This window comes from Meriones unguiculatus, chromosome 3 (assembly GCF_030254825.1).
Source record: "Meriones unguiculatus strain TT.TT164.6M chromosome 3, Bangor_MerUng_6.1, whole genome shotgun sequence".
Taxonomy (NCBI): Eukaryota; Metazoa; Chordata; class Mammalia; order Rodentia; family Muridae; genus Meriones; species Meriones unguiculatus.
The window spans coordinates 4,093,453-5,209,334 of record NC_083351.1 but is presented as its reverse complement, the minus strand read 5'-3'; the positions used below and the strand labels follow the sequence as shown (position 1 = coordinate 5,209,334).

The following is a 1,115,882-nucleotide window of genomic DNA, read 5'->3' as shown; positions in this document are numbered from 1 at the left end:
GTGCGCTCGTGCATGAAGGTAGGGGTCAGAGGACAATCTCAAGTGTCAGTCTTCCACTTTCTACCTTGTTTGAGACAGGGTCTCTTACTGTTCACCTACACCAGGCTGCCGTGTTTGGCTCTCATGGGGACTGCGGACCAGAACTCATGCTTGCTCAGGAAGCACCTTTCCCACTGAACATCTCAGTTTGGGTTGGTCCTCTTCCCCAGGTCGTCTCTGCATCCCCATTGCCCCCACACCTGTACCCCTCACTTCTGGTATTCCCCTTTCTGCATTTGTCTCTCATGGATTCAACCACTCTTCCCACCTTGCTCTGTTAGAGCCCTGTTTTGCCTGTTCATTATCCTCCTCTTAGATTTCTGACCCATACCACACTCCCTCCCTACTAAGTAAACATGAAGAGTCTTCAGGAGCTCGTATCTACATCTGAGAGAGTGCGTGCTGTTTGTCCTTCCTTGTCTGGATATCCCCTCTGAATATTGTCCAGTCCCATCCATTTTCCTGCAAATTTCACTTTTGCTCCCAGATGAAGCTCGGTTGGGTACGTACCTCATTTTCACTTCTGCTGCTCAGCTGACAGACATCTAGCTGGCTCTAGCTCCGTCCTAGAGTGGATAATAAATGTGGGTAAGCATTTATCGCCAAAGGATTTGGTATCCTTTGGGTGCACACAGGAGTGGTAAAGTTAGGTACACAAAGTTCTGCTTTGGGTTTTTTAAGAGACTTCTGTACTGGTCTCCACCACGGTGGCTTCAGTTTACACTCCAAACCAACAGTAAGTAGGGTTCCCCTTTCTCCACACCCAGGCCAGCATTTGCTCACTTATTTCCTTCATGATAGCCATTCCAACTAGGGTGAGATGGATCTCAAAGTTGTTTCTATTCACACATCCCTGAATGGCTCATTTAAAAACTATTTATTGGCCATTTGTGCTCCTTTATTGGAGAACCGTCTGTTCAGTTCGTTGGCCCATTTATAGACTGGAAGTTTTGTTTTCTTGACATTTAATTTTTGAGGTTCTTTATATATTCTAGATCGTAACCCCCTGGCTGAAGTATTTTTTCTTAGATGTTTCTTCTTTGTAGCCCAAGCTGGCCTTGAACACTCCCTCTTCCTGCCTCTGCCTCCTGACTGTGCAGCACCCTGCCCAGGGCCATCTTCATAGAGGACAAAAATGTTCTGCTTCTGTGCAGCTGCCTGCTCATTCTGTCATCAGGGTGAGCCCCTGGGGACACCACTGAAGGCAGTGCAGAGAGCGACAGGATTTGGGGAAAGATTGGCTTTACTGTCTTGGGAGCTGTACTGGCTCTGCCTGTCATCTCCTAGGCCACCCTCACACTTCTTTACAGTGCAACTCTGGCTGCTGCTTCCTGAGAACCATCAGCCTCACAGGCAGATGCGTTGCCATCTAAGGACTCAAGAACACAAAGCTCGGGTCCCGAGTAACCTCTCTTAGAGAAAGGGCAATTTTCTTAGGGTAATAGCAGCTCCATCAGCATCTGTGGATCTATTCATTGGCTCCCTCCAAACAGACTTCATGTAGCCCAGGCTGGCACTGAATTTGCTGTTTAGCTGAGGATGACCTTGTACTTCTGAGCCTCCTTCTCTGTCTACCAGATATGGGGAAACAGGTGCTTGCTGTCACACCATTTCAGCCTGGCTTTCTCTTACCAGACCAAGTTTATTTATATTTGTACATTTAGTTGGTGAAAAAAAAAAATCAATGTATGTTTGAGAGAATGGGGATACAGTTCAAGAGTAGAATCTTTGCCTAACACTTGCAAGGTCTGGTTCAACCAATCCCCAGAATCACGAAGAAGGAAAGAAGGAAAGAAGGAAAGAAGGAAGGAAGGAAGGAAGGAAGGAAGGAAGGAAGGAAGGAAGGAAGGAGGGAAGGAAAGAAGGAAAGAAAAAAAGAAAAAAAAAGGAAGGAAAGAAGGGTGGGAGGGAGGGGACAGAGAGGAGAGGGGGAAGAGATGGTGAACAGAAATGTTTTGACTTCTCAGTGTCTACGGCAGCCAGGAGCTGCTGGATCCGAGGAATGTAAGGTCCTTGCCACGCTCATGTGTTTTAACGTTCAGCCTCCAGCTGGTAGCACTGTTTGGGGAGGTGGTGGACCCTTTGGGACTATGTGCAGCCAGCAGGAGGCAAGTGGCAGGCCTTGAAGATCATCTCTTCTGGTTCAGTCCTGTTGTCTACGCTTCCTGATCCACCGTGATGTGACCAGCTGCCACAAGCCTCCACCCACCAGGAACTGAGCCACTCCAGCCGCCATGACCAGGATGGCTCTCCCTTCTAACTGTGTGATCTCCTCCTGACAGAAGCTGCTTCGGTCACAGGTTGGGAGAGAGTGACTGACGCCGCCTGTTAGTCTCCAGGAGAGCGCCCCCTAGCGCCTCTGCGTGGTAGGCCGGGCAGGGTACTTGTGTGATCACATCTTCACCCCGGAACATCTGCAGGACATTCCACAGGTTCAGCTTCCAGGGGACCCACGACTCAGGCCGAGGAGTCCAGTCACAGGCTGTAGCCTCCCCAAATCTGAGTTTAATCATTTTAATTCATTTTTTAACCGACGATGTGGAAGCCAGAAAAGACTTTCACAGCTAGCATTTCCGTGAGCAGGACCAATTGGCCCTATTCAGTTCTGGCTTGTCTGCTGATAATGTCACGTGACCCGGGATATCTCGGTGAGAAAGATGCCCCGGAGTCACCCAGCTTTGTCCCCGTGTCTGTGCGTCAGTTTGCTTAGAAAGCTTAGAAAGTTGTTGGTTTGATTAGTTGCTTGCTTAGCTGTTCTGTTTCTATATTTTTTGGGTTTTGTTTCTCAGGTGGGTGTCACAATTATTGCCCAGGCTGGCCTGGAGCTCAGAAGTCTGCCTGCCTGTGCCTTCCTAGTGCCGGAACTAAAGGTCTATGCCACCATGGCTGGCTGGTAACCGTGTGTGTGTGTGTGTGTGTGTGTGTGTGTGTGTGTGTCTGTGTGTCTGTGTGTCTGTGTGTCTGTGTATGCATATGTTGCTGGAACTGAACCCAGAGCTTCACATGTAACCAGGGAAGCCCTTCACTGTACCCTAGCCCTTGACAGTCACTCATGTTATAGAGATTTAATATCACAGTCTGGAAAAAAATAGTCAATAAACGTTCACTTCCAACAAGTGACAGAAAACTGTCTCCATGTTTCTCCATTCTTCTCTAATTGTTTACTGTGTCTGGATAATTTACTTTATTTTTAAAGATTTATTTTATTATTGTTTCTTTAAAAGTTCTCTCTCTCTCTCTCTCTCTCTCTCTCTCTCTCTCTCTCTGTGTGTGTGTGCATGTGAGCACAGGTGCCCATGGAAGCCAAGGGTCTCAGATGGAGCTAGAGTTACAGGCAGTTGTGAGCTTTCCTACATGGGTGCTGGGACTAAACTTGGGTCCTCTTCTGGAGCAGTGTGTGCTCTTGTTTGTTTGTTTGTTTGAACCTTTTTTATTTTATGTGCATTGGTGTTCTGCCTTCACATGTCTATGTGAGAATATCAGATCTTGTAGTTATAGACAGTTGTGAACTGTCATGTGGGTGCTGGGATTTGAACTCCTGTCCTCTGGAAGGTCAGTCAGTGCCCTTAACCACTGAGCCATCTCTCCAGCCCCCAGTGTGTGCTCTTAAGCATGAGTCATTTCCCCAACCCTGGGACAATTTGTTATATATATGTATATAAGATATATATGTGTGCATATAAGATATATATATATATATATATATATATATATATATATTAACTTGGAGAGTTTTTCTCTTTGGAAAATTTAGACATTCTTCCCTCCTTTCAGCAGAGTCTCACAGAGCCCCAAATGACCTCAAACTTGTCATTTGGCCAAGGTTGACCTTGAACTGCTGATTCTCTGTTGGGGTGACAGGTGTGTGCCGCCGTGCCTGGCTTCATGCCATGCTGGGGATCAACCCAGGGCTCCTAGGCAAGCATCTCCACCGACTGAGCCACACGGCGGCCTTGGGCTCTCCTTTGAATTCATTCTGTAAGAGGCGAAGGTTTCCCTAATGGGGCTTTTCCTCAAACACTGACAACCAAACAGCTTTAGTAGTCAGTTGAGAACTGTTTCCCGCATGTTTTGTCTAATGGTCTTAGAGTTGCCTTCTAACTTGACCTCCTTGCTCTGCCTGTCAGCACCCTTGAGAGCCTCTGCTGACACACACCCATCCCAGCGTCCTCCCAGATTGCAGGAGATCTGCAATCTCCTCACTGCTCCGATTCTCGGTCTCTCTTTCTGCTTATGTACATTTACATTTTTTTAAAAGCCAGGAATGGTGGTACATGCCTTTAATTCTAGCACTCTGAAGTCTAAGGCAGATGGATCTCTGTGTGGGTTCAAAGCCAGCCTGGTTGGTCTACATAGAGTTCCAGACAGTCCAGGGCTACGCAGTAAGACAATGTCTCAAAAACAAAAGTACTACATTTATGTATTTGTTTGTATGAATGTGTACATGTGTGGGCGTGTGTACACCCATGCCATACCATGGTGTGTGTGTGTGTGTGTGTGTGTGTGTGTAGGTCAGAGGACAATATTTAGAATTTGGCTTTCTCCTTCTACCACGTGGGTCCCAGGGATCACAGGTGACCAGGCTTGGTGGTAAGCACCTGTACCTGATACCTCAGCTTGCCAGCATTTACATACCTTTTGACTGCCCTTAATAATTGTTCTGACCTCTGGACAGCTCTCACATAATAAGTAATTTCAGCCTTTTTTTTTTGTCCCTTGAAAGAATAGCTATGTGTTCATTCTGCTGCTGACAGAATGTTTAAGAGTGTAGAAAATACTTTCTCCAAAAGGCATGTAAAGTACTCAGCTGTGTTTGTGAAAGGGGATAGGCCAGTAGAGACAGGCTGCAGGGCTGACTCCTGGTACTCGGGTTCTTTAAAGCCACCCACGGGGTCAAGGGAGCCAGAGAGGTGAGGCAGGATTTTGCCCTAAAGTCAGACAAATGGCAGGTTTAGGCCAAACACTAGAGCCAAAGATATGTTTTGAGTTACCCTGCAGAGCCAAGAGTGTGACCAGTGGGACAGGATGGCCTGGGCCCAGAATCCAGGCTCCAACTTTGAGCTTCAAGCTCCCTCCTTGGGAAATAACAGAGTGGCGAGGTCCTTACTCCCCAGGCCTCGTGGGATGCCAGGGGAAAGGCTTGTGCAACCTCAACACAGGCCACGGCGTGGTGAGTCGAATGCTCGCTGTCACTAACACTGCTCCTCAGTGCCCGTTCGCGGGACAGCAGGAAGGGAAGAAACCAGACAGTAAGGTACAACCATCGGGAACTACAGCCCTGGAGTCATCTAGAAAATGTCTTGGGTCTATAAGTACACTATAAATCTATCCCATTCTTTTTTAATTACGAAGTTACAGGTGTGGATGCTCTGCCTGCACACATGTCTGCATACATGTGTGCCTGGCACCTGTCCCGGCAGAAGTCAGAGGATGGTGTCAGGGCCCCTGGAACTGCAGCCACCTTGTGGGTGTTGGGACTGGAACCTAGGTCCTCTGCAAGAACAGTAAGTGCTCTCAACCACTGAGTCGCCTCTCTAGTCCGTCTGTATCATTCTTTTTCCTTTATAAAGGTCTTTTAATTATCTGAAGAAAATGCTTTACATTTTTTTGTAAAATTTAGTTTTTATGGTAGATTGACCAAGGCCTCCCACATGCTGGCCAGGCACTGAGCAGCATCACCAGTGTAGCCGGTTAACACCCAGTGTGGTGTTAGCATTTGTTTGTTTAAGACAAGGTTTCTCTGTGTAGCCCTGGCTGTCCTGGCTTTGTAGACCAGGCTAGCCTCAAAACTCAGAGATCTGCCTGCTTCTGCCTCCTGGGTGCTGGGATTAAAGGCGTGTGCCACAGTGCCCCGCTGTACTATTGACTTGTTATTTTGAGAGAGGGACCTCACTAACCTAACTCAGGCTGGCCTGGGGCTCACTCTGTAGCCCAGGCTAGCCCGGGACCCACTCAGCGGGGCAGGTCGTCTTTGGGCTAGCCTTCCTGCGGTGGCTCATGAATATCTGGGATTATAGGACAACCAGCCGTGCTAAATACTGTAATCACAGAAACCGTCAAACAGACACACTCAAAGAAACACGGGTATCAGGGCCACCCCACACCTTTCCAGTGGCCACGCTTGGCCCAGCATCCACGCCCCTGGTCACGGGGTACTCACCAAGCTTTTGATTTCTCCCTGGGTTGGAGGGAGGGGAAGGAGATTCCGGCCTCTCCCACAGAACAGGAGTAATGGTTCACATGTTTAGCTCAGCTCTCGACCACTGAAGAGACCTCGGTGCCTTAGCAGCTTTGATCTGGGCTGCGCTTGTGAATGTCAAACACTTTGCTGCCGACAGATCAAACTAAAGCTTAGACACTTCGGGAACAAGAGCTCGAGCCAAACTCCTAGCAATGGCCTTGGTGCTTAGACTGACACAATCTTCTCCTAGGACACCCAGCCCCAGCCATGGAACCAGGCATGGCGGTCATGCTCTGTCATACTGTGACTGTGGTCTTCTGTGGAAGATTCGGAAATCGGGCCAGGCATGGTGGCACTTGCCTGTAAACCCAGCACTGGGGAGGTGGAGGCAGGAGGCTGGATCATGGTGGCTAGCCATGAATGCTTTGTGGAGACTGGCCTGTTTCCTCTGGGGTATCACTTTCCTTTCCCTGCTGTGATAAAATACTCAAGAGAAGCAGCTTCTGGGAGGAAGGATTTGCCGTGGCTCACAATTGAGAGGTACAGTCAGCCCGGCGTGACAGAGGAGTGGCAGGGTTCACGGTGGCTCCAGGATGTGGTGGCAGAAATGCCAGGCTGCTTGCTCACATTTTGCCAGATCAGGATCACATTCAAACTATAACATGTTGACAGCAACCCCGGAAGGCACCACCATCCCCAGAGCAGGAGCAGCTGGCCCTGGTACACAGCTCTGGGCACCTCGCCTCTTTCCTGCCCACAGCCAGCCTCGCTTTCTGTTTTGTGTGTGTATTTCCTGCTTCCTCCAGCTTATCTTCCCTTTGGAAGGTCCATCCTAGATCCCCAACTGCTGGAGGGTGTGACTAAATCAAGGCCTGGCCATTCTGGCCACTGAGCGCTACTCAAACGCCTTCCGGACGGGAGACCAGACTCACTGTCCTCAACACTGGCCCACGTCTGGGCTGGAAATGCCTGATGGAGATAAAGCCGAGGAAAGGTCAGCAGAGGAAGGTGATGCTGGGAGGAGATCGCCCATGGCATGCTGTGGGACCAGCATGAGATGGGGTCAAAAAGCACAGACAAGAGACAAACATCAGAGCCCTTGCCACGGACTGATGCAAACTGGAGAGGTTTTAGCTTTCTTTCCTGCTCACTCACACCGGCACCTCCTCATTCCTCCTGGCACATGTTCAAATCTATGTCCCGATCTCTGTGAGTTCAAGAGGTGACAGTCATGTGACCTAAGTCACACTCCAAGTGTCCTAAACCAAACATGCAAGCAGAAGGCTTCAGAAGGCTCAGGCCCCGGCTCTCCTGCCAACCCCATGAATGCACTCGGGGAGAGGAGCACATAGGACACGGACTTGACAGCGACCCAGCACAGGCTGAGGAGTATGCGCCACTTTGCAATGCTTTATTGTCAGCCAGCACAACAGAAATCTTTCCTTTGGCTGCAACGAATCCCCGAAGCCAGGACCCGGTGTGAGCCCACTCACACACAGCCACAGCGCTCCTGTGTTCATATTTACAGAACAGGTCTTGACATTGCCAAGACCCCAGCTCTGGACAGGGGAGGGAGGAAGAGAGATCAAGGATGGGACCCCAAGTCACACAGCTTGAAGAGTGGCCACCCAGAGCTGAGCTCAGAGCCCTCACTTTCCCCCAGCGCCATGCAGACTAGCAGGGTTTTCCGGTGAAGCTTTATGTGACTTCATTAAATTGCCAAAGATATTATTTCCTCCTGTCTTAGTGTTCTATGGCTGTGGAGAGACACCATGACCATGGCAGCTCTTATAAAGGAAATCATCTAATTGGGGCTGGCTTACAGTCTCAGATGTTCAGTCCATTGTCATCATGGAGGAAGCATGGCAGCCTGCAGGCAGACTTGGTGCTGGAGAAGGAGCTGAGGGTTCTCTATCTCCATCCGTGGGCAACAGCAGGAGAGTGTGTGTCACAGTGGGCGTGGCTTGAGCACATGGGACCTCAAAGCCTGCCCTTACAGTGACACACGTCCTCCAGCAAGGCCACACCCACTCCAATAAGGCCACACCTCCTAACAGTGCTACTCCCTATGGCCAAGCATTCAAACACATGAGTCTGTGGGGGCCAAACTTATTAAAACCACAACACTTCCCTGTACCTAACTGTGGGGCCAGGGAGCCATGGGACTTGGAGAAGCCAGCCTGGGGCAGGGGTAGGGTCTAGGTTCAAACCCTAGAAATCTCATCCTGAAGTCAGCAGAAGGATCAATCCCTCTCTGTCTGAGGCCTACATGTCCTAGTGCGTGTAGCCCTCTACCCCCATCTCACCCTCTCCCAGGAGGTGGCGTGGCTCGGTAGCCAGGTTAAACTTTCTCTCTTCTTATAAGGTCCTGTCCATCAGCACCTGGAATTCCTCCTTATGCAAATGAGGCATCCTCAGGGCTGGCCCTGGCCAGCGATGTACACACATGCCAAGAACCCTCACTCACCCATTAAATGAGCTGTTTCTCCGAAGCTGTCTCCTGAGAGTCTGTTCTTGTCACAATCACAACCACCTGAGGTCTCTTCTACTGTTTCTGCCTCGCTTCCCCTCTCAGGATCTGCCAGTCACGAGCACATGGACCCTAAACAGAAAATTAACATTGTTCTCAAGATGCTCACCTAAGGGAGGGTCAAAGACACTCAGCCCCAGCAGCCAGCAGCTGCCGCGGGGACCCACAGAGATGGATGGCCTTCGTGTTCCCACTCTGCAGTAGGTATAACTGATCCACACAGAACTGGATTAAACCCTTACAGCTGAGGGTTGTGGAATCATGATCAGGAAGAAGGTGGAAAAGTTGTACCAGGAAAATATTAATCCAAGGACAATAGTTCCCCCTCTCTCTTCCTCTCTCTCCCTTTCTCTCTGTCTCTTCTTCTCTCTCTCCATCTCTCTAGAAGATAGGAGAATTTTAAATGTGCTTCAAAAGTCTGGAACTTTATACATAAATACTTCATAGACATACAGAGAACCCTGGAGAGTTGACTCAGCCGTAAAGAGCATTGGCTGTTCTTTCAGGGGACCCAGGTTCCAATGCCAGCACACAGTGGCTCACAAGTATCTTTAACTCTAGTTCTGGGGGATCTAATGCCCTCTTCTGACCTACATGGCACATATATGACAAGCTCAAGGCCTACCTGGGCTACAGAGTGAGCTCAACACCAGCCTGGGAAACTTAGCCAGACACTGCCTCAAAATAAAAGTAAAAAGAGGATTGGGTGGTAGCACTTGGCTTGCACACAGGAGGCCCGAGGTTCAGACCCCGCCCCCGACACACACCAAGGGGAAAAACAAACAGGACACGATAGGGTTCTTACTACACTGATCCAAACAAATCAATAAAAAAGGTAAGAGCGTGCAGCTGCTTGCCAAAGCACAGGTGTAGGGCCGGCAGCACGGGCTGGATCTGCACAGGTGCCGGCCACCTTTAGTTGGATCCTGGGACCCCACTCAATGGAAGGAGAGAACTCGGACTTGGAAATGGGGAGGCACAGGCCCCAGGCGCCCCTCCCCCTCCCTAATAAGCGATAGAAACAAAAGACCACATTAGTCTGTATCACAGTTTTTAGAGAGACTCCTCAGAAGATCACACAGCTGGCAGCTGTGGTGCAGGCCTTTAATCCCAGAGCTCGGGAGTCAGAGGCAAGGGGATCTCTCCGAGTTAGCCTGGTCTACACAGTGAGCTCCAGGGCACCCAGGGCTACCCAGAGAAACCCTGTGTCAAAACAACAACAACAAAACAAAATGAGAGAGAGGGAAGGAAAAGTAAGTGATGAAGAGCGATGTGCACAGAAGAGCACCGAGCATCATGGTGTTCTAAACACCTTCAAGTGATCTGAACGCCAAGGAGCAAATAAAGAGCAAAGCACCCACCATATCTGCTCATCCAGCAAAATACTCCTCCTCCAGACCAGAGACCACCACACAGTCAGCAGCAAGGAAGACCCTCAGAAACAGGAACACAACAATACAACAAGAGAGGGAGTGCTGGGAGGGGTGTAGCTGTGTGTGAGTGTGTGTGTGTGTGTGTGTGTGTGTGTGAGTCATGAGTGTGAGTGGGTGCAGCCCTGTGGCAGAGCACGGGCTGACCATGTATTAGGTGCTGGGTTCAATCCCAACACCCAATAAAAGAAATAGGCGTGCAGAGGAAGAAAAGAGGGAGAGGGAGCATTGTGTAACATCATTTTTGTGAAATTTTAGAACAAAGGAAACAGAAGAGCAGTGGCCTAAGGAACGCTTGGAGGGGATCTGAGGGACTTTCTGATGACAGAAGATTTCCTGGACCAGGGAGTGGTTCCTTGATTGCCAATATTTCAAAATACATCAAGCTTTCAAATTTGTGCATTTCTTTGTGTGTGACTCACACATGATTTAAACCGGACAGTTGGAGGGCTGGGGGAAGGCTCAGGGCACAGTGCTTGCCATGCCAGCGTGAGTCCCGAGCTCCAGAATCTACGTACAAGCTGGGTAAGGTGGTGGCTATCTGTAACCATGGAGACGGGGAGGCAGAGACAGGTGCATTCTAGAGGCTTGCTGCCTGTTCACTGCAGCTGAAACTGTGAGCTCCAGGAAGACACCCGAAGTGGACCTCTGGCCTCTACATGCACAGGTGAGCTCACACACACACACACACACACACACACACAAGCATGAATGCATGCCTGCGGCCTCAGATCCCCTGGTGCTGGCATTACAGGTGGTTGTGAATGGTAGGAGCCAAAACCTGGTTCTCTGCAAGAGCAGTACATGATCTTAACTGTTGAGCATCTCTCTAACCACACTTAAAAACCCCGACAGCAGGGGCTGGAGATGGCCCAGTAGTTAAGAGCACTTACAGCTCTTCCAGAGGGGGTCAGTTTCCTGCTCTGCCTGGCAGCTCACAACCAGCTACAATTCCAGCCTTCTTCTGGGCCCCAAAGACACCATATTCTTGGCATCTCTCCTAGCTGGGCACAATCGTGAATGTCTAATCCTAGCACCTGGAAGGCTGAGGCAGGAGCAGCCTGGTCTCCACAGTAAACCTTCCAAAATGCTCCCTTAAGAGCAACTTCAGTTGGCAAAATTAATTGTCACATGGAAAAAGGACTGAGTGTATCTCATCAAATAACTCCCCTGCTGTCAGGCTCCAGGCACTCCTGGCTGCCTGGGGACCAACCCTGCCGTGTCAGTCACTCAGGGCTCTGCAAGCTGAAGGATGAGATTTGATTTTCCCTGGGTATCATGGAGGCTCCACCAATGGTCTCACGGTCTCTCCTCACACAGCCTCTTTCTGCCTCCTTCCCCTGCCTGGTCCTCTATGGCCACAGTCCTGAGGGGTGTCCTCCTGGGGAGCACAGAGGAAGCTCATTGGCTCTCCTCTGGCTCTTAGCCCTTGACAGCGGCTGTGTTTGATGCTGCTTGGCGACCAGCTGATGAGCCAAGCCCGGCTGGGAGGAAGCATCCTGTGGGCTCTGGGATCTCCTGGCAAACATTTGAACCTCTTCTCCCACCTGGCTGCTGCAAAGCACAGACGGATCCCGGCCACCTCCTGTGTGGACCAGCTGGGTCCCAGCAGCCGATGGGCTCCAGGCCGCCTGTCAGCCGTGCCTCGCCTATGAAACAGGGAGCCAGGGAGCTGGTTCGGAGCTCACTAACCATGGGGCTGACCTGCAGATGCCCCAGACCAACCCTATTTCCCTGGGGCAGGACACAGACCCTGCAGTCCCACCCCCACCCCAACATTCCCCACAGTGATGAGTCTGAGCGGATGAAACTTTGGCCTCCGTCACTTTTTCTGTTTTTAATGTTTTTAATTAAATCTCTCGGGTCACTGCCACCCTGGAGACAGAGAAATGCAACCCTGCAGCTGGCTTGTTACTGCGACACCATCTGTTTGTTCACATGGGGCGATCACATGATCTTTGCTCCGCAGGACATCCTGTCTCTCTGGCCTGAACCGGTTTGTGGGTGAACCGCTTGGGAGGGATGCCAGAAGTGTGCTCTTCCCCTCCTCTTCCCCTTCCTCTCCCCCGCTGGCTCTCGCCCATCTTACAGTGAGCCGTCAGGAAAAGCCACCTGCTCGCCCAATGCCAGTCGCCTAGTGCCGACATTGGCAGCGCCAGGCCACCCCTATCGCACTGTAGGAGTCTAGCCTGGCTTCCGGTGGCAGCCGGGAAGGGAAGAGCTAAAAAGGTGGCACAGCCCAATCAGAGAGGCAACGTGCAGTCAGGGAAAGCCCAAAGAGTCCTCAGCGTGCAGTGCCATCCAACTAAATCTCCAAGGAGACCCAGGGACCCGCCCAGAGCTGGAGAGGACAGAGCCAGGAGCCCTCTGGCTTTGTCAATGAGTACCTGTGCGACTCATTTTTACCCATAAACCTGTGATCTTGACTCAGGCCCACAATTAGCTAAGACCCCCAGAGACACTCTCCAGCAGCGGAGACCTCCAGCTTTTAGCCTGTTCAGCGACAACTGGGTCTCAAAAAGCAAAAGCCCATGGAGATCCTGTCAGCCGCTGATCCTCTGAGCACTCACGGTCAGCCCCAGGGCGGGGAGAGATGGGGGAGAGGATGAGATTATGGAAGAGCTTGGTGCTTGGGCAGAAGACAGCAGCTGTGGAGCATGTTTTATAAAACACCCTGGGCGCTGCCGGAACGCCCGTAGACACATGCTGGGCAGCCACCGTGTCACTGAGGAGGTGGCAGGCCACCGTGGCATGGGAATGTGTCCTGGGAGTGCCCTTCTGGGCAGGTGAGTGCAGCTGCAGAGGTGGTGGGTAGGGTGCGAGGAGTCCGCTCAGCCAGGTGCCCAGCACCCAGGGTTCTCATGCAAATCTGGATGATGAAGGCGCTGGCTGATAGCAGCCCACCGTGGCCTCTTGTGAACACATCTTGCGTCTTTCCTTTTGACAGTGGCGGCTAGCACCCTTCTCTGCGGGCAGATTTAACTTTCTGTGTCACTAGAGATGGGATGATCTATTCTTTAAGTCCTCATACTTCCACTTCTTCCTTAGGGACCCTGATCTGTGAGAGGGAGAGAGAGAGACAGAGAGAGAGAGAGAGAGACAGGGAACCAATAGATATATTCTTTGGAGAGGAGCATGGCTCTGTGAGTGACATCCTGGTGTGCTTCATGTTCTGGGCTTCTGAACTATTTCTCCAATCACCAAAGAGGGAGAGCCGATGCCCCAGGGCCTCTTATCACCCCCTGATAAGAGTTAGCAGCCCATAAAGTCCAGCTCCACTGCACTCCCCTCAGGAAAACATCTGCACCTGGGCTTCTTGGCCCTGAAGGATGTGACTTAGTCACCTGTGGTAAGTGTAGCCATTGTTCTGCCTCCCAGTACAGGCTAGCCGCCCAGATCTCTCTCTCTCTCTCTCTCTCTCTCTCTCTCTCTCTCTCTCTCTCTCTCACACACACACACACACACACACACACAGTCCACAGATGCTGGCTGGCAAGCGCATTGCTCTGGTTTATCTTCAGCCCCCAGGTAGGACAGGGTGATGGCGGTCCTGAGCAAGCCAGGGGCAATGCTTATCTTTGTCTTCCTGAAGCTGCCCCCACTCCCGTCACCGTCACCGTCACTGTCACCGTCACCGTCGCCGGTGGTGGCCGTCAACAGCATGACCTGCCCCATGACTTCTCAAGCTGCAGCTAAGAATTTCAGGCAGGCTTCCTCCCTCCGGCAGCACCTGGCGTTCAGGCACAAATCACAGTGCGGTGCTGTCACCGGATGTCAAAGGTGGCTCATGGATAAGACCATGAGTCACTTCCGGCCCCGGTCCTCCCGGAGGGGCTGCTGGAAACAGCGGCTGTTGGGGTCTTGCTCTGTCTGTGCTCAGGGTGGTGTGGGTATATGGTTTGAAAGGAGAGGAAATGCTTTGTTGTTGGGCCATTTGAGAACCCAGGCTACCGACCCTTTGTGTTCAGGCAAGATGGGAGAACTCCCAGGAAAATGCTCCTCCTAGGATGCGCTCACTCTCAAGCCCTGAAAAAATAGCATGGGACATGGTCTTTGCATATGGCATCTCAACTGCCATTTCCTGGGGAACAGCACGCTCTCAGCTCTTAGTCCATCCGTCTGTCAGTCAGTGTGTCTCTCTGGCCCTCCCTCCTGCCACTCTCAGGCCCTGCCTATCCCACCTCACCCTCCTGCTGGACCTGGGTCAGCCCCACCTCCTCCAGGGCTTGCCCAGTTCCTCCCCTGAGATGAACTCCCACAGGACAGGCTAAATCAGGTCACTGCTCCCACACAGCTTGTCCAACATGATCCAGAAGGTTCTGGCTGGCAGCATTAGCCAGGTGGAGGGAGAGACACAGCGGATGCCCATTCCCTACAGCCGGGCAGCACAGGGCAAGGGGTGGGATACAGCGCCCTGGAGTTCCACCCAAAGAGCCTCTGCATTCCTGCTCATGCTTTCCCCATTGGAGCAAGTCAGGAGGTTGCTCCAGCCTCAGAGGTGACCCCACGGGAGTCTTGGGACCCAGGCTCTGCCTTAGGGTGGAGACCACAATCTTCACACGATATCTGGAAGGGGAGGCCTGGGTCAAGCTTGACTCCCAGAGCTGTGGCAGAGGCTGTGGCTGGCAGGCTCCGTCCTGTCCTCAAGGGCACGGGCCTCTTTCCCTTTTGTACCCATGCGCCCAAATAGTACCAACCCCTGTAGTCTGTGGTACCGGGCACAAGGGTAGCTAGTAAATGCCGCCGTATAACAAGTTATCTCTCCGGCTCACTGGGGTCTTGAGGCCTAAATTCTGCTGCTCTGGGTATGGTTTAAACTTGGCAAAGGGTAGGGAGTTTGTATTCTTAAGCTGGGCATGGTGGTGTGTGTCTCTACTCCTAGCATTCTGGAGTTGGAGGCAGGAGGATTGGGAGTTCAAAACTAGACTGGGCTATCTGGGACCCTGTTTCAAACAAGCAAACATACATACATACATACATACATACATACATACAAACAGCCCCAGAAACTAAAACTAAAGGAGGAGAAGATAATCCTCCTCATGCCTCCATTAATTTGGCAAATGTGCACCTCTCAGCGACCAACACTCATGCTGCCCTAACCAGTTTCTATCCTGAGGGTCTCAGAGGCAGTCCACAGCAAAATCAAAAGCAATACGATTATGTGTTCCGTTCCTACATGTGAGGGGCCTGGGGTGTGGTTCGAGGGTAGAGTGCTTGCCTGGTGTGCAGGAGGCCTGGGCTCAATCCCCAGCACCACATAGATAGGGTGTAGCATTATACACTCATAATCCGAGCATTCTGGAGGTGGGAAGATCAGAAGTTCAAGGTCAACCCTAGTTACATAGTAAGGTTTAGACCAGACTGGGATACAAGAGACTTCAGGATACAGGGAAAAGAAGAGGAAAGGAGAGGAGAGGAGAGCAGAGGGGAGGGGAGGGGAGAGAGGAGGAGAGGAGAGGAGAGAAAGAGGAGAGGAGAGGAGAGGAGAGGAGAGGAGAGGAGAGGAGAGGAGAGGAGAGGAGAGGAGAGGAGAGGAGAGGAGAGGAGAGGAGAGGAGAGGGAGAGGAGAGGGAGAGGAGAGGGAGAGGAGAGGGAGAGGAGAGGGAGAGGAGAGGGAGAGGAGAGGGAGAGGAGAGGGAGAGGAGAGGAGAGGAGAGGAGAGGGGAAGGGAACCAAGAAAGCTTTCCTCAAGGAAATGGAATTTCATCTGAGCCAGGTCAAAAGGACCCAAGCACTGTCCACACACACACACACACACACACACACAAAGCCAGGGAGCGTGGGGGAGGCAAAATTGGCAGTGGGTATCCCCTCAGATCAGAGGAGCGCAGAATGGGCTGTCCCTGAAAGGCGAGTCCATGTTTAGGCTTTGTGTGCCACGTGGTCTTCTTGTGTGCCCATGTGTGTTTACAGCCCCTTAAAAATGTGAAAGTCATTCTTGGTTTGCAGACCATATAAAAACAAGCGAAGGCACGCCCAAGGGGATGGCTATGATGAGAAAGGACAGACAATTGCACGCTCTGGGGAGGATGTGGAGAAACGGCCCTTGTCCATTGCTAGTGGGAAGGGAGAACATGGCAGCGGTTGTGGGAAGGGTTTGGCAGCCCCTCACAAAGCTAAACACGCAGCTGTTATCTGACCCAGAAGTTCCACCCTTGGGTATGTGAGTCCAGGACAACTGAAAACGTGTTCATGCAAAACCTGTGCCTGGATCCCTATAATAACATGTCTTGTAAAAGTCGTTGCCATGGAAACAGCCCAGTGTCCATCAAGTGGTGAATGAGTTGATGAAATATGGACAGGAATGAAGGTCCGCCTCCTGCCACGAGACAGATGAATCCTGAATATACTTCCCCAAGCAGAAGAAAGTGGACACCAGACTGCGCCGCCTGAGCTCTGAGGACAGCGTCTGAGTCCACAGACAGACCGTGAGCCCTGCCCGAGGCTGGAGGGTTTTAGGAAAGCGAGGAGTGCCTGCTAATGGCACAGCGTCTTCTGGGGCTGACAAAGATGTTCTGGAACTATCAGTAATAATGACCTCACAGCTCTGTGGATACAGCAACTGTCACCGAGCATGGGCTGAAAGTGTGAATTAGGGACCGAGGAGACGGCTTTCGTGGTAAAGCGCCTTTGAGTTCATGTTGCCGGCACCGACATAAAACCGCACACAGTGGAGCACATCTGTAGTCCTCACACTGGATGCAGAGACAGATGGATCCCTGGAGCTCAATATGCATGTGCACACACACAGACACACAAGCCTACACATATACACAAAGACACACACACAGAGATAGACACACAGAGACCACACACACAGACAGACACGCAGACACACACAGACCACTCACACACAGGCACACAGGCACACACACTCACACAGACACGCAGACACACACAGACCACTCACACACTCACACAGGCACGCAGACACACACACCACTCACACACAGGCACACAGGCACGCAGACACACACAGACCACTCACACACACTCACACAGACACGCAGACACACACACCACTCACACACACTCACACAGGCACGTAGACACACACACCACTCACACACAGGCACACGGATGTGCACTGATGCACAAGCGCATGCACACACACACACACACACACACACACACACACACACACACCTTAACCCACATTTTTTAAAGTGTGAGTTGTGAGCTGGGAGCATGACTTGCTGGGCCTGTCACCAAGCCTGCAAATCCGAATTCAGTCTCTGGGACCCACGTGGTAGAAGGAGAAAACCGACTCCCAAAAGTTGTTCTCTGATCTCCACATTAGGACGTGGCATGCACACATTCACACACCTACAAAAATGCACCTTTAAAAATGTTTTTTGAAGTGTGAGTTTTATGGAGTACAAATTATGACTCCCTCTAAAACGTCTGGCAGGTTTGTTTGCTGTTTCATTCTGCTTCTTAAATGCAAGTGAAGGGCTGTGCTTTGCCCAGTCCTGGGTGAACGGTTGAAAGGTGCCACAGAGGACGTGGAGAGCCACAGCTCCTGCAGGCTGGGTGCAGACTTGGGCTTGGTCCTCCAGGGAGCGGGAGGAGCTGTGAGGGCCTAGCTGTCGAACAGGCCCACCGGGAAATCCTTTCACACAGGCAGAGGCAAAAAGCCACCAGCGTGGGGGGCATTGAGATTTGGGATGTGGGTACCCCAGCGGGAAAGACGGGAGAACAGCCAGCTGTGTGTGTGTGTGTGTGTGTGTGTGTGTGTGTCACAATCAGACTGGATGACTGGCCGGTCGTTAGTCAGAGGGTCAGGAAAGGCAGACTGCTTGTCACATGTGTAAGAGTCAGGGTAGAGATGGTGGAGACCCAGGAGCCAGGAGGAAGGTGGGCTTGTGAGTGGGATGAGGGTGAGTGACCCTGGGAGAGCATTCCTGTGTCCTGAAGGACACCCGAGTGGGGAGCCCCAGAGCCAGGCAGAAGGAAGTTAGCAGACAGACGGGAAAGGACTCAGACTGTGGCCTGGCAAGGGCCTAATGTGCCATAGCTTCTTTCGGGGATGGGAAGACAGGAAGTGGGAGCCCACCACACCAGAGAGAGAGGAGGAAGAAGCGGCAGGAGGAAGAAGCGGCAGGAGAAAGTCTGAGTGTCAGAGGGCTGGGGGAGCTGATGGAGGACGGAAGGAGAGGGCAGCAGATGTTAGGAGGTGGCCTGAAGGTGTCAGAGACCCGGAAGAAGAAACTGAGGTCCCAGGAGGAGAAATCAACGTTGCTGGGGTGGGGGGAGATAGTGGTGGTGAGGAGTGGCTGACGCGAGTGGCACACACAAGCAGATCTACATGTGTGCATATGTGCTTTCATGAGGAGGCCACCAGAAATGACAGCCTTGCTTGCCATTTCCCAGGAGCCGTTTACACTTTTTATTTTATTTTTATTTTTTGAGATAGGGTCTCTTACTGGCCTGAAGTTTCTCAGGTAGTCTAGACCGGCTGGCTGGCCAGGGCACCGCAGCTTGCCCACAGGGAAATCTGGTGAGAACATTGGCTCAGCTGAGGTGCCCTTTTTTTTTTAATGACTCTAGCAATGTTGAGTTTAATGTTTACTGGGTGCCGTGTTTGAGCTGGGAGGGTAGAAAGTTGTGAGCACCGTAGTGTTGGTGAATACGCCCGTGTAAACCGACCCCGTGCTGTCAAATGGTTGACACTGTAGAGCTGTTGTTTTCTTAAACAGACTGGCCTCAAGCTCACAGTCCTGTGCTCACCTCCTCCCACCCCCGACGAGTCTGAATTTCAAGCGTGCCCTGCCACATGCAGCTAGGAGTACACACTTCATGCGTCTGCTCCGCCACTCTTACGGTGTGAAGGCTCATGCCCCTCAGATGCGACCCACTTGAAAGTCTAATTCCTGAGACAGTGGGCCGGGAGGTGGTGAGGTCACGGGAATGGAGTCCTCGGTCAGTGCCCTTTCCAGAGGGGTCCTGATCACACATTTGCCTTCCACTGGATCAGCGATCCTCAACCTTCTCAACGCTGCGACCCTTTAATACAGCTCCTCCTGTTGTGATGACCCAACCTTAAACTTATTTTTGTTGCTACTTCATAACTGTAATTTTGCTGCTGTCACAAATCATAATGTAAGGACCTGTGTTTCCCGAGGGTCTTAGGCGACCCCTATGTAAGGAAATTGGAGGTTTCTGGCAGTTCCTGGCCCTCAGAGTCACTTACATGAGCCTTTCATGGCACTGGGCCCTCTCCCTGATGTCCGGCCAGCCACACACGGTGTGTGGATCTTTGTAAGGTCTCCCTGCACAAATACATTGTGGAATCGTTGACCTGGGAGATTCTCTGCAAGGCCCCCCTCGTCCAGATGCAGGAGATGTGGGTCCAAGGAGGACGGGACAGGCGAACCACATTCCAGTGGCAACATAGGCTGGGCACTGACCCTTCACCAGGTGGGTACTGTAGTAAATAAAAGAAAAAAATACTGGATATAAAATCTTTATTATTAGCCCTAGGATTATCTCGGCAGTATTATTTGACCACTATCACAAGTAATAAGCCACAGACACCTGTTAGATTTACAATTGCCTTATTTACCGTGGGCCAAACAGATATTTTACCTACCCTGTCTCAATATCCTCCCCATCCATCTCCCAGCCGTCCCGTTCAATGCCTCCGCATTAATAATCCTCATCTGGGCTTCCACCCATAATCCCATGGTACTTGCTTGTATACTTCATCTGGGCCTTTTCACCGCATTATTGGAGTCCTTCTTCTCAGCCCACATGGTTCCTTCTCCATCATGGCGTTGTCTGTCCATCCATTGTCCATCTGTCTCCTGTCTCCTGAAGGAAGCTCGGGAACCTTAGCCATGCCTACCCCCTTCTGCCCTGTCCAGGTATAGGCTGTTTAGTCAATCAATCGAATATAATGACATAGGCAGGTTTACACAGCAAGGATAAGTTTAACCAGATCTTGAGGGCTAAGCATCAGAACAACCCCCAACAGGTGGGCCTTTGGGGGACACTTGAGATCTAAATTATAGCACTTAGAGAAGCGGCTGAGGTCTGGGTCTGCAGTCCATCTTCCCCCCCACCCCCACATGGTTGCAGCATGGTCTCACAGAGCGGATCCCCAAAGATTGCCCCCACCTCAGAGAGCAGCACCAAGTCCCTGGACACCCATACTTTTCTCCTTAGCTGTAGGTATTTTATGAGTGTGAGCGTTTTGCCCGGATGTGTGTACATGTAGGTGCTGATGGAGGCCAGAGAGCATCTCGGGTCTCCTGGGACTGGAGTTACAGATGGCTGTGAACTGCCGTGTTGAGGAACCCTTAGCCTGTAGGGTCTGTGTTAACCCTGAACAGTCAGTGAGAGCTGAACTGAGCTTCTGGGCCTCCAGCTTGGAGAGCTGGAGAAACGATTGACGTAAGAGGCTGCGGGTCCTCTGCAGAAACAAGTGCTCTGTGACAGCGCGGTCCGTGCTATGCACACTTCACAGTGTGCATAAATCAGGGGTTCCCGCAGCCCTAGCTTGTGTTCGTGATTTGGTAGAAAGCTGAGTTGAGCCCTTCGCTCCCTGTCACGGATGTTGTAAGACGCCCGGAGCACAGTCCAGCGGGGCTGTCCACGTTTGCGCCCCCCTCCCCCAGCTTCACCCTGGAAGCTTTCGAGGAAGTGTCGTCACATGGGCGTGACTGGTTGGGTCATTGGCCACTGACGATCAGCCCCGTCTTCCCACCGGTTTCCCGTGGGGTGAGGGTTGTGGGCGTTTCAGCCTTCAGTTATGCATAACTCTAGTGACTAGCCCCCCATCCTGAAGCTCCTGGAGACCTCCATGTCATTAGCCTGCAAAGACACTTCCGTGGAGCTAGGGAAATGGCTCAGTCCATTAAAAGCCTGGGGACCCAGGTTCAGATCCCCAGCACCTGCATGAAAGCTGGGCCCTGGGTGGGTAGTGTCTGTAACCCAGGGCTGGGGGTGGAGACAGGCAGGTCCCTGGTGCTCAGCAGCCAGCAGTCTCACTGAACTGGTAAACTGTATACCCACTGAAACACCCTCTCTTCAAAAAGAAAACGATGATAGAGGGAGATATTTGAACTCAACCTCCAGCCTCTACACATGGTGCATATATGCATACACACATGTATGCATATACACACATGTACACATGTACATATGTTGCAAACACACACAATAAGTAAGTAAAAAGAAATTTAAAAGACAGTTACAGTCCTTGAGATTTCAAGAATGTTAGGAGTTCTGTGCCAGGAACCAGGGACAAGGACCAAGTGTTCATCTGTCTGTATCACACCAAGCACGCTTAGCGTGATGGCCAGCAGCCTAACTTTCCTGTGCCTTAGTCGGGATTTTTATTGCTGTGATGAAGCAATGTGGAGAGGAGAAGGTTTACTTCCTCTTCTAGCCCTCAGGTCATGCTCCTCCACTGAGGGAAGCCAGGGCAGGAACTCAAGGCAGGCCCCTGGAGGCAGGAGCTGAGGCAGAGGCCATGGAGGAAGCCGCTCACTGCTTGCTCATCCTGCTTGCTTGGCCTGCTTTCCCACACAGCGCAGGACCCCCACATACAGACGGCACCACCTACAGTGGCTGCCCCCCATTAATCACCAATCAGGAAAACGCACCGTAGCTTGCCCACAGGGAAATCTGGTGAGAACATTGGCTCAGCTGAGGTGCCCTTTTTTTTAATGACTCTAGCAATGTCGAGTTTAACGTTTACTGTCAAGTTGACATTAAACTAGCCAGCGCTCCTTGTCAGTAGAGAATACAGCCAGGTGTGGGGGAGCACCCCTTCAATCCCAGCACGTGGGAGGCAGAAGCAGGAGGATCTCTGCAAGTTCTAGACCAGCCCGGTCTATGTCGTGAGTTCAAGAGTGTTCTGGGCGGACGCGAGTGGCACATACAAGCAGATCTACATGTGTGCATATGTGCTTTCATGAGGAGGCCACCAGAAATGACAGCCTTGCTTGCTATTTCCCAGGAGCGGTTTACACTTTTTATTTTATTTTTATTTTTTGAGATAGGGTCTCTTACTGGCCTGAAGTTTCTCAGGTAGTCTAGACCGGCTGGCCAGGGCATGCCAGGGACCCTTCTGTGTCTGCTTCCCTAGTGTAGAAACGAGTGTGCCCCACCATGCCCAGTATTTTTACGTGGGTTCTGAACACTGAAATGGCAAACGCTTTACCAACAGGACCTCAGAGAGTTTTTGTTTTGTTTTGCAGTTTTTAGTGCAGTTCATTGTATGAAAACAAAGTCAGCCTGCAAGAGGCCAGCAGGCCTGGCTGTAAAAGCATGGGGCAGGGCGCCAGCCATGAGGACCGTGATGAGGCCGCAGGGGCACCGCAGGGACACTGCAGGGACACCGCAGAGTGGCTGGTTGGGAAGCAGCCTGCCCAGGAGGGCGGGGTCTTCCAAAACTTCAGCTGGTGCCCCGCCCCCACCCCTCCCCTCCCCTCCTCAACAAACCGCATTCCCAGAGAGACCGAGTGAAACTGATTGTCCTCCCAGGCTGGAAGAACAGGCCCTGGGCCTCCTGCTGTCCTCCAGGACTTCCAGGAACCAGAAAAGGCCGGGCTGAGGGCACGGTCCAGCTGCAGGAGGGAACAGGAAAGATGCCAGGCTTGCGTAATCTCACTGTAGAACACACAGCCTTCAAGACTTCTTCAAAAATATTTTTTATTTTATGTGTGAGGCAGTCTGCCTGCATGTGTGTCTGTGCGCCACGTTCGGTCAGTGCCCGTGGAGGCCAGAAGAGGGCGTCAGATCCCTCAGAACTAGAGTTACAGGTGGTCAGTGTTCTGGAGCCACCTCGTGAAATCAGACCCTGGCCTTCCGGAAGAGCGCCTGAATTCTGTTATGAAAAGCAATGTGGAACACCTGACAACACACCGGGACCACCCCCTGTCCTGCCAGCCCGCGCCTGGCTCTGAAGCTTCTCCCCTGACCAGTCAATCCCCAGCTCTCAAGAATCTGGCGCTGCGTGCTCTGCAGCCTTGCCTCTTCCGCTCTTTCCCCTTGAAAAACTGTTGGTTTCTCACGAGCATTTCAAAAACACTTCTGCATTTTGACACATGTATAATATTATAATATATCCTGTGCACACAACCTGCAGAGGAAATGCGTTCTTTCGCAAGACATGTATATAGCGCGCGCACACACACACACACACACACATATCCTCCTCTGTAGAAAACAGTTTTCTCTTTCCAAATCCATGTTTTAAATTATACAAAGCAACAGGCTTTGTTGGTATTTTCACACCAGTGTGTCCTTATCCTGTGCCCAAATTTGCCCCCCACCTCCTCTGCCCTCCCCTGGGCACATCGTCCCCTCCAGCTAATCCCCTCCCTCCCCAAGTAGCACCCTGCTCCTCTTGTGGTCACATGCGTCCATGACTGAAGAGAGGTGCGCTTCGTAAATCTAGTAGCCCTCCGAGAACAAAAGGGTGTTTGAATCCTCCGTGGTTTCCTATGAGGACTTCATGTTTCTCATTCCTGACGTTAGGCTAATAGTGTGGATTTGGTGTTTACAAGATGGTGCTGGCTTCTGTCTGGGGTGTGCTTCCCCTGGCCTGCCAGCCCTGCGTGGAACTCCAGTGATAACCTCTCTACCTTATGCTGCTGCCGTGACTGTGAGCATCCCGTGAGCTGCCGGAGCTGTCACCGTGGGGGTGGCAAAGGCTCATCCATCATCCCTGGCAGCTTGTTGGACCTCAGCCCCAGAGAGGCCCATAAACACGATCTTTGTCCTGGAGGGATGAAGGAAGTCCAGGCCCACTGACTCTGGGGCCACTGATCAGGCCAGGGTTCTCAGCACAGGGCTCTGTCAGCCTCCATACAAGGCAGCAGGACCATGAGGTGGGCAGGTGGCTAAGTGACACAGCAGTTGGCTAGCATGCACGAGGCCCGGGCCTCCATCCTCAGCCCTTCAAAGCAGTGTCAGTGATGATGGTGGTGACATAGGACAGCAAGGTCCTTGATGGAGAACTGACTCTCAAACAGCATGGTTCCTTAGCCCCCAGGAGAGCCAGCAGTGTCCTCACTACCAAGTCAGAAATAGTTCCAAATGGCATCAGGCCAAAATGGTGCCTACTGAGTGTCCTTAACCAGTCAAAATAAATACATCTCTCCCCCACTGCCACAACCCCCTGCCTCCGAATGTCAGTGCAGGCCACAGAGGGCAGTGCGCAGGGTCTGAATGCCAGGAATTTTCTAGCAAAGCTGCAGCCAACTCCTTTGACCCTCTGTCCACTCCGGACACTGGGCAGTCAGGCCAATGGGAGCGGCTTTAGGGCTGAGTGTGAAAAGGCCTCGCTGTTTGGAGTTGGGGAGTACACAGCGCTGAGAAACAGCAGGCTAGAGTTAGTTTCCTGGTCCTTTCAGCTGCTGACCTTACGCCTGCTCAAGTTCCTCTGCTCCTAGGTCAGATGGCACTGTGGGAAACAAGGCCATCCACTGGGCTGCACAACCACCCAAGAACCCAAACAGCACCGTCTTCTCCAGAGATGGGAGGTCGCTGGAGTGTGGGGCAATCGATCGGATGGCCCGTTGGAGGAGACTCACATGGTGGCCTCGCCTGAGACAGAATAATGAATGCCCTAGAATTTGGCCCAACCCAGAGCAGTAATTTACGTGAGTGGCAGGTGAGGGTTCATCACTTACTTCTCCTCGGAAGGTCAGCACCCGCGTTAACCAGCTGTGTGCCGCAGAGCAAGCCACTCACACACAGCCTCCTCCTCTGCAGGTGATAGCACACTCGGATCTTCAGGGTTCTGGCACCGCCTGGGAATTTGGCTGCCTTTGATGATGTATAAAGTGTCATGAAAGGGTTCGTCCGAAACCTGTCATCTATCAAGAGACAAACCAAAACCAAAGCAAAGCCCCTCACGCACTGAGATTTGAAAGGAGCCTCCTTTTTAACCATTGAAGGGATGTAGAAGCAAAGAAAGCAATACATGTGCTATAGCCCCAGGTCAGCTGTGTGTGTGTGTGTGTGTGTGTGTGTGTGTGTGTGTGTGTGTGTTGAATGTGTTCTGTACCTCTCCTCGTTTTCTGAGATGGGATTTCTCACTGAAGAGCTCACTGGTTGACTAGATTGGTTTGCCATGACATCTGGAGACCTGCTTGCCACCTAACCCCAGCCTAGGATTGCACGCCTGCTACCTGGCTTCTTGTGCGCCTTCTGGGATCTGAACTCAGACACTTCATCTTGGCAGCAAGCACTTTATTCATGAGTCATTTCTCTGGGCCCCCCAAGCCAACTTCAATATATATATATATATATATATATATATAAAAGCCACCTTTATAAAACCGAATCACGGTAAGCAGTCACCCAGAGGAAGGCTGCTCATTGCCCGTCTGCACAATTAACAGTGATGTAGCAGAGGCCCTCCTGAAGTTCTCAGTCAGGGCTTAACAGGGAACAACAACTATAGTGAGAACTTTGGTTTTTTTAAAAGCATAGGAATGTCATGTGAATATGTTTTTGTTTTAGTCCCAGGCATGGATATGGGGCTGCTTCAGATTGTTCACAGCAGCTGACTGTGATTTGTCTCGGGCTCCGGCATGGGTGTGATTTTTGCCAGTTGCGGATAGCTTAGGTTTGGAATTCAGGGAACCCTTCAGAGAGTATATAGATGCCAGAGCCCCAAGAGAGGGGCCAGCTGCTGCTGCTGCTGCTGCTGCTGCTGCTGGTCCTACTGTTTGCTGGATTGCTGTTTGCTGGTTGGAGATAACCTAGTGATGAAGATCAAACTCATTCCAAGGAACTTGATGGCCCTCATCAGCAGGAAGAACTGTAATGATACCAGCACCCCGTTTCTCCTCTAGCCTTGATTCTACCTAGTGTTGCAGGGTTAGAAGGGATAGGGGTGGTGTAGAAAGGTAGGAAAAAGAACCCAATAGTCAAAGGTCCAGCTACAGACAATAGGTAGAAACTGTGGTCAAAGTCTACGCTCATCACCCTTATGTCGTCACTCAGGGGTAAACTATGGGTCAAATTCATCCCACCGGTGGCCTGCCGCTCCTGAAAAATAGGTCTATTTTCTTTGTGTGAACAATGTGTCTCTTCCATCCCTCCTCTGGCCTATTCTGTACATCCCTCATCCAGCCTGCCCTACCCATCCCTCCACTGGCCTGCTGCCTGAGAGTTCAGCAGGCTCGGTGTCCTGCAGACCCTTAAAACATCCTCTAACTTTAATAGTTTCTCTGGGGTACCATTTTAAAAAAAGATTGAAAATATTTTTAAAGGATTTATTTTATTTCTAACTCTGTGTTTGTCTGTGTGGGTACGCACACATGAAGGCCCCAGGAGGCCAGGCCTGAAGATGCCCCAGAGCCGGCCCTTCAGGCAGTTGTGAAGTACCTGCCATGGATGCCGGGAGCCGAACTCAGGTCCTCTGCAAAAGCAGCGCCTGCCTTAGCCCTGAGCATCTCCTCAACCCTGTGGGGTAACATTTTTTTTTTTTTTAAGTAAATCTACGAACGTGCTCAGGTAGTTTCAGGTTCACAGAAAAACTGAACTGAAAGTGTGTTGTTCTCACAGGCCTTTCCACCTCCTGTAGCCTCTCCTATTAGTAACAGAGTGTGGTAGCTTGTCACGGTGGGTGCACTGAGATCCGTGTTACTGTTAACACGAGGCTTCATTCCTAGCATCCTTTCTCCAGGTTTGACAGACGGTTAGTGATCTGTGGCCACCACGGCATCGCCACACAGAATCACAGCTTTACTGTTTGCTTGTCTATGTCTTCCCGACTCCCAATCCTTGGTGATCCCAGACCTCGGATCTTGTTGTCTCGTGTTTTATTGCCGTGGAGAGAAAGCACGACCACAACAACTTTTATGAAGGGGCTGGCTCACAGTTCAGAGGCTCGGTGCATGTCGTCACGGCAGGAAGCATGGCAGCACGCAGGCAGACACGTGCTGGAGGAGGAGGTGGGAGTTCTATACCTGGGTCTGAGGGCAGCAGAGAGAGAGAGTGATGCACTAGGCCGATTAGAGCTTCTAACCCTCAGAGACACTGCAGGAGCCCCCAGCAGCTGCATGTCATGGTTAGCCACGTGCTTGAGTGTGAAGACTTCGGTTTTCTGCCGAGATGGAGAGACAGAAGGGCTTCAAGAGGCACAGGTTGGGTTGAGCGTCTCAAAGTCTGAGCACAAAGGAAGAATTCTTTACTCCTGTCAAGGGAAAATGTAAGTGGGCTTTGTTTCGTTTGTGTCAAAGAGTGTTAGAGGCTTATTTCAGACGAGAACAGCAAAGCCGCCCCGCCTGCTCCTCCTGCCGCTCCCCAGGGCCCTTCAACTTAGCAGATCAGCCCGGTAAATTACTTCCACATTCGTGACCCAGCCATCCCTCACAACCAGGGCCACAGCCACAGATCCTAGCGATCTTGGGTAGGAATTTTAAAAACAAACAAACCGCACCGCGTCTGTGTTGGACATGTGCAGGCGTTCCCCAGCCACCATTTAGACACAGCACCGTGCAGCTATCCTTCCCTTTCCCATTTGTCTGCGTGCGTGCGTGTGCGTGTGAGTGTTTTCATGTGCCTGTGCGTGTGCACGTGTATTTGTGTCTGTGGATGCATGTATTTGTGAGCGTGTGTCTATTTGCATGTGCCTGTATGTACATCTGCGTGTGTGTTTGTTTTGTTTGCATGTGAGTGTGTGTGTGTGTGAGTGTGTGTGTGTGTGTGGTGTGTAGGCCAAGTGCTGATGTTGAGAATCTCCCCTCCACTCTTCCATTAGCTCATCGTGGAGGCAGGCTCTCTCAGGCGAAGCTGGGCTTGCTGTTGCGCTAGTCTCACTAGCCAGCTTGTTCTGGGGACTCTCGTCTCTGCCTTCTGAGGCTGGAGTCTCAGTCAGGCTTAACACCCGCGGGACATTCACATGGGTTCTGGGGACCTGGACTCTGGCCCTCACGCTCACATTGCAAGTGTTTTAACCGCTGAGCTATCTCCTCAGCCCACTCACGGAGAAGGGCCTCGCTGTGAGCGAGCACACAAGGAAGGACGGATGTCGGAATGTGCCTCTCTGCAGATTTGCCTCTCCCTCACAGTGCTGCAGCAGCAGAATTTGTTAGGTGGACGCCAGTATCCGAATTATCGGAGCACGGTATAAACCTTCTGTATTAATGCAAATAAATGTTCACTGATGAAACTAATACAGTAATGTTTTTCTCTTAAGATTTTTGGTCTCAAATTAGTTGCGGCCTAGTGTTAGTCTATTCGGACTGACATAATGGTTCACGTATCTGTGATGAGCCTTTCACTCCTCATGGTTAACCATCTGATAACCTGTCTTCTCAACCTCTCCCTGACCTACCAGTGTGTGTGTGTGTGTGTGTGTGTGTGTGTGTGTGTGTGTGTGTACAAGTCAGGGTGTTCTTCCTGGAGCCCAGGCCCTTGCTCCTGGGGGTCCCTGTCCCCCTTGTGCCTGGTGATCCCAGCTCCTCTCTCATCCTGATAGACCAGAAGGCCCCACAGGGTAGAGTTAGCTGGGAGCTGAGGCCTTGGCTGTGACTGTGGAGGCTGTGTGGGTGGCTTCATGTTGCGGCCCCTCCCGCTGCACCCTAGAATTAGGCTCACCCACTCAGCAGTGCCGAAAAATGGCAGCCTGTCTGGAAGCACAAGAGCTGCCGGGAACACCCTCGCTGCGAGCCAACAGAATCTAGAGCACAGGGAACAGGCGGAGGGGAGAGCCAGCCAGGTGAGTCCCAGCCCAGGGTGAGGCGGGCTCTGGAGCGGAGGCTGGGGGAGGAGGCCAGGGGAGAAGGTGGAGGGGAGGCTGGGGGAGGAGGTCAAGGGGAGAAGGTGGAGGGGAGGCTGGGGGAGGAGGCTGGAAGAGGAGACCAGGGGGAGAAGGTGGAGCGGAGGCTGGGGGAGGAAGCTGGGGAAGGGGGAGGCTAGGGGGGGGGAGGCCGGGGTTGAAGCATCCTCAGATTGGGGGCACCAGGGAAATTCATTCTGCGCCCCTGCTCCATGTCTGCCTGAGAGGAGGGCCCTGAGTACTGGGCACTCGTGCCTCTTTGTGGAACTCCACCAGGCTCACCCACCCCGACCTTTCTACAGAGAACCGGCTGCCATTCCCGAATCCTCTCTCTCTGCCTCAGCCGACCCCTGGTGCAGCATCCAGTCCCAGCCGGAACTGATCTGTGTCTGTCTCTTTTGAAGGGAAGTGGGGAGTCTGGTATCTTCTACCTGCCTAGTCTGCAGCATGACCAGGACAGCTGTCACTCATAGTTCCCCTCAAACTTAAAAAAAAAAAAATGTTTTTATGTGTGTGTGTGTGTGTGTGTGTGTGTGTGTTATATGTGTGAATCACACCACATGTGTGCAGTGCTCGTGTGGGCCAGAAGAGGGTGTCGGGTCACCTGGAGCTGGGGTTACAGGCTGATGTGAGCCCAGTGTAGGTGCTGGGAACTGAACTCGGGTCTTCTGGAAAAGCAGCTGGAGCTCTTAACGGCCGAGCCACCTCTCCGTCACCCTTCTCAGACTTCAGAGGTCTGATCCATCAGTGATTGTGGAGTTGAGACAGGGGATCCCAAGTTTTAGTCTAGCCTGAGCTATACAGGGACCCTGTGTCAAACTAACAGAAAAAGGAAGGAAAGAGGGAGGGAAGGGAAGAAAAGAAGCCAAAATTATGAAAAAGAAATAGAGTGGCAAGCTGTCCATTTAAACATCCATCACGCTGAAGCAGAGCTACAGTTAAGTGTCACGAGAATCCAGAGCCAGGAGCGATGTCTTGGGCCACATGACCGAGTGAGCAAGCTTAGCTCTGCTCGCCGGGGCGGAGCCCTGCACCCCAGACACCGTCTGTGGAAGGAAGCTCTGTGAAGCTGTGCTCTAATGCGGTTTATTACAGTCAATTTCCCCCAAATGCCCCCGAGGTAACACCGAGCTGGAGAGCACCTGTGTCCCCTCGAAGGCAGGGCGTCCTGACTCTGGTGCAGCTCGGTGCTCCTGCCGAGGCCTGGGACCCCCGCAAACCCGAGCTTACCAACCCCAGAGCAAACACGCTCCTATCTGCACTGCCCCCACGGAGAGTTGGCGAGGCCTGACCTCACGCAGGGGGGTGTTGGGCCTGAGAGGCGCTTATCAGTGGCCCTTCACGTAATGGCCCGCCTGCCCCTCCTTCCCTCGAGCCAAACAGACTCGGTCGCATGCCAGCTGCCTCAGAGCGTGCCCCCCTGGCGCGTGTGCAGCCCCAACGTGTTCCTCCACGGTCACGCTCAAACCCTAGGACCGACGGGAGGAAAGCGACGAGCCAGCCTCAGACTAACCCCAACCCAGGCCTCCCCACCTCCGGCCTGCTCACGAGGCCTCAGCTGCTGTGCAATGAAGCGTAAGCGTCCAAGGATCCCTCCTCCACCGCCCAAGTCCTAGGCCATCATGTGCCACCGAGCCCCGAGGCAGGGCTTGACCCACTCTTTTGCCTTATTGCTGTGAAAAAAGCAACTTAGGGGAAAGGGTTTGCTTTGGCCCCTACTTCCAAATCCTTGTCAGAGAGGTCAAGGCAGCAGGAGTCTGAGCAGCTGGTCACACTGCCTCTCAGGAGGAGGAACGTGTGCTCCTGTCAGTCAGTACCTTCTTCATTTAGACTGTCCAAAAGCCCGTCAGGGAATAGTGCCACCCAGAGTGGCTCTATCCAGCTCACACACACACACACACACACACACACACACACACACACACACCCATACTGGGATGCCCAGAGGCCTGGCTCCTAGGTTCTGTTGAGCTGACAACTAGCCCTAACCACTACAGGGCCCTGCCTATGGTGACCTCAAACCAGAGGCAGTTCTCCTGTCTCAGCCTGCTGAGCTGAGCTGAGAGCCGCCATGCCGGCGGGAGATTTAAGATCAAGGAGCTGGGGCTGATCCCCAGTGAAGGATCTCCAGCGGCTGGCTACCTCACCTTTTTCTTTGTGTCTCCTTCTAGTGTCTCTTCCCCTGCTTCTAAAGACGCTGGGGCTAGCGGATTAAAACCCCACCCATCCGTAAGCCAGAAGGCAGCGGTACTCTCTCTCTCTCTCTCTCTCTCTCTCTCTCTCACACACACACACACACACACACACGCACACACACACGCACACGCACACGCACACGCACACGCCTTTAATCCCAGCATTCTGCCCAGGAGGCAGAGGCAATCAGATCTGTGTGAGTCGGAGGCCAGCCTGGTCTACAGAGTGAGTTCCAGGGAAGCCAAGGCTACACAGAGAGATCCTGTTTCAAAAGAACCACTCACCCAAAAAATCCAGAAACCAGACGACCCCAACCTTACAACATCATTCTCCCTTCATCACCTTTTTAGACACACTATCCCAAATCAGGCACACAGGAGAAGGCTCCAACCCATGACTGGGGCAGGGTTTATGTTATGTCCCTAACACACATTAGGATGCTGTGTCTCTGAACATGGGGTTAGCCTCTGCCTTCTTCATGCCCAGCCCCACCCCCAGAGCTCCGGGGGGAACCCGGGGCCTTGCGCCAGGTTCTGCCATGGAGCAGCCTGCCCAGCTCTTTCATGTGTCTCCACTAGGCTCCTGTTCGGTAGGGAGCAAGGAGCCCACCTCAGAGCAGCCATAGATGACAAGGCAGCAGGTCTGCACACGAAGACAAAGAGGAGGACGAGGATCCGGCCAGCATATGGTCAGAGGCCAGCCCAGACCAGGAGGGGGAGCAACTGGTGTTCACAGGAGCCAGGCTGGCATCATGGGTGTGGCAGAGCACTCCAGGCTCTGCAGCATCAGCGAGACCATCTCCCAGGCCGGGGAAGTGGGTCCTAACCAGTAACACTGTGTCTTTAGAAGCAGAGGAAGACACACTTGGAGGGGACACAGACAGGGAAGAAGCCATGTGTGAACACGGTGAGGAGTGACCATCCGGATGACTAAGTAGGTAAGAGTGCTTGCTCTTGCAAGCTCTGGGACCGCAGCTTGGATCCCCAGAATCCCTGTGAAACCCGAGTACGGCTGACTATCTGCAGGAGGGTTGCTGGCTCCAGCCTGGCTCCAGTGTCATTGACGACAGAGTCATGGAGGACACTGGCTTCCTCCTCTAGCCGTCTTTAGTGTTCATGAGCACGCCAGCCTATACCCATAGACACGTGCGTACACCCCCCAGACACACACGTATGTGTGTATACACACACACACACACACACACACACACACACACACACAAACACACACACAGTAGTTAAACACGAAAAAAGACCACTTCCTAAGTGCTTCAGTGCTTGCTGGGTGCACAGCTGTGCTCTAGATGTGGGGTGAACCCATGTGCTTTCCACGGCTCGCCTCTGTCAGAGCCACGTTGCCTGTTCACGGAAGGTTCTAGAAGCATTCTCTTTGACAAAGTTACAGCAGAGCTGTGGAAAGAATACATTTTGGAATCCAAAAACACCAGAAGATTTAAGCGTTGGTGATGAGGTCAGAGAGCCACGCTGGAATTCCGAGTTCTTTGCGGCTCGACATAATAGCTACCTATTAAGTTTGCCTTCTGCATGACCCTCCCAACTGCTGTTTAGACAAGGGCACGCCGTCATCCATCACGGCCGCCACGGAGGCCTGCTTTAGGCTTTATCTTATGAAACTGCTTTCATAACTCCTGGGCTGAGGCTCTCTTTCCAGCCCTGTGCAAGATGCACGGCTGTTGTAAAATGGCCTTCATCCGGACTTGGGCCCCAGACCTCTCTCCAACCAACTACAATAAGAGGACTTTGGTCCCCCACCTTGGGAAAAAAAATCACCAATCCTAATGAAATAATCCCAAACTTCCAGGCGACATAAAGGCTTGCTTCTTGTTTTGATTATTTTTTAAATCGTGTGTGTGTGTGTGTGTGTGTGTGTGTGTGAGTGTGCGTGCGTGCATGTACCAAGGTGTACCTGTGATGAACAGAAGACAAGTTTGTGGAGTCATTTCTCTCCTTCTACCTTTCCATGGGGTCTGAGGATCACATCCAGGTCACAGGGCCATTCTGTCTACCTTTGTTGGTTTGGCTTTATGTTGTGTATTGTATTGTGATTCCCTTTGAGTGTTTTCAGAATCCCAGACAGACCTCCCATGTGGCTCAGAGCCATGCTATCTGGCCTATCCAAGCTGCAAAGGCCTTCAGAGGGGTGTGTCTTGTAGCTGGGCAGAAGGCCACCCTGAGCAGAACTGAGTTCATGGTAATTAGGCCAAAGGGTAGAAGGGTTGCTATTACCGGTTAACTATGAAATGTTCCTCACAGGCTCATATGCACTACCTTTGAGCCCCACTTGGTAGCAATCTTTTGGGAGGTTGTGGTCATCTTAGGTCAGAGGTCCTCAACCTTCCTCATGCTTCGACCCTTTAATACAGTTCATGTTCTGGTGACCCCCAGCCATAGATTGTTTGTTGCTACATCACAACCATAATTTGCTACTCTTTTGAATCATAATGTAAATATCTCTGTTTTCCAATTGTTTTAGGTGACCCCCATGAAAGGGTCACCCCCAAAAGGGGTGGAGACCCACAGGTTAAGAACCATTGCCTTAGAAGGTGGAGTTAGAGGGGGAAAGGAGGTTGGGAATGGGGAAGTATTTTGGCTCCTGGTTCCTTCCTGTCTCCCTATGTCCTGCCTGCCCCCGGGTGAGAAGGGCCTCCTTCCATTGCCACAGGCACCTGCCTGTCCCCACTGGGGACAAGCAGCCACGTATGGAGCCAGCTGAAACAAACCTGTGCCCCTCGCCATTTTGTTTCTGCTAGGTGTTCGGGCACAGCGACGAAAGGCACTACAACCATGGAGCCGAGCGGCAGCGGATCCTACCGCACAAGGCCAGGAGTGCGAGGGTGCCCGGGCCCACCCCCACCCATCCCAAGACAGCAGGAGCAGATGAAGCCCAGGAAGCACACCCGGGTGGCTGTGCTCTCCTGCTGCTCTAGGCAGGCCAAGCTTCTGGTGGGCTGTACACAGCCTTGGCTAGGGCTGACACCACAGATAAGACTACCAGGGAGGCCGTTTCAGAGCGGCTGCCGACAGAGGGGCACGCGAAGCGGGTTCCAGGCTCCGAGGAGTGCTCTGGAAAGCAACTGCTGGTTCACGTCAGGAGTTTTGAAGAAACGGCAACTCTTCTGAAGAGCCTGCCAGCCGTTTCCCAGCTCTCTTCTCCCTGAGGTGGTCCTGAGGCCTGGTGACTCAGCGCGGTCTCCTATTCTCTGGGCTTCCCCACATCCGCCTCAAGCGTTCTTTTGAGCTTTCCTTGGTCACTGCTGGCTTTAGGAGCAGTTCCCGACTCCCTGAGTCAGGGGTCTAAAGGGCAGCAGACCTCTATGGGCGAGGCAAAGGGCACAGCAGTGTCTGCTACCAGCCTCTCACATGTGGCAGGCAGGGTGTTCTGACATGGTGCCCACTTAGGTTGGTGAGGGGCAGCAGGAGGGGGAGCTGGGGCTGGACGGCACATCCGGCTGAAGCCATGAATGCAGCCAACTGGTTGCTTCTACCTTGACTATAAACCTGAATTTATGTGCAAATATTTACTTCAACCTGATCACTTTCAAAGAAAGTCATAATGTTTAATTTTAAATTAATTCTGTTAGAAAAACGTATGATTTGTCAGCAAACTTTAGAGTGATACATACTGTGACAAGCAGAGAATAAAAGTTCAGTGTATCCTTTCATCAATCAATAAATTTGCAAGGGGTGGTGGCTCCTGCCTTTGATCCCAGTACTCAGAGTCCGAGGCCAGGCTGGTCCACCTCGGGCGTTCCAGCCAGGGCTACACAGTGAGACCCTGTCTCAAATTTAATTAATTGTTTTTAATGAGGGGCTGGAGACGTGGCTCAGCAGGTGAGAACCGTGGCTGCTGTTCCAGAAGACCTGGTTTGATTCCCAGCAGCCACGTGGTGGCTCACAGCCATCTGTAACTCCAGTTCCAGGCTATCCTGTGTCTTCTTCTGGCTTCCTTAGGCTCCAGCCACACACAGGATACAGACATACATGCGGGCAAAGCATAGACATAGACATTAAAAATAATCAATCAATCAATAAGCAAGGGGGTGAGAGATGGCGCATGGGTACGAGCACCTGCTACATAATCTCAGGGACCTGAGTTCGGATACCCAGTGCTCATGTAAAAGCCAGAACACGGCTCCCTGGACACCTGTAACTCTACCTGTGTAGGGGGTGGAGACAGGAGGATTGCTGGGACATGCTGACTGCCAGCTTAGCTCCAAGTCAGTGGAACACCCTGTCCCAAGGGAATAACACTAAATGACAGTGCAGGAAGCCCAGCCCCCTCCCATTGGTCTCTGTGCCCACACAAGCATGCGAGACCGACTAAACACATAAACCACATTCACACATACACAGAAATAAAACACAGGCTTAGTTGAATGAGTTGTTTGGTGATTTGCATGTATTTTATTTATTCCCCAGGGTTTTTGTTTGCTTCTAAGTATACATGATACCACTGAGCTACTCAACACTGAGTGTTGGGTCCCATTCCAACACTGCGTTAAGAGGGTTTTAAAAACCAGTTTATGCCAGCTGTAGTGGTGCTCACGCCTTTAATCCCAGCATTCAGAGGTAGAGGCAGGCAGATCTCGGTGAGTTTGAGGCCAGCCTGGTCTACAGAGTGAATTCCAGACTGGCCAGAAGTTTATAATTAAACCCTTGCCAGTGAACCGCCTTGCTGTCCCTAGAACTATTTTACTTTATTTTTTAAGTAGATAAGGAGGCTGAGGCTGGGGACTGAGCACTTCAGGCCAGCTTGGCCTCTATAGCCAGACTCTCTGTCCAGAAACAAACAGTGATAACGAGAGCCCTTTCCAGCCTTCACTCCGTGACTTGCTCATCCCACTGTGGCTAGCTTCACTTCCTCCCAGGCCTTTCTGAGGCTGCCTCTAATCTGCAGACTGAAGGGGCTGTCTGTGACGGTGGCTGCTGCTTCCTCCCCCGTCCATAGCTGTGGGCAGCTGTTCCAGACCACAGGGCCCCAGTCATGTGGTTCCTGGGCCAAGAAGAGCTAAGCCAGAGCTCCCCAGAGAGCTGTGGAAAGGACAGCTGTGGAAACACAGAGGTCTGGGGTTCAGAATACAAATGACTCTCTTCCCTGCCCCCTCCACCGCGCTCGCTGTTTCTGCCCTTCCTGGGACAACAGCTCCGCTCCTATACTGTGCTGAAAACAAGGCTTCAGCTTCCTTGCTGGCATTCCCAGAAAAGTTATTAAACCACGTTTTAGAGTGAATTCCCTTATGTCCGAAGTGTCAGATATTTGGGGAGTACACTGCAGATGTATGTATGTGTGTATGAGTGTTTTGCCTGCATGTATGAATGTGTACCACCTGAGTGCCCAGACCGACAAAGGGCATCAGATCCCTGGTATCTGGAGTTACAGATGGTTGTGAGTCACCATGTAGGTGCCGGGAACTGAACGTGGGTCCTCTGAACGAGCAACAAATGTTCTTAACCACAGAGCCGTATCTTCAGTCCGGGGGTTTTCTTTTTTTGTTGTTATTGTTTTCCTTTACTTAAAAAAGAAAAAGAAAAGAAAAGAAAGCCCAGACACTATAAACATCTTCACAAGAAGACACAGCTGCTGTGCTTGACTTTAAAGGAAATAAAGCGTGGGCCTGGGCTGCCAGCTCTGTTCAGATGGACCTTGGCTGCCCTGTGCCCACCCTCACAGACAACAGCCTCTTGATTTCCTTCTAGGCAACCGTCTCCTTCCCTTTGTGAGTTTCGAACCCGTGCATCTGCCTCCTTAGAGCATATGGAGGCCAGCACTGGCAGCCTTCCAGAGCTACCGCTCTCTGATGCTTTCTGAACTCATGGCCTCCATCTCCCACCTTTCTTGTACATCCGACAACCTTCCAGTGCCCACCGTTGCCCTAGCAAACTCAAGGGGCCCTTGCCCCACCTGCCGGGATCGCTTCCGGAAGAGGTTTGCTGTCTCATAAACCATCCTTATGTCAAAACATTGGTGGAGCAGTGGCCCAGAGCTCAGCTCAAGCTTTGTGCTGCTCTGAGTAGGAGCTGTATTCCTGCACAGGCCTTCTCTTCAAAAGCACCTCAGTTTCCTTCTTTAGCTTGAAAGGGTTTAAGCATCTTGTGGTCCTCATGCCACAGTCTGGGTGCTCTGCTTTCCAAACCACTGGGCATCTGGAGGCTTTGAGCTCAGGGAACCTGGTCACCCAGGTTTCTTCTGGTCTCTGGGAGGCCCGGGGCGGGGGGGGGAAGGGAGGGAGCACATGTTCCTGCTGAAGTCAAGTTTTGTTTGAGAAACAGCAAAGTTTAACATTTTCTCATCCAAGGCCATGAGTTGCTAGAGCAAGCGCTCCTTAAATTGTGACAGTGAGCCCACAAACGTTTAAGGGTGTAGCCAACCTACCAATAGCATTACTTGGCCCCTTAGGAAGCCCGTGAAAGTGTGTTCCTGGTGCCTGGCGAGGATTCTGACTTGTTTTGTAACTTCTGCCCTAGGGAGCAGGGACCTTGTTCTCCACCCGCCTTGGCTCTCAGGGAGTTCAACCTGCTGTCGGGAGGGATAGAGGCGGCCTCATCTGGGACGTTAATCCAGCTGGAATGTTCATGTGGTGATCAGGGAGATGGCACCACCTGGCACTGGAAGCTTAGCAAGCTAAAGGCAGAAGCGGCACTCGGGCCGCCGAGGAGGGGGAGACAGCCTCCTCCGACATGAGGCCGGAATAGCTGCAGGAGCCCCATCATTAGCCCTGGAGCATCACTCCCTACGTGGGATTGCTCACACTCAGATTAAGAAAGCGGGGTTGCAGGCCAGACAGACCATGCGCTGCTTCTTCCTGGCTTCTCGCAGCCGTACACAACTACAATGCAGGGACAACACAGAGCCCAAAGGAGCAGGAAAGCAAAGGAGCCCAAGGTCTGTCTTCCCAGAGAGCATCCGTCACGCCAGGAAGACGTGGCCAAAGACAAACCTGGGGAGTTCCCTCGGGATAAGCACTCCAGGGGTTCCAGCACACATAGCTGCGGGGAAAGAAGGGAGGAGTGTGGGACTGTAAGATTAGACACTAACAATCCGCACAGTGTGCACCCTGTCCTGACTCCACCGTGAACAAACCTGTAAGCAGTCGTCACAGGGGGGTTAGAAGCTATGGCTCGGCCTGCAAGCTGCTTGCCAAGCTACCGGCTCAGCAATGAGCTGTTACTCTTGCAGAGGACCCGGGTTTAGTTCCCAGCACCCAGGCCATGCGGCTCATAACCGCCCATAACTGCAGATCTATGCGATCTAGCGCCCTCTCCTGGTTGCTTCAGGCAGATGCACGTATGCAGTTCACATACACACAAGCAGCCATATGTATACCTAAGCAAAAAAAAAAAAAGTCTTGTGATTAGATCTCTGGGCTACTGGCTAGCTTGTGTCCGTTATTCTGGCAGTCCTGAGGAAATGTCTTAAACAAGATGCACAGCACCTGAGGAACACCTAAAGTTGACCTCTAGCCACCACACACATGTAGTTGTACCTGAACACGCATGTGCACCCGCATAACATAAACACACCCATATATGTGTGTGCCCACACATGTACACACACACTCATCATGGAGAAACAGAGAGGCTGGGTATAAAATGACAATGGCTTGTACTTCATTCTCCAAAACCTTTTCTGGGTCAACTTTCAGGCTAGAAGCCGTCAGGGGAGATACCAGGCCCAGAGGCCGCATGAAGCAGCTGCGGTGAAGTGGGCACACGGGTGTCCACAGGTTCCATCCTGTTCTCCTTCTGTGTCCCATCCACCCAACCTGGTCTCTCCACTTCTGCTGCTACTCCAGCTGACCCTACACTGGTTCCCAGATGCTTGGCTGTGGTCAGCCCAGCTATCCACCTTGTCAGGTCCACAACGGTACTATGTAGACACTAAGTAGGTATTAAAGGGAGGAACGGCACCTGCTCTAGGAACATATCCAAGTCTTTATGGCAAAATAATATCCCTTTTAGAATTTGCTTTAAATACCTAAAAAATGTGTTGGGGTGTGGAGAGAAATATATAGCACCGAGCATGATGAAGGGCGGTGATAGGCTTGTCTCATTTGCCTGCTTCTTTGAAGGGGTGCTAGGGACTGAGCTCCAAACCTCACATGTACTGGGCAAACCTCTACTTCTGAGCAGCTTTTTGGCTCTTCTGTTTGAAAATACTTTATTATTAAAAAAACAACTGGGGGGAATCTAAGAATACGAAATAGATCCCGAAGCTCCCCCCCCCGCCACCTTTGCCAGCCTTCCTTCCTGCCATCTGTCACCCTCCCAACCCCTGCCACCCGAGTGGCATAGCCGGAGAGGTCTCCAGTCCTTTCTTCTTAAGGATGTGGGAGAGGAGGAGGACAGCCCACGGCTGATTAACACCACGAACATCACAGAAGAAAAAGAAACCAATTAAACCTTCCTGTTACTGTGAGCGATCTGCTCTGGCATGTGCGAGCTGGTCTTGTTGTTCTTACAAACAAGAATTTAAAGAGTCCTGTGGTCCTGAAACCCCAGGACTGCCAAGCTTCTGACTGTTTTCACACTGCAGCGCTTCAGATTCGGGGTACAGGCTTTAAAAGGCACCCCCTAATTGAGATGCTAGGGATTCGCTGAGATATAAGACTTTTAGAGGGTAAACACATAGGAAGTTTGCATTGTCTTGGCCATGCTTCTGCTTAGGAGAAGAGCGTAGGTGCTGGCCCAGTGCCAACCAAAATAGGAGGGCGGAAGACGCAGCTAGAGCCATGGTTTTCTTCACAAATGTCTCCACGGCTGAAATTCTTGGAACAGGGTCTGCTTTATTTCACTCTGCCCAGCTCACATTTGGGTTTTCTTAGGGCCTCAGTAGGGGCCAATGGTTCTTAGGGCTTTTGAGTAAATCCCATGCCCTTCCTTCCTTCCTCCCTCCCTCCTTCCCTCCCTTCCTCCTTCCCTCCTTCCTTCCTTCCCTCCCTCCTTCTTCCTTCCTTTTGCTCCCTTCCCTCTCTCTCTTCCTTCCTTCCTGGATTCTTCAAAGGGTTTTTTAAATATGATGCACATTCGATGGACAATATTAAACAGAAGAGAATTCCTGGTGTTGGTAAAATAGTAAATGTTCATTAAAATGAAAAAAATCAGTAAATCCAGAAACAAATATAAGCTGTTTTTTTGTTTTGTTCGAGACAGGCTTTCTCTGTGTAGCCTGGCTGTCATGGAACTCTCTCTGTAGACCAGGCTGGGCCTCAGACTCAGAGACCCACCTGCCTCTGCCTCCTGAGAGCTGTGATTAAAGTCATGGGCCACCACTACCCAGCAAGCTATATATTTTTTTTTTAATCAAGAAGAAATGGACTGGGGAACGTTTTAAAATTACTTTTAAATTTTAAAAATGACACTTATTTGTTTGCTTTTTTGTGTTGTGTCTGTGGGCACAGGCAGCACACACACTGCTCAGAGAACTATGTGCAGGAGGACCCTAAAACCTGCCTCTTCCAGTCCCAGCACTCGGGAGACAGAGGCAGGCGGATCTCTGAGTTGGAGGTCAGCCTAGTGTGCATAGTGTGTTCTAGGACTAGCTAGAGCTACGCAGAGAAACCTTATTTTGGGGAAAAAACAAACAAACCAAAAAACCAAGAACCCTACCTCTCCCCAAGGGAGCACTTGAGTGGTGGTCCAGGGGTCACGTGAGCCAAGGTGTGTGCGGAAAGCATCCTGGTCCCATTGTTGTAGCAGGGAGGTGGTTTTATTTTGGGTGTCTCTGCGATACTGGTGCAAGCTCTCTTCCTGAAGACTGTCATTAACTTTCAGGAGGCCGTTTGCACTTTTTAAATCTCTTCAGTGTCCCTGACATAGACAGGACCTGGTGCGTGTCTGGAACTACCAGGGTCATAGCCCACATCCTGTGCCTGTAGTTTTTGTGGCCCTCTGGAGAGGTTAAAATTCCTCAGTCTTTCCCCGGAAGTGGGTCTCGATGAGGTCGGTCCGGACCTGTGCACCCTGGAGCCGAGTCTGGGGTGGAAACCAGGACCCACACTGCTGGGTCTGCACCGCACTCCACCCCACCCCTGCTTCCTCTATCCCATCCTCCCTTTCTCCTTCACTTCCTTTTCTGCGCTGCAGCCTGGTTAGGAGGACAGGAAGTCTTCTGGGGGAGGGGGTGGGGCTGGCATGCAGTGAGGAGTTCTTTAAAGGGGAGACCCACGGTAGGTGTTGGGGGTTCACCATGGTGAGGTGAGGTCCAGCTAAGGGACACCCAAGAGCGTGACAAACAGCCATGTGCAAAGGGCTCCTGGTCCCCACAGGGACACCTAAAAGACAGGATGACTAGTCAAGCGCAGTGAGGAGGTGCCCTGGATCATGACAGAAGTGATTAAATAAAGGCCCAGCCTTGACATAACTGGAGGTGGTTCTTACCTTGGGGAAAGGAGGTGCAGATGTGGGAAGAGAAGGAAGCTGCAGGACTGAACTCAAGAGATTTCAGTCAAAACAGACCCGCAACTATGCACTCCCACTGACTAGGCCCGCTCCCCAGGAGGCCATTGGAGCAACTGTCTCTGTGACCACAAGCACCCCAACTCCCAGACCTGGATTTCAAACATCATCCCCTGCTTGCAGCTCTTGGGAGGAACCATCTGTTCCAGGGCCAGAGGGGCAGAAGGCAGACAAGCTAGACTGTCTCCACTGTCCACAGAACAGACACCTCCAAAGACCCTGGAAGTCAGTCAGAAGGGGTCACCCTCTGCCGGATGATAACCTGGCAGCTGTAGGGACAAGTTGAGGCACACACACTTCAGTCTGATGAGGGCAGCAAACATTCCAGGACCTCCGGCAGGACGTGCGTCATGAAGCCAGCTTCCCTCATGAAGAGTCCTGGCGGGCGCCCCCTCATCAGGTGACAAATCACATTGTGGCAAATAGAAGCACCAAACCAAGTCAGAAAACAAGCCAGGCAGGGTCCACATCGCCACTTCCCAGACGTACTGGGACTGATGGCTCTGCTCTGGCCCCAGCCGCCAAAAGCTGAGGTTCGTCCTGACGAAGCATCTGTCCCCTTATCTTCAAAAGCGGCCGACCCATAAAGGTCAGGAAGACAATGAAGTGACTCAGGGTATTGTGTGCCCAGACACAAAGGACATTCTTGGGACAAGTGACAAATCTTGAGTCCGGTCTCAAGATTCAAAGATGGCCTTGAGTTGCTGTTTATTCCCTTATGTTGGTGATTTGCCAGCTTGTGTGTAAAAGGATTGGGCATTCAGGCCTCAAGGACCATTGGGTTGGTTAGTTAACTGTATGTGTGTATGTGTGTGTGTGTGTGTGTGTGTGTGTGTGTGTGTCACACACAGAGACATGCATCTGGTGTGTAGGAGGGTGCAGAAGCCTGCTCCACCTTATTCTGTGAAGACAGGGTCTCTCTCACTGACCCTCGAGCTAGGCGTGAGGCCAGCAAACCGTACAATCATCTTTTCTCTTCCCCTTGTGCCTCTGGGGTTAAGGGGCTTTCTCATGGCTCACGAGGGCTTGAACTCACATCTTCACTCTTTTGCAGCAAGTGCTCCTTACCCCAGAGCCTCCTCCTCTCCCAAGAACTGTCAATGCAACTTCAAGATCCCCATCCCTCCCCCCAGTCTCCTAGCGGTAGTGGAGACCAAAGCTGGGTTCACACACTCTGGGCAAATGCTGTACCCCTGAACTACAGTCCCAGTATAAGCTCCCCAGCTCTCAAATGTCTCAGAAGGGTTTTGCCTTGAACTTGCTGCTTTCTTCTGGTTTGTGGCTATGAGTAAAAGCAAAACAAAAATTTAACTAGGTAAGGTGCCATGGTCTAAGGGGGTTATTCAGGGCCTTGGTGGGGCAGGGGGGGGGGGGTGCTACTCTAGAGAGAGCAGCATGAGGGGAGATGCCCAAGCTGGATGACTCACTCCCTAGTCACTGACCTGCCCAAGCCCAGGCCAGGAGTCCTGGACTGCAGCCCACCAACCCCTGATGGCAGAGCTGGCCTGAGTTGGTCCCAAGAGCTGAACACAATTGCAGATACATGCAGCTCCCAAGTAAGCACCGGCCAGGTCCACAAAAGAGGGTCCAGAAATTTCTTCCCGTGGTGTTGGCCACACCTGGTCATCTCCAGATTCGAGACCCAGACGCAGCCCCTGGCTCCCCCATCCTGGGTTCTGGCCACTGCTGTCTTCCTGGGCTTTACAGAGCAGCTCCCAAGTAAGCACCGGCCAGGTCCACAAAAGAGGGTCCACCCGGCTCAACAAATTTCTTCCCATGGTGTTGGCCACACCTGGTCATCTCCAGATTCGAGACCCAGGCGCAGCCCCTGGCTCCCCGTCCTGGGTTCTGGCCACTGCTGGTTCTGGCCACTGCTGTCTTCCTGGGCTTTACAGAGCAGTGGTGAAGGTCTAGAGTAGGCCACTGCTGTGGATCAGCACAGTGTTGCTCCCTGAAGGGACTGTGGAGAAGAGACTTAAACAGGGAGGAAACTGATCTGGAGCCGAGGCTCAGTCAGCAGGATGCTTGGTTAGCGTGAAGGAAGCCTCGGGCTCCATCCTCGGCACCACATAAACCAGGTGTAATCCCAGCGCCCAGAAGGGGAGGTCCTACCAAGGCCATCCGTGACTACGTAGTGAGTTGGAGGCTACCTGAGACCGTCAAAACAGAAGGGGAGGAAGCCAGAGTGCTCACTGCCAAGGCTGCTGAGCACAGAGTCGGGACGGTGGCCGGTTCTCGGGTGCTGGAGGAGAGTGTGTGAGGAAGTGACTGACACAGATCCTCATCTTTGCTCAGGCTGTTGGTGCTTCTGGGCTTCTAACACAGTTTCCTTTAAAGAGAAGAATCCAGTGTAACCCAACACCGCTCAGCATTGACTCTGAAGAGTCTGGGCTGAACCCAGAGCAGTCCCTGAGGATGTGTCTGCCTGGGCCACCACTGACAGGGCTGTCCTTTCCTTTTGTTCAGCTTCTCCAACTGGAAAGAGTTTTCATTAAAAAAAAAAAAAAAAAAAAAAGACTCCACCAGTCATGCCACAATGGGGCCGATTGTTCTGAGCAGGCCATGCTGACTTAAATATTTACCTTTTTGTTTCACAATCCAACAGGAAACAGGGGTCAAGGATTTTTTTGTTCCCTTTCCCCCTCTGGTCAGCACTAAAGAACAGTTGTTTTTCTAGTTACCCAAGAGGGAAATGATAACAGGTAGGAAATTGGCACTTAGCAGAAGCCTCCAGATCACAGCCTCTGGGTTTCAACCGAATTCTCCAGCAATTGTGTGAAACAGCTGCAGAGCTTGAGCCTTGGTCAACTTTCTCCCACTTCCTGTGTGCCTCCGGGGTGGGGCTGGAGCTGGAGAGCAGGAGCCAGGCTGAGCCTTGTTAAACAACAACATTCTGCTCTAGGCCGCAGCAGACCAAACCAACATGGAGTCGCTTGTGCCAGCTGTCACCTCCCAGAACTGGTCAGTTTCCAGATGCTGGGGAGTCTTGACTGCCAGCATCAGTGTGATAAGGAAGTTTCTACTGCTTTAGGCCTTGAGAAAGATCTTCCTGTGTGGTTGAACTGTGGGTGTTAAGTTGTCAGTGTTCACCTAGCACGAGTAAGACCCTAAGTTGGGTTCCCCAGTCTCACATAAAAGCTTCCTGGCGTTAACCTTTCAAGAGTTCAGGCACTGTTCCCTCCTCACAAACTCCACTGTTCTTGCTCTGTCCTTGGCCCAGTGAGCGCTTTCTGCTCTGCTTAGTGGCTGGAGACTGTCCTGATGCAGAAACCACAAATAAAATGCTAGTTAGGTGCAAAGTTAGATCTAAGGTACTGAGTGTTATCATCGGGGACCAAGGGTAGACAGCTGTTTGTTTGTTTGTTTGTTTGTTTGTTTGTTTTGTCAAACCAATGCAGGGTAGGCTGGGATTTGGGTTCCACTCTGTGGACACCATGTGCCTGGGATGCACATGCCCTGGGCCGCCCCAGGCAATGCCACGCAGAGAAGTGAAGGACCTTGGGGTCTTCTCCAGGCCCTTTTTCTGGTTCCCTGTCTGTTCCCCAAGACTTGACGTAAGCCCAGTTTCTGCTTCCGGAAGTCCGTGCTGTGGGAGGGGCCACTCTGGGAGCTTTCCCTCTGCATTCTAGGAGGGGCTACTATTACTGAATACTTGAGCCACAGAGCAGGGTGGGCGGTGGATTTCTGGTTATAACTGCCTTGGAGGGCAGTGTTGAGGAGACTTTCCTCTTAGGTTAGGTGTTGAATCTGAGATGAACTGGCTGCAGGCAGATGGACTGGAGGGTGGGCAAAGCAGCATATTCCTGTTTGCAGACTTCACGTAGGCATACGTGAAAGGCTCAGTGGGAGGCAAAAGCAAAACCATCTCTCCCAACAGTCAGAGGCCAGGACTTCTGTTATCCGTGTAATCAGGAGATGAGCAGGAAGCACAGGCCATTTAGGGGACAGGGAATGGCTTTTAGAGAGACAATGGGCCCTTAGGAGAGTAGATGGAGGTGTGATAGGTGTGGTGAGGCTTGTGTGTGAGTGGCCTGAGAGATAACACATTCCAGGAAGGGTCTAAACTGTCCTCCTGTTGGGGGCCCTGTCTCCGAGAAGATAAGAGCATTCCAGAGAAACTGCTGTCTGCGTCCACTGCTTTCCAGCGCCTTCCTCCCCCAGTCAACACCAGACAGGCCAGTCACTTATTTAGAAGAGTATGTCCTGAAAACCCATCTGGAGCAAACTCGACTTTTAAAAAACTAAAAATCTGTAATTCAGTTATAAACAAGATTTTCATAATTAAATGAGTTAAAATAGTTTTTGGTACTTTAAAATACTTTGATCCGAAAAGCCCAATCCTTTGCTTGGCTGTGGTAGCACACACCCAGCATCCAGTTCTCAGGAGGCTAAGCCAGGAGGGTCACAAATTTGAGGAGGGATACATAGCAGGTCTTTGCCTCAAACAAAGTAGAGAGTCAGATCTTGAGCCTGGAATGCATGGGTTTAAGACCTATCTGCCCCACTAGTAATGATTACCTGGGAAGCAACTGTCTACGGCCTTTCTAGCCGGAGCTTCCACACGTGTAAAACACGGGCAGGGCATAAGCTCGTGCCTAGCAAGCACGAGCCACCGAGTTCGTTCTCCAGTGTCAAAAGGAGGGGAGAGGAACGAGATGAGAGGAAAGGATAGCCGCCATAAAGGATTTGGCTAGGAAAGGTGTTTGTTTAAACCCGGTAGTACCAGGCACACAGCAGAGAGTGCATAATACTAACACTCAGCAGTTTGGTACTGTCACAGCATTCTTACTCCCTCTCTCTCTCCTGTGTGTATGTGTAAAGATCAGAGGACAACTCAAAGGACTCCATTCTCTTTCTACCGTGCAGGGCTGAACTTGGGTTGTTTAACAGCAAGTGCCTCTACCAGCTGAGCCATCCCACAAGCCCATGGAGAAGACCATGAATAAGTAAAACAGATCAGTAAGTGAAAAGCTGAAACGGGCAAATCTACGCCAGGACAAAGGGTGTGCATTCAAAAAGCTCAGGTCTTCCTTAAGGGCACCAGAGCCTGACTTCTCAATGCTCAGGTGAGGAGTGGGCTTCCCTGGCGATGTGTATCTTGTGCTTTTAGGTATTCTTCCCGCCATAAATGATGGAAAGCAGCTCAGGCAGGAAAAGCTTCTGGTACCCACCTGAGCACACTGCGGAGAGAGCCGGTCATATGAGTGTGCAGGCCCGAAAGCCTTCATTTTCAGTCATGAACCTCCCTGAGACTCCCTTACTTTTACCTGCTGAAATGACAAAAATTGTGTCAGCAAAGGGTCAAGGGTTCGGTTTCTTAAATCTTTCTGTGTTCCAACAGTGTGACCGCAGTCTGCAGCTTCCAGTACCCTTCGTAAGGAACGCTAGAGTGTGGAGCAAAGTAGGCGTCCCTGAATATTCAGATCCAGTTGGGGTGTGTCGCCCACCCATCCATCCATCCACCCACCCATCCATCCATCCATCCACCCACCTATCCATCCATCCATCCACCCATCCATCCATCCACCCACCCATCCATCCATCCATCCACCCACCCATCCATCCATCCATCCATCCATCCACCCACCCACCTATCCATCCATCCATCCACCCACCCATCCATCCATCCATCCATCCACCCACCTATCCATCCATCCATCCATCCATCCATCCATCCACCCACCCACCCATCCATCCATCCACCCACCCATCCATCCATCCATCCACCCACCTATCCATCCATCCATCCATCCACCCATCCATCCATCCACCCACCCATCCATCCATCCATCCACCCACCCATCCATCCATCCATCCATCCATCCACCCACCTATCCATCTATCCATCCACCCACCCATCCATCCATCCATCCATCCATCCACCCACCTATCCATCCATCCATCCATCCACCCATCCATCCATCCACCCACCCATCCATCCATCCACCCACCCACCCATCCATCCATCCATCCATCCATCCACCCACCCACCTATCCATCCATCCATCCATCCATCCATCCATCCATCCACCCACCCATCCATCCATCCACCCACCCATCCATCCATCCACCCATCCATCCATTCATCCATCCACCCACCTATCCATCCATCCATCTATCCATCCACCCACCTACTCATCCATCATCCAACCACCCACCCATTCACCCACCCACCCACCCATCCACCCATCCATCCACCCACCCACTCACCCACCCACTTATCCATCCATCCATCCATCCATCCATCTACCCACCCACTCACCCACCCATCCATCCATCCATCTATCCACCCACCCACCCACTCACCCATTCATCCATCCATCTATCCATCCACCCACCCACCCACTCTCCCACCCATCCATCTGTCTGGCAATGACAGGCAGGCTTTGGAAATGTAATGAAGTTTTAGTCAGCTAACTACCAGGAGTTATAGGAGTCTGCCAGAACCCGAGTGAGTGCAAATGACAACAACCGAGCCATGCCCTCCTAGGTGTGAGCTGAAAGAGAAGGGACACACTGAAAATTGAGCAGCCAGCCCAGTCCTCAGGGAGTGACTTCATGACCCAACTGGGACTTGAGGACTTCAAAACAAATTGTCTCATTTCCACTTCAAACTGCTGGGTTGCCACGAACTTTGTGTTTGTAAGTTTTCCACTGTCTCAAGTTGGATATTTTTTTAATTAGTTATTATTATTATTACTTTTATTATTACTTGGTCTCGCCCTGTACTTTGACTTCGCTCACCCTGTTAAGTTTCTTTCTAGCCCCTCGGGTCTGTCTGGAAGTTCTCAGAGGGACCTTTCCTAGTAAACTGTGCTAAATGCAGCAGGAGGTCGGCTTGTTTTCATTCTGCGTGTACTGGAGGCCCACCTCCCGGCTCCGGGGAAACCACAGGGGCATTTTCCAGACTTCTTTCCAATACAAACAAAGCTTGAGAGGCCGGCTGGCCTCGCTGCTGCCCACGTCTCTGGGTCTCTGCTCCTGGAGGAAGGACAGACCCCTGACCTTCCACAAGTATTTCAACACAGCCAGTTCTCAGAGGAATTAGAATTTGTGCTTTTACATCAACTCTGAAACAACCATGAAGGAGGCCCTATTTTTATGACTGGGTGTACTTTCTTAGAGTGGAACATTTTAATACAATATTTCTGTGGCCACTAACAAAGGAATTTCATGGCCTAAAACTCAAGGGGTGGGAGGGATGCAAAAAGAGAAGTCCAAGTAATTAGATTGTGGTGTCTGGCTTGACCCAGCCGTAGACATGGGCAGATCTCAGAAAACTCTATAGGATTGAGAAATCTTTCTGGCTACAAGCCTGACCTGCTAAATTGAGAACATCCATGCCCTTAAAATGGAGCCTAGAAAGCGAAAATTCAATGAGGGCACCAGGCACCAGGACAGAATGTTTCATAGCTTTTCTTTCCCTCGTGTGTGTGTGTGTGTGTGTGTGTGTGTGTGTGTGTGTGTGTGTATGTGTGTGTATGTGAGAGAGAGAGAGAGAGAGAGAGAGAGAAAGAGTTCTATCCACATGCATGTGAGAGCATGAGCCTCTGCATGTGCAAGGAGCCCTGGGGCTGATACTGGGTCTTCCTGAATGCTCTCCATCTTAGTCACTGAGGCAGGGCCTCTCAGCTGAACCCAGAGCTCACCAGGATGGCGAGTCTGGCTAGCTAGCCTCCTCTGCTGAGTCCCTGTACCACCCTTCCTGGTGCTAGAGCCTCAGGCAGGTCCCACTGCCACCCAGCACTTACAGGGTTTCTGGGGATCCAAGCTCTGGTCCTTATGATTGCACAGCAAGCACTTTAACAGCTGAGCCACCTCTCCTGCTCGGGTCAGAATGTTATGAAGATACAGGCCAAGATTCCTGGTAGATGCCAGCAACTGTGACCGGTACTCAACATATACTTACATGTGCTACGGCTTTTTCTAGACATATTTTCCTATGATTAAGTTTAATTCCTAACTCCGGCACAGTAAGATAGCTAATAATAATGAACAATTATATGCTGTAAGAAAGGCTAAAGCATACAGTCTTCCCAACTGCTCCTCCTCTCTTAAGAGGAGCAGTTCATGGCCTTCTCCTGGGCATATCTCGAAGAGAAGGGTGGATACGTCAGTCAAACTGATATCCAGGATGGCTACTCAGTGACCAATGAGAGGGCAGCAAATACCACGCGGCTATCTTGACAAAGGAAGGACAGAGTCACTGCGCAGCAAGCTCTCCCCACAGTGGTTAGAAAGCTTACAATTCAAACTTGTGAATTACTTATTTCCGGAGTTCTCCATGGACATTTTCAGATGATAGTTGTCTTTAGGTAACTGAAAGCTTAGAAACTGATACTGTGGGTAAGAAAAGAATATTACATATAGAAAGTGCTTCAGCTCTCTCATTTGTCACCAATGCATGGAACTGGAGAGAGGGGCTCAGATGACTTAGCTCCTCTGCCGTGTCCACCTGCTCAAGGAAGGAACTGTTCAGTTGACAAAGAAAGGAAAATCACGAGTATTTGGGACTCACAGTTGTGTGTTGCAAAGGCAGAAATGCACCCAAGCACGTGGGGGTACACACATGCTGATGGGACTACCCATGGCCTTTGCATGTGGAGGTCAGAGGTCAGCCTTGGCTATTGTTGCTCAGGTACCATTCGCCTTGGTTTTTGAGACAGGGTCTCTAAGTGGTCTGGGGCTCTCTGATTACACCAAACTAATTGGCCAGCAAGCCGTGGGGATCTGCCTATATCCACCTCCCCGGTGCTGGCCTTACAGCATGTGCCATCAGCCCTGGTTTTTTTAAATGTGGGTTCTTGGTGTTAAACTCAAGTCTTCAGGCAGGCACGGCAAGCACTTCACCTGCAGAGCCATCCCTGACATCTTGGTGTCCTGTGGCACCAGCAGAAGGCCTGTTCAGTTTCTAGATTGATCACAGGAAGAGATCAACACAGTGGAAACACAACAACTGCCACACGGGGCTGTGACGAGAACCGGCTCATCCTCTGCCCCGCACTCCCCCTTGCTGTCCCCTCAGTGAGAAGCGGGCAGTGGAATCTGGCTCTGCAGTCGGGGCTTTCCAGATCCTGGGGTTGTCCGTCAGACACTTTCAGCATTTGGCAGCACATGGCACGAGGTGCCTGATGTTAGGACAGCCGGAAAGAGCTCAGCTGCCGGGAAGGGTGGCCCTGCCCACCTCCAACCAGCAAGAGCCGAGGGGCCTCCAAACACCTTCTGATGTTTTGAGAGAAACCAGAATTCTCCACTTTAAAAAAAAAACAAAACAAAAACACATAGAAACTAAAATTTAGGAGACTGAGCAAACATTGAAGGAGCTGAGGAGGGGCTAGGACCCACAGATCAGTTTGCAAAGAGCTGACACATCTTAAGAGCCAGCTCCCGTACTGAGCTACGCCCCTAACCCACAACTACCTGCCCTTCTTAGAGTTGGTTGGTTTGTTTGTTTGTTTTTGTTTTCACAAGAAGCCTGTCAGATACCTTTTGCATGCTTTTATGTCTTTCTTTTCCAACGCTACCATTTTCTTTTCTTTCTTTTTACCAACGGTTGCCATCAGTCAAGAAGTCTCCTTTCTTGCGGCCTTCTTGCTTAGGCTTGGGGATCATGGTCATTCCGCTGATGTGTGTTCTGTTAAGTTACAAAGGAGCGTCCCCTTCACCCTTCCTGCTCAGAAGCATAAAGCAAAGATTGGGGTCATCTCTTCTTTGAATACTCGTCTGACTTGATGGCTCCTAAGGCAGAGATTTTTATCACCTTCTTCAGGGGGCTTCAGAGTAGCTGGGCTCACACTGCCTTCCTGAGCTGGTTGTGATAAGATGGCAGCTCTGGGAACTTATCTAGTTGTGGCCCTAAAATGCCTGTAATCTCCCTCACTGCTTCCAGCTCGGCCACCTCTGACCTTTACGCTCTGGGGCTGGATATGTTCTGCCTTGGAACTGTTTGTGCTTTCTCAGTTCTCATCCTGCCTTTCGGAACACTTTCTCTGCTGCTCTGGGCATTTGTTACTTTTCTCAATAGTGTGACCAAAACACCAGGCAGAAACCAATTACAGAAGGAAAAGTTGTTTTCTGACTCACGGTCCGGGAGGTGGTTTAGTCCATCTCGGAGGGTGTGGTGGAGATTCCTCACATAGTGGCAGGTCCAGGAAGCAGAGAGAACTGGAGCTAAGGATTCCAACTTTCAGAGCACACCTCCCCAAGTCCCCACGGAGGAGGCTGCAGTTCTGTGGGCTGAGCTTTTGCCTAAGATACACAAATCCCTGTGTTCTATCCCTAGTGCCCCACAGACTAGACACGGAGGTGCATACCTGTAATTTCCGAATTCTTAGGAGGTGGCAGCAGAAAGATTAAGTTCAAGATGATCCTCAGCCACACAAAGAATTTAAGGCGGGCCTGGGCTACGGGAGACCCCACCTCAAATCAGAGCAAAGGTTCACCCCAAAGGGGTCTACTCCGTAAGCCAGGCCTCACCTCCTGAGAGCTTCACAGCCTTCAAAATGGCCTGACAAGCCTGAGACCAGCCTCTAGAGAACATTCTAGATCCAAACCGTAACACTGATTTGGGCTACGAGTTCCTGCTCCAGTGATGCTCCTGCCTCAGCCCCCTGAGTGCTGCAACTACAGGCGTGCTCTGTGCCGGGTCTTCCTGTCTCATTTTGGCTGGGATATGAAGTCACTTTTTCTGGCATTTTTCCAAGGACTAATACTATTTGTAGTTGTCTACTTTTTCTATTGTATCTTTCTTTTCTTTTTCTATCTTTCTTCTTTTTGTTCTTATTCTGCACCATCTCTTACTTCTTAGCATTTAGTATGAAACCCTTAGTTGTTGCGCAAAATGCCCAGCCAGCTTCTTAGGTATGTCTGTGCTCTCCTGACGCCTGAGGAGGCCAGACAAGGGCACTGTGTCCCCGGGAACAGGGTTACAGACAATCAGGGGCTTCCGTGCAGCTGCTGGGAACCTAACCCCAGTCCACCGTAAGAACAGGCACGCTCAGCTGCTGAGTGTGTCTCCAGGCCGTGGGGTTTTACACCATTAGGTGATTTCTTAAATGTAATACTTCATACCTTTATATATTTAGGGTACAAGCTGGTGCTTTGATACGTGCACATATTTATATGATAAGCAAATCAGAGAAGATAGCATGTCAACCATCCCATGCACTTGTCATTTCTGTGTGTGTGTGTGTGTGTGTGTGTGTGTAAGAAAGAGAGAGAGAGAGGATCCTGCTGGGGACTTTCTCTCTCTCTCTCTCCCTCCCTCTCTCTCTCTCTCTCTCTCCCTCTCTCTCTCTCTCTCCCTCTCTCTCTCTCTCTCTCCCTCCCTCTCTCTCTCTCTCTCCCTCCCTCTCTCTCTCTCTCCCTCCCTCTCTCTCTCTCTCCCTCCCTCTCTCTCTCTCTCTCTCCCTCTCTCTCTCTCTCTCTCTCTCTCTCTCTCTCGGGGGTGTCTGTGTGTCTGCATGTGCATGATGTATGTGGAGTGTTTCTCTCTCTTCTGTGTGTGCGTGTGTGTGGATGGACACTTCTGTGTGGACGTTATGTCCTTGCTGCACAGCAAAGACTGCTTCAGACTCTCAGCCTTTGCTGTTGCCGCTCCCATTGTCTCTCAGGCAGCACTTTGTTTGCTATATTTACATTTTTGCCCAGAAGAGTCTCGTGTAGCCCAGACTGATCTCAGATTTGTCACGCAGCCAAGGGTGATCTTGAATTTCTGATCCTCCTGCCTCTGCCCCCCGAGTTTCAGGGACTGGAAGTGTGTTCCACTGCACCTCGGCTATGTGGTACCAAAAACGGAACGCAGGGCTTTGTACGTGGTAAGTAAGCACTCTGCCGACTGAGCTACTGCCACAGTCGCTATTTTAAAGTGTTTCTAACTTATTTTTAATTTGGCCAGACCAGGGATTGAGCCCCGGGGTTTTGCATAGGATTCGTGTACCATACAGTTGTCCAGTGTGTTACATGAAGGTGTGATTCACAAGCCAGGAGATGTGCACAACATGGAGGCTCTCAGTGCACCATGAAGTTTAGGACATTTGCATAACCCTAAAAAAAAATCCGTATCTATTTCCAGTCACACACACACACACACACACACACACACAGCACAGAAAACCTGGCGTCTGCTTCCTGTGTGCACTTCCTTATTCTGGACCCATGCAAATGAAGTGCCACAAGAGACGGCCATTTGCCATCAGCATCTCTCCCTTGCTGTGTCTTGGCCGGCTTCTCCCTTTGCTCGCTGTTGGCCAGGTCCTGTCACACTGGAATGTGCCTCAGGCCACAGGTGGCTGTAACAAATGCCTCCAACTGGGGGCTTTGTAAAGAACAGAAGTGTTTCTTTATTTATTGAGACAGTGCGCCTCTAAAGCAGGCGGGCCTCCAACTCTCAGTGCCCCCGTGTGGGTCTGCGCACCACAGCGGCCGTTAGGGGATGTCTGTCTCATAAGGTCACCAGTTCCACCCTTGACCACGCCACCCTCACGCTCTGTTCAGGTCCCCCGTCTCGTCACACTGTGCACTGGGAGTTAGGGTTGGATATATGACTTTTGGGAGGACACAGAGAGCTTTGGCTGTCCCCCGGTTGTGGTCTTCCCGGGTCACTTGGCTGCAGTGGCACCGTCGGGCAGAGCCACCAGCCGTGCCGGGAGCTGCGATTCCCCACACCCTCAGCGTCACTTGTCATTACGTCGTTTCTATTAGAGGGTTCCCCGCTTTGTGCCAGCATCCTGCCCCGTGCTTGGCACATGGCATGACCTCGATGTTTAATTATAAATATGCCGTGTTCCTCCGATTTACGGCGGGTTTCTAATTCTCATGTGTGTGTGATGGATGTGAGCATCGTGGTTACGTTTGCTACGGATAATACGGCTAAAGCAGTATCATGATTTGTAGCCGTCATTAAATGTCTTATTTTAAGCTACCCATGATGTCTGGGAGAATAGCGTGAGAAGGAGGCAGAAGGCCTACCTCGCTAGCAGTAGTTCAGAGCCAATTACCTGAGCCACAGACAGCTGTGGCAGCAGTGCGGGACAGTAGACCCACTCAGGTCAGAAAAGGTCTTCAGAGCTCTTTTATTTTACAGCAGTTTAACAACATCGTTCATTTTTTCCCAGCAAGTCAAAAAGAAAACCTGCAATTTTAAATTGTGTATCTTTTCCCATAAGTCCCAGACCCATCTGACCATTTGATTGTAAGTGTGTGTGTGGGGGGGGGGGGTCCTAGAAGCATTTCCTGGGCTGGGGAGATGGCTCAGCAGGTAAAAGTGCTTGCTGTCAGGGTTAAGCCAGATGTGGTGGCCTCTGTGATCTCGGCACTCCTGCAATGAAATGGGGGGTGGAGACAGGAATTCCTGGTGCTTGTGGGCAGCGAGTGTGGCGTGTGCAGCAGCTTTCTCAACAAGGTGGAGGATGAGGACCAGCGAATGAGGCTGTCCTCTGACCCCCACGTGTGGTACCTACCGCACAGACACCATGAACACATGTACACAACGTTAAAAACGATAAAATAAAATAAACCCTTGTTCCTTTTTCTTGACCTCATTTTTTGGCCTGGTCCCTTGGCTAGACTGGTAATGGATGTCCTTCTCTAGGGCCTCACACTGGAAACCAAAGTTTAGACAATGTTGCCAGAGGGCCTGAGGGTCTTGGTAAAACAAAACAAAACAAAAACCTTTCACTTTAAATAGGTCACTTTGTCATGAAGGCCGGGCCTGAATACAAAGGATCGGATACCTTTCTTTATTCACTCACCACAGATTACTTGAACCAGCCGCACTCCTGACCTCCTCAGTGATCTGCTCAGCTCAGTTGCTATGGTTACGGCTCTCCTCCCAAGCACCTAGTCAGACCGCACCTTCCTCCTAACTCCAGTGCACACAGCACGACCCTAAATACGCGCTCCCTGTCCCTGGCCTCTTGATGCTCACGCAGCATCTGTCAAGCCGTCCCTACGCCCTTGCCACCGCCCCCAGCCGCCGGAGCCGTGCCAGTGTTCCCTAATGCTCCCCTGTTTGGTGATGGGGATAAGTGTTCGGCACGTCGTGAGTCCTTAGTAAACTCTGAGATAACGACAGACTCCATCCTTGGCATCACTGACTTCCAGCAATTAAGGAAGCAGCTGTCTTTGCGTCTCTGTGTGGTCAGCGCAGACGGTAATTACTCACTGCTATGACACCTGTCTGCTAGTGACAACACAGACTCAGGTGATTTGGGACACGCTTCTGCTGCAGGCCAAGGTGTCATTTCAGGCATACCAAGGTGTGTCTGGACAGGGATATGAACTGAGTGCAGAGCAGGGCTCACTATTTACCCACAAGCCCCAGGCAATGTCTTAATCCTAGGACAGTCTGCTCTGACTTTCTCTTGTCTCCTAGTGAAAGGACCTCTGTTTCTCCTCTGTCTGATGGGAATTCTCCCCACCTAACTCTCTTCCCAGCCCCTGGACTTCCTTCTTCAGTAGCCAATTGTAAACCCTGGGCAAATGAGAAAATGCTCCTTCTGTGAGACAGTGGTGGTTCAGCGAAAGGCTTACTGCCTCTGTGTGAGTGTGTGCGTGCGTGTGTGTGTGTGTGTGTGTGTGTGTGTGCGCGCGTGTGATGTGTGTCTGTATTTATGTACACGGATGCAGAAACCAGAGTCTAACTTTGGATGCCCTCCTCAGCTGCCTTCTGGGGTTAGAGAGACAGCTCAGTTAGAAAAGAGCTTGCACGGGACCTCAGATCTCCAGAATCCATGTAAAAACCCATGTGTGGCAGCACACACATGTAATCCCGGTGCTGGAGGGCTGAGACTGAAGGATCCCTGGGCTCACCAGCCAGCCAGCCTGTCCTAATTCGTGAACCGACGGGCCCGGAAGAGAGCCTGTCCCTAAAGCAAAGGAGACTGACTGCTCCCGAGGGACAGCGCCCAGGTGTAATGGAAGTTCTGGTTTCTTTGTGTGCTATGTAAATACGCTTTTGTTTTAATCCCAAGTGTGGGACTTTAGTTGGGCTATAGTTTGTCCACACGTGATAATTGTCACATTTGGGGCATGATCTTTGCAAGCTGGTAATGGCCCTCCACATTCAGCATGGAAAGGGGTGTGGTCTAGGACTCTGAGAGTATAAATATGAGGCTGAGAAAGAGAATGTGTGTCGTTCAGTGTTGGCGTGTGGTGTTGGCGTGTGGCGTGGAGCAGTATGGAGAGACTGGAGACCAGAGATCAGAGACCAGAGACCAGAGACGGTGTGGTAGTCTGGAGCAGACAGATAGAGAGAAACGCCTTGGGTGCAGCGTGGAGGAGCCTGCTGGCTGCGTCTGCTGTTGACAGAGATTGGTACAGAGCCCTGACAGAACCCTTGACCCTAAACAGCTGGGAGAAGTAAAGGGTCTAGGCCTCCTCTCCCCACTAACCTTTTCTCTCTCCTACTCTAGGTTGGGGGGTTGCTGGAAGGGAGGAGAGGCCTAAACACCCCAAATAAGGTAGAGTTAAAAAACAAAACAACCAACTGCTACAGGTGGCTTTCCACTATGCCCAAGATTGCCTTGTCTTCCACATACATGTACATACACATTCACTGGCACATCCACACATACATGCACTCACACATGCACACACAGGTAAAGGAATTTTAATTCAGAACACATCCAAAGACCTTCTAGGTCTGTGTGATCCGGCTGGAATACAAACACCCCTTCAATCCAGGAGACAGAGGCAAGCAGATCTGAGTTCAAAGTCAGCCTGGTATAGAACAAGTTTCAGGTAAAGAAAAGCTTAGGTCCAGGCAAGGTGGGACACGCCTTTAATCCCCCCCAAATGAACGCAAAGATAGTTTGTAGAAGCAAGCACTCGTGTTTGACAGTGATGTCTAATTGCGTGGCAGAAAAAGTGGCTAATCAGAGAAAGAGTTGACAGAATAGGATATGCCCAACTTTCACCAGAAGACAGAGGAAAGGGAAGCTACTTAAGACGTAATGCAGAGGAGTGAGAGGAGGCAGTTTTACTGGAAAAATTTTACAGAGAGAGAGGTTGAATGTTGAATGACAGAACAAGCTAGGCACAGGTGAAACAGAATGAGCCAGAGAATGAGGAGTAACCAGAAGATTTAGAGCAGATTTCTAGAGTTGGTTTGAGGACAAGCAGAGCAATTCCAGGCCGAGAGAGAAGCCAGACTGAACAAGTCAGCTGGGAGAAGAGCTTGAGCCAGAACAGCTGAGCTGAACCAGGCAGCCCAGAGTTCAGAAAGGACAAGAAAGGGTGAGCTCATTCAGCAGTGAGTCCCAGAGGCCGAAAACACTCTAGGCCTAGGTTTCATTGTACCAGGACTCAGCCTAGGTAAGCAGACAGAGGCAGCAAGCCTCATAGACAATTGAATCAGGTAAATAAAGGTTCATTTTACACACACACACACACACACACACACACACACACACACACAGAGAGAGAGAGAGAGAGAGAGAGAGAGAGAGAGTATCCTATCAGGCATTTTCTCACAGCAACAAAAATATCTAATTAATCCTTATGTCTTTTATTCTTCTTGTTCTATCGGATAAGCTAAACTCTCCAGGAGAATCCTGAGTAGGAAAGGTGGGAGTAGATGACCTTGTCCACTCTCAGGGCTTCACTATTAAGGATAAGGCTAGCTGTAGTTCTGATTTTTTTGTTTTTCATAAATGTCCTTTTGGGGTTTTTGTTGTTGTTTTGTTTTGTTTTGTTTTGTTTTGTTTGAGACAGGGTTTCTCTGTGTAGCCTTGGCTGTCCTGGACTCGCTTTGTAGACCAGGCTGGCCTTGAACTCACAGAGATCCACCTGCCTCTGCCTCCCCGAGCGCTGGGAATACAAGCGTGTACTGCTGCGCCTGGCCTGGCTCACAAATGCCTTTTTTTTTTTTAAGTCGAAGACCTTTCCTTCTGTTACACGTATGCTGGAAGTTTATGGATGAGCGCTAAGTATTTTCATGTTTGCTTGGCAGAGAAGGGGTGAAGACGGAGCATGTGTGCTGAGCTCTTGTGGGCAATAGTTAACAGAGCTGGGCTGGAAGTCCATTTGCAAGTCTGGCCTCTGCGAGCTCTGGGCACTAGATCCCAGGAGGGTTTGCACCATTCCCAGGTGGTTCACGGCGCCTTGACTGCATGTGCAAACAATGTGGCCTATGCTGATTGTCCAGGAGTGCGGACATTTGGTTTGCACCCTACAGAGGGCATCAGTGTGGCCAGCCTGGTGCGGCCAGCCCCAAGTCCGGCCCTGCGCTCTGAGTTTCCAGTGTTCTTGGAAGGCATCATTCCTCACCCGCCACCCCTCTCTTGGATGGATTAAGCATGCACATGGCCTTTGGAAGTGCACACTTAGTCTCAGCCCGGGCAGGTTTTAGTTTCACTGATTTTGCTGTGTGCCATTTCCACGTGCTAACTCCCGGCCATGAGTCTGACTATGTCAGACTATCTAGTCCCATGAGGAGGCTGCTCACGTGGATATCACGTTGGTCCCCTTCTGCTCTGAGATTTCACTCATTTATGTCTTTAGACTGGAGCTCACTGGGTAGCCCTTGATTGGCCCTGGAACCGGTATCCTCCTGCCTCTGCCTCCCGAATGCTGGGCTTACACACACGTGTCACCTCATCTGTCTATATTAATACGTTCTGAAACTTAAGCCAACCTTGGATTCTCTAACAAACCCCACTTTCAAAAGTGTTGGCCTCTGTACATGAACTGAGATTTGGTTCTGCATCTATGATTTTGGCCCAGTGTTTTGTTTATTGCAGTGATTTTGTTTTTAAGTATGAGAGGAACATGGCCTCTTTTTTTTTTTTTCCAAAAAACTATTCTTTATTTATTTACATGTACACACATGTATGTCTGTACATGTGCATGTACCTGAGGAAAGGAACATTCCCTGGAGCTGCAAGCCATTGTGAGCTGCCCGATGTGGGCGCTGGGAGCTGAATTGGGGTCCTCTGGAAGACTGGTAAGTGCTCTTACCTGCTGAGCCATCTCTCCAGCTCCACCCTCCAAGGATGTCTTTAGCTTTGCATCCCATATTTTGGTAGACTGTCTTCATCTTCATGCCATTCAAATAATAACGCCCTAGCTCAGCACCGTGGCTCCTTCCCTGACGAGAGTTGTCCCCGATGATTTATTACGCACCAAAACGTGGAGATTTCTCAGTCCCTTTGTTGTTTTGTTTAATTTTAGCTAAGTTCCAGATAGCAGGGTGTTGGGAGCAATTTCTCCTGTCCCTTGGCTTAAAACTTAAAGTTTTTAATTTATTTAACCAATAAACTTTTCCTGGCAACTGCAAAGGTAAATGTCAGGCATGTTTTCTGAATTCATTAAATCTCAACATCAATACTTTCACTTTTTAAGTAAAATGTTACAGATTTTTAACAACTATTGATTTAAGCTCAACACTTGGGTTTTTGTTTAAGCTTTTAGCTTTAGCTGGCATTTAGGTAATTGAAAGCCAAAGCCCAGGTGTCTGGGAGGCTAGCTCAGGACCTGTGGGTTGTAGGGTGAAAGTGTTCTGAGTGACGCCTTAACGGTGGGCTCAGCCTTCTCACACCGCTCAGCATTCGAGGCGCGCACAACAGCAAGACTGAGCCTCCTGGTAAACTGTGGACTCTGGTGTGTCTGTAAGGCTATAGACTGTGACAAAGGTGCTACTATGGTACCAGATACTGAAAGTGGGGAGCTGTGCCTGAGGAGGGGCTGGGGAACCCTGCACTTCCTGTTCACTGTTGTGACGGATCTAAAACCATCCAAAAAGTAAAGCCTGCTTAAAGAGCTAGTCACCAGCTCCCCTGGCTTTCAGAATGTTTCGCTAATGTTTAAGTTACAAGCTGGTGGCTGTTATTAATTAGCTTCTTTGATCCATATGGCTTCCAGGCTGACTTTGTGAAATCCACCCCCTCCCCTTAGCCTGAACAAGCTTTACCTAGGAATGGTAACATTACTTTGACAGTATCTACACTGAGTAATGAAGCGTTTGGGGCCTGGGACATGAGTAGGAAATGAACAGGAGCCCCTTGGCTCTGCCGTCACCTCACAGCAGGCAGGGACCGAATTAGCAGCGGCTTAGAGCTGCTGCCTTCCCAGTGAGTTCAGCCTGAGCTTGGTAAATAATATCAGAACTGAGTCATTTATGGTTGAATGACACAGAATGAAAAATAAATGCCTTTCAGGCACTTCCTGTTTCCTAATATGGATGAAGTCGTTGACACTTTAACAAGAGCCCCACCTGTGACCCAAGTGAACTTTTCCCTATTAAGGCTGTTGATCTAATTTCCTGATCAAAAAAGGAATCCAGAAACCCTGTAAATAGCCTGGGTAGACCTAAAGAGGGGCTGTTCTCTCTTCCCCACGGCCTTGGCAATGGATGTTAAGTCTACTCAGTTCATTCCTTAAATGGCCAAAGGTGTGTTGTTTTGTCCTGTTTCAGAGCATTCTGGGAAAAGGAAGGTCTTCTGCCCTGCCAAGAGCTGCTGCCCAGGCTCTCACAGAGGGCAGGGTTTATATTTAGAACTTTAAAAGTAGGGACTGCTATTCTTAGGGGATTTTTTTTTTCCTTTTAATACAACTAACCTGCTCCACTATGAATTCTAAGCCCAGGTTGGTGAGGTCTCAAAGTCTCCGTAGCTGTAAGGACGCAGGCGCGCATGGGGCGCATCCTCCTCCATCAAGCGTCAGGGGGCAGGAAAAGTGTTCGAATGGCAGCTCTCAGGGAGCCGAATGGCAGCCATGAGGAAGTGAGACCTGTTCTGGGGAAGCACAGGCCGTCCATAAACGGATGACTCACAGGCTTCTCTCAAGTTGCAAAACTGATTCTGAATCACTGAAGAAAAAAACCAATCTCCAAAAAATCTGACTTGTCCTTTAGGAATGGACAGCTGAGGCTTTAGCTGTCCGTGAACACGTCCTTATTCACCGGCCTGGGGGAACCTCAGAGCGACATTAAAAATAGGTCAGTTTGTTAGAAATGTTTGTTCAAAGGCCAGACTGAGCTCTAAATTTCTTTTGAGTTAATCATAAGAATCTAGATGATAAAAAAAAAAATTATGCAGAGAGAAGCACACTCCAAACAGGCATGGGGTGAAAACACGGATGTCATTAATAAATCTGTCTCTGGAGTCTTGAAGAAGAGGCTCAGTGGTTGAATGGCCTGGTAAAGGACAGAGCGGCCTTGGCCACTGGCCACTCACAAAGCTGAGCCTAACGGTACACGCCTGTCATCCAAGCCACTCTGGAGGTTTATGTGCCAAGACTGGAAGTTTAAGGCCAGCTGAGTAACTCAACAAACAGTAAGAAAAAGGCTGGGGACTTAGCGCAGGGCTGAGGTCTCAGGGCTGATGGATGTCTCAGCAGTGAGGCGCACAGGCAAAGGGGCAGAGCTGCGTTCCCAGCACCTGCATGAGGCAGACCACAACCGCCTGTAACTAGAATTCTACGACAGCAGCTCTCAGCCTTCCTCAAGCTGAAACCTCTTAAAGCATCATCTCATGTTGTGGTGAGCCCCAACCATAGTAATATTTTCATTACTACGTCTTAACTGTAATTTTGCTACAGTTAAGAATCATAATGTAAATATCTGTGTTCTCTGATGGTCTTAGGTGACCCTGTGAAAAGGTCATTTGGCCCCCCTCACAGGTTGAGGACCGCTGCTCTGGAAGATCTCACGCCTCTGGCCTCCGAGAGCCCCTGTTCTTAAGCACCTACACCCACGTTTACATACATGATTAAAATAATAAATCATGTTTAAAAATAAAAAGATAAGCAGAGTTACCAATGGAAAGGGGGTTAGATTCACACACACACAGCCCCACAAGGGGCTTCCTTGTATGAAACCATCAACAATAGGTGGGATTTCCTAGAGATCAGAAATGTTTCCGAGTCGGTGTTACATGGATGAAGAAAATGATGACTGTTTGGAAACCCAGAATGTTTCCAAGCAACAAGGAATAATGTCTGCCATGAGATATCAATCATTAACTTCAGACTAATCTCAGGCTGATATCGAGGGCCAAGAGCCAGAACAATAGTATCAGAGATAAAACAGCATTTAGCTGGAAAGCCTGGAGACAGTGGGCAATAACGAAGGGCTGAGGATTATTTTTAATGAATGTATAGACTGTTTTGGAGAAGTCTGGAGGCAGTTTTTGTTTGTATGTTTATTTATCATCATCATCATCATTATTTGTTTGGTTTGGTTTGGTTTGGTTTTTTTTGAGACAGGGTTTCTCTGTGTAGCCCTGGCTGTCCTGGAACTCCCTCTGTAGACCAGGCTGGCCTGGAACTCAGAGATCTGCCTGCCTCTGCCTCCTGAGTGCTGGGAGCAAAGGCGTGTGCCACCACTGCCCAGCTAAGCCAGCAGTTTTTATTAGTTCTTGGGAAACTGAAATTTAAAAATAAATGTTAACTGGACCATGTAAATGTTATGAACTATAATTTCCTGTGAAAGTTTCCTAAGACTTTTCCCCTGAATGTTTCCTGTGTCATTGCATGTTGAACCCAGAACTGAGAATGTATGAGTGTGTCCAAGGAAGTCAGAAGAAAACATTAGGTCCCCTGGAGCTGGAGTCACAGGTGGCTGGGGGCCACCATGCAGATGCTGGGAGCCAAACCTGAGTCCTCTGCAAGAGCAGCGGGTGCTCCTAACTGCCAACCCGTCTCTCCAGACCCTCGTCCAGAGAACGTTAACCTTTCTCAATGGCAGGGTTTTCCCACAGACCCAGAGGTGGCCCATGCAACCTGGATGGAGAGGAACTCCCAGCCAGAAAACCTGTGGTTTCAGTCCCTATTCTGTCACCTGCCAGGATGAGGACAGATCTCTCCAAGCCACAGTCCCTCCTCTGTGGGACAGGGGTGCCTTTCCTAAGCGGGTCAGTATGACTCTTCATGTTTGCTTCCTGGTGGTCAAAGGAATTCAAAAGAAAACCCAATTTTCACAATCACTGTCACCAAAGAATATCACCCAAGAGTCTCCTGAAGTGCAAAAGTAGTTCTTGCTACTTCAACACCAGGAAAGCTGGACTCACATATCCACTATAAGTAAATAATAAATAAAGAAATAAAGAAATGAACGGCTGTGACAGAGTTGAAACAAGAGAAAAGGAAGGGAGCATCAGCTGACATCCTCTTCCGTGACTCAGGTGTCCTTTTGACTCATTCCAGCCTTTCCCTTGGTCTCCTCCTTTGTACATTTTAGTCTGTACGTACATCTATACCTGTTCACACACAAACACACACACACACTAGGCTAGGACCCACATATGAGGCTTTTTTTTTCTTCTAACTTAGTTATTATACTTCCAAGTTCTATTTTCTTGTAAATGCCATCTTTCTTTCTCTCTCTCTCTCTCTCTCTCTCTCTCTCTCTCATTCCTTGTTTTCTATAATTATAGTGCATTTTGTATAGTATCATATTTGCGTTATCCTTCCATGTGCTGATGGCCATCCTGGCTGCTTCCATCTCCTCGCTGTCATAAAGCATCGACAAACACGGTGTGCAAATACTTCTGTGGGGTGTTACTGAACAGTTTAGGTATGCAGCCAGGGGTAGGAGAGCTGGGTCATACGATGGTTCTACTTTTCATTGTTGGGGGACCCTCCAAACTGATTTTCCACTTGGCCGCATTAATCTCCACTCCCACCATCAGTTTTCATAACCTGAAATTGTTCGCTTTCTTCTGTTTAAGCCTAAATCGAACCATTCCATTGTAGTGTTATGTGAACTGTATTGCTTTACATAAAGTGTTGTTTTTAAAAATTAAATGAAAGCAAAATGGTCTAAATATATTTTAACGGGCATGTTAAGACCACATCACAGGTCATGTAACAGCATGGTGCGGGAACTGTGCGCCTTCTTTTTTTTAGATTTATTATTTTATTTTATGTGTATGATTATTTTGTCTTCATGCATGTCATGCACCATGTATGTGTCTGGTGCCTGTGAAAGTCAAAATCAGGTGTCAGATCCCCCAGAACTGGAGTTGAGCATGTTGTGAGCCATGATGTGGGTTCTGGGAACCAAGCACAGGACCTCTGCGAGAGCAGCCGCAGTTCTTAGCCACTGAGCCATTCCTAGCCTTGGAAAGACGAGACTCTTAAAGCTGACAGGAACCATTATTCTGTATCTCCAGTATTTGATGCTCAAGAGAAATCACAGTTATTAAGAGGGGAAGCCGCATTCAGTGTTTGAAGGATGCTTTGTGAGGTTGCATCCCTCATCCCCAGAAGACTGCAAGTTCTCCTGGTGACCTTAGAAGCTGGCTCATGCAAACCTTGAGGAACAGACACTGTCGTGCTAACAACCTCCTAACCTTAGCAAAGGCTCACCGAGTACTTGCTGAGATGAGTGTTTACAACAAGGAATTTGAAGGGATTCGTATTTTCCAGCCTTCTTAACTGCAGCTCATTCCCTCGTGGAGAAAGTTCCGTGCAGACCACAGGCCAAGCGCAGCCTTCTCTGATTTACAGCCCTTTCCCATGGGCTGCGGCAGCTCAGAGCCTGAGGCTCCGAAGCCAGGAGGCTTCACTCGTATTTCTTTTAACGCCTCCCTCTAGCCAGGAGTTTAACTCAACACAGACTAAGAAGCCAAACACCTGCTTTCAAAAGGCCCCAGGTTCAGTCCCTAGCACCGCAAATAATAAAATAATAAAATAAAATAAAAAGATGAATAATCAGCCAAAACCTCTGCTCCGCGCCTTGCTTAAAGTGCAATGTGCTAAATTGCCTCACCAGTGGCCTGTGGACCCTCTGGCCCCCTGCTCACCCCTAGTGCTGACCCGCAAGGACTCATCACTATGACAAACATGGAACATTTGGGAAAGGTTGTGTCACTCTATGCGTTTTGAAGGATCTTCTGAGAGTTTGGTCTCCAAACTCTTGGGCCCTTTTCAAGATAGAAATCATCTTTAAAGCCATGCCAAGACTTAAAAAGTGAAGCGGATGAAATGACTTCACATTTGAACGCAAGAGGCAGATAGCTCACTGGGTGGAGCAGACAGGACTGAGGTGAGTCACAGAGGGCCAGGGATAGAATATAATTATAGCTCGTTTGCAAGTGAGCACGTACATACATGACCTTTATTCTCCGGGGAGCAGAGCTGGTGTCCGCTGCCATGCTGCCACGGACACCAGGGGACATAGATCCAAACAGCAGCAGCCAGAGAGCAGGTCACACTCCAGGGGTGAGGCTCCGGGCAGCTCCAGGCTTCCACTGAGCAAGCACACACCTAGAGGTCAAGGTCCTGGGTGACGGTGTCCAGCTGGTCTCTAACCCGCTGGGGAAGGGTGATAACGACTCCCCATGCTGAGATGGTGCCTCTGACACCATGGTGCCCAACTGCAGCTTCACGTGGGCTGGAGAGATGACTTGTTGGCAAAGCCCTTGCCATCCCAGTGTGTGGTCTGGCATTCATATCCCAGAACCCTGGTAACAGCTGGGCATGTGTGACAGGCACCAGTTACTCTAGGACTCTGGAGAAAGAGACAGGGGACCCCTGGGAGAAGCTGCCTATCTCGACGAGCCAGAAATGGCCACCAGCTCCAGGTTCAACAAGACACTCCCTCAATAAATAAAGTGGACATTAATCAAGGTCAACTTTGGGCCTCCAGACACATGCACGCTCATTTACACACACACACACACACACACACACACACACACACACATCCCACTCCATGACACGTGTGAAATATAAATGAGTACACACATACATGCACACACACATACATACATGGATACATACAGAAATGCCACCCTTGCCCGCCTCGATTTATTTTTAATCTATCTGAGTCACAGTTGATGCACCTGAGAATGCCTTCTTCAATCCTCCTGCCTCTCATTCCTCAGTGCTGGGGTCTCAGACAGACTGGGCTCTCTCTCTCTGGGGGAGGAGGGTGAGCGTGTGTGGGTGTGTGTCTGTGTGTGTGCATGTCTGTGTGTGGTGTATGTGAGTGTGTGTGAGTGACTGTGTGTGTGTGTGTGTGGCCCCAGATGGCCTTGAGTTCCTCCTGCCTCATCTCCCATCACACCTGGCTGTTAGCCTCCTTGACACTTGCTTAGTACTTAGAGCGGCTTGTGCTTTTCAGAATTCCTAGTTCCTAGTTCTGATGGTCCCTCACCTCATCCTGCACACCCGTTAGAGCTGAGATCCAGCAAAACCATTTGCAAATGTCACGGCTCGGCTCAGAAGTCTCCAGAACTCTGCTACCACCCCCAGACTCCAAAGCTTGCCAGTGGAATACCAGATCCACAGACTTTACCTCAACAAGGCCTTTCCCTGCCCCACTCTGCCAGATGACCCCTTACCACACCATGGATTCCATGTTGGGCTCCTGGCCTGGCCTCCCGGGAGTGCGCTCTGAGGTGATGGGGCTCCACTCATCTCCCAGGTGCATTGCGTGTGCAGCCTCCCCAGGAGGCCTCCCTCCTTCCCTCCCTTCCTCCCTCCCTCGGCTCTCAGCCCCGCAGGTGGGACCCTCCCCTCCAGGCTTCGTCCACCCCTGACCCTGCCACACTTCCATCACTACCCGTGACAGGTGACACAGGCTGCCTGATTTTATAGTTATTTCCCTGCTCTCTGCCGACTGGGACTGAGTCTTACTCATCTGTTGTTCCTTGAAGCACTCAACACAGAGTGTTATCAAAAAATAGCTGTCAAATGAATACAGCACTTTATAGACGCTGCCAGAGCCACTGAGGCCTTGACCCCAACGGACAGATGACCTCAAGAGCCCTCCCCACGGTTGAGGACATGCAGTCATTCCACACGAGTCATCCTGGGTCTCCAGAAAGCCCCACGGTTCGCTGGCCCACTCACTGTTACTCGTCCAAAGTAAGCTGCTTAATATGACAGTTCATGGCATTATCTAGTAATTAGTGCTCAATGAGGAAATAAATATCATATGTTCCAATATACCTACAACCGAACATAAAATATATGTCAGAGGTCACCCTTAGTAACACACACACACACAAAATGCACGCACAAGCATGCACTAGCATGTGCTGACCTACATTCCTGCCCTGTTTTAATTTTTAAAATGAAGGGTTGTTTTTTTTTTTTTTTGTTTTTTTTTTTAGTAATTAAATGTTTTTTGGCACTTTCTCGAGTGTGTACTGACCGCTGTCACCCGTCCCTTCCCCCACTTCCCACGGCCCCTGTCTCTCATTTTGTTTCATGACCCAGCGAGTTTAACCGGGGCTGTCTGTGTAACCGTGGGCTTTGGGGTGATCTGTCAGATGCCGGTAGACTCCGAGGTAGGTACAAAGCTAAAGCCAGCCACCGCTCCTCTCCCAGAGCCTCCGAATGACGGACAGTCCAGCAGCAAGGGGCCAGAGGGCCCCTGACTGACCACTGGCAGGGCCGGTCTCCTGTGAGCCACGTGCAGGTAGCCACAGCGTGAAGTCCCCTCGCAACGGCCGCGTCCAGCCTAGGGAATGGTATTTCCTGGCTGTTTCCCTGTCTTCTCACTCTTACCTACTTCCCACTCCTACATTTCTCCCCAGCCTTAGAGGGCCTAGTCCAGAGCTATTCCTCAGGCCTGAGCTTCAGCTGTCGCCTGCCCGGCATCATGGACAGCCGAGTCTCTGCTTTCACCCCTATCCGTGGGGCTGTGTCCCAAATTTTAAAAAATATATTTTTAAGTAAATAATGATCTATCTTTTGCAGAACTGGGCACTGACCTCAGGGCCCCATTCCTGTCAGGCACAGTCTGTACCTAGCCTCCTTCGCTTTACCGGCCCAGCAGGCCTTGAACTTATGACTCACCTGCCTCAGCACCCTAAGTGGCTCACAGTTGTGCCACTTCTGAACACAACGCTTAAGACACAAATTATGGCCCGAAGACGAGGCTTGGTAGTAGACGGCCTGCCTAGCGGGCTCATCACAGTGCTCACTCCCCAGCGCTGGGGACAGTGAATCCCAAAGCACAACACACGCAGAGCGCTTACACAGCGGGCTGCGCGGGTTGGGTGTTTGTGAGGTGGGACACCGAGCAGACGCAGCAAGTGCCGCGTGGCCCAGCCGCCCATCTGTTCTAACGCTGGCTCTCTGCCTCACCCTGCTAGGGGCCACCCCTACCCAAATCCTCACTCATAAACCCTCAAAACATCCTGGCTGCAAATGTCGCTCCCCTTGACACCCATCCTGTTCTAGCTCTGTGCCCGTCTCCTCCCTGTCGCCCACAGTTTTCCTGTCCCTGAACTGTCTTTGGTACCAACACTCCATGTGTTTCCTATAAGAGTGATGTCAGTGTCACTGTTAGTGCCTTGCCTCTTTCAAAGACACTCAGAACCCTTGACGGCCGTGGGCTGCTAGCACGCTCTCAACTGTCCTCACGATTCCTTAATGGAATGGACAATCATCCTCTCCATGAGGAAAGTAAGCAACCGGTAAGGCCAAGTGGCCAGCTCCAGGGAGATACGAGGTCAAGAGCAGCAGAAGGAAACTGGAAGTGGGGTCTGATTCCTGTCAGCCATGGGCTGCCAGGCTCTTGTCTTTCCCGGGAGGTGCTCAGAAGGACACGGGAAGCTAGCGCTGGGGTGGGACAAACTGTCTGCTAAAAACAGCCTCACCCACTGACTCCTTAGCTGCTCAGCATCCTTCCCCGGCTCGCCAGGATAGAGCCGAGCTGTCTGTGGGTACCAGGGCGCCCATTCCCCTCGGAACCTCAGCTACAGCGCTGGTCTCATGAGCCTCCGCCCGACTTGTCTGCCTTCAGAGAAACAGCATAGAACACCGTCCCGTGCCCACCCCCGTCAGAGTGGGAGGGGACACCTGTGCTCTGTACAGCAAGGCGCCGGGTGGGCCTCAGCCCTGGAGGGTCTCCACACCGAGGCCCCCCCCTCTGTTCTCATCCTCACCTGCTCTCCTTCCCTCCGCGCTGGGAGCCCAGGCACACTGCACATGGCCCTTGTGCTTGCCCGGAGGTTCTGAGGACTGCTGAAACCTCGACTCCAGAAGAGACCCCTCCTAGACCATCTTCTTTATCATCCCGTCTCCTGCCGCCTCCCCCCACACCTTGGGGTTCCCGTCCTTATCTAGTTTGCACCCTTGCCCTTGACACTGCCCAGGGTCTTTCACTTGCTTACCTTGCTTGTCAGTACTAATGCAAGCCTGGCTAACACAGGGGAATAGCAGCACACATCTTTGGGGGGGGGCCTGTGCAGTGATGACTAACGCTATCGTAAACTGCCGGGCGCTCTTTAGACTACTGTTAGGAGCTGTTGCAAAGTCGCTTGTGGTTTGAATGACTTTAAGATTCAGAGTACTATTAATTTCCGGTGAATAATTCCAAGAAACATGGTGCTTGGGGAAGAATTAAGATGTTTTCAAGAGAGTACAAAGAGCTGCCTGGTGTGACTCTAGAGGAAAAGACCACAGCGCTGAAGTCATTTTCCTGTGGGTGAGCCTCGGCGGGCAGTGCCGGGATATTTTCAGATTTACTGTACTCTCATTCATCCAAAAATCAGATTCCACACGGAGATATGTTTCTTTAAACCATCTTGGAACAAGCTCATCTCCATTCCAGCTCTTGTTTTTCCTTTCTTTTTCTCCCCCTTAAGGCATTTACGGGTTTAAGGATTACTGAACTACTAAAAGCTCCCTTACAGGTGCTTCATTGTGATTGAGGAGAAGGCTGGGGCTGGGTATGGCGCACACACCTTGAATGCCAGCACATGGTGGGCAGAGGCAGGCAGAGCAGTATGAGTTCGGAGCCAGCCTCGTGCACATAGCGAGCTCCAGGCCAGGGCTGCATAGTGAGACAGAGAGAGGGCAGAGGGAGGGAGGACTGAGGGTGTGTGGGTGACTCACTCAGTGTGCAATCCTTGCTTAGCACATGGGGTCCTGGGTTTGATGCTGGCACAAAGCTTCCATCCAATATTTTCCATGCTATTCCCGGAACACACACCTTGGTCTTTGGACACATGTAAGAGGTAAAGGCAGAGTGGCCTCCCAAGGATGCTGGGCATGTGCCACCCTCTACCCGTGAAACCGGGGAGGAAATGAGCCGGCAGCTGCAGGCCGTCCGCCCACCTCTGCTTCCACCCGCGCCTCAGCAGCTGCCTCCAGAGGTGAGAGCTGTCGGCAAGCTGATGGGAAACAGCTGGCTCCTCCTGAACTTCATGCTCTCCCCGACCCTGAGCCTGCACACAGCCGCACACAGCTTCAGGAGCCACCGCATGGCCCTCCCAACAGAGCTGCGGGTCTCAGCCGTCAGTGTCCATGGGGTGGAATAGACAGATGATGACGAGGTCTGCAAACAAAGGAGTCTGTCTGGATCCCTGGGCCTCCGTTTAGTTTTAGTTTGCTATCATTTTTGAGATAGCCCACTGGGGCTTCACGCTTGCTATATAACTGAGGATGGCCTTGAATTCCTAATGTAAATCTTCGTTCTGCCAGCTCCTGAGTGCTGGGATTGCAGGCACGTGCCACCAAGCCTTGTTTGTGGAGGTTTGTGCTGGGAATTGAACTTAGGTTTCCATGCATGCTCGGTTAAGCACTTTGCCAATTAATCTCCGTACAACCTCAGCCCTTAGTTTTAGCAGGGTTTTGTGGAGACAGCCCTGGCCACTGGACCCCTGATCTTCTTGCTTCTGCCTCCCACTGTTATGATTACAGGTGTGTACCGCTCTTGAGATGGACCTTGAATGCCTAAGCAGGCCTCTGCCCCTTTCCAGGCTTGTCTTCTCAAAAGCTCAGCCTGGCGCTGGGCACGTCAAGTGTGCCCAGTAAGTGCCCAGTGAAGGGACTACTGCTTAGGTGAACGGCTCCAGCAGGCACCTGTCTACCCAGTGAGCCTAGCGACACTCAGGTGTCACTTGTAAGGAAACAGAATATGTGGGAAGCAGAGGAATGTGGCGTATAAGGGGAAACCCTAGGGCCATTGCACACACGTGAGCATCTCCACTATTCATGACTGTGTCTCAGAGGCTGGTTGATATGTGCGTGTATATATGTAAAATAAAAGCTCTCAGCAACAAAAGGGGTGAGCTGATGTAATCCGTGGTGTGCCTCTATTACCAAAACATAACACTGAAGGAGCGAGGCCTTCCACAAAAGACCACATTGAGATGATACTCCTGGAACAGAAAGACTTGTCTTCGGTAGGGGGAAATCAGTGCTTGTCTGAAGAGCTGGGCCGGAGCGAGTGTCAGGAAGTCATGAAGGTCATGGACCTTGTTAGGGGCTGAGCTCCGACAGACCACACGGAGAGGCTCGTGCTTAGAGCTGAGGGCAGACTCCAGGGGCAGTGCACCTGCGGCGTTCGCACGGCCTGGGCTCCCTCGCCAGCGCTACATTTTTTTTAGAGCCGTGCATTGCACTGTGTTTGAATTTTTCTTCAAAATGAAAAGCAGCCGCCTTTATTTCCACAAATGCTGAGTTCCAGGTTTTGGCGAGTGTGCTGAGTGGCTATAACTCCTCCTTACTGCGAAGGAGCAGCACCATCAGAGCGCCCATGGATCTATCTGCTCATTTGTGGGCCTGAGATGTAAGGAAGATAGGCCAGGGCTTGTCCTGCCAGCAGAGTGCTTGACCGAGGCCCCGAATTGCACCTTTAACACTGGCAGCGCAGGCGCAGACACAATGAGGAGACTGGGCACCACATGGAACCCCTGAGTGGTGGGAAGCATGCAGGAGGGTAGAACAGGCCCACCGCTTACAGCCTTCACCATCTCACAATGACACCGCAGGCTAGGGACCAAGCTCTCCCTCCATGGCCTTCGGGGTCATTTCAGACTCCAGCAGGGGCGCGGCCGTTCTCCAACTCTGCTCCGGCACAGCCTTCACTTCAGAACCATCATGGCGCCTCACACCTAGTGCCCCTCACCAGAAGGAAGAGGTCGGTCAGCGTCTACGTAGAGGAGACCCAGCACAGCACAGACTGAAATGAGTGACGCTGAGTAGACCCGGATGCAGGGCCCAGCGCCCCCCAAAGGGCAGGAGAAGAAAAGAACCTCTGTGATTTTCCTGCTGTTATGTACTTACTATGTGTCTGCACGTGTACATGACACACATGCACGTGGTGGCGTATGAGCACGTGTGTGTTCAGGCACATTCAGGTACCTCGGGTGACCTCAGGTGTCCTGCTCCATTGCTCTTCATACACATTGTTCCCTGGAGACCCAATCTCCCTCTGAAACTGGAGCTGGCCTGGCAGCCCCAGCCATCCTCCCCCACAGCACCGGAGTTAGTCAGAGCTCCAGACCTCGCCTGGCTTTTCATCTGGGTTAACAGGATTTGAACTCGGATCCTCCTGCTTTCGAGGCCCGTGCTCTTACCCGCTGAGTCCTCCCTTCAGCCCAGAGAGAGGTGAATTTAGAAGCAGGGTGTGAACTCCAGTACATAATCCTGAAGACAAGAGCTCTGGCCCTCAGGGGTGAGGGCATGGCTCCTTTGCAAGCATGGGGACCTGAATCCTTAGCACCCTCACAGAAACTGGGTGAACATGTCTAGATGTAACAGTGCAGAAAGGCATATGTGGAGAATTGCCGCTCTCCTGAGATATACATACGTGTGTGTGTGTGTGTGTATGTGTGTGTGTGTGTGTCCTCAGGTGGTGTAGTAATACTGGAGTCTGAGTAAAATGTCCCTCAAAGGCCCATGTGTTGAAGGCTTGGTCCTTAGCCTGAGGTGCTGTTGGATTGTTGAACCCTTTAAGAGGCGGGGCCATGGAGGAAGCTGTATCATCAGGAGCGTGATGGTTCATCACTTGACTGCCTTTGGAATCACTTAGGAGACACACCCACGGGTGTGTCTGTGAGGGTGTGTCCTGAGAGGTTTAAGGGAGGACCCTGCAGTTTGAAGGCTGGAGCCAAAAGGCTCCTGGGGCTCGCTGACCAGCTAGTCTAGCTGGTGAGCTTCTGAGTTCAGTGAGAGACCCTGTCTCAAAAACTAAGGTGGAGATGAATAGAAGAAAGCCAAGGAGGCATAACAAGTGCATGAAATTCTGGATCCTGGAACGAGATACACAACGGAAAAAATAGAAGTCTCTCTGGGAAAGCTGCAAGAGAGATACCTAGAGAGTCACACTCTTCTGCAAGTTTTCTATAATTCTAAATATTATCACACAATAAAAACAAAAAGTCAAATGGATTGCTGGGTGGACAGATGAATGATGTAAGAAGTAACTGTATTAAATCATCAACTGAAAAAAAAAATTGACTGAGCTGAGTGTGTCAGTGGACACCTGCAGTCCCAGCACTTGGGAAACCGAGGCAGGAGAATCAGGAACTTAAGGGCAGCTGAAGTTACCTAGCAAATTCAAGGCCAGCCAGGGCTACCCAAGATCTTGTCTTTAAAAACAAAACATGTAAACAAACAAAACCAGCTGTAGAATTCAGACGCCAAATAAGCAAGTGCTCTCTGTACAGCTCTGCCAGACTCCCACACGGGTGAAAGTTTCAAAAACAAAACACTGAAAAGAGCCAACTAACAAGCCAAACTTAACCTTGATCCTGGTGGCAGCTGACCACTTACCTGTGCTCAGGACGCATGTGTGATCAGCAAACTGATAGGCGTGCAATAAAACTGTGTTTGATGATCCATGCGACACCACCAAGAACGAGCAGGTTCTGAAAACGAGGATCTCTGCATAGCAACAATGATGTAACCAAGGGAGTAGCAGAGCAGACTGTGGAGGCCCAGGGAAGAGGCCCTGTCCCCGCTTCAGTGGAATACTCAGGAGAGTGTCTTCTGCGAGGTGCCTTGTATAGAGGCTGTGGCCCTAATGAGAGGTCTGTGCCACCGTCCAGCCCAGGCTGTGCCTGTGAGCGTGTCTCTCTTATCAGACACTGATTGCACGAGGGAGAGGGCAGTGGAGTCAGCTAAGTTGGGGCTGGTGTGAGTTGGTACAGTCGCCTTATTTAATATTATTTAATTACTAAATAAACTGATCTCATGAATCAGCCCCACAGTAAAATGATGTAACAAGCCATAAATCTGCAATGGCGACCTTTGGTGTTCTGGATGAATGTACACACTGTAACCCACATATTTATCACCGAGGGAGGGGACTGTGGGGCTGTAATGGAATACACACATGTCCCGTGGAGACTGAGAACTAGAGGGGGGAGAAAGGAAAACCATGACCTTCGGGCTCTAAAGATTCACAGATGAGAAATAGCCTGTGAGATAATTCAGAAAGCTTACGGTTTCCTGTGTGGGACAGGAAACGCCTCAGGTCCAACCCAGCCCTCAGAAGATATACATTCGGGGAAAGTTCCAAACCTAGTCCTCCAGGGAGCACGGAGAGAAACCAGCCTACAAGGCTCAGAGTACATCAGCTGCAAAACTTATCTGGTTCTCCTAGGGGGATGTGAGTGATCAGGAACTCTGGAGGCAGAAATCAGTTTCAAAGCTGGAGGAGGAAAAAAAACTCCCCCCACAAGGATGAAACGTTTTCAAGAGACTTGACTATCTCTGAGAGGCTGCATGAGTCAAGATAGAATCCTGGTCTATAACCACAAGCTAGGGAACAAGGTGTGAGAATTTATCCAAGCCCTTTCAGCAACACGGCACCATCTTCAGTATTTTTTAGGGGACAGTGCTTATTGTTTCTAATTGATGCTAAGAGGGTGATCATTCTAAAAAATTAATAACTTCCCCCATGCCTGTGTGTGTGTGGAGAACAGAGGTTGACATCAGGTGCCTCACTCAGTCACTCTTCACTTTAGTTTTTGAGGCAGGGTCTCTCCATGAAGCTAGTACTCACTAATTCAGTGAGACTTAGCTAGCAAGCTCTCGGGTCCTCCGGTCTTTGTCTCCTCAGGGCTGGCTTGCACCACCATGGTCTGGATTGTTTATATAGGACCTAGCAGTTCAAACTCAGGTCTCCATGCTTACACAACCAGCACTTTTTCCAACAGACATCTCCCCATTCCGTAAAAAGTTTTGAAAGTACTGACGTCCATTGAACACCTTGTGTGTTCCAGGCCTGTGCCCTTCAAGTAGATGGACTAGTATTCAGTCCCTCCTGAGAGCATGCACTACCCCAACAGGATATAGCTCAGGGCAGCTGCTTACTGGCCTCCTAAGGGATGGGCTGAACAGTAAATCCTGGAGTTCCTCCACCGCTTTTGCCCCTGTGTATCCTAAAGGTTTGCTAGGAGTCAAATTGAAAATTACTCCAGCTGCGCGTAAGCCACTGCTCTAGCCGGCAAGATGCGCCTTCTCTGCAGTTCCGTACAGTAACACACCGCGCTCCTGCCTCTGAGCTCCAAAGACTATATATACAAGCAGCCTGGGAAAGAATCCGAGACATGTGAATCCTTAGGTTCGGACGAAGATTCTGCAGTGAGAATCCGATGTACTAAACACCGAAACATCTGGACATAAACACATACTTGTAACTAGGCTTCAACAGGGGAGGGGGAGACAGGCCTTCATTGCTGTGGATTGTTTCTTTTTAACTCTTGTTTTTCTGAATTAGGTCAGTCAAGGTTCTGGTAGATCTGATAGATTTCTTGTGAGTATGAAGAGACCAACTGCATTTTTAAAGAATGGTTGGTATCCCTATGACTGGGTTTATGGCATTCTGGTGTGCAATGGGAATTACCTGGACATTTGAAATACAGAGTTCTGTGAGGACATCTGAGGGAGTTCTGAGGTTAATGTCTCTGGGCAGACGCCTTCTCCTTCCCCCCTCATGGTCACCGCTGCTCCCGAGAGTGAAGCAAGCTGCTGCAGGGGTTGAGGAAGAGAGTTACTCATGAATGCTGGTGATGTCTTTTGGTAAATTCCAAAGCTCCCTGATTCCATTTCTTTTTTTAAATGTATCTACTTATTTTATTATGTGTATTAGTGTTTTGTCTGCATGCCACTGGAGGTCAGAAAAGGGTGTGGGGACCTCTGGAACTGAAGTCAAGGATGGTTCTGAGTCACCGTGTGGGTGCTGGGAACTGAAGCCAGGGCCTCCACAAGAGCAACAAGTGCCATCCATCCAGCTGGGCCCCACTGCCTTCAGCTCTCCACGGCGGACTTGAGATAGCCCCTTTGCAAGATGCTCTGGGCAGGGACGATGCTTGCATATATGTATGGCGTGCCCTCGAGTGACCTTCACCTCTCATGTTCCAGACAGCATCAGGTCTATCCCTCTGTGGACCATCTCCTGGCTTCTCCCTCTTCTTCCAGTAACAGTGCCAGCTGCAGGTCTGTTCCTTGTGGAAGGAACAAGGGGGCAGCCTTACCCCAGGACAGCAAAGAGAATCTCAGTTTACTCTTCGCTTCTGGCCAACAGTTTTGGTCTATACAGTAGAGTGATGGCAGGAAAACGTACACACAATGCTCAGAGCTTCCCTGATCAGCACGGGCGGTGTGCACAGAGCATGCGGCTCAGTGACGAGCATACTGAGAGTATACCAAGGGTCAGGGGCCTGCACAGGCAGAAGGGGAAGGGCACAGCCACCTACAGGGTCACCCAGGAGAGACAGCTGGACCCTGCTGCCAGGGCAGAAGCCAACCCTTATCACCCTTTCCTAGGCGGGGCAGCTCATGGAGAAGACGCCACCAGCATATCTAACCAGGTCCTAACTTTGTGTTAGGAACGTACAAAGGACAACTTTGCCGCCATTCTTCTCTGAGAGGTCTACAGCTCCTCTGAACAGCTCAAACTTGGCCAAAGAAATCTGTTGGAAGTGGAGTGCCCTCCCGCAGGTTGCTTGCCCAGAGTCATCTGTGCCTTCCTTTGTTGATGGCAGCTTCAAACCTCAACCTCCCTCCTTTCCAAGAGCAAAGTCGCATGGAGCCTTTGCTTCTTCCCTTATCCCTGTAGAAGACTGGTGGTTTTTATTTTAATTAATGTATTGTTGCAGCTAGAGAATGGAACCCGGGCCTTACGTAGGGGAGGCGAGCACCCCCTGCTACACCCCAGCCGGAGGCACCCCTGACTCCAGGCCCATGGTACCCTCCTGTCTTCATTTCTTCCAATGCGGTCTGACCACTGCCCTTTCCTTTGCCAACAAGGAAAGGATTCAGCCCATGAGGAAGAAACCTGACCTTTCCCAACCCCCTAATCCTTTTGTTTCTCTCTCCCATCGTCTGTGCTAGTCCTACCTCCCACCTAAGCCTGGAATCCATCTGCTCCTCTTCATCTTTGCCAGGACCCCAGCCCACGCCATGATTTTCTCTTCTGGGCTCTTAAAAAGATGCAGAACAGGCCGAGTCACAATGTCCACACCTCAGTGTTACCTGGGGGTCCATAGGTACCCCCGCCCCTCCTCAACCTTTGTGGTTTTACGACCTAGCCCACTGGGTCCCCTTAGCTGTAGTCACAACAGTCCTATTTGTCCTTTCTTGGGTTCTTGAGCACTCACTGTGTGCCTTGCTCCCTCTCTCCCAAGTGTGAACCCCGCCCCAGCCTGTCTATGAGTGAGAAGCTCACATCCCCTTTTCTCACCTGTGCATCTGTGTGAGTGCAGTGTCAGTCTTTATAGGGATTCAGCAAACATCCACCCTTGTCAAACTCTACCTCTCTTCTTCAAATAAGGAGACGGTGGCGCTATTCCCCAACCCCCCTCCGAGGAAGCCGGGTGCCCTCCTTCTCATTTCTGTGGCCCCCTTCTGCTTAACCCCAGTCCCTTCCCCCTGCCTTCACCCCACTCCCTCTTCTCAGTTTTCCCACCTGCAAGAATCTAATCAGAATCACTGGATTAGAGTAATCTATGGAGTCCTTCCATCCCAGCATGCCAGAGATGGGGGCTTCTGATCGCTGAGGATAAATGAGCCTTGTGATCCAACCACAGCAACCCTGAGAAGCTGCCCTGCCGCCCCCCCCAGCCCCCCTACCAACTGTGCCTCGTCCGCTGAGACCTGCTCTCCCTCTGCCTTCTCTCTGTTTCCCGTCCTGGCCTCAGTTAACTTACCCCTTTCTCGAAGCACTGTCCGTGACCCCATATACATGTTCCCTGCCTGCGCTGTCAAGCTCTTCTCTTCTCAGCTTGTCCTCCCAGACTGAGCACTCCTTTAGATCACTGGACTCTGAAAGGCCCTCTGGCTTCTTCCCTAAAGGAAGGACTTTGTTTCCCAAATCCAACTTTTCAAAATACAGTCAACATCCTGAAAACAAAGCAGTTCCAGGACACAACAGTGAGACTTCCGCACAGTTGATTCTGAAACTGTGTTAGCCGTCTGCCTCCTCCGCACCCTTCAGCACCAGGAATAGACAAGATTTGCTGGGAGACAGACTGTCCTCAGTGTGAGACACGGAGGGCACTTGACCCGGGCCCGGCTCCTTGGCAAGTCCTCCCTTGGCTGTCTCACCCATCCAATGTTGCAGTTGTTTTTCAAAACAATGGCCTGTCCGCAGCCTGGCTGGCCTCCACTGTGACCCCACATTTTGTCAAACTCACACCCTGCTCCGCTCTAGTTATCCTATCAACTTGGCATTTTTCCGGACTCTGCTGTGACTTTTCAAATTCTTCCTCAAGGCACAGAACAAATGACTCAGATCTGGGCAGTGTGTGTCACCATCCAGCTGCCCCCTCTCCATTTGAAAGCAGAGCCCAAGACCTGCCTTTCAACAAAGCTTCCCGGGTTGGTGATGCTGCGTGCCCCCAGCCGTGTAGCGTGAGCGCTGTGCCCTGAGTGAACTAGACTGAAAGGAGATGGGGAGCCAGGAGCAAACCAGGGCCCACTTTGAAGTATTTATTGACCAGTAATAGTGTTTGTTTTGCTGTAATCCTAAGACTACGTAAAAGTCTAGACTGAAGATGCACGCGTCCTCTAGTGAGTAATTTGTGCTTTCTCTGAGTTGTTTTACAATTGGATTCATCCTGCTCCTTCCTATGGGGCAGGAAAAGCACTCTACCCCTGTTTCTAGAGGAATCTGGAGCCAGGGCCTCTGTGGGAAGGGGAGGCTTGGCATGGGCAGAAGGCGGAAAGCAAGAGCCTGTCAGGGAATGAGTTTCTAGACTGGCCTTTTGTCTCACCCTTAGCACGAAAGAGGAGCAAATAAAACCCAGGTCTCAAATTAACCATGGCCCTTCTTCAAGGCAGGAGCTGTGAAGCACATCTCAGGGTATACAGTCGGCACTCAGTGCTATGTGTTTTACATCCATGATTCTAAACAACCTCCAACAGGGACCATTTGGGGCCAGGAGTTAAGCCTGCACTGAGCATCGGCAGCCTCTCCTCGCCACTCCTCCATAAACAGTAAAGGCAGAGCAGAAGCTCCCACGCTCTATGCAAACGCCACACCATCTTGTCAAGGGACCTGAGCTTGTGGATGCCGGCATCCAGCCCCACCCCCCCTGCCCCCAGAACATGAAGGGATGATGGTGTGTGACGAAACTTTAAACAGATAAATTCAACCCTGTTGGGCTGTTAGAATCCTGAAGCTTGAAGCTGAGCAATGGAGAAGAACAGTTTAAGAAAACCAGGGGAAGAATCTGGTCTAAGCCTCTTCTCTGCTACCCATCCAGGTAACAAGCCTGGTCATTCACAGAGCAACCTTGGGGAAGGGAAGAGAGCCCCCAGCCTCGGGGTATCAGTCATGGCTACAGGAGACCCACGTCACCCAGGAAGGAAGAGTCAAGGAAGGCCTCTCCTGATGCTTGTAGATGCAGAGACTGGTGTTTGCTTTTGGGCAGTGGAAGGACTGTGCGCCAAAGCAGCTGGGAGCAAACTCCCCTGCTGACCACACCAGGGGCCTCCTGACACCCAGCCTGGGAAGGATCCGAGTTTGTCTGACCTCCTCTCCAGCCTGCTGCCCTCTCCTCTTACCCCATCTCCACCCCCACCCCCCCACACACACACTAAGAGCTCAGCTTTGGCCTTATAAGGCTGGACACAACACACAACTAGCTAAGCGATGGCAAACACCATCGGAATGTATTATTTTGCTCTTTGAATCCTGTCCGCTCAGTAACTTCTCAGTCCACAAGAAGTTAGAGGCATGGTTTTCCCCACTTATACCAGTGGTCATTCCCAGACTTCACACCATCTTCTTGTTTGTTAGGGTCGAGGTGAATACCAAATGCTACTCAACTGTGAAAGGATTCTAGAAACCTAAAACTGTGACTAACGCTCACCCTTCAGTTGATCTGAGAGAGCTGAGAACGGCTTCCTCTGAGAACACACAGTTCTCTTAAAAAACCCTCGGATGGAGCCTAGACACAACCTGTCACAATCTAGACCAGCTTTCAACACACTCGCCTGCCATGTGTGAGGCCCTAGGCTCAATTCTCAGCTGAAGAGAGAGAGAGAGAGAGAGAAAGAGGAAGAAAGGGAGAAACAGAGGAAGGAAGAAGGAAGGGAGAAAGAAAGGAAATGAAGAAAGGAAAGGAAGAAAGGGAGGAATGGAGAGAGGAAGGAAGATGGAAAGAGAGAAAGAAAGGAGAGGAAGAAAGGGGGGACAGAAGAAGGAAAGAAAGAAGAAAAGACAGGGAGGGAGAAAGGAAAGAAGGAAATGTTTTGACCAGAGTATACAGTTTTAGTAACTTTTCTTTAAGTTTTTTTGTTTGCTGGCTTTTGGGGTCCAGTGGACTGCTTAGGGTCAACTCCAGGACTCTGAGCATGCTAAGCATGTCGTTACAGTAAAAAGAAGGTGGTGACAGCTTGAAGACCAAAAATGATGGAAACAGGGTGAGTGTGAACGGCAAAGAGGGTAGAGTGCTTACCTTGGAAGCACGAGGGCCTGAGCTTCGTCCCAGCACCCCTGAACAGAGTAAGATGGGGTAGCCAACCAGATGGCCCCTGACTAAAGGTTGACCTCTGGCCTCCATGCACACATATGCACATAAGCACACACAATCAACATGCACACACAGACATTTAAAAAAACAAACAAACTAGTTGCTAGATTAGAGCATGTTAAGGTTTAAAGAGGGAAAATGAGGCGTTAACGACATCCTATCTACACGAGAGCTGCCTCTCTTGTCTGTGTCGCTAGTGGGAAGTCTGCTGGGGAGAAAAGAAAGTGACATTTCAATAGTCAAAATGGACACGACAAAGCTCATGCATTAAAAAATTAGTAACTAGATGTAATCCGAACACTGGGGGAGGTGGATCCCTGTGAGTTCAAGGCCAGCCTGGTCTACAAAGCAAGTCCAGGACAGCCAAGGACTACGCAGAAAAGCCCTGTCTCCAAAAACAACAAAACAAAACAAAAGTAACTACCAATGAAAATGTTTAAACAAACAAACAAGTGGACTCTAAAAGCATAGCAGTGTAAAGGAGCCCACGCAGGAGGCACCCTCAAGGACCCGGAACCTCATCGTCTCTGACTGACTAGCTAGGGAGGCCGAGAACATGTTAGGTCCTCTGTGGCGGGTCACCGAACAGTGATGGGTCGCAATAGGCTCTGAAGGGTGCTCCGGACCTCAGAAAGCAGATGCACAGCACAGTAACCTTTGACCTTTCTTTCCCCTGAAAAGGCTTTAAAAAAAAAAATAGCTTTCTTAAATCACAAGCCAGCCAGCACCACACAGGGACAGCTTCACCGGTTTTACTTGAACTCTTTTCTTTGGTTTGTTTGGTTTTGGTGCTGAACGTGGAACCTATGCATTGCACATGCTAAGCACACGTGTGCCCTTCTCTTGAGCTGCCCACCCCACAGCACTGACTGAGCTGTCCTTCTGGCCTGCTCCAGGAAAGGTGTGCAAATGTAGGACTCTATATGAGAACCTAGCTCTAACTAATACCCATTCGCTGGGCCAACATCTGGGATCCATGACATTCCTAAAAAACAAAACTGTCTCTCTATAACAATCCATCGCCAGTCTCTCCCTGTTAGAGTGAGGAACAGAAAGGCATTTGCTGCTGTGTTGGTCGGTGCAGCGTCCCCAGCTTGTATGACATACGTTCACATGACCTTAGCAGGTTGCAGACCTGGGTGAGGAGGAGAGTGTTACGCCCGGTGCTGGCTGGTGACACCTCTTCTCAGCCAGCATGCTGCTCAGAGAGGCCCACTGCGCTGGAGTGCTCAGCAGCTCACAGTCCAGCTGATATTATGGAGATGCTGAGGATGCCAGGTGCCAGGGAAGGTGTTTGTCCAAGGAGCACATCCCAAGGACACTTGTCTGGTCCAGGGGTCGAGAAAGGTCACTGTGAAGACATGGCATTTGAGACCGGTGTGGTTGGCCAGGACAAGATCTGGATTTGGAGAGCCAGGTTGCAGCTCCCCAGCTGACAGAAGCTCCCCATCGCAAGGTGACAGAAGCTGCCAGAAGGTGAGCAGCAAGCAAGGGTCACAGAGGAGCCCGTCAGAGAGGTTGCTGAGGGCCAACGGGCAGAGACAACATGATCGGACGTCTCTGTGTGTGCTGGAACCCATGCTCACCATGTGTTCCACCGCTGCACGGCCTCACATCAGCATTGGCTCTCCTTCAAGAACTGGAGGCTGGCTAGGAGGCGTACAGGCCGCAGGATCGCAAGGTCAGTGCTCACGGTGGCTTAGACAGAACAGCAGGAGGTCGGTGGTCTAGTGCGTGTTTGTGCTTAAGCGTCATCTTTACTCGGATATTTTTTCCTCAAACTTTCGTGATTAAGTCATCCAACCACCTAAGCAACAAAGATGACAGAGAACCCCTCCTGCCCATCTCACAAGTGACAGAACAGGCTTACGCAGAAAGCTGCAATCCCGCCCAGCTGAGGAGAGAGAGCTAAGGTGGGTCTTCAGGCCTCTGTGAATGGTCTTCTCCATGACACTGCACGTTTCTCATTTAATTTTACAGTTCCTGGTGACAACTTCCTCTCTCCCTCCTGCCCAGCCAGTTCTTCCTCTTCTCCACTGTCTTCCTCTCCCGCTTTGTGGGTAAGCTCCCCAAGTTGAGGAAGATCAAACTCTCCCTCCCCGGGAGACACCCCTCCCCCAGACACGTGACCCCATCATGCTTCAATCTGTTTTCCACAGAAGCTTCGGGACATGACTGACTGAAAGCTGTTCTCAAGTGAAGATGTTACACGTGCCTAGAGGAGAGTAGGAGGAGCACGGACACCAGCAGAATCCATTCCACTGCTGTCCCCCTACCTAGGAAAAACTGTTCCCTGGAAGGGGAGGACTCTGACACCTACCCAGAGAGGCAGGACCCAGACAGCCATCACCCCATGTCGCTTCCCAGGGGAACCTCATCCCCAGCCTTCTTCCTGTTCCACCTCCTTCCCCCAGAAGCCACACCCATGCTGCCGTGTTTAGTTCTAGAAAACCTGGGCTGCTTTGGGCCCTATGCTTGTCTATGAATGTGTGTATATGTATGTATGCATGCATATGTGTGTCTATGCATACAGATGTGTGCATGCGTGTATATGTGTGCATACGTGTATATGTGTGTTTGCATGCATATATGTGTATATGTGTGTACCCTGTAAGACTTAGGAACCTAATGAGCTTTCTTATTTTCCATGAATTAGTTTATGGTCAGTTTATTCCTGAAGCTTGATTAAGGAATAGGAGTTGGCAGAGCAAGGAGACACACCCCTTCCGCCAGGAGCTGGCTCTAGAGCAAATTACAACCCAGAGACATTTCCAGGACAGTGCACAAGTCAATGAAAGCTAGGTCCATACTCCCAGGGAAATTCCTTGTCAATGCTACCCACAAGCAAGCCTCTCTGAGCACAGTAGAGACTAAGACTGTGACGCCTGCATTGCTGACTTTCTTTTCTTTTCTTCTCTCTTTCTCTCTCTCTCTCTCTCTCTTTGTTTTTGTTTTTGTTTGTTTTTTGAGACAGGGTGTCTTTGTATATCCCTGACTGTCCTGGACGTACAGGACCAGCGCTGGGCAAATTTCTTATTTTGAAAGTAAGCAGGGGGTGTAAGCGTAGGAAGCAGCCACCCACCCTTTTTATCTGGACTGGAAGAAAACATACCCTAAAGAGGAGGATCCTGTGTTTTGTTTTGTTTTGTTTTGTTTTGTTTTGTTTTGTTTTATGTGTTGATTTATTTAAGCAATTAGTCACAGGAAACATGAAACAACTTTTGAAGAAAAGCCACTACAAGAAAGAATTCACAACACATCAGTGTTGGGTGTTGATAGTGGGGAAATCTAAATAAATGAATGTTGAAACACCAGAGTGGAGGGAAAAGGTTTGACAGTGAATCCAGCAATGCACACATCATTTTTGCTTTAGCATTAGTGTTAGAGGAAATGGAAAGGGAATGAACTGCAGAAAACATAAGTAGACAGGCAAGTGTGTGAAGGCCTGCGGACCTGGGTGCCCTGCCCGGGCTTCTCCACAGCTTACAGGCTCCTGACTGGTGCAGGCTACTTCTGTTACCTCCTTGGTGACTATAATTACACAGGACAATGTAGCCTTGGGGAACCCCGGCACGGGTGTCTGGGATTTGTAGAGTCTGCTCCAAGGCCCAGCCTTACTCTAAAGCCAGAAGAGCCCACAATCCATTTTCCAGGAGTTGCTGTCAAGAGTGCAGCCAGATCTAAAGTGCTTTTGCCCCTGAACAAAGGAGCAGCCATTCCCAAATCCAGTCCAACCTGAAATACAAGATTTCTAAGGAGTAGGGCCCCAGTCCTCCAGCTCACCTGCACCCAGTTTAACTCCTTCCTGCCTGCAGGTCCTCAGAGTCTAGCTGTGTCTAACCTCTGCAGATAAGCCCTCACACCCTCCTTCCAGTCACGCCTGATCGTGCCAGGACTGCGTGAGGTGACTTAGGGAAACAGCAATGCCCTTCGCCGCAAAGCCATTTGTTAGTCTCCTAAGGACTCTTGTCTTGTTGCTAATCCTGGTGTCCTCTTCTTTAGAAAATGTGAAGCATGTTACATGCTTGCATGTGTGTGCCTATCTGCTCAAGTCTAGAGTGGGGAAGTGAATGCCAGGTACTCTCAGCCAGGGTTCTCCATTTTCTTTTTTGAGACAAGTCTCTCCCTTAATCTGGAGATGGCCAGTTGGCTGCACTGGCTGCCTAGCCAGCTGCCCCGTGTTCTCTGGCTGCATCCTCCTGTCCGCAGGCCCCCAGCACTGGGATTGCAGGCACACGCCATCATGCCTGGGTTTTGCAGGTTGCTGGCCCAGCAGGCAGTTCACCCGCTGGGCTGCCCCCAGCCTACTGCCGTTTTTAGAGATGATCCTTAGGTTCCGGAGTTTGCAGTCTTGTGATTTTTCTTAATCACGGGTGCTTCGTTCAATTAAAACTTACCAGATGGGAGATTTCAAGTATCAATTTCTCTTTCTCTCCCTCTCTTCCTTTTTCTCTCACCTTATGAAGTTTAAAAAAAAAAAGATTTAAAACAAAACAAGACACTCACAGAAAAATGTGGATGGGATGAACACAAACCTTGAACACAAACCTCGAAGGGAAGAGTAAATTAATGCCATTGATTTGGACGGTAACGGAGCAATTAGTATCCAAAGATGTAATCATTTCCTTTGATCTGATAATTTTACTTTGATTGATTTACCCTAAGGAAATAACTCAATAAATATTTAGATTAAAAACAAAGTCGCAAGATCAGGGAACTGGGCATCACAAGTCCTGGCACAGGCTGTGTGGCACTGGCAGGAAAATACAATCCTTAGACACAGGTAGGAATGACAGTGTCCCAGAACCTAGCTGATGCCTGCAGTGCATGGGATCGGGGTCGACCAGAAGCCGAAAGAAGACATGGGGAGGGAGACAGCACCAGGGAAGGCTAATTAGGGAGGCGATGGTGGCAAATACCCACGGGGGTCAGGGTGGGATGGGCTGTGAAGAACAAGGACAGACATGGATATAACATCTGGTCTCTGAGGCTTGGACACCTAGGAAGGCAGGACTCTGTGGAAGACCTTGTTTTATTCCGAGCCTGTGGTTCATCTTGTCTTGCACTGTGAGAGGGTTTGAAAGGCAGGCTGATGCCATAGAGGGTTGTTTTGCAGTCACTGTGGGCAGCCTTGCCAAGACTGCACTGGAGAAAGGGAGGCCTGAGACCAGGAACAGGGCAAAGGCGGAGATGCAGCCGCACTGGGGCAGGTGGAAGTCAGGGAAGGGACGGATTAAGCCATTCAGTGGCTTGCACTCTAGGCCTGGATCACCAATTAGCGATGCGGCTTAAGGGCCAGTGAGGTCACAGAGACAACAGTACTAGGGAAAGGGATTTCCAGGAGTCACACAGCAAATTCCTCTTCAGTAGCTAGGTTCTTGGTGGGGCGGGGCAGGTCCTTCCTTGCCGACCTTCCTCCAGCTGAGAGCATCTGGGGTGATTTTTAACTGCTAGATCTCCTCAAAGTCAACAAAATATAGAGAATTCCTTTGGGGAGGGGACCCAAAACCTTCCGAGTCTTAGGTGTGTGCTCTACACTGAGCCTCACACCCAGTCCTCAGCCTTTTGAGACAGCATACCAATAAGTCTTCAAGCTCATGATCCTCCTGCCTCAGACTCCTCAGTAGTGGGTTGCATGCATAAACCATGATACCTGATATAGATTTGGATTTATAAAGAACCAAAGAATTCAAATTCAGCCCAGGCAACAACTACATAATCTTATTTCTGAAAATATTACTTTAATTTTAAAAAGGTTTTTCAAGCATGGATTTGATTTTGATGAAACAATCCAAATACCGTAAGAATCTTCTTGCGGGTTGCCTTACTTTTTCCTTGGAGTGTTTCACACCTGAAACATCACACTTAGGAATGATTTTCTTAGCTGTGTCTTTGGCCCTGTAATTAGTTCAGTTTTCAAATTCCATCTAAAGGAAACCATTACTTATACCCACCGTAGAGGACTATTTAACACCAGGTCAGGCATCTCAGTGGACAGTAAGTAGATCTTTGCCTTGTCTGAATCAAAGGCTGGCTTATTTTTTTAACTAACTCATGGATAACTTAAACAATAAAAACCTTTGAAAGCTACCAAATACACTAAATTAAGTACCCTGAAAGCAGCAAAAAAAAAAAAAAAAAGCAACATCTGAAAAGCTCATACTTGCAGCATGGATAACGGGCCCCAGGGTCATGTATTAATCTACTGTCTCCAAGGCAGGACATGGACCTCCCCCAAAGCTGCCTGCGACCTCCCCCAAAGCTGGCAGCAGCCTCCACTCAGAGTCTGAATTAGTCCAGTTAGACCCAGAGAAGGAGGCTTTGTCTGCCTTCTCCCTGGAGACCCGAAGGTAAAGCTGGAATTGCAATTTGCTGGACGGCATGGGCTGAGTAAGGCTCTTGTCCTATCCTCTGAAGTAACAGGCGGCCAAGTCTAAAGGGAGTGCTTCCTGAGAAGGAAGACAGCGGAACAATGAAGAAGGCTGTTCTAGAAGATGGTCCCCGAAAGATTCTTCTAGATCCAGCAGTGGTCTCTGTCAGCAACACATGCTGTTTCCAAGTTGTTACGGGGACATGCAAAAGCACAAGCTTTGACATCAAGCAGGCCACGCCAGTAACCTTGGGCCAGTTGCTTAACCTCCCACAGACTATTTCTGCATCTTCGAAATGGTGATAATTACACCTACTTTCCGAGAGGCTGTGAGGATTAAATGAAAGAAGACAGAAGCACAACGCCTGCCCCAAGGCCGAACAGACTTCGAGCAGCTTGCCTAAAGTGTCTCCCCGACTTCTCCAGCTCCTGCCCCAAGAGCGAAGTCACTGGAGGGCCACCCCTCCTGCTTTTAGCGCCAACCACGTGAGGGAGGGCTCACTCTTCTTTTTGCCCATCCCCACTTCATCTCTTCATTTGAATTGTGACAAAACACAAAAGCCCTGGAGTGCCTGATCCCAGATCCTTTAATTCACAGGAAAAGGAGAGAGTCCCCAAGTAAACAGACTAGAATGCTTGCATAAGCATGATGTGTCCAGGTAGTCCAGGTGACTGAGGCACACTGGGGCCCGAGGGAAGGAGGGACTGATGGAGAAAGAGGCATCTGTGGCCCAGGGCCACTTCTGTTGTTGTTTGCTGCCCGGTTTGGTTTGGAGACAGACATGCTGTGTAATCCAGGCTGGCCTGGATCTCAAGACGCCCCAGCCTCCACAGACATGTGGCACCAAAGCTGGCTTGCTGCATTTTTTTTTCTTCCCAAATTCACAATAAATAAATGACAAAAGGATTTTTTTTCAAAGAAAACAAAACAAAAACTTAAGAATAAGGTATCTAGAGGTTTTGTTTGTTTTTGTTTTACTGTCTCATGTGAGAGAAAACTGATTCAGTGGCATTCCTGAAAACAGTTAAAAGAGGAGGGCTTATGTGGAAATGTCCCCTGGCCACCCCTGGTTGCTTTGTCACAGCTGAGGAACAGAATCCAGCAACTCTCCTGAGAGGGACAGTCAGCAACTGTGTTGATGACACATCTCAGGGATCTTCCTCAGAGCAACGCCAAGGTTCGGTCCTGCTGTCTGTCTGTTTGTCTGTCATGCTGCAGTCTCAGGCAAGCAAGCCCCTCCTCTTTCTGCTTCAGCTGGGACCAACAATAGCACTGTCCTCCAAGGGTGGTCATGAGACCTCAGAGGGTGTCTGCGGCTGGTACCACACTTGCCAGCTGCTATGGCGGCTCTCAGCACTGTTCCCTTCCTTAGGCTTTCTTCTCCTTCAGGGCCTCAGGCTCTCTTCTCCTTGAGAAGCCCTGTCATGAGCTCAGGTGATCAGTCCTTGACAGAAAGGCCTGACTTCTGAGCCTCATGTGGGAAGTGCCCGCTGCCTGTCTCCTTTGCCCTGTTAAGTCTACTTGTCTCCTTCATAGACAGGCTCGGCTTCCCCTCTGGAAGGCAGCTGTATCCTGAGAAAGTATGTCCAATGGCAGCAGTAGAAAGCCACCCACAGTAGGACCATCAAGAAGGGGAGCATTGTTGTCATCCCCTAAGGAATCAGAGGATGGAGAGCCTGTGGCTGTTGAAATGTCCACATATCACCCAGGCCTTGGGCCTTCTTCATCTTTTGGCAGAACATCTTCAGCATGTGACTTGGGTCCTGTGGTTACTACCTGAGCACATTTTGGAAAGAAAACATCAGAAAGAGATTGGACCAAGAGGTAGGGTTGTGTATGAGGACGCCTCAAGCCGCTCCCACTGGCCAGGGGTTGGCTGACACCAGATGGGTACCCTTGGGTGCAAGAGGGATACAAAACTTGAGCTTTGTTTGTTTTGTGTTTTGTCTTGCTTTGTAGCCTTGTCTGGACTCGAACTCACAGCAATCCTTCTGCCTCAACTTCCTAGTGTTGGGCTTACAGGTGTAAGCCTTCAAAGACAAATATAGTCTCTGAAGCCAGGTAGAGTGTAGACCCAAGCAAAACTCTGTGGTTGTTAGCCAAGAACTGTTACTCGGTAGACACCTCACAGAGAAGTTGTTCTTGGCCATTCTCCAAAAACAGCCCAGACACTACTGCGAAATGCCTACTTTTATAGACCCTAGACTTTGTATATTGCTTATGTAAAAAAACGATAGTCCAATACTTTTGCATGTAAATTTTTTTGCCAGTGCTCGAGATCGAACCCAGGGACATGCCATAGCTCAGCAAGGTGTCTGCCCTGAGCTACACCCCACTTCTTATGTCATTAATTATCAAGATCTCCCTCTACAGGATGAGAGCTTGGGGAAGGCAGAGCGTCCTATGTGTGTCCTGTCATCTGTCCCCAGGACCCACAAACAGTCCAGTGCCCACGTGTGGTGCATACACTGGTGGTTATAGTCGGAAGTAGTGACTAATTTAAAGATTAAAGGTTTCTTGGGATACTCAGCAGCTATGGATGGTTGGCTGTGACTTTTCCCTGTTTTAACCCAGGCCAGAGGGACACATACGCCCCATTCAGGCAGTGCTGTGAACGGATTCTATGGAGAAAGCACCAAGAAGCGGTGCGAAAGTATGCTGGGTCAATTCTTGACCTGCATGGGAACAGAACAGGGACAGGGCCCCAGGGACGTGGTTGAGGTCATGGGAACAGAGAGAAGGCAAATGGGGAAACTCTGGGAATACCAACCCTATTTTGTGCTAACGGACATGGGAGGTAGAGAGGAGGTGGAGGAGACGTAAGTACATATTTGGTTATGGCTGCTTTCACTGCTCCTTCCCTTGTTCTCTCCTCTCAATGAAGAAGGGGATTCTTAGAGCCTGAGGGAAGCTCACCAGCTGACAGAGGTTATCTCCGCCTTACTCATTCCCAGAACTGCTGGAGCATTCTGTGTTAGGCCCCACAACACATGGGAATCACACAAACCTGGCCTTGAAACATGGGTGCCTGGGTGCTGGCTGGGGTGCCGGGGCACACATCTGCAGCTGTGATAAGCCCTGTGAGGTGCCATGACAGTGTAGTAAGGGGAGGTGGCATTTAACCACTGCCCAAGAATAAGAAGGCACTAGGACAACTGCTAACGCACAGACACTGGCGGGACACAGCAGGGTGAAGGAAGGGACAGGTATTCTGTAGGCCTGTGACAGGCCGGGTGGCCAGTCCACCACAAGCAGTGGCTTGAGACGCTCAGCCCTCACTCACCTGCCACACTCTCGCCACAGAGTTCTTAATATCTACTTCAGTAGGCTGATTCGGATCTTGCTCGCTATCACTGTATGGAGGGCCATGCCAGGGCCATGCCATCTGAACAGTCTTTTTATTACCCTTGTCTCCCCTAATTTGGTTGCACCATTTCTTTTCACCGCCCATGCTCCCTATAATAGATTTAGTGTGGGCATCCTACCAGGGAGCAGGAACTCTGTTCAAAGTTGTATCTCTGCCCCCTGGAACAGAGAAGATTTTTAACAAACACAGAGGCCCCAAGTGTAAGAACAAGACAGAAAGAATCAGGAGGAATTGATCAAAACTCCAGTATCTTCTTTAGATTTATTAATAATAGAAAATGAGGTATGTCAAGGAGAGCAACAGAACCAAAAAATCTGGGCCCCGGGGTCTTTTCTGAGACTGATACTCCATCCAAGGACCATGCATGGAGATGACCTAGAACCCCTGCACAGATGTAGCCCATGGCAGCTCAGCGGGTTTCCTAGTAAGGGACTGTTCTGACATGAACTCAGTGGCTGACTCTTTGACCCACCTCCCCCTCAGCAGGGAGCTGCCTTACCAGGCCACAGATGAAGACAGTGCAGCCAGTCCTGATGAGACCTGATAGACTAGAGTCAGATGGAAAGGGAAGAGGACCTCTGCTATCAGCAGACTAGAGGGAGTGGCACTATTTGGAGGCATGGCTTTGTTGGAGTGGGTGTGGCTTTGCTGGAGGAAGTGTGTCACTGTGGGCGTGGCCTCCTCCTGGCTGTCTTTGGATCAAGATGTAAAACTCTCTGAGCTCCTTCTCTAGCACCACGTCTCCCGGCAGGCTGCCATGCTTCCCACCATGATGATAATGGACTGAACCTCTGAACTGTAAACCAGCCCCAGTTAAATGTTTACAAGGGTTGCCGTGGTCATGGCGTCTCTTCACAGCAACGAAACCCGAACTAAGACAGTTATGGAGAGAGTTCAAGGCCAGCTTAGGGAGCTTAGCAAAAACCTTGTCTCAAAAGGGCTGGGGGTGGAACTCTATACAGTTCAGTGGCAAAGCACACCCACAGCAAGCTCTGGGCCCTGAATTCAATTCCTAATGCAAAAAAGAAAAAGAGCTACGTCAAATTGTTTTAGGCTATGTAGGAAACTTTAGAAGTTTCTAAAGTTGCTATATATGCAACTTTAGAAGCGGTGCTTTGGAGAGGGGACCTTCCAGTCTTGTGAGTGCTTTCAAGATGTCGGCTACAGAAGAAGCCGCACAGATGCCAAGAGCCGAGGATCAGCCATGCTGCATGTGTGCAAAGCCTGTTTCCCATCACGTTAAACAAATACATCACCACAAAACAAGAAATACTAAAAGGCCTAGAAATCTGTAAAACAAACACATCAGGGTAGTTAGAAGAGGTCAACACAAATTTTCTAAATGAAATAAAATTTAAGCATCACATCACTATTGGTTTACAGGGTTTGTCTCAGGGGTGATTATAAGCCACCTGGGGAAGGAAGAGTTTATTTCAGCTCACAACTCTCAGCTCACCCTCCACCACTGAGAAAAGTCAGGACAGGAACTTAACAGGGATGTGGAGGCAGGAACCGAAGCAGAGGCCTTGGAGGGGTGCTGCTTACTAGTCTGCTCCTTGTGGCTTGCTCAGCCTGCTTTCCTATGCAGCTCCATGGCTGGGCGCTCACACATCAACTGTTAATCAAGAAAATGTTTGGCAAACTTGCCTCTAGGCAAATCTTAGGGAGACGTTTTCCCAAGTGAGAGTCTCTCCTCCCGAATAACCTAGCTTGTGTCAAGTCGACGTAAACCTACCAGCACACTCGACCCCTTGTCAGCTTGACACATGAACGCATCACTAGCAAACCATGGACTTTCCTCTTTTGTTTGTTCCCAAGAGCTCATGTTGACATCGCTATCACAATATAAAACACATCCAACATATATTATAAGAAAATATATTAAAAGAAAATATATACAAATGACAAAGAGAAGTGACTCTGACCCCAGAGCTAAGAGAAAGGCCGGATGTCCCACCTGTGCTACCAATGGGGCTGATATTTCTTCAAAGGCGCCTGGAAAATACTTTCAGGAATTGCAAAGTTTGTAATCAATACAGACCCATGACATCTCTGATCATAGTCAGTAGATAAAATAGGCAGCTGACTGCATGTGCCCCAGCAAAGGGTGAAGCCAATGCCCGCAGGCAGTCAGGAAGCAGGCTGTAAAAGCTATGAAGCACACAGAGCATTTCCACAAAGACTCTTGGTCTACTGAGTAACTGGGCGAAGAAAGAGAATGAGAAGCAAATCTAATTTACCCTCCTGGGAAGTAAGGTCAAAGCTTACATAACCAAAATAAACTTCAAGATGAAATACTGAAATCCTGGCACAGAAGTTAAAAACAAACAAACAAACAAACAAACAAAAAAAACAGGAAAAGAAACATTGTGAATTAGAAGAAAGTATGGCAGGGCAACACACTGACTGCAGATGAAGACACTGCAGCTTGGCTGTGGGGTGTGAGCCAAGGAGAAAGGTCAGAGCTGACTTACGCAATGGTTGGCTGAAGCGAGAGTGCGTGATGCCGCTGCTTGCCGGGCGGGGAAACGCTCAGGAAGAAGGGTTTACACAGCAAGAATTAGGAATTCCATTTTGAGACACGAGCTTGAGGTGCTGCGGCAGGCTGACTTGTCCACAAGAGGACATTGATGTCTGATCCCCACGTATCAGAACGGGGCGATATCTGGAAGTCCAGGCTGCAGCTGTAGCAGGCTGCGAGGAAGCATGCGGCCCTCAGGCCGATGATGGGCGTCCTCGCAAGAAGACCCTGTGGTGATGGGGGCAGGTGCTGCAGTAATACAGCTTCAGGTCAAGGGGTGCCAGGGATAGCTAGGCACAGCCAGAGGCCAGGAAGAGGCAAAAAGGGTTCTACCCAGAACCTCAGAGGGAGCACAGCCTTGGACTTCTTGCCACCAGAATTGAGAAAAAAAAAATCATTGTTGTTAATCCCCCTCCCCAATTTGGAAACGATTGCAGATGTTTATCAGACACCTTGGTCCACAAAACCCAATCATGTGTCGTCTTGGGGAGCTGTTAAAACAAGGACAGATGCCAGCCTTTGGAGTAAGGACATGGTTGACATTCCAAGGTGCCTGAGCAAGTTTAAGGAGAGCAGAGCTGACCGTCACAGCTGTGGAGTAAATAGAAGAAGATAAGGAGAGAAGCACGCACAGACAAAGTCGCCGTGCGGTGTGGCTTCGCGACTGGAACCTCTCCGTCAGTGCGCAGGCCAGCTACTGTAATAAAGCCGCCTTAAATGAGGAAAGCACGGCAGAGAGGCGCCTGTGCCCTCACCTCATGGAATGGTGTTTCAGTCACCCACACACACGGAAGCAGGGGTGGCTCCACAAATTTATGACCGAGCTGAGAGACGCCGGTTGCCTGATGACATCAGAGCCTCCTCACATCCCGGCACAGCACACGCCTCGTGGTTATGGTGATGCTGCCGTAGGCCAAGCTGCTGGGCTGCCAGTCATGTAAAAGCACGGTGCCGACAGCTATGCCTAGGGACCACACTCAGTCATAAGCGACTGTGTGACCATCTTATTGCTGTACTGGACTTGGCTCCATTACCTTAGAGCACACTCCTGTCACACTATTAAAAATAAGCTTGCCGTAGAGCTCCTTGTGTGCGGCTGGCCTCGGCCTGCCCGTGGGTTTGCTGCATCTCTTCCTGTTCTGAGAGGCCACAGGCGATGATCCGTTCCGTACACCATGTGGGTTTGTATGCATGTGCTGCCTTGACACTCCTAGCAACCGTGACTGTCTGCTCGCTGACACGGGGGTGTATATACCAGCTAACATCTGCAGTGCCTAGAGAAATGAGCAACACAACTTCCAAGGAGTGTGCTGAGGAAAACAGCCCTGGATGAGCTCATCAGTGTGACGGGATGAGTCGGAATAGAGGGAGCAGACAGCTGCCAGGACATGAGCCTACATGCCACGCTGGTACACACTTATCGAAGTCTGGCTCAGAGCTGATCACGTTCTCAGATCAAAAGCACAATCAAAACAAAACATGAGCAAAGGTAAAGGTAGCTTGAAGTAATGAACACTTCCAGCCAATGAAGCCTCCCGTCCTTAGGAGGGAAGAGGGTTCAGAGCATATCGGGTTCGGTGGAGATAAATACAGCACTCGGTTTGCATAGAATATATACTTACAATGAGCGTGTCTATAATTTCACATGTAGTAAACCTCTGTCCATCAGGTTCTTGGGTGTGAGAAAAACATGGTGACAAAATGGTCCACCCACAACCATGCTTGACTTGCTCAATTGGTCAGGTTTCAGAGCTTTCATTCCAAGCTCAGGCTATCCTGCTGGAGCCATGCTGTTCATAAGGGTCATTGCAGGAGCCTCTCCTTTCCTCTCCTTTCCTCTCCTCTCCCTCCTCACCTCTCTCCTCCCCTCCCCTCCTTACCTCTCCTCCTCTCCCCTCCTCTCCTCTCCTCTTCTCCCCTCTTTCCCCTTTCCTCCCCTCCGCTCTTCTCCCCTCCCCTCCCCTAGTTTTTTTTTCTCTTTCTCCTTTAATTAGACCCTTAAAATCCCTGCATTTAGAGTAATCTCTTTGCATCTAAAACTCAAATTCAAATTTTACTCAGCAGCTTCAACAAGTTAAAAACTGTGGAGAATCCATTTTTAACAAATGATGGTCCTTGGATTCCGGCGCGTTCTGTGGGTGTTTGGCAGTGTTAGGGGTTTCCTTCCTGCTCTGTTTGATGAAATCTCTAGTTATAACATGGTTAGGTCACCAAGACTCATAGCCAGCCAAACCTCATCTGAGGCATTTATGTGGGTTTTCCCGAATACCCCTCAGCAACTTAAACCCTGAGTGTTAGTGCCAGCTACCAGGGAAATGAAGTGGGGAGCACAGGAAACAGGAGTGACTAACAGTGATTGCACAAGGTTTTCTCATGGGCGTTTTCCATGGCTGGGAAACAAACTCAAGGGCACAGTGGGACACAGGAAAGTGCTCACAGACATCCTGAGGAGCAGTGTCCACACACACAGGGAGACTCTTCTGATCTGGTTCCTGGAAGGACTGAAGGTTTGAGTCATAAGCCTCAGTGCCTAAGGCTCGTTCAATTCCGTCTGAACAGTCGTGATTAAACACAATCAGGATCATGCGCTAGCAAAGGTCGATGCTTAAACATTTCATAGGAACACAATCACCTTTTACTCATAAAAATAATAAATTCCTAATCGTCTGAAATCAAAAATCAGTAAAAGAAACCTGTTTGGACCTCACTTTGCAGAGTTAACTTTCCACAGACATTTGAGACTACAGTACCCTCGTGAAAACATAAAATCTATAAAAACGAATGCCAGTTTGTTGCCCAGGCCTAACGTGTGAGTCAGCTTCCCTCCCTGTGACAAAAAAACCTGTGGCCAATCAACTTCACACAAAGACAGGTCTGTTTTGACTACTTATTTTGATCCCCACCTCCCAACAGCACTACAGACTCGGGACCAACTCCCCAGCACAAGGGCCTTCAGAGGACAGATCAGCTCAGACAATGGCGTTCAGAATGGGGAAAACATTAAGAGATAAGCCAGTATGGGCAGTAATCAGCAGTGTGGCAAAACTATTACAGAGGAGGAGGCTTGAAGGCTTGAAGGAAGTCTGACCATGGAACAGCTGGAAACGTATTAAAGCTCACTACCGTAGCGAGATCTTGTCTCAGATAAAGGAGCGGGAAAGAGAAACAATGACGGCTGCCTTAGCCCATGCTCCAGTATGTGACAGAAACAACAAGGTCAAAAAACAGCCATTCAAAAACATGGGATGTGCTTGGATGGAATAGCAAACATTCTGTGACACAGAATTTTTGTTCAGGAGTCATTACATCGGGGATTCCTTCCACTTTAATTTAGGTAGAGTAGGCGTCAAAGCCATCAGGGAAATTCTGTCTGAGTTTTCTGCAGTACTGAGTTTGGTTATTAATTTTGATATTAATGAGCAAATGTAACCACCACAGGCCAGTTTCAAAGGCTGAAAACACAGACACACACATACACACACACATACACACCACACACACACACACACACATACACACACACATACACACCACACACACCACACACACACACACACACATACATACACACACACATACACATACACACACACATACACACACACACACACACACACACACACACGGGTCCTATGTTTCCATCTTCCCACCTGCCAGGTACCTGTACGTTCTTCCACTTCAGGATGCCCAGGCAGAAGACACTTTGTTCTAGCACATATTTTGTGAAGTGCTTCCTGGTTTTACACTGTTTGTATAAAGGCGTGTGGCATCAGAATAAGTAGCATGTGACTTCTCTGTCGTGTCCACCGTGGGGCAAACCAGAAAAGAGAGAACAGCGGAGAGCCTACCTATATGCCCTGACCTACGGGAAGCGTTTGGTGTCCACTCATCCTTCACAGCCTGGCAAAGCTCTTCATGCTGGTCCAGCCCACCCTCCGGGAGACACGGAGGGGCCAGATGGAAAAGCCAGCGGCTGAATTAAAACACACTAATTGGGCATTGAATTTCTGCTGAAAATGTCTCCTTCCAGCGTCACTGGTGAGGTTCTGTGTGGGTGTCGGATGTATGACCAAGAGGAAATTCTTTCTTTCTGTACAAATAAATCATTTGGAATTCATTTTGCTAAGCTTTCTTATTGGTTGCTGGGAAAGATCAACTGTAGGATGTAGGAAATTCAACCGATCAAACAGTCAAGAGGTTTACTAATTCAGTGAATGAAATCAAGCATTAATATCACCAGGAAGCTAAATCATTATTAAATAAAATATATTTCTTTGCTAAACAATTCTTAAAACAACAACAACAACAAAAAAAAAACGGAATCAAAGCTACATTTCATATAGGACTATATGGCTGTCCTCCTATCCATAAAGATGCTGTTAAAAATGTTTGCAGTTCAAACAGTATACTAAATTTATTTTTGAGGTAGGGTATAGCCTGACCTAACCTCACACTCACTCATGGATGAAACCGATCCTGAACTTCTGACCCTCCTGCCTCCGCTTCTCTGGTGTTGGGCAGTGGGGGTTCTGTTTCTTCGCTGGCACTGTCTTAATTGACTTCGTTATTTTATGAATCAACGCATGCACACGCCGACAACACAGTGTCGTGTTGTGCCTGTGGAGGTCTAAAGACAATCTGCAGCCTCGGTCATCCTCTCCTTCCACCGTGTTGGACCTGGGGATCGAACTCAGGTCGGCAGATTTGGTGGTAAGCAGTTTTACCCACTGAGCCATGACCCTGGCCCCACGCCCAGTTTTAAGTGATGTCAGGGACTGAACCCAGGCACCATACATACCCCGCACACACTCTCTCACAACTGAGCTATAGCCTCAGCCCTACGCTCCAAAAGCCGAATACATCTTAAGAGGCTCTGAGGTACACCAATTCCCAGCCCACAACACCACCAAAAACTAGACTCAACCTTACATAAGTTGGACACTCTGGCATGCACCTACAATTCTAGTGCTCAGACGCCTGAGGCAGGGGGATTGCAAGTCTGAAGCCAGTCTGGGATTTTTTTATTTTTATTTTTTTTTGGCAGTTCTGCAACTTTATTTGACATTCAGTTTAGTTCTCATCCACATTGACCGTCTGTAGATTTTTGAAGGTGGTCACCGGCACATAAGTTACCAATGTGTAGAGCTTGTTTGGTGAATCCTCATCTTCATTACGTTTTCTGGACAAACGTACTCGGATGCGATACGGAACATTCCTTATTCCTTTGGCCCAGACAGCTTTATTGAGCCTTGTATCTATGCGCACATCTGGAGTCCCCATCTCTTTCATGGCAAACTTCCGAATTTCTTTGAGTGCCCGGGAGCACGCTTCTTGAAGCCCACGCCATGGATGCGCTTGTGGATGTTGATGGTGTACTCCCGGGTCACCACCTCGTTGATGGCAGAGCGGCCCTTCTTCTTCTCGCCACCTTTCTTGGCGGGAGCCATTCTGCCGGGGCCAAGCTGGAAAGGAAGGCCGCGAGGGATTGTGGGCCAGTCTGGGATTTTTAGTAAGACCCTGTCTCAGAACAAACCGACCAGCCAATCCTGGCGTTTAGAGTCGTACCACCACGCTCCGCTCAGACCCAGGCGTTGAGAGGAGTGCGGCTGTTTCCAGGCTGCGCTGCAGCTTTACAGATCCTTTCGTCACTGATCTTTCATGGGTGGAATCCCCTCTGTCATTTCAGGCGCCCCGGGAGTTGAGGCCGTCAGGGGAACGGTCCTCTTACGTGGTCTGTGGAGCTGAGCTCAGTTGTTTTATTCAAAGACAGTGAGAAGCTCCCAGTTTCGTTCAGAATGTCTAACCAGGATGCTGCGGCTGAGCTCATTCTGCCTTTAGGAGGCTGCGAATTTCTCAGCAAAGGCCTCAAGGTCAACATCCATCGTAATAAATCCTGTGACTAGCACACACCTTTGATCAGGTGGGATCAAAGTGGCATTTACTTCCCCATACTCTTCACCAAAAAAAGCTTGCAGCTCCCGTGAAATCAAGAGGACAGCATCAGATGAGTTCCAGCAGAGAAGCTGTCTTGATAGTCCATGCAGGCTGTGAACAAAGCCATAGGACAAAATAAACATTTTATTTTTTACTTGTCTTTTGAGACAGGCTAGCCTGAACTCATTATGTAGCCTGAGCTGGCCTTGAACTTAAGAAAACACTCCTGCCTCAGCCTACCAAATGTTTCAATTACAGGCATAAGCTGCTGCGCCTGGGGTAATGCAGAAATTGTATGTATCACAGTTCTGGAAGTTGAAAAGTCCAAGATCAACACACTGGCTGATCAAGAGCCCGTTTCCTGGTTCATAGATAGCTTCTTTTCTCAGTTAGCCCCTGATGAAGGCAATGGTTCCCATTCCACAGGGCCACACCCTCACAGTACACTTATGCCTCTCCCAACGCCCCACCTCCTAAAACCATCACCCGGGGAAGGAAATATAACAGCATATCAGCTCTGAGGGACACACCCAGACGGCTAGCTCAGGGGCGTACTGCAGTTCAGCTGCCTGGTCTTCTTCGGAAGTGTCAAGTTTGTCAAAGCAGGGAAGGCTGAGGCGGCCTCTGTGGACAAGGGCTTGGGGAGCCATGATGGCTGTGATGTTTACTGTTGTCAGTTTGGTTGGACTGAGGAGGATCTGCGTTAGTCATGCTGGCTCCTCTGCATCTGAACACAGTGGAGCAGTGAGTTCAGGCTAGCAATCCAGTTGATTACTGGAGGCAGTGGAGCTGTGGCAGATGACTGATGAGGTGACAACTTTGGGGGATGCACCCCCTTAGTTCTGGCCCCTTCTTGTTCCTCCTCTTTGCCCCAGCAGTGATGAGTTGATCAGCTTCCTTGCCTCACACCCTGTGTGCTGCATGCTACCCCCATAGCCTAACTCACCTCAGGCCCATAGCAATGGAGCAAGACTGTGAGCCAAATCATTGCTCTTTTCAATTGTTTCAAGTGTTCATCACAGAAATAAAATGCTAACAAATCATCAAAAATAAAATAAAATGTTATTTGTAAACTCACTCTATTAAAAGTCTTAAAACTGACCATGCATGGTGGCACAAGCCTTTAAGCTCAGCACTCGGAGGGCAGAGGCAAGTGGATCTCTGTTAAGGCCAGTCTGGTCTACATAATAAGGTCCCAGGACAGCCAGGGCTACATAGTGAAAACCTGTTTCTAAAAAAAAAATCCGTAATCACAGCACTTCAGAGACAAAAGCAAGAGGATCTCTTTGAGTTCAAGGCCAGCCTGGTCTACAAAGAGTTCTAGGACAGCCAGGGATGTTACCCGGAGAAACCCTGTCTTGAAAAAACAAACAAACAAACAAACAAACAATCTAAGCCTAAATCAGTCAGATGTGAATTATGCTACAGGCATACGAAGGATGACTAAGCAGTCATGACAAAATATCAAGGAACAGCATTTACTGGCAATGAGAAAGCTGACAATATATACCCTCCATCATCATTGTATTGTTATTATTATCATCATTATTATTATGAAGTTTTTTCAAGATGGGGTTTCTCTGTTTAGCCCCTGACTGTGGACCAGGCTCATTTGCTGGCATTAACCTTCTGACCCCATGAGGAGATGCCCTGTACAGGATAGGACAGAAGCACAATCTCGAGGCTGTAGCTGAAGGAGTGCTTTGGAGGTACCAAGTGGTTGACCAGCCTAAGGAATCACTGAAGCTCCACATTGAAAAATAACCTGGCTTTTGCAAGAGCAAAACGGGCTCTATGTGTCTCTCCATTCTGCAAGCAGCTAAGTACCTGGTACCTTCAAAACACTCTGCAACAGGCTGGAGAGGAAAGAGGGCAGCTGCTAAGTTAAATGACCAAAGTTATCTGACCTTCCTGAGCTTACAGTTTAGCAGGGAGGCTCAAAATAATGCTGCAAATAATTTCACTTGAAAGAGCATTAGAGGAGAGAGACAGAACAACCACTCAGGTCAAAACAGAAGCATCTCTGCTGTGAGATACGAACCCAAGAGTCGTCTTTTAACTGGCTACCGCTGCGACGGGAAACGTTGAGGTGAGGACAGCGCAGGGATTTGTAGAGAGAATACGTTGTGAAAACATAACCAATGTAAGGAAGTAAGTGTGAAGAAATTGAACATCATGGAATAAGTGGCTGTGGTGAGGTACACCTAGAGTCCCAGCACCTGGCTGAGGCAGGACGACCAGAGACTCAAGGCCAGCCTTAGCTAATGGAACTTTGACTCAAGAGAGAGAGAGAGAGAACAAACAAATAACAACAACAAAGAGAGAGGCGTGGATGTTAGGGGAAGTTTAGACTCTACTTTAGGGGAATATGGCCATGAAACACCCCTGAGGTCTGACAGGCTGGCAAAATCTGCCCTGGTAAGGGGAAGTGGCCTTTGTTATCAGCTGTGAGGTGGGTGAGAAAAGGCCTCCAGGTACATTGTCTCAGCTGCACGCAAGGTATTTTCAAACATCTTAGTAAATGCACAACTTGGGCAGACTGAGAGCTGACCAAGAAAGGGTAACTCCAAATTAGCTAGAAAATGATAAGCTTGCCATCTCCCCGAAGGTATCTGCCAGTTCCCAAAGGCCTTCCACAGCCACCGATGATGGGTCATAGGCCACACCCAGCTTGCCACCCAGTTGTGCAAATAAAGTTTTATTGGGACTCAACCACACCCCAACATTTATATGTTGTCTGACTGTGTTCACAGCTACGATGGCAGACGTGCGTAGTTACAACAGGGGCCACTCAGCACACAAAGCCGAAAATAGAGGCTTTCCAGTCTTGCCCTTTAAGAAACACTGTGCTGATCTGGACTTGAGTTTTAGTTGGTTAAGTCAGAAAAAATTGGGAGATAAAGCCTGGGACCTGAATAGTTAAGAGTACCCTATGAAAAACCCTGTGTGAGCAGGGACCCTAAAAGGTAAGCCCTGGCCCACAAAAGTCAGGAGGCTTTCTCTGAAGGAGACTGGGGGAATCCTTGCTTATTTGTATCTTGGGTATGATTGGAAGGAAAGAGCTTCTCCTGAGCGTTCCTTACCACAGGCTAACCCACACAGGGCAGAACCCATACCTTCTCTGTGGTAGGAGAAAAAAATCTCCCTACCTAAATTTCAGTTTGTTCAAGTGATCCGTTTGATAGTGGGTTTGGCTTTAGAGCATTAAGTGAAAAATGACTTTGGGTTCCCACAGATGAAGTTTTACAAATAACTTAAGCTTTGAGCCGAAAAGCACAAAATAGAGTTACAAAAAGTAAAACTAAGGGGAAAGCCAACTGCACAAATAAGTCACAAAGTTACAGATGCTGAAATCATTAGGTATCAAATGTTGACTATATTACTATCATTGAAGAAATAAAGAAGGCATAGGCTCATACCTGTAATCCCGCAGGCTAAGGCAGACATGTCACTGTGGCTTCAAGGACAGCCTCAGAGACAGGCTAAGATCCTGACTCAAAAAACAAACACACAAAAAGATGTCAAACAAGGGGAAAGAAGTCATCAAAAATATATTTTTTTTAAATTTTATTTTTTCTTATCAGTTACATTTTATTAACTCTGTATCCCAGCCGTGTCCCCATCCCTCATTCCCTCCCAGCCCCTCTCTCCCTCCCTCATCTTCACCGTGCCCCTTTCCAAGTCCACTGATGCGGGGGGACCTCCTCCCCATTCATCTGATCCTATTCATCAAAAATATTTAATTGTCTTTTAATAGAACCAAATACCAGGCCTAAAAGTTGTAAAAATTTCAAGCATCTAACTGGCATTATAAAGTCAGTTAAAGTGGAGGCTGGAGAGATGGCTCAGTGGTTAAGAGCACTGTCTGCTCTTCCAAAGGACCCAGGTTCAATTCTCAGCACCCATATGGCAGCTAACAACTGTCTATACCACCAATTCCAAGGGATCTGACACCTTCACACTAATACACACAAAATAAAATAAATTATTCTTAAAAAAATCAGTTAAAGTAACAGACACCTGAAGAGAGGAATAGCAAACTGGAAAACAGATATGAAGAAATCATACAAAAATCCGACAGAAAGAAGGAAGTCAAAGTACAAGAGGGAGAAGAGAGAAGTAAGAGGGTCCAATACTCATTCAAGCAATTTAGAGGAGGAAAGAAATTGAAACAAGGACTAAAATTTTTTGATGAAACACAGTACTCCTCAGAATAAAAATAATTTCCATAGGCCTGCTGTAAGTAAATTGCAAGTACAACAGATACATGTTTAATACCCATAAGAAAAAAAATCAAATAGAATCATAACTAATTTTTCATGAATCTTGTGGTGTTAGAAGTTGGTAGGACAATATCTTTAAAGCCCTGTAGAGGAACACACATGCATGCGCTCGCGCGCACACAACACACACATGCATGCACACACACATTATTTTTAAAGATAAGGGTGAGGGGGCTGGAGAGGTGGCTCTGTGGTTAAGAGCAGAGGACCCGTGGGGACTTGGGTTCGGTTCCTGCACTCACATGGCAGCTCACAACTGCCTTTAATTCCAGTTCCAGAGGCTCCAGTGCCCTCTCCTAACGTCTAAGGAGCCAGGCGTGCAGGCAGCGTGCATACATACACTCAGGCAAACCACTCACCACGGTGATCGGAATGTGAACTGGCTCCATCTGCTACATACTGGAATGTTCTGTTCCCAGCTGTGGAGTCGTTTGGGAAGGATTGGGTGGGGCGGCACAGCCTGGTTGGAGGAGAGGGTGTATGTCTGTGTCCCTGAGGGTGGATTTTGAGGTTTCAAAAGTCTGAGTCAGCAGATGGCTTAGCAGTTAAGAGCACTGTTTGCTTTTCCAGAGGTTCTGAGTTCAGTTCCCAGCACCCACATGGTGGTTCACAGACATCTATAATGGGATCTGATGCCCTCTTCTGTCATGCAGGCACACATGCAAATAGAGTGCTCATATGTGTAAATAAATAAATCTTTTTTAAAAAAGTCTGAGTCATTCCTAGTTAAAGCTTACTGTGCTCTCTCTCTCTGTCTCTGTCTGTCTCTGCCTGTCTCTGTCTCTGTCTCTCCCTCCTTCCCTGTATCCCTCCCTCCCTCATGGTTATGGATTTGATACTCTCAGGTGCTCTTTTCCAGCGCCATGCCTGCCTGCTTGCTGCTATGTTCCCTGCCATCAAGGTCATGGATTGGCTTTCTAAAACTGTGAGCAAGTTCCCAGTCAAATGCTTTGTTTTATAAGTTGCCTTTGCCATGGTGTTTTAACACAGCAATAGAAAAGTAACTAAGACACTCATGAAATGTAATAAATAAATATATTTAAATAAGAGAAAGGGTGAAAGTCAGGCACAGGCACGGCGCATAACTTTAATCCCAGCACTCAGGAGGCAGAGGCAGTCAGATCCCTGTAAATTCAAGGCCAGCCTCCTGGTCTACACAGTGAGTCCCAGGCCAGTCAGAGCCATACGGTGAGACCCCATCTCCAAAGAATAAAAAGAAATACCAAGAAAAATAGATTTCAAAGTAAAAGCTATCACTGGAACCAGGGTTTACTACACAACAACAAAATGTTGAATCAAGAGACTTAATACTTTGTGTTGCTGGTGTTGCTATGGTGTGACGGGTCAAACCCTGGGCTTTGTGTAGGATAGGTTAACTCTCTCACTAAGCTACCTTCACCACCCCAGAAGAGCTTGTCATTTTAAACTTGTATACACCCAGCAACAGAATTTCAGAATCCCTAAGTCAAAGCAATCATAAAATCCCCTGCGGAATAGGGGCTGCAGGGCACTGCTTGGGGGCTTCCGGGGCCCCTTCCTGAGGGATGCACGCCGTATCTGCCACGCTTGGAGGGCGACTGGCGGAAGAGTGGCTTGAACTGTCGGCGTCCAGTCTTCACTGACCGCCGTGGCCTGGGTTGAGGAAGACCGCCTTGTCCACCCTTGTCCATGGATGCTCTTCCTGCCGAGAGCCAGCTGGCCAATGGGGCTGAAGGAGCAACTCTGAGGTGCCTGTCCTGCTTAAGAGCTTTCCACTGTGCCAGAGGCTGCCTTTGTTTGGGCCTGTTGTCACAGCCACCATTTTCCTCTGCCTCGCTCTTTCCCTCCCCTAACGTCCATCCCAAAGACTGCAACAAAGTGGGGTGGGCACCCAGGTGGGGAAAGGTAGAAACGTGTCTAAAGTCAGCAGAGAAGATGGAGCAACAGTTTGATTTTGTGTAATTTATGTATTGGTTGCAATTAGATGTTTGTGTAACCTACTAAGCCTATCTATCTGTAGCCTGGGAACTACATGGAGCCAAAGACAGCTGTGAGCACAGCCCAACACAAAACCCTAAGCTCACTTAAAACTCAGAGATATGTCTTTTTTGTTTTTTGTTTTGTTTTGGTTTTGGTTCTGATAACTGGACTGCATGGTTCTCCAGCTCAAACCTTATGGATGACATGGTGTTGCGATGTCAAAATGTCAGACGTGCCTGGCAGTCTTACTCCAGGAAATGGCCACCTCTTCACCCCTATCTCCTTCAGTTGGAATTCTTTTTACTGACAGTCACAAAGCTGAGTGCCTGCTCAGTCATGGCCAATCCAAGAACTGCCTTCTCCGTGCTAGATCTGGCCAGTGGGAGCCCTGCACTTCCCTGGCCTTCTGTTTGGACTGGTGAGACTCAGATCCAGAGTTTAACCCACAAAATAGTCTCCTTTATATTTTAGTTGGAGGGCCTTAGGGTCTGCTGTCAGTCATTATACCACCAAGAAATCTTAAAAGGAAGCCATCACAGAGGGCAAGCTGAAAGGCAAGTGAAGCCAGGCCTGGCCAGCCTCGGGGGACACCCAGATAAAGCCTTGTCTCCAGAGTCACCCTCAGACTGCTCACGCTCACCCACTGAACACCTCCTGTTATTTATGGGGAGGGGGTGTCGGCTACTAGGAGATAAAAATCCCTCCTGCCACTTTGGGTATGTAACAGCGTGTGAAGTTAATTTAGCCAAAGCCTTAAACTATGCCCAGTTCTAAGCAAATGCTGCAAACTTGTTAGCTATTATTAGGTATTATTCCTAATCCCCAAATAAGAACATTCATCCTATTTATAAAAGCTTCGCACGAATATGAATAGGCATTCCATTTTCTACTTGGGCCAGTTTTTCAGCGTGCGGCATATGCCTGACTGACGGTTCCTGGTATAAAGCTTTGATTATTTCCCTACTTTAGAGCGCGTCCAAGAACGATCTGCTTCTCAAAACAGAAGGCTGTGGAGTCTTTGGCTTTCCTCCAGTGAATTTTCCTTTGTATGTTATGTCAGTTAGGCTCATCTCTTGTCCTATGTCCAAGGTGGTGCTGTGGACCAGAGGCACACAGAAGAAGCAGTGCTGCCTATGTTTCCGACGCTCTAAGGAGGCACGGCAGAGGCATATGAAAGCATTAAAAGAAAGAGAGAAGCGACCAGGAAGCTTAGGTGGCTGGAAACTACTGTAAATTTTACTTTGAAATGGTACAATCATCAGAAACGCATATGGCAGGTACTCAGTAAACATGTGTGGAATGATCAGCGATCACCTTGGATGCCCTGACATGTCCCATGCAGCAGGAAGAGCTGGCTAACAGAGCTGTTTTCTTAGATTCCCAAATTAAGGAATCTAAGTTTCTGTCCTGTATTTCCCTGATGGCTTTCACCTACTCCTAAGGATCAAAGGAGGAATATTAATATCATATTAAGAACTTGGAAAAACCCACATATGTGCACAGCCCTGCAACTGTTAAGGTGCCAGACATATTCATTATGGTGAGAAAGAGCATAATCTGGGGACAGGGCAGCGATGGCTCTACCGCCACCGTCAGACTGACTGAAGAAGAGATGCGAAACGACTCAAAAGAGATGGTCAGGTGTGGACAGACACATGCCTCAGTTAAAAATTGCGATCAAACCACTTTTCTGAAATTCATGGTCTCTCTTGTACAGTCAGAACCCCAGAGCCTGGGGCGCAGCACTCCAGTGGAGCCTTTACTTTCTCGTCGCCTTTGCAATGCTCTGGACTCCAAAGGTTTCGCTGTAGAAAATCAGTATCAACCCATGTTTTCCAGAATAAGGCTGCCAGCTCAGCGTCACTCCCTTGCCAGTAAACGGCCGAGGGCAAGAGGAGATGAACTTGCACCTGAGGCAGCCTCTGTCCCCAGCGTCCACGGCTCTTCGCAACCCTCCTGAGCAAGCACGGTGTCTGCGTCCATCACGCACCACCTGGCAATGACGGGGTCAGTCACCGGGCAAACTTTGGAACAAGAGAACAGGCACAGTTGCACTCCTCTTAGCGGGATCGTGAAGGCCTATTGATTCCAGATCCAAACAGAAGCCCAGCATCTGTGTTTCTAGAATCTTCTCGCTCTGCTCCGTGGACACCTGCGGCGGCCTCCTAGTGTCGTCATGCTGAGTCCCGCGCTGTCCCACTGCACCACTGCCGCGTTAGGCTGCTCCCTTTGGCAGGCTTTTCATTTCGACCATCTCTTCTCACACTTCATCCGGGTCTCAGTGTGTCTCTGCCATCTCCCGCCAGCCCTGCCCACGCAGTCTCCCGCCGCCGCTACACTCTGGCTTGGCACTCTATTTTCTGAGACAGGGTCTCACTGTGCTGCTCTGGCCGGCCTGGAACTCAGAGATTCACGTACGAGGATTAAAGGTGTATGCTGCCAAGCCATTGTCTGCCATTTTCTTTTCCGAAAGGGACCCAGGTTATAGCTCTTCTTACTGGTGCTAGAACTGTGATTGGCAGATGGGCAGGATGACAAGCAGCTTGCTAAATTTGATTTGAATGCTTTGTGATACCCCTTACCAGAGACTAAACTCTCCAAGGCTCACAAGTTTTTCATTGGGCATCCAAGGGTTGCATGAGCCAGAAACACAGCAGATTCCCACTTTCACAGCCCCATCACTCATCACTCCTCCCCCTTCCCCGTTTCTAACGTCAACTTAGTTCCGGAAGAACCAGCAGCTGCTCCAGCGGCGTCTCTTTCCCCGACTCAGGCGCTGGGAAGTAGATACGCTCCAGACCCTCTTGAGAAGGAGCACAGCAGAGGAGGACTCACTAACTTCTCAAAGAAAACCATTCAGTGAGGCAGCCGTGAAGGATGAGCGAACTCAGGAAAAGAGGTCATTCCTTTAATTTCAACACCTAGTGTACAGCTTCACAGTGCTGTGGCATGGGTTATGTGTGTGTGTGTGTGTGTGTGTGTGTGTGTGTGTGTGTAATGATATTTATGAACATGTATATATAAATGTATTCATATTAATACCCAGTCAGCGAGTATATGTCCTCACATCCCAGGGAAATTCACGAAGCCATTCGTGGAGAGGGCTGGGCAGGGGCTTTATGCTTCTGTGCTGATGACATCTATTGTGCTCTCAAGGGAAACACGCCTGTGTGTGCGTGTGATTCCAGCTTAAGGGTAAATGCCGAAGACTTACCAGCCACTTTGACCTTCCCTTCAGATCAGCGAGAAGCTGCGACCTGGCCCTTCACTCCTACACAGGCTTTCCTCATGGCCTCAGGTGAGGGACCCTGCAGGGAGGACATCCCACAAATCATTGCCGCTCTCCAGGCACCTTGGAATCACCTCCTCTTCAGACTGTGTCAAGTATAGATGACAACCTAAAATTGGAGAATTTTACACTAAAATGTGTTTAAACATCTCAGAGAATATACAGCGTAACAATGAGGATAACAATATAACCAATAATATAAAAACATATATTGAGCCCAACTGGGCCTGAGCAGTGTCCTACATGCTTTCCAGGTTAATCTGTCTGTCTAGTAGCCCCACCAGACTGAAAACAGCTCTGGTTTCCAGGTTATAGACACACAGAAGCTAAGTAATTTGCCCCGAGACATATATTTCGTGCTTCTGAGGGCTAAGTGAGGGTTCAAACACAAATCCTCAGATTCCAAAGACTGCTCTCTCCACTGCACTCTTCCTTCCTTCCTCTTCCTTTTCCTTTCTTCCTTCCTTCTCTATTTCTTCCTTCCTCTTCCTCTTTCTTTTTTTTCTTCTTTCTGTTTCTCTGTTTTTGTTTGAGAGAGTCTCACTCTGTGGCCCAGGATGCTTTAGACTTTCAGGCCTTCTGCCTCCGCCTCCGCATTGCTGGGGTTACAGGCACGCACCCTCATGCCTGCTGTTGTACCACTGCTTTTATTCTTCTTTACTCAGAATAAAAGAAAATACCAAATTATTTTAGGGCTAGGCTGAAGAAGTAAGCTGACAAAGCTTTCCTTATTTAATAGCATAATTTAAATTGCCATTTGTACTATGTACATATGTGTAGTGTGTATGTATGTATTTATAGAAATGTATCCTATGTGTACTCATAGTCACAAAAAATTAAAATAAGTCTCCAAAATCTCTTAATAAAGTTTACATTAATATTTTAATTAATTAATTTGGAAAGGGACTAGAGCACACCCTACTGGCCAGCTAATAGGAAATACAGTATGTACTTTAGACAAATGCTTAAATGTGAAACGCTTAAAAGAAGGTTGGAAAAGAACTACCTCAAAAACATCCAGATTACGTATCTAAATAAATCAATTCATAGGCTGCTAAAAACGCCTTAAAGTGATAAGATCTAGAGGGACTAGAATTAGAAGCATAATATTTGTTAAAGGAGACTTAGGTACATAAGAGGTGACTCAATTAAAAACACATGACACAGCCTGCCTCCCTACAGAGGAGAGACGTCAAGTCCTGTCCCCAAAACACTGCGAACAACAGACCAGAAAAGTCCAACACAACTAGCAAACTCATTCTCACATTCTACACATCACCTCCAACTCCTGTGTGTGTGTGTGTGTGTGTGTGTGTGTGTGTGTGTGGTATGTATGTCTCTTTGTGTGTGTTTGTGTGGAGTGTATTTGTGTTGTGTAGCCCTTTTTAATAGAAAATCTAGGAAAGGACAGAAATATCCTGAATTACAGAAGGAAAAACAGGAATGCTGTAAACAATGTTTTGTGTGTGTGTTACTTTTCAGATGGTGGCTAAAGTTCAAAGTTCAGTGGAAGCCTCTGCTGTCATGAAACACTCCTGAGTGAATCCCAGGATTCTGTTACTGTTTGAGAATTTTATACATAGCTGTAATGTACTTTGATCATGTCCACCCTATTCCCTCCCTCTCAGTTCCTTCCCAGGCTGTCTTAAATTTTTCTGAAATGACATTTACTCATTTGTGTGTGACTGTGTGTGTGGAGGTCAGAGGACACTTGCAGGATTTAGCCCTCTCCTTCCACCAGGGGGGTCCCAGAGATCAAACCCAGGCCAGCAGGGTTGGCCCGAGCACCTTTACCAGCCGAGCCATCCGGGCAATCCACCGGAGTTTGCTGCAGATGTGTGCGTGTTCCTGTGTGTGCTTGTATGAGCTTATTTCCAACAGTGCATTACACTAAACAAATGCTTTTTAAGAAATGTACATTTTTCACTGTTCATGTATTTTTATTGCACTTACCTGCAAACTAGTAAAACGTTTCTAATATAGATCATGCATTGACATAATACATGTCAAAGGCCCGATGACTAATAAGATCGTGCAAAAAGTATTTTTCTTTAAAACATTTGTTTTTAAATGAAGTCTATGTAACACTTATACTCAAGAGTGGGTGTACTTTTTTATAGGATTCCAAGAGAAAAACATAAGCATACATTTGCCAAGGCCCTGTGTGACATATGCATGCATAGACATGACATGTTGGATTTCTTTAAGAGAGCAGGGGAAAAGCACCCCTGTGAGCCTAAGGTTTCTGAGCCAACAGGGGCAGTAAAACAAACAAACAAACAAAAAAAAAAAAACAGTAGTGCAAAAGTGCAAAATGACAAACTGGGTCAACATGACATAGAACCAATGTTTTAAGGTATTGTGTTAAATTCTGCTTTTAAAATTCCTTAGGAAATTTCCTCAAAGCTAAACAAATTTTGGAAGACTTTAAAAAAGAAAAAGCTTTCAGCCAAGTTGTGGTGGCACATGCCTTTAATCCCAGCAGTAGGGAGGCAGAGGCAGGTGGATCTCTGAGTTTGAGGACAGCCAGGGCTGTTGGAGAAACCCTGTCTCAAAAAAACAAACAAAACCAAGCAACAACAAAACAAAACAAAAATACCTTCCAGTTTCTGGGTAGTGACAATTTAAATGAGTTTGGCTTAGGAAAAGGAGAATATTTTTCTCTCACTCTATTCTGGTGTTTGAACTATTAAGGGTCAATGAACAATAAGTGATCAATATGCCAGAACTACTTCAAGTAACTGGCTTAGTATTTTCACTTTAAACTCTTCTCAAACTATTCTGCAATATTTTTTTGGCATATCAGTGCTATTATAACACACTCTTAAGTATCCTTTAGAATATGAATTTCCTCCACAGCTGAGAAAGCTTCATTATATAAATAATTACGAGCTAAAGTCAGTGAAGTAGAAACTGTAATTGCTCTTTCCCAAAAACTAAAAAGCTAAATGTTTATTTTTGTAAGTTTAAAGTAGATCCAAAGAGAAAATCCAGATTAATCATGTATTACTCATACGATTTTGGTGATTTCTTTTTAATATAATTTACCAAAACATTAGCACATCCTACAGCTCAAGTGTGGAATGAGTCTCCTGTTGATCTTCTTTCTCTGCAGAGGGGTGTGTTCCACAGTTGCTCTGGTGATTATCATGTTTTGTGAATTGGGGAATATAAAAGCATGCTAATGAGGCCAGCGCACAGACTACAACCGTATTGTGGTGATTGGAAAGAAGAGTAACTAGGGCTCTTTTTGGATGAAACTGAGCCTCAACCGAGTCCCCGTTCGGTAAATGCTCTGCTGAGAGGTCTGAAAGGATGTTCTCAGGTAGATCTTTTAAAGGCACACATACACACAGGGTGGGGGCGGGGCGGGGCAAAGACTAGCAGAGCCGGGGGTAAGCCATGAATAGAAAAGGCGAGGGCACGAGGGGCTCCTGTGACTGTCAAAGCCTAGGCAAGCTGTATTCTACTTCCTGCCTGTAAATCCCAACAGTGTGCAGGCCGAAGGATCATCGAGCTTGCGGTTAGCCTGAGCTATAGGCGAGGTCTAGGTCAGCGTGGGCCGCAGAATAAAACTGTCCGAAAGACCCCCAAAGCTTAAATAAGCAAGTAAATAATAAACGCCTAGTTAATTTGACAATGACTAATTTCCATACTTTTAAAACACTACTAAGTGAATGGCAGTAAAACGATGGGAGAAGTGGCTGTAGAAATGGCCCAGTAGCCTCCACAGACCAGCAGGAAGGCTCGGGAGAGGAGCCAAGCCTTCCAGCGTTCGGTTAGCCTGCCCCGAGAGTGGGCAAGGGAATACTTCAGATTTTCCTTTTCTTTTTTTAAATCCGGTGCATCAGGCCTCGGACTTAAAATTCAGCCTTTGAGTTAAATTAAGAACCTAAGTCAACACTGGGAGAGGCAAATCGTTTCATAGTGCACCAAGTTAATAGGCAGATAATGAGGCCAGCACCTCGGTCCATACGTTAAACTGGCTCAATCAGGTGGCGCTAGGCAGGTAATGATCACGTGACCTCTGTGCAGCCCACGGAGGTCAGCCACAGGCCTGCGGCCTCCACTGCGAACTCCATTAAGGGAATGTGTACTAGTGCGAACTGGAGGGCTTCTGTCTGTTTGCTTTTTTTCTTTAACTACTCTTGGTTTATCATTGTGTTATTTATTTTACGGTTAAACTATAAACCTAAGTTGCATCACCGGATTTCTGCTCCAAGAAGCCTCCTCCCTGCAGACTCGATGGCGTTTTGTCCTTGGGCACCAGCGGCCAGCCTGGGGTCAAGAGACATGGGGAAAACTAAGAGGGCGGGGGGCGGGTTTGAGGGAGGTGCGGGCATCAGCCCAGCTTTGCTCCGGGACAAGCCAACCGCAGGGGAGCCTGAGCGAGGCCTCCCGGATCCTGCCCACACAGCACGGCCCAGTGCCCCCAGCAGTCTCTCCCCGTCACGTGTCTTTCACCTTCCCACACCGTCCCTCAACTACCCACATTGTCACCATTCTATGTCCTGCAGTGGTTCATGATCCGCTCGCTGGCTTCAGTCCCACACCACCGCTTGCAAGCATCCAGGTGGCCTCACCTCCTCCGCCATCCCGAACTGTCTTCAGACTCATGCGGTCCCTCCCTGCCCCTCAGTTCCCTGCCCTCTCTCCCAGACCCCACTTTCTTCACGGTCCTCCTCCTCCACCCCTGGCTGTACAGCTCTGTCATCCATCACTGCCCCTCATCATCACCACGGCCTCTCACTCACTGTTCCTCGCTGTCCCCCTCCGTTCTTCATCACTCTCCTTGCCGTGCCTTGACGCCCCCCCCGCAACTATACCTCGGGGTACCCACTCTCAGTCCCCCCCTCCCCGGGCTACCTCGGCCCAAGTGCACCTCAGTACCACTTCCCTCCCCCGGGGCTGGAAACTGGGCTGCTCTCAGCCTTGCGAGGAAAACTCAGTGTCCCCGGAGGCTCGGCCGCTCGCACGAAGCGGCACCGCCTGAAACGTCCCCGCAGGAGACCAGGCTACCGGCGCCGCCCGACGGGCCCCAGGCGAACCCTTGGGTCGCGGCGTCGCCCCTTTAAGAGGCCGGGCGCCCGGATTGGCTGCGCCGGGGAGGCGGGGCCGCGAGCGTCGACGGCGCGCTGGCGGCTCCTCCGGATATAAACGCGCGTCGGCCGCCGCCGCTGCGGCCGAGTGCGGGGCAGGAGCGCGAGCCGAGGGGAGCGCGAGCGAGCGAGCGGGCGGGCGAGGAGCGCGCCGGGAAGCCTGCGAGGGAGCAGAGCGGAGGGAGAAGGAGGGCGACGGAGCCGCGAGGCGCCTGCGCGATGTTCGGGCCGCTGAGCCCGCGGCGCTGAGCCGGCCGGGACGGACATGCGCGGGAGGGCGCCGCGGGGCCCCGCTCCCCTGGGGTAAGGGGCCTGGCGGGCGGCGGGGAGCCGCGGGGGCGGCGGCGAGCGGGCTGCGGCCGGGGAGTGCGCGGGGACGGGACGGGCGGGCGCGGGCAGCCGCGGGCCGCGGGCGCCGTTGGCTTCCCGCCGGGGCCATGCACCCGCGCGCGCACGACACGTCTCCACGGCCCGGGGCTCCCGAGCGGAGGCTCCGGGGTCTGCCCGGCGCTGCTGCGGCCGGGGGATGCGGCAGGGCTGCTGCGGCCCCCTCCATCTCCCCTCTCGCCCCGCGCACCCCGTCAGTCCGGCCCCGGAAAGCTTCGGCGAGAAGCTGTTGCGGGCTCGGAGATTGCTGGTCCCCGGTTGGTACCAGTTTTGATCTCGCTGCGACTCGGCGACGAAGGTCATTGCCCTTTTTTCTGCTCTTTTTTAATTCATCCGAGTTGTTCCGTGGCCTTTCCCTCTCCAGAAACGTGGTTCTTTGCCGTGATGACTTAAATATTACAGAAGGAATGAAACCGCAGACTGACCTGTTCAAACGCAAAGGCTCCTTGGCAGGATCGTTCATTTATACGTACATCGTATCTTTGTTCAAATTAACCGTGATTGGTGGTGCTGGATGGGTGCTTCCTCAGTCTTTATTAGGATTTCATCATTGCTTGAAAGAAACCAGTCTCTTACCTGATAAAAATGTGAATAGATTGTTAGTCATAAACTTAAGTGTAGTAAGAATAGAGACTGTAGCTTTAAAAGAGATGTGACGGGAGGTACACCTGCAACACAGGTAGGGCAGGACTGGTTTCCAGGCAACTGTCAGAGGTGAAGAAAGGTGAGGTATAAATTGCCTTTTTTTTTTTTTTTAACCTCCTGGAAAAAAGGGTTCTACAGTTTTAGACTCCCTTAAGTCTGTACGGGCGTAGTGGATATTCATCTGTTGAGACTAGACCATCTGAGTTCGGTGTGTCTACCCTTGCCTTTAAAGACTTTTCTTAAGAGGCGTATGCAGTTGTGGAGTTTTAAGAGAGATTTCACTTAAGTAGAGACCAAAGACAGAATACCTGTATCAGCAAGAGAGCAAATCTTATAAAGACAAAAGCAGTAAGTTGGTTTCTTACTAACCTGTCAAGTATGGCTGATGTTATCAAGCCATCCCTTTCTGGATATTAGCAGGTTTGAGAGGAAATACATGAAGATTTTAACAGGGACTGAACACTGTCTTTGCCTTCACTACCTCACCTGTGTCCTGGTAGACATTTGCTAATAAATGGTAAAAATCTTGAACTGTAAGTCTGTATCTTGGCAAATAAATTAGATGGTAAACTCAAGAGCAGGAACTGCCTTGAACAGCTTTTATTTTTTACCACAGCCTTGGACATAGTTGATGTTGATAAATGCAAGGAAAGCATGCTTTACATTTTAAGGGTAACAGGATTATTCCAGGCACTGATGAGGCTTGGAAAGAAAATCTGTTGTTCCTTTTTAATGGCTGCTATAAAATGTCTGAATTATTCATATTTTTGAGAGGTAGAATTATTTTTTTTAATGAGTTGGATTTCCCACTTGGCTCACAGTAGATACTAGTGTACCTTTTTTGTGTCTTGTAGTCTTGAGGTGTTTTTTGTTTTGTTTTGATGAAACCAGCTCTTCATTGCCGCTTCTCTGAAGTTGTACTAGGTAATACTGCCTTTCTGCTCAGACCAATAGGAGCTTTAAAATGCAAGTTCCCTGAACTACTGGGAAGCAGTCTACCATGCTTGCAACTGACCTGTCAGCACACCATCAGCTTGCTTTAGAAAGGTGGTGCCAGGGTAACTCCTGAAATTTAAACATCACTGGCTCCCTCTACCAGAGAAGCCTCCATTCCTAATCTCCATAACATGAACTGGTACCTCAGTGTCAGGATGTACACAGCATCCTTTGCCGGTGTTTGGCCATGCTTTTAAGCTAATGAACAATAACTCACTAGATAAATAATCCAGTTGTGGCATTCTGGCATTGTTCACACAGTTAAACCTTAATAAATGTGGCTAAGATGGGTGAACTTCAGGGTCTAAAATAGAAATTCCTAGCTTTAACAGGATTGGTGTTAATAGAAAAGATTAGCGTAGGATTCAGACGTCAAAAGATTTGGAGTCCTTGTTAATAATTTAGTCCATTTCTTTGTACTGTGTACTTTGTACTAAAATTGGGGTAGAAGTGTTGCAAAACGACTAGTTTTCCAGGCCTGGGCGAACCTAGCTTTAAAATCTGGAATTAGTGTACTTTTCAGTGTGGAAATAGGAGGGTAAGGACTAGAAGTTTCTGTTCAGAGGCCCTGTCCACGACCTGTAGCTAAGAAGACAACGTCCCCAGTTACAGACTCTGGCTCCATGGGAAGGTTCTTTCCTACCTCATTTCATGGCCAGCTCTTCTCTGTGATTTAAGAAACCAGTTCTTAGAGCAGGGGTCCTGTCTACAACAGCAGAAGCAGCAGCGGCTCCTAGCACGTGAGGCAGAAGCAGGCATATCTCTCAGAGTTCGAGGCCAGCTTGGTCTACAGAGTGAGTTCAGGACAGCCAGGGATACAAAGAGAAACCCTGTCTGGAAAAACAAAACAAAAAAGAAAATCAGTTCTGAAAGTCACCTGTCTAGTGAGGCCTCCGCTGCACCTGTGTAAATGAGCTCTCGGACTCCTTCTCCTGTCACTGTGCCTTGCTCATTTCCTTGAGGGTTATCCCCTCCTCGTTAGATGGAGGGTTTCCTCAGGCAACAACCAGTTTCTTCATCTGGTGTATCTGGTCCAAAAGAAGCATTCAGTATGCATTTGTGAAAATATAATTCATGTTTGCTCTCTAAGAATTTGCCCTCAAGAAAGTTGAGTTCCAGTACCTGCCTTTGCAGTTAGCTGGCATATAGGTCTTAAGTAGCCCTCCTTTTTATAGTATCATTTTAAGTAAGCTAGAATGTTAGAAAAACAAGCTTTTTTGCCTAAAAGGATGATACTACAGAAAGAAGTGGTGAAAGTGCAGTCAGGAAAATGCTGGCTTGCTTACAGTGCAGAATAGCCAGGCAGTCTTTCAGCTCAGAATAGATGTTTCAGATCACTTCATTTCCTTCTTAGCAAAATGGAGATTATAATCCCTGCCTCTTCTTAGAGGGATGTTGTGGGGATCAAGTGAGATAATATATAAGAAAGTGCTTTGTAAATTTGTAGAGTGCTTTACAGATAGAATAATTCTCTTACTGGATTCTAGGTTTTTTGATAGAGCCAAGTTCTAATGGTATCATTGGGACCCATGCTGTGAGAGTATTTAAAGGAAGCCTCTTGGAGATATATATCTCCATCAGCCCTTTTATAAGCAAAGACAAAGCTGTGCCACATCAAATACTGTGTATAACAGATTCTATTGTGGGCATCATTGTATCAGTGAAAGAGTATCAAAAGAACTGTTACAATTGGTTTGTACCTTTGTCCATTTTAGCTATCTAGGCCAAGACTATAATTGATAACTTCTTAGTAGGGAATTTTGAGGAAATAAAATGGGAACTTTTGTAGGCTGCAGTTTACCCAAGGAAAAACTATTACCAGATAGAATCCCTCCAAAAATGTACCTGCCTTACCCATAGAAGCCAAGTGTGTGTCTCGAAGTCATTTTATTCCAAGCAAGTTGAAAAGCCTAGGGGACTAGAAGAGAGGCTCTGGCATGGTCGAAAGCCTCAACGTGGAAGCCAGGTTTCCTGGAGTAAGCCTTGGCATTTCTGTGGCTCACCAGCTCTGAGCTGGATCAGGTTCCAGAAGCTCCTCACCTGTCAGAGTAATGGTAACACAGCCACCTTATAGGGTTGGTACAAGGACAAAACACTGAAAAAACTTCCTGACCATGTCCTCTGTTAGTTATTGTTATTGCCTGTGTATTAGTTTTAACAATCTGGAGCTGCCCATTGGCTTATTTAAACGCTTGTTAAATAAACATGAAGTTTTAAGAGTCATTTCCCATCATTAGCCCATTGTGCTCATTGTCATTAAGATTACAACAGAATCCACCAATGTTTTCACAGGTACGGTGTATTGCATATGTCAGAAAGAACTCTTCTTCCATGCTGTGTGCTCGCTGTTTGTCTCTGTAGGAAAAGTACCAATGACAGAGCAATGCACTGCTGCAGCCCTGCTTGTAACTGTATCACTCTCAAGTCTTGTGGGACAAACTGAGTCACAAGGCTGTCAATGCAGTAGCTGAACTAATGGGGTTTTCGCTAGCTTGTTATTTCTTAAAATACTTAGCTAGTTTTAGGTAGTGAAGTTCTGTCATTTTAGTTTGACAGTCTGGAGATAAAAGTTATTTTCTTTGTTAACTCCCTTTTTGCCACCTGCAAGCGGGCTTGTTTGTGTGGGGCACATTTAAGGTCCTCTGAAGAATGGAATTGAAAACACAGATCTTCATTTTAATTTCATCTTTTTAAATAGCATTTTAATACTTGCTGAAGCTATCACATTTTACTTGATTCCATGCATGAGTATTGTAGTTGCATTTTATTTTAAAAGTCATTCATGCGTATAATATAAAGGCCATTTCTGCTTTTTCATGGTGAATATATAAGAAGTTTTCTTAACTTGCTTCCTTTCTTTCTCTATCCCCAAACCATAGTATTGAAAGTGAAATATGAAAAACTTTGAATTCAGGCCTTTGCTCTTGAAATATCTGTGCAAACGTCCTTTTGCTTTCAGTAAATCTGCGTAGGTTACACCATCTGCTTGATTCAGTGAGGTAAATAGTCTTTGCTGAGTTTAACAATTTGTTACCTTTGTAACTTTTCACAACCTGTAAGACACACGTTCACTATTTAATGTGTAAAAAGATTGTCTAGAAGTATGACATAGTCCATGATTTTAGATCCTTCAGTATAATTACAATAATGCTGGGCATGTAGGCAGATGCTAAGTAATTTTTCTCAGATTAATAAAAGTCTATAGCCAGGTGTGGTGGCACATGCCTGTAATCCCAGGACTCAGGGAAACAGAGGCAGGCGGATCACTGAGTTTGAGGCTAACCTGGTCCACAAAGGGAGTCCAGTACAGCCAAGGCTACACAGAGAAATCCTGTCTGGAAAAAACAAAACAAAAGAACTAAATAAAAGTCTGAAAAATGGCCAATAAAACTAGGATTTCCATTTCCTTTTAAAGGTGATCAGACTTTTTTTCAAATGAGAATAGAAAGTGGTGTATTTGAGGAAGATCAAAAGTCATGAAAATGTGTCATGTTCTAATCAGTCTTTTTTGATAAATTTTGCCTATATAATTATGTGTGTCTTCTCTGTTTATGGAAGTAGTTAGGTAATTGTTAAATGCAACTGAAAAGGCCATTTATCACTCTGAATAAACAGAAATCAGGTTCTAGAACCAGATTGAAAGGAGGAAATTACATCACACTCTTAAATAAGGAAGCACTGGGCAGAACTGGATGAGTTGTAAGACAAAAATGTGCCCCTCCTCCTCTCGTGGATTGCTCCTAAGATGTATTAATGAGATCTCGTGGCAAGGTGAGCAGAATCTAGGTTACCGCCTTAAGGTAGCCTGGCTTTCTGTGTTAGTTTTAAAGTGAGTATTTTCAAGATAAAGGCATGTGAGCTCACCTTAGAAAGTGTGCACCGTGCTCTTGGCATCATGTGACTTTTTTTATTTTTAAAAGAAAGTAACTTTAAGTAGCAACAAAAACAAGGTAGATGGATTATAATCCCAAAGGGTTGGTGTGTGAGAAAAGGTAAAATTTGTTTTCACTGCTTTTAGTAAACAAGCCATTTAGAAGCCATGCGGCAGCCATTGATGCTTTCAATTTATACTCAGCCTACACACTGTCCACATTGGATTGGGGAGTGAATTCAGGACATTCTAAATGTGTTAGATTGTTGGTCTCATCGCTGTAGTACATGCAAAGCTGATCCTTTTACAAATTTTTGCTTTTACCCATAGCTCTTTTTTGTTTTGTTTTGTTTTGTTTTGTTTGTAGTTCTTCTTTTTAGCCTGGGGAAAATCTCATGTAATTACATTTTAAAGTATGAGAGGTTATTTTTCTCAGTGTTCACTTAATAGTCATTAGAAGTAAACATGCCAGGCTAGGAGGGAACCCAGGCACGGCACAGAATATCCCAGAACAGACAGGGCTCGGGCTTTTAACAAAGGGGCTTGTTGAGGGAGCACAGTGTAAGAGCTAGCCACCCCTAAAGCTTCAGAGAACAGCTTGCGCCGGAAAGGACAGGTGAAGTAAGGGCCCATTCTGGAGGTCTTTTCTGCCAGGCAGGGAGATTTTAGAGACTTTGACAGGTTCTCTTAAAGGTGGCAATTGAGGAATAGTGATCTGTTCCTGGTGGTTGCGGTATGGTGAACATGTTTTCATACTGGAGGCCAGTTAGAGCCAGTAGGGGAAAGGAGGGAGGCTGAGAAAGAGTGTACAGACTGTGTGTGGAGGTTGGCAGCTGAAAGTAGACTGGCCTTAACTCAGGCTCAGAGTGCTACCTCAGGAAGTGTGATCCTCCTGGATCAGAATGGGTAGGGGGTGAGTTAAGAGAAAGAAGGAATTGGGTTTGCAGCCTGTGAGATACCAGAGGCCCATTCAAGTGAAAAGATAATCACGCGACAGTAAGACATGCAAAGTGGAAGTCAGGTTGCACTCACCTATTTAGGAACTTTATGTGGAGCTGAAGCCATAAAAATGAATTTAAAGATTTTAAGAACAAAATTCTTAAAATTAAGGGAAAAAATATGCTGTTAACAGAAATGGAGTATTGGTGTTTAACTGCATTTTCGTTCACTAAGAATAGCGAATAGTTTCATGATTATCTAAGCTGTGGATCCTGGTCTGTACTGTGCTACCTATGTATTCACTTGGCTGTTCTTGGGTTTCATCCTGTACTTTTAGGTATTGCTATTCATACATAAGTGTATCTTTGTAGTTATTCTCTTTATAGATTGAAAAAATACAGCTAGCTTTGCAGTTATAAGGATTCTAAAAATTTAACATGCTACAGCATTAGTCAGATTTCACTTGAGCAAAATATGTTGCTCTATCTTAAATTTGGCCAGGTTGATGTTTCTCTGCCCCCAACAAGGTTATACAACATGAATGCTTGTTTTGTTGTTTGCTTTAAGTGAGGTAGAACACTTTCAGGTAGATTTCTGACATAACCGTAGTTTAAAATCTGGAGAGAGCGACAGAGAGAGAGAGAATGTGTATTTGTCTAAACCTTAAACCTGTGGCATGTTGCTCTTTTGGGTTTTTCAGCCTGAAGTTATTTTCCAAAAGATGAGAACACAGCAGTTATATTGCCCTCCTTGCTTCTGCCATGCAAGCAAGTAGGAAGTTCAGATAGTTTCATAACACGGCCCATTCACAATTCCCCATTGAAATGTAGAGGCAGGTCACCTTCTATGAATACACAAAGACACTATTGTGGTCAGAAGTGAGCTGGCTTAGTGAACACAATTCTTTTATACTAAAATTTTTTTTTCCTTGAGAAAGCTAACAAGTAGGTGATGGAAACAAAGAATAAAAAATAACTTTTTCTAGAACATATAAATAATTTTAAGTGACCACTGAAATGTAAGTTTAGGGTTCCAAGGCAATGTGAGCAGAGGCGATAGTTACACAATCCCTCTGCTGAAAGCTGAGATGTAGATGGCATTAGGAGGCTGACACAGTAATTACTAGTCGTACTTGTTGGCCTGCCGGCAGGTGGGGGCTGGGCCTCCTGAGTCCCCCGCAGCATTGTCCTGTAATCAGGATGAACAATCTTCAAACGTGCACTTTCAGACTACTTAAACACCACATTCTTCCTCCCGTCCTGCCTTTCATTTTCATATTACCACAGATCCTCTCCCGTAGTCTCTCTCTCAGTGTTTGTGAATGTTTTGAAAAGGCTTGATAAACCCTGGCTAAGCATACCCAGGGAGAGGCTAGTCTTTTTAAAATTACTTGATGGTAAATAACATGTTTCATTTCAGTAATGTAAAAACCAAAACTCAAAAGACCTCCCAATAATGCTTAGGTAACTGATTATTTTATCATACATCTTTAAGAGACTGTTTTTTTAAAAAAAATAAGGTATGATTTTGAAATATTGTTAATCTGTCACAAAATAACCGCCTCATGTATCAAAACAGCTGGGTTGGTAAACATCTCTGGGGTGTATTTTTAGATCATTAGCTTAAAAAAAAAAAAAGAACCCCCTATTTATGCTTTCCAAATAGCTTCAGTGGATAACAAGCGTTCCCTTACTGAGCTGGGTCCCTGTGATGAAAAGGTCTTGAGGACCCACAGCCACTTGTTCTGAAGGCCCAGGTTATTAGGCCTGAGGTTTGTAAATAGATGTTTAGTTGCCGATCAATTTAATAATAATGAACTATCTTTGTGGCCTCCAGCCAGCACATGTGTCCTAGTCCCACGCTCAGTCAGCACCTGGTACATGTAGATATTTAATGGCAGAGTGGTGTGGACAGTCTGTAGAGAGCTCTCAAAGGGGTCTGTGTTCTGGCCAGGGGCCAGATAACGTCCTGCTGTCCGGCTTACTAAGTGCATGTCTCAAGACTTCAGATGCTGGTGCTTTAAAAACAAAAGTAAAATCAGAATGTGTACGGGGCTCCAGACCTGTCACATCTGATAAAGGGGGATTTCTAAAGCTAAGGAGCTGCCAGTTTTAAGAAAAATATATTGTCTTTGTAATCCATGCCTGACAGGGGAGCAGGACATGAATCACTGGATATTTCACAAAGGAGAATGCAAAAAATGTCCCTCAGAGTTTGTCTTTGAAAGGGAGGAAGCTATCCATAGCTGACGCTTTAGCTAGTAATCTTGCAGAACTTGATTTTGACAAGATAATAGAAATCAGTCTCCTCATATGTGACTATGTTTTTCTTGAGCAAGCAATAACTGGAGAATATGTCTTCTGTGAGCAACCCTGAGGAACAGAGTTCGGCTGTGGTGCGGGTGGGTTCCTCTGCTGGAGAATCTCCTGAGTGGGCGCTAATGAATGACAGCTCTGCCTGTGAAGAGCCGTAGTTTCTAAAATTACTGTGTGTTTGTTTGGGGGGTGGTTCAGTGAGGGTAAAGCAGGATGTTGCTGGGAGTTCACACTGGCCTAGAACCTGCCATCCTCCCGCCTCAGCCTCCCAAGTGCTAGGATTGCAGCATGCATCACCATGCCTGGCTTGAAACTCCTTGTTTAGTTTGGGAAACTTGGTAAGAGCCACTGTGCTTCCTTCCTGGTACAGCCATGCCATACCAGGTTAATGTAGTGGGCTGGAGGGAGGCTTGTGTGCTTTGGAAAGCAGTTGTGATTGGTTGTGCAGCTGGCAAGCTCTGTGGCAAGGGTTGGGTTTTCTGCTAGTGGATTCTTTCTCATTCTGTGAAAAAAGGTTTCAAGTGTCAGGTTAGTATTTACAACAATCACAATTATTTTGCTGGCTACATTTTAAGTCTCCTTATGAAGAAGAATTAGAAAAACAGTCTGCAAACAAACCATCTCTAATGACATATGCTACAATGTAGACAATCCTATTTCTGAATTATCTTGTTTATTCTCCCATTTCTTCTTGATTCCCCAGGGAATGAAAGCTACTGGTTGACTTAAAAACCTCTGGGCTTCACAAATTTGAAGACATCCCAGAGCCAGGCACAATGTCAACAGCAGGAGTTGCTGCTCAGGATGTCCGAGTCCCATTAAAAACTGGATTTCTACATAACGGCCAGGCCTTGGGGAATATGAAGACCTGCTGGGGCAGTCGCAGCGAGTTTGAAAAGTAAGTCACGATGTGCTGCCCCTGTGTTCTGAGTGCTTTCCTGATGCTCCAGAGACAGGAAGCGACTGTACTTGCTCACGACCCGCATGTTTTCTTTGCTTTCAGTAACTTTTTAAATCTTGACCCAATAACCATGGCCTACAATCTGAAGTCCCCTGCCCAGGAGCACCTGACCACTGTTGGTATGTATAAAAGTCTAGAGAATAGCATGTGGAGAGGTTGGGTCTGATTAGCTCTGCCCTGTCCTCAAGCTGTGCTTCTTAAAGGAAGGAACCTAAGCCGTTTCCAACAGTAGTCTGACACCTAGCGGCAGCAGACGCCAGCGAGCACTCTTTCTTGTCCTTCACTGCCTGTGTCCTGAGCCACTGACCCCTAAAGATGACTGTGGAAGTGTGAGTTCTGTAAAGCAAGAAGTAACTCGCTCTTGGGTAGGATACAGAGTTAACTTTGAACAACCTTGCGCAGGAGATGCTCGTGTGTTACTAGCACTGTATGCACATTTGAAAGCAGCAGGTTCGAGCAGTCCACATGGTGCTCAGACCGAGAAACTGCAGGTATTCTAATGTGAACATTATGTTCCGTAGATTCTTGTCCAGCCTCTTATCAGGTAAACACATTGCAAGAGAGTCCGTTCACTCAATTATGACATGCCGGCAGGGAGGACCTCGCCTCACCTCCTCACTCATGCCTGACATGTCTTATATTGTCGCATGTCCACAGTGGCACGCCTGGTGCAGTATGGTACTCGTGTAAATTATACACTGTTCATCTTCTGTGAATTCTGCACACGTCACAAACTTGCCTGGGATGCGTGGGTGTATGCCGAGCACATGTCCAAGGGAGATGGCAGAGATAGTTTGTTCTTTGAACCAGATCACGTGTGTTCCCTGCTCTGACTCTAATTATACCTGTGGTGGTTGCATGGGTGTCCTCAGGGTTACGCCAGTCAGGTGTTTCCCTGACTTGGGCAGAGAGCTGGAGCTGAGGTGCTGGGCTTTCTCACAGGGTGAAGGGCAGGAAGAGGCTCACTCACCTTGCTGAGCATCGCTTGTTCTTTCAGGATGCGCTTCGCGGTCTGCTCCCGCACGTGGCCACTTCTTTGCAGAATGTGCTCCATCTCCAAAGTCAAGCCTGCCCCCACTGGTTATCTCACCAAGTGAAAGCTCAGGACAGTGCGAAGAGGATCAAGTTGTATGTGGTTTTAAGAAACTCTCAGTGAATGGGGTCTGCGCTTCCACGCCTCCGCTTACACCCATAAAAAGCTGCCCTTCCCCCTTCCCCTGTGCAGCGCTGAGTGATCGGGGCTCTCGGCCACTCCCACCATTGCCCATCTCTGAAGACCTATCTCTGGATGAAGCCGACTGTGAGGTAGAATTTCTGACCAGCTCAGACACAGACTTCCTCTTAGAAGACTGTGCACCTTCTGATTTCAAATACGCTGTTCCTGGCAGGCGAAGCTTCCGGGGGTGCGGACAGATCAACTATGCATATTTTGACACCCCAACTGTTTCTGTGGCAGATCTCAGCTGTGCGTCTGACCAGAACAGAGTTGTTCCAGATCCAAATCCTCCTCCACTTCAAAGCCATCGCAGATTAAGGAGGTCTCACTCAGGTCCAGCTGGGTCATTCAACAAGCCAGCCATCCGGATATCCAGCTACACACACAGAGCTTCTCCCAGCTCAGATGAAGACAAGCCTGAGGTCCCTCCCAGGGTTCCTATACCTCCTAGGCCGGCAAAGGCAGACTACAGAAGGTGGTCAGCGGAAGTGACCTCGAACACATACAGTGATGAAGACAGGCCGCCCAAAGTCCCGCCGCGAGAGCCATTGTCGCGGAGCAACTCCCGCACCCCAAGTCCGAAAAGCCTTCCATCTTACCTCAATGGGGTCATGCCCCCGACGCAGAGCTTTGCCCCTGACCCCAAGTATGTCAGCAGCAAGGCCCTGCAGAGACAGAGCAGCGAAGGGTCTGCCAACAAGGTTCCTTGTATCCTGCCCATTATTGAAAATGGGAAGAAAGTTAGTTCAACGCATTATTACCTACTACCTGAGAGACCACCGTATCTAGACAAATATGAAAAGTATTTTAGGGAAGCAGAAGAAACAAACCCAAGCACTCAGATCCAGCCATTGCCTGCTGCCTGTGGTATGGCCTCCGCCACAGAAAAGCTGGCCTCCAGAATGAAAGTGGATGTGGGTAGTCACGTGAAGCGCAAACACTTATCCTATGTGGTCTCTCCGTAAACGTGGGGGTCGTGGTTCAACAGAAGTTATATGGAGTGGGTGGCTCCTAGTTTTCCAATTTGAAGTTCACAGAACAACGTCAGGTTGCAAACTGAAGTTGGCGGACTCTGCCTTAATGAGAAAGGCTGAGAGCAGTTATGAGGTGCTGTTACGCTGGGAGTTCCTGGTTTATCATGTAGGAGAAAAAAGTCTAATTGAAAGATGTGCTAGAGGGGAGGGAAGAATGGGGAAACTTTTACATTGGACTACATTATATGCCTATGTATAAGCGTGCGGTGTAACCGTAGACCATAGCTGCAGGGTAACCAGTTAGTCACTGTCTTAGAGCAGCATGTACTCAGAATAACTAAAAACAAGCTGGAGGAACAGCTCCTCATAGTGTGAAAATGGAGCAAATGGAAGAAGCAGAATTGTCCGACCAAGTTATAAATGTGTTAAGTTTAAAGATTCCTGGCATTCGGGCTGCTCTAGAGTTTGTTTTCTCCCCTCCACCCACTAGCAGTCTTCTCCATACAGGACGGGCGTGTTCTTCTCCAGGCCTGTACCGTCTTGTTGAAATCATTCTGTGGCCCAGTACTTCCAGCTCTGGGGTTTTGTCTTATTGAGGAGAAGGATAGCAGTTGCTGGACCATGTTATCACCTATGTGTGTCTCACATCGTAAATCGAAGAATTAGTGTAGAACTGTCCCATACTATCTGCTTTTCCCATCCACTGAACTGGCCAGTTGTAGCAAGAGGCTTTCGAGAGAATACGATGGAGTTGTACTGGCCCTCCGTGTTTGGGATGCAAGTTTCACAGATTAACGCAGCGATTCGCTATGTGATTGAGATTTACTGTGTAGGGGTGTATGGTATGTTTTTGGTTTTTTGGTTTTGTTTTTTAGACTTAATAAACAAGTACAACACAAGCTGGTCTTGTGTTGCTGGTTCCTATTCAGTATTTTCTGGGGATTGTTTGCTTTTTCAGTGAAACACTTCTGACCAATAGCACAGAATGTCTTAATGCCAGAGGTCACTGCAGCATCTTCCTGCTTCACTGCCCTGAGATTCCGTGAGACACGTAGCCGTGTTCAGTTCTTTACGTCCTCTGATGTGTTTGTCTTGTGTAGATGAGCACAGAGAGAAGGTGCTCGCTGAGAGGACACTGCTGCGGCGTCCCAACAAGCTGTTCAGTTTAAACTGCTGAATGACATTATTTGAGCTATTTAAAGCTTACTGTATTCTAGTATGAACTAAATGAAGGTTAAAACATGCTTTAGAAAAATGCACTGATCTCCGCACTGTGTACAGTATTGGACAAAGGATTTATTCATTTTGTTGCATTATTTTGAATATTGTCTTTTCATTTTAATAAAGTTATATACTTATTTATGACACCATTAAGAATGTGTGTTGTCTAAACTCATGTTTCAAGAAATTGATGATCTTACTTTTAGAGCATGACAAAAGAGTCTTTGAGGTTAATACCTGTTCAAACTTACTGTAGATTTCTAAATGACAACTCGAGCAATTTTACTTGGTATTATAAAAATGTATGGGGCTGAGGACTTGGCTTAGTTGTTAAATGCTTGCCTGGCACACACAAACCCCTGGGTTGGATTACTAGTATCACATAAACTAGGCATGGAGGCACATAAGCCCAGCACTCAGGAAGCAGAAGCTGGAGGGTCAGGAGTTCAAGACCATTTTTGGTTACATACGGCATTTGAGGTTAGCCTAGTCCACATGAGTTTCTGTCTCTTTAAAAAAAAAAAGCATGTGGTAAAATCAAGCTGTTTGCTTTCACCTAGAACAGTCAAGTGAACGTGACCCAGTGCTGCTGTGCAGACAGTACTGAGGAGGGCAGACGGTGTGCAGCTCACAGAAGGGAACACGCAGTGTGCAGACTTGATCTGACTCGCGTGCAACCTACGACTAAGTCTGGACTACTCAGGGCCCTTTGTGGGCTTCACTTGCTTGTTTGAAGCCTCAGTCTCCCTGCCGCCCTGCAGACTGCCCCTCCTGGGCTGCTGCGTCAGAGCCGGGGGCCCTGTGTGCCAGGTGTCGTCACTCAGTAACATATGCCTGTTGAGCAGCAGCCACAGCTGGATCTGGGAAGAGCAGCCTTTCCTGCCCCTCACAGAAGCGACAGCAATATGACCTAGGAGGGTTAAAAAGGTGCCCAGCATCTGCTCTGGAAAGAGCGAGGGGCTGGAGGTAGGGTGGCTTAGAAGGCGTGTCAGCAACCGAAGGCAGGCCTGTGAGGCCAGGAAGCAGGGAACGCTGGCCACCGTCCAGAAGCTGAAGGCCACAAGCGGGACGAGGCTGTGCAATGGAAAAGGGCAGTGGGTGCAACTCAAGATTCTAAGTGGGGGAGGAACACGATGTGATTTGTTTCAGGAAAGATGACAGTGGCTGTTGTGTAGAGAACATTTCAAAGAAGTGAACTCGGAAAGCTACAGCCAGGGCCCAGAACTGACACCAGAGTCAAACCAGGGGGGATGGAGAGACACTTGAACGGCTTTGGAAGTTGTGGGGTGACAGGCAGGCTCTAGACTGATCACAGCCTGCGCACTACCCTTCCAAGGTGAGCCACAGCTCTTGGAAGTGGGGCTCGGGACCGCCTTGTCCTCGTCCTAGTGCTGAGCACTGCCGGGCACTGGGAGCTGTGGGTAGGTACTTAGTTCCCACTCGGTTTCCTTACCCGTCTCTGTTTTTCCTTGAACTTCTGCGTATATACTTCTCCTAGCTTTTCAAGGCCAAGAAATGTACTTAGCTACCATGCTAATTGCACTGCTGAAAACGCAAGAGCCCATTTGCCTACCTACTCCCCAGACAACACACCGAGCAAATTGAATTCTTTTTTTTTTTTTTTCAGTTTTTTATGGGTATATCTGTGTAGCACATGCATGCAGTGCCTGGTACCCACAGAAGCCAGAAGATGGGGTGGAACTGTGGTTACAGAGAGCTGTGAGCCACAATGCCCGTGCTGGGAACTGAACTCTGGCTCTCTGGAAGAGCAGCCAAGACTTTTAACTGCTGAGCCATCTTTACAGTCCTGTATAATATGCAGTTATCAAAACGGAAAATTGACATCTATGCAATTCTCCTACAGTGTTTTATTTAGTTGCGCACTGACACTTGGTCCTACCTGAGTTGTAAAACTAGAAACTGATTTGGCCGTTCTGTTAGGCATTTTGTGGAAAGGTAATGAAACTTTTAAAAAGCAATTGTGCAAAAACATACCATGTTGATTGCACTTGAGAAGACAGAGCTGACGCTGGCTTCAGAGTTGTCCCAGTCCTAGGGAATACCTGACAAAGCCTCCACCGAGCCAGAGCCTTCATGTTCCACACCTGAAATGAAGAAAGCGGCAAAAATGCTCGTTTTTCATCGAGCCCTGAAGCTTCCAGGTATTCTCGCCCTTACTTTCACGAGCTCTTTTCAAACTAAAAATTCACTTGACAACTTGTTCTCTTTGCAGTGTAGGCCATTTGACAGAAGGTCTGGCCCTTCTGCTCCCTGCCGTGTGAGTCACTCCATTCTTAACAGTTTTGGGGCTCTGAGGGGTGAAGGGGAGGAGAGCAGAATTTGGTGAGTCCCCATTTGTCTGCACTGTTGGCCTCACCTCTCACTTCCTGTAACTACACAAACAGCTCAGGCGTGCCTGGCGCCGTTTGTGGTGAGGGTGTGAGCTTGCTCGCTCTTCACCTGCATGGATCAAACTTGAAGAGACTCCTACCTGAGCCACGAGGAATCTGCTACTACCACACGCCTAAACAGGCTCGCTTGGGATCCAGAGCAGCAGGCACACGTGTGTACCTGCGCTTACGCGAGCAGCCCCGGGGCGCAAAGCCACTGCCCCATGGTGGCAGATGGGGTTTGGGGAAGGAGTTGGGGGCTGGGAATGGATAGGAAAGAATGTGCTTCGAGCACCAGTCGGCACCTGTCTCAAAGCTGCTGTCAGGGCAGTGGCTTAGCATGCCTCTCCCATGCTGTCATCGCTCACCCTGTGAGTTCAGACAGCCCGGAACCCCAGGCATGGAAGCCTGTAGCAAGTACCCACAGGGATCCGCGTGTCTGTCCCCCCTCCTGCCCTGCTTCCACTAAACAGAAAAGTCATCACTGAGAAATGGGGTTTCGGAATGTGCACGGCGTTGCGTTCATCACAGATCCAGGCAGAACCTTCATTCCTTAGCAGCCATTGAGGACCCACATCGGTAAACATCTAAGCACATGCCTCCCGCAGATTTCTTCTGAGCATGAGTTAGCTGGTGCCTTCCCCTGGGACAGCATGACTTGTCCACTCCCCTCTTGTGAAAGGCAGAATGAGTTGTGTCATTCTGGCCTGCGCCAAGCCTTCCTCTGGCCTAGCCATGGCACCGCCTCGGGCACAGCACACAGGAAGCTGCACTTTGTTATTCTGAATTCCTGGCTGGCCTCATGTTCTTGGATGAACCAGTGTCCTTGTACACAGTGTCTCTCCTCCCTCATTGATCAGGGTTCTTGGCGGAGCAGCAGCCAGCTGACAGCTTCTGCAGCCGTCTGGGTAATGAAGCCCAGCTCTGCAGTGCGAGCACCCACGGCGGCCGGCACAGGACCAGACTTGCCTGTATGCTGCGCTGGCCCAGCCCAGGAGCCTCTAATTACACGCCTGCTGTTTGTAGGAGCCCAGGTGGCCTGGGCCCAGGCCCGGGAAGAGAGGACAGGTCTGCTGTCACTGCAGGTCAGCACAGGGGCCCCCTGGAGCAGCCAGGTCCAGGCACACATTCCAACTTCATCAGCAGGCCCCTCTCTGAAACCACAGTGTCATCTGCCTATAGCCCTTCCCAGGCGCCCGAGTGTGCTCAGAAACTGACCTGGCCCAGCAGGAGACTGAGGGTGCTGTGTTTTCCTCCACACAATATGGCATTGTCCCCGGGGGTGGCTCATGTGGCAGAGCCCTGGCCCATTTGACTTGCCTGCAGATGGCCCAGTGTGAAGAGCTCACAGTTGTCAGGAACTTGCTGTCTGCCAAGCACTGGGCGCTCCAGATCCTGTGTGGCGGCACCAAACTTAGGAGGCAGCCTCTCAAGGGAAGCAAAGGGGGGCGGGGGGACAGCGGTGTTGCTCATGAGGACCTGGGCTCTCAAGAGAATGGCACAAGAACAGGGATGAAAAAGTCGCTGCAGCCAGTACCTGCATTGCTCCTGGCCAGTGCCAGCCAACCATGCAAGCTGTGCTGTGGCTACAGAGATGGCAGAAGCCGAGCCTGTAAGGAAAAATGGACAACAAACAGAGATCTGTTTGGCTTTTGTTTTTTGAAGTCACTTTGTTTTACCGTCCCTACTTAGCTGCTAATGAATCTACGTGTTGTTTTTGCAGGGCCCCACCAGACCTCAATGGTGCATTGCTGCTTGTTGTCTGGCGAGGGCATCTTACAGAGACCTGACCAGGGTCTCAGACAGAGACCGATTTAGAGCTGGCGAGATGGGCAAGCCTGGCAACCTGAGCTTGATTCCTGAAGAAAATGACGACATAAAGTCAGTCATCGTTTGACCTCTTCCAGGGCACATAGGCGTAAAGGCGCCTGCGCGCACATAGGCAGATAGACACGTGTGTGCACACATGCACACATTTTTTTAGAGAAACTACTTCATGCCACTAAAATGCTTACTTAAGAATTTTTCCTCAAAACCTGGAATATTAATCTGTGGGAAACGGTTTGTTGTTGTTTTATTTGTTTGTTTATTTTTGAGACAGGGTCTCTCTGCAAAGCCCTGGCTCTTACAGAACTCATTATGTAGTCCAGGTCTCAGACTCACAGAGATCCACCTGCCTCTGCTTTTTGAGTACTGGGACTAAAAACATGCACCATTCTACCCGGCTTATGAGAAATTTCTATTGGTGTAATATTTGTTGTTATTTTGAGACAAGGCTACACTCTATCCCAGACTAACCTAAATTTACTCTATATTCGCTGACCTCAGACACAGAAGTGAGCCCCGACGTCAGATTCCCAGTGGCAGAATTCCAGGCCTGGGAGCCACCACTCATAGGGGTTACTCTTTTCCTCTTAAATTGTATACTTTGGTGTCTTCCGTAACCATAAAAAATCACTTCTGGTACAGAGCTTTTGATGAATTATTATTATAGCCAAAAGGAGTCCTGCCTACCCAACACGCACAACTCCATCCTTGCTTCCTTCCTCCATCCCAATGCCCAGCTCCATCGGCACAAGCGCATTCTTTCCGCATCACCCCTAAACACCACGCCCTGGGGCACACATACACCGACACGGGCTGGAGGGATCCAGGCTGCCTGAGCTGCTCATCTGTGCTATCACCTCATCTCCCTAGCTGGGTCTAGCCTGGGGTCTGGTGGCAAGTCTTTCATTAACAGTTGAAAATACATCTGAGGGTGTGTTTTCAGTTCCTTCTAGCTTAGAAATCCTTACAAGGCTGTCTTTTCCCTCTAAACGTGAATCCCGACTGGAATGAGGCACCAACTGTAGTTGCCGAATGGCTTAGAACAGGAACCTTTCAAGGTTCCGAGCCAGAAGGGGTCACTGCGGGGGGAGGGAGTGCACTCGGTGGTCCTGTCCTTCCACTAAACATGGAAATCTGAAAGCGAGAAGAACCTGTGACAGAAGCTCCTCGGTGTCTGTGGACACCGGAAATGTCCTGTGTTTCTGGGCTTCAGGACTCTATGATCTGATGGACGAATAAAGCCCACAGGAAAGGACAGGCTGAAGAGAATGCAAGTGTTGGCTGTGAAGGAAGCTGAGTTCTTAAAAGGAGGAGGACTGGGAGGACTCCCCCTCCTCAGCAGCGATTCTGCCCCTCCCCAACACTTGTTTCAAGCAGTGGGTGTGTGCCCTGAGCCATCTCCGCCTAGCCAATGCCCTGTCCAGTCTATGCTTCTTCCACTGCTGCAGCCAACAGACTCTCGAACTAGGAACTCTGGTCAACAGGAAAACAGGCATCTTCTAACACAAGCATGTGTATAAAATTACCAATCACTAAGCACTGAAAATATTAATGTTAAGAAAAGCACAAAAGCTGGGTATGGTTGTGCACCCAGTACTTCACCTGTCACCCCACCTGTAACCCCAGTACTTAGCCTGTCACCCCAGTACTTAGCCTGTAGCTCCAGCACTTAGCCTGTAACCCCAGTACTTAGCCTGTAGCTCCAGTACTTCACCTGTAACCCCAGTACTTAGCCTGTCACCCCTAGTACTTCACCTGTCACCCCAGTACTTAGCCTGTCACCCCAGTACTTAGCCTGTAACCCTAGTATTTCACCTGTCACCCCAGTACTTAGCCTGTAACCCCAGTAGTTAGCCTGTAACCCCAGTACTTAGCCTGTAACCCCAGTACTTAGCCTGTAACCCCAGTACTTGGAGGCTGAGAAAACATCAGCTTGAGTTCAAGGCCAGTCTGGGCTACAGAGTGAGTTTCAGGATAGCAGAGGCTACACAGAGAAACCCTGTCTCGAAAAAACAAAATATCCCTTACATGAGGCCCCAAAGATCAATCACCAGCACTGCCGTAGAAACAAAAAGCAAAAGGCGAACATTTCACAAAGCAAGCTGATGTGAAACTAACAACCCTCAGAGATTAAACAGAGTACCCTCTTCACGAAAAACAGACAGGATGTAACATTCAAAACAAAACAAAAACTCAGGGATACAATCCGAGGCAAGAGGAACCGAGGGCAGCATAGAGGAAATAATTAAAACATAGAAAAGGGGTTCAAGGTGGGGAGATGGCGCAGTAGGTAAGAGTACTTGGCGACATGAACCAGACCCCCGAGGGAAATCCCTGGATCACAAGTACAAAACCGGACACGATGGCGTAAATCTCCAGACCTGGCTTTCCAGTGGTGAGACAGGAAGTAGATGTGCCTGAAGTTCACGGCTGGGTAGCCAGCCTGTGGTCTGCTGTACAAGAGAAACCTTGCCTCAACAAGGTGGGGGGTGAGAGCTGGCCCCTAAAAATTGTCCTCTGACCTTTACACAACTCTGGGACACAGCTGGACACACACACACACACACACGTCAATCAATAACTAAGTGGAAAAAGTGAATGGAGACTGCGGCAGAGGGTTCATTGAGCATGTGTGAAGCCCTGGGTTCAATCCTGAGTACCACAAAATAAATTAATAGAACATAAAAACGTCCAGATCAGGAGATACAGCAAATGACAGCATACCTAGATACACTTTTCAAAAACTTCACATCACCAATGATGAGAGCAGTAAAGCTTCTAATACTCGGGAAGACAAGGGCAGTAGACAGCAGCAGAACACAGGACGCTGACTTCAAGGCTCTAAGAAAAGCTTGTTTGAATCCAAAAACGTGTACTTAGCCCACTTCAGAGACTTTCTAGTCCTTTTTTTAAAAAATATTATTATTAGTGATAGATTTTTACTGACTTCATTTTGTGTATTGGGGGCAGGGTGCGCGTGCCTCGGAATATACGTGGACATCACAGGTCAACTTTTGAGAGTCAGCTCTCTTCTTTCACCTTGTGGGTTCTGAGCCTCAAACTTGGGTGACCCGTCTTGGAGGCAGGCACTTCTCTCCTGACCCATTTTGTACAGTCTCAGGACAGGGGCTCAGGCTCCCCAACTCAGGACCACAGAGTCCAGTCCCCACCCCTCACCCCAGCACCCCAGCTCATGCAAATCTGTTTTGGGGGATCTAGAACGCCAAAGAGGCCCCTGGGCCGACAGCCTGTTCCCCAGCCTGGCTGTTGGGAGGTGGGGAAGCGCAGGTCATTGGTGACTTTGCCAGACATGCTACCCAAGTCTTCCTCCTTTGTCCTAGCCACGAGGTAAGCAGCTTTCTGCCCCTTTAGACTCTCTCCAAGAACGAGCCACCTCACCTCAGGCCCAGAAGCAGTGCGCCCAAGCCTCCAACCCTGTGAACTCAAACCTTCGGTCTGTATAAGCTGATTTGTCTCAGGTATTTTGTAACAAATGTGAGGAAAAGCAGACTGACACAAATTGCAACCCAGCAGAACAAACAAAAGAGGTAGAGGACAGGTGCCCAGTGACAATGCTGAGCAATGCAGCCATGACAACTTAGAGTAAAAGGAATTTTATGCATGACTGAAAGTAAACAATAGGAATCAAGGTCCCAGATTAACCCGAGGAGAAAGAGGACAGGAGCAAAGTGAGAGCAGCAGAGTTCTATAGCGATGAAGGATACAGATGATAAATTTCGGGCATCATTGGTACTATTAAACACACTAAAATGCGAGAGGCAGGACAATGTGTGTGTTGAACCACCCTGCCCAACCAACATAATCCCAGGACACACCCGAAATCCTGGTACCCGGAAGGTGGAAGCAGGAAGATCAGGAGTTCAGGACTCTCCTGGGCTGCTTGAGACCCTTTCTCAAAAACTATTAAAAACTCTCTGAGGAGCCAGGCATGCCCGCGCCTTTAATCTCAGCACTAGGGAGGCAGAAGCAGGCAACTCTCTGGAAGTCCAACACAGCAAAGGTTACATAGAGAGCCCCCCTCCACACACACACCCCCCAAAACTCTCTGAGATTGGCTAAGTATAAGATTTTAAGTCCAAAAAAAATTTTTTTTTTTTTTTTCTGAGAACCCGATGACTGCTTATATGCCACCGCTGGGGCATATAGGCAGCCTGTTTGCCTTGGGCCTGGAACCCTAACCTAGAGTCGGGTATCTCATTCCGAACTCCTGTCAATAGTGCCTTCTTTTGTAAGTCAGGCAAAATTCTCTCCGAGTCATAAGCAGATTCTGGTTTTGCTTCCTGAGCCAGATCTGTGTCACATGCAAAGAGTATGGTCACTACCAGCTTTTGAAGCGGAAATGCATGCCATGGCTAGCACCACCCACTGGCAAGGCCGCACCCTCAGTTGCAATGGATAGTAGTGCCTTTTGCCTTTTCTGACCTCTGCAGGACCTGCAGCACACACACACACACACACACACGTATAGGCAAACACTCGTCCACATAAAAATAAATTTAAATATATATATATATATATATATATATATACATACATATATTATAAACAAGCACTTCCACAACATAGAGTTAGTAAAATACTGAATGCCCAGGAGAAGATGGACTAGGAATAGAAGCAAAAAGGTAGTTGGATAGCCGATCAGATCTTGGGCAAAATGGACATACTTGAATGCACAAGATGGCAAACTTGAACACACATAACATCACAGCCTAAAGATACAGAAAGCAAACCCCCAGGCACCTATGAGAAAGCCGGGCACCCACCGTCATTGCGGGAACATTTAATACACGTCTGTTGGGGACCGACAGACCAGCCACAGGTAATAAAAATGATAGGCATCATTGCCAATGTGCGCAGCAGGATTCACAAGCTTGGCTTCAGGACAGACAGACCGTGCCCCTAGCAGTTAAAAGTATGCACGCTTTTGCTGAGATGCTATAATATACGCAGAGGGCAGAGACAATGTTTTAAAAAAATGCACAACTCAAGCCTCAATAAACACTACAACAAGGAGGAGCTTGCAGAACCCAGAGGGCTTCCGTGCTGACCCCCCCACCCCACTAGTAACCACCCCCGACTCCCCATGCTATGAATTAATTTTGCCTGTTTTTAAACTGTACAAGCATGGACCCAGGTTAGCCTGGCCTTCCGGCATGACCTTACTAACAGCAACTTTCGCTACCCCTGGCTTCTGTAACTGAAAGGCTTTCTGCTCCCCTATAAGAAACACTTGGTGTTCCAACTGCGTCCTATTCTTATTTAAAATCAATATTCTGCCATTCCTACCAACGGCTACGTCAACCAGAAATGGCGAGCTTGGAGTTTTGAGTTCCGCGGACCACAGGAGTCCGCGCTCCCATCGGGTGTGTGTGGCTCAGTCAAACCAGCAAATTCAAAAAGGGCCCATCCCTGCCTCTTACTCTTAGTTGCGTGCATCCGTTTTCAGCATCTGGGGGCTTGTCCGGGTTTATCTCCATCCTCACCCTCAGGAAGTGTGCCGCAATTCCACCACGAGCCCCGGCTGAGCCTGCTGTCGGCTCCCACCCTCCTGCTTTCTGGTAATTTGCAACTTACAAAAATCCAAAATTACAGGCCCTGGGTCTTTAGGAAGGGAGATTCCATTACCCAAGGTCTGTAAGAGGTAACTGTGGAGTTGAGACCGGAGTGGCCATCGCGATTGGCTGACCATTCTTGTACTTCTCTTTGTCTCTGGTCAAGTCTGTCACGTTCTGCGCCATGGGAACAGGACAATCCAAGCCCACCACTGTCTCAGAGGCTGCGACAGCCCACTGGGGACGGTTTGCCCAGGAGGTAAAATCCTTGGGGCCAAATGCTGGAAAGTGCCGCCCGCGGACCTTCTGCTGGCTGTCCGTCCCAGGGCTACTGACTTGGAAGCGAGCATGGCCACGCTGACCAGATCCCCTACAATCCTCCGCGAGCATCGAACCCCCGGCTCTCCCGGCCCTTGGCAGAGCCCGCTTCCTGTCCCACCAGCTCCCTCAGGAGAGCGTTCCCCTGATCCTTCCCTCAGCCCACACCTGAGGAGAGACGCACTGCCGGCCACCCCACCCCTTGGACAGGCCCCACCGGTCTCAGACCCGAGGCGCCCATCGCGGTCTGCCGCTTTCTCCACCTCCGGTTTCTGCGACTGGAAGTCACAGCCGGGACACCCGAGCTCTGGTTTCCCTCAAGCCCAGCTTCTTTGCCCTCCCACCTACCAGCAGCCCCTTACAGACGATTCCCAGGGAAAGTCCCAAAGTCCATCCAGGGGAATGGACTACGCACCAGTTCAGGGTCCGACGGAAGTTAACAAGTAAGCGGGTGGGACACACCTACCATCGGTGCCCGTTTTTCCGCCTTCTGCATCCACGCGCCGGCTCGCACGGCGACGGGCTTAAAGAGATGTCCGCTGGCGTGGTCCTTGCTTTTGGAAGGACCGTCCGCAACATGGTTCGGGCAGCTGGCTGTCTTAGACCTGCCTGCCACAGGGCCTCAAACATTCCCACTGTGTTGAAGCAGCAGGGAAGGACATGGCCCCCTTTCGGGCAGATCACCCGGAAGCCCATCTCTGGCCAGTGGGTGGCTCGGAGGAGGCCTGTATCGACCTCCTGAGCTGGGTACAGAAGGGCCGCTAAGAAGGCCCAACTTCGCAGACGGCGCGTCACCTATCTTCTAACCCGCGGTGAGAAAACAAGTATCCAACCAGAAGGTGTTGGTGGTCCCGCTGTTCCCCTGCATTTCTTGGGGCTGTCTGCTCCTGCTCCGTTGCTGGCTGAACTGGCCCAGCCCCTAAGGGAAAGGCCAGAGATCTAATCTGGCTTCCGTTCCGCTCAAACTCAAGCGGACAGACACCTAGAAGCAGGTGGGGGGTGGGGGGCTGGAGAGATGGCTCAGAGGTTAAGAGCACTGGCTGTTCTTCCAAAGGTCCAGAGTTCAATTCCCAGCAACCACATGGTGGCGCATAACCATCTATAGTGAGATCTGGTATGTAGGCAGAATGTTGTATGAATAATAAAATCTTAAAACACACACACACACACACACACACACACAAAAACCCATACCAACAACAACAACAAAGAAGCAGGTGGGTATCTGTTCGAAACTGTCCACATTCCGGAAGCAGCTGAGTCCCTAGCTGGCAAGGGGCCAGGCCTCCACCCGACCCTGTCTGAAGAGCTCCAGGGGCCAGGTTCCCTCCCAGAGACGAAAACAGCTATAACTGCCTTTCCCAACCCCGGTGTAGCAGGAGAGTGGCCAAGTCCAACCCGGACCCCCCAGACTTCCTTAAGGGCCCTAATGGTATTTCTATCATTTTCTAATCCCCAATTCTGGATCCTAGCTCTGCAGCAGGTGCAATGGCCAGACCACACACTACAAGGAAAAAAATCCCACCAATCCCTGAGCTTGCCCCAAAGATAAGGTCACATGGTCCCTCCAATCCCAGGCCACCCTGGAAAGCCCCGCCCCCTAGAAACCCTATATAAACTCCGTGCTCTGCCCAGGTCTCCGCTGGTTCTTCTGGAAGCAGAGGTGGGGCCTCTGCTGGGTTTTTCTCTCCCAGTGAGTTCTTGTGAGGGTTGTTGTGTGCTCCGGACTGGCGGCTGGAGAAGAACCCCTGTAGGGGAAAGCCTTTCCCTTCAGAGCTGTAACACCTACACCCCCCCCCCCGCCCCCTCTCTTCCTGGAGTTCTGTTGTGTGACACGGTCGATTTCTGGCATTCTTTGGCCCTAACCATGGAATGAAAAGGAAAATGGCTAGCTGACCAGGCAGTCAAAGATGCAGTCATGAGGTCAGGAGACTCCTGTCTTACCCACAGTTCCCTCGTATACCTCTGACACCAGGAACCAGGCCTGTGCTGAAGAATTAAATACCCATGAAGAAAAAGTATGGAAAGTGCTACCAAGAATTAGCAAACGAGTCCATCTAACACAGGTAGAACCATACATTGGAATAGGATAGCCTGGTTTTCTTTGTTTGCATTGGCATTTGTTTGTTTGGTTGGTTGGTTTTTCAAGGGAGGTTTTCTTTGTGAGTAGCCCTGTCGCTCTGTAGAACAGGCTGGTTTTGAACTCAGAGATCCCCTTGCCTCTGCCTCCCAGGTGCTGGGATCAAAGGCGTGTGCCTTCACACCTGGCCAGGACAACCTGTCCTTAAGACTACCGTTTGCTCCCTATGGCAGCTGTCAGGGTATTTATTGAACACAGAGTCTAGTACAGCCACTGTGAGAAAGGTTTTGAAAGGGACTTGAGAAAAACAAAATTATATGCATGTGCAGGGGAATTTTTATTCAGAACATGGCTGTTTTAGCAAGAGAGCACATCCAAAGCCCCTCTAGGTCTGTATGATCTAGCTGTAATGTAAACAGGATAGGTGGTGACAACACACGCCTTTAATTCCAGGATTCAGGGGCAAGCAGACCTCTGAGTTAAGGCTAGCCTGATATTGAGCAAGTATCAGGTAAAGAAAAGTTTAGGTCTGGGCATGGTGGTACACACCTTTAAACCTCCAAAAATGAAGGTAAAGTGAGTTTATAGAAGGAAGTACCCATGTTTGAAAGTGATGTCTAACTGGGTGGCAGAAAAAATGTTGAATCGGAGAAAGATCTCACAGAAGAGGATGTGCCCAACTCTCATGAGAAGAGAGAGGAAAGGGAGGCTACCTAAGAGCAGCACAGAATATGAGGAAGAGGAGGCAGTTTCACTGGGAGAGTTTTATAGAGACAGGTTGAAGAAAAAACAAGCTAGACACAGGTGAAGACAAAAATGAGCCAGAGAACGAGAAGGAGCCAGAAGATTAGAACAGACTTCTGGAGTTAGTTTGAAGCCAAGCAGAGCAATTCAGTCAGAAGTAAGAGAAGCCAGACTGAATCAATCAGCTAGGAGCAGAGTCTGAGCCAGAACAGCTGAGTTGAATCAGCCAGCAAGCGATCAGAAGGAACAAGAAAGGGTGAGCTTATTCAACAGTAAGTCTCAGAGGCTGAAAACATTCTTGGTCTAGATTAGATTGTATAGAAGCTTCCAGGACCAGGTCTAGGTTGGCAGACAGGGGCAGCTGGCCTCCAAGATGACAATTACGTCAGGAGAAAAGTCACTTTTACATGCATGCCCAGAGAGTGTGTGTGTGGGGGGGTGTGCTTTGAAGTAGATTGTGAACATGAGACTTACCATCGTGCTCATCAGGGCTGTGAAACTATAGCTGATGATTGGAACCCAGAGCTAGCAGACCAACATCTGAGTGCCAAGACATGCCAAGCCCAGGTCCGGCATCCTCCTCCCCGTATAGCAGTGAGGCAAGAGAGGGGAGTGGGTGCATATGATTGAAGTGGTGGGAAAGCATGCACAGGTATGAAAGTGTTACAGCTAATAAATGCCGATAACAAAAAAACAAAAACAAAAAAAGAAAAAACCTTTAAATAAAGAAATGGAGTGTCCCAGTTGTCACAGTAGCACTCTAGGTCTGTTCTCTGGCTGATGTTTTGTTTGTGACATTCTAGTAGGCAGAAATATTTTTTCCATCCTCATTTTTTTTGTTGTTTTTGTTTGGTTTTGTATTTTCAAGACAGAGGCTCTCTCTGTAGCTCTGGCTGTCCTGGAACTCACTCTGTAGACCAAGGTGGCCTGGAACTCAGAGATCCGACTGCCTCTGCCTCCCATGTACTGGGGGGTAAAGGCATGCACCATCACCTGGCTTTATTTTATGGCCCTCACCCCACCCAAGATTCCAAGGATCCTTGGGGATGAGGTAGCCCCCAGCTGCTCTGGTCCCTCTGGCCTCAGGACTTAACAAATCTGTAATAAATGTGCTTCCCTATCTGTCAAAACAGGCTTGGAGCTATGGCCAGGCCCATCCCTAGGGAAACCTTATTAGTAAGAGATTGCAGTCTCCTCCTCTCTCTGCCTCTCTCTGTCTCTTTATCTCTGTCTCTGTCTCTCTGTATGTGTGTGTGTTTTCTTTTCCTGGATATCTGTTTTGCTCTCTCACTTTAAACTAACTATACAATGTTTTACCACCTCACTCTCAGTCACACTTGCCTCTGTTGTTATGTCCTGTCACTCAGGATGCCTTCCTATCTCATGGCTGGACCATGGTCCCCATGGTCATGTCCCCTCACCCCACTCGATTAAAGCTCATTGTCTGAAGGGTAATTTTGTGTCAGCTCCTTTCCCTGGGTGCTTCTTTCTCTCTCCCCTCAACAATTATAGTGCCTCTCCTACTGCTCTAGGGAGAACAAATTTAAATGCCCATCAACTGAGTGATGGCTAACTATCTCCAGTTTGTTTTAAAGAATGAGGCCAGGCTGTCGTGGTGCTCACCTTTAATCCCAGCAGAGGCAGGCGATCTCTAAGTTCCAGGCCAGCCTGGTCTACAAATGAGTTCCAGGACAACCAGCGCTGCACGGAGAAACCCTGTCTTAAAAAGCCAAAACCAAACCAAAACAACAACAACAAAAAAGAAAATGAAAAAAAATTTCTGCTTACTAAAATGTCACAAACAAAACACCCACCAGAGAGCAGACCCAGAGCGCTATTGTAATACTCCATATCTTTAAAGATTCTTCAAATCAGTATTTATTAGTTGTACATAATGTTGAGTTTCTTTATGACACTTTCATGCGTGCTCGTGCTTCTGCCTCTTTGATCCTGCGCACCCCGTTCCCCTCCCCTCCCTCCCATCCTGCTGATGTGCTGAGGTGGAAGAAGGGTGCAGGGGCTTTGTCAACTCTCCTTTCAAGGGGCAGGGCAGAGCAGGAGGTGGAGCTGGTCTTCGGGGGGGGGGGGCTGTGGCTGCACAGTTCCGTTGCTTCGCTGACGGTTGCTGATCTCAGCTGCCTGAAGTGGCCCCCACCTGCTGCATGCACTTCCAGCTACTCCCCTGCCCCAGGGTGTGGTGCTGCTTGGACAAGGGTGAGGAGACCTGTTCTTCCCTACCACACCTGGAATATATCCTGGAATGGCCCACTGTAAAGGAAGGAACCAAGGCCAGGCTCCTTGATGGTGCCACACGCAAGTTACAGCCAAGAGCACAGAGATAACTACAAAACAAAATCTTGAAAATAATCAAAACTGTGTATATGTGTACAGGTGACATATAAAATATAGCTTTGAGTATTTACGATAGAAGAGAAGAAAATCCCTGTTTATTTTATTTTATTGAGAGGGAAAGACAGGGTTTCTTTTGTGTAGCCCTGACCATCCTGGAATTCACTCTGTAGACCAGGCTGACCTCGAACTCAAGGTGTGCACCACCAAGCCCAGCTGAGAAGAATAATCTCAAAATTAATGCGATAAGTATCTGATTTTAGACAGAAAAAAGCCCAGAAAGGAAAGAATAAGAACAGCAGTTTCTAGCAGCTAAGGTGGTAGCTCGGTCACTGGGATCCTTGAGGTGGAGGGAGAGCTCTCTTCACAGGTTTTCCTCTGACCTCTAAACCTCACCTCCCTTCTCTCCCACCCCTTTCACCTGCTCCTCACCCCACCCCCAGCCCTGTCCCCGGGGCAGGCCATCCTGCCGAGCAGGCCAGGTGGATCGGATCTGTAAAACTCTTCCCTCCACCTGCCACCCAAGGCCTCCATTTCAGTTCCTGCCTCAAGTTCCCTCACAGGGATGGAGTGAGGCACGGAGCGCAAGATGAAGCAAACCCTTTCTTCCCCGGTGCTTCAGGTCATGATATTTTAGCACAGCACAGAAGCCTTAGCAGAGAGGGCAGGAGCGTGAATGGCTAAGAAGCAGTTAGACAACAATTGAGCAAAACACCAGGAGCGTTTTCCTCCCCTGCAGCCTGTGACCTCGGGCCGCTGGCTTTAGTGCGGAGCCTGAAGTGCCTCCTTCGGAGCAGGCCTCAGTGTGTGGCTGCCCTGTGACACTCATGGCGCTGCCAGGCCCATGAGCACATCTTGACTTACAGTTGGATGGCAGCATGAAGGGCTTGCTGTAACCCCACTGAGGACTTTTCTTCCAGACACTAAGAATGCTGGGAACCAGGAGGAAGTCTTCAGGTCAGGCCAGCACAATTCCTCTCCAGGCTGCAATCGGGGCAATGAATTTAAAGGGACCAATTCATCCGAAGAAGCACAGCTGAATACATTCCAACCCTGTCCCACAGACACACTCCGCCACCCTCACACAAAGGCAGTCAGATACCGGTGCACTTCCATGTCAGCTGGATGTAAAACAATCCAGTTTGAAAGCAGTAGACACCATGGCTCCTATTGTTCATGTATTTGCACATAAACATCCTTGTGTAAAGCAGAGCACAAACCGTGCGGATATAACCTTGTGTCATTACACAGCTTCTAAGCTCACAGAGAGACTGGAAGGACACCCGGGGCTTCCCTGAAGAAGAGGGAGGGCAGAGACAGGAAGGAGACATTTCAAGGCCTGCTTTATAAAGCATGCATCAGTTGAGACCTTTCTACAGAGAACGTATTGACATATTTGTATAATTAAAAAAATTTTAAAGCCGGGTGTGGTGGTGCACACCTTTTGATCCCAGTTCTCAGGCGAAGCAGTCGGATCTCTGTGAGTTCGAGACCAGCCTGGTCTACAAAGTGAGCCCAGAACAGCCAGGGCTACACAGAGAAAATGTGTCTTGAAAAAGTGAAACAAACCAACAACATTAAAACATTAAAGTCCTCTAAAACCTAGTTGGCACTGAGCTGATGTCACAGACTAATGACATGGTGTCATCGCTACCGGGGACCTGTGGTTGAGTTCACCTCGTGGCTGTGGCTCCTGCACAAGGCTGGGCAGGCATAACCAAGTACTGGACATGCGGCCTCATTCTTGCCTGTGAGCTGTGCACATTTCGTTTTTCCTGTGTAGGTGGCTGCGAGGCAAACACAGGGACCAGGGCTCCCCACTCCGCCCCTAGGGCTGATCACCAACAAGTGCACACTGACCACACAGCCCCACCAGCTGAGGACATCATCCCACAGAAAGGACGTGTGTGAGACACAAGACCTACCCCACTGCATTCCAGCAGGGTCCAGAGTCAAAATCGCCATCTCCTCCATACTCTGCACCTTCCAAGCTCTGAGTCCCCAACTCCTTGCCTAGGTGCACAAAAGCTCCCGCCAAAAGATGCAAATCCAACAGGGCAGCTCTGGGCCTGCACCTTCTCCTGCCGGTGTGCCGTCCATCTGATCCGCATCCCCCACTACCATGCTTTTACTTTTGAGGACAGTACTGCCCGTTCTAATGTCCCCTCCTGACAATGAAACAAATCGTGATGCTGCCGTGGCCACTCAAACCCCGGGCCTTATGCATGGTGGCGCTGATGATTGGGGCTTGTTAGGGAGGCTGAAGCCCTGCCCTGGGCTGCTGCTGGAGGCGGCTGCCGGAAGATGGTGGTGGTGCGGTGATGGGGAGGGGCCAGTGGCCGTGGCGGTAGCTGTCTCAGTCAGGGTTTCTACTGCTGAGGTAGAACCCATGACCAAGGGAGGAAAGGGCTTATTCCCTTACCCTTCAGGCCACAGTTCAGTGGAAGAGAAGTCAGGCCGAGACTCCGCAGGACAGGAACCTGGAGGCCCACTGGTACAGAAGCCAGGCAAGAATACCACTTACGGCTAACGCAACTGACTTCTTGCCAACTCCTCACACAAACACATCACCGGTAAACCATAATTTTCCTTTCTTCTTCATTCCCAAGATGTCATATTAATATCACGATATAAAACATCCCAACTTTGAGAAGTCCCAGCTTTACAAAGTCAGACACTTTAAAGGTCCAGTCTCCTCAAACAGCCAAAGTCTCTTTCAAAGCTCAAGCATTTCTGAAGAATCCACCTCCTCTCTAAAGTCTCTCAATGGTGCAAATGCTCCTGCAAAAATCAAAGTAAGTTAAAGACTTTCTTATTCCAAGAGAAAAGAAGCAGCACACATTCACAACCAGGTCAAAGCAAAGCCAAAAGTCCCACCATGAAGGCACAAAGTCAGACTTTTACTCACCACTTTCTGGGCTCCAAAGGGCCTGTCCCAGCTGCTTGTCTCCTCAGCCGGCTCCATACCACAGCAGCTGCAGTCCTTGGCAACAATCGTATGGTACTGGCATCCCCAAAATATCGGGGTCTCTGCAGCCAGATGTAGCTTCACCCACAGTCTCTCCTGGGCTCTCTTTGGAATTCTGACCCTGCCACGTGGTTCCAAGCCTCAGCTTCTATCTGTGACCCCTTCAGTTCTGGTGCTTCTCCTGCTGGTCTGCACCTTCAGCAAGACCTCGCCTGGGCTCTCTCCAAGGATTCTAGCCTTGCCGCACAAAGCCACAGCTGCTCCCCATGAGCCCTTCAAGCCTTCACAACCAATACCACCTGGGTGAGTCTTACACATCACTGAGTTCAACTGCCAACGTGAGATGCAGCCCCTCTGGACCATAGCTTCTGAGTGCTGACTCTGGAGAAAAGCTTCCGGGTTTATGACCCTCCATGATGCTGGGCTCTTCATCTCTGCCAGCTTCTCAGCTCCAGGTAATAAACGCCAGTTGTTTCAATAAAGCAAAGTGGTGCTGGGCTCTTGTTAATCAGGGCTCATTCTTTAGCCTCAGCTGATTAGAAGCACAGATTCTTAACTCAAAACATGCAATGGCCCAGGTAGAGTCTTTAAGTGACTTTCAAACTTCCCTCTGGAGCTTCCCAAGCCAGGCCTCCATCATCTGCACTGCTCTCGGGTATGATAAGCTCTAATTTTCCAAGCTCCCACAGAATGACCTAATGACATCTGGGCACTCAGTGGCTCCTCCTGCCTGAAGTTCCAAGACCTTTCCAAAATCCTCCCAAAACACATACCCCACAACTGTACCCATCTGTCTTAGTTCTACTGCTGTGATAATACACCATGACCAAAAGATAGAGGAGGAAGGGTTTAGTTCAGCTCATAGTTCCATAGCCCAGTCCATCACTGAAGAAAGTCAGGGCAGGAACTGGAACAGGCAGGAACCTGGAGGCAGGAGCTGAGGCAGAGGCCATGGAGGGGTGCTTCTTTCTGGCTTGCTCCTTATGGCTTCCTCAGGTCCTTTCTATGGAACCCAGGACCACAGCCCAGGGGGTGCACCACCCCCACTGAGCTGAGTCCTCTTCTATCCATTATCAATCAAGAAAATGCACCACAGGCGTGCCCACAGGCCAGTCTGGTGGGACGCTTTCTCAATTGAAGTTTCCTGTCCCAAAATGACTTCAGCTCATGTCGAGCTGGTAGAAAGCTCATGAGCACAGCAGCGATGGCGAGGGTGGAGTTTGCCCCGAATCCAAGAGCTGCCTCCTGCCCAGGGCTGAAGCTCAGAATCGCTCAGGACACCCCAGGGCACATCAAAGGCAGGAGAGCGGGAGAGGTGCCATGTGAGCCAGCCCTGAACAGCTCCTCGGGGCCTGAGGCCTGGCTGCCGCTCACTCACCAAGGCAAAGATGAGGCGCTTCCTAAAAACACCCACAGGCTTTTGCAGAATGAGCTTCAGTGAATGTTCTCCTCTGTCCTTAGTGGACCATTGGTAGAACACGGAGTGAGGGACCAGACTCCAGGATGCATAGTTGGCTACACACTAAGTGTTTTAAGAAACGTGTTTCCCTGCATCCTGTGGCCTCTGTAACACACCATGGCAGAGGACAGATGGGGCCATGACTTCTCAAGACAAGGTCTTCTTTTCACAATGAATGGCATCGATGGCTGCTGCAGGCTGAGATGGCCGGTAGCTAGACCAACTCAATGGCAGAGAGCAGCTCTCTCGGCTTTCTTCTATCACTTTTTGAGACAGTTTCATGTGGTCCAGGCTGGCCTCAGATTTGATATGTAGTTAAAGATGCTCTTAGAATTCTGGTCCTCCCCATCCCAGCACTGGAGTTACAGGTATGTACCACCCTTGTCTTTTTTGTGGTGCTGGGGATCAAACATGGGGGTAAGGGTGTTAAGGTACACCTAAACCCAGTACTCAGGTTGATGCAGGAGCATTATTTGTCTTTACAAAACCAGAAGAAACTGCAGGTAACAAGGCCATTCCTAACAGAAGAGCCCACACTTAGGTGCCGGGCACAGAAATGCCCTGAGTATAGTCCTCCTTTGGGATAGCACTTTGCATCCAGAAAAGAAGGGCTGGTCCCAACTGTCCTGCCCGCGGCAGCCCTCGGAGCAGGCACCGAATTCAGCCGAGGAAAGCAGTTTCTGCAGCTGGCTTAAGGCCCTGAGTGCCTGGCCCCACAAACACTATCCTGTTTCAGTCAAGCTCTGGGCAAGGGTCAAGATTTCTGGACTGGGTGGGAAGAGCCTTCCTAGCCTTCCTTGGGCTATTGGGGTCGCACTGGCATAGCACGTTTAGATACGAACAAGTTTTAACCAAAAAAGGGAGAAAACACACACCATGGGGAGGTCTCCAGGAGGGACAGCCCACTCACTGGCAACACCCCTTCCTAACCCCAGGCCGCCTTTCCACACATACAGCCCACCCCCACTCAAGTTCCGGGTCCCCAGCCACCTGTTGGGAGAGGAGCAGGCTGGACGAGCATGGCAGGCAGAGCTGCCCAAAGGCTAGAATCTTATCAGCCCCAGAGCCAGCAGGCCACAACTAGCCAGACCTGAGGGTTTGATGAGCTAGCTTCCTGGAGGCCCCCTTCCCCCAACGGGAGAAACCTTCACTCCAGATGCGAAGGCCGATAACACTTCCTCTCAAAGTGTTTCAGGGCTGGCTCGCCCAGCCACCTTCTGCTGCTCCAGGGCAGGACAGGGTGAGCACTCGCCTCTTCCGGGACCCCCTGCAGATGGCATTCCAGGAAAGCGTGAGAGCTGGGGGCTGTAGCCTGGCAGGCTTGGGAGTGGGAGAATGGTCATGCCCAACAGTAAATGACTTTCAGCAAATAGTCTGTGGCTGCCGGGATGCTGTGTCCCGAGATGAGGGTCTCCCTCACTCGAACCCCAGCTGGCCTGGAATTCTGTGACCCAGGCTGGTCTTGAACTCCTGGGGTTACAGGTTTCCGCCACCACATCTGGCCTCTGGCTTCCTGGACCATGTGAAGAGCATTTTACTGGCACCTCAACTTCACCCTGACCCTGCCATCTCCTTCACCAGCTCCTGAGAGAGCCTGAAATGTGAGAGCTGCCTCCTGCAGCCCCCGTTTCCCATCGTCACTGAACACCCCCCAACTGGCATTAGCCCCACCTTAGCACTGGCGGCTGGGTGTTCCTCGGCTCCTGGGGCACAGCCTGTGGCAAGGCTGGCAACTCCTCCACTGGCCCCTCGGGTAGCTTGGCCACCTCTTCAGCTTCCACTCACAAAGCCGTCCTCACCCCGCCCCTCCTGCTGCTCTACACCCCAAGCCAGTGGCTGCCTAGGTACCTCTGAACTTTTCCTCTGCTGGAAGCCTGTTAATGGAGGCCTCCCTAAGACTGTCATCAGGGAGGCCTCTGGTAGCAGGCAGGAAGCCTCACTCCCTCTCCCAGAGGCAGGCTGGGTAAAGACAGAGCCCGATGACTTACTCCCAGGACCTGGGAGGGGGCTTGGCTCACAAGAGCGCACTCAGTGGACAAGGAGCTGCGTGAAAAGATTCTGCTGCAGCCTTGAACACTGTGAGCGCACTGATCTGTGAGAATCCTCCTGCCTCGGCCTCCCCAGGACCAGGATCAAACCAGTGCTCTGCCACACCCAGCCCGATCCCTGCTCCTACTGTAAGCATGGCCTTTAATATCAGAGTTCCATCGGCCTGCTCATCCCCACCACTGTCAATGAAGTCTCCTGTTTTTTCCCTCAGCACTCGGTATTATTTTTACTCTTGCTTATCGAAACGTGCTTTTATCCCCAGCACAGTGGCGGAGGCAGGCAGGCAGGCAGAAGGCCAGCCTGATCTACAGTTAGTTCCAGGACTGCCAGAGCTACATAGTGAAATAGTGAAACCCTGTCTCAAAATAACAGTGCAGTTTCCAGCCTTACTCTCTAGAACAGGAGTTGCCCAAGTACACCCTGAGGCCTGAGGGTGTGTTTTCTTCACAGGGACAAGATGGCCGCCAGTACTCCATCTTTGTTTCTTCTTGGCCACCCCAGCAGAGAAAGAATAACCAAGTTGAGCCTTGTCTACTGACAGGCCTAGCCTGGGCTATGTGGTCATGGCAGATATCCCCAGCACACCTTACTCCCAAGTGGGAGCCAGGTGACACTCAGGAGTGCCTGTGTACTCTCCACCCACCAGGTGTGCAGGAACCCCAGGAAGCTCCCTACCAGCAGAGGCTCCCTCCACAGGGGGAGGGGGATTGCAGAGGTCTCCCACCTCCGAGGACACACACCAGCAAAGAGCACTAGGGATGGGAGAACCCTGCCTGCCACAGGAAGCGTGCCTCCAGGCTTCCTCCTGGTGAGGGAGGAGCTCTGCAGCCCCTGTAGCCCCTGCAGCCTGTGGCTGGACCAACAGCAGCTGGACCAACAGCGAGCAGCTGGGAGCAGCCCACACCACCATAAAAGAAGCCAGACACAGAGGCGGCTGCCAGGAGCTTGGTGAGCTGTTTATTCTACTAGCAAGGTTCAGACCCAGGCTTCAGGGTGAGGTCCCTGTGTCTCAGCCACGTCACACACTGCACGTCCCCAGGTTCGCTGGCTCCTGGGCTCACTGTGCTTCCCATGGCCTCAGCCTCGGGGTCCAGGGTCAGGCATTAATCTTTGAGCAGGAGGGGCACCTTTACTTGGTCAACCATGTCCTTGCCGCTGAGTGCTTCCACAATGGCCAGTGCAAACTCGAAGCTGGTGCCAGGCCCTCGGCTGGTGAGGATCTGGCCGTCCCTCTCCACGCGGTTCTCTGAGTAGCTGTAGTGACCTACAGAGAGCAGACACAGTTGGTCTAGTGTCTACTGGCTAGACAGCACCCACTCACAACCGCCACAGCCATTTCTAGTGTTAGGTGAGTGAAGGAAGGACAAGACCACAGGCTGCTGCTCGCCACTGACATCTGTCTCCTGAGCCCTCCAGGCTCCACAGCCCTGTGGCAAAGAAACAGAAAGGATGGGCGGAAGGAGCCAATGGCACAAGCAAAGAGAGAAGTCTGAGGGGCACCACTGATGCTGTTCTCCACTTCCCGCTTTGCTGCAGGGACTCAGCATCAGGCCAGGGTGCTGGAGCAGGGGCAGGGCAGGGCAGTGATGGGAAGAGAAACTGCCCGGTCCACAGTGAGAGGCCCTGGTCCTCTGCAGCCTCAGACCACACAAGCCTGCAGCTGAGAGGCAGAGACCAGCACCACAGGCACGCTTCCGCTGAGCAAGCAAAACAGTGTGGAGTACCTCCACAAGGACCCCCAGCTCTCCCCCACCTTGTCTCTGCAACAGAGGACCCAGGCTCTATGTCCCAGCTGCCCCTGGGGTTCCTGACTCATCTCCTAGCACTTACTCTACAAGCCAGGGCTTCCTTTCAGTTAGCCGTTCCCAGCACCGGGCCCTTGCGCCATGATTGGTGGCCCTGGGGCGGGCCTGCTGACCCCGCAGCTGGGGCCTGCTGCCTGCCACACCACCTTCTCATCCTCTCCAGCACGAGCACTAGCTGTCAATTTTGCTTTTGTGTTTATCATCTGGTACTCAAAGTGCTTCTTGAGTCTGTGCTCTCGGTCTGTCTGACCAGAACCCCGAAGCAGGTTTTAGTCCAAGGTGAAAGTTCCTGGAGTCAGTTCCCCGAGGCCGTCTATCCACAGTTGAAGGGGGGTTCTGTCTCCTCAGCACCAATGGCACCATTGCAGAGAACTCCACTCTCTCAGGCACCCATGCCCAAGCTGTCTGGGCTCTTGCCGTGGTACTGAGGCAATGAGAGGAAGGGGAAGTTTGGGACAGAACCTCAGTGAAGAGATGGATGTGGGGAAGTCAAGGGCAGCCAGAGTACGGGAGGGCCTACAGGGCTCACATGCTGACCGTGAGGGGAAGGCACACAGGATGACCATCATCTCCACATCTAGCTCAGTGGAACCACCAACAGAGGCCTGGGCACAGCTTCCCATCTCCTGCTTCTATCAGAAATGAAGAGCTCAGGCATCCAGGGCTCACTGAGAGGCCCCCAAAGCACGCCTCTCCTCCGAGTGGGCCAGCCACATCGGGAGGAGCCTGCCTTCCTGCCTCACTCAAAACCCAACTTCGTCCGCTGACCAGACGGAGTATTCCTGAAACTTCCCATTTACACTACGGTAAAGAAGACCGAGACCATCATCTGAAGGGACGTTTCGGTTCACCCAGACCGACTTTCTGATGGCTAACCCAAGACAAGGCATTTTAAATGACAAACTGGAGACCCAGCCTCGGCCTAACCAGGACATTGAAAAAGCTCAACCGGGGCTGATCCTTGTCCACGGCCCCCACCTAGTGGCCACAGGGAGGAATAGCCTCACAAAGTGAACTACTGCAGCCATGGCAGCTCTGGAACCTGGGAAACAAGGCCGGATGGGATTTCCAAGTTCAGAATAAATTTGCAGACTTGGAAGAATCTCTTCAGAGAAAAGGCAGCTGGGGAGGCAGGACATGAGGTAGTGACTGAAGGCTGCCGCCTGTGTGTGCAAACACAAAGACGTATGCGTGAAGCCGCTCACTACTTAGGCCTTGGTGTGGTAACTGAGGAACACTAGTGTGGGGCAGTTACCACGGAGACCTGAAACCCATAGAGCCCCAAATCCTTGTCAGTCAAGGAAAAACAGCCAATCCCTGAGCACGGTGTCTCTGGGGTCTGCCCTTCAGTCACCTGACCGCTCTGAGCCTTGCTGAGGTGGGAAGAGCGGGCCCCCCACTCTCTCCCACACTTCTGAGAAGCTTTGCCATGGGCAGAGGAGGAGGAAGCCCTTTTCCTTCCCAGTGGGAAGATTCACACTGGATTATCAAGTGCATTACTGAGCCCAGCAGAAGGGTCTTTGCTAGAATTGTCACGTGGAGGAACTACAGTCCTCCCAGAATGCTTTCAAGGGGCACAAGGCCTAAGAACAGGAGTCACTGACCTCATGCTTAGCAGTGACATATGGGAGAGGGGGGCTGCACTACAAAAAGGGGGAAGAGGGAGGGAGGGGCATGCTCTGGTCACCTGCCCTTTGAGCCTCAGGGTTCTGGCTGGGCAGCAGAAGCTGCACACCCCAGGTAAGGGGGTCACTGTGTAAATTCTGAGGCCCCACTATGCATTCTCAGCCTCCATGCTTCAGAAGCTCAGGTGACATAGGACTAGCTCTTCCTGTATTGTCCCCCTTGTCCCCCCAACAGCTTGCCAGACCCACAGTACAAGCCTCCTTCTACCCTGACCTCATTTCACTACTTAACAGACTCAGTTCCTGTACGTATGTACAACACCCAAGAGCCAAAGCCTTTAACACACTGCCTGCCGCTGAGGTAACTGAGTCTCCATCTAACAGCTGAAAGAGAGTGACAGGCTCTCAGGAAACAACGCTGAGAACATGCACAAGTGTTCGTAAGAGTGGCCCCTGAGTCAGCTTTTTGTCACCTGGACATAGGCCAGAGTCACTTGGGGAGAGGTGCTCCACTGAGAAGAAGCCTCGTAAGACTGGCCCTAGAGAAGCATCTTCTCCAGTCACAGTCGATGCGGGCGGGCCCAGCTGTGGGGCTTCTAAAAGTGGAAATGTGCCAGATGTAGTGGCACATGCCTTTAATCCCCACACTCGGGAGGCAGAGGCAGCCTGGTCTACACAGTGAGTCCCAGGGCAGCCAGGGCTACACAGAGAAACCAGTGCTGAAAAACAAGTTGGAGTAGTACCTATTGTGACACTGGTAATAACAAGATCTTGGAGGTGAATAAGGGAAGGTTGTGGCTTAGTGACCTGTGTTTCTGTGTCAAGTTGACAAGCGGTCAATTATTCTAGTCAGATTTTATGTCAACTTGATAAAAGCTAGAGTCATTTTAGAAGAGGGAGCCTCAACTGAGAAAATGCCTTCACCAGACTGGCCTGTAGGCAAATCTGTGGTACACTTTCTTTTTGTCTTTCTTTCCTTTTTTTTTTCTTCCTTCCTTTCTTCTTTTTTCAGATTTATTTATTTCTTATCTGTACAGCATTCTGCCTGCATGTACACCTGCACTCCAGAATAGGGCACGGGATCTCATTAAAGATGGCTGTGAGCCACCATGTGGTTGCTGGGAATTGAACTCAGGACCCTTGGAAGAACCTCTGAGCTGTCTCTCCAGTCCTGTGGCACATTTTCTTAATTGACGTTAATGTGAGAGGACCCAGCTCACTGTGGGCAGTACCATAAGAAGGCACCCTGAGCAAACCACAAGGAGCCAGCCAGGGAGCAGCATCCTCCACGGCCTCTGGCCAGCTCCGCCTCCAGGTTTCCACCTGACTTCCTTTGATGCCGGACTGACGGGGGGGGGGGGGGGGAAGTGTTGAGATGCTTATGATCACAGCAACAGAAACTAAAACAGAACTCCAACACCAGCTGCAACCCGGGGCAGCTGTGAAGTCCCAACAAGACCCTGGCACAGTGCTGACCCTGGAGGGTGGGTGCGCCCAGGGGCGCGCTCCTCCCCTCTGCGCTGCCGGGAATGAGGGTTAGCATTAGAGCAGGGTCCTGTGCACCCAAGCACGTGCTCTGCTGCTGAGCCTTAAGCCTCTAAAACAACTTTAAATGCAAGATAATAGAATGTCACTCTGAAAGGCAAGCTCTGGATAAGCTCAGTCTACACACTCAAGGACATTCTCAGGGGCTGGAGGGACGGCTCAGGGTCTGAGAGCACTTTACTGCTCTTGCCAGAGGACCCTAGTTCAGTTCCCAGCACTCTTGTCAGGCAGCTCACACCTGCTCTAGGGGATGTAACCCCCTCCTCTGGCTTCTGCGAACACCCCCACTCATGCATAATCACAAATGAAAACACAACAGTAACTTGAACAAGTTTCTCTACAGCGTGGGTTCACACAGGCAGAGCAGCAGAGACAAGCACGGTCCACACCCAGGAGCCGAAGACACATAAGACCCAACATATTCCAGGTGGCAGTGAGGCCACCTTGCAAGCTGACAGAGGAAAGATGAGGCTGAGGCGAGAAGCCACTGCCTCACAATTAGGTAGCACTGCACACTCCCAGCCACGTGAGGCTGAGGCAGGAGGGTGGCTTCAGTCTAGGTCAAAGCTATGTGTGGGAGACATCGAGGTCCCGTCTCAAGAACAGAAGCAGGCTGCAGAATGGCCCAATCAGATCTCTTCTGAGCAAAACAACATTGAACAGAAGGACACAGGAACTGCTCTAGAGCGTTATATAAGACAATTCACAGCGTTATCAACAAGTGGGAAGGAGGGTAGAGGAAGAGGAGGAGCGTTTAGCCTCACTTCCTCTCTCCTACTCTGTCCTATGCCTCACCATGAAGAGAAATGCTTTCATAAACTTAGTAAGAGTCAAATGTCTAGCTGATACTTAGAAAAGAAATGTGTCACCACAGAAGCTGGCCTGCCACTTGAGACATTCCCTGAAGGTCTCGTTCAGTGTGGACTGTGGGTAACGGGACACTTGTTGAAACTGCCATCAGGATTTATACTCTACCCTTGGGCTGCTGTCAAGGCATTCTTGTAAAAATGTTAATTAAACTAGCATTTCATAATCCTTGCCATTTTGACCATCAGGGATCTGGTGCCCTGTACACTGAAGCTGGCATGCTCCTCTGCACCAGCGTGTTCAAGTGCCAGCTGAGACACACATGCAGAGGAGACAAGGCCGCCATACCATGGCAGGGAACCCTTTGCAAGGCACCCCTCCAGCAGTGTTTTCTTACACATGAAGGCACAGGGCATACTTACTAACATTCGTCATTTTGTCTTTTGTCAGTGGGTGTGCTGTAATCTTGCTTCCGAAACCTATTTCATGAGCCATCAGAACTGTGGGACCTAGGAATAAAATGAGTAGAGATGACTGCAAACAGAAAACCCGTGCTTTAAAACTCAAAGCACAGCCATGTGAGGCGGCAGACGCCTTTTGATCCGAGCATCAGGGAGGCCGAGACGGGCAGATCTCTGAGTTCCAGGCTGGCCAGGTCTACACAGGGTTCCAGATTTGAGTCCCAGAAGCAGCCCCTGAGCTGGTGAGCTCTAGACCAAAGCCACCAGCTGCTACAGCAGGGGCGGACTCCACAGGCCTGTGTACGGGACGAGATTCCGACCCAGCTCAGTACCCTCTTCAATAAAGCATACATCCCTTCCTGCCTCCTGTCTTCTCTACACAAGACAGCCACGGAGGGCAGAAAATTCCCAAGATCTGTGAAAATGGAGTGATTCCCACTCAGTGGTTTTCATTGTTTTTAGACCAGAGTCTCTCTACATAGCTCTGACGGCCATCAAGCTTCCGATGCTGACTTCGGGAAACAGCATGACCAGGTCGGGAGGGGTGTGTGTGTGTGTGTCTCAAAAGTCCGATTTGAAAATGAAGACAAACTTACCACTGCCATTACCTGAGACCCTGATGAAGGTCAAGTAAGCTACAGACCTTACAGCGCCACCTGGTGGGCACTTGAAGCCAGCTGGCACGCCCTGCCTACCCTTGCTCCTGGTGAACTTACACTCCTGCTTCTCATCACCTGCCAGGACTACTCCACCCCTGTCAGGCTTCCCTCTCTCTCCCACTCAAAGTGAAGCTCCTGCTATCTCCTTCCCAGAAAGAGCCTTCCTGCCAATCATTTCCTTCTTCTCTCAGCAGCAGCAAGGGTGACGCTAACAACAGTTCAAACACAGACACTTGCCCTGCAACACCACAAGACTACCTTGACCTCTTGCTGACTGAAGCTCGGGTTGCCTTCATCAGAGCACTCTGCACCCTGCCTCAGCCACCCCAGCCTTCTCCGTTCATTATTCCAAGACTGCGGCACAGGGCAATCAATGCAATTAGCACATGGCCAGTACTGATTCTTTTTTTAGTTCTGATTTGATTCGGAGGAAGGTCTGGCATTCAGGCCTGCCTCAGCACAAGTGAGTGAGCCAGCTGTTGCTGGTCATGTTCTACTCAGTGACACGGAAGGACAAGATGACACTAGAGTTTATTTCAGCCAAGCCTAAAGACTCAAGCCAGGCAAACCCTAGGGAGGCTGGCCTCCTGGATCAGTGGGCACCAGCCTGCCTATGACTTCCTCCCTGCAGGAGACAGTACAAGGATGCAGGATCACGAGGCCATCAACCACCAGGAATCTCTGGGTCTTGGCACGGCAGTCAGAGCTGTGTGAGCCCAGGACGAGGTTGCTCCCACTCCGTCTCCAGCATGTTCTCAAGCACCCAACCCTGGGTCCTCTGAACCCCTCCATCCCTGTCATGTCAGGGATTAAGAACGGCTTTGCCAGGCTGGAGAGACAGCTCAGAGGATTAAGAGCACTGGCTGTTCTTCCAAAGGTCCTGAGTTCAATTGCCGGCAACCACATAGCAGCTCGCAACCATCTATAGTGAGATCTGGTGCCCTTTTCTGGTGCACAGGCAGAATACTATACAAATTAATTAATTTAAAAAAAGAAAAGAAAGGAAAAAAAAAGGCTTTGCCTTGTCTGTCTTTGCTGAGAATGGAATAGGGCTTTCCACATGCTAGCCCCATACCCTACAACTGAGCTGTGCTCTCAGTGCGAAACCAAGAACTTCCGGAACTTTCCCCCACTCATACTTTTTTTCCCTTTTCTTCTCTGCAGACAGGCACTTGCCATGTATCTCAGAGTAGTCTTGAACTCATGATACGCCTAGTTTGACCTCCCCTGTGCTGGGATTAGAGGCTGGTCTCCCAGCTAGCCCCAAACAGAGATAACTTTAAAACTGAACAGTACAATGCCTTGCCTCAAGGCTGGCTTCAACAGTCTGATGTCATTTCAGTAAGAGGATAGAAACAACCACAGATGTCTCTGTAGTGTCTATGTTGTCCCCCTTGGGGCAAAGCCAGGGGACCAGAACTAGGATAGGGTCTCTTGGTCCCTGAACAAAACGATCCATCCTTTCAGTCATTAGTTCATTTGTCACTTAAAAGGCATCTGACAAGGAAGACAATGGCAAAAGTCACCCTGATGCCAGATGCCAGTCACATGACATTAAAGCAACAGGAATGAATCTGGATTTTAAATGGGGCCAGCAGGCAAATGATTCCACTGTCAAGGCTCAGGACATGAAAGACCTCAGCAGACCTCATTTGAAACCGTGGGTGGTAAGAGCACTCAAGCGAAGACTCAGCAAGTACCCAGAGGCAGGCGAGCCCAGGGTACATCTGTGGAGTTCATGCCGGTCAGATTCTTGCTGACTCTCCTGGCAGGGCTAATTGCTGGCACAGAGATGTGCTGGAACAAGCTGTTTGCAGGATTCCAGAGGCCTTGTTTTCCCCGAGGTCAACCAAACAGGGACAGCACTCATTTTCACGGACTGGAGACCCAGGGCATGGAGAGACTGAAAGCTGGGCTCAGTGCTGCCATGACACAGCCTCATGCCACCCAAATGAGTACCCAGTGTGGGCGTCTCTTGGCTTCATGAGGGCAAGCGGTGTGCAGTCAGGCCAGCCCCTCAGCCAGCCCCGCACTTACTCACCTGCGCAGATGGCAGCTATGAGGCCCTTCCTGCTCTCTTGCTCCTTCAGGACCTCCTTCACCATGGCCGACTAGAGAGAACCCAAATACCCAGTCACCACTGAGGCACACATTCTCTCACAGCCCAGCTCACTTCTGACTGTTTTCTAGAAAGAGCTGTATCAGTAAATACAAAAGCAACCAGGTTCCCAATGTGTCTGTTTCTCAAGCCTGACCAACGGTATCTACCCCAGAGAAAGGCCCACGCACCAGAGATGAAAAGGAGAAGCAGTGTCACCCGGGCCAGGACCCTTGCCCTGTGCTCTGCAAAAGGCAGGAGCAAGGGGACACAGTTCAGCAGCGTCGAGAGGCAGAGGGAAAAAGCCCGGACAGCCCACCGCCTGCCCCTCCTCCCGCACAGCCCCGAAAGCCCGCTCAGCTACGTCCGCCACCGTTTCTGTGTGGCTTTTCAGAGCAGTGGCTGCTTCTGAGGACATCACTGTTTAAGATTTATTTATTTATATACATCTATATGAGTGCTCTATGTACACCTGCATCAGACCTCACTCTAGATGGCTGTGAGCCACCATGTGGTTGCTGGGAATTGAACTCAGGACCTTTGGAAGAGCAGCCAGTTCTCTTAACAGCTGAGCCATCTCTCCAGCCCTCTGATGACATTCTACATTCACTCTGTCACCTCTGGTCCACAGCTGCCCTCAACCTCATTGACAGAGCAGGCTGCACCTTCTAGGCTTGACTCACTCTGGAGCCAGAGCAGCTGGGAAATGTGCAGCCTACCCTCACTAGGCCTACCCTCACTAGGCCTGTTTGCAGCAGCTGCTCCACCAGCTCAGAGAATGTTCTCAGAACCGTGCAACGTTAGATACCCCGGGGCTAACTCGTGCTGCTTCTCCTGTGTCTACAGCACCATCCCTGAAGCACACCAGGAACAAGCGCAACAGAACAAAAGAGAAGCTGCAAGGCTTTCTCCATACGCCCTTCACCAAGGCATGACTGAGCCGTTTTTACCTCAGATAAGTTCTGGGCACCCAGATTTCCTCCTGGAAGAACCACCACATCGTACGGTCCCTGTGAGTTAGGAAATAAGAAGGAACACTTCATTTATACTGTGTTAAATGGCAGCCAGTATCTGCTAAAGAGCAGTGGCATGAGTTTGTCAGGAATTAGCCTGGCAATTATGCTCATGACCTGTCTTTACCCCCTTTTCTGCCATGTCTCTGCTCTACAGGGCATAGCCCCTCTCTTTGACCCTGAACCACGACCTCTGATCTCTGGTAATGTATGCACAGAGTCAGAAAGCACATGTGCTTCCAAAAAAGCACCTGGCATGTGTGCAACACTGAGAAAGCGACCACCTATCAAATACACCTTACTCTAGGGTAAGAGGAATCCTGTAAGCTGGGTACAGTGGAGCACGCCTGTAATCCCAGCACTCGGGGAGGTAGAGGCAGGCACAGCTCTGTGAGTTCAAGGCCAGCCTGGTCTACAGCAAGACTACACAGAGAAACCCTGTCTTGAAAAACAGAAACAAAACAAAGAACTTTGCAATTTCACCTGGCCTCTAAGAGGAAAGGTGAAAAGTCATTGTAAGAAAAGGAAAAAGAGCTAGACCCGTAACCTAGCTACCAGGGAAGCTGAGATGCAAGAATCACAAGTCAGGCTTACCTAAGCCAAAATAAGTGCCACTTCCAAAACCCTGTCTCAAGACAAACAAGATGAGGTTGTGAGGACTGACATGGCAAACAATTCGCCTGGCACATGTGAGGCCCTAGGTTCAATTACTAGGACTGGAAAACAAGTGAGGGCATGGTGGCATACACCTTTAGTCCTAGCACTTACAAGGTAGAGACGGGTTACACAGTGAAATCCTATCTCAGAAAATAAAAAAAAAAAAAAAAAAGTAAGGAGGCCTTTGAGAGAAAAACACCAATGACAGAGCACAGCTCCATCCAACTCTCGCCTATCCGCCCATCCCCACCCAGGCAAGAGTATCCTCCTAAAGTCAGTCTGTTCTACCTGCAGTCATAGATGCAGCCAAAAGCCATTTCAAGGGCTAATAAACCACAGAAGGAGAAGCCCATGTATACAAAACAAACCTGCTTTCTTGCTTCTTCAAGGCTGGTATCGGGACAAATCACGACATCACGGCTACACTGCACAGGGTCTTTCCCAGTCAAACCTGCAACGGTGACATTAATCTGGAAAATAAGCAGGTGTTCAAGAACGTGAGAACACACACAGACACAGGGCCGTAATCTAACACACACCCTGTGGTTTGTAAGTAACTTGTCAAGGGAATACCACAAGACCAAGCCCAGGTGAGGGCCAAATTTAATGTCCGGTCTCTTCTGGTTTGCCTGGGACAATCCAAAGTTGTAGCTGAACCGCTACTCTAGCTGACTGGCTAGAACACCCTTTGTTCTCCAAGTGTTGAGCTGAAAGATGAATTACAGGGTCATCCTATTAATAACCCGCCCTTTGAGGTTACTGCTGTCATTTAAACCTCATGGTCTTTTCCTAAAGCAGAAGTGTAAGTCAAACAATTAAACAACACTTTATCCTGCAAAATGTTTAGTACACCTGGTAGCTAGTACCCAAAACCCAGGCGTTTCCTTACAGTGCTGGGGACAACAGGTTAGCTCACTGGACACAACCTGTCAAAATCTAGTGATGGTGATTACACAGTCCTAGTCCAGCAATCCCACTTTTAGGTGCAGAACCTAAAAAGCTGTCCTGACATTTGCACAAATAACTCCACAAAAGAGTATTTATTACAGAGAGTGGACAGATGGCTCAGTGGTTAAGAGCACCTGGGTTTGGTTCCCAGCACTGACAGGGCAGCTCACAACCATCTATAACTCTGATTCTAGAGGATCAGACAACCTCTTCTGGACTCTTCAGGTACCAGGCATTCAGGTGGTACACAGACACACACGCAGGCAAATATTTACGCATGCACACACTCATACACAATTAAAAACCTTCAACCATTTGCTGCAGTTCCCAAAGGTGTAATGGAGGGGGAGACAGTGGTTCTCACAGTGTCAAGTCCTGTGCAGCAATGGGAAATGAAGAAATGAGTTTCATTTGGGGGAGCTGAGTGTCCACCAGCTGCCTGGGACTGAGTCCTGCCCAATCTGGAAATAAGCAAAGCGAGCATCTCCACTGGGGTTTTTGTGGAAAGCGACAGAGATGGCTAAGTCAGCATCACTGCCAGGTGTACACAAGCAAATGCTTCGGGTGAACCGGGCAAGCATGAGGGCATGCCATGTTCACCATGCTATATAAGGGAGACGCCACACATGCCAACAGAGCGAGGAGCCCAGGCTAACCCTGAGACAGCACCCCTCCTGACCGCTACACCTGCACTTCTGGATGCACGCTCACACACAACAAACACGTCAAAATAATTCAGAGGGCCCTAATCTAAACACAGGGAGGGGCTCTCACCCCAGCTCGCCGCATGATATCCACAGGAACCACCGTCTCAATCTCCTCTGCTCCTTTGGCCAGGATGATCAGAGCTCTTTTGGAAGCCATATCTGTTTCTTAAAGACTTAAAGAAAGAAAATAAATCCTTCAAAAATTTGTCACTGCAACAACTGCCTGTTCAAGCAGAGTAAATACCTTCTGTGGGGCAGGATGGGCTATGTGAAAGCAAGCAGCTCAGGTTAATACTGCTAGGGCTCAGGGCTCTAATCCGGGGATGGAGGGTGACTGCGGAGATGGGCTGCCATTATGAGAACAGGGCCGAAGCTTAGTTCCCAGCACCCTCACACAGCCCCCAGTTCCAGGGAATCCAGCGCCCTCTGCTGGTCCCACCGGCACTACGCACGTATACGTGCAGGCAGAGCACTCATACAAAAAAATCTTTTTTTTTTTTTTAAATGAAATCAAGGATTGCTAACGTGTTGGTGTTGTGTGGGTCTTCCCCTACTGTGCTTAAGTCCAAGCTCCACCAAAGGCAGGTCACATAATGTGCCCTACATACGCGTCACACAGTGGAGAGCCGGACTATGACAAAACAAACAAAACCACCAACACAGCCGGGCACTGGTGCAGAGGCAGGAGAATCTCTGTGAGTTCGAGGCCAGCCTAGTCTACAGCGTGAGTTCCAGAACAGCCAGGGCTACACAGAGAAACCCTCTCTCGAAAAAAAACAATCGACCAAAGAAAACTGAATTTCACTGGTTAAAATAAATAAATAAAAATTAATACACAGTCTGGAAACCTGTACATTTTGAAGGTTTTTTTGTTGTTGTTCCAATAAACTGCTAAAATTTCAGGTGCAGGCTGGGGTGATCAAAGGTGCTAAATGCCTGACCACGCTATTAATGATTAAGATGGAAATTCCCTTCTGAGGTCAACCCTGGCAGGCTGCTCTGCACCGGGCAAGGGGCAGCTGGACGCCACTCTAAGTACTTTCCGCGTGTTTTCCCTGCACGTGGGCCGTGCGTGAGAACGGTGGTCCCCGCTGTAGCTTCATTACCCCCCGCGGTGCTGCGCGGGCGCCGCCGACCCCGCCCGCCCACCGGGAACCTCCCCCGGCAGCGAGCGGACCGCAGCCCGCTGGGAAGCCCGGTCGGCTTCCCGGCCCGGCGGCGCTGACCTGCTCCCGCGCCTCCTCCGCCCGCGCGAAGCCTCGGCTACTACCGTCGCAATCACGAAGCCGGGCAAGTCGCGCGGCGTCGCAGACAGCACGCATGCGCGCCGCCCGCGCCGAGGCTGCGCACACCCCTCCGCGTCCGCCTCGGTGTGCGTCACGTCCGGCCCGGCCCATTCCCAGGGGTGATTGGCGCGCGGAGGATACTACGGCCCGGGAACCGGATACTGCGGCCGGCCCGGGGACCGCATGCGCCTCCCACCAGCCCATGTTACCGTCGCCCTCCAACCCCCGGAGGACACCGGGTGCGTTTGACCCTCTGCCACCGCGACACTTCACTGTGACTGCAAGTTCGAGGCCAGGCTGGGCTAGAGCGTGAACCAACCCTCCCCATCCCCACCGCGCGCCCACTGCCTCTAACTCCAGTTCCAGGGAATCAATCCAAGGCCTTCCTTCAGCCTCCAGGGGTGCACTCATGCACACACTCACAAATAATAAAAGTCCCTGTTGCACCCACAAGTTGGAGCAATCTGACATCTCCAGTGCTTTAAATTACTTACCTAATTTTATTTCAGCTTTTTACTTTTTTTTTTTTTTTGGTTTAATTTCTTTATTGTGTGTGCACCCCAAGCAGTGCCCAGGAGCGCATGTGGACGCTCAGAGACTGCTTGCCCAGTCGGTTCTCTCCTCAGCACATGGGGCTCAGGGGCGGCTTAGAGCCTCAGCTGCCCGCAAGCACCCTTACCTGCTGAGCCCTCTCGCTAAGCCCTCCCTTAGGTTTTTAATAAATACTTCACTGGCTTATAAAGGAGGCTCATCTCATCTGGGCCTTTCTGTACCCACCACAGAGAAGTGCCAGTTCTTTGGCCACCTCTCAGTACATTTCGCAAGGCGCACACAGGATGTATACTTACCCTTTCTGGATAGAGTGAATACCCCACATACATTGGCTGGCCTCCATTACAGCTTCATATTGGAAATCGGACAAACTGGAAATTCTCACAGTGATAGTTGGAGTGGTTTTCTCCTTTCATTTTAAAAATACTAAGTAAGTCATGTATACAATACTACTTGTGAAACTGTTTAAGGAGTTCTGGAATGTGGGCTTGGTGGCTCACGCCTGTAATCCCATGTTCTTCTATAAAGAATGAAATCCACCTCTGTGTGGACACATGCCCTTGTCTCTTCCCTTCAGGGTTAATTCAGTGTGGTAGTTCAGGGACCTGGTTAGGGAGCATCTCAGTAAGGCAGCTCCACCTTGAGAAAGCTAGCGTCTCCTTCCCGGAGTCCCCGCCCACCCGTGCTGTCCCAGGTTCAGAAAGGCAGAACTGTTTCTTTTTCTTCTGTTTCTCGTCCTGATGCTGGCTGAAGCCTATGTTTTTAAACTCCCCAAGGAGCACTGAGCTTCCTCACTCTTTCCTAAAGCCACTCTGCACAGTGTGGCTGCCTGCCGCTGTGTGCTGACCCTGGCCAGGGTGTGCTGACCCCTTCTCTCATGTGTGGACCCATGCTGCCACGTGCAGACCTTTGTGCCGTCCTAACTTTTCCATCCTCTCACTCCAGGCAGCTTCAAGAGGAGCAGCTCGCTTGCCCTGGGTTTTCTTTTAAACTCTGTTACATTATCTTCAAGCTTCTGCTGAGTCCATTCTGAAATTATTTTAGTGATCAAGAGGAGACGCTGATTTCCCTAGGATCATATGATGGCTCCATAGAGACTTCTGAGGTTTGTGGTAATACATTCCCCTTGCCTTTTAATTAAAGACTTGGCAGAGAATATGAACCTATTCCTGCACCTCTACACAGCACCACTTGGAAAGCTGAGGCAGGATCTCAAGTTCCAGACCAGCCTGGGCAACTTAGGGAGACCTTGGCTCAAAGCAACAAGAAAATATGGCTAAGGTTGTACCTCAGTGGTGGGATGCCTGCATAACATGAATCAGGGCTCTCATTCCAAACTCCAGCACTGAAAGGAAGAAAGAAGAACAGCCTTTCCTGAGCACCAGGCTCAAAAAGCTGGTTGTCATCTGTCTCAAGAAAAAAGTAAGACACACGGTGGGGTGATGGCAGCGCCATAACAGTGCTTTGAGAGGACACACAGAAGTTCGCACACGACATCTCTGTGCCACCGGCAAAACCAAAACAGCTGAATCAACGCTGACCTTATCCAGCGAACACCCTGCACACAGCTTTAAACCTGAATATTGGGCTGGAGAAACGGCTCAGTGGTTAGGTGTTGCAGAGAACCTGAGTTCAGTTCCCAGCACCTGTACTAGGTGGCTCACAGCTGCCTGAAAGACATCTTCAAGGGCATCTGCATTCACATGCTAATATTCACACACAGGAGGAACTAATTAAAAATCAAATAAATCTTTTTTTAAAACCCTCAAATAGTACTTAGTGTCATTTGTGGTAGCTGATACCCCAGAAATAGTCCTTTCCCCTTCCAGTTGCATGTAGGACCTTTCTCCTTCCAGCTGCTTGTATGGTGTGCTTTCTTCCTATTCATTCTCATGTCAGTCTTGCCAATAAAATGCTAACTCAGGATTGGGCAAAGCCTTGAAAAGCTGTGGAAAGCAACTGCCACGGATCTTCAAATGAACACTTGTGTGGAAGAATTTGCTATCAAATAAACACTCACACAGAGGGAGCCCCCAGCCCTCAGTCCTTCCTACTTCAGCACTTTAAATTAGCTCCTCTGCCAATGAACTCAGGGTTTTTTGTTTGTCTTTGGTTTTTTGAGAGTGCCTCACTATGTAGTTCTGCCCAGTCTTGAACTCACTATGCACACAAGAGATCTGCCTGCCTCGGCCTCTTGAGTGCTGGGGTTAAAAATGTGTCACTCACCCGACGAGCTCAGTGTTTTTAGCTTGAATGCTAATATTTATTTTCTCACTGACTTTGGAAGGGCTGTCTGTGATGGTTAATATTGTCAATGTGACGAGATGGAGAATGATCACAGAAACAAGCCTCTGGGCGTATGTACAAAGAATTATTCAGACTGGGTTGAAGTGGAAAGACCACTGTAAATGTGGGTAGTAGCATTCCGTGCGATGGGGGCCAGTCCCTGAATGCACAAAAGGCAAAATGAGCACCAGCATCCGTAGGTCTAGAGTGCCAACCAGACGCTTCCAGCTCCTGCACCCAAGTCTCCCTGTCAAGATGGACAATTGCCCCTCCAACCATGACCTGGAATAAACCCTCCAGTCCTTAGATTACTTCTTGCCGGTATACCGTCACAGCAAGGAGAAAAGTGACTAATACAGTGTCGTAATCTTCATTCTACAGACACGAAGACTGAGGTAAAGGAGAATAAAAAGACTCTATAAGGTCTTGCAGTCTTGGACAAATTCAGATTATCACAATGCCAAAATCCACACTCTGCCCAGCATATGTGATGCCAGCATTAGCTAATAGTGTCAGTGATAGTCATGACAGCTCAGACATATTTCTCCACATATTCATAGATCAAAGCCAAAAATCCAACCATTTACCAAAATATATTGTGGTGATACTGGTCATGAAGACACCTCTCAGAACGGCACCATGCTATCCACGAACTTTTTCACTCAGTGTTTGACAAATGCTTACGGCACTGTGGGGAGAAGTACAAGCTAACACTTCTCCCTGGTTTCAAGGAAGTCGGTGCGCTGAAGCAACTGCCATATTTAATCTCATTTCTTACATCAAGACCATTTGAGCAGACGGTGTGTGCCATTTCTAGCGGAAAGTTAACTTTTTCATAGCTTTCTTGCTTCCCTGAATTTAAACCGCAGATACTGGGCAGAAGAAATGTCTTTGGGACATTTACCAAATAAATACATATGTACATATATATTTACATTACCAAATACATTATATATATATATATATATGGTGTGTTTGTGTGTGTATATATGATATATATAATCTTTTTTGGAGAATGTCCCACATTGCAGCTCAGGCTGGACTAGAATTCGAGCTCGCGGCCATCCTCCTGCCTCTGATTCCCCAGTACTGGAGATAAAAGGCTTGTGCCACCACGCCCAGCTGACACTCGGGTTCCAATGGAGAACTTCCCCCTCGGAGCCTGCGAAAGGTCAGATAGGCTCGACCGGAGAGTGGGCGAGCCCTGACCTTTGCAGCCGCGAGGGTGCGAGGAGGAAATTCTGACTCCGACCCGCTTCGCCTCGGCCTGGTGGTGTGAAAAGTTTCTCGGGGGTGGACCACTCGGAACACTCCCACGGAGCACCAGCCGCCGGAAGCGGGTCGGCGGACCCGCAGAGACACGCAGCGCACGTCCGTCAGCGGCGGCGCCGCCGATTGGCTGAACCTAACCGCAGTGGGCGGGCGCGCGCGCGCACCTTTGGCAGGACTCAGTGCGCTCGCGCACCAACACGCCGCCGGAAGGTGTTTGTTTGTGTCGTCCCCTGCGGTCCCCGGTGCCCTGGGGTCAACGAGAACTGCGACCTTGCGGACTTCCGGGGGAAGAGGGTCGTTTGCCGGTCTGACCCGTTTGCTGATGACAGCTGCGAATGGGCTGGCCCGGAGATGACACTGTTTACCGAAGTCCCAGCCCTGGGGTCAGGGCTGTCTTGAGGACGTGTTTGAGGACACTGCCGCGCTCCACGAGTACTGAGAGCTGGTTCTACAAGCTGCAGCGAGTCTTCGGTGTTAGGGTTTTGTAACCGGCCTGGCAGAAATGAAAATACAGAGGGGCGCTGTGTCTCAATCTAATAGACTGTTAAAACAAGGGACCCAAAGAAATGGGCATGTCCCCAGGACTCTTGGATGAATCTGCAGATTTGGGCAGTGACTCCCACGTACTCATTACAATTACTGTAGGCATGCCACCCTTGCCACAGTGTGGCTCAGACATCTGTAGTCTCATGGCCCTTTGTCCCAAAACATTATAGGGCCATGTGTATTGTGTAAACAGTTCCCTCCTCTCCCGTCTGTGAAGCAGCTGAACAGTGTTGTGTCCCATCCTGCCTCACAAAGCAGGGAGGTGTTTGTGACAGTTTTTATCGCGCTCTGGGTGTCGAGGATGTAACAGTGGACAAATGGTGCCCTTCCTTGGTTATAGAGCAGCTTCTGTTGAGTGGGGGAAGGCAGGCCAGCACGGATAAAGCCCGTCTGTGTCAGCTGATGAGGTGCTCCGAGAACTGCACTGTTGGTTTGGTGTGGACGTCACAGACATGCCCTCAGCCCCCCAAGCCCCTTTGGGACTTCACTGGTGTGTGTATGGTCTGCTGCTAGTATCTGCATCACATCACTGTGTGTTTGTGTGTTTCTAGTATTCTGGGAAAGACGGCAGAAGGTTTGAATAGCGTGTGTGCATGTACACATTTGTAGCACAGTCACGAGACACTTTTCCCCCTCTGAGAAGGAAGACCGAATAAGATTGGGCTGTGAATCACAGGAGGAAGAGCATTTCAAATAGAGGGCAGCCACCAGCAGGCCGGCCTGTCACAGAGTGTGTTTGGTGTGTTGAGAGAAGCAAGAAAGGAGAACGGTGGTAGCGTGTCCAGCAGAAGTGGGCAGCCAGGACCAGGTGCAGACGCTCAGACAGTCCATAGATGCTGGGTGAAATGAATTTGCTGATTCGAGAAAAACTTTATGCGTCTATTTTTGGTAGTTGGTCAAATGCATGCTGAGCATGTGCTTTGCCACCAAGCGACCCTGGCAGCCCCCAAGAAAAGCTTAATAACCGTAATAATGAATCTTGGAGATTGCTTGCGGTTGAATGCAGCATGTGTGTGTGAGTGCACACAAGTATTTTAGAACTTTTAGTGTGGTGACATTGAAAAAAAAAAGACAAAACTGAAACCAAAGTTTATACATCGATCTTTCAGCACAAAAGAAATTGAAGAGAACAGGAGACAGACATGCAAGAAAAACTAGGATGGTCTGGAATTATTTGGACTGTCCATCACCATTTAAGAGCTCAGGGTGGCTGGGGGCATGGCTCAGTGCTTGCTGCAGAAGCAGGAGAACCCACATTGTAGCCCAGACCTTGAAGTAAATAAATAAATGAGCCGAGCACTGTGGCCTGTCTGTAATCCCAGCACTGGGGTGGCGGACAGGAGGGTCATCTGGGCTCTCTGGCCAGCCAGTCCAGCCAATGGATAAGACCAGGCTCATGGAGAGTATAAATAGGGAGGGAGGAGCTGACTCCCTGATACTTGAACAACAAGAAAAATCGAATGCTAGTTGACAAAATCTGAACCTATGAAGGAATCAAGTAAATCTGGGAATTGATTTGGATAGTCCTGTCCCATCAAGCCATGCCCCGCCCCACCCCACCCTGTGCTGTGGGAGAACTTGAAACACAAAAGCTATCAGCTCTGGTTGTTGCTTATGGGTGATTCTGCTGTGATTGTCACAATTGTCACTGCAGTCCTGGGAATACATTTCTCCTGAGTGACATTCAACTACTTTCTAAAATAAACACAGCACATTTATTTGCTTAATAATTTTTGGTTATTGATTTGTTCCTTTTGTTTCAGAGAATTGAACGCTGGACCTCCTGTACATGTCAAGTACAGACTATACCACTTTATTTTTTTTTTAAGATTTATAATTTTTTATACAGTATCCTGCCTGCATGTGTGTCCACAGGCCAGAAGAAGACACTAGATTGCATTATAGATGGTTATGAGTCACCATGTGGTTGCTGGGAATTGAACTCAGCCAGTGCTCTTAACCTCTGAGCCATCTCTCCAGCCCCGACTGTACCACTTTAATTGTCAACCCAAAATCACCTGGAAAGAGTCCTTAAGAAGGGAGCATCTTAATCAGGTTGACCTGTGGGGGCTGTCTTGCTAGTTGATGGAGGAGGAAGCCCGAACCCACTGCGAGCAGCACCACTGCAGTGGTCCTCAGCTGTGTTAGAGGAGAGCCTGAGTGGAGCACAAGCAAGCAAGCAGACATGCACACATTCATCTCTCTCTGCTCTTGACTAGAGATATGCTATGACCAGCTGCCTCAAGCTCATGCTGCTGTAAGTCCCCTTGGCTGCACCGTGAGCTGGCATCCTGAGATAAAATAAGCTTTTCTCCTCTGAGTTGTTTTTAATCTAGGACAACCACTGAGTCAAAAGTAATTGTGTGTGTGTGTGTGTGTGTGTGTGTGTGTGTGTGCGCGCGCGCGCCATATGTGTGCAGGTGCCCACAGAGGCCAGAAGGGTTCAGATCCCTTCAGACTGGAGTTGTGTGCAGTTGTGTGATGCCTGACGTGGGTGCAGGGATTGGATCCTCTTGAAGACCAGACCACGCAATCATCTCTCCCAATCAAGATTTTTAAAGCATGGCTGTCATGTAGCCACTGACGCTGCTCTCTGTCATGTCTCTACCTAAGGGGGGCTGGACTCTCCATTTCTGGGTAGTCATTTACGTAGCTGTGGTTTCTGCCCTAGCTCTCAAACCACTGAGTCTACTGTCTCGTTCTTGGAGCTGCTGAGTCAACATACTTTTCTTCTTTTCATTCACAGAAATAAAACCTGCCAAGTTTTTCATCATTCTTGCTGCCGAGTTAGTCATCAGTCTTGCTGTGGGTTCAGGTGGCTTTCGAATGAAGTCCTGGGTTCCAGTCTGGCATCTCCCTTCCTCAACTCTGGCAGGGTGGTTGCCATTGGAAACCCTGTTCCCCCTAGTGGCAGCCTGCATAGGCCTAAGCCTGGCCCCTTGCTCTCTAAGCATTCCTGAACGAATTGCTAACTCCTCCTGCCTCAGGCTCCCTTCCTACAGTACGAGGCAGAGCTTAGGCTCTGCTGTCCTGCCCTTAGCTGATAACCTGAAAAGGGCGGCAAAGCAGGAATGGCCAGGAGGCAACAGTGGGTGAATGCAGCAAGGACTCTCAGGAGATGGGCTTCAGTGAGGCAAGTCATTTTAATGGGGGAACAAGCCCCTCTGAGGGATGAGTAGAGGCTATTGCAGTGAGTGTACATCCTTGGCCAGGGCAAGGTGCTGGGGATGCTTCATTTGCATAAGGAGGAATTCCAGTCCTTATAAGGCGAAAGGAAGTTTGACTTGGCTACTGGGCTACGTGGCAACCTCTGGTTCTGCAAAGGTGGAGACTCAGGGCTACATCCACCAGGACACAAAGGCCTTGGTCATGGAGAAAGCGATCCTACTTCTGCCCATGTCAGGACAAGATTTTTGAGGTTTGGACATGCCTTGACCCCACTCTTGTTGCAGGCCGGCTCCCCCAGTCCTGTGTCTTCCTGGCCCCACATCTCCCCGCTTTTTGCTTTATAGAGGGAGTTATCAGCTTAGCTGTCAGCCTCTGGGTTGTGAATGATTTGGTATTGAACCAGAACCTGGTTGGTGGTGACTTTGGCACTGTTGCTTATTTATTGTTTTAGAAACTGGATGAAACAGGGCCAGGAGGAAGAAGGTCCCAATGGCAAGGGGGGCCAAGGAGTGGCAAAGGCCCCTGGCACCCTTTTGGAGGGCAATCCCTGTTCCTATAGCTTTGTTGTGTTTGTAATAGGTTTCTCTAACGAAAGATCTCCAGTGGTAGGTATTGGGAAGATAATGGAAGGGCTGAGTGGTAGCAGAGTTAGAATGGAGAAAAAACAAAGACAGTTGTAAGAATGGCCGAGAGAGGCCTGTGGGGCACATGGGCTGGGCAGTGGCCACAAGGTCCCGGTGTCCTTCCAGGAGATCTTGTTCTGTTGGGGATGGTGTCTCCTCCACCTCCTCAGTCCTTGACCTATCAACGAGAGACAGGCCACCTTATTGGTTGGCAGGCCTGGGCAGGTCCTGTGGAGACACACAGACAGAACGCTTTCCATTGAGGAGAGGGTTGGGTCCCTTCCACATTCTGTCTAAGGGATCACAGCATCATACCAGGATGGGAGAAGTACTCCTGGTGTGCCCCAGTGGAGGGAGCTGGGAGGATGTTTGGAGCTTTTGCAGATATTAAATGTACTAGAGTGGCGAGGGCCATCGCTAACTGTGTGTTAGGCGGGTGGGCGATTGTTTCTTGTTTTTTAAGTTGGGCTTTTAGAGTTTGATGTGTCCTTTCCATGATTCCTTGGCTCTGGGGATTGTATGGAGTCCTGTGTGGTGGGAAATCTCCCATTGTGGGCAGAAGGTTTTGAGTTGAGAGCTAGTAAAGGCAGGGTGACGGTTGATTTTCATCTGTCGAAGTATACCTGTGAAGTGGAGAGCATGTGGTGAACTAACCCTTTTGAGATTTCCTCCATTTGGGCTGCACCCATATGAAATGTGAGTGTGTGTCGACAGTAACACAGACATATGTTTGGCAGCCGAATTGGGGAATGTGGTGACATCAATATAGACCATGGGGGTTAGTGCCCACAGTTTGTAAAGCTGATGTAGTCATAAGGGAGGAGCTGAGCAAGAGGGACGCGGGGGGAATGAGCATGAAGCCGTGTGTGTGTGTGTGTGTGTGTGTGTGTGTGTGTGTATGTGTGCAAATGGAATTGATCTGCTTGTTTGACAGAGGCTGGGAACACTCCTGTAGAGTTGGTCCAATCATTGAGAGCGTTTCCCACAGTACCAGACCTGGCAGGGACCGTGAGTTGTGACAAGCCGGATGTAGAGGGGAGTGGCTCTTCCCTGTGGAAAGGTGGAGATGTGGACTCATAGCGGGGATAGTGGGTTGGTGTCTAATTTAACAAAGGATCTTAATAACCAAGGAGGCAGATAACAGCATAGACAGTGTCTATTAAAAGCATAAAGGTCCCACTGACTTCTTTGAGGGCTAAACAGATAGGACATGGTTTCTTATATTGGGGGAGTGATGGGGCAACTCTCTGAATTGAATAAGGGGGGTCATCCCTGGAAGAGTAGTGTATTATTGCCTCAGCTCCCCTTTTCCTCCATCAGTAAATACTGAGGGGGCCTCTGTGATGGGCTTCTTTGAAAAGAGCTGCTGTGTGTGTGTGTAGCCACCACAGCAGAGGTAGGGCGAAAGCCATCTTTCCTTAGGGGAATGATTATCAGGTTGTCCTGGGAATCCTATTAAGCTAATAGCAAAGCAGGAGTGATTTCTGAGAAGCGATTGAATATCAGAGAGAGAAAAGGGGATGACAAGAATACCATGGTTTTCCCGAGGTCTGTAGGATCCTTCTCTGCCATTTTTAACCACAACAGCGAGTGCACCCACCTCAGTTAGGACTTTAGATGTGAGGAGCCGTTCCAGGGGATCCAATGCTCCAACAAGGGGAGGACTAAGAACTCAGAACGGGCACTGTTGGAGCAAACCTAGTAAGTGCTGTATCTTTTAGGGCTGCATTAATGGCACCTAATGTTTCATCTGCCTCAGAAGAGGAGCTGGAGGAGAGGAGAGGAGAGCAGAAGAAGGGAGGGGAGGGGAGAGAAGAGAAGGGAACAGGAAGAAAGGAGGGGTTTTATGCCCTTTTAGGAGATCAAAGAGAGGTGTAGAGTACCTGTGGGGAGGAAAAGCCATGGTCAAACCCAATTAAGGGGTTGCAAAAAGCTTTGGAGGAAGGGAGAGTTAAGGATTGAGGGAAGGAAAGGGTGGGTTTAAGGCGTCGGGCTGAGAGGAGGGAATTTCCACTCTCAAGAATGTGATGGTGGGATAAGATGGATTGTGTCAGGACTTTTTTAAATCCTAGGGAGGAGAAGGAAGGTGTTAATTGACCCTTAAGTAAAGAGGGGGAGGTGGAAGAGGCTCTCCACAGCAAGATGTCACCCATGTAATGAATGCCTAATACCTTTGCTTTTGTTATTGTCATTTGTTTGGCTTTTGGTTTTGGTTTATTCAAGAAAGGGTCTCCCTGTGTATCCTTCACTGCCCTGGACAGCCTTTGTACACCAGGCTGACCTTAAACTCACAGCGATCCACCTGTCTCTGCCTCCCTGAGTGCTGGGATTAAAGGTGTGCACCACCTCGCCTAGCTATCCCTTTGGGAATTTAAACACATTGCTTGGTGCTTTTGTTATACCCAGTTCAAGAGCCCCCAAAAGATCTACAGGAATCGACTCCGTTGCAAAACACATGAGGGTCTTTTTATTGTAAATTACAAGCTGCAGCTTGGGCCCACAACACCCACCACCAAAGTGGTGGGAGCTGAGCGCGATACGCCCAAGTTAGTTGGGTGATATATAGATCCTGGTCCATCCCAGCAAGCCCAAGGCAGGGGCGATTACTGCCTGGCAAGCATCTATTGGTCAAAATGCTACATTTTGAATTGATTGGCTATAGGAAGGTCCCCAGACCATAATGACCTGGTGTCCCTCCCTAGGGGGGGGAATGGTCCAGTTTCCTAGCAACTGTATCTCTAGTGGGTGGGGAAAGAATGCAGTGAGGTGGCTCTTCCCCTCAGGGTATTATAAGACTTCTTTACTGTACCCATTTTAGGTCTTAATAATAGCTGCTAATTTATCTTTTGGTCTTTCATTTTATGCCTTGATAGTGTTTGGTTTTGATTAGAAGTTTAATTATCCTGTTGGAGGTACCTGCTAGCTGAGGTTGTGGTTCTTGCCTGGACTGGATAGCCTTCACGAGCTAAAGGCAGAACTCCCTCCCCTCGGTGGGGTCCCCTGCTCTCTGCCTGACTTCATCTGGAGAGTGTCTTTAGACACAGATACCCCAACCACATTGATGTATGACCTCTGACACAGCTCCCTGCTAGCCCTCCCCTCCCCAGGCCTAGATGTTAACTAGGTGCTGAGTTTCTGTTCTCATGACAGGAATGTGCTGTTTAATGCAAACTAAGCATCCCTGAAGCGCCTAGTTCCAACCAATTATTTACACCGATCCTTGGAGCCCCCACCGTTCCCCAAGGGGTATACAGCCTTTGTTCTCTGGAATTAAAGTTGGACTAGCCATCAGCTGTTCCTGGGGTGTGTGACCCCTGTACAGTTCTCGCAGGCCATTCCAGGCACCAGGCAGGAGAACTAACATTCCCCTAACTTTTTTCTCCCATAAAGGGACCATTGATAATGAGTTATTCCCACTATCAGGGAAAAAAAATCCCCATGAAGGGACCTTTAATACTGAGTTTTTTCCCGCTATTAGGGAAAACCAAAAAACATTCAAACAAAAAATCAAGCTAAGAAGCAAGAAAATTCTAAGTTCTGAGCCAGCTGTAGTATCTTAGGCTGCAGCTGCAGCGGCAAAACCCCGCCCATCATCCTTGGAATTCGCGTGTTGCTGCTCTGCGCAGGTGGTCTCTTAGCAGACAGGTGAGAGACATCCTGCAGTCAGAGCTCTGAGTTCCAGCTGTTAGTTTCTTCTTTGCCTTTGGGTAAGTTTCGTGCCACGGGTCTTGAACAGGGCTCACAGCCTCTAATTTGGGGCCCCCTTGGATGAGATGAGGTATTACCCGTGATAGAAAAGGTTTGGAAGCACTGAGGACAGAGAGGAACTTTCCCTGGCACCCATATGGACATGAGCCTGCCTGCAAAATTCTGAGGAATGGGCAATAGCCCTAAGGGCCCTTAACTGGTCATTGCATGACCAGACTTTTTCAAGGAGAGATAAAGGTAGGGGGTTATGGCCAACACCCACCTGGGCTGTTGGGGGCTGCCAGGGGCCTTGTACCAATGCCAAGGAATAGCCTTGGCCAGAAGGTATCAGTTGCCCTTTCCCTGTACCCAGCCCCACTCTATGGCCTAAACCAAAGAGAAGAAAAAACAGATTGACAGCCCTTGTGATTGGAAGGTGGGATGGGTGGGCCAATGATGTCACGGGGCAGGGGCGGGGAGTGTTTATCTTCCTCTTGTGCACAGTGGCAGGCTCCACTCAGCTCTCACTCAGGCTCTGCTTCCTCACCTGCAGTGTGGTGGCTCCTAAGAGTGGAGGGAGAGCAGGAGGAGTGCTGAGACCAGGAGTGAAGAGACCACAGGCAGCAGGTAGGCACAGGAACAAACTCTTGTGAGACAGCTCATTTTAATCGGGGAGGGAGGACAAAGGTTACTTAAACCTTTGGGGGTGAGTAGGGGCTTTCGGGTGAGTGTCCATCTCTGGCCTAGGCCAAGGTGCTGGGGGTGCCTCATTTGTCTAAGCGGCATGTGGAGGTGCTGCTGGATGTCACCTTATAAAGGGACAGGAAGTTTAACCTGGGCCACTGACCTCCTCTGGTGGGACACAGGTGGGGCGCAGGGCTAAGTGGCCCAGGGCAGTGGGGAAACCATCCTATTTCCGCCATCTCGGGATGAGATCTCCGGGGTTTGGACATGCTTCATCCCCACTCTTGCTCCAGGCCAGCTTCCCTGGTCCCACAGGAGCGGCATCTGTGTACTTCAGAGTCTTGTCATGGGAATGAAGAGGTGGCAGCAGAAGTTGGGACATTGACCTGCAGGAAACACAGGCTTCTGTTCCTCCCACACTCGAATGGCAACCATAGTTCCGGGTGGTTATGAGGTTAATTAAGAGATTCAAGACAGGAGTGGTGGCTCAGCACTCAGGAAGACACGTTTCTTAGTCAAGTCACTGCTCTATTTTTTTTTTTTTCTTGAGACAGGGTTTCTCTGTGTAGCCTTGACTGTCCTGGACTCACTTTGTAGACCAGGCTGGCCTGGAACTCACAGAGATCTGCCTGCGTCTGCCTCCCTGAGTGCTGGGATCACAGCTGTGCACCACCACACCCGGCTCTCAAGGCAACTCTTAGAAAAGAAAGCATTGATGGGGGCTTTAAGTTTAGCTTCAGAGGCTTAGTCCATTATCGTCATGGTGGGGGGTGTGGCGGCAGGCAGGTGTGGTGCGGGAGAGCTGAGAGCTCTACCCTGACCCACACGTTAGGAGAGACAGACTGCCCGGCTGGCTGAGCTTGCCACAGGCTTTGAAACCGCAAGCCTACCCCCAGTGACACACTTTCTCCAGCAGGGCCACACCTGATAATCCTTTCAATCCTTTCCAATAGTGCCACTCCCTGGTGAAAGCATTCAAATACATGAACCCCTGAGGACAATTCTTTTTTTTAGTTTTTGAAACAGGGTTTATCTGTTTAGCCCTGGCTACTCACTTTGTAGGCCAGGCAGGACTTGAACTCACAGAGATCTGCCTACCTCTGCCTCCCAGAGTGCTGGGGTTACAGGCACAGGACCCCTCGCCTGGCATGGGTGCCATTCTTATTCAACACCACACTGAGGCAGGAGGATAGCTGTGTGAGCAAGGCCAGCCTGAGCTGTAGTGTGAGACAGATGCTCATGCTACACACAGGTCTTGAAACCTGCCTTTGTCTCCAAGTGTTGAGAATGCAAATTCGTGATGTTGGGAGCACAGAGATCCTAGCACCCACAGTGCAACAGGAAGCCAGGAATGGTGAGTGCACAGGGTCGCCTTTTCAAAGGAAAAGGTGTGTCCTGGTCTCCCATGAAAAAGGCTGGGAATTAGAGGTGATCACAGCCTGGTGCTCTGCATTCTCTGGAGGGCCAGGCCGTATCCAGCTCTTACACTCAGGACCACGGATATTTGGAGTCAGACTCCAGAAAGTTGAACCACCCTGGCTAACTGGGTCATGCCTCTCTCAGTCTGCTTCTCTGCTGGACATAGCATTTGCAGGGATCCCCACAGTGCTACCAGCCCGGCTTTGCTTTTGTAATTAATTTTAAATCATGGCAGGTGCACGTTAATGGAGACATTCACACAGATCAAATCCCACCCAGATGGTATTTACCGTTCTGGGTGGGGCTAAGGAAACGGCTCAGCTGGAAAAGCACTTGCCTGCATCCAGAAGAGGCAGCTCACGTTGCCTTTGCCTCCAGTCCCCAGTGGTCCCGTGTACATGCTCAAGACACACACACACACACACACCCAGGGGTCCTGTGTACATGCTCAAGACACACACAATTGTAAGATACTAAAGAAAGCAACAGTTTTCTTTAACCCTGCTAGCTTCCAAAATAACAGCACAGAGAGACCATCATTTACTCTACAGGTGTAAAGCACAGGGGCTGGGCGGATACCAGCCCTGGAAGCTGTTTAGCTTTCTCTTAGCTACACAACCCAAGTTACTTGCAATAAGTCGTCCTTTCTGGGCTGGATCTGCTCCATCAGGCCGTGCCTTCTTTCTCCATCATCTTCTCCTGCCTCGTGGTCCTCCCTCATCCCCAAGCCCGGGAGCCTCAGCTTCCCTTCTCTCTCTTCAGCATTCACAAGCTTCAGCATTTTAAAAAATTAACCATTCAGCTTTAAATTAGGTAGAGAAGGTTTACACAACAAAGACAGGTGCTTGTGAGAACCAGTTCTTAGAGGGCCAGTAATGAGCGTTAGAATGCATAGCACCAGACCAACCACTAACACACAAGTGAAATTATCTAAAATTTTATGTTTGGCTGGTAGTGGTGGCACACGACTTTAAACCCAGCACTCAGGGAGGCAGAGGCAGGCAGATCTCTGTAAGTTTGAGGTCAGCCTGGTATACAGGGTGAGTCCAGGACAGCCAAGGCTACACAGGGGAACCAAAACAAAAAAAAGTATGTTTGACTTTAAAATATGTTTTTATAAAGGCTTCAAAATTATGTTACGATTAAATACAAACTAGTGAATCAATAGCAAATGCCGTTATTAAATATTAATATTTAATAAAACATTTAAAATATTATCTCTGGGATTTTTTAATGTTTCAGATTTTTCTTAAGTTGTGTTAATTTTTTTTTTTTTTTTTTTTTTTTTTTTTATCCAGTCTCGCTGTGCAGCCCTGGGTAGCCTGGAACTCGCTATACAGATTAGACTGGCAAATTGAACTCAGACATCCGCCTGCCTCTGCCTCCCAGGAACTGGAATCACAGAGGTGTGCCGCCACCTTTGGCTGTATAAGAATTCAGTTTATCTACAGTTCTCAAGTTCAGTTTTATTCTAGATAATTCCAATAAGTATTAAGTTTTGTGTTGTGTGGTCCATACATCCATATTTGAGGATGATGTGGAATATTTTAGGGTCACAGAATATTGCTGCAGCTGTTACCAATTCCATTACTCACAAGGATTTCCTCTAGAACTACAAGTTGGAGTAGAAGTGGGATGAAGAAAACGGATACATAGGCTATGTGGGAGCCATGATTTCCTGAGCATCTCTACGTAAAGTTGGTGGTACAGGAGTAGGTTTCACCATCTGTATCTGGAGGCCGGGACAGTCTCGCAGCCCAGTCTTCCCAGGATGGTGACGGGTAGGTCACCTGCCAGGTCCCAGCCACAGGTGCAGACACTTGCTAACTGTGTCTGTGGCCGCGGGCCTGGCTGGAGACACTTTCTTTGTAACAGATCTTACCTGACACATTTCTTATAAGTAGCTGGATGTGACATTCGGGTTCTGTGCTCAGCACAGTGGGACTGGGACACAGCGGTTGCTCTGAAGTCAGTTTTCATGAGCCACGGGTGTGCAGTGGACCCACACAGGAGGGCAGGGAAGCCAGGGAGAGCCCAGCAGGCTGGCCACCAGCACCTCACATCTCCATACTCTCGCTTCCTTCTTCCTGGTCACCTTCCTTCATGGGATTTTTATTCGCTTTCCTTTCTCCAGGTTCTGTTTTATTTTTGCTTTTGGCTCAGCTTTTATTGCTATCACAGGAAATGAATGTGTTTTTAAAAAGATGTATTTATTATGTATACAGTGTCCTGCCTACATACACATGCAGGCACGCCAGAAGAGGGCGCCAGATCTCATGCCACCATGAGGTTTCTGGGAATTGAACTCGGGACCTCTGGAAGAGCAGCCAGTGCTCTTAACCTCTGAGCCATCTCTCCAATCCTCAGTGAATAAATGTCTTAACTGATTATTCCCTACTGGACAGTTGCTCAGGGTATGGGGTCAAGGTCACAAGGACAGGTATAACAGTCCTTAGATTCTTCTAAAATGCCCCTGACGGCACAGAAGCATTTTTCACAGGAAGGGGCTGTTCTCTTTTCTAGCTCTTTTCTCTTTTGTCCCCCCTTCCCAATCCCTGTTTCCTTCCTTCCCTGCCTCTCTCTCTATAGACTCTCAAGTAGTCAAGGTTGGTTCTGAACAGACTATGCAGCTGAGGCTAACCTTGAACTCCTGGCCCTCTGGCCACCACATCCAAATACTGGGTTTTGCTGTGTGCTGCAGAGCTTAGCATCTCTACAGAGCTTAGATTCTCTTTTAGCTCCTTTGAGCAGGAGAGACCTCATGCTGCCTAGGCTGAGAGTCTTTCACTTGGGATGTTCATAGACACATGGGCAACTAAATTGCATGCAGCAGGTCTCTGCTCAGATCTTAGAATGTGGCAGTATCCACATTTATTGATGCTGTCAGGGCTGGTCTCTGTCTGGACTTGGGAAGATTTTGTAGTTTTGTGGGTTTTTTAGGATTGCATTTGGAAGATTAGTAAGACAAGATGGATAAAGCTAAGCAAATGACTATCTGAGCTATTTGCTGGCTTGGGCAGTGCCTCATGTCATCACCCTCTGTTGCCATGGAGATTTGTCCCACAAAACTACAGGGATGTGGTGACAGCGGAGGAAACTTTTCATAGAACACTGCTGAAGTGGTTGTTTTGGTTCAGCTTCAGGCTGATAAAACCAATCTTGAGAATCTCTTAGCTCAGTGGAGACGTGTGTCATAGGCAGAGGAGCCTGTGAATGTCACTGTGGTGGGAAAGGAGTGACATCATTTCAGGGGAGGTGGAAGCTCTGCCCACAACCACACAGATGGCAGAAGTAGCAGCACTCAGTTAAATGTCGCGGTGTAGCAGGGGCTCAGCACATGTGCACATGATGAGAAGGGCGCTGGGTTAGCCCACGACACTGAGGCTTCAGGTGAACTGGCCGGCCGTGTAGCTGTGTGTTATGGTGTGACAGACTTCTGGTCGCCAAAGTTGGAGCAGGATGACTGAAAAGCTCACAGGGTACATTCCTACATGGTCACTTCCCTTCTGGCCCTCTCCTGTCACCCTGGTCTATGGCTCTTTGTGGATGATTGCTCTGGGAGGCCAGAGATGGGATGTTTCAAAACCCCTCTCAGGAGAGTTCTGTTTTCTTCAGAGACACAGGCCAGGTGTTGAATTATGTAAATCACATCAGTTTGTTTCCTTTATTCCTCAGTACATAGGGTGGGAACCAGAATTACTGCACTCTAAAATCTGATTGGATAAATGGAGACTTAAGAATGTTCAGAAATCTGCTTAAGGTCAGAGTCTGCATAAATGTCAGAGTCTAGATTCATCCAGGTCCGACTATGGCCAAGGGTGGCTTGTAATCACCACACCATGCCCTTTTGGGATTCAAGTGAGTCAGGATCCTGAGGCAAGCAGGGAGTTACCGCCCCAGCACCTTCCAGAATGGCCTACCACTTTTCTTTAGTGGGAAAATGACAAGTGTTAATGTGTGGAGGGCTTGAATCCTTTGCCTGGTGCAGATGGGGCTGTGAAAAACAATCACCCCAAAGTGAAACAACTACTGCTTGGCACAGGAGCTGCACCCCCAGTGTACACCCAGGGATTGATTCAGGCGTGCACACGGCACATGCCATGCCGGAATGGCAGCGTAAAGGCCACAGGTGGAAGCAACTCAGTGTCCATTAACTGCTGAATGGATAAACCAGATGTGCTATTTCCCCCTAAAGGAATATTACTACACCAAGAAAAGAAGTGAAGTATTGATACATAGAACAATACAAATGGATCTTGAAAATATGCTAAGTGAAAGAAGCCAGTCACAGAAAACCACCGATTGGCTAATTATAGTTTACGAATGTCTAGAAGTGACAAGTGCCGAGAGGCAAGATTAGTTTCAGGGAGGCACAGTGTATGTGGGACTTTGGCCACCACCACCCCCGTCCCCAGGGTTTCTCTTTGTAGCCCTGGCTGTCCGGAAACTCACTCTGTAGACCAGGCTGGCCTCAAACTTGGAGATCTGCCTGCCTCTGCCTCCCAAGTTCTGGAATTAAAGGTGTGTCTCACCATGCCCAGCTTTAGGGATTTCTGGTTTTTTTTTTTTTTTTTTTTTTTTTTATGTTCCTTAAAAGCTAGGCATAGTGTCACATGCCTTTAATTCCAGGATTCAGGAGGCAGAGGCAGGTCTAAGTGGATCTCTGGGAGTCTGAGCCCAGCCTGGTCTGAGTTCCAGGCTAGCCAAGGCTACATATTGAGAGAAACACTGTCTCAAAAAAAAAAAATTTTTTTTTTAATGTATATGTGTTTGCCTGTGTGAGTGAATGTGCGTTATACATACGCAATGCATGAAAAGGCCAGAAGAGGGCATCACGTTTTCTGAAACAACTTATAGGCAGTTGTGAGCTGCCATGTGGGGTGCTGGGAATCAAACCCAGGTCTCTCTAAGCACAGCCAGTGCTCTTAGCCACTGAGCCAACTCTTCAGCCCAGGATTTATTTTTGATTGATGGGAATATTCTGCTATCAATTAGAGGTGATAGTTTCATAGCATAGTGAATATACTACCATCTTCTGAACTTTGTATACCTTCCATGTTGAAATTTATGTTATGGGACACTAGACCTTATTAGAATCAGACCCAAGAGGCCCGTGGGCCCTGAGCTGTAGGGGCCAGGTTTTCTGTGTGAGCACAGAAAGCACTGACAGTTTATTTTTAAAGATTTATGTTCTAAAGACTTAACAGTTTTAAAACGGTGTACATGTGTGTGTGGGGAGGGTGCACACGTGTACACCAGGGCCTGCTGGGGCCAGAAGCCCTGGATCCCCTGGAGCTGGAGTTACAAGTGGCTGTGAGCCACTTGGTATGGGTACTAGGCGCCGAACTGGGTCCTCTGTGAGAGAGGTAGGAACTCTTAGCCACTGATCCACCTCTCTAGCCCTTTTTATTTTTAAATTATGTATATGTTGTGTCTGTGTCTCTGTGTGTGCACACATGAATGCAGGTGTGGGGTCCAGAAGAGAGCACTGGCTCTCCCTGGAGTTAGAGTTACAGGCAGTTGTCAGGTGCCCAGTCCCCCCGTCCCTCAGTCCAAGAGCAAGCCTACATCTCTCTTGTGAAAAAATATTTCCTTGCCGTTTGCATTCTAGTGGGAAGTCCATCTACTTTAGATAAAATCACCCTTTTTAAAGACAAGATCTTGCTGTGTGCAGGCTCTGTCACTATGATCCCTCCCACCCAGCCTGTAATCTCCTGAGCATCTTTAGTCACTTGATGGACAAGTTCATATCAATTTCCACAGCAACTGCTTCTTCCTCCTCTCCTCCTGCCTTCCCTCCTCCTGCCTTCCCTCCTCCATTCTTCTTCCCTTCCTATTTCCTCCCCCTCCTCCCTGTCTATTCTCTCCCTCCTCCTCCTCCTCCTCCTCCTCCTCTTTGCTCTTCATCTTTCCCCTCTTTCTCCTCTTCCACTTCTTTTTTTCCCATTCAATGTAAGGTTTCTCTAAAAGTCACCCATGGTTCTGGGCTTTGTTCAGTAACATCACCTAGGGCTGCAAGCACCCTGCTTCCCTTGTCATTCTGCCCTGCTGATCCTCCCTCTGAACATACAGCCAGAGCCTTCTCATTGGCATGAGGGCATCCAGACAATGACAGTGGTGAGACTAACGCCTGGGTGCCCTTCCAGGGTGGAGTAGCATTCTCCGTATTGCAGCTCAGTGCTGGGTTTAAGAGGCGTGGCTCTCGGTTTTTATGGTTTAGGAGATCATTTGTGGCAAAAACATGTAGTATGGTCTCAGCCCTTAAGTCTCCAATATTTTAAGGAGACGTTATAAGCTTTGACATGGATAAAGGACTAACTAAGTTAAGTGACCAATTCTTTTCCTAAAGTTGTCTAGGAAACCCTTCAAAGTGGCATTATCAAGTGGGGACTGGGGCTCTGGGGATTTTGAGGGCAGTGGGGAGGTGAGCCACCTCACAGAGCAGCGTGGGGATTTCCCAGGAGGCTCTGCTCAGTTGAGTCACAGGTCCTGTATTTGACCTGTGGTCTTCTGGAGTGGCAGAACCTCACTGAGCTTCGGAGGAGCAGAAGGTTCTTTGCTGCTGAGATCACAAGGTTTGTCTGCTTGGGACTGGTGGGGACTGGAGGAGTAAGGACACCTTTTTCTTTCTTTTTTCGAGACAGGATCTCATATAGCTCAGTCTAGTCTCAAACTCCCTGTGTAGCCAAGGATGACCCTGAACTTCTGCTTCTCCTGCCTCCATCTCCTGGGTGTTAGGATTACCGATGTGAGCCACTGTGCCTGACGGAGGGCCAGGGCTTCAGGCTAGGCATACACTCCACCAACTGAGCTTTATTACTAGACTAGATTTTTTTTCCCCTTGCCTTTTTTGTTTGTTTTTTTTACAAGCTTCAAATCTCAAAATTGGTAAGTTGCAGGTCTGTGCTTAAGAAACTATGGTAGTGAATTAGCAGAGGTCTTTCAAAGTAAGACCAAGTAAATGTCCAATCAAAGAGGGCAAAGCAAGAACCGCAGGTCCGCTGCTCACTGAGGGGACCCGTTAGCTGGTACCTCGTCATCTGGACTGTGCCTTGGGGCTGGCATGGCTGCAATCTGGAGGCCAGTGCCAACGATCTGGAAGTCCCTAAGGTTCCTGATCTCATTGTCCCTGCATTTGTGAAGAACATGAGATCTCACTGTTGGCTGTGCAGACACGAACAAAGCCAGTAGCTGTGGTAGAACTCTGTGAGTTTGCTTTTTCCATAATACTCCAGGTTTTGTTTGTTTTTTTAAAGATTTTTAAATTTAAAATTGTGTTTGTGTGTGTGTTGGTACACTGGAGCGCAGAGAGCCAGAGGCATAGGATCCCCTGGAGTTATTGACAGCTGTGAGCCCCCCAACATGGGTGTTGGGAACCGAAGCTGGGTCCTCTCAAGAGCAGTGTGTGCTCTCAATCATTGAGCCATCTCTCCAGCCCCAAGATTCCAGTCTTAATTGCTCCCTAAAGCCTGCAAGCTGTTTCAAGTCTTTGTAGATGGTTCTGTAAGGGAAACTCACCCTGCCTTTGCTTTACAGAATGACATTGGTGAGACAGCCCCCTCTCATGGGACAGGGTCTCATGTAGTCCAGGCTGGCCTTCAGCTGACTCTGTGGTTGAGAATGACCTTGAACCCTTGATCCTCCTGCACTCCCTCTTGAGTGCTGGGGTGACAGGCACCCGCCTCCAGCCCGGGTTTCTGCATTCTGGTTCGTGTTAAGCCAGCACTTTACCAATGCGGCCACCACCAGCCAGAGAGCAGCTCATCTGACAGATGCTTTCGGAATCTCCTTTGCCAGTGCCGTGTGTATGTGACATTCGTTATGGGAAGCAACCGTTACAAGCTGGTGGTAACTGTGCTGCTGGTGTTGGGCACCGGGAGGACAACAGCCCTGCAGAATGCCTGTGACAAGTGTGAGGCTGGTAAGTACTAAACAGGTGCATTTTCCAACTGGTGGACACAGCTTGCTTAGCCTGGTCAGACCACTCCTTCCCCTGCAAAAGCTTGTTGGGACAACAAAGTGGCCATGGGGACCCAGCTCGCCCACTTAGCCTCGGCACCTCAGCTTCACTGTCTGAGCACAATCAGAGAAGCTGCCTCAGGTTGTGTGGAAGATCCCCGGTCCTGCTCCGAATAGCACCTGGTAAATGGGAGCTTTGTATATGAGCTACATTCAGCAGCGAGGAGCACGCAGGCGGCAGCATCGCTCTTCTCCTGCGTCCCGCCCGGGGCTCTGCCCTCCGCCCTCAGGAGTCACAGTCTTGCCCTGCAGATTCAGGGTTTTCTTCTCTTGATGTCTCTGTTACAGTTTCTATGTTGTCCCTACTTGCTGGATTATGCCAGGGCTCACCCTGCAAATGTATACAGTCTTAAAATGCTGGTCAGTAAACATGTCTGTCACTGCCATGCCCAGAGGACAGACGGGACATTTATTCTGATTTCCCTGCAAGTGTCACAGTGCTTTGAGGGATGCTCGTGGGATGCCCCACAGACATCTGGGACACACTTCTTCCAGGCACGTTCTGCAGGAACCACAATCCGGTCTGCACCAGCTGTCCTCCAAGAACCTACTCCAGCACAGGTGGACAGCCAAAGTGTGACATCTGCAAAGTGTGTGAAGGTAGGTCTGTCTGTCTTGCTGTTGCCCCACTGGACTGGAACTCACAACTCTTGTCCTACAGCCTCCCAAGTCTGGGGGTCTGCTGTCAACCGTGGCGTCTTCCTCTTTAAGACTATTGGGAAGACCTAGCTGACTGATCTCCGTTTAAAAGCTTGAGGCTCACAGGGTGCTGGCTCCTCTGTCCACGGAATGGAACAGCAACTATTTGCTGAACTTTTTAAATAACAGAGCAAATACTCTGTGAAATGAGAGACTTTTGTTTTGTTCTGAGGCTGGGTCTCATTATGTAGCCCTGGCTGACCTGGAGTTTACTATGTAGACCAGGCTGCCCTGGAACCAGAGGTCTATCTCTAGAGTGCTGAGACTAAAGGTGTGTACTACCATGCCTGGCATTTTTTTTTTCTTTTAAATAGGGTCTCCTGTAATCCAGGCTAGCCTCAAACTTGTGATCTTCCTGCCCAAATGCTAAGGTTATAGGCACAAACAAAGCACCACACAGTTTACGACAGTGGTTCTCAACCTTTCTTAATATTGCATCCCTTTAATACAGTGCCTCATGTTGTGGTATCTGTGTTTTCTGATGGTCTGAGACAACCCCTGGTGAAAGGGTCATTCAGCCCCCAAAAGGGGTGTCGACCCACAGGTTGAGAACCACTAGTTCATGAGGTACTGGGGACAGAATCCAGGGTTTGGCCCAAGCAAGCACTCTACCACTGAGCCACACCCCCAGCCCAAGTAAAGCTTTTAATGAGCAAAGCTTAAAAACATTGTAATGGAGATTGAAAATAAAACAGTAGGAGCCAGGCATTGTGGCATACAAGTCCAGCACTGGAGCAGGAGGATTTTTAGTTTAATACTAGCCTGGGCTACAACAATGAGACCTCATTTCAAAAGAAAGAAAGAGAGAGGGAGAGAGAAAGAAGAAAAAAGAAAAAGAAAGAAAGAAAAGAAGGAAGGAAGGAAAGAAGGAAGGGGGCAAACACAACATTCTAGTTATAATGTCACAAGCAGAGCAATCGTGTGTGTGTTTGTGTGTGTGTGTGTGTGTGTGTGTGTGTGTGTGTTATTTAACTGCAGAACAAAAACTTGTGTCCTGAATTGGAGGTGAAGCGTAACGCAGCTGGGCTTCGTAGGTTATTTCAGGTTGAAGAGGCCTTGCACGCCCACCAGCAATGCAGAGTGTGAATGCACGGAAGGCTTCCACTGCTGGGGGCCAGACTGCGCCATGTGTGAGAAGGACTGCCAGCCGGGCCAGGAGTTAACGGCGCAGGGTAGGTTTGCGCTGTCCGCACCGGCCCCGGCGGGCTGGGTGAAGCAATCATGCTCCTCACGGTTTGAGAAGGTGACAGGCAATGGAGCAGAGACAGCACTGGGGCTGTGCTGTGCTTTAGTTCCTCATCTCCACTGCCTCGCGTTCCCGAACAGAGATAACTGGAAAGCAGAACACCCTGTTAATCATCAGCGCCATGTGTTTTGCATGTCTTAGATGCACACAGCATTCCCTGTACGGTTAGCTTGAAAATGAGCGCTCAGGCCTTCAACGATCATTGGGCAGGTGCTGGGGAGATGGCGTTTCCGAGTGACTGCTGCCCTTGCAGAGGACCCAAGTTCGGTTCCCAGCACCCACATCAGGCAGCTCACAGTGGCCTGTAACAGCAGCTCCTGGACTCTGTGGGCATCTGCACTCACATGCACACATACATGGGATAAAACATTTTAAAGGTTTGAAATGAAAATCAAAATAAGCGATCTGCACGATTAACCCAATGAGCCATGTGGTTTGCTCCTCACAAGGAAAGCTGTGGAATGGGGAAATGTCTCCTGTTGATTCTCAACTTTTCTTCAAGGTTGTAAGAGTTGTGGCTTCGGCACATTTAATAATCAGAGCGCTAGCGGCGTCTGCCGACCGTGGACAAAGTACGTATATATTCTCGTCTTTCTTACAACACAAGGGACCTGGGATAAGCTGAAAGGTGAGGGGCTTGTCACTGGGATGCAGCTCTGCAGTGACGCACCCGAGGCGACTCGGGGACTCCGTGAGCTTACAGAGCCTCGTATGAATGTGGGCATTTCCTCAGAACACGTGCCCAGTGTGTGGTAGAGGGCAGAGGCTTCTGTCTCTCCAGCACGTCACACATTTGTGGTGTGCTGGCCGCTGGAGGACACAGCCAGCATTGTGGATTCAGGCGTGCTCATGCATCTGGAACGTTGGTACTGGGCCCTGGGGGTGAGCACTGGTCCAGGGGAGGTTTCGATGGTGCCTGCATAACGGCGGTCTAGAGCACGCTGCCTCAGAGACTATGAAGGCCAATTGGCAGCTATATGGGCTGCTGACTCCGATGATAAAATCTCATTTCAAATGCCCGTGACCTTCTCCTGTTTCATTTCCTTAGTAGAAAGTGAGTCTTTTGTTATTTTGGTTACATGTTTATTTATAATGTTTTACAGATGTACTGGTAAGTTACAGACTAGAAATTTTTTTATAGGCCTTTCAACTTAAATTGATTAGAATGTTCAAGTTAGTGTTTGTAAAATGGGGGCATGAACAGGGATCTAAAGAAAAGGAGAGAGCCTATGTGACAGTGGTGAGAATGGTGATGATGATGGTGGTGATAGTGATGATGATGGTGGTGGGGGTGATAATGACTGCAGTGATGATGGTGGGGGGTGATAGTGACTGCAGTGAGGGTAGTGATGGTGGTGATGACGGTGATGATGACGGTGATGATGGTGGGGGTGATGGTGGTGATAGTGATGATGGTGATGATGGTGGTGGGGGTGATAGTGACTGCAGTGAGGATGGTGATGATGATGGTGATGATTGTGGGGCTGATAGTGACTGCGGTGAGGATGGTGATGGTGGTGGCGATTGTGGGGCTGATAGTGACTGCGGTGAGGATGGTGATGGTGGTGGGGGTGATGGTGATGACGGTGATGATGGTGGGGGTGATGGTGATGGTGGTGATAGTGATGATGGTGATGATGATGGTGGGGGGGGTGATAGTGACTGCAGTGAGGATGGTGATGATGATGGTGGAGGTGATAGTGGCTGCAGTGAGGATGGTGATGGTGGTGGTGATGATGGTGGGGCTGATAGTGACTGCGGTGAGGATGGTGATGGTCGTGATGACAGCAGCAACAGTTGCTATTTATTAAATATGCCCAGCATGTGAGATTCTGCCCCCGGGACTTGTTCACTTGCTTCGATCCCGATCCTGGGAGCACAGGCTTCTCCCCCTTAGGCTGCTGAGCAAATCAAGGCTTTGCACATTTGCTGAAGGTCACTCTGAAGTGGCAGACCCAGGGCTTCGCCTGCATGTCTGCTACTGCCGCTGATCCCATCCCTACTGTCGCCCTCACATGTGCCCAAGTCAGTCAGGGGAGCAAGAACTGGGGGGAAGAGTTGAGAGACTAGTGGGTCACAACATGCTGAGCCACACTGTCACAGAATAAGACAGTGTGTGTGTGCCTCCTCACCCTGGGGAGACAGAAGAGCCTGCTGGGTGGGTGGGTGAAGCTTGGGCACCCTCACAGCCGAGGGGAACTGGTGGAGGCCACATGGCCTCTCGGAGCTTCCTCACACGATCTGTCCACTGCTTGTGAGCCCAGGTCCACCTGCTGTGTCACTGGCTGCTTCACGGAGTGACAGATACCGAAATTTTCCTCTGTTCCTCTGACCCTAAACTAATCCCCTGAACCCCTTTTCTTGACCTGTCTAAGCTGTTCTCTACATGGACAGTCTGTGCTTAAGAATGGGACCAGCGAGACAGATGTGGTCTGTGGACCTGTTTTGGTCAGCATCTTCCCAGGTACCTCCCCCACAACCGTTCCTACTCCGGAGAGACTATCAGGTGATTGTTTTGTTGCTATTAAATACAAGTTAAAGAGCAGCTATAGTGGCACACAACTGGAGTCACACCACTGCAGAGGCTGAGGCAGGAGGTCAGCAAGTTCTAGGTTAGCCTGGACTACACAAAAATAGGCTTCCCCTTAGCAAATGCATGATGTCTGTTCAGACCATGTGGGAACACCCTGGACCTGCTGATTCTCCCAGCCTGCCCAGAGCAGGCAGCTCTGACACGCCATCCTCTTTGTACCGTCTTGTTTTCCTAGGTGTGGTTACCCAATCAGGAATCAGTAATGGGGACCCTCATCCCAAACAGGCCAAGTCCTGGGGACTGACGGACCTTGTACTTTCTCTGTCTTCAGTGGGCCTAGGCTACCTAGTTTCTGTAGGCCTCTAGGATAATCGTTAAACTTGGGTTCATTTTTAAAGTCACTTGGGTTTAGGACTTGTGCCCCAGTTGGCAGACCCTGCCTCGCATGCCAGAAAGGCCCTGGATCCATCCCAGAACTGTGTGACTTTGGCGTGGTGGGGCACACCGGCAGTCCCCACTCTGGTGGTGGAGGCAGGAGGATAGGGAGTTGGAGGGCATGTGGGGCTTGAGGCTAGCTGGATACATGAGACCCTGTCTCAAAACCAAAACAGAACAAACCAGAGACAGTAAACCCATCCAAGCTTAGTGAGCTACAGGTTGGGATGCCCAGGCCCCTGCCTCCCCAGACTCTGCATTTTGGGGTGAGTTCAGGTCAAGCCTGTCCTCACTAAACAGCCTGGCATTTCTCTCCTTGCTCTCTAAGGAGAGCGCTCCATGAATGTCCTCACCTTGTTCCTGGCGTTGACATCGGCCGTGCTGCTGTTCCTGCTCTTCATCATTCTCGGGCTCTCCGTGGCCAGATGGATCAGAAAGGAATCCCTCTACATAATCAAGCACCGTAAGGCCAATACAACCCGGAACACGGAGGGAGGCAGGACACTGGTCTGGGAGTCGGAGGACAACTTTGCAGGGGTGGGCTGTCTTTCTGTTCCAGGGACTGAACTCAGGTCCTCAGGCTTGCATGGCAAGTGCCTTTACTCACCTAACCATATTGTAGGCTTGGGGATTTTTTTTTTTTAAGTTATGGGCATACAATTGGCTAGCACAGTGGTTACAAAGCCAGGAAGGCTTGCTCCCACAGGATATTGGCAATGTCTGGAGGCAGTTATGTAGTGAGAATTTTGATTTCTTTAAAAACACAGAAATATTATAAGAATGTTTGGTTTTTTTTTTTTTTTTTTTTTTTTTTAATCCCAGGTGTGGTTTACTGGTCTGCTTCAGATTGCCCACAGCAGCTGGCTATGATTTGCCTCATGCTCTAGCAGGGGCATGATTTTGCCAGCTGAAGCTAGTTTCTGGGAGTGTGTGACAATTGGAATTCTGGGGACTTTTTAGAGGGTATAAATGCCAGCACCCCGACAGAGGGGCTGGTTGGTGGTTGGGTGCTGTTGGTCATGTAGTTGTGTGTGAAGAGATGAAAAGAAGAAATCAGATATCCTGACTGCAAAAGATCACACTTGCCCCTAATCAGCAGGAAGTAGTCTAATGATACCGTCACCCCTTTTCTCCTCTGTCCTCCTTTATCTAGTGTTAGGGGGTTGAAAGGGAAGAAGTAAAGGGGTGGAGAACGGTGGAAGGAAAAGGAACCCACAAAGTAGCAGCCAAAAGTCTGGCTACCGGGTGGTTGTGACCTGGTGCTGGGAGGCCCAGCTGGGGCAGGGGCTGTGTAGACTGCTGCACTCTCACAGGGACAGTGTGGCCCCTCGAAAGGATGAGGCTCTACATGTCACTAGGGTGGTGACAGAGGCAGTGCAGGATCTGGAGTGTGGAGAGGATACTGGACACATGTGCCCCAATCCCAGATAACTGTTCACCTGTGAGTGTGGGCACCCAGCCAGCCTGTGCCCACGGCACAGAGAAACCAGGAAAGGACTCTGGATGTTGCTGCTCTGGATGGGTACATAGCCTTGGCTGGGGCTCTGGTCTGTACCTAAGGAAATGGGGAGAACTGGATGGTGTTGAAATGGGTGTAAGGTGGACTACTGCAGAGTGAATTAAAGATGTCAAAAGCAGATTCCATCCATTGATAGGCTAATTATAAAGACTCAAGCTGGTGTCCAGCACGGCATAAGTAACCCCTCCACAAAAGCTTTCAGTGTTTATGTGCATTTCTTGGCTCACAGATGGGACAGCTTATCCTATGACCTCGTGAAGGACAGGATGAGGGCTGATAGGCCACTTAAGAGATGGTCAAAGACATAGAGCATCCGGATGGCAAAATTGCAGCCCCAAGTGCTAGAAGGCAGGAGTGCATCTATCTGAGGAGGACTCTGTGGGTAAAGGCACTGTCTGATGACCTGAGTTCAAACGCTGGTTAGTAGGAGAGAACTGACTCCCACAGGTTGTCCTCTGACCTACACGCACACACAGTGTGGAAAGATGGCCCAGCAGGGTAACTGCCTGCTCTGCACATCTCAGTGAATCATCTCCCACACTTCGTTCTTGCTTTTCACCCTGTGGTGGGGAAAGATGTGGCAATGAGGAACTCAAGTCCTGTCCAAGTCGGTAGGTCAAACCTTTCCCAAATGGTGGGGACACAGCGAACACCTCCCTAGTGGGGTGCAAGTGCTGTTTGCTCCACTTCCGTGTGAACGATGGGTGTAGGGCACTATTTTTATCTGTCTAGTGGGTGGGGAATAGTGGCTCATTGTGGTTTTGATTTGCCTTTCCTTGATGGTGGTTGAGGTTAGATGGTTCTTCAGAGCTGATTGGCTGTTTGGATTTCTTACTCTGAGAAGTCCTCCCATGCGGCCATCTGTCCTTATCAATGAAGGGGACAGTGTGTATCTGCCCAGCTGCAGATGTCTGTTCCCCTTCTTTGGTGTTTCCCAGTTCTGTTTCTGGTGGAACAGCTTCTAAGCTACCAAAAGAACCATCATCACATCCCACCCAGAGTGGCAACAGGTTTCTGTCAACATGGCTTCAAAGGGATTAATTACAGAGTGAATTGCAGTCATTAAAAAAACCTTTTCATTTTTATATAATTATACATTCACAGAATAGGATCACAGGCTGTTCACGAGTCTCTAATGCCACAATGCAGCCAGGACAATGATGCCCAGAGCACACATAGCTATATGTCACTTTGTCAGGTGTGTAGATTCACGTAACACAATGGAAATACGGAACTTCTGAAGTGGGGTGCGTGCCTGGAGCCCCAGCATGTGAGAGACTACAGCAGGAGGCTAAGGTCCTAGGTTACACGACACAACAAGGAAACAAAAGCCCCCACCTCTCCACAAGCAAGACCCAGCCCTGCTGGCCCTGGTCCCCCAGCCCTGCTCTCTCTCTGGTAGCCCCTCATCCAGTTTCCATTCTTGACTCCTAATTTTTTAAATATTTGTTACATGTCTTTGCATGAGTTTTAGGTGTAGCACAAGCATGCAGGAACAGGTGGAGGCCAGGTGACCTGGACCTAGGAGTAGCTGAGTCCTATGTGGGTGCTGAGAACTGATCCGGGGTCCTGTGCAACAGCAAGTGCTTTTAACTGCTGAGCCATCTCTCTAGCCCCGTGCTGTTTTTACTGTTAGATGGAAAAAGAAAAATATATGAATACTTATGTGAGGTTTCACGTCTCTTAAGAGAAATTCAGTTGAGGGTCATATAGTTGTTTGAGGTCGTTTTTACTTGTTTGTGCCTGTGCTACTGTGGGCTTGCTGAGGGCAGAAGACAACCTGCGGAAGTAGATTCCTTCTGTCCCCTTGGCTGAGCCAGTCGCGTTTCCTCAAGCTCCCCACCAGTCTGTGTCTCATCCATCTTGCCACAGGAGTACTGACCTCACAGATAGTCACCACTGTGTCTGGCTTAAAAAGTTTACATTTCTCCCTCCTTCCCCCCTCTAAACAATTGGGCCTGATATAGTGCCTTAAATCATGAGTTCATGACATCTAGACGCAGTGCTCGTATGAACCTGGTTTCTGTCCTGTGTCTGAGGAGCATCTTGCAGATCCCTTCGGGTTTTCTGCATAGACCACAATGTCATGTATAAACAGGGACAGTGTTTGCTTTCCTGTATGGTGGGAGACACTTCCTGCCAGCCTCCATGATTTCTGGTAAGAGATCTGCTGTGATTCTACTGGGGTTTCCCCTGAAAGTGGCATGGTGCCTCTCTCTGGCTGCTGTAGACTTTTCTCTGGCCGTTGTCTTCAGAGCTTTGGCTGTGATGTGGTGTGGATTCCTGGACTCATCCGGTTTGAGGTTCCCTCAGCTTCTAGAACTTGTAGGCGTTGCTGTTTGCGGATCTGTGGTGGTGGTGGCGGCGGCGAATTGGGTAGTATTTCCTCAATGCTTAGCCCCATTTCCCTTCTCCTGCCCTCCATGCTCCAGGGATATGAATTCAGATCTTTTGTCAGAGTCCCACATGTCCTTGAGTCGCTGGCTGTTTCTTGCAGTTATGCCTTTCTAGATTGGATACTGACATTTCTGTCCTCTTCTGTTATGAAGACATTAATTTTCAAAATTTCAGTTATCATAGTTTTTCGGTTTTAAAATAGCTACAGTTGATCTTTCTCTGGATCTCCCTTCTGGTCTCAAACTCCTGGCCTCAAGCAATGCTCCAACCTCAGTCCCCAAAGTAGCTGGACTGTAGGCATGCACCTCTGCACTCGGCTCTACAACCTTGCTTTATTCTTCACTTGTTTCTGATGTGTTCCTAGTTGCTGCTTGGACATTTTGTGGGAGGCTATTTTAGACCCTTGGCATCCGTGACTCAATTATGTCTTCTCAGATTGAGATTTTCCTGGTTGCGTGACTGATCCTGCATTGAAACCTACTACGTTATGATACTTGGAGCCTAATCTAAACCTTGTTTTCTCAGACGTTCCCTGAGGCCACTCCCAGGGACGTCTGCTCTAAACTTCCTTGGAGGAGGCCTTGCTAACATGACTCTGGCCTAGATGGCCAAGCACCCTTCCTTACTGCTGTCTAGGTGGCCTCTGTTGGCATTGCAGGGGTGGAAGTATAGTCTGAGGCCCCATCAGCTTCTTCTGCGGAAGAGCAGTGAAGCTTGACACAGTCTAGGGTGAGAGCCCTTCCCCGAGGGGCCTCGGAGGGCCCGGCCTTTGCTGTGATGATCCCTGATTGTCGAGGACAGTGGTTTTCGATCTTCCTCACACTGTGAGCTTCGTGGAACACAGTGGCAGCCGCCAAAGCTGCAGCCCCACACAGAGCAGTTCTTTGCTTTCATGGATGGAAGTAGCAGGACAGCTTTGAACTTGGTGCCCCAGGATCACATGGAAAAGAAGTGGTTCCCCCAGTGAAGGCCGCACTTTGTTACTGTGAGCTGGGCTCAGGCGTTGGCTTGTTATTGTTGGTTGGAAGCCATTGTGTAAAATATAGAAAATGGTTTTTAAAAAAATCAAGGCAGGAAGGAAGGATAGAAATCCTGGCACATTGGGGCTTACCTGTAATTCCAGCACTTGGGAGGCTGATCAGCAAGGCCGGCTTGATCTACAGACAGAGTTTTAAGTCAGCCCAGACAATAGAGACCCTGTCTGTAAACAAAACACAATCAAATATAATACAGTAAGGTAAAATAAGCAATCCCCAGAGCGCTCATACATACTGTTTCCTGGCTCACGTTAGCGTGGAAACATCTAGGGGTGTGGCTTGTGTAACAGCAGCAGACTGGAGGTGTCTTACATTGTTTCTCTCGTTCCTAGCATTTAAGAAGGCAGTTCAAATGGCTCAAGAGGAAGACGCCTGTAGCTGCCGATTTCCACAGGAAGAAGAAGGGGAGGAGGCTATGAGCTATGACGCGCTGTCCTAGAAGATGTGGGGATCCTCAGGAAAGTGAGGAGAAGCAGCACTAGGACCCCCCATCCTGATGAGCAGCACACAGTACCCCACACTCTGCTCTCAACCACCACCCTAGATGAGGTGTCCACACGCACCCATCCGAATCCCTTCTACTGCTGTTCTAGTTTATTTTAAATCCTTGTTAGATTTTAAATTTGTATGTGTATTACTGTTTCGCCTGCGTGAGTGCATGTGTGTGTACATGAGTCTTTCCTGATGCGTGAAGAGGGTCGGGGGGTTGGATCCCGAAGAACTGGGGTTATGGAAGGCTGTGACCCACCATGTGGGTGCTAGGAATCAAACCAGGTCCTTTGCCAGGGCAGCCAGGGCTCTTAACCACCACAGCATCTCTCCAGCCCTTGACATTTTTCATAGGAGTGTGGGAGAAGCAGGGGGTGAAGGAGCAAGTTCTCGACTCTCCTTAGCAAGGTAGATATGTTGTTTTCTTCAAGCCAGGGTTTCCCTGTATTAACAGAGCCTTGGCTGTCCCGGACCCTCATTACAGACCAGGTTGGACTCGAACCCACAGAGATCTGCCTGCCTCTGCCTCCCGAGTACTGGGATTAAAGGCATGAGCCACCATGCCCAGCTCATACAAATGTCTAATTAAGAAAACCGTTTCAGTTCGATCACATAGACCAATGGTCCAGCTTAAATCACTGTGAAATTAATGTAGGTGTACATGTGTGTTCGTGTATGTAAATATGCATGACGGTAAGAAGCAGTAGTTTCCCCGACCAAATTTCCATCTAGTTTCTCACTACTCCATCACCCTCCACTGTCTGGGGAGGGGGAGGCCCATGTGTCTCTGTGGAAAAGGCCTGTTCGAGGGGGGCTCTTCAGAGGCGGTCAGGAGTCTGCCTCTCTTGTGCCCTCATCTCCTCCATCCCTCTGTGTCAGGCTCATCAGTGAACGGGCCACACAGGGAAGGTGCAAGGCGCTTCAAGGAGGGAGGCCTGTGAGCCGCCGAGGAGCAAGTCCTCCCAACCAGCCAGAGTCAGACCTTGCCTGCCTTGGCTCAAGCGCTAAGAATGGTTTTTACTTGTATTGATCTGAGACCGCATCTGTGTTCCCCGACTGTCCGGAACTCACTGTGTACACCACACTAGCCCTGATCTTACAGAAATCCTCCTGCCTCTTCCAGAGCACCAGGATTAAACCTGTGCCATCACACCCAGCTATCCTTTCAGTTTTTGAAAAAAACACACAAAAATATAAGAATTGGGCTCTTGTAAAATGTAAGCCTCCTTTTCTCTTGGTTCCTGAAATCCTTATCGCATAGTTAGGCACCAGATAATGGAGCTGCGTGTTTTGAGCTTTCTGATAGCATGCTGCTCGGTGGCAGCTGTGAGCTGCTTGAATCATTCAGCATTGTATGTGACTCCTGTTGCTCTGTGCCGCATCCGTGGTGTCCTCTTCTCAGAGACCAGCTGCCGTAATTTACGAGTCTGTCCTCCCCAGAGCTACATTCAGGTACCTCAGCAGCTTTTCAGAGCCCCAGGGATCTCCGAGGCTCCACCTTTCCCAGAGCCGGGATGAGTGCATGTTAGCACACAGGGGTTCTGGGGATGGAACTCAGCAAGTGTGTACTCAGCTGAGCGCCTCCCCTAGCTCATTTCCTACTGTGATCGCAGGCCTGTTCTAGCTATGGCTCTATGTTACGGCTCCAGGCTCATGCTTGAATGCTTGGCTTCCTGCTGGTGGCTGCGGAGCCTGGCTGATGGGAGGAAACTCTCAGGACAACCCCTTGATGGGTCTACATATCCCGGGTCCCAGCTTGCTCTCTCTGCTTCCTGATCCACTCAGTGTGCAGAGCCTTCTGGGTCGGCTCCTGGAACCATGCCCTCTCTGCTGTGATAGACCAACCTCCCCCCAGAAACTGTGAGCCCAAATACATCTTTCCTCCCTCAGACTGTTACATCAGTTCCTGTGTCAAGCAACAGCACAAACAGCACCCACATCCCCTCTGAGCTATCTCTAGGACCTAGGTGGAGGGAACAGCTTCTAATTGGAACACTGGACATCTTCCGGCAAAGAGAGTTGTTCCCTCAGGACCACATGAGTGGCTAGATGCCAGTTCTTGCAGCCGGGTAGGTAGCTGAGCCAGGCAATGCCTGGCCATGAAGATTATTAGGTGGGCATGGTGGCACACACCTGTAGGCCCAGCAAGGCAGTGCCAGGACTCTCGTTCCTGCCATCCTACTGCTTCAGTAACTTGCACACACACACACCCCCACCCCCGCCCTTGGCTACTCTCAGGTTCCCTTAGCTTGGTGCAAATGGCATTTCCTTCATGACAGATGAGTGTCCTGTCACATACCATTTTTTACCTTTAAAAAGGAAGAGTTAGCTGGGCATAGTAGTGCACACCTTTAATGCTGGCACTTTGGAGGCAGAGGCAGAGGCAGGTGGATCTCTGAGTTCAAGGCCGGTCTGGCTACAAAGAGTTCTGGGACAGCCAGCACTACAGAGAGAGCATGTCAAAAAAGAAAACAGTTAACTAAAATACTTACTGTATGTGTCCTCGTGTTCATGTGCAGCATGCACCCATTGGTGCCCACAAAGGCCAGAAGAGGGCACTGGATCTCCTGGAACTGGAGTTACAGGAGGTTGTGAGCTGCCCCAAGGAAATGGTGGGAACCAAACCTCTGTTCTCCGCAAGAGTAGCCAGTGTTCTTAACCACCGAGCTATCTTTCTGCCCTTTGCGTTTCTTCTTAAATGACATTTTTGCTCATGTTTTGTCCCATTAAAAATCACTTGATCATCCTTATCAGCTCATAAACTCCTTAGAGATTCTAGATGAAATCATCAGCTGATATCCTAGTTTCTTTTCCTGTTGCTGTGATAAAATACTCTGATAAAAATAAATGAAATTATTTCAGTTTTCAGATTCTTAAAAACAAGCCCACGTCTGATTACACCCATCTTTGTTTTGTAAACCTTCCTAAGATATTCGTGATTGGTTGATGAAACAGTCTACCTGGGCAGGGCAGAATGGGGTAGGTGTGGTTAAGGGCTTTTGGGTTCAAGAAGGAATCAGAGGGTCTGGAAGAGAGGAAGGAGGGCGCATAAGGGTTAGCCTGGACAAGAAACAACATGGGGCCAGGAGGAAGGACTCCAATAATGGTGTGAAAAGGCCTAGATGAAGAATACAATCAAGCACCGTGGGATTATGGATGGAAGGTAGACTAGATGAGGAGGATTGAGGTGGATGGCATTAGATGGGGCTGGGAGATGGGTGGTGGGGATACTGAGATAGTACAGTGAAATATTGGCCAGACACAAGGTAAATAAGGTCATTATAAATCTAATAGGTGTCTCTGTCTTGCTATTTGTGATAGCAGGTTAAATAATATCACTGTGATAATCTTAGGGCAAATAAGAATAAACATTATTAACCCCAACACTCCTTTTTTAATTATTACAACACCCACGTTATTCTGAGACAGATTTTGATTGTTCTTAGTGGAAGATCTCACTCTGATGGAAACTTTAGCTCTCAGTGACGCCTGGCTACGCAAGTGGGTGTCTTCACCCGTGCCAAGAAGATGTTTCCACTTGTGGGTCGGATGCACCAAAGAGCACAGCCAGAGGGGCTCCGTGTGCTCTGTAGGGTGGGGTTAGGACAGTGATCATTATCGGCGCTCTCTCAGAAAGACCATCACAAAGCCCAGGACTGTCTGAGAAGTGAGTTTGTGTGTTTGGGGAGGGCGCATGTGCATGTGTGTGCCAGTTCTGGCCTCACATTGGGAGTACAGGTGCTCTGCCCATTTTCTGTGGGGCCGAACAATCTAACCCAGCTCCTCATGCTTACACCACAGTCACTTGGCCTGGCTAAGCCATGTCGCCAGCCCAAGAAAGCGTGTGCTGAAAAAGTCCATAATACTACTGCAGCATTACCAAACTCGAGGTCACACCCAGATCCTGAGGATCCAGGTGTGGCCGTCTGTCCTCAAAAAGGCAGTTAAAGCAGCCAAACTCAAGGCAAGAAAAACCAAGCCAAACCAACCAACAACCAACTAACCAAAACAAACAAAACAACAACAACAAAAGAAAAAAAACAACCCAGCACTCAGAAGACTCAGGTAGGCAGATCTCTGTGAGTTCAAGACCAGCCTGAGCTACATAAAGAGACACTGTCTTTAAAAAAAAAAAAAAAGCAGAAAAAGAGTCAATGCAGCCACAGTGGAGAGAGGGACCCAAGAAAGGGGTCATCTTCAGGAGTCCTATCGTGAGGTTAAAATACACACGGGGCCAGGGATGTGCGCAGCTAAGCAGTCTCTGCTGTGGTGCGGCTCTGCCCACTGCAGCGCTCTGAGCTCCAGCCTCTCCAGCACCCTGGAATCTCTCTCTGGGAGGCAAGCTGTCCTCTGGCTGGCAATAGGCTTCAGCTTGGTCCTTTTCCCAGGAGAGATTCTGAAGGAGAAATCCAGTTTCTTGGGGTCCGTTGTTTCAATGCAGTCTGAGGGCCAGATTGAGGAGACACACCGGCAGAGGCCAGGCCGATTACAGCCCATTAAGGCAAATCACGCACCAACACGCCATTCCTGCTAACTAATGAGAACCTGCTGGGCCCAAGTTAAAAGCTTTGAATGCGGAGCCTAACGTGGTGTGTGCCTATGGCCCCAGGGCTTGGGGCAGGGGCTGCAGCAGGAGGCCCATGAGTTTGAGGCCAGTTTGGACCTCACCCCACCTCAAAAATGACTTTGTAGTTTAGACACCGATAACATACTTATTAAGTACATAAATAAGGAACAGCGATTCTGGCGAGGTCACAGCAAGCTGGCATGAAGCAGGATGATTCCGCCATCCATCAAGGCTGCTGGGGCTCCTGCTTCCCATCCTGTACCCTGTTAAGGTTCAAAGCCACCAAGATCAGCTCTTTCCCGACTGAGACCTGAGTCAAGGGAATGGCAAGGTGGACCAGAGACGAACCAGGCAGGGCACAGGTTCTCTGGAGGACCCCTCATGGCACACGGCATTCCAGGCAGGGCGCAGGTTCTCTGGAGGACCCCTCATGGCACACGGCATTCCTGAGGTCCTAGCATGTGCTGGGAAGAGACAGTGAGTCAGACCAGGACATTCCGATGCCGGCCCGCAGCTTTGTGCCTAGTGCCGATAGCGTGAGGGTAGAGCGAGCTCGGGCTAGCAAGCTGAGAGCAGGGCTTCTGGGGCTGCAGGAGTTGGGGGTCTGCTGGGGTCGGAGGTCACGGAGTGTGCCGTGCCAGCCCAGGCACGGTGGTGGGAGAGGCTGGGGCCTGGTGGTCATGTTTTCTAGGCTAAAGGAGGCTGCTGGGTTTTAACCTGTGGACTCCAGGCACCCTGGAAGGAATCTGCTGTCAAGAATGACCTCGACCATCAGAGAAATGGTTTCAAGGGAGGCGTGGCCAGTCTGATGCCAGGGGACAGTGCAGGAGCCCAGTGCACGGGTGACCAGGGAGCTAGGCCTGCCTTTGGGGATCAGAACGTGGTCTCAGTGGGGGTGGGAACTGGGCAGAGAGTCACTGGGAACCATAGAGAAAAGCAGGGTAGAGAAAAGTGGGCCAACGAGAACCCTGACATCAGTGTAAGGGCGAGTGCAGAAAGGACAGCAAGGGACAGCAACTCAGGGACGGGACAGGGCTTCTTGCCATTCAGTTGACAAACCTGCAGGACTCTGGTGTAAGAGTCCAACCTGGCTGTCCTTATAGCTTGCTCACCACAGCTTGCTGGGTTACACTCTTATCACGCTCAGGAGCGCCTGCCTAGGGCTGGAGCCACCCACAGTGGGCGCAGCCCTCCCACATCAACCATTAGCGAAGAAAATGCGCCACAGGCTTGCTCACAGGCCAGCCCGATGGAGCTGCTTTTCTCAGCTGACGTTCCCTCTTCCCAGAGGACCCTTGTGTCAAAAACTAACGGGCACAGCTGACCCCTTGATTTGACGCACTGACATCACTAACAAACTGCAACCCGGCCAGGAGTGGTGAAGCCTGACTTTAACGACTTTAACCCCGGTACTCGGGAGGCAAGGCAGGCAGATCTCTGTAAGGGCAGCCTGCTCTGTTTTATCCCTAACACCTCAAGCTGTTAACGCCGCATAGGACACGGTGTAACCCTAAAAGTCCCACAGTCCAAAGTGAATCAAGTGTAATTAATTAAAAAATCTAACTGGAAAAAAATAATATTAATAATAATAAAAAAAAGTCCCACAGTCTTTAATGGTTCAAACACTCTAAAAGTTCAGTCTCTTTAAAATATCCAACCTTTTCTTAAAAGACCAAAGGCTTCTAACTGTGATCCGTAAAAGAAAAAATAAGTGACCTACTTTATCATCTCAAAAAGGAGGCAGCAGGGCACAGTTAAATGAGAACAGAGCAAACAGCCAACATCCAGCAACGCACCTATCACGCACCTATCACGTCTCTGCAGGCCGCTCCTCTGCTGAGCACACTTGTGGGTGGCTTGCTCCGCTCCAGCCAAAGCCAGAGGCCAATCCCAAAGTGGCAGGACTAGAAGGCAGGCAGGTTTGAGGGTGAAGCCCTCGTGGGTGGAATTAGCACCAGGACAAAGGGCTGAATGGATCACCTTGTTAGGACGTGGTTACAGGATCCATCTAGAAACCTGAAATGAGCCCTAATCACAGCCCAGATCTGCAGGCTCATACCCACGCAGGCCCACGATAGCTCACGCTGGCCCACTCGGGCCCACTCTGGCTCACGCTGGCCCACACAGGCCCATGCTGCCCCACGCCTCACCTGCCGCCATCCTTGGTGGTTTTCCCACAGTCCTGGAGTCTCCAGGTGGCCGGTGAATCCACTACAACTGAGACTGCGCCTTCACCTCTCTTGACTTCTTCCGGGGCTAACCCTCCCGCCCGATGCCTCAGCTTCTCTCTTGACCCCTTCAGTCCCAGAGTCTCTACCATAACCTCAAAGGGTCAAGCCTCGGCTACTCGCCATGACCCCTTCATGCTGCAGGGGAGACGCTTACACATCAGCAAGTTCAGCCTTGACGTGCAGCCTTGGCCCCTGGACCACAGCTTCAATCCAGCTCTAGCACACGTGGCCCCGATAGAGCCTTTCCTCGCTCCTGAACTTCCAGACCCACATCACCTGCGTTTCTCTCAACACTCTTATCTCCACAGATCAGTAACACATTGAACATTGTGTTTTTTTCAGCATAACGTTCTATGCACTTCCCAAATCCTCCCCTAAATCACATGGCCACATCTGTCACCACGATGCTCTAACCTGGTATCCTGTTTAGTTCTATCTTGTTTCCTGTTGCTGTGACAAAGCTCTGACAACTTCCGGAAGAAGGGCTTGATGAACAAACAGGGTCTGCCATCGAGGGAAGACAGGAGCGGCCCCAGCATCGGCATGGAGGCCTGCTTGCTCACTGGCTTGCTCCCCGGCTCACTCAGTCTGTTTTCTTAGAGCACCCAGGAACACCTGTCCAGGGATGGCCTCCGGTGTGCTGGGCCCTCCCCCGGCAAGGATCAACCTATAAAAAGCCCCACAGACTCGCCTAATCTGGTGGGGACATTTTTCTCAGTTAAGGGTCTTCTTCCCAGATGACCAAAGCCTATGTCAAGTTGGCAAAAACAAAACCACCTCCCCCTCCCTCTAAAAGAACCCCCCCTAAAATAAAAATAAAACTAGGCAGCACACAGGGATTTTTTTCCTTTTTGATTTTTTCCCCCAAGACTGGGTTTCTCTGTGTAGCCTTGGCTGTCCTGGACTTTGTGGACCTGGCTGGCAGAACTCACCTGCCTGCCTCTGCCTCCTGAGTGCTGGGATTACAGGCTGCGCCACCATGTCCAGCTGCACACCAGTTGTACTGAACAGTCCAAACAGACTAAGGCAGCTCCCCTGCTGGTGTGACACAATCTTGCCCTTCTCCAGCGCATGCAGGGTGGCTCCCGGTGACTGCCGGAGACCCGTCCTTCCCTTCTGGGGTCTCCCGGGCACCTCCAGATCTAGTTACAGGTTGCCGAGCCTTCCCTGATCCCCACAGTCTCTGGACCCACCTCCTTTAAAGCCCTTTGCGTGGGAACTGGGGCTTCCTCGTCCCTGGCATACAGTGGGCGCTTCATATGTGCCTAAGATCTCTTACAGTTCAAAAATTTTTCCAGTTGTTGCTAGACAGGGGAGACACTCTTTGTGTTTTCCTTTTTTCTCTTTTTGGGTGGGGTCTTGAGAGGTAGCTCAGGCTGGCCTTGAACTGGAGACTCTTGGAACACAACCCAGACCCCCCCCACACACACACAAACACATACACACAGCCTGAACCAGGCAGCCTCTCTTTGGCTCTCTTCAGACGTCAGCTAAGGAACAGTCCATGCTGAGAACTGACAGCTTTCAACGTGACGCTTCCTGGTTCCTCCATGCTGTCTGTCCTAGTGGAAAGGTTAGAACCAGAAAGGTTGTTAAACATCAGCTCTTCCTTTAGTTTGGGGAATCCATCCTGACAGGCCTCAGGGAGATTTGCTCTGGAAGCTCTGAAGGCTGCTGTCCCCCTCACAGACATCCCTGTGAAGGGGATGTCTCCTTTCTGTCTCTCACAGGCATGAGTGTTTGCCTGCATGTGCTTAGGGATGTCCACCGTGTGTGTGCCTAGTGCCTGCAAAGGTCAGAAGAGGGCGGAAAATCCCCTGGCACTGGAGTGGCCATGAGCAACATGGGTGCTGGTTGCTGAACCTGGGGCCCCTGTAGGAGCAACCAAACGCTCTGAAGTGCTGACCGTCTCCCAGTCCCAGGGCCCACTTTAAACAAAGTTCCTCCTGGTGTGAAGGAGACGGCCCAGGCCCATCATGCCAATTCCTCACGGGGGGCCTCTGGCCGGTGCTCTCCTGTCTCTCCGGAGCCCACACCGAGTTGAGTGCCTGCAGGGAATCACGCACTGTTAGGCCCAGCAAGAGCCTAAATATAAGAAGGTATGAAGAGAACTCAGGAAACTAATCATCCATCGATGCAAAATCGCAAGAGGTTCATTTTGACCATTGTGCAATGGGGTCACCCCTGCTGGCCAGCAAGGAGTGGCACCGGGAGACAAAGACCTTAGGTTTTTAAAAGACAAGGCGTGGGGAATTTTAGGGATTGCCTTCTTGGCAATTCATGATTGGATGACGTATTTAACTTTTAAAATAATTGGTTGGTTCTGGGCACCCTTAGGTCTGGTCAGCCTTGTCGTAAATATCTGATCTTCAAGTCAGTTTGGAATTTCCTGCCATATGAGATATAACCACAGTTAAAGCTGGGAGAGTGATTAACTCATCCCGTGTCTGTTCTGAGGAGTGGGGGTTACAGGCTTTGGATCAAAGGTCAGGAGAAGGATTGAGGCCATTTGGCCCAGTTTCCAAACAAAGCTCATCTCACAGGCGCCAGCCGGTGATTTTCTCTCCATTTAGTAGAGATCTCTGCTTGTTCTCTTCCTTATCTCTGCCCTCACAGATGGCTAATGTCAGGAACTTTTACATTCCTGGGCTCTCTGGAGAAGCTCTAAGAGGTTTTAATTAACATGGGCCTAAAACTTGAAAATATAAGTTATAAGGCAATTTAAAGAAACATAGGTTACAAAGTTAGTCTGTTCTTTCAGCACCTCACACTTTCTCCCCAGCCGACTCTGGCTGCTCTAGGTTATGTTGTTATGACAGGCCCGTCTCAGCCTCTGGGCATTGTACATGCCCACCAGCCAGCCTCAGCGTCACCATGAGGCACACTACAGGGCATGGCGGCAAAGCTCCCCAGTCAGGCTTTAAGCTGTCTTGGGAAACTGCCTACAGCCATCTCCTTGTGTGAGAATATGCTGGGTGTATCCTCCAATGTCCTCACGGAGAGGCCCAGGCTGCAGGACCCAGGGAGCAGAATTCCATTTGCCCCAGGGGAGCAGTTAGTTGCTTGACAGGTGTACTTTTCTAAACGCGTTTCTCCTCCTGGAGCATTCTGGGTAATCCTCCAACAAAGTCTGGGCTAAGAAAAAGAGCAAGCCGGCCTCGGCCTCAAGACTCTTGAGCTGCCCCTTGCAGATGGAGACAGTTAGGAGGCTTCAGGGGTGGGATTTGAGAATGCCGCAGCTCTAGCATTCTTAGCACAGTGGTAGAGGACTGGGGGCTGACGGCGGCTTGGGGAGGGCCGAGCCGGCTCGGTTCCGAAGAGGGCGCCCTCTCCCTCCCCCCCCCCCCCCCAGTGTTGTGTCCTGTGTGCGCTTTCCCTTCTGGGTCTCCTCGTCCTTTCCCTCCTCCTCCTCTCTTTACAGTAAGTTTTATTATTTTTAAAATCAACATGTGTGTGTACATGTGTGTATGTGTGTGTGTACATTAGTGCAGGGTCTGAGGAGTCCAGAAGGGGGTGTCAGATCCCCTGGAGCTGGAGTTACAGGTGCTCGTGTGCCACCAGGTGTAGGTGCTGGGAACCAAACTCAGGTCCTCTACAAGAGCAGCCAGACCCCCCCACACCTTTTGTTCCAGGCAGGGTCCACGTGGCCCAGGCTGGCTGTCCTTCAGCTCTGCTTATACCTGAGGATAGCCCTGGACTACAGACCCTTCTCCCTCTACCTTCAAAGCACTGGGCCTCTGGGGATGGAGTTAGGCAGTCAGCCTGCGAGCCTGGCCCCAGCCTCTCTCTCCCCTGGGGTCTCTCGTCACCCATTCGGCACCCACTGCTTCACCTTCAGCAGTGATTCTAGGTGCGCCCACGCAGGTGCGCTGTGACTCCACGCTGCGCTGCAAATTCTGTGGATCTCGGACATGTGCATGCCTTGACCAGGCTTCCCTGGGGTTCTGTGGCTCCTTGGGGTTTGCACACTCACCTGGACAGGCCTCCTGTTGCCCTTGTCCTTGGTGCTGCCGGGTTGGAGGCTTGGTCACTACGTTGGCATGAGCACTGGACGCAGGGTTTTGGTGCTGGGTTGTGTTTTGCTCCTGGTGTTGATCTGACTTTAGTGTTTTGTCCACACTGTGCTTAAGGTGGGGGAATTTGAAGCGTTTCTAGGTAAGAAAGTCAAGGATGAAGTTTTAAGGTGAACAAGTGCTTTAGCACTTGTCACCAAGCCTACCAGCCTGAGGAAGGGGCAGGAGCAAGCCCGGGACTGTTTACAGAGCTGCCTTCTCCAGTTCCTTCCGTGACTAATTCAACTGACGGGGCCGAGCTTCCTGGAAATCAACTCAGAACAGGAAGTGCCCCTGCGGAGTGGAGCCGCAGGTGCCAGATACGATTCTCCGAATTCCACACGCGCTGAGGAAGTGCCCGCTGGCTTCTCACAGCTCAACCGGATGCCCAAATTCCTGCTCTCCTGATAAGACCTCTTCCCTGACATGAAGCCGCGGACGGGGCGCCCTGTGTTTCCGGCGGGGCCAGACCCCCTGGACGCCGCCCACCTCATGAAATTCCTAAGTGAGGCCCTGGAGGGGCCAGCAGAGCCTCGGGCCGCAGGCTGTGTTGGGCGCCTCTGGGAAGAGCTGGTGTCAGCCCTGGCGGAAGGCCTGCCGGCAGAAGCCCCTCCTCCAGGGTGGAAGAGCGGTCGGTGGGCTAACGAGACCCTCTCTTCTCTGCCTCATCACCCTACAGTTGTGATGCTTTTATTAGCATATGTTAATCACGCATAATAATGGTTCATCATAACCTTTTCCATGTAGTGTATTTAAGCCGTAGGTCACACCCACCCAGACCCCTTCCTTGTCTCAGCCTGCCCTCTCCTTGCTTCTCTGTTTTTGTGTGAATGCTGCCCAGGACTCTTGCGCGGTAGCTACACCAAGGAAAAGGGCTCTCCTGCGCCCCGTGACCGTTTACCGCCAGGGCGAAGCGGGCACCTCGAGTTCCCCGGTTCCACAGCAGGGTGTCGGCTTAGGGAGACCCGCTTGGTGGGGAAACACCGCACAGCGACCTCTAGCGTCGAGCCCGAGCCACGCAGCAGGCCCGGGCCGCAGCGCCCAGCCGCCGAGCTGCGCCTCAGCCAGGCGGATTCCTCCGTAGCCGCTTTCCGGGTGCTTTCACCACAAACGCCGCCCAGCGTGCGTTTAAACGTAGGTTTTAGGCAGCAGCGACCAGGACCTTCTGAACTGGAGCGGCTGAGAAACAATCCTCCGCACCGGTCCGGGCTGTGCTTGCTAGCCAGCCCTCACCTGGCGGGGCCCCGTGGCTGCCAGGCGGTCCCCGGGGTGAGGCGCAGCCCACCTCTGCGGTCCCCCAGTCGATGGTAAATTTAACTGCAGAACCTGTGGAAGCGGGGATGCCTTCACACTCCATCCTAAAAAAGGTTCCTCAAAACCTAGCCCAGTAAAGTTTTACAGCAGGGTCTGGGGAGTTGGCTCAGTAGTTAAGGGCACTTGGCTGCTCTTGCGGAGGGCCTGGGTTGGGTTCCCAGCGCGCATATGCACTCCGTGAGCAAAGGGCATATAAAAAAACAACAATAAAAAAACCAAACCAAACTAAAACAAAACAAAAAGCCAAGCAACCAACCAACCAACAACAACAAAACTCCAGGGCTGGTAGATGGCTTATCCGTTATGAGCACGGCTGCTCCGGCCGAGGACCCGCCTTCTCGTTCCCATGTCGCTAGCAGCGGGCCTCAGCCTTCCTGCGCTGCGACCTTTAATAGTTCCCTCATGTTACAGTGACCCCAGCCATAAAATTACTTGCTGCTTCATAGCTGTAATTTTGCTACTGTCGAAAACCGTAACTTAAACTTCTGTTTTCTGACGGTCTTAGGCGACCCCCGTGAGGTTAGTCAGTGACCCCAAGAGGTCGTGGCCCACAGGTTGAGAACTGCTGGTCTACATGGGGCTCCCGGGTCTCTGAACGCTAGTTCCAGGGGGTCTGGTGCCCCCTTCTGGCCTCCCTGGGGACTGCATGAATGTGGTGAATAGACATGCGGCGAAAAGACCACACAACAATAATAAACACTTCCACTAACCCCCCAGCCGGAGGGGCTGGAGAGCTGGCGCTGCGGTGGACAGCAGCGCTCTCGCAGAGGAGCCAGGGGCAGTTCCCCGCCCCCCGATGGGTGGCTTATCTCAGCCTGTTAGGTCCAACCTCAGGGCATCCGACGACAGTCTCCTCCGGCTTCTGCAGGCACCTGCATGCCCTGGGCGCGCTTTCACACACACTCACGTGCAAATAAAAACAACCTTAAAAGAAAGCCAGAGCCGTCATATTTCAACAGTAGCAGAAGTGATGAAAATATATATTCCAGCCTCAGAAGGTCTTCATTCTAGGATCCAAACGTTTTAAGACTCACGAAAGCAGGAGACCCCAGTGTACCGGGGCACCATATGTTCTGCCTTGTCCTCAGGTGCAGAGCATCTCGGATGGGGGTGACATGTGCAGCTCCTGGCTGGAATCTGAATCTGGGGTCTTCAACAAGCAGACACGGGTGTCAGGCTGTTTGGTGACCTGATCTTGCTTAAACGGGTTCCTTTTCCGGGTGGATCCCTCTCCCTCCTTCCATCCCCCATTTTCTCTTCATGTCATTATGTAAGACGCTCAAATATAAATATTTGACACCCACATGCACCCATTCACTTGTGCCACACTGGCTGTTGAGAATGTTTGTCAGTGGAGAAACTGGAAAGAACAAACACCCCTCCACCACAAGAGGGCGGTAGACACCACCACGGAGCGGGCTTGGGCTGGGACCAGGGAGACTGGACCACCTTTCCTCCTTGGGAGATAAGAAGGGGAAATGACACAGTCATCCTTGGGGACTTGCCAAGATCGCACTGTTGGCCAGGGTCTGTTATCCTCAAAGGTTAACTTGCCCTCAGACAGCTGGAGCCATGAAGTTCCTTTTCAGGGCTGCCCTTGCCGGGTGACTCAATTCTAACCACGCGCAAGCATCTCCTCAGGAGAAAACACGGTCCGGGGCAGAGAATGAAGATTAGAAGAGGCAGTTCAGGCAACTAAGGCCATTCTAAAGCATGCACGGCACGGTGGTTCTGTCTCAGTTTTGAGACAGGGTCTCATGTAACCCAGGCAGGCCTTGAACTCATCATGTAAACCAGCCTGACTTTGAGCACCTGATCCTCCTGCCTCCACCGGGATTGCAGGTACATGCCCTCATGCATGCACGGTTTATGACGTCCTGGGGATGGAGCAGATGGGGATTCTCTCAGGGTTCAGTGATGACTTGGATGTGTCCGTGATAGCACGAGGGCCTCTTCTAGGCCCTGAGCTGCTGTTGGACCAGGCTGAGAGCCACAGCTATGGCCCTGCACCCCCACAGAGCCCAGTGGCTGAGACCTCAAGCTGGGTCACAGTGATAGCCGTGCCCAGCAGTCACCCTTGCTCTCCCCTCACTCCCTATCTCAGCTCCGCTGGGCATGGCTGGGTCTCTTCCTGTGCCACACTCGCTTCTGGGATGTTTGGGTTTGCTGTGGTCCGTCCACCTCCATGGCTCAGGGTTACGCTGGCTCAGCCGCAAGGTGCCCTGGACCTCTAGCCTGCACAAGGCCTCGGGCCTGGCCTGCTGCTGAGGACCCTAAATTGGTCCACAGTGTCGGTTCTTCTGGCAACCCATCAGCACCGACACTATTTCCCAGTAACCTACAGCACTCTTCCCGTGATCTTTGCGCTACAGACCTAGCTCCTGTTTCTTTCTTTCCCACATGATTTTCCTCAGAGATAACCCCACAGGAAGACCTGTGTCTGCAAGAGCGCACATCCTGCCTAAGCATGGTGGTGCACACCTGTAATCTCAGCAGACCCTGTCCTTTCATTTGTCTGTTGTTTGCTTTTTAAAGCAAGAGGCAGGGCTGGAGGGCGGCTCTGAGAATAAGACATGTGTTGCTCTTGCAGAGAACCCGCCTAGAGCAGCTCACAGCTGCCTGTAATCCCAGCTCCAGCAAATTCAACGGCCTTTTCTGGTCCCTGTGGGCACCTGCACATACACGCCACATACTCAGAGAAGTGTGCATGTGCACAGAAATAAAAACAAATCTTTTAATAACAAAGGTATACTTTATTTAATATTTAAATGGGTTCAGCCTTTCATTGAAAGGGGCTGGAGAGATGGCTCAGAGGTCAAGGACCTCTCAGAGGTCAAGGCTGCTCTTCCAGAGGTCCTGAGTTCAATTCCCAGCACCCACATGGAGGCTCACAACTATCTAGAGTGAGATCTGGTGCCTTCTTCTGGCATGCAGGCATAACACAGTATGTGTAATAAAGAAATGTCTTTTTTTTTTTTAAAGAATTCATTGAAAATGCCAAACTCAGGTCATAATCAAATTCAAATCAGGACCTGCAATTATTATGATTTTTAAAATTTACTCTTTGTATGTCTGAGTGTGTGTATGTGTGTGCTCCTGCATGAGTTTAAGTGCACATGTGTGTGCGAGAGCCTGTGGAGTCCAGAAGAGGGCACAGGGTCTTATGGAGCTGTGGTTTAGGAGGCTGTGAGCTGCTGTGTAGGGGCTGGCAACTGATCCTGGGCCCTCGGCCAGAGCAGTAAGCGTTCCTAACCACTGAGCCATCTCTCCAGCCTTGTCACTACTGTCTTGAGAATAGTTAGTGTGTCTAACATAAGTAACACCTACCTTCATTTCAAGATTTGTTTATTTGTTTGAGACAAGGTCCTCAGGCTGGCTCCTGCAGATGATGGTGAGCTTGGCACAGACAGAGCAGGCCGGAAGAGAGGGTGCAGCCATCTTCCGGCACAAGCCAGGATGCCAACCTTGCTACGGAGTGAGCAAGAGCCATGACTCACCAGTGACACATCGGAGGCTGAGTCCAGCCTGAGTGCAGAACAGTCTGAGACCTGGGCAGGCGGGCAGCAGGGCCGTCCTGGAGCTGCTACATCAAGGAGGAAGTTGTTCTGAGTGAAAATGTGTGTGGCTGGAAACAGCCCCGGTGGGAGAGAGGCGCAGAGTCGGAAACGCCAGGCATGAAGTGACCGGCTGCAAGGTGAACAGACCCTGCCTGCTTGGGGGTCACTCCCCCCTTGGCCCAGAGGAGAAGCTGGTGCAGGGCCTTTGCGACCTTCCCCCTTCTCCTCCCCCCTCCCCCACAGCGCTTCCTGATGGTCCCCAGAGTCTTAGCACATTAAGGCAAGAGCCAGGGCAAGGCTCCTTCACCTCTTCCACGGACACACACTACGCCTGGGGAGCAGCGGCTGCTCCTGTAGGGAGATCACATTTCCCTTTGAGCCCGACCCTCAGCTTTACAAAGCCTACATCTAAGCGGCATTATTTCCTTCAATTCTGGGTCTGGGAATTGAACTCAGTTTCCCTTTGCTGGGCAAGCTATACCACAGAGTTACATCAGAGCCCCCGAAGTAAGTGGCTTCATTTTAAGATAATGATCACTGACCCCAAGTTCACTTTTAATTTGCTTTCAATTCTAGGTGTGTGTGCATATGTGTGAGTGTGTGTATTGATATATGTAGCCACATTAGAAATGGAACCTAGGGCCTTATGTACACACACACACATACAAATGCTCCCATGCATACACATGCACATATGCAAACACACAGAGGTACACATGCACACACTCACACACACACATTCACACAGCCATGCATGCACATATGTATTGGGAAGAGACACTAATCTAGTGCAGGCTGGCCTTGAACTTCTGATCTTCCTGCCTTCACCTCCTGGGGTTGGGCTCACAGGCCTGCACCACCACACTCCGTCTGTGGAGCTGGGGGAACCCAGGACTTCACGAATGACAGGTGTGAATTCCACCAACAGAGCCTGTGCCCCAGGCCCAGGAGAGCTTTACCATGCTCGCTGCTGCAGAGCTGCGAGTAGCTCCCTTTGATGCCAGCTCCCTCTGCTTGAAGTTCTGCTCAGCCTCCTGGTCACACACACCTCCTGGTCCACACGTCCTGGTGGGGTTCCTCTGCATGCCATACTGTAAGGAGTCCCGTGGGTGAAAGGCTGCTTCCACGCACCCCGGGTGGAAAGGCCCCTCCAGTGATGTAACTCCATGTTGGAACTTCCTGAGAATGGTGTGAAACTGCCGGACAGTTTTTATAACTTTGTCATACCCACGAAATTCCATCCGGTGTCGTTGGCAGTGAAGAGTGGACAACACACAGAGAGAAGGGAACACCAGGTCCCCACAAGGACGGCCTGGCTTGTGCCTGCCTTTGCAAGTTACTTTCTGACACCCCCAAAGCCCTCCCAAAGCAACATGATAGTCTGTGAGACATGTCAGGCTGTACTGACCGCAGACTGGCAGAGCGTCAGGAGGCGAGAGATGATGCTCTCTGCTCAGAGCCACGATTCTGCCGCCCAAAGCCTCCATTCCACCCGCTGCCAACTGTCCATCTCTGAGCTGAGACTCCGGGAGGTGGTTCGGCTCTGGTAACTGGAGAAGGAGGGGAAAGCCGTCCTGGTCAGCCACTTGAACTGCTTCCCACGCCAGTGACATGAGTCTTCGGGCGACACCCACCCGCAGCATTATACTCTTTCAGAAAAAGTTGTTTACATTTCATTTACTTATATTTATTATGTTCCTGCATGTATATCTGTGTACCCATACCTGTCTGTGTGTGGAGGCCAGAAAAGGATGTCAGGTCCCTCGGAACTGGACTTATGGATGGTTGTGATGCCGTGTGTGCTGAGAACCAAACCCTTGTCCTCTGTCAGAGCTTCGTGAGCTTCTAACCACAGGCACTGCGCCACGCCCGTGTGTGAGTGCCCACAGAGGCACAATGCCCATGTTAAGAGTGTACCCGGCTCCGTGGAGCTGAGGTTACAGGAAGGTCTGAGCCATCCAGTGTCGTTGGGGACTGAACTCGCATCCTCTGCAGTCTAGGTTCTTAATCACCGAACGGTATCTGCAGACCCTTTGATTTTTATCTCAAGGCAGGATTGCCCTCTGTCGCCCTCTGTCACCCAGGCTGACCTTGAAATTTTGGCCTGCACACCTGGCTGGTCACTGTTGTTAATGGAGTGAGTCTCTAAAGGGATCAGATAAAGTGGGGGAGGGGCACCAAGGGGGAAGTAGCCTGGGCTGCCCTGGAGGCAGCTGTAAATGGTCTGAGAGCTGACCCACAGTCCAGTTCCCAGGCCGTGTAATACCCAGCCCCAACAGAAGTAAAGGGTGGCCATCTAAAATGCTCATGGATGGGGTTGGAGAGATGGCTCAGTGGTTGAGAGCACTGGCTGCTCTTCCAGAGGACTCAGGTTCAACTCCCAGCACCCACATGGTGGCTCACAACCATCTAACTCCAGTTCCAGGGGATCTGATGCCCTCTTCTGACCTCCTCAGGTACCAGCCATATACATGGTATACATACATACAGGCAAAACATTGATGTACATAAAATAAAATCTTAAATAAAGGGTTTAAAATAAATTAAGATAAAATAAAATGCTTAGAAAGGCAGGTGTGGTGGCACACATCTTTAATTCCAGTACTCAGAAGGCAGAGGCAGGCAGATCCCTGTGAGTTCGAGGCCAACCTGGTCTGCAAAGCCAGGACTACACAGGAAGACCCTGTCTCAAAAAGCCAAAATAAGTAAGTAAGTAAGATGCTCACAGAGCTGTGGCTGGGGATTCAGACAGGTCTGAACTTGCTGTGTTCCACAGTGCAGCTGGGCTGCTACCCAAACTCAATAAAAGGGAGAAAGCGAGCTGAGCCATCCATCTCTCTCTGCTTCCTGACTGTGTGGACCAGCCGCCTCACGCTCCCGCTGCTTGCTGACTGTGGGTGTGTGACCAGCCGCCTCACGCTCCCGCTGCTTGCTGACTGTGGGTGTGTGACCAGCCGCCTCACGCTCCCGCTGCTTGCTGACTGTGGGTGTGTGACCAGCCGCCTCACGCTCCCGCTGCTTGCTGACTGTGGGTGTGTGACCAGCCGCCTCACGCTCCCGCAGCCTGCTCATTGTAGACACAGTGTGACCGGCCGCCTCACACACCTGCCACCACGCCTTCTCCTCCATGAAGGACTGAGCATTTACGCCACCAGCTAAAGTAAACTGCTCCTTTCTTAAGTTACTTTGGTCGGGCATTTTACCACAGCAATAGGAAGACTAACCGATAACCCTTGAGCTGTGCACGAACCCAGAGTGCCACAGTCAAGGCTGAAGGAACTGAGGTTTAAAAGAAACTTCTGCCTGGGTCCAAGGATAACCTTTAAATGGCACGTGCATGGGCCACACCCAAAGGAGATGAGGACAGAGTCTAACAGCTGGCATAGAAACTCTTACCACAAACGACAAGATGGGACTCTATGAATCTACTCAGCTAGTTCCAGAGAGCTCTGGGAAGACAGAGTCCACATCAAAAGACACACTAGAACCAGGAAATGTGAGCCACTCCCAAGGAAAACAAGACGGACAGAGACTGACGGCAGCTGCCCTAGATGCTGGAACAAAGGCTTTAGCACTCTGCTAGCAGAAAGCTCCTGGCTCTTCACAGAAAACAGAAATCATGAAAAGGAATGGAAGCTTCAACTAAAAAAATCAGTATCTGAAACATCGTGAGAGAAATGAGGAAAAACACAGGGGAAAAAAACCCTGGGATCAAAATTAAAGTACTCCATTTGAAAAGTAGGTCAGAAGCTACCAAAACATACTAAGCAAACCTTAAGAGCTCTTTGGGGTAGCACAGAAAGATCTAGACATCCCTGCTACTAGAGTTTCAGAAATAAAGAGAAAGACACTGTGTTCATCTAGGACAAACCAGGAATAAAAAAGAATAATAGCTGATCCAACAAAGGACCTACAAAATGTGCTTAGGAATCACTAAGTTACACAAAGTAGAGTTTAGATAAAGTATTTCCCAGTTCCATCCTTAGGGAGAGCACAGTCCTGCCAGCCAGGCAGGACAGCCCTGGTTGGCAGCTGCCTGGGACAGCAGTCCTGGTCCCTCCAGAGATAATACGACAAGATTTTGACATTGTAAATCTCCCCATTTGTCCAAACAATCAACCTTGGGATTTCTGTCTCTGTGAAATACGTTTAGTTGCTCAAAGTATAAGCTGGGGCTGTGGAACTCCATAAGCTGATGGGGTTTCTCTCTGGGGCTGGTTCCCATTTTGCAGTAGCCAGAGCCAACCTTGTGCTATCATTAAAGAGTTTTCCTTATTAATCTCTAAGTGATTTCTCACTGGGGAGGCACAGTCATTCCCTAAGAGTAGAAAAGTATATGAAGGCATAACGGCTGATTGTTTCCTGTCCTAGTTAGGGTTACTACTGCTGTGATGAAACACCATGACCAAGGCAACTTGGAAGGACACGGTTTATTTCAGCTTACACTTCCAGGTCATGGTCCATCACTAAGGACAGGAACTCAAGCAGGGCAGGGACCTGGAGGCAGGAGCTGAGGTGGAGGCCATGGAGGGGTGCTGCTTACTGGCTTGCTCCTCGTGGCTTGCTCAGCCTGCTTTCTTATAGAACCCAGGACCACCAGCCCAGGGGCAGCACCACTGAATGGGCTGGGCCCTCCCCATCAAAATGCCATACAGCTGGATCTTATGGAGGCGTTTTCTCAACTGGGGTTCCTTTCTTTCAGATGACTCTAGAAGGTTCACACAATGTCATTTTGGATACATGAGAATTTGTTTGCAGGACAGTAAGGATCTTGGGGTATGGAGGGCAAGCAATTAACACTTGAATACATGGTAGCTCCAGACCAACCCCAACACAGCTCAGCTGAGTGTGCCACACTCACCAGCTCTATTATATAGACAATGTAGGAAACCAAGCTTGAGCCAGTGAGATGGCTCAGTGGGTAAAGGCACTTGCCACCCAGCCTCAAAAGCCCAAGGATCCAAGTTCAACCCCCAGACCCATGTAAAGGTGGAAGGTGAGAAGTGAGTCTACAAAGTTGTCCTCTGACCTCCACACATGAGCTGTGGCACACCCACTCATCACACACCCATATACACACAGTGGTAATAAATAAGAATTAAAAATAAATAAACCAATGGTATGGGTAAATTAACTAAGGCACTAAAAAGCATTCAGATGATCCAAGACAGTGTGTGGGGGGGTAATTGTTGTGGAATTAATATTAGACTCTAGGTGTGTCAAGTTGACAGTTTTAGTGGTAACCATACCTGGCTTAGGCCCCGTGGGAGGAAAGAACTGGCCCCTCCCACGAGTTGTCCTTGAACCACACTGGCCCTGTGGCACGTCCATGGCACTCTCCCCTGGCATAGACTGTCTGACTGCTGTCCGGCCCACAGCTGAGCCTCTCTCCTATGGATGGCCCTCGCTCACCCAGCTCAAGCCCAGGTCCAATAAGCTCTTTTGACATTTCCCAGCTAAGACTAATCCCCTACCCAGATCCCATGATGCACAGCTTTGTGAAGGAGGTAGAATCTCCACTTCCGTTGGTTGTAGGGTTGTTCCTAGTGATTTTTGCTGAAGGACTTAATAAGGTATAAGAGAAATGAGATGAGCAGGACCGTGGTCAATAGAAGCTTGAAGGCATGCCTTAGTTAGCTTCAGCATGCTGCTGGATTCTTGTCCTGAGCAACCCTCAGGAACCATAGAGATGGTGTTGGCAATGAAAGCTTCCTTCCTACCTGTGGCTAGCTGGTTTTCTGTCAACTTGACACACACTGAAGTCATCAGAGAGGAAGGAGCCTCAGCTGAGGAAAGCCTCCTAAGCTCAGGCTGTACACAGGCCTATGGTGCTTTTATTTTATTTTTTATCCAGACATGGTCTCACTACGTAGCTCCAGTTGTCCTGGAATTTGTCACACAGACCAGGCTGGCCTTGAACTTACAGATATCTGCCTGCCTCTGCCTTCCATGTGGTAGAACTAGAAGTTTGTACAAACTAGAAATTTGTACCAGGCTGGAGGACATTTTCTTAATTAGTGATTGATGAGGGAGGACCCAGCCCATTGTGGGTGCTGCCATCCTTGGGTTGATAGTCCTGGGTTCTATAAGAAAGCATGGTAAGCAAGCCATGGGGAGTAAGCCAGTAAGCAGCATCCCTCTATGGCCTCTGTATCAGCTCCTGCTTTTAGGTTCCGGCCCTGCTTGAGTTCCTGCTCCCATTGCTTTTGATGATGGACTGTTATATGGAAGTGCCTATGGTCACGGTGTTTCATATCTGCAATAGTAACCCTGACTAAGCACAACCCAAGGGACAGGAGCATTCCCACAGATAGTCAGGTAGGGCAGCGAGCCAGGGCTCTGGTGTGCTGGGCAGGATCTGTTGTTTTGATCATGGTGAGATTTGAAATAAAATACAGAATTTTCAGGCAGAGGAAACGGCTGGGTTGACAAAGTGTTTGACCTGTAGACATGAGGACCAGCGCTTCATTCCCAGAAGCCACATTAAAAACCCAGCCCCGGCACACACACCCATAGCCCTGGCGCTGGGAGGCAGAAATGAGAAGGTCCGAGGCTTGTTGGCCAGCTAGCATAGCTGCCCTAGGTGCATTCTGTGGCCATGAGAGAGCACTCTGATCAAAAGCAGCCTGGGGAAGGAAGGGTTTGGCTTACAGTTTCAGAGGGATAGAGTCCATCACGCTAGAGGAAGGCCTGGCAGCGGGAGCGTGAGGCAGCCTCATAGTCAGGAAGCAGAGAGCTCACACTTCATCCACACCTACGAAGCAGAGTGAGGGAAGAGGGAGTGAGACAAGGGTAGACAAGCTCAAAGCCCACTCCCAGTGGCTCGCGTCCTTCAGCAAGGCTCCACCACCTAATGGTGACATAACCTTTCCAGACAGTGCCACCTGGTGGGAGACAGTGCTTAAACACGTGGACCTGTGAGGAACGTGTTTCCTAACGTCAGCCTAGCCGCTGAGTTCCAGGTTCGGTGAGAGACCCCAGCTCGGACAGCACAAAAGTTGTCCTCTGGATCACGGCACTACTGAAGCAGGGTGCTCTGGCGGCCGGGCCTCCTAACCAACGCATCTGTTTGCTCATAGCTCTGGAGGCTGAAGTCTGAGGTTAGTCCTTCTAAAGTTTCTGTGGCTTGAAGGCCGGGTCTTCCCCAGGGCTCCCACAATGGTCCCTTTGCCTCTTGCTTCCTGAAAGGACACTTGTCCATCTTAGTTCACAGTCCACCTAAAAGGCCTCACTTTGGCCTAATCACCTCTTCAAAGACTCAGTCTGCAAATAAAGTCTCATTCTGAGATTATGGGCTTTAGTGTTAACATCTGGGCTTTAGATAATACATTTCCAACAGGGCTGGAGAGAGGGCTCAGGGGGTAAAGCAGATGCCATGCAAACATGAGGATCTGAGTGCAAATCCTCTCCAGCACCCATGTAAAAGCCAGGCAAGGTGGCACACATCTGTAACCAGCATTGAGTGCAGGAGACACGTTGGAGTTCAGTGGCTGAGAGTCTAGCCAAAGCTGTGAGCGCTAGGTTCAGTGAGAGACTGCTGCAAAAACCAGGTGCAGAGCAACTGAGGAACATGCCCAACATTGGCCTCTGTCCTCCATATGCATGCAAACACATGGGTACACACACACCCATATGGATGTACACACACACACACACACACACGCAATCATGAGGAAAATCAAGCAGGTGGCTGGTCCTTAGCACTCCTCAGAGTACTCATCTGTGGTACGGCTGTGCCGTGACTTTTCATTTCTACACCTGGCTCTTGGTACCCTTTAAAATCAATAACAGGACAATGCACTGGCAGGCTGTACCGACAGCAGCGAGGTGACATTTGAGTCACTGGGTGCTGTGATGAATCAAATCAATAACTAGAGCGGATGTTTACTGTACGTCACCCTTCCTGTCCCCATCACTCAGGTGTGACACATCAATTGCTGGATTACACCCAGCCTCGGAACACTGTTCCTTTGGCAGCTTTGTGAGGTGGCCTCACGGGTCACAAGGATAGCTATAGATCCCTCTCCTGGAAGAATGCTGCCCCGAATGGAGGCATCAGCCTGCGTCACTGCCTGAATCATCCCACGGCGGCAGTGTTCTAGGGGCTTGGGCTGGTGTCTATAGCAACCTTAGCACACAGCGAGTGGGTGAGGCTCTGTGCAATCCGGCTCTGACTGTGGCCATCTGCTCCCGTGAGCTCGCCTGTTCATGACGGGATGGGCAGAGCCACCTGGTCTAACAGCAGAAGTTGCTCCAGAGTCTGGGTGCTCTGCAGTGGAGGGGCCCTAAGCCCAGGGCCTACCTTTAAAAGCGATCAGCACACACCTTCCCCCTTCCAATATGGTGGTCAAGGTCACGCAAGACAGTTCTGTCCTGCCTGAGCCAGCCTCTGCCACTTGAGAGGAAGGGGCATCACCACAGTGCTGCACTTCCTTCCTAGGCTCTGGAGGCACGGTATGCCTGTTGTCGTCTGTTCCTCCTTCCAGAAGAGCATACTGTAGCTTGAGGGGCCTTACACAGGCAAGACTTCTCTGTCTTGGAGGCTGGATAATGGACTTCTTTAACTGTTTTCACGTGCAGAGAATCCTCAGTGCTCTCTCCCTTAAAAGGGCACCAATCACACTCTGAGAGCCCTCCCCTCCTGATCTGACCTCTGTTTTTCTCCTGTGACCCCATCACACTGGGGATTAGAGTTTCAACAGACACATGTGTAGGGTGTGCTCAGGGCTTGGGACTCCTGCACAGCCATGCCAAAAGTGCTCAGCTTAGAGAGAAAGCTTGAACATGGTCCAGGCTGTCTGCTTCACTCCAACATGATGGGGACATGGCCATCCTGACTGGGTTGGGGAAGAAAGGCTGGGGCTCCAGGGTTGACTGTGGAGCTGGGTGTCCCCTGAGGACACCTGGTTCCTTTATGTCTGTGCCTGCCTGACACCCAGAACTGAGCCCTGTGTGACAGCTCAGTAAAAAGCGGTGGGAAACCGGAGGGGACAGAAGGGAGGCTACTGGGGAGAGGAATAATGAGAACAAGGCATAACAATACATCTGTATGAAGATGTCATGGTGAAACATTATTTTGTATACTAACCTAAAAGTTCATTTAAAAAAAAACTTTTATAAAGAGATATGTGGGGCTAGAAAGATGGCCCAGCAGTTAAGAACACTGGCTGCTCACCCAGAGGGCCAGGGTTCAGTTCCCAGCACCCATCTGGCAGCTCATAATCCTGGGGGGCGGTATGATGGCCTCTTCCGGCCTCTAGAAGTACCAGCAGGCTCATGGCACATGCATACACACACACACACACACACACACACAGTTACAGCCATCCTCCTCCCAAAGCACAGGGCAGATCACAGCTTCCTAAGTTACGTTTCTGAACGGCCCCCTCCCCATAAGCAACTACAGTGCATGTTACCCTGTCCACCTGTTTGAAAGCGGATGTGAACACACTTTTGGGGGGTGCCAACCTGGAGGTCAGAACACCAGCGCACACTTCTGAGGCTTCCCTGGGAGATCTGTGAATTCCCTTATGGCCGTGGAAAGCACTGTGCAGGAAAATGCTGTGCAGATGGGTTGTCTCATGCTGCCAGCTTGTACACGACGTCTAGTATCATGTAAAACCTTGGTGTCGTGACTTCTGGGTTGCGGTGACCCATGCCCAATCGAAGCAGCGTGAAGGACGGCTCGCTTTGCTTGTGCTTTAAGAGGGTTTAGAACATGACAGAGGGATGCCAGCAGAGCAGCTGGGTCCACCTCTGAGAGGAAACCGAGGCTAGAAGGTCATCCATGTGTGCTCCACATCCAGCTAACCCTCTCTGGGGCACGCAGACACCCAGTGGCCTCCATGACAAAAAGGCAGTCGCCTGGCCTTCCCCTGAGTTGGCTCTGGCTGCTGTCACAAAGCTCTTCAGACTTCGTGGTTGAAGTGACAGAGGTGATTCCCAGGGGTCTAGAGTCTGGAAGGGCGAGACCATGAGGAGTCACTTCCACAGAGGTGCTGGACGCTGGGCTGTGAGAAGAGACCTGGGAAGGGGGTCTGTGGGAGAGGAGAGGCGGTCAGCTTGGAGGTGGGGCCGCTGTGACAGCGCCCCAGTCCTCAGTCCTTTTCCTGTGGTGCTTGATGCTCTTCCTATTAAGAGATGGGACCCTGATGGGGACTGACTTTGACCCCACCAAGCTACATGCTGAAGTCCAACCCCCAGCACCCCAGAAGGTAACTGGCTTAAGGCAACAGAAGGGACTAAATAAAAACTGAGGTCATTATGGTGGATGGGCCCTACTCTAGTCTGATTGGCATCCTAGAAGAGACAAGAGGGGGTGTTGGGAAGATGGCTTGGTAAAGTACTTGCTAGGCAAGCACGAGAATGCCTTTGACTCCCCAGAACCATTGGAAAAGCCAATGGTGTCAGCATGTGCATCCGATCCCAGAACTGGGGAGGTGGACACAGGTGGATCTCTGGGCCTCACTGGTCATCCAACCTAGTTAAATTGGTGAGCCTCAAAACAACATGGCTGGCTCCTCTAAGGAATGGCCCCAGAGGTTGGGCACTGGTCTCCACACAAGCATGCACATATTCTTGTACAGAAGAGAACAGGACAGGGACAGTCAGGACAACTACTGCACACACCAGGAGCGTAGACAGAGTAGCCAGCATGCCTGTTACCTGAAATACACACTGACAATGACTATTGCTTAGTTGTTACACACTAAAAGTCCCCTTTGTGTGCCAGTAACCTTTGATTTTGTTTTGTGACAGGGTCTTGCCTGTAGCTGGCCTCAAGCTTGAGGTTCTCCTGCCACCATCTCCCATGCATTGTGATTGCAGGTGTGCACCATCGCCCCTGCATCCCTGTGTTTTAAGAAAGAATGTTGCAGCTAGCTGAAGATATGACCCCCCCCTTCAGGTGTTTGCTTCATGGGTGTCCCAGCATAAACGTGAAGTCACAGTCTTGGAGTGTAGTTCAAACTCTCTCTGGGCAAATTCGAACAAACATCTGCTCCCACCAACCACGGGCAAAAGCTGTGATTCCACAGATGCTCAATCTGATAACTTAATGAATTTAGTGGGCTTATGAAGCATGGGTGAGGGGTGGCAGGCAGGAGCGCCGATCACCCCCAAATCAGCTGCATTCTGGTTTCGATGGAGCCCTCCCTTCAATTAACCCTCCACCCTCCAGTGGCCTGAGAGCACAGACAGCTGGCAGTGAGGCACAGGAGAGGGGGGTTGGAATCCCAGGTGAGTCTCATGACCTTGGCCAGCCTCCCTTCTGTGAGGCCTAACCTTGAGGGACCGGGTCTCTGAGGAAGATGGCTGCTCTGCTCAGAGGGCAGCACCTACAATAGTGCTTTACACACCTTCACACACCAACTGTGGGGGCTGAAAGCTCAGAGCATTTCTGGGACAAGGTGACATTGTCATTGACAGCCTGTTGAAGAATGATGCTAATTTTCATTGATGCCTAGGCCTTCCACCCTAACTTAATTAGGCCAGGCAGTAAAACCTTCACTAATAACTGTCAGGAGGACCCCTGAGTCACCAGGGAATGACAAAGCTTGGCCAGCAACCAGCCTCTGGGGAGAGGAAAAGTGTGACTTCACTGCTGCCTCCCTCTACAACTGTCCTCAAGGGTCACCAAAGACCCCTAGATTGGCCAGCCCACTCCCCACCTGTTGGCAGTGGCAGAACATGACTGACACGTGTATGTACACAAACTGCACATATGCAAATATCCCATCACAGATTTTTAGTTTTTGAGCAGGATTTCTCTGTGTCGCCCTGACTGTCCTAGAACTTGCTCTGTAGACTAGGCTGGCCTCAAACTCAGAGATCTACCTGCTGCTGCCTCCTGAGTGCTAGGATTAAAGGCGTGTACCACCTGGCCCCAGCACAGACAATAGATGTACAGACCTTGAACCCTCTGCCTCCATCGCCCATATGTTGGGATTACTGGCCAACCCTGCCAGCCCTGGCTTATGCAGTGCTGAAGACTGAGGGCTTCATACAAGCACCCCACCAACTGAGCGGCATCTGAGCCTATAGCAGAGCATTTTAGGAAAAGAAAGCAATCTCTTTACCCGAAGGCAACTACTTCCAGCTTCATAATAATCCATACCAACACATACAGCATGTTTTGGGTTGACTCCCTTTTATTTCCATTTTCCTGTAGTTATTGCTTACGATCTACTAACTTAGACTCAGCTGGGGTTTGTAGGTTTAAAATTGGGTACCTGTATACTAAATGCAGACTTGTGGATGTAGCATAGACTGGCAATAAATTCAGGGTCCTCCTGCCTGTGGCATGTTGGACTACAGTTGTCTGCTGCCTCATACCCACACTCCTGCTCTCTCCCTCGCTCTGTCTCTCTCTCAAAAGAAAGCAAAGTTTTAAGCCAAGAACTGAGGTGATGTGAGTTAGCTGCTAGCAGCAGCCCTTTTCTGGGCTGAGCTGAGTCTAGTGAAGCCCCTGCCCAGGCAAGTGTGGGGATGTTCTTCAGTCCTCCTTGAATAGCATCAGCCAGCGCTAGGGAAATGTCGAGGGCCCGTGATTTTACATGCAGCCAAGCTCACACGGTGGACATAAGCCTTGAGCAATGCTCGCTGTGTCTCTGCTATTTCAAACTGGTTTAATACAACATGACAACTCATCTATTCACTAGTGATTTTTTTTTCAAAAAAAAAAGGAAGCCTAATGCTTTTCGTCATACCCCACATCACATCTGCTGCCACTCATAAATCCTTGTCCTTCTGCCTCAGCCACATCACGTCTCTCCCTGCCTTTCACCTGTGATTTACTGCCCCGTTACTTATTTTGCCAGATTTATAAACTTTGCAGTGCTTTATGGAATACCCACTTTGTACAACAGTCAACAAAGCCAGTAAATTTATTGTCTATGAATTGTTACTTTGAAAAATTACATCAATGCAGAGTGATTGCCTTTTAGCCTCCCTAGCCAATAAATTCATTTTATTTTTTGGAGGGGACATATGAGGTCACAGGCTGATGGATAAAACGGGCAATCCCTCCGTGAGGAGTCGGAAGTTCTCCGGAGCAGCCGCCCAGCAGGACTCCTCCTCATGGATCAGCTGGCCTTTTGGTGCCTGCTCTTCGTGGGACTCCTGAACCCACTCCTGTCTCTTCCAGTCACTGACACGGGGGAAAGGTCTCTCCAACTTCCAGGTGAGGTGACTGCTTCTATCAGTTGTAGGTGCCACTCAGGAGCAGGAACGGGATTCTGGCTAAAGGGGGTCTTCATGCTTTGAAGGCTCAAGGGACCTTTACTGTGTCTTAGATTTAGCAATGGCCATGGTCTTCTCTAAGCAAACTGCTTATTTCATGTCACAGATGCACTTCAGACTGTTGTGGTGGTCAGCTTCATTTATAAAAATTGGACTGAGTTTAAATATTAGCATCAGTTTTTGAATGAGCCGGTTGAGTGTAGGCATGGTTTCCCCAACTACAGACTAGTTAATTTGGTATCCGGTTGTGTATTAAGATCCCATAAAAATTTTAACTGGATTTAATATTTACTTTTGGCTACTAAAACAAAACTTCTTTTACATTTGTTGTATGTGCATGCACACACCAGGGCCCTGACCTGAAGGAGCTGGTCTCCAGCATGTGGGCAGGCTTGTGCTAGCAACCTTCCTGTGCTGAGCCAGCTCACCAGCTCCTGCTTTTGGGCGTGTTCAGACATTTTCCCAAGGCAGTGCTCTTCCAGACCATTGCTGCTAGATGCTCTGGTCTCTGCGCCGGCCTCCGGCCAGCGTTCTCATTTCTGAGCATCACTCACATTCTGTCCATCAGCCGCTGGGGTCACTGAATTCACACTGGCACTTAGCCTACTGGTCAAAACCAGGCATGAATCAAATCTGCTATTTTTAAAAGAGCCAGTATACAATGCAAAGAGAAATCACCAAGGCTCAGATATCAATGCCACTTTAGAAGGTCTACAAGGAAAACTCAGAGGCGAGGGCAGCCTCTTATTCAAATTCCAGATAGGTGAAAGCTTAGAGCTTTGGCAGAATTTTTGCTCAGGCTTGTTTCTCCATGAACATCCTTCCATTTACATACCATCAAAATTGCGGAGGGAGCCTTCTGAGGACTGCAGGCGTGTGCTCCGATGCCTTTGCAATGCTTAGTTCACCGTCTTCCATCAAGGCTGCAGGTGAGGATGTGTCAGCCTGCGGCATTCCAGTGTCTTATGTGGCTCTCCAGCCAGACTCCCAGAGCATTTCTACATGCTGGCACCTGCTCAAGACACACGTCTCACTGCTGGCCTCCAGCGGTCACCCATCTTGCACGCACTTAGCATACATACCCTGCATGCATACACCCTGTGCACTTAGCACACACACTTTATACACTTACGCCTGTTACTGTGAATCATTTCTCACATGCATCTGACGCACGTGTTGCACGTACTGACCCCTCACACCACACACTTAGCACACACTGCTTGCACACAGCCAGAGCGTACTTACCATACACACCTTACATGCATTTACCTCATTCCTCTCACTTACCATCTACACCTCATACACCTTGAGTGTCAATCTCATTTCACACAGAAGTCACAAGGCAGCATCTGAAGCATCTGAGAGGTACAGTAGAGATGCTGTCATCACCTTCCCTATAGGAACACACACACACATAGTCTCTCTCTCTCTCTCTTTTCTCTTTTGCCTTACATTCATTCAGAAACCTCAAAGCCAGGGACAACAGGTTGCAACGAGTAAGTGGAGATGAGGATGAATCACTTTCTGAGCCAAACCTGCATTTGGGGTCTTGTGGCACTGCTCCCCCTCCTGCCCAAGGAAGGTGGTAGGGTGGCCGAAATGGCAGGGAGCCGTGGTCCACAAGTTCCTCACCTTTGGACTCCTGATGGCCTGTGTTGCACCTTTATTTCTGCTAAATGCCACTGTGACAGATCACCAAATCCTCATTTGGTGTTTCAGTATTCACCTCCCTCAGACAGGGAACAGAAAAGGTCAGGTGAAGGTCTGTCTGTCCCTACCTCACAGAGCTCGAAGAAGATGTCCGCTCGGCTCTGGAGGACCTGGAGAGGACTGCCCTCCTGCAGACACTTCGGCAGGCAGTGGGTGCAGAGGCAGGTGAAGGCCTCGGGGAAGCAGGTAAAGGCACGTGTGGACTTCTGGGTGGACTCCATAGCTGCTACATTTGCCCTCTATTCTAGCTGTTGGAGAAAGCTGAATTATATAAAAGACCATTTCCTGTAACACTTCTTAGCCTTAGTCTTCCTCTGCCATCTTATGACTATGCTTCCACCAGACTTGAGGCAAGTCTAGGCTCCATAATAAAGCATATATATCCTCAAGCCAAACCAACAACAGCAACAGAAATGCCCTCTTGGAATCAATTGAAGAATTAATTGAATAATACTAATTAATTGAAGAATCAATTTAAAAAATGCAAGTCAGGCTGGAGAGACGGCTCAGAGGTCAAGAGCACTGGCTGCTCTTCCAAAGGTCCTGAGTTCAATTCCCAGCAACCACGTGGCAGCTCACGACCATCTGTAGTGAGATCTGGTGCCCTCTTTTGTTGTGCAGGCACACATGCAGGCAGAACACTGTATACATAATAAATAAACAAATCTTTTTTAAAAAATGCAAGCCAAATGTTTAACAGGCCAAAATGATGAGTAACAGCAGACACAGTGACTCATACCTGTAAACCCCCGAGTCTGAGGCCAGCCCGAGACCCTGTCTCAACAAACACACACACTGTGGAAAAGATAGCAGCTTTGATTATTTTTTGTTTCTCCACATACTGATGAAATGCTCAGAACATCTGGGTACAAGATGGAGATTCTTTCAGTAGACATTGCTAACCAACAGTCCAGCTCTATTTTTTGACAAACCACGAGGTTAATGAGAAAAATTTAAAAGTCTGAGGTCAGAATCCTTGTCTGCACTCAAGTACACACTGCCTCAGTGTGAGGACGGGAAATGAGACACAACTTAAGGATGCTCTATTTTCCCTCCCTGCATGTGTGCTGTGCATGTAGGTGTGGGCCCTGGAGTTGTATGGAGGGGATTTTCTCCAGCTCTCTTCACTTTACTTACTGAGGCTGGCTCTCTACCTGAGCCCGGGCCTTCTTAATGCAGCTGGTTTAGCCAGTTTGCCCCAGGGGTCCCGTCTCTACCTTCTGCTATCAAGGTGGCCTCCAAGCCCAGCCAGTTTTTACACGGGTCCTAGGGTCTCAACTTTGTCCTCAAGCCTGTAGCTAGTACACCACAAGCCATCGCCCAGCCATGGAGTCTTAGTGTGTTTTAAAGTAAGGGCAAATGCTGCAGGTGGATCTCTGTGAGACCAGCCTGCTCTACACGAAGAGTCCCTTCTTCAACAAACAAACATAGAGCAAACCAGCAGACTGACGACACGGTGTCAACCTGTCTTCCAGATCCCAGCACTGACACCCCCGACCCACGGGAGAGCCTGAGGAAGGTAAGGAGCTCTGGCTTTTGAGGGAGAAAAGCTGAACTTCTCAAACTCAATTTACAGAACCCTAATCCTTACCCAAGAGTGTTCTAAAGAAATCACGCCTTAAAATAATTAGCCAGTGTCCTTCCAAAGCACACGTTTTCTGAACTGACTCACAGAATACATGATTGTAACAAGAATTTAACAAGCGCCTGCTTTGGGTGAATTTCAGTAAAGTATAAGGCTGCTGCCAGGTTTTCGGCCCACTGCCCTGCTGGGGACCCACAGCACTGCCATCACTAGGAAGCAGGTGAGGAACGCAGTCTTCACCCACAGACCTTCCAGTCAAACCTACAATTTAAGCCATGTGCAGGGGACTGACACATCAGTGTGGGGCACCACAAGGCACCATGGGAAGGGGACTGAAGGGTGGTGTGCTCCTCTTCCCACGATGAAAAGTGGTATAATGGCTGGGGTGGGGAGTGAGTGACAGGACACACACACACACAGTGTGTGGGGACCACTGTATGTTTCCTGAGGGGTCTCCCCTGAGTTTGCCTTCTGCCCTGGCAGTCTGTGTTCTGAGATCAACATTGATGGGCCTTTAAACAAGCCCTTCCCAGTCCCATGAATCAAGATGCCCCTGTTGCTGTAATCACCATAGCATCCTGGCCTCAGCCACCTTGATATGATATCCCAGAGACCACCTGAAGCCCATAGGGGACAAACGGCTTCTGTGTGCAGCTAGTGAGGAGTCATTGCTCAATTACCTTTTTCTCTACAGAAGGATTGTCTTGGCTAGGGTTACTATTGCTGTGGTGTAACAACCAAAGCAAGCCGGGGAGAGAAGGGTTTATTCAGCTTCTCTTTCCACATCACTGAAGAAGTCAGGACAGGAACTCAAACGGGAGGGACCTCAAGGTGGTGTGTGTGTGTGTGTGTGTGTCCTCCTTACCAGCTTGCTTCTCATGGCGTGTTCAGTGTTTTCTTACAGAACCCAGGACCACCACCCAGGGATGGCAGCACCCACAATGGGCTGGGCCCTCCCACACCAACCACTAATTAAGAAAATGCCCTACAGGCTTATGGCTTGATCTTACAGGACTTTTCTCAAGTGAGGCTCCTTCCTAACCGATGACTCTAGTTTGTGTCAAATTGACATAAAGATATCCAGTATAAGGATTATCCTTCAGGCCTAAAACTGTTTATGTAGGATGTGTTTACTTAATTCTAGAATAAAAAATAAGCTATGGCTCAACCTTTAAAACAGGCCAATTTTGACAGAAAAGATCTACATTACACAGAAGCAAGTGTCTAGAACTGCTTCCTGACAGAAGTACTGCACAGAAAGGTCACTGAGAGGTCAGGGGAACTCAAGGCAACGACAGGGTTAAGCAGGCTGGGTGAGAGCTGCAGAGCCCCAGTGAGGACTCTGAACTAAGGTCACTTATCTCTGGACTTTTGGTTTCAGGCTTTCTCTGGGCAAGATTCTAACACTGTACTTAGCCGTCTTCTGGCAAGAACCAGGAAACAACATAAGCAACACAGGACCACCTCAGAATGCTTCTGGAAATACTGCATTTGAGGAGAGACAAGCAACAAGCAGCAACCGGTCTCCTCAGAACCACCACTTCAGAAAACTAAAAAGGAAGATGCTTGAAGAAAAAAACCCAGGCTACCACCACCCTGTTCTTCATTATTATGAGAAATAAACCCTCTATGATTCACAAGCATCACTCATGGTGGAGTTCACTTACATATATTGACAAGCATCACATACAGTTGCCTTTACTTACATATACATCCTGAAAATCTATAACCCATCTCCCCCCCATTTGTATTTACTGTTTCTCAGAAATTTTCAAGTTGGGCTAGAGGTGTAGCTCAGCAGCAGAACTGTTGCCTAGCTATGTGAGTTCTCTGTTCTGTCCTGGGTGCTGCAAAACAAGGAAGAAAATGTCTAAGTAGAGGTAACATGTGAGCACACACTGTAGAGTAAGAAGAAAAAGGCATAAAAAAAAAAAAGATTTGGCCAAAAGTCTCTGAAGTCACAAATGATTTAAAAGTAAATTACTTTGTTATTACATCTTTTCAACCCTTAAAAAAATAAATACGTAAGTTGCTTGCGGGAGTGGGGTGGTGGAGAGGAAGAGGTCTCTGGTATTCTTGAGCTTGAAAAACTGGAATGCAAAGGTGCCTGCACTGGGGAGGGCGGGGGATGGTCTGCAGCGTTTCTTCTGGGGAGTCTGCATGTACAGATTCTTGCTCTGGGCTACAGTATGGAGCACTTGAACCTTCCCTGCTTTCAACCTCTGTGGACTTTAGCGTCATGGCTGACTCACTTTAAGTGAGGGAAACTCAATTCCCTTCAGCTAATAACGGCAAAACACCCTGAGTTCTCAAGCGCTGACATGGGGATTCAGGCTGTGGAATGGAATCCAGGTTACTAACATTGAAGACCCATACTCCATGCACAATTGTGGCAGTCTGCAGATGGCCAGACAGCTTGCCTGGAGGTCACAGCCATGACTCTGACCACAGAGCCACAGGCTGGGAGCATTGTCTTCCAAAGAAGCAAGTTTCCCTACGTGAGTCCAGCCATTCCACCGAAACAAGCAGCTGAGCGTCAGGTCTGCATCAAGGCACCAACCACAAGCCACTGTGTAACCCTCGCTCACCTTTGTCACCAAATATCACCAATGCCTTCAAATACACCTCTGAAAAAGCTTTCCTAGTCTAGACACAATGGCGGCAGCTCAGCAGGGAAAGCAGGTGTGTAAACTCAGGCATTCTTGCATCAAGTCTGGCTATGAGACTTGCGGCTCAGTGTAGAAAGCAAAGTAGCTCTCACTTACTTGTGGCAATCCCCAAAAGCCTACACTAGTTTCTAGCGTACTAGTATGTTCTAAAAACCATCACTAGGTGTGGTGATCCGGGGCGAATATTTTATGACTGACTGCTAAGCTCACGGAGTCCTCCACCGCCTCAGCAGACTACCTGTAAAGTGAGCACAGCAGCCTCCATGGGCTGTTGTGAGGTTGAGATGACACAGTTCCTACACAGCATGTACAGTAGCCTGGCTGGACACAGACACTGTGAACACTGGGCTATGCTGGTCTTGCTGTTGTTATCAGAGGAAGGTACAAATGACTGGAAAGGCATAAGACTTCAGGCCTTCCTGGCTCCAGGGTCAGGATTTGGGGTCCTGCTCTATATTTTGATATATAGATTTTTGCTCTAATAACAATTAGACTTTGTAGAAGCTTCAGGAATAATTTTTATGATTTTGCTATACTGGCATAAGTCAATAGCATTATACATATATCTACACATACAAATATCCAGGAACCAGTGAATTCTTCTCAGGGCTAAAACGAGGACTAAACATACTAGCAAATGCCTCAGTCTTCCAGAACAGGAGCAAAGACAAATTTACAAGGTAAACACTTGTGAGAATGATGATGTTGACCTTCAGGGAAAGCAGGAAGCAGCTCTAGCTGACACCACACATGCTCAAAACTTGCTTACACAATGAAGAGCACTCTCCACTTTTATATATACACTGTTTATTGTTTTTACTCAAAAAAGATGCCAAATGAAAAGATTAATATCCACTGAGTACAAGCAAATTCACAGTTAATTATAAACAAATTGCCAATTTGGTTAAAATTTACCACCTTGTGAGTAATTATTTTACTCAATCCATCCACACTATCTGCTTTCAGAAATTTTGACCTCTGACCCAAGAAAATAAAGCTTTAGGGAAAGGTTTATGTAAACACTGAAGTCTATAATACATACTTTTATTACCAATTCTCTAGTCATTAATACAAAAGTCAGTAAGTGTCAACAACAGTTCTCCTGGGTAGGGCCCCCATGGGGGGCAGCAACCTCTGCTGGACCGGCGCTCAGCAGCAGGGGTTGCTGGGTGCACTGACAGTGTCCTAGCAGAGGCGAGCCTTGGTAAGAGACTTTACAGACCTGACCACAAGCACCAGTTTCAAATCAAGCCTGGCATGAAACAGACTCCATGAGAATTGGAGTAAGGCAGAGAGATACGGAACTGTGAAACAGGTATCCGGAACCTATGGGAAAGGGCCTCTCTTACCAGAAAAAGTCAGGTCTGATGTGTGTGTACACAAATGCCGGGTGACCCTCGGTGGCTCCAAATAGCAGAGCCCTTCCCTAGAGAAGGCCAACCTGACTAACACAGGCCTCGGAAACCCCTCAGCCCTCCAGATGGAGTGGGTTATGAGAAGTCTCTAGTTACACATCAGGAACACTTGTATGGAACTGCTTAATACCACACAATCCCAAGACATGTCACAGGCAGCATTTGAAAATGTTTGTGACACCTTCTGACAGGACTGCCATCCAGAGAACCCTTAATTTAGAAACAAAGTCTGAGCCACAGAGCAGAAGGGCCCAGCAGACGTCATGACCTTGTCCTGACTACAATGACAGAGCACTTATCAACAGCTAGAAATTGTCAGAGGAGAAAAATGTCTTCCTAAAATAAAACAAAACAGCAACAACAACAACAACAGGAAAAGAAAGAAAGATAGAAAGGAAGGAAGGAAGAAAAAGAAGGAAGGAGAAAGGAAGGAAGAAAGGGAAGATAGCCTGCTGGAAGTGATATGAGTGAAAGGTTACTGCAAGCTCATTCCTGTCAGGTCCTTCCTCTGACCTCCATGGTGTGGGTCACACAGTCAGTCCAACTTGAAGAAGGGACCTTGGGCTTCTGTAAGCTAGAGCACCAGAGAGTGAGTGTACAAATCCATGAACAATCACACTCACTTCCTGAGACAGAGCTGCTTGGAGAGCACTGACTCTTGGGATTTTGGGGTCACTGAGCTCCCGTAGTGTAGTCTCACTCTGCAGCCCCAAACACTTACCCCTGTTCAAGGGCAAACAAAAGGCAGTGCCAGTCAGACCTCTGGTCAGCATGGAGACCTCTTTGTGGAACTCCGTGAAAAGAAAAAGTTAACTGTTAGTTCTGGTACGCCTGAGCATACACACCTCCAGAATAACACTAATGTAATTTTTAAAACCTTTCACATTTAATTTATAACAACAACAACAACAGAAAGAACTTTAAAAAAATGCTACCGGGTGAGTACGAGGCTTTTTTTTAACATGCAAGGCTTAACTTTAATTCTCCAAAGAGTAAGCCTTGTTCTAGGAGACAGATCTTAGAGAAAGAGCTTGCATGAAAGGCAGCCATCAACAGGAATTTTATGGACAAGAACAGGCTCAAACAACCAAAACCATAATCGCACATTTCCTAGAGAATGATGTACTCTACTGTGTTGTGAGAAAACTGGAATGTCTCTTCACGATCAGGAAGCACCATGCTGTACAAAGCTTAGATCAATGTGTTAAGCTCATGGAAAACATCACGAGATCCACATGACCTACAGACGAATTTCAAGTATTCTAATAGAAAATGATGTAACAACAGAACAAAACAAACGAGACTAAGGCTTGTAACTTACTCAGGGTGACTTCTGAATCAACTTTTATCAGACACATACCTCTTCAGAGGCAAGCCGATGTCTTCAGGTGACAGCTAAGCTACAGAAGGCTTCTCATTGGCAGTTTTAGTATCAGGATCAAGAGCCTATGCATACCCCTGCTTTGAGAAAATGTCATCTATTAAAAACCAGAGAAGGGAGGGCTGGGGACACAGGTCAACAGGAGAGAGTTGCGGCCTAGTGTGTGCAAGGCCCTGGGTTTGATCCCCAGTGCTACCAAAAACCAAAATGAAACAAAAGCCAGGGAAGATCCAGGAAGTGTGTGCAGGCCCTGGGTTTGATCCCCAGTGATACCAAAAACCAAAACGAAATAAAAGCCAGGGAAGATCTTAGTGTGGGTGACTTTGTCATTGAAGACCTTGGTGAGGTGACAAGACATCTCTGTGTCTCACACAACCTGCAGAGAGTATGAACAGACATCTTCACAGTTGCTCAACTGGTGTCTTCTGCTGTGTGCTGTTCCTGGATCTCTGTGGTGTCATCAACTGAACCTCTGTCTTCACAGGGGACACAGGTCTCCAAAAGAGAGCAAAGACAAGTGTGTTATTTGATGTTAATGTCATCTGATGCGTTTGAAAACAAGGAAAAGGCTGAATTAAGGGAAGATTTTTACAAGCTGGTTTTTGTCAACTCGACACAAATCTAGACATCTGGGAGGGAACCTCAACTAAGAAAATACCTCCATCAGACTGATCTACAGGCAAGTGTGTGGGGCGTTTTCTTGATTAATGAGTGAGGTAGGAGGCCCCAGCTCACTGTGGATGGTGCCATCCCAGGGCTATGGCCCTGGCTGATATAATAGTAAAATGAGCAAGCCACGGGGGAACAAGCCAGTAAGCAGTGTTCCTCCATGGCCTCTGCGTCAGTTCCTGCCTTGAGCTCCTGCCCTGGCTTCCCTTCATGATGGACTGTGACCTGTGAGGTCAAACAAGTCCTCCCCTCCTGAGGGTTTTGCTTACAGCACTGCTAGTACAGCAACAGAACCCTAACTAAGGCAGAAGGCACAGAAAGAAAATACATGAAAAAATGGGAGCATCAACAAAGTAAGAGGACACATACAAAGAAGCTATCAAAACATCCTATACCTGAAAAAGACAAAACAGGTTAAAAAACAACAACAACAAAAAAACACCTCACTGGAGGTATTCAAAGACAAATTTGGGGAGAAATGAGAACTGAGACTTGAAGGCCAGAAATGATACTGTCATCAAAAGGAGAAAGACCAATAAGCTGCACTCTGAGTGGACTGACAGGCATCAGAGGAAGCAGTGAGAAGAAAGGAAAAGGCTGTAGAGCCCAGCCTCCTTCCTGCACTTTCCCCCAGTTCTCTGTAATCTCACCTCAGCTGTGCTGAGTCCTAGGAAGCCTGCAGAAGGGGCTGAAGGGTAGAGGACTCCATCTGCAGAGCTGTATTATAAAGTTCACACTCAGGCTGGGGTGAGATGGCTTTGGTGAGTGGCTGTTTTAGGGTCACCCATGCTCTATATAAGCTCAACAGGCCCCCTGGTTCGCTAAGCTGGCCTTTACTTTAACAGTACTTTGATCTGTGGTCATGCCCTACTTGGGGTGAACAGACATTTGTTTCTGCCTCCCTAGGAAACTTCACCAACAGTGACAAAAAGACCTGTATTCAAAACCTAGTACATATTGCATTGATTATTTAACATGTACACACTTTGTATTTAAAACACACAGGTACTTGTGAAGGTGAGGAGCACTAGTTACTGGGCTGGTGGCATGCGTGGTGACACACTTACCTGGGGGTGTGCCTCTCGAGGGGCAGCGTGGCTGTGGACCCAGGACCGCACCTCGGCCAGCTCCTCCTTCTGCGCAGGGGAGAACTGGGGCTGCCGCTGCTCCATGCTGCTGAGCCTTTCCAGGTCTTCTCTAAGCACCTCTTCCCTAGCCCTAAAAACAACGAGGGACTCTGAGAACAGCTCTTCTCTCCCTGTACCAACGCACTGTACGTCTGCAGACTTATGACATAACCGAAGCAGGCATGGTGGCGCACACCTCCAATCCCAGCACTTGGTGGGGCAGAGAGAGGAGGATTTCTGTAAACTCAAGGCCAGGACAGCCAAGGGCCAAGGCCACAGAGAAACCCTGTCTCTGTGTAACCAAAAAAAAAAAAAAAAAAAAAAAAGAAAGAAAAAAGAAAAAGACTTAAGCGAATTATCTGCCACCCTGACGTAGCAAACCTGCTTCTCGGTGGCAAACAATGTGTGATGTTTAAATGAAGCACATCGAGAAATGCCTTTCCTTTGGTCCTCCTCTGCTAGAGGCAAAAGGAAACTTCCTGAACATGTGCACCCTAGAAGCACAGTCCGTGTGCTCCAATCTCCTGGTTTGGGTGACCAGCGTGTTTGTTCTGTATGGCTCTACACATGCGTAGCTGCGATTCTTCCTTCAAGAGTCACTGCTTGAATTAAAGTAAATACATCTGTAAACAAATCTTTTATGTTTATATAAAACATTTAAAATCATTTAATATAGAAAAAAACACATTAGAAACCAAAAACGAAGCCAGTGAGACGGCTGGAAAGAACAGGGCACTTCGGCCAGGAGTGATGACTGGCTGCTACCCTGTCTCCACGTACACACCACTGTGGCGAAGGTGCCTCCCCTCTTACCAAGCCTCGTGGCCAAGTCTGACTCTGGGCCACACATGGCAGACAGAGAGAACAGGCTTCCATATGTGTGCCATGGTACATTCACACATGTACACGCAACAAAGTTAATAAACTCTAATGTAACATTTTTAGAATTAAGAAATAAACCATGCAAACATTGAGCTGTTTTTCAGAAGTGCTCTGTACCTCTCTGGCACCTGGTATGTCATGAGAACACACTCCGGCGTCTGCTCTATCATTCTCCAGATAGACTCTTCAGCCATCCCAGGGAAAGCTGCGTCTCTCGGTCCATCCTGCGGCCTCTGTCCATTTTCAGAGACTTCAGAACAGTCACTGCTACTGAAGTCTACACTGCTGGTACTGCTTCCTGCCAAACATCAGCAAAATGGAAACACCTGTCACAAGTTTATTTGCCAAAAAGAGGTGGTGTTCAAACTTCGGCAGTTTCTAAAGGTGTTAACTAGATACTTACCAAATAACCTAACAATTTCAAATGACATTGAAAGTCACAGCATTGATCATAGGCCCAGACCTGAAACAGCCACCCATACAGTGTAATCCCAATAACCATCTGTACAGTGTAATCCTCGTAAGCAGCAGAAAGGAACAGACCACAAGTATATACAGCAAGAAAGAATCTCAACAGCATTGTTCTGAGAGACTCTTAACACAAAAACCTCCACATGGACTGTTCAGGCAACCCTACAGAAACTCAAGTGGCAGAAAGCACACCAGTGCGCCAGGACAGAGGACCAGGGCAGCGGCTGATGGTTGGTCTGAATATAAAACAGCCTCATAGGCACATGTTTGGACAACTTGCCCCTCCGCGGTAGAATCTTCGGGCCAGGGTGCACAGGGCCAGGGGTAGGGCTCTGAAAGTGGCAACATGGCCCCACTTCAGGTCCTGTCTGCTGTGCTGAGCTCCCTCCACCTCAGACCAAGATGATCTGGCCTCCACTCCTTCCCTGCCTCCTGTAAGTTCCACCACAGTAGTAAGAAGAGTGGTGAACACAGACCGTAAAAGGTGACAGAGAACTTTCCAGAGCAATAGAATATTCTAAGTGGTGACTGTGACAGTTATACCAATGCCAGTTTTGTCAAAAATAAACACAGTCACAAGAAAGCCTACTAAAAGAGGAGAGGAAGCCCCAAACTTTCTTTATACACTGGTGTGTAATTTTCTTTATACACTAGGCGGCCTTGGACAAAGTGATCTGGTAATAGTGTGAGAAGCTTTCTCCTGGTCAACTACCTGAGGCAGCTGCGGATGGAGACTCCTGGTGCACGGATGCTGTGGCCAGCTCACCGGTGGCACAGTGACCGTTACCTGTAACACAGTGCTGGAAGGAAGGACACAAAGGTACTTAACACTTCTGGAAGGAGCAAGAAGGCAGATCTTCCACTCATGTGTGAAGTGGAATGAGATCCACACATGTAGATGAGAAGTGAAGATGCTTAAGGCTGACTCAAGAACATGGCTAGAGTTTCTTTGCAACTGTTGCATTCTTGACAACAGCTGCATGCCAGGTACCACACAAGCATGGGCTTTCCTGTATTTCTGTCATCTGGCAATCATATACGGCCATCTTCTATGTTCTAGTGTGTCAAACTCTAGGAATGCAACAGCAGATAAAACAAAGTCCCAGTCCTCTGAGAAGACAAGATGCAGAGGGAGAAACCCCATGTATCATTCAATCCTCAGCATAAGCTACGAGGCAGCCATCTCCCCAGCTTTCTCGTATAGAAACACAAGCCAAGTTAAAGGCTCTGCTGAAGCTGGCCCACCTAGAAACCAATTCCCAGAGCTGTCCTTTGACCTCCACATATACACTGTGGCACCTGAGTACCCAGCCTACCCTCACTAAAACTAAATAAACTGTATTTAAGTTTAAAACATTTATTGTGCATATATGCACAGGTGCACAGGTGTTTGCAGGTGCCTGCAGAGGCCAGACACAAACTTTGGACCCTTTGGCACTGGAGTTATAGGTGTTCACAGGACAGCTGATATGTGTGCTGGGACCTGCTCTGGCCCTCAGGCCTGCACAGCAAGCATTCTGAAACACTGAACCATTACCTAGCTCCTGAGCTGCTGTCTTATTTCCTAGCCCCGGAAGTTCCATTCACTCACCATCACAAGTAGTGACTGGGAAGACCTCTCAGTTAGGAGCCCTAGATGTGCCTGCAGAGGACCTGGGTCCACTTCCTATTACTCACATCTGCTCAACTGTCTGAAACTCCAGGCTCAGGGGATCTAACTACCTCTTCCGACATGCACCCAGTGCGTACAACATGCACGCTGACAAAACATTCATACAATAAAATAAAACACCTATTTTTGATTCTACACCTAAATTCAGGAATGCCAGACTCTGAAGTTTAATTTGATAGATAAATCTGAAAATGCTTTTTTTAGGTAAAGAGTTTGGAAAATTTACCTAAAATTTTTCAAATTTTGAAAACGACATGTATAAGCATGGGAGGATAGGCTGCCTAAGTTGCCTGCTTCCTGCTGCTCCAAACACAGGCTCCTGCCTCATCCACACACTGCTGTTCCAAGTGTACACAGAAAGGCATGAATTCTACATCTCTTTGAAGAGCCAGAGGGACAGGGCGCCTACTGAGAGACCGTGCCTCCTAAAAGATGTCAGGGAAGCTATAAAGTCTCAACAACATGGCTTTCTAAGTAAGACCTGAACAAGGACAGGACAACAGCCATGCTGACATGGAAAGGGGGGAAATCGTTGGTCCCCTAACCCCAGATAGAGAGCTTCAAGGAACTAGGAACACCAAGAGTGGGAGAAAAATAGTCTTTCCCAGGAGAGCCTACCAGTTCCAAGCAATAAGCCCTGAAATCGCATACACTAAAGTAACTGTATGGACTGGGCAGACTGAACTCACATATTTAGGAATATGCACATAGGTACAGCATTCAGATATTTAAGAATTCATGTCTATTGTAATTATTATTAAGGGCTACACACATCTATAACAACAACTGAAAAAAGGTCATGAATTTGAGAAGAATAAGTGGGGGATTATGACAGGGGCTTGGGAATGAAAAGGAAAAGGGAGAATGTAGTTACCTTTTAATTAAAAAGGTTTAAAAGTATGAATTATAAATTCATGTCCTGTCATTTGGCTTACTCCTTTTACTAAACCACAACTCCAGCTATAATTTATAAGAAATGATCATACTGTTTGATACATGGGAATCAAAATTTAAAAGGTGGTGGTGCATGACTTTAATCCCACAACTTGGGAGGTACAGGCGGGTGGATCTCTGAGTTTGAGACCAGCCTGTCTACAGAGTGAGTTCCAGGGCAACCAGTGATTCACAGACAAACCTTGACTCAAAAAACCAAAACCAAAAACAAAAAACAAACAAACAAAAAAGAATTTGAGAGGTACAGATGAATCCATTAAAATAAATTGAATGGTGGCCCAGTATGGTGGCTCAAACCTTCAGTCCCAGATCTTGGGAAGCAGAAGAATGCAGGTCTCTGAGTTTGAGACCAGCCTGGTCTACAGACTCTGAGTTCCAGGACAACCAGGGCTACAGAGTGAAACCCTATCTTGAAAAACATAACTAACCAACATTTTTTTTTTTTTTGAAAGACAGAATTTGTGGAAGCCCTTCCCAAGCATAAGAACAGAAGACTTGTTCATTTCTGGCCCACAGGTGGACAGGGACACAATTCTTGCTTACACAAAGCAGAGCTGAGCCCTAATCCCAGCTGTGAGGCAGATCACCCACTAATGGCTAGGCTATCAGTGTGAGGACCCAGGCTTTCTCACTCACGTGGGTGCTGACAGCATCACTCACACACTCAGCATCTGGGCCAATGCCTCCTCTCACTGGATCTGGAGCTTCAGATGGTGCCGGCATTTCTTCCTGGAGTAAATTTAACTGTAATGGCGAACTGCTCCTTGAACTGATAAACAGAGGCTCTTCACTGTGTGTCTCCCAATTCTCCTCTACTCTCCTTTGGTCTGAAGAAGTTGGTTCCAGGCTTGGAGCCATTACTGGTACTAAGGGTGTCATTTCAGAAGAACCAGTGGCCCCCAGGAACGGATATGGAGAGAAGGATGCTGACCATAGAGGAAGGATGGGGGCGCTGTGCAGGAAAATGGTCATGAAGGTATCCAAGGAAGCAGAAGGGAAAGCTGAAATAGACTGAGGACCAGTAGACAGAGGTGGACATTCAGCTGCAGAGGCCCCGACTCCCAGAGAGGCCATATCTTGTAGGGAAAAAGATGGAAGGAGATAAGTGGCCTGGCTGGGAACTACCCAGGCTGGCGGCAAAGCTAGGCTTGCCGCATGAGGAGAGGAGACGACAGGAGGGCTCCAGGGCTCTCTGTCTGGAGGGAGTCCTCGGCCATGGGGACAGAAGTCAGCACTGGGACTGCTGGTGTCCAAAGGCACCAGTAACTTCTTCCGTTTGTGCTTCCGTTTCTCACTTCTTCCACATCTGGGGTGTTTAGAAGCAGAACCTGTGGAAATAATAAAGATGGAGGCATGTTACAGAAAAAGTGAAAAATAAAGAGAAAGTCATGGCAAGTAATTTTAAGTATGATCTAATGAATTAAATATTTGCCAATACTTTTAAAAATTAAAAAAAATTGTTCTAAATCAACAAAAATTCTAGGTAAAAATTAGTGCTCCAAAATCAACCATATCCAGCATTTTAATCAGTTTCTTATAAAACTGTTCTTGGATCCAGACTCTGATAAGCTCCTACATAAGCTGTGGAGTAAGTGTAACTGTTGTTCACCTTCCTCCTGGCACAGCTGGCCCTGCACTGCCATAGGGCTATGCCTGCAGCCCTGGCCACCTACAGAGTAAAAATAGTCAGAAAAAGCACAGCTAAAATGAACAAGTGCAGATTCCCCACTGCCCCTCCAGTTAAAATAGTGCAGTGTGCTAAGTGTGACATAAGAGGTAAGCTGAAGAAGAAAGGACATGGAAAGCATGAGCAGGTCACACACAAATATTACACCCTTTTACAGGAAGGCCTTGAGTGTCTGTGGATGTGGGTGTCAGTGTGTCACCCACAGAAGGACAATTCAGCCTGTGTGTGATTCATATTAATCAAAGGGCATATTCTAACACTTAACTACCTTCAACAGAGGAGAACTTAGCCCAGTTTCTGTTCTCTTGCTGAAGATAGCAACTGTAAGGTGAGGTCAGGATCTTTTCCCGGAACCTGTCCACATAGTTCTGTTCTTCCTTCTGTGTGTGTGCAGAGAGGACGGCTGCTGTGAGCCCCACATGCTTAGATTCTTCTGCAGTCAGGTGAGATGGCTGTGTTCTCAGGGTCCAGGGCTGACACCCCAAGGTGACACTCTCTGCCGAGGACACAGAAAACAGATTTAACTATACTTAATGGCAACTGTTTATTTTTATTTTGTAACTGCTTTTCTCTCTTTCTTTTTAGTTTTTGGTTTTTTGAGACAGGGTTTTTCTGTTTAGTCCAGGCTGTCCTGGACTTGCTTTGTAGACCAGGCTGGCCTTGAACTCAGATCTGCCTGCCTCTGCCTCTGCTGGGATTACAGGCATGTGCTACCACTCCCAGCTTTAACTGCCTTTTAATAAATTTCTACAAACATAATTGTTGGAGTATAAAAAGTTCACCAATACAGTACAAAAGCTCTTTTCCTCTTTCTTACATATGTATTTACTTTATGATTATAATAACATATAGATATTTATTTAGATTTTGATTCCCATCTCCTTACATTTTTAGATTTTTGGTCAAAAGTACTGATTTAGAAACAGTATGAATTCACTATGTAACCCACCTGTCTTGAATCGTGACCCTTCCATGTCAGTTTCCAGAGAACTGGGATTACAAGTGTGTACCATCACGTCTAGCTTTTGAACCTCTTTATATTTGTTTGTTTCTAGACAAAAGTCTCTCTGTGTAGCCCTGGCTATCCTGGAACTCACTCTGTAGACCAGGCTGGCCCCGAATTCACAGAAATCCGCTTGCCTCTGCCTCTCTGAGTACTGGGATTAAAGGCATTTGCCACTATCCTTTGCTCAATTGATTTTTTTAAATAGCTAACACATTTATGACCCAAACACCAAGTTTTAAAACCAGTTTGGTAACTTCTTCCTGTCCCTCCCACTATCTACCCAGTTCCTTTTCATTCTCCCCATAGAAAACCGCTTTCTGCCCTTCCACTTGGTTTATGCAGAGATGAAGGGGCGTGAACAGAGGCTCACGTGCTGCCCACTGCCCTGTTTTGTCTGAAAGGGCACACGCCTACAGCCATCTCCACAGGGGAGTCCAGCAGCACACAGCCGTCTCACTCTGTACCTGCAGCAGGGCGCCCACCTGCTCACATGGACCCGCATGCTCCCGTGAGTGGACTCTGAGCGCTTCCAGGATAGAGATCAGGATGGGTGCTGTGCTGGCTTTCCAAGCACTTGTCCTACCCACACAGCTATGCGCTATCTTGGCAGCCTGGCTAGCTTTGGGCCCATGACACTTCCAAAAATGGGCTCTGACTTGGTGTGAGTCAATGCAGGTGCTGTGGCCAGCAGGGTAGCAGGGAGCAGACTGACCTTCTTGCCTCAAACCATTAACATAATGGACACAATTATGAAATAAGGTTTCAGGGCCCTGAGCCTCAGGTGGAGTCTAGTCAACTCCATAAGAGGTAAGGCTAGAGCTTCCAAGAGAGAGGCAGAGAAGACAGCTGCAGAGAGGCCTCCAGAGAGCCAGAAAGCCCCACCCCCACTCAGGAAGTGTTTGCCTTGTGTTCTAGGATGAGAGGAGACAGAGGGAGTGACAGCTCAAGCTTAAGGAGCAGTGTTTCCTTCACAGGCCAGAATAGTAAACTTCATCTCTGGGAGAGCAAGAAGGCTCAGCAGGGAAAGGTGCTTGTCAGTAAGTCTGTGACTTGAATTTGATCCCAGGAATCCATGTAAAAGGAAAGAAATGACCCCAAAATGTTGTCCTCTGGCACAGACACATGGACACAGATACACACACATGAATGATACAGGAGCATACACACATGCAATTTACACATTTTCGAAAACTATAAAACAACAGGCTTTCCTGTGGCTGTGGACATAGGTTTCAGTAGCACGGATGCATCAGGCCTAGATACACAGAGCTTGAGTCCCTCCTTAATATATTTTGAAAGTGAAGTCTGAAAAAGCCAGTCTGTTTCCAGGAAAATTAACTGGGTCTCAAAATAAATCCCCTAGACTTTCTCAGAAACACAAAAACACTGTGACTCATTTAACCTGCATCCAATACAAAAAGTAGCAATGAAGGGGAGGAGGTCCTCCCCTGTTAGTGGACTTGGAAAGGGGCAGGGAGAAGATGAGGAAGGGAGGGAGGGATTGGGAGGGAGTGAGGGAGGGGGCTACAGCTGGGATACAAAGTAAATAGCCTGTGATTAATATAAAAAATAAATAACAAATAAATTAAAAAAAAAGTAGCAATGACACAGGTGTGGGGGTGCACACCTTTAGTCACTCAGGAGGCAGAGGCAGGTGGATCTACTGCGCTCCAGACAGCTAGGGTTACATAGAGAGACAACGTCTGACAACCTCCTCCCCAAAGAATCTCTTCTCTATCATCAGAATTTAGAGTTACTTGTCTGTTTTACTGCTGTCTACAAATTTTAGTATGCTATGCTCTCATGCGTATTTATTTCAAAATATTTTCAAGGTCCATTTTTGACTTTTTCTTTGACCCAGGGATTATTTAGAAATATGTTTCTTACTATCCAAGTTCTTGACTTTAAGTAGTATTGCTTTTTAATATAATTCTCAGCCAGAAGGCACATTTTACATAGTGTCCACCCTTCTACAGCTGAGACTTACATTCCAGCACATGTAGTTTCCATGCCAGTGCCTGCCGAGTGTGCTGGAAGAAAGCTGCAGTGCAGTCAGCTGTACGGTGTCGGCTGAAGATTACTCAGGTCAGGGTGGCCAACACTAACAGCTCAGCCACGTGTTAGGCACATTTTAAAAGTACTTTTATTATTTTTAATCACATACACCTGTATGTGTCTGTGGATGGGTATGTCTAGTGCCAAGTGGCCTCAGAGGCCTGGAGCTGGCATTACAAGTAGCTGTGAGCCACCTGACATGGATGCTGGGAACTGAACCTGGGTCCTCTGGAAGAGCAACGAGCACTCTTAGCCACTGAGCCATCTACACATACTATACACACTTTTGCCCAAGTGTTTGATCAGTTGCAGATGGTGTCTCCACACCACAGTTTGGAAAGTGACCTGACTGTGGCCATGGTGTCTGATTTTCTCATTGAGTCTTCTCACTTTTTCTTCCTCTTTGCAAGCTCCACTGTGGTGAATCCATACTACTATGTCTTCCTAGGAGCTCACCTGCCAGCCTTCCCTACGACACGTCCCTGACAAGAGTGTCTCGGTCTATTTCCCTGTGTTCACACAAGCACTCCCATCCCTTTATACCTGTTATCTGATCTGTGTCCTTTTCCATCTGTTTACTCTCAACACGTTTTTTGTTTTTTGTTTTTTTTAATTTAAAAGTGTACATGTGTGTTAGGTCTAAGTAGGGTTTATGCATGTGAGTGCAGTAGCTGGGGAGGCTAGAAGAAAGTATCAGATCCTTGGAACTGGAGTAACAGGCAGTTGTGAGCCTCCTGATGTGAGTGTTGGGGACAGGACATGGTTCTCTGCAAATACAGTACATGGATCCTTTTAATTTAAATTAAAAGTAATTTAAATTATAGACAGCTCATAGGCAGGAACTGATCTCTATTTCTATTCTGGCAACTTTTGCCTCCTTTTGTTTGCTTGTTTTGAGACAGTATCTCACTACTTAATCCAGGTTGGCCTAGAACTCACAATCCTCCTGCTTCTACTTTCCAAATGCTGGGTTTACAGGTGTGTTACAGAGCCTGGCTCCAAGCTTTGCCCCATAATTGCAGTATTTAGTCCATTAAAGGATGACTGAGGGTTTGTCGTCACTACCCTCCCCCTCCCCCGTCATCTTTTGGATTCAGGTATTTTAAATTTTTTCATCTCAATTTATGGACTGGCTAAAGCTAATCTTTGTATCTTAACACTCCATCTTAATTAATTAGTCCCTGTGGGGCCGGGAAGCTGGGTAACCAGGGCAGCTGGTCCAGAGCAAGAGTAGGGTCAAGTCTTGTCCAAACCCTGGAAATCTCATCCTGAGATCATCAGAAGTAGGCCTGCTCCCTCCTGCCCTGAGCCTATATGTCCTGGCACATGTAGTCTTATGGCCCCCCCCCCCATGCCATCCTTGAGATGGTCATGTATGAACAGGTTACAAGTTAAACGTCCTCTCTCCTTATAAGGTCCTGTCCAGTAAGCACTTGAATTCCTCTTCATGCAAATCAGACATTCCCAGCACCTGTCCCCAGCCAACTATGTACACTCACCCTGAAAGCCCCTGCCCACTCCCCAGAGGTTTAAATCAATAGCCTTGGTTCCCTCCAATGAAATGAGCCGAAGCCCACCTCACTGAAGCCTGTCTGCGGAGAAGCCTGTTCTCAAGTGCTCGCCACTGCCTGAGGTTGGTCTCTATCCCCTGGCCATTTCTGCCTTGCCTTCCCTTCCAGGATCCATCCACTGGTTTTGAGGTTGTGATCACCAGTGGTCTTACGACTGCCGAAGACTTGATGTCTTGCTTACCACTCATGTGCAACTGAGTAAGGGAAAGTTATTTCTTGAGCTACGCCTTAGTTGTTTCTTTATAAGAAATAAAGGTGGCTAGGAAGGCCCTGTGGTCACCTTCCTCAGGAGTTCATTACAGGGTAAGGCTGTGGACTTAGAAAGCACAGGCTCAGGAATGCTGACATGTCATCCAGCTGGCCAAACCAGTCGTTACTGACACAATTCCTCCCACAGTCCTCTGAGATGGAGGGCACGAAGACAAGCCGTGTGAAAGCAGGGTATATTCTGATTGGCCAAAGACGGCTCTATCAGAACTGAGCTGGGATTCAGGACAGGAGCAAATGCATGTGCTTGTTTGGGTGTTTTTTGAGTATGTGGGCACCTCACTGGGGAGGTATTTGCTGTGGTTGTGGGTACAGTCCACCACAGAGGAGAGACAAGGCAGCAATACTGTGAAGCAGCTAGGCTGTACCCTCAAATCATGAGCCAAGACCACTACATTTACCTTCGGCTGTGGTCAGGAATTCTGTCACCACAATGAGAAAAGTAACCAACACAACCCCAAGAATGGAGAATGGAGCGCCCACACGGTGTACACTTGCCAATACACCACTGAGGGTCAGTAAAGGTTAGCTATGGACAACCCCATACCCAACTGCAGACACGTGTCCCTGACCCACCTGCCAAGTCACTGTGAGAATCCAAAAGTCAAAAAATAAAAAGGACAGGAGGCAATGAGAAAGAGTACTCAGACCAACATGAGAATAACTATGAGTAACTATGTTGGGAAGGACACGCTCTAGTGACTTAGCAAGTCAAGACAAAAATGAGATCATATATGTGATTCATTTCAACATGTGAAAGACATTTTTAAAAAAGGTCAGTGAAAGGGGCTAGAGAGACAGCTTAGAGGTTAGGAGTATTTGCTGCTCTTGCAGAGGATCCAGGTTTGGTTCCTAGCACCCACAGGGTGGCTTACAACCCCCTGTAACTCCAGTTGCAAGGGATATAGCACCCTCTTCTGGCCTCTGTGGGCACCAGGCACACACATGGTGCACATACATATATGTAGGCAAAGCATTCATATACACAAAATACAATCCCTAAAAAAAAGAAAGAAAAAAGCCACAGAATGCACAACATGATCTAGTGCAGTCCACAGAGAACTATGTTAATAATGGCGAACGCAGAGACCCTTAGCAGCTCTAAGAGCTCCACACTGGTCATATTAACACATACACCCTTAGGAAATACAGCCTGTAATGCATAACCAACACGAGCGCCGTGACACTTCTTAGCTAGCATACTGAGTGAAAGATGGGAAAAGTAGTTACAGCGCACACTGTAATTAAGCAGATGGTGCCAATGGCTCTCTTCTCATCAAAAGGCAAAGGCGGTACCTGACTGCAGGGGTGGGGCATGCACAGCAGTGCTGTTGCAGCTGCACTGGCTTTTGCCAGACCCCATGCTCAGTGCGGCAGTGGACAGTGTCCGTGCAGCACCCACTTCAGCGTCTGTGGATGGTCCAGTTGTTTCCTGTCTACGTATGTTCAGGATCTGTTCAGTATCTGGTGATATATGAGAAACTGATGGTGAAAAATGCTAACGAAAGCTTACAGAAGTCAGGAACTGACAACTTAAAGCCACTGGCCATAGAGAGGGAAGATCTCTGTGATTACAATTATGTCATCCACCCTGACAGCACTCCCGCTACCTCGCAATGTCGGGCCGTTGTCCACCTCGTGGTTTTGCTTGGCTTCTTCTGAGGATGAAGACGTGTTTGTGCAGGATATGCCCTTTCTTTTCAAGGCCGGGAGACTGTAGCTTGTCAGGTACCTACAACAAAACTAGGCTGAGTCTTCTTGTTGGCCGTACCAGGCCACTTGTGCTTATGCCACTGAGGGAGGGGACTTCAGAGGGATAGGGGACTTCGTCCTTCCTTCTTGGATGAAGTCAGCCCTGACCGTCCCAGCCTGTGTTACTGGCTTACAACCTCTCTTCTACTATGCTGTTTAATTGGTCCTCAGAGCTCAGCCATTTAATTCTGACCAGCTTAGGCCTTCATAGAAGTAATGTGGCTTCTTATTCTGTGTCCTCCACGATGTCCCACAAGCTGTAAGCTATACGTAGCAGCACCTCACGGCTCACAGAAGACTCAGCACCACTGTCCCCGCAGCTCTAAGGGCTGCACATGATCAACTGATCCTGTCATCTAGAGTACAGAATCAATGCAGACATTTCTGAAAATGCCAGGCAGCTACACAGCGATGAGCCAGCGTTCCAGCTGAACTGGCACCCCGGAAGCACTTCTTACCTGATGACGCTGTCGATACAGTTCATCTGCTGGTAGGATGAGCTGTGGTGCTCTCGTCTCAGATCGTCACAAGAGCCGGCACACATGCTTTTATTCTTCAGTGTCTGAGAGGAAGAAAAGTCCTTCTGCTCATCTGAAAGAAAATGAAAGGACACACAATTAGAACATTTAGCTTGTATTGAGAAAGTATTCAGCAAATCACAGTAAGCTCATAGCATACATCTACAGAACATCATGCAGTGCATTTCATGTCATTAAGCATGAGTGCAGATCTAAGCAAATGACAGAGAACTATCAGGAGAGTGAACAAAATAACGTACAAGAGCAAGCCACACAGAATGATTACACTGGGAATTTCTAGAATGAGTGAAACAAGCACCTCAGGCAAGGATTACCACAGCAACTCTCAGATGAAAGCTTGGTGGGGAATGCCAACGTTGAGCTAATGCTACTTATTACAACTGGCTAAGACACCCAAATGCTGTGTCAGCCCACCTTGTACACCCCCTGTGTACTGAATGTCTGCAGAGTCGGTCAGTGGGCATGGTGCCAGAGTAACTGGTATCACGTCTCTACGTGTTGCAAGGTAAAGCACAAAGCATTGCCTATGGTGCGAGGTAAAACACACAGCAGAGCCTCTCTGGTGACCGAACAGTGGGTTTTATGTTGTCCCACATGCTAGCCACCGTCACATGAAGCACTTGAAATGGGCCACTACAACCAAGGAATAAGATAGTACTGTACTGATCTGAATGTGAACTTAAATTATCAAATGTGGCTAGTGGCACAAGTGTGGAGATAAGGAAAGGCCTCCAGCAGGGAACCTGAACCTCCTGGAGAACAGGAAGAGCCCGGTAAAGAACACAGACAGACAGGCAGAGAGAGGAAATCCGCAAACCAGTGCTGTGGAGGCGGGGACTGTACAGAGTTCAGGAAGAAGTGGTTAACGACGTCACACACCGCTGACCTATCTGTGGCACTAGCTGCTGCTGTTCTCAGTGACGGGCATCTCTGGCGGAGCAGGAGAGGCCTCTCTTCAGAGGGCTTTATGGAAAAACAACTCCTTGGATAGTCTCGCCTTAACTCAGCAGCGTTTGTCCCCACACACCCCAACCAGAGCTGCGCACTAACATTCACATAGCACTGTGGTCAAGCCATGGCATTCACAGTGAAGGAATGCTTTTTACTCACTTCTTGCTGCATTATCACTAACTGGAACTTTTATTTCAGGATCCAGTCCAGGATCTCAGTGGCTCTGGTGGTCAGATCGTAATTTTATTGTAACATGGTCCCTCAGTCCGGCGTTTATCAGTACAGACACATAGCTATTTGTTGGGTAATGAACCAGCACTATGATGGTGAATTTTGTTACTTAAATTATCCTAGCTTGGACTATTTGTAGCTCTTCCAAGCCGCCTGCTCCCTGTGCTCTTCTGATGTCCATCTATCTGACCCTTGAATATCTTTACTCTCTGGCCTTGGTTCCTTTCGTTTGAAAAAATACACTCAGAAACCAAGATCTCTGTGTTAGGTGTGTGTCTATGCTTGTAAGTCCTCTCAATGGTCAAAGCTGATATACAAGTCTATATATTAACCCTTCTCTATCTGTCCCTCTACTGGTCCAGCTGAATGCTTGAGTTTTTCCACAGGCTTCTACCGCCAGTCCAGGACAATTTGTTTCAGAATTCCTCCTTAAAACCTCCACAACAGTGAAAGACCTTGTTATCATTATCTATGACGTTTGTCATCAGTTTTCCCAGTATAAAGTAACTTGAGGATTCTTCTAGAGATAAACACACCAGCCTGGGTACGGTGTTTATGGACATTAGTACTCTGTATTTGGTATTTAGGTAAAGTGATTTTTACTTCTTCTCTACAGCGACTTAACCTCCCCTCCTTGAGGATGTTAATGGCACATCTGCAGATTTACCTACACATGACTTTGGGATCTTGCGACATGCTGGGATGGGATATATGTTTATGGATCTTGGCAAATGCACAGATTCTCCCAGCTACCCCATTTGGAGTCAGTTCTTCTTCCCTTTCAATCTCAGTATGTAGCCCCAGAACTGGTGGCTGTTTTTGCTTCCTGTGGTTTCAGTGTATGAAGGTTTTAGTTTTCTGGAGGACAGGAGATTGAGCCCAGAGCTTTGCCCATCCTGCAAGGCTCTACCAATAGCTCCATGGTTTCAGTTGCACAGTCACTTGTAAGTTAAAACAAACAAACAAAACAACAAACAAAAAACCAAAAACAAAACAAGTGGAAAGCAGCAGATAACTATTTCTGTTAAACTGTGCGCTGTTCTAAACAGTGTGCTGAACCGCCCTGTTCTGCTCCAGCCCACGGGGATGTAAGCTGTCTCTTCGTCCAGTGTGTGAACACTACCTACGTTACTGCCTACGTTACCCACCCAGCACCACCCTGGGCAGAGCAATCCAGCATCGCCAGAAACAGCAGATTCTTCCTGATCTCTCTAAGGTCAACAGCAGATAAACTGTGTCACAATGCCTGCCCATTCACCATCCTTCATCTAACTTACAAGGTGCTCAGGGTTCATATCCAGTTATTACATTATTTCAAAGGCAGACAACAGTGTATTCCCCAAACTCCCTGCTGCCACATTTTATTTGTATGTCATAAAGAGCACTATTTTTAGTCAGTTATCTTGCAAATCAATTAGAAATAAAATTTATTTTATTTTATTCCTCATCCAGTAATTTTTCACTCCTTAGTGTAAATAGGTTTTATCATTCTTTTCTGTGTTAAGAAACGCCTGGGGCTGGAGAGATAGCTCAGTGATTGAGAGTGAGTACTGTTCTTCTAGAGGAGCCAGGTCAATTCCCAGCACCCATGTTGGGCGGCTACAACTACTACCTGTAACTCCAGTTTCAGAGAAACCAACATTCTTAGCCTCCACCGCCACCCACACTCATGTGTGCATGGCACACACACATACACACACAATTAATTAAACCATTAAAAAATTCCTTGACATTTCTAGTAGAACAGTGTACTGTCAAATTCTCAGATGACTGAGAAATCTGAAGGATTTTCCTCCAGACACAGGACTCTGCTGCCAGTTCTTTGGAGATGCAGTTTACGGTCTCCTATGTGAGACGTTTCTGGAGAGACACACTGCTACGTCTCATCTGTGGTCATCCGTTCCCTCTGCCTTCACGATGTTCCCTTTGGTTTTGTTTCCAGCAGTATGAACAAGGTATGACAAAGTAGGTTTTTAAAAATGTTTTTCTTAATACTGATGTTCTTTGAGTCTGCTGAAAATCTTGATTTTTATATTTTCAAATATTTCTTTTAGCACCCCACTTAGTCCCATATTAGATAGTGTGATGTGACCCCTGAACTGAAAATGTTTGTTTCAGTCTGAGTAACTGAAAAAATATCTGAAGCAAACTGTCTTGTAGCTTATGCTTCCGGTGTGTTGATGGCAACCATTTTTCATGTCTGATTTGCTGAAACCTTTTGTTCCCCAGAGTATATAAACATCAACATTAGCCTCTTCTGACTCTGGTCTTATGAACATTTTTAAGTCACTGAGGCAAAACAGTGGGAAAACAGGCAGCAGGATACACACAGTACCTCTGGCATTTCTAAAGGGACAGTTTCATCTGGCCCTTTCTTTCAGTTACTTCTCAGAGCTGGCCTTGCTCATGACCTACTCTCCTCAATAGTCTTGCAATGTACTATTCACAATTAGCTTAACTTGTCAGGTATTTCCACTGTTGTATGTTTGTATCTTCTTTCAGTGTCCACTTTGTCTTTTGGTTTCCTCTTTTTGTCCTTCCATAAACTTCATTTCTTATCAAAAGCTCAGTAGCCTTTCTAGGACAGCAGAGACTGAGCAGCTGTCTCCCTGTAAAGGCCTGTGTTTGGATTAATATAAACCTAGGCCAGGCTTGCAATTTGTTACCACTATGTTCTTTGAAGGATTCAATTTCCACATTCCTCTAGCCAGACTTTGTGCTTCAAGTGGTGGCTGTTTTGAGAGTGCTTTGAGTGCTTGCTCCACTTTCAGCTCTTGCTATCCCTCTGCATTTATCTTAGCAAGGATTTGTCTCTTGCAAGTTGTTTGATTCAGGAAGCTGCTGAACAGAAGTCCAGTGTTTGCACCTTATCTGTCCCATAAGCCTGAGTCTTTCCTTGAATTTTAAAACTGCCAGCTGCTGCTTCAGTACTCCAGCTTCCTGAAGAAAGGTCACAGATTTGCTGTCTTTTTCTAAGTGTGCAGTGATCCTCTTTCTTTCTTCCTGAGCAGAAAATGAAAGCACTTTAATATACCTAATAAGGTTGATGAGAGGTTGATGTGGTGGCATGCATGCAGTCCCAGCATGCTGGAGGTTCTTACAGAACGATTGAGATAACCAGTGACATAGCAAGACTACATCTCAAAACAAGGAGTGATATGAGCAGGAACTAGCTAAGGCTCTTTTTGGTGTTTTGTCCTTTTGCCATGTAAGGAGAGTTTTTCCTTTTCTTTTAGAGAATGTGGGGAATTCAAGCTCATTCTTGAAAGGTACTCATTCATCTGAATACTGTACCTTCTACACTTGACCCTAGACATCCCACCTTTCCACACTGTGAGAAATAAATGCCTTTTTGTTTGAAAGTTACAGTCTCAGAAAAAAAAAATGTGGGGAAGACACAGTCTCATTTTATAGCCCTGGCGGGACTGGAACTCACTTTAAAGACCAGGTTGACTTTGAACTCATAATGATCTACCTGCCTGTGCCTCTTGATTACAGGGGTTAAAGGCATGTACTACTGCACCTGGAAATCTCAGCAACTTTGATATAACAGTACACAATGTCCAAGGCTACATACTATATGAGTAGCAGTTTGAATTGGGGTGGGGGTGAGTGTGCATGTGCGGGTAGCAATCAAAGGTCAACTTGGGTATCTTTGGTAATTCTCCAACTTATCTTCTGATGTAGGGTCTTTCACCGAAGCTGGAGCTCACTTTGCTGGTTAGACTGGCTGGCTAGTGGGCGACTGGGATCTGTGGTCTCCACATGTAACACGGGACTTACCAGCATGCATGGCCATGCCCGGCTTTTACCTCCCTGTCTGCTGTCTTAAAACCAGGACAGGTCCTGAGTTATTACAGATCGTAGTCAATGTTATCTGAGAAAGTAAATGTCACCACTGTGATGTAAGCTTACATTGGACAATGATAAATACTATTATAAATTTACATGATCAAAATCCATGATTTCTAAAATCATATTAAACTTCAGGAGGAAAATAAAAGAAGAGTTAGTTATGTTAAAAACGGTCGGTGTGTAAAATAAAGAACAGGCAAGTACACCGTCAACGCACACAGGCCGCCTGTATGGCTGGGGGAGTGTCTGCCTCGCCAGGCTCTGGGTTGCATCCCTAGCAGTCTGATCCAATCTCCCTAAAACAGACTTTTTGCCGCTGTGTAGCCAGGCTAGCTTTTCAACATAATGCCACTGAATATAATTGACTCATCCAATTCTTCTGGAGTGAGCCTGACCTCACATTTGAGAAAAGATTAAGAGGCCAATGTTTTGCACTCAGCCTAGATCATTTTCCATTTGTTTCAAATGACAGAACAGGATCGTTTCAATATTCTTTACTAATACCCAAAAATTAGCTTTTGGGTTTAAATAGCTCAGAAAGGAAAGAACCTAAGAGTCTGATGGTAGTAAAACTGCTTCATGAAAGCATACTGAGCCGTATTTTAAAAGCCATTTGGCTTACTCTCAACAACTACTGTTTTCTGCGCAAATCAGCAAGCTGGAAAGCTGCACAGGCTCAGGGTTACTCCCTGTGAAGAGACAGACATGGGAGCAGCCGAGGGCCACTCTGTTGACTTACCACCACCCTGCAGCTCCATGCGTGTCTCCATCACCGGCCTGACTGATGACCTGGCCATCGACTCAATGTAGAGCTGCTGGCCCACATTCTTAATTCTGTTTACGCTGGCATAGACCTGCTGCAAGGTCATCTTAGGGAAGAGTGACAGAACAGGGTTAGAAACGTAAAAGTGAGAGCTTACACACTGCAAACAATACATGTTTAACTTGTGGTTCTCTGAGACTTGACTAAAAGCAGTCCTCACTTTAATTACACTTCTTGCTGTGCAAGGGAAACTGATGGCCATCAAACTGTACCGCCATCATCCATGGCACACTGCTTTTATGTACAATTAATCCAAGTGTCATCTTGAAAAGGTGATTTTTTTTTCCCCTCTAAAAGACAGGTTCCTTACCCTTTAGCCCAGCTGGCCTCAGACTCATAATCCTCTTGCTTTCTGCCTGCATGCTGAAGTTGTAACTGTGCCCCACCAAGCCTAGCTCAGAAGTTCTTTTTATATATAGATAGAGATAAAGGGCATTTATCTATATCTATTAAAATCATTTTCTAAAATAAACTGAAATCTGTCAAATGACAAACAATTCATAAGATGTCACCAGGTACAGGACCAACACAGATATATGACAGAGAAGGGCGCCTGCAAGAGCACGTTGGCCACACACCTGCTCCTTCTGTGCCTCCTCTGGGCAGTGTCCACTTGACTCGCTGGAAGAGGTGACGCTCACATGCTGCTCCTGGGAGCCGCTGCTGCCCAGGCTCCCGTAGCCACTGGACGCACTGGCATGCACTGGCTAGGAGGAAGGGCCCAGTTCAGTTCCTTCTAGGTGGCGGTGGCGACATTCACCTCAGAGCTTCTAGTCTACAGTCATCAAGGCTAAGAGCTTCTTAAACGCTGCAGCAGGGGGCTGACATGGTCAGCCTGGATGCCGCTGTCAGGCGCTCTTCGGTGCCTCCCTGTTCTCAGGGCGGGGCCTAACTTTGTAGTCTAGCTAGAGATTACAGCAACAAGCTCTTTTCGATGCTAAAAGATAACTGATTTTAAAAACCATAAAGAATTTAATAGTATATTTATTTCTTATAATAAATTTAGAATAGACAAAACATACAAAATAAAATACGGACTTTTATAAAACTTCAGACACTTCATGAACCCTAGAGATTTTATGAGAGCCATTTCTGAAAACCACTGGGCTCACAGTCATGTGACTCACTCAACTTCTTCTACATCTCTGGTTGTTCTTTTCAACAAGGAATTGTCCTATTCTTCCCTTATAATAACAAGAAACACTGAGACCAACCACATCTTTTTCTAATTTTAAAATCTAAATTAAAAAACTAAAATCAGGGCTGGAGAGATGGCTCAGAACACTGGATGTTCTTCCAAAACTCCTGAGTTCAATTCCCAGTAACCACATGGTGGCTCATAACCATCTATGATGAGATCTAGTGCCCTCTTCTGGCGTGCAGGCACACATGCAGGCAGAATAATGTATAAATAATAAATAAAATCTATAGAACCAAACCAAACCAAATCCAAACAAAACAAAAACCCCTAAACCACTGAAGCCCAAACTCAGATGCTGAGTTCACTGCTGGTACCTGAAACATGAGAAGAATTCTTTCATGAAGAAGGCAAGGGCCTCTCCTGTCACTGCAGCTCAGTTCGCGGTGCCAAATCGTGTGCAACCAAAAATGTTCTGTGCTTCTTGCACAGAATAAGGAACAAAATAAACAGAACTTACTCCATAGAAGCGAAGAGAAAGGCAGAAATTCCTAAGATCTCCCTCTCCTCATAGTGCATTCTTGTGCAGTGACATTCCTAAGCCTGAACTGACATAGAACACAATTTCGGGAAGGATGTGTTTTTAAAAACCTCTCGCTTTACCTGCAAAAGAAGTCTGTGAATTTGCTCTTGCAATTCCATAATGCCTTTGTCATTATCAGTTGCCTTTTTAATTCTGGTAGCAAAAACATCCTCATTTAGGGGACTCCTATAAAACGCCAGGCGAAACAATGAGTCAATTATGCCATTTAAAATGAACTCTAAAGTATTTGTAACAGGCCATTTAAAGAATAAGCCATGTTTTGATGAAGCAACTCTTTAGCTGTAGATGCAAAAAATATGGAGCTAAAAATCCCCAAAGAAACAAACTGGACATAACAGCCCCCAACCCGCAGAGTACTGGGGGCAGAACACAGGGCCTTGGCATGCCAGGAGAACACTCCATCACTAAACTACATCTTCAGCCCTTGGTGTTCTGAGACAAAACCGTGCCACAGCAGCCCAGGCTAGCCTAGAACTTTTGATCCTCCTATCTCTACCTGCTGAGAACTGCAGGCAAACATCTGGCACATCTCTATAGCACTGATCTTTATGTAAGCAGTTCAGAACTATGTACATATTATCTATTTAGTGAATGTCCATAAATACACAAAACCAGTGACAAGCTACTTTTTCTGCTTCTAAGAGCCTCAGGAAGGACTGGTTCTAAAATCTGACAAATTATTCAAACCCCTGTAGGAGGTTTAAGACCCTGACGCTACCAAGCAGCAAATGCTTAAAGCTGGGCTGGAGATGGCACAGCAGTTATGAGTACCTGCTGCTCTTCCAGAGAACCCAAGTTTAATCCCTATTACCCAGGTCTGGTGGCTCATAATCATCTATATCGCCAGCCCCTCAGAGATCTGACGTCTCTGGCCTCAAGGGCACCTGCACATAGCCACATGCAGACACACACGTCTACACATAATTTAAAAAATAGTAAAAAATAAAACTTAAAGAAATTAGATGGGTGTGGTGGCGCACGTTTGTAATCCCAGCACTCAGAAGGCAGAGGCAGGAGGATCTCTGTGAGTTCGAGGCCAGCCTGATCTACACAGAGTTCCAGGACAGGCAGGGCTACATGGTGAGACCTTGGTTCAAAAAACCAAAAATAAAAAAATACAATAAAGCTGCTAACCACCTAGGCTACCTGACAAAGGTGACTCTACAGCCCACCCTAGTGGTGAAAACAGGCCCATGACACTACTACTTCCCATCTCATTCACAGCCTTCAGAGATTTAAAATCTACGACTAAGATGGCTCAGTGGGTGAAATTGTTGACTGGGTTTGATCACTGAACCCACAGTGAAAGGATTTCCACACAAGATGCTCTCTGACCTTCACGTGTGTGTGTCACGTTACACATGTGCTTGTTCCCCTTATACAATACGTTTAACAAAAAAAAAACAACAAACAAACAGAACAAAGATTACTACCTGAATATGGTGAATGGCAACAAGGACGGTAACAAAGAGAAGAAACTGACATTTATTAGGACCTCCTCCTAAGACCTGTGCTAGTTTTTAGAATATGAAAATAATACCTTCAAAAGCCCTACAGCAGTGGTTTTGAACCTGACGGTTGTGACCCCCTTGCAAACCTCTATCTCCAAAAACATTTATAATATAGTTCATAACAGTGTCAAAATTACAGTTATGAAGTAGCAAAGAAAATAATGTTATGGTCGGGGTCACCACAACATGAGGAACTGCATTAAAGGGTCGCAGCATAAGGAAGGTTGAGAGCCGCCTTCTCAACCCTAGTGGGTGACAGGCACTGCTCCAATTTCTTTACAAGTATTATACCCTCAAAGGAATTTCAACCTTCTGCAGGTCCCCTAGTTATTAAGGGCAGAGGAGGGATAGAGGAAGGGACCAGTCTAGGTAGCAAGGCTTATACCATGCCATGAAACTTGGGACCTTGGGAGAGTGGGTAACAATGAGGAATCCTGAGTCAGACACATCTGATGTAGTCATTAATCCGTGTGAGCCTGGGTGGAAGTAACCAAGAAACAGCAGGGCTAGTGGTTAAAGAGATAGCTCCATGGTAAGAACACTTCCTGCTCCTGAAGATGAACCTGGTTTGATTCCCCGCACTCACATAGCTGCTTACAGCAGTTTGGACTCCAGTTCCAGGGGATCTAGTGTCCTCTTCTGGACTCCAAGGGCCCCAGGCACACACTCATTATACTTACATACATGTAAGCAAAACAACTGTACACACAAAATGACATATTTAAAAGTGTTTAATTTTTTACCCATACGGTGTTTCGCCTGAGTGTATGTCTGGTCTGTGCACCACATGCATGCCTACAGTGCCTGCGTAGGCTAGCAGAGGGCGCCGGGTGCCCTGGACCTGCAGTTACAGGCCCAGAGCGGAGCCCAGTGACCTGAAAGCTGAAGCACCACCCCAAGGTTGCAATTATTATCAAAAAGAAATCAGAGTGCTGGCAGTGTAAGGAGAACAGAATTAAGGCCCTGAATTCTTCCCGTGATATGGGACATTGGCCCTGCTCACCTCTCTACCCCACAGCAATAAGTGATAAACTTACGTTCTAACTTTATGTCGACCGATGATGAAGGAAACCTTCCTGCTCCAGGGGTTCACAAAGCTGGACCAGCTGGAATCCAGAATGACGTAATCTCCGTTCTGAGTGCAGAATCTGATGGGCACGTGTTCAAACGGAGGATGGCCCACATACTTTAAAACTATGTAAAGCAAGAAGATTAAAACCAAACTCGACACAGATAAGATTTTAAGTGTCCTGCTTCAGTTATCTATTTGGGAGTTTTTAGCAATTTAAAATAGAAAACAATTATTCTAGCAGTTTCAACACATTTTTTTTTTTTTTTTTTAATTTGAGTAAAAGCTAAGCTCCAATGGGAAACACACTGGAAAATAAGAACCAATCAGTGGCAAATAACAGCATCTACGAAGGATCAGGCCCTACCTTTTTGGTGTACAGCAATCATCAGAGGCCGATCTTCTGGGTGCAAGTATGTTAAGATCGATGTTCCAATCAGATCCTGAGGTAGGTAACCAAGCAAAGGCACTGCTCTGGAGCACAGGCACACAGCACAGGAGGCACGTTACACTGGGCAGGTGACTGAGTAGTTTTTATATACTTAAAATACCCTTTCAGGCTGGCAATGTAGCTTAGTAGTAGACTGTGCGCTTAGCATATGTAAGGACTCTGCCTCCTGCTCTGCAAATAAAACATCACCATCAAACCCTAACCTCTCATTTAATACTGAGAAATATTAGAATATGAAGAAAATCTATGAAAAGATACCCATTAGTGCATCCATGAAAGGAAAACCCCAAGCGCCTGTTTATGGGAACAGCTACACGCTAACTATGTCAGTGGTCTTCCGCCATGTTGCATCAAAACCATCTCTTAGACTCAGTGGAGGCTTGCAGGCTCACTGTGAACACGGCACTGAGCAGCTCTGGAGATCACCTGTGGACATGGGTTTTCAGCAAGCTCCTCAGGAGTCTTGTGCTCCTCACTGTGTTGTCAGATGTTAACATAGAAGGATGCTCATGAGGCAGTGGGCTGTGGATTTATACAGCATTGGTACAGTGTGGACCCTGAATGTTCCCCAGGAGTACACTGAAAGCATGGTCCCCAGCACAGAGCACTACTGGGAGGTGGTGACGCCCTTAGGAGGCAAAGCCTAGCAGAAAGAAGTTGGCACTGGGCTCCCCCTCTCAGGCCCTGTCTTAGGTCTGCATTAACTGTCAACTTGACAAAGCTTCCAATCACCTGAAAAAAGTCTCAATTGTATAACTGTCTTGATCATGTTTGCTGTGGACATGTCTGGGAGAGACTGCCTTGATTGTGACCTGTTCTACAGCAGCCAATGTCATTTCCAGGGCAGGTGCTCTCAGGCTGTGTAAGAGCTAGCAAGACACAAGGCAACAGGAGAGACAGGGAGCGAGCCGGCATGCAGCATCCTCATGGTTCCTGCTTTCAGGTTCCTCCGCGACTTCCCTCTGCTTCCTGTACCATGACTTAAGTAGATCTGCCTCACTGTGTGCGACCCACCAGAGCTCTCAAAGCAATGGAGCCAGTCAGCTGACCATGGCCTGAGCTGCGCCGTGAATAAACCTTACTTTCCTCCTTACCAGTTGTTCATTCCCACTGTTTTATCACGGTGACAAAGACTGACGAACAAAAACGTGATTAATAACCACTGGATACAATGTACTGTCAAAATCAAATACAGTATCAAAAGGCAACTACCACACAGACAAATCCCAGAAATGTTTTCAGAGTAAAAAAGCCTTGTATGGTTGACTGAGAAAAAACTGGCTCCATAACATTTTCTGTGTTTCGCTTTACATTAATGTGTAGCTTAGTCCTGTTTCTTAGATTTTCAAAGTATAAATAGAATTCTCAAATAAATTTGAGTATGTGGGGTTAAATATACTAACATCACACCAGCGTTTACTTTACCCAAACAAAAACACTAAAACTCGGGAGGTGGAGAGATGGCTAAGCAGTTAAGTGCACTGATGGCTCTTGCAGAGGCCCTGAGTTAGATTCGCAGCACCCATATGGTAGCTCACGCCCATCTGTAGCTCTAGTTCCAGGGGCTCTGAGTTCAATTCCCAGCAACCACATGTTGGCTCACAGCCATCTATGGTGAGATCTGATGCCCTCTTCCGGTGCACAGGCACACATGTAGGCAGGATAGTGTATAAATAATAAATAAATAAATCTTTAAAAAATACTGAAAAACAGCAATAAGCACCATCTACCATCATTATGTTAACAAAGTAACAAAAATAATTTAAAAATTGCCCTCCAAAAGGTAACGTAAGTTCAAAATAGAGAAAAATTCTTTAAACAAAGCTAGCCTTATTTTTTTTTAAAGTTCTCTTTTCTTTTTCCTCTTCAGACTAATTACAATAGCTAACATAAATTGATTTGAGCAGTATTTGTCAAACGGAAATACCACTAGAACAAATGCTAAAAGATTTGAGTCTTGGTCCTAAGTTCAGTCAGATGTTTTTGGTGAAGTGGTCCGTGGTTTATGTAAAATAGCATGTGTGCCACCTATGACTCAATGTTATGAACTCTAGTAAGATGTCATGTAGCTCACTTGTAAAAATATACTATTAAAGATGTTTACACTAAAATTCAGCTGGTACAGGGAGATGGCTCAGCAGGGACAAGTCCTTGCCACCCAGCCTGCCGGCCTGAGCTGGATCTGAGACCACACAGTGGAAGGGGAGACCCAACACCAGAAAGGTGGCGCTAAATAAATAAATAAATAAGTTTAACTTAAACATAACTTTATTTAGGAGAAATCAATTTAAGCTGTGCTGTAACCAACAGGAACCACGCAGGCAAACTGACAAGTTTGTCACAGTCTTCAGAAACAAATTTCTTTAGACTCAAAGAAGTATTTACCTTTCATCTACTTCAAGAAACATACATCCTGGCGTGTGTGTTGTGGTAAAAATTCTTTTATCTACTGGGATTCGAGGCGCTATTAAAAAAGAAAAGAGGCTGATGAAAGTTCCAACATCCAATCAATCATTGACTCAACTAGCTCCTAAACATACAAGGAATAAAATCTCTGTATGAAACGACAGAAATCTACCTTAGAGGTCTGTTGTGAAGTCAAAGCTATGGTAAAATAATGATAATTTTCGTTACTAACTTGAGTTTATTGAGGTCCATGTGTGGGGACTACATTATGGTTAATTTTAAATACAGGAAGTCTGTTGCATTCTCAATAGCTAGTTTCTTTATCATAGTTTTCTCATAGCTTATCTAATAGTTAAAGCTGGAATAAGGGAAAAGCTGAATATCTTTGGTGCTTGTGTATAATTAAAGGAAAGCACTTGAGGTACCACTAAAACAACATTATGTAGTAAAATTGGTACCATCAAGTTAGGTACGTTTTGCTCTAAAATGTGCACTGAAAAATGCAGGCAACTATGTGAGAATATGGCTTGCATCAGTTACTTAACCATTTCAACTGCAAGAAACCAAGTGAATGTGAACAGACCAACCAACCCACCAACCCAGTGCTTGGAGCTACTCAGGGATACATACAACATGCATACATTTCAACTGTCTGTGGTTACCTCAGTCCACCCCAAGCCATAGTTACAGTAGCTTTGATGTTTTTGTTTTTTTTTAATTGTTTAACGCAGTGGTTCTCAACTTTCATGCTGTGGTGACCTCCAACCATAAAATTTCATTGCTTCTTCATGACTGTAATTTTGCTGTTGGGAACTAGAATGTAAATATTTAACACACAGAATATCTGAGAGGCAAACCCTGTAATAGGACTGCTCTACTCCTGAGGCGGTGTGACCCATAGGTTGAGGACCACTGGTTTAACGTGGAAATCTGCGGTTCCGTCCTGCTCATGTGTACAGGAGGAGGGCAGCCCTAGACTGCAGTTACAGACAGTTGTGAGCCATTGTGCGGGTGCTAAGAATTGAACCTGGGTCCACTGGAGGAGCAGCCGTGCTCTTAACCACTGAGCTACTACCTCTTTAGCCCCCTTGTCCTTTTTTTAAAACATTTTTTAAATTTTTGTCGTTATTGTGTACCAAACTAATTTTCACCGTAGTCCTATGTTTTTATTAGGACTTATGCACAGGTGGTAATTTGTAGGAAAGCACATATCATGTCTCATAAGAACCAACTGTAATTTTAAGTAGTAAATGGAAGCTTAAAGCTCCAAGTTTAGAAACATATTTCTGGTTATTGAATATACATATTGTAATTTCCGGAAGTTTTAAAACACTTCTATGATATGGTGTCTCCCACTCCACCAAATGCTGAGGGTCAAACCGAGGGCCTGCGGTCACGGAGCAAAAAGCACTCTCGCACGGTGCTAGCTCCAGCTTCTGGCTTATTGAGACTGTGTGGCCCAAGCTAGCCTTGAACTTCTTATGTATCCCAGGGTGCACATTTAAAAGACATGTGCTACCTGGGAAGTTCAATCATTCCTGTGGCCTCTTCACACAATAACTTTAGTGCTATTATTTCATTCAAGGCAGATATAAAAGGCCACAGAACAGGTCACCAACAAAGACAAGACTAAAGTAGTACGTGTGAGACACACACCAGGAGGCTGCTCTGTGCTGGTGGTAACAGCACAGGAAATCAAGGCCAGTAAACAGTCATCAGTAACCACCAGCTACAAGTGCTGATGGCTTATGGTGTTCATGGCCCACACTTGAAACTGAAGCAATCTTTCAACCTCGAACTAAACAGTTAGCCTCATGCTCCTGTCGGAATGCTGGCATTCTGCTTCTTACTAAGTGTGGGGCATCCGACTTACCTTCGTAACCAGAGTGAATCTTTTCAGCCAGTGTTAGACAGCAAGGCTCCGGCTCTGGTTGGGCAGAGCTACGTACATGAACCAAATAAGGGAGGATCCGGAACGGGGAGTAATGCTTCTTTTGCTCTCTGTCTCCACCTCCACTGGAGAGATCAAACGTGATTAGGGCTGGTCCTGGTACACTCAGTCTACTATAAAACAGGCTGGGAACATTCTACCACTAACTCCCAAGATAGAAAGATCCAAATCTAAAATGTTTAGAGGTGTCTGTTTCCCCAAAGGGATGGTTATCCTGAAACCTTAGTCTCCTGGGCACTTATATACATTCACTAGTCACTGCCTACGAGGTTTATGGAGGACTGCTGACATCACTGTGAGAGTCACCCCATCACTTGCTCACGACTGTGCCCCAAACTCCCAGCTGACTTTTACCCTTCTGCTGTGAGGAACACCAAGCACTACTAAATACAAAAAGGGGTCCCGTGTGATCACATGGCTAAACCCAACTCTAAGGCACCTCTCTTCCCCTTTTTAAAGAACTGACACAGTCTCAAGGCTTTAGCTACTTCTCTGGCTGCTGCAGGCTCGGCTGGAAGGTAACCACTGTCCTGCAAAATGCCTGGCTGGGGAAAAAAGGCATTAAAACCCAGCTAACCACCCTATCCTCAGACAGGTGGGGCAGCTCTGAGGATGAGCAAAACAAGGGCCTGCTCTATTGCTACTAAGTCAGCTACCATCCTGCAGAGTCTACATGTCCAAGAGTGAACCACTTTCCTCTTTGTCTGCAAGCAAACCTCTCTCCTAACTCAGTCTAGATTAGTGACCCCTAATCCCAAGGTGAACTGCCACAGCCACTCCCACTGCACTGGCTCCCCTCATGCCTGTGACCCTACTTCCTAGTTTAGTCATTTGGATGAGGGCCTTCCCCCAACCAGACAAGAGTTCAAGTTCATGTTTGTCTAGCTTCCCTCCTACTGCTATGAAAGACTTTTTCAGGCTTGTCCACACCAGCGATTCTAAGTATCATTTGCCCTAGATATTAACCACTGACCTGTACTTTTACCTAGGACTAGGTTCTCATACAGCCTCAATGCAGACCTCAGAATAACCCAGACACAACTAAGCACCTCTCCAGGAAAGTGCTTTTACTACTCACTCTGGCCTCAAATGTTCCAAGATTCCCATTGCCATCCCTTATTCCTTTTTATATCACACCCCAGTTCTAACCCAATCATAAATCCTGGTAAAGCATTTTCTACCATCTCACCAGCCTGACCTTACGACCCAAGCCTTTCAGTGCTTGGTTGCTTGGTTGGGCTGGTCCTCCACAGTATCTCCAAAAGCAACCCAGAGTTTTTTCTAAGGCAAAATATGCTTTCTTGATAAAGGAAACCCCTAACCTACCCATTGAAATGTTCCCCACACTGGCAGCTCTACAGTAAGGACTGGCCCCTCATCCAGCATGGGTTTCCATTGTGTTGCCATTTTCCTCCACCTGCAACAGGGGACACCTGGAGAAATGATGACTCCTGATGCTGGGTAAGGAAAGTCTGTGCTCAGTCGGGAATATATCATGACTAAAGCAAAGAGGCTGTCAGAGACCGTGTGGGTACTGTTACAAGGGCAGGGCAGCCACTCCAACAGTTCTCCTATCAGTCAAAGATGGGGCACGACATCATCACAAAATGAATGGTAACTCTGCCTTTTAGAAACACATTCAAAAACACCAATGGAGGAAATGTTTGAAATCTGAGATAAGGAAGCAGATGGGGAAGAATTGGTGGAAGTAAAGATGGCACCAGGGTGGCCATGGTTTATAGCTGGGCAATCAGAACATATTGGTTCATTATATTATTTTCTCTGCTTCTGTTATGTTAAAAAGTCCTAAGGAAAAGGTTTTGAAAGTTCCCTGTGGTTTGGTCCATGCTTCTTCACCTACCCTCCTCTCTTCCTTTCTGTTCCAGCCATGTTCCTTGTTAACCTTTCCACCATTAGGTGTGTTCACGCCAGGGCCTTCTCCTCTTCTCATGGACCATGCTTCCTTGGGACTTCCTTAAGCTCACCTGGCTTACTCCCTCACCTTCTTCAGCTCTCCAACTGCAACTGAGACTCCTCTGAGAAGAGTCCCTTCACCAGCAGTTTGGAGGAGCTCTGACAACACTGAAACACGTCAGGGGAACTGCCAGTGCAATGCTACTGAGAGCAACACAGGGCTCCGTGAGGTCATGGAAGCATGGCCGCCATGAAGGCATTAATGCAGTTTCTGTCAGGGAGGGTTAGCTTTGGTGAAAGCTGACTGTTACAGTGTTTGGCTCACTCTGCTTTTTTTGTCCATGCCAGTTTGCCCTAACTCATGAGGCCATTGCCAGATGCCTAGCAGACATTGGCTTCGCACTTTCTGACTCCCAGAACTGTGAGCAAAAATGAACACTTCTCCTTTACAAGCTACAGAGCCTTAGGTATTATTTCAACAGTAGCAGACAAAAACGACTCTGAATAAAACGGCAATTTCTCCCTTGTCCAGAATTTGTTGCTGGTGTGCATATTCATATTTATGTATTATTGGTTTCCTGCTTACAAAATTTAAATATACAGGGACAAAAAAATTGTTTTGAATGAAGTACCTGATGCAGACAGGAACTAAAAAAGTACTTACTGTAATAAATCCGTGTTTCATTTACTGCATTTCAGGCATGTGCTTGCTAAAGTCACTTGTGAATGACTGAGAGGAGCACACAGGTGCTCCCACCTGCTGAGTTTTTGTGAGGTGGCCCTCCTCCTATGCATACAAACACTATTAGCTCAAATCCCAATTTTATGGCATATCTGGTCATTTCCGCTATAAGTATTTTTCTCTCTATAAACATCTGGGGTAGTTACTGACTTCAATGCTAACATTAGCAACTGTGACACCTAAGTATGTTTTTTCTTGCCAGGCACGGTGGCACACACCTTTAATTACAGCACTCAGGAGGCAGAAGCAGGGGGATCTCTGTAAGTTCCAGAACAGCCAGGGCAACACAGAGAGCTTTTGTCTAAAATAAATGAATAAATAAATAAATAAATAAATAAATAAGATTTTCTTTTATCTTCAAAAGTAACACTACTGTAGTTATGTTCAGACAGTGACAACTATCTACAAGAAATAAACTGCCGTTAAAAGGGTGGCCAATTTTCTTTTAGATCACTCTCTTTTTAAGCCCTGCTATTAAAAATTCTAAAAACTGAGAGGTAGGCGTGGGGTAATACTAAAAATTAATTTTAAATATGACTGAACTGAAAAACAAAAAGAAAGCAAAACGGGCCTTGAAGCACAGTTGTTTCACAGTTTACTTAAAACCACGGGCTCTGATGTCATAGGGTTAGTGATTATCTTTTATTCAGTCTTTTTATTTTTCTTCTCAATCCACATAGAAATTCTTACAGCAAGAATCAAGAGAGTTTGTTGTTGTATCTAAAACAGAATCCAGCTGAATACAGAAGAATCACCGTAAGAGTTGGCAGAAATTAGAGACTAAGCCACATTTTGAGCCTCTGTATCCTTTACTTACCAGATTCTGCAGAAAAAGGATTTCGCTGGTGCACACTCATACTGTGAGGCTAGAAAGAAAGAAAAGGGGTCACTGTGTCCCTCCCAGGGCGGCTCCTCAGTGGAGCAATCCTGACCCACCACACCAGCCCTGAAGTGTTCTCCCATCTGTGTGAGAGCCTGACTGAGCTTTCTTTCATTTAGCCCTGCCGTCTTTCCTTTACTCTCCACATTTTCTTCACTCTTTACATTTTATTTCTAACATCACTGCAATGATCTGTAGTGATCTGAAGATAATTGTTTTGGGGCCTACAGTCTGGTCCAGTGTCATCGTGTGGGGAAAATCTGGAGTATTTTCAGATTTGAGTTTGCTGATGTAGGAATGTGATTGCTTTCTGTCATTTTAGTTCCATCCTTGGGGAAGTTTCTACAGGCCGTGCTTTGGGTTGAAAGTATGATCCTCTCAAGACCCTTATGTGCTGCTAGCGTCATCTCCAGAGGACTGCTCCGGTTTACAGCAGCATTTATGTGCTCTCCCTCATGCTAGTGGTTTTAACCAGCCTTCTTGAAATATAGGAGACACCTAGAGATACATGTACTTTAGAGGTCAACAAGGAGGCAGAACCTTTGCCCAATGTTTCCCTGAAAAGACCCAAGTTACAGGAAAACCGCTGAAACACACACACTGACATTAACACAGACAGTGAGACTCCCACAGATCTGAAATACTGAATAGGGCTTTGTCTTTGCATGTCTAAGGACAGGATCACAGGAAGAATCAGAAAACTGCCTCTTGCTCATACCATTTACACACCACATGAGGCTTCATGTTTACCACAATCCACTGTGGAACCATGAGCCAGACTCTGGGGCTCAGTGGGCACAAGCCCCTAAGGCACTCAGCCAGCTGTGAACGTGTCAGTTCTCGCTTCTAGAAACGAGTTCTGAAACTCCTAAGAGTTGTATACAACCGATATAACATGGAAACATGTTCTAAAACATGACCAAGCCAACAGCAGGGTAAACAGCATTCTGTGTCCTCTCATGTCCTCGGAGCTCAAAAGGAAGAGACTGGGGCAGGTAACCTGGGTACAGCCCAGAACGGGCATAGAGCTTATGAACTATTCTCAGCTAAAGTTGAACCTGAGACTTAAACAGCAGGAGCACAGTCTCTGGAGTAAATGAGAAGCACATCATGTCTGCATGGCAGAAGGTATGATGAAATATATTAAGGTTTTAGATGAGATGAAAATATTTCAGCAAAGATTTAAAAAGCTGAAGATACAAGCAATGCTGAAGGAAAACAAAACAAAGACTGAAAGAGCTGGCAAACATGTTTATATTCCAGCATCTGGACAGTTCCTGGCCCCATATGATCTTTGAACATTCTTTGAATGAGTGATTAATGAAAGCAGAAAAACAAACATAGACAGCTGAAGGTTGAAAAAGTGTATTTAGGAAAGGAACACAAACAATAGCAGTGTTTTTAAGATAAGAAAAGACAGATAACAGAGCTAGACAAAGGAAGAGATACTTGACTGGACTAAGTATTGGATTTTAAAAATCTGAAAAATAGAGGCTGAAAGATCAAAAAGTTTAGCAGTCTGTTTTACTAGAATGTAAACCTCCCTCATATTATTAAACCATGAACTTAAAAGTGACTCGAAAAAAAAAAAGTGACAAGAAATGGCAAATCTTAGGATTTCTTACTATGTAGACCATAATCACCTTGAAGTCCTCCCATTTTGGCTCAACCTCCAGAGTGCTGGGATTAGCTACTGGGAGCACAATTTTTATTGCAGCAATTTTTACTACAATAAAAAGAATATTTTTTTCTTTTTTAGAGAAAGCGGAGCTAGGGAGATGGCTTAGTGGTTAAGACACTGGCTGCTCTTCTAGAGGGCCCAGCTTCAATTCCCTGCACCACATGTTAACAACTATGTGTAACTCCAGTTCCAGAGGGTCTAATGCCTTTTTATAGCTTCAATGGGCACTGAAACCCATGTGGTGCATAGATTACAAGCAGGCAAAATACCCATACATATACAAATAAAAAAATCTCTTAAAACCAAGTTAGATAAAGTGATACAGGAGATGTAGCTCATCACTGCTTGCCTAGACTGCATAAACCCCAAGGTTTGCTCCCCCGCACTGCTTAAATTGGTGGTATATGCCTGTAATCCTATCACTCAGGAATAGAGGCAGGAAGATCACAGGTTAAGGATATTCTGGCTCTATATCAAGTTTGAGAGAGGAGAAAAGACTGGGTTAAAAAAATAAAAATAAAAATTTAATTAAAGAAAAGGAATTGAAATCAGAGAAAACACTGATTTACAGGGTGTATACTGAGCTCCTTAAGAGATGGTTCACAAAGAATATAAAGAATAAAGTGACATTAAAAAGAAAATCACAGGGGCTGGAGAGATGGTTCAGCGGTTAAGAGCACTGCCTTTTCTTCCAAAGGTCCTGAGTACAATTCCCAGCAACCACATGGTGGCTCATAATCATCTATATCGTGATCTGGTGCCCTCTTCTGGCCTGCAGACATGCATGCAGGCTCAATCAACCAACCAATGGCTGGAAATGGCTCAGAGATTACAAGCACTGGCTGCTCTTCCAGAGGTCCTAAGTTTAATTCCCAGCACCCACATGGTAGCTCATAACCATCTATAATGAGATCTGGTGCCCTCTTCTGGTGTGCAGGTGTACATGCAAACACACACTGCCTACAAGATAAATAAATAAATAAATGAAAATCACATGAGCTGGACACGGTGGCCCACATCTTTAATCCTAGCACTTAAGGAGATGGCTGTGAGTTTGAGGCCAGCCTGGTCTACAAAACCTGTCCCTGAGTCCAGGAGGCTACACAGAGAAACCCTGTCTCGAAAAACCATAACAACAACAAACCATATGGGATTGAATGTCATAAAGAAAACTGTGATTGTACATACCTAGTTCAGGTAAACAATCCTTTCAAAAAGAAACAAAGTTATGAAGTCATGAATTTTTAGGGGCCAGAAAAATTGAATAGGACCTGTTAGGATCTTATCTACAAAATCATATCTATTAGACAAAGAGATCATCAAGTCAATATAGAAAGAAAGAATGTTGTGTTAACTCAAAGGGAAGAGAGCCTATATGATAGTCAACCACTGCGAAGTATGCTGGTAATCAAATCTACTTTTCATAAAATTTCACTAAGCCAAAAGTAATGTATTAGTTTGTTATGTTACTAAACAATAAAAATATCATTTTCTTCTTTTAAAAAGAAGATTAAAGCCTGCTGTTGTTTCACAAGCCTTTAATGGCAGCACTCAGAGGCAGAAATGGGTGGTTCCCTGAGTTTGAGGCCAGCTTGGTATACAAAGCAAGTCCCAGGACAGCCTTGGCTACGCAAGGAAATCCTGTCTCAAAAAAACCAAAATAAATAAATACATAAACTAAATAAAAAGAGTAAGGGAAATTACATGGTCTGTATATTGAAAATAACATGTTAACGTCTGTTCTATTTCTGTAAGAATGACCTAATCTTGGGGCGAGATGCTCAACCTAACCTTGGTCCCATTACCTCTGTGGGTCCGGCTGCTCCAGAAAGGAAGCTGAGCTCCAGCAGTGTGTGCGTAGAACACCCTCACATCCCGAGGGGCAAGCAGGTCAGCGAAGCGCAAGGACTTCAAGAAGCCCTTCTCAGGGCTCAGGGTCAAAGGAGCCTGCTCAGAAATGTGCACCAACCTTCCAGACAGAAAGGAGAACACTGCCACAAAGGCATCCTATGAGAAACATTTAAAGCAAATGTTGAGGAACTTAAAATAATACTCTCTGAAAAGGCATTCTTCTGGATTTCTACAAGGGTTAAAATACACACACACAGAGACACACTCGCCTCTTGTCAAGAAAAAAGAGCTTCCTAAATAGTTTTCTCCAGCATGCTTCTTAGTAACTATTAGAAAAACTGCACCATGCTTCCTGAAAGTTTAATCTCTATGCCAAAAAGCCCAAGGCAGCTTCTGTGCAGACTAAATACATACATGGCGCATACACTTTTCTCTTCTGAAAACTGCTGTCCAGCAGGAGGGGCTGTCTTGTCAGCAATGCAGATTCTGTGCTTAAAAAGCAAGCTCAGGCTCTGCTTTCTTCACACAGCTCTTCTTGACAGCCCTCACTACCTAAGAATTGCACCTCAAATCTATTTTATTAGCCACTAACGTCATTTATAATTAGCCAGCATGCTTGCTAGCATGGACCTGTTTCCCCTTCTATAGATTTAATATAAAGATTTTAGAGGGTGAATGTTTTCTTACAACTTGTTTTTTTTAAACACTTACTACAGCACTATCAATGCTAGCAGATTAATTCTATTGTGTAACACTACATAACTCCTATTGTAATACTATAAAAATCACTCTAAGTTATGGTGATGCTGGAGTCTAAATATTGAGGAGTCTCCACCATCAACAAAATATGAGGCTTAATTACTGTCAACAAGAAGAGATTAAAGGAATAAATATACTAAAGGTCTCTTCTAAAATTTCACCATAAAAATGACATCTCCACTCACCTGTTCTACAAAATCCAGCTGTTACAACTTGAGGAAGTAGGTATTGGAACTAAGAATGATATGAATAGAAAGTAACAATTTGGAGATTAGAATAAGACCCAGGAAAGTACTCTGCCACATTTCGCTTGTTGCTTTTTTCTTTTTCTTTGAGAGAATGTGGGAAGCTGCCCCGGAGGACAGCACCTGCGGGCAAAGCAGGAGACTAGGGCGCAGCACAAGGCGCCCACCGTCAGCCACTCTCTTTGGTGCGGCCAGGAGGAACTGCAGTGCCTTTTCAGCAGGTTTGCCTCCGTCTGCCTCAGCAAGTAAACTCTCAGTGACCATCCTAACACCTAGAGAAGGCCTTGAGGAAAAGCACCCCGGAGGAGATGGCAAGACTCAGGAAATCTTACTGTGTTCTTGGAAGTATGTTCAGAAGCGAGAGAGGCCAGCTCCTCAGGACTGTACACAGCCACATCTGCCTGGCGTGCTCCGTGTGGACTGAGAATCTGGAAAAACTCACTGTTTGCTAAGAAACACAGGGAGATAAACAGGCAGTCTGGTGACAACAGAATCTTCAGAAAGTCATTTCTTAGCACCACCAAGCTGCTTATTTTCTTAGATGAGGATACCTTAAATGTGCTTCCCTCAAAATCAGTTAGGTTTGTTGTTGTTTGCAGTTGTTAGTTATGCAAACTATGAGTTTTATGAATCCTGTTTGTTCTAGGTTATAAGGAGCAAGATTCACTTACAGCTCTAAAGCTAGTTAATGAATCAAAGTCCAGATGCACACATACACATTTTATAGAGGAAGCATTCAGAAACCACCTATATGTATCACAGGCTGAGCAGAGGCTTATGCTAAAGAGGCAACTTCATGGAACCTGAGAAGACTGAGTGAAAGGAAAACACCTGTGCTCTAAACTTTTATATACTGTAACTGCGTTTCCAAAGTATGTGCACGACAGGAAAATATACATGTACATTTACTCTGTAACCTCCATGGAATGGAAAAAGTCTTCGAGTTTTACTTAAGCTGCTGAACTCTTAACTCTTGCAACAGATCTGCAAAACATTGCACAGTTACTAAACTATCAGACAAATAACATTCTCCTGGCTTTTCAAACTTGGAAAGCCCAAAGCACCATTTACATCAGTTTTAGATTTGCTTGTCTTGGCCACAAAAACCCTCAAGCCTCTTGAGACTGGACTCCCACTGTACGTGAGTACTGGGCCCGGCGCCACGCTACCCTCTGCCACTCGTTTACCTTGCACGCTGTGTACACAGCGTAGGGCGTAGGTAAGGGCATCTAGGGTGCTGGGTTTACTGTGTCTTTCAGCTGGAAAATACTTTTTCATTTCTTGGACAACCATTATAAGTTCTTCAGACATTCTGTTTCGGTCTTCATGTTCACTGAATAGAAACAAACAAACAACAAAACAAGAAATGGTAATGGTGGCCAGTCAGGAGATACCTGATATTTAGGGGTGTCTGGGCGCATCAACTCCCTCAAGTCGCAAGTTTAATGCCCTCTGTCTTCTAGGTAGGGTACATTTTACACTTTCATTCTCCCTTCAGCCCTAATTCCGTCAAATTCTTTAACCACTTTCCCCTTTCTTTCCCTATGCTGGTAATTCAGTAACACCCCTCTCCCATCAATTCTCACTGAACTGTCTAAAAGTTCCCTTTCCGGTCGCCTTCCCCTTACCCCGCCCCAGGGGTCAAAAATATAATTAAGAAGTCGTGAACCCTGCTTTCTCAGCTCCAGGGGAAGGACAATAAACACAGACGGCGGTGGGGAGGCTTCCTTGCATCACCTGTGGCTGCTGTTCACGTCAGTGCCCTGCAGAGGACCCTCCTGGCCAGACGCCCCCTGGAGCCCCTGTCCCCTAGCCTGAGGACTGTCGCCGCCGGGCACTGCCGGGTCTCCACAGGGGTCCATCCCGCCTGGCAGCCCTCAGCCTGCTTCTCTCAGTTTGCAGCCAGCAACCAAACCCGGCTTGTTTTGGTCCCTGCCATCGCCTTCGGGAAAGACTGGTCGCCGACCCCGCTCATCTGAGGGGCACTTTTCTCCTCAGCATTTCCCCGGAGTCTGCTCGGGCGACGAGCTACACCAACAGCTCCCCGCCGGAAGCGGGTTGGCCGGACCACCCGCGCGGCTCTCGGCCCGAAACAACTTTTCCGCCTGCTGTGCTGGGAAGTCGGCGAGCATCGAGAAACACCGAGAGCGCAACGTTCCGGGGTGAAGGGGCGGAAGGCAGGGGCAGCAGCGCCGCGCCGTGCAGGCTCGCAGGCGTCCCGCCAGCCGAGCACTCGCCGCCGCCCGCCGCCCCGCAGAGCCCTCGCCTACTCCCGGGCCTCCCAGTCTCGAGGCCGGCCGCGTGCCGAGCAGTCGCCGGCCCCGCCCCTGCGCGCCTCGGGCTCCGGCCCCGCCCCTCCGCCGCGCAATTGGTGGCTGAGGCTGGCCACGCGAGCTCCTATTGGTCAGGGGGCGGAGTCCGGCCCGGGCACCGCGGGGGTTACGTAACTGCGGGCGGGTGGGCGGGTGCAAAGGCCCCCGAAGTACCTTACATAATGCGCGGGTCGGCCGAGGGCGCCTCTTGGCCAATCCCAGCCAAGCGGAGTGGCTTGGAGGACGCTAGGGCCGGGCCGCACGAGTCTACTGCGGGGCTTCCCAGGGCCCGGGCCTTGGCGCTGTCAGTATCGAGAGGGCGGACCCAGAGGGCGGGGCCAGGCGGCCGACAGGTGCGTGGAACCCCTGGGTCCGCAGGCCTTTGGGGTTCCCCGGGGTAACCCCGGTAGTGCCCAGGGACGCAGTACTTTGGGGGGGAAGGACCTTCTTGGGTTCCCATTGTTTTAATCTTTTTTAAACTTGCTGTCTTCTTCCGCCCGCCAGTGTAGGTAAATGAATTCAGGTAGACTCCAACCGAATTTTCAGAGACGTTTAAAGGTCCAAGGTAACTTCCCTGACTGCCCTTTAGTTACAGATTTATTTGGCGACAAGAAGATAAACATAGTGTAAACGATGCTCGGTTTTCGAGGAAACAGCCGAGACGCTCATTTTACATAACTATCTCTACTCTTCGGAGATGAAAGGCACAGGGCGGAGCTCCAGCCTCCCACTGCCTGTGTACATCAAGAATACATTGAGCAAGGGGGTCTTTCCTGCACTTATCAAATATTTCATCCAGTATTTGTTGAATGAAAGGTGTTCAGGTCAAAGGAAAAGGGGAAGGTGCCAGAAGAAAGTTCTCCACATTATATATTGGACAAATCACCTCATTTTCAAGTAGATGGCTCTACTTCCAAGCTCTTCAAGCATTACACAACTATTGAGTGCACACCTGGGCAGGGATTATTGTACTCTGAGGACAGAACAAAAGTCTGTCATATTCAACATGTAACAAGAATGACTCTTCAAAGTTACGAAAGCCTGAGATGCTGCTAAGAAAGAAGCCAGTGGAAGGGTAAGGACCGAGGTTAAAGGAGACAGGAGACAGGAGGCAGGAGGCATGGGAAATAGGCTGGAAGACAAGGGAAAGCCAGTGAGAAGGGGAAATGCAGTGTGAGCGAAGCCCTGGCGTGAGGAAATGGGTGGGCCAAAGAACCGGTGCTGCACCTGCCAGGTCACCCTGGTGCAGAGGTTAGTTGAACGGAGCTCCCACTCGACTAGTTGAGAACCCAAAACGATATGAGATCAGGTGAGAAAGGGAGGGTCAGACTATGGTGGTATTTAAGGAAAAAGCAGATTTTTGTGTTGCACTTAAGCAAAAACCTACCTAGTCCATATTACATTGTTTGCAAGGGTGAAGGAATGCGAGGAAGTGTACTCACAGTCAGTCACATAGATAGGGAAAACCCCCACACATTTGGAACATCCCTCACCCATCCAAGTTTACCTATCTGGTTGGTGGCTGTGCGGTGTACCAGGCCAGCGCTGTAGAACACCAGAACTTCCAGAACAACTGTTTTTAAGAAACCCATGGGCCAAATCCTGACTGATCTGGTAACTGCAAGCCAGCTCCCACTCATCTTTGCACTGAAAAGCACTTTTCATTTAAGGTATGTGATGGTTAATTCCAGTTCGACTTCATCGGGTCTGGAATCAACTAAAGGTATCCTGCCAAGTATGACTGATGGATTTTCTTCCTCAGATTATGTGAAGTGGGGAAGACTTACCCTAAATGTAGGCAGCAACTTTTGGTGGCAGGACAGATAAAGATGGGAGAAGGAAGCTCTGGTTTTTGCCTGCAAACCTTCATTCCCAGGGAAGTTAATCACCCCTGGTGTATCAGAACTCAACTTCTTTGGGCTTCAACAAGGACTAAAGACCAGAGGTTTTTCCAGGAATCTTCCAAGCCTACAGTGCCAGGTTGGGACTGCGGAAGCACTCAGCCTCATGGACTAAGCAGCTACCAGGTTCTCAGCCTCTTCACTGTGAGGCAGACCACAGTACATAAGCCAATCTAAAAATTCTCTTTTAATATACATTCATCTTATTAGTTCCGTTCCTCTAGAGGACCCTAACACAGGGTGGGATCTACACCTACCCATGAGAATGTGGCCCAGGGAAAATGGGTAAGAAAGAAAAGGTTTGTGAGGGAGAGACAGGGAGTAGCAAGGGTAAGAGGTTTTAGGAAATGGATCAGGCATATCCATCACAGTCCAAGAAACCTGAGACAAGATCATGTTAATAAACAACTTTATTCAGGTCATCATAGTGGGAAAGTTCCCAGCTATATACACAGACAAGCGAGGTATCACTGTGTTAATGCAGGAGCTGGTGAGTTCCATGGGACGGAGCATGGCGGAGACAGCACCAAGGTTGTCGGGTCAAGGCAGGACAGAGGCCCTGGCTGATGCTGCTTTCCCACAGTGGGCATGCTGCAAGGCCTGTCTTCAACATTCGTATTGTTTTGGTAACATCAGAGGTACACAAAAAAGAGCTAGAACCAGATTCTATGACATCTTGACTGATGCTGCTTTGAATACAAACACAAATTTCAGGACGTTCTAATGGCACTGCCACAGACAAGCAGTACAGACCTGCTTTTCCTTCACTGCTTCTTTGTTTTCATCCATGCCTGAACTCCCATCTTTGAGCCACACCTTGATGAAAGTCTCATATACACAACAAAAGTGTCTCAGAAGGCAATGGCTACATCATAAGAGCAACAGGCTTCTTTGGCTAGTTCTCCAGGAGTGACCAGTGCCTCACCTCAAGCAGAATATAAAGGATGAGGAAAAGCACTAAATAGTTTTCCAGAGCTCTGTCTGTGCAGACTGACACCTTTTTGAGGCAGCGAGGCTGCTGCTCACATCACGCTAGCATAGTTTAGCAGAGTTCAGTCTGCACACTGCTGGCTAAATAAATGTCTTGTCTACAGGTGTGACTTGAGCTCATCTCTATAGCTCTATGAAAGAAACCAAATCAGAACGAATAGCACTATCTACAGGATTTCATAGGAAGGACTGTCAAAATGTCGAAGGCTCACAGAGTATTGGCACTTCTTCTTGAAGGGCTCCTTGAGTTACATTTGGCACTTAATTGAATTTCTCTATTAAGGGCAAACTTATTGACATTTTAATTGTATCTAAATTTTGGCAAAATAGAAACTTTGGTCACAGTTATATAAAAACTTTTTAAAGAGTTATTTCTGATTAAAATACTATTTTAGAAGTGATATGCAACAAGGAGAAAGTAAACATCTTACACCTAACATAAGAGCACCGATGAGCTCTTCACCAGCATCTTAAATACAGTAGGAGTCAGTAATGCTTACAAAAAAGGAAGGTCCTCTTAATGGAAAGGAGTGTAGTTGTCAGAATAAGGCACACTCTGTTGTTGTCACTGATTTGAGTTAGGCAGTAGTGTTCTTCTCAGAAGGTGCAACCCAAAGGTTTAAAATGTGGCTTTGAGAACGATGTCAGGTGGGGACAGCTGACTTGAACAAAATCCCCTTTCTGGAATCCACAAGTCATCAGTGACAACATCCACCTAGGTTTCAGCCCTCTGGAACAGAAGTCCTCTTTCCCAGTCGGTAACTCTGTAAAGGCACTGTGCAAAATGTGGGCAGGGTAGGTCACTCCTCCAGTTTGGGGCATATATTAAAAACAGAGACACACCTCTAGGCACTAAAGTGTATGTAAATTAACAGGAATAATCACTTGGAAAAAACAGTAGGTAAGCTCCGCATCATAGCAGTTTCTAAGGAAAAAGTCTTCAAAGCGGTCCTGAACAGTGTGCTTCAGTTCTGCCAGCTCTTCCTTAAGAGACACACCACACTAGGAAGCGGGGAAGATTCGGAAACAGTGAAAACGTCAGTTAGTGTTTCTGCGGATGCTCAATAGGGATTTCTATTATCTATATAGGAACAGGAAGAAAGTGAAATGGCTAATTTTCTACTAGCAGCTTCTTTGTATCCTACAGGAATCTGAAGAAGGCTGAAGTCAAAAGAGATAAAGGAAATATCCAATAGCATGGAACTAACAAAGAAAGACATGCTTTGCTAGAAAATCCCATAGATTAAACTGAAAATAATAATAAGTTCTTCTAATAATATAAAGCCACAAGATGGTGGTAATAGCTATGTGTATCTGTACACATTCTGTAATTACTGTTTCTGTTTTCCTATGTCAGCTACTTTTTATATAGTAACCAGATTTGTCCTAAAAACACAAGGTGGACACCATTACTATCTTCATTTTACTCATGACGACACTGAGGTCTAGACATATCAACTGCTTGCCCAAGACTACAGAACTTCTACTATAAGGTGGTAGAGCTGGGATGGATCAAAGTGGTCTCCGCTGATCACTACACTCCACAAAAGGAAACACAGACTAAAACTGCATAGGAGAGAAAAATTGGCCAGACTTCAATTACAAAAACTCAAATATATAGGCTTAGTATGGTGGCACATGCCTATAGCCCTACCACTTGAGAGGATCAGGCAGAAAGATTACAAGTTCAATGGCAGCCTGGGTTGAACACTGAGACCTTGCCTCAAATTTTCCTCAATACCACCACCCCAAAACACCTTCAAGTATTCAAAATATTTGGTCAAGAAAAATAATATTTAAACCTTGGAATGAACTAACCCTTTGCTTCTGTATAGGCAAACATCTAAGAACACAGGGGTGACTCACCAATAATGATGATGACAACAATCACCAGGACACTGATCCCTATTGCCCACATCTGCAATAAGACAGGTCCACTTAACATTGCAAAAACAGATTAAGACAGTGCTTGCTGCAACAGCTACAATGTGAAATAATTTATCATTTCTAAAGCCTACATTTAATATTTTCAGTTAAGGCCTGAAATTTAGTTATGGGCTTTCAGAAGTGTGTTCCAATTCTCTGTGGCCCTTGGAAAGATATACATCTCCACATAGGCTACTGAGTTCATCTCACGTCCCTTTTAAACAAAGCATGACAGGAATTATCTGAGATCTGATCACAGACACTCTCATTTGCTAACTGTCTAAGTCTCCCTTGGACAATGTTCCTATGTTGCTTTCTCCTCTTTTGTTGAACAAGGGGGGATTTCTTAGCGTTTAACCTTCGCAGAATGGCTGGCAAACTGAGCATCCAAGCCAGCACTCCTCTATTCAGGGTATTCTCAGGTACCTGGGTGGGGGTCTGCCCAGGTACCTGATTTAGGCAGTTTGCCCATGACTGGTTTAGGCAGTCCGATTCTACATGTCTTCTAGCTTTAGCCATAAAACACGGGATTAGATTCCTAGTTGTGAGAAAGGAAATGGAATGTAGAATCACGGTTGGCCCAGATTCCACCCACTACCCAGTCACAGAATGCAACAGTATGGCCTCTGCAGCACTCTGGAAATGGAGAGGGGCCTGGAATGAAGGTCTGTCAAGAGAACATTACCTTGCAGTTCTTCCACCAATACTTTCTCTTCAACTTGGCAGCACTTGTTTCAAACTGAGAAGCGCCAGCCTGCAGTGCATCTGCGCGGTCATCCAGCTCCGAGAGCTTCTGGTCTCTCTCTAACACCTTATCCACATTGACTCTCATGATGTCAACCACCTAAATGGACATGGTCACAGTCATACAAAAAGGAAAGGAGGAACAAACCTCTACATGAAATCTATGGACACTCTTTATTTTTTCCCTGTCAGCACTTTATTGAGTTAAACTTTCACTTAAAAAGAAGGTACAGGCCTTTGTGATAAATCCACACAGCAAACCAAGGATAGAAGGGACACTTATGGGAAAACCCACACTAGCATCACGTACCATGCTGAGAGACTCAACATCTTTCTAGGACCTGAAACAGAGTGACAGGGTGCTGACTCTCACGGCGGTTCAGCACTATGTTGGCAGTCCTGCTCAGGGCAACTGGCTGGGGGAAGAAGGCAGCCTCGATGGAAAGTAGGACTACAACTATCTATTACTACATGTCAGAAATTTTACAGAAAACCCTTAAGACTTCTCCACAGGAGGCTGGCGAGATGACTCACCAGGTAAAAGGGCTTGTTGTCAAGTCTAATGACCTGAGTTCAATCCCTGGGACCCACACAGTGAAAAGAGAAAACTGACTTTTTCAAGTTGTGCTCTGACCTCTGCATGTGGTTGGTGTGCTGTGTATTCCCACCACAATTATTTTTAGAGCCAGATCTGTGCCCATCAGTAAGGCCTACACTCTTAAGGCAAAATAGAAAATCAGCCGGATGCTCCTGAGCCAGTTGGCCTGGATTTCATAGCATAGCATGGCAGAAACAAGAGACTTTGCCTTAACAAGATGGAAAAGAACCAACTCCAAGAATGTTACCTCTACCTTTTCTTCCACTACACACACACACACACACACTCTCTCTCTCTCTCTCTAAATAAAAATATTTAAAAGAATTTTTCAAAATGAACTACATGAATAAATTCAGCCAAGTTGTAGCATCTAAGATAAACACTTAAATTGGTTGCGTTTCTATGTGCCAGCAATGAGTAATCCAAAAAGGACATTGAAGAACAGTGTTCTTACCAAAAAACTCAAAAGGCTAAAACTACAACCAATGTAGTTAATTAAGGAGCTGAAGGACTTGAAGAATAAAAACCATGCAATATCAGAAAAAGCGGGTGGCACCCGGGGTAGAGTGCCTGCTGCACAGACATGAGCACCTGAGTTTGGATGTACAATGTTCACAGAAAAAAACAGGTATGACAGTCTGCTCCTACACTGCCAGCACTGGGGGAGGCAGATCCCAGAGACTCACTGGCCAACTAGTCCAGAAAACAGATGAGCTCTGGGTTCAGTGTAGTAACCTGTCTCAAAAATTAAGGTAGAACAAAATCAGAAAAAGATTCCTGATTTTGACCTCTGTCCACCACATGCTTATACCACACCCACTCACAAAAGAGAATCCAACACAGTACAGAACATACTACACAGAAGCTGTGCACAAAAGCACATACCTGCTATTTGGGAGGTGAAGGCACCACACACACACACACACACAGAGACAGAGAAAGATTGTTATAAGAATTATAAGTCTTAGTAAGAGAAAAGACAACTATGTTTACATGTTGGAAGACGTAATACTGTGGAGAGGGCAGTATTCCCAAAGTGACCTAGAGTCAATACACTCCCAACAACTCTTTTCCCTCAGAAAATTGTCATGTAATACCCATTTAGTGCTTTTCTCATATGTTAGTTCAAAAAAGAACTGAGAATAAGCCAACCAATACTAAAAGAGTTACATGGTCATTTCAAAACTCACCACACATGTAGAGTAATAAATACTGCAATACTGGAGCTGGAGAGATGGCTTAGCAGTTAAAAGCACTGGCTACTCTTCCAGAAGACCTGAGTTCAATTTCCAGATGGTGGCTCACAACCATCTATAATGGGATCTGATGTGGTCTTCTGACATGTACCATACATGCACACAGAACACTCATACATAACAAAATAAAACAAAACAAAAAAAACCCTCACACATAAGTAAACAAACAAATAAACAAAAAACCCTGTGATACTGACACAAGGCCAAGTGAAGACCAGTGAGAAAGAACCCAGAAATCTGCCTCCATATTTATAGCCAATTGAATTGGTTTGTTTACTGATTGATTGCTTTTGGTGCTGCGGATAGAACTGAAGTCCTTCTTTGGTTAGGCAAGTGCTCCATTACTGGCAAGACTCTCAGCCTGCCAGCTAATTTTCAAGAGGATGCTAAGACCAGCAAATGGAGAAGGAATATTCTTTTCAACAAATAGTGCTGCCACAACTAAATAACCATATGGAAAGAATAAAGTTGGATTCCTGTTTCATTTCCTATACAAAAAGAAACTCAAAATAGATCAGTCAGCTAAGTTTAAGAGCTAAGACTATAAAAACTCTTAGAAGACGTAAAGCTTTACAGCTTGTTTTAGGTTTCTATTGCTGTCTAGAACACCATGACCTAAAGCAACTTGGGGCAGAGAAGAGTTATTTCATCCCATAGCTTGCAGTCACGCATCTGGGAAGTCAAGGCAGAAACTGATGATGTAGGGGTCATGCAGGAATGTGTTTACTGGCTTGCTCCCCGTGGCTTACTCAAACTGCTTTCTTATGCCATCCAGAACTACCTTCCCAATGGTGGCAGCACCCAACAGTAAGCTGGGTCATCCCAGATCAATCATCAATCAGAAAATGCTTGTCCACAGGCAAATCTGGTGGGTAAATCTTCTCAACCAACATTCTCTTTCTAAAATGACTCTAGCTGGTGTTGAGTTGACATAAAAGTAGCCAGCACACAGCTTCAGGTTTGGCTCTGGGCGCTTAAATTTGATATTACAAGCAAGACCAACAAAAGAAAAAAAAAAACATTTAAAGTAACTGAAGAGATAAATTGGGCTTTATAAAAAGTAAAACCTTTTGGCATCAAAGTATACTACAAAGAATGTGAAACTTAACCAACCCAGAGGATGGAAATACTTATGAAACATTTATCTGATCAATGTTAAATGTGAAGAATACATTAAAGAGCCTTACATGTTAACAACAGAAAGATAATACAACAAAAACATTTTCAAAGACACATAACTGTACTCCTAGCACTTGGGAGGCTGGAACAAGAAGATCTGAAGTTCAATAGTAGCCTACATAACAAAATAGTAGGCTACATAACAAAATAGTAGCCTACATAACAAAATAGTAGGCTACATAACAAAATAGTAGGCTACATAACAAAACTGTGTCTCAGAAAAAATAGCTACAGAACAGCAGTAATGCAAAATGGGGTAAAGGACTTGAACAATCACTTCTTCAGAGACACAGAAATGGCCAACATACTCCAGAAAGATGTTTACTATTACTAATCAAATAATTAATTAATTCAAAACCACAGGAGATACCACCTCCTGCTTGCTAGGAGGGCTGCAGCCCCAAACTCACAGTACCAGGGACACTGGACACCGCTGTCAGGGAAATAAGCTAGTGTAGGATACCACAAGAAAAACTGCCAGAGAATTATTATATAAACCAGAAATGCCACTCTTAGTTCCACACCTAAATGAAACAGAAATGACAATGAATTTAAAGATCTAGCTCCTGGATATCCACAGCAGCACTGTTTATATCAGCAGAAAGACTAGAAAGCCACCCATTAAGTATGAACAAATCATGGTTTATACAGATCATGAACTAGCACTTGGCCAAAAGAGGGAAAAAGGTACTAGCAAAGACTACAACTGGATGGACACGGAAGCATACTCAGGTGAGAGAAGTCTGACACTGATCCTGGAATATGCTATACCTAGAATAGGCAAACCCAAAGGAACGAGCAGATTACAGGTTACCTGGCAACCAGGAGAAAAAGGGAAGGGTGAGTGATTATGGAATGAGGACGGGGCGCTTCTTAGTAGTGACAAGAGATCTGAAAGCACAGAGAGGTGATGGTGGCACCACCCACTGAATACACTGAACACATACGCTGGATGGCAGACTTCTAAACATGCTTAATTTTATGTTACGGGAATTTCACCTCAGAGAACAAAATCTTGATTCTCTTTAAAATTTCTTTAATTTCTAAAACAGAGTACAATTTGAGTTTTTAAAGTGACATTAGTGTGAGAGCCTAAAATGTTCAGAATTAAGTTCATATTGAAACCATCATATCAGAATCTCACTGTATAACTTAATAACAGTACCTAAGATAACTAGTTTTAGAACAGCTGAATGCAGAAAGATTGCACCTGGTGGTGGTGGTGGCACACACCTTTAATCCTAGCACTCAGGAGGCAGAGGCTGCCTGATCTCTGTGAGTTTGAGGCCAGCCTGGTCTACAAAAATATGAGTTCCTGGACAGCCAGGGCTACACAGAGAAACCCTGTCTTGAAAAACCAAAAACCAAAACAATATAAAACAAAGCAAAAAACCAAACCAAACCAAACAACCAGAAAGATCAAAATACCTGTGTTGGCAATGATGGCTTCTAAGAATGTAAACAGGGAGAGGGGAGATGGTTCAGCTGCTAAGAGTACTGGCTGCTCTTATGGAGAACCTGGGTTTTGTTCCCAGCAACAACAAAGCAACTGAAAACTATCTGCAACTCCAGTTCCAAGCATTTTGAAGCCCTCTTCTGGCCTTTGCAGACACTGCACACACATGGTACACATAACATGGAAGCAAAACACTCATACACTTAAATCTTAAAAAAAAAAAAAAGAGAGAGAGAGAGAATATAAAATATGGGTCTGAGTTTCTCACAGAATCTTCACTATTGTTCTACAGATACACACACAAACAAAAGATGTCAGAAGACTCCTCCAGTTTAAGCATTCCAAAGAGAGCTGGGTTACAGCAGTTCCACCTTCTATATGTCTTTCCTTAGCTGTCAGAGAAAGTCCTACAAAGATCTACCTATACTAAGTAATCAGTAGGTGCAGCTATAAGACACACAACATTTTGGAAACAAAAACAAACAAAGAAATAGATCAGAAAGACTAGTTCCTGGCTTGAACAATCTAATTACCCTAATTACAGAATGGCTCTGGGAACATGCTTTTAAGAACAGGTGCTTGTAGTTGAAGTATGTGATTTGATAGTAGAAAAACAAGTATGAAACCAGGAAGAGTCTGCTTTGTGCTTAGAACACAGCTTCTAGAACATTCAGGCAAAATATATATATTAAAAAAAAAAAAAAAGACTATGGAAATACTGGTCTGACTTTCTCACAGAAGCATCACTGTGGCCTTGCACACACCCATCTAGAAAGATGACTTCTTACATAGTCAAACTTTGTGCTCAGACATGGATGATGCTTTTTTCTTTTTTCTAATAGTAAAAAGCCATTACATGTGTAAGTCTGTGTGGAGCCATGTGCACATGCACACAGGTGCTCTTGGAGGCCAGAATTACAGGTAGTTGAGTGGCCCAAATACGAGTGCTTGGGTCCTCTGCTAAGCGTTCTTAACCTCTGAGCCATCTCTCCAGCTCCAATGATTCTTTTTCTAAATAAAGTTCTAGAGAACTCCCACGTTTGTTTAGAATTCACATTTTGAAGTGGAGAGCATACCTCATCTACTTGATTCTGTGTCTGCTGGAGTCTTCGACTGCTGCCAGTGGCAGCACCTGAACCCGAAGGCACACCTGTGGACCTGAAAGGTGTAAAAGCACGGGTATGAGTTCATTATGATTCTCAAAGTGCTTGGTAAAGCACACATGTAATCCTAGTGCCTCTACAGTGAGCTGGGAGGTGGGGACAGGAGAGTCTTGGAGGCTTGAGTGACAGCAACCCTGACCACATGCTGCACTGAGCAAGAGATACTGTCACAAATAATTTGGAAGGTAAGGGCTGACATGTGAAGCTGTCCTCTGCTCTCACACATACCACAGCATGTGTGTGTATAAACTGTTATGCCAGGACTCAAGTCTTATTAATTCAAGTCCTGCAGTAAGAAATAAAGGTACTAATGTGTTTTTATAGCCCCTCAGTAGTTCTACAGACTGCATCAGTGGACAGTGACCAAACTCTGAAACAATGTTTAATAGGGATCAATGTTTAATTGGGTCAATAAAGTGCTGTTTGTTTTTTTTTAACTTGCTTTAAGATACACAAAGTTTAAAGATGGCCAGTATTCTCCTGATCTTTTTCTTGCGGCAAATAGCCAATATGGAGAGGTAGATTCAAAGTGCATGGAGGGGTCTGTGTGAATGGGAAGGTGGACTGAAGCAATTCTGTTGGAAAGCCACTCATCTTCCTCAGGCTCGTTGAAATCTTTATTTTCACTCATTCCCACTTTCCACAAGTACTCTGGCTCTGAAGGCCTTATCGCCTCCATTAAACTCTGCTCCGTATCTAAGACAGCGCCCAGTATGTGCCTTGCCACACAACAGTCACCCTATCAGTGACTGCACAGAGCTTTTAGGTCTGCACTGTGTCCCCCACCGGTGTGTTTTTCTCTCTGAATCTAATCACTGTTTGAAGAGGGTAACTACTATCATTCTCGTCTTATTCAAACTCCGAATGAGCAGGCTGAAGTGAGGCCAATTCCAGTTTAGTTCCTCGAGCGTAGGTCGGGCACTGCCATTTGCACAGCGGTCTGACTAGATACATCTGAGTGCTGGACCTTACCACTTGAAAGTAATTTGAAAACTTGAAAATTTGTTTTTGTTTAAAACGGCAACGAACCCCATGACCACGCTGGGAGCGCGGCAGCTCCCTGAGGACGCCGAGTCGCTGGTCGTCCACCACCACCTAGCCTCGGCACCTGGCGGTGTCCCGGCCACCCCACCCCCCGGGTCAAGGGACGCCCGAGGAAGGAGGCACGGGGTGTGGCGGCCGCTTCCTCAGTAAGCCGGCGGCTCGCCTTCCGCGTCCGCCTGCAGGCCGCGGGGCACCCGGGGACGTCGCGGCGCCCTGACTGAGGGCGGAGCGCCCCGCGGGGCCGCCGCCCACCTCGGGCCCAGGGCGCTCGCTGCGCGGAGGCCCGCGAGGCCCCGCCCGAGGCCGGGTCCCGAGCAGCGGCCCCGCGCCGGACGGGGTTTCCGGGCCTGGGCCCCCGCCCCCCGGGACCCGCCTGGCCTCGCAGCGCAGCGCGTCACTCACATTTTGGCGGCAGCAGCGGCGGTGGCGACGAACGGCCGACGGTCGTCGGAGGACTTGGGCAGCGAGCGGCTGAGGCTGTGGGGATGGGCGGGGCGCGATGACGTCACGAGAGTGGCCGGCAGGAACCGGCCGGAGCGCTCCCCGCCGCCGAGGGCGCGCCGGAAGTGGGCGGGACAGGAGCCAGGTCCCGGCGGGACACTCGGGCTGCAACCTCCAGGCGGGCCAGAGTGGGCGGGGCCGGAGCTTGGCGCTCACGGGGCGTCCGCGATGACGAATGGGCGGGCGTTCTCGGTGGACGAGTGGGCGGGGCTAGAGCGCGGCGCCTGCGCCCTTGGGCTGAGCTCTTCGACGTCAAGGAATCTTCACAACTTCCGGAAGTGTCACCGCCCTGTCTCTAGCCCTGGAAAGGTAGTTTAGAGTGAGAATGGGTGCGGTTTACATTTACTTGACCCTGCTTACGCTGTCTCTGAGTCGTGACAATATTAGCGTGCCTAACGTGCCAGAATAATATAGTGGTCCCGGAGGGACAACCAAAGTGCTTTTCTGAGAAAGTTAAGAGGCAATAGGAAGTTCATTTGGAGTCTTGACCACAGGGTTTGGCTAAGTCCCCTCTCATGTTATTAGTGATGACAAATATTTGCCGGTGAACGGATGTTACACTCCCCGAAGGGAGCTTTGACGCTGAGAACTCTGGTTCCTTCCTTTCTGTAATTCCCTGGCCCTAGCAGAGAGTAGGCACTCAACTTTTGGTCAAACGGGGGGTGAGTAGTATGCATTGGCAAAATGTTCCAACAGTCTGTTAAACAGACCAGGTAAGGTCAGTTGGTGGATTCCTAAGTGAAAGACACAAAAGGTTAGTGTGTATTGCAAACATGAGAGTGGGTAATGGGTTGAGTAAGTAGCTATGATGAACATTCTGGGTTAAGTGTGAGTGGAAATAGCAAGCCCAGACCAACTGGAGAGTGTGGGGCCAGGCTTAAATAAAAACAAGAGTGAACAGAGTGAAGACAAGCGAGACGATGGCCTTTAAATGCACTGGGCTCCAGAAAGTCCTAAGGGCTCCAGTTGGGAGATTCAGAGGTAGAACTGTCTGGTCCTATTTCTGAGGTAGATCACAAGTGAGATACTCCTAGGGAGGTAAGTAGAAGTCTGCAGTGAAGAGCACTGGAACGATGAAAAATACCTGGAAGGGAGGCCTTAGCGAGGTAAGCTGGGGAGGGTCTTTTTAAAGAAACTGCCTAGTAGAGCTGAGGCTTGCAGCTTATGGTAGAGTGCTTGTCTACCATGCTGTTGTTGGTCTGAACCCCAGAATCACAAGACTCCGCTTGTTGGCACACCCATCATTTCAACACTTTAAAGCTGTAGGTAAAATGGTAAGAAGTTCAAGGTCATCCTTGAGCTTAAGCAGGGTATTTGGGGGTACCCTGGGCTACATGATTAAGGAGAACTTGACATCCTTGGTCTTTCAAGTAACTGCACTTAAGATAAATGGTTGATGTCTTGAGAAACCAAGCAATGTCGGTGGAAAGCAAGTGCTTTGGGAATAGTGGCTCTAAGTGAAACACTGGGTGTAAAAACACTGCATGTCAAAGGTAAAAAACACCTCTAGTTCTAACTATGATCTTAACCTCAACACCTTGGATTTCAGGTCAGGTTAAAGCAAAACACGGATAATATGGGGAAATTTTCTTCATTTTTAATTTACAGCAGAAAGAATATAAAGCATTCAGAAAACATTTTCCATATTTTAAGGGCAATTCAAAACATTTTGCATGGTTTCCAGCAGCTGAGTTCTTCAACAGATCCATTGACTCAATGATGCTTTACATGCAGTTACAAAAATAAAACTTACAAAAAAGAAGACGTCTAGACTAGTTTTACATGCAAGTCTCAGGGACCCCCCATTGGGCGCCAACTACTGTGTGGAACTGCCATAAGCGACCGTGCAGCCAGAAAGGGGTTCATCTTAATGTCTTTATTTCATTCACACAGTACAGCTGATTTTGAATGGGTAACAAGGATAGCAATTAAATCTTCAGGAGACAGAATAAGATTAGCTATTAATTTTATAATGAAGTCCTACTCCTGGCACTTGGGAATTCAGATTATCCAAGAAAGCTGCACCTACCTATCACCTTATATTCAAAATTAAGAGTCACAGTCAAAAAAAGTGGGCAGAAATGTTTTGTTTCAGTGGAAGTATGCTTCGACCTCACCTAGAATTCAGTTGTACTGGTAGGTTTTGACCCTACTTCTATCCCCTCCATTAGACCTTCCTCATTTCTTTGTAAGTCTCCATCTTCCAGAATTTTCTAACTTATTCAGCTAATAATGTGGCATGTGAAACATTTAAAAAATACATGTGAGGGTTGAAGCAAATCCACTGAGGTCATTACTCTGGTCAAATGATCAACTATCTGAACCATTAGCAAAATGGAGTAAATGTATCCAGATCCAGTATTAATATAGGATATTCTAAAAGAACTGGCTTTACATTCTATTCCCTGTGACGAATGCAGTTGTGTTTTTGTAAATCACTCAGTGTCCTCAGACAGATCAAATTGTGTAAAATAATAGGCATGGGGGGGATTGCAACAGCTGCAACATAACCCACACATGTAAACAAAATTGGGTCAGGGCAGCTTACAGATGTACAGGTGGCTGCTAGTTGTGGGGCTGTCTGTGGTCCAAGCTGATCACGAGCAGAAAGACATATATTGTACAGTAATTTGAGGTTGGCAGTGAAAGGAAGTAATTAAAAAACAAGTACAATTATAGAAAAGGCACCAAGAGCACTGACCCCAGTTTTTATTTTCACCACAATCTTTTTGTTTCTCCTTTCCTTCTGAAGACACCAGTTTAAAGCTTATTTGTGAATATTTTTAGGCTTCACAACAAGCCTTGAGTTTTAACTCACAGTTGGCAGCCAGAACCATGTTTTTTGTTTTTTTTGTTTTTTTAAAGAAAATCTTATACCAACCAATTCTCACACTTAACCTGGGAATTTTAAACTGGTATTAGCAAATGCAAAATTGGTTCTCTCTGTTTAACATGAATAGTTTCATTTTAAAAGCATCAGATTTCTTTGGCTCCTCATTACACGGGAAGTAGTATACCATGGCATCCCTTCAACACCAGTCTCCGTGGTTTTTCACTTTGTGTGTGTGTGTGTGTGTGTGTGTAAGCAATTTTTATTCATTTTTTAAATTTCCAGTGGGAGATATGAAAACGTCATTTTTCTTATTTCATACTATTTTGTTAATTTTGATCATTCTAGTGTTCTTTGTTGGTGTGAGTGGATGGCGTTAAGTTCTGTCAGGATTCATCACATGATTATCTATTTTGCAAAAGTAACTTAATTTTCTTAAGCAATATTAGCATTCACATTACTTGGCACCTTTGGCAAAGAAATTTTTTAAATAAAATAAAATAAACTCCTGGTAGCCAAAATTAAATGTAAACATATCCTTTTTTTAAAGTAATGCTACTCTGCCTTTTTTCCTAAGTCTAAATACAGTAGCTCTTTTTTTTTTTTTTATTTTTTGCAGGTTAGTCATGCTTTAGCAAAATGTTCTTCTACAGAACATTTAAAATAAAGTACTCTTATAGTGAAATAAATTTTTTTGTTTCATTTTACAGACCATAGCCACTAATGCTTTGCTTTTGTTCTGTTTCTTGATTTCATGCACATCTTTGTTTTAATATATACAATATATACAAACAATACATCCACATTGTTCTCGCCCATTCAGACAAAACTATACAAATAATTTCATCTTGCCATGTTATTGACCTTTGTGAATAAAATATTTAGCAATTAATATAACCCCTTTCAAATATTTTCTCGCTTTTTCATTTCTACCTTTTATATGTACACAGAAACCACTCCATTTGGATGAGATAGAGCCAAAACATGGAATTTACTGGCCAGAATGCAGCACCACACTGGTCGTTTAGGTGGCAAATGTCCAGGCAAGGTTTATGATTCCTTGGAATTACTATGGTTTCCAAGGTTACTAAAAAAAGGCTACATGCTTTACCAATTCTTAAGTAATTCTCATTGCAAGTGAAAGTAAGGCAAACAAATTAAAGTGCTGAACATGAGAAAAAGGAGATGATCACTATCCTCGCAGGTTCTTGGGAGGTGGTGGGGACAAGAAAGTAAATTTAAATTCTGTAAGGTGTTTTTCATTATTTCCCGTGCATTACCCGTTTACCACACACCCGCCCCTCTGCAAAGTTTCACAAGACATTAAAAACCTGCAGATTTTAAAAGTTGCATTAAGTGTGCTGTAGAGATACAAACAAACGAACGAATAAACAAACAGAAAAAAAAAAAAAAAACAGAACAGTGAAGGAAATGAAGACACACGGACTCGAGAATGACTTGGGTGATCTAAGCCCTCCACTGAGAACCAAAGATTCAGCTTCTTGGAAGTAACCGAGGTGCAGGCACAGCGTCCCTTGTGTTGCTAGCGTCGCCCCACCTGTTCTTATCTATATTTTTGGTATAAATATTTGTACAGTTCCACACGATGTTTGAATACAGCCCTAATGACAAGGAAAGTGGCTTCTTCCTAAGACGAGGAAGCCCTTCCAGTTCCTCCTGGTGTCTTGTTTTCCTGTGATCCAACAGAAGATTGAGTTCCAAGATGTCTTGCTGATCAAATTAAAAGTTGTCCATGAAAGTGCAAATGCAATGACCAAAACATTCTTGTTAAAATCCTGCAGCTGACTCCCCAAAACTGCAGAGGGATTGTGTGTGTGTGTGTATGTGTGTGTGTGTGTGTGCACGCGCATGTTGTTGTTGCATGTCTCTGCTAAAAACAGAAATGAAAACAGTCTGAGAAGCAATGTCACATTGCTAAGGGATGCTGCTGTATGTCTTCAAGTTCCTTGGCCTTTTTCAATTCTTTCACTCTGGAAGAGAAACAAAACACAACACCAGGTGATAACTACAGAGTGAAACTGTGACCAAATAAAGGAGAGGGCTGTCACCCCCAAAATGAGAAGCCCAGACAAGCCCCTTTTGAAGACTGACAACAAGGAAACGTGTGAAGTTAGGAGAATACTCCAAGTGAAGATGTGTAAAATTTTACACGGGCGCTCCGAGAATCGAACAAAGCTCTTTGCTCTGCTAATGAAGCAGGAGTGACACCCACAGCTGGGCCGTTTACGGGGGGAATGGCTTCCTGTTTGATGGACTGTCATGGATGCCCCACAACTCCATGTGACGTAAACTAGGGAACTGGCACACACATTAGCTCTGAGTAGATGGACTCATTTAATTCACTGCACTTACAGACTCACAGACTACCCTAAACCTGACCCTATACCCTACACCAATCTCCTTTTCCCCACTCCCTTTTATTACCAAGTCATGGATCTTCATAATTCTTGATTCCCTCCCATTCCCGACTGTAATTTTAAAGTTCATGTTCTTTCTCAGAGCTCCTGAATGGGCAGCAGTAGGATCAATACCAAAACAGGACTTGGTTTTGCTTATTGGAAATACTAGAATAAACAAATTTAAGTGAGACTGCTCAAAGACAGTCATGGAAAGCTCACACCAGCAACTTAGAAGGTGCTACTCCAATACACATTTTTTTCAATGTAAGACTTTGCCTTAAAAAAAAACAAAAAAACAAAAAAACAACGTGGTGCCCAATGAGATGAAGTGTGGCACGCTGAGACCGTCCCTCTGCCCTGACAATGGCAAGTGTATTAATGGCAGAATGGTTAGGTGCAAGGCAGTGCTTGCTGATTCAGGCAGTCTGCATGCCGCAGAGGAACATCTACTTCCCAGCTGCCATGGGAGGAAGGGTGAACCAAATAGAAGCACCAGTTTCTGAGGACATTCCTACACTGCTCCAGTGACAGAAAAAGGAATATCTGATTGGCAGTGGGCTTATTCAGAAGTCAGTCAGATGTGGCCTCTGATTCTGTCTACAGCCTCTCAAGGTATTTTACGATATGCCAGTCCATTAAAAGTTATTCACGATGAACACTATTATTTTCTAAGTATACTTAATAAAACTCAGGCAAATAGGAACATTGGTGGGGGGAAAAACCCAAACAAAGTATTGCTGGATTACATAGGTTGGAAATGAATGGAAGGAAACAAATATTCTAAGCAATTTAAGAAGTTTCATATGTACAACCTTTCAACTGAATCATTTCTTAGGAGTGTGAAAAGCTGTTATGATTTCTTCAGAGAAAGAAGATATACTCTTTTAGAAGAAAAGCTTAATCATTTATATTAAATTGCTACTGCACATGAAAACTTGCTTGTCTAACTTACTGCATGTACCAAGTCCAGCTTAGCATGACTTTTTTTTTTTTTTTTTACAAATGACAGTATATCTCCCAAGTGTCAAGCCCTTTTTTCTTGAAGCTACATGTAATGGCTTTTTTTGTTTGTTTTTGAGACAGGGTTTCTCTGTATAGCCCTGGCCATCCTGGAACTCACTCTACATACCAGGCTGACCTTGAATGCAGAGATCCGCCTGCCTCTGCCTCCCCAATGCGGAGCTCAAAGGCATGTGCCACCACTGCCTGGCTTAATATGCATTCATAGTTAAGGCTACCAAAACGAATTAGGTCCTAGGGTGTGGCATCACGTTGCAGAATAGGATAGTATATGATTATAGGCCTCTAATTTTGGACATGCATACTTGATAAATGGCTTCTTAAAAATTGAAACATGCTATAAGTCTGTGTTCAATTTTTAAACATGCAGCATCTAGACTAACATCCCTTCTGGCTAGAACGATGCAAGGCATGCACGGATGCCAACCTCACTTCCAGACATGCAGTGTCTGTGCTCACGCAGACCCATCTGCCGAAGTCCTGCAAGAAGTGCATGCTATGTCAACACCAGGTGTTTGCACATCAGCACAGAACTCATTCACAGCATTGCTGCCGAGACTTCTAGAGTTTCAGGAAGTCTGAGCTCAATCTGATAGCATCACGGTAAAGGCAGACCTTCATCTTATAGAACCATCAGCAATGCTTTACACAAATAAGTTCATCACTGAAGTGAAATAAAAAGGAGAGTGAAATGTTTTAGGCAACTTCATACCAAAGAATCTGTAACCAGTTGGTCGAAATAGGCCTAAGTTAACACTATTGTCTAGTCAAACTGCTCACCTTGGCTTTTGCACTTACCTCCTACCTGTACAATCTACTTCTTTCAGAGCTAATTAAAATGTCAACTAAGTTTTCACAAGGGTTTAAGTTACCACATAATGAACGCTGAATTAATTATGAAATTAATGATGTTATCATAGACCATTAATTTAAGGAGAGGGATGTGTCCACACACAGAGAAAGTCTACATAGAAGAAATGAAAACATTCCTATTTTCAGGTACATTAATTTCATCCCTACTGTACTGGAATAATAAATGACATGGAAGGAATGAAATGGCATAGAATTCTTCTATCTAACAAAAGCCTGTTAGGGGATGAACTAGAGAAAAGGCAGTAGGGGAGAAAAGACTAATCATACTACAGCATTGTTGAAAGTTACTGAGCACCTGTGACTAAAATGCAGCCCTCTCCCTGCTTTTTAAGTGCAGACTGTAAGAACCGTAGGAAGTAAGCAACCTGCCTCAACTGTGCAGCTGGTAAATGCACAGCGGCACCTGGAACCCCTGTCTGCTAGGCCCCAGAGCCATTCTGCTCCACTCTTCTGCTTCTAACGGGTTAAAAAAATTCCTGCTGTATTGTTTTTTCCAAAAGACTTTAATAGAAAAAATAATTTTGGATCATAGTTTCAATGAAACTGACAATGATTCCATTTTCTTCATCCTAAGATACCATTCTCCATGAAGCACTATATTGAATTTAAGTACAATGTTATTGGGAAAAACACCCTCAAAAACTGCACCTGGTCTAACACAATCCTGGAACCCTGGAACACACTGAAGACACCCTGCAACATAAGACAGACACACCCTGTTGACACCAACTTGCTGAGACAGCAGGAAACAGACCTGCGCCGGCTAGCCGGCTAAGATCACAAAAGGGGGCTTCCTGGTATCTGAATGGATATTGAGGATGAAACAGGTGTCTACATTTTCCTTTAAATCAAACATCAGGCAGATGAAATCAAGCATTCGAGTTATACTGCCTCTAAAGAAAGACTATGTCTTTAAATTGATCTGGGACAATACCCTGAGTACTAAAATTTTTAACAAATTCTAAGGAACAGTTATTTCAAGTGAGTATTTCAAAGAAATTTTAAAAATTGATTTTGCTTTATAATTCACAGATACAATCATTAAAAAGCATATTTAAAAATATACCTTTATAACAAGAAAGCTCTGTAAATTTAACCATCATCTCCACAGCTTCCTCCTTGTTCACGTGTTCTCCACGAACTACAATAGACCAGTGCTTCTATACTAACTACCATGCCTGCCTGACATTCTTTAAGATTTTATTTTGGTGCGTGAGTGTATGTGATTGTTAGTGTGAGTATGTGTGCGTGTATGTATCTGTGCAGGTACACGCACAGATCAAGGCCAGAGGACAGCTTTCAGGAGTCCATTTTCTTCCTTAATCATAAATGCTGAGGCTCAAACTCCAATTAGTGCAGAAAGCACCTGTGCCCACAGAGGCATCTCACTGGTCCTAAAAGGTTCCTAAGGTATTTTTCTATGCATCCATTATGACTTCTTCTTATAAATGTGTTCACATGACAGAAACAAACAAACAAACAAAAAAATCCAGTGGAAAGAAGAACTCATTCTTGTTTTACTCAAACCAAAATCAGTTGTCTAAACTGTTTTGCTTGGTATCACCTATGCTACAGACACGTTCAGCACATGAACCTAGTAAACCCAGATATGAATTTTTGAAGTTGGATTCCTACTTCAAAATACAATACCTGTGGTTAACTATCAGTACTGCTTAGAGCACAGGTCCTCAGCTGACCTTGTTAGGTTTCAGCAACTAAAGATTGTTTAAGTTTGGGTTTTCTTAAAGAATCACAAATGTGCGGCTCACATAGGACTAAGAAAGAAGTGAACCTAGAAATGACCAGGTACCTCCCTATCTACCTATGAATTAATTGTACTTGTTTCTGAGTCCCATTACACAGAAGACAGGCAAAATAGTTTTCCATGAAACAGGACAAATACAGGACAGAAGCTATGGTTTTTATATCCACCAGGCATTGCTTCCTCTTAGGAGAGTTACACGGAGCACCTCTGTGTTTTTAATTATTGTGTATGTGTCTATGTAAGGTCCACGCACAACAGTGCAGATGCTCTCCCTAGGAGTTACAGGTGGATGCTGAGAACCAAACTTGGAGTTTCTGCAAGAGCAAGTTCTTAACCACTGAGCCATCTTACTAGCCCTGAGGACTGTATTTCTGACTCTCTTACCAGTAATTTGAAAAGTACTTGACTAGCTTGGTGGTACTGGAATCAGGATAGCAAGCCTTTGAATCATGACCATTCAAATTACCAGACAATCCCAAGATTTTCCTGAGCATTCTAGGCTGCAAATAATTTCCACTGAGATACTATGGCAGTCTTCACCACAGACGAAAAGAAAGCTGCATCATAATGGACTGGAGTGATGTGTGAGCGAGAGCGCTGAAAGCCCACAGAAGCTACAGGGTTGACTCCATCAATGTCCAATGAGAATCCATGAATAAATGAGAGGCCTGCTTCAGAAACTCTAGCGAACAATGGCTTTATGGGAAAAGCGTCAGGCAAAGCCGCTTCATTACATCTATTGGATGACGCTCAGCCAGAGAAATGCTTCATGAGTCAGTGGCTTTCAGCAGGCAGAGCCTCGCAGTGCTGGCCATCAAAAAACCACAGGGCAGCCTGACGCTGCTTTCTGGTTAGTTACCTGTTGCTCTCAGGGCTGCAACAGCTTGTGGGAAATTTAGGAAAAGAGAGATCTTGCCATATTCCAGAAATTTCATTTGGATTGCAAAACAAAAAAGACAGAGAGGCCCAATAAGAATGACAGAGAGCATGTTGTCTGCAATTTAACACACACCACTGAGTTCCAAAAATATTCATTTCCTAAAAGAGGCAAGTGAGACACAATTACTTAGAGATCCATGACTCATCCTCCATGACATATTCCACATCCATTTCTGACTTCTTCCTGGATACACGGGGCCACCTGGAATCCAAACCTCATGCCATATTTAACTAAAGATGTGGCGAACACATCTGTTGGCCCTTGGCAACTGCTGACCTTTCTACAAGGGTACTCTTTCAAGTAGGGTTAGAAAATGGTACCTTGTATAAAAGGGTACAGCAAAGCCAATGCTGATTTGTAACTTCCAGGACCTGGTAACAACCTGTTGCAGAGAGTTCACTGGCTGCTCTGGAAGGCCAAGCTGCTTGGCTGAGGTCACCACTCACCAAAATGCTTGGTTGTTTCTCACAAAGTGAATTGTTTGAAAACCCAGTTCTTAAACACAGAGAAAAACCTGTGGTTTGAAAATTTGTGATTGAACACACTTAACTCTTCTTCCTCTAACAAAGATTCTTTCATTTCAGTAGAGCCACACCCACCTTTGGTAAACACGAGCTGTAAGCCAGTAATTTCTAAAAAAAAAAATAGGTTACTTAAACACCGAGGCTAATCATAAAGACCTTCCATGACCATGTGCTTTCTGAAGCCCTCCCTATTACCTCGTACAGAAAAAGGAGACACCTGTCTAGGAAATACAGAGAATGCCTCTCTCACTTATGAGGGGGCACAAAAGGTCTGTCCTTAAGACAGAGGGCAACATCATTCTGTATCTGGAAAGAGGCGCTGCTCTGTGTTTGCACACACTTTCAGCCATTTTTGTCTCAATACCTTGAGGCCAAGTTGTTGTGTGACCCGGTGACTTGCTAGTTCCTTGACATGTATTTCAGTGGTTCTGCTGTAAAACTGGGAACCACCACATGAGGCACAGCAGAAGGCCATGTGGAAAGCAGTACTTCCCTTACACACCTTTGGAAAACCTTTAAAATCACAAGCTAATCACGTGAATGAAAGTAAACGATAATTCATCTACACAACACGGGATAGTGAACATTCTCCCCTTAACAGAAGACTACTGTGTCTGAGAAGAAAGAGAGCCAAGCTCCAAACCACATGCTTATCAGAAGGTGCTAACACCCTTTTCAGTTGTTACAGAAATCAGGAGCTAAGCCTGGTGAAAGGCTGGACACAGTGAGCTGCACAGAGGGTGCTGGTGTCCTCTCCCAGCCCTCCCCAGAGAGGCTGAAAACACAAAGACACAGTTGGTAGTTTCGGGTCACACTGAAGCTGGGGTACTCTGCACTTGGGGTGAACTTATGGTGCCCTAAATCTGCTGGCAGCAGTGCCTACCTTTGTGGAGGTCCTTCTGCTGTGGACCTAGGAGTTTGGCCAACAGCATGGCTCACTCTGCACCACAAAATGTAACTGTATATTTTCAACTGCTTTTCAACATATAAACCTCTAACTGGTTTGCTGTCCTTTACAAATTAACAAAATAAGCATGTTATTCTCTTTGACATGTCATCCCAGGACTGTACACCTGAGGGAATGCTCAGCTCCCAAGGAGAAGTTCAACTTGGGGATTACGAACGGGGTACTGCTGCAGGTTCTTGAGGAAGAGAGAGCGAGAGGAGACCTTATCAGCAACTGCAGAAAGCCATAAACAAGCCATCCCTCAGTAAGGAGTCGGATAAATGGTACCGTCCCAGGAGGAACCTGAAACCCTCTTGGCTCCTCTCTCTCCAGCTCCCTGCTGGCTGCGTGAGGCATGAGGGATGTTATGAAATTCCAGCGTCCCATGCATGAGTGGGAGTCTCAGAGTTCATGGCAGAATGCAGCAGGCACTAGAGAAATTAAAGTAGGGACTCTGGTTGGCACTGAAATTAATCACCTTCAGAAAATGTGCTCTGGACAATGATCACTGTTAACATACCAGAAACTAACAAGCTTCAAAAGTGCGTAAGCAACCAGTTCAGATAGAATGTCAGCTCCCTTCAGCAGGCTCTACAAACTGCATTAGCATGCAAGATAGCCACTGAGTTACAGTGAGTAGCATGCACTTGCTCTCTCGAAGGGCGGCTGCTGCTTCTAAAAAGAAGTGTCGTCTGTATGCAGTGGGTGAGGTACAGCCTCTTCTCGTTTCCTCCTCTAGTCCAAGCCCAGACATCTCTGAGGGGCTCTACCACTGGGGTCTGAGCACTCAGTGGTAACCAACAGTCTAACACTAAGGAAGAGGGGCAGCATGGCTGTGCTTCTGCTTTTGGTTGCAAGTTTCTCCTTCAGCAGCTACTCATGGTGGTTTGTTTTACTCCTGGCTTTAAAGTAGTCAGAACTGCTCTACACGTAAGTCACTACTCAGGAAAAATGCATAAAAATCCACTGCCATATCATCAAGTTGACATGGCAGCAGCCTGCAGAGATCGACAGGGATAACCTCCCCATACACTGAAATAATTATGACTTATATTAATATTAATTGTACAGAATTATATAAATTACATTAATTAATTTTGAGAATTAATTTCCTCTCGAAATGTTATATAAGCAAAAGTTACCAAAGTTAATCCAACTGTTGGTGAGTTCTTGTCCTAGCTTTTAAGAAGTTTTCTGACTTGTCTTTCAGCTGTACTTGCACATGCTCTTGTGTGCAGCATGCACCTGCAAGCTGGGGTCCTATTTTCGGACCTTGGGAAGACTTGGCAGTGTCTACTGACCTAGCCAAGACAGCTACTCCCAACTGTAACATGGAATCTCTAGGCTTAAGGTACTTCACACGTTTTTATAAAGAGTGACAGTTCCGTGTTGCACATCTGTTGTATACTCAATGTCCTAGGGAGGCTCTGCAGGGGCAGCTCTGTATCCTGACTTACCTCACCACACAAAGAAAGAGAGGTTTAGAGACAGAAGCTCTAGGGCAGGGTGACAGGAAAGTAGTATCTGTACATTATTTTTTTTAAGCTTAGTTTTTCCTAATGAGCGTTTCTGCCTTGAAAGTTTTGACCAGTTTGAGGAAATTTGATGTGGAAAAATACTGTAGTTATAAAACCACTTGATGAATGTTTTCCTGTAACACAGCCTCATGGCGGCTGGGAGGCCAGTGTCCCGCCTGGCCTGAGCTGGACAGTGGTGTCGGAAGGCCCTTCTTACTTCCTCATGCACATGTGTCTGACCGCTCTCCTGCTGCAGGAAACAGCAGGGTTAGTAGTCAGGGTTAGTTCTTAGTTTATTTTATTTTTCATTCAGAATGGATGTGAAACTTACTGGCATACCTACGCTGCAGCCCCATGCAAGCAAGCAAAAAGCAAAATATTGAAAATGGAAGATAAGGAGAAACTGGCTAGCAGGCAGCTAAACTCACCCTTTTGTACAGCCTATGGTCCACCAGGGGGCTTTAGACAGTAAAACAACACCAGAGAGCTATTAGCATGTGAGGGTCACAGCAGAAATCTTATCAATAGCTTTATGTCAACCAAAGACACTACCAAGCGGTTTCTCTTGTTGGGGAGGAAGAGGAGGGTGATGGCAGGGGATGTGAAATGAGCAGGAAGAAAACCCATCAACTTATTTTTAAAAACCATTGGGATCACATGACCTAGAAATGGGACTCCTGCTGATTTCTGAGGCCTCTGTCTACCTACCTTGTTGAGAGGGTGTCATGAAGTTTTCTACCTAATACAGACTGTAAGCCTTCTAAGAGGGAATAAACATGACAATTCTGCTTATGAAAGTGACGGTAACTAAACCAGATGGGTTGCACACATCTGACGGAAAACACAAGTTTAAAAGAACCCCCAGGAGAGAGATCCAGGACTTCATCAGGCTCTGTAACCAAATCCATCAAATAAAGACGCAAAAATGGAAAGTAAGTAACACACTGCACAGCCGGGATGCAAAGGCTCCTGTTGTTTGACTGCACATTTTTCTACCGTCTGAACCACCGAGGGCCAACACAAGAGCAATGGGCTTTGTTTTGCTGCAAACTGTAAGCACAGAACCCCAAACCTGATGCTCTCTTCACAGGAGACTTGCCATCCTCAGTGAGGACAGGCTGGTTATAATACACTCAAGACAGGTGAGATCTTCAGTAGATTTCTCTCTGCTAGTGTAAAGAGAAGGAATTGATTCCTCTGTCCAGCCTGTTTTAGGAAGAGGTCTTTTAAGCGAACTTGTTTTAACTATGTTACTCTTTGACTCATCCATTGTAAACAACACACCCTCAGAAGGAGGACTTTGGAAATTCAGTGACAGGCTTGGGGGGGAGGGGCTTTGCTTACACTGCACCTCTCATATATGCTCACACTCAAGAGAAAACAAAGTGGAGGAAGCACAGCACAGTTTAACCCGTGATGTTCTGCTTTATTGGAAATGGCCTCAAAGCAGCATTAGGGTCTGGAGAAGAAGAAACAGTCTCAAGCAGAGACTCTGCACCATGGGCTAAGTCTGCTGGTCCCTGGGCTGGACAGTCTTTTGGGGCTCTCATTCTGCAGACAAAATAAAGGAAGAAGGGACTGTGAACATGTGAGGATGTGAAGAAAATGACCTAGGGAGTTCAGGGTATTTTACCAACTGAAGAAACTCAGCTATTCTACCAGGTCACAAGGAACTCAAAGACATGGCTTAACAATAGACTGGCCCTGGGGAGACTTGCAGAATCACCTTCATTATGTGAAAGCCTACCCTGTAGTTTCCTATCGTCCCTGCCAGGACTTCCTCAGCAGGCTTATTCACATTTGTATTTTTATGTGCTAGCTCTCAGGGCAGGAGGGGTGTAGGAGGGTGGTGGAGGAGGACCTTGATCCAAGACATCGCATCCAGGGGATGCACCTGCCATCTAAGGTCCCTCTAGAGATGCCCAGCAACCTAACACTCAGTCTTTAAGGTTTTCTTTTACTGTTGATGTCATGGCTACGTTTCCTTCTATGGTCACACAGATATGTGTCTGTGTTATCTTAAGTAAGTGTGTAAGTTCTCAGTTAAACTTTAAGTTACAAAAAGGCAAAATATTTTCAGGGATTAGCAACTTAAATGGCCTGAGGAGTAAGAAAGCCTGACGTGAAATCTCTGAGGAGTGAACCTGAATGCAAAGCTTTGGGGATGGTTAAACAGGAGAAGTAGAGAACACAGAGCCAGCTCCCGCCTGCAGCTCCCGCCTGCAGACGTCAGCTGCTGCCCAGAAACAACACACTGCCTCAGTGCAGCTCCTGCCTTGATGTACAGAGAGAAAGCAAGTCTGTCCCTCTCCAGCCCGAGAAGTCTGTATCTTGGCCAACAAAGCTCACATCTGAGAAAAACTCCTCTAGGAAGGCTCCATGAGAAGATGCCATATCCTTGGGGACCAACAGACTGTCTTTTCCTCTGAGTTCCCTGCCCTCGCCTTGGATCAAATCCAGCTGCTCTCTGGTAAACTGAATGGGAAATGCTATCTTCTACACATCCAGCAGAGGGCACCAACTACTTAGAGTAAATTCCACGTGTGACAACCTGGATGGCATTTAAGGGTTTTCTCCTCTTCCTTGACTATTCTGTGTGGATGTCTACTTGCAGAGTGAGGAACACAATGAAGACCATAATGCAACTGGCACATAAATGATAGGTCAGAGATCTGAACTAAAAGCTAGTCCAAGCCAAATACATTCATGCCCAAATCACAACAGAAAACACTGCTGTGGGTCTCCATGGTCACACACACCCTCTCAGGTCACTGCAGCCCAGGTGGCAGTGCTTACAGTCCCAGCATCCCACCATGACCTGGAGTGCTTACCCCATGCTTGCTGGAGGCTGTCAGCATTACACAGACCCAGCAAACGGTTAGAAAGGTTGGGACTGTTTTGTTACTCTCTGTGGACAGTATGTAAGGACTTGGTGTACCTGTGGCGACAGCGACGTAGAAACCTCATTATTTTTCGAGCAGCCTGGTCCTGCTTTTTGGTCAGCAAACTGCTCCTGAAAAAGCCAGAATATTATCGTCATAAGAAAGGTTCAATAAAGCTGATAGTGCAGACACTGAGAATTGGTCTGGTCTGCACTGGGAGGAGACTTTCAGTTAAATAGCATCACAGATTGTACTGGAAAGCACACGCTGCTCCCACAGCACTGCCATCGGCCCGGGCCTCTCCCAAACCTTTGTTTTGTTTTCTTTAATTTGTTTGAGACAGGGTCTCATGTACCCCAGGCTGGCATCAAAGCCACAGTGTAGTTAAGGCTTTTGAACTCCTGGTCATCCTGCCTTCATCTCTGAAGTGCTGGAACTACAGGCATGTGTTACCTTGACCGGTTATGTGATGCAAAGGGCTTTGCACATGCCAGGCAAGCACTCTGCCAACCGAGCTATGGCCCTCTCAATTTTTAAGGAGACAGTATGAAGACTAAAAATAACTTGGTCCCTCCCTATGAGTTCTTACAACTTATTATTTATCTGGGGTAAGCCAGGAGCCTGCTGTGTAAGCCAGGTGGGATCTAACTCACGATCCCCTCAGCTGAGAGAGTGCTGGGATTACACCACACACCCAGGTCTTTTCCAGCTTTCTGTGGAAATGGGCCTCTGGCACCAGCCAGACTTCTTCAGTTGAGGACTTAGTTCTCAACTTGATACTATCTTGGATCTACTTTCTACTTTTAATCTTTAGCCTGCTACTCTCTAAACCAGAATCACTGAGCCTTCTGGTTCAGAACACTGCAGAATGACTCCTCTGTAAGTTCAAGTTTTGGTCCTGACACACTGTGATTAATGCTAAAGTTGGCCAGTGACATCAAGTAACACCATGTGGCAGTCAGAAAAAGGCTCCCAACAACACAGGTACTGCTAGACAAAGCCACAGCGCCTTGCCTGTGCTGGACAGAGTCGCTGCCAGCCCTCAGGCCCTGCCCAGGGGCATGCATAGGCGGCATGCCAGAAACGTCCCCACCAAACGCTGCAGCCGTGAGCCACCTGAGCTTTTGCTGCACGATGACCGCGGTCCTGCGCGCTGGCCGTCTCCTGCCGCATCTCTTGTAACTCCGGTAGAAGTTCTGAATCAGCACGGCAGCACGCCGGCTCTGCTGGAACCGCTTCTGCTCATAGTAGCTGCGAAATTTGCTCTGGATGAGGATGGCCGCCTGTGTCATCTTTTTGTAAAGTGCATACTGCAGGGGACATAGAAGGAACAGGACAGTAACAACAGGAGCCGAAAGTCCTCTGAGCCTGGGAGGCAAGAGCCCCTCCTTCATTCCTACCCTAGTCCCTGCTGGGGCTGACCACAGATGCCAACAGCAGTCTTCCAAAATGGAAAGAACTACTGTCAGACCTGCTACATGGCACCTTCATCCTTAGTAATGTATTTTCCTCTCATAAGAGAGATTTCCAAAAACATTTTAAATGCAAAATTTTAAGTTGTTTTAAGATGAATTTACTATCCAATTTAGGAATATTTTAACTCTTATTATGCCTCTTGATTCTACTCATACAGAGAGCTACCTAGCAGTCAGCACCATTTTGTAATTAATTTGCTCCATACCACAAATTTCTGACAGAGTGACAAGGTCCCAAATACAAGGCTTATCATGAAACGCTGACACTTTTAAGCCATTTCACCCTGCAAAAGATTAACACTCATCAGACCCACACAGCAGCCTTGAGATGAACCCTAGAAGGCTGCCAGAGAGTTGTGGACTGCGTAGGAGCCAGGGTGAGAGGCCCTCAACCTGACCTGCTCCACAGCTACAGGTCCAAGGGAGTCACAGGAGTTAGGCCTGGCTTCTGAATCCTTCTCGAGGCCCTCAGAACACAAAGCTCACCACTGTGCCATGTGGGAATTTCTGATGCAGTGATGAAATCACACGAAGCTTTTTGTTTACAAGAAGGCAACTTATCTATTGTTAAGAAGACAAACTACTCAGAACCCCACCCCATGCCTAACTGCATCCCTAGCCGTACCTAACACGAGGGAAGGAAGCCGACTTCCTAGAACACTCAAAAGCAAATGTCTCTTGTCTCTCCTAACCTGCTTTAGGGTCGTTTCCATCCATCCAAATGTCCTTTAAGGTAACTGCATCTTACAGAGCTTCTATAGATTTTGTCACTGTGGCCTGAGCACAGTGCATGTGCTGGAGCCTAGGGCCACGGTGAAGCCCATTCCAGAAAACAGGAATTTGCTTAATAGCTACTAGGTTCAAAGTCACCGGCTTGGATGGACTGACATGGCCATGAAAACGTCCACCTATCCAAACTGTCCAAGCCCACTCCACTAGAAGACCACAGGTCCCTGAAGACAGATGTACTGTCTCAGGTGGCTTGGAAAAGGAGCATTATGCTTGGTGACTGTGCCTTCTTAATGACCCCTCCTTGTGGCTGGGATGGGTGTGAAGTTTGTGACTCTGGTGGAATGGTTTGTGAAAGGACTCGGTATGTCGTTACCTTCAAGGCTATCCATGTCAGCTTGGGGGAGAAACAGAAAATACAAGATTAACGTTAGATTACTGAATATAGGAAACAACCCAAAAAATGCAAAACCAGTACAACTCCCAAGCAAAACCAAAGCCAATAAAAAGGTAGCCTGGTTAGATCAAAGCCTTCTACCTTCCAAAATACCATTCTGAATTTTCACAATTTCCAAAGGTAATGCCTTCTACCTTCCTAGCCACAAACAGCATTTCCTCAGCAGGGGATTTTTATTTCTCTTTTTTAAAAAAATAAATACCCGTTGCCATCACAGACTTGAAACCTCAATTCTGTGTGATATAATCAAGTGCTAATGTGGAGCCTGTTCACCAGTCACAGAGACAAGGAGACTGTGGTGTCAGCGTTTTACACAATAAACCTTCAGTGTCTGGGATCTCACACTCAACTGGCCATAGCTGGAACCCTTACTTCCTTGCTCTTGATAGTTTAAAGGAGAAACTTGGAAAACAAAAGCAAACAAAAGCAACCCATACTATAAACCAAAATCCTGGGTCAGAGGATAAAACGGGACCCCAAATTTCTCTGCAATTGCCACACAAGTTAACACACAATATCCTTTACATAACAACCTAAGGTTACCCAAAGTCAAAGAAAATAAGTCCAAGGTTTTCTTTCTACAACCTTTCTCAGAACCAACAGCATATACATACACGCCTGTGTGTGTAGGACTGTATCCAGGCTGGCTTTGAACTTGCCATCCTCCTGTGTCACTCTCTGAGTGCTGGGACTAGAGGCTTGTGCCACTGTTCCCAGTAATAGGCCCAAATTTTAACAGGTACTAGTCTAAACTCAATGAGGGAAGTTTCACTATTTTATGACCACCTTGATATCTATAAACTCTAACATTTGCTTCACTCTGCCTGCTTCTTCCTCTGAGAACGGACATAAAGCTGCCTGGAGTAGCTCTGAGGCTATGGCACTCCTGGAAGGCTGCCATACCCTGCAAGCTGTGATGCAAGCAAGATCTCCACCAGAGCGGCCTGCCTATCAAACTTGCCCCTGTCAGCTACAGCTTGGAGGCAGACTGCTGTCTTCTTTTCTCTAGTTCTCACTCATGGGAATTCAAGTTAGGTCTTTGTTATCAGGGGTTGGATGTGGTACTTTTTAGCCAAACTGCACAGCAGCATCCTCTGAGGCCAGGGCTGCTTGGACAGGTGCCCTTCCCTTCTGAGACACACAGCTGAGCTTTACCTGCTTGTACTTCCTGTAACATCGCTGAATGACGGCAGCAGCCACTTCTTGCTGTTCCCGCAAGGGTCTTCCCTGAAAAGTAAAGCAAGGGGAGATCAATAACAAACTAAGTAAGAATTGTCAAACACAAAAAATTAGAACTTTTACTCATGTCATGCACCCATCCAAGAATAACCCAGGTTTGCTGAACTTCACTGACAGGGGTCACTACACATTAAGAAAATGATTTTCAGGCTCAGTCTCCAATTACTTTTGCTTTTCAAAGTCAAACCATATTTGGATGTTGGGAGACATAAAAAAACGCGCATTTAAAAGGTTTTGTGTTTTTTTAAACAAATTAGGTATTGTACTACTTATCTTTCAGGCTCTCAGCAATCTTTCCTAAATAGCTCAACTACTTTCCTTTCAACAGCTTCAGACAGCATGATAAGATTGTTCTAGGAATGTACAGAAGGTGATGGAGTCCCACCCTGTCCCCTCCCCAATAAAGACACACATCTAAGCTTATCACTGAGTTCCCAGAAGCTTTCGACAGCCCACAGTCCTCAGGTCCCTGGGGCTCAGGGAAGCCCACAGTCCTTGGGCCCTGACTTAGGTCATGAATCCTTGTAGCCAAGGTGTCAGCTTATCAACAATAAGATGATGACTGCCCTCCTACTGGTTTTATTTGACTAAAGCTCCTGAAAGTCATTATGATAATAATACAACATAACATCTTCCAATAAACATTTTATCAAACCACAACACACAGGGAAGAAAATCTGGGATGCAGATACCCCTCTATTACCTTGTATTTCCGGAAGGCTGTCTGGACAAGCCTGGCAGCCTCATAAAGTTCTCTCTGCTCATGGTCGGACAGCGTGAGCTGAGCAAGCTCATTCTCCACCTTCTCGCTGGTGGACGCACTCAGGAATTCTGACCAGTCTGCTGCAGAGGGAAGGCTGGGTTTCTCAAAAGCCACTTCACTGACTGGGGAGCCTGCAGGGCTCAAGCTAGCATTGGAAGAAGGAGTCAGCGGCTCAGTGTACGCACTCCTGCAAGGGGAAAAAGAGACGGCGGTTTAAAGGCCACAAACACTGTCCGTTATCTAGTAGTTTATGAGACAAAACAGGATCCACCTGAAGCCACCCTGGGCTGTTAAGAGGCCTCTGTCGGTTTGTAGGATGCTGAACACACTCAGGACTTTGGCTGCACCTCCGTTAAGTTCACACTGAGCACCTATCATCCATGTGGCACTGTGCTAAATGCCAAGCCCACTGAGGACACTCCCTCCCTCTAGGAAACTTCAGCTGATGTGGGCATATCAGCTGATATGACATCCGATAAATGCTGATGTGGGAGGAAGTAACAGATGGAGAGGGCAGAGCCAGGGTTTGGAAATGGCAGAATGCTATGTGCCCTCCTAGTGAAAGTCTCTCTTCACACCTGGCCTCCATACCTCCAGTTAAACCCAGAGCAAAGAGTACCCAACTGCAAATCTTCCCAACCTGATGTGGGCAGCACTGGGCAGACGGTCAGCATCAGCTAGGTAACTGGCCAGCCAGCTCATCGTACTGCTAATGGTAGCCGGATCTGTTCTTTCCAAGGCTGAGGACTCCACAGGCACAAAGTTCTCCTGCTTGATCCGGTCTGGTGTGGCCTCGATAATGTGCTCCGCCAAGGTCATCATGTTCACCTGCAACCAGAAGGCCACAGAACACCAAGCTTAGAAAGAAACCTCCAACCCACTTTACTGTCCTCAAACCTTGTACAGGAAAATGAAGGCAGGGCAGGAGGTGGGAAAAGACAGCGAGTTTACACCTTAATCCGATATACTCAAACAGCATTTTAAGTTAGTATGTGACTCACCCTGAGGCCTAATTGTCTTCTAATCATAGTCTGGCCTCACACCTTGGTCACCTCTAGTGGACTTCTGTCTTGGGCCCACTGTCCACTATCAGCATCATGAACCATTAGGGACCCACACCTGGGAGGTTCCAGGTAAGACACCATCTTAATTTTAAAACATTATTCCACTTACTTATGTGCCTGCACATGTGTGGCCAAAGTACAACATGCAGGCGTTAGCTCTCTCCTTCTCCTGTGTGGTCCAGGAGACTAAACTCTGGTCAGCATGCTGTGCCATCTTCTTGGCCCTAAATATTGTGTGTGTGTGTGAGTATATCTTGCGTGTACGTGTTTGTGTGTATGTGTGTGTGCATGTGAAAACATGGCTGCTCATGGCCCAGAAAAGGGTGTTAGATCCCGTGGAACTGGAGCTGTGAGCCACCCAGCACGGCTACTGAGAACCAAACTAAGATCCTTGGCAAGATCAATGACCTCTCTAACCTTTCCTGTCCCTAAGATGTAATCTTGTGTCACATACATCAGACCACTCTCCTTGTTCCTTGTCTGGGAAAACCCAGTGCTGTGGACAGCAGCAACCTGCTGAACCTCGGGCTCAGTTATGCCTACCCATTTCTGGATCTCCTGGACTCAGGGGAAGGTTTATGGCTCAATTCTGGGAAGTAGGACTGTACACCATGGAAGTATGAGAACATGAGTCTAATTCCCAGCACCACATAAAAAGGCAGGTCACAGTGGCATGTGCCTATAATCTTAGCGCTGGGGAGACAGAAGCAAGAGGATTCTGAGAGGCTCAGTGGCAAGCCAATCTATTCATTAGGTGAGCTCCAGGTTCAGTGAGAGCCCGGTCTCACAGTGTAAACGGAGAAGCAATGGCAGAAAACAACTGCCGACCTCAGCCTCTGCACACCCTCACGCATACATGCCGAAATAAAAATGTATTTTTAAAATTTCTTGTACACCTCCTAAAAGTGGTGATAAAATGCAACAGTTTAGGTTTTCACTAGATACTCTGGCCTCCATGAATGAGTGATCTGAAAGGAATTCCACAAAAGGTAGAAATACCTCAGAGGGTTACTGTGCTAGAGCCTAATGCTTTTGCTCACCGGTTGGTTTCTCAGCCTGTGGAGTGGTTTGGGGAGGCTACGAATCCTTTAGCAAGTAGGGCTTACAAGAGGGGAGTAGGGCTGATGGTGACTGTCATCAACTGAGGCCTCTGGGCAGGTCTGCTGAGGATGGTTTTGATTGTGTAAATTCATGAAGGCAGACCAATCTTTACTGTGGGCAGGGCTGACCCCTGGGCCAGTACCCTGGCAGTGTAAGATGGAGAGAGTGAGCTGAGCACAAAGACGCAGTCACTGCTCTGAGGCTCTTGACTGTACTGTAAGCTCCTGCTGCCTTACTGCTCAGCCACGGCAGACTGTGCCTTGAATGACGTGCTGAATAAAAGCCCTTCTCCCTCAGGCTGGCTTTGTCAGGGTATGTTACCACATCAACAGGAGGAGAGCCGAAGACACACACTGTTACACTCAGGTCTTAGAAGGCCTAGCTCCATTTCTGGTTCCTAAGCACGCACAGTAGCTCCCTGCCACACCCTTCCAGGACCATAAACTCTTCAGCTGGTTCTGCATCAGGTATTTTGGTTGCAGCAAAACTAAGACATGGAAGATTACATTCCAGTCAGATGAGGTTCCCAGGCTCTGCACTGCCCTGTTGAGCAGCGGCTCACGCTCCTGCTGCCATGGCTTCCCCACTACAATGGACTCGACATGCAAGCTGAAGCAGAATCCTCCCTCCCTCCCTCCCTCCCTCCCTCCCTCCCTCCCTCTCTCTCTCTCTCCTGTTAGCTGGTTTTGTCACACCAAGCAGAAAAGTAACTAATACAGGTTCCAGCAGGAATTGTCCATACTGAGGACTAGGCAAACTCTACCAGGCAGAGCAGAGCCAACAACTTGTGTAATCGGAGTTTTATCGAATCGCAGCTACACTCTTCCCTTTAACTTTGTGCACGGCTACTTTCGTGCTCTTACAGCAGACCTGTGGTTCTTATAGTTTCTGTACGAACCACAAAGCCTAAAAAGATTCATCACCTGGATCTTTACAGAAAAAAGTTCACCAGCCTTTTGGCTACATTATTTGACTTAGGGTGGGCATGACAGGACACACCTGAAGCCCTAGCTACTTGGGAGGCTGAAATGGGAGGATTTTAAGTTTGACACCAGCCTGGGAACTTAATGAGACCATGTCTCAAGATAAAATTTAAAAGGGGGCTGAGGACTGTGCTCAGTGGAGAGTGCTGGCCTAAGACATGTGAAGCCACAACATTACTGGATTTAACCTGGTGGGCAGCCTCCTGGCTACATGGTTGCTGGTAAACGAATGTTGGGGTCTCCTCTCTGTCAGGAGTAGGGACTCTACTGGTAATAAGTATGCACGCTTCTCCTCCTTCACAGAATACCAGAGGCAGAAAGCTCCCCCAGGGCGCAATGCTCAGGAATGAGTGACTCAGCAATTACACCTTTGTTGGACCAGCTGGCAGGCACATGGCCTTCCCAGACCCCAGCCTCACTCCATAGGCATGGCTGTCCTAGATCTTTCCTTTTGTTTTGGGTTGCATCAACAGGAATCTGTAAAGAGGCTGGGGAACAGAGCACAGAAAACCATGTTCTATGGCTCCCCTTTTGACTATTTCTGCATATCTGAGTCGATGGATTCTGCCTAATAGCCTGATGCCTTGTTTAGTCTATGACAAGTTTAGTGCCCTCAGAGGACTCTGCTTCCTGCGTCCATTACAAGGGCAGCCAGTTATTAGCCCTAGAGGTATTTCACTACATGCCATATGAGCCTCAAGCCACAGATGCCCTTCACAATGGCCAGATGACGGCTGTGCTAGTCAAAGTCACTCAGATAATCCAAATCCTGTCTGCAAGCTTCCTTGCTGGCTATTTTTAGGGCCTTGACTCTATTATAACCAGTACTGAAAACAGCAAAGCTGTCGTCTTGCAAGGAAGACACGCAATCAGAGTGTCACAGAGTTTAGTTCTTGAACGGTTGGAACCGAGGGGAAAGGCTTTGCCAAGGGCCTGTGCTCGGGCGCTATTCACAGTGCCTGACTCAAAGAAGGAAAATGTGGTCCAAGGGAAGCAAATACTCAATACTCCTCTGCACAAGACCAGGCTGCAAACCCTTCCTGGGTGGGGGAGAGTAGGGGGGTGGTTAGGAGTGTGGGCATGAGCCATACATTGAGAGCAGCCGTGAGGCTGCAGCTGCTGCAGGCTTACCTGCTCAGTCTTACCTGAATGTCATCCATGGGCTGGGAGCACTCCTCGCTCTCTGTACTATCCCGGTAGGCCCCCATCTCTGTGCTCACCGCCTCTCTGTTAGCCATCATCAGCACGCTCATTGGTTCCCTCGGACGCACCTGTGGAGGTGCCGCGTCCTTCACTACACTGGCCCCCTTCGGATTCCCAGTCACCTGCACTGTAGACACACCAATGTAAAGACCTTTGGAACTCCACTTTACTACAGGCTGAGATGCAGACGCTGGGGATGCTGCAGTCTCTGGAGCGGGAGGGGAGGCTTCCCGGCTGTAGTCCCTCACTCCTTCACTGGGGCTCATTGTCTTGGGGGAAGACTGCTTAGAACTAGGGCTCTGCTTCCTGATATTTGGCTGCTCCAGACTCAGTGCAGTGCAAAACAGCTTCTCCTGCCTTGCCTGGAAGGACTCAGGGTTCAATTTATGCTTTTTGGGAGCCGGATAATCTTTGTGGCTCTCACTGCTGTAGTAATTAGAGGGCTCAGACCGAGGTCTTCTCAGCTCTGAAAAGTACAGTAGAAAGGACAGTCAGGACAGGAGGTAAAAGCAGGAATCCTAAAGAATTAACACTTTATGCCTGGAAGATACACAGAGCGAAGCTGGAGGCAAGGCATGCTCCTGAGGGTGAATATTCCCAGCAGCACTGGCTGCACTCAGATAATCCTCCTCCAAAGCTGTGCTTCCTGTACAGACTTTCCATACTGGGAGGGTCACTAGCTATTTTTAAAGGAAAATCAGAAACAGCATTACCCCGCCCAACCCTTTTATGTATGTGAGTATTCTACAGACTCTTCTAAGGGAAGCTGCAGAAAGCCAATGGGGAAGCTGGCAAGTTCCGAGACAGTACCCTGTGAATTTGTACCTGGATTGGTACTTGCGATGACAGTGACTCCTTTGGGTATTTCCGGAGAGCTCATGGCCTCCCTATGCCACTGGGCCATCCAGCTGTCTGTGCTCGGCTCTTCACTTGGGGCACAGTGGATCCTGGGAGTCTGTCCCAGCTGGGCCTGCTCATCTCTCTGCAGGTGCTCCAGACACTCTGCTAATTTCACATGGCCCCTTGACCTGGCGATTCCCAAAGGCAGCCTTCCCAGAGAGTCTGGGATGGAGATGGCCCGACGATCCCACTTGTACAGCACCACTGCCGCTTCCAAGTGCCCTAGGGCACAGGCCCACATCTGAAAGCCAGGAAGACTCGTCAAGGACCTCAACAGGAGGCTGAAAACTGATTTCACTTCGGCTGTTGCTAGCAGCAGACACACCGGTCTTTGTTGGCAATCTCAGGGGAGCTGCCAGATGAACACTGCCATTACAATCATCTACAACAAACATTCGACTCGGAAGAGAAGTAGCGCCCGACACTCCCCCAGAGTTTACAACTTCACTTTCCTGAATCAGTTTAGAATTTATCTTTGTATATTTTCTGAGAGGGTTTCATACAGCCCAGGCTGGCCTTGAACTATGTAGCCTTGGGTGATCCTGACCTTCTGAACCTCCTGAGTCCACCTACCCGAAAGCTGATGTTAGAAGCCTGCAGCACCATCATACTGTTCTGTGTCTCATATTTTAAGTGACATTCTCAGATCCCATCGGGGGCTGGAGTACAGTGTGTACTGTGCCAGTGTACAGAGGTGTTTTGTTTTGTTTTGTTTTTTTCTTTTTCTTTTGAGACAGGGTTTTTGTGTGTAGCCTTGGCTGTCCTGGACTCGCTCTGTAGATCAAGCTGGCCTTGAACTCAGAGATCTGCCTGCCTCTGCCTCCTGAGCGTTGGCTAAAGGTGTGCGCCACCACTGCTGGGCTAATGAGCCTCTTCCTTACCAGAGGAGTACAGGAGAAATGGTCCACGTTCAGGGGATCAACTTCCAGCTCCAAATCAATGCTGTCCGCGTGCTTTGTGCTGTTGGGGATAGCACGGAGGTTACCAAATGCTAACCCACGGGAAAAGGAAATGCCAGCATACACAAAACCCGTGCAAATGAAACCAAACTGGGCACCTAGCCTCCGAGGTGTGAGAAAATAGGGTTCTGGAAGTCAAGGGTATTCGAGACTCCATGTGACAGAGGCCCAAAAGAAAGAGAAAGTGTAACGTTTCACAGCTCACTGAGGAGTGTAGGGTACAAGACACAAATCTCTTGGGAACTGTCCTGGGAAAAAGCCCTGGCTCATAGGCTGGGACAAACTGAGGAACTGTATTCCTTTCCACAAGCAGGAAAGCCCAGGAAACTGAGCTGTGAACATGGCTGAGTCCTTTGCACCTAGCCTTACCGCCATTTGATGAGGGTCTGGATCAGGGTGGCGTAGCCCTGCGCAGCAGCCAGGTGTAAAAGGGTCATTCCACGGAAAGTCTTCGAGTGGATCAAATGCTTGGACTTGGCCCAGCAGGCTCGGCTCATCATCTTCTCGCAGACAACCACCACACGACTCTCGAAGCAGCTCCCAAGGGTTCCGGCGCCAGAGGCACACTATGTCATGAGAAAGTACACGTTACATCAAGGCTGAAGGCCCTCCACCACACATGGGAGACCAATGGCGATTAGCAGTCAGTAGAAAACAAAGAAACGTTATGAAACAGAGAAGGGGCTGAAGGTAAAGACACCTGCTGCTGCCAAGCCTGATGATCGCAATTTGAGCCCTGGAACCCACGGGGTAAGCTTCCCTCTGGCTTCTATGCACACACGAACACACGCTCTATTTAGTCGCAATTACATATATATTTATTATAAATGTGTGCATACTTAAAAGAGGGCATTCAGTTCCCTGGAGCAGGAGTTACAGGCAGTTAGAAGCCTCCCATCAAGGGTACTGGGAACTGAAATTGGGGCCGACCCAAAGAGTAGTATGAGCTCTTATCTGCTGAGCTATCTTTCAAATCTCCCTAATAATTGTCTTTAAAAGAAATACAACAGGCAGGCCAAAGGTCTCAACTTCACAAAGAGAACTACAGGCAACTCAGGAATGCTGAGAGGGAGAAGCATTCCTCCTCAGGGAAGAGCACACTGACTGGTTAATGGTCAGCACCAGAAACAGATAACGTTATATAAGCTGAGCAGGTTGTATTGACGTGTATGGATTGCATGTTATGTTGCTATAAACAATGATGAAAATCTGAACCATTCTATTTTCCCAATAAGGACTCAGGAGCCAGATGCTGGGATGAAAAGCAGCTAGCTCGGAGAGGCAGAGAAAGCACCCAGCTGACCTTCCTTCTCTGCTCAGGTCTGGATGGAAAAAACCCAAAAGACTCACTAGCTCAACTGACAGATCAGGAGGAAAAGGCCAAAAACCCAAGGCCGAAGGCTTGATAGCCCAAAGCCCCAAAAGCCAGGTTGCTGAGGACCTGAAGCCTAAGCTAAGGCCAGAGCTTGAGCCAAATGCCCTTCTTCTTGTTCAAGCTGTCTTAAGTACCCCTCAACTCAGAGTCCCTCCTACTCTTTCATCCCTGTCAGCTACTTTCTTGCTCCGCCTCTTGGCCTAGGGTTAAATTTATTAAGTCCTGTGTACGGAAAGCTCTTGGATTAAAGGTGTGTGCTAGGACTAGGTGAACCACACATAATCACCTGTTTACAATAAACAGAAAGTTCTTGGATTAAAGGTGTGGTTAAGGCTCAACCAAACCAAACAATAAACGGGATTTTACAGTCTACAATTTTGATGTTCACAATGGGATCAAATATCCCACAACACACACACACACACACACACACACACACACACACACACACACACACATAATGACAATTAAAGAAAAAAGAGGCCATGGACTGGAGAAATGGCTCAGAGGTTAAGAGCACTGGCTGCTCTTCCAGAGGTCCTGAGTTCAATTCCCAGCACCTACATGGTGGCTCATAATCGAGATCTGGTGGCCTCTTCTGGGGTGCAGGCATACACATAGGCAGAATACTATATACATAATAAAAATACATAATAAATCTTTTAAAAAAAGAGGTCAATGAAATTGAAAAGGGTACAGGATATGAGATTCTCTGGAGGAAGGGGATGGGAAAATATTATCTAACGATAACTTCATATAGGCAATAGTAAGTATGATATACACATAAGTTGTATTTTACTGAAATGTCGTATTTTAAAAAGGATTTTGTTTAAACAGATATAAAGTAAAAATTATCCAACAAAAACAGAAGACTGGGCAACAAGTAAAACTGCACCTGTGTGAAGCTGATGCCCCAGGTTACTTGCCATCATTCTAACAGCTATGGTGACTGTGACGCCGATGTGTCTCAGGGAGGCCAACACCACTGAAACACTTCAGCCTCCCAGAGGCAGCAGCCACCATAGGCAGTAGGCGGTTCCCATCTGGGTTACACTGACAGCTGACTCCTGCTCTTCTAAAAACAAGCTACGTCACCTCAATATGGTTTTTCCTTAAAAAAAAAAAAAATGCTTAAAAGTATCAAAAAAATGTTTTCTTTGTTTTGTTTTTTACTTTTTAAAAAGGAAATTTTATGTGTGTAAGTGTTCTGTCTGCATGCACCATGTGTGCTGGTGTCCAGAGAGGCCAGAAGAACTGAAGTTACAGCTTGTAAGCTGCCATGTGGGTGCGGAGATTCAAACCCAGGTACTCCGAGAGAGCAGCCACAGCTCTTAACCAATGAGCGCCCTCTCAATCCCCCATTTTTTAAAAAAGGTTTTACAAAGTGAAAAGGGGTACCTGGGAGAGCACGAGACGTGCCAGAAGGGTCACTAATTATGAGGGCCCGCAGGTCAGAGGTCACCAGTTAGCCCCGTGGCTTTCTTGCTGGGAACCAGCAGCAGATGAGGGATGAAAATCAAAGCTGGTGACCCCAACAGCCTGAGTCTCCCACAGCAGCCTTCTCTTTAACACACTCTCAGCCAAGCGGCACCTCTAGCCTAATTTCTACTTCTGGTGTTACTGTAAAAGAATTTTTTCTGGTAATAACTTCCATATAATCCAACTAGTACAGAAATCACACTGCTTCTCACTGCTCTTTATTTCTAAATCTGAAAAAAAAAAGTCCCCCAAAATTAAAAAGGTAGATGATCGATGTGATGTCATCCTCACCAGAGTTGTCACAGCATGCTAGAGAAGATGGCTGAGCCATCCCAACACGCAGCGGACTGACCTCGACCCAGGTGGAGAGGCTGTTCTATACACATCAAACAGACACGTTTATGGAAATCATCACTCAGTGACTGAACGGGGAATGTTTCCAGTTAAATGCAAACAGCCCTGTCTCTCGTCATTTGGTGCTGGAGAGATTTCCCAGTGGTTAGGAGCACTTGGTGCTCTTGCAGGGCTCAGTTCCCAGCACCCACATGATGGCCCACAGCCATCTGTTACTCCGGTGCCTTCTTCCGGCCTCTTCAGGCTTTCATGCACATGGTGCACATACATACACACAGGCAGAACACCCATGTATGTAAAATCAAAAAGGAATTAAAATATTGCTGGTGTTTCAGATTTGTAAGCAAACAAATAAGCAAACAAACAAAATGTACTTTAAAAGAGGAAATTCTGCCAGGCATGGTGGTGATACACACCTTTGACCCCAGCACTGAAGAGGCCGAGGCAGCTAATCTCTATGAGGTCCAGGCCAGCCAGGGCTACATGGAGACCCTATCTCAAATAAACAGGACAGAAGAGAGGTGTGAGGAGAGAGAGGGAGAGACTTCTGCAAAGGAACAGTCCTTCATAGTGAAGAGCAAGAGGCTTTTCCTCCAGCTTTTAGGCAAGGACTCGGTCGCCAAGCAAGAGACACCATGGGGTCCACTATCTCGGGGTGTCTGAAGGAACAGCTTATCATGCTGGAGAGATGGCTCAGGTTAAGAGCACTGGCTGCTCTTCCAAAGGTCCTGAGTTCAATTCCCAGCAACCATATGGTGGCTCACAGCCATCTGTAATGAGGTCTGGTGCTCTCTTTTGGCGTGCAGACATAATACATACAGGCATAATGCGGAATACTGTATAAATAATAAATAAGTAAATTAAGAAAATAAAAAACATTTTATCCTCAGAGCTTCTCCAAGCAAAGCTCCTAGATGGAGTGTCCCCAGAAGCTACGAGAACAGTATTCCACAGCAGTACTTGGTCATCTCCCCATGCTTGGCCACGTGACACATTCTTTGTACAACGTAGGAAAAAAGTGCGTGTGGGGCTGGTGGATGATGGCTCAGTAGATAAAGGTGCTTGCCATCAAGGCTGACAACTTGAGTTCAATCCCTGGAAATCAGCAGTAGAGGTGTGAGGAGAAGCCTGACTCCCCACAGCTTTCCCCGACCTCTACACTTGTGCCATGTACACATGCACTAATAAAAGTGAGGAAAACAAACTTTAAAAAAAAAAGGAAATATATTATGAGAGATAATCTCGTGCAACGCTGTTCCCCGCTGAACAATATTCCACCAACCATTTTCTGAGTTCGCCTTCTGGGGGCTAGAAAAGGCTGAAGAACTGCTGGATTAAAGTAGGCTGTGTATTTCTTAAGATGCGCTAAGATACAACACAGGAAGCAAAAAGACTGATTTAATTCTGAGTTCCAACAGATGCCTACCGTCCCTAGGCTGTCCCTTCCAACTGCCCGAGGCAGTGAGGTCTGAGACCCAGAAAGATAGCTGAAAACAGTGTAGAGGCTGCACCCAGGCCTCTTCCACACTGAGAAAACGGAGCACAGGCACCGCGAAGCGGGTCCCTGGGCGTTTCATCCCAGTCCATGAATGACATCGGTAGCAAGAGAGGCCTCTGGGGCCAGGTGCTTCGAGCGTGAATGAAACCCCAAGCAAAAGGAAGCTGCCAACGGCAGGGCCTACCTGGGCCTGGCCCCCTCCGGCACCGCTCCCGCTGCCGCCTCCGCTGCTGCCTCCGCTGCTCCCCTGCTTGTGCTGCTGGGAGCCTGTCATCTCGGCCATCCTCCTCTCCATCTGCTCCAGCCGCTCCAGGATGGACATCCTGAACTGGTTATCTAGGGCAGAGCGGGAGGAGTGAGGCTGCGTTCTGAAGAGAAGCATTCGACCTGTGGCCTATGCCAGCCCGGGAGTCTGGCATCCAAAGGACTGTCAGTTACTCTGCCAAACGAGGGACTCCAGGGGGCCAGTGTGCCCAGCACAGCACACAGGCTGCTGCACACAGAATGTACCGCCCACAGGAGCCCACAGTCCTCAGAGGAAGGACCAGAAAAATCCCTTTGTGTCGATTGCTTTTGGATTCCTGCTTCACTTTTTCTTTGTGGAATTCCCCACAGAAACCCTGAGGTGACACGACGGGCCTACCCCCACCCCCCTGCCTCCCACCACCCAGAGCAGACACAGGAAGTGGGGATGATGTAATATAAGCTAGTGGGGGAAGACTACAGTGAGAAAGGAGGCAGGATGGGTGTAAGCTCTCTTACACGTTTAACACTCTCAGTCAGAGACAGATACGTGTTTCACTCCTACCTAAGAAAGGGAGCTAGGACTGTAACTCAGAAAGCGTATCTCTATACCACTGAGTAACGAGCAGACAGCACATCTGTACCCCAACCTATGTGCACCAAGCACACATACAGGAAGAACCAAGGTATGTCACAGGAATAAGAGGAGCCCAAATCATTATTAAAGCCATCGTGCCCGTGAATGCCACAGATTCTCCTAAGTGTGGTGCCAGGGGTGCTGGGAGCAGTGAGGAGGGCAGAAAAGGCCTCTTCCTGCTGGTGCCCTCAGATGGTAGAAACGAGGCAGCTAGTGTGACTGGAATGGAGGGGTGGGCGCAGAACTGAGAATCGCTGGGAAAGGTGACCCTAAGTCTGGCTTATGGGAAAAGCAGCACCAGATACGACAGCTGGGAAAGAAGGGCTGAGAGCGTGTAAGGGAGTAAACGCAGAGGCCATAGGCAAGACACACAAGGAGTGGTGGAGGGGTGGGCTGTAGAGGAGGGTAAAGTGGAGAGGTGGGCTGCTGCAAGCTGGCTGCATCGCTGGGATGAAGCCACGGCACCTCTGGGCCTCCAGTGGGGAGACAGCTGCTGTGGGAGTCACCCCGTAACTCGGCTCTGCAGCGGGGACTTCACACATGTCCATGCTCATACCATGTGACTGAGTGTTCTCGCCGCCACCAGCTCCTAACAGTGAACTTCGCTTCTCAGGACCTTGCTAAAGACACTTACAACATGTTTCTCCCCAAACTCTGAAAGGCACAGCTCTGTTCAGAACACATCATGTGGGTCATGGAAAAAGGAAAGGTCGGAAAGGGTAGGTCTGCCAGTCTTCCCTGCTACCTTACCAGACAGATGAGTGGGGCAGCTTACAGGAAAGGAGGGACAACAAACTGAGGAAAGGCAGGGAAAGGCAGAAGCCAACAAACTGAGGACAGCACCACTTTCAGCCCCGGCTCTGCTTCATCAACAAAGGAGGCAGGTACCAGCTTTACTTTACACAGACGCTGAATGACTCCTCTCTCTGTCCTTCCCAAGGCTCCAGCAAGAAAACATTACACAAAGTTAGAGGCACAGGCTTGAAGAGGCCTGAAAAACAGACGTCTTCCCTAGAAACTTTAAACACCAACTTTCCATCAAATTCATTTTACTTTACTAAACCAAAATGCAAGAGTCCTGATGCTGTCTCTGCAAATACCCTTAAGAGAAACAAGCATTGCTCACTCAAGTGAAATGGGGACCCCTCGCCCCCTTCTCTGCTTTAAATTCGCGGGCACAGATGGATACAGTCATCTTGGAGGATTTTGTCTCCAAGTATTATGCTGGTAAATAACAAGAAATCGACAGTGTCTGAGATGAAGGAGGAGGGGAACAACTGGAGGGGCCTTAAGCAGGTCCCAGGAACTTAAACATCATAGGAAGACAGAACTCCATCCTTGGGTCCCAGTGCAGCTCGAAGCAGCAGGCCCACTATCCTTCTTAGGACACTGCAGAGGTTCCTGCTTCCTCCCACAATGCAGTGCTCAGCCTCGCCATTCATCTCTGGACCTGCGCTAGGTTACCTCACCCCACTGAGACGATGCGGCTTAACACTAAATCTCCACCCAGCTGCTCTTTCGTAGTTACCCAAGCACTGCAGACCCAGAAGCCAAGATGAACGCCTCTCATGAGACAGCCACCGAGGCACTAGATGCCCGAGACTCAGTGACACCCAGCGGTTCACTGTGGGGCACAGCTTGGGTATGCTGTGCCCATCCTTCCTGCCTGCCCCAGACTGTCTTGATCTGACAAAGAGAAAACACTCCAGTTACCTTGCTGGCTTCTGATCCCCAGGGACAGGGCTGCCGTATTGCTGGACAGTGAATGCCTCCATGTTAATAAGCTACTCCAAGAAGCACGTCACAAAGACCCAAGCCTCTGAACCGTAAGCCAAACAGACACCTCTCCTTTATAAACCATACAGAGCTGCCTCTGCATCCATGCCCTCTGCATCCGTGGGCTCATTTCAAAGACGCACAGTACTTTCTTAATAGAATCCAAGGGGCCCCGGGAGATGGCTCAGTCCACGAAGCACTTGTCATACAAACATGTGAACTGGAGATTTCTAGTCATCATGTAAGGTCTATAATCTCAGCACTCAGGGACAGAGATGGGGTATCTGGGACAAAAAGGACTAGCCAAGTTGGTGAGGCTCCTAGTTTGAGTGAGAGATAAAGGTAGAGAGTGAGTGAGGAAGAGAGCCAATGTCAACCCCTGGCTGCCATGCTGAGGCACTTACATGCACACACATAAAACAACACAACACCCAGGCCTGCTAGCTGGCCTAATCACAGCCACCTAAGAGGCTAAGCAAGAGAATCAAGACTTCAAAGCCAGACTGGGTAACATCAATGCTCTGCTTCAAAATGTCAGGCCTGGGGGCTGGGCATGGTGGTCCATGTCTTTAGCTCCAGAACTGAGGAGGCTGAGTCATGCAGATCTCTGTGAGTTTGAGACTAGCCTGATCTACACAGCAAGTTCTAGGCCAGCCAGGCCTACATAGTGAGACCCCTTCAAAGGAAAAACAAAGACACAGACAGCAAAATGCCTAGCACTGTACAACCACTGACTCAGTGCTTGGCTTGTGTTTATGAGCTACTACCCCACCAGCTATTCACATGAACATATAAGGATTTCTTGTCATGCCCCAATGACATGACACAATTACTGACACAGCATTTACCTTGTATTAGATATGGTATGTGATGATAAAATACATGGAAAATGTACACAGGCTCTATGCAAACACTTTGTGTAAGGGACCTGAGTACTCTTGGATCCTGGTATCTTTGGGTTGTCCTGAAACCAGCACACCCTAGGTTCTGAGGAGACACCAGATGCCATTATCTCAGTAGAAAATGGGCTCTGACACCAGTGGTTCTTGTCTTAAGAGGGCTTAAGAGACTGCTGGGCTCTCTTCCTAGAGTTTCTGACCCCACAGGTCAAGGCCCAGCGCTGCATTTCTAACAAGTTCTTGGGGGATGCTAGTCGGGACCATATTTCAAGGAGCCTGGCTCTGCCCTGGCTTGCTTCCACTGTGAAAGAACACCCCTCTCTTCCACCCAGTGCTTGGAAGACCGTCCGACAGAAGCAGCTTCCTCCCCAGCACAGCCCAGGGTAACCTCTGCCTGGCCCCACCCACACCAACTCTGTGAAGAGAACTGGAACCCACACCCTTTCCCCAAGTGCAGAACCAACTCCGATGTGTCCGTCCTTGAAAACATTAACCTCCACTCCACTCCCACCACTACTCTCTGCACCCCTGTCAAGAACTAACCTACATTCCCGTTGCTTCTTACCAGTTTCCAGTCAAGGTGGGATGTCTCCCAGGTGTGTGTCTCTGCCCTTGCAAGAATCTACACTGGTCTATTTACCTGCATGGCTTCAGGAAAGGAAAGGCCATCGCTGGGCCCCTCCCACAGAACAAGCACACACACGCACCTGCACCCTAGCCAGAAGGTAAATAATCCTGGCTCCTGACTCAGCCAAACTCTCATGAGTACTATGTTCTACCTAAACCCATTTTGTAGAAGTGGCATTCTTGAACAGGACATCAGTGACATGGTAGAAAGAATGCAGGGGAGGTCAGCTCTTGGCTGGGCCCAGCTACACTGTGATCTGCTTGTTTCTCTCATCAGTAAAGCAGGGGCACCAATGTCTGTCTCGTACAGGTTAAATAAACCAACTGTAATTCTAAATGAGGAGACATCTAAGTGCGAGCTTCCATCACACTGGAGTCATCTCTCACACCAAAGTTACGGGCCTTTACAAGTAAGTAAAATAAATAAATATTTAAATTGCTAATGCTTTTCATTTACATATGTGTGGCAAAGACCACAGAGCTCCCCTAAGCCCCCTGTCCAGTTATCTCTAACACCAACACCTCCTGCTTCGTAAAGATGAAGAAACTGATATTGTTGTGGCCCTACAGACCCGAGCCTGACTGTGACTCGTGGCCCACTAGTGTGCCTTTCTCTTCCTGGACTCAGCCCTGGCCACACTGTATTTAGTTTTAAGGCTCCTTAGAGCTGTGACTTTTACTCGCTCTTACCCTTGACTTCCTAGTTTTAAAGAATACTAACTGGATATTCTGCAAGATGATTCATTTCAGGTTTGTTAACTGGCTGTGGGGTTTGTGGACGTGGGCTGTGGGATTTTTAGGAGACACAGTGCATCTGGGATGGTGTATGGATCAAGGATGATAGCTTGACCTGTTTCGTTTCAGCAGGGTCTGCTGGACTTGTTGGTAAAATTGGGATTTTTCTCATGTGGTCTTTGGAAGCAAGGAACTAAAACTCGTCTGTGTTCACAGGGAGGGGCACTGAATTCTGTGCCATGGGGAGGAGGTGGCACATGTCACAAAGCAGTCGTGTCTCTCGCGTGGACTTAGTTTCCACCCTAGGTTGTAACAACTTTACACTACTGACTTCTTGCTCCAAGTGCTCCAGCTCTAGCCACAAGCTCTTCCAGGTTGGACCCCATGTTCTTCTGACCTGTCACCGCCATTTCTCTTTTGAGTACTTCCTCAGTCTTTAGGGATCAAAAGACGGTGCAGGTTTGCCTTTTCTTCCTCGTGCCCCAGCCTTACAAGCAACACTCCCTTGAGGTGTGGAGCTCGATTCCTTTCACTAGAGAATGGTCTTTAGGAACTAAGACTTGGTGCCGTGTGTGCTCGCTGCTGCTGGGGGTGGGGTGTCACCGCTTCTAGGCTCCATCAGTGGACAGAGCTAGTAGACACTTGTATGTATACATACACATGCAACCCCAGCAATCCATCTGTTCCTATGTTAAAATAAACAGGAGTTGGTACCGATAGCTGACCAGTATCAGTTGAATGTGAATCAAATGAACACGATTACAAAGTTCATTCTTATGTTCTGGGGCCACTGAAACACAGAGGAAAAGATGATGAAAAGAAACAGTGTTTCCAAGACTCAGCAAGGCAACAGGCCACATGCTGCAGATACTACCCAGGGAGAGAGGTTAGACTGCAAGAGAGAAGAGAACCCCACAGGTCCACACAGAAGGACAGGTACAGTGGAATGCCTCGACCACTGTCTTACTCCAATTCCTACAGCTTCCAAAGACAAGTATACAGAAAACTGTACTCGTAATCATGGATAACTCCTATGGTTACCAAGATCAGAAAGAAACATGACATAACCAACCACTGCCCAAGAATCAAGAATGGCTTCTTGCGGCCTTGTGTGGTGGCACACACCTTTACACTCAGCACTCAGGAGGAAGCAGGCAGATCTGTGAGTTCAAATCCAGCCTGGTCTACATGGTGAGTTCCAGGCCAGCCAGGTCTACATAGTAAGACACTGTCTCAAAAAGCACAAAACAACAAACAAGAGTAGCTAGTTGGGGCTTGGTTTCCAATGCCAGCCTTCCCTATTATGCAAAGTACCACACAACCAATCAGAGGACAGCGCTGGTTTCTCTGACAGAGATTCCCAACTCTCAAAGGGATTCTTTTAAAATATTTTGAGTTGATAGTTACCCAAATCTTTCAAGTCCCTAAGTCATACCAAAGGCTTAAAGAAAAAAAAAAAAAAGTCAAGGAATTAGACACCCACAGCCTGTTCTAAGTTTAAAAAACGTGGTACCTGCTGCTGTAGACATACCCAGGGGTTTGATCATTTGCTAGGAGTGAGGTGGAGTGCGTGCCGAAAAAAGACCCTGCGCCTGCTGCATCTCAGTGTGCTCCTGATTTTGTACATCCCGTTTGAAGTTTTGGAACCCTATTAATTTTCACAGCAGTACTGAATGGTTTCTGACATGAGAACAAACAATTTAAAACACTGGGGCCCACAACTGGAGAGACAGCTCCGTAGTTAAGAGCACTAGCTGCTCTGTGAGAGGACCTGGGTTTTAATTCTCAGCACACACACGTCAGCTCACAACTGACTGTAACCGAGTCTCAGGGGACCTAATGTCTCTTCTGGCCTCACTGGGCACCAGGCCTACAAGGGATGCACAGACAGACATGCAGACAGAACACCCATACACATAAAATTGGCTCAGTGATTAAGAGCACTTGTTGCTCCTGCAGAAGACCCGCGTTGAGTTGTCTCAGCACTAACATGATGGCTCAGAACCAAGCAAAACTCCAGCTTCAGAGACCTGGCACCCTTTTCTGGTCCCCACAAGTACTGCCTGCATGTGATGCGCTTATATGCAGCGAAACACTCTTGCACATAAACTAAATCTAAAAAAAAATTTTTTAAAGCAATTCCTTCTCCTTGAACCTGTAACATAAAACGAAAATCCTTGTTGTACTGTGACATCCTTTTTAGCAACTGTTCCAGGTCATGCTTCTGTTTGTTGTTTTATTTTCTCCTAATTCACTCTTCTTTGAACATACCAGGAATTTTCCATGCCTCTGGGCCTCAGCTAACGTTGCTCTTTCCCATGTCCACCTGTGAACTTCTGATTCTTCATAAGCTCAACCATCACTTTTAACAGTCTGTTAACAGCAGCCAGTGAGCTGCTACATGGAACACCCCAGAAGCCAGGCACGCCTCGCCTCACCAACAACTAAGCGGTTCCCCTGTTCACTAGAGAGGAGAAAGCTGAGGCTCAGAAAACAGCTTACCCACCCAAGGTCATGCCATTTTTAAGCATCAGGACGGAGGTCGGTGGACACAGGATGCAATCCAAAGTGTTCTTTCCACGGCACCCAGCCACCCTTCCCTGTCTTGCCCTCCATCCTACGAGAACTCAGCAAAGAATGCGCACTGACTTTCCTATATGTATCCCACTACTGGCAAGGCTGAGGGATGCAGTGATCTGGTGCCACTCGGGGAGTGACTGCTCAGAGGAAGGAGGACTATTGCTTTCTAATTTAGGCACCTGGAGCCAAGTTACTGATGAGGTCATTTACCGACTGCCACTGTGGGCCTATGGGTCAAGCAGCAGTTCTGATGGTCTGTTCGGTGGGGAGGGGTTGGCTGAAGTGGTCAAAATGCAATGGAGCTGACTTGGAAGATGGAGGGGAAAAAAAGCTGTGTTTTCCTGGCTGGTTGCCTTTTTTTTCTTCTATTCTTTTTTTCTTTTTTCTTTTTGCAGCTCAGGTAAAGAAATGATGTCACTACACAGTGCTGGCCGAGAAGCCTGGCAGCAAAACCCAACCATGTGACGTCTTCACAGATACAAGCTGGAATTTCCCAGCAGAGCAATGTCACTTTTCTGCAGCCGCTGGCGCTGTACACTAAAAATATCACTGACCCCTAACTGTTAGATGCCCCCTTTCCACTTGGGGAATGGGCTATGCAACTGCCCAGCCACAGAGCAGAGCACACCTTTGTGAAGCAGAGCCTGTAATTAGTTGCCCAAGTGTTAAACAAGCCCATCAGGTTAAGCTGCTGTGTAAACATGAACATTTAATTATGTGAAACAAAGGAAATATTTTCTAGAAAAACCCCAAAAGAATGCTTGGGCACGGACGTCTGCAAATGAGCTAATGCTCAGTACATGCAGAGACACCTCATGTGCACTGAGCCTCTTCAAGTCTTGCTGCCAGAGCAGGGGCAAGTTTGACTTGGCAGGTAAATGAATGAAGGAGCAACCATCAAATACCATCTGCTATTTTAAAACGCGTTATTTGTGTCTCCAGTGCACATGTGCCTCCTGTTGCTATTTGGACAGAGAACGAGAAGCCGTCTCTCGTTCCATTTCCAGCCCTTGGCTTCAGTGGCAGCAAGAGCTGACAAAGCAGGAGGAGGCATGGCTCCGACTATTTCTGTAAAAGAACTGTAATTGCTGCTTAGGAAGTCTCCTAAATGTTTCAGGAAGCTCGGAAAGATGGGGAAAATGAAGTCGCTTCATTCCTTCCCAGAAAAATGGGGCCACTGGAGTCCATTAGGCTGCTCCTCCCTGGCAAGCCATGTAAGACGTCCCAGTGCAGAGGGAAGGGGAAGGGCCAGACCACGATAAGGCACACGCTGTACCACTCCGATTTTCCAAAGCAACTGCTAAATTTAGCCTTAGGAAAAAACTGCCATCCTCCACTTTTTAACAACCCACCAACTCTATGGACCAAAGCACGAGATTGGGAGGTTAGGGTGTTTCCTCCACCTGGTAACATTTGCAGTGGTCTGGGACTCCAGTTTCTCCTCCTGGTCTCTGCTCTGCACAATGCTGCACGACAGCCTTAGGAATGCCCCAAAACTCTTTGGGGAGGCTGCAGAATAAAAACACTGGCCGGCAACGCCAAAGAGCAAAGCAAGCGGTCCCTCCCACTCACAGTTGTCCAGCACAAGAGAGCCGGAGGCGCCTGAGAAATAACAGCTTCTTCTCCAAGGACCACCAAGGTTTTGTGGGGTGCCCAAGGAGCTCAGCCGTTACTGCAGAGCATTCAGCAGGAGAGAGCCCCAAGGCACTGCAGGAACTGACCTTGCTGTCAATGAAGGGCAAATCCACCTGGGATTCAAGGCAGCAAAACAGCAGCTAAATAGAGCCAAGGAAAACAGGGCTCCAAATGAGGACCAGAGGGTCAGTACCCACTTTCAGACGGTTCCCCTTTAGGTATGCTAACTTTCCAAAAGGTAGCCTAACTAGAGGGCAGCCTCAACAAAAAACACAATGCACAATGAAAACCATCATTTTGGATAATGAATATATATGAAAATATATATGAATATATGAAAGAGAAATATGATAAACAGGAAAGGAGACATCAAACAGACACGGGGGAAGCAGATTATCCAAAGCCTGATGAGGCTTTTCAAAGACAGAGAGCTAGTCCGAGACTCAAGACATGAAGGCAGCGGGAAAGCTAACTGGCCTGTATGAAGAAAACTCAGAGTAAAAACCCTAATGCTTAAGGACTAAAAGGAGAAAGGACGAAGAAGCAGGCAAAACTGTGAGAGGGTGTGAAAACAATAACCAAGTGAAGACAGGTTGGTTGTTTTGTGGTTACTGGTGTTAACAAAAGCTGTTTAAAATCTTCGGGGGAAGAGCGTGGAGAATTCGGACGGGAAGAGATTCATACTGTGCCTTTACTGAGCGGGGAGGGGGTGGGGAGCTAGCGCTGTATAACCAAGTTTTGTTAACCAACCAGGGTCTAAAACATGAGAGCCCAGCCTCTACCTGAAGGAACGCAGTGTAACACACATGGACAGGAAAACCTTGCCGTCCCCGAGAAGCCACCAGGTGTGTCCTGCCCAGCCACAGCCTCGCGGTATAGGGACACATAACAGAAATGTGCGCTGTGCTGGGTGCAGTGGTGCACACCTTTAATCCCAGTGCTCTGGAGGCAGAGGCCGGTGGACCCTGTGAAGGTAAGGCCGATCGATCTGGTTTACACAGTGAGTTCCAGACAGCCAGAGCGACATAGAGACACCCTCTCTAAGACTCTGAGAGAGACAGAGAGGGGGGACAGACAGAGACAGAGGGGGAGAGAGCAGGGCGAGAGAGGGAAAAGGAAAAGAAATGTGATTTCTCCCATCTGAAAATAAGATGTGACCTTTACTAAGAAGCTATTGTCATTTCTATGATGGTCTGATTTTTCTGAGTTATTAAAAGCAACTGCTTGCTTTGGCTTTATTTTTTGATCCTGTGTGCCATGTACCTTTTTAGCCAAGAACGACCACCAACTCCTCATCCTTCTATCTCAAATGCAGGGGGTACAGGCGTGTGCCACCATACATGACCCTGCCCCTTCCTGCCCTTCATCTGACATGGCCATTCTTACCCATCTCACGGAAGAACTATCAAAGACCAGGCGTCTGAAGCAAACGGTGCCTCTCCCTGAGACCATGTGGTAATTTCCACTGCTTTCATCTTAGAAGCAGTGCTCTGCCAGCCTGGGAAGGAGGCTACATGGAGCAGAGGCTGGCAACTCAGTGAAAACCTCGGTGAAAAGGCATGTTTAATAGGGCACCTGGGGAAGAGCCGCCAGGTAACTCTGGAGCTTCCATTAGGACTTCTACTCACAGACCCACGTGCCTGGCGATCTCTACACACTGGTTGGAAGAGCCCCTGGCAGTTCCTGACTTGACCTCCAAGCACTGCCAGAGGCCTGTGGCTGGCACCCCTTGGCTCTCAGAGCTGACTGTGGGGCTGTTACCTGCAATGACACAGCTGATGACCTGCTAGCTAGTGAGAACGTTAAAGTTCAAGATAACTCAAAAGCGGGCGTTTTATCTGTTTATTTTTGAGACAGGGTCTCACCATATAGCTGTGGCTAGCCTGGGGCACCCTATGTAGACCAGGCTGGCCTTGAACTTACAGAGATTCTCCTACCTCTGTCTCACAAATGCTGGGATTAAAGACATGCACCACCATGGCCAGTCTAGCATTTTATTTTTTAAAACAGGGAGTTATACAATGACATACTTCTATCCCACAACTTGAACATTTAATAACCATGTTTTGGTTTTATTCACAATGCTATAAAACCCTGGAATAAACAGAGGCAAAGTCCCTTTCAGATGAATCGATTAAAATAATTTAGAAAGAAACAGCTGCAATTTTTGAAACAATGGCTATATTACAGGTAATTCTCAATATTTAAAAGACTTCAAGACCGTATTTTATAATCCACTGCTGGTCTTTTTGATAAAAGAATAAACTTTCTGTTAAATTCAGCATCGTTCTTGAGACGTTTGTTTTAGGATGTGCTTGGTCGTCAGCATCTTCCTGTGGGGGCTGTTTTGTCCTGGGCTCCCCAGTCTGCATAGTGCTCACTCCATGTGGTGAGTGTGGGTAGGGACTCAGCACCCACACCCTAGGCCAGGACCGAACCTGACTCCACTGAGGCCCGACCTTCTGGGTTAGGCAGAAGAGATAAGGCAGCCAGTGGTTTTTCACTGCTGTGGTACAAGATTCGATTTCAAGCAGGGGTGGGACAGTTCTGTCCTGCCACCGTCATGCAAGTACCCAAAGTGGACTTCCTGAACCATCCCATTTAGAGTACAGTTCTAAAGATGTGGGGACAGTTAAAAAAAACAAAACAACAACAATAACAAAAAACAGAACAAAAGGTTAATAATGAACCCCTGGCAGGTATGGATGCCAGCCCTGGAAAGCTCTATTGCCAGCCCCCGACACCACAGCTCCTTTCTCCCTCCTCACTTTCCCTGGTTATCCCTCTCTGTCCCAACCTATTCCCCAGAGCCCATTCAGTTCCCTCCTTACCCCTTGCTTAGTAGGTGGCAATCCTGGACAGTGTGTCTGTTTGAGGTGGCTGATGAAAATAGATCCAATTAATGACAAACAGATGAGGCCAATCAAGAACCAGAAAGAAAAATGCTCAGCTTAAGCAGTTACACAGAAAACAGCACAAAGTGGTCCAAGGGGGTTAAAGAGAGTCCTTGGTTTCACTCAGCAGAACAAATCGAACAGAGGCCACTGATTTCAGGATCACAGCCTGTCCCTTGCCTGGATGCATGACTTTCCCTCACATCAGAATCTGAAAGAGAAACTGGAATGATAGCCCGGCTGTTGAGAGGGCAGTTGAGAGAGCTACGGGTCTTTCAGAAGACACGGGCTTGGTTCCCAGCACCCACGTTAGGCAGCTCACAATCACAACTGCCTCAGATGACCCAATGCTCCTTTCTAGCCTCCGTTGAGAGTACTGACCCACACGACAGAAGGAGAAAACTGGCTCCCGGTGTACACCATGGCACAAACTCAAATAAGTAAGATAAACATAATAAAATCAAAGTATTAAGAGCATGAGGCTTTTCATTTTTCAGAATATCATTTTGAGTTCTGTATAAGGATCCTCACCAATAACGTTCCTATTTCTTAAAATAATTTTCTATGTACATTTTTGCTCAAGCATTATTGGTTTATGATGTGAGGTTCACTATTGCCCTGGTGTGAGGACATATCGTATGTGTATGTTACACATTGACATATGTAAATTACATAGGTCAGTGCCTTATACAATGCCTGTCTATTCTCCTGCAGTGGCAAACTAGTTATTACAGGTAGAAAGGGCTTGGTTCCCAGGCTAGCCCAGGGACTCAGTACTGTTTAAAGTGAAAAGTATTATTGATGCCTATGAGGTTTGTTTTGTTTTTGTTTTTTGTAAATGTCCCCCATAGTCACACACATTTAAACACTTGGCTCCCAGTTGGTGGCCCTTTGGGGGTTGTAGATGGTACAAACTTGCTGGAGAAGTGCAGTGAGTGGGGGTGGGAGGAGATTAATAGCCCAGCCCCACTTCCAGGTCAGTCTCTCTGCTCCATGTTGGCACCAGGAAGCACACGCTCTTCCTTCTGCTCCTGCTGCTCGCTGCCCCAGTGCCTGCCACTCTCTGGACCCGTAAGCCCAGATGCACTTATGCCCCTCCAGGCTGCTGTGCATGCAGTGTTTTATCACAGCTGGCATACTCTCAGAGACATTTGTTCTTCCTACGTTTTGTACATTAGTAAGCAAAACACCTTTCACACATATAAAAGCCCAGGGCATTGATTCTGGCTAGAGCAGAATCAACGGTTTCTTTCACAACAAAAGACAACAGCATACTTAAATACGATCTTCGTTGGGAAGTCCAAACCACAAGTGTGTAAATATTAAGAAACTGAATCATATGTTCTGAAAATGCTAAGGACCATTCGTCAGCAGCTACTGAGAAGTCAATAACAGTAATGGGTTCTGATGTCTCCTCATTTAAAATGGGACAATATGAGAACACAGACTGGAGCTTCCCTGTTTCTGTGACAATCTGGTACAAGGGTCAAAAAGTATCAGTTCCCACACACTGGACCCACCTGACCTCTCCCTTCCCCTGACCATAGCGCTGGGGGCGCACAACGTTTGTGAGCTTTCCTCAAAGCCATGCATTCAGATCCCACTGTGTAGGCAACAGGCTCTGGCAAGCAGTCGGGTCACGGTGGAGTCCTTATGAACAGGAATACTGCCCTTCTGAAGGACCCCAGGGAACCGCCTCGTTCTGCGTAACACAGTGATATGAAAGGCTAGCAACACCACCCAGGAGAACACAACCACGTGGGCGGCACCCTGACCTGGGCCTTCCAGCCTCCAGAACTGTGGAGACCACTGCTGATAAACTGCCTGCCGAGGATGATGGCATAGCAGCCCACACTAAAAATGACTTTTGTCCTTTACTCAAGGTGGCACTGGCACTTGACTCCAGGGGTGAGTGGACCATTAGGCCTTGCCAATATGAATGCCACCCCTCCTCATGTAAGAGGCCAGACACTTGACCCCACTGAGCCAGAATCCAGCAAGTGGCTCATCTGTGCCAATAAGAGACATTCCAGGAACCTCTAAGAATCTTGGAAGAGCTCTCTTCCCAGAAAAGTTTGCTAACCTGGTGGGGTGTAAAATTGGCCTTTTGAACAGGCCACTTCAGAAGCACCTACCTGAGAAGAAAGAGCCAAGAGAGGAAGGAAGGCAGATTCCTTATGACATCACTTGAGTACCCAGAACCAGTGTACCTGAGGAGAATGCCAAACCCGGATTCAATGTGAGTCAGTGGACTCCCTTTCCATGTAACCCGATTGGGGCAGGTGAAGGTGGGGAGGTTGTCGCTTGCAGTTAAAAGATGGCTCAGTGGGTAAAGATGTTCCCCTGCAAATCTGGTGATCCAAGTGATCCCAAGAAACCACATAAAGATTGGAGAGAACTGACTCCTTACGTTGTCCTTCGGCCTCTACACCTGTGTCACAGTATGCACACATACTCGCATACGACAGTAGACGCACCTTATATGGTTCCTTTTCTTCATTTTAAAAGGCTGGAGAGATGGCTCAGCAGTTCAGAGCACCGGCTACTCTTCCAGAGGACCTAAGCTTGATTCCCAGTGCCCACATGGCAGCTCAACCATCTGGAATTCCAGTTCTAGGCGAGCCGATGCCTTTCAGCTCTTAGGGGCACTACACAAGCACTGCTTCCACATGTACATGCATGCAGCCAGAGCACTGATGCACATAAGACACATTTAAAAAGGAAAGGTGTGACGAGACTCTAAAAATGTTCATCTTTTTGCTAAATAGCAGGAAAATTCTATTTTCCACTTATAATTGAAAATATTTCCTATCACTAACTATATATTAGTATTACCCTAACACTGCTAAATTTTTCTCTAGAAAACTGGGTAAATTATGGCAGAAACAGGCTGCCCTGCTTATCTGGATGGAGCACAACTTAATGTTCATTACCCACAGAAATCAGAAGGATGGGAAAGGCAGAGGGTGCTGCAGCCTAGCTGGAGACCATCTGTTGACGAATTTCTGTCTTGAAGAATCTTAACTCTTCAAGCCTGGAGTTACTGCCGAATGCAGAGGCACAAAGACACACCCCACAGCGCAGAATCATAACAGAGCACCAGAACTGAAAGGCGGGCCAGGAATTACCTTTGACTCTTAGTGAAGCCTATAGTAACAGGACCTACGGGGCAGACAGGCAGGCGGGCGGGCAGGCATACCGACACAGACACAGACACACACAACTGAGACAAAAGTCTTCCAGGTCAATATTTACTATGCGCAACACGCTTTGATTTAAAAAACCGGTGGTGCTGCCACTACACCGACTTCCTGAACCACTTAGAGCTTTGGGAGGGAGATGAGGGCTGAGACACCGGGATGATCCTTGTAGTTGTTAGTAGAGTGGAGACAGAACCCCAGGACCCACCTTACCATATGGTATGACACAAAATAGCTGCCACCTACACACATTTCTTAACAGCAAGCTCCCCCACCAACCCTAAGAAACCTGGGAAGGTGATCCACATGCCTGACCTAAGTCACTTTCAAGGGTACAGTGTCTGGGTTTTTAGGGCCACCTCAAACCACCTAAGGACTCACACCCAGCAGAGACCTTGAACCAACCTCAATGGGAGGTCATGTGAAGTCTGTGTCTAGACGGCCAAGAGACAAGACCAAACCTAATGTATAAATAGGATCACACTGTCCTCAAGCTTGAGGAATATTTTCACTTCAAGATTCTGGCACTGTTGAGTGAGGGGCATGAGGCTGAATGATGTCTTTATTAGAATGGATCAGGCTCCAACTCCTAGACTGTATCAGGCCAGGTAGAGTGAGGGAGAGAAGCTGCGGCCTCCCCTCACATGCCCTTAACAGCCACTCACTGAATCCAGACGATGGAAGAGGCTGGGTCAACGAGGTGAGCCCTGAGTCAAGCTTGGAGCACACTCACGCAGAATTTAACACTGGTGTACGCAAGCCCACTGGCCTCACCGCAATGCTGGATCCCTGTTCAGCAGCCACGTCAACGACCCAGACGGCAGTGTGACTGTTAGGTATGAGACAGGTGGGGAAACCGCGCAGAGGGCGGCTGATCCCAGGAGTTAACAGGCATTAGTTTAAGATAATGGAAAACTGTATTTATTTGCCCTTGCTTCCCACATTACAGAAACTTAAGTTTACCAGAAGTTTAATGACTGTGAATATCTGCTCCTCCTATATGTACCTTCTGCAACTTAGTACTTACCAGTTGCAATTTGCTCTGTACACTGTATATAGTAGGCACTTCAAAAGCATGTGGGCCTATTTCTCCACACTTTATGTCTATTATGCTTGTCTTAGACAACAATATAAAATTCAACAAATAAGAGTTGCCATTAACACTGCTAAAATTTTCATTAATCTATAAAGAAGAACTTCTCTAAAAACGAGGCACCAAGAGAGATCAAGATCACACAATAAGCCCCTTCCACTCCAGCATTTTTTTTTGAAAACCATAATTTATAAGCTATTATGCCGCAGTTTTAAAGAGTGACTTTTCAGATGTCGAAAGCATCTTGTCTGCCTACTGTGTGGTAGCCCAAATGTAAGGGCATTGCAGAACAGCAGGGAGGAATGTGGCTCTGGGCTTTCAGGATCCTTTCTCGGGAAGAGGATGGGGCTGTTCATACAGCCCTCTGCAGGTCTGAACACCAAGCTCTCCATGGCATGAGGTGGCAATGATCATATGCGTCACCTAGCAGGCTAATAAGCACTTCCTAAATGTTAAATGTGGCTAATAGTACCATGTGATCATCAGTGTAACTTCATGTGTACCATCTGGATTTCTCCTACCATCATTTAACGTTACTTGACGGCAGTCTGACCTTACGTGAAATTGGTATTTTTTAAAAGTAAAAACATAACATTACCTACATTTTGCTTTATTCTACAATTGCTGGAGACTCTAGAGTTTTGGGCCAATGCCTAGGAAGTTGTTTACTAATTTCGATAGTTTCCCTGTTGCCCTCTCCCGTGCCTTCACTCTCCTTTGTCTAATCCTTTTATTTCATCTATTTTTATCTGGAATCGTGTGTAATCAGTATCTCAGTAGCCTCCCTTAAGTCCCTTGCCCCCTGTTGGAAGGTGAGCTCTGCACAAATAAACCACCGCAGGCACGGCTGCCAGGAGCTTTCTGGCAGAGGACGACGTAACTGAAATCGGCTCCCAAAGATCAGGCTTAGGCACCCTGACAGGATGCTCCGCGGATGTTTGATAACGAGGCCCTGACAGCAGACCAAGAACTTCCTCTTTTGAAAGTATGGCTGGAACGCAAACATTACATCATGCTAACCCGGAGAAGGCAACATCTTAAACATGGAAAGACACAGGAGCACAGGCGAACAAGGAGGAGCAGAGGAAGGCAGGGGCACTTGGCTAGGAAAGGATGAAGGACTTCCAGAAAACCACATCTGGCTGTGCAAATGGTCTCCACTGATTTTTACTGGGCAACATGGAAAGAAAGCTGTGTTTTGTACAAACACCTTCAACTTTCTTTAAACGTGTTTTTAAAGGCAGGCTACACAGGCAATATTGCATCTTTCAAAGTTCCTGAGAAAGTAACACCCCAAGTCCTTATGACATATTTCCAAAGGAAACTCTAGATCCCCCAATTTACATGTCCCGCACTGCCAGGGGAGAGGCACTCCAGGGCTAAGCCTGGAATCCTAGCTGTCAGTAAGAGCTTCTCGCCTTCTTCTGCGGACACTTGCACCGTCAACTCATTCTTCAGCTCGATGTGCTCATGTGAACTAAAGAATCCTCAGTTTCCACCTGTTAGCCACGAATTCTCTGACAGTCCAACCATATCATACTCAGCAGCAGAGACGGCTATTCTAGGCAGGAGGACCCAGCTCAGTCCTGCTAGAAAGAGGGCTGAGGGAAAGTCTGAAACGCCACGCCTGAGAGTTAAAGCCCTTGAACGCATGGCTGTTAACCCTTTCCTTAAATGATCCACATCCACTTGCATTGTCCAGAGTGGAATTAACCAAGACCCCACTGAGATTCCTAAGCCAGTCACAATTTCAATGCTTCCCCCCCAACTACTAAGCCAAATATACCCTGTGAGTAAACACTAAAACTATCATTCCCTAAATCGAATACAAAGAAAAAGATCCACAAGCTAATTTGTTACCGAGCAGTTCTTCTTTTCAAAGAAATGATTTACCCATAAACACACATCAGTAAAAGCGCTGTCTGCTTCTTACTGCTTTTCGTTATTAGATTTCGGAGTGATAGTTTCTGTACACACAAATTCTGGAGGAGAACCCTGACCAATCACTGTTTATCCATTTTACCACAAAACTGGCTGGGAGCACAGTTAAGTGATTTTGGCTTCCCTGAGAGGAGAAACACAGCCTATTCAACAAACCAAGGGAAGAGGCACTCCGGAGATCCAAGAGCCCTCCTGGTTGTTTACTGGGTCTGCTCTCCTCATCGGCCACCTCAGGTCCTCCAAGAAAATCCAAATCAGATCCGGCACGGGTGGGCCAAATAGGGTGGTGAGACAAAAAGACAATGGCCAGGGCTCGAAAGGGTGTTCCTACAGCAGCCTATGGGTTTCGAGTAAGTGCTACTTCTCACGCCGTGTGAACCACGGAGACTCAAAAGAGCAAGACGGCCAGCTTCGGCATCTACACTCACCTTGGGCATCTACACGGGTGGCCAGGAAGAACACCCCCCCACTGCCTTCTGGGGCTGCATGTAGGCCAAGCTCTCAGAAGTTCTTCCACACCTTCCCTCTCAACTTTCCCCGCCGGCCTCGGGCACACCGAAAACAAAGCGGCCTCCGCCACCCGCGCTGCCCTCCCCGCGTGCCCGGGCGGGGCCGTGGGCGCCGCGCGTGGAGAGGGGCGCGGGCGCGCGGGCGCAGGGGGAGCTCGGCGCAGCAGCCGAGCAGGAGCGCGCCCCCCGCCCGCGCGCCCCCCGCCGCCCCGCACATAAACACGCGCGCTCCACCGACGCGCGCCGACGCCCGGCCCCGCGCGCTCCCCGGCGCACGTAAACACACGCCGTCTCCCACGAGCCCGCGTGTCTCACACCTGCTCTGCGCACGCTCACCCAAACACACGCCCTCCCGTAAACAAGGGCCTCGCACCAGCGATCGCCCCACAAGCGCAGCCCCTTCCCCACCCTCCCCCGAGCCCCCACACGGGCTCCCCGCTCCTCCCAGGCACGCGCGTCTCACACGCAGTCCTCAAACATACTTGCTCACGCGCCCACGCTCCCCCACTCGCTCCAGAAACACGCCCCCACAGCACCAGGTCCCCGCGCACGCTTCGGGTTTCACTCGCGCCATAAACACGCGCGCACTCACCGCTGCGCCTGTAAACAGACAACCCGGATGGCCTCGCTGCCCGCGCGCCCCAGAATCACGCGTGCCTGCACCCAGCTCGTCCGACGCTCTCCTTCTTCACTCCTCGCGCCCCCGCGAGCACGCGTGCTGCCCCCACCCGCGCGCCGGCCTCCGCCCTCGCCCCTCCGCCACGCGCACACTCACTGGGACGTGGGAGCACAGTCACCCTCGGTCCGCCCGGCGCCCAGCCGCCCGTGCCCGGCTCGCCGCCCCGCCCGGCCCCGCCCGAGTCGCTCCACTCCACACGCCGCCGCTGGAACGCCGCGCTGGGCTCCGGGTACCGCGGTCTCCCCGCCACGGCCCGAGTGCGCTGCCACGGCCAATGGCGGGGCGCGGCGGTGAGCTCACCGCACCCGGCCCCGCCTTCAGCGCCGCGAGAGCCAATCGGAGCGCGCTACGTCACCCGGAGCCGGGCAGAAGCAGGTGTGGGGCGCGGAGCGGCTCGGCGCGCGGACTGCGCCGGAACTGCGCCCAGCCTGGCGGCGCCGCGCTGGACGGCTCGGGCCTGGAGGGCGTCGGGCGCGCGTGGGGGCGCGTGGGGCCCGAGCCGCCGCCCTGCCCTCAGGGCCGGTCCCTCGGCCCGCAGCGTGGATGCGCCGCGCGGGCCGGGCGTCTCCTCGGCCGACGGGCCGCCGCGGCCGCTCGTTCCCCGCAGTCCCAAGCTGCGCAGCGCCGTCGGGTGGGCCGGGGAGCCCGCTCCCACGGGCCCGGCGGCCCCGGCGTCTGCAGTGCAGCTAGCGGGGGAGGAATCACTGAGCTGTCCGCGGTGGGGCCCGAGGGCCTCAGGGCTGTGACAGTGGCTTTGCAACCCCCGGTTCAACGCTCTTCCCATGTCTGCGTTCACAGCTCGAACTCCTTAGCTGAAATCAAGGTCCACAGCCTACTCAGGTCTAGCCTCGCTCTCCTCAATTTATATAGCTATAAATTTATACTCAATTTATAGTACCCACTTGGATATTTGCCAAAATGTAGTCCCTTGCCTTCTGCCACACAGAAGCACAACTCTCGAGGCTTCTCGTCCCCCCAGAGCATTCTCAGGCGTCCCAGGGGAATGGCACCGACCCTTAGTTCTCTCAGACTTTTATATCCTATCTCATTATTCAGTTAACCCCCTAGACGTCGCACATAGAAAGTGTGACCCGCACACGCGTCTGAAGGGCCATCTTTTGTTTGCTTTTCTTTTATATTGTCTATTGACATTATGTTTTTTCTAACATCTGGGCTAAACATCTCCACAGATGAAGGCAGGAGCCTCTTGACCCCACCCAATCAAACTACGAAGACGACACACTTTTGCATAATCCTCAAGTTCGAACAACCACTGGTGAACCTGTGGCTAGAATCCAAGTGAAGGACATTTGGTGCCCACGCTTCTAGAGCAGAAAAAATGAGCAGGCGGCTGAGCCTGGCCACTGACTGAACCAGAGCGCCTTGTGAAGCTGGCGCTGGCAGAGGCAGGACTCCACCAGCCTCCACCCTGGTCCCACACAGGCCCCCAAAACTCCCCAACTCCCCTTCATGTGCTAGGGGAACTTCTGTCGATCCATAAGGTCTGGCTCAAACCTCACCACTGTTTGTGCTTTTTCCTGCCGACAGCACCGTCGGTTCGGACACTGCACAGTGACTGGGTTCTGCCTCTTGTCTAAGGGACACCGTGAATGGGCAGTAATCAAGGACACTTTAACTTTGGACACAAACCGCCCAAATTCAGAGTCTGATGCTGGCACTGGCTATGTGCTGTTTCTTCCTATCTGTGGGGCAAGTATATGTTACAGGCACATCATGAATACTCCGTGAAGTTAGCTGATGTTTCTTTCTTAACTAAGGCAGGGTACCTTGAGTGTTCGGAGCAGAGGCTAGAAGTTACAGCGCTGTTGGTTCTGAATTTCAAGTCATGTTCTGCTGTTGCCCTGAGCAGTCCTAGTGTGTGCCTGTGATTTGTGCATTATTCCACATGTATACGGTATATTCATCAAGATCTTGGGGGGTTAGCGAGGCAGCCACTGTGTGTCTGTGAACAGCCACGGTGCAGCCGGGCACCTTTGGAGTCCTCAGCTACTACTGTATCGCTTTGGAGCAACTGAGAACAACACTGGGCAAAGAGAGGACTGTGAGGAGAAACCCCTGCCCTGGGCTCCGACATGCCAGGGATACGTGATGATGTACCTCCAGGCACCAAGGTCAGGTGAGGAACCGGGGTCTTCAGGTGGTCCCTCTCCTTTTCCCGTTTTGGTTTGTTTTTGTTCTAAAGGAAGGGGCAGAGTTCAGCCCTGATACTGCAGCTGTCTGGGGAGACCCCAGGAGGTACAGGACCTTCTCCTTCCAGCACCCCCATGTCCACATGGCAGGAGAGGCAAGCAGCAGTAAAGGCATGGCTGAACAGCTTTCCTTCCAGGCAGCCTGCAGTTTGGCTCTGCTGCAGGAATGCCCTCTTACTGTTTCTCTGATGGGCGCCTCCTAGAAGGCACTTCCCGCCACTCCGAGTCCCCACTGCACCACGGCATCCTCCTTGGCCAGTGCCCCGAGAACTGGGTGGAGCTGTGGTGAGCTGGGTGCCTCTGCGGCTCACTCAGAGCTCTGACAGTGTGCTAGAACCAAAGGTCCATAGGTGGTGGTTTGTTCCTTCTGGGTATTTGTGTTCTTAAAAAAAAAAAAAAAATGAAAGGATAAGGCATTCATGTGACTCAAACAAATTACCACACTGGGGTTTTATGAAGCTTTGGTTGTACCCTGGTGGCTTTCAGAAATGGAGAAAAAGAAAGCTTTCATGAGTCCACTTGGCAGAACCCAGACCAAGTAGAGATTTCGTCCCCTAGGCAGATACAGTCTGCTGTTATTTTAGCCCAAACTCTGGTCACTGGGGACCCTAAGTGCCAAAAGGGAAGAAAGGAACTACAGTTTGTTGGGTGCGTGTTATCTGCTGCCATTGTGCTGGGCACTCCTAGCCATTGCTGAGCATTCTCCTGCAAGTAGGACAGAGAATAAAACAAAGGCTTCAAGAAGGCAGATAACTTGCTCTAGACTCCAGACTGCAGCTGGCAAGGAGCAGACGTGGGTTTCAGGGTCGGAAGCTGCACCTATTTCTTCCTGTTCCAGGCACTTAAAAAGGAGCAGTCTGGAAAGTTACTATAAAAGGACCGCGTTTCTTTATAATGTTTAAGTTTCAGGCGCACAGCAGAAAGGCCAAATCAGCTGCTTCCATTCGGTACACTTAAGGGAAATAAGTGATCATTCACATTTCTGGTTGCCATCCTTAGGGATGCTTTGCGCTGGCTGGCTGGCGTCCTTTGAAGTTAGGCGTGGCCGTGTGATTTTCTTGGGCCAGTGAAAGGCAGAATGACTTGTATTATTAGGACAGAAACTGAAGAGCCGGCGCTGCACCCGCCGTGTTCACCGCCCATCCCTGATAACTGGGAAGGCCGGCTTATAGAAGGTGCTGGCGTCTCTCTGCCCAGACCCCTGTGACGTCACAGGCAGGGCCCTCCAACAAGGCGTCTCACTTGAAGTGTAGCTGGCCAACCACTGGCAAGCACTGACCTCTTTGTTACCACAGCAGTCTAACCTCTCCTATCTGGTAGCGATCGAGTATGCTTCTGATAGGTCAGCTTCCAATAAATGAAAAGACAAACGGAAGCAAGGTGAATATGAGTGGCCCAGCAGGTAAGAGCACTGGCTGCTCTTCTAGAGGACCAGGTTCAAGTCCCAGCACCCACATGATGGCTCACAGTGGCCTATCACTCAGTTCCAGGGCGTCTCTTGCCATCTTCTGGCCTTCCCAGCATCTGGGCCCGCACACGGCGCATACAAGCAGGCACTTGCATATGCACAGAAAATGAAGACTTTCTTAAAAATGTAAGTTAAGCGTGAACATGTGCAATGTGCGTGCCTGTGTCTTAACAAACAACAGCGGTGGTGATAAGTAGCGTAATGGATAGAAAGAGGGTTTCCCACATACGGGCTGGGGAACTGGAAACCCGCTCACACGAGTGAAGAGGAATCCCTCCCTTCCTCATACAGCACATAAAAATTTACTCACAAATTTATAGCAAAAACCTGGAAGAGCCCAAACGATAGAACTCCTCAAAGCATCTTAGCAGCAAATCTTCACAACGTGGGATTTGTTGTTGGTTTCTTAAATACGATCTCAAAAGTACAAGCCATCAAGGGAACAATAAGTAAACCGAACTTTAGCAAAAATTAGACATGGTTGTGCTTCAAAGAACACCACTACAGAGCGAAGAAGACAGCCCAATGAAAAGACAAAATATCTGTAAACTGCATGTCTAATAAGGGACTTGCATCTAAAATCAAGAATTCTTACAGCTCACATTTAAAAGCAAATAACTCATTTAAAAAAAAAACGGAATACAGGATCTAAATTACCCCCCCCTTTCCCAAAAAAAGATAAACAAATGAGCAGTGAAGACATGCACTCAGCATCTGTGAAATCTGTCTCTGAGGAAGGCAAATACAAGCCTCGGTTAGTAGACATGGCTGTGCCCACCTTTCATCCCAGCACTCCACCTAAGAGACAGAGGCAGGTGGACCTCTGTGAGTTTCAGGCCAGCCAGATCCACAGAGTACTTTCCAGGCCAAGCAAGGCTGGAGAGTGAGACCCTGTCTAAAGCCACCACCACCATCAGCCACGAAGCAACAACAACAGCAAATGGACAAGAGCTGGCAAGAAGAGAGAGGAACTCTCCAGCAGTGCTGTTAGGAGCCTAAGGTGGTGCGGTCACTTTAGAAAGTGGCCTGGCAGGTGCTCCAGATGGACTTTGGGTTATAATATGGACCAGAAATTCCCCTCCTAGCTATGGAACCAGGAGAAATGAAAACAGATCTTCGCACATGGGAACATTCGGCAATGAAAAAGGGAGGAAGGACTGATAAACTCTACAACATCATGAACCCAGAAGGCAGCATGCTAGGTTAAAAAAAAAAAAAAAAAAAAAGCAACACAGCCCCAAGGCTACACATGGCCTGATTCCTTCTACAGGCAATGCCAAGAACAGGCAGGTTTACAGAGAAAGTACGTTACTAGTTCTGCAGGGTAGGACTCAGATGGGGGCTGGGGAGGGACGGGGAATGACCATTCGGTGAGCGCAGCTATTTCTTTGGGGGATGAAATGATCTAAAACGAAGTTTCTCTTGGTGGCTGTATAACCCTGTGGATGTACTAGAGACTTCTGAATTGTGTGCTTTAAAAAAGTAAGTGTGAGGCTGGAGCGATGGTTCAGGGGCTAAGAGCACTGGCTGCTCTTCCAGAGGACCTGCATTCAGTTCCTGGCACCCACATGGCAGCCCACAACCATCTATGAGCCCAGTTCCAGGGGATCCATCGCCCTCTTCTGGCCTTTGGGGGGCATGACACCCACATGGGGCACAGCTGTACATGAAGGCAAAATGCCTATTACACAAAAATACATAAACTGTGCAACATGTTAATGATGTTAAACACACACATGGGCACACGTGTGCATGCACTCATATGCACACACACACACACACACACACACACAGAAATACTAGAAATCAGGAGGGCACAAAACTATCCTCAGGTCAGGGTGGCTCTAGCCTTGCTCACTGCAACCTTCTGGTCCAGCCCTCTGTGAGGCACTAAGAGAAGACTAGAAGGATAGGGCTCTGCTTCAGGACCTCTTCACAGGGAAGGCTCCACGTTGCTTGATGCTGACTTCCAGGGCAGTGGCTGGAAGGGGGCCATCTCTGACAGTACTTTGGGAGCGTGGGAAAGCCAAAGGTCAAATCTACCAAACTCCTGCATACTGTGAATGCCTCCATGATCTTGAAGAACCACATCCTGAACTTAGGTCTCTTTTGACACCCAGTGGGTGGCTGATTTGGGGGTTCTGCAGTGAGCCTGATAGACTCTCGCTGCCCTGCCAAGTTCTAGGTCAGGGCCTCAGAACTGTTCAGTAGTGGGTAGGTCCTAGCTTGGGCCAGTAGCCCAAGTTTTGGGTCCAATTTCAACACTAGGTCCCCGTGTGGCAGGCTCTTTCTTCCTTCACTTTGCACTGCTTTTCTCCTATGTAAGCCGAGATGAGACTGGAACTGAATGCAATTTGTGAAGCAAACTGACCTGACAGCAGTGCCTCTGAGCCTCCTTGCAGGGAACCCGGATGCCACATGACCAGTCCCATGGGGTAGCCGCACAAGTGAGCCCGACCCACCCACAGTGCCCAGAAAATAAGTGCATTTGCATTATTCTGAGCCCCTCAGCTGTAGGGAGGCTTTGTTTGGCCCAAGCGATGGACAGCAAAGAAAGGCATTTACAACCTCGATGGACATCAGCCTGGGTAGGAGCTAAGAAGAGGAGCTAAGAAGAGGGCCATCTTCCATAAACACAACAGCATGCGATTTCTCTTCATGGACAAAATGCAGAAAGAAAAATCTTTAGCTTGGTCTCCTCGGTAGCATCCATTCACACTCCCCCAAACGCTAGAATTACAGCAAATGATAAAGTTCGTGGCCGTTACCCATGTGAAAGTGAGGGGAAAGGCAAGAGACATCCCTCTCCAAGGCAGCAAGTGTAAAACCAGGAGGGGGGATGGGTACCCTAGGGCTTGGGGGCCAGAGACACCCTGGGTTGCCATCACCGGCCTGTATTACAGGACAAGTTACTAGGCCCCTTCTGAGATGTGGGCTCCTTGCTGGAATGAAGATAAAACCAGCTCCTGGAGATAGATAGATAGGTTCAAGATGGAGCGAAATGGAAGTCAAGGAAAATCCTGACGCCAGGCAGGTGGTGCTCAGTAATGCTCAGGGTCCAGAACCAGGCATGACACCATCACTCTGGAGTAGCAGGCTCTTTCCCACTTCCTATGTGTCTTCCATGTCGCTGCAGGAGGAAGCGGGCACATGCCATGGCAGGCAGTCTCACACAGATGGAGGAGACTTACTCTAACGGAGTCCTGCTCTGTGGCCCTACAGGAAAAGCTGGGGTGAGACGACCCAGGCCCCGGCTCGTTAGCACCCTTCAGGTTGACTCAAAAGCCCCACCCAGCAGGAACTGCATCAGCTAAGACAAGCTCAGCCCAAACCCACAAATTTGTGCATTTCTTTATCTGGCAGGAGGAAGGTCATAAGCCCCCTCTGTGCAGGGCATGTAAGCATCACTGCCCTCCTCTATGGCTCCTTGTCCAAAGGAGAGCCCACCCAGTTCAGTCTTGCTGGAGCCAAGGGCTTGAGTTGTGAGAGCATGCCAGGCTCCTGAGGTTGAAGCTGAACTTTGCACAAGGCAGGAATCCCAGCAGAACCCTTAAGAAGACTCTAGGGGAGCCTACAGCCACGTGGATGCCACGTTTTCTTAAGGCACGCTCATAAATGCACGAATTAGCCAACGAGGTGTGGTGGCAACATGCCTTCAGTCACAGTACTTGAGAGGCAGAGGGAGGTTGATCTCTGTGGGTGTGAGGGCAGCCTGTTCTGCATAGTGAGTTCCAGGACAGCCAGAGATACATGGTAAGAATCCCTACCTCCATCACAGAAAACAACACACACACACACACACACACACACACACACACACACACATGCACACACACACACACACACGAAATGCATGGATTTAAGCTGTCATCATGTGCTTGCTTTATAAGGTAAATGCCTTTTTTTTTTTTAAAGTGAGGGTCTGACCAAAGAGAAGTAGTCAATGACAGAGTCAAGGACAGCCACCTTGGAATCACCCTCAGCGTGGCCCTCAGACATCAGGAAATGCCAGCACCCAGGAAGGGTGCAACTTAGTTCAGAGACTCTGCAGACCCTAGAGTGGCCAGGGAGAGCATGAGTGTGTCACACGTGTATGCCCCTGTCACTCCTGCTGGCCTTTTCTCTGACACTATGATCACTACAGTGGCTCCTCTCCGCGTGGCCACACCCCTCATGGTGACAGCTCCAGGCTCTGGGACTAATGCTAGCCAGTCCTCTGACTCTGCTGCCCACTTTTCCTGAGCCACTTCACCCCTCGTTGGCCTGAACTGTAATGTAAGTCTCCTCTCCAGCCGAAAATGGAGACCAGATAACCTGGATTGCCCCTGCCTGCCATGGGAACGAGAAACAGCCCTCCCACCTGTCCTCCTGGGTTTAACTCCTGTTCAGATGTTTCAAATGCTCCCAGTGCACTCGCTCACTTTCTTACTAGGAATGAAATGAAGATGTCAGATCCTGGGATACAGTGCAGAGTTAAACACATGCCCAGCATGCACAAGGTCCAGGGCTTAATTCCTAACAGCAGCAACAACAAAATGAAAGTAGGGGGTAAGGGGGAGTGGGAGTGGGGAAAACAGAAAGAATTGGGGGGGGCTGCATCTGGAGCAAGGGAGGCCTCGGAGGTCCAGATCTTCAGAGCTTCCACTTCCCCGATGCTTTCCAAGGCGGAGGTAGAAGCCTTCTCAAAATGCATCAGTCTGAACAGGTATGATGGCACATAAGCTTGCCAATTCCAGTGCTTGAGAGGCTGAGGCAGGGGCATCCCAGCAAGTTCAAGGCCAGCCTGGGGTATGGAGCGAGACTCTGTCTCAGATCAAATGAGTAAGTGGCCACCATGACTTCCGAGTTCCAGGGAACTGGTGGCTTCAAGTGCACCAAACCCAACCTTCTGGGACTGTGTTTGAAGCATTTCTACACTGGCTCCACAGCCCCCCACAGGCCCCTTTGTAGCCTCCTACCCCGCTTCTCTGGCTTTAGCTGTTGCTGGCTAGCCCAGGCCCAGCCTTCTGCTGTTATAGTGAACACCACCAGGGGCCTTAAGGGGCACATTGAACCGTCTCCATGGCAGACTGGTGCACCTCCGTGTTTACATCCCTGAAGGGTGGCTTACTGTGTGTGGACGCTCCTTTTCCACTGAGGCCAGCTGACCACCATTCCCAAAGCCAGATCCGTTCCCATCTGTGTTTGGGGAAGTCAGAGTGACATTGGTTGAGGGCAGCCACACAGAAGAGGATAACAATCCTAGTTTTTTTCCAGGCTCATGGGCCACAGCTTGGGGAGCGGGAGAAGCCAGAGGCTGGGCAGCGTTAGAAGCTATAGCAAAGGATCCTTAGGGAGAACACTTTACAAAGCAGAGAAAATTTCTCCAGGCAGGAGTGCTGTCTGTAGGATGGAAGTGAGATACAGGGTCCTTTCAGAGTCACTGCACAGATGAGTAAGTGAAAGACATGACTGAGGTAATGTGTTAGAGTAATAACCCTGTCTGAAATGTACCTGGAATTTCTCATTTAATTCACATCTAGGTAGACTGATCTATAATCCATTTGATTTCACCCCACAACCCAGGGAAAACTAAGCTGTGCATGATATTCTCCATAGAAGACAATACTCACTCAAATCATGTTTCTGGATAAAATGTGTCCCCAAAGAGCTGCACGATGCTAGACAAGATCTTTCTGGGGCCAATGTTTAAGGGGTAAGTTACAGTACAAGGGACCTTCAACTCTGTTTCATCCCTCCATGAAGATAGACCCAAAGACTCTAATCTGTGAGGTGAGGAGTGCGTGACGCAGGGGAGCAGGAGGGGATGGTCTACTTTAAGAGATGGAGACACATCACCTTTATCCCCCTCTGCTGGCAGGTGGTCTCTGGGCCCTTGGGTGTAACCTCCATGCAGTGTTTTTGCCTGTCCGGGGTATCTTGGATCACAGAGTGGCTTGGCAATGCCATGCCAAGAGGCTGAGCTGGTGTCATACTCATAGTACCAGTTGACGATGAAGCTTGCATGATAAGAGACTCAATGCAAACTGTGAAGGCTGAGCGAGCACACCTTCTTGGCAATACTCTTGGCTATCACACCTCTGTGCCAGGAACCAATGCTGCTCAAGGCAACAGGTTAGAAGGAAATGGAAGCTCTATGTTTTGTACCCCCTACTAGACTCAGGCATTGTGGCTGTGCCTGGTTGTTATCTGTATCCTTCTGTGGTGACACACTACAGTGTGAGACCAAACTTTCACTGAGTCCTTAAGTCTTTTTCATAATTTATCAAGGGCTCTGAGGGACCTCTCAACTTGTAGTTGGTGTCACAGAAGGTCAGTGAAGCCCTCCTGGGTGGCAATATGCCATACAGTGACTTGCCAAGGACTGCCTGAGAATTCCCTCCTCTCTGATGAACAGAGGGTGGCTAGGTCTGAGCCTGAAGAAAAGAGATTGCTTTTCTGTTACTTTTACACCTACAGGGAGGTGAAGAGAGACATCTCCATCCTCTCCAGGTGACCTCTTAAAAGGACCATCAAGCTTCTACATTCTTGTCTTGGGTCACTTGCATGAAGCTTGTTTGGTGAGACAAAGACAAGAAAAATTAATAATGGACACCTTTCCCAACCTGGTTTTGACATCAGACTGCTATATCCTAAAAACAAAGTAAGCAGAAGGCTGTAAAGACAACACTGAGGGTCCTTCTATCTACCCATTTGTTCATCTATCCATCCATTCATCTATCCACCCACCTATGCACCGACCCATCCATCTGTCTAATCATCAATCCATCCATCTACCCACTCACCTCCCTCCTCATCCATCATAATCATCTCCTCACTCATCCATCCATCAATTCACCTACTCATCCATCCCTTGAAGAATTAATTATTGAGAATTGCTACATCCCTACTTCTCTATGACAGGAGCTGTTGCAGTGCTAAGTCAGAGAAAAATCCCTGTGCTTGGAACTCAGTTATATGCTTGCCCTTGTCCATTTCATCCATATTCACTAAGTCCTTCCATCAACCACCTGCATGCAGACACTTGTCTCGGCAACTTTCTGGGGATCTGAAGTCTATGTCCACTTGCCATTGACTTTTCCCACAAATATCCCAAGGAGCCCTCAATGAAGCTCCACCAAACTCGACCACTTCTCCAAGGCAATGCTGCGGAGCCCATGGTCAATCCACAGCCTCTACTGATGTCACCTCCCCTGTTGTTTCTTAACTCTGTACCTAGGTCTCTGAACCACCATCCTGCATCAAAACAACCAACTGGTCTACCTCAAGTGCACCAGGGCTTCTTCAGTCTGTTCAATGCTTCTACAAACTGAGTGTCCCAGCCACTGCCAGCCCAATCCACCCCCTCTCTCCCATCGCATGACCTTTACCAATACCTCCCTCCCATCAGCATAGAGCTCCTGCGTGTTATTGCCTTGGCCTGGAGTGTTCTTGTCTTCTGCCTTCATGGTCATGGAGTTAATGTCTGCTCTTCTTTCTGAGCTCTTCAAAGGTCTTTCTTCAACAAATGCCTCCTAGATCTCACAAGGAATCCCACCCCATCACTAGCATCCTGATTTTTTCGTCAGGTCTGAATTTTCCTCTGCCTGACAGTAGACTTGGCAAGCACTGGAACCCAATCAAGCCATCTGCACCTGTTCTGATTCCCAGCACTTGGACAACACCTGCCACCTCGAGAGAACACACTCTATTCCAGCAAATGTTTTCAAGGGGAAACTGCTAATCAAGGAACTTACAAAGTATTGTGGGAAGGCAGAATAAAGTGGCTTTCTTCAAGGGGCAGTGAGAGGGCACACAGGACAGAGCATGTGCCAAGCTCAGGGGACCACACTCAGGCAGCAACACAGGGACTGGGGAGAGAAATTGAGAAGACAGATGCCCATGCTGTGGGGGTAAAGAGGAGGAGGACCATTGTGTTCTCGATCCCTGTACCATCTGCTTACTCTGGCATGTGTGTCCTCCCCTGTGAACAAGGACCTGGAAAGTTGATGGAGAGCCAGAGTAAGCGCACCCATGCGAATACTTTGTGACATGGCCTGGAGCATGGTGAACATTTGAATGCTGCAGTTAGCCCTGACTGGGCAGCAACAATGACAGGAACTCAAGATTGACAGCTCTTCCATGTGTCTCCAGACCAGTCAGCACAGCTTGGTGCCAATGAATTGACTCACTACTGACCCCCCATAAGTACCACCAAGTTGTTGGAGTGGGGGGAGTCCTCTACTCACATCCCCACACATCTCAGGTTTCAGCAGGAGAAAAGTCCCTCAGAGGCCTCCACTGGGGATTTCCCCATCTGCTGACGACAGAGCTGGACCCTTGGCAGATGGCACCTCAAGCCCAGGGTGGGAGTCAGGTTCCATCTCTCTTGTTGGTGTGAAGGCTGGCAAAGAACATCAGCTTATTCAGCCGAGTCACCTCTAGTGACCCTTGACCTTGGTAAAGAAACTATAACCTATGTTGCTAGAAGCTCCGGGCTTCTAGCCAACTTCCTTCTTATCTGCCTTCGTGTCTCCTGGGGCTTAGGGGTGTTTGGCTGTGGAGTGGAAGGGGGGACGTCATGCAGAGGGAACTATTAACCCTCCATTTGTTCAGCTGCGGTTTGGTTTGTGGGGGGGTCACTGGTCTTCTGAGGGCCATGCTTCCTGCAAGTGGGTCCTAGGTTTGTTTTTCATATAGTTTTTCACTCTGTGCTGATTTAAAAAAGAAAACAACAACATTTTGTTTTAACTTCTCATGTTATTGGTTAGTTCACAGCGGGTGTGACTATGGTTGGGAAGCTGGTCTGCAGTCTGTCAACGGAATGTCCTGTTGTCACAGAGGTGAGAGACAAGGTCACTGGACTATGCAGACAGGACCAGACATGCGTGTGTTTTGGAAGCTTTGGGAAGGAGAGGCCATGGTCTTGGCTCCAGTCAGAGGCTGGGTGCTGTCCCCTCTGTCCCTCCTGGAGCTGCACTGCCTGTCCCCTCCCTCCTGAAGTCTCCAGGGCTCCCCTCCCCCCATCCTGCCTCTTTTGCTTCCTTACTGGTCATGCTCTCCAAGTTCCTGGTCTCAGGGCTGTTTCTCTCTGCTGCTGGATCTACAGACCAGCATCTCCACGCTATCTCCGAGAGATGGATTATTGTAGGCTGGCTTAGGAAAGCCCACAAAGGCCAGCCAAATGGCAGAGTGGACTGGCTACATTGCAGACTTGATGGGCCATCTTCCTACCTGCAAGATCTCTGGATTCTGGCAGCCTCCGGTGGCCAGGAGACTAGCGATGCCTCCCCTGGTCTGGCATCAGCATGCTGTTTGAATGGGGATGAATCATTTGCTCCTGACTGGAGTTCAACTCTATATACTTATGGGGATAATGAGGAGGGGGTTCCCTCTGATAGTCTGGGCTAATGAGGGCTAAGAGACTATCTTCCTTATGCCCACAGACCTAGCAAACAGATGTATACGTGGGAGAAGCAGAAATTAGATTCTTCCCCCCAGCTGTGCAGCTGTGCAGTAGCAGGAATGAAGAGCGGGAACCACAGGGCCTCCACACAGGTAAGGCTGAATGGCTCATGCCCTCTGCTGACCTACTCAGGCTGTGACAGGCTTGAGCTGCCCCGGCTGAGCTGAGACAGGCTGGCCATTATGGCTGAATTCACTGTCACTGCTGTGAGTTCTCCAACCTGGGTCTTCTCCTGACTCTTCTAGACTCTTCCAACACATGGTTCCTCCTGGCTGGAATGCTCTCTCCTTCTCCACTTGGCACTGGACATGATGACCAAAGCCTTCTTCTCTCAGCCTCCTTGGGTTCTCACCCTCCAGGTCTTCCTCCTTCCACCTCGCTGGCTCGCTGGCTGCACAGCCTCTTTGCTGGCTCCCCTTCTGCTTATAGTTAAATGCTAAGCTCGTCTGTGGTTTGTTCTGCGTTTTTTTTGGTTTTTTTTTGTTTTTGTTTTTGTTTTTTTTTTAACAGGATTTCTCTATGTAGCCCTGGCTGTCCTGGAACTCCCTCTGTAGACCAGGCTGGCCTCGAACTCAGAGATCTGCATGCCTCTGCCTCCGGAGTGCTGAGAGTAAAGGCGTGCGCCACTAGTGCCAGGTCCAGCCCATGGTTACCGCCACAGCTTCTCTTTCTAAACCCCTTCATGGAGTGATCACACGTAGCCACCATAGTATTTCCCATAAGCTCACGATCCCCCCAATCTCACCTCTAGTCTGTACCTCATTTTCCAATGTCTCTAGACCTTCAAAGCCAACTGTGACCTTGCTACACCTGCCTAATCGCACCAAAACCAAATTCTACATCTCCCCTGGCTCCCAAATGTGCATCTTCAAACTCCTCTGTCTCAGGAGACAAGCCCCAGTGCCTCTAGTTGTTACAGGCATCAGCCCACTGAGTCCCCTCTCTCATCCGAATCCCCAGCAGGGTGTCTGGCTTTTACCTCCAGATGCCACTAAAGCCAGCATCTCTGCAGATGTCACAAGCTCTGTCAGAGCCACTGGCATCTGTTGCCAAAACCAATGCTCTGGGAAGGAAGCTGCAGGTGGGGGCACAGTGCGTTCTCCCAACAGCAGCTGGGGTGGCTTGGAAAACACACCTGAACATGCCATGTCACTCACCCAGGCATACACCTGCTTAGCACACACTTGAGCTCGCGCAATCCTCTTCTGCGGCAGCACGGTACCAACCTTAGGATGAAGTGTTAGCTCCCTACAGCGGACAATGGTGCTCCTGTGGCCTAGAGCTTCTGGCCTCTTGCTGAGTCTCCCTGGGTCCCCCTCCCCCTACCTCACCTTCCTTTATTCTTCCCCAGAACGTCTAGCTAGTTCCCTCCCTCCTGGGGACTGTGTGCTTGAGGATCTTTCTGCCTCACCTGCCTGGTATTCCTGTGAACTGAATTCTACCTCCTCACACACATCTCATCCTCACATAGGGACACCCTTATCCCCCAACCTAAAATACCTTCCTGGAACTTTCTCCCAGAACAGCTAGCTCAAGGTTTCTGCTCAGGGTGCACTGCCAGCTGGTGTTTTTTATTTGCAACCCGCCTTTTTGTCTTTCTCCCTACTGGAATATAACCCCTGCCCCAGGGGAGAATTAAGACTCCCTGGGGCCTAGATCGGTGCCTGGCACCCGGCAGAGGCTTAGCACATATTTGCTGGATGATGGAAGAATGAATGGCCCCGGGGGAAGGAGGCCAGGAGACGGGCTAGGACGTGTACAACTATTTTGGGCTACATGACAGTGGTGTTGGGGATGGGGAGAAGTAGAAAACATGAAGGGAATGAAGGAGAGGTAAGCACCAGGCTGGAGCTGGCATATGGAGGAGGGTGCGATCGGGGGGTCCACTGTGCCAGGAAGAAGGGTGGGAAGTGGGAGGCAAAATGAGTGTGGTTCTGAGTCACCCTGGACACACGCTGCTGCCTAGGGGAAGTCTGAACGGTGCTGTCTCCTCTGAGCAGTCGGACCATTCTAGACCTGGGAAGACATACTGAGGGGCGCCTCAAGTGCTGTGTTTTTGTCTTTGAATACTGCGTGTCCAGCCACTGTACTGTATGGGGATATTATGAAACCTTTGAGATGTATACCTGGCTAGAAGCGGGTTGCTGGGGCAAGGCTTTGTGTACTGCATCTGCCTCTGGTCCTGGCCTCAGCACTTTGCATCCCAACTGGATGCCATGTTAAGCTCTCACCACCACGCAAGCCCTTCCTGAAATGATGAAACCATTGCAACAAAGTCGACAACAAAAATCCTTCCTTGACCATAACCACGAGAAGAAGCCACTAACACACTGGTAGATGATGTGCTGAGCTGGAGCCAGGCTTGCTTCCCTGGGGAAAGTGGGCAGAGAAAGAAAGAAGACGGCTACATATGCACGTATAGAACTTTCTAGAAGGAGGAGCTAGTGACAGGCGCAGGAGCTGGAAGGAGCTGGAGGCGTGTGAAGGTCCAGAGATTGGGGCAAAAGGGCTTCAGAAGAGGAAGGACCAAGCAGCAGGGGTCACAGAACCTAAAGGTCACATGGTCAACAAGGAACTACGGTGACCTTGGCAAGAGCTATGTTGGTCCACGTGTCCGTGGTTCCTGGAATGTGGATGTGTGGGGTCAGAAGCTGGATGCCAGTGCTTTTTCTGTCCACAACCAGGTGGTCAATAGCGTGCTTTCTTCAAGGATACACCAGTGTGCACAAAATAAATGCTCCCTGTTGTGCAGAGCTTCTTTTACAGACTGCTGGAAGGCCCAGCAGCTGGTGCTGGGCTGCACACCTCACCACATCCAGTCAGAGACCCATGGAGAACAAAGCCTCATGAGGCTCGCTCTCTGTGGCTCAGTGTGCCTCCAGTATGGCTGAAGAGGGCCAGGGCCACACTGCATGTTTGTCAGTTGCTCTTCTGTTGCTGTGATAAACAAAAGGGCTTATTTGGGCTTATGGTCCAGAGGGATAAGAGTCTATCACCATCACGGCAGGGAAGTGTGGCAGCACGTGGCAGAGCAGCCGAGAGCTTCCATCTCGACCACGGGGAAGCAGAGAGCACACAGGGAAGGGTGCAGGCTTCTAAAACCCCCAAGTCCATCCCTCGTCACGTACTTCCTCCACCAAGGCCTCCTTGTTCCGTCCTGAGCCTCCCCAAACAGCCCTAAGTGAAGGCCAAGTGTTCAAATGCCAGACTGGGGGAAAGGGGGAGGTATCTCATTCAACCACCAGTGTTCTTCTGGGTGCCCCGGACACAAGCCCCTCGAGAGCTGCTGTGCGGGACTGCCTACTGGAACCTCAGCGTGCGCTCTGACTTGGAAGCAGGGCCAAATTACAAAGGTGGCTCTTCAAGAGGAGCTCTCGGTGGGCTGGGTGGCCCCTTCCATAAAAACAGAGACACAGAAGGAAGATGACCCATGACCGTGGAGGCAGGGGCTGGAGTTATATTGACACATTATATTGGGTGACAAAGGGTGTTGACAGCCATCTGCTACCGGATGAGAGGACAGGAAACTTCTTACATCCTCTGAGGGGAGCCTGGCTCTGCTGCACTGAATCTCAGATGTCCATTTCTGCCGTTCATAGTAACGACATAGGAGCTGTAAGAAAAGAATTCGGTAGTCGAAGAGGAGTTGCTGATGGTGCTCCCTGGAGGATCCGAGCCTCTCTCCCACTGGCTTGGAAAGCAGCCGACTCATCCCCCAGTGGCTGGGAGCCAGGCCCACAATGCAGCCTGCATCTACCAGGTTCCCAGGGGTTCTCCAAGATGCCCTCTTTGCTTTCTCCCCTGCAGTGGCAATGGCTGTTTCTTTGGCCTCTGTGGGGGCTAGCCTTTCTCCTGATGCCGGTTTTCAGAAGAGCTGCAAGAAGGCAAGGCAAAGCAACTCCAGGGAGGCTTGTTCTTCACCACAGAGCTCCTCTCTGTGCAAAGCCACTTAGTGTGGCTCCAGATGCAAACAGTTGAAATCACTGTCCCTTGGTCCCAGGTACAGAGGCAACAGATGGTTCACTAGGAGCCTCAATATCCAAGATGCTCCCCGACACAGATGCTGACAGGATTCTCACCCTCAGTGTTAGGGAAGCCTCAGAGCCCAGGGCCCCAGCAGCTGGACCTGCATCCCTGCCCTAGTTAGCTTTAACTGCCATCTTGACACAGCCTAGAGTCACCTGCAAGAGGACTCCAAGTAAGGGATGACCCAGATGGGCCTGTGCCATGTGTGTAAGGCATCATCTTGACTGGTAATTGATGTAGGAGGGCCTGCCTCTCTTGGCAACATCATCTCTCGAGCATCTCTTGGGCAGGTGGTCCTGGGCTGTACAGAAAGCTAATTGCATATGAGCCAGCCAGAAGCCTTCCTCTGTGCTTTCTGCTGCCAGCTCCTGCTTCAGGTCTTGCTGACTGCTGTGATGATGGACAGTAACTTGAAAGTCTAGGCCAAATAAATCCTTTTCTCCCCTGAGTTGCCTTGGGTACGAGTGTTTTATCACAGCAACAGAAAGGAAACTAGCCCCACGCCCTGCCCCCACAACCTGTGATGTGGACCCCACAAAGAACAGGAGGGACTGACAAGGAGGACGTGGCATGGAACAAGACACTGGCAGGGCTCCGAGGGGACTCCCTTCCTGTCACTCAGCTCTAAGACGCTCATGTAAGACTGGCTCAAACCGATTCTGCTGCCGCCTCTGTTCGTCAGACCACTGCCATACACAGATGCAGCCAGAGATCCACAGACTTACAAGTGTTTGTTTGCTCAAAGCTCACTCCAGGCAGACTTAGAAAGCTCCAGGTGGCCTTTGCTTACTGACTGGCCAGCTCTGGTGACAGTAAGTCTATAGTGTCCCTAGAGACAGGAAAGAATGATCCTGGGCTTCCAGGCTTTAACTAAGCTAGCATTCAAAGCTGTTATCTAACCCAAGAAAAGTAACCACTGTTATCTTGTCTTAAGAAGCCTTGTAGACTGGGTGTGGGGTCCATATCTTTAACCCTAGGCAGAGGTACGTGAGTCTCTGTGAGTTCCAGGCCAGCCAAAGCTACAGAGTGAGATTCTTCTTGACAAACAAACTCTTGTGAATATTGTATTCTATGCTATAATTTACAAAATTAACTTTTGTCTCTTCCTTTATCTTGTGGGGAAAGAACGCCCTTGGGCTGTCTGGGTCTCTGCTTACCCATATCTGTTTCCTCCAGGTCACCTAGCAGGCCCCATGAGGATGATGGCAAGGTGGACTGGACAGTGGGGGCTGGTCTAGGGGAAGCTGGGTCCACTCATCAGAAGGCCTCCAGAGCGGCACAGTCATACTACATGCTGGGCGGCTAGCTCCCTAGCTTTCTGTAGTCTCAGGATTGTACGAAGTATACTTATGTCTGTGTGATTTCCCCAAACCCTGGCAGGTACAGGCTGGAGTCAGGAGCCGGCAAGGAGGGGACCACATGCCAGGGCTAGACCTGCTCCCAGCCATGTCACAGCTCAGACGTGCCTCTGCCTCTCCCATCTGTTTGCACAAAGGGCAGGTCAGGCTAGACTAAAGTAGGAGCCCAAACCTTGCCTTTGTGTCTGGGTCTTCCAAATGCCAGGCCAAAGCCAGGCTGCTGGGGGAGGGGTGTATGTCTATGCATGCCAGAAAATAATCTCCTCTGCCCTGTGAGCTGAGGGAGACCTCTAGCCTGCTCAAGGCTGTCATGGGAAGCAGGCACCTGGATAACCCTGCCCCAGCTTCCTCCTTGCCAGAGATGACAGGTCCCTCCCTCCCTAGGGTGAAGTTGGCAGGCTTGTCCAGGGGATGAGCCCAGGAGGGCGCATCCATGTCTGATTCCAGTTCTCTGAGCTGTGGGAGAAGCAGAGCAGCACTCTAAGGAGCTTAGGGAGGGCCAAGGAGACAGGAGGGGTGGGAGTGGGGGCAGGGAGTCAGCCCACCTTTGGGGAAATCAGGCGGCTACAAAGAAAAAAGACAAGACACCCAGAAGGTTTCACTCCCTGTCCCTCTCAGGGGCAGTCACGTAGGCTCTAGAGGACTCGCAATGTCTGTGGCCACATGAGTGTCTCCCTGCTCAGGAGTGGTGACTAGTCTGGGCTCATCCTCCTTATGAACACAAGCACAGATGAGATAGCCTTAGCTCTTGGCACAGCCCTGGCTGTGTGTATCCACTGGACCCATGGCAGATAGAGGGGAAGCTTCCCAGAAGCCCTACCCGGGCTTCTCCTGGGAAACAAACCTCCTGGCTTGCTCACCTCCAGCCTAAAGCAATGCCCTCTTGCAAGTCCTATTGCTCTGGACCATCCTAGGGAGTCCCGTGCAAATGACCTGGGACATTTGTTCTGGATCTGGACCTTGGGGAGAAACGGCGAAAGTGGCATTACTGAGCCTGGACAAAGATGGAGGCTTTCCTCACCGCTGTCCTCTCCTCCTGGGACACTCCTTTCATCCTCTTAACCCTGGCTAACGCCTGCCTGCTTAGCCTTCAATGGCCTCCCTGAAGCTTTGGAGCTCTGGAGTTTCTCTTAGTCTTGTCTTCACCCGCAGGTGTCCATACATTCATGACCCAACCACACTGCACACTACCGCAGGCTGCCTGTGCGATGGGGTCTCAACAGACACGGCTTTGTCCCCAGCGCCTAGTAGGGAGAAATACCCTAGGTGCTGAGAAGGGCCTGGTGGTCCAGAGGGCTCTCTGCTGTGGCATCTGCGCCACCCCCTTCTGCAAGCCCATTCTCTGCCTTGCCTTAGCGGAGATTTGGGGACATGGAGTCATGAGCCACAGAACCCCACCTAGAAGAAAATCGGTTTCTGCTGGGCGGGGCTGCGCACACAGAAACTGCATTTCAGACAAAGACGGAGCTTGAGGGACAAAGACTGCGGCGGGGACAAAGACTGCGGCGAAGACAAAGGCGGAGCCGCAGTGCTGTGTGCGCGCGCCTTGTGCGCGCTAGTGCGCTGCGCTAAGGACCAAGCGCCCCCACCTGGCCTTGAATCTGGTAAACAAGTCCATTGTTTAAAAGCGGTAAAGACAGAAATTCTCGTCCCCAAAAGTCCCCGGCTTTAAGGCAAGGGAGGGGCGAAGAGCGCTCTCCAGAGTCGGAGGGGGGCGATGCCAGGAGGGACAGCAAGGCTACCAGCCCGCAATCGCCTGCTTTTGCGCATCGCGTCCCCTTTCCTGGCTAGGAACTGGTGCACGCTCTTCCTATGAACACCCGCCGTTTCTGTAGCAGCCGGCGTGCCCTAGAACCCCATGGGACCCGCGTCACCAGACACTGCGTGGAAAGACCCCGCATTGCGGCGATGCGCGCGCGCGTGCGCGCGCGCTGGGGGAAGGGGAGCGTGTGTGTGCATCGCGTGCGCGCTTCCCGCCCGCGTTGTCCCAGATCTCCGAGTGCTGCAGTCTGCTCACCCCCACCCCCACCCCCCGCCTTTGCACACACATCCACCGCTATTTGGTGAACTATTATGGAGAAAGTACCCAGTGACCGTGGCGCGGCATGGATTGAGCTGTGGTGACGCCTGGGAGGGAGAGGGGAGAGGCTTACCCGCTGGGCCGCTGCAGCATCTGCCTGCACACAAAGCTCGCTGCCAAGCCAACCGGTTGGCGGGAGGCCGAGAGACCCCCGCCCTCTTGCTGGCTGTCTCAGCTCTCTCCAGCACTGGGGCAGATTATGCCCCTGGCGCTGTTTCTGGGCGCTGCTCCCCTCCCCCTCGGGCCATCAGACGGGTGAAATGGTGGGCTCACCATGAGCACCCATTTAGATCTAGGAGCCCTGCGAAGCTTCCGGATTCTCAGCCAGGTGGGATCTCACAGTCCAGCTGACCCCACCTCTTCTCCCCTCCCAATACTTGAAGGAACTGCTGGTCAAGAACAAAAGGAAAGGAATGCCACCAGGTCCCTCTGTAGGGCGACTGGGCCTTGGTGGAGTCTGACCAATCAGGCAGGACCAGTTTGGTTCCTCAGAGTGGCTCCCATGCGTGTGTGTAGCTAGGATTCTAACTGGGTCCTGGATGCTTTTACAAAGCTAGGGTTGCTCAGATGCCCAGGCCATAATGCCATCTCTCCTACTTTGTGCCAAGGAGTTGGGGGCATTTAGCTTGGAGGTCTACAGAAGAGAGAGCTCAGCCTTGGAGCAGGAAGCTGCCGGGAAGCAGGTCTAGGACCCAAGGGTGTGTTTTTCATGAGGCAGTCAGGCTACTCCCCTCACAAAGCATCCTCCTGCCTTCCATTAGTCAGAAGCGCTGATAGGTACACCTGGCTTTCCGGGCTTCGAAGGACCAGCCCGTGTTTCATGTGCTTGATGGCAGAAAGAACCATTTAGCCCGAGACTGCTTTCAAGACAGGACTGGAGCTACACTGGTCCCAACATCCTTGTGTTCTACCCTAGTGAGGCTAACAGGGTCACTCTGGGAGAGCCAGGGCTCTGCGGAGCTTCCTGCTCCATTCCCCATTTGTTCTGCAAAACTGAAACCGGATTTCCTGAACAGGAGCCCCTGGTCACCCTGCCCTTCTCTGTTACATACTGCCGGTCATCAGCACATCCTGGCTCCAGCCTCAACCAGGGATGCTGCCAAGGCCAGCACGGTGCTCCTCGGCAGTGCTGCCAGAATGCAGATGCCCGCTGACCCCGAACCACCTCTGGGAGTAGCTCTGGAGGGTTCATGGGCCAGGGCAGCTGCCAGGCACCCCGTGGCTGTGGGAACAGAGGCAGGGATAAGGCTGGGCTGAACATACTAAGAAGTTCTCGAAAGCCCTGTAGGGTGTGAACCTGCAGTCAACCTGAGGAGGAGGAAGGCTGAGGTCAGACGGAAACATGGCTACCGTGAGTGAGAGGTGCTGCTGTGGCTCCCAACAAAGGTACCCCAAGACTATCACCTCTGTGGACTGTCCTGGTACTTAGGCCTATGTCTTGGATTTGTTTCCTCTGCAAAACTCCTCCCAGGGCTTCCCAGCTCTAAGGCACTTTGCATCAAGCCCAGGTAGGGGAAGGGAGGCAGCCTCTAACCTCAAGCCTCTCTTTGCCATTTTTTTTCTCATTGGAGATTCTTTGCTCCCTGGGTGAAAGAAACCCACCCATTAACTAGAAGGCCAAGGCTGGCAACTCTGGAAGCCCCTGCCCCTCCCTGGCCAGCAAGTCCTGCCTCCTCCTTTGCAGTATACCTTCAGCCAAAGGCATGGGCCTGGGCTTGCCTTAGGAGATGCACCAGCAGGCAGAGGCTTAGTTAAAACCAGCCAAGACATTCAGATGATGGGAGTGGAGAGCTTCCCGGAGGAGGCCTCGCTAGTTATCTCAGGTACGTGGCCTGCTCACCCAAGCCTCTCATCTGAACAAAGGCCTCAGGTGCTCCCCCAGCACCCACACTGTGCCTTCCAGGAGGTGTAGGGCCAGGCCATGGCTCTGGGACCCCCGCTTCTTCCTGTAGAAGACACCGGGCACAGCAGCTGGACTTGCTGCTGGGCTCTCAGGAATCCTGGGGGAGCTTGTTTAACCACGAAGACACCTTGGCAGGAGTGACAGCCACAAGCCAGCCTCACAGGAGAGGCTGAATTCAGATAAGGCTAACAAGCAGCCAGAGGCTGCAGGAATGATAGCATAGATTCACAGGCAACAGGAGGACTCAGCAGGTCCTCCCCTGGCCGACCTGACGTCCCTTCCTGCCCACCTCTGACAGATCCTCTTTTTGTCCCCACACTTATACATCAATTCTTCCTCTCCCTCTATGCCCAACAAGGTGACAAGGATGCCGTTCTTACCGTCCAATGACAGCCAGTCGTGCTGAGAAGAAGGGAGCGTGGGTAGAGCCCGCGCTTTGTACTCAAACACCACGGAGTTGGAGATGATCTGATTATTGAAGGCAACTTGTAGGGTCACAAGACCCGTGTCATGGGCTGGAAGTCAGAAAGAGAGAGGTCAGGGTCGGGGGCTTCCTCCACACTACCCCTCTTTCAGGTAACAGCCTGTGCCCACCTATCCCACAAGGCCCAAGTGTGTGACATTTCTGGAAAAATTGTTGGCTCCAGATTCAGCAGGTGTCTGGGATCCCCAAAGGAATGTCTGTTTGTTTGTTTGTTTGCTTGCTTGTTTGCTCGAGACAGGTCCTCACTATATAACCCTAGTTGGTCTGGAACCATGTAGACCAGGCAAGTCTCAAACTCCCAGAGGTCTGTGTGTCTCAACCCCAGTTCTGGGACTGTAGGTGTGTTTTATCTGTGTATCTGGGGGTCTGTGTTTCTTTTGTCCCTTCCTGCAGCCATGTCCTGACTCACTACATGTACCATCTTCAGTGTTTTAGGAGCTCGGCTTCCTGCTGACGGCAAGAGTTTCATCTGTGGCTCTGTGGCCCTGCTAGCCGGAGATGCTGTGGGCTCAGTTAGCTGCTAAGCTGAGGTGCTAGTGTGAATGTTGCACCCCCTTCCAATGACTGTGGGAGAGCAGGAGCTTATATTCTAACGCAGAATCAGGGCTCAAAGACTCCTGAACGAGCCAAAGAAATGGATGAAATGTTCTCATCAGGAACAGGAGCGAAGCCAACCGGAGGCGGAGCCCTGTGCTGCTGGGTGATGCTTCTCCACTGAGATACCTCCATTGAGCTCCCGGGGGCTGTGCTGTGGTCCCCAAAGATGCCCCATCGGCAGTAGTGGCTACGCTGGGGCTTTACCCCCGATAGGGATCAGGTTATGTTTTCTGGCCACTGCTTTTTTGAAGCTGGGACACCAATACTCAGGGCCTCTCCCGGCCGGGATTTCCAGGGAGGACGCACAGGGATCAGGTTACTGTTTGGGCTCTTGGCTTTCAGAAGCCTACGGGCACAAGGAAGCCATCCAAGTCAGCTGCTCCTGAGGACAGGGTGAAGCTCTGGCTTCCCTCAAAGGACATCTGCAGATCCCACTTCCGATGGGAAACCCAACTCATCGGCCATGGCCTCACTCCAACTGAGGTGTGTATAGAAAGCAGGTCTTGGGGACATCACTGCCCAAGTGTGACCCAGGAGTTTTCTTGCTCTGTCCCAGACACAGCCTGAAGTGATGGCCCTAGGGTGGTAGGGGTCATGCCGAACCTCCCAGGGTGCTGCCCTGGACAGGGATCCCAACGCTCTCTGGAGTCTTCTGCTATCCCACATCCCTGGGCAAAACTCCAAGGCTGTGGCTTCTGTTCTCTCCCAGAGATGGGTCTGCTTTACCAACAAGAAGGGAGGGCTTTGGGAACTCCTCTCCTTGTGATTCCAGGGAGCCCTGTTCTCAAGGTGGGGGAAGCTATCACCCTGGTGTCTGATGTCCCAGTGGAGGCGCCTCCACCGCTTTTAAATCCCTGCCTGGTTTCTGCATAACTCGCAGCACTGCTGAATGTAGCAGACTCTCAGCCCCCCGCCCCCATCTCTGGAGATGGGGGTGGGGAACCTGCCAGTTCAAGGAGTCAGGCCCGGTGCCTACAAGCTTCCTAGACTTCCCCTCTTCCTCAAAGAGCCAATCAGCAGTTCCTGGCCCCATCTGCTCCTCTCGTCTCCCCTTCTGCTTCTGCCCTTATTAATGACCAAACCTTGCCTCTGCTGCCATAATGGTGTCTTGCTGATGCCAACACATCTCGGGTCTGTTCCTGCTGCCATAGGCCTGGGTTGGGGGTGCTATCCTGAGCACTCCTGGAGGAGGTTCCCAGGGGAGTCTTCTTCCTTAGAGGGCCCCATTAGCCCTGTGTCCCTGGCTTACCTAGTTAGGTTATTGTTCCTCCTAACCCATTCTCTCAGTGTGTATACATACGTGTGTGTGTGTGTGTGTGTGTGTGTGTGTGCTTATATGTGCATACACACACACACACACACACACACACACACACACACACACACACAGGGTCTCACTATGTAGCCCTGGCTAGCCTGGAACTCACTAGCCTTAAAACAGAGATCTTCCTGCTTCTGTCCTCCCCAAAAGTGCTGAGATTAAAGGTGTGCACAAACACACCCAGCTCAGAGCCATCTTTTAAAGACATAATTTAGATCAAACTACTCTGCTGCCCAAAACCATTGGCTTCCCACGCAAGTACATTAGATCAGACTCCCATTTGCCAGCCTCTTCCTGTCTCAGGGCCTCTGTGCTCCCCTCATCTTCTGCCTGTTGGGACACCTCCCACCCTTCCTAACACTGGCTCCATGCCAACCTTCCTCTGCCAGCCTCCAGGGTTGTGGTTCCCTGGGTCTGGGAAGGAACCCCCACCATGCAGGCCTTTCCAGCCGCCCTTGCTGCAGCTCCGAGATCCTTCATCATCTCTGTCTCTCTGCAGAGTGGCAGCTCCCAGCAGCTGAGACCCTGTGAATGCAGCTCTTCGTGCTCAAGGCCACAGTCAGGATCCTGTTCTGGCCACCGTAAACGAGCTGCTTTCACCCATGATCTGCTCACTTTGAGCTCCATCTTTTGCTTTCTGATGACCACCTAGGAGGCCAAGTGGGGCCTGCAAGCCAGCAGACTTCTTGGTAGACTCCTCGGCCTTCTGCCTCTATTCCGTGCCATCCACACTTGCTCAGTAGCCTGACTTGACCGACCACCCTCCCCGCCCCGGGCTTGAAGGAACTGTTCTCTGTCAGGTTTTGTTTTGCCCAGGCAGGCACACCAGGCTGCCAGGCAGCTCCCATTTGTGTTCTCTGCGCCTCATCTCCCTTCCCAATCTCAGCCTCTTAGCTGGCCTGGCTTGTGTTTGCCTGCCTCTGAGCTCTTGTTTGTTGCTGGAAAGGCCAGTTTGGATCTGGTGTCTAGTGTTTATCCTTTAGGATCAGCCTCAGTTTCCTCCAGGAGACCCCAAGATGACATCCCTCGCAGCTGGCATCACCTCCCAAGGAAGCGATTGGTTGACTTGACCCAGCCACTTTGGACTAGAAGCGCTTTGAGTCAGGTGTCTCTGGGCTGGGACTGCATCTTGGTTTCAGCCTAGGCATCTGCTCAACCCACGGCAAGGGGGAGACTTTTCCAAATGATTCAGGAAGGATGAAATAATGAATGAATGAACCAAGCAATCAATACACCCAACAGGACTTGTTTCAATCAAACGATGTATTCTCAGAGGACAAGCTTCATGAGGCTGGCTGTCAAATGAAGGTGCTCAGCCCTCGGACATGGCACACAGCTCCTAGGTTTGGGGCATCTTGTCGGAGGTAGGATATTTTAGAAACACTAGACAAAACAGTGGCCTGGACAGCCTGTGTGTGTGTGTTAAACTGAGGAAAGTGCTCGGGAAATCTTCCCGAGAATTACCCGAAGAGACCAGAAGGGCCCCGACTCCCTCTCCTCACTTTCCCTCTAGAAAAGTCTTTGTGAAATGAGCACCAGAGGCAGAGCTTGATGACCCCTGGCCATTTTATGTTCCTAGCCATGTGGAAGGAGGCCTCTGAAAACTAAGGCTCAGGGACACCAATCTACAAGGTAGGTTACACAAATGGTGTGTGGCTGTCAGGACATACCTGAGTGCAACTGATTCCAGTCCCCAGAATGCTTTGGGTCTTGACCTAGGATACCATTCAGAGGTCATACAAAGCTCAGCCCTTTGTCAGGAACCTGAGGCAAGGTCTAGGCATTTGCCCAGGCATGGAAAGGCGTGGCATCTATTTCTAGGCCAGGCGAGTCCCCTTCCCACAGCAGGTGCACAGGGGACAGTTTAATAGCATGCTGCCATGTCTCCTGGGCTGAGCTGCCTTGGCCTTCAGTGGCCATCCGGATGGCTGCTGTCCAATCTTAGCAGGGCTCCTGGGAGGACCTGGGGCTAGGTACGTCTGGAGCCAGCCTTGGAGATGGCAAGAGCTGGGTTGGTAGCGGGGGCTTGAGGGTGGAAGATGAGAAGGGCCCTGGGAGGAAGAAGAGGAAGGAGAGGAGGGAAGGGAGAGGAGGTAGAGGTGGAGGAGGAGAATGGGTGGTTTGTAATCTTTAGAGTGTTGCTATAGGGGACAGGGTGAGCAAGACGGGCAGTCCTCCACCACAGAGGACTGCAGGGGAACCCTGTTGGCCTGCACAGCCCGGGTCAGCCTGCCTCTGCCTCAGTCCCCACTTTCCTTACTCATCCTGTCCCTCTGCTGGAATCACCGTCCTTTCACAAGCTCTCCGGCTGCAGTGTAGGATGCCCCTCTGCCCCCTTCTACTGCGTCTTCCTTGCTCTGCCTCTCCTGTCTCTGGCCCAGGCTAGGTAAACAAGCTATGCATACAGCTGGTGATGTAGGAGATTAATGACACAATCCCAGCCCAGCAAACAGAAAGGTCATTTTTCCAAACTGTTCAAGCCCCTGGAAACCTCAGCTGCTCCATCACAGGTCTCCAGCACCCCAAGGTACTTTGCCGGCCTTGGGGACACAACAGTGACTAAGAAAGACACGGTAGCCTGCCTTCATGGAGGTCCACAGGCGAATGAGGAAGAAGATCCAGTCAGAAGTCAAGGATGAGTTAGCTAGACAGAGATACCAATCTCCGTAGATCATAACTCCCTAAACTGTGGGCCATGATACCACATGGGGTTGCCAAGTGGAATGACATAGTGATACGAAGCTTGGCAACAGTGAAAGGTTTCTCTGAGGTGTTCCTGGCTGTGCTCGCCCATGCTGGATCGAGTGACTTTACTAAAGAATCCTTGCTTCTGAACACAAAACATGTATGCTTTCCCCTGCATGGCTGTCCTGTCACACGGCACCAGCAAACCCTGCCTGAAACACCCCATCTCTGACCTGGGACTTGTGTGTTGTGAACTGTAGTGCATTTGCTGCTCATACAGACACACAGTCCAATGACTGAGAACAGGAGACTAAGTCTTTCCCTCCTGTCATTGCTCAGCACATAAATACCAACTGAGTCCATTCCAGGTTGTATTATATTAGAATGTTTGCTTTTAAAGATTGCTTTCTTGCATTGCTGATTAGTTTCATTAAAGAAAAAAAGTCAGAACTTTCAACAATTTCTAAAGTATCCCAAACCCAAATTCTGCCATTTTGTACTTCATATTTATGTAAATTGGCATTGATGATTATAAAATCAAGATATTGATCAACTGAAAAATATTGAAGATGTTCTATGCCCTTTGGTATCAAATAGCCAAGATTTAATATTTTATGAAAAATAAACAACTCATCCATTTGTTAGTATGCAAATTAATAAATGATAAATTATATAAATACCAAATAATTGTCTTAAAATCAATTTCTATATGGTTGGTTATCAGTAAGTGTCTGGCTTATTTACCGGCTTTACATGCCTGAACATCTGAGGTCCTTCAGAAACTTCTCAGGTAAATAGGGGTCACAAGTTAAAAAAGCTTAAGACCTCATGAATTAGATGCTGCTGAAGTCTGGGCCAAGGGAAGAAGGGGCGCAGTCACAGAGGGCGCTGCTGGCTTCCCATGAGTCACTGGGGCCTTGAAACCAGAGGCACATTATGGGTGTTTACCTCTCAAAGGAGCTTGATGCAAAGACCCCAGCTCCCCACATCCCCGCACATGGAAGGCTTCCCTGACCTTCTCTGACCCATCCTGTGCCCCAGATAAACTAATATCTCGACCACAGGGCCCTGAGTTCTCTGAGCCTCAGGCTGGCCTGGGCTGGAGCAGGGGCAAGGTCAGCTCTGCTGTAGAAGAGACTTTGTCTATCACCTTGGCTTGGCCACAGCTGGGCCATCTTGGATACGTCACCTGACAAATTGGTTCTTTAAATAGCCCCTATGCCGTTTTCTTCACAACCCTCATTGAGCATGTCTGGTATTCCCAGCTGATACAGGGTCCATGAGCCCCAACTGATGATATTATAATAGGCTGTGTGAGCTCACTTCGTCACGGCTGAGGAAAGCAGGGCAAGGAAACGACTTTCTCAAGGTCACCCCAAGGCTGACTCAGAGTCTACTGGTCTGCGCCCGCCCCCATTCTTCCTAGGTATACAGCCTCCTCACCTGGGCAGTAGCAACGCAGCACCCCAGGCTGAATCAGGGATGCGGGCACGGAGATCTGGTCAAACAGGCAACTGTAATTATTGCTGGCTTCCTGCCACGGGCCTGTGATGAGGACCTTCACCCCTCCCTGCAGAGGAGAGAGAACAGAGATGGAGCAGTTCCCCTGGGAAATGCAGTGCAGAGGAGGCCCCTGCAGCTGAGGCTTAGGAGGTGAGGGCTGAGGACCGTGGGTGAAGAAGCAGGTTCCCAGCCCGTTTCCCACCACCCCGACACGCCCTGACTTCTGGGAGGCGCCCTTCTAGAAGACTTCCCGCAGCTTTCTTGCCCTGCAGAGGCCTTCCTCAGCTGGCACCCAGCACCCTGACACTCAGAGGTCCATGACACTAGTTGGAAGCAGGGTTCCTCATGGCACCTTAGCCCATGGTGCACCTGAAAGGCAGCCAGCAGGGTCCCCAGGAAGGAAGCAGAGAGACAGGGAGGCATGCATTAGGGAGAGATGGAGGGAACTCAGAGGTGGAAACAGTGTCCCCCAGAGGGACAGATGTTCTTGCAGAGAACTGGAGGGAACCCAGGGCCCCCAGGGTGTGGTCTGAGATGGTAAGCAGAGAGGCCCTAGAAGTGGGTGGGTGGAGAACTCCCTACAGGGAGAGGGAAAAATGGAGTGAAGCATTCAGAATTGGGAGGGAGGCAGGGCTCAGATAGATCTTGGGACGGAGCTGGGCCTTGGGACAGACTGACCCTCCAGCTCTCTGCCTGCCCGCCGTGTCACTCAGGGTACCTGGAGCTATGTGGCTGGGAGGACGGTCCCGCGCTGGCACTCCTGCACCACACCTGCGCCTGGTTGCCTGGCCTACAGAGCCCTAGCTGACCTTCCTCTGCTCCAGTGGATGGAAAACTGTCTCAGACCCTAGGTGCCAATGGCGAGAAAGCATGAGGAGCGCTGGGCTCTCTCTAACCTGCTCTGGCTCCCAGGTTTACCCCAGAACGAGTAGACTTATGTGGCTGCTCCCAGGAAATCCCTTTCAGGCCCTTTGTTCCCGTTAGTGATTAATGGCACCTCCTCTCTCTCTCTCTCTACTGAGCCCCAGGTGGAGAAGGCTAGAGGTCCCCTACTTACGGCTTAGCCAAGAAGAGAGGCTGGTCTTTCGGGGTGGAGGGATGCTCTGCCCCGGAATGCAGAGGGCAGGGGCGCTGGCCTCTGCCTCTCCTGGCTAACCTTGGATAGACCCACCCCAGAGGCTCATCCACCCCACCCCCAAACAAGTAAACACCTTTCCCTGCAGGGGGGCGGAGAGCTGCGCTGGACGGGGTGGAGAGCGCCACCTGGCGCCCTGGCTGGAGAAGGCCGAGAGGAGCTCCAGGAGCTGAAGCGAGGCTGAGGCCCACCCAGTTAGGAGCTGCTGCAGTGAGCCCTGAGACTTCCCCACTTCCAGGCCAGGCCCTACCCCTCCGCTGCTGCCCCAGGCGGACCAGCCAGATTCTGTCTTCTACTCAGTCCCTCATTCTCGCTTGCTCTTCTTAACACTTGCTTGTCCCTGCTGTGGAGAGAGCTCTGACTTCCATACCCATGTCTGCTCTCAAGGTCCTCTCCCCACTACAATGTTCCCTAGAACCCAGACTTATGCCCGGTAGGGCTAGCCTTGGGCATAAGAAGTGGCAGGTGTTGTGTGCTATGACGGTGTCCTGGGCTCTCTGTGGCCCACAGCCAGTAGACTTGCCCTTGGTGGGGGGCAGCCCCCACTGTTGGCAAAGGAGCCTTCCTATGGGTAGGGCTGTTAGGCTTAGGTCACTTCACCGTGGTGCCACCAAGGTTTGGAGAGAGTGGGGAGAGCTCAAGAGAGAGCTGTAAAACCACAATGTGCCCCCCCCCCCGTTTATTTACTGTGTATATATTTGCCTGCATGTTTGCATGTGTGGCTGGTGCCCTGAGAGGTCAGGGGTGGATCTGTGAGCCATCACATGTGTTCTGAGAATGCAGGCCCCTGCATGAGGAACAAGTGCTCTTCGTGGCTGAGCCTCCTCCCCGAGCGTCTGCTCTTGCCCTTGGTAACTGTCAGGCCAGCAGCTGATCCCTCTGGTGGCCGAGCCCGTCGAGGAGGCCTTCCTTTCGCCACCAGCTCCATGAAGTAGATCCAGGGCTGTGTGATGATGTAGGGCTTGGAAGTGACTGCCTGAGTGTGCTGCCCTGCCCTGAGCACGGTCCTCCCATGACCCTGGGACACGGGAGAACACTGGCCACAGACAGTTAACATGAGAGAAAAGGGGAAACAAAATAACTGCAATCCACGGCTGTTAGCATGACGACGGGTTGCTGCCGGGGAACAAAGCACTGCGGAGATGACTGGAGAACATCAGGACCTTCTCCATGGCAACTGCCGCAGGACGCCTCAGAACCCATCAGTTCCAGGGACGGTTCCCATGGCAACCACTCGCCCGGCTGCACTGAATCGTTGGTGATGTGTACGTGCCTGACAGTTCTAATTGCGGCTTCTTCTGCCTGGTGCAGCAGGAGCCAGTGGCAGGAGAGGATGTGGCGGGAGGGGCTGGGGAAGAGGCCATCTGAGGTATATGTCCTGTGAGTCCTGAGACGAAGGGCCTTCAGTTCCCATGAGCCCTGGGCAGATACCAAGGCTAGCACTGGTGTGTGTGTGTTCTGTGTGTGTAGTATGGTGTGGTGTAAGAGCTGCGGGTTATGTGTGCAGTGTGTTATAGTGTGTGTGGTGTATTCTGGGTGTGGTGTGCACATATTGTATGTTCGCTCTGTTGTGGTGTGGCATGTGTGCATGTGTATGGTGCGTGTGCATGGTATGTGTGTGTGCGTGTGTGTGTGTGTGTGTATGGAGGACTGGCTGTGAGGTGACCAGGTGGGTATACAGAGAAAACACGGGAACAGCGGTAGGAGGGAAGCACACTCAGAGAAGAGCCAGCAGGCCAGGCTAGGCACGGCACACCTGAGAGCCACTGCAGTTGAGAGCTGCCGGGGTGGTGTGCCAAGTGACCACACAGCCTGAACCCATGTTTGTGACTTAAAGTGAGGTCCCAGCTGCAGGGCTTGGCTACGGACTTCTTCAGAGCTTGCTGGAGCCCACTTCAAAACAGATGAAGTAAGCTCACACATAACTGCTGATCAGCTGGGGGGAGAGAAGGCAAGACACTGGGCAATAATGGCCAACAAGGGGTTTGCGTGTGTGGTGGTGGTGGTGGTGGTGGTGGTGGGGGGGGTCACAGTGTCAGCAGAGAAGTGCTGCTCTTACAGAGTGGGGTGACCCTGCTATTGTCCTGGGTAGGAGAGCCTGGCAAGCCACCTTGGAGGCTTCACCGTGAGGTTTTGTTGGGCACCACAATGGCCTTTTTTCTCTAATCAAATTGGTTTCGCTTTGCTTCCATTTCAGGGTACTGGGAATCATCAGGGTTTCTGGAAAACCTGGGCTGGAAACCCCTGACTTGCATCTGCCATCCTTGGCTGCCCTCTGGTGGAGAGCTGCTGAACGGATGGGCTCCAGGATGGAAGGCTGCACAGGCTGTTGAAGAGAGGAGGAAGCCAGGCTTGCCATAGACCTTTCAGCAGAGGCTGCAGAGCTGGCCTGGTGCAGGCCAGGGAGCAGGGCCAGCCCACCGCCTCGGTGTTGTGAAGTGTGGGCTGCAGGGTGCCACGGCCCAAGTCCTAAGACGCAGTGTTCTCATGTCCAGGCCCTACCTTCTGCGTGTGGACGGGGAACTGAGGCCCAGAGAGGCAGATCTGAGAGTCAGGTCATGGGGCAGCTCTGACCTTCCCAGAGCTCACAGTAGTCTCATCTATCCTTCTTGAGCCCTTTAAACAGTTTTCCTAAGCCTCCCGGAGGAGGCTACCCAGTGGGTCTCTGGTGAGAACAGCAGGAGGTACAGTGATGTATGCTCAGGAGAGCAGGGTAACAGCTGAGCCATACCAGAGGAAGCCCAAGTGGGGTCCTCCCAAGGGGCTGGAGTGTGGCAGAGCTGAGGTGGACAGGGCAGTGTCTGCCAGAGCACTTAACGCAGCGTCTGTCAGGACACTTAACACAGTGTCTGTCAGGACACTTAACACAGCGTCTGTCAGGACACTTAACACAGTGTCTGTCAGGACACTTAACGCAGTCACTCTTCAGAGACTACAGATGTTTAAATGTTTAAATGGCTTTAAACATTTGTTTAAAGTTAATTTGATTTTTTTTAAGTGTATGGCTGTTTCACATGCATGGTGTTTGCCTGGTATCTGAAGGGGCCAGAAGAAGTGTTCAGATCCCCTGGGACCAGAGTTACAGATAGTTGTCTAGCTTCTGTGTGGGTGCTGGGAACTGAACCCTGAGTCCTCCTGAAGAGCATCGAATGCTCTGACTTGCTGAGCCATTTCTCGGGCTCCTCCATGGCTGCTATTTTCAAGCTAGAGAAGGTGGCAACTTGTCCCAGGTCACTGGACTGTAAGGGTAGACCCAGGGCTCATCCCAGCTCATCCAGAGCCAGCCCCGCCCTCCTGGCCACTGACCTACAGTAGTGGTCTCCCTGCTTCCATGAACATCCCGTGGACACCCACATGACTGTGTGGGTAACAACTTCTCTGCCTAGACATCTGCCAGCTTTCCAGGCTGCCGGTCCAGAGCTACTCGGCTGCGGCCTGTGCTACTCTGATACCTTTCTGACCTGGGCCATTTGTGCACAGATCATCTTAGAACGGCTTTCCCAGAGGGAGGAGGAAGTGAGAACCTATACCTGTGCTTGTTGCCTAGATGATGTGGCCGCTGGGCAACCACCGGCGACTGGGGGATAGTGTCTGATCCAGGACACAGAAGATGTGCTGGTACAGCCAGGGAGATGTGTAAGCTTTGCCACAAGCGAGCAAAGTGTTCAGGAGATCTGCCACACTGCCCCCTTCCTAGCCTTTGTATCTCTGTGTCCCCCGACCCCAGGCAAGATCCGAGTCTCCCTACAATCCTGTTGGAGCAGGAGTCTCTAAGGTCAGCTCTTTTGGTGACAGCTCATAGTGACCATAGCACAGGCCCTGGCTCACATACCATGCTTCTGAGTCTGTAGATGGCTGAGTGTTCCAAAGTTACACCTTTCCTTTCACTGTTGATGGGAAGTTTCCCAGTGTGCCCTCCTGAAGCCAAGCTTGAGCTACAGGGACCAATAAGCCTGTGACCCTGGTGTTGACTTCTGAGTACTGTAAAAGCAGTGCTAAGACACCCCTCCACTCCAAAAAGATGGGAAGGTGAAGAGAGTTGGGCAGGGGAGAGAAAGGGAGGAAAGGAAGAGAAAAGAAGGAAAAGGAAAACCAAGGTGCTGGCAGGGAAGCAGGGGGCTGCTCCGGCCAGAGCTGGGAAGGACAGCTTGCCTTCCGGGATAGCCCTGACTGGAAAGCTACCTGCTGCCGTGAAGTTGAGAGCCACCACGGGACGGGGCAGCTCTGTGTTTCCTGTCAGAGCTTCATCCAAAGAATGGCCACATGCAAGCAAGCTCTCTGGGCTGCACGATGGCCCGGGGGAGGTGGGTGGTGGGACAGTGGCAGCACCTGCAGCTTACCTCTGGGTACGACCACTCTGGGGAGTAGTCAGTCACCATGAAGACCCGTCCACTCTGCTGCAGCATACCCAGGGTGCCCTGGGCCGAGGCGGCCGAGATCACCTCGGCAACATGCATGTAGGCCATGGTGCTGGCCCCGCCCTCGGCGCTGCTCAGTTGCAGGGTGCCCTGTTGGGGGCTGCAGCAGGGAATGCACATCTCGGCCTGGGTGAAGGGCACGCGCGCCCCGTCTTCGGACTGCGAGAGCGCAGCGCTGTCCCCCGACACCAGCTGGTGCCCGTAGATTGTACCACTGCCCCCTTCCACGGAGATGAAGTCATTGATCAGATCTGAGAACTGATTGCTGAAGGAGATGTCAAAGTGGTCCAGGCTGAGCTCCATGTTCGAGGTGTTGCCCAGGCTAGGCTGGGCCACCGGGTAGAGTCCCTGCACCACATTGCTCGGGAGAATGGGGACGCCACCTGCACTTCGGATCACTCCATTGGTCTCTGGTTGCAGGTAGTGCTCAGAGCCACAGGCTTGCAGCTCCCCAGACTTGAGGAGGACCTCACTCCCTTCAGCTGCCTGTGAGGTCTCCATGGGCACCTCCCCTTCTGCCGTCATGGCCTGGAAGTTGGCCTGGAATTGCATGAGGTGCAGGGAGGAAGTGGACTCTATCCGCGTTTCCACGTGGCCGCTGCAAGAGCTGGTTTGGGACGAGGCCTCCGTTTTCACCGTGGGCATCACAAAGTTGGCCCCAGAGTCGCTTAGGCTGCTGCTGTGGGTGTTCTGCTCGAGGGGGAGGGGTTTGCTGGCATCCTGCAGGAAGAAGCTGGGGGAGGGGGTCTGGTGGATATGGGGGCTGTGGCCCGTCTGGCTGAAGCTGGATGTGTAGTCCTTGTTGGAGTCTATGGCACTGAAGTCCATCTGCTCAAGGGTGGTGCTGGGGCTCAGGCCGCCGCCTGACGGCAGGAGGCTAGACCCCGCAGTCAGGGTAAGGGAACTGGATGCTGCAGCCGCTGCGGCCGAGGAGGAGTACGCCGCCTCTTTGGCCATCTGCTGCTCGAAGGAGGTGTCTTCGGTCTTGATCTCCTTGGTGAGGACGCTGGTGAAGCCGAAGCCCCTCTCCGCAGGCGGCGAGTGCCGGATGTGGGTGCTGGCCACCTCAGCCTTCAGGCCCCCACCCCCATATGTCTGGCCCTGCTTTGGATTATTGAGGAAACAGTCGGGGTCAAAGTTCATGGTGGTTTCTGGAATCTTCCGGCCACCGTCGAGGGTGGTGGAGAGGACCAGCTCTTCAGACACATTGGTGGGCAGCATGGACAGGCTATCGGAGCTGCCCGTGCTGGGGAAGGCAAACTTGTGGCCGTCGGAACTTACAGCCAGTACAAGGCCCTGAGAGGCATCAGGCGAGAGGAGGTGGTGGTTGGGGCCGGCGGTGGGGGACATGGTGTACACGGCCTCATTAGTGACCTCTGACATGAACACTGTGGCACTTTGGGACAGTCCCCCCATCACAGAGGCCACTGCCATGCTGGACACACCTGTGACCACCGGGCTGTCTACCATGTCCGGGTCGCTGTTGAGCCCGCTGCTGATGGACACGGGGGAGCTCTGGGTGGTGTCAGGGACCTCCACCTGGTTGGTGGAGGAAACCTCCGTGCTGTTCTGGTGCAGCAGTGCTGGCTTGGCCGCCTTGCCATTCCTCTTCTCCCTGCTCGTGCTCCTGCCGTGGCTGGCCTCGTGCCTGCCCTCTGACACATCATTGTTTTGCACCTCCGAGTGGCCCCCGTAGCCGCCGGCCCGAGGCTCCACCTTGGGTGAGATGATGCGGTGTTTGGCACTGTTACACTTATGATGCACGCTGCTGCCCGCTCCTGTGGGGATGGGAGCACAGCACACACACATATGCATACATATGCACACAGGTACACACACACACACACACACACACACACACACACACACACACACGAATAACGTCAGAGCTGGGACTTTGCCTGATTCTTCCCCAAGCAGCTAGAACCCTTTAGCGCCTAGGCAGGACAAAGACCACAGTCCCTGCACACTTGGGATCCACTCCCAGGCCCAGCACTGCCATGCCCTAAGTGACCAGCAGGGTTTTGATTCTGTTACTCTTTTTCAAAAGCAGCAGGGCGTGGCACGTGGGAAGCCAGACCCTCCCCACCACCTCCAGGAGCAGTCACTTTTCAGGAAAGTCCTCTTCACCATCACACACAAACCTTGCTCATCTGGAAGAACTCTCTCTGACCTGGAAGGCTCATCCCTGACATGTGGCTGGGACTCCACCCCTGGCCCAGCTGCTCCCAACTGAAAATGGCTGTGTAGTGCTTCAAGAAACCTGCGACCTCCAGGAGATTGTTCTGGGGTCGTCCACTTGTTCTGGGGATGAGAAGCCAGAGGTTGGCCCAGGGAAGTGGAGAATGTGCCTTTTCCAGGCCACCTCTCAGACCCTAGAGTCAAAGAGCAGTCCAGACTCTGCCCTAGGGGCATGAAAGTGTTTAAGTATTTGTATTACATTAGTTTTTTTTCTATGTAAATGGGAAGGAATGCATGTGACAGTGCATTAGTGTGGAGGTGGGAGGACAACATACAGGAGCTGGGTTGCTCCTGTCACCATGTGAGTCACGAACTCAGGCTATCGGGCTTGGCTGAAAGCATTGACATCTACTGAGCCATCTTGCCGGCCTGACACGAAGGTGTTTGTCATGACCCTTTCCACTGTTCGGGTAAACCAGCGTCTGTCCTTAACTCTGTGGGACTTTCATGTCTCTGAGGATCGCTGCTTCCATTCCATCAGACAAGGGTCATTTTGTGCTTGATGAAAAAATGAATTCTGTTTCCGGCTCACCATCTAAACTCCTAAACACATGGAGCCATCACAGAGCAGTGACCTAGCTGATTGATGGAAGCATCTGATGGAGGCAATGGGTGTGGGGTGGGGTGTGGAGAGCCATATCTCACAGGGCAAATGCCATCGTCAGGAAAGCTTGAATGGTCTCATTGTCTCAGGGCAGATGCGACGAGCCTTAGAGCTGGTGACCTGAGCCTCCTGCTGAGCCCTCCCAAGAACGTGGTCCCCACAGGCAGCTGCAGTGGGTGGACAGAGCCTTGGACCTCAAACATCTCCTTCCAGTGTGGCTGTGTGCTGCTCCTTGTCCTCACTGCCTCACTGGAAACTGCTCTCTCTTGTTCAAAGCAAGCTGTGAGACTGATTCAGGGGGTTTGGGTGTTTCTCAGGACCAGGGGGATGGGCCTCCTGGGTGCCTGTCTTAGTTGCTGTGATATCAACTGGGTCCTTGTCTCTTTCCTTTCTGGATAGGATAGGAGGCCCCCAGTACTCAGGCCCTCATTCACCGGACAGGATAGCTCAGCTCCATCTATACCCAGACTCCGCTCAGTCCTTCCCCTGCTGGACTCAACAGCAGTGCCCTCTACCCCCAAATGCCTAGTGCCACCTGGCCTCTGGAGAGCCCCTGCTTACTTGTGTCCTCCCTGGACAGGACAGCAGAGCCCACCACCCGGTGCCCAGTGTCACATGCCCCCCCAGGGGCCCCAGCTCACCCAGGCTGCCGGTGCAGAGGCAGTTGTGGGTCCGAGGCTGGGGCTTGGTCTGGTGGCTGTCAAGGATCTGCTGCACCAGCTGCTCCACGGAGAAGCCCGAGCTGCTGTTGCCATTGCTGCAGGTCCACTTGATACCATGGACTAGAGAGAGACAGAGAGAGAAAGAAAGGGAGAGAGGAGAGAGAGGACTGGAGGGCATGTCAGGAGCTGCTAGCAATGGGGTTGTCCTGGGGGAGGGGTGGCATCAGGCCCTCTGAAATCTCAGCATGCCAGAAGGCTGGGTTGATTTGGGAGGCCACGCTACCCACCGGAGTCTCTGTGCCCGCCATTAGGAGCTCTCTCAAGTCTTCCTTGTTTTCCTCCCTTTGCTGAGCAGGGGAATAGTTTGCCTAGAACAGCGGTCCTCAGCTTTCCTGCTGCCGCCCTTTAATACAGTTCCTCATGTTGTGGTGACCCCTAGCCATAAATTTATTTTCGTTGCCACTTCATAACTCTAAGTTTGCTACGGTTAGGAATCGGAATGTAAATATCTGATTTGCTGTATATTTGATATGCCACTCCTGTGAAAGGGCTGTTTGACCTCCAAAGGGGTCACGGCCCACAGGTTGGAGTTTCACCTTTGTTTCTCCAAAGTCAAAGGCGCTGAGAGGATTCTTTAGGGGCTACCCAGGAGGAGAAAAGAACCACAGTCGGGAAGGAAGTCAGTGTTTGGGATGTGTCACGTGTCTGTAGACAGTAAGACAGCAGGCTCACAGGGTAGAAGCGGGAGGGTTCAGTGAACAGGAGGACCCCAGGACAACATGTGGAGGGTGCTGTACCCCTCAGGGAGATCTCAGCTTCCTACCCTCCTCACCCTTCTCCACTCCAAAGGAAACTGTAAGAGAAGCTGGGGCAGGGTGGGGGAAAGCCCAGAGCCCAGAGGGCTCAGTTCCAGTCCTGACTGATGACCATCTTCAGCCCTGGGGGTCGGACTCACCCATGGCTGTCTGCAGTCCCTGGAGTTGGGGTGAAAAGCCCAGAATGAGAGGTTTCCACCTGCCTGGCAGGCCGAGGCTGAACCCCTAAGACAAACTGACTCGAGCTGTTGACTGTGTGGAGGAAGCAGGCCCTACCAGGAGTGAGCTGAGCCCCGAGGGGTTGTGTGGCTTTCCCCAATACTCTCTGGTATCTTGGGCAGTGAACCCACAGAACTGGGTCTCCAGGAGGGAGGCAGGAACATGTTATGCACAGAGACACCTGTAGGGCTCCTGAATGTAGCCAAGGGGGACATCTAATCTGCAAGACAGGGAGGAGCTGAGCCAGGCTTGTTGTGTGAGCTCAAGGCACATTAGTTTGCCTTTCTGAACCTGCCTCCTCAGCTGTAAAGTTCAAACGGGAATAGACGAGGGTGCGCCCCACCAGCTGCCGGCTAGAAGGTCGCTCCGTATGCCTTTGTGCGCACTGAACAAAGAACAGGGTTGTCACAGATGCTCATAGTGAGGAGAGAGACGACTGTGACTCGAGTGAAGCAGGTAGTGCTCCGTGCTGGGAAGGAACCTTCCAGATGGCGGATCCAAACCTGGTGCAGATGCCAAGGTGGCCGTTCACCTCCAGCCGCTCTTCCTCATCACCGCGGTGGGGTTTTAAAGGGAGGGAGCCTGGTGGGTCTGTGGCTGCGCTCTGTCTGGAAGGGGTCCCTCTGTGCTGTTTTCCTTTCACCTCTTCTTTGCCCACCTGGCCAGGTGACTGTTTAAGCACTGCCATCTGTCCTTCTGGGGGACCTCAGGGACTTGCCTCTGATGTCTTCTGTTGTCCCCCGGTGAGTTCCAGCTTCTGGTGGGTTGAAGATGGTGACGCCAGGCGGCCTTTGCTGCTAGTTTGCTGGTCTGTGTAGCTTTGGAGATGACCCTGCCTGTTCAGAGCTTTATGGGGTGTCCTGTGCAGTACAATGATGGGTTGGTGGTCAACCTTTCCCCTTTCCTCAGGGGAAGGGGGGCTCCATTCTTGGCCTCCCTGTGTGTACGTGGCTGTGCTCCAGTGAGAATGGAAATCCCCACAGCTCCGGAAGGTTCTTGCTAATTAAACCCATTTGAGTTGATTCTTTCTGAATATTGTGTCCCCAGGATATTTCCAGGAGCTAGAAAGCATGGATGGCCCAGGCCAGGGCTTGCTGTGTCTTAGACAGCTGTGGAGTCTTCTCTTCAAATTATCCTCTGTCTAGAGTCCCAGCGTAGGCTGGACAGCAGCGGGAGGGTCCTGGGCAAGGGCCAGGCCACTTACCTGTCCAGATTTATCTCACAGAGGAGAAGACAGGCCCGGGGAGTGGAGCTGACAGCTCATGTCACGCGCAGAAGCTAGAGGGTTCCGTGGAGACGCCCCTGCTCCCGGGAGTGTGCAGCAGCACAGCCCAGTGGCGTGTCCTCACCACTGTTCCAAGCGCACTCAAGTGTTTCAGGTCTCTGTGAAAGCTCCCAGTGTGTGTGTCCTTAAACGCCATCAAGATGCAACACAGCCCTGTCCTGACCCTAATGCAGCAAACAGCTTGAGACCAGGAGGGAGGGGCTTGTGCAGGAGCGCCCACGTGGGAACCTTAGCAGACACCAGTTGCAAAGCCATGCCGCACACACTTTGGGGAGCCCCCAACTCACTTGCATTTGGATTTTTAGAGAGCAGAGTGTTCTCAGGGCAACCCCAGCACTGGCTTCTGGCCAGATGTCAGTCCTAGAAGGCACTTTGGGTTGGGTGGGCTGGTTCAGCCTCCCTGGGCTGGTGGCATCTCCGAGTTTCTAAGTACTCCCCGCTGTCCTGTTCCTTCTCCAGCCCCCCACTGTGGCAGGCCTCGTCCTCCCTTTGCCTCTTGCCTTCTCCGTATGTTGTGAAAGTTATAAAATGAAAACCCAGCGAAGGGTGACAGATTGCAAGCAGAGAATTTCTGGATGCTTAATGCAAATTACCTAGTGTCTCGGTACATCCAATATGCATATTGTCGCCCTCCTCCATCTGGGGGAGGGGGAGAAGAGCCCCCTCCGTGGGGGGGGGGAGAGCGGTTAGTACTGAATATCAAATACTATCAAGATGCCTTTTAACATGTCATGCTCCGCTTCCCGACACACAGTGAATCAGCGGGAAAGGAGATTTCTACGGGGGAAGAACAAATGTGTCTTGAAAGGAAGGTAAATGCTAAGGGCACTCGCCACTCACCACCCCTGCCTGGAGAGCACCCTCCTCATGAGAGCAGCAAAGGGAACTCGAGGAAGTGCCCTGGGTCAAATGCAAGGTCACAATGGAGGACAGAGATGAGGAAAAAATAAAAAAGGACCAGCCAGGAAAACAGCCCATCCCCTCCTGGTCACTGCTTTGTTCCCACCACAATTAGCCTCCTGGACCTGGAGGATGCCCAGCTTGAGAAAAAAATCTCACATAGAGGGACCCTCTTTTCATCGAGACTGGGTGGTGGTTCCTGGGCTGGTCAAGAGGTAGAGGAGAGTCTGTGTCCCCAGGAAGGAGGGGACAGGGAATGTCCACTAAGGTAAATCAGGCATGGAGTGAGTGAGATGCCCCTAGTACAGGCCTGTCCAGGACAGGAACAGCATGGAAGACCTCACTGACCACATCTATAACTCCATCCACCGGCTTCCTGCTGAGCCCTCTGGAGGCCCTGGGCTGCCTACCGAGAGGCTGTATGAGGACCGGTGGTAGCGCTGCACCTGGGGACAACGTTAGAGAAACCGGTCGCTCTACATCAATGCTGATCTGGCCCGTCCAAGGTGTTCCCCCTCCTCAGAACCATGGCAAGGCAGATGCCACCACTATGAACAAATGAACAATGATAGCGTATGGCTGTGCTTGGAGACCATCTTCCCCAAAGGCAGCCAGCTGCCATGAGGAGAATGATGAGACAGGGAGGAGAGCGCTGGGTGAAGATGGGAGACTTGAACTTGATGTGGGCAACTGCCAGTCAAGGGCATCCTGGGTGTGGCAGCTCCATCCCCGACTCTCCAGAGGAAGTGGAGAGCATGGGCCTAAGCCTCTTTCCCCCCCTGTGATGAACCGAATGGTACTCCCCCAAAGCTATTATGGACCCCCCATGTCTTTAAGGAAGTCATTAATAGATGAGGTCATAGGACCCCATGCAGCAATCAGGCATACCAGAAGTGCTTGAGCAGAGAGAAGCCACGTGAGGTCAGAGCAAGAAGGCAGCCACAGACTGCACAAGCCAGAAAGAGGCCACACCAGAAACCAACCTTGAAGCCACCCTGACCTTGTCTTTCCAGTCTTCAGAACTGGAAACAGTGAGTTTCCACAGTACATGCCCAAGTCACTGGTGCTCTGCAGTAGTGCCTGTAGCCAGCTTTCTGCCGCACTCCCAGAAGACCACAGCAGGGGTCACAGTGAGCACAGGTGAAGTCTTAGCAGCTCTGGAGGCTGAAAGCCCAAGGCCAGGAGCAGGAATATAGGGAGGAGCTGGTGCAGCAGGAAGGGGCTGGGGGAGCAGGGGGACTAGGGAGGAGCTGAGAGAGTAGGGGGTAGGGAGGAGCTGGTGGAGCAGGGAGGAGGTGGGAGAGCAGGGGAACAAGGAGGAAATGGGGGAGCAGAGAATTCTAGGAGGATGCCTGGCAGCTAGGTGCTCTTGGGAACCTCCCAGCAAGCAGAGGGAGGGGAGAAGGTCCTCATAGGGTCTGGAGGCGGCCTAAAGGCTGAGACCCTGACCTAGTCCAGGTACTAGGAGGGTAGCTTGGCCTCCACCACAGGAAGCTGAATGCCGGCATGGGAAAGCATGTGGAAGTCTGTAGAGAACTTCCTCTACAGACTCGGAGGAATGTGAGGTGGAGCCAAGGCCTCCATGGCACATGTGGCCCCAAGACCCGGCCTCCTCGCTTGGCATTCCTGTCGCTGAGGCTAGATGATGGTGTGTACATGTCAGCAGGTGCTCATTCTGGCCTGAGAAGGCTGAGAGGGAGGACGGCGCTGGGACTCGGAGCCCGAGGGAGGCAGGTACCTTTCCGGCATCACAGCGGCCGCCCCAGCAGCCTCCGTGTGGCTGCAGCTCCTTGTTTGTGTTTTCTGCCTCGTCCCCTCATCTATAAAATGGCTGCCATGATGTTTCCCCTGACTCCACACCTCTTCTCAAGGGACTTTAAGGACACTGTGGTCAGGGGGATTCTGGTTTGGTGGGAGAAGGACAATGACTTCTGCTGTGATATTTCACTCTAGGGAGACCCTGTGAAGGACAGAGAGGCCTTCAGCCCTGGCGGTCCCTGCTTCCAGAGAATGACAGGACAGGTGTGTCAGAGCTTCGGTCGCCACAGCAACAGTGCAGGTGCACCTGTGAGAAGCCACGTTGGCCTGTTTATCCTCAGGAAAAATGGTCAGCAAGAGTGTTTTCCTCAGGAGGAGATTCTTGGCATTGTGGCAAATAGGTGACAAAGGGCAGTGCCACTGTCCCAGGCATTGCTGGCTCACCTCTTCTCTTTCTCCTCTCATCTGCACTTCTACTCAGCCCCTGAGTACAGGAGAGAGACCCTTCAGGTATAAACTGGGACACTCTCAGGCGCGCCTGGCCACAGGGTCACCCCATTTCTGAGCCACGTGACAGAGCCAGCTGGAGAGGGAGCCCATTGCCGTGAATGAGAGTCCCTTTGGAATCCTTCGAGTTGTTGATGCTCGGAGGCTGTCACCATAGCAACAAGGTCAATGGGAAATGACAGCCATGCGTAGGTTTAATTCTCCCTGTATCCTTGTTGACAGGAATAAAGGCCCTGATTCTGATTTCTTGGTTCAACTAGATGAAGTTTTCATTAGATTTAACTTCTCATATCCAGACACCCACATGCTATTCAATTCTCCATCTCGCCACTCTGTTCTTATTCTGCTGGTGCCGAGGACAAACTTCTCATGGCTCTCATTTTGGGGAGCACTACTGGGGCTGAGGGGGCTGGGGCGGCGTGCATGCTGGCTTTGGTGCAGCATCTTAAATGAGCTTGAGCGCTGCTTCTCACAGTCGAGATGTGGGATGCTGGGAGGCCTGGACTTCATGCCATGGCACCTCCCTGAGGCACCATCCATGAGGAAGCCGAGGTTTGGTGTCAGCTGTGGGGTGGAGCACTTACCCTGGCCATATTGCTTCAGAGGAGAGGGGCACTGGAGTGAGGGGTTGGGACTCCCAGACCACACGGTGGCGGCATGGCTGTGGCTTCTGCATTTGGCCTCTTGGAGAATCTTGAAGGTGGACAAGGACTGGAAATTGGCCTTGGCTGAGAGCTTCTGCCTCCTTCGGCTCACACTGTCCTCCTGATTGGCTGGGACCTCTTCACAGTAATAGATTCTGTTAGAGACCCTGACTTCCTGGCAGTGTTGGGAGCTCGGTGTGGCAGGGAGGGGTCTCTTGGTATGGTCAAATCTGGGGTCACCAGGTCTTCTGCCCCCTGAGGGAAGAGCCAGCAGGGAAAGGTGGAGTTGTATTTTTTTTTAATTTTTTTTTATTCCATATGTATCGATGCTTTGCTTGTGTGTATAACTGTATGAGGGTGTCAGATCCTGTGGAACTGGGGTTACAGATAGCTGCAGAGCTGCCATGTGGATGCTGGGAATTGAACCCACCAGGGCCTCTGGAAGAGCAGCAGACAGTGCTCTTAACCACTGAGTCATTTCTCCAGCCCCCAAGATGTAGTTGTATACAGCGGAGTGTCTAGCCCTTCTGGGCCACTTGAAATTAGGGACAGGAGACCCTTCCAGATGGCTGGTTTCTCTAAGGGGAAGCCCCCTATTAAATCCCAACTATGTGGTCCAGAGATCTTGATTCTTACAGAGACTTAAAATCGGGGGGGGGGGGGTTATAAAATTCCACATTCCACTAAACTTTCTCTTCTAACAATCTGATCTCTGAGTTAGAATCACATCCTTGACTGCCAGGCCCAAGGCAGGGCTGAGAACACTCCACAAAAGTTGGCTGAGCTGGTGAACGGGGAGGAGAAAGCCAGTGTAGACTTTTGGAACAGCCTAGGGGTGCCAGTGCCCAAAGAGCCCCAAGGGACAAGCAGCTAGGGACAGGCAGGAAATGAGAAGCATGTCCCTCCTGGGGGATACATCAGCTAAATAGAATCTAGCCGAAAGGGGGGAAAAGAACATTTGCTAAACAAACCAAGATCCTGTAGGCAGGGAGAACCTGCGGAGGAGCCCACCTCTGTGCCAGGCTGGAAGATGGCCAAGGTGTACTAGGGTGAGGTGTTTTCAGGCGTGTGGCAGGGCCGAGCGGGGCCCCAGGGACAGTAGCTCCGAAGCCAGGGACAGCACAGTGCCCAGGGAGATCTCTATAGGCCCTGGGGGACTAGCTTTGCTTTCCCAGCCTCCAGGTCTCACAGTCACAGTAGGTCTCAAGACTTTTGCTCCTAAGGACAGAGCTGCTATTCCTGGCCCCCAGGGACTAAGGATCCATAGTCAGGACTTTTCTTGAGTTCCAATCAAGTGTTTAGCAAGACCCCACCATGTCAGCTGGGCCTGGTGCCACAGGCAGGAAATCCAAGTTACTCGGGAGGCTGCAGTGGGAAGACCACAGATTCAAGGCCAGCCTGGAAAACGCAGAGAGCTTAGCTCAAAATGGAAAGAGGGCTTAGCACTGTGGCTCAGTGGTGGTGCTTGCCTAGCATGGGAGAGGCTCTGGGTTCGTACCCCAGGCCTTCCGAAGGATCACACCTTGTGCTAGTACCATAACCCAAACTGCAAGCCCAGAAAATGTCTAGGGTGGCAGTTCTTAACTCAGAGTCTAGGGAGAAACCTCAGTCCTGGAACACCCAGACACTAGGTCTCCCATCTTTGGGAAGTTCCTTGATAAATCTCCAACCTTGCCTCCCTGTCATTCCAAGAGGTCCAAGGGTAAGGGTGCTAGCCCAGATTTCTAAGGAAGAGCCCTGGGTTGGCCTATTACTGTCAACTGCTCCACGATAGGGTTTCTTGAATACACAGGCCTGAAGATTTCAGCATGAGAATGGTAAATAAAAAAGCCAGAGTCCCGTTGGCTGGTTTCCACCCTAGACATCAGAGCAAAGTGGGACAGGCACCTGCCCGGGGCTTCAGAAATGAAGGGCAGCTGTTGCCACTGGGCTCACTGTGCCGCAGTGGATCTAGAGAAGGAGGTGCAGCTGGCTGCTCTGATCCCCAGACACGGCCTCCTGGGCACTGGAGCTTACACACCTCACTTAGGGTGGTCCCTCGCTCCTATTCTGAGATCTCCCTCCACTGCAGGGGCACCGGGTGAAGCCTAAATCCTCCGAGCAGGTGTCACCCGAGGCTGCTCTCTGCTCTTCTCATGGCCACACCAGTCAGTGGGCAGTTGCCTTGCCACTTCTTCCAAGGCTAGCCAACCCCCTATCCTCCCCTTCCCCAGGCTCTGCTCAGACAATTGGGGAAGGCAGGCTAGGGACATGCCGGAGGCGCTCTGCTACTTCTGGCCACCAGGTGGCGCTAACCACCCAGAAACTGGTCTAGAAGGCTCAGGAAAGGCGCTCTGTTGTTGATTTTACTTCTTGATACTCCATAATCACCAGTATTACAATCTAAGCAAAAAAGCAAAACAAATAAACACAGCCCCCCCATCCCTGCATCTGCCTTTGTTTCGAAGTCATGAGAAAACAAGCTACGTTGAACCTACACCTCCAAGTGCTGGAGTGAGTACCTGGGGACTAGGCAGGGTGGCAGAGAAGCTGGGTGAGGGGGTCCCAGGAAGGGCAGGTGCTGCTAAGCACAGCCCCGTCTCTTCTTTGCCTCCTCTGAAGCTTTGACTTCACTTGGGACCCTGTCTGCGGTCTCCCTAGCTGTCCTGGGGCTGAAAAAGGTCTTTGCTGAATGTGAAGTGCAGGGCTGAGACATGGCTCCTGGAACCACTTCCAGGAGAGACCAAAGAGTCAGGACATCTGAGGAGTGCTGGGAGCAATGAAGGCACCCTCAGACTCTTACTCAGCATGGCCCCCACCCTCGCTTACACCGCACAGTCACATGACTCCCCCCCACTCACCAGGGCCCATACCTCATAGTCACTGTGGTTTTTATCCCCCTCATGCTCAACATGGCCCTGGTCTCCCCATTGTTAGCATGACTTCCATCCCCTAACTCAGCATGGTTTCCACTGTCCACCTAACATGGCCTCTGCTCCACATTCAACGCAATATCCGCTCCTTCACCTTCACTAAGGCCTTTGTTCCTTTAAGTGCAGTATGGCCTCCACCCACACTCAACATGATGGCCTCGCTCTCATGCTCCACATGGCACCTTTTTTCTCACACTAAACGTGGCCTTCTGTCTATTCAGCTCAGCTTCCACTCCCACAGTCCACTGGGCCTCTGACTGCCAAGCTCTCCATCACCTCATACACAATCAGCCATTCAGACCACATCTCTGACACCGTCACACCACACTCAGTCTGCTTGCCTCACCTCTGCCTCCCTTTTGATGTTTCACACACACTACCTGGGACGCCCTGTGACCTTTCACCTCCCCTCACCCCAACCCAACACTGTCCTCTGGGCTGGTGGACTGGGGCGCTTAGAACCTGGCTGTCCTTGACCTCTTGTTAAGTTTGTGGTACTATGGTGCCTTCTGGGTAGGCACCCTGTGATGTGAGCTCCCTGAGGGATGTCTGAGCCTCCTCCTGCCTGGCTTCTTCCCATAGCCCAGTGCACCATGGAGCTCGGTGGTCTCGCTCTGGCTGGAGGAACATAGGAGATGTCCAGGTGACCTTTGGGTGTCCTTGCTGGGCACATAGGGTTGTGAGCTAAGAACTTGACCTCCAGAGGGCGCTGTCCTGCACTGGTTTTCCTCCTAACTGCATTCGGTACACTAGTTATTGACTTCTGTGATGTCATTTCACGGCCACAGGGACCTGTGGAGGCAGGGCTCATTGTCATCCCTTTTCAGGAAAGAAGGCACGGCCACTCAGAAAGTTCAGCTCTGGGAAATGGGGAGCTGGCTCCTCAGAGACAGTGCCCCCCATGCTTCTGCTCCTGCAGCCATTCTCTGCTGGAATCCCTTCACATGGTTCCTCCTGCCATCACTGCCATCACTCACATCCACAGAGCCACTTCTCAGCTGTGTGTCCTCGCCTGGCTGGCTACCAGAGTGCCCTTGGCCTTCTGGACAACTAGGCAAGGGGTGTGTGTGTGGAATTGTTTTGGGAGAAAGTTTCAGAAGTCATGGGACCAAGAAACCAAGCTTTCTTCTTTCTGATCTCAGGTGTGTCCCTGTCTACGTGTGTCCAATACGGCGAGGGTGCTGTAGGCAGTGTGCAAGTGTGCATGGCATTATGGGACATGCAGGAACAATGGAGGTCTGAGGTGGCTGCTGCCCCAGCCCAGGCTGTCTCATAAGCAACTTTCTTACTTGGCCTTCTGTTTGTAGCTGAAGACAACTGTCATGGGCATCTACGGACCCAGAGTGACATGGTGGGGTTCCCCAGAGACAGCTGAGCAGAACCAAAGCTGGGCTGGCCGAAAGCTGTGGCCTTTTGGGATGGTAAAGGTCTGCAGAAAACTCAGGTCTTGCTTGTCCTTGCAGGGTCATCTGGCCATGCAGTGTTCTCCAAAAGAAGCCCCAAGTGGGGACAGCTGGGCTTGACTGCTGCTCAGGGAAGGCAGGGCTGGGAACAGCTTAAAAGTCTTTGTCCATCACTCTGGCTGCTAGAACTCCACAGGCTGGGACGAGGCTGGCATGCTCTTCCCTGATGGGCAGCCAGGAAGTGGGATAGGGCAGAAAGCCATGGGTGCCTTATGGGAACCAGTTTTATCTGGCTCTCCATTGGGTCACAGGATCTGAGAGTGCACAGTTTGGGCCATGGTGGTGGTGGCATTGAGCCACCGAACAAATTTCCCAGCAAGCTGGAAGGACCAAGAGCCAGAGCCTCGCCGGAAGACCAGCCTCCACTCAAAAGCATCCCTCTGCAGCTGGCCTGGGGGAGGGAAAATTCCTGTCCCAGCACTTTGCTCTGACCAGGGAAGCTTGCTGGGAGCTAAGCCGAGGCTGGGAACAGCTGTGGGAGAGCAGCTTCCAGGACCTCCAGCTTGTGACAGTCCGAGGAGGAGGAGTTCCATTCTCTCCCACCACAGACAGGACCAAGGCAGTCATGCTTGGACTCTGGCCTGAGATGAGTGCACTGCATGCTGTATGCAAGGCGGCGAAGCAGAGGCTCACAGACTCATTTCTCCAAGCGTGCCCAGAAAAACACCACACTGCCTCAGATTCTCCTCCAATCAGGGGTGATTATGGGACAACATTTTGCTTAATGACATGAGTAGAAATGATGTATGTTATTTTGGGGCTCTGCCCTTAAAGGGAAAGAAGTCTTATTCTCCATTTTCTTCTCCTTGCACTGGCCGGAATGCAGTTGTGATGGCAAGGGCTGGAGTAACCATCTCTAACCTGTAGAAGTGGGAGCAGCCTGGACATGGCAGAGCACCGGCTGGAAGGAGCCTGAGTGGCTGGCTGAGTGGCTCCAGATACAGGCGACTGCCGTTTCAGTCCTGGACTACAGAATATGCAAACGTGAGAGAGAAATATATTTCTTTTTGATTTAAGCCACTGTTATTTTTCCAGGAGGGATTACAGAAAGTCAGGCAGGCTCTCGGGAAGCCTGTTGGGGAATCCACCAGACATCTTAATTTTCCCTCAGTGTTTGCTCTTCCCATGCGGACTCCTCAGATGCTTAGGATGGGAGGGCCCTTCCATCGGAAGAATCTGGTGGTCCAGGGAGCCCCTCTCCTCCTTCGAGGCAGGTGAGGCAGAGACTGTGTGGACAGAGACCTTACACCAATCAGTATCACGTTCCGATTAAGCTGCTGACCACTCTGATGGGCAGAGCGATCGGGAAGCATCAGGGCATCAAATGGGGAAGGCTTCAAAGGGATGTGATTTATGGCGCTAACTCATTTGGCTCCAGCATTCATGGCCTGTCTGATTCTGGAACCCATCTGAGTCTGATGGCTTCTTGGCTCCCAGCACACAGTGCTTTCCCCGAACGCTGCTGGCTGGCACCTGTGTGCTCTCCAAGTTCAACCGCCAGTGAGGCCCTGATGGGGCTGTGTTTCCAAGCATCAGCTCCCAGCCAGGGCCCGCCTGCGAAGCACAGCCCAGGACAGGCATGCGCCATTCTTTGGGGTGATGCGACCTCTTGGTCTCTTTGTTATGGCTTTATGTAGCATCCTTGCCGCACTGCAGGCTCTGAACAGGCATTCACCGTTCTTCCAGTGAAACCCCAGAAGCCAGATCAAGTCTGCTTTTTGTCCCCTGGAGTTTGGGAGCCTGAGCCTCTTGCCTGGCCTGGATGTGGCATCTTGGGCAAGGTATCAGGGAATGTGGCACTGGCCGATGGCTTCGGGTAGAAGCCGTTTGTGGGCATTTGGAGATGGAGCCCTAGGCAAGGCTCTGCATGGCAGATATGACTTTCCCAGGTGTGTTTCGGGCACAGTCTCTGACACTTCTGCCAGGACCCAGTCATTCGCTCCTGGTGACTAGCTGGAGCCTTTCATCTGCAAACAGGCCCTAATTTGCCAATGGCATGCGACAGGAAGAGCGCTTTCCAGTGACCCAGAAGACAAATATGACACGTCCACAGGGAGGAAGTAATGAGCTCCTCTTACCTGGAGACAGTTTTGGAGCAGGGCGCCCCTTAGACGGAGCATGTGAGCCAGCAGCAGAAGCACTTGGCCTCTTGCCACCCTTTCAAGTCAAGAGTCCTCCTTAGGGCTTTTATTTTGGAAGTGATAACTAAGTGCCAGGAAGAAGGCAAGGGACGAGCAGGAGAGGGGTACAGACATCACAGGTCTCAAAAGCACGACTGGTCACCTGGCCAGAGGGCCGAGCCCAAGCCCTAGAAGGACTGCCCGCCTCTGTCTCCCGACCTTAAATAATCCGCTGGCTGGAGATGAGTCAGAAGGTAGAGAAAAGGAAGCAAATCCACTGTCTCCTCAGCTTGCTGGCCCCCTGAATAAGGCGAAACGCTAATTCTAGGCTCTCTGCTCATTGGCTTCTGTGAGTGACAGGCAACAAGAACCAAATTCCAGTTTTTAGGTGGTCATGGGACCAGGAACACAGTTAGTCCACTGAGTCTCAGCTCTGGCTCCTCCTGTCTGGCCAGGGGGAATCAGAGTGTGTCTTAGAAGAGTCCCTGGCCCAGCCAGTCCTAGGCACTGACTATGAGAAAGGGCAAATGGTCCTAACGGCTGCATGTGGGGTTGGGTTGGACCCCTGTCTATGCTTGATGGAATCCCTTGAGGCTATGTGGGCCTGAATTAGAAGTAGGAAGCACTCTGGAAGCAGGGGATGTGAGAGCCAGGACCACTGGCCCTGGGATGGGCAGGCATATCTGGGCAGCCTTATGTCCCAGAGCCTGGCTAGTGCCAGAACAGTCACTTTCTGATGACACCCCATAGTATTCTGAGCGCTGACTGTATGCCAGGGCTTCCCACGTTTCCTCGCTCTGCAGAATTAGGAAGAGTCATGTGGTCCCTCTGGATAATGGTGGTGGGTTTACTTATGTCTGATGCTTTCTACAGGAGGGGTTTTGAGGAGGCCGTGGGGCCTTAGGGTACAGGAGCTAAGCCTATGGGGAGGGTTGTATATAGGCTGAGTTCAGAAAGCTGAACAAGTAGGGTGAACAAATGAAGTGGGGAGAGGCCAGATGTAGGAAGAAGGCCTCAGGATGGGTGGAGAGGTCTGAGGTGGGGGGCCTGCTGTGGAGGCCTGCATCAGTATCTTCAGGCCAGGACAGGCACGCTTAGGTTGCAGCCAAGGATGAATCCTGAGCCCTGAAGGCCCCTGGGCCACCTGCTGTACCAGGGACAGTGTGGTTGAGCTCAGGAGGATAGCCCAGGAGATGTCTGGAGGCCCAGTCCCAGGGACGTTTGTTCAATGCAGAACATTTTGTCCCTAGTGACCCCCCCCCCAGGTCTGGGGCTGATGACATCCTGGGGTCTGGGCATAGAGGGACTTTCAGAAGTGGGTCATGGCAGCTACCCCCAGCTTCAGCTTGTAGCCCACAGGCAAGGGTATTTTAGGGGCTTTCCTGCTGTGTTCAACAACTCTAGCTCCCCTCTGGCCAGCTCAGCGCCGTCCTGCTCTTGAGTGACCCACCAGCCCAGTTTCCCAGGTCCTGATGGTGACTCAGTGGACAGCCTGCACCCTCACATGCCGGCTGGGGGTGGGGTCCTGGCTGGGCAGCCTCAGGGTTTTCTCAGTCTGGCTGAGCCCAGCTGGTAGGAGCAGGAAGGATAGAGGCACCTGCAGAAACAAGGTCCCCTCAGCTCTCTGGACCCTCGGCCATCTGTCTTGGTGATTCACACCTGACAGTTGCTGCAGCAACAAACTCAATTACTGAAAGCCATTTGCCACCCAGGCTGGGCACTGTGGCAACCCAGGGCCAGCAGCCTGCTGCCGTGTCCAGAGCCAGGATGGGCAGCCAAGGGTAAGAGGAGAGGCTATCCCTGCCAGCTATTTCTCTGTTCCCTACCTCGTCCCTTAGTCTCCTGCCCTGCTCCTGTGTGCGGCTGGCACACTCTTGCTCCATCCCAGCTTATGCTGTCCTGCTCCCTGGGCCTCTCCTCTTCCATCTGTCATGTGAGTCTGAGGTACATGCATGTCGGTGGGGGTGCATGTGTAAGGAGCTCATGGACAACTTGGGACGGCAGCCCTCAGATCTTCCCTACCTCTGTGGTTGAGGTAGAGTCTCTCAGTGGCCTGGAGCTCCATCAAGGAGGCCAGGCTGGCTGTTTGGAGAGCTTCTGGGGACTCACTTGTCCTCACCTCGCCTCTCACTGCCCCTGCTGCACCTGGCTCTTTTACATGAATGCCCAGGGGGGATCTGAATGCAGGCCCCCACCCTTGCAGAGCTGTGCTCTACAGGTTAAGCCATCCACCTAGCCCTGGGGCTGAAAGTTCGTGCCGTGGTTGCAGTGTGGGAGCTTATGAGGATTAAGTGACTGCAGGCCTGGGAGGGAATGTCATTAAAGCTAAATCCACAGAGTCAGGAAAGGGGCTCTTTTCCTCGGCCCACCTGGGCAGCTCGGTACTCACACATGGGCTTCAGCTGCCCGATGAGCTCCTCCTTGGTCCACTTGGCCCACTCCTTCTTGTCGGTGTTGATGGAGCAGAGGATGGGCCCACAGGGCTTGCCGCAGTCCTCAATGGCCGGCACGTTCAGGTAGTGCACCAGGACGATGTCAGGATTCTGTGGGGAGAGCAGACACTGGCACCATGAGGGCACAGCAGGCGTAGCTCACCCCCACACCACCTGTGTGGCACTAGCACCCTGACAGAACGCGGTGATGGCAAATGAGACGGACCACTCCAGGCACTGAGGGAAGCCAGCACCTTCCCTGGCCCGTAGCAATGAAGGCTCCGGTCCTCACCGGGCCAACTGGAAAGGCTTCTGGCTTTACCCAGGGTCCTCAGAGGCAAAGCCACCCCGGATGGGAATCACAGACCTACACAGTGGCTGATAAGCATGAAGCCAAGGACCTTAACTGTGAGATGGAACTGTGTGTCCTGTGGGTTTTAAGACCATTTCTCCCCTTCCTGCTTAGTGAACATGCGTTGGTCACACTCACTGGGGCCACTGATGAGGGTACCCAAGGGGGGAGGGGGCAGCTCCAGGGCCTCAGAACTGCTTCTCCAGGCCCGCCTCTGTTTGCAGCCTGGGAGTTTCCCAGCATCAGCAGCACATGGCACATGCCACGCTGCCTCAGCTGGTGGTGGCTCCTTCCAGTTCGCTTTAGAGCTTAGGAATGGAAAGGGTCATTAGCCTAAAGGCTTCAGGGCGTTTGTTTCCAGATGATTTTAAGTGGCCAGCCTGTCCTCACTAGCTTCATTCCTGGCACACGGCCACCCCTTTCTCTCACGATAGCTCTGGTGACGACACCCTGGGGTTTCTGAAGAGTTTGTTGAGATGACTCCAAAGCCTTTGGGCGGCCCTCCCCCAACCCTTGAAAGAGAGACTATTTGGTCACACCAGGCCCGATGAATGAGTTAAGAACAACCCAGGAAAGCCAGGTGTGGAGCTGCACATCAGTGAGGTTTCAGCAGTAGGATCAGGTTCAAGGGCGTATATACAGATGGTTTTATACCAAGTTCAAGGCTGGCCTGGGCCACATAAGACCATGTCACAAGCAAACAAATGAACACCAGCCAGCTAACCAGCACAAATGGGATCATGCCTCTTTGCAAATGTTCCTGGAAAAGCTTGCTCAGCACCCGACCCTGACCAGAAGGTAATTCCTAAGCCACATTCTCTTGAAGCTTTCTAAGGAAACATCCGAACACTGACAAAAACTCTGGAAAAGCCATGTGGTAGGCCCTCTTTGTCTTTGTTGTGCAGGCCTGCACTCCCTGTTTGTCCCAAACTTGAGCTGTGATGAGTGGACAGGGTCTCCGGCAGAGGGAGGCCGAGTCCGTGGCTGCTGTTTTGATTACAGTCAACACAAGAGTAATAAATGAAAATATGAATCAATCAGCCCATTAATAAATAAAGACTCAAGACTATACCATAACCAGTGTAAGAAAGGAAACTGGCATAATTTAAAAAGATTTCCAATAAGGGTTGAAACATGGTTTGTTTTTTTTTTTCCTTGCCAACGCTCAGTTAACCAGGAAATTAAATCAACATGAACAGAAGCCTTCTCGTTAATGGCAGCTTTTCTGGATTGTGAAAATCATGCTCCTTAATAATAAAGATAATCCCTGCCACCGTGGGCCGATCCATTCTTTTTAGAGTATTTTCACACACGGCCAATATCTCATTTGGTGTCCACTCGAGCCAGGGAGGCGGGCAGGCCAGGGCAGGGCACCCTCCCTTGGAGAGGGAGACTCTGTGAGTTGCTTGCCCAGAGCTCTGTGCCTGGCAAGGGACCCGTCCGGGCTGGAAGCCAAGGCTCTGACTTCAGATTCATGTCCTGCCAAGACATCTGGTGGCTGCTTTTTGCTCAGCCCATGGCTCTCCTACTTCATTTCACTTTATTCTTGCAATATGGCCGACAGGTGGGTGGGCTGTGTGGGTCTGCCATGCCCACCAAATGGATGGGATGGCAGGGCGGCTGGCTCTCTGGAGTCTTAGCCCTGAGTTCTGCTTTCCCTGAAGCCAGGGCTTGACTGAGAATTCTTGCTGGCTCCTGGGCCTGGCTAGGCAGCTGGACAGGCTGCTGAGCAAGAAGAGGAAAGATAAGAGGAAGAAGGATCAAGGGGCAGCAGGGACCAGCAGGCCACCTGGGGCTCCCTCTGATCCCATCCTCGGGGGGAGCTTGGGATGCCAAATGCCTGGGAGATAAAAGCTGTGGTTTCCCTCCTGTCCCCACAGTCTCACTGAGCACAGTCTGGTACCTGAGGCCTGCGCATGGCTTAGGGGAGATGCAGCCTGTATCGTGTGATGCCTGTGAACCCAAATGTGCAGCCTGGGGTTCCTGCATCTAGGCATCTTGAAGGTTCCCGGACACTCTTCCACTCTTACAAGCAGCCTCCACCTATTCTTTCACAACAGTACAGGGTGCCCTCCTTCTGGTTTCTCAGCTTTCAGTTCAAGACATGGTGATTTGATGGACAGATAATTGATGGATCGATTGCTTGTTTTCATGTCTGGGTGTTGGTCTCTTCTGGATCTCAGGATGAGGCCCTGGGATGTTACAATGCCCTGGCAATAATGCAGTCATTTCAAGTTCATAGAGAAGTCAGGTCAAATTATGACTCCGACCCTTCTCCTTGAAGACTTGAGGTCTGCTGACATCAGGGCCCACGGAGGGCAAGGAAGTGTTTCTAAATGTAGACACTGACATGTAAAGCTAATTCTCATCTATCTTCCATCTATCTATCTATCTATCTATCTATCTATCTATCTATCTATCTATCTATCTAAATATCTATCTATCTATCATCTATCTATCTATCTATCTATCTATCTATCTATCTATCTATCTATCCATCTATCTATCTAAATATCTATCTATCTAAATATCTAAATATCTATCTATCTATCTATCTATCTATCTATCTATCTATCTATCTATCTATCTATCTTCCATCTATCTTTGCGCCTGACACCACAGTCCAGGTTGGCTTATTATATATCCTATACTGGCCTCAGAGCCACAGCAACCTTCCTGACTCACTGTGCGGGTCACTGTGCCCACCACCAGGCCTGGGTTTTCACTCTCAGGTGGAGCCACACTGCACAAATTTACAGAACCAGCAGCTGGTGCACTCATGGCATTTCCCAGCAGGTTGAAGGTTCAAGGTCAACTCCCTTCTAGCAGCACATTCCTGCCACAGGCTCTTTCGTCAGCCTGCCTTTCTGTATTGCTTTGATGAATTAACGGGAAGCCCAGCCCTTGGTGGCCAAAGAGCTTGGCTTGGGTTTGGGAGAGGAGGAGTCTGGAAGTGTTGGGTCCCAGCTTCCACCCTTGGGAGCCAGGGCTGGGGATCCTTAGGGGGGTGGTAGGTTTCAACTTCCTGGCTTGGGCCAATTTTAAAACATAGAATGTTTGCAGCATTTTTAAAATTTGGGGGCACACATCCCTTCTTGGCAACATTATGCTCTTATTCATTAGCCATACACTTTATGGGGTGCTCTTGGCAGAAAAACGTATTGGCCTTAGCGTTCCAATGCTAATCAATTTCATGGACTGCTCATTTCACTGCCAGCTGTGATGTGGGCTGGGGTTGAGGGACAGCTCGGGGATTTCCATGCAGCTTGAGGCTGCTCTTTAAAAGTGAACATGACTTTGAAGCTGATGCCCGGAGTCGGGATAGGATCCTAATGCCGCAGTCTGTGCTGTGCTGGGGAAGCTGAGGTTGAGTCACTCTGAGAGGTTCCCCAGTGTCCTGGAAAGAGCCTCCTGGTGCTTGTAGCATCTCAACTGTAAATGGAAGCAGGGCCTATCTCTCTCACAGGGCCTGTGGCTAGGACCCCTGCCTGGGCGCTGAAAGAGACCAAGCAGCAAATGGATGGCCCAAAGCCCTGATCTCAGTGGCCACCAATCTCAGACAAACCCAAACAAAGCCTGAAGTCCTTCAGAGAGGATGAGCAGACAGGCCACCTGTGGGAGAGTCCCGATCCCACTGGCAGCCCAAGCCTGCCCCCGTTTTCACAGGTCACAGACTCTTTGTGGTGGGTGGGGGGCAAGGTACTGGGTCTTTGGTTCTCCGTCTTCTTTCCCTCCCTCCTTTCTTCCCTGCTTGGTGGCCTTATCTTGCCACAAACCTGAAGCTCCCAAGGATTCTTAGGTCCCTCTCCAGCCTGAATCCCTTCACTGTAGCCCACTTGTCTGTTAGCCTGAAAACAGCTCCTCTTATGGCCTCGGAAATACTCCAGCTCTGTGCGGCCAGGCACAGCTCTGTGCTGCCACGGCCGACTCCTCCCAGGCGCCATCGTGAACGGCAGCACTCTGCCCCACCCTCATCTGGAAGAGCAGCTGTTCTTCCCCCTCTCCCCACCACTGCATCACTGCCAGCTCTGCCAGCTTCCCCCAAAGCCAGCCAGACCAAGTGGCCTACACACCTGGAGTCCAAACCTCCGAAAGGTGTGGGTGCTGGAGGGAAGCCCTTCTTTTGGGTCTCCTCACTGCCTCTCTTCCTTGTTCCCCAAACCATTCTTTTAACACAGAGATCTAGTGACTTAATGGTGGCTCTGTGGCCCTGAGAATAAAGTACACACACAGCGTGGCAGCGAGCACATGCGTCTCTCCAGCCACCTCTTGCCTCACCCTCCCCAGCTTGCCACTCACCCCTCCTGCCTGTGCTGCTGTCGATGGCTGCTGTGTACTGCACCTCCAGAAAGCACTTATCTTCGGAGCACGTGGCCCTACAGAGGATGTGTCTACCAACTCCTTCCCCTCAGGGCTCAGGGCTCTTTGTGGAAGAGGAGTGGGAAGATGGTAAGAGCTGGAGGAGTCAGTGCAGAGCTGTGCTTGACCGCATCTCCCAGACACAATAGATGAACTCACAGAGACCATGAGAGTGTGCACAGGACCTGCACAAGTTCAAACCAGACACAATCCCAGCACAGAGAAGGGGGAGTGGACGCAGGCTCTCACCCCTACCTAACCAGGAGGTTACTTGCAGTTGATGCCTGCTGGGCAAGGGAAAAGCTGAAGCAAGCGATGCCCAGCAGGGCCAGGACGAGCTGTTTTACTCACTCCCAGAGCTGCTGCCTCTGCCGTTGACTCCCCGAGCCCCTCGTCTGCTGTGCCTGACTCTCCAGACGGAGCCTCCCCGTAGACACTGCTTTCAGCTTGCTGTCCACTTACTGAATGAGCCCCATGACTCTCCTCCTCCTGGGGTTCTTATGGCCCTTGCTGTGGCCAATACCACCCCTCCCCTCCTGAGGTGTAGCTCCTAGTTGGATAGCTGATGGTGGTTATGTGGGCAAAGGAGGATCGGGAGAAATGGAGACAGAAGTGCTTGGAACAAAGAAGTGTCAGCCTCCCGCCCTCATGGGCCAGCAGTGAAAGGTGTGTGTGTGTGTGTGCACGTGTGTGCTCACCAGCCACTCCTGTAACTCATGTTGACATGAACAGGCTCTGCCACACCCTCCGGCTACAAATACTCTGTCATGACAGTAGCTGGCTAGGGGAAGGAAGGAACCAGTTAACACATGGTTTTCCTCTAATACATCCTCACCAGCCTGGAAAATGCCAGATTTCCTTGCAAGGTGCTAGAAAGGAAGCCCAAGAGAGGTCCAAACTCAGTGAGCTCATAGCAAAACCTGGGCCTGGAGGACTTGTGGAAAAGGCGCTTCAGAGTGAAAGAGCAAAGAGGAGGAGGGGACACTGAAGCTGGTGAGCACCGTGGGATGAGCAGTGACTTGGGGTGTGTGTGCCAAACTTCTCAGCCCTTTGAGGGCCCCCATTGCTCCTGAAGTGGACACCCACAAGCAGCCACCTCTGGTTTTGAGAGCTGAAGGGCAGGGTTTGGCTTCCCTCACATGGTTCTCATGGATGATCTCCCTAGTCACAGCGCTTGCTCTATCAGAACAGGGAGGCTGGGTTAACAGCCCTCACCTCACAGGGAGAAAGAGAAGCAGCCTCCTCCCCACCACCAGCACTCACATTGAAGGCCTCTGCTGTAGCTATCAGAAGTACTCAGTACTCAGCCACAGGTAACCATGGAGCTTGCAACCAAGGAGTTGCAGTTTCTACAGAATCTCCATGCTGGGCTCACCCCAGAGTGTCTGACTGGTCCTGGGGTCAGTTAGGGGTGCAGGAGTGAGTGAGTTATCAGAGAACCACGAAGATACTCAAGTCCCCAAGAGCAAGAGGCATGGGGCCTCCAGTGGCCACGTCTAGTGCCAGGCAGGGTCCCAGCCCCTGGGTGCATCTCTTCCGTCCCTGTGGGGAAGGCACACTCAGAGCAGCACCCTTTGTGTAGTGCAAGAGGGACAGTAATGCAGGAAGTGGTTAAAAATGCAAAAAGTGGTTGGTTTTGATAAAGAAAAATGCAGCCGCAACATCTGTTTGACTCTTGTTTGCAGCTTCATCAACGCTAAGTGGTCAATAAATCAGAGTGGCATGGCGCTCCGTTTCTTCTGAGGCTCAGCCATTAATCTCATGCCAGTTCTCATGAAAAATGAAGGAGAGAGGCTCTGTGATAGTGAAAATGTATACATTACCCAGAAAGTCATAATAGCGTGTAATAGTGCCGCACACCTCCCTGCTTGCTGTGGGGGCCTGAGGGGAGGCCCTGGGAGGCGATGGCTGCGGGGAGGGGCCAAGCGAGTAAACCAGCATTGTTTGTGCCAAGAGCCTGTTCTGTGAGCACATCTGTCATATTAGCGCCATTTATGCAAATCTAGACGACCCTGCAAGCCTGATCTGAAGAGGCGCAGCTTTCTGGACCGGTGTGCTCAATAAACAACCAGGACGGGAGCCCGTAAAACAAGAGTGTGGGGCTGGCAGATAGAAAGACAGCATTCATTAGGAAATGGATAAATGACAGCATCGGGCAGTGAGGCTGGGGTGTCACCAGGCTGCGTGGTGGAAGTCCTACAACACACGCAGCAGCTGCCCCCCCGCAGCCGCCGACCGACCGGTCCTCGTGCTCTGAGTAATGGGATGGAGTGAGGCTGAGGGCTCCAGCTGAAAGGAAGCTGTTTTTTTCACAGTACCCAGCAGGGCGGTCCAGCCCCTGTGTCCCCCACAGAGGCCTGCTCACAGGCAGGATGGAGGGCCAGCGCTAAGAGGACAGAGGAAAGCCCTAGAACTCCATCCATCCCCCTGAGAAGGGTCAGGGATGTGGCACTTCTTGCTTAGGTCCCTTAGAGTCTGCCGGTCCCTGGAGAACACCGGCTTCCCTGTCACAGGCCAGAAGAGATCCGCCCCACCCCGAGCTACAGCACATAATTGACACATCCTATGGTCCTCTCTGGGTGGGTGCTGGGTGCTGGGGACAGGACTGTCCAAGGTGCTGAGCCATTGCTGCCCCACCTGCAGGGCAGAGAGTGTGTCTGAAGGATGGGGAGTCCACCCCACCCTGGCTAAATGCCCCATCTCCCACACTTTGCTTTGCCAGGCCTCCTTGAGGCTCCTTGGATGGCGAGCGAGAGGGCTGTGCTCCAAGCCCATGTCCATGGCTGCTACAGCCCAGTCACTCTCACATCCCAGGAGCAACATCAGATCAGGAGGCCCAGCTGGGTCCTGGGCTACAGGGGGCTGGTGAGAATAGAGGCTGGGCTTAGAGCTCAGGGCAGGGCAAGGTCTCAGACATCCTGGTATCCACACCAAGAACCTGCAGATGTCAGAGTGCCATCTGTGTCAGGTAGGGTCATAGGTCAGAATGGGGCCTGAGCCAGGCAGGGCTTGTAGGGAGGTCCTGAAAAGCCACAAGGGAACATGAATTAGGTTTGAGCACCTGTAACTTGGGGGCGGGGCACAGATTGAAAGAGACAGGGAGAGAAGGACTGAAAGAGGGAGTCTAGTACCCCTGGGAAGGGCAGGGTTCAGCCGCCAACTGTCCTTCCTGGGAATCAGGTCCCGTTCATACACTGAGTCCAGGACCATCACTGCCACCCGAAAGAACAAGTTTTCCTGTCACGGCACAGCAGGGCTGGGGGGGCTTGGCGTTGATGAGTAGGAGGCCAAGCCGGGAGGTGCCTCTTGGAGTAGAGACCAGTGAGCAGGGAGCCCCAACCCCGTCTCAGGGCTGCTCTCAGTAAGTGAGCACGGGCATTGGCAGGAGCTGGGCCGGCAGCCCTTCCTGCTTTTGAGGGAGGCTGGAGACTTAATTACTTAATGTGGGTAAAGTGGCCTGAAGATGAAAAACCCTAGGTAATTGCTGAGCGCTGTTGCTGTTGTTATTACACAATTACCAGAATTTTCCAGTCACGGAAATCTAGTTAAACAATTCCCACCTGGTGTGGGGTTCTGGGAGCCACGCCGGCCGAGAGGGCTGACTCTGACTCCCTGGTTGGAAGGTAATGGAGGAGAGGCACAGGAACGTGGGGCACCAGGCCCGTGTGGGTCCTGTCACATCCTGGGCACGCCGAGGATGGTTCACCTCTGTGTCAGAGCAGACAAAACTGTACACGCATCAAGAAAAGCCAGAAGGTCCTGCCTGCATGGATTTCCCCAGAAAGTTCTAGAAAGTTCTACCCAGACTCCCAGGAGGCCCACATAATCCAGATGCATGCTGCTGGGGAGAAGGTCCTTCTATGCAGCCAGCCATGGCTGTATAGAGACACACTCCAGACAGACAGATGGGAGGTTTGTACCAGATGGGAGGTTTGTACCAGCTTGATCAGGCTGGTTTAAAATCCCAGGTGATCTGGGGAAGAGTCAGGCCATCCTGTCTATGCACTGGCAATGCTACTGAATGATTTTAGGTATTGAAAGAGCTTGAGGTAGTTTTGGTGGGCAAAATTGTGACAGACAGGTAAGGTGAGGCAAGGCAGTGGTGGCTAGGCTGACTTGGTGAATAGCCGGAGGACTTCTGTGGTTCAGACTGGCTAAAGGTTGCTGCTGGGACCAGCGAGGGTGCAGGTAGGAGAGGTGGCATGCTGTGGCACCTAAAAGGGAAATTTTGAAGGCTGCCTTTGCTAGGGGTTGGTCTGCAAAGGTGAGCAGACTGTCCTTGCAGAGGGAAGGGCAGTCACCAGAAAATGGAGATAAGATTTCTCTATTCAAATACAAATAGAGACGTGTTCCCATTTTCTTTTTGTGGGTTCAAAAGGAGACGAGAGAGGAGCTGAGTGTTCTGTGCCCCCACAACCCCAGTGCTAAGATTAAAGCTGTCCCCGAGCCCTGGAGTTCTAGGGGGTCATTTCAGCACAACCTGGCTAACGGGGAACCCAGGACTCATTGTACTAAGGGAAATGTGGCTGAAATATCATAGTTCCCGGACACCTGTTCTCTAAGAAGTGTTAGAAGATCAAGCTATCTGGGTTGTTGCCCTCTGGAATCCAGCCCAGGAGGCACCATGGCACTCCGTGTTCCCTGTGGGGAGGGATGGGGCTGGAAGTGTCGTGGGCACTGACTGTCCATTCACTTTTCAGTTGCCAGGTGCCTGGCAGGGACGCAGCCAGCTATGTCCTGTGGTTGGTGGAGTCTGGGCTTGGACTGAATTGCTGGTTTGTGTCCTGTTTGTCTTCTGTTCTTAGCTTGAACTAAGGTTTGGCTTATTGGAGGTCACTGTGAGAATACCCCCAGCATTCTCAGGGAGAATGAAGTCATGGCCATCTGCAGGGACAGTGAAGTCCTCCATGGAGGAATCCTTCCCAGGGTACACGATGCTACCCAGGCAGAGCCCGAGGTCTCAGGAGTGAAACCTATGGGGTTCTTGACCCCACCAACCTCAGGAAGCCCTGCCTTCTATTGCCCTTGCCCATTACCCCCTTATCTTTTCAACAGCTCCATCTCGCCTATTTTGTAGGGCAACGTATGAACCCGGAACCCAGCAGGGGTGCCACACAGTCCTCAGGCTGCCTCTAGGTGACCACTGCGCTCTAGAGCATGCCTGCCTACCTCCTCATTACACCTTTAAAAGAAGCTGGACGTGCGCCACGGTGCCCGCTGCACTGAGTGTCATCACTTGAACCACGCAGGGCCATGTGTGGCTTGTGGGAGGCGGAGCTGGACGTGACAGGGGCATTTGGTGGCCGGTACAGCTTCTCTTTAGGGAAACCGCCTCCTCTCTTCACACAAGCTGGTATCACACAAGCTGGGCAGGTCGAGCCTGCCATCCTCTAGCCCATGGGAACTAGTTTAGGAACAGGACCTTGAAGGCCCCCGGAAGCCGCCACATCCCTGTGCCTGGGGCCTATCAAAAGTCCAGGCAGGATGACAGGGCATCTGGGAAGGAAATGGTGAAGGCTGCCTTCTGGAACCATCTCTTACCAGCACATGGAATCTAGAAGCTCCCTGACACAGCCTCCATAACACTGATGGAACCTCAGGGACCAGACACACCTGAAGCTAACACACCTTAAGATTGTTCAGAAATTTGAACCCTGGTACACTCCTTCACCCTGAAGTCTGCTCAAGTTGAACCCCCCAATTATAGCTGTGGAGAGCCATAACTCTGGAAAAAAAATATTCACATCTTTCTGTAGTCCCAGTGTGTCTTTGCACTACACTGCCTGTGTAGAGGATGGGCAATCCCTCCATCATTACTGTGACTAACATGAACCAACATTTATCTGGCCCTGCATGCTCCTGCTGGGTGGTAAGCAGGCCGCCGGAACTGGCCTGTCAGTTCTCACAACACTCTCAGGAGGTCTGAATAAGGGTCACAGTCTTGGGACACTCTCAGAGACCCCAAAGAGCAAAGGATCATTGGTGTTGCCCAAGCCCCACCCTCTGAGCCAGGGTCTGTTAGAGGCTAAGGAAGAGTGTCCCAGATGGCAGAACTGGTTGGATCCGGGTCCTAAGACTTCCCAGATCTAGTCAGCCATGCCCCTGAACTCTGTGTTCTTACCTATATAAGGGAAAGCCAACTCAGTCAGCCAAGCAATTGCCCTTCAAGCTTGAGGACCCGAGTTCAAGCCCAGAGCCTGTGGGTCTGGAGAGATGGCTCGGTAGCAAAGAGCACTGGCTGCTTTTAGAGAAGACTTGGGTTCAGTTCCCAGCATCTACATGGTGGCTCACAACCACCTGTAACTCCGGTTTTACTATGTCTGATGACTTCTCCTGACTTCCACAGGCACCAGTCATGCATGGGGCACACATACACACATGCAGGTAAAGTGCTCTTACATGAAATAAAATAGATAAATGCTTAAAAAGACATGTGTGGTGTTATGAGAGTAAAAGGAGACAGCATTGGAACAAGCCCTGGCCTTTCAAACGGGGGACTCCTGATAGCCCAGGCCTCCCAAAACATTATCAGTTTGTCTCAAAATATCTCTACAAAGGCCTAGTAAGGTCGCACAAAACCACTATTTGGAGTAAAGTCAAATTGATTCAGACTCTGTCTATTTGGGAGTTAATGTGTGTAGACAGACGCTCATGTGGGCCATTTTACAACGATCTTTGCAAACACTGAGTAGGCAGGGTCATCTCTGAGATAGGAGGTATGCAAGAAATTGCAGAGCTTTCAAGCTATTAACCAGGAACCATTCTTGACCAATTGCAAACGCAGTTTCAGAGAAGATTCTTGGGGAGCTCCAGAGACAAAACTACACTGTCTTGAGAAATAGTCCACAAGCCTCTGTGAACTGGGGCAGTCACTGCTGGGCCTCTCCTGCACATATCACCTCACTACATGGGATTCTTTGGGGCCATGAGTGTAGAGGAATTTTAATCCAGCAACACAACTGCTCTGGCTGGAATACAGACATGCCCTGTTATGCACCTTTCTTCCCAAACAATGAAGGTGAAGTTAGTTTTCAGAAGGAAGCATCAAGGTTGGAGTTCATTTGTGAGTTCAGGGCAGGTCAGCAGAGGCAGTTAAAGCCAGAGAATGAGAAGGAGCCAGAAGTTTAGAATACATTGCTAGAAGGTAGTCTGAGGACAAGCAGAGCAATTCAGTCAGAAGTGAGAGAACCAAGTTTGAATTAATCAGCTTGGAGAAGGGTTTTGAGCCAGAATAGCTGAGTTGAATCAACTAGCCAGAGTTCAGAAAGAACAGAAGGGGTGAGCTTATTCAGCAGTAAGTCTCAGAGGCTGAAAGCATTCTAGGCCTACATTAGATTGCATGGAGGGGAGAAGCTTCCAGGACCAGGCCTAGGTTAGCACACAGAGGCAGTAAGCCCCAAGATGACAATTATCTCAGGTGAATAAAAGTTACTTTTGCACACAAGGTTCACTTCTAGTCCTCGCCTGGAAGGACTCAGGTCTTTCAAGCACGTCTCTGATTACTGCTGTCTATGGCCTTATCTGGCTTTGTGTGGCTTAGCTGGTGAATGGGAGATGGTAAGGGCTTTGCCAACCATGTGGCTCTTGCTTCTCCCCCATAACACAGGTTGATAGAGCTCGGAGGAAACAGGGATCTTCCAGGCTGACTTATCCCCTCTTCCACTTCAGCCAGCAAAACTGAGCCAAGACTGGTCCCACGTCACCCTGAGGATAGCATGACAGTAAGATAGGAGGCCATCCTTTTCCTTCCTCCTTGCTGGCCTCCTGCCCACTCCCTTCCATGCTCACAGCTTCCCTGGGAGCAGTGGCTGTGCCTCCCATGCTTTCAAAACTCCAAACTGTTCACTCAAGTGACATTCAAAACAGGGCTGTCTTCCTGGACCGTGTGTCTCCTTTGATGGTCTTGACTTTGCAAACAAGCTTCCCCGCCCCCCCCCCCCGTGGTCCTTCTGGGCTGGAGAGGGGCTTGAATTTACCTCTCCAGAGTCCTACCTTTACCCAGAGTCCCCAGAACGCAGCAAACAAAACAGAACAACAACAACAAAAACAGGAAGGTGTTTTAAGCACAGGAATCTGGGATGTTGGGCTTGGGCCACCTCCCCCTGCTCTGGCAGGAGTCTCTGGAGGATGCCTCCACAAGGTCCTCTCAGAGACACCACTTCAGTTCCCCCGTGGCTGACCAGCAGGCTGGACCCTCAGCCCATGGAGTTGTTATAGGGTGTTTATGCTCTGGCAACCAGAACAGCGAGATCCCAGCGGTGCTTTTAGAAGGAATCACAGCAAAGTTGGGCTGTATGGTTTCTTTTTAATGTGAAGATGAAGTATCATCACTGAAGTCATTGTGGCCCTTAATGGTTTGTGTCCTGAAAGAGTGACTGGAGTTAGCAAAGCCACTACAGGGAAGGGTTCAGGCTAGAAAATATAGTTCTCCTTTTTGTTATTTCCCTTTTAAACCCCTCTTTATCTCCATCCTCTCTCCTGTGGCTCCTGTAGCTCACTGATAACCCTTAAGCCTCCTCAGGTAATAACAGAACTGCAACGCTAATGACACAGGCAAATTTGGCACTGCCCCCTCTGCAGAGATGCTGTGTGGGCTCCCCTTCTCCAGAGCCCCTGCAGGGAGTGCCAGCCTGTCCTCCCTCTCCCCTCCCCAATGGGGTTTCACGTGGTGAATACCAACAAGGAGCAAGACAGCATATTTAACTGGGAAGGGTGGAGCATGCCTGTAATCCCAGCTGCGGAGGAGGTGGAGGAGGGATGATTGAAAGTTCAAGGCTGAGCGAGGCACCATCAGAAAACAGAGATTAAGAGCAGCTGGGGATATAGCTCAATTGCAGAGTGCTTGCTTGGCAAACACAGGGCCTGGGTTCAATCTACGGCACTGCAGACGGGGGCGGGGGAGGACGGGGAGGGGCCATTCATCTTTATTGCTGCCTCCTAAAGCTAGTGGCTGATGCCAATGCTGCAGGCAGCAGCAAGGTGAGTCGCCGAGTCACAGCACTGCCTCAAAATGTCATTTCTCCTATGGACTCCAAGGACAAGGATGGGGCTGCATGTAGCCTGCTGGGAGCTGAGGACCTCCCCTACTCCCAAGAACTGCTTCCTCCAGTTTACTTTGAGCTCTCTCGGGCTTTGCTCTAAAAGACCAAGATGGGGCAGCACAGGGCCACAAAGCCACCAGGCGGCTGGCTTAGCTGCTGCCGCTGCCACTAATGTCTGCAATGTTGCCTGAGCGACAGATGAAGGGATGGGGGAGAAAATGGTTCCTTCTGTTCCTCTGGCCATTCACCCAGCCTGAACCTCCCTACCTTGTCTTTGGGTCCAGGCCCCATCTGTCTGTGAGAGCCACCTTCCTAGTCTCAGCTCTGGAGAGAACATTCTGTCACCCCTGTTTCCTTGTGAATACAACCCTACTCCTGACACCAAATGTCTCCATGATTCACAATTCACAAAATCAGCAAACATGTTTCTTACACCCCTCAGCCCGCCCTGTCACCTGTCCTTCCCACTGTGTCTCAAGGGCTGGAATTTCACCACAGCCCACCTCTTCATGAAATACTAGATCTAGCACACCATCCTTGCATTTTTCCTCATCTTCCAACCAAAGAGAATGTCATTCTCCCAAGACCTCAAGTGCAAAATTGAGTAGCTCAGCCTCGCCTCCCTTATCTGTGGGCTGGAGCCCACATCCCTCTGGAGAACCGAGGCTTTCTGAGATTAGAATCTAAGCCAGAAGAAACCACCACTCCCAAGTGTGCAGGCAATGAATGCTGCTGAGTGACTGGCTGTTGGACCCTACTGGCCTTGAGGATAGGGAACCATGCAAGCTCAGCATGGGCCCATGGCTGAACCTCTGTGCTGGGTTGGCTTTGCTTTCGCAGGTGAGCAAGTGCAGGCCCCAGTGAGTGGCTTATATGCAGGCCATCCACTGTCTGCCCCTCTCTCTCTCCTCTGCCACCGTGGGCAGAGAACACGGTGCTCCATGATCCTTCTAGACACTCCTGCCTGTGAATTCTAGCAATTCTGCTAGAACTGCTTTCACTGTGGGAGCAGATAAAAGTGTTCTGTTCTGACCTCTCATACGCTAGTCACTGCTCCCCATCTTTATACGAAACCACGTCAGGCGGTGCTCTTTCCAGGGTTCCAGGAATCTCTTGGCAGAGTTCTGTCAGCCATTGTCAATTGGATACACACACACACACACACACACACACGCACACACACGCACCGCACCCACACCCACACATGCACACACACATATGCACGCTAGCACACACATATTTCCTGGTTGGGGAACCGCAGCTCTCTCACACTGTTTGTTTTCAAGTCTCACCACGGCTGCATGGAAGCTGAGAAAACAGGCTGGGCTGAGGGCCTTGGCACCCACCCAGGGTAACTGGGACACCCATGTTTGCAAAGAAAGCATTTGTGAAGTGTGAAGAAATCCTGAACAGCGCCGTTCAAATAGTGTGTTTAAATTTCACTCAGAATGTTCTATTTTGTGTAGGGGTAGAGTCCCTTTGGCAAAAACACTGGCTGGCATTTGCAAAGCATGGTTGCCATGGAGCCGTTAAGAGACACTAGCAACTGAGAGATGGCAATTAATCCTGTGGTTGGAGGGACACTGTGCCGGCAGCTCCTCAGGGAAGCTTCAGGGAAAAGGAATGCTAAAAGGCAAAGTTGAAAGAGGACGTTTTTAGACCAACGTTGTCACGTGGCTATTTACACAGACTGTGTGTGTGTGTGTGTGTGTGTGTGTGTGTGTGTGTGTATGTATGTGTGTGGTATGAGTGTGTGTACAGTGTGTACTTGTGTGTGGTGTGTGCACATGTGTGTGGTGTGGTGTGTATGTGTGTGCGCACGTGTGTATGTAGTGTGTGTGCATGTGTGAGTGTGTTTGTGTGTGTTGTCTGTATGTGCATATGTGTGTGTGTTTGTGTGTGTGTGTGTGTGTGCTCGCCCTGCTGACCAGGACTGAGAATGTAGCACCATCTCAGGCTTTACTGTCATGTAAGGTCTAGAGGCTGCCCTGGGGTGCTCTGCGGCCCAGGGAGTTTCCTCTTCCTCTGCTTACCTCAGAGGCTGGCCGCTCACTCACCAACAGATATCTCTGGAGAACTCTGAGGTGCTGAGGGTCAGGATGGGCTTGGGATCTACTGTGCACAAGAGTTAGCCTCTGCTGCCAGAGAGAAACTATAAATATTTAAAGAGGGAGGTGATTGTGGATTCCGTGTGAGGCTCCAGCAGCGAGCATAAGATGACAGGTTAATGGCCGTGGAGGGTGACAGGGTACAACTCTTCTAGGGCCCTCAGAGAAGGCTGTGAGAGGTGCTGATGCTCACTGTGAAGTGACGGAGAAGCCGCCTGTGGGGGACCTATGAGGAAAGTGAAGGACTTCAGGACCAGGCATCAGGGACGGACACTGGAGGGCAGACACGGCCTCTCCCTGGTGAGCTTGCAGCAGGGAAACAGCCAGGAAAAGGAAACACACAGGCTAAGAAACAACCCCTCCCCAGGCCAAAAAAGAAAAGCCTCCAGATTATGTGAGAATTTCCAGATGTGGTGCTACATGCTTGTAATGCCAGCGTCTGAGAGGCTGTAACAGGGGCTTTGTTGTGAGTTCTAGGTCAGGCTGAGTTACCCTGTGAGACTATCTCAATAAACCATAAGAGGAGGAGGGTGAGGAGGAGGGGGGCAGGAGGAGGAGGGGGAAGGAGGAGTGGGAGGCAGAGGAGGAGGAAAAGGAGGAGGGAAGAGAAGGAAAAGGAGGCGTAGGTGCTCATTTTAACTCTATTTTATTGGGGTTTCCTTAAGTCCCTACCTCCCTTCCAACCCCCCCCCCCACACCACTGACCCTTGGTAGGAGAGAAGAAGATGAGAAGGGACAGGGGACAGGGGACATAGATCTCTTTAGACTTAGTTCCTGCTGATTAGGGTCATTGGGTTCTTTGGGGCAACAGCAGCCTCAGTCGTCAGGATAGTTAGCAGCCCAGCAACAGCAAACGGCAAATGCAGCAGGACGAACAAGCAGCCCTCTTCCTCCCCTGACCATCTCCTCGAATTGTCCTTCCTCCTTTGGAGTGCTCTGCCTCTCTCTGTTCCCCACTCAGAGTCCTCAGAATTAAATTAATTGTAGCTGGCAAAGACCATGTCCTACAGGAGGCAGTTATCAGCTGGCAATGGCCATGCCTCATACCCTACACTTGGGATTAAAACAAAACCATAACATAACTGGGTTTTTAAAGAAACCAAAACTTCCACTACAAGGAGGAGAAGGAAAAGGAAAAGAAGGAGGAGGAGGAGGAGGAGGAGGAGGAGGCGGCGGCAGTGGCAGCTTGGAGGTTTGGCCATGTGGTCCTATAGGGACTGATAAAAGCCAGTTCCCACCATGGTGGCCTCAACGACTGACTTTCTCAATCCCCAGCATCTGGCTTGGCATAGGGCCCAGAGCCAGGCTGAGTAAATATTTGCTGAGTAAGTGAACTGGCCGAGGAACACTTTAATGTTGAATGAGGCTCTCCATTGAAGTCGAGATTCAATCTCTCTTTGGAAGGCAAACTTCTGCTCATTGAGATCAGATCGCCAGAAAGCAGAGAAGCAAAGCAGCCGTGCCAGATGAAACCGGCTCACCCTGTAGCCGGTCCCTGAGCTCCCATTCCTTAAGGCTCTGCAGGAACAGCCTGTCTGTCAGGGGACTGTAGAATGGAGGCAGGAAGGCTGGCTTCCAAGGGAGTCAGTCGCTTTCAGAAGTGATGCTAATTCTGGAATTCAAAGATGCAAAGGGTGCAGGGCTCCGGTCTTGTCCAGCTGCTACATGATGCAAGGAGCTGGGTTGTGGAGCCAGACCTTGGGTCATGTCTCCCTCGGGCCACTTTAAACACTGAGACTTTGGGAAAGTTGTCAAACATCTCTTGGCCTCCTAGCAAGGCGATCACCATGTCTCATCACAGCTCTATGGTAGGGGTTATGGTGGGTATCAATTTTCCTGGGTCGTTTTTGTTTTTAGAAATTCATAACTCCTTACTGAACAGCTGTCTTTAGAAAAGCAAAGGTTGAGTGTGATTACAATGTCTCCTGGAGAAGATGCCTCACTCTGTCTCTAGACACAGACATGACATGGTAGAGCTCAGCTAGTGCCCACTGTTCCTTGACCAACCATGACCAGAATTAAGTCAAATTACCTTCTCAAAGTGCTGGTTCTGGGGCTGGTCCCTGCTGGGCTCTGCCAGGGGCACACAAGCCTTTCCAACCCCAATGTAGTAAGAATCCTGCCTGGTTTCCCATCCTCCTCCTCCTCCTAAAGCAGGCTCGTGATGAAGGCTGTTAGCTGTTGTTGACAGGCAGAGGCATCTGGCAGGAAATTAATTTTTTCGTTTCCTATTAACTTGGCAGTTAATTAACTTTGCAGGACAGCATTTACACAGGGTTCCCACCAATCCCAGCCTTGATGATGTACATGGATGCAGGATGTTCTCTCTCTCTCTCTCTCTCTCTCTCTCTCTCTCTCTCTTCCTACTTCTCCCTTCTCAGGCTGGTACCCAACTTAGCTCAGAAGACAAGAGTAAATCCTTGGCTTTCTGGTGCTCATGGGACCAAGAGAAGATAAAATCCAGTTGTAGGCTGTCTGGAGGGTCTGGGTATCTGCTGGTGGCTCCTCAAAAACCGGTGGCCTTTTGTCTTGGGTCACCCTTAGGAGAGGCTCCTTGGCTTGCTTAGTCCCCTCTCTCCCTGCTGTGTCCCAGCTTTGCTGCCTCCCATGATTTTGGCCTTGTGTTACAAAGTTCTGGCTTTCCTGAGCAGCCATCCCCCTGTCCTGTTCATCTCGCACCTGTCTCCTAGGCTGCCTCTGACATCTGTTCCCACATGCTCTTGACAGAGGACCTTTGGCTTGGCCTCAACTGTCAGGTTCAATTCCTCAAGCAAAAGCTTTGGCTTTCCCTTGACTCATTCCAGAACACCAAGTGCTCTCTAGCTAAGAGCTGGAAGATCTCAGGCTCAGCTGAAGGCTGCCTGGAGGGCCCTGGCTCCAAACTGAGCTGTCGTTGCCCACCTTTCCTCCAGCTCTCCTTTGCGTCATTCTGCCCAGTGTTATGGGATACCCAGTCACAATGGTTGGGGTGGGCATGAGTGGCTGAACAGGGCCCTGCTCTCTAATGGTGGTGGTCTACTCGCAACAATTCTTTTCTCTGTATACTGTGCACATTTGTGCATAGAAATAGGAAAGAAAGTCCTTTGAAAGAGAGCATCATGGGAATTGCTTGGATGACACCTTACAGGTGTAGAGGTTTGAGGCCTGGTCAGTCATTGCTGAGGGCTGCCCGTGTTTCCCATCACTGGCGCTGCCGCACAGTGCCGGTAGCATCCTCACGTGACCAACATGTCTCCAGATATTTTCAAATGTCCAATGGGGAGTACAAGCACCACTGCTTAGGAATCACCAGGGCCCACTCGTCCTCTGGGTACCATGTTCAGCTGTTAAGGCTCTCAATGTGGTGTTGAGGAGTGCACTTGTCCCCAGAGAGAACTTCAGAGGCAGGCGGGGTCTTATCTACTCTGGGGAAGGGAAGCTCTTTTCCAACTACTCTGGCTTCCTGCATACACATTTTTGTGAGGAAGTCCAACATTTAGGAAGTCCATGCCAAGGTATTATGGTGGCACTGTTGCTTTTCCTTTGCAGCATTTATTGCCAGCCCTGTGGCTCCTCCTTGCATGGATATGAGCCTCCGGATACAGGTGGGTGGGTCTTGTTGGTCAAGTTTCTCCCTAAGTGCCCTTGTTGATATGTGACCTGAACTAGCTCTGGCCACTGAGCAAGCAGCAGGGTCAGGACTCCCAGGCCCTTCTCTCTCCTGCTGCTGACTTGTGTAACAGGAACCTGGGAACATGACTGAGGCCTCTATCCACTAACCTTCCTGCAGCTGGTCTGTTGAGAGCGGGGTTTCTCTTCCTAAGGGTAGGTGGCTCTCCCCATGGGCCTGGGCAGAGCAGTAGTCAGTGGGTGGAGGGAAGGTGGACCTCAGCCTTCCTCCTCAGCACCATCTCACATTGCCTGTCTGTACTTTGCACACTGGGAGACTCCAAAGAATTGCTATGGGATAAGCATCTTAGCCTTGGCCTGGTCTGCCTAAAATTTCTTCTTGGGATGCAAGCTTCCTCATCAAAATTGAACAAACCCCCCATTTCCCCGTTCTATACCTATGCAAGGATCAGGTGAAAATAATGCTAATTTTTTTTGTGGAAAAAATAGAAATCTCTAAATTGCAACTCAATAGTATGAGTGCTTTTAAACTGGCATGTGCAATTGGGCTGAGCTAACCTAATCCAATATCAAAGGAACAAGGAAGTATTTTAATTATCTCATTCTCATAACGGGAGAGGAAGCTGGTTACACGGGAGGTAAAAACCTCAAGCCACAAACTTCTCATGTAAATCACAGAGCTTGACTGGAGCTCACAAGGAAGTTACATTTCTTCCTGTTGGATGGTGTTTTCTGATGTGTGACCTTTTCCTTCCTTCCTTCCTTCCTTCTTCCTTCTTTCCTTCCTCCCTCCCTCCCTCCCTCCCTCCCTCCCTCCCTCCCTCCCTCCCTCCTCTTCCTTCCTTCCTTCCTTCCTTCCTTCCTTCCTTCCTTCCTTCCTTCCTTCCTTCCTTCTTCCTTCCTCCCTCCCTCCCTCCCTCCCTCCCTCCCTCCCTCCCTCCCTCCCTCCTTCCCTTCTTTCTTTCTTTCTTTCTTTCTTTCTTTCTTTCTTTCTTTCTTTCTTTCTTTCTTCCTTTCTTCCTTTCTTTCATCACAGCCATGAAAAACTGGTAAATTAGGAAGGGTCAGTAAAATATCATTGGAATTGGCTGGACCAACTGCCGGGAGCCAGTCTCACAGCCTGGGCCTTAAGAATGAAGGAAGCAGAAACGAGTTACAGTCTGTCTTTGGGGTCCACGGCCTCCAGCTGGGAGAAAATGACTTCACCAGAGTTCAGGTGGCCACCCTGCCACCTCCTGAGGAGAGGAGGCCCGGAGGGGCTCTTCTCCTGTAAGATGGTCCTGCTGGTGGGAGCCTCCGGTCCTTGCAAGGCTGGAACATGCTCGGCTTGGGGACATCTAAGGTGAAATGCTGTCTTCCCAACCCTAGTATTAGCCAGCTCTTCCTTCCATCTTCCCTCACTCCTTCCTTCTGTCCCTTTTCCCTTCCCCCATCCCTTTGTGTCTGTGTGTGTGGTGTCTCTCTGTGTGTGTGGTATGTATGTATGTGTGTGTTGTGTCTGTGTGTGTGTGTGGTATATGTGTGTCTGTGTTTCTCTCTCTGTGTATATCTCTCTCTGTGTGTCTGTATGTGGTAGTGGTGTTGGTGTTGGTGTGTATGTCCGTAGTGTGGTATGTGTGTGTGGTGTGTGTGCATGGTGTATGTGTGTGCGGTATATATGTGTCTATGTGTTTCTCTGTGTGTGTCTGTATGTGTGGTGGTGGTGTGTGTATGTGGGTGTGTGGTTTATGTGTGTGTGTGTGTGTCTCTGTGTGTGGTGGTGGTGGTGTGTGTGTGTGTGTTATATGTGTGTCTGTGTGTGCATATCTATGTGCATGAATGCACAGACACAGGAGAGGCTGCCAGCTGTCCTGCTGTGTATTCTCTGTCTTACTCCTTGAAACAGGGCCACTCACTGAGCTTGGAGATGAGATGGTTCCATCAGAAGTCAGTGATTTCTTCTCTCTCAGCACCCACAGCTGTGCATGGCTAAGTCTTGCACTGTTTAGTGCTTGAGGCTTAAATTCAAGTCCTCATTCTAACACAGAAAGCTCTCTCACCCAAGGAATCACCTCCTCAGCACACAGATCACACTTTTGTGCTCTGTGACAGGCTCTGGCTGTGTACCAACAGAAAACCAGAGTCCTTGTCCTCACAGTTTAGGTGGAGACAGACGATGTAGTGACTGCCAGGGTCTGTGAGATGACAGCGAGGGATGATGACGGTGACAGCGATGCTGCCGCTGCTGCTGGCACGGTACCAGGGCTGCCACAGGAGGACCACGTCCTGGACACAGATCCAATCTACATGAGGATCTACCATGTTCATGAAGCAGGGGTGAATTTTCTCTTGGACCATCCTAAGAAGAGCTAGTGTCCATCTGTGCCAGGCCCTGGGCTGCAGACTTCAAGGGCCTCCCTGTGCCAGGTTCTCCGAAGAACCTCAGTGTCATTAGCCTTCCTTAGGGGTAGAGGAAACAGTAGCAGAGAGGCGAGGGAAATGCTCTGCCACTGTGTCGCATCCTGGGTGAGAGCACTTGGCCCAGACTGCACCCTTCACTCTGAATAACCTGGCCCCGATGCTGGCGATTCCCAACTCTGCAGTCATTGGACTGACTCCAAATCAAGAAGGTGTAGGGACTGGAGAGATGGGTGAAGATGATTGCCACCAACCTGACACCCTGAGTTCTATCCTCTGGATCCAGATGATAAAAGGAGAAAACTGACTCCTGCAAGTTGCCTTTGATGATGTGTGTGATGTGACACATCACACACATGCCTCTTTCCAGGAAATGAATATATATATATAACAAAAATATAATACAAATATAATATAATATAATATAATATAATATAATATAATATAATATAATATGTAAGTTTGGGACATGACAGCAAATTTCTGTAAGAACATAGATCCTAGATTTCATATGTGGCTGAAGTCCATGGGGTAACCTTACCATTAAAATTCTCATCTCCTCTCTGTCCCTCCAGTGGTGTATATCTATCAGATTAGCAGGGAAAGATGCCACCACAAGATATGGGCACCTCACAGGCCTCAAGGCTTTATTTTTTCATGTAGAGAGACAGCAGCCCTGTATTATCTTCCGTAAATACCTGAAATGGTTGCTAGCCCTTTGGGTCCTACAGACACCATTTTTTCTGTATGCCCCATGGCATAGCATCAAAGTTACTCCATCCTTCCAAGATTTGTGTCCTGGTGCTTTTTTTTTTTTTGCTGCAACGAAGTTTTTCATGTTGGGGCCACTGCTGTGACAAACAAGCCTGACCTGAATGCAAGGACTCTGACCCTAGGACAGCTGATTACATAAACAAGACAGCAGCTAAGTGGCTAGTGGGCATGAGTCATGTAAGCGTGGATGGCGGCACCTGGGATGAGTCATGGGCTGCATGGGATGTTGTGAATTTTCATTACCATATTCAGAACAACATGCAACTTAGAACTTGTGAGCTGCCTGCTTCTGGAAGGTTCTTCTTAATACTTTCAGATCACAGTTGGCTGTGGTTATCTGAAAGCAGACACTGAAACTGGCCAAGGGTTATCTGTGGAACTGGAATGAGGACCAGAAAGTAGAGGACTCAGGTCTTTTTGGTGCCCCTCCTAGCTCCTAATGGTGTCCCATCATTCCCTGGGACCCAGAGAGTACGCCTCAAGCCAGTTCATGCTATATGCTGGCACTCGGTCTGCATGGGAGAGGTGGAGAGGCTGCTGGCACTTTCCGTCTTTCCTGCTTGATTCCTTGCTGACACACCCTTGCTCCTTTGCCTGCTAGGGGCCCGCCCACACTAGTCCACACAGATCTCTCAGAGCACACCATCTTTCTTCTTCGACATTCTAGGAGTGAGATTATTGAGCCCCACAAGAAAGCTCTGTGCAACCCTCCTGCACTCACACCTTGCCTGCGGACATCATTTTCAGAACACTGGACAGCAGTCTTCTCGTGCCCCACTGGCACTGGAGGGACACTGACAGAAGAGCCTCTAGGGTATGAAGGACTGTAGAAAGACTTCTCAGCGGTAACTATGTGGATATCAGCTGCTTTGATGTCAGGAAACTGCAGGTCCTTGGCAGCCTTGGAGATCAACGTCACAGTTGCCAAAGCAGCCCAAGGATGGACCTCTTGGCTCCCAGCAGCCCCCGTAAGAAGGGCCATCACAGAAAGATTAGTGCTAGTCACATCTAGTCCCCAGGGTGAAACCCTTCACATTGGGGGTGGGGGTTTCTCTACAGGTGACATCTGCAGAGTGGCAGGACTTATTCCAAAGGCAGATTTATAATAAACAGCCTTATTTTATAGAGCCCCAAATATTTGCACAAAGTGAGCCCTGCGTATGACTTGCTCCATCCATCTCTGCTGTCACCGAGTGCATCTCTATATTTTATTACTGTTTCTCCCAGTTCCCCCAGCTTCAAGCGCACCTCTCATTTCCATGGAAGCTGTCACTCAGGCAGCCCCAACTTCAGCTCCCCTTCACCTTTCTCCTTCCATCTGCTAGGGCTCCACCCACACCAGCTCAAACAGCAGACTTGGCCTCCTGGGGTACCCTTCTCTCCCCACCGGGATTCTAAGGAATGAACAGCAATGGCCCTTGGAGAAGGACCCTGTCAATCACTCCTCCAGTCACCGAGTCTCTGTGTAACGGCTTCCTTTTCAGCACTCTGGACAGAGCTCCGGAGGCTGTGATTCTCTGGGGCAGTGCATTCCTCTTCAGCACCCTGGACAGGGCTCTTGGAGGTTGTGTTTTAGGGCTCTTGGAGGCTGTGTTTTAACAGACTTTACCCTGCAGGCCTGGGCTGCTCTGCGCAGAGCCTTTTAAGATGCTGCTCCTTCCTTCCTCATCTCTTAGCATTTCCAGTGTTATGAAGTAAACCCCAAGTGGTTTCTAACCTCCACGGCTACCCAAGACACAGGCTCAATAACAGAGCAAGCAGTGTGTGGAAAAAGGAGCAATTTTAATTTCAAAGTTCTGCTGACATTCACCGAGTACTCTCAAGGTTTATATAAACAGAATGCCCCGCTTGAAATATCACTTTGAATTCTGCCGGTGCCATCACGCCTCTAATAGGCCGCTGTTTTGGTTCCTCTCAGCAATGTGAGCCTTTGTGTTTTAATATTCAGAGGCACAAGGAAGCAAGAAAATTATAGCTGGGAAGCCCGGGCTTGGTTCTTCATCATTCGAGTTAAATTTGGCTGAATGGAAGGAAAATATCCTTTTAAAAGGGGTGGTGAATGGGAATAATAATCTCTTACATTTACAAAACACTAGGCATTTCCAAAGCTCTCCCACGTTCATTATCTTGTTAGCTTTCCCTAGCAATCTTGTACAGAGCACCCCACAGATAGCTATAGTGGGGGTTGGATGGCAGGCCTCAGAAGACCTCGGTGAAGAAAGAAATGGAGTCTGGAGAGTCAGTGACTAGTTGGTCACTCTGTGGTGGCAAAACTGGGCAGGGCTGGCCACAGCTAGGACTTGGCAATGCCAACATATCTCTTGGCACGTCACCTCCTCTGACCCTCCCCCACATCTCAAAGTGACTTTTCACCTCTCCTCTCATCAACAGACATTCTCCAAACCAAGCAGCTTTGAGGATATCTTCCTGGGGTCTATTCATTTTTAGGAGACCTACCATTCGCAGCAAAAGAAGAGACTCCTCACACAGTAATGTTTCTTTTTGTTTTGGTAAACACTGTGTTTGTGGAAGAGATGTCTGTCCCTTGACATGCATGGGTTCAGGTGACCTCGGTAACCGTGAGGTGTGGGCAGCCCCTCTCACGTTAAAGCACCGTATTGTTGCACACCTGCATTTAAGGAGCCAGCTGTTTGTCACCCTGCCACATACTTCCTGTTATCTCCAACAACAATGCCCATCATCATCTAGAGGGAGGACTCGGGTGGAGGATGGGGCTTGCATTTCTTCCCAACGGCCAAGTTCTTGGTCCCCTGTCTTCTGATCCTGGCTCGGGACCCAAACTCTGTAAATCTGAAATCATGGGTCCCACGACTTTCCCTTTGCTTCCTTGACCTGTGGGACGAAATCACTGCCTTGTATCCTGTCAGTGGTCCAGCTTCCATTCAACATTGCCACCACTCCAGCAAGTGGGCTGTGGTAAGGCCAGGTAATAAATGAATGAGTAAATGAACCATGAACGAATTAGAAGAGACTCTAACTCTTCATTTCAGTGTGAGTGTGTGTTTGTGTGTGTGTGTGTTTGTGTGTGTGTGTGGGGGGGGTGGCTAGGGAAGAATATTGTAGAGTTGGTTTTGGATCCAGGAAGTCAAACTCAAGTTGTCAAGTTTGTTTAGCAAGGACCTTACCCCACTGAGCTATCTCATTGCATCAGGACCTGACTCTCCAAAGAGCTGTAGGGTAACTATGCAGCAGGAAGACCTCAGCCCTCAAGAGTGCAGCACCTGACCTGTCCAGAAGCTGCAGTCTTCAGTGGAAGTCTCCCCGTGGCATCCCCAGCATCCTCCTCCTCCTCTTGGCAGCACTGACAGCTTCTGACAAGGCAGCAAAGTAGATGCATCTGGAGCCAGGGCTTAGTGTGTGTGTGTGTGTGTGGGGGGTCAAGGTGAGAGAGGAAGACAGGAGATCTGGGGCTGGGGTGCACTGGGGACTCGTTAGATAAGCCTGTTTTGATGTTCACGGCTGAGCCTGGACTGGGCAGGTTGATGGCGATGGTTGCAGGCTCTGTCTCTGGGGGTGGTGTCGTTTATAGGTTCTTGAAATTTGTTGCTGTTGATAACGGTGACGAGCTATAAACATCCCCAAGTGAGGAATGTTAATAACACAGGAGGCATTTTTTAAGTGGTGGCTTTGGGGAGCCTTCAGCATGTCAGTGCCAATGGGCTGGCTGTTGTCACTGTCATATATCTGGGAAGTTATTCTGGGAAGGTCGTGCGGTGACTCCATTGACATTACATACAAAATATTTCAATTTTCCAGAATAGAGTTGGCTGTGGCACCAATGAATCTTCGTCTCTTCTCCTTTTATGTCCCCTGCATGTCTCTGGAGTCTGGTTTTGTGTAAGCAGAAGATGGACAGAAAATAGGTGGTTCTGGCTGGAATGGTATTCTGCACAGCAGAGCTGTGGTGGGGGGTGGTAGGAGAGCAGAGATGGGTCATGGCAGCAGTCCAGCTGAGGGATCTTAAGGGCCCTCCTCACACACATCTGACCCCCAACTCACCTGTTCCAGCCAAAGTGTTCCATGGACAATGCTGGAACCTTTCGCCTAGGGTCTTTGCTTCTATCTATGATTCTTGAGCAAAATCCTTCCTGTCCACCACCTTTCAGGGCCAGCCCTCCCCCGAGGCTATTGCCCTCTCCTGACTGAGAGCCTGAGTGGTGGGTAGGAGGCATCTGATGTTCATCACAGCTTCCTTGTGCCCCAGCTCCCATTTCCTGTGTGGCAGTGGGCTTAAATCTGGTTCTATTTAACTTGTCCTCAATTTGTCATCACCTCCCCATGGGCAAGGATCATGCCGTATCTAGTTCCATAGGTCCTAGAGTAGCTGCCTGCCTCTGTGCCTCCTGCCTCTTGTCCTTCAGAATGGACCCCCAGTGCGTCTCTAGACCTCCAGTTTTCTGTGTGAGGACCACCAGAGCTATCAGCTGGGGCTGGTCATCCCACCAGCCCAGACCTGCTGCTCTGACTGAGCCTGGCACATGTCACACCTTGCAAGCATGAGAAAACAGGTGTTGGTGCTTTAGCAGGGGACAATGGCTCAGCTTAAACTCTCTTGCTGAGAGGAGCTGCTGATGTGACAGGATGTCAGAAACTGGGCCTCTGAGTTAGACAGAACTGCCTGGTGCCTCCATGCTGGTCTCCTCGGGGCCCTTTAATCCATGGGGCACAAATCTGGAGAGGACCTGATGGGGGCAATGGAAGGGCCTCTCTTTAGGAAATATCCAGAAAGGAAGATGAGTTATGTGGAATCATCAGCAAAGAACGCAGACTGTCTCAACCACATACACCCATATTAGGCCCAGGCCGAGGGTTCCTCTCCTTGGAGGCCTGTCCTGGGGGCAGAACCCTGCTTGCCTCTCACACCTTGCTCCTCTAAGCTGGCCCCTCCCCTGGGCTCAACTTCTTTACACCTTCAGCGAAGGATCCAGCCTCCAGATGTGTAGATGAGACAAATGAGGCACTTGCCCAAGGCACCAAATGTAAGAGGGACACGGTGGTGGCCAATCTTGGTTGTCAATGGACTGTATCTGAAACCAACTAAAACCCAAGCAACTGGGCATGGCTGGGAGGGATTTTCTTGATTGTATCATTTGACAGGGAAGACCCACCCTAAATCTGGGCCACAGCTTCCAGTATCATGTCCATGAAAGGACACGGAAGAAGGAAGCTTTTGCTCCTTGCCTGCTTGCCCTCGTTCTCATCAGTTCGCCTATCTTCTTGCCGAGTCATCCCTTTGCTGGCATTAGAACCTACTTCCTCAGGATTCCAACATGAACTGAAGACAAGTCAGCCCCTCTCCAGACATCCTCACAGACACCACCCCAGACTGAAACTACTGAGACATCCAAGCTCATGGACCAAACAACTACCAGATCCTTGGCATCTCTGTGGGGAGACAGCCATTGGTTGTCTAGTCAGTCCATGGCCTTCGAGCCACTCTAATAAGTTCCACATACATATGTATATATATGTAAATACACACACACACACACACACACACACACACACACACACACACACACACACGGTTAAAGAGGGCTGCCGATGCCAGGCAGTCCCTCCCTGCATGAGGTCCTGAGAAGGCAAGAAGCCCTGAGAGGTCATTGCATGAAGCTGTGAAGGGGAAGTCTGAGATGTGTGGAGACCCCGAGGCGTTAGAGGCGCCAGAGCCACGGGATATCTGCCAAGGAGAGCTGAAACAGAGAGTAAAACCAGCCAAGAGAGAGAAGGATCTCACAGACTGCAAAGCCGGAGGGGCGAACCCATCTGAGCCAGTGGCTCTCAACCTTCCTACTGCTTAACCCTTCAGTACAGGTCACCATGCTGTGGTGACCCCAACCATAAAATTATCTCACTGCTACTTCATAACTGTAATTTTACTACTGTTATGAATTGTAATGTAATACCTAGTATGCAGGATAACTGATATGAGACCCCCGAAGGGGTCACGACCCACAGCGTGAGGAGCAGTGATTGAAGACATTTGACATCTGACATGAAACTTCAAGATTTGAGTGTTCTCTTCTGGGTCTTGCTTTGGTCCAGTGTTGCCTCACTCTATCCCAATTCCTCCTCTTTGGAATGTAAATTCTGTGCAAAAAGCAAAGTATATAATTTGCTTTTTGAGTTTACAGGAGTTACGGTTAAGAGACTGCCTTGAGTCTCAGAAGAGACTTTGCACTTTTAAACAGTGTTGAGAGACTAAATGCAGTTTGTGCTGTGATTTGGCCACGAGACTGTGGGGGTGCAGGGAGTGGAATGTGGTGGTGTGAATGAGCATGGCCCCCACAAGTCTCAGGCATTTGAATACTTGAAACATTCACAAACAGGCATTTGAAACAGTCACTGTAGCTAGTGACTGTTTAGGGGGAGGATTAGGAGCTGTGCCTTGCTGAAGAAAGTCACTCGGGGTGGCCTTTGAGGGTTTCAAAAGACCCAGACAGTTTTGAGTTCTCTCTTTGCTTCCTGTCTGTGGATTGGATCTGAGCTCTTAGCTGCTGCTCTAGCACCATGCCTGCCTGCCAAGATGGCGACCGATTCCTAGTCCTCAGGAACTATAAGCCCCAAATACACCCTTCCTTCTATCAGTTGCCCTGGTCATGGTGTTTTAGCACAATAGGAAAGTAACTAGTATATACAGGGAATCCTTAGTAATTAAGATGATGTTTAATGCAGTATTTCAAATTGCTGGCACGATTACAAATGAAGCCGTGTTTTAAATAGGAAGGATCTGTACCCTGCCTTCCTCCCATTGTCATGCCTGACCCCCTTGGATCCCTGAGCCAGCAGCCTTTAGTCATCCTACCCTGGCTCCTCTCCCTCACAGCCCCACAGAATCCCTTTAGGAGGAGGGACAGTTATTCTGCCCACTTTTCTAGATACACAAGAAGTGAGGTGACTTGTTCAGGATACCCTGGGTGGTAAAGGGCAGGGCTGGGAGCCCACCTAGGGCATGGATCTTGGCCACTGAGCTTCACTATGTCATATGGTCTGGCATTCATGCCCAGTGATTATCAGTCCCAAGAGGCATCTGCCTTTGCTTCTCCCCACCTTGGGCCTCTCTAGAGTCCTTTGCGTGCTGATCATGTGTCTATACACCTAAGCAGGAAATGCCCTGCCCTAGCTATAGGGTTCTTGGAAAGCATTTAGGAAGAAAAGGAAAAGCTACTGCCCACTGTCTCAGCTGGGGCTCAATCCTGCCCCAGGAGTCATTGGACCGTGGCTCTGATGGCCTCCTACTTGTCACCTCATCCACTGTGTGGCCCCCCGGGAAGCCTTCACCTCCATCACTTTCCAATGTCAGAATCAGGCTAGAATGCCTCTGGGGGCAGAAGTTGCGGTTAACTCAGTGGGTTGCTGCTCCTGGGAGGAGACTGAGGAGAACCCAAAGCCAGAGAGACAGTCACGTGGCCAGGAGCACAACCCTGGTGCCTTGGTTTCTTTCCTGCCACTGGGATAAACTATCCCAACAGGAAGCAACGTAGGGGAATAGGTGTTGTTTTGGGTCATAGTTCAAAGTTCTAGTCTGCCGCGGAGGTGGGGGGGGGGCAGGATCACACGGCACCTGAGTCAGAAGCAGAGCGTGGCGAAGGCCTGCTCAGCTTGGTCTTCCCTTTTCCTTTCATCCTGGGCCAGCCCCCAAATGGTGCTGCCTACGGTCAGTGTGGATCTTCTCATCTCAGTTAACCCAAGGAGACCCCTCTCAGGCACAGCTATAGGCCGACAGCTCTACAACACTTCCCGGCCCTCTGGCGATCCCAGACCTGCCAAGCTGATGATTGAAAACTAGCCTCCACATTTGGTCTTGTTCCAGACGCTGCTCGGCACATCTCCACACACTCTTGTCGCTGGCCTGTTGTGGAGCTCTGTTCTGTGGGCATGCAGTGGCCACTGTCAACTTGAAATCAGAGCAATTGTGATTACCCCCAGGAGACCCTCACAGGTTTGGCTCACAAGGCTCCAGCACTCCCCCAGGATATAGAAATGGTTGTGCAACTGTCTGGAATTTGCCCATTTTCCTGTATGTAACCCCAGTCAAACTCCCTGGCTCACCAGGCTGGTCAGGGATGGTCTGTTGTTGGTGCCCTGTCTGGGGTGAATGGATGTTTGCTCATATCTCTCCAAGAAAAGTCAGCAACAAACTAATACTTGCCAAGTGCAAAGTCAGTGGCAAGAGTCCTGGGTGGGAGCCCAAGCCGTGGAGGGCACCTATACATCTGAAGCCGGCCCATGGGGAAGGGAGCACTGCATGGGGAAGGGAGCACTGCATGGGGAAGGGAGCACTGCATGGGGAAGGGAGCACTGCATACATATGCCCAGCCTTCCCTGCGAGCCTACTGAGGTCACTGTGGTGATCTGTGTGTGCCCCTGGCAGCAGGTGGCGGTCGCTCACCCCTGGGCCAGTCAGCTGAGAAAGTGCAGTGCTGTGCTGCAGCCTAGGGAAGGACACAGCCTGCCAAACACAGCCCTTTCATCTGGCAGGTTAGAATGTGAAGGTAGGAGAAGTTCTGTACCAACGCTGCATTGGGACCGTGCCCAGCAGGGAAGGCTGTCACCCCTTGGTACCGTTGGTGAGAGCCCATCTCTTTGAGCCTTGTGTATAGAACAGGAGGCTTCTGAGGCATGATGACACGCTCAAGGCCATTTCCCCTATTGGTGTCGACAGTCAGGTTGGGATCAGGGGCTGTAACTCAGGGTTTCAGCCCTAACGTCCTCCACAAGGTCACTGGGGCGTTAGGGCAGCGGCAACCCTGCTACCTTGCTCCGGGTGCAGTCTCTGCTGAGGTCTGGCTGAGACCAGCTCACTCAGCAGGACTGGCCTGGGTGCCCAGGGAGGGCTACAGGGCCCTGGGTGTCCCCAGGGGCAGGGATGCTGCATTGCTCGCCTCTCCTCGGCTCGCCTTTCAGAGGGGCTTTGATTCGCTGTTAACCTAAAGTTGAGCAGAACCTCATGAATCATTCATGAAGATGCTCCAACGAGATCATTATTTTGAGTGTCGAGTGTCAGGAAAACAGCGTCTGACGGGTAAACATGATGTCTGATGACAGAACAGCCGATGGGGTGACCCGGCAGCTGGGCACCTGCCATGCTGCAGGGAATTTTTAAACATTAAAAAAAAAATCCCATTCTGGCTTAGAGAAGGGCAGAGCCTCCTCACAAACCCCTCGAGGAGGCAGACGCAGGTGTGAGTGAGATTCAGAGAGGGAACGGGATGTCCTGAGCCCAGCCCGGACTGGCTCAGTGCAGCCCCGGCTTGGTGTGTGTGCTGCTGGTGTGTGTGTGTGTGGGGGAAGGCAGCCACACTAGGAGCCAGCCCACAGCCTGGCTCAGTAGAACAGCTCCTGCTGTTCTTGCGACTTCCCACAGAAGGTCATTCTAGAAATGACCGGGCAGGCTTACGCTGAGGCCCAGCCTCTTCCCTCAGACCTCCTAGGCCAGCAGCAATAGGCTGGACCTGTGGCTGGCTGAACCCCTGGGGCCCTCCCGGGCTTCTGGCCGTGTCGAAGCCACTTTCCAGCAGATGACAGGTTGTCGATAACCTCACTACCTGCATTATTTAAGCAGAACAAGGTGAGCTTGCCTGTGCCCTTGAGCTCAGATCAAATTGATGGCCAGCCTGGAAGCTACAGGCAATTAGATTGTTCCAAAAGGACAGAAATGCTGAGGGGATGGGTGTGGGCCCTGCAGCAGGGTGGGTCTCTGACTGTCATGAGGCCTTGAGCCCTGGCTTCCCTCTCAGCCTCTTGCTAGCTCCTCTGAGCCTTGGATCTTGGCGGGAGAATCAGGTGTCAAAGATGGGTACCCATATTAAGAGGAAAGAGCCCATACCTATCCCCAGGAGGCTCTGCCCTGCTTCTGGTGACCTATTTCCTCAAGGTCTTCGTAGAATTCTTCTTTCTCCCCCTGCCCTCCCTCCCAGTCTGCACCTTTAGCACTCAGGGCACCAACTGTCACATGCTTGTCCTCTTACAGACTGGCTCCTGAGAGTTTCATTGAAGGCAAGGCAGGAGAGTGTGTCTGCTCCACAGGGAGTAGAGCGGCAGCTTGGGCGGACTAGGAAACACTTAGTTCACAGACTTTAACCGAGGGGCGTAAGGGGAAGGTTGCCATGCCTTCCCCACCGCACAAGGACGCTTTGTTCCCCGAGCAGGCTCTTCCTGAACACTCACAGGGCGGAGGGCTTGCTGCCTCTCCTCCCCATCTGCCACGCAAGGCCAAAGTTCTTCCTTAACCGGAGTTCATTTCCCTAGAGAACCCATGGTGACTGTGTCTGCAGATCTGTAGAGAACAGGAATTTACTCCTGAGGATGCTGCCTTTCAAAGATTTGATGACAGATCATGTTACTTACTCATTTGCACATCCACCTACCCATCTATCTATCCATTCATCCATCTCTTCATTCAGCCACTCACGTCTTCATCCTCCCACCCATCTGTCTACCCACTTAACCATCCTAATACTCACTTATTAGCCCCCATGGGCTTGTCCATCAGCTTTTCCTCCTACCCTCTTAACCTCCTCTCCTTCCATTTATTCCCTATCCACCAACTCCCTGACCCACCTACTGTCTTTGCAGCCACACACACATCTACCTACTAATCCTACCCATCAGCCTGTCCCCTGATCATCCACCCACCTGTCCACGCAGCTGTCCTGCTCGCCAGGCACACACTTGCCTACCTGTCCTCCCAGTCTTCCGCCTGTCTTCCGTCCCCTCCCTCACCGGTCCACTCCCCCAGCCTTCCAGACCTCCACACCCATTCTATTTTGCATGCGTGGACAACCAGGGAATTTTGAATCTGCTCTGGTTATGACTGGACTTCCGAGGTTAGTGCTGAGGCAGGTGTGGCCCAGGCCCAAAGCAACGTAGGTGCTCCCAGAGAAGGATGCAGCCTCCTCCCCAGTCCTTCCCAGGACCACAGTGCCCCTTCACTCCCCGCAGTCAGCCCTGGCCATACCGTTCTCCTAGCCAGGGTGTCCTTCAGCCCAGAGGAAGCTGGCAGAATTGTATGTCTCAGAGTCTGAAGCTGGGGTGGGAGCTCTTTCCTACATCCTGGTCCCTGGGGAGTGGGGAATGTCTGCCTGAAACTCGAAATGCACTCTCCCAAGCCCTTTCGCAGATTATGGGTGTTTTCCAGTATATGAAAAACCAGCTCAGACAGATCCCTGGTGGGCTCAGCTGGCAAGTTCTTTCGGACACTTAGAATCCCAGCCTCCAAACGCAGGGCATGCTGGAGGTAATCGTCCAAGAAAATCAAAGGGAAGCAAATACAGTTGGCTTATGGTATTTTATCAGCCATCCACACAGGTTACTTTTCATCACACTGAGATTCAGGAAAGGTAAAACCAGAGCATTGATCTGAGCCTCTCCCATGAGGGTCCCATGCTGGCAGCCAGTACCATCTCGAAGCAGCCATTCCACGGCCTGGAACAGCCACATGTGGGTGGCAGCTGCTGGGCTCAGACACTCCCTAGAGAGGCTTCGTTGATGTCTGGCATTGCTTTTGCCACTTTCTAGGGTGCCCCAGCCTGTGTGGAAGGGGCCTATGCAAGAGCTGGGAGGCGTGTCCAGAGCCTCCAGTGTGTGTGTTAACCAAGGCATCCCACTCCCTGCCCAGGAACTAAGGGTCTTGTTTAGGTCACTTTGTGTGGCGTAAAGAGACTCCTATAGGAGACACAGCCTTTGCTGAAGGCTTTCCCCAGAGATAGGAAATCGGGGCTGGGAGATGACTGACCAGGCAGGGGCTCCAGGTCCCAGAGCCTAGGGTGCCATCAGAGGGCAAGCCATGCCTGTTGTTAATCTTACATGCCAACGTGACGGGGCCACAGAATCCAGCCTTGCTGTGTTCTGGAGTAGTTCTTTGAGGAGGTTAGCATTTAAGCCACTAGACCTTGGGTAAGCGGGCGCCCTCCACCTTGTGAGTGGGAATCCATCCGTCATCTGAAGGTCTTCAGACACAAAAGGCAAAGTCTCCAAGGAAACAGGAAGCCTGCCAGCAGGCAGCCTTCCATCTTTCCCTGGAATACCAGCTCTGTCCGAGGTCACTCAAAGGTTGGCCTGTCCTGAAGAATGCCAGGTTTGCAGCTCCATAATAGTCCGAGCCAGTTCCTTATATACTTTCTGTCTCTGTCCCCCATGTCTGTCTCGTCTTCCTTCCACTGACTGTTTTCCTCTGGAGTACCTAGTCCCGCCCATGGGGCACTGCGAGTCAAGCTCCTCTTCCTGTCTCTAAAGGTCTTGGAGCCAGTCAACAGCCGACCAAGGAGCCCCTGGGATTCAGCTGCTCTTTGTTGAGGGCTTGTCTAGCACAGACCGTGGCGCTAACACGCCTCACGCACCCTCTCATGTGCCTTCAGAGAAACGAATGGAAGCTCAGAGAGGTCAAGCAAGCTGCTAAAGTCAGCACAGCAGGACTGGACTCCAGGCTGATCTGCGGTTCCCAGGTTATCTGGGCTCTTGTCCTGGTGTTTATTGGAAGAGGAAGCCAGTGGCATCAGGAGTGAGATGTTGGGGGAACAGAGAAGGAACAATCCTGATAAAACACCATGACCAAAAGCAACCTGGGGAGGAAGGTCTTACTTTATCTCACATCCCCAGGGAATAGTTCCTCACTGTGGGAAGCCAGGGCAGGAACTCAAGGCAGGAACCTGGGTGCAGGAACTGAAGCAGAGGCCATGGAGGGCTGCTGCGTATGGGCTTGCTCCTCATGGCTTGCTCAGCTTACTTTCTTATAGAACCTAGAACTGCTGGCCTGGGGATGGCAGCACCCACAGTGGGCTGGATCCTCCCCATCATTCAAGGAAACACATCACAGTCCACTCTGGTGGGGACATTTTCCCAGATGGATCTAGCGTGTATTAAGTTTTTATAAAAAGCCAACAAAACAAAAGAAACCAGAACAAAACAAACCAGAAAACTAGTCAGGGCAGTTGCCAGCCCAGGCCAAAGACTGGTGCCTGAGACCATGCCAAGCCTTTGTCCTCAAGCTCACTGGGTCCCCAGGGTACAGCAGCCTGCTCTGGAGCCCTCAGCTCTGCTTCTGTCGGGAGCTTTTGTGTGCCTGTCACCTTGTCGGTTCCCACCCATAGATAGAAGCACGGAGGAGAGCAGGGAGGAAATGAAATCTAAAAAGCCATGTCAATTTGAGTGATTCCCCAGCAGCTGGCTGCCCCTCACTGCTTCAAGGAAGGCAATAAAGTCAGCGAACCAATAACAGCAAATGGCGTGAGGCTTGACAGATATGGCTGTCCCCAGCAGGTGATGGCCAATTCAACCAGGGCGAGAAATGAAAGCTGGGGCAAACTGGTCCAAGAATCCAGTGACCCTGTGACTTTCTCTCCCGCCCCCCTGTCCACCTAGTCCATCTGAGCAGTAGGAGCAGGCTGGGCCAGTCAGGTGAGGGGGCCCACGGCCCAGAGCCCTGAGCAGCAGTGGGAGTGGTGGTGGGCGTGTGCTCTTAGCAGTTGATGGTGGGTATCAAGTACAGGGGTGAGGACCACTGAGTGTGAATGGCTCTTCACACCCAGTTCTGCATAAACCCAGGTTCTGGTTACACGCTTGGCTGAGGCAAAGGTGGGCTTTCCACACCTGGGTGGAGAACAAGGCCAGGTTTCTGGGACACAACTTCAGCCTTGTTTCTAATCCTTGTGTCCTTGGAAGGCTGAGGGAGAAGGGGAAGCAGTGTCCGTGTGGAGAAGATACTGCCAAGGTCTGTCTTCAGAGAGCACGCTGTCTGTGTGTCTGTCTCCAGTTGTGTAGGGTACCTGTGCACAACTGCTTGACACTGGCATCTCTTGATTCCGAATCAACAACCAAGGGGCTGGGGAGGCGCCTCGGTTGGTAAAGTGGTTGCCATGCGGTCGTGAGAACCTGAGTGTGACCTCCAGCACCCATCATCTAATCAGCCGGGTGTGAAGGTATGTGATCATACTTCCAGCACCAGGGTGCCGTGGCCAGCCAGCCTAATCTAACAAGAGAGCCCCAGATCCTCTGTGAGAAAGTCTGTCTGAAAAAGTCAAGGGGATGCCTGAGGGATGATGCCAAGGCTGACCTCTGGCCTCCGAATGCAAGTGCATGTGTGTTTGCGTGTACACACACACACACACACACACACACACACACACACACACACGTAAGAGTGTCAGGGAGGCAGTGTGGTAGGAAGCCTCACACTCCACCAAGCCTCTTAAGCACCATGGGAACACTGACGTCCTCCTGAGCTCCCGTTGCCTGGGAAACTTCTCCCTTAACAGGAGCTCTCAAGGGGCTGAGGGAGGCTGGGGTCCATGCTCCTGTGAGAATCTCTGTCCAGGCCTCTGCAGTGGGTAAAAGCCCCGGCCTTATGTGGGATCCTGGGAGGCTACATGCTTTTGGAGGCACTGTGATGTCTGCTTGGCCGAGAGGTGAGGTTGTGACAAGCCACCAGGACCTTTCAGTGTCCAGGTAGGGAAGGACACCATGCAGAAGATGCTGGAAGCTTTGAGAGGACTCAGACCCTCCTGGCACTGCAGCTGGGCATGCTTTTGTCATTCTGTCTCTGCAATGAGGCTAGACCTTCTTAGCTTCTTCCCTTTTTGAGGCAAGGTTTGCCCATGTAGCCCCAGGCTAGCCTCAGACTCATGGAGATCCTCCTGCTTCAGCCTCCTCAGCAGCAGGACTACAGAAATGAGCTTCCAGGCTTGATTTCTCTTCTTAGCTTCTTTCTGATCCATCTAGACCTCAGTTTCCCTATCTCCTAGATGGGAGAAGTCCTGGCACTTACCAGGCTCATGCCAAGTGTTTGGAGTGGTGCCAGCCTGCACAGAGCATCCCTAGAAACATCCAGACTTCCAGCACCAGCTGAGAAAGAGCCTCCGCATTCGGCAGAGCCACAAGCGGAAACAGTTTCCCACTTCCCTGGTTCCAACAAGAACCAGATTAAGGTGCTAAGTTTATACATTAATTTTTGCCACAGACAGGAATTGAAATAGCTTTCTAAAAGGTATTTTTAAAAACTGCTTTTCAGTGCTCCATTAAAAGGCTGTCTGCCTTGCCTTGGAGTCTCTGCATCTGCCAAAAATACTATGAAAATTGCTAAAACACGATTTCTGTTGGTTCCAGAAGGCTTGGCAGCTAGCTCAGAGAATCTAAAACCTGACCACACTTGATCTGAGAAAGGAGGTGTTCATTCTGACTAACACAGGGATCTGGGGTTTTGCAGAAGGGTCTCGCTGGGGTGGGGAGGTCCGCCCTGAACCCAGAAGCTCTGCACCCAGTGTTCTCTGTTCCCCTTTACCCTCTCTTGACTTGAGGTGCTGGCGTCTCTATTTCTGGAGTGGTGGCCCCCTCAGCTTTTCCAGTGACTTCCTACTTCCAATCCCAGGTCTCAAGTTGTCCAGCTAACTCCAAGCCCACCTGCTTGGAGTCCATCGTCTACCTGCTATGACTACCCAGATGTCCAACATGAGCTTTGCTCCCAGTATGGCTTGGAGAACCCATGATGCCCCATGATGTGCACAGCCTTGCTAGCCCCCAGTTCTCCAAGCCCAAGGCCATTGGTCACATTGGTCATAGTAAACTAAGCATGGTTTACCGACCTCTCCTCCCCAGAGGTGGGAGCTCCCTCAGGCTTTCCTTCTGGAGCCTTCCTGTGCCTACCTTGCTCACCAGTTGCCTGCTTTCTTTCTTTCTCCTGTCTTCCCGCCTTGGTACCTTTGAACTGCCTGGTCCCTCTGCACAGTTCAAAGGTCACTGCAGGCTGTTTCTGTGTCACTCAGTCACAGTCCAGATGACACCTCTTTGGAGAGCACAGACCTCAGGAGCCGGTGGCCTTGTCTATGTGTGCATGTATCTATGAGGCCCTCAGGCCCTAGACTTCAGAGGTCTGGAACTGTGCCCAATACGTGCTCTAGTATGTAGGCCTCTGTGACTGAATAAGCAAGGACCTGTCCCGAGTTACCCACCCACCTGCATAAGGGCTCTTGTTGAGCCTCCTCTCACTATACTCATACCCTGGTTAGACATCAGCAGCCTAGTGTGGGGTAGCAGGAAGGTACCTCAAAAGGCCTGCTGGGTGGTACAGCATGAAGGGTTTCAGATCAAAGGGCACGCAAGCCCAACGCTGCCACTTATGCTCTGGATACAGCACTTAACCTCCAAACATCAGCTACCTCTCACACAGACCACAATCTTGTCAAGAGCTATGGTTTCTTGAGGTCATAGCATTTGGTCCTGCTCAGGTACTGAGGTTCTTACTGCTGCCATTGAGAGCAAGCATTTGGGGGAAGAACTAGAGGAAGTCTTCATGTCCAATGAAAAGGGCCCAAGAAAAGGGCCCAAGAAAGGTCCTGAGGTCCTGGTGGAGCTCAGGAGTGCGCTATATTTAGACACTACTTTTAGAGCACAGAGAAGTCAGCATACAGTCTGATCAAACAAACAAACAAACAAACAAACAAACAAACACCAGCACCTGATTCTACACAGGCAGGGCACACAGAGGAGGCCTAGCCCATTCCACCAGGATGCTGGCCACGCTTCGCACCTGCAGCTGGCAGCTGCTCTTTCCCTCGCTGACTATGTGACACATTCTAGTTATGATGCCCAAAGGTCCCCAGACCAGGCACCTGCTGTAACAATGGCACATAGCTGTGGAGATATGATCAGACAAAAACAAGGACTGTGGCTAGCCTGTGAGCCAAGGTGAAGCAGAACGGAGGGCCAGCTTAAGGAATGGACTCCAGGAAGGACTCCTGAGCTGAGACCTAAATCACGTGGCAGACACAGCCATGGTAGATCAGGGGGGCTTTACAGGCAGAGGAGCGGCCAGGGTACAAAGTGTGGGCTGTACTTGTTCCCCAGAAGACAGCAGCCAGAGTGAGGTCTCACTGTGGACTGAGGGCAGAGTGACATGGAATGACCTACAGTAGGTGAACCCAGGTGAGGTGGGGTACCTGGAGACATGGTGGACCATACTGGCCACAGGCTTTAGACATGAAGGCCTCCCACCTGTCAGCGGAACCTTCGATTGTGATCTGATTTGCTCAAGCCACGAAGAACTGATTATAAGTTTTAATTGTTTCTGGAAACTTTGAGGCCTTGGAGCAGAGTGAAAAGGCCCCTTAAATGGTTTACAATAACGGTCTGTTAACACATTCCAGACCCAATTTATCCAAGAACTTGTTAAAATTCCCTCTGTGCAGCCACCAAAGAAATGTGCTTTTGAAGTCATTTACTTACCAATAAATTACAATGCTCTGGAATCATTAGCAGCAAAGTAAATTGTTTTAATTGATCTGAACTTCGTTACGACCCAGGAACTCCGCTTCTGCGCAAATGCACTTTCTAAGGGTCTAAAATAACAAATTAATCTCTCTTGAATCCTGTCATCTTTAGATCTGTCCTTTCCCTCAGAGACCAGGAAAGAGACGAGAATCAATGGTGGCAATAGTTACTGCTGCGTGGCCCAGGAACCGCACAGAAACACTGCTGTGTGTGTGTGTGTGTGTGTGTGTGTGTGTGTGTGTGTGTGTGAAAGCCCCGTTAGTTAGTCTTTGCGTGGTGGGATGGGCAGGAAGCGTGTAGAACCACCCTGTGTTAATATCTCTGTGTGTTGTCATAGGCTGTGTAATTGTTCACCCGCAGGTTCGTGTTTACCAAAGTTTCTGCAGGTGCTGTTTGCTTGGCAATAAAAATATAAGCTAATTTTAAAAGCGAACAGATTGGTATGTGGCTTAACAAAGGGGACCTTTTGAAAGTGTGTGTCAGGTGACTTACATGTTTATTTATTTATTTTTGGGTTGTTTTTCTCTTTGGAGGAGTCACCCGTGTGCTGTGGCATGAGTGGGGAGGTTGGAGGACAAGTGCAGGGGTCTCTCCTTCCACTATGTGGGTCCAGAGATTGAACTCAGGCCATCAGGCTTGGCAACAAGTGCCTTTACCCTCTGAGCCACTTGTCAGTCCTCACCAGGTGCGCTTGACACAAACTGAGCTGGCTATGACTGAGCGATGTCAGCACATGTGCTCCCTCTGGGACTAAAGCCACACGGATCTGCATACAAGACTATTTCATTTTCATGTGTGAGCATGCTTGGATGTCCCTGGAGGTCAGTCAAGGGCGTTGGATCCTTGGAGCTGGGAACCAAACTCTGGTCCTCTGCAAAGGCAGTGAGCACACTTCACCAGTGAGCCACTTCCCCTGCCGTGTCTGTTTTAAAGTCAGGGTTTGTGTGACGATCTTGAATTTGTGCTGTTCCTAGAGACAGGCCTGTGTGCTGAGCAGGGAGCCCCATGCCAGTCCCCCTAGTTTGTCTCCTTGAAAGAGAGCCTGGCATTCCATGCCCAGCCACTCTAGGTGCGCTGTGTTATGGATCCCTTGGATCCATTCAGAATTAGCACTAGCCGGTTGATGGGAAGGGAGGTGGAGTGTCATGGCAGCTGACAGGATTACACCATGGATAGAGGGCACCTCCAGCTACATCCCTGTGATCTCCCCTGCAAGGCACAGGCAGCAAGGCTAGATGTCTCATATGGCCCCTGTTCACAGATGCCAGCTCAGGGGGTGGCTTGCAGGGTGGTGGGGTTCCCCTGCCCTTGATCCTTCGGGCTGGCACTGTCAAGGTCACACGAGGCTGCGGAGTTGTCCCCCATCCATCTAAATTGCCCCAGTGTGTGCTCAGGCCCCTGCTGTGTCCTCAGATCATGATGCTCTGTCTGCCCAGAACTTCCTTCCTCTGACTGCTTCTATGTCATGCTGGGACTCTAGAGAGAAGCTAGGCCCTGGGGACAGAGCTAGGCATAAATCCTGGATGACGCTTGTGTTTTCAAGTGGGCGACAGTGGCTTATGCTCTATGAAGCCCTCATTCTTACCCAGGGAATGTGAGCCAGTGACCCTTTGCACAGATAAGTAGGGTCATTGGGGAAAAGGAATAGACTCAGGGCTCAGGCCTCAGGTTCCTGTTTTTAGAGCATTTCCTGTGAGGTCCTGTCGAGCTGGGTGTGTGAAGGACAGGCTAAGCCCCATCTGCACACAGCCCTGCCTGGCACAGCTAGTGGGGGAGGGAGTGGTCAAGGGCAGCTGGCCAGGGCTGGACCCACAAAGCCAGGAGGGCAGGGGCAGCTGAACAATGTCACGGCAGTTTACCTTGGTGGCACTGATGGAGTGGCTGCAGGAGGCACCTGTCTAGTTTATGAGGGTGGGGTGGGGGTGGGAGGGGCGGTGATTTGCATCTCAGTAAACCCTTCCAACTATCATTCCCAGAAGAATGGGAGATTTGAGGCAAGGTCTTCGTGGGGGGGGGTCGTCTAACAAGAGACGTTGCTCAGCCTCCTGATGGCCAGTGCCACCAGAGCAGAGAAACCCACAGCTAGAAACTAGAACTGGCGGTGCAGGTACTGTTGCTAAGGGACACACTGCTGACAGGACAAGCCTCCGGTGACAACGCTGTCACGAAGGGTGAGAGCTCGGCCCATCAAGGCAGGGGAGCCATGATGGCAGCCCTGGACCCAATCCTGCATCCAGGTGCAGAGCGTCGCCACAGGCATCCCTAGCGATCTACCTCCCAGGTGATTCTAGATCCCATCAAGCTGACGACTCTACCCACCACAGCCTAGGACATCACACATCCTTCAGGGACCCTGCCTCTGTTCACCCTGAGGATAGGCCCATGTCCCCCCCCTTCACAGGCTCTTGCTTAGCCCAGTGGTGCAAGGATCAGCTGCCTGTCCCCTCTGTGAAGGGGAGGGCTCCTCCCCCTCCCCTGGCCAAGCCCTAATCTCCCAAGGAGGAGGCATCAAATGTTAATGGGAAACACTTAACATGGGAAGGGGGTCTATTTCTCCTTAACACTCTCTGGCTGCACAGGATTCCGCGGAGCTATTGAAGGTAAATTGCTTGGTTTTCAATTTTAAGCTGCAGTTATCTGAGCTCGATCAGTCTTCCCTGGTCATGGCAGAAAAATAATAAGTGCCCGATCCGGGGTTGCCCTGGTGCTCAATAACATGGTGCCTGTATCCCCGTTTCATTATGGAAGACAGAGAGTGCCGAGTGCAAGTTTATTGATATGATAAATTGTCCCTCACATCCCTATTGGTGAAACTCCTGCCTGAAGGCTGTGGGGAGGGACTGGCACCCACTGGAAGGGGCCGTGTCATTGGCATCATTTTGGGCATACCTGCTAGGGGATGAACCTGGTGTTGCCCAGCTGGCGAGAGCATGGCAGGGGTCAGCACGGCTAGGGGCCTGACCTGGAGCTGGGGCAGCCATGCTACCAAGGCCTAGAATCTGCAGGACTCCAAACGCATGCGCCCATGTATCAGTGCTCTCCTGAACTATGGAGACAGCATAGGAAGTGGCGAGGCCGAGCCAACTGCTGTTCCGTGGTTACGCTGCCTACAGCCCTCTGGGCCACTCAGGGCCAACTCCCATCAGGCAGCAGGGCAGAGACTTCTGGTTGCAGAGAGGCCTCTGGGTTCCCAGATGAACTGTGCTAGCCATGGCTGCCAGAGGGCACTGAGGCCTGGGCTGGGTGCTGTCAGGACGCAGGGGCTTGCCTTGTGCTGTTCTGTGAGGTCTGAGCCCCAGAGGCCAGGACAGGGTTGATGGCTACTGGCAGGGTGCCTAGTCCTACTCTGTAGTGTAGAGGGAATGGACATCAGAGGCAGGTCTCAGCAGGGCATCTGTTGCCCAGTGTTGAGTCCACCACTGTGCAGGCTCAGGAGGAGGCTGGGGCAGGACGTTTGTGATCCCTTCCTGGACAACCATTGCTAGTTTCGGAGGCAGGGGCTTTTCTGTTCCCAGTGATGCTGTCCCTGGGAGGGAGTGCTCCAGTCACTGCTATCTTGGTATCCTCACCCAGTGGACCCTAGGCAGGGCAGCTGCTGAACAAGAGTGAGGTCCTGCAAAACTGAAGCGCACAGAATCCCTGAGGCCTCAACCCATCCCACGTACTCATCTTTAAACCCTAATATGAAGATAAATGGGTAGGAAAGGCTCTCCCTCCTCAACCACGTAAACAGGGAACAGCCGTGAGTCGGCAACATTTGCTCTGACACAGGAGCCGTGAGGCATAACTCACCCAGATAAGTTTAATGCATAATTTAGAAACATCATCAAAATGGGAAGAAAGGGAAGAGAGCCCTAAATGACTTGGAAAGAGCTTCGGTGCTGAGCTCGTAGGGAGAGAGCGGAGGGGAGGCTGCAGAGTCTCGGCGGACGGGCACCCCACACTTGCAGTAATTGGATTGAGACGGATCCCTGAGCAGAGCACCTCAGCAGGACAGATGCACCTCTTCTGGAAGCGGGAGGCAGAGCTCTGCGGGAGCCAGCATCCAGCCATGACTTACGCACACTCAACCCTGGCGGGCCCCGGATTCTTTCCAATAAATGTGAGCTATGTCCCCTAGAGTCCCTGGTGTCCTTCAGCCACCATTGGCCCGGAGGCTGCTTCCTTGACGTAGGTAGATATGGGGTCTGGCGTACAGACAAGCAGAGTGGTGGGGACAGGGACACGCTTAGGCTATTGACAACTTCTGAGCTGGGGGTTTTCTGCTCTTCATGATGCTTGTCTGGGGAGGGACATCTCAGGAACAGGGACATCACAGACTCTTACTCTGTTATATCCAAGACACTTTTGGTCAACCCTCCCCCCTGCCAGTACTGTAATTTCTTCTTCACTAAAGGTGTGTAGGAGTCCCAGTACAGGCAGCCAAGGTGGCTTGGGAAAACTCGGTCCCATGAGCCAGGGACCCAGCACACACTGACTTCTTTTGAGCCCTTGTCATTCTGCCACATCTTTGAGATGCCAGTGTCCCTGCCCACATCAGACAGTGTGAGAGTGGTGGGATCTCCTCAGTCAAGCCAGGCTGGCCTGTGGGACCAGTCATTTTTGCTAGGTGGTTCTTCTTTGTCAAGGTGCCAAGCTCAGTGAGGTGGCAGGGAGGCTATGGCAAGTTACAGAGACCAAATGTCCCATGGTTATGTTGCCTGCAGACCTCTTGGCCATGGCGGGGGGGGGGGGGGAGGAGAGGGGGAAGAGTTCCCATTGGGCAGCAGGGTAGAGACTTCTGGGTGCAGAGTCCTCTGGATTTCCAGATGGACTGTGGTTCTGGAAGGGGAAAGAGGCCTGAGGTGAGTGCTGCCAGGCCACAGGGGAGGCCTGGTTTTGGAGCAATCCCCAAGCTACCCATTGCCAATCTGCCAGTCCTAAGATTCAGATGGTTAGTCTGGCCCTGGGTGTGGTGTTGGCTGTCAAGGTTTAAAAGCTCCCAAACCATGGAATATGCCCCATGGTCGAGACTGGGGTCTGGACGGTACAGCTGTCTCCTATGGCATCTAAACAAGACTCCTTCTCAAAATGGGGAAGACTCAGGCATGTGAACCAGAGATGGTCCCCTAATTTCTTGGGATTATTGACTGTGCAAACCATCTTCTTGCCTGCTTTAACACAGCTGCGGACATCCATGGCTTATCCCAAGATGTCTCTATGGTAAGGCGGTATCCACACTCAGGCCCTGGCCAGCACAGAAGCCTCCAAACACTTGACCCTCGTTTCAGCTCCTTTTCCCTGGCCCACTGGTTCTTGGAATCTTGCCTTCTTGGGCCCTGCCCTGTCTGGCCTGTCTTCCAAATCCTTCGAGGTTTATGCCTGTGTGGCAGTAGTGTGGAGCTGTGTCTGGGGTGCTGTGTGGGTGCAAATACTGATGAAAGGCTCAGGCCCCTGCTGAACCAGGTGAAGGTGAAATGAACAAGGTCCCTGAGCCAGGGACCTTGGGCTGATGAGGCACTGATGAATGGTGGTGGCAGGTAGCTCCCGGCTTCTCAGAGATGAACTACACTCTCCAGCCATTGCTCTTTATGATCTGGCCACCCTGGGCTCCGATTTCTCCTTTGCTGTACTTCAGGGCAACATCTGTGACATCTGCTTTTGTTCCCCTGCAGCTCTCTGCACCGTGCGCCTCAACCGCCGCCACACGCATCCTGATCCTACTCTCCTCCAGGGCTCAAGTCCTGAAGGCCGGAGGTTGGCCGTCTGCACCTTGTCCCTTTGAGCATCTCTGCAGGTGGGCTGCCCTCCTGGCCCTTTTCCAGCCGCTGCACTCACGTCAGCCTCAGGGCCTTTGCACACTCATCCCCTGTCCCTAGATAGTGTCATGTCACTGGGGCATCTGCTTGGATGTCCCCTCAGCTCAGCTCCCTTTGTGGCCACTCTGCCCCTGTTACTCCTGTTACTCCTTCCTTGCCTTGGCTTTGTTATCGTTACAGCATTTATCACGATCTGAAATTATATTACAGGCTCACAACCCAATTCCAAAATCCATAAAGCTCTGAAAACCAAAAGCTTGTTCATAACTCATTTGATGGCAAAACGCGACCTGAACGATGCAAGGCTATTTATAGCCCAGGTTCATCCCTCTTCGTGTGAATATTCATACATTTGGCTGTAGAAATATTAATGTGTTTGATTACGGGGTGCTGCTCCACACCCCCGCTGGGGACATTACTTAATATATGGTCTGCAAGCTGTATTAAGTTCTGAGTGCTCCCGCTGGGTTTCTGCTCGTCAACATCCCTGCTCTCGTGGTCCAGATGGCTCTGCCGGGAGGTGGGGGCTGTTCTTGCCTTAGCAGACCCTCTGGCCTCCAGCCCAAGATGCCGCCAGCAGCATCCTTTCCTCAGTTTGACACAGGATAATGTCTGCAGACATCAACAGACCCTCGGGTTAAGGTCTGCTGGCCTGGGCCCATCTGGCTCAAGGTTTTTCGAAAGAGGGACTTGGCAGCTTCTGGTTTGGCTTCCCTTCCCGGGCACATGGCTGACCTGAGCCCTCTGTTTATGCTGGACTGGCACTGGGTGTATCCATCACACCATCACAGATTCCTCATTTGCTTGTGTCAAGGACTCACTCCTTGGATCAAGACATGAGTCAGGCTTCTTCGAGTCCTCTGCCTGTTCTACCCCTAGGGGCTCCCTCTCTGCGAGTTCTGCGAGAATCCTGCTACCCTGCCTCCTATCACCCGCTGGCCTGCTTCCTCCCCCACTCATTTCCTATCCAACCATTGCTCCCTCTGGCCAGCAGTGGAAAATCCCACACACGTCCTTGTTGGGATCCGAGTGGAACACAGTCCTTCCCCTTTCCCAACAGCATCTCACTGCGGCTCCTGTGTCTGCCATCTCTCTCTCCCTCCCCACCTTTCAAGGTTTTTCAGTGATACATAAAGAAATCAAGGATTTCATGCTTCTGGCAGTGGCCTTCATCCTGAGGGCTTATCAGGATGTCCCCAGAGTTCCCCTCCTGCAGAGCTTCCTGAGCCCTCCTGGTTGGATCACCTTTCTGGAAGTAATCACACTGAAAGGGCTTGAAGCCCCAGGGGGCGACCCAGCTCCCGCACCTTGCCTCTGATCCCATAACAGCATGGCTGACCTCAGTAAGGCTTTTAGAGTGGGAACACTGACCTGCGTCCTCCTCTCGGGAGATGGTTCTTTATAGCTAGATGCTTATCCACTGGCTAGGGCATGCCAGTGGAACTTTCTGGTGAACTCACCCACCTCAGGAGCAAACCCGGGAACCCAGAGTACAGTCACACATGGGTGAAACAGGAGACAGTAGGCCAGGGGCCAGGGAACTCGATAAGATTTTATTCTGCTTACACCAGAGAGATGAGCCTCTGCCCACGGACAGTTCAGCCTCTGCTTGCTTCCTTCTAGCAGGAGAGAGTGATAGTTTGAATGAGGAATGTCTCCATTGGCACACAGATCTGAGCCCAGTTGGGGGCGCTGTTTGGAAAGTTATGGAATCTTTAAGGGGTGGAGCCTCTCCTCACTTCCAGGTCATTCTCTCTGCTTCCTGCCTGTGGCAGAGGGTGTGACCTCTCAGCTTCCTGCTCCCACAGGCATGCTTGCTGCCGTTATGGACTTGCCATCCAGAACTGTAAGCGAAGATAAACCTTTTTCCGTAAGAGGCTTTGGTCCTGATGTTTCCTCACAGCAACGGAGAAATGCCCAACGCTGCGAGCTTACCTCAGAAGCCTAGTGCCACATAGCCCTACCCAAGGACTTCCGCCAGCTCTCCAGAGCTCAGCGCACCAAGCACACTCCACTCCACACCCCATGGGGCTTCCTGTGTGCTCAGGCTCCTTGGTACCACGCCCACACAGCTCGGCACCTGCCAGTCTCCACTCTTCCCCAAGAGGATGATGGCTGCACAGGAGGCCAGTTCTGCTGTGAAAGCTAAGCTGGGCAGCTCTCCCCACCAAGGGTGAACTGTTCTCAATGGTCTCCTGTCCTTCATGGTCAGTTCCATGGTAGAGGCAACTGGAGCAGGGTGCTCCAGGACAAGGCTACCCTTGGGATCTAGGGTTCTCCCCAACCATGGGGAGGAGACAAGCAGGTGACCCTGGGCGTAGAGACAGTACAGCCCCAGAAAGTTCTGGAAGATAGCTGTAGTGCCCACAGCAGAACTGTCCACTTCTTTCTTGTTCTCTAACTCCTCAGCTCCTAGAAACACGGTGCCTGATGGCTGTGTGACATTTCCCAGCTTTCTTTGCATCAGGTATGGCTATGCGCCTTAACACTGGCCAACAGGATGTGACAGTGATGTGTGCAAGCTCTCAGAACCATTTTAAAGGGAGGGCTGTGCCTCTCTCTTTCCTGGCAGCTGGGATGTGTCTATGACAGCTGGCATTAGAGCAGACATATTGGACCACATCAGCTGAAGCAGATGGTTAGAACAAGACCGAAGGAAGGAGCCTGGGTCCCTTAGACATTGTTGGAGGCCCCCTACCAGCCCTTGACCAGCTCTGTTGCAGAGAGAAAATTAGACCTTTAACCTTGGAACTTTTATTTGTGTGTGTGTGTGTGTGTGTGTGTGTGTGTGTGTGTTTCTGTTGACAAGTGAGTCTAACTAGTGAGTCTCTAGAGCTCAGGCAGATCTTGCCAGGGATAATTCCAAAAGTTCTTTTTTGGCTACATGGAGTGTGTTGGGTGAGACCGAGTGAAGGTTGGGCAGGTGGGCCCTAGGAGCAGGGTCAGAGGGGTGAAAGAGATCGGGCAGGTAGAAGGGTGCTCAGCCTGAGAGACAGATGGAATGCTTATGTCAGTGGTTCTCAGCCTTCCTAATGTTGTGACCCTTTAATACAGTTCCTCCTCATGTTGTAGTGACCCCAACCATAAAATTATTTCATTGCTACTTCATAATTGTAATTTTGCTACTGTTACGAATTGTAATGTAAATATCTGATGTGCGGGTGTCTGACATGTGACCCCTGCGAAAGGGTCATTCGGTCCCCAAAGCGGTTGCCACCCACAGGTTGAGTACCACTGGCTTAGGTGATAATGGTTCTTTCTTCTTGGAATAGCAGTCGCTTTGAGCCGTCATTGATGGTAACTACCAGCTCCTACCAAAGGAGGGTCCTATTTCCTGGAGGCTGCGCTTGAGGCAGACATCAGCTGTTGGGGAGACAAGCTAAGCATCCTCAGAGTTACAGAAACAACAAGGGTTCTCCAGGAACAAGAACCTCAGGACGGTGGCCACTCAGATGGGGTGAGGAGGAAGCAGAGAGGCACGTGCCAGGACTAAACTTGTCACACCCCCTGCTGTGGCTTTACTTAACTCTCTAGTCACTGTGAGAAACGGGACAGTCTCCTGTCCTCCTGTGACAGCTCGGGAAACTGAGGCACGACTCACAGCAGGGCTCTTGGGTAGAGATGGAAGCGGAAACTGAGCCTTGTCATCCAGGAGGTGGCGCTCTTGGGGTCTAGGGTGATGTGAGCTTCTGCTGCTGGATTCCCCGCTGCAGGGGTCAGGGGACAGAAATCTAGAACCCCTCTGGCCCCTGGCCAGCTGGAGGCTTATCTCTACAGCCCCAAGGGTCACTCACAAGCGGCACATTTTGCAGGGCTCACCCATAACTGGCAGAGCCCAGTAGGCTGCCAGACTGCAGCTCCCTGACGTCCCCTCTGGCTAGCCTTTCCTTCCAGTTTCTGGTGTCCAGGTCGGCCATTGTTTCTGCATTTTCTTCAAATTACAAACAAACAAACAAACAAACAAAAAACCAAAAAAACATTGCTGCCCCTTCCTAGGTAAAAAGAGTTAATTTTTGATTTGAATGTGTAGGAGGGTGTCCCCAGGGAACAGAGTAATGAAGCCGCCAGTGCTCATTGCAAAACAAATAGATAAATCAATGTTTCAATTTTCTCCATGTGTAAGAATGGCCACCGTTGCTTAGCAATTGGAAGAACACGGCTGCTGGCCCTTCTGAGATGGTAGTGTACGCACACAAGTCGCTAGGCTCCTGAGGCATCCCAGAACGACAACCAGGCAAGCACCCTAAACGAGCTCCCTTAGGGATGTATGGATCTGGGGACCTGGGAAGGAGGCTGGAGACAAGCCCAGAAACTGGCCTTCTGATCTCCCAGTGCCCACAGAGGCAGAGGGTGGAGCCCTGGGCATGTGAGAGCCCTCAGGGTATCAGAAATGGGTGGGGCTTTCCAGCCAGAGGAGGCCGTTTGGACCCTGGCCTGCAGGGTGTGATGGAGGGACAGGGGCCTACTGTTCAGGCTACTGTCCAACACTGCCAGCTGCTTCTCCTGACAGGCTTGCATGCAGCCAGGCTGTGAACTGCTGAGCATGGGCCCTGCTTCTCTGGCTTTGGACTGTCCATGGCTCCCTAGCATCTTTGTCTCTGAGCCCTTGAAAGCGTGCCCTGCCTTGCCTCACTTGGAGCTCACAATCATCTTTATGCACAGCTGAGGTCTAGGGCACACATTCTCCTACATTTTGGGGAGTGCAGGTCTCTGTGGATGAGGCTGTGGTAGGCACAGCATTGGCAGGGGTAGCTATGAAAGGGATCCCCCTTCCCAAAGAGACCTGCCACGGGGTCACCTGGGGCCAGCAGTCTCACCCTGTGGTGCCTGGGGCAGGTCAGTTCCTCAGGCTGAGGTACCCAGGGCCCTAGGGCTTGGAGGTTTAGGCAGCTTCATGATGAGTGACCGGGGTTACCTGATGCCAGGGGAGGAGAGGCGCAAGAACAGGTTACAAAACATTCTGTGACCTGCCCCTTTTCCTACACAGACCAGGCTGGCCCTGAACTCATGGGCTCACCTGACTTGGCTTCCCCAGCAGTGGGACCAGAGTCATGTGCAGTGGGACCACCATGCCTGGCCAGGTCATCCTATTTCTGCCCGTGTTCCCATGTCACCCTAGGATCTTCTGGGTTCCCTCACTCTGTATCTCACATGCTGAGTGCCTCGAGCACCACAGGCATGTATTCTCTATGGCTCTCCGTGCTGGGAAGTTGAAAAGTGCTGGCCCATTTTGAGCTTGGTGAGAGTGTACTTCCTGGTTCATCAGTGTCTCTTGGAGGGCATGAGGACTCTCTTAGGCCTCCTAAAAATGGTATGAATCCCAACATGAGCTCTTCAGCCTCCCAAAGACCCCACCTCCCAAAAACATTATGTTTGTGAGTTAGGAGTTCAACACATAAGTTTGGGGGAGGGGGAGACAAACGTTTAGTCCTCATCAACAGGCACTGAATAGTCCCCTGTGCCCCAGCGCTAGCCTCTCTGCAGCCAGGGCCACCTCACCCCCCCCCCCCCGACCCAATCATCTGGTAATTTGCTAAATGAAGTATCCAGACAGGCAGGAACTGAAAAGGTCCATACCAGTCACAAGGTATGATCGTGAGAAATGAGTGATAACTATTTCCTATTCCTTCCCCCTCCAACACACGTACACCAGTGACAGGCATTACTAATTGATCACAGATTCCCTCCTCTCTAAGCCAGAATCTAGATGACTCCTTCATTAATGCTATAAAAGAGATGAAATTATATGGTATGGGTTCTCTGGGATGGAAATAGAGGACTTAAGAGAGCAGGCGGCTGGCCCAAAGTCATGTAGTAATTTACGGCAGAGCAGGCTTGGGCCTCCTATCTCCCTTCTCCGGGCTTCACAAACAATAGGCGTTTGTATGAACTCTGGACCATATTCGAGAAATTAGCTCCTGCACCAAGCACTCGTGAGGAACAGATCCGGAAGGTGTGTCTATCCCCCTACCTGTCCTCTGCGTGGCTGTGGTTTAGATCCACAGAAAGTAGGGAGGCAACTGTCCAGAGAGGCAGGGGTACGTTAGAGGAACAAAGAGTCCAGGGTAGGGTAGAGGAACAAAGGGTGGGGCAGAGCCTAGGCTCCTGCTTCAGGCCACCAGGGGCTTGACTCTCATTTGCAGGATCACAAAACTTAGGAAAGAATCACCCTGAAGATACCAGACAAGACCTCAGAATCAGCTGTAGCCAGTGCCTGATGATTAACTTGAGCAGCTCTTGTGATCCTCGGTGCTTTCTGAGGCAGCAGTATGGCCCACTCCAAGATGAGAACAAGGGCAGAAAGGAGCAGGTCTTTCTGGGGATGAGGCAGGGGACATGCACAGAGCCATGGTCCAGAGCTAGGCATGGCTGTCTTTGGGATATGGCTGTGGGTGGGGTTTATATCATCAGTGAACCTCACTTCTGTTCTCCTGAGGGCCCTGGGGAGGGCTGGGGTGAGGCTCAGAGAAGTCAAGCCTGAAGGGTCTGGGGGCTTGTAAGAGGGAATGATCCAGCGGTTGATGAGAGCTGGGAGCCCACAGCTCTTGCCCTGTCTCAGCCATCTGACCTCTGGCAGAGAGGGCTGGGGCTGGTCAAGAGGTGGAGAGGCTTAGAGAAGGACAGAGCTGAGGGGGCAGAATCAACAGCCCTTCCTCTCTGGAAAATGACCCTGCTGATCCTGGAATTAAAAATAGTGGCATATCGATCGTGGGCTATGACCAGCGCCAGTTATCTGAGCTTCATTGGCAAAAGGACCTGCCTGAGTCAGCCACTCAGGTAATTTATTTTTTCCATTCAGTAGCCAAGGAGTGTCCCCCGCACATCCTGGAATGAGCCACAACCCTCCCTAACCTCACAGTTCATCATTCGTATGTTGGGGTGCCCAACATACCCCAGGGTAGAGGGAGAGGGTCACCCCTCTCTATTGGTCCCTTTCAGACACAGCTGGGTCTTTGTGGGCTGTGTCTTCTCAGTCTTGTTTGGTAGGTCGGACCATCTCACTGCTCACAGACCACAGGTCAGAGCTCAGCACATGGTTTGGGTCGCCATATCTGTCTGTCTCTGTTGCTGCCCCTCCAAGGACTGCGGGTCACTGGACCTTCTAGTCTCCTGGTGGTGATCAGACCCAGCTACTTCCTGGATGGTGACTTGGGCTTCCTCTGTGGACCCCGGACTCTGGCGATGAGGGTGTGCCAAGCATTCTCCCGGGGAAGACAGTGAACCCATATTATTTCTCATTGGGTATTTAACCCCTTTTATGCATGAGTTCTCTTTGCTCCTTTCCATCAGGACTATCATGAAACAGGGGCTGCCTCTTGGAGGCCAATTGAGTATAATAAGGTTCCCCCCAAAGTGTGTGTTTATATAGAACACCAGAATGTGACAGTGTCTGGAAACGGCCCTCCCAAGGAGTCAGCTAAGGTGAGGGACACCTTAATACTTCAGGGTGGTCTAACAACAAGCGTCTTTGACAAGGCAGAGGTGAGAGTGATGAGGCTTCAAGCCTGGGAATGCTTGACACCACGAGTAACAGGAGCTGGATTCAGACCCGGGTAAGCTTTTCTCTCAGAGTCTAGAAAGGTTCAGACCTGCCTACACCTTCATTTTGGATGTGTGGCCTGATGACTGTGAGGCATTGGGATTTGTGGTTTCAGGCTACCCAATCTATGGTCATGAGTTATTGCAGCCAGGGATCAAAGCTTCCTTTGTAGAAATGGCTCAAAGTCTGCATCAAGATGGCAAAGAAGTAGCCATGATCCCTGGAGTAGAAAGCATCCATGGGCTTGGAGTCAGAGGAAATGGTCCCAGTGGCTAAGGGGATGGCGCTTTGCTCTGCTGCTGCTCTGTGTGCCCGCCAGTTCCTGGAAGACGCCAGGTAGAGGCATCTGAGACCAGGTAGAGACAGAACCACAAATGTGGCTTAAGATGAAGGCATTGCCTCCTAGGGGAACTTGAACAGAGAAAGCTGATTGAAGGTCTAGGGCCAGCGCCTTGCTCTCTGCAGTGCTGTGGCCAGTGGAGGAAAGGGAGCACACCATGGAGGAAGCAGCCTGCAGATAGCTTGAGCAGAGGGTGGCTTTCCATCACACTGGGCCTCAGCAGCCCAAGCTTTCTAGTCTACTCTTTTACTCCTCTTCTGCACTCAGCAGCCCTCATCCCTGCTGTGGCCCGGATGCTGATGTCCTTTCTAACATCTGAGGCTGAAGTTCTAGGCTCAGAGAAACAGCATTAGGTAGGGCCTCTGTGAGGTTATTGAGCCATGAGCCATAGAGCTCCTGAATTCCCTATCAAACAAGACCCCCTCACCTCATGCATAATGAGAGGACACAGAAAACAGGGCTATCTATGAACAGGCTAGCCCCCACTATACACAGACTGACTGGTGCTACCCTCATGATGGTGATAAGGGTAACAATGGTGATTATGATGGTGATGAGTACGGTGATGACCATAATGGTGGTGATGACAATGGTGATAATGGCAATGAAGATGGCAATGATAATGGTGGTGATGATGGTTGTGGTGGTGGTAGTGATGGTGATAGTGGTGATAATGATGGATTTCCAGTCTCCAAAACCATGGGAAAGAAATAATTTCTGCTATTTAAAACCTACCCAGCATGTGGTCTTTTGCTATAGCAGCTCAAAGGGTCTAAAGACAATTCCCTTGATAGCAGGTGAATACTTACTGTAGTGGATCTGAACCCTTTACACACATAGACCCATTCTCACGTAGATCATCCTCACAGTGATTGTGAGTCTCCCAGTGTTGTTTGGATGTGAAACGCCACGTAGACATTCTTGGTCCCCAGCTGGTGGTGTTTTGAGAAGCATGTGGAGCCTTTAGGGGGTTGTGCCTCATGGAGGAAGTGGGGGCAGGCCATCTGGTTTTTTAGCTCTGTCCCACTTATTGTCTGTTCTCTACCTTCCGACCGAGGATGCTGGGTAAGCAGATGGTTCCTGCTCCTTCTGCCACACCCTCCCCATCATGTGATCTACTGAGTTGTGAGCAAAAGTAAACCCTTCACTACTTAAGTCATGACTTCACGCAGTAGCCTGGAGTTAGACTTCCTTCTGAGCCCCAAGCTGTCCCCACCACGACTATTGGTCTATTAATCCTGGTAGGGAGTGTGGCGAGCAGGAGTGAGCCCATCAAACCCACCTGAGGAAGGGGCGTCCCGGGCGGGCTGAGTGTTGGCCCAGCAGGAGTCCAGCACAGCCTGGCTTTGTAGAAGAGGGTGATGCAGAGTCACAGAATAAAATGGGTGATCAGTTATCCAGGTGTCCCTCTCTTATACTCTTACAACAAAGTTTACTGCATAAAACTGGAATTTCCTTAATTAAAAGCACAGATCAGAACAGCTTCCAGGGTCCTGGTCAGACTCCCACTGTGATGCTCTCCTAGGCTAGCGCTTGGCACATGAAAAGACTGGCAAGGGTTTGCTCTGGGGCTCCCTAGCCTGTGTCTCTCCTCTCCTCCTTCCCAAGCTTTAAACATTTGAGCTCTCCAGTATTCTCTAAACGGGTCCTAATTCATGTTACAGTACAAATGGCCTGCAGCAGACTGGGGGAGTCTTCTTTGGAGGTTTGTCTCTCCTTGGGGATGAAATGAAAACGCAGGGGAAGGAGTCACTTCTGGAAGAAATTCAGGATTGGCTTCAAGTAAGGAGCCTGTGTGAGCAGATCTGGTAGGGAGCTTTGGATTTCCCATCATGCCCAGCGTAGGAGTGCCATGTCTCTCCAAAATCCCAGCAGAGTTCAGAACGACATCCATGAGGCTTCACAGATTCCTGGCTATCACAGTACAAGTCACAAGTCGCTTTAATTCAGTACACTGTCTTTAATGTGACTCAGATATGGACACAAGGTTTTGGAAGAGTTATAAAGAGTAGGCAGGGCATCTGGCTGAGTGGGCTTAAGCTCCTGAGCATGACCTCACATAGAGGATCTGCCACAGCAAATGGCATGGCTGGCGGGGCGGCAGTCAAGGTGTGCAGTGGTGGTGATGGTAGTGGTGATGATGATGGCGCTGATGACAGTGATGGTTGTGGTGGTGATGATGATGATGGTGGTACTGATGGATATGGTATGATGGTGATGATGTTGGTAGTGATGGTGTTACTGATGATGATGGTGATGGTGTTTTTGATGGTGATGATGATGGTTGATGTGGTGATGATGGTGATGGTTATGGTGACAATGATGGTGTTATTGATGGTGATGGTGACAGTAGTGATGATGGTGGTAATAATGATGGTGATGGTTATGGTAATGATGATGGTATGGTGGTGGTAGTGATGATGATGGTGATGGTGATGGTTATGGTGACAATGATGGTATGATGATAATGGTGATGATGATGATAGTGGTGATGACACTGGTGGTGGCACTGGTGATGATGGTAATGGTGATGATTAACCTGTATTTATTACTCTTTACCTGCCAGAAAAATATTCTAAAAGCTTTCCACACATTAACTTACAGTATGGGATTGTCCCACTTTACTGATGAGGAAACAGGCACCGAGTGGTTTGGAGCTATCCCTGAGATGATGCTGGCAGAGCCTGGCAGTAATTCCGGAGAGAGTATTTGGGACTGGAGTCCTCTGCCCACCTTCCACACGGTGGGCATGAGCCCAAGAAAGAGTGTTTATCAGAGATGTGGGGGCCACTGGCTGCTTGCTCGACAGAAGCCCTCAACAAATGTAAAAATGCAACATAGGGAAAGGTGGTGAAATACACAAAGGGGGTGGGGAAATGAGGGAGGAGGAGAAAAAGGAAGGAGCGAAGGATACAAAGGATGGACCCCTGAGGTGAGGGGACTCTTGTGGCAGCTCCAGGCCCCCCTAGCTGAGGTCTGCAGTGACAGCAGCCCAGAGTGTCCTTGAGGGCGCCACTGCAAGGCTTCTCTGTTCCACCTTGGCAGCAGCCACGGCGGAAGGGAGGTGAGGCAGGGGCTGGAGGCAAGTTTGGCAGAGCTGGGCCGGGGTCTCTTTGGTACTCTTTGCAGGACTTGGAACGCAGTGGGTGCTTAATAAATGTTTATTATGGGTAATAAAATCAACCTTATTTACACCAGGGCTGTCTCCAAAGACCGTTCTACATACTTAAAAATAACCTTAATCTTCTCTCACACATCCTCTGCAGACAAGGTTGACTCCACAGTGTGTGAGCAGAGATGGAGGCCTGGAGGGGGAGGAGAAGGCCTCATAGGCCTCAAGGTGCTGGCTTAGCTCCCTCCAGGCCCCTCACCTTTCACCTCTGGAGAGCATAGGACACAGGTAGAGCCCCAGCTCTCAGTCTCAAGTGATTTTGAGGTGCTATGGACTGAACTGTATCCCCTACCCCAGGCCAGAATCAGAAGCCAGTCCAGTGTGACAAGAAAAGATAGCCCCCCACCTCCCCAGTGCCTGGCTCTTCTCTCGGAGGTCCTGTCTTCCACATGCTTACTGCTCACAAACCCACGGGGGCGGGACTGACTCCGTGGGTGAAAACTATGCCAGGGAGGTGCCGGCCTCACCTGGTGTTGCTGATCAGCCAGTCCTACCAAGCACTCCTGAAGTCCATGTCCAGCAGAGGGGGCCCTTCTGGGGAAGGCCTGCAGTGTGACTGTGCTCAGCTCTCTGCTCCCAACCACCTCATTCTCTAGCAGATGGTCTGGGAGCCAGCCTACCCCACTATGTCTAGAGAGTGGGTCTGCTGCCCTGGGTAGGCCTGTTGCCAGCCCGAGCCCCATGCCCAGGGACCACTGTCCCCATAAATTCTCTCCTTCTCTTGCTCTTTTGGTGGACACTCCCTCCCCTCCTCCTTTACTTCTCTCCTTTTTTCCTTCCTCCCTTCTCTCTTCCCTTTCTTCCTCTCTCCCCCTTCCTCCTTCCCTTCTTTGCTTTCCTCTCTCCCTTTCTCTAGTCTTTTCATGCTGTGTCTAGCTTTGTGCTTTGTGCTTCGTTTAGCTCTGTGCTTCCTGAGTCCTCCCTTCTCCACCCTGCTCCCCATTGCCTTCCCTATTCTCATGGACCCTCACTCTTCCTTTTTCCTATTCTTCTATGCTTCCTCTAACCCTCTTCTCCAAGCCCTCTTTCCACATGAGGTGGTGAGATCTGGGCCAGGAACTTCCTGGACCACAGCTGAGACCGGAGGCCACACATACACACATGCACTCACCCTTGTGCACACATGTACATGACAGGCAGATGTGTGCACAGACACACATAATTAGAACTTGCTACACCTCACTCTTGCTGCACAGGGCTGGCAATGGTGATGGAGAATGCCTTCGGAGGCAGCAGGGAGCCAATTTTGTCTTTTTGGCTCTGGATGTGGAACCCAGGGCCCTGTGCATGTTAAGTACAGGCTCCCCCACTAAGCTGTACCCCAAGTTGTGGCAGCAGGGGCTTTAGAGAGCTCCTAAGCACTTGCTCTGTAAAGACGTGGCCCTCTCTAATTAATTTTCAGAGCTCACTGCAAACTGCAGCACACACAATCCCAAGGCAGCCGCCTCCTGCAGCCACTTACAAATCACATCTGCAGCTGTAATCCCTCCTGGCAGCCACCTACCTCGAGGAAGGAGAGGAAGCCTTGGAGGATGGCCCAGCAGAGGGTGAGGCAAGGCAGGCCTTGTCTAGAGCCAGCTTTATTCTTGCAGAAACCTGAGGAGGGCCTGGGAGAAGGGGAAAAGGGGAACCCAGGAAGGGTGTCCTGAGGATAGTCCCTACCATGGCCCACTGGACAGAGTGGTACTTTTTTGCACAGGGTTTGCCTTCTGCTTGACTCTAAACCCCCAAAATGAAGGTTTTGCTTTGTAGAGCAGTGGTATGACCTGGGCTAGAAATGTGGCCTTGGTCCTCACAGTGTGCCCCTGAAGACTGGATGCTAGAATGACAACAGTCCCCACATTTGCCTTGTCTCTTTGAGGGACAGCATGGGAGGGGCAGCAGGTGCTAGCTTCTTCCTCTTTCAGTTCTGGGAACTGAGGTCAGGGCCTGTGCTTGCTAGGGAAGTGCTCTGGCATTGACTTAAATTCTTAAATCAGTAGGCACCAGCCAGGCCCCTGGGGAACTGAGGCACAGGAAGACACCTGCAAACCCTGCCAAGCCTGGCTGGCCTGCTGAGCCTTGCTGATTACTTGCCCCTTAGGCCTAGCCTGGCTCCTGGAGGTTGGCAGGCTCTCTGTGGGGTGTGGAGCCAGGAGGCCAGCATTCTCATTCCCAACAGCTCTCTGCAGGAGTTCTTGGAAGAGCCGGGAGTGCTCAGCATCTGGACACAGCAGCTCACAACCCACGTGTAGGAGAAAGAGTCCACGATAGACAGAAACAGGGTGCTGGGCTGGGAAATAGGGTGCTGGGCTGGGAAACAGGGTGCTGGGCTGGGAAACAGGGTGCTGGGCTGGGAAACAGGGTGCTGGGCTGGGAAACAGGGTACTGGGCTGGGAAACAGGGTGCTGGGCTGGGAAACAGGGTGCTGGGCTGGGAAACAGGGTGCTGGGCTGGGAAACAGGGTGCTGGGCTGGGAAACAGGGTGCTGGGCTGGGAAACAGGGTGCTGGGCTGGGAAACAGGGTGCTGGGCTGGGAAACAGGGTGCTGGGCTGGGAGGGCCTGATTTGGGGCAGGAAGAGGTGACAGCAGCTCTGGGTACACTCATACTTGCCCGGCACTGAGGTGTAGCTGGGGCAGAAGGTACAGGCCGGGTTGTCGAGGGCAAGGCTTCCAGAGAGCATTTCTGTCGGTGCCTAACAGCCTCAGACAACGCGGGCTCGCAAGTGCTGCTACAGGGGCCTCGGGAGGCGAGGGTCCCCTTGTTCAAGGGGAAGCAGAGGGTCCCCTTGTTCAGAGGTTGGAGGTTGCGGCCGCCCCAGACCAGCTAAGGGTTAACGGCAGCTGCACAAACAGCAGACCCTTCTCTGTGGGCGCTTGTCTGTGCCAGCCAGAGGAGTGAGATAAGCCACCTGAGAACATTGTACGACAACTCAGGTGGCTTCAGATGGCTGTGGGTGACATCTCCGAAAGACAGATAACATTTCGGGGACATGCAGGCAGCACTACAGCACCCCAGCAGCCTGCAGAGGAGAGTCAAGCAGAAGTGATGACTTCCTTGGGAAGTGAAACTTCAACTCCCCAGCCCCTGGATGATGCCACAGTCGGAACACCAAACGGAGTCACACATACACACACACAGACAGACAGACAGACAGACAGACAGACACACACACACACACACACACACACACACACGCACACACACGCGCGAGTACACACACAGCCATGGCAAGAAAGTGCTAAATTAAACAGCTTAGTGCCTTTACATATTCAAGCCTAGCAGATATCCCAAAGTGTGCCGAGTGACTGTCCCCTGTATGTGACTTTATGGGGCTTGGCTGGTTGATCTACTAGCAGATTTTAGAGTGTCCGTAAGCTCTGGCCAGGCTGGAGCTCAGGCCCGGGGCAGCAGCAACCTGCTCGCCTCCATAAGGCTGGCTGGAGGCAGGACTCACAAGCAAGGCAGCCTCTGCTGTCCAAGGGCTCCTCTGCTCACCACCTCTAACTCATCACCCAGGCCATGGCTTGTGAGTGGGACGAAGTCTAAAGGAATTCTCAGGGCTCCCTCTGGATGCATGGCAATTACTTCTGACTTGCAGTGTGAGATGGGGCATGTCGGCTGTACAGCAATCTGGGAAACTGGCTACCACATCACAGCTGTAGTGAATTTCTTCCCAGGTGTGAGCTGGTCCTGCCTCTGCCATCCCGCCACTGTGTGCTGGGGTGGAAGTTAGTCCCTTGGGGCCCCTCTTGCCTAGGTCACCTTACAAGGACCCTACCCTGCCCACGAGCGTGCTTTCAGTTGGCTTCCTTCGGTTCCTTTCCTCCTTGGGAGCCCACCGATGGCTTGCTGGGCCAAAACACACTGTCGGGCTAGGGGCTCACATCCCCTACTTGAGATTATTTTGGAAGGATGGGGGGGGGGGGGCTGAAGGGCACCAGCAGTTGCCTGAATGGCTCGTCTTGCCTGCTGCCCGTGAGAAGGATTCTGCAACACGGGAGGAGCCGTGTCGGGAGTCACACCCTGAGTTAGGAGGGCCTGTTGCCGGGGCCCCAGCCCGCTCTCAAAAGCCACACGTCACGGATTCTCCTGGGCATTGGTCTTAGGCCCTCGGGCTACAGTGAGGATGTTACCCGCCTTCCCTCTGGAGGCCGCCTGCCCTCAGCCTTTCATCTTTCTCTCTGCCTCCGCGGCTGCGCACCCCCGGTACCACCTGCTGTGATTTTCCTTCACTGTGAGAATGCCTCTAGGTCAACCTCTTACTGAGCAGGTGGGACCCAGGCTTTGCCGATACTGGATCCCCAAGAAGAGGAAATACTTTGACTCGGAGCTCTCAAACACAACCCCTCACGCCTTACCCCTGCTGAACCTGTTCCTGGTCCCCCCGACTTGTGTGTCATGGCTGATCTCGGGCGATGGGTCATGTCCATTGCCCAGCTGCCTGCGGATCCTTGTGCCTAAAAGGGATGCGGATGGTCTCTGCCCACTAACACTTCATTTCACAGAGGAGGGAGCTCCAGGGTGGACAAGGATGGCATATGCCCATTCAGCTTCATGTTCACTGCAGGCCACTTTCACGCTGCTCAGTGCGCAGTCCTGAGTCAGCAGGGTGAGCCTGGACTCGTGGCTTAGGAGACTTCAGGGAGCCAGGGGCCTCGGGGTCTACACAAAATGGGCGGGGGCTCCAAGAAGTGGGGTGAGACCAAGGCTGTTGCCTTCTACCCGACTTCCTCTTAGAGAGACAGACAGAAACCCTATAAATCCCCCCCCCAGCAGGGAGGCGCAGGAGAGAGGAACCCCCTTCCCGAAGGTTGGATCTACCCCCGTGTAGATCCATCCACCTTCTGCCTCAGGGTCCCTGAGCCACAGGTGGTTTTGAAGGAAGTAAACATTATTTGGTGAGGAATTCCCCCCCCCAATGACAGGAAAATCATGTTTCCTGAGAAGAGCAGAGGCCAATGTCTCATTTTAAAACATAGATCTGCTCTGGAGCTTGTGACCTCTTCTGGAATTCTCTTCCATGCAGGGGACCTGGGGACCACCCTTCCTTCATTTCCTCACCTTTGGAGCTAGAGGGAGCGCTCACAGAACGTGGCTGAGCAGCAGGCTTGCTTCATTGGGGATGTCATGCTCTTAGGGGCAGGCTCTGGACCCCCAGAGACATGTTGGCCACCAGAATCATCTTGCTCAGTTCCTCTGTCCTGCTCAACCCCTAAACTGATCTGTGCCTTGAGCAGTTCTGCAAGCTCCGAGCTTTGCACTCTGGGAAAATCTGAAGCACGCAGCCGGGCTGGCTACCCCCCTCTGCTCCCTGATCCTTTAATCTGAGACTATTAAAACTTCATTCCACTTCTATCGGTAAACCATCCATCACCCTCAGCAAGCAGAGCAGGGCTGTGAAAGCCCAGCAGGGAGGGCAACAGGCAGAGGGGAGGTGTAGCAGGCAGATTGCCCCTGGCCTGCCACTGCCCTGCCAGCCCTGGTCAGGATGGGGCGGGAGGCCGTTGTCCTTGAGGAGGACAAGGCTTGTGAGTGAAGGGACAGGAGAATGTGTTGTTGGGGTTGGGGGACACGGGAGAGGTTTGCCGTGGCTGCAGGAGGGCTGGGCCGGGTTTGCCCTCAGTGAAAGGAGGCAGAACCCGCACTGAAGCAGATACTGCCATCGGTGCCAGCTCGTATTCCCTGAGCATTGACCTTGGGTGGTGGTCTTGGATTTTCTCTCTAGGTGGCTGCCTGCTTCCTGTTCTCTGACGCCAGGCCCTGGTGTTGCCTTTTGCCTGCCCCGAGTTACCCTGGCGTCTGTCGACAGGACAAATCAGGGGCCCAGGCCTTTAAGGTCTCCCACAGAAAAGCATAAGCTCAGTGCTTGCAGGATTACAGCTCTTTTTCTTAATTAAAAAAGATCCAATTAAATTAAGATATCAGAACTAAATAATGCTTGAGTCGTTAGTGTGACTTTTATCTTAATGGCTGCAGCTGCCAAAATCCTCCTTCAATTTTGTAGCCTCCTGCCACAGAGGGTGGATGGGCTTTAGCTGGATAAGGGTCTGGCCTGACTAACCCAGGGCAGGCAGGATCAGCTGACCCAGCCCCTCTCCATTCCCCCCACCCCAGGACACACAGAGGGGCAAGCTCAGTATGTGCTAAGTCTTGGGACACAGGAGGTGACTGAAGTGTCCCTTCTAAGTACTTGCTGCCCATCGGCCCTGGTAGATGCCTCCACATGGCCTCTCTGGAAGCAAAGCATATCTTTACTGTATTTTTAGGCTTCTCTGGAGAAGGGAACTGAGCTCTCTTACTTTTCTCTAGAGCCAGTCAAGCAGCTATGAGAGCTTTGCTGAGATCCCTGCTCTGCACAAGTAGGAGACTAGTGTGCTCGGCTGCCCGGGGGCTTTCAGCGGAGGCTGCAGGTAGAGAGCAGGGATAGTGCATGCTCTAGGGGGGCCTGGGGGCTGAGCTGGATGCAGGAGATAAGGGAGAGAGTGGCAGGAGATAGAGAGCTAAGCACTGAGAGATTCTGGAGATGGGCCCTGGCTGTAACTGAGGGAGGGGGATGTGGGAGCAGGGAGAGGAGAAGAAAGAGGAGAGAGGGAGAGAGGAGAGATAGGGAAAGGAGGAGGGATAGATAGATGCATAGATAGATAGATAGATAGATAGATAGGTAGATACATACATAGATACATAGATACATAGATACATAGATAGATAGAGATACCAAGCTCTTCCCTTGTCCCTGTCCTTTGCTGGGGCCTCAGTGGTTGTCTTGGATTCCAATCTTTCTTTTTGGATCCACCCAGACAGAAAAGGTTTTTGCTAGCACCCTAGACCCTTAAAATACTTCCTGTGAGCCCTTCCTACGAGACTGCATGGAATCCATGGCTGCAGCCCGCAGGGCAGGGGCTTTGTCCAGCTCAGTCCCGTGTCTGGGCTGGAGTCAGACATAGCAAATGCGCAGATAACATGCAGCTATTCAAGTGGTGGACAAAGCCGTGGGAGTAGAAACCATTTTCCCACTGAATTCTACCATCTGCCCACAAATGTGCGTTACTTCTTCAAGAATTTTTAAAAATGACGAAAAAAAAAAAGATGTTTCATGTGCTTTTCTAATAGAAAACATGCACCCATAAAGAGAGAGGCTTTGGGAACATTCATGTCCTGGGCCACTCTAGCTGCATGGAAGTTGGCAGGCATGTAGTTCAGACAGTCAGTGGCCAAGGCTACAGGAGAGAGAAGGAACCTGCCAGGATCCAGGCCCCCAGGCAGCATCTTATTTGCCCTATGTGGTTCTATTTGAGGGACATGCAGAATTTGGTTGGGCCCAAGTGAAGGCCAGTCAGTACCTCAGGTCCAGAGAACATCTAACCAGCCACGGGAGCACAAGGTATGTCATGGTATTGAGAGGTCATAGTGCAGCCAGGATGAGGCAGGAAGGATGCCAGCTCTGGGGCACAGAGCAGGGCCAAGAGCAAACCTCTCAAGTTCTGTTTACTGAGCCCCAGGATGTAACCTTACTTAGAAACAGTCAAGATGAGGTCATGACCGACAAGGACAGGCACCCCAACCCGAAAGGCTGCTGTCTTTGTGCGGCAGCCAGGGGAGTCGAACACAGGCAGACATGCAGGGAGATGCCACGCTACAATAAGGCAGAGACTACCCACTGCATCTTATTATTATTTTTTTTAATTTTATGCCATATGGGTATTTTGCTTGCAGGTATGTCTGTGCACCACACGCAAGCCAGAAGAGGACATCAGATCCCCTGGAACTGGAGTTGTGAGCTGCTATGGGGGTGCTAGGGATTAAGCCTGGGTCCCTTTGAAGAGCAAGGAGTGCTCTAAACCACTTGGTCATCTCCATAGCCCCCAAATTTAATGTTTTATCATTTTGCGATTACCTGCACGGGACTGCCTGTGTCTGGGCATGCGCACACGAGTGCAGGTGCCTGCAGGGGTCAGAGGCATCATATCCCCTGGAGCTGGGGTTACAGGGGGTCATGTGCCACCCAAGGTGGCTGCTGGAAGTTGAACTCAGGTTTTCTCAGAGGCGATTTTAAGCAAAGGACGCATCAGCTACAGAGGCATCGGGGATGAGCCGCTGGAAGAGCACAGCCCTCAACATCTCCATCTTGGTTCAGCCCTCTGAACTGGGAGGCAGTGCATTCCCTCGCCCTGAGCCACTCCGTCTGCATGTGGGACATGCCACAGTCCACCTCCCAGCAGGCGCTCAGATGGAGGAAGCTGACCTTCCCACCAGTGCTGGTTCTGCCTCCCGAATCAAGTGTAAGAACCTTCAGGGCTGGCCATGGCCGTGTCTCTGTGGAGGTCAGACTTGTTGCTTTCCCGGAAGAACACCACTGGAGGAAAGGGCAGTAAGGGATAGCTCGTAAATTGGGACAGAATGGAAATCCCAGCCTAGCTTGAATCCTGGCCCTCCCCTTTCTAACTGTGTGACCTCAAAACTGTTTTCTGTGTGACCTTAAAACCTCCTGAGACTGTCCCACCCATTTGAAGAATGCAGATGAGCAAGAGGATTGGAAACCTTTTGCAAGTATTTGTGGGATGCCCCTGGTGAACTATGGCTCGAGATGGGTTCTGGGGTTGCTGTGGTGAAGCCGGAAGAGGATGGAAGGACCTTCAGGGTCTGAACTCATTCCCATGAGCCCCGCTCACATGGGCAGTGCTCTCAAGTGCAGAGCAGACCAAAGGTTTTCAGGTTGTGTTTCCCGCTGCTTGTGGCGCCATGAGGAGGTGGGAAAGTCTTGGTCAGGATCTGGTGGGGTGTACATTGGCCTTGCCAGTTTCTCTTCACATCTGTGGCCTAGCTGACCCTAAGGCTCTGCCCCTCTCTGAACGGCCTGCTCCTAGAACTAAGAAAGGACTCTGCTGGGTGTCTGCCCTGCATATTCAGACCCACAGACACTCTCACACTGGGGCTACCAGCTGCCTGCCCCTCCCCCCAGGGTCAGGTATAGACAACCAATGAACAACCCTCTCTGGCACCTGCCCACCCTCTATGACTACCCCTTCCTCTGTAAATGTTCTGTGTCCGCTACTCCTCACCCTCTGTGCCCTGACTGGCCTTGGATGCCTCCCCAAAGGATGTGGCCCCCTCCTCCTCATAGGCACCGCTGAGCAACGCACTGGCTTCTCAGAGACACTGTCTCTTCAGTGTGGTAGCTGACGCAATGACCGTGCGCACACTCAAGAACCTCGAGAGTCAGGCTGGCTCCTGGAAAGGGCCGTGGACTTGGGATGCTTAAGAGACACGATGGGCATGTCTGGTGGGGAGCTGGTGACTGGGGTGGCTGGTGGGGTTCTGAGGGGAGGACACGTTTCAGAAACCAAGTGCAGAACCCTTGTCTGAAGTTGCAGGGTCAGAAAGGTGGGACCTGGGGCCTCTGAGGGCATGTAGAGTCACAGAGGGAATGAAAATAACCTCTACTAGAAACCTCCTGGGAGCCAGGGCCCCTTCTGCCACTGTTGGGGCAGGAACCCCGAAGGCTAGACTCTTGATTCAGTCTCAGCGTGTGGTCTTCTCTCCTCCCTTCACCCTCTTCTTCTTCTTCCCTCCTTCCTTTCTTCCTTCCTTCTCCTCCTTCCTCTTTTTCTTTATCCTTCTCCTCCCCCCTCTCTTTCTCTGAGTCTGGACCTCAGGTAGCCCAGGCTGGCCTTCAACTGGCTATGTATCTGAAAATAACTGTGAACTGATCTTCCTGCCTCCATCCCTCAGGTTCTGGGATTATAGGCATGTACCACCAGACCTGGTATATATGGTGCTGGGGATGGGACCCTCTAGACAAGTCCCTACCAACAACTAACAACTCTAGCCCCCGAAAATATAGTTCTTGAGGGACCCAGGCCCCAGCTCTGCCCTCTGTGGAAAATAAGACGAGAACAGGCTTGTGATCTAGCCCAGGTCTCAGGAAAGGAAGAAAAGAAAGACAGCGTCTAGAAACGGGGCCATATAGTGCCAGAGGGTGGCGGGTCCCACTGGTTGGTGGGGGGATAGTAATGCAGGGTCACCTGTTTTGGCTGCAAGAAATTATGGACCCATGCACCCTCCTGGGTCTTTCCTGTGCGCATGCACGATGAACACATCCCCATGTTGAAAATGGAAGCAGCAGAGGCTGTCAGTGTCCCAAGTTCCAAAGCAGGGAGGGCTCTGTGTTCGGTAAGGAGAAGGCCCACCCGCTCCAGAGTGTACCCCCTCAGGGGGCTGCTCTCGCCCACACCTACTTGCTGGAAGACACTGGAGCTGCTTGGAATGGGAATTCTGGAAGTTCTCAGTTTACTGGGAGGTGTCAGCCTTCACACATCATTACCCAGGGCTGGCAGAGGCAGCTGTGAACTCTGGGAGCCCCCTTCTCACCTCCATTAGCAGACTGCTTGGGGGGAAAAGAAGCAAACAGAAATAGTCAGCACTCAGATTTGGGCCCCTGCCACCAGGCCCGGGGAGCCAGCTGGGTTTCTTCAGAAGAGCTCTGGCTGCTACTCATTTGAGGCAAAGCAAGCCAAATCAAAGCGTCCCAGTAACTGAGGCAACCCCAAGGGTCACAGAAGCATGTGTACTGGGGACAGATGTGGGTACAGGGAGATGAGAAGTGCATGCGTGGTATTTGTGATGCTGAAAATGGAAGACAGTCAGGCTGGAGATGGCGACAGGCGGAGGCGGAGCGATCCCACCTTCTTCATCAGCTTCCACGGATAGCTGTGGGCCAGCTGGCAACTCTGAAGTGCAGGTTCAGTAGAGCACATACTGCACTGTATTAGCAACGCCTGTCCGAGGCATGGGGGGGCAGCAGGAGGACTTGCTGTCCTCAAGTGTCGGACAAATGGTTTAGAACAAAGATGGGGAAGACAAGCACCACCTTCCAGCGCATTCCTCCTGAATGTTCTGAAGAAGCTGTCCATTTCTGTGCTTCTTCAACGCTTTCGCTACCTTTAGTAACTTCCAGAAGAGGAGCATCAGGATGCTGGTGAGGGCTCTACTGGCTGCCAGGACGGACCTCCCTCGAGATCTGTGAAATAACTGGCTCTGAGAGGAAAGCAGGACAAAGTGGAGGAAGAGGGGCATTCTGGGAGCAGCAGGAGAAGAGAGTGTAAGAGGGCGTAAACTTGGAAGGTAGGGGGGCTTTGGCTCTCTTCCAGACCACCTTCAGTATCTTGTCCCTCTCTTCCTCCCATTTCTGGCATCGCTCTGCTCTGGGCGCTCAAGCAGATCCTATCCTCTGTGGCCTCATATCCCATCCTCTGTGGCCTAGGAGGCATTCTCTTCCAGGTCTGGGGCCCTGGCAGCATGGACCTGGCATCTTGCAGGGCTCGCAGGGCTCACAGCACCTGTGTCTCTGTGCTTGCTGCTGCTCAGCCTTGGGCTCTCCCTCTCTCAGCTCTCAGGCCCTGTTCTCTGCAGTGCATGATGCTTGCCTACTCTGGCAGCCTGCCCCCAGCTCCCGAGACTTTGCCCCGTGTCTGGGGAGTTGCCCTTTCCTTTCCTGGAGCCAAATGCAGGGCAGCTTTCTTAATTCCTTTTAGCCCACCACATTAGGTGGCGGTGAGAATGTGCATAGTCAGCAATGAGCCAGGCCCCTGCAGACTGGGCACAGCACAACCAGCCTGACAATGACAGCTTCACTAGTTCTCATCTTCCTGTGGGGTTCAGCAGAGGTGCCATGAAGGCGAGACCAGAGGTGCCTGGCCCCCAGCCCCAGCTCCAGCCTCATCCCACGCAGTGGGCTGCTGTGAGGTAATGGCTTCCGTCTTTCTTTTAAGAGTTCTTTATTTTTATTTTTGTGTCTGAGTGTTTTGCCTGCATGCCCCTATGTGTACCACATGAGTACAATGCCTGCAGAGGCCAGAAGAGGGTGCCAGACCCCTGGAGCTGGAGTTACAGCTGGTTGTGAGCCACCATGCTTTAAGTGCTCCTAACCACGGAACCATCTCTCCAACCCCATATAATTTCTTCCCCTTTGAGACAAGGTCTCATTATGCAGCCCTGGCTGGCGTGAAACTTGCTATGTAGACCAGGCTAGCCTCAAAGTCACAGAGATCTGCTGGCATCTGCCTTCCAAGTGCATAAGCCACCATGCCCAGTCTTCCTCAGCTGTCCTAGAGGCCTGACTTGTACCTCTCCGTCACTTCCAGCACCCCCTCCTCACCTGCCATGGAGGAATACATCCACCCAGCTCTTGCCCCTCCCTCCCCCTCCCTTCTTCCCACATTCACTCATCCATCTGCTTACTCGTGCTCACTTGCTCACACACTCACTTACTTGCTCACCCACCCATTCACTCACCCACTCGTGCACTCAGGGGCCTGGCTGGACAGACGGTCCAGAGTGTAGAGTCTTGATGCTCAAGCTCAAGATGTCTTGAAGAGAAAAGGAGCAAAGTCTGGGAAGTAGATGGAGGCTCCCTCCCTGTGCCCTGCATGCATCCCTGCCACAAACAGCACCACACACACACACACACACACGCACGCACGCACGCACGCACGCACACACGCACACACGCACACACACACCACATGCCATGGAAGCTGGAAGTGGGACAGCCAGGCCCTCACCTACTTCCTGTCACAGGCCCTGTCTCCTCAGCCCACTCAAGCGATGACATAGTGGATGGAGCTCAGAGTGGCTGCTACTTTAAGGATGTTCTCCCTGCTTTCTCTGAGGATTTTGGGGGGTCCCTGGGGTGGGGCTGCTCCCCGTTGGACCCCAACCTGTTGTACTACACTTTGCAGAAGTTTCTGGGATCCAAGGGTCTTGTGGTGCCTCATGAAGAAGACTGTAAGTACACAATGGAGCCTCTGGCACTCAGAAAGCTGAGGCAGGAGGATGGCTATGAGTTTGAGGCCAGTCTGGCTAAAGTGAGATCCTGTCTCAAAAAACAAAACAACAAAAAACACAACAACAACAAAAGGTGCACAGCCCAGCACTGGATCAGGTCTGTACTGGAGCCCACTGCTCTGACACTCTCCTTTTCTGGGGTGGCTTCAGCCTGGGCCCCTCAGGCTATGATGAAGCCCCAAATAAAGGCTTTCTCTGCAAAAAACCAAGCATCTGGGAAATCCAGAGAGCTGGTTAGTACAGGACAGGTGGCAGGGGCCAAAGGCCAAAGACAAGATGCTGGGAGACCCCTGAGGTCAAGCCTCTAGCCAGGAAGGGTTGCAGGGTGGGGTAGGCCTTTGTGGAAGCCCTGGCACACAGGTGTGGAACTGAGTTATCACACTCCGGACACTTTTGCTGAGTTATCTGACCTCCGGGCTTTGTGGACACCAGTCTGAGGAACAAGGGTGGAGAAGGCAGTCTGAGATGATTTTAGTGGTAGCCCCAGAAGGGACCAGAAGAAGTCGTAGCATCTCTGCTTGGACACCTCCTTAACAAGCTTTGTGTGGGGCTCCCTAGGCCACAGGAGAGGGGCTAAAACCAGAAGGAAGCTGCTGAGGGAGCTGTTCAAAGCTATAGGTGAGAAATTGTAGAGTGGAGCCAGAAAAATGTTTTCCAGAACCCAATAAAAGGGACAGCTACACAGCCGAGCTGACACTGACTGTCAGTCTATCTATTTTTATTAGTTATAATTGTTATCTGTTTCCCCAAACTACACAACCACCTTCAACTGAATGCACTTGCTGATCTTCCCAGGTCTGGGTAAGTGTTCCACACGTCCTGTCTGCCTGTCCTTTACAGACATTACTAGTAGATAACAACACTCTCTCCCCTGAGCTGGGGCTGGCTTCAGAAGCTTTCCTCTGACTGATTGCTTCACTGATGAATAAGGGGAAACTCCTCCCAGTATGGTGCCTTTTCAAGGTTTCAGGCAGGGTAAGGCAAGAGGTAGAGATGTAAGATCAGTTGTTTGCAGGGAGCTTGGTCACAAATATAAAAATATTTCAGGATGCTAGGAGATAGCTTATTAAGGTGGTAAATATAGTTATAAGTATGGATGAACTCATACACACACTGAGTATATTTCTTGTTTTATCCACCGACAAGACTTGGATCAATGACATCAAGATAACCATAAACTCACTGAAGAGCCCATACCTTGGCTTTTAAAGATCACTTTCCTCTAAAAGGAACCAAGAGAAATGGTGGATTCTGGGAAAGTACAGCTATGCCTAGAAGCCTGTGTTCAGAATGTGACGCCCATTTCAGTGGCTCAGAAGTAATTGGAGCATCAGCCAGGGCATCAGCAGAGGGTCACAATCCACCAGTAGAAGAGAGACTGTTACTCCAGAAGGTTATAAAAACAAATGACTGAAGGTTTGCAGAGGGCTGCTGCAAAGTGCCTGCTCGCAGAGGGCTTATCAACTAAAGAGAGGAAGAGAGCCAGGTCAGGGAGCAGCCTGTCAGAGAACATGCCCTCTTGGTCAGGCTGATCCCTAGGCCACCTGGCACTTGGTGCCCCTCAGTGCAGTCCAGCAAGAATTCACATAGCCGGGATCTCCTCAGGAGGAGACACTGACACCCTCTGAAATGAGAGACACTCCCCAAACAACTGATTTGTAATCTTCAAAGAGAGCAGGGACCCAGAAGCCAAGGACAGGGTAAAGAACAAGCATTCCAGATGGAAGAAGATGCCAGGGGTACAGGGACAGCTTCTGGGACTCACCTGAAGACGGAGGACACCGGGAAAGTGTGCACTAGCTGGTTCCTGATCAAAGAGCTCTGAGGTGGCCATGTAGGAGAAGGTGACTAAAGAGTTCAGGGGGTAAGCAGGCTGAAATCTTTTGAGTGGTCAGCGGTGTCTTCTAATTTTCAGTAAGTTTGTGAGTGCTTAATAAAAAAATGGTGAATGTAATGATTAGAAATAAAGACATCCCCCCCCCCCAATAATGGTGTAAGCAGCTCACAGTCTGAAGCAGTCTGGACAAGACACAGATGACAGCAGTAGAGTGCAATAGGTCCACCTTGGCGGATTCTGTGTGGAGGGGATTCCTGGCTGGGCGAGATGGAAGTCACGCCCTGATCTCCGCTTTCCACGGTCGTGAAAGGGACCTGGCTCAGGCCCTGAGTTGTTGAGCTGAAACCCACCCCAGCTGAGAAGCATCTGCCTGAACTGCTGTACAACATGCGGGGCCAGGTGCAAACTGCAAACGGGTGAGCCACCCCTTCTTCAAAAATTGCCAAGAATGACCGGGATGCCCAGGTGGCAGGTTCGGGACCCCGCCCTTCTCGTCACATTGGCCAAGCGCTGTCCCTTTGAGAACACGTCATTTTGGAGAACCCAGGCAAGATGGGGGACTCCCACACAAACCTGCTCTTCAGATAACCATCTCTACGGCTCAACACTGGAAGGGTCATAAATATCCCCCACAAGGGAACAACTACATAAGTTACAGTATAAGATAGACTATCACACAGCCATTAAAAGCCTTCTTATCTAAGGTTAAGAGAACTGAATACAAAACACTAAACAATACACACACTGTGTCACCCCTTTGAATAAGTATAGCTGGAAAGACAGACAGGAAATCTGCCAAGGCAGAAGCGGGGGTTGTCTCTGGGTGACCTTTATTATCTTTTCCAGATTTTCATATAGCTCATAAATGTTCTACTGCGAGTGTATCTAATTTTTCTAATTAGAATAATATTTTAAATATTTAAGAATAATGCATTCATTTGTTATAATGAGCTCAGTTGCCTCTGTAATTAAATATTTTTAATAAAGAAAAAGTCGAAGAAGAAAAAAGGCAACGTGGAACCAATATTTATGCGCCGCCTCCTGTGAGTCACGTGAGGGGAGGTTATGGGCGGGAGACACAGAGGAATCTCTGAGGAGCAAAACCAAGGTCCCTTCCTCATCCCGTCCTGAGAGCTGGTGGGACCCAGAGCCTGCCAGAGCTGGCGATGGTCCCCAGCTCCTGCCCGGAGTTCTGGTCATGTGACCATAGAACACAGGGCTTGCTGGGGTGCTGGGTGATTTGCCTGTGTAACGTCTGTGTGTTTCATCAGGGCATGCCTCGGAAGATATTTGTTAAACATATTACCCTTTAATAATCTATAACTTAAAAGGCAATGGCAGGTTGAATGTAATCAATACCACATTGTAATAATTTCAAGCAAACAGAGATTTATATTCCATGCACCCTGGACAGCAATTACTTAATTCCTCTAATATACTTTCGGACACGGCTTTATTTTCACTTAAACCAATTTGCTTTATTGACCAAATCAAGTCTTGTGGCCATAATATCAACCCTTCTCCCATCGTCTAACTCAGCAAATCCAGCTTCCATCAATAATTATGACAAGGCGGCAATTTTCCCCTCCTTAGAGCTGAGCTATCAGAGATGAGCCCTGTCTAGAATTGTCATTTTCTGTGCTTCCCTCCTCTGGGCTGGGGAGGACCAGGTGTAGGACTTCCACTAAGGCCAAAGTCAGAGGACAAGTTCTAATCACCAGGGAGGAGTAAGAAAGAGAGAGGCTGCAAACAGACAAGAGAGCCGGGAGCCAGGCGTGGAATGTGGGCCGAGGCAGCTGGAGTAGCGAGGCTTTGTCCTGCTCGACACAGCCCCCAGTTCTTTTGTGGCAAGAGTCAGTTTCCTGGGGATCCTGCGCCCCTCAGTTCCTCAGGTCAATGTGTCCAAGCCAGGCTGGGGGCAACTCACCGGGGCATGCCATTAGCCAAAGACCAATGACCCACTCCCTTCTCCTGGTGGAGAGGCAGCTTCATGTAACTTAACTTAACCAGCTAATTCATCCACCTTCAGAGGTAGGTCAAGGCCACCATGATTTAGTCAATTACTCACTTCTGAGAGTTGCACTCGGCGCCTGACTCTCAGCAATAGTTTTCTTGACCTTTTAAAAATCGTGTAACTATATAACTATCCCCCAGGAGTCCTTAACTTGCTGCATTTTTCATCCTCAACTGGCCTGTGGCTCCCGCCTGAACCGGAAGGGCTGGCACTAGACCCGTGTGCCAAGATTGGTATCTTTGGGAAGCAAAGGCAGGAGAGGGGGTGATCCACATGTCTGAGAGGCAGAAGACATACTGTTTGCTTCGTCATATTCATGTGCTCCTGGAGGGTGGGGCATCGTTGAGCTCTTGGCCTGGGTGGGAAGGGGACTGACCTGTACCTGAAACCCGCAGCTGGGGCCACTGTTATGGGCAGGCTGGTTTGCTCAGTGGTTTCATGGCAAGGGTCTCAGTTCTCTCCAAAATTGAGCTCACCTTGTCTGAGCCCTGGCTGTACTCCAGCTCTGATGCTGGGACCTGGTCTGGCCTCTCAGAGATCAATTTCTATATCATCTGTACTTACCCATCCACCCACCCATCTGTCCACCAACCCACCCACCCCCATCTGTCATTCACCCACCCACAAGCCCCCACAAACTCATCCATCATCTACCTACCAAGGCATGTCTGCATCCTTCCAGCCAGCCATCCCTCCATCTCTCCACTCAACTAGCCACTCAGTCATCTACAGCCATCCACCCACCCATCTCTCTGCACACCATTCATTATTCTCATTTGCTCACTGAGCCTCATTCATGTACCAGCGTAGCCTCAGGCAGTGGGCACACCACCATGAACCGGCATGGCCCTCGCAGTGAGGCTGGGTCATGTCTGCAGACAGGATCATAACACACAGAAGGCTGTGTACAGTGTAGGGCAGATGCAGGGTTTGGAGGGAATGCAGACGAAGGCATGGCGACCTTTCTGAAAGGAAGCAGTCTCCTGGCTGGGTTTCTAGGCAGAGGATTGCCAGACACTCCTGTAGCAGGAAGGGTGAAGCCAGCAGAGGGAGATGCTTCACTCTCTCCACAGCACCTCAGCTCTGAGGCTCTCCTCACATGTTAGATTTGTTCACCAGAGCCTTCATTCCCTTAGGGGGTTGCTCCTCCCTGGGCCTACACCTGCCCCCCTCATCCATTACCAGACTCTCCGAGACCTCCCAGGCGATGGATGGAGCCACACAGATGTCTACTGTAAGAGTGGCTGGTTGCGGAGAGTCACCTTGATGCAATTCCACTTTGCACAGGGCACTCAGAGGAGCAGGCTGCATACACTGTGCCACGCAGAACCCTAGGAGATTCTGTTCCCACAAGCTGGTCCTCTGGAATGATCCAGTGCCGTGGCCTGGGAGGAATATTCTTCTTTCCCACAAAGAAATATGCCAAGTGCCTCCCCTGCAAATGCATGGGCCACTAACTCCATCTTTCACTGACCACTTGTATAAAAACAACCTGAGCAGCTGAAAGAACTTCTTTAAGGAAAAAAAAAATAATCATTGCTTTGGTGGTGTGAGAGAAGGCAGCTGCCGGCTGGCCCGAGCAGGGAGCAGAGAGTGTGGGTGTTGCTGGTGGCCAGATGCTCCTGGCAGCCTGTCACCTGGGCAGCTGCTCTCATCAGCTCCTGGTGCTTGCAGCCACAGGGGGGCATTAGACTCACCAGGCAGAGGCTTCTAGTCCCCAAGAAGAGCCGTAAAATCTGCAGGCTTGTGTGAGATTGCAAGATTTTTAGGTAGGCTCAACTGTTTCTTTAAAAGAATTTTGAATTGCATTTGTGTGTGTGTGCACCTGTGTGTGTGTGTGTGTGTGTGTGTGTGTGTGTGTGTGTGTGTGTGTGATTACGGGCACACGTGCCTCATCACATGCATGTGGAGGGTCAGACACTAGCTTGTAGGAGTCGGTTTCCTCTGGGGATCAGGCCTGGGTTGCCAGGCATCTTTACCCGCCACGCCCTCTCGCCAGCTTACACAGAGTTTTCTAAAGCAGTGCATGTATTAAACGTGCGGGGAATCTACCCTGGCAATCCTCGCTCTGGCAATCAGAGGCTCTGTGCATATGGGGACTGTCACCCACAGAAAGAGTCTTGGATGGTGGGAGGGCAGCTGGGGCAGGAAGCAGGAGGGATCCAGGATTCAGACCTCTGTAGTTGGTAGAGCTACATTTTCCAGAAGTTTCAAAGCCTGGATGCTAAGGACTCCTGGACTCCATCTTCTGGCCTCTATAGACATGTGCAGACAAGCAGCTAAACATCCAGACAAAAAAATAATACATAAATCTTTTTTAAAAGGCTTCAGGGTTGGGAGCATTTTGGATTGGGGACACTCAGCCTTTCACCATTCCTGGACCCTTCCTTCCGGGGCTGAGTGAGGAAGGTGGGGCTCGCTTGTGCTCCTAGCTTGATGCGACCTGGCTTGTACTCAGGCTGGCATGGGGCTTTTCCTGGACGGTGCACATGGCCTACTTCAGAAGCTCCTACCCTGAATCATGATCAAAGACAGATGTGAGTTGTTAAGGCTGGGAAAGACACAATTGGGACCTTTATATATTGTAGATAGGGGCACGTCAGGCCAATTACTTACACACAATTTCTCTCGGCTTTGTACCCCAGTGACATCGTGTTTGCAAAGGCCAAGTATCCCCAATCCAAAATGCACCAAACTCTGAACATTTTAAAAAAGATGAATGCGTTATTCGGTATCTGGGCACTTAGCCTGCATGTGTGTGAGCGCACACGTGAGTGTAGGGTCTATAGTGAAGATGGCGTCAGGTTCCCCTGGCTCTGGTTACAGGTGGTTGTGAGCCTCCGCGTGGGGGCTGGGAACTGAACTCAGGTCCTCTGTCCATTCATTCCAAAGCCCTGAAACACTCAGAATGTCAAGGAGACTGTGGAGAAGTCTGTCAAAATGCTAAGAGCCAGGTGTGGAGAACGTATCTCATGATGCAAATGGAAATATTCTGCAACCTGAAAATCTCTGGGCTCCACAATTCTTAGGAATCTTCTTGAGGGATGCCGATCTGTATTATGAAGTCAGCCACGATTTACACCTTGGAAACTGGCAAACACTACCAATCCAGCTCCTCAGTCCCACCCCCACGGCCATTCCCACCCACGACGCTGGTCGTTAAACATTTGTGAGCACGCCATTCCCATCTAACCAAGGGTCCTGAAGCTTGAGCTTTATCACTTTGAGGTAAATTAGTATGTGATGTGAACACATTTAAACACAAATGATGAAACAGAGACACAAACAAATCTAGGGGTGGTGCTAAAGGAGGGGACATGCTGGGGGCTGTTTAATGAGAAAGAAGCGTGGAAAAAGCTCTTAGAGAGGAGGAGGTTCACTCTTGTCAGCTGCAGCCAGGAATGGAAACTCTAGAAAAAGGCCTTTCTTCTATCCTCCAAGGCTCTCCCGCACCTGGAGAGTCTCTCTAAAAGTGTTCGTCCAATAAAGCCATCTGCAATTAAAATCTTGCATCATCCAAGCTGCTCAAGAGTGTCTCTATTTGTCTGGGGCTAAAGGGTTTGGACTGGTCTCCAGGGAACTGACTGATTAACAAGGACAGGCTGAGACGTTTCCAGGGAACACGCTGCTCCATTTCTTGTTCTGGGTGTCCTTCAATGGCAGGCGGCTCCTTCTGGGGGGATGGGATCTAGCGCATCCCAGGTGTGTCTCCCGGGCCTGGCTCCTGGAATACAGCCTTTGGCCTCAGCTCCCACCTGCTGACCCCGAGCCTGGGCTCTTCTCTCAGGTGGAGGCCAGCCCCACGCAGAGGGTGGGGGATGGGTGTTGAGCTCACTGCAGCCAGGGCCGTGCTACTGCCGCTCTGAAAGAAGCACTCTAGCCTCTGAGGCGGAAGGGCTGCATGTGATGGGCTGCCAGACTCGGGGCAGAGGGCGCAGCGGCTGAAGGGGTCCTTCACACGGAGCGGAGACTCCTTGCTCACTATCTGGGCCCGCTGCTCCATTGGTGGCGGGTCAGAGCGAAAGTGTCCTTCACAGAAATATTCCCAGTGCCCTGTCCACTTAATCATGCTTCGTCCCATAAACCGTGGGGTGACGAATGCCTTCTGTTTGGGCCATAGGCCTCCTGCTCAGGAGAGCCACATCTGTCAACCGTGGGGGAAGAGGCACCTACTGCAGGCAGCTGCTCAGGGCCACTCCTGACATTGAGCAACTGTTGCCTGGCTGGACCAGAGCCTGTGCTTAAGCCTGGAGCCTGCAGGAAGGAAGGCCAAGGTGGGGGCCGGCTTACCACACTCGGTTTAAGCAGCTAGCTCCTTCGAGGAGCTGATATCCGAGAGAACAGAGGGACAAGGAAGATGAGAAGGCAATGAGGGGTAGAAATCACTAGAGCTGTGGTCTGGGATGAATAGCCCTCAGCTGGGGACACAAGGAAGGCAGCCCAGGTGCCCTCTTGAGAGTCGGGGCTTCAGGCCTCAGGGCCAGGGCAGGGGAAGGGCTGGAAAGCATCGGGGAGACTTTAGTGGTCCACGGTCAGGTTTCTACAGCTTATCTCCAGGTTCACACAGATGTGGGCGGCTGCTGCTCAGAGATAAGAGCCCTGCTTGGCGGGGTTCCCAGAGACAGCCCTTCACATTCTCCCCAGAGTAAACGCAGCAGGCGTGGAGGATCCAAGGGTCTTTCACAGCCCTTCCCCAGCTCTTTCCAGGGCGAGGACACTGGACTAGAGTCACGCTCGGGACCTGCCCGGCTCCTGTGAAATCAGGTCGGACGTCTAGACCCTGTTTGTTTCAGAATCCCAGAAAGTCTCTTGCGGGGAGTGAACTAGAGAATGGAGAACCTGGTCCCCAGAGAAAGGCCTGCACAGGGCCAGGAGTGATCTTGGATCACTTTTGATTCTTGCTGAGGTGGGGTGGGGCTCTCTATTCACCCTGAAGTGCTGATTCAGGCCTGTCTGGTTAATGAGAATGCTCCGAGATGGATTTTGCTTAAGATTCTCAACTGCCTGCCCCCTGGGAGCCCGCCTCCACTGGGGAGGAAGCTGCTGCGCTTTATGAGCCTGTTTCTTGATTTCCCCAACTTGGGGCTGCAGGGGTGGGGAATGCCGCTAGGGAAACCTCCGCCCACCTCTGCCTGACTCAGCACTCACCTTAATACCAGGCAGAGGATGTTAGAACCCGAGTCTATAAATAAAGGATTTGCAATTAAGGCTATTAGCATCAGGTGGAACCTTAAGGCCGGAACTCTGAATTTCATGCACATAAATAGATCTGTACAGTATCTCCCTCTCACTCTCATTAAAAAGAAAATGGCCAGAGTTCCTTGCAAGAAGCTGTCTCTGAAACACACCCCCAAAGAGTCCATGACCAGGAGAAATGGCACTGACATCCTCCTTGCCTAAACTCTGGTTCCTTTGCAGCCATCATGCCATACCAGGGCCCTGTACCAGAGGGTGGGTGTCGGGAAGAAGCTGCTTGCGTCTTCAGCAGGTGGCTGGCTGTCCTTTAAGCTTCCATACAGATTTACACTATGGCATAGTCTCCAGCCCTCACTCATATGCCAGAATCTGTGTGCTGCCAAGCGCCCAGCCCCCTTAGAGAAGCACTAAAAGACAACAGAAGAGGGATGGCTCCCAAGACGTATCTCACTAGAGGGGGCAGCCCTGCTCCGTTAGAGCACACGTCATCATTAGTTATCATTGCCAACTTGACTGGGTTTAGAATCACCAAGGGAACATGGGTGCATACATGAGGGTGTTTCCACAGAAGTTTAACTGAAGAAGAAAGACCCCCTCTAAATATGGCAGCACCGCCCATGGGCTGGAGTCCTGCACCTCATTTAAAGGAGAAAGTGAGCCAAACGCCAGTATCTGTCTCTCTCTGCTTCCTGACTGCAGGTGTGTGGAACCCGCCGCCTCACGTTTCTGCGGCCCTGACAACCCACCACGATGGACTGTACTTTCCAACTGTAAGTTTTGTCACAGCAGTAGCTAGAATGTGTCTCAGCCAATCAGAGCCCAGCATCACCAGGCATTCATCCATTCACACCGGGGCTCACTCTTCCTCAGACAGGAGGCCTTCAGTCTCCTCTTAATGACTGGTGGGGCAGCGGGTCCTCTAGGGTGTGGCCTCCCCACCCCAGCCCCTTCACACAACTGCCCGTCCTTCTTGGACGAAGCTCCTCCCTTCTCCTGCCCTTCCCTCTTCTCATTTCTAGACACTCAACTTTCTGCATCTTTTCCAAAATGGAGAGCCATTTGACTTCCAGCAGAAGTCAAGCTTACATGTCCCTGAGACAGCTTCAAGGACAAGCCAGGAGTATGGCTGCTGGCCTGTCTCTAAAGCCACCTGTGGGCCCTAGGAAGGAGAAGAAGGAGCCCCATGCCAGGCATACGTCTTCTCTGCTGTGACAGGCATTGTGCTATCCTTGGTGGTGGAGACCTGCAGCCAGCACCCCGCCTGCTGCAGAGGACTCTGCTGGACAGGATAGGACACAGCGAAGATGGAGGTGAGAGCAGGTGGCGGTAGCTACCAGGGTCACCCTGGGTCTCTCTGCTGCTTAGCAGGACGGTGACTGTGACTGCTCTGGGGGAAGTGAGTTCTGTGTGAAACGTGAGACAGATTCACGTGGGCAGTTAGTGCTCCATTTCAGGCAGCCTTTGGCTAGAGCCCCCCAGCAAGCTCGGCTGAGGAGGCAGAGAAGGCAGCAGGGCACTGGGAAGATTTACTCCTTGCTCTCTCTGATGAAGGCTTCGAGCTCAGTGCTGTTGATACAAACTAAAAATAGCTGGCAGCCCCCAGCTTCGGCCTCCAGCCAGTCTTGGCAAGATTAGGATGGCTCTCACATAAGGGAAGACTAATGGATTTCTTCCTCGAGGCAATTAAAAAGTGATTTGTCACACCCCGGGATGTATGGCTTTGTATTGGCAGACCGGAGGCTGCAGGGGGGCGCTGGGTGACAATGGTGGCTCCAGTGGAGGGCTTCCCTTGGGCTCTGGAGAGGAGCACAGCAGAACTGAGTGGGCAGTGGGCAGCGTCTGTGGTAGACACAGCCAGGGTAGGCTTGGCCTCTCCAGAGGCCCGTCAAGATTAAGAAAGATGCTGTCCGGACATTTTCTGATGTCTACCCAGCGGGAGAAGCCCAGAGACGCAGGCTCAGTGGCCTCCTGTGGCTCCTTCAGTGCCCTGGAGGAAGGAATTGGGGGGGGGGTCCCACATCTGTGGCAGGCCATGAACCTTCCTGACTGCAGGTCTCCCCTGTGGTCATGTGCCTGGGCAGGTTCCTCATAGCTGCCCCACACCAGACAAGTCCTCATTGTAGCTATGCCAGGGAAGGTTCCCACAGCCTCCTCACACCCTGGCAGGCCCTAACGGCTCGCCCCTATCTGGGCAGGCCCATCTCCAGTCGTATGCCCGGCATGTCCTCACAGCGTCCCCATTCCTTCGAAGGTCCCCTTTTCAGTCATGTGGCTAGGCAGGGTCCTACAGTTATTCTCCTCCCCTGCATCTGTGTATAACAGCTGTGCCAAGAATGAAGCTAGGAGCCCATCTCCCTGCTCTCACGCCCTCCTTGAACACCTGTAATTGTAACTTGTAACTATAAATGGTAACACTTGCTGTCTCAGTGTCTTTTCCTGTTGCTATGACAAAATATTCCAACAGGCAACAGTAGCTTGTCTGTTGTGGTGACACACACCTTTGATCCCAGCACTCAGGAGAGGCAGAGGTAGGAGGATCTCGAGTTTGAGGCCAGTCTGGGTCTCAAACTAGAGAGTGAATTTCAGGACAGCAAGGAGTATACAGTGAGACCCCCATCCCAAAAACAAAAACAAACCAAAAGCAACTTGAACAAGAGTTTGTTTGAGCTCACAATTCCAGGTTACAGTCTGTCATGGCCGGGAAGTCACAAAGCTTAAAGTGACAGATTGCGGTCAGAAGAAGACAGTAAAGAGTGCATGCATGATAGTGCTCAGCTTGCTCTCTCTGCTCAGCCCAGTTCCGTCCACAGTTCAGATGGACTTTCCAACATCAATTAATGCAATCAAGGGCAGCGCCCGAAGGCTCAGGGGCTCTGAGCATGGGTGGGTCTACACTGCTTCAAGCTGACAGCTGACGTTAACCAATGACTAAGCACTGACTTAAAGGAAGAGGCTCGGACTGTGGTTCTCAACCTTCCTAACGCTGCAACCCTTTAATACAGTTGTGTTGTGGTGACCCCCACCATAAAATTATTTTTGTTGCTACTTCATAACTGTCATTTTTGCTACTGTTATGAATTGTAATGTGAATATCTGTTTTCCGATGGTCTTAGGTAACCCCTGGGAAAGGGTTGTTCAATCCACAAAGGGGTCAAGACCATAGGTTGAGAACCACTGAGAAGATGGGTCAGCCTGCAGTGTGGTGGCAGTCATGACTGAGAGTCATCAGTGGCAAGAAGGATGGCACATGCACACAGTGGGGACAGGGAGGAGAACAGCCCGGGGCTCAATTCCTGTTATCAGGCTTGGGCTCCCATCAGTGAAGACCCACGTTCCCGACCACTCTGGATCCGGCCTTCTTCTTAGGGTTCCTGAGCTTAGAGGCCCCAGGCATGGTCTGAGCCCCCTGCTGAGTTGGAGTTTGTCTTTATAGACCTGAGGCTCTTCTCCTGGGGTCCCTGGACTGATGCAAAGGGCTCTTGAGCTCTGCTGCAGTGTAGCAGAACAGCTTGGGCTGACTCAGACAGAATGCACACATGAGTTTACTCGTCCATCTACAGAAGCCGGATGGGAGGCAACAGGAACTGCTGAAAAGTGTGGGCTTTGAGGCTGTGGGAGGTGCACAGCACTGTTGAGCAAGAGAATCACAACTGTCATCACTGTAGTCTTGGTGTCTTCATTGCTTCTCCCTCTTTTTCTTTCTCTCTCCTCCTCTTTTTCTCTTCCCCTTTCATCCATCCATCCATCCATCCATCCATCCATCCATCCAACTATCTCGTACCTCTACTCATTCATCAACCTATCCTTGTTTCCATTCATATATCCATACATTTTTCTATACCATAATATCCATCCACTCATGCAATCTTTCCTTCATTCACCCATCCCGTCCCATTCCATCCCATCCACCCATTTCATCTATCCATCCATTCATCCACCCACCCAACTATCCTATCCTATCAATCCACTCATTCTCTCATCCACCCACCCTTCTGTCCATCCCTCTTAATACCTATTGAGCATGTTAAGAGTTACTCTGTGACAGGAATACTTTAGTAATTTGAAAAGTCCGTGCTCTCTTCTTTTGGTCACAATGTTATATTGGGAAGAAATGTTAGTGCACATTTAATGAGTTCCCACTGTGTGCTGGCACACAGCACAAGGCAGAAGGGGCTTGACTCACACATACCGGAGTGGGGTACTGTTTTTGCCCTTCTTCTGTGTGCCCTTGGACAGCCTCCTTAACTTCTTTGACCCTCAGGCCTCATCTATATACATAACACGCTCAGAGATCTGTGTTGCCCTGGATGGTAGCGTGTGCGAGGCTCCTAGTAGTGGGCTTGGTTTCCATAAATCAAGGAAATAAATGTACATTCCCTCTGATCCCAGGGACCGATTGGTACCCAGTGCAGCATCAAATCAATAGGCTTAATATCTAATAATAATCCACTGAAAGGCGCTTTGGTCACTCAACGCATCAGTGCCACACTAATAACAAATTACTCCCTAAATTGTTAGCCTCAGTCCCTTTCACGGAGCTCTGATCATGTCTGTGGCAGGGAAAAGGAGGAACTGAGGCTTGCCAAGGGCAGCAGGGCACCCTGGGACCTTCTGTAGATGGCGCCACAGGCTGGCACACAGCTGGCAGATCCGAGCAGGCTCCAGGGAAAGGGTGTGGCGGGGGCACCAGGCTAAGCTGCTGAGCTACTGAGCATGCCCAGTGAAGCCAGACCACCTCCTGGGGTTGGGAGAGGCCCACCCGATCTAGGCCCTGGTAAGCACAGCCAGCAAAGGCCCCTCTGGGGACCATAGGATATGAAGTTTGATGCTGTATGGGTGGGACAGAGGGCTCCTCTCTGCCCTGAAATGCCTGGTAACCTTCTTGGCATGTCTCTCCTGTCCTTCTGTCCTTCTGTCCATCTCCTTCAATGTATAGCAAAGGCATTCTTTTGCCACATAACCTTCTGGAGACTTCCTATCTTTGTTTAAAATGCAGATTTTCTGCGCATTTTGACTTTAAAAAAGTTGTATTAAAATACTGCTTATCTTTTCTGCTGGCTTTTATGGAGCCACCTCAAATTCTGCAGCCAGGTTCTGCCTCTTTCACTCTGGGTGGGGCATAGCATCTCCAGGTCCTTGGGTGTCGGGATCAGAAGGCTGGCCATATGTTCTGCTCTGCCCTACTTGCCTCCCTTCTCAGGCTGTGAGTAGCCCCTGGGCCATCCTACCTATACGGCCCTGAACTGCAGTCTGCATACTGTCAGTGGATGGGTTGCAAATGCTGCAGAGCGGGAGGGGCTCAAGGCCAGAGCTGTCCTGCCTTGGCCATGGCTTGAGATGGTGTGCTCAATGCAGGGTGGACTGGGGTCCCCGGGTGTCACTTCCTACTTGCCACCACCTCCTGGCTGGAGTTGTTTAGGGAAGCGAGTGTTCTTCTCTCCCCTTGGGCCTGAGGATGCTCAGAGCTCAGATGCAGAAAACCCTCAGCTTGGCTTCTCTCCAATTCAGTGGGACTCTGCCCGAGGCCACTGATGATAACAACAACAATAATAATGCTATTATTAAAGAGATTTGCATAGACAGAAATTATTTCCCTGATTAAAAACAACAGCAAGCAAGGGTGCTGACTCTCCTGTGGCTGTGGAGAGAAGGGAAGCTGCATGTGCAGAAGGTTCCGGGGTAGGAGCTGGGCTGGGACAAGGAGGCAGGTCCTGCTGTGGAGGCTAGGAGGGGGTGGGCTCTGCTATATGGTTCTTGGATAAATAAACCAGAGATTGCCACAATTCCAGGAGCAATGTTTGGCCTGTCCAGCCACCCAGAGTGCAGATGTAGTCACATGCAGTATAGTGGGATAACGTGGGGGGCACTCAGAAGGGTACACGCTAGATGGGCTTTTCCTCGGAAGAGTTACATGCTCATGCTGGTGTGGGATGGCCACTCTGCTCCCCCATAAATAGACAGGGAGCCTGAGAGGGAAAGCGAAGTGGAATGGTGGCAGGTGAGTCCAATGAGTCACAGAGTCCTCAGGAGGCAGGCCTCACTGAGCAGCTTCTTTGATTGGGGGAACAAAGGCTTTTTAAACCTCTGGGGAGTAGGCAAAGGCTTTGGGGGTGGGTGTACATCACCGACTGAGGCGAAGGTGCAGGGAGTGCCTTATCTACATGAAGAAGAAATCCAGGTGCTTGCTGGACATGGCCTTGTAAGGAGAGGGGACGTTTAACCTGGCTGCAACTGCGTGGCCTCCTCTGGCGTGCGCAGAGGTTGGGGGTGCAGGGCTATGTGGGCAGAGACATGCAGGCTAGGGCAATGGAGGGAGTGGTCCCCACTCGGACAGCTCTCTAGGCGAGACTGGACATGACTCCACCCAGCTCCTGTTCCGACGGGCTTCTCCTGGTTAAACAGTACCCAGCCTAGAGCTCAGCTTGCTGAGTGACTAATGAGAGAAGAATGACTGGCGGGGGACATGTCAAGACCCCCCCAGGGTGGAAGCCATGGCTCCTTTCCTACTAGGGTTATGGAGGCTGAATGAGAATGGATGTGGGAGGCTCTATGTCTGGGGTGTCAACTAGTGGTTCCCAAAAGTTTAACAAACGAGAGTGCCTCTCAGAGAGTCAGGGAGAGAGGAGTCACCTCAAGTTGATTATTAAAAAGCATCCACAAAATCCCCAGTGGTGACACCCTGAATGTGGGGATTCACGGGAGAGGGAGCCCAGGGCACAGACAAAGAGTAAAAGAAACACAGGTCAGTCTGGAAGAAATACAAGCAGCTCTATGGATGATGTGAGGGCCCAGACCATCTGCTGAACCATGTCCCAGACAGGCAGGTAGGCTCAGCAGGTGACAGGAGACAGGGGCGACACATCCACTTATTTCCAACGACAACACAGGGGAGATGAAATTAGACCCACGGTACCACCGGGGACAGCCTACCTTTCACAGACTGTGTACACGCGTGGTGTGCCGAAGTGACCAAACGCTGCTGATGTTATCCGAGAAGACCTAAGAAGTGAAGGCGTATGTTGCTCACGGATGGGAGACCTACCGCAGCGAGAATGCCAGTCCTCTCCAAATCCACCAGCAGGCTTGATGCAGTTCCTCCTGAAATCTAGTGAAACGGTGTGTATGTGTGCTTGTATGTGTTGGATGTTTGGGGTAGAGGGAGGCACACATATGTGTGTGTGCAGGTGGACACCTGAGGTTGACATTGAGCATCTCCCTCAGCCGTTCTCCATCTGGAGTCAGGGTCTTTTACGTGAGCCTAAGGTTTGCTGATTCGGTGATTTAGCTGGCCAGCTTGCTCTGGGGACCCCTGCCTCAGCCTCTTGTGTACTGAGGTCATGCTCAGAGTACAGAGGATCTGAGCTCCAGCCTTCAGTCTTGTGTGCCAAATGCTTTTCTTGTGGGGCCATCTCCCTAGCTCCCAAAGCAACATTTTGACAGGTAAATGCAGCCTATCGTGTGTGGAAAGACCCAGGCCCTGGAAGAGCTAAGGCACTGACAGAGAGGCAGAAGGAAGGCCTGGCACTGAGGCTGACCACACAGGCACAAAATCCAGTCAGCGGGGTACTGAGAAAGGACAGACACACAGACCAATGGGACAGGACAGGGAATTGAGAGCTTGCTCTGCACAAGCAGCTTCAGCCTTTTGAGAAAGGTACACAGAACTTAAGAGGAAGGAGGGGAGTGTTTACAACAATGTTGCTGTGACAATTAGACACCTTTAGACACACCCCAGAAACCTCCTCTCCTGAACCTTAAACAAAAACAAAAGCAGAACACTGCCCCTGCAGTAGAAGCTTCAACCTATTGCCCTAACCATCCACATAACAAAGTACCAACCACAGGCTGAGCTATAGAAATGCTAAAACTGCTAGTAAAACCAGAGAGAAGGTATTTGATACCCAGCAATAAGGCATAAACATATATAGGGCAATAAAGGAAATGCTGGTAAGTTCTATTTTATTAAAATTAAACTTCTTCATTCTTTGAAAGACAATGTAAAGATGCCAAGGCAAGGAACGGAAAAAAAATACACATAAACCGTGTGACCAGCAAAAGACTAGCATAGAGTATATTGAGAACTCCCAAGATTCAACAGTGCAAGCAGTTCAGTTACAAAGTGAGCAAGAGACACAAAAGGATGCGGTATTCAATGTCAACTTAATGTAAAAGAGATGTCCAGGGATTCAGGAGATGTCTCACTGCAAAGCACTTGCAAGCACGAAGACCTGAGTTCCCAAACACAGGTTAAAAATATGGGTGTGGAGCCTGGTGTGGTGGTGCATGCCCATAATCCCAGCACTTGGGGAGGCAGGGGCAGGTGGATCTCTGTGAGTTTGAGGCCAGCCTGGTCTACAGAACAAGTCCCAGGACAGCCAAAGATGCATAGGGAAACCCTGTCTTTAAAAATGAACAAACAAACGAATGAACAAACAAACAAACAAAGAAAAGTGTGTGTGTGCTGTGAAATTGTAATCCCCCAATGGAGGCGGCACTGATGGGTGCAGGGTGTTTACTCCCCGGTCACCTTTGCCTATTCAGAGACTTTTAGGTCAATGAGATACCTCAATACGTAAAATATCTACATGTGTGTACCTGCGCATAAACATACACAGTACACTAACATACACAAAATATGTTCAACACCATTAGCTTTAGGGGAGTGTACTTTAATATCTAAGTGAGGGCCCTGGAGAGTTGTCCCGGTGGCTAAGAGCACTTGCTGGGCACTGATGAGGACCAGAGTCTGGATCCCAGTGCCCACATAACAAGCTGGGAACCCCGTATGTCTGTAACACAGCCTAAGGAGGAAGGAGATACAATGATTGCTCTGGCTTGCTGCCTTCCAGCCTTGCCCACACAAGGAGAGCTCCAGGCTCAGGAGAGACCCTGCCTCAAAGGGGGACAGCAATAGAGGGGGACACTCTAAAGCACGCATACACACACGCACGCATGCATGCACATAGAAATGCTTATGTGTGTGCCTGCTCACAAGTGCACACACACACTCTATCTCTCTCTCACACACACATACACAGATAAACTTAAAAAAACCCATAATGAGACATTACTACATAGCTATATCCAAATGCCTCAAGTAAAACATAGACACACTCAGCTGGAAGGATGGTTCACATCAAGATGGCTGCCACCAGGCCTGATGACCCTTCGGGGTTTCATTCCTTTCATATGGTAGAAGGAGAGAACCAATTTCAGCAAGTTCTCTGACCTCTACATGTGCACTATCATATCCATTTCCCATTCCAACGAAATAAACAAAGATTCGATAGAACCTCCCCCAGACAACCCTAGGCATGCTATCAAATGCTGGGCCGAGTGGACTGTTCATACACTCTGGGAGGACGGAACATTACACACACTCTGGAAAACAGGTGACAGTTTCTTTTCCACCAAGTGTGTGCATGGATGTCCATCCCAGAGGACAAAAGACCACACTCACACAAACTTCTGCACACAACATGCTCAGCAGAGTCGCGTGTCATAGCTGAGAGCAGACGCAGCCAGACACGCTTTGAGGAGTGACAGGCAAACAGATGGCGATGCCCTGGGACCTTGGATCACCGCTCGGTGACAAACAGGAGTGAATCACTGACACACATGCCACAGTCTGGGTGGCTCTCCGCTGGGAAGCCAATACCTTGATAGTGTGGCAGAGGCACACGTCTGTCCACGGGACAGAACTGCGTGAGCGCTCAGGCCAGGCGATCTGCTGTGTGCAGCAACTCACGGCAGAGCAGCTTGGCCTCAGACAAGGTGGAAGGTGAGGTCTGGCCTCCACATATGCTCTATGACACACATACAGGTGAGCTTACAACACTACAACACAGAGAGGCACACACACATACATACACATGCATCGTACACATGGAAACACATATGCATTCACATAGCAAATTCAGGCAAACCTGGGACTGCTGGGTAAGATTGGCGGGTTGTGTCAATGCCACTCTGCCTGTGACATTACATAAGCATTTCCCAGCGGCAACCATTGCGGGAGGCGGGATGAGGACACAGCTACTTCTTTGTGTTAGTTCTATGGACACGTACAAATTTATGATCACCTTAATGAAAATTCCAGTTACCCAGGAGAAACATACAGGGATGTGCCATTGAGTTTTGTCAAGTAAGTCATTAAAAACTACTGTCTCATCCTCTGTCATGGTGCTTTCATAAAAGGAAGGACAATAAAGTCAATAAGAACAAGAGGGTCATGGTCTCAGCATAAAGAAAGGTCCCTTTGGAATGAATATGATGACTGAAAAGCTCCTCACACTTAAGTCCCCAGACTTCTCTACAGACTGACAAGAACTTCACTGAATGGTTTGGGGCTGAAGACAATCATTTGAGAGCTGCTAACATCAAGCATAGGCTACTTAAACACTGGGAAGATGGAGGTGGTGGAGGAGGTGAAGGAGATGGTGCAGGAGGAGGAGGTGGTGGAGGAGGTGAAGGAGGTAGTGGAGGAGGAGGAGGTGGTGGAGGAGGAGGAGGAGGAAGTAGAGGAGGTGGAGGAGGAGGTGATGGAGGAGGAGGAGGTGGTGGAGGAGGAGGAGGTGGAAGTGGAGGAGGAGGAGGTGGTGGAGGAGGTGGTGGAGGAGGTGGTGGAGGAGGAGGTGGTGGTGGAGGAAGAGGTGATGGAGGAGGAGGAGGTGGTGGAGGTGGAGGAGGTGGTGGTCAAGGAGGAGGAGGTGAGGGAGGAGAAGGTGAAGGAGGAGGAGGAGGTGGTAGAGGAGGAGGAGGAGGTGGTGGAGGAGGAGGAGGTGGTGGTCAAGGAGGAGGAGGTGGGGGAGGAGAAGGTGAGGGAGGAGGAGGTGGTGGTGGAGGAGGAGGAGGAAGAGGTGGTCAGTGGAGTAGTGTATCATGGTGGTGGTGGTGGGTTTGGGATCTTCAGTGTCAGGGAAGGCTGGTGCAGACTGACATTCTGGAAGGAAGCATGAAGTGAAGGTGGGAACAAACACCAGGCCTTTCTTCAGGCTAGAAGGAATTATCCTCTTTGCCATTGCTGTCTGGTGTGGTTCCCTTCTCCTCAAACCTTGCCATTACAGATCCATGCCTCCCCGACCACACTTGCTGAAGTGGAAATCCACCCCTGGAGAGCAGCTTCTATTCAGTATTTCTGCAGGAGACCCCACCCAGAGCACAGTTGCTAATCAAATAATTCCCAGCACCATGGCATTCCTGTGGCCTGGAATTAGATTTTGCTTAGCCAAAGCAGCATGCATCACTGTGGCAGATCTTTATAGAGGAGGGTGCCTGGATGCCAGAGCCCAGTGCAGACTGAATGTGCTCATAGCACTTGGACAGACTTCAGCTCCACATACTGGCCAGTCACCCTTTGGATCCAGAATGTGACTCTGATGACAAAAGATTCATTATGTAGAAAGCATTCTCAGGTGGATGATAGAAAAGCAGAACACAGGCCTTGGATACCAAAGCGTTCCTTCCAGCATATGGCCTGGATCCTCACTCCCACGTGGAGAAAGTGACAGCACTGTGCCTTTGGAAGTGTGGCTCAGAGCCCCAGACCCTGGGAAATAGTCTAAATATAGATGTATGTGGTATCATCTGAGCAAGTGGTTTTTCAGGTAATCGATCCATCCATCCATCCATCCATCCATCCATCCATCCATCCATGCATCCCATTCATTGGCCCATCCATCTATCTACCCATCCATCCATCCATCCATCCATCCATCCATCCATCCATCCATCATCTATCCATCTACCCCATCTATCCGTCATTCATCATTAATACATTCATCCATCATCCATCCATCCATCATGCATCATCCATCCATCCATCCATCATCCATCCATCCATCTGTCACATCCCAGGTACTGGGAAGGACTCTCAAATTAGTCACAACTCAGATTCTGGAAGTAGATCACCTGAGCTTATGCCCGCCCACCCCACTGGACTGATGACGTTTTAATGTAGGCAAGGCACTTAAGCTCTCAGCGCCCAGGTCTTTTTCTCTAAAATAAAGGTAACAATAGTGTCGACCGAATGGGAGGAGGTGTTGATGTTTTCGTGGCTGAGTTTGTTGAAGAGACTGACCCAGCATACAGGGGAGTCAGCATTCTAAGCAGCCACATAGGGGCATTAGCCTGGGAGGAAAAGGGGAGAACTTGCCCCCAGGAAACTATTAATGCCGTGTACACCACAGAGCAGTGCACCCTGGGCAGGGTGAGCAGATGCTGTCTCAGAACTGCTGCAGAGCTTGACTTCATGGGAACACCGACACCTCCTCTCTTCCCCCGCCAGGATGAGGGTGTCTTTGGAGACTTGGGTAGGGGAGTGTCATGAAGGAACATGTTTCAGAAAGTCCTCTGCTTTCACAGTTCTGTGGCCTGCAGCCAGAGAAGGGCAGCTGATGTCCCCAAGATGAGCAAGGGACAATGGTGACTGTGAAGAGCAGAGCAAGGAATCTGGCTGTGGGAGAGGGGAGAGCTATCACACTGAGCATGCACTCATGCTCCCAGCATAGGGGAGGTAGTGGAAGGGGGTTTCCAGGGGCTCATTGGCCAGGGGTCTAATGAACTCACTGAGCTCCAGACTCACAGGGAAACCTTTCTAAAATCAAGGGTAGAGAATAGAGGAAGAGTGGACAGGCCGTGAGTTGTTGAAAGAGACCTGGAAGACTGTCCGTGACAGCAGCCTCAGAAGAGAGCGGGGAACAGCAGAGCAGGCCACAGAGGAGCCAGCATTCTTAGCCTTCAAGAGAGAAGCATGTCCGCAGGGTGGGCCTCCAGCCCAGAGGAGGTGCTAAACTAGTCAGGAATTAGGGGACCACTGTCCAGACAGTGGCAGTGGCTGGGGTGGCTCAGGGAAGAGGTGCACAGTGACACGGGGACCAGAAGGTCCCGGCTAAGGGACTTCCAGGGAGTTCACACAGCCAGTTAAAGCCCCGTGCCCAGCCTGAGGAGCCTGAGTCCTGGAAGGGGCTTCCCTGCCTCTTCACCTGAGTCTTCCAAGCCAGCAGAGTTAGAAGTGGCAGCGTGGGCAGGTGGCCTTGCAGCAAGACTCGTTCTAAGGTGCCACAAACAGTAGCTGACCTCCGTGTCTGTGTGACGATTCCCCGCCCCACCCCCTTCCAGCCCTACCTACCTGCTAAGGCCCCAGAGAGACAGGTATGGTCACCCCAAACTCCTGCTCAGCAGTGAGGGGTGGGCTCCGTATCAGCACCAGGACACCTTGGGACACCTTGGGTGTCTCACCTTGCAAATGAGCTTTTGATGGTTCCAGAAGCCTCTAATTGGAGCAACTGTCTAGGATCTCAGGATTAATAACCATTAATGTTATGTATTTTTTTTACTCCCTCTTCATCTGAAGTGGGCATGGTGGCCAGGAGTCTTTCCTGGGGACAGTTTCCTCCCCCAGGAGCCTCTGCTCCTGGCACTGGACTGGTCTCTCTATGCTCCTATGTCAGCTCTGTGGCATCATGGTTGGCAGTCTGCAGCCTTCACAGGACATCTTTTTCTGGGTCATGGTTAAGTTCGGATATGAGTTATCCCTCTCAAGAACTCATATGTTGAAGGTGTGGCTCCCAATTTCCCAACTAGTGGCGGTGGTGGTGTGTGTGTGCACGTAAGTGTATGTGTGTGTGTGTGTGTGTGTGTGTGTGCGTATGTGTGTCTGTGTGCATGCATGTGCTTGCATGTGGAGGCCAGAAGTCAGTGCTGGATGCTTTTTCCAATTGCTTTCTTGCTAGTTTTTTAAGACAGGATCTCTTGCTGAACTTGGAACTCGCCCAGCTGACTAGCCTGCCTGGCAGTGAGACCTTCTGGGTCCTCCTGTACCTACGCCTTTATGGTGTGTGTGTGTGTGTGTGTGTGTGTGTGTGTGTGTGCTGGAGATTCAAACCCAGGTCCTTGTTTATGTCTGTGCAGCAAGCACTTGACCAGCAGAGCCTTCCCCCAGTCCCTGGGGGTGCCGTTGAAAGGTGACTGGATTCCCCCATCACTGAGCTCGCAGCAGCGGGGTGGACTACGAGGAGGAGAGAGTGGGTCAGTGGGACAGGTGCTCCTGCTTCTGAGCTGTCACATGGTAGGTAGGCAGGAAGCTTTGCCTCACCACGCTGCTCTGCTGGCCTGGAGCGCCTTACCCAAGGAGCAACAGGGCTGGTGTCCACAGGCTGGAGCCCCTGAGACTGAGCCAAAATAAAACTTTCTGCCTTTTAAGTTTTTTGTTTTTTTTTTTTTTCAGATATTTTGTCATAGTGATGAAAAGTGGCTATACAAGTGCCTGGTGGAGGGGGGTATTTCCAGTGTGGCTTAGAAGGGGGTAATATCTGCCAGGTGTCCTCCACCCACTGATGGAGATTGTTACAACATTTGGCTTTTGAGGAGATGGAGGCAGAAAGGGACAAGAGAAATTGATGAAACTCTCATGTCCTCTTCAGAATGCACGTCAAACAGGACCTTCTGCTGGAGCCTTCTCTGATCGGGCACAGGCCCTCTCCCAAGGGCACAAACGGCTTCCGCGGGGAGAGCCTGGGGCTCTGTGACTTGGTTCCCTGAGGGGGCCCCTGAGATCTTATTTTCACTCCAGCTCATCATGGCACCGAGATGCTGTGAACGGCTGTTGTGATGAGCTCAGACCATGATGGAGAGCAGAGGAAAGGAGAAGGAAGAAGAAGGGGAGGGGGCAGCTGCTAGGGAAAAAGGTCATGGTGGGGTCAGCCTCCAAGAGCATCAGCTACAGCATCTATTTTATCAGCTTTTCTTTTCACATTGCAAACTGGCCTACCTTATTGTCATTGTCCCAGCTCCCACTCAGTCTTCATGCATCATTTTGTCCCATCCATACCACATCAGGCTTCACAGTTACCACTGGACACCCAGAAGTCCCCTCAGCCTTCAGGGAGGGAGGCTGGGGAAGAAGTGTTTCTGAGCCCTTGGCCTCTGTCTTCAGGCCGGAAAGTCAGGAGTCCCTGATGCCTAGGTGGCCCCCCAAATTTAGTAATCCAGAGGACCCGCCCCAGTCACAGACGCAGAGCTAGGGATAAAAGGAGTCTTTCAGGCCACACTGGGGACCCACTACCACCCACACCAGGAGTTCTTACAATATGCCAACTTAAAACCATGTTTGGGTCTCCTCCCTCTGTTTTGGGCTGGTTTTCATTCCCAGAATGGAATGGATACCATTTTCCCTCTGATGAGACAAGCCAACATATCCAAGTGGTGGTCACTCTAGATGCCAGTGACCTTTAAGGTTTGAAGATAAGCCCCAGAGAGCACTGCTCTTCCGACCTATCAACTGAAGCCACCTGCTCAGGAACTTACCCTGGACCCTTTTTCAGCCCCAAATCCATTCTACTTCTGCTTTCCCGTGAGATAATAAGATGACAAGGGACAACATACACGATGTCCTTTGTAAACGGAACCAGTACATGACAGTGCTGAAAAGGAGGCCACATTCCACTGTATCTGTGGAGTGCCAGGCTTGGTGCCCAGGTCTGCAATCATTACCACTCATCCCATAGATAGGGGGATTAAAACATTGACTATGGCCACAAATCAAGCAGGGGCTTCAGGATTACCACAAAGGATTAAGCTGACCCAGAAAAAAGAAAGATACCAGAGAATTTGGAGTGTTTATTAAGGACAATCAAGGATCGTCAAGTCTGACTGAGGACAATGAGATGTTAGTGGAGGAGACAAGCAGGGCCAGTAAGAAGGATTGCGTAGATTTGAGCCCCTTAGCCTGCAACGACGCTCATGAGACGGTGCACTGTGATGGCAGGTGATTAGACCGCTGTCTACAGGAGCAGGTTTACCCAAGCCCACAGCCACATCCCCAACAGAGGACCGGAAGCTCATGCACTAAAGTCCGAAAAGCACCTCTTTCTAAGTGGTGGAATATCACGTGATTTCTCTAGAATCCTTCTCTTCTGTCTAGTTTGATTTCCAAACCTGGGCATGGGCTATGTGCAGTTTGCAAAGGAAAGACCTTCCAGGGTCACACACAGCAAGCACCCTTCACCGTAGACAGGGCTGGCTTTCATCTGTCCGAACATAGGCACCATCTTTTTCCTCTGTACTGTTCTGTGTGGAGGTACGTTCTATGATCCTTGGGATATGGCACCTTTGTTAACTATCTTTTTTTTTTTTTTTCATCAGGACTTCCAGGATGGTCCCTTTGCTCGCCTACTGTCTCAGGGAGAGAGAAGACGCTTGTGAAACCCTGAGAGCCGCAAGCAGGAAGGAGCCCTCTGCTGTGCCCGCTGCTCCAGTGGCCCAGCTGCCAGCCCTGCATCTGCACCCAGGGTGCCAGCATGCAGGGCACCCAGCATCTGAAGCATCCGACTCTAGAGGGACCATCTGTGGCCTGGAGGAAGCCCCTCCAGCCAAGGGAGGGGCACATGTGCTCTGGACCCGGGCCAGCACTCTGCCTGCCCACCACCTGTTGTCCCTGTGGCTCCCGCTTCCTCTTGGCTCCCCCAGTCCACAGTAAGCCTCCATCAGGAGGCTTTGGGACAGCAGAACAATTTAATTCCTATTACAGTATAAAAATTAATAACATTAAAATGTCATGATCATCCTACACTAATTAAGCATCTAATGAATAATTAGCTGTGGACACATCTGACATTTTTGGTCATTAATTTGAGCAAGTGTTTTAAGTCCCAAACAAGGCCCCTCTGTGCTGGAGCCTGCGACTTTGTACCAGAAGGCAGAGCCTTACAAAGTTATCCTGCTTGGATCCTGGCTGGGGGGTGGCTTTCTCCTGGGGATTAATCCTCCCTGCCTTCAAAGTCCTCCCCAGGGCCACACCCCAGCCCTTAATGTTTTCTTGGATGCACTTCTAGGTTTGCACACACTGCTGTGGCACACAGTAGGTGCTTGGTGAAGGAGGTGCACACAGTAGGTGCTCGGTGAAGGAGGTGATGCCTTCATCATCAAGGACTTCCTCTAACAGAACGGCCTCAAGAGTGGACCAGTGTCTGGGTAACTGTGGCTGGGGCCCGCTAGGAGGACAGAGCCTTTTCCCCTCCCCCAAGGAGCTGGGAGAGGCTTTCAGAAGGGGATCCAAGCCAGATGTGGGACCCCATGGCCGCCTTCTGGTGGGGTACCCCTCCTAACGTTACAGGTTGTCTTGTGTCCATAGCTCTGTCTGTTGTGAAGCCCTGAGAATGCCAACGTTAATTGGTCCAGGTGCACTGCCGTGGTCATCGGACTACATGAGACCGCACTGAGTGCAGTGGCCCTAATCTGCTGGCCGTTATCTGCATAAGAAGGTAATCTGGCCTCAGAACTCTTCGGTCATGACAGTGAGAAAGTGACCAACACACCTTTAAATTCTAAATCATGTACACTCACTAGCCCCCCCCTTACTTTTAATGCTCCAATACAAATGGTAATCCCCACAGCACAGGAGAGAAAATGAGTGTGCAATGCCATAGGACTAAATTGTGTCTCTAGCCCTTGGATGTGCGTGTGTATGTGTCTGTGGTGTGTGAGTGTGTGCACACCTGTGCAATACCTGTATGTGAGCATGTGTATGAGCGTGAGTGAGTGTGTGTGTATACAGGCCGCAGCACACACGTGGAGGTTAGAGGACAATCTGCGGCAGACAGTTCTCTCCTTCCACCGTGGGAATCTGGGGGATTGGATTCAAGCTGCCAGGCTCGGCAGCAAGCACCGTCATCTAAACGAGTTATCTTGTTGGCCCAGACTTTAGGACTTTCAAAACTGGCATTTTACCCAGTGCTTTGCCTAATTTCCTGGGATTGGCAGCACTCGGACTGGACGTTCACCTTGGAGGAGCATCAGCTGATGTTTGACGTGATCGATCACAAGCGTGCGGCCTCCACCAGACTGTCAAGGATCACGGGGAGACTAAATAGGTCAGCAGAGGAAGTGCTGAAGGAGGTCCACAGGGAGGGATTAAGGAGGGCAGATGTGAAGCTCACAGGAGCCTTTCCAGGACACAGCTGTGTGGGGTGATGGAGGGGACAAAGGGTTTGGTCAGGGATTGGGGGTGAAGTTAATCTTGCAAAGGCACAATGACCCCCAAAGCACACAGACCTCACACTGCACCCTCAGACAAAAGCACCGATGATGGTACTTGTCATGAACCAGGACGCTCAGGAGGAAGAGAGGGCTCCTGAAACTGAGGCCTCCCGAGGGGAACCTAATGGTGCTCTTGTTTCTTTGTGTATTTTAGGGAAGGCTGGAGGGGAAACCATTTTGCATAAATGACACAGTCCTGTCCTAGGAGCTGCAAGATCTCTAGTAAAGATCCTCAGCTCAGTTCTGGTGCCCCCACAGAGTCCAAAGCCATCGGTGTCAAGTCCCCTCCTCCCTCAGCTCCTGACACAGTAGGGCTGAGGTTGTGACACAGGGAGTGAGCTCCCCCGGCACCCCTCACATGCCTTCTGCTGCATCCCGTGCTACTGTTGAGCACACCAGAACCTTGACAGGCGGGCAACTCCAACACGAGGACTCAGAGGTGGGCCCACCCATTCCGCTCTGTCATGGCACCAGAAGTCATCCAGGCCTCACCCCAGACCCATCGACCAGAGTCCCCTGGAGGATGCCCAGGCAGTCAGCACCCTTTACGTTTTATATGAAACAAGGTCCTGGGAGCCATCGATCTTGGCTTTTACTTTCCAAGTGGGGTTATTTAATGAAAACGGGAGGGGTGATTTTTAAGCCCCTTTATTTACCAAATGTGGGATCTCTTTCCTGATGTGAACATCAGTCTGGAAGCTGGGCATTGGGAACATGTCTTTAATCCTGATGCTCTGAAGACTGCAAAAGAGAAGACCAGAGAGACTGGGGCCAGCCTGGGCTACACAGTGAGATGCCAGTCTTTCCCCCTCCCTCCTTTCCTTTTCATCCCTCGGAGGGTCTGGAACACACATGGTCTGGTCCCTGGTAAGTGACTTTTCAGGCTCTCTGTGGTCTCAGAGGAAGGCTCCTGCTAATCATTGCTGTTCCCTGGATGACCTTGGAATGACAATCCACACATGTGCGGCAGAGGCCCACATACCAGCAGAGGAGCGTCTAACCTTTGGTCACCCAACTGTCGGGCAGCACCTGATTTCCCCAGCTCACGTGACTGCTTACAGGCAGCCACTGGGCCCATGCACCTCTCTTGGCTGGTGGGAGTGACACCAGGTGCTCACGCCCCTCACTTCAGATCACAGAGCTTTGGCATCCTGGCCTCTTCTCTGTGGAAGGTCTGCTGATGTCCCTCCCAGGAGCCTGGACCCAGCAGCTGTGGAAGGTCCAGCCCAAGACTCAGCCTCAGTGTGTTTTTATGGCCTAGTTATAAACTAGGCTTATAATGGAAACTCTGACACCACCTAAAATATGACCGCACACTGGGTGCTCCCAGAACACAGCCCTAATTTATAAACCACTCAGGGATCCTGGGCCATTTTGCAACTTATGGACAACAATCCAGAAATGGAGTGAACCCAGAGAGGGAAAAATGACGCAGGGGCCTATGGACGATAAAGTGTGCCAAGGCCGATAGTCCAGAAATCAAGGCAGTGTCACAGTGTTTGGTCTCTGTCCTGAATCCTGGTCCCCCTCCTCTCTGGTAAGTGTTTCCAGACTAGGAGAGGCCTATAGCTCTGTCATCAACCAGCTCAGAGCTCTGCTCACACACCCCCTGGTGCTAGTGGGAATCACTGGCTGGAGAGGGAGCAGAGAGGGGGAAAAGGTTCCATGTTCCTCCTGTGACTGAAATGAGAGGAAAGAGAAATGGACTGAACCGTCTGCTCCCCAGACCCCCAGGCCACTACCAAATGCTGGCGGAAGTGCCTCTTCCACAATCTCCCAGGGATGAGCTTCCTTCATGGGGCCAGGGTCCTGCCTCAGGGGGCCTGGGACTGCCTCAGAGGGCCCCAGGCAAAGCGTGCACAGCTTCGGTCCCCTGCCCACACCTGCAGGCACATCCACACCCACCCAGCTGAGTGTGCAGCAGAAGCCAGTGTGGAGAGAAAGGCCGGAAGAGTGGGTGCTGACTGCGACAGTGGCGGACAGTGCTAGAGCCGACTTTTCCTCAAGAGCCAGGCTGGGCCCTTTATCATATCTTGCTGCTCTCCGGGCTCTGCCCTCCCTCTCCTCTTCCCTCGTTAATTCCATCCTGCAAACACCTGAGCATTTTCCATGTGCAAGGCTCCGTTCTGGGGACTTGCAAGACAAGGCGTGCCACTTGTGAGTGTGCAGAGGACCTAGAGTGTGTCTCTCACTGCTAGCCACCCCTCCGCTCCCCTGCCAGACCATGATGGAGCTTTACAGTAATTGTCACCACTGACACCAAATTCATCTCGGAACTTTTGAGTGTCTCTTCAGCTTTCAGATGCCTCTGCTGATGGGCTGAGAAGCAGCCATCCCTCCTCATGTCCTCTACTGAGCGCCGTTAGAGTCAAGTCAGTCCCACGCTGCTTAGAGCGCAGCTCAGAGACAGAGAGCCCCAGCTGAAGGCCGTCAGTGCCACCTCCTCCGGGCTGTACCCATCAAGGCTCTCGTTAGGAGATCCCTAATGCAGCAACCACAATGACCCTGCCTCTTAAGGCTATCAGACAACTTAATGAGGTAACAACCAATGTGTACAGCTACGCTGGAGACAGAGCTGAGTGCTCTGCAGACCTCGCTGGTACTGCGGTTTGTGGAAGGACAAGCGGACTTTATAGACAGGGATCAGCATGAGCAAAGGCCCTGGGGCACAAACCAGCACTCTGCCAACAAACATGATTTGTAGACTTGCTTTGCTGCAACAGAGACCCTGCACTCAAGTCCTCCAGAGGGTGGAGCCTGGGGGGGTGGATTCCTCAGGAGAGGGTGCTTCTGCTTTGTCCCCACATAGTTTCCAGAGGCCTGGGGTGAGGGGACTGTGCCTCTCAGGCTGGGGGCTCCCCTCTGCCCACTCTTGTTCCTGCACGCCTGTCTTCTGAGCTCCTTAGGGAAAATGCAGTTTGAGTTGAGCCACTTTCAATTACTGGGATGCAGCTGTGCTGAGCCTGTGAGGCGATGAAGGGCCTGTTCTCCTTCTGGGAATATGTGGGGTTCTCCAGGAGCCAGAGGAGAGGACGCAGGCTGAGTGCTGCTCTAAAGAGCAAGCGCCTCCCCAGACCCCAGAGCTGGGCGCATGCCCACCCAACCCAGGCCGCCAGGCGCCTTGGAGCTGCAGTCCCAGAGAAGTACAAAAGGTTTGGTGGGGATGAGTGTGTTCTGGGAGCATGTGTGTGAGTGTGAGTTATTGTGAGTGCTAGTGTAGTTGTATGATGTGTATGTGCAAAAGAGAGAGAGAGAGAAGAGGGAGGTCCTGTTGTGTGGGGAGGCCCAAACCTCAAATCATACCTCTAAAGTCCCCTTGGGTCCCAAGTGGCCTGGGACTTGTTGCTGTCCCCTAGGACACTGTGTCGGTTAGGGTCCAAGTGAACCCCCAAATGGCATGAGATCCTGAATGACAGACAATCTGGTCTCAGGTAAACAGAAGGACTGCTACCCGAACTCAGCTTTCCTCAGAAATCTTGTTAAGTGGGCTTCTGTCCGTTAGGAAAAGCCTTACTTCCCTTATCCACCCCTCACAGCCAACCAACTCCCACAGAGGCGTCTCAACCCCCGTTAACTCAAATGAGCAGCAAATCCAGGTCCCCTTTGTTCTGGCCTACACCCCACCTTCTCCTGCTTTTAACTCCCACTGCTCTCACTCACAGGCCCCTTCGTGCTCCCCTTAGAGCTGGCAAGGCTCTCCCTGGTATTGGCTGATCAGCCCCACCCCCACTGAGAGACAGCCAGGCAGTTTGAATACTCCAACAAATCTTTCTGAGTAGGTGTGGTTTCCACTCTGCCCTCACGTGGCCAGCGGCCGGTCTGGTACTCATCCTGCCTTGCTGTACCTGGCACCTCTCTTGTAACATTTTCTGTGTTCGTTTCTTACCCGCTAGACTTCCTGGTCTCCCTCTATCTCTCCTCAGGGAGCCAGACTGTGGTCTCCTTACCCACTGATGGTCCCACCTCCCCTCTGCCACTATCAGGCAGCCCCACAAGGAGGCCCCATAAACAGGCGTTGTTTCAGTGAGAGCAGGGGTGCAAACCCTTCTAGGACTGGAAGAGCTGGGAGACTGTTGATGAAGTGCCCACATGGACAAGGAGGCCTCTTGGGTCCTCAGATAGCTCTCATTCCGCTATCCTAGAGAGGCTCAGCCCGGTTCCCAAGGACCAAGACCAGCCTTCAGCCACCCCTGGGGATCTATGCAAGATCTCGGTCTACAAGATTGTTCAGACCTCGCAGCTTGAGAACAGCTGGCCCTATTCGTCCATGGTCATTCCATGAACCTCTGCTGGGGTTCATGTCTGCGTCATCATTTTGGCTCTGGGTAGGCTGCCTCCTGGCCTAGCCTCCTTCCTGCCAAGTAGCGCTGGAAATGAGGAGGGACACCTATCTCTGACCTCCAGCACTGGCCAGTCCACAGCCCTCCGTAGACAGGGAGCTGAGAGCTCATCCCTGCAGTATGGTCTGATTCCAGTAGAGTCTGGGCTAGCCTGGCTTTCTCTCACCATGGTCCCAGTATCTCGTGTTTACCTCACCTTCTGGAGTGGCGTGCCCCGCCTGCAGGGGTTACCAGAACGGTTCTAGTTTTCACTGTATGTCCCCCCACTTCCCTATTAGGTCCTGAGAGCACATGGCCCCACTGCTGGCAGTGGTCTTCAGGAACATGGCGCGTAGCGGGGTGGGGATGTGTGTAGATGAAATATGACATCACATGCATGAAGAGTCAACGGTGGGCCCCGTCACTGTGCCAACATAGACACAGCCCTGCAGGCCTGAGACACAGCAGACATCCTGTTGTGTCCAGCTGTTGCCTTCTCCCGGCCCGTCCTTTCCTGTGTGTCCTGTGACTTAGGTGAGGGACAATAGGGTCCCCAAGGGAGAACAGGCAGCTCAGTCACATTCCCAGGCAACTCCGAGGGGAGACAGAGCCAGCACAGTGGCCTGTGAGCGCAAAGTACAAACAAATGGCTCTGGGCTTGTCTCTAATGCCAGCCAAGAGCAGGACTCTGAGCTAGACCCAGTAGAATTGGGGACTACGCAAGAGGAAGGTGGATGGCGCTCAGACCATAGGAAAGGCTGTGCCAGGCACAAACTGTCTGTGATGACCACATGGAAGCACACAGGTGCCAGGCTTACACATGCCCCAGCGTGCAGCATGACACCGCAGCATACAGACGCCAGGCTTGCACAGGCCCCATTGTGCCATGTGATTTACGTGAAGTCTAACCCATGCTCTCTCCTGTGAGGGAGGTAGTATCATTGTACTTTATGGGTAGATAAACGGTTAGGGAGGCCAAGTCCCTGCCTCAGGGCCACCTAGCTAGCAGCTGCTGGAGCTGAGCTTGCTACCCAGGTGTATTGTGTCCTCAGTGTGAGCTGCCCAGGTGGAAAGCAATGGTGAGCACAGCCAGTGTCACCTCCCTTTGTTGTAAATGCATCCAGCCAAGAAAGGTTTCGGCTAAGGAGGCTCGCTCTATGTTCCCAGCCCCGCGCAGGTGGGAGGACCCTTGTGAACCCTTGTCCTCAGCGCCTGGTACCCTCTTCAGCTGCAGCAGAGCCTTGAGTATTTCCTGATGGTTAAACAAGAGATTCCTCATCCCAGGGGAATTAGGGTTGAGCCTGTGGCTTCCCAATGGGCCAGCCAGGCAATCAGCTGTCTCCACCCCAAGGGTCCTGCCATCCTTCCTCTATCTACTAGGCATGGGATGGGCTCCCTCTCTATCCAGGCCTGGCCAGGAGGTGAGCAGAGAGAGGGTGTGGACATAGCTTGTATACCACACTCTGCAGGCCTGCCCACACCCAGAGGTTGGGCAGTCTCAGGGTTGAGACAGCAGTAAGGAAAGTGCCGATGGCCAGGATGGGGCCAAGGCTCATGGGAGCTTTAAAGCGCTGGTTAGGAGTCCCTGGAGCCTGAGCCACCAGCTAGCCTCCAGCCAGAGACATCCCAAAGGCCAGCCCCAACACATGGCTTTGAGGAAGTGTGTCCTCTCTCTGGGCAGCAGCATTTGTAGCTGGGGTGTTTCCAGGCAGGGGACACTTGCCTTATCTCACTCCAAAGAGACACCCCACCCATGTGTGGAGCAAAGAGAAGTCACTGGAAAGTTACCCTATCTCTCTCTCTCCCCAGCACAATCACGTCTGTTCTTAACTGGCTTTGTGTCCCAGAAGGCAGTCACCCCCTGGCCAGTGTTCAGCAACCCTCATCGTGCCGTGAGGAGGACCCCTGTGTCCCCAGGCACTGGGGCCTAGCTCCTTTGCCAGTTCAAGGCCAGGACCCACCAGACCTGGGTTTAGAGGAGACTTTCGGGCTTCTTGGGAAGCAGTGGCTGATGGTGACTTCCTGGTTGGGGGCCCTTCCCTCCAGGTGCCCTTGCTAAAGAGCCATTTGTAGACTGACGCTGAGCTCTGCCCAAGGCAGGGACCGAACAGGCACTTGGAATTCGTAAGGAGACTCTGCCAAGCTGCCGGAGCCCATCAAATTTTTATTGGATGTGTTTCCTCTGGAGAACTTGTCTACTAAATCCTGCCTGGGCTGTATTAGAGAAATAAAAATTCCACACACAGGCCTGACTGCAAATGCTGCTGCCCAGAGAGAGGACACACTTCCTCAAAGCCATGTGCGGGGGCTGGCCTTTGGGGATGTCCCTGGCTGGAGGATGGAGCCTAGCCGGTGGCTCAGGCTCCAGGGACTCCTAACCAGCCCCTTAAAGCTCCCATGGGCCTTGGCCCCGGACTGGCCACCGGCACTTTCCTTACTGCTGTCCCAACCCTGAGTGGGAAACCACCAGCCTCCCGCTGGCCTGCTCTTTCCCTGGGGCCAGGGGGCGCAGCAGCTAGAGCCCACCTAGCCCTCTGCAGACACCAGAGGCTCAGGTCTTCTTGGCTTCAGCGGCTTTAAAGGCTTCACAGCACACAGGCATGGCACTGGGTTCCAGCCCCGAAGCTTCTAACAACTGATGAAGGGTGGGCAGAAAGACCCGCAGAGAGCAGAATCCACAGCAGACACTACCCACTTCTATAAGCATAGCGAGATACTCATATTTAAAGTAAATTGAATGAGTTTCTTGTTTATCTGCAACTCAAATCCACAGGGCACCTGAGATTCTTACTTGCAGACTTGTGCCAGCGTGAAGATCAACCTCTGGGGTTTGGCACATGCTGAGGTTTCAGGCTTGGTACAACCTGCCCAGAGGTGCCAGGTTCTGCAGAGATGTGCTCTGCAGGCCACTCGCCCCACGGGCTCTGGAAGACAGAAATCTGAACTGACAGCACAAGAAGGCTGGCAGCTGGGAGGGCACATCTGGCTGGGAGATCCTGGGAGCAAACTGCTGTCATCAGGGGCCCCTTCCTCGTGGGTAGAGCCGTGGCCCACGCTTCTGCACCCGCTCCCCACAGTTCCAGTTGCCTTTTTCTCAGACCGTGCTGCTGCTGACAAAGGGCAGAGAACGAGGCTGCTTCCTAAGGAAATCCCCCCCCCCACAAGGGGCTCTACGGAAGGTTCTGGAATCTGCTTACTCAGCTTTGTCTTTGGCTACTGAGCTTGGCGTTCCTGCAGTGGCCTGTAAACCTGCTAGCATCAAGACAGAGACGTGTGTCACTAGTGGGTAATAACTCCTCCAAGCCCTGCTTGCTTTTCTGCAGGGTTGAGTGGTGCCTTCCTGGCCACAGCTCTCTCTGGGAAGCTCCCGGGCCTGTGCCTGGGACTCCTTTGCCCAGCTGGGTCTGGCCAGTTGAGTGTGAAGCCATGATACTTCCCGGAGCTGACAAGGGCACAGCCTTGGCACTGGGGCTGTTTGGCATCACCCAGGCCCAGGCTTGCGGTTTTAAGATGACAGAGGAAACAAGGACCGGATTCCCTTATCTCCGAAGCTAAGCATAGATCCTGAAGGGTGAGAAAACATCCCCCTCCCCACTCACATCTGTCCCTCGGAGCCAGGGTATTCGAAGCTGGTGAGCAGAACTGTGAAAACAGTTTGAGTGAAGGAGCATCCTCGGGAGGCTGCTGCCGATGGGGAGCCGTGCCCGGCGTGCCATCCAGGAGTGCAGAGCTGTGCCCCTGAGGCACTGTGTTTGGGGGTGGGGCCAGAAGAGACCTGCCTTTCCAGAGTGACGTAGAAGCTGGGCAGCCGCCCCGCAGAGAGACTGAAACGCTTAACTCCCGCAAACACATGCTGAGCTCTCCCACACCTTAAGATGCATATTCTACAGGCAGGACCATGTGAGCACACAGGCGGACTCAGACGCCCCGCAACATTCCATCAGTCAAATGCTCCATGACCGGAGGACACCCACAGCGCAACACTCATGTACACGTGTGCGTGTCGCATGGATACACTCACGTGCACGCACTCACGTGCACACACATGCAAAGCCACACCATAACACGTCATCAGACACATAAATATACATGTACATCAACCATACATCCATGTGCAACACTCATGAATACACATTTCATACACACATGTACAGATTCACTTGCCTGCCTCAACTCACACACACACACATCCACACGCTTCACAACACTTAAATACATGTACACACTCTTTTCTACATGCATTACACATAGGTGCAATGTGCAAATGTACCCATGTGTACATGAACACATTCTCACATGCATGGCAACACTCACACGCGCACACACACACACACACACACACACACACACACACACTTCCTGTTGGGCATCCCAAGCCATAGAGACTTGTGTCCCCACTCCTGTCCTTCCGCAATGCTGCCCCACGAACTCTGGGCTTGCTCTAGCATGCTGGGACGTCCACAGGCAGCACTGAGGGTCCCATGGCCCCAGCAGGCAAGCGCCGTTCTCCCGGCACCGCCAACCGTCTCTGCTCCTACTTGGCCCCTGGGAGTTGGTGTAGAATATTGAGGGATTTTTCTGGAACGCGCTCTGTGGTCCCCACTCCCAGTATCTTCCCTCGGGAAGGTGTGTCCCTGCCTGCCTCCTCTCTGCTCTCGCTGATGAGTCGCTCTTTCTGGGCCCTGACTCTTCGTAGTGGGCAAATTCCTAGGAGACGGATGCGTGGGGAGACGGATGCGTGGGGCACTGAAAGTCATGAAGTTCATGCAGTTTCGAGACGTCCACAGAGAAGGTACTCCCTGACGTGACTGCCAGCCTAGAAACACACCCAGAGCAAGACGAATGGGGCTGTAAGAGTTCACTGGGGTTTCGGCTCAGGATGCCAACAGCGATGGAAGAGGCGGGGCCGGGGCTGTCACCACCCTGTGCCTCATCCCACTCACCCTGACAGCGGGACAGAGCCGGGGTGCACCTGTCCAGGGCGTAGCTCAGGAAATGGGAGGGGTAGTGACAGGACTCTATTCCTGAGAGGGCAGCAGGACAGGGCAGGGATGCTGTTCTCTTACCCTGCCTCCATTTTCTGCAGACCTGTCCCTCATCATGATGGACGCCTGACCTGACACTGGTAGCTCCGCCCTCGGAGATGCTACTATGGCAGTGATGGTGTGGTGGTCGGAGATGCTACTATGGCAGTGATGGTGTGGTGGTCGGAGATGCTACTATGGCAGTGATGGTGTGGTGGTCGGAGATGCTACTGTGGCAGTGATGGTGTGGTGGTCGGAGATGCTACTATGGCAGTGATGGTGTGGTGGTCGGAGATGCTACTATGGCAGTGATGGTGTGGTGGCAGTGGCCAGTGTTTAAACAGACAGATAGTCAATGTACAGGTCGGGGCAAGTTTGTGAACACACCCAGAGCACAGGGACTCTCAGCCACCTCTGTCTCCTCTCCTCCATAAAAGGCTCCTTGGCCCCTTGGCCATGGTGACCAGTCACGTGTTCTTTAGGCTATATGCTCACTCTCTCACACTCAACTTAGACACAGAATTCTCCCTGAAGAGTCCTTCAGAGAGTCATGAGGTGAGGTCGTGAGGTGAGAGTCGTGGTCTCATACAGCGGGGTCTCCGTAAATCCCAGCATGGGCTCTCACTTTCTGCTGGGCCTCCACCACAAGAGCTGGATTTCAAGTACAAAGACACCCCGGCCAGCCTGTCCCTGGGAGGAGGCAACCTCAGGTTGACCCCCCAGGAAGACGATAGCAGCTTTGCTGACTTTTGTGGGTAGGTGGTCGGGTCTGCTGGGAGCCCTACCCTGGCTCCCGGGGACACTCAGGAAGCGTTCCCTAAATCAGGCACCAGAGAAAAGGTGGCTTGCAGGTATGAGGCAGAGAGAGGGGCTCTCATCCACCTGAGATGGAATTACAGCCAGGAGGTCTGATGAACGAGGCAGAAATGGATGAGCATGGCACAGCCTCTCTATAAATTCCTAGAATCTGCAGTCTGTCCAGGCCTGGCTTTTATCCCTCAAAGCCTGAGACTGATTCTGCTTAAGATCTAGGACCCTCCGGGTGAAAGGGCATGGGCTTCTTGGTAACCAAATCCATACAAGCAGGGCCATCTCCGATAGGCAGATCCTGGATGGTGACATCATTCCGCACCTGCCTGGGCTGATGAGACTCTAGAGCAGGCCTGCTGAGCCAGGGAGGAGCTGAAGCAGTCAACATACGGCTCTCACCTGGATGTATAACACTCAGTGAGCCTAGGAAAGAGAGGCTAGGCCAAGCTATGGCAAGGCCCAGGTCCGGGAGCTGTAGGTGGTGACCATTTCTGGTCCTGCTTTGGAAGGTGGATCCTGGTGATCAGGGGTAGGTTGTTTTTCTGAATGAAAAATGGGGTCCTGAAGACAAACGATTTCACAACAGGCTCCGACATCACAAGGGACACATTGCCTCCTCCTTGACCCCACCCACAACCCAAACTTGATCACCGAGAGAACCCAGAAGAGGGGCCCAAGGACCAGACAGCAGCTATAGCAAGGCTGACTGCCAAAGTTACACCAGAAGAACAGCTAAGTGACAGCTTGCTGAGCCGGTGCACCTCTGCGGCTCTCTCATCCCGGGAGGATGCAGAATGCTGCAGTGGGGCAGGCGTAACTGTTAAGTTCTTCAATCATCCATGAGTCTGAGCCCCTCACTCTGTTGCAGCAGCCACTGAGCAGCCACTAAGTTTGAGAGATGGTTTGGGGAAGGTGGGACAGCATGGAGCTGGCTTGAGGAGGCCAGGACCCTTCTCTCCTGTCAGTCAATAGGATTAGGGTTGGCCCGAGTCACCCCGATATGGGGACTTGACTGGAAGGCCCCAATCCCAGAGCACACCAAGTAGGGCAGGCATAGCCCCGGCTTCAGGGTGAGTCGGCTCGCTGGCCACCCATGTCCCTCCTGATCCCTGGCTTTCTTTGGGGCTGTTGACCTTCACATCCCCAGAGACCCTGGTGGCCTGGCTGCAGCCCCACCACGGCTTCTCCTCCCCAGGGACTCCCTAAGCCTCAGAGCACTAGCCTCCCAGTTCAGCTGCAGCTCCAGGGCCTGCATCCTTTCTCGTTTTGTTTCCAGGTGCAGTACATTCAGATGAGCTTCCTTGAATCTCCTACCCAGAAAAGGATAAATATTTCTGATCTGTAGCAAATGTGTTTCCTTTAGCTAACATCTTGGCAGGAGAGTGTGCTAATCTCTCAGGAAAATCTAGGGCCTGAGCAGCAAGCAGAACCCCCCCTCCCCACCCCGTGTGCGCCTTAAGCAAACAGAAATTCTGAGTTGCTTTTTTAATGCTGCCTTTTCTTTTGGAGAGAGAGAGAGAGAGAGAGAGAGAGAGAGAGAGAGAGAGAGAGAGAGAGGAGGCACGGTCCATTAAGTCCACATCTCTTGAAAGGAAAAGCCCACCTCTTCAATCAAAGGCAAAACAAACCAGGTGTACGTGAGTGTTGAAAGTGTGCCTCGGGTGTAGTGGGCCTTGGCAACCCTCTGCTCAGCCTGCAGAGGCTAGGCCGGTAGCCCTCCCTGGTATGGGACCAGTGAGGTTAGCCTGGGAGAACAGGAGGGTCTGAGGCCACCATCCACACTAGGTGCCACGTGAGACCCCAAATCTGGGTGAACAGCACACTCACTGAGATCCCCGAATCTCCCTTATGTCCCCATTTTACAGTCTCTCACTTTACCTTCTGTAGCTCGGGTCAAGAAGAAACCCAAGGGATATATGGCCAGGGTATAACCAGAGGAAGTCCTAGGTCTTCAGGGAAGCCAAAGCTCCCCAATGACAAAGTGTGCCCCGTATTTTCCCGTGAGTTTCCTGGGGGAGGGAAGCTCTGCTCCCAAGCGCTGGGAAGAGTCCAAACTGCATGGATCTAATGTGTGTGGGGCCTGTGGTCTGCACCTGTGTGTAAGAATGTGTGTGTGTGTGTGTGTGTGTGTGTGTGTGTGTGTGTGTGTGATGCACGTGTGTGTGCATCGTGCACATGTATGTTCTGAAGCAGGAGGAGATAGCGTATCTCCCTCTTACTGCCAAGGAGAGTCCTGTCCATGTGCTGCCCATAGTGCTGTTTCTCCAGCTGCTGGGAGGAGGAGGAGGTGGAGGAGGAAGAGAAGGAAAAGGGAGAGGAGGAAGAAGAGGTGGAGGAGGAAGAGAAGGTAAAGGGAGAGAAGGAGGAGGGGGAGGAGGAGGACACTGGGCACATCTGAACATCTGAGCAGGGCACTCTAGGAGTGCATATGGCTGGAGCCAGTTCCTCTCAGTCTTTATCCACACTACCCCTGTAAGGCCTGCACAGCCACATCCAGGAGGAAAACCCTTTGGGATGCCTTAGAGAGTTGAGGTCCTCTCTTTCTGCCTGGGAAGCTGCGGGTCATGAGTGGGATGGGGGCTCCTTCAGTCCATTTAAAAGGCAGGCCCGTGGTTCCTGCCTTAAGGCAAGGCAGGGGTAAGAGGAAGGACAAGGGGTATTCCTTCCCTGGAGGGCATGCCTAGCACTATCTCAACTGGACTCCCGTCACCTTCTCCATGGGAAGGAAGCACAATCCTTAGCCAAATGGAAGCCTCTCCTACCCTGGATGGTTCTCCCACTTCTCAACCCTGGAAATGGATAATGTCCAAGCGTCCTGCTGAGACCCTGCTGGGTGACATCCTAACTTCCACAGGACCACCGAGGCTTCAGGTGAGGCTGGACACAGTTCAGCAGCAGCACTCTGGGCGGTGGGAGCCCCGATGGCTCAGCAGAGGGGCCCATTAGGCCTGCATTTCCCAAACAAGCCAGAGGAGGATGTGCCCATCCCAGCCTGGCTCCGCGACAGGAAGCTGTATGAGTGACTTCGTTTTTAAACATTATTATCCTCTTGAAAGCAAAAGATAAAAGATGCCTTGGAGCAGCCAAATTGCTCTGGCTCAAAAATCATTTTAAATACCATTTCCTTTAACAAGCCTGCTGCCTGGGCACTGGATCAGCACTATTCATTTTAACCTTAGTCGGTGGGAAAAAAAATCTGCAGAAGGGCTTGTAATTATTTAGCACTCTCCCTCCCTGACCCCCACCCAGATACATTAACTAATGACCACAACAGTGCCTAACGGGTCCTCTCTGACACAGATGAACACTGGGTGGTAGGCACACAACCTTCGGGAGCCATTTTCCCTCTGTGTCCAGCATGAACCCAAGCCAGGGGATGACGGCTCTTTTCAACCATTCCCAGGAACTGTGGGGTCTGGTGCTCTCCCCATGATTGCATCTGTTTGTGGACACTATCAGGCCAGTGTGAGAGCTGGCTTGTGGCCTTCGCGTAAGAAGTTCAGCCTGGATGGTGATTCAAAGCATGGAGGGGAAAGGTAAAAGTAGGGAAAACGGGTGCAAGGGATGCAGGCCACGGTGCTGGGGCAGAGCTACAGACTACAGATGTGTCCTGTGAGCTCCTTTTATTTCAGAAATCAACCAAAGGTAATTTTCATTGTGTCATTTGCAAACAAAAACCCCGAAAGAAACCAAACAAGAAAGTTGTACAGAAATGATGGCTAGAGAACAGAGCGTGAATCTGTAGAGCAGAACTGAGTCAAGGGGTTTGTTCTTGGCCAAGTGGAGCGGCGCAGGCACAGAGGGGAACAGTGGTTACCTGATCCCTACGTTTTAAGCCATTTTGGGGTTCTAGCTATATCACTCTGGGGAAAAAATATCCACCTGGCAAGGGGGCGGCACCGTTCATCATCTTCAACACCTGAAGATGTCCCAAGACCAGGCAACAAGGTTAGTGAAGACCCTGTAGTGTGCCTCCTTCCAGCCCAGAGCCTGAGAGGGAACAGGATCTTTCTCTGTGCCCCAGATGCCTCTGACCCCTGGCAGGGAGGAGTGGCACTAGCTATCATTCCTAGCAATTACAGTTTGGCCCTCACTGAGGGCTAAGCGTCTTGCTCCTGGGCAGATCTGCAGGAAGCCAGGGGTGTAACAAAAGGTGCTCAGCACCTGTATGACACAGGGACTGTCTGATTCCAGGTTTGGGAAAAAGCTATTTATTCTGACAGCACTCAGGACGCCCAGTCTCTTGTAGGAGGACTCAGTCATCTGAGCCAAGCAGTGCTAGGGGACAGCTTTGCTTGCAGGGAACACACAGAGCCTAGGTGGGGGAACCAAGCATAGGCAGTTTCTACTGGCACCCAAGTGCCCTCTGGGAGCCACCTGAACCACCCGGCGAGCAGTGGAGCCCAGCTGATGACTCCAGTAGTCAGTCATTCCTCAGGGCTCAGGCATGGGGGAAAACAGAGAACATGTCACCCCAGCTTCTTGGCCACAGGATGCCCCAGGGCCCCCTGCCTGGATCTAGGCCTGCAGAGGTTTCCTTCTCTTCTGGGCCTTGGGACGGTGAGTGAGCTCTGTGCCCTACCTCAAAAGTCGGGACCCATGAAAATCGAGATTCACAAAATGGAAAAATTCAGGGCAGTTCTTGCTTTCCAGAGGATTTATCACCAGGTCCCTAAGTGAGTCTGTCTGAATCTTTGCCCACAGGGCTGGTTTGTTCCTGTGTCCCCTGAACCTAGTGTGTCACCTGACTCTATCTACTAATACTCGCTGATATCCAAAGAGCAAATTTCTCTAGAATCCCAAGCCTGGCATTACGCCTTCGGGGAACCAGTTTGCAAAATCTCAATTCGAAACAGTTTCAAGGCCACGGCAGCCCCTGACAGCTCTTGCCCTACCCTATAAGTTTTCCCTGAAAGATGTGGATTTAGCTGGGCCCCTCTGGAAGGTTCTATACAGTGCACTGTCTGAATTTGGAATTAGAAATTCAGCCTCTGGAAATAGAGAACAGGGACAGATAGAAGGATAGACCACCCCAAACTAGACTTAGGGTTCCTCTGTGCCTGGGGACCACAGAGTCCAGCAAGTGCTATGGGGAGAGGCTGTGGAGCCCGGGGAAGCTCAGCAGCAGCAGGAGGCAGGGACTGAGCATGGCCGGGAGGAGAGGTGGCCACAGAGGAGGAAGGAAAGACGAACTCGGAGTCCCTTCAACTTCCAGAACGGGGAAAGCCCCATTGTTTGAATCAACTCTTCTTTCCTCAGGTAAGAAAGAGAATTGCTCTTATAAAGGTCACGTGGGAGCCAAGATCTCACGTGTACCTACATTTTACATAGGTGACTTCATACATTTTTTTAAACAGAGCCTAACCCCGCAAGACAAGTCTTGTACGAGCCTCTCACAGACAGCATAGCTAAAATTCCTCCGTGTAACAGCATGTCCACGGTCAAGGGCTGGGCAATAAGGAGAAAGTCTTCAGTGGGAAGCTGTCAGGAAAATCACCAGTGTTCGGGTCCACGCGGCAGTGTCCTACCAGATGGCCATGCCTCCCGAGGACGGTCTTGCTCAGCCCAACAACCATGGAACACATTCTGGTTTCCCTCAGGTACCTGTGCAAGAGGGTCTGCAGGACGGCAGAGAATGTTTCAGAACCAGAGGCACAAATCAAGAGGACAGGGGCCTAGGCCATGGCTGGCAAGGAGGCTCCGGTCAGGCAGCTCTTCCCTCCTGCTCTTTGCCAGAGAGAAGGTCTTCTGGGCGCTCCTGGGGTACAGAGGGAGGAATGCCATCCCAGGGAGATCGAGAGTGGAACCGGCCCTGTTCAGGACAGGGAAAGGAGGGTGGCTTTGGTGCAAGGATCTTCCTCCCCATGGCCCCCAGAACCCACTCTTGCCTTGTCTCCCACAAATCTTTAGCCTGCCCATCTGATTTTAGGTTGTGCCTAATACCCTTTCCTGCATCAGTGAGGAGGCGCTGTCCCATGGTCCTTTGGCATATTTACTGACTTATTTTTATTCTTTTTCTTTCTTTACTTTTCATTTGTTTTTTTCAAGACAGAGTCTCTGTGTAGCTTTGGCTGGCCTTGAACTCACAGACATGAGCCTGCCTCTGCTTCCCTGAGTGGTGGGATTCCAGGAGTGTGCCGCTGCGCCAGACTGTTTACTGACTTCTCATTCAGATCACTGAAGCAGCAGTGGGAGCCCATTGCTCACTTGGAGGCTTGCTAGCACTGACGTTTGTCTTCCTGGGAGAAGTGGGCAGGACGTTGTCAGCTTACACAAAAGAGCGAGGGAATGCGGTGGAAGCCACAGAGGGCCGGCATGGGGTCCATCTGCACCGGGAAGGGGACAGGCTTGGGGAAGGGCTGCGAGCCCGCCGTGAGCATGCACCTTCCCTGTTGGTTTCTGAGAAAGACACATTGGAAAGTGGCGCCCAGGAGCACACAGAATTGCCCAGAGAGGGCACAAGGTTGGACCACAGTCTTAAAGACAGGATTGTTCTGGGCCTCCTTTCCCTGCTTGGCGGAGAGGTGCACACAGAGCTGTGACCTCTGCAACGTGTGTCCTTCTGGTGTCAGAACTTATGGTGCTCTGAGGGCAGGGCATGTGTATGTATGGACATGTGCACACATGCCTATAAATGTATATGATGCATGTGTGTGTACATGCATGTGAATGCGTACATGTGATGTATACACATGTGATATAGTGTGTGCAATGTGTGCATGCATGTCAGTTATGTGTATACATGTACATGTGTTACTGTATGCATGTATACATGTGTGGTATACATGTGATGTATCATATGATGTATGTGCATGCACACACGATGTTGTTGTCCTGAGCCTCTATTTTATGAACACTGACTCTGTTTCAGAGTCATGCTAAGGGCTTTGTGTGTTAGGGCCTTTCCTCTCACGATCACTCCATTAGCATCTCCACTGACCATACAGGGCCACCATAAGCTACTTTCCCAAAGAATGAGGGATGGAGCTGGGTTTCCCAGCTGTGCTTGGGCATGCTGGGAAGCCCTTCCTTCTGCTCATGTCTCTGGGAGCCCTCCCAAGGGCAACCTGGGAGGTGGGACTGTGCTTCGGCTCCTTCCCTGGGGAAGGAGTAGAGAAAGGGATGGGAACAGCTTGGGAAGGAAAGACCAGGCTCAATGAGGGAAGCCTCACAGTGCCATTGCTGTGACCCCAGCTAAAGCTCAGTGGGGGCCATCCAAAAAGGCATGGGGAAAAGGGGACTGAAAGCTGGAGGTGATGGGCAGGGGCCCGGCATTACCCTAAGCCAAGCCCTGGGGTCCAGGGGCACTGAGCCCAGTAGGAGAAGGGGACTCAGCTCTCCCATCCACAGAGCTCAGGTCTCTGCATGGTGTTTGTTACTCATTCCCATGGAGCTCAAGACAGATTCTGCCTTTCATTTCCCAAGGTACAAGAGGACAAGGTAAGAGTCAGTGGCCACAGGCAAGGGGCTGAGGGGCTCAAACAAGTCCTCAGACACTGGACACTGAGTCTCCTCCAGTCTGGGATGACAGACGTGTTGGAGCCAGCCTGCCATGGTACCTGTCTTTCAGGGGCTGCCTGATGAGGTCTGGGGAATGCTACAAACTGGATACCCTGCTGGGAGCTCCGTGTCAGCAGCACGGAAACTGGGAACCCCCGAACTAGGCACTCATGTTTGCTCTCTTCCAGAGATCTGGCGGCTGGCCACTTGCCAGCACAAACCCTGCTCTACAGGATGAAACCGGCCGTCTGCCTCAGCAGCAGAAGGGCGGGCGCCTATCTCCCGAAAGGAGGCCCGCCTTCATCCCCAGCAGCAGCTGAACCTGAACATCCTTTCTGGAGCTGGGAAAGCACGATGTGTTGCTGGCAGCGGAATGATCTTTCATCTAATTAAGCTCGACTCGGGCTAATGTTGAGCGCTTGCATTCTCTGATCAGACACCAGCGGCTGGCGGCCGAGCTGTGTGCTGTGGCATCCGGGGAAGCCAGCCCGGAATGTTGAAAGTGTAGTGACTCACACACAGTCTGTGTAGGGGGCAACCCAGAAAGACTCCGGGCCTAGCACTGAGGAAGCAGGGCTTCGGCCCAGCTCCTCTGCAGAGCCACGGCATTCCCAGATAACTGGGAACCTCTCTGGGTGACGGTTTCCTCTGCAAAACAAAGAACCAGGCAGCTGGCTTCTGAGGGGCTTAGGTATGTGAGCGTTTGTGTGTGGTGGACTGAAGGCTGTGGGTTTGACTCTATGTGAGGTCCAGCGCCTCCCAGGAGCCCAGAAGTGGTGAGTCCTGTGAAGGACAGTGACAAGAAAGGCAGCGTCTGCCCAAGGGGGCTGGACATTTGCTCTGCTGCAGCCGTGGCTCTGGGCTGCTTCACTATTTAGTTTTCAGGGTGATGGCTCTGGTGGAAGACCCGCCTGGCTAGAACCCCCTCCCCTCTCCCACTGGGGCAGTGGCCTCTAGGGAGCAGGGAGTGGTAGCCAGAGTGGAACAGTGGTGGCACAGGGGACTTCAGTCTCGTCAGGAGGAGCGGGTGTGATATCTCCCCCTCCTCCTGGACCAACGACAGTTACTGCCGTGACATGTCCTGCGAGGCCGCAGCCACGGGGATGCTGTGACACACTGTAGCTGCCTGTGGATACATGGAGGCTGTCAGAGTTAGTGTGAGATAGCCAGACACAGGGAGGGCAAGGCCAGGTGGGTGGGCAGGCCATGTGGAGGGCAGATTTTCACAATCTCGGCTTCTTGGAAGTGGTAGACAGAGGCCTGGTCTGCTCCCAGAGTTAGCTGAGCTGCTCTGAGGGTCTCAGGGTTACCTGGAAAGGCATGTGGTGAGAAGGTGTCCTGGTCTGCCAGGGCATCATCTATGATCACGGGAACCAGAATCTAGTAGGAACAGCATGAGGAGCCCTGGAGGCCATCAAAGGGAGAAGGACTTGGGAACCAGGTTCTCTGGGGCCAAGATGAGGGCTACAGCCCAGGGTGGTAGTAAGGTCAGAACTCTCAAGATGACGGTAGCTACAGCAAGCACCTGCAGCTTGCCTGCATCCTGCCCCATGCTGTCTCTTTGAACCCTTCCGACTGCATTGTACCATCCTCGGGGCAAAGAAACAGAGCCCAGACTTGGAGCTAACTAGCCTGAAGTGACACAGCTTTGTGTGTTTTTAGAAGCAGAGCTAGAGTAGAGCACAATGTGGCTGGCTCACCTCTTTGAGGGGAGCCAGAGATCTCAGTTCCTGGGGTGCAACCTGAAGACTCCTTCTGAGGAGCTGCTCATGTTCTCACAAAAGAGTCTGTCTGGGAGCTGGGGGCTTGGGGACCATATGGGTTGGGTCCTGTCCCTGGGTGAGCCGGCACCAGCCTGGAGCAGAGTTTGCGGTCCACAGGCAGCTGTTTTATCTCCTTTGCTCACCTAGGAGTGAACCCTGGGGTCTGCAGCTTGTCAGCAAAGCAATCGGAAGCAATTGCTGCCCGCCTGTGAGGGACAGAGTTAGCCCTCAGTAGAACAAGGCAGCGCTCCTCTGGCTTGTCTACCCAAGGGTCAGGGGAAAGAGTGACAGCTAGGTCCTCTCTCCCATTGTGGCAGGGTCAGGCGATATTTTGAGTAGAGAGACCCAGGACAGCGCATTCTCGCGGGAGGTGGAGCTGTAGGCTCCGGGCCTTGTTCTCTGACTCCTGTATGGCTGGGATGCCACAACCTCACCAGGAGACAGTAGGGAGCTACCGTCTTCAGAATGGAAGATGCTGGTCTGGGGACACATCCAGAACTAAGCCCCAGACCCTCCCAACCTCCTATTCTTTAGCCAGGCTGCTGTGTCCACAGGACTCGAACAGACTGGCTCAGTCTCCTGACTTAGAATTCTAAAGCCCTTTGAGCTGCCGAATGTGCCCTGCTGGCCAGCTTGGGCTCAGAGATGCAGTTTGGGGTAGGGTACCTGCACAGCTTATAGTCACGTGGGGCAGGACACTATGCTCCTGGACCCATTAATTGTAGGACTTGGCTGGGAACAGCCCACAGTTGAGCCGCAGAGACATATTCCTCCTAGCAGAAAGGGGCCTGTTGAAAGCTCATTTCTTTCCAACTGACAATGTTAGAACTCAGTTTCTAAATTAGGCAATCTGCTAGCAATTCAGGATCAGCAAATATTTCTATCCTGGATTTCCTCTCAACCTTCCAAGCTAAACTCATGGAGAGTTCTGCCTCCCAAGGTTAAGCCTTCAGGGCATTCCAGGGACTCCCAAAGACCTTAGCTGTGTTCACTCCAAGGCCACTTCAGTCCACATCTCAGAATTGTAAACTTGCTACTCAGGGAAGGGGGGAAGGGGGGAAAAGGGGAAGGGGGAAGGGAGAAAGGATTTCTGTCTCCTCATCTCCATCTTTCTCCTCCTGGCAGTTGTCAAGATTTACAGCTTGTCTATCCTGATGTTTTTCTCTCTAACTCCAATAAAACGGTTCTTGAACTTTCTTCTGAGTCTGTTTTTAAATTATTTTATCAATGAGACTAAAACCCTATGAAAAGGAACCCTGAGTTACCCACTAACAATTCCATGAAACCTGGTGGGAAACGCTAGGCAGATGCTGACCTCTCTGGGAAGTGGCCGAGGGGACCAGGATGACACACGTCTTCCTCTTCCAGTCCTGGCGCAGGTTCTCAGCGGCCTTCAGGGGCTTTGGAATGGAAGAGGCTGAATCCTCCAGTGGCGGGTTTGGGGACACATCCAGAGCTAGGCTCTAAACCCTCCCAACCTCCTATTCTTTAGCCAGGCTGCTGTGTCCACAGGGACTCTGACAGACTGGCTCGGTCTCCTGACTCAGAGTTCTAAAGCGCTTTGAGCTACTGAACGTGCCCCACTGGCCAGCTAGGGCTCAGAGATGCAGTTGGGGGTGGGCTTTCTTGAGGGAGGCTGGTTCTGGTCTTGATGGCCCTGGGCTGTGACAACCCACACACTTGGTAAGTCACACGCAGTTGGCTCTCGGCAGAAACTGACTTCAGACACAAAGAAGCAGGTAAACCGTGAGCTTTGGTGGAGGACGCGCCTGCAGATGCCCACTGTGCCTGCGACTTCTGACACGCATGAAAAGAAGACAAGCTGAGCCGAGGCACGGAAGCTACACCGTGACAAAGGCAGATAGCCCGTGGTGACAGAGTCTAGATACTGTGAAATCCTCTCAGCTTTTCAGAACGTCTTCAATATTTCAACATAAAAAGTTGAGGGGAGGAGATCAGAATGGTTTGCCCAGAAGTGACTAAATGTCAGCAAAACTATGGCCAGCACTTGGCGGCTGAGCTAGGAGCTGCGTTTTCAGCAGCCAGGTAAGGTCTGGGCCCTCTTCCAGGCAGCCGGAGGAGAGAGCACATGCTAAGGCCCCGGGACACGGAAGAGCTAGGTTTTTTCTTTGTTTTGTTTTTTGGTTTTTTTGAGACAGGGCTTGTCTGTGTAGCCTTGGTTGACCTGGACTTGCTTGGTAGACCAGGCTGGCCTCGAACTCACAGAGATCTGCCTGCCTCTACCTCCCAGAGTGCTGGGATTACAGGCTTAAGCCGCCACACCCGGCGTGGAGCTAGCGTTTATTCAGGAACAACAAAACCCCATCCAAATACAGCACTACACGGGGAACTGCAGGGTTAGGAAGCCAAGAAACACTGCTCTAGGAGAAAGATGAGACACACGGGCCCTCGAGAGGTCATGGTAATGGCTGTGGCTGTTTTTGCTTGCAGAGGAGATTTAAGGAGCTGACTGATGAGTGAGGGTGATGAGAAGCCAATCTAGATCTTAAGAAGCTACCCTCGTGCACTGGGGGCGATGGACCCCTGGCAAAGAACAGCACCTGGCCTGACCACGGCGAGAGCCAGGGCTTGTCTTGGGGCAGCAGAAGAGGGCATGGCAGAAAGCTCCGTCCGGGTTTACGACACACTTCTGAGCAGAGAGGGGAGTGCGGAGAGAGGGGAGTGAAAGGCTGGCTGGAGCCCCTAAGAGCAGTGGTTCTTGTTGGAGTTGGAGTGTCGCTGGGCCCTGCTCAACTCTGGGAAGACCGCTGGAAAGAACACCTCCTTGGCTAACACCTGGGTCTGAATGCGGGGGTCATCAGCTTAAAGCTGGTCCATGAGGACCTGGGACTGGTGAGCCAGTGAGGCATTGCAGAAGGGGGCCAAGGAGACCCAGAGAGGTTCCAATACCAAGGGTCAAAGGTGGGAGGGACGTTACACAGCATGGCCAGTGAGAGCAGAGAGACAGGGAACAGCAGAGAACATTCCCGAAGGGATTGGCCAATCTGGGGGAGTACTGCAGTGACACAGGGAAGTGCAGGTGGCGAGGTGGCTTTGGATTTAGCCAGGCAGATGTTCTTGGGGAACCGGAAGGCACAGTGTAGGGGGAGAGTGGGGGGCAGGGCAGGGACTGCCTCGGGGCCTCTGGGCTGGGTGAGAGGCTCTCCTGCATCATTGCATCACACGGGACCGTCCTGGCTGTCGTCACCCTGTACCCACCACAGGCGACCTCGGCACATCTGGAAAGGAGAACATGCAGGCTATTCTCCGGAAGTCCTACCCATTATCTCCCGCCCTGGGACGTGCTGGAGAGGGAGCGTCACTTCAGAGCTGCAGGACCTGGGCCTAGGAGGAGAGTCAAAGAATGCAGAGGGAGGCGTGGGTACCAAGGATGCTGCATAAAACCACACGCACCTGTGTATACATGTACATGTTACGGATATCTTGGTGTGTCCATGATCACATATGTATGCTTATGCATATTTGTGTGTACTCTGCACATCTGTGAGCCTGTGTGCATACATGTGCCTACATATGTTCATCTGTGATCTTATGTGTATACATGTGTATACCCATGCAGAATGTCTGTATATAACGGTGCATACCCCAAACCACCTATGGATATCTGTGTATACCTGTGAACACACATGTGCACACCTGTGATCATATATACTTATGAATATACGTGTATACTCATGAACACCTATGTACATCTATGAGCACCCATGAGCATATGTGTACACATGTGCATGCCTGCGCACACCTATATGCATGTGTGCATATGTGTACGCCTGGACACGCTTATAAATATTTGCAAGTACATTATGGATGCCGTGTGCATACTTACAAATATCTGCACACGTGCACAGCTGCGCGTTTATGCATAGGTGTGTGCCTGTGCACCCCTGCAGACATCTATGCAGCTAAAACCGTCTGCCGCAAGTCTGCAGCGTGCAGCCACTGACACTGAGGAGCGAACAAAGCGACGGTGCGACCACGGGACCTCCTTATTCATGCTCGATCTGGAACATTCCCATGAAGGCTCACGGCACCTGCTGGGTAAGAGGCCTAAGGGAGCTGCTGACAGTCGCACGTGGAGCACGGCCCAGGTGAGTCAGACTCTGTCACGGCACATCTGAGTCTCAGAGGCCTAAGGGAGCTGCTGACAGTCACACGTGGAGCACGGCCCAGGTGAGTCAGACTCTGTCATGGCACATCTGAGTCTCAGAGGCCTAAGGGAGCTGCTGACAGTCACACGTGGAGCACGGCCCAGGTGAGTCAGACTCTGTCACGGCACATCTGAGTCTCAGAGGCGACACCAGGAGAGTTTCCCCGAGGCCAACTTTCGTCTGGCGCTTTGAGAACCACAGTCACACAGTTTCGCCTTTGCTCAAAAGGAAGATTAGGATATTAGGGACAGGGTGTCAGCTCAAGATTACACAAGCAGGATAATTAGACAAAAGCCTGCATTATAAGCCATCTATCCGGGAAATTAAGCCGCTTTGGCAGTCTCCTCGCCTTTGAAGGGTATTCTGTAGAGGAGGGGTGAATTGTTTGGCCTGATAGATAAAGATAGTGGCCAAACTGTAGAGCCCATTGTTCTGCCTTTATATTAAAAGCAATTGCTTAGCCAGGCTGACACCACACCGTGGAGGCACAAACCCTCTGCAGACCCGAGGATTAAGAGACTGACACGTCCAGGATAATAAGACTAATTAATAATTCCCATCTCTGAGGAACCGAAGCCCTGTCAGCTGCACCCTGTCTCTGCCTTCCAGCTTGCCCGGGCAGCCCAGCCCTTTCAGGGCTGAAGAACAAAGGGGAGTTGTACACCTGGATAAGGGACATTGAGCTTCGCTCACAGTGGACACAGAGTGGAGGAGGCTTGGGGAGATGAGGAGACCAGGAGACCAGCCGACAGGGTGCGGAGGCCTCATGGAGAGACAGTCTGTTAGGGGCCGCTCCTGACACACCCACCCACCCTGCTGAGGTAAAAGCCCTGGCGGTGGTCAGCCTGCCAAGCGTGACGCTAGGAGACACAGACATACAGACAGACAGAAACACACACACACACACACACACACACACACACACACACACACACACACACAATTTACTCAGCCAGAGTCCCAGGCTAGTAAGAGTAGTAAGGAATTCTAGCTTAGCGGTCCCAAGCCCAGATCCCACTAGGCTGTCCTGTCCCTAGGACCCTTCTTGTCCACTAGGTGGTAGCAGAGTGTCCTGCGGCTCCAGAGGGCTTTGGCCACACCAGCAACCTTGGCATGCTGAAATCTGCTAGGTGAAGGTGAGGCTGGCCACTAGCACCTGAGCGCTGCCATGGAGAGGGACCTGTGAAAGGCCATTCAGACTTTCCCATCTCTCCCGTCCCCAGAGGAAGGGTCTGGGTGAGGAAAACTGAAAGCTGCCCAGGGACACTCCTCAGGGAGGGCACCAGGGACACTCCTCAGGGAGGGCACCAGGGACACTCCTCAGGGAGGGCACCAGGGACACTCCTCAGGGAGGGTAAGAGCTGGCTTTGGGAGCCTGCCATGTTTTCTGGACACTTTAGGTGGGTACAGCCACGGCCTTGGCATTGTAAATCGCAATCAAGCAAAGACATCTAAGGAGGAAATACTACCTGCTCCAGTGCGCAGCCTTGGCCTGGGTCCTGAAATCTTAATGGAATTGAGTTTTTCTTTTTCTTTTTTTTTGCATAGCACTGTAAATTCCTGGTGTCTACCTAATCTCCTGGTCACGTTATTCAAGGGACATTAAATGGAGGAGGATGGGAAAGCCACTCATTAAAATAAAGCCAGGATAAAAAGCACCCTGGGAATGTCTCTTGGCTGCCACCATTCTCCCCGTCCTTTCCCCTCAGCCATGTGCTACCTGCTCCTCTGGCTTCTCAGGTGAAAGGTTCTTAGGTTTGTCCACTCAGCTTCAGTTTGACTAGCCTGGACTGTCATCTTCCAGGCTGGATGAGACCTTCTCCCATCAGCAACAGTCTCTCCTGCTGCAGCTCCTTCTTGGAGCACTGCGGTCCTCACTCTTCTCACAGTCCACTCCTGCACCACTGGCCCCAGCCTTCTCCTGCAGGGCACCCTAGCCCACAGGTCAGCTGGAGGCTCTGGGCCGTAAGCTGATGTCTGGTTTGGGACTGTTATCTTCCAGGACACCGAGTTGAGGCTGATGGCTGACTAAGGACATGCTGGGAGTGCTCCCAAACTCTTACACCGTGCTAATAACAATGTGCCGGCCTCACGAGGGCCACGAAGTGCTCAGAAGCACAAGGCCTTGGACGAGTGAGGTTATTAACAGTGATGGTGATGGTGATGGTGATGGTGATGATGATAATGGCTACTGCTAACATGGTGGCCCTGGAGAAGACTTCATGGAACTGTCATCATTTCTGTTTGTAGGGGCGGGGTATTGCTATGCTGCCCAGGCTGGCCTTGAATGCTGCCTGCTCTCTACTGACCATCTTCTACCTGCCTGGCACCTCACAATGGTGCTGCTCTGGTACCATGCCCGGGCCCCTTGTTGCCTGTTCTGCTGGGATTCTGAAGCAGAGATGGTGACTCCCAGGACTCTCCCCTCTATTCTCTCTCAAACCTCCTGGCTTGAGCTGGCACACCAAGCTGGTCCTTTCTGGTCCCGGGGGCCCTGGGCAAGGTGTGTGGATCTGGGAACTCTAAGCATCATGTTAGCCCCTGTCTTACTCCTACAGAAAACATTCATTAACCCCACTGACCGCTGGGCATGTGTCCACACCTGCCTCAGGTCAAAAGGGCATTGAGGATATTCTTCCCACCCGGCTTTCTCTTCCTTTCAACTCTGGATTCACCTTCTCTTCCAGGAAGCCTTCCCGGATCATCTGGCCCATTGCTATGCTACCCCAGAATTCGTTGTCTGGACTAGCCTCTATAGCTTAAATCGGCAATGTCCCCAGAGGCCTGTGCTGAAGTTATAGTCCCCGGTCTGTGGCAGAAGCTTAAGGAGATGAAAGCTGTGGGAGGTCACTGGGAATATATATGGGGACCTTAGCCCCCTTTTTTGTTTCCAACTTCCATGAGGTGGGCAGTTTCACTCAGCTGTGTCCTCTGAACCATGATGTCATGTGCTACCACACACCCAAAGTGAGAGGACCTAGCAGGTCCATACCCCAGGGATGGAAAACCTCTGAACCATAGACTAAGAGAAAACTCTCTTCCTTATGAGATGGTTATTCCAGGCATTTTGTCCTAACGCACCCCATCACTCCCCTGTACTCGCCATCTCTAGGGTTAGCAGAGCCTTGTGGGTGGGAAGGAAGTGGGTGCGTGGTGATGGCGCCTCACAGAGGCGCAGGGAGGGTGAACAGAGGAAACCCTGACATCATGCTTCATTCTGCCCCCTGGTGGCTGAGTGATTGAAACGCCTCTCCTTAGTGGCACATAGTGACAAGTGCCTGGCCAGGAAGCAGAGGCCAGAGGCAGGCAGTCAGCTTTGTGGGCACAGCTGCTAGTCCTTAGAAAGACCAGGCATTGCTAGAATGCAGCACCTTGGGCTCAGAACCCAGTGCTCTTCTCAGGTATGCTCCTAGACCTTGGAGTTGGAGTGCCAGCTCTTCTTTAGTGGACCGGGAACACCAGGCCCTGTGCCGTGTTCTTTCCTGATCCCTAGGGTCCACCTTCCCACAGCCTTGGTGTATTGCAAGGCTGTGCAGAGCCAGGAGGGATTCCCACGGCCTCTGCCCACAGGCTGGAATGAGCAGTCAAGCAGCCGTGTGGAGGCACACCCCCTGCCTTATGTGCAGAAAACATTCATTAAGCATTTTAGAGAACAATGGCGAGAGAAAAACACTCATTAGAAGCAGAAATGCTTTGCGAAGAAGCCAGCAGTCTGCTGGGAAGCATGGCCAGGAATGGGGCTCATTCTCAGGGAGAGCTGTGCTCACAGGGATAGACCATGAGGCCAAGGAGCCTGAGGCCTGACGGCCTGGATGGGGAGACCTCTCTGTGTGGCTCTCTCAGCCCTTGGCACTGTCTCTGGCCCTATCCAGGCTTGGTCCTGGAAGCTGCAGGATAGCCCTGTCAGACAGTGGGAGGAGAGGCAGGAAGATCATTGCTCTACCCCACACCAGACTTGTGTGTGGCTTGGCCTGGCCTTGTTCTCTGTGGACCTCAGCGACTCACCTATAGTGACTGAGCTCCCTGGAGCAGGGGCCCTGCTGGCGTGACACAGAGGCTGAGGGTGTGAGCAGAGGCAGTGTGTGGCACCTGGAGAGGTGGCCTCTCACAGCTCACCTGTGATCTCAGGCTCTGGACAGCCTTGTATGCTGCCATGGGCACACACGGCCCCACCATGAAGCACCTCAGGGATGCCCAGGGTCTCGCACAGCACTGGCACCCATCGGGCAGGTAACGGCCTTATGCTCCCGTGAGCCAGCCAGGTTTCAGGGCCCTATATTCTAGGGCTTGCTCACTTGTGTCTTGGGTTAGTCTACAGTAGACTCTTCACCAGCAATGAAGAAGGGGGAATACGATACACACAAATGGACAGAAAGCAGCAACCACCCCTGAAGAAAGCCAGATGGGTCAAAAATTCTAACTCCACATTCATCAGTTTCCCCTTCTGGGTCTTGTCCCTGACCCCATGTTCTTGGCCACTGGACTTTGGGCTTGCTCGATGCTGCCCTTCAGCAGCGTTTGTTCAGTTAAGCCGTGGCCTTTAGGACGTGTTGGCTCTTTCCCAGCCATGGCTAAGGCTCTGTGCTTGGCACGGAGGAGGACAGGTGGGGAGTTCCTCTGCTGGGGAGCTACCACTGTGAGTAAAGAGACCTCAGTGGATTCCTTTGTGTGCAGAGAAGAGGCCCCTGCTGTGCTGGGTGGCTCGGAGGCGGCCCCCGCTGGAAGATGTCGAAGAATGGAAATGGGCCAGCCCAGACCTCTTCTTCACCACTCCCTCAAGGCCTGTCTGCCATCCTGTTAGGTAGATTCCTTTGCCAGCTCCCATGGGGCCCTGCCCTGACACCTTCATGCTCACCAACCCCTTCCCATGGATCTTGGTGCTGGAGACAAACCTGGTCCAAATTACACTTGTGCTAGTGTCTCACCACATCTTCTTTAGCAGCCAAAGAAGTTAAGCCTGAGCACGCTGTCACTGTCCTGGTGTTGTAGTGTTAGAACAAATTGCCATGAGCAGCGCCGGCTACTGTTAGTGCGAGAGCATGCCTTGCACTAATTGCCTTGGCTTAAGCTCCCTAACTTCTTGTCGCTCAGCCTGGCTGGGGGTGAGGACCTCACTGCACCTCACCCAGCCCAGGGATTCCACCAATGCCTTCATCTGGGCACAGCCCTGTGTGCTTACTGATCATACGGTAGGAACAAGAGCTGTGTGTGGGAACCCAGGGGTGAGGGATGGGGGTGACAGTCCTTCCTGGCATGGGATGGCAAAACGAAGATGCCCCAGAGCAGCCAAGTTGATCCTGCCAGTGGGATGCAGGCAGCTGGCACTGTGCCCTGTGGCGGACTGGAGACACCTGAGAACTCAGAACTGTCAGGCAGAATTCAGGGGCTGAAAGCCGGGACACCAGGGAGGGTAGGGCCCTGACAAGGCTGAGCCTTGGTCCCCTGTCCAGACATCTCCAAGCCCTGTGGACACCTTCCGGACTACCTTTCCTGGAAGCAGTGGCCTCACTGTACCTGGGTGTTCTTTTAGGCTCCTTTTTTTCTGCACACACAGGATGATGCTTGATGCTTGATTCCCTCCCGTCAGTTTCCTCCCAACCAGGCTCCTCAGGTCCCTCAGGCCAACAACCGTCATGTGCTTGCCAGTTTGAACAGAAGTGAGCACAGATAGTGGAACCACAGCAATTAGGCCCCCAGGCAGCAGTAGGACAAAATTGTATACAAGGGGATTGGTGACAGGGCCACTGCAGGGTGCATCAAGAGAATTTGTATAGCAGACAGCGTGGAAAGATCCTCGTCATCCCTTCACGCCCACACCCTCTCCCAAGCTTCTTCTAGTAAAATGCTAGATGACCTCTGTTTAGAGCACTGGGCTAGCACCGCGGACAGAGGCTGCCTAGCTACACCGCGGACATAGCTGTTTATCCAGCACCACGGACAGACGCTGGCCATCAGCACCACGGACAGAGGCTGCCCAGCTACACTGCAGACAGCGCTGTTAATCCAGCACCACGGACAGACGCTGGTAATCAGCACCGCGGACAGAGGCTGCCCAGCTACACTGCAGACAGCGCTGTTTATCCAGCACCACAGAGACTGTTTGGCAAGCACCATGGACAGAGGCCGCCCAGCTACACCGCAGACAGAGCTGTTCACCCATAACCACAACCAGAGACTGTCTACCCAGAGCCATGGGCACAGCCTCCCCTCCACAAGCTCGGCAGATGCTCCAGCACCACCTTCTTCTCTAAGGCAGGCATCACAAATCAATCACAGAGCTCCTTCCCAAGGACATAAGACCTACTCCTCCCCAGCAGGCACCCCTGTCAATCCCACGGTACCTAGAACACCCTTCCCCCGAGAAGCCTGTTTCCCACGTGTACCTTCTGCCTAACTGAGAGATCAAACGAGTGAATGGCTGTTAGCCAACAGGAATTTCATAGTGAGGGTCAGGACACTCAGCCTTTGTTTTCATCTGCATCAAAAGGAAGACAGGGGCTCTGGCTCCCTGAAGCATCTACTTTCTTCCCTCAGACAAGCAAGGCATACCCCAGCTCCGCCCTCCTTTCTGGAACCTCATAACCAGATCCGTCAGCAAACCAGCCTTAGCACACACCTCTGAAAACTAGGAAAGCGCACCAGGGCTCTCAGCCCAAACTTGCTGTCACACACGGGAGCCCCACGCCCTCTCGGTGCCCTCCACGAACCCTTCCCAAGCACTGGAAATGCAAGAAGAATCCAGTCCCAGCCACCTACCTGAAGGAGCCAGTAGCACCTCCGGTGGAAAGTGGGGATGATGGAGGAATGGACATAGCAGCCGTACAAACACTAGGGAGAGAGGAAAAACGAGAGTTCAGTTGGAAAGAGGGAAGGAAGGAAGGAAGACAGGGTAACAGAGAGGAGCAAGAAGGGCCACACCAATGTTGGCAGGCCTGGGGAGACTGAGGGACGGGGGTAATCCAGGAATATAGGGTCTAAGATGGACTGTGGGACATGCCAGTGGGATGCAGGCAACTGGCACTGTGCCCTATGGCGGACTGGAGACACCAGAGAACTCAGAACTGTCAGGCAGAAATCAGGGGCTGAAGGCTGAGATCCTTGGTATATGGGAAGGATTGGGGATTGCCATGTGGATTAAAACAGCGTGTGTGAGGTACACACACACACACACACACACACACACACACACACACTGCCCCAGGGTATAAGTCCAGTGTTAATGGGAATAAGGCTGGGTATCAGCAGGGTGCATCAATTAGAGGTGGGGTTGCCACCTGCTTTGCATCCTACTTTTATCTTTGAGCAAGGGTCAGTTAGTTTGTTCCTGTGTTTGCCTACTTGCTTATTCTATTCACTGCAGAGAGATTTGGTTGGAGAATGGAGGGTGGGGTCACTCAGGCTCAGGGCTGAGCTGGGGAGGGGTCAGTTTCTCAGGCGCTTATCACTTGGGCCACCCAGGAGGAGCTGGCTGGTGGATGGGCTGCACAGCAGCCCCTGTTTTTGGGTGGGAGGCAGCTGATACACATACAGAGCTTGGTTCTCAAGGGGTGATCCTGCTGGTGAGATGGCAAAGGACCGGAGGTGACCTGTCAATTAGGACCCCATGGAAGTCTGCAAAACTGTCCAGCCACAGACAGCTCACCAACTTGGCAAGGGCTGTCTCCGGGTGCTGAGTGATGGGTTCCACCTCAGAGTCTGCGCCAAAGCCTTTGCTTTTGGCCTCCAATCCCAATAGGACAAACTTCCCTTTTGTCATCCTCAGAGTTCCCTTGGCTGGTCAAGGTACAGTTCAGCAAGGGTGGAGCAGAGAGAGAAGGAAGTGCTCCCAGGACAAGAAGGGACTGTCTCTATCTCCCTGACAGCAGCACTCCAGAGAGGAATGGCAGGCAGCTTCCCCTTGGAGCTTCAGTCATTTTTTCATACCCCCCAGAAAGACCAAGTATAATTTGGCTTGACTCAGAGTCCATTTGAGCTCAGCCTGTCTGATTAGCAGGGTTGAAAGAGAAATCATTTTGGACTCTGGGATTCAGGCTGCAAGAAAATCAGATTTCCAATATGTTAGAACTTTTACAGATCGCTGTCAGCTGGGATTTAAGCCCTGTACAAACCAAACAAACAAAGCGGAAATTAATTTAAGCGGTTCCCTTGCAGTTCTTGCCCACAAAATGTATTTATTATTAAGAAGGCAATATTCTTCCCCGACTTTCATGGTTTACAAGATGCTATGTTTTGGTTTTGTGATTGGGATTTTTTTTTTTTTTTTTGATCACCCATTTCTTGCAAGGTTGATTCTTGTTTGAATTTTTTTTTTTTCTGGAAGTGTTCAGTTAGGGATGAAACAAGCAGCTACCTGTGGCTCTCTGTGATCTCTTTCCCTCATGGGACCCTTGTTTCTCATGGGCAGTTTCTTTGTTTTTGATGTTTGTTTTCTCAACCATCCATGTCTCCCTCCACTTGGCTCATGACAAAGTGGAGGGAGGCATGGATGGTTGAGAAAATTGTCCCTGTCCCTTTGAAACGAAAGGTTCCTGATGGTGTCTTATCGCTGTTTTCTGCTCTCCAGACTCGAACAAGGCTGGCTTCTGGCATCTTATCCCTTTTCAGCACCTTCCTATTTGTAGATCGTGGCCTTCTCGAAGCCCACATTTAGTCTGTAAGTCTGCCAAACACCTGATCTACCCAGACTGTGAAAGTGGAAAAGAGGTGAGCAGGCACAGCCTCTCAGGCATCCCAGACCCTATTGGCAACAACTCATCTATCCAGAACTGCCTGGCATCACTGGAGAAGCAAAGTGGAGTTCAAAAGAGAAATGGATGCACTTCTATCAGGGCTCATGATTTAAACTGGAGGAGCCCCGGCCTGCCTCAGGGCCACAAGACGATTTTCAGATGTTCCTCTAATTACCACCATGAAAACACATCTCCCGCCTCATCAGCAGAGAAGCGTGAAGTTAGGTATAAGGGTGAGCGGGAGCGCAGCCATGCCTGCATGCTGACAGTGTGGGCATTGGGCAGGAGAAGCCAGGAGACCCAGCGCATGGGCCTCCACAGCACCCCCATGGCTATCTTACTGTCTATCTTTCTGATCAGGGTCTTTGAGACAAGAAACGCAATAAGGCTTCCGGGTGAAGTTGAGCAACCCCTTTCCTATCCAGGATACAGGGTACCTGAAGCCTGGTGTGGGCAAGGAAGGGGGAGAGTAAATATTTCTTTTTCATTTGTGGTACCCAGCAGGATTGAGTACTTCAACCCACCTGCGATGGGACCCTGGGAGTGGAGGGATGTGTTAATGCTCGAAGGATTTGTCCAGCTCTGATTTTAAGAGAGACATGCTCATGTTGAGTGATGGATTCCTGTCCTCATGTGGGAAGGGGCAGGAACGTGTGCATAGGAATGCGTTTCTGGTATGAGAGTCACTGTGAAGGGGCTGGCAGGGACACGGCTGCTGGGTGGGGAAGGAGACCTGACTTGGATACCCACCACTCACCGGCTCGGAGGTGCCTCATCATTCCAGGCTTGAAAATGGCTATCATTCTAATGATTTCTCTCAGTGTGGCAGTGAGTGATGAGAGCTAACACAACAATGGGATGCTAGTGTCAGTCTCTGAGCCCAGCATATCTGCAAACATGCCAAAGCTCTTATCAGAGACACCAGAGGAGACTGGGAAGCCAGGAGAATGAGTTGGGCCAGCTGAGGCAAGAGATGAGTAAGACAGCATCAACAGCAGAATCCAGGATTGAGGATGAGGCGAGGCAGTGCTTGAGGAGCTATGAAGACTGATGGATGGAGTGACTAGTGCACTGAGCTGGGTAATGTTCAGACCACCGGAGGTGACAGCCAGGAGGGGGTGTTGCTCCTGACCTAGGAGCAGTGAGAAGGTAAGGACTGTGATGGCCACATTTGTATCTTGGAACCTCATTGGTAACAGTGTAGCCAGGGGAGAGGTGCAAAAAGCAGCAAGGGCCCAAGGGTAGGTCTGGAAAAAGCAGGGGTAGGTAGGGCTAGGAGGTTGCCATCACCAGTCAGAAATGGACATGTGTGCAAGCAGTGAGGCCAATATCCAGGCTCCAGGGGGCAAGTGGTTACAGGGTTGTCCCATGCTCTGGTACAGCAGCTCCTGGGTTCAAATCACCTGGAGGGTTGGTTCTCGCTTTCTCCTTGTCGATGCTGGGGAGCCCACGGGCACCCCCCTCAGGGAAGTGTGTGGGATGCAGGGGTGTGTGACAGCGTGCTGTGAGCAGTGTTCAGGATGGGCGGTGGGCTGAATACTCAGGACCTTTGATGGGAGGACACAGCTGGCACCACAAGCCTTGCTGCCCCCCCCCCGTGTGTCCCCTTCTCCCTGTTACCACACAAGCCCAGGCCACCTGCTGCCCTTCCCCACCTCTCTCGCTCCCCACAGCCTGTCTTCATCTGGCTTTCCCATTCTTTTCACTGATCTCCAAGTGATGCTATCATTGCCAAGCTGATTGGGGATTAATTGTGTGACATTTCACAAGGCAGCATATCAATCCATCCGTTCACCTGCTCAGCTAAAAGCAATCAACTTTGCCCACAATGATTTGTGCAGTGCAAACTCCAGGCTTGTTTCATCAGGCTTCAGGGCTTCCCCCGGGCCTTCCCAGGTGGAGCTTTCCATTTAGGGCTGGGATGTGGTTGGAAGGAGGTCTCTACCAGGTCTGTGCACGTGTGCATGCATGAATGTGTGTGTGTGTCCATGCGGGTGTGTATATGTGTGAATGTGTGTATATATGTGTATATGTGAGTGTGTGTGTGACTGGGTGTGAGTGTGTGGTTGTATATGTGTGTGTATATGTAAATTTGTGAGCACGTGTGTATGTGTGTGTGTGAACGGGTATGAGTGTGAATATGTGTATACATCCATGTAGTTGAGTGAGAGTGTGTGTTGTGACCCCCTTGCTTCTGCGCACATAAACCCAGAGTCAGGAAGACAAATACTGCAATTCTCCCTCATATTAGGATCTCATTGTTGGATTTTTATGTACATATTTATATGGGACTGAGTATGCACAGAGGCCAGGAACCTGGAAAGGGGCCACGAGCAGAGAATAAAGAGGCTTTAAGAGAAGGCTGTATCACAGAACACGTTTGATACAGAAATGAAAGGGGAAGGTCTGGGTGGAAGGGTAAAATTAGGGATAGGGGCTGGACATCAGGGAGAGGAGCAGGTGGGGGTAAGGATCAGTCAAGACTAAGTGTGTGTGAAAATACCCCAAGGAAACCTGTTGCTCTGAATGATAATTACAAAAGAGGTGTGTGTGTGTGTGTGTGTAGACACACAGAGAGAGACAGATGGAGAGACAGACAGAGAGAGGGAGAAAGAAAGGGAGAGGAGAAAGTAGACCAGAGGACAGCTAGCTACCTCCCGGAAGGCCACCCCTCAGCAGAGGCCGTCCTCAGAGGAGCCACATTTGGGAGTTAAGGTCCAGCAGCTTCCCTCTAACACACCCGAGCATTGGGGCCTCCTGTTATGTGACATCGCTGTTTTTATTTTTTAATAAAGATGGAGTAATGGAGGAACCAACAGCAAAGACCAGCAGCTTCAGAGAAAGTGCGTCATCTAGAGCAACGGGTGCACTGGGGTGCGGGCTCCACGCTGCCTCGGACGAAGGTGAAGGCGGTGCTCGCCTCATTGGTTAGGATGCTGCTGGGGTAGGCGAGAAGCTGCGGGAGCCTTCCTCTGACTCTCTCTCTCTCTCCCCTCCCCACTAACGCCCCTGCTCTCTCTTCCTGAGAGAACAGTGACTGGCGGGGCCCAGCTGGTGTCGGCATCCCTGGTGCAGGCCTGCTCTTGCTGGGGCGTCTCTGAGGCAAGCTGCCTTCTGTTACCTCTGTAGCTGGTGCACCTCAGCCTCTGCAGGAACCCTTTCCACCCCAGCTACCCAGCAGAGTCCCTGGACGGAGGGGTCCCTGATCTCTGTGGGGCTAGAAGAAGCGTGAAGGTTTTCCCGAGGGAAAGGCACACACCCTCATTGTCGCGGGTTCACGTTCTACCCTTTGCCTCTCACAGGGGCTGGCAAACTTTCTGTCCAGGGCCAGGTCTGGACAGAAAGGATTTTAGCTGTTTTTAGCTTTTGTGAGTCAGACCACTAGTATTTCTACTCAGTTCTTCCCTGTGGGGCCAAAGCAGCCTTAGGGGACAGGCCTATGTATGGATATGGCTTGTGCTAATGAGATGTTGAAATGTGAGTTTTATGTGATTTTTCACATATAATAAGTGTTATTGTTTCTTTCAATTAAAAAAAAAAACTGTTGACAATGTAAAATGCACAGTTGGCTCTCAGGCTGTCTAAAGACAAGGGCTAAGCTAGACGTGGCCTCTCGGCCAGAAATTGCCAAGCCCCAACCCATCAGATAGGGAAACACAGGCATTCCATGGTCCTTCAAAAAACACGTCCCCTACCTGTAGCAGGTACTCTGCATTCCCCCCAGTTCTCACACACTGTGACTGTCTATCTAAGCAAGGCTAGGAAGGGCCACAGCAGCACGGGCTCACAGAAGCCGCAGAATGAGTTTAACAAGTAGGTATGAAGGTTGGACATGTGTTTGAGTTTCTTTTCTGCCCCTGGGTGTGAGTACGCGTCACGTGGCCCTCCTCTCTCGGAAGGAGCCTTGGCCTCCCTGGAAAAGCACCCCTCACACTGCTCTCTGAGACCTGCCTCTCACAGGGAGGCAGGAGACAAGGAGCCCCACATCCTCAAAGCAGCAGTTTGCTATTGGCTTTCCTTTCCTGGAAAGTGTGAGCCACAGACAAGTTGTGGTGCACAGCATACCTGATGTAGAGAAGTCGGGGCATTAGGCACGAGGGCATGGGGAGTTGAAACATCTGAAGCCCGGAGTCTGCTCTTCATAGGCCAGCAGGAAGGGTTCCTGGAGCCTCCTGCACCTGCCCAGAAGATCCTGCCCAGACCCTGAGGCATCCAGATCTCTATAGAGAGGCTCTATTTAACACAGCAGCCTCCAGGGTGGCTATGCAAACCCTTTACATGAAGCAAAACCAACGACTCAGATCTTCAGTCACAACAGTGCTACAAGGTGCTCTCCTTAGCTTTGCCTGTGCGGACGGGCTTGGATTCACCCGGAAACCTATCTCTGGGCATATCTGTAAGGGGGGCTCTAGAAGGTTAATTTGGGCAGAAAGACCACCTTGAATGGGGCCCACACCATCCCACAGGCTGAGATCCCAGACTGGCAGAAAGGAGAAAGCGAGCTGAGGGCCAGCGTTCAGTGGTCTCTGCATCCTGTGGATGCAATGTTACCAGCTGCTCCATGCATTCCCGTCACAGCAGGTCATGCCTCCTGGACCCCTCTTTAAGCTGCTTTCGTTGGATATTTGGTCACAGCAATAGGAAAAGTCACAAATAGGCCAAGACCTTGGGGGCAGAATTCTAAGCACCAAGTATGGAGAATTTGGGCTTTAGGATTGAGGCTGTAGGGAACTGAAACGCCTGAACGCCCAAGTTCATCATTCTCCCAAGGCCAGCAGGATGCAAACAGTGAAGGTTCCCAGAACCTCCTGAACCTGCCGCAGAAGGGCTTGCTCCTTAAAGCTAGTTCTAAAGCAGGGATAATACCTGCTGTGTCCCCAGACCAGGGCCTGCGCCAGCAAATCTCATCTGTAATCCTCTGGCAGGGAGAGGGCACCTCCACCTCCTCTGTGAACATCTCAGCTGAGATCACAGCAGTCAGGCTGCCTGCCAGGCTGGGATCTGGCCGCAGCTGCTGCAGCAGCCTCCTCACTGCTCAGTGGCACGGCGGGGAGCTCCGCTTGGCTCCCCTCTCTCCTGCGTGGGGGTGGTGTGGAGGGGACAGTAACTGTCTCCACAAAGATAAACAGTCTCAGTGTAACTAGTTTAATTCTCTCACTTGTAACTGATGTATACATGACCAAGACAATTGGGTTTAAAATGTGTCCCAGTGTAGAGGTTATGGGAGAGAAGAGATGGCAGGAGGGGAGAGAGAACCCCTCAGGAAGACACCAGCTTAATCCTGTTGAACTAAGGGGCAGGTGATGGGCAGGTCAGAGTTTATCTGTATTCTCCCGGGAGGGCACTCTGAGGAAGCAGACCTGTGCTCAGGTGAACATGGAAAGGAAAGATGACTTCAGGGAGATTTTTTTCTGTTATCTTCTCCAGAACCCCAACCTCCCATATTCCTGGCAGGGAGTGAGCCCCAGTAAAGGAGAGAGCCCAAGGCCGATTGCCAAGTTCTCAGAGTGGATGAGATGTGGCCCTTCCGTGTGGAAGGTCAGCAAAGACACTGGAGAGGAAGGGCCATCTGTGTTGTGATAAGAAGGGTGAACAGGAGGTGGCCAGGCAGGTGACAGGTGGAAGGGACCTGTGGCTGGGCAGACAGCAGTGGCCCTGGACAGGCAGGGATGCCAGAGGCCTTCCTGGGTTTCTTCTCCAAGTACTATGCTTGAGAGCTCAGGAGCAGAGTCCATGTTTCAGACTGTCCCATGGAAGCCGCCATTAAGATCCAGGACCCATGTGTCCACATATAACCTCGTGTGTGGAGCCAACACCCACAGTTTCTACCCCTCTCCACTGGTCCAGCCTCTCAGTTGATCTCTCGGTTGACTGTGGGCAGCTCTGAGGACTGAAGGTCCAAGTGTGGGTCTCCCCCTCTGCCTTGCCACATCTCCCCAGTGTTCACCCCTGCTGCATCTGGGCAGTCTTTATGTGGCAGAGGGTGGGAGCTCCCAGAGTCTAGCTGGGACCAAAGCTTCTGGAGAGTCTCTCTTGCTTCCAGACATGGGGTGACAGCACCAAGGAGGGACTTGACCTCCGTGGGTAGTGACCGTAACCCCAGGGATGGTGGGGGAGGGAGGGCAGGAGGGTTCTCCTGAGGCCTGTTAGGGAGGCCAGCTACAGTCAGGCTGAGGAGCAAGCGATGTCTGATGATGTCTGATGATGTGCTGATGTCTGCCAGGTACAAAGGTACAGAGGCTCCAGGGTGGGGTCAAGGACAGTCTTTTCCTGCTGAAGATTTGGCCTATTAGGGAAAAGATACCTCGCAAACAGCAGTTTTCCAGCATCTTCTAGATCCCCCTATAGTCACATCAGCTACATTCCACAGCCCAGAAAAAAGGAAGAAGGTAACCTAAAAGCTGAGACTGATCCATGGTGCCTCAGTCCCACAGGGGCCCGTGTGGGACAAGTGGGTACTGGCACGAGGCATCTAACTGCACAGAGGCATCTCCGAGGGCGCCCAACACCGAGACAGGCTCAATGACTTTTCCACGAACTCTCAGGGACCTGATGGAGCCTTGCCTGACCCCTGAAGCCTGTGTGTCGTCTTCCTTGTGCCACTCGGTCACTTCTCACTGCTGCCACAGGCAAGAAGTCAGTTCAGGTCTTCCGCAGGACCTGCCTTTGTCACATAAAGAAGCGGCGGAGTCCCTGGGGTGGCTCCTACGACTGTCCTCGCTGAGGGATTTGGTTTGTATTAATTTAAGATTAGACCAAATAATCCAATTCGAAAGCCACTTGCAAGAGTGCCAGGGCCAGGAACTTGTTCAACAGTGAATTGCTTTAAAATGAGTCTGAGCTAAATGACTTGGCCTCCGGGGTGGGGGGAGGGGTGACAGCAGAGAGTGGGAACATTAGAATGTCACTGACCAAGGCTCCCATTCTGCTCCTCTCCCACGACCACCGGAGCAGTGTCCCCACATGGCCTGTGTCCCTGCCACACTGGACGCTGGAGCCAGTCAGCATAAGGCCAGGGAGTGCTCAGTCCTGGCATTCTCTAGTAGCCCAAGCAGATGCCAGGCGGCCCAGCAATCCCAGGACCCGTCCCGGAAACAGCCCCTGCACACTGCACTTTCTCTGGGGACTTGGGGGCCTGTTGTTGATCAAGGGAGTAAAATGTGCTGACATATCATCTTTCCGGGCTCCAAAAGATACCTCCTCTGTCACACAGTGGCTTCTCAACCAGGCATCAGGGTGTCTTTTCATGATGTTAATCTGGTCTTTAGGTCAACTCATTGAAAATTGCTGTACTGGGTGCTATAGGGAACCTGAAAAGATGGGCAAGGGTGGCCCTATTCAGACCTTTCTGTAATCTTTGTAAGAAGGGTGCTGAGATTCCCCCCCCCCCAAAACACACACAAGTGTGGCCACTGAGGCCTTCCTTGGATAAGGTCACAGAGTTTTCACAGCTGAACTCGGGCTCTGCTCAGATCTACAAAGCCAGGGAGCTCTGAGACAAGAGATCTGGTCCACATCACAGAGGATGCTGGGGACTGGCTGGCCCAGATGGGTTATGAGGCCTGCCACGGGAGATAGAAGGCTGGGTGGGGCAGCACATGTCCCAAAGCTCTCCTCACGACGGGACACATGAGAAGGGAAGGAAAAAAGGGGAGCCTTGTCTTTTCCTGGGGCACACCACTCTGAAGAGGAGGCCTGTTGGCCCCAGTTCACGCAAACAGCAAACACTCCAGACCCCTAAATGGGCAGGTTGTCAGGGCAGGGGCAAGCAGAGAAGGCTGAGGAAGCTTCGGGAGGGCTCTGCCTGGCAGAGGGCACAGGCTCTCTTCCACTCCTCGGCTGGACGTCTCTACCCCATCTCCTCCCCCACCCCGTCTCAGCAGGGAGCATAGAGGTGGCCCTGTACCGTGCACCAGGAGAATGGGAACACTGAGTTCGCAAACTAGAGGGTTGCCCGACCTCTCCACAGACTGTTCTAGACACTTCCCTAGCAGGACCCTTCTTGGGAGTGGGAACTCAAAGAGAAACGAAAGCAAAGTGTGGTGCTGAGGGAAGCAGCTCCGGGAGGGGGCCAGCAGGGGGCCAGCTTGTCCTGTCTCAGGCTGGCAGGGGCTTAGCAGTTCTGGTTCTGCCGAACCCACCTCCTTCACCTGGGCCCCACCCGCCGGACACACTGCGCATGTGCAGAGAAACCATCCCTGCAAAGCGCTGTCAGCCTAAGGACCGCATGAGGAAGAGCGCAATAAAGATTAAATGAAGTTTTAGATCAGAAGGCATAAAAACCATGTTCAAAGATATAAATAAAATCCCTAGAGCTCTGGCTTTATTGTGTTGGGGGTGGTTTCCAAGGTTAATAAATTAATGGGCATAAAATAGAGTAATGGCGAAAAACTGATAATAAGGTACATTTGGATGTGCAGTGGGCGTGGATTCCAGCTGTGAAGCTCTGGTCAGGGATGGACAGGCACATCTGTTCTGAGATCATCTTGACCCTGCGCTCTGCTCCTGCCGCTCCTCCTTCTGGGGTGAAGTCCAGGTTCGCAGCCACCCTCCCGCCCATCCTCTCCCTCTCTGGGGATCCTCAGCCAGGAGCACATGGTTCCTGTCACTCCCAGCGCTGGTCCACTGGAGCCAGGCAGATGCTGGGGGCACGTGTTCTGGCATGACAGGGAGGAACACAGCCTTTGCCCCTCCCCTATGGGCGTACCTGGCCCAGGAGCTGTCCTCCGTGTGTGTGTGTGTGTGTGTGTGTGTGTGTGTGTGTGTGTGTGTGGTCTCATCCAGCCACCTTCCACGCAGGAGTTTGCTCCTCTAGCCAATTTCAATATAGCCTTGCCATTTCTATTACAAATACTTCCAAAGCTACAACACATAAATAATAAATAAATGAAGTGAAGTTTCCTCTTTCTCATCAGAGTGTACTGCTCAGACTCATTTCTTGTAGCCTTGTCGAGTGGTCAGAACTGATGTTGATTGTGCCAGTGGTTTGCACTGATGACAGCTAAGACATCTTCCCTCCCGAGCTTCCCTCCCGAGCCTCCTTCCCCGCCTCCCTGGACGCGAAGCTGTCCTGCCTGCACTAAGTGCCCAGGGTTTTCTCATGAGGACCATGGATTCCCACAGGCTCTTCTTGGTCTGGCATTCCTCTTGCCAGCATCCCCTGTGGGTTTTGTACATGGAGACAAAGGACGAGGAGAGAGATGGGGAGCTGCTGTCCAAGATGCGGCTGTGCTCCCTGGGGCTGGGCCTTCTCCGTGTTTCCAGGGAGCCAACCCTCCTCCTCCCTCTCCTCCATGCCTAGCCTCTAGAGGGGAGCAGAGGTGAGTAAGGGAATCCCACACTCTAAGCTGTCAGTGACCATTCTAAAGGAGGAGGGAAAGCATCAGTGCTGGCTGGGATTGGCTCCCTCTGCAGGTGGGCCCCCGGAACTGCACTTGTAAACACCTGCGGCACACTCCAGGTACCCCCAGGCACACCTTGGCCACACAGCTGCACTCAGGCAGGCGTCTGGGAAGGAATTCTTACTTAAAACAGGTCATGAGGCTTTGTTTGTGAAGAAGGTGGGGGAAATGCCAGACCAGACTGGCTATGTTAATGCGAGGCTGGGCTCCCTGCCAAGACATTAAGCAGGAGTCGAGTTCCTCAAACCAGCTTTAATCAGCAGATTTTTAAGGTTAGAATTACTCTCTCCTCTCAAGGCTTGCCAAGGTTAATTCTGGCCTGAGCATGCAGAATTAATGGGCTGGACAGAGGGAATCGACCTCTTCCCGAATTTTTTTTTTTTAAGTTCACAAAAACATCTCTACAAAAGGAGAAGGTGGCAGGGCTGGGCCCCCTGGGAAGGAGGCACCAGGCACCAGGCAACCCATCTGGGAGCCCACGTCAGAAAGACACACAATCAGACTCACGCCAAGTCAGGCGTGCACACACGTGCCGGGATGGGCACCCAGCCTCACCATGGGAGAGTGGTGAGCTCCAGGCCCGTCCCTTCCACAGCCGTGGCCTTCTCCCCCAGCCTCTGCTGATGTAGCTGTCCAGGCATGGGCATCCCAGCATGGATGCAGTCTAGCCGGCTGAATGAACGGCAGAAGGTCCTGCATCCCCAGACACAGATCCGATCGTGGCGGCGTGGTGTACAGAGGAAGGGATGGCCTGTGAGGGCTCCCAGCAGAACAGCGTGTGGTTTCAGAACTCCCTGCACACTCCAGGGTAATGCCTGTGGGCCAGGACAGTGCTCTATCTGGGCCCCCGTGGGGGAGCAGGATGGGCATAGACCCAACCTGGCAGGTTTGTTGGTGAAAAGACAAAGTGTTTTTAGAGGCTTATACCCAGGTGTCCTCGGTAAACACAGGCTTCCTTAATTTCCCTAGATCACCCACTAGATGACCCACCCTCATCTCTGTAGTCCCCATGGTATCCCCCGGTGGTCCCTGGACACCCCTGCCTGAGCTGCACGGAGTGGCCTCCTTTGCCTGTGGCCTATTAAAAACCACTAGACTGCCCAGGGCTACTGGATCCTGCCGCGTTGCTGGATGGCTCCTTTCCACCAGCTCAGCCTGGGTTTGAAACTCAGGTCACATCCTTTCGACCTTGGCTGGGCTCACTACTCCACAGCGAGGAAGTCTGAAGGCAAGGCTGCTTATTCTTCATTGCACTGTGTAAACTGCAGGCTTCCACTGGCCTCAGCTAAAGAGTGGCCACCCTCGGCCTGACTCGCACATCTTCTCTCTGTCATAGCCCTTCTAGCCCTAGAATGTGGAAGGTCTCTGTCCAGGGTGCTCTCAGTTCATTCCCAGCCTCTTTCTTTCTCTCCCTCTCTCTTCTTCTCTCTCCCCCCTCTCTCTTTCTTCTTTCTCCCTCCCCCATCTTCTGTCTTACCTCTCTCTCCTCTCTTCTCTTTTTCTCCCTCCCTCCCCCTCTTCTTTCTTTCCTCTCTTCTCTCTTTCCTCTCTGTCTCTCCTCTCTTCTCTCTTCCCCCATCTCCCACCCCTCCATCTCCCCTCCTTTCTTTTTTCTTTTCAAGACAAGGTTTCTCTATGTAGCCTTGTCTGTCCTAGAACTCACTCTGTATGCCAGGCTGGCTTCAAACTCACAGAGACCCACCTGCCTCTGCCTCCTGAGTGCTGGGATTAAAGGCCTGCACCACCAACCTGTTCCCTCTCCTTTTCCTGTGGCTCCCTTCCTCTGGAAGCCTGAGCTGTCCCTAGGACTTCGTCTCTGTATGTTAATGGCCAGATGCCCAGTGCAATGCCGAGAAATACTGAATCTGTGGGCACAAAGCTGTAGAGACTGGCTGCCTTGATGCACACGTCCATGAGAATTTAGCCTTTCCAGTTAGTGCGCTGTGGGCTGCGGTCCAGAAGCTTTGAGATCTGGGCCACTGTAAGCTGTCAGGCTCACCCTGGCTCTGAAGAGAGGGAAGCGCAGACAGAAGTGCCCGCCTCCCTCCTGGCCATGCTCAGCTTCTGCACCTGTCATGGGAACCTGGCTGCTGATTGACACCACGTTCTTTGATCAAAGGAGGTGCTGCCACAAAACACTGCTGGGGTCCTAGCTCCTTAGGGCTTCTCCCAGACATCTTTCTCCCCCTCCCCCAACCCCATGGGCAGGGAGGGAGCGGAGGCTTACCCCACACGCTTCCATAGCACCCAGAGCTGCTGGTCGAAGGACGGCTCTTTGAAAGCATCTTTTGAAGTTTGCGCAGAAACTGTGGTCCATTCCTCAACAATTAACCATAGCATTACTACACGACAGCAGCTGTGCGCCCAGGTAGATGCTCCGAAAGGTTGAGCCCATGTTCACATCACACACACCCACACGGCACTCTTTGAACAAGGCTCAAACAGCCCACAAGTTCATCCACAGATGAACTGGTGAACAAGATATGATAGACCCATACAAAGGAATATTATTGATCTGTGAAAAGGAATAAAGGCCATAACAGGGTAATTATAAGCTGTATACTAGCTGACAGAAGCCGGAAACAATAGTGGTATACTGAGTTGTTTTAGAGACTGTCCTTATTGCTACTACAAAATGTTATGCACAGACATAATACGTAGCCAAGAATGACCTTGAACTCTGGACCCTCTGGCTTCATCACCCAAGTGCTGAGATTACAGTCACATACCACCATACCCCTCTAGGAAAGGGTTATTTGGGGTCACAGTGTGTCCCAGGAGGGAAGGGAGGCGAGGAGGAGTGTGATGGAGCCGGTCACGCTGTGTCTGGAGTTAGGAAGTGGTGCTGGGCTTTGAGAGCTCAAGGCGCACCCCAGAGGTTCGTTTCTAGCAGTGAACGCCACTTCCTGTCGTTCCCACACGCTTGCATAACAGCACGGTTGTGGACACACGGTTCAAACACCAGAGCCTATGAGGGACATTTCAACACGGGTAAATCCTGCAGTCAGAACTCATAGTACAGGGGAGCGGGAGAGAGAGTGGGGACTGGCTGGGGTGGAGGTTCCTTTTGGGGTGATGAAAATGTTTTGGAACTAAATCAGTGTTTGTATAATGATACCAAACATGCTAAGTGTCACTGAATTATTTGCTTAAGAAAAGGTTAAAATTTGTTGTGTGAATTTCAGCTCAATCGAAACAAAAAGATATAGGCTCAGAGCCTAAATAGGTGCTGCAGTACGGTAACATCCCCTGCCGTGAGGGAGTGCCATGCCCAGGACATGCGGTGAGAAGGCCCGCCGAGTCCCTTGTCCAGTTCTGTGCCTGTGACGAGGACCTTGCTGGGCATCCTGAGGGTCACTGGGGGCTCAGTCAGCAAGATGACAGCTGACCCTCCCGGCCTGGTGTCCTGCCAGCCTTGTAAACTCAGAGTCCGGCATCAGCCTTGGGGTGGAGCTGTCTTTCTTGTGTTCCTTTACGTGCACTCTGCCAAGGGCGCGCCTTCCAGCGGGCCCGTGATTCAGTCCGTATGTCTCCATCCTTCCATGGGGATGTTCATTCTGTACTTGCTAATTCCTTACCCACTCACGTGTGCCTTCATGTCTGAGTGTGGGTTGACCTCAGGTCCCCGTCCACACACCGGCAGAGGAGGTTTGGGGTAAGGACCTCTAGCTGGAACCCAGCTAGGAACCCTGGAGAATGAAGGGCAGGGAGCATAGAGCCTCGCTGGGTCAGCTCGTGGCTGCCATCCTTGGTGGGCCTGGGCTTTGCCTGAGCCCAGTCCAGCTCAGCCTGCCAGGCTTCATGCAAGCTTGCTACAGACAAGGCGGCAAGGCGGGCGGGTGGGCGTGTTTCCCTTCCCTTCCTCCCTTCCAGAGCTCTTCAAGGAGCTGTGCCCTTCTGCTCCCTTTAGTCTCCCAACCCTGAGGCAAACACAGACTTCTCTGGGAAACGCATTGAACTGATCACCACATGAGGGAAGGCGAGGGGTCTTTCAGAGCAGGAGCAGCAGAGCTGATGGCCTCTGTAGCCCTAGGGCTGAGCCAAGCCCCTCCTTGGTGTCGGTGAAGTCTGCCACAGCCCGGGTGGGGGAGGCCCATTGCTGGCGCAGTTAAGCTGGCGTCTGGGTCGCCACAGCCTCACAACTCACTCAGGGTCCTCCGAGTCTGCAGTCCCCCCTCCAGCCCCCTGAAGCTCTGAGCACACCTCCCTGAGAGGTGTAATCTGCAAAGCACAACCGCAAGCAAATGGCTCTCCATTGTAGTGGGTGGGATGGGGGGCAGGGAGCTTGGTCTCCTGGGACCAGGGACCCGTGAAAGGTGGGAGTGGCTCGGGGGCTCAGCTGAATTGCGCTTCCAGCTACTTGCAGAGCCTACATCCATTAAAGCGGTGGCCTGCCCCCATCTCTGTAATTACACCTGCATCTCTGTCCCCGGCATCATGTTTGCTGGCCTCCCTGGGGGAAATAACAGATTGCCCTCCAGCTTCCGGGAAGATGAGCCTCCCGGGGTGGGAGCTTCTTAACGATGGCGTGCGGGCACCCTACCCTACCTTTAGTTGCCTTCTCCGGGCTCCCACCCTTGGCCTTGCATTTTCTCTGGCTCTGCAGGCCCAGGCAAGAGAGAAAACAGTATTTTAAAGAGTATATTGCCAGACAGGCTGCGTGCGGTACCAATTTTCTGGTTGCATAAAATGGGAGAGGAATGGGCCTCCTGTCGCCTGCAACCATGTGGCGATGCTAAAATACAGCTCGTCGGGGTCCTGATGGTGGCGTCAGACCTCATAGGAGCGCTGGCAAAGTGGTGCGGCTCCTGGCCCTGGGCACCCGGTAATTCCATCTCACCTGGGTCAGATCTGTTCCCTTTTGCTTATGAGTCATGAGCTGCAGGAGCCCTGGCCTTCCGAAACACCAGGCTACAAGAATCCTGCCTCCCCTCTCTCCGAAGCTGTATGTGGAACCCTGGCCATGCGTGATGCCATCATACCTCCAGAGTGACACCACGTGTCCAGACTCCTTAGAGACTAAAAACGTTATTTATGCATATGTGAGTATACCTATGTGTATGTATGTACAAATTCATGTGGGTCCCACTGAGGCCAGAAGAGGGCATCAGGGCCCCCGGGGCAGCAGTTACAGGCAGTTGTAAGCTGCCTGACGAGGGTCCTGGGAACGGAACCTGGGCTCCCTACAGCAGTGACATGTGCTCTTAATCTCAGAGCCGTGTCTCCCACACCGGTGAGTTTTAAGGAGGTTCATTTAGAGTATTATTGGGTGTGGCTGCATCTCTGAGAGCACTTCCTAAGGAAGTGTCACTGGACACCAACTGCTCAGTACCCTTGCTGGCTCTTGGTCCTCACAGCAACCCTGCCAGGAGAGAACTGATACCTCAGTTTTTGGATGAAGAGGCTTGGGCTGTGCTTACATCACGGGGAACTCAGACCTGCCTCATTGCATGGCATCCTACAAGCTGCACCCCCAGTGGTGGACGAGGCTTCCCCTGAGCCCCACTTCCAGGACGGTGGGGTCAGGGCTAGAACCTGACCTATCCCTCCTTCCACTGCAGCAGGGTTTGAAGCCTTCCTCCTGCCTCCCCCCCCCCAACTCACAGTCAAGAAAGCCTACCTCAGGGGCCCCAGAGTTCTGGCTCCTGGATCCTACGTCCTGGCACCATTGCCCAACGCCAAGAGAGTCTGTCTGTCTGTCTGCCTCATCCTTCGTCTTTCCCACTTCCGACCTCCTTAATGAGTCAGGAACCTCATGCCAGGTTCTTGCTCTATGTGCAGCTGCCTGCGGCAACCTCAGTTAAGAAGCAGGTCCCCCACCCCACGGGGCCCAGGGTGAGGGTCTGGGGTTGAAGCTCTGAGTCTTTAGCTTCACAGAATTTGGCTTTTCCCCGGGCTCTGCCTCAGACACCGTGCTTCCTATAGCTGGCTCTGGCAGCTGCCCTATATCCCTGGGCACCCCCTTGACCTCTCCCACGGTGCCCAGACAGGCCATGCTGGCATCAACACTGGAAGTGGGTGACTGCTTGAGGGAATCCTTTGTTTCTGAGCCTTGAGCCATTTTACATCTATGTGTGCACAACAGCCCAGCGCTGTCACAGAACAAGCAGGGCCCAGGATAGCCCGTAGGAAGGGCTCAGGGCAGCCATTTTCACATCAGTGCTTGTGAGAGAGGACTTGTGAAGAGGCAGAGCTTGGGAATGAGACACATACCCTATTCACAGAGACCTGGATCCTTCTATGCGGTGCAGACAACAGCCGCTAGACCCAGAGACAGCCCTCACCAGGTGCTGGATCTGCCAGAGCCTTGGCCCTGGCTTCCCGGCCTCAACCACAGTGTGTAAACCACAGTGTGTGTGTGTGTGTGTGTGTGTGTGTGAGAGAGAGAGAGAGAGAGAGAGAGAGAGTCTGTGTATGTATGTGGTATGTGTGTGACTCTGTGCATGTGTGAGTACATGCGCATGCGAGTGTATGTGTGTCGAGTGTGTATGTGAGTGAATGTGTGTGGTGTGTGTGAATGCGCATGCATGTGTATGTGTGATGTGTGTGTGCATGTGAGTGTGTGCATATGTGTGAGATGTGTATGTGTGTCTGTGAGTATGTGGGTACGTGTGCAGTGTGTGTGTATGTATGTGTGACTGCATTCGTGCATGTCTGTGAGTGTGTGTGTGTGGTGTGTGAGTATGTATGTGTGACTGTGTGTGCATGCGTGTCTGTGCATGCATTTGTGCGTGCATGAAGTCAGTGCTTTGGCAGTGTTTTGCTCTGGCAGCAGGATGATCTGAGCAAGGCCCTGTCCCGGTTCTCAGGAGGACGCTGGCTCTCGCCCTGCTCCCTGCTCTGCGAGCCTGGTCGGTGTGTAGCAGAGCTCGTGTGCAGGGCTCTCCCTGCGCACCCGTCCGGAGAGCAGGTTCTCTCTGGCAGATGGTTCTTCCTCCAGGACACAGGCGCACTTGCGTCCCAGACCCACTGAAGCGTGGGACTGCGTGCCTTCCTGCCGCCCGGGAGCCCGGGGGAGGTCCCTGTAGCAGGTGTCATTTGTCAGGGTTGTGCAGAGAGAGGGGCCGTGCCTCTGCCTGGGGGGCACCATCAATCTTCGTGGCCTCCTCCTCACCCCAGAATTCACTCAGGGAAGGAGAGGAGGGAAGCAGGGTGCTGGGCTTGTGCACCCAGGTCTCCTCTCTGCAAAGACAGAGGGTGGCATGGGGGGGCAGCCATAGAGGGGACTCCTGCTCCTCTGAGGGACGGCCCCTGAGCAGGGTCTGAGTGTGTGCAGGCTCTGTACTTGGGGCTTCTTGGGTGTGACCTTGGCTTTTCACCACCTGTGACCTTGGACAAGTAGCAGAGACTTTTTGTACCCAAGCATGGGCACCGTGGGAAGCAGAGAACAGCTTCTGCCTCCTGTGGTGGTGAGCAGCTGCCTTTGTCTGAGAGCCCTTCAAATCCAGCAGGAGGGGACCCCGGGAAGCAATAGCTCCCAGGGAACAGGGTTGATGGCTACCGTGCCCTCCACGGGTGGCACTGAGAATGGGAAGCTGCATGGACCCAGGAAATCTCTCAGGAGGGCAGAGAGCACAGACACAGGGCTGGCAGGATGACGGGAAAGTATCCAGTGGCAGATTGAGACCCAGGAAGGGCTGCTGCCTGCTAGATGCCAGGTTTCCAAGCACAGCCTGGCATGCGTCCCAGTCACCTTGGCGGGCATGGGCGTTGAATGGGATGGCACTGAGAAGGTGGGTGCAAAGAGGTTGTTGGGAGGCTTAGGAGCCTGGGTGGAGAAGGAGACTCTTGTGAACCCTGGAGGGCGGCACGGCCTCATGCTGGTGTGGACCAGCAGCTCTGAGGTGGTATGATTGGGGCTGGGCAGGGGAGAACATAAATGGAAGGATGGCAGAGGCCGGGCCCCAGGGTCGTCATGTGTACTAGCGCCCAGCATGGTGTTACCATGGATACCCACCCACTGGCAGTAATCCTCATTCCCACCGACTCAGAGCCCTTCAGTCCAAGGCTGCCCGGGCCAGCCACCATGTCTGTGAATCCTCCTGTAGAGAAGTTCCCTCAAAACAGCGCTTCTCCAAGGGTGCTGGTGACTGTGGGTCCTCACAGGGGGTGGCCCATACAGAGAGATCTGGCCCTAAACACCACCGTGGCTGAAGACTCGTCCGTGGATACCAGCGCTGTTCCCAGGCGGGAGGAAGAGCAATCATGAGGTCTAGCTCGCAGATGCTCGGAACAGTCTACTATGGAAGACCAGGCGTCCACAGAAGGAGCAGCAGGGCTTTGAGCACAGTCCCACGGAGCCCTGGAGGAGTGGCCCACTCATGGCCCCACGGAAGGGAAGCCTACCTGAGCTCATCAGCTCAGTGACTGTTCTGGTGGACGGTCCCTACCAGTGACACAGGCCAGAACACAGCCCCTAGCAGAGGCCTTCTCCACACTGGCCTGAAGACTGGACTAGCCAGCCTGGGCTCAGTGTCCAGGAGGACCAACACAGGCAACACGACCACCCTGTACTTGGCTTCTCTGAGGCCCCTTCACCCTCAGGGCCACTGTGTGGTCACTCAGGTCCCTACCACAACCGGTAATAGCCCTCTCCTTTCCCTAAGTCTCCCTCCCTGAGTGGACTCCCCATACCCAGAGCATCTGAGCCCCAGACAGCCTTTAACCCCCAAGCCTCTGCCAAGCCGAGCAGCTTTTGTGATCAAATACTGTTATATTTACCTAAGGGTCTGTTAGGAAGCAATTTTTGCGATGATGAATATTTAATGAAAAATTTAAATATTTAATAGGAACTCTTTCAAAACTGACTTAATAATCCGTGTCACGGGGAGAGAAACGCAGGGTCGGTCGTGCTTTACCGTTTTCACTTCCTCCAGCACTCTCAATGTTTGCTAGGCTTTATTTATTTATTTATTTTTCTGCTCACAGTTTTAATTATACTCAATATTCCAGAGAGAATCTCTTTTCTCATTAAAACTTAACTCTTGCCAACAGCAAGGTGGGTGGGTGGGAAACGGAGCTGAAGGAGATGGTTTGGGTGTCTCCCCACCCCAACTCCTTCCTGGTCTCCCAGCACCCATTGAGTCAAGGGACATCATTCCCAGCCGACCGACGCGCAGATCCCACTCCAGCCCACCGCCGAGGCCTTTCCGTGTGCACTAACAGTGCGAGCATGCGGCGCAGGGCATGTGCCTGGAGTCTTACACACCACAGCGGTCTAGCTCCTCCTCAGGCTCCTGCTCCCCTCCTGCTCCCCTCCCCCAGGTGAGTCATGTCTCTTCGTGTATAGCTCTACCTGTTGACTCTTTCATATTTCTTGCCTCTCTGCCCTCTGCCATGCCTAGAGACCTCAGGAGTCTTTCAAAGCCAGCTAAAGGGCCTCTCCACTGGACCTTAGCTGCTTGTCACGCTGCTCAGGAGGGACAGTGCTGTGCCAAGGGGAAGCTGTGTGTTCATCTTGGCACACTCTCCCTCAGCCTGGTTTTCATGTCTAGCTCCATGCTCTGAGCAAGTTGGAACTTGCTGCACACATTCCTTATGGACCTAACATAGACTAACATTAGCACAACCCTAACTTAACCTAACTAACCAAATATTAACCTTACTCTACTCTAACACTATCTAACCTTAACCACAAACAAACATCAGCTTAATTCTATTCTATTTAACCCTACCCTAACCTAACCCTAACCCAATTATATGGTTAGATACCCAACCATATCTAACCTTAACCTAAACCTAACCTAAGCTAACTTTAACCTAACCCTAACCTAATTCTACCCTAACCATATCTAATCTTAACCTAACCCTAACATAATCCTACCCTAACCCTACATAACCTTAACCTGGCCTAACTTTAGCTATAACCTAACCTAACCTAACCTAACCTATCCTAACCTAACCTAACCTAACCTCACCTATCCTAACCTAACCTAACCTAACCTAACCTCACCTAACCTAACCTAATGTAACCTAGCTTAACCCAGCTCTGACTCAGCCTAACTAGCCCCAACTCCTCTCCAGCTGGCTCTGATTCCTACAGACTGACATGGACACACCTTAATCCCTGGCCATCCTGCCCAGTCCAGCTTTCTCCTATCCCTGCAGGGTCAGGGCCTTGCCTGTGTCTAGTATCTATGCCCCTGTCTCTTCCCTAGGCTGGGGCTTCCTGGGATTCGGGATCTTGTTGCTTTTTGCCCTCTTTGTCTGGCCCAGCACAGAGAAGGGCGAAGTGGCAGCTAGAGCTCTGGCCCGAGACCATATTCCCGCCCCCCCGCCTCTGCATTCCGCAGATCTCCCAGGCTGCGGCAGCGCCCACCGTGCTGCTGAGGCAAGGCTGCATTACCACACCCACCGTGCTGCTGAGGCAAGGCTGCATTACCACACCCACCGTGCTGCTGAGGCAAGGCTGCATTACCAGGTGCGGGAATAGCCCGGGGGCTGGGCACAAAGTAGGTCCTCAAAATGGCGTGTGATCTTGGGTCCCAGGGCAGAGATCATTTTGGCTGGGGTACTTGGACATAGATCTGAGGTCACACTCCAGCGACAGGACAAGCCAGCTGACAGGTTGATGTTTAAAAACTGGTAACTCTTTTAATAAGGAGTTTTAAATATTTAGCAATCTCATGCAAGAGGCCAATTCAGCCAGGAATGATAGTTTTAATCTTACAGGGGTGCCAGAGGTTTCCCTCTAGGTGAGCTCCCACCCCAGCCGAGCTGTGCCCTCACACAGGCTGGTGGTCTCTTTTGGGAGGCGTGAAGAGGGTGGAGTCACCAGGCCTCTGACTGATCACCGGGTCTGAGCCTGGCATTTCCTGGTCTGTGTGTAGGCAGAAGTGTGGGAGGGGAATCTAGCCAGCTACAGGAAACTTGTTCAGGAGTCACGCTGGGGCTTCCAGGGATTGTTAGGAGGCAGGAATAACTGGGAGGGGGGTGCAGAGACCCCAGAGGCCCCTCCAGAAACCCCCTCTCCCTTCTTCCCTGACTTCTACATCCACACAAAACATCCAGGAAGGCTCTGCCTTCCACCTCTGCACTGACTCTATCCCAGGCCATTGCAATCATCTCTTGACTTGTCTGTCTCTTCTTTCCCACTTGATGCTAAAAGCAAACTGGGTAGCCAGTGTCCAGATGGGCCCTGACGCCATACAGGAGCTCTGCAGATGTCCCTGTGCTGAGATGGTCCAGGCCCCACCTGGAGAAGATGCTGGCGGGGCTGTTCTAGCATGGCCATCAGACACTCTGTGCTCCTAGCCACCTCGGCACAGCATAGACCAGTTCCTAAGTGCTTGCTAAGGCTTGCTGTGTGCTAGGTCCTATACTGAGGCTGATGCCGTGAGGAGCAAGCCCATGAGGTGAGTCCTGCGTGTGCCTGGGTGGGGACCCAGAGGCCAGTGCTGCCGTTCTGCAGGGTCACAGGGGCCTTGGGAGGCAGGGCGCCGAGTTAGGAGTAACAAACCTGTCAGCACCTCTAAGGCTCAGGAGCCTGGCAGCGTGTCTCAGGAGGGGAAGATGGTAGGAAAGAGTTTGCGGAGACCAGAGACAGAAAAGACGTCCTTGCAGTGGCCCAGATGGTCAATAGAGAATTTGACCCCTGGAAAGCCTGGGGTGTTGGCCCTTTAGAACTAACACCTATCTTCACCACCAAAACAGTGGCCCTAGTGGGGAGGGGACGACCCTTATTCTTTGTAAACCCACAAATACCACGTCAATACTGTTACATGCCAGGAGCTCAGTAAATACCTGTAGTCTGGATAAAACGTGTCTCAGCATGTCTAATATTGCCAACCCCTCCCCCCTTAAGGGGGGCATCACCAACACCCACATGTCAGTAGAATGCTCTAACTGTGGTGAGCCGGTTAGCAACTTCGGGTTAGGTCAGGTCAGGACTGGGGACATTGGCAGGTCCCATTGAATGGACCGTGAGGGTGGGCTTTGAATCAGGGCTCATCTGACCACAAAACCCACCCTCTCACACAGAGTAAGGCCCTTGGGAGCACCCTTCTTCGGTGTCTACCTCCAGGTAGGGCCACCCACACCCCCAGGTCAGCCCCAACCTGTGTGCCACAGCCAGGTCATCAGTATGCAACCTGCGCCCTCCTCCCGGCACAGGCTGCTCCTTCGATTTGCATAGCTCTTTATTAAAATGGGATACTTTAATCTTCTTCTGATTTTGTCTTTAGGGAAGCTATGGCCCCAGGCTGCCGATGGCTAAGGCCCTCAGGAAGCAGGCGCCTACTTGCGATTCACGCCACGGTGCCCGTCTGCCAACTCGCTCATCTTCTGTGCCTGCCATCTCTTATTTATAATCCCGCTCAGATTAATGAATGACGGTAGCGCTCATCACAGGAAATTTGATTAATCAATTTAAGTGCTTAATCACCACAGCCTCGTTGAGAGCGGAGCATGAGGGATCTCACTTTGATGTAGATGAAATTTCACAAAGAGAGAGGAAATAAAGCAGTCAGCATTTCTCCATGGCAACACGGGGCTAAGGGCATCCCTGGGGAAGTCCTGTGGGCCCCCAAGAGATGAAGGTGGGGACTCCTTGGAGAAAACCGACAGGAGGCTTGGCCGCAGTGCCAACCTTGGACCCTGACTGCTCATTTCAGTCTGCCCTGAGGCTGAACCAGGACCCAGGACAGCTATGAGTGTGGCCCAGCACAAAATTGTGAAGCTACTTAAAACACGATTTTTTTTTTTTTTTGCATTTAAAAAAATGTGGATTGTGTGATTCTCGAGGGTGAACTTTATAGAAGATGATGTCACATCTCAATGTCAAAAGGGTGGATGTGCTTGTACAGGGGTGGGCGGGCGGTACATGTGGAAGCCATCCTGGTGGGAGAGCATGGGGAAGGGGCTTGATTGAGCTGGCACAGAATCGGAGCATATTGAGATCCACAGCTCGTTGTCAACAGCTGACGAGAGGACCCACAGAGCGCAGGGCTGCCCTTATCCAGTGCCCCTCTGGCAGTGGGTGCTTCCCCACTTTCCGGCCTTGGCTCAGGGCACCCCCGCCCCGCCTGCCACCTCTTCTTCTTAGCCAGTGTGATGTCTGCAGCTTTAGAAGCTCAGCTTAGCTCCAGACCCTCTCCCGGAAAAGCCCCTCGCTGAAACTACAGCCTGTAGCACACCAGAACACATCTCTCCGGATGGGTTCACCCCGCTCAGCTCTCTGGGGGACAAAGAGAAAGAAGGCTCCCTGGAGGCTTGCTGGCTCAACAGTCCAGCTGAATGCGTGAGTTTCAGGTCAGCAAGAGGCCCTGTCTCGGACAGTTAGGAGAGAAGCTATTGAGGAGGACACCCAACAGTCTCTGGCCTCCATTTACATGAGCACACACATATACATAAACATACACAGGCATAGATGTACACGCGTGCACACACACACACACACACACACACACACACACACACACACACACGGGTTAGTCAGGGTCGAAGGCCTGTGTCAGCAGGTCCTGCCCACCCCAAACTGAAGTAGCTTTGCTTACCAGCCAGGAAGGCCAAAGAACAAAGCCCCAGTCATGTAAACTACGTTTCTCATCTGCTTTAACTGCAGAACGCTGCATGTGATGACTAATACCCGTACGTACTTCACAGCTGAGAGACCGGAAGTGGGAAGGGACACAGAGGCAACACACACACAGGCTGGCTGACTTCACTACCCTGCCTCACTCCACTTCCTGAAGCCTGCAGGAAGGCGGAAGTGCATTTCAGCTCCCAGGGTTCTGGGACCCAGGGGCCACAGATGCCTTGCTGTGAAGGCAAATGCTCTCTACCTCTGACAGGTGAAAAGAGAGCATATCTCACGCTGTTTGTGACAGCTGCTGTACACAGAGAGGCTAATTTTGGAAACAGATTATTAAAACATATATCTGATCTGAAGGGCGCGATCAGTCAAACGCTGGCGGTGCAGGCCCAGCTTGTGCTCTGGGTCTCCCTGGTGGCAAATAGCTCCTCCCAGCTACAGCCGAGCCTGCCAGGCCCCGCTGTGGCCACACTGGTCTGCTCCCCCTTTAGGGAAGATGAGGGGGGCACGCTGCTTGCTGACCAGTTTGGAGGCTGCTGGCCGGGCTCCGAACTAAACATCTTTCCTTTGCCCCATGGTAGAAAGAGACCTGACAGCCTTGGTGTGAGAGTCCTGAGGCCTGCTGCCACCGGTGCAATGGCAGCGGTGGGTGGCACCGGCCTTGGGGGTTAGTGCACGAGCAGGTGTGGAGGGCCGGCGCGGGTGTGCTCCAGGCCACCTACTGTCCTGGAGCTGCTTCCTCCCTCTCAGCTGAGACGGGCTTGGGGACAGTTCCATGAAAGTCCCCCAGAGCTTGTTGCATTCCACCCTTCTTATGAAAGAAAAAATCAAATATGTGAGATGCGCCACGTGCAGAGAACTGTGCTACATTGCACAAGAACCTTGGCAACGCAGTCCTGACTCCCTGACCCTGGCCTCTCACCCACCCAAGAGCCAAGGTCCTTGCACCCTGGCAATAACAAGCAGTGCTGACCCTAGGACAGGGGAGCCTTCCTGTAGAGCAGTGGATCTCAACCCCCCCCTCTACTGTTGTAACTCTTCAATAAAGTCCCTCATGTTGTGGTGACCCCCAACATAAAATTATCCCCTTGCTACTTCACAACAGAATTTTGCCGCTGTGATGAATTGGAATGTAAGTATCCGATATGCAGGATGTCTGAGATGGACGTGAAAGGGCTGTCCAACCCCCCAAAGGGTCACGACCCACAGGTTGTGAACCACTGGTGTAGAGGGCCTTCTTCTGTGCTTCTGCCCATGTCAGCTCTCCTGGATACAGCAGGCAGGAGCTGCCTGCTTCAAAAGCCTGTTTCTGGGCCCACCCGGGCAAGCCTGCCTCTGTGCCTTACAACTGAGCCACCGGAGGGGGAGCTCTTACTATAGCACAGGGTCCTGACTCTTTGCAGGCAGCAACAGGCTTGGCACACAGGTGGGGAGCCACCCACTGCTGTACCTGGCACCGGTGGCTCCAGCTTCATTTGCGGCCTCTGTCACCTCCTTCCATTCCACTCCTAGATGGTCGAGAACTCAGGCCCTGCCATGCTGAGAATCTTGCCTTCCACCCTGTCCCCCCAGAGGCCCAGTCACTTGAACTGTTCCAGGGGGTGATGTGAAGGTGGGGGATTTTGTTTGATAAGGACCAATAGCCACCCGGGCGTGACGAGGCCTGAGTGATGCTGCAGACCTGGTTGTTAACTTGAGCCCCAGGAGCCATGTACCTTAGAGCCAGGGAGCTGGGGAGAAAGTTCCAAACTCTAGCATGGTGGGATCCCTCTGTGGTCACCCACTCCTCCCACCTAAGCCTCTTGGGGCCCTGACACCTGCCATTTTCCATCTGCAAGCAGAGTTAAGCCCCAGAGGTTCTGCCTGTTTTACGGGGAGCGTTTGCAGCCCAACCTGCCGGCAAATCTGTGAGACAGAACTTCAGAACTTGAAAAGCTGCCTCAGTCTGAGAGTCTGGGAACCCTCTTCCAGGTGGGCCCTGGGCTGGGGGATCCTAAACAGCTGTATGGGAGCTTGGGCTCTTCATGGTCTCGAAGAACGAGTAGTGTAAGGCTCAATGCAAGGCTGCTTCCCAGCAAGCAGCACCCCCCCCTTGCCATGTGCATAAAGAGATCCCTGGCAGCTAAGGGGAGTTCCTGCAGTCAACAGTCCTACCACAGGGTGACCAGGCCTGAGCCTAATGGGTCAGCCACAGGCTTCCTCCTCTCTGGGTAGCTGGGTTACTTTGGAGCTGAAGGCTCTATCACGTGGAGTGCTCCATTCTGTGTTCCGTCCCCAGACACCTTCTGCAACCCAAGAAGCAGCTTCCTGGTGTGAGGTTGGGGGTGCCGTGCCTTTGGGGCCTCACCGGAAGCCAGGGGGCAGGGGGTAGGACCCAGTCCTGAGGTGGTGCCAGTGGAGGTTCTTCTCATCAAGCACTCTGCTTCACACAGACTGGGCCCGTGGAAATGTGACAGCCAAGGTGTCGGGCACGGGGCAGGGCAATTGTGCTTGCCCATCTGCCTCCCCTGTGATGACTCCCTTTGTCAATCTAGAATCACTCAGGGACAGTCTCTGCTGAGGAGTGCCTAGATCTGCTAAGCCCCAGGGCATTCTGTGCGGGGTTGTCTCGATTCTGTTGAGGTTAGAGGACATCCACAGTGGGTGGCAACATCCTCTGGGCACAGGATCCTGAATGGCCAGAGAAGGGAGACTAGATCAGGTGCCTGCTGCCAGCTAGAGCTCTGCCACAGGCAAGCTGCTGGGCTGGTACCCCTCCAGAATTCAGAGCTCTCCAGAAACGTCCCTCCTTCATGAAGGAGATGGAGGACCTTGTCACTGAGACGTCACCCAGCTGAAACTAGCTTGGTCTTCTTCTTCCTGTCATGTCTTTCCCAGCAAGAAAGCATTGATAAGAACTTTGGTCATGGACTTCCCAGCCTTATGAAACCAACTTCCGTCCTTTATCCATACCTCCATCTAAGGAATCCCATGCCAGCCAGACAAACAGCTGGAGACCCAGATTCAGGTTAGAGTATCCAGTTCTTAGCAAGACCCTAGACACAGAGGGAGTCAGGGGCTTCTGGGGGAGTTAATGAGTGAATAGATGAATGAATGACACACAGTCCCTTGAGTGGGACAAAAGGTCTGGTCACTGCCATGTGCCAATCCCTAGGAAAACAGCTCAGCTCTGAATATACACAAAAGCCTGTCCCCTCCCAACCGTAGGTAACGGGGAGGGAGGGACTTGGTCCCTAGAGGAAGGCACAGGGGAACTTTGGGGTACAGGTAAAAGCTGGCTGCAGTGGACATATAGTCCAGCTGACAGGTTTGGCATCTGTGATGGTTTGAACAGTCAGAACTTTTGTCCCCAGTTGTGGGGTTAGGAGGCGTGGCCTAGGCAGAGGAGGGGTATCAAAGGAGGTGGGCTTTGAGAGCTAGAAGACTCAGCCCTTCCCAGTATACTCTTGATTTGGTTCAGGAAGTGGGCCCTTGGCTCTCAGCCTCCAGTTCCGGCTGCCTGGCGCCTCCTGGGGATCCATGGCCTCTAACCCTGGAACCATACACCCAAAGAAACTCTTTATTCTCTAAGTTGCCTTGGTCATGGTGTTTGTTTTCATCACGGCAACAGAGAAGTGACTAAGGCAGAATTGCTCCTTTCACGGTGAGGAGGTTTGATTTCATGGCCCTGACTGATAGCTGCCATTGGGCCAGTGATATATCTAGATGTTGATACTGGAACCTTTAGAACATTTCTGGCACAAGGACCCCTCCTGCCAAGTCACACCTACTTCCCTCTTTACCAGCTCCTTGTGGTCACTGACCTGTTCTCCATGTCCATGATTTTTTAAAATCATTTTCACAATATCATTTAAATGGAATCACACAGTAATATCCTCTGGGGATTCAGCCAGGCAGTAGTATATGTCTATAGCATCTTGTGCATCTTCTATTCTTGAATTACCATGGGCTGCTCCTTGCCTGGAGCCTTCCCAAGGAGCAGGAGCCCCACACTCTGCATTGGGAGACCACTGGGTATTTCAGGAGTGACAAGTGCTTGCGCCTGGCCAGGAGTGGACAGTCCTAGGGTAGGTAAATAGTTCTCGAAAGCCCCATCTGAAAAGTCCACAGTTCAGTGCTGATGAAAGGAGAGGAGGACAGCATACTGCTCAGAAGGGAGGTGGGCAAGCCCTTCCCCATCCTCCTTTCTGACCCCTTTGCAGCCTGTTGGGGTAGCCGTGTTCCTCGTGCTGGCCCATTTCTTGGGGAGTTCATCCTGAGGAGATCCTAGGGAAGGTGCACAGACACCGACATCTATGGGATCTGTACTAAGGACTTGGTGCATCTTGGCATGGATTTCTAGAATCTCCAATATTCAGACACGGCTACACCCTTCCTTCTAAGGAGTTGATTTCTGCAGGGCTGGGGCCTGTGGGGCCTGGAGACTCTCTGGGGCTGGCTTGGAAGAGAGCCCTAGCCCAGGTGCAGAGCTGCAATCCAAAGGGATGCACGCTGAGGCTGCTGCCGCCCTCTCTGCTACCTGTCTTCCCTGTGGAGCTCAGCCTGGGCATTTCCTACAGAGAGGGAAATAAACAAGGCTGTAAATAATCCTCTCCCTGTGAGGCTGAAAGACAGAAGGGCCCTGGGTAGAGATATCGGAAGATGCAGGGCCACAAGGGGGCCGGCAAATTTTGTTCCACTGAGTGGAACTGAGACAGCTGAGAGACGGATACTAGACAGGAAAAGAACAGCTGAATCTCCAGGGCTTCCCTCTGTAGCGGACCCCAAACCTGCCTCCCCATAGGCTCCTACTCCTTGACTGGCAAGAATGGGAGCAGAGAGCTGCCATGGCCCCTCACCTGCCTTGCCCCACTGTGGACCATGCCAGAGGCCTCCTTTATCCAGAGACAGACCCTAATTCCCACAGCTGCCTCCTTGTCAGTCTTCCATGGTATGGAGAGTGGTCTCTGCTGGTTCTCCAGACCACTATGGACACACCCACAAGTTGGGCTTCTTGAGGATGCTGATTTATAAGCAGGCCTGAGTTCAGACTCCGACTTCATGCATTCTGGCTCTGTGATCGTGGGGAAGTCACATGCCCTCTCTGGACCAGTTTATTGTCTGTTTACTTGTTTGTTTATTTGTAGAGTGGGGATACCCTCTTCAGCTCATAAAGTAGAGTGAAGGTTAAAAGAGAAAAAGAGCAGCCACTCTTGGCACAGATCATCTGCACAATACACAGCAGTTTGCATCACGTGGCTCCCAGTGTGTTCTGCAGGGCTTTATCTGCTTCTGGTTGGCCCTGGAAAGTCAAATGGCCTCTTACATCTGGGTCTTGTTCTCCAGATCAGAACACAGCTTTTGGAGTACCAAGCTCACTGTTCCTTAGTTCAAAGCTCTACGTGCCCAGGGGCCACCATTAGCACACTTCCTCAATGCCGTTTCATATTGGGCGCTGATTAGAGGAAGGTGGGTGGCCATAACCATGACCTTCCAGGGTCTCAGAGTCTGATGGTCTCAACAGTGCCAGGACTGTCCATCAGGGCCATGAGCAGATGCTCAGTGCAGGGAGCCTGGAGCAGGGCAGTGGGTACATGGGGTGTGCCCAGTGGCTAGGCTTGCAGAGTCGTGTCTCAGAGGTCAGGTGGAGGCAGGATAGTCTAGGAGCAGAACATGCTGGCTGAGTAGGGCATACAGGGCAGAGGAGGGTCCAGCAAGAGTTTGAGAGCAGGAATCTAAGGAATGCAAAGCTGCATATGGTTTACTTGAGGGTTTGCTTGAGGCAGTAAAGGCCACCAGCGGCTGAATGGCTTGTGCCCTTCCTGAAGTGTTCATCTACTCAAAGAGAGCCATTTGGAACAGCCCCTTCCATCTCTCAAAGGGGAAGGTCAGAGTGGAGGTGCTTGCCTTCATGGTGGTCGACATGTAGGGCAGAGATTTGGGTTTACTCTGGGCTCAGGGCAGAGGCTCAGTGGGAGCTGTTCTCCAGGAGTGCACTGGGTACATGGGTCCTGGGGGGGGGTCACCTAGTCAAGGGCTCTCCATTCCACCCTCCAGGACCAAGCCTCCTGTTCAGGCTCCTTGGGTACTCAGAATACTCAGAAATGGCCCTGGGAAGGGAGGTTCTTGGATTGCTGGAGCCGTTCCCTCTCACCAGGCTGTGAAGCATCTCTGCGTCTGCAGGAAGCTCTTCTCCCCAAGTCCCTGTAAAGTGTCCTGCGTCCCCACTAACTCATTGATCCAATGCTTTCCCAGGCCCGAAGATATCTTAACTGTCATCACAAGGTTAGAAGAATTGTGAGTTAGAAAACTGTGCAGCGTATTAAAGTCAGGCTGAAATATTGCCACAATACAGAGAAATATTTTATATTTATTCTCTTTTAGAAATTGTTATAAAGGGAATATAATGAGAATGTTGCAAACGAGTAGAATATTTTCTTCTAACCTGACAATAAAAATATGTCAACGGGATGCATGAAAGCCTAATAGGGAGCAGCTGAGGAGCGAGAAGAGTTTTCACTTGGTGTCTTAGATAACTCAGAGTGGAAACGGTCTTGTCTAGAACACGCTTTCTGATGGGAGAATCCACAGAGGAGGGAGGAGAGGGGAGCACTGGCTGGCCTCTGAGCCTGAAGAAATGCCAAAACTGGTCAGAGATCAGAGAGGCTAGCAAATGCACCATCGCCATCACCCCAGCATAATCCCTCGAGTCCATCATCGTCCACCCTCGTTGTCTTTGCCATCCTGCCATCACAGTCGTCCTGGGTCCTAGCATCAGCACCATCATCATCCCCCACATCTCGCCAGCTATAACTATCATCTGGCATAATCATTGCTATCTCAAATCATTTCTATCACCAACATTATCACTATTCCACCTTGATGGTTAATTTTTTTTAACCACAAACTAAGACATCCAGGAAGAGGAAACCTCTACTGAGGAATTGCCATTACATTATTAGCCTGTGGGGCGTTTTCTTGATTAATAATTGATGCAGAATAGCCTAGCCTCTGCGTGGGTGGTCCTGGCTTGTATGAGAAAGCAGGCTGAGGAGGCCGTAGGAGAAAAACCAGTAAGCAGCTCCTCCATGGCTTTTGTGTCAGTCCTGGCCACCAGATTCCTGCCTCAAGTTCCTACTCTGACTTCCCTGGTTTCCTCAGTGATGGGCTGTGACCTGGGAGTTGTAAGATGAAATAATCCTTTTCTCCCTAAGTGGCTTTTGGCTATGATGATTATCACAGCAATATAAAGCAAACCAAGACACCTACCATCACCATCACTGTCATCTCTGCCAATCAACATCAGCATCCCAACACCATCCTCCATGATCACTGTTATCTCACCATCCTTTCCATACCAATCTATCCATCATCTCCAACATCATCCCCATCACCATAATCCAATACAATCACCATCACCACCATCACTATCATTCCCCATGATCTCACCAATATCTCCACCCCCATTGTCCATAACATTATCCTGACTACTACCATCATCTAGTACCATCATCACCACAACTATAACTCCCATTCCTATCATCACCTCTTCATCAGTGCCAGCAGCATCACCACAATCACCACGCAGCTCTGTCTTTCCCAATATAGTTGCCAGCTCTCACCATTATCTAGTATCACCACCACCGCTGTCATTACCATCATCACCACCATCACTATCACCTACACCATCTCCACTATCACCACCATGCAGGATCACCATCACAATAGCTATCATCTGTACTGTTATTATACCACCATCACCACCACCATCAGTCAAGCTCCATCTTCATCATCCCTACTGCTGTCACCACCATCTCCATCATCCACCTCATCACCACCACCTCCATCGTCCACCTCATCACCACCACCTCCATCATCCACCTCATCACCACCACCTCCATCATCCACCTCATCACCACCACCTCCATCATCCACCTCATCACCACCATCTCCATCATCCACCTCATCACCATCACCTCCATCATCCACCTCATCACCACCACCTCCATCATCCACCTCATCACCACCACCTCCATCATCCACCTCATCACCACCACCTCCATCATCCACCTCATCACCACCACCTCCATCATCCACCTCATCACCACCACCTCCATCGTCCACCTCATCACCACCACCTCCATCATCCACCTCATCACCACCACCTCCATCATCCACCTCATCACCACCACCTCCATCATCCACCTCATCACCACCATCTCCATCATCCACCTCATCACCACCACCTCCATCATCCACCTCATCACCACCACCTCCATCATCCACCTCATCACCACCACCTCCATCATCCACCTCATCACCACCACCTCCATCATCCACCTCATCACCACCACCTCCATCATCCACCTCATCACCACCACCTCCATCATCCACCTCATCACCACCACCTCCATCATCCACCTCATCACCACCACCTCCATCATCCACCTCATCACCACCACCTCCATCATCCACCTCATCACCACCACCTCCATCATCCACCTCATCACCACCACCTCCATCATCCACCTCATCACCACCACCTCCATCATCCACCTCATCACCACCACCTCCATCATCCACCTCATCACCACCACCTCCGTCATCCACCTCATCACCACCACCTCCATCATCCACCTCATCACTACCACCATCATCCCTATCTCACCAGCATCATGATTATCTCTATCACCGCCATTTCACCATCATTCCTATCATCAGCACACAGTCACTGCCAATTATCAGTACCTCATCCTTTTCACCATCATCCTGTCCACTATCATCACTGCCGCCATAATAATTATCAGGCCTGTCATCACCACTGTCACACCACCACTACTGTCCCAACAACCACTGTCTCCACATCATTTCTCTATCACCGCAACATCACCTTCTCAGTAACTATTACCTACATTATCCGCATCAGCATCTTGGCCACCATCATTATCTCACTACCATCGCTATTTTGTCAGTAGTGTCCCTGTCATGATTATCCATAGCATAATCTCAATTATCACATAATCACCACCACTTCAATTGTCACCCCCATGGTCGGTGCCACCATCACCATATTGTTATCACCATTACAACATCATCACCAACACTCCTAATGGTACCATCATGATGCTGTGACCACCTTCTGCGTATCCAGTACGGTGCTCAGAAAACTTCCTGTTTTTCAGGCATCCTCTCTGAGTGGTAGGTCTCAGCTAGAATGCCAGGTTCCTCTGTCAGCACAGTGGTTGAGACACAGGTTGAAAGCACCTGGCAAATCTCCGTGTGGTGATGAGTCTTCTCCTCAGACACCGTTACATGGATATATTCCCTAAGCCAAGATGCCGTATGTTGTCCCTGACTGCAGGCCACAGGGAATTCCACCAAGTACTGGTTAGACTTGGTGGTATGCAGGCCCAGGGGCTAGCTGAGGAATCCAACACATGGAGACAATTATGCCTCAAGACTAGATGCAAATCACATGACATGGGACAAAACGCCATGAAATCCCTTGGTTTTGGCATGAGCTGAGAATGGGGGCTTTTGGGAAAAGGCGGTGCACTCCCGTGGAGGAGAAAGGGCAGGAAAGCTGCAGATGGCTAAGAGATGGGGGTGACTTTAGGTTAGGGCTTCCAGGAAGTGAAACTGGGCTTTGCCTGTGGAGAGCCCCAGCTTATGACTTATGCGATGAGGTGCTTGGACCTGACTATGTGCCTTGGGGCTCCCTAAGGCAATTAGGTAGACCCAAGTCACAAGATCCACACAATTTCTGACTTAGTGGCCAGTGTGACAAAGTCCAGAAGGCAACAGGGTTACTTAAACACTTCCCAACCCTCTTCCTGAGCCCCCACTCAAAGGTTCTGTTGGTAGAAAATCTACCAATTGTTCATGGAAAACTTGCACCAGGCTGTTCTGTGATGGATGGTGTGGAACAACATGGGAGCTCCAACAGCTCCTTGAAACCCCTCTCCCCAGAGCATGAGAGCCAGCGTTCCCTGAAAGGCTGCTCAGACTACCTGACCTGGCCCCTGCTGGGGACACCTGTGACCCTCAGCTCCGCAAGGCCTGCTGGGAGCCAGCGGCTATCTGTGCTACCTAACCCTTCCCTCTAGATGGCGCACCTGCTTGGACCACACCTTCTGCAGGCTCAGCGCTTTCCACAGACGGGACTCAAGTCCCCTCTCCCCACCTGCTTTGGTCTCTCCCTAATCCCAGATGCTGGTGATCTCAGAAGGAAAGAAAGAAGAAACAGTACCAGAGTTGGAGGACCCTCTGGCAGCCAGAGCTCGCTGTACTTCCCGGCTGACGCTGCTGGGCCTGCTGCACTGTCCAGGGGCCCAGTGGTCAGCTGTCTCTCCCAGGGAATCAGCTGGGACTTTGCTGTGCTCTGAACTAAGCAATGCGTGCGGAGGGCAGGGGCCCTACGGGGGGGGGGGGGGGGCGGGGGAAGGTGTTGTAAAACTGACATTCAACTTCCCATTGCCAAAAATACATCTGAAGCCAAGCTGCTCAGGATTATAAAAGAGACCAGAGATTGAAAATGAAATACGAATGCACTCAATGTTGGAGAAACCTGACCTTCAAAACTTCCCCTCAACACATTTCCAAACAGAATACTATTTATACAGCTTAAAACAAATCATTGTGTAGCCCTGTGCGAAATCTTCATGTTCCAATTTAGGCTCTGCAGACCTTCCCAGAGCTTGGCTGTGTTGGCAAGAATCACCATCAGAGAGTGTTTGAAGAACTCTCTGAATGTATTGCTGTAGAAATTCCAAGTTTGGGTTACGCACAATCAACTTATAAATATTACATTCATGTTCCCCAGACCCGAACAGCTGAGAATTAATCTCTCAAGATTAGTAGCTAACTGTGCAGGAATCCACCGTGCACACAGAAGAACCCAACTTGCCTGACACTTGTGGGCCGCTCAGGAAGCAGCCAGAAAGGTCTGCATCATCTTGGTATTAATTTTTTATCAGAGCAGGCCACGCTCGTGTTCAGCTTATACCAAACAGCTCTCCGGGCTCCCACGCATCCTGCCTCCTGCTGGAGCACTCTCCTTGTCCTTGAGGATGGGGAAAACCTCTTCCAACCTCCACGTTGCTGCTGCTCCTGATTCTAGAAGATTCCATCCAGGCTTAAGTGGGACTGACACCTCAGGATGTTGAATGAGGAAAACATGATTCTAAGTGTCCCTGCTGAGCAAGAAAGGCCTTACTGGTGCCCTGATAAATTACTAAAACGCAGGCCAGATTTAAGGACCAAATTCAATCTCACCCTGCCTCCCAGGAGGCCAGCGCTTGAGTCTTTTGTGCTTGGATTTTGCAATTCTACAAAAGCCACACACAAGCTAATATGTTTAAACGAAGCACAAAAACGATCCGATTCTGTGCTTCTACTCAGATCTCGGGGTTCCCCTCCCCAGATTGAGGTCCCTGGGCCTCTTTGCTGAGTTGCCACCAGCCCTGAGTTCCAAAAGCCCTGAGCTGGGCTGATTAATTATGGATTTGCCAAACCTCCAAGCATTCACTAAAGTTAATCTTTTTAATGATCTTCATGTAAATCAGGCCCATCTAGGGCCTCTGCCTTATCTAACAAATAGTATCAATCGAATCAATGCAGTTATTTAGCGGGTAATGGGCTCTGAGCTGGAAACCCCAGGTCGGCAGTTTTGGGTGGTGATCGCTCTTGCTCACCTTATGTCTGCAGCCGAGACAGGGGCTGACGCTGTCCCCAGCCTACCTGCCTGTGCTGGCCTCAGCCCTGCTGGGAAGGGCATGCACAGAGCCCCCAGGGGAAGGGAGGAATGCTGTCTTCCCCAGATCAACCATCCAAGCTCTTGAGGCCTCAGCACTCTCCCTTCTCAGTCCCTGGCACCATGACGGGCACAGTGAGGATGATCAGAGTATACAGGTATAGTAATGAGAGACAGCACAGAATGACCAGTGTGAGCGGCTCCAGGCTATTCCAAATTGGGCAGATAAGAGGGAACCAGAAGTCCCACAGGGCACCTCTTCTGAGAGAGTGAGGCCTGAGTCCAAAGAGGACAGGAGGCCTCAATCCCTGTGGCCCTGTGCCCTTACCTAGGAAGTGAGGGCTGATGAGATGCTTGCCGAGTGAAGGGGACAGGGCTTGCCTTGGGCACATGTGGGATGTATAGGGGTAGATATGGCCTCTGTGAGCCCTCTCCCTGTCCTGTCCTCTAGAAGCAAGAGCCTCCCCCAACCCCTGTCTCTCTGCCTTTCACACATGGTCTCATGTAGCCCAGGCTGGCCTCTAACTCTCTAGGTGGTCAAGCGTGACCTTAAATTTCTGCTCCTTCTACCCCTGCCCCTGAGTGCTGGGATTGCAGACATGTATGACAATGCCTGGTTAGCAACCACCTGGGCTTAATGAAGGCGAGGCGAACATTCCACCAGCCGAGCTTGCAGCTCCGGCCACAAGAACATGGCTCCTTGGTCATCTAGCCCACCTTCCCCCACCAGCCTCCTTCTCATCAGTCCCTCGTCACCCAAAAACCATCACCAAGGCTGCTGCTGAGGACCCTGTTCCTGCCAGGATTCAGAGAGGGAGACAGACCTAGGCCAGAGGGTTGGTCAGTGCCCAGCGCCTGCCTCCCTCTAGCAGCTGAGCCACACCCATGCCCCGGAAGCCCGCAGCTTTTGCTTGCCTTGCCAGCATTTCTTCTAGAGCAGGCATCCTGAGCCGACCCCCCTGGCCCAGACAGACTCATATGTGGTGCGCCCCCGCCCCCGGTTGAACCCTGGGGTCCAGGAATGCCTGGGGGACATGGGTGTCATGAGCATTTCTTGTTTCCCCCGGGTCGTAAGCAGTGCGTAAACCGCAGGCACAGGTCACATCACCTGAGCCATCCTCGAGACGATTCTGGAAGCAATGGACTCTAACTACCTACGGCGGCACACCCCTTCTCCTTGTCCCCCATGCCCAGTGGGAAGGCTGCGTTCTGAGAAGATGTTTCTCGGGGACTCAAATCTTCACACTGCTGCGTGCATTTCAGAGAAGAGCCAATGCAGGCCGAGGACAGCTTTCTTATAAGTAAACACTGCACTTGGCCAGGGCCCACCTCACCTCATCAAACTGCAGGTTTAAGTGTGATACTTTTCTGGGCACTGCTTTCCGTTCTCCTGAAGTCAGCCCCTACCTTTCAGGAGCCCATGCCATGATTATTTAGCTGTCTGAGTCTCGATGTAAGGAGGAGGAAAATTTAACCCCTGAGAAAGCGGCTCCAAGGTGGTTTTGTTTTTTTAAGTGAGATTCACATTGCCCATACTAGCCTCCAACTTCCTTTGTAGCCAAAGCATACCCATTGGGCCAGTGGGCTGAGTCAGTGAGGAGATCCTCACACCACCAGGCTCAACCTGCCCTCTCTGCCTCCCTCTCTAGCTTGTTGGGGAGAAAATACGAGGGTTAAAGGAACACCCTTTCTGCTGTGCAAAATGATGTTTGCGAGAACTGCCAGAGACCAAGGAAGATCAAAGCCATTCAATTTGCAGTGCAGAGACGAGGAGGAGGCAAAGGCTTTTAATTCAGTTTCTTTTTTAAAAGTATCTATGAATGTTTACACGATAAATGCTTTCTAAATGCTTCCTGTTGATATAAGGGAGAAGAGCTGCCTGCGTGCAGATGCCTGCTTCTGAGAAGCAGCTTCCCAGGGGAGACAGAAAGGTGCCAGTGGGTGGTGACCACAGCACCGAGCTCAAGGACCACAGGGCTGAAAGGCGTGGGAACGTGTGTGTGTGTGTGTGTGTGTGTGTGTGTGTGTGTGTGTCAGGTCTCCCTCTACCAAGAGCCTACTGAACACCTCTGAGCACGCAAGAGCCCATTGCATACTCCCCGAGCACACAGAAGCCTACCCAACGCCCCCTGAACAGTCAGCATCCTACTGCACACCTCCGGAACTTGTCTCACCTCACCCCGAGCATGCAATAACCCACTGCAACCCCTGAAGCCCCAAGGCCCCACTGCGCACCCTGAGCACACAGAGAACACAGCTGCTGAACGCTGTCACATAGTACCGTTAACCGGCCTGTGACTCCTTCCGCCTTGAGGAGGGGCCACCATCGGGCAAGTCGTGAAGGATGAATGGTTCATCTGACTAGTAAAGACCCTAAGAGCGCTCAAAGCGTCTGCCCTTCCATCCGAGCTCACACCCGGCCTTGCGTCACTTCCTTCTACCTGACACACTAATGACTGAGTGCATGCATGAATGCATGTAGAGTACATACAGAATCCTGGAGGCACCCTACACCTGGCTCTATCACAGGTCATTCACAGTGGCCCTCGGAGACAGGAGAAGTAGCCTTGCTGATGAGGAAACTGAGGCAGACTAAGCATTTTGGTGACTGGAAGATTTTTCTTTTTATTCATTGACAAAAGCTATTGTGAGTAAAGCTGAGCAGGTGGCCCATCTCACTGAAATAAAACAGCGGGTGCAAAATGAGTCAGAGTTCCTGGTGGGATCATTTTCATCTTTGAGCTGTACTCCCAGGTGATTATCCACAGAGCGCGCCCACCCAGGAGAGCCTGGGTGCATGCAGCCGGCACGCCCATGTTCTCATTCTAAGCCACCCAGGCAACCGCAGCTGGGGCTGAGGGCTGCCTCGCCCTGGCTTTCTCTCCAAGCCCTACGTAAGGCCCTTTCTTCATGGGCCAGCTCTGTAGTTATTGTCCCAGAGGCTTTCAACCCCTGAAATACGCATGTCCTCAGATCCATTCTGAGGAGGGTGATGGAGCGATGTGTGGGAGATGGCTGTGGTTCCAGACATGAATACATCCAAAGTTTACACAAGGCCCGGCACATGCAGCCAGATCCTGAAGGCAAGGGGAAGCCTGTCCTCAGGTGGGTGGTTTGTGGACACAGGTGGCAGTGAGCAGGGCCAAGCCCCCTTCTGACCATTTCCTAGCAACCAGTCCTCACAGTGGCCAAGAGGGGGTGCTGAAGGCAGAACTGAACTCATCACTCTAGTTCTCAGATGGGGAAACTGAGGCTCTGGGCATATTGGGCCAATGTGGGGTAGTCCAGGCTTTGGAGAATGGGGTAGCACGGGAGCCTGGAATTAGACAGGCAGCATTGCCAGCCTGGTCCAAGTGGTTGGGGCTGCCTGGGCTTGATCTTAGCCCATCTGACCCAACCCCTTCCTTACCTGGAAAAGCAGGGTACCTCTGATCACACTTTAAAAAAATGTCTATCATTTTTCTCTGTATATGTACATGTGTCCATGTGTGTGTGTGTATGTGTGTGTGTGTGTGTGTGTGTATGTCTCTGTGTGTGTGTGTGTGTGCATGCATACATGGGTGTCTGTTTGTAGCCTGTTTAAAAGGTATGTTTACACACCGCCCCCTCTCTGCTAGGCTGTGATGGAAGAGAGGGAAGGGCCTGGGAGGGGCCTACAGAGGTTCTGGGACATCAGACTTGTTTTCTCTGTGGCCACATCCAAAAGCTGCCACCTTAGCAACTCATTCCTTCGCCCTTCACTCATGTTTACTGAGTCTGATCCCAGCCACGATTCTCCTGGATCTGGCCCAACCTTATGGTGTCTCACGGCTGGCTGCTGTTAAGGGTGGCTGGGTCCTCCCAATCGCCACAGAAGGAAAGCATCCCCTTCCAGGAGGGTTGCATTTGTCATCTAATTTAATCAATTGAATGTAATGGTAGTTCTGTACAGACCAGAGATTTTCATGAAGTCAGAGGACTGCTTCCATGGATGGTGGATGGCGGCCACTCGGCGTGGCCGTGTGTCTGAGCCAGGCAGAGGGCTCCAGTGGGCCTCCTGAACAAAGGCACTGGGGGGCAGGCTGGGCCACACCAACTCACTGTGTTCAAGGGGTTTACCCAGTTTCTGTGCTGTGATGCTGATGTACAGAGCGTGCGACAGCTTTGAAATGAGTGACCAGAACAACTGCCCCAGCCACTGCCATGAACCCTTCCTGATACCAGCAGAGTGTGTGGTCTGTTCTGCATCAGCTGCTGTCTCCTCATCCCAGGGAACAGGCGACTGCCCGGGAACCAGGCTGACGGTGGTGAACATCGGGTGCCTCACGGAATCTGCTCACCTCAACCAACAGATACTAAAAAGTGTGCACACCTGTGTGGACACACACCTGCTCTGCACGCTGGAGACTCACAAGTCTCCAGGGATCTCAGGAGAGTGTCCTTCAGGTGTAGCCTGTGGCACAACTAGCAGAGCATGTCAGGTCCCCATGGCACCTGCATTTTGATGGCATGAGGGGTGTGCAGCCTTTGAGCTACGTGTGCACAGTGGCCATGTTGGGCACAGAGCATCACTGTGCGGTCCACACTCAGGGACTCTCCAGTCAGAGCACACTGTGAGCTGTGATGGACATCCTCTGCAGTCCAGGCACTGCCTATGAATATTCATCAGGGTCTTCTTGAAGATGTGCTGAGTCAGGAATTGTGAGCCAGGCAGCTTACCCATGATGCCATGCGGCAGGCTCCGAGGACCACTCTGAGCCCTGCGCAGGCTCCTGACCACAGTTAGGGTTCTGGCCATCTGGATGCTCAAGCCAAGTAACTGCAGCAGCCTTGACGCTCACTCAGCAGCCACGGGAAGGGGCCTGCCACAGGCCCCAGACCGAATGCCCTCAGGTCTCCACCCCCCTCTCCCACACACTTTCCCTGGCTGTGGCTCTCCCTGCCCTGCTGACCACTTCCTGACTGCCTTAGGGCTAGCAGCTCCCAGCCTCCCGCTCTGGGTTCTGCCTACAGTAGCTCCCAAGGTCAGCTCCTCCAGGAGCCACAGCTGGGACACTGTTTGAGGATATTTCCAGAGAGCTTCTCTGAGGAGACCCACTCTGACCCTGGGTGGCAGTCGGTGGCAGCACACCAACCACCCGGCCCCAGGAAGAGTGAAAAGGGAGCTGAGAGCACCAGCCCGCCCTCCCATCCTCCTGACTGCTGCCTCGGTGGGACCAGCTGCCTAGCTCCTGCCGCCATGCCCTCCCTGACACAGTGGACGCTACTTCCTAGAACTGTGAGCCGATAAAACCATTTGTCCCTAAGTCACTTTTGTCGGGTATTCTGTTAGCATCTACGCCCAGGTTAAGCCAGCTTCCACGCAACCTTAGTACTTTTCTTCAAGGAGGAGTGACTATGAGGTCAAGGCCCTGTTCTCTGAACCCCCGAGCTCCCAGTCAGCATTCCTTGAAGGCTCTTTGTCCAAGGCAGGTCTGAGTGCCAACAGATCTGTGACAGTGGGTCCTACATGCTCTGTGGCTTACCTGGCCTGTGCCCCTCAGACAGGTCCAGACGTTAGGCCAACAGAGAAGTTCCTTGAGCTCAGAACACATTCAACAATTTATCTGAGAGGAAAAGAACCATTCTGGGCAATTCCTTTCAAGGGAACCCTGGGGTGTGTGTGTGTGGAGGCGTTGCTGTTTCCACTTAAAGATCTATCTATCTATCTATCTATCTATCTATCTATCTATCTATCTATCTATCACAAAAGCTGAGTAGAGGGCTGGTGGGATGGCTTAGTGGGTAATGGTTCTTGCCATCAAGGCTGACAGCATGAGTTTGGTCCCTAGAACCCACAAGGTAGAAAGAGAGACCTGACATTTCCAAGTTGTCCTTTGACCTCCACATGCATGTCACAACATGAACATGTCTGTATAATACATGCATACATACATATATACATACATATGGACACATGTGAAAACCAAAAGGCTGAGCATCAGGTGTCAGAACTCTTCTGTCTTGGACAAAATACTTAGCTTCTGTCAGAACGTGTTTGCAACCTTGAGCAGGAACTGAGGGCACAAAGCCGGTTTCTCTCTGGGATGGTCATTTCTCTCCGGGATGATCATTTCTCTCTGGGATGGCCATTTCTCTGAACCACAGGTCAGTGGGATGGCAGCCTGCTGTCACACATGCCCAGCACAATGCCTGGCTAGGGTCTGCATTGATGACAACGGCCAGTGTGCTGTAGGAAGCCCGTGAGGCCTGTGAGGGATGCTGCAGCAGGTACAGGCCCCATCCCCAGCTTCCCCTGAGGGACAGTCGGACAGGGACATCCCTTCCCACAGCAGAGTCCCTTACCTGGCCATGGGCTTAGGGGTGGGTTTTAAATGGCCTGGAGGGCCCTTCCCACCTCAAGGGGGTGGCCAGGCCATCTCTAGCTCCCACAGGCTGGAAGTGGCTGCTGCACTCAGGGAGGCTGTGGAGCAGGCTTTCCAGCCGCTCTGCTCTCTTCCCAGCATCTTCCTGTAAGACGGACTCTGGCCACCAGGCTCCAGCGGCTGCCACAGCCTGGGTCCCGATGGCATCTATACCCGTTCACCACAGCCAAGGAGCTCCCGCTCTGCGTTCAGCTGACGGGGAGTGTGCCCCCTGAGCGTGGAGACAGGAGCCACTTGCCCAAGATCCCCTCCGGAAGGCTCTGCTCAGCCAGTCTGTGTTCAGCTAATCAAATAGAGTTCAGCGCCCACGTGGGCCTATCTCACAATTACCTGCCCTGCTGGGTGGGGCACGTGACTGAAGTGTCACCCGAGCCCAGAGGACAGCTGGCTGGGGACCAAGACGCAGAACTGACAAGGCCTCAGCCTGCCCCTTCTGTCAGGGAGACATGTACAGCAACAGAGCCTACACAGATAACTCCAAGGTACGTGTGCAGAATTCCAAACAGTTGCTTGCGGGTGTGTGTATGCATGTTCTGTATATGTGCATAGTGTGTCCATGTGTGATGTGTGTGTACAGTCTCTGTGTGTGCGTAGTATGTGTATATATATATATATATATATGGTGTGTATGGGGGTGTGATGTGTGTGGTGTGGATTCTTTGTGTGTCTGCTTTATCTGTGTGTATCTGTATCTTTGGTATGTGTGTGTATGTAGGTATGTGGACTTGGGTATGTATGTGACATGTATGTGTGTGTACATGGTATGCATTTGTGTAGTATCTGTGTGTGGTATATATCTGTGTGGTGTGTATGTGTTTAGTACAGTGTGTGAGTGCATGTGGTCTTTGTATGTATGGCATGTTTGTATGAATATACATGTATGTTGTGTGTATGTCTTTAGTGTGTATGTAAGTGCATGATGTTTATGTGCTTTGGACTTGTGTGTGGTATATATGGGTATAGTGTGTGTGGTACGGATATGTATAATGTGCACATGTGTGTCATGTGTGTAGTGTGCATATGCATAGTGTGTTCACACATGTGTGTACATATATGGCAGATGTGTACATAGTGTGTATGCAGATCTGATGCATACATTAGTGTGTGTGAGCAGCACATGTGTGGCATGCATATGCATAGTATGTGTGATGTGTGTGTAGTACGCGTGTGCACAGCATTCATACTCTGTGAATGTGTGCAAGTGTGTGTGTGCATACTTGACACTTTACCATGAGAGAGACAAAGCCAATGCCAGGCTAGTGTGGAGGCGTGCCCCAGGGGCACCCTCTAAAAGTCTGCACCTCTCGGCTGGGCACTCGCCCTCGGCAGCCTCTGTTTCTGACATCTCAGCATGGCTCGGGAGTTCCCTGCACTGTGGGAACCTCGCCCTGATGCAGCCTTCCCTCCCTGCCACAGTCTGGACTTGGGAGCCCTGGTGCTGATGTTAGGAGTGTGGAGCCATGACCACTGGGCTTGCGCACTCCTCTCCTGCCACCTGAGGACTTGGTGGGGCCCTTCCCACCCCCTGAGCCTCCAGAGACTGAAGGAGGTTTACATCTGTGGGGGAGCCGGCACTTGAGGCCAGAGAGCTTCGGAACCCCAGCGTTGCCAGCAGTGGGCGCCCGTGTTCCCGTAGTCTCACCTCTGTCCGGTGCTTGGCCAGCCTGTCCAGAACCTGGGCACTCTCCGTGGTACTCTCACTGCTTACCATAGCAGTAAAAGCTTCTGAGGGCCTCTCCTCCCCTCAGGCAGCTGTGTGCAGAGCAGGAGCCCTGCCTGTGCCTCAGCTGCTGGGACCCAGCTGCCCATTCTCTCAACTGAGGCAGGCTGGCCACGCTCCAGGGCACTGGTCTGGCCTCGAACTCAGCCACAGGAGTCGCGTGGTGCCACCCTCATTTACAGGTCAGCACATGGAGGGGCTTGGACACATCCGAGGCCAGAGCTTGCTGATATGTGACCTGAGGCTTCAAGGGTCACCCACGTTCCCATCAGAAAACGCCATCTCAGATGCAGTCTGAGAGGAGTATCTCCCAGTGACCTGCAGGGGGCAGCAATGAGCGGCCACCCTCCAGCCCTCACGTCACCACACAAACACGGGGCCTGAGGTAAAGGACTCAATGTCACTCATCTTAGAGATATTTTCATTTCAGCTCAACTGTGAAAGTAATGGACAATGCACCCTTACACCCGGAAGACCTTTATTTTGCCTGGTAGTTAACTGGAGACTTCACACCGCCTACCAGTTCTATTAGAGGCCTGGAAGTGCTTATATCAGTTTCCTTGTTTTGCAAAGACTTTCTCAAAACACGTTTGTAAGAAGTTTTCTCATTGGCCCACAGGAAAGGGCCCAGCTGGACTTCTTGCTGGGGACCCTCAGCCAGGCTTTGGACGTGACGCTGAGCTTGCGGCCCATGCTGAAGAGGAAGCCAAGAAGCCGGTGGCTGGGAGGTCCTCACCTGAAGGACAGTAGAGAGAAGGCCACCTGGGGCGGGAGCATCTCTCTTCAGCCCTGTGGGCGTGGAGGCAGCAAAGGCTGGAGCTGGAGATGCTGCAGAGAGGGAATGTGTGCTGTGGGTGCTCATTGTCTCATGGCTGCCAGAGAGCCACCACAGCGAAGGGACACCAAAAGCCAGTGTGCACCTGTGTGCTCGGCTCTGTAAGGAGGCTGTGGGAGTGGGCTCTCGCAGATGGCACAAAAAGAGCAGACCTCTACTGGGACTAGTAGGGCAAAGGGCATCTCAGAGAATGGGGGTGGGGAGTGGCCAGGGTGGGTCCCGAATTTTTTTTTTTTTTTTAAATCCTGAGGCTGGTGAGATGGCTCAGTGGGTAAAAACACTTGCCATTCAAACATGAGGACCTGAGTTCAAATCCCCAGCATCTATACAAAAAATGAATATAACTTAAGTGTCTGTAATCCCAGCACCCGCACAGGGAGATAGGAGATGGGCACAGCAGACTTCCTGTACACGAGTGAGTTAGCCACCCTGATGTACACAGCAAATAACAGAAGCGACACTTATCTCTCAAAGGTGGAAGGCAAGGACTGAACCCCCGGGTAGTCCTCTGACCCCTACACGCGCACGTGAATACACAGAAGATTTTTTCGAAATTGTGCTAGCAGCACGGAACGATAGGAATACATTGGCTAGGGGCGGTGTGGGCCAGAGCCATAGTGAAGGCAGCTGAAACAGTGCTGTGCAGGGGTGAGGGAGAATGTCAGGTGAGCCGCGAGGAGCAACGGAAAACGATGAGTGCGTCTGCTCTCCGCCCGCATGAGCCCGTTTCTGGAATGCGTCCCATATCTGCACTTGCACAAGCAGAAAGTGCTGTGTGCACGGACACACTGAACATTACAGTGCTTCCTGTGGAAAACAACAACAGGAGTGACTGGTGGCCGCGTGGCTTTGGAAAAAGTGAAATCAGAAAAGGCAGCAAAAAAGTTCCCCGCAACAGCAGCGGACACTCTCTGGAGTAGCTCGTTAAACACCAAAAAATGTGACATAGTTCTGAACAAACGGATGGGGAGTGTGCGGAGGCGAACGCTGCCTGCATCTGTGCAGAGAAACGCTGAACACTGTAAGGAAATGAACGTGAGGAGCCAGCGCATGCCTTTCATTTTAGTATCATTTTGATTGTGGACTGCATGAGCACATTAACACAGGCAGAATAACGGCCGTTCAGCAATGTACACGCACACCTCTCCGGAAGCCACACGACACGATGCCATTCAGGGCAGGAGGGACTGAGCCGCTGTGCTGGAGCTGAGGCTCTGAGCCAGGTTTCGCAGTGGGCACTGCTGTGGCTGGCAGCACTGGGCTGTGGTCAGAGGGGCGTGTGGCTGAGAAGGATGGGAAAAGGGCACAGCTGCAGCTTTGAATGTCGGGGGAGGGTCGTGTGCAAAGAGATGCCTCGGAGCTGGAGACTGGAGGGAAATGGCTTTTTCCGGGAGTCCCCAGCAGGAGAACCTTATTGTTAGGAGACAAAGCTCCGGGAGTCTGCGAGGGGGTTTGAGACTGGGCTAGTGGAGAGGAGACGGGGTACTGGGAACATGGCAGGCCATCCCCTGGGCTGGCAGGAGGGCCAGCTGGGTCCTGTGGCGACCATCTCGGGCTGAGCTGGACCACGAACGACTCTAGCCTCAGGCAGCACAGCATCTGCAGTTGGCAGTTCCGCCTAAGTACCTTCACACCCCCAAATTCTTCTGTCCCTTGGCTCCTACACTCCTTCAAAGCCCAGAGTCACCTCCCTTAGGAAGCCTCACCTGGTTTCCCTCTGTGCTCACTGCCTGCTTCTAGAGCCATCTTCTATCCACAGTGATACTGTTGCTTTTCTGTCTTCTTCCTCACTGACATGTGAGCTTCTTGGGAGTTATTTTCCCCAGATTCTTAGCTAAGTGCCTGCATACAATATCTGTTCATTCATTCATTCATTCATTCATTCATCCTTTCACTCATCAAGTACTCTCAGCACACTTTTGTGCCAGGGGTTTTCATAAGTGAAAGAATAAAGCACAGAGCATGATGTCAGTTCTAGAAAATGCTTTGAGAGTATTTCCTACCAGTGGACTCTGAGCACACTTCACTCTGAGGTTCCTGCAATGTGTTTTGCCCTTTGAGTCTCTTCTGGGTATGACTCAATGCTTGTGTCCCCAACTCTCCACCAGTGTCGATCAACCCCTCTTCATACCTAAGTCCACTCAACTGGTCTGATGTGTGCTCCCTGTAACCAGACCGACTGCAAACCTGAGGCCTGGAGGGGAGGGACAGCCTGAGAGCTGGATCGAGCCTCTGCCTGGCTGGACACTGGCTCTGTCCTCCAGAGGCATCTGCTGGGCTCCGTGTCTGCACACCAGTAAATCAGAGTCCCTTGTTCCCTCTCAGGGCTAGGTGAACAAGCCAAGCCTGGGTCTGAGGAGACACTGTGGGAGGGCGGAGGGAGGCAGCCTGTGGGCAAATGCCTCGTGACTCACCTGCCCACCCACCTGCACCTGCTTCTCCCAAAAGTGACTCATGACAGCGCCTGGGTCGGAAAACGCCAGCTCCCCACCTCAGGCTCCAGCTACTCCTGCAGGGAGCCGGGGCCTGCGCCGCCTTCATCACCAGCTCCAGCACTCCTGGAGGGATAAGGGAGCAGGTGACTCAGTTCTCATCTCAGAGAGGAAAACTACAGAGCTGGTGATTCACTCCTTCAAGGTGACTCAGAGTCTGTCTGGGACTGTAGCCCAGTGACCTAGTTCCCAGACCTCACTCTTGAGACCAAGGACACAGTTCTGGGGTGAGGAGGAAGGTGGCGGGCAGCAGGAATGTGGTGCCCAGAACTCAGGTCCTTACACACCGCAAAAGCAAGAGCATCAACGTGCACCACGCATGCGCGTGTCTCCCCGTAGCCTTACGGTCTAGAAAGAACGCTCGGATGCAGTCAAGCAAGATCCAGGCAAGATCTGTGCTCTGTAAACTACAAAGTACTGATGAAAGAAATCAAAGACCAAGAAAGAGACGGGCCCCATGCTGATTTGTCAAAGCCTGGGTAGCCGCGAGCTATCAGCACCCATGGGCACCCCACCCCCAGCTCAACCAGTCAATAGAGGTGATGCAGATCCAAGCAGAGACCCAGCAGGACGCGTTTTCTGTAGAAACCAGCAGATGAGTTTTTAAATTTACACAGAAAGGCAAAGGAGGGAGAACGGCCAAAACGATTAGGAGAAAGAACGAAGCTGGAAGACACACCCTACCTGGCTTTCTGACTCAGAGCTAAAGCCACGGTAATCAAGACAGGGCGCACCTGGCAAAGAGACAGACCCCAGAAGAGAGTCCTGAAAGAGAACCTCGACCATCCGGTCGACGGATTTCCAATGAGCGTGCCAGGGCAGCTCTGTGGCCAGAGGACAGTCACTTCAATAGGTGTGCTCGAAGAATTGGATATCCATGTTAAGAAAACAACAACAAAAAAAACCCAACCCCCAGTCAATACCATACACCATAAGCAAATAAGAATGTCAGACGAGTCACAGAAGATTTAAAACTGCACTAGCAAAAAAAACTACATAGAACTTTTGTGCTCTGGGTGAAGCAAACCTGGCTTAGATATTGGTGTTAGTAAATGCACCAAAACAAGAAAAGTTCTCCAAACCACCACTACCACCAAGTAAACCCCGAGAGACTTGACCTTATTGAACTTAAGATCGCCCGTCCTTTGAGATGAGCTTGTGTGTTGGTGGCAAGCCAGGGACTGGGAGGGCACAGGTGCAAGTTGCCTCCAGAGCAAAGGGGTCGTGGCTGCGCTGCCCCAAGCACTGACCCTTGGTTGGGAAGGTGCCTGGTCGATGTCTGAGAGTTAGGGTCCCCAGAACTCACTTAAAATATGTGGGTGTGATGTCGGCCACCGTGATCCTGGTGCTGGGAAGGCAGAGATAGGTGGGTCCCGGGGGCCCACTGGTCAGGTAGCTCAGCCCCCGGTGAGCTCCAGGTTCACCGTAAAATCCTGTCTCAAAAAATCATGTAGCGACCTCCTGGAAGACAGCCGAGGGGTTGAAGAACTTGCTGTGGGACCAGCCAGTGGGAGGACCAGAACTCACTCGGTGTAAACAGTGGGTGGGCTGGAGGCCGGCTTGTAACTCCAGCACACAGAAGACAGGGGCTGGCAGAGCAAACTGACACCTGTACTAGCCATATGTGTGAGCTCTGGGTCAACAGGGACCTTGTGTCAATAAGCAAGATAGAGAGCAAGCAAGGAAGTCTCCTGGGCTCGGCTTCATCCTTCCGTGTACAACGGCACACACTTGTGCCCACACACGTGCACTCACACTATGTACATGTGAAGAGGGAAAAGATAAAGTGAAGTTCTATTGAGGAGAACACCTAATGGAAGCCTTTGGTCACACACACACACACACACACACACACACACACACACACACACACACGTGCAGAAACCCATAAGAACACATACAAACATCACACACAGATGTGCACAAACCCACCAAATACACGTATACACCACATACCACACACACATGCACAAACCCACATGAGCACATACATAAATCACACACACACACACACACAAACACACACACACACTTTAAAAAGTTAATAAGAAAAACAAACCACCGCTTCTCGGCCTTTTAGCTAAGATCAAGTGTAGAAAAACCAAGAAAAATTGGCCATAAAGATTCACGTGCCCCTACCCCAGCTGCAAATGCAGACGGGTGCTATCAGGCATCTGAAAACCATCACTTGTCAATTAGAAAAACACCAGCTAAAGTCTCAATGAACTGCTCTCACCAGCGTCGGAGACGCTATTATTTGCTGGCAAGGAGGAGGTCGGCTAGAGCGCATGTTTTGCTGGTGGGCATCAGCAAGACAAGATGGTCTTTTCGGAATACAGTCTATCAGATTCTTTAAAGTTCAGTGTGTTTACCAGGCAGCCTAGCAATTTCACGCCTGGAGATTTACCCAAGACACAAACACAGCCGATCCCGGAACGGCTTGGGGCTGGGGGTAGTTTCTGAGCTGATGTCCCGTCCTTTGCGGTGCGGATGCAGGCGCACCTCTGCACAGGGCTCTAGAACGGCAAGAGTGAGACCGAGCCCATCCCAGCCATGCAAATGGGCCGTGTGACCCGTTTCCTGAGTCGCAGTGTCCTAATTCGTAAGAGGAGGCTGAGTAGAAAGCTCACTGACGTTGGGGCATCAGCTGAGGATGTGAGTGCGATGTCGCCAAGTTAGATTTGACACGGTCGGGAAGCACCGAGGAATTTCCTGAATCAGACCTGTGCCCATGCCTGTGGGGGCTTGTCTGGATTGCTTCTCGATACAGGAAGTCCATGGTGGGTGACACCATTCCCTGGACGGATAGTCCTAAGCCGCAGGAGGAAGCTAGTTCAGTATAAGCCAGCCTGCAAACGAGCTCGCAAGCAGCATCCTCCACGGGCTCCACTGGACCTCACTGTGAAGCGATTTCCTTGTCTGGAGGTAATGCTACGTGGAACAGCCAGCAGGCTTGCCTTCAAGTTCCCGCCTTGAGCCCCCTCGATAATGGGCTTTGGCCTGGAAAGTGTAGGCAGAAATAAACTCTTTCCTTCCCTAGGCTGCTTTTGGTTTTATCACAGCAGCTGGATGAAAGTAGAGCAGCTGCTGTGAAGGCTCAGTGGACAGTAGCACACCCAAACCGCCTTCCGACAGAGCTTCCCTCCTTCACACAGCAACACAGAAATGACCACCTAGAGTAAGAACGCAACGCAGGGCCAGGCTCTGACAGGTGTGGAGTGAGGGAGGGGGCCACAAAGGACGGCAGACAAGAGCCAAGCTCAGAAAAACATGGCTTCAAGCAGGGCCCGCAAGAGCCTTCTGCTCACCTCAGGCCACAGCTGCCCTGTCATGCTGACTCTCTGCCCTGGTCAGGGGACAGGGACACTTGAAAATGGCACTAGTGGACCGCACAGACTGGACACAAGAGGCCTTTGGTGCTCATTGAGACAGGAGCCTGGGGAGTGAGCCCCAGGGAGAAGAGGGAGAGCCAGAAGGAGACGACCTCCACCCCAGGGGAAGAAGAAGGTGAAGTGAGGCAAGGAGAGGGCTGGGGATGGGTAGGAATCTGCAGCATCTGGCAGTGCTGGGCCTGGTCCAGCTGTAGGGCTGCAGGGTCCCGGGAACGGTTCAGAGCCGTGTAAGGACGTCCTACAGTGGTAAGTCCTGGCCCTTCAGGACACGGCCAGGCAAGGAGGTGCACACGGCAGGTGCAGGAGCCAGGGCCATTGCGGCCTTGGCTGGAGTATCACAGCCTGAGTGCCTTCCAGTCTCAGGCTCAGCCATATACCAACGGCCAAGGGGACAACTAACATGGGGTTCCATTTTAGAACCACAGCAAAACCATCATCCACGCTGCGTGAAGACTTCAATGTGGTTGATTTGGGGGTCACCCATGCTCCTGTTAGTAACCCCTCATCCATACGTTATAGGGAAGCACCTCCTGAGACCCCTTCCTCTCCTAAGACCATGAACAACTGGGGGAAGACTGCATGAAATGGCTGAGAGGAGAGGCTGCTTTAATAGCCTTCTCCACACCTTCCTTCTGTGAGAGACAGTCCACAGTCCACAGGCCCCATGCTGATTGACAGCATGCAGATGAGCTGATGAAGATGGCGGCTGTGTTGCTCAGGGGATTTCATTCTGCAGCAGCACCTGAGAGCAGGATGCTGGGCAGGCAGCTCTGACAGCTTCCCACTGGCCCTCACGGTGACCGTGACAACAGGAGACAGCAGTGTCTACGTCGGTCTGATTCTTACAGGTCACGTCATTTAATGCTCACAAAGACCCCACACAAAGAGACAACTGCCCCATTTTCCAGATGAAAGAGCAGTGGATTCTCAGAGTGGCAATCTGCTCAAGGCCACAGGAAAGGATTTGAACCCGAGGCCCTCCAAGATCAGCAAATTACGGACAGAAAAGCCCATCTTCTGACCTGGCTGCAGAAGGGAGGCCAAGCAGGAAGGAAGATGGATATAGATTCTAAGGCCTTGCCTAGGAACTGCCCCTGACAACCAAAAAAGGCTTTCAAAGCATTGTCTGCAGAAAGAAAAAAAAGCCACAGCAGGGGAGAAGGAGAGCCATGAGACTGAAGATCAATTGTGTCACAGACAAAATGAGAAAAAGACAGACCTCAGGACAGATTCCCTCTGATGGGGTTCTGCCAGCCTCGTGGGGTTTTAACCCCAAGATTAATCAGAATTCTACCCCAGCACAGCCTCCTCCCATGTCCAGTCTCTTAAAGTAATTTTTTTTTAATGCTACACAGCACAATTGTTTTAAGACAAGGACTTACATAACACAGGCTGGTCTTGAACTTGCTACTGAGGATAATCGTGAACACTTGATCTCCGTGCCTCTACCTCCCCGCCGGTGGGATTACTGCAGGCACCACCATGCCTGATTTCTGTGGTGCTGGGGATGGATAGCATGGCTTTGTGTATGCCAGGCAAGCGCGTTAGCAACTGAGCCCCGTGCTGTGCGCATTAAAAACAATCTGTCCCATTGGGCCAGTGAGATGGCTTAGGAGGTAAAGGTGTTTGCCTTCATCATCATGTTTGCCCGATAGGCCAAGCTTGATCCCTGGCACACACATGGTGGAGGGAAAGAACTGATCCCACAGGTGGCTGTCTGACTACCTCATGTGTGCTGTGGTGTGTGTGTGCCCAATCCTGCAAGTGAATAAATGTAATTAAAAAAAACCCTACCCTGTAGCTCTCTCCATGCCTCTGTGGAAGCAAGGGACCTTGAAGCTTCAAGAAGAGAAGCTTCTGGAGCGCAGCCTGTGGAGAAGCCTGGGCCAGACGGAGCCCGAGGTGGACTCTTCATATCCAAACTCAGCAGTGTGTTTGGCAGAAAAGAATAGTCAGTTCTGGGCAAGGCTGCCCAAACACAGCCTTTCTGATGACAGGGTACCTTCCAGTGGGCCACAGCCCCTCTCTGGACCATGTGTCTGGCTTCACAGCTCAGTGTCTCCTTGACCTTGGCCCCTTGATGGAGCTCCATGCCTCTGCTGGAGGAACGGAGGACACAAATGCCAGGGGAGGTAGTGGGCAGAGGTGGCCAGAGCTGAGCCCCAAGGCCACTGTCCCCACCACCTCTCCTACTCGACTGGACAGTCGCCTCTGAAGCCCTTCACAGAGCTGCCTGAGCCTCCTTACTCCAAGTAGTGGCCTGTGAGCAGGAAATTTAAATGTCCAAATATCCCTTCAGAGATGTTATTCAAACAGTGAGGCTGAGGTAAACATATTCAAGTTGAGATGTAAAATGCCTAAGGCAAATGTCTCCTCTGCTTTATTTGTTCTGGAAATATTGTTTGCTGCTATCCAGCAAAAACTTGTTAATAGCAAATGGAAAGGAGATGGGGGACCCCTCCCGCTAATGCTGGGTGGCCTGAAGCCTGCAGGTGGAGAACGCTGGCTCCTGTGGGGACTCCTTGGCTGGGAGGCCACGGCGTGAAGGGATGGGCAACAGCTGCTCCCACCTCCACTCAGGCCCAGTGGAGTCACCTCAGAGACATGGCACTAACTGGTAAGGAAGGCGGTAGTCCTTGGTAGCCTAAGGCTTGTTCCTCTGCCAGCTCAGTGTCCCCACCAGACTCTGACCCCAAAGCCACAGACCCAGCCCTTGTGATTGACAACAGGCTGCCCATGAGGATGCTGAGGTCGGTCATGGGATTTTATGGGTCTGTGATTTAGCTCCCCTACCCTTCTTCCTTCATTTTAATTAAATTAGCAAAAAATGAAGACTGACAAAATGGCAGAGACTGGCTGATTTATCGAATGCGCGCCTTTGCTGCTTAGATGGGCACAAGCTTGGAACTTTAAATGAGAAAAAGGGACAACCTGGGCATCTGATCCACTTAGTGGCACCAAGAGAGCAGTGGGTTGAGGAGGCTGTGAGACCCACTAAACATCACGCATGGTGTGGGGCCTCAGGGGCCTTCATGGTGATGCTCAGGAGAACCACACCAGGACATGTCGGTGAGCACCAGGTAAAGCCCATAGCCCTAGAAAGCCTGGCTAGTAGGAGTCAGAATGGAAAACAAACCCCAGGCGTGATGAGCTGTGGCCACTTGCTGCTGTTTGAAAGAGGGACGTGGCTGGAGACTGCAGAGGGGCCAGTGCCCCTCTGGCACTTTGCTGCCACCAGCCTATACCCTAGCAGAGAAACCTTTCCACAGAGGTTCTTGGAGGGAAGCTGTGATTTTCCCAGCTCCCTCCTCCTATCCCAGAGCCACCTGGCAACAGCCTAGGCCCACTCTTTGGGGGGGAGAGCATTCTTTGTCCCTCTCTGCAGCAATGCTTCCTGTGTGGCACTGATAGGGGCATCTCTCACTACACCAGAAGAATGAGGCAGAGGGGAAGATGGGGCTGGCATATGAATTCAATACTCTCCCATGGCCATTCTCATCCTCACCATCTTCCTTCTCAACGTGATCATCAATATCAGTACATTGCCATTAATAATGATATCCTCACCATCACTGTCACCATCATCTCCATCAGCTGCCATCAAAGAGCCATCAGGGCCATAATCATCATCCTAATCACAGCCATCTTCACCATCATTGCCACCATCATCATCACTATCAACATCACAAACGCTATCACTACCACCATTACCATAACCAACATCACCATTTTCATTACTATTAACATCATCATCACCTCCACTACCACCATCATCATCACATCATCATCATCAGGACCATTAGCATAATCAACACCATCACTATTGCCATCACCATCATCACCTCCACCCTCATCACTTCCACCAGCAGCAGCATCTCCACTATCTTCATCATCAGTATCACCATCATCATGGTCTGGACCATTAACATCATCATACTAATACATAATATTAGTATTCATTCACAGGCTGACTTAGTATCTTACTTTAATCAGCGCTGTGAGGCTGACGTCCTATTCCCACCTCACAAAGGAGAAGACTGAGGCACACAAGAGTTAGCTCAGCTTGTGCAAGATTCACTACTGGACAAACAGAACCAAGATTTTGATTAGTTGAGTCCTTCTGACTGCAGTTTGTAATCACATCTACACATAAGTCAAGTGAATCAAAAGGGAAAATCAACACTGGGAATCCAAGTATGTACAGGATGGGGGGGGGGGTGTCACGGGGTCAAGAGATCCCAGGAACAGAGGATACTTTCTAGTGATTGTATTTTTCAGCAGTTTCCACCTTGGAAAAGATCTCAGTGTGTGATGATGTAGGAAGGAAACCCTGAGGATTGAACCCATGCTGTGTGTCTTTTCAGGTATGTGACACACAAGCCAACCCCCTTGTTCTGTGATCATGGGTCATTTTGTCGTCGTTCCCCCCCCCCCCCCCGAGGACATTAAGCTCCATTCATACAGTGTAGCACTGGTCTGCTTTTATTCATCATCATATTCCCAAAGTTCAGCACAGGGCATGGCTCAGAGGGGTTTCTCAGTAAACACATGCACACACACACACACACACACACACACACACACACACTCATACAGGAATATGAGAACATGCAGGCACACTGTATAAATAAATAAACTAATAGCCTAAAAGTAAGGATTTTCCTCTCAAATGTCTTAGACTACATCTTATGAGAATGTAGAAAATCTTCTTGTGTGTGTGTCTCTCTCTGCCTCTGTCTCTCTCCATTTCTGTCTCTGTCTCTCTCTCCATTTATATGTGCTGGATGTAGTGGAAAGCTCTAGAGAAGCTGTAGACATGATAAACTCAGCCATGCTTCCCAGCCTCAGGCCAGGCTCCATCACTGGACCCCAGGAACTGGTTCCTGGGACCCCAACAAGTCCATCTTACACTTTGCCCTTCCCATCCCTTGCCACAGTTGGATACCATGGTAACCAGTGTGGCAAGTGTTCTTTCAGTCATACACATCTCTCATCTAACCACCTATCTATCTTATCTATCCCCTCTCTCTCTCTCTCTCTCTCCCTCTCTCTCTCTCTCATCTATATACCATCTATGCATCCATCCTTCTATCTATCTAGGCTAATAAATCACAGAAACAAATAGGCATGTGTTAAAATTTCATATAAAATATTTTAAATCCTTCCCACCTACAGGAGGATGTGTGAACTGATGAAGACACGAAGGAGCTTAAGACGTCACGGGGATGCGGGCTGTGCTTGTCCTGTTAAATAGTGACAACTTCTCCACTACATCCAACATCACAGGACACATCTCGGAATGGTCTTGTCCTTTGCCCCACTCAGCATCCCGGCCAGCCCTGGCACCTCCTGATTTCATAGAGAAGGGAAGATAGAAGACAGATTCCAGTTTGCCTACAGCGAATGCTAGCTCTGTGTTGCGGTCCCTGGTGGAAATGGCTGATGGCCACACATTCCAATCCTCTTCTTCCTTAAGCACCCAAACCCCAAACATAGTAATCACATGAAAAGCTTGAGCGAAGAGCACATTTCCAAGCGTCTAATGGTCTGTGTGGCTGTAGATGGAAAATGATGAGAATGGGTGGGATGTGGCATGTTACATCTTCAGTTGCTGTGATAAAATATGGCCAAGAACAACTTAAAGAACAGTTCATTTTGGCTCTTTGAGCTAGCCATAGTGGGGAAGTTGCAGTACCAGAGACTGAGAGTAGTGGTCATATGGGATCCACAGCCAAGAGCAGGCGGGGGGGGGGGGCATGGAGGAATGAATGGATTCTCAGCTATGAAGTCCAGGATGCCCTGTCTAGGGAATGATGCTGCCCACAGTGGAGGTATCTTCACCCCAATTAGCATAATTAAGATAATCCCTTACAAGAAGGTGCAGAGGCGATTCTAGATGCTGCTAAGTTGACAGCTGAGACTAATCATCACACACAATCTCCCACTTGTTGCTAGGGGGCAGGAGCTGTGACTGGATACAAAGCGTCTACCTTATACCATTAGACAGAATTCAAATGTGGAGGTGGTGGGCAGGGAGATGATGGTCTACCAGTTAACACTCTGGCCCTGAGTCACTAAGCAGTCTTTCAAGGTAAAGAATTCAAACTACCAACTTACATTTCTTAAGCCATTGCTATCAAACCTCACTTCTGGAGTCTGACTCCTAAGTACCTTCTCCTACCATTTCCTTTAAAAAGTGGCTTATCTCTGTCATCCTTCCAACGTATGAGGACATTATGCTAAAGCTCTTGGCACAGTGTCAGGCCCCAAGCAAACGCTCAGCACACATCGACAGGCCAAGCTCGGCTGTTCTATGGGCTAATGGCTGCCACTCTTTGCAAGCATCTGTTAGATCAGCAGGGGTGTCTGGGCAGATGGCTTTCATAGAGCCCAGAGTGCACACCTCTGCCTGGCACCCAGGCACTCTTCAGACTGTTGCAGCAAACCTAAACTGGGCACAAACATCTCGGTGAGCGTGAAGGAGTCATGTTCTGCAGGGAAAGGCTGCTTCAGTGAGAGCCCCCAGGGAAGTGTGGTCAGAGGCAGCAGATCCCACATTCACTGGGAAACCCTTCTAAGAACGCCTGAGAGACAGAGGCACTGAGGGAGGCACCAGGCAAAAGGACAGACACTTTCTATACCCGCAGGAAAAGAAACCCAACTCTCTCTGGGGAAATCCTCCTCAAAGAACCAGATTTTCGTATAAATAATTGACATGCCGGAGCATGGGATGTCTAGATTTGTTATTCATCGTCAGGGTTGAGAATGTACCATTTGTAATAATTTCCTCGCACTCTGTACGCGTTCTTGTAGACCCCGTCTTCAGCACTGGCAATGGGCAATTAATTAGATTGCCATTATACTTCCTGAAATGATGAGTGCTGATTAAGGACTGCCCTTTCCACGCGGCTCCTGTGCTGCTCTGGTTTCTGCCCAGCCACAGCTTTAAAAGTCAGGATTTGCTTTATTTGTATGCGTGTACATGTGTGTGCATATGTGTGTGCGTTTGTGTGTGCATGTGCATGTGTGTATGTGTTTGTGTGTGTTCATGTATGTGTGTGCACAAATGTGTGTGTTTGCATGTGTGTGAACGTGTGTATATTTATAGACAAGAGGAAGTCAGAAGCTGATGTCAGGTGACTTCTTCCAACATTCCCCTCCTTATTACATTGTTTCTACCTGTATTTATTTTGCCTGGGGGAGGCAGAGGGATGTCCATATGCCGTGGCTCACATGTCGGGGTCGGAAGACAATTTGTGAGGAGTCAGTTCTCTCCCACCAAGTGGGTTCTGGGCCTCAAACTCGGGTCATCACGTTTGGTGGCAAGCACCCTGGCCAGCTGTGCCATCTCACTGGCCCACTCTACAGGGTGAGGCCAGGGCCCCTCACTGATGGGGCTGCCTGGGCCGCACAGTCCAGAGGGGCTTCAGGGCTCACCCCATCTCCACAGACACACACCCAGCCCCAGACACCCCAATAAGTTCATTGTACACTTTGCCCCTCCCACCCCTTGCCACATTTAGATCCCATGATAACCAGTGTGGCAAGGGTTCTTTCTGTCATACACATCTCTCTAACCACCTTATCTGTATTATCTATCTGTCTGTCTTTCTGTCTGTCCATTCATCCATCATCCATCCACTCACCCTCCCTCCCACCCATCCACTCATCCATCCATCCATCCATCCATCCATCTACCTACCTATCATCTATCATCCACCTATTTGTTCTTCTAACCATCCAGGAGAATCAGTCACATAAACAAATGGGCATGTACTAACATTTCATATAAAACATTTTTAATCCTTACCACCTACAGGAGGGATGTGAACTGATGAAGCAATGGCTGAGCTCAGAATCCCAGACAGCAAAGCCAGAGGTCAGAAACTACAGCAAATGTGCTGAATCTCTTTTTGTCCATCCCGCCTGTGGCTCATCGGGACCTTGAACTTGTCCTCTTCCAGAGAATTCTGCTCAGGGGAGGCGGAGAGGAGCGCTACACTCAGGACACAGGATTACAGGCACAGAAAGGCAATGTGTTTTGTGGAACACTTTTCCAGGCGCTTGACACTGTAGCCCTTTCTACCAGTGGCTTCAAATAGCCTCCTGTGTTTGTTCCCCACTCCCTGAATTTAAATTACATCACCAAGAAGCTTCCCGAAGGAAATGAATCTCTGCAGATAATGATACCTCACTGCGGATCTCAAACTGTAATAAATATATAGGTTGAGTGTTAAAGGTGAATTTCAATTAAGGACTTGAGCATTTATTTTGCTCTAGACCATGGTTAGAAACAAAACAAAACAACACAAAAATGCTTCACTGCCACGAGCAGCAGTTCTCCTGTGATATCTCTTTGAAAACCAACTATTTTTGAAAGCCAACTTAGAAAAACACATGTGCTCCAGGGTATAAGGCGAGTGGCGGTGTGTATAAAATGTAATAGCGGGAGCAGGATCTGAGTATACTGGCATTATAAAAACTGGTAGCGGTGGGAAATGATGTTTTTACAAAGGTGCCAAACAAAACCGCCAAAGCTGCAGGTAGGTTTATAGACCTTTGTCACACGCGGTGGTATTTTATCTTGGGGTGCCCATGAAAGAGAGGTGGAGAGGGCCTGTGGGGTACCTGAGGCCTGTCAGCTCTCAGCTGCCCCATAAGTCAGAGATACAGAGGGTCTGGGCACCTCCCCACTGGGGAGGTGGAAAATGAGTTCAAGCCTCCCCTCTCTGTCATACTTCCCACAGGCCTTCCCCACACAGCCAAGTCTAGTACTGGCCCAGGCTCTGGCTCCTCCATGCTTGAGCTGAGAGAAGACCCACCCAGGTCAAACATACCGTTTTTAAGTGTCCAGTTCACTGGGGTTCTACAATATTCTGGGCTGCATGGCACTCCCACTATCTGGTTCCAAAATAGTTGCATCGCCCTGAAGGGAAACTCCTTGAAGCCTGAAGTGGTCCCATGCCCCGAGCCCACCTTCACGGCTCCTGCCTGTCTTCTGTGCTACAGTTTTATCTGTCCAACAGGCGAGTCTCAGGTGGCTTGAGTGACAAAAGTCCCCATGTTCTCTTTTGAACCCAGTTGGGGGCACTGTTGGGGCAGGTTTGGGCGGTGCAGCCTGCTGGAGCGGACACATTGTGGGGGTGGACTCTGGGTAAATGGGTCATTTCCAGCTTGCTCTCTCTGCTCCCTGCTTGTGTTTCAAGATGTGAACTCTCAGCTTCCAGCTACTGCCACCGACCCTCTGGACCCATGAGTCCAAACAAACCCTTTCGCTGAGCTGCCTTGGTCACGGGGCCTTACCACAGAGACAGGAGAGTAGACAACACAGAACCACACATGCTTGGGCTTTGGAGACCGGCCTTGGCTCAGCTATGTGTTGTAACTGACCTTCCAGAGTTCACTTCAGCACTCTATCCCCACTCACTCCATTCGCCTGGTGAGACAGAACATCATCTCTTCTTCAGCTAAGAGACAGGCACTCCGCAGCTACCTTTTGGTCACTCTGGTGGCTATTTCTATGACACGGGGATCCCTGGCATGGTAACAGCATCCAGTCATGAGGGAGGTGGCCAAGCTTTGTGTGATTAGTGAACAGACGAACAGAAAGTGTTGCTGCAGTGGGAATATCACCGGCCTGCTCGCTATTTCTTCTGCACCCTCCTGTTGCCATTATTTATCCTCACAAAGTCTGGAGGCACCATCTCCCAGGATAGACCCACATGTGTGCAAGGCAGGGGCTGCCAAACTTCCTACAAGAGTCTTTTCTGTACATGTTTTTGGCATTTCAGGCAATACAGTCTCTATCACACCTCAGTTCTGTTTTGTAAAAGCAGTCATACTCAACAGTGACAAATGGGCACTGTTGTGTGCCAATAAAACTTTATTTATAAAAAATGAAAGACAGATGGCAGACTGGATTTGGGCCATGGGCTGTGGATTGTCAAATTGTAGTCTAAGCTCATTGGCTGGCTCAGAGCAGTCAGGTGAGCTATAGGGATGGAGAGGAGAGAGTGTTTCTTGGTGGTTGGGAAAAAATAGGTTCTCTCTTCTTGGAGAGGGTAGGTGGTGTCACTAAAGGGCCTGAAAGCCTGCAGCTACTTTGCACCCCACAGGAACCAACCTTGGCGTGAGGAGAGATGGCAGCAGCACCTGAACCAGACACCAGAGGTCTCCTCTTGACTGACCGCACCCATGTTACTACTTGGATGTCCGTCACCGTGAGGAAGATGTTGCTAATGGCTGCCTTCCCAGTCCCATGCATTCCTTAAGTCCTTGGCCAATGCTTGCTGAATGAATGAATGAACTGATCTCCTGAAGGGTGGGGAGGTGAGTGGGTATTATGGCTCCCTGTCCCTTGGGCACTCAGCCAGGCTGTGACTGAGGTGGGGGCTTGGCAGACAGTTGAGGATTGGCAGAGCCACTCTAGAGTGGGCAAGGATGGGATCCCACCCGTGACTCCATCTGTGAGCTCATAGCCCCTGAGCAAGCAGTGCTCCTCAGCCTGTGGGTGACAACTGCTTCGGGGTCGAGTGACGCCTCCCCAGGGGGCACAGATCAGATATCCTGCATGTCAGGTCTTTATATTATATATATTATATATATTGACAGCAGTAGCAAAATTACAGTTATGAAGTAGTAATGAAAATAATTTTATGGTTGGGGTTCACCCCAGCATGAGGCACTGTATTCAAGGTTCCTAATGCTGAAAACCACCGCCTTAAAGCTTTCAATACAGTCAAGGAAAAGGCATGTGAGAGGGCCATGTTCATGTGGACAAGGCATGAGGGCAAGCATGTTTGAAGTGGACAGAGCAGAGGTTCTATCTACGGGGGGAGGGACACACCCTGCTGTTATACACAGTAAGACAGACTTGGGTGGAGCTGGACGCATGCCAGACGGTACATTGCTTTTCTCTCCTGGCCCCTAGTATTATATGGGAGGGGGGTGCCCCACACCCTCAGGAGGGCATTGTCCTCAAAGAGGAAGCTGGGAGGAGGGTCCCTATAAGCCTGTTCTAATGGAATGACTAAGCCACTGGGCTAGCTGCTGGACTCTGAGCTACGTACTGCCTGAGGGCCATTCTTACAGATGCTTCGAGGTGCCAGGTCAGCATCCTCAGGGCAACGTCCAGACAGCTCACAGGTAACCGTAATGGCTTACAAACTGTCCCGCCTTCCTGGAAGATATGGGTAGAGGCTTTGCAGTTATTCTGTTTGGATGTGCCTCACATAGGCAGGCAGATATCAGTGCCAACACAGCACACAAGAGCAGCCAGAGCAGAGCCACTGCCTGCCCAGTTAAATTCAGGCGGGCCCATCTGCTTGGTGGAGAAAGCAGAGATCGATAAAATCACAATCAAATAAACAAATAAAGAGTTGTTTTCTTGTTCTTCATACTTGCATAATTTGAAGCATTTCTGGAGTGAGGAGGCTGGGGTAGATGAACAAGGCCCAAGAGAACCCTTCGCTGGTGACCTTGGGATATTTATTTAATCTCCTCATTAGCACTCTTAAGTCTGGGGACTCAGCGCTGGCTCCTATTCCAGCAGGCAGGTGGAGCAAGCTGATAGAGACTCTCTGTGGTGGTGTGGCCCCCTGTGGAAGATCCCACAGGGAGGGGGAGCCACCAGCCCGGCCTTCAGCCTTCTTAATCCTGTCCCTGCCGTGTCCTCCACCCCTGCTTGCTGTCAGGTTTGCCAGTCTAAGGAAGCCGGCTTCACGGGCTTTCAGGTTGGCACAGATCAGTTCACAGGCCAGTATGGCTGGGAATGTCAGCTCTCCAAGTTCGCAAACCCACACAAGACTTACAGCTCTTGCCTAAAATTCAGGCCTCAAAATATATGTCTGCCCTGTAGCCAGGTGGACATGTGTTCTTCAATCAGAGGAAGCAGACCAACAAAGATGGGTGAGCCCACGCCTCCAGCTGCTCAGGACAGGAAATGGATTAACACCTCAGCAAGCTGCCTATGTCTACCAGGTGCTGGTCCCCTGGCATTTTAAGTTTGCATGCCAATGTACTTATGTGTGTCTACCTCAGACCCACAGTGGCAGCCGGGAAGTGCAGGAGGCCAGGTTGCCATGGAAACAATTCCTTTTGAAGCAGGACTTTGCTTTTGCATGGTGAAGTGATCTAAGGCCCCCATTATGGTCACTGAATGTGGCCAGTGGTGGGCTTGGAGGGACTTGTGGTTGGGTCTGCTTCCAGTTAGGAGACGGGAAGGCGCGGCCATTTGTCTTCTCTCAGAGGTGTCTCATCGGTCCCCTTTACACAGGTCATCAAAATTCACTCAATGCCCCCAAAAGAAGTAGGTCAGGCCACAGCTTATGTCCTTGGACTCCAGTGCCTTCCAGGTGTGCACAGGTCTACTGAGGAGTCATCTCAGAAGAGATGGAGAATGTTGTGTCCTGGGGTCCATCTCAGGCTGGGCCGGTGTCTGTCTGCTGTTGTGTATCAGGAATGGCAACTTTGAAGTCGCTAGAAAGCCCACAGGGTTCCTGGGCACTCCCTCCCTGCACCAGTCCTCCACAGTCCCGCCTTGCTGTGGTACCTTCTGAAGGTAAGCCGGCAGCCATTGCTCTAGCTGGAGGGCCTCTCTGGAGCCAGGACTCTGTTCCTAGTCATCTGACACCCTCACCCCATCTTTCCTTCTGCTCGGAAAGCCTGTGAGGCAGCAAATTGCTTCTGTGCTTGGGAGAAGCAGCTATTCAGGCCTTCTCCATCCTAGTCTGCTGCACCCTCCCCTCTCTGCTCCTGTTCCCTCTGCTAAGCCCAGTCCACCTAATATTGCAACAATCCCCCTTTGTGCTCCATCCGAAACTTTCTGCATTTCCAATCAGAACCATTGCTCCTATTTCCTCTCTCCCAAGTCCCTGAATTTCCTGATATGGAGCAAACAAGGCTCCGGAGTATGCACACAGGCACTGCCCATCCCTCGACTGGGGGCTGCATAGAGGCTCTGTTAGAATCTCATCTGCAGAGGAAGGAGAGGCCAGGACCAGACGTGCGCTTGCTGTCTGTGCTGAGATGGGCTGTTTTCCGTCAGGGATCTAGCCGCTTCCTGGGCAATTTGTCAATGACATGTGCTAATTCTGGGCTCGCCCCGGAGGCTGCGGCTTGCCGTGGGGCTGGAGGCAGCTCGGAGAGGCTTTTCCCTTAGCAGGGCCACTGGTCAGAACCCCTCTTGCTCTTTTGGACTTTGCCAAGCTCAGAGCAGCCAGTCAGCCCTGCTCAGCTCATCCGTGGGAGCATTCTTTATTACCCAAGGAAATTGAGGATGTCCAATGGTGAGGGAGGAATAAATCATTGTTCCCAGCTAAATGGAGTGGTGCAGATCTTCTGAAAACGCCGCCTTTTATCAACAGTGCAAATAACGAAGATTCCATGCGCCGAGAACAATGAAATGAGCCACTGCGCTACTGATGGGGTATTTGTACAGCTCTGTGAGTTATGTTACCAAGCCAGGCTCTATTAAGGATGCAGAACCCCTCCCAGAAGCGCAAAGACCAGTACTGCCCTCCAAATAATTTATGCTTCCCCACAAGGCAAGAGGAGAGAGTTGTCTGGAGCCTGGAGATCCCTGTTTGGCATTTCTCAGCTCCATGCTCTCTGGGGCTCTGGTCAGGTTTAGATACAGCATCCCAGGTCCCCAGGTCCCCCAGATCTTCAGGTGGAGGGGGCGGGAGCAGGTAGAAGCAGAGGGGGAACTATCCTTCCAGCCTTGGTTCAGTGTCTGTGCCTGAACCGGCCCTTATTCCTCCCCAGCAGCCCTGGATTCTGGGAACCAGGACACTGGAAACCCACCAAGAGTAAAACTGCTTAAGGTTTAAACCTGAGCCAAGCTCCCCACACAGGCTTCGGTAGCGATTCCCAACGCTTATCCCCACTCCTGCTGCTACCACACCCATGGGGGACCTTTGTCAAAGGATCAAAGACGTGCCCAGAGGATGGAGAGGACTGACTGGGATGGTGGGAGCCCTGCTGGCTATACGTGGGGTGGAGGGAGATAGCCACAGCCTTTGAGGCATCAGCCTGTGACACGGAACTGAACGCAAAGCTTGGTGAGAGGGCAGGAAGCAAGCACCACTGGGCTAACTCAGGATTGCTTTGACAGGTGTGGGTCCTGATGCTCCTGGGGCAGCTCCTAGAGGCCCCTCGTGGGCCTTGGGGTCCACTGCTACGTGTCTCACTCCTCTGGGCCCCCTTCCTGTGCAGTAGAGGTGATAAGGGCACACTGGCTTCACAGCCTGCTGTGGGTGTTGAATCAGCTCTTCCGTACGGAGCACTCACAAGGGCACCAGCTTGTGCGCAAAGCCAGCAAGGAGCGGCTGCTGGAAGCATTAATGCAGTGATGGCGCACTGATCACGTACAGAGCCAGGCTCTGGGATGCACGCCATCAGCCGCTCCCCTGCCCCAGCAAAAAGCCCATGATAAGCCTCTGTGGGATGGTGGGTGAGGGTGTGAACTTTACTTATCTTTAGGGGAAAAAATATTAAATGCTAGTTTAACTCAACTTGAGAACACACACACACACACACACACACACACACACACACACACACAATCTAATATAGTCAGCCGGATCTGTGTGCCTCCTGAAGGACACTCAGATGGCCTCATTGGTACTGGATGAGGACAATAGCTCCCAAAGGCTGGTAGCAGGGATGCGTCCTGGTGGTGGTCAAAGATGAAGGCATGCTGGAAGGGGTTTTGGCCAACCCCACAGGCCCACCCCACACAGACCCCATCCCTCCTTGATAGTGGAGGGCCATACATGACAGCCAATGGCACACGATTCAGGGGCAGAGTGAAGGGGACAAAGACAGGTGTATGGGCCACTCAGCTTGGAGCTGGACTCCAGAGGGTCCTGCCCCCTCTTGCTCACTCCCCGCTCAGATGGCCACATGCAAGGGCTGCTACCCCCCCGCCCCCGTCGTCACAAGAACCAAAGTGTTCCAAGGGCGGGAGATGAAATCAATGCTGATAGGGAACTGTGGAGGCCGACGGCACCTGGGTCCCTTCATGCCCTCGAGCGTGGCTGTTACAGGACAGATCTACATTTCAGGTCATCATGAGAGCTGGAAGCAGAGTCCCACAGGTGGCTGTGACAGGAGCCAGCCTGACGTGGGGAGCCCTTAGGTGCTTTGGGCCAGACACACAGCTGGGCAGATGTGGGGATGATAGTGAGTGAAAACACAGTACTGGAGGGGCCTGGTGTGAGGACCGGAGCCTGGAACCCCCACATCCTTGTTAAGGCTGGCCATGGTGGCACCTGCCTGGACTCCCAGAACAAGGCAGGCAGAGGCCGAGGAGGCAGAGGATCAGGTCTCAGTGTGTAACCATTCTAGCTACCTGCTAATCTCCAGGCTCAGCGAGAGAGCTTGTGAAAGCATAAGGTGGAGTGTGACAGGAGAGGACAGGAGACACTGACCTCTGGCTTTCAAATACATACATGGGCACATGTACCTGCATCCACATATACACAGCACACACAGACACACTGACATACACACACACAAACACACACATGGGCACATGTACCTTCATCCACATATACACACCACATACACTGACACACACACACACACACACACACACACACACACAGAAACACACACTTTTTAAAAAGAGCTGCACCAAAGGACCCAGGACCTAGACCCAAGATAAAGAATCGTGAAAAATCACACTGGGCTGGAGAAGGACAGCACTGTATATAAGACACACATGAAAGTCTGGATAAATTTTTAATGAAATGTAGGGACGGGATATTTACATCATTTCTCAATTGCTGTATTAATTTGTGTGCCATGTGTTTTTAAATATATATGAGTAAACACATTAATAAATAGCAAAAAAAAAAAAAAATCCCAACAACCCTGAGGATGAAAATCTCTTCCAGATACACTTTTCTTTCTCACTTAGAGATACATTAATCCTTGAACAATCACTCGTGCCAATGAATCACAGCCTGTGGAACGTGAAATGTTGGGAGTGGTCCCAGCAATGTGTGTTTCCCCACAAATCCGAGCTGGGTTGTAATGGATTATTTTACTCCATTTCGGGATGCTCGTGTTTCTTACGTACAGTTTTAAACCCTTGGGTTCGAACGTACCTTATTACATTTTAAAGTCTTTGGATTGTAGCAGGAAAACGTTCTGCACTATAAAACATAGAGCATAGTTGAGGTTTGATGGGTTTGCTTCTATTTTCTACCCCACAAAGCGCTTTCTAAATGCCATTAAAATTTAGCATACGCCATAACAACCAGGCTGCATTTTGTTCCACGCTTAAGTCAATTGACTTCTGGGTTTTATTTCTTCATATACATCAAATCAAATAAAGTCTTTGCTGCAGCTGGAGGTGAGGGACATGGATGCCAGCATGGCGTGAGGCCGCTCTGATGCCCCACAGGAAGGAAGTTGCTAGTGGAAGGCACGGTGAGGACAGGGCCTGCAGGAGTGCGGTGCTGACGCACTCCGAGACAGGCCCAGGAAAACCATGAGCCAGGAGAGTGGGACTCGCAGGAAATATTGCAGCGTGGAGTTCATCCTTCAAGGACTGGAAGACGGAGGGCAACCATTTTGGCCCAGAGTCCCGGTGGCCCAGTCCAGGGAAGACCTTGGGTGCTGGCTGAGGCAAAGCCAGTCTTCTTGGTTGGTATTATCACACAGGATGATGATGTCATCATGCCTGTCCACACAGAGAACACCTCCCCAGCTGCCTGGTGTCCCTTTTCCTTGTTTATTCATGTACTCTGTGTGTGTGTGTGTGTGTGTGTGTGTGTGTGTGTGTCAGAAATGACATTCAGGGGTTGGTTCTCTCCTTTTGCCATGTGTGTTTTGGGGATCAAACTCCGATCGTCAGGCTTGGCCGCAAGCGCCTTTACCAGGTGACTGTTTTCACAGCCCCCTTTTCCTTGTCAGCCTTTGTCCTTTTACTATGTAACTATGAGTTCAACAGTTCAGTGGCTTGAGTCCTCTGTGAGGTGTCCTGAGGCCCCGGAACTTGCAGCTAATGTCAGAAGTGAGGGCTTTCTGTGTATAAGCCCCTCAACCCCCCAACTCTTACACCAGGAAGTCCCAAATTTAGAAATTTAGATCTGAGCTCCATGAAGCCCCTAGCTAGCCAGATCGTCTTCTGACCTTCAGACAGCTCTGCAAAGTGGATAATTGTTAGTGGGCCCTTGGCAAGGAGGTCACACGGCTGGGGACCACAGGCCACCGTGGCTCAGCCGCCCCAGTGTTTCTCCCGACAGCCATCTGGGCCCCGTGGAGAGGCAGGCGCAGAGGCCCGAGGGTGCAGGCGCCCGGCTCTACCTGCTGAGCTGCCTCCAGGAAGGAGCGTGCAGCCTCCCTAATGCATTATGGCAGGAAGGGAAGTACAAATAAACATAATAAATCTGGAGGAATGGCCATTCTGATGGAGAGTCTGAGGCAGGGCTGAGGACGGGGGCAGCTGGGTGTCCTTTGTGTCACGGGAGCTCATAGCCAGCTTTTCCTTTTACCTGGGGCTCTGTTCTTTACAGCAAATTGGACCTTTCGCTCTGAAAGAAATAATTACTCTCTGAGGAGGAGAGAGCTGGCCATGAATGCTGATATGACACACAATGTCACCTTGCCAGTCAAAGGAGGCTCCAGCGCCGCGGCTTGGGGCCCGTCCAACTCCCAGTCTTTTCCTCATAATGGAGGTCACCTCTCTGTAGAATTTGTTGATGATCTCCAAAATGACAAGTTAGAAAGCTCCTGTCAGCAGGGTATTTTTTTTTCCAAGAGGGAAGAATGGCAGAGATGAAGGCAGAAGCCATGGAGTAGGGAGAAGACAAGGGACCCAGGGACGAAGAAAAGGGCAGGTTTTGCATAGTCACTGTAAAGTCCACAATTAACTTCCCAACCAGCCACCTGGACACACATGTTGCGTCAGAAATTGGTGCTCTCCCCTGGTCCAGCCGTAGCTGGGTGGGGAGGGGGCTATGGAGAATATGTAGCCGAGCTGGCAGGGAGCTGCAGTCCCGGCTCACACCCGTGCCCAGTACAGCACCCCTCCCCCTGCACTTACAGTCTGACTTGCCTGGGGAAAGAGACCTATCCCCAGCCACACTGTGGAAGGCATGGGGGGGGAAGCAGGGGGACTGGGGAAGGTGGGAAGAGCGAATGTCATCATTAGCTCCACAGAAAGAGCATCCCCACCACCTGCCAGCGTCGCTCGGGGGAGCAGGGGAAGAGAGGCTCCGTGGGTTGTAAATAATTCCATCTGCTGAGCCTAGGAAGGGATTCTAGCCACGTGTGCACCCCGCCAGTGGCTCTGTGGGAGCGGTGGAGATATTCCGAGCTCTCTCTAAGCACTGTAAGGCCCATGAAGGAGTGGGCCCAGGAGAGAGGGGCACCTCCCCTTCAAAGTTCCTTTAGCCAAGAACGGTGGCTCCCTCCACCACCAGTGACTACCCAGCAAGAGCTGGTAGGGAGTGTGTGGCAGGGTGGGGAGTGTGTGGCGGGGTGGGGAGTGTGTGAGGAGACTCTACCAAGGGCTGAACCCTGAGGCTTTGCATCCACAGAGACACAACTTCGGACACGAGCAATGAGGGAAGGCAGGTGTGACAGTGCTACCTAGGTGGACAGCTGGTGGGAGGGACAGTTCCCCTGTCCCTGCCCTCCGGGAGCCTCACGGCCACTCCTTAAGTCACTCTGCCTTCTGATGCTTGTACAGATTCAACCCTGCAGACGCCTTGGAGTGTCACATGCAGACAGCTATGGGGTGTGCTCCAGGGCTACAGAGAATACGCCCAGTCTTGGAGGAGAAAGGACTAAGGTAGGAGATGATACTGACAGCTCTCTAGGCTAAGAGCACTCAGGTGCCAGGCGAATGCATTGGGCACACATATATACCCCCTTGGGACATAACCCTGCTCCAGGCCACTGGTGGCTTTGTAGAAGGCCACAACCTTGATGGCCATGGGCATCAGCTTCTTACCTTCTCCCCATCCCCTGCTGAGAGACAAGATGCCTCCCCAAACCCTATTCGTCAGGAGAAAAGCCAGACTCTGTGTCTTGCACTGAGCTTCCCTTGCTGATAAACAAACCCAGCTCTGAAGTCCCAGACCAGTCCCAACATGGAATCTCAGAAGACAAGAGGCAGAGGACAAATGGGCAAGAAAGGACCATCCTCACCAGGTGTGGAAGACCTGGTGCTGGACCTCAGCTGGGCTGCTGTGCTGTCCCTGCCTCCGGACAAGTCTCTATGCCACCCTGGGGCACTAGGAGAGAAAGCTCTTGGCTGAATGTCCATACTTTCAGGAAAAAATAAAAAAACAAGACCCTTTGGAAATCATTTTTAAATAGGAACAGGAGGTTTTAATCAGAAGAGGGGAGAGGAATTCCTTTGGAGTAATGGCCCAGCAGTAGCACTTCCTAAAGTAATGAGATTTCAGTGTTCACCAATAAAATGTGATCTATTCAGAACTCCAGGAAATAAAACTCCTGAGATAATTTTAGGGTGATTTCAGATGCCTGAGAGGTGTTGCAGCTTAGTCCATTAAGCTGACCTGCAGGGGCAGCTGCCAAGGGCCCGCTGAGGACACCCAGGGAAGAGCTAGAAGACAGTGTCCAAAAGAGAGTCCTGGGGACTCTGGGTCAGTCCGCACGGAGCCCCACCTCCACCAGACACCCCACAATGGATCCCAGCATATCTGCTCCCCCCAGCAGCCACGTGGAGACACGCACATCAGAAACCCACCTCTAACGTGACCACGCAGACATATCAATGTAGCTAGCAGTTCAGTCAGGAACCCCTAAACCCTCTACTGAACAGCTGCTTCCCACCGTAGGTCCTGAGGGTCTCTAGAATACCATGTGAACCTCTGGGCTGATGCCCAACAACCACAGAAGAATCCCATCTGTGAGCCCACACCCAGTGACATGCTGGGGTGACCTCCCAGTGTGTCAAGAGCATTCTATTGTGTTGTTTATACGCCTTCCTCGGCCCTGTCTCGGGTAGCTTCTTCTTTCCCAGCGCCATCCATAGATTGCGTGATGGATCCGAAGCATCCATCACATTGTCCCTTCAGCAGGCAGAGATGCCTGATGTTTCCCTGCATGCACGGGTCTGAGAGGCAAAGGGTAATAGGGAAGCAGGACATGATGCTCTTCTCCTTACGGCACCCCCTCCTGGTGCTCAGGCCTGCAATGGCCAGCACTCCCTGGATGTTTGCTTATGAATGATTGCATGGATCCAGACTCATCCTGGTGGTGTGCACCAGTCATGGGCACCAGGTTCAAGATTCAAGTGGACAGCCCACCCTGGCTAAGGACCATCCTTGGGGATAGCCCTGGCTCTCCCGAATCATCTTCCCCCGGCAGCTGATAGGTCCTCGCAGACATCTATTTATGTCTTCCGGGCTCTAAGTTTCAGTGGCATTGTGATGCCATGGCTCCTCACTGTCGTCTCCTCTTGGGTATGACTGATGCCCTGAGACTCAACAACCTGACATGACTGAGAAACACCCACTGTCTGGCTGTAGCCACAGCACTGCAGTAGTTCCAAAGAGCTGTAGGTTCATCATACATGGGAGAAGACACATGTGCCCACACCAGACCCAGAACAGACCTGCCAATCTCAGTGCTCAGGTCCCTCTGAGGGTTCTAGAACCAACCACATGCCCTACAGTTCCGATGTCACCAATCCTGTGACATGTCACTCTGTGGCCGCAGCCAAACCACCTGCTTTAAAAACTGCCAAAGTCTAAAGCCCAAGATGGCCTGAAGGGAAGGATTAAGTGAAGTGTGGCTGATGGATGGTATTCCATGAAAGGTCACCCCCAGATCATCACCCCATTTATTATTTATTAACAGCCTCCGAGACGTGCGTGTCACAGCAGATGTCCGGGACTAGGGAGATGATAAAGTCATATTTTATAGCTGGAGGCCTCTTAAAGGTGTTTAACAAAGAGCTTACAAAGTGATTTCAATGGGTTACAAAATAATTTATTAAGAAGTCACTGTAGCCCAACATTAAAAAAGGTATTAATCACCAGGAGAGATGGATGCAGGAAAAACAGCACAATACGTGTCCTGGGTGACAGTGAGTAAGCGCTGCAGCCTGCTGATGCGGCACTTGGGTTGTGCAAGGGCGATGACACGCCTCTATACCCCTCACGCCTCACGCTTGGTGTCCCCTCTGCTTGGGGCAACTTCTCCGCAACCCTCCTCTCTGGAGAGCTTGTCCTGACTGAGAGGGCTAGCGAAAGCAGTCATGACTCTCCAGTAACCACTGTCTCTACCCGAGTGAACCCGCCAACGTGATCCAAGACCAGGCACTCTCCCCACACCACCCGCTCCACCCAAGTCCAACCACACGATCCAAGACCATTAACCGCCCACACCGACCTCTTCTATCTAAGCCCACCAACATCATTCAAGACCAGTAACTCTGCTCAAACCACCTCCTGTATCACAGCTGCCAACTCAGCTCTCCTCTCGAAAGACAGAACACATACCAGCTGCAATTGTTGTGGCCGGGATGTGAAGCAGGCAGGTGACACGCATAAGGCTCTCAGGAGGAGAGATGGGCATCTGTGGCTTCGAATGAGTACTTGCGAGAGGCAGGTACAGAGAAGAGTCTGGGGCTGGTTTCCTAGAACACAGATTATGGCTTACACAGTTGAGGAATACTAAGCACCCAGAGGGTAGATATCAGAAACTCCTCCTCAAAGAGCAGCCAAGACTGAGAGCAGCCCCAGGGCTTAGGGAATTACGAGAGATACAGCCAGAGTGAAACAGAGAATCAATGATTAATACGCATGGACCCAGCTTGAAGGCAAGCTGGTGCAACTCACCACGAAGGAGAGGCTGCTCCCTCCCCACCAGGGGCGTTGCTGCTCCAGATTCCTCTAACCAGCGCAACACCTCTCTTGCATAAGAAATTGATTGTCACACATAAAAGTTTAATGTACCCCCAGCCTTTCGGGTTAATATTTATTACATGGGATGAGATTCACTTTGACTTTTTAAAAAGTCAAGCTGTGGGAAAGTCACCAGGTGACGAGACTCACAGTCCCAATTTCTCCCCCCACAGAGAGTCGCAGAGGCCTTGAAGGAAAGGGACATGGTTCCCAGTGATCTGGGCTTCTTGGGTTTCACCTCTTGACTGGGCCAGCTCTGACTCATCTGTCAAGTGTCTTCTATGAGGCCACCTCCTCAGGGAAGCTTTGTCTAGCCACACTCCTTCCTCAAAAAACTTTCCATACTTAGAAGCTGGGAACCAAATATGTCCTGCTTGCATTCCCAGCCTGCCTGGCCCAAGCTAAGATTAGAACAGACTCACCAAATAAATGAATGCACGTGGTCCAGTATGACGGCGAAAGCTTGCAATGGGGAAGGAGCACAAACTGCAAACATACTGTGTCTCTTTGTGATGGTTAAAACTGTCTGTCACCTCACAGGAGACACAGCCTCTGCGGGTGCTGGGAGGGGACGGCCTTGATTTGCTTAAGTGGAGTGGGAAGAACCCACACCCTAACTGTGAATCATCATTTCATAGGCTGAGCTCTTGCCTGCATAGAAAGCAGAAAGCATGCTGAGCCCCAGTGTTCATCTCTTTGCTCCCTGACTGGAAACGAAGTGACCAGCTGCTTCCTGTTCCTCCTGCCATGACTTCCCCACCATGATGGACTGTGTCCCTTAGAAATGTGAGCCCAGACAACCTTGTTCTTCCTTAAAAGCTGCCTTTGTCAGGTATTTCATCACAGCCACAAGACAGTAACAGATCCACACTACTTTCTGTCGACAGACTCAAGGAGTCTGTCATTCTCCCTGGTCAGAATGGCAGATAGTAGCTGAAGAGCCAAACTGTGACTAAAGCTGCCCTGAGTTGGAAGAAAATTCCAGAACATCACCCCTCACACCTAGCCTATCTTCCAGGGGCAAATCCCATTAGCAGTGGTCGAGCACAGGCTGATTTATGTGCTGCAGAAAACGACCCCATTAAGCCTGGCAGTAAAGTCCCTTCAGCCTCGGTGCACTGTGTCCTGCCTGCCAAGTGGCTGCAGACAGAGGTGTGGGAGGAAAAGGCCTCTCCTCCCACCCCCTTCTTCATGGGTAGAGAATCCTAAAACCCTTGCCAGGCCCAGGGAATGTGCAGCAAAGAGGGCAGGATGCAATGGACTCACACAAAAGCCCTGAGCATCCACTGTGCTCCAGCACAGGGTGGTGACGCGGGATGCCTGCCATCTTGCGAGGTCCTGGATCGGCCCTCTGGATGGGGATGTTCTCACAGTTTGCAAGCAGGAAGCTGGGCCTAGACATGAAGTCACCTAGCCCAGGTTCTGTGTGGGAGAACTCGGACCCCTGATATGAACGTGTTTCACACCAATGCAGAGGCCGCCCTCTCAGCCACCTGACTCAGTGTCCTGGGGACAGGTCTGTGGAGGAAATGGGTTCCGGGTCTGCTTCAGGCGCAAGCCCCCACTTCACAGAAGCAGAGCTTGTCTCCTTTTCCAACCTCTGTGTCTCCCAAGATTCCCGCTGAAACCTTGGACCCCAAATTCTCAGACTGTGACCTTTAGAGATGCGGTCTTATAGAGGTTATCAGGTTAAAATGACGTCTCAAGACAGACCCCAGTCCAACACGGCTGCATCCTTCTGGATGCAGAGATTTGGACTGGCACGAAGCCAGTGTCAGGATGGTGCTCCACAAGCCAGGGAATGCTAGCAACCATGAGACTGGGGCCGAGCTCAAGATGCCTTCACTGTCATCAGAGACTGAAGTGACAAACTTAGGTGTAAGCCATCCGGGTAGTGGACACGGTGTCCCCAGCAAACACATCCGCTAGCCCGGCCTGTGTCTAATGTGGTCACAGGTAGGTGATTTCTCTTACTGACTCTTGTGCTCCCACCCTGCCCTCTTGCATCTTAGGGCTTGTGTCCAAAATCCTGGAAAAGGGTGCTAAAGGAGCTGCCACATGTAGGCCCAGACAGCCCTCCCTCGGAGATCACTCGTTGCACCTCTGATGTACCAGTGGCCAAGCATATCATGTCACCAAACAGCTGAAGGCAAATTGCAAACACGGAATGGGAGAAAGGAATTATGTCTAAGGAAAGACTTGGGGAGAGGCACCACACAGCTGACGGTTGAAGAATGATGGGTGCTCGGGGAGTGGGGAGGGGTGCCGGAAGCCTGTGTATGTCAGTGGTGATTGTGGGAAGCCCAGCAGAGGGGAGCTGCCAGTAGAAGCAGGGACTGCCAGCCACCTAGCTCTGCTGTTAGCGACAACCTTGGCAGCTTTTTACAGCCTCTCTACCTGGCATGGGAATGAGGACAAGATGGCTGCCCACTGGCCCCTGATGTCACCAGCGTCTCAATGAAAAGGCCTCAGTGGCACCCACAAGTGCAGAGAAAACAAGGCTATGGAGGACGACTGTCGGGAGCCGCTCCCGCCATTACAAGATGGCGCCGGTTTCCTGCTTCCTGGTTCTTCTTGCCAAACGTTGTCTTGCGATGTACGCATGCGCCACTTTATGCTAATGTAGGTTTGGTTGTTCTCCCTATTGGAGAACACATGCTAATTGGGTTTTGTGTAGAGCACCAATCACAGACGAGCAAGTCACCCTGCTGGCTATTTAAGCAGAGCACGCACAGGGTTTGGGGTCCTTCTCCATCTACTTTCAAGAGCTTCGCAATAAAACTGCTGCTGGACAAATCCTCTGTTGCTGCGTCATCCTTATCGGCAAAGGCTGCGCGCGACAGACGACTTTGCCAGCAGGTCCCCCCCAATGTCCTTCTTTATATCCTTTGTACAGACAAGGCTCCCCAAATGTTCTAGATGGGAGCTTCCCATTTCTCTACTTGCCTCAAAGGCTGCTAAAAGGTGAGAGCTTTATAGCCAATGCCATCAGGCCACAGGGCCCCTGCCCCTGCCTCAATTGCTAATGCCAGCCTCACAGGCTTCTTTGCCAGGGTAGACAAAGCCAGAGCTACCTGTCCCTCCATAAAGAATGTATGCCACCACAAGAAATCCCATCAACAACACTTCAAAGGCTCATTTGGTCTGGATACAGCACTCCTTCCTCCTTTCTCGACCATGTGCCTATCAGGTAATGTGAGCGAGGAAGGAAGAAACCCAACCAGGCTCAGGAGGCTCCCAGAAGGGAACCTGAGGGACAATGGAAAATGTTGTCCTGATGGCCCTGGAAAGCGGGGATGGAAAACCCTGTCTGCCTTAGATGTGGGCCACCTAAGAGTAAGGACATCAATGAAAACTACAAACAGTGTAAAATGCCACCAAGCAGATGATAGGTTTATTCCTCATTATGAGACGTATGACATGCTCGGACTCCTGGTGAAATAATGAAGTCCATTTTTAACGTCTGCTTCTGTGACTTCCACATAATAGGTGAATTTACCCCGCGGCCACATCTGCCCATCAAAGGGACCCAGACTCTTCCTTCTATAGCATTTCCCTGAGCTGGGCCTCCCAGCCTGGTTTTGGTACTGCTGTCCAGCCGCAATCAATGGCACTCACAAGGCACAGGAGCCAAAACCCTGAGCAGCCCTGGAAGGCGGGCCTGGCATAGAATACTCTCCATCTGTCCCATAGGTGACACCCTGTTCTGCCCTTGGGACTTGTCCCTCCAAACACACATTGGCCTTTTAAAGCACCCATTGTTGGTGACACCTGTGGTTTAGAGAATTTTTTAAAAAAATTTATTCATATGCCACATATGTGTGTGGTTGCCTGAGGAGGCCAGAAGAGGACACAGATCCTTTGGAGCTGGAGTTACAGACAGATGTGAGCTGTTCCATGTGGGTGCTGGGAACCAATTTGAGCAGCAAGTGCTCCTTATGGCTGAGCCATCTCTCCAGCCCCAACCTGCCCATTTAAAGATAATGAAAACAAAAGCAAATGAGTAGACAAACCAGGATCTCTTCCATAGCTTTCCAGGGCCCATTAGATAGATAAAAAGGTTTATTCTTTGAGAGGATTATTTATATGTATGCATACTTTCTATGGGTGTGAACCCATGGAGGTCAGAAGAGGGCATTTGACCTCATGAAGCTGGAGTTATAGGCAGTTATGAGCCTCCTAATGTTAGGACAGTAAATGCTCTTAACCTCAAAGCTATCCCTCAACCCCCCCCCAAAAAAAAGGTTCTTTGGGAAAGCTTAGATGGCCCCCAGTCTAGCTTAGAAGATGGTTCACCATTTCCTCCACCTCATCTCATCCTTCCTCACATCTATGGAGGGGAGAGGCTATGCTCCGGCATGTCACCTGTGCTAATGAACAAGGAAATGGGGTACAAGAGGTCCAGCCACTTGCTGTTGAGTATCTAATTAAGAGGTCAGTGCCAGGACTTAAGACCTGAGCAGCCCAGCAGCTCCTGTTCTTTACCAGGAACCCTGCATGGTCCCTATGGTTCCCACAGGACAGGCTTTGGAATGGAAGCTGGGTTCTGCCTCCCTGGAAACTGCTGCTTCCTATATTTGGGGGTGGAAGGTCAGAGTTGGGAAGAGAATCACTGGGTGAATTCTCTCTTCCTTGGCACAAAACAGCACCTCTGGCTTCCTGTATAAATTTCCTGAGCCAAAAAGTGCACCACAACACCAACAGGCTGTGGTAGCCTTAGCCTTCAACAGGACCCAGGACACCAGAGTGAAGGGATTCCAGAGAGCCAGTGCTTCAACTACGGGTTTTTGGAAAGGTCATCAGGAGGAGGAACAGACGGGCACACAGGTGGGTATTGAGTGGATGGCCGTAGCACAGATACCCATCAAATCTTCACTGACATCGGGGGGCCAGGAATGCACCTACCTAACCCTAGAAAAGGGAACAAAAGCCCACAAGAATGGTGTGATGTGTCCTTGGTCACAGTCAGCGAATGGAAGAGTCGGGATTTGAATCTGTGTCTAATGACTTCAAAGCCCCATGGGTGGTTTTTGGCTTGTTGTAGATTTTTGTTTGCTGGTCGAGGGTATGCTTGGTGGGGGTTCAGGCAGTTTGGGTTCGCTTCTTTTAGATCTGGGGTGTCACTCAGATGGAGACTCCCTGAGAGTGTCAGACAGAGACCTGGGCTGAGGATGGAGACCAGAGCTGAGCTAGAAGTGGGGACATGAGGAGCCATTTGCTTACAGAAGGGACAAGCTGACTCCAACCTCAACGACAGCTAACTTCTTGTACAATCATGATCTCTGCATCACCAGTGAGACAAAACTGGGTGTGTCAGAAGTCTGGCTGTGTGTGGCCGAGTTCACGCCTGGTCTAGGCAGACAGATGAGGTCCCTGCTGTTTTGTCTTTCTGCATTCACCCCTGTTTTGGGATGGTGATGCCTGATGTTCCGTATGGTAATCCCTGGAACGTAGAGTCACCCGACAGCACTTGTGGCTATGCGGACAAGGTATGTCTGTCCCTGGCTGGTCACGGTCTTTATGGGCTCTCCTCTCTGTTTATGGGTGAGGCGGGCTCACTGAGAGCCGTGAGAGCTTTCTGTCCCAGGCTCTGCCTTCTCTTCCCAGATAGAGCCTTGCCAAGAGTCCTGGCCTGAGTCAGGAAGAAAGGAAAACTACCAGGTGAGAAAAAGAGAAGGCCCTCACTCCTGAGCTGGACCCCAGCATGCGCCCAAGCTAAGTTCCCACATTACTCCCCCGAAAGGCGAGTCTCCAGCGCTTACAAGAACTCCCAAGAGCCAGAGCTGCTGGACTGAAACCAGAGGCCAGGCAGGTGTGTGGTCTGTTGTAATTTACTTTAAAATGCCTGGGAAGCATCTCTGGGCGGGTGGTAAAGGATCTTCCCCAGACAGGAAGTTGGTGATGACACACCCAAACACGTGTATACACCCCGAGCCCACACGGTCACAAATGTGGATGCTGTGTCTTTGTTATTACCAAGACAGGAGAACCTGGAACCTGGGTGGTGTCATGTCCAAGGGTCTTGGGTGGGCATAAGCTGCAGGGTCTCCTTGATTATTCTTTCTTGGGGAGCACAGAGCAGATCTCCTAGAAGACATAGCGGTGCCTTGGAAGTGCCCAGTAACAGGATGGACCAGTGTCATTGGGCATTGAAGGCAGTTTCCAACTGACACATGGCCGCCTCCCTCCTTCGTGCGCTCCTGCTCTCCCAGTCAACCTCCTTCTCTCCTTCCCACCCTTAGCCACAGTAACTTCCATCACAGCGGCAGTGGCCCGGCACTCTCTTGATGCTTCAAATCTCTGCCCTCCTGTTTCCTGGCATATACTGGTGACACTGAAAGCAGGGATGTGCCACTTCACTATTTTTTTTTTAATAAAAACTCTTGCACAGTGCTCTCAGGGCTGCTGTCCTCATGGTCAGGCGAAGTTCATGATTTGGTCGTAATAATGCTCTGTTTATACTCGCCATAAATGTCAGACCTGGGTAACAGGCTGCAGCTGCATCTAATCCCCACAACACTGGGATTCGTGCCTAGCTACGAATGCAGAGCCAAAAGGTTTCCCGTGTCCACTGCTCCTGGAAAGCCCCTGATAGAGCCCACCCCACAAGACAGGTAGGCGAGGGGGTGAAGCTCTGCGAGGGAACTGGGACACACCTCTTAGGTCGGGTTCCGGGTCCAGGCCCATTGCCCTTGCTCATCCGACCTCCACAGAGGCTGTGCTCAGAGCACTGCTCAGACGGAAGACATCACACGCTGTCCTTGGTCTGCAGTGGGGGAGGGTGGTTTTCTGCTTCTGCAGAAGGAAGACTTATAGGTCTGAGGAGGGGGTGCTTGCTCTTCTTCCAGTAAGTGAGCCCCAGTCTAGAAAGACTGCCCCTTTGCTGATCACTCGGTGGGGGGGGCCTGGTGTCACACTTGACTGTTTGGGGGCCTTGAGCAGCACTCAGATTCACAAGTGACCTCGTCTTTCTTCAGTCCCCAAGTGAAAGCAATCACTCAGACATGTGGTTGCAAATGTGAACAGCCAGTGGGGCTCATCCCACAGGAAATACAAGCTTTGATGTGTGGCCCATCTGTGGCAAGTCCCCACAGGGTCAAGGATTCTCAGGGCACTGAGACACGCCATGGTAAAAATGACCAGGGGGCCACAGTGTGCACAGAAGGGGGGCGCTCCACTCTTGGGGTCCCAGAAGTCCCCACAAGCAGCTGCTGGAGTAGAGCAGTGGCCGACTGGGAGCCCTGTCAGTATGAGTGGACACAGGCTTAATGTGTCTGGATGCAGCAGGGACTCCTGATTACCCCAGGAATTTTTTTTAAGTGCATGTGTGCATGTGTATGTCTGTGTGTGCGTGTGCACATGTGTAAGCATGCTCGTGTCCAGATGTCCACACATTACAGTTTCTTAATGTTAGAATAGTCCCACATTTTTAGAGCAACTGTGTACTAAAACTCCTGGCATCCATCTTGACTCTAGAGAAAGAAGAAAGAAGTATCCAAAAGTGACAGTTCCTGGGAGAGAAGCGGACTGCATGGAGGAGCCAGGAGCCCCGCCCAGGAGGCCTCTGGGTCAGGCTACCGGCTCTTATCTGCATGAAGCTTCCAGAAGCTTCTGGCACTTTTATTTTAGTCAAATAAAAGTTGGCATGTGAATCCCACACAAGCCTATGATCCTGCAATTGTGTTCCTGGGGATCTTGACTAAGGTGGGTGGTCTCAAAGGACCCCTCGGGCAGGAGGTGCAGGGACTGTGTTCACAGCAGACTACTTCACCTGTAACCCCCACTTCCAAGATGCTCTGGGCTCTGGGATACTTGATGACCTCAGAACAGCTTCTGAGGAACACTGATAGGTCCTGGGAAGTGTGTGTGTGTGTGTGTGTGTGTGTGTGTGTGTGTAAGATGGTGGTAGCCAGGCCACTAGTGCCTCACCCTAGGTCATGGGCCCATCATGGGACCCACCCTTGTGTAAGAGCCCCTCCCACCCCCTCCCACCCCCAGCCCTGCCCAAGTTAGACCCAAACTGAGACACCACCAAGGGCAGATGCCCAGGTGGTCCTCCTACTCAGTCAGACCTTGGGAGAAGTGACGGCTCCCTGACCTGTCCTTAGAGGCCCAGTAGACATATTGGACTACTTTGAACACAAGCCTCAGCTATGCCTGACTTCAGTGCTGTTACAGGCTGAATTGTGACACACACACACACACACACACACACACACACACACACACACACGCTCACACACACACACACACACACACGCTCACACACACACGTGATTCATGTTCTGAACTCCAGTGTCTGTAGAGGCTGCTTCGCTTGGAAACCTGGTCTTTGCATATGATCAGATTGGAATGAGGCCATTAGGGTAGGTTCCAATTCAACATGGCCACCCCTCGTTAGACTCGCAAATGTGACAGCAGAAATAAGCATGCCCTTGGAGGAGGATCCTGAGAGGGCATGGGGAGGACACAGCTACCGTGTGCCACAGAAACTCGAGGAACCAGAAGCCAGGGAGGTCTGAAAGCTCAGGAGCCCACCCTGCTGATCCACAGCTCTGATGTCCAGACAGAGAGACTCCAGAGAGAATGCATCTTTGGAGGCTCTGAGAGCCCCTATCCACAGCCTTCAGTACAGCGACCCCAGAAGGGCAAAACACGTGTCATGATTACCACCCTCCAACCCTCACCTGACATTGCCATCTTTGTTCTGTGTTCACGAAGGGAAGGTGAGTGACAGCTCTGGCCTTGTGAAGGCTCTGTCCCCAGATACTCCTGACACAGAGCACAACCGTGGCTCAAAGATAAAGACTTGGGTTCAGGTTCTGTCATACTGCCTAACTTGCTGTGCAATTTTGCATAAGTTACTAGGCCCTTCTGAGTTTTACTTTGCCCGTCGGAAAGATGCTGATTATCAATAACAGGTCCTTGAAGGCCTGCTCTGTGGCTAGCTGAGAAACACGCGTGTAAAGGTGTAAGGTCACGCCTGGCACATGACAGTTGGATGGTTGTTCAGTTGAGGAAAGCGGGGTACTATAGAATCCAGTCAGTGTCTGCCATGCCAGGATGTCTGACCTCCACTCAGCCCTCAGGAAAGCGGTCTTTTCTGTGCTCCCAGGAGTTGATCAAAGTGCTTATGGGCCCTCCATTTCTCTCTCCAAGCAGAGCATGCCCTGCTCCATCCAAAAAAGGCATGATGTGACATGCTATCCAAAACAGACTGCCTCTGAGATAATGGCACTCCCACAGTCCTCCAAGGACAGTGAGGACACTCCACAGGGCTGCCAGTGGGATTTCAGGGACTTGTAAGACACCCTGAGTGCTGGTGCTTGGCTGTAGATGCTATACACTCTTTTGCGGGTCTTTTCTTGTCTTTCTTTGTGGAGACAGGGTCTCTCACTAACTTGAAACTAGCCAAGCAGACCAGACTCGCTGAGCAGTGAAGCCCCAGGGACCTTCCTGTCGCTGTCTTAGGGGTGCTGGGGTGACAAGTACAGTCCACCTTACCCTGGACCTCCTTTCCAATGTGGGTTCTGAGGATCAAATTGTGTTCCTCATGCCTGTGCCATCCCCCCAGCCCTGGATCCAGGGTAAGGATGGTAAGAATGAATCCCTTGTTGCCACACCCAGGCTGACATAATGTGGTGGGCTCAGCAGACATGGACAGCGTGGGATGAACCCCTAAGGGATGACCGAGGGCACCTGCGAACACAGATGGCCTAGGAAAGGGAAGCAGGGAAGCAGAGAGGGAGCTGTCTTTTCAGGACCCCAGAAAGGAGGCAGTTGGAAAGGCTGTGCTCCATGCGTATGAGGCAGTAATTAACAGTCGAAGGCTGGTCCTTTTGTTGAATGCTTTGGGATGCCGTCTCCATTTTGCTGACTTTGGAGAAAAGGATGGTGATAAATAAATGTAAAGCATGCGGGCGATGGTGCGAAATGATGCTTCATCTAATTATCGCCATTCCGAGGCGTCGTTAACACGCGAGCACGGAGAATGATAATGACTTCTGTGGTTCGTCACAGCCCGGATTTGCCATCTTAAGCCCTCAGCGCAGGGACACAGTATTCCCTGGGACAGACTCTCTCACAGACAAATGATGGCATTGCATGAGGAGGTAAGAGGAAATGAGTCACTGTGGCCAAATTGAAAAGGGCACAGCGACTGCACGCAGGCTTCCGGGACTGCCGGGAGAGGGCCCAGAAAGTCAGGCAACGAGAGAGTGACTTTGAGGGGCACCCGAGAGGGCTGCTGGAAAGTCTCCCCTCCGTGGCAGATACCTCATGATACAGGGGATGCGTTGGCTCCATCTTTCTTCGGTGCTTAAGGGATAGAAGCACCCGTGGACCCTGCCATTCAGAAGGATGAGGCTGAAGGTCTGAAACTTCCCTTTCACTGGCCTTATTCTCTAGGTTCCTACTGTCTGTCTGTTGTCTCAGACTGGAATCTCACTCAGTGGGCACGTGTCTGCCCACTGACAACGTGACTGTCCCATTCAGTTGGTTCTGCTCCCCCCGCTCCCTGAAGGTGCTGTGCAGTCACCCTATGCTTCCATAGGCACCTCAGCCTCCACCCTGTTGTGGGCATATTTTGCCCCTTCTTGGGCTCTGCTGGGTACCACAACTCCACATTTGGACCAGGAAGGTACACACACGATGACTGACCAGAGGGCTGTGCTGATGTGGGAAGAGTGGAAATGGGACCACCGAGGCCTTGGGGTTAGAAGGAAGGTCTGGGTGCTGAAAGAGAGGAGACAGGTGTGCCAGAGAGCAAGGAGGGACGGCTGGGGCTAAGGAGCCAGAGCAGAGGCACCAAGAGGTGGCAAAGTACATGAGCAAGCTGCGCACAGCAGCCCTACACCATGGCTGCTCCTGCCCTGTAGTCTGGCCTCCAAAGGCTGCCCAGCCCCGTGCTGGCTTCGCAGCCACTCGCCGACCAAGGTTAACTTGCCCGGGCACATAAGTCCACCTCAAAGCCTCTGAGACTACACATGTGACTTCTTTGGAAATAGGGCCTATATAGGCTTAATTAAGGATCTCAAGCTGGATTTGGGTGGCATCTAAATTAAATAGCAGTGTCTTCAGAGTAGACAACAAAGGATGCACAAACACAGCATTGCAGGGTGATGTGGCCTGGAGGCTGAACTGACGTGGCAGTTCCCGGCCTCTGCTGCTGCGAAAGAATAGTCTGTTTTTTCAAACAATCCAGTTCATGATTGTTATGGGACCGATGGGTAAACAAGCAAGATGAAGCATTGAACAACTGAACACTCTGACACAGGAGCAAGGCATTCGGTCCAGAGAGCCAGCGTGACAACGGGAGTCTGAGGTGACAGGGCTCGGGACGGCCTCAGCCTCAGCCTGCCCTGTGGTCTCGGGCCTAGAGAGAGCCTGGCCTCTCCCTGGAGCATTGTTCCTCCTGGGAACATGAGGGCTGGACACAGATGCTCTGCCCCATGGCCGTCAGAGCTCGCTGGTGACATTTATTCTGGTGTCCTCTCTGAACACAGAAAGCAGCTAGGAAGGCAGGCTTTATTTGGCTTCCATGTCCCAGCCATAGTCAACCACACAGGGCAGTCAGGACGGAGATGCAGGCAAGAGCTTGAAGCAGAACTACGATGGAGTGCCACTTGCTGGCTTGCTCCTGGGCTCACGCTTAGGCAGCTTTCTTACCCAGCCCAAGGCCACCTGTCTAGGGATGGTGCCACCCACCATGGCCTGAGCGCTCCTACATCAATCAATCACCAATCAGATTTGGCAGCAAGCACCTTTACCTTCTGAGCCATATCACTGGCCCTCTCTATTATTTAAAAAAAAAAATCCACAAGAGACAGATTATCGCTCAAGCCCTGCCAGCTGCAGGAGCATGCAAGACAACACAGTTGAGGCCCTCTGGCCTTGGGGGACGGAGCACGGGGCTGCCACACCTATGTGCCTCACATGCCATAATCTCCAGGAGCCTTGCCCATAACAAAACAGCCTGTCCCTTCCAGATCCCCGGGCTACCCAGAGCCACTGAGCCTTGAGTCTGATTTCACAACGGTGTGCCTGCCACTTAACGCGGGAAGACATTACTTATAAAGGATGATTCCGAAAGGAAAGTTTGGGGTTTTATTATACCTCTGGGCTAGATTGGGCGATCTTGGAAGAAATAAGGTTGTACCCTTTTCATTTCCTATCCACAGGACAATATTTTAGCGGCGTGAGGGGTCAGGGAGAAGAAGCCAGGGGCGGGCGCCGCATGATGCATGGCCGTAGAATCAGGGCCCACTGAGCACGGAGGGCACCTGTCTCCACCTTAATAGGAGCAAGGAGATTGTGTCTGATTGATGGGGAGTGGGAAATGCCTCTCAGAGGACATGCCGGGGTTGCAGAAAACAGTCTGCCCACCAGTTGCCCAGAACTGTGTGTGCCGAGGCACACTCTATTTTAGCCCCGGGCCTCTTCTCACTGCTCTTCAATGCCCTGCTGGGTTGTACAGAAAATTCTCTCCTCCTCCCCACTCTCTCCTCTTTCCAGTACTGGGGTTCAGTAGCCTGCCTACTAACATGGCTCTGGCACGTGATCGAGGACCCCATGTTGTAGGATCTAAGACAAGAAGATTGGTTTGGTTACTATTTGTTGCTGTGTCAAAATAAAATGGCCAAAAGCAACCTATAAAAGAAAGTTTATTCGGCCTATGCGGGAAGGGATACGAGTCCATCACGGTGAGGAGGCAAGCTTGGGGGCGGGGGCAGGAAGCCGAGGGAGGGCGCACATCTCTAACCACCCCCCAAAATGAGACGGGGCCACACCCCTGCTGACACACTTCAGCAAGGTTCGCCTAACAGTGCCAGTGTGCAAGTGCATGAGCCAATTGGGGACAGTTCTCATTCTAGCCTCCCTGGGGACCAGTCCTCCAGGGCCACTTCAGGCCCCGCTGGGCTTGAGGTGGGGGCGGCCGGAGGGCCATTTCTTCCCATCCCTGGGCTCAGAGTTCTCCGGTATCACCTCTTCCCCAGGTCCTAGACTAACAGCTGTGTCCAACCTTTTGGCAATTTCAAACACTGTCATTTCCAAAGCCCACACTTAAGAACTGCACAGCTAAGTCACACACACACACAATCACAGTGGGTTTTGTAAGTTTATGTTTTTGTGTTGAGCGGTTGTTGTAATAAAACATCCAGATAAAAAGTGATGTAAGAGGGAAACGGATTGATTAGGCTTCCACTTCTGGATCCTAGGCCATCACTGAGAGACAGTCACGGCAGGAACTACAGACAGCCAGTCACACCACACCCACCACCAACAGCAAAGAGAAAACCGATTCATTCCTGCTTGTGTGTTCCTCACAGCTGGCTTCTTCACTCTTACACAGGTCGAGGCCCAGCCCAGAAAATGGTGAGGTCTCCATTGGGCTTCCCACATCAGTTAGCACCTCTAACTGGTTAGAGTCTCTCACAGACATGCCTATAGCTCAACCTGTTCTAGGCAGCTCCTCCATTGAAACTCTCTTCCCCGGTGACTCGGGGCTGTGTCAAGTGGATGGTTAACGAGACGGCATGGCGTCCTCATCCACAGCTCTCTGAGGTGGCATGCAGCCCACAGGCTGTAGGCTGGACAGCCCTGCAAGACTCATCTCGGCAGGTCACAAGCAGATTGCCACAGAGGTAACAGCTCAGCAGGAAAAGCACATGACTCATGCTACCCTACCCGCCTTCTTTCTAGAAGTGCCAGGGAGGTGCCAGCTGAGTCAGCCATCAAGAGGGGGTCGATGACCTTCCCTGAACCTCAGAGAGACCGGAGAAAGCCCAGGGTCTGTCAGCTTCACTGGCTCAGACAAGCACGTTGGACTTTCAGAGTCACCAAGCTGTGGCATCTGCCCTTCACGCTAGTTACCAGAGACTTGGAGTGAGTCCTGGAGATGGTCCGCAAGCAAACTTGAAAGATGTCACATTCAGTTTGATTTCCAATAAGGAGGCCACTGTGCACCCCAGTTCCCTCACTGGTAAAGGACGCAGTGACTGCGGGTGTGAGACTCAGTGAGGTGCTGTGTAGACATGGCTTGTCAGGCAGAGCTAGCTCACGGTCAAGGGTAATGGCTGCTGAACTCTGTCTCCCAGCAGGATGGACACAGACGCCATGGGGAAGGGTGCCCTGGCCGTGCCTGATCCTGTAACTCCCCAGGTGATCATCTCTAGGCCCTACCCTTCCAACCTCACAGGAGCCCAGCCTGGCACTTCATTCCACCAGCTTCCCAGGGAGATAACCTCTGCTTCTAGCCCCTCAGGTGGCCAACTCAAGAACCCTGCCCCTCTGCCCCATAGGAGGCCAACCCTGGCCCCTTGTACCTCAACCCCTTCCTGCAGGCTCAGTCCCCTGTCCCCTTAGCCTCTGGAAGGTCATCCCTGGATGCTTAGTTCATCTAAGGCCCAAGAAACCAGCCCCAGCTCAAGTCCCTTCAACTTCACGGGAGGCCATTCTTGGGCCCATGTCCTTTTAGCTTCATAGGAGTCAGCATTGGGCCCCTATTCCTCTTGCCTCCCAGGAGCCAGACCCCGGCCCCTTCTGAAACCCAATTTTGCCTTCCAGATGTAATAGTGTTTTATCCTTCAAGAACAGAGAACACAACCTCTGAGTTGTCCAGCCCTGAATTGCTGAGAGCACACACTGACAGAATTTACCCTGGGATGCTCCGGGGATGCCAGGCTAGCCTGGTTGTGACCACCCCAGCCAGGACCACAGTCGCTTGAGCAGTTCAGTTCTTGTTTGCAAGAGAGGCCTGACAGGCAGGAGCAACAGCTTGAGTTGGGGAGAAACCACTCCCCTGATAGGAACTCATTTCATCTTTCCCATTCATAGGGCCTCGACACATTTCAACTGCTCCTGGATACTAGAGAATAGAAATATTCTCATGAATCCAGACACAGTGATGACTGGCCCTTTCTTCTGGAGTGTGTACCATTCTGTTCGAGGCCCATGGACTTGGAACAGAGAGTGGAGCCTGCTGTGTCTTCCAGTCCCTTAGCAGCCCAGTGCCCCAACATGCTCTCTTTCTACTAAAAACCCCTGTGCTGTGGCTGGCACAGCTCGGGCAGCTCTGTGGCCAACTAGAACCCAGAGCTCAGGGGCCAGTTGTCCACAGCCTGCAAGGATGGGGATGTCTACCTCAGAGACCCTCGGGGCTCGAGAGCCAGAGAGGTTTTTGTCAAGGCTGAGTCTTGGTTTGGAAGCCTGACCTTCCAGGATACTTCCTGCCATGTGTTTGCCATGGTGGCCACTCCAGTGGCTTGTGGACTGGGTGTGGGTTTGTCCATGGCAGGAACTCCTGAAGAGTGAGGACTACATCTGCCCAAGTCATGGGTTGATGAAGAATTTGTATTGATGTTCTTGCCAAATGAGACAGTGCATGGATAGAAGGATAGATGGAGGATGGATGATGGATGGATGGACAAATGGATGGATGGATGAACAGATGGACAGACAGATGGATGAATGGATGCAAGAATGTATGTATAAAAGCAAAAAGTGGGGGGATAGAGAGACAAGAGGGAGGAAAAGAGGCAGAGTGGAAAAGAGGGGGGAAGGTCTCCTAGGTGAATGAAGGTTCAGCAGCTGCCAGGGAAGCAGCCATGCTGTATGAGAGGCCTGGGCCTCCCTTCACCTAGGCTTCTCTACAGGGACACACATATCTGCCCTGCCCTGCCTGACCTGTTCCTCTGAGAACCTGACTAGAGGGACAACCTGCCTGCCTTTTTCTGGATGCACAGATGAGGGAGGCAAAATGTCTCAAACTTCCTACAGTCTAACCCTCATTAGAAAGTCTTGCCAGAGGAGATTAAATGACAGGCTAGAGCCAGGGCTTGTGGCCATGGACCATGTCCAGTGGCCACCTGTATTTGTAAATAAAATTGTACAGGAACCCAGCCATGTCTGCTCATTTCTCCCGTGTCTCTGGCTGCTTCTTGACTAGACAACAGAGGTTAGGTGAGCCACAAAGATCAGACAGCTCAAAATACCTGAAAGTCTTATTGGCTGGCCCTGTGCAGGCAAGGGCTGCTGATTCCTGGGACAGAGCCTCACTTGATGCCTAGGAGAGACGGTCTGGGGCTAGCCCCCCCAAAGAAACTGTTGTTTCCCACATACCTATTCTGGAAGAGAAAACTAGGGGAGCAGCTGTGGGGAATGGCCATGGTGGAGTGCTTTAGAAGGGCGACTGGAAAAGCAGGAGGTGTCTAAGCGGGACTGGTCTGCACTCAGGATAAGGGCAGCAGCCTCTTGAGGCTCATCTGAAAATGGCATCGGTTCGTCCAAACTGTGCCTTCTGAGACCGGGACCAAGGACTGCTGTGTAGGGAGCGGTCTGCCTTACCTGGCTTTGCTTTTATTTTTTAAATCAGCTTTAGTGTGATACACTTACCCACACATTGTTCTCCCATCTAGAGCTTACACCTTGCTGGGTTTTAGCGTACTCAGAGTTGCCCAGTTCGCTCTAGAATTCAGAACTTAAAATTTAGAATTCAAATACAGAGCTTAAATTGAGTGAAGTATTGAATTTAAAACTAACTTTAGAGTATTTTAGAATTATTTTTCAATTGTTCTTTACATTGAAGTAATTTCTTTAGACTCCACATAAAATTGGCCATTTTAGTGGCTTCGAGGTATGAGGTCTGCTTTCATTAAGAATGGTTACATGACCATATTGCCATTATGGCCATGGCTGTGGACTTTGAACCCCTCTGCTACCAGATTTGCAGGACTCGTGTGTACTTGACAAGGTGCTGTCACACGTGCTTCACTTCAGAGTGAAAGGTCACACTCTTTCATGTGAACTCCTCAAGGGCTGGGCTTTGCCCTACTGACACACGGCAGGTATAAGGGAAATGGACCCGAGTCCATCAGCGTGGGCAGTGGGCTTTTACTGAAGCAAGCCCCGAGCCTGGTGTACATCAGCGGTCAGGGCCCAGCCCACCTCAGCGAGTAGGAGATCCTGGACCGTGAGACCTCCCCCTCTGCCGTGTGTTTCAAAGTGCCAGGACCATCCTGGCACTGCGGCTGTGCCTGCGGGAGGAGTGGAGTCTCCTGTGTGCTTCTCAGAGGTGGTTAAGGTGTCAAGAGCAAACCCCCCAACATCCAGGAGAGGAAGTGGAGATTCAGCGCCTGCGTTATAGCTCTTCATGGAAAAGAGCCAGTGAGAGATGTCTACATGCCTGTCTATCGATCAAGCAATCTATTGATAGAGCCTTACATACATATTCCGATGGTGGAAGATTTATTTTCAATACTTGGCTCAGCTGTGGGATATGGAAAGCTCCAAATTTGTAGGTCACAGGGCAGCCTGGAAATGTGGCCAGGAGGAGGTGTTGTCGTCTTTGCTGTGAATTCAGGCATGGCAGGCTGGAGGTGCAGGCATGGTTTCTAGGGTGCAGATGGGGGCCTGAATTCCTTCAGGTACAGAATACATGGGACTCTGCTCTCAAGGCCTTCACCTAGCTGGCAGAGGCCCACCCTCGCTTCGAGAAGCACTTGCCTTACCCTGAGGCTACTGCTGTGTACCCACACGCCTATAGAACGCCTCTACAGAAACGTCTAGACTGCTGTCTGCCCACATCCAGGTGCCATGGCTGACAGGTGAAGAGAACCAACATAACTTCCCTCATGTCCTCCTCACAATGCTGCAAAAGGCTGGGTATAGCACTGTCTGGACAGACATTCACTCAGCACAGACAGCTGTGAGGGCACGGGTCTTCAAACCCACCTTTGTCATATGGTGATCGCCTACACATATTGGCTCAGTGCCATAGCCATTACCAGAGCTGCCTGGAGAGTTCAAGCCATTGGCAAGAGGACTAGAGTCATCCATTGGTGTTACATTCACAGCCCTGGGGGCAAAGGCCAGATGGAAGGAATGGCTTCAGCTCCCCAGCTTTGGCCTTCTCGGGTTGTATGAGGACAAAGGGGATGGGGCGAGAAGGGCCATCCACGGTGACTGCTTTTAGGGGCATTGTGCCCATTCTGTGTCTTAGGAGTTGAGTTATAAGAGTGGGCAAAAAAGCCAAGGAGGCCCACCTGCCCCAGGGCCTGCCCTTGCTGGGCTCCATCTCTTTTTTTTCTTTCTCTATATGCTACTTAGATCCTTTCAACATCTCATAGTACTCTTTCCTCCCCACCAAGGCCCCTCTGCCTCAAACAAGAATACACAGCTTGGAAGCTGAGGCAGCCATGGCTGCCAGGCCATGGACAGAGCCCAGGCTCTCTCCCCAGCTCTGCTGGGAGCTAAGGAGCCATACTGCCCACTGGCACTCCCCCTTTACCCTGGGAGAGCTCAACTGTTGGTTCTTTTTTTTCTCTCGTTAATTAATGAATTTACTTTACATTCCAATTGTAGCTTTACCTCCTCCCGCTCCTCCCAATCCCTCTCTTACTCCTCACCTTCCCCCTCCCCCCTCCCTCGCCCTCCTCTGAGAAGGGGTCACCCCATGGATATCAGCCCGCCTTGGCATATCAAGTTGCAGTAGGACTAGGAGCACCTAGCTGTTGAGGCTAGATGAGGCTGCCCAGTTGGGGGAAAGGAATCCAACGGCAGGCGACAGAGTTGGAGACAGCCCATGCTCCTGCTGTCAGGACCCACATGACCAAGCTGCACATCTGTTACACATGTGTAAGGAGCCTAGGTCTGCCCCATGTATGCTCTCTGGTTGGCAATTCAGTCTTTGTGGGCCCCTATGGACTCAGGTTAGTTGACTCTGGAGGTTTTCTTGTGGTGTCCTTGACCTCTCTGGATCCTTCCATCTTTCCTCCCTCTCTTCTACAGGATTCCCTAAGCTCCCCCTAATGTTTGCCTGTGGATTTCTATATCTGTTTCTATCAGCAGTTGGGTGAAGCCTCTCAGAGGACAGTTATGCTAGGCTTCTGCCTGGAAGTATAGCAGAAATTCGACTCTTTTGGGCTTGGAATGTACATTAGGGTCCCAGGCACCACTAGGAATGTGGAGAGGCCTGCCTGGTGTGGGCCTTTAAGGCCCACACTGCTTTCCCTGTGGCTCCTCCCAGAGGCAGTGGGGTTCCCTGGCCTAGCTGGGGCGGTCCAGGTTGGCCTACCTCTTCCCTCTTTGCACAGAATCCTACCCTGGCACTGCTCCCCACCCCCAGGCCAGGGCGAGGAGGCAGCCAGTGGCTGCTCTCGAGGACCAGTGTGGTCTTTTGTTGCTTTGCATACTTGTGAGAAATAAATAAATAAATTCGCAGGTGCTCAGCAAAGGGCTGCTCCGTGGGCAGGAAAGCCCCAGGTTAGAGTGCGGATCCGTGGTTGCGTTTTAATTAGCTCCATAAATAATTATGCCTCGGAGACACCATCTCTGCCTTCCAGGCTCTTCCCCACACCAATAGATCCGTCTTCTTTAACACATTTTACTGATTAAACAAACCCGTGTTCTGTGCTTTAAATGCCAGGGTTGCACTGGCCTTATTCTCAGCATTATCTATAAACACATCTGCCACTACTGAATGGCAAAATCCCAGGTCACAAGGCAGCCCGGCAGGTGGGCTCCACCCACCATGACTCACCACTGTGCGCCGTGCCAGCTAAGAATCCACGCTCTGGCCCCCACTCTGTTGCTGTCAGAGAGCCTGAGCTTGTTTTTCTCCCCAGAGCCAGGTGTGTGAGACTCATCTTCTCATCCAGAGCAACAGGAAGCCTCAGTAAGGTCCACGCCGGAGGCGTCGGGTGGGAGGCTAGGGCTGTGTGGAGCTGAGACGGCTCAGCTGTTCCGACGGCTGCCACCAGGTCTGTGGAAGTCCCAAGCCAGGTGCTGCTGGGTAAACTGTTGGCTGACCCTGTGTTTACTTTGATAAAGGCACCATTAAAAAAGAAAGTGCTGAGTGCCAACTTCAGTCTCCGGAGGAGGAAGGGGTCTTTTTGCGCCTGAAGATACGGACTATTGAGCACTGTGTCCCCCTCCTCCCACCCCCTGCTTCTTGGGAAGTCTGGGTGGTTCCACTGGCTTAGTACTTAACGGGCCTAACACAGAGAAGCTGAAATGGGCCCCCAGGAGGGTGGGTTCTGGGGGAGACCCAGCTTGCCCACGGGTGGTTGTGGGTGTGGGTGCCCTTTCTCTTCCATGGTCTACGAATCCGGTCAGATGTGGCAGGTGCTCCGCAGAGCTGGGAGTCGATTTCAAAAGCGTCTGTTCTGAAGTTCTCGGCAAGGGGCTCTCGCTGTAATCTGTCTGCCAGTGGAAAGCGCGCCTGCTTCCCACACCATGCTCTAGTTAGGAGCAGAGTGCTCCCCCGCCAGGTGCTCCCCGCCAGGTGCCAGGGAGAGGGTTACTGAGGGTGGCCTTCAGAACGGTGGATTTTATGCCAGCTAGGAGGACCTGCCCAGCCTAATCTGCATCTCAAACGAAGGTCTAGGAAATGGCCACTGGGAGGCCTGGGATGCTCAGCCTCCTCCGCCCTCCGCTGCCAGGCACGGGTCGCTTGAAGCCAACATCTGGTGAGGGTGCTTCAAATCCACATCTGTAACTTTAATCGGGGCCCTCCTGGGGTGTCAGGAGGAGCATGAGAGGCACACAGCCGGAGAAAGATGACAGCGTTGGCAGTTGTATGTGGCCTGCGCCCAGCGGCTGCCTGGCTTTGCTTTCGCGATGCCATGTGATGGGCTGCAATGGAGGGAAGACGCTCTGCACAAAAGGAGCTAATGGCTGCGTGCTGGGAGAGACAGAACCCTCTCTCTACCCCTGAAAGAGCACGTCATTATGAAAAGAGGCTTCTGCCCCAGAATCCAAGTGGGGTTTCCCTTTAAGCAGCACAGGAACCCACAGTGTCCTCAGATGCCAGGAAGGCCTGAAGTAGCCCTGGTACTCTCTTGCCAGAAAATATCAAAGGTTTCTCTGCATGCTAGGCAGGTCTCTCTCTTCTCTCTTTTCTGTGGTGACAACTGAATGGTAGTTCATTATAGCAAAGAGTTTTATTCTCCACATAGACAAATGAGAACACAGACACAGACACATACATGTACACACGCACTCATGCATGCTCGAGCACACACACACAGATCCACACACTCCTCTGAGAACTCTGCACTTTGTTGAGTATGCTCAAGATGTACAGAACTATTCAGAACTCTGTAAACTCATAGAAACATACATTCAAAAAATTCAAACGGTGCCCCCTTCGGGCCATCCTAGCTAAACAGTATGCTTTCTTCCACCGAGCCACAAGGAAACCCTGTTTCCTAAAAACAGGCCACCACGCCTTCTGGCTTTTGCGCCCCCACCTCCTTTCTTGATAAATACCAGTAATAATAGGAATGAAATTCCTGCATTTCACTGGAACGACCATTAAAATGGAAACGCAGAGAGGATTTTGAGTGAGCCACAAAAATGCTTTATTCCAGAGCCGCCGGCATGAGGCGAGGGGAATGTACAGCTGAGTCTTGAACCTATTCCACGGTATGTAAATATGCTCCTGTCTCTGAGAGGTGCTCTGAAGGCCGGGTGCTGACTGGAAGATCTGCAGCACGGTGCAGGCTAGGTTGGGATCCTGGGAAGTGCGGGCCCAGTCATCTCCCTGAACAAGTTGCTCATTTGGCCCCAACATAAGAGTTCTGAAGCTACTCGGGCATGAGGTGGGAGCCGGGGCATCTCGCTGATGGAGCGCTCTGTCTGTGCCTGCGCCTGGGGCTCTTCTCCAGGACTGACTTGGGGTGAAGGGACAAATGTGCTGTTGTCACCACTGCAGTGGGGTCTGGGGTTGGATCAGACTCACACACGGGACTTCTGCCGTTTGTAGAGATGGCAAGGAGGTCAAATGTGTGCCGACTCCAGGGCTCCGAGGGAATGACTGGTGCCCAGGTCAGCAGAGGAGCTGGCCAGCAGTGACTAGGGTCTCCCTCCTCCCAAAGCTCAGAGCAGGACGGCCCTGAGTTTTGACTAGCTCTGCTCCTGGATGCTTGGTGACTGTCTGCAAGGATGAAGGAGATCTCATCACATGTGTGCATTCGTGTGAAGTGTAGGGGTTATGAACTTACTAATAGAAATATACACGGGTGCACATAAGTGTGGGGGGCATGGATTTTGAGCCTACGGACAGGGAATGAACGTGCGCACATCTGTGCATGCGTGTGTCTCCAGGGGTTTCTGTGTATTCATGTCACCTAGAAGTATTCTTTATTTTTACTGCCTGCTCTGCTCAGGCTGCAGACAGCGTTAGGACCAGCAGCGGCCTCTAAATTATAGATCGGCTCGCGGAGTACACTGTGTCACTCATTAGCCACGCCATCGCGAGGCTCTGTGCAACCGTAAATTAAGTAACACAATAGCTGCGGGGAAATTAGGTGAATAATTTTCTCATTAAACTAAAAACTTGGGGACGCTTCTGGTTACTTCCAGGCTGCTCCTGAGACAATGCAGAACCAGGAACAGACAGCAGGCAGGACGCTGGGTGCCAAGGGTGCCATTCTTCAGAGCGGGTTAGGTGTGGTTTACATTAAAAATAGAACAGGCTCCCGAAAACAGACTTGTATTTATATAGAATGTTGCGACAACTGTCATTTTACATTAGTCAGAGAAATCCCACGGGTCCGTTGTAAGTATTAAATGTGGCAATTTTTTTGGTTGGTTTTTTTTTTTTTTTGTTTACCGACAAAACATAATAAAAAGAACACAGGCTCCTGGATGACATTCGGGGGCTTCCCCACCCCACTCCTCCCCTGAAGTCCTTCATAAAATAAACATGTGTTCCCTGGCCCCACTTTTCCAGGGTTTCCTGACAGGGCTAAGACAGACGGACAGAGAAGCACCCTGCTCCCAGAGCCCCCTCCTTCTCCAGCGCTCGTCTGGAGCACTGTTCTCAAGAGCGGCTTCAGTCTCATCTTGTAGCCCATCTTGACCAGCGTGACAGGCAGAGAGGTACAGAGACTCAGAAAGAGCAGCATGTATGCATGCGTGTGTAGCTGCGCAAGTGTGTGTGTGTGTGCATGTGTGTCGAGGTTAGGGTCAGCGGTCCTCAGTTGCTCTCCTCGTTATTTTCTGAGGCAGTCTCTCAGTGAGCCTGGCGCCCAGCAGTTCAGCTGAGCTTCGGGATCCCTGTCTCTGCCTCCCCCGTGCTGCCATTGTAGGCCGACGAGTCCACTGTTTCATGTGGGTACCGGCCATTGACACTCAGGTCCTCATATTTGCAGGACAAGCACTTTACTGAGCCTCGCCCTATTTCCCTGGCCCCGGGGGGACATTTTTGGTGGTGGAAAAGGGAGTAGTGGTCCAGGTTACACGGCTCAAGCCCCGGATTTGTTTCTTGCTGTCAAAACACTGAGCATTTCAGCGAAGGCTGTGGAAGCGTCCAAACTAGAGAAAGGAGGACGCCAACAGGATGAGCCTGGCCGACCTTCCCCTTGACCAGACGCACAGTGCGTAAGAACTTGACCCGACGCACAGTGCGTAAGAACATCGAAGCGATGCGAGAGCGAGCACGCAGCACCCGGGTCTGAGCACAGCTCCCCCGGGACACTTTTGCAGAGACTATCATGGCGGCATGTGGTCACGCTCATACGTGACCCCTATTCCATGTGCTGCAGCAACTCCCACGGGTGGCCCTGCATGGTGGTGCTATCATTCCGGACTCACACCTGGTGCTTGTGTATTTGCTCGTTGTGACACACAGATGTCTTGAGCATGGGCCTATGCTGCTCACACAAACTCTCGAGGTTCTCACTCATCTTTCAGAGTGTGAAGGGGTCCTTAAGATGTCCCTGGAGACTGCTGCTGGTTTACAGTGCCTGCTGATGGTGGCTTCCGCCTGCACATGCTCCTCAGGAACCACGGTGAGGGCTTGCTGACTTTAACTGCCATCTCCCTGGTGATAGCCTACCAATCCCTGTGATGTAGCCTAACCCTGACTCTGGCGGGTACCTGTTACCATGCCAACATCACCAAACACGCACACACTAATCACCACCTCTACTTCTCTCCCCAGCAACCATCTATCCGGGAAGTACAATTCCTGTGGGCCAGCGCTTCCTGTCACAGTCCTAACAGTAGGGTACAAGCCTGAATAATCCTTTTTCTTTTCTTATAGCTTTGTCAGCTGGTACAAATAAATACAACTGAGTAATTGTTTTCTATTTTCTAGAAAATATTGTCCCAAGTAATAACGTCATTTAAACCGTAGATAGATGAAGCTGTTTAACTTACAGTGGTTAGCTGGTAAGCAGGAGCAACACGCCCTAATCTGGGCTAGCTCCCAGGTCACTAAGACACTATCGGTTCCTCACTGCCCTCGCCTCGCCTGGGTCCTGAGCCTCCTCAGTTCATGCTTCTTTTCACTGCCAAGAGAGGAGGCAACCCATCGCCCTCCCCAGTCCCAACACAAACATGCATGTATGTGCAAACACACACACACACACAAGCATGCATGCACACAGCTATGGGTATGGATGGGGCATTCAGAGAGGAGTGGACCTCTATGTTCCCCTAATTATCAGGTCTGTGGTTCTTGACAGCACATCCATGGGAAAAGAGAAAAAAAATTCACCCTAGAAAAATAACGCCCCACAGCTAAAACTTCTAGGTCGAAGGTCAGGCCACTTGTCAGCATAAAGCGGCAAACTTTGAAGAGCAATCTCAGAATTTCTTGCTGCTGAATTTGGCTAAGAATTTTGGAATTCCCTTCCTTAATGAAAACAATCTTAGAGGAAGGGAAGAAGTGATTAATTATGAACACAGCTGCCATGTCCTAATTGTTAAAAATATTCAATTTAATTATTTAGAAAACATCTAGTCACAGTTTATGTTCATCTAGGGAGGAAGATTAAAAAAAAAACAGTATAATTAGGAATGACATCGTCACTAATTTGCAATGTAAGAATTCCTTCTAGAAGATTCCTTCAACCCTTGGTATACCTAACACTTCTGCTCCTGGAATAAAAAAGATGGTGGCACCCAGGGATTCATAAGGGAAGATTCAGGAGGAATGGGGACATAGTGGAATTGAGGCATCTCTTTAATATCTCTGAAGGTATCTTATGGGGGCTCCAGGTCATAAGCACAAGAAAAAAAGACCCTCCACATGCAAGAATCAACCAACAAGAGAAGTTAAGAATTGGATCCCTAAGGACCAAGATACTGAAATGAACAGAAACAGAACATAAGTATATGTGCTTAATCTGTTTAAAGAAACTAAAGAGGGCAAATTAAAGTATGATGAGAGAACAAAAGAACCTCAAACCAGACAGGCAGGATTGGGAAAAAGGCAAATAGAACCTCTAAAGATAGAAACGTACTCATTATAACATCACAGCGAGGGCTACCGAGAGGGCCAGCGGGGAAGCATTTGCTGTGCAGGTGTGGGGACAGGGATTTGGATCTGCAGTTCCCAGTAAATTCTAGGTGGGTGTTGGTGGCCACTGCAGACCCAGCACACAGCAGGCAGAGGAGGGAGGCCAAGCTGGATAGATAGACTAGACACATCAGTGTGCTCTGGGTTCGATTGAGAGATCCTGTCTGAATGACTAAGGTGGAGATTGATTGAGAAAGACTGCTGATGTCAACCTTGGGCCCCTACAGGCACACATACATATACAAGCACATGTTCACTTGCATACACAGACAAATGTGAACACGCACACCTACATGTATGAACACACATACAAACACACATAGACTAACCTAAAATAAAATCTAAAGTTCACTGTAAAAAAATAGAAGCAAAAAGAGAATTTGTGAATTGAAAGATAACTCAAAAGGCATTATTCTAGGAATATGTAGGAATAAAGTTCGCTTAGAAGGTAGGAGAATTGATACCAAGTTCAAGGTTAGGGTAAACTCCATAGTGAGCCACAGGCCTGCCTTGCAGAGTGACTCCCTGTCTCAAAAATTAAGAACAACCAAATGTTTTATTAAGAAAGCCAAGATAGAGAGAACACATCAGAAAAGATGAGGTAGAAGAAACAGAAATCAGGACACAGTGCAGAGGTCCTGAGCCTAAGGAGGCAAAAAAAGCCCACAGCAGCTGAGTTCTCTTAGAAGATTTAGTCAGCCCTGTTCAAGATGACTGATGGGGTGCAAACCAACAGGACAGTGCTTGTCTGGTAAGCTCAGGGTCCTGGGTTCAATCTCCAGCACCAAAATAAACAACAGAAACCCACTGAGGGGCCGGAAGGTGGCTTAGCTGTTAAGAGCACTTGCAGCTTGTCTGGAGGACTCTCTGTCTCTCCCAGTGCCAGGTCTGGGGAGGCTCACAACCACCTGCAACTCCAGCTCCGGGGGATCTGACACCCTCACCCAGACCCCGAGGCACTGCACACATTCTATACACAAACCCCAGAAACAGTTTTTGTAAAGGTCCAATCAATGGCAGTTGGGAAAAGTAAACAAGCCCCAGCCCAGCGCATCAGAGGTAAAACGCAGAGCACAGGGGAGGGAGCTGAACAGAAGACCCTGACAATTAGAATGACAGCTGATTTCTCAATGTAACCATGAGCCCCAGGAGACGCTACACTACTGCTTCCAAGTGCTGAGAGAGAAAAAATAGGAAACCTGTCAACCTAGAAGAATTGTGTATGCAACAAAGCAGCCTTTTATGAACCAGAGAAATGAAGATATTTGCAGAAACAAACCCAGGCCTGAGAAAGTCCACATCCCCCAAGACTCCATGAAGAAAGCTTTCTATATCAGGCCTCTGGGAGAAGGAGTGGATTCCAGAAGGCAGGTGAAGGTGGAGAAGCAACGTGGGTAAGGGAAGAGGGAAAGACAGCAAGAGAAATGCCCCTCCCCTCCGGTAGGCTCTGTCTTGCCAGCTTGGTCAAGGCCATCTCCCCAGCAGCACCCCCACCTCTCCTCAGCACTCTCCTCCCTACCAGACTCCTTCTGTTTGTGTTCAACCTGCTGTTATTTATTCCACCTTAAAGAAAATACCAGGGCTGGGGAGGCAGCTATGCAGGCACGAAGACCTGAGTTGGGATCCCCAGCGGCCACGTAAAAAGCCAGGCATAGTAGAGCGAACCTCTAATTCCACAGGTGGAGAGGCAGACACGAGTGGGTCTTTGGAGCTCACTGGGCAGCCTAGCGTCACCGTCCCCACAAGCAGTGGGCTCAGTGAGAGATGCAGCCTCAAAGCATGAGGTGGAGAGCGAGAGAGGACACATCCATGCACACATGTGCGCCCCAAATCCTCTCCTGCGCCGCCCACACCTCACTGCACTCCTTGCTTCCCTTGGCAGTCTCTCCTTTCGGTTTTTCATTTCACTTCTTTCAGTCTATCTAAAGTTGGCTCCAAACAGCTTCTTGGTCCTTCTCTGTGCACCGAGCTAAGCTCGCTGCCAGATCAGTCCTTGAATGTAGCCTGGGGGTGGCGAACCCTCTCACATCGCCCATGGGCACATCTCTTCCAATGCCTTTCTGGCCCTTGTCTCCCCCTGGTGAGTCTCAGGGATGAGATGGATTCTTCCCAAATGCCATTGGGGAGGTTTCCCCAGGGTGCTGCAAGATAGAGCAAACTTCTAAGGATTGGTATCAAGTAATGAGGGAACTCCTGCTCCCATAGTTTCAGAGACCGGATTACAGCTGGACATGGTCGCTCTGAAGGCTCTGGGGGAGAGGCCCTCCTTGTCTCGCCTTCCAGAAGTGCCTGGTTTGCAAATGCACCAGTCACTGTCTTCCTCTATCACTGTGTCCTCATGGGCTCCTGTCCAAACACCACTTGTATGAAAATAAGAACCCCAGGCTTATTGGACATAGGGCCACCCTAATCCAGGATCTGGATCACCTGAACTTGATCACACACACACACACACACACACACACACACACACACCCTGTTTCTACAAGCGTTCATACTTGCAGGTGCCAGAAGTTAATTGAATTTATCGATCTAGGGGAAAAGCCAAGCAGTGATGCCATTCTGCCAACTACAAGCAGCCCACCTCTGCTGCGAAGGGTCAGGGCTTCCCTCCTCTCCCCAGGCCAGATAGTAGTTCACCACAGAGCTCCTGGAATGGAAGCCTCTCTCCCTGATAGCTTTGTATTTGCATTTTATTGCTTAAAGCTGGGGGAGATTCCAGCCATGAGACCCTCTGCCTTGGAAGCCCAGGCTTGGATTGCAATGCCACCGTGAATGCTGAGGCAACACAATCTCAGCACATCTGGGCCCTTCTCTCCTCCCCACTGGTCCCCTGCCCAGGTGGCTCCTACATAGGTTGGGGGGGTTGGTGGAAGGGAGGAGAGGCCTAAACACCCCAACTGAAGTAGAGTTTTAAACAAGACCGCTACAGATGGCTTTCTGATACACGTGTGTTTGAAAGGATGGTCACATATTGATTAACTTTAGACTTTCAATTTTGTGTCTAGGTTAGAATTTTTAGTGCAGACACTAAAAAGGAGAAATAAAAGATACAGCTGCTAAGCTATTCACATTTCACAAATGAAAATGGAAGAGATGAACCTCAATCAATTAACAAAAAAAGAAAAAACAGATCACACACACCACACACAACACATACACTAACACACATATCACACACACACACACACATGTATACACACACACGTACATAAACATGTATACAGACAGACACATACCTACACACACATAACACGTACATATACATACATACCCACACAGGCTCACATACACATTCATACACTCACACATACATACACACATATATCATAGACACACAGAGAGACATATGCACACACCAAATAAGTAAGTGAATGTAATAAAAATTATAAAGAAGGACATTCAGTTCTAACTAAACTCATATCTAGCCAATAACTTCACCTTGAAATAGATAAAGCAACATGTTAGAAAAAAAAGACTCAAGGAGAAACTGACAGTGTGGTATTTTAAAATATATGTTTTTATACTTGGCAAATCAAATAGAAAAAGGTACAGAATCATGAAGAGTTAAAGAGACATGCGGGTTAGGTTTGAGAGTGCTTCGCCAAAGGACCCGATTGTAAGAGTGTATAGTACAGAGACGTTCTCTGAAAATCTCTCAGTACGGCATCGATGATGCAGATGCTCGTTAGGGATCATATACTTACTTTCTCCTGGATGCAAAAGAAGGAGCTGAAATACCATAAGGTCCATGGCAGAAAGGAGGAGAGAAAGTTGAAGAGCCCAGGAAAACTGGTGTGTGAGAGCAGATCTACTGTGTGGTCACAAATCATGCCAGTGAGGCCAGTGAAGGCCATTAGGACACAGGGCAGGAGGGATGAGTAGCTGATGGCTTGGCAAGATATCAGGGAGGCTGAGGACAGTCATTTCGGAAGAAAGTCTGTTAGCCAATCTCTCACCTGAGTCATGTTTCAGACCTTGAGCCCAGGGGCAGAAGAGAAAGCCAGGTGCCACGGAGAAAGAACCCCGGGTTCCCCGCACATTTATTCAAAGATGCTCTCTCAAAGGCCTACCACCATTTATTCGGGCATGTGTGTGTAAGGGGGCATTTGCTATTTTGAGAGCTTTTGGATGAGGATTTCAAGTTAACACTGAGACTCAGAGACCCCCAAGCGTTACCATGGTCACCCTGTCATTCGGGGGCCTGATGAGTCCCTGGCAAAGTCCACTTGTGTGGGACTGCCTGGACTGTGGGTCCACCTGGTGGTCATTTATTCTGTCTTCTTGTGGCAGCCTAGCAATTAACCTCCTGGGTTGCTCTAGCCCCACATCAAAGTCCCAGATCTGTCAGATAGGCAGGGAAAGGACAATTAGAAGCTGCTGAAATTACTCCTCTCTTGTGTTGGTTGAGATAGCAATCCAAGACTCCGCATCCTAAGATGTGGGGAGGAGTGAGTGCCCACCGTGAGCATCTAAAGGAAGTTGGGGTAGCTTCTACCTGGTCTTCATGTAGCTGTAGTGTAGCTCCTGCAGAGAGCAGAGGGTGCTGAAGTAGGACTATAGGTCCACAGACTGGCAGATGGACCAGTCACAACCACCAGCCTGATGTTCTCTGGAGCAAAGTGACACAGATACGCTGCATACAACGAAGAACAAATGGCTCCACTCTCTTTTACCTCAGAAAAAGGCTTTGCTCATGTAGAATGGTAGAACTAACTAACATTCACTTAAAACAATCAAGCAAAATTAAGTTAAGCAAAATAAAGCACAAGGAGAAAGACAAGGATACTTGCTACCATTTTTGCTTGAGATACTAGCCAGTGCAACTGAGCCAGGATAAAGGAAATCAAGGACATGGAGATCATGGTGGAAAACACTGAACCTTTCATTGTGGTCAGATGATAGGATGTACACAGAGCATAGAGGACTCGAGAGATAAGCTATCACACTGAGCCAACTCAGAGATGCTGGCATGAGGCCAATGCACACAAAAAAATGAGCCATGCTTCTCTGTGTCAGCAGCCATAAAATACAAAATGAGGAGTGCTGAGAAAGCATCCAAAGCATCAAATCCCGGGGGATAAATCTGACAAAGGCATGAAGTTGCCCATGCTTAGTCCACTGAAGACCAGGACCCAACTGTGCTCACAACTGAATTGCCTCGGTCCCCACATGGTTGTCAAAATGAATGGATGCATGAACCAATATTTACACGTGTCATGTCTTCCCTTCTTACTGTCCAAAGTGCTCCCTTCTTCCAAGTCTCTGTAACTGCACCTCCTCAGAGGAACAGCCTTTCGCCCCCTTCTGTAAGGTGCTACCTTTTCAGCCACACTAACGCCATCTTCACAAATCCGGCTCTGCCCACTGTGAGTGTTCATCAGATAGGACCCTGGACTGTCACGTCCCTTCCCAGGTGGACAGAGTGGCAGAGGTCTGTGGACCCTCTACTGAGTTTCCAGCTGCTCCTCTGGAGCCTTTTGTACGCAATCATGTGCTAATTGCACCTTGGAAGAGTGGCTGGAGCATACGTTCTGGGGAGGAGCCAGGGAAGGGGCTCCATCTGTGTCAGATGAAGACTGCAGTTCGGCTGCTCTGGGGTCACATCGGCTCCTGCCAGGAAGCCCTCCCCACATGCTATAACTAAGTCCTACAAACTCCCAGCTTCTGTAGCAGGGATTCGGATGGAATTGTACTTTCTCTGGCCTCAGAGTGTGGGGAAAGGCAGTAGACTCTGGCCATGTCCCCCAGGAAGGAACTACAGCAACATCCCGTGCCAGGGCCAATCCATGTCATAACTCCCCTTTGACGTGTCCATCACTGCATTTCACTGATGGATCACGTAGGCGAGTGTCCAGTGTCCATCTTCCCTACTGGGCAGTAGACTCCACCGTGAGAAATGTGCCTGGCGTAAGAAAGCACCCCAGGACATCACTGGCTGCCCGATTTAATGAATTTGCTTTGGCCTCTTAGAGAGTTCATCTGACACACAAGCACAGCCTTCATATTTTCCATTTCCCCGATGAGATTCGCCCTCGCTCGTCACCCTCCATCCGTTTGCACGATTTACCCTGAGGCACCTGTGTGTTCCAGGTGCTGTGCTATTCTAGGGACACAGCCATAACTAAGACATATGACATCTAAGGGCTGCTTTCATGGGTAGCAGGTGGGGCCGTGACACAAGGAGAAAGATTTTCTCATTTGGTTGCACAGGAGAGGGCTCTTCCCTTTCTTGCAACATTTTATGTAACACCCTCCCCCCCACCCCCACCCCGCGCCAATGGAGGGAAGACATCCCTCCTCTCCTGCTTGTCACATACAATAATCGTCTCCCACGGAATTCCAATTTGGTGGCTCTCCCGGGTGAGCAGTCATCTAAGAAAACCTTATTAATACAGTCAGAGCTTGTGGTTGCGAGATTCTTTTAAAACCAAGATGGAGGAGGAGAATCAATAACACTTAGCTCTGGTCACTTTACATTTTGCTGTAACCAAGGTAAGAGTCTCTTATAAACATCCACCCCCACCCCAAATGTTTGCCAAACTCACCAGCCTCTGTCCCTACCCTCCCTCATGCCCATGACTTTGTTCAATATTGTGTTTTATTCACAAAAGACCAGGAGAGAGCGCCCACAAACTTATCACTGAGCAAATTCTCCTTGCCCCAGTGAACTGTGATGGTCAGACCCAATACACAGACATCAGATGAGCTCTACATGCTGGCTGGTGCTGCCTGGTGCTGGCTGGTGCTGCCTGGTGCTTGCCTGAATTTTCATGGTGCAATGCAGGCCAGTTCCTGCCTTGACTACAGGCACACAGGCAGGCCTGAGCTCTGAGCAGCAAGAAACTCTGTGCCAAGAAAGGGGTCTCCCCAGTGTAACCCAGGCACATGGGCTCTGACATCAGCTTTGCAATGCCATCCTTCCCCCACTTTCTTTCAAGCCTGCCAGCCTCACATACCTGCCCGTTTCCCTCAGCTTCCTCCTACCCTAGAACAGGCAGGCAGCATATCAGATGTAACAGCCCTTGCGGCAGGATTGGCCTCTGTCAGCAGAGCAATCACATCTCCCTGTGGCCTGAAAGGATGGAGAAATGGGCCCTGGTGGGGCAGCGACAGAGAGGCATGGGCTCCACTCAGCTCTGCTCATATTTCTTGACCCATTATAAGCATTTCGTAAACATCTCCAAAAGGATTATGATGATGTCACAGCCCCACACCCCCTTGTCTGGCTGCCCCACGTTGTGTCCAGTCAGCCTGTCACTGGCCCAGGGCAAGAGTGACATGGGACACCTGCCACATGGGTGTCATTTGGCTGGGCTGCTCTCAGAATGTTGCCATCTCCTCTACCTGCTTTTTCAACACATCAAGCACAATCCAAAGGGCACACACAGAATTGCTTCCAGTTGACTAAAGCCCTTTGATGGAGCGGCCTACTTAGGAACATGGGCAAAGCCCTGAGCAGGGTTTTCCGTTCAGGCATCAGTCACTTTACCGCCGCACATTTGTCAACCCACTTGAGCCTCAAGCGACACTGTCATCAGTCCCGGTTTGCAGATGAAGACAGGGAGTTAAGTGACTTCCTGGAGGTCACACGGACTGACTGATCTCAGGCTACTCATCCTTACAATAACTGCCGCTGACCACTGACTACTGACCAGAGAAGCTCCAAGGTTCTGGGCCCCAAGTTTTTCCAAGTCCCACACCGAAGAGAGCACAGGGAATGGCTGCTGTAGACTTAGCCCCTCTCCCCAACAGCCATTGGATGAATAAACACTTTCACCCTTCTCAGCTCTTCCACAGGCACATGAGCTTCTGGGGGACTCCGACTCGTCATCTAGTCCAGGAGCTACTGTCCCCGAGAATCACCCTCCTCCCACCCAGGAGACCTGTAAGATCTTTCCCTCATAGTCTCTTGAATAGAAGGCCCTTCTTCCTGCTGTGTCAGGCGCTGTAAGACATTCTGTCTCCCTTGATCTCTTCTGGGCTCAGCAGTGTTCCTGCAAAATCCACATCTACTCAGAACCTCGAGGGGAACCTTATTAGGCAAAGCGTTGTTAGCTTCAACAGTCAACTTGACACCACCTGGATCACAGAGAAGAGAGTCTGTATGGGGGATTGTCTTGGTGAGGTCACTGATGTGAGAAGACACAGCCTACTGTGAGTGGCACCATTCCCTAGGCAAGATGTCCTGAACGGCACAAAAGCAGAGAAACAGAGCTAAGCACAAGTTAGGTGAGCAGTTGGCATGCAGGCACTCAGTAGATGTGCATGCACAGAGTAGGCACGCATGCACAGAGTAGGCACGCATGCACAGAGTAGGCATGCATGCGCTAACTCTCTGCTGTTGACTGTGAATACGACTCACTGCTTCAAGTTCCCACCTTGGCTTCCCCACAGCAAGGAACTCTAACCTGGAACTATAAGAAAAACACACCCTTTCTCCCCCAGGAGGCTTTCTATCAGAGTATTATTTTATCACAGCAGCAGATAGGAAGCTAGGACAAAGGTCTTTGTGGAGATGTAGCTGGCTAAGATGAGGTCATGGGGATTAGATCCAATGGTGATATCCTTACAAGAAGGCCAAGTGGAGACAGATGTACATGAGAAACAGCAGACCAGAGTCACGTGTTTACAAATCACAGAATCTCACCATCAGGAAGGGTTCTCACCCAGACCCTCTGCCGAGAAAATCACCCTCTTACACCTTGAGGCCTGCCATGGCTACTATTGTCAGCCTGAAGGGATCCCGGAGACACGCCACTGGGCATGCTGTGAAGGATTGCCTGGATTAGCCTCTACGCCACTGGTATTGCCAGCCCAAGGGGCCAGGCCTTAGTTTACATAAAAGGAGGAAATAATCATAGTCCTTTGCTTCCTGACTGCTGACAACCTGACCAGCTGCCTCAGGTTCCTGCCATCACAACTTCCATTTTGTGAGGGACTGTGCCCCCCAGCTGTGAGCTCAAATGCCCCCTTTTTCTCCTTAGGTTGATTTTGCCTGGGCTTTTCTTCATCACAGCAACAGGGAAGGTTCCATAGATCATGTCATGTGTTAGGCATTTAGAACAACGGGACAGTGATTGGTTTTCTTGTTTTGTTTTGCTAGTTTGTTTTGAAGGCCTTCAGCTTGTACTTCTTTCCTATAAGAGCATAAAGAGATTTGTCTTTTAAAAGCATGGTCCTAAAGGAAGAATGTCCTGACAGGTGACCATTTAGAGATCAAATTCAGATCTATTTAGAAGACTGCACAGCTCGTAAGTGACCAGCCAGGGTCAAAGGCAAGCCCTGCTGTTACCCTCTCTGAGTCATGGAACCCATCCACACAGAAGAAAGGTGCAGGGAAGGCAACAGCATTCCCTCTGGCTTCCTGGTTTCAAATCCTTTACCTCGGATACACAAAACCAAATTCTGTCATTCCTCCTCTACCCCCAGGCCTGGGCCAGCCCTCCCCAGCAAATCCACACAAGCCTGGCAACAGAAACAGAGTGTCTTCAACGCCACCCTCCTGCTCCCTCTCTGAAGGCACAGCATCCCAAGACACTTAGGTTCAGCACGAGCCTTGGTCCCCATGCTGCCCTACGCCACCAGCCGCCCATTGCCTTTCAGGTAGACCAGCCGAACCGTGGCCTCCAACATGTTCTCATTCATTCTCTGTGCTCCCTGACACCCATCGCTGACCCTGAAGTACAAAACCCCTTCAGCGGCCTCCTGTCTCCAATCTCTTTCTCTGAATCTAATCATTTCTCATGTCCACTTCTCAAGGTCATGTCCGCCCTTCAGCCAGAGTCTCGGGATGATTAGAACTCAGGGACGCTGCCTGCTGTTGGAGGGAAGCTTGGGTCTGGTGGGGGTCGGGGGCAGTTACTGCCAGGTCTTAGATGAACAGTAAAGCAATTTGGAGGCCCCGGAGTGCACTTGAAGCTGTGCCCCATAAATGAAGAATGGGGGTGGATTGATTTATAGCCCAGAGGGAGAAAACTGTGTCCAGAATGCGAACGATTTGTTCACTGTGCGTAGAATCCCACAGTCAGGCTGAGGCTCCGAGCTTTGCTCTGTCTTTCACGGTGCTCCTGTTTCCTCTGCCCCTGTTGCAACCTATTTGGAATCTATTTACATGGCTGGTAGCCATTACTTAGGACACCTGGGTTCTAACATGGAAAGAAGCAACTGCGTTTCGCTGGCAACAGCGGCTGAGGACCATGGACAGAGCTGTGGAAGCAAGCCTCAACACAGTTCTCTGTATCAGCACAGCTGACTCTTTACTCTCAGGGGCACACCCAGAGAATGCTGAGTCTCTGTCCCCCTCCCCTGCCCCAAGGTCCTCCGGGATCCTTTCTTGTCTGGGCTTTGGGCAGACACAATGGTGGGTTATCTCAAGCAGCAGTCCTCTTCAGTGGGCTCTAGTCAAGCTGCTGGATACAGAATCCTACATAGAGCTCTGCTCTGCCTTTGAGGAGTTGGAAAGCTATAACATTCATGGAAGAGAGAGTCTGGAAGTGGCCCTGAAGCCTCTGTGAAAACGGGCAGTAAGTCCACTGTGTGCACAGCCTGGCAAAGGCGCCCTCCCAGGAAATGAGCTTACAGCCCTGCAAATGATTGACTCTAGGAAATATTGGGATTGCTTTCTCTGCCTGACCAGGGTTGGAGTTTTGAGTCTTAGGTAAAGAAAACAAAAGCCTTCAATATACGTTCACATTCCTGGAGGCTATCGCCCAGGGTTTGAGCCCCTAAGGCTGGCAGCTGAGGCCACCTTTGCCACTAGCCTTCTTGATTTCCTCACTCACTGTCCCCTACACATTCTTTCCTAGTGCATCAGGCTAACTGTACAAAGACATACACAGTAACTGAGGACAACTTGATTCTGTGAACTTAAAAAGAAGCATGCCTCAACTCTGGCATCTCCGTGATTCCAGGAAATCAATCCCTCATTCCCAATAAGAAGAATAAGTCAACAAACCTTAGTGTTGGTGTCCAGAAAGTCTCCTGATTCTCTCTTAATGGCGCTGGAAGAAAGATAATAATTGCTGCCTAATAGGTTGCCTAACAGGGACACAGGATGCTAAGGAGACAGGGCGGTACCTGAGGAGGGGGTCTACAGGGACATAGGAAGGCATCTAAGGACAATGTAGAAAGTTACATGAGATGGTGTTACTAAAAACTACAAAATACTAATGGAAGGAATAAGAAGGAGCTAGTCAAGTGCACACACACACTGTGGCTCTGCATTAAAAGATGAGAGCAGCAGATACCCCTGTTTTCCCTAGAGTGAGCCACAGATACCACATAGCCCCGAGCACAAGGACAGCAGGATCTCTAGTGCACCTCTCCACAAGCAGACTCAAAACTTTATGTCAAAGTAAAGCAAGTAGAATATCCATAATAAACTCAGAAAAAGAAAACCACGGTTTGGCAAGCCAAACTACCCAATTTTAAGACATACATAGACCTATAGCAATCAGGTCGGTTGGTGCGATATTGGTGATGTGGTGATGGAGATTAAAGGCACACAGATTGACAGATCAGAATAGACATACCAGAAACAGACTCCATAATGAATGACTGGTTTTGTTTATCAAAGTGCAAAGCAAATTTGAGGATGAAAGAACAGCTTTTATCAGTAAGTGGATTTGGAGCAATAGGCCATCTATATGCAGCAAGCAAACAACCCCTCAATGTTAACCAGAAGAGGAAAATGCAGCACGGATCACACAGGAAGCAGAAAAAAGCTAGAAGTGAGTCACAAGTTGCTGGGAAGTGTCTTCTCTGCATTCTTACTCCTTCAGCTCTTCACACACACACACACACACACACACACACACACACAGCATCCTTCTGTAGGGCCCTAACTGTCCACTTGATTTAAAACTGGGTGTCTGGAGCTGGAGAGATGCCTCGGTGGCTAAGAGCACCGGCTGCACTGGCAGAGGATCTGGTTCAATTCCCAGGACACACAAAGCTGCTCGCAAACCATCTGTAATTCCTGTTTCAGGGGATCTGACACCCCCTTCTGAGTTCCATGGGGACCTGGAATGCATGTGGTACACATACATAAATAGAGACAAACACTCAGACACATAAAATCAATCGTAAAAATAATTGTGCCTCTGCTTCATTTTTCCATGATTCTCATTGTCACGTGATACTCACGCGGTATCATGTGACATGCGTGTGGTCCTCTCATTCTCACTGTCCTATCTCTCTACACGAATGTGTCCCCCAAAGCCACTAGGTCTTTAGCACCTAGAAAGATGGGTCTTACTATCATTTCAACAAATGCTCATTATCACCGGGAAACCGTGAAACTCCAGGCAATGAGGTTGTGGTACCAGGCAGCTGCTAAGACATACTTATCTGTGTGACATAAAGTACTGTGCATATAGGGTGCCTGCTCCAAGTGGCTGTGGCTAGAGAGACTATGGGGATAGGAGATGGCCGAGTGGTTAAGAGGATTTGCTGAGAGCCCAGTTACAGTTTCCGGCATCCACTCGGCAGCTCATGACCATCTGTAACTCCAGTTCCAGGGGATCCTCTGGTCTTCGTGGGCATTGCAATCATGCAGAACACATACATACATGTAGGCAAACATCTATACACATAAAATAAAAATAAGTAAATCTTATTTTTTTTTCAGAAGTGGTGCCTGTAATCCCAGCACCAAGCCTGAGACAGGAGAAGCAGATTGTGGATTCCAGGCAAGCCTGGGCTACTGTCCTACTTAGGGTTGCTGCTGCTGTGACAGAACACCGAGACAAAAGCAGCTGGGGAGGAAAGGGTTTATGTGGCTCACACTTCCATATCGGTGTTCATCACTGAAGGAAGTCAGGACGGGAACTCAAGTAGGGCAGGAACCTGGAGGCGGGCGCTGGTGGAGAAGTCATGGAGGGGTGCTACTTACTGGCTTGCTCCTTATGGCTTGCTCAGCCTGTGTTCTTACAAAACTGAGGACCACCAGCCCAGGGGTGGCACTGCCCACAGCTGGCTGGGCCCTCCCCCATCACTAATTAATTAAGGAAGTGCTTTACAGAATTGCCTAGAGTCCAATCTTATGGATGCATTTTCTCAATTGAGGCTCCATCCTCTCTGATGACTGACTCTAGCTTAAAACCAGCTGCACTGCAAGACCTCATCTTAAAATAAACAGAAAAGTAAGAAATTTATAGCATAGCCTCATTTTGTAACAATGTGTGTGAGAGTGCATACTGTTTGAGTGTGTGTTTATGAATGAGTGTATTTATGTCTTTGAACACTAGTTTGTGTGTGTGGGAAAGTGAGAGAGAAAGGGAGGGGAGAGGAGGAAAGAGCGACAGAGAGAGTTGGGCAGGGGTCATTTTCACTCCATCACTGCATACATCTTGACAATATGTTGTTTTTTTTACAAAAGCTATTTCCTCTTGGGGAAAGCTCCTCATATCTTTAGTTCCAACTGTAGCATTCTAAAGTGCTACTTTTCAACAGGAAGAACAATTCTGTCCCTCTCACAGACACAGGCTAACAAAAAGAAAGAAATCAAGTAACAATTATGTGATCATAAGAGTTCCTGAGAATTTGACTTGTGCCAAGTGCTGCTAAGTTCAGGGTAAGGGCTGAGCCTGCAGAAACTCCTAATACAGGCCCCCCCTCATCACCCGTGAGGAAATTGACACACAGGTCACAGGTTTGACCAAGGTCATCCTTGTACCTACAGCACGTGGACACCTTCCCCTCTGGCCCTCATCGCAGGGACTGTCATTCTCTGGCCATTTGTCTACTCCATGGAAGGCCCTGTAGAAGAGAAGCCTCTTCCAGCTGTGGAGCCACTGTCCAGGGAGACAGGAAAGACCTGGCAGGACAGGCTTAGTGAGTCCACAAAACGTCCGACAGGAGAGGAAGCAAGCCCCAACACACCCGAGAGAGCTTCTCCCAAGACGCTCCTTGAGAGGAAAGACCCTCAGGAGGAACCCTGGCAGGGAGAAGCACAATTGGGGCTCTGACTTGGAAACAGATGAGGCCCCCCACCTCCTTCCAATCTGTAGCATATGCATGTGAAAATACAAACCTTGTAACTGCAGATATTATAGGTGCATATTTCATTACCATCAGCATTGCATATTTATAATTTACTGGTGTGTAAAAATTTATAAAGGCACAACTAGTGGTTGGTTAATGACAGCTGCTGTGGCAGCCCATATTTAGAGGATTTTTCATGTCACCGAAGCCTGGCCTGCAACAGAATGCCACATGCATAAAACAGGTGATGGAAAGAGGAGAAAGGGGCTGGGCTTTGTGACAACTGCAGCGTTAGAAGCACAAAGGCCGCCCCCACTGTCACTGAGAGTGAGCTGCTCCAAATGGGAGAAGGGCTGCCACCTGCAGGAGGGGCTCCCAGGCATCAAACAGGCTCTCGAGCCTGGTGCCAGCCTGCTTCAAAGTGCAAGCCTTTCTAACAGGGGATCGCCAAGGAGAGCAACCCGTGTGACAATACGATCAATGCCTCTGTCATATTGACAAGCACATCATCATATCCCAGAAAGGGAAGCCTCTGTCTTTCCCAGCAGGGGCCCTAAAATAGCTGCCTTTCAAGGGGCAGAATCCCCATCGACTGATGGCTGCAGGTGAGCCGGCATAGGTCCTGGGAGTTTACCCCGGAAACCATGGCTCTGCTCCCACAAGTCTTCAGTCCTGTGTGCTAGATGACAGGAGCCTGGCCCACGGGCCTGGGAAACCCAACATCCCATTCTGGAGCTCAGAAAAGCTTGGCTCCGAGTGGGTCAGGTAGAGGCTTCCACTGCAGAAGAGGAGCTAGCCGGGCATCTCAGAGGCCCAGCTGCCCCTGACAAAGGGGACCAGAGAGGAAGGCACCCTTACAAGCAGATGCCCCAGTGTCCTTTGCACCCCTCAGTGCCCATCATGCCTGCCCTACTCTCCAAAGAAGACATTTCCTGGCCTGTCTGTGCTATGGGGAAGGGGGAGGGGGCCTCCTTGAAGATGTCGTATCTATCCACTGGCACGTACGGGACTCCAGACATCATCTGTTGGCCAAGCAGAACCAGAATCTTAGCTAACAAAGGCTCCCCCCAGGCCTCATCTGGGATGTTCCCATGGTTATCCACAAGGCCCCTTACAGTTCCCAACAGTTTGATTAAACACACATCTGTTTTCACTCAGTACAATTAAAGTGGGTCCATATTTTCAAACTATCACTCCAAACAAGTCCAATTGCGCTACAAATTAAAAAAAAAAAAAAGAAGAATAATTAAAACCCACGCTTCTCCTAACAACACAGAGGAAGGCAATTGGCAGACACTTTTAATGAGCAATTTATGTAATTAAAAAGCCCAGACCCCGATATGCAAAGAACACTTCTCAAGCCAGGTGCTGTGATCCCGGGGGCCAGCCCCTGCTGTGGCAGCTCCTCCGTAACGTCAACCCATATATCTGGACCCCCCAAATAATGGCGTGGAAGGCTCCCTGCAAACGCTCGGGCGGAGGCTCCTGTTGGAAGGCGCATTTAACACCGGCTCGCATAAAGAATGGTGGGTAATTGCCGCTTGAATCCAATGTGTGCTGTATCTCATCTATGATACGCAATTTAAAAGCGATATTCCAGCAAGAGGACTTTATGACTTGCTGTCATGATAAATAAAAGTTTATGGCATAATGGAATTAATATTTACTTTGAGTGCAACGCAGTCTAGTCAAATAAAGTTGCTTGGGAATCACTTTGGACCAAGAGAGCATGAATGTGTCACCCACTGACGACGGAACCCCAGGCTGCTTGTCTCCTCTTCCTGTCGGCTAATCGTTCACGATCTTTCGCTGCTTCGGGTCCGATGCTATAAACTATTATTGTAGTTAGAGGTACTGATTTGCTGATGCATTTGGTGTAGAAGGTTCCTGTGGAGTTGAGTGGCCCAGGCAGGGAGGATTAGGAGCAGGGAAAAAAAGAGGAAGAAAGGGGAGGGCTCGTGGCTCTCCAGGGCTGCAGGACAAGCCAGCTTCAAGGGATTCCGGTGCTGCTACTCCCTGAAGGGAGTCTGTCAGTCATAGCACGTGCTCACCGGCTTTACTGTGAAGAGAGCCTTTACGAAAGAGTGCGAGCTCAAATTGAAATGACATGATGGCTGCCTGAGTCTAGAGTAAATAGGCAGCAGCATTTCTTTTTACTTTGTTCTGAATCGTGATGACTGAAGGTTCAGAGAACAGTCAGTCGTAATGACCTTAAGGTCTAGTTTGCTGTGACATGAATGGCTTGGGAGCTTCAGAACCCTTCACTGCATGGCACTGCACGCTCCTTGTAGGACCCCAGCACTAAATCTGTGTCCATTGCTTCCCGTTATTTACTCGCCAGCACAGCCCCCACAACTCTGCCCGGATCTAAGGGAGGCTTCCAACGCAAAATGAGACAGGTAGAAAAAAGGGTCGGGAGCCAGCAGGATGGGGACATCGCAGGGGCCCGGCTGCATGGCCCGAGAACAGGGCTCCTGTCCCATTCTGGAGCTGTGCGCTGCTGCTGAAGGCAGCTAGGGAGGAGGGAGGTGGCAGCTTAGGTGGAAGATTCCAGCAAAGGAGACACACCCACATCAGCTGTGATCTGGGGCTGTGGAGAAGGGGAGCTGCAGGCTCTGGGTGGGAAACACTTCTCAGTCCCAGGGCCGCAGGAGACAAACTGCCCAGATCATAAACAAGCGGGGGAATTCCAGCAAAGGGTGGATTAGTGGGGCAGGCTGGACGCTCCCTCAGCATAGCTCTCATTGACTCATGTGTGAACAGGAAAGGCAAGAGTTGCTGATGGTGCTGTCTGCGGCAAGAAGGCAAAGACTATTTTAACATTCAGGCACAATGAGCCACTTTTACAATGAAGTCACTGTTTCAGGTAGTGCTGTAACAAGAGGGAGCAGTGCCCTGCCAGGGGCCAACCTGGGCCAGCAGGGGAGCCATGGAGCAGTCAGCAGTCGGAAGGGATCCCCTCTCTCCACCAGAGTTTAAAACAAAACATTCAGGGCTTAAATTCTGGGAAGCCAGGCCCAGAAAACAGAAAGTGCCTGATATAAGGTCGTAGTGCCAGCAGAGACAGAAACAAACCCAGGATGGCAAGGTTGAAGCCAAGTGCCCTTAGCTCAGTTCATCACCAAGAAGAAGCAGCTGGGGGAAGGAGCAGCTGCTGGGAGGGGCAGCTGGGAGGGGGAAGGAGCAGCTGGGGGAAGGGGCAGCTGGGGGGGGAAGGAGCAGCTGGGGGGAGGGGCAGCTGGGGGGTAAGGAGCAGCTAGGGGAAGGAGCAGCTGGAGGAAGGGGCAGCTGGGGGAAGGGGCAGCTGGGGAAAGGGGCAGCTGGGGGAAGGGGCAGCTGGGAGAAGGGGCAGCTGGGGGGAAGGGCAGCTGGGGGGAGGGGCAGCTGGGAGAAGGGGCAGCTGGGGGGGAGAAACAGCTGGGGGAAGGAGCAGCTGGGGGAAGGAGTAGCTGGGGGAAGGAGCAGCTGGGAGAAGGGGCAGCTGGGAGGCCAGGACACCCAGGGTGGGTTGGCAGGAGGGGAAGACAGCGGGAAGTTCGAAGGAGGCCTGCTTGGGGCAGGGTTTGAACATTTCAGTGACTCCCATCTGAACACATCAGGCACAGTCTCACTTGTAAATCTGAAATGACCCTAAGTGTATTGCTGGAGCATTGGGTCAGGGACTTGGGGAACCTGACAATAGTGGCTGGCATGTCTTGGGTGTTTAATTAAAAGACTCATAAAAGGCTGAAGAGATGGCTAATTCAAGGCCATAGGTTCAGAGCTCAGGATTTAATAGTAGTAATAATAATAATTTTAAAAACAAGACAGGTGTGGTAGCAGAGATAGGCAGATGCCCAGGGCTCACTGGCTAGGTCCAGCCTAGCTGCTTGGTAAATTCCAGGCCAGTCAATAAATACGTGCCATGCTGGAATTCTGATTCTAATGGACTTTGGTCATCCAGAACCCTTTGGGAACAAGATTCTAGAATTTTCCAAGTGAGTGATGGGAATTGTGTTCTTGAAGGTGGAGAAAAGCACCAATGTGGACAGATTTCCAGGAGGAAGGGCCTCTCCAACCAGCCAGAGAACATTCTGGGTCTCCTCTCAATCCCCATTTTTCCTCCAGAGGAGAAAAATCACTGTGTCTCAGAGTAGAAAACATTTCTCAAGCCTCAGGGGCTTCAGTGGAACAAATAGTGACTTCCAGAATGAATGAAGGTGGGGAGTGACATCACACACGAGAAGCAGGGAACCAGGCATCTCAGAGGAAGCCTGAGACACACAGATACACACACTCACACACACAGATACACACATACTTATATATACACATACACACACACCAAACACACACATACAACACACATACACACACAGCACAAGTACATATTCATATACACATAGACACATGGTCACACACACAGACACCTATATATACATACACATACACACACACACCAAACACACATATACACATGCACACATACATATACAGACACACACAGACATACACATACAACACACACCTGCCTGTCTGGATTAGAAAGTCTTTGCTGAGGACATAAGCATTCACTTAGGACTCCAGACAGGACAAGCCCTGGGATGGGGGATCACATACCATACCAAGGCCCAGAAATCTGCAAGAGGCAAAATGAAATAAAGATCCCCCCAAACCCGCCTAGACTGTGAGATCTGCAGTAATTAGCCCACCCTCGGAAGACCTTTGATTTGCAAAGCCAGGATCTTTCTGACTAGAAGCTTATTGGCCAGGTCTGGAGAGATTGCTTAGCTGATATGAGCATCTTGCAGAGCACCCATGTTCAGTTCCTGGGTGTACATCAGAGGCAGACAATCACCTGTAACTCTAGCCCCGTGAGATCTAATCATAGGGACCCAGAAGCCAAGTTCAGAGGGACAGCCAAAGCGGAGGGAGGGCTTAGCTCTACCAAACTTCTGCTGAGGGAGGCTGGGAAAAGAAATCTTTAAAATAAAGATTCTGGGCTGAGGGTAGCTCAGTGCTAGGGAGCCTGGTCAGCACTGCCCCCTGTGGCCACTGAGGGCCCCTGCACCCGAGTGCACACATGCACAAACACGCACAATTGAAAAATTAAAACAATCTCTTTTTTTTAAAGGTACTTGTTTGTGTTTCGATTGTTTGTTTTTCAGTGCTGGAGCTGAGACGGGGCCCTGCAGTCGACAGGCAAACATTCTGCCACTGAGCCATACTCTAGCCCAGGATTTTTCTGAATACACAGTTTCATAGATTTCCTTTCCCATGTACTCACTGCCCACCTCAGCCATTACCCTCAGAAATGTGGTTCAGCCAGCCCTCCCCCCACCTTGGCAGTACCTCTGAACTTGGCTTTTAAGTCACAGTCCCCTGGCTTTCCTCCCCCTCCCGGTATGTTCCCCGTCTCTATTCCTCTCACCAGTGTTTTCTGCATGAGCCTCACTCCCGGGCCATTTTCTCTCCTTTATTCTCTTTCATTTGGTACTCAGCCATGATTGATGATGTCAAGCATCTGTATCTCGGGTCTGAAGGCTCCCTTGAGCCTCAGACTCAGAGAGTCAATTGGTATTCAATTTCTATACTTGGAAGCCACTGTTACCATGGCCAAAAGAACTCTGAGCTTTCTCTCCTAAACTTCTTCCTTTCCCGTAATTGTCTATTCTGCTAATGGTACCAACTCTCCCAGTTTCTTACCTCCACAACTTCAGAACCATCTCTAATGTGTCCTTCTCTCTTAAGACCATACCCAGATTCTTTTGAAAATGATTTCTTTATTTTACACACATGGGTATTTTGCCTGCACGTATGTGTGGATGCCTGGTACCTACCGAGGTCAGAAGAGGACCTCCGATTTCCTGGAACTGCAGTTACAGATGGTTGTGAGATGCCAAGTGGTTACTGGGAATAGAACCTGGATCCCCTGGAAGAGCAGCCGGTGCTCTTAACCACCTAGCCATGGCTCCATCCCCGGATACCCAAGTTCTTCACAAATTCTGTCAATGATATATTCTGGTACACTCCAACTCAGCTCAGTCCTAACACCTCCCAGTGTGATCAAAAGTTGCCAAGCTCTCATCTACAAGTGCACCTCAGCCAACAAAAAGGCTTCCAGGCAGGGCAATGCTATGCTGAGGTGGCCCCAGCTCCAGCTCCCACGTGCTGTATAGGAACGGCAGAGTGTGCTCGCTGGCCCTCAGTTTCCTTCTGTAAAGCAGACTTCCTGTCAGTACCCGAGCAGCCTTTCACGGAGACCGCTGAGAAGCACGTGACTCTTCTCATCCTCACGCCCATCTGCAAGTGTCCATGGAGAGCCCACATGGCAAGGGACTGACGGTGGCCTTCAGTGGGCAGCAACTGAGGGACTGAAGTGTCCCATCAGCTGTGGGAGGGAGCTTGGGAAAGACTCTATCCCCTGTTTGACCTTGTCACTGACCATTCCTAAGCCCCCAGGAAGCAGTCTGTGACACGGACATCAGGCAAGGACTGATGATGAGCTTTCCCTGGGTGGCTGCAGGCTCATAAGCTGGAGACTACCCGGAAGCAGTGTGGAACGTGCCTCTGAGTCTACTCCCCGCTTCACAGCGTCACCCACTTTCCAACCTGCTCAGCTTATACTCACAGGGTTTTTATCACACGCCTCACGGCGCACATAGCTGCTCAAACCAAAGAAGCACACAGCAAGCCTTGCCTGAGGAGGAACACCCTGGCCGAAGAGGCACGAGTCAGCAGGTATGCTGCAGTGAAGAAGCTTAGTTCTCAGCTCTGCGGCTTGAGAGGCCGTGGATGGTGGTGCGAGGTGAGACGGTAGCTTGATGCCCTCTGACAGTGCATGCAGACAAGGCAACATCCTGTGCTGGGAGCCTAGGCCAGGTCCTGCTCTGCCCTGTGCAGACTGTGCGGAAATCGCTGGGTGACATTCTGACTTGGGTTCTATAGACCAGAAGCCAAAGCTGAAAGGAGTCAAGCAACAGCACAGGGCATGCAGCAGGTCTGACAGAAGGTGGAGTCACTGAAGGTCTCAGTGTCAGCATACTACGTAGACGCTTGTCCATATTTATCGCTACGCTTTTGCAGAAGCTAAGAAAGGAAACCAGCTTAGATGCCATGGACTGATGAACGGAAATATAAAATATGGTGGTACCCATGCATGCTGGAATTTTATACAGCAATAAAGCAAAATGAATCATGATGTTTGCAGGAAAATATATGGAACTGGAAATTACGTTAAGAGAAAAAAGCCAGGCTTGGAAAAACATACAACATGTTTTCTCTCATGAAATCTAGGGTGTGTGTGTATGTGTGGTGTATGTGTGTGGTGTGTGTGTATGTGTATGTATGTGGTATGTGTGGTGTATATGTGTGTAGTGTATGTGTGTGGTGTATATGTGTGTAGTGTATGTGTGTATGTGTATGTATGTGGTATGTGTGGTGTGTATGTGTGTAGTGTATGTGTGTGGTGTGTATGTATGTGTATGTGTGTTGTATATGTGTGTGGTGTGTATGTATGTGGTATGTGTGGTGTGTATGTGTGTAGTGTATGTGTGTGGTGTGTATGTATGTGTGATGTGTGTATGTGTGTGTTGTGTGCGTGTGTGTAAAGCAATAAGGGAGGAGGAGGGGTAAAGAGAGGGTAATAGAGTATAAGATGTGACGTCAGAGGGGAGTACTATCTGACAGAGGAAGGGGATCAGTAAGAAGGAGACAGGAGGGTGGAGTAGGGAAGAGAGGGGATGCTTGGACCCAAGTAGAATGACACACATGTATAAGGTGCCGTAATGAGACCAAGCATTGTAGATGACAGCAAAAAGGGACGGCTGCCTCAGGACGCTGAGGTCATTCTGAGCTCTGCCCAGGACCACATGGTGACCGCTGGGCAGCAGCCAGAAGGCTGCATCTCCGTGCTGGGAGTTGTCACATGTATGAACAGAAAGGCAAATATTGGAATGATGAGCTTGGAAACAGCTGTTGCGGTCAAGTTGCAGGACACATTGCTCTAGGGAGAGCTGGGGACACACTTGTGATCAAGAACTTTGGGCTTGGAGGCCATCAGGTAGAGGTGCTGAGGACCATGGGGGAGGTGCTGGGTACCATGGGGGAGGTGCTGAGGACCATGGGGGAGGTGCTGGGTACCATGGGGGAGGTGCTGAGTACCATGGGGGGAGGTGCTGAGGACCATGGGGGGAGGTACTGGGTACCATGAGGGAGGTGCTGGGTACCATGAGGGAGGTGCCGGGTACCATGGGGGGAGGTGTTGGGTACCATGGGGGAGGTGCTGGGTATCATGGGGGGAGGTGCTGGGTACCATCGTGGGGAGGTCCTGGGAGACCTTACCCTGGCTGGGTTGGCCTCCCCTGAAAGCTCACACATGTTTGTCTTTCATCAGTCTTGGCTAGTTAGTCCTACCCATAAGGTTTCTGCAGGAATCCAGCCAGACCCATTTGGAGGCTGGAGCCTGAGCTGAGCTGAGAGGTTGAAGACATTCAGCTTCTATGTGAGGCTGGCATTTCTAAGGAAGCCGTGCGGATCTGCCTTCTTTTAGAAGGTGACGAAGCCTGGGGATGATGGCTGGGCTGGGTAGCAAAGGCTGTAGAGTTTGAATGCAGCTTCCAGCCTGTCCAGGAGTCCGGGCCATTCCCACAAGATGAAGGCCTCCACCAGAGCATACGAGGACACCTCCGGACATCGCAGGCGATTGGCTCTTTCCGCTAACTAAGTTTGTTCAAAGAACTCCTTTTTCCTTGCAAGACTGCAGGACTACAGGGCAGTTGCAAATTGATCCCGAGAGAAGGCTCCATCCAATCAGTCGCCCCTCGAGACTACACCACAGGAGCCCCGGGACAAGCCACCACTTCAGCAATCCAATCTCCACATATTTCATTTTAAAAATATTTCATTTCTGGCCAGCAGTCCTTAGATCGCCAATTTGATTTGGTTTCTATAAATGGATTTTTCATAGTGTAGGTGGAAAATATATTTAATTTCAAATATCTGCAAACTAAAATATTCAATATAAACATCACAGTATGCTTGAGCCAGGCATGCACACCCAAAGCAGAGGCTAGCTGTGAGGCAGACACAGGACCCTCGGTCCCAAGGGTTCTCCACTGTTTCGTTTCAGGCATTCAGTGAGGGAGGGCACTGGAGAGCCACTGTCTTCTCTGCACAGGCTCTCCCTGATTCCAGAAATGACTAGAAGGGGACCACATCCTAGAATTCCAGCTGAGAAACCAGCCACGTGTAATAACCAACACTCTCCGAGGGCAGCCCCACCCAGCAGCAGAGCCGCGCTGGTTGTCTTGGACCCTCAGCCTCCTCTCTGGACAAGTTCTCTGTCCTTCTCTTTAGCCAGCAAAAACTGTGAAGGCACAAAGTCCAGTGCAAACCATGGCTGTGGCCTCAGCCTTCTAAGCTCCAACAGCTGATGTCACCCCAGCTGGAATCAGTCCAGTGAAGCTAATTCATCACTGGGAAATAACCTGTGCCTGGAAGAGCAGCTAACTCTGTGCCAGAGGTCACTGAGCACAAGGTGTTGAGGCTGTGCTCCTTCTGCAGGCCCCTCAGGAGGCTCCTTCCTGCTCCTCCAGCTTCTAGGCTGCCCAGACTCCCTGCATCCCTCCGCATCCCCCATCAACCCTCAGCATCCCTCAGTATCCTCCAGCATCCCTCAGCATCCCCCATCAACCCTCAGCATCCCTCAGCCTCCCCATTAACCCTCAGCATCCCTCAGTATCCTCCAGCATCCCTCAGTATCCCCCAGTAACTGCCAGCATTCTTAGTTCTTGCCCAGCTTATTTTCTTATATAACTCAGGACTACTTTCTCAGGGGTGGCACTGCCCACAGTGGGATGCTACTTAATGCCAATCATTAAACAAGAAAATGCCCTACCGACATGCCCACAAGCCAATCTGACACAAACCTCAGCTCCTCAGCTGAGGTTCCATCCTCTCAGATGTGCCTGGCTATGTAAAGTTGACAAAAACTAACCAGCCATCCAGTAAAGGAAAAGAAAGTAGCTTAGGCAGCAAGCACAAAGGCCCTGTGGTGAGTGAGCACAGTGTGAGCAAATGGAGCCAAAGAAGCCAGGTGAACACTGGAGAAACCCTTTGCGTAACGTCATGGCTCACTTTGACTGTCAACTCGACAGGATCCAGACTCAACTGAGAGATGTGTCCTGAGCAGGTCTGTGGAAGGGTACTTCCTGGAACTGAAGGGGAGCCCTTTCCCACCTCCCTGAGGGAGGCACCTTCTTATGGTAGCCCAGATAAACAGAGGCTCAGACAACCTGCTGCCTGCCTGTCTTCATTTCCTTCAGGTCCTGTGGGACAATCTAACAACCCTCCCCCTTTTACTGTGTATTCAGTCTATCAGTTCTGTTCCTCCAGTGAGCCCCGACTTTACACACGGGGCGCAGCCGCTGACACCAGCAGCAGCTGACCTGAGTGGCAGGCTTACTCTGCAGTCAGTTCACTTGTAGCATTTTCTCCATTTCAACACTGGCTTTTCTCCTCATCACCTACCCACCCCCCTTTACAGATACCAGCAGGCAAATGACGGTAAGAGCAGAGGGTACAGAAATCAGGTTTCTTCCCAGGCTGGTCTGGGGACATAATTCATCCACACCTCATGGAGGACAGGAACAGCACGGTAAAGGAGTGTGTGGAGCTGCAGAGGAACGTGAGCCTACAGGCCGCTGACATGGTGGCACAGAGTAGCCCTAGGCGGAAGGCTCGGCAGGGGTATGGCCACAGGCTCATGCATGCTTTCTCATCTTTCTCCTCTGCTCTCAGCTATAATCACTCACCCAATGTACTTTTGTAGAGTACCGTAATTGGCTTGACTGGTTCATTGTTGACTAACTAGATCATTCCGGATCCCTGTCATCAGCCCCGTCATATACAGATGTCATAGGGATTCTGTTATCCATTGTCCCGATCACAATCTGCCATTCATTGTTCCTGGCCCAAGACAGCAAACCTACAGCCCTCTGTCTCTGAGTTGTCCCAACACTGGTGACTGAGCTCACAGCCTCCTCCGGCCACTTGCTCCTCAGGGAGGGTGGACAGCCTGGCTTTCCTGCCCACATGACCTTCTCCACACAAGAATGGCGAGAAGAGAAAGGTCACTGGGACCCAGGTTCCTAGGTCAAAGGAAACGGAGAAAGTGAGGTGGGTTATTATTAGATGTCTTGAGCTAGCCCACTGAGGGAAGGAAAATGGCCAGAGTCCTCCTGAGCCAGGAGGAGGTGGCAGCTGGCTCAGGGCTCATCTGGGCTGTGTTCTTCCATACCTGAGATGGTTCTCAGCAAGGTGACAGAGAAAAAGAACAAGAAGGAGGTTCTGTGTGTGGATGAAGGGGCTGGAGTCAGGCACAGAGCAGACAATATGAACAAGGCCCATCTCAGCTGCCAGGGAATCCAAACCACTCTGAGCTAGGAAGCACCAGGGTGCTGGGCTTGCAGGATCCTTGGAAAGCCATGCCATGCTCACGTGGTTCATCTCCATCAGTAAGCAAGACAGTCCACAGGAAAATAGCCCTTAAAGTTCTGCTGTAGAGGTGAGTCGATTGGACCCCCTCAACTGCACAAAGAAGGGCTGGGGTGCAGAGCCCCGGGGCACTGCGGTGCTGCGGCACCCCTAAAATCTCCACAGAGCCGCTGTGGAGACTCATCTCCAGATAACCCGGAGCCCTGTGTGTGGGAAGCACAGTCCCACACAGGCATGGGGCTGACAAGATTGAGGGCTCAGTTCTTACCCAATACACAAAGAGAGAATCCGTGAATGAAGCATGCGCATGCATGTACACACGCACACACACACACATACACTCTCACACACACACACATGCACTTCTTTCTCCTTCCATAAATATCAACCAAAATTACAAACCAAACGTGGATTTGGAAGACATTGCCATGGTAGTTTAAAAGCCACTTACTACCTGTGCAACTCCAGCTGGTAAATTGAATGGACAGTGATATGAAAACACTTCATTGGACGGTTTTTATGCCAAATTAGGCTGATGCAATTATGTTGATATTCAGAATCTGCAATAGTCTGAAACTATTTTTAACACTTTTTCTAATTTAGCATGATTAATCCTTTCACTTAAGGACACACTTATTCTCATGTTCTGGTTGTTTTTCTATCTTGATTTCTCTCTGCTTAGGTATCTAACTCGTAAAGGATACTTATTCCAGGGGCTGGGATCCAATTTCTCAGGACATTTACTTACCTACGAATATGATTGTACTTTTATTTTTGCAACAATTATTTTCTCCATGGGGCAGACCAGGCCATTGACACTAACTGTAATGTACCTCGACCTATTAAATGCTGGAAGACCCAGAAGGCTATTTAAAAAAGAGATTTTTGAATTGGTTTGCAAGATGCATATTCTGCCTAGCTTTAAATTTAAAAATGACCAGTCTACGTTTTTAAAACAAGACTGTAGCTGACATACCAATATTTCACAAGGTTTCACCCCTAGATTAAGAGCTATAATGACAGAGAGACAGAGACAGACAGACAGAATATAGACTGCTTTCTCCAGGGAGGGCATCCAGTCTCAAGGAGTGAGCCCCAAACACACACAAATACACACAACACTGACTGGCCTCAGTGGGGAGGGAGATGTGACAATAATAACTAGAGAAAAAGAGGTCGAAAATTTGAGATATGAAGCACAAAAGGAGTGGGAGGGCCGAGAGGGAGAGGTGGAAGTGATTTAAACATAGTACTCATGTATAAAATTCTCAAAAAATAAAAAAACTAAATTAAAAACCTAGACTGTGTCAATAGACAGTATGTTGGGGACAGGACTGGGGGATGGCGTGCTCCGGTGAAGAATGGCAGCCGGCCAGGGAAAACAGACTATTGCCATGTTTGCCTGCACTAACTTTTCTCCTCCAGAAAGTTCATCAACAGAAACACTCAGTCTGTGTTTGGATCTTTAAGTCAAAACAAATGTGTGCTGTCACATTTTAAATTCTTGTTAAGAAAATATTTGTTGTTGGTTGTTTTTTTTCTTTTCGGCAATTGTCTCCTAATCTGGCTCTAAGAATAATAACTTTAAAATCATAAAGATTCCGGTGCCCATTTCTTTCCCTGAGATGTATTCTGCGGCACCATGCCACTGACGGAGACCATTCCCATGCACCCAGACACTAATGGCATTAGTCCACCAGGAACCTTCGAGATCATTTACATAGAAACTGCTTTTACATGCTAAATGCAAAATGCAAAACGCAGAGCTCTCATGGACAGAGTGGAATGTGAATTACAGCCCTGCACAAGCAGGCTGCTTTCACCTGTGCTGTTTATTGAACAGGGAGGTGACGCAGTCAGCCATGAAGCAATTACCTGAGCAGACACTGCAAACCCTTGCCACATGGTTTCTCACCCAGCCTCCCCAGGAAAGCTGGCTCTCACTGCTTTGCGTGACACCCACACGGACACCCTATGGCCACCACAGTGTCCTCGGGCCGCTGCGCTCCTTCAGCAGCATGCATCCAGAGCAGCCTGTTTCTCTAGAATACAGAGACAGTTCCCAGCATCTGGGTTTTAGTTTAGGGCAAGAAGGGCATAGCTCATAAGTGGGGAACTTGGAAAGTATTGTAGTGCCCACCCCAAAGGGGTCAAGAGAAAGCTAAGATTGTTCTGAGTTCCTTCCCGGGGGGGGAACTGCTCAGAAGTGTGCAGGTCAGGGGTGGCTGGGGGTTTGACTGACTGGGAAGAGCAAACGGGCAGAGGAAACCAGTGTGAGGCCAGGCATCCAGTGTGCCAGCGTTCTGGCTACACATCAGCTGGCTAGACCCAGAGACTGGGTGCTGGCCATTTCTTAGCGTTAGTATTAGTAACATGAGTATTGCTATTACTGGAATTCTTAGACTCATAGCCTGGGCCCTGGTAGACACAACCTGGACTCAGCCACACATCATTTTATTATTATTGGGTTTTTTTAATTTATTTTTAAGTGTGCATATATCAGCATATGTGCCAATCTAGGTAGGTCGGAAGGGGATGCCATTCTCTGGAGTTGTGGGTACAGCTGGCTGCTATTGTCACAAGAGTCGGGAGAGTCAGAGCCTGTGTCTCGGCAGCCATGACAACCCAGGCTTAGCCCTCATCCTCAGCAGCTCAACCAGTAACGGCTGAGAAAGAACACAGCCAGGTAGGAAAGAGAAGCACCGAGGGCTTAGTGACCCCCTAACTCTGTCCTTGGGGGTCCTGACATGAGGTTTAGGGCCCTGGTGAGGGTGTGGTCCCACCCATCACCCATTGCCTTGTCTTGGCTCCAGTCTCTCCTGTAAAGTGGTCTGACAAGTTGGCAGAACCGTGTGGAATCTCTTCCCAGAATTCCAGTTCCCTCCGGCTGCCATCCAGCTTCAGCCCGTTCCTTCTCCCAGCACGGGGTGCCTGGGGAAATTCCAACTTTTGGATCCATTTGTTTCAGTTGTCTGTCAGCCAGAGGGAGGGGTGTAAGTGTCTGGATCTCATTCTCTACGTTTCTGCAGGATTTCCATTGCCTTACCATTGCCATGCTGTGGATGGAACACAGGGCCTCGCATGTGTCGGGCCAGCACTCCGGCTCCGGGCTAAGTCCCCAGCCCTGACAGGGTTGGTTTGTGGGTTTTGTTTTGTTTTTAAGGCCGAGCATCTCTGACATTTGTGGGAGTAAAAGCATCCAGCGAAGGCTGAGCGGTCTGTGAGGGTTCTGCTCTGAGTGTCCTATACCCACCAACAGGCCCTTCCTGAGGCAGCTCTCCTCCTCTGCTCTGGTCTTGCCTGGTTGGGGTCCTGGTGGGAACTGGTCCCCTCTGACCTGGGGCCTTCCATCAGTGCTGAGGCCGCGGCTGTTGGGGCAGGTGTAGGAAGATGGGCTCAGACCCCAGCCCTGTTTTGATGGAAGCCTTTTAGCATTCACACCATGACATCCCACAGCTTTGCTTGGTGGGTTTCTGAAGTAGCAAAAACAGATGCTGGCGCAGAGAGCTGGGCCCCAGGCACTGTGAAGGGCGGCGGGCGGGAGGCCAGCAGGTTACCTCTGCGGAAACCTAGCCATTTTGTTTACGGTGTTCTGACAATGCTCAGAGCTGCTCAGAGCAGCTTCGCCTCGTGCCAAGCTGCTTGACATTCTGCTGAGGTAGCTGCAGCTCTGAAGGATGACTCCCGTGACATTGACAGCTTTCAGGGCCATGGTTCCCCTGGCTTCCCTACTCCAAGGTCTAAGCCATCTGTAGCTTCTGACTTCCCACGCTCCAGGCCCAGAATGTCAAAACCGATCAGGGAACGGAAACTGACTAAAAACTAAACAAGCAGAGCAGAAAGCGCAGAAAAAAATTAAAAAAAAAGAGAGAAGGACAGGTCCCTCTCTCTTGAGCAATAGAAGGCAAAGCCCTCAGGTCTGCGTCTGCACACTGCACTTGGGCATCTTTCATGCAGAGCGTGCTCAGAGCAATAACCAGGTGAGGACACACCCACTCACCCTCCTGCAGTGCCTCTCTCTGTCCTCAGCTTAAGTTCTAAAAAATCCCTTTGCAGCTTCAGGCCCTGCAAAGCTCCGTCCCCACCCTTCTCTCGTCGATGCCCCCTTCAGGCTCTGTAAAGCAATGATATCAACCACCGTCCTTGCCTCTCCTCTCAGGCCTCTCCTCTGACAGGCGTCTCCTCTGACAGGCGTCCCTTCTGGGTGTTGGGGACTTTGCATATGCTGCCTGTTGGTGGTCCTCTGTTGTCCCCCTCTCCTCGCTGACAGTGTCAGTGAAACACTGCTTCTCCCAGGTTTTCTTTGTAGGTCCCCAGACAGGTGACCACCTGCTGTAAGATCTCACTTCCGGTTCTTTTCCTTTGCAGTGGCTCAGTCAATGAGAGGGTTAAATTGTTCTTCTGTCAGCGGGCTGCCCCCCCCCCCATGTATCCTCTTCTGGTTCTTGGAAGATGCTCAATAATTATTTCAAGAATAATAACCCCCTCCCCCAAAAGCTAGGTGACTGGGGAGAGAAAAGTTTACAATTTAAAGTAGAAAATCTATGACATGCTGGAGGAATCTGAGCTTGAAAGTCAGGGAGTCTTGTCTTTGAGCAGGGATCTCTGATGAGCTAAGTGACCTTAATTACTTAACCTGTCTGAGCCTGTCTGTCATTGGTGAAACAGTGCACAGTCATTGAAAAGTGCTTAGCACAGCAAAGCACACCTTCTGTTGCATTTTTCTTATTGGTGTTAAGGGTCTGAGTGACAAGTTGGGTGACCTCCAAGTCCAGGCTGAAGGCACCCTATGCCCTTTTTCCCCATGGGCTGGGTGAGGAAGTTGCACATGTACCCACATTGTGCAACCCTGCAGCTGGCATTTCAGGTGGATGTGAGTCACCTAAAACAGTTGCTGGGAACTAAACTTGGGTTCTCTGCAAGAGCAGTAAATGCTCCTAACTGCTGAGCCATCTCTCCAGCCCAGGCACAAATAATTTTTGCTGAGCAAAATTCTATCCCTTTCCCAAATGTTCCATCCACGTGCGGCAGCCACACTGGCGAAGCATCAGCTACCAAAGTCACTGATGGTGTCATCAGCAAACACCGTCTTTGAAAGATGAGCTCACCACACACCCAGCATCACACCCAGCATGGTGTGTCCAGGAATATACCTAAGAAAGCGCTTAGGCAAGAAGGAAAGGCTTGCACATGGAGAGCCTTCAAAATACACCCAGAAGATTCCTGACTGGGTATAAAGGTTTCACTTGCAGGTGACGTCTAACATTCTCAAGTTCAGCAGCTGGGTCAAGCATACAGTATCACAGAGTCATACAGGAAGAAGCTACTCCCTTGAAATGGAAGACAGTGACAATGTGTGGGAATGCCAATGAAATAACCTATATAGTACTCTGTGTGTGTGTGTATGTGTGTGTGTGTGTGTGTGTGTGTGTGTGAGAGAGAGAGAGAGAGAGAGAGAGAGAGAGAGAGAGAGAGATGCTTAGGAGTTTGTGAGATTACTCAGTGGTGAGGGAGAAAGACTTGTTGCCAAACCTGATAATACCAATTGGTCCCCAGAACCCCACAATAGAAAGAGAGAACCAGCTCCCATAATTTGTCCTCTGATCTCCACAACCACAATGTGGCATGTGGTGTGTGGACCTTCCCCACATAAATGTAACAACCTTTTAAAATATGCTCCTCTGGAAGATCTCACCCTGTCCCAATTCCTATTCCTTTAGTTGCAGTTTTGAAATCAGCAGTGTAACTCTAAAGACAAAATTTATTTTGTCTTTACAAATCCACTTAGCTATTTGGGGCATGTTTTATATAAAGTTTAGAGTCAGCATGCTGATGTCCATGAGACAAGTAAATGGAGTTTCTGTGTTGCAAATGCAGATCAGCTTGCAGAAACTGCTACTTGAATAACACTGTGTCTTCAAATCCATGAACATGGTATATCCAGTCCATGAACATGGTATGTCCACCCCATGAACATGGTATGTCCACCCCATGAACATGCTGTATCCAGTTCATGAACATGGTATGCCTGCCCTATGAACATGGTGTTTACCATGAACGTCATTCCCCTCCACAGTGCTTATAGCTTCAAGTGCAGAGCACTCACATATTTTGTCAACTTCATACTAGACTGTTCCAGTGTGTTACACTGTCACCAATAGTATTTTCCTTGACCTCTGTCTTCTAACTGACCTGGCCATTCATGGTTGCTCTTTGTTAAGTCACCTGGTTTCCTGTGGTCTGTTCTGAATTCACCTACCAGTTAAAAAAATCTTTATAGCTACCTACTGCTTTCAACAAACAACAGTAAGTATAGTTTCACTTCATTTTTCCCCACCCATAATGACTTTCTCCTTATATGCTGATCTTCCAAGCCAACATTCCCAAGCCCAGCACTGAAGAGAAAAGGCAGAAGGAGACATATGGCCATTCCTAATGTTAGGAAGAAGTATAAAAACAGAACACTCGCTATAATCATCAGAGCAGATGTGTTGAATGTTTTTTAAAGTACGTATGTGTACATATGTGGGCACATACACAGAGACACGCAGGCACACACTATACTTCACATACACATACATGCAGACATACACACATTACACATACACGCACACACATGCATAATACACACAGCGAAACACACATGTACACAAACATACAGGCACACACACACACACACCACAGCACAGGTGTGGAAATCAGAGGACAGACTTGGGTGTCCATCTTCCCCTTCCACCTTGTTTGAGACAAGGTCTCTTGTTTGCTGTTGTGTACTCCCAGCTAGCTGGCCCATGAACCTCCAAGAGGCTCTGTCTTTACCTTCTGTATTAGTTACTTTCATGCTGCTGTAAGAAAACTCCATGATCAAGGTACCTATGGAAGAAAGAGTTTATTTGGGCTGACGGTTCCAGAGGGATAAGGGTCCGCCGTGTCGAGGAGGCACAGCAACAAAAAGCAGGTGTGGTGGCAGCTACATGAGGCTGAGAGCTGACAGAGTGGAGAGGGCAGCCTGGAAGGGGAACAGACTACACACAAACCCTGCTGCCAGCAAAGCACTCCCTCTCACAGGCTGCACCTCTCCCCAGACAGCATCAACAACTGGGCTCTTCAAATGGCTAAGCCTTCCTGCCGGGCGTGTTCAAATCTTGTCATCACAGGGGCACAGGCTTCATGGGGCTTTTGGGGACCCAAGCTCAGGTCTTCATGATTGCTCAGCCTTATCCACTGAGCTCTGCCCAGCCTGAGCCGCCCTCTATCAGGTCGTAGGAAACCCTTCTATTCCTACTTAGCTGAGAGGTTGTTTTTTTTTTTTTTTTTTTTTAAATCATGAATGAATACACAATTATGCCATTTTCTGTAGCTGTTGATAAGATTATATGGTCGATATGCTTTGTTCTCTGAACACAGGCAATTACATTGATTTTCTCAAATGTTAAATCAATCTTGCACATCCCCAGTTAACCCCATTAATCATGGTGAATTATCCTTTTCTCACATGGCCACATCCCCTTTGCTAATATTCTGTTAAGGATTTTTCCAATTATGTCCCTGCTGGTCACTGGTCTGTAGTGTTCTTGTAGCACCTTGGTCTTGGCTTACAATCAAGCACACTGGCCTTGTGAAATGAGCTTCTTGAGTGAAGCCCTCCCCTGTCCTCCCTTTTTGGAACAATGTTCCGTAAGGTTAGCCTCATTTTCTCCTTAAATGTTTGACAGAACTCAGCATGAGAGAGTTTTCTCCATAGGAAGATTTATAATTATAAGATCAATTTCTTTAGTAAACACAGCATCATTTGGATTTTCTGTTTCTTTTTGTGCTGACTTTGATTATTTTTTTTTTTTTGCTCTTCAAGACATTTCCCATTCCATCTGTGTTACCCAATTAATCGCCATTGGTTTCGTGCTATTCTCTCTTGGGTGCAGCAGGATGGATCTTCACATCCATTCTGTTAGTCTGTCTTTTTATTGGGAAATTGAGACCATTGATATTGATAGCTATCAATGACCAGTGTGGTGGCTTGAGTAAGAACGGCCCCCATAGACTTGTGTGTTTGAACGCTTGGCCCATAGGGAGTGGCCTAGTTCCAGTTTCTCCACTGGCGTCACTTTTCATTCATGAGACTAATCATTTTTTTTTCTGTCTTTCTTTCTAGATCACATTAGCTATAGATTTATCAATTTATTGATCTTTAAAGGGTTTTAATTTTTTCTAGTTTTGAGAATTTCATCCATGTGTACAACAAAACAGGTCAAGTCTAGTTTCTGTCTTCCTCTCCAGTTCCTCCTGCTGCTCACACACCCCTCCCTCCCAACATTTTCCCTTCATTTTTAGGAGGATTGTTCGTTCTGTTGATGTTTCCCGTTGCTGGCTTACTTGCTGCTTCACTGATGTGCTGGTTGGGCTTTTGTCAACTTCACAGAAGTGAGGATCATCGAGAAAAAGAGATGTCAACAAGATGCCTCCATCGGACTGACCTGGAGGCAAGCCTGTGGGCTCTGTTCTTGATTAATGGTTGATGTGGGAGAGTCCATTCCACTGTGGGCAGTGCCAACCCTGGGCTGGTGGCCCTGGGTGTTATATGAAAGCTGAGCAAGCCGTGGGGGCACTCTTCAATGGCCTCCGCATCAGCACCCACCTCCAGGTTCCTGGCCTGCCTGAGTTTCTGCCCTGGACTCCCTCTATGTTGGTATTGTAATTGACACGTGCAAGTCAAACAAGCCCTGCCCTTCTCAAGCTGTTCCCGGCCAGGGTTTCATCCCAGTGATAGAAATCTAGCTAAGACAATTGATTATACTTTATCTTATTTTTTCCTTTGCTATTAATCAGCTCTTCTTTTTCTCCCTGCTAAAGCAGAAAAGCTTATTTAATCTTTTAAACATTCACTAATACAAATTAAATGGATTGATTTTTACGCACACACAGTGTAAGCACTGAAGGCCCGGACCCTCCTTCTAAGACCCACTTTCCCTGTAGCCACAGGTTTTACCCGTAGCCAGTTTTTCTATGTTGGCTGTGAATTTTCATTCTTTTTTTTTTTTTTAAATATTACCTAGTTTCCCTTGTGATTTTTTTTTCTTTTTTATCATGGTTTAGTCTCCAAGTACCTGGTAATGTCTTAGATGCCCGTTTTGCTACTGAATTATCAATTAATTCTTCTACCAAGAGAAAAACAGTATTTTTCAATGTGATGAGCCACTGGTGGCTACTGGCTCACAGCAGTCAGTGGTCAGCGCCCAGTGTGGACCGTCACCTGGGCTCCCTCACTCCTTGGTACAAAGCTGCCCATAGCATTCCTTTTACAATCCATTGTTCCTAAGAGTCCATGGTGATGTCCTCTCTTTCATTCCTGATTTTAGTCACTTGGGTCATTTATGGGGCATAGGGCAACTCTAGGTTTAATATTTTAAGAAACTGTCACTGTCCTCCACAGCAGAACCATTATTTTACATAATCCATATAATCATCTCTTCTCCCCCACGTTGCAGGATATTTTATCACGTTGTCATACCTGAGGTTGTGTTATTTACTAAAAATGACCTGTTTTTAGTTATGGTGTGACTCAGCCTTAGCACACACCTTTAATCCAAGAGCTTTGCCCCTCAGTATGGTAAACAGGATTAAATAAAGTCAACCATAGGTCAAGAGGTGGAGAAAACAACCAGTTGACAGAAAATGAATATAGACTGATTAAAAAAAGACCATAGAGAGGAAGTCAGGGGGACAGATAGAGAGACACACAGGAAGTAGAAGGAAGGGACATTCAGTTTGTGGGAAAGGGGATTCCTCTGGGGACATTGGCTGAGAAAAGTGCTTTCTCTGCCTCTCAAAGCTAGCAGCCCTTCATCCCAACATCTGAATCTTCATTGGTAAAATGGAATGTAAGATTTTGTTAAAAACAACACCCCCACCTCAGTCTATAAGTCTTGTTGGTCTGTTTGTCCCCCTTGAGACAAGGTCTCACTATGCAGCTTTGACTGGCGTGGAACTCACTTTGTAGACTAGGCAATCTTTCAGTCTCACAGAGACCCGCCTGCCTCTTGGATTAAAGGCATGCACTACCACCCAGCCTTGGTTGGAATTCAAAAGAACTAACTTTTGTTGCTATAGGCTTTCTCTGTTGCTTCCTTTACTCTCCATTTTTTTCACCTGCCCTGTATCAGTCCGCCCGGATCCTGCTGTAACAAAAGCCGCAGGACTGTGTGCCTGAGACAAAGAAATTAATTTTCTCACTGTTCCACAACCACTGTGCCAGCAAAATCTGATATCTGGTGTGGATTCTCTTCCTGGCCTATGGGCCACCTTCTTGCCATGTCTTCCCTTACCCTGTCCTTGTGGAAGAGTGTGAGCTTCAGCAATGCAACTTTACTCCTTTAAAAAAAACCTGCTTAAAAATAAATTATTTGTATGTGTGTATGTGTTTCTAAAAATGTCTTTTTCTTTCACTATTGAACAATACAATCACTGAGTACAGAGCTACAAGTGGGGGTAACTTTGCTACATATCTCTTTGACTCATAGCCTTCCTTTGTGATGTTTGGAGTGAAAACCCAACAGTATTTATTATTTTTATAATGTGCCTTTCCTTCCCCTAGTTAAAAGCTTCCCTCTTCATTGCTGGTGTCCAGGAATTGATTTTATTGCTTGTGTTATAACTTCTTTGTATTTACTCTATGATCCAGTTCATTGAGTATCTAGGCTCCATTTAATTTTATAATGCCCACCAAACTTGGGGAAATCTTGACCAGTATTTCTTCAGAATGTTTTGGTCTTGTTTTTGTTGTTGATGAAGATGGCTTTTGAGACAGGGTCTCACTATGTAGCCCAGATTGGACCAGAACTTACTATCCTCCTGGCTCTGCCTCCTGAGTGCTGGGGTTGCAGGAGGCCACCATCACACCCTCCTCCTCTTCAACGCGTCCTTCCCCGTGTTCCGGTCCTTAGTGTACACACGGCAGAGCACGTGCTGTTCTCTGCAGCTCATCAAGATTCTTCTACTTTCCTCCACCCTTTCTTCTCCGGGTGGTTTAGGTCCAGTGTCTCTTACTGCTTTATGTCCATGTTCTCTGACCCATTTCATATTGTATCTAACCTGCTACAAGGCCTTTCATGACAGCCAGACTCTAGGGTGGACCCAACAAAACCTAACTCCTGTTGCCCATCTCTCTGTTTCATCCTACCTGTTGATTGTGGGCATATTGGTGACTTGCTTCTAACCAATCAGAAGCAGGGTTGGTATCTAAGACTAGTTAGAAACTGTGACTTCTATCGTACTAGAAAATATTATTCTCTATCTGCAAGAGGTCCATATGGTGAGGTGGTGAAGGTGGCCTGTGACTCGTGCCCAGCTAAGAGCCAAAGCCCTTGGCCCAGCATCTGGCAAAAATCTGAATTTTCACACAAGTACACCCTCCTCACCCAAACCTTCAGGCAGCCCTCACCCTTCAGCTGGTACCTTGATTTCAGCCCTGGCATGGGTTCTCTGAGCTCTGCCGGGTTTCTGATCCTCAGAAACCATGGGTGTGAATGTGTATGGTTGGAGGCTGCTGAGCTGGTAATCCAGAGTGTATCAGCAGATAACACACCTGGTGAGATTTCACTTTGAAGGTAACGATTTCTAATCAGCCTTGCTTCCCTGTGTTCGTCTTCCCCTGTGAATAATCGAGGATCTGTGGGTTTCACACCGGTTGTCTCTGTGCTCCACACCTGTGTTATTGTTTTCTGTGGACTGCGTTCCTTCTCCCAGACCTAGCTCACATTTCCATGATTCTTTCATGTCTAATAACGTTTATTGAGTTCAGGGTATTGTGAGTAATGCGTTGTTGATGGGGGCTTTCGTTATGTGATTTCAAAGGATGCTGAATTTTGCTTTGTCAGGAATTGCGTGACTTACAGCTTGTCTAAAGTTTGCCGTTCTGCTTTGTTAGGGTGGTTCTACTCCAGGGAGAGAGAGATTAGCCCTGTTAGCAACATGTGACCATTCTGGGATCTCTATCAGATGCGCAGGTATTAATACAAGCTAGTCCGAGCTTGACCGTTTCCCAGGGCTCTGGGAATAGAGCTTACAGCTCTACATTGTTCCTGTCGTCCAATACCTGACTAGAAGCAGTTTAAGGGAGGAAGGGGGTACAGTTAGAGGGGACAGGACATCATGGTGTGGAGGGCAGCGGGGTCACAAGGTCGCCTGCTCATGACCAGGAACCAGAAAAGGGACAGATACAGGACCAGGTTACAAACCTCAAGGCCCACCCCATCGTGAGTCTCTTCGCTTAGCTATGCTCCTACATCCTCATGGTGCCACAGTCTCCCCAAACAGTGCCATCATCCGGGGAACAAACATTCAAACACACGCACCTGTGGAGGAGATCTTTCCTCTAAAACCTCCCCGGCTTGCTCTGAGCAAGCTTGTTACACCCCACTTGAGGCCTGTGCAGGTTGGTGTTTTAAGGGCGCTCATCTGCAGATTCCTGGATAGGTTTTCCTGTTTGTTCCCCCTCTGGGATTCCCCAGTCTTCCCTGTAAACTTTGGGAGTCTCTCTCTGCACCCCACACTCAGTCTCCTCGTCCTCAAGTAGCATGCTCTACCTGCCCCCACACCGCCGTGCTGCTGCCTGGAACCCCCTCTGGCTCCATCACTAAAGCCCTTTACCACTTCAGGTCAGGAAGCCCTGAGCTGCTGACACCTGACACAGCTACTCCTGCATTCTGGCAGGTTTGGGTGAAATAGTGAGTGCATCGTCATTGCTGTTAAAGGTCCTTAAGTGTTTGGGGAGATGTGCCAGAAAGAATGGGCGTAGAATTTTTGGGTCTCCCAGCTCTGCGATGACTCTCAGCTGGTTTAGGGTGGGGTGGGGACGCCTTGAGAACATGTATCAGGGATACTTTTTTAATCAATGGCATCTGCCATTGTTAGCTTTAACTGTCACCTGGAATGCAACCTGGAAAGGGGGTCTCAACTGAGGGATTTCTCAGAGCACGTTGACTTATAGGTATTGTTTTGATTATTAACTACTGTAGGAGGGTCCTGTCCACTGTGGGTGTACTCTCACTAGGCAGATGCCCGTGGGCTATGGAAGAAGGCTAGCTAAGCATGAGCCCGAGACACAGCCAGCAGGCCAGCCGCATTTTCCCACGGTTGCTTCTTGGCTTCCTTCTTGACTTCTTGCCCTGACTCCCCCAGCGATGGGCCATGCATGGAACTATAGCCCAACTACTCCATCCCTGTGTTGCTTTCGGATGGGGAATTTTCTGACAGTAACGGAAAGTGAACTAGGACAGTGAGATCCCACAAGAACTGGAACCTTCATTAGCAGCATTCAAACAACCTGACTCTGCCTTCTCAGCAAGGACTCGGTCAGCACAGGGCAGGAACCTACCAGAAAGCACCCCCCCATCCCAGCCGCCATCTACAACAGATTGCTTATCCTATAGGTGATGGCAACGTGCCCCGTGCAAAGCCATGGGCTCCTTGTTTTCGGCTGAGACACTGCTCTGATGGGTCCCAGCTGACCCCATGGATCATGAGCATCTGTCTCATGCCCACACAGCCATCCTCTGGCTAAAGAGCCACGCTGTGCCCAGAGGCGCTCCTGGCGGGCCACTATGCTGAAGACCCCACACAGAATGCCTGAGTCACACCCTGGGCAGTGGGAGGCAGAGGCCTGCTCTGCAGTTCCGCCCCAGCTCCTGGAGTCAAAGAACTCAGACGGGAAAGCTGCCAATGACACAGCAACGCCGCCCCACATCTGTCCTGGAACACACAAAACAGGGCAAGGGCTGAGCTCTCTGTGGTTGTCTTCAAACTTCAAAGGTTGTCTTAGAGAGCACCAGGACCCATCTTCCTTGCTCCCCTCCCTCAACTTCTCTACTCCATAGGTGGGAAACGGACACCCAGAGGCGTAGGCGTTATCCACCAGAGTTTCCAAGGTTGCCTCCCAGACTCCTGCTACAGTCTCATTAGTGGCTTCTCAGGACCTTTGGAGCAGAAGCCAAACCCTGACCCACAACCGAGCTCCAGCCACCACCTTGCCCACCTCTCCCCGGATCTAGTCCCTGGCAGCAGGGCATCTGAGGTGTTCTCCGGCCTTAGAGCATCTTAGGGTCCTCCCCTCTGGACATGACCCACCCACCAAAGGACAATCCTCCTTACTAGTCACCAACGGGGTGCCCCTGCTTCAGGCAGGCCCATAGGGCCCCAGTGGACCTTCAGTAACCAGTGCTAGCATCTGAGCAGGGGCCCTGGGGGCCAGCCCTGTGCCTGTTCCTGCCCCCAACACTAGATCCTCTATGTGGTGTAGACAGTATGGTAGCCATGGACAGTGTTTCCCTCCCCCGTGCCCAGCAGCGGAGACACAGTGGACATACGTCATGTGTTTTGAATGAATGGATGGACGAATTCAACAGTCGGTCATCCACAGAGTAGAGGCACACAGTTCAGTCTCTATTCTGCCAAGTATTAGGTCAGCAAAGCTTCGGGTGCTAGGCTAGAACTGTGCCCTCAGGGGTCTCCCTGGCAGCCCTGGCAGCCCTGTTAGCCCTGAGTTCCATTCGGACCATGCTTGTGTCCACAGAACAGACAGCTCCGGCATGAAGCCTGGTCCAGGTTTGCTCACAACGGAAATTGCATCACTGTCTTTTTGCCTCCCCCCCACACACACAGCTGGGCAGAGAAGCCTCCAGCAGGCTTGATTGCTCGCTCCATCCTCCTGAATCTTCATAAGCGATGAAGAGAATTTCAAATTCTCCTGTTTCCCTCCCAAACAGCCTGGGAGCTGGGCTCCTCCGCCCGCCAGCGAAGGCTTTACTATTTCAGCTGTCCAGGGAAGAGAGCTCAGTGGTGTTCTGCCCTTAAAGTCCCCACCAAACCTTCAGGCAAGACCTTCCCCACTCACTGCCCACATGCTAAGCCGCTGAGCAGGAGGCAGAGCCTGACACAGGGCTGGGGGAGAATCAGAATCAGATTCCAAATCACAGGCTGCCGAATCACCAGCTGGGCCCCCAGCCTCAGTTAGCTCGTCAGGTGCACCCCAGGAGAGGATCCAAGCTGTGTTTCTAACATTCTGGTGACAACAGGGATGTGAAAAAGAAGGCAAGACTCGCTGGAAGAGGAGGAGTCATTCTTCTCTGGGGGTGGCCACTGGGAGGCTGCCTGTGTCCCCTCCCCCATACACAGGCCCCTGACCTTGGCACGTGGACATGTGCTGAGAGGGACTCAGGAGGCTGGAGGGAGGGACAGGGGTATGACCAAGATACAGCTTATGCGTGTATGAAATTTTCTAAGGATAAATAAAGAATAATAAGGTTTTGTTTAGCCTACAGATGGTGTGTGTGTGTGTGTGTGTGTGTGTGTGTGTGTGTGTGTGCAGTAGCATGTTCATATGTATGTATGTGCAAGAGGCCAGAGGCCAACCCCCAGGCGCCATCTACTTGGGTTTGCTGAAACAGAATCTCTCACTTGGCTTGGTACTGGCTCGTGACTTGGGCGTGGATGGCTGACCAGTGAGCCCCGGGGATCTGTCCATCTCTGCTCTCCAAGTATGCATCACCACCCCCAGGTGTCGTAGCTTCTGGGGATCAAACTCAGGTCCCCATGCTTGCATGGCAGGCACCTGGCTTAGCTGCACCCCAGCCCCAGGCATGGGCTACAGAACGACTTTTCTCGCACTGAGAATAGATTCCACTGCTACATCATGTCGCAGAACAGTTGCCATGTGACTTGTAGCTGCCGGTTTACAAAACTCTAGGTAAAGGAGTCCAGCCACACTTGGTGACATGTCGGGAGAGTCACCCCATCGTCTTGCCTCACCCTATCCTGACATCCAAGGAAAAACTGGCACAGAGACCAGGCTGCCCCGCCCCCGGAACCCCTTCCTCAGCCTGCTGGTGTGGCACCCCGAAGAAAGGCGCCTGGTGCTCAAAGCTTCCTTCTGACGCTTGGATTGATCCACTGGAATTTATTTGGCTTTTTTATGAATGAAAGGTGAGTACAAAGTACCCCATTCATCACGAGAAAAGGGCAGCCCTCTGAGAGGGTCTGCAGACAGACACCCTTTCTGTAAATAAATAAAATGGTGACTGCCCAGGACAGAGAAATTCGATGAGACTGAAGTCAGGGATACCCTCCCCCCTTTTCCATCCATAAGCCAAAATATTGCTAAGGTTTTTTATAAACAAAGATAATGAGTTGTATAATTTATGTAAATTAACTAATGCTGCTGCATTTTCTAGAAGTAACATAAACTGCATTATTTATTTGATGTGCTTTTTGGAGTAAAAAAAATATAATTATAATTGGATATTGTACCTAACAGTTTTCTCCCATTGTTTTCCGATTCGTGGTGGTGGTTCGGAATATCTGATGTGGACTCACTGAGTGTGCCACACTCAGGGGGCTTTCTTTTTGCACACGAAAGTGACAAGCGTCTGACCTAGGCCCCCCGAACATAACTTCTGTGGCAGAGTAAAGATTCCTGCACAAGTTGTTGCCAGCATGGTCCAGCGCCCGGTGTCAGTATCTCAGCCCGTGCTGGCAGGGCACTAGTTGATCAGCTGCTCTGAGACATGACTGATGCCCTTTTCCCTCCCTAGTGGCATCCCCAGCCTCACTACTCAGAGTTGAATCCGCAGCAACACCAGCCTCGCCCAAAGACTTGTCCCACCACACAGCCAATCCCGAGTGCCAGGGGCCTCGTCTGCCGGTAGAAATTTGAGCAATGCTGTCTTTTATGCTCATTCTCAGTGAAGGGTCATGATTCCCCGGTGCTTCCGGCGGAGGCAGCTGGAGATGCCACTGCAAAGATAGCAGGCTGGGGTCCCCCAGGTTGCTTGCCCCCGCCTGCCTCACCATGCCTCACCTCTAACACACACTGAAATGAGCAGTGAGGGACCCACACTGCAGATCTTGACATTACCGTATTAGGGGCATTGAAAATGCAAAGATGGATAATGAAGCAGAAGAAATTAAAGATCCCGAAAACCTTGCATGCAGCCTTGGAAATACTTCTGTCACCTAAATGAGAGCTGACATCTGTTGGTCGCTGTCACACGCCTGCTCCTCCTTGCTCTTGGGCAAAGTGCAAGATCCTGGAAACTGCCAAATGCAGAGAGCTGTTTATGCAGCAAAATGCAGATGCCGGACCTTTATTGAAAAGCGATGGATTTTGGGGAGGACTGTCTCATCGGGGACCAGAGGTCAGGACCTCTGCTTGCCCTGCCTCCACCCCAGCTGCAAGGCTTGTCTCCTCACTACCAGAGATGAACAAAACCAAACATCTCAGACGGAGAAGCAAACAGGGGGTAATTTACAGAACTTATTTCATCGCCTCTCCCTTAATCACGTAAAAACAAAACCCCCAAACATTCTACATTCTGGTTTGTGTCCAACACAATGTGCAAACTAATTGAGTGTAAAACCCGTTGCTCTGCATTATATCCGTTAAAGTGAGTGTAACAATCGCTCTTCCTCCCCCCGAGCTCTGTTTCATTTCTGTTTTTGTTATAACTCAGTCCGTTCACAATATGTCATTGCAAACGCTATTTGCAAAAGAAAGTATAAAAAGCAGATTCTTTATTCCTTAGTGCATTTGTTTTCATTTCCCCTTCTCGGCTCTCTGCATTTAGACCATGCTTCCATCTGGAGGGCTTAAAAAAAGTTATAGACAGAATTGCCATACATAACGAAGCACGCACTCATCTGGTATTTAGCCTGAGAATTTTATTGCCAGGTGTTGTGAAAGGGGGGAAAATACGGCCAAAATACTGTGTTTTGTCTCGTTTCCAAACATTAGATTTTGTGTATGAAAATATTCATTAATCTGGGGATGAATCTGCTTCAGCGGAGTTACTTAACGGTCTTCCAGGAGAAGCAAATGTCGTCGGGAAGGAAGCCACAGCAGACAAGGTCAGGGATGACCCCTGCTCTGCTCCTGCATAGCTGGGAACCAGAAACTCAGAGGCTCCAGCCCTCTAAACACTCACTCAGCCACCCAGGAATTGGAAGACCAGCTCCACCTGGTTTGCCCACCTAGGATTCAACTCCTCACAGCAATTAAAGAGTTGAACTCAGAAGCCAGGGCTGGGGCCGTGGCTCAGCTGGTTTAAATGGTTGTCGCACTAGCTTAGGCCCCGGGCACGATCCCCCAGAGTTCATGTAAAAGTGCTGCGTATACTCTGTGTGTTCCCATAATCCCCCTGCTGGGGACATGGAGGCAGGAGGATCCTTGGGGCTTACTGTCCAGCCGGTCTAGTGGAATCAGGGCACTCCAGGTTGAAAGAGAGACCTTGCCTCAAAAAGAAGAAGAAGAAGAAGAAGAAGAAGAAGAAGAAGAAGAAGAAGAAGAAGAAGAAGAAGAAGAAGAAGAAAGAGAGAGAGAGAGAAAGAAAGAAAGAAAGAAAGAAAGAAAGAAAGAAAGAAAGAAAGAAAGAGGTAACAGACTGAGGAAGACAGCATGTTAACCTCTGGCCTCAAAATGCATGCACACACAAATGTCATGGAACCTGCATGCACACTTGTGTGTGTGCACACACACATATCAACAGAAAAATCCATGTTTTTTATTATTTAAGCAGAAGGACCCATTTCTTTTTTAATAAAGATTTAATTATTTTATTTTATGTCTATGGGTGTTTTGCCTACATGTTGTATGTAGGTGCCCCACATGCATGCCTGGTGCCTGCAGAGGTCAGAAGAGAGCCATGTGGGTGCTAGGAACTGAACCTGGGTCCTCTGGAAGAGCAGCCATTGCTTTTAACCCCTGAGCCATCTCTACAGCCTCAGAAAGAACCATTTCTTTGTGGACCAATTAATTATGGGAAAAGTCAAGCAAAATTCTGTTTGTGAGGAGTTAATTGTTGAGTTGGCTGTGTTCTTTGGGGAACTCACATATCACAGGACATTAAATTTACACTTGGGTCTAATTACATACATCAAACACATGCCAGAGTCAGGAAAGGTGGGGAGGTATAATACAAGCATCTTATACCATGTGCAAGAGCGGGCAATCATCTGAGCGGCAGGCAGGTGGGGAGGGGTGAGCCTTGTCCTTCCTTGCTGTGGGCTCTTATGGGAGAGGTGCACAGCACCTGCCTGATATCTTTAAAGGAAAAGGAATCATGGGGAACTTTTAACCTCAAGCAATCAGCTGAGGCAAAAGTCTTGGGCATTCCTCTGAAATGCTGAAGGTTGGGTGTGATCTGTGGCTGAACGTCACGTCATCTGGTCTGCCTGGCTTGCTCTGATCTCAGTATGGGCACAGCCCCTGCACGAGTGAGCCCCTGTATGAGTGAGCAGGGAGCTCCACAGTCTCGGTCCCCAGGCAGGGGTGCTGTTTGAGGAGGTTGTGGGCTCTTTGGGAGGTGCCAATTTCTCCGCTTCCTACTCACTGCTGCCCCCGCCGCTGCTGTGATCCCTGCTGTGGCTTCTTGCTCCAGCTGCCTGCCACTATGCCTCTCCCATCACTTTGGATGCCCCCTCTGGAACCATAGCCAAAATAAATCCTTTCTTTCATAAGTTGCTTCCGGCCATGGTGTTTTACCACAGCAACAGAAAGTAACAAATGTAGCCCCCAAGACAAGCAGACAGAGCACCCCTCCCTGACCTGGATCTGGACTCCGTATATGAGCTCTGCTGCCCTGGTGTCAACACCCTACAGCCTCGTTTCCACTGGAGCTCCAAAACTGAATAGTGCTCCCGCGTCCCCCTGGAGTTCCAGGGTTAAACAGTGCTTGAGACATTTCAATCAAAAGGGCCTTCAGCTCCCGCACTAACCTGATCACCACAGGCCCCTCCAGAGCTGAAGGCCAGCCTGGGCAGAGGACCTGAGAGCTAAAGGCTGGTTAGAGAGGTGGCTTAGCTGCAAAGCACCTGCCGCGCAACCACGAAGACTTAAAGTCTCTAGAACCCACCATAAACCCAAGACATGGTGGCACGTTGTCTATAGCTCCAGCACTCCTACGGCAAGATGCGAAGTGAAGATAAGAGAATTGCCCAAGGTTTGAGGTCCAGCTAGGCTGCCTTATGCAGAAAGCACTGTCTCGAACAAGGCGGAAGGCTAAGACTGACAGCTATAGTTGTGCTGACACACTGTGTCACGTGCAAATTCACCTTCTCACACACAAGACGCCAACGCAAAGATCCAACAACCGTGGAGCCTGTGTCAGAGTCAACTAAATCCACCACCAACAGGCTGAGGAATTGTTGTCCATGAGTGAAGGATGTGAGGGACTGAAGGGAAGGAAACCCCACAGCCACTTGCCATGGAATTTATGTTTCCGTAAGTGAAGCATTAGGGCCTAGTGTAGAGAAGAAATTATTGATACGTGTGTTCCCTTAAGGAAGCTTCTCAAGAGGCCCATTCCAGATTTAATAACAATCTGTATCCTTCTGAATGGCACGTCCAGTCTTTGATTTCCCTATCACCACTGAAGGTTCATGAATCATTAAGCTTCACACCCTCGGAGGTTTGCTTTATTGCGCACCACCTAAAATATTTAATAAAATAAATTCTAAATAATCAATTCGCGGGGAGTCGACATTTCTTATGCTTTTGTAATAAATGTCTACCTCTCGCATCCATCAAAAGCTGCACGTGAACTGTGGCAGTGAAGAAAAAACGACCTTTGTCATTCCCTCATGCTGTCGTGTAAGCACTTGAGCAGGGGACGATCACACCTGCCTGTCTCCACGGCCACTGTTCCATGGAGGACTGTGCGACACCCCACAGGGCACTTCATGTCCAAGGATGCATCGAGCTCTGGAACAAGCTGGCCATTTAACGCACCCAGGTCCGCAGGGCCACTCCCGGCAGCCCACTTGTCCCAGGGAGCACACATCACATCACAGAGACTAGCCTCGGGCTCCCATGGTGCTCCACAGGAGTGGCTGGGTGCAGGAAAGAAACAGGGGGTTCTTTTTCAAGGTGTCGTTTTCTTTTTTTTTTTTTTAACATTTTTTTTAAGATTTATTTATTTATTATTTATAGTGTTCTGCCTGTACACCAGAAGAGGGACCAGATCTCACTATAGATGGTTGTGAGCCACCATGTGGGTGCTGGGAATTGAACTCAGGACCTCTAGGAAGAACAGCCAGTGCTCTTAGCCTCTGAGCCACCTCTCCAGCCCCCAAGGTGTCGTTTTCAAGAGGCCTTTTCCTGACTGTCTCAGGCTGGAGACAACTGGGCATGAGACAGATAAAGCATATGCCATGCAGACCCAGAAAGAAAGAAAAGGAAGATACTCCAGCCTCCCTGCCTACAGCCTTAGTGTTCACGAGGGGCTGGGAAGATGTCTCAGTGGGTAAAGCATTAGCCATGCAAGCATGAAGACTGGGGTTCAAACTCCTAGAACCCAAACCAAAGCCAAACGTAGCAGCACGCACCTGCTGTAAGTACGGTGAGACTGAGGTGGGGACAGGAGGATCCCCATGAACTCTCTGGCCAGCAGCTCTGACATACTCATTGGAGTGAGAGAGATATTTTTACCCAGTGAGCAACCAACTACCCCTACCTCAACAAAGGCTGAAGGTGAGGAGCTCTACACGTGCTCTGCGCATGCCCACAATCCCACACATGAACACATCCCCCCTAACATACACACACATCACAGAGCGTGTCAGGCCACAGGTATTGGCATGAGGACACAGCATGGCTTGGACTTAAGTCCTCAAGGGTTCCTGGCAAGTCCTGACAATCCTACACACACACTACACACACACACACACACACACACACACACACACACACACAACTCTTGCCAGCTCTCTCCATACTTCAATTTACTCTTTCTAGAAAGTCCTATCACACTCCAAAAGGGGAGTGAGCAATGACCCTCGTGACCTGCATCCAGCCCTCAGTGCATCCCTGTAAATAAAGTTGTGTGGAATCTCGGCCCCACCCATTCCTGGGCACCATCTGTGGCTGCTTACACAGATAGCAGAGTTGACCTGTGTGCAGACTAACTGGTCACAGACCCCAAAGCGTCCAGGGCTGGGAAGGCGCCTCAGTTTGTGTAACGTTGCCACGTAAGTGTGAGGACCGGGGCTTGGTCTCCAGCACCCACGTGAAAAGCTGTGGTTGTGGTCCTAATACCCAAGGGAAGGCAGAGGGCAGACAGGAAGCTTTGGGGCTCACCACTCAGATAACTCAGTCTCAAAGACTAAGGTAGCTAGGGATTAAGGCAGACACCTGACACTGACCCCTGGTCTCCGCGCACAAGCACACATGTATGTGCACACACCAGTGAGCATGTATGCATGCCTACACCACACTTGAAACAAGGCAAAATTTTAAAAGAATCTCATTTTGGACCTTTACAAGAAAACTTACGTCAACTCAAGATTCGTTCAAACAAGATTTAGTGAGGCACCACATGTATAAAAGTGTCAAGCCGAGAGCTAGGCTGGTGTGCACGACGCATGGGGCTCCTCCGCAGAGAGGCGAAGGACACAGGACGGGCTCTGTCCCCAGAAGGCTACGTCAGTGCCAGCTGGCGTCTTCTGCTCCTGAGAAGTGGCACGCTTCTCCTCACTGCCCAGGGCCACTGAGCGATGGCAGCCTCAACCACATCATCGGAGAATTTAGTCAGAGGTTTTTTTAAAGGTGCCGGCAGTCAAGTAATGAACTGTCACACCGGCTTGTGAAATTTTCCTTTTGACTTTTTCCTTGAGACAGAACAGAACTCATTCAAAAAAAAATTTTTTTTAGACTGGCTTACTTTTTATTCTATACATATGAGTGTTTTGCCTTCTTGCATCCTGCCTGGGCATGGTACCAACTGAGGAGACAAGAGGCCCTGGACCCCTTGGAGTCAAAGTTACTGATGGCTGTGAACACATGGACATGGAGAACCAAGCCTGAGTGAGCCCTTTGCCAGAGAAGCCAGTGTGCTTAGCTGCTAAGCCATCACCAGAGCTTGGAACTAGACACCCAGGCAGGACCTTGCCAGCAGCAAGAGAAAGCACTTAAAGGTGATTTGCATATAAAAAGGGGTATGGGAGTCACATGGGGGACCCATGAGCCAAGGTCACTTGGGGCAGAGACAAAGGCTGTGAGTCTTCTAGGGTGACATGGTCCTTGTGGTCTACACAACACCTGTGAGTGGCCGGGTAGGACCCAAAGTCAACTCTGTGGTTTCTGCGCTGTCCCCAGGGTTAGCCGGAGTGAGAGCTCTGGGTACACCTGGAGGAGACGACCTTTCCCCATGACTGGACCCGCCGCCATGAAATGGAAATGGAAGGCTAACATCCAGGGGAAAACCATCAAGGCACACAAAAGCTCTCTGAAGAAGCCGTGTACTTCCTACCTACCACTTAGGCTTGGTTTCCAGGGAAACAGATGAGGTGCGATCAATAGTTAAAAGCATGCAACCACCCAGACAGAACATGGAGACCGTCCAGTGCCACCCAAGCAACCTCTGCCTTGGCAACAAGAGGAATGGGCACCCCTTGTCGGTTCAGCAGCAGCCCTTCCTTCTCCCCACTGCCACAGGGCACGGCAGAGCCCTACTCCTCCTCCACTCCCCACAGCCATGACTAAGAGCCTGTGGCCTGAACTGTGCAACCCTTCCATCGTCCCTCTCCATCTCAATAGCACTGGTGGTGGCTCCCCTGCAGCAGATCAGACACTCAGGCCCACAGGGCGTGGGGCTCCCCACGGGGACATATCCCGAAGGGTGGGGACAACTCTGCCAGGCAATTCTAGGAATGGAAAGACACAGGTCCCTTTGCCGTTCAGTCAAGTGAAGGCCAGAGGTATTCTCTACCTGAAAAGCAGCCGCATCTCCATCTGACTGCTCACCAAGAGACAAGAATGTGTCACTCTCCATGCATGCCCAGTTCTGTATGGGGCCACGGCGGGCGGTTACCAGCACTTGGGTAGACCTCATCCTGAGCTCTCTGCTGCGGTTCAGGCCGAAGAGAGCCCTTGGTGAGTCTGATAGTGGGATTCAGGGGTTTATGTGGTTGCCATTGAATCTGCTAAACTTTCCACTCATGACCTCATGCACTAATGTGAGAAGACATTTAAGAGCCATTAGGATAAAAATTAAGCGTAACTTCAGCAGCTCAAGTTGGTGGTCTGCTGAGCGGCCTCCACCAGAGAGTGTCCAGCTCACTAGGGCTCAAATCGTATTTACAGAAGGACATTTTATATATCACCATTCAGCAGAAACAAGAATCACAGTTCTATCCACAAGCTGTTGTCCAGCCCCGCTGAGAAAGCACTGGGCTCCATGACAGAGGCTGTACCTCAGTTCCCAAAGACCCATATTGGGAAGTGAGTGGCTTGTTAGAGATAGCAGAGGGTGCTGGCCCTCATGTCCTCCGTGACACCCAAACCCCAAGCAGACCAGGTCCTGTCTGCAAAGACACAAAGGAAACTGGTTGCGGCAGAAGAGTGACCAGGTAAACAACAGGAGCCAATGCAATGTGAGTTCAGAAAGACAGCAGGCACTGTTTTATCATAAATTTAGTCCATGAAATATGTGAGCAGTACTTGGACTAAAATGGTATTTATTGCTTATCTTAATTGGGCGTCGTGTGTGTGTGTGTGTGTGTGTGTGTGTGTGTGTGTGTGTTGGAGATGTGTTCTCCCAGGTAAAAGCACGTGGAGGGCTGAGTTTGGCACCAGGTGCTTCTTTCCACTCCTTTCCATCTCGATTTTGAGATGCTGTCTCAGCTAGACTGGCTGACCACTGAGCTTCAGGACCCTGCCCCTCTGCCTGTCCCACCTCCCAGCACAGGGATACAGACGAATGCTGCTTCCAGCTTTTGCGTGTGTTCTGAGGCCCCAAACTCAGGTCCTCACAAGAACACAGCAGGCGTTTCACCCTCTGAGCCACCTCATCACCCCAGTTCCTTAACTGTGGATCCTGTAGTCTGTCCCTTTCCTCTTCTTTCTTTTCCTTCCTCTCCTCTTCTCTCCTTTCTCGCTATCGTCTCCTTGCTCCTCCCTCGACCCAGCTCCAAGTTTCAGCTATGCAAGCAATGGAGATTAACCAGGGTAAATGAAGCCCAGGCAAGGCGGTGAGCACAAAGGTTTCAGACACACAGCAGCTCTCACTCCCGGACCCTAGCGGGGAAGAGTAAGCTCCCTGGGCACGCTAAAGCCTGGATCATAAGCTGCCCGAGAAAGAACAGGTTAAGAGAACTTGGTGCTCTTTCAGAAGACCAGAGTTTGGCTTCCAGCACCCATGTCTAGCACCCCACAGCTGCCCATAACTTCAGCTCTAGGGGGATCTATTGCCTTGGTCTCCAAGGGCACTGCACTCACACGCATAAACCCACATACAGATTTCCACGCATGTATACAATGGGAAATAATAAAAATTAATTTTGCAAATAAAATGAGCAGTTTGGTTTTTGCTATACAACCATGAATACTCGAGTCCAGATCTTCAGGGCCCACATAAAAAAACAGGCATGGTGACACACATCTGTAACTCCAAGCTCTGGACAGCAGAAACAGGGGGCTTGTAGCGGCTTGCTGGCCATGTCAAAATGTCGGCCTTGTTTCTGCGCGTCACCAAGTGTGGCGTGCTCATTTTCCTCCACACCCAACACACTGAAGTCACCCAGTGTCTAGACACCAGACAGATGCTTTACAGCATAAAATGCCCAACTGTCTATGTGCTAGACACACTGATACATGAAACAGAGCCCTCCCCTAAGAACGGCCCGGGCGACGTCCTAGGGCAACAGGAGAAGGGCATACATCCCTGTTCAGGGCTGGACCCTGGAAGACTCAAAAGTCACATGGCCAGGACATGGGGAGAAACACGATCTGCACGAGGGATGCTGCCAGCACACGGTGAGTCTAAGGGAAATAACAGGGACCAAACAACCCTTTACTGACAGCAGAAACTGTGTGTCTGTCAAATTTACAGGGTGGCAGCATGCGGGCTGCTGGTCCCTCAGCAGGTCTGTGGTTCCCTTGTCTCATTACCCTGTTTCCTCTTTCTGTTCACTGCTGTTTCCCAAACTTGAGTTGGGAACCAGACCTGTTTGAGGCTGGCTATTGCAAGCATTTCCCATCATCTGCAGGCAAGATACCTATTTATCTTATGGCTGGGAACAGAGCTGAAGTGATCTGGCTCTGCCACGAGGCAGTTATTTCATGCCCTGTTAATTCCTAATGCAGTAACTACAATATCGTTTCTACTTTCAAAAGAGGTACGTTTTTTTTTTTAATATGTGGCCTAAGTGCTCAAATAAAGAACATCATTCTAATGAGGACGAGTCCCCAAATGTAACCTCATTACAGCCACTGCTGCGCCAACGCTGGCCTTCTGGCTTTGAGGCAGTTAGTGGAGAAGTGAGAGACGCTAGGTTCCTTCCAGGCAGCAAAAACAGATCAGCAAAATGTTCACATCCGAAAATGACAGTCAGAGGAAATGGACTGTCGTTTCCACCCGGGGATGGTCCAGGCCGGGGACCTCCTTTCATCACAGAACGGTGGGTTCTGTAGGAAGCACACCAGCAGCCTCAGAACAAGATCCATTCAGTGACCCCCAAAGGGCAGACTGTCTTCAGCATGGACAGAGCAGAGCAGAGGGCCCGTTGTAGGATGCTGTTCTCCGAGCACAACCATTACCGTCCTCATCACAGCAGCTGGGAGTAATCAGGCCTTTGGAAATCTCTCTCAGGAGGAGGGAACAGGGAGGGTCCCAACGCCCTCACCTTAGAGCTCAGGGCTGCCACCTCTGCCCCATCCATAGGCAATTCTGCCCTGAGGACTTAAGGCCTCATGGACTTGGAGGTATAGACTGTGGGAGGCTAACTGAAGGCGGGCGCTGCAGCTGTGCTGCTCTGGGGAAGCACCATCCATGACTTCCTGGTGGTGCTGCTGCTTTGGGGGTGACCTGAACTCATGACACACCCCCCCCCTTGCTCTGCCAGTAAGCCCGACAAACGCTTTGGTTTCCTTGAGTTGGGCGCTGGTAGAACTGAACTTCTGTCTGTCCCTGATCCTCCATCTGGGGAGGGAGAGCAGCTGTTAAAGCTTCCCGGTGAAAAGGTTCCTGCAGTGGTCCAAGCACCCAGGAAGCAAGTGGCCGGTTTGGCCAGAGCTGGGAAAAACACCGACATGTGACATGCCACCAATCCGGCCACTTGCTGGGGACAGTTTCCCAGGCTGTCTCTCAGCAGACTATCATCGCCCTTATATTTCCCAGCCTTTATCTGTCCCATGCTTATAGCTCCCAACACTCAACTTGCATCTATGCTGCTGCCTAAAATTAAGTCTACCTTCAACACGGGGCCTTGGAATTCTCCCAGTACACACCAAAACCCTACTGAAGGTTTTCTCATGAGACTAGGGGTCACGACCCTTCTTTATACTCCTGCATCCCTCAGCACCTGTCTCAATGTTAGCGGGTGTCGGGGACCCAGGGAACGGCTGAAGGATGGACCATGCATGCTGAATAATCCGGGCTGAGCTGACCTGGAAACCGAAGATCACGGTCAGTTCCAGGAACAACAGTTAAGCTTAAAGCCAAGAATGCTCAGGCTTCAGGCCCAGCTCTGGGGTTTCAGAACCCTTTCTCCGAAGGCCCGGCCTCTCCACCCATGGAACAGGTGTGAGAATATGCGTTCTGCACGAGTGCTTTTAGGAGAACCAGGCAGAGCCAGTATGCCTGGTTCATAGCTGTGTAAAGTCCTGATCTGTCCACGCGCTGAGAAAACAGAGCCTGTCTTCCGAGGACCCAGCAGCAGAGGAATGGGGAAATGGAGAGTTAAGAGCTGGTGTGGCTGCGAGGGATGCCGGGAGTCTGAGGAGTGGGGTGATTACACATTAAGCAGCCTGTCAGCATGGGGGGGGGGACATAAACGTGGGAAGGAATCTTCCAGAAAGGCTCTCTGACTGGTATCACCCAATGAATGAGAACGTGATTGTGGGGATTGTTAAGGCGTGGACAGCCTCACGCTCCTCCCCCAGGCAATCCCAGATGGGCAGACAGGTGTCAGCTTGGCTGCAAGACCCACTTCAGACCTCCTGAGGTCTCATCTGTGATGCGCTGACATCTCGGCCCCCTTCCCTCTCTGCCACCGGCTTCCATCATCCTTGGAAGCTTTATTGAGCAGGCTTCGCCTTGGCGCCCAGACAAGACAGCTGATTGCGAACTAACAGCTAGCCAGCTTCAAAAGCTGCTGCCCGCACTCAGTGCCCAGCTGAGGAAATCAATGTGTGGAGGGCCCAGCCCCTGAGAACAAAAGGAGCCAGAACTGAGCTTTCCTTCAGCTTGCTGGAAGTGTTCCTGGCCTCGGGGAAGGCTTATAGCAAGTGATATGTTAAATGATAGACCCAGATGTCTTTATCATGCCCTTGAATGGAGGAAACCCGCTGGGAGAGTAGAGAATTCGCAACTCTAAAGCCTTGGCTGTCCGTGCAGCAGGAGGGTGCCTGGAGGGGACTGGGGCTGGAGGGGGGACGCAGGTGTTAGTCACAGGCCCTGGTGAGTCCACAGAGAGGAAGCAGACTCCAGAAAGTGCAGCCTAGCACACCTCACCACTGCAGCTGGCCAAGAGAGCCCACTGGGCTTCCCAGCCCTGCTCCAGATCACGGCTGATATAGAAACACACTGATGAGGTGTAGGGGCTGCAATTGCCAAAAAGTCCTTCTTCTGGCCTATTTACGTTTCCGTAACTGTGGAAAGGCAATTACGTCAACAAGAAGGAGCCCATTCCCGTGAATAAGAGAGAAAACCTTAGATTCACATTGCACAGGGTACCATCTTCTGAAGGCCTGTGTGCCAGAGGGTGTGGGGGAAGTGGTCCTCTCCAGGCCTGGTAAGCAAGTAGGCCTGGTAGAACCATCACTCAAGAGCAATCTGCCACTGTCTAGCAAAACAAAAAGCAGTTCCTGGTCCAGACTGTCTATGTGCTCAAGAAGACCTGTGTAGGTACTTATCGAAGCAGGAGTTATAATCCCAAAAGTCTGGAAGGCTTCTAAAAGTCAAGGGACCGGCTTCGGCACTTATACAGAGCAGTGTGGCAGAGCCCCTTAGAAAGCAAAATAACAGATTCCTCTTAGCGGGTGATATTAAATGATAAACTGTAAAACAACATGTCAATTATTCACAATGGTCCCCAACTTCAAAGAATCCATTTTACACACACCCCCTTCTGGTTCCTGAAGCCTACTCTGGGCTCCTGGGGACACTTAGCCTAACTGCTCAGCCGTCCACACATCTCTGCACGTGTTTATGTGCAAACACGGTCACCTTCCTGCTCTGCCTATGAGTCCACGGGCAGTGAACACACAACCCTCTTCTGTAGACACATGCAGGCTAGTATTTGTCACTTGGTTAACCGGGACAATATCCCAAGTGCGATGGGCCAGACCAGCCACCAAAAAGTATAGCTGTAAGTGGCCTCCCTCTCCAAAAGCCAGAAACAAAGGCAGTGTCATTGCCAAGGCATTGTCACGGCGGCCTCTCGGTCTCACCACCCACAGGGCTACTCATGGCCAGCAGGTCACAGAAGGCCCCCTCTGCTCTGCATGTGTCCCCTCCTCCAGGTGCAAGGGACCAGGCTGAAGTCTGCAAGGCTGAGCACCACAAATAACTCCCAACATAAATATGGCCTAAAAATAGCCATAAATCATTCTCACTCCATCCGGTGACAATTCTAATTTATAACAAGAGGGAAGAAAATGAACACTCTGGCTTTTTTTTTCCCTAGGCTTCCAAGCTACTGCTGAGGACGAATTCCACCCCGCTGTTACTTACAACCAGGAGTTCCTGATTTACGTATTACTAAAGATGAAATATACCAGGGGCCTCCAGGCACGGGGCTGCTTGCTGAGGTTTAGTGAACTCCGGCAGGCTCTCCAGGTCCCTGCATAAGCAGCTTCCTTTCTCTTGGTCTCCACCCAAGCTTTGTCTCTCTCTCTTCCCATTCTTGCATTGTGGGGAGATAAGAGCCCTCCCCTCCAGAGAGGAAAGCCCACCTCTCTGGGCTCCCTGAGAGAGACTAATGCGTATGTACTGGCAGGACCCTGGTCGCCATCCTGGAGATGGTTCTTTCCAGCGGCATGTTCGGGTAATCTGCACATTAATGTTCCATGCAGTCAATTAAAGCACACTGCACACGAGGAGAGGGAACTGGAATTTCTCATACTGAGGCTTTTCTTATTCATCACCATAAAACAATTCTTATTGGTATATTAAAAAAAAAGCACATACACATAAAATGAAAGTTATCTCTCTCCACGGGGTAATATAATAAAAGCCATTTGATGCTATTTTTGGCAGTCATAAAAGAACATAATTAATACAAAAAAAAAATTCATTGTGACAAAGTGTGTCACAAAAACCGTCAGTGCCCAAGGGCAATCCTCAGAACTCAAGAGGGCTTATGACAGTCCATGGTCCTCGCTATCCACTGAGACATGCCAGACGTGAGATGTGACTGTATCGAGGATGCCTGTCTTCGGCCTCTCTGAAAGGCCAGCTGGATCCTGGGAGGCTTCTGAGCTCTTGCCCAGGGTGGCCCTAGCCACATCCCTTTGGGGTGGCATGTAAGACCCTTGGTGCAACTAGTAAGGAGTGTGGAAGAGCAGGTACGCGATAATTCGCAGGTTGTATGGGATGGACACCCGGATGGGGCCCTCTGAAGCGAAGGGACCTCCCTAAGGCTGCCCACGAGTCAGAGCCAGATAGCAAGGTTGCATCCAGGAAACCCAACACTGAGTTTGCTCAACATCCTGAGCCATTTCTGCTGATCCCTCTCCACTCCAGCACTGTGGGAACCTCACTCACCCAGAGAACCCATCTCATTATCTTTAACCTCTGCTGAAGTTGAATCATCTCGGGGAGATGGAACATGGTCAGAACAGGGAGCTCAGCCTTGAAGGGCATCACCAGCTGGCCAGAGCACCTTGCGAGGGTACTTCCTCATGCTGACACCTGTCTCCCTAACACCTACATCTCTGCACACCCCAATGCACCCAGAAACACATCCACGGCAAACACAGAAGAGGACCCTGCAGGCACCTGGCCAATCCCCATCCACACAGTCCCTTGGTAGAGCGCTTTGGCCATGGTCAGTTCCAAAGGAAACGGGAGAGAAACTCTGGGGTAAGAGAGCAGAAGCCAACACAAACAGCAGGGACCTGGCAAACAAAATTTCTTTTGACAGTGGTGACTGGCATGAGATTGTTTGCAAGCAATTCCAAATTCTCCGTGGTGGCCCAGAAATGACATTTGGGGGGTAGGAGAGCCCGTTCTGCCTGTTACCTCAACTCCTTGGACTTTCAGCTTCATGTGGTCCTCTCTGGTCGTTTTCCCATCTTTCCTCTTCTTCCAACAGTACCCGTCTTTCCTATACTTCACTTTCTTCCTGTTGTAGAGTATCATGGAGCCATTCTGCGGTCTGCAAACAACAAACAGTTAAGTTACTGTGAGAACTGAGCAGAAGGGGAATTTATGAAGAAAGATGCCACCGACCAGTAAAAGTCTCTACAGAAAAGCAATATTCCACATTTGCCGGGACATAATTTTTCACCTTTTATTGCAGCTCCCTGGATTAACCGTGGTTTATGGCCAGCCAAAATTTGCTTGTGGATTTGGTACCTAATGAATTAAATGTGTCAATGATAGGCTTAAAAAACAACCCCTTAGTAATTTCCACAAACTAATCAGGATATATGGTGTGGGGGCCCTGAGCTCTGCAGCAAAAAGTAAGCAAAACGGGGGAGGGGGCAAAAGAGCCGGGGGCTGTTGTGGCAGCCTGCAATATCTTATCTCTTGTAGAAGGATTTTCTACACATCTTTTAATCCATCACCCAGCATCAGGGAATAAATAAGTCTAATGCAGACGCTAGATGACTACGTTAAGAGCAGACCAATGGAATCTCTCGGTGCTGAGGCCAACTACTCTTGATTCATTGCTTGCGTTTAGATCACTGCGGGATGCATAGCAGCAGCGTGGCCCTCCTTCTCTGGCAAGCAAAGCACCTGACTGCTCCCCATCTGGGCTTCGGCTCCCAGAGGTCCTAGATAACACTCTCGTCTATTCTGCCCATGCCATGGCAGCTTAGGAACATGGCAGCAAACTTTGAAGATACCAAGAATAGGATGGATAGTCCTGTGATGTTTAAAATGGACAAGCAGGGCTTAGGACATGGCTCAGTCAATAAAGTGCTTTCCATATAATATGTTTGGGTTCCTAGTCCTGTGCAGCAAACTGGATATAGGGCCGTATCCCAGGACGTCAGAGGTAGAGTCAGGAAGAGCAGGTGTTCATGGTCATTCCTGGCTACACAGTGCCAGCCTGGGACATATAAGACCCTTTGTCAAAACAAAGCAAAACAAAAGGCAGTGAAAGTACCAAACAAACAGAACCTTAAGTTTTCCAGAGAAGAGGCATGCCTCGACCACAGAAAGCAGGATTGGTGTGTGTGCTGTGTGTGTGTGCGGGAAGCTGCCATGGTCATATATTTTGGGTAGGAGTCAAGAAAGAAAGAAAGAAAGAAAGAAAGAACTAAGGCCTCCAACAGCTGACAGCAGGTGCTGCGGGAAGCCATTCCCAGAATAAAGTTGCAGCAGGTGCAGCTGTGGGCAGATCCAGCCCTGCGGCCAGCACGCTCACCCAGGGGCCGGCTGTGTGCCACCTGCACCTGACCGCTGTGCACCGAAAGGTTTGCCGATGGAGTGAATGTGCTGGAGCCAGTGGCACTCCATCCTGCCCTGAGCCAACCTTCATCTGCTACACAGCAGTAGGCGTTAGAGAGGCTTTGGACCAACCTGGGCTTGTCTGCTTCTCCCCTCCAGTAGAGGTGGGGAAGAGAAGCACGCCAACCCATCCTCCCACCACATGAGGAGAGCCTCCCACCTCTAGCTTTGCTTTTTCTGTTGAATGACAGGCCATTTCACCATGGGGACCAAACACTGGCTATTGATGGCTTCATCTCCCATTGTCTAGAGGGTGAAAAGAAAAGCCAACTCTCCAGGGTGACTGCGGCTGACTGTGGTTCCCACCAGCCCTACTGCCTCACGGCAGCCACAGGAAGACTGAGGAGCAATTCCATGGGAAATTACAGACTCTCAGTGGTGCCTCCCTACACTTCATTGTTCCCTGATCAGGGAGCAATTGGTTTGTCACTGTTGGTTTCCTCCTTCAGCCCACACCAACTAAAACAATCACAGGAAACGGCTCCACACGCTTGTCATAGGCTCACCCAATGAGGTCTATCAGTGCCTTCATGTCTGCACTGCAAACCCCCACAGACTGTCTCCATCTCTCCATGGGAGGGGGCTACCTGAGAGGGGAGGGCTGTGGTGGTCTCCATCAGCCACAATGGCTCTAGCGACTTGCACTGCATCCTTAAACCATTGTGAGTCCTCCCAGTCTGTCGAATACCCAGCCAAAGGTCCCCAAACCCAAGATCCCACCCTTGAGGCCACTGCCTCAGTGGAGGAAAATGCCAAGGAGTATGATGAGGCAAGCAAATGGACTCTGCGTCCTCTCACAGGATGAGTGAGAACATGCCTGGGCGCAAGGCAGGGACACCCCTGGTCAAAAAGAGAAGACCTCAGATAAACCACCTTTTCTAGGGACCAAGAAATGACCTGTGACTTGTTCCACCCCTGTCATTGTTAAGGATCCTTAGCATTGTATCTACATTATAAATAGTTCCCAGAAAAGAGACTCCCTCGAACTCTGTCAGGTACAGTTTTTGTAACTCACCTTTTGTCGACCTCCTTTCAAAATTCTGAGGGTGGCTCTGTTATTTGTCACTTTAGCAGGACACCATCCCCAATGGAGATTCAGTGCTCAACTAAAACGACCCCAATGAATGGAATCCTCACCCCAATTCACAGTAAGAAGGGACGGAGCTGCGTGCAGCCCTCCAGCCTGATTCTACTTAAGTCTGCCCGTGCTCTGTGTGACATGGAGGCGTCACTGCATTCCAGACCCTGTCATCAATAAAGAGGAAAATAGCCCACTACAGAAAGCCACGTGCCTTACGGGATAGTGTCTGAGAGGTTGTGCTGCCATCTTGACGCAAAGACAGAAAATCTGAGCCTATGAGAAGGTGTCCCAAGAAGGAGGGAGGATCAAGGAGGTGGGACCAGGCCACAGGAGCTGACATGGAAGGGCCTCCATTTGCTACCTTCTGGCAGAGCAGGTCCGAGCAGAGCAGGGACGCAGGAACAGAGATGCAGATGGAGGACACAGACTGTGTGGACGGAGCCAGCAACCTAACAATGTCCAGCCTTCTATGTCCTTGTCGTTCCCATATACCTGCTGCTGGCAGAGAAGATCATGTCTACATGCCCCTAGCATCTACATCCGTTCTCATCTGCACACCAGCTCTGCGAGGGGGCACTGCCAGCAGCCCCAGATAGCCAGCCTTTAATGCTGCGGTGTCTGGCGAGTCTGTGGCTGACAGAAGCCAAGGCTTCCAGCAGAGCAGAGACTAAATCCTGGTCTGCTCTCCTGGCTGGGATAACTAACTAAAGTCCTGAAGCACCCGCTGGGGGCCAGGAGGGCCGAGGCCAGACTTTCTGTCTTGTAGCCGAACAAACGCTGAACTGTCCTGTTCTTCTGTAGTGTCTGGGTGTGACTCCAGAGCTATTCCAGGTTCCTTTCCTAAGACTGAGGGTGCCTGAGGGTGGCCGAGGTATATATTCTGTACCTGAGGAAACTCTGGGGCTATCCCTGACTTGCCCTCCCACAGCTATGGTAACTGCGGTCTCCAAGGTTTTTCCTGCTGTTACTGAAGTAACTCTGGGTTTGCCCCAGGCTTCCTTTCCAATGACTGGGAAACTCTGGAGCTGCCCGGGCTCCACCCCCCAAGCTGAGGTAACTGGCTGCTCTCCCCTCCAGGGCTGACACAGTGGAGGTCTGCTGAGAAGCAAGCCCTTATTTATATTTATCCTTTGCCTCCTTCACCCCCACACTCTCCTACTGCTGCTTCCTGGGCTCTGCTGTGGCATGATCTAGACTCTAATCTTCCTCTCAGGATCTCCTTCTGGATGATGAGGCAAACAGTCTGAGAGAGCCTCAGGGAGCTCCCATAGCCCCCACTGCAGCTGGCTGGAGCCAGAGCAGAAAATGTGGCCATAGCAAGCTTTGTCCTAAGCAGGAGGCCTCCGTCCGAGGAACCCTTTCATCCAGGAAACCAACAGCTACGCAGGTCAGTTACGCTCCACCCGGTAATGGAAAAAAGTCCTTGGATGGAGGAAAGTGTCACAAATTATAACAACAGTATAAAATATACGTACATGCACCATAGGCAGATGCACTCACCTACCTACAGGTAGGTGAACAGAAAGATGATAGAGCTTAGACAGCGTGATGGTTTGAAGAAGAATATCCGAACAGGCTCAGAAGTTTGAATGCTTGCTCGCCCACTGGTGGTGCTAGGAGGTTTGGTTTGTCTGGAGAAAGCTGGGGGTGAGCTTTGAGGCTTCGAAGCCATGCGAAGCCAGGTTCACTTTCTCTACTTCTCGCTTATAGTTCAAGATGTGAGACCTCAGCTGGTGTCCCAGCCACCATTCCTGCCGCCTGTTCCCGGGCTTGCCCCCACCACTGACTCTAACTCTCTGGAACTGTAAGCCAAACAAACCCTTTTTTCTACAAGTTGTTTTGGTCCTGGAGTTTTATCACAACAGAAAACTAACTAATATAGATGGTAGGTAGGTAGATAGATAGATAGATAGATAGATACATCATACATACATACATACACACATAACACACAAAACATATATAGCTGAAGACAGATGATATAGGCATAAGAGTTTCCACCTACAATAGAGAAAAAGGAAAACTTAAAGGAGATTTAAATGTAGGAAAGAATTTAATAAGAAATTAAATCCAATCTAAAGAGAACTGCAAAACCTTCTAAAAGAAATAAAAGCAGATTTTGAAACATACAAAAAATATTGCATGTCTTGGCTAGGGTGAAATCAGATCGTAAAATGTGAGGCTTCCCTTGAGTTAATTTCTGAGAATGAGAACACCATTAGGATTTTTTAAATGTAGAACATTTTCTGTAAAATTACCTAGGGGCTGGAGAGGTGGCTCAGTAGTCAAAGGTGCTCACACCTCCTGCAGAAGAGCCCTGTTCAGCTCTCACACCCCACACGGTGGCTCTCAAACACTGTAACTGGAGTTCCAGTGCACCTGACACCCTCTGCTGACCTCTGAGGGCTCCTGCACGCACACGGTGCGCTGACACAAACTCTCTCACACACGCACATCTAAAAATACGGTAAGGAAATGTACGCCATTCATAAGACATAACTATCAAGATGAGCCAGATAGAACAAGCCGAAAGACAGGTCTGGTAGTGCAGGCTACAAGCCTGAGGTAGGAAGATTGCAGGGTCAAGATTTGCCTAAACTACAAGTCAGTGAGGGAAGGAACCAGCAGTTTAATATGCAACATTAAGATAGCTGGAGAGGATCTAGAAGATACCTTGAGAGCATCCCTCAGCCGACACATCACCTCTAAGCAGTGAGCGGTGACTTTCCGCGTAGTAAGTAAAGCCATAAGACTGGAGAAGAAAATGTAGGTGGGTTCCTCTAGTGCCAGAGCAAATGACACTGAGCTCACTGAGTGTGAGCTGGCTCCATCAGATCACATAAAGCAAAGGCATTAGATCGCTTTCCGTCCGCAGCCCGCCAGCGAGCAACACGAGAGTGGTCTGGCTTCTCCTCACCCTCCCCGACCCACCCTGGTGGGTGTGTGGTAGTTTTAATTTGCATTTCCCTAGTGACTGCTGATGCTAACCATCTTTTCATGTCCTTATTAGCTATTCGTATAATTTCTTTGGTAAATGTCTATTTGAATCTTTAGCCCATTTTCGATTAAATGGCTAGACTTTCCCTGAGTTGCTGGAATTCCTTACAAAAGCCCAAAGGAAGCTCTTTACCACCACACACTTTCTCTGAGCTCATAATTCCAGTTTTCTCTTTCTTAATAGTTTCTTTGAAATTCTTGCTAAAGCCAGTTATCTGTCTTCTCCTTAGTATTAGAGATCAAGGAAGTTGTTATCTAGTCCAAGGTCATAAAAATCCCACGTTTTCTTCTAGGAGTTCTACGTCTCTAGTTCTTTCCTTTAGGCCTGGGGTGCATTTTGCAGCTTGGTGACTTGGGTGATGCAGGGGTCTAAGCTGATGTCTGCTGTGCAGAGCTCTGATTGTCTCATGGCCATCTCTTAGACTGAAAGTGTCTGTCTGTCCTGCCTCTCCACCCATCCACTGAATGGCTTTTTCATTTTTGTTAAAAATGAATCAAGTGTAAACATAGGTTTTATTCCTGAACCTCAAATCCTGTTCGGTTCTCCATCATTACGCCAATCATCTTGATCACTGAAGTTTCGACATCAGGGACCCCAATTCCTCCAACTCCTCTCCCTTTTATAGTTGTTTTTCCAAAACCTTCCTATTTCCATACGCATTTTATGATTAACTTGACAATTTTAGGATTGAGGAGAAGAACTGCAGGTTTTTTCCTTGATATAGGTTGACTTCTTTTTTAAATGTATACATGTGAGTGCCTGGATATATGTCTAATCACCATATATCCAGGCCACATATATATCTGGCCACTGGCTGCAGAGGCCAGAAGAGAGCATGGAAACCAGGATTAGCCACTGTCGTGCCACCTGGTGTAGGTGCTAGGAATTGAACTCTGATCTTCTGTAAGAGCAGCAAGAGTTCTTAACCTCAGAACCATCTCTCCACCCCCAGGGGGGCCTTGGATAGGATTGAATGAAGAAGTCAATTTGGGGAGAATTGCTGTCCTGATAGTATTGAGTGTTTCAGCCATGTCCAATGACGTGGTTTTAAATTCCATTAACATGGAATGTTCTCTCCAACTATGCAAAAATCTGGGCTCTCCCTGAGTAAAGCTTTAGAGCATGCAATGTACAGGTATTGAAACTTGCAAAGCAAATCCATGCTAATTACTTTATTCTATTTAATGTGCTTTGTGAATAGAGTTGTTTCCTTAATTTCACTTTAGGGTTGTTCATTTCTACCTCATAGATGTCTAACTGGCATCTATGTATTGATCTTTGTGATGGTGGCAGTTGGTTGCTAACCTGATAGGATTTGGGGTCACCTAGGAGGCAAGCCTACAGGCACACCTGTGAGTGACTGTCTCCATTAGGTTAGCCCTGAGCATGCCTGTGAGGGATTATTTAGATTAGCTTAACTGAGGGGGGAAGACTGTTCGCTGGCCTCAGGAACTACACAGAATAAAAGGGAGAAAATGGAGCTGGATGTCTCTGTGAGTAAAGACTCCTTCTGTGCAAGATGATGGCCTCAGTCCGGGCACCACATCCCATGTATGCTTGGGGCTAAGAGCTGACTCAAAGCTGTCCTCTGATCTCCTCGTGCTCACCATGTCATGAGTCAGCCTGGCACGCACACCTCCGTAGCACACAGCAATAATCATAAGGAAAATACAGCCTGGTTTTAAGAGAGAGGAAGGGAGGTGGAGCCAGCATTTATTGCTGTTTACTGTGGGGTTGACTCGAGAAGCCACCCTGAGCTCCTGTCTCCCTGACTGCACGCCTGACAGACCTGCATATGAGCTTGAGTCAGAATCAACCATTTCCTTCTTACAGTGCCCGCAGCCAGGTATTTCATCAGAGCAACAGGAAAGCTGACCTGGACAACGGTAGCTGTCCCGTGACCTTCTGAATTCCTTTCTTAGTTCCTGCAATGTTTTGCATATTATATAGACATTCTACATGTGAAGTCAAGACACCCACATGAATAAAACTTTCTTTTCTTCCCTTCTGCGGTGGCTCCTGTTTATACTATTTTCTTGCCTTGTTGACCTGGCGAGGCTCTTCGGTTCCTTGGATAGAAGTGTTGAGAAAAACACTTTGTATTGCTTTTAATTTTAAGGGAAACACATCCCAGGGTTTGTTGTTGTTGTTTATTTTTGTTTTGTTTTGTTTGCCTTTCAGTACAGTATTAGCTGTGTCAAAGACTTAAAATTATGCGAAAAGGGCTCAGGAAGCCACATGAAGAAGCTCCCTCTGACCAGCCATGGGACAATTTGAGCGTGAATAAGAGTAACAAGCACAGTGATTAGAATGCATTAACTATGTTTAATCTCCGGTTCACTTAATCCTAAAATAAACCAGCAACAAGAATCCCCCAAACTGCTCACTGCTGGAGAACACCCATCAGCCACGGCATTATTTTCAAAACCTAAAGAAAAACTGAAAGGTAGGGAGGGAATCACCCGCATCCCACCTTCCCCGTCGAACGGTTCTTCTGAGTTATCAAGTGGGGAAGAATTCCCTTTCCAAAAGCCCTCCAGCGATAAAGGAGAAGGAGAAGGGAGTGAGAGAAAGTCCCATCATCGCAGCCTCGGGTGAATTAGCAGAGCTAGGCCGGAGGGCACGACAAGTGGACACCAGAGAGACAGCCGGGTAGTAAGTGTCCCTTGGTGGGTACACATCCCTGTACTGAAGAAAGGAAAAGTACCTTAAGAGAGAACATCATACTGGGGAGGGGGGTACGTGTTGGACGGAGAGGGCTGGGAGGAGCTGGAGAAGTGGGGGTGACTACATATGATCGAAACACATTTTACATATGTCTGAAATCCACAAAGAGTAAATAAAAATGGCATTAAAATGAAAGACCTTAAAAGATGGCCTTTTGACCTGGCCTCCATTTCATCAGTCCTGCAGAGGGGATGGGAACACCCTAAGTGAAACTGCGCAGGAACTGCCAGCAAACCAGACCAGAAAGCACTAGACAACAAAGGCCTGGCTTCTTCAGCCAGTTCTTGAGAAAGAACACGTGGAGATGAGTAGCGTGAGCTGGAGTCAGGACATACACATTATAACAGACGGAAACACATCCACCAACCGCAGTGGGCATTCCTAAGGTGGGTACTAGTGAAGCCAGACAGACTAGGCATGTATATATGTGTGTGTGTATATATGTAAATATACATATGTGTATGTGTGTATATATGTATATGTACATATATGTGTATATATACCTATGTGTGTACACACGTGTTTGTGTATATGTATATATGCATGTGACTGTGTATAGGTATATATGTGTGTGTCTATGTGTAGATGTGTGTATATGTGTGCATGCACTGCTTATGCATGTGTATATATGTAAATATATGTGTGTGCCTATACATCGATATATATATACTTGTGTCCACGTGGGTATATATGTATACACATATGTGTATGTGCATGTAAACATACATGCATGTGTTACTTGGTACAGTATATGTGTGTTTCTCTACATAATGTATGTATGGTGTATACACACACACACATATAGAATTTGTGAGACAATACTATTCTTGAACTCTGACTAGTATTAGAATTACTGCAGCTTGAACTGAGTGCTGTGGTGCAGAAGTCTTTTTTAAAGGGACCTTATCGTTTAGAGACACAGATTAAAGTATTTACTGATGAAATTGTACACCTAAGCTATATTTCACGGAGACACCAGCAAGTGGGAGGGCTGGAGGATGTGAAGAGACCAGGCTGGCCCCGGGACATGGGGTCCTGACCAGAGCGGCAGGCTGGCCCCGGGACATGGGGTCCTGACCAGAGCGGCAGGCTGGCCCCGGGACATGGGGTCCTGACCAGAGCGGCAGGCTGGCCCGGGGACATGGGGTCCTGACCAGAGCGGCAGGCTGGCCCCGGGACATGGGGTCCTGACCAGAGCGGCAGGCTGGCCCGGGGACATGGGGTCCTGACCAGAGCGGCAGGCTGGCCCGGGGACATGGGGTCCTGACCAGAGCGGCAGGCTGGCCCGGGGACATGGGGTCCTGACCAGAGCGGCAGGCTGGCCCGGGGACATGGGGTCCTGACCAGAGCGGCAGGCTGGCCCGGGGACATGGGGTCCTGACCAGAGCGGCAGGCTGGCCCGGGGACATGGCGTCCTGACCAGAGCGGCAGGCTGGCCCCGGGGACATGGGGTCCTGACCAGAGCGGCAGGCTGGCCCCGGGGACATGGGGTCCTGACCAGAGCGGCAGGCTGGCCCCGGGACATGGGGTCCTGACCAGAGCGGCAGGCTGGCCCGGGGACATGGCGTCCTGTAACTAGTCTGTCCTTACTTGTCAATGTTTGCAGTGTCCCACAAGGAAGACGCCTATTGTGCGATTTGGAGTGGAGTCACCTTGGCTCCCCCTTACATGCCTTGATTAAACCTCGCCTCTCTGTTGCGTAGAGCCTGACGTGGGCAAGGTGCCCAACGCCTGCCCAGCATGTAACATATGTGCCATGGCTGTTCCTGTTGCAGACCTGGTCCTTTTCATGGGTTCCCCCTCAGCAGCAATGACAGGAAGAATGTGCAAGTAAGGCAGCGGTCTCGGGGTGCGGGTGGAACACTGTATGGGAGGAGCCAGCCCTAGACAATAAGACATCACCTTAGGGAAGCGGGATATGACTGGCATCTGCCAGTCAGAGGGAGGCTGTGTTTGTGGGGGAACAAGCAGGAATTGGACTGAACACTGAGCTCAACCTAAAAACTAAAATCTGGGGCTGGGGAACTGCTCAGTCAGCAAAGCACTTGCCTGTGTGAGGCCCTGAGTTTGAGCCCCAGCAACCACATAAGAATGCAGCATGGCAGCACGCATCTGTAATCCTAATGCCAGGGGTGGGGGTAGGAAGGTGGATCCCCAGAGATCAGAGTCAGCAGATCTAGCCTAATCCGTGAGCTCTAGGCTCTGTGAGAGACCCTGCCTCAAAAATGTGGTGGACTCTCAAAGGAGGCAGAAGACACTCAGAGTGGCCCTCTGGCTTCTACACCCATGCATGTGCACACATACAAAGGCACACACCTATCTAGTGTCCAGACACCCTTTCCAGTCTCCACCCTTAGACGGAGATCGGTGCACCCTGCATATCTCTGCCCCATGGCTCTCTCCTAGAACCCTCATTTCCTCTGTGGCCATTTGCAGAATCTCAACAGCATTCACGCAGACGATGAGACCTGACTGCTTCGGAAGGAACTGGTCTGTCGAGCCAGCCCATAGCACGCAGTCCTTGCTGGCATGCCACTGATCCGTTCTTGCCTCGCTACATTTATAAGGTCTGTGTCTTATACCTTCCCTTAAAGCACAGGTGCGCTCGCACATAGTAGGACTGTGGACAACATCCGGATGGCTTCCATGCACCACAAACATCCCCCTTTCTCCAGCTAAATCCCAGACAGACCTTGAATGCGGCTCTGTCCTCTCCGTCTCTGCCTTTGGCCCTGTCCCTGCTGCCCCTCCTGCCACAGGCATGGAGGTGGGCCCAGTACAGGAAAATGCAGTCTGTGCATTTCCAGCAGCCCTGCAAGCTGTGACCCCATGAGTAAAGCAGATCCCCATGACAAGGCCCAGACGGCAATACCATTCTCAAGGCCGGTGCTAAATCTCCACTCCAGAGGGCAGCTGGAAAATGGAAAGTGCCACCCTTAATTGAGGCAGACGTACTTTATGTACCTGGGCCTCTCCTGATCTTTTCACCATGAATAGCTTGATTTACATGCACCATTAGAAGCAGGTGGCCTGGACCAAAATGTCAGTGATAACCATGACAATAAGGGGAGCTGCCACTGACTAAGCATTTGTATGGCCCTTGCTTCAGAAACTTCAGGTTGGTGTCAGGCTCCTCGGGCAAGAAGACACGGAGCCCACAGAGGGACGGGAATGGTCCCAGAGTCGCACAGCGGATGAGCTGAGGGCCAGGGACGCACGGCATTGCACCTCTTCTCGGGGCCTAGCTACTAACCCCCAGGCACCCACTCTTCTTTTTTCCACCAAGGCATTTTCCGGTCAGTGTGAAGTGCCTTGGAGAAGCACTCCACACAAAGGCAAGGCTGCCTTAGCCTGATGTAAATTGGTCCTGTGGCTCTTCCCTTTGATTCATGGGGAGGGGGAAAGCCTGGTAAAGGACGTCTCCTCTGCTTATCTCCCCTGCACACAGACCCGGGGAGAGCCATGATGGATGGCTAGCGCACGCAGCAAGGTTGATAGAGCACCAGACGGAACCCCAAGGAGCCATGGAAACAGCCCGGATCTCACAGGACGTGGGCTGGTTTATTAGCCTGCAGCTGGGCATCTTCTCCCTGGCTTGTTTATAGAGTCCTCACGATTTGGGGGAGGAGGGTGACCAAAGGCAAGCAGGCTGGTCACGGACATTCAGTGTCATCCCTGCTCCCAAGTCGTGGTCACTCCAGGATATTTGTACAACAATGGGGAAAGGGAGCCGTGAGGCCTGGCCCGGGCTGCAATCCACCAGATATGAAAACCAATTGCTTTCTATAATAAATTCTAACTGGAGCCATAGAAATAACAAGGCCGAGGAGAAGAGAATGCCAATTTGCTTGATTTCATTAGCTCCTTCTCGGGCGGTCCAGCCCTGGCTTCTTTTCATTAAAATAAGGGCAAATTGAAAATCGTAAAAGAGCCTTTCTTATCAGAGAATGAACGGCCTGGCAGATTCAGATTCATAAGCTTTAGAGCTCACCAAGGCGCCAGGAACACCCAACTGCCCTGGCTCTCAACGGCTGAGATGCACAGATCCTGGGAGGAAGCTACTGCCCCACGCAGCTTCATCTGGGAAAACAGTCTTCATTTTTCTGAATCTAAGAAGGAACTGCTGAGAGCATTGCCCAGCAGCAAGTGGTCCGGGCTGTCCATCTCGTCTAATCACTGTGAACGCCTGCAGAGAGCAACACCAAACAGCGTTGGAAGTTCAAGCGTGCATTTCCCAAGGGTCTGTCTTTAAACGCAGGCTGCTAACCACAGTTTTGTTCATCTAAATCGATGCCAGAGGTCACGGGGTGAAAGGGCTATGGGTTCTGGGGGACAAAAATGATCAGAAGTCAGTCCAGAGTGAGTCTGTGAGGACTCACTACTGGCTCCCACCTGAGGCTCCCACAAGCTCCCCTAAAAATTCAATTATGACACGTGGTAATGTATTTGGTTAATATTTAATGAACAGCTTCTATAGACCAGGCACCCGTGTGGGGTACTCTGGGAGCCACCGCCCAATCTCAGACTTGGGGTCTCTGAGACCCACCCTGTCATCCCAGGGACAAAGGTATGAAGGGATTCCACAGCAGACAGCATGAACTGCATGAGATGGCACTCTTGCCGACTGCTAGAAATGGGTTAGAGGGACAGGAAGCCTGGGCACTCGACCCAGGACCCATTATCTGGGCAGAAGTGAGGTGAAGGCACCTGGCTGAGGCTTCTCACTGAGACAGCAGCAAGTCTGAGGGGGCCTGAGGAACAGGCCTGGCCTGGTGGAGAGCGAGCTGGAAGGGCAGGGGCTAGAGCAGGCAATGGAGCGATGGAGCCAGCTAGGCCCAAGGGGGTGGGGTTGGTTCCAGCTGATAAAAGACTCAAATCAACCAGGTGACAAACCCACAAATCGCAGGGAGGGAACAGCCAGGACTCTGAATTTTAATGAGCATGACACAGCTGGGTGACCTGAATTAACCTAGCCGAGGCAGCTTTGGGTGAAGTGGGCTAATGCTACCCCCCACACCTTGACACGCAGGGGCCAGGAGCTGAAGGTTAAAGGATGGAAGAAGCTACTCTGCAGAGGAAGGCTGGAAGCCCTTCCTGACATCGCCTCACACAGAGCATGTGCAAAACAAAGCCCGGGGCCTGATGCTTGGGACTTTCTCCCCCCCTCTTGAGCCCACTCCCATTCTTGGGGTACTTTCTGTCTTTGCTGCCCATTTTTATCTGGTGCCTACCTTAGGAAGCGTAGTAATTTTCCATTTTTTCCTGACAACTTTGGGAATCTGCCATAGACCCCACTATTTTCTCCTAAATGCCGTGAAATCTGTCCTTCTGCTTCCTTTTGGTCCATTCCTGGATTCTTTTATTAACAAGACTTAGGAATGACAAAGCCTGTTTCCCTCAAAACAATACTCTGGGAGTGATATGCAGGCAGAGGGCCAGAAGAGCGGGAGCGCTCACCCTCCATGCCTCAGAGGGGCAGGAGGGGAGCTCTGGTGGGCCTGGCTCTGGCCATCCCTCTCATGGACACAGGGAAGAGTTGAGAAGTGGAATAGACGCTGGACTTGGTGTGTCTGAGGCCTGTTTGGCCGTAGCCTGGGTGGGCCTTGAACTGGCTCTGGCTGGAGATGAGCTTGAAGAGGGAGGCCAGCCTCTAGAGTGGCTGCAGTTACAGTTCAGACAGGGCTGGGGATTGAACCGTGGGCCTCCAGCATGCTAGACTGCCACTCTTCTCTTTGAGCTACACCCACAGCATGAAGTACATCTGTCTCATCCATCTGTGCCTCGTTCTCAGCCCCCTCGCCTCGGCTAACTTGTAAACAGCACGCACTCTGTAAATGCTTGCCAAATGGGAAAGTCACCAAGACAGAAAAGGGACAGAAAACATCACTCTGTGTTTGGAGTATTTGGTCAAACAAAAGGAGCAGGGGTGAAGATGGAAGAAAAGAAACATCAGCTGCGTGATTTCAGATTCAAATAGTTGCAAAGGAAAAGAACCTTCTACTCCCAACACCTGGCGCAGCCCAGACTCAGGCGTCCCAGCCCCATGGTGCAACAGAAGCGCCATTCAAATGCCACCCAGGGTTTGCGTCATGTTCTACCCCGGTGCATCTCATCTGGCCGAGTCCGTGCCTCCCACGGCCCCTCACCTGTCACATCCCACCACCGATATTTTATTAATAATCCAATGTAAATCTGGGAGAAAATTAATGTGTCATCTCGCAGGAAGGACTAAACATCTCAATGTGAGGGTCTGTTGAAATTGTCATTTATCATTAGCGCGCAATTCAAGGCAAGCTTCCCACACTCTGGTGGGAGCTTTCGAGACAATGAATCTCAGGGAATTAGCCTCTGGTCCAATTATTCCTGCTTCCCCCACCTACCTAAGAGATAAATTCTGTCTCCGTGGGAGGAAAAAAAAATTAAAAAGAGGAGAAGAGAAGGAGGAGGAGGGAGCTCGCTATTCTCCTTCCTGGTTGAAATCAATTTTTCTCAAGGAGACAAGACAATATTCATTGTGCGAGAAGGGAATAAGGCGATCCGCTAAAGGCCAATAAATGGAGCCGTTCCGATGAAAACTTCCTCAAATCAAATGTAGGGGAACCTCTTAATGGGCTTTGTTCTTCTTTTCCATAATCCATAACTATTAAGAGAAAGATGGGCAAGGAGAGGGAACTGTAAAGGGGCTGCTGTGTAAACATTAGACAGAATTTTCTTCCAGAGAGAGCCAGGGACCAGGGTAAACACAGGGCCCCTTCACCCCAAACACCAGGCACCCAAGTAAACCAGGACACAACAGCCACATCAGCCAGCCTGTCTGAGCCCCAGGGAGTTTATACTCCAGGGAGGAACGAGGACCGTCCACAAACATAAGCGCCACAAGGCAGAAGGTCAGAGCAGGAAGTCTGCATGTGAACGCAGAGATTGTTTTGTCTGGTAACTGTTTTCTCTGTTGTAGTTTTGTTTTTATTTTTCTTCAGTGCAGACTCTAAAAATTCATTCTGACAAAAAAGCCACATTCTGATCGCAAAGAGATGGAAACAGGTGGATGGCTGCTTCTCCTGGCAATGGGAAGGGGCCTCCGGCACAGGCGCCCCTCTCTGTGCAGTGACCCTACAATGGGCCGTGGCACCGCAGCCATCCCTGTCCTGTGAGCCTCGAGCCGCTGCAGATCTTAAAGCATTAGACTGTGAGCCTCGTTCAGATCTTACAGCGACCATGGCACTACCTCCTCCAGTCCTGACAAAGAGCTTAGTGGGGAGGGTCCTTGGGCAGGAATGTGGGCTCAGAACTGGAGTCCCTCTGGGTCCTGCCCTCAGATGGGCTTACCTCTGTCTTGGAGCAGAAGACTCAGTACTGAGGGTGCCTCTGTATGACGACAGCCCTGATGAGTCCATGTTGGCGGCCCGTGTGTCCCTACCACCACGCCTGGCAAGCAGGATTTCTCCCAGCTCTCAAATCACCATGAGAGGAAGCTCACCTTCACTCTTAGCCCAAAGCAGCTGCCACCTTCATCTGCCACCCTGCTCCACAGAGGAGCACCCATCACAGGGGCTGGGGACCGAGTGTCTCTAGGTGAGATATGGGGCTGCCGTGTGCAGCTTGGTTCACACAGGTCTGCCTGGTGCAGAAGAGAATCATGTTCGGCTTCCCAGCCCACCTCAATCACTGGGACTGCTGGGCAGGCTCGGGTCATGTTCCAGGTGGCCGAAGACAACAAGCCAGGAGCTTTTTTATGCAAAGGAAGCTCCACCTTGAGAGCTCAGGAGGAGAGGGGCTTGACCAGAATAGGAGCTGGTGAGTTAGACAGAATACAGACACTAAACCGGGTATAAAAGCTGAGAGATTCCTGGAGCCTGTGACACTGAAAAATCAAGGGCCAGAGAAACAGGCGCAGAGCTGGAGAGTGCCAGCTCCTCACACCTCTTTCCCTCCCTCATCAACACTGACCCCAATCCTTATTTCTGCCACCTACACCCTCACACTCTTAAGTGCTCAATCTCCTCGCTCTCCAAGAAGGCTCTGGCAACTACAGCCTCCAAAGAACAGTTTCATACACTCCAGGGCTAGGAGAGAAGCCAGGCCAGGTAGCACTTTCCTTATGTGGGGGACCACAGGGACCTTCATTCCTGGTTCCCATCACCAGCTTGAGAGACTTCTGTAGGATCATATACCTTATGACCCTTGACCTGACTGTTTCAGAGCCCAAACTGGACCCATGAGGTCAAAGTATTCCTGTTGATTCTCCACTTGGACCTTAAAGAGTTGTTTAGAGTTTGGGGACCCTAACCAGACTCTAAAAAAAAAACAAAAAACAAAACAAAACAAAAAAAAAAAACCAAAGAAATAGCTGGTGAGACTCATCAAATCTTGCCACCTGTTACAGCCAGTTTCTGGAGCTCAGCAGGGCTGTTTCCTTACTTGGACCAACCTGCACTCATTTTTTTCATAGATTTACTTTTGTTATTTTTATTCATGTGCAGACATCTATATGAGTGTATGCCACCTGTGTGTGGGTGGCCAGAAGAGGGCATCAGATCCCCTGGAAATGGCGTTGAGTTGTAGATGGTTTTGAGCCATCTATGTGGGTGGTGGGATCCCAGACTTGGGTCCTCTGTAAAAGCAGACAGTGCACTTAACCTCTGAGTTACTCTCCAGCCCCAGCTTTTCCGTAATGGACATAGACAGTCTGCTTTATAATAAGAGAAAGCAGACAATGTGCTGCAATTGAAAAGCCGCCTCTGTAAGTTTGGGCTCAGCTGAGCCCTGCTTCCATGTCTGCTCTGCTCCCCCTAGGCCTGCTCCTAGTTAGCCTTCTTTTCTTTCCTCAGCCTCCATTAAATACAGCATGACCCCATCAGGCCCATCAGCTCCCATCTCAAGCTTTAGATTCCGCCTCATGGTCTTACGCTGTGCTTTCTCTGGTCCCTGAGCACAGCGCCCTGTACTGTGACAATCCACAGACCAAGGGGGAGTCATGCAGTGCTGCTGATGTCTGGCAGAGTCAGGCTTTGGTAGCAGAAGCATTCTTGCTCCCACCTGCTCCCCTTCTACCATCCTTTCACTGCTCTGGGGCCAGCTTCTGACTTTCCCCTGAAATCTGCAGGGGCTGACTTCTGGATCCTCTCTACCTGTCTCCTCCAGGGTGGCCTTCCTTACACTGTCCACACACACTTTTAAGGGTTCTGAGAAGGGGACGTCTTTGGACTAACAAGTCAAGCCTCCCCATCTGGCCTCAGCTTATATTCCCACCTGTGCCTTACATGCCCCGAAGCCCTGTGACCTATCCCATCCTATCCCACGCTAGCCCACCAGCAGAGCAATCCTTTAGGCCCTGGTGTCCCTGGGTACACTGTCATACAAGGCCCAAGAGCACCAACTGTGATTTATTCTGTTGTTATTTCAACCCCTGGCCAATGCCCCAAATCCTTTGGTTAGTTCTTCAAGGCTTGTCTCCAATAGTTACTAACTCCTCCCCTCCCTACCATGGGGTTAAACATCGCTTCTCTGAACCTCCTTCACCCACCCTGTAGCATGACCCGGTACCCCAGCCCAGCCTTCTCTTCACTGTCTCTATGTTATTGTTGGTACTGTGCCTGCCTGCCCAGAAGGTAGGGAACCTTGATTGCGGCTTCACCCTTTTATCTCCACCTTCTAAATGACCTACAGGAATATCGTGTTCAAAAATCATCTCCATTGGGTCTGGAGGTGACCTGTATCCCAAAAGGGGTAGCAGGTGCTAGTTGGAATATGTCAGGAACTGTATGGATCCTGTTTGGTTCTTGCAATGACTCATGGGTAGGTGGTGTTATGCTCTTGTTCCTCTCAAAGATGGATGCAGAGAGGCAGATGGGTTCCAAAGTTGGCACAGCTGTCATGGTGGTTCTAGCAGTACACTGGATTGAGAGGTCTGGCCCCAGGCACACATTTTGATCACAAGGCCTTCTCCAGAAGCTAAGAGGTGCAGAGCCTCATAAACCCACCCCAAATTCAGAGCCCCAGGAAAAAGCCTTAGCCAGCTTGCACCCATTGGGAGGGGAGGAGAGTTTCTGGGAAGTTGAAATGCCCTGGGTATCCCACTCCCATGTCCAGTTCCTGGACATGGACACTCATGGTCCTGCCATCCAGAGCCCTAGACACCAGGCCTCACTCTCAGGATCCACCTCTGACTTTTATTAGTGATGGTGAGAACTGAGCTGCAGGTGTTTGGTCCATAGAGACCTCTGCACCTCCTCTCTCCAGAGCTCATAAATCAGAGCCTCATGGTCTAACAGCCATGATGTTCCCCTAATCATGTTACTGCAATATTAATAAGGCTGTTTAATGCAACCGGATCCCTCTAAATTGTCACATAAAAATTTGGTAAATGTCAGACACATCATTTAATAGAAAGCGATGCTTTACTGCCAGGGGATCTGGGTGGCTGAAAGGATGAGCAAAGAGCCCTGGATGATGACCTCAGGCAGGCGTCAGGAGGAAAGCTTTCCCAGCATGGGTTTACCTCAGGCCTTTCTTCCCTGGCAGTCAGAGGTCTCCCTCAGAGTCCACTGTAAGCAAGACACAGGGCAAAGGTTGCTGGATAAGGGCTGGGCCAGCCTTGGAGGAAATGGGAGTTCTGAGCCTTAAGCAGCAGATGGTCTTGGAGCAAGAGAGAACTGCCAGGTTCCCCAGTCCCTGCCCGCTCCTCTCAATGTCCCTGATATAGTGCCCTATTACTGCCACTTGAGGAGATCAAGACAGTGTGCAGGAATGCTGTCCCACATTAGCAATTTGACATGTATGTGTTGGGCTCACATAGCCAAATGGGCTCAGTCAACCTCCTCTGGAAGGGCAATGGCTGCTGCACCAGTGTGGAAGCACCGGGAAGGTGCTTTCCACAGAAGGGGCCAGGTCTGGAAGGATGCTCTTCAACCACCATCTTCCAGGAAGGATGCTCAGCTGTGGTGAGAGGAGAAAGATTGCCAGACTTCCAACCTGAGAGCGACGCTCTGGGAACTTGCAGATGAGTGGGAGCCTGTGGTCCTTCGATCTCTTTCAGAGTGAAGAAGACAGGGGTAGAGACATGAAGCCAGGGCAGCCTGCTGTTAGTCCTGGGATAGACCCTATTTCCACGGGTTCTTTAGAGCACTAGGATTGAGGGACAGTTTCTGTTCTCTTCTGGTCATTAGAGTCCTAGATGCTTCTAACTTCTCTGGGTTCGTTAACATCAACCTTGCTTGGGTTGCCCACCTCACCCCTCCTTATGGGTGACTGGACATTCCCAAGTATTCTTGGGGCTACTCTCCCGAGACACTTGAGTCCAAGCTCCAGAAATCCAATGCCTTCAAGTAGATGTCTCACAACTGTGTGTGCGCATAGAGGGAGTGTCTGTCTGTGTCGCTGTGTGTGTGCCTGTATCTGTGTGTGTCTCTGTATGTGTGTGTTTGTGTCTGTGTGTGTATAGGAGGACTGCATTAGCCCAAGTACACATGTGGAGGTCAAAGATCAATGTCAGGGGTCTTTCTCTACTGTTCTCCACCTTAGTTTTTGAGACAGCCTCTCACTATTTCTTCTAGCTTGGCTGGTCTCAGGGAGCCCCCTGTCTCCACCTCCCCAGACTGGGGTTTCACACACACACATTGTCACGCCTGGCTTTTATGTGGGTGCTGGAGATCAAACTCATGCACAGCGGGTACTTTACCCAGAAATCCAACTCCCCAGGCCTGCTCAGTCTTTTGGTGCTCTAATATAATGCCCAGATGTGTCCGGTCACATTCATAGCTATCCTGGGCCACAGACTGGACACGCCCCGTTTAAAGGAATCACCCTGCTGCTAGTGGCAGACAAGGGTCCAGGACATTGACACGGGAAATGCTCGGCGGGGGTGGGGGGGAGGGGTCCTGAGGGAGAACAGGATAGATGTGAGCACAGGCCTGCCTCAGCGTGCCACCCCGTTTGGCAGGCTCTCAGCGGCTCCTCTGCCTCAGTAGGCTTGCTTCCAAACTCCCTGTCTCAGACAAGGGGACTCCAGGTCAGGTCACGATGCTTCCTACCGTTCAGAGGCCGAGGCTGAGCCTCCCTGTGAAGCAAGCCTCAGACAGCAACTGTGTAGAATGCCAGGAAAGTGGCACTGCCGTGTGGGTGGGCAGAGTGCCACTGGTCCATCCAGGAGGCACAAAGAAGCTGCCATACAGGGCCCTGGCATCAGGTGAGGCCACCACCAAACACTCCCGCGATGAGAGGCTGTGCCCAATCCTCCAGCCATGTCCTGGACAACCTGCTGACCCCAGGAGAGGGGCTCATCCTCCCTCCCCCATCCTGCCAGCCTGCTGACCCCAGGAGAGAGGCTCAGCCTCACCATGCTGCCAGCCTGTAAGCACAGAAGAGTCTTGGATCTGGCACACTTCTCCAAAATGATGATGGTGTTTAAAAATAAAGGTAGCACGCAGTAGATTTCCTGTCAAAATCCTTAATTTTAGCAAGTGAAAATAGTTTTAGAAACCTGTTTCTATCTTGGGTTTTAGTCTGTGTGTGAAGACAACCCGCTCTGATTTGGCCCCTCTTGCTTTCTCCTCCTCCTTTTGAGTGGAAGCTGAGCCACCCCATGACTGTGCTGGCTGCGACCGGGCAGGGCACACGCATCCTGGCTCGCTAGTCCAGGCTTGCCAAGCTCCTTGGCTGCTGGCTTGCAGCCTGACCTTGAACAGCCGCTTATTTCCAGCTAAGCTTACAGTCTTTTCTCTAGTAAAAGCAGGTCAGGAAGGCCCGGAGCCCCCGGGGACAGGCACCAGGCTGCTGTCTCCAGCGAGGTGAGCGGAGGCTCCTGCAGAGGAGCAGCAGCGGTGCGCACACACAGCCACGCACCCGTTGTGGCCGTCTGAGGGAGCGACTGTGGCTATCATGGCCAAGGGCCCGGAAGCTCTCCAACCCTCGGGGCTGACCAGGCCATCGGGCAGTCTTCCATCCAACTCCTTCACCCAGCCCAGAAGAAGGGATGGCGCTTCCATTAAATCCCCCGCAGATGCGAGCGAAAAACTGCGATCTAATAAAGTTAAATGCGTCTAATAAAATAAAATTTGAGATTAAAAGGAAGTCGTCTTGCATATTCATGAGCCACGTGAATGCCGACAGGAGTGCTTCTGATCTCCTTATTCTTGGGGAGCCAGGACAGGTTCTTAGCAAACCTCAGCCCCACAGAGGCCCAAGCACCCAGGAGTCTGGGGCGGAGTGCTTGCGGCTGCCACTCTTCATTGGCATCCATTTTGCGTATTCTCGCCTCCAAACCCCAGCAACCTCCATGAATTGTGGGCCAGCCTTCAAGCCACAAGTTACCTCTCTCCTCCATGCAGGCTCCTCGACTCCCATGACAAGCTGGTGCGAGTTTCCAGGCAGCCCTTGCTCTCCCTACCTAGCTTCCACTCCCAAAGCACTGAGACTCACACACATAGGCACAGCCACATGTGTGCAAATGTGTGAACACACGTGCATGAGCACATACACATATGCATGAGTAGGCACAGGCACACCTGTGCACACACACATGCATGCACACAGGCTCACATGTTTACACTCCTGTTGCAGTTTCTTTCCCCTTCAGTCTGTAAGCCTAGCCAGGTAAGGGGCCGGCTCTGCTCTGTCACACCAGCCTGGCGTATACCGGAAGGAAGCAAGTCACTACACAATGAACCCCAAGTTGTAGTTGGTGTTGAGATGTGCCCACAGGTGGCTGGCGGGGGTGGGGACGGCGGAGGTGCCCTCCCCAGCAGGGAAGGGGATCCAGGTGAAAAGAGTTGTAGATGCTGCAGAGAGTTCTGTGGAAGTGCTGGGGGGAGGGGAGAGCCTCAGAGGATGAGAGCCAGCACACAGGAAGCCAGAGCAGGGACCCAGCCAGCCTGCTCCTCCATGAGGCAGGAAGATCAGCACACAGGACACCACTGAGGGAGCGCGGCAGAGGGGCCCCTGGAGCACAGGCCCTCCTCCAGGAGGGCCAGCATTCACGGTCCTCTTAGCCCCCACCCAGGCCCAGATGCCATCTCAGAGCAGGAACACGGAGAGGGGGCACTGTCCCAAAAGGCGCCTTACCCTGTAGGCAACAGGCCAAAGGGGAGGGGAGGGGGAGAAAGGGCAGAGATGCAGGAAGGGATTAACTGTTCCCCTCACAATCAGGGCTCTGCCTCTTCACAGCTAGAGGGTCAGGAGGGTCTGAGGGCCTGGGCCAGGCCATGAATCATCACCCCAACGGGGAGGGAAAACATCAGCTTTGCAGGTCCTGAGGCCTGTGTGACACAACACTCGAGGGGTTTTCCCGACAATACCATCCGTTTGGCTGATGGCCCTGAAGTATTTCATTTAGCTGGAAATCACGCCTGGTCCATTTCCCAGAGCTGGCTGACATCATGAGAGGCCATGTGACATGTCTGCGGTACAGCAGCTCAGCCACCCATCACCTGCTGTCAGGGTCCCAGCACCCTTGAGCGGGAGTACAGGGCTCGGGCGGCTTCCAGGGCAGGGCTGAGCACCCTGCTAGGATGAGATCATAACATGTGTGTGTTTGTGTGTGAGTGTGCCTGCATGTGTGTGCTTGTATGTGTGCATGTGTACGTGTGCCTGTGTGTATGCCTGTGTAGTCTATGTGCATGTGTGCATGTGTGCATGTGTGTGCTTGTATATGTGCATGTACGTGTGCCTGTGTATGTGTGTGCGTGTGTGTGTGTGTGTGTGTGTGTTTGCACACCCAGGTTTGGAAAACAGTTTATCACATGGTACGAGACTGTCGGGTCTCCCTGGCAGCCTCCTTCGTGGATTCAATCCCCTCACTGTTCCTGGTCCCCCAGTGCGTGATCTGTGGCCCCCAGTCCACAGCCAGTGAGCAGCAAAACTGAGGGATCCCAACGTGACCCTCCGCTATGGTGCCCCTCTCCCCTGCACCCCGACCTGGGCAGGGCTCTGTGGTGTGCCACCCTGCCTGGGACGCTGTCAGGACGGCGCCTGCAGGGTGCTCAGTGAGACACGAACACCCTTCCCGAGACCAGAGGATCTGCTGCTCCGAGCCCAGCTCCAGCTTCAGCGGTCTCCGTGACACAAGCTGGGTGTGTGCGCGTGCAAGTATGTGCCTGTATGTGTGTGTGCATGTGATGTGTATGTGTGCGTGTGTGTATGCATGCCTGTGTTTGTGCGTTTGTCTGTGTGTGTTCACTGAACACACAAATGAACGAATGAGTGAATGAATGAACAGGTAGATAAACGTCCTGCCTGAGTGAACGCGACACCTACGGCTCTAGAACGCTGCCGTGTCTCCCCTGTCTCGGGGTCTTTCCCATCACTTCGACTTCTCTTACAGAATTCAATCCCTTCCCAGTTGCCGCTAATGTTCCGCATGAGGGCTTCTGAGAAAGCCAGTCTGTGCTGGAGCCACGCAGACGCCAGCACGGCCCGCCTCTGGCCTTGCTCCCAGGGGACTTCCCCACCAGGACACGCTCTAATGCTAAGTGACCACAAGACCAGACAAAAGGGAGGTGTGGTGCCATCTGAGGCTGTGAGGGGCGGGGAGGGTGGAGAACGGGAGGTGGCATGGCTTTATGGAGCACAGAGGGCGCTCACATAGACAAAGCCTCCTGGCCATGCCCTCCTGCTCTTGTGAAGCTCCCGGCTGTACCTGGGGTTTGGGGGAAGCTCAAAGTCAAAGATGGACCATGGCATTCGGGCTGAGACAATCGGAAATTGGGCCTGGCTCCTGGCACAGAGTTCTTTCTTTCTTTCTCTCTTTCTTTCTTTCTTTCTTTCTTTCTTTCTTTCTTTCTTTCTTTCTTTCTTTCTTTCTTTCTTTCTTTTTTCCTAAGATTTATGTTTATGTGTTTTGCCTGAATGTATGTCTGTGCATCACATGTGTACAGTGCCTAGAGAAGCCAGAAGAGGGCATCAGAGCCCTAGAATTAGAGCTAAGGATGGTTGTGAGCCACCACGTGAGTGCTGGGAATCAAACCTGGGCCCTCTGCCATGGCAGCCACTGTTCTTAACCTCGGAGCCACGTCTCCAGCCCTGTTCACTCAGGCATGTGAGTTCTGGAAGCACTCCAGTGGGGTAATAGCTATTAGTAGATATGCTGGGCTGGTGGAAGAAAGAAGGAAGGAAGGAAGGAAGGAAGGAAGGAAGGAAGGAAGGAAGGAAAGAAAGAAAGAAAGAAAGAAAGAAAGAAAGAAAGAAAGAAAAAGAAAGAAAGATTTAAAACATCCCTTCTTGCTTCCCAGCTCAGCCATGGATTGGCACTCATTCTAAAATGGCTGTTCAGACTCCAGCCATGCCCTTCTAGGGGGCCTAGTGAGATTCCTGACCCTCTGGAAGGGTAAGAGCCACAGGGCTGAGGAGCCCCTGTGAAACTACATGAATTGCAACATTTCCTCCTAGAGAGAAGAGAGAGGCTCTCCAGCAGTGGGAAACTCGCAAGCCTCAGGAAGTTCATAAAACCCACAAGATTCAGGAGGTAGTCAACTACTGTTGTAGGAAAGGAACTCTACAGAGGAGCTAACTATTTGGGCAGGGAGCTCCAGGAGTTTTGTGGGTTATCACCAGTGCTGGGGTGGTCTTCTTAGTAACACAGCTGCCAGACATCCCTGTGCTCCTGTAAATTGCCCAAATAAACCCACTGATTCACCAAGCTAGACTTGGGTGGAATCATTTCTTCAGTCTGTTGTCACAGCTGGCACCCAAACAGATACCATCAGATCCAAAGGTCAGGTAGGAAGAGCAGCTGCATGGCCCCTGGTATAGTTCCCTGTGAGATAAGCAACTGAGGCCGGCCTGTCTGAAAATGGAGCACCCCCGGGGCAATCCCGACAGGGAGACCTCTTCCTATCTGGCACGTGGCATGCTCTCTGCCGAGGGTGATGAGGGTGGCACGTTCTTGGGGGCAGTCCCGGGTGGCCACCTTCCTCCGTGCAGCTGGGTGGCATGCTTCTTTAGCGGACAGGGCCCCCCAGGAGAGAACAGAGCCCCCGCCAAGTGGCTGGAGATGTGGAAACCAGTGGAATCAGGCAAATGGCACAGAAGTGCAAACAGGCTCTGGCAACAGTTGGGAGATGCCAGCTCTGGGCACTAAGACATGCAACTGAGGCTCAGCAGTCTGCCCAGAAAGGGTGTGCCCACAGAGCCACAGAGGGAGGGAACTGGGGAAGATGGCTGGTGGATGTGAGCTCCACATTAGTCTCTGATTTGGCAGGAAAGAAAGAAAGGGTCCGTTGAAGGCTCTGGCTTGCCATTTCCTACAGCTGATGGCAAAGGAGTTTAAGAAGCATTCATGCTAAAGATCCCTTCCTGGAATTCAAGAACTTGCAGCCCATGAGAGAAAGAGGACCGTGATGGGGGGACGGGCAGTGCGAGGCATGAGTGGCAGAGGCTGTCACTCAGACCTGACCTTTAACATAGGACATGTGAGGGAGCCTTACCAGGGAAAGCATGGCAACCAGAAATTATTCTGCATCTGAACTGCTCGAACTGGGGGGAGACCTTTGAAAGAAAAATGAAAGATCTAAAAAGATGGTTCAGTCTTCAATGGTTTGCAACCAAGATGAAATGAGAGCTTCCCACTGTCTGGTCTGCAGGAAGGGGGCATGCAGGGCCTCACTCTGAGTGCTGTGGGCATGGAAAACCAGAGTACTATATCACTACTTTTTCAGACAGAAGCTAGACAGTCTGATATAATACAAAGGAACCAGTCCTTGGTGGACAGGTTTATGGGCACCATTAGAGACTCTTTGGTATCGCCAACTGAGGTTCCCATGGGGACCTATTTGAGTTTCTACCTGGGACTAGATGGCAGAGGAGGGGCAGATATTACTGAGGGAACTGGGGGTCAGGGGACGGCGCTCTCTGCAGGGCGGTGTTCGTGGGAAAGTCAACAGAGAAGTTGCTGGCACAGAAGAGAGGGCGGAAAGACTGTGGGAGCCCGAGGCTAAGGGGAGCAGAGGACAGCAGTGTTCTCTGGATGTGTTGAGACCCCGTACTCCCGAACTCATAGCAGCTGTGATTGCACACACAACAGTGCACAGACCAGGCCCCAGGCCAGCCAACAGTACAGCACGGACAGGGAAGGGCACATGTGCCTCCACCCTAGCAGAGGAGCGGCCGATGGCAGCCCAGGAAGGAAGAGACAGTTTTCTTCAGGGGGTGGCCCTTGGTAGGTTGGCCATGTTCTCATGGACACCACCGGAACACTAGTTAGACACAGAGGGTTGTGTTTTACTTAAAGAAAAGGGGGAATAGAACATAAAGTTGATGGGGACATGCGGAAGGAACTTGGAGAGCGAATGTAATTAAAATGTATCGTATCTCTGTAGCAGATTCTAGACGAGCAAATAAAAGCACTGCGTTTAAGATGAGGACAGTGATCTGTCCGGGGCCTTGTGATTGCTCTGAGCTTCCGTGGCTTTGCTGAGCCCCAGCATAGGTCTCTGTGGGATGGACGGGTCTCAGACACGCCAGCATGGAACCAAATGCCAAGGCAATCATGAGGGAATGAAGACGGGCAGAGTCATCTGTGTCAGCCGAAGGTTTGTGTCAAGCCCAAGTTCCGGGGAGGAGGGGGGAAAACAAAACAAAACAAACAAAAAAACAACAGAGTCAAATGTGCCCCTAGGCCCTGGAAGACCTGAAGCCCAGGAACAAGTGATCAAAGGGCTGGTGGGGCTGCAGCGGTGGAAAGCTGCTTTCTCCGGGTATACTGTTCACAGATTTTAGGAGTGATGATTGCTCCCCGACCTCAGGACCCTGTTGGGAGCTGTTTATGGCCAATGGAAAGGCAACAGCTCTGGCCAGGGTGTCTTCCCAGAGGCTGTCCTCAGAACTGGGGAGCTGGCTTGGGTGGCAGGCACAGCAGGCAGGAGCGTGGTCTTCTCTCCCTTAGTCCCAAGCCTGGCTGAGTACATGCACTCATCACACAGCAGTGACCCTGGCATTCAGTGCTATCAACACACCAGCCAAGGTGTACCTGCCGGGCAACAGTGGTACGACCACTGCGGGTGAAACCAATGTTTTCCAACTACATTTAAGGTTCATTGTGGGGAGGGAACTTATATGCGGTGCTTTTAATCAAGGCAAAAACAAACAAACAAACTGTGGCTACAGGGATCGTAGGCCCGAGCAAGGAGGCCACGGTTTCCATTTTGTTAAAAGGATGCGATGTGCTTCTCAAAGTGCCTTCTAACACATGCATTCACACCCACAGACTGCTGCTGTCCGCCCCAGCTGTGTGGGAAAGCTTATTTTCTTCAGTGGGCAATGGTTGCCGTTGAGATTCATAACCAGTTGCTGAGAATGAATGACTGCTGTGATGTAGCGGCCTAATCCTCAGCCATTAGTAGAAGAAACAGTGAGACATCAGTAGCACCTCCTCCAAGGCTGAGGAAGCACCAGAGGAAGTGGGGGTGGTGCAAGGCAGAAGAGGTGGAACATTGTATAGCCATGTCCTCTGAATCCAAACATTTCCTCTCAGGAGGATGGAGAGTCACAAGACTCAGGGCCTTACCAAGCTACGACAGCTAATGAAATGTTCAAGGCTCTCCCTGAAGTTCCACACACAGGGGACTCTCCTCTCGGTGGAGCTGCCTGCGAGCTGTGCAGTGAGCTCCGGGAATGCAGCTTTCATGAGCTGTCACTCACCTGCGTTTTGGGGACACTGGTGCCTTAGGCAGGTGTGTTCATGTAAGCCACCCTCCTTCCTGTTCCCTTCACCCGCCCCAGTAAAGTCTTGGCTCAACAAGCCAGACTTGGCTGAATTTCTCCGGTCTGCTGCTGGTGGCCTATCTGGGGTGAATGGACATTTGTCCACATCGCCTTAGGAAAAGTCATGCAGTCTGCTTCTCCTGGACCTCCAGAGACGGAGGACGGACGACACCACAAAGACAGTAACAAGCTCTCCACGAAGGAAGAAGCTTTCTTCAGGAGTCGGGATGCTCCTGTGAGTGGGATACCAGCCAGAGGACAGGAGGCTGGGCCAGAACCTACGAGCCCCAGGAGGGAAACCCAGTGTGCCCAGCTCCCCCTTGTCCCTTTAGACCCAGAACAGAAGGGTCTTTGCGGGTTGTTCTATCCTCTGAAGGGCCTGGAGGTTCTACCACGCAACTCACAAGTGTTCTCTTCAAACCAAAGGTGCCCAGGTGACCCCACACATTTCTTACTCCCCTTCAGGGTGTCTCGAGTATGTGGATGAGTCTGGGTGATATCTCATAAAACGTGGCTGGGCGGGGTCTGAGGCTGCACAGGAGCACAGGCTGGACACACAGGTCTGGAGGACAGGCACCAGGGCTGAAGGAGCCGTTAGCCCCTCCTTCTCCCCTCCCCCTCCTGGAGTTGCAGGTGGCTGTGAGCTGCCCAGTGTGAGTGGGTGAGTGTCACCTCACTTCACCGTGTCCACACAAGGTGGAGGGAGGAGTGAGAGAGAGCCGAGTGCTCATCCTTTCCACTCTCAGCCCACCAGGGGTCCCCGCCTCACAACCTCACTGAAACTGCTCACCTCCCACTGCCGTCACGTAGGACCAGGGCTGCCCAAACCCTCGGGCCATGACATTCACTGAATCTCCTTCATAAGGGCCTGCACACGGACTCACATACATGGACACTTACACAGAGACTGGCAAACACACACATATACAAACACATAGACACACACACAGACTCACACACACGAACACTTACACAGAGACTCATGAACAGACTCACAAACACACACATAGACAAACAAATAGACACATACACACAGAATCACATACAGAGACTCATGTGCAGTCTCACAGGTTTACAAACCCACACGTATACAAACACATATGCAGAGACTCACACATATACACAGCCCACTAGGTCACACTCGGATCACAAAACTGAACCACAATCCTCTCTCCCCAACATGCTACACCAATGACCTCCTTGAACAACGCTACATACACAGACACTGAAAACGCTGTAACACTGAGCTGAGTGTCCATAGGAAGGGCAGCTGAGAGAGCTGCGTTACCGTGTCAAGCAGCTCATGGGGAGACACTCGACCTGCATGAGAGAGCATCTCTTTCAAGCACATCCTTAGGATTCATCTATGTACAATTAGCACAAAAGGCCTTGTTAATAACAGGACCGTGTCACTGTTGTATTTGAAACTGATGTCACTGTAGGAAGTCTCTCAAAAGGCTTGAAGAGGCTCTTCAATAGCCCAGGTAATGATGGTCTCAAAGCCCTTATGGCTAACCTGTCCTCCAGAATCACAGAGGCTAATGGGAACAGACCAACCTCACACCATTAGCATGCTCAGGAGACAGAGACACTGCAATACCAAGTTACCTACGAGAAAACATGTAGCCGTTTGCAATAAAGCTCTTCCTTTAGTTTTTACTTAAAACATTTTATTTTCAATTGCATGTGTGAACATGAGTGCAGCACTTATGGAGGCCAGTAGAGGGTGCCCTTGAAACAGGACCAGAACAGATGCTGCTGCTGAAGACACCATGACAGTGAAGGAGCAGAAGAGAACTGTGGGAGTTGACGACAGCATTCTGCACCCTGGTGGGATTTCAGTTAATATGGGAGCATGCCCTAAGCCTATCAACAGTTTACTCAACCTCTGTACCTCTCTGCCTCAGGAAAGAACTTCAAACAACACTTGAACTCCAGACACAGTTGTGACAGCCAATGTGTTTAAGGATAAATTTGTGTTTGATTCACTTTGAGATGCAACTTTAAAACAAGTTGAGTGGATGAATGGATGGATGGGTTGGGGTGGGGTGGGGTGCATGGCGGGTGGATGGGTGGGTCGTAGATGGCAGAACTGTAATAAAGCAAGCAAGACCTCTCAGCATTCTGTATGTTTGAAGATCTTCATAAAAATGTGAAGTCGGCTGAGGAAATGGTTCAGCAGTTCAGGGAACTTGTTGGTCTCGTAGAAAACCTGAGTTAAGTTCTCAGAACTCATGTTTAGGAGCTCACAAATGCCTACGACTTCCGCTCCAGGGGATCGATGGCCCTTTTCTGGAGCTCGTTGGGCACTGTAAGCATGAGTGTGTATGTGCACACACATGCACACGAAGAGGTGTATAAATAAAAAGGTATTTTAAAAGACAATGTTAAAGTGTTGCAAGAAGTATTGGAGATTTATCAAAAGGGTGAAGCAGCCAAAATTGACTGAAATAGGAATCCAGGAGTCCAGATGGACATAAATAAACAAGAGGATAAATAACTAATGCAAGGCAGCACAAGCCCCTCAATATGGCAGGGCACACTGAACTACAAGCAGATTTAGCAAAATCACCATCTGGCAGACATTAGAATAATTGATTCAATAAGAATCGTCAATGGAGGCTAAGATAAGTGGGCGAAAGTTTAATGAAAAATAAGGTGTTTATATAGACCCAAACTGTCATCCCACGAAATGTGCATTAATTCCAAAGGGGGGAAATGATTGCATTTACACTGAAGAAATGAGCAGATGCCATCCTAACCAGGTTGCAGAGTGGACATCACACTCGTGACCTTGAGCCCAGTACACAGAGAGGAACCCTGAGTCAATTTTGTGGGTCGTTCCAAAGAGGATTGTCCTGACTGTGAGTGTACAGAAACCCTGGTGACCCACAGCAAAGCGGGTGCTACCGAGGAAAGTGCCGTAGAAATGACATGCGGGGCCTTGAAGACATGGTGCTGTGCTTTCACAGGACCCAGGTTCAGTTCTCAGCACTCACCCAGCGGCTCACAACTGCCTACCACTCCAGTCCCGGGGATTCAACGCCCTTGTCTGGCCTCCTCGGACACTGGATACACGTGGCGCACATGCTGGCAAACGTTTATACACATACAACAGAAATAAATAACCCTTTAAACAGTGCTGGTGTCACAGAGATAGGACCTTTCCAGATTAGTGAGCATCATGGAGAGACGCTGGGCCTCGTCCTGGAACAGGCGATAAGCTCTGGTGAATACTACAATTACTACATTCTGCTGAAGGAGCTCCACGCCCAGTGGGAGACCCTGCCTCAAAAATCAGCTCCTGAGGAGGGCACCCTCATATGAAAACACACCCAGACATGTAACATCATGCAAACGCGTCCACCTGCACATACAGAAATATGCATGCAAATGCAAGCATGACTTGCACACAAGCGCACGGGTTTTGTGTTTGTGTGTGTGTGTGCCTGCATACATACAAACCTACACGCGTCCTCTTGCACATAAACATACACATATGCACCTACCTGCACGCATACCCCGTGTGCACCTGCACACATACGGATATGCATACACCCTCACACACGCGAACACACATGTACCTGCGGACACAGAGACCTATGTATGTGTGCACGCACAGCTGTACACGCCTGAGTGGGGAACCTGGGTGAAGTGCATACAAGAATTGCTTCTTTTGCTTCTAGGACTTTTCCAAAAACTCTTTTTCGCTCATTCATTTATGTGTTCATTTTACAGCCCGATCACAATGCCATTCCCTCCTCTCCTCCCACCCACTTCCCCCAGACCCCACCCCAGGACCAACCCATCCTGGCACATGAACACTTACACCTCTTTCACCGGGCAAGAGGAGGCAGCCCTGCTAGGGAAAAAGGATCCAGAGGGAGGCTGCAGAGGCCACGTCCGACACAGCCCTCGCTCCAGCTAAGGAGACCCTCCTGAGGACCAAGCAGCCCGCCCGCTTCACACGGGTAACTGCAGTTTCTGAAAGATCAGAAGGCCACAGGCCCTCAGAATTCTCTGATTTTGACCAGCCTTTCCTGGTCCCGAACTGCGAGGCTCCGCTCATTCCGAAACCCCGGAGGACTGAGACCTTCTGGGACCACGTGACCTTCCGGAGGGGCAGTCGCCGAATGAGTTGGTGCGCCGTGCGGCCGACAGGCGGCGCTCCCGAGCTGAGGCTGCGGTTTCCGCACACCTCGCGCCAGCTACTCTAACAGATTGTCGCTGACAGGAGATGGGCTTTTCTCAGAGAGCGCCAAGGAACGGACCTGACAGCCGCCTCCCACCCCACACCGCTCTGGAACCACCATCAAAGACGCAATTAATAAGCCAAGGGCGAGACTCCTCTTTCTCACACAGCCTCAGATATGAATCAACCCCAAAGTGTTAATAGATCACCCGCTATCTCGAGGACCAAATACAATTTGCATTTGAGATGACATCTGCAATATTTTAAAAGCTCAAGTCTAAAACAACAAACTTGGCAGCTTTTCTGAGCAGCAATTAACACAGTGACTAATCCCATCAAGGAGACAGTAATTGGCGTGGAGATCTCTCCCTCACACCAGCAGCAGGTTGAGAAACTTAATCCTAACCTCTCTTTAACAGTGTAGGCTCCGGAGCCTCTCTGCTCATCAGGGAAACAGACGCCATTATTAAGGACAAGGGTAATTACCCTCCCGCGCCAACAACAACAAAGGGGCGTGTGCACAGCAGGGGTGCGGGAGGGTGGTGTGGATCGAGGGAAAGCTCTAGGTGATAGCCAGGCCCGGCAGGCTGTGGTACCCCTGCCTCCGTGACCAGACTGGGGGGAGGCTGGGCACCGCCCCCACGCAGCTTCCTCTGCGAAGACCCCAAGTGCTGACTCACTCAGGGAAGACAGGAGCGCACCGCGACCCACACGGGGAAGCCTGCGGATGGGCTGAAGAGTGTGGCTGGGATCGCGGCTTACTCTCAACACGCTTCTCCAAATGGACACTTCCCAGAGCTGCTGGGAGGAGCTCCTCCCTTCAAGACCCGGGGCCACACAGAGCCCTGTGAGATTTTCCCCTCTGACCCACACCAGCACGCACAGAGGGGCGCGCACGGATTCTGCTTCCGGCAGGGTGGCCCGCTCTGTGGAACAACACGTTCTAAATTGCTAAACATCATGGCCAAAACTTGGGGAGGAAGGGGTTTATTCATCTTGCAAGGTACAGTCAATGGCTGAGGGACATTGGGGCCGGGAACCAGGAGGCAGGGCTGAAGCAGAGGCCAGGGAGTGCAGTTTACTGTCTTGCTCCTCATGGCTGGCTTGCTCAGCCTGCTCAGCACCACCCACAATGCACTGGGCCCTCCACATCAATCATTAATCAAGAAAATGCCCCACAGCCTTGCTTAGTGGCCAAGCAGATGGAGGCATTTGCTCAACTGAGGTTCCCTCTTCCTAACTGACCCTCGTAGGTGTCAAGTGGGCAAAAACCACCCAGGACTCAAAGGGTTCTTGGCACTCTTGTCTGGTGTAGCCTGAGGAGACAGGCAGGAAAGTACTAGCAACAACTCCCCCAGCTCTTGGACACTGGGGGCCACCCAGGACAGCAGTGTAAAGGAAGAGAGAAGCTTCTCACTGTGCGCACTTCAGCTGACCAGGTAACTGTGGAACCCCCAGTGGAGTCTGGGATGTGTCTCTGTTAACAACAGAATGATTGGATGGTGAATAAGTGAATGCACACACGAACAAACACAAAAGCAAACCAACTGTGCCAATCCTAGAGTAGTGTGCTTGGTAGAACAGCAAGTGGAAATAGAAAAACAGAGGCAGTAAGTGTGCGCACTGCCCAGACATCACCCACAGCCGTGTGTATTGGCCACAGAAGGACCACACAAGAGAGAGGGGGCTTCCACCTCTGAAGGGACGTGGCACCCTGTGTGCAACAGATGAGGTAGCACTTAACTGAGCATGGAAGCCTCTCATCCAAAGGCTGGTACCGACCCTTAGGAACACCCTGGTTTTTGGCTACACCAGAATGTGGGAACTGCTAGCTGAGGGGGTGCCTGGGGCTGGGAAGGTAGGCGGGTGGCTTTGAGAAGTCCTTCCCCAAGGATGGGAAGGGCTCAGACCTCATGAAGATGGAAAGCGCTGCAAGCATATCTCAAAGCCTGAAGGAGAATCAATGAGAGAAAGAAAGGCAGAGAGGGGGAGGGGAGGGGTGGGAAAGGAAAGGGGGTAACAAACCAGGGATTTGGTCAGGAGAGGGGGTGAAGGAGGGTGCCAGAATTGTACCCTCCTTGTACGGTGGATACCTTGGCCCCTAGCATCACCACACTCAGGCTGACCCCAAGCCACTCACTAGAAATGGAGCTCACCCCAAATACGGTACACCGTTGTTGGTGACGGTGCAGGAGGGAAGTGGGGCAGGGCTTTTGGCAGTGCATGGATTTGTGTTGGTAGGAAAGGCACAGGCAGGAATGCTCACTGGTTAGTGCTTCTTTGCCAATCTGTAATAGCTAGGATGGGAGAGGGGCATGCCCGCCTCACCCTTCATTTCACATGAGCAAGGACACTCATTGCTGTTGGCACCAGTCTCATGGCACCTCCGACGTCTGCTGGGCAGCCCTGGTGTCATCCAGAGGCACCTTCTACTCCAAGTATGTCTTCTCTCCAATTACAGGGAAAGGCCCTTCAGGGCGGGAACTGAGAGCTATCCATCCCTAAGCCCTGTACAGAGCCCAGCAAGGAGCCAAGGGCAGCTGCGATGCAGTGAGCGCTAATGTGGGCACTAACACTGCAGTCAGTCCAGAACTTCCCGTCCTGAGGCTGAGGTTGGCACTGCTCACCTCACACCTAGAAGCACCTGCCAGGGTCAGGGAGGAGCCGGTTTCCGTCTGAGGGGCGGGAGCAGCCAGAGAACAGCAATAGAGAAGTGCATGACCCTGGAAGCCACATCCACAGAGGGCTGTTTGAGCTGAAATTTACAGCTCAAGAAGGGTCTCTAAAAACAACGCTGCTCCATCATCCTTTGGATTGACAGAATTGGAAGACTGAAAGCAGTTAGTCCTGGGAGAAAACTGGGAACCCACACGTTTGGAGGTCAAATAAGAACAGTGTCAGTAAGTAGGGGAACATAGAAACCGACTTCCGGAAGTTGACATTACGCAGAAATCCCACCTATAGTTGCAGCAAAGATAAAATATGCAGGAGTGAACCTATGGTGCTATGTGCAAAACGTCTAAGAAAATGGGGAAACCCAAGAACTGATGCAAAGCACGGCAGGCGACCGTCGTTCTTCGAAGAGAGACTTGCTGTAGGAAGGAGGCCACTTTTCCCTGGGCTGATTTACAGGCTGGATTCCACACCTCGGAGCCACACAAATCAACACTAAAAACCCATGCAGGAAAATAAAATTTAAGAACACCTTGGAAGACCATGAGGCGTAGAAGTGTCACTCGGCTGCCTCTGAGGCACAACTCTTCCCACACACCCGGCAAGGCAGACACTCCCCTGCCTGAGACACGGGCAGAAAACAGAGTGTGAGCAGTTGTCTAACTGCGGGTGGAAATTCAATGCAGGACAAGCACAGCTCTCAGGCCGCTGCGGGGAGGAGTGATGGTTGTTGTGTTTGTTTGTTTGTTTTTATATAACTGTTGCTAGGACAACTGGTAAACCATCTAGAAAGAGGTAAAATTAGATCCATGCCTCAATCAAACCCCAGCATAAATCCCAGGTGGGTCAAAGATGTAAAATAAAAAAACAAAACAAAACTGCAGAAATACTAGAAAATGTATCAGTTTCAACACTTTGGGTATAGACAAAGGTTTTCTTACTATAATGTAAGATTTCAAATTCAGGGACAGTGAAAATCAGCAACATACAGCTATGTAAAAATAAAGACAGCAGATACATGCAATAATTAAAGACACGAAAACAACAAAAAGAAAAGAATTGAAGAGGTGTCTGTACAGACAGACAGAAGGACACAGGAGTGGTTACATCAGTGCGACACAAAGCAGGTTTAAAACAAAGCAGGTTACCAGACACAAGGGGAACACTTCGCAGAGCTGAAAGGTTCACCCGTTCTCTGGGAAGTAACAACTCCAAACACACAGGCACTAGTTAACAGCAACAAACAGGCGAAGAACAATGACTGAGCTGGGTAATTCAGCGACAGTCCTTGGAGATTTCAAAGCTCTGATTTCAATAATGGAAAAAACAAACAACATGCTGACCAGAAAACGAAAGAAGGCACAAAGCTCACAGTTAAGAATAAACCTAGCACAGATCTGCTGAAAGACCTGCTTTGGGTATGGTGGCCATTTTAAGCCTGGGATCTCTAAAGAGCGTTGATATGGGGTCTAACAGTCCTCCTTCCGGAAATGTACTCCAGGGAGACTAAATTGACATGACCCTGCAGCGCCACCTTCACAGCAGCATCAACTACAACAGTGCCTGACGGTGGCCTGAGCGTCCATTAGGGGATGAAAAGAGCATGATACACATGGGCACACACACATACGAGAACACTAGTCATACCTGAACACAGAATGTTCCAGTTGCCCAGCGTGCTGGGGACATTCGCTAAATGAGAGAGGCCACTGGAAGAAGTAAAGATGGTCTGTGACGTCACTTACACATTCAGCCTCGAGCCTCCAAATACAGAGACAGAGAAGTAAACAGCGATGGATGTAGGAGGAAGTGGGAGGAGGGACTGAGGGGATGTGGGTGAGAATCCAAGGCAGCAGTTGTAGAGCATGAGTCTAAGTCCAGATGCTGCCTCCGTGTACACTGGGAGGACCTGATTGTGCTGCTTGTGGACTCACATATAAGGAGCAGATTTTTACCTGTTCTTTACTGTGTGTGCGTGCTCTCTCTCTCTCTCTCTCTCACACACACACATACATACACACACACACACACACACACACACACACAGAAATGTAAAAAGGAATTATAACTATGAGTAAGTAACATTTATCCCAGGAATGTACGGTTGGTTTAGCACCTAAAACTTTACTTAAGTCACATGTCACATCAACTAATAGACTAAACACCAGGTGTGACAACCTGAGCATACACAGAGGAAGCTTCTGAGAGCTGTCTTCATGACAGAAAGCTTCCACTAGGAGATCACTTCCTTAGCCCTGAAAGGAACCTGCGAACCCTTCGCAGCTCATGCTGTCCCGAGCAGTGGGACACAAAGGTTTTCCTCTAGGCCAGGAGCAAGACAAAGACGTCCACTCTTGCCACCTCTACTCAGCAAGGCCCTGGAGCCTCCTGTCAGAGAAACAGTGAGCACAAGACAAAAACCAGAGCTAAGCATATTCACTGATAAGATGACCTTTTACATAGAAAAATCCTAAGAAATCCACTAAAAACTCTTAAAGCTAGCAAATGAATTCTTCAAGGTGCAGGACACAAGGCCAAGACAGAGGACTCAGGTGTGTTTTTATAACTTCAGTGAACTCTGTGCAAATGAAATTCATAGAAACACATCCATTCACAAACATTAAAAATACAAATGGATCAAAATGCAAACACATCAAAATGAGAACACATAAAGACCACAGACTACTTGGGCATGCTCTTGGTGAAGACTGGCAAAGCTGTGGAAACTATGAGACACGCTTGCAGGAAGTCAAATCTGTGAGCAAATGGGGAAAGAGGCTGCCGCCGTCTATGACTCAAAGGGCTCACACCAAGATGGTGGTACTCCCCACACTGCTTTGTGATTGCATGCAATCCCAACGGAATGCCTTCCGACCTCTCTGTAGACACTATCAAGCCCGATCCAAGGCTCACGTGTAATTGTGAGGGATACGGAACAGCAAAAGCAATACTAACAAATGTGCTGCGGAGATGGCTCAGTTGATAAACTGTGTACATACAAGTGTGAGGACCTGAGTTCAAAGCCCAGCACCCCAAGAAAAGATGGACAAACCCAGTTTACCCAGTGCTGAGTAGGTGGGAGGAGCCCTGGAGCTGGCTGGCCAGCCAGTCTGGACAAGCAGCAAGCTCCAGGTTCAGTGAGGGCCTTAGTCTCAAAGGTGAAGAGTAGCTGAGGAAGACCCCAGATGCCAACCTCTATATGGGCCATCAGCACACTGCACAGATACATACATGCCCACCCCAGAGAGGGGGGGAAAGGAGGGAGGGGGCAGGCAGGAGAGAGGACACAGAAACACAGAGAGGCAGAGACAGAGAGACAGAGATAGAAACAGAGACAGAGAGACTGATTAAGAGGATTTGGGATTCCCAAGTCCAAAATTGACTACAGAACATGTAAAACTCACACCAGAACAGACACAGACACAACCCTTGTCTCTGCCAGCCCCCTCCAGTCTGCAGAGAAAAGCAATCCTCTTTCTCAACAATGGATCTGGGACAGATGCCTGCAGGAGAGAAGCCTTAGACGCTGACTTCACACCGAATGCCGAAGCCGACTACATGGGGGGGGGGGGGGAGTCTGTGGCTACCTGCAGCAGCTGAGGCAGCATTCTCAGAAGATGGCCTAGAGATCGTCACAACCCTGAGGTCGGCAAAGCAGCTCAAAACACCAAAACATTTGACATTTGTGATGCCAAAGCACAGAAAGCAAAATTAAAAATAAATATAGCTAGACTCATCAAGAGAACTTTTGTGCTTTGAAGGAAAAGGAGGCGGGGAGGAAAAAGAGGGGAGAGGGAAGAGAAGGAGGGGAAGGAGGAGGAGGAAAAAGCAACCCAGGAGACAAGGGAAACATTCTCAAATCACGTGTCTAGTAATGAACTCATATATCTTGACTTTACAAAGAGCTCCAACAACCTAATCATAAAAAGCTGAGAAAAAAGAAAGAATTGACAAAGGATCAGAAGGAGCATTTCTCCAAGGAAGATACGCAAATATTCACAAAAGGCTCTCAGAGTCAACAGCCCCCAGGGACAGGCTGTCAAACCCGCGGTGGGATGTCGCAGTGACAGGATGAAAGCACCAGTCAGCAGGAAGGCTGAAGGATGGGGCTTTCACCTGCCGCTGATGGATGTGAGAATGGGGACCTCCACTTGGAAACAGTCCTAGCCTGGCCATTTCTCACATATAACTACTGAGCTACCATGGGCCCCAGCCACTTCACCCCAAGGTGTGAGTGAGAACAGCATAAGTGTCTATTCTCTGAGCAGTGGATCTGTACAACCAGATGTTAGCTGACCAGCTGACCATGTAAAGGAATGATGGGGCTGCGAGATGGCTCAGTTGGTAAAGTGCTTGTCACAGGAGCACGAGGACCCGAGTGTGACCCCCAGCACTTAGGCAAACAGCCAGGCACGGCGGCTCATGCTTACAATCCCAGGGCTCGGCAGGCTGAGACAGGTACATGGCTGGAGCTCACTGGCCACCAGCCTGTCCCTCATCAGCTAGTTTCAGGTCCCAGTGAGAAACTCTATCAACAAATAGGGTGGATAGTACCTGAAGAGTGACATCTGAGGCTGACTTTTGGCCTGCACACACACACAAACACACATACACACACACTATAAAGAAATAAAATTCTGATAAATGCTACAACCCCGATGGACCTTATGAAACATTATGCTAGGGTCACAAGATGATTCTGTGGGTAAGTGTGCCTGCGACCAAGATTGACAACCTGAGTTTAAACCCCAGGTCCCACACCGCAGAAGAAGAGAACTGAACCCAAAAGTCATTCTCTCACTTCTTCACATGTGTCATAGCAGGTGTGTACACATACAGATCTTGTAAGTAAGTATGTATATATGTAAGATATATATAATAAATAAAATGTAATAAAAATGGTTCCAGAAAGGGAAGCCGGTCAGCTGGTACATAATTAACTTCCACTAAAGTTCACAACAGAGAGCTGCAGATGTGGCTCAGTGAGTAAAGTGCCCGCCACGAGGTTTAGTTCAGATCCCTGGTGCCATGTAAAATCCAGCCTGGTGACACACAGCTGTAGCCCCAGAGCTGGGGACAACAGTGACAGGCAGATGCCTGGAGCTCACGGGCCAGCTAGCCCAGCAAAGCAGGGAGCTCTGAGCTCAGCGAAAGCCCCTGTTTTACAAGGTAAGGCGGGAGCTAAGGAGGAGGACACCCAACATCTACTCTTGACCCTCACATGAACATACAGATGTGCAGCCAGACACACACAATCAGAGACACGCATACACACACGTGCATATGCTCACACACGCACACTCACACTTCTGTGAAGTTAAAATGAACACTGAAGGTAGATTAAGAGCTGCGTAGGGTTGGGGGGACCTAAGGACGGGGAGAGTGGAGGTGACCGCTGAGTGATACAGGCCTCTTCCTGAGGTGACAGGATGCAAATGGTAGGCCTCATCTGCGATTATTCTAAAACCCCTGGGACGCACGTACTTTCCATGCGTGCACCGGGGGATGGAGAGATGGCCCAGGACTTGAGAGCACTGGCTTCAGGCGACCCATGTTCGGCTCCCAGGACTCAGGTAGCAGCTCACAGCCATCTGTAACTCCCGTTCCAGGGGATGCAGGAACCCAGGCACACACAGACATACATGCAGGCAGAACACTCACACACATAAAACAAAATAAATAATCTAAATGGGTGGATTATACAAGTAGATAAGTTACATTACAATAAAATCACTCATAAAACTGCTTTCAGTTTGACAAGAAACATGATAATCATCAAGTCCCAAGTATCACTTCATAAGATATTTATCGGTCACTTTTTTAAAAAGCCAGAAAATACAGAAAGTACAGGAGCCTGTCAGGTCGCCTCAGCCAAGCCATCAGTTAACACCAATCAGGGAGAGAGGGCAGCTAGACACGAGGTGCCTCCAGATAAGACGGGCTGGAAATGGCTCGCCTCAGCTCTGCAGTCCTCTGAGCAACGGTATGTGACCAGATCCAAGCACGAGGAAACGTGAAGCAAACCAGAGATTACAGATCATTCTCCAGACACCTTTACCCTCCAGAGGCTGGCCTTGAGGCAGAGAATCTGGCTGGCAAGATCGAAGAGGTGCGGAGGCTCAACAGATGTGGTTGGACTCTGCAGCAAAATCCAAGACCACCACCTCCTTTGCCTGCTCCTGAGAGCGTTAGTGGGGCGGTTGCGGGAATTTACGTGAGGTATGGGGATTCAGTGACGATAGTGTATCTGTTAATTTCCCGACGTTGTTATTTGCCCTATGCTGTGCGCAGGGGCCCCCTGGGCCTTCTGAAGTATTGGGAGGGAAGTCCAGTGAGAAGAGACCAATGCAAGAGAAGCAGCTACCGCTGCCCCTGGCAACATAGTGGGGTGAGGTGAGAATCCTGAGCCAAGAGGTGATGGGGAGCTTGTATTCAGCCTGAAAAAGGAAGGAGGGGAGACACAGATCTCCCCCTGGTGGGAAGTGGGGCAGGAAGTCAATAAGGAAGGTTAACAAGTGGGGGTGCATGGTGACAAGAGAAAGAAGGTCAAAGGTGAGGTCAAATGGGACAGTGTGGGAGGACAGAGCAACACCAGAGGGATGCAGGGAAGCGGTGGGTGCTGGGACAGATGGCACAGAGGTGGCTGGTGAGCAGGCCGCCACCGGAACCCTGGAAGATCCTGGAAGAAGCCAGCTTGGCCAGGGAGCTGGGAGTGACAAGTGACAGAGTCACCTTAGAGGTGAGAGGACTCCAAGGTGGTTCTGGGAGTAGCCCTCGCTTTTGAACAAAGGAATGACAATCAAGGGACAGGTCCCAGGATCTTCTCCAGAGTGACAGCCACAGAGAGAGGTACACCGGCTGTCCCTGTGACTCCCGCTGCAGGGGGTGATTCTCGGGGTCTCTGGGTCAGCCCAGAGTGCAGGTGGCACACTTGGCTTTGCTGGGTCTGGGACACACCACCACCCTGTACTTCTGATTCCCGGGAAGACAGCCCTTCTCTGCTGCTGCCTGCAATGCCGTCAGCGCTGCAGCAGTGCCTGCGATGGACGTGGGGCTGCTGATCTCTGCTAAGGGAGGCTGAGCAAGATGGCTGCCTTCTGTTGTCTCCCCAGCCAAGGAAATGGTGTCACTGAGACAGGCAGGGGACAAGCTAATCACAGGGAACAGCCCTGCAGTGCCTTCCCTTCTCTCTTTCCTCACCTCTCCCTGGACCACACTGAGCACTAGCCCAGGGAAGCCGGGCTGCGTGAAAGGGAAGCCATGACTGACAGATGAGGAAGGAGCCAGTCCTCAGTGTTATCCAGACCCATAGAGTCCTCAAACAGAATATCTGCTCTGCTCCACAGGGAGGACCCATAGCAGACAAAATCAGCCACAACCCACTTCCCCAGGGCTACCCTCATTTGCATGGTGGGAGTGCCTGATGGGAAGGTACATGCAAAATGGCTCACCCTGAACTTTTAAGGACTCCTCCAGAGTGGCTTCTATTCCCTCAACCTCTCCCTGCTAGCCCCTGGCCAGGTTCTGGCAAATGTCCTGTATGACCCACATACGGCCCTCACTACTCACAGTAGACTTCTTTCTGCTCTGGTCAAGAGGACAGGTCTTACCACAGACCACACGAGCTAGGAGGAATGTTTGCATGAAGCAGGCTTCCCCCAACTGCTTACAGCTGGGTCCTTGTCTTCGAGAACTCCAACAATGCCTTTCAGGGCCCACTTTTGTCCCTGCCAGTCCCGGCTAGAGAAAAGAAAACCCTTCCCTTCCCCTTGTTGTGGTCACATCTAGCTCCCCATCCAAGGTGATAACGTCATGCTTAACCCACCAGGAAATGTACATTTCTGCAGTCCAGGCTGGGTGGATAGATGAAGGGAAATACAGACAGAAATAGATAATTGCAGACAGACAGACAGACAATCCACCTATTTCCTGCCTATCTCCAAGGCCTGCCACACAGCGCCAGGCAGCCAGCCTGTGTTTAACACACTGAGAACTCCAAGATAATAAAATATTCACTGAGATGTCATTAGAAAAAAAAAGACTGAAATGAGATTTTTTAAAATAAAATGGTCTGCCTGTGTACCAAGTTTGAACTTTCTCTAGAAACTTTGAACAGACTTCATAATTAATGCCTTTTCATCACAACCCAGAACTGGAATCAAAATATTAACATTGCAGTTTGCGGTCTGTGCGCAATGCTGAATGTATCCTGGTAAATAATTCCTCCTTATAATGGCATGCTGTAGGTTTAAATCTTACCCCAGACATGAAAAAGGACAGTTAAATCAACTTTGTCCATTTAAATATCATTTTCCGATATCTAGAACCCATCTCTTTATTGCTCAACAACCCTTAGCAATTTCTTTTGCCCTCATTTATTTCTGGTTCCCAGGGGAATCCTGTCTGATTTATTGGAAATTAGTTCTCACAGCTAGTAAATGCTTTAAACTGTTTTCATATAAATCACTCTAAAATCTGTGAGGGCGCCGGAGCCAGGCTAGAACGATCTCTTCCAGTAACACTAAGTTCAGCCACACCCTCTGTCCTGCTGACAGGCCGACGTTCTTGTGGGAGTCCAAGCCCGACCCCTCCCTTCCCACTGTATCTTCTATTTGTGAACAGCCATCAGCTATACACTGGATATTGGCAAACCTGCTTCTCCTCAGCCAGCTGTCCCTGGAAACATCGGAGCACCCGGGACAATGGGAACGAGCTATCTATGGAGGGAAAACGTCGCATTTCCTGTGCCCACCAGCCCGTGTCCACCTCCATCTGTCAGGACGGGTCCGGCTCTGTTGGAGCGACAAAGCGGGTTTATTTACTGCTCATACTGTATGGCTCTTGGAGTCCTGCTGGGGAGTGTGGGCCTTGTTATCTTCTCTTGGAGCTGCAGTGATAGAAGCCTGCTTGCACATATGCTTCCAAAATGGTCAAATTTGGGGGGGGGAGTGGACAGTGAGACTCCAGTTTTGACAATCTGAAAAGTGCCCATGTCACTTCCACTCATCTGTCATTAGCTAAGCCAAGAGACACAGTCACCCAAACATCACAAGGTTGGGAGGGATGGAAATCTCCCCATGTCCAGAAGGTGGACAAAACCAGCAGCCATCGGCTGCCCAGCCCTCCCCCCTGTGGCGGCTCAGGTGGCGGGTGTGCGGTGTGTGTGTGTTCTTGTGTTTGTTCGGCTGTACATCTGGAAGCCTTCCTCCAGGCCAGCACACAGGACCCTACTCTGAGAAGTGCGGAGACTCCCATGTGGTGGTGGGTAAGACGCCTGAAGCCCTCCACAGGAATCAATCCAAAAAACAAATGGTTGTTATCACGATAACTCCCGGGAACAGACAGAGCTCTTCAAATTGACAAAGAAGAGAAGCCTCAAAGGCACAAGTGGAAACTAAAGATCATAGAACTCAAACACTCTCAGCAGAAGAGAAGAGCCAGACATTTCTCTTAGCCCCGGGCCCCTTCAGGGGCTCAGAGAAGGTAGGGTCAGGCAAGGGACAGCTGGACCCACAGGCACTCGGCACCGAGCTGGTGGCTTTTCTTCCTTGTTCTTCCCTCTCCCAGACTCCTGCAGATAGTCCTATTTTCAGAAGGAACCCTCCACGCACTGCTGTGAGACAGCAGGATAAAATGCTAGGCACGGTAACGAATCACGTAAGAGGTGGCGCACAGAAATCATTTTTAAGCTGAGAACACCCTTCATGGACCAAAATGATCTATCTGCAGACGGACAGGGCTCGTGTATCTTTTGGAGAAATGATAGGGCCTTATTCAATGATTTAAAGAACAGCACCATAAAAAAAATAATTCCACATATAAATATTTAAATATCGTTTATTATATTCAATACCTGTCCAAACGTAGCCTCTCTATAGATCTTTCTCCAACTGCACGCAAAGCCCTGGACTCAGGGCATACTGGGACAAATCTTTAAACCCAACAAGAAAACTTCACCACGCTTTCGGGAAGACAGAACTGTTTTTTAAAACTAACTTACAAGAAATAGAAGTGGTTATGTTTTGAGCAGATATTGACAAGAGAAAGGGGAGTGTGGAGGAAAGGAATTTAGTGAAAGTGTTTATTACTTGTTTTCAGGTTCTGCTCCCCCAAAAAAAACATCGCTCCACAAGTCAGAAAGATCTTGTGTTATTAGATACAGTTTTGTTTTTAAAACACATCCTTTAGGGGCGGAGGAAGCTCTGAAGTTCAAGATTGCTTCCTAGCATGCTCCAAACTCTGGGTGAACTGAATCTGCCTGCAGGAAGCTCAAGGTCAGCCTCAGCTACGTAGTGATATCCAGGGCAGCCTGGGCTACATGAGATCCAACGTGACATGCCTGAGAAGGGGGGAATCTCAATTGAGAAATTGCCACAGCAGATTGTCTTGTGGCATATCTGTAGGGTGTTTTCTTAATTGCTGATTGGATACAGGAGGGCTCAGCCCACTGTTGGTGGCACAGCCCTGAGGCCCATGGGCCTGGCTGTGTGGAAAAGGTAGCTAAATGGGAGCCTTGGAGCACACTGAAGCAGCTCAGTGCTTCAGTTCTTGCCTCCAGGTTCAAGCCTTGGCTTCTCTCGCTGACGGACCGTGATCTGGGGGCCTATTAAACCCTTTTCTGCAGAGTTATCTTTGGCCTCTGTGGTCACAACAGCCCCAGAAAGCAAAATAGGACACAACCTGCCTTAACACAAAAACAAAATTCCAAATACTCTTCATTCAGGCCCTCATGGGCTTGTGTCCACGGAGAAAAGCTTCCCCGGTGTGAGCCTCTGTACATGAGAGAGGGGTGCTGGAGGGATGGAGGACATCAGCTGCTGTGTGCCGCTCCCCCGTCCTTCAGATGCGCTGTCATTTGGCCTCACAGACTCTGGGTGACATTAAGAGAAACTTGCAGCTGCTGACAGCCCAGATGGTTGGCCTCTTAGAGATTTTCTCTCTAAGCATCTGTTCTGCTCTCTCCTCCAGCCAGCGGACCCCAGGGCCCTCAGGACACCTGCAGTCCTCACAGTGTAGCCATATCTGTCATAGACTAGAGAACTGCTACCTGGACTCCGCACTTGGGACCAGCCATCAAGTGTGTGTGACCCCTGCTTGTAACCTCAGGTGGGTTACTACCAGTAGACTGATGCTGTCCCTGGGGCCTGTCCTTTATTGCTCATAAAGTTCCTTCCCTACCCCGCTGCCTCCTCCTCCAGCCACACTCGCCAGGAGCACCGGGAGCACTTGGAACACCAGCAGGTTTGTGGCTGTGGATACTCTTGTGGGGAGCATAAATTCCAGGCTGCCCTCGGCTCTCTGGGGAGGCGTGTGGCTTGAGAAATGGCATACTCTCTAGAGGGCAAAGGCCTCTTTTTAAAGGACAAGGGAAGGGGATTGTACAGGGAAGGAATTTAATAAAAAAGTGTTTATTACAAACGATGCCAGAGCCCTCTGAGGTCCCAGATGCTTGTGAGGGTCTGAGGCAGGGCAATGAACCCCTGGCTGCTGCCTGCCTCTCAGCTCTCTGCAAGGAGAGACTCCCAAAGATACTCTACCCAGAGACCCTGTGTGTGAGTATGCATGTGTGTGTGTATGTGTGTGTGTGTGTGTGGATACATATGTGTGCACACATATGAAGGCCAGAAGATAACCTCAGGCATCATTCCTCAGAAACGACCTAACCTTATTTTTTTGGTTGTAAGCCTGGCCTTTGATGGCTGAGCCATCTCTCTGCCCCTCATCCCATCCTTGCCTCTCTCTCTCTCTCTCTCTCTATCTATCTATCTATCTATCTATCTCTCTCTCATACACACACACACACACACACACACACACACATTTCCTTTGTTCTGTGCCTCTAGGTTCAGAGCATAAGGCTCGCTTTGGGCAAGTCCTGCAATCCCACTAAGTCCACATCTTCATCTGTGAAGTGTGGGGCACAGGTCTCACTCAGAGGACTGTGAAAGTGATTGACAGCTTGGAGGAGACAGTTCCATGGGGTCTGGTCCTTGCAGCCATGGCCACTGCCCTGGCCTGTGGCACTTGGCTCAGTGGCTAGCTGTGGCCATCTGGGTCTCTGCTAGCCCTAGGCCATAGCTCTCACTCAGCAACTGACACATTTGAGACCCTGGTGTTCCTCCCCATAATTCTGAGCATCCCCACCAGGGGATGTAGTTTTGTCCCTCTCACCTGGGGGCTTGCTTCACACACCTGGCAAGTGCCTTGGCGAGAAAACACGAAGGCCTCACAGAAACTCTCTGGAACCATCCCAGACAAGGCCAACCACCCAGAAACAACGACAACCACACCGCCAAGATATGGAGGGAGGGGCTGCTGGGAACAGCCTGCTAACAACATGGTGGATGCCTTAGAGATCCACGCCTGGATTCTGGTTCCTTCTCTTGCTGCTGTGACAAGGGGAACCCAAGGAAAGAAGGGTTTCTTTGGGCTCATGGCTAATGAGGAAAACCATCCACCATGTCAGGAAGGCATGGGGTCAGGCCCACACTGCATCCACCATCCATGAAGCACTCTGCCTTCAGTCCAGGAGCCCAGCGAATGGAATGGTGCTGCCAGAGTGTGCAAGGGGACTTCCCTCCTCACTTAAGTCAATCTAGAAACGACCTCACAGGCACACCGGAGGCTTGTCTCCCTAGGTTACTCTAGATGCTGTCAAACTGACAACCAAAGTTAACGTCCTGAAGCTCTGGCCGCAGCACCAGTGAGCCACCAGCTGCTGAGCCAGGGTGGGGATGGCCGCATACCCTTCCACGAAGCCTTTCCAACATCTTCAAGGTAGATTCTACCAAGACACGCTTCCCTGCTCTGCCCACACTCCAACAAACTGAAGGACAAGGACACAGCTGTGTCATAGGTGGTGCACAGAGGCAGCCACTGTGCCCAGGTAGATCAGCAAGTTGACAGACCCTCAGGAAGGGTCCCCAGCTGCCAGGACCCCAGCTGTTCCGTCCCTTACAGCGTGCTGCAGGAAGAGAACGCTTTTACTTGGGGAAATGACAAGGTCAGATGGTATCCTGGCGAAGCTGGCGTTTCTGGGGGTGCTGTCCAGTGGTGCAGAAACTGTCACTGATAGAACGGATCCAAGACATCCCTCCCATCCGTTACCCTCCATCTCCGTCCTCGTCCTTCCTGCCTTGCAGCTGGGCCAGATGTAGAGAAAATTACACGTTCTCTGAAACTTAATGACCAAATTTAAAGCAATTTCCAACTAATCAAGGTTCTGTTAAGTTGCTTTTATTAATTTAACAGTTTTAAGGGCTTCACAGAGTGCTGCAGTTGGAAATCTTCATGGTGGAACCTGTTCACTTGGGGGCAGAGAACCTGTTCACTCGGGGGCAGAGAGCCTGTTCACTCGGGGGCAGAGAACCTGTTCACTTGGGGGCAGAGAACCTGTTCACTCGGGGGCAGAGAGGATAGGGTGCCACCTGAAGAGCCCACCCTAGAACCAAGGACTCTGTGAAGACAGGGTGAGGCTTCTGCAAACACCGGTGCTGACAGCCAAGCATGCTGAACTGCGCCCTCACGGGATGATTGACACCTGCTTCTGAGGCAGAAGGTAAAGGATCGACACTTCCAGCCGGAATTAGACACTTGCCAGGAACTTGAATCTGCTGGGTCTCCATTCACAGCGAGGTCCCAGAGCAGAGCTGTCACATGCCCTACCTGGCAATTCTTATTTCAAACAGAAACAAAACTGTTTATTTCAGATCAAACTGCTGACAGGCCTGGCCTCGCTCCCACATCCAAGGGCTCCAGTCAGGGCTGTGTTCAAATCAAGGCAAACAAGCAGAACGCCAGGCTCCTGCTGATGACCTCTGAATCCTGCAAGCACAGCACATAGGGTCTCATCGTTTCTAAAGCTGAGTCAGAATTCATAATCCATATTTTAAAGATGACTAGTGTTCCTAACTACAAAAATGTTGGGTCACTACAGAAATAACTACCCTCTGCCCACAAGCTGTGTGACTTTAAGTAAATGACTTCATCCCTCTGAACTGATTTCCTCACGTGTAAAACATGGAGATCTTCCTTCACAGTGTGATTTGCATGTGTAAATGAGTTGTTTAAAATGCTTACAGCAGAGCCTGCCTCTCAGTGAGCGTATGGATAATATTAACTACAGCCATTATGTGTATTCGGAATAAATGTGGCGCTGTGACTGGGGGCTTGTGTTTTATGGCTTGTTCATAAGGCTTACTGTAGCTCTAGTTCCGAATTGCAAAACAAAACACTCGTTTGTTTTCCTGTACTGAAAACCACTCACACAATTGGAAGCATTACACGTAAAACTTGAAACCCCAACTAACTTCAACCTTCCTCAACAGCCATCACAGCCAGTCACTGCATGCTTTCCAGAGCATTCTGTGTATGTGGCTTATTGATTTTGTTAATTTGTAAGATGCTTAATTATGTGTGTGTTTCTTTGCATGTATCTGTACATGTCCGTGCAGTAGCCAAAGAGGCCAGAAGAGGATTCTAATCCTGTGCTGGGAGCCAAACTCAGGGCCTCTGCAAGAGCAGCAAGATATGACTACTGAGCGTCTCTCCAGCTCTGTCTACATGGTTTAAATGTACAAACACAGGGATAGAGAGCTGGTTCAGTTGTTAAAAATGCTGGCTGCTCGTGCAGAACCTGGGCTTAGTTTCCAGCACCCACACAGTGGCTCACGACTCTCTGTAACCCAAGTTCCAGGGGATCCAAGACCTTCTCCTAGCTTCAGTGAGCAGCCGGCACATGCGCAGTGCGTACACATCCACCCAGGCAACACACTCATACGCATAAAATAAAATAAATAAATCTAAAAATAAAGGTACAAACATGCATATAGGGTCACCTAACTGAATTCGGAGCCACAAAACATATGGTCGCAATAAAAGCTTCCTGAACAGACAATGACCAAAAATGAATCCCGAATCAAACGCATAAGGATTCTGAGCACTTTCTGGAAACACCTACCCGTGTTGCCTCATGGGACTTCACACCACGTAATACCAGCAGACACTGTAACACCCTAGCTCAGATTCTTTGCTGTTCGCCACGAACCACCATGTTTATAGTGTTCTGTTCTCATAAAAACAAGTTGATAGTCTAGAGCTGTGACTCAGGGGTAAAGAGCATGTGCTGCTCTTTCAGATGACCTAAATTTGGTGGCTCACAAATGTCTTTAACTCCAGCTCTAGAGAATCTTACACTGCTAGCCTCGGCAGGCAGTGTAGTCACACAACACACACACAAACACACACACACACGTACACACAACTAAAACTAAATCTTAACAAGTGATTCAACTACAGAAGACACGAGCTTTCAATGTCCCCTCCCATCCCTCCTAGCACATAAGTATCAAATGAGAATATCCTTGGATTGGGTGATGTTAAAATGTTTGGTTTTAAAAACTGCTGTTTGAGTTGCTGGTTTGAGATTCATAAAATCATTAAATGAATTTTGGCTTGGGGTTAGGATGAAATTTTCAACAGTTTCTAAAATAGTCCTAAATGTACTTCTGCCACATTGTACTACGTGTTTATGTAAAGCAGTATTTTCATCATTGAGGACGATAAAACCAAAATATTGGTCCACGCTGAAGAACACAGACGATGTCCTACTCCCGCAGCAGTAAATCTCAGCCAAGAGTCAGATCTCTGTGTAAAATAAAGAGTCACAGCCACCTGGGTGTGCAAATTGGCTTTCATCTTAATAAATGATGGCAATTTTATATATATATATACATAGACATATATATATAATACTTGTTTTAAAATAAAGCTCATAAAAATAAATTAAAAAAAGAAATGCTAAAGGTAAGGAGAGATGGTCAGTGGTTAAAAGCACTTCCTGCTCTTGCAGAAGACCCAGGTTTGGTTCCCAGCACCCGTGCCAGGTGACCCACAATGACCTGTAACACCAGCTCCATGGGACCCAACACCGTCTTCTGCCCTTCAGTGGGACTACTCCCACACGCACATACCCCAACACACACACACACACACACACACACACACACACACACACACTTTAACATGTTTTCAGTTACAGTAAAGTTTGTTATGTTTTATTAGCAGTAAGTATTCAATTTTGTTTGTATGCCTGCAGATTTAGGCCCAGGCAAAAGTCCAAAGGTTACATAGCTCCACTTATCTTACATTTAGGATGTGCACACACACACACACACACACACACACACACACACACATTCATGTAGTAACACATATAATTTTAATTTATTCTCTGTTTTGCTTTTTCACCTTTTAACCTACCTTGGGCCTCACTCAGGGTCAGTACTTTCTGTCTGATCCTCTTACTTTTAATGTCCTTTGTGCGGTGGAATGTGAGTTTGGGGGTCAGAGGCACACTGTGGCGCTCAGAGCCTGGCATGAGGGAGTGGCCGCTGATGGGCCCCAGGGATTGGGCTCAGGCTGTCAGGCGTGGCGCAGGCAACTGCAGAGGGCTGTCTGGCTGGTTCTTCTTGCTCATTCTTTTCCACCCTTCTGTGCCGCCTGGGGTCCGTGTGGCACAGACTTAGCTTCCCTTGAGCAATGCACACTTGGCTTTGGCTGTGTGTCCCAGGTGACAGCAGATGGCTAAGGCAGAGGGAAGGGAACACACAAAACGTAGAAATGCGGGGTGAAGGAAGACGTCTCTGGTTGCATATCACCCGGTAATGAGACAGTGCTTGAAGCGTACCACTTCACACTCCTGCAAATGGGGAGCACTTTAAAGGGAGGCAGGGTTTTTAATTGTGGCTAGCCAGGTGATAGGCCTGAGGAGAGAGCCCGCAGCATTATCCTGCTAAATGGACATATTAAGCCAATTCCTGATGACGCCTCACTGCACCCTCAGATTAGAGCCTCTCTCAAGCCTCATCACAGAAACTTCGATTTGCAGTAGATGGAAATTAGCACAGAGACCTACAACTAAGTATAGAGAATGAGTAATTTCAACATGTCCAGCACTAAACAGGACATCTATGTCCCTCCCAAGGCGGAGGGGTCATTGTGGATGAGGCAGAAGAAATACGGCAGGAGCCAGAAACATCGTGTGAGCACAAGGAAATGCCTTCAGCACAACAGGGCAGCCGCACACCGGAACCCACAGAGGTGCGACAGCACGCACACCTGGGCCTGTTCAAGCCAGACACAATCCCAGCATGATGGAGGGAGGTCACAGAAGCCCACTATTGACCAGGGAGCTCCTGGCAACTCATCGCTTCTAGGAGAGGGAGCAGTTTTTATTTATTTTTTATTTATGTGTATGTATGGGTTAGGGGTTTTTGGTTTTGTTTGTTTGTTTTGAGATATGATTTCACTGAACGGATGGAATGAATGGAATCCACTTTGTAGATCAGCTTTGGCCTAGGTTCACAGTGATCTAGCTGCCTCTACTTCCAAATGTTGGAACTAAAGGTTTGTGCCACCATGCCAAGGAGAATGTCAGTTTGGAAAGTGTGGCTCCTGGCAGATCAACTGTGCCCCGGTGGGTAGCCGCACATCCAAAAGTATATTGGCAGCACAAACTGTAGGTGATGGGTTTTAAAAAGGAGACACAGCGTTGGGTGGGTAAGGAATGCGGGGGGGGGTTCAGAGGGGAGTGGGGGAGGGGAAATATAATCAGAACACACCACACAACATTTTCAAAGAACTAATAAAGATAAGAAAAGAGAAAGCTGGGCTGCTGGCGACGGGTCATCTGTGGAGTCCTGCCCTGCAGCACGAGGGCCGGAGCTTGAGCCACACGGGTCTGGCTGTGCTGGCATTCACCTGTAGTCCTGACACTGGAGCTCCGTGGTCAGCCAGCCTAACTGGTGAGCTCCAGACCAGTGAGAGACGCTGTCCCCAAACCAAGGGTAGACAGCACCTACGGAATGCCGGCCAAGGTTGAATGACAGCTCCCACACACGTGTGCGCCCCGCCCCCCCAGCGTATGTGTAGAAACAAGTGCTGGGCAAAGATGTAGAGGAATGGGGGCCCTTACTTGGGGCGTAAAGTGGTACCATGCCTCAGAAAATCGGCCATGAAATTGCCATTGGCCCAGCAATTCTGCCTTAAAGCAGGCACCTAAAAGAGAAATGAAAAGGGGGCCTGTATGCCAGTGTCTATAGCAGAGCTGTCCTCGCAGCCAGGAGATGAAAACAACCCAGATGTTCATCAAGAGATGGAATCTGACAGATTATTTAAAAGGAAGAAGGAAGGACAGCATTCCCACAGGAGGAGCTGAAGATCTGATGGTGGCTGAGAAGGAGGTGTTTAATGCTCATAAGAGCCTCATTTTGGGAAAACAACTTGAATTCTGTGGGCGGGTGCTGGTGCACACAGTGTGGCTGCAGCACCTCTAATCTGGTTTCTGTTTTGTTTTGTTGGTTTTGGTTTTTTGAGACAGATTTTTGCTGTATAGTCCTGGCTGTCCTGAAACTCACCTCTAGACCAGGCTGGCCTTGAATTCAGAGATCTGCCTCCAGAGTGCGGAGACCAAAGGTGTGCACAGCCACTGCCTGGCAAACGCCACCAATCTGTACATTTGGAGATGTGTATGGAAAGTGCTGTGTAGTTTGTCATAATTTTCTCTTTTTTTTAAGCCCTTTCCCAAACCTGCTTGGGAGAAGCAGTTATTTCAGAGTTCTGGGAGGGGCTGGGGAGATTGTCTAAGAGGTTAAGAGCCAATCTAAGGTCATTCCCAGCACCCACATGGCACCGACAACCATCTATAAGTCCATCTCTAGCAGATGAGATGCTCTCTTCTGGCCTTCTCAGGTACTGCACACATGTGGTACATGTGGTGTATACATGGAGATAAAGCACACTAACACACGCACACAGGCAAACAGGTGCCCGAGGATACAGGCCCCATTCACCGTCCAAGCCTGGAAGGAAAGGGCCCTGAAACACCTGACCCTCAAGGGTTACAGTGAAATGTAAAGAGGAGTGGGGAGGGTACGCTGGGTCGTGAACTCTCTTGACAGACACTCTGGTGTTCCTCTTGTTCTGTCATCTGTTTCTTTAAAATGATGTCACTGTTTTAAGAACACACTTTTAAATGAGAAAGCACCATCAACCCTTACTCAGGAAATCTCCAAGACCCAGGTCCCCAGCTGCATAGATTTTATGATCCAGTTTTTAAAATTTTAATGGAGAGACAAACAGGGGATTGACAGCTTTTTATTTCTCTAAGTAAGGATGTTTTTAAAAAGCCACCTGCTTTCAAAGTTGTTCATAAAAGAAGGTATGTTCTGCACTGGAACAGCAACTGGGGCAGAAAAGTGTCTTTCCCCAACAGGGAACGGCAGCAGTCCCTCAGACGGAGAGTCCATGGGAGGCTCTGTTCCCACTCCCACACTGTGTCGCAAGCCAGCAGGCCAAGGCATGGGTCACCCCCCCCAGCCCACCATCCTTGCCTACAGACACGCCATCTTCAGTGTGTCCTGGATGCCAGAGAGTCCCTCCTGCCTGAGCCCCGCTGCTCTGCCAAGCTGTGAGGCCTAGAGACCCTCACCCCTCCCCAGACCCTCTGCTCACCACTGAGCATCCCAGCCGTCCTCCCAGACCACGTGAGCATCTGCCCCTCCCCAGCAGGAGAGGCCAAACACAACAGCCAGGAGACTGCATAACCCCACTCAAGAAAGAGTACCAGCTACACCGCACTGGGAATTACACCTACAAATAGGACCCAGTAGAAGCTTTGATGACACCCACCAGAAAGCTCTCCTGCAGTCCGGCCTTCAGGCTGAAGCACACCCCTAGGAAAGGTGTTGAATTCTGCCCCAAGGAGCCCAGGATTTACAGCCACCAGTAAGATCCTGAATGACACCCCACTGAGGTGACTGTCCCATACCCTCCATGGAGACTGCAGTGCGCTCCTTTGTGAAGACTCTCGCATGGAGTCCCACAATTGCAATTGCTTGTCAAGGGAAATTCTGGGTGTCGCCCCCAGGAGCTGTGTGCCTGGCTCTACACATCTCTCCGTTCTCTTCTTGCCCTCGTTTCTCTCCCATAACACTCATTCTTCAAGGCGCAGGCTTCCTGCAAGGACCGGCACCCTGTTCCTATGACATCATGTTAATGAGCAAACAAATTAAACATGAATGAAGGAAGTTCCTTAAAGGCTGTCTGTCGGGAAGATCTCCCCGATGGCTACCCATCCGCAGCTTCTCAGCAGGTAGGATCCGAGCAATGAGAACGCTGGTACCCTGATCCCCAGAGCAGTGCTCTTGCCGTGTACAAGGCTGCCACCCAGACCGCAGAGGACGCCCCCAGAGTCAGGGTCACGGGTGCCCCTAAACTACGACAGGTGGCTGGTCACAGTGACGTTCCCCTGGTGTCCAGGCACTTGGTGGTGCTGTATGATACGTTGTTTAAGCCCTAGCTCTACTTGGAAGAGATGGTCCTACTCGCTCTTAGAGAGATTTTTAGCTTGAAACATTTTAAGATGTGGGAAATTTGCAAGAACAGAGTAAACAGCCCTGGATATCCTTTCCCAGATTCCCTGATGTTAATGTATGCCTTCCTCCCTTTCCCTCTCTGTCTCCTTCCCTCCATTAGGACACAACACACCACATACACAGAGCCACACAGATACATAGACCAGACACGCACCACACACACATACACACACACACACACGATGTTTCTGAACTGCCTGAGCATCAGCCAAGTCCCAAGGCCCCTGAGCCTTCTCTCTGAGTATCCCTATAACCCGGCATATCGGCACACACACAGACTGTCAACCCACTCTCAGACCCTCACAATGGCCTGCACAGTCCTCCAGAGCAAAAGGAAAGTCAGGGGTGTGTATGGCCCAGTAACCTGGTATCATGTGGCCCTCGAGTGTGCACACCTTAGAGTGTCCTTCATTCCACAGTTCTTTAGGGTTTCCTTCTGTGACCTTTGCCAATCGCTTTTACACAATTCCTTCAATATAGGTTAGTCTGTTGTTCGCTCATAACTAGTGTCAGGAAGCACACGTTGGGCAGGATTCCAAAAGGAGAAGTATGTCCTGCCTGGTGCTTCAGAAAGATGTGAAATGAATACCATTGTAATGGAAGTTTTGGTTTCCTTAAAAACTCAGTTATGTTATGTAAATGTGTTTTTGTTTTAATCTCAAGTGTGGGATTTTGGCTTGGGCTTTAGTTTGTGCACAGCTAATAACTGTGGGGGGTGTGGTCATTGCCAGCTGGCAAGGGCCTGCCTCGTGCATCGTGGAGAGGGGCGTGGTGCAGGGCTCTGAGGACATAAATATGAGAGTCCAGAAAGGGAAGTATGGTATGTGGCAGCTTAAAGAGACCAGAGACAGAGGGCGTGTGGCAGTTTTGAGAGACACAGGAGAGATGCTTTTTGGTGCAGTCACTTGGAGGAGACTGCTGGCTGCATTTGCTGTTGATGGAGATTGGTATAGCCCCTAACCAGCTGGGAAAAGTAAAGGGGTCTGCACCCCCTCTCCCCACTAACCTTCTGTCCCCCTACCCAGGGTTGGGGGTTGGATGGGAGAGGTTCTAAGGAACTCCAGATAAAGCAGAGTTTAAAAACAAGCACTACAGAACACCTCGGTATTAGTGGCATAATTCTGACACTCAGCTTCAGGACTCAGCCTTTTACACTCAGCCTTACTGCTGCATGTAAAATTGAAACTTCTCACTTGAGATTACTGTGGATTTTGCAGGGACACCTCTCTGTAAAGCCCTTCATTCACCACCAGTCTCCCAGAAAAGCTGTTTCTCTTGCATTTTCAAGTGTGGTCACCCCACATTCAGCACTGGAGTCCTGGCTCTGGCAACTTAGACCACATTGCTATCAAGCCCGGATCCAATCGTGCCAGGCTTTCTTGTGCAGCCATGGAATGAGTCATCTCACCAAAACCTCTGCTTCCTTTAAATTAGGGAGCTGTTTAGAAAGTGAGACTGAGGTGCTAAGCTTGCTACGGGGGTGCCAGTACTTCCAACACATCGACACATCACATATGCTTTTAGTGCTTGTTCTCTCTCTCTCTCTCTCTCTCTCTCTCTCTCTCTCTCTCTGTCTCTGTCAATATTTTGAGCTGAAGTTTAAATTCCAATCCAACACCCAGGATTCATTCCAGTCTTCCACCTGAGTGCACGTAGAACCCTCTTCACTAACTCTCAAGATATCCACCTATTTCTTCAGCCTTGACTATGAAATAACATAATTTCAGAATTGCTAGTCCAGGGGCTAGAGAAAGGGAGGGTGCTCGGTTCCATTAAGTGTCCACCTTGTGTGCTGGCTAGTTTTAAATGCTGTGTCGCCACAACCTGGAACCACTTGGGAAGAGAGTTTCAGCTGGAGAACTGTCGATGAAGTTGGCCCATGGGCGTATCTATAGGGATGTGTTCACTGTTGGAACTAACATGAAGAGGACCCAGGCTACGGCGGGCAGCACCATTCCCTAGGCAGAGGATCTTGAGCTATGTAAGGTAAGAGAAAGCTTAATGAAAACTCAAGCAGGAAGCATGGGTTCTCTCTCCTCTTGGTTGTGATGTGATGTGACTGGCTGTCTCGAGGCCCTACCTCTGTGACTGACCTGCAATGACAGACTAGAACCTGAAACTGTAAATCAAATACAAACTTTACTCCTCTGCGCTGCTTTTGCTCACAGCGTTCCATCAAAGCAACAGAAGTGAAATCGGAACACCTTGCAAGCATGAGGATCCAAGTTCGAGTCCCAGAACTGACATAGAAAAGCCAGGCAGGTGTGGTCATGTATGCTCGTAAACCCAGAGCCGGGAGGCAAAGGCAGCCAGACTCCTGGGCTAGGCCAGCCAGCCTAGCCGAAATAGTGAGAGGCCTCATCTCAAACAAAACAATGAAACTGATGGCAATGCGGAGAAATCACTTCTTTCCTGTGCCCTGACATGCTCAAGGATGAGTGTGTCTGTGAGTCTCTGTGTCTCTGTGTGCATGTGTGTGTGCACAGGAGCACACAAGCATACCGCCGCGCGCGCGCGCGCGCACACACACACACACACACACACACACACACACACACACACACATTTGTGAATGCATGTCTCTTTAGAAAACAGCCACACTAATCCTGGCAAACATGCCAGTGTTTTACAGCCCTGTTTTGATACTAGCCTCAGGGCGTATGGTGGGAACCGACTCTCGGTTACTTGGAAAGATCCCCCCTTCTCAGTGTGGTTCATTACCTTGCTTCTGTCTTCATCCCACGTGTGCTTTGCCTTGAGCTCAGTGCTTTCTTAGAGTTATGAAATATCGACATAATTATTAATGTCAAAAGTATACAGGAAGGTAATCTCAGAGAAATTTCAGTTTGTCCCTTCCAGGCCTCCCCATGCCCTCTCCCCTCCACTCTGGTCCCCACCACCCCCATCAGTCATCAGTCTCACTCAGTTCTTGCTTTCCAGGAACTTTCTCACTAAAGTACAGAAATGTGCACACCTGTATTTTACTTTCTTTATTACACAATGGTAGGAGTTTGAAAATCCTCCCCTCTTAATTCTTTCATTTTGGATGGGACCCAGGGTGGCCTTCAACCTAGCACGTGACCAAGAACAACTGGGCCTTCTGCTCTCCCTCCCCCCCCCCCCCCCGGCTAGGACCGCAGGCCTGGGTCCAGTGTGGTCAGTCTCAGTGATAGCACCAGGACTCCATACATGCTTTGGCGAGTGTTCTAAGTCCCCGGTGTGCTTGTTGGCTTTTTAAGACAGGGTCTCACTCTGCAGTCCAAGCTATCCGCAAACTCCCAGTATCTGTCTGCCTCTGCCTCTGCCTCTGCCTCTGCTTCTGCCTCTGCCGCTGCCTCTGCCTCTGCCTCTGCCGCCCCGGGAATATACGCAGAGGCCAGAAAGCCTAGCTCCTAAAAAATTTCTTCCAAAATTTTTGTTTAGGTACAATTTTCTTGTGTGTATTGGAAAATGTGTGCATCTGTGTGTGTGTCTTCATGTGTGTGCATGAGCTAGTATATGTTCACACAATTGCCAAAGGACAATTTCAGATGTGTTTCCTTGGGAATCTTCCACCTTGCTTCTTTGAGGCAGGGTCTCTCACTGGCCTGGAACTCTGGGACTCACAGAGTAGGCCAGACAGTGATCCCAGCGATCTGTTTCCATCCCTCTCACATTGGAACTACAGTAACACATCGCCACTCCTGGCTTGTTCCCCATGGGTCCCTGTGCCTGTGACTCTACCAACTGGGGCATCTTTCTTGTCCTTTAGGGACAAATTTCAGCCATGAAATCCACTCATTGTGAGTGCAGAGTCTACTGAGCTTTAGCAAGAACAGCCAGTGTGCAGCCATCACCCCCATCACACTCATCTGCACTCCCCAACCCAGCCCAGCCAAGACTCCACGGAGATGCTCTGCTACACCCCACAATGCCACCCACCCGGGGACACCTCCCCCTTCTCTTCCCTGTTGTCCAGGCTCTGCAGTACATGACCTCTGTCACAGTGGGTGCAGAAGTGGTGTGTGCTTAGTAGGTACTTTTCAAATTCTGTGTTTTGATCCCCTGCTAGGACTTGTACTCTATGGTACAGCCATGAGGTGCACTCTGCCGCTACAGCGTGCTTTCCGCACTGGCTGCATTTTCACCTACAATGTCTTCCCCCTGTGGTGGGTTTATCACGGTTCAGCCTCAATCATGAGGCTGTGCCTGTGTTTACAACCACCAAAAATTCTGCAGTGAGAACTGTTATAAACAAAATGGCTGTTTTCCCTGCCAGTGACAGGTCCCATACAATGAACGGTCCCTCAATTATCCGGATGAAGAGGCATTAGGTGATCGAAGGCTGCGGGCATGATACATGGTCGCTGTCCGTGGATAGCACCTGGGGTTAGTTGGGGCTGGGACAAGAACCGGCACCAGCAGTGACCTGCACTAATGCTGTAAAAGATAGGGTGCAAACCATCCTCACAGAGTAAGGGGGCTTGGGGTCCGGACAAAGCCAGGGGTCTGTGTTTCCATCCTTCCAGTGTACTTGAGCATACTTCCTAGATGAGGAGTTTCTGGGCCCGGATATAAATGTGTGGCAGCCAGACTCCTCCCACATGGGTCACACTACCTGCACCCCTCTCCCGCTGCACCACATGTTGGTCGCTGCAGCCTTTGCCGACAGATGTGTTGCTGAGTCTTTTAATCTTTGCCAACACAACAGGTGAAAAAAGCGTCTCCGAGCCCTTTCCATCTGCGTGTCTCTAATTATGAGCGAGGCTGAATGCCACTCTGTGGGCTTAAAGGGAGCCTGTGCACTCTCCCCTGTGAGAATTGCCAGTCTCCCCCACCCCGTCGGCGTTCCCTGTGCATTAAACAAGCTCGCTCTTCATACCGGACATGCTTTATAGACATCATCCCAGCCACTCACACCCTGACTGGGCTTGGGATACTTGGTTTTGTCTCTCATGTCAAAATTAAATTGTTTTATGCAAAAAAAAAATTATGCCAAAAATATTTCACCACCAAAGGCCCAAAAGTGATACAAAGTTGTTTTAAGCAGTCAGTCTTATGTTTGGGTTTTGGATCAGGCTGAGGAAACCTGCCCCACAGCTGTGCTACAGAGATGCTCTCCCACTTTTTTCTTGTAGTACTTTTATGATGTCAATTTTTATATTTACATGAGCTGCAGTCAGAGATCCGTTCTTAAGGATGGTGTAAGAATGCCTGTGGGTCTGTGCACATGGCTGCAGTTGCCTGAGGAGGCCACAAGAGGGAGTCAGATTCCGTGACCTGTGTTGGGAGTCAAACTCAGGTTCTCTATAAGAGAATCACTGAACCATTTTTTCCAGCCCAGATCCTGACTGATGTATGCCTTGTGCACTCAGGTCCACTGTTGCACTTTCTATTCAGCTCTGTTGCTGATCTGTCCTTTTATACGCCAGCACCATGCTGTTAACTGCGGGGCTTCTTAGCTGGTTTTCTTATGTGGTAGAGGGATTCCTCATAGCTTTCTTTTTACAGGGCATGTTTAGTTTTTTCACATGAACTGAAGTTCCTGTTGTCTCCACAAAAGGCTTATGGTTATTTTCTCAGGGATTGTGTTCAAATCATCAGTGAGCTTGAAAGGAGCCAGCAGTTTGTGTTAGTCAGCCCACCAAGACCAACAGATGTGTGTGTGTCAGGGATCACTTTGTGTGTGCGGGGTTGGTGGAAAAGTTCTCATTGTTTGGCCTCTGCCAATATCTCACTAAGTCCATTACAAACACCCTCTTTGTTGATAATGCGTCTTACAGCGATTTCACTTCTGAATATAAGGAAACGACTGAGGGCTGGAGAGATGGCTCCCCATAAGCCGCTTGCTCTCCACGTCTGATGACCCAGGTTCAATCCCCAGAACACACAGGAAGGGGAAGGACTCCACAGTTTGTCCTCTGATCTCCTGTCTGCACTCACATATACCGTGGGCAAATATGTGCGCATACACACACATTCACAAGATAAACATTTTAAAATAATATTGTTGTGCATATAACAGTTTTTAATTATTCACAACTGATCAAAGTGCAGACAATAAATGACCGTGGAGTGCTCAGTTGCCAGTGGGACATCGGAGTCACACACATACACACCTGCCCCAACATCCAAGGACTGTCTTGGAAGACTTTTTAGAACTCTACTATGTCATACGCCAACTCATCCAGGCCCACGCCACCGTGCCGAGCCTTGCGGGACTGGGAATCCAAGCTCAGTCCTCATGCTTTACAGACTGTACCATCTCCCCGGCTACCTGGCTTTGTCTTGGTTTCTTTTGTTTTGTTGGTTTCATCTCTTCCCCCATCACTCCACACTTAACCACTTTTATTTTTAGCAAGCCTTGTGTCTACTTTGTCAACATTTAATAACAAACATGGAGGCTGCCCTTGTTCATCAGCGCCATGTTCAGCTCTCAGCCTTGTTAGCTACTTTTTTTTTTTCATCTCGCTCTTTCTTCTGGTTTATTCCTCTGACAGCTACCACAATCTCACTCCTTTCCCTACATTTTATTTTTTATTAATAAAAGTGCTTATGGGAGTGAATCTTTCTCTGATCACCACTTTAAATGGACTCTACAGATTACAACAGGATGTGTTTTCATAATCATTAACTCTTTTTAATTTATCTGCTTCTCAGCTTCACTTCAGTCGTAATAGAAGGATATATTTTTTTAACAGTTCCGCATGGCAGGGTCTTTTAAGCTTTGTTAGTAATGGCCAGTTCTAGTGTGTCCTGCTCAGACGATATTTGTTCAGAGTGTTTCTACTTTATGGAACTCACAGAGGTTGTGTGACGTTATACAAGATGGATTTTAACACACTCTATATGCATTCAAGAGAAAGGCCTATTCCATATGGCCAAATAGATACAGATATGTGCATTTTGTGTGAACATGCTTCCTCAATTGCTTCCTTGGCAATTATGTTGTTGTGCTTTAACCCAACTGATCTGCCTTCTGCTGAGAGTAGTGAAAAAAAACTTGTTGTTCTGGGTGTGCTGTGGCACGCCTGTAATCCCAGCACTCAGGGAGGCAGAGGCAGGTGGATCTCTGTGAGTTCAAGGCCAGCCTGGTCTACAAAGTGAACACGGGACACTCGAGGCTACACAGAGAAACCCTGTCTTGAAACAAACAAACAAGCAACAAACAAAAAGCTGGGCTGGCAAGATGGCTCGGCAGTTAAAGTTATTCACTTCCATGCCTAATGACCTGAATTTGCTCTCCAGGACCCACAGGTGGAAAAGGAGAAACATTTCATACGTGTGCTACAGCACACGTGTGCTCACACACAAAATAACTAAATGTGATTTTATTTCCCATTATTACTCCCTCTCTTTTCTTCTGCAGCTTCTGCCTCTTAACAGCAGTTCCCATGTTATTTCCCGAGCAGATACTCAGCCCTTCTGTGTAATTATTTTGACTTCTTCACCTTTTGTTCCTGGATGCATGAGGTGAGTGAGTCCCTGCAGGTGAGGCGTGCTCAATTCTGTCACTTATCTTCCCATGTATTTGGGAGTGGTAGCCATGAAGGCTCAGAGACCCTTTGCCTGGCCATAGAGACATCCTGGAACCCCCGTGTAGCTCACTTGGAGCCCCAACTCTTTCAGAAAGCATTCTTGATCTTTGGCTGTTCCCATTCTCATGGCCACCTCCAAGCAACCTCGTGCTGCTGAGAATGGCTGCCTGAGTCTAATCGTTTCCAAGCAATGAGCATGTATAAGCACACGTGCACAGACAAGGGCATCTCTTTGGTGATGGCTTAGCAACATCAGGTTGGGTTGTGACATATCCTCTTGGGAGGCAGCTACAGAGAGCTTCACACCGTGTGCCCCTGCCCAGCCACAGGGATCCAGCACACTAGAGACTGGCTAAGTCCCTGGTGCCCCTTTCCCTTTCTTCTTAGTGGAGCTCTTGCCTTTCTCAGGGCAAGGCCCTTCTACAGGAACAGCGAGGCCGAGAGACACCCTCTCCATAAACAGAAAACACTCTGAAAACCAAAGCCTGCAGCCCTTGGCCAAGCATCCAGTCAGGTGTGAATGCAGAGAACCTGTTAGATCCAATTGATTAGCAGAGTAGAAGAGGCCCCAAGTGAAGCTGCAGTTAATCAGAGGAACGAATACGGTCTACCTCAAGGCCAGCAACACAAGTTACACAGTCGAAATGTCACCTAGAATTTTCTAGCCTAATTACAAACATGGAGCCTCATTTGGTCGGTGCTCAATAGTCGCTAGAAAGGCAGAGACACAAACAGAAGCTAACTGTCCAAAAGTCTTTCCTAAATGATACAAGCTGGCCAGGGCAGGGTTGGGGGTGGCCTTCCCTATCAACCTGAACTGCACAGGCTTTGGAAGCCCTGGGCAGAGAGAGGAATCAGAACAACCAGGAAGCAAACAGGAAGGCAGGAAGATGTTCAGTCAAACGCAAAGACCCAAGCTCAGGCCCCAGCCCTCATGTGAAGGCTGAGAACAATGGTGTGCAGCTGCAGTCCTAGATGAGGAGGCAGAGAGGAGCATTTCTGGGGCTCACTGGCCAAATCAATAAGCTCCGGGTTCAGTGAGAGACCCTGCCTCAAAAAACAAGACGAATCGCCGGAAAGCTGGCTTGGATCCTTGGATGCCACACAAAGAATTGACCCCTGGATGCCGTCCTTTGACCTCTGCGTGCACACTGCAGACCTCACAAGGGGAGGAAAGACCTGACCCTGTGTACTGTGCTCTGACCTTGGTATGCGTGTGTGTGTGTGTGTGTGTGTGTGTGCGTGCACACGCACGCCTGTGGTTAGTTTCCGTTAACTTGACACACCTGAGGAATTGCTTAGATCAGACTGGCCGATGGGCGTGTCTATGAGATTAACTGATGCAGGAGGCCCCCGGCCCACTGTGGGTGGCAGCATCCCTAGCCTGAGAGAAAGCCAGCAGGCTGCATTCCTCCATTGCTTTTGCTCTGTGACCTTGCCTTTACGTTCCTTCCTGAATGCCTGTCCTGACTTCCCTCGATAAGGACCATGACCCAGATGTGTAGCCAAATAAACCTCTTCTCCTGAGGTGCTTTTAGTCATGGTGTTTATCACAGAAGCAGCAGCAACAACAAAGAGCAAACTGGGAGACACGAGAGTAAATAACATTTATTTCTAATAAAAAGCACAGGGAGACTCCATAATAAATAAAACTTAAGTAAAAGAAACAAAGTGGAGAGCAATTAAGAAAGATAACCAGCTTTGACCTCTCCCTCCAACACATGTACACACAGGCATGCATGTGTGAGCATGCACAGAGAGAGAGACAGAGAGACAGAGACCTCTGCTTTTCAAACCTTCATGCCCATTTCTTCAAGGAGACCTCTCAGGAAGAGGCTTGTCAAAGTCAGGCAAGAGCCACAGTGTGTGGGAGGAGCTTTTGGAAGTGGGAGGAGCCTCTGTGAATGGGCAGGGCTTCTAATTGGGAGGCACTGGTGTATGGGTGGGGCTTCAGTGAGGGAGGGGAACCCTAGTGTGTTGCCTTGGCCTAGTCTGTTACCTGCTTGCTATCAGGTAACCCTGATTATGAAGACATTCACCAAAGTGTTTTTCTCCATGAGAATGTTGCTAAATTCAGAGCCCTCTGAGGTCAGGTAGAGTCTGTGATCAACGTCTGGACAGAGAAATGTGGTATAATGGTCTCTACCACGCCCAGAGTCCATCCCCTTCCCAGAGTCTCTCCATCCCTCCCCAGGGTCTCTCCATCCCCTCCTGGGGGCTTCTCCATCCCCTCCCCAGACCAGTGAACCCGGTAACAGCTAGAGCAGAGCCACTACAGTTGGACTCAGAGAGCCTTTACCATCCAGCTCACAGCAGCCTTTGACTCTGAGGCCTGCAGACACCTGTCAACTGCCGTGTGGGCCTGGCACAGAATGCCTTCAGAGCACAAGAGCGCCATTCCTCAGGGAGATTTCCTCTGTGTAGACACCCAGCCACCTCCTCCCAGCTACTCAGGCCTCTCGCAGCCCCCCAAACTTTAGTACTCCCAGCAGTACCTGCAAACTACCACAGTTCCAAGTGCCCTGAATAAGCTGGGGTTTCACCTGGCCTTTAGAGCTACCCTCCTGCCCCAGCAGGGAGACAGCCATAGGGACTGTGCTACAAGCCGCAGCTCTGCAAACCACAGCAGGAATGAGTGACCAAATTAGCACATCAGAAACACATAAGCCCACACACCCAGTCCCAAAGAAGATGAAACTGAGGTCTGATGAGACAAATAGAACACACACACAGTACCAGGAACAGTCACCTGGAGGCCTCTGAGACTGAGTAAGCGAGTCCTGTGGCTAATCACCTTCCCCAGTGGATTTCTGAATCTACCTACAGGTCATCTGGGGGAAGAGAGGAGAAATGGCCACAGCTGTGACACAGTATTCATGGGCCAGAAAGCCTAGCCCCACACTTGAGTTTCTGAAACAAAGGGCCGCTAGGCAGAGGCTCCTGTCCAGAGCTCACCCTCAGGACAGCCCTGTCCTCTCCCTCCACAACCAGGTGTTCTGCCTACACATTACGGCTGTGTAGTTTGGTGTTCTTTCAGGGCTCCTAACAGTGGGAGTGGAGCTGCCTCTAACTCTTTGCCTGCTCTTGGGACCTTTTCCTCCTGCTGGGTTGCCTCGCCCAGCCTTGACTTGAGGGCTTAGGGTTTGTGTCTAGTCTTATTGTAACTTGTTATGCTGTGTTTGTTTGATGTTCCTGGGAGGCTGCACTTTTCTGAAGGGAAATGGAGGGGGAGTGACTCTGAGGGAGAGGAGGGTTGGGGGTGGGGGGACTGGGAAGAGTGGAGGGAGGAGAAACTGCATGTAAAGTATGAGAGAAGAATCTCACGTGCACACGCACACACACATGAGGCAGGAGAGAGACAGACCCCACAATTGCAGCCTTTGAGCCACATGAGGAATCGCTGAATGCCCGGAGCAGGCTCTAGGGGACCCACAGTTTTGAGAGGGTGACAGCTCTAGGGCCACTGCAGCACCTCCTGAACTTCCTGCTGGCGGTGTAGCCCCTCACCCAGCCTGCAACTGGGGGCAGCTCCACCCCCCCACCCCCGCCACAGGCGGGAGAGCGCATCTGGGAGAGGTCGGGATTCCGCATTTTAATTCTGATTACGGCTTAATCCAACACAGAGAGCATTTGGCAGTGGTGCCTCTCTGTGGAACGTAGGAAGGTTTTAATGGAATTGTGTTATCATGGGAATGTGCGGCCAACTGTTCAAACAAGATACCCGCTCCGGCTTTCTTGAAGAGCTAAGCAGGCGCGCAGAGAATAGAAAACAGAGCAGACATTCTGCTCATGGACATTTACGTGGTGGGGGAAATGTCATGACGCCTTTGACATGCAGCTGTTTGCAGCTGCCGGCCTTGGCTTTCAACTGCCCCAGCTCCGCAGCCATGCCTGTGGGGCTCTGTCCGCTGTCCCTTGCACAGTGCCTAGGGCCATAAAAGGCAGCCTCTGGAGATACCAATGTGCCTGTATATTGGCATGTTTGCCTGTCCCAGGCCTGAGTGCCTGTCACTCACTACTCAGTCTCCTTCGAAGCTCTCTCTGAATCATACTGGCATAAGAGAGCAACACACACACAGAGAGACATGTGCTTGCATGTACAGATATACACCTGGGCCACCAACAAAATGATTTTCTAAATGTTTGGTTCTCTACATCATAATCCCAGAATCTGGAAGGAGGGCTCTAAGAGTTGAAGGCCACCGTGGGCTACACAGTGAGTTCAGAGCCTGCCTGGGATGTGAGAGACCCTAACATACTTCACAGGGTGGGGGTGGGAGACGGATGGCTCAGATGGCACATTCTTTGCTTTCTACTATGAAGGCCTGAGTCTGAGTCTCAGAACCCACATAAAACAAAAGGCTGGGTGTGGTGATAAGTAAGCACCCCAGTGCAAGGGCTCCCCAACCAGACAGCAATGCCTGCTTGGCAAGCTCCAGACCAACAACAGACCCTGTCTCAAAAATAAGGTGGCCAGAACCTGCAGCATGATGCCCTAGTTTGTCCTCTGACCCATGTACTTTCACCTATACTTTCATGTGGACATGCACACACAGGAAGAGCCACCTCCTTCTCCTGAGGCAGGACCAAGCTTGTGGTGGAGTAGCCTGAGCTACTGAGTCTAACAACCCAGCAAGGAGCTGACCTCAGGTCCACGGTCGTTGTTTGGAGGATGGAGACATGGCGTTAGCCCCTCCCTGGACAAAGCTCAGACTCCCTGTTTCCTGAGCCTCAGGGGTAACTCCTGCCAACAGCCCACCACACACAGCCAGCCCAAAGTCCTGGTCCCGGCCTGCCACTCACCGCCAGGCTCACTCCCCTGACCCCACCTCCTCCCAGGTACCCCTTTCTCCTCCTGCATTCTCTCTGAAGCTGGTCTAATCTAGAGAGCCAGCAGCAGGCAGCCTACCACGCACAGCCCAGCCTGGGAAGAAGAAATCTTAACTCTCCCTTATGGCTTTGCTCCTGGAATCTTCCAGTGAGCCAGGCACGCTCTGGGTTTCCGCTTCTCTCATCCAAGGCACTTGTAAACAGTGATTTTTTTAAAGGGGACTTGTATATTTTTATGCACCCAAGATTTATGGAAATAATTAAGAAATTTGATTACAATTCCACTGTGGCTGTTTACTTGGAGAACAAACCTTTTCCGCGAACACTTCCTCACTGTGACTAATGCACTCGGCTTTCTTTTTATTTTGAAAGCATAAATTTTCCTTGTTGATGGCGACTCTGCACAGTGTCTGCAGAGGAGGCTGTTTTCGCTAAGTTTCTGACCTAACAAGTTCTACTGGAGAATAATGCAGCTGTTAGCACAGCCTGCCAGCTGTCCCTGCTGGGACCCGTGGACCTCAGCGCCAGCCACTGAGCCGCTCTGGGCCATTTTCTGTCCAGGCAAGGAAATGGCTGAGGGAGCTTCTGTGTGACCTGCTCGGAGGGGTGCCAGCACCAGGTTCCAGAAGGACCTGGCATCTTGAAGAGCAGGGAACCTCAGTGACCAAGGTGGTCCCCAATGGAGGCTGGGCCCCATCAGCCCTGCCACGTCCTGCTTGGGTCTCCTTGGGTCCCTCCTGGATCTTGCGTGTTCCCACTGTCCTTCAGAAACTTCTTAGGCCTGAGAGGTCCACTGGGTGGGCCATGCTGTGTTCTACTGGTGTGAGTGTGTGTGTGTGTGTGTGTTCATGTACACGGGCACACACGTGTGCACATGTGTGTGGAGGACAGATGACAAACATGGGTGTTGTTCCTCAGGCCCTCAAACCCCTCCCCCTTGAAACTGATTTTGCCCTGGGATGCGGAGCTGACCACCTAGGCTATACTGCTGGCCAGTGGGCCCAGGAGTTCTACGTCTTGATCCGCAGGCAGCAGAAGGAGACTGTATCCCATACTGGACAGAGCCTGAGCATGGAAGACCTCAAGCCCGCCCCTACAGTGACGCACTTCCTCCAACAAGGCTACCCCTCCGAGTAGTGCCACTTCCTATGGGCCAAGCATTCACACAGGAGTCGATGGGAGCCATTCCTATTCAAACCCCCACACCTGGGTTCAACCAGCCTTCTTGTCATCACGCACGCTGTCTCTTATATTTGGGGCACTCCAGAAGGTACCAGATTACCCCCGCCTCTGCCATGAAGGGTACCGGGTATACCCAGTACAGTTACTCATCACCACCCCGTGCTGGGAGGACAATCACTCCAGGCTTCGGTGATCATATCTGTGGTGTGAGGACAGGTGGTGAGCTGGGATTCCGGTGCAGACAGGCTGGCCCTCCAGAGGACAGAGGACAGCCACATGCTATTTCTGCCTCCTTTAAGGAAGTCACGGCTTAAGGGGATAAGAGGAACACGGTGTCCAGGAGCTCATGACTCAGCCTCCTGCACAGGCTGTCACCAGCCAGGCTTGGCACAGAATGGACAAGGCTGCTTCATCCTCTCCAGGCACCCGGGAGCTGATCTAATTTTAGCTCCAGAGCCTAGAACTGTCCATGCAGAAGATCATTCACTACCTGGCTGTTCCCAGACCCCAGGTACCACAGGCCAAGGATCCAGAAAGGCCCACCCTCACCCCTCATTGCGCAGGGCCCCAGGGATGCCAGTCACTCCCAGGCACCATCCCAGGCAGTAAATGTCCTTCCTGCTGCCAAGTACAAATGTCCCCTGTGTTCCCCAGGAAGGCCTGGCAACAATAAAAGTGCAGGGCCGGCAGGGAGGCAATGGCTTAAAGAGCAAGGACAGTCTCCAACCGGCCCCCCACCCCCACCCCACCAGGGCTGCAGGCAGCTCCCCCCACCCCCAGGGCTGCAGGCACAAAGCCAGGCTTTCCATTTTCACTTCCTGGTGCCCTCTCCTCCTTGAGGACCAGCTTAGGGACTCAAGGCAGCAGCTTCCTCTCCCCACAGCCCTACCCTTCACAAGCACTCACACCTTGACTCTCTCAGAAGTGACTCCGAATCAGGAAGTAATGGGAGATCTCTGTTTCTACTTGCTGCCTCTTTAACAGTGAGAGGCGACACCTCAAGAGAAGGGGCTGAGCGAGTGGAGAGGGTGCCGGGTGGACAGCAGCCTGTGTGCCCATTGGCTGACAGACAGGCAGGAGGAATGTTGGCCTGTCTGTATCATGGAGTGTTACTCCACCATGGAAAGGAGGGGATTGTCATCACAACAGCATAGATGAATGTTGTACCGAGTAAAGAAAGCAAGCTGCAAGGTTCTGGGTTGTGTTGTGTCCAGAGTGGGAAATTCCTGCTGCCCGAAAGGAGAGCTGGAGCTGGGGGGAGGGATGGGACCAGGCAGGCGCTTTCCTCGGATAATGAAGATGTTTCAGAACTGAAGACAAGTGTTTTCACCCTGTGGCAACTGCACAAAAATACCACTGAAGTGTTCACTGTAAGATGTAAAATGCAACCTCCGGCTTCCGGGATGTCTCTCCGTGAGGAAAGCACGTGTCCCAAAGCTCAGGGTGTGAGTTCAAGTCCCAGCATCCACAGGGTGGAAAGAAATAAATAGTTAGGCATGGTGGCACACATCCTCAATCCCAGTTCAGAGGCAGGTGAATCCCTTATTTCAAGGCCAGCCAGGGCTACACAGTGAGACCTTGTCTCAAAAAACAAATAACATTTTGACGTTGAATCCGTCATAAAAGGAATTTTATATCAATCAAAACTCTGAGCAAAGGAATAATTCAAAGGAAGCAGCACTGCGAGGGTCCGAGGAGGTGGGAACACAGGGCCATTACGGGGAGCAGAGCTTGACAAGAAAAGGCTTGTCCAGGAAGCAGGGCAAAGAGTAGGCAGCAGCTGAGACCTGAACAGAGGAGCTGGCCCAGGCAAACTGCAGAGGACCCACAGTGAGGGCGCACTTCCGTGAACACAGCAGGGAGCATCCTGACCCACCAGTGCACTTCTATAGCCACAGAGAGGGCTCAGCAGTGTGTGTGTGTGTGTGTGTGTGTGTGTGTCACATGCACGTACATGTGTGTGGAGCCCAGAAGCTAACCCTGGGTGATGTTCCTTAGGAGCCACCCCCTTATTTTTTAGAACCAGGTCTCCAGAGGCCTGGAGACCACCCAGTTAGGCCGGATAGATGGCTAGGAATCCCCAGGGATTGCAGGCAGGCACTGGCACACAGCGCCGAGTGGGCCCTTGGCATCCAAGTGAAGTCTTCCTGAAGACACAGCAAACAGCGCTGTTCCCCAGTCCTTGACTCTTGTGTGTCCTGAGCTGCCGCTGGACACACTAACCAGAGAGCACACCACCCTTCTCTTGCACCCAGGAAAGCAGAGAACAAGTTTACCAAGAAGTGAAGTTGGCACCAATGGTGGCTTTTCAGGAGGAATGGACAAACCCACCCGGATGACTCTTACTGTACTAGTCTCAGTATTTACAGCAAAAATAGAAACTGAAATCAGTAAGGCCATAAAAAGCCGAGCAACTGAATGGCACAAGTAGCAAGTGTTTCCTCTAAACATCCCTCACACTGTAGTCTGCAGTCCACATTTACTGCAACCAGCACCAGGGCTCCAACATCTCAAGGGTAGATTGCGCTGCTCCGAGGGAGGACGGCCTCCCCTGGGCTCCTCTGTTTGAGTGGAACTGTTTGGGAAGAATGAGGAGGCATGGCCTTGTGGGAGGTGGTGTATCACGGTGGGGGGGGGAGCTTTCAAGGTCCAAAAGCCTATGCCAGGCCCAGACTCTGTCTCTCTTTGTCTGTTTCTCTCTGTCCCTCTCTTTGCCTGTCTCTCTATCTCTGTGTCTGTCTCTGCTCACATCTTGCAGATCAGATGTTAGTTCTCAGCCGCCGCTCCAGCACCACGCCTGCCTGCTGCTGCCCTCCTAGACATGATGCTATTGGAAACTGTAAGCAAGACCCCAACTAAATGCTTCTCTTATAAGTTGCCTTGGTCATGGTGTCTCCTCGCAGCAACAGAGCAGAGACAGAGACAACCCATCTCACCAGAGTGACGTGTCCCAAGCCTGATGACTGAGCATTGGGCCAGGCACAAGGAGCAAACTGACTCCTCTACGTTGTGCTCTGACCTCCAACATGTGCTATGGCATGGGTTTGCCCGCGCACACGCTCATGCACGCGCACACACACACCTAAACCAATCAATTTTTAATCTAGAAACACTTTCATTATATGGATAATGTTTTCCAAATTACTAAGCAAACTAGAAATCAAATAAGAGTCTAGTAAGGAAAAGATTCTAGAAGAATACATTTTCAAAATGAAGGAACAGTTTTAGACAATTTAATGCAGAAATCATAATGCAACTCAAACTATTTTGAACTCAATGATAATAGGAATTCAACTCATTAAAATGTGGAGGATAATGTACTCATTAACTTAAATTTTTATAGAAAAGGGGGCAAACTGAAAATGAGTAAAGTCAAGCTTGCCACTTACGACATAAGGAGCCGATTGGAGAAAGCATTCACAGGATATAGGAAGTAGAAAATAAATAAAAAAAAAAAAGAGCAGAAAATCTATGAAACAGATGCAAGTGACAAACTCAAAAGTTCTTTAGACAGAACAGTACGGATGACAAAGTTTTGTTGGAAAATAGGACAGTCTTAGGAGCAAGGAGAACATTACTGGAGAAGATTTGGAGACTGAAGAGTTATTGGGCGATGTATGACCGTCACATGGCAATAAATTGGCAACAAAAGAAATGGGCAGACTCCAAGAGAATAAAGGTATCAAAGCTGCCTTAAGGAAATATGGCTTGGAAATCATGATGCTCTTATAAACAGAGAAATCGGAGCAGTAGATTAAACACCAGGCCCCGGGCCCAGCTTCTTAGGCATTCAGACTGAACAGTCGCAATCTTACACAAAGTTTTCCAAAGCATAATTATCCTGTGCCTTCAAAAGCGTGCATGCCATCATCTCCGACAAGAGCATCATGGGAAAAGCAGCCCAAAGGCCAGCGTGACTCCGGGACAGAAAGAGTTGATAACTCTTTAATAAACCTCAGCAAACTGCAGCCGCCATATATAAAAAAACTGTGACACCATGAGTGAGTTGGGGTCTTCCTAGGGCTGAAGAGTTAGACTAACATTATAAAATAGTAAATACAACTCCTTCTGTCAACATCATGGGAAAAAATATTGTCATTCTCTTTTAAATTTTTATTTAAATATATGTGTATTATATCTAATATGTATGTATGTATGTATGTATGTATGTATAATATTTAAGTAAAAACTTTAAAAGTGCAGCTCCTTGTTAGGGGTGAAGTTAAACTGTGACCACATGTATTAACGTAACACTATCTAACGCTCTTTAGAGTCTTTATATATAATATATATTACGTGTATTTACATATGTGAGTATTTTGCCTGTGGGTGCTGGGGACAGAGCCTAGCTGCTAAACGGCCATCTCTCCAGTCTGAGCATGGCCAGTTCTTAATGGCTGGCGTAAAAGTACTCACTACCTTCAAAGGTCCATTTGTGATTAGAGAATAAAAATATCTTAGAAAACTGGGATTAGAAGAAACCTTTCCTGACCAAATAATATACTCACGTCACACAGCAAAGCAAGCAGAGCAAGACCTTGGCAAACACCACTAGTCACCAGGAGACATAGGAAACTAACTCGCCGTCTGTCTGTCTCTCTGCCTGTTCATCTATCATCTACTTCTCCCTGTGTCTCCTTCTCCCTCCCTCCCTCGTTACAGTGCATCGTGTAGCTCAGGCTGTCTCTCCTAGGTAGTGGAGCATGACCTTGAATTTCTGATCCTCCTGCCTCTACCTCCTGTGTGCTGGGATCACAGGTGTGTACCAGAACATGTGCTGATGGCCTCACCCAGGGTTTCATGTGTGCCAGGCAAGGAGTCAACCACATCCATGGCCCGGAAGAGGGTCTTTCAACATGGGACATGAGACAAGTGTTCCTCTGAGTGCCAGTTCTCATCAACATCACCCAAGATGTCCCAGGGTGCACCGTGATACTAGAACTGGAAACAAAGGCAGTAAACTCAGGAGAGAGGGGAACACCGTTCTCTGCACACACTGATGATTGGACTGTAGAGAGAGAATCCAGCACACCCCAACGGCAATGCATCGGATTTAAAGCTAGACATAAAATCAGCACACAAAAGCAAATTAATATCATTACAACTGTGACAAACAAAATATAATTTAAAAGAAACCAATTATAATTGCAGTTTAAATCTAATCTTTCTAAGAATAACTTCTCAGGGTTAATCGTAAGAGCACATTTATGAATAAAACAAAGATTTTTGGTGGTGCAGGTCTGTAATTCCAGCACTCGGGTGGCTGAAGCAGGAGGATTACTGCAAGTTCAAGGTCAGCCTGAGCTACATTGAAACACTGTCTCCAAAAAGAGATTTTAAAAAATAAAATATAAAATTGTAGATAGATATATTAAAGATGCCTTAAATATATATTAGAGATACATCATGCTCAAATATAGAAGGGTCACTATCATGGAAAGGTCAATCTGTCCAGACTGGCAAATAGATTTGAAGTAGCTCCAATCAAAATCCCCATGGGAATTTGAGATGTTGATTAGACTGGCTTGGGCATCAAGTGTGGGAAAGCAAAGGCCGAGAATAGGCAAAATGAATACTCCATCACAGCCTCTCATAGGAAGTATGGCAAGAGCATGATCACCTTCCAAGAGTTGGTCAAAGCCTACAGCCATGATGGAAGTCAGTCTGACCCCTAGGACACAACCATCTTATGTGCAAGTGGATACTTGGTACAAACATCGTATGCAGAAGCTTGAAATGCACCGGTGAGGGGGAGGGTGGAGCGTGCAGAGTGCTGTGGGGAGCTGGTGCTTTCCTACACAGAAGAGTTCCTGGAGGGTTAAGATACGAAGAATCAGGTCCTGTGACTTTTAGAAAGTCAGATGGAGGGCAGAGCTTACTGTTTGGAGTGAAGAGGTCTTGAGTGCGTGCTAAAATGTTAATCATAAGAACTGAGAAAATAAAAATGAAACTGCATTAAAATAAGGAATTTCTGTCCACGGAAGACACGAGTGAGAACACTGCCTCAGGGCTGAGGGGGCCTCGGCTGGTGGAGTGACGGCTTGGCAGGAATGTGAGCCTGAGCTCAGACCCCACAATGGAAAATGTTTAAAAAGCTGGATGTGGTGGCCATGGCCTTGAAACCCAGCACCCAGGGACCCCAGACAGACTACGCTGGGGCTCTCTGGCCAGCCAGCCTACTCTACTTGACTAGTCTCTGTGAAAGACTGTCTCAGAAAGGAAGGTGGACAGCATCCGAGAAAAGACAAACAAGGTCATCCCCCAGCCTCCACACACCCACACCCTTGAACATGCTCGCCAACATAACATGCTCATACACCTGCACACTCATATACGCATATACCTCTTTTTGTATGTATTTATGTGTGCACATATACACACCTACAAACACTGGTGCATCAATGTCTTTGCAACTAACTTATTCTGCAGCTAAACATAAGTGAAGCATAGCACATACACGCCTTCTCTAGGTGTGTGCACACATGTGGAGCATGGGCATTACATGTCATGCTCACGCCTATGTTTATCAGGAAGGATAACACACGGCAGCACTGCAGGAGAACAATGGATGGTGTCATTTGTGGGACAAAAATCTACAAACGATGCTGTATGTGCTAAGGGCCCCAGAAATATGTGAGAAGGTATGAAAAGTGGAAAAGATTGATATGTACAAAATTGAAAACACCATCACGGGGCAGAAGGACACAGTGAGCATGTGCCTGTCACACTCTGCATTTCTCTTTAGGTGGCAGATAAATAGGGCAGAGGCTAAGAGCTGCCAAAGTTGGCGGTAGACACACAGATACTCTAATTTTCTCCAAATTTGTCCATGTGCGGTCTATGAACTAGCTAATGATCTGTTTAAACCGGCATCTCCACCACTTCATGTCAACAAAGTTTGCCCGTCTAGGGTGGCTTTATTCATCCACTCATTAACTGACAGGGTCTTAAGCAGCCCAGGCTAGCCCCAACCTCACCGTGTGGCCAGAGGGCCTTGGAAATTCTAGTTTCCCTGTGCTCCCGAGTGCTGGAATTGTGGGCTCTGCCACTCCCCTGCTCAGTTCTGTCTGTTCCTGGGGTCTATATGTTAGTGAGGGTCTATATGTTATGGGGATCTATATGTTACTGTGATCTATACATTTCTGGGGCATGTATGTTACTGGGGCCTTTATATTACTGGGGGTCTATATGGTACTGAGAGCCTATATGTTACTGGGGGATATATATGTTACTGAGGGATCTATATGTTGCTGAGGTCTATATGGTACTGGGGCTCTATATGGTACTGGGGTCTGTATGGTACTGAGAGTCTATATGGTACTGGGGCTCTATATGGTACTGGGGTCTATATGGTACTGAGGGTCTATATGGTACTGGGGTCTATATGTTACTGAGGTCTGTATGTTGCTGGTGTCTATATGTTACTGGTGTCTATATGTTACTGAGGGTTTATATGTTACTGGGGTCTATATGTTACTGGGGTCTATATGGTACTGAGGGTTTATATGTTACTGTGGTCTATATGTTACTGGTGTCTATATGTTACTGAGGGTTTATATGTTACTGTGGTCTATATGTTACTGTGGTCTATATGTTACTGGTGTCTATATGGTACTGAGGGTCTATATGTTACTTGGTCTATATGTTGCTGGGGTTTATATGTTACTGGGGTCTATATGTTACTGTGGTCTATATGGTACTGGGGTCTATATGGTACTGGGGTCTATATGGTACTGGGGTCTATATGTTACTGGGGTCTCTATGGTACTGTGTATAGGGCTGTTGTACAGTCCTCACCAATTTAAGTGATTTGGCCAACGCAGATTTAGTTTAGCTTCTCTTTAAAAATAAGTCCCTTTTCAAAGCCAGCAAAGTCTGTCATTAATGTCATACTTTCAACATTTCTCAACTATAATGCATTTCCACAGCTTTCTGAAACGCATATCCATAAAGAGAAGTGATGGTTCCTCCCTTTCAGGGGAAGCTGCTCCTGCAGGGGCTGGAGAGATGGCTCAGCAGTTAGGTACACTTGATGCCCTTACAGAGGGTCTAGACTGGGTTCCCAGCAGCCACACAGCTTTGCAGCCCACAAACATCTATCACTCCAGCTCCAGGGAGTCCAATACACTCTTTTAGCCTCCACAGGCATTCCACATGTGTGGAATACATAGATGTGGTCCAAACACTCACACACATGCACACAGAGAGATAGTCCTAAAAAGAGCAATGGCACTATAGAGGCTTTTGCCATGGAAACAGGAGACAAGGAAGACATAAACATTTGTCTGCCTCATTTGTCTTAGCATCCTAAGGATACAGCACCCCAAATGTCTTACACACGGCTGACAGCACTGGTCTCCCGATCTAATTAATCAGCCCTTATTCAGGTAGAATTGCTGGATAAAACACTGAGGGGAAAAAAGAATAAGCAATCCTAATCTTCAGACAGTCCGTCCCTTTCTCTTGTGACATCTGACTTGGTGCTCAGCACGGTACCTGCCAGCTCAGAGCTGTCCTGGCCACAGACATGGGCCCCCAAACTCCAACTGTTACTTAGCATGGGTGCCTCCTTTTGCAATAAGTCAGGTGCCAGTAAGAGTGGAGATGCCAGATGAAATCCAGGCCTGCTGGCTTCCCGCCGCCTGCCCATCAAAGCCCTACCATCCTAGAGAAATCCCCAGATTAAATAAAATATCTGGCAGAGGACTATTGGCAAAAAACGGTAACAAATTCAGCATAGTTCCCACCACAAACTGGCAAACTCCATCAACAACCCAATCCAATCTGTCTGCCTCAACTTCTAAATAGCTGTTGATGGTGCCAGCCGGGGCCTGTGGGATCCTGGAAGCCCCGCGTCAGTAGCTCACTCCTTGTTGTCTGCCAGAAGTGCTCAGGTAAACTGAGGAAGGCCATGACCTCCACCAAGGATCGGAAGGGGAAGGTACAGGAGTGAGGAGGGAAGAGCTTCAAATATTTTCTATGCTTTTGTCATGGCTGGAATGCAAAATGTTCCTCCAGGCTCATGTGTCAGAACACCCAGCTGGTGGCTCTCTTTGGGGGATACTGTGGAATCTTTAAGAGGTGAATCCTGGAGGGAAGGGGTCACAGGAGGTGGAATGAGTTTGAGGTCGATAACCTGGCCCTGCTTCCTTTACCGGCTCTGCTTCCAAGGGCTGCGGTGGTGTGACCAGCTGACTCAGCCTCCTGCTGCCATGCCTTTCCCATCACGATGGACCACATCCACAAACCATGAGCCAAAAGTTATGTTTCCTTGTGGTGCTCCCTGTTTCGTATTTGGTCACAGCAGTGAGAAAGGTGCCCTCCCCTCTTTGGGACTCTTCACAGATGGCTGGGCTTGCACTGACACACTACAATGAGTCTCCATTATCCTCCTTCACTCTTGCTACACACTAAGTGCTGAAAGAGATACTGAAAAGTGGAGATGGAGCCAGGGGTAGAGAGATGAGCGCAGTGGAGGATGGTACGGAGAGGGAGCAGGACGGCTGTGATGCACGGCACACGGAGAGCTCTGAGAACAAAGTTCTCCAGTCACTGACCTGCACACCCCACCTCCAGCTGCTCCCCCTTCGTCAGTGATCCCACTGTGCCTCCTCCACCTCCTGCCTCCAGCGACTTTTCTCAACATCCAGCCCCAGCCATTCAACCTCTGGATCGCCCAGACAGATGTCTCTGACATACCCCATGTCGTTCTCCCCTTCCTTGCCTCCATCTGCCAAGCGCTGTCCCCTGAGCTGGTACTGATGGCCGGTCTCACAGGACTGGCGAACTCCTAGCTGCTTAGATCCTCCACCCTCCGCTGCGCCCCGCCCTCTGCAGCCTCACTTTTCCTTGGCTGGGTTGCAAGCCTGTTGTTCTTCTCTGCCCCGAACACCAGCGGTCCCCCCACAAAGCGATGGACTGAGGTGGAAGGGAAGACATGGAGAAGGAGGGACCCCATCTAGACACTCATGGCCATGGTCACCCCAACTCCCTGCGCAGCCCACACTGGCTGCCTGTACTACTGCAGGAGAACCAGGCCGCCATTCTCCTGACTGCTCCCCTCCCCTGCCTCCAGCCATCCCTCTGGTCTGAGCTGCCCGGTGCCATGTCTCTCAGGGCTTTTCCGTCCACACTTGAGGACACTCTGGGGCCTCTGTTCCAGAAGCCTGGCTGACATTGCATCCCACAGGAACCAGGGATGCTCTGCCGCCCTCAGAGCCAGAGTCTGGAAGGACTCAGGCTGTTCACAGCCATTTCTCACCTTCCAGCCCTCAGGTCACGTCAGCCTGACCTCTGCACGACTGAGAACGCTTTCACTAGAATTGTGAAGGAGTATGTACAACCACATCGGCCGCTTCCCTACTTCAGCGGCCACCAGCGCCAGCGTGGGTGTCCCCCTAGATGCCACGTGTCCATGTGGCCAGAGTGGGTGTCCCCCTTAGATGCCACGTGTCCCTGTGGCCAGAGTGGGTGTCCCCCTTAGATGCCACGTGTCCCTGTGGCCAGAGTGGGTGTCCCCCTTAGGTGACGCGTGTCCCCGTGGCCAGAGTGGGTGTCTCCTTAGATGGTGCATGTCCCCATGGCCAGCATGGGTGTCCCTCTTAGGTGACGCGTGTCCCCGTGGCTCTTCGTGACTGCTGGGCCTCCTCCTCTCCCACTGAGACCAATCAAGTCCCCTGGCTGAACTATTCTCTGCTAAGTCCTAGTCACTGGTGGACTCACCCACTCTGCATTGAACCACTGTCTACACACAGTCTCCACAGTCTACACAGTCTCCACACTGCCGACACACATGCAGCAGGATGAGGGTGTGGCCCAGAGCCCTTCTGTGTGAGTAGAGGAGAAGGTGACCACCTGCTGAGAATATGGGATGGAAGGAAGGAGAAGGATGGAAAGTTGAGTTATCAGAGTCTAGATTCCAGCTGCTCTGGTTGTGTTTTTCTCGTGTGTGTGTGTGTGTGTGTGTTCTGTGTGCCCGCACGTGCGGAGGCCGGAAGATGCTGTCAAGGGTCCTCTTCTACCACACTCCCCCTGCCTCTCCGAGACGGGCTCTCTTGCTGGATGAGAATCAGTGATTCAGCTGCCTGCCTTCACCTCCTCAGCTCAGGAATCATAAGCCTTCTGCCATGCTGGCTTTCTAACATGGGTGCCAGGGACCAAATTCATGTCCACATGCTCACAGGACAAGAATTGGAGCAACCAGGCCATCTCACCAGGCCATTTGAACAAAAAGAAAGAAACTTAGATTAAAAATGACTATACTGAAAGACCCATCCATCACTTGAATTTTGCAATCAGATTAAGTAAAACACTGGGAAATCACTTTTCAAGTCACTGGGAAATGACATTCTGTCGCACATTGGGTTCCCATCAACCTCTTGCTCAGACTCTAGCCTAAGAGCTACCCTTCCTTGGACCCAAACTACACACCCTTAAAACAGAATTTCTCCTCTCTATCACTAGGAGATACCGTTTCCTTAAAAACAAAAACAACAACAAACCACCCAGGGCTTTATGGTATTTAAAATGTTTCATGGTAACATTTCTGAACATAGGTGCACGTGTTCCCCAGCACACAGGTGGAGGTCAGAGTTACCTCAGCTGTCAGTCCTCACGTCCTCCTTGCTGGAAATGCAGTCCCTTGCTCACTGCTGCAGACTCTAGCTGGCCGGGGAGCTTCTGGGCCTTGACCTGCCTCCATGTCTCTACAGCAACACTAAGATGGTACATGCGTGCTGCCGCATCAGCTTTCCATGGTTCCGCTGACCCGAACTCCGGGCCTCGCATGTGCGTGGCGAAGACTTTATCCTCTCAGCCTTCTTCCAGCCCTCTATAGTATTTTTAGATTGTCATGTGCTAGGCATGGTGACACACATGCCTTTGATGCCAGAGCTTGGGAAGTGGAGGCTAGAGAATCGGGAGATCAAGGTCAGCTTCAGTTATGTAAGTGAGTTCAAGGCTAGCTTGGGCAACATGAGAACCTGCCTCAAACACACACACACACACACACACACACACACACACACACACACACAATTTTATTAAAAAGCTCAAATGAAATAAACCCATTGGCCCATCTCTACCTCTTCCCAGACTTAGGAGCTAGAACATTCCATATAGCCACCATGGACACTTTTTGAGCCTCTCCTCACAAGCCTGACACAAGGCAGCGAGTGCTCTGACTCTCATACTTATCAGTCACATATTTCTTTAGAACTACAGTCGCCAGCTATGTACAGGTCAATGGAGGGTGCACTGCTTAGTTTCCATCTAATATGAAAATCATCAACCACACAGAGAAGCCGAATTTTACAGAGAGAACCCGTCCTCACCAGCTAGAGTCTACGAATAGCGTCCTGCTATTTCTGTCTCATAGCTACCTGTCCAGCGCCTCCTACCCTCCACTGACCCGCTGCATTTTCTGATGCATTCTGAAGTCAGTTGCAGATGCCAGCATGCTTTTGCCGGTGTATCACTAGTGAGAGCTTGGTATCTGCAGCTCATTTGTTTCAGATAAAATTTAAAGAGAACGGAACACGTAGAACTGAAATGTGTCACGTGATGAATGTTGACAAATGCTGGTACCTATGGAAACCAGGCTCCTGTCAAGATAGCGCAAAACCCCAAAAAGTTCCCCTCGCATCCCTTTCCGGGATATTGCAGATACAACCGTCTACAATGCAGGCAATAAGTGTTAGGATTGTTTTCTGCCATAGACTAGTTCTGTCTAACCTAGAAGTTCAGATAAACCAAACATGTGCTATACACTTTGGGCGTCTGGTTTCTCCCGTTCAGCATGGTGAGGGTTTGTTTGTTTTTAAAGATTTGTGTGTGTCTGTCTGTCTGTCTGCGTGTATATGTGTATCTGTCTGTCTGTGTATGTGTGTGTCTGTATGTGTGCACATGTGTATACGTGTGCATGCAGGTAGCCACAGGTACAGGGATACCTGGTCACCTAGAGCTGGGGTAACAGGCGGTTGTGAGCTGCCTGAGGTGGAGGGTGAGAACCAAGGCCATCCCTCGGCAAGATCCCAGCACTGTTCTCTTTTGAACCCCGGTTCCCTCCCCTGTTCCCTCCCCTGGTGTGGTGTTTCTGAGATCCACACATGTTTGGCACCTGTAGAGAATTGATTCTTTTCATGGCTAAGTACTATTCCATACCGTGACTCTCTTCTGTTTGCCTATTCAGCCACTGGCTTCCGGACTTGCTTTCTGTTTCAGTTCTTAAGAGTCAAACTCTATGAGCATCGTGTGTGCCTGTTTGTGAACATATGCTCTCTAGTCTCTTGGTAAGTGTCCAAGACGGGAATTACCAGCTCACGGTGTGTGTTTCCTTGAGCTGTGAGAATCCATCTGATCCATTCCCTGCATGTTCAGGCTGCTTTCTGCCCCCGCTGCTCCTGTCTGTGGCTTCCTGCTGCGCTCACACCCTTGCCAACCTTTGCACCCCCGGTCTTTTGAAGTGTAGCCGGTAGCCAGGCACACTGTGTGCCACAGTGCGGTTTTTCACTCCAATTCTCCTGTCTACAGTGTTCGGCAGTTACTTTTTATCACACTAAGTGAAGAGCGAGGCCCCTCTCTCTCCAATTTGCCAAAAGCTTTTACCATTCATTTTTCTATTGAGTGCTTTCAAACTCTTTTTAGGCATCCAAATTCCTCCTGACACATGATTCTCAAGGGATGTGTCAAGAGTTTCTGTAGAGGAGCTGGGGAGATGGCTCAGGCTGTAAAGTGCTGTGGGCATGTCCTGAGTTCAGTCCTCAGAACTCACAGGCTGGCATGGTGAGTGCACACATTTGTAATCCTGGAGCTTGGAAGGCGGAAACGGGGTAGATCACAGGGCCCCACTGGCCCAGCCAGTCTAGGTTTCTTGGCAATCTCCAAGCTTGACAGAGATCCTGACTCAAAAACCAAGGCAGACAGCACCGAGGAATGCCACCCAAGGCCGAAGTCTGGCCTCCACGTGCACCCATGCACGCATGTACATACACACACCACACACATGTACAAGAATGTGAGAGAACCCTGACCCCAAGACTCACCTGTTTCTAGGTCACAAGGTGAGCAGCCATGCCCTGCCACTCACAGACTCACTGTACCTCACCAGAAACAGCAGCTAAAGGACCATTGTGGACACCTCGGGAGCTGTGGTCAAAAGAGATCTTTCCTCCTTCGATCTCATTTTTTTTTTTTTTAATCTCAGGTAATTGCTTTACTAACGTGTAGGCAGAGACTCCTGGCCTCTTCCCACCATGCATGAAAAGGCTTTGGAGGATCTCAATTTTGTGAGCGGCTCATGCCCTCCATATTGCCCCCGCTCCACATCCTCTTCCCCTCTGGCTACAATGATGTTGCCTCCCCACCCCTAGGACATGCAGCTTCTCCACACCTGACACCTCTCTCTTGCAGGTAATTCTGGGTTGTGACACTGTGTACATCCTTGACACTATGTGCTGTGGGTAGAAAGGACCCTCTGAGGATGCCCCATATCCTCAGAACAGGAGACATTCAATAAACCATGTACATAGGCTTCAGCGACAGGGACCTGGCACCCACAAGCCCAGCCAGGCTTAGGAGGACCCTTGAAGACAGACTTATAGTATCCTCCAAACCACAGGATATTAGCAGTATAGTGAGTGCTCAAGGTTGTCGGGCCTTGGATGTTGGTAAATCCCAAAAGGCTAATGCTCTCTGGGCCTATTTTCTTCCACCCATGGCTACAGCCTGTAACAGCTGCAGGGACAGGGACATCATGGAATCTATGCCACCATACCATCAGCACCCCTCTCTGAAGTCTCCACCCCACAGAAAGGAAGTAGAGCGTGTAAGCTCATTACAATGTGGGTAGAAAATAGATTCTTAGACCAGCTCCTTCCAGAGAGAGGGACAGACAGGAGGGAGGATGCTTGGTACCCAGGCAGGGGACAGGGTGGCAAAAGCTAAAAAAGAGGACCAGGAATAGTCTGGGGAGTTGTAGAACTCTGTTGAACCCAAGGAAAAACAGGGCACCACCTGCACATCTCAGACTCCAGGATTCTAATGATAGATTTGTAGTAAAGGTGAGCTCCAGGGTCACCCCATTCATCTTCTGACTCAAGGGGGGAACCCCAACTGTGCACATGTCAATCTGACTTGACTGCTGTGACACTTCATAGAAAGGATACCCAGCCCCCCCTAAGCTCCACCCAACTCTACAGATACATGGGACTGCCAGGACCCTAGAGGGCCTGGTGCCCAGAACAACACAGGAAGGCAGGCGTGGAATCACCACAGGTGCTCAGGTCTCTGGCTCCAAGTTCCTTGGATCTGAATCCTTACAAACTGCATCCTAACTCAGCCTTCTAGTGCCCTGTCCATTATCATTCCTGAAGTATATCCCGAATGCCCAGGAGCAGGGAAGATGGTTGAGAACCTGAGGGGACTCAGGGGAAGAAGGGAAGCCAGGAGGCTCTGCCTTCTGTCTTCCCTCCCCACCTTTCTCTTCCTGTGCTCTGCTGCCTTTGGCTTAGACCATGACTTCAGGGAAATGACAGAGTGTAGCCACCCAGCCTGGTGCCAGCTGCCCTGCCAGTATGCAGGCCATCCTGCTAGGAAATAGCACTTTCCCCTTAAAATAATACTTGTCAACAGGAAGTCTGTTAGGGCAGAGGCTGTGTGCTCTTCAGTGGCTTGAAGCACTTAACGTCTGATGTTTCTTTTCTCCTTTATGCCAAGTGACAGAAGAGTGCCTCACTCCTGGTGTCTGTGTTCCATTTTGCATCACAACCAAGTTTCCTAAGGAGTGGGGACTTTCTTTTTTCATGAATACAAAATCTTTCTATTATGGGTTCCTTTTTTTTTTTTCTTTTAATTTCATTTTCATTCCAAACACTACAACAGGCAGCAAAGGGTTCAAGACATCCACTCTGTATCTCTCGCGTAGCTCCCACGGCAGCTGTCTGATGAACTGCTGCGGTTCAATACTGCCGCATGCTGCCTGACTTGCTTCCAGTGTCTAGGAAATGACCTCAAGGAGCTGACAGTTTCTGCTGCTGGTGCAGTATGCAGATTCTGCAAACAAGATTTAGTTTCACAGCTGGTTTTCAGAACAGCTTAGAGTCAAAGATTCAAACCACAGAACACAGCCAGCATGTTCTTATCAAAATGTCAAAATCGATTTGGCCAGAAAACCTTGGCAAGCAACATCTGTGAAAGGTTAGGGGCGTGCGCCACTCCCTCCCACCGATCCACAGAGCTGCCAAGTTCATCAGGGCAAAAGGCACCAAAAGGCAGTGTGAGCTGGAAGCCAGGGCGCTCCAGAGCCACCAGCCCTCTCTTCTGAGAAGCCAGGAGGAACCTAAGGAGACTCCAGGGAGGAAGAGGAGCCTGCTGGGCAATTAGCAAAAATTAAAACATCTCCCTACACATGGGTATTTTTAGCAACTGCCCCCTGGTGTCCATAAGACATAGAAGTGGTCTTGTTACACACAGAGAAAGAAAAGTGAGAAAGGATGCAAACAGAGAGGGAGGAGAGGGCAGGGGGAGAGGGGAGGGGAAAAGAGATGATCTAAAGGAAAGCCTCTGGTCCTGTTCTCCCCTTCTCTGCACAAGAGCCCTCACCTGCCAAAAGTAAGGTGGAGATGAACTCAAATTTGGGGATGTCCTGGTTTGCTTTTTTGTTGCTACGATAAAAACCAAAACTAAAAGAAGTTTAGGGGAGTAATGGGTTTATCTGGCTTTCACACTCAGGCCAAAAACCCATCACTGGAGAAGTCAGGATGGGAACTCATGACAGGAGCTTGAAGCAGACACCAGGAAGAGGCAGTTCTTATGGGTTTTGTCTCCCGGCTGGCGCTCAGCCTGCTTTCAACCAGGATCACCACCAGCCCAGGACTGGCACAGCTTCCAGTGGGCTGGGCCCTTCTACATCAGTCAACAGACAGTTTCCAGAGCTGATGTGGGCCGTCCTCAGCTGGGTCTCCCTCTTGCCAGGTGGGTGACTCTTGGTTGAATCAAGATGATAGTAACATGTAACCAGGGCAGCTGCTCCAGGGTGTCCTCTGCAAGGGGGTGTTACTTTTGTTTCTATTCTCATAGCTGTGACCAGAAACCTTACAAGAAGTAGCTTAAGGGGGAGGGAGGAGTTTATTTTGGCTCATGGTTTGAGGGGATACAGTCCACCACGGGAAGGAAGGCACAGCACAGCATCCCACTAGGAGATGCTCACAGCCGTGGCCGTGGGAGCTTGCTCACATCTGGGCAGATGAAAAGATGGTCCTCAGGGGCTTTCAGCTCATGGAAGGCACCTACTCTACTCACATTCACAGTGGACACCACCACCCACAGACACACACACACACACACAACTTCTTAGGAAACTTGTTCAAAGACAGGCTCAGATCTAGGAGATAAAAAAAAAATCTAGTCAAGTTGACAATGAAGATTGGCCATCTCGGCAGAAGTGGTTTTGGCTGCGCTGTTTCCTGTGAAGGAAGGAAGGCAGTGGGGAAGCCACGCCCAGAGGTGCTGCAGGAGCAACCCCCTGTACTGGTCAGAGCACCACGAGGCCCATGGGGATGCTGAGTGCTGGACGTGTGGATTACACAATCACCAGCACATCCTGGTTCCATGTAGGCTTATACTGAGGTCAAAACTAATTACTGATTCTCATATTTTTCCCACTTCAGACAGAATCATAACACTATTAAGAGCTAATACATTTATTACTGTGATTCTCAACCGGGCAGTATTAAAACCTGTGAAAGTGACTTTGCAAATTACCAAACAGTCACCAAGCTAATGAAGCAAGGCTTTTAAAGTGACTGAGGAATAATTCCTATGTTATAAGGACAGCAATCTGTGAAGGGAGATTTGGTTTTGAAAAAACACACATTATAACATATAATGGAGAATGTTAATCTGTGGTGAATCCAATCAGAACAGAACAAAAAGAAAAGCAGGGGAAAGCGAAAACACAGGCAGAGAAAGGGCACAGGAGTCCACAGGTAGGATGTTGTCTGGAGGGAGGTGCCCATGGCCCCTGAGGACTCTGGGCACCATGCCACCAGCCTGTGATGGCCTTGCCAATGTCTGTGATGACGGAAGAGGCAAGCTTCTGGGAATGTCTGTGGAGGATGGTCTAGGTGAGCTACCTGAGCTCGGAAGACCCCCTCAGGGCATGGGCAGCAGCATTCCATAAGCAGGGGCTGGGCTCTACAAAAGAAAAGGAGCTGAGCACCAGTCTCTGCTTCCTGACTGGATGGAGTGTGAGCAGCTGCCTCAGGCTCCTGCCCTATAAGCTCCCACCACAATGGGCTGAAAGAAACCCTTCAGCCACAGAAATGAGAAAAGCAGCTAACACGCCTACCCAAAGCCATGTTCCCTATAGCTGAACACCCACTCAGGAGCCCTATCTGCCCGTGATCCTGGGAAAAGAGCTTAGGTAGGGCGTTAGCTGGCTGCACGGTGGCCAGTGATATGAGGCCCAGATGTTCTGCTGCATCTCAGAGTTCAGCCATCACCAGACCCTGACCAGGCAACACGGCTGGAACCAAGGGGGTAGCCTGGGGAACCTTCCAATTACACCCAAGGTCCAGGCACCACCCTGCCAATCAGTCCAGGGCAAGAGGCCGCATGGTGAAAGGAAGCAGGTGGGCAGGGCCGGCCTCAGTGCTGACTTGAACTGAGTGTTAATTAGTCCACAGTGCAGCCCCTGTGAAGCAGCCCTTCACAAGGTGCCTCATCAAAGCTGACGCAGAACAAAGCCAAGGAGACAGGCACGAATGCCGGCCAAGGGAGGCCCGGCTTCTTGTTAGCAGCTGACAGCGCGCGCTGGGGCGCTACTTAGTCAAGCAAACCCTCCTTTACACACAAGCATTCCTCCTCATTCTTGGCCCAGTGGTTCCAACCGGTGTCCTACACCCCCCCCCCACCGCCCCCAGCAGATTTCGAATCCTATTACACGGTAAACATCTGTGGCGTTAATTTTCGCCCTGTGAACAGACGCAGGCAGCTGTGGCAGATCACCTGATGAGTCCATCACTTTGAGCAGCTCTGTGCCCACTTTCTTCACGTTGGCAAGAGTGAAACCAGGCATTCAGCCTATCTGAGTTGCTACCAGCAGTGCTGGCCCTGGCAGGGAAACAGACCACCTCCCTTTGTGCCTGACCAAGGCTCTCTTCCTTTGGAATGCCTAAAGGGAGTGACCCTGTACCAACAACACAGGCTCCACGGTTTGCTCCCCACTCCCGCCCCACCCCAACCCCCATCCCCCCACCCCACCCCCACACCCTACACCCACACCCCACACCCCACACCCACACCCACACCCACACCCACACCCACACCCCTGGGCCAGATTTGATCCCAGAAACCCTGAGAATCAGTGTGTGCTGTGGACTCACTGGTTCTTAGCAGGGGGTGCCTGCTCAGTCAGGAGAACACTGGACAATATGGATGAAGCTTTTGGGGTGTCACAGTAGAGGAAGGGAAGGCTGGTACCCACTGAATGGCAGCCAGGCCTGCAGGTAAACACCCAGAACAGCTACCTGGATGGATAGTCTGTTTTTAGAGGTAATGTTTCCAGTATCCCAAGCTGACCTCAAATTTAATGTGTAGATGAGAATGAGCCTGAGCCCCTGAGCCTCCTGCTTCCTCTTCCTCCTCAGGACTGGGATCACAGGCATAATATGCCTGCTGTTAGTTCCATTAAGGAGATACCCACCCCAGCAATGCTGAAGTGCCTAGGTACAGAGGCGGCTGCATTTCTGAGGAGGAAAGGCAGTGTCACTGGCCCCCTGTGAGACGGAGCCTATGATGGAGGAAATGACAGTCTGGGCCCGTTATGCCCTATGACCTCCGATCTTCCCCTTCCCAGGCTGCAACTGGAGAGGCATTTCTGTGCCCAGTCCACTAGCCACACCCGTCAGTTGCAGCTCAACTGTTACCAGCCTGTGTGGGCTTTGATACAGAGGCAGGGCAAGAGCTCATCTCCAGCAGCTCCTGCTGTACCTGCCTCACCCCTCCTCAACACTGGCAGGGCAGGGACCCTTCTCAGAGGTGTGCCAAGGGCTCTCCCCTGAGGCAGTGCCTGATAGCAGTCCCTCTAGTGCAGGCTCCTGCCACCACTTGTTGAGAGATCAGAACATTTGTGTTTTCCAAGGTAGCGTCTCCCACACCCAAGCCTTCATCAGAGCTCTGCCTTGGCACTACCACCTCCCCCAAAAAGCCCAGAATGAAGGGCTGCCAATCTTGATATAGACTGCCATGAAGACCGGGCTTCTGCACAGGCATGGAGCTTATAGTCTTCCTGGCATTTTAGGAGCCCCTGCCACCTCAATGCCTTTGGCCCAAGTCTAAGCTGCTGGCTGCCACCCAGGCCCCACTTCTTCCTGGAATGGACCCACCCCGCTGGTTCAGGAGAGCTCATCCCCCAGTGGCCTGTCTTCTGTCCTTGGCATATACAGAACCAGCCGGGAAGCCCTGCTGTTTAGACCCCAACGAGAAAATACTCTCATCACTGCCCACAGCCTTCATGAAAATGAGATCACTGGCTCCTCCTAACAGCCCCAGAGGCCTGCTTGATTAGAGCCGGCCCAGAAGGTCAGAGACCTGACCCAGGCTGGCACAGTGGCCAGGGAGCCAGGCTCAGCCTGGGCTGAGGCCAGCATCACCTCACCCCAGGCCTCAGAGAAGCACTGATGCTGTGCTGGTACGGAGGAGGGCCTGGGAACGAGAAAATGCCCAGGAGGGGACCCTTTGGATTCCACCCCCAACCCTAGAGTCTGTTTGAGTCACAGTCTCACCCACTGCTCAAAAAGCAAAGCCAAGGGAGGAGTACCCCTTCCCAGTCTAAAAGGAGATGCCCAGAACTCCCCAAAAAGGTGTGGCCCTGTTGGAGGAATTGTGTCACTGTGGAGGTGGGCTCTAAGGTCAAGCTAGGCCTACTGAGGCTCCTGATGCCTGCTCATCAAGATGTAGAACTCTCAGCTCCCTCTCTATCACCATGTCTGCCTGCATGCCGCCATGTTTCCTGCCATGATGATGAGGGATGAAACCTTTGAAACTGTAAGCCAGTCCTAATCAAGTGTTTTCCTTTATATGAGCTGCCGTGGTCATGGTGTCTCTCCACAGCAATAAAACCCTAACTAAGACACCCTTGTTTCTCAGTGGGGAAGGGCTGTCTAACTCTACTCAAGTACTTTCTTGCCATTGCTAGGCTCCACTAGCAATGGCAAGAAAGTACTCATGTCCGCTCCCTCAGGGACTCCCTGCCCACTTAAGAGGGGCAGCCACGCAACCCTGCCGAGCACCCTCTGAGGCACCCCCACACCCTCCAGGTTCTTTGATAAGGGCAGGAAGGAGGAAGGGAAGAGCTAGGGCCTGGGGGCTCCTGGGCATTCTGGGAAGAACAAGTGAGGCTGGCTGTCCCAGAGCTGAGCAGACAAACCCTGGGTGCTCAGGGAAAAGGTACCAAGGCTGGAACTGGGTCCACCTCCCATTCCAATACGGAAGACTTGAAGTAGCCAATCAGTAGGCTGGACATTTGGGGTAAGAATAGCCCTCTACATCCTTGTCCACAGCCGAGCAAGGTACAGACAAGTGTATGAGGCAACTACCCCCACTCTTCCCCAAACCCCAAGTCGTTCTCCCGGCAGCCAGCCCCAGGCTCTGTGCCCGTCTCAGCTACCTGACATCTAACGCTCTGCATGCAGAAGACCTCAGGAGCCGGTAGACAAGGAAAGAAGTCTGAGGAGACAGTCACCATAGCATCCAACAGCCACGTTCACGGGGCCTCACAGACACCAAAGGCTTGGTTCTTGACGCCTTGTGAAATGGCTATCCCAGAGACCCAGGGGAGGAAAGAGTCTCTCCTGCATGCCATATCTCTCCCTCCCTCCGACATGGTTACTCCCTTAAGAGTGCGGGCGTGAACTGTGGATCTTCCCCAGGACCGTGGAAGATCCACAGCTGCCTTGGGTGGGCTAGGCCTTGAAGACTGCCCACAGACGGCAGAACTGTGATCCGCTTACGGTAGGAACGGCAGAGAGAGCGGCCCGCCCCAAGACCCCAGCAGGAGCCAGTCCACTGGGCCTTTCAAACTTCCCGTTTAAAATAAACCTTTCAGAGCTGGAGTGCTGGCTGGTTCTACGTCAACTTGACACATCTGAAAAGAGAGAGCCTCAATTAAGAAAATGCCTCCGGAAGATCAACTGCAGGCAAGCCTGTAGCCATTCTCTTAATTCGTAATTGATGACGGAGGGTCCAGCCCATTGTGGGCGGTGCCACCCCTGGGCTGTGGTCCTGGGTTCTGTAAGAAAGCAGGCTGAGCAAGCCATGAAGGAGCAAGCCAGTAAGCAGCACCCCTCCATGGCCTCTGCATCGGCTCCTGCCTCCAGGTCCCCGCCCTGATTGAGTTTCTGTCCTGACTTCCTTTGAAGATGACTAGTGACGTGAAATTGTGAGGCAAACCCTTCCTCCCTCAACTTGGTTTTGGTCATGGCTTTTCATCATAGCAATAGAGACCTAACTAAGACAGCTGGGAGAATGGCTCAGTCAGTGAAGTAGCTCATTGCAAGCTTGAGGAGCAGAGCTCAGACCCAGAATCCACGAAAAAGCCAAGTGTGGGGATCCTTACGGACAATCCTCCAAATGTGGGGAGGTGGGGCAAGCAGGTACTTGGAGCTCATTGGCTAGCGGGGACAGGCAGATCCTTGGAGCTCATTGGCCAGGGAAAGTGGGACAGGCAGATACTAGGAGCTCATTGGCCAGCACTGTAAGCCAAGTAAGAGACTTACACAAATGAGGTGGAGAAAGATGGAGAAGGCATCCTGCATTTATTTCCGGTCTCCACATGGGCGCCTGTGAGCATGCGTGTGCGCGCACACACAGAAGCACGTTCACGTAGCTATCTATAGTAAGTGCTCCTAACACAGAACTTCTACTTTTGGAAACAAGTACTTTTGTACTTTCTTCTCACAGATGAGAAAGACTGAACACTAGGAGCCAGGAAAGCTGGCCGAGGGTCGTCCAGCATAGTGGGAGGATTGGAACCGTGACCGTGTTACTCCCAGACTGCCCTCTCCAGAACAGGGCCTCCTTCCCCCACCCTCCAGCCCGAATACCTCCCTTAGGAGTAGCCTCACCCCATCCCAGTCAGAGGTTTCCCTACCCACAGCCAGTTCCAAACTGGTCTAAGCTGGACCCTGGGGCTCCTGGGGTGGCGCCTTGCCTTCCACAGGTTCAAAGGGTATGCAGAGATTGCCCCGTGTACCTAGCATTACCCTGGCAGTGTGCCGTCAGACAGAGCCGCCATGCTCTCTGGCCGCCCAGTCTCACCCCAAACACTTGCCTTCTCAGGCAGCCGCAGTCCAAGAGCCTGACTGGGCAGCTGCCAGGTCCATCTATCCCAAATCACCTTCTTCAGACAGGCTCTAGGCACTCCCGCTCCGTGCTCCCTCTCAGGGCAGGCCCGGCTCGGGCAGGAAAAGCCCATTCTCCCTGCACTATTAAGCACAGCTCTTCAAAGACACATCTCACATTGAGTTAAACCCTTTCGTGAAGCCTTTGGTGGTTTCCATAAATACCATAGATGAATAGGCTGGAGCCCATGAAAGCCCTTATTTACTGCAGGATGAAGGGCCAGGAGGAGCAGGAGGAGGGAGCCTGGAGCTGGGCCATGGGGCAGGTCAGCTGAGGAGGGCATCTCAGCTCAGGGGTAAGGAGGAGTGTCAGGGGGTTCTATGAGAAGGGCAGTGAGCAAAGAATGTGTCTGCCCCTTGCCCCCACCCCAAGAAAGAAACTGGCCTCTGCCCCTTCCCTACAAAACAAACAAACTAAGCCCTTGCATTAGTCAGCACGCAGATTGTGTGGTGTGACGTGCAGTGGCTGCTAAGACGTGCAGAAAAGCACCAAAACAACGTGACGGTTGGGATGACAGGGGACCCAGCTAGAGACAAGGTGTGCACAGAAAACAACCTTGAAGAAAAGTCACCTTTCTGTGCACGCCGAGCGCAAAACTTGGTCTTGACCCGCACAGCTCAGAACACACGGACGCAGGTGTCTGTCAACTAGTTGAACCCCTGACAGTCATGTTTCCAAGCCAACTCACAGATCACCTTTCAGCCCCTCTTTTGGGAAGGGTGCTTACCTGTGCCTGAGGCCACACCCGAGGATCGCTGCTGAGCCCTGACGGGAACATACGTGCTGCCAAGAACTGGGTTGTCTGGAACAGACAGCGAGAAGAATCTGCTCCACACGGGGATGGGGAAAGCCTGCTACTGACACTTAACAGTTTGTTTAGGTGTGTAAAATGTAATTAATTTTAGTTTCACACATCTCAAGTGGCTCCAAACGATGCTCATTCTGGAACATTCTAAATGTCTCATGGAAGGTTTTTTCTTCTTCTTACAGTGATTAATATTCAAGGATGGGGTTAGGATCTTAAACTGTGTGATCTCTCGTGAAGACTGAAGCCATCTGCAGCCCCTGATGGTGGCCCCAGAGGCAGAGCCTTGGCTCTTGGAAACATCTCTCCTGGGACATGGCTGGACATGAGCTGCTCCTATTACTGAGACCCTTCCTGCCCTCATCCTTCTCTGCACACAGCTCTGCCTGGCAGCAGCCCAAAGCCCCCAAGAAGGGCTCCGAGGGGGAAAGAGGCCTGTGTCCATGATGATGGACCTTTATCATCCTGACATGAAAGCCGGGTCCAGCTTAAGGACGGCAGGTGAGTGCGGCCTGTGTCTTGGAAGCCCCTGGACAGCAGCTGGCCCAGCTTCCCTGTTCCAGGAAAGAACCTCAGGGAGGGACCGTCAGCCAGTCAACCACCACCAGTCATAGACCAGGAGGCCTCTCGACATCACCACAAACCCCCGCCTGCTTTTCCCTAACCCTCCGGGGCCACCTCTGCTCCACCATGAGAAGCCACACAGCACCTCAGCTCAGACGATGGTGCCTGTGACTAGAGCTCTGAAGTAGCCTGTCCCCTGGTCCTAACTCAAAGCAAGGCCTAAGCCCAGTGAGACACAACCATTTGCCCTCATATGTGAACTGAGCTCTGCCAGTGGCTGCCCCAGCCCAGTCCACAGAAACTCCAAGTGATTCTCGGACTCTACCTATTGGCACATCCACCCACTCTGTAACCATCACGGGCTATCCTTCCACCCTACCCCAGGAAGCTGGCTGCTTTGGGAAAGAAACAATCCTTGCCCCATTCCGTGTGTCCCCAAGACATGGCCCCAGCCATGGACGATACTTTGTATCATTTATTTTAGGTCATATGGGTGTAGGATGTTTACCAGCCCCTCTCCAGAGCACTATCAGATGGTGGGAAGAGCTCAGAGTGTCTTGAGACCACAGAACAATGCACTCCAGGGTCAACTCTGAGCCTATTCCTGGGATGGAACTTTCTCCCATCCCAAACCCCTCAGTAGCTAACCCTCCCCAAGCATCCTGCATCCCTGGGAGCTGCCATTCTTTTTCAAAAGACATCAGCATGGTGCTGTTCATGAGGGTAGACAATGCCATTTCCTGTCACATGTGTGCATGGTTCAGGGAGCTGTTGGCTTCCGGGAAAGCAGGAGGCACTGGGGACAGGGAGGTTCTTTAGTGTCCGTGGAGAGCGTGGCCCTGAGTAGGACAGACAAGGCTCCCTGAGACTGCAGGGGCACTGGGGAAGCCCACCACAGTCACTGTGTGGTAAGTGTTCCCCATAGTCTTGATTACTCGACCCCCCGTTGCCGGCACTCGTATGGAACCTCTGGGAAGAAGAGCCTTGATGGAGGAATCACATCACTAGAGGTGGGATTTGAGTGATCAGAATCTTACCCTGCTTCCTGTTCATGCTCTCTGCTTTGTGTTTGCATTTGTTGAACAATGTCAGCTGCCAGTTCTCACTGCCGCCTGTGGCTTTCCACCATGATGGGATCTAACCCACTAGAACAGTAAGCCCAAATAAAACTCTTCCTTCTCTAAGTTGACTGGTCATGGTGTTCCATCACAGCAGAGGCAAAGCAGCTAATTCGTAAGGCAGGTGAAAAGACAAGCTAGATCCGCGCAGTGAAGGCTGGGCCCTGCCCAGCATGGAGGAAGTTGGAGGGGCAAGGAATCAAACTCCTGGAAGGAGCAGGAAATGGGGGGGCAATTCTGTTGGGACTGGATGGACCCTTTCCCCAGGAGGAGCTCCTGAATCCTGCTCTGCAAAAATGGGTTTTCAATGAGGTGATCCCTAAGTCCTCATCCAGGTCCGATAGTATACAGGTCTCCTTCAGCATGTGAAAAGGAGCACGCTGCCTTTCCCATTGGGAACTTCCAGAAGCATGCTTGAGAAGGCCTCCTAGGACTTCCCATAGTCCCACTAACCACTGATAGTGTATTCCACGCTCAGCGTGCCAGACTCCAGGTGGACACCCAGTGAGGCCCAAGCTCAAGAGCAGAGTGACACTTCTTGGCTGACCACTATTACAGGGTCACCACCGGGGTCAGTCTCAGAGAAGCCAGAACCCAGTGTTCCACAGGAGGTCCAGCAGTGCCTATGTGCCTGTCCCAGGAAACATGACGTTTTTATACATGTATATACTGTCATGCTTAAATAAGGTTAGACCTATCTCCTGTTGGTGGGTATGTGTGGTGTGTGCCTGCATATGTGTGTGTGGGGTACACACATGCACACGTGTGTGTGAAAGGCAGAGGTTAATGCTGGCTGTCTTCCTGTACAGCTCCCCACCTTGTCTCAACAGTTGTGGCAGAGCCTCTCCCTGAACATGAAGGTCGCTGATTTGGCTTGCCTGGCTGCCAGTGAGCTCCTGGATCTCCACGTCTCTGCCCCCCCATACCGCAATTACAGGCCCACGTCGCACACCCAATGTTTTAAATGTTATTTTATTTATGTACATGTGTGTCTATAGGAGTGTGTATACATATATGTGAGAGGTCACGGCTACCAGAAGAGGGGGTCAGATCCCTCAGCGCTGGAGACACGGGTGTTTCTGGAGTGCCCAGCTTGTTATAAAAGTGCTCAGTTCCACACTCCAGGCCTCAAGGTTGCTCAGCTCATGTTCTTATCGCCGGGCACCTCTCCAGACCGGCGCTCAGCTGTTTGCAGAGGTGGGGGGATCTGACCCGAGCCCCTCATGCTCACCTAGCCAGCACTTCAGTGGCTCGACCTTACCCTGGTCCCTGCTTAAACCTCTTTCTCTCCCTTCTGTGAAGGTTGCTCTCCAGTGTCTCCCTCACTCTCCAGGAAGGAGCTGGGATACTGGCCGTGATAAAGCATCTGGGCCTGCTGAGTCCAGTTCACCAACTGCCTCTACTTGAACAGTTAATTAATTAATTAATTGATCAATGAACAGGACCTCAGATTAAAGGGATGCCATACCCAAGTGGGGAGATATCAGACATCAGAAACTCAGTTCAAAAGACATTGGCAGGACCCCGCAGAAAGCAGAAAGCGAGCTATCACAGGGCAGGCAGCAGAAGCCAAGTCCAGAAACACCAGGCAGGGGGCCCCTCCTGGCTTGTGCAGAATTCTGTGCCTCGAGGAGAAGGTTTGGCCATGCCACATCCTCCACCCGGGACAATGTCAGCTGGATGAGGGGCCGGCCTTCGATCAGCACAGCCCAGAAGCTATACGCCCTGGACAAACACCATCCCGGGTCCAGAGAACAGGCATAGTCACTCGTGTTCTGTCAGTCAATTTCAAGAAAAGGTAGCTGAGAGTAGGGGTGGTTCAACTTTAAGGTACATTTTTAATTAAAAGAAAAAGATCAGAGCCGTGATGCGGCATCATAAAGCAGATAATTTTACAGCTGGATGGTCTCCCTCTGATGTACTTGAAAACCATTTTCAAGCGACATAAAGTTTAACATACCGGTACATCTGCCTACCCGCTAGAATCTACATGGAATTTAAAATTTAATTATATGAAAGCTTTGCTACAGCGTGCATGGCAAGCACACTAACCCAGTGGAACCAGAAGGATCTCCACAGATAGCTTTGTTTGGTTGTGTCCCCCCCCCCCGGAATTCAGTTTCAGGGAAGCCAGTGTTGAGTTTGACAGACAGTTGATGAAGCTGTCTGAAATGTTTACTGTGTACATAACAAACCGCTGGGGAGCCGATTGCTTATTCTCCGGGGTGCTGCTTAGGCGCCTGGCCTCCTCCCTCCTCGGCACTAACGCAGAAACACAGCCATAGAAGGAAGGTGTCAGAAAGCCAGGTGACTCTATGAATTTGGGTAAGGGTGAGAGGGATGGGCAGGGAGCTCATGCAGACAGCTCTCCGGAGAGAGTCAATCCACTGTTAAGTTTATGTCTGTGTCAAGGACTCCTTCCTCAGCAGGGAAGCCTTTCCCAGTAACCTATTAGTCACAGGTGCCTTCTTATGGTTAAAAATGCAACCCTGGCTCAGGGGTAGTTCAATGGTGAATGCCAGCCCAAAGATTTACAAGGACGTGTGCTTCCTCTCTGGCATTAGAAGATGAAAGAAAAAAAAAAAAGGAAGGAAGGAAGGAAGGAAGGAAGGAAGGAAGGAAGGGGAAGAAAAGGGAAGGGAAGGAAGAAGGGAAGGAAGGAAGGAAGGAATGAGGGAGGAAGAGAGGGAGGAAGGGAGGGAGGAAAGAAAGAAAGAGATAAAGAGATAAATAGAAGGAAAGGCAAAAGTAGAGAAGGAGAAAAGGAGAGAGAACAGACAGGGAGGAAGGACAGGAGGGAGGAAGGTTGATTTCTAGCTTCCATAGAAAAACTTCCCTGCAAACCCATCTCCCCATCAGAGACATACAAGCTGAGTTGATGAAGCCGGGGTCTGGACCGGGCAGGCTTTATTCCAGTCCTGGCTGTGCCACCAGCTGTGCATCTGTGTGTGTATGTGCATCTGTGCGTGTATATGTCACGCACATTCTTGTATGTGGTACTGATGTCAGGTGTCTTCCAGTCACTCCCCATCTCACATTTTGGAACAGGGTTCTCTCCCTGATTCTGGAGCCCACCAGTCCTGCTGGACTCGGCCAGCAAGTCTCAGGAATCCTGTCTCAGCTCCCTGGGCCTGGGGTGTAAGGATCTACTCTAGCATGCCTGGCTTTTTACATAAGGGCTGGGGATTTGAACTCAGAACCTCATGCTTGTATGTTAAGTATTTTTATCGATTGAGTTATCTCCCTAGATCTTGGCTGTCCATTTTTAAAGATTTTTTTTTAAAGCACACAGCATATATGTTTTATATTTAGAGAAAAATGCATATATAAAACTGGTGACAGAGATATACCGCTGTGGACTTGTCTGGGAAGAACTAGGAATGAGGAAATCTGAGGAAGGTATTCTCCCATGTTCTGTTGTTCATTTTCAAAATCCACATAAATTCTTTTTATAATAATTATTAACCATAAAAATGCACATTTAAATTGTGATTTGTTTCTTTCCAGTCATCATATTTAATTTCTGGATTTTAAATTAACATTAAAGGAGTTAAATTAATATTAAAGGGGTTTTTATTTTATTTTATTTTTTTTATGTTTGGGAGTCAAGGGCATGGGCCCAAATCTATGTGTTCTAAAAAGCTACACTGAATCTTCATGATGAATTACAGAGGGACTCCTGTCCAGGGCTGCTCAGCAGATGGGGCACAGAGCCAAAAAGGAGGCTTGGAAGAGTCGAGCCGACCAAACACAGGCAGGCAGAAGTTCCGTTGCCCCAGTCTGAGATGCAGGTTTGACATCCGAGGGGACCAGGGAGGCTGAAGCTCAAAGACCATCGGGGCTAGAACAGGAGTCCTGCTCCAGCCCCTGAACACAGACCTGCATCTGGAGAAGAGGCTGGCAGGGGTAGCCAGGAAGTTAGGGAGGCAACCCTGAGGAGCCCTGGGTGCCTCTGCCTTGAGAGGTCAGGATGATAGAGCCGACGCTGGGGTGGCACAGAGCGGAGGCCACAGCAGGAGACTAGGAAGCAACGGCTGGGGCAGGAGGAGGTGGACTGCATGCCAAAGCCAACGGTTGGCACTATGCCCAGGACAAAGACATGCCTTTGATTTTACCACCTAAGCATTGTGTTCAGGGTGCAACGAGAAGCAGAGTGAGCAGAGAGCAGAGTGCACGCGGAGGCAGCAGCACTCGCTGACTCAATGGGGGAAGAGGCTGTTGCAGCTCGTAGGGAGGCTTCAGTTTGCCCTTTAAATAGGAGCCACCAGAGACTGCCCTGTGCTGACAGGAATGACCCAGTGGAGAAGGGGACACTGGCTGATGGACAGTGAGGGGTCTTCAGAACACCCCAAGCAGACAGAAAAAGTGAGGCCCAACACACAAGGAGTAGAAAGTGAGGCCAGGTCCCCAGAGCAGAGTGTGCCCTGGGGTAGAGGTGCTGTTGGAAGCGGAAAGGCCCTGTGAGCCACTCCGTCCCCTCTGTGGGATAACAGGCATCTCCAACAACACTGGGTAGCTGGAACTCGAAGGAGGATCCCGAACAGGACTTACACAGGGGGAGGGTTAGCCAGCGAGAACCACGGACCGTGCCCTTAGGAGTCCTGAAAGGGTTACGCTGTGAGTATTGAAAACCATCAAGGAAGCCGGTGTGGCGGTGCACGCTGGGTAATCCCAGCAGGAGAAGGATGAGGCAGGAGGATCGTGAGTTCATGAGCTCGGGCTTCATAGCGAGATTCTGCCTCAAGAGCCAGGAAGCGTCATGATGCAGAGCAACTCCAGTGACGCGTAAAGCTGTAATCAAAGGAGGCATTCCCTGTGACAGAACCCGAGCCATGAGACTCGACCGCACCAGAGAGGCCTCGGGAAGAGAGGACGGGTGCCACTGGGTCTAGGAGTACAGACGAGGCGCCAGGAACATCCCACACTGCCTCCAGGGTCAGCAGACCCATACTGTAGGAGCAGAAACGGCTCCCACCTGCGCAGTCTGCTGGGAAGAGCTGGAGCTTTCCAAGGGGCCTGGTCCCCCAGCTCACCACCTCGGCCCTCCTTCACACCCGGGGGAATATGGCAGGCTCTGCTGTCAGCCAAGCATTGAATCTCTGCTGAAAGCCGTCCTCCCATGCCCTTCCTGTAACCAGTGTCCTGACTTGTGTGGGTGTGCCGAGTGACACACACACATCTAAAGACTCAAAGATGGCATCCACAAACAGGAGAAAAAACAAACAAACAAACATATGACATTTGTCTTCCTGGGTTTGGGTTGCTTCTCTCGGAATAATTATTTCCAGCCCCATCTATTTACCTTTGAACTTCATCATTTCATCTTTCGTAACAGCCAAATAATATTCCACTGTGTGAAAGTGCACATGTCCATTGTGCACTCCTCGGCTGAGGGACATCCAGGCGGCTTCCGTGTCCTTGCTGCTGTGGATGGGGCAGCGGTGGACACTCCTCGGCTGAGGGGCATCCAGGCGGCTTCCGTGTCCTTGCTGCTGTGGATGGGGCAGCGGTGGACACTCCTCGGCTGAGGGACATCCAGGCGGCTTCCGTGTCCTTGCTGCTGTGGATGGGGCAGCGGTGGACACTCCTCGGCTGAGGGACATCCAGGCGGCTTCCGTGTCCTTGCTGCTGTGGATGGGGCAGCGGTGGACACTCCTCGGCTGAGGGGCATCCAGGTGGCTTCCGTGTCCTTGCTATTGTGAATGGGGCAGCGGTGGACACTCCTCGGCTGAGGGACATCCAGGCGGCTTCCGTGTCCTTGCTATTGTGAATGGAGCAGCGGTGGACACGGTCGGGCAAGCATCTCTCTAGTGGGATATAAAGCCCTGTGGGCACATGCCCGAGAGTGGCATAGCTGGGTCATGGGGTGGCTCTATTTCTAGCAGCGTGAGGAGCTGCTACACCAATTTCTAGAGTGGCTGCATGATACATACAAATATATATATATATATACATATATATGCATACATACATACATATATATACATATATATATATATATGTTGCAGTTTATTTATTTGTTTTGAGATTACAACCCACACTGCACTCCCAGGCTGAATTAAAATTCATTAAATAGCCCAGGATAGCCCCAAACCCAGCAGTCCTGTCCCTGCCTCTTATGTGCAGGGATTACAAGTATGTGCCGCCGTTCCAGGCTAAGAAGTTTGTTTTTTATGGTTTACACACAGACACTGCTTGATAGCAATTCCTAACAATTCCCAGTGATTCGGAGGAGAAACAGCAGTGGCTCTTGGAGAACAGAGCTGACGGTACTTGGGCAAACTGAGGGAGGGCAGGATCACCAAGAACAATGAGACCCATCACCGCATGCCCTACAGACAGCTGGTGTGTGGGGACAGGGTGTGGGGAATCATTTTGTGGCAATTATTACAGTGTGATAAGTTTGATGGAACAGAGAATTCTTTAAAAGACAACAAGAGTCAAGCAGAAAAGCATATCGACCACTAAAGAAACTCCTGTCTAAATGAAATGCGTAGTGAAAAACCTGCCAGCGCAGAGGCCTGGCGCTTCACGTGTGACTACTACCAGACAGTTATAGAGGAAATGACTGATTCAGCACGGACTCTTCCACAGTGCAGAGGACAGAATGGTCCCCGCTGGTTTTATGAATGTAACATTTCTCTAATGCTAAAACCAGGCAATGACAATAAAAGGAAAAGAAGTTATTGGCCACTATTCCTCAAATATGTATGCCAAAAAAATCTTTCTCAAAATGGAAGCGCACCAAATCCAGTTACAAATAAGATGGGAAATAAAAGATTGATTTCATATTCCAAAACAAATTAAAGGTAATTAATATGCTATTGACAGATTAAAGGGAGAAAATAATATGATCATCTCACACTTGAGAGCATCTGCCTCCGCCCACTGTAAAAGCCCTCAGAGCTCCAGAGCTCCCTCAGCACTGGGGTCTGGAATGAGCAAACAGCACTGTTTCCCGAGTGTGATGTGCATTGGTGGGACACTGTGCTTCCACCGAGAGAAGCTGGATAAAGAAGACAGAACCTCTTGGTACTATTTTTACCTCTTGAGGGCCAGTAATTACATAAAAATTAAAAGTTAACCCAAGCCCTGAATGTCCTTGGAAATTCCTCTGTCTGATAAGAGGCATTTATGAAAAACCTAGAGTTAGTTGCTCCCAAGTTCAGTGTCTGCAGCCGGAGAATGGCAATCCAGGAAGAGAAATGCAAACCAAGTTTAAATAGGCAAAATGGGGAAAGGTTTTCATTCCAGAGACACACAGGCAGCATCAAGCACACAGGAAACACAACTTCTCCCATCGTTAGGAACACAGCTGACCTGCCCCTCATCCAGCACATGGTGAGTGGAAGAAGGTGTGGACAGGAAGTGAGGTAACACAGTAGCTCTTAGAATGTAAAACTAGCACTTAGGAGAGCAGCCTGTGGCCCCAAAGAGAGACACAGCCCAGGCATGCCACTTCTGGGTGGGAGGAGCAAAAGTCTACACCACAATGGAGCAAAAATCTAAACACAATGTTCATACACATTTTGTGTATAATAGTTTAAAAAAAAAAAAAACAAGTATGAGATGGAACACTACTTGGCTGTTAAAAGCTATGGATTTTAATACACTCAAGAATATGGATGAATCTAAAAAATAACTGTGTGAACGAGGGGGTCAAGGTTAAAAGCACAAAGTGCGTGCCAACATTTAGAGAAGGGTTTCACAAATACAAACTCATCAGTGGTGACGCAAAACAATGGCCTACGGGAGAACACCCACCCTTGACCTTGAGTACGTTTATTCCAGCAACACCCGCATCACAGCTGTGTGCTCATGTGTAAGCCAGCACCCGCACACTTAAAGTATGGGCAGCTTATAGTCAGAGGTCATGCCACAGCCAAAGTGTTAACAGACAAGCTTGTTGATCGAGCCCTGTCATTGCCCCAGTTCACAAATATAGAGAGTGACACACAAGTGCCCCAGACCCAGAGTCCCACAGGCAGGGCTGCTCCCGCCCTCACGGTGCCCCACAGAGCACACTCCCCACGGGGACTTGCTGCAGTGACAGTACTCGGTCCCTTCCTGGTGACTGCCTGGCACGGTGCTCCCCTAGGGAGGCTGGCTCCAGAGAAATGGTAAACTCAGGGACAGGCCAAGCCTGCTGAGCCCTTCTCCACAGCCTTCCCGAGCAGCCCAGGGTCTGCGCCCATCTGCACCAGGAGCCGAGTGGCCAGCACCCAGGCCTTCTGGCATCCAGGTGCACCTGAATTCACAGCAGGTCTTGACCCCTACCATCTCCAAGAGCCCAGGCCAGCGAACGAAATTGCCTTCAAGACTGAAAACAAGACTCATCTTTTCGATTTTATGAAGTTCTTGTAAAAATGTAAAAATAAAGTGGAGTCCAGATCCGTCGCCCCGGAAGAAGCAGCTGTGGTATGGCTTTCTCCATCTGCCTCGCTCTGCCCGCTCCAGGCTGCCTCTGCTGCTACCTCAGGGCCCGTCCACCACTGAGGCCCCCCTCAGATGTGTTGCTGCGATGTTTGTGACTTAGCTAAGTAAACTCCAGCAGTGAGGTCATCTCTAACCACCTGTGTGGGGAGGCGCCTCCACTCCAGGTCTGGTGATCCAGACTTCACAGGCCCAGGCTGTGCTGGGAGGCGTTACACCACAGCAGAGTCGGTGAGAGAGAGGGCGGGTCTGGGGGAACAAGATGGTGTCCACCAGGGAAGCACTGTGAGACCAGAAATGTTTTTTTTTTAATGGTTGGGGTGGGACCCATGTAATCACATCAGCCTCACACCAGAACAGCAGACTCCAAGAAGGAAGAAGGTATGTGGGTGAAAAAACTGCTAAGAACACAGGGGACCACATTTGTGCCAGCATGCCTTCCCAAAGATGAGCTCAAGGTCTTCCTGGGAACGCACTCACAGGCCTGACAGGCTACGTCCTGTCTTCACGCCACCCTCTGACTAAGCAAACACCCCTGTGTGTGTCCCGCACAGCCCTGGTCACCCGGGATAGACAGAGCTGTGCCTTGACTCCGGGTTGACACCCGTCTCCCTTGCCGCTGTTTGAACCGCTCCAAAGGCAGCCATGTGACCTCGTGTGGAACGAGGTGAGCTTACACACATGTGTAGTTAGGGACTGATGGATGAGTGAAGGATGAGGAATTTGGCAAAAGCACAGCCTGGGGAGGGTAAAGTGCCGTTAGCATGAAGACTGAAATTCAGATCCCAGCACCCATGTAAAAAGCATGGCGGGCACCAGTGGTAATCCTAGCGTGGTTGAGGAGATGGGGACCACCAGGGAGATCCCACGGGTTTGCTGGCCAGCCCATCTAGAAGAATCGGTGAGCTTCGAGTTGATTGAGAGACTCTGCCTCGAAATATAAAGTGGAAAGCAATCAAGAAAGACAACTATAACCTTCACACACGTATGCACACGTGAATCCACACACAAGTCTAGCAAGGTGGCTGGCACAGGCTGAACACCAGGACCTGGCGGGTCTGTTCTGCCTAATCCCTTGACTTCCTGGGACCCTGGGGAAACATGTAGCCCTGAGTGAAGAAGTGAAGTACGGAAGATGGCCACTGTCAGCAGCCCTGGAGAGGGCAGGTTCAGAGGCTGTGCGCTGTGGGCTGGGTCACCCCACAACAGCTAGCTCTCTCCCTAGATCCCCCACCACCCTTGGAAGGAGCAGAGGCCCTGAGGAACATCGGCAGAGTGAGGCAGGGGCTTCAAACCCCGAGCTGTGCGAAACGCCAGTCGGATCTTCAGCTCTCAAAAGAAATGAAATTGTAAAGCCTCCCCCAGGCCTGAGGAACATGCAGTTAGTTTAGAACAGGAGATATGGGGTGATCAATACGAATCTTTGTATTTTTAATGGGAATCATTACTCAAAATATGTCACTGGCCAATCAATACAAAAGTTAAAACTCTTCAATATTCAAATTTTTCCCATTGACATCTTATCATCCTAGCCAGGAAGGAGTTCAGCACATCGCAAAATCCATTATTTAATCTTTTGAGTTTGCAGAGTTCAGAATTAAACACCACTTGGGGGGCGGGCAGTTAGCGGCCTGGACATAGGCCACGGCAGAGCCGATTCCAGGGGCAACAGAAGGACAAATCACGGAGAAGCTGCACCACGGTTGAGCAGGCTGACACCCCCACAGGGGAGCAGGTGGACCTCTGTGATGTCTGGGGTGACTCTCTTAGAGGCTCTGGGGAGGTGGCACCACTCTGCCCTCTCACACATGACCTGGCTTCAGAGCTCAGACTCAGGTCTCAGGAGGCCTCCCAGGACCGTTTCTTCCAGCCCTGTATGATGGTCCTGCTGACCCTCTCATTCCCAGCACCCCATCGCAAACACACACACAGAAGATGACTCTTGTCTCTTGGTTTTTATAGCATTCTTTACTCTAAGGAAGCATTCCTCCCAGGCCTGGCTAATTCCTTCACCTCCTCGGATCTCAGTTTTTATTACTTTTCACTGGACGGTATTTCCTTAGTCATCTACAAATGGGTGAGCAATCCCACGCTGACCCAGAGGGCAGGTTCTGCCCCACTGTATCATCACTGGTCCACTCTTGCATTCCCATCCCCCAGCGTGGCACCTGGGACACAGAGGGGCCCAGTCAACTCCAGATAGATGAACCCACGTCAGAAAGTGTCCCCAAAGCTGACACTTGGGGACAGTCGGAGCCTAGAGGGCAGAGATGAACACCCACAGCTGCCTCCGTGCTCCCCATAGGTGGTCTGAAGTGGGGAAGAGGTGCTCACGGGAACAGGAGGATCTGGAGTAAAGGATGCAAGGAACAAGGAACTCTGCTTCCTAAAAACTGAATATTCCATTTGAGGACCAAGGCCAGGCCTGGAGCTCCCTGGGTGCTCAGACAGCAGGACAGAGGTGGGGACAGAGGCAGGATGTCACTCAGAGTAGGTTTCAGAGAATTCAGAACCCCTCCTGTCTTCCTGACCCCACTGCTCCAGAGGCACCAGCAACACTTGTTTCACTGGTGCTTAAAAGTCTTTGTTCCCCAAGAGTTCATCTCAAACTGAACACAACCCAGCAAATAGGGCATTAAACCTTCGCCTACAGCAATCTTCATTCTTGTCCAGTCATCCTGAGTCCTATCTTGCCAACGCCAGGCTTCAGTGTGGAGATTTAGGAAGGAGACCGTGACCTGAAACTTTAGGAACCTATGTAATACATGCTGCTGGCAGAGCCTGGGAAATGGCTCAAAAATCCATTAGAGGGCTGGTGAGATGGCTCAGGCAGCAAAGGTGCTTGGTGGCAAGCTAACAACCTGAATTTGATCCCCACGATCCACATGGCAGGAGAAAAGCCCTGTCCCCCACAACCACATACAGAATGAATGAATGAACAAATAAATAAACAAATAAACAAATAAATAAGTAGATTCTGTATTCATTCCTCAGTTGAGAGACATCTGGGTTGGTTCCAGATTCTGGCTGTTACGAATAAAGCTTCTAGGAACATGGTTGAGCAAATGTCCTTGTTGTATACTTGAGCATCTTTTGGATATATGCCTAGATGCTGTATAGCTGTGTCTTGGAGTAGCACTATTCCTAATTTTCTGAGAAAGCTCCAGATTGAGGGCAGGATTGGGAGGGGACGAGGGTGGGGGCTACAGCTGGGATACAAAGTGAATAAACTGTAATAAATTAAAAAGAAACAAATACAAATAAATATTTTAAAATTCATCAGGTGCCCCCCACGTGCAGTATGAAGTATCAGCTAACACGCCACCTGCCTTCAGAGTATGAGTGTGTAGACACGCGTTGAGGAGAACAGTGTGGTTGAGCCTGCCCTCCAATGGCAAACAGAACATTCCAAAGAACATTCTCCTAACGGCAGAGGGACCTTGTGGATGGCAGGAGGGTGGTGAGTGAATGTCACCTGGAGGTGGGCCACTCACCATGAGGTAGGGCAGCATGCCCCAGGGCCTACTGTGTCTCACAGAGGTACATCTAGGACAGGGGTGCAGCTCAATGGGCCGGCATGTGCCCAGCAAGTGTAAGGCCCTAGAGTCACCCCACACATTAAAAGATGCATTCCTATGTAAGAAGCAGTGTGGTGACTGGGGCTGGACATTCCCGTGGCTCAGACCCAAATTCATACCCACAGGCTCAGGCTGTACAGGTCACACCCACTATCCACCTTCCCCGAAACAAGGGCACGGCCATATTGGCCTCTCTCCTGCCTCCATTCTCCATGCCACCAAAGGGCACACTTGTGAAAAGCAGGCCAGATGAGTGAGACACAGGGCACTGCAGAGGCTATGAGGGCTGGCTGGGCTCGTGGACAACACCCGAACCTGCAGCCATATGCACCTGAACGACACTGTGACCCGGAGATGTCACCTACAAGATTGACACTCCAGAAAGAGTGGGATCAAGGTAACAAAAAACAGTCACACCAAAAGAAATCTAACACTGTTCCAAGAAAGCCGATGGCCCTTGAGGGTGGTAGCTGGGCAGCATTCAGAGCTATCCCTGGCCACATGTCATCACCTAGGGCCCACAGACTTCAGGTTAAACCCACGTGAAGAGTAGAACACTACCAGAGTTACATGGGGTTGGCAGAATGCCCTCTGAGGTTAAAAGTGCTCTAGCCAGACCTGCACCGTTACAGACTGGCTTTGGTTCTGAGGGGAGACAGGCTGGGATGAGGGGAGAGGGGAGCCCCACAGAGCTACTGCAGTGTCCAGCAGCAGTGGACGGTCGGAAAGGAAGCAGAGTCAGGGGCAGCCCGCTTCACCTTCGGCACGTCAGAGCCAACCAGGTCTGGCTGCCTCATCCTTCAGCACCAGCCTTGCAGCCATGCTCAGAAATCAGAGCGCCCATGGCAGGGAGACCCAGGAAGATTCCAGAGGATCCTCCTCAGACACTCCCCACAGCCCCGGTGGACAGAGGAGAAGTAGCAATGACGGAGCCCCTGACCTCGGCCGTCCTTGGCTACTCTCAGAGCTCAGAAAGTCTACAGTGTTCCCAGAAACGGCCTTCCAGAGCATCCCTGCCTTGCTGGCTGCTCTTTCCAGGTTCCCTCCCCTGGATGTCCCCTAGAAGCCATGTGAGTGGCTAAGAAGTCACCCAAGCCCCACTGAGTGGTGGTGTCACAGAGGGACAGAAAGACAAGTGGGGCCTTTCTCTGAGCCTGGTTTCTCTCCCAGACAGATGGGGACAGAGTGACCCCCTATCCCAGAGCTACCTGGCCTCCAACTCCCTGCACCTCTCCTCTCTGTTATGGGTCATTCATGGGAACATCAGTACCATCAACAGAGTGTAAGGAGCCTCCCCAAGTGTCCTGGGACCCCAACTGTGTACCCCTCTCCAGCAGGCAGAACACAAGGGCAAGCCCACCAGGACTTCCACACCCTCACAGACAGGTGGAGTAACAGCCAATTATCATGGGTCCTGTGCTGAGTGCTCCTGCCTGTGGCCCTGAATGCTTCCTAGTTCTTTTAGAGCAGGCCTCTTCTGAGAGAGAATCCCTGACTGTGCTTTAGCAACCACAACATGCCATCAACTAAAACATCTAGTTCCTGAACCCATCAGTGCTTAATTTACCCCCGTCTTTGTCCACACCGCCAACCAGGAACTACGGCTCCTCTTTGGCTCTGGGCACCTGTGAGATGAGGTGAGGGCTTTCATTTTGACTGTGCACATTTACTGTGCCTGAGCTTTTTTCACACAACTTGACTTTTCTGCTTCCCAGTCCAGGTACTCTCCAGCCTCTGTGCTTGATTTGTCCTCCCTCACAGGAATTTTCTCCCTTTGATTGTGGGCACCAGGCCTGTGGGAGGCAGAGGTGTGCTCCTCACCTGATCCTAAGGTGAGTGTGAGCAGCTGGCCCCAGCTCCCACCAGCTCTCCTGGAATCACTTTCCTTAAAGGACAATTTCATAAAATATGCACTATTGTGTCTCATACATTAATCAAAATCATGGCTCTGAGATTTTCATTCTCCCCAGAGCACCCTGGAGCGGGTGTTTTTGTTCCACAAATGGAAGTGGCCTGGGTTTTGCAGTTCATGGCAGGGAGGCAGGCGCTGAGGTTCCCCCTGCTCTAACCCCGCCTCCCGGTTCTCTGGCCTCTCCTGGACCATGAACAGAAGCATGCGGAGGGCAGGCCTTGCCTCCAGCCAGCAGAGCTCTGCAGAGGTGCCAGGACATTGCCTCTGTGACTACTGTCTGCAAGGTCTTACCTGTCGTCCCCGGCCCTCGCTGGATCTGGAGAAGCAGGCAGTACTGGGAGGGAGCCCAACTCCTACCAGGAATGGAAAGTGAGAGGAGGGAAGATGGAGACAGCTCAATGGATGCAGTATTCCTGGCAGTGGGGAGCCAGAGTCGGGACCCCTGGGGCTCGCTGGTTAGCCAGAGCCGGCGTCCCGGGGCTCGCTGGTCAGCAAGCCTAGCCTTCTGGGCTAATTCCAGGTCAGGGACAGACCCTGCCACACAAAAACAAGGTGGACAGCACCTGAGGGAGCAGCCCTGGAGGCTGTTCTCTGGCCTCCGCATGTACGCACACATGTGCTTGTGGATTTGCACGCACGCACACGCACACGCACACGCACATGGACGCACACACACACTAAAATAAAATTCTTTTTTTAAGAAAGAGATGACTACTGTCTTTGACAAGTGGTCGCATCTCATTCAGGCAGCAGGCCCTTGATGCACGGTTACAGAGCGGGGGACTAGCCTGAGGCCACAGGGATGGCAGAAGGGGATCAAATCCCAGACTGTTGACAGTGATTGATCCTCAGTGAGGGATGAGTATCACCCCCTTAGGGGTGGAAAACAACTCCCGCTGCTCGTCCTGGTGTCAGGGTCAGGAGTCCAGGCCTGGTCTAGCCAGGCCACAGGCACCAGCATCCCAGACTCCGGGCTCCCAGGAAGGTTCTGCTTGGGCTTGCTCCGCTACATTTCTTCCAGTTGTCAGCAGGACCCCGTTCTTCTGTGTTTGTGTCTGTGTCCTTGTGCCACACATAGGTGCCCCTGGAGGGTGTTGGGTCCCCGAAGCTGGAGAGCTGGAGTTGCACCAGCTGTGAACTGCCTAGCGTGAGTGCTGGGAACCAAACTTCGGTCCTGCAGCACGCTCTTCACCACTGAGCCATCTCCGCAGGCCCCTTTTCTCCTTTATTTATGCATTATATGGATGCATGTGTGTGTGTCTGTCCACACAATGTGCATGTATGTATGTGCACATGGGCGGCCAGCAGTGGCTATTGGGGGTCTTCCTCCATCATTCTCCACCTATTCAGTGACATGGGGTCTCTCACGGAGCCCAGAGTTCACCATTGGTTAAACTGACAGGCTAGTTAGCCCCATGGATCTGGCTGTCTCCGCCCTTCGCTGGTGCCAGGCTTACAACACGTGCCCAGCACTTTTTACATGAGTTCTGGAGTCCCAACCTCAGACCCTCCTGCTTTCCCAGCAAGCCCGCACGACACAACTGAGCCGTCTTCCCCCGTCTCTGTTTTATTGAGACAGAGTTTTATTGCTGGCCTGGACCTTACTTCCTAAGGCAGCCTTGAGTTCTGATCCTCCTGCCTCAGCTTCTTGATTGCTAGGGCAATGGGCCTACTCCAACACACTGAAATTGCTTTAACATTTGTTTCTGAAGTTTTATAACTTTACCTCAGAAGTTAGTTCTCATCCATGTTGACTGCCTGTAGATTTTTTTTTAACGTGGTAATAGGGACTCAGGGTATCAAAAAGTATGGAGCCTAATTGTTGACTCTTTATCCTCATTAGCTTTTCTAGACAAAGGTGTTACTTGGAACATTTTCTATTCCTTTGGTCCCTGTCTGGCCCTATTTCCTTTGTGACAAATTCCAGGATAACCTTGATGCCAGAGAGCCATGCTTCCCGACACTCGGTCCACATATCTACTTATAAATGTTGGTGGCATGTTCTCTTGTCTCCACCCCGTGGAGGGCAGAAAGGCTCCTTTTTTTCAGCATCCTTCGTGGGAGCTGTTCTGACAGACCCAGGTTAGAAAGGGAGATGGCTGATTTAGCATTCTTTGGGGGAGAGGGTCCCCCTGGGGGCAGTAAGCCTGGAGTACCACGGTGGCACTCGCTAAGGACCCTGCTTAAAGGAATTTAGAAAAGGTCACACTGGTGACTTGGTGTGCATCAGGCCCCTCCCCCCTCCCCAAAGGTGCGAGTGCAGGAATGCCAGTTTCCTGTTGTGGGGTCCTTCAAGCCCCTTCCTTGTGCCATACACACAGCTGCCTGCTGTGTGTTAAAGATGGCCACCTTGATTGATGGGCGGTTGATTCTGCTGATTGCTTCGCCTAGGCCCCTGCTGGTTCTGGAAAATAGCAAGGATGGGAGGCTGGGGCCCTCATCTGCATCTCCCTTCTGTTGGAAGCTTTGGCTTCCCGGTTTCTGCACTGAACTAGTCTCAGCCTGAGATGCCAGGGGGACAGAGAGAAAGGTGGAGTTCCCACAGCCTCACAGGAGTTCGGGATTTGGTTTGGAGGGAGCTTGAGCCAATGGAGTCCTTTTAATGAAAAGGATCAAGTGCTAGCAAATCCTTGGAGGAAACAGAAGGCGTTTAATCCTTTAATTCCTGAAATTTGAACTGACATTAGGGGTCCTTTAAGAGCTCTGTCAAACAGGCAATGGCTGAGCTTCAGACCCCAGGGTGCCTGTGAACCAGGGAGTATCTGGGAAACACAGGAGTTTCTGACTTAGCAAACCACTTTTCATTCCACACAGTGCTCTGCACCCCTGAACACCAACTCCCCCACCACACCCCTATGGCTCCCCCTACCTCTACTCCTCAGCATAAGGCTGGGCTCCGGAGTCTGCTCATCCATGTCCTAAGGTGGCTCTTTGCTCTGTAATCTGTACAGCAAGCTCCCCCCAGGGTCCCTGCCCTCCATCAGGTCCCTGCCTTCACCCCTGACACATGAACACAGTCCCCTCTTGTGCTGCTCAGTGCATGTTTGCACAAGCAAGCAAAACATAGTTATCTGATACCCAGAAGAGGACATTCACAATAGCCAAGAACTTCAAATCATACGCAGAGATACAGTGAGAAGCAGCTCTGACCTCTGAGGTAAACCTCAGGCAAAATGGGCTGTCATCCTGGCACTATCCATTCTGCATGCCCTTAGTCCTGTCCCCACCCTAAGTGACAGGCTATCCTCCCCTCCTCCAGAGGTGGTCAAGTCCCTCAGGAGAGATCAGAGTGTGGGAAGCTTTGAGGCTGGGCCGGCCACATGAGTCAGCACTCGCCCCAGGCCTGAGGAACGCGCCTCTGTAAGAAAGCACCCTGGCGGCAATGCTGATGGAACTACTCACCCAAAGCCTTCATAGGCCCCAGAGGGCTGAGACACAGAACAGAGAGCTTCTCTAGGAAAAAAACCACACACACAAAAGCCAGAAAATGGGCCTGGAGAGATGGCTGGGTGGGTGAGAGCGTTCGCTGTGCAAGCATGAGGAACAGAGTTTGGATTCTTCAGAACCCACATGAAAAGCCAAGTTTTCTCAACCGTTTGCCTGTGATGCTGTGGAGGGTGGGACCAGGATCACTGTGGCCTGCTGGCTACCAGTGTAGCTCCCGGTTCAGTGAGAGACCCTGCCTCAAAGAAATAAAGTGAGACAGTAGTACCCTGCCCATGCTCCTCTGGCCTCCACAAGCACGTACACAGGCACCTGAACCCACACATATGCACATACATTAAATATCCATAATGCTCACACACACACACACACACACACACACACACACACACACATACACACACACACACACACACACACACAGTAGTGAGGTTCAAAGGCTACTCTGCAAATTCTCTGAGGAGACTTTGATCCAGAGCTCTCCACCAAGGCGAGAGTAACAGGCAGGCACCAGGGTAAACCCTGAAGATGAGAAATTGAGGAGAGATGGCATGGCTGCAAGGCCAAGCACCCTGGAATAGTGTCACTGATGAAGATCTAGATAGCCTTGGACTAGAAGCCTGGAGAGGCAAATCTCCTGCATCAACATGGCCTCATGTCAGGGATTTGGATGCAGGAAGCCAGCACATCTTCTGGTCTGCTACAGTGTTGAAGCATAAATCGTATCACTAATGGGAGGGAATGCCATTAAGGGTTAACGATGAGGCCTGTGAAGGTTGTTTTCAAGTTAGAATCGAAGTGAATCTGTAAAGCACTTCAAATGCCACAAAATCTCTCTTATACTGTTAATGTCATGAACGCATATGCCTGCACTGGCCTGGCCTGTCTGTGAGGCCTTCTTGCCCCAGTCTGTCCATCTCTCTCTGTGGTCTTGGATGCTCTGACTGGAAGCCACTTGTCCACAATCCTTTAGTCTGACAGCATTTGTTCCCACCCCTACCCTGACCCCCTCCACGCAGCTGGCTCCTCCCTCCAGCCCTTCTGTTTAAAAGGACCATAGAACAACGCCATGGAAAGCCCACCCCAGGTCCACACAGCCCTTAGCCAGCCACGATCCTCAGCCCAGGAGCTGTTTTAGCTGACACAGCCTCTGTCTATGGCTTCTGACAGAAAAGGACGGTTGTGGGCTTAATAAAGTTAGACTGGGTTTCACTGAATAATTTATCTGCACACGCTGCACTTCAGCAAGTTGCTGCCTCGTGGGCTTAGGCTAAGCTCCCCTGAAGAGAGCCAGGAGCCTGGTGGGTAGGGACCAGGAGAGAAGACACAGGGCCCCCCAAGAAGGCTGCTACCAACGGGCCAAAGGGAGAAGCATGAGGAAAAAGGGAATATACACCCAATATGGCAGCCATAGAAGCAGAACCTCTGCCAGGGAGCAAGGCTACGAAATAGGTAACAGAACCAGATCATGCAGCCACAGCACCCCATTCTGGAAAGAAAGCCCCTGGAGACGCAGGGCCAACAGGGACAGTTCAGTATTGTGTGACTGTGCTCTCTGCCCAGCATGTGTCAAGGTTCAGTGGGAGCTGGAGGCTGAGCATGGCATCACAGGCCTGTCTTCCCAGCTCTCAGAAGACTGCTAGAGGACAGTGAGTTCAAGGCCACACTGGGCTAAACTGTAAGACCCTGTCTTAATTAACCACACCACCAACAAGAAGTAACCAAGGAGAAGACAGGGGAAGGGAAGGAGGCGATCTCTAAAGTTCGTCGAAAGCTGACATCTGCTGGTCACTTAAGAAGGAGGGATCTAGAACCCAAGAAGGAAGAATGTTTGCTCCTAAGTCAGATCGGAAGCTAGACTACAGCCAGGCTCCTTTTCAGCCAGGCTCCCTTGAGTAGACCATTCATGCCTCCATCTTCCTTGTAAAGTAGGGAAAGACACAACCCAAGTAGTCAGAAGCTACAGGGAGAAAGAGGTGGCAGGACCAAACTGTCTGAGGCAGCAAAGAAACAAATCAAGAGATGGATGCCTTATTTCCGTGAACCTTGAGGTGCACACAGTCCATCTACTTCCTCAAGCCATGCACGGTCACATAGTCAGTCTGCTTCCCTAAGGGATGCCTGGTCCAATATCCTAAAAGAGAGTGGCTTTGAATAGACATACACGAGAGCTGAGCAAAGGCACAACCCAGCAGCCAGCTCTGTGCTACAGTCCTGAAGTACATCTGCCTCTGTACCCTGCATAGCCTCCCCAGTGAGGAGCACAGCAAGGGCCAGAAGATAAGAACCCCAGCCTCCTGGCATAGCCTCCCCAGTGAGGAGCACAGCAAGGGCCAGAAGATAAGAATCCCAGCCTCCTGGCATAGCCTCCCCAGTGAGGAGCACAGCAAGGGCCAGAAGATAAGAACCCCAGCCTCCTGGCATAGCCTCCCCAGTGAGGAGCACAGCAAGGGCCAGAAGATAAGAACCCCAGCCTCCTGGCATAAAATGCCAGCAGTAACTTGCTTCCCAGCCTGATCCCTTTCCACATGCCTCATTTGGTCTGCACTGTAGCCCTGGGATGTAAGTGAGAAGAGGGAAGCCTGGTACTCAGAGGAATGAGGGGTCTTATTCCCTGCTCACCTGTCATCAAATGCTCAGTCTGCTCAGCACACAGCAGGCAGAGGTGAGAGGCACTCAGGCCTGTCTCCAAAGGCTTCCTTCTTAAAACAACACTAGACTGCCTGCTCAGAAATGCTCAGAGGCTTTCTGCTTCCCAAGAGGAATCTCCAGAAAAGCAAGGTGGTGGTGTATGCCATGCTTGTACCTGAGGGGAAAGGGAAGGGAAAGAGAGGGGAGGTAAGGAAGACAGAGGGAAAGGAGGGGAAAAAGGGAAAGGAAGAGGAGCTGAAACTAGGGGGCAGAGATAGGAGAGGAGTACCAGGGAGAAAGAGAGAATGAAGGGGGAAGAAGGGAAGATGAAGGAAGGGAGAAAGAGGAGGGAGTGGGGAAGGGGAAGAAAAGGGGAAGTGGAAAGGCCCTACCTATTCTGTAACCCCCTAGAACCCATTTGTTACGGCACAGGGCAAAGGAAGGTTCTGGTAGAAACTAAGACCAGTAGTCAACTGGGCATGGAGGGAGGCATTCTAGATCTCCCAGTGTGTGGGAAAGGTTCACAGAGGGTCAGAGGTCAGTGGGTCAGAGAGATGCTAAGGCTGAGGTTAGTCCAGGGATGAGGGCTGCCGCTGGACTGGAAAACCAGAGGTCAGTCAGAGTCCTCTATCTCCTACTCCCCCAGCCAGCCCAGCTTTTCCCTGGCAGCAGGGCAGTACGCCTGTGCAGTGGTCCACCTGTCCTGGTTATGAGAGAAAGTAAGAAAAAGCGCCACTGTTGGGGTGTATTGGGAATGGGGTCTCCCGGAAGGACCCTGGGGACCATTTTCTACTGATTCCAGAGCTATTCTGCAGGATTCAGTCCAGCTGGAGGAACAAGGCTGTCATCCTGAGGGTACAAACCTCCTTCCTTGGAACTGCAAGATTCCAACGCAACTTTGAAGGATGCTCATTCACCTGCCCCCTGGGGGGAGCGCGTTGCATCTGTGTGTGCCTGTGAAGGGCCTCCCAGGCCGCTGATTAACTGTTACAAGAAGGGCACCCACTCTCCCCTGCAGCAGGCCTGAATAATTCATAGCTGGCATGTTTGAAGGACGCCTTGCAAGGCAGGGAGCTGAACTGGGTCAGGCTGGCAATTCAGCCACTAGGTCATTTTCTAACACAGGGGATAAGCAGTTGCAAGGATTAATTATTGGCTTCTCAACTCTTCCTGAAGCCCGGTGGCTAAGGAAAAAAAAAAAAAAAGGCAAATTGATGTCTCTTAAACTACCTCTGAAAATTCCAGCCTTTCAGGAAAAGAAGGTTTTAAAGGGGGAAGGGGGTAGAAATCCTAACCAGTCAGGGTAAAGGGATACGTGGCCCAGAAAAAGTGCTCTGCTCCTTGTTAGCCATGTGCCCCCAGCGGCTCCTGGAAGCCAGCCTGTGCCATATCAGGATTTCCTGAGCAAATTAAGCTATGACCCTAAGTCCAGGAGCAAGATCCAGGGAGGGACCGAATGAATCACTTGAAAGTCAGATAAATTGGAAGCAGAACCGCCTCAGGCTGCAGCCAGCTCATTTCCTCAATGACCGGGCTCCCTCTCCAACCCACCAGAGGCAGGAGTGTCGGAGGCCGAATCTACACAGTTAGAACCAAGAGGAAAGGAGGCAGAGCTGAGCCTGCTCCCACCAGCTTGACCCTGCTGATCATCCACTGGTTCTGCCTGGGACTACCACAGTCCCCAAATTCTAAAGGTGCAGCTCTTCCACCCTGGCCAACAGAAAAAATGAGTCATCTGCCACGTTTACCTAGCAATCTGACTAGTGGTCTGGGTACCATAGTAACCGCAGACTGCCTCTTTGTAGACCACCCAGGGGCTGCAAATGGGCTTCCTCAGCAGCAGTAGGTGGCTTCTGAGGCTGGCTCCAGATCACAGGAAGATGGTGACAGGCCATGTCTGTCTTGGGCACTGGAGGTACAGGCATGTTTGCCGCCCTGAATCCATCTAAGCAGTGTGTGCGTGTGTGTGTGTGTGTGTGTGTGGCCACGCATAGGCATGAGCACATATCCTTGTAAGTCATGAACATAGGTGAGGCTACATATGTACACATGTGGAGAGAGCCGAGATCAGCCTTGAGTGTCGTTCCTCAGGCACCGTCCACTTTGATTTTTGAAACAGGGTCTCTCAGAGTTGCTAAGTTGCCCAGCTATAGATCTCCCTGCCCCCACCTTGCCGCCACAGGGGTTCCAAGATCACATGACTACGCTTTTTTTTTTAATGTGTTCTAGGGATGAAATCAGCTCTTCATGCCTACACAGCAGCCACTTTAACAATGGCTGAGCCAACTCCCCAGGCCCCGTCCATCCACCCATGCATGAGAGAAGAAAACTGAGTTTTAGAAAAAGAAAGCTTGCTCAGTGTGGGTTGTGGGCCAGCTCTACCCATGATGCATCTCTCCTAATGTGTCACAATGGCAGGTGGCATCTGAGTGGCTCCCCTGTCATCCCACCTCGATTACAGGCTGTGTGATCCTTCCCCTGACAGGGACAGGCTCCAACAGGCTCCCTTCTGAGAAAGAGCCTGCAGCTAGAGTGGGCAGAGTGGGAGAAGGGCAGGCAAAGAAACTGGCTCTGGCAGCTGCCAGGGCCACATCAGCAGGGAACCGAGGGTGTCCAAGCCAGCAAAAAGCCATGGCCCCAGTCTGACAAGCTTGGGGGATCTGATCCCACCACTCCTATGTGAGTGAGCTTGCAATCGACCTGGACTCCACTGGGGCATAAGATGAGACTGTAGCCCGAAAGGACACGGTCACTGAAGCCTTGGGGACCTAAGTAGATGTGGTAACTCAAGTGTCCAATGATCTTACCCAGCAGGCATGGAGAACGGATGGCAGATGCTACCCAAGTCACCAAGCTTTGAGATGATTTGAAGACCGTTGAAGGTTCAACGGTCATTAGGAGCATGTTTGATGGAGAAAGGGAATTATCTGGGGCTCTTGGCTCAGCCTCCTGAGCCCATCTGCCTCCCTTGACAAGTTCCTCCCATTCTGCACACTCACCTGACAGACCCTGGAACCCAGGCTCTCGGTTTCCTCTCTTTCCTCCCTGAACCTCATCCATTATCCAAGTAAAGATGTATGTGTGGTCAAGAATATGATTCTGAGCACTGGGGAGGCAGAGGCCAGAGCTAGCACGATGGCTCGGCAGGCGAAGGTGCTTGCCACCAAGCCTAACAATTACGTACAGGCACAGACACGGCGTAAGCACTGAACCGACTTGCATGGGCTGCCTTCCACATCCATGTAACACGGCACTGTGCGTCCATCCAAATGCACACACAGATGAACTTAACTTTTTTAATTTGAAGTTCAATACTGAAGAGGCAGAGGCAGGCAGATCTCAGTGAGTCAGAGGCCAGCCTGGTCTATATAGACAGTTCAGACCAGTCAAGGCAACATAGTAGGACCCTTCTATCTATCTATCTATCTATCTATCTATCTATCTATCTATCTATCTAAGGGCAGCCTATGCTACCTAGGGAGCTACAGGTCAGCAAGAGCTACACAACCATTGATGGGGAATGGAGAGAGAAAGGAGTATGAGACAGAGAGGGGGAAGAGAGAGAAAAATTAATATATTATATGACAATGACTTGGGACTTTGACCATCATTGCCCACAACTAAAATGCAGGAGCAACATAGCTCTATCTCTCTCTCTGGTGTGTGTGTGTGTGTGTGTGTGTGTGTGTGTGTGTGTGTGTGTAGAGCCCAGGGCAACTGGGGACTCTGAACAAGTCACCAGAGACTAAAACTTAGCAACACCCAGTGTACACACTAAGAGCTGGGCATACCTCCCCCACGTCCTCCTCAGAGCTCTAAGTACCATCATCCTTTCTACTATACAAAAGAGTAAACTGAGGCATGGTGAAGCCAACTTCCTGCTAATGAATGGACATAACAGGGGTTCAGGTCAAGAGTCTGGCTCCTGGCCACCATGGCCCTTGACATAAGCTTTTCTGTGGACTTCGTACTCTGGAGTAGACTGTCTCACTGTGAGTGCCATTGTCACCGGGGGCCTGGTGATGCTCTGCTGTAAAGGGCTGTCCTGGACACCGTAGGATGGTTGTGAGCAGCAAAGCCTTCACCAACCAGATGCCGGGAGCGTGCCTTTTTCCGTCAGGACAACCCAAATGCCACCCCAAACACGGTCAAGCACTCTGGCAGAGCAAAGAAGCCACCTGGCTGAGAAGCACTGCGTGACATGGGAGTCCATCACGGTGACCTTCTAGCATTTCCAGCCATGCCCCCCAAGCAGCCCAGAGGCACAAGGATGGCTGGGCCCTTTAAACAGACCACTGTGGGCAGAGGTCCGGGTGTGGAGAGCTCTCTTCACCTCTGGGTCCCAGCACCCTCTCACCCCCAGGGCCTGTGTACACAATCAACAAATGGGTGCCACATCTGCACTTTAAGGGTATCTTTGCATTGCAATGTGCCAGTCTCCAGGTCAGCCTTGCTTCTTTCTCATGACCTGCCAGCCTCTCATCAGCATAAGCACAAAAAAGCCATCTGGCCAAAGCAGGCCTCCTTCCCAGTGCTCTTTGTGCAGTCCCTGGCCTACAGCCCCTCTCCAAGCACCCCGGGACTCCTAGAACCTTATCACTATGCCAAAGACACCAATTACTCTGCTCCCTGTGGGCTAAGGATGAGCAAAGTCCAAATGTCATTCCTTCTGTGCCTCTTCAGTGCACACCATCCCCCAGCACAGTTTGTGACCTTCTGATTGAAACTCACCCTTACCAATGCTGCTGTGCTGTTTTTCCAATGAAATCAATTGCATCTGATTGATCCTGGCCTATTTTGCATTCTCTCTCCAGCTCATGCATATATACACCACACACACACACACACACACACACACACACACACACACACCCCACATCACAGACTTCTTTGTGTGTGTGTGCGTGTGTGTGTGTGTGACTTGACTCCCCATGTAGATTCCAGACAATGCTGCCATCTTCCGCCACAGCAACCCACAGCGCCCACCAAACCCCTAGGCTCACAGCAGGCCCTCCACAAAGGCTTACAGACACCCAGACATCCTGGGATTATACTTTGGTGCCTCCTTTCCACACCCACTTGCCATCCACCATCCCTCGTGTCACAGGCTGTCCCTGGTGGCTCAAGATTTCTCCCCAGAGGCAGCCACTTCCATGTACAGCAGTGATTGGATCTTAACTCCCAAATTAACCAGCCCAGTCTCCCAAACCAGAACTAATCCTCATGCCTCCCAAGCCACACTGGAAAGGCGGGAGATTAAGCCACCTGCCTGCTGGAAGCCTCTTTCCAAGCCAATTAGGAACAATTTCAGGAAATCGGGTTCTGAGCGTCAGCACCCAGAGCCCTCCTCTGACGCAAAGGCTTAGTGTAGGATCAGTGTCCGCAGAGCAAACAAGTCCTCCTGGAAATTTATAATGAACAGCTCAGCAGGGTGGAGACAGCCTGGCCCACAGGAGTCTGAACATTCCCGGGTACCCTGCCACTGAAGGTAGGGGGGTAGTAGATTTGAGACCATTAAAAGAGACACTGAAGTTTTCAAAAAGCACCCCAATAAGAGTCAGAAAGACCTAGGCTCTAGTCCCAACTCCTGTAGCTTAATTAGTGGTGTAGCCTGAGGCAAGCAATGCAGACTGAGCCTGCTGCCTCGTTTCTGAGCCAACTCCACCATCTCCAAAGAAGAATCTTCCCTTCCCTCTCCTCCCCTTCTCTCTCCTCCTCTCCCCCTTCTCTCCCTCCATTTCTGTTTATCTCCCCCTCCTCCCTATTGCCCTATTCTCTTGCCCAATATATCCCACAGGCATTACCTGCTCCTCAGAACTATGAAGGCTTGAGACCCTAGATTCCAATGGGCTTTGCAAAGTCAGAAACAGCCCACACGGCTTCAGCACCCGTTTGCAGGGCTGTGCTCTTAGCAAGTTAAGATAAACCTGATCTAAAAGGAACCAGTGAGCTAGAAAACACAAATACAAGCAGAAGCTGCCATTGCCCTGTGCTGAAGGCTTTGATGGGTTAGGAAATCCCTGCACTCACCCCAGAAAACTTGGTGGAGAAACCGTACAGCTATTTTTAGACAGACGTTGAGGGAGACACACACACACACACACACACGTGTGCTCTTCTTTCCTGGGATTCTGCCCACTTCCAATCTGGCCTGGGCTAACATATCAGCCTGGGAACAAATAACAAATAGCTCAAAGCGACAGTTGAGGCAAGAAAGGAACCCCAGCTCTGCCTATCTCATGATGTTGCCTCATCCCGTGTTCCTCAGTGTGGCTCTGGGGGAAGCTCCCAGAAGACCTGGTGAAAATTTTCAAACCAAAGGTCCTGTGATTTCTGTGAAATAGACCCATTGCCAGAGGAAAGAGCGAACTTTCTGGCAGGGGGTAAACTCACAATGCAATGACCTTAACTTAGTAAATTAATTCCAAAGCACAATTGTTTTCAATCTTCATTTAAAATCAGCCTTCGTTAATCTAGATTTAATGACATAGGAAATGGAAATTCCCTTAATAAAATAAGTTATGAATATTTATCATCCCATTTTACCTGAAAATTGAATAATTCATCAATTAACTTTACTATTATTTAATGCAAAATTAATAAACTGAGAAACTCACACAGATCCTCACAGACCCTCTGGCACCAGCTTAGGAAATTAGGCCCTAGAGAAACAGTGCAGCTATGGGAAAACCCCGGCAGACAGCAGTGGATCATATAGCTAAGGCCAGAATCCTCTTAGAAGCCAACCCACACTGCTTCTCACAAAGGGACCAGGAGATCCTATCCCCTCACCGTAGAATTCTGTACAGTGAAGAGGGAAGAACTCAGCGTGAGGCCAGCCTTTCCAGCCAAGTCTTCCAAGCATTCTCCCTGCTGTCCATCAGTGGCTCATGCTCAGCAAGGGATGCGCTGGGGAAGGCTGTCTCCGCCAGCCAGGTCCACAGTGCGGGACACCCTTCTCTGCCCTGGGCATCACTCAGGATGATGCGAAAAGACAAGCATGCAGAGAGGGAGGGAGGGCTAGGTTACTGGGGTCACAGAGGGCAAAGGGACAGTGAGTTGAGCGGGTGTGACACCTGAGCCCCTGGGTGCCTGTCCCGCCATACTTCTCCTTGACCCTTCCGCTTCGGGAGCGGCTTAGGTGAGCCCACACCATCTCCCACACATCGTCAAGAAGACGGTACTTCCCAACCATCACAGACGCCTGATTTCTCTAGTACCACCTCATCCAGCTCCTTCTCTACTTCTCCATCTCCAGAGACGGCAGGGCAATGGTATTATGGCATTCACTCATTGTTCTTATTTTCTTCTCCTTTCTGTGTGTGTGTGTGTGTGTGTGTGTGTGTGTGTGTGTGTGTGTGTAGGTTGATTCTCTTGTCTGTCTTCCTCGACCTCTTTCCACCACAGTGTTTGAGACTTGTTCTCTCTGAACCTGGATCTTGCTGACTCAGCCAGATGACTAGCCCGTGAGCTCCCAGGATTCCCCTGTCTCCGGAGCACTGGGGCGGCAGGTGTTTGCCACCAGGCCCAACTTCTTCATGGGTGTTGGGATTCAGATTCAGGCCCTCATGCTTGCTCACATTCAAACTCTCCACCGTGAGCCTACACCCCACTTTCTATCCTCCCAACCCCCATCTTCCACCTATATCCCCCGGATGCATCCACCCCCCGGCTGCTATCCCACCATGCTCTCCTGTGATGAACGTTCCTGTGTAAGTTCACATGTGCACCTCCAAGCAGGTCCTAACCCATGCCCAGCCTCAGGATGGTGGCCTGTCCTCAGTCCCCTCCTCCAGTGGCTCGGGGACCACCTCTCCCTGCACGCTCTCTCTCACCATCCCACATATTAGAATTCACTGCGGCTTATCCATTGTTCCATCCCAATGCCCAGCACAGCGCACAGTGTAGGTGCTGAAAGGACTGACTGGACACCAGCCAATGGCCACACGGAGGTGACAACGTGAGAACCTGCAGCTCCAGAAGAAAGGGGGCTCATTTTTAATGATGGGTAAAGGCAATACCTCTTCCCCCAGACGGACTCTGTCCACCTCAGACCAGAGGACAGAGCCTGGAGGTCAAGTGTATCACGGGGTCCGGTGACAACGGAAGACAACGGATCCTGTGTGACATGTGCGAGGATGGCACGTTCACAGCGCAGTTAACATCTAAATGACTCGTCACTTTCCACTCCTCCGAGCGTGTTCTTCGTATAATTTCATCGCCTTTCCCTACAACTTTCCCTCGTCCTGGCAGCGAGCCCGCAGAGCCGACACCTCAGTCTCAGCTCCAGCTGCTGGTTCACATACAAATCCATTCCACCACAGTCTAACACCGTTCCTAAGAAACTGCCAAACAGAAAAACCAACCTGACTCATTAGGCCCTATAGACCACAGGCCGGAGGACGCTGAGGAGCCACGCCGAGCCTTCCAGGGCCGCAGCCAGCTTCTCCTGCAGGCTGTGTTACTCCAGGACACAGGGCCAGCCCTGCCCCGGAGCACCTTTCTCTCCTAGAGCTGAGGCCAGAGGCAGCCAGGACAGAATTCTTTTTCTTTTAGTAGAAATTCTCCTGTTCTTGTGGAAACTCCTCCTTGTTAAGTGTGAACAGAACGATGCCTTCCCAGAAATCACCTCTTCCACAAGAGTGATCAACTCAGGAAGGGTATGGTGTGTGTGCGTGTGTGTGTCCTCCTGTACATGCATGTGTATGTACATGTAGGTGTCGTATATTTGTGAATGCGCATATACATGTGTTCTGTGCGTGTTTATATATTGGGTATTGTATATTTGTGCCTATACATGTATTTTGCTTACATGTATGTGTATGTGTGCATATGTGTTATGTATACATTTGTAATGTGTGCATGCATGTGTATTCATGCCTATACATATTTAAGTATGGGTGTACTGTGTATGAGCACATATTGAGTATTTGTGCTTGTGTCTGCACATATGTACATGTGTGTTGTATGCAGATGCATATTATGCTGTGTGTGCATGTTTTTGTACTCATGTCAGCACATGCTTCAATGTGTGTATATGTGTACTGTGTGTGTTCATATTAGATATCAGGCATTTGTGTGTGTGTAAGCATGTATAAATGTGTGTTGTGTATATGTGCATTCTACAAAATGTCTTCATATATACACCTGATCATGTTTGTATGTGTGTGCTCTGTATGTATATATTGGGTATTGGATATTGGTGCTTGTGTGTGCATGTCGTGTTATATCATGGAGTGTGGGCACTCATGTTTGCATATACCTAGCACACATGTATCAGAAATCTGTGCGTGTCCATGTGCTGTGTTTTTCTGCATGTGCATAGAAGAGAATGTGTGCTTATATGCAGGACACACACTGTGAAGCCCATGGAGGAAGGGGCGCACACAACAGGCCTTGAGAATCAGGAGTGAGTTCAGTATGAACTTTGTACCATAACAAAAAGGCTGTGGGCCAGCTAAGAACAGCAAAGCCAGCAGCCCCTTCTGGCCACGGGAGGGGACGGAAATCACCTGGCCAGAGTGCCCAGACCTTCGGTAATGACTCACCACACGGGAACCGAGAGGTTGCCGAGGGGTGTGTGGAGACAGGCTGTCCTGCTTTGTCATGCAGCGAACCCAAGGGCCAGGCCCACTTCCCTGCCCCAGGAGCAGTTTATAGGTCAGCCCTGTCCAGGGACACGCGACAGATGTCAGAGCAGACTCACTGCAGAGACACTAGACAAGGCTGATGCTCTAGTTCAGCAGGGGGCGGGGAGAAGATGCTGAGAACAGCCTGATAGGCAACAAAGGTGGCCCAGGAGTCAGCGACCCCTGGCAGGGCAGGCCAGTGTCCAAGGGCCTGCATGACTACACTGCAGCTTTGCCAGCTCTCAGAACCTGTCCTAGCTGCCAAGGGGCCCAGAAGGCAGCATCACATGAGCAGCGCCACACACATGTGCAACCCCAGTCAGACACTGCCATACCCCTGTGAAGATAAAAAGGCCCAAGATGTCACCTTCAGCTCGCATATAAGCTCTGAAATGACCGGGGCTGCTTCCTGAACCCCAGGATGTGGGCCTGGGAGTGGCCACACCACACCCTTCTGCTAAGGCCAGGCAGGCGCTGCACTAAGGGAGGTAAGGAAGCTACGGCACTACAGTTTGTTAGAACCCTCACACCTCTACCTTCACACACATCGCAGCTCCTCCAGACCCTGGGGCACCCTCTGCTCCCTGGAAGTGAACTCCAGGCAACAGCAAAGCATGAGTGAGAACGGAGAACTGGGTGCCATCCCTGTCAAGAAGCACGCCTTGGGAAGGAAGGCCAGCACAGAGTTATACCCTCTAAGCGTGCAGGACAGTCAGAAGATAATGTCCGTGACATCAGGAAAGAGTGGACCCCACAGCTGCTAATCTGTGGTAAGACCCAGGACCAGGAGAGGAAGAAGCGGCCACCTGGAGAAGTGGGAGTGGGCCAGAGGGTGGGCCAGACGCTGGTTCTCCTCAGCAACAGCTTAGAACTCCTGACACACGGATGCTCACACATTGTTAAGAAAGCTAAAATAATAAAGGAGCAGGGGCAACAGGAGCCAAAAGCTGGCCACTGTCTGACCCCAGGAGGCTAGAGATGCAGCCCTCATTGTCTCCAGCACACACTAGAGACATGACCTGGCTCTGAGAAAAAAAAAAAAAAAAAAAGGAGGATATGATGAAGCCAACACTCAGCTCTCATACCAAGATCACTCATAAAATACACATATACATACATAGACACACACATACAGAGACACATGTACACACATATACCCCCACACATCAAGACATGTATACACACACAGATACATATACATACACAAATAAGCGCGCACACAGACACACACACACACACACACATGCACACATGCATGCGCACACCCACACCATCGCCACCAGTTCCACAAGCAGTGAGGCACACCTGAAAACAGGACTCTCGCCAGACCTTCAGCAGAGCCCGGCGTAGGCAGTGACCTTCCCTGCTGGGTAGCTGGAAGATTCTACCTCTGCCTTGGCCACTTGCACAGACCCTGAAGGGGTTCCTAGGGGAGTGAATTCCACATTGCCTCATTTGGCATTTGGTCATTCCCATAGAGGACCAGGCTCCGGGACAGACCCACTTCTACCCAGGGCTTAGCGAGGCCCTCAGCACCACAGACCTGTCAGGATCTAGGTCACAGCTGACTCCTCAACCCCAGAGGACAGGCGCCTCAGGCAGCGAGGGGGCTCCCTGGAGTTCTGAAAGCCCCACCCCAACACAGACTCCCTAGTGCTAACAGTGGTATAGTTTGTTCTTGTTCATTCACGTGTGAGGACTGTGTCCAGATGTTTGTGACATGGCAAAGGGAAGCAGGTCCCCATCCCGGTGCAATGAAAAGGTTATCACACTGGAACGAACACTTTTCCATTTACACTTCAACTGGATCCCTGAGCTAGCCTGCTGTTGTGTGGTTGTTCAATCAGAATTGAAACATCCGCTGCTGGAGGGAGGAGGGAAACACACAAGTCTCAGGAACTAAACAAAACTCACAAGGCTTATGACAATCCTAAAAGTTGTAAGACCTGCAGGCAACTGCTTATATAATCTTGGGCTTATATAAGCAGTATCAATTGCCGAGGAGAGTCTCCCCCAGCCCAGCTGCCTGCAAGCCGTTCAGGGAGCTCTAGGGACTTAAGTTCTGTGAGCATCATCCGTGCATGGGCTTTTCAGTGCTGCGGCTTCCCCTGAGTCAGCCATGTTTTTCCAAGTAACTCCATACAGTCATTGGTTCATGAAGCTAGACAAGGGTGGGGTTGCTTCATTAGTCTGCCCTCCGTGACCTGTCTGGAGTGGATAGACATTTGTTCACACAATACCTGGGTGACAGAACACCCTCCCAAACTGGTGCCAACCCCTCCCCTGCACACACAGAAGCACCCCAACCTCATCAGAAACCAACAACAGTGTCAAAGTTCACATGCGATGCAAAGTCACTGTTTGAGCCATTTTAGGACATCAAGTGCATTTAGGCATCAGACCTTGTACAGCTGCCACTGCAGTCTATCTCCAAGACATTTTTTTCCTCTTCTCCAGCCAAAACCCTGTTCCTTAAGCATCAAGCCCCAGACTGAGGAAATCAGGCATCTTTCTGTCCCCTCAGTTTGACTTTTCTATGTGCCTCATGCAAGCAGAGGCATTTGCCCCTTTGTACTTTGCCATGTCACTGAAAGAATCATCTTTCTGCACCTTACTAGTCCCAGAACTTTGGAGCATCCCTGCGGAATCTGTGTTACTTTTCCCATTCTCTTCTGCTCACCTGAGCACTCTCACCAGGAATGAGTTCACCACTACCCACCTAACCCAAAGACCTGATGCTCAAAGTGTGTCATTCCCCTGGGTCACTTACACTGGACCTGTGCCAGCAACACCAACTTCACAGGACCCAGCAGAATCCCAAGTCCTCCGCTCCCAGGCAGACCACACTCTCGGGCCCCGACGTTCAGGTCTCCTCCTCCAAGCAACACGCCTGTTCTATAACACACTGCGAACCCTCCTGTCAGTGATGCCGCCTCAGTCACGGCTGTTAGAAAACCAAAGAGGCAGCCTGACCTGGTCCTTGGGAAATTGCCTTCCCACTGGAAAACCTAAAGCTCTGGACAGACAGACTGTTGAGCCACTGGCACAAGCAAAGGGAGCCTTAGCAAACTGATGAGAAGGTGAGCTTGGGGCAGTTGCCAGGCCCAAGGGAGGTATCCATCAGAGACAGCCTTGCTTGGATGTGAGAAATGAGGCCTGAGGCAGAGTAAAGGCACAGATGGGGGCAAGGAACATGATAGAGGTTGGGGGCAGGGAAGCCTCCTCCAGCCAGTCAGGGCTATAAACTGAGTGGAGCAGGTTGAGACTGGGAAGCAACCCTCATGAATATGAACCTTGTCTCCTGGGACGTCTCCAAGCCTCTCAAGTCGGATCTGATGCAGGACACGGCTGATAGGAAAGTTGATGGCAAAGGAGCACAGCCGGAGCGGGAGCACTCCGGAGAGATCTCGGCGCCCTGCACTTGATGAGAGTGGTGAGTTCTGAGCCTACAGAAAGCAGAGGGGAACATAGCTCACAGAAGAGGCCCGTTGCATGACCACTCAGGAGTCGGGGGACCAAGAAGAAACGCAAGGAGGAACTGGGCTGAGCTGGCTCTTTGAGAGTGAAGCAGTGCTTGGGAGAACCAAAGACATCAGGGTGTGACTCAGGGAGAGAGGGGGAGGACCACCAAGACAGGGATGGATCCAGAGGGCCCCTGAGGTTCCTCACCAGTGCTCTCTATGGAAGGAAGCTCAGCCAAGATGAAACGTCCACCCACCACTAGGGGCAAGCAAGAGCAGAGCCTGAGGTCAAGAAAACCTGAAAAGATAAGAGGATCACGCTGAGCCTCCACATTTTCCTGCTGCTGGTTGCCTCTCTGCTCTCTCTGCCTTCCCTCTTCCTCCTCAGAGTTTTACTACTTACTGACTGAAAGCATTTACTGTTCATTACAGAAAAATTGTATTACTAGACCCCTATGTGTTGATGTGAAGGTGCCATCTATCTCAATCCAATTAATTAATTAGAAAACTGATGGTGTTTCCAGCACCCTTCTCTCGGGCATAAATAGTATTCCCTGGAAATCCCGGGATTCTCACTTAGATCCTAGGCCCTGCCCACCCTAGGCCCCGCCCATCCTGGCTTGGAAATAAATTAACCAGGATTTCTAAGTTGTGCTCTGCTGGGTGTATCCCCATCCTATGCTGTGTGTGTGTTCCCACCGTGTTGGTCCAGCGCTCCCTGTACCTCAGAGTGAGGATGGGGGAATCCAGCCCAAAAACCGCTCAGGAGGCCACCTGGCTGGCACAGTCCACCACCCTGGCCCCCAGAGGGAGGCCCTAACTGGCACCTGCATCTCCGGCTGCCACTGAGGAGCAGCAGAATGACTCCCGAGCGGCTTTCTTACTCCCTGTCACCATGGACTGTGTTGACAGTCAATGAAGTGCTATGTTCCTGGCTTCTAAACCCAGTTCTAGACCTTAGGCCTGGGAAGTCCCTGTAGCCTTGCAGCCCTTGCCTGCCTGGAAGTGCAGTGGTACAGACATTCAGACTGGGGGTGGGGGCACGGGGTAATGTCACCTCCTCTGGAGCTATAATTACAGGCGGTTGTGAGTCAACCCAGTGTGGATGCTGGTACCGAACTGGCATCCTGTGGAGAAACAGAAAGTGCGCTTAGCCTCTGAGCCACCTCTTTAGCCTCTTTAGCCGGCGTGGTGGAGATTTTAAGACACGGTGCCGAGCCCACAGCAACCGTTGAGGAGTGCAGAGCTGGTGTGCTGGCCCATCCCGAGGCTGGATCTGCCAGAAGGAGTAACGTGGAGGAGGACCAGGGCTCAGAGCTCCGCTTCTCCCCGTCCCCGCTCCTCCCACAAGTGCCCATGGAGGGAACGATCCAGGCACGTGGGTTACCCAAGAGCAAACCCAGTTGAAAATATTTCCATTCACACACAGGTGGAGTCAGATAAGGAATAACCAAACTAAACAGAAGAACTGTGAAATGGCCCCAAGCCCTCTGAGAAGCAGCACAGGAAGAGGCTCGGGGCTTATCTGGATGGGTGTGGGCAGTGTTCGGAACAACCTCACAGGACAAGGGGACACCTGCACCAGCGACTGAAGGAGGAGTGGGGTAACACTCCAGACAGAGGGAGGACTCTACTCCGAGATCATAAATCCTCCTGGCAGCGCAGGGAGGGTGGAGCCCCTGCAGGCTCCAAATGATATTCTAACCCTGCTGCGCACACAGCAAGTTCCAAGGAAAGACGCCCCCAAGGTTGAGTTTTCAGGCTCCCAGCTCCTTATAAGACAATACAGTCCTGAGCATTCCTCATTCAGCCCCGTGGCGGCCACACGCGACCCTGAGGCCCCAGCCCTGGGCATCCTTGAAACGCACCTCATTATGAACAGGTGCGAGGGGCTTCCAGGGCCTTCTCTAGAATTAGGGCGAGATTTGAGCAAGAGCGGTATTTATCCCAAGGGCCCCCAGCAAACCTCCGAGACAGCATGGGTCCCTCCGCAGTTCCTATACCAACATCTATATGTGGACTGATTACAACAATTAATTTAATAAGGATTCTTCCACACAAACAATGTATCATTTTATTAGCAAACTCTATAAATGTCAACGGTGCAATTCATTCTTATTAATTTTCTAAAATGAAATTAACAGTAGCTGCAAACAGAACTTGTATTGCCTTCCCATTCAGCAGAGTATTGGTGCCATTAATTCCTTAATATCAGGAGGCTGGTTTGCAGGAACTCAGCAGTTAACCGCACCAATTAATTTCAATACTGGAGACGGTGGGGGAGGGGATCCAAACTCAACTCAACAACTAATTTAGGAAGGTCCTTGAACAACCAGGGCAACTCGTCCTTCTCCTGGGACTAGAAGCTTTCAAGCATAAGCAGGAGAAGGTAACAGGCGTCTGCCTCTTCGCTCTGTCTGGAGGAAAGAAATGCAGGCTCCCGGAGCCTAAAGGAATTCCACTCAGTGCCTGGTGCCTCCGGCAGGCTGGGGGACGGGGCTCACAGACAGCAGTGAGGGACATGGCCTGTGAGGGACATGGCCACTCACTCCTGCACAGCGGGGCCCAGGCGTTATCTCCCCTGAGACGCTCTTGATGACAGGGGAAGACAGTCTGGATAGGAGGTCTACTTTCTAATGGAGACAAAAGGAAGGTGGAGGCTGGGCATGGTGGTACACACCTGAAATCCTAACACTTGGGCAACTGAGGGAGGAGAGGCAGAGAGAGAGGAGGGAGGGAAAAAGAGAAGAAGGAAGAAAGGGAAGGAAAGAAGGAAGGAGCAACGTGCTTTTAAGGAGCTTAAGAGATTTTTCATACCACTGTCACAAATACTACTGAGTGACAGAAACAAGCCTCAAAAATTAATCTGAATCTTTTATTCCTTCTCCTGCCTCTCATGTCCCTATACCCCACGACAAGAAGTCTTTATCCATTAGACCCCAAAGCCACTGAGTCCTGTGTGACCAGAAGTGCCAACCTTTTTTCAATTGATCCCCAAATACCTGGGCTAAAATATGAGAGAAAACTCCAGCCTTGCAACGTTCTAAAGCACGGTGGTCACAGCACACATGTGTGTGCGCATGTGTGAGTGCACCAGTATGTGCGTTTAAAACCCGCCATGTTCTGGAGTCCTTCGCTCAGGCTCAGAAATGGTTGTTTCCTCCAACTTGGATTCAAGGAGCGTGATGGCTAATGTTGTTAACATGGAAGAATCTAGAATTACCTAAGAGAAAACGCTCTGGGGTAACCGTTACCATGCTCCCACATTAACTTGGTGGAGGAGGGAGGGCGCAGCTGAACTGTGGGAGGCACACCCCAAGGGCTTCAACCCTGGACTGATGAAAAGGGGCCATGAGCTGAGCGTCAGCAGGCAGCTCCTTCTGCGTCCTGACTAGAACCTCATTGTGGCCAGCAGCTCACCCTGCCATCAGGCCTTCCTTTCCCTGATCAACTGTTCAGCCTCAAGCCTTGAGCCAAAATGAGCGTTTGTTTCCTGAAGGTGTGTTTTTGTCAGGTGTTTTGTCACAGAAACAAGAAAATGAATGAATACACCCTGTCGCATGAGGGAATGTTCCAAAAGCCAGAACTCATTCCTCCACAGCTCAGGGGGACAGATGGGCCTAACTCGAGACCAAGCATGCAGAGAAGCCATCTTCTTCTAATCCTGCTTCCAGTTGACAAATGCTGAAGACTTTTGTCCCTGTCCGTGTGTCGCAGGCTGAGAATTCCACCTCTTGGACTGAGCCAGTGCCCTGCAAGCCACCTTCCAGCTATCAAAAGCTCCTGGCCCTGTCACTGCTAATAGAAATGCCGTAGCAATTGGAAGAGACTGGCCGCAGATCTCTGATGATTTAGCATGAAACGTATCAAAAATAAAAACTTAAAGAGTTGGGCAGGAAGTAAGAAGCTGTCTTTAAAGTGAGCCCCAAATCCCAGGATCACCATCTTTCGCCTATAATAACATCACTTCCATGCACAGGACTCAGGTCAGCTATATTTTCACCAATTCCCTCCAGTCCCAGGTGGCAGGAGAAGTTAAGTGTTTGTGGCAGTTAGTGGGTTCAAGGACATTTACTGCCTAATATTTAGCCATTGCTTCTGATTTGGGAGCTCTTCCTCCCGGCAATCAAGAGTAACCCGGCTTTACCAGAGTATAAAACACGCTGAGATCCAAGCCGCAGCTAACTTAGTTTTCCTTTCTAGAAAGTGTATGCTGCGGTGGCAGGCGGGCACCTTCCCAGAATAAACTGCCCCCTGCCCCGCACCTGTCTGATAAGTTTCTGAGTGCCTGCCTGAAGGCTGGAGCCCAGAGCCTTCCTGTGAAAAGCCCCGGCAGCTGTTGCCTGGCATCTAATCCTTCTCATTGCGTTCACCACCACCGTCTTGGACCAATTAATGAGTGCTCCCCTTCACAGGCCATTGGGCACAACATGGCGCCGTCAAGTCGTTACCCTGCATTGAGTGGCTGAATCTTGTAATCCACGAAAGCCAATCATCTCTTCTCAGCATAGAAAGTTGGAAAACTGTGAGAGCTGGAACATTACCTTGTCTTAGGGGATGTGGTTAGCCATTCTTCGTGTTTCTCAAATGTTATTAAATAAGCCGCAATTTCCTGAAACAGAAGAATAAAAAGATAATGATAACGATTAGTTCATGTTGGACCCTGAGAAGAAGAAAAAAAATGTTGTTATTTTCCCCCCCGGCTGCTGTGCATCTTGGCCAGGCTGGAGCTTGGACACTTCTAGAAAAATGTTTACCTGGACACAGCTTCTCTTTTGATTCCCTGAGTCCTTTCCACACAACCAGCTACACAATCACCATCAAAGCCTGGGTTTCAAAAGAGGAGTCAGTAGCAAGGACAAAAATATTTCTCTGTGGAAAGAAAACATCAGAAACCCTTTGAGATCCCAAATGCCATTCATCTGAGGGAGGGAGACACACGCCAACAGGTCTCGGCCGCCACTCCGCTTCTCTGGAACTGGAGGTCTTTCAGCTTCCTCACCAAAGAGCTGCATCCTCTCAGCTTGACTCCCAACCCCACCCTGGAGCCGAATCACAGAGAGACAGAGAGACCGAGACAGAGAGACAGACAGACAGACAGACAGAGCCTGTCCCACTGTTAACTTGATCTATTGAGCAGAGCCTCAGAGAAGAGCCAAGGCAGCTGAGTTGCAGGCAAAGATTGAGAAAATGTGAGCACCTGAAGGTAAATTAAAAATTTATAAAGACAACAACAGCATCACAGGTAGAATTACTGATTTATTAATAATTTCCACAAGAAGCCAGCAAGAGGCACCAGAGTAACTCACTATCCCGTTTCTCAGGCATGACAAGGCCCGTTCCCTCCAGATCACAACAGATCTGCTAACACGAAATTGTCTGGGATTGTAAGTTAATTAAGGTTGGGTTGGTACACACTTCCCTTAACTGGGTGGCAATATGACACAGAGATGCTGCTGCGGAACATGGGGGTTGGGCCCCCTCATCTCTCACTGCAGCCGAGTTCCCCTGAATGTCTTAGAGTACAGTAACTGTCTGTCCAGAGGCCATCAGCCCCTTAGGCTTGGACACCTGCATCTGACCCCTGTGACCAGTAGCCTTAGAGGAGAAGGAATAGACACTCTCACCATCCAATATACAGTTACGGGCAGAGATACCTGCTGTGCCATGAAGACCACCAGGGCCAGTAAAGACCAAGACCTTCTGTGATAATAAATGGCCATTGCCACATCCTTTGGAAGTAAGAGCCCATGCCACCACAGCCTAGAAGACTGCACCTCACAGCAAGAACTCGGGGAACAGCAGGTGATGACAGAAACGACTGCTTCCTTGTCCAAGTTCCTCTCATCGATTTTTGGCTAACAGAAGAATGAGCCCACAGTGCTGTCATCCCCAAGCCCTTTGAAATTCCTCTCTTTGGGAAAATCCTTCCCCGGGCTCTCATCATACATCAGTGACCGCATGCCCAGGCCAGCCCGTTTCTCTTGTCAGGACAGGACTGGCTGTCCCTCCTCCCCACGCCCACAGCTCCTCCCTCTGTGTGCAGGATTGCTCATGGTGTGTCCTAATTGTCTGTTGATTTGTGTAGCATCCCCATCGGACCATGCAAGAGTGAGGGCTATGTCATCGCTGATGCATTCACAGCACTTAACGGTGTCCTGGGGTACAGGGGGAAACCTAATGTCTATTGGATGCAGGAGGAGTGGGTACATGGGTGGGTAAACAGGTGGGCAGAGAGATGGTTGGGAAGGTAGATGTCTAAATAGATGGTGGGCAGGTGGAGGGAAGGAAGGATGGGCAGGTGGGTGAATGGGTGCATTGGTGAGCAGGTGGAGGGAAGGAAGGAAGGATGGGCAGGTGGGTGAATGGGTGCATTGGTGAGCAGGTGGAGGGAAGGAAGGATGGGCAGGCAGGTGAATGGGTGCATTGGTGAGCAGGTGGAGGGAAGGAAGGAAGGATGGGCAGGTGGGTGAATGGGTGCATTGGTGAGCAGGTGGAGGGAAGGAAGGATGGGCAGGTGAATGGGTGCATTGGTGAGCAGGTGGAGGGAAGGAAGGATGGGTGGGCAGGTGGGTGAATGGGTGCATTGGTGAGCAGGTGGAGGGAAGGAAGGATGGGTGGGCAGGTGGGTGAATGGGTGCATTGGTGAGCAGGTGGAGGGAAGGAAGGAAGGATGGGCAGGTGAATGGGTGCATTGGTGAGCAGGTGGAGGGAAGGAAGGAAGGATGGGCAGGTGGGTGAATGGGTGCATTGGTGAGTAGGTGGAGGGAAGGAAGGATGGGCAGGTGGGTGAATGGGTGCATTGGTAGGCAAGCAGATGGATGCAGGGCTGGGTTGGCAGGTGCATGGGTAAATGGGTGGGTGGGTGGACTGGTCAGTGGGTGGACACCATGTAGATAAATTTGCATTCATGAGTGAAATGTATACATGTCTCTGTGGGTAGTCGTGCCTGTGTGTGTAGTAAGTGGGTGTATTTATGGCTGGAGATAGTTGAAGTGAGACCTGAAAAATGTCAAAACAGTAGCTCTGGAGCGCAGCTTCACAGTTATTTCATTAGCTGAGTTGCCACAGAAAGGCAGCTCAATACCACTGCAAAGGGCCTGTCTATAAGCACACAGACCTGGCCTTGGGTCCCCTCAGGCCGGCTGCCTCGTGTCGAACACATTGTTTAACTCACCCAGACCCCGGATCCCTCTGAGCATAGGAAAATATCACCTCCAGGGTCAGTTACAGGGAATGGTAGTCCTTACACCACACCGACAGCCACGGTGTGTCTGTGGACAGAAGCTTCCATGATCAGCTTTACAAGCTCTTCACAGTGTGAAGCAGCTGTCCGGAGGCCCCTGGGGAGGTAGCCGGTGACAAAGCAGTCCAGGCCACAGGCATCTGACAGGCATCTCTCCCTGGCCTGTACCCTTACAGCCAACTCTCCCACACTCACACTCACGATGGACGGTGATGCAGGAGCAGTAAGGGAAACTGAACCCTCCCCACCCCCGGCTGCTTATAGCCACAGGAACTCTAAGACACCCCAGATCCCTGCCTGGGCCAAGGGTCACACCCCACTGACCCTAAGGATGGGGGCCTGGGACATCCCAACACCCTTGCCTCCAGCACTCTACAACCCACAGGCCCACTGACCTTCGCAGACATCTTTCCACCCGCGTCCGCTACAGCCAGGCAGGGTTCCTCACTGCCGTGTCCTCCGAGGAGGAAAACCTCTCCTGCCCCTTGCTGTGCTAAGGACACTTGCTAAAGCACCTGCTGTGTGGCAGCCCAGGAATGAGAGCACTGTGAAGGCTGTACAGCCCATGAACTCACAGTCAAGGATGGGGAAAGATGTGTCAGCCACAGAGCGGTGGCCCTGCAGGAACATGGTGTGCTCGGAAGTACAGCCAAGGGTCAGCACGGGCCTGCTAGGCCAGTGTGTGGACAAACAAGGGACCAGGAAATCACTCAGCAAGGAGCTTCCCTTGGCCACTGACTGTGTGTGTGTGTGTGTGTGTGTGTGTGTGTGTGTGTGTTGTTTCTCCCTATCTGTGACACATCGCACACAGCTTGGAAGAGCATCCACCCCACTTAATAACCGCTTTCTGAGCAAGGAAACTAAATCTTTGCACCCAGATCCTGCCTCTGCAAGGTCAGCGTGGCTGGACATGACACCAGGGGCTGTCACATGCTGTTGCTGGTCTCCGGGTGTCCCAGGAGTGCCTGGTTCACCCATTTAACTCTGGCCTCATGCTACCAGGTCTTTCCTGCCCATTGCCCTTGCCAGAGTTCACTCCTTCCTCACCAGATGGGGGGGCAGTGGCTGGATGTTGCCCTTTCAAAACTTAGGACCTCACCAGTCAGATGGAGACCCACAGACATCAAAACACCAAACACTCTCTTTTGGTTGGAGTTTGATGCTATGGGGCCATGTAAGAGCCTGAGAAATTCAGAGTAGCTGGGGGTGAAGAGAAGCTCAGCAGTTAAGACTGTGCCCTGCTCTTGCAGCGGGCCAGTGCCCAGAACCCACAACTCACAACTGCCTGTAACTCCAGCTACAGGGCATCTGACACCCTCTTCAGGCCTCTACAGACACCTACACTTATGTGTGCATACCATACAGACACACAGAAAGACACATTGTTAAAGCTTTTTTTTTTTTTTAATTAAAAAGTAAAGATGCAAATGTTCACAGCAGCATTAGTGGCAAGAACTTAGGAAGAGGCAGAGGCCAGCCGGTCCTTAGATAATGAATGGGCTCACAGAGAAAACAGGAGCAGGAGCAAAGTCTCATTCCAGAGGGCTGCAAAGAGGAGACGTCATAGAAAAGGCGCAAGGCTAAGTGAAAGGAGGCACCGCAGCAGGCGGTGTGCTAAGAACGCCCTTAAGGGAATGCACAGAGTACGCCAGTCCTTTGGCAGAGAACGTGAGTTTGAGGTTGCTAAGGGCTTCTTTAGCTTCTTTAGCCGAGGGAGGGGGTGAGGAGTGGGTGATGAAAGGAGATGGGGTCTCCTTTTGGGGATGGCACAGCCCTCAGGAACTAGCTGGTTGCACACTCTGGGATGACACTAAGTGTCACTAATGCTGCAGAGCAGCAGTTCTTAACCTGTTGGTCGCAATCCCTCTAGGGGTCAAACGACCCTTTCCTAGAGGTCACCTCAAACCATCAGAAACACAGATATTCACATTACAACTCACAACAGTAGCAACATTACAGTTATGAAGTAGCAACAAAAGTAATTGTATGGTTGGGGGTCACTATGACATGAGAAACTGTACTAAAGGGTCACGACATTAGGGGGGGTGAGAACCACAGCTGTAGATTTTATCATACTTATTTTTTAAAGGGTAAGAAGAGAGCTCCATGATTGCAGCTGGATGTAGCCAGGTGACGGAGACATCAGCCTGCCCTGCCTACACAGCAGACTCGGACTGAAAGGCTCGTCTTGGCACATCCCCCACCCTCCTGTTGCCCTAGTATCCCTCACTCATCCCAGATCCTACATTGACACTAGGAAGAATGACTCCACTGTCAAGATGAAGGAATTCGCAGCAGGCTCCAAAGCAAAGACTGTCCAGCTTGCAGATTTTAAATGTTCAGTTTGTCCTTTGGATGTTCAAATAGAAAAACTGCTGCCAAAATACAGTGTGTGTGGCCGGGGCAGAGACAGCAGCCTGTAGGGAAGAGAATTCACAGTTCTGTGGACTCTGCTTTGCATCAGCAAGGGTCCCTGCCAACAGGAAGGCAGAAGGGTTGTCCCCGGACACTGTTGTGAAGGGCGGGAGTGCAGGCTACCCAGCCAGATGCAGAACACACCATCCAGGGCTCAGCGGTGCCTCCAGGCTCTAAGACACCCTCGAAGCCCACAGTGGTGGTGTGCCAGTGCGGGGCCTAGAGGCCTGGGGGTAAGACAGTACCGATGTCTGATCCAGCTCCTAGAGCCATGTCCGCCATCTTTGCAAACATCCCCTTCAGGTCCTGAGTATGGCCTAGCCTCCTTGGAAGATCTGTCCTCCACCCACAGTGAACTGCTGCCGGGGCCTGCTCCGCCGTCACGGTGGTCCTCCAGGACTCCTGGCACACAGCACTTTCTGTTGCACAGCTGTGTGTGGAGAATCTGAACCTGGGTTTCTACACAGCCATGGAGTCCTGCAGTTCTCGGACGAAAACGCAACTGCTGCCTTAGAAAGCTGCATGGGTTATGCAAAATTCTGTGAAAATGCAGACAGCCGCACTGGAGCCTCTGCTGGTGAAGGGGGAAGGGGCAGGAATGGGCAGTGTGGGCTGTAGCTGCGGAGCACCACGGTGGGTGCTGTGCAGAAATGCCCACCCAGGCCTGCCCTCAGCACTGAAGCCCAACTCTCCAGCAGCGAGTGGCAGGGACCTATGCCGCCATGTGTCACCCTGAAATTTCAAGCATCTACATTCTTTAAGGTTAAAAAAACGTTGAGAACTTTAATAATAGGTTTTATATTTTAACCCAAACGTATCTAAAATAGCATTTTCCCAGCTTTAGAGAGCAGCAGCGCTGTCTCCTATTCATACTGTTTTCTAAACCTGGCATGTGTTTCCACTCCCGGCCCACCTCAACTGGGCTCGGGGGCCAAACAAGGCTGGCGCGTGGGATGGGGCCCTAAATAGACACCGTGGGAGCCTGTGACAGACTGAACCTTCTGGCAGTCAGGTGGAGTCAGGGTGGGAGAGAGGGCCCACCACCAGCAGACGCTCCCCTGCAGGCAGGACCCAGATCACCTCAGTTTCCCTCAGAGTGAAGGACCCGTGTCCCCTCTGGAGTGTGAGAGCCCCCACCTCTGGGTGTGGAATATGGAGCCTCAGAGGGGTTGAACATAACTGAGTTTATTACTGCTCTGGCTCTCTCCCCAGGAGGCACCCCCCAAAGACAGATAAACACGTGTATGCACACACACACACGTGCACACACGTATATACACACGCACAGAGAGAAAGAAAGATGAGAGAGAGGGAGTCTCTCCAGCGACACAGAACAGTCAGCCCAGAGACTGCAGCTTCCAACCATCACACCAGAAACAGCTCTCAGAAAAAGGAGGAATCCTGCTCAGGCTCCTGACAATCTTTTAGTCCATCTTCCAGACACGAGTTCAAAGCCAGGGAAAGAAAAGGTCTGTGGAGAGGCCGTGGTGCTTCTGTGATAAATCAAACAGATAACACTGTGCATGTTTGCATGCTTGTACATATGTGTATCGGTATACACACATACATATATGTTTAACTATGCACGTGTATGTTTCAGTAGATACTATGTTTGAATGTGTATAATGTGTGTGTAGATATTTGAGTATGTGTATCTATGCTCATGTTTGTGTGTGTGTATGTGCACGTGTGCATGATCTTGCACACATGCATGATTGGGATATGTGTATGTCTGGGTGTTCATGTGTATATGAATGTTTGGGTGTGTAGAGGTATATATGCATGTGTGTTTGGGCACATATATACTGCGCATGTTGGATGGTATATGCATGTTTGCATTCATATATGTGTTTGGGCATGTGTATTTGTGCATGTGTTTGGGCTATGTGTGTATGGTTGTTCATGTGTGTGTATATATACATATTATATATTATGCATACATAGTATGTATTATCTACATATATATGTACTGCTTGTGTGTAGTCCCCTGTATACGCACATATGTTGGTATATGCTTGTTTTATATTCTCCTGAGCCCAGGAATAAAAACATCTCCATAGTCCGTACAGTCTCAGCTACCATTTGCATAGAAAAATGGGTTTTCAACCGAGGGGTAATTTTCAGAGTTTGGTTTTGATGGCGCTCTGCACAAGGGTTTTATCTGTGAGGACGGACGCTGGGGTAGGGGAGGCAGTGCTCTCCTAGCAGCTGGCCTCAGCATCTGCTGGAGCCACAAAATGCAATTATATTACTCCCAAATGTGAAGTAAAAATATCTTGTTTCCAATACTCTTGGTTTTAAGGCTCATACTGAGTGTCCTCTGGGCATTTCGGTGGTGCCAGCTCTCCGTGCTATGTACTTTATTAGGGATGTGTGAATGTCATATTAATGACTTCTAACCAACCTGTTTACAGTGCAAGAAAATTTTCCCAGAACCTGCCACTCACTGCACTTCACTAAAAATAATTGGCCGTAATTTAAATAAATAACCATTCTATACCCCTTTCCCATGGCAAGGCTTCCTGAACGAAGCCTTGAAATGGACCTGTTGGGTCCATTTCTGTGGCAGGGATTGCCCCTGGGTCGAGTGGTGTAGGGTCCTGCTTAAACTCTCCTGGATCTTTGTCAGTCTCTGGGCATCTACATGATCAGGCCCAGACCTGCATGGCATAGTCTGTGTCCCCACCCACAAGTCAAACCAGTGCCCAACTCAAAACAATGAGTTCCCTGTTAGAGAGGATGAGCATGCAGGCTGGTGGGTTTCCTCTTCCTGTTTCCTGGTGGCACATGCCACAGCTCCACTCTGACCCGTATGACACCGGTGGCGACAGCCTCTGTGAGGCAGGTGTCTAGAAGACCTCCAGGTGATAAGCTCAGAGTCCGTGTCTCACAGCGTCCACTTCTGCAAAAGGGAAGCGTGCAGTTGTCTGTTGCACAGGCGTGGGGAAGCGTGCTTGTAGCTCTCCCAGTGCTGACGGTGAAGAAGCAACGAGCCAGCAAAGACACAGCAGCTCACACCATCAGTTATGTGTCCACTCACCGTTACGATTAGGTGGTGAATTATTGAGGGCCTAGTGCATACCAGACACCAAGTCCTAACAGTTCAAAGAGAAGTGAGTGATGGTGCTTGGGGAAACAGCTGGAAAGACAGACAGGACTTCGAGAGCCAAGGCTAGCCTGTCAAGTGCAAGGCCTATGAGCATGTTTTATTAGTGAACAATGATCTCACACCGAGGAGAAAAGAAGGGAAGGTTAAGCGGAAGAGCTAGCACTTGGACAGCTCTGGAGTGAGCAGGGGGCTGTCAGGCAGGCTAGTGGCACAGACGCTGGAGCAGCGTGAGCCAGGACAGGAAACAGGAAGAGTGAGCGTGCCCAGGGAAACATCAGCAAATAAAGTAGCTGGAGTTGACAGGGTCTGGGGAAAATGAGCAGTACCTAAGCAGGGGCGTGCAGAGGCCCCAGACTGGGAGCAATTAAAGTGCCAGGCCAGCGGAACCTCAGCCTCGAGAGTCAGGGGTTGGTGAAGCTTTTAAGCGGAGGGGAGAGGCAGGTGGTTCAGGGAAGGCTTGCAAGCAGGGCACAGAAGGAGCCATGCTCTGGCAGTGTCGCTTTGACGGTGCTGCAGCAGAGGCAGGGGCTGCCGGGAGACAGCAGTGACTGTCGGGAAGGGGACAGGAACTCATGAACCATGGCGGGCGGAAACAAAGTGAATGTCTGTAGAAGAGAAGACGGGGAGATGTGGACCCCGTTGACTGGCAAGTGACACAAGGCGCCCATGGCAGCCTTGTGGCTGGACCCAGAGTCAGGCTTTCTGTCTTCAATGCGACGTTTTTCTCTTTTGGCTTTCTTTGCCAGTTGCAGACAGGAGTTGGGGGTGGGGTCGCAGTTCCCAGCTTGTCTAAAATAAAAAGTCAGAGGCCTGAGGATGTTCATATGGAACACCTAGTGGCCGGTGCAGAGGAAGCTCACGTCCCTGAGGCTGGGCCTGAGCTCTCTGGCCACTGCACCCCACCCAGCTGACCTCCTTCAATAACTCCCTACAGGAATGTGACCTTAGGGCTCCTTTGGAGACAGTTATGGCACTGGAAACCGGGCAGGCTGGAAGGCCATGGGACAACAAAGCTATCCAGAAAGACAGCTTGGAGCACAGCTTTTTAAGGAGACCAGCGTCCGCCAGCACGCTTGCCGTTCCTTACGGCAGTAATCATCTGTGCTGGTTGAAGTGGTCAGGAGATTCGGGTGGCCTATTTTGATCCTGGGCCAACTCCTCATTACTACTCATCTCCCAACTCGAACCTCACCCTTCCTTGTCCTGCTCGTGGACACTGAACCTAAGCCCTGGAAACATTCTCCTTCTGGCAGCTTAGGAAATGTTAAAAATTTATAACAAGGGATCCAGGAAGATGGTTGAATTAGTAACATATTCACCACAGAAGCATAAGGACCCAAGTTTGGTCCCCAGAACCCATGTTTAAAAGAACAATTAAGAAGTTGGACATGGTATCACACACTTGAAATCTCTGTTCTGGGGAAGTGGGGACAGGCAGATCCCGGTCTCTTGGGCCAGCCAGCCTAGCCTATCTGGTGAGTCCCAAGCTAATGAGAGATCTTATTCTCTCATTAGAAGAAGGTGGCTAGCACCCGAAGAACAATGCCCCAGAGCTGTCCTCGGGCCTCCACATTCATGTGCACACACATGCGCACACACACCACACAGAGAACCTCAGAGTGGCCCATGATGACGGGGAAAGGTACAGCCCCTCCACTCCCTGCAAGTCTAAGGGATGTGAGTACCTTCAGCACCTAGCGATGGAGCCCAGTGGCATGCAGGTGGCGCAGCTATGCCCACAGAGCCTCATCCATCCACCACAGGATGCTTCAGCCGGTTCTTCCACTCACGTCCTCCAGCAACTGTGGCCACCTCTGCAGACCTCAGCTCATCTCCTTGGCAACTGCATGTTCACTTGAAGGTCATGCACTGTTTCTTTCTAAAGGTCTGGACTACAGCCAGTGGGATGCAAGCAGAACCTTCCCAGCTATCTATTGACTGTTTTCTTGCCTAGAGGTCATAGCTGCTCCCCTGCCCCTGGCACTGGGGGGGCCCTTAGGTCTGTCTTTTTATCCCTATGAGAAGTTAGCCATCTTCTCCTGGGTAGAAGATCTATCTATCTATCTATCTATCTATCCATCCATCCATCCATCCATCCATCCATATATCTGTCTATTGTGTGCATGCTCTCAAATGCCTGAAAAGGTCAGCTACTCCTCATAGATGGAGTTACAGTTGGCTATAAACTTTCCAACATGAATGCTGAAAGCTAGACTCAGGTCCTCTGCAAAAGTCGTATGTACTCTTCTTAGCTCTGGGGCCCACTCTCGAGCCCTGGGTGGAAATTCTTTACAACCCTGCGCAAATAATAAATGTGTCTAAGTGGATCCTGGCCAATGTGAGAACCACCCAGCCAACCAGATCACCAATGTCCTTCATCACCCTCTCTGTTCTCTGTAAGACAAGGCCTCTCACCGAACTGGAAACTAGAAGAGAGGCTGAGACTGAGAATGAAGGCTGGCATGTCTTTGGGAAAATACCAATGTAGCCCAGTGAGGACTACAGCAAGCTCCCAAAATGTCCACCAGCTGGGTTGGTAGGTGGAGGCCCCTGGGGCGGGGGGGGGCATCCTGCTCTATGGCTTATGAAATCTGAGTCCTCCTATGTGTAAATAAAGAGCATTTCTTCTAGAATAGAGAGCTATTTTCCTACTCTTTAGCCATTGCTCTGTGCCTCGGCTGAAATAGCACAATTATAATGAAGTCATGTAATAAATGTAAATTCTTGGTATAGATTAGATCCTTGGCCTGAACTCACTCTCTTACTCACTCTCTCTTTCTCTTCTCCTCCTTCTTCTTCCTCTCTCTCTCTCTCTCTCTCTCTCTCTCTCTCTCTCTCGTGGCTACACATGTCCGTATGTGCTCACGTGGTAAAAGGATGAAGTTTCCCTCCCTTGTCATTCTCTGTCCCATTCCTTTAGGACCAGTTTCTCACTGAAGCAGAGACTGAAGTCTTAGCAGTCAGCAAGCTCCTGATATCTGCCTGTCTCTATCACCCTACAGAGACACATATCATCATACACGCTCTTACATGGGTACGAATGCAGTGGGTTCTATGCTTGCACAGTAAGTGCTCTTATCTACAGAGTCACCTCTCTAGCCCCAAGGGTTAACAGTATTTTATCAGCTTCATGAGGTTAATTTGCATACAGTAAGATGCATCCTGCTTTAAATGTACAGCCAGTGAGCATTAACAAATGTGAGCATTCATCTCTGCCATCACGTTCAAAATACAAACCTTACGGCACCGTGTAAAAAGGATTTTACTGACTATAGAATTTTAGGCACACACATACACCTATACACATGCTATTGTTTATCTATCTATCTATCTATCTATCTATCTATCTATCTATCTATCTATCTGTTTACACACACATACACACACACCAGTCATAACTCTGGCAGCTGACCCTTCTCACTACTAGCTAGGAACCAGGCACTATGATTTTATGCACTGTTGATTGCTGACCCCTATGTGTCAAAGGGAAACTGTCTCTCCCTCCCTCTCTCTTTCTCCCTCCCTCTCTTTCTCTCTCTCTCTCTCTCTCTCTCTCTCTCTCTCTCTCTCTCTCCCTCCCTCCCTCCCTCTCCTTGCTGTCTGCACAGTAGCTGATGGGAAGCCTGTAGGAGGCATCCATCTTTGACCTCTGTCATCTGTCTTTTACCCCCTTCTGGCTGACAAAGCATTTCTCTCCATCACTTTTTTGAAGCACACTCAAAGAGCTCCTTTCTGTGGCTTTCTTCACATTTGTTTTGTTTGCTGAATGTCTTGAATCATCAGGTTTACTGCTCTACTCAGGTTTGGAAAGCCATCATGGTTTTGTTCAGTGCTGGGTTAGAATCCAGGGCCTGAGCACATGCTAGCCAAGTTCTCTAACACGGAGCCACCCCATGTCTCCCATGTCTTTAAACTGAAAGTGCTGGGCTTCACTGTGGCAGATTTAAGATTCTTGTACACCCATCTGATTCCCCTCAGGCCTTGTCTTTAACCTTTATGAAAGGTAGGGTCCACAGACCTGTCACCTAGAAATATTTTAGCTCAGTCACTGCCAGGGTTGTATGTCACTGAATGCCCCCAAAGAACTTCCCAAACTCGCAGTCAAAACCGAACGCCTCAAGGGTAAGAGAGATGGTTCCTTTGATAAGGCACTTGTCTCACAAGCATGAGGACCTGAGTTCAATCCCTAGAACTCATATTTTAAAACAAGCCCAGGGATGGTAGTATGGTAATGCTGTGAAGGTTGGAAACAGATGAGACTCTAGGACTTTCTGGCTAGCAGCCCAGCCTGCTTGGTGAGTTCCAAGCAAATAGACCCTGTCTCACAACGAGAAGAGAATCAAAACCTGAGGTTCTCCTTTGCTCCCCCCACCACACACACACACACACACACACACACACACACACACACACGCAACCATGGTCACTTCCATTCCTACTTGAGTCCTGTGGAATTTATCTCTGGAACAATTACTCTGCAAAGCCCATGCCTCCTTGATACTCTACCCTGAGATATTCTGACCACATCACCCTCTCCAATTCTACTTCAGTTTTCCTCCGCTGACCAGGACCTCTGCTTGGGAAGGCACCCTGAAGCATGGGCTGGAAATGCTTCTGGGTGGAAATAGAAAGAGCAGCATGGCTTACAGTCTCCATGGCGGCTGCAGCATGACCCCACAGCCCAGCCGCTAACCACACTTTGTTATGCGCTTTCTCCAATTTCATCACAGCAAGAGGACAAACCTGGTTCCAGCTATTCCAACAGGGCCAACAGAAAGGCTTTGCATTTTTACAGATCTACTGAACTCCCAGGCAGGGCAGCCATCTTTGAGTAAAGGATATATATTGCTTCAAAAAGCAGCGTTAAAACCCTGAGTGTGCCCGTGAGGGCTCAGAGACAGCCTCACACAAGGCCTGTGGGTAGCTAGGCAAGCCTGAGTGCCCAAAAGTGGAGCAAGAGATGGTGTCAGGCTTGTCTCCACACTGCCTCTGCCTCTGTGAACAGCACCGCCCATCACCTGTGCTCCAGGAGGAAGACACGGCCCTGACAGGTTCCAATAAAGAATGCAGAGCCTGAAAGAGCAGCCCCTGTTGTTTCTAGAGCTGTGATGTAAACCTGAAGAGGCTCTGCTAAGAATCTGGCTTCTTCCTCCACCTTGGCAGGATTCTGTCTGCACAGAGTGTCACCAACAGCTGCACACCACCAACTGCCACACAGAGTGAGGGACAAGGGGAAGCTGCATAAAAATGGGGTACATCCACCTGGGCTTTGTGGAGTGCTCTGAGGTAAATTCTGAATTCCTGGCTAAATAAATCAAGGAGAGAGAGAGAGAGAGAGATGGGGGAAGGGAGAGAGAGAAAGAGGAGATCTTTCCACCCATAATGGTCTGCTCTAGCATATTAATCAATAGAGCCCTTTTTGAAATGGGTTTCCATCAATCAAACAGGTCAGGAAAACGTTGAAGTTTGTCGGCAATGACTCTGGTTCCATGGAGGCAGCAGAAATGGACACCTGGTCTTCCTGCCTCTGATACAAGCAAAGCCACCTAACTCTGGGCAGCTCCATGTCCTCACAGGGAAAACAGCTCCCATCCAAAACCCCACCATCACCACCCCAACCCAATAAGACTAATGAAAAAATGAACAGAAGCACACCATCTTAAAACAACATATTCCAGACCCAAATGGAAACCATTGATCAGAAGCTCCCTGTCCTCACAGCAGACGGCTCCGCAGCCTTCCTCACACCCCATAATGGCATAACATTATCTCTGAAAGAAAGGCGTTCCAGAGGAGAGTCACAAACTAAGAGAGAATCAAAGAAGGCTAGCAAAGGGGGAGACTCCCTCCACACACCTCTGCTCCCAGAGAAGGGACACTCCAGCTGAGCCAGACACAGAGAGCAGAGGCAGCTCATTTCTGAAGTTGTAAAACTGAGCATCAAGCGAAGACACAGCCTAAGGGAAGGAGGACTCGATAGTGTGTGTGTGTGTGTGTGTGTGTGTGTGTGTGTGTGTGTGTGTGTGTGTGTAACAGTGCATGCACATGTGTGTACATGCGTGCATTCACACATATCAGAATAGGAGCTGGATCCCCTGGAGCTGGACCTACAGGTGATTGGGGGCTGCCCAGTGTGGATGCTGCAAACCAAACTCTTGAGCTCATCATTTCACAGCTGGTCTGGCATGCAGGAAGGCTCAGGAATCCTCTTGTCTCCTCCACTCTCCCCACCCCTTCCCTGCCAGCATGGGGGTTTTGGGCACACATATGGCATGCCTAGCTTTTTATGTGCATGCTGGGGCTCTGAACTGGGGTCCTCAGGCTTGTGCTGCAAGAATTCTTGTACTGTGAGCTCTCTCCCCAGACTCAGAGCCTGCTTCTTCCTTTCTGGGTGAAAGCTGAACAGATGTTGACTGTGCACAGTGAGAAAACAGGCCTGACAATTACCTTCCCAAACATTCCAGAGGTATCCGCTTTAGGAAAATACGGGAGTTTCCACTAAAGCAGGGAGCAAGGAAGATTCATTAGCAAATGCCTCAAAACCTTAATTCACACTTCAAACAAACAAGTTAATTGTGTAGCTAACAGAGTGTGACTTGATTATAGGCCACTAGTGGCCATTAATAGATGAAAGGTGTTTGGGTTTCAATAGTGTTTGAATTTCATAACCCACCCGCACAAGGGGAGGTAGGCTCAGACGCCAGCTCTGTTTGCTAACACCTGTAATCAGGAATCCCAAGCGGCAAGCAGGCACCCCGGCTTTGAGCTTCTGGGAGTGAAGAGCAAACAAAAGGAGACCGCGTAAATCGGGTAAATCGGTAAATCGTAGGCAGGCAGCTTCTCTTCCCTGCTTTGGAGGGGGCTGAGTTTGGTCTCAGAAGACCTGAACATATGCAGAACACATCCTTCCCTATCTGACGCCCCACTCAAATGGGCCATTGTGATGCTACTGCAGAGGGGGACCCGAAGCGGGCAGCAATGGGGCCAGGTTGCAGGCAACATGCGCCTTGCTCTAGCTGTGAACACACCTGCCTCGGGTTCGCTCTGGCCAGGTGAGCTAGACCTGGGACCCTCAGAGTCCATCAGAAGGCTGACGGGAGGCCAGGGAGGTGGTGGATGGTAACGTAACTGAAGCACATTGTGGGGGCTAAACTTGGATGCCTGGCGGCCACGTAAAAATCTGGTGCATCAGCATGTGCTGTGAGGATGCCAAGAAAGCGAGGCCCTGGGGGCCACCGGCGTGAAGGCCACCGGCGCGGAGGCCACCGGCGTGTCAGTCTAGCGGAGCGACCGAGCTCACCACTCAGATAAAAAAGCTGTCACCTACTAAGGTGGAGAGTGGTGGAGGAAGACCCCTGATGTCAACCTCTGGCCTGCACACACACAGGCACACACAAGCAGACATGCACACACTCACATGGACACACACAGGTGCCCACAAGCACACTTGGACCCACCCACATGGATAACCCCCATGGACCTCTCTCTCTTTCTCTCTGCATGCACACATACAGACACAGCTTAAAAAAAAAAAAACCAGCTCTTTTACCTCCTCACTTTTTGATAACATCAAGCAGCCAGATGAAAGATAAGGAGCCCAGCAGCAGCCCAGCGTGTCACACCAATCAGCATGGCTGTAGGGCACAAGCCTCAGTCAATCGGATCTGACTTCGGGGGAACTTTGTAAGGAGACAGCGCACAGAGCGTCAAAACCACAAAGGGAGCCTGCTCCCAAAGGCTTGTCACAGGGCCACAATGGCAGAAGGGAAGCTTGGTGCAGTCTTCACGGCTTTTGTTCCTGCTTTGTTGTTGTTGTTGTTTTCCTTGTGTATGTGCACGTGCCTGCTCCTGTGCAGGGATGTGCATGTGTGTCAGAGCATGTACAGGTATGTGAGTGTACATATGTGCAAAGGCTGGAAGACAAGCTCAGGTGTCATTCCTCAGGGTCCATCCGCCTTGTCTTTCAAGACAATATCTCCCTGGGAATCTAGGGATCACCAGTTCTGGTGGGCTCGTTGGCCAGCCAGCTAGAGAGCTCCTGTGTCCCGCCAAAGACAATATCTCCCTGGTAATCTAGGGATCACCAGTTCTGGTGGGCTCGTTGGCCAGCCAGCTAGAGAGCTCCTGTGTCCCGCCCCCAAGTCCTGGATTACAAGTAGATACCTCAGCTCTGGATCTTTAAAAACATCAGTGTTGGAGGTGAAGTGTGTGGCAAGCTCTTCATTGACTGAGCTGTGCCCCCAACCCAGTCTTTATGTGAAAACGAGCTTCCAACAAAGGGAGGCCCTCCCTGCCTAATGTGCTACTGCTCCACAAAGTCAATGTCAACCATCTACAGCCATCTGCACCCTGGGGAGCCGCCCAGATGCAGAGCTCATCTTCACTTGCAAGCATTTGAAATTCCTTGGGGGATCTGAGTCAAGCGCTTGGGGAAACATGAGCCTCTGAGACCTCGACGTTCTCTGAAAGCTTATGACCTTTGAAGGAAAGACACCTGAGCACAGCTTCTAAGGTCACCGGGTCAGGAAGACAGGGAAGAGTGAGGTCCACCCAGGCCAGACTTCAGGGTAAAAAAAACTAAAATGGGATTAAAAAAAAAAAAAAAAAAAAAAAAAAACAAAACAAAACGCTGTCCCAGGTCCTGAACCACCAACACAGAGCGCTGTCCCGGGTCCTGAACCAGGAACAGGTGCGCTGGCCCTGGCCCTGAAACACCACTTTGGGATGCTGCCTCTGGTTTTAAACCAAAAGTGTTCCATTGCCGGTGTGCAGTTTGCTCATACCTGTGACCTGTGCATATTTTGCACACATCTGTAGAGGCCAGAGAGGGGCCATAGTGTGACCAACACATCCTTTTGAAACGTGATCTCTCACTGAACCTAAAACTGTTTCAGCTAGGCTGGCATGAGCAATTCCCTATCTCTGCTCCCTCCCCACCCAACTCCCACACCTGCCCCCAGTCAAGAGTCACAGGCATACACACCCATGCTCAGCCTTTATGTGGGTACTGAGGATCTTGACTCGGGTCTTCATGCCATCTCTCTGGCCCAGGTTAGCACACTTTTTGTAGGTCTTAACCCATCTTTCCAGGTCAAATGGAGTGAAAGAAAAGCTAAGAGTATACACACATACTGTTTTCCTGAAACTTCTGTCCGGGTATTTCATTCCAGGTGAATATATAGATATGTGTTCTGGGTCAAGACATAAAATATATTGCTGGCTTCTTGCCAAGGACAAAGTATTGAAAAATTGCCCTCTGTACTTGAGCATGAAGACCTCTAACTCTGTGTCCAAGAAATGGCCAAAATGACAGTTAAGAGGCAGTGTTAGTTGAAAACACAGGATGTAATCCAGGAAAGCACTCAAATGGGGAACTACAGGCCCCGGAGATGGAGAGTATTTGGGTTTTGTTCAACAGCTATCAACATTGTGGGAATTCCTTCCTCCTGCTAAGCTGAAGTGTAAGACAGGCGGTTAACTTTAGCCATAGCTCCATGGTGATTCCAAGAAGGTCGCTGTTCCGCAAGACTCCCCAGCAATGCCCGCTCCATGGTGATTCCAAGAAGGTGGCTGTTCCGCAAGACTCCCCAGCAATGCCCGATACTGGGCCATGAGTCTCAGCATCTCTTTTGATATGCTGTTAGGTGGAGACTCTCAGAGGACAGTTATACTAGGCTCCTGTCTGCAAGCATGGCAGAATATCATTAATAGTGTCAGTGGTTGGCTTTCTTCCATGGGGTGGGTCTCAGGTTGGGCCAGTCATTGGTTGGCCATTCCCTCAATCTCTACTTCATCTTTATCACTGCATATCTTGTAGGCAGGATAAATTTTGGGTTGAGGGTTTTGTGGGGGAGTTGGTGTCCCCCTTCATCCACTGGAAGTTCTGACACATATGTAACTGATGGGCAGCTTGGTCTTTATGTAGGTTCCCTAGCAAGTGGAGCAGGGGCTGTCTCTAACATGGACTCTATTGCCTGCTTTTACATCACTTTCCCCTATCTGGGCTGCCTTGCCTGACCTCAGTGGAAGAGGATGTACTTAGTCCTGATGCAACTTAATGTGCCAGGATAGGTTGGTACAAAAGAGAGGGGCTCCCCTTTTCTGAGGAGAAGGGGAGGGGCAAAGGGGAAGAAGGTGGTGGGTGGTACTGGGAGGAGAGAAGGGATGTAATCAGGATGTAAAGTGAAAAAATAAAAACATCAGTTTAAAGAAGAAAGAAGAAGAAGGCAGCTGCACTCTGACCTGCCAAGCCCAGCCCTCAGGCAGGGCTGGTGCTGACCACGCAATGATCATCCTCTGCTCCACGGCTCAACGAAGAGCTTTGGCTGAGCAGTGAAGGCACTACTGTATGCTAGCAATGACAACTGCACCTATATGCCAGCTGCTATGGGGGTTAAGTGAAGGAATTTATGTAAAGTTGCTTAAAACCAGACCTGGAACTCATCGCTGAAGCAAATGGTTAAATATTACTATAATTTCACCTAGCTATTAAATCTGGATGGGCATTGTAAAGATTCTACATTATGCAACTATTTTAAACATCTGTGGGAGGCTAGAGAGATGGCTCAGCTAAGAGCACTGGTTGCTCATCCAGAGGACCCAGGTGATTCCTGACACCCACATGGCCGCTCACAACCATCTGTAGCTCCATCTCCAGGGAATATGACCCCCTCTTTGGTCCTCACAGGCACTGCACACATGTAATGTATATACATGCATGTGGGTAAAACAGTCACACACATAAAATAAAAATTTTAAACATTTATGGGCTGGTCAGATGGCGAAGCAGCTAAAGGCACTTACTGTGCAATGATGCTCATATAAAGCTGGAAGGAAAAGATGATTCCACAAGGTTTTGCTCCAAACTGTATACACATTCTGTGTTACTCTCCACCCCATAACACACCACACACGCGCGCACACACACACGCATGCACACACAGGAACATGTGCACTCACTAGATTTTAAAACCAATGAGGAATGCCTTATGTATGAGACTGTTGAAAATACCATAAAAGTTGTGCAACACATAATCTCAAACATACTGAAGAGTTTTGGAAGACGTTTTATGAGAACATTAACAGTGGTTGGATTTGGGTGTGAGTACTTAAATCAATTCCATTTCTGTGCACTTTCTTCTATTTTTCAATTTTTTCTACAATTAGCATATGTTTTATAATTAGGAGAAAACTATACTTCAAAGACTCTAACTCAAAGTCAAAATGGCTTTAATCTTGAAATGAAAATGTGCCATTCTGCAAGGCATGCAATAAAGCTGGGTAGATGGCTGAGGAAGGCTGCCTTTCCTTCAGACCCTGGCACAGGGTGTGTGCCGTCTCTCTGATCTCTCTGTGATACTTCACAGCTACTGAAAATGGGGATTTTACCCAAACTTTTGATCTACTTCCTGCCCTGGGGGGAATAGTGATAACCTTAAAAGACCCAGGTTCCAGGCACCTCAGATCCTCCTGCTCACCTCTCAGTCCAAAAGACAAGGATGCTGCTGAAAGACCACATAAAGACAAGAACCGAGTTCCCAACAGCATCTCACGTCACCTTGCCGTAACTCTGTGATGTAGGTGTTGGCAGAGCCATTCCCCAGACTCAAAAGTAGAAACGTTAAGCATTTTTGTCCCCAGCAGGGAATGATGGGAGCTGTGACGCCTTTGAGGACTGGTGCCCCACGGAGGAAGTGGTTGGTGTGGGAGGTCTGCAGCTCTTAGAGCCTGCCACCACGTCCTGTCCATCCTGCTTCCTTGGCTGCAGGGACAAGGCAACCAGCCCCTTGGACTCCTGCTACCACACTCCCATCATGATGTGCTACGTTCTTGATCTGTGATCCAAAACAGACTTTTCCTGTCCTGTTGCTCGCTGTGTACTTGGTCACAGAAACAGGAAAGGTAACTAATACATTTCATATAACTGACTCTTTGAAGACCTCCCCCTGTGCCCCTTCAGTGGGTGAAGCTCATCCTCCCGGTGGCTCCTCTGGTCAGTCAGAAGTCACCTGTGTCCTCTGCTTCCATAGCATCTGCAGCAAATGCACTCATTCTGCCTTCCAAAATGGCCACCGTCCAGTATGTCACTGCCTGCAGTACTCTCACCTGGATAGCTGCAATGTCCTCCTCCCTGTGACATCCCAGCTCCCCACCACCACCAGCCCTGTCCCCCTCAAAGCCAAAATAAAAGTCTGTACGGTAACCCGCTGGTCCTGTACGGTACAGAGCCCTAACCTCCCACTCCTTGCCACCCTGCTCCACCCGCCCTGCCCCTTGCTGCCTCCCGATGCCCTGGTACACCCCACTCTAAGACCTCAGTGTGAGCAATCTCAGGACATCATCCGAGCTCCCTCCCTGCTCTTCTTTGGATCCCAGATCAAATGCCCTCTTGTTGGCAAGGCCTTCAGCACCCACTGCATTAAAAAGCAACACCACACGGGGCCCTGTCCGTCCACTGTTTCCCGCGTGGCCCGGGGAGCGTGGGCTCCCATCTGACTTTCTTTAATGTGCTGTGGGTTCTGCTGTTCTTTGTTGACTGCCTTTCCATGTCCTTCCCCACCCCCACTGGAATGTAGAGACCCCCTTCAATCACTATGGAACTCCCCAGGCCCTGGAACACTGGGTCAACAAAAAATAATAATAATAATATCAAATGAGTGAATGAGGGAAGGAATGAAAAAGTAAACCAGATTAAAATCATCTATATAATACACTTTAGTGCTGTGTTAAACACTTACATCTTATACCTTCACAGTCCGCATCTGCCTACCTCTGGTTACCAAGTCATGCGGCCTGCAAACGTCTCAAAATCGGCGACATCAACCAGCATCTACAGTCACAGAGAAAGCCTCTGTGACCCTTCTTTGGGTCTGAGAGTGGCCACCGAGCCAATCTCCATGCATACAAAGACCAAGAAGCATGGAACCATAATTTGCCTTTAATTCCACAGAGGCCCAGAAGAGACCATGCATAGATCCTCTCCACAGGAGAAACTACCACTAACACGGACCCTCCTCATGGAGCTGCAGACCTCTGAACATCCTTCAAACAGCCCCATCGCCACTGCTCACTTTGGTAATGATCCCCCAGGCAGGAAGCCACAGTGTGGTGTCAGCATGCTACAGCCCAGGCTCTTTGTTTTAATTGGTCCCACGCATTTCTGATTTTAGAGCATCTTTCACTTACTTGGTTTAAAAAGTCAATCTCTGCATGATCCAATAGGGGCCCAGAGAATAGGGAAGACAGTGAGGCTCAGCTATAACATTTGTGCTTAATGGTTAGATATTAATTGGCTTTTTCTGTAAGTGTGTAAATCATTTCAGTCTGTGTTCCCTCTCATTAATGAAGGAATGGTACTCATCAATGGGCCACACTCCACGTCACCTTGTAAAACCACAGCCCATGTATTTAAAAAATAAAACGAAATAGATTTATCACAATTTGAAATGCAGATAGTCATTAAAAGAATAATTAAAATATAACTACAAGCACAATAAAAGTTCTATGATAACAGCCTACACCTTAATGTATATTAATTCTCTTAATGATTTACTATATACATCTTACAGGGTCAAATCAATGTCTAGGCAAAAAAAAAAAAAAAAAAATTCAATTAAATCCTATTCACTGTATCTTTCCCGGGAGTCTATTGTTTGGTTTTTGTCTCCTACCGAGCCATTTGTCAGTTGTCCTCGCCCAAGATTACAAACAGAAAGGACGTGACCCATCAAGGTCGGGAGAAACACGGCCAGGTCCAGCCAATCCACCTTCACCACCGCCTGCTCACTTTTCACTGGTGACCTTGTGGAGGGGGAGAAGGGAGATGCTGCCAGGGCCACATTCCCAAATAAGCCTTTGGCCTGCAGGCCGCAACCTTAACCTTCGCCAACTCCCCCGCCTCACTCACCGGACCAGGCCAAGCAAGCTACTGCAAGCAGCAGACGCCAACTGCCACACCCCTCCCCCAAACTTCTCATCCTAACTCCCAGACCAAGAAGTCAGCCTGTCCTTCCCAAGCTTGCCCTCCCCAGGTTTGAGAGCGAGGAAAAAAGTCCACGTCCCTGGTCCCTGCACCAAAGCCAGCGGCTCACCCGGCTTTTCCCTTGCCTGAGTGCGTTTACTAAAATTAAAACCCGCAGATACTATTTCCGTGCTTGGGGAGAGCGGACAGCCAGGGACAGTTTCTCGAAGCAGAAGGCTAGAGGTCAGAGGCTTCCTAGAATCTCTTCTCTGTCCCCTCCCTGCCTCTCATCACAGCCAGGTGGTGGGCAGTGCCCAGAGCCTGCAGGAAGACCCAGAGGTCCTAGGCTCTGGTTGGGCCCAGGGGAAGGATGCATGCTTAAGGTCCTCTGCTCAGCCACTCCCTTTGTCAGTGACCACTAGAGGGCAACCGGCACCCTGCGACTGTTGGTGGTGGTCTGCGCTCCAATGGCATCAATCTAGAGAGCGTTGGGACTCGGGAATGGGAAGGAGTGGTACGGCCTCCCTCTACAGCCAGGAGAAGGCCAGCGGTGGCCAGCGACGCCACACCACGTTTCTCAGGCGGAGAAAACCTCGTACCTGAATGACAGCTTACTTTGGGACCCAACACTTAGAAAGGGCCCTGAATGAAACACAGCCAAAAGCAGTGCAGAACATGCATGCTGTCTCATGAATGCCTTGGGAAAGCTGGAGACTGCATCTCTTCCGGTCCTTCCCAGTTGACGTGGCAGGGGCCCAGGGGTGTTTGCATGGGGCCCTCTCACTGAGATGCCCATGCTCTGCTGTCCCTTCTGTGTACAAGGCATCGTTTCTCAGAAGACCCTTTTAGGTCCAGAAAACACTGAACCCCCAGAAGCGCGCAGAAGCTGAAGAGAGCTGGAAAGGGCTGAGGAAAAGGGCAAACAGTGGAGACTCTCATTAAGCAAGACGGCCTCGTGCTGCCGGCTGGCTTTATAAGCCTCAACTGCACAATGCTGTTTAAAATATAGGTGCAATTTGGGCCTGTGGTTAATACTGCTTAATTTTATTTTGTACTGTGTAGTATTTCCCCAAGCTAGGCCTGGCTCCAGGCTTTGCTGACTTGACAAATTTGCCTAGTTCGGGTTCCTTCTGCCAGGACCCTGCCCATGCTGGGCTCATGGTCCACAGCTACTGTCCAGAACAGCCTCACAGGACCACAGGAGGACACACAGCTGGCCCTCTGGGGGTGGAAGAGCACACTACTGACAAGAGCTCCCCATCTCTAGCCTAGGGCTCATTCATTGGCCTAGTTCCAACCTCTGTGCCTTGCCCATGTGCTCTATACAGGGCTGCCTGCATGAGAGTCACAGTTTGGAAATTTTGATCACATGGTCCTTGGAGGAGGCAAGGCTCCAAAAGAGAAGTCATATTTTCTATTTCTGGCTCATGTGGTTGGAAGCTATGTGACCTGGGAAAGCTACTGCACATCTCAAGCTTTATATCCCAGAGGGGCCTCCGGGAGGGTTGAGTAAGAAGCATGGAACTCCCTCCGCATAGGGAAGCATGTAGTAGGTGCTCAGCAAATGACTAAACCTTCTTGGCCAGTGACAGGCTTCCCCTGTGGTCTTCAGGTCAAAGAAATACTTGTAAAATAAAGATGTCTCCAGAAATGGGAAAAGTATGAGCAGGCTCCTGAGGCCCTTTAGCAACCAGGGTGTGACACGTGAATGTGTTTTCTTTTGGATCTGCAGCTCTGAGAGACCAATACTGCTGCCAACTCAGCCCCTCCCCTGCCCTGGGGCTTTTGAGCAACTCTCCGCAAAGGAGTCTGGCTTCCTTCTTCACTGTCAATTATCTCCATGAAAACACGTCAATAAATCCGCTCAGCTGGAACACCCCATAAACGCCAGTATGTAAAAAGAAAGAGAAAAGAGATTTTCACGCTGGGCACACTGAGCAGTAAGGGAGAGAGAGAGAGACTGCCGGTCCCCTGGCAGCCCCTGAGTGGCCATGAGGGTCTTGCTGTCAAGAGGTACTCCTGGCTCGCATATGAGATCCAGCAAGCCCGGTCAGTCAAACGACGTGGAGCCATGAATTTTTCCCTATTCCAATAAAGTGCCTTTTACTTTATTTGTCCAGATTATGTAGAAATGGATTTTTCCATAAAAAGCAGAGCTCAGGAGACATGATGGATTTTCTCTGGCACCTCACGGGGCATGTCTATGCCTACTGCCGCCTCCCTGGCCCAATAGCACACGCCTTGATCAGCCTGTCCTCTCTACTGCCTGCTCATTGGCTTTCAATAATTTCTCAGAAGCCCATGGGTAGCCACTAAATTTAAACTCCTGTCCTGAAAACTCAAATTCAACTCAATAAGCACTTATTGACATCCAACTGCACCAGGACATGAAGCCAAGTGCCGCGCTGCAAAGAGAAACAGCAGAGAGGAGCAGCCTCCTAAGCAGGTCAGCCCTGAAACGCTCTCCAGCCTGAGCTCAGCACAGGGAACCTCAAGAAGGCAGCAAAGGACATAAAGATGTGGGGACCCCAAGAAGGACTCGCAAAGGACATAAAAATGTAACCATAAAAATGCAGTGTCATTTGCAGGAAGATACTGAAGGCTACGAAGTCACAGAAAACCTCCAACCTGGAGCATCCTAAGAAGAAAGACCATTTCAAGAAAGGCCATTTCAAGCCATGAAAGGCTAGCAGATACAGCTCACCCTCAAGAATCTGAGGGTAAGGGATGGGGAGATGGCTCGGTGGGTAAATGATTTTGCTGAACAAGCTTAGTAAGGACCTGAATTTCATTTCCAGCACCCACATAAAAAGCAGACGTGGTGGCGCATGCCTGCAATCCCAACACTGGACAGGCCAGTATAGAAAGACCCCTGACATTTGCTGGCCAGCCAGTCTAGCCTAATGCATGAGCTCCAGGTTTGGTGACAGACCCCGTCTCAAGAAAAGAAGGTGTAGAGCACCTAAAGGAAACATCAACCATCAACCTCTGGCTTCCACTGCTTCCGAATGCATACACACACACACACAACCTGAGTCCCGCTGGCAAAGACTAAAAACGATCCTGGGTAAACTGTAGAGGGTAGTGCCTGTCTAGGAAATGGACACTCTCAGGTGTTCCAAAAGACTATCAGAACAGCCACACACTAAAATCAGCAAGTTTGTTCATCTGCACCTTTCTGTGTCACGGTGGCTGGCAGGTAGCACACGCTCAAATATCGGTGGGTGGGGACCGATATATGGACACCTAATTCACCACAATAATGGGGACAGATTCAAGTGCATCTCTGGTGTTCTCTAAGGTTTCAGAGAAGCAGAATAAGAAGATACTTAAGGAAAAACACATGGGGCACAGGATCTGTTTTTTTAAAGGCATTATTCAAAGACAAGAGAGACATAAAAGCATCCCAGAGACACTCGACCCTGTTTGATCAGCGCTGTTCAGGAAAGAAAGATCCTGAATCGAAGGAGTCTGAAGCGCAAAGCTCCCACTCCCTCCTGTGGAGCGGTTCCAAAGGCCGCATGTATAGGTTTACCACGATCTCACTTATGGTACAAATTTTCTGAATTCATTACCTTTCCTGTCACTGTTATCAAATATGCCTGACAAGAAGTTTAAGGAGAGAGGAGGTATTTCCACTCAGGGTTTGCAATCCATCATGGCGGGAAGGTATGACAGCAGGGTCTGCATGTAGATGTCTCCCGCAGAGTCATGTGCTTGAACATTTGGTCCCTAGCTGATAGCAACGCTTTCGAGGTTGTGAAAATTTTGAGAGATGGAGCTTCGCTGGAAGAGGTGGATATGGGAAGCGGGCCTTGAGGTCTATTGCCTGGCCCCACTTCCTGTCCCAAGTCTGCTCCCTAGTCTTCTGAGAGGTGAGCGGGTTCCTACGCCACAGATCCCTTCCATGTCATCATGGTAGACTGTATCCCTTCGAACCACAAACCAAAATAAACTTTCCACTTAAGTTGCTTCTTGCCAGACATTTGATCAGAGTGACAAGGAAAGCAATGAATACGGAAAACTGGTACCAGGAGCAGGGTTGTTGTGGTGACAGACCTAACCACGTGGCTCCTTGGAACTTTTTTGCAGGTGGGATTTGGAAGAGTTTGGAAGTCAGGCTACAGAAGTACTAGACTGATGAAAGCAGAGTTTAACGGGCAATTCTTGTGAGAGTTCAGAAACTCAAAACAATAATAGAGATGTGACAGTGAAGGCCAGGCTCGTGAGGTATCAGAGTTAAAGAAGGACCCTGCTAGGAACAAGACTAGAGATTCTACTACATTCTGGGAAAACCTCGGGTTTCTTTCTGTGTTTTTAAATGTTGAGTAAGGCTGAAGTCAAGAAGCAGGAAACTGTGTTCTGTAGTAGAGGAAAGTTCAAAGACTATGCATCCAAACTGTGGTGCGGTTACTGCTCCACCCTCTTAGTCAGATTTACTGCGACAAGAGGCAAAAAAAAAAAAAAAAAAAAAAAAGTGAAAAATGTAGAGTAGAGCGAGGACATGAGCATCAACACATTGGTGACAGGGCAGACAACGTGAGTTCAGACAAAGCAGCCATTATTGTCAAACAGGATCAGTGCAATTAAAGAGGAACCTCAAAACACTGTCCCCAAATGACAAGAAACACACGCTGAGGGAAAGACCCCACTCCATCATCGAGAGCCCCAAGAGATGACAACAGAACTCATTTGAAAAGAAAGTTCCTCAACAAAGATGGCCTCTCAGAGACCCTGTTCCAGCCAGTCCACTTAGGTAGATGTTTTTTCAGGCATACCTACCCAGACACACAGAGGCAGCTACAGCTGTGGTCCAAAGGGAGTTTGTCTTCCTCTTGGGCTGGTGGTTTTCATTGGTATTGCCCATGTGGTACTGGTTCTTACAGGAATTCAAGATGATGTAAGATCATGTGAGCCATGGTGGCTTATACCAGTACTCCTGGAAGCTGGCTCAGACAAGCTATAGCAGGTCAGATTACCTACACAGGGCTACTGAGAGACCTTTCCACGAAGCTGTGAAGTCATGAAGCTTAGGTTACAGTGGAGACCCTGAAAAATCAGACATGTCAGAAGCATAGGCCACCTACTGAGGAATGGCACAGGCACCAAAGGGGAGCTAGCCCAGGACAGGGGCCGCATTGTTGCAGGCAATGGAGCTGGTAAAGTGGGGCTGCCCAAACACGTTGGAGCCCAGAGGATAGCGCCGCAAGCCCCAAATGCTGGACAAGGAACTACTGGGTTTTGTGTTTACCCTGATGGATTTTGGTCTTATTTTGATTTGATATTTTCTTACTATTCCCAATTCTCTCTTTTGGAGTGGGCTTATTTATACTGTTATATACTGAGAGCATGTAACTTTAAAAATAAATTATAAGGGATTGCAGTAAAGAAATTGCCTTGAGTCTCAGCAGAGACATTGGACTTTTAAACGGTGTTGAAACGGTTGTGCCCATGGAGGCGTTTGACACTGGCGTGATCATGTTTTTCATTATGAAGTGGCTCTGAGCCCATGGGGATGACAGGTGGGATGTCATGGTTTGGATATAAACTGTCCCACCAGCTCATGTGTTGGAATACTTAGTCCCCAGCCACTGGTGCTACTTTAGAATGACATGGAACCTTTGGCAAGTGGGGTCCACCTAGCAGTGGGTCTCTGGGAGTGAGACTTCAGGTTTACATCCCTCTCCCACCCCCTGCACCTTCTCTACTTCTTGATCCCTGCAGTACGAGCAAGCAGCTGCCACTCACTCTCCCTGCCATGGAGCTCGCATGTCTCACCCAGCACAACTAACCATAGCTCCTCAAACTGTAAGCCAAAGTGACCTCTCCCCCATTTCATTACTTCTTGTTGGGCACTTGGCCTAGAAGGAATGAAGAAAGCACAGGAACCGTCTGGTCTCTGCAGGGGCTTTTATACCTGAGGAGCAGAGGTGGCATCTGTGTGGCACGACACTCTCCTAACCCGCTCCTCTGTGTTCCCGGCACTCCACAGAACTACCCTGATCCCTTCTTTCCCAGATCAGCTCAGAGCTCCTTCCTCCTCGGGGTCCTGTCTTCTCCTGCCCTACGCCCCTTCCTCGGTGTGCCTGCTGTTCCACAGCACCTCTCAGCAACAAACCTGTCTCCCTACTTATGTGTTGAATATCTACTACCCCAGCAATGCTCTTCACACGAGTCGTCTTTGGATGGGCTGGTGCTACAGGGAGTGGTGAAACTGTGGCTGTCTTAAGCAATCCAATCATGGACAGAACCTCCTCCACTGCATCCTAAAGCAGCTCCTTGCGTGTCCATCTCAGGGTGACCAGTGCTCACCTCGAGTCAGATGGTGCTGGACTGAGGGTCAGACAGCTTAACTCTGCATATTTAATGTTGGCTCTGACTCCGAGTGAGAGATCAGTTTCAATGTCTGGCCATCTGCCTTTGGCGCAAGCTCTATAAAGCCCACTGGAATGTGGGAGTCAGCTGAGCCATTTCATTTGTAGAGGTGACTGGAGCTCCACAGAGGTATAAAAGATAAGATATAAAGAAGAGAGTATGCTTATTTAGGCACCAGACAAGTGTGCCTTCCAGGTGGCCAATCAAGGTGTGTTGCTCAAAAGCCGTACACACCTACCTCATGTTCTTTATGTGGTGGGGCTTACTCCTCCATATCATTATTTGTGCTTCTTCATTCTCCATGGCTATGTCAGGTGGCTTTCAGCCAGGCATCTCAGGTGAGGCCCTAGACGGGGGAAGGTCATGGGATTCTGTCCTCTTGGGCCGGAGCCTCAGGAAAAGAGGGTGAAGGAAGGGAAGATGGTGTGTAGGAGGCAGCCCCTGAATGCAAGCAGAGCTTGGAACTCAGCCGCCGCTACCCCTTTGCCATCGTCACCCCCTTCCCTCACCTTAAAGTGGTGGCATCTGCTGGATGCCCTTGTAACGCTCGTGGTCCTAAGTGCAAGCCATCTGCAATGGCTCCCTCAAGCCTGAGCTACTCTCTGCAGACCTACCTCTAAGGCAGCCCCAACTGGCACCCAGCACCTCTGTTAGGTGTTTCAACAACACCTTACGCCGGGCACATCCAAAATCCATGTTCCTATTTGCCTCCTCAACCCCATGTCTCCCCAGGCTTCACATGATCAATAGGTAGCAGCATTCATTACATGAGCTGGAAATCCAGAAATGTCATGGGTTTCAAAGCTAAAGATACCTCAAAGCTGCCTACTTCTCTTCATCTTCCCACCAAACCCTCATCTGCGGCTGCCATATTTTGCTTAGACAATAGCAGTCACTGTCCAATCAGTGTCCAGACTGTACCCCAACACACCGCATCCCACCACCAGAAATCCAGACCTTGGAAGCCATCTCCTGTCCAGCCCCCCACACCTCTGGCTAGACCTGAATGGGGCTTCTGGTACCTCTTCTCAGCTTTTGGCACCATTTCTCTCCAAGATTTCTGGGTTTCTGCCCCAAGGCATGGCATCCCTCTATTTTTCATTCTTCCCTGCCACCTCTCTAACACACACACACATACACACACACACACACACACACACACACACACACACACACACGTGTATACACACGGTTTCACTGTCTTCACTTGTAAGGATGCTTTTCTGGCGCTCCACAAACCAACCCTCATATCCTTCTTCCCAGCTCAACTCAAGATTCTTCTTCCTCGGGGGCCAGACCTAGGCAAGTACCCACCTGCTTCCAATCCCACACCCCTTCCTCGAGTCTCCTCACTCTCAAGTGTTCTGCAGCACTTCTCATCAGTGAAACTACCTTTGCTATTTATTCGCTGGCTGACACAGACTGAACTGGGTCTCCCTACATTCCTGTATTGATGTGATGGTGTTTGGAGGTGAGGAGTCTTAGGGAGGTCACAGTGGCTAGACTAGCTCAGGAAGGGGGACCTCCTGATGAGATTAGTGACTTTATAATGAGAGAGGAGGGAGATGGGGGAGTACCCCTCTGTCCTAGTTAGCTACAACTGCCAACTTGACACGGCCTGGAGTCATCTGAGAAAGGCTCAGTTGAAGACCTAAGTCAGACTGGCCTGTAGGCATGGCTGTGGGCACAGTCTTGGTTATTAGCGGGTGCAGGGGCCCACCCCACTGCAGACAGCACTGTCCCAAGCTGGTGGCTCTGGGCGTACGTGAAAGCCAGCTAGCCATGAGCTGGGGGTGAGCCAGCTAGCAGCGTCCGCCATGGTTTCTGCTCAGCTCCTGCCCTGACTGGGACTGTGACCAGGAGGCCTGCGCTGAAATGAATCTTTCTTCTCCACGCTGCTTCCGGTGCGGGTGCCTTCTTACTGCAACAGAGAGGAAGGTGGAACACTTCCCCCCATGCAATGACACAAAGTAAAAGCAGCCATCAGGCGTGACAAAGGCCACCACCAAGAACACGATCAGCCCAAACCTCGGTCCTGACCTTCCCGGGCCCAGCATCGTGAGAAATCAATGTCTATTGTTCGCACACTAATTCTAGTGTGTGTGGTTTGTCATAGCAGCGGGAGGAGACCATCGCGTTGGCTTGCCTTTCCCTCCCTGCCACACTGGAATATAAACTACGGGACGCAGAAACTGACTCTAACGCATTCGCCATTGTGTTACCAGAGCCAGCAGGATGCTCGACAGGGGACAGGTGCCAAAAGCAAGGCTGCAAACTTGTCTCCACTGCAAAGCCACAACTCACTGTTGTGCACGAGTGGAAAATGTCTAATAGTCCACATCCAGGTGCAAATGGGAGAGCTGGGCAGGGCATCCAGCTACCACACAGGTTCAAAGCCAGAATGGAGGGGAAAAACAATCCTTCATTTTAATTGTCGGTCTGTCTGTCTGCACTGCAGCAAGCTGAGGCTCTCTGAGGTACGCTCTGCAGAACACCCTCTCCACAGAGGCACCTCCAAAACAAAGGGCAGGGGTGGGGATGGAGTGAGGGCCACTGTCCCACAAGCAAGAAACAGTGTTGTGTCACAATCACCGCCCCAAAGCCGCATGGAGGGACGTTGCCCTGCCCACAGGCCTTCCCCTCTTCCCATCAGCAGCTCTAAACCACTGACATGCTGCCGAGAGTTGAGCAGCACCCCATCAAGGCATGTTACACCCCGAGCCTACTAGGAAGTGTGACCCTAGAGGGCAGGAGGGACTCTGCACATGTAATCAGGTTAAGGCAAGCTCGCAGGCCCAAATGTCACAGTATGTCTGTGTCCAAGGCCACAGGTGTCAGGAATACCATGGGTGGCAGCCACCTGAAGATGGAAGCAGAGGCTGGAGGGACAGAGGTAGAAGCCAAGAAGCAGGCTGGGAAGAAGTAAGTCCTCCTGGCCTGCTGAGGGAACATGGGCCTGCTGGCATCTTGGTTCTGGACCTCTGTCCCCTGCAAAATGCAAAGAATGCAGCCCTACTGTTCCCTGCTTCCCACTCGTAGGACTCTTAGCAATCACAGGTGAGCCCTCCAGAGCTGCCCAGCCAGAGTCCACACTTCCAACACAGCTGCTTGGTGTCAGCCCCGAGGACATGATGCCACAAAAGTCCCAAAGGTCCCTACATGCTTTCTGCCTGCCCTCTGTGATGTCATCTCCTCCACTGCACAGGCTGCTCCAGACAGGACCATGACTGCATGAAGAGGTTCCATGTCACACTTTCTACGCTGTCACCTTGCCTCTTCTCACTTCCTCTTCCCTCCTTTTTATATCAAGATGTTTACCTAACTGTACCATTTATTTCTTTTTAACTTTCCTTCTTATGCAGTTCACTACATACATCCTACAGAGCATCTATGTGCCATGGAGGCCACCCTTGCCTCTCTTTCTTCTGGACATTCCAGACCACTTTGACCTGGGGTGGTGGGTTGAATTGTGGCTAAAATTCTGGATTTGTAGCCTGGTGCCTATTCCTGTGCATGTACTTGGCAAGAGGGACTCTGCAGGAAGAGACAAGCTTAGGATGATGACATAGTCCTGAAGAAGGGGACAGGGTGAGAGAAAAGCAGGAAGTTTCCCTCCCTCCCTCTCTCCCTCCCTCCTCATGGTCTTCACCCTACCAAACATGGCTTGTCTGAATCCTGCCTTCCCTCCACTCTTCCCTCAGCCAGCGCTACCCCAGCCACTGCTTCCCGCCGCCTCTTCCCATCTGCCCTGTCATCATGCTACCATGGCCATGCTCTGCTCTGCGCTGGTACCTTTACACAGCTGTTTCCTGATGGGGTATTCCATACTTCCCCGGACTGTCTGCTGAGCTCCTGGTTTAACCTCACCTCTGCCTCCTCCGAGAAGCCTTTCCCAGCGCTGAACACCAACGTGCACCCTCCTGTCCATGTGCCCACCTCCAGCTGTGAGTTCAAGTTAGCCAATAACTAGTCTGATGGAGGGACCAGGCAGGGCTCAGGGCAGGGTGCAGGACAGGGCGCAGGGCAGGGTGCACAGCACCCTCTTCCCACAGGCAGAAACTCTCGGGGTTGACACTGTGGGAGTCTCAGTGGCCATCGGCCCAGCGGATGCAGTTGGATGGCTCAGGTCAGCTGTGAAGACAAGCTAGAGACCACGTGTCCGGCGCACAGCAGAATGGGAGCAGGGCTCACACTCAAGGGTCTGGCATGAAGGGGAGGTGGGATTAACACTTGTCTGACAGAGCCAGACTCTTCCAGACAAAGATAGAAGGGGAAGGCTGAGGGTTCTCCCAGACTGTTGCATCAACTTGGGAGCCAAATGAACCCCGAGCCTGGACAGTCTGCATGTTCAGATGGTGAGTCTGTCAGATCTCACAGCTTCGAGACCTTGGAAGGCTCTGAAGTAAATAAAAGAAGGAACAGGCAAGCACCGGATCATGCATAGTGAGGAGTGGCTTCCAGGCCATCCCCTAGCAAGCTGGACATGACAGCCCCAGCATAAAAGAATCTTTGTGGCTCTTCTCTGAGGCCAGTGTTCTGCTTGCTCCTGAGAAGCTAGAACCTGGTTCCCCAGTGCTTTCAGTGCAGGAAGTCAAAAGACTATGAAACTTTCCATAGTCTGAGGCTTGTGTGCCACGCTGACGGACTGTAACATCTGGGGCGAGGGGACAGAACAGCAGTGGTCCACTCTAAGACAGGTCTGTGTAGGAAAGGGACTAACCTACAATGCCCTTCTGTGTGAGGCAGGGGACTTACTGTGCCGTCCCCATTTATTGGTTGACTTCCTGAAGCCTGGGACAGCCAAATATGATTGCATTGTGTGTGAGGCCTCAGAGAGATAAGAAAATGATCCCCACAAGATGAGTGCGACCTGACAGAGCTGCTGTCTTGTAAGACACAGAAACACAAAGGGATACCAAGATGTGTACATGGAGAACAGGCCATGAGAAGAAATGGTGTGAAGACACCATGGCAAAGCAAGGACAGAGCCTCAGGAGAAGGCAGCCCGTAGACCCTTCCATCTTGGCTTCTAAGATCCACCTGTCCACGGGGAGCGGCTAGACTACCTGGCTCACACGGTCCCTTGGGAGGCAATGTTAGGGTTCCCATCATACAAACATCTACTTAAGACTCCGGGCACTGTGGAGGCAGTGCACAGAAAGTTCAATGACAAGCTGCGGGGTCCTGAGGGCTGGCCTGGGGGGCAGCCGAGGTTGCTCCAAGTCCTACCTCTGCGCTTTGGCTCACATCCTGGTTCCAGCCAGCTTGCTGTATGACTTGAGCCTCGGGCAGCTCCTCTCTAAAGCAGGGCAATAATAGCAACTGCTTCTCAGCATTGTGTGAGACTCAGATCTGATTATAGCTTTACAGCACGAAAGTAAGTGCCCTGCACAATAAAAGGCTCAATTAATACCACCCAGTATATTCTATTTTCAATCCTTTCTCAGTGCACACGATCCGTTCTCGTGGCTTCGGGCACAAGAAGGGGAAAGAATTTCCTCTAAGAAGAAAGGCAAAAAAAAAAAAAAAAAAATTAGATGCTACCATCTTACCAAGACCCAGAACATGGGACATCATGTGAAAAGATTTCCTGGATTCTCCTGGCTCCCTCCCCCCCACCCCCCCGCCGAGCTGTCCCCAGCCCTTCCTCCCCACCAACCACTCAACAAGCAAAATCCACAAACTGAGCCACTTCTTCGTCTTTGGAGGTCAGTGAGGGAGCAGGGACACTGATGGAGCCCTCTCTGACCTGCTGGAGAGAGCAGAGAGAGCGAGATCTGAGATTTGATGGGCAGCAGCCAGGGATGAGGAGAGGTTGTGGAGATCATGCAAGAAAGAGATGAGAAGCGGAGCCTGGGGCCTGAATGGTGACCCTGGCCACAGCTACCCAGAGGATCTGTGATGAGTTGAAAGGTGCAAATTACTGGACCACGCCAACTCTGACACCTAACCTATGCACTCCCGTGACCATGGCCCCGGGATCTCACCGGAACACAGGAGATATTACCCTGTAGAGGTGATGACAGGTCATGAGGGCTGACAACGGGAAAGAAAGAAGTGCACACGTGCACAGGTTATCACGTGCCTGCCATTTCCTAGCATAGAGCCACGGGAAAGTCACAGGGACTGGCAGCAGGGAAGAAAGGTGTCTGCTATCCCCGAGTGGAACTGTAGCCACTGGAGGTTATATTTCTCTTTTTATAGCATGAGTAGGGGTGTGAGGGGTGGGCAGTGCACACACATGCCTGTGACAGGGTGCGGACATCCCTCACATGTGTCTGGAAAGCCAGAGCTTGATGTCAAGCATCTTCCTCCATCATTCTCCACCTTATTCTTTGAGGTAAGGTCTCTCCATGGACCTAAAGCTCACTGATTGGCTAGACCAGGTGGATAGCACCAAGGAGCTTACTGTCCCTGTCTCCCAGCTCATGTTGCTGCACCTGGCTTTGATGTGGGCACTGGGGACTTGAACTCAGGTCCCCACGCTTGTGCAGCAATCACCTTACCTACTGGCCCTTTTCCCCATCCTGGAAGCTGTTGGATTTTTCCAAACTGCTTCTCATCCTCCTATAGTGGCAGTATAAAATGCTGCTGGTATTGGCAGAGCAGGGAGCCCTGGCTACCATGCTCAGACTTCGATCTGGTGCAAAGGATCTGTTGGTCCAAGGGCCACCAGGGTGGGGGAAGGCAGCATGGCCTTCAATGGTCATGCTGGATGGCCACAACGGGCCATCTACCTCTCTGTTCACTGAGCAGCAGTCATTTGCTCTTCACTTATTTTCTGGTCACACACATACACCAGGTCTCACTGCACAAGGCAAGAGAGTGTTCGCATCTGCTGTGGCCCTCCGAGCAGTAGCAATGGCCGCTACCACTTTATCCAGCCCAGAGCCTGGTTCTAGCAGAGACCCCCAGGGAGCTGAGTAGCCCACAAACAAAGTACATGGGGAGCCTTTCCTTCTCCCCCAAAGAGAGCACATCTGAGACAAAACGAGGAGCACTTCCTAGGAAGCAGCCAGACCACGGCTTCCTGTCCAGGTGGCAAGCCACACCAAGGACATCAGTTTGTTCAGGTGACAACCCAGCTCTGCTGGGTCTGGGGAAAGGCCCCACACAGCCCAAAGCTGTACACCTCTGTGAGGGGAAGGATAGGAGGGGACAGGCTCCCACCCACCTGGGCACAGCTCCTAGGAGTGATACCAGCCCAGGCGTCCTCTGTGGCCACTGGGATGAGGACCCCGGAATGACCCTGGAAATGCCAATTGATGAACCAGGCTTTACCTGGGAGCAAAAGATGTCAATGGACCCATCCTCTGAAACAGACATTTTTTTCCTTGCTTATCCCCATGACCCGAGAGCTATTAACCTGCCTCTGGGGCCCAGGGTTCCCACAAAGAGGACAACAGCTTTACAGGGGAAGTTGCTTTCCTCACCCGGCTCACACTGGCTTAGACCCATTCTAGCCAGGAGGGAAGGCTCTAGCTGGAGCTGATGAAGAGTGAACAAACTTAGACTAAAGGGCTCACCACACCAAGCCCTTCTTTCTCTCTCTGTCTCTCTCTGTCTCTCTGTCTCTCTGTCTCTCTCTCTCTCTCTCTCTCTCTCTCTGTCTCTCTCTGTCTCTCTCCCTCTGTCTCTCTCAATGCTGTGAGACCAGGAACTACAGGAAAAAGGAAGACACCCCACCCCCATTTAACAAACTTTCAGCCCTGCAAATTTCCAGACTGTGTGCGTACCTTCTGCCCTCTGGTGGGATCACAGTCTCACGGGTGGACCAGTCACATGGGCAGATGGACGTCTTCCCATGCACCCACAAAGTCCTTGAACTCTCATTCCCACTGGGCAATGGTCTGAATTTCAGCCAGAGCCAGTCAACACCTTAAGGATTGCCAAGACTGCTGCACATAATGTCATGATTTCACTTTTTTCCCTGCTAACATACTTATGAGGGGGGCTTGTTAAACCCCTTTGTCCTGGCTGTGAGGCAAGCTCTTCCAAGGATCCATCCAATCAGTGTGTGAGACAGTTTACACACACTGCAGGAGACAGGCTGGGGCTAGAAGTGATCCCTGCGCAGGTAGATTTCCAAGAGAGAGACATAAAGCAAGCCTGGGACTGCTCCTGCCGTCCAGGAAACAACCTTCCACAAGAATTGTGGATTGCAAAGGCAGAAAGGCACTCACCTCAGGCAGGGGTGGACGGGCAGAGAGCCGGGTCTGCTCCCTCACCCTTCAGCCTAGACTGGACTCTGCGTACCTGAGCCCTACCCTCCAGTCACAGGAGGAGGCAGGTGCAGAGCAAGGTAAGGTAAGCCCCGAGATGAGGCAAGGGAGTGGGGAATACTGACATTAACCCCCCCCCAGGAACCATGTTTGCCCTCTCTCAGGGCCCTGAGCCCCACCCTCATGGGAGGGAACTAAGTGGCTCCATAATCCAGGAGCCAAAGCCGAACAGCTTGAGCTGCCCAAAGCGGCCAGAGCATCCTTGAGTCTGGTGCTCAAGTCCGGTGCTCCACAGCGTTTGTTCTTTGTCGCTGTTCTGACAGAGCACAGCTTTTACCTTCAAAAGGAAAATGAGCTGGGGCTAGGTGGACGGCTTACTCAGCAAAGTGCTTGCCACACAAGCAAAGATTTGAGCTCGGTTCTCCAACACCCATGTTTAAATGGCAGGCATACAGGGCACATCTGTACCCCTAACACTAGCGAGGTGGAAACAGGACCCCTGAAGCTCCCTGGCCAGCTAGTCTAACCAAATCTGTGAATTCCAAGTTTAGTAAGAGACTGTCTCCAAACAACCAAGTGAAGAGTGATAAAGACAGCCAGCCAATAATAACCTCTGGCTTCCAGACACACACATGTACACACACACACATGCAGGCCATGTGCTCACACCACGCACGTACACACATAAACACAATACACAAAAAATAAAAGTAAAAAGTATTATCAAAAAGAAAAGAAAGAAAGGCTAGACAAGAAAGGAGTCCAAAACAGCTTTCGGATGACACCCACAGCCAGGGTCTGATAGGTCAGACCTCGGTCCCTTTTCCCACCTGGTGGCAGTGTGTCCTAACTGCAGGTCACCGAGTGAGAGACTCATAATAAATTATTGAAAGCATGCCCGTAAATACTCAAAAGCACTGCAGCACCCTCAAATGGGGCTGTAAAACCGTGAGCAGGCATGTGAAATGTGCTTCTTACGGCTGATGCCAGGTGAGGGAAATCCTCAAATGTGTCAGCTCAAGTTTCCTGAGATGACACTTTCACCTCTGGGCCTCAGGGAGCAGCTGTGCAGCCTTCAGCATCTGTACGGAACCCCATCCCCAGAGGTGGCGCTGGTAAGACAGTGAGTGGGATGAGCAGGGGACAGAGGACCTGCCCAGCAAGGTGCCTGCTGAGCCAGGGCTCATGGCAGAGGGTGGAGTGTGACAGGGCCCCTGAGTGCCTAGCCAAGATTACTCTGGGATGACAGAGTGAGCACAGGGCCTGAGGCCAGCAGGCCAAGCCAGAGAGAAGGCTCTTGCCCTGGGGTGCTGCTGTAGTCCCCCAGGGACAGAAGCACCCAAGTAAAGGGGGCCTAAGACACTCAGGATCCCCCCTTCCGGGACACAAGTTGTCACCAACTAGAGCATAAAGGGCTCAACTCGTTAAGGCCAGATGGCAGCTCTGGGCAAGTCGATAATGTGGACAGAAATTTGGAAAATCCCTTCTCATATTATGTCCTGTTTGCTCCCAGGGCTGTGCCTTCAACATGTCGTAAGAGCTTAGAATGCCCAAGTCACCCTGGAGGCCTGAGATGCATGCAGGCCACTATTCCTTTCTCTTTAAGAGAGTCTTATGTAGCCCAGGCTGGCTCAGAGTTGCTATCTAAACAAGAAGATAGATCATCCTCTCTCCATCTCCTGAGCACTAAGATGACAAACTTGTGCCTCCACACCTGGCTTATGTGGTTTCTGTGTTGCTGGGGACAGAGCCCAGGATGGAACCACACGTGCTAGTCAATCATCGGTCAACTGAGCTGCATGCCCCGCCTCTGCGCCCCGCCTCCGCCCCTCCCCCACCCCCCGTGTAGATTCTTAATGAAGTCATAAAGAAAAAGTGCATGGGGACTTTTCTTATTGTGGGACTTTGCTTAAAACAGAAGGAGATGCCCGTCACTATGAAATGCTGGCCACAGGTTGCCATATACAGAAGGAGATGCCAGTCACTGTGAAATGCTGGCCACAGGTTGCCATACACAGGAGATGCCCGTCACTGTGAAATGCTGGCCACAGGTTGCCACCGACCCCTTGAGCAGCTCACGCTGCAGGTCCTGTCACTATCCCATTCTGTGGATCACAACAGCGATGAGCTCACGGAGCAGGGCATGATGGCTCAGATCAAGCTGAGTCTAAACCTCTGGCCTCATGGTCAAGAAGACTGTCAGCTCCTCACCTGTCTCCACAGCTCCTGACTTGTGGTGCAGTTCACGGGGAGCATAACACATGGGAGGGAGGTCCCCAGTTCTTCAGACACTTGTGGGCCCATCAGCCCAAGCTGTAGCTGGTCTGCTAATGGGCTCTGACAAACAGCAGAGTGGGGGTGGGGGGAGTGAGCCAGGAGAAAATAAATATGCATGGTGCACCCAGCAGGCCCAAGACCCTAAGCCATCTCTCCTTGTCACCCACAGCTCTCACACTCACCAGCCTGACAAAGATTCCCAGGAGTGGCCCAGCCTCCTCCTCATCCATCCCTCCATCCTAGGGCCAAGCCTGTCCCCAGGGGGAGATGTCCGCTAGCCTGCAGGAGAGTTGTATGGTCCCATGTCCCTACTCACTGTGGTAAACTTGGGGTCTGACCCCCCAGGAAATCAACTGAACACCTCAGGAGACTCTTGCTTATGTGGCCAAATTGTGAGCCTCGAGAAAGTCAGGGACAGATCTTCTAGCATGAATCTGTGACGGGCAACAAAGGAAGCAAGCAGGCAAAGAGACCGCCAGGACTTCACCACGGTAGTTTAACGGTCTACCTGACACATCCCTGAATCACCTAGAAAGGGTCTCAGTGAGGCTCTGTCTGTGTTGGCTTGGTCTTGGAGCATGCCTGTGTGTGTGGGGGGGGGGTGTCTTAATTAACGAATGTGGCATCCCACTGTGGGTGGCACCATTCCCTCTACACCAGGTCCTGAGCTGGGGTGTGGAGAAGTCAAGCTGAGCTAAGCACACAGTCCTGCTCTCGTTCATTCTCTCTCTGCCCTTTACTGTGGGCATGATGTGAGCAGCTGCTGTAAGCTCCTGCCAGCATGGCTTCCCCACAGCCACGGACCGGAACCTTGGATTGGGAGCTGAAATAAACCCTTTCTCTCCGGAGCCGCTTTTGCCAAGATATTTCATCACAGCGATGGAGATGAAACTAGAATAGGTAGTGGGAGCCCAGGCTGGGGGGCAAAGGCGCTGCTATGCCAAGATAGGGAACTGCTAAAAAGCAGTCTCCTTATGGGAGTTCTCGGGGGTTCAGGAACCACTCACCCACTCACTCACTCGCTCGCTCACTCCATCAATCCACAAATGTGTGCTGAGCACCAGCCACATACCACGTCCTTCTGGAGGTGCTGAAGGTCAAACAAATGAAACCCCCCCATCCACAGTAGCTAGAAGGAGGCCCACAGGCCTGGGGAAACGTTCCAGCAACAGCGGTGCGCCTGCCTGGGAAATGGTGACGAGGCCTGTGCCCCAGGAAGGGAGTGAGCCAGCTGATGTGGGGAGGCCGACTGGGCCCTGGCAGTAGGAGCCTCAGCTTCTGCTCTGGCAGAGGTGGCGGCAGCAGGAAGGTTTGAGTGAAAGCCATGAGAGCCGTGTAAGCACGAGCTGGTGCTCATTCTCACAGTGTCTTCTGAGCAGCTCTGTCAGGAATGTACCAGAAAGAAGGCTGCTGCAACGTGTCATCCATCTGAACACAAGATGGTAACAACCTGGTGGTGAGCACGGAGCTGTCTTCCCCGAAGTTTTACTGTCAAAAGAAAGGGAATGGGGGTGGAGGGAGATGAGAGCGGCACTGGCAGAGGCTGGTGAGAGAGAACCGTGCAGAGAAGAGATGGTCACGGAAACAGCCAGCCCTGGGAGGAGGAGTGCTCCGTCTGCACTGGTGGGAAAAGGCACGGGAGACAAACCAGGTCGACAAGCAACAGTCATATACATGACTCTGTGTGTGTGTGTGTGTGTGTGTGTATGCCACCCCCCACCCCCAACCCCGCTCCCACAGGGGACAATAGGGACCAGGCAGGGAAGACTATAGCCATGAGTCTCATGGCCTGTGTCGGAGAGACATCTAGCATTCTTGGGCAAACATCAAGAGGAAGAAGGAAGAAGGGAAGGCAGCCCTGCCCAGGGACTAGCAGAGCATGGACCAGAGGCCAGGAGCCACGGAGAGTCTCAGAAGTTCATCGAATGGTAACAAATACTCTCGAGGAAGGCCTGGTTACAGGGCTCAGCTGATCACCCACCAGCAGGAGCTGCCCAGCAGCTCTATCTGACAAACCTCAAATTCCAGTACCCAAGGGCGGTGGGAGTGGGGTCAGCAGCACACCATGTGGTGCTAACCCCTGACTCCAGAGCCACTGAGAACAGGATACAGGAAGGGAAGGCTGCAGAACAGGCACTAGGAGACAGGGGAGCATGCTGGGACTCTCCCAGAGAATGCCGCATTCAGTACAGAGCCCTCAGGAAGAGGCCCCTGCTGCAGTTTCCACAGGCAAAGGCTTCCAGAAGCTGGGCCCATCTCACCCAGATCCCAAAAGCAAAGGCGAGACTCCCTGCCCCTTTCTAAAAAGCCCGTGCTTGGGCCGGAACTACAAACCAGTGGTGATGCATTTGCACCCTAGGTCTACTCCCAGAAAACAAAACTCCTGAAACTCTTCACTTACATTTCATCAATAATTAAACAAGATTTCCTTCACTTTTAACTATGCGTCTGTAGGAGGAGAACATAAGCAGGTGTGCAGGTGCCCAAGTTGTCCAGAGAGGGCATCAGATGCCCCGGAGTTATATGAAGTTTTGAGCTGCCTGACTTGGGTGCTGGGAACCACTGGGTCATCTCTATAGCCCCCCAACTTAAAACAATTTAAAATACAAACTTTATTAAAAACTTTACTGATTTATCACATAAACCATTGAAGCAGCATTTGGACTGCAAGGAAACCTCTCCTAAGCTCCCTGTGTATTAAAAGCTAATGAACATATTTAAACCACTCTCCGAAAGTGCAAGGGATGAATTCGCACATGCAGTTTTCTTTTTTAAAATTTATTCTTATTCGTGTGTATGTGCACACATGCGTGTGTGTGAATGGGGCCCGCAGAGGCCGGCAAGGGGTGCCAGAGCCTCTGGAACTGGAATTACATGCAGGTGTGAGCTCTCCAATGTGATTGCTGGGAACTGAAATCAGGTCTCACTCTTAACAGCTGAGCCTCCTCACCCGGAAGTGGTTTCATAACACCTAGAAAGTGGACAAACTGTCAGCTCTTAACATGCTCGCTTCTGCCTTTTCTTTTGCTGCACAGCAAAAGCTCTCCATCCTGACTATAATTTGGGGTTAATGCAGCCCACCTTTCTACAATTTCATACTTGATACCGTTAAACTTTTAAAGTGTAGCTCAGTGTCACTTGCCTACATGCATGAGGCCTTAGGTTCAAATCCCAGAAAGAGAGGTAAGAAAGAAAGAAGGAAAGAAGGAAGAAGAAAAGAAAGAAAGAAAGAAAGAAAGAAAGAAAGAAAGAAAGAAAGAAAGAAAGAAAGAAAGAAAGAAAGAAAGAAAGAAAGATAGAAAGGAAGGAAGGAAGGAAGGAAGGAAGGAAGGAAGGAAGGAAGGAAGAAAAAGAAGAAAGTCATTCTGTAGCTAACTCTTAATTGACTAGTTCCATCGACAGTAAAGTTTCCAAAGCTGAGGGCGAAGCTCAGTGGTAGAGGATTTGCCTAGAATGCACAAGATCCTGGGTTCATCCCCAGCATTTTAAAAAAATTAAACTCTTGATTGTATCTTGTTTTTCAGATGTGTCCTCCTTTGACTTCCCTCACTCTAGTGATCACCTGGACAGCCCAGTGTTTTATCTTGCCCTGGAGTGATTCTCCGTTTTCTTTTGCCACACTCAAAAACTCCTTGTCACAATAATTAATCAGTTCTGTTCCTCAAGAAATTATATTCAAATTATCTCTGCCGACGGCTCTGAGTACTGTCCAGTAAGAGAGCACATCCTGATCCCCGCTTAGCCAGGAAGTCTTCACCCTGTACCATCCCCCAGCCTCCTGCCTCCTGCCTCCTGCCTCCTGCCTCCTGCCTCCTGCCTCCTGCCTCCTGCCTCCTGCCTCCTGCCTCCTGCCTCCTGCCTCCTGCCTCCTGCCTCCTGCCTCCTGCCTCCTGCCTCCTGCCTCCTGCCTCCTGCCTCCTGCCTCCTGCCTCTGCCTGTCTCAGGACCACAGAAAGGTTGCACAACTCTGACCCACAGTTGTCCCCGCTCTCGGGATGGCTTTTGAGAATTCACAGTGGTTGAACAGGGCAGCTTGAGTCAAGCAGACCTCACTCCCAGCTGCCTTCCGACAGTGAGCCCCTGTGTCATAAAGCCCTGCTCGGAATCCAGAGTTCCCCCATCAGTGTTCTGCACATGCCCACCCTGTCTACGCCTCCCTCCCACGCCCTCCCCACGCTCAGGGGTCACAGGGCACAGCTCATTCCACACACAAGCATCACTATCTGCAAATGTTCCCTACTCGGCTGCCCTGGCAGCCGCCCTGGCATCACCGATAGGAGATGGCCACTTGAAACGGATCTTTCAACAAGGACGTCTCCAAGTGCGTTTGAAGCCTTCGCAGGAGGCCAGCTACTTCAAATCCTAAATCTCTTTGTCAAGGGAAACTAGAACAAGCCATCTAGCAATAGAAACACTGGGTTTTGTGCAGAGTCCTTCCCGAGTCACAAGGGTCTATTGCGGGGGAGCCCGTGGACATGGCTGGATACCACTTGAGCACATCCCCTGCCAGCTGACACCTCACTGTTGCCCAGAAAGTGGCGGCTCCGCACTTAACAAGGGCTTTGCTATCTAATCCTAGTGATCTGTTGGGGGAAGCAGCAATAAGAAACCAGAAAAGGAGCTGCATGGAGCTTTGAGACAGAAAGCCTGTTTGTGGACACAGCCTCAGCACATGACAGCTGCTAGCATCATTTTTGTGCCCCAGGGTCCCTAAGCAAGGGCATGGAGTGGAAGGAAGGAGGAGGTGGGAGCATGGCAGAGGGTGCTATGGAGCCGCATCCTCCAAACTGAACCAACAACATTCTCTCCTGGAGTAAAGGGGGAGGCAGGTAAGTCTCAGAAAGTAAAGACTGACAGGGTTCAGGATAAACTAAGGATTCAAGAAACTCCTGGGAGTTAGCAGATTCACAAGGCCTGATGCCAAGGTTACATAAGCAGTTAATAGTCGTGGGGAAGAGGAGAGTCGAAGATGTGGCAGCCATCCTATAAGCAGCCTCAGTGTACCCACTGGTTTACTAGGATGGACTGGAGGAGGATTGTTCCTTTGGTCCATGGTTGGAGCCCCTATCTGGGGTGAATAGACATTTGCTCACATCTCTCCAGGAAAATCCAAGAGAGAGAGAGAGAGAGAGAAAACAGAGAGAGGAGAAAGGTAGCACAAGAGAGAGGGGAAGGGGAAAACAGGTGATGTGAATCTTTTTACGAGGTGGACTCCATCTCCCAAGGCTGTGAGGAGCCAGTTCTTCCACACAGGATTCCTTGTCGCTCCTGCATCTGTAAACATTCAGTCCTGACTTCAGACTGTTGAACAGCCTTCTCTGTGGCTGAAGGGAGAACACAGACCCCCAACACGTGCTGCTTGCAGCTGTAACCAGTCACCTCTCCTGTCTCAGTGTTAGCAAACACAGCATTTGCTTCTTTCCCACACCACACTTGTGTTTCAGGAGAGGATCTGCTCCCTGTGGTCCAAGACGATGAGGAAAAATGCCTTGGAACCCTCATGCTGGCTTTCATAGCTTCTGCTGAGTCACTCACACCCTCACCCCAACTCCAGAAGGCTCAGGGAGTCATGTTCCCTCAGGAGGAAATGTAGTCATACTATTGATCAATAGAGGGAGTGGAGGTGGCCACTGCTCCAGGACAGCCATACCACGTCAGGCTCTATCATAAGTCTGGAAGAAAAGTATTTTTTAGATGCAGAAACCAAGGCTCAAGGACACTGAACATCTGTATCAGAGGCAGTGGTCCAGCAGGAAAGGGGAGTGGCACTCAGAACGTGACAGATCCGCCCCATCCCACACTCTCCCCCAGACTGAGCCACTACCCCGTCTCTCCCACCAGAGCCTGGGTTCTTCAAAGGGAACCAGTGCCTCCTTTGTCTAGCCAGAAGAGTCAGGTGCTCAAACTGTCTGCAGAGAGAGCGTGTCCACTCCACCGCAGGGGCACAGGATGTTTCAGCTCTTCCCTGCCAGAGGGGCCCTGCCAGCAGCACAGTCAGAACCACGGACAGCTCCAGGATCTGTTGGCTGGAGAAGCTGGGGTTCACTTGGAGTTCTCTGGGGACAAAGGGGGGTCTGAAGCCCCATCTTGCCTCTGCTCTGGAACACGCTCCGTCCCAAACAAGCCAGCCAGAAAAATTTGGAAAGTTGTAAACAAATGTCCTCTAGGTTTTTTTGTTGTTTTTTTTTTTTCATCAGTGCGAGCTTTTAACCACACTGCCCGGGAGCTTATTAAATAAAGTAAATTAGGTCTCAATTATTTGCTTGCACACCAGGCAGGAAAAAAATGAAATTTTCAATTTAAAAGTAATATTGCTATTAATATGCAGACTCGGGTCTGAAATTGGACTTTCCGTGCCTTCCCGCCGAGAGGTCAGAGGAGAAAGATTCTCACAATGTGGGGACCCTCCCCATCACACACCTGATGGAGGAGCCCCAGGGCTGTTCAGGGAAGGAGGCACACGGGTGCCTGGAAAAGCAACCAGGGAAGGGACTGTATCATTAAGCCATTTCATTTCTTCTCTTATTTTCCTCACTTGTGGCAACCTCATCTGCAGATGCCCTGATTAATTTAACATGGCCTTCATTATCAAAAGATCTAAGTGTGCACAATCCAGTGGCAGAATTTACAGTTTTTAATGGAAAGGGAGACCTAGAAACAGGAGAGCCTTGCTGAGCCCCTATCAGCCCCACATTCAGAGAGCAGCTCCCCTGGGGCATTTGTGAGGAAGAGATCCCATCAACCACCCTTGGGCTCCAGCTGAGCGGCGAGCTCCAAAAGCTCATTATGGTCATGGGTCGCCTTCCAGGTCCCTCCTTCCAGAAACTCCTCTTCCTCAAGGAGTGTACAGCGAGTCTAGTGTAATAAAAGTAACCTTTCCAGGGCAGAGAGGGTTAAAGGTCTGGAGAGGGGCCTGGAAATAACCTAATGATAAGTTGGATGGGGTGCCGTGTACAAGATGGCAGCCAGCTGGTTCCACTATAGCCAAGGATAGCATGAGCCATCAAGATGCCTTGAGCCACATCAGGACTTGGACAGGCAAGCGGAGCCAGAGCCAGCCAGGGACCTTTTGGGGACAGGTTGGTCTCATCCCTGGAGAAGACGTGTCACAATGGATGAAGAGTGCAGCTCTGGGGCCATGTCTTAGGGGATGAGCTGAAGCAAGCCATGGTTCAGTAGTCTAAATGTCTGCTGTGTAGTGAAACATGGGTGACCGTGGGCACCAGGTTCGTGTGGTCCTTCCAGAGATTAAAACACCGAGCACGTGAAGTATGTGTTTTGTTCATGGCACATGGGAAAAGGAAAGAGACTCGCCCATGTGGAGTGTTGGTGTACACATTTCCTGGGGTCTCTCTGTGAAGATGTCATCAGTGGGAGAGATTTGCTTCCTGAGGATTCTAGCATCAGTACAGGAAACCTGCACAGGGGTGGGGGTGGGGCTTTCTATCCTGTGTGTGTGTGTGTGTGTGTATCTATGTGCATGTGTGTATCCAGGTACATAATACTGACCACATGTATGTGAACTTGTGTGTGTGTAAGTCAGAGGACAAACCCAAGTGTTGTTCCTCAAGAGCAGTCTCCCTTGCTTTTTGGGATGACGTCTGTCTCCCTGGAACAGGGGGCTCAGCAGCGAGCCTGTCTCTGTTCTACAAGCATGGGATTTTGAGTGTGCATTATGAGACCAAGCTTTTGTGTGTGGATCCCGGAGCCCAGGCTCAAGTCCTCGTGCCTGTGTAGCTGCTTTTGTTTGGGATGCCGGGGGTGGAGCCCAGGCCCTGTTCATGCCAGGCTAGCACGGACCTTTGAGCAACTCAGCTAGCCCTGCTTTGGTTTGCACTGAAATGGTGGTGATGTTAGAGGGGGTGTGGCAGGCTGATGGGGAGGGGGTGAGCACAGGAGAAAGGAAATGAGGAGCGTTGAGAGGGAAGAGGCCACCCCAGGTGGGCTCAGGATGGTGATGACATGAGAGAGTAACTTCCCTCTCCAAAGCAAGTGAAGAGCAGGTCGGGGTGGGCTGAGTTCTGTGCTCAATCGGGCTCCAAATGCCAGGTCTGCAAGGTCGGAGAGGACGCTCCTCTCTCAGTGCCTGACACCAGATCTGTGAGGAAGTCCTGTCACTCGTCTCCTCCACACCTCCACCTTTCCTGGCTCAGACCGGGCACCTCTGACCCACGCCCATCCTGAGCCCTGCTGTCAGTCCCTCGGGACGTATGCTGGCATGTGAACAGCTTGTGCCTGCACCTGCCATGGCTCCCTGCTCCCTGACTGGTCGGACTAAAGCCCTGTGGCCAGTCCTACCATGATGGCACAGGCCAGGCAGCTGCAGCCACATGGCCCAGGCTCTGCAGCCCGGGAGATTCTCTGTGCTTATGTGACACCTCCGCAGAGACGTCCAGGGGAAATTAACGCTGAGGCGGGTGGCTGAGCTTCTCCCATACATCAGCTCCTGGCCTTCTCCGCCAGCAGCCTAAACAGCCCTCCAGAGGGCCCAGGTAATTCATCCACCTTCCCCAAGACCCATACATCCTCCAAACCCTCCCAGGAATGGCCGTGTGCACCTGCAGCCAGCCGGCTTTCCGCCCTCGCTGCCTGCCTGTCGCCCGCGGAGATGTCACGGCATGTGACTCGGAAGGGAGCCGATGCAGGAGAAGGCTCGCAGCAGCTCCAGCTGACAGCCCCAAGTATCTGCTAAGTGAAAAGCTACCATACCTCCCACCCCCCAGAGCCCTAAAGTCTGCTGCCAGCCATGGAAGTGCTTCCCCTGAAACACACCTCCAGGAGCCGCTGCTAAGACAGACACGACAGCACACAGGGAAGATGACCAAAGAGACAGGAAGGGTCCTGTCTGGGCAGGTGCAGAAGTTACTCTGGGAAGGTATAAATATTAGTCATCACTCCCACCCCCATACAAACACACACACACACACACATGCACACACACATACACACAAAGACAGTAGCCAAACTAGCCAAAACTAAGACATCCTCACCCCAAAACTTCTGCAAGAAAGGGACTCATGGGGTGCAGCCCTGAGTTTGTGTGGAGAAGCTAAGAGTGGCCCTCATGCATCAGGGAGCCAACCCACCCTGGGACCTTTACCAGGGACCACGCGAGTCAAATGTCCCCTGTGTGGCTTCATCTCCTGGCCCTTCTTTTGGACCTCTCACACAGGAAGGAGTCAGAGGCTGAGATCCCCGTGCCTAAACTCACTATGGCATACCCATTAAAAACACTTGGGGAAATTGTGTTCTGGTTTCTGATGCTTTCTTGAGGCAGCCAACTTAGACTCTGGAACACCTGCGTTCTACCTTGTTACAGTGACCTCTGGTGGTCACGAGCCAGACATTGCATAATTTCTAGCAACTGGGCGACTGATGCCTTCAGGTCTTCTGAGATTCTGGGAAGAGCAGGGAAGGGGAGTCAGGAGCGGCTGGCAGCAGGCCTTCCATCACCTGACCCTGAGTAACCTAGTCAGGCTTTTGGACCATGCCCCAGGCTCTGACTGCCAGCCTGCAGCCATGCCTCAGCTACTGCTGTCCCTCCCCCTACCAGCTGGTAGCATCTCCACGCCAGGCGTAGAGGGCACAGGCTCAGGGAGGTTTGGAAAGGAGACCTGATCAGGGTGAAGAGAGGGATTTTAGGTTTGCCATCTCTCGTCTCTGCCAGCAGCTCTGCTCTGCCTCCTCCGGAGCTCCTGAGATAAATCAGAAAGTTGCCCTCACCCCCATTGAGAGAAAGCCAGACAGAGTCGCTGCCTACCCAGGCCGAGGGGCCAGAGCCTCAGCTCGGCACCTCCAGAAGTTCATCCTCACACAAGGCACTGCCACAGACAGACAGATCCCACAAGTCCCTGCAGGATGAGCCAGGGAGAAGCTTGACCTCGCTGTTTGGAACATGAAGACAGGATCACTCTCCTGGCATTCTTGGGGACTCAAAATGGATGGAGAATATCAATATTGCCTCCATCTTCCTTTCTCTACAAGAAGACGTCAGCAAAGCTTCCTGCAGAGGATGGTACAAGGATCATTAAAAGGAAAATGTCCATGGTAATTGCGCCTTTATGCATATTTCCTCACTCCGAAATTCTGTAAGACAATAAAGCTTCCATCCCCAGAACTGTCTCTTCAGCATGTTCTTGCATTATGCTTAATTTCATAAGAGTTTCTCAGCCCCACATAACGGCACAGTTCAATGCAAAATCAGATATAAATCTAGCTTAAGAGACTCTCAACAGGAATTTCATCTAAAACTGTAAATGTTAAAAGATTCTGGCTCTGATTTATGTTATGTTGTGTGTGTTCAAAGAGAGCTCTTAGCTGGCCCTCTTAGGCAGTGGGTGTTCCTGGATCCTCCACACCTACGCTCTGGTTCCCCAGGTCAGACCCCAGGTTTCTCTGTCCTGCCCCCAGGTGGCTAAGGAAAAGCTTTGCTGTCACTTCCCTGCTTCCCCAAACAGCAGGTCATGTCACACGAGGTGCCTTCCCCAGCTCCCACTGGCCTCCATCTCTAGGAAGGGTAGAAGAGAGGTCAAAAGGAAGCTAGTGTGCCCCGGACCTGGCCACAACCCCATGGCTCGGGTTTGGGCATATACTTCGAGACCCAGCCGGTGACAGTATGCTTGTCTGGCTGGGTGCTGGACAGGACACTTGAGATCCTGGCTGTGAATCCGAGACGGGCTGAATAAATCCGGAGGAGGCATCCATCTATTGTCTGAGCATATTTAAGATGTTTTTAATATGCAGATTATTTACAGACCAGGCTCCTACAGCTCCAAAGCAAGCATTACAGTCCGTCATGTAAAACCATATCCAGGCAATTTTATTACAGGCTATCACGAGCATGCCGTGCTTAGACAACTTATAATACACAAATTATTTACATCGTGAAAACATCTCAGTGGCCCTGGCATTCCACTTTCAACAAAAGACAACACCACAGCAGTAGATTACATTGAAATATGCTGGCTGGCTTCTGAAACTTCCAACTTTATATTCCAGAATGCTAAATGCCAAAAAATAAAAAATACAAATTCACAGTTAGGGCTTGGCGCTGAGCATGTCTAAAAATGCACGTGATGGGTGGAGGTATCACGAGCTGCAATCCCCCATCCCAAAAAAAAAACCCAAATAAGTCAATGCTCTGCAATTGTAAAATCCACTTATTTAAAGAAGATTGAGGTTTCCAAGCCTTATGATAGTACTTAACATATTTAAAAATATGCACTGCAAAGCTCTAAAAGTTCCTGAATTCATCCATAAAAAAATAAAAAAGAAATGCCTTGCCACTTTTAATGGACTCCACCCAACTTGGAGCCGAATCTGTAGGGTATACGCCCCCAGAAGAAAAGGAATTGAAATGACTTGTCTCCATATCTTTCCAGGAAAGTGGATTAAATATAGATGCGTGCTCACCCACCCGCTCTAGGCTGCCCGTTCTCCTCCCACACCCCACAGCCCACGAAAACGAGAGCATTAGCAAGTCTACTTAAGCTCTTGGATACCTGATGGCGACAAAGCCAAGGGCCCAGCTTTGTGCCTCTTAGCACACTTCGTCTGAGACCCTAAAGCCAAGCCACCAGCCAGGCTGACACCACCATCAGCTTTGAGCATTTCACAGCACTCTCAACCCACACACCTGTATGTCTTCCAAACGTCTCCCGTTTGTTTCCCAATATGCCACTAAATGATCCTTCTGGATGACAGTTCAGACGAGGCACGAAGTGCTACCTATTTTAGGTCACACCCCTCATGCCCAGACACCAGGAAGGCCCCAGGACTTGGTGACAAATGTGTCTAAGCAGGGGAGTCCATTTCCGTTCCTTGTCCAAAGAAAGGAAGGGGTTGTGTTGCCTGGGCATTTTGCATCTTTACGAATGAAGCCAAGTTTCTAAAACTCTTGCAAAGGAAAGAGGATGGGAAGAAGAAATGGAGGACGAGAGAAGGAAGGGAAAGAAACAGAAGAGGAGGAGGAAAGCAGCAGCTCCGACCAGCAGTATGTCACAAAGCATGATTCTCACAGAACGACGTAGCGTCAAGTCCACAGTGCTCAGGAGTCTTGCTCCGGACAGGTGACAGGGTGCTCTGCCATCACGCTCGCAGGACATGGCGGGCGGCGGGCACCTGCAGTACCTGAGTCATTTCGGAAGCCCGCGCCTCCGAAGCTCTGTACGTGAGCAGCAGTCTCGGGGGACACTGTGCCTGGTGCACACAGATCTGAGAAGGAGCTGGGCAGACGGGTGTGAACCGTCAAAACTCCCAGTGGCTGTGGAGGCTGGCTGCCGGCACACTGGGCTCGGTGCAGAGAAACTGCACGTCCACACACGATGGAAGCCGAAGTGACCTACTTGCAGAGTCAAGTCTCGAAATACTCATTCCTCACTTGATAGTGCATTGATCTCCTCCCGCGTCAACATGCACACGGCTCTTCACACCTGCACTAGCTGACTAACTCACGCCATCCTGATGGGAAGTTAAGGTCCCTTGTAGAGACCTCACCACAACCACCGTCTCCAAGTGTGTCTCTGAATGTGTGCGCGCGCACACACACACACACACACACACACACACACACACACACACGCAGGCAGGTATGTGCTCACATGTGTGCACAAGGATGTGAAGGCTGGAGAATGACCTTGACTCCACTTTTCAAGCACCATGAACTTGACTTTACTGAGTTTTGAGGGTTATTTTTTGGTTTTGAGGCAAGGGTTTTCACTGGCTGGCTAGCAAGGCTCCTCCGTCCTCCTCCCCAGCGTTAGGGTTATAACCTCCCACTCTGCCTGGGCAGAGAATAAGCCCATGGTCGCAGGCAAGCACTCTACTGAGCCGGCCCTCACCTGCCCATGAGCTCACACACCTCATTCCAAAGCTAATCATTTTGTACAGTTGGTTTGGGGGATTTGTGGGCTTTTTGATCTGTTTTCTCTCTTTGAGGGGGTGTTTGGTTGGTTGCTATTTGTTTGTTTGTAGGCAGGGTCTTAGGTAGCTGGGGCTGACCTTGAACTCCTCATCTCCCTGACTCCTCGGGGTTATGGGTGTGTGCCACCGTACACCACGCTGGCAGGGAAGAGGAGCTTTTGCTGCTGGGTGTGTCTGCTGCTGTGCTGTGCAGCGTTCCATTGGGGAAATATGTGAGAAGAGCCTCACCAGAAATGGTTTTCTCTTTCCTTCTTTAAGATTTCTTTCTATTACCTACAATTGTGTGTGTGCATGTATGCAGAACCCTGACAGAGACACCAGATTCCCTGGAGCCGGGGTTACAGACAGTTGCGAGCTGCCTGGTGTGAGAACCCAACCCAGGTCCTCGGGGGGGGGGGGAGCAGTGCATCTCCTCTCCAGCCCTCTCCACAGCCTTTGCCGGAACCAGCAGTACCATCTTTCCTTCCGCTGTGTATACACTTCAACATCCAGAGGCAGATGCTTCTTACTACTAAAATAAATCCCCTTACAGTTGTGGGGCTTAGCAATTTTTTCATATTTTCATGACTCTCTGCTTGGAAGCTTGTTTTTGTCTTTTAGGTTTTTAAGACAAGGTCTCACATGGTACTTCAAGCTTGCCTGGAACTAGCTATGTGGCCCAACCATGCATCAAACTCACGGCAATCCTCCTGCCTCAGATTTCCTAGGTGCTGTGATTACAGTATGTACTTTAACCAGCGTGATTACAGACTGTGACAAGAAGATCAGCTCCAAGTGTCCCCACCCCACATTTCAGAGCCACTGTATCCTCAGGCTATGTGGGTTTTAAATTTATCTGAAATTCAAAGAAAATTCTCCCCAAGTACCTTCGAGACTAATACTCAGAGAGCACGACAGATGGGTTTGCAGGGCAGAGAGGCCACACGCCTTGAGCAGGCCCAAGAGAGGCTGGTCCACTCATCATGCCCTCCTCTCCTGTACAATCTACCTGCCTCTCTGCAGCACAGAGCCTCCGGGTCCTTCCCAGATGCTGCTCTATAAATACCCAGCCTGTCTTCCCAGATGCATTCAAGCCATCTCAAGTATTCCACATCCATTTTTCTTTATCAGACAGCTGCAACCGGGAAAGGCTGAATGGGTGCGTGAGTATATCATCTTTCTTTACATCACCTACACAATTAATTCAAGTAACTCTTTGGGCAATGCCTGGTGCATCTGAAGGACGTTATTAGCCAGTTTAGCAACAGCCTCAAAAGGTCTTCTTGTTTTATTGCCTAAAATGTTAGGAAGAATCCCACTCTAAGGCTAATTAAGAAGCCTTCCAGCCTCAGCAGGCCACAGCACAGGCAAATGACTGCGCCCTCCAGGAAATGAGGCCTCTAAGAGGCTGCAGGCCCTGCATGTACCAGCTCCTGACACACAACCCTAAGGTCCCCAAACCACTGCTTCACTGTTGCCATGGCAACAAAAGGAATGCATCTGATAGTGCTGACTCACTCTTAGCAGCAACACGGATGGGTTTGAGTGAGAAGCATCAGGAGCTTGTCTGAGGAAAAGAAGCAGCTTAGATGCAGGCAGCATGGAGAAGACACAAGCCCCAGGTGCAGGACATCCAGTTCCACTCACAACTTTATAACTGACTGACTGTGTGATGTTGGGGAGGTTACTTATCGCTTACGAATGTGAGACAAGTCGGCGGTGGAACCAGGGAAAGTCATGCATCCTGGATGGCAACAGTCCTCGGCAGACCACGACCTCTCAACCGACGTCAGCGACTGTCATTGTTGCTAAGAACTGGTCGTGCCGGCTAGTGTTCATTTAGCATTTTCCAGAGCTTTGAGATTCTTTTGTGTGGTATTTTCTCCTTTTTTCTCTACTTACTGATGCTGACGGAAGTTCAAACTTATAAGAAGTAATAGCGACAAGACACGCAGCCACATCTGCTGATCATATTTTGGCAGATCAGTTCATTTTTTAAAAAAAATAGTAAAGAAGGAAACAAAAAAAAAATTGCTCAGTCTGTAAAGTGCTCACCAGACAAATATGAGGACCTAAGTTTGATCACAGCTACACACGCACACACACACTCACACACACACACACACACACACACACGCACACACACACTCACACGCACACACACAGCTGGGTACAATGACACACCTCTGCTGGGGTGATGTACACAAGAGAAACCCTGGAACGCACAGGCCAGTCAGTCTAGCTGAACTGGTGTGCTTCTGGCCATTGAGAGACCCTGTCTAGTGTCACCCTCTGACCCCCACGTGCACACATGAACACAGAGGGTAACCGGAGCTCATCTGGACCTCACTCACTCGCTCTTCTCCCCTCAGGTAGCCCCTGACTGCCAGTTAGCTCCGTCACTACGTAAGTGCTGCCCTAGCCAGCTTTAACTGTCAACTTGACCCAGCCTAGAGACACGGGGAGAGGAACCTCCCTTGAGGAATTGCCCAGATCAGACGGGACAGTGGGGCGTGTCTGTGAGGATTGTCTTGATCGCTGATTGACTCAGGAGTTTCTGCTTCAAGTTCCTGCCCTGACTTCCCTCGGTGATGGACTGTGACCTGGAAACGGAAGCCAAATAAACCCTTCCCTCCCCAGCTTGCTTTTGGTCATGGTTTCATCGCAGCAATGCAAACCCTAACTGGGGCAGAAAGCTTTGCTCCCAGTGTGGTGACATGAGCAGAGGGGTGAAGACTTTAGGAGGCGTGGCTTAGTCACCAAGGACTTGCCCTAGGCCAGGATTAATGTCACCTACAGGCTTGGTTGGTCCCTTTTCCTACTGCTGTGGCCAATTGCCTGACAGGAAGCAGCCTAAGGAAAGGTTTATCACCGTGACAGATAGCAAACTAGGATAGGCACATATCCATAAATAACATGTTTTTATATTTGAAGCTTCTGGGGACTATAATACATGATACATTTCTTTCTAAACTTCTTTTTTTCACAGCTCTTTTCGTTTCCGTACACGTAAATACCCTTAGCTCAGTTTTCACTGCTGTGTATTAATCCATCCCAAAAAATAGACTCACAATTTGTACGTTCGATCTGCTACTGAGCTGTTTAAATTGTGTCCACGTTCATATTGGTCCGGACAGTGCTGCAGAGAACACTGTGACACGACTCCAGGCAAAGGGACAGGGGAATCTGTCTGCAGGGCAGCCTTTCTGGTGCGGGCCCCTGAGACAGCCCGCAAGACTTGTGTGGGGTCTGAAAGGTCACACCCGCTTTCAGAGAACACTGCCAGGGTTGGGCGGAGACTTCTCTTTTTGATGTGTTGGCATTTAAATGTGGAGCTGAAGTGCTGATGGGTAACACTCAGGGGTCTCAGCAAGGTGAGCTCGATGGCAATCAGAAATTCTGCTTGCACATACTCTCTTCCTGGTTAGGAGTTCCTGCATGGGAATTGGCAGGGATGGGAGATATTAAGGAAAGGGGGAGAGTGAAGCAGAGATGACATAAGAAGGGAAGGGAGAACAATGGGGTGGGGGGTTGGGTGAGGGGACAGTGGGGGAGGGACAGAGGGAGGTGTTTGGGGAGGGAGAACTAACACAGAGGATGTTTGTAAGGGCTGTGTGGAAAGTTCCCATTTTATAAGCTTTATAGAAAAGACAGACAGACAGACAGACATAGAGATTCATAAACAAGAATTTCATTGAGTTATCTCACACAGGCTACCGTACTCATGGCAGAATACACAGGTGGACAAACAAAAATTCCGGTGCCAGGTGTGAGCTACACCCCCTCAAGCTGTTGGTCAGGGATGGATCCTAGAGATCCCCAAATGTACAGGCTACATCCGCTGCCCTTGGTTGCCCGCCAGAACTTGGTGGCGAGACCCTGATGGCTGAAGATACCACATGCTTTGGTCACAGGACATGGGGACATCAAATGAGCAGGAGGCTTCCTCCATGGTGGCCAGCTTTTACAGCCTGGAACGTACTATGTGGGCTAGAGTGTCTTGCCCAATCTTACCCAGCTTTGAACCTTAAAAGCTATAATAATGACTGGCACATCAAGGCATACCCATGGGACAACAGTGGCACAAATGTCATGGGGGCAAACAACCACTTTCAGGTTGAATTTAATGCCCATTCCATGGGAAGAAACCCATGCCTGGTGCTGTACATCTGCACAGGAACCCACGCCTGGGAGCTCACAGGCCGCAGAGATGAGCCCACACTTCTCCTCTCTACTGAAAGGACACTGTGTAAAGCCGCCCTCCGTGCTCGGCCTCAGACCCCATCAGAGGAAGTTTCTTTGGGCAGCTGATTCAGATGAACTCACAACGGATCAAAGCACAGAGTAAGAAAGCAGTCAGCCACAAAGGGGGCATCTACATCAAACCTTTCTCCCAAGGCTCAGGGACCGTCCTGGAAATGGGGATGGAAAGACTGTAAGGGTCATGGGAGGACAAGAAGGAGACAATGTCTTCAGGACGTGGCAGAAACAATGCCCTCACGAACCCCCAGCAGCTGGGGCTGCCTCCCTGAGATCCACAGTGATCCAGCTAGCCAGCATTCTAAAACAGAGGGAGGGGGCTATGGAGGGCTGATGGATTCTCAGGAAGGAAGAAGCAATTCTCTTTATGGGTGTGGCCCTGGTAAATTGAGCACACTTCAGTGGGTGGCCCCATGCCTGTAAACATATGAGTCAGCACAAATTAGACTCCAGTGGATCATTTAAAAACAATAACATGAAGTCAGCAGTGAGAAGAAGGCTTGGATCTGAGAGCAGTGAGAGGAAGAAATGGGAATAAATATGATATGCCAAAGTAAATAAATATGCCAAAATACATGGCATAACGTTCTCAAAGAACAAAAAATATATACTTAAAAAAGAATTCCTTAATACAGTAGGTGTGTGGCTCAGCTGGCAGGGTATTCGCTTAGCATGCATAAATACTGGAGACAGGAAGGCCACAAGTTTTTGATCATCCTTGCCTGTATAGTGAGTTCAAGGACAGCTTAAACCACACGAGACCCTGTTTCAAGAAAAGGGGAGGCTAAAGAGATGGCTTAGTGGTTAAAGCATTGCAGTTTAAGAATGAGAACCTGAGTTCAGATCCCCCGAACCCATTTAAAATCCAAGCATGATTGAACATACCTGTAACCAAGTTCTAACATGAACCCTGGGGGTTAGCGCTAACTAGCGTATCTAAAACACTCTCTGGGTGTACTTAGTTACTCTCAAAAATAATGTAGAAAGCAATAGAGGATGGCATTTGGCAACCTCTGACCTCTACATGCATGCACATACGTGGACAAGCACACCTACAAGCACATGTACACACATGCATATACCACATAAACACACACACATATGCATACACAAGCAAGTTCAGTGTTCCCAGTCCTTGATCATGTGTAACAAAATGGAAGCACATATTGAGGACCTGTCGCATAGTCTAAAGGACAATGCTTATCTTGAAGGGAAGAGTTCCATGAAGTGTTTGACTTTGCAAGATAAACTGTCCAGTTCTCATTGAATGCTGACTTACAAGCGGATGAACGGTCTTCAGATTAGAGTACTTGCCAGGACTTCTGCTTCTGGCCAAGATCGGAACCGAGAAGCTGAACAAGTGCAGAACCTTGGTTCTCTAGACGTGGACATCTGGCCAGAAAGACCATGGCCTGTGTGAGCTGGGAGACATACAGGGCGCGCCCCATGGCATCCTTCGATGACTTGCTATGGGGTTTCCAGGCTGTGGCACGAGAAGGGGACCTAGGCCTAGAAACATCCCTGAGCTGAGAAGAGGGAACTAGAAATGGAGGTAGGCGGGTCCAGATCACTGAATCTCCAAGACGGGGTGCTGGGAAGGACACTCAGAGAATTCTGACACCGTGCAGAGAGCACCTTCAATTATTTGTGTAAATACAGATCCATACGTGTATACAGCAGACCAACCAACAGGATTCCAGACACTCATTCCTGCTATCCATACAGGGAAACAGAGTGACACCTGTTTCCAACACCACACATGGAAATGTTCACGATACTTAAGGCAGAGGCCAGATCTCCCGGTAGGAGAAAAATTAGCTCCAGACTCAAAGCTGCTGAGGACCCAAGTAACAAAGCATAAAAAATAAGACCTGAAATGTTTCATCTGATTTCAAATGATGTAAGCATGCTCCAGAACAAAGCTCGTGAATATTTATAGGAGTATGTAGCAAGCCTCCCAACACGGTAAACTCGGAATGTCTGAGATGAAACGGAAAATTCCCAGGTATGCAAAGGAGCAAGAAAATGTGACTTATAATGAGGAAAATCAATCACAAACAAATCAGAAATTATACAATGATGGAATTAGTGGATGAGAAGATTGAAGGCACGAGGAAGGAGCATGGAAATTATAAACAGAACTAACCAAAGTTTCTACAGATGAAAATTGCAATCAAAATCCAAGGTGCAACTGGAGTGACAAACACAATGGGTGAGATAAACAGAAAATTAGATGTCACAAAAGGAACCCTGAAGCCTACGAAAGCATCAAGCCGTAATGAAACGCAGGCAGAAAAGGAAGGCTGGGTTTGGTGGGGCATGTCTGCAGTCCCAGCACTGTGGGGGCAGAGGCAGGAGCATCAGCAGCTCATGCTCATCCTCGGCTACACACGAGTTCAAGGTCGGTCTGTGCTACATCAGACCTTGTGTCAAAACATCAAATACAAACGTAAAAATGGAGGGAGGAAATGAACAGGCATCAGTGAGAATTTCCAGAAAGCTTTATGTGGATAAAGTTTCCAGTGGAGGGGAATGGACAGGAAAAGGTTTTGAAAGAAAGAACGAAAAAAGACTGTACAAAGTTTTCCAGACTTGGCTCTAAAAATAAACTAATAATTTGTATGTCCAAGAAATTTAGTGACCCAGATGTAGGAGTGCACACCTTTAAGCCCAGCACTCAGGGAGGCAGAGGCAGGCATATCTCTGTGAGTTTGAGACCAGCCTGGTCTACAAAGCGAGTCCAAGACAGCCAAGGCTACACAGAGAAACTCTGTCTCAAGAAACAAAAACAAAACAAAAAAATAAAACAGAAGAAAAAGAAGACAAAGGAGGAGGAGGAGGAGGAAAAACTTAGAATAAGAAATTGATCATAAGACACATTAAAAAATGCTGTCACTCAACAAGATCAGCTTGCTTAAATCTAGCAATGAAGATAAATCTTAAGAAAAATATTTAAAAAGACACATTGTGCACATAGAAACAAAGATGTGGATAACCAGAAATGGTTATCTCATCAGAAACGATATGAGGAAGCCGAAACTCATACAGCCACTTCTTTAAAGTTCAGAAAGAAAAAAAAAAAAACCTAGCAAATGAAGAAAGAAATGGTAACTGAAATGGTATCCTGGAAATGGCAACTCATGGTCCAGAGAGAGACTTTTATGATTTAAGAAGGCTGTCTAAAGCAAAACGGGTAATGATAGAGCATAAGAGTGATGACATCCCAGGAATTTAAATGTGTGCGTGCATAAAAGGATGAGGGTAAGACACAGAAACACGGGACTGCCACCCTGTGTTTGGGTCTGTATCACCTGACTGTGAATAGGGATGTTATACTGTATATGAAAACTGAGATAACTACAAGGAGGTAAAGCTGACAAGACAACAAAGCAGGAACATGGAATCACAAGAATTCTTTTAACCCAAAGGAGGGTGGGAAAAGAGGAAAGGAGAACAAACAGGTGTCAAAAACAGAAAAAAATAATAAAAGCCTAACTATAGTTCTAACCACATTAAAAGTAAATGGTCTAAATACTTAAAATAAAAGACAGAGATTATTAAATTGCATTAAAACACAAGATGTAATTATATATTGTCTATAAGAACAAATGCCTTAAATACAAAGACAAAACTAGTTTAAAACTAAAAGAACGAAAGAAAATATATCCCATGCAAGACTAGAAAAAGCAGAGAACATCATGTTAGTGAATGGTTATCATTGAAGTATTGAGGGGGTTCAGGTAGGTGGTTTATGAGTTCAAGGCCAGCCTAGGCTACAGAGGAAGACTATGGGAAGAAAATGGGGGTGGAGAAGGATGAAAGCAAGAAAGAGAAATAAAAGAGGAGAGAGAGTAGGGGGAAGGGAAGAGAAGGAAAAGGAGAGGGGAGAGGGTCAGGAGCAGCTCAGAGAAGAAGCATTACCAAGGACCATTTCATCATTAGAAAGAAAGCAACTGATCAAGAGAACATGAGAAGCAAACAAGAAAACATTAATGCATATGAACCAAAGCCGAGAGATTTGTAAGAAGACATAGGCAAGCTGGCAACTATAGTTTAGAATTATCAGTAACTGATTTTAAAAGTGGACATAAAACCATGGAAATGCATGCCTGGACCAACACTACCAGCATGACCAAACTCACAGACATGGAACATCGCTGGAATATTCCAACCAGAAATCGCTGATGTGCATCCTTGAGTCAAAAGATGCAGTGTTCTCAGCCATCAAACTCCCTGGTGAATCTGAGACTTTCTTACACGGCGTTGTTCTCTGTCCACAGTGGAAGTGGATTAGAAATGAATCACAAGTATTTGTCAGACAGTTTATTTGTTAGCCGTGCGTACGAGGCTGTCATTCCAACTGACTGTATGTATTGTTGCTGATGGAAATTCTGAACTGTTAAGCAAAAATCAGAATTTGCGAGAACGTGTATCTTCCACTGTGAACTCACTCAGCCACTTACAAAAATTAATGACTTTTCTTGAGCTCTAAGTGGTGACACATGAAGGTAATTTGGGGGCATGTCACATAGCAAGCCATGCTGCTACTTAAGATCTTGTATCACTCAGTGAACCAGTATTTTCAAAATGCCCAGTGCGGTTTTACAAACAGCCCACAGCTAGTTAAAGAAGCTGTCCAGAGAGAGGGTAACAGACTTTCCTCCAGGCTCAGTGGGTGAAAGTACTTTTCACCTGATGACACAAGCCTGATGCCCTGAGTTTGGATACCCGGAGCCCACCTAAAGGAAAAGAGAGTCAACTCCTACAAAATTGTCCTCAGTCCTCCACAAGCGCACCATGGCGTACACATACTTACACACATGTATATACATATAAACACGCTTGAGCAGTGTGGACACACACACACATAAATAATTACCAAAGCAAAATTCAAAAGAGTCTCTACCAACACAAAAGAATGGATTTTACTAAAACAGGATAAAAATATTTATTGCTACACAGTCATAGATTACCTAACCACAGAGACATGTCCGAGCAGTTTACTGTTGTGCAGACATACTGGAATCTGCTTATCCAAATGGATGGGACGGCCACAGCATCTCTTGCCACATGATCTTAGGGAAGCGCCAGGACACACAGTCTGTGCTGCCCAATGTATCAATACGTGATGGCCTTCCAGATTGCAACTAACCTGTAAGAATGTCTCTGCCACAGCCTGGGTCTTCGTTGGTTGGTTGGTCAGTAGGTTTTGGTGTTTTGTTTTGCTTTTCATATGTTTACAGTATGCATGTATGAGTGTATGCTCACATGTGTGTAGGAAGCCCAAGGCTAACATTGGAAGTTAGTCTTCCTCATTCTTCACCTTATTCATCGAGGCAGGATCTCCTGCCTGAACCTGGAGCTCATCTACGCAGCCAATGTAGCTCTCTCCAGCTGACAGTCTGGCTCGCTTCCCCACCTTCTGAGCACTGGAATTCCAGGCCATCGTGACAAAGCAGCATTTACGTGGGTGCCGGGGATCCCAGTTCTTCTACGCATTGAGCCATTTTAGTCTGGTTCTTAGATGGTCCCTAAAGGCCATGGGCTGAAGGTTTAGTCCCAAGCCTGTGGCACCACTGTCAGGTGGGCCTGGTGTAAGGAAGTTAGATTATTGGGGTCCAGGTCCTTGCCAATCACACTGGAGTTCCAGCCATCCCCTCCTCTGTCTCTATTTGCTCCCATGTGGTAAACTAGCCTCTGGCAGGCCCTCCCCACCATGAGGCCCTCACCTCAGAGCCAAGGGTAGCAGCCTGAGTACCCGTGAGACCTCTGGAGCCGTGAGCCTGTGAATCCCCCCTCTTAGCGTGACTGCCCTGTACTTTGTCCCAGCAACAGAAAGCTGACTGGCACAGCACAGTTCGAGATTTCAGTGTCATAGCCAGAAGAATATTCAAAAATCTCTAAAATAACCATTAAAAAAAGAGCCTTATGTTCTATTTGCACAAAGTTATTTATTTTTCTAACCCAGCTTATCTGAACAATGTCGACAGCGGGCACAGACAGGAGAATCCAGTTGTCTTTCACGAAGCCAAACATGAAAGAAATTTGCAAAGACAGAAAACCATGCTGTTCCACGCCAGATCTCATTTTGTTTTCAAAGGTATTGTTATTTTTATTATACAGTAAGCCATTTTGGTCAACACCAAATGGTATTATTACTGTTGTTTTAATGAGTTAATACATATTTTAGCAATCTTTCAGTTTTAATGTCTAACGCTGTATATATTACAACTATAAGTCATAAGCAGATGATCTTGGAGCCCTAAAGAAGCTTTGTTGTGGGGGGGATTTGGGGGGAGTGTGTGTGAACACACTGCCAGAGCACACATAAGAAGTCAGAGGTCAGCCTCAGGTGTTCGTCTTTGTCTTCCTCTCTGTCTGAGACAGGGCCTCTTGTTGCTCTGGCTGCACTCTTCCAGCTGGCTGGCCCTAAGCTCTCAGGCATTCCTGCCTGCCCCCCGCTCGCCGTCTCACTGAGCTTACTGCCAGGTCACCACACCTGAACCCAGGCTCCCACGCCTATGCAGTGAGCACATTTCCCAGCGAGCCATCTCCCGGCCCACCTTAAATGACATTTAAGCATTTTAAGATGTCTTAACAGGCATGGCGGTAGATTCTTAGAATCCCAGCACTTGGGAGGCAGAGGCAGAGGATTGCTGCAAGTGTGAGTCAGCCTGGGCTACATAGTCAGATTCTGTCTTGAAACCAACAGAAACCATTAGGAGGTCTGGAGACCGAGAAGAACAGAGAACCCTGGCAGGAGGGAAGCATCGTGGCCCATCACGTGGATGCCAAGGGAAGACTCGGTGATGACTGCTAAGTCACTAAGAGACACACATACCCCACCACCCAGCAGACTCTAAGACAGTCAACACGTACTGAGCAAACACCATGCAGACCCCTGGAAGCACAAAGTCGAGAAAGTGGGACAGAGCAGGTTCTGAGGAACATATTATTTCCCTGAGGCCTGGAATCCATGCAGACAAGCGCTCCAGACCTGGGCCACATGGGGGACTAAGAGGTAGGGTGGTCAGAGACATGCCCAGAGAGGGAGGAAGAACACTGAGGTAATGCCCAGAGAAGGAGGAAGAAGACTGAGGTTAGGGATGCAAGACTCTAAACTGCATTGGCAGAGAGCCATCGGGAACCGGAAGGAGAGGGCCCTCTGCATGGGGAGGCTGCTAAGTTCAAAGAAATGAGAGATGAGGTGTGCTTGGCAGTCCTGACTGTGACTTGTGGCTTCGGGTCCTCTCTGCCCACCAGCTCCACCACCCAGAGCCTGGCTGGTGTTAATATCGGCTCCACAAGTAAGCCGATAACCCCTTGCTGGTGACTGTGGTGTGGCTCAATGGTCCTCAGTCTGTACTTTATTTTTTAACCTCCTGGGCTCAGTTTCTGCCATGAACTTGAACCCGGAAAGCTGTCAGGAAGAAATACTCTGTAGAGTGTCTCTGGCTGGCAGGAATGTAGATGGAGGCATTACCACCAAAGTGAGTGGAGTCTGCAGGTCTCTGCACCCGTGCCCAGCTGTCCCAACTCTCAGACAGATGGCTGCAGCCCACGCTGAAGATGTGCCATGGTCTTCCTTGTGCCAATCATCAGATGAAATCTATGTTGTACCCTTCCAGAGCTGCATTGAGGGCTTGCCAGGTTCCCCTTCTGCCCAACAGTGTAGATGCCCTGGCTGCAGCTCCATTTTCCAAATCTGGCTCAGGGGCCACCACTCCCAGCCAGGGAGTCACCACATTGCCACCAAAGCCAGCAAGAGGGTGGTGGGCACCTCTGCCACAGACCAGAGCAGGGACTGACCTCGAACAGCTGACAGGAAAATGCAGGCTGGCATGCACTGATCCCAGGGTCACTGAAAATATTCCTTGGTCCTTTCCCCCAGGCCCAGCAGACCTCCCTCCTGGTTGTGCTTTTGGCCTTTGGCTTAATTGAAGATATTTAAATGCATCGTGGGCATCACTATCGATCCTCAAGGCAGCCCTTTAATGTAGATGTTCGTCCTCTCAGGAACTGTGGCACCCGGCAAGTCGTGTGTGTGCGTGTGTGCGCGTGTATGCTCGTGTGTGCGCATGTGCACGCGTGAGTGAATTCCACAAAGGGAAGCCATGTCCCCTCTACTTTTTCCCTCAGTGATGACGCAGATAATATGGCAGAGCTCTCTAATTCCTTCACCAGAGAGTAAATGAATTCCAGGGCCAGGAACACCGAGACTGCCCCTCTCAGGGGAAGCCAGTGGGAAGAGACCTTCCAGGAAGTAACTTCGACACAAGTGGCTATGGAAAGCCTGGGGCAAAGAAGGCAGTGAGGGTGGCTCCTGGGCCAGAGGCAGAGGCACTCCACAAGCCTCCCCTTCCCATTCCAAAAGTTCTCCGAGACCTTCGGAGACTGCACGGCTCTGGCTTATTCTCGGAGAGAATGCAGGCACGCGGCTGACACAGGCCTGCAGAGCTTCCTCCCACCCTCATCCATCCCCACGCGGGCCTACCCCACAGTCTGACAAGGTCTGAGAGGCAGCACCACCCTGCCCCCTGCCAGGAGCATCTCCTCCCGCTGGGCTCGCAGAGGACATCCCTTAGAGTGACCTCCCTGGGGAGCCGCATTCCTCAGGCACTCCCTCCTCCCTGCCTGTGTTTACAGGCAGACCAGGCTTTCCCAAACCAACCCCTTCCTTCCGCTAGCCGGGTCACTGAACAGAGCTGCTGCAGCCCCCCCAGCCCTCAGGGAGGACCACACAGCCAGAGGCAATATCTTAATTATTTTGTTGTCCCCCCAGTACCTGCCCAGGTCCAGCTCCCCTCCCATCAGCACCCTCCCCAGGCACCTGGCCAGTGAGCCCGAGGACTGACAGATGGATTCCAGCAAATCCACATCTCCTTCCAAAGCCCTGCGAGCTGCTTTTGAACTTCAGATTCCCTGGCTATTCACCTGCGCACCCCTGAAGGTTGGACCGGCCTCCTCCCTCCCCGGGGTACAACTTCACGGCCAGCGCTCTACCCCCACCCGGCCATTTGCTGGAGTTGGCAGTCCGGCTGCACCAGGCACCAGGGGAGAGATCATTACATTCAGAGCAGCCACCGCGGCAATAGGTCAGGCTTCCAGAAGCCTCCCCCAAACGCTGATTAATGGGCAGGAGCGGCCCTTGCGCATCTCATTGCGCACACGGCTGCAATGAAACCATCTTTGCTTTACAGTTCTGTGCAAGACATAAAAGTGGGAACTATCCCAGCCTTCCGAGGGAGCAGGCTATGAATACAGAAGCAGCCCCGGGTTATTAATCCAGCACCATTAGTCTTAGGGAGTCACCCCAGCACTGACCCCCTGGAAGGAAATCTCTCCAGCTGTCCATTCCTCATTTCAAATTATCCATACAGTCGCCATACCTACCACCGGTGAGTTATTTGATATTTTGGCGAGGAAAGTAAACAATATAAAAAGCAGCAGAACTTGGGGTACTATAAATTCTAAGCAAGTTATTTTCGGAGAGAGGAAGGCTGATTCATAGGGTACTCTGCTTCCCAGGACTAATTTGCTTTGCTTTTTTTCCCCTTCTTTTATTAATAGGAGGTTAGCACCCTGGAAAGATCACATTTTTGCTCTCAGCTGCACCTGTCAAGGGGTTCCCAGGCCCACAGCCCGGCGTTTGAAGGTTGATCCCAGAATGGTTTTCATGGAACAAACACACTCTCACTGCATGCTTCAAAACCCGGGATGGGCAGGCGCAGGCAGGTGCTGTGGTTCTTAAAGGCCAGCCTAGCGTGACTGGGGGAGACCGCCAGGAGCCCCGGCACTCGTGTGCCTCTGCCTGTTCCTCGGGAGCACACATGAGCACAGACACCTGGCTTGCACTTTTCTTCCATTTTTTTCAAATTTATCCATATGAGAAGGTACAGCAGTGTTTGTTTTTCTGATGGTTTTCACAACACTGTGTCAGCCAGGTTTTTACTATTGTGCTGTGCTGTGCTCACACGTGACATCTCACTCCATCCCCTCCGAGGCTCACGCCTGTGCTTCCATCCTCAGCTGTGGTCCTCCTCCAGGGACTCTGCTGGGTGTGCGATGGATCTTCATGTCTCTGTTCTCCTTTACCCAGGATACTGTCTGGATGATACCGGACGGTCTGCTATGTGACTGGCTCTTTCTTTAGCAAAATGTGTATTCTTTTGTTTATCTCTTCAGTTTGGAGCTTCGAGAGGTCTGGCTTTAATTTAAAATAATGGTTGTTGTTTTGTTTTGTTTTGAGGCAGGGTTTCACCACATTGCCCCAGCTGGCCTAGAACTCTATTTAGACCAGGCTGGCCTTGAATTCACAGAGATCCACCTGCCTCTGCCCCCTGAGTTCTGGGGTTAAAGGTGTGCACCACCACACCTGGCCCAAATAACTCAGGTTTTATTTCTAAAAGAGCTGATCAGTTCTTTAAATGTTCCCACTTCCTCCCATCGGCTCTTACTCAGTTCTTATGTATTTTTATTTATTTCATTTCTGCACACTTGCTACACTCTCTGTCGTAGTTTGAATGAGAAATGTCCCTCACGGAATCAGGAATTTGAACACTTGGTTGCCCAAAGATGGCAACTTTTAGGAGGTGGAGCCTTGTAGAGAAAGAACACCATGGGAGGTGGGCGTTGCCAGTTTGTAGCCAGGCTCCACTTCCTGTTCTGTTCTCTTTGCTTCCTGTGTGTGGATGAAATATGAGCTCTCTGCTTCTCAACATCCTGGCTGGCCTCATGCTCCTGCCACCAAGCCTTTCCCAGGTGATGGCTACGTCCTGTTTGGATTGTGAGATAAAATTAACCCTTCCTTCTTTCCCTGAGTTGCTTTTCGTCAGGCTGTGTTACAACAGTGGAGTTAACTAACACACAGTCGTTCTCAGATGCCTCCATCATCTCTGCTTCCAGAGACACAGGTTCTTTCCTGGCAAGCCTTGTCTCTCATCTCTTGTAATGGCCATTCATGCTTCCTTGATCATTCTGTGTCTAAGATCCTGGCTACACTGAGAGTCTTCCTGCTTCTCCTCATAAACCCCTCGAAAATGTCCTACACCAACACGTCAGCCACACAGGGCAGGCGTACACCTGTGTCGTACAAACCCTTGCGCTTGCTCAGAGCCGGCCTCTTCTAGGTTTTCAGCTCAGAGGTTCTACCACGTGCGCGGTGTGGAATGTGGTCTCATGACTGTCTAGAGTTTAGAACTGCTCTCCCAGTGCATTTCAAGAACAGCAGCTAGCTACAAACCCGCGGTGGCAGGGACTAGAGACATTTATATCCCTGGAGGAGGACAGTCCCTTCCTTCTTGACCTCAGTTTTGTACAAGAAACCCAGTTCTCACTCTTCAAGCCTTCACTGACTCACACAGACAAAGCAGGAAGTCCATCTGTCCATCTGTCTCGCCCTGATGTCTGGCACCAGAATCCTCCAGTCTCGCCTTTGGAGCCAGCTTCTGATGTTTTGTTCATTGTACTCAATCCATCCCTCCCTTGGGGTTCTAGGGGAGACCCCACACAGCACAGTCACACCTTGATAGAAGACAAGCCACAGTCAGCCTAGGCCCAGCCCAAGGAAGTAAATCTCTTACCCAACACTTGCCAAGAATACACCAGCCCTAATTGCAGCAAGCCATCCTTCAAACACCTTGGTATATGCCCAATAAACAGCTTGTCATCATATAGAGAGTCAGACCCAGGCTTTGGGCCTCCCTCACACTGCTGAGACTTCGGAATGAGCCAAGCCCTTTCCCTGGCTGTTGTAAACACTGTGCTGTAACTAGCATGGCCTTTGAAACAAAGATTGTTCATTGACATGCCAGAGAAACAGGGAGGTCACCACGATGAAACCCGTTCCTAACGGCCTCACTACATAGGTAGCCCCCACAGTACTACCCACCAGGCACCCTGGGGTCACCCACACCCTTTTCCCTAGCCTCCCTCAATTATGAGCCAGGGGAAGGGGTAATAGAGCTCCATCCCGTCATTCCTGAGAGGAAGGGGCAGCTGTGTGAACCTTAGAGAAGCCAGAGCAAGCCAGTTCAGGTGACCTCCGCTCTGGCACACACTGCTGATGGTTCCATGTGACATCCGCTAACCCTACTGTCTCTCCACCTCCCTCTGCCAAGGAAGCAGAATGCTGGCCTTCCTGAAAGCTAAATATGGAAAAACATCTCTTGTGGCTTTCCTACTCCGCAGAGCTAGGGTCACGCAAGGCAGAAGTGACACACGGAAAAGCGCCGGCATCTGAGGCGGGATGGCTGAAAGGTCATCCCCCTAAGGCAGGAGATACATTTCAAGCCCCCTGTGGAAGCTGCGGGTAAACAGCTGGAGTTTCGGGTGGTGCCGACCTGACTGTGCTGTTTTGTTAGATTAGACACACCTACCTTTGATACGGTTTAATCCCTAATTTAGACACAGGAAGAGATTAACAAGCAAAACCAAAAGCAGATCAGCCATGATCGTTGCAGAGAAGGTTCTATGTGGTCGCGATTACCATCCTGCCCCCGGCTCTCCTTTCTGTGATGGTGTGAGGCGATTCGGTCCCTTTGGAGTGTGATGAAGGCGAACCGCTGATGACTGGCGGTACAGCACGGTGCGCCCCGGCTGTCTCGCATCACTCTCCCAATTTCTTTCCCCTGGCTCTGCTCATTGGCCTACGGTCAGACACTGGGGATGTCTCGGTGGGTAAAGCACTGGCTATGCAAACATGAAGACCTGAGTTAGGAGCCCAAAGCCCATGTAAAAGCTGGGCACGGCTGTGTCAGGGACTGAGAGGGTCTGCACGACATCCTAGCCAGCCCCGGCTGGATCAACTCGGCAAGCTCCAGATTCCATGAGGTCCGCTATCTCCAAAGGAAAGAGTGAGAGAGACCAAGGAAGATCTAACATCAGCCTTTGGAAATGGACAATCTCTCTCTCTCACACACACACCAGAGAGAGGAACAAAATAAGTGCAGAGTGAGGTAAAAAGAGAAAACAAGAAAGTAGAGGGTACATGCTTGATAGTGAGCTACATAGTGAGCTCAGGGCCAGCCTGGGCTATATGAGTCCCAAGAGCACTCCAGGTGGAGACAAATCCTGTAAGACACAGGCCCTTGAGGAAGGTTCCGGATCCCAGCTATAGTAACGGTCTCAGCCCCGAATAAGATATCTCATGCCCCAAGAATAGAAATATTGCTCCAGGACAGAAGAGTTTGTCATTCTAAAAACTGGTAGGCATTGGGAAACATGGCCATGAATGCACCATCACACTCTGAAACACAGGCACCCCAGTCCCACCTGTGATGCTCCAACCCTCATGGGAATCTCTGAATGACAGAATGTCAGTGGCTACCACTTAGGGACAGAGCCTAAGGACTTCTAGAACACAATCACTACACCTAGGAAAGTGGAGAGACGAACTCTTGGCCTCTGAGGCCAAATTGTAAAAACTGTTTTCATCAGCACAGGAGGACAAGAGAGTCCAGCCACACATGGATGCTCCGTCATAAACACAGGAAACAGTTTGGCCTGGGGGTCAGAAGCAAAGTGGGAGAGGGGGCAGGTGTTGTATGTTCTCGTTTTTCTGTCATCCCCAGAAAGTGTTTGGAACCCTTAAGCATTGGCAAACTGGACCCTAGCTCAAGGCGCCTAGGTTTATGTCATTGTCGCTCTACAGCTTATTCCTCTGCAGAGTCACTCCTCGTTTCAAGTATTGCCACTTCTGCTGGGCGGGCAGGAGCCATGCAGCTCTGTGTCGCTCCCCTCCTCACAGGAGTGAATTACAAACACAGCCCCAGTTCCCACCCCTGGTCCACCTGCTGTCTGTTAGACACCACTGGCCAGAGAGCATGTTGTTTGGAGGGAAGCTTTTTCTAAATAGCCCCAACACACCTTTACAGAGGCTAAGCAGATGAGTAGCAAAGGCTTGGGCACAGAGACGGCTCTAGAAGATTCTCCGAGTCAACTTATCAAATGGCCAGAGAGCTCACCTGAGATCAGGGTCAGATGGGTTGAAGATACAAGAAATGGTACATCAATGGCACCGAGGCCAGAGCTCACGGGAGCCTGCTCCACTTACCATGGTCTCCTCGCCAGAACGGGGAGTCAGTATAGGGAAGGCCCTCTATATCCAGGGGTCACCACTGAGCTTTACTGCCTGGGAATTTTTCAGACACAATGCGGCCTTCCTGGGACCCACATCAGAGTCCCCAGGCAGCTCCTGCAACTGGGCTGACAGAAAAGAAACAGTAAACAGGGTCAAGCCTAGGCTTGCCTGTTCCAGGCTGGGGAGCTCTGACAGCTGTGAAGAAAATTATGTTCACTGTGTTAATTGACACAAAAAAATTGTGAACTTGGGACCATTTGCTGGGCTTAGGGTCCTGGATGGAATAAAATGGAGAAAGAAAGCTGAGTGTGAAAAAGCATGAACTCCTCACTCACATGCAATACGATACGCTCCAAGCGTCTGCCATTGTAGTTTCCCTGCCGTGATGGGTTGTAAGCAAGACCTGTGAGCCAAAGCAAATCGTTTCTCCCTTAAATCGCTTCTGTCAGAGCACTTTACCACAGCAACAGGAAAAGACACTAAGACAGGTGGTTTGAGCCCAACACAGGAAGCACACCACAGCGAGGACTTCAGCTGTGGGGCGGCGATGCATCCTGACCCTGGGAAGACACCCACAACACAGCTTTTCTCAGCACTCCCTCTGGCTGGTCTAGCTGAATCCATGGTTTAAGTCTGGTTAGAGGTGGCAGAGGACAGACAGGAAGCCTGTAACAGAACCACAGACTTCATAGAGTTTATGCACGATGCCCTGGGCGGCCCTCACCTCTACCTGTGCTTTCTGCGGTGTGTCTTCTCAAGGTGAGCACAGGGGGACGCCCAGTATCAGAAACGCCGAGAACCAGAGTCTCCCTGAAGTCTCCACTGCAGCTTCCTGCCAAGCCCTCTGAAAACCACAGGAAGCCTGTTCTGACCTATCAGTGGTGCAACTCCTGAGTGACCGGGACAGGTCCCTTGGCTAACTGGAGCCCCAATGTTAATCAGGTATCTGCAGACCAGACAGACACCTCTGAGGAAGGAAAAGGCATGGGGCCCTTTGTGCAAGTAGAAGGAAAGGCCTGAGATTGTTCAGCAAAAAGCCTTGGAGGCTGGGGCCTCAGGAGAAATCCCCAACACTCACAAGGAGTCAGATTGTCATTCTCATCCCAACGTTTTTGGAGAAACAGCCCCGAGCCCCATACTCCCCCCTCTGCTGAAGCAGGCAGGAATGAATTATAGTATAAGGAAGCAGTCAACCATGAGACAGCTAACAGCCACTTTTATGCACATAGTCAGTCCAAAGAGGACCACCTGCTGAATGCCAGCCTGAGCCTCATGACCCCGGTGATAGAAGCAGGAAGAAAGAGACAGTGGGACAGGGTTGATAATCATCTCCTCTCTCCAGCAAAAGGACACTATGAAGACATGGTCAGGCTGTTCATTTCCCTCAAACACTCAAGGTCTCGAGAGACTAGCACACAGTAGGTACCAAACAGATGCCTGCCTAAGAGCACACTGATCATCAATAGGCAGCTTATGTTATATACAAGTTAGATGAAGAAAGAAAGAAAATGTGTGTGTGTGTGTCAGTGAGTGTGCTTGAGCATTTGTTGGAGAGGTCGGCATTTTTGAGTCTTTCTCCTTCACTCTCCACCTGTTTTTTGAGGGAGGGTCTCTCACTGATTCAGCTAGTCTGGCTGGCCATGGAACTCCCATGACCCTCTTGTCTCCATCCCCCAGACATGGAATGGCAGGTGGTGTGACATCACACCTAACTTTTTACGCTGGGACTGGGATCCAGACTCAGGTCTTCATGCTTGTACAACAAGCACTTCACCCACAAATGTTAGTTTTACAAAACCAGCTCCTTCAAAAGTAGTCTGCACACAAGTATAGGATCAATGTGTCAATATACTCCAGTCACACACACACACACACACACACATCACAAATTCACACACAGAATTCCTATGGCCTTTTCATGACCTAAATATATGCAGCAAATATGAACTAGAGAGACTAGAAAGGAAAAGCAACAGAACCAACAAAGCCTCAGGTCAGCAGCTCAGTCTGGAGCTGTTTTGTTCTGGCACCAGATCCAAAGGAACAGAATAACACAGACCAAGCCCACTGAGCCCTGAGACAGCGGAGACTTTCCCTCTGTGTTTGAGTTAGCAATGGCTACTGAAGAAAGGGGGACATGGGACTGAGGGACGGCTCAGCACTCGAGAGTGGGTACTTCCCTTATGGACCTGAGTGCAGTTCCCAGCACCCACACCAGGCAGCTTAACCACTTGTAACTCCAGCTTTAGGCGGTCCTACACCCTCTTCTGGCCTCCGGGGGCACCTGCACTTACATGCACATACCCACACACACATACACGTAACTAAAAATAAATCATGAAAAAGAATGAGAGCAGCATGTCAGAGAGAGACCCTGCCTCAAAAATAAATGTATGTATGTATTTTTATGTATGTGTATGCATATGGACATATACACACATATATACACACATACATTTATACATGCACAGGGATATGAAGACACACATGAACATTGAGAAGCATCATATATACATATATACATACGTGCAAACATGCACACACAGATTCGTGCACTCAGAGATTATTGAGAAGTGTCAATATTCCATGCACTCAGCAGAACTGTGCTGAAGGTGGCCTTGACCCCATTCCAGATGGCAGCTGGTGGGACCCTGAGGACAGACAATAGAGCTGAGACACAGCAACAGCTGGGTGATCCACGCAGAGGGAAGGTGCTCACCCGAGGTGCAGGGTGGGTGTCCCAGTTAGGGTTACCGTTGCTGTGGTGAAACACTGTGACCAAAGCAAACTGGGGAGAAAAGGGTTTATGCAGCTTACACTTCCGTATCACTGCCCATCACTGGAGGAAGTCAGGACGGGAACGCAAACAGGACAGTGACCTGGAGGTGGGAGCTGATGCAGAGGCCATGGAGGGGTGCTGCTTACTGGCTTGCTCCCCATGGCTTCCTAAGCCTCTTTCTTACAGAACCCAGAACCACCAACACTAGATGAAACCATCCCCAATGGGCTGGGCCCTCCCCATTAATCATTCATTAAGAAAATGCCTCAAAGCCGGATCTTTCAGAGGCATTTTCTCAATTGTGGTTTCTTCCTTTGGTTAGGCTTGTGTCAAGCTGACATAAAGCTACCCAGGACAGTGGGTATGTGGCAGGCCTGACAAGAGCTGCCTCTGAGCAGAGGAGAGGGTGCGACAAGAGGAGATGGGCCATCAGGACACCCACCTCAGCTATCCTGCTGTGCCCAGAGAAACTGGCACCATGTCATGAGTACCACCTGGCTTACCCACACAGCAGATAGGAAGGACCCTCTCAGAAGGTCCTGGAGTGGCCTGCAGGCCCACTGAGCAGGGCCAGGGAGCATAAAGAACTAGGGCTTCCTCTCCCTGCATCTGTTCTGGAAGATACTCTATCCTGTAATTTTCTAAATTTCTTGACTTGGAATAATAAGATCAGAGGCTGTGAGCAGAAAGAAAGTTTACAGATCATTTAGCTTGTGGTGTCTGAGTCAGGGTGCCCTCAGGTATCTGAAAAAGTGTTCCATTTTCTTCCTCCAGAAAAAGCACCGAGAGCCTCCATGAGCCAGCAGCTTCCAGGCCGCCATGCTCCCTTGGATGCACCAGGCCTGACAGTCCCAGGCAGACTCTGGGCTGCTCGGAGCGGCAGCCCTTCCATGCCCAGCTGTGGAGACACAGGTCACAGATTAGCACTGGGGGAACCAGGAATGTTATGTGCAGGGCTGTTCCTTCAAAGGGGAGCATACGGAACCTGTTATCTGCCCAGAAGGCTGGGAGAGGATGTGGTGAACAGTCTGGTGACCTTTGCACTATCTGTGTGACCGCATCGGCTCCTCCCAGAGACCCTTATCATGAGCCTTTTCAATCTATAGAACCTGCCTTATGGAAAATGTCATGCTTCAATGTAGTCACGACTTAAACTTTAGTGTGTACGTAGACTCAAGTTCATTATCACAAGGAAATTTTTCACCAAATTGTGCTGTGCTTAAATGTGCCTAAAGTGGGTTGCTTGGCAGTTTTGAACCAACACTGGCCACTTGGGAGTGATAAACTGAATTCCCTTCTTGCCTCTCTCAGCAATTTACTCCGCTGGCCATGACGGTTACAGGGACGACCACACCCATCCAACCAGCTCACAGCTCGGGAGGGGCACAGAGGTCCCACCTAGGGGAGACAAACCCTTCTTCAAACAGCCAGGCTTCTCAGTGAGACTCTCTGCGGAGGGCAGTCCTCCTACCCCGAATCCCTGCTTGGAGCTGGGCCGGATTTCACTTTACAGAAAGGCCTGGGGTCCTCGTCCTGCCATAGCTCCTCAGCTCCTCGAGCCGGGCAAGCTGGCACAGAAAGAAAAAACCAGTCCCCAAGTCTTGTGGGCGTCGGGATTCCCAGGAAAAGAGAGCCTGTCACCAGCTCCTTCACAGCTGACTGTGCTTCAACCCCCTCAGGCCTGGGAGCTATTTATAGCCTCACACCCTAAACACACACTGTTATTTTCGGCTTTGCACAGCCTGGCCCGTTGCTCAGCTTTCAACTCAAATTTTCACATGTGTCCCTTTCAGCAGGTACCAGGACCCCGTGCAGGGCCTCTGGGTGGAGTTTGACCTGCTAGGGCTGGCCAGTGCCCAGAACCTAGGCCTTGGCCGCCTCTGCTCACCCCTTGGTTGCCCAATGCCACTTGCTCAGTGCCAGTCACCTGGGAGGAGCAGCCTGGGAGCCAGCATGATGCGGGACCCACACGACCAGGCTATTTTAAGAACAGTATTTTAGGAAGAGCCTCTCGGCTGGGTTTCAGCTATCAAGATCACAGCCAAGCCTCCTTGCCCCTGACTTTGGAGGAGGCTTCAGCCGCTGTTTGTCCTTTGGACTTTAAAGAACAGTCTTCAGGAAGCAGAGAGGCGAGACTCAGGGAATCCTGCACAACCTGGACGCCGAGACCTGCAGAGGTGCCTCAGGCCCCTAAGAACCCAGCACTGGCTCAGTGCCAGCACAGTGTGAAAGGCTCTGTCTACAGCTGTTGAGTGGGAATTGTACCCAAAGACACCCCGCCTCTCCCCACCCCCACACACACTCAACTCCTTACAGCCAGGATCAGGCTGCCTCTGAGCTGTACCTCTCTCACCGAGGCCTGGGAACTCCCAGGCCCACCCTGTAAAACAGGAGAAAGCCAGCTGAGCGCCTGCGCCTGTCACTGTCTGCTTCCTGGATGCAGATGCTGCCTGTCGCCACCAAGACCTCTCCCCATAGACCTGCGTCCCCCTCCACACAAGCCAAATAAAGCTTTTCTCATGAATTTTGTCAAGTATTTTCTCTCAGCAACAAGTAACTGATGTAACCCCTCAGGACACACCCAGGCCTGTGGACGTGCACTTTACCCCGTCTCTCTTCTGCCACCTCCACACCATCAACACTTACCCAACACCATTTTCTGCCTCACTTCGAGCTTCCTCTGAGGTGCCACTCAGAAACACAAATCTAGTGACATTCTTCCCTTTCTCTGAAACCTTCCATATGGTCTCATTCTCCTCAGAATAAGATACAACCTCTTTAAGTCTGACAGGAAAACCAAGCTTATTTTAAAACACATACACATACACACACCTCAACCAACGTCACGGCACTAAAAAACACCCCAACTCAAACACAGGCAAAGGACCAAAATACACATTTCGCCAAAAATGTACAGTGGCCAAGTGCTCATGAAAATCTGCTGAATATAATGAGGCAGCCCAACAGTGGAAGTCAAACCACAATGAGATCTGCCTTCGGCTAATTGGGTGACTGTATTTTAAAGGGGAGACAGAGAAGAACAAGTGTTAGCAAGGGTGCGGGGGAATTGGAACCCTCGTGCATGTCAAATGCTACAGCCGTTGTGGAAGGATGGTCCGGCTGCTCTTTGAATTAATACATATAGAATCGCTGTGTGTGCCAACAATTCTGCTTCTAGGTCTGTTCGCACAATAGCTTGATGCTAGGACTTGCACAGATACTGACGCAACAGCCTTTGAAGTGGCATTGTTAGTAAAAGCCAAGGAGTGAGAACAGACTGAGTGGTGTGTGCTTATCCGCAGATGGGCAGAACGAAATGTGGGATAATGTGGGATACGTGCAGTAACGGCAAGTGTGAGCAACCGTGGGCAGAAGCTCCGCCACCTGCAACAGAAGCAGTGCAGGTCAGTGCCACCAGAGCAGAAGGCACGGGAAGCCAACAGGAACGGAAGTCAGGATGGTGAGCCCTGGAGGGAAAGGACCTGGCAAGTCTGCAGAAGGACCTCGCCCCTGGCTCCGGCCGAGGTGGGAACCTAGGAAGGTTCACAGCAGAAGAGCCGTCTGGCCTGACCGTCACCCCAGCAGAATGGAATGACAGCGCTGCGGAGGTAAGGCTGAACACAGGAGCCCGAGAGAGAAGGCTCAGCGGCCAGGCCCACAGAGCTGCTGCGGTGCGGGAGAGCGATGCTGAGTGCGGGACACAAGTACACCCAAAAGCGGAACCCATGGGGTTAGCAGATGGATGCAGACTCAGGGCTGTGAGGCTGAGACACCACAAGGACAAAAGTGGGCGTGGTGGCTCTTCTCGGTTGTCGCCCTGACTACATCTGGAACTAACTAAAACCCAAACGACTGGGCACGCCTGTAAGTTTTTCTTAATTAAATCATTGAAGTGGGAAGAGCCAGCCGCTTCTAGCTTGGATCTTTCACATGGGAAGATACACCTTCAGTCCAGATCTTTTGGGGCTGGAAGGTGCACTTTAAGCTGGGCCACACCTTTCTGCTGGCCCCTATCAAAGGACCTAGAGGAAGGAAGCTTGCTCTCCTTGCTGCTTGCTCTTGCTCTCGCCTCACTAGCAGGCCCATTCCTTCACTGAGGTTAGAGCCTCCTTCCTCAGGATCCTGACGTCCAGACTGAAGGCCTGAACAGCTACCATATTCTTGGGCGCCTGCTGGTAGACAGCCATTGTTGGACTAGCTGGGCCACGCAGCCTGTGAGCCATTCTGATAAACCCCCTCCACATGCCTGTGTGTGTATGTGCATATGCATATATTTATAATGTATGTGTACTTACACATGTGTATACATCACATATTTATAATGTCTGCATATACATACATATGTGTGTACATATGCATATGCATCTATGTATACACATATAACATACGATTGTACGTGTGTTCTATAACTTCTGTCCTCTGGAGAACCTTGACTAATACTTGCTGCTAACTGGGAAGAAGCATGGTATTATTGTGAGAACGATGGATCCTGGGTAAGGTGGACACGTGGTGTACCAGTGAGTTTGGAGCTCAGACACCTGACAGGGTGTCAAGCCAAGAAAGAGTCTGGGCAGCCAACAGAGGGAAAGCGAGGACAGAGCCACAGCCTCACCGGACTTAGGGGAAAGAGAGGAAATGAGAAGAGACAGCATAGCCCCAGAGGACAGAGAAAGCTATCAAGAGTGGGAATGAGGTGGCAGCGGGCAGCAGGGTAGGTGAGCAGACAGGGCCCAGGACTGCTGGACAGGGACAGGGAAGGAGCTGGTCCTGCGCTGGGTACCATGGAAGGCAGAGCCGCCAGAATACTTCAGTGGCGCCAAGAGGGGCAGAGAGAGACACAGTGCTGGAGTTTGCTGCATCCAGAAATCAGGCCTCCAATCTGCCTGAGCTTGGCTGTACCTAGCAGCCAAGGCCTTGGGTATCACTGCTCTGGGAGCTGAGGATCTCTGGACACTCCTAGGTTGGGTCTGTTTAGAGAGAGCCAAGAGGCCTTTTCTGAAAACTGCCTGCCTGCTTCCCAGTGTCCATTAGCTTAGCTGTTTGGCAAACGGGTTTAGGAGCTGGAAAGGCCTGAGTGAAAATCAGATCTCTGAGGCTGACCAGAGCCACGTGGACACTGCCTCGCACCATCCCAGTTCACAATCTGTCAAATAGTCGTGGGTGGAAGGTCACGGGGTAGCACCCGCCACACAGGTGCCTGGGATATTTGCTGGCCCACGTCAGCTTCTTCCGTCGTGTCCGATAGCTCCGTGTCTCACAGCTGTGCACGACCCGCCTCTTGGCTGCTGCGTCTGCACTGACTGGGCATCTTGGAACCCTCTGCTTGGCTTTGGCGCTCACAGGCCAGTGTGTGACTCAGTTTGCTGACTGCTGTCTGGTTACCTCAGAAGGTGCTGAACAGACTATGGCTGCTGCAGGTCCTCACCTTGCAATTGAGTCCGTGTGGGTTCGTCTGCTTCCGGCTGTGCACACACTCTGGTGCCCTAGCTAAGGCCCGCTGGCCCGTTCTGCTCCCAGGGCCTTCCCTGCTCGCCCCACCACTCTCTGCTCTGAAGGTGTGGGGTCCACAGGGGTGTACCCTCCCTACTCAGAATACCAGATGGCTCATTGTCACTGTTCGGGCCTTTCCCGAGCACTCTGTTTAAAATATACTCCTCCCAGCCCCCTGAAAATGCTGTTTTTATTTTCTTCACAGTATTTGATCATGGTGTATAACTATTTTATTTTTCATTCTTTCCAGTCCTGAACTTCAAATACGCCAGGCTCTGGATATCACACCCATCTCTTTGGTCTCCCAAAATCCCAATGCCATACCCCTTCTCTCCAGACTCTTCCAATATTTCACACCCCCAGGATGTGGCATGAGCACTCTCCTCACCTGCCTCTTACTAGCCTCCCTCACAAAAGCCCCGCCTCACTCCTAAAGCAGCCCTGTGCTGCCAGAAAGCTCCTGCAAGCCGGCTGCTCCCACAGTGGAGCCTGCCAACCTCCGTGACTCTGTCCAGCCAGCCTGCGCCCCACTCCCAAAGGACCCCCACACTCCTCACGCCCTTCCTCCAACTTACCACCTCTCTCTCCCTCTCCCTTCCCTCCCTCCTGCTCTCCTTCTCCTCCTGTCTCTCTATCTCTGTGTCCCAGCCTCCAGGTCTCAAGTGTTCTAGGCGCCTCTCTGTTGCTGTGACCAGAAGCAGGTTACAGTAACTTCCGGTTCAGTCCACCATCGCAGGGATGCTGACGAGAACTCCAGCAGCTGGTGGTGTCCCATCCACAGTTGAGAACAGAGAGGAAGTACTGGACGCACACTGCCCGCTAGCTCTCTCTTGCCTTCTGCACCTCAGGACCTAGCCTAGGGAATGGTGCCACCCACAACGGGCTGGGTCTGGGTCTCCCTACATCAATTAACAATCAAGGAAACCCCCCATGGATACCCCAAACCTAGCCAATCCCCCACTGAGGCTCTCTCCTCAGGTGATCCCATATGTGGCAGGCTGATGTTCAAAACTATCCACCTGGCCTCCATCCTTCTGTCCTCTGATCTCCTGGCAATACACAACCATGCCATGACTTCCCCGTCTCCAAAAATTCCTCTCTTGACCCCACTCCTCTCCAACCACCTGTCATTCCCCTTCTACAAGAAGCTTCTATGAGGGAAAGCACAAGCTCAGTCTGACCAGAGTGGGTGCCACACTGCCTGGGGCATGGGCACAGTGTGGCTTTTGCTTGACCCTCAAGCTGTCCGGAGCTCTCGAAGCGTTAAACCCACCCCCCCTGTGCGGCTGCAGCTGACAGTCTCTAGCAGCCTCCCTGGCACAGCGCACTGCAGAGAAACTGCTGGCAGCACAGATGGTGGAGATGCAGAAGGGCCAAAATAGCCAGGTGGGTGGAGGGACCCCTGAGGCCCAAGGATACGGGCGGGGCCACTGAGCTGGACCTGGGTCCTGGAGCCACAGCCCTGAAAGGGCTCAGACCCTGGTGTCTTGTCTGCCTGTGCCCATGTGTGGCAGGGGGCGGGGATTGTTTTCCCGTTTCCTCTCTGGAGTCCCAGTGGCATTATAGTCTTACACTGACTGTCAGTGCTGAGGAAGGCACCCCCAGGCTCCAAGAAGTCTCTTGTATCCTCACCCTGAAGCTTTAGGAGTTCCTGGTGTAAGCTTGTGTTGTTCTGAGAAGCCAGCAGGGCCATGCCAAGGCCCTCATCTCCCTCCCATCCCTGAGTGCCCCCACCCCGAGGTCAGAGGTCAGTCCAGAGCTACATAACCAGGACAGCCAGAGCGGCACCAAAGTGTCCCAAAGCCCTGGCCAACACTCCTGGCATTCCCTCCCCAGCAAGAGTCCACAAGAGGCCTGAAAGGCAGTTTATTTCTCTCAGGTTCTTCTCCAGCATCCAATCACACCCTTGATCCAAAGGCCACCTAAAGCGTAAAATGAGGTCAGACACTTCATTCACTAAATAGCTCGGCTAGTCAGGGATTCTTCCAGAAGTAGGCAGAAAGCTCACTCTTTCTGTACTTAATTATAGAAAACAATCATCGCAAATGGATATTTTACTATTTGTGTTTATTGGCAATCTAGTTACTTTCAGAGGCATTCATAAAGGGTCCTAAGGCCTTCTAAAATCTGAATTATCAGGATGAAGTCATTAACTTGTAAAAGCACCTTCCAGTATGATAGGTCACCTGATAGAATCCTGCTCAGAACTCCACTCCCCAGGTCCCAGTAGGCCCCACCCACCTGGCATACCCAGCTCCCCCTCCCCAGGACCTCTGTCTGAGGCAGGTGGACCCCCTTGCAGGCCACACAGACAAAGCGCATGCCCAGCCTGCCGCTTTCCCATACCTGGTGTCCACCTGATGCCAATTTAAGGCCACGAGCCATAGGAACAGTTCTTTGCCATGCTTTGCCTTTCCCGACTATGCTCTCAGGCCAAGGCACATCACACAGAGCTGGCAGCGCGGCTCCGGGCTCTTTGCTTCCTCTATTTCCTGTGACCTCTCTATGCAGTGCCCGCCGGTGCTGTGTTCCCTGGGTGGGTCCATCAGAACCTCAACCGGGTACATCAGAGACCCAGATAGAAGCAAAGGGCTCTGCTCTCCCTCATGCCCACACCATCCACTGGCCACTCAGCCAATCCATGCAAAGCACCTGGTGCTGAGAGAAATGCACAGGCCAGGCTAGGAGGTCATGTCTTCCCAGCTGGACTGCCTCCTCTTTCTTCCAGGCCATGGTTTTGGTACTGATCATAGCGTATCTCCCTCAGGTCTTGCTAAAACTAGGTGCCTGCGGATCGGACCAAGCACTGGTAAGCGTGACTAACGGCCCAGGCCCCAGGACAGGGGTAAGCATAATGAGCCCGTCTCTGTGTCTGATGTTCTCACCAGGAAGGAGGCAAGGGGGAAGGCACAGGGCAGTGCTGCTGATTGGGACAGGTGTGAAAGGCAGAGGCAGGGTGTTATGGGCTGTGCTCTGAAGAAGGCAGGCAGAGGCCGGCCAGCCCTGCAGAGCCCGCTAGGGAAGATACCAGGTCACCTGAAACACAGAGCAAGTTGGGGAGTGTGGAGAGCAGCCAGCAGGAGGAAGTGGGAGTCCAGGTCAGGGCATGACAGAAAGCCCCTGAAGGAGTCTGAAGCACTTCCTTGTGAAACTGGGGACCCCCCCCAGGAGGGAGGTCCTGAAGCCTGGGGAGGATTCAGGAGGGTGCTCTTTCATTCCCCAGATACTCATTAGGGCTGGGTCTATACACAGGCTCTCTGTCCCAAGCAAGAGTCCTTGTTTTCCAACTCCTTGATATTTCTCTTCTTCCTATTAGGCCTCAGTACTCCTTAAAGGAAGACTCTGAGAAAGGCTCATGCTCTGAGCCACTGCTGCCAATGCAGACTCTTCCGGCCAGTCCCCCCAACTCCCCTCCCCCCCCCAGTGGAGGATCCCGCACAGCCAGCCCTAGGAGGTATACTAACAGAGCCCTTCTTTTTCAGATGCAGCATCTTTCATTCCAAATAAATCCCCCTTAAAGCCCGGGACCCTCCACTCTTGTTTCAGCACCGGCTCCAGCCCTCATGCCTGACAGTGATATTGAGCTCACTTGTGAGCATCACTCTCGGCATTCTGTTTTTATTCTCTGCCTCCACTGGGTAGCCTCACTAAGAAAGCACAGCTTATTATGGGCTACCACAAATCCTTCCTGGAAGGAGAGAGAAATTAAAATCCAAGTAAATAAGCAAGCTATCAGGAAAGGAAAAAGAACTCCACAAAAGTAGCCACTTGATGCTTTGGTTTCCGAAAGGAGGGTTAATGGAGAAATCCCGGCTTGTGAACTGAGTGAGACAAAGGAGAAAGGCATATCGCTCCTTCAGCTGGGAGCAGACCCCTACCCCTGAAAGGTTGGGGTTGGGGACAGAGGAGGAGGGGGCTAGTGAGTGGCCCAGGAGTCAGCTCAGGGAGGCCAGTCTGAGCTGGTGGCTTCTACTCCAGCTGCAATCTCAGACGGGCCTCAGGTCTGGGGTCTCCTCTCCTATCCATCATCTGCCTCACCATTCATGAGCTGATTCCCTGGCCTCGGGGCCAGGATCTGGGATCCCAGAGTGGGATCTGCCCCGTTTTGTTTTCTGTCAGATAAACAGAGGAATAAAGCCACACCCGCTGCAGCTGCATTTCTAGGGTGTCTGCCACAATCCAGTAAAATACGGCTTTTTTCTCTTCTCGCTCCCTTTCTGTACTTCTTACATAACCTGTAATAAGTATTTATTAGTTTATAATGGAAAGAATAAGCTGCCGTCTTAGAAATCTCTCATCCAGCCAGCTCTTTTTATCCAGGATTTTAAGGACAGCCTATTGCCCAAGGCACGACTAAAATTAAACCTGGAAGTTTCTCAAGCTCAGACAACTACAGGTGTGTGAAGCAAGTCCCAAGGTTTCTTCAAGCTCTCGTAAGCCCCCAGCAGCTCCCATCTTCCTCTCCCAAACTCAGACTTACATAACTCCTCAGCCTTCCCGGGCCTCCAAGTCCCAGCCCACCCCACCCTTGACTCCAGCGTTATCTCCCAGATGCCAGCCCCACCCCCTCAGGGAACACCAGCCCTCTAGTGTCTGTGCCCCTGAGTGTGGGGTCCACAAGGTGGGTCAACCGGCAGGCAGAAATACAGTGTGGTAGAGCTTTCACCAAAAACATGACCCTTCCCCTGCCTCTCCTCTCTTGCACTTCCTTCTCCTCCTCTTCCTTGCTTCCATTTGGCGGTCCCTGCCTGCAGAAAGCCTCCGGTGGCTCTTCCTGGCCTGGCCAGTGGCCTGCGGTGCATGGCGTTCCATCCAAGCCCGTGTGTGCTCCAGTGTTCCTTTCTGTAACTGTTGGTGCAGTCACCAGGCTTCTGCCACACCAAGCAAACAAACTCAGGGAAGCACTGAGGAGCCAACCTTGCGCACCCATGGTCCTCAGACCCTGGCTCAGAGGCCCCCACATTCAAGAAGGAATCACTGAAGAGAGATGGAGAAGAAGGGTGAGAGACGAGGAGGGGACATCTGTGAATCATCTTGTCGGTGGCCTAATGATGACTGTTTCCCCGCTCACTCTTCCTGGACCCCAGACTGTGGCGTCGCCTCCGCTTCACCTGGAGCCTTCAAGCAGGTGCTCAGACCGGGTCAGCCATTAGCAAATGGAATCTCTGCCTAGAATGTGGGCCCAAGGCCAGCTTGACGGCCCTAAGCCTGACTTTGGGGCAGGCATCTAAGCAGGTGTGGGAAATGTCTACCACGGTCCCTGTGGGTGAAGGGCACAGGAGGGGCTTCTACTTTCTCTATAACTTCTCCGAAGCATGGTGAAACAGGCGGTGAAAAAGTTTAGGCGTCAGGAGCGAACTAATGAGAACAACAACTGAAATGAGCTTAAGAGTGAGTGTGTGTGTGTGTGTGTGTGTGTGTGTGTGCGTATGTGTGTTTGGAATGGAGGGAGGGGCAGACAGAAGGCTTGGGAGTGAAGAGTGCTTTGGGCCCTTTCAAAGGACCTGAGTTCAGTTCCCAGCATCGACTCCAGGTTACTCACAATGCCTGGGCCTCAAGGGGCAGAGAATCCAATGCCCTCTGCTGGCTTCCTCGGGCACCCACACTCATGTACACAAAGCACCACCCCAAACACACACATACAAATGCACACATAATTAAGAACAATAGGAATAACTCTACAGGAGAAAATGAAGACAGTCAAGAGACGGTGGCTCTGGTGCCGGCACAGCCCTCCCTGAATGTCCAGGCTCTCTCCCTGATCTGAGGCCTGCATTTGATGTGAGGCTGACACATGCCTCATTTCACATAAACTAGGATTAGCAACACATCTCTGAGAACATTCCAGCAACAGGAAGGAGCCACCTGAGCTGACTGGGCAGGTGCCTAGGATATTACAGGAAACATTCGGAAGTGCCTCCCTCTCCTTCCTGGACCCCGTCTACAGCCGAGGCCCCAGCGGACTCACACACAAGTACAAATACAATTGACATCAGACCCCTACTTCTGAATAAAAAAAAAATCATAAAAATCTAGGCTGGGTCCCTTTGCTCCGTGGCAATTATTCTCTCTTCAAATAGACAATTTTTCACCATTAACTGGATGGGGGAATTTTCATTGGTAAGATGATCCATCTAGAAAATAATGTAGTGTCCACCATAATTCCCATTTCCTAGGCATGCTGGGCAATTTTTTATTTCGAGGAAAGCCGGGGAGGTCATTTTCTGTAGCTGGATGCACTCTCGTGCTCAAATCACTTGCAAACAGCCTACGCTGTGAAGCAGAATTACACTTCTGAGAGATGCAACGCCTAGCCTGGCCCCTTTGGGGAGATAATTTTCAAAATAAAAATAATGATGATGAATAATCTCTTGTTTGATGTGTGATGACAGGCCTCACCTCGCCTCTCACGCTGTCTGCTCGCTCCCAGAAACCACTGCTGCTTCTGGGAATCCGGAGGCTTCTGCTGTGGCTTCTTTGACCAAGAACAGGGCTTTGATCTTACTGTATATGAAGTCACCGTTCTTCGTGTAGATGTTTGCGTGTGTGTGTACATCTATGTGCCTGCGTGTGCATGTGCGGGTGTGCACATCTATGTGCCTGCGTGTGCATGTGCGGGTGTGCCTGCGTGGACATGTGCGGGTGTGCCTGCGTGTGCATGTGCGGGTGTGCCTGCGTGGACATGTGTGTGCCTGCGTGTGCATGTGCGGGTGTGCACGTGGACATGTGTGTGCCTGCGTGGACATGTATGTGCCTGTGCAGGCCAGGAACAACCTTTGCTATCACTTCTTGGCACTGCTGTATCAGTAGCTCTTCTGCTGCTGTAATAAAGTTTATTTGAGCTTGTGGTGCCAGAGGACGAGAGTCCAGAGTGGTAGGGAGGAGGCAACAGGCAGGCGCAGGCTGCAGCGGAAGCTGAGAGCCACAGGCACGAAGCAGGAAAGACTAGAAATGGCGCGAGTCTTCTAACTCAAAGCCCATCTCCACCCTCCAGTGGCACACCTCCCCCATCAAGGCCTCACTTTCCAAACCTTCCCAGACTGCACCACCGTGTGGGACCAAGTACCTTCTGGGCTGCTGAGATGGCTCAGTGGTACAGGCTTTGTTGCCAAGAGTGGCAACTTGTGTTCAATCCCTAGGGGATGCATATAGTAAATAAACAAACGGCAAAATATCTCTGTGGCCTTCCGTGGTCGCCACCCCACTGCCTTTGTGACGGCTGAAAACCAAGGAAACCTGAGGGCTCCCACTCAGTCAGTTTCACTGTTCCTGACCATGACAAAGTCCAGAAACTCCCCTGCCGCAGACCTGGGTTGCTGTGGTTGGGTTGTGGTCTCTTTAGGGGTGTGGCTAAGGAGAAGCCCATAGGCTGTGCTGGGACCAGGGCCCTGAGAAGAGGTTAAAGATGGCTCCTCCCCCTGCACTGGCTTCCTGTCAGGTGGGTGCCCCCCCATGCTCAGCATGAGCTCTGGTAGCCCATCTGTTTATGAGGCCCTTATCAGAGCCGAGGAGACACTAGTATAGCCCCCTTGAGCCTTCAGACCTACAGCAAATAAACCTCTTTGGGGCCTGGGGAGATGGCTCAGTGGTTAAAGCACTTGCCACCCAGCTGGGAGGACCAGAACTCGGGTCCCCAGAACCTACCAAAAAGGCAGGTGGAAGGTGGGGACAGGGAAGTCCCTGGAGCAAGCCGACTCACCAGGCTAGCTGTGTCTGCAAGCTCTGGACTCCGCCGAGAGGTACTGCCCAATGAGTAAGGTGGAGATTGATTGAGGAAGACTCATGATGTCAGCCTCGGGCCTCCATGTGCACACATGTGTATGCTCACATACACTTGAGAGCCCACATACCATATACACAGATGCAGGCCAAAGACAGAGAGAAGCATTTTTGAAGGATTGGTGCTGAGGCTGAGAAACAACCAGCAGTTTGCTGTGGGCTCTGCCATGACCGTCAGGGTCCTGTGCCAACCTGCAGGTTTGGCTGTGGAACACTGGGCATTAGGCTTGGGAAATGCAGGGATAGAAGCCGTGGCCCCAGGGTCCCGCTCAGCTTTGTCAAGGGGGAGCCATAACAAGCCATCGCCACCTCTTCCTTGGCTGACCTTGCATTCTGGAGGGCACTGGGGTTGCAGCAGAACTGCCAGGTCCCCGTGTTGTCCTTGCAAACTGGGTGACGCCTCCTGGGCTAGATGGTGGGACAGTCAGGGAGGCTCTTCAGCTGGGCACCTGAGCTTACAGAGGATCCAGAGCTAAGTCTGCATGCCACAGGCCCTGCCCTCAGCTTTAGCCCCGAGAATAAAGACATGGAGAGCATTCTCCTGAAATCCCGCAAACAGCCATTAAAACAGACCTCAGCCGGCTTGCGTGCCAGAATGACCCAGCTATGTGGAAGTTGGGGGGGGGGGCTACACTTCCTTATGGCAGTGTATTCCAGAGGGTTTTATTTGAACACTACCCACCCCAGTCCATGCGTGGGGCTCTTGACCCCTACTTGTCTTTCCTGAAGCTGCTAAGGGAGAATGAAAGTCTGCCCATGGGTTCACGGTGTCTCCCAGCTGGAACACGGGCAGAGTCTGAAGGAAAACTGCTTTTGTTGGTGTAAGGGCATTCGCTCAGTTGCCTTAACCAACAGTGAGGGCAGCAGCTGGAGTTAGGAATCCCACTACACTTGCAGAGGACCAAAGTTCAGCTCCCAGCCCCATGCCCAGTGGCTCACAACTGCCATATGACCCCCTTACACATACACACACACACACACACACACACACACACACACACACACACAGTCTCAGCTCAGTGTGGCCATGTTGTACACACATACATACACACATACAACACACACATACAACACACACACACACACACACTTTAAAAGGAAAAAGTCACGAATAGGGAAGGTAGCTATGAGTTTGCTCTCTGCCTAGATCAGAAACCATGTGTGTGGCTGAGTATTCAGTCCTGGTTACTTCACTTTAGAAGTGATTCTGTCTTCTGGAATGACCCTAGCTTGTGTCAAGTGGACATAAAACTAGCCAGCAGGACATCGCCCAAAGTCAACAGAATCCTGACAGGTGAAGCCACTGAAAAAGGCAGGTCACCATGCAGGGTGCTGAAGTGCTCAGATTTGGACATGATCGCACACAGGCTAGGGCTGAGATAAGGGACTCGGAGGTACTGGCCAGCACTTCCCTCCGCAGGGTTGGGGATGAACAAGATGATGAGCAAAGCGATGTGTCCTGACCTCTCCGATTTCAGGGGTCAGCGATCGCCAAGGCAGACATGCTGATGAGGAAGGACTTACTGTCAGCTTTTTACAGTGAGGTTACCCCAACACTCAGGCCCTCAAAGCCCAAGGCAGTCAGAAATGCAATGACAGACTCAACATGTACATGCAGAAATGCAAGCGCGTGTGGATTGGGTCCGGATTTCGTAAACACACCACGGGTTACCAAATTCAAGATCATCTGAGAGGGACAGGACTTGCCAGCTCTCAAATCCCTTCTGCCTTGTGAGAAAAAATAATGGTCCCTTCTCAAAAGTGCCTGGAGGGTCTAGAGAGATGGCTCGGTGGTTAAGAGCGCTGGCTTTGTTTGGTTTGGCTGTCAGCACCCTCATGGCAGCTCACAGTCCCCTGGAACTCCAGTCCTGTGTGTTCGGTGTCCTCTTCTGGCTGTCACAGGCACTACATACACACGCTGCACAAAGACAATGCAGGCAAGACAAGTACACATAGAATAAAAATAAATAAAAAAAGAATTATTTTAAAGTACCTTGAGCCAGCTCATATCCTGAAAGAGATGGACTAAAGCGCTGGGATCATATGCCTTATGAGATTAAAACTACACAGTGTGTAAAACATACGTACGAACACATCCAGGGTCTTAAGAAATGGCGAAGCATGAGACAGAAACAGAGAGCAAAGATGGTACATATGACTAAACATCTCTGATTAGTCATTCAGTGAGGAAGGGACCATTCCCGCCTTCCTCTGAGTTTCCAGTGCTCTTGTGGCAGGATGGGGCGATTCGTTCCTCACAGGCTCAGAAACACTGGGATCCCATTAAAATACACCTGAGGCTTGTGAAAGCCCCCCCGGGTGGGGGGCTGGGTAGATGGATTAGAAGGCAAAGTGTGAAGTGTGTGCCATGAGGACCTGAGTTTGGAGCTGCAGCTCCCTTGTAAAAAGCCGGGCGTGGTTATGGGCATCTATAACCCCACGCTGGAAAGGTAGAGAAATGTAGATCCCCAAAGCTTGCTGTGACAAAAAAAAAGGACCCTGACAAAAGCAACCTAGGAGAGGAGTTTTCTTTTGGCTCGTAGTTTGGAACAGTCTACAGTGAGGAAGTCATGGAAGGTGTGTGAGGCAGCTGTGAACACCGTCTCTGCAGAGAGCAGGGAAGGCTGGGCCTCGGCCCAGGGAATGGCACCATCACTCTTAGGGTGGGCTATGTGCTGGAGTTGACCTCATCCAGAGAATCCCGCACAGGTGTGCCCAGAGGCCTGCGGGCTGGGCCACAGCAGAGGCTGCCAACCTGACAGTCAGGGTTACCTGTGGCAATCCCCCCCTCCACCCACGCGCAGATCACCTCCCTCTGGACTCCAGAGCAGCACTAGCCCCAAACTCCCTCAGGCTACTTGGAGAGTGCCCAGCGGCGGCGTGGACCCCACTCACACTGCACAGGCTGCCAGAGAGGCAGGGGCTCATGGCCGAGCTACGGTGGGGAGTTTGCTCTGTGTGAGGAGGCAGGGCTCACAGACAGAACAAGATGCAGAGGAACCAATTAACAGCCCCAGGGAAGGGGAATCACTGGGAATGTGGGGGTCACAGAGATCCAAGTGGACACTCTGGGCATGACAAAGTCATCACTTCCCCTCATGGGAGCTGAGCCCCCACTTAGGAAACTGAAGTTGTAGATGGATGGTGAGGGTGGGGCACAATAACAGGGATGGTCGAGCTAGTGCCACTGAACTGTCCCCTTAAAATGCTTCAAGTGGCGAGTTTTACGTTGTGTATGTTCTATCACAATATAAGAATTTGGAATAGATGAATAAATAGATCCTTGAATAATGTTACCAATATAAAGATCTGAGAGCATGGTTGCTATACACATCCAATACAAGATGACTTTATTAAAAATACATGAGTGGAATGCACAGAACTATGGCATTATAATTGATTCATTTACAAATGTGCCCTGATCAGCTGGTATCTGTCAGGTGCCTCAGCTAAATGCACGAGGCACCACAGGACAAGGCAGGCACAGCATGCCACTGGCAGGAGCAAGAGAAGACAACCAAGACAGGGTAGGCCAGGGGGAGCCGGGTGTTCAGAGAAGTTGGGCTGCCCAGGGAGCCAAGGGGTCCAATGGCCAGCAGAGCTCTGGGTCCTCTCTGGACTCTGCTGAGGGGTACGAAGCTGCCAGAGGCACAGACTTAACAGATTCTGTTCCTAAAAGAAGCATCTGGTAGCTAGCCAGAGGATAATGTAGTGAGATGAGGAGCAGCTGAGGGAGGACCACACCCAGGTGAGCTGACATGGAGAGAGGAACAGAACCTCCTAAATATTTGAGGGAAGTCAGGGGGGAACATGATGCAGCAACATCCTATAACAAGAAGACCAACACGAATAGTCAAGGGATGCGGTGGCTACAGCAGGAGTGCTGCGCACACGAGGGCTGAGGGTAAACAGGTAGGGTAAGTGTGAATACACACGGGGTGGGGCTGAGCCAACAACCAAAAAGTGCTCCGTGTTAAAACAAGTAGATAAAAGGTATGAAGACCTCAAACTGAAAGGCAGGCAGCATGCCAGAAGATCTGTAAGACACAGGGATAGTAGATGCTTCTGAAAAGAGCCGTAACTCAAGAAGATAGAATAATCGTGAAAAGCCTCAGAACTTGGCCTCGGAAAATGCGGAGTAACAAGCGGCCAGGCTACAGAAAGAAACAGATAAATCAAGAGATCTTTCTGGAGACGTTAACATACCTCTCTCAGAAGCCGATGGCTCATGCTCACAAAAATAAAAAAGAAGAAAAAAACAAAGATAAAGACATTTATTATGGCTGGGCTAATAAATGCAGAGAGATTTGAGTGGGGGCGGGGGTTCCAATCAGTCAGAGAACCGGCGTCACACAGTTTGTGACCAGGACCCTAACATAATAGAATTTGAAATGATTAACCATTCTGCTGCCATGGCCATGTTGTTTAGAAGGCCATGCGCTGCCTTCTAAACATCCACAGTTGTAGCTCTGTGCTGCCCTCAGCTTTATCTGCGAGGCCTCACTTTGCAGTGGGTTGTGGTTCATGCAGAGAGAGACTCGGGACTGGCCAAAGCGCTGAGTAAAAATAACTGTGAGTGCTCAGCTGTGGGTGGTCAGCTACACCAACCTCCCACCCGAGGGAACATCACGGAAGAGGGGGTGGAAAGAAGGTAAGAGCCAGCAGAAGCGGAGGAGAGCTGTGAAATGCTGGCTCCTGGCATGGCACAGCGCTTCAGCGAGCTCACCCAGGCAGGCTCCAGCCAGTCCAACTTCCCGCACGGGAAAGCCCCACCCCTGTGGGAGGAGCCACTGGCAGCTGATGGCTGCTGAAAGAGCAAGAGGGACGCTGGCAGGTTACCTGCGCCCGGTGGGCAGTCCCCGGTGGGCAGTCCCGAACCCACGCGAGTATGACTACTGGACTCAAGCGTGTCTTATTGGTGTGTCTTAGCCTCTTATTCTGTGGCAAAACACTGACGAAGAACAACTCGGGAGGAGGGCATGCATTTGGCTTACATTCTCCCTCACAGGCCGACTGAGGAAAATTAGGGAGGGAACTGAAACAGAGGCTGTAGAGGAATGTTGCTTACTGACTTCTTCCCCAGGCTCAGGCTCAGCTTTTTTATGTCTCCTGAACCACGTGCCCAGGTGTGGCACCACCGCAGCCGGGAGCTTCCCATATCAGCCATTAACTGAGGAAATGCCTCCCAAATATACCCACAGGACAGTCTGATGGGGGCAATGCCACAGCTGAGCGTCACTTTCCCGGATATGTCTAAGTTCATGTTGAGTTCACAAAGCCAACCAGAACAGGAATCAATGATAATGAGGTGGGGGAAGGGAGGGGAAGGGGGAGAGGAAGAGGGAAGGAGAAAAAAGAAACCGTGAAGTTGAGGGAGAGATGGAATGAGGTTGCTGAAAAAAGGTGAAGGGGGAAGCAGCAGGCTCAAGATACGTTCTACAAGTAGATCAGATATTCAAAGAACAGAAAACACGATGGGTTCTGGGAGATGACTCAGCAGGTAAGAGCACAGGGTACGCTTGCAGTGGACCCCAGATCAGTTCCCAGCACCCACATGGAGGCTCACAACCAGCCCCAGTGCTCTCTTGCAGCCTCTGCAGGCACCGGCACACACCTAGCGCATATACGTACGTGCAGGCAAAACACACACACACAGAAGGTAAGAGCGAATCAGTCTCTTTAAAGTCTCATTTGAAATGACTACCAAAAAGGCTGCTTGCTTGCACATTCATTATATCTGCAACCTAAAAACGTTTCATTGATCCACATTAAAGGAAAAAATTAAGTCAGTCACACGTTCACAGCCAGAATCTGAACATACAGACTGAACAGACATTCACAGACAGAAACACTTGGGGGAAAGTTGCTGGATGTACACAGATAGCGTTCATGGGCATCCCTGAACAATGCGCTGTTTACAGCACCTCCATCTAAAAGTGGGGAGGAGGGTCTTGTTGGCTACCCACAAACTCTATGGTAGATTTGGAAGGTGTCATATTGTCAGCACCGGAGCACTGTGTCAGACTTAAGGGGCTCGAAGAGCTGTTTCCAACAACAGAGGACTAACTCATGTCGGACCAGCCCTCCAGCAGTCAGGGTTTTGTGTGTGACTGAAACAGGCTCCCATTCCTTGCTCTCTGGTCCAGGCTGGCCTGGAACTCACTCCGTAGCCCAGGCTGCCCTCAAACTCATGACAATCCTCCTGCCTCAGCCTCTTGGGTGCCAGGATTATAGCCATGAACCTTCATGCCCAGCTCAACATATTTTTCTTTTAATTTGAAAACTCCAAAAACAGACCAAAGCAGAAAGAACCTTGTGTGATACAGGAAGTAGGGATAGTGAGTTTCTACATTTATTGGGCTTTAGTATTTTGTCTGTGGCTGGTCCCAGGAAGTGTCATAATGTGTGGGGTTCACACAAAACTCCAGCACTCAAGAGGCTTCATGGTCCAGAGCTCCAGAATAGTCTGAGCTACAGAGTGAGTCCATCTCAAAAGGAGGGAGGAGGGACAGAGGAGGCAAAGACAGGGAGATGGACAAGGCAGACATGTGGTGCCACCTGAGCAAAGACAACATTGCCATGCCAGGGGAGCAGTTCATTCCGTGGAGTCTACAAAGCCTGGTGTGTGCTGAAACAAATGGCCTCTTATTCAGAATAACCAGAGCCCCAAGCCTCCACCTCATGTCACTCCCAAGGTCCCCAAAACAACCCCACATTCTAAAGCAGGCAAGCAGAAGGACAGCCATGTCACAAAAAGGCAGCGGAGGCTGCCGCTAAGGTGACAGAAAACTATTGTCAGCCCACCCCTTCATTCTGGGGGTCTGGCTTCCTGCTGTCCTGCTGCCCTTTCCTGGAATTAGCAAACAAACTCCTCAGGAGGAGACAACCCACAAGCAAGCGACCAACCAAAACCCCTTACCCAAGTCCCCCTCTGTGGGATATGCAGGTCTCTCCATCATTTCCCCAAGTCTGTGCCTCCCCAGAGGCCGCCAGCCCTAGACCTCCCCGGGTGCCTGACCTTACCCACAGGGAGGCTCTGAGCCTCGTCTTTTCGTCTCTTGCTCCATCTTCCCTGCAGTGTGACTGGGCCACGGCTCTCCTCACAGGGGCTGCCATGCTTACAAGGACAGCTGTCCGCCCCTTGCTCTCACCCTGCCTAAATGACAGTGACTTGCATTTTAAAGCAACACTGAAATTAGGAGAGATTTTAAAACGGAAGCTGGAGAGATGGCTCAGCCGTTAAGAGCTGATCTTACAGAGGGCCTGGGGTACAATTCCCAGCGCCCACATAGTGACTCACAACTGGCCGTAACTCCAGTTCCATGGAACCTAACGGCCTCTTCTGGGACCCTGCACGCAGGTGATATGCAAACACTCATGCTGACAAATACACACACATTAATAAAATGGTAATAAGGACTCTAAAAACAGAAAACATGGGGCCAAGGGATGGCCCAGACTGTGATCACATATGTACTATGAAAAAAAAAAAAAAAAAAAAAAAAAAACACTTCAAAATTTACATTTATAAAAAGTAAAGTACAAAATCATCAGCACATAATTTTACTAAAATTTTTAATTCTTATTACTACAAGAATAAATTTCTGGGGCCAGTGAGATGACTCAGTGAGTAAAGATGGCTGCTGCCAAGCCTGAAGACCCAAGTTCAGTCCCTGGAACGCCTTGAGAAAGGAGAGAACTGATCCGCACAAGCTGCACTGTGCCCTCCACACATGCACGGTGGCACTGCACACGGAGGTGCCAACGCCACCCAAGGGAAAGAAGAAACCTTTCCAATAAACAGTATTGAACAAAGAAGAAACAACATGACAACAACAAACTCACAAACAAAGAACGCTGGAGACAGTGAGATGGTTCGGGGTAAAGAGGCTTGCCACCAGGGCTGAAGACCGGAGCTCGATCCCAGAGACTCATGGTGGAAGGAGAAAACCAATTCCCACAGGTTGGCCTCTGGCATGCATGTATGTGTGCACACGCGTGTATACACACAACATAAAGAAACAGACTGTAGTGAAGCAAAGAACAACACCATGTCCTGCCTTGCACTCTACATTACAGATTAGTCTACAGTGGACCTGTGGCGGGAGTTAAAACTGTGAGGCCCCACAGGGAAGCATGGAGGTGTGTCTCCACACCAAAGGAAACACGGAGGAGTGTCTCCACGCCAAAAAGGGAAAAAAGCCTAGGAGGTGACAGCCATACAGGGGGAGAGTGATAAATCATCCCTCAGCAAAACTAAAAACTTCAGCTCAGGAAAGATAACAGTGTAAAACGAAGTTCGGGCTGTGTCCTGGGAGGAAACAGCCTGGGACACACAGCTAAGCACCAGCAGTCCACGAGCCAACAGCAGGGGAGAGCAAAAGACTGGAACAGACACGTCACAGACAAGGATGTATGGATGGTGAAGAGGCACAAAAAAGTGATTAGTCATTGGGGAAGTGTAAAGTGAAACCACGCTGAAATCCATCACGTACCCTCTCGGATGGCCAGCACTAAAGACGCCAGAACTAAATGTTGGCACATGTACAGGGCAGCTAGACTCTTCACAGACCGTTGGTGGAAACAGCCATCCCCTTAGGGGGAGGTCAGAGAGGATGTCTTTACAGTTTTTATTCACTTGTGGGGCTCACATGTATGTACCATGGTGTGCACGAGGAAACACTTCATGTGTGGAGTGCGGGTCATCGGGCTTTGCATGCCTTTAATGGCTGACTTGCTTGATTCGGACTCTGGCAGCTTCCTTTCCTTTCTTTCTCTCGAGAAAATAAAAACACAGCACCCACAATCTGTAGGCATTTACCCAAGAGAAACAAAAACCATGTGCCCTTCAAAGAGACTGTGTAAACTCTCCCCAGTAGCGTTACTCATAGCAGCCACACACAGAAAGCACAGCAGATGCCAATGGTAGAATGAAAACACAGAGCACTTCATTCAGATAATGAAACGGCACTCAGCAGAGAGAGCAACGACAGCTTACAGGAGTCCCCAAAGCCGGCACGGTGACAAATGTCTTCCCTCAGAGTGCAGGCCCCATGAGGTTCAAGAGGAGGCCAAAGTCGGGTGGGGAGCCGGCTCAGTGGGCAGGGACCTGAGTTCTGATGCCCAGTGCCCTGTGAGAGCCCTCTAAGGCCCAGTTCTGAGGGTGCAGGAAGAGGGGGTGCCCTGGGCTGGCTGGTCAGCCAGGGCAGCCAGTGATGGGTCCAGGGTTAGTGAGAGACCCTCCCCCACCCACGAAAGTGCAGGGTGAAAGAGGAAGACACCTGAGGCCAGTCTCTGCCCTCCACTTGTGCACAAATGGGCAGGCCTGCCCACGAAACTCAAACACATATAAAGAACAGGCCAAAAAAAAAAAAAAAATCAGCTAGGCTGAGAACAATGCAGTGCTGGTTGCTTGGTGTCGAGCTAAGTGGGAAGAGACTAAAAGGAACATTCCGGAGTTGCGGGACTGTTCTGTGCACTGATCAACTCAATACGTGGCTGAAATTTTACCAAAACAGAAGCAAATAAACAGTTCATGGTAACACATGCCAATATATTTCATGTGGTGAAAAGCATCAGTTAAAACAGATAAGCGATGCAGCGATGGTGGCCGGTGGTGCCGTGGATAGAACCTACAGCATCACATGTTCCGGGCAAGCATCCTCCCACTAAGGGATAACATCCGCGCGTCAGCCAGACGCTAAGTGATGGCGCTGAGCAAATCCTCAACCGTTCTCTACAGCTGGAAAATTTCAACGCTATACTGAAAGGGAGAGCGAACTAGAAGTGGGATGCGGCTGGAGCTGTGTGGAAAGGAGCATTAACAGCTTGCATTCAACATGGAACAAGGTTTAAAAATAATCCACTAAGCATTTGTGCTTAAAAACCTGGCAGCAACTTCTTCCTGAACCGCACACTCTCCTTTTATCATGGAAGGAGGAGCCGACGAGCCGAGCGGCCTCCCAAGCCCTCAGCAGACAGAGTCAGTCCGTGGGAGGTTAGCAGAAGTGCTGGCTGGGAATTCCAGTGAAGCCCACCTCCTGTCTGGAATGAATCCAGAGGTCATTCTGGGCCTTCTCCTCCCTTCCCTCCCCAGTTCTAAAGGCAGGAACAGGGACAGCAAATCAAAACCCAACACTACCTTCCTGCTGTGTTTGTTTGTTTGTCTTCTGAGACAGGGCCTCACTGTGTAGCTGTGGCTGGCCTGGAACTCACCATGTAGACCAGGCTGACCCCAAACTACAGAGACCCACCTGCCTCAGCTCCCTGAGTGCTGGGCTTAAAAGCCTGTGCCACCACTGCCTGGCTTGAATAATGTTCTATTTTGTTTTGCTTGTTTTTACATCTAGGTAGTGAAGTTTAAAGTTCGCCTTAGTAGTTAGCAAACACGCAACGTGGGCCTTCCAGGCTCCCAAGCCTTTGACTTTCCCTGGAGAGCAAACTTGAATTTTCACAGCAGGTCACCCCGGGAGGCAGCTCTTGGTAAAAGCCCAGAGCGTCCACCAGATGAAGAGGCGACTGTCCTGCTTAGAAGCAGCAACTCGGCAGACACCTTGAACCATGGGTTCTCATAAATCTTGTTTGGGGGAAGGAAAAAAAGCTTCTATTCCCACTGGAAATATGCAAAGCAGCCTCCACACGGTAAATCTTCCTTTTCAGTCCTAAGGAGATAACTCAGACCTATTAACCTTCCATGTTATTTTCAACTTCATTATTTGAGCTGACACGACAAGAGAGCAGTGACGGCTCTTTCTGGCAGAGTGCATGTAAATCGCTTTCTCTAAGGAAATTACTTCTCTGGCCTGAATGTTATTAATCTAAATTCTCCCTTAGTCAAATTGTTGCCCATAATAAATATGGAACAGGTTAGGATACTCAGCGAGTGTGGCATCCTTGGCAGAGGCCACATCCACTGCTAACATGTTCCCTCAGAGGAGGAGGATGGCCCAGATGGTTCCTCCTCAGACCCCCGAGGGCAGGGCTGCCCAAGGTCCTCCTAACCCTGCTCCCATCTTCTCTAAGCCCATCCTGTCTAGTCCAGCTCCAGTATCCTGGCCAAACCCTGCTAATGGCCTCCCCTGGAGGGACAACTTTCCAGGGAAACTTGCAGACTTGGGGAGGGGTGCGGAGGGGTGCTAAATCGCTTCTGTGTAGCCCCATCCTACCTGTTGGGTGGGCCCGAAAGAGTTCATCGCCAAAGATGCTCATTTTCAACAAGGCAGCCCAAAGGATGGAGAAAACTGCCTGCCATGATGCAGGGGGTGGCGGGTGGCAGAGAGCTTTGTTCTGTTTCTACCGAGGTTCTTTCCAGGGTAATTACAAGAAGTTGAGAGCCTATTTGGGGACTTGTAGCTCATTAAATGAGCTTCCATCTGTGTGCCCACCACCTAGGAAGTATTGCTCTGTGCAGTTCCCAGCTTTATTCTGTGGAAGTCAGTCTGCAGCATGCGCCACTGAAAGGATCATTTCAATTGCAGAAGGAAGCTGGAGCTTGTGTCAGGCCTGCCTCCTGTGTTCCCTAACCCTTGACAGGATGCCAGGATGTGGGGGACGGGAGCAAAGCTCCAGCTTCCAGAACAACCTGGGCCCTTTGCTCCCCTGGAGGGTGGGACCTTGTCCCCTGCCTGTGAGGACACTCCCTGTTCGTCCCTGCAGAGCCCAGCATTCGCTGAGAGAACCCTAACTGCCAGACTCACTTCCAGATTCCAAGCATGTCCTAAGTCAATCGATTTTATTTAAGGGCTAATGTTCCCAGGGAGGAGAAAACAGGAAGCTCCCACTGCTGGAGTTAGCCTGAGCCCCCTAAGCTACCAAGGTGACGATAGAAGCCACTCTGGGCTGAACGTATGGAAGTACACCAACACACCGAGTCCCTCCTCCGTGTCCCCTTCTCCTCAGACCGTCTCCAGGGAAGGTCCAGCAGGGCCTCGTGCCTTCCTTCCTACATCAGAAACCTCTCTGCAGGCAATCAGTTCCCAGATCCTCACCCAAGGATTTCCCCTCACTGTCTAGCAAGACTTTCCCGAGATTCTCTGTGTCAGATTTTAACAGTGTCTCTTCCATGCAGGGGACAGAAGGCTGCATCCCCCTGGCCTGGAGCCCGAATCTATCAGATGATCACCCCCCCGCTCGGAGGAGCACCACATCGCTGAGCACATCCAATCCCTGAATGGGAAAATATTTGAGACCACCCGCATGATGGGAAATGACACAGCCCAGGTTCCCCCCCCGCCCGCTGCTATGTGAAAATATTTGAGGAGACCACCGGCATGATGGGAAATGACACAGCCCAGGTTCCTCCCTCCCCCCCCCCCCGCCCGCTGCTATGTGACAGCACCTGCAGATACCAACACAGGAAACGTGGGAGACGGCAGAGAGCACCCAGGAGGACTGTGCCCAGAAGGACTTCTCTAAAAGTTAGCGTACCCAGGGGCACTGGTAGAGTGTCTATCCTCAAGCATGAGCCCCGAGTTTGCCCCTGAGCATGCACATGAAAATTCCATGTGCAGTAGCACACGCCTGCAATCCGGCCTCAGTCAGGTAGAGACAGGTAGACCCGTGCAGCTTCCTTGCCATCCAGTGTGGACAAATAACGGGCTCTAGGTTCAGAGAGACCCTGGCTCAAAACATTAGGTGGAGAGCAACCGAAGACAAGGCCCAGCGTGGTGTCCACATGCGCTTGCACACACAAACATGTACACGCAGAGACACACACGAGAAATAACGTGCAGAGTTTGCGTTTCCAGAATGTCCCCCTTTCCTGGAGGAAGCAAGTCAGCCTGAGAAGAGTTAATCCTCCCACAGTCAGAGATTAGAAGATGAAACTCCTGCCCATGCAGAGGTATCCGGAGCATAATAAATCCACGCGTGCAGAAGGCCTCGCTCCTCATCTGTTAGTCAGCGATGTGTGAAAATGTTAATGAAGGGAGCTATAATCTCTGCGAATTCCACTATTAAAATGTAGTTCACGTCTGAAGGCTTCTGCTTACACACAGCCCACTGTTCATCAATCCTTCCCGGGCACTGCTAATAATAGACGTAATTGCCTCGCTCTGTCTAGCCACCTTCACCCCTGCGATTCTAAGATTTGCTACAACTGCTATTGTAGAAATTATTTTCATGCTATTAACTTTGAGCTTTATTGTATGTGTTCTTAAAAGAAAATAAATGCACAGAGATTGGAAATGTGTATCAGGTTCCCAGTGAAAGTATTTTTAAGTATAACACAATGACAAAGGCACAGGGAGAGGTGATTGAACACCCCTTCCCTCACCGAAGCCTGCGTTAGATTGCACGGGTTTCCTTTCTTCTCCGGGAGAAAATTTCTACTCTGAAAACAGCAGTGGGTCGCCTGTTGCAAAAAGCGAGTTGGGAAAAAGTTCACAAGGGAGTTTGTGTACAAAGCTCAGGCAGGGCACCCCTCTTCACAGTGGGTCCTCCGTTCACAGGGGTCTTCCCCTTCACAGCGGCTCCTCCCTCCTCTCCTTCACAGTGGCTCCTCCCCTTCTCAGTGGCTCCTCCCCTTCTCAGTGGCCCCTCCCCTTCTCAATGGGTCCTCCCCTTCTCAGTGGGCCCTCCCCTTCTCAGTGGCCCCTCCCCTTCTCAGTGGGCCCTCACTCTTCACACTGCCTTCCTTACTCATGAGTCTGCCCTATTCACAGTGGACCTTGCCAGAGTCCTCTACCTTAGCAGTAAGCCCTCCTCCTCCTAAGTCCGGCAGCTTCCTGGTAGGTCCTCCCAGTTTCGAGTAGTTCCTGTGAGTACCCTGCTCTGCACTCACAGCCGCCAAGTCTCGGCGCATGGGCAATGGCCTCACTGCTGCTGTGGACCCCTGTGCTGGGACCCGGCAGCCATGGCACCCAGGGCTCAGTCGCTGAGCACACTGACCAGGACCCACAGGGCGGCGCACTGCTGCTCGGGCACAACTGTGGCTGTCTCAGGGAGTGACCCTCACTCTGCATGTGTCCTCTAGCTCTTCAAACGCATGGCCTGACCCACGGCCACAGAGGACTCCAGACTCTTGAACACAGCCAGGCCCTGGACCTCAGGGTGCAGTGATCTCTCCAGGCTGTTGAACCAATGTGTAAGGATCAGGAAGAGGTGGAGGGAGAAAGGAGGGAAGGCGGGTGCCTCTGCCCCTGAGCCCACAGGCTGCGCCTTTCCCTCAGGCAGGAGCTGGTGCAGCCACAGCCAACAGGAGGGGAGGGGAGAGGAGGGGAGAGAAAGGAGGAGCAGGGGAAGGGAGGGCAGAGGAGAGGGAAGAGCAGAGGAAGGGAGGGAAGGGGAGGAGAGGGGAGAGCAGGGGAGGAGAGGAGAGGGGAGATCAGGGGAGGAGAGGGAAGAGCAGGGGAGGGGGCAGGAGAGGGAAGGGGAGGAGAGGGGAAGGGAGGGGGAGAGGGGGGAGAAGGGACTCAGTCTTAGAAACCTCCTCTTGTTTTATGTTCTAAGAGCGTGCATCAAGGCAGTCCAGACAGGATGTTTCCTGGAATGTAATACACAAACACAAACATACATATATGTACACACAGAACACATAGCCACACCCATTCACACACACACACTCACTCACATAGACACAAAGACACATATACACTATTACAGACACAAAAACATACACAGAAAGACAGACATTCATACTCACAAAGATACCTACGTACACTCACATAGACACAAACACACACACTCGCATTTTTTCTGGAATTAAAGGGGAAAATAACACAGGATAGAGCAAGCCTGCAACCCAGTCCTTGGCACGGTTTGGAGGGTGAACCATCAAGAGTAGCAGGGGGCAGAGGGCAGCCCAGTAAGTAGCAAGATGAAGCCCTTGCAATGCAATCAGCAGGACCTGAGTGTGAACACAGCTCCCATGCCAAAACCTCAGGCATGGTGGAAACACGTGGATCCCCGGGCTCCCTGGGCAATCAGGCTGACGCATTTGGTGAGTGTCAGGTCAGTGATAGATCCTGTCTCAGAAGACAAGGTGGACAGCACCTGAGAAAAACACCGAGATTGTTTTCTGGGGTACACACTCACTCACTCACTCACTCACACACATGCACAGAAGCGGGCCCTGAACAACCTCAGAATCAGTAACCTGAGGAGCTGAAGCTGGAACCAGCAGGAGGAGATGAGTCAGCACTTTGCACACACAGGTCCGCAGGTGGACAGGCCTGCCCTCGCTTCTCCAGTTCTCCTCAGACAGCGTGGGAGTGGGCAGCAGTTACCTGGCAGCAGCCTGCAGGTTGCCATCAGCCCGAAGCGTCACTCCCTGAGATGTGGGGTCCCACACACCCCCGTGCTCAGCGAGTGTTCTGGAGGAGTGCTGTGGGCTGACTCAGTGCAGCAGCGGGCAGGGGTGGGGTAGTGGTGCCGAGGAGCCCCAGCTCCCAACACTGTGGCCACCCGATTGCACAAGTGTTTAAACATGTAACTGTGCTTATTTGGAAATGCAGTAAGTAGATCATGTATTCAGTGCAAAACTATGTATTATACACGCATGCAATGAAAAGCAGTGCACAAAACTGTAGGAAGAACTCGGCTGTGAAAGAGCACGCAGACAAAAGATCGGAGACGGCGCGGTTGTCACTGTTTCCATCATTTGAACATTTCTTCAGAGAAAATGCACTAGAAATGCCCTTATCTTTGATTAAGACTTCTAAAAAACAAAAAAACAAAACAAAACCCAGCCTTGTGGAACCGGCTGGGTTCTTGTGGAGTCTGAGTGGATGAGAATGTCCCCCACAGGCTCAGGCATTTGAACACTTGGGCCCAGTCGGTGTCGCTGTTTTGTGTGGCTTTGCTGAAGCAAACCTGACACTGGGGACGGGCTCTGAGAGTGTGCAGCCTGGCCCCACTTTGAATTTCCTCACTGATCCATGTTCGATGAGGATGTGTTTGGAGTCCTGCCGCTGCAGACTCTCGTCCCTCTGAGCTGTGAGCCTGGATAAACTCACGTGTCCCTTACGGCCATTGTGTTTTACCACAAGGTAAAAGTGACTAACACAGGAGTTTTGTGGCAGAGGGTCAGTGTTTTGGGTTGGTTGGTTCATTTCCAGACAGGTAGCCGCTATGTCTACACAGAATCCAATTTTTCCCTTAAGTTTGGCCCCTTGCATGTGTGTACATACGTGTCCACTCACACATGTGCATGGAGGCCACAGACCAGCCACCATGTCGTTCCTGGAGACAACCTTGTTGCTTCTGAGACAGTCTCCCACCAGTTCAGCTGGGCCGAGTGACCACCCCACCCCATCTCTGCAACCCGACCCCCACCCGGCCTGAGCTGCAGGCTCACGACCCCGCACTCAGCTTTCCTCTGGGTTCTGGAGAGTGAGCTCATGCCCCATGCCTGAGCCTTACAGGGTGTAGCCCTGCCAGCCTGCGTAGATGAACACAGGTTAACCCTTCTAAAAATTATGGATTCTGTGCTACACCTGACCCCGACAGTTTCCAATAAGGGGGCCATGCACCTGGGGACAGCAGCTCCACACTCAGTGCCCACGTGTGGGGGCTTTCTGTGCCACGAGAGGAATCCCTCTGGGACCTCAGCTTCCAATGCACAATGAAAATGGAGATTTTCGTATCTCTCCTGTGCTTGTGATTCTTGCTGCCCTGAAGATCCCTGGGACACCCTTGCCTTCACCCCCCCACCATGGCTCCTGGAAGCATCCTCAGATAGCCAGAGATAGGGTCTGGGCCTCTGGAATAGGATGCTAGATGTCCGGTGACAGCAGGGAGGACAATACCTGACCTACTGCGCTGGTCAACACAGCCCAACCTAAGAGAACGCCTCCCTCAGATCAGCCTGGACGGAAGTCTGTGAGGCATCTTCTCCATCAGTGACCATGCAAGGCCTCGCCCATTGTCATGGTTCCACCCTGGGCAGGTGGCCATGTAAGTCAGATAAGGAAGCAGGCGGAGCAAACCAGGATGAGCAGGCTAGTAAGCACTGTTCCTCCGAGGCTGCCGCTTCAAGTTGCTGCCTCCAGGTTCCTGCCTCCCTCAGCGACAGCCGTGCGCCAAATCAACCCTTTCCTCCTCGGGTTGCTTTTCTTCATGGTCTCCACTCAGCGACAGAGCCCTAACTAACACGCCTACCCTACCCTGGAGGTCCCGTGTGTGTGTGTGTGTGTGTGTGTGTGTGTGTGTGTGTGTTAGCCCAACCCTGCTGGGACTTCCCGCTGCACTGGCCAGTGCTCCTTCCTGGCTCCACCCGGAGCTAGGAGGGTTCAGTCAGCTACCTCTAAGGGGCTTTTCTGGGGCTGCTCTTCTAAAGAAGGGAAGAAAGGTCTCACGGTGGGTCACAAAGGTTTCAGTGACAGAGAAATGGATTAGGGAGTCTTCTCTGTCCCACAGTGGGAAGTGCTCTCAGGAAACGGAGCCCGAGGAGGGCCACAGCAAGCAAGCAGATCACAGAGAAGGGTCACGGAACTATCCTACCTGTGGGGGACCCTCTCCCAATGCGCAGCACCTTAGCCTGGCCGTGCTTAATTTTCTCTTAATTTGGAGCATGCCGCACTATGCTAGGACCTCCACTCTAAGTGTTTCAGGGAGCTGGTGACGGCCCTCCACTAAAATAACTCGGCCATCACTGTAATTTTAGTGCCACCATCAAAATGAAATAATGGCTGTTTACTATGTCACACCTTTCAAATGACCTTCATTTGAATACAAATTGTGGCTTGAAATTCTAAAAGCTGCTCTGGTTCCAGAAGGCTTCGAAGTGCAGGCTCAGGAAGAATTGCTCTCCCAGAGCCTCCTCCCTTCACTTGAAATGTCTCTCTTCCCCCTGAGCTGCTGGAGAGCCGTTTAGCACCAGAGTGCAGAATGGCTCAGCCCTGACCCTGCACTACCTGGAGCAGGATGGGGAGGAGGCAGGTGGCGTGGAAGCGGGTGGGTGAGGGGAGCAGTACCTGATGGCGGTGCCAGTGCTGGAGGACTTCCCCCCAGCCAGGGCAGAGGCCCCCAGGGCCATCTCCCTACATTCTTTCTGGATCATTCCAGCCTGCCTCCTGCTCACCCAGCTTCCTGCTCACCCCTGTTGTCCTGTTGCTGTCCATGACTCCTCCTCCAGGCACATGAACAACCTGTTAGGGCCTGAGCCTCGTCCTCTTCTGTCCTTCTGGATCTGCTCAAGACCCTGCTCTGCCAGGTACAAGGGGGAGCAGGCCTCCTGGCAGGTCCATGGTTTCCTAGGCAAATGTCCCGTCAGCATTTACCAGGAGGGTCGGGTGGGAAGTCAGAAGCTTCTTACATCCATCTCCTGCACCCCAGCTAGGAGTACGAGTGTGCGTGTCATGGGCCTGTGTTTTTAATTTGGAAAGAGGAAGATGCTTGGATGTCCGAGGACAACTTCAGGTGTGGCTCCTGAGGCACTCACTGTCCATCTTTTTTCTTTTGAGAGAGTCTCGTGTTGGCCCAGAACTTTGCACAGCAGGCAAAGCCAGCCGCCTGCAGACTCTGAGGACCCTCTGTCCCTGCATCACCGCCACTGGGATCATAATGGGATTATAAGCACTGTCCAACACCCAGCTTTTTATGTCAGTGCTGGGGCTCAAACTCAGGTCCTCATGCTCACAAGGAACGTACTTTACAGACTGAGCCACTCCTCCAGCCCAGGTGTATGACTCATCCCTAAGTAAATATCTGCTACACTGAAACTTGGCCTCCAGGACCTCCCAGCTGTCCCACAGAGCACGGCTTTCTCCTGTGAAACAAGCCGCAATTACCTGGTCACAAATGAGAGCTGATCTAGAACCCAGGCCTGGCCACTTTGGCAAAGGTGACTCGAGGTAAGGACTCTCTAAGCCTTAGTTTCCACATCTGTATCAGAGCAATAATGATACCGTGCACCTGGCAGGCCACCATGATGACTGTATGCCTCTGTGCACACTAAAAAGCTCAACCCAGGACTGTCACCAGCATGAAGCAGCTGGTGCCACTGCGATATAAATATTCCAGTATGTCCAATTCCTTACCGACACACATCTGCCCCCACAGCCTGCCTTCCAGCTTGTTCTCAATGACAGCAAACACTCACGCCCACACGCCACCATCTTTCTGCCTGGCTTGGGTCTAGAGTGTTCTCTGTCTTTTCTGCCCCGCTGGCCCACCTGCCCTGTGCTTTTCCCCTGCCAGGGGCCCCTCAGTGCTCGGTACCCACACACAGTCCCATCTGCTCCCCAGGCTGACTGTCCGGTCATCGACTCTTAAGGCAGAAGACTCTAAAGGCAGGAGTTCTCACACTCTTACACTCACACACACAGCCCAGGGCCTCACGCCAGAGCCTGACAGCCAAGGAGCTGCAAAAGCCAAGTGGGAGTGAGGATTTCCCTTCTTTCTGTCAGACACAGATTCCTACCCCAGCACCCTCAGGCTGGATGCCCCAGGTTTCTCCTCTGCTCCTCTGTGCTCATGTTTCTCCCTTGGCTCCCGGCAGTGACCTTTCTGGCTCTCTCCATGAAGAACAAGGAACACCCACAAGGTCTCCCTTCCACACACCCTACTTCCTTTCATTCTACTAAAGCCCCAGCTGTATGTGCCCAGCTGGCTCCCGTTTCTCTCCCTATAAGCATGTCACAGGGAATGAGAAGGAGCAGCGTGAAGAGAAGGAGCTGCAGTGTGGCCATCCAGAAATCACCACCAAACACCACACGAGTCTCATTCCAGCCACAGGAAATGCCCGGAGGAGCCCAGCCCACAGGCACAGAGAGATTAGGGGTTACAGGAGCTTTAGGGAGTCTAGGCAGACTCAAAGAGAGAGCGAGAACAAAGGAGATGCTCTGAAAGCAGGTACAGTGTTGGCTGCAGACTTTGGAACACACTGAAGGCCATTCATGAAGAGGTCAGACTGTTCCTTGTATAAGTCGAGTCCCCATAGAGCTGTTACTACTCTCTGTGTGGGCTCCAACCCCGTCCTCTGCTGCCTCAACCCCACCAGACTGACCTTTGGTCACTCCATCTCACCCACCCCAAGAGCACCTGCCCCTCGAGGCTCATTTCTCAAACTCACTGACTCGTCACTCTCGCATTCAACTTGTGCATCTCCCAGGGATTCAGGAGCAAACAGCACAGGGGGTCTTGCTCCCAAGGAGCCCCCAGCCTGCTGAAAAACAGTAACCACAGCAGGAAGCAAGCCCAAGGTCACTCAGACGGCACAGATGGGGGCTGTGCCACTGGTCCTCAGGTTGTCACTGAATCTCGGGGTTCTCTTCAGAGGATCCGGAGCCCCAAGGCTCAGACATGGTGGGTGGAAAGAATGACAGGGTCCTCAGAAGGCCTGGACTCTGCTCCCGGGGGTTGTGGCTGGCTGTGGCAGCCCCTCCGGTGGCCCTGGAAGTCCCCTCTCCAGTGAGATCCCCTCCAGCAGGGTCCCCCATACCAGCACCCAGGAGTTTTCCCCCAGCGGGGTCCTCACCAGTGGGGTCCCCTGCCCAGTGCTGTCTCCCCTAGCAAGCTCCTTCCAGTGAGGTCCCCCACTGGAAAGCAGAGGCGCAAGTCTTTCGCAGAGAGAGACACTCACTGCAGGGCAATTCATGAAGATGTAAGTTGGCATGGTAACCTGTCAAAACACTAAGTGTTTTTCCAGACTCATCTGAAGTGGGGGAAAGGTAAGACTAGGGCTGCAGGTTAATGGCAAAGCACTTGCCTCACAGGCATGAGGGCCTGGGTTCAATCCCCAGTGATGCCAAAATAAGGAGGAGGGGGAAGAAAAATAGTTTCCTTTCTCTCATTTGTCCCAACAAAAGCTTGGGTGAATGAATGATTTGGCTAACCTTTTTTGCCCCTACTGGGGAAGAAAAGAATCGAGCTCTGTGTAAAGGCTGGAACAAGACCTTTGGCTGCCCTGCAGGAACACGCGCCCTTGGCAGTCTCTAAGTTGACCCTGGAGAAGTGGTGAGGCCTAGATGTTTTCTCAGACAATGGAGAAGCTGGAGTTGGGGTTCAGGCTTATCTGTGCTCTGGAGAGGCACAAAGGCCCAAGATTGGTCAGCTTCAGAAACACCACAAAATGCCTCAAAAGGGGTAGGGCCAGTGAAGACAGGGTGCCCAAGGCTGTGGCTCCTGCCACCTGTCCCCGGCGCCCAGCGGCACTGATTGGCAAGGTGTGAAGCCTCCAGGAGCAACCCCCAAGCATGAGCTGCTGCTGCGGCCACACGTAGGCTGTGCTCTCCTGACGTCCAGCACGTAGGCTGTGCTCTTCCGGCGTCCAGCGCAGGATGCTCACACAACAGAGCCAGGAGGAAGGTGCCCCGGGGAACTCTTGCTTTGGGAACGACTCTAATGGTGGCATGTGGGGACTTGAACTGTATTTAATTAGATAGAAACAAAGAAATGTAATCTTCCTGCACTCCCAGTGCCTTGGAACAACTCCAGTCTGACATTTAGGGGGATTCTCTGAGATGATTAATTCATATCCGCCTCACCAGCCACGCACAATTCCTGGACTTAGCAACAACTGACATTTAATTTAATTTTATTTTTTTGAGACAATGACCAGAGAACTATCAGAGATTGGGCACAGAGTGGGAAGCCTTGCTTCTCCAAAGCTGCTGCTCCTTAGGGGCATGCTAGCGAAGGCAGTGAAGAATGAACCTTAAAGGACTCCAGAAAATACTTCAAAACTCTGGGAAGGACATTGAGCAGAGGAGAGAGGAAATGGGGACCAAGGATTCGGCATGAGCAGGAGAGAGTGAGATCCTAATTGTAGCTGAATAAAAAGCTCTGGCGTACACACGTGTCTGTTTGCATTGTGCACAGGTCCGTGTGCACATGTGCGCGGAGGTCAGAGGTCAATGCCACTGTCTTGCTCCGTCTGCTGAGACAGAGCTCTTGCCAGTTAGCTGGAGCTGCTGTCCAGCAAGCCCCAGGGGTCGGCCTGGCTCCTGCTCTCCAGCGCTGGATTCTCCACCAACTGACCCACCTCCCCAGCCCTGAGCTGCCGTATGTTGTTATACACAGCCAGGAGCAACCAGCAGCTCAGCGAGGATGTCCTGGCTGACTGAGTCCTTAGGAGATAGAGGACGCGGGATCGGTTCCCAGCACCCTCGTGGTGGCTCACAACTGTCTCTGACTCCAATACCGGGAGATCCAGTGCCCTCTTGTGGCCTCCTCCGGCATCAGGCAGGCACGTGGTGCACATCCATGGGTATGCACGAGGCTCATCTAAGCTCAATATTTTTTTAATTAAAGGAGGAGGAGCCAGCAGCATGGAGGACCTCCAGCAGAGGTCGCTGGGGCGGAGGCTCCTCAGAGCCTGCTGCAGAACCAGGGCTGTGTAGGTGGCTGTGGATGGTCACAGGACAATCTCTCTGGATAAAAACAAAAGCAGGGGCTGGGCTGCCACAGAAGACGGACAGAGAGAATCCTAGTTTGCTGTGGCCCTGAGATGGTCCCGAGCCACTGCACTAACCTGGAAGCATGGCCATGGCTCTCTGCCTGAGCCCCAGTTTACTCCGCTGGGCTCCTGTGCGGAGGGTCAGCCATAATGTCTGCACAATCTTCCAGGATGTTCTACTACAAGACAGAAGCCCGTTCCTCGTCACTCCCCTCCGGGCAGCCTCCCAGCCCTCCAGGCCCAAGAGGATGGTGGCTAGCCTAACAGGAAGCAGGACAGACAGAGGGACAGGAGGGATGGAGGCAGACAACTGCATCTTTCTGCACCGTCTCCTCCCTCCACAGAAAGCCCTCTGCCCAGGGAGGAGCCTGACCCTGCCCCTCGGCTTAAGCCTGGCCTCCACCACGGGCCGCTGCGCAGTGCACCACCCCATTCAGAGTTTATTTGACATTAAATCTCCAAGCCAGGGACCCTCCCACTGGTCTGCATAAAGCAGCGTTATGGGTCCAAGTGTTTTTAAAAATAGATGCAACTCCGGACCCCAAGAAACCGAAGGGACATTATGGGAATACACAACCGCACTGTTTTGTTACGGTGTGAAAAATTGGATTTCCTGACTCCAGTTTTCCCTTCCTGCTCCCGGCTCCTCCCTCTCCTTGCTGCTCACCTGAGTCGCTGTGGTAGCTCCTGGCACTAAGAACAAGATATATTACAGAGCAACCTTCGCCAAGCTCCGAGTCCCAGGCTGCTGTGCGAATGTTGCAGAGGCCCAGACAATCCCCCCTCCCCCACATTCACAGAGCCTGCCATTCTAGGCCGGATGTCAAATGAGCGCACAGCATTAAGCTGATTTCAGCTGGATTTCACCACGGGCCTCCCACTACAGCAGCCCTGGCGTGGGTTGTGTGTGTGTGCACGTGTGTATGCACAAGCTCGTGTGCCACAGAAGGAGGGCAACTTCGGGTGTCAGTTCACTTTTTCCATCATGTGGGTCCTAGGCTGGGTCACTTGGGCTTTGTGGCAAGCATGTGTTTGCCCACTGAACAGTCTCACCAGCCCAAGCGATGCTCTTTTGAGCAATGAGGTTCTGAGAAGTGAGCGCTCTATGGGGCCAGACACCATGGACATAGTGGCAGTGACTCCAACTTTGACCCATGCCAGCCGGCATCGAAATGACAGGAAACAGCTCCCTCATGCGCTTAAGGCCATAGGGCTGAAGTCACCACAGCTCCAGTGAGCTAAGAGTGCTGAGAGGAGGGCCACAGTGACCCCATTGAGTAAGAGGCTTGCTTGGAAGCAGATTTAATATGGACAGCAGGTTAGGCTATAGCACCCCTGAGTGTTTTCCAAAAGAGCAAAAATCCCAGTCATTGGAAACTGGGATAGCTCAGTCTATAAAGTGTTTGCCTTGCAAGCGTGAGGACCCGAGTTTGATCTCTAGAACCCACATAAAAAGGCAGGGAACAGGGCTGTGGAGCTGTTTCAAGAGCCTTGCTACATCAGCATGAGGACCCAAGTTCAAATCCCCAGCACCTACACAGAAAGCCAGCTACTGCATGCCATAGCCAAGGGTTGAGTGGAGCGGAGACAGGAGGATTACTGAGGCTTTACTGGCCACCAGCCTAGCTCCAGGCTCATAGAGAGACCCCATCTCGAGAGTATGAGGCAGAGAGCCAAAATAGCAGGATGCTCGATGGCCATCCCCGCCTCCGGGTGTACACAGGTATGTACAGACACACAAACCCAAAACAGGTAAATGAATTCAAAAGTAAAACTTAGAAATGCTGGGCGTGGTGGACTACATTATAAGCTTGGTACCGGGAGGTGCAGCTTGAGGGAACTCAGGGGTCACTCAGCTTATTGACAAGTTCCAGGCCAGTGAGAGACCCTGTCCCAAAGCAGGTGGATGGCGTTTATGAGGATGATAGCTGAGGCTGTCCCCTGGCTGTCACATACACACACACAATCACACAGGCACCTGCACACCAAGAACACACACACACAGGAATACACATATACATGAATCTCACTGCCATATTCACAAAGTGTGGGAACTATCTACATGTCTATCCCCAGAGGACAGAGTTGAGAAACCATGGTACAAATGCACTGTAATGCACACACGGCAATAGTACTCAGCCCTGAAGAGGAGGAGATTCTGTGACACGTGACACTGAGGGTGAGCCTTGAGGACGCTAAGTGAAGCAAAGCAGCCCCAGAAAGGCAGATAGCAGGGGCACTAGGTATACAAAGTCCCCAGCAAGACCCCCATAGTCAGGCTTTACACGTGCTTGCCGGAGGGCAGGGGCGGGACATGAGGAGTGCTAATCGAGCGTGACCGTCAGTTACAGGAAAGAACTCTTCTCACTGATCCACTGCACGGGCCGCGCCTGCAGGCAGTGCCGCAGTGTGCCCAGGCAGAGCGCCTCCTGTGTGCTCTTACCAAAGCCATGACGGGTGATCTCCATCTTCAGCTTGACACGATTTAGGACCATGGGGGAGACAGGCCTCTGCACATGCTGGTGAGAAACTAGCCTGGGAAGGAAGACCCATGCAGCGAGAGCCCTGCATGCCATGGCTGAGCCTCCAATGAACCCAAAGCGGCAGTGAGCCCGGGTCAGTGTGGTGTGGCTAGCTGCTCCATGCTTCTACTGACCTGACTCCCCCTTCTCCCCTAAGATGCTTTTTCAAGAATATGTTATCATAGGAACGGGAAAAGTGACTAAGCTGGTAACTGTAATAAAAATGACCCAAGCTAAGTCTGCCTGTGGACAGAGAGGAAGTTTGCTCCTCCTCCAACCCTGCCAGTGAGTCAGCTCTGACCCCTTTGATAAGAACCTCTGGCTAAGCGTTGGCTCTCAAGACAGCCAGACACACAGGGCCTGATAATGCAGGTCTGCGCCTGGGAGGCTGAAGTCAAGGTCGCTGTGGTGGTTTGAATAGGGAGGGGGCCCAAGGACTCTTGTGTGTGAATGCTTGGCTGTAGGGAGTGGCACTCCTAGGGCACGTGGCCTTGCTGGAGTAGGTGTGCCCTCGCTGGAGGAAGTGTGTCACTGTGCGGGTGGGCACTGAGGTCTCCTATGCTCAAGTTATACCTAGTGTGGCACACAGTCTCCTGCTGCCTTCAGATCAAGACTCAGCTCCTTCTCCCGCGCCATGTCTGCCTCTCGCCACCATGCTTCCCGCCATGATGATAACGGACTAAACCTCTGGCACTATACGCCAGCCCCAGTTGAATGTTTTCCTTTATAAGAGTTGGCATGGCCATGGTGTCTCTACACAACAATGGAACCCTAACCATACTGGGAACCATTCTGGGCAACCTAGCAAGCCCCTGTTCCCAGATCACAAGTGCAAATGGGCTTGTGTGTGGCTCAGCAGCTCAGCGATCGCTGTCACGCTCCAGGCCCCAAGTCAGCTTCTCAGCCTGGTCCCTGTAGCACACTTAGAGCACAAGGCCAGTCACCAGGAGCAGGCAGCATGGCCCCTGCAGCAGTCACAGACAGTGAGAGTGTGCGAAAGCTAAAGGCAGTGCAGAAGTGCTTACTAAGCATGATCCCGTCTCCAAATGTGTAAAAAGTAAAAACTCAAACACTTGCCAAAGGTCAAATCGATACTAATTTACTCCAAGGTGTAAGAAGCGTCTTTGGTTCGGTGTGTGTGTGTGTTGGTCTTTCATCTTTATTAAAGACTGTTAGGCCAGGTGTGGCTTCTTTAGCATGTCTGTTATTGCCTGCAGTTTGCATGTGCTTAACAATCAGACACAGAAAGCCAGTTCCTGCTGGCTAGAGACGCTGGGTGGGAGCCTCCTTCCCTAACAGGAACCTTAGCAAACCTCCTGGGCGTGTCTCCTGCAGAGAGGAGGAGAAGCCTGGTGCCCTCCTCCAGCCAGGTTCCCAGCCTCTGCCCCTCCGACAATGCCAGGCAGCAAAGCTGGGTCCTGAAATGCACTGGCCAAGACAGCCCACCTCCTGCTCAAGGTTTGGCCAGCACAGAGGTCTTCCCCATGCCCGCCCTAAACATTCCTCCATTTCAGCCATCTCTTCTGCTTCCGCAAGACAGACAGGGAGCTGACAAGACCAAGACATACCAGTTAGCACAGAGCATATCGTCAGGAAACTCCGAGGAGGCCACAGACCAGAGCCCGCTTCTCCAGGATGACTGTGCCCCTCTCTCCTTTCTTCTTCCAGAGCTGGCAAGTCCTGAGTGCTCACCTGATACTGATAAGGACGTCTGCTCCCAGCCACAGACACCCTGGCCTGCTGGCACACCATGACAAGTCTTAAAAGTCAATCAGCGAGGGGCTGGCGAGAGGGCTCAGTCAGTCCATCACTTGCCATACAAGCCATAAGAACCAGAAGTCAACCCACAGTACCCATGTAAAAGAAAAAAAAAAAAAAATCAAATGTGTGGTAGCCTGTAATCCAGCAGGGGCGGGGGATGAAATGGTTGGATTTCTGGGACTAGCCGTCCCAGCTGAATTGGTGAGGCCCAGGCCAGGAGATCCTGTCTCACCAAACCGAGGGCGAGAGCTTGTGAGGAATGATACCCAAGGTCAACTTCCAACCTCCATGTATCCCTGCGGCCACCACACACACCACACACTGTCACCGACTGCCATCGTATCTGGTTGTATGTACTTGCTCACATGTGTACTCGTGCACGTGGGTGGGTGTGCACACAGAGGCTGGACGTCAACATAGATCACAGGTCCTCGGTAGCTATTGTTTTAATTACATTTATTCATTTTATCTTACGTGTGTTTTGCCTACATGCACGCCTGTGTGCCGGGGCCTGAGATCCCTGGCACTGGAGTTACAGACGGTTGTGAACCACCATGTAAGTGTTGGGAACTGAACCCAGGTCTCTGAGCCATCTTCTAGCCTTTCCCACCTGAGCTGTTGGCACAGGGACTCTCACTGAACTGGAGCTCGCCGATTGTTGAGTTTGTGTGGCTGATGATGGCTCCACAGGTTCCACACCCACCATCTGGGGTTACAGATAGGGAACTCCATGCCCAGCTTTTACACAGGCGCTGGATGTCAGAACTCCGGTCCTCCAGCGTGCACAGCAGGTACTTCACTGTCTAAGCCTTGGTGCCTTTTATAAAGGAATGCTGGAGCTGGAGAGATGCCTGGGGGTTAAGAGCACTGGCTGCTCTTCCAGAGGCCCCAGGTTCGATTCCCAGCACCCACATAGCAGCTCACAATTGTCTGTGACTCCATTTCCAGGGAATCTGATGCCCTCTTCTCCTCTGCAGAAATAATCACACACACACACATAAAAAATAAAAGACAAATAAAGACTTAAGGAAGGGCCACTGCTGACACCTGTAAGAGGCACCGGGGGACGGGGATGGGGGACAGGGGCCTTTCCACTCCTTGCTGCTTAGAAAATTTCAACTCCAGACTTTCATCCTCACTAATGCCTAGGCAGACTGAAAACAGCCTCGTCTGCCAGATGCTCGCCTTCTTAGGTGGACAGGCAGAGAAGGGCCGCTCCAAGCACTCCCACGCCCACCCAGCTTCAGGAGCTAAGTTCAGGGAAGCGGGAAGGAGCTGGGGTTCAGGGGAGACAGGCTCCCTTCCACCCAGCACATGCCACTTGCTCTCCCAGCTCATGACCTCCAGAGTCCTCCCACCTTCTGCTTCCTGACCACTGAGGCTCTGAGGCCATGGTGGAGCCAGCTGCTCTAGACAGCAGAGAGGTTTCCAAGACTCCCCTAGGACAGGAAGCCAACCTAGAGAGCAGCAACAAGGAAGTGAAGTCCAAGGCCACATCACCGGGCGGCCAGGCCTAGCACAGGGGATGGAGCGACTGTAACGGCCGCTGTCCACTGCTGCCTCCCTGAGACACACCTGGCCTGGCCTTTGTGGCCCATGACCTTGAAATCTTCAAGGCCAGCTGATCCTTCCAGCCTCACCCAGGACACCAGGCCCTGCCCCTGCTTCCTTTGCCAAATCCTGTAGTGAGCCCCTCCCAGCCCAGTGTCCTGCTTCCTGGGATAGCAGTGGTGCCTCTGCAAAGCACGCTCACAGCACACAGACCCCACACACATTTGAAGTCCATGTGCTGGAAAGGCACAAGACCATGACCAAATGAGCATGGACGCAAACAAAACTAGCGTTCTCCAGTGAATCTGTGGAAGATCATTAACAAGGGCAAATTCCTGCTTTAAAAGGTGCTTAGATCAATGGCTGGTGGGAATTAGAAATGGGAGGGGGGCTACTGAGGGGAGAACAAGAAGGGTACACAGGGCTTCCTGGACCAGCTTTGCTACTTCCTATCATTTTTCAGTGATTTCAGAATTAAAAACTTTAAACATCATCCAACTACAGTCCGCACACAATGTGAGGGAAGCAGATGCAGACCTATAGCGTGAGCCTAAACCAGCTGGAAAGGGCAGGACTCCAAACCAGCTTCACCCTGTAAACACAAAGAAGAGTGTCATCCCGCCCCAAGCCCCTTCATCAGCTCCCCAAGAACCCAGCTCATAGCCATGGAAACAAACTGAAACGTGGGAAGTGTGCTGAGCTGAAGAGCGAGCCCATCCTGCATGGTCTGTCCCTCCTGGGCACCACACTTCCGGGTACCAGGTGTCTGTCAGACCCCGCTCCTAGCCCTGGGGCACTTTCAGGTGAGGTGCTTCAAGCAGGGTCACAAGGTGACCATGACTCTGTGTCTGGAACCAGAGACTCCTCCCCACCTATGGCGGCTGCCTCGCTTCAGGTCCCACCCAGGTCATGGCTGCCTGTCACTTCCACAAGTGACAAGCTCTGCCTCCTTCCTGCCCAAGCACCGGGTTCAGGCGTACCCTGTACCCTGCTCCCACACCAGGGTTAGCGCGTCTCAGGCTGACAGCGCAAGGGCACTTTGCCGGGAAGGGAATCACCATTCCCAGGCTCCTCTTGTGTCCCGGCTGCCATTCTTGCCCCACATGAGCCACCAACCAAAGCAGCAGCTTTCTGGGGCCAGAACCTCTGAGCAAGGTTAAAGCAAAAACTCTTACAAGTGATCCCGCATGGGCAAGACAGATGAGTCCCCGAACAGACCCCCACTTGCCTCTGTGCTTCCCATTCTAGTTCCCCTCTGCTCTTGTTCCACATGCAGCCATCCTGAGCAACCCCTGCGTCTGTTCCCTTTGCCTAATGCTTTTTCCATCGTCCTCTATCCTGCCTCCTTTTACCAGGGCTTCTCCTATTCCTCCTTCACATCTACTCTTACTGAGCACTTCCCTCGAGCCTTCCCTGGATGTCCAGGGTAGATTACACGTCCACGCAGAACAGGTGCCCCAGGGGCCCGTGCTGGGAGACACGCTGGCCACATTCACTCCTACTGCCTGCTTATTCATTAGTCTGCACTGGCCGGCACAGCCCAGCACTCGAGTGGCCACAGGAGACACACGCTGTCAGAACCAAGGATCTCTGACAAAGAAGCCGCCACGGCTCCTAAAGCAGTCTGCGGGGTGGGGAGCGGGGCTATTACTCATGAAGTTCTGCCCTCTGGGGTACCAGCCTTGGCAACCTCCCCGTGAGCAAGGAGAAGGGCCAGCCCTCTCGTCCAATCTTGGGGATGGGTAAGCCAGGACAAGAGACGCCGGGGACCACACTCAGTTCAGGTTAAAGCAGTTACTTCGGCACACACAGAGGCAGCTGCCACTCCTGGGGTGCCGAGCGGGCACAGGGACCTGGTAGAATTCTTAGGGTCAACGCTTCAAGAGGAAGGGGTGTGGGCTTGGCCGCAAAGGGAGCAGCCAGCTGCCGATGCTCCTTTTGGCAATCCATCGATGCCGTGCGAGTTAATGCCTTATTATTAGTGTGCATATTTATAAGGTGCCCTCCAGTTATTAACGGTGATATAATGCCAACTGAGAAAACCAAGGGACCTCAGAAATATTTACATAGCAGCATAATTAAGACTAGGAGCTGAGTCACGGAGGGAGCCTCCTGACTTTCTGGGAGAGAAAAAAAAAAGGGACATTCAGCCCTGCTCTGAGGCTCCCTAAACTGGAGCCAGTCAGAAGACAGCTCTGGCTTCACCTTGAACACCCTAGGCCCTCAATGGAAGACCACCCTCCAGAAGACCAGGCTGAGCCCCGCTCCCCTGCACAGGAGACTCTACCAGACCTCCGCAGCAAGCCCTAGACACCAGACAGAGTAGACAGAAGAGAGGGGGACTGAGCAGGCCCACAGGCTCCAGCCTGCCCAGCTCTGGAGCCCTGTCTACATTGGCACCCCCAGAGAAACCCCAACACAGATGCTGAGGGCTCCAGAGGCAGGGGGGAGCTCGCTGACTGGCAAGCACAAAGCCTTCCTTCCCAGTACCTCAGGCCTGAGGCCTGCAACAAGGACAGCGAGCTCCTCCCTCCCCTTTCTTCCTCAACACCCACTGTTTCACCCTCAACCCGGAAGACCATTCTTGGTCAGGCTCCAGCCGTCAAACAGTGAGCCCTTCACCCAGCCTTTCTGTCAGCGTGTGAGTGTGTTCTTGTTTGTGGGTGATGACCTTGTGGGTCTGGGGGTGTCACCCTTGCTGGCGGGTAGGCGCACTGTGGCGTGTTTGTGAATAAGGGTGTCGGCGGTGTGTCGAGGCCCGAGAACAATCTCCTTAGGAGCCGCCCACCGTGTTTTGAAGCAGGTTTCTCACTGATTCCTTTAGACTAGCCAGCTGGCCAGCGAGCCCCGCCCCCCACGGAATCTGCACGCGGCCCCAACCATGAGATCCTGAGTGTGTCCTGGGTCCTCACACTTGGACCACAAGCACTTTAACAACTGAGCTATCTCCCTAGTGCCTGGGGTCTCTTTTCATGACCACATTTTAAAACAAAAAGGAAGGGAGCCGGCTTCAAAAAGGACCTAGGACACAGATTAAATGTGGAAACGTGCTGAGGAATATTATTCGGCCACAAAAAGGGTAACACTCTGATGCCTGCTGGAGCAGACAGACTCGAAAGAGAAGGAGCGAGTCTTCGAGGACAGCCATGTCCCCATGCAGAAGAGGGGCATCTCGGTAACGGTTCCAGGAAGCATCAGACAAGGGGGTGGGGTGAAGGGCATGGGAAGGTTTGCACTGTGGTTTTGATCGTGTAATTCTGTGGCCATATAAAAAGCACCGGATTATAACTTAGACTGACCTGGGCTACAGAGATGCCACTCCTGTTCGTGGACAGGGTGAGCCCAGTTCCCAGCACCCATGTCAGTCAGCCCACAACTGAAGCCCTGCCCCCTCGCCCTGCCCACTCTGAGGCTGTCCCCCTCGGTCCCCACCTGCAGGCCTGAGTTCCAGAAAACTCACAGGACTGGAAATCTAGCTTCCATAGGACACAGCAGGCAGTAACTCAAAGCAGACCCGAGCACCCGGCCTGCAATCTGTGTCACCCTGTTGGCTACTGAAGGGTCTCTGCTCTGAGGCTAATACTGTGTTTGTGCTCCGTCCAGCCGCCATCACTAGCGGTCTGCAAATGCAGCTTCCGTCGCCCAGACACTGGCTCTACCGACCCCCAAACTGGAGATGCCCCCATAAAGCCACCGGAACAGCCCCCCGTTTGTTGCCAGCTAAGTTCTCTCTGCTGCTTCTCGGGACCCTCTCCTCGCAGCGGATTAGCCGGCTGCTCCGTACTTCCTTTCCTCTTGGAGAAACCAGGGCCCACAGTCACCAAGCCCCCTCCATCTGCCACTTTGCTTCAGCTTCTACTGCTGCCCAGCCCCCTCCCAGCTGGAGGGACTTATAAAGTGTTCACCTTCTCACCAGGTGTGGAAATGCATGGCCCCTGCTCTGCTTAGTGCACTCTGCAGTCAGGTGGGAATGTAAAACCAGCCTGATTTATAACTGCAGAACACCTCTGCTCCTCAGGTTGGAGCTGGATATGAGCCGCCTGTGTGTGTGTGTGTGTGTGTGTGGAAGGAGACGAGGGAGGGGCTACAGCTGAGACACAAAGTGAATAAATTGTAATAAATAAAAAAATACACACAAGATACACAAACACAGGCAACTATATGCTCAAATGCCTGCATGCACACATAGACATATAAACATGCACATATAAGCTTACATCCAGTCACACACAAACACATGTGTGACACACATTCATGTAAGTCATACAAACATGTAAGCACATGAGCAAAAGCAAGCACATATGGGCACAAACTCATACAAAGCTTGTATGCACATATCTATACTGACACACACAAGCCTGCATGCATGCACACACACACACACACACACACACACACACAAAGAAGCTTAAACTTGTATGCACACATATGCACACACACATAAGATTGGATGTGTGCATTCACAGATACACGCAAGCTTGTATCATATAGGCACACATATATACATTGTGCTACTTTTTGCAAAGTAAGATAGGGTCTTACACCTCGTGAGAGAGGGCCACTGAAGAAGAAGATGGCCTCGGTCCTGATGTGACTGGATGTGCTGGTTGTCGGGGAAGCCTGCCATTTTCTGAGGGGTAGGGGAGGGGGCTAGGGGGAAGAGAGAGGAAGGGTGGGACCACATGGAAAGGAGGGAAGGGGCTATAATTAGGATGTAAAGTGAAGAAATAGATAAAAACAATTTAAAGTAACTGAAAAAAGAAAAGAGAAAGAAAGAAAGAAAGAAAGAAAGAAAGAAAGAAGGAAGGAAGGAAGGAAGGAAGGAAGGAAGGAAGGAAGGAAGGAAGGAAGGAAGGAAGGAAGGGAAGGAAGGAAGGAAGGAAGGAAAGGAAGGAAGGAAGGAAGGACGGAAGAAAGAAAGAAAGAAAGAAAGAAAGAAAGAAAGAAAGAAAGAAAGAAAGAGAGCAAAAGAGCCTTGGTAAATAAACTCCTGGTTTTCCTCATTTCCTTGCCAGGCCACAAAGCCATGGAAGACAGGTCAGGGCAGGTCGCCTACGTGAGAGCCTCCCTCTCCACATCTCAGGCACTGCCCTGAGGTCCAGAGGGAGGCTTCAGGCCCCTCTATTGCAAGATCCCTCCTTCCCTCCCTCCATCCTCATTGCAGAGAAACCCACTGGCCCTCCTTCCATAGGATTTCTAGGTGAACCCACAGGCAGGATGCACCCACTCCTCCACCCCCAGGGAGGCCCTGCAGAGGGAGGGTCAGGCATCAGTCCTTCCTCCCAGTGGTCTGCTAAATCACCCTCAGAGGTCTCAGCTGAACTGCAAGGCTGAAGGATGCCGAGTGCTGTGGGCTTGCTCAGGTTCTCTGGGCCCCGCAGGTAGGGCCTCCATGTGACCACGTGCCACACCTGACACTTAGGATGCTGTGGCCTATGCTGGCACTACTGGGCTACACTCAGGTAACTTCAGGGTCACACAGCAGCCTGAGCCCTCAATGAAGTGTTACAAGGGCCTTGGACCCTGCTTCTCACTAACAGGGCCAAGGGCCCATCCTGTGGCTGGCCCTGCTTTTGCCTCCTTCACCATCAGGCTGATGAAAGTAGCCTTGCCCGCTAGCTGGAGAGCTCGGCCCATACCCAGCCAGGCTTGGGGTGCAGCAAAGGCCATTTGCCCCTTTTTTTCTCTGACAGTGGATGGCCCTACAGGGCCACTCCACGAACATCAACGTGAGCTTAGCCAGTCCCTAAAGAAAAGGGTTCATGGGTCACTCCCCAGATTGGCTACAAATCACACTACCACACTGGCTTCTGCAGGGAGGGCCTGAGGAACAGGGAGCCTGGAATGGTAGAGAAGAGAGGCTCTGGAGGGTTTGGATGCTGCAGGAAATGGAGGAGGGGCGGGGAGTGGCAAGGAGGCCGGACACCTTCCTCCCCCACCTCAAGCAAGGCGGAGTGACCTTGGTAAATCAGAGGAGGCACGGGGGTAGGGGGGCAGTGCTGACACAAATGTGTAGAAGGGGGATGTATCATTTGTGTAGCACAGATCCTGGCTAGTCTCCATGAGGGGACACCCCTCAGGGCAGAGCTCGGAGCACCCTGAACAACAACGGAAGCAAGCTGTCTAGACAGAGGTGCAAAGGCCAGCAGGTCCCCTGCTCTGTGAAACGCCCTTAGAGCAAGACACTGGGGTGCCCAGAGGAAGACAGAAGGCAGCTGGCCCCCAGATGCTAAAGAGGGCAGACTCCCATCCTGGCAGCCTTGAGATGGTCACAAGGGAGAATGTGTGGGGTCCTCCAGCAGCCCCCACCCACACCCTTGGAAGTTGACCTCAACCTTCCCAGTCCTCCAGGGACAGCCAGCCAGACCCCACCTCATTCTGTCCCAGGGACTCCACCCCTGCATTGAGCATCCAAGCCAAGCCAGCCCAGGGGCAGCTGAGAGTCAATCGGCTCAAGTCAACCAATCCCCTGAGAATGTTAATAACACCACCAACAAGAAAAATAACAGAGGCCACAGCCGGAGACCATTCCCTTCAGGGCATCATCCCCCACCCCTACCTCAAACTGTACATCAGGGAGTACCATACACTAGGGCCTCACATTGCCTCAGCCCTGCAACCACAGGGTCAGGAGGGGTCGGAGGCCTGCTGGTGATCTCAGCGCCAGGCAGGCAACACAAACCGGAAGCCATCTCAACACCCAGTCAGTGTGTTGATAGGTTGCGAGCAAGATGGTACCGGCTCTGGAACCGGCAGAGGTGGGACCTATGGCGCGAAGGCAGCCAGCTCTTGTGGGAAGGCTGCTCTGGCTCCCACCATCCGCTCCCTCGGCCTCCATTGTCCTCAGCCTTCCTACGCGCTCTCTGGACAAGCTACTCTGCACCTCCCAGAAGAATCCCTTCTTGCTCGGCAAAGCCAGAGCTGTTCCTGTGTCTCACAGAGGGCAGTAACTGCAGCTCAGTGCAAGCACTCACCCCAACCCTCCCTGACATCAGACAAGAGAAATGAGGGGAATCCCTCTTCTCGGCATCGCCGCCTACAATGAGAAAGCGTGTCCACAGGTCTTACACAGATGTTCCCACTCCGTCTGCCTGGTTTTTAAACCCTCCTTCTCTCCTGCCAGCTGCATGAGGCTAGCCTCTCTGTGGGGGATGGGAACTAACGTCCTTCACCTGCAAAATGGAGGTGCCTGAGCTATCAGACCTTACATGGTCCTCACCAGGACTGAGTGTGTCATGTATGCGCTATGTAAGCAGGTTACAGTGACACTGTCAAGATGGCTCAATGGGTAAAGGTTCCTCTTGCCACCAAGCCTGGATGGTCCAGTCCCAGGACCCACATGGTGGAAGGAAGAACTCACTCCTAAAAGTGGTCCTCTGACCTGTGTGTTTGTACCATGGCGTGCGCTTAAACACACACACACATTCAAGTTCATGTCTGGCTGGGCACGCACAATGGGCCCTGCAGCGGCCCAGGCGCAGTGACACACAAGCCCAGTGGACTTTGCCTGCAGAAGCCCCATCTGGCGGAGAGCAGGCCGGTAACCATGCAAGTCTGCATGCGATGTGGTGAGACTATTTGGGAGCGACCGCGCAGTGCCGCGCAGTGCTGGAGCGCAGGGACCAGTGATTAATTTCGCCTCAGGGCTGGGGAGTCTCCGCAGAGGAGGTGACATCTGAGCTGGACTCTGAAAGACGAGCTCTACTGTGGAACTAAATCTGGACCCAGTGCAAAGAGAGTTAGCCTCAAAAATCAATCCTGCCACCCGGAGGAGGGGCAGCCGCCCCGAGGACGCCCAGCGGCCCACGGAGTGGATGTCTAGACTCTCTGGACACACACCCACATCTCTGTGGACAGCCTGACATCCTTCTCCCACTGGCTAGCCCTGTCCACTCACTCACTCGCTCTCATTTCCAGGCAAACTTCTTTGGCCTCTGCCCCTCGAAGGCAACTCCTATTTCTTCTCCAAATAAGAATGATCACCGCCTACTGTAAATGAAATCAAACCCTTTAGAGAACGTGTCACATATATCAGAAAGAAGAGTGGACCTCTGGTCAAGGCAGGGGTTCCTCTCAGCCTGCCACCAGCTGTAGTGCCCAGGGACGGTGGCACCCTTTCTAGGCCTCACTCACCTCGTCCGTTCATTGGCTCGCAGACAGGAGAATGTTAGAACAGGAAACACTGGGCAATCAAGTGCTGGTAGCTTACCTAAACACACCCAGCCCCTGCCCAGCACCCAGGACCCTCTGCCTGGGTCGTCAAGCCTGAGCTATTTGGTGATAAACTCAGGAAACCCAGGGCAGCCTGGATTCGAATCTTGGTTCTGTCTGGGTGACTTCGGTAAGCCTGTTCGGCCTCTGCAGGACCAGGGGACCTGTGACACATGTGGGAAAAGTGCTAGGATACCCCCGCACTTCATGGCCACCTGCTGCCGGCAACACCGGGCCCCGACCTCTAGGCTGGGTCCACAGACACAGCACACCGATGGCCCCTGGGAAACACTAGCATCTGATTCTCAGCTGTCTTGGGCTTCCTCTGGACACCCGATGCTGCTGCTTCCTGCAGACCCCTCCACAGCGTCCCGTCCTGTGGGGGACAAGGCCCCACCCATTCAACCGCCCGCTACCACACGCTGATCCCCAGCGCTGACTGAGCCGCTTGATGAGAGGGTTCTAACCACTCCCTCCTTCCGGAGCAGTGTGCAAGAAGGCGTGATTTCCCTTGGATCTCCGTCTAATTTTTTTTTTCAACACAAACTGCACTGAGGGTGAACATGTTTTGGGGACTTTGCAGACTGCGGTGTTGCTTCGGAATCGTTGGCAGCAAGGACTCCACAGAAATACCCAAGGTCAAGAGACCAGCGTGGCTCTAGGCAATGTGTACCTCTTAAAACAGTGACAAATACGTTATTTAATTTTAATGAGCGTTTTTGCATCTCAAATCTAATTACAGCATTATCAAGCCCCGCTTTGAACTGCAGGTGGCTCCTCATTACGAGTGTGGAGCTGCCACACGCGTTTCTCGTGAATACTAATAACCGCTTGATTTTACTATCTGCTTAAAAAAAAAAAAAAAAAACTTCCGGGGACTCAGAAGGCCTGGCTTTATAAAGCATCTGTGGAGGCCGGGCCACATGGCTATGCAGCTTAATTAAAGAAAATAAATACTGTATGTGGCCACCCTGGAGGGTGACAGCTCAGTGGCAGAGGGAAGCGGACTCCGGCCGGGAGCAGAGAGGCTCCCGCACGCCTCGGAGGCTCCGTCTTACCGCAGTCTTGTTGCATAACATTCAAATCCCCAATTTGCTTTCGGTTCAGAGAGAATGGTTCCGTCAACAGATTTTCTGGGTGACGGACTTCAGTAATAGGCCTGGAGCTGGAAGTCTCGGGGACGCGCTCCGCACGCCTGTTGGGTGGACAGGTCGGAGGACCTGCCTGCAGCCTGTCACAGAAGCCATCGAGACAGCAGCTCGTGGCTGCCTCCTGGCCAGTCTGGGTGGCATGGGGGTGGGGGCGGAAGCGGTGACCAGCCCACACTTGTGGGCAGGGAGCCCCACAGCTCCCGAGTGGGGAGCATTGTCAAACGCCGTGGCTCCTGCTGGTGGGCTGGCACAATGTCTAGGGTCTGCGTGTTCTTCATATCCCTGGACAGTTTTCATGTTGCCACCACTTCCTGACTGGCACTTTTTTCAAGAAGGGCAGGTCTTATAGGTCAAGGGCACCCACTGGTCATCTCCCCTAAGGAAGATCCTGATGGCGTATGAAGTGCAGGGGCCCACAACTGTCCCTCACAGCACGGCAGCACCTAAGGCAGGGTCCCCAGCTCAGGAGTGGACAGGCTGATGATCCAGATATGGCCTCCTGTTCTTTAGTTCCTGTGCATCACAGTCTAGATTTTAAATGACTCCAAGGGCCTATTAACTAAAATAAATAATATAGTATGTGGCCACCCTGGAGGTGGCAGTTTGGGAACCAGCAGAGGGTGAGGGACTTTGGGCCAAGCTGAAGGTTTGAGCACTGGCCTTTGAGGAACCTGTAGGAGCTAGAGCCTGCCTGAATGAAGCTAGGGGTCTGGGGGTGGGCACAGGGGCCACAGCAAACCTGGATCCTACTGCTGTTCACCATGAGGTGAGCAGCTCCCTCGAGCACAGACCCCTGCTGTAATGTCTTACCTCAACCCCAGGCCCAAGAGCAACAGGGCCACACGACCATGACTGCACTTCTGACACCGTGTGCCAAGCAAACCTTTGCTCCTTCCAGCTGACCGTTCCTGAATAGACCTTCCTCAAACCCAAGCCCTGCCCCTGTCCAGGTCAGAGTCAGCCCTCAGTCCTGATCTCAGAACTTGTGGCTATGTGACATGGTGGTACCATGTGGCTTGAGGATGGCTCGGGTCTACAAACACAGGCCACAATGTTTGGAGGTGCTGTAGGGCTGTTACCGGGTGGTACCTGGGAACCTGGGCATTGAGGCACTGCTCTTCAGAAAGAGCGACAGCCTCGGACAGCTGTTCTCAAGGGGGTGGGTTACTGTGCACAAGATAGGAACCCTGGCTCCTATCTCTCAGTCTGGACCTGGGTCAGCCCCTCTTGCCTGTTCTACCACCACCCCATCTGCTCTGAGGCAACATAGTGTGAGTGTTTTGGGAGGCTCGCCAAGCCTCACTAGAGCCATAGTCATGCTGTTTGGATTTTGAACCTCCATTTTTTTTTTTTAAAGTAGGCAGCCTTGAGCATTTTGTCACAGCAATAGAAAACCAATTAATACACATGGCAAAAGGGACTTGGGATTACCAGTGCAACGAAGGCCGCTGATCAGCTGGCCTTGAAATGGGAAAGCTATCCAGCTGTACCATGAATCCTTAAAAACAGAAGAGCAATAAGGAGCAGAAAAGATGGCAAAGAAAGCACCATGAAAGGGATTTGGCCTACTGTTGCTGACTTCAAAGACAGAGGATGCAGCCATGAGCCAAAAGAAGTAGGCAACTAAATGCTGGAAAAGGCAGAGGAAGGAATCTCCCCCGTAAAGTCCAGGAACCCAGCCTCGCAGTTGCCCAGATGCCAGCCCGGAGAGGCTGGTGTGGGGTTCTTGCTTCACAACCACAGTCCAAATGTGCTGTCTTAACCCCTGACTCTGGGGCAACCCATGTGGAAGCAGTAAGCAGAGACTGTCGGGCTTCCGGGGCCCCTGCCAAGCACCGACCCAGAGGCTCCCACCACCCACATTTTAAAACATGCCATTTCCAGCCTTCTCTGCTTCGGAGTCTGAAAGCTTCGTTTACAAACTTGCCAGCCTGAAGTGAGCCCCCATCACCCGGCACTGACACAGCTGTGTGGCTTCACTTGCCTCAGGCCCACACCCAAGGTGTCCAGACCCTAGATCTTGCTCTTAAGCCCAAGAATTGCACAGGTCGGGGCTGGAGAGATGGCTGAGAGGTTAAGATAGAGGACCCTGAGCCCAGTTCACAGCCTCCACATCAGGCAGCTCACAGTGGCCTGCAACCCCAGTCCTGTGGGATCTGAGGCCCTCTACCGGCCTCGGTGCATACTGCACTCACAGGCACATACACATGCACACACATGAAGCCACACATGCTCAAGCACACATGTACACACATACATGCACACACTTGCACATGCACACACACAACAATTTAAAAATGAAAAGTAGGATGTCAATGCTTGCCAGGCCACCAGGAGGACTGTAGCAGCACACCTGGGCCTCTGGAAAGGCTGCACCTGCCTGGACATGACTAACAAGTTCTTCTTGGGCTTCTGGTGGGGCAGCATGGCTGCCGTTAGCCTGTCCTACAGAATCTCTGTCCCCCAACCCTGGTGCCAATAGTCAGGGGAGTTCATGGGCCAAATCTGAATGTTCCCCCTTTTAAAAGAGAACAGGGGTTTGTGGTAAAAACAATACGGTTTCCCTCTTCAGAGGCCCATCCTGGGTGCTGCCTCCCTGAGCCCATTAAGCGAGTTATCTTGCACAACATGGTCACCCAGGTACAGTTGTCTCCGACAAGTTCATTGAAAGAGAATTTATGGCCTAATTGTGCAGCTGTTGCCTTCTGGGCTGGTTTTCAGAGGCGTTCCACACAAGCGTGGTCGTAATTTAGTCATGTTTGCATCTCACAACTACAATGTAATCACTGTTAACAGCAAATGATAAACAAGAGCATGAGGAGGGCCAGCCGTGGAGCCAACGAACCCAGCAACCCACACTTGTGGCCTTGAAATTGACCATGAACTTCAAGCACGCCTGAGTCTCTAGCTGGGAGGCCAAGCAGAGTGAGCCCTGCCTCCTCCAGGGGCTGTGTGCAGGCACAAGTTCAGGGCAACAGCCCCCAGGGTTCGCAGTACACCTGTGTCTGGGTGGATTTGAACTCGGGGAGCAGAGTAGACATTCACTGAACTTCAGGGAGTGAGCTTTGGCTCCCAAATGAGGCTCGCTACAGCACCTTCTCATGCAGAAGGTACTAGGAATGCTGTACCGAGGAGGCCTGGCTAGGGCCTTCCCTTACATTCCCTCCTTCTCCCTCCCTGCCTGTCGCCTGGAGGGCTGCTGGCTTGCACAGGGCAGGAGGGAGAACACCCTCTGGGTAGCTGACTCTTCTGCCACCCAGTCCTGTAGAGCCACAGTGCAGGACTGTGGTACAAGATGGAGTCTGACAGTTTGGGAGCCGAACCCTCAGGGAAAATGATTCCCCCACCACAGGAGCACAGCAGAGGCCGCCATGGGTCAGTCAGAGTTAAAATGGCCACGATTTCCTTGAGCACTGTGAATAAGGTGCCAGAAAAGTAGAGAAAGGATGGGATAGAAATGTGGTCATGTATAGGAGGTCATAGAAGAAACCCATTCAACCTGCCAATCACAGAAAGGACAGGGCCCAGGGTGTGTGCAGTAAGTCCTGAGAGTATGTCTGCACCTTGCTACACTGTGCCAGGACTCCACACGTCTGACCCTAGAGCTGTCATAATGCCCTACCTGCTGGCCTATGGCTGTAAGTGACAGTGCCCTCCCTGCCTAGGCTAGGCCTGACTCGGAATTGCTACAGCTTGACATGTGGAGAGCCAAGAGCCTTCATCACCAGGGCAGAGGGGAGAAGAAAAGGCGGGGGTGGGGGAGGTGGGGGGTACAGATGCTGACCCAATGTCTAAAGCCACCCAGCCTAAGGTCTCTGTCCCCCAACCCCCCTCTCCGACTCACTGGAAACCACCCGGCCAAGAGGAGTCTGAGGTGATTAGAGGGAGGAGGGGTGCTCTTCGGGATATGGGTAATGAAGCTGAAGACTCACTTCCAGATTGGCCGAGCCACCGAGCAAGATGCAAGGACCAGAGACAACAATCAATAAAACACGAAGCTTTCCTAACAGAGAACAGTGAGCGGAAGGGAAATCGAAATGCTGACCTGGAAATCAGGCTTGCATGCTGAGAAAGGTCAGGGTGCTCCTGAGAAGGGGGGTGCAGGCACCGAGAGGAAGCCCATCCTGGGGGAGGGAGGAGAAGCAGGCAGCTCAGAAGGCCCAGCCAGTACCCAGCACACTCATAAATCCAAAGACTGGTGTGGAGGGGCACACTTGCAATCCCAGCCTTCAGGAGGCTGAGGCAGGAAGCTGCCCCAAGAGCAAGGCCAACCCGATCTATATAGCAAGTTCTTATCTCAAAAAAAAAAAGTTATCTTAGCGGGAGCTCGTGAGATGGCTCAGTAGGCGCATAGGAGTGTGAGTTCCAGCAACCACGCTGTGGCTTGGGAGAGGGGCAGAAGCAGGAAAATCATGGAGTTTCCCTGCCAGTCCAGCCAAAGGATGTCAGCCTCTAGGTTCAGGGAGAGACCCTGAGTCTCAGGAGAATAGGACAGAGAGAGATAGAGCAGGACTCTGGACGTCTTCCTCTGGCCTCTACACACGTGCAAGACCAGGAACCCTGCTCCAAGAGCAGGGCAGTTGCATGTGTGGACTCACAGAGCTGTGACAGCACACACAAAACCTGCGTGAGCTCGTGAGCTCGGACTTCCAGCTCAGAGAGAGGAGGTGTCGCCGTGCCCCACCCCCAGCCAAGGAGCTACCAGCAATTGGTAGCTCCCTTGAGACGTGGGGACTGCTCGCTTTAAGTCATCCAAGCTTCAGGGCAGGCTCCACACCCAAGGATACGTGGGAGGCACAAACTGGACTCAACAGACACAAAGTAACAAAGACAAGACACAAAGTTGGGTGGGTAGGAAGGAGGGGTGGGTCTAAGAGGAATGGGGAGGGGTAAATATGATCAAAATATAGTGACAGTCTCAAAGAAATAGTTTAAATATTTTAAAAGACTATATCCCTACTTAACCTGCACCAGAGAGAGACAGAGAATAAACCCCAGTTTGCTCCCTGCTGGCCCCACTGCCTCTGCGGGGAGGGGTGTCTACTGAATCTTTAAAGTTCATGGTCCTTCAGGGATTGAGCCTCCACCGGCCTCTTACAGACTCGATAGAGTCCACAGCCCTCACACCACTGTGTGGCAGACAAGCCTGGCACGGGGCAAGCACCCTCAGATAGAATCCATTCTTCCTTGTCTGTGAAGCCAAACTAAGAGCCAAGATTGGACAAAAGAATCGAGAGGCTGAGGGGTGGCCTGGCAGACCCCTCTGGTCATGAGAACTTGAGAGGCGGGTGGCCTGGCCATTTTAGGATAAATCCAAGAGCCAGGGCTGTGGGATGGAAAGCTTCATTTGTCTGCTCCAGACTGGACAACGCTGGCCTACCCTGAGCATGAAGCGTCCTCCTGGAAAAGTGAGTCCCTTCAAGCCTACAGAGATCTGGGAACTGAGGCCAAGCCTGCCCCAGCCCCCACACAGCAGGGGTTCTTCTGCACATGGCTCATGCCACTCACTGATACCACACTGTCAAGAGCCCATCCAGGGGGACACTGCTAAAAAACCATGTCACACACAGGAGCTGCTCTCAGAACGGTGCTGGGACAACCTGCCAGGATAAAGGACAGACGAGCCCATGGTTGTGTGGCTGACTGTGGGGGGCGTGGCTCACACAGGGCCTGTGCCTTTCCCCCACCCCCCCATCCCCCCGTGGACACGACCTTTCTGGGGCTGCCCTAGGGGTCAGCGTTGTCAGAAACCATGAGGAGACACAAAGTGGGCCTGGGGCTGAAGGACTGGCTTCTCTCTGGAAGCTAGCCTGTAACTTCACAACTTTCACACCATTGCTGCGGTCTCATGCCTGCATAATGCTAGGCCATTTTATGTGAAAGTATGTGCTATATGTACCAAAAAGATCATCAAAAAAAGAAAAGAAAAAAGTGGACTGAGTGTTATATTGTTTTTGAAAGCCCCTCCACCCACAAGAAAGCTGTGACGTGCAGTGACTTCCACACCCTCGCATTACAGCATTCCTCAATCAGAACAGACTCTGGGCATGAGGCGGTGGTGACAGGGACATAAGAAAAGAAGACCCCTTAGCTGGGCAGTGGTGTCAGTCGCCTGTAACCCCAGCACTCAGGTGGCAGAGGCAGGTGGATCTGAGTTCAAGGCCAGTCTGGTCTACACAGTGAGTTCCAGGACAGCCAGGGCTACACAGAGAAACCCCGCCTCAGACAGATAGACACATAGATCAAGGATATGGGAAACCCAGAGCAGGCTGACCCCCTGGCTTGGATCCCAAGCCGGTCTGTGAGAAAAGGAAAATCCAGGGTGGCAGGGAACACAGCAGGGCCAGACAACCTGTGTAAAGGATCACTGCCCACTGCGGTCCTGGACCAGCTCTGATCCCTGGGGTTCCTTCACTGCCCACTGCGGTCCTGGACCAGCTCTGATCCCTGGGGTTCCTTCACTGCCCACTGCGGTCCTGGACCAGCTCTGATCCCTGGGGTTCCTCTTTGCCCTCCAGATCTCCACCCAGACTACAGCAGCCAGGAACGCACACAGTGAGTGAGAACGTTCTCGTTTTCTAGGGTCTGTGCTCTCTATCAGGCTGGGCTGGGATCCAGGAGTACAAACCACAGTTAACTCCACAAAGCTGCGACAGCCGCGCAGAGAGAACATGACGGGGTAGCCGCAAGATGGGCTATTAGGCAAACATTAACAATTGTGTTTGCAAAGAATGTTTAATGACTGGGGGAATAGTCACAATATGTTGTCAAATGGGAAAGTAAGCTCGGAAAAAAAGTACAGCCTCGGCGTTGCTAAACAGCAAAATAAATGCATGCTTAGGTAGTCGGCAAGGGGCTGGGGGACAGAAGACTCAGCCCCTGGGTGGCCAGGCCTGACCAGATCACCACTGTCCCCTCAGTGTTTTTCCGTACGTTTCAAATGCCTGCCGTGAAGAATATTTTTACTACTTTGGATTGTGTTAAAATATATTATTAAACAGCATTTCTTCCCAAAGCAGAATTCATTATTTCATCCAATTTGATGCCAGAAACACAACCTGCAATGATTTAGAGGTGAAACCATCCCCGAGGGCCATGTGTTGACAGCTTGGTCCCCAACTCATGGGGATGGATTGTGAGGGCTGACTTAATTGATGGGTTCATCCTACCTAATCGGATAGGATCTTTGGGAGATGACAGGAGCTGGGACGTGGGACTCTGTCAAAGGAAACAGGCCATGGGGGTTGCTGTGCTGTGAGCACAGCCTTCGTAGGTTTGAACACTTGATCCCCAGTTGATGAAACGGTTTAGGGAGGCTTATGAGGTGTGGCCATGTTGGAGGTGTATCACCGGAGACGGGCTTTGAGGTGTCTAATCCCAGCACTCAGGGAGGCAGAGGCAGGCAGATCTCTATGAGCTCGAGGCTAGCCCGGTCTATAGAGCGAGTTCCAGGACAGCCAGAGAAATTGTCTTGAAAAATCAAAAGCAAAAGCCCATGCCAGGTCCAGTCTCTCTCCTCACCTCTTGCTTGTGGATCAGATGCATTCTCAGTTATGGCCTGCTACAGCACCTTGCCTGCTCCCAACTAAGTGCTTTCTGTGGCAAGAGATTTGATCCCATTTTGAAACCAGAGATTGTGAACTGAAAAAACAAAACAAACAAACAAAAACAAAACAAAACAAAACAAAAAAACCCCGTTTCTTGTGGTATGGCTCATCCCTAACACACACCTTTAACCCAAGAGCTTTCTGTAAGTACGAGCTAAATAAAGTCAACCATTGGTCAAGAGGTGACGCAACCAGTTGACAGGAATTGAACAAAAGAAAGCACGGGAAGGAGGGACATGACGTTGAAGGGAATTTAAGGCAGCATGGAGAAGGAGAGAGGGCTTTTCCTCCTGGGACATCAGCTGAGGAGAAAGGTCAGCCGGGTGCTCTCTCTACCTCTGTGAGCTAGCAGGCTTTCACCCCAGCATCTGGCTCCTGAGTCTTTCTTGGTAAAATTGAATGTTTTGGATTTTGGTTTTAAGATGATAGCTTTCTTTTATAAGCTGCTTTGGTCATGGTGTCTCTTCACAGCAATAGAACAGAGAATGACAGGAATGTGTTAGCCAAGCATCTGTCTGGATCATGGCGCTGTGAGGTAAGCAGCCTGTTGAACATGCTTCTCTGATCTACCTCAGCTCAGGCCTAACATCACAACAGAACCAGCCCACCTTGAGCCGATATCTCTGAAACTAGAAACCAAAAGCAATCCTCCCTGACTATCTTAGATAATTTGTTCCAGAAACAAAAGGCTATCTAAAACAAAACCCAGTATCTTTTTTTGTTGTTGTTGTTTATTAAAAAAGATATAAATGTCATTGTAGACAGACTAACTGCCAGCATGGTCACCAAGACAGCAAGCTGGCAGGATGGACTTGCCAGACAGAGACTGAACAGAGGGAAGATGGGAGTTGGGGGTGTGGCTCAAGGAAGCAACAGGAAATGTCCCTAGATCTAGACCGTGAAAACATGGCTCAGACTCACCTGCAAAGCAGGTCTCACAGCGGTATACTCTGCATAACTGATGCATTTATCCCACTGTCCGTCCCACCCATGGCTCACAGTCACCCAGCACATCTGCATGGCTCACGGCACAGCCACGAAACCCTGAGCAGTCTGCTTGACGTGCCTTCACCATACACTGTGCCTGACAGCTTACACTGCCCACCTCAGTTACACTGCATTTGAAAGTCTGTGAGCATCCCTCACCTACACTGCGCTCAGCAGCTCTACCCACACCTCACCATCACCCAGCAGATGATGGTGTGTGTGGCAAACAAGCCAGCAGCACCGATACCGGACTGTGCATGAAGCCTCAGCCTAGACACAGCATGCCTGGACTCTCTGCTCCAACCATGGAGGGAAAGATGAAGATGCCCAGGGCTGAGGACAGGAATTGAACAAAAGAAAACACGGGAAGGAGGGACATGACGTTGAAGGGAATTTAAGGCAGCATGGAGAAGGAGAGAGAAGGCTCTGCAGCCTGACTGAGGGAACCTGAGGAAGGATCTCCTCCCCAGACCACACCGAGGGTCTCCAGGAGGTGCTGTCTGCACAGGTCTGCCCACACTGGTGCTTTCCAGAAACATCTTCTTGGCCACGTGACACTCCAGAACCTATTCTAACCCCATTTTACAGATGAGAAAATATTGATCATTCAGTGGGAACTTACTACATGCAAGACAGAACATGTGGGGCTCCCCACTTCCAAACATTGTCCCTCCCATTCATCCCTCACACTGTTCCCCATGAGATAGGGCATAGTTGACAAAGGTTGCAAAGGGGGTGGCTAAGACAGAGGCTGATTACTCTGAAGCCATCTGCTCAGGAGAAGTCAATCTATGACTCGGCAGCTTAACGACCAGACTCCTCCTGTCCTAGAAAGTGCACCTGCAGAGGCCCCATGACCTAGATCCCACACCTGCAGATTCCCCCTGACCTAGATCCCACACCTGCAGATTCCCCCTGACATAGATCCCATACCTGTAGGACCACCTGACCTAGATCCCACAGCTACAGGTCCCTGCCTGACCTAGATCCCACACTCACAGTCCAAGCAGACAGATGTATACTCCTATTTGTCCTGTGATTTGCTGCCCCCACCCCACCCCCAACACCTGCACTCGGTCCCAGAAAGTGAGGAAAGCACATTCCCTCCTCCAAGCCTTTCCCTGGGTCCTGCTATTTGAAGCATCTGGGGGCTGGGGGGATCTGTCCCCATGCTTATTTTCAGATGCAGTGTTGGGAGGAAGTTGGCAGCAAAGGTGCCTGGGTTACTTCCTTCCCCGTTCCAACATTCTCAGCCCAGAATGCCAAGCAGTAAGTCAAGCTGCAACTTAAGCTTATAAGTTTATAACCATCAAGACAGGTGCACTCACTGAGGGATCACTTGTCTAGCATGCACAAAGCCCTGGGTCCCGCCCCAGCACTGCCAGGGACATAGGAAGGAAGAAGGAAGGAAGGAAGGAAGGAAGGAAGGAAGGAAGGAAGGAAGGAAGGAAGGAAGGAACGGTGATATATATACAGATGATAGAGAGATAAATTGATAGATGATATAAAGATTAATAAGTGATAGATGCTAGAGACAGATGAATTGATAAATGATAAAGGTAGGATAGATGATAGAGACAGATGATAGATTAAATAGATAAACTGATACATAGATGATAAAGATAGATTAATAGATGATAGCTGGATGGATGGTAGAGATAGATAGGTTGATAGAAGATAGATATAAAGATAGATAGATAGACAGACAGACAGACAGACAGACAGACAGACAGATAGATAGATAGATAGAAGATAAACAGATGATGGGTAAATGATAGATAAATAGAGATGGACACGCAGCCTTATCAGCCCAGGTTCTTAGCATTAGTCTTATATGCAAGTGAGAGCATGTGGGTGGCTTGAAAGCAGAAAGCCATGCCTCTCCTCAAAGTCTCCACCCTGCGCCCGTTACCCCATCACTGTCCCCCACCCCTGGACAAACTCCATGCTTGGTATCCAAGAGGCACCATGGCTAGCCAAGTTGAGAGCCAGTTGGCAGATAGACACAAAGATTCACCTGCTCTGGGCATCATGGACCTGCACGGGGCCTGGAGTCAGCCCATGTGGATCCCAGGCTGGTTCTGTCCTAACTGTGCGAGTGGCCACAAAGAACCACCCACCTTTCTGCACCTCAGGCTCCTTCTTCCCTGTCAGTGTGGCTAATGACAACCCTTTCAAAGCTAGTGGGGAAAACAAAGAGCCTGGGTGGGATTCAAGGGCAATCAAGCCATCTTGTCACTGTCCCTTCTGACCTCACTAAGATTTTGTAGTTTGGGGGATGATTCCATAGTTTGAACCTTTTGAAAAATGAGCTTATTGAGCCAGGTAAGCTGTGAGACAATACTGGGCCTCAAATACACAAAATGACTCCCCAGGGTCATACTGAGAAGTTGGATGTGACTGCCTGCCACACCTGAGTTCTGTTTACTCCTTTCTAACCCTTCCTGTGGGTGGCCTGCCTTTCAGCAGCATCAGCAGGGTCAAGTCCTGCCTCTAAGGAAGATCTGTCATTCTTGAGCATACTGGCCCTAGAGTGGAACAGAAGAGAAGACTCATGAGACCAGCATTGGCTTCCCAGAATTCTCACCATAGCATCATCCATGACTCTGGGGAGCGTGGCCACCCTATATCTGTCCATCTGTCCCAGGTGTCAGAAAAGACTGAGGTTCTCGTGTGGGATCTGGCCTCTCACTGTCAACTTTGAAACCTCAGCCACTCAAGGACCCTTGACCACGTGACATCCCCCTCTTACCCAGCCCCATTTCCCTAGGACCCTCCAGGTGCTGAGTCTGAAGTTCAAACAATTTATCCCATTTCAGTTACTCATCAGTCCTGAAGACAGCGTCCTGAAGTGGATTAGTCACAGGACTGGCTTAGTTGGACTTATCTAAGAAAAGGCAGGAGTCTGCACTAGCAGGGCTCTTGCGTCACCAGACGGCCCCTTCTCTGAGTCTCTCTGGAAGATTATCGCACTCTCAAGGAAGCAGCAACCTCAGAGTCAGGTGACACACAGAGGCACGCCAGAAAGCAAGAGCGCCTGCCAGCATGGCCTTCTGGGAAGGGCTATTTTTGTATTTTCTTATCCCTTTAATGGATTTCCTTAATTGTCTCTGGACTTGTGGTGTGAAGGAAACAGGTAAAGAGCTTAGGGGGTCAAATGCTGCACCTGAAGGGAGACCCTTTTGTTCATGAGCCCCATGCATAGAGCACTTAACTTAACCTCTCCAAGCAGCAGCTTTCTGATTGCAAAGAAAGTCACGCCACACCGAATGAGGATTAGGAGAGCACCATCCAGATTGTCAGTGCAGCGTCTGGGCATCACTGGTCGCCCAGCCTCTCCCTGTGCCAGCCCCTGCCTTAGGCAGGAGAAGCCTGAGGCAGCTTGGGCTACAAACACAGGGAGACTGTCTCGGAGTGGGAGGGGCTGAGGAGGTTACTCTGAGGTTGACCCTACTTGCTTCTCTTTCAGAGGACAAGCCTCACACCCACCACCCAATCAGGCTACTAAAATTTGACTTGCCAAGGCAGGCTGGTGTCCATAGGAGGCCTCCCTTCCTCTGGGCCTCTTCTGAGGAGAGAAGGTGGAAGGGGGGATGGCAGGGAGGTGAGAAGGAGGGAGTGCAAGGACGGGAGGGAGGGGAGGCTATGACAGGGATGTCATAGAAATCAATTAAATAAAAAAATTAAAAGGCAGCTCATAACCACCTCCAACTCCATGAGATTTGTTGCCCAATTCCAAGGGTACTCACACACACACACACACACACACACAAAGAGAGAGAGAGAGAGAGAGAGAGAGAGAGAGAAAGAGACAGAGAAGAAATGTTAAAAAATGAAAACCAAAGAATCCTCCTGTGTTGTTCTCCATTTGCCTCCACTATGCGCATACATACAAATACATACAGGGAGTATCCAGCCACTCAGAGAGGTCATATACATATACATATACATACCTTTCAGTGGCTGGATACTCCCTTAATATACTTATATTATATTATTATGATGTTGTGTTATGTTATGTTGTTATGTTATACATAAAGAGAGACAGAGAGACAGAGACAAAGAAAGAGGGAGAGAGAGAGGGAAAGGTCTCAGCAGGGGGAGAAGACATCCCAACAGCTTGCCTGTATGTGGCAATTCTGGACCTAACACAGAGTCCTCACATAACTTGCTTAGGCCTCTCAGTTAAACAGTCTGTAAAATGAGGATAAAAGGACAGCTATCTGGGTGGTGTGACTGTTAGCATATATTCATCTGTTCCTTCTTTCAACACTGCAGGGCCATGGGTTTAGCTCAGGCAATAGGTCCAAAAGAAAAAAAAAAGGAAACAACAAACAAACAAACAAACAAACAAAAAACAGGCACACAGACTGGAAAGGGAAGAAGCAAAACTGTCTTAATTTACAAATTAGATAATCTTATACACAGAAAATCCCAAGGAATCCACAAAAACACGATTAAATTAATAAGTTCTGCAAGATCGCCAGATAGCACATCAATGGGCAAAAACAAATGGCATCTCTGTACATTTGCAGGAACAATGCTAAAGACAAAATTAAGAAAATAATTCCATTTTCCACAATTGCAAAAGGACAAAGCGCTTTAAAATTTCTGGCAAAAGAAGTAAAAGGTTAAATTCTTGAAATCACACATCATAAAGAAAATAAGTATTCAAGAAATGGAAAGGCATCCCATGTTCATGTATCAAAAGACTTGTCAGGATGACAGCATTCCTCAAGATGATCTTTAAATTCACACAGTCCTTTATCAATCCCAGCCAGCCTCTCCAGAGAAATGGTTGAGCTGATTCTAAAATCTATAGGGAAATATAATAGAGCCAGGATAGCCAAGAAAACCAAGAAAGCAAAACAAAAGACATTTCCTAATTTCAAAACTTACTCCCAGGCTACAAGACTCAAGACTGCATGGCTCTGTCAGGAGGGAGAACTTGAAGATCATGATAGAGAGCTTGGAAACAATCCCTCACAGTCACGTCAACTCACCTACAAACCAGGTACCAGGTAATCCAAGGGATAAGTGGTGCTGGATGAGGAGAGGTGTGGACAGTGAGGGACACCCCTCCCTCATACCATACACATTGACTCAGTATGGATCAAAGACCTAAAGCTAAAAGCTGAAGCTAACCCTGAGGCCTGGGACTCAGTCTCTGTGACACTGCGTTAGCCAGCAATGTCTTTAAAAGATAAAAAAGCAACAAAAATGAAATAGGAAAAGGAAGGAAGGCAGGCAGGCACAGACAGACAAGCTGAACATAATAAAAATGTCAAACTTATGGTTCCCAAGGACACTGTCACAAAAGGAGAAACACAAAATAGAAATTTTGAAGAAGTAATATATCTGATAGAGGCCTGTGCCAGAATATATAAAGAACCCTTTCAATTCAGGTGAGACAGTCCAGGAGGAACAAGCTTGGCAAGAGCATGACACAGCCTGATACCTGAGTGTAATCCCTAGAACCCACAGAGGCAAGACAGAAGCAATTCCCAAAAGTTGTTCTCTGACCTCCACACACATGCCAAGGCATGCTGGCACTCACACATAAACAAACACCACAAAAAAAAAAATGTTTAACCTTATAATTCAACAATAGAAAGACAACCCGGGCTGGCCAGATAGATCAACAGGTAAAAGCCAGAGACCAGGACCATCCACTCCCTCACGCACACCAGTGAACCCTCAGCTGATGATTGCAGGGTTTGGAGGATTCTGAGGTTGAACCTAGCATGGCATGCATGCTGCTTGAACACACTGCCACACACTAGTACAGTTCTCAACTCACCAGAGAAACTGCTCTTTGCAGCAGATGGTAATTAGCAGGGCCGCAGCAGCCAAGGTACACAGAAGACACTACAGAGTGTTCACCTGTAAGTGAGGCCTCTTACCGAACTCCTCCCCCCAAGACTCAGGAATCACTGCGGAAGAAGGGGCGAACAGACTGGAAGAGCCAGAGACAGTAAATAAATACAAGGAAACGGGGTCCTCGGGACACAGCAGGGCAGCTGTGCACATGAACTCTCAGCACTTGTGACAGCACACACTGCTATTCTGCAAGCTCCAGCCACCCCAAACCCAGCAAGGACAGGTAGCATGGGCACAGTCTCACCCAGATAAACCCAGCAAGGACAGGGAGCGTGGGCACAGTCTCACCCAGACAAACCCAGCAAGGACAGGGAGTGTGGGCACCGTCTCACCCAGACAAACAGCTATAAGCACTTGATAGCTGCGGGGAGAGTGTAGCCCCTGGTAGGGCGACCACACTCCAGTGGAAGGGCACACATCCCAGAATGCATGGGCAGCCCAAATTAGACTCGGTGAACGTGAAAAGGACACAGAGTTGGGTAGGTAAGGAAGAGGAAGGATCTGGGAGCAGCTAGGGAAAGGATGAACAAGGTAAAAACTCACTGCATAAAACTCTCAGAGATCTCATTTTTAAAATATATGTAAGTCAGTATGTAAAACATTAGGTAGAATAACTAACACCGCTTTGTCTTTGTTCGTTGATACAGGGTTTCTCTGCAGACCACACTCGGCTGGAATCCACAGAGACCTGCCTACCTCTGCCTCCCGAGTGCTGGGATTAAAGGTGGGTGCCACTACTGTCTGCCCAACAGTGCTATTTATAAAGAGGAGTCAGGTCAAAAAAGATGGCTACAGAGGTGTGGCAAGTGCCGAGCAGTGTGCATTGGAGCAAAGACCCAAGAGAGGGAAAGGAAGCCTCGAAAATCCTGGGGAAGAGGGGCAAACCTTTGTGCTGCCCAGGAAGCACACCCAGGAAGGAAGCTCGGCGTGGCCGCAAAGGATGGAGCAGGTGGCAAGGGAGGCCGGGTGGGTAGCTCTAGGTTCTGGCCTAAGAGCTCAGGCTTTGCTAGCCAGAGCCAGAGGACCTCGGCCAAGCCACGAACTACCCATCATTCAGCACAAGTTTCAGGACTCACTCCTGGTCTGCACATCCCCGTTCACAGTGACAGCCAAGGGCTAGAAGAGCCCAAGTGTCCACTTATGGACAAGTTAATGAATGAAACCTGGCGTATCCTTATAAAGAGTGAAATGGCGATATCAGCTCCGACACAGATGAACCCTGAGAACATGTCGCCTGGTGAAGGGGACAGTTTCAGTTTGGGGTAATGAAAAGCATTTGGAGAGGGATGGTGGTGGTGGTGGTGGTGGGTGCAAAACAAGGTGACTGCACCTTCTGGCCCTGGACAGCTCATGAGGTCATTTAGACATCACCATCCAACGGAGGGCAGATCAAGGGTGCCATGTGCATAGCACTCAGTGCGCTGCCTTGCTGGTCAAAGGCCACATCACCCCTCACACACCCTTCAACATGGACTCTCACAGCTTGCCCAAGGGAGCAGTATGTCCAATACCACCAGCCCAGAGGCCCTCCTACCCCAGCTGCCCTGTGCTGCCCTGTACAACACTGAGGCTGCAGGGCCACCCAGACCATCAGCCCCTAGGGAGAGCCTGCCCTACTGCGCTCCTCGTGGCCAGCTCCGCTCTGCACAAAGAGCCATGGCTTGGATGCTGGGCTTTACCCAGCAGCCAAACGAAGAGGAGTATTTTATAAGACTGTGAGCCTGCATGAAATTGCTAAGCACATATATAAGGCTAATGCCACTGCTATATTAAAATACTAAATTCATTTTTACACTTTTTTATTTAAATTGCTGGGGCCACTTGCCATGGTTGATTAAAAATTCTGAACAGGGTGTATTGTGTGGGCCAATTATGAAACAGGGCATACGTGCTGTGAGCATTACTTGGAATGTACAGGAAACCATTTGTAAAATGAAAATTCTTCTTTAAAAAATGCTTAAAAGGTGAGAAAAGCCAGGCCAGGTAGCAATTGCTTTTAGGAAGCAGAAGTGGGGAGTGGGGAGGTGAAGGGAAAATCAAGAGTTCAAGATCATCCTTAGCATCCAGAGCAGCCTGAGCTACATGAGACCTTGGCTCAAAAAACAAAGCCGGAGCAACGTCAGAAGCACCAAGAGCGGCAGCCTAGTGGGCGTGGCTTCTCCCAGGCCAGCAGTCCAATCCCAGCCCACCATGCTAGCCTGGGCCAAGGTCTGTTACCCACCCTGAACTTGTTTCTCCTCATCCTCGGCCCCTTTCCATCCCTTCCGTGGCTGAACTTACGGGAACCCTGTGATACAGACTGTCCTGGCTTTGAGGGTGGTCCGACTGTCACACAGATGTGAGAGAAGAGCCAACCCTCTTCAGCTATGCAGCTATCCCTGAGGTGGAGGAGCAGACCAGAGGAGAAATTTATTTGTTTACTCAGCCGGTAAGCTTTTGCTCACGCCTCTTCCATGCTGGGCACGGTCCTGGTTGCTAGGGACAATGGATGAAGCAGCAGACAACCTACCAGACTGGAGCTTTCGCTGAAGCAGGAAGAGAGCTAAGCAGAAACCCTTAAAGAGGAAATGATTACCACGAAAACAAACTCCTATGCTACGAAAGCGATGGGTGTTCGCTTTGGTTTCGGCAAACAGGGAAAGTCTCCGTGGGGTAGTAGCTGGGCAAAGAGGAGGGCTCACGTTATATGCCTGACAACAGGCGTCCAAAGGACCCAAAGCACGTGCCGAAGGGAGCTCCTGTCACAGGGAATCAGCTGAAAGGGAACCTGAGACCAGGAAGTTGTAGCAGGCAGTGCTGGATACCCAGCACCACCCCGTGGGCCTGCCAACAGCTTCATGGCTTGTCTACACACATCACTATGCTGAGTCCCTTCCTTGGGAAACAACTACATTTGTTTTCCTTTCCATATTCTGGACTGAGGCCATTTGATAATTACAAAATGTACAACCCATAATGTGTTCTAAACTGTCTCTGAATAGTATGTGGTTATGAAATAATACAGAAAAACATTAATAAAGATTAATGTGGAAAAGAAACTTATCAGCCTCATTGAAAATAAAATCAGTATTAATTACTTTGCCCACAGTCACCCTGATGAGCTAGTGATGGCAGGACCATTTCCTTCATGTAGAAAGGAGGCGTAGAAGAGACGCCTGCTCTTCCAGCAGCCCCTCTGGCCCCCACAGCCCAAGGCCCCATCATCATGGTCCTGTGAATCATGTCACCTCCTTAAGGTTTCCCATGCATGTCTGTGATGGGTTCCAGTAAATGAACTAAATGAGGGCTGAGCTCCACATACAGACACATGACTATCTACTGGAGGCTATTCCTTCAAAGACTCAGCTCCTCAGGCCAGCAGTCTCCAGGAGCTAGTACGGGCCCAAAATCTTGCTTGAGTGCGGATCTCTAAAGCAACAAAACAGAATGTGGCAAATTCCCCACCATCTGTGACCACAGCCCTGTCGTGTGTCTGGGTAGCTCAGCCAAGAAACATGAGGCCACAATTCTGGTCAGTCCACACCACAGTAAGCCTCAAACCAAGAGCTATAGATGGGTGCCATGGAGATCATAAGAGCCACATTATGAAGGCCAGGGTTTAGGGTGCTCCTGCCAGTAATGCAGCGTTGCTAGTTCCAACATACGTGAAAACAAACAGGACACACACAACAGGGCCAGATGCGCTACCAGGGACCCAGTTAGAAGACCCTGGAAGGCAGAATAGCTGAATTGCTTCCCAAGACCTACCAGCTTCAAGGTCTCCTGCCCCACTCTGTCCCAGACACCTGCCCCCTTCAGCGGTGCCATTGGACCTCTTCTGTTATGACACCCTCAAGTTTCAGGGCCAGCACTCCAGTGAGCCTCTTGAAGCAGCCTCCCCACCCAGCAGCTCCACTCTCCAGAACACAAAGGCCCCCTCCTCCCACACCACACATGGGAAGGGAAACACAAACACTAGCTGCCAGGCTCTGAACGACCCACATCCTTGAGGATGTTTTCTTGACAAAAACACATAGCTGGCCTTTCTTTTCCTTGCTTTATCTCTTAGAACTTTTAAACATTCATTTGACGCCCCCTAATGAAGACGTGTAAGTAACAAAGTGGGCTCTAGGGTGTGGCTTCTAGCTCTGTCACTCCCTTAAGTCTCTGCTTTCTCATCTGTAGAACAAATATCTCCCTTGTGAGATTAAAGGAGACAACCAATTTAAATGACTCACCCAAGAACTAAGGACACGATAAATGACAATATAAAAAAATTATTAAATGAGATGAGGTGGTACTGATTATGATGATGGTGGTGATGATGCTAGAGATAGAGATGATAGTGATGATGATAATGATGACAACAGTGTTGAAGGAACTGATAGTGATGACAGTGATGAAGACGATGATGAAGACAGAGATGAGTCAATAATGACTATGGCAGTCACAGTGAGGATGGCAGAGGGAAAGCTACGGTGGTGGTGACAGTGATGACAGAGGTGAAGATGATGATGACAGCAGTGACAATGACTATTATGATGAAGATGAAGAGGATGGTGACACTGATGTTTATGAGGATGATGAGATTGTGTCTCTGGCTTATAGGGAAAAATCTGATCCACATGACAAAACACTCGAGGGCTCAAGAACTCTGCTCACAGCCCAAATCTAGAAGCCAGAACTCTGTCTCTCCTTTTCCCGAGTCCTCTCTCTGGTCCTGCAGGCTCAGCAGATGCAGTCTTGAATCCTTATTCATCAAAGAGAAGGTCAGGTGGAGGAGCCCCTCCCTGCACTAGTTCACATTCACAGAATCCTCTGTCCAGTCACCCCATCCACTGGCACCCACGGCTGGCATCCACTGCTGGCTGGCCATCACCACCATCACCAGTGCCAGCACAGAAAAGTCCAGCACCAGCCATGTCTCCAGATCTTAACAGCACCACCCCCCATCCCAGGATCTGAACTGCTATGCTGGTTGGTAGCATCCTCCGTTGGGTGGGGATTCCAGACTAAGTACCACCACACACAAAACGCTGAGTGGCTTCTCTCAGAAGAGCTACCATGGGAAAACTGCCGTAGTAGACACCGCTTATTATCTGGGCTATTTTTGTTGCAACCAACACAACTTAGGCCTAAACAAACAACACAGAGTCCCGGTAGCCACACTGGAATCCCCACAGGCATCCTGCCAAGCAAGCCGACGTTTCGATGCAGAACGCAACTGCTCAGCCCTGGGTCTCCGCTCCCATGAGGTTTAACAGAAGACCAGTGAGGAGGGGTAGGGTCTGTGGAGCCACGTCTCCACTCCAGCCCATTGTGTCACACTGCAACACTCCAGACAGTCAGAAATCATGACAACAGGAATCTCCGCTCCAAACCTCCTTGCCCATCCTTCCAGCCTCTGGGGGCCCCAGCCGGGACTCCCCAGGACTCCCTCCATCCTTGGATGGAGCCAACAGTTCTTCTCACAAGCATCTACTGTTAGCCATCACCTCACACTCCAGGAAGGGGTGGGGGGAAACTCACTCACATTTGGCTCAGAAAGGCCTTGGAAAAGTAAACTTTTTGGTAAATGTTTTCCTTACAAAAGCCAAATCCCAGAGCTGGTGTGATGTGGGGTGGATTAGACAATTAAAGCAGCCGCACGGAATACAAATCTGAGTTTGTTCAGCTGGGTGGAGAGGATCTCGCCATTTCCTCCCACCCCCAAGTCAATTTACTCAGAGAGCAGCTTCTCTCCAGATAAGCACACTGACTTTAAAATACCGTGCATGCCGGCAGCTGCAGCCCTACGACTGGAGCAGACAGAGCTGTGGCAGCGAATGATAATTAAATATATTTTCATCATCCGTCATTTCTTCTTTTTTTTTTTTTTTTCTGCAGGTGCCAGGGTAATAAATCTAAACTGGCCTCTTTTGTCAGCTGGCAGTGAACACATTTTAACTTGAGATCTCTCGGGAGGAATTAAGAGTCACTTGGCCTTGTAAAGGAGAAAGGGTTTTTACTTCCAAACTGCCAAGTGGGGAGCTCACAGCTGATTGGTTTCATGATACTTTATTATTTGACAATATATGTGCGTTGGGTTGTATTTCAGAACACCACACCTACAGGATAACCAGGGCTCTAAGAGATCCATCACCAGATTCCAGAATAAAAACCTATTTGAGAAGATTTTCACCACTATTTCTTTTTATGAATCCCAGATTTAATGTATTATTGACTTAGGTTTATTCCAATATTTCAGAACTTTTTCAGCATTCTTTAGATCCCCCACCAGTCTTTTTTCTCCTTGTAGCACATCACAGGGAAAGCTGTTGCCAGAGCCGCCTGCAGCCTGAGTTAAGTGCTTTCGATTGGCCTAAGGAGTTTGCTTGACTTTTTATTTTGACAGTTTAACGGCTCCTTCTCCCCGGGGGCAGCCTCGTGTGAGCAGTCCTCAGGAAAGCCTGATGAAACACACCTCAGAGTCTCCTCAGGCCTTCCTCCCTCTCCCAGCAACAGGTTCTCTGCAAAATACCTTCCCTGAAGGGCAAGCTAGCTTAAGCCTCTAGGGAAGGCAGAGGACCACGGGGAGGCGGGGACGGCACAGGCTGGTGAGGATGCCTGCTGTAGGCCTTCCGGTGGTACCTGCCCAGCGCAGACCAGCCCTGAGCGGTGGAGGGATACACATAGCCTACCACACCCAGAGGCATGCGACTGCCATTTCCAAGCTATTTCCCCCTCTCACCCTCAAGGGAACTTTCCGGAAAGGGTGCCCACCTTGTCCTCCCCGGTATCTGTGAACCCGCAGACACTAATGCCTAAGGCAGGAGACGTGGAGCACATGTGGAGCACATGTGCAGGGAGACGTGGAGCACATGTGCAGGGAGACGTGGAGCACATGTGCAGGGAGACGTGGAGCACATGTGGAGCACATGTGCAGGGAGACGTGGAGCACATGTGCAGGGAGACGTGGAGCACATGTGGAGCACATGTGCAGGGAGGCTTTGAAACGCCTTCATGGAAGGAGAGAAGCGAATTTACCAAGCTGCGGCCGAGGACCATGAACAATGCTAACTTTAAAAGCACACTCGACTTTTTCAGATCTTCAATCCTCAGATGAGACCTGGGTACAGGAAAAGGAAAATGCGGAAACTCTAAGGTTACCAGACAGCATCCGAAGATGCTGTACTAGACACTAACCCCTGCTTTTACTGGCTGCAGGCGAGTCCCACAGCCATTCCACACAGTGCGATGCCAGGTGGCACAATTCCGAGAGACGCTACGGGGAACACAGCGAGAGGGTCTCCCCCATCAAACAGCAAGCTGTTACTCGGAAGCTGAGAAGCCAGTTCTGAAAGCTGCGTAGACAAGGAAAGGGCCCAGCAGGGCCAAAAGAACTGAAAGGCAGGCGTCAAGATGAGAGCCAAGACACTGTGATTCAAAGTATCCCAAGGCTTGCACACAGCTACCAGCATCAGGACAGTGGAGTATTGGCTTAAAAATAGACAAGCAGATCAATGAAATAGATCCAGAAATAAACCCTCCCAGATAGGGACAGCTCACTCCTTACAAAAGAGCAGACTAGTCTGGAGACTCCCAGTTAGTACTGCTGCAGGAACTGGATGCCTGAATGAGAAAAAAATGAACCGTGCCCACCTCTCACACCACAGGGGGAAAATGGGCCCAAACGGACTACAGAGCTGAGCTGAAAATGGACAAAGCCAGGCTAGCTCACTGTCTTGCTGCCATGGCTGAAGGCCTGAGTGTGACCCCGGGACTCACAGGCTTGCCTGCTGAATTCCAGATATGTGCTATGGTATGTAGAGAGAGAGGGAGAGAGAACAGACAGACACAAAAACAGAGACAGAGAGAGAAATTAATAAAAGATAAAATTTGAAGAAGTGTTTGATTGTTTTAAATTAAATTTTTAAAAAATCAAATCGAAAATTAAAAAAAAAAAAAGATGAAATTTGGGGCTGGAGAGATGGCTCAGTATTTAAGAGCACTGGGTGCTCTTCCAGAGGACTTAGGTTCAATTCCTAGCACCCACACGGCAGCTCACTCCAGTTCTAGGGAATCCAGTGCCCTCTTCTGACCTCCAGAGATACCAGGCCCACATGGACTATACATACATACATTCACACAAAACACTCATACATGTAAAAAATGAAATAAATTTTAAAAGTTTTTAAAACTCTAGTCCAGTGGTAGAGCATGCACTTGGCATTGGCCAGGCCAATCCCCAGTAAGAACAGAAGCCACAGAAAACTCTGAAAACATCAGAGAAATGTATTTATTCATGAAGGTGCTTAGACACCACATGAGAACACAATCCATAAAAGTGAGGAAAACAGGAATGACTTCTGTACTTCAAATGAAAATGAGAATGAAAAAGCCAGGCAGCCTGGAAGGGGATCACTGCAGAAAGATGGACTGATAGATGGAGCCTCTCAGAGCTCATGCTAAGAATAAACCCAGGGCTGTTTTGTTTTTGAGACAGGGTCTCACTGTTGTCCTGGCTGTCTTGGAACTCACAATGTAGAGCAGGCTGGCCTTGAACTCACAGAGATCCACCTGCCTCTGCCTCCTGAGCACTGGGATAAAAGGTGTGCCCCCCTTAACGAGGTAAAATATTTGAGCAGTTGTTTCACAAAAGACACAGGAGCTACAAAATAAAGCAATATAAGATAGTCTACATATTAAGGACGTGAGAACTAAATTCACAAGAGAGGGACCACACGCCTATCAGGTCAGAAGGAAATGGAGTGAGGGCAACGTGGGGAAGCCAGACTTCACAAGAGAAAGTTAGCTGGTTCAGCCACACTGCAAAACAGTGGCAGTCCTGCATAGTCCAGCCCTCCCACCATACGTGGCCACCTAATGCTTGTCCCAACGATAAACTTACTGTGATACTGATTCGTTTTAATTGTCATTTTTGACATAATCTAGAATTGCCTGGGAAGGGAACATCAATGAGGGACTGTCCGGCTCAGGTTGGCCTGTTGCACACTGAATGACTTCTCCATTGATGCAATAAACCAAATTGAGCCAAATTAAAAGTATAAAGTCAGATTTAGGGTGGCTTCACAGGTCCTGAGGAATGGGCCCAGGGAAATCGCCAGATGGGGGATGGAGGATGGTGAAGGGGGAAGGAGAAGAAGGGGAGGAGAGAGACACTCAAATGTCTGTGTTATATAGGAAAGAGCCTCTGGGAGGAGGAGAAACCCAGCCCCCGAACTGGAAAGATCAGGGTAGAGGGAGGGTGTGCCAACCTTACCCAGTAACAGGTAGGAACTGAGGGATGCTGGGAGAGCTTGGAGGCGAGGTCTGCTTTGATATGTGAAATAGGCACCTCAGCCACTTGTCCAGGCTCAGAAACCCAACATCTCAGTATATGGGGAATCGTCTGGATTATTTTAATTGAAGCAGGAAGATCTGCTGTGCGGCATACCATTCCCTGGGCAGGGGATCCTGGACTGTGTGAGAGTGGAGACAGCAAGTTGAGCACCAGCATGCATGAAATAAAGAGAAAACATAGCCACATAAAGACATTTGTGTAAATGTTCATGACAGCATTATTTGTAACTGTCCAAACCTGAAAACATACTGAATATCTATCAATAGGTTAACAGACAAACTGTCTCATACCCATAAAACAGAATGCTACTCAGCAGTTAAAAAAAAAAAATCAATGGATTTCACATACACACAAGGGACGGCTCTCAAAGTCACCACGCTGAGTAAACCAACAAAAGAGCAGTGCTGTGCTGTGCTGCACCTACACAGACCCCTCCATGGACAGACGGGTCAGCAGTTAAGAGCACTTGTTGCTTAAGCCAGAGCTCGGTTCCTGGCACCCGTGTTGGGCAGCTCACCACTGCCTGCAGTTCCAGCCTGGGGTTCCTTCTGTGCTTCCTACAGCAGGAAGACGGGCTCCTACATCCTCTTCCGGCCTCCACAAAGGCCTGCCTGCACACACAGACATACTTACATGCAGATGTGAGCACGGACACACACTATAAAAATTATCTTAAAAAAAAACCTCTGGAAATATAAAATGGTCCACAATGACAGAAGGTAGGACCACAGCTGCCCGAGACGTGGGCATAGCTGCAGGAAGTCACTGAAGGAGTCGGCTGGGGAAGGAGAACGTTCCCGTCTTGGTTCACTTTTGCCAAAACTCGCCATGTTGTCCCTTCTCGATACAGCTCACTACGTGTCCATCAGGCTTCAGAGAAACCTGTTTACGTGTGTAGTGTGGCCCGTGGGATTGTGTGAGGAGGCCCCGTCAGCACAGGTACTGCCTGCCGGAGGGGGGGGGGAGTTGTCGAAACAGTAATTCACCTGTCACTGCTGGTGAAGAAGTGTGCACCCCGACTCAAAAGCACACACATCCGTTCACTCGCTCCTCCATCCCCCAGATGACATATGAGCCCTGGGGATACAGAGGCAGCTTCTCACCTGCCAGAAACCAGAACGAGATCAGCTGCTGTGTGCTGGCTGCTCTGCGCCTGGGCCCTAAGCTGGCACATCTGTATACAGATGTGCCAGCACACGCACATAGCCAGACTGTCCATCTGGCTGCACTGGGCTTGGGCAGGTGACACTTTGTGCCTTACAGATTTCTTCATCTATAAAATGAGGAAAATAGTAATCTCAGCCCCTACAGGGCTGTCATCATCCTACAAATTAACATCCTTGAGATTCATGTCGGGCATTTTGTGGGGACTCAATAAGTGTGTGCTACATTTAGTGCTTCATGACTAAATTACCTGGAGAGACACATGCTGGGCTGTGGCAAGGCCCTTGTCTGCTAGAGAAAGTGTCCTAGTCTATCTGATTTCTGGTACTTCCTTTTCATCACTGAGGTCAACAAGAGACCAACAAAAGCAAATGTGCCAGCATGCTAGGAAGCTCTGGCAATTACTCTACCCTGCTGTCCCCCCCCCCCCACACACACACGAAGTCTGTTCACAGCAGCAGAGCAGAATGAGTAAGCTGAACACTGGCATGACTTCATGGCTTTCTGCTGTTGTGGACGTGATGTGAGCAGGTCCTTCAAGCTCCTTATGTCTTGGCTTCTCAACAAGGGACTTTCACCTAGGACTCCCTTAGGGTGCTTTTGTCAGGGTATTTTATCATAGCAACAGGAAACCTAAGACACTCACGGCTGCAAGCAGTCAGGAGTTATCTAGCCTCTGGAGCATCATGGCATGCTGGGACTCTCAACATAAATGGAGTGAGACTCGCACACTCATGAGGACAGATACGTGGGCAAATGACTACCAAGGGCCAGGGAAGCAAGGCCAGGAGACGGGCTCACACGGCCATCAGCAGAACCATGAAGTACTGAGCGGCCCACAGAGGCATTACTGCAGCTCTGGCAAGAGAAAGCAATTTCAGTCTAAGACCTGGATCCCAACCAGGAGCCACACCCCGTGAAGACGCAGTGGCAGGGAACACTGCTGGATGGTGCCGAGCTGAGGCTAGATGAGGGAGGGCGCAAATGCCCCAGATGCTCACCAATGACCTGTGCCATTGGTGAGGTTTGCATCCACCCCCCAGGAGACAGGAGGAAGGACAACTGGCTATCTCCTCCAACTTTCCGTCACGCTGCCTCGACTCTGCCAGGAGAGCTGTCCTTTCCTGGAGGCCCATGCCCTTCCAGCTTTTCTCTGGTCAGACAGTAGTGATTCCCAGGACCTGGAATTCCCCTAAGTCTTACCTGGCAAAATTAGAAGTCCTTCACCTGAGTCCCGTCCACCTACGCTGTGCTGCCTTGTAAAGCAACAGCCACAAGGGGAAACTTACTAAGAGTGGAGCCAGGGCTAAATGACAAGAGAGGAGTGGCCTGGCTCAGCAGGCTGCTACTGTTTGAGGAATGACTTGGAAAGCAAGTCATGGGCCTCTCACAGGAGAGGCTGAGGACAGAGGACTTCAGGGTAGAGAGACAAGAAGGTGCAAAGCCTGCAAAGTGAAAATGGGCTGAGAACTGGCAGAAGGCCAATGCCTGGGAAGAAACAGTCAAACCCTTCCGCACTAGGCAGACAGGGGAACAGACAGAGGGAGGGTTGACTCACCTGTTTACTAGGAAGCAGCCCTGCCCATCAGAGCTCAGCTAGCTAGACTTGACACAGGCACCTGCTGGATGTGGGGAAAAAGTCAGCTCTGATCCTTTCAGACTCCCCATTTTGTAAACTGAAGGGTTGTGGGGCTCCCAGTCCTTTGAAGCTGTGTCTTTCAGCACTTCAGGTGGAGGGCACGCGGCCACCGGAACAGCAAAGGGAATATTCCGCTCTGCATGAAGAGCTGCGTTCCTGGGATGCTACAGCACAGCCGTGGACTTGAAAGCACTCTGAGAGGAGGGCTCCCTGAGCCCACATGCTGGAGGTGCCATATCATCAAGTATTTCCACGAATGTGGAGACCACCTCCACCAATGACTAGATAGCAAGGCTGATGTTCCAGTAAAGAGGATACAGAGCTCACCTGTTCCAGTCTGAGAGAATGGACTGGAGCAGCACATGGAATACCTAGACTGGCTTTTCTCTCCTGCAAACCCTCCTGATGGGTACACAGGAGTCAGAGCCAGGGGAGACCCCAAGTCTCTGCAACTTCGTTCCTTAACTACTTTGAGGCACCTTGAAGGCAGGAGACCTGCAGGGCATTTTAAATTCCTGGGAAGGGGGTGGAGAATGCAGTCTGCAGGAATACCTGGGGCCTGTCAGATATGCCTAGGGTAGTTTAGTCTCACCATTGGTCATTCTTCGAGAGGATCCTTCGAGAATGCCATGTCATTGTGATGCTGGGTTCCTGGGCCTTGCCAAGATTAAAAGAAAGTACCTCCAAAAACAAAATTTTTCCCCCAGGAAATAAGGGTGAAAAGATTCAACATGACTCCAGGGTTTACAAGTTCACACAGTATCTGAAGGGTTCACACACAACTCACCAAGACTGATGAGGTCACAAAGGACATTTTTAAAATGAGGTATATTTCCAAACAACTATTAAGCTTTTAGACCATGACTACAGTAAGGACTCTGTCTCTAAACTAGATAGATACTATTAGATATTTAAGTCTAAGGCTGGCATTTAAAATTCAATTACAGAGAGACCTAGGGACCAAGAACCCAGGTACTTCTAATCTGGGAGAAAATGGGCTCAAATGTCCTCAAGACATTTCCACCCCAAAGTAGAATAGGCCAGAAGATAATGTCAGGAGCATCACTAGGGATGGCCAGGCACAGTCTTGAACCCGTGACTGAAGGACTTATTTCACCCTCCCACCAGCCATGAAGGACTCATTTCACCCTCCCACCAGCCCACGAAGAATTCATTTCACCCTCCCACCAGCCCATGAAGGACTCATTTCACCCTCCCACCAGCCCATGAAGGACTCATTTCACCCTCCTACCAGCCCTTTTGCCTGGGGTGCGGAGTGCCCTGGAACAATTGGCAGTCTATTGGTAGTCAGCATGCTTCCTTCTCCTGTGGGCACAGTGGGAAGCAGCACAGCGGAGAAGTACTGGGACCACCCAGTACACCCAGTGTACACCTAGATTGGCCAAGGACCCTACGACCCAGGGGGCTGCCAGAAGCTGAGATCTCAGCTGGCCAGCTGGCTCTTTGGAGCTCGGTACCTGTGGGGCTTCCTTCCACAAGATCTAACTGGGACTTAGCCTGGCCTTTTTGTGGCAGAGACCCAGCAAGGACACATTTCAGTCACCTTGAGGAACTGTCACAGGCTGTTGGATCACGCTCTGCATAGTAGTCCTGAAGTCAGGACTCTAGAATGTACAGGTGTGACATTCAAGACAGAAGGGATGGCAGAGGCTGTGGAGCAGCAAAGGCGAAAAGGTGGGGTTGAGGCAGAGATCCCAGGTGAACTATGGGAGAAGATTCAAACAGCTTTCCCTGGTTCCAGGCTCTGGAAACTGTCTTCCCCCAGAGCCACTGCCCATGCTCAGTGAGCAGTGCTGGTCTGCGAGCAGGGCTCAGTCACTGGCCCTGGACACTTAATGTCTCGCTATTCAGATGAGGTTGTCAAGATAGCAGCTGTGAAGGGCTCAGCACGGCCAGAGCCCGACAGTCACAGCACAGTCTCTCATCATAGCCAAGACAGCTACAACCGTGTCACAGGAAGAAAAGTACGCAGGGAAATCAGACCAAGGGCAGCTTGGGCTGCCAGAGTCCATCAAAACCGCTATTTGCAAGATTCTCTCCAGCTCTACTCAATGCATTACCACCCGAAGTGCTAAATCCCCGGCGTAGTAATAGAAAGAGTATTCATAGGCACTTGGCTTCCAGTAAGAAGTAGGAACTTAGCTCACATCTTTGAACATTTATAAATAGCCTCAGCAAAAGAGCTGGGACACGCTCCTTAGTAAATACAGCTGACCCATTTTCCTCAGTCTTCACCAGGAATGAGGAGACTGTTACACGGAGAGTACAGGACAATCTAAATATACACTTCCTGCTCACAGGGCCAAGCACAGAAAAGCAGTCGCCACTCTGCTAGTAAGCGGGAGAGAAGCTGGGCAGGGGAGGGGTGGCTGCGGTCACCTCTGGATGCATAGTGGACAAGTAGATGGAGCTGGGCTCTGATGCCTGCTGGGGGCAAGAAGGGCCGTGCTGACCCTAGCCTCGCAGGCCACTGCTGAGGATCACCTAGCCAGCCTCGCCCATGGGCCCCTCCTTGCCACGGACTCATTGACCTTTCTTGTGTCTGTCTTTCTTGGCTCCCCTTCAAAGAAGCCATTGGAGGCTCCTCATTTTGTCACTGAGCCTTGGGCCTGCCACTTGGCCTGGGACAGGCACACTGTAAATATTTGTCAAATGAATGAATTTGCGCCAGAGTGGCCCAGCTTGGTACCGATTCCAGGTAAGCTTCCACTTGCTTGTCGTCAAGTGGACAAACCGGGGTGGCCCCTTCAAGGTGGGGAGCCACAGACCGGCCCGGAGAGAGCGGAGCATTTCTGATGAGTTGCATACCGTCCTTCTGGCAAGAGCTGCAGTGTTAAATAATTCATTAAACCCGGCAAAGCCAGGGGACTGGGAAGGAAAACTGCCTCAGCATCACATGGGAGGCAACTGAGCTGCTGCTCTGACCACAGTGCCCAGAAGTGTGCCTGCTCAGTCTCCACCCACAAGTGGATGGGAGGCTCTGAGCAGCTGGTCCTGCTGGTCTAACCAATGCTCTGGTACTGGTCTTGGCCATGGCTACCACGTGCTGGCTAGGGCAACTGACAAACTTCCCTTACTGAAGGAACCACTAGCAACTCCCTTTTCAGGAGCTGTGTGAGGGCAGAAACAAAGGTGCCTGCACCCTGCCCTCCACGTAGCTGCAGAAAAGCAGCAGGCAGGCTAGTTGTGTCAAATGTGTGTGTGAGAGGGCACCTGGGCCAGTAAGCCAAGGTTTCTGAGGATGGGTCTTCCTCCCAAGGAAGGAGATACAGGGACACAGCCAGCGTGGGGCAGAGACCTAGAACTCAAAAAGGCTTTGTGTTGAAGTGCTGAGCCCGAGAGAAGGCAGCCAACAGCTGGAGAAGCCTGGATCAACAAGGCCATGGACGGCAGTGAGGGCTGCCAACGCCAGGCTAGGCAGGCAGCCAGGAGTGGTCCCCTCAGGGCCTGGCTGGGTGGTGCAGGAAGTTGGGCTGCCTTCACTCCCCTGGGAATCCTCACCAGGACCCTACAGTGCACATCAGTCCTTAGCACTGCAAAGCCAGATCATATGTAGTGAGAGGCCAAGAACGGGTCTGTTCACCTCTTCCTGCCTCCGTCCTGAGGAGGCTTCCACTCTCGCCATGACAGCTGTACCTCGCATCCTCAGGAGGCTCTCTGTGAGGGCTGAAGGCTGCTGCTTTACAGAGTAAGTGCCTGCCATTCTGGGCTTTTTCATCTGTGTTCCTGGAGTCTGTTCTTTTATTGGTTATTTCTCTAACTTGACTTTAATTCATCGTCTCAGTTATGATCATAAAAGACCTTAATTGATACTTATTTGATGGAATCTACCTTATTCATGAAATTTATTACTTCATCCAAGTACAAAGCAGGAACCAGAAAGTGGAGTTGGCCACTGTCACAGCAAGCAATGCACCTCCAGGAGGGAGGCACTCCAGTAGTCTCCTTCCTGGAACTCTTAGGGAATGGGGGCAGGGCTCCAAGACTCCAGTGCTCCAAATTAAAACCTAGCCTCCCAGAGGAGCCGTGGCCTTGGCCTACTGGTTGCAAATGTAAGGTGGTTTTAAAACGCGTCTGCCCAGCCTCCACTCACCTCCCATCAAGAAATGGTGTCTTGTTCCTTCCTCATGAGGCTGGCCTTCATGGCGCACTTGTAAGGAAGAGCCTAGGGCAGAAGTGACATCATGGCTCGCACGGCTGTTCTACAAAAGGCCATGGTCTTCATGCATTTGGATCTCATGTGAGAATGTACAGTCCTGAAGCCACCATGCTGAGGGCTTACACAGAGGGAGGGGTGCCATTTAGCCCCTGTTGCCCTGTCCCCAAATGTCTGCATCTCCCTAGACTCAGAGGGAGGATTTGGGGGGATGACTCACTCCAGTGCCATGGGATTACAGTGAGACAAACCCAGCGAAACTGCCAGGGGCCAACCCAGAAACGAATAAATGGCTGTTGTCTCTGTCGGAGTAATTTGTTATGAGGCCAGGAACAACTGGAATACACAGGCCTCGAGAGCCCCAGGTCCAGCCCCTTTCCTCTGTTCCTCCACTTGCTTTTCTGAAACAGGAGAACTGGGGAGCAGGAAGAGGACCCAGGGGAAAGGTAGCCCGGAACAAATCTGCAGAAAGATGAATGTGTTCCACCGAGGGTCCTGAGGGCACGCCCCTCCTCTAGAGCTGCTGCTTGATGAGAAGATGGTAATGGGGGGGAGGGGCTTTTAATAGCTTCACTAGGTCAAGCTTGGGAGTGGGCCACCAGGTATCCACTCACAAACGTGTATAAGACCTGACCAGCCTGCAACATCCCAAGTACCTGTGACCTTCACATCTGACAGACGGTCATTCCTGGAATGCTGTGAGAAAGGCTAGCCTACCTCTTCTGCCGCCCAAGGTGCTAATGAAACCCCAGCCTGTCAGCTCAGGTGCCTGGCACCAGGTTAAAACAATTCTAGATCTCAGAGGGGACGACGAGGCTGAGGCTCCCACAGCTAACAAAAGCTGCCTGGCCCCTAGGTCACAAGTCTGTTCCAGTGGCATCCATCCCATCAATGCAGGGCAGTGCATTGCACAGAAAAACACACAAACCTCGGGAAAAGAGTGCCTGCAGATCTAGTTTCCAAAAACAGATTGTTTTCAGGTCACGGAACAGAAATCTACCAGCCAGAAAGCACTGCTGGCTTCATGTCTAAAACAGTAAAGAAGCACAAAAAGGTTCAGCTCTGGCCCCTGGCTTGCTGTGTCTCCCTGGTCTCTCTGTAGCCTAGGATGGCTTCACAGTACCACACCCTGGGGTCTGAAGTAGTGACAGCCCAACACGACTGGGCCAGGACCAGACAAGTTCACCTTCCTAGTTGAAAGCCAGGAGAGGGAGCAAGTACCTGTGTCCACAGGGACAGCCCCAAGGACAGACAGTGGGACGCCTGCATGCCCTCTGCTTCCCATGGCTCTGCCTCATCTCTGGGGGAGGCAGAGGCAAAGTGTGCGCTGCCCACAGGCCTGAGCTGAAGGAAGCAGTTCTGCCTTCCTCCAGCAAGACTGTGGGCAGGCCCAGGCAGTGCTGACGTTTTCCCGATGGTGGTGGATAAACAATATTTTGAAGCCACAGTATTTCTCAAGCACAAACAGTACAGTAAAGCTGAGACATTTATATGCAATTGGGAGACATTTATCCTGTGACAACATTCTATTCCAATGACTTTTCTATTACCACCAATGATTAATGATGTAAATTCTGTCACTTGGGATGATAGATGCAGGGCAACTAAGGGGCCTTTGCATAGATTACCCAAACTCTGCCTTCCTATTGGCTCCCAGGACAAATGTGGTCTGTGCTTCAGAAAACATTCTTCAGTCCTCTCCTGAAGCAGCTGGCTCCGGCCTCAGGGAGAGGCTCCTCCTCTCGTATGTTTGCCGGTTCAGCGTCAGGGCTGCTGACGTAACCCATTTAGTAATAGTTTCCTAATTCTTCCTAAATAGAAGTTGGGGAGGCTATCCTAGACATTGCCTCAGAAGTTAAAGACAGACATGCAGGACCTCTGAGGAGCTGGGCAGAACCCAGCCTGTCAGACTGTAAGGAAAGCAATGCTTCTGACCTTGTGCTGTGGTCCTATGACCCAGGGCAGCTTCCCCACCAGCTGGCCAACAAGCCCTCGGGGTATTCATGACAGCCTGCTGGTACTGCTTTGGCGGTTCTGCCCCTGCCCTTCCTTAAGCCCCATGCCTTAACGGACTCCTGCTAGGAGACCTCCAGCTGAAATTGCTGTCCTCCCTCTGGGGCCCCAAGGCCAGGGCAGGTGGTCTCTTGTCCAGGCAGCCAGGTATGGTCTAAGACGAAGCTACCCTTGACCTCTTCCTCAGTGACAGGTGATTATGCCCTCAAGGCTCCTTTTCTTAACACCTGACTCTGTCATTTCTCTCCAGATCCACACTCCTGCCACTGTCACCTGAATGGAGAAAAGCAAGTTCGTGGCCTCACAGTTCTCCTGCTCGGATGTTGACCTGGACCTCTGCTCCAAGCCAGATGTCATCAGTTGTACTCAACTCATCTGGGCCTTTCCAGGACCAGGCTGGGCATCGCAGCACCCACCACTCCCTTCACCACCACTTTCAAGCTTTCTCCAGCCCCTAAACACCGTTTGCTCTCAGGATGCCACAGCACCATGGAGCTACTTCCTGTCCCTTTGTCCTGCACCTGGCCAGCTCCTGCTTAGCCAGCTCTGTCAGACATGTCTTTCTGAGCAAGCCACATGGGCTCCTGCCTTCCCCAGAGAGTAAGCTCACGGTGCTTGCTGGTCATGCCCATCACATCACATGTGAGAACCAGATGGTCGCACATCAGGCACAGTGCCCGCATAGCTCAAGGCCCCAGGACACACTGCTCATGGGTAGACAACAAAGACAATCTGCTGAAGGTCAGGAACATTCCCCTTGGTTTCCATAAGGGAATCTCTTGAGGCCTAGAACTAAGACCAGTTCACTTCTGCATTCCCAAGGGTCTCTCACACAGAACATGGGTGAGAGCCCATAAGGGGAGCTGTCAGAATACGCTCACAACAAACCAGGAAGGAAGGAAAACCATAGTATAAAAGGAAGAACCTAGAAGACCACTGGCTTCATTCACTGGGCAAAGGCTTCAGAGTTCAGAGAGAGAGAGAGCTGATAGGCAGCCAACACTACGGCCTGAAAATCAAGCCACTGTAAATGCCACGGGAAGAGCGGCTTGGTCTCTCTGCTGAGGAAACTCATGGTGGGTGGGGAGGCCTTACAGGAACTCAGGGCCACGCCTGGATCTGGCTGGATTCCTGGCACTCCTAACTCAATTTGGCCATCTCTCTCTGCGTCCTTTCTTGGAAAACAGATGAGCTTTCTACTATGTGATGCCGGGGCTGTGCCGACAGGTGGAAGAGTCTGATGCGGTCCAGCTGGGGTGAGACCAGGAGCCCTTCACAGTGCTGGCGAGCCCTACCTGGTGGCAGAAAAGTGCAGAGGAACGCCCCGAACCTCACAAGAGCTGGCTCCTCCCTACTTGGCATTTGGGTCCCCTCCAAGGCTGGGGCATCTTGGAGTAAGAAAGCAGGCATGGCATTCAGGGAGGGGTAGCAGGCCTTCAAGACTCTGGGCTCCAAATCACAATGGAACACCAACAGCAACCAGGCACAGCCAAAGCTTCAGAACACATACCCGAGTCAAGGAGGAGCCTCCTGAAAATCAGCGACCGTATCAGGGGTTCTTGCTGGCCTAGTGGAAGCCCTCACAAGCAACAGGGCTCTGCTGTTCTTGTTTGGCACGTTCGTTTGTTTTTAAAGACAGAGTCACACATAATCTAGTCTGGCCACAAACTCATACGCAGAAGAGTAACCCTGTGACTCTCCCACCCCCACTGCGCGGGGCCCAGGCACTGCTGTCTCACCGTCTGCCCAGGTCTGTGTGTGCTGCACACCACTCCATCAACCCAGCTAGGTAGACCTTGATTTTTTTAAACTTTACTTAGGGTTATTAAACACTTTATTTTTAATAAACTCTACTTTATTTAGGGTTATTAAACACTTTGACCTCTCTTCTAACCTCCCAACACTGGGTAGGAGGGAAAGAAGTTGGTGGGGACAGGGGCCGGAGTCCTCTCTGCTACTTCCTGCTGGGTAGAGTCATAGGATTCTGTTGGGGGCAATACCAGTTATCAGTTGTCCAGAAATCCAGAAGTCCAGGTAACAAGCAAATCAGCAGATATAGCAGCAGCAGGACAAATCAGCAGCCAGCAGTCCTCCTCCAAGCAGCCGCACCTATGCCTCTGGGCTGTCATATTTACACCCCTCAATATCCTCAGACTTCAACTAATTCCAACTGGCAAAGACCACGCTCTGCATAAGACACTTGACAGGTGTGGACAAACCCAAACCCCCAACTTGAAATTTTAACAAAAACATGTTTATATTTCATAAACCAAAGCATACACAGCAAAGCTATGTCCTCAGTTCCCCTGCAACCTTTCTACTGTCACTCAGCCTATGTCCCCACCTGAGTGGCCACTGCCAAAGATGGACTCCAAAACTCAGGGGATACTTCCTCCAAATTACCCTGCTGTTCTGGCTCTGCCATGAGGTTCTATCCTCTCAGTCTAGGGACTCTGGCCTTTGCAAACCATTCCTTCTTCGGACAAGCGTGGACCTGGCTCTGCTGAAGGCCTTCTTGGTTATCAAGGCTCTTGACCACAGCCTTCGAGCAGAGACAGATCATGGCTGACTAAAGCTCAAAGATGTGACAGTACAGGCCAGGAGAGGGAACTCATAAATCACAGAAATTCAGAGCACTTTAAAATTCCCGCATCTCCAGGGGCTGCTCTTCTAGAAGAACCAAGTTCAATTCTCAGCACCCACATGGTGGCTCAAACCATCAGTAACTCCAGTCCCAGGAGATCTGCTGGCCTCCCCTGGTACACCACACATGCAAGTGGTACACAGACATGCATACAGACAAAACATCCACAGGCTTTAAGAAAAAATTAAGTGCATGCCTTCACTGAACTTTGCCAAGGGTGGTGCTTAAATTCTTGGAGTGAAGGGAGTGAAAAAAAAACAAACAAAAAAAAAACAACAAAAAAAAACTCATCTTTAAAAACTCAAACTGCTTAAAGGAGCCTCTGTTCACCTGACAAAACAGGGAATCCAAAGTCCTGACTTTAAAGCTTCCATTAAAGCATCTTTTCCTTTTTCAGAAAATAATGAATTGAAAGATAAATCGAAAGTCTTAATTAAGCCCGAGGCCAGTGAGAGACAGGCAGGGCAAGTCTTCCTGATGGGCTGCAGAGCCAAACAGGGCTGTGTCTCCTCCTGGCTTTTTCTTGAAGCAGCTGTGGCTGAAAGCCTGACTGGGAGCTGCACAGAATTAGGATTCAGCCGGGCTACTCTCTGCAGGCAGTATGGTATGTCTTCATTGGGGCTAGAGCAGGCACACAAATTAAGATAAAAAGCAGGTGAGATGGAAAAAAGAATGTGTTCCTGGAGGGGAGAGAAAGCGGCAGAGCACACCCCGGAGTGAGGCAGCTGCAGCAGCTCTCCACGGCTCCTGGCTGCTCTGAGGCCTCGTCGCCTCAAACCTTCAAAAGCCAGGCCTGGGCTCAGAGAAAGCACAAGCCTGTGTCTTAGCCACAGGCAGGAGCTTCCCATCCCTGCCCTACAGGAGGCTTTGTACTTACAGATGGTGCCCCGTGCTGCCTTCTACTGGGCAGAGGCCACAGTGAAGGCCATAGCAAGGCCACTAGCTAGAGCAGTCTGGTTATGGGTGTGTATGAATGTGCTTGGTCTTGAGTGTATACCCACCACGTGAAAACCTTGGGCATTACTCAAGCACTGCAGAACAGCAGTAAAGTCAGAGGCCAGCCTCACCTCCTGAAACCTACATTCATGTGGATGAAGTTAATATCACAGGGACCCCACAAATAACTAGTCGTTATGCCCAGTATCTCCACAGCAGTGTGAGATGCTGTGAGCAGCAACATGGCCTTCAAACCACCATCTAACAGATGGCACTAACGCTAATATGCTTGAGGTTCTGTGCTCCAGGCCAAAACCCACCCTCATTGCCTGCATTCTCAGTGTCTCCTTCCCAAAGCTCCAGCTCCAAAATCTCACTGTGTGTGAAGACCCACGTCCACACCACTTGTTCAGTGAAGCATCTGGTGGTCCTCTTCTCCCTAGCTCCTTCCTCTCAACTCCCCTCAGCACTTAGCACAGGGTCTGGTGGAGCACTGGAGAGGCCAAATAGAAATGCCCTTTCCCACAGCCACAGGAAAACACCAAGGAAAAGAGGAGGAGATCAGAGCCCTGGGCCCTCGAGGAGGAGCTGGGAACCCAGGGGAAGCAGGGCCAGGGACCACCAACGCTTGTCTTGCAGCCTGAGAATGGGAGCAGGTGGACAAAGCTCACGGGGGGTGGGGTGGGGTGGGAGCAGCACTGGAGACTCAGTGGGCTTCCTCCACCCAGTCACCGACCTGGGGATCTGGCCATGGTGCTGACTGCCAGAGCCCAGGGTCTGGGAGGCCACTGCACTGCACCTCCCCAACAATGCTCCGAGCAGCCCAAGGTGGACAGCCAGGCCATGTGGCATAGCCACACTGAGTCAGGTGGATGGTAAGTTCAACCATCCCCCACACACAGGCACAGCAGCTGGCCTGAGCCCAAGAGAAAAGACATAGGACACAGGTCTAACTGCACACATAGGATCAGGATGCACAGCACTCCCTTCCTTTCAGAGAAAGGGGAACTAAAGCACAGTGATGTCAACCAGTCAAGGCCACAGGCAAGGGTGGAAGCCTGAGTCCTGAAACCTGCAGCCAAGGACGAGTAGCAATTTGTTTTGTGTCTAGAGCACCAGGTGTGGGGGCTCACACCCTGCCCCTGCGGTGTACCTACCAGCTGGTGCCTTTGAACAGGCCTCAAAGCCGGGCCTAAGCCTCAGTTCCTGTAACCGGTCACAGGATCTCTTCTTTGAGTGCCGGCTTTAGGGCTCAATGACTGCACAGAGACTGGCAATGTGCCTGGCTCCCGGCCTGAGCTTGGTCCTGGGCAGCTATGACAGCAGATCCCTACAAACTGAGGCAAAGCCTTCTATTGGGAGTGGTGCCTAAGGGAGCTGGTAGGTGCCAGTCCAAGAACAAGCCACGGAGAATGCCATCCAAACTACCACCCCAGCACCCACAAAGGGACAAAGCTTCTCTGGACACTATCCACCTGGCAGTCATCAAATGCAAATGACCATACTTGCCTGTGGCACCAGAAACACCAAGGTTATCTGGAAAGTGCTAAGAAATGTTAATGTCTGGGGCTGCTTATAGAACAAAGTTGTGAGAACCTGGGACACTGACCAAAGAGAGAAGGAACATTAATATTTCATTAGTGTCCCATTAGCAACACAACACACATTTTCACACTTGATGACTTCTTGGGAATAATATCTCATTCTGAAACAAAGACAGGATGCCTCCAAAGCTCACCTAGATGGCCGGTTAAGCACCCTGAAGCAGCCAGTCAGACAGGATTTGACCTCCAGGGTTATGACTGCTCAAGCCAATGAGCTGCTCAAGCCAATGAGCATGCAAGTATTCCTAGGGAGGGGCCTGCTAACCCAATATGAGTTTAAAAGCTGAGCTGGAGAAGAATGAAAGGACTTTCTTAGGGCTCTTGAATTGAGCTCACCACCAGGCACATGGCAGCACAGTTCCTGCCAGTCAGGGGGAACTTGGAGACCTACCTCCCCCGCCCGAACCCCATTAGAACCTAAAGGGAAGCAGAGGGCACAGAAGCCAGGATTCCCAAGACAAAGGGAAACCCTTAGCTAGCACTTGTGTAGACCACTGTCACATTCGTTTGCTCAACAAATATTGATTGTGCACACAGCAGGGGCCAGGAATGTGCTCGATGCCAGACACACAGCTGCAGCATGCAGACCTTCAACAGGGACAGCTAAGGCAAGTGACTCAAGTTGTCAATCTGTGCTTCACAGCAGCCCTGCAGGTGGCGAGGGAGGGAGTCACCAACACTCCCATTTTTCAGAGGAGTGCAGCCAGTGTGGTGGTCATGGGTTTCTTCCGTGCTGCAAGGGCCTGGTTCAAATTCTGCCCAGGCCATAGGACTCCCATACCCCATGCTGCTTTACCCAACTCGAGAGCTAACTTACAAAGACAGCCTAAGGAACAGAGACAATTACCAGTGGGCAAAAAGAGGCCTCCTCCCCCATAGAGCCTAACTCAGTCAGAGGCAATGGCAAGCAGTGCCTCTCAGCTCAAATGGCCTCCTTTTCAAGAGTGGCTTTCTGGGCCCCAAACGTCCTCTCAGCACAGTCTGAGAGCCAGCCTGCAGCTCATCTACACCGGCCCTGGTTCTAAGTCCTCTTCCCTGTCTGTCCAAGGAGCAGAGGGCACCAGCCCTCCAGGGACACCCCCCCCAACTCCCTCTAACTTGGTCTATCAATTTAAAACCCAGGAAGCTGGCCAGGAGTGGGAGGCACAGGGGATGTCTGAGAGGGTGTAATTAATGCGGCTGCTCCAAATGGAAGGTAACACCTTGTCTCCTCATTAGCGGATGCACTGCAATTTAGGATGACAGCCTGGAGGACAGCAGTGCGGACATGTGGCCCCCTGCAGGCCCACGCCTCACCCGCCACTTTAATTCCCTCACTGTTGAACGGTTCTGAGCACAGCCTTCCTAGCAGAAGGTTCTGAGGGGCTGAAGCCCAGGGCCGTGGTTCTGGGGTGTAGGGGTCAGACCCAGCCACCAGACTCCAACATGCAGACCTGTTAGGTGGCAGGGACACACACTTCAGTCTTTTCTCATTAAATATTCAGCATGGCTTCCTGACCCTGTTGACTGTGCTCCATGAACAGATATGGTTCAAGATGGGCTTCAAGGACACAGTGGCCTCCCTCAACACTGGGATTCAAGGTGCACAGAACAACTCCCCAGTAGTTCAAGGGCACATGAAGTTCTGCAGGCATCCTCTACTCTGTAAACAAGACTAGCATACCCCTGTCACAGACAAGAACAAAGAGGACCTCTTTGGTTGGCCTTGCCTTGGAAGCCTCGGAGCAGCAGAAATGTCTGTGCAGCGAGTTCACCCCACAAGTTCCATCCTAGCCTTGCTAAAAGAAGCCTCCTTGGGGTTCTGAGCCTCCTCAGAGGTAAAGGAGCCCTGGCATAAGCAGGGAAAAAGCCAAGCACCTTCGTATGACTCCTCCTAGGGAGACCTAACCTTAGGGAGAGAGGGCGCACGGCCTCAAAGGTACTGTTCAAATCCAGGTGGGTTTACTTAAAGGAGCATGGATAATAAGATGCATGAAAGGCATCTCCACCACCAGGAAGTCCCCTGGACAACTTTGAAGCTGTGTCACCACCGATAAGTCCCAGCAGCCTGTTGCTGCCCTCTTAAATAGTGGGGGAGCTCCAGCGAAGTTCTCCTGAGCTCCATGGCCCTCCCCCAACCTCATGAGGGAAACGCTAATAGGCTGAACCACTAGGGTTACCACTGGGTTAGCACAGCTGCTGCAGCCCAGCTGAAACAGTTACTCTACAGCTGTACTAATATTCAGGCGGAGGCTTTTCTCTTCTACCCAGCTGGGTACATATGGAAAGCCTGGAGGAGCACTGGGCTCAGCTGGATCATGGTTTCTAATTATGACCTGGCAGAAGGCAGACTAACAACAAGCCCCCTGAATTGCTGTGTAGCCACCAGAGCCCCACAGGTAGCCCCACATCAGCTCCAGAAGGGCAGCAAGGGCTGAAAAGCATGGCTTTGAATTCCAGAAGAGCACTGGCCAGCAGACATCCAGGAACCGGAACCATGTGGGCCGCCCTGGAGTTGCTACAGGTTGGCCAGATGGGGCAAAGATACTAGAAGAAAACTTTTCCTCCACCCCCCCCCCCCCGAAAGTTGAACCTGGAACAAATACAAGTGAGAACTGGAAAGTTCATGTAAGGTGTTTTACGAAAGCCTTCCTCATACAGATATTGCTAGGCCACACAATCAGTCCAAGGCTATGGGTGAGCAGGCCAGAGCCTCCCTGGACTGGGACCACCTCTCATACCTCCCTGTCCCCAAGGGCTCCAGTTAGTCACATTGTTTGGGCCTCTGGCTCAGTAGTAGCTTGTGCAAGGCCCTGAGTTTGTGAGCCTGGCCCTGGAAAACAAAAGGTGACAAGCAGAGGCCACAGCCACATTCACAGCAGCTCCTTGGAACTACCACTCCTGGCAGGGCTGCTCCACAGCCTGCCAGTGCGACTCTGCCCTGAGCTGCACCTATGCCTGGGTCTCCCCTGGGCCCCTCTCAGGGTACTGCACCAGGGAACTGCATCCTACTAGAGAATGCCCAGACCCAGCAGCCCAAGAGAGAATTTCCAGATCACACCCATTTCCAGTGCCAGCCCGAGGACCTGGCAGCCCACATGCTGTGAAGATGGTTTTGCTTAGACATTCTATAGGTTTTGTTTTCAAGTACAGTTGGCTAAGAAGGCAGACCAGCTTTCATGAATGTTGTGAATTAATTCAAATGTAACTTGTCTAAACACTACAGAGTATAGGCCACTTCATTGCCCTTCTATCTAACTTATTAAAAGTCCCTAAAACTGTCCAACCCACACCAACCACTTCAGATGACCACAGCAGTCATCTCTCAGAGGCCAGAGACCCTTGTTTTTCCTAAGAGACTATTCCACCTGCTTCCACTGCAGAGCAAAGAAAGGAATGACCAGGGTGCTGTGTTATCAGTGTGCCTCATTTTGGTACTCAGGGGCATGATGCCTTTCATTAAATTTAAATTGAACATGCAGTCCAGTAATAGGTCCTCAATGTTCATGAGGTTCTAAAGACATCCGAATCTGTCCCAATTAATACTGAAGTCACCTGCCAACAGAAACTGCTGGTGAAAGAGTGCATGCCTGAGTCCATGCCACTGTCCCAGAGGAGCAGGAAGAGGCAACAGAACATGCACAGATGCCCGGTTGTCTGAACCCTGCTCAGACTAGAGTTCACACTCCACACGGAAGCTTAGGTGAGCTAGAGTGAAAGTGTTCATCTCCCCAACGCAAAAATACAATTCTCCAACCCAAAAATATACATTGAAGGAGGGCGGTACCTCATCAAACCAGAAGCTTGTGGCATGAAAGCCTCTTCTGAAGAAAGGAAACTTGTCATTTGAGCAGCATTAAGAGGGGCCTTCTGGGTTCAAGGCTGTGAGGCGAGCCCTAGCTGTCTGGCTAGGGCACCACTGGGTACCAACCTGCATGTTGCCAACAGGTTTGTGCTACAGGGCTGCAGACTGGTAGGAGGAGCCTCAGCATCCTACTGGGGCAAAAATACAGGGAGATGCCACCATAGCATCCTACAGGGTGAGGATTGGACTGCAGGGGGTGCCTCCAAGAAAATTAGAAGGGCACAGAAGGGTGGGGGGTGTGCAGATAGGAAGAAAGGAAAGCAGAGGGCCTAAGCAGAGCTGGGGTGAGGGTCTCTGGAAGAAGGAACAGGTACCAAATTGCCTAGGAATCTGAGAGAAAGCAAGTAGCCACTATGATCCAGGAAAAAGAAAAAGAAGGAAGGCTGTGAGGGAGGGGAGGCCACAAGCCAGACTTCTGGGAGCCCAGAAAAGCACAGGGGTCTTGAGAACTATGTTGGCCCCCAACACGGCAACTAAGGTCTGGCTGGGCCTCAGGTGATGTCTGTCAACAGTTCTGGTGTGACTGAAGGCACTCTCCCCACGCCTACCCCCAGGGGAGTGAGTGTTCTTACTCCCCAGGTAGACTAGACCTGCACCTGCTGCTCACCTCATAAAGCCCGCCCCCCCCATAGCTCACCAGGAAGGGACAATCAGCAAGCTCACTGACAGGCAAGAGTCACATGCAGTCCTGTCGGACGCCTTGGCCCACTGAAGGTCACGGTGCCGCATGTGGTCTGACCGTACTCAGCTCTTGAGCTGCCTTCAGTTTTAAACTAATCCACAGCACACCCCACTTGGAAGCATGCCTGCATCAAAACTGCAACGGCTCACCCTCACTCCTCCCAGAAATGTGGGAGGTTGTGGGGCAGGAGAGGGGCACTGGGGAGGGCAGTTGCTGAGGCTGCAATTTCATCTGCCCTGTCTCCTTACGGTAGAGTTCCCTGAGGTCAGGGACTGTGTCCCACCATCCATCCCAGAGCCCAGATGTCTGGCGACTCAGCAGATAGCAAGTGTTGACACTGCTGCCTGGCTGCAGGATGTCCTATAGCTCTCACTGTTTCCCCAACTCAAGGGCATGGTGGAAACCACACACCAGAGTTTAAAAAGCAAACAGACTGAAAAACACTACAACAGACAAAACAAAACTGTTTGCAGGCAGAAGCCTTAGGTGATGACTACCTGGAAGGTGGACAGTGTCCTCTTCGTGCCCTGGGGTTCCTCAAGAGAAAGGCTTGTCAAGGTGTCAAGGCTTGCCGCAGCAGCTTGCACCTCTTTGGCGGGTCAATGCCATTCCTCCTCTGCTGCCCACGGGGCTCAAGAAGCAAGGTTTTAAACTTAGCTAAAAATGCATATTTTGATTTACTCAAAAAACCTCAAACTGGCCCCGGGCAAATAATAACTGCACAAGAATATTTCATTTAGCACCTTCCTCTCTCACTCCCTTCAGGGAGAAGACTGCTGCACTCAAAAGTGAGGGGGAGGGAAAATTAAATAAAAAAAAAAAATACATTGAAGTAACAGCCACCGAGCAGGGAAGGGAGGCACACATTTCAGAGCCAACTTCCAAATTCACATTGCTCTGATCTGCCTCTGAAACAATCTCACTGTGCCTTCTGCTGCGTAAACAGTAAGTATTAAAGGCATCAATTAAGAGTGGCCAGCTCAAGGCTCCATGGCCAAGGTCCCTGGCATGCCTCCCACCACCCTCACTTGCTATGGCAGTGGAGTCAAACCACCTAAAACACCACCTTTTCTCTGGCTATTTAAGGTTGACAGAAGGGCTGCTGCCAACTGCCCTACCAGAGGACAGAGGGCAGATGGGCCTCAAGTCACCTCTGCCCTTCCAATTGGCATCAGTAGCTCAGGCTCAGCCAAGGCACAGAGCATGGAAGATTCCCTTTTTTAGGAGGCTGGCAGTTCTGTCTCCCAGAGTCCCTTAACAGGGCAGTGTTCCCATTTTTCTTCTTCTCCTCTTTGCCTAGAAGACCATCTTGGGAAACTTCATTGGCAGGATTATTAGGACCTGAAAGGAAACAGGATTCCTCCTCCTCTCACCTCAGAGAGCCTGCACACCGAGCAGTGGCCCTTCCTGGCTCACCAGAGTGTATTTTGGGCAACAGAGAAGTTCACAATTGCAGACAGGCACTGGACTCCTGTGACCAGAGCCTTGGCATTCCAACAGATTGGCCAAGAAAAGGACACATCCCTAGGGGACATCCAGTCTGTGTGGGACTTGAGCCCAATGGGGAAACAGTGGCACCACCAGCCTCTATAATAGTAGCTACGAGACTGTCTGGCCCCAGAAGATGCCAGTGAGATGCAGGTGCCATCCCCCCGGGAGTCATTCACCATGTCAGGGGACGAGGATGGCACAGTGAGGCTCCCCTGTACTTCCTGACTCAGGTGGAGCAAGGACAGAGCAGGGCAGGGCAGGGTTCCCTGGAAAAGCCTATACCCACTCACCTGCCCCAAAGAGCACTCAGTGTTGGCAAGGACCCCAGATCCTTAGCCTGGGGCTGGTGGCTTTAGCTTTGTAAGCATATTGTGAAACATAACCAAAGGAGATGTAAGACTAAGAGCAAACAGGCAGGTGACTTCCACAGGTCAGTGGAAATGTGCTCCACCAGAGGGAGGGCAGCCCCAAGAGAAGGCCAAGAGGGAAGGCTGGCAGGGGCTGGGCTAGGACTGAGGAGTGGGGCGGGAGGGTGGTACCCTGATGGCAGAACATCAGAAGTGAACATCAGCACATGGTACAGACACCCTAGAAGACAGAAGCAGAAACCAGACCATGGTCTAGTAACAGAGAGCTTCCAGCAGAGCCAGGTATAGTGGCACACACCTGCAAACACAGCCCATGCAGCTGAGGCAGACAAAGAGTGAGTGTGAGGCCAGCCTTCCAGATATAATAAAACCCTGTCTAGGAAAAACAAAACAAAACAAAACAAAACACACTTTCAGTGAGTCCCCAAAGGAAGCTCTATTCAATGGAGCAGGAAGGTAGACATTTCACTTTTACAGGTAGGGATAGGAGGAGGAAAGAAACACAGCAGAAACAGTAGCACGAAATTGGGGTGAAATTTCACATGAAACCAAGAACAGCAATAGTGCAAGCAGAGGGGAGTGAGGGCCAATGGTCAGTACTGTCTAGACAGACTATCTGAATTCCAGGTACACTGCAGGTAACTTGGGGGCTGTCTGGAGAAGATGGCTGACACCACCTTTAGTAAGTGGACGGACCAAAGTGTGACACGGACAGACCAAAGCAAGAACAGCAGGGCTTAAAGAAGGCTGGACCAAGGGTCTCTCTCCATCACGGTCTATAACCCCACCCCCTCCCCAGCGTGCATCTGAACAGCAGCTGCCTTGGCTTTTAAGGCCTGCCCTATGGCTGTGATTATGGAAGTCCCCCAGTTCTTCCTAATATAGGGGTTCTCCAGATGGCCAACTGACAAACACAGGCAGGTCCTTAAGGCCCCAAAGCTGACCCAGTCAGCAGCTGACCCGTTAACTCTTGCCTCCGTAGAACACAGGGTGAGAGCAACAAAGTGCACCACCCAGAAACTGGGGTATGAAAGATTCACCCACCAGTGGCCAAGAAAAGAAATGGCTATCAGAACTTTGGGTTCAAATGTGCATAAAAGTTAGCTCTTGATATATATAACTAACATACAGTAAGAGGTACAGACCGGAAGCTGGGCACAGCGTGTGATCGCCAGTCAAATGGAATTTGGTATGCCCTGGACACCACAGAAAGCTGTCTCTTTCTAGTCACCTCCCTCCACACCTGTGGTCACCACTGGCAGGTTTCCTTGGCTTCTGTATCCTGGATGTGCTGAGTAAGCAGTTCTCATTTTTGAGTTTCACCTCCATAGAGATCAGCAGTTCTGTAATATTCCATTACATGTTTTGTCAGGTGAAAGATATGGGCTGGTCTCACTTTGGGGTTTCATAGAAACATTATCATCCAAGCCCTTTGAGGGAGCTTTCATTTGTATTTTTTTAAGGTAAATACTTAATAGAGGAATTGCTGGGCCATAGTATAGATGTTTAATTTCAGGGGGAAATAATGTAAAACCTCAAAGAGACTGTAATAGTTTTAACTTTTTCATTTTTACGTATGTGTATTTGTGTGTGCCAAGTGCACAGATGGCTGTGAAGGTCAGAAGAGAGCACTGGGTCTCCTGGAATTAGAGTTACAGGGGACTGTGACCTACCTGGTAAGTTTTGGGAACAGAACTCTGAAAAAGCAGGAAGTGCTCATAGCCACTGAGCATCTATCAATCTCTGCAAGCCCGAGGTCATACTTCTTAACCCACAAGGCTTTGCTCACCTCAGCAGCACATGCCAGCAGTCTTTCTAACCCACTCTACCGTTACAGAGTTCCCTGACGAGTCACATGCAGCACACCTGCCCACCTTCCCCTCAGGACCTGCTTTGTATGACTCCTATTCTGGCCACTCACGGCTACACACTCTAATAAACATAAATGTGTACCTACTGCCATAGCCAACATACATGAGACTTCTACCACCCCACAGCGCCCATGCCTCTGCAGGGGTGAGCTCCACCCCAGCCCTCAGCAGCCTGCCTCCTTCCTACTCTGCCTTTCCAGAACGTCACATCAAACGCCTGCTGCTTCTAGCTTCCTTCGTCTAAGCAGAAGGCATTCGAGAGTCATCCGTGTTACGTTATTCCTTCTCATTGCTGTCTGTCCAAGCTCCTGTAGAGTGACAGGTGGGCTGCTTTTGGATCTGGATGAGAAGAACCAGAGAAAACATTCATAAAGACATGAGTTATGTCTCAGCATCTCATTCTCCTAGGTAAGTACCTTGAAGAGTGGCTGCTGGGTCATATAATACACACTGGTTTATCAGATTTTCTTAAAGTGTATTTAAAAACAAAGCAAACCAGGCTTGATTTCAAGGTGTGGCCTTGGGCACTCATTTCCACTAGCAAGCAGAGTTTCTGAATCTTCACCAGCACTTGGCAGTGGCCAGACTTTCCCATGTTTTGTCTGAAGGCAGTGCGTGCACTGGTATCCCAATGCAGGCTTCAGTTTCTCTGGTGACTGACTGGCGGCCATCTTTCACGTACTTCACTGCTCTCTGTGTATCTTTAAATGTATATTCCCATCTCTTGCCTGCTTTCACATTGGGTCTTTGTATTATCAAGGTCTAAGAGTTGTTTGTGTATTACACATGCAGTCCCAGGAAACATGCTCTGCCCAGGCTCTTCCAGCTATGGCCTGGATTTCCACCATTCCGTCTTTTCAAGAACAGACTTTCATTTCTGTGAAGTCTGACATTCACTTCCCACAGATTGTACCAGATCAACAAGTCGCTCCTAGCCCAATCAGACAAAGTTTTGTTTTGGTTTGTTTCTTCAAGTTTCACAATCCTATAGCATAAATTGTGTCTGTGCTTATCTTGAGCAACTTTTGCATAGTCCTGGATGAAAAATGGGCTTCCTTGTCTTACATGGGTGTCCGGGTGTATGACTCTCTGGTCACAATTTGTTGGAGGAGCCCTCCATTGAACTGCCTTCGCGCCTTTGTCAGAGATCAACTGACCAACTCTATTTCTGGACTCTCAATGTTGTACCATTGATCTCCATGTCCACCCTTCTGCAATGCCATTCTCTTGATGCTAGAGCTGTATAGGAAGCCTGGAAACCAGGCAAGCGTAATCTTCCTGTCTCTTCTCAAAATTGACTTGTTTTCCTAGGTCCTCTGTGTTCCCATATAAATTTCACAAGCAACTATTTAAATTTTGATGAGAATGGCACTGGATTTATGACCGATGTGAGGGAGACAGGTGCCATGATAGAACCACACCGTTTGACACAGTGTCTCTTTTCTCTTACTGGGATATTAAAGTTCTCTCTGAGGTGGTTTCCAGAGCAGAGGTCATGGTCACATATATTTTCTTTAAAGTGTTTGATGTATGAGATGCTACTATGAGCAATACTGATTTCAAATCTTCATCTCAGTTGATATAACCTTGCCAAACTCAAATATTCACATAGCTAATATCTTTGCTTTGTGTGGTAAGCTGCAGTTTTTCATAATTACGGTTTTTGTAAATAAAGGTTAAATTTCAGAGATGTAGTAACTGTCTGAAACTCCAAATAGGTTGATTTCAACAATTAGAAAGTGTCCAGAACAGCTGGATGTGGTGCTGCACACCTTTAATTCCAGCACTTGGGAGGCAGAGGCAGGTAGATCTCTGTAAGTTTTAGGCCAGCCTGGTCTACAGAGTTCCAGGACAGCCGGGGATATTTACACATAGAAACCCTGTCTTGAAAACAACAACAAAAACAAGCAAATAAACAAAAACCAGAGCTCAGAGTAAAGAAAGCTCATTCTGATCACACAAGGTGACAAAATGCAGACGTGAGAGCTTCCACAGCCTTCTGTTGAAGATGCTCTCCCTTTGGGACCGATGGGGACCTGCCACATCACACAGCTAAGGAGGAGTTGGCTGTAGGCATTGTGTGCTCAGCAGCGAGGAGTATCCCAGCACTGCTGGGCATTTACAGGACCTCAGCCTAGTAAGCAGGCAGGACTCACGCCTGACTCTGCAGAGCTCTCCACTTCACCCCCTCAAGAGCTCTGAACAGTGAGCTGAGAATGGCATCTCCCCAGCAGCACAGACCCACATGAAGGGTCTCAGTTACAGACAACTGAATAAAAGACACACCAGTGTTTGAAATGGGAAAAAAAACAAAGGCCCCTGTTTAGCAAGAGACCACACCCAATTCACCAATTACTGCCGTCCAGAGAAATGAAGAGACAGACCAGGAGATGACACACAGGTTTAAGTGCACTTCTGCCGTGCCACTGCTCTCGTCCATCCTACAGTTCCACGACTTACTGTGGTCCTCAGCTGCATCTGTAAGGATTTGATCCAAGTGCATTCCGGCCTCCTCCGTCACAGAAGCCGTTACCGGTTGCCATGCTCGTGCTCTTACCCGGAGCCTTAGACTTTGTCACTGCGAGCAGCGGAGCTTGTCTCCAGTGCACGTCGTACATGTGTGTAACTTTAACAGAGGGGCAAGTCGGTGCACTCCATTGCCATTTGACCAAACTCAAGCCACGCGATTGCTGAGTTTCCAATTATGCTCAGCCTTAAATCACTGTTTGCGCTGACTGCAGACCCAGCCCTGCAGGGAGCTGTGCAAAAGCATAGATTTGGCAAGCTTTCAAGCCACGGCAACAAAACATGTGCTGAGGAAAATGATTCAAAACATTAAGAAAGCAGTCATTTGTTTTAGAAGGCCTGTTCACGTGAGACAATAAGCTGCTTCCCAGAATAGGCGCCGTCTATCAGGAAACCCCGCAGCCCCGCACACACTGGCTGGAGCGTGCCTCTCAGCTGTCACAGGGCTTTGGTAACTGATTTACCACCCACACACATCCACGGGGGGTGAACAGGCTGGGTACACGCCTGCAATGCAAAGCTCCCCACTTGGGAGACATACCCAAGGTCTGATGATCTCAGACCCCAGAGACATTCCTGAGTTTCCACATAAGCCTGTGGACTCTGTAAAAGAGGGTGCTGGGCTGACAGATCCCTTTCTATGTTTAAAAAGTGGTATGTTGAACAAGACAGGCCATGGCTTCAGAGTAACCAGGGGCCTACTGGGACATCCAAATGCCAACAGGCCACAGGTACTTCTAGAAATCAGGTTAGTTAAGCCAGACAAGCTAGGCCTGTGCAAACAGAGGCAGCTCAGGAAAGCCCTTTCCAATGTCTTTTCTGACCAGCCCCTGGAAAGCAACCATCTACACCATCTTCAGGGGCCATCTTACATGCCAATTCTGTGCCAATCCTACCACCCACCTCCCCCTGTGAACTTCAACCTGTCTGCCTGCATGGAAGACGATGTATTACCGGTAAGCCAGAAGAACGGGCAGAAGAACGGGCAGCACGGGCCCTGTTAAAGGAGCGCGGTGTTTAGTTCTCTCAATCAGGGCCCACAACAAGTTTAACAAATATTTAATCTCCTCAACCAATTTTAGGAAATGATCAGCCAACCACCGTACCAGAACCAGAGTGTGAGCACTGATCAGGAGCTGAGCCTCTGGCGTCTGCCCTCAAGGTAACAATGTCACAGTCGTGGGTGGTTTCAGACACTTCTAAACATGACCCTTCAAAGGTGAGAGAAATTAAAGACTTGTAGTTACCCTGAAGTCCCTGCAGGCATCATAGCCATGAAGAGAAAGGGCCTTTTGTGGTAGGAAACTCTTCTGGCCCTTCTAGGTAGGACAGAGAAAACAGATTAACAGTGAGTGGGAACTTTCCAGAGTCAACACTCAAGGCCCATCAACTACAACCAGCATGTCCAAAAGCACCAATCCCATCTCCTCAGGATGATCAGAGGGCTCGGAAGTGATGACCCCATCACCCGTTTGTCAGACAAGAATATGGCTGCAAACTTCTGTTGAACTAAGCACTCTGTTGAAGTTTGTTAACTTCAAACACCACCAATCAGAGGCTCACTCCAAAGTGACAGGATTTGGTGGCACGCAGTGCAGCTTTACCAGTAAGGGGAGGTGTACCAGACACCGGGATTCTGGAGAACAATGGACCCCAGCTCTCCTCCAGCATACCAGAGAACAACGGACTCCTCCCCACACCCTGCTGATCTTAAACACATCCACCCACTGCCGTGGAAACAACTGGCTGCTGCTCTTTACTGTCAGAGCTTGTCGAGTCCCTTTGCTGGCATGCACAGCACCCATGGTGGTCTGGCAGAGGCCATCTGCTTTGTTCCCACCTAGTTTGCCCCAAGTCCAACCTGGTTTCCAGCTGGCAGTTACACAGCCAGGCAGTTACAGCACCTGTCTTTCTAAGTCATTAGGGTCCAGTCAGTAACCTAGTCTAATAAACTGACACTCCATCAACAGCAACCCAAGCCTTCCTGCTACAAGGCTTAATCTGAGTCTCAGTTCAAAACAAAAGGCTGTTTCAGTATAGATTAACAGAGAAGTCACTGTTTCATTTGTACAACCCAACCACGGCTACTACACCCTGATAAAGGTAGCAGCAAGAGTGAAAGTCCCACAGGGGAGCTTTTGCTCAGCAAACAGGTCTCCTGAGTTCCACAGCCCAGTCCCCAACTAGCACATTCAAGACCAGAGTGAGTGCTTCAATAGATAGCTTGGAAAGGCGGGGTATATCCAAAACTCCAAGCTGGATATGTAATTCTTTCTTCCCTAAGGAAGTTTCGGACAAAAGGTCCAACTAGATTCGTGAGCACCCTCACCTTTCCAGGTATCGACAGCTGCCCATATTTTCTTCCCAAATCTGGTATTGTCAGGAGGGAAACCAAGGAAGCTGAATGCTGCTAGCTGAGGTTTAGATTTCTGCAAATACATGTATCTCAACAGATCTGTTTCCAGGCCACAGAGTAACTGCTGAACTTGGAAAGTGTCCTTATCATACTCATCAGAAAGGTATCACAGAAGCCACAAGAAGTGGCACCTGCCTCTCCTGGGGGCGGCTGCCTGCAGAGATAGGCCACGCTAGCTCTGTGACCCCAGTCAGGAAGTCAACCGCCTGGCAAGCTCTTACTGTGGACAAGAGCCCGGGACATTAGCTCCCCACCCCACCCAGAGGGCAGAGCTTCCACAAAGGCTAGAGCATGTCCTCTGAGGGCTTCATGATGCCCTGTGAGGGAGCAGTCTCCTACCACACAAGCCACTTTGTCAACAGTTACCTGTGCCCTGGAAGCACCTGACTGACTGCCAGGAACACAGCTGAGGCGGCAGACCTCAGAGAGCTGATGCAGTGGGGAAGAGACAAGAACCAAAGTAAGGAACAATTTCTTGACTAATAACTGCCATGGAGGAAAAAACCCGCCATCTGAATGATGAAGACACGACACTGTCATCAGGTCTGTGGAGACGGTCCTTGGGATGAGCCCTGACTGGTACAAAGGGGCCAACACAGAAATGGAAAAGGGCTGACGGAAAAGCTTTCCAGGTAGACAAAACAGGAAATGCCTAAAAGGATCATGTCTGATGCATTTCCAATTTGGGCGGCCTCAGTGACTAGAGGGGAGGAGGCCAATGAGGTGGACCAAAGGTCCTCCAACTATGCAACTGCTACTCTCACTTCCGGACAGACACCATGGCAGGCTGCCCAGGAAGGCAAAGGGGGGTAGGAAGTACAAAATGGGAGCAGCTGTCCAGAGAAAGAGGAGGCCTGGTGCTGGGTAGAGATGCAGAATCTGATCCATGCTAGGAGATAAAAAGAACGGACAGCTGGATCCGATGTTTGGGATGGGGAAAGGCAAAATCAGGGACACTCCGGGGTTCTGGCTTTAACTAGTGAATTTTTATAAGCTATTTATGTTCTGAGACAAGGTATTCAAAGCCCAGGCTAGCTTCGATCCATACTCTGCCTGCCTCAGTCTCCCCAGGCCTGGGATTACAGGTACGCCCCAGCCTGGCAGATTCTTCATCTTCATACCCTTCCACGTTTTTTCATCAACACTGATTTCAGCCTTAGCAGCTTTTAGCGCTGACTATCTAGAACACTGAGGCAGGCTCAAGTGCATCAAATGGTGGGTAGGCTGGCGAGTTATCACAGGTGCGCCTGCTCCCAGCCTACCAGAGCCTGCCTAAGCCACCCCTCTCCTCCCACCATTGCCCCCTTACTGAAGAGCCTGGCTCTGAGGCACTCCACCAGCAGCAGTACTCACAGAACAACTTCCTATCACCAGCCCTTTTTAAAGCAGGTACTTTCTCTAGCTTGAGTTTATCACTGTTTAAAATGTTGCGCTAGTTAGCAGTAATTATGTAAATGCAAGCAGCCATTTCTATTTTTAAAAGGAAACCCCATTTAGCATTCTTACATCCTGAGATGTTTAAAATAGCTAGTCCAGTGGTGCCTTCATTTTATTCAAACTGTTTGTGAGTTTAAATACAGGTTCAGCAGAAACCAAAGCAAGCCAAACATTTGCTTTCTATTAAATGTCTAAATCAGAGGATTAAAAAAACAAACTACAGGAAGCGGCCATCGAATCAGCACAATGGTAGCATTATTGACTGTCAAGGAGCAATGACATTGGAGAAAGAATCAATTTAGGAAAGGATGGATGGATTTCTTTAAACTCTTCAAAAAGAGAGAAATACATCTGAGCAAATCTTTTAATTATAGCATCTTCCAAAGAACCTACAAAGCCTTTCTTCTTCCCAAACCTAATGCTTTTTAAAGGCAGCTTTTGCCCCTTAATTCCACATGAAATATTCAGTACAGCATAATTAAATTTTATTCCATGCTATTTTTACTGGGTTCACTGAAATAGAGGGTGCTTGCTTCTTTAAAACAAACTTCCCAGCAACTTAGCTTGCACAGTGAATGGCTGGTTCTCAAAACTGAACTTAAAATGCAAAAGCTATGGCCTCTGCCAGTGCAGGGCAGTCACACAGGTACTGAAAAGGCAGGCGATTTATATGTTCCATCCACCTTCACAGAAGCATGCCTGTGGACCACAGGCACCCAGCAGCTCAGATCATTTCCAACTGGAGTGTCTGTTCATTCTTTGGCATCTACGTGGTGGGAATGGACAGAAATGCAAACAAGCACCACCATGGTCTGGAGAAACCTGCAGTTTCACTGTTTAGATAATAGGTCGGTCATAAGTGGGGAAGTAGGCCTGACAGTTTAGTAGGCTACAGAGTCCAACACAAGAGAAAGGTATCTCACTATCCAAAAGTAGCCACACACTGTGGCCATCCACACAGCCTCAAGAGGAAAATAATTTACTGTAATATAACTCCCTCAGGAATGTGTGTGACAGTAACATCTTCATCCTGGATTCTGCCAACCTGAGACTGTCCCTGCCGATAGAATTAGAGCTCAAAGTTTATCTGCTCTTCATTTCAGTCAGACTGACCCATGTTTTATAACATTCCAAAAAGCACTACAGCTTTAGAAGCTAAGCAAACCAACAACCCAAACCTGCACAGCAGACACTAGAAACCATAAGGCCAGCCGACAGGAATCGCTCAACTCTGGATGGCTCTCCAGAACTTCATGGGTATCAGACTCCAATAGATAATAAACAGTTTAAGTTTTTTGTTGTTGTTGTTGTTGTTTTTGTTGTTGTTTGCTTTTTGGCTTTAACAAGGCTCTTAGGCTTTCAAAAAAAAAAATCAGGTTTCTGCTGAACCTGTATTTAAACTCAATCCATTCATTTGTCTTTGTTGAGTCACCTTCGCTACTAGCTATAAAGAAAAGCAGGTCTTCATGGCATATACCTTTGATCCCAGCACTCTGGAGGCAGAGGCAGGAGGATCTCAGAGTTCAAGGCCTGATCTATATGGTTCCACGCCAGACAGGGGTACACAGTAAGACACTATCAAAATAAACAAGGTGGCACTCTGGATGAGAAGGCAGAATCAGAAATTAAAGACTGTCCTCGGTTATACAGGAACGATGAACCAGCTGGAGCTAAATCTCATAAGGGCAGAACAGAAAAGCAACAGCTGCCACCCGCCAAACACACCAAAGTGGTTAATTGATGCTTGATAGCTTATTGCTTGTTACTGCCACAACCACCAGCATAGCGGACTCTTCCGAGCTGTAATGTTCTTAGACACAGACACCAAAGAAGGGAAAGGCATGTGACAACAATCCTTAATTTTCATAGGACAGGAATGGGTAGGGTATTAAAACTTACCTAAAGCACAGCCACCTCTGTCATGCATGCAAACCTTTTCTCTGGAGATGCTCTGCTGTTTTGTCTGCATCCCATTGTTTCCATAGCATGTTTGGCTAGCTTCTCAAGAACTGGCTCTTATCACATTTCTCTTCCAAATAGCTCAGTGGCACTTATGAAAATATCTCTACTGCCAAGATTTACCTGCAGTACAGCATGAACCCAGATCAGAGTAGCTACAGCCTCACAGGAGAAGCCCCAGTTACCCTAAAGCCCGTTATGGTGCTGATGGAGTCAACACATCCATCAGTGCCCAAAGCACAGGAGTCCCAGCCTAGTTTCTTCTGAAAAATAGAAGGTGGTGGGGGTTGTTAATTCAAGCCTCACAGTGTCAATTTCAGAATAATTGATGAAGATCTAGAATAATAAGGAAACTGTGTACTAGGCATCAAAGAATTATTATGCATAAAGAGCCTAAGGTCACCAGTAATCTCATCAATGTAAAGGGGAAAGCAGCCTTTTCAAAGGTGAATGCCGCAGGAGCCATGTGCTGGAGGTGTTGGGCTGATTGCAGAAGGACTGGGACCACGGTCTGTGCTCTCACTATGGCCCTCAACCTGGTCAACCCTCGATCTTCCTATTGCATATGGCTCATAAAAGGGGAGGGGGGCACAAAGCTCTCCCCTCTCATCCTTAGCAAGAAGCCAAGTGACAAGTGTCTAGCATATCACTTTCTTAAACAGAAGCACATGAACTGCAAGGAGTTTCCATTTATTTCCATAAATGTACTAAAACTAGGCAGCAGACTGTGGATCAAGATGTACATTTAAAAGGTTTGAACCGAGAGTTTTTTGAACCTTCTAAAGAAACATTTGGGAGTCAGGTGCATTGGCTCACACCTGTAATCCCAGCACTCAGGGAGGCAGAGGCATGTGGATCTCTGTGAGTTCAAGGCCAGCCTGGTCTACCAAGTGAGTCCAGGACAGCCAAAGCTACACAGAGAAACCTTGTCTCAAACAAAACAAAACGGGGACGGATTATATATTTATTTTGAAAGAAGACATACTTCTACATTGCCTTCAAGTTAAGTGTATGAGAAACAGCTAAGAGGCTTTGAAAATGCAGAGCTGAAACACGATGACACAAACCCATCCAGTCTCTCCTTAGGCTGCACACATCAGTAACTGTACAAACAGGGGGACTACTGTGGCATTCAGATGCTGGAAAAATCGCAGAAAGTGCTTCTAACATCAAATAGCCAGAAACATGGGATGAGGTCAAAACAGAAGGTGGTTTGGGGGCAAACTTCAAGTCTACCTACGTGGAACTCCGGTACTGAAGGCAAACATTTCAGTCTTCAGCAAAATGCTAAGTGGACGCCTAAACCAAATTTGACCCAGGTGCGGGTATTATAAAAACACTATCAAGGAAACTCAAAGGTATCAAAGGACTTACAGTATGTATAAACCAGTGCCATCTTTGTAACTTTATTGTTAAATATGAAGTTAGCCCAAAATAAGGGGTTTTTGTTGTTGTCGGCTTTTGTTTTTATTTTTGTCTTTTAAGTGCCAAAGGCAGGGCTTGCTATTAAGTGAAGGGTGTCGGTTTTTACCAGCCATCCAGGAAGGTTGATCTATTTGGCCCTTGAGTTCATCTCTTAGCTTCATCCTCAAAGCTATGCTCTTCAGAATTTGAGACACTGGTTAGCCTTCCTGCCTATTTCACAGACAGAGACTCACACAAGGCAGAACCACATCCCTGGGCCCTATGGCTGTGCAGAACTGGAAATAGATTTGTTGTCTGCTCTGCCTGATACCAAAATCCAGAGTAATAGAATCCGGCCAGGGTACCTCAGTGGGAAAGCTAGCTCCAGAGAACACTGGGGGGCAATAAGGTCATCAAGACCAACCCACCAATTTTGGCCCAAGCATTGGCTGTAAATCACCCTAAGCTAGCAAGGAGAACTTTCCCTTAATATAAGAAAAAGCCAAGTCCCTTCTTGGTAAGGCAGGGTAAGGAATGCATCTACAGCTGCTTCACAGCTCCCCCTGGAACACCTCTCTCTGAGGAAGCCCATCTGAAAAGTCCCTCCTGCACAGCAGCATGCTCAACTTGCTGTTAGTAAGCACGGCCCAGGGTTAGTGGAGTAACTGACAGGCATGGAATGCAAGAAAAGACAAACTCGAGTGGGTGTAAATCTGCTGACTTATACCAAGCGGCGTTCAAAATCACAAGAAAAAGCTGACAAAAGTTAACCAAATATAAGGTGGTACCTCTTTAAAGAGCTAGCCCAAGGCTCCTGGGTCAGACTCCTCTTTGCCTGGTGTCCTCTGTGTACCAGCAGAGGGCACTAACTCATGCAATCTCTCCTTAGAAGCTTATGATATGTAATTCAAAGTACAGGAACACTGAATGAGAACTAGATTTTGAATGGATGGCGTGCTAAGTGTGCAATTTTAACAGCGACTTTAAACAGTTTTAAGTTTCAATGAACCCCACTAAACTTAAAGGTCTATACACATACACAGCAGCAGCAGCAGCAGCAGCAGCAGCAGCATCATAGGGAAACAACAGTAAGTTAATCAGATCTTCAGACTGATAAAGACATTTCAAAATAAAAGCAAGCATGAAGAACTGTTCTTGTATCATTGGCCCGTGAGATGTTGCAACTGGTTCATCTCTCCCATCTTCTTCCACACACATACAACAGGAGAACCAACCAAGAAAGATGAATCTGTTTCTTAACCTGAGAAGCCATTTTTTGATGAATTAGAAAGGAGACACTGACTATAACCAAATTATTGTGTATTTTATTAAGCAGGATTGAAACATGATTTTGTTTGTATTTAAACCTCTCTAAGAATCAAGAGCATGTGTTGTGTTCAGTATGTCCTGGGCTGCTGCTCTAAGCAAGTTCCCTCATTTAAAACATCCCCCGAGAGGTTCTAAAATTCTGTTTTCACAGTGAAAAGTTCAACCTTGCATTTCCTGACTGCAACCAAGAATTTTCCTTACATCTGAACCCTCCACCAGGATTTATTCATGCACACAATTTCAAGTCGGGGTTTGTGAGCTCTGCCTCACTAACCACTTTCTGCAATTATATTCTCACCTCAAAATTCACACTTCTTACACTTCCAGGGGAGGAAAAGTTACATTCAAAATAACTCAGTGACTTGTCTAGTGCAAACAGCATCATACTACCAAAGGCTTTGGTTTCTTGGCTTGCTGTGTGACACAGAAAGGTTTGGCCTTTGCATTACTTAAAAATAACCGAGTCTGGTTTGAGCAGAGCTATCGGACACTTACAAAGTGAAGAAAACTCAGGTTTAATTGGCTCTTTGTCGTGGTTTTAGTTGACTCCTTTTGTGTGTAATAAGCAAAGTTTACAATGAAATGAACAAAAGCTGACAAATGAAATACACTGTACCTAGAGAGGTTTTATTTCTGCAGACTATGCATCACAAGCCGGTGTTACAAACTCACCTGGAGACAATGGCCCACATCACAGGAAACTGTCTCCTTGGGTCTTTGTCTCAAAACAAAAACTCAAGGTTTGCAGGAGTAACACCAGTATCCACCAATACACAAAGGATAAAGATGAGCAGCAATGCTTCTGGGTCACGACTTGTGTTGCTATTCTCTCCCTACGGCCATCCCTGCTTAACAACCTCCTCCGGGAGCTCCGGGCAGTATGTGAACACACAGAGAGCACCTGCCCACAGACAGAGCCAGTTCTGAGACCACCGAGCCCTGAACTCTCAGGAGGGAGCTAAGGGAGGTCCACTGACGGCCAAGATGTTGTTACCTCCTGCTTGATTTATCCAGGTAAATGCTGCTCACTCTAGACAGCACCTGGACTGCACTGTGTGCATCACTTGCATCACTAGACAACTGAGCAGACTATTCAGGGTATCTGCCCGGCTTCTACCCTCCTGTGCTTGCTTCTTGAGTCTCTTTCTGGACTCCTCTCAGCGGTGCTGATGCTACAGTGAAGTGACTTGTATGCCCTGTCTGCTGCTAGTCAGGCAGCATGGACACCACAAACAAAACACAGGGCTCCGCAACTCATACTCCACCATCTCAGATACTCTGCTTTTTCTATTTCCCTGAACTAGCTGCAAAACAAAACTTCCTATTTACATTGTCATTTTCAAAGGTACACAGTACATAAACAGCAAGGTAAAGGAACAGACTGAGAAAGGACGCAACACTAGTGACCCACTAGTTCACTGAACAGCATTTATTGATATGCGCCAGGCGCTATCCTATGTGCTGGAGACAGACAACACACAGGCCCTGCTCTCACGGAGCTTCCATTCTTTTGGGAGGCAGTAATCAACACATTAACAGGTCATTGCCAGGTGAATAATAGTAAGAAAAGGAAGTTTGCTGGGGGCATCGGGAACCAGGGACAAGTGGTACATACAGGCTGCTCCCCAGAGACAGGCGGCTGCTGTACTCTTCCATGGTCACTCCGGGTGAAGCACTTGAGGCTATTTCATTTTAGTAACATGCAGTTCATATAAACTTAGGGTTTAAAGTACAATTAATTCACTAATGGAACTGTCTTGAAGCAGATATGGAGCTGGCAGGATGGAAAGCTCTCCCTATGCGCTCTGCCAGCTTCCTCCCAATGTGTCAGCCCTCATGGCTCCAGCTCTGTGGGTCCCTCTTCTTGCTGCGCCCATGAACAAGTGTGTGGTAAGAGCCTGAAATACACAGGTGTAAAATGGGTCAAGACCATCGCTTCTATTTCTGTTTTTAACTGAAGAAAATGTGTCCCACTTCCAGAGGCAGAGAGAAGGAAACATGTGAATAAAGGCCAACTAAAGTATATTTTAAACACACATATAAGTGCGTGTATGTACATGTGTCTCTACCCCACAAATGACCTATTTCCCTAAGATAATTCAAAATTGCGTCTTGTATAAATGTCTTTTTGACAATATTATAGTATAACTTTAAGTTGTATCTTTGAGAGACCACAAAACTGTTTTAAAGATTCAAATTAAAGACTGAAAGTTCAAAGATATCAAGCTCAATTAACACTAATTTTACAAGAATTTTTCACTTACTCTGCATGCTCAGCATACTCGTATAGTTTTTGTTTTTTCTTTTTTTCTGACATGGCATCCCAGGGGAGCCATACAATTAGCCCTCAGATTAACGTGTCTAAGTGCATATTGATAGAACAGACAATACTTCGAGAGGTCTCCTTGCTAGAGTCTGTCTGTGCTGCACAGCACTGAGAAGGCCATCTTAACTTTCAGCATTTCCAACTGGTCATCATAGGCCAGTTTCCCCGGTTAGGAAAACACAGGATTTCAAAGGGATGCTGAAGGCTTGCAAGCAAGGACACTTCCTAATCACTGTAAGATCTTAACACGCCACCAGTGACTTCCACTGTGGCCCTGAACCTACCCCAAAGCACAAAGCTGCAGAAGGGAGCCTCAGAAGTCTCTGCCTCGTTCGCTCAGGAGCTATAATGGGCAGCACCAAGTGGCAGGCAGGAAACAGGACCACTAGGCTACAAGTCACAGATGAGCTGCACATGGAGTGGAAGGTACTTGGCTGCCTCTCAGTCCTCAGGACTGCAGCTCAGGGCTTGAAGGGAGTAAAAAGTCCACAGCTCCAGGCTGTGCTCAGTGAGTCACAGGCCTGGGTATAAAGAGGACCTGTGCCTTCTGCAGGTCAAAGTCCTTACAACCTAGTTCCCCATGTGTTACTCAACTAAATCAGCAATTTAAGATTTCGGGATAAATCGAAGATTTCAACATAAATCACATGTGTATAAACTGTGGACATCTCTGGACTCAGACAGCTGCTTCTGGCTTGTTTCCATTGCTCTGCACATTTGCTTTCTGCTACCAAAATTTTAAGACCTGCATAAACAAAAACAGCATTTATTCTTCTCTTCTCCAAACAGTTATTAGGTTTACCCTTCCCTGAGGGCACCTTAGCCCGCCATCATTTCTCCCATCCACCCATCTTGATTCATCCACTCACCACTCAAACCTAGCTAGTGCTAGGTTTGGCTTTAGGAAAACAGGAGTAAGGAGGCTCAGCCCCAGCCCCAGAGAGCTAACTCACTGAGGGAAAAGATTGTGACAATACACCATGGCAAGTGCCCTCACGGGGAGATTAGGTGCCACACCTGCAAGAACAATGAACTGGCATCAACCGTACTGAACAAAGCCCAAGAAAACGGTGCATGAGAAGGGAATCCCAGCCAAGAGGAGGAAGGCTGGCTGGCTTAAGGAGCAGAGGGCAGAACACAAGTGCTAGTGTGTGTGTGTGTGTGCGCACGTGTATGTTGGGGGGGTGTCAAGAGACAAGCAAGGTGCAGCTGGGTGGAGGCACACTTTAAGGGGCCAGGGCTGTGGGTGTGGCTATCAGGTGTGTGTGTGTGGACTCTGATGAAAACAGGGACGGACAGCACTTGCCTAAGAGCAGACACTGCTTAGGATTTGGTGATGTTCACTACATTAGACAAGCTGCTCCAGCAGCAAATTTTCAAAATAACTAAGTCACAAGTTTAAATGCTATACCTGAATTGCTTTGGTTTCTTTTCTTTTTCTTTCTTTTTTTTTTTTTTTAAAGCACTAGTAACCCAGATCTAAATTGAAGAGAGTGAGCAAGGATCAAACACTCACCTTCCTAGTTTGGACAAACTGACCTCACTTTCAGTGAGACTACAATGCACAGCAGTTAAGCAATTGTGCTAACACTGCCTTTCAAAACCTGAGCGTCTGGTCCTCTTCCATGGCCCGTGCTGTGACTTACAAGTGACATAACAGAGAGCCCTTCTTTTGCTGGGACCCACGGCAGTCTACTTCTCATTAAGATTTATGCATGAAGGGATGAGTCAGTCTGTAAGCAAAACCCACTCAGTGGTGAGGAAACCCTAACCAAGCTACAGTAAAGACTCTTGGTCCCCTCACCCTTCCCCTCAAACGCTCTCATTAGGATAAAGAGAGTCTGAGAAAGCATATGTAGGAGTAAGTTTTATTATTTCCAAAACATGTTTCTTGAGATTTTTTTTTTTTAATTCAAGAATACATTTAGAAATAAACAGCCTCAACCACACTTGAGCCTGGGCTCTTGACAGACTATAAACCAGCTGCATCCCTCATTCTCTTTTGACACCAGCTGCTATTAGAAGACCACAAAACCCAGGGCTCAATGGGCTCTTCCTAAATACCTGTGCTCAGAAGATCTTGACAGGAATTCCTGGCTGATCTTAATATTGCAAAGAAAAAGATAAAAGGAGCCTAAAGTAAACTTAGAATTGGTAAGGGGTGGAACTGGGGCACCATCCAGTGTTTTTCTTGGGGCTCAGATCGTTTACACTAACTGTCAGCATGAAAAGCAAGGACAGATGTGAGCCACGGTGTTCCTATCTATCCTGCAAACTAAAGCCTTTAAGACTAAAAAATAGTCTCTAGACTAAACTCATTTTTATTAATCTCCAAAGATTCAATGTGGGTCAAAGCCAACATACATACACACACACTGATTTGTGTAAGTGCAATATAAACAATATAGCAGTTAAGCTGCATGGCAAAAGGTTGACCCAGGCCTTGTTAAGAGGCCTAGAGAGAACAAGGATAGTGTGCACACTGCTGTCTGTTTCTGTACCACACAGAAATGCCCTGAAGCTGCTAAAAGTCAGCTTCTATGGGGATTCAAACACCTTCAAGATTGTTGAGCTAAGTATTACTAACAGAATTTGAGGGATTTGAGGATTACGGCAAAATAAAGATCAGCATCTAAAGATACATGGAAATAAAGACAAGACTCTAAAGGCTACTCTCCCTCAGGGAGAGCTGCCTGGAACACTCACGAGGGAAATACCTTTATTAGCTGCTACATGAATGCTCCGATTCAGCCTGAATGAAAGCAAACAGACCAAGTTGCCATATGAGGAAGAGCCTGCAGACATTATGACCTGTGTTTCTGATATTACTATGAGAAATCCTGCTCCCAGCCCAGAATTTCAGTGAGGAAGCTGAGCCCTCAGCTCACGCTGATGTGCAGACTCACCCCACGGCAGAAACTTAAATCAGAGCCCTAAAACACCTGGGCTCCCCTCTTGCCTCACAACCTAGAAAGAGCTAAGTGGCTTCAGGCTACTCTCCCAGCCTTTCAGGAACCTGAGCTTCTCTGTCCCTTGACACTAACTGTCCCTCCAGTAACACTGGGCTGCACCTCCATGGTCTCCTGCAGATCTCTGCTGACTACTGTGCTGGACATGAGCTTCCTGAGCACCTGAGGTGTGCTCCGACTGGAGTGAGGTGTGCCTCAAGTACACAACACACACCAGTTTCAAAGGCTGTACCCAAGCAGCACTGACAACCTTTGCAATACATGCTCACATACGTCACATATGCTGGGTGGAAGACAGTGCAATCTATTAAGGCTCATTTCATTCTGACCTTTTAAAACCAGCTCCCTTGGCACTGCTGGTAGACAGTCTGTCTAGGTCTATGTGTGAGCACAATCACTCCTCCAGAGTTTCAGCTTCAAGTACCCGCTCTTGACACCATCTAATTCCAGCAATTCCTGACTCCTGCTTCTTAATCGCTGTGTTGCGGCTTCCTGCTGCCCGCTCTTCTCTCTCCAGCTTTCTGCCTTGCACCTTACACAGCCCATCACCACGTGTACTCTTTGTACAACACTCAGCAATGCCACTGAACTCACCCAACAGCAGCCCAATGTCAGGTTAATTCAAGTCCTATTCCAGCCCTGGCCTGGCCTGCGCTTAGCTCATGAAAACAACTCCACAACTAAGGCTCAACTTCCTACCCTCTTAGTTCCACCTGAAGCTGCTGGTAGTGGGGCTTTCCCCAGAAGTTCTTAATGAGCCAAATAACCCCATTATCACCAGCCTCCTCAGTGGTGCCCTGCTCAATGCTTAGCAGAATCTGACAGATGACCACTGTTGCTAAGGCCTGTCCCCTTGTATACCTTCTTTGCTCTCCCTCCTTCTCCATAACACTGGGTGGCTGCGTGCTCAGAGCACTCCATCCATGGTTCTTCCCTGCAGGACTCCCCACTCTACAGCCTCTCCACTTCCAAGCCCTATTGTAATGCTAATACCACTCCACTGGCTAGCTCTAGCCTAGGCCTCTCCTCCAAGCTAGACTGACACATGACTGTGCATCTAACACCTACAGGAGACATCTTAAAAGCTGGTATATCCAGAACACAACTCAGGTACTCCCCTTCCTGCCTCCCTAACCTGTCATTGCCATAGCCTTCCCAGTTCAAAGAACTGCACTCTTCCAGTTTCTCTGTGCTCAACACTGACATTAACCCCATGTATCAGCTCTCAATGACAAACAGCCCACACTCAAGTACTCCTGACCACATCTAAGCCACTGTCAGCTCTTCCCTTACGGGGCTGCCTGCTTCCAGTCTCTTTAAGTCCGTCAGCAGCAGCACTTCCTAAAAAGGGCCCAAGGCAGCTATATGGTCTGCTGGGCTGGGTTACACAGGTCAAAGACAGCTTCGGACAGTCCTTCATGAGGGAGTTACTCTGCTATCCACTGTGTGGCTGAGACGGATGCACGAGGTAACAGGACTCTTCCAGCAGAACTACAACTGAGCACTAAAACCTGAATTCTTATATGGAAGATTATCACTCATGTTCTTCATCCTACATTTAAAAGGTAAAAAGCATTCTGAGCTTGCTAGCTATATAAAATGAGGAGTGAGATACTGTCTGTAGGCCCCGCCATAGGCTCTGCCTAGAGCTGGGGAGACAGAGAGGGGCAGGCGTGTGTTTTTACTTGTACACCTGTGGGGCACACTCATCCATGCATGTGCAGGTGCAGGCCAGAGGCTGACATCAGGTGTCAACCTCTGTTGCTCACCACCTTATTTTTTAAGACAGAATTTCTCACTGACCCTGGAGTTCACTTTTTCAGCTACATCAGTGTGCTCCAGGGATCTGCTCTGTCCAACACCTTCCTGGCACTGGAACTATAGAAAATTTAGCTATATCCCGGTCATACTGCTTGCACAGCAAGTATTTTACCCACTTAGCCATTTCCCCAGAACCTGAAGGGTTCTTTTCCTGTTTTTCTTCTGCTAAAAAAGAGGAGGAGAAGAGAGAAGAGGGGAGGGGAGGGGAGGGAAGGGGAGGAAAGAAATATTCCATGGCTCCAACTCACTTAGCAAACTCAAAAGGCCTTAGCCAGGTATGGTGCTATCTGCCTGTAATCCAGCACTCAGGAAGTGGAGACAAGAAAACAGAGCCTCTGAGGCCAGCCTAGGGCAGCATATAAGTTGCAAGCCAGCCTAGACTACATAGGAGAGACCCTCTCTCAAAAAAAGCTTTACCTAGGACCTTAAAGCTTCCAGGATGCTACTACTGGTACCTCCCATCATTCTCACTCCCTCTCTGTACAGACAGCTGCTACGGTGTCCTCCTAGCCTCTTTCTAAGATGTTTCCAGAGGCCCCAGAAACATCTTAGGGCCTCTGATTTGATTTGGGCTATCCTACCTACTTGGGATGTCCTCAGTCCAGGTATCTACATGGCTCATTACATCACATCCCCCTCATCACCCACTGGGAGACACATTTACAAATCACGCCTGAAAGAGTGCGCACAAGAACACTCTCAGATCCTGGTGCCACTCAACAACGCTCACCTCAGTGCATCAACCTGTTGCCACTTATTAGAAGAAACTGGTCAGGCAGCTTCACTAACACAGAATCTGGGAGCCTGGACGCCTAGGCTGAAATGCCAAGAGCACTGCTTACTCAGTGAGCTGGAGCAGCTTGGCCTTGCAGGAGCCTGGCCTCATCATCGATGGACCCGGGAACGAGGTGGCACACACTGCCCTGTGTTCCTGAGGGGTGAGGAGTGGACTCATACACGGAGCTGGCACATAGAACCCCGAGACACGGCTACTCGGTTTGTGTTTCTTACTGCTTTTTCCTGACAGCAAAGGTCTTCAAGAGGAAGAGGGGGGCTTCTTTAACTGCTTTCTTCCGGCATTGAGATGGTCTCACACTAGACATCTGTTAACAGTTTAAGGGAACAAATGAATAGATGCTGGGCACTAATCACTTTGGAGCTGCTGGGAGAGTGCAAAAGCTTTCTCTCAAGCTATGTCAGAACAGGCAGGACACTGGGCTTGGTACCTGGCTCATGCCTGTAACCCCAACACTAAGGAGGCGTAGGCAGGCACATAGGCACAAGTATAACATCAGCTTAAACCAAAGAGTGCGGCTTCATCCACCCCCTCAAAAACAAAAACATTCTGGGTAGTCTTGTACATGTTGTACCTCCCTATAGAATGAGTGACCTTGCTTCCTTGAAGCAAGACACACTCACTCACTGCTTTCTGAGTAGCCAGAGGTTAACCTCACAAGCTAAAGGTCTCCTATAATCTCAGGCCATGTGCTCAAAAGTTACAAAAAAAAAAAAAAAAAAAAGACAATATCTCAAAACAAATGACCAAAAAATAGCTTTCAGTCTGTCAGATTCAAATCTGCACATGCACAAAGCTGACTATTATGTGACATTTTCTGGATACCACTACAGAAGACTAGTCAAGGTAAACAGATCACCAAAGGACAGCTCACCAAATACTGAAGTCTCTCACACAGAGGTAGACAAATTTCTAACTAGCCTGGAGACAAAGACTTTGCTCAAGGGACGTCCCAGGTCGCATGGGTCCAGTCTGTCTCACACCTATACAGGTCTTTCTCCCAGGCTAACTGAGCCTTGATCTATACATAGTATTGATAGGTTAAATCAGCTCCAAGTTCTACCATCCTGGGAAGATACAGGCCCTTTTTGGGGAAACCATACAGAAGGGATGGCAAAGTGAAAGTGGCCCAATGCTCAGCAAAGGTAGGACTAGGCTGCTTCTAACCTCTGCACTAACCATGTCAGACACAAGCATGTCTTCAGGACTGGCGACGTGAAACTGGCAAACGAGGCATCGGTAGAGCAATGCTGTTTGGAACTGCCACACCTGTGCTGAAGGCCTTCAACCCTGTGTGCCAGTCTGAGTAACTGAAACCTGGGAGCAGAGGCACGAGTGGTCATGGTGAGGTGCCGCACACTCCACACACGGCCTGCCCGTCTCCCTAGACTGCTCTGGTTTCCTCCTGATGGTGATGGAAGTTTAAAAAGTGTTTAGAGGTCACTGGGAGGTCCTGAAAGCAGTAGATCTAGAGAGGTCTTTTCTGTTAGCCCTTCTGGTTGTTGTGTTTTTTAAATTCTGCACTTGACTGACCATTAAGGTCACCGTGACATAGCAGAGGACTACTGTGAGCCAGCAGCGTAAGTCACATCTCAGTTCTGTATTGCTGCACAGTGGCAACACCCGAAGCGTCAGGATGCTGCTGCTCTGCTTTAACACTGTATTCAGCTGATGGTCCTAAATAACACTCTGTCAGCTTTTGTAACCCGGCACAAAACCGCGTGCCTTGTGACCTAGCAGCTGGGCTGCGGTAATGCCCTTGACTGCAGGCTTAAAAGCTTTGGTCAGGACGTACTTTTGATGTATTGTCTTTCCATATCAGACTGCAATGATTACCCCCAGATGTGTCATCACACAGAGTGCTACCAAAATTAGATTATGGCCAGTTAGTGAAACTCCCTCTCCCCTTGCTACCACCATGGGGGCTGCTGCTCTTTGCTTTTGTTTGCAAGATCGAGAAGACACAGCTCTTAGGTTTACAGGATGCGGGGATAAGAACCATCTGCCTGGTCTGGTATTCTTTAATTAAAACTTTAATTACAGATATATCTCTGCACAGATACGTGCAGTCTATCAGCTCCTGCTCTTAATTACCTGCACTAATGAGAAATGAAGAGTTAGCACTCACTGAGTGTCTACTATGTGCAAGAACGTGTGCCAGAGGCCTAAGGGAGCTAGAGTCCAGCAGGGGGACCCAAAGGCAGACCTGGGCCAAGAATTTCACTGTTCCTCGTCCTGCCCTCTTGGCACCATCTCTGGAAAGATGAAGGAAGCTGCATAGGAGCAAGAACAAGGACTGAAGTGAAGGCTGAGCCACTTCCATAGGACGCTGGCCACCATTTCCTAGAGAATCAGTAACTGGGGACTAGAGCTACAAGATGCTGCTCCCATGACATCCTGCCTGGCAGCAATTTAGATGCTATCTTTCTCATCAACTGCCTTGGACTTGGGCAGACCTTTGTGGGGAATGACAGAACCCCACTACATGCCTCCACAGGAGCCACAAGGGCAGAGGCTATCAGAAGGGTCCCAAAGGTGACCAGGTGGCACCCAGGCCATAGCTCTAAAGACATACATGGAGCCACGTGACTCTAGGCTGAGGCCTCTGCTTCCCTCAGAGTCACCCTAACCTTATTTCACTTACCTTGTGGGGAGAAGCAGAAGCTTAAATACTGACTGTTCCACCAATGCTGCTGGAGGCAGGCAGTTAAGGCTTCTGTGCTGCCATGTTAGCTGCTCCACCTAACATAGCACTGTGTGACAGCAGAAGAGGCAGCAGGTCTGAAGGCCTTCCCTCTCAGGAACAGACTCTCGTGATCAAAATCAACGGGTTCAACACGGGCGAGCATCTATCTACCTTACACCTTAAAAGCTTACACAGCAGCTATGTAGAAGCCCAAGGTAAGAAACCTCCAATACAACCCCAACTCATTCTAGTGCCTAACAGGCACTGCTTGGTGACTTAAAAGCCTCACATTTTTTGGCCTACTGAAACCCATGTGGCAACATTACCTAAATCCTCAAGATGAACCAAATCAGGATAAATGATCACAAATGGATCCTAACAACGTTCAAGCTAATAAAGGTAGCACCCATTTCTTTAAAAAGAGATACCAAGACACATCTTAAAAGTCCATTTGAACTCCTACTATGTGCTGGGCCCCTGGAGGGTTTATAAGTACATTACACTGTAATGATAGATACAATGTAAACATCAGGGATAAGGAGGGACAAGGGCACCCAATGCTTTGGAGGAAGAAAGGAGAAAGGAAAACTGGCTGCACAGCACATGAGGAGAGAGAAGAAAGGTGGCAGAACGAGAAAGCAAGAGCAGCCCTCGTGCTGCTTACTTCTATTCCGTACAGCCCAGCCCCTAGGGGGATGCTCTCAATGAGGGTCTGTGTAGACCAGGTTATCCTGTGGGCACATCTCAGGGACTGTCTTGATACCTTAGTTAATACAGAAAGACCCAGCCTGAAAGTGGGCAGCTCCACCCTCTGCTTCTGTGGGCACAGAAAGCCAGCTAAGCACTAAGACATGTGTGCTTGTGACTCTCTGCTCCAACACATCTCTGAGGACATGATGTGAGCAGCTGTGTCAAGCTCTGCTGTGACTTCCCACAGCAATGGACTGAAACTGAAATTTTTGAGCTGAAATAAACCCTGCTCCACCTAAGTTGCTTTACGTCCGTTTTTTGTCTCTAAGTCACAGCATCAGAAATAAAACCAGAGCCCTGTGTTTCATGAACCTTGACCCTTAAGCACAAGCCTGACTTTGCAATGGCTTCTCACTGAGGACTGTTGTACAGTGCAATGGCAGGGGCTTCAGGTACTGGTTAGTGTCTGCTGAACATCTAAACCAGCCCAGAGACCCATTTTAGGTTGCAGAGTAATCTGCTCTAGAAGTAACAGCACTGGCAAATACATGCCAGAAAGACACATTTACATACATGTACAAATTATTTACCTGCTTTTCTCCTTGTCTATAAAATAAAATTCCAGGATTTCTTATCAGTGGTTCTCAGCTAGAAAAAAAGATCAGAACCAAGGGCTAGAACAGTGAGCTACGTGGTTATCCAACCATGCAATGGTCCCAGATACACAGCCAGGCCTAGGGAAGCCACTGGCCTAAGTGCCAGATCTAGAGCATACTGAGGTGTGAGCCTGCGGAGTGTATGAAACCTACCTGAGCACCTGCGTACTCACACAGGCCTCCCACCTCCTGGGTAGATCTGGATGAATAGACGGTAGAAAGCACTGGGAAAAACACCTGATACATAATATTGCACACAATGGCAGTGAGGTCATCTCTTTACTTCAGAGGACATTGGAGCCTCCTGAAGTTGAGGGGATACTAGGCAGCTCAACACCCTGACTTCCTGCCACCTATGTATGCCAGTTACAGGGTTCACCAGGGTGAAAGGTGAGTCCAGGTAACCAGGCAAACAGTGACTGCCTCTTCAGCCATTTTCCTTTTGTCTCCAAAGTCAAATATAGGTAAACAAAAGAACCCTGGGGAAAAAAAAAAAACCAAAAAGAAAAACACAAATGGTTAACAGCAGCAGGTGAGGCAGCTCCTGGTGTCTGGACCTTTCTCAAGGCCAGTGTAGCTCTGCCTGAGCGGGCACCTGCTGCAGATGTGCTTACTCACCGTGTGCTCTGCGGATCCTCTCTAAGCAGCCAAGGGTCTTAAAGCAGTATTAAAGACTGAGGGAGGAAGGTCTGGAGCCAACTTTGCTTGAGGTGCATGGCAGGCAGAGCTGGCCACGTCGCACTCAGCACTGCTCTACAGACCTTGCGCACATTAGCCCTGCTAGAACTCACCATGGTCCTGTGAGTGGGGCTACTACTGTCACCCACTTAAAGAGGAAGCACACTCAGGGATAGGGCAGCTAGGCAATGTGCTGCAGTGAGGACACTTGCATGAGGCCAAGGTGGGATTCGAACCTCAGCAGCCTGGCTCCACAGCCATGGTCCCGGCCCTTCACCACGGGTTCACTACCACTGCCTCTTGGCACAGCCATAGGATGAGGTTCAGTTTCAAAAGCAACTTTCTTCTGAGTTCTCAGTGTGTTTCATTTATCCTCCCAACAACCCTAAAAAAAGCAAGTAGGAGACATACAGTATCTGTATTTCACACACATTACAATGGAAGCACAAGAACACGGCTTACAAACTCCTACCTGGGAAGTCAAGCTCCTAATTCACTGTTTTCAAGCCAACTCATGTCTTCTCAAGTTGGTGTCCTTTAGTTTTGGTTAACTGCCTTAACAGATACTGATATCACGCCCAGACCTTTGTAGTCCAGAGCAGACTTTCTCACTCTCAGACAAGGATCCCCTCAGTGAATCACAATTACACAAACAATACCCACGGGGCTTACAACTTAGTACAAGTCCTAAATGCTAACCAAAAACTATTTTGTTCAAAAATAAGTAGTTGATGTATTCAATTACTAGCTCTCTGAGGGGAAAAAAATAGGTTATCTTTAAAATGTACTATGAAGTTGGCTTTAAAGAAAAATCTAACTTATCTCATCACAATGACAATGAAGACATTTTCAGTTCTACTGTCTATTAATGCGTCCTCGGCTCCTACTAGATTTATGAAGAAAGAACTAAACTCGAGAGAGCCAACTGTCAGCGGGGAGCTGGTGACTCCCTTGGGTGCCATCAGGCGGCTGAGAGGAGCTGACAGCCTCCATCTCCTGCCATTCTAGGAGTCCATGAGCTCTTACGTCAAGTGCCATTCCTTTGCTGCTGAAGGACAGGGCACCCCAAAACCAAACAAAGGACACAACTAAAATGGGGGAGGGCTTTGGGAGTAAGGAAAACACTCCTGCATGACTGGGCAATGAATTACGATGATAGTTTTTTAATCACCTGAATGGTCAAGGTTGAGCCCCCAACAACCAGGACAAGCACAGTCCCAGGGGCTTCATAATCACAGGAGACTTTGTATTTCTCAACTCTAGTGTTCTGTGATTCAGTGACAAGATACGATGCCCAGCATGCCAGAGGCAGCTTTGCAGGTTATGTGGGTACAACAGGAAAAATTAGCTCGGAAGCACCAAGTGCAGGAGTTCTGGTCACCAGTGAGCAGCTTCTCGTACACTGTAGCTCTAATGACGGATACAAGCTTTCATAACTTTCAACAAAGCTCAGAAAGGACCAAAGTCTATTTCAGTGCTCACCTACAAGTTTTAGCTGTGTGCAAGTGAAATATCAGCATTAAATGCTAATCTGTGCTTCACTGGGCCATGCTAAGAAATTATGGGGGAGAGGGGCTTATTTTATCAGTTCAAAGATTTAAGTATGGTTTTGAAGTTTATTATGCTTTGTTTTTACGGTAAATTTATAAAAAATTGTATTAACTTGAAAAATTACTGTAAGAGAAAATGGCCTAAATTAACATGTTATAGGGTCCACAGAGCTGACGAGATTTCAGCAAAAACAAAATCACTGTAGACTATGTAAGCCGTTACTTTCCCTCATATTTCAAAGAAGCAATTATTAAGGGATAGAGGTGTAGACTATGTAAGCCGTTACTTTCCCTCATGTTTCAAAGAAGCAATTATTAAGGATAGAGGTGAGACGTGATGAGACGACAGTATTCTCTTAGCCCCCCCCCCTCCGTTTTTTTTGTTTTTTTTTTTTTTTTCCCCCCAAGACAGAGTCTCTCTGTGTAGCCTTGGCTGTCCTAGACTCTATTTGTGGACCAGGATGGCCTCAAACTCACACCGATCTGCCTGCCTCTGCCTCCCCAAGTGCTGGGATTAAAGGCGTATGCTTCTTCTAGCCTTTTAATGAAATAAAAAGTTTAAACTTTTTTTCATAGTAAAACATGAGAACTCAAAATATTATCTGAGGATTAAATGCAAAATACGGCATTTAAGAGAAATCTAAACTGCTACCATTTCAATTTAAACAGCTGCTATTTCTGGGGGGAGGCGACAGCAAAGCTATGTAGTAGATGCGAAGGAGGCGTGTGAGGACGGAGGCGTGTGAGCGTGTATGGAAGCGGGTGGGATGGGAAGGGAGACTCTAAGCACCCTGAGTATGTATATGTGAGCTACATGTAAACATCAGCTAATTCATAGTTTTTGCAAAACATGGACAGAAAAGGAAATACCCTACATGGGGAAATGCACTCATTAAACTTAAATTTTAAAAGGATGAAAACACAGATTACACTTTATTCTTAACAACCAAAATGAATTTCAATACAGAAAATGAAGACAGCATTTTGCAACTTTATCACTCAAAGGAGAATCTCTACTTGAGGAAATCAGTGTGCTGCACTTGGAGAGATGAAATGTTACAGCTTGTACACCAAAATTAAAAATGAAATTAAATTAAAAAATGAAATGGTTACCAAGGTAATGCAGGTCAGGGGATCAAAGGTGAAGGGTCACACATTATTAAAAAGAAATCCAAAAGGGCGGCTGCATCATGATCTCTGCAAAACAAAGGAGCTCCAGTAAGTACAACTAGCATCTCCCAGAATCAACAATCAAGCTCTTGAAGCTCTCCCTGAAAATGAACAGTCTTCCCTGATTCCATGGAGAGCCACTTTTATTCAGATACAAAACCAAATTTCAATCATCTATTACCAACCAAAAAAATTACAAGTATTTAACCACTCATATTAAAACCTCAAATATTTCCAATTGAAAGTGGCTGGGAAGTACTGGCATTTCATTTCAGTTGGAATCCACACCCTGTTTTCTGGAAATGACAGTGTTTGATAAGTTGCCAACATATCAGGAATCTAATTTGGTCACAGCATGGTGAGCTGGGTTTTTTTCGTCCTTTTTTTTTTTCTTCTTCTCCTCAAGGAATGAGTTCCAAAATTGAGTTTTTGCAAATTTCTTTCATTTGAAGTAGCTGCATAAAATTCCCATTATTGGAACATTTAGTATAACAATGTTCTAGGAGACAGCAATAAAGTGATACATGATAAAATAAACTGTATAACTACACCTATTAAGTCTGTTCTCACATTCAACTTTCACTGCTCAGGGAAAGGACATTTTAAGCAAAATAACAACTTGCTACCTCTACTGGAATCATACAGTTAATAGGAGCCTGACATGAGGAAGAACCAGGGAGGGAAGAGATACCTGACAGGCTTCATTTCTCAAGAAGTGCTGTACTTACTTACTTCCATCAGCAACCTAATTCATGTTCCTAAAAAAAAAAACAGTAGAGCGGAGGCTTTGTTTGAAATGTAACTACTACCTAGGCTGTGGTCCACAAAGGACAGCCACAGCAAGCGGAACAGTGACAGTGAATGCTCATTCCCTGGCAGAGCACGGAGGACAATTGTCCTCACTGCCTTTAGTCTGAACATGAAGCCTAAGTAGGCTGTTTCCTGATTCAACCAGGCATTGGCTAAGAAACCCTGTGCACAGTGGTCCACTGTGAGGCAGGTGAAGAGTAGCGGGGCGGGGGTGCTTGGTTTGGTTACCATTTTTGAGAATCTCATCTCACCATCCCTTCCACTGCCCCACTTTGGTTTCATGCCACCATACCGAACACTCAACTCTGTTAAAAATTACATTCCCATATACTTACGCATTAAAATATAGACAACTGTCCGAAAGGATTTATTAAAAGGAACAAGATATTCCTTCTAGCAGCTTATGGAAATCAATAAAATAATACTATGAATGACAGCTTTTGCTCCCTCTGATTAGGTTTTGTTAAAATAACACAGATCACATGCACTGGACTCGAGTGTTAGTGCCTTCAGGCCACATCTCTAGAAGCACGGCTTTCCCTTAAGTTGCACAGCTATGAAAAGTAAACTAACGTTCTGTTTCTGGAACACTCATCTCACACAGTCTGGCACATCCATATTTGCTGCTGGGAGGCATGCAGGCAATGTTGAACACTGCAGAAGGAATCAATACCCCATCAAAACAATGCATACAAAGCTTTAGCAGCATCATTACTGAGGCCATTTCAGCACGTTTGTAACAAAAGGAAAAAGCTAGCCTGGCATTAACTCAGGTTTTGTTCTCTTAGAATATCTTCCATTGAAAAGAAGTACTGGCTCTCTTCAGATCAAGCACTGTATGTAACACATCTACTACAGACACATTCATGATCTCTTCTTGACAATAAGATGACTTCAAGATGCTTTTTACAGTCTTCTAAATCATTCTTAAAATTCCATAGCTTACTAAAATAGTTCCCCAAATTTCTGCCAATTCATCAGTTCCTGCCAGATGTGTTAGACACAGACTATTCAAGGCTAATGTGACCTCAAAGTTGTCAACTGCTCCTTAGTACATCCTGACCTTCCATGGCAATGAACTTGTCTTCCTACCTACACACAGGGCAGTTCTGACAGACAGCCTTTGAATGCAGCTATATCCTTGGTGATGACAAGCCAGTTAAAACAACAATCAATTGAGAATTTTAACCACTGTTTTCTGGTTGGGGGAGAAGGAGAGGCCACAGGCAGGTTACTATGGTTCTAATAAGCACCTAGAACAGCACTCAGGAAGGTAAAGGCTGTACGCTACCACTGGCAGCGAAGCCCCCAGCACTGGTCTCCACTATGGCGAGCAGCTCTGGGAGCACTGACCTGCTGAGGCCAGCAAGTGACGCTCTCAAGAGTCCCTCCAGACAGCAGGGCTGTGGACACCGACTTGATCTGAAACATAAGCTCTAGGAGACTCAGGGCTGGGTGGCGACAACCTCCATCCAGGGGCTAGCTCTAGTCCTAACTGGAGTCAATGTGTTTTCCCTTTGGGATTATCTGCTTCCCAAACCATTCCCCGGCCTCAAGAAGCAGTAGACCTCATGAACCATAATTATCCATCTTCCTTTCCTTCTCCAGAAGCCTCTCTTGCCTTCATTAAAGCCACAGTCAGCTGGTGATGACAACCTCACTGAAGTAACAGAAAACAGACTTAGGAGTTCCCACAGATTGGAACACACTCTGAGCCAGAGAACCACAAAGAATTTTCTTTCAAGCAAGGGCAGAGCTCTAGATCACCTCAAGGAAACTGTACAAAGCTACAGCTTGTCTCTTCTCACACCTGGTAACAAAATTAAACAGTAAATGCTCAGAGCCTTTATCCAGCCTCCAAACCTTCCTGTGTATCCCTGATCTAAATCTATCCACTATTGCTATCAGGATAGCAATAGTGGATTCCCAGGGACTCTCCCAGGCAACTGTCTGAGACAGGCTCACAAACAAACTCAACTCCTTTTCTCCACAATCTGTAAGCAAAGGCCTGCTAGAGGAAACAGGTGCTGTCATGTTTCCTGTAGTTGTTGACTTCGAAAGTAACAAACACAAACTGGGAAGAAATGTACAATAAAGTAGTCAAGAATCCAGAGTCAGGGAGGGCGTGAGAGAACTGAAGAAGCCCAACAAAATAGAACCCTAGACATTTTTCTGGTTCTTTGAAAAATGGCTATCAACACCATTGTGTAAATGCTTTCTGTAGCAGACATTAAGTTCAGCAAGTATGTGTACTTATTAAAGAGACAATCAGCCAAAAGCTAATTAAAGGTGATGGTGGAAATTTTGTTTTTAATCTATAAATATAAATACATAAATCCCCAGCATGCCATTTTGTAGCATCAAATGAACCTGAAATATATCCAGCTTTTCAGTTAAGCAGAGACTATAGTTCTGTTACCACAGAGAGAGAAGTGGCTGGCTTCTGTGTCTGTGGGCTCACAGGCCCCCATGTCCACAGACCCTGTGTCTTCAGCCTCCCTATTCCAGGCCCCCATATTTGGCCCAACACAAGGCAGAGCCTCCTTTCCTCTACCAACCACTCTGTCTCTTCTGGCTTTCACAGTACTAATCTTCTGTTACACGTCTCTAAGATGAACTAAGATACCCATCTGTTTTCCAAACCTTTTTATGAATGATAAAATACTCTACAATTACAATCACAGTATTCCTACTATATTGTTTCATTTCTTTTGGTTTTGTTTTATTTTGGAAAGATGGTCTCACTACGTAGCTCTGGCTAGCCTGAAACTAGCTATATAGACCAGGCTAACCTGAAATTGACAAAAATCTACCTGACTATGTGTCCCAAATTCTGGGGTTAGAGATATGTCCTACCACACCCAGCCCCACTATACTCTTTCTTGGGGGTACAGTAGCACAAACCTGTAACCCCCAAACTAGGAAGTTTGTGGCAAGAGGATTTAGAGATCTGGGCCAGGATAGACTCTACAGTAAGAGTAAGAAAAATAAAGAAATAAAAAGAAAGAGAGTAAAGGGAGGATTTAAGAGAAGCAGAAAAATACTGAAGGTGAATAAAAAATACCTTCAAAAATGAACATAACCTTTCCCTCTGGTGACTTTGAATATTTCACAAAGGATAAAGAGGATGGGGAGGAATTGTGAGAGGACCCGGAGGATTTCTAAGGGATGCACATTTTCATGGCGCTGAGGCCGCTCACACCAGGAATATAACATACAGTTACGAAAAACACACACCAGTGTGCAATGTAATAGCACACTGTCTCGCATGCAGGAGCTAAACAATCAACCTCACAAAATTAGCATCCAAGAACAGTGCTTACCAGAACCTGGGATGGCTGAGACCAAGAATAAAACATAGTGTAGGGGGAGGAGGGACAATGTGCGCTCTTTGCAGCTCAAGCTGGCCCAGGCTGGCCTCAAACTCAATGGCAATCCTACTGCCTCAGCCTCCCCAAGGATTGGAATATTACAGACATGAGCTTGGCCAGAAGAGTAACTTCTAATATTCTGTAACACTGAGAATGAGTGGTGGACAACAATTATAGATTTCAAAATAACTTTAAAAAATGTTCTCAAAATATACACACATACCTATGCATCCTCAAGTTAATAAATATGCCAATCGATAGCTCTGATCAGTACACGCTGAGTAAGTGTATTAAAACATCATAATGGATCCAATAAATATGCGATATCTATGTATCAATTAGAAATAAAAACAGGGAAGCTGGGGACATGGCTCCATGGATAAAGCACTTGTCACACAAGTGTAAGAATCAAAGTTGGGATCCCCAGGACCTGCGTAAAGCTACAGTGGTTTCATCCACCTGTAACTCTACAAGATATGGGGCCAAAATAGGAAAATCCTCAGAGGCTCACCAGCTAGCCGGCTGTGTAAAGTGGTGAGTAAAAACTCCTGGGTCAAAGTGGAAGGCAAAGACTGACACCCAAGGTTGTCCTCTGACCTACACACGTGCCTGCACGCTGATCTCCCCCAAAAGACACAGCAAACACAATCAAGAATTCCATCAATATGGCTGTAGCTCAGTTGTTGCTATGTTTGCCCAGCATGTACCAAACCCTGGTTTTGATCTCCAGAAGCCCATAAACAGAGTGCAGTAGTATATGTCTATAATCCCAGCACTCAGAATATACAGGCAGAAGGATCAGATATTCAAGGTCATCCTCAGCTATGTTACATAGCAAACCCAGGTCAGACAGGACTACATGAGACCATCTATATAAATAGTTACTTTAAGAGTGTGTTATCTGTCACTTGTCAGCTCCTCCATAAAGAAATCAGTGAGGATGAGGATGTTGAGTGGGAACAAGGAACAGGATTTAGCTTCACACCACACTCTTAGAACAGGACATGCTGGGAAGGCCAACCAGCTTCTATGGAGACCACTGCTCCTGAGCTTTTGCTGCTTGTCTATTGCCAGAGATAGCAAAAGAACCCTCCCTGTTCACACATACAGACACAAACAGATGCTGTGTTTTTAAAATTTTTGGTATTGGTTACCCATATTGGCTGTACACCTGAAAAAGCTACATTTCCAAAATCAGATTGGCCTATCACATTTATAAAACCAAGTGAGCCTTGGCAAAGCCAAAACCCACTCCTTTATAGAACTATCAACTGGCGTAAGGGTTGACAAAAAGCACAAGTTACCCAAGTACAAATTTAAAAGAAATAAATAAGAAAACAAATTCACCACTGGCCTCACCAAACTCCTTGTTTAGACTTCCTAATAACACACACCAGTGTTCACCTATCTATTTTTCAGACTGGGTAAGACACTGCCATCCAAACTATCACCCATAAACAGTCTCTCAAGCTCTAGCAGCAGAGTGTAATTCTAAACATCAAGCAAGTAACTAAGGAGTCTGTCTTCCTGCCAAGTCTCAGGTGAGTCCAGTGAGTCCATAACCCTTCCTCTAAAATGGGACCCAGGTAGGCTGAACCTATTATCCTCCACTCCTCCTCACAGACACACTGCTCAGCGGGTTGACTAGACAGTAAGTGGCAAAGCTGCTAAAATGAAAGTTTAAAAGAAACTTCAAGCTTGGAGGGATAGTTCAGTGAGTAAATGCTTGACATTCAAGAATAAAGACCTGGATTCAGATCCGAAGAAACCATGGAAAGCCAGATGTGGAAACAATGGCCCTACTAGACACTAGAGGCTAAAAACAAAAACAAAAACAAAAAACAAACACTACAGGCTATTGCCAATGCTCTTGGTTACCTTCCAGAACTTGCTAACTTCCAGGCCCTATCACTGAAGACAGCACACAGAATTGATCATATAAAAAGAGATACCAAGCTAGTACTGACACAGAAGCATCATCTAGCTGGCTTCCATAATGTTGGAGGGTGCTACGCATGCTACAGAGAAGAAAAATAATCTTACCCAGTTGTAAGCCCTGCAAGTTACAATGAGGACAAGCCTGGGAAGATGTGAGCACTGGTTTAATGGCAGCGTGAACATTACGGAAATGACCCCTTTCTGATTTGATTTCATGCCCACAAAATGAAACCTATGGTACTATTTTGGGCCAGGAACCTTTGGCGAGACAGACAGATTATAGAGCCCAGGAGAGACCCTACTATTATTCTACTAAACAGAGATAGTGCTAAACCAACTCCTAACAAGTTAACATTACAGCCATAGATTCAAGTCATTTCTCAGTGCTCATCAGAGTTACTTCTGTGTAAGTACTGATAAATCAACAAACTACAACTGGCCAAGGTGCAGAAAATAAGACACTGAAGAGTAGTCAGCCCTAAATGAACATACATACTACACTCCCTCCTCCAAAGGCTCAGAACCATTAAGGAAGAGGGGACAGAAAAGTGTAGGCACCAGAGGCAGTGGATGAGTACAAGAAAACAGGGCACCTAGTCATATGAACTCACAGCAGTTGTCACAGTACAGACAAGACCTGTGCGAGCCAAAGCCACACCAAATCCCAGTATGGAGAGGAGTTGGGCATAAAGTTTCATTCTTTGCTGGGAAAAGCTACTGGCCATCCTAAATCTTTTCCTCAAATACAGTTGATTTAAGAAGAAAGAGTAGATTTGGGAAGAATTTGGGAAAGGAAGGTGGGAATGCAGAGGTAGCAAGACCCAAGTCCTGTGGAGGGTGCACACAAAGTCTTGAGGAAAAAGTATTTCTAAAGACCACACTAGATGAGACCAAGCTAAAGACCGGACTACTGTGAGCACAAAGGTCTGGAGAAAACCCAGTGCGTTCTGGGACACAAGGGTCTTCAGCCTGGAAGGAGTGGTGGTCATAAGGAATGAAAATGTATTTGAGAAAAAGATCTAGGAAAAATTAGGAAAGCCATAATGCAGATCAAAAGAAGGGCAAAGTGCACCAAATGACCCTCAAAGGGAACAAAACAGTGGCCTTACAGTGGATAGAGCTGGCTAACATTAACAGCAACAGTTAATAGGTCGTGCTGAAAACAGATGCCTTTGACATAATTTGGTAAGAATGGTTCTTTTCCTTCTAACCATTTACAACCTCCATCTAGTCATGAGAAAAGTCAGAAAACAAATCCAAACCTGACAACATCAAACAAAACATTTCTCCTGTCAAGGTCAACACCACCAAGACAAGAGAGTGTCAGTTAAATGAAGTCTAAGTAGATAGTATGACACACTAGACTGGATTCTGGAAAAGCAAAGGACATGAGGAGGAAGGACAGAGGTGAATGAAGTGTGCAATACAGTTCACTGGGGACCAGTGAACCAGACAATAATGGAACAATATTAACCAGAGCCAGGCACAGGGCACAGAGCTCACTAACATTCTACAACTTTTTACAAACCGTAAAAGGTTTGTCTGAAATCTGACCCTAACATTTGACTAGAGTTGGAAGCTGAGGTTCTCTTTTCTGAATAAGACTCAGAAGAAGATGTGCTAGCTCTATTTCAAACCTAAGGTAGGAGTATCCACCAGATCTCCTTGAGAGACCGAGAGGCAGCTCTAGTGTGGATCTCAGGAGAGTCCTTGGCAAACTGGAATTATGCAAGGCAGGAATTAGAATGAAGTGTCAGAAGAGAAAGCCCACCCCCCAAGTATGCAGCTCACCAGCACAGCACTAAAGAGCAGAGTGGAGAAGGAAGGAGGAAGGAAGAAGAAGACCCAAACTTAGAAAGCAGAGAAGAGAAGAGAAGAGAATGACTGTCAGAGCTGACTGTGATGAGGAGATGCTGGCCAAAGAGCACAGCCTTCCAGCTGTAAAAGGAATGAGTTCTGAGAACTCAACGCACACCCTGCTGGTACCAGTTAACAATAGCTGTGTTGCCTATTTTAAATTTGCTAAAAGTCACCTCCCCAGCAGACACAGCAGGTGTGGTACAGACATGCTGACTGTGCTCATCATTACACACTGTATACCCAGTAAGCCGCCATACCCTGGCCTTCCATGCATACAGTATTTATCAATTATATATCACAGTGTGTCACACCTTTAAAATCAGTCTCATTCACACTATTATGCTCTTGCCCTCTTTATGATCCCTTTTTATCAAAGGCATCTTATTTTCATGAAAGATGAAACTAACCTATCTGGTATCTCCTTGGCTCTCTTTTTTGGGTAGTGGGAAGAGGCATGTAATGTCCACATTTAATATTAGTAGACAAAAGAAAGCCAAGACCTAAGAAAATTCTACTTTTAAATTTGAGAAAGAGAGAAGAAAGGGGGGGGAGGAGAGAGAGAGAGAGAGAGAGAGAATATTAAAGAAACATCCAGCAAAGGAAAACACACACACACACACACACACACTGGCCTGGCCTGGCCTGGTGTGGTCACTGTGCTATTTGTGAAGAGTAAAAGCACACACTGGCCAGGCGTGGTGGTGCACAGCTTTAATCCCAGCACTCAGGAGGCAGAGGCAGGTAGATCCCCATGAGTTTGAGGCCAGCCTGGTGTACAGAGCAAGTTCCTGGACAGCCAAGACTACACAGAGAAACCCTGTCTCGAAAAACCAAACCAAACAAACCACACACTGAAAAATGTTTCTTGTACAGAACGCTGCTGCTGCTGCTGCTGTTGAAGAAAAGGTGATGCTGGTAGCAATATCGCTGATGGTAGTGATGCTGTTATTGTTGCAGTTGTTGAAACCCAAGTCTTGCTACATAGCTGAGGTTGGCCTAGAATTCACAGCAATTCCCTACCTCTATCTCCTGAATGATTGGAGTCACAAGTGTAAATCACACACCTGGCTTATTTTAACTTTGAGATCACTAGTGATCCAAGAAAGAAGGTACTACAGAAAAATGGACACTGGGTTCAAACTGAAACACTTGAATAACAAATGAAAAATGTGAAGGGTAGAAGCAAGTCTAGATCTCAAATTTGCAACCCGCTGTCCACAGCACAGAGGCAAACGGTAGTATCTACAAAATGGAATATTATTCAGCTTTAAAAAGGAAGGAGGCTGGAGAGATACCTCAGAAATTAAGAGCACAAATTGTTCTTGCAGAGGACCCAAGTTCAGGTCCCAACAACCTGTATGACGGGTCACAACCACCAAGAAGTCTAGTTCTGTGGGTACTGATGACCTCTTCTGGCCTCTGCAGGCACCTGCACTTATGTGCATATACTCACATAGTCAAAAATAAGAGTCCACCTTTAAAACCAGAAGGGGAGGCTAACACATGCCACAACATGGGGAAACTTTGATAGCATTACACTAAATGAAATAGCCCAGTCACATACAGACAGAGCACTGCCTGACTCCCCTTTATTTATTTACTATGTAGACAATGTTCTGTCTGCATGTACACCTGCAGGCCAGAAGAAGGCACCAGATCTCAGTGTAGATGGTTGTGAGCCACCATGTGGTTGCTGGGACTTGAACTCAGGACCTCTGGAAGAGCAACTAGTGCTCTTAACCTCTGAGCCATCTCTCCAGCCTCCTGACTCCCCTTTATAAGGTCCCTAGAAGAGACAATGCACAAATGACAGAACAGAAGGTGTCAGGGACAGGGAGGGGATGTTTGATGAGCACAGAGTTTCTATTTCTAGAGATAGATGATGACGGTAGTTGCACAATAAAAATGAACTTTATATTACTGAACCTTACACAAAGAAACAGTTAAAGACGCTAAGACAGACACCTGTCTGTCTGAGTACTGAGGCAGCTGTCAGGACAGCATGAGCACTTTAAAGAACTTAGAGCAGGAGCACTAGGACCAGAGCACAGTTGAAGCAGACCTATCATGGGCACCTTCCCTCACAACCTTCAAGAGGAGTCGGGGCAGCCAGACAAGACCAAGAACATTCCTCCAGCCATCTCAGCCAGACCTAACAATATTCGTGATGTGTTAAGATGTGAGAAAGACAAGGAAGTGATGGCTACAGAAACAAAGATAGGAACTATCCACACCCCTCTCAGTGTCAAGACGTGCTTTAAATTCAGTTTTCTTCAACAACACACAGCTTCTAAGATTACATGAGCTCATTTGCTGAAACTTAGAACTCATTCAAATGAATCAGTATCTACTGTAAAGCTGCACTCTGCTTTTGACAGATATCTAAGCAGTGGCAGCCAGTAATTTTCTTTCTGTAATGTTAGAATAAAGGGGAGGGTCACCATGTAAGGAAAGAAAACTGTGACAGCAACATAGCCCAGAATGAACAGACCACAGAAGAGTCCAGCAGAGCCCAGCACTGTCACAGAAGCACGGGTAACTGCAGTGTCTCAAGTCAACAGAAAGATCAACAGCAGTACAAGGAGCAGCTGGGGAGGAGATGAAAATACAACTCTGCCTCACCTGTCCATATGGCTTCAGAAGTGTTTAGTTACAGTAAACCTCCAAGGAGAAAACAGAAATAATCTGGAGAGATGACCTAATTCTTAACACAAGAGACTTTTTTGTTGGCTTACAAAGCCAAAAAGAGTCAAAGTCCATACACACTGTTCACAGGGCTGACGTCCAAGTTCAGAAACCTAACAATTAACTACAGGTGTTCTGTGCAAGAAAAAGTATATGTATTTCTTAAAGAAAAACACTTAGAAGGCAAGGGCAGGGAGAGGGGGAATGAAAAACCAACTTCAGGAAAAACAAAAGAAATGAAATAATTAAAAAAAAATAACATCAAGTTAAACATAAGCACGCAAGAAATGCTAAATCACAAGAACATACAAACAAATGAATTTAAAGGAAGCAAGGAGCTAGGCATAGTAGCACATACCTATAATTCCAGCTCTTGGGAAGCTGGGGTAGAAGGTGTGAGGTCAAGGCCAGCTTGGGCTACACAGAAGGACTCAGCCTTCTGGTAACAAAGGAAGTACTACTTTCTCCCCAGCACACTGAAAGAGTCCTGAAGAAGAACATCTAGTGTTGGTGAGGACGTGGGGAACTTGCACTCTTATATCTGGCTCCTGAGAAGTAAAGTGCTGCACGGCAAATGTTTATCCTTTGACAAGCACATCTGTCCTGAGAACATAACTAGACAAGTATGCAAAAATATGTGAACCAGAATGCTAAGCGTGCTATTTTAAAAAAGGCTCGGCTATATTAAACATCTACGGCTAAAAATCCAAACCAAAATGCTGTAAGAACAAAATAGGGACTGCTAAGTTTTTATGAACATCCTTGCTATGCGGTCATGTATATTCATAACCACACATATGCACTGCACCAACATGGAAAACGGCCATAATGTTCTGTGTTATAAGGAAAAGCTGGTTAAGGAAGAGGTACACACACTGCTGTGCAGGTGTGTGTACACATGTGTGTGTGCATGTGTGCACATGGAGACGTGCACACCACAAGGGCACATAGGAGATTGGCACAAGCATCACTTACATGCCCAGAAGAGCATTACTATAGTTTGGACATGTTTCAAACTGCCCCACCCCCCAACAAAGCTCTGTATCTTAAGTCTGGTCCCCAGAGGTAAAGGTGTATAACCTCTGTGAAGTGAAGCCTAGAAAGAAGCCCTTAGGTGGAAGCCAGAGTGAGGTCCTTAGAGCAGCATCAGCATGTCTGTGAGGAGACCCTCGTGGCTCTTAGACTAGCCCAGCCTCTCTGGCTTCCTGTTTGGAGACACAATTTCTTCCTCCACATGTACTCCTGAAATCAACCATCAGACTCTCACCAGAGGCTGCACCAGTGAGCCACCTGATCTTAAACTATCAGCCTCCAAAACCGTAAAGCACGTAACTCACTGTAAAGTTCCTAGCCTTAGGCATTTTACCATAATAACAAAAAATCAGAATAACACATTCCCACAATCAAACTTCACACAATGGCTATCTTCTAGGAAGTACAATCACAGAAGAAAGGCTCAGTTTTTAAATCTCTACATGTCTATAGTGCTACGATTTTTTAAATAACAATTTATTAGCACCTCTAATTAATCACATCTAGAAGGAGCCTTATATAATGAAAGGCAATAAAGCAATTTCTGGGAGTAAGGGTACACAATCCATGGCAAAAAACCAGAATGATCCCATTTGTTCCCTTCTGCACAGCATGGAGTCTTGCAAACATAAGCTCCCTTTAGTTATAACTTAATAGTCCTTGCATGAACACCAAAATCTCCCAGACTAGAAATTATCTTGCAGGAGCAGACAGAAGCAGACTGTCTCAAGCAACAATAAAGTCATATGGTGCTGGGATCCTCACATGAAAAGCATCAGCAAATGGAAGACAATCCTACTCAAGCTTGCCTAAACTCAAAAGAACTATGCCTGCCAGTAAGATTCAAGCAAGGGACACCCTGGAGGCTGAACTCAGCAAAGGCCTATAAAGATAGGCACTATAGAAACGGACTATTAACTGATCCAAGAGTCACCCCAGTTCAAATATAGCTAAAGCCGTTCAATTGGCACAAAGTAAGAACAACATATATGCATGCATGCGTGTGTGTGTGTGCGCGCACACACACATATGAAGCAGAACAATGTTGTAGGCAGGACAGGCTAACGATCTTCAGTACATAAGCCAGTTTGAGTTTTAGATTACTAAAAAACACTTTGTGTTGAGCGAGGCCTCAAGGAGCATTAGATCTATAAGATCTGTAAATTTCACTAGAATACCTGAGAAAGAGAAGATGGAACCAGGGCCACAAAACCAAGATGACCGGAAGACTCCAAAGCACAAATGAACAACAATTGGATCCTTTCAGAGCAAACAAAATTACACTTCTTATCAACTTCCCTTGTTTACACTTCTGTGTGTACAATGACTGGCACAACAATGTGGGGTCACTTCTCACCTTCCTCCTTTAGGTGGGTTCTGGGATTGAGCTCGGCATCAGGCTCGAGTGTAAGTGTTCTCACCCACTGACATCTTGCTGGCTTACGACTATGATTTGCATCATGGTCATCAGTACTGACATCCCTACAAGTGTGTTCACTCACGATTGTCCCCTATCCCCTACATGTCCTTCCTTCCTATTTCCTGGGACCCTCAATTGCCTACTGAGCACTCACTGCACACCAGGCTCTCCTGAGCCCCGCAGACAGTGAGCATGGCCCCTGCCTTGTGTGTCCTCCATGCTAGCCACCATGCCGAGCTTACCACACAGACCGCCTTCTCAGCACTTCTGCACCTCTCATTAACAGGCTTTGTATTTACACTGTACAAGAACAGGTTACCTGTTGCCTGTCTCCCCCTTCAGAAGGTAAGACCCAGAAGTGAGTTTTATGGTTTGTATATAATAAAGGCTTAGGCTAATACCTAGCCTACAAAGGCTCAAATATTTACTCAGCCAATGAATGGCCTCCTGTCTAGTTGGTCATATCTCCTATGGGTGCAAAGAAAACACGAGCTTTGTCCCATAGAACCTGTGGCAGTACCCTGATCTACACCCTGGCCATTTCCTTGCCTCAAGCTCTCCTTGTAAGAGTTCTGTTGGTACAGTTCTGTTTGCTCTTCATCTCCAAATCCAATTCTTTTTCTTTGCTTTGATTGCACAAGTAATTTATATTCACTACAGAAGGTCACTGAAAACCCAGCCACCATTCTCTAAAGTGACTGGAGTCGAGAACATGGCAGTCACATCGGCAGCTCCCTTCCCAGGCCACATCCATCCTATTTCCCAGGGCTGGAGCTGTCTGGGTCCAAACCTGATCCCCAGCCATGCACACGTCTCTAACCTCAATGCTGCCACCTTGGTACCAGCACGCCGGTGTCCCCTGGATCTTGCCAGTTCGGTGACAGTGAAGCACCGACAACAGAGTGCAGAGCTCCACAATTTCAGACCTCCATGTGGGGACCTGCCCTGGGACGTCCGCTTCCTCGGGTTGCCTAAGGTCAGGAACAACTTAAGCCCAGCTGCTAACCATTCTGCCACAATTCAGCTCGGCTCTAGTCTCTAGCCTCCCCTGGCCCTACCTTCTCACACGGGACAGGCTCTCCCTCACTGAAGGCCTGCCTCCCCAGAAGCTTCCTCTATCTGTTCAGTCACCTCACAGAGCTAAGTACTCATGCTTCGTATCCCTCTGGCTTTCTAAATACACCTCTACCACCCACTTGGTGGTAACTGTCTTGATCAGACATTTACCTCTCCAGAGACCAGACAACACTGGCCAAGTCACTGGCTGGCCCTCTGTAGACTTCACCTCTACAAAGGTAAATTCTGCTCTGTCTACTCCTGTATCTGGCACAGAAAGAGCAGGAAATGGTGTGATTTAGTGAATTAATACAAAATGTGTAGGGTCATCATAGTCCTGCTCGCCAGGGAGAGGAAATCCACCATACCCATTTGCCATCTTAACAAGTCTAGCTTTCTAGGGTTCCCTGCCAGAGGCGTGTTCCTCTTTCTTCCACAGCCAGATCTACCGCAATGGCTCCTCCAACATCCTGGCGGAAGCCGCAACCACTCAACCTTAGTTTGAAGATTATAGCACATGGCTGGCAATTCTCAGCAGAGTGCACCCAGGGACTTCTCTTCCACACAATAAACCAGAGTCCTGCCGTCCAGGTCTGGTCTGAATCCCTACGGGGGCTCATCAGCTAATCTAGACATGCACTACTCCTCGAATTCTTCAGTCAGCTGCACTTACAACTAGCCAATCCCTGTCACTTCAATGCCTTGCTTACAGTTAGTAATCCTACATACTAATTCTTCTTTTAACTTATTAGTTCTTTTTCCCTGGCTGGATCCAGGCTGACAGGGATCTGAAATTGTGTATGTGGTGCAAGATAGGAGTCACATTTTGCTTTATCCCATGAGTAACCAACTAACCATTCTTTTTGTTCAGTTACTTGCTAACTTACTTATTTTTCATTTATTTTTGCAATGCTAAAGATCAAGCCTAAGTCTCACGTATGCTAGGCTAGGTTCCACAAATGAGCAGCATCACCATCCCAAGCACCATTTACTGAGTGAGTGTCCTTTGTCCACTGCTCGGCAGGACAGCTATATGATTGCTCCAGTTTCTGTGGAGGTGTAGATTTCTAGATTAACAACTTTGTTCAGGTGGTCTCCTGTTCGCCTGATTGGAACCACATTTTCATTATTTTACAGCAGGTCCTGCTACCTGGAGCATAAGCCTACATACTTTGTTCTTCAAAATTAGCTTGTCCTAACCATACCTAACCATACCTAACCATTAGCTGTCTCCACATACATTTTCGCATCTACTTGTCAATTTCAACCACTCCATTTTCCTACAAAAGAAGGTCTGCTGACACTGCCTGATATTATGTCAAATGCATAAAAGAGTTTGCATATATATCAATGTCTTTAAAAAGTGAGTTTTCTAATTAATGAACCTGGTATAACCCTGCCTGCTGTATGTGTTTGCTGCTCTTGCCTGGACTGCACTGCTTCGACATTCTGTCTAAATAATATGCCTTTTTACACAGCAAATGACTGGCTCTACACTTAGTGTTAGCTCTCCGTGTGCTGAACTACAGCTGTAACTGGAGCTACCCTGGGTCCTGAACTTCTCTGATTACTAATGTTAGAAAGACACAGTCAAACTGGCTGTGTGCGCGATTCACAAGACCACAGACATTCCTTCCATTCCAATTCCCAGCTTCTTCTCTTCTTGCCATGCTGAACTTGGGAAAACATCCAGTGACACAATAAACAGAGGTGCTGGTGATGCAATGAGTCATTTCTTTTCCAGGATGAAGAGAACAGTTGCCACTCTTAGCATTAACCCAATGCTTGCTCGACAGCTTCTCTAAGGACTTTCTAGCCATGGGACTCATTTCATTTCCGAATGGGCACTGGATTTTTTTCAAAGGTAGTTTTGTATGTGTTAACATTATTACAATTTTTGGCTTTACTCTATTAATGCAGTGATTTATACCAATCAGTTTTCTGAATATTGAATCTGTGCCTTAGTAAATCTGATATTCTAACTTTAGTGCTTTGAATTTTCAAGACTTATTCATGGAGCCGCAATTCTAATTAATGTTCTTTATACACTTGAGGAAAATGTACAGGCGATGGCTGCTAGGAGTAATCCATTTATTCACATTTCACTATGTTCCACTTTTAGTATTTCTTCTTTTCAATGCACCACTTCCCTCTTCCACTGTCTCATCTACTGACAAACCCAGTCACCGAGCTTTCAGTGAAGTCACAAACTCTCATTTCCTTACACAGATTCTCCACATCCTTACAGACTCAGTCACTGTTAACACACTTGCATGAATCTACACAGGTTCTCATTTTGTCCCGTCTTTTAAACCATGGTCTGCCAGCATGACAGCTTACCTTCTCTTTAACAGCCGTAATGTCAATGTCTTCTCCACACCTGCCTCCATAACTTTTATACAAATCTGTCTTAAATTTGCCCACCTTTCCTACTCATTCACCTGAAACAAGGACCCAAACCCTCAGCCTACCACCCACAAAACAAAGCCCTTCTGACTCCCATTCTGCCTTTTGTTTATACTCTGCATGTTTCCCTTCTGGCACAATTTTCTGGAAGCAGGAAGAAACAAAAGCATCTTCAGTGAAATGGCTCAGCAGGTTATCCTGCAAGCCTAACAGCCTGAGTTGATCCCTGGAACCCACAAGGTAGAGAGAACCAACTGCTAAAGGTGGCTCTCTAACCACCTCTCTTTCTCTCTCTCTCTCTCTCTCTCTCTCTCTCTCTCTCTCCCCCCCCCGTTCCTTCCTACCCCCCCCACAGTTCTTACTAGTCAATGAGCCCTTCCTTTCTTAGCACTGTGAGATAAAAGAGAAATAGTAAACCTCTGCCAAATATATATCAAATCCACCTCTGCCTGTTACATCTAAATTTTATGGACTTTTTAACATGTAGAAAATCTAAATTTACACGTAGTCAAATTCACTTTCTTGCTAGCCAAACTGATCTGCCTTTTCTCTCTGGTTCTGGCATCATGACTAGGATGGCCTTTACCATTTGAACAATATGTAAATATTGACCCATATTTTCTTCTAGTATTTTTAGCACTAACTTTTACATTTAATTTTTAGATTTATCTTGACATTAGGTATGAGGTAATGACTTAATATTTTTAAGGGATAACCCAAATGTTCTAAATTCATTTAAATAAATAACCTTCTAGCCCTTACTCAAGATAGTACTGATAGTATACACTAAATTAAAAAAAATGTTCAAATATAAATGGATCCTGCAGCCTGCACTGCTCATCAAACTCTCCCTGCATTTCTGCCCACCCTTGGTTTTAAAACAAGGACTTAGAGGCTCCTTTTGCTAAAAGCAATATATCTTGGCTTGGGCACAACCACAGGATAAAAGCACGGAACCTCTGCTTTCACCTTGCTTCTTCCATCTTCCATGCTTTGGGTCAGAAAAGCTGCCCAAGTTTTCAGTAGACACACTGATCACTTGAGAAACGCTTGCCTACAGGCCGCTAAGCACACCAAGATAAGAGTAGGGGGTTCCCAAGGTTTGAAGTGATGACGCTCAACAAACTGAAATGCTAGCGTTTACAAGGCCTCCCCTGGGAGGACTCTAACAATACTCTGGTACCATCCAAATCTGAAGGAACAAAGTCATCTTGCCTCTGTCACTTCTCCTTTCTCGGCAGCATTCTCTCCGCAGTCCCCTGGATTCCAGGAACAGTATGATCATGAGCGCCATATGATCAGTTGAAATTAGGCTCCAGACTGTAGCAACTCTCTTATCTATAGCTGCACGTGGCCAACCAAACCACAGTTTGATCACAACTGCCTAACTAAGCACGATTCTCCCTGCCACTTCTGTTCCTTCCCTACTGAAACCTAAGGAGCTCTTAAGTCCCCCAAAGACAAGGATGAGGAATGCTCAGCACCCCGCCTTTCCCAATGGCTGTACTGAACATATTCCTTTGCTGTTTCTGGGTTTCACCTTCCGTTGGGTCTGTTCCGCCCCTTCTGCCTAGAACAGTAACAGTAATAACTCCCAGTCCTCATCTTCAGCTGGTCTTCTTCTGTAAGGTCATTTTCTTCCAGACCCTTCTGCTCCCCTATCCCAGCCTCCTTCACTTTCTGACCTAGTTCCTCTCCGGGACCTCTTTTTTCTCCCATTCATGCCACTCCTCTAAGAAAGCTCAGTCAGTATCTTGGCTTCTTTGGGTTTTCCCTGGACCCTATATCTATAGCTAAATGCTCCCAAAAATGTCTGCCACAGTGTCCCACAAATGCTCCGAATCCACCATAAAACATGAACTCAACACTGCTGAAACCTGTTCTTGATGCATTCATTTTGTTCTTTGTAGCACCACTTCACTCCAGCGATACACTCCAAGTCTCTTCTCTGCCAGGAAAAACTCAGAATTAACTCACTAAGGCATAAAAAGGATATTTTAGGCTGAAAATGAGTTCTGAAATCCTTTATCTTCCTACAAGCAGAGTCTCCCCAGAGATCTCCAACTAACTGAGTGTCATAAGACCTCCCCAGGAACAGGCCAACCCGTCTAAGATGAGAAGATGGCCAAGAAACCACGTGCCGATGTCACAGGACGGTCGTTTCTCTACTCTAATACCTTTCCTCCCCAAACTTTGTCTGTTTTCCTACAAATGCACCCACCTTTACCTATTAATGTAGACTCCTCTACACATGCCCCTAAAATAAGTATACATGCATACTCGCACATGCACGGGAGATTAGAAGACACTTTTCTCTTGCTAAAGACCACCACATCTTGGCAATCACTATAAACTGCACTGGCACTGGCTCAAACATCAGTCTTCTCTATGGCCACCGCCTAGAAACAGGGCTAAATGAACTATTCTGGTTTGGAGCCTCACCAGAATTCCAGCTTTTCTCTACACCCTTCTCTAGACCAATGGTTCTAAACCCTCCTAATGCTGACTCTTGAATACACTTCTTCATGTTATGGTGACCCCTAAACACAAAATTATTTTCATTTCTACTTTATAACTGTAATTCTGCCTCCGTTATGAATCATAACGTAAATATCTGACCCGTGACCCCTGTGAAAGGGTTGACAACTGTAAGAGCGTGGAGACCCACAGGTATCTAGAGTAACTGTGGAAGATTACCTCAGCAGCAAAGTGTAAAGCCAATGCAGCAGCACACAGCACTCGGGGCTACTCTTCTTCCACCCCTTTGTATATGCAACAACTTCATGTTTGCTTGCTAGCTCTGCTGGCCTGGTAACTTCCTAAACACGTTTAAAATGTACTCTAGTACCTTGTGTCCGTCTTTACAGTGTCTCCCACTCCTCTGATACAATCAATTTCCTGATACCCTTGGCATATCATGATGCACCTGAGCTTCTGCCCTCAGCATATCACACCCCTAGAAAACAAAAGAACCTCTTTTCTGTCCTTCTGAATAAGGGGTTAGTTAACTCAGAGCAAGGACTGCTACTGACAGAATGCCACCTAACCAAACATGGTTCAGGTTCCTCTGAATCACTATCTTCAGTGTCCATCTGACTCAGACTCACACAGTCCAGTATTGGGTGGCACAAGAGGGCACGGAGAGAACCCCACCCTCAGGACCTGACTATTGTCAGTACCTGCTCCTTATCCTCCACCCTCTGGGGTATCTGATCATCACCTTCGTCTGCCTTTGGCAAGAATCTCGCAGGTTGGTTTAGTCAGAACCCCCACAACCACCAATGTTTCTTCTTGATAATTTTCCACCCATACCTCTTGTTCACCCCAGCTCCTTGCCCTGTGTGTGGGCAAACTTGGGCCCACTCTGCCCTGCCGTGCTCCTAACAAGTACCCTCCCACAGCAATCTGCCTTGCTGCTTTAACAAGTGTTCTAATCTTCTGGAGTTCCTGTTCTCTCTGGGTCACAGCCAACTAAGCAGGTCCCAGGGGAGTCCTGTGGAAGCTGAAGCACCAACCAAGGACCATGCATGGACTGGACCTAGGCACCCTACACAGATGTAGCCATGGTCGGCTTGGTTCTCATATGGGTTCCGTAGTAAGGGAAATGGGGGCTGACCCTGACATGAACTCTTTTAATTGCTTTCCCCTGGCAATGCTACCTTGCCAGGCCACAGGAGTAGAGGATGTGCTCAGTCTTGATGCAATTTTGATATGGTGGGGTGGGGGTGGGGGTCCCCTTCTCTGAAGGAGGATAGGGGAAACACAGAGGGACAAGGGGGAAGAGGAGGGAGGGGGCTATGGATGGGCTGTAAAATGAATAAATAAGCTTTCTGCGCTCCCGCTGGGCAGGCGAGCAGGTGCGGCGTCAACATGCAGAACGACGCCGGCGAGTTCGTGGACCTCTACGTGCCGCGGAAATGCTCCGCGAGCAACCGCATCGTTGGCGCCAAGGACACGCGTCCATCCAGTTGAATGTGGCTGAGGTCGACAAGGTCACAGGCCGGCTTAATGGCCAGTATAAAACCTATGCTATCTGTGGGGCCATTCGCAGGATGGGCGAGTCAGATGATTCTATTCTCCGGTTGGCTAAAGCTGATGGAATTGTCTCAAAGAATTTTTGATCAGAAGAGGTCGGGAATATTTGTCATAAATAAAAGTGAGAAAGTAAAAAAAAAAGAATAAATAAAAATTAAAATTAATTTTAAAAAGTGTCCTGGGCACTGTCTTCTACAGCACTACACAGCAGGTGCTCAGAACCACCACTGAAACAGATTAACAGATATGATGCTTAAGAACAAACTGGTTTTGAACACTTATCAAAAGACTGCTTACTGGAAAAAAAGCATGAAAACAACATTTAACTTAAATCACAAAACTGGAAGAATCTCATTATAAAAAAGTAACCCTGAAGTTATGCACATAGGGCAGGAGTGCAGTATGCAACCTACAGCAGCTTATTATCATAAACTTAGTGCGTTCAGAAGGGTTCTGCCCCAGAAGCATCACTCCTAGCCATGTGACAATGATTCAAAACACTGTTCAAATGACTCTTCTACCTCTAACTGTGGCACCACAGCAGCTGTGGACACAAAAGCAACATAAATAGTGGCTCACTGTATGTGAGGAGCAGAAAAGGGTGATTTCCAGCAAGCTACACGAGATGAGGATGTTCTAATTTCTCAGATGACTGATGATGATGGTTTTTTGACATAGGAGTTCTGATGAATCCACAGTATCTGCTATTAAGCACAAAACAAATTCAGTTCAGCATTTACAGCCAACAAAGTGCAGTGACAAAATCCTCCCACAGAACTGTCTTTAAAGCTGAGGTTCCTCGTATCAGAGACCTAACAGGTCACAGTTACTTCCCTCTGGCTTTCTTAGACAGTCTGGTAAGTAAGAAGCAATTATGAACCTCAAGTTCAGACTTTAAAAAGGACCCCTAAGTCACACATCTTCGAACCTTACAAAGCTAGCAAGTGACACTGGCCATCACCTGCCACCACAGGAACCACATGCCATCACACTAGAAACCACCTGCCATCACCAGGGAACACCACCTGCCACCGCCACTAGACACAACTACTACCACTGGACTGGAAATTTTTGTTTTTTCTGTTTCCTACAGCCCTATTTATAAAATACAGGATGGTAATAAAACAAACCCTGGAGAACCTCCACCCCTATTCAAAGAGACTTTCCTCAGCACCAGAAGGCTCAGCACACATCACGTGCCTGAGGCAGGGTTCTGACTTTTGTGGTCCGCTTGCTTTTCTGTAACTTTTACCTGTAGTCATTGTTTAAGAAGCAGCTTTACTGAAATGTTATTCACATACCTTAAAGTACACCCACTTCGAAGTATTCTTAGTATATTCACAAAGTTATGCAACCATCACTATAGCAGCTTTTAGCACAAATGATCTGGGAAATCTAGGACTCCTGTTCCTGGATTTACACTAGATTTAAAAGATAGCCATGGAGCCCCCACTATACCCCAAAGCCTGGGCAGCTAAAGAGGGCAACACCAGAAATGGAGGGGATAGCCAGTGCTTTCCAAAGAGCTGGGAACGGACACAGAGGCAGCAGTTCCCCTGTCTGTTTATCAGCTCTTCTTCACAACAAGCTTTCTTCCCAGGGGCTGGGCTTGCCAACCAACAGCAGCCACAGCCACAAGAGGCTCAGCAGCAGCCTAAGGAAATGGTAGCTACTTTCTACTGAGTTTCTCAACAGACTGATGGGTGCTGCCCACGCTAGCAGCTGTTCATGCTGGCTACCCTTACAGGTGTTTCAGGAGAGATGGTGTGGTGACTTTCTGTCCTCTTCTTGCCCATGTTTCCAGTTTCTCCCAGGATCGTCACCAAGTTGTTCCTGTCATAAACCCTTCCTTGCTCTGTAACATGGTGGGTCTACTTGCCCCTGTGAACCCTGATTGTCACTGCTGATATGGTAACTTTAGAACTGACTTAGACAGATATGTCCTGGGAGACTCTTCTGTGTGCTGTGTGTAGCTATGTTCTGTCATCTATTTTGTAGCATACAGCACTTTAATAAACCTAATTACTGAAATATTATACGCAAACAGGAAATACAATAAATCATAAGCATATGTATTAAGTACATGTGTTTAAGTAACGCCCATAAAATAGAATACTACCAGTGTCCCAAAAGCTGGCCCACATACTTCCCACTCTCCAAAGGTATTACTTCTCACACCAAACCCATAAATTCATCTCACGCATTTTCAAACAAGTTTTTAACTTACATATAGAACCATATAGTATTTCATTCTGAGTGCCTGGGTTCTCTGCATCAACAGCCATGTTTGTTAAAGCGATTCATTTCTTGGATATAGCAAACGTCCACTCATTTTCAGGGCTTTACAGCTTTACATTACATAAGCATACTACAAGCAATTTTCCGTTGTACTGTTAAACATCTAGGCTGCTTCCAGGTTCTAAGGAGTAGGAATATACTCCTGAGAATGTTTCCTATGTGGTTTTGGTGCATTCACATTTTTGTTAACAAAATATATAAGGAGCTGAACTGCTAAGATGCATGCTCTGTCTCTTCCATTCTGACAGTTAATTGCAATTTTCCACAGTGGTTAAATTAATGTAGATGCTGGCTGTGCCTCGCCAACACCTGATGCTGTCCTTTCCAGTTTGACTGTTTTCACATGCAATATTGTCTTGCTGTTGGTCTGCTCTGCCTTTTCCTGCTGAGCATCCTCTGACTTTACTGACCATCTGTAGTGCTGCCAGCTTCCTGCTCACTTTCCTGTGTTGTCTTTTCTTCTCACTGACTTACAGAAATCCCTAAAATACTCTGATATAGGCCTGTATTGGCCAATTTCACTCTATGATTTGACTTCTCATTCACTCAAAGAGGTCATTTAGTAAAGGCAAGTGCTTTTAATGCAATCCAGCTTTCTACTTTATAACTATGCTTTCTGTGTTTTGATACCACTGCACAGATCAGCTCAGGACACAGTGAGCAATGTGTCCTGTTTGTGTTGAACCTCTTAGCTCAAAACCACCGCTCAAATGAGTGGAATTGTCTCAAAGCACAGAACACCAGACAGCAGGGAAGGCTGCCAGATCCAGTAGACAGGTGTACTTGAGCTCAGCGTTACACATTAGTGTGAGCTGTGTAATTCCAAACACTGCTGAAGGGTACACTTACAGCCTCCTCCTAGCATGGACATGATTTACCCTGTCCACATAACATACACACATCGAACCACATACATTTCTCGCCCACATTTTAAAAATTATGACATCAAACAGGCAAGATGGCTTAGCAGATAAAGTCCTTGTCACAGCAAGCTGACAACCTGAATTTGAGAACACAGAACTCACATAAAGGTAAGAGAGAATCAACTCCATAAAGCTCCCCTCTACCCTCCACATGCCCACCGTGGCACACATAGCACCCCCACAACACATACACACAAAATAAATAAATTTTTTAAAAGGCAGTTACATAAAATGAACTCAGAAAGTTAAAGAAGTCACCCTATTAGCAGAAGATAGCATACGTCTCTACAGCCTCAGCACTTGGGAGACTGAGATGGACCAGCCTGGCTACACAGATGTTCTGGCCAGCCTGAGAACATGTTGAGACCTTGTCACCAAAGAAAAGTCAATCTGACTAAAAATTAAATTGTTTCCAATGCAATCTCTTGAAAAGAGGGAAAACCTTCTGACCTAAACCATTATATACTGGCATCAATTTACAGAAAACCACAGCAGACAATTCAGTGAGAAAGAAGAAGGCTAACACCAACCAATAGAGCAAAACAAGCCATAAATGCAGGAAAGGAGGAAACAGCTTCTTTGGAAAGTCAGAAAGTGAGGTGAACACTACCGGCACATCTTTGTGGGATCTGAGAGCTCACACTAAATCTACCTCTTGGCACTAAGTGTCAGGAGGAAGGTACAGTGAGAGACCTTGACCGTGGACACCAAGGGCAGAGACAGCTACTCTCATGGTACTCGGTAACAGTAAGAGCTGCTGGCAGTGGATAGCAAAGATGGAGACAGCTACTTGCCAGTGAGTGAGTGCTTCCTCAAGGGGAACGCTACAAGGCTGGGAGCAGCAAAGCCTCCACTGAGGCAGGATTGTCTTCTTGCGCATGTCTCTGCTTCCTTTCCTGTCTGAGCAAACATGAGATAACTAACAATGTGAGATTACGCAGAAGCTAGTCTCCTGGAACATGCAATATCCTTCCAACCTAGATGGTGTGGCCCTGGAGTGACCACTGCCACGATGTTTTAGGACAGGAAACAAGTGCTAATGAGCCATGCGGGAAAAGACAAGGAAATAACATCCACAGGTTTACAGACACTTTATCATCTTAGTCTAAACTACTCAGGATGGGAAAGGTATGAAGAAAACAGGAAAATAAAAACGGATAAGCTTTGCCCTAAAAGATACCAATGTACAGTGTTATGCATGGCTTGGCAAGCACGTTTAAAACTTCCTGTTTGTGCCTACATATGTGCCTGTAAACGTTTATGTGCACCACATACATACAGATGCCTGTGGAAGCCAGAAGAGGGCTTCAGAACGCCTGAAACTACAACTACAAGTGGTTGCAAACCACCTGATAAGGTATTGGGAACCAAATGTGGGTTCCCTGTAAGACCACTGAGCCATCTCTCCAGCCTCTGCTTGGCAGTTCTTTCCGAAATCAGAAGTGTTCCAAGTTCATTCAGGTACAATCCTGTCCACTTCTTATTACAAATGTCCCCTCCATTTCCTTCTGTGTACTTTAATCATTTATTTAACTAGATGACATCTGAAAGCAGACAAGAACAGATTAAATCTTTGGTTCTCAACCCTGACAGTACTTCACAATCTCCTAGAGAGCTCTGAAAAGTAGAAAGCCAACCACCCCAAGGACTCCAACTTAAAGTGATTTAGGATGGATATGCTCAGGGCCTGTAGCTAGGAGTGAGCACCAACAATACAGAAACAGCAGGAGGGGGCTGGCTTCTCAAAGCTGCTTGCAGGAGGCATTCTGCCCTTCAGTGTAGCACTGCAGCACACACTGACCACCTCTTGTTTCTCTGGGCCCTTTAGGAGGGCACTATCCATACTTTAGGGCATCTGTTCCAGGAATGAATGGATCTATACTAACTTGGTCTACCTATGTGGGCACCAGTTTTCTCTGCTAGTCTGGAAATCTTGCTTCCTACCATCCAAATTTCAAGGGTTTACTTTGGGAGTTGCCATTAGAGTGGCGGGAAGCTCTAGAAGGCACCTGGCCCAGCCCCCTGCTGCGATCGCACCTCTAACTCTGTCAGTTTTATGAACCTTGGGTCTCCTGTAGGACGGTGAGTGGAAAGCAGCTCACTAGCTTGCAAGTCTTTGTTTTGTCTGTGCTGCTTGCCGTTGAGGATGCTGCTCTTGTCCATTTTTATAGCTCTTTCATGTAGAATCTCACTCTGTAGTCCAGGCTATCCTGAAACTCACCATGTAGCTCAGGTTCTCCTCACACTCCTGGCAAACCTCCTTCTTGATCCTTGGGAAGTGTTGAGATTACAGGTATAAGCCACCATACATGGCTCAAGATTTCTTTTTGAAAACTGCCAGACCATCTTCTAGTTGAAAAGCACTAAGTTTGGATTTATGGCAGTTTAAATAAGAATGGCCCCATATATTTGAATGCTTAGTCATCAGAGAGTGGCATTACTTAGAAGGATTAGGAGGTGTGTCCTTTTGAGGTAGGCATGGCCTTGTTGGAGAAAGTGTAGTGTACTGGGGGTAGGTTTCAAAAACTTACACTAGCAGAGTGTTTCTCTGTCTCCTGGTCTGGGGATCAGAATATAGCTCTTAGCTACTGCTCCAGTGCCATGTTCCCCACAATGTTGATAACGGACTGAGCCTCTGAAAATGTCAGCAAACCCCCAATTAATTGCTTTCTTTCATAAGAGTTGCTTTGAGCATGGTGTCCCATCACAGCAACAGAACCCTGAGTAAACAGAACTGCTACAATAGCTCTGAGCGTAAGAGTGCTTGGCAGTCAAACCTGATGACTTAATTTGAACTCAGAGGCCGACATGGTGGAAGCAGAAAACTGACTCCCATGGGCTCTCTCTAGCTTGTTTCTACCAATGATTTGGGAAAGTCTTGATGCATCTTTTGAGATGACAAATTTTAAAGGGAGACTCCTGTCTCAACTGTAGTTCTGAAATCCTCTTTGCTTCTCCTAACCCCCATGATTAAAAGCAGTATTAAAAATGTACTCTAAAGAGGGAAAAGGCAAAGGAATCAAGATCTCTGTCTGCTGAGCTGAGAATAAAGTAGAAGGTCGGGATCAAAAAGCTCTAGGAACCAGATGAAAAGGTGGTGGGGATGACACCAGATTAAACAGTAAAGATAAAAGAGGCACAAGCTTGGAAGACAAGAATGGCATTCTCATTCACTAACTTCCAACTAAGAGGTACTGTTTAGTGTAGCTGTAAACATAGGCCACATCACTTAGTGGAGCCATCACAGGGGTTCTACCATTCCAAGCTCCAATACCCCGGTATAAAAAGACCACCATCATTCTTTCAAGCATACGGTAGGTGGTACAGACCCACTAGGTGCTGCTATCTAAGAGCATCTAGGAAGCAAGCATGTGGAGAGAGATGTTAGGTGTGTGCTTTAGAGTGAAAGCTTCTTGCCCACCGGTCTAGTTAGCTTACAGTGCAGGCTCACGTGCATGCAGACAGCAGCACAGATCTGGTCATCAATAAGACAACTGAACAGGAATCTCAGACAAGTAACTCTAAACTAAGAGATTAGCCACTGAGTAGCTACAGACTGAGTTCAGATCTCCAAGACCCACATAATGGTGTGTATATTACTCCTGTCCACACTGGGATATAAAGACAGGCCAGTCCCCAAACTCATAGGCCACTCAGTCTAGTCAACTGGGAGAGCTCCAGGGTCAGTGACAGAACTGGTCTCAAAAGCTAAGGTATAGAACAACAAAGGAAGACACCAACATACTGCCCACTGCACAGTCACACACAAGTGTATACACACACACACACACACACACACACAAGCAAGCAAACAAACAAACAAATGTACGAACGAATGAATGAGGTGAAAGAGTAGCAATAAAGAACTGATTTTAGGAAGTTCTACTGTCCTGAGATTTTTTTTTCCCCCCTGCATGGGCTGTTTACAGAGGGACTGTGGGTCTGAAAAGTTTTGTCTTGTACTAGAGGCTGGCTCTAACCAGAGGGTCTCTGAACATTACCAGAATAACATAGTGAACACAGAGTTATCCCTGACACAGCAGCCTGCAAGGTGGCTGCTAGACATAAGTGCCTAAGGGCTGAGGGAGGGCTGTGGTGCCAAGCTCATGGAAGCCACTTGCCTCTGAAGGGAGTAGTGCCACATACTCAGTTTGGTGAGTAACAAATCTGGAGCTTCAGATTGCTTCCTTTCCTAGTGTGATGCATAGTCAACAGCCTACAGGCAGAGTTTAGTAAAGGGCTGGTCCAGCTTAAGGCAAGAGGGAAGTATAAAGCGAAGTACACAGACAATAAAGTTGGCTGAGCTTGGGAGAACCTTGAAGACTGGAGGTCCACTGGTAAGGTCCACTTGGAAGGTAGGCAGTAGCAGTCAGCACCTTTAATCTCAGCACTCAGGAAGCAGAGTTCCTGGCCAATGTGGTCTACAGAATGAGTTCTAGGACAGCCAAAGTTACACAGAATCCCTGTCTAGAAAACAAAGAAAGAAAAGGTCTCCTTGAGTCTGCTGGTCGACAACTTCCAGCACTCACAGTGTGCTCAGCACCCTATTTTCCTCTAGGGGCACTTAACTGCCCGGGGTAGACAGAGGCAGATGACAACACTGGTTCTGTCAGCACTGCTCTATGTCCAAGTAGGTATGGCAGGAAAACGTTCAGGAAAATCCTAAAAAAAAGATCAAGTACTACAGACTGGAATTTTAAGCTGAGTAGAAAAAAGTAGAAGAGGGGACTTCCTGGGGTCCCCATGAGAATGTTTTGCTACTCTTTGACCCAGAAACCTACAATCTCACAGAGTTCAGAGGTTCCCGCTACATGTTCTTTATGAACACTGTGAAACTGTCCAGACCACCAAGGATGCAACATCTGAAAGGCCACCCAGTGTCTGAAGACATCCCCTAACAGAGCGGTATGTGCCACTGAAGGGGTATGATAGAATCAGTAAGTGCGCCTGTGCCAAAAAAATGAGGCTGGACATAGGGTCGGTGTTCAGAGTGTTGAATTTTTACTGCACACACTGACACAGCGAGCAAGACTGAACGTGAGGGTTTACACAGATTCTCTAGAGATCAAACACATCAAGTGAACACCCAGAATGCGCCTCCAGGCTCACAGAGATCAGATGAACCCACATGAGGCCCCTGCTACACTAAGATGATCCTTACTGAAAAGGAATAAATTGTTCCTGAACCAGAAAAGGAGGCTGCACCAAAAGACTCCCCAGAAGAAACTGAATGAGCAAATCTTTATAGCATGGAAAGAAATGCAGCATAGAACAAATACAGGAAAAAAATTTTTTTAAAGAGCAAAGGGCAGGAGAAAGTGGGCAGGGGAAGAGGGAGGAGAAGGGAAGAGGGAAAGAATGGAGAGAAAGAGGGGACAAACGAAGAAGGGAAGAAAAAGGAGAAGAGGGAGTTAACACTCACACAAACCAAACTTCTCTGAGGCTCAGAGTTGTCTCTACAGAACAACAGTAAGAAACAAGCTAAAGAAGTGCAGGGTAGCGCTGGGTGACTGAAAAAGGACAGAACAGAGGCCAAGAGCACCCGCAGGAAGCCACAATGATGAGGTAAAGGAATCACACAGCTAGAAGGGTAGACTGCCGGCACCCTAGAAGGGCAGAGCTCATGCCTTGTCTCCTGGGAGATAATCCTAGGAAAACCTACCACCTATGGGAAGCTCCAACTAGAACACAAACCTCACAGGGCACACACACTTGCTTCAGAGCACATCCCAGTGACTAGGATCCCAACAAACCTGCTGGATAAAAGAAAACTAGAGGCAGGCACCAGGGAGAACTGAAGGGGGTAACATAGGCCAGACCACAGCTGCTCCAGGCTCCAAGAGCAGACCACTCCGGTATCAAAGACTCGGTCAAGTACACATGGAACTACTAAGCATCTGCTGTGGTCAAGCAAAAGAGACAAAACACTGTGCTTTGCACTCTATCTTCATGCCGCCATCTCTACAAACTGTTTCATGGTTCCTCTCTCCAAACTCACCACCCAAGTAACCTATTCCAACAGACTCAGAGCCCTCCGTTCTCACCCTCTAAGAGCTCCCTGTTTTTCCTCTCCAACTGATACCATTACATATGTTTCTCCACACAGAACTTCCATTAAGAAACATCATCTAACATGCATGGAGATAACCTAGAACCCCTGCACAGATGTAGTCCATGACAGCGTAGTATCCAAGTGGGTTCCATAGTAATGGGAAGAGGGACTGCCTCTGACATAATCTGATAGGCCTGTTCTTTGATCACCTCCCCCTGAGGGGAAAGCAGCCCTACCAGGCCACAGAAGATGACAATGCAGCCATTCCTGATGAGATCTGATAGACTAAGATCAGAAAGAAGGAGAGGAGGACCTCCCCTATCAGTGGACTTGGGAGGGGCAAGCGAGAAGAAGGGGGAGGGAGGGTGGGGCTGGGAAGGGAGGAGGGAGGGGCTTTTGGGGGGATACAAAGTAAATAAACTGTAATTAATAAAAAATTAAAAAAAAAGAAACATCATCTATGGCCCCACGCCCTCCCTTTCCTCACTCACCCCACTCCAACCTGCCTTTGTGTCAACACTCAGGTCCCACAGTCACTAAGAGGTTCCAGGTGGTCGGATTCTCATGCGAGGCCCATCCTATTTAATTCAACTTCTTATAACCTTTATCTTTAGCTACGTCATGTACTACAGAATAATGCCACCCAGACAGCTACATCTGACCCCACACCTGAACATATGCTAAAGGGTAAAATTAACAGGTAGCAGGAGACTTTTAGGTTGCTATAAACTACCTTACAATAGAGAGATTCCAAGTGGGCTCAAGACACTCAAACTGGGAATGTGGCGTTCCCACAATGCACTCACCCAGCACATCCCCAGTACTGAAGGAGGAAGAGAAGAAGGTGTTGAAATAACAGAAGAAGAAAAAATAAAAATAAAACAACAGAAGCAACAAGGAGCAGTACTGTGACAGAGAGTCATGACTAGAGAGACAAGCTCTAGGTCGCTGACTTTGGGAATGGTAAAAGGGAAGGCTGGGGCAGAGCTCAGTGGAAGAACACTTGCCTGTCACACCCAAGGCCCTACGTTTAATCCCCAGCACTAGGACGGAAGCAGGAGCTGGAGAAAAGAGCCATAAGCTATAAAAGGTGAACAGCCTGTGGAATGGTACAGACAATAGAGCCTCAGGAAAGGGATTGGTCCTTCCACACCCTGACTCTAGCACTCTAAGAACTGTGCCGATGCCTGGCATACAGAACCAGAAACCATCTACGTTGCTTTAAGCCACTAAAGTTGTGACGATCTGCTGCAGCAGATTTTTGTTTGGTTGGCTTTGCTGCTTTAAGACAGCGTCTCTCACTATGAGGGCCTCCTTGTAGAGAGTGCTGTGTACCCAGGCTAGCCTCAAACTCACAGACATCTAACCTGCCTCAGCCTGCCCTCCCCAGAACAGGAATTACAGGTGCATACAAAGCATGGCTTTAGGTTTCTCTCTTGTCTTTCCTTTTTTTGAGGCAGGGGTCTCTCTACATAGCCCTGGCTATCCTAGAACTCACTCTGTAGACCAGGCTGGCCTCAAACTCAAGAGATCCACCTGCCTCTGCCTCCCAAGTGATGGGACTGAAGGCACCACTATGCCTCAGCTTCCTTCTTGAAACACTCAGCTTCCATCTCACCCCTGCCCAGTTCAGCCTTCACACTGGCTCCTCCTATGTCTCTTCTCCATCTACCTTTCACATCCAAGACGATCTTACTTTGTCCATAGTTTTAAATACGACCTGTATAGTGTTAGCTCTGCAACAATTATCTCTGGGCACACCCAGACAGATGCCTAATGGACATCAGCACTTTAGTGTCTCTACCTGACTCTTCACATCTTGTACGTCTTCCTCCTTCACTGCCACCAGCACCAAGCTAAGGCCACCAACCAGGGGTCATTCTTGGCCTCTCCAGACCCACCTCATGATACATCTACTTTTCCCCTCTCCACTGCTACTATCATCTCTTGCAAGGCCACCAACATTCCAACAGTGCCCTAACTGGTCTCTCTGCTTCCCTAAACAAAGACAGTAAAAATAAACCCCATACACCTTATGTCACTCACTTCCTCCAAGTATCTCTTCCAGTGGTTCCCATTATCGAAAATGGCAACAGAAGGTCTGCCCTGCCTGCCTCACCTAGATTATCCCCCAGACGATCACTCTGCTCCAGTCAACAGAGCCTTTCTCACTGCTCTCCAGACAAGCACACCCCTGAAGGCTCTCTGTTCAGGACAGGGCCTCTCTGTCAAGAATACTCTTCCCTCAGATCTTCAGGCAGCTGGCCAGATCTCTTGGCTCATCCATACTTCCTAAAGGCCTTTTCTATAACATCCCCCAGCCACACAAGGCTCATACCTTAGTGCCCTGTTCTCTTGCCTTCTAAGCAGTCTCTGACTCTCTTCCCTACTTGTTCAACAACATCATCAACACCATCATCATCATCACTGTCTCTGTGCACACATGTGCCACTGCTCTTAAAGGTCAGAGGACAACTTTATAAACTTGGTTCTCTCCTTCCATTTTCACATGGATTCCTGGGATTAAACTTAAGTTGCTAGGTTTACTGAGCAAGCTTCTTTATCACTGTCTTAGTCACTGCTCTATTACAGTGAAGAAAACCATGACCAAGACAACTCGTGTGTGTATGCACGCACACGCACATTGGTAGATAGGTCTGTGTGAGGGTGTTAGATCCCCTGGAACTGGAGTTATCGATAGTTGTGAGCTGCTGTGTGGGTGCTGGGAATTGAACCTGGGTGCTTTAGACGAACAACCAGTGTTCTTAACTACTGAGCCATCTCTCCAGCCACCCCTCACCTACTTGTTAACTCACACAGTCTGTCAGGCAGACCCAAAAGAATAGGAGTTTGTCCATCCTGTGCCTTCAGCATCTCCAAACAGTGCCCTGTAAACAGCAATACCTCAAAAAATATTACTGAATGCATAAACAATGGTAAGAGCTAACACAACATTAGCATGCGATCAGTAAACAACCATCTTGTGGATGGTTGTCCAAAAAAAGCCTAACAAAGAACACAGGAACAGAACAACCAGGTCACAACAACGTATGTGTAACAATTCTATTCTGGGTTAATACTTAACATATGCCCACACTAGCACAGAAAAGATCAGAGTTGCAATTGTGTTTCTGGTGGTACATCATCTTCAATGGGTACATCCATAAGTAGGGAAGAGAAATCCTTTTCTGGGGCCTCTCCACTTCTAACCTGGCAAGAAGTCCTCTTCAAAGAGATTCTTGGATTCTTCCTCCATCCTCCCTCCCTCCCACCTTCTGTAACAGAGAGGGGATAGCTAGCATGCAGAGGTGAGCTCCTCCTAAGAACTGCTGGTACCTGAGGTAGACGCCCACCTTTCCCTCTCATCTACTTCAAGTTTTTCAAAGGTAACTCACAGGGATCTTTTGGTTTCTACTGGTGGCTTTAGGAAGCCATCTAATTCAGGATCAAGTTAGAGTAGCCCCTAAAACAGCAACTCAGCAACCCATGCTACTAGGTTCCTCCTTCATTTATTCAATGAGTAGTTACTGGGTGCTCAGCCCTATACTAAGTGCTGAGGATCCATCCATGAGCACAGAAAAGACTTGTGTCCACCTAAAACTAGCAGAAGCAGCCTCCAGAGTTCAAAGGTGTAAGCTGGGGCTGGAAAGATGGCTCAGTAGTTAAGAGCACTGGCTGCTCTTGCACAGCACCCAGGTTTGTTTCCCAACACCCACATGGTGGCTCACAACCAGCTGTAACTCCAGTTACAAGGCATGCGATGGCCTCTTCTGGCCTCCATGAGCCCTAGGCACACCAAGCAAAACACTTGTGATATAAAATAAAAGTGAATCTTTTTTTAAAGATGTAAGCAGCATAATGTATTAGATAATAGCAGATGCTAATTCCAAACACTTAAGTCTCACTATCCTCATTTATGAAATAAAAACACACAGCAGGTTCTCTGAATTGCTTGAAGAATGGATTATTAAAAACTTACTGGAAATGATCTTAATATAAACAATTGGTTAATAATAATTAAGGCATTTAACAGAAATGATTCTTAAATACCAGAGTCAAAAAGCCTAAATTTTGTTCAACAGTTGAAAAATGAAATTGTAAAATTCATATTAAAAAGAATCTTCTGATACCAGGAAAGGAAATATCTCTGTGACCACATGGCTAAAGGGTGTCCGGGAACATGGGAAATTACTTTTCTCATCTTGCTTCATTTTAGGTTATTTAATGTACTCTTCCTCAGAAACGGGAAGCAGGTGGCATTTTCCTGATCTTTCAACTTTTTCTTAACTTTGATAAAGACAGGTGTATATATGTGCTTTTCTCCTATGTGTTCTTTCTGAAGAAGTCCCTCGCAGTTTTCTGAATAAGAATCCCAGCTGGCAAAGAACAGGTTTCCCTCTGGGGCAGCTTCAGGCAATAGCCTGCCCTTCCTCCACAAAGTACAAGATGAGAGGCTCTCTCCACCTGTGGCGCTGGCCTTCTGACTGCACTCTGGCTCCTTCAGAGGGCACAAGATAATGTCCTCTCTCTTCTCAGCACTCTCAGTGTACTCCAGTGGTACTTGCTCTCGCCACTCCCTGACATGAAAATCCTCTGCCCAAATGCTTTGTTCCTTCAGGCCCTACAGGTGGCTATCTTTACCCTCATGTACACATGCTATTTTTGTTTGTTTGTTTCTTATACATGAAAACTTTTTCTTCACACAAACTACACTCCTTTAAAATTATAATAAAATGAATGCAGAGCTAAATAAACTGAGATTCAAATTCTACCTAGGTTTTGGCCACAAATGCCTCACCTGGAGGCCTGCATAGATCTTGGTCAACTTGAAAAAGCTTCCCTTTTTCTCCTCAAATATAATCACAAGCACCTTAAATTTTGTCTTTACTTCAATTCTACATCCATCATGAGATCAACAGAAAATCCATCTAAGTATGGACCTATGACAATGCCATTCCCTCTACAGAAAATCCCCGAAGCTCATCTCACTCTGATTGACCACAGCCTGTGCAGGGATTTTGTTGTTTGTTTCCTTTTTCTGGACATGAGTCTTGAGCATCCCTGGCCTCAAACTCTCCTTAGTTGCTGACGACTTTAAACTTGCAAATCTTCTAGTTCTATCTCTAAGTACTGGCGAGAGCCATCACATTCAAATCATGGGGTGCTGGGATCAAACTCAAGGCCTTGCGGAGCCAAGAAAGCACTGTTAACAACTGAGCTTCACCCAGCCCCCACCTGCCTTCTCAGAGCTGAAGGGACTTCCGTATTTGGGCTGTGCCACTGACACACACTTGTTCCTGACTTTCTAGGAGCACTAGCATTGGAAAACTTGAGTTACATTATAAGAGTTCTTTAAAACTTCAGTTGGATTTCATAATTAGGAAGCATCTGGTCGGTTGGTGGCAGGTAGATGGGTCAGAAGGTAAGTTATGACATATAGCTTCAGGGCTCAGCTGCCTTCAGTTTCATGAGCCTGAATGGAAGAGAGGAAGAGTGGAAGGAAACACCACCCTCCATGCTACCTCCTCAAAAGATGTCAACAATATCAGAACGTGCTCCACATACCTGACCCCAGCACTCTTACATTAAAAGGCCTTCTTAACACAATACTTGAGTTTTTAAAACTGCATTCAATATCATCTATGTACTTAACTAAAATTAAAAAAAAAAAAAAAACCTCTAGAAAGCTTCATCATATTCCCTGTAGCCAAAGTTCCCCAAAATAAACCCAAGTGGGGTGAAGACAGCAAGCCTGAGTCTACAGTCAAGGCACACTAATTAGAATCCACTTCTAAATTGAGAGTCTTAACCTGAGCACATGCTAGATGCAATCAGGTGGCCCACAGGACACAGGAACAGATACTCCAAACAGAACAAGTAGACTCCAGTAAGTCAGACTAGCTCCAGGCTCAAGTCCCTGTAGCTGAAGAAATGTCAGCTTCTCCAGGCAGCCTTTCCTCTCCACCTCAGCCCATTGCCCATAGGGTTCAGCTTCTCACCTGTGGACATCCCCATATCCAAAGGCCTCAGCTACTGCAAAGAGTGGAATGTTTTATCCCAACTTCAGCCTTCTCCAAACTGGATTTGTACCCTAATATTTCTTTATCTCTGGAGACAGCCCATCAAGTTATAACCTGGATCAAAAGACAATCTTCTCCATTGTCATCACCAATGCTAAACAGGTACAAAACCTTAGAGATAAGACCAAGAACTATGACCCCAGAAAAGGTGTTGTTCACTCCTAAGTGTGCTGATCCCACTGAGGCCAGTAGCTTGTAGGGGTGATGAAAACATTCTGGAATTTGGAAGTCATGGTTACTGTACAATTTTGTCATTATACTAAAAATCACTAAACTGCAAACTTCACAAACAAAAATAAGGGATGATTAACAGTAAAAATAACAATTACAATAAAACAGCAGAGCTAGGCTCTACCTTCCCCAACTGTTCCACTCTCCAAACTCTGAAAGCGACAATAACCTTTTAAGACCAATCTTCAAAGGTCACTGGACACCATCACCTCCAACTAGGGGAGGCTGAGCAGACCAGTGTCTTACATAACACACCTGATCAGGAACAGAGCCAAGACTAGAATGCCTTTCTGCACCAGCTCTGCATCTGCACTGGGTCTCAGTTCAGACTCTGTGAAACGATTATCAGGGGCCTATGAATTTGAAATGTTTCACATCTTAATTTATCATCTGAAACAGTAACACCAATTACAAACATATTCTAACACAAAAATTCATTGTTCAAGTTTGTGGTTTGTGATTATATTTGCCTTGGCACCCAAGAGTGTCATTTAAATTCTTGTTGGGCTAATGAGAAAAACACAGAAGTGAATTTAAGACTAAATGATGTATTTGTACCAGGATCTAACACAGACTCGCAGAAATGCTGTGCAACAACCAGTTTCCCAATGAGGAAATGAGGCAGAAGAACTGCAGAACACAGGAAAGTACCACATGCCAAGTTTCAAAGAACTGAGAATCTTACAGGCCAGCCGGTAAGATACTAAGCCCCAAGAGAAAGTTTTGTTTTGGCAAAGCATTATCCATCCCGTCCACCAGCACTAGTCACATCAGCTTTGTTGATTCTGAAATTTCTGTATCTGAAACTATATTAATAGTAAAAATTACAATTAAAATGTAACTGCAAAGTGGAGCTCCAAAATGTAAAGAATTTAGTTTTCGATGGTTGTGTCTATTTCATCCATTCAAGATGAGCACTTACTGAGCAGCGGCTATGAGCCAGATGTTCTTCTAGGCGCCACACCTTGAGGTGAAACCATCCTAAGTAGCTGAGGGGAATCACAGGAACCACCTACCAGTGACGAGGATGCCTTCAGCATCCATTCAGATTTGGTGAGCATCACCTCTGCAGGTGACACTGCCCAGCCTGAAGTGAGTTTTCTTTGCCTGCGCTCCTCATCATGGGTTTGGACTCTGCTGGCACGGTAACAGATCCTGTCTACTTCTGCCTCTGCAGATGGGAGCCTGCAGACTTAACACAGGCTGCTCTCAAACTGTACTTAACCTGTCACGGAATTATCAGGCTTAACTTGACATGTGAGTGTATATGCTGTGTTCAAAGATCAGACGGTGTCCCTCTTAGAACTTGGCTCTGTTCCTGCTACTTACATCTGCATTTCCTGTTCTGACTAACCAGAGCAGTCTGCCCAGACTCAGAAGCCGCCAGTACCTCTTGTCACAAAGCTACCCAAGACAAACTTAAGGCTAACTGACATCTCAAGTCCTCAAAGCCAGCATATCCCCATGGCCTTCCCGACTAGAACACTGTGTGCTCCAGCTGAGTTCACTCTCAGGAAGCTTCCAGAGTCTTAAATGTCTCCCCAAACTGTGGTTTCAAACTTCAGAGCTAACATTACATAATAGACCAGCGAAGCCAATCACTGAAAACTGCAGCCCTAAAGCTGTAACTTAAGAATATGCAAAGAAAAAATTAAAAATACAAAAGTACTGAAAAATATATGCCTACACACAAAAACAATTATGGAAATTTTAAAAGAATAAGGCAGTTTTGTATTTAAAAGTGTAAATGAAACATAATAATTCCCATGGTTTATGGTCCCTTTTTATGTTGTTTTAACTAAATACAAAAAGCCAAGAAAGGTGTTCATGATTTATAAGGGTCTCCTACTTTGAAAACATTATACTCAGATTTTCTCTGACTGTAGGCAGCTTAGAGATTGTTTCATCTAGCTGCACTGCTTGCTTCTATCACAGATTCTTTCATTTATTTATTTATTTATTTATTTATTTATTTATTTATTATTTTTCAAAGCACTACAAATGCACCTTAGGGACTGGAGAGCTGGCTCAGTGGTTTCAAGCATTTACTGCTCTTGCAGAGAACTTGGGCTGGATTCCCAGTACCACATGGTAGCTCACACATATATATATATATATATATATATATATATATATATATATATATATATATTCTGGCCTTTTCAGGGACCAGGGACACACATAGTACACACACACACACACACACACACACACACACACATATACACATAGACACACACAGGAAAAAACACTCACACATATAAATCTTTTTTAGCATCCTTCCAGAAATTGTTAAAAATGCAACCAACATGTGATGCCACTTTAAGAAAAACTTTGTACTAGAAGAAGAAACAGAACATTAATAGTTCAGAAACAGTAGCACAGACAAGTAACTTGAACATTTCATTTTAGAAGGTTGTTGGTGCTGGGTCTGTCTCTGGAGGAACACCATCTGAGACCTAACCCTAAGACCCAGGAATGCAGCAGTTATGGTTTTAAGTCAAATAGTTAATTGATGACTTAAAAAAAAGAAATTCCAAATGTACAACCCAGAGCAGTAACAACTGTAATTATGAAGCAGTCATTTGCCATCAGAAACTTGCATTAGCATAATTATTTCTGGCTCTGGGCTGTAAAAACACTAACTCAGAATACAGAATCCTTGTACTAACTACCACAGACTGGGTTCCAGTGAAGTGAACCCTACAGCTGGGCAAGGTGGGCATGCCTGTTATCCAAAACACTGAGCAGGCTGAAGCAGGAGGACCCTGAGTTAAGCCAGAATGGGTTACAAAGTAGCCTCCACCTAAGTCAAGTAATAAATACATGTGCTGTGCTCCTTGCCTCCTCTGTCCTAGAATAAGAACCAGGCCTGGCTACCAAGTTACACGCAGGCATGTTTTCTAGTTTTCATGTACCTTCTTCATTATCTGGAGACTGCCATTACTCATCATTAACAGGAAAAAAGAGAGGAACAATGCCTGGAGCTTGGTGGCCAGCTAGTCTTGTAAGTTGATGACCTCCAGGTTTAGGAAGAGACGCTGTCTCAGAAAGTAATGTGGAGAGAAACTGAGGAAGATACTGGGCATGTATCTGGCCTACACACACACACACACACACACACACACACACATGTAATTTGCATATACATCACATACAAAAGTAAAACTATTCCCCTAAGAAATAAATAGTATCAAAATAAAATCATCATGCAAGACACCATATACTTAAAAGGAGAAATTAATTTAAAAAGTCAAACAATTCTACACAACAAAGAAATTACAGGTCACTGAATAACTGCTACACTTTGAAAGAGAGTCCAGTTGGAAATGGCCATCACCTGTAACTCCTGATCCGGGATAGAGGCAGGACAGAGGTCAAGATGCAAAGGTCTAAATTAGCCTGAAATACATGAGACCCTATCTCAAAAACATGAGAGGGGAGGGGAGAGAACTGAAACAGGAAGGAGAATAACAGTTATATTATAATAAATAATAAAGTAACAGTTCTTCAGGACAGAGCATTAAAGAATCTAAATGTACACACCTACAGGGGTTGTGCTCCCCAGCCATTTACTTCCCAGCTCAAGGACTCTAAGAACACTATTTAGCATCTCTGTATGTCATACTTCCTGTCTAAACTATGAGGGTAGTCAAACAGTCTACCTCCTAGGAGTAATTCAAGGATTAAGTAAGAATATTCATGAAGAGGAACCCATAGAATCAATAAACACTGGCTTTCACACTGTAGTCCTCGCCATTGCCTCCCGTGTGGGCCTGAACCTCAGGAGCACTATATCTAGCCAAGAAAGCACAATCTAAAGTTGATGTGCTGCTAGATACAGCGTTTCATTTCTTCTCAGTTTCAAGTAACATTTAAGAAGAAAAGAAAAGTATACACTGCAGTGGGTTAGGAAAAGCTAAAATAAGCTGGATAGTGGCACACACATTTAATTCCAGCACTCAGGAGGCAGAGGAAGGCAGGTCTCTGAGTTCGAGGCCAACCTGGTCTACAGAGTGAGTTCCAGGAGACTCAGGGCTACACAGAGAAAACCTGCCAGGGGGGAAGGGGAGTTAAATAAAAGCAGCTAAACTAAGCCAAAGTCACCTCATCATCTCCTCAAAGCCTTCCTCTTAGTGATGTCCAGCTTCATCAAACACTGGGGTACAGACCTAGAACACTAACCCGCTACTCACTCCCTTCCCAACTCAGGACCACAGCAGAGAAGGTGTTTGATGCCCCACACTAATGTTACTTAGCTTGAGGTCTTATGCTGAGACAAGTAACAGGATGCATTTCAGTTGTACTGTACTTGGCTTAGTACGAACAAGTTCTAGGGTCACTCCCCAATACTGTAAAAACAGAACTAAGCTCCTTGGATAAATAACAACTCAAGAAAGCAAGCTCAAAGGGCTGGAGAGATGGGCCAGTCAGTAAAGTGCTTGCCACACATGCATAAAACTGAAGTTAATCTTCCCAGAGACTCATACTCCAACCAAGTACCAGGCATGGAGATAACCTAGAACCCCTGCATAGATGTAGCCCATGGCAGTTTAGTGTCCAAGTGGGTTACATAGTAATGGGAAGAGGGACTGCCTCTGACATAATCTGATTGTCCTGCTCTTTGATCACCTCCCCCTGAGGGGGGAGCAGCCTTACCAGGCCACAGAAGATGACAATGCAGCCACTCCTGATGTGATCTGATAGACTAAGATCAGGAGGAAGGAGAGGAGGACCTTCCTTATCAGTGGACTTGGGGAGGGGCATGCGTGAAGAAGAGGGAGGGAGGGTGGGACTGGGAGGGGAGGAGGGAGGGGCTTATGGGGGGATACAAAGTGAATAAAGTGTAATTAATAAAATAAAATAAAATTTAAAAAAAACCTGAAGTTTATCACTAAAATCCTGCCTGAAAGGCAGCGCTGGGGCCAGTAAGATGGCTCCACAGTTGCAGGAGCCTGCCACAAGCCTATCGGTCTGAGCTCAATCCCCAGAACCCACATGGTAGAAGAAAACTAATTCCCAAAGTTGTCCTCTGATTTTCCTATAGTTACTGTGGCATGTGCACATACACAGGCACACACAGTAAGTAAATGATACGAAAAAGAATAAAATAAAGTGAGGCCCGGCCAGTGGGTGCTTACAATCATTGTTGCCAGGGGCTCACTAACCAGCCAACCCACCCAGGCAAACTTCAGGTCAGTAAGGAATCCTGACTCAAAAACCCACGGCTGACCTCTGGACTCCAAACACCTGGGGGTGTAGTTTGTACATACATGCACTCATTACACAAACAGAAGAAATAAAGTTTAAGAAATTAAGCTCAGGGGCTGGAGAGATGGCTCAGCAGTTAAAAGCACTGAGTGCTCTTGCAAAGGACCCAAGTTCAATCCCCAGCACTCACACAGCAGCTCACAACTGTTGGTAGCTCCTGTTCTAGGGGATCCAACACCTTCACACAGATATATATGCAGTCAAAATACCAATGTACAAAAAAATTTTTTTAAAGAAAAAAAAAAAGAAATTGAGCTCAGAAACAATCTCTCTAAACCAAGAGTACTGCCTTGACTAAATTATTCAGCCCTTTTCTACCTATGCAGCCTCATCTCTGAAAGGAAATGCCATTCATCTTACAATATTTAGATTTAGAAGCTGGGCATGGTGGTGGGCGCCTGTAATCCCAGGACTCAAGGACACAGAGGCAGGTGGATCACTGTGAGTTTGAGGCCAGACTGATCTACAGTGAGAGTCTAAGAGAGCTAAGGCTACACAGAGAGACCCTGTCTCAAAAAGAAAAAACAAATTAGAAATAATTTGGACTCAAGTCACTAGCAAAGCACAGGTTCTTGGTGAACAGCAACACCTGCGTGCAGACAGGCTTAACTTTCCCAATGGCCAAACACCCACAAAATGAAACTGGGTTTTCTCAAACCACAAATGTTTAAAGGCAAGCCCGAGTAAAGGAATTCCTATGAAGTACAAATGAGTCACATAGTACCCAGGAGTTCAGCTGTGAGAAGGGGGTGGAGGTAGAAGAACATGGTGGCTGGGGAGGACAGCTGCCATTCTCGGGCAGCTCTGGAGCCAGTCCTGCTCTGCACAGGCTGTGCACAGGGAGGTGGGAATACTGTCACACTACCCAGCTGCTCTCAGGCCACACACCTCTTCCAGCGGGAGCCTCTTGTCCCAGGATGTGGGATCTAAAGAAATGCAGCCTTTTTTTGATCACCTCCACCTGAGAGGGGAGCAGCCTTACTAGTCCACAGAGGAAGACAATAAAGCCAGTCCTGAGGAGACCTGATAGATTAGGGTCAGATGGAAGGGGAGGAGAACCTCCCCTATGGTGGATTGTGGGAGAGGCACAGCAGAAGAAGAGGGAGGGAAGGTAAGATTGGGAGGGAGTGGAGGAGGGGCTACAGCTGGAATACAAAGTGAATAAACTGTAATTAATAAAAATAAAATTAAAATTAAAAAAAAAAAAAGAAATGCAGCCTTTGCACAAAAAAGATTCCCAACAAGCTAACTACTTCACATAGTTCTCACAGAACAGTTATCTAGTCCTTTGGAGGGAAATGGGCTCCTCACAATGACACAGAACCCCAGGGAAAGGCACATTCATTCAACTAGCTTTCCTTCAAGTTTGGGGTCACCATGAAAAAGACAGGAAGAAGAGCTCAGGAAATGCCCAGAAGTGTGCCCATGGCCACACTAACCACTTCCTCCTCCCTGTGGTCCAGGCCATGTTCTCAACACAACAGGCACAGGGCTTGGGGTCCTGTCACCAGAGGCACCCTAGAATTAGGCACTCCTTCCTACGCCTTCTCCCTTCACACTGAGCAACCCCCTAGTTCTTCTAAAGAAATAAAGACAAATTCTGCAACCCCCACACTGCAAGCCAATCTTTAAACCAGATTTTCTCAGAGCGTCTGTCAATGATGAGCTGACCAATCACTGCTAGAAATAATGGCTTGAGAGGGCGCCAGCCCTCTGTCCATCAGCTATGCTGTCTCTACCTCTGCACCCCCAGCAACCCGTCCCCCTCTGTGCCCACAACAGCAGCAACACCTTCACAGAACAGTCTACCTTCTCTCTTCTGGACCTGCAGTTTCATATTTCAGTTTTGCGAAAGAGTCAACAGCAGCAATCCACAGCACTGGAGAAAACGCCCTCTTTAATCACATCCTCCTCCATAAACACTGCTGGGCATGGTGCCTCATGCCTGTGATAGCAACATTTGGAAGGCTAAGGCACCAAGAGCTCAAGGCCAGCCTGGAAAGCATACCAAGACCTAGTCTTGTACAGACACACAGAAAGTCCTTGATTGGTGTTTTATAACACGGCTAATATGTTAGAAAGTGGAGCGAGTAAATAATTTAGACATAGAAGCAAATAAATATGTGAAAGATGAAAGACCTTGCCTAAAAGTTCCAAGAAAAGTTTAAAGTACCAATATAAATTTATATACCAGCTAAGTCTCAGACTTAGCCATAGTCACTTCTACAACTTGTGAGCACACTTATCAGATAATTTCTAACTTCAGCTATCACTAACACACACTTACAGTGCCTATTTCTATGAAATATAACTGGAGAGCATGACTAATTTTATGTGTTTGTAACAATTATAAACCAGAGCTAAAGCATGAAAACGTGGTGTCAAATCTGTCTGAGGGAGCATCAAGAAACACAGAGTTTCTGTGTAATTCCTAAACTAGGAGAGAATTCCTGCAAAGCTTCAAAAGTCTACTGTACTATCCATGACTAAGACGAATTTTTCAGCATATTTACTCTATTCTTCAGGTCTAAAATATGAAATCCTTAATAAGTAAACCATGCTAGTTAGAACCAAAGGCATCGAAGCTAATGCTGACCCTGGTAAAGCTGCTCTCCCTGCAGAGCAAAGACCACCCGTGCAAGTGAGAACACACACAGAAGAAGCAACAAAGCTCAGGGTCCCAGTGAGGATTTAAAACCGCAGCTTGTGCAAGTGAAGAAATTTATCCCCACAGCCCCCACCGCTCAGCCCAGAGAGTCAAGAGGAAGTCTTAGGACCCATCACCGTTCCTTTTCATGTCCTGTCAAGCGGGAGACAGGAGCTGCACTCTTAGCTAACCTAGAAGCAAACAATGAAACACAACACAAATGGATTTACGCTATACCTGGGTGTAACCAGTAACCCATCATATGAACTAAAGGAATGCCGTTCACAAACTGACAGACACATGCCCAGCTCTCTTCACCACAGTAACCGAGTGTTACCTACACTGAAATGGTTAATGCCCAATTTCTATCACCACTAACAGCTATTATCCTACCTTAAATACCCAGACTTCAAACTAAACCTTTAGACAGCAAACAATGCACTACTAATACTAAGGTTCCTGAACTAAAATTAACCAAAAAAACGAAATCCTGCCCAAGACTATCCACTCCATCCACCTACGCTTTATCTGGATGTCAAATATGTGGCCTACCATCTGGCCTGCAGTCCTACAGAAATTCCTATTAGCAAGGCGAAACAGTCAATACTTGAAACAAACTCTCTTCACCAAAGGATGAATAAAGCTGTCTCCAACAGACTGAATTTCCAGAGCACTGCTTTCCGTGAAACACTGGGGCTGCGGTCATTTACTGTGACAACACAAAACTCATGTTGCCCTGAGACGCAGGCAGATAAACCACCAAATGCAAGGGGCCAGGGGCAAGGAGGCACAGCCAACGCTCATGCTGCTTTAGTGCAGTCGTGTGCGCACTCCGAGCCCTCAGTGCGAGCCGAGCACACAGACAGGCCAAGACACAAGTGAGAGTCAACTCAAGATTAAGAGTTGTTTTCACTGACATTTTTCCTTGCTCCGTGGTTAATTTAAAACTAGTATAAAGTAGTTCTACACAAACCATCCTAAAAAGTGCAATGGTAAGATAATATACCCTTAAAAATTGAAATGTATCTACCTCATTAGTGTTCCAGCGGTGCCTCTCTTTGGGTAAACTTGAACATTTCGGCAGACATTCAAGCAGCTTTTTCGGTAAAAAGATTTTTACATGACTACTATTGCTGTTCCCATGATCATCTATAAAGAAGAAAACAATAAATTCAGAGAAAGAAAGAGAAGGCCTCCTTTTAAGTGCACTGACAAGGTCAGCAGCAACAGCTCTGTGTAGGGCTGAGACCAACAGCATCAGAAGGCCTCTATTACTCTTAGTTTCTTATCTACACACTCTGGATGGACGGCAGCAGGCATCTGCCTGTGAGGCTCGGAAATAGACTGAGCTTTCCATGTGAGCAGATGAGAAGAACCCCAGCAGCCGCCCAGAGCCAGAATGCTACTTTAAAGGCTCTTTCAGTGTTTCCAAGACACATCAAAATTACAAAATGACTTAACCTCACAAAATCCAGAAACTGTTAACCAAGTTAAAAATTTCATAGTTTTAGGTTTGAAGAATTGTAAGTACATGTGACTTTTATTCATAAACTAAATATTGCTTTGTCCACTAGATTACAAATGAGATTTACTCCTTCTTAAGGAAATCATAAACTCTTATAAGGAACTTAAGACTATAGTTGACTAACAGGTAGTACAGAACCTGGCCTTTCTAAACTCTACCTTAAAAAACAATCTATCACTTTTTAGTAAGTTGATTTCCATGTACATATCTGCAGAACTACATATCTGTAGTTCATCAAATGCAGCTCCTTCTAAGTGAGTAAGGGATTCATTACTTTTAGACTGGACAGCAAGTCTGACTACCTGATGCTTCCTAGATCATTTCTTTATATAGCATTTACTTCCATCATTTATTTACGATCATTTACTTTTCCCCTCCTGTAAAGCAATCCCTTTCCCTGCCTCCAAATTCATTGCCAGTTGTGGCAAATTCCAGTCAGAGTTTCAAATTACCCACTCCCAATTTTTTATGCTAATTGAAATCTCCAGTCTATACCTGAGGGGCAGTACACCTGAGTTCCGAGGACTGCATATTACATTAGACTAAAGCTGCTCTAGTCATGGGCTCATCAGCTTTCACAATAGCAGTAAGACAATAAAAACACCCAACCCGGAATTGACAGCCCACACCTGTACAGATTCTGCTTCTTTCTGCCTGTGTGACCTTAGGTAAGTTACTTAGTGTTTCCAGTGTTCTCACATCATGAATCAGAGAATTAGAAATCATTTAATTCTCCCTCCAGTACAAATCTCTATAAAATTTAGGGTCCTCCAGCAAAAGCATGCCTTACAAGTCAGCAGCCTTACAGAGGTCTTCTGGTACTGTTTGATAATATGAAAAGTGAAATACCGCAATTTATTTGTCCAGTTATTTCTGTGCTTCTATTTAATACTATCTTTTGAAGGGTAAATAAAACAACAACAAAGCGTTTCTACAGTCACAATGTTTCTTCCCAAACACTTCTCATTTGATTACCATGTTTCTTCTCATGGAAAAGGTCAGAAGAAGTAAATACTGAGTACAATAACTGTCTGAGAAAATCTACCACATCATCCTGAATGAGAGTCCTAGCCTACTAACTCTTTTTTGGTCCATAAAATATGCATCCAAACGAATTATAACACAACTGTGTGTGTCTATAGCAGTGAGAAATTTATGAAACTACTCTTAGAAATCTAAAATTTTAAGATAATACCAAAATAAAATTAAACTTAAAAATATTGCTTAAAACAAAAAGGGAATCAACTAAGAGAAAAATGACAGGACATTCCTATTAATTGCTCTATAAAACCTTTGTAATTTCATGAGCTCGTGCGTGTGCCCTATACTTCATCAGGGAGGAACATAAAACTTTAAGGCTCAGAAGACAAAGTCCCACGAGGCTTTACCTTCTTGCTCTCCACCCCAGCATGTTTTGATATTCTCTCCCCTCTCTCCCCAAAAAAATGTGAAGTACACAATTTTAAAGGTAAAGGTGTAATTCTAAAGTGTGTATTCTATTTAATGTATATGGCTTCTTTTCTATGAAAACAGCACTCAGATAGGGCTCAGCCAATGCTGCGCATGCCCTATATGTGAATGATCATCTTCCTGAGAAAGTTATTTAAAGCAGAACAGAATATTAAGTCCTAGTTTCTATTTCCATTTGTGGTCACAATTGATGCTAAATTTCTGTCCCTTTAGCCTCTAAGAAACCTGGCTGCCAGCAGTAAATTGAGTGTGGGATGTGTATTTTATGTGTCTGTGTGTCTGTGTGTGTGTTAGAAAGGCAAAGACAGATGAGTGTGTATGAGAGTGAGAGAGAGAATGCTGAATGTGTGTACAAATGTTGAATTGTGTGTGAGAATGCTGAATGTGTGAGAGAAATGTTGAATGTTTATGAGTGTGTGAGAGGGAATGTTGATTGTTTATGTGAGAAAGAGATAATGTTAAGTAGCTAGGCACAGAGGTGCACACCTTTAATCCCAGCAGTAGGGAGGCAGAGGCAGATCTTTGTGAGTTGGAGGCCAGCCTGGTTCCAAGACAGCCATGAGTACACAGAGAAACCCTGTCTTGAAAACAAAAACAAAAAATACTACTGAGGTAGAATCTTGGAGGCTGTAGAAATGGCTCACTGGTTAAGAGCACTGGCTGCTCTCCCAAAGGACCTGGGTTCAAATCACAACACCCATATGGCAGCTCACAACTGTACGTAACTCCAGTTCCAAGGGATCAGCACCTTGACACAGATATACATGCAGGCAAAACAACAATGCACATAAAATTTAAAAATAAATTAAATTTATAAAAAAGAGAATGCTGAGTGTGAACTGAGAGACAGCATAAAGTACATATGAGTGTGTATGAAAGAATGTTGAGTGTGTGTGTGTGTGTGAGAGAGAGAGAGAGAGAGAGAGAGACTTTATGTGTGTGTTCCTGTTCTCAATGGCCAAATGCTCCAGAATTCCCTTCTGATACAGCTGAAACAGTGGTGCGAGGACCCAGCAGCAAATGTTTAAAGAGAAAAGAGCAGACTGCTGTGTAAGCACTGTCAGTCAGGGTTCCACCAGGGCGCTCCACATGGCGGTACAACAAGGGCTACAGGACACACCAGCAGGTCCCCTTGCTCTGCTTTAAACTGCACCATTTCCGAATTTTAGGTTCATACTGAACATCAGCCAGGGGCTCTTAGGAACCATAATGAGGGGTAAATGCTCCCCTTTTAGCTTATGAAGAAGCGAGTTCAATATTAGCAGAGTTGAAGCGCAGAAGGGGTACTGCTAAATTCACATCCTTCACATCACTTCATGGCCAGCTTTAGCACAGAGTGGGCTGCTCATCAAGAAGCACAGAGTCCTGGGTTCAGAGCCCAGCACCAGAGGAAAAGAATCTAACCAGTATTTCTGGTTAAAGTATGGTAACAAAAATTTTAAAACCACACGCGCGCGCACACACACACACACACACACACACTTTTTTACATTGGAACAGAACTGTTCAATAGTGATACTGCATAAAAATATGATTCTAATTAAAAGCTAATGTTTAATGTTTTTAGAATAGCTATAAATTATTAAATAACCAAACATGTGCCAATTGTAAAATCCCAATAAAAGTATCTTAACAATAAAACTACAGTCTAAACTGGTTTTACCTGTACCTCCACATTCGACCCAAACAGTTAAACTCTGACACCGCAAAGCGGGAGTCTCACTAGACGACAGGCAAGCACCGCACTGTCGTTACCCAGCACAAGCACACGATACTTGACTTCACAATATAATCTCCTACCTACTTCACAGTGAAAATGTAACTGGTGGGGCTCTTGAAATTGGCAGGTGATGTGCTTGGCTGACAGCTATAATTCTAGAGAATGAACCATCCTTTCTAGTCAACCTTCAAATATTTTCTAAATGGTAATTTTAGATTCATAGTGTAATTTAGCTAAATTTTTCCAAAATGTACAAAAATGTTCACTCAGCTAATTGAATTCTAACCTTCAGTTTTGGTTCTAAAAATTCAGATTCACATTACCAAATCTTTGACTCAAATCCAAATAAACGCATTTGGCCTGATTCTTAGTGCTCTGGTCTCTGCACGCAAAGTCATAAACATATTAACTAGATTGGCCTGGTAATACCTCCATTGTCTTTCCACTTAGAATAAAAATAAACCAGGTTGGGGCCTATGCACAAGGAGAACATCTTTACACAGGTGAGGGGATGGTGACTCTAGACCTGGAAACAACACATGTGCTGTTGCAACAGCGAGTCCAACTGCTAACCCTTGGACAGCATGTGATCAACAGCGTGGAGAACAAAAATTAAAGGGACGCTCCACACTTGTGTTTGGCTCTAATTATTATGTGCTTAACTTTAATTAGTGGGCTCAGAACGGGCTCAGGGAAACAAGCACACACTGGCGCGTTCCCACACAGCCCTCACAGCAACACACTGCCATGGCTAACTGAGGCCTTCCAACTCCTGCCACACAAACAAACAGAAACTAAGCACTGGCTGTGTGCAGAGCTGCTCAGGACAGGTGCTATGAAGAAAATGAAACCCAGCTGTAATTCCCCAAAAGGAGTCTTAATGCTTAAAAAATACTGATAATTTAAAGTAGCAAAATATTATTGGTCTTGTTATTTAACAACCTCTCTTTCCCTCTTCATGGAGCTGGGTAACGCTCCCCCCCTTTCTAGTCCTAGGTGGCCCAGTGTTACTGTTTTCTTCTCAGGCATGTTACTGCATCCCTGGCCCAGGTTTAAGGTGGCTCAGAAGCCAGGTTCCATAAGCTCCTATTCATTCTACAGTTACACTTCAATATAAAATATGGGGTAGGAACAGAAAGCACAGGCATGGGAGCTGGCACTGAATGACACCTAGGCTTTCAGCATCCTCACTCAACTACAACTGCTAGCAACAGGTGCTCATGTTTCTATTGCTGAGCAGGAGGCAGACCTTCCTGGAGGTCCACTGTAACACGCCAGGCACCCAGACAGGACTTTATAGAGACTCTGTTTCATGCTCATGAGAAACTGACATTTTAATCACCCCAACTCTGCAGATAAGGAAATTGAGGGTTCAGACCAATTTGGCCAAGATGCACTGTTACACATAGCTCAACTAAGATTCAAAAAATAATCTCTGGCTCCCACACAAAACCCCCTCATCCTACTCTGCATCGTCCAGTACTGGACTCCACAGTTACAGAAGTGCTGTATTAATACCAACATTTGCAGGGTCTGTGACCTTTCTGTATGGCTGAATCTAGTGCTTTAAATCCTCACAGAAAGCTCATGAGGTGAGCACTGTTTGCCTAAAGGACTAAGTAACTCATCTGAGATCACACAGCAGCAAAAGGCAGAAGCCCATGGCCTCCCCATTCCAGGGCTATCTTCACCACACTGGGGAAGGAATTGCTCTGGCTGCCAGGCCCACCCATTCCTGTAAGTGAAAAGCTTTTCAAATCCTACCTTCTATAGGCGGCACGGTGTTGAGAACACAGTAGGTGCTAGTTCCGCAGAACACACTTTGGGAAACGCTCTAAGGAAACAGAAAATAAAATGTAAAACTAATCTTTGAAAGAGACATACTCTGGCTCTTCTGTGATATTCCTGCCAAAGATGCAAAACCTGAATCTAAGCATGAGGTAACATCAGATAAATCCACATGTGGGCATTCCACAAAATGACTAGCCTACACTCTTTCATATCAAAGTTTTGCAAGTAGGACAGACGGAGAGCCACTGACAGCCATCTGTGACCAAGGTGAATGAAGAGGATACTGAAATGTGCCCCAGGGTTCTGACTGGATGGTTTTATAACAATGGTCAAAAGTGAACTGGGATTTGGGGTTTGGATGTTAGAAATGTCTCAATGCTGATTTCCATGTTGTAGCTACTGTAGTTATAGAAAGCAGCATTCTTGCTTATGAGACATGCACATTACAGTATCTGAGAGTGGTGGAGACGTTGGCATGTAGATCTGTAAATGGCTCAGAGGTAACAGTGCTTTGCACTGTAGGCTGAAGAGCACTTCCAAATTTAGGACACATGAAAACATGCATTACCTGTGTGATTTTTTTAATAGAGTACACACGTGCTATGCACAGAATTAACATCTAAGAAGCAATGTCTGCAACATCCTTATCTGCAGTTAGTATCAACATTACTAACCATATCCCAGCAATCACCAAACACCTAACTCAGACAGAAGACTCAACTGAGTGCCAAACAGCATTATGTAGAGGAAAGAGAGGAGGAAGTCAGAAGACATGGGCTCTGCAGTCATTCATGCAGTCAAAGAAAGCTCAAGTTTCCTACCTATGCAGGGAAAACTTTAAAAAGAGAAAAATATTTAGATTTCTCCAGCCAATTATTTTCAGTCCTAAGAATAACTTCTTGTTTGGCTGCAATACTAATTGAGATTTTAGATTACTTATCATATATTAAAAACATGTAATTTTTACACTTGGAAAAAACAAAAACAGAGTCAAGTTCAACAGTCACCCACAGCATTTTATCTCTGAAGTACAAAGACTTCAGTTCTATCACTTTCTAGCAGTCCTCGGGAAGTAACTGAACTGCTGTACCATGTCACCGAGGAAAGGCAAGGTGTCACTCTCTGCTACAATGGCACTCCTCTTGGCTATCTCCTCAAAGTACGAGAATTCAACTAACACACCACCTCCACAAAGACCACTGCTACTGTGTTAACAAGGACAGTCTAACAACTTTAACATTTTCTAAGCGCAAAGACTAAACTTGACTTTGATAAATGTCCCCTTTTTGTCTATCTTCCAGCTGTGATGATCCAGGGTCTCAGATGTAAATACCCAAAATGCGACCCCTGCACCTATCAGCCCGACTCTTTCTCTTCAGGGTCTGGAAACTTCTTGTAGGACTTTTACAGTCCTTTTCCATTTGATTTAACCAACAGTGGCAACCTATAACGGTATCTGCAATGACAACTTGGGCAAACATCTAGACCCAAGGACCATCCCCACAAATTAAAGAATATCGCTCGATGTTAGAAATACCCACCACATAAATGGGGTCTCAAGACATCATGAGAGGTAGGAAAGGTGAAGTAAACAAAACCCCATCTTACTCTCACATCTGCAGCCTCCAAGCAAGCCTGCCAGCCACACAAAGACAACTGTTTACATTCAAAGCTTAATATGTTCTGCCTATTACCAAAAATAATTGACATTAAGGGTAGCTGGTACTCAGGACATCTTAACAATCTCAAATCAAAGATTTCTAAATCACCAGCGTCGCTAAGACACATTAGCATAAGTGGCCTGACAAACAATGAATTTTCACACCTAGCTTCCAAGAGTAAGTTTGTGGTAAAACATTCCCAATGGCAACACTGAACTCAGACACTGAGAGAACCATGACAGACCCATGGACAGAACTCAACCACACTCCCTCCACCCACTGGCTTCCTAACATTCCCAGCTGAATTAACCAGAAAAGAACTTGCAGAATATGGAAGCAAAACCTTATAAATCTGAACCTCAAAACCTCCAGGTTGGTTCTCAAAGCAAATAAGGCCATGGCACAGGACAATGGCAACAGCATAAGCCAGCCAGCCGCCTTGACTAGACTTCTGTGCTGGGCCTGGCTCAAGGGACTTTCACAGGACACATGAGTTCTGTCCCCTGAGCCTCTCTCTGACAGTGCAGTGGTTTGGCCAAAGTAAGAAGTGCTAGTCCCAAGATCTGCACAGCCAGAGCCATCCATCCTTCTTGGTTCCCCAACTCACTACTGACAATTCAGGACAGATCACCCCGAAAGGGCAGCACTGCAGCATGGAAAAGCAGAGGTATGAATCCAAATCCTCCCACTACAGAGTGTGTTCTGAGCTCCACCAGGCTGAAGGGCCTTCAGGAAGCCTCTGGACCCAGGATTAGGCAGCTCTGGAAAGGTATATCAGAACAGCCTATTCCTCCCACAGCACACATCTCTTTCTCCTGTCACTTCTTCATTCGGTCTACAAATGAGAAAGGAGCACATGCCAGACAGTACAGGGAGCTGAGACTCAACAATGAACACAGGCATTGCGCCCCGTCAGGGACGCTGGAGAGGGATAAGGGAAACTGACCCTCAGCGCAGTGCTTCGCATCACCATGGTGAATGCACACTACTGTGTGGGCTCAAAAGGACTGTTGTACACGTTTCCTGAATGTGTAACTATGGGAGTGTTTAAAAAGTGCTTGCCCATAATCATGGAGAAACCTGAATTCCATTTAACCAAACCAACATCACCAGTGTCAACTTGGGAAATTTTAAAATTCTGATCCCCAGGATGCAATTCTGAGCAATGAGGGCAGAATATCTGGGAAGGAGACCCATCTCTAACCATCTTTTATGCAGGTTCACAAATGACCCCACAGTGAGAAATCAACTCCTGTGTGACTCTTGGCAACCACTCTTTCTCTGCTTACTCAAGTCAAATGAAAGGAGGACCATGAATGTGACTTCTCCAACTTTCCCTTCACATGGGTAATCTGATGGCCTTGCTCAGACTTGAGTTCTGATCCATGAGTCTCTTTGGAGCCAGAAATCCTTCTTGAACAAGCCTTAGAGACAACAATGCCTCAATTCAAGGCTATAGCTTGACCATCAGGAACCAGAGATCAAGGCTTAGAACTTACATCCTGTGGTCCTGGCACTCTTCAATTAACTAATTCTATGGATCAAAAAATGTTTTTAGAACTATACCAGAATATCCAAACAAGATTAAAAGAAACTACAGGAATTGTAAGGCACTTAAACACAGTGCCCAGTACCTGCCAAAAATGTCCAAAAGGGGCACAGCAGAGTTATTTAAAATGTCTGCAGAAGCTAAACAGGCTAGGTGAAGAGACAATACTGAAAAAAAAAAAATGTAATGAGAACATCAGACATGGCTGTGTTAGGGCTGACTGCTATGTAAATACAGAACCACCAATGCAGTAAGAAAGAACTGGGCAGGAACTGTCTCCCTTACTGAGTCTTTTCATAGAGCCTAGGTCAGGATGTTATATACAGGCACTTTTGCCCTATGGGCACATAGTCTTTGGATGAATTAATGAAATAAAATGCTGTATAGTAAGTGACTAAAAGCCTTGAAAGAGAGGCGTGACCAGAGGAAAGCTCTTTAAAGCCTTTGCAGTAAACACTGAAGATGTTAAAGCTAGCTAAGGGTCCACAAAGCTTATTAAATCAAAGAGGAGACCAGCCATACTAAATGTGGTAAACCACTGTCCCAATTCCAAGTGATACAGCAAACATTTTTGTCATCTGCTCCATCAAGACTTGGGCTGGTTCTTGAAAATCTACAGTCAGGGCATATAAGTAATGACATTAAAAGAGAGTGTACCCGTTAGCACCTCACTAGTCTCCCAGGGCATTCTAGGCACAGTATCTCTTGAGTAAAGCAAAGAAACTCATAAGCCATATAAGCTCAAACACCATCCATTTCTACACTAGCACATGCAAAAGTCTGCAACAGGTGTCCCAATGTGCAGAAAGCTCACCTCCAAGCAGCAGCTCTGGCATGAATGCCCTTCTATCCCATGGCAGGACTTCCTGGGTCTCTGTGTTCCTCTGCACTGAGACAGATGGGACAGTACACACTCATGCCAGGCACTTTAGGAGCCAGGTCACAAGAGGCTCCCTCTTGCTCTCACTCCACTGGTGAGAACTGGCAAAAAAAAAAAAAAACATTCCTAACTGTAGCATAGCAGCATAGGAAGGCCCAGAAAAGGAAACAGGCTCAGGACGCATGGTAATCTCAGCAGAAGGCCATCTGTAAACTGCCTTTAACTGCAGAAGGCTCGCTTCCTTTAGAAATGTCTTCAACTAACCTAAAACACCACCTTTAATCCCTAGGTCACTCTGCAGCTAAAGCCAAGCTAATAGTTTTTCTCCTTGGATAAACATGTTCTAACATACTCAAAATCTGACTGTACATCAAGGGCAGCCTTGAAGGCTCCTGTTCATGCCATTATCTGCACTGCTTCATTCACAGTCAGCCACATAAAAGAAGTTCATGTATTTGTGGCATTTATAAATGAACACTGTCTTTCCACAAGTTCATGGAAAACATGAACTTTACCTTCCTTCTGTCTCCACAGCCCAGTCGCATCCTACCCTGTAGTTCCCAGGCATTGCTCTGAGGTGCTGTCCCTTGGCACTCCTACCCCATACAAAAGCAGATCAGTAGCCATGAACTTTCAGTCCAGCAATGTTATGGATATGTTTTAGAACAAGTCATGTTTCTTTATTCATTCATTAAACTGGACAAAATGAACTGTCATGAACACTAAGAGCCAATATTAATTTTCTCTGGCTACAGTACAAGCCTGTTAAATAAGAAAAGTGCAAGGTCTGTCAAAAGACACACTTTGGAGACATTCCATGAAACAGGGGTATGATATCTGAGACTGAAGAAAGAACACATGCCTGATCCTATGAAAGGTCAAAGGGGCAGAGGGGTCTGTATGTGGGACAGCACAAACACATGCTGAGCTTATCTATCTTACCACCTTTCACAACGTCTGAAACACCCTAAGGACTACAGTTCTACCATAACCCTTACAGCATTCTGGAAGACAGAGACGAAACCAAGGCAAAACATTTGTACCTAAGGGGAGCAAGCGGCTCTTCCCTTCTCCCAGCAGGCAAAATAAACCAATGAGACACCAGCTACTAAGGGAGCTGTTAGGGGAGGGAGCTGGAGAACAGTAGATGGACTCTCCAAAGGAGCTGAATTCAAAGGTAAGCAAGTGTCTAGGACAGACCAGAGTAAAGAAGCAAGCCTAAGCAGCTTCTCAGAACTAGTTTTAGAATGCATCCAGCCTGATGTTCATACAGCCAGAGAAATCAGGTTGATTCACCACAACCAGTGATGTGTGTAAGGTATAAAGTGATCTCAGACACTTTGGAGGGGTCTTTACAGATATGAGTCGGATGACTGTTATTTTTGTAAGTTAATTTGCCCAGGAAACAAGAATACTCAACAGTCTGAAAACAAACAGCACTTAATAAATGCCTCATTTGTACAAATATCCATACTCCAATAGAACATGTTCTGGAAAAAACATGTAAGATCTAAAACGACCCTGTGTTAGTGATTCCTACAAGCTTCTCAGAGACAGAGATGAAGCATCAGCAGAATCATAGAGGCCCTCCATCTGCAATGGCTGGTTTTGTGTCTATGTGACACAAGCTGGAGTCATCAGAGGAAGGAGGAAATGCCTCCATAAGATCCAGCCGTAAGGTATTTTTCCAATTAGTGATCAATGATGAAGGGCCCAGGCCATCACAGGTGCTGCCATCTTTGGACTGGTGGTCCTGGGTTCTGTAAGAAAGCAGGCTGGCAAGCCAGGAGAAGCAAGCCAGTAAGCAGCACCCTCCCTGTCCTCTGCCTCAGCTCCTGCCTCCAGGTCCCTGCCCTGACTGAGTTCCTGTCCTGACTTCTTTGGTGATGACCAGCAAGGTGGAACTGTAAGGGAAATAAACCCTTTCCTGCCCAACTTGCCTTTTGGTTATGATGTTTCGTTGCAGCAACAGAAACTCTAACTGAGACAAGTTGGTCTCAGCATAGTGAGTCTTGCTGTGATAGACCTAACCATGTTTTGAGGACTGTGGAAGGACTCTGGAACTTTGGGCTAGAAACGGCTACTGAGTGTGAGGATGGGAGCGCTCAGTGGGATGTTCTATGGAGGTTGGAAGGTAAGAATTTTGACAGAGTGCAGGCAACGGAGGCTGGCTGTGAAGCTTCAGAGGAAAGCTTAAAGATCTTCCAGAATGTTGATATTCTGAATCAACATTCTGTCATTTGGATCAGCTTAGGCTGAAGGAAGAGACAGTGTGATTAACAAGAGACCAGCACCATCAAAGTGAAACCTTTGCATTACTGGGACAATTGATGATGGTCACCTGGAGGGAAGAAATCATCGGTGACTGAGAAGAGCCAGCATCACTGAGGTGACATCTTCTGAAAGTGTTTCCTGAGAGTACAGAGAAGCTGTGTTCTGGAATTGGATGAGGTTGTATTCCTGCTGGCAACTGAACTTAGTAGCCTAAGAGTCACCCAGGTGGTGCTGGTTTTGAAGGCTCAGGAATGAAGGGGTCCCAGGAGAGGCTATTGGTGAAAGCGCAGCACAGTTGCAGCAGAAGACCCCAGTGTTATGGAGATGCCAGTGCCAAGGGATGAACACCAAGAAGAGCAGCAGCGGTGGAGTGGAGACCACTGGAGCCTAGAAGACAAGCTGTGTGTGCTGCAGAGGGCAGCGCTGGAGAAGTGACCCAAGCACTTCGAAGGAGTCCAGAAGATTGTAAGTCAATCCCAGACACTGAATAGTTGGAGTCTGATTTTGTTTTGATTTGACTGTGACTGTGCCCTGATTTTTCCCTCTTGAAGTAAGAAGGTATCTGATTTAGTTTTTTATTTTACTGGGGCCCACAATTGAGAGACTGAATTTTAAAAGACTTTGGATTTCTAAAAGAAATTGGATGTTTTAAAGGGTCTGAAATTTTAATGTGTTTTAATTTGTAAAGACTGTGGGACTTTTCAAGTTATTTATGTTTTTAATGTGAGATCTTGGGGATAAGTAAGAAAGGAAGGGCTGTGGCTTAACAGTGCTGTGTTTGTGTGTCAAGTTGACAAGGAGTCAGTTGCTCTGGCTGGTTTTGTGTCTATCTGACCCAAGCTGGAGTCATCAGGGAGGAAGGAGCCTCAGTTGAGGAAAGGCTGCCACGAGATCCAGCCTAAGGCATTTTCCCAATCAGTGATCAATGATGAAAGGCCCAGGCCATCAAGGGCGCTGCCATCCCTAGACTGGTGGTCCTGGATTAAGTACATATATAGATGCACATACACACACAAAGCAGGCTGGCAAGTGTTGGAAGTAATCCAATAAGCAGCACCTTCCCTGTCCTCTGGCTCAGCTCCTGCCTCCAGGTCCCTGCCTTGCTTGAGTTCCTGTCCTGACTTCCTTTGGTGATGACCAGCGATGTGGAAGTGTAAGTTCAAATAAACCTTTCCACCCCAACTTGTTTCCTGGTCACAGTTTTACTGCAGCAAGACGGCCCCTAAGTAAGACACCATGTAACACCTCATCATGTCACAGTGTCATCTCACACTACAAATCTTAATTTATTCTTACAGGTAGTAGTAGCAGACATTATGGACTTTCTAGAAAAAGGATGAGAGCAAGTCTGAGCACTTGACCAGGATCACTGGTCAGGGAGACAGGCTCCTAGCCTCCACAGGAACTTGGGAATGCTGCCCCACTAGGGAAGCTCCCATAGTTGGAGCAGGAAAAGTGAACAGGCTAATTAATGCAAAGCATGCCTCAGTGCTGACCTGTCTAAAGATCTTCGGAACTTCTCAGGCATTTTCTGGCTCATGAACATATCCATAACTTATAACCACCCATAACCTATCATTACAGCCCCCAACAAAGCTAAGGGAGGGAAAGACAGGGTTTCCACAAAAGCAATGAGGCAAAGGACAAGACAATGGCAGACATGCCTGCTCCAACCAGTGCAGGTGTGGAAGCACACCTCAACATGAAGAACACAGAAGAGCAAGGAAGGAAGCCAAGGCACACTGGAAAGCCAAGACAGGCTTTTACAGAGTCAGTGCACATCGCCTCACCTACTTTACTGAGAACAGCGGCTCTCAACCCACATCCTGAGCATGGCTACCATCAAACTACTCCTAACACACTTAATTACCAGACTGCCAAGCCCAGGGAAGATCAGAGGCAGCAAATCACAAGAAACAGTGCAAAAACCGCACACACCAGCAGGAGCAAGAGCGCAGGGACGGCAGGGACAGGTTTTGTTTGTTTTTTAAAGCAATAAAAACTGAACACAGGGCTCGGAAAGGTACAGCAGCTTGGGCTCATCTACCACAAAAGCAAATGCACTACTCACAAAGCCCCAAAATAGCACAGTATTAAACACAGTCCAGTTCTGTAACCTATGTCCATCACAATGAAACCCAAGTGAGCAAAGAAGATGCCATAAATTCCATGCATTCAACATTTATCAAAGAGCAGTACTGTCCCTTCATTTAACATATAAAATACATCTAAATGGACTGACTCATTTCAGTCTCAACAGCACCCTGATACAGGAGGGGGAGAAACCTGCACTGGCCAGGAACCTCAGGTAAACAAGTCTACTTTCAACAAGGGCAACTCTCATCAGGGCCAGTTACAAGACAGTAATGTTAATGACAGGAAAAGTGACCTATGTATGCTGGTGATACAGGATACAGAAAAGCATCACCACATGGCCACATCTTAACTTCACCTGTAACAGCTCTCCCATAATGCTCATCACTGCAAGCTCCATCCTACCATACTGCAGCCTCCACTTGAAGCCCTGCCCTAATATCTCCTAGTCACCCTCCCTCCCTCCCTACTGTGGGAAGTGACCTTCATGACGGCCCCAATCCTGATGTTCGCATCTTCGTACACCCTCAAGCCTTGAGTGTGGGTGCACACTTGCTGCAAACCAGTAAAGGTTCCATTTCCTAGGTGAGACGGATGGGACTTCTATCATCTTGTTACCCAGATATTAACTTACTGATAAAAAAAAAATGCCAAGTGGGAGAGGCTCATTAACAGAAATTGAGGGTAGCCTCCCACTGCGTGAATCCTCAGATGACCCTGGGAGCTTGGAAGCCAATTCTTGGTCCAGCTGAACCTTCACTTGAGAGCCCAGCCCGGACTAACACTGAAATGGTATTTTTCACGAGCCCTCAGCAGAGGTTAGCCAGGCCCCTCAAGTTTTACAGCTTCAACAGACAGCCCAACAAGCACAGCTGCCCCATTTTTGTTTCTTTCCTTAAACTAGCACTATCAGTTTCTTCAATAATCCACATATAGCACCAAAATTTATTTTTTTTAATGTGTATAAGTGTTCTGCCCTCAAGTGTGTCTATGCACCACTTATGTGCCTGGTTTACGCAGAAGCTGGAAAGGGTGTTGGATCCCTGGAACTGACATTTCAGAAGGCTGTGACCTGCTATCTGGGTGCTAAGAATCAAACCTGGGTCCTCTGCAAGAGCAGCCAATGCTCTTAACTACTGAAGCATCTCTCCAGCCCACCACTAGAATTCTTGAAAGAATCAACGACCTATCTCTATTTCTCTATTTGCTCTGCTCTGACAGCTGCATGACAACCCTGACCCACTCCCAAGCCTCATATGGTAGTATCCTGTTCAGCTGCCTCTCTGGCCATATCCTCTTCCCCTTTCTACCCTCAAGTACCTTCTCTTCCCCCACAGCAAACTCAAGCACTACAGAGTTTTCCTAATTCTTTTGCAACTATTCACTCTATCCAACCAAAGGCACTGCTACTGCCTTGAACGAAAGGACACGGCACTGAGCCCAGTCCAGCAAGGCCCCAAGAACCCTCCAGATGAGCTAACCATTTTCCATTTTGCCCTGTGCCAAAAAGACTGTCAGCCAAGCACTTCAACCTGAGGGTCCTCCTGCTATCTGACAGTGCCACGAATGACTCTTAAACATTGCCCCCACGTTTCCAATGTGACTCTATGTGCACATACTTTTGCATCATCTTTCTCTTATACTCACTTCTCACTTGGGCCTCACCAAGCTGCCAGTAGATATGGCTCACAATCTAAGAGGCACTTTCTATCAAGGCCTACACTCTACTACAAAAATACATTTGCTCACTCAGAGGGCTATGTGTGTACACTCAAGTCTTCTAGCTCTTTCTTCAACCAAACACTACGAAGAGTTCTTGTCAAGCATGATTTTCTCTGGGTACTGATCACATCCTATTTACTCATTGGCTCACTTCTCAACCAAATGATGCCCAGATACTCATGCCCAACCTCTAGGAACGTGTAGCATCACTGAGGAAAAAGAAGAGTGAGCAAGCAACCCCAAGACTGTGAACAGAGAGCAGAGTGCTGTCGCATGCTGATACCTGACCCAATCTGGACAGAGAGGCCAAGGAGGCTTGTAGAAGTCTCATCCAAACTGAAACACAGAGATAAGACAGGTAGAGCTATCAAGCACATGTGAGCTGTAGGCCTGGAGGAAGTACACCTGCTAGGTCAAAAACAGATTTGTGCCTTGCCTACAACCACGAGGAAGTACAGATCCCACACACAGTCAGACTCTGAAAACTTCAACATGGTGTGTGTGCAGCCAGACTGTGTGTAACTGGAGCCAAAGAGCCCTTACTAGCACCTTAGAGGAGAACTAACTATCCAATCAATTCTACTACTCTTCTGAAAACAAAAATAAAAATTTAAAGTTTCAGGGTGAGAATGTAACCCAACATCTATACAATGTGCCCACCTGGTCACCTGGAGCTCTGTCTGTAACTCTTTCCTTGGTGAGCCTCCACCCTCTCAGTTAGCCTTTATCCAATATTACATCTGCCTTGAGAGCACTGAACACCACCTGTAGTTCACATGACATCCCAACTAATGTCAGTCCCCTCCCTTGCTCCCACCACCCCCCATTTGCTCCATGAAGACAGGAAGAGACTGAGTCTGCCCTTTTCTGAGCTTTACACAGACACTGTTATTATCTGCTGAGTAAATGGCCTGACTCAAAAACTCAGTAACGGATGCTCCACGGTAAATACTAGAATATCTTCTGCCTCCAACAACTACATATATGTCAATGCCACAGGTTCCACCTCCAATAATTACATGTATACATATTCACACATATACCACACACACATGAATAACAATGTGCTGATTCTTTATTAACCAAAATGTGTATTAACCAGCATGCCAATTTTTTTGCTACAGAGACAAACTATCAGCAAACTTTCACATCAAAGGAAGCATGTACACATAAGCATGTACAGGCTGTAACATAGCTGCTTGCTGTCTCATACCCTGCAGGGTCTAGCTGCAGCCTACCCATGAATGTCAGTGTTCTATCAAGTCAGCTCACTGCCTTGATAAGTGCAGGCAGTGAGTTGTGCTTTTAAGGTGCACAACTTCTTGAGCTAAGGAGGAGTTACTAAGCATATAGGCAGATACATTAGGAGGACTTTAACTCCTAAGATAGATACAGATTTAACATAATCTCAATTGCATTTTCTGTAGAAACTGGCAAGTTGATTCTAATATTCAAATAAACACAAGGAATGTATTATAACCAAAGAAATCCTAAAAAAAAAAAAAAAAAAAAGCACAGCTGGAGGGCCTCACAGGCTTGCAAACTCAGGATGCTAAAGCAGTAGCACTGCAACAAGTGTGAGGCCAGCCTGAAAACAAAACAAACACCACTATATTACAAAGCTCCAGGAAGAGATGATGCCCATGGTGATGGCAGAATCTACGTGTGCAGAGAGACCCAGTGAGTGCTGACGCTCAAAAAAACCTTCACATTGACAGTAACGCCACTTTCAACAAGTAAGACACTTCAATGAGGAAAGAACAGTGTTTTTCAACACCTGCACACCACATAAGAACAGAAGTCTACCTCACACCACAAAGAAAATTTACACAAAAATGCATCATAGATCTAAACACAAGAGCTCAAGCTATAAACTTAGAAGAAAGGATGGGCATGGGGTTTTCTGACTTTGGATGAGGCCATGGCTTAAATGTGACACAAACTGACAGGTACCAACTCATTAAATTGCAACACTTTATGCTTCAAAAGACAGCCCATAAAATAAAAGAAAAGGTCTGATTACAAACTGATTGTAGAAAGAACTCTCACAATTCAGCAGGAAAAAAACTGACTGTACAAAAATAGAAATGAATCAGGCAGACACACACAACAATAAGCCTATGAACAGACACCATCATCAGTCATCAGAGAAATGAAAATTAAAACTACAATTGACTGCCAACTTTCCATCTATAAGAACAGCAGAAATAACAAAGATGGACAGTAGCAAGTATTAATTAGCAAGGGCAGGAATTGGAACCCTCAGCCCTGCTGGTGGGAGCACTATGCAGAGCAGCCACCTCGCAGAAGAATCAGAGTAAACTGAGTAAACTATAAGACAACATTTCTACCTTCCGCATGTTACTCAAGAGAACAAAAATCATGCTGATTATAAAACTTCTTTGAAATTCACAGCAGCGTTTTACTAACAGGAAAGACAACCTCACTGACTGGTGAATGGATATTCATGATGTGGCAGATACTTACAGGGATTTGGCACCCAGAAAAGGAGTACAGTGACATGAATTTCCGAGTACCATCCCAACAGAAACTCAACAGCCACACAACACAATACTGAGTGTGCATCAAGACAGGAGGCAGGTTAGTAATTGCCCAAGTACAGGAAAGAATTCCACAATGCCTTCTAAAACATACAATTTTTTGTGTGTGTATTAATTGTACAAAATACTCAATTTCATCCAGGCACAGCGGCTCACACCTGTAATCCCAGCACTCAGAGAGGCAGAGGCAGGCAGATCTCTAAGAGTTTGACGCGAGCCAGGTCTAAAAAGTGAGTCAAGGCCAGCCAAGGCTATACAGAAAAACCCTGTCAGGGGTAGAGGATGGAGGGGAGAGAGGAAAGAACTCAAGTTCATTATGATAATTCCACATATGTATGTAGTGTGATTTGATTTCAGCAGATTTTCTTTCTGGAGAGATGAGAATGTTGTAGACTTATACAATGGAGACAGCTGCATAACTGTTAGCATACCAAAGAACAAAATAGTCATAGGGTCTAGGTGATGATTTCTGAATTCTATTTTAATAAGATTATCTTTTAAAAAACAATCATTATAATCATTTATAATCCCAGCACTTGAGAAGCAGAGGCAGGAGGATCAGGAGTTCATGGCCAGCCTCAGCTACATTCAGAGTTTAGGTCAGCCTCAGTTCCTTGAGACTGTATCTAAACACACACAAAGAATCAATTCCTTTTAACTTGTGAAACTCCTCACACTTCCATCTTTTGTTAAGCAGAGCACAATACTGAGCAGTGTTTCCTGCATCAGATCTACTCAAGATCATCACTGTGAAACATCAATTGCTAAACCCCTGTAGGTACAGAAAGTTCACAGGCTCTCCCCCCTTTACAGTCTTCCAAACTGTCCATTTCTAGTCTTCAGCTTGCTTTCTATAATTCCGAGAGCTCATGAAGACAAGAGCTTAGGGACAGAGAGAAGTGAAGGAAAGGTGCAACAAGGCGCACAGAGGTGCTACAGGCGTGAACACATCTGGGTTCTTCCTCCCAAACCCATTCTCAGGGCACTGTTTTAGAATTTATTTTTATTATTTTAAATTACATGTCTATATGGTGTGTGTGCATGTAGGTACATACACATGTGTGCAGCCGCCTGCATCAACTCCCGAGAGCTGGTGTTGCAGGCAGTTGTGAGCCACCTACTCTGGGGCTCTGCAAGAGCAATACCAGAAAGCACTCTTACCTGCTGGCCTCTCTCTAGCACACGTCTTCCATGTTCACCTAAAGACATGCTAAGCTGCAACTGCTAAGCTGATGGTCCACAACTAGGGTAAAGGAAATGAAGCCCGCCCAAAGATCTGAACCAAGAGATCTCAGCTGACAGGGACACCCACTGCCAAAAAACACTTGACACACCTGAGAATGCCCATAGGGCAAAGAGCCTACACAAATCACTGCATCCTGGCTGTCCCACTTTACACAGCCAAATCACAAGCTCTGGATAGTAACAAGACCCACAAGAGATTTATTTCTCATACAGCAAGGATGACTGACCAAAACGACTTCATCAGTTCTCTTTTTACCATGTGGGTTCAGAGGCTCAAACTCAGGTAGTCAGGCCACAGTTATCTTCCTTCCATACAGCTTGATGGAGCCAGTTTAAGGTGTCATGACCCCTGCTACAATGTCACAGTCCCTTTTCACAATCTCTTCTGTACTTAACCCTTCCATACAATCAGCAGGCCACTTATCCTGGACCAAAACCCTAGCATATGGACACAAAACAGAGTTCAGTCCAATTCTATCTTGAATATTTCTGTACCTACTGAGCCATCAAAGGTGAAGTCAGATAATTGTGGGCACTAAACTAGAGTCAAGACATCATAAGGCATGACTGGTGGCTACAGCAGACAAACCTGCCTGTTACCTTAGCTAAGAAACGAAGAAAGCCCACTTGCTAGAAAAAAATAAAAGACAACAGAAGAGACAGGAACCTTGACATGGAAAATGAAATCCCAGTTCAGCCCAAAGTGTCTCTAGAGAAAACTTCCGGCAAAGACACACCAGGGACAGTCACTCTCTGTCCCAGAAGCAGTACTACAACTGCTCCCACTTAGCCTGCCTACGTGGCTGGTCTATTGCAACCCAAACTGCACTAACTGTTTTTGAGACAAGACTTCACTGTGTATGGCTAGTATAGGCCTGGCCAGTTAGCCTAGAATGCCTTACAGGCTTTAAGAATGAGACATCGGGGCTGGAGAGATGGTTCAGAGGTTAAGAGCCCTGGCTGCTCTTCCAAAGGTCCTGAGTTCAATTCCCAGCAACCACATGGTGGCTCACAACCATCTATAATGAGATCTTGTGTCCTCTTCTGGCGTGCAGGCACACAAGCACACATGCACACAAAATAATGTAAAAATAATAAATAAATAAACAGAATGAGACATCCCATAGCTTTCTCTTCTTTAAATGGTGCTAAAATGTACCCAATACACAATTTAGCAACCGTTTCTGGACACACAATGTAGTGGCAGCGAGTACATGTGCGCTGTGCACCATTATCACTGCTTACTTTAAACACTCAAGAGACGAGTTCTTATTTTACTGAACCAACAGTTCTACTACTGTTCCTTCATCTAATGGCCAGAGCAAGGAACCTCTGCAGGGCAGGACTGGCCAAATATGCAGAAGATAGCAGAGAGCAGTCACCTCAACTGAAGCACCGGAGCAGGTAATGTTATGGCATTACCACCAAGGCCAGAGAGCTACAAATACCAAGAGGACAGACAAAAGCTGCCACGGTGTCTGGGCAAGCCAAGAGGTCACCTCATCACTATACTTGCATCAAAGGGCACTTGCACAAGCAGAAACGTCTCACACTTAAAATAACGTGTCTGGTACAGGGAACGGCTGTCTCTTCCCACCCAAAATGCCTGCAGTAAATTCTGGGCAAGTAAACTATATGATCAATTTCTGGAGGACCCCTAAGGAGAAAGACAAGTACTTCAAAAGCTCTGAGTACCCACTCACCACCTTGCTAGCTTTCTTTTTAGCACAACAGCTTTCATCAATAAAACTAAATGAGGAAGAAACCTCCACTGAAGCTTTGTCAAAGCAAACAGCTCAAGCCAGCATATTTCATAACAGCAAAGATGGGAAGGACAAGGCAAGGAATATTTACAAGAATACCAGGAACTTGAACTTGTCTCCCTGTATCTCTAAGTACAAAAACCCAAAAAGTGAATTATGTTCAAGACCTCCCGAAATGCTCAAACTGGTACAGCCTGGTACAGGGACTGTGTCCAGGTAAAAAATGCTTACTATACTACTGATTGCAACAGACCACGGCAACAACCTAACCCACCAGTTTCATAGGAAGAGTCTGTATTCACTGAATTACTGGCAGTCAATATATTTTAATAACACTTATATTAATTAACTCCAAAAAAATATAGTTAAATGAATATAAATACTATCTTGAACATAGATGATTGGGGTCAGCAAATAATACTTTTTCAACTGCAGTCACATATCATAAATCTATTTTCCAAACCTGTAAACCTTCATCCATACCTGCATAAAGGCTTTAAATCCACCACAAAGAATACCTAAGAAGACTGTTTCCATGTTGGACATCTTCATTAAAAACCTTAACAATCTTTTTACTTTCTCTAATATAAATACAGTGTGATAAACAGAAGGGGGGATTTCTATGTACAGCAAGCATAAGGGAAGCACCTCAGAGGCTATACTTCAAATCCCCCTTTCTTGGTTTGAGCCTATATATTTATTTTGACCTGGTTTAAAAGCTTCAAAAGGGGAAAAAAAAAAGGTTCGACAGAGCAACCTTGTATCAGCAAGGAAGCTGCAAACTTAACTGCATATATCTACCTTCACTTTCTTATCATAAAAAAGAATGGGTAGAACTTTCAGAAGTCATTTCTAGGACAGCTCTTTATCCATCGGGACAGTCTCCTCACAATCATTACCAACTACTTCATGCCACAGAGCTGAGGTCTGGGAAAGACGAGATGAAAAGAAGAGCCACAGTCAAAAGTAATGAGTGGATGGACGAAAGTAAGGAAGGAAAGATGGATAAATGGATGGATGGACAGATGAAAACTGTCTGATAAGGACAAGAGCTAAAGAGGCCAGAGAGGCTTCTACCTCCTAATCCCAAAAGTAGCATCAAAGTCAGCAGCAGCCTCCTGCTAGTGGGGCCTCTTAGTGTCAGCCCCTCTACTAAGGGGAAGGAGAGCACTACCCAGGAACAAAAGGGGGGTTGTTAAAAGTCTGGGCCTTATGGCCAGAAGATCAGCCTATCACTTCTTGATTCAGAGTAAGACAAGAATGACAACGCCAACACCAAGACACCAACATCTAAAACCTGGTCACTGCAGCCCCCAACTTTTCAGAAATCCTACCGAGGTACATAGTTTTTAAAATTAGCAAATCTTACCATTAAACAATCCTTTCTTGGGGTCCCGAGATACCTTAGCTTTCAATAAAGCACTTGCCACCGTGCCTGCTGGACCTGAGGTAGATCCCTGAACTCCTCATGGTGGAAAACAACGACTCCAGGGAGTTGGCCCCTCATCTCCATGCCTCTCCCCACCATATAATGCTTGGGGAAAAGACAAATAAACCAGCCCTGGGCTGAGAGAAGGCTCGGCAGTTAAGAGCACATACTATTCTTCCAGGACTTAGACTTCAGGTCCCAGGACCCATGTCAGTAACTCACAACTACCTGTAACCCCAACTCCAGCAGCTTTAAACACCCTCTTTGGACCTCCAAAGGCATGTCACTCACTCTCGTGAACACATACACATACACATACACATAATTTAAAACGTAACTTTAAAAATAAATCCCTAGGGATTTAGAGATGGGGTAAGAGCACCGGCTGCTTTTCCAGAGGACCCAGGTTTGATTCCCAACACCTGCATGGTGTTCCCAACTCTGCATAACTCCAGTTCCAGGGACCCAATGCACAGGAGCGGTACAAACACACACAGGAAAAACACCAAAGCACATGAAAACAAACTTTGTAAAAATTAAAAACAAATTTTAAATAAATTAGTCTTCAACATTGCAAATAGTTGAGTGGTAGGGCATTTGTTAGAGGCCACAAAGCCCTGCTTTCTACTCCCAGCACTTCAAGAAGAAAACTTAGATCCATATAATTTAATTTTTATATATACCATCTATACACATACAATCATATGTACATATAAATAAATATCACAGTTCCATAATTGCAAATCATACTGAAATAACATCAAAACCATTTAACTTTTAGAAAAAAATAACAATTATCATGCCTTCAGATTCCCCTCTTAGTACATCCAAAAAAAAAAAAAACTAGCTCACAGAAAAGTCACTCATCTGTTGCTATCAGACAACTCAAAGGCACATGAAGCTCCAGCTCTGCCTAAAGATACAAGAAAATGTACCTATGAGTTGTCACATGGCTTAAAATGCTGCCCCCAGGGGTAGACAACTCAGTCAGTAAAGTGCTTTTGCACCCCTGTAAAAACGGGGTGCACCGTACACTCCCACCACTGGGAGGGAGACACAGGTGGACCCCTGGGGCCTTCGACCTGCCATTCCGTCAGCGAGCCCCAGGCTGACCGAGAGAACTGTCTCAAAGAGCTAGAAAGCACCACACCACACTTCTGATTTCCACATGTACTAATTCTGTATTTAAGCTTTTTATTTATATGGTGGGGAGCCGTGGGAAGCCTAAGCACAACTTGCTGAAGTCATTTCTCTTTCTACCATGTGGGCAGCTTGGTGGCAAGTGTCCTTATTCACTAAGTCATCTTGCTGGCCCAAAAAAGGAATATTTAATGGTAAAACTTTGCCATTTTCAAAACTGTGTATTTCTATAGGATTTCTAAAGAGTTGAGCTATAAACAGGGCTTACACATAAACATACAAAATAAACACAAAATAAAGTTTAATTTAAAAAAAATACAGAGTAAGATACATTGGCAAAGCCCTAGTTTATTCCCTAGTGCACATGCATGCACACACGTTTAAGAAAAAGGTGAGTATCAACAGAGATGACTACAGTTCTATCATCATGAACTGAGCGAAAATGATACTGCCCAAAAGTAACATATGCTATTTCTAAATGTCCTTGCCAATTAAATATTCAGAAAGTCAGTGAAGCCCCCAAGAAAGCAAAGAAAATTAACTTGTTTACAGCTAACCATTCATCAACCATAGGATTAAAAGACACCAGAAGCCAGAAGCCCAGCCTCCACCTTGGCCCTGTAAAGGAAAACTCAAGTAAGACTGGGTCTTATACTGAGTTCTTCAAGACTCTTCCCTGGGTTAAATCACAAACAGCAACCTCCCTAGAGGAGAAGCTACAGTCCACAGCTACATGAGTACAATCCAGAGAAATGAAATCTGACTCTAATTCAAGGGCTGCTATGCCTTCCACAACAACAGCGTATCAAAAGCAAAACTGTTAACACTATAAAATAATCAAGCTACTTGGACTATTTCACGAGTAAGCAAATGCTCACAGTAGCCCAAGTGAATTCTGCAGTAACCTGGCCTGACCCCGCGCCTGACCTCTTTGAGATGGAGTCTTCCCATCCAACAAATGATAAAACAAAGACCCTTTGCAACAAAGGAAACACAGCATAGCACTCTAAACTCCTAGCAAAAACAAAGATTTTGTAACAATATGCTCACAGCACAGCTCAATAGAAAGATGAGCTAATTACAAGTGCTGCGTTAGCTCGCAAGCTGTCCAGCCAGCAACCTTGCCCAAACTGAGCTGCTGCAGACCAGCAGGAGCAACTACGGCACTTTTGGAACTGAGCTGTCTCATTTTGTTTTTATCTTATGGTTGACTTATGAACTCACTGCCCGGTGGTAAACTGATCTGTGCATATGCCAGTTCAAGAATACAAAACAACAACAACAAATGGAAGCACAAAATTCATGAATGAAAATGCTGACGTCATAGCTCAGGTCTCAGCATTGGAGAACACAAGAAAATGTGCATCTATCTTCAGGGATGTTAAATCACCAGTCACTTAGTGAAGTAGGGACATGAAACAGGCCCTCCCTGCTCAGAATGAAGAAAGCGGACAACAGAAAAACTCTTTTTACCATTACTCTCGCATGAGGCACAAACAGGCACAGATCATGAATTAACCAACTATTTCAAGTATTAGAGTTAATACATGTACTTTATAAAGACTTAGGGGATGAGTGTACATCATAAAACTTTTTCTCCCTTGGAGCTAGAGATGACCGAGCAGCTGAGAGCACTTGCTGCTCTTCAGAGGACCAGAGTTGGGTTCCCTGCACCCACATTGGGCAGCTCACAGCTCTTCTGCCTCTGGGGGCACCTATATGTATATACAGGCATGCACACACATACACAAACACACACACAAATAATAAAATAAACCTTTAAAAAGCTTCCTCCCACCATGTGTCCTACACTTACAAAGAGCACAGACAGCAACAATAACAGACTGGCCAGCTCAGCCTCACTACACCTCACAGTAGAATTCTAAACATATAGGTAAGACTCTCAGGCCTGCAGAACAACTTAGATTTTTATGTTAGGAGAAGGATGCTTTTATGTAGTGATGCAATATAAACTATTATCAGAAAATGTTGATTCATTCAGAACTATTAAAGCAGCTAGTAGTAAGATTGTACACATTTTTCAACTTTTGGCAGAACAGAAACACTAAGAAATAAAAAACTGTAAAGTTTAGACACAATTATCTAAAATCCTTCTATTCAAGACACTTAACCCATCAATTCTAGATTCCTAATGTTAAGATTATTACATCCCTAGAAAACAGCAGTGGCCTCAGAGCCTTCGTGACCTCTCCAAACACAGGATTACAAGGACAGGCTCACTATTTGCATTATGGTGCAAATAACCATTTGCACAGCTTAAAATAGCCATTCACCAAAATGGATTTTTTTTTTAATTTAAGCAATAAACAATTCTGCCAATAAACATTTTGAAAAGGAGATCTTATTAAGTTAAAATGCAAACACGCCGGTTTTATCTACAGATCTGGAATGCTGGCGATCAGCTCAACTTCCACAAGTACCTTTGATAGAACACCACTACCCCCTTGTGGATTCGAAATAAAAATTCTTATCTCGAATCTAGTTTTGAAATGTTCCATTCTGTGGAACTTCCACCAAACTTCACAGTCTCTTCACTAAAAACTCTATTTTATCTCAAGTACTTTCTAAAAGAAGGGACAGAAACAGTTTAAGATAACAAAGGCCATCAACAACTTTGTGGTGGAAACAGGCATCCCATTGCTAGTGTAACCTTAAGGCTATCTTCATCATTAACGGCTGATTATATCACCCTCATAGCTTTGTGTTGTCTATGCTCTCATACTTCGTAACACTTTCTTATCACTTCCAACTGCCTCAAAAACCGAAGGGACACACAGACTGTTCAGTAGAAATTCCTGGTAACTCACATGCCTTCAGAAATAATTCTTGGCAGTCTCAACCAGCCCTGATGAAAGAACACTATATTTTTCACTACTAGAAACAAGGGGCAGAAGGTGTTTTTCAGTTGAAAGAACACCTGCAAACCAAAAATGGAGGCGCATGTCTGTAATACCAGAACCTGGTTGGCTAATGAGAAGTTTAAGGTCATCATCAACTACAGTGTGTTCAAGACCAGCCTGGGCTACACGAGACTATCATAAATAAATTAAATAAATAGGTAGGTAGGTAGGTAGGTGGGTAGAGAGAGAGATAGATAAGTGAATGAATGAACGATACGTTTTTTGCAAAGGACAGACATGGAGGGACAAGGACGGTGATGAGAAGAATGAGTGCGTCTGGAGGCATCTGCACACAGCTCCACACAAACAAATCTCACTGAGGAAGATGAAAAGCCTCTTATCCATCCTCACAGACATTAGGGTTAGCAACAGTGTGCAGTACATGGGCAAAGAGTCGTGATGGCTGGCCTGCACATTCGTGGAAGTCATCAGCCAATTCTCAAACATATGCAGAACTCATAAGAGGACAGAGTAATTAACCATTGCCTGTATTCCTTCAAACCATTAAGTAGAATAAAGAGAAAAAAAATAAGCTCCTTGGCAGGTATTACCTTGTGGTAACTGATAAGGAAAAATGGAAAAGATACTGAACAGTCAGGCTGCTAGAAAGGATGCGAAAATGCCATTTAGAATACATTCCCAAAGGTACTAATTGTGCCCAAGCCCAAAACTCACAGCAGGAGTAATCAGAATTAGCCTTGGGGATGGTCTGCCATGTTTGGGATTATTTTGGTACAGTGACTGTTTATAGATGTTGGGGCAGGAGTGAAGACAGGTATTTTGGTTGGCATGAGGAAGTGAAATGTAATGCCACTTACTTTGTCTCCAAGCACTCCCATGCTTGGCATTTCTTTCAAGGCATAGCAATGTGCGTGCAAACCTGCCCTGCAGAAAGCAGAGGGAAGACAACAGTCCAGGCAGCACATCTCCTTCAAAGTCACCCTCTGGGAACAGTTTCAGGGAGGGACATTTCGAGGCTTGAAAGGCTCAGCTAAATCTAAAGGAGAAAAAGTGACTGCACTTTTCCGAATGAGCAAAGGACTTATGTCCTTTAGAAAACACGAAACTCTATCAAGAATGAGCAAAACACTGGGATGAATACACAAGAGCCAGTAAAACAAAAGATACCACCTCGACCCTTCCATCTTATAAAAAGCATTCCTCTTAAAAGAGTGAGAGACTGTAACGTGGGGATTAATGTGACTGGCTGGGCCTCTCTGCACGGGGGTGCATAGTATTTCTTTTTATGTCAGGAATAATGATGTTTAAAAAATGCTCAAGAAATATTACCAGTCTTTAGGGGAGACTCATGACATTCTACAAGCAATGATAATCAAAACAGAGAAAGCGGTCCTGAAAATACGGTCTAACTGATGGAGAACATTTATTATGGAGAACAGTAAGAAGTCTCAGACTGTTGTTCAATGTATATACACTTCCTCATATATGACAAATGATACAGGATGGCAGGCCCTCTCCGTCTGTGATGACAGTGCTCACAACCACAAGACAGCTGAGCACTACACCATGTTGGCATAAAAAAGGATAAGACTATGCCTGAAGCAGCCTTGACCCTAAACTCAAGTAAAAGAGAAGGGAAGAGGGAGAAAAGGAGAGAGAGAGAGGGTGGGCGGGCAGGCACTCCTTCCTAAAACTAGGTGGACAGAGAGTCAGAACTAGAGACCCTACCTCCACCCCATACAGCAGACTGCCCCACAGCGCAAGGTGAGGCAGAGTTGTTAAGTGTATCCAAAGAGTTATACTGCAATAAAACCAGAGAGAGAGAAAGAAGCCAGACATATGCAGCAAAAACAAATTCCCAAATCCCACAAGGGGAGGCTCAGAAACCTGAAGGACAGCATTTCACTAGGACCCCAATTATAAATGCCACTGTCGCCTTGCTGGGACTGAGAACCCATGCGACCTCCCTACCCTACAGGTAGAGAGGGGGAAAGGAGGCAGAGCCTGAGTTACTCAGAATAAACAGAGTATGATGATTCTACAGGATACACAGTATTGAAGAAGACCCATACACAAAATGCAAAGGACACATCACCTGTCACCACAAAACAAACCATGTGAGGACACAGGGTGCAGCCACCCACAACTAAAGGTTGCTAAAGGAGTGAAGGCTCCAGAAATGGCTTCTACAGCCGCTCTGGAGAGAAAACCCAACTTTGGAGAAGAGAACAGTTTGGATTAACTTTGATCAATGTCAACATTGTGATGTATACACCTCACCTGCACCCAAAAAGAATCAAGCTTTATAAAAAAAAAAGAGAGAGATGAAAGAATAGAAAAAATACACATAACAATTCTATTAAACAGCATACAGAATTAAAAGACACATAGTAAGCCAGTGACTGCATCAGGCTCCGGCCCTGAAGTGATCACCACACTTAGGCATTAGATTTAAATAACTGAACAGCAAAACCCAGTGGTGGCTGGCTCAATGCTTCATGCATGATAGCATGAGCCACAGGAAAGAAATGAATGTTTACCTAAAACATTCATTTGAAAATGTATGACAGTATGTTGCATGCACGATACCTGTTCTCATGTTTACTAAGCATCCCAAACAAATTACCTAGAAGTTTGACCTAAAAGTTACACCTAGACAGTCACAGTAAGAATGACTCTTTCTTGTATGTGCACACAGTCTGATGGTAAGGAAAGCTGCTAAATGCCTCTCCCAGTACACCTTCCTCCCTCTTCACCACCCTCACAGGATACACACTACTCAAGTACATTCTTGTTATGATTATAATCCAAAATATTAAAGTTCAGAAAAAAGTATATAAGACTTTATTAAAGTCAAGTACTGACAGACTGAAATGTCATTCGTACAGAAGGCTAACAAGATCCAATGTGGTCTCAGGAAAAGCCACTGAATCCCCACAGATGCTTGCACCTAGCAGACACCCAGGAAAGGGCTCCAGAGTAAAGAGCTGAGTAACGGAGCAACGACACAAAGACACCACCAAAGACTCAATGCGTACAACTGAAGGAGCCTAAGGATGCAGAACCCTCTCCTGCTGTTCCCATAGGCTGCAAAGGCAGCGCTTTCCAAGCTGCAAACAACAGGATGTAAGGAATGAGCCAAAGTAATGCACAGGACATAGGGAATGGGCTCCAGAGGACTACTTCAAGAGCAGAAAGAATTCAAATCCCACCAACACATGGACTAACAACTAGTAAACACGGAGGTAAACTACTCCTTCCTGGCTCTAGAATGGGCCATTTTAGGGGGAGAAATTAAAACCACCAGGACCTGAAAACTAAGGAAACAAAAATGTGGCTGAGATGGACATGGTATCCTTGCCTGTGATTCCAGTATCCGTAAGGCTGAGGCAGGAGGACTGATCCCCAAGTTCAAGGCCAAGTTGTTCTACATAGCAAACTCTAGGCTAGCCTGAGCTACAGAACATGACCCTGCATCAAAAAGACAAAGTATTACAATTTCTGGTAAAGTAGAAAGAATGAAAATATAGCTAAGTATAACATAAACTCACCTCCAAGAACAGGAAAGAGTGATTCTTATCTGTTGAAAAGGAAAAGCTAAATGAACCTGACCTTGAGGAGAGGTTGCTGTGCACATGTCAACATGCAGAATCCACTGAAGGGCAAGATGGAGCAGGGAAAGTCAGGTCTTCAAGGAGACAAGAGAAAAGGGTCATCTGGCCTTTCCCAAAAGCTGGGGAATAAGAGTGGAAGGGGAAGTGATGTTTGAACAGAAAGATTAAAGAAAAAAAAGCAAAGTGATTAAGAGAAACACGGCAACCTGACAAATGCAAGAGAAAAGCTTGTACAGATCTGCAACCATACAGAAGCACAAGTATGCTCAACTGAAGAGCCTGACTTCAGAGAAGCGGGCTCCACCACTGGACCCTCACCACCTGTCCTTGCACAGGCCATGTGTGGGTTACTCTGCTGGACTGGCAGCCAGTGACCTGGAGAAAGGCACAGAAGAGCCTCTCCTGTGTCTACACCAAAATACACTCTTCATTTTTCCAAGGTTCACTAACACCCCTAGAAATAAACAACTCCCCTAGCTGACAACAGACACAGGATAGAAAGTCTAAAAATGGAAAACACATACACATACACACACACACACACACACACACACACACACGAAAATCAGACCAAAAGATGAACTTCCTGGCAATGTTACTGTGCTGAAAAGCAAAGCCAGAGCCAACCGCGATATCTCCTTACTTGGGAAATCAAGGTGGAGCGCTCCCTTGCTAGGAAAGGGCTTCAAGACAACACAAACACACAATATACAGCTGGATGAAGGCTGAGGCTCCACACTACTGCCAGTCAAAACGTAAGCCTTCACTGCTGAGTGGACCTGCTAGAGACAGGGAGATGAGGCACCTGGGCAGAGCCAGAGCTGCTGGGCTCTCACCCGCCCCAGAGAGAAAAGCCTGGAAAAACCCTGCCACCTTCCTAGGAAGTGGCAAACACTTTTCCAAAGGTACCTTCTTCTCCTAATTTCACAGCAGCTCTCACTTCATTGGCTGAAATACAAAAGGGACGTACTTGAGGCCATCAGTTCCCAGCTCTATCAGGGAGAAGCAGCTTCTTCTCCATTTCCTATCATTTTCCCAAAACACAAGAAATCTCTTTCTCTTACACTGCAGTTAAAAAAAAAAAAAAATCAAGATAAGAACTTTCACTCCCCACAGAATCAAGCTGAGAATGCTGTCCCTAGATTCCAAACGGAGAAGTCTGGGCACTCATCAGCAAGCACACCACACATAGGAGATGCGGTGAGCACTCGGGGCATTCTGCTTATTCAGTACAATACAAATGACAAATGAAGGAGTGGTGAAAAATGGCATGCATCAATGACACCTGGGATTCTTCTAAGCCCGAAGTCACCAATAACACATATGGATGTGTATGTATAAATACAGTCTTGTATGTTGCCGGTCCCACACACTCTGAGCACAGAGCTGTCGTCTGACCCTTCTAACTTCTTCTGTGCATGTACAGAATGTTGCACATATGCACAAAATGGTTTGTGTGTGTGTGTGTGTGTATGTGTCAACAACTGTGCAGAGCATCACAATTTCTGTGATGCCAAAGAGGACGAGAACAGCAAAAAATAGAGAAATTTTTCCTCTGCCTGAAAGGTACAAGATCCAAAGAAATGTCTTGATCCCACTAGAGACATAGCAGGGCCAAAGGAAGGTTCTGGTACAACAAGGAGCACACAAGCTACCTCTTCTCAAATGGCATGTGGGCGACAAGGGTGTCTCCGCTCCCTATTCTGGATAGAAAGGCATATGGCTTCTCCTTACCCAGCCAACATGAATACAATTTGAGAAAATTAGAAAAAGTCAAGGTAACAGGCTCACTAAATATGGCTGACTGGGAAACAGAAGCCATAAGGAGGATGAGTTCCCTCAAAAAAAAAAAAGGGGGGGGGGGCTAATTTCCAAGAAAGATTCAAAGACTTCTTGAGAGTGGGACGAATAAAGTCTGGTTCTTACCGCTAAGAAGACAGACATCAGAACACCAAATTCAAGGGCACATGACCCTTTTCCCAGTGGGATAGTGTTAATTGGTAAAGGGTGCCCCCTAAGATCCAAGACTGAACGGGAAGCAATAGATCCTCGTTTTCCTGCGAGAAAGGAGGAATTCCTGAGGTCCCTTTTCACTCAAGTGGCAGGCACATCGGAAGTCCTGCCTGCCCTACATCTTACTGGGGCGCCCACCCTGGCCCAGACAGGGAACTCCAAAGAGAGAGGCAGACAGCTGGGCAGAGGAGCACTGGAGCGTCCGGTTTTCCCAACAAGAAAGAGGGCAACTCGAAGGGTGTTCAGGAAATGAGCTCACCCTCACCCAGGACAGTGTACGGAGAGAGTACAGATCTGGAAGAAGTGTCTGCCTGCCTATTTAGAAATGACTTCAGAGCTGCACAGGGCCCCACACGCCACTGGGAGAGCAGAGGAGGAGGAAGAACATGGGTAGCAGGAGTCCCCTTGTCCTGGCAAAAAAGGGTAAACCCAGCGTGCAGAGGCTCCGCGGCCCCAAGAGAGTCCCTTCAAAAAGGGGACAGGCTCCCACGGAACCCTCGGAGCTCGGCGAGGATCGGGGTCATGGAAGGTAAAGGGCAAGGCAGCGTGGAGACCCCACCCTCCCGGTAGCGAGGGTGCAAGGGCAAGAGTGGCAGAACATGCTGTGGGGAGCCGGGAGGCCGCGCGAGGCCCCCGGCCCTGCTGGGGGAGGGGTCGCCCGGGGCCTCGGTCGAGGGGCGCTCGGCACGAGGGGGGCCCCCTGGCGGGGACCCGCGCGGGGACACCCCCACGCGGGCGCTAGGAGGCGCCTTGCTGCCCGAGGGGGGCTGTGGAGGGGAACGTCCGGCCCTGACGCCGCTACGGCCGCCGGCACCGGTGCCCGCGAGCCCCCGCGGCCCGGGAAACTTTCCGCCCCGCGGCCCCCTCGCGCCCCGGCCGGCACGGCGGGATGCCCCGGGCCGGGTGCGGGAGGCGTCGCGGCTCTCCTCCCCCTCGCTGGGCCCGGCCCCCGCCCCGCGCGCCCCCCGCCCCGGCCTGCCGCCCCCGGGGCTGGGTGCGGGGCGCCGCGCTCGGCCGGCCCGCGAGTCACCTCAGGACTCGGCCGCGCTCCGCCCCCCCCACCCCGCCGGCGCCCTCCCCGCGCCCGCCGCGCCCCCGCGCTCGCGCCCCGCGCCGCCGATGCCCGGGATGTCCGGCGCGGCCCCGGGCTCGCCGTGTCGCCGCCACCCCGACAGCCCCGGGCCCTCGCGCTCCGGCTCTCACCTTCCGGCTTGTTTTCGGCAGCCATTTCCCCTCCGCGCGCCACATCCTCCTCCTCCTCGCGACCGGGACCCCGAGCGCGCGCCTCGTACCGCCGCCGCCGCCGGCCCAGCCACCCCGCCGCCGCCGCGCACCCGCCCTGGCCCCGCCCCACGGCCCACGCACAGCGTCCATTGGGCAGTGCATCTGCCAGTCACGGCTGCCGCGGCCAATCGGGCCGCACCAGGGGTCTCACTACTCTCCGGGAGGAGCGTCCTATCCACCCAGCTCATTGGCCGAGCATCACCGCACCGACTAAAGTGATTGGCCTGGAACCAACGCCCCCTACCCGCCCACTCCCAGGAAAACCCGCCCTCAAGACCTAAACAAAGCTTCCTAGTGGCCAGAAGCAGGAAGCACGGCCCAATCAGGATGAGGCTGACACGGAATATTTCCTCGAGGCCGGGACGTGGTGTTTTGATTGGGCGTCACTGCAGTGTTTCCCAAGCCGCGCAGACCAATCAAAGGGGGTTCCCGGAATTGGGGAACGGCTGTGGGAAGCCCCGCCCCCCGGCGCGACCGTCATGAGGAAGGCGCTCGCTCATTGGCGAGCTGGGGCTTTTCCCGCGTGCTCCCGGAGCTGAAGGACGTTCCCGGGGAAGCCGCTGCTGGAGCGTGGGGTCCCGGTGTCTGTGAGGACGCGCTGGGATCTCCGGGATCCCGCAGCCTGCGGCGCTGGCGGGGGCGGTCCTGAGGGGCGGCTTGCGAGGCGCCGAGGCGCGCCGGCTCGCGGCGTTCCCGAACCCCTTGGCCGGTTGTCCGGGCGTCGCTGCCCGGCACGGGGGAGGGGCGCGCCTCCCGGCAGGCCCCGCCCCCGGGCAGATCCCGCCCCTTCCTGGCCTGTGGGCACCGCCCCCGGCCGGCGCTGCGTCCCCGCGGCCGCCCTACGCTCCCGCCCGTCTCGGGCTCCTCTGTCCCCTTTTCTAGCGGCTTAAAATACTGAAACTTTATTTTGGTCACGTTGCCCATGTGACCGGCGGAGCCGATGAGTCATAGGTGCCCGTCCCAGGCTGCAGCCGCGGATCCAGGGCTCCGAACGCTCGACCTCGGCTAGCCGGTCGGGTTCCGGCCGCCGCTGCGCGCAGCTCTCCTGGAGCTACCCCGGGTGGATGTGCACGCCCGGCAGACGCGAGCCCCGGCCCGGAAGGCTGCACAGTCCTGCGCCTTCTCCACACGATCGGGGGTTCTGCACGTGGCCACGAAAGAGAGGGAAGGATGGAAGGAGGCAGAAAAGGGGCAGAGTGCAGGAATCCCGCACGTGGACTGGAAAAAAGAGGGGAGACGAGGGAGGGAAAACCGTGCGGGGATTTACACGTGCGGAAGAGAAGCGGTGGGAGGGAGGGAAAGGGAACGCAGTTTATTGAAAAGCAGCTGAGCTCCAGATCCTCTCTGTAACTTGCACTGTTTGGATTCCTCAACGTTTTTTTCCCCCTGTTTGCTGCTAGCAGAAACAATGAAAAGTCGATCGAGCGTTTTGGCGTTAGGATTGATCGTCAAAGCCAGTCAGTCTGTGCCAGTCCTAACAACATGTGTTCTTTTTATGGTGTTCACCGCTGAGAATTGCTTAGGTTGTTCCAAAAATAAAGATGTCCCAAAAGAATGTTTTCTATTGTATACTCATTCTTCAACAAACTTTAATTTTATGAGCCTCAAAAAAGGCGAAATTTTAACAACTAGGGTACAGTATTTTATCGATTAGCATTCTTAATAACACTTGTGTTGACGATTTGGGAGCTGAAACCTGCCTCTGGAAACGCTGGTGGCGTTGTAAATTAGAATAACCCTTTCAAAAAACAATTTCACGGTGTGTATTAAAAGCCATAAAAATATCTACATCTTTTGACCTAGTAATCTTATTTCTGAGAATCTACTCTAAGGAAATAACCCCAGATTGGGGGCTGGGAAGGGGTTCGGTGTTGGAAGATAGTCTTCAGTAATCACTGTATTTGTTAGAACAAAAAGTAACCGATGGAGGCTGCGGAGACGGCTCAGCACTAAGAAGCACATACTGCTCTTGCAGAGACCCCAGCCCCGGTTGGGCACCCACAACGGGCAAATCCCAACCTCCAGTAGCGGCAGCTCCACGGCCATCTGTACTCCTCTACATCCCTCATACTCACACACGCTTAAAAATAAGGCCTTTTAACAAAGTGGACACTTCCCAAAGTGCTGACAGTGGCTGTTCTCCAGGTGAGTTGTGCCTGGCCACACAAGGGAACACTGCACTAGTAACAGGTGTCAGAAATGGACAGGCTCATTTATTGCCAGAGGCAAGAGAGGCACTCAAGTTTGGGTGTTCACTGAAGAGTATAATGGATTGATAGACACAGAACACTACCCTTGGGAGCTAGGGAGGTGGCTCAGCTGGGAGAGGGCCTTGCGGAGCATGCATGAAGCTTTAGATTCCTTCCCAACACAGTACAAACCAGGCATTGTGGCACAGGCTAATAACCCCAACATGCAGCAGGTGGAGGCAGGGGTCAAGATAGTCAAGATCATCTCCAGTTACATAGTTTGTCTCAAAAAAGAATGACACACAGAGACAGAGTGAGCGTGCACACCACGTTCTATAAGACTGAAGCCATGTATCTGAAAAACGGCATTTAGGAAGTTGAGAATATTACTTTACTGTCCATCTTCTATATTACAGCCACAATATAGTTATATTGCTTTTATAATTAAAGTTAAAATCCTAATGAAAACATAAGTTCAAGGCCTGGCCTGGTAGCTCATGCCTCTAATCCCAACACTTGGGAGGCTGAGGCAGAAGGTGAGCCTGGGGCTGGAGAGATGGCTCAGCGGTTAAGAGTACCTACTCTTCCTGAGGACCTGGGTTTGGTTCCCAGCACCCACACGGTGTCTCCTGTCTACAACGCCAGTTCCAGAAGGTATATCACCTTCTTCCAGCCTCAAAGAACACCAGGCAGAAAGTGTTACGCATAGGTTTACACTAACAGCACACACACACACACACACACACACACACACACACTTGCAGCAGCAGATACTCAGGAGGCTGAGAAGATCACTTTAGCCTAGGGACTCAGGCCTGGCCGGCAGCACAATGAGAGTCCCTTTTAAAATGTCAAAGATGATGATGACAGCAGCTGCATTTTCCATGCTCTGGATACAGATGCTGTCTGAGCTCCTTAGACTAGACACGTGAACACAGAGCAGCTCTCTTGAAGGAGCTCACAGGCTACTGATATTAACAATAGCCAGGAAAAGCACAGTGAGAACACAGGAAGCAGCAACCGATGTCACCTGAACACCAGAGAGCATCACCATCACCATCAAAATCCATAGACCAGACCAGCATGGCAGGCCAGGCTGGCAGAGTAGACCAGGCCAGCATAGTGGGCCTTAGAGGTATAGAAAGATCTGTGGGACACAGGGGACCCCGTGGCTCTTTCAGGAACCCACAAGGTCAAAAGCTTCTTCATGTTCATGCCATGTTGGTCTCTCACACGTGTACAGAGTTGAGCAATGGTCACGTAACATAACCTCACAACGGACTGTGTGCAGAAAGGAGGAAGCAGCTGACTCCGGACATGCATGACATTAACAAACTAGAAATTTTTTAAAGGAACAGTGTTCTCTTGCAGTCATCCTCTGCTTCCTTTCGGAAAGTTTAGCTATACCTCATTAAAAACGTGATGTGTGTTAGCGGAGATATGTGCAGTGTGTGTCTATGCGTGTGCACATGCAGTGTGTACAGTGTATACAGTGTGTGTATGTGTGTAGTGTATGTCTGTGTGTGTGTGTGTGTGTGCATGCGCCATGTGTAGATTCTGAGGGACCTCATGGGAGTTGGTTCTCTCTCTGCACTGTGTAAATCTGAGGACTGAACTCGTCTTCAGACTTTAGGGCAAGCACCTTTACTTGCTGAGCAATCCCCCAGCCCTTTTGTCTTATTTTTTTGAGATAGGGTCTTTCAGAGAACCCAGCACTTACCAGGTCAACAAAATTGGCCGACTAGCAGACCCCAGAGTCCCCCTGTCTCTGGGACTAGGAGTACAGACAGGCACCATGATGCCCTGCTTCTTCCGGTCAGAGCTGAGTATCAAACGCAGATCCTTATAGTTCCGCAGCAGGCACTCTACTGACCTAGCTCCCTGCAGTCCTGAGATGGGCAGGAAAGTGCCCAAGACCTGAGCTACGGAGCCAGAAACCTGTTAGGATTTTGAGATGAATCACTTGTTATGTTTGGTCAGTGGTCACTGAAAGGGAACCCGGACCCCCAGGCCACTTCAGGCAGCTTCAGTTTCCTCTCAGCAAGGAAAACACAGAAACGAACATTAACCTTCGTCATTGGGGTTGCAGGCAAAGTTATTTAAACAAAAGCTCTGGCCCGAAAAGCTTTCCACCTCATCCTTGAGTAAAACTCCCCTAAATGCTGGGGGTTGGAGAGACAGCTCAGAGGTTAAGAGCACTGGCTCTTCCTCCAATGGTTCTGAGTTCAATTCCCAGCAACCACATGATGGCTCATAACCATCTATAGTGTATCTGGTGCTCTCTTCTGGCATGTAGGCATATATGCTGACAGAATACTGAATAAATAATAAATAAATAAATATTTTTTAAAAAATCCCCAAAGTCTCCTTGGAGATCCATCTTATAGGAATGTATCTTACCTTCAGGTGGTACTTTGACAATCAATCTGATGCTCTTTCACCCCCATCCCCACCTGTCTTCCTCCTCTTCTCGAAGCTGTTGGTGTGATGTCTGTCTCAAAAGCGGGAGAAATTCTGAGGCAGTCTTTTGTAGCCCAGGCTGACCGCAAATTCAATATGTGGTTGAAGCTGGCCTTGAACCCATGACTCTCCTTCCTCTACCTCCCATGTGCTGCCACTGCACCTGCTGAGTTTCATGATTCCCAAAGTTGACAGTTGCAGGAAACCAGGGCTGTACTTCTGGTTTCAGAGCCAGGGAGACAGCAGCTGAGTCCCTAAAGGCCACAGAGAAAGGACTGAGGGACAGCAACAATCAGAGTAAGGGGACAGGGGGACACCAGTGTCTGCACAGCCAGACCCTCCTTATGTTTCCATTGTCTGTTTAATGGGGGTGCCTCCCGGCAGGGGACACAAATATAAGGTTTTGCAAGTAAGCGCAGACCACTGGTAAATCATTCAGATGTCTCCTAAGATGTAGCCAGTGCTCCCAAATACAGCTCATTCCTATACTCAGTCTCCCAGGGAAAAGTCACTTAGATGTCACAAGAAAATCACGTGTAATAAGCGCAGGGTGGAGGCTCATGACTGTTACCCCAGAACTTCCAAGGCTGAGGCCGGACAATCAGCACAAGTCAGCTGGAACTCTGCGAAGCAAACAAACCAAAATCACCTGCCAGGCCACTGAATACTATGGGAGCTGTGGCAAACACCTGCAAACCAGAAGACAGGGGCAAGAGGCTCACAGGTTCAAGGCCAACCTGGACTAGGGAGACCCTGTCCCAGAGAGCAAAACGAGGGACTGGGAAAGTCCCTGGGTTGGAAAAATGCTTTTCACAAGAGCGTGAGAACCCAGCACTCAATAAAAACGGCAGCGTGGAAGGTAACGTACCTGCAGACAGGACCTCAGGGAGGCAGAGACAGGCAGGGCAGGGAGGCTTGCTGGCTAGGCTTGTCAGCGAGCCCCAGGACCACTGAGAGATCCTGTCTCAAAAAGCAAGGAGGGCAGCTCCTGCAGAGCAACTTTCAAGGCTGACCCACACACAAAACAGCAAAAGGGAACCCAAACAAAAGCGTCTTGTGCAGCAGCATTATCACGTACGGTGGCCACGAGGCTCGTCTGTGAGACACACCCTTCTACGGGGGTAGTAGAGAAGGGTGTGGCCCAGAGGTGGTCGTTGTCGCTAGCCTTCAGCGTTCTTCGTTCACTTGTTTGTTTTGGTTTCCATTTGTGTTTAGTTTGGGGGTATTAAACTTGGGGGTTTGTTATGGCGGAGGGAGGGAAGACGGGGAATGTAGTTGCTTATGCTCTGCTGCAAGCACACGGAAAGCAGGCCTCGCTATCCCTGAACCGGAAGCTGGCTGTTTCGCTGAGGCTGGCTGGCCAGTGTGCGCCCAGACCCTGCCTGCCCTCAGCGCTGGGATTGCAGTGTTCAGCCACATACAGCTTTTTCCCTGAGTGCTGGAGATTCACGCACAGGTCCTCGTGTCGCACACATCTTCCCAGCCCCAGCCTTTCCACTTTCAAACAAGGAGGGCAATTTATTTTTCTTAATTATTAAGCCATGGGATATCATGAAGCCATCTTTAAAACAGAGATAAACCAGTATCTACCAACTGAAACGTCTCTAGCTCAAATGATTAACTGGGGGAAAAAATCCATTGGGCCTAATGTATACTATTCTCCTATGTACATGAATATTTTTATGAGTACATAAAGAGTTCCCAAACAACAATAAAGAGTCTGGACGGAAGACAACTGGTTGAGAACACTCACTACTTTTGTAGGAAACCTGGATTCAGTTCCCAGCATCCACATAGTGGACTCACAGTCAACTGTTACTCCAGTTCTAGAGGATCCGGTGCCCTCTCCTGGCCTACTTGAACACCAGGCATGCATGTTCATATACATACATACATGCATACATACAATCGCACATACCTATGAACATACAGGAAAACACTCATACATAAAAATAAAAGTCAATAAACCTTAAAAACAACAGTAAAGAATTTATCCTCTACCTTTGAGAATGGAGCAGAAATAAGCTGAGTGCCCTTTGTTTGACATGGCTTAAACATATTTACCCATGAGCATCCATGTTTAGCAGCACTTAGGACATACCAGTTCCATGTGCTTGGGGGTTCAACAAAACATGCTAAGCTGGGTGTGGTGGTGCACACCTGTAATCCCAGCACTTGGGGAGGCAAAGGCAGGCAGAATGCTGGTCTACAAAGTGAGTCCAGCACAGCCAAGGCTACACAGAGAAACACTGTCTTGAAAAAAAACATGCTAAAATGTCTACCCAGCTGGAAGAAATATGGAAGGAAAGAAAACAACCATGTAGTGCGTAGTTGACAGCAACTAAAGGGCCCTAAGTGCTTGAAGAAAAACAATGGGGGGGTCTGCATTGTTTGCTTTGGTTTGATTTTTATTCTTGTTTTTGTTTCTGAGAAAGTAGGTCATAGAAGTTTTCTCTGAATCCTGCAAGAAATAAGAATAGAAGTTATGGGACGGGCAGGATGATGCTCTAGACAGTAGAACCAGCAAGTTCAAAAGCCCCAGGGCATATGTGTGTTATAAGTCCCACAGTGAGGCCATGTGCACAGATGTGGAGCCAGAGAGCAAGCTGAAACTGGGACAAAGAACAACCCCCTGTCTGTGGGGACACTGGATTATTCTCAAGGCTCTAAGAAACCAGCGATGGATAGATCTTGAGCTGAGGGTATTATCTTACTGGTGCTTTTGAAAGACCTGTCTGCAGCCAGGTGAGGACAACACCTCCACGCTGGACACAGAGATGGCTGCAGACCTCAGGCCTCTGCTGCGGCAGCCACAAGAGCCACCACCTTCCCAGAGCTGTGGTGATGACTTTACACCCCCACGCGCCGTGTCTTAAAACAACACAAGCGTATGCCGTCACAGTTCTGAGAGGAGCCTCCATGGCCTCCTCCAGTACTTGGTGAGGCTGACAACTACATCCTCTCAGCCTTGGTCCAACATCTTTAACTCTCAGCTGTCTTTACATCTGCCCCTCCCTTCTACTTGTGCCAACTCCACCAACTCTAGCTTTTTTTTTCTTTTTTTGAGACAAAGTCTTGTGTAGCCCGTGTCAGTCTGTGTGTGTGAACCACTGTGCCCATTTTACTCAGTGCTGGGATTTGACCCATGGTTTTGTGTGTGTTAGGTAGGTACTGTACCAACTGAGTTACGTAGGATGGCACTGAAGGCCCTATCTAAATAATTCAAACAAATGCCCCATCTAAAGAGCATTAATCACTTCTACAAAGACCCATTTTTTAATTAAGGTGACACTCACAGGTCCCATAGAGTAAGAGCTGACATCTTTGATTGCCATTTCCTAGACTTTCCACATGAGGAGTGAGTAAACACCTTCAGTGAAGAAGTTTTGTGGACTTTGTACTCTCTGCTACCAACTGCTCAACTCTGCGATTGCACCACAAAAGCAGTGCTAAACAATGGTACATGAATGGGTGGGCCTATGTTTCAATAAAACTTTATTTACAAAGATAGGTGGCAAAAGTTAAGCCAACAAAGAGGAAAGAGATCTTACCCGGTCTTACCATGCATGTGCCTGGGGCCTTCAGATGTCAGAAGACGGCACTGGATGCCCTGGCATTGGAGTTACAGATGGTTTTGAACCACTATTAGATGCTGGTTGGTTGGTTGGTTGGTTGGTTGGCTGGTTTTGAGAGGGGTCTCATTATATAGCCCTGGTTAGCCTGGAACTCATTATATACATCAGATTGACCTCTAATGACTCACAGAGATCTGCTTGAGTCAGCCTCCCAAGGACTGGTATTAAAAGCATGCACAGACACACCTGGTTTTCTGGTGTTTCTCTGACAAGAAATGTCATGTAGGCCAGGCTGACCTTGAACTCTGCACAAAGTTGAGGATGACTGAACTTCTAATCTTCCTGCCTCCGTCTCCTTAGTGCTGAGATGACAGGTCTGTTCCAACATGCTAGTCTCAGCCTTTGGGATTTGTGTCTAAGCAGTTACCAGTACTGTGTTTAAAAGTGGGGGCTGGGGAGCTTAAGTGAGGGTAGGAATGCAGAATTCTGCTTAGGGCATGCTAGTAAGTCTAAATGCCTGTTAGATATCCAAGCAGAAATATCAGAAAGCTAAAAGAATATATGCATCTGATTTGTAGGAGAAATGTGAATGAAGACACAGGAGCAACGGTGACCAGCATTGGCTGGGATCACCCATGGGGCTGGCCAAGGCCTCCTAGAGTTGCTAAGTGCTCACTTTCATCCATCACACTTTTCAACAAGATAAAAACCACGATTCTCTTGCTGATACAAAGTGAAGATATGTCGAGAGTTTTCTTCAGCGTTTTAATTGATGAAAGAAGCTGAACAATGCTGAGGCAGACTCAGAATTCACAGGCCAGTGGCTGACGCAGGCCAGCAAGGACGCTTGCTAAGAGATGCAAGACTGCTTAGTGACCCGTGGAGCAACAACTGTTATGTTTGGGAGTGTGTTTCCTACGCTGAAAAAAAAAATCATCTGTCTACCTGGTGTTCCTGTTTGCTATTACAGAACACCATGACAAAAAGCAACTTGGAGAGGAAAAAATTTATTTATTTGGCTTACAGACTATACCCCATCATCAAGGGAAAGCCAAGGCAGGAGCTCAAGGCAAGAACTGAAACAGAGGCCTTGGAGGATGGCCGCTTCCTACCTCGCTCAGGCTTGTCCTCGGCCAACCCTCTTTTGCAGGACCTCTTACCTTCCTGTGGAACGGTACTGCCCACAGTGGCCTGGGACCTCCCACATCCCGTAGCAATGGCAAACAGGCCACACAGGCTTGCCTACAGGCCAATTTGATCTGGACAGTTCTTCAGCGAAGGTGCCCTCTTCACACATGACTCTAGGCTGTGTCAGGTTGACAGCTGACAGACATGAGAACAAAGTCTGCGTTACCTCGTTTGCTGTTTCTGCCATTCAGAATGGCAGTTAAAGTGACCCCCCCAACAGAATAAGATGCTCCCAGACCAGAGGGTCCGTTTGGTATAGAGGCCTCCTGTTCATTCCCAGATTTCACACACATTCGCCCCGCGCTACCAATCAAAAGCAATTAGCCGTCCGTCAAGTCACTACTATTGCTCTGTGCTACTAGACTACATCACTGCCAGTGCAGTGCCACACACCTGGAATCCCAGCACCCAGGATCCCCAACATGCAGAGCGGCAACCCGCCTGTAAGCGGGCGCTGAGGAGGAGAGCCAGGAGATCCCTGGAGCAAGCTGGTACTTAGCCTAGCCGAATCACGTTGTTATGAGTTCCAGTGGGACTGCCTCAGCGAAGAGCACCCGGTACCAATTCCACACACTTGCACACTCACGCACACCCCCCCACATGAACATCTCACACACACACAGGTGCAATCTCATTTTAAATAGAAATGACTAGTGTAATCATGACTAAGGAATTGGCATCTTATGCCACATATACCCATACAGAAATATCGCCTAGCACTTCCTAAATGCATACACCTTTATGTGTATTTAATAACTTCCATTTTAAAAAATTGATTTACCTTTGAGCAACAGTCTTGAAGGAGGCAAGGGAATTAGCCTTGAAGACATTTAAGAGAAGACTGCTTAGTCCATTAAGGACTAGAGAAGGGGTTAATTTTTTTAACAGCAAAGGGAAAAAAACCTGTAAGTCAAAAAAAAAAAAAAATTCAGAATCTCAGAGTGAGTCGAAACGTTTGTTTTGTGGCAGCAGCGTGTTCTTTCAAGTTCTCAGCGCACGGCGAGCGTGGGTATGAGATCAACGTGGAATCCGAAGGGTAATTATGACGCCCCTAATCTTTTCACCCTCTAGAATGAAAGCCGACACTCCTCTTTCATTAGAGAGGCTCCCATCTGCCTTGCTACACCACCCACAAAGAATCAGACCACGTGTGTGACAATACTAAAAGCGAAAATTAAAATTTCAGTAGTAAATAGCAATTCAAAAATAGGTTTCTTGAAAGAGAATTTGCTTGTGAATGGAAGCACGGCTCCAAGTAGACCTGGGACTCCCTCCCGCTCTGATTTACAAAGCTTCACCCTGTAGACAGGGGGAAATGCAGTTTTGTTTCTCTGCCCTTGGTGTGTGAGGGCAGGGAGCGGGCCTTGGAAGTTTCCTCTTTAATCCACACTGTGTACAGCCTTCCGACGTGGGCGAAGACCCCTGAAGTCCAGCGTTCTCCGGTGACAGAGGGTCTCTTTCTTTTCCATCCTGTCAAATGTAATCACCTGCAGATAAAGTCATTTGCTCTTTCGCCTCACGTGAGGCTCTTTCTTTTTGCCAGCTGACTAACAGTTCCTAGGGCAGGCTAGGATTAATCACTCGGACTCTGAGATCTTTCAGGCCAACCTGGACCAGATATAAGAAACGAGAAAATCCACCATCCACCCCAAAACAAAAAACCTCACACTGGGCAAGGAGGGTGCCAGGAGTCGGTCGCGTGGAAAGAGCCGTGCACGCCTCAGGAGAGGACACAGTGGGTATGAGTGCTGCCGTACAGGTGTGAGGACCTGGGTTCGAGCCCAGCACCCACATAAAAGCTGCACAGCGCTGGTGTGAGCAGGTAGCAGGGGAGGAATGACGGGGCAGGAGGACCCCTGGCACGTGGCCGCCAACCAGATTAGCCAAAATCAGCAAGACTAGAGGCTCAATGAGTGACCTGCCCGGAAGCATAAGGTGGTGGAGAGCAATCAGTGGAGACACCCAGTGTCAACCTCTGCCCTCTCATGCGTGCACATGTATGTGCACGATCAGGGACACCATGTGCACACGAACAGTTTGGCGGATGTCATGAGATACCCTGGATTCCTCAGACTCGGGAGACTTTCATGTATCACCCTAAACCAGAAGTGGTTGATGCCAGTTTCTGTTTGCTTCTACCCCAAGTGTGAGTGCAGTTCATTGCCTCCTACCAGGCATCCCCTCTGCCTCCCACACACTTAACCCGCAGAACTGACGCCCACCCCGCGTTTGCCTTCTAGTGACTGTGAGCCTTGAATGCCAGTTTTCTACCCAGGGACTTCGGGTCTCCCCAAACACTGTGCTCTTATCACCAGAACGGCGCTTTAATTGGCCACCTCTGCATTGTCAAGTTTAATCAGCCTGTGCCAAAAGAAGGAAGAGAGAAGAGAAAGAGGAGGAGGAAGAGGAGGAAGAGAAGGAGAAGAAAGAAAAGGAGGAGGGGAAAGCTGCTTGCCCTTCTCATATGTCTGGAAATTCAAGAGCTGAAGGCAGAGGTAGTCCCCAGCGACACTCAGGAGCTGCAGGCTGAAACCCACTAAGACTTTCAGACAGGCTGGCCAGAGCGGCAGAACAAATGTCAAGGGATATTTGCTGCAAAGAGGCTCCAAAAATAATGTAAAATTGTTCTGTCCTTTTAAAAATGGAAAATGCCTTGGCAGGGTGATGTATTGTTTGCCTGGCTGCATTTTCTCTCTGTCTCAGTCAAGGCTTGAAAAGTGCTGGTAGTTCTGCCTCGTCGAGCGGAGCCCGGTGGAACTGGACCACATCTAATGCCTGTGCCATGCAAATGAAGATTGAGACTGTTGTCTCCTTTGGTGTGTGTGACTAAATGTTCAGAGGGGATATTTTCCTTTCGATCCTCTGGTGGATAGAGGCTCTTTAAAAATACCTGTTGGCTCCCTCTTTCCATTGGCAATAGATGTGACTCTTGTGCAAGAGAGGAGGCTGTGAAGGCTGTGATGAATGGCTCTCCCTGGGAAGAACGCTCTTTCTGTGTTTGCCACAACGGGCAAAGTTCAGGAGGAAATCAAGGAGTGTGAAAGGCACGTTGGGGTGGGTTTCTGCAGCAGCCACGCAGGCTTGCTGGAAGGGTCCAGAGAGCGCTTTCCCAGGGCAGAGCTGGACTTGCAGGTGAGTCATGGCTAGGATTCCCAGGGGGCTCTCTCCTAGCCCTTTGCACCCAATAGTGGACAGGGTCTAGGGAAGCTACGATGGGAGTGGCTGAGTGGGAGAAGCCAGCCCTTGCACAAGCTGACCTATTCAGTCTCGTCCTTTGCTCTCCCTGCCAAGAGGCAGAATGATCTGGATTGTGCTGGGAGAATCTGAACGCTTGTCTGTTTTGAGGAAGTCTGTGGAAACACACATGCAGAAATCAATAGCTCTGTGCACCATCAGAGCTGCAAGCCGCCAAATTGGCTGTGCTGGGTGCTTGGAGCCACATTCATAATGAAAGGAAGCATGCTGACCGTCCCCGCCCGACTCCTCCTCCAGTGCCCATATTTAACAAGGCACTCTGCAAGGAAGATTCTGTTTAAAAGCAGGAAAAACAATCTATAAACTCTGGTTCGGGCCATTAATTAATTTTTAATGTCTCTCCCATCTTCCTTTCTTTTTCTGGTGAATATTTGCACATGTCACTCAGAGAGGACATAAGGGTACACTTTACTCTGAAGGTGGGACATTAGACAATAGCTCCCTTTCCTGGGAAGATGCAAGACAAATGCCAGTTCACCCCAGTCAGAGATGCAAGGACAGAGCACATGAGGATTCCAGCAACGTCCAACTTGTAAACCTGTTAGTTTTTCAGGGTTGTTTACAGGACTAGGGGTGGATTGGGGGTGATACTAGCAGGAGGACAGGTGGATGAGGGGGTACTTATGGGAGGATGGGTGGATGAGGGGGTCCTTAGAGGAGGATGGGTGGATGAGGGGGTACCTACAGGAGGATGGGTGGGTTAGGGGTACTTACAGGAGGATCTGTGGGTGGGGTTGCTTACAGGAGCACCGATGACTCCTGTAAGCAACCCCACCAGTCTCAATCTTCAACAGGCAGCTGCATCACCAAAACACCCACCACCACCCACCAACACAGGTGACAACCTACAGAAGCTGAAGCCCGGGGCACCTGGGAAGCAAGGTGGCTGGTTTGCTTGAAGAAATAGTTGCCAGGTACAGCTGCCTCTTTCCTTCTCCCCAGCCGCTGCTCAGCCCTGGGGAGGGACCTTGGGGATGTGTTACCTCTCAGCTCCCTGGGATTTGCCGAGTCTCATGAGCCTCCTTCCTCCTTTCAGAAAGGAATATTTCAATTCTGAGGAAATCACTACCTAACACTCTGTGACACTCCACCCATAATCCCCAACACGCCTCCCTCCCACCTTCCTTTCCTCTGTTTCCTCAGAAGCAGACCACTGTCTGGTGGGACGCCAACGCACACTGGCCCCAAACTGCATCCCCGCCTCCTGTCGCTCGCGCTGGATCGCGCACCAACACTGACCGCCAGGTACCTCCTCTGCAGGGCTAGTAACTCCTGCCCTGCTGTCTCCTGAGATGCCCCCACAGGCGGTATGGCCGCGCTTCCTAAAACCGGGTAGTTCCCGACCCAGACCCTGAGCGTCCTTCTCTGAAGTCTGGGCAGATAAGTGTGGTTCTCGCCCCTCAGCACAGAAACTGCTCTTCGAAATAGCTGGAGACCATTACAGAAAACCACAGCCAATCAAAACGCAGGGTTGCGGCACAGGGCCTGTCTTCAACACTGCCCAGGCCTCAGGGATCATTTTGGAAGAGGGGGGCAGGAAGACTGTAAGAGCCAGAGGAGCAGGGGGCTGTCAAAGGCCACACTCATGAAGTCTCATCAACATGGCTGCCAAACATGACCTGAACAAAGACGCGGACACACATGCTATTGGGATGACCTTCCGGCACATTGTATGAAGCAGGAGAAGGTCATCCCAGCACAGGCAATATGGACAGAGGAACGCTCGCGAGGCCTCAACTCTAAACAGAGAACTCAGGCAATTAAGGAATGCCAAGAGAGGGACAAAGAGTCTTTCCCGGGAGAGAGCCCACCAAACAGCATCTAACACCAAATTGTCAGCCCTGAAAATACATGCATACAAGTAACATTATACAGGTCCAGCAGGTTGTATTTTGGTATTATATATATATAAACATAAAATATTATGATATATTAGATATGTTATATATACCATTTTGGTATTTAGATATATGTTGCTGAAATTAATATAAAATATTATATTACTATAGTATATGTTAATATTTTATATTGTATATATAACAATATACATATTTTTATACAGGTTTATACATTATTTAAATATTAACAATTAATGGAAAGGGGGCCAAAAAAATTAAAATTGGAGAAAAGGTAGGTACATGGGAGGGTTTGGAGAGAGGAAAGGGAAAATAATATAATTACATTGTCTGAAAACACTTCAGTTTTGGTTTTAGTTTATTTTAAAGGGAGGAGTGATGTCTACGGGGCTCCGTCTCGGGAAGCAGGGGAACCTCTGCTGGGAGAACCTGCTTTAAGAATGACTTTATGTTAGGAGGAACAGACGCACTGGGAAGCAGAGTGGGCAGTGGCCGTAGCATGCAAAGTCTGGAAGATTTCCAGCAACTCCGGACTGGCTGCAGCCTGGGCCCTGCCAGCCCAAGCGCTGGGGCAGGGAAGTGCCAGCTAACAGGCTGTACACAGGAAGACAGACGAGGTTGCTCCCTCTGACTGACAGCAGCGAACTGCCAAGACATATGGCGACATGAAAAAAACCCAGGTGTGAAAGAACTGGATGTGAGCATTTTTTTAAAGCAGTGGGAAGTTGGGGTGGTGGCACACACCTATAATCCCAGCACTCAGGAAGCTGAGGCAAGAGCATTGAGAAGCCCCAGCTAGCCTGGGCTACATAGTCAAATCTTGTCTCAAAACAACAACAAAGAAAAAAAAAAAACAGGGAGGTTTACGAATGCCTGTGGATTAAAGTCCCGGGATCCCAGAGTCAGGAGGAAGAGAGAGACCTCTGGCTAAAACCTCTCCACACGATGAGATTTCCTTTCAGCATGCATGCAGTTCCCTCTTTTATATTTTTAAGTGTGTCATTTTTAAAAGCAGTAATTCTGTCTTTAAAATTAATTCTCATTATTCAAAGGATGTTTTTTTTTTTTCTGAAGAAAAATGAAAGATAAGAAAACCACAAACTATTAGGTGATATTAGAGGGTGGTATTTTGGGCAATCATGCACAGTAACTGGGTGATCCTGAAGCTGGAAGCTTAATTTTCCTTAGCATCTGAAAATAGTTTATCTGATATTCCTACCTATGTGAAAAGGAATAAAAGCATCAGGCAACACAGCCTGGGAGAATCTACCTACACATGACATTTAACTGTAAGAGCTTAGCTCCAAGACAAAAAAAAAGAGGGAAGAGACAAAATAAAGGAGTGGGAGAGATGGCTCAGTGGTTAAGAGCACTGGCTGCTCCTCCAAAGAAGGCAGGTTTGGGTTCCAGCAGCCAGGTAACTCCCATTCCAAGGGATCTGATGCCCCCTTCTGGCCTCCACAGGCACTGCAGCCACACGGTACACACATATATGTGGGCAAACACATACAAGAATAAATAATAAATACATACATAAATAAATAAATGAGAATCTGAATTTTTAAAGTCTTTTTTAAGCTTTCCAGATAATACAATCATTATTTCTTTTTTAGGTTTTTTTTTTGGGATGTATAAGTATTTTGCTTGGTTATACATCTGTGCCCTATTGTTCATGCCTGGTGTCCATGGAGATCAGAAGAGGGCATCATACCTCCTAAAACTAGAGTTACAGAGGGTTGTGAGCCACCATGTGGGTACTGGAAACTGAACCTGGGTCCTCTGGAAGAGCACCCAGTGCTCTTCACCTCTGAACCGTCTCAGCCCCAATCACTAATTAATAAGGTGTGGTGATCCCAGGACTCAAGAGACTGAGTCAGGATGACTGTGAAGTCCCAGAATTGCTGATCATGGTAGCACATGCCTTTAATCCCAGCACCCAGGAGGAAGAGGCAGAAAGACCCTCATGAGTTCGAGGCCCACTTGCTCTACATAGTGGGTTCCAGGACAGCCAGACTCTTAAACAACAAATGTGAAATCTTCAGCTGCAGAGTGAGTTTTCATCAGCCTGCATGAAGTGAGACCCTATCTATCTCAAAACAAACCAGAGGCTGGTGAGACGGCTCGGCAGCTAACACGAGCCTGATGGTGGAGTCTCTGGAACCACGATGGAAGGAGGGAACCAACTCCTGAACATTGCCCCCTGACCTCACACAGCACTGTGTACACACAATACATAAACACAAAAACAGAATGAAGAACTGGGTTAGAGGTCCATCCTAGCAGTGACTCTGCCTGCGGATGCCCGAGGGCGGCTGCCGGAGAGCACGCAGGCGAAGGGTGACCAGGGAAGGAGGAAGCCGTGTCCCTGCTGCAATAGCTGTAAGAGCTGAGACGGAGGAGGGAGATGGAAGACAAAGGGAGACCTGGGCTCTTCTTGTTTTCAAAGATGGCAGCCATATGGTTCTGTCTCCAGGCTGACTGGAAGAAGGTTTTAATGGGGTGTTGAAGGTGCAAAATCAAGCTTTTTGTCTTCTTGTTGCAAATGAGATCACATGAGCTGGCTCTGTGTATCTTCTCTGTGAGAAGTATACAGTAGGCACTTAGCACTCAGGAGAGCTCTCACTGTCTGCACCTGACTCAGGATGAGGCCCCGCATAAGCACGACATGCAACTTTGTCCAACCATGAGCCTCACCTCCAGCCTCCGATGAGAAGAACCCACACTCCTGCCGCAAGACTGTCCCACTGTGATGGACAGGACCCCCAAACTGTGGACCAGAGGAAGGCTTTTCTCCCTTCAGCTGCTTCCGTCGGGTTACGGTGATGAGACAAGTACCTAATGCAGACAGAGATCATAGAGTCTAAAATATACAGATCAGCCAGACACGGAGACACACACCTTTAATCCCAGCACTCAGGAGGCTGTGGCTGGTGGATCTCTGAGTTTAAGGCCAGCCTGGTCTACATGGTGAGTTCAGGCCAGCCAGAGCTACACAGAGAGACCTGTTAAACATAACAGGTAGTAGAAGACATGAAACAAGGTGGTGAGGGGATAAGGGGTGCAGTATGAAAGGCAGAGTTATAAGTTTAAACACAGCTGTAAGCAAAGGATACTGGGGAGGAGCTTTTTGGGCAGAGGGAAAAGCTATTGCACAGACCCTGAGGCAAAGACTTTCCCTGAGGATGGGAGAACAGCACTGTGGCCACTGATCCAACAAAGGAGAAAGAAAGAAAGGCACTGAGCTTTCAAAGATGACCACATTCCCTAACTACTCCTCCTACTCTCCCTCCTCTTCTTCTTCCTCTTCCTCCTCCTTCTCCTCTCTCTCCCTCCGTCTCCCTTTCTCCCTTCCCTTTTCCTCCCTCTCTCCCCTCCCTGTCGCTCATTCCTCTTCCATCCCTCCCCCTCCCTCTCTCTCCTCCTTCTTCCCCTCCCTCTCTCTCTCTTCCCTCCCCACTTCTCTCTCTCTCCCTGCTTTCCTTTACCCCTCCCTCTGCAGCAATCTTGAGTTGAGCGCCTTTGCTCTGTCACAGGTCCCCAGTGTATAGCAAACCATAAGCAAAAAAAGGGAGGGGGCCGAGGGACTCTCTCATGTAGCTCAGGCCAACCTTAAACAGCCTATGCAGCTGAAGGTGGCCTTAAACTCCCAGTCCTTCTGCTTTCACCTCTTGGTTCTGGCGTCACAGGTGGACAGCCCACATCTCAAGACAGGCTTTGTGTGAACTGGCCACACCCTGTCCTTTTATGATTTGTTTTGTTTTGTTTTGCTTCGAGACAGAGTCTCGCTCTATAGTCCAGGTTCTCTTGGAACTCGCTATGTAGCCCAGACTGGAATCAGACTTGAAGCAATCCTCCTGCCTCATTGTCCTGAGTGTTGGGATAATATTGTGAGCTGACATACCCAGATAACTGTTTCTCACTTTAAGAAAACTTTCTCAGGAATGTGCCTGGTTGATGGAGGGTTGATAGCATACTGGATGAACGCTGGTAACGTGGCAGCTGGGAGTTCTGTAAGGAGACTAAAATTTGGCTACAACACAGCCCATTGCTCTCCATGACCACAATCTGCATGTGCTGCTCAAAGGAGAAGCGAAGGGGTGATTTCAGAGATGGCCTTTGCCACTCATTGCTGGTTTTCCTGTCTGTAAAGGGTCCCACAAAGGCATGACAAGCTTCAGAAATCAGGCCAGTTAGATGTGGGTTGTCTAGAGTAAGGGACATTCTTGTTTGGCAGGACACATGTCTAGATCAAAGAAGGGCCCTTGAGCTACACCAATAGCATCTAGGAACTGATTAAGCATAGCTGCATGTGTGAGGTGCTGGTCCACCTCACTAAATCAGAAATGCCAGGGAAAGCCAGCTGTGTTGGTGCGTGCCTCCCATGCCAGGGTCCTCTGCAAGAGCAACAAGTGCTCTCAGCCCCTAAGCCAGTTCACCAGTCTCTGTGTGCTGTGTTTTTCTTCACTGCGGCACCAAGGTACCTTACAACATCGAGGAGGGAAGGACTTATGCCGGCCATGGTTTGAGGCTGCAGTTAATCACAGAAGGGAGCCCGTGGTGACAGAAGCATGAGGCAGCTGTTCACATCTCACCCAGGATCAGCAAGCAGAGAAACAGGAATGGTGAGGCTCCTGCAGGCAAAGAGGAGAGAGGGTGCTTCGTCACCTCTGTCCGTCAGGCCAGTCCAGTACCCCCGGCCATGAGACGGTGGTGCCTACACTTAGAGGACACTCTCCCCTCAGGTAAGCCTTTCTGAAAATACTGGGGCTGGAAAAATGCCTCAGCAGCCAAGAGTGTACACAGCTCTGACAGAGGCCCCCACTCAGTTCGCAGCACCCACGCTGGGCAGCTCAGCTTGGAACTCCAGCTCCACGGCACACACACTCACACACATATATCGTTTAAAACAATAAAAGTACATGTTTAAAGAACCCCATGGACAGTCCCAGATGGTGTTTCTGTGGTGGCTGTGAATCCAGTCACATTGACAGTAAGAAATTCATCTCACGCTATTTACTTAGAGTTTCTGTTGATGTGATCAAATGCCGTGACCGAAAGCAAGATGGGAGAGAAGGGCCTATTTCACGTTGCAGATTACAGTCCATCAGAAAGGGAAGTCAGGGCAGGAAATCAAGCCAGGAACCTGGAGGCAGGAACTGAAGCAGAGGCCGTAGAGGAACTGCATCCTGCTTTTCTCCCCTGGCTTCCTCAGCTTGTTTTCCGATACAACTCAAACCCAACTGCTGGGGACTGGCTCTGCTCACAAGGGCAGAGCCCTCCCGAATCAGTCAATAGCCAAGAAAACGCCCCGTGAGCTCCTATAAGTCAATCTTATGCAGGCATTTTCTCAGTTAAGATTCTCTCACCAGACGTGCCTAGGTTTGTGTCAGAATGCTCACTGGAGGCACGTAAGCAGGGGGTCACAGCCAAGCTTGTCCTCCCCGAAGAACAGCTGGCTGCACACTCGTGTCTCTTTGCCTTGGCAAGAATCACACAACCGAATGACGACAGGCTTTCTGACGGCCGGATGGCTACACTGAGACGCTCTCCGTCACAGGAAGTTCTGTGCAGAGGGGAGACTGCAAAGACGCCAAGTGTTGTTGTCATCTAAACAGTCAAACACAAGGCTGGCCCTTCAAGGGTCTGTGGGCCTGAGATCAAACCAACTGTTATCTTGGCGTGGGGTGGCTTACCGGATCTGTCCTGATTCTTTGTCACAGAATATGGGGGAAGCCTGCGAAAAGCCAGTCTACCTGACAGTTCGCCATGCCGAAAAGCCTGGCTTTCACTGCGAAAAAAGAGTAACACCCCAACTGCAAATTTACTGGGACACTTCGGAACTCACCAACACACACTCAGCACTAGCGGTAAGCGCCCTCCTCTCTGTCCCCGGGGTTCCTGGCTCCTCCACCCAGTGTGTGTGAGTTGAAGAAAAGCAGCCATAGTCCTGAATTCCCTGTGAGCAGCAAGTGCTGAGTCAGGCCTGACAGGGTGAACGTGTTTCTTAGAGGCCTAAGGAGACAGCCTGAAGTTCCCACCATCAGAGCTAGAAACCTGTGTGGGAAAGGGACGCCGTTTGTCCCTGGCACCAGGAGTCAGCGTCGAAGGCAGAGAGAGAGTTCCTGCCTTCGTGTGGAGGCCCCTCTCTCCAGGGTAAAAACAGCTCCCAGTTGTCCTGACGAGCCTGGGAGGGAAAGAGCAAGCCTCCGTCAGCATTCCGGCTCTGTCAGAGGATGTGATCTGCTCCTGGCATAGGCAGGAAATGGGACTTGAATCTAATGAGCAAACACCGCCCACCCTGAGAGGCGGCATTGTGGCACACACTCCCTGCCCAGTGCTGACCCCACCAGCCACAGATCTTGGCACCAAGGCTAGGGGCGGCACCGGGAGGCCAGCCAGGCACCGGGCACAGTAGAGGCACGCACTCTGTGGGTGCACACCCTCCTGAAAGGGTTGCTTCTTCACAGCCTGCACCCTGGACTGCCAGCCTCCCTCCCCTCCAGCCAGGCTTCTCCAGGGACACAATTAGAGCCTACAGAGGGGTTACTTAACAAGATCCGGGGTCCTCCTGCCAGGTTCATGACAACAGGCTGAAGCCACTATCGAGCCTCATTTGCCAAACCATCGCACAGTCAGCAGTAAATTGCACAAGAGGGAAAAGGAAATCGGAGACGGAAGGCGAGGGAGCTTGTTTCCAAACTCTTACTTGGCCGTCAGTATTGTGGGATCAGCAGAAACCCCTCGGCTTCTTCCGCTGGGCTTTCCAGCCTGGCTTCGCCGCCATTTGGGAGCAACCAGCAAAAGGGGCCGCATCAAGAAGCCAGAGGCCTGCCTCTGCCAAGGTCAGATGGCACCGAGGCCGAGTGGGCGGGGCAGGTGCAGTGGCCCACACCTGGAGACCTAGCTTCTTGGGTGGCAGGAGGACTAGCAGTTTGAGGACAGCCTGGTAAATACAGAAAGACCCTTTCCAAGGCGAGTGAATAAATTAAATTAAAAATGGATATCCGACAGACTACGGCATCTCCTGTGTTGTCACGAAGATCAAAGGAATCTGTGCAGGTCGGGCTGGAGGGAACCTCAACTGAGAAAACACCTCCACGCATCAGCCTGTGGGACACATTTTCTTGATTAATGATTGATGGGAGCACAGCTCACTGCCGCGCCTAGGCAGGAGGTCCTGGTTTCTATCAGAAAGCAAACTGAGCAAGCCATGGGGAGCAGATCCGTAAGCAGTGTTCCTCCACGGCCTGCCTCCGTCCCTGCCTCCAGGCCCTGCCCTGGCTTCCCTTGACTACGATCTGTGAGCTAAAAGAAATGCTTTCTCTCCAAGTCGCTTTGGGCATGCTGTTCCTCACAGCCACAGAAAGCACACCAGGACGGTGCCGTGGATTTCTGTCCCTGGATCTGCAGCCAACCTCTAGTTTCTTAGCTGCTCACTTTCGCTTTAAAAGAAAAACATTATTTTAAATTACTTTTGTGTATGTGTTGAAGCACAAACACCCTGTCACCTGTGTGTAACTTACAGAGTTTGGCTCTCTCCCTCCACCATGTGGGTCGCAAGCATTGAGCTGGCTGGCAACAGGCCCCTTTACCAGATCCGCCATCTTACCAGCCCTCATCTTCATTTATAAGTTGCAGTGCCCTTGTTTGGAGTTGTGTGAATTACAGAAGCAAGCACTAATGACTTACAAAGGAAGCTTTACATTTTCTTTTCCATATATAAAGATATATATATGTGTGTATATGTAGATATATGTATATATATAGATATATATGTGTATATATACATAATTATATAATATAATTTTTTAAACAGAGTTGTTTTTTTTTGTTTTTTGTTTTTTTGTTTTTTTTTTTGGATAGGGCTTCTCTGTAGCCCTGGCTGTCCTGGAACTTGCTCTGTAGACCAGGCTGGCCAGATACTGATGTCGATCTGCCTGCCTCTGTCTCCTGAGTGCTGGGACTAAAGGCATGGCACATCGTGCCCAGGTTCAAATAGGGTTTTAATTTGCAGCTCAGGCTAGCCTTGAGCTCACAATCCCCTGCCTCAGCCTCCCAAGCTCTGGGGTTGTGAGAGTGCTCTGCCAGGCGGGCACCACACCAGCCTGTCATTTCCTGTTTGTGTTCCAAGAGTCCATTTATTTACCAAACTCAGCCAAAATAGAACTAGGCTGTTTTTGCTCTCTGTTCTGAAATGAAAAAGGGAAATGCATGTGTGGCTCATTAACTTTCAGCAATGGAGAAATCACACATAAAAAACACACCTGGGGCTAGAGATGGCTCAGTGGTCGAGAGCACTGGCTGCTCTTCCAGGGACCCATGCTCAAGTCCCAGCACCCACATGGCAGCTCACAACTGTCTGTAACATACATGCGGGCAAAACAGCAATGCACATGAAATAAAATTAAGTTTAAAAAAAGAGAAAAAAATAACACCTAGTCTGCCCTGACCTCACAGACACCCGTGGATGCTCGTGGCCTCAGAGAAAAATTATTTCCAGACTCTAAATGCGCATCTGTGTTCACTCAGCTGCCTCCAATCCTTCATCAGCCTCCCCCAATCCTCTCAGGATTTGCTGGGTCCGAGGCTCCAGGCCCTCCTCCAGGGCCCTCAAAGTGTAGCCAGGCCAGGATGCTCCAGAGTAAGGTCTGTACAAAGCTGGGAAGATGGCTCAGTCAATAAAGTGCCTGCTTTGCAAGCACAAGGACCTGAGTCTCACCCTCAGAGCCCACGTTTTTAAAAGGCCAGGTAGAGGATTGGAGAGACAGCTCAGCAGTTGAGAGCACTGGCTGCTCTTCTGGAGGACCTGGGTTCAGTTCCCGCCTCCACTGTGGTGGCCCACAAGCACCTCCAGCCCCAGGGTGTCTGATGCTCTCTTCCGAGCTCTGCATAGCAGGCGCATGCGTTGCACATACATAGAGGCAGACAAAGCTCTTGTACACATCAAATAAAAAGAAGGTTAAAACGCCCAGTGAGCGCTTGCAGTGCCAACACCCGGTGGGCAGGTGGAGGGCGATCCCTGGGGCTCCCTGGCCAGCCAGGCTCACCCAATCGGTGGCCCCCTGGTGGCAACATGCTCCAAGAATAAAAAGGTGGATGACAGCCAGGAATGGCACCCACGTGGCCCTCTGGTCTCCTCGTGGCAGGATCGAGAGAGCTGACTCGGAAGTCAGAGGGCAACAGGCTCCTCGGCAGATCTGCTGCTCCCCAGCCAATCTGCGGCTCCCCAGCCGATCTGCTGCTCCCCAGCCTATCTGCGGCTCCCCAGCCCCGCCTCTGTTCTTGGCTCCAGGTGTGCAGTGACAAAGCAAGAAGGTGGGGCCCTCGTAAAGGGCACTTATGCTCTCAAAGGAAGATGGCTTCCTAGATGCTAAACACTGGAAACGTGGCAGGAGGGTGTGTGCTGTGGCTCGGCACTTCTCAGGACTCTGAAAAGGGCAGATCAGGCAGAGCGAGAAGGCTGGACAGTGGCCCTGAGGAGGCCAAGAGCTTGCCCTGAGAAGCCAAGGCTCAACCTCGTGACAGGGGAGAGTCAGAACTCAGGGAGACTTGCTGTCTGACGTGAGCTTGGGCTTTATGATAAATGTGGGAGAGGCAGAGTTCTCCGTGAGGGACGTTTCTGAGAACCAGGGCTCTGTTCCCCTTTCGTGGCTTTTACTACAGGTTCCTTAAGCAGGGAGACATGCTGTGGAGGCCAGAGGACGGCTTTGGAGAGTCAGTTCTCTCCTTCCACAATGTGGACCCGAGGAGTCAAACTCATGTCCTCAGGCTTGGCTGAAAGTTCTACTCACTGAGCCATCTTGCCTCCAGGCTTGTTTCTTAACGTTTTCCAACAGTTTGCTGACTTGCATTTCCCCAATGCTGGCAAAAGTTAGACATGAGACAGTGGCCAAACCCAGTCCTGCCCATCTCCTCACCAGCATTGGCTAGGGACTTGACACCCCCCTAGTCTGGGAAATCAGGGTGCTTCCTTCCGGCTCAGTGTCGGCAGAAGTCTGTGACCTCGAATCACTGAAATGCTCATAGAGTTACCCAAGCTTCCCCCAGTGGTCCATTCCAATTGGATTATTACAGCTCATTTCTCTTCAGAACGGCCCAAACCCCTCCCTAGACTCCCAGCCACAAAGGGGAAATTAACAGTAACATAAAAAGTTAAGAAGGTGAAAGAATGTTATCACTTTTGTCAACAATAAAAAGTGCTGTGATCTTCAGTGGGGAAGACAAGCGCATCTATTATTTATGGGATACAGATTGTTAAATATTAAATACTCGAGCCCGGGACAGTGTAAGGGTAAAGCCAGGAGTGTGAGCTTGTCAGAATCGTAAAGACCTACCTCTCTGCAAGGGTGAAGTGCACATACATTCATTACCAGTTTTACTGCACTGTAAATTAAGGGGGGAACCTCTGAGGTGTCAGGTTCAAGCGCTAAGTGATGGACATTATCATCAGGAAGGCATCTGTCTGTGCTTAACTCCACTTCCTCAATAGCTTCAGTACCCTCACCTCGAACTCTTAACCATTTCAGCAAAGGCAGGCGATAAAAGGAGGGTGTTCCCTTGCTTGCTGACACCTGAGGGAATGGCGGCCAGGAAAGAAAGAGCTTTAAGACAGGCTAATGTTTCTCACAGTTGCTGAGCTTGTCCACAGGCTCATCCTGACGGAGGGAGGTGGAAATGCTCCCGGAAATCACAAATGTCATGGAGTACAGAGCATGTGTTCCCAACTGAGGCAGGAAGACCATGTGGGCCCAGGGATTTAGGAACAGCACGGCTAAATAAAGACTCCTGAACAGAAAAAGAAAAGGGGCCGGAGCGGTGGCTGAGAATGATGAGCACTGGCTGCCCTTTCAAATGACCCGTGTTCCATTCCAAGCACACACATGGCAGCTCCTAACCATCTGAAACTCCAGTTCCAGAGGAGCCAATGCCCTCTTCTGGTTTCCTTGGACACCAGGCACACTAGTGGCACACAGAGGTACATGCAGGCAAAACACCCACACACAGAAAAGAAAATGAATAATTTTTAAGATATGTTTTTAAAGGGAAAAGAGAAAAAAAGGAGAAAGGGGAGATGGCTGGGCTTCTGTGCTGTTTGCTCACATGTGTGAGGAGGATCAGTGGAGGAAATGCCAGGCACAGCCAGGGTGGTGTGCTCCTTTAACCCCCATACTCGTGAGGCAGAGCTAAATGGATCTCTGTAAGTTCAAGGCCAGCCAGAAGAGCCAGAGCTACACAGAGGAACCCTGTCTCAGGGGGTAAAAAATGCCAGGCACAGTGTGGACTACCTGAATTCCCTGGAGAGGCAGAGACAGGCAGACCCAGGGGCTGCTGGCCAGACATGCAAGCCCTGAGAGAGTTCTGTGAGCTGCGGCTCAACCACAGACCCTGTCTCCAAACAACAGGTGAAACATTAGCATCAACCGCTGGCTTTGATGTATGACCTGTACATGAATCTGTACACACACACACTCACATATACACATTCACACAGACACACACACAGAACAAAAATAATCTCAAAGCTTAAGTGGATGCCAAATTTTTTTAAATGTTTATGTGATTTTTGTTTACCTAATTGTTATTTGTGTGTTTGTATAGACCAGGCTGGCCTCAAACTCACAGAGATCGTCTGCTGCCTGAGTGCTGGAATTAAAGGCATGTACCACTATACCTACTACTTTTTAATTTTTAAAACTTATTTTTATTTTATGTGCTTTGGTGTTGTGTCTGCATGTGTGTCTGGGTGAGCATGTCAGATCTTAGAGTTACACACAGTTGTGAGCTGTCATGTGGGTGCTGGGAATTGAACCCACTTCCTCTGGAAGAGCAGTCAGTGCTCTTAACCTCTGAGCTATCTCTCCAGCCTCCACTTTTAATTTTTTTAAGTTTATTTTTAAAGTAAATGTAAAAGTTTTTCTCTAAATTGCCCAGACTGATATTGGACTCCAGCTGGAGGTCAGGCAGACCTTAAAATTGAAGCCAGCCTTCCGCCTCGGTCTCTTGATTGCTGGGTATAATCATTCCATGAAGCTCTTCTCTGATTTCTTTCTGACTTAACATTCCTTTTTTTAGACAAGCTCTTGTCAGACTAGGTTGGCCTTGAACTCACAGCAATCCTCCTGCCTCAGGCTCCTCTAAGTGCTGGGATTACAGGTATGAACCAGTCCGCCCAGGTCTGCCCTAACCTCTTTCTGATCTGAATTCTGTTTTTTCAGGAGAGGAGGGAAAGTGGGGTGGAGGGATTGAGGAAGGCTCTAATGTAGCTCATGCTGGCCTCAGAGTCACTGCATCCCGGAGGACCTTGAACTTCCAATCCCCCTGCCTCCACTCCCCAAGTGCTGGGATTATGGGCTTGCATGCCTGGCTGCAGCCTGAATTCTCAATGCAAAGTTAGGAATCGTGAGCCATCACGACTGGCTTCATGACTCGAAGTGAGATGTCGTGAGGCCCGCCAGCACCAGGCAACCCCTTGGGCTGCCCCCAGGACTCAGGGCTCAGCTACTCTAGCTCTCGATTCACCGCTCATCAGAAAACGATTTATTCCTCTTACACAGAAAATTTGCACATCCAATTTGTTTTTCCTTTTTTAAAAAATGTGTTGAATTAAGCCAAAATATTTCCGATGGAGCACCTGATTGAAATACAAATTACACCCACTGGGGTAGCAGCCTGCTGTTTAATAAGAGCTCAGTGGGGATTGCCCATTAAATTATCTCCCTTAAATAGTTGCTGATAGACTTATCAATATTTGGATTAATTTTAATGTTAAGGAAGTAAATTCTTAGCATTTTCATTTTAGGTAGGAAAGAAAAACTACAACTTAATTGTATAGCAGCCTTAACCTTGACTCTCCCTTCCTCTGATTGAACTCTATACAATGATATTAAATCCAAAAATTAATCTAGCCTGCAGAATGGATAATTAGTCAAAACCAGAGAAAAGTCACAAGAAATTAACAATGAAATCAATTCCTTGATTTTATGTCACACCTTTTTCTCTAGGGCATTTTCCGGCACACTTTCAATATGAGCTCATTGCCTCTTAAATTCTGTTAAAATTATATTCTGGAAAGATCTGGACTATTCCTATAAGAGTTAGAGAAACTTAAGTAAGATAAGTTCCATAATGATGGGAAAGAAACCCAGAAAAAGAAATTATTTAGAAGGAAAGCTGGGAGAGAGGGCAATGCCACAACCCAGAGGAATCAAGATGGCTGACTGGCCCGGGGGACCTGGAAAGCTGGTAGCTGCAGGAACGCAGGAGAAGGGCTTCCAAAACGAAGCTGGGGGTGTGCAAGCAACTGTCTGGTGTGGAACAGCAAGACAGAGAGCTCTGGAAATGTCCTGGTAAAGGGGGTTGGGGTGGGGGATTTGGTGGAAAGGCTGGAGCAAAGAAGAGCTTGGGAAAGAATTGGGTTAGGCGGTCAGTCTTACCATGAAGAAAGGAACACAACAGATACTCGAAGACAAAGGGTACGAGACAAACCATGACTGAGGCTGGGAATGCAATGTGGGTGATAGAGTGCATGCCTGACATGTGCAGGGCTCTGGGCTCCACCTTAGCACTGTGTGAATTGCCATGGCTGTACAGACCTGTGATCAAATCACTCGGAGGACAGAGGCAAGGGAGTCAGGACTTCAAGGCCATCCTTTGCTCTATAGTAAGCTTAAGGCCAGCCTGAGCTACATGAGACCTTGGCTCAAACAAACAAACAAACAAAACAAAACAAAAACCCACAAGGCCCAATAGCAACCCCAAAACTGTTATAACATGAAACAATTGATGGAACAAAACAAAAGCAGTTTTATATTTTGGTGATGATCATAATGAACCAGACCTTGAACCCTCCTGACTGAGGCTACCATCCTTGTGGGATTCATTAGCTTTGAACTTGTCATAGCAGCAGAACAGTTCTTGAAGAAGCAAAAAGGATTCTGGTCAGCCCAACTTAGCCAGATCAAACTCCAGGAATCTGACACCACATGGTTTATTGTAAGCATATTTAAACACAGTACAATTTGGAAAAAAGTTTCCAATGTAATACAATACCCCCACACACACACACACACACACTTGTCCAAAGAAGCATAATTATGTCAAAACTCAACCCAAAGTACACATGACCAAGATAATGGCTTGGAATCTGGTGTGGTCTCTGAGCAAAACAGCACAGGTTAGCAGGCTGTGGAATACATGTTACCTTTCCCCTAAGGATGGGTTCTATGACCTGAGAGCTTAGGATAAAGGTCTGCAGAGAGGGAGTCTGCCATAAACATTCTGGAGGATGCCAGTGAGGTCTGGATCTACTGATGGCAAAGGTCACCAGGTCATTAACAACACCCACTCCCAGATCTCTGGGTGGAAAATGTATTTATCTCCTTCATTGCCCTCTTATTTATGCCTGTTTAAATTGATATTACCCATGTGGGGTACAGTAGCCACAGATGTTATGTCCCCTGGAGCAAGAGTCACAGATGGCTGGAGCTGCCTGATGGGGCTGCTTAGGACAGAATCCAGGTCCTACTGCAAGAGCAGCAAGCACCACTGAGCACCTCTCCAGTCACATTGTTGTTGCTATTTGGGTTCAGTTTGTTTTGTTTTGTTTTGTTTTGTTTTGTTTTGTTTTTTTGAGACAGGGTTTCTCTGTACAGCCTTGGCTGTCCTGGACTCATTTTGTAGTCCAGGCTGGCCTCGAACTCACAGAGATCCACCTGCCTCTGCCTACCTGAGCGCTGGGATTACAGGCGTGCGCCACCACACCCAGATTTTTGAACTTTTAATTCCCAAGTAGAAGCGCAGCACCCAAGACTTGGTTGTGGTGACAGACTGGTAAGCAAGGTCCCAATCTTCACATCTGGTCAGTGCTGTGATGAGGGAGGAGGAAGAAGACAAAGCACTACACATTCTTGTCTTCCATACTGGAAGACCAGTTAAAACCGTGGACGCTTGATAGCCAGGACATCAAAATATAACCCTATTTCCTCAAGTTAGAAAGTGAGCCAGATGCGTGGCCTGTAATCCCAACTACTTCGGAGGCTGAGGCAGAAGAAGCACAGGGTGAAGGCCAGCCCAGTAAAGAAAAGAAGATGAAGAAGAAGGAAGAGGAGAAGGAGGAAGACATGGTAGTGCCAGCACTCAGGAGGTGGCACACAGGCCTCTGGGTCTGAGGCCAGCCTGAGCTTCACAGGGGTACACAGTGAGATTCTGCCTCAAACAATGAAAGCATAAAAATCAGAAGGTTGAAGTTCAGTGCTGTGTGCTTGCCTGGCATGTGTGATCTAAATCCTAGAATCAAATAATAATGACAATAATAGTTAGAAGTAGATAGAATAACTCAAAGAAGTACATAGAGGACAAACATTTAAGAGTGAAGGTAGCAGTGATGGCTCCCTGAGTAAAGTCTGTGTATCGTGAGAACAGGGACTCAGATCCCCAGTCGCCACTGGCGTGGCCGGCAAGCCCTGAGGGGTGTTGGGGAAAAAGCAGGCCGGCTCCGGCAGCTTGCTGGGCAGTCTAGCTGAAATGGAGAACTGTGAGTTTAGTGAGAGACCATGTTTCAGAAAAGGAAATGAGGAAATGAGCAACTGAGGAAAACACCCCAATTTAACCTCCGGTCTACACACCACTTACACACACACACACAGAGAGAGAGAGAGAGAGAGAGAGAGAGAGAGAGAGAGACAGAAACAAACACACACACTCTCTCACACACACATACATGCACATACCCATATATATACACATACAGACTCAGACACACACACACACACACACACAGAGAGAGAGACAGAAACAAACACACACACTCTCACACACACACACATGCACATACCCATGTATATACACATACAGACTCAGACACACACACACACACACAGAGAAAGAGAGAAAGACACAGAAACACACACACTCTCTCACACACACACACATGCACATACCCATGTATATACACATACAGACTCAGACACACACACACACACACACACACACACACACACAGAGAGAAAGAGAGAAAGACACAGAAACACACACACTCTCTCTCACACACACACACACACATGCACATACCCATGTATATACACATACAGACTCAGACACACACACACAGACACACACACACACACACTTTTACTGAGTTCAGTGAATTCTACCAAACATTTTTTTAATGTAGCAACACCCTCTCATGAGCATTTCCAAACTAAAGCAATAGGAACTATGTCCCAACTCAATGTAGAAGACCAATATTTATGGTTCCCAAACCAGACAAAAGTTCACAAATTTACACACCAATATTCTCAACAAAATCCTAGCATGCTGAATCGGATCCATACAAAAAGGATTATGGGACCAAGTGGGACTTATCCCAGGAATGCAATGTTGGTTTAACATATGAAAATCAATCCGTGTAATACACCATATTAATTGAGTAAAGGATAAAACTATACAATCATCTCAACCACTACAGAAAGGCATTTGACAAATCCAACAGCCATCAATATGAGCCTCACTCCTCAAGCCAGAGGCTGAAGACAGCACCTCCGGCACTAAGAAAAACCCACATGGCAAGTCACGCTCTGTGATGGCAAAGTGGATGCCTCCCTGTGAGCCAGGAGTAACTCAAAGATGTCCACCTGGACATTGTGCTGTGGGTTCTAGCCAGGACAGTCAAGCAGGCAAAAAAGACACCTAGATTTCTGAAAAATTTCACAGCTGGTGTGATCATTTGTGGGTATGTGTGGTACTAGGGTCCAAACTCAGGCCCTCGCTCATGCCAGCACCATACTTCTGACCCACCCTCTCCAGCCCTTTATTTTTAAAGATTTACTTTATTTTTATTGCATGCGTGTTTTGAAAGCATGCAGTGTCTGTGGAGGTCAGAGGAGGGCATTCGGTTCCCTGGAGCTGGAGTTAGAGATGCTTGTGAGCCGCGGGGTGTGCTGGGAATCCAACACAGGTCTTCTGCAATAGCAGCAGTTTTCTTAGCCTCTTAGCCAACTCTCCATCCCTAGCAGCCCCGCCCACTTCGCTAGGATTTGTTTTTGTTTTTTAGTTTTGTATATGTGTATGTGTGTGTCTGTGTGTGTGTGTCTGTGTATGTGCAGATGCCAAGAGGCCATTGTATCCCCTGGAACTGGAGTTATAGCAAGTTGTGAGCGACCTGATGTTGGCTTTAGAAAGTGAACTCAGGTCTTTGGCAAGAGCAGTTTATAATCTTAATGACTGGGCCATCTCTTCAGCTTCCTCCCCACCCTGCTAGTCATTTTAGGTTTCCATTTGTTCATTTCATCTTTTTACTACATTTTTAGAGTGTGTGTGTTGCACAGGACAAGCTGCACATGTGAAAGCCAGAGGAGAAACCTGTAGAGTCAGCTTTTCTTAAGGGCCACAAGCCGGAGTCCAGGGATAGACTCAAGCCATCAAGCTCGTTCTGGCGCGCTCACATTGAATGTGAGCATGTTCTTGGCTAATTACCAAGACTTACTCTCAAAGAAGCAAACCAACAACATGGAACATAGTTGTATGTCACCAACAATGGGGACGTGAAATTAAGAAAGTAACTTTGTTTACAACTGCATCAAAAGCTAAAAACAAGATGTCACTGAGCCAGAAAGAGGGCTCCACACCTGAGAGCAATTGCTGCTCCCCCAAAGGATGAGAGTTTGTGTCCCAGCGCCTCTGTCAGGAGAATCTCACAATTACCTGTAGGTCTGGCTTCACCCGGCATGACAGACACATCAACAGCAGCAGACCCTCGAAGCCTGAGTGGGTGGCACACACCTTTAACCCACCACTCGAGAGGCAGACCCCAATCTCCCTGAGCTCAGGAGCAGCGTGGCCTCCACAGTGAGCTCTAACACAGCCAGCGCTACGTACATACTTGCTGTCTCAAAATTAATTAATTGACAAAACTTTAAAATGCTCTTGGCTGAAAGAAATTAAAGAGGATCTGACTAGCGGAATCCACACTCATAGGTTGGGGAACTTAGCATACGCGCTAAAATTCCTTCCCCGAGGACATATAAACCACGTCAGTCCTTCCCCTTCCGCTGAAGTGCAACTCCTTCAAAGTTCACTCTGGGGAACCAACAAGTTTATTAGGGCTTCCTTACAAAGCACGGGCGACGAATCACAGGCAGGAGCATGGGTGACCTTGAAACAGACACACATGCAAGCGTGCGGGATGACTCCCCTACGCTTGTGTAGAGGGTCCCCTCCCCTTACCCTTCTCTGCCTTTATCCTCTAGCCTCTCCCGGGACCCTGCCGGCTGGAGCACTCGGGCAGAATTGCATACAACTGGTTGGGAGGGGCAGCTGGCTGCACAGATGAGTCTCAAGGTGCTCCCCAGCAACTCCTTCCGAGAGGCCGGCTAACAGTCAAGCTGGCTGTGCCAGCTTGGGCAAGCTGTCTTGGGCGAGCAGGTCCAGCTGCACCCATGGAGACTCAGAGGACAGCCCTCTACAACAGATGGCAACTCCCCGCACCGGCCCACACGTTCAGCAAAAACCCTGTCAGAGACCTAAACACAAGAGCGTAAGTTTAGAAACTCTAAAGCATTCTGACTTTGGACGGGCAACAACTTATCAGGCAGGAAAAACATTAGTCACAAACAAAAAATAGATAAATTCAACTCCGCCAAAATCCAAAACTGTGGTGTCCCAAAAAACCATGAGGAAAGTGATGGAAGGGCTGCGTCTCAGGGTTTCTGTTGTTCCGGGGAAACATCATGATCACAAAGTAAGTTGAGGAGGAAGGAGTTTGTTTGTCTTACACTTTCACATCACTGTTCAGCATCAGAGGAAGTCAGGACAGGAACTCAAGCAGCACAGGGACCTGGAGGCAGGAGGTGATGCAGAGGCCATGGAGGGTGCTGCTTCCTGGCTTGCTCCCCATGGCTTGCTCAGCCTGCTTTTTTATAGCACCCAGGACCAGGACCACCAGCCCAGGGTTGGCACCGCCCACAGTGGGCTGGGCCCTCCCCCATCGATCACTAATTAAAATGTTCTACAGCTATGTCTTATGGAGGCATTTTCTCAGTTGATATCCACTTCTGTCATATGACTCTAGCTTGTGTCAAGTTGACATAAAACTATCCAGGACAGAAACTTTGTCTCAGAAAACAAAAAACAAAAACAAAAGCAAAAGCAAAACACAACAATAAAAAGGTGAGAAACTAACCCTAGGAAGGGAAAGAATGTATGAGCTAATAAAGATGCATTCTCTAAAATATATAAAGAGTTCTTACAACTCAACAATAAATAGACAACACAAAAATAGATAAACGACTTTTTTGTTTTGTTTTGTTTTTTAAGACAGGGGTTCTCTGTGTAGACCTGGCTGTCCTGGAGCTTACTCTGTAGACCAGGCTAACCTTGAATTCACAAAGATCTGCCTGCCTCTGCCTCTCAGGTTCTGGGTTTAAAGGTGTGTGCCACCACTGCTGGCAAGAAAAGACTTTTTGGAAACAGGGTCTCCCTGTGTAGCCACAGCTGGAACTCACTATGTCCACCGGCAGTCTGCCCTGGAAGTCACAGAGAGCCACCTACCTCTGCATTCTGCTTGCTGGCATTAGTGGTGTGTGTCATCATGCCTGCCAGATAAAAGGCTTGTATAGACACTTTCTGAAGATTCATAAATAGCATATAGGTTCATGAAAAGGTGCTGAAAAATTATTAATAGTTAGAGAATTACAAATCAAAACCATGGTCAGACCCCATCTGCAGATGGCTATGAGGGCCTGACACTGACAGGTGCCCGGAGGGTATGCCAGGGAGGCGATAGGCCTGGGGGAGGGGGGAGAACAAACACTCTGGATTTTTGTGCTCATGGAATCTGGAGGCGGATGTGAGCCTTTGAGACTACACTTAAAACCACTCAACTGTACATTTTCACGAGGTGAGGTACATGGTATGGAAATCATATCTCAATAAAACATCGATAAAAATAACAAAGGAAAGGGCGAGTGAGGTGTGTGGGTCAGAGCTTAGTGATAAAGAGAAAGGGGAGCCGAGAGGACGGGGTGGGTGGTCAAGCTGCACCTTCGCCTATTTCAGCGTCAAACAGTACTGTCCAAAACTCGCCAGTCTCACCGTGACCGTGGAATCAGAGCAGCAGAAGAAACTGCAGAAGTAAAGCAAACTGCTTAAGCGCATAGACCAGCTGCGAGCGTCCTTGCCCAGCACGCGTGCACCAACAAACCATGATGGCCCACAGCTACAATTCCGTCACTCGGCAGGTGGAAGCAAGACACTCAGAAGTTCAGTGTCATCCTCAGCCACACAGCAAGTTCAGGGCCAGCCTGGGCTACACGAGTTTCTCAGAAAAGTGGAAGGGAGGCTGGAGAGATGGCTCAGCAAGTAAGAGCATTTGTTGCTCTTACCCAGCGTCCCCTCCGGTTCCCAGCACCCACGGTGATCTACTCACAACCAACTGCAACGCCAGCTCCAGGGGATCTGGTGCCCTCTTCTGGCCTCCTCAGGCACCTGCACATACAGGATGCACACACTTAGACTCAGGGACACATACCTAAAATTAAAGCATGAGACAGTTAGTTAAAAATGCAGCATAGCCGCTCTTGGGACTCTTTCCCTCCTGTTGGCTTGCTGTGTCCTGCCTCAGTCTGAGGGCTTTGCTTTGTCTTACTGGATTTTGTTTTATCGTATTTGGTTATTGTCTCTTGGAGGCCCACTCCGTTCTAAAGGGAAACAGAGGAGGAGAGGATCTGAGGGGTAAGGGAGGCTTAGAGGGAGGGGAAACTGTGGTCAGTATGTATTCTGTGAGAGAAAAATCTTCAATAAAAAAAATTTAACAGGCCCAAGCATGGCAAGCATGGTGCCGGCAAGTTTGGCCTTTCCCCTTCCTTCTCCCCAGCTAAACCATTAGATTACATTCCTAAAGCTAGTCCCCAAGGTCCATTCCCTTATCTGACCATTGACTCATTCCTGAGAGCAAACACCAAGGTCCAGCAACCAAAATTCATTATTTGGCTACTCAAGATAACCTGTCCAATCAGGATTTACCAACACATCCTAAAACAGACTTTTTCTCCTAAAAAACTGCTCTTGCAGTCACACCCACTTATTGCCTTTTGTCTGATCTAGAGACAGCCCTACAGCCCTTCTGGGAAATAACTCTCCTTTGTGCTGAGAACTTGGTGTCTGGGTGTGTTCTGTGCCAGCTCCAATGCCTCCCTTTCACAGGCATAGTAGCAAATTTCTGCAATCCTGGTACCCAGGAGGGCAAACACAGCAAAAGAAGGAGAAGAAGCAGCTGAGTACACTCTGCAAAGCTGGCTGGAGTAAAAAGCCTGCTTTCAAAACTCCTTTCTTGGGGCCGGAAGGATGGTTCAGTTGTAAATGTCACTTTTATTTCCTCAGATTGGGGGATGAGATGAG

General features: G+C 49.8%; 7 protein-coding genes, 4 long non-coding RNA genes and 2 pseudogenes across 57 annotated transcripts; 6 read left to right on the top strand and 7 right to left on the bottom strand.

The window, feature by feature from the left end:
* The first annotated feature begins 28,767 nt into the window (after positions 1-28,767).
* On the top strand, positions 28,768-34,953 carry LOC132652718 (uncharacterized). The gene is made up of 3 exons (XR_009590288.1): positions 28,768-28,871; positions 31,974-32,064; positions 33,898-34,953. It is a non-coding gene; the product is annotated as an uncharacterized LOC132652718 (long non-coding RNA).
* Positions 34,954-98,543: 63,590 nt separating this feature from the next.
* On the bottom strand, positions 98,544-99,024 carry LOC110560423 (large ribosomal subunit protein eL31-like; annotated as a pseudogene).
* Positions 99,025-106,695: 7,671 nt separating this feature from the next.
* LOC132652933 (uncharacterized) lies at positions 106,696-114,055 on the bottom strand. 2 transcript variants are annotated; one of them, XR_009590438.1, is made up of 3 exons: positions 113,490-114,055; positions 108,923-109,106; positions 106,696-108,546 (listed from the first exon to the last, which is right to left on the bottom strand). It is a non-coding gene; the product is annotated as an uncharacterized LOC132652933 (long non-coding RNA). The 2 variants fall into 2 exon arrangements; XR_009590437.1 differs by having other exon boundaries at positions 106,697-108,511.
* Positions 114,056-114,175: 120 nt separating this feature from the next.
* On the top strand, positions 114,176-127,777 carry Errfi1 (ERBB receptor feedback inhibitor 1). Its single transcript, XM_021656320.2, has 4 exons — positions 114,176-114,399; positions 123,953-124,147; positions 124,253-124,329; positions 125,208-127,777. The coding sequence occupies exons 2-4, from the start codon at positions 124,026-124,028 to the stop codon at positions 126,389-126,391; spliced, it is 1,383 nt and encodes a 460-aa protein (XP_021511995.2). The 5' UTR covers positions 114,176-114,399; positions 123,953-124,025; the 3' UTR covers positions 126,392-127,777.
* Positions 127,778-150,313: 22,536 nt separating this feature from the next.
* On the bottom strand, positions 150,314-163,068 carry Park7 (Parkinsonism associated deglycase). Of its 2 annotated transcripts, none has more exons than XM_021656337.2 (7): positions 162,930-163,068; positions 161,771-161,876; positions 160,417-160,518; positions 159,329-159,388; positions 158,322-158,391; positions 155,587-155,669; positions 150,314-150,642 (listed from the first exon to the last, which is right to left on the bottom strand). In XM_021656337.2, exons 2-7 carry the CDS (start codon positions 161,858-161,860, stop codon positions 150,508-150,510), a joined length of 540 nt encoding a protein of 179 aa, XP_021512012.2. In that variant the 5' UTR covers positions 161,861-161,876; positions 162,930-163,068; the 3' UTR covers positions 150,314-150,507. The 2 variants fall into 2 exon arrangements, with proteins under 2 accessions (XP_021512012.2, XP_021512011.1); XM_021656336.2 differs by having other exon boundaries at positions 155,583-155,669; positions 162,930-163,063.
* An 11,971-nt stretch (positions 163,069-175,039) lies between these two features.
* On the top strand, positions 175,040-197,255 carry Tnfrsf9 (TNF receptor superfamily member 9). Of its 2 annotated transcripts, XM_060379019.1 has the most exons (9): positions 175,040-175,143; positions 175,677-175,750; positions 185,024-185,147; positions 185,741-185,845; positions 186,979-187,116; positions 187,693-187,762; positions 189,566-189,696; positions 190,487-190,621; positions 195,444-197,255. In XM_060379019.1, the coding sequence occupies exons 3-9, from the start codon at positions 185,048-185,050 to the stop codon at positions 195,548-195,550; spliced, it is 786 nt and encodes a 261-aa protein (XP_060235002.1). In that variant the 5' UTR covers positions 175,040-175,143; positions 175,677-175,750; positions 185,024-185,047; the 3' UTR covers positions 195,551-197,255. The 2 variants fall into 2 exon arrangements, with proteins under 2 accessions (XP_060235002.1, XP_060235003.1); XM_060379020.1 differs by lacking the exons at positions 175,040-175,143; positions 175,677-175,750 and adding an exon at positions 183,734-183,801.
* Positions 197,256-224,325: 27,070 nt separating this feature from the next.
* Positions 224,326-229,491, top strand: Uts2 (urotensin 2). Its single transcript, XM_021656343.2, has 4 exons — positions 224,326-224,501; positions 226,346-226,456; positions 227,746-227,789; positions 229,237-229,491. Exons 1-4 carry the CDS (start codon positions 224,399-224,401, stop codon positions 229,348-229,350), a joined length of 372 nt encoding a protein of 123 aa, XP_021512018.1. The 5' UTR covers positions 224,326-224,398; the 3' UTR covers positions 229,351-229,491.
* A 1,823-nt stretch (positions 229,492-231,314) lies between these two features.
* Per3 (period circadian regulator 3) lies at positions 231,315-273,335 on the bottom strand. 3 transcript variants are annotated; one of them, XM_021656332.2, is made up of 21 exons: positions 272,772-273,335; positions 272,222-272,367; positions 271,367-271,482; positions 269,985-270,186; positions 266,436-266,484; positions 262,885-263,027; positions 260,991-261,069; positions 258,522-258,628; positions 258,123-258,279; positions 255,634-255,739; positions 254,411-254,539; positions 253,749-253,878; positions 247,892-248,024; positions 247,292-247,413; positions 246,978-247,145; positions 241,051-241,278; positions 239,732-240,423; positions 237,182-237,269; positions 236,116-236,296; positions 235,057-235,207; positions 231,315-233,815 (listed from the first exon to the last, which is right to left on the bottom strand). In XM_021656332.2, exons 1-21 carry the CDS (start codon positions 272,894-272,896, stop codon positions 233,732-233,734), a joined length of 3,336 nt encoding a protein of 1,111 aa, XP_021512007.1. In that variant the 5' UTR covers positions 272,897-273,335; the 3' UTR covers positions 231,315-233,731. The 3 variants fall into 3 exon arrangements, with proteins under 3 accessions (XP_021512007.1, XP_021512009.1, XP_021512010.1); XM_021656334.2 differs by having other exon boundaries at positions 239,756-240,423; XM_021656335.2 differs by lacking the exon at positions 246,978-247,145 and having other exon boundaries at positions 272,772-273,334.
* A 2,304-nt stretch (positions 273,336-275,639) lies between these two features.
* Positions 275,640-286,213, bottom strand: Vamp3 (vesicle associated membrane protein 3). Its single transcript, XM_021656340.2, has 5 exons — positions 286,006-286,213; positions 284,473-284,554; positions 278,849-279,007; positions 278,104-278,155; positions 275,640-277,239 (listed from the first exon to the last, which is right to left on the bottom strand). Coding segments are annotated over exons 1-5 (312 nt in total). The 5' UTR covers positions 286,008-286,213; the 3' UTR covers positions 275,640-277,222.
* A 1,466-nt stretch (positions 286,214-287,679) lies between these two features.
* On the bottom strand, positions 287,680-1,080,029 carry Camta1 (calmodulin binding transcription activator 1). Of its 35 annotated transcripts, none has more exons than XM_060378998.1 (26): positions 1,079,886-1,080,026; positions 1,051,829-1,051,898; positions 1,046,380-1,046,498; positions 804,713-804,780; positions 672,430-672,565; positions 517,068-517,139; positions 390,001-390,154; positions 374,968-375,108; positions 371,404-373,259; positions 365,869-365,995; positions 359,719-359,853; positions 317,585-317,736; positions 313,064-313,260; positions 312,617-312,695; positions 311,661-311,976; positions 310,778-311,301; positions 307,125-307,312; positions 306,425-306,671; positions 305,638-305,709; positions 304,402-304,422; positions 302,938-303,131; positions 301,878-301,952; positions 299,368-299,398; positions 296,552-296,584; positions 295,872-296,050; positions 287,680-290,925 (listed from the first exon to the last, which is right to left on the bottom strand). In XM_060378998.1, the coding sequence occupies exons 1-26, from the start codon at positions 1,079,928-1,079,930 to the stop codon at positions 290,862-290,864; spliced, it is 5,295 nt and encodes a 1,764-aa protein (XP_060234981.1). In that variant the 5' UTR covers positions 1,079,931-1,080,026; the 3' UTR covers positions 287,680-290,861. The 35 variants fall into 35 exon arrangements, 20 of the variants coding, with proteins under 20 accessions (XP_060234981.1, XP_060234991.1, XP_060234983.1 ...); XM_060379008.1 differs by having other exon boundaries at positions 310,778-310,962; XM_060379000.1 differs by lacking the exon at positions 296,552-296,584.
* LOC110552717 (small ribosomal subunit protein eS21-like) lies at positions 1,021,668-1,021,985 on the top strand (annotated as a pseudogene).
* A 6,733-nt stretch (positions 1,080,030-1,086,762) lies between the features above and the next one.
* On the bottom strand, positions 1,086,763-1,101,310 carry LOC132652930 (uncharacterized). 8 transcript variants are annotated; one of them, XR_009590416.1, is made up of 5 exons: positions 1,101,196-1,101,310; positions 1,099,856-1,100,673; positions 1,098,971-1,099,120; positions 1,090,160-1,097,324; positions 1,086,763-1,089,513 (listed from the first exon to the last, which is right to left on the bottom strand). It is a non-coding gene; the product is annotated as an uncharacterized LOC132652930 (long non-coding RNA). The 8 variants fall into 8 exon arrangements; XR_009590415.1 differs by lacking the exon at positions 1,086,763-1,089,513 and having other exon boundaries at positions 1,094,816-1,097,324; positions 1,099,856-1,100,068; positions 1,100,183-1,100,673; XR_009590418.1 differs by lacking the exon at positions 1,086,763-1,089,513 and having other exon boundaries at positions 1,094,816-1,097,324; positions 1,099,856-1,100,068; positions 1,100,335-1,100,673.
* LOC132652931 (uncharacterized) lies at positions 1,097,322-1,101,466 on the top strand. The gene is made up of 3 exons (XR_009590422.1): positions 1,097,322-1,097,456; positions 1,098,967-1,099,231; positions 1,100,210-1,101,466. It is a non-coding gene; the product is annotated as an uncharacterized LOC132652931 (long non-coding RNA).
* The last annotated feature ends 14,416 nt before the right edge of the window (positions 1,101,467-1,115,882 follow it).

What these genes read in the sequence shown, in the direction of transcription:
- Errfi1 (XM_021656320.2), top strand. Translation starts at nt 124,026, where the DNA reads ATGTCAACAGCAGGAGTTGCTGCTCAGGATGTCCGAGTCCCATTAAAA. An exon ending in AGTCGCAGCGAGTTTGAAAA is followed by an intron (nt 124,148 to 124,252) that starts GTAAGTCACGAT and finishes CTTTGCTTTCAG; the next exon opens with TAACTTTTTAAATCTTGACC. An exon ending in GGAGCACCTGACCACTGTTG is followed by an intron (nt 124,330 to 125,207) that starts GTATGTATAAAA and finishes TTGTTCTTTCAG; the next exon opens with GATGCGCTTCGCGGTCTGCT.
- Park7 (XM_021656336.2), bottom strand. Translation starts at nt 161,860, where the DNA reads ATGGCTTCCAAAAGAGCTCTGATCATCCTGGCCAAAGGAGCAGAGGAG. An exon ending in TTGAAGAAGCAAGAAAGCAG is followed by an intron (nt 159,389 to 160,416) that starts GTTTGTTTTGTA and finishes CCTAACTCACAG; the next exon opens with GGACCGTACGATGTGGTGGT. An exon ending in CATAGCTGCCATCTGCGCAG is followed by an intron (nt 155,670 to 158,321) that starts GTGAGTAAGTGC and finishes TTTTATTCCTAG; the next exon opens with GTCCCACAGTTCTGATGGCT.
- Tnfrsf9 (XM_060379019.1), top strand. Translation starts at nt 185,048, where the DNA reads ATGGGAAGCAACCGTTACAAGCTGGTGGTAACTGTGCTGCTGGTGTTG. An exon ending in CTGTGACAAGTGTGAGGCTG is followed by an intron (nt 185,148 to 185,740) that starts GTAAGTACTAAA and finishes CACTTCTTCCAG; the next exon opens with GCACGTTCTGCAGGAACCAC. An exon ending in CATCTGCAAAGTGTGTGAAG is followed by an intron (nt 185,846 to 186,978) that starts GTAGGTCTGTCT and finishes TGGGCTTCGTAG; the next exon opens with GTTATTTCAGGTTGAAGAGG.
- Uts2 (XM_021656343.2), top strand. Translation starts at nt 224,399, where the DNA reads ATGGATCAGCTGGCCTTTTGGTGCCTGCTCTTCGTGGGACTCCTGAAC. An exon ending in TGAAGGCCTCGGGGAAGCAG is followed by an intron (nt 226,457 to 227,745) that starts GTAAAGGCACGT and finishes CCTGTCTTCCAG; the next exon opens with ATCCCAGCACTGACACCCCC. An exon ending in CACGGGAGAGCCTGAGGAAG is followed by an intron (nt 227,790 to 229,236) that starts GTAAGGAGCTCT and finishes TTTTGGTTTCAG; the next exon opens with GCTTTCTCTGGGCAAGATTC.
- Per3 (XM_021656332.2), bottom strand. Translation starts at nt 272,896, where the DNA reads ATGGACCCCTGTGGAGACCCGGCAGTGCCCGGCGGCGACAGTCCTCAG. An exon ending in CTGTGTACACAGCGTGCAAG is followed by an intron (nt 271,483 to 272,221) that starts GTAAACGAGTGG and finishes TGTGTTTCTTAG; the next exon opens with CAAACAGTGAGTTTTTCCAG. An exon ending in GATTGCTGTACACCAAAAAG is followed by an intron (nt 258,280 to 258,521) that starts GTAGGGCCTGAT and finishes TGCTTTACATAG; the next exon opens with TTTTAAAGTATGTGGGCCAT.
- Vamp3 (XM_021656340.2), bottom strand. An exon ending in CACAGAATCAAGTAGATGAG is followed by an intron (nt 279,008 to 284,472) that starts GTATGCTCTCCA and finishes ATGTCCATTTAG; the next exon opens with GTGGTTGACATCATGAGAGT. An exon ending in ATTGGTGGAAGAACTGCAAG is followed by an intron (nt 278,156 to 278,848) that starts GTAATGTTCTCT and finishes GTCTTATTGCAG; the next exon opens with ATGTGGGCAATAGGGATCAG.
- Camta1 (XM_060378998.1), bottom strand. Translation starts at nt 1,079,930, where the DNA reads ATGTGGCGCGCGGAGGGGAAATGGCTGCCGAAAACAAGCCGGAAG. An exon ending in ATTTCTCCTGTACTCCTCTG is followed by an intron (nt 311,977 to 312,616) that starts GTAAGGAAGAGG and finishes CCTGGCTTTCAG; the next exon opens with ATGTGGGCCTGTGCCCTAGG. An exon ending in TGACATGGATAGCCTTGAAG is followed by an intron (nt 303,132 to 304,401) that starts GTAACGACATAC and finishes TGTCCCCTGCAG; the next exon opens with TATGCACTTTACAAAAAGAT.